Source organism: Bufo gargarizans, chromosome 4 (genome assembly GCF_014858855.1).
Source record: "Bufo gargarizans isolate SCDJY-AF-19 chromosome 4, ASM1485885v1, whole genome shotgun sequence".
In the NCBI taxonomy this organism is placed as follows: Eukaryota; Metazoa; Chordata; class Amphibia; order Anura; family Bufonidae; genus Bufo; species Bufo gargarizans.
In genome coordinates, this window is record NC_058083.1 from 288,107,776 (window position 1) to 289,261,208 (window position 1,153,433).

Below are 1,153,433 nucleotides of genomic sequence, written 5' to 3' on the forward strand. Positions count from 1 at the left end.
ATGCAAAGGGTGTCCCCATCGATAAGTGGCTACAGCTTCAGTGATTAATTGTAGGATAGGTTTGAGGGTGCGTCTCATTATCAAGGTTCGCCTCGAGACATGGTAGGAGTTGGATTTGAGCCCCTGCAACCATTGTAGGGCCCTGTCTCCATGCCCGTTGTAAAATCTCCTATTTTTCCCTGAAAAAGTGAACCCTGCATAAGACATCTCTAGGAGCCGGGTTCTCCTGGCGTCTGGAACACAACACTCTATGTACTCTTTCCAATTCAATCACTGCATCTGGTGATTTGGAGAGAAGGGTGTTGAAGATACAGGTTACAGCTTTACATAGGTCAGAAGCAGGCACCTCTTCTGGTATCCCACGTAGTTTGATATTGTTGCGTCGACCTCTATTTTCTTGGTCATCTACTTGTAGAAGTATGTGTCTGTTCAAAGCTCTCTGTGTCGCCATATTTTCGTCAACTATGGCAAGGCGAGATTCTAATGCAGAAGTGACCTGCACGGTGCACCTGAGTAGATAACGGAGTAGAAATTTTGCTCAGGTCTGTCTTGGCTTCCATGTCGTGTTTAGTAGGCAGGTTACTAAGGAGGGTCCAGATATCCTTTAATTTTGGGCGCTTGGATCGTCTGCTGCCCAAGGAGGAGGCCGAGGATGAGGACTCAGAGACATCAGAGCTAGTAGAGATGTGAAAGATTGCTGGGGTAGACAGGGGGTCTAAAATGGTGTCAGACACAGAATGGGGCCTGCGGCTGGTGTCTGGAACAAAGTCCCTTGCAGTAGGGGAGCGACCTATCCTTAGGCTGTGAGGTCATGTCTCCAGCGTTATTCATGGAGGTCGACAGCATGGAAGTTTTGGGCACAGGAGGGTCTGAGGTGCGCAGGTGGGGTGTCACTCACCAGGCCTAGCGAGGCGGCAGTGTCCTCCATCAATGATTCTCCTTGAGGCATGCAGGAGAGGGGCTCTGGTGTCGGTGAAACTGATGCTGGGAGCCGAGGGATCGTCTGCTCTGGAGTTGAGGAGCTGCTGCGCTGCTGTTGTGGCTGATCGCTTTCCAGTCGGCGCCATCTTGGAATCTGGTGCGCTGTGGCCAGAGTTTGGCTGAAGTAACGCACAATATGGGGTTCTGGGGCCAGAAAACAGGTGCCCCGACGACCAGAGCATCTGACCATCCTCCATCAATTACAGAAATCCGGGTGGATATGGCCGAAAGGGTGAGATAAAAAGGCCCAGGGTCCGGGAGCTCTGCAAGTGCATCCTCATGGCAGCATGCTCATGAAAACAAAATACCAATAAGTTCATATATGGAGGAATCCACATGGGCTAAAATTTTGTTGCACTGCACAGTGACGCAGAATCTGTTTAAAATTTGTCATGGCTGTCAGAGTGACGCAGAATAAAATTTTCTATAACAGAACATGGTAGCTAGGAATTATAAATTTGGGTCCAGTTGGTGGAGCGATTTGTCTGGTAATACCATCGTAGTTCTGACCATAAACGATTGCAATAATGACACAGACACATTTTCTTGCTAAATGAATGTTAGGATCCTGGAATTTAATATGGAAGGATCCGCATGGGATTTTGATCATTACAAGGTCATTAGGTGAGGTTTTGGCGGGAGATTTTCCCGCCGAAAGTGGTGTTCAGTGGCTAAATTTAGCCAGTGTTGCTGGGGGGAGGTCAAGGGTCTGGGATTGGCTAGTTAGGGCACCTATAGAGGATGGTTGCTGGGCAGATTAATTGTTGATGCCCAGCAACAGTTAGGGCATTGGCTGTTGATTTGTGGGGATGGGGTTTGTTTGTGTATATATTGCGGTGGCTGTCAGTGATCCAGCTGTCAGCCAAGCCGCAAGTGTGGAGCTGCACCCGCCCGCCCTCCCAATTTTGCGATATTGTCACGACTGCTTTACTAGAGGGAGGGGTAAAGTCGCTCACTGAAATGGTGAGCGGACGAGTTATTCGGGTATTTAGGCCGAGTTTATGGCTGGTCTAATCTGTGGTATTAAGCTGGATGGTCCGAGCTTATGGCTGGGCCGTTATGTGGTTATAAAGTTATATTGGTACATGGTTTAATGTTTATTTGGTTTAAGCTGTTCTTTAATAAAGCTGGTCGTGGCCAAAATCTTCCACCATATAATGTGTCCACGTGTCTTATTTATTTATTTCGGTTGTATTGGTAAGGGGATTGGATGCGGGTTTTGTATGATCTATAATCCCATGTATTAGCTACGATGAATTTGGGTTCAGTTGGTGGAGTGATTTATGTGATTCATTCTGATAACCAACGACACTTCTCCCATCCAGCTGCCAGGTTTGATCCATCCAGCAAGTTCGACCCATCTGGTTTTAACCATAATACAAGGACTTATTTGACCTCAGGCATTCCACATCTAGTTTCCTGGAGGGCCAATTAGCGTTCAACACTAAGGCCCCTTACACACGAGTGAGTCCCACGCTTCGGACTCGCAGTGTGTGTCAGGGAAAGCACCCATTCTGAACTCCAGAGCACTGCCAGGGTTGCATAGCATTATATTGATATATGATGCTGTGTAACCCTTACAGTTCTGGAATGTATTGGATAAGACTGGCACCATTATGTCAGTGTTATCCAATACATTCCAGACCTCTAAGGGTTAGATAGCATCATAAATCAATATAATGCTATGCAACCCTGGCAGTGCTCTGGCGTTCAGAACATCTCTGAGATGTGCAGGAAAAACTAGTCCGATCCATGGAGGCACCTTGCAACTTACTGGACTTAAAGGGGTATTCCAGGATTTTACTATTGATTGCCTAACCTCAGGAAAGGCCATTAATATATGATAGTGGGGGACTGACGCCCAGAATCCCCCTTTCTCAATCAACTGTCAAGAGTGGCTCTGGTGCTGAAAGTATACTGCTCCTTCCAATGTGTAGCGGGTTACTGCATTTATTTCAATGGGAGCTGCAGTCAGTGCTGCTAATATATTCCAGAGGTTTTGTGGAGTCCATGCCTCAACAGGTCAGGGCTGTTTTGGAGGCACAGAGGGGACTTAGTCAATTTTAGGCAGGAGGTTTAAATATGTGCATGTCTTATGGTACATTGGCAATTTCTATAGTGAGATCCCATTTCAGCCACCTGTTCAAATGTACTTATGGTCAAAAGTGAATCTGCAATTACACTTGTGATTGTGGGAAATAGCAACACCATTCCAAATTACAGCGTACGTAATGACGTGAGGATTGCTAGATTATCATGTATTTTAAACCTACTTTGCACCTATTGCCCACACTAATGGGATTACATAGACATTAATAACATAAAAAAAATAATCAACTTCCTTTCTGCATAAAACATTGTGCAAAATATTACTTATTGATTTAATAAACCCCCTATGGGGTGTGTATTCTACAATTGATTCAATGTAGAGGGCTCACATGCGCCCTCTGCTGGCTATAGCTGCACTGCACAGAGGGAAAGTTTGTATCTATTGATCTTTGGCTGCTTCCTGGGCTGTGCTGTGTGTGTGTGTCTGGGCTGCCATGGAGACTGCAAGCTTCATGCTAACTCCTCTGTGCACTGCGTGGGGATCTCAAAGACGTCTGCAAGAAGTTTATACAAAGGGGAATCTAAGAACCCGGTCAGCGAAACTGCTCTGGTAAGTATCACTGAGAATAAACTTCTGGATGTGAAAGAGGATTTTTTCACTACAGTGTTAAATGCTTGCTGGCAGTAATTGGGTAGACACATGCATGTTACTTCAGAGATGTACAGCACTGACTGACTTCCTTGATGACCCCAGTGTGATATCATTACATCACATTGGTTTAATGGGAAAAACGTTTTCCAGAATACAATCAGAATATCATATACTGTATAGGACATTTATGTTACATTAGATTTCCATTTTACGCCAGTGATTTTATAGATAATTTTTTAGAACGTCCCAAAATATTAAGGGTGGTTTTCCAGGAATAGAATATTGATGACATATCCTCAGAATAGGTTATCAAAATCTGATTGGTGGGGGTCCGACACCCAGCACTGTCACCGATCATCTGTTTGAAGAGGCAGCACTCCAGTAAAAGATGTGGCTTCCTCGGTCATTGTATAGCAGCACAGGCCCAGTCACTTGAACGGAGCTGCACATGTGACATCACTTGCCTAGAAAGAGGCGCTCAATGGAGTGCTGATAGACAGAGTTACCGAGACTCCTACCAATCAGATATTGATGATATGTACTGAAGATAGGTTATCAGTATTCTTCTCCCGGAAAGCCAGTTTAATATTTGCCCTAAAAGCTTTAAATGCAGTATCTGTAGACTGCTTGTGACACGTGAGACCAGTTCCCCACTAAAAAAAAAATTATAATATGCAAGGGTATACTCTGCATTGAGCTGATTCAAAGACTCTTTTATCTGCTCAGAGGGACAGCTGTAGCATCCACCAGGAGACCACTACAGCTTTCACACAGAGCAGAGGGAAGGAGCTGTGAAGCTTTCAAGGAACAGAATCTGACAGAATAAAAGTTTATATTCTCACTACTCCTGATAACTTATTATCAGGAGTAGTGAGCATATGAACTTTTATTCTGTCAGATTCTGTTCCTTGAAAGCTTCAGTACTTTTACTCCACAAAAAGAAGGGTTTGTACTGTACCAACTTAGTGCTGTCAGCAGTTTAGCATGGTGAAAACTGCTGACCGATACCCTTTAAATTGTGGTGACTGCTGTGTGTATTCAGGAGTCTTTTTACTTGTATAGGAATTACTTGTCTCCTTCATGAACTCACACGTTGGATCTTCATGTAATTACTCATCTATGTAGAGGTCTATTAAACTATTTGCTCCTCTTTCTAGATAATGAGTGAGGTGTATAAAATCTCTTCAAGTGATAAAATCCAGTTTTTGGAGGAGGAGTTAGCTTCTCAGTTATCAAAACTGAAGACAGAAATAGAAGAGAATGGAGTACTCCATGGCACCCCCTCTCGAGCCTACAGGTAGGATTAATTATCTTGATATTACAGTATTGGAAACAGTATTATAAATTCTCCAGTTAAAAGCACATGTAATGTATGGTTTTCTAGTTTATATATGTTCATCTTCCACTTGTCTATTAGCCCGAAGCAACATACTAAATTAACTGCACTTAAATTTTTTTTTAAAAAGGTTTTTATATGTCATAGTGACATAGACAATCAGTGCTGAGACCCCTACCAATCGCTAAAACAAGGAGATAGAAGCGCTCAGACAGAGCACTGTTTCTTCTCGCTGCTGTAGATGGACTGGAGATGTTCTCATAGACTTTCTACTGAGCCCGTCTTCAGTGGCAAGGAAAGACAGCTCGTTTTAGCGATCAGTGGGGGTCTCAGCAATCAGACCCACTAATCATAACCTTTGATATTTCACTATGACAAAACTACAGGTACGCATATGTAAATTTATTGTTTCATATTCTAGCTCTGTGCCAATCTCAAAGGACATTTTGTACTACAGGAATGAGAGAGAAATGATCTTGAAAAGAGGCCTTCAGGTAAGGCAAGCACCCAAACTGAATAGCAGTAAACAGACTAGAATATTGCTCATATAGAATAGAACCTAAACTCTGATGTATGTTACAATTTCTTTTATATGGCAACCTAATGATAGATTGCATTGACTAGTAATGAGTCTGTCTGAATTTTTTTTACCATAATGTGGGCATTAGGACAGAGCCTAAGGGCCCATAGTCAGAGGGGAACCTCAGCCCATTAGTCAGTTATAACATCCCTTAACTTAAAGATGACCTTTCATGTTTTTTTTTTGTTTAGATAAATACCTTTCCCTACGGGGGTAAAGCGGCCCATTACAATTGTAGCACACATTGTATCCTTTTTATTAATATATGTCACCTATCGCTTGCATTTTTTATGTAGAGTGCCTTAAAAAGGACCTTTCCTGTTTTTTGTTTAGATAAATACCTTTCCCTGCGGGGTACCCCCTGCTGATTCGGCCACCCTGCCATTTTTTTTCAAATATCGCTCCTACTCCCCGCTGTGCCCCCCTGTAGTTTTCCCACTCAGTATGTTGATACTGAGCATCGGTAAAGGGAGGAGGAGACACCAGGGTTTCTCAATGGGCGCCTCCTTCTCTCTGGCTGTGACGCTCTCCACTGTGATTTGATCGCGGCACGGCCAGGGAGAAGGAGATGCCCATGGTGTCTCCTCCTCCCTGTACCGATGCTCAGAATTAACATACTGCGTGGGAAAAATACAGGGGGGCACAGTAGGGCGTGAAAAAAAACATTCAGGGTGGCAGCATTAGTACCCCGCAAGGAAAGGTATTTATCTAAACAAAAAAAAAACATGAAAGGTCCTCTTTAAGGCACTCTACATAAAAAATGCAAGCTATAGGTGACATATATTAAAAAGGATACAATGTGTGCTACAATTGTAATGGGCCGCTTTAGATCTGCCATACAGATTATTCTGTGTTTCTTGGTCCCAGAAAGTCTTTTAGTATTAGTACTGTTATTTCTCTACTTCATTAGCGCTTTTGTTGCAAAAGTTCTGTCATGAAAATCTGATTTATTCAGTCACTTCCAAACAGTTGATCATGAGGTGTGTCTGCACCCAGGGGCGTAGCTATAGGGGGTGCAGAGGTAGCAGTCGCTACCGGGCCCAGGAGCCTGAGGGGGCCCAAAGACCCTTGAGCCACATAAGAAGACACCGGTATTATAGAAAGTGCATGCAGGTCAATTTACACCTCTGGTTGGAGGGAAGGGATTAGGTTAAGCATTTGGCATGAGGGGGTGCCCTTTCAATGTTTGCCTCAGGCAGCAGGAAGGCTATGTGCTCCCCTGCCCCTTGCCAACAAGCACTGAGGGACGGGGGCCCAAGCTAAACTCTTGCACCAGGGCCCATGAGCTTTTAGCTACGCCCCTGTCTGCACCATTTATGTGGTCTTTGAGGTGCTGTTAATAGGTTATTGGTGAGGATGGTGACTGTAAGGGGAGATTCACATATGCCATATATTTCTGTCTGCCTAAAACACACCATGTTGTGACTGTCCACTAATAGACTTCCAGTACAGCAGAAGGAACTCTTGGTATGCTGTTCATGTGGTGATCCTTATGAGAGATTGTTTCCTTATAGTAATTTATATATTTCTGTCTATCCACATTATGCAGTATTTAAAAAATGTTTGCCTCAATATTATAATGCCGTTTACTTATCGTGAAGGTGGCGGGAGCAGTACCAATTACTATTCAGGCTGACGTCATGCAGCGAGAGCTGGAGACCTGTCTGAGAAGAGAATACACTGTGGATAATCTGCCTCTGCTGTTACATCAGGTAAAAATGTGTTCTGATACCACTGATAACATATTTTATTTCTTATTATCAATTATCTAGTTTTCCATGTTCCATGGTCATCAGTGGTTTTCCAAGAATCCCTCACACACATTATAGTCTATGGGTCCATCAAAGACAAAGTCCATTGGCAGGAGATGCTCTGAAAATGAATTTTTAGTCTAGCAGTGTCCTTGGAATGCGGATGACACACAGAGGGCAAAAAATGTACACATGGACATCTTCATGGATGAACCATTTTTGTCACAGAAGTCATCATGGACATGGATTTGTAAATAAGAACTTAGACCCTCAGACATAAAACAATCTCAGACAGTCCTATATATTTTAATGCAGTCTGCGGTTTTAATGTTCAAAGACTCTTGCAGGCAGAATTTCATATAGAGTATCTGAATTAGCCACATGTCTGTAACATAGTAACATAGTACATAAGGCCGGAAAAAAAACATTTGTCCATCCAGTTCGGCCTGTTATCCTGCAAGTTGATCCAGAGGAAGGCAAAAAAAAAAAAACTGCGAGGTAGAAGCCAATTTTCCCCAGTTAAGAGGAAAAAAATTCCTTCCCGACTCCATTCAGGCAATCAGAATAACTCCCTGGATCAATGACCCCTCTCTAGTAGCTATAGCCTGTAATATTATTACACTCCAGAAATACATCCAGGCCCCTCTTGAATTCCTTTATTGTACTCACCATCACCACCTCCTCAGGCAGAGAGTTCCATAGTCTCACTGCTCTTACCGTAAAGAATCCTCTTCTATGTTTGTGTACAAACCTTCTTTCCTCCAGACGCAGAGGATGTCCCCTCGTCACAGTCCTAGGGATAAATAGATGATGGGATAGATCTCTGTACTGACCCATGATATATTGATACATATTAATTAAATCTCCCCTCAGTTGTCTTTTTTCTAAAGTGAATAACCCTAATTTTGATAATCTTTCAGGGTACTGTAGTTCCCTCATTCCAATTATTACTTTATTTGCCCTCCTCTGAACCCTCGCCAGCTCTGCTATGTCTGCCTTGTTCACAAGAGCCCAGAACTGTACACAGTACTCCATGTGTGGTCTGACTAGCGATTTGTAAAGTGGTAGGACTATGTTACCCTTTTGATACAACCCATTATCTTATTGGCCTTGGCAGCAGCTGCCTGACACTGGTTTTTGCAGCTTAGTTTGCTGTTCACTAAAATTCCTAGGTCCTTTTCCATGTCAGTGTTACCGAGTGTTTTACCATGTAGTATGTACAGGTGACTTGCATTATTACTTCCCATGTGCATAACTTTACATTTGTCAATGTTAAACCTCATCTGCCACTTATCTGCCCAAGCCTCCAATCTATCCAGATCCCTCTGTAGCAGTATACTGTCCTCTTCAGTGTTAATTACTTTACACGGTTTAGTGTCAACCGGGAAAATTGATATTTTACTGTGCAAGCCTTCTACAAGATCATTAATAAATATATTCAAGAGGATAGGGCCCAATACTGACCCCTGAGGTACCCCACTAGTGACAGTGACCCAATCTGAGTGTGTACTATTAATAACCACCCTCAGTTTTCTATTACTGAGCCAGCTACTTATCCACATAAAGACGTTTTCTCCCAGTCCGAGCATTCTCATTTTATATACTAACCTTTTATGTGGTACAGTGTCAAATGCTTTGGAGAAGTCCAGATATACAACATCCATTGATTCGCTGCTGTCAAGTCTAGAACTTACCTCCTCATAGAAACTGATTTTTAGTTTGACATGACCGATCCCTCATGAACCCATGCTGATATGCAGTTATTTGCTTATTTTCATTGAGGTACTCCAAGATAGCATCTGGTAGAAAACCTTCAAACAGTTTACCCACAGCGGATGATAAACTTACTGGCCTATAGTTTCCGGGCTCTGTTTTTGGACCCTTTTTGAATATTGGCACCACATTTGCTATGCGCCAACCCTGTGGAACACTCCCTGTCAGTATAGAGTCATTAAATATCAGAAATAAGGGTCTAGCTATGACATTACTTAATTATGCCATCTGGGGTGTATGCCATCTGGTCCTGGCAATTTGTCTATTTTTATATTTTTAAAAGATTAAGCAGCTACCAAATCCCAGGGCCTTCACATCACAGGGCCTAGTACTGTGTTGTACAGCATAAAAATAATTAAATATACTTTATTGGAAATTCCTGAGCACCATGTCGTCTATATCTCTGCATAAACGTATGAACCAATTGCATTGACTTTTATGGAATAAATTTCAAGTTGAATAATGCCGACGGAGTGCCATCTGCTTTACCAATTTAGCAGTGTAATGGAATGCTGACCATTTAATACGGTTAATTAAAGTTAATTGATTTTAAATTACTATGGTTTCTTTTATTACTATAATTGGCATCAGTAGTTACTGGAATATTAAAGGATTAATTGAAGTAATTTGTTTGTCATTTAGGCTGTATTCACTTTTTTTATTTGCTTTAGCAGCGGTTATGCTGCAGTCTTTGTTGCATATTTTTTTGTAAAAATCAGAAAATTATGTTTTGCAGAACCATGCAGCAATCACGCACCGTAAATTGACAACTGATCATAACATGTACTTTACTTTGCCAACGACTAGAACATTTTAATATGCTGATCTTTGTGATTTTTATTTCCAATAATTATTTAATTAAAGGGGTTTTCTGAGACTTTATAACTGATGACCTATCCTCTGGATAGCGTCAAAATAGAAGATGACAGCAGCATATGCAAATGAGGGTCCTTTATTCACCGAACATCCATGAAACAATGTACAAAAAAGTGCAACGTTTCGGCTACGTAGTAGCCTTTATCAAGCATAATATCAAGCATATATAGTGCAAATGAAACCACCCCTAATCAAAGGGGACCAATAAAAATCAATACCATGTTCCTACACCACCCACCAATGTGTTATTATCCAATGGGACATATCACCTACCAATAATTTACCTGTCAAAATTAGTGACATGCGTATTACCTCGTGGTGATAGGTGGTTGCCAGGACCTTCACTACATGCACCTGATTTCATGTCGGCATTCGTGCCTCGTCCAGGCGCATAACAGCGCTTCATCACTCTTCAACCAATTGCGAATAACGAACGTCACATTACCATGTGACTATCCCCACCTCGCATGACCTATTACCTGATATCACATTCTATTCATCTCACTTATCCAGGGCACCTTCCACTAATCGGTTAATATAATATATTAATTCATATGTTGTCCATACCTATAATGGTCCTATTTAGGCTCTGACTCAATTATGCCGAGGTTAGTCGCCGACTTTCCACCCGCGTGCATGATGTGAATCCCGCATCCACCATACATCACCTATAAAAAATTAAAAACAAATAAGTGCAGTTAAAAAACAATTATTAAAATCAATACTACCGAAAAGACATACATATAGACATATGAGCCTATTCAATACCATTTAATCCATAGGGTTGTAATGATCTCAAGGTAAATATCCATCTCAGTTCTTTCTTTCTCAAGATTGCTTCCTTGTCACCTCCCTCCTCAATACACCAGCAGAATGCCGATGCCTTCTCAAACAGCTGATTGACGGGGGTCCTGGGTGTCGGACCCCCACCGATCAGATACCAGTGACCTATCCTGAGGATAGGTCATCAGTATTAAAATCTCGGAAAACCCTTTTAATTTACTCATTTACCTGGTTCTTGTTTATAAGTACCATATTGTGTATAACATGTAGAATATGCCTAATGAATTCTTTTTGAAATATTATGAAGTGATTTATTGGCATATTTCTGTCAAAGTTTTTTACTGACAGAATTCACCAGTTAGTCCGAAGTAAATACTTGCACATGCTGAGGTGGAAGAGGTTCTGTCGTCATGTTAGCGTCATGGAGCAGTGTTATCCTCAGTACAAGGTAGGTGACAAATACATCCACAACATTCGTTTGATATTTATGTTGTTGCCTAACCTACTTTGACGTCTGGTAGTCATGCCATGCTGATAAGCATACATTTGACAGTATGCAGATTGCTAAAAGTGGCTTCTCTATTCTACTGAGAGCACTTGTAATTTCTAATAGAGATCTGTGTTGTTTTTTATTTTATTTATTTTAGATGTATTGGAGGAAAAAATGCTTGTGATGGAGTACACACCCATGAAACATTTAGGCTGCCTGCACGCGAGTGCGGGTGAACGCCCATAAGATCCGCACATAAGATCATTTTCATGCGGATTTATATGCATTTCTACAACATATCTTCACCAAAATCCGCAATTTCTAATTGCGTATTTTGATGCCGATTAGATGCGGTTTTGCCGCAGATCTCACTCTTCATTAGAAAAGGGTGAAATCCATAGCTAAAACATAATTGACATACTGCAGATTTTGGAAATCCGCACTGAAGGTCGATTTCCACACTTAAAAAAATCTTCAAAGTGTATTGTCCATTCTCATACAATTTGCTGGTACAGTACTACACTGCGTTTTTTCCGCATGGAAATCCATGCCTAAAAAATGCACATATTCCGCAAAGTGTGCAGGTGGCCTTCGGGTACAACCACACCGTCAGGTTTTCTGATGCAGTTTTGGAAGCTAAAATCAGGAGTGGATCAAAAAAGGAGAGGAAGTATAAAGGACAGTACTTATCTATTTTGAATCCATGACCGTGCGGTTTTAGCTGTGGATTTCACCTGTTTCCAATAAAATTGCAGATTTTCCACATGGAAATTTGTGCTGATCTTATGTGTGATCACCAGCATAGTGTGCAGGTGACCTTAATGTTTTTCAAGGAATTCCCTATTATATTCTTTACTGTGGTGTCTCACATAGGTTTTTGTGGCAGTGTTTGATGCAGTTTATTTATTTATTTATTTTTTTATCCAAAGCCAAAAAAACTAAAACAGGAAAGGGTCATATGTCTGGCTTTGTCTAAAAGAAAACTGTATTAACAACTGCCACAAAAACCTGTCTGTGACAGCACCCTTAGGCTACCTGTATACTCTTGCGGGTAGACTTGCAAAGATTCTGTGCAGATTTCTGTACATTTCGGCACCAAATTCACATTGAAATCTACTTTTTTTATTGCGGATTTTATACGATTTGGCCACAGATATCACCATTTCATTGAAAAGGGTGAAATCCACACCAAAAATCACACAAACAATTGGGCTAAGATTTGTCTAATCTCATACACTTTGCTGGTACTATATTTTGCTGCGGTTTTTCAGCACCTGCACACGTTGCGAATTATGGGGAACATTTATCAAACTGGTGTAGGAAAAATTGTTTAGTCCAGTCCACACCTAACCTCCTACAAAAGCTCAGCCAGGATGTTAACCCTGGCTGTGCCATCCATACATAGTTATGCTGGGTGCATTGCATAACATTTTTAGATACCACCTGCTCTGGGGTAGTGCATAATACGCTGCCTGTGGCAGAAACAAGTAATTATTAGGTTTCTTAGGCTGTACAGGCATAATATGTTAATTTGTCTTTGAACCCACAGGAGCAAGTTGGATACATCATGCAAGAATATGCTGATTCTGTGCAGAGAGCCCAGAGACTTTCAATAGCGAGAGAACGCTTACTGACTGGACAGAAGAATTCTATTAATTTAATTACTCAGGAGGATCTTATCATCTATATCCAGTGGTTAATTTGTCACCTGCATTCAGTGAGGCCGATATACAACTATATAAAGGTATGTATCATCAAAAACATATTTGTGATAGAGCAACAAGTGATGTATTGGGCTGCACTGGCTGCAATGCAACTGTAATACAGGTCCGGGCCGGCCAGGAGACAGGATTGAATCCGTTCATGGATCAACTGGGAAACCGATGACTGATATAAACATCCATCAACCACTCAACTTTAGCGACAGATCTCAATTATTATAGAACTGGTGAAGACTAATATAAAATAATGAACTGTGAAGCCCATTTAAATTCAGAGGATACATCATAATCCCTATTGGGTCCTGTGCATACTGTTGTTTTTTATGCATTTTTTTGTAGCCAGAACTTGGACTATATAAAAAAAAATAAGGAAAGTCATATATATAAAAAAAAGTTATTTTTGGGGAATTGAGTACATCACCCTTCTCATACAGTGTCTATTCTTTATCTTTTTTTTATTTTATAGATCTTGCAGTATTTGCCCATTTCTGATCATGCTGGGGAAGTTATTGAATCACAATTAAAAGACAGCGAAAATCACCAGTCCAGTGATGTTGGATCCACTTTTACAAGCTCTCAAAGCCATTTTGAAGAGGCTGGTAAGAACTATGGGGGTCAGTTACGAACAGATATCTGTCGCAGATTGCGGCGCAAAGGTTATTTGCGCCACAATCTGCAACTTTTTCCCCTTTTCCGCCAGTTCTAAAAAAGGATGCATGGTGTGGGCGGGAAAAGGGTGGGCTGGCAGGCCCGTCTTATTTATCATTTTCTATGCCTGTTTTAGGTGTAGAAAATGGTCTAAATCTACACCAGTTCCCTTGCAAGTGAAAATTCCGCCTAAGTTATGTAGAGGCCGGCGCCACTACATAACTTAGGCGGATGAACCGCCAATGCAGGAGGGACAAAGACCAGCATCTAAATCACCGGTCTTGATAAATGTTTCCCTATGTCCTTTATGGAAGAAAAACATGCAATATCACAGACACATTATATTCCTATATACAGTACAGACCAAAAGTTTGGACACACCTTCTCATTCAAAGAGTTTTCTTTATTTTCATGACTATGAAAATTGTAGATTCACACTGAAGGCATCAAAACTATGAATTAACACATGTGGAATTATATACATAACAAAAAAGTGTGAAACAACTGAAAATATGTCATATTCTAGGTTCTTCAAAGTAGCCACCTTTTGCTTTGATTACTGCTTTGCACACTCTTGGCATTCTCTTGATGAGCTTCAGGAGGTAGTCATCTGAAATGGTTTTCACTTCACAGGTGTGCCCATTCAGGTTTAATAAGTGGGATTTCTTGCCTTATAAATGGGGTTGGGACCATCAGTTGCGTTGTGGAGAAGTCAGGTGGATACACAGCTGATAGTCCTACTGAATAGACTGTTAGAATTTATATTATGGCAAGAAAAAAGCAGCTAAGTAAAGGAAAACGAGTGGCCATCATTACTTTAAGAAATGAAGGTCAGTCAGTCCGAAAAATTAGGAAAACTTTGAAAGTGTCCCCAAGTGCAGTCACAAAAACCATCAAGCGCTACAAAGAAACTGGCTCACATGCGGACCGCCCCAGGAAAGGAAGACCAAGAGTCACCTCTGCTGCAGAGGATAAGTTCATCTGAGTCACCAGCCTCAGAAATCGCAGGTTAACAGCAGCTCAGATTAGAGACCAGGTCAATGCCACACAGAGTTCTAGAAGCAGACACATCTCTAGAACAACTGTTAAGAGGAGACTGTGTGAATCAGGCCTTCATGGTAGAATATCTGCTAGGAAACCACTGCTAAGGACAGGCAACAAGCATAAGAGACTTGTTTGGGCTAAAGAACACAAGGAATGGACATTAGACCAGTGGAAATCTGTGCTTTGGTCTGATGAGTCCAAATTTGAGATCTTTGGTTCCAACCACCGTGTCTTTGTTCGACGCAGAAAAGGTGAACGGATGGACTCTACATGCCTGGTTCCCACCGTGAAGCATGGAGGAGGAGGTGTGATGGTGTGGGGGTGCTTTGCTGGTGACACTGTTGGGGATTTATTTAAAATTGAAGGCATACTGAACCAGCATGGCTACCACAGCATCTTGCAGCGGCATGCTATTCCATCCGGTTTGCGTTTAGTTGGACCATCATTTATTTTTCAACAGGACAATGACCCCAAACACACCTCCAGGCTGTGCAAGGGCTATTTGACCATGAAGGAGAGTGATGGGGTGCTGCGCCAGATGACCTGGCCTCCATAGTAACCGGACCTGAACCCAATCGAGATGGTTTGGGGCGAGCTGGACCGCAGAGTGAAGGCAAAAGGGCCAACAAGTGCTAAGCATCTCTGGGAACTCCTTCAAGACTGTTGGAAGACCATTTCAGGTGACTACCTCTTGAAGCTCATCAAGAGAATGCCAAGAGTGTGCAAAGCAGTAATCAAAGCAAAAGGTGGCTACTTTGAAGAACCTAGAATATGACATATTTTCAGTTGTTTCACACTTTTTTTGTTATGTATATAATTCCACATGTGTTAATTCATAGTTTTGATGCCTTCAGTGTGAATCTACAATTTTTATAGTCATGAAAATAAAGAAAACTCTTTGAATGAGAAAGTGTGTCCAAACTTTTGGTCTGTACTGTATACAGTATATATATGATCTACCCTGTCATCAAGTCTTTCAGTGCTTCTTAATAAGCATAGGAGACATTGGTGGTTTACATTACTGGGCTTTGATTCATTTGGATGAAATCTAGATTATTGTAGTGGATACCACACACTTTACTCTTTGGAATGAATAATAACTCCTCTGAAATAGATTCTGTAAATTATAATGAAAGCATCCAACAGTTCCCCAACATTTCAAATTCAATTTGTATAAATGGCAGTGTGCCCTGTTTGTAATTGGTTTTAGGAAGAGTTTCCAACTTACTTCTATTAATTTATATGCTGTAATACTATAGCGTGTGGAAAATAATGGTATAAAGTTACACTTCACAAATCTTCTGTAATTTGGTCACTTGATAGGTCACCTTATACTGTGTAATTCTCAGCCCAGTAATGTTAGAGAATATATATACTCTAGTTATCATAGTGAATAAAATATATATATATATATATATATATATATATACACATATATATATTAAAGATTATGGGGGGTCATTGACTAATCTTAAATACGTAGGCGCATTTCAGGAGCAGATGGCGACGCAACTGTTAGTTGCACTACTATCTGCGACTTTTCCCTGCTCACACCAGGTCTAAAAATGTGGGCGTGGCTTGGGTGGGGACGGGTCAGCAGGTCCATCTCATTTATCATTTCCTACTCCTGGTTTAGACATAAAAAAGGTCTAAATGTAAGACAGCTCAGAAGCTATCTTACATTTAGAACTGGGACTAGATGTGCCGAAGGCCTGCGCCTCTTCATAACTTCAACCTTTTCCACCGCCAGCTATGGGCCTTTATTAAGACCAGCGTCTAAAACCAGCCACCTTTTATTGAGCGATGGTCTATACTCAGAATAGGCCACCACCAGCTGATCGTCAGGTTTCCAACTCCCTACGCACCCTCGCAAGTCAGCTGTTCGCCAATAGCTCCAGCGCCATAGACAGACAACTCTGTCAACTTTGTAGGCCTGGGGGATACTATATTTCTTTATGGAAAGCGCCTAATCAGCGCGAGGAGTCTTATAGTCCAGGCAATGCTCCTCTGGAATTCTGGCAGGAGGCATTATGATGTATCCTCTGAATTTGAATGGGCTTCACAGTTCATTATCAGCTGTTAGCAAGCTCTGCCTCTAATGCCACCAGATGTAAGGTAGCTAGCCTGTAAGTTGATGGTTAACCTTAAACGGGCCTTGAGACATGGCTTGGGTGATAACTAAGCCAGCACCTCATCTGCTGACAGCTTTTTCAGGGTTATTGCCCCTCATCAGTGCACAGCAGAGAGCAGGGGCGTAGCTGAAGGCTCATGGGCCCCGGTGCAAGAGTTCAGCTTGGACCCCCCTTTCCTTAGAGCTTGTGGTCAGGGGCTGGGAAACACATTGCCTTCCTGCTGCCTAAGGCAAAATTTGAAATGGCACCTTCCCCCCAATGCCAAATTCTTGACCTAACCCATTCCCTCCAGCCGGAGGTGTAACTTGACCAGCATGCACTTTCTATAATACCCGTGTCTTCTTATGTAGCACAAGGGTCTTTGGACCCCCTCAGGCTCCTGGGCCCGGTAGCGACTGCTACCTCTGCACCCCCTATAGCTACGCCCCTGGCAGAGAGTACTGTCTTAACAGGTTGAGAGGCCTAGGTTAAGATGCCGGGGATACTATATCTCCTTATGGAGAGCGATTAATCAGTGTGAGGTGTAAGCCATCACTTAATAAAAGGTGGACAACCCCTTTAACATAATTGAAGAATATGGCTAATCTTAAAATATTTAATATTTCTATTTTCTGCATCTTTGCTTCTAATAATCAACAAATCAATATGTTTTGGATAGATCCCATTCAGAAACATTATGATATGTATGTTATGCTGTTTTTAGTTTTATATCCACGGGAAGATGAAGAATTACCTGAACACCAGACAGAAACAGAGCAGATAAAACCAATTCTCCGTCAGTTATTATCTACTTATAAGATAGAATATGATACAGAGAAGCTTAAGAATACAGCCAGTGAGATGGAGCTGCTAACGCTGGTGGGTGATGATCTGGTGATCAGTTATTGCTGCATGTGAGATAATCACCTCGCAGCACACTATTTTGCATTATTCAATAGTCTGTTATGTTCTTTATGATAATTGATCTCAAACTGTGTTAAACTTGAATTAACAAGATGTATTGTGTACCTGTAACATGATGTGCAGTTACCTTATGAATACAAAGCTGCCATGTATGCAAGGGCATACACAGACCTCATAAGGCCCACACTGCAAAATTATTGTGCTCTTTAAAGTGAGATTTCTGACTAATTTATATGCTACGTGCTTTATTTTATTTTTTATTAAGTGGAGGAATTTTCTATTTAATAAGTGGAAAAGGTTATACATAAATATGATACTCATTCTGAACACCATGTTTCTCAATTCATTTACATCAGATAAGCAAAATAAACATTGATAACTCTTCCCCATACTGTTCTAAATCTCCTGCTTCATCTCACACATTATACTGTACAACTGTCTTCCTACAGCCACAACTAGGGGGAGTTCAGTGGACTGGAATCTATACAGTTAGCAGTGAACTCAGTAGAAGCTGTACAATCTCTGTGCTTTTAGCTCCCTCTAGTGGTAGCTGCTGTAAAATGGTTTTATGTCAGGAACAGAAGAAGGAGGTTGAAACTGAGCTCAATCTCAACATGGGCCACATAGCAGTTGTGTAGTCTGCCTCCATGGTAGGTTTTCCACTGCACTTTGCCTGTAAAAAATGTTGTCTCTGTGAGAGCTGTATAGCTAAAAGCCACCATAAATAATTAAAATTATATTTCAAAGTACGTGTATATTACAGTAAGGGAAAGTAGCACACGTTTAGTGCTCACACACCATTAGTTCACCTACAGCTGCCTACTGACTTGAGGTATAACTGTAGTTACATAACGACCATAAAGTAAAAAACGCTGTTAAAAGCATATTTGGTTTTACAGTGATTTCTGTGGTTTTGTGATGTGGTTATTGGCCATGCAGTTTATACAAGTGAAAAACATTTATATTACATTTTGAACCTGGAAAAATGTATGGCAAATAACCACATCACAAAACTGCAGCAAACGCGGTAAAACTGAGTGCAGTTTTAAACACCTTTTTAATACAAATTTGACTGTGTGGTTAAAAATGTAATCTAAATATAACCTTATGCTGCTGCCAGTAAACTATAAACCTAATGTACAAATCTGAAGGCACCTCCATCAATGGATGGTGCATGCTATGATTAGAAACATGATAGCATGTACCATCTTAATTTCCCCTCAAGATTCATTCAGTCAAGTGAGTGGTTCTACAAGAAAAAGAGACAGGATGCAGACATGTAAGTCTGTGAGCTGTCTGTATACAAATATGTCCACATTCACAGGCCGGAGCATAAACTAGTTTAACATCACTTATCTGAACGAACCCCAACTCTTGCTAGGTGTATTACTCTGTGGACGCTTCACCTTTCTCCTCATCTGACTTCTCTTATGTCTCCTTATCACTTACTTTTGTTAAAGAGGATCTGTCACCAGAAAATGCAATGCAATCTGAAAGGGCCATGTTATAGTGCAGGAGAAGCTGAGCAGATTTATATATTTTTATTTTTTGTAAAATATTTAGTAAAACCTGTAATTTATACATTTATAGCTTTGCTTTTTCCACTTCATGTAAATACCCATCGGTACAGGAGGGAGGGGTTATCAGTGACTGACAGCTATGTCTGCATGGACACTTATACACACAATGCTATCAATCACTGATAACACCTTCTTCCTGTACCGATAGTTATTCAGAGGAAGTGGAATAAGCAGAGAAATGAATGTATAAATGACAGATTTTACTGAATCTTTTCCCACAAAACTATCTGCTCGACTTTCCTGCTCTAAAACATGGTATTTCAGATTGCATTGCATTTTCTAGTGACAGGTCATCTTAAAAGAGGCGCTCCCATAAACTGTTTTATTCTCTGACCTGTTAGAAAGGTACATGATGTAAACTGTAGTTAAGGTAATGTTCTCACCAGTGACTGTATTTGTGAGTTATAACCTCCCTTCTGATCCTCAGCTGTGTCATGATGTGACCAGCAATCAGACTTTCCAACTGACACAGCATCTTATGTGTGGACAGGAAGTCAAATTTCTCTGTGTGTTCCTATGGGGGCCTCAATGAATAGAGAAGTAACTCGCTTCCTGTACTGGTCACAGTCTCTGGTCAGAAAATTACCTTCACTACAGTTTACATCATGTACCTTTTTAACAAGTCAGAGAATAACATTTTTTGTGGGGGCGCTTCTTTAACTGCAGCACCAAGTGAGAGGATTTAACCCTTACACCAATTTCTTGAAGAGATTACTTTTACATTAGCTGTACTCTAGGTAAGCAGTGTGAGGGTTAACTCTCTAGACTTGCAGCTACAATTACAAAGTTAGTGGTAAGAGAAGCAGCACTTAGGCTTCGTTCACATCACCGTTCAGCCTTTCCGTTCCCCTGCTCCGTTTAGGGTCAGGAGAACGGAAAGGACGGATAAGCACATAACTGACACCAAACTGAGTCAAACGGAGCCCTTAGGACTATAATGGGGTCCGTTATGTTTCTGCTCAGAAGATGATTTTTAAGCGGAGACAAATGTCTGCATGCACAACTTCTCTCTCCGCTTAAAAATCATCTTCTGAGCGGAAACATAACGGACCCCATTATAGTCTATGGGGTCTTCAGGCTCCGTTTGACTCAGTTTGGTGTCAGTTATGTGCTTATCCGTCCTTTCCGTTCTCCTGCTCCTAAACGGAGCAGGAGAACGGAAAGGCTGAACGGTGATGTGAACGAAGCCTTAGGTGAAAGAATCAACATAAATTGTATGATTTTCCTAAGTTATGACGTAAAGTCATGATTTTATTAAAGACACGGAGGCGAGTATTGCTTTCTCTTCCTTTACTAAATTCCATAGCAGCAAGAAGAGTAACCATGGTAACAACAAAAGAAACACCCCTAAGGGTAACCCCTCCCTCCCATCAGTCCATAAATAGCTCCTCCACAGGGATCACTTCCTCTTTCTTTGATCAACAGCAACGACCCGAATATCCAGACGAACGGGAACTATTAAACCGGAACACTCCAACGGGAGACGACCAAAACCGCAAACCAGACCGGAAACGTCCAGCATCGACCCGAACCCGGATCAGGAGAATCAACCTAGGAGAATACAGAGACAAAACAGTATGGTAATCTTGGAGTAATGAAGAAACCGTAAATAGCAATGACGTCACAGCCGAACTGAATTGACAGACACAATGAATAAATAACATAACGCAAACAGGAAAAACAATCATAGATACAAAATGGTAAAATCACACGGCAATATATAAGGCAAACAACACCCCCCCAACTAAAAGGGAGGGAACGGGAGGGCAATACTCGCCTCCGTGTCTTTAATAAAATCATGACTTTACGTCATAACTTAGGAAAATCATACAATTTTATCACAAGACACGGAGGCTCATATTGCTAGTTCAAAGTGAAGAAATAACAGATGAAAAAACGTGGGGTCCAGGACGAAAATAAAAATCCCTGAACGTAGAGGCTCTGGACCAGTCCGCTAGCCGCAAAATATCCTCCAAACGGGCACCCGAAACTGCCATAGATGTAGCGGAAGCTCCACGAATCGAATGCGCCGTAAAGATGGAAGTATCGACCCCCGAAAGCGAGAGAATCCACTTGACCCAGCGAGAAAGAGTAACACTAGCGACGGGGGCAAATGGTCTACGAAACGACACAAAAAGCTGTGGCGACTCCCCAGACCGCAGGGGCGCCGTCCGCGAGATATATTCCTTAAAACAGGAAACCGGACAAACCGCGGGGCAGTCAGAAAAGGCAGGATAAGCGACCGTAGAAATGCCCGTCTTGGTACGGCGAGAGACACTGAAAGAAATCCCCTCCGGAGTGAAAGCGACCGCATCAAAGTCCAGGGCACGGACATCTGAGACGCGCTTGCAAGAAACCAAGCAGAATAGAGTAACAAGCTTAGCCGAGAGCTGGCGCAGCGAAAGATCCGCATTAGAAGGCCAACGCGACAAAAAATCAATGACCAGGGAAACATCCCACAAAGAGGAGAACCGAGGCCTAGGGGGCCTAGAGAGACGAGAACCCCTAAGCAAACGGCGTACCAGAGGATGCTGGCCCGCCGGAAGACCTGAGAAACCCCGATGACGGGAAGAAATGGCTGACCTGTACAAATTAATGGTACGATAGGCCTTGCCATCCTCGAAGAGGGAGGACAAAAACTGCAACACCTCCTCTACGGGAGCCGAAACGGGATCCAGGTCCCGTCCCAAGCACCAACGAGACCAAACTCCCCAGGCTGCTCGATATGCCCGAATTGTACCGGGGGCCCATGCACTCTCCAGAAGGAATCTAGTTGTTTCCGATACTCCCTCGATGTCCCAGCGACCCCTGATATCCTGCATGCCAGGAGACGGAGAGCATTGTTCAATAACAGGGGATGGCGTTGACCTAGCGGGCCTAGAAGGAGATCCAGATGGGCCGGGAGAAGGGTCGGGTCCGCGATCAACAGCTCCATCAGCTGAGGGAACCAAGTCTGGGGCCGCCAGAATGGCACCACTAGAACCAACTCCGCTTGCTGGTGCCGAACCTGAGACAATACCCGGGGAATCAAGGCGAAGGGTGGAAAAGCATATAAGAGAGCGCCCGACCAATCCTGGAGCAATGCATCCACCGCCTCCGAGTGAGGATCCGGCCTCCAACTGTAGTACCTGGGCAGCTGGGCGTTCCAACGAGAAGCGAAAAGGTCCACGGAAAACGGGCCCCAGAGGGATTCGATGGAGGAGAACACCGCCGAATCCAACATCCAGTCGCTGAAGTCCGAGATGTAGCGTGAACTCCAATCCGCATGAACGTTGAGGAGACCAGGGATGTACTCCGCCACGACTGTTATACCCCTGTCCAGACAATAGGACCAGAACTCCTTCGCCAGATGAGTCAACATCGTCGACCGAGTGCCGCCCATGGCGTTCACATACCGGACTGCCGACACATTGTCCATCCTGAGACGTATGCAAGCGTTGACCTTGCCGTCGACGAAGCTCCGAATCGCGAAGGACCCTGCCAGCAGTTCCAACGCGTTGATGTGCAGTGATGATTCCGAGGTGGACCAAGGACCTCCGGTAGAAACGCCCTCGCAGCGGGCCCCCCATCCCTGCAGACTGGCATCCGATTCTATCACCACGTCCGGCTGAGGACCCACGATAGCCTTGCCGTTCCACGCGTCGAGATTGTGGATCCACCACGTTAACTCGTCCCTGGTGTCCTGATCCAGGACCACCAATTCCCCGTAGGATGCGCCCGCCCGGAGGTGGGCAATCTTGAGCCGTTGAAGCGCCCGGTAATGGAGGGGAGCTGGGAAGACCGCCTGAATCGAGGAAGAAAGGAGACCCAAGACACGCGCTAAGTGACGGAGGGACACCTGAGGTAACCGGAGGGAGTGTCGTAATTCCCTCCGGATGGCCCGAACCTTGGACATTGGAAGACAGAGAGTGCGGGTGGAAGAGTCCACTCTGAATCCCAGGAATTCCATGGACCTGGAAGGTTGGAGGCACGACTTCTCGTGATTGATAACGAATCCCAGCCCGGTGAGCAGAGAAACGGACAGTCGCAGATGAGCAAGAAGCGTGGGGGGATCCCGAGCAATCAGCAGCATGTCGTCCAGATAAATTATCAGACGGACACCCTGTCCCCGAAGCCAGGAAACCACCGGCTTCATGAGTTTGGTGAAACACCATGGGGCCGATGAGAGGCCAAACGGGAGGCATGTGAACCGCCAAATCTGATCCCCCCACCGGAAACGCAACAGATCCCTGGACTGTTGAGCGATAGGAACCGTGAGGTAGGCGTCCTTCAAATCGAGTTTGACCATCCACTCGTCCGGGAGAAGAAGATCCCTGAGCAGATGAATGCCCTCCATTTTGAAGTGACGGTATCGCACATACACGTTCAGACTCTTTAGATTGATAACCGGGCGGAACTGCCCTCCTTTCTTTTCCACAAGGAAAATATCGCTGACCACTCCCCCGCAAGGGACTGGGGCTCTTTCTATGGCGCCCTTTTCCAAAAGAGACCAGAGTTCTGTGTCTATGAGCCTGCGAGACTCTGGGGAGAACACTCGCGGTCTGGAGGGAGGCAGACAAGTCGGGGTGTCTACAAGTTCGATATGAAAACCCCTGACCGTGGAAAGGACCCACGGATCGGAGGTGATGCGATTCCAGGCATGCAAAAAATGTCGGAGCCTGCCCCCTATGCGTAGGGAAGAAGACAGAGGACACAACTGGGGACTTACCAAATGGACGTCGGGAACTCGGAGCTCCTCTGAACCCTCTGGACCTCCCGAAGGTGCCTCTGGATGGGAAGAAAGGCGTTTGTTGACGCTGGTCCTGGAACGATTGGCGCTGATGAAAGGAGCCTCGACCGGGGGTACGGGCCTGGAAATGTGAACGGCCGGACAGGCGGCCCCTTGAGCTGCCGGCCCTGGTGGAGACCCGATTTTGGAAAACTCTGCGCATGTTAGATTGCGCTTTATCCAATGCCGTGAAGGCACCAACAAACTTGCCAAGCTCCTTTATAAAGGGATCTCCAAAAAGGAGCCCCTGCGCATCTTTGCCAGACTCGGATAAGGCCATATTGGTGAGTTTAGGCTCAATTTTCATGAGGATTGCTTTCCTCCTCTCAATCGCCAGGGAAGTATTAACATTCCCTGTCACACATATGGCACGTTGTACCCAGCCCCTGAGCTCCTCCGGGTCAATCTGAGTGCCATCAGACTTGGCTGACTCAGCTAGCTCAAAGATCTTTGTGAGGGGACCTAGGATATCCAGGAGCTTATCCTGGCAAGCTCGCAGGGCCGAGTCAAGGCCCCTGCGAGGGTGAAAACCCGTCTTGGCCAGAAACTGGACCATTTTAGGGTCCACGTTCGGAGTCTCACCGACCTTATTAGGGATAATGGGGCGTGGACACTCAGCCCTTAACTTGTTGCGGGTCTCCTTGCCTAAGGGAGTTCTAATCCTGGACTCCAGGTAATTAGCCACATGGGGGGCGGGGACCCACTCGGCGGACCTGGGGTGATGCAGGCTATCTGGGTCAAACAGAGGTTCACCCGATGGGTCAGTAAGAGGGGCGGTGGCAGGATTGACAGCCCCTAAGGTCCCACTAGTAGAAGGCCGAGATACCGGGACGTAATCGTCCACATCAGGGTCCACCATAACCCCCTCAATATCATCGTCCGAACCATCCGGACGGAAACTCAAAGCCTCCTCATCTGACTCTATTTCAGAGTGATCACTAGGCTCGCGCTGAGCGCGAGCAGATTTCCACCGGCGCGACTTTTCTGCCTGGCGCGGACAGGCTCGTTTGCGTGTGCCAGGCACGCTCTCATGCGATAGAACCATGCTATCTGTGGTAGGGTTTCTGGAGGCAGTGGCTACAGGTGGTGGCATGCTGGGAGATGATCTAGGGATAAGCGCCTGAGAGATGGACTGGCTGATGACAGAGGACATGGATCCCATAGCGGCAGCAACTGCCTGGGATATGGACTGCTGCAGGGCTAGAGCTTGGGCCTCAGCAGGGGAAACAGTAAACGCTCCATGAGCCTGTGAAGGACCCTGGAGTATGGGAGTAAGGGAGCTGGGGACAGGGGTGGAGGAATCCTGAACAGACATATCCGTGGAGTTAGTCACTCACACAGACAGGACCTAACGTGGGGCAGAGATCGCTGATAGAACCTGTGGAACTGTGTGAGACGCAGGCTGTAACGGCGCTGGACCGGAAGCGAACGGCTGCCGCAGCGATATGGGAACGCCCCCCGCTCCCTAAACCAATAGGAGCGGGAGGAAAGAAGCGCCGGAGCGAAAAAGACCGCCCCCACAAGGAGGCGTGTCCAGAGGACAGCAGGGGACACCAAGATGGCGGCCGAGGACCGGCCTCCGAAATCCAAGATGGCGCCCGAAGTCTCGTGAATCGCGAGAGTTCGGGCGCACAGAGAACAGGAGGAACGCTGGTGAGGGGAATGAAAAATATATATATGGCGCCCGCCCAGGGAACCCGAGCGGCGCCGAAAGCGTGGTAGGAAGGAGGGTCAGAAGAAACCCCCCCGGGGGAGGGAAAACCGGACCAAGAGGTAAACTGAAACTGCCGATATGCGCAGCGAAAAGACCGCAAGAGAGGGTAAAACGGAACTTAATATAAGGTTAAACGCCAAGGCAAAAGAATGCCCACAGATCACAATAAAGTAATAAGGGTGGACAAGAACCCACTCCGGGATAACAGTAACCAAACACAATATAAAAACTTATTATCACAGAAATTGCAATATGACAAAAAAGACCACTTATCTGCTATGGAGCAGCAAAGAAAGAGGAAGTGATCCCTGTGGAGGAGCTATTTATGGACTGATGGGAGGGAGGGGTTACCCTTAGGGGTGTTTCTTTTGTTGTTACCATGGTTACTCTTCTTGCTGCTATGGAATTTAGTAAAGGAAGAGAAAGCAATATGAGCCTCCGTGTCTTGTGATAAAATCATTTGTTTTCTCTGTGAAGTGCTGCCCCCTTCCAGACACCCTAGGTATATGCCCTCACGTGCCTTGTTGTAAATACAGCCCTGAATACAGTATAACATCTGAATATCACTGGATATTAGTCTTAGTCGTTGATGAAAAATAAGACAAGCCAAGAACCTGTAAAGGTAGATGGCAGAAAATCATTGAAATCTCACATTTATCAGCTACTTTATTTCCTTTTGCAGGTGTCTTCTAAGTTCCGAAGTACTTTTGGCAAGCAAGACACCATGAAAACATTTCCAATGTATAATTCTGGAACGGAAACAAGTGATGGATGGGGATTTAGAGGTCCACATATGGCTTTCAAGAAAATATCTAACTGGCTTCCATTTGTAAAGGTAAAAAAAGTAACCTTAAAAATTATCCATCTTTTTAAGTACTTTAGAGGGAACCTGTCAGCGGTAAAAGCCATCCCACACCACCAGCAGTACCTTCAAGTAGCCGGCAGTGGGTTTCTAATGATGATTTTCTTACTGCATTCTGATGAGGCAGAAGTATGAAAAACGTTCTTTTATCCTCCGTCCGCACTATTTTACAGTCAGGCTTGAAGTCAAGGGGGCAGCGGCCTCCTTGCTTCATGTCAAGGTAACCGCGCCACCTTCCATGCCTCTTCGCTGTGACTGAGAGCGTTATGCCCAACAGCCGGCTGGCTATGCCGAACAGCTGCCTGTCAGTCACAGGAGAAGGGACAGGGAAGGAGGAGATTTATCATTCCCTTTACACCTGAAAAGTGCAGGTGCAACTTTTCAACTGCGACTCTTTAATAAATTGTCGCAGTCTTGATAAATCTCTCCCTCAGTCTCATTCTCTCAATTTTTATGGTGAGTCAATCGACCTCAGTATGTTTTTTGAAGCAAAGTTGATCATATGGTCAGGGGGTGTACACAAATCTCAAAGGACCCCAAACCAAAATTTAATATGTGTGCGACAACCGATCCCAGGCAATGCAAGCGCAAGAAGTGGAAGAAATTTCAATTAAAAAACATGTAATAAATAAAGTCACCCTCCATCTCGCCCACTTTATCCTACCTCTATGTCGGTAAAAGTGGAACAGGTGCTTCATAAATATGGTGCTCATTCTGATCACCATATTTCCCAATATATTTACACCAGACTGGCAAAAATACATTGATAACGGTAGTGTCTAAATTCCACGTGACACAAGGTTACGTAACATTCAAAGCCTCAGTTTCAAAGTCACCATGTGCCTCACCCTAAACACCACCAATAATGTTAGTTATTATTATTTATGTATTTATGTATTATATTACTAATCTTTATTACCACAGTGCGTGGGATGTAGATATTACCCTCCTGCTACATCCCACGGCTGCTTCAAACCCATGCGTGTCACTTGACCCTGTGAGATCATAAAGTCCCTACAGCCCATAGAGTTTCGACACAACCCTTCTATAATAAGTCTGGCTTCCTGCACCCACCACTAAGGGGGGATTGGTGCATAGGAATTTTTACAGTTACCATTTACTGGACTGGAAGCTGAAATACTGTAATCGCTTTACATTGAGCTCCCTCTAGTGGTGGCTGCTTGGAAGTGCATTGTTTTCATGCCAGGAAAAGAAGTTCAGCATTGGGCCCTCCTTTCTCCTAGGTCCCTTTCATGGTCTGCCTCTATTGAAGCTACATAATTTTTTTGGAGCTCCAGGATCTCTGGAATGGATCTGATTGGATGCTATGGCCAACTAAGCCAGTTTTCTTTTGCACCAGTTTTGATAAATCTTCCCCCAAATGCTATAAATCTACATGATATCTCCCTGGTAGAGTTGTTCTTTAATTCATAGCATATGACACTTTTACTGTGAATCAAGAAATCAAATGTGCTTAGAAATCAATAGCCTATATAAATGTATATGCATTGGCCATTGTATTTATGCATTTTTCTTCTAGATTAAACCTAAGCGTGATCCATGGCAGCAAAAATTTTTAGGAAAATTAAACCAGCACAAAAAAGTGGATGAGCTGCTGCGCCAGTCACCGTTTACAGAGGTACCGGAATACATGCACTTGCTTGGCTTGATGAACACATATTACATAAGTGCATAGACCTGAGACCTAATGTTACTGACAACTCTGTGTAGGTTACAAATGTAGAGACAGCGATGGAGGTTCTTCAGGAGTACGCTGCACGGGTATTACAGCCAAAGAATAATCATGAGTTAGCGGTAAAGAAATACAGTCGACCATATACCCCCTGGGTGAGTGAGTGTTTTACTTGTGTTGTGCATCATGGATCTGTAAAGATAGATAGATAGATAGATAGATAGATTATAGATATGATATTACTGCTTATCTAACAATATAATTTTTAGGATCAAAATGGTGGATTATCCCTACAGCAAACCAATGATAAGACTACAGACCTTGCAGGTCTTAGCAAGCGCCCTGTGTCTTCCAGGCCAAAGAAGGATATGGGGTATGTATTGTACTTGTTGCTTCAGTTACTATTGTGAGTCTGGGGCCTCATTCACACACCAATGAATCACGGACGTGTGCTGTCTATGTTCTCCACGGACAGCCACCACAGAGGGACAGCTTCTGGGGTGGTATTTCCGCTGCACTGTTGTATTTGGTTCTGTGGGATTGTATTAGCGACCCTTCCAACTTGTCTTGGTCCCATCTACTTGTGATGCCCCACCCTCAGTTTGGTCCAACCTACAAAATTGGGGCCAATTTTAGCTTTTTTCCAAGGCCATTTTAACTTCCCAGTCCATCCCTGGATGGAAATCACTGACCAAAACATTGACATGTGAATGAGGCATTACCATGATTTTCTGGAAAAGCAGACCACATGAACAAAGACTTCCTGACCAGTAGTGCCGATTACACAAAAACTATCAGTCTAAGGCAGTGTTTCCCAACCAGTGTGCCTCCAGCTGTTGTAAAACTACAACTCCTAGCATGCCCGCACAGCCAAAGGCTGTCCAGGCATGCTGGGAGTTGTAGTTTTGCAACAGCTGGAGGCACACTGGTTGGGAAACACTGGTCTAAGGTACCTACAGGCTCTGTTCCAATGAACCAGCACTGCTATTCAGAGTGCCTGCATGTATGACAGTGTGTGTATGTAAGAGTGCCTGCATGTGTGACAGTGTGTGTATGTAAGAGTGCCTGCATGTGTGACAGTGTGTGTATGTAAGAGTGCCTGCATATGTGACAGTGTGTGTGTGTAAGAGTGCCTGCATATGTGACATTGTGTGTGTAAGAGTGCCTGCATGGTGACAGTGTGTGTGTGTGTGTAAGAGTGCCTGCATATGTGACAGTGTGTGTGTAAGAGTGCCTGCATGTGTGACAGTGTGTGTGTGTGTGTGTGTGTGTGTGTGTAAGAGTGCCTGCATGTGTAACAGTGTGTGTATGTAAGAGTGCCTGCATGTGTGACAGTGTGTGTGTGTAAGAGTGCCTGCATGTGTGACAGTGTGTGTGTATGTGTGTAAGAGTGCCTGCATGTGTGACAGTGTGTGTATGTAAGAGTGCCTGCATGTGTGACAGTGTGTGTATGTAAGAGTGCCTGCATGTGTGACAGTGTGTGTAAGAGTGCCTGCATGTGTGACAGTGTATGTATGTAAGAGTGCCTGCATGTGTGACAGTGTGTGTATGTAAGAGTGCCTGCATGTGTGACAGTGTGTGTATGTAAGAGTGCCTGCATGTGTGACAGTGTGTGTGTGTGTGTGTGTGTAAGAGTGCCTGCATGTGTGACAGTGTGTGTGTGTAAGAGTGCCTGCATGTGTGACAGTGTGTGTGTGTGTAAGAGTGCCTGCATGTGTGACAGTGTGTGTATGTAAGAGTGCCTGCATGTGTGACAGTGTGTGTGTGTAAGAGTGCCTGCATGTATGACAGTGTGTGTATGTATGAGTGCCTGCACGTGTGACAGTGTGTGTGTGTGTAAGAGAGCCTGCATGTGTGACAATGTGAGTAAGTAAGAGTGTCTGTCAAGAGAGGCCGACGGAGGGCGTCTTGTTCCCTGCGCCGCCGTCGGCCCCCGATCTTGCGGCAGCCAGGATATTCATGTCTCCTGGCTGCGCTCTCCTGTCTGTGGCGTCCCGGTTGCCATGGTGACGGCGGAGGCGGGAGGTTCGGCCACACTCCTCCTCCTCCTGCAGGAGCGGCCGACGCGCCCCGTCGCTATGGGGACCAGCTGGGGCTACTGTCAGGGAGGAGGGAGTCCATGCTTGGCTACTGTCAGGGAGGAGGGATCATGTGATGCTGGCCACGTCACATGACCCCTTCCCTCCACTATTTAAACAGGCAACCTGCTGGCCACAGGTTGCCTGTGATTTTTGTCCCTTAGGCTGTATATTATTATTGTTATTAAGCTGACCTCTGGACCTGAACCTTGACGCTACCTCTCAGATTTTGACCTCTGCTTGCTTTTGGATTTTGTCTTTGCCTCTTCCCTGGTACTGACGTGACCTCCTGGACTGACCTCGGCTAGTTGACCCGCCTCTCCCTTTAGTTTTTGGTGGTACCTTGTTCCACCTCTCTGTCCGCTCGAGTGCTACCTCTCATTGGCTGTCCGCTTCCCTGCTGTCTCTATCTCTCTGCTTGCACTTACACAGGTCAGGGACTGTCGCCCAGTTGCGCCCCGTCACCTAGGGCGGGTGGTGCAAGTAGGCAGGGACAGGGGACCGGGTGGCAGCTCAGGGGGTGCACCTCCGCTCTATCTTGATACCCGTGACGCTACCACGTGACAGTGTCTGCATGTATGACAGTGTGTGTAAGTGTCTGCATGTATGAAAGTGTGTGTGTGTATGTAAGAGTGTCTGCATGTATGACAGTGTGTGTATGTAAGAGTGCCTGCATGTATGACAGTGTGTGTATGTAAGTGTCTGCATGTATGACAGTGTGTGTATGTAAGAATGCCTGCATGTATGATAGTGTATGTATGTAAGACAGTGTGTGTATGTAAGAGTGCCTGCATGTGTGACAGTGTGTGTGTATGTGTGTAAGAGTGCCTGCATGTGTGACAGTGTGTGTATGTAAGAGTGCCTGCATGTGTGACAGTGTGTGTATGTAAGAGTGCCTGCATGTGTGACAGTGTGTGTAAGAGTGCCTGCATGTGTGACAGTGTGTGTAAGAGTGCCTGCATGCATGACAGTGTGTGTATGTAAGAGTGCCTGCATGTGTGACAGTGTGTGTATGTAAGAGTGCCTGCATGTATGACAGTGTGTGTATGTAAGAGTGTCTGCATGTATGACAGTGTGTGTATGTAAGAGTGCCTGCATGTATGACAGTGTGTGTATGTAAGTGTCTGCATGTATGACAGTGTGTGTATGTAAGAATGCCTGCATGTATGATAGTGTGTGTATGTAAGACAGTGTGTGTATGTAAGAGTGCCTGCATGTATGACAGTGTGTGTATGTAAGAGTGCCTGCATGTAAGACAGTGTGTGTATGTAAGAGTGCCTGCATGTAAGACAGTGTGTGTATGTAAGAGTGCCTGCATGTATGACAGTGTGCGTATGTAAGTGTCTGCATGTATGACAGTGTGTGTATGTAAGAGTGCCTGTATGTGTATGACAGTGTGTGTATGTAAGAGTGCCTGCATGTATGACAGTGTGTGTATGTAAGAGTGCCTGCATGTGTGACAGTGTGTGTGTATGTAAGTGTCTGCATGTATAAAAGTGTGTGTATGTAAGAGTGCCTTCATGTGTGACAGTGTGTGTATGTAATAGTGCCTGCATGTCTGACAGTGTGTGTATGTAATAGTGCCTGCATGTATGACAGTGTGTGTATGTAAGTGTCTGCATGTATGACAGTGTGTGTATGTAAGTGTCTGCATGTATGACAGTGTGTGTATGTAAGAGTGCCTGCATGTATGACAGTGTGTGTATGTAAGTGTCTGAATGTATGACAGTGTGTATATGTAAGAGTGCCTGCATGTATGACAGTGTGTGTATGTAAGTGCCTGCATGTATGACAGTGTGTGTATGTAAGTGTCTGCATGTATGACAGTGTGTGAATGTAAGAGTGCCTGCATGTATGACAGTGTGTGAATGTAAGAGTGCCTGCATGTATGACAGTGTGTGTATGTAAGAGTGCCTGCATGTATGACAGTGTGTGTATGTAAGTGTCTGCATGTATGACAGTGTGTGTATGTAAGTGTCTGCATGTATGACAGTGTGTGTATGTAAGAGTGCCTGCATGTATGACAGTGTGTGTGTATGTAAGAGTGCCTGCATGTATGACAGTGTGTGTATGTAAGAGTGCCTGCATGTATGACAGTGTGTGTATGTAAGAGTGCCTGCATGTATGACAGTGTGTGTATGTAAGAATGCCTGCATGCATGATAGTGTGTGTACGTAAGAGTGTCTGCATGTACGACAGTGTGTGTATGTAAGAGTACATGCATGCATGACAGTGTGTGTATGTAACATTGCCTGCATGTATGACAGTGTGTGTATGTAAGAGTGTCTGCATGTATGACAGTGTGTGTATGTAAGAGTGCCTGCATGTATGACAGTGTGTGTATGTAAGTGTCTGCATGTATGACAGTGTGTGTATGTAAGTGTCTGCATGTATGACAGTGTGTGTATGTAAGAGTGTCTGCATGTATGACAGTGTGTGTATGTAAGAGTGCCTGCATGTATGACAGTGTGTGTATGTAAGAGTGCCTGCATGCATGACAGTGTGTGTATGTAAGAGTGCATGCATGTATGACAGTGTGTGTATGTAAGAATGCCTGCATGCATGACAGTGTGTGTATGTAAGAGTGCATGCATGTATGACAGTGTGTGTATGTAAGAGTGCCTGCATGTATGACAGTGTGTGTATGTAAGTGTCTGCATGTATGACAGTGTGTGTATGTAAGAGTGCCTGCATGTATGACAGTGTGTGTATGTAAGAGTGTCTGCATGTATGACAGTGTGTGTATGTAAGTGTCTGCATGTATGACAGTGTGTGTATGTAAGAGTGTCTGCATGTATGACAGTGTGTGTATGTAAGAGTGCCTGCATGTATGACAGTGTGTGTATGTAAGAGTGCCTGCATGCATGACAGTGTGTGTATGTAAGAGTGCATGCATGTATGACAGTGTGTGTATGTAAGAATGCCTGCATGCATGACAGTGTGTGTATGTAAGAGTGCATGCATGTATGACAGTGTGTGTATGTAAGAATGCCTGCATGCATGACAGTGTGTGTATGTAAGAGTGCCTGCATGTATGACAGTGTGTGTATGTAAGAGTGCCTGCATGCATGACAGTGTGTGTATGTAAGAGTGCATGCATGTATGACAGTGTGTGTATGTAAGAATGCCTGCATGCATGACAGTGTGTGTATGTAAGAGTGCCTGCATGTATGACAGTATGTGTATGTAAGAATGCCTGCATGCATGACAGTGTGTGTATGTAAGAGTGCATGCATGTATGACAGTGTGTATATGTAAGAATGCCTGCATGCATGACAGTGTGTGTACGTAAGAGTGTCTGCATGTATGACAGTGTGTGTATGTAAGAGTGCCTGCATGTGTACAAGTGTGTGTATGTAAGAGTGCCTGCATGTGTACAAGTGTTTGTATGTAAGAGTGCCTGCATGTGTACAAGTGTGTGTGTGTGTATGTAATAGTGCCTGCATGTGTGAGGCTGGTCTTCTTAATGAGGTTACCTTGGAATAACCAACTTTTCAGTGATGCCCACAACCTGCCTCCTTTTTTGAAAGATTCATACTTACCTGCACCCGCGTGATCATCTTCTGGTTCCCGACTTGTTTACTTCTGGCATAGGCAGGGTCACATGCTCCTCTGCAGCCAATGACTGGCTTCAGTGTTGATGTGTCACTTATGAACATGTTGCTGCTGAAGCCAGTGGTTGGCCACAGTGGAGCAGGAGGCTATGCACATACTGGGGAGGAAGAAAACAAGCTGAGAACTGACAGATGGACACACCGTAGCCAACACACAGGACTGGAGCTGTGTTGAACAGGTAAGTATGAATATTTCAATAGAGGAGGCCAGCTGTGTATGGACACTTAGTGGCTGGTAATGCAACATGGGAAAAATAGCATGCTAAGAGGTATCTCCCAGGGAAAGGACCTGTCTCATACCAGCTGGTCTCCTTAAGGAGAGGCAATATCCCACCATCACCACTATAACTGCATCCAGGGCTTCAAGTCCTTATAGTAGGATGTTTGACTGACATGTCACAATAGTTAATGGTTAATTGTCAATAAAAGCTTGTATAATGACTGGGATTGCATATGGTATTGACTGTACTCATTTGGCTTTAATAAGGTACAGTTACCAGAACACCCTACAATTACTGGGATTGGATGAGGCAGAAGATAACAGCAGAGACCCAGTACTGATGAAAGGAGCCTACTTATCTCTTCTCTATCTGCGTCATCTGAGGCTGAGGGATCTTCAGGTAAAATATGATTTCATTCTTGGCACAAGCAGACATGGAAATGAGAAGGTTCCATGATCCGTGGTAAACATGCAGAACAATGACAGCTGAAGTTATTTCTCAAGAATTATATCCTCCTGGTCTCCACATGCAAAACAGGGGAAAACTGTATTAGAATTGGGGTCATTGACTCCAGTATCTGCTTATATTCAGATAAGGAGGTGTTAAAGTCTGACTGGTTCTTCAGCTTGTGTCAGTAAACAGTAGGGGGTGCTGTTTAGATGACAACCACATCTGTTATAGAGCACTGAAATATACAAATCCTCTAAACTAAACTAAATGGGTAATATACAACAATCTTTCAAAAACAAAGTTGGGAGGCTGTATAAAATGTTAATGAATGTAAATAAAACCAGAATGCAATGATTTGCAAATCTAATAGAACCATATTTTATTTACGGTGGATCATAGAACCCATATCAGATGTTGAAAGTGAGACATTTTGCTATTTCATGAAAAAAAAATTGAACTCATTTAGAATATTTGGCAGCAACACATCTAAAATAAAAAGGTGGGACAGGGGCACCAAAAGGCTGGAAAGGTAAGTGGCACTGATAAAAAAAAAAACTGCTGTAAAAGCGAATAGCTACTAAGTCACAAGACTGGGTATGAAAGGGGTATGTAAAATTGCAAAGAGTTTGAATATCTCCCCATCCTACAGTACATAATATCAGCAAAATATTCAGAGAATCTGTAGAAATCCATGTGCACAAGGGAAAAGGCTGATGGTCAATATTGGATGCACACGATCTCTGACGGCATGATTCTGTACTGGAAATCACTGCACTCGGAAATGCTTCCAGAAATCATTGTCTGTGAACACAATTCATAGTGAGATATACCATGCAATGAAGAGGCCATATGTCAACACCATCCAGAAACGCCACCGTCTCCTCTGGACCAAAGCTAATTTAAAATGGACTGCGGTCAGATTAATCAAATCTTTTAATTCTTTCTGGAAGCCATGAGTGCTGTGTCCTACAGACTTAAGAGGAGAGGAACCATCCAGCTTGTTATCAGCACACAGTTCAAAAGCCTGCATCACTGATGGTATAGGGTTACATTACTGCCTTTGGCGTGGGCTGCTTACAAGTCACTATTATGTGTGAGAGGATGTATGGAGCAGGCCTCTGCAGCGGGTACGCTCCATACTTAGCGGGTTCTGGCTGTACCATACAGCTGGCACCCACCCACGTTGACAGGAAGTGACGATCACTCCTCCCCTGTCATTTAACCCCTCAGGTGCCGCGATCAACTCTGATCGCAGCAATTGTGAGTGAAGGCAGAGGAATTCGGCTCCCTCTGCCTTCCAATCGGAGCCCCCGCAGTGAAATCGTGGTGCTCCGATCAGTTGCCATGGCAGCCTGTAATGACCGGTGTCACGCACAGGGAGGGAGAAGGGAAGGCCCTGCCCAAGGGAGAGGGAAAGGTGGTGACCCCTGACTCACCTTGCGGCTGGCACCTGACTGCCATGACGTCCCTAGACGGGTTCCTCACTCGTACGCCTATCACGTGCCTAAACCCTGGCTTTCCCTCAGATGGGCCCTAGGTAGTGAACGGGGCGGTGGGATCACTAGTCCGCACCACTGACACTAAGAGGAAAACACCAAGGAGAGGACAGACAATACAGACAAACATATAATCCCAGGTGGGCGACAACAGCCGACCACAAAGGCCCAACAGGGATCCGGAGGGTAACGTTCTGGAACAACAACCAGGGAACGCAGCAACACAGCTCCAGTGGGTCAGTATAGAAGTCCAGGCAGGAAGCTCTATATCTGGCAACCAGAGAAGTGTGAGAGGGGAATATAAGGAGGTTGGAAGTGACAGACAAGAAACAGCTGAGGAGAAGGAGCTACGGATCCCTGAGTGAGACAAAAAGGGTTGCAAAGCAAACCCAGAAAGCTACCATAACGAAACAGCCCTATCTTTCTACATAGAGCGCGCAGCCACCCGCTGCAACTTCCTGACCCCGGGTGTAACGGAGTCAGGCGTGGTTCTTGACACCCTTGTGACACAGCCTGGACGCCGCTGAAGCAATCCAGGCCTGCCATGGCTTTCTCTATACTGAGCTATGCACAAGGCATAGCTCAGAATGGAGAGTGTAAAAATCCTATTCACCCTAACTGATCTCTATTAGGGTGAATAGGAGAGGAGATCAAAAGATCCCACACACTAAGCCCCTAAGGGGTCCAATAGTTTTAAAAAAAAGTGAAAAAGATTTTTAAAAACCCACCAATATATTAAAAGTTTAAATCACCCCCCTTTCCCACTTTTACATATAAAATTATATAAACAATTAGAAAAATAATCATATTCGGTATTGCCGACTCAACTATTAAAATATTTTAAAAAATCCTGTACGGTGAACTCTAACGGAAAAAAATGAAAAGCACACGATTCACCCTTTTTTTGTCATTTTGTCCCTCTAAAAAATGTAATAACAGTGATCAAAAAGACGTACATAACACAAAATGGTACTAATAAAAAATACAGTTTGTTATGCATAAAAAACAAGCCCTCTTACAGCTCTGTAGACCGAAATATAAAAGAGTTATGGCTGTCAGAATATGGCAATGCAAAGAAAATTTAGATTTTTATTTTTTATTTTTTTGAAGTAGCAAAACAAAAACAAAAAATATACAAGTTTGGATTGGCCGCATTTGTATTGAGCAGCAGAATAAGGCCTCTTTCCCACAGGCGTGTGCGCCCCGTTGCCGTATTGCGGACCGCATTACACGGGCACCGTTCCGTGGGCATTCCGCATCACGGATGCGGACCCATTCACTTTAATGCGTCCACAAATCCGGAGATGCGGAATAGTACAGAACGGAAGCACGGAACCCTACGGAAGCACTACGGAGTGCTTCCGTGGGGTTTCGTCCCGTACTTCCGTTCCGCAAAAAGATAGGACATGTCCTATCTTTTTGCGGAACGGCAGATCGCAGACCCATTCAAGTGAATGGGTCCGCAATCTGCTGCAGCATTTTGCGGCCCGCAGCACGACCACGGGGCACACACGCCCGTGGGAAAGAGGCGTAAGGATGTCAGGTAATTTTTACTGCTCAGTGAACACTGTGATGTCAAGACCACAAAAACCTTGGCGGAATTCTGTTTTGTTTTGTTATTTGAATTTAGTCACACAAATATTTTTTTTCCCGTTTTCCAATACAAGATATGGTAAATTAAATGGTGGCAATAAAAAATGCATCTTGTCCCGCAAAAGAATGCCCTGGTATAGCTATGTGAACGGATGAAAAATAAAAAAAGTTATGGTTATTGGAATGTGGGGAGGAAAAATCCCCAAAAAATAAAAATAGGCCTCGACCTTAAGGGGTTAATGCTGAACAGTATATACAGAGGTTTTAAAACCGCATATGCTTCTATCCAAATTCCAGACGTCTCTTTAAGGTAAGGCCTTGCATATTTTAACAAGACTATGCTAAAGAACGTACTGCATCCATCACAACAGCATGAGCTCACAGAAGAAGAGTCCGGGTGCTGAACTGGCCTGTCTGCAGTCCAGACCTTTCACCAATAGAAAACATTTTGCGCATCATGAAATGAAAAATCTGGCAAAGAAGCAGATAGGAATTGGACAACCTTCCTCTCCCAGAACTTCAGCAATTGGTCTCCTCACTTCACAGACGTTTACAGACTGGAAGAGTAAGGGCTCTTTCACGCGAGCAGATGACGTGCGGGTAATCCTCTGCGTGAAAGAGTGCCAAGCCCCGCTCCGGACAGCACAGACACGGAGCAGTAACATGATTGATAATGCTCCGTGCCTCTCTGTGATCTTTTTACTACAAAATCACGGTGACAACTTTATCTCACTGTGATTTTGCAGTAAGAAGATCACATAGAGGCAAAGAGCTTTATCAATCATGTTGCTGCTCCGTGTCTGTGCTGTCCGGAACGGGGCTTGACTCTCTTTCACGCAGCGGATTCACATCATCCGCTCGTGTGAAAGAGCCCTGACGCTGGGTTCACACCTGAGCGTTCGGGATGTCGCGCTCTGTATGCGCGATTGTACCGGCATTTGCAATCGCGCATACAGAGACAAGCGAACGCCCATTGTCGCGCGTTCCCGAAAGTCTATGTACGGGAACACGCGACAAGACGCCCCAAAGAAGCTCATGTACTTCTTGGGGCGTCGGGCGTTTTACAGCGCGATCGTACGCGCTGTAAAACGCCCAGGTGAGAACCATGCCGATAGGGAATCATTGGTTTCTCCTTGTTGAGCGTTTTACAGCACGTAGGAACGCGCTGTAAAACGCTCAGGTGTGAACCCAGCCTAAGGGATGCTACACAATGGTAGACATGCCCCTGTCCCAACGTTTTTGAGATGCGTTGCTGCCATCAAGTTCTAAATTAGTTATTTTTTTCATGAAATTGTAAATGTCTCCCTTTCAACATCTGATATGTGTTCTATGGCCTATCGTGAATAAAATATGGGTCTATGGGATTTGCAAATCATTGTATTCTGTTGTTATTTAAAGTTTACACAGTGTCCCAACTTTTATGGAATTGGGGTTGTATTTCGCTGTCTATTTTTGGAAGCATACAGGCGAGTACTTATATTGTATGGAAACAAAGTATTGGGACACACCTCTAAATCATTGAATTCAGCTGTTTCATTCAGTCTCATTAGTGCAGGTACGGATGTAGCAGGGTTAACACACATGCCTTATGAGACATGTTATCTAAACTAAATGCAACTAAATGCCTTAAGCAATTGCTTTTCAATGGCTTTTGTTTCAAGATAACGCCATGAGTTAAGAAATTTTAGTTAAGAGTGTGTGTTACCCCTGCTACATCTGTATGTAACCTCAAGCACCTAGCCATGCAGTCTGCCTTTACAAACAAGTGCAAAACAATGGGTCCTTCTAAAGAGCTCACTCAATTCCAGCGTGGTACTGTGTCACTCCAAGAAATGTCTTCCCTTCTAGATATTCCACCATCAACTGTGAGTGGTATTATTGTAATTGGAAGTCTTAAGCAACCACAGAGCAGGGTCGCCGAGTGCTGTGGCACTTTGGGGGAGATTTGTCAAAACTGGTGTAAAGGAAAACTGTCTTAGTTGCCCATAGCAACCAATCTGATTCCACCTTTCATTTTTCAAAGCTGCTTTGGAAAGTGAAAGGTGGGATCTGATTGGTTGCTCTGGACAACTAAGCCAGTTCTCCTTTACATCAGTTTTCATAAATCTCCCCTACAGTGCAGAAAAATCGCTGACTCAATAACTGCAGCGTTCCAAATCTCCTTTGACATTAACATCAGCATAAAACCTTTGCACCAGATGTTTCATGGCATGGGTTTCCATGGTCGAGCAGCTGCATGCAAGCCTTTCATAATGCCAAGTGTTGGATGGAGAGGTGCAGAAAAGGCTGCCACTGGACTCTGAAGCAGTGGAAACGTTCTGTGGAGTGATGGATCACATTTCTCTTTCTGGTAGTCTGATGGGCGAGTCTGGCTTTGGTGAATGCCAGGAAAACATAAGGAGTGTTAATGCTGTGTGGTTGTTTTTCAGGGGTTGGCTTAGATCCCTTAGTTCCTGTTAAAGGATAACAGTATATTTTTTTGGGAGTATTGGATTGTGGTGATTAATATCTCCTTGGTGGCCCTATTTAAACTTTTCACTGTGTATTCAATTACCCCTTAATTCCACATTTTTGTTCCCTGTACTGCCTACTTTTACCTGTGCTTAAAATTGGGTTGCTAGGCATGGTCCGTCTATGTGTTGAAGGACGGAGGATGCAGAAGCAGGCGGCGTGCAAGGTCACATTACTGACGGCCAGGGACTGTAAGTAAATGATTAAAGCCAGGTCCTCCCCAGCAGCTGATAACAGTGCCTGGGCTGTGTGCACTTCTCCCTGTCCCTGCACTTGGCAGACGCTCCCTCACTCAGCAGACTGGGACAATGCAGAGTAGAAGCAGCGCAGACCAGGGAAGGGAGATCTGCCGTCTGCTCGGTGTATAAATGACAGCAACATGTGGTAAGAGGACCCCTTTGTGCTGCAGGAGATTAACCCTTTAGGGGGGGCTCTGGTTACTGACACTTTTGGGGGGCTATTGATACTGGCTAGTGAGGGCAGGCGGGATTAGCCTCAGGGTGAGGGCAGTGGCGGCCATCTTAACTAAATAGAGAAATTGCAGTTTTATGCAGACTGGTTGCTATGGGCTGAATCTTATTAGATATGGGGTAAGTCAGTCTAATAGTAACTGATTCTGGAATATCATGTTATTAGTAACTACATATATGAAAATTAAAATTAGGGTCTAAATGTGACAGTTATCCTTTAAGGGAAATCTTAAAGGAGCTTTCTGGGCTAACAATTTTGATGACCTATCCTGACCTATCCTGAGGTCACATATATTAAATCGGTGGGTTTCTGACATGCAGCAACCCCACGATCAGCTGTTACCTGTTGCCAGAACTACAACTGAGAATCGAGCTGGAAGCACATCTCTGTTCAAAGTGTGGTGGCCGTGCAGGGTTATTGCATTTCAGCTTCCATTTATTTCACTGGTAGCTGAACTGCAGTAACCTGGTACGTCCACTATACTTTGAACATAAATGTGCTTCCTGCTCCATTCTGGCACCTGCAGGTAAAAGCTGATCGTTATGGGTTCTGGGTGTTGGACTCCCACCAATCTAATATTGATGAGCTATCCTAAGGACAGATCATCAATGTCGTTAGCCCAGAAAACCCCTTTAATGCTTCAGCATACCAAGACATTTTGGACAATTGTAGGCTTCCAACTTTTTGAGAACTATTTGGGGAATACCCTTTTCTGTTCCATCATGGCTGTGCCCAAATGCACAAATCAAGGTCCATAAAGCTGTGGTTGTATAAGTTTGGTGTGGACGAATTTGACTGGTCCACACAAAGCCATAACCCTAAACCCCATCCAACACCTTGGGGATAAACTAAAATGGAGATGAGCCAGGCCCTCTCATCCAACATAAGTGTTTGACTTCAAAAATGCTCCTCTGGATGAATGGGCAAGAATTCCCACATGCACACTCCAAAATCTTGAAGAAAGCCTTCTCAGAAGAGTTGAAGCTGTTTCACTGGGGAAATCAACCCCTTATTAACACTTGTAGATGTGCTTACTAACGCTAATTAGCATATGTGTATTGTTGAATCCCAGTACCAAATCTGTAAAGGATTATTATGGTCCCAAGAAAACATAGGAGTAATCATTTATTTATTTATTTTTAAGTAGGTTGTACTTTTATAATATAGACACTGTATAAGCACTTACCTTACATCAGACATACATCAATTATGGTGAGACAATGTCTAAAACGGAGTATATTATTATGTTGTACTGTATTTTTACATTTACAAATCCACCACATTACATTTTGGATATATTGCACATGATGGTGAGTTATACAGACCTTATTATTTCTTCAGGATGGATCATGATAAATAATGGTCTAGTCTAAATTCAGGCATCGGAGCTGCTTGTAGGAAACTGTCCTGCACATGGTATTATTCTTCCTGGAAGTAAGGCTCTGTAATATGCCAGATGATGGGACATCATATGCCTTTTTTTCTGTTGAATTCATACAGAAATGTAAAGGAAAGAAACACTTTGTACGAAATCAGATGCATAAGAAGGTTCAGTAAAGCCCAATACACTTCTATGAGGGGCCCATTCGGGCAGAGCTGTAATACAGCATGGAGCCTAAATGTTGGCAGATTAAATTGAATACATCTGTCCTTGTTTTATTCTGTTACAGCGCATGTGTCTTGGAACCCTAAACTATTTCCGATCTATTGAGAGGACTCTAACAATCGACAGCTGCTGTCTCTCAAATGCTTCTGGTAATCTGGCATGCAGTGCAGGTGACCAGACTGGCTGGGTAAATGCTACTCAAGGTGGATCTGGTATGACAGGAGGACTTGGATCTCATCAGTATATGTACCAAACACCAGCAGACTTACAGGTATTGGTTCAGTTGCGGTGTATTATGTGTGTACCTCCTGCAGTTTCTATCAATAGTGAAATCAGATATTGGTGCAATAGCATAACTGATGTCAATAGGATCTCAAGGGGAAGTGTAGAACCCTCAAGTTTTGAAGTCCTGAAGCACAACTTACTTGTCATCAATATCTGATGGGGGGGGGGGGGGGGGGGAGATGCTCTGGGTCAAACTCCCACCAATCAGATATTGATGACAAGTCCTGAGGATAGGTCATCAATATTTAACTCATGGAAGAATTATATAATGAGGGAGTTACCAATAAGACTGATGCTTTAGCTTCAAGTAATTGTGAATTACTTCAACTACCAGGGATTTAGTGAAAAGCATGCAGTAATACTTGGAGCCTGACAAAGATATAAACTCCCATTAATCTGATAGAACATAATTAGCAAATACAACCACTAAGCCGAATACTGACTAGATAGAAGATTGATTAAATACAGAAAGTAATAGCAGCAATTTGAATGATGTCATTATATAGAGTCCTCTTTCTGGTCTTTCTGAAAGTAATTACTTTTACATGTGATTTGATATACTTTTATATGACTGGTAATCCAGAATTGTTTTATAATCTGTAATATATCAAGTGATTGTTAGATGATTTGAATTGTGTTGTCTATTGCTGCTATCTTACCACCAGGTTCATAGCGTACAGTTCATGGAGTTTTCAGAGGTTGAGAATCACAATGACTTCTACACAGTTGAAGATGGCATAGTTCACACTCAGGATCAGAGAGGAGCCTATGTGATGTATGATGCTGCACTTGAAGATCTAGAGAAATTACGAGATCAGTTGTTGTTGTTAACAACCCTTTATATTGAAAAAGATCGAGGTAAGATATTAAACATTATCATATTATAGACTAGTAATTGTCCAGCAAAGAGATACAATGAGGTTTGCTAAAGGGACTCATAGGGTTCAGCACTCAGAACTTGTGCCCAGGATCCCAGGTTGCAGGACCACATCATGACAGCAGTCACTCTCTACCATTTCAACCTTTCGCACAAACAAATTGCAAAATTTTGGTTTGTCGCTGTGGTCTGCAAGTTCTGTGGTGTGAAGTATGTGTGGAGAGGGAAATTTATGTCCAAATCTTTGTGGAAACTCTCAAGATACTGTGTCTGTGTTTGTGTGTAAACCCCTGATATAGACCACTAATCTATCAGACAGCCTAATTAAAAGAACCAAAAACCTCTAAACCCAATTTTTACATTTAACCATAATAATTTTTTGTTTTATTGATCACATAAAATTTTCGGTGGAGCATGACACTTGAGCGTAGAGCTAAATGACAAACTTTATGCTGTTTTGCACAACTTGAACTGTATAGTGCAGTTCACGTGTGACTTTTTTTTCTCCTCATAAAAGTATAAATCTTCTACTACAATATTGTTTTTTTTATGGCCCTTTTATTGAATGTGATCAGGGATGACAGTGCTGTACTGAACATCAGTTGGAATGTGCCAACATGTGAAAGCTCCTACTTGGATAGATTCCTCCGCAGAATTCAGTTTAATACTGGCCTCACTGTTCTTTCATACAATTTCATTTAATAGAGAATGGTGTAAATAGCTAATTTCTAAATCACTTCATTTAAATAAACTTCCTGCATCCACCTGAAAAAAAGCTGTAAAGTCATGGCCACTAGGGGTCTCACTTCCACCTAATTTGCAGTCCACTTCCTGTTGCCAGACAAGATCTGTTTATAGAAAGTCAGCTTGGTAAAAAGAACTGACTCTGAATTCTCAGGAGCCTCTTGTGTGTCTGTAAGTTTTATCTCTCCTTCCTTATCTGTTTTGTGAGCCCGGGAGATGAAAACAAACATACTGGGAAGTAAGGGAATGAACGTCACAGCAGTACAGTATTGGCAGATTACCTAGAAGGGAGACACCCCTGCTTGTTAGAGAAATGCATCTAGCTGTGCAGCTATAGAGGGGAATAATTAGGCTGCAAAAAATACATTAGAGAATCCCCAAAAAGACCTATTCCTTCACAGTTATGACTGTACAAAAAAGCACAGCCATTATGCAAACATTTTGTTGAAGACTCGGGTACGCTTTTTAAAGTATGTAAAGAAGACACGTTTTAGTTAAAATATTGGCACAGCAGCCATAGACCAATGTCTGCCATATCCGGATGATATTATAGCATTCATGGCTAAGCATAGAAGGACCTGCCTGCTGCTCCCATCCATGGACTCCAGCCACATATGGCACTTTAACATGCTTCTTGCCTACTCACACTTATTATTTTTATTTGATAATTGGTAATCTGATTTAAAGTTGCATATGATCCCTCGATAAAACAATGTGGAGGCTGGCTTGATTGATTGTGTTATTAACCATTCATTAATTAGTATTTTATCTTTTTGACTTTCAAGGTTTCAAATTAAGTAAAAACGATGTGACTGACACTAATTTCTCAGACTGGGCACACATTAATGTGGACCGTTTCGCATTGCTGCTTGACCTGTGGACCTGGGAATCTTCTCTGTTAGAAAACAAACAGCAGGTATTTCTACGGTATTTCTGGAACGAATTCTAGCCCTCCACTCCTGTGGGTGTGCGGATGTGAAAATGGGGGGACTATCCTGATAATTGATGATAACTGTTTATTGTCAAAAAAATTAAAGTATCAAAATACCTGCCTGGTGGCATCCTCTCCTGGCAGGTTCAGCTGCTTGCTGGGGGTCAGGAGCCTGAGCTACTGCAGCTCTCATAAGAAAGCAGTTGTCAAAGGTGAGACAACCCTGTTGGACCAAATTGATTAGGTCAATGGGGTCAACTTTTTACATAACCAATTGCTATCTCTCAGTCATTGCACTGTCAGTGGTCTATTCAAATGACCTTCCTGTCTGCAGCTAATGCTGTATGCTAACTAATGCAGACAATAGTCTATAACAGTTTCCAGGATATGAATATCTTTGTTATGTTTTTTGCTTAGCTTGTTGACAGCTACTATGAAGCCTACCAGCACACTCTTGATCCAGAAGAGAGATTCGCTTTGGCACAAGTGATAACTGACATCATGTTTAGGCGCCCACGGTTTGACATTGGCTCCAGATACTTCTTGGAAGCTTATAAGGATGAATGTCAATGTCTGAGGCTTCATTTGCAGCTTGTCAAAGATGTTTTAAAAAGCCAGGTAAGCAAATCGACAGCACTTTGGGCATCTAAAAGCTTATCTTCTTTAATTCAGCCTACAGAAAATAATGGCTGAAATATTCTAAATCAGGGGTGCAAAATATGTCCGATTTGAGGATATAATTCAAGATAGCAATAAGGACTGAATAGTTAGAGAGCGGTTCAGACTGGTCCACAGGGGAACGTGTCACTTGGTGGACCCCTGCGCCAGGTGTACACTGACTGCACTACATAAAGATAGGCATCTCAACCAGCCTGTGTTTATATAAAAACGGGATAGATTATTTAACTACTAACTAACTACTACTAAGGGTCCATTCACACATCCGTTGTTTCTTTCCTGATCTGTTCCGTTTTTTGCAGAAAAGATCTGGACCAGTTGCGTACCCATTCATTTTCAATGGGTCCTGAAAAAAATCGGACAGCACAATGTCCGATTTTTTTCAGGACCCATTGAAAATGAATGGGTACGCAACTGGTCCAGATCTGTTCCGCAAAAAACGGAACAGATCAGGAAAGAAACAACGGACGTGTGAGTGGACCCTAACAGTTTATTATTATAGATGTATGAGAAGGCTGCGGAGACACCAAAGTACAGAGGCAGACCAGCCAGTTTCCTCTTTTCCCAGAGGCTTGCCTTCTCGTAGTCTCTGAGGTGACCACCATAATCAATCATCTTGTAGGCTGCCTGCCATTGTGTGAGCATGTGAGTCGTAGTCCAAGGCAGGAGCCAGTCAGCATGATACTGACAGGCAGTGTCAGACTGGGGTACCTAGGGCCCTCCAGCAAAATTTGTTTTCGGCGCCGACCGTATGGATACATTCAAATATTACCTGCTCACACAGCAGCAATATGCTACCAGATGATTGAATATGAGGGTCCCTGCAGCAACTTTGAGAAGGCCCTGGGAAAAAGAAAGCACTGGCTAGGTTTCCACTATACCTGGAAGTCATCTCAGCTCTGATTGTGTCTATAATAATAAACTGGGGAGTTTCTTTAATAATCTATCATGTTTTTGTATATGAACATAGGCTGGTTGAGGTGCTATACATTTAATATACACTGCCTGTCCAAAATAAAAGTGGCCACCAAAAGAAAATAAAAAAAAAGATTCTCAATGGGGTTAAGGTCTGGACTCTGTGGTGGCCAATCCATGTGTGAAAATGATGTCTCATGCTCCCTGAACCACTCTTTCACAATTTGAGCACGATGAGTCCTGGTATTGTCATCTTGGAATATGCCCATGCCATCAGGGAAGAACAAATCCATTGATGGAAAACCCTGGTCATTCAGTATGTTCAGGTAGTCAGCTCACCTCATTCTTGGAGCACATACTGTTGCTGAACCTAGACCTGACCAACTGCAGCAACCTCAGATCATAGCACTGCCCCTACAGGCTTGTACAGTAGGCAGTAGGTATGATGGGTGCATCACTTCATCTGCCTCTCTTCTTACCCTGATGCGCCCATCACTCTGGAACAGGGTAAATCTGGACTCATCAGACCACAAGACCTTCTTCCATTGCTCCAGAGTCCAATCTTTATGCTCCGTAGCAAATTGAAGCCTTTTTTTCTAGTTTGCCTCACTGATTAGTGGTTTTCTTATGGCTAAACAGTTGTTCAGTCCCAATCCCTTGAGTTCCCTTCGCATTGTGCTTGTGGAAATGCTCTTACTTTCACTATTAAACATAGCCCTGAGTTCTACTGTTGTTTTTCTTCGATTTGATTGCACCAAACGTTTAAGTGATTGCCCATCAAGATCATTCAGGATTTTTTTCCTGCCACATTGATTCCTCGAATACGATGGGTCCCCACTATCCTTCCAGTTTTAAATTGGACAGTTCTTAACCCAATTTTAGTAGTTTCTGCAATCTCCTTAAATGTTTTCTCTGCTTGATGCATGCCAATGATTTGACCCTTCTCTAACAGACTAACATCTTTTCCACAACCACAAGATGTGTCTTTCGACATGGTTGTTTAAGAAATGAGAAGCAACTCATTGCACCAGTTGGGGTTAAATAACTTGTTGCCAGCTGAAAGATAATCGCCCATGCAGTAATTATCCAATAGGAGGCTCATAACTATTTGCTTAGTTAAATCAGGTGGTGACTTTTTTTTTTTGTCAGGCAGTGTATGTATGTAGTGCAGACTGCAGTAAGTCTACTGTGTTATGTGCCACTTGTGCAGGGGGTGGGAGGCTAGGAGCCCACCTTGCTCAGGGGCCCACCAGGGGATTCTAGTAGTGAAAAAGTATGTGTTGGTGCCGTTTTACGGATTTGCGACTGGAAATCGGTTAATACTTGCATGTAGCTGTACAGCGGTCCCCAGAATGAATTTTACTGATGGGCCCTAATCATCCCAGTCTGACACTTCGTAGACTTAGGCCTCTTGCACACAAACGTTTTTTTTTCCGTTTATGTTCAGTTTTTTACATTCCGTATACAAAACAATTCATTTCAATGGATCCGCAAAAAAAACCAAAAGGTACTCCGTATGCCTTCCGTTTTCGTACTTCCATTCAGTTCAAAGATAGAACATGTCCTATTATTGTCCGCATAACGGACAAGGATAGTACTGTTCTATCAGGTGCCAGTTGTTCTGTTCCGCAAGAAACGGAACGCACACGAATGTCATCCGTATTTCTTGTGGATCCGTTTTTTGTGGACCACAAAATACTGAAAAGCCATTCGGTCGTGTGCAAAAAGCCTAAAGCTCACAGACTGTGTTATACATAATGCAGGTCCAGATATACAAAAGGAATCAAAGGGAGAATCCCTGCTTCATTCATCATCCAACCAAGCCCTGTACTAGGCATAACACAATGTATCTGTTTTTCCTTTGTGTCCCTTTGAGGTGCTTAAAATAGAGCATTATCAGTATTCAGTGCCCCTAATAGCAGTGACAATAGTGATTTTCATACTAGTGACACCCGGAATGTTGGCATCAGTGCCAGCCACAACCTTCCTCATTAAGGCAGGCCACAGCCTCCACTTTAGCACCAGCTACAGTGCTTCCATAACAGCATAACAGTACCGCTTCCCTGCCCTCCATATCATTGTCAGCGGCAGTGCTCCTAGTTAGTGCTCTCAGCCACCGTTACCGAGTTAGTGCCCCTTATTAGTGCCACAAACAAACAATGCTCCACATTAATACATAACTACTTGACCACCAGTTAAGCTCAAGCTACATGGGTGATGGGGAAACACAATTTCTCAGTTTTTAATGTTAATAACAGTTTGTTACCATTTTTAGATAATTGTTGTAGGGATCTTTATTGAAGTTGATAGCAAGCGGTAAACAAGCTTCAAAGTGAAATGTCATTAATCCTTCGTTTTTTTTTTTACTTTTCATCTATGCAGATAGAAAATCAAAGGGAGTTTGTCCAGAAGGTTTGGCGGGATGGTCGAAAAGGGGGCATTTATGACTTTGGTCTTCCACTTAATATTGTAAAGAAGCCTCTTGTCTCACTTAACACTAGCTGGTAAGTTTTTTTTTTTTTCATGGTTCTTATAGATATGTTTCAGAAAGTTGACACATTGAATGATGAGAGTAACTATTGTTTGTGACATTTCAGTAGTTTGATTGCAGAAGCCAGGAACTTATAGATCAGTGTATTCTACTAACAAGTCAAGTAAGTCAACTATTTAGTGGAAGTTCTAACATCTGGTCATTTATTGTCCTCTTATCCACAGCCCTGATTTAAGAAATGTCTACCTCTTAGAATTCCATCCATCACTAGGAGTAACATACCTAATATCTTATACCCTGGAGCACATTTGTAAAGAGTTTCAGCATATCTGCAACACAAAGACACCAAGACAGTCTTACCTTGTAGAGAAAAGGGTCCTTCAGCTTGCACTTTCTGAATGGTCAGCTCCAAGAGACTTTCTTCAATCCTTTACAGCAAATCTGCACAAAGATGTAAGATATAATGCTGTGTTTGCATGCACCATCCTTTATTAAATAACTGTAGCTATGAATTTCTGAGGTTATATTTTACATCATTATTTTTTTTCTGTTATAGCTATTTGAAGAGGTGTTAATAGAGGATCCCATTTTGGTTAGAGAGATCTGCATGTCAGCATTGAACTCAGCTGATGAAGATAAAAAGCATGGCAGAGGAAAGCAAATCCATATCTTGGACACACTCAGCAAGATGCTAGAGCTCATCACTCTGCGTTACAGAATAATTGAGGCATCATTAGAAACGGCACTTCTCTCCAGGTCAGACAAATTTTTCCAGACATCTCAAGGAGACCTAAAGTTAATACAGTCATTATGGGGGAGATTTATTCATTCAATTGTACAAGGTCATCCTAACAAACAGAATTCATACTGAGTACCATACTTTTAACGTCAAAGGGTATTTTAAACTAGTTTTATTTAGCAAGCATAAACAGTATGGTATATACCTCAGAACTTTGTAGACAACATATAGACACTAATACATAGCAAAGGTTAGAAAGCACTACATCAAAAAAGTGCAATTGGTAGAGCAAACAATGAATGAAACAATAAGCAATATCAAATCTGACTTACAGAAGGATATGTCACGGACGGATTTTGTGGAAATGTATGTTCATGGCACTTGCTGCAGATACGGTGAGAGAAGACTAACAACATGCCCTCCACACCTTCCAAAACTTTTGTGGGCAACTTCTATGCTTAGAAACCACGTTCTCAAACAACACTATTTAGTTTACTAGAGCCTTTCATTGACGGAGACTAGGCGGCCGAGTCCCCCATCCAACATAATGCTATGGCCTTACGAGCCATAAAAATTGTTTCTGTTAAAAAAATCCTATCGTGGTGCGACCACTGGCCCTCTAAGGTATCACACCCAATAGACAGAACTAAGGGCCCATTGTGTACCAGGAGTTGAGAAAGGATATTTAACACTTATGTCCATAATATGTTCATGTAGCTACAGGACCACATGAGGAGCCAAAAATTGGCCTATGAGGCAGTACATCTATGGCAATTAATATGAGATAGTCGACCCATTTGGTACAATCTAGTCGGAGTGATGTAGCAATGGTGCAGTATAAAGAGCTGGACCAACTTATTGTTAGCTGATGGAGAGACTAATAATGGAGATTCAAGAGCCTCCACCCAGTCTTCGCTAGATAAGGGGGGAATGTATTCCATCCATTTAGCAGCTACCGGTAATGGTGTGGAAGATATTCTAGTATCTATTAAGTGTGTGTACAACATAGATATTAGATCTCAAGGGCCTTGTGTGTTATGAACACCTTGAAGGGGATATACCAAAATCATTCTCAGGTCTCCTGTCAGCTGTGTCTGAATGGTATGCCGGAGCTGCAGGAACCTATAGAAACAATTCCGGTATACACCATATAGGTCCTGAACTTGCCTAAATGATAGGATAGTGCCATCCTTATATACTGGTATATCCCCTACTGACCGTATCCCATGTCTCTGCCAAAAGTCACCCACTCCAGAGTGTACAACTCACTAAACAGAATATTGTCCCACAGGGGAGACACTGAAGGCATGTCCCTATAAGGCCATATGTCCCGGAGCGGCATACATTGTGCGCACGTGAGCGCACAGCATCATAGATTACTATGATGCTGTGCGCATCGGGCGGCCTGCAGGACTACCGTCCTGCACTCATAAGATCATAAGTAGCCTATGATGCTGTGCGCTCCCGTGCGCACAATGTATGCAGCTCCTGGACATATGGCCCGCTCACGGACCGTATGTCTCGGAGGGCATACAGTCGTGTGCATGAGCCCTAATAATGCAGTTCCTTCACTGCCTTCCAAACTTGATTAGCCAGGCGGTGCAGGGGCAGAGGCCTACCAGATACCCCAGAAATCCCCTCCAAGGCAGGCCAGAGAGACCTAAGCCTTAGATGCTTTCTCTGCAATTACTCAGAATTAGGGAGGTTGGAGTTGGTAATCCATGAATACAGTTCAAAGGGTATTTTATGGTGTTAAAAATAAATGTTAACACATAAAAAGACAGTGATCTCCATTAAAAAGAGACTGAATAGATACAAAGATATGAAACACAGAGAGAGAATGCACCAAACAGATATACCACTGACTATACTGGCAAGTCATAAATGCAGGTATTGGAAGCTGAGACTTTCGCCAATATATTCCTATCAGGAAAATACCGGAGCCCATCATGCACCACGTCACGGTCACTCAGCATGGCAGAGGGTCCTAACCACTGCTCTAACTATGGTGTGAACAAGGTCTGAAGGTGATATAATTCAGCTCACAGCCAAGCTTCCACACAAACGCCCAGCATGAATACTGTAGTAGTACAATGTGAATGAAGCCAGACTGTGAGCCACACCCACACCAGACCATGTGATGGAGGCTACCAGGTGCAAAGGAGTGTTAGAGTGCCAAGTAAAGGCACACACACTCAAATCTAACAAGAAAAAAAAAACAACACAGAAATATAGTGGCAATTCTGGATATAAAGCAAATATCATATCAAAACAACACACTAATAGAGCAAGAAAGAACATTAAAAAAAAAACACACATCCGGGGTGAACTTGATGAACATTTGTCTATTTTCAAGCACTACCATGTAACCAGCTGTGATACAAGACATGATAGGTGATTAGTTTAGCTAAAAGAGAATTGTGAGAACAATGTGTGTATGCACAAAAGACAAGAACTAGACTGAAAACATAATCCTGTTCAAAGTGGATGGAATTGTCCCACTTACTAAGGAAGACAAATCTTAGTAAATACTTTATAGACTATGCAAAAGTGGAGCATATATAAACTGTTGTATATGGGGCGTGTAGGAGAAACATAACTTTTGGCATGTGTCCATATGAATTTTTTTTATTATTTTGTAAAACTTTATACTATTGCCACCAGTAAAAGTTGCCTCTAAAGAAAGACTAGAGAATTTTCATTGTGTCAATAAAAAAATAAAAAAATTGCCTATGCGTAGCATTTAGCATGCTATGAGGCTCATTACTAAGGAAGTAAGGAAAAGGGAGTTTATCAAAGGATTATCCCCTACACCTGTGCGGCCCGCCAATACCTGACAATCGTCTGTTATGTGCAAGTTTTCTGGCACTTTTATGTTTCTAAAATTGGCAAGGAACAACTGAAATGGCCAGCATAAGATTTTCCAGCAGATGTGTGAGCTATGTTAGAAAATAGGGTGTTTTCCACCTTGTAAAGAGTAGCTATTGTACCTTGTAGCAAAACCATTTTAAAGCATACCTACGTTTTAAGCTGCTGTGTGTGTACATGAGGAATAACACTATTTCTTGCTATTATATAACTGGTTTCTGAATTTTTAGCCGATTTCCTCTCTGCAGGCTCTAATTCTCAGTTGTCCCTGAGCTAGTGGGTAGAGGCTAACTGTTATGTCTCCAATACACAGCTAATGGAAAAAAAAGGAGCTTCTGGTTCCTAACTCTCTCACTCGTTCAAAATCACTTAGAAGCTCTGAGCAGTACTGATGTGAAAAAAACTCATGGGGTGATATAGAAAACTTGTTATTCGCATTGGCAGCCTTTGTATGTGAGTCTGTATGTCTGTTGTATGTCTTTCTCCTTCACTGCAGCTCATTTCCCTGCCTCTCTTCATAGACTGCTATGGGCAGCTGTAACCTGGTCCTTTAGTGAGCTGACAGTTAATGTTTGTCTCTCAAGATGGGTTTTAGAGAGAATTCAGGGTGAATGTTGGTTTACTAGTGGGAGGACCTGATAACAGGAATAAGATTAATTTTCTCTACCAACATATTGCAGTTTTTGAAAGGTTAGTGACCATTAAAGCGCTGTTGGGAACCATATGCAGTGTTAATGTGATTTCCATATCATTCCTTCTGAGCTAGAGAAATAACATAATAAAGATGTTTGTAGGTGTGATATTTTAAGCATATTCATTGATAAGATTCCTTGATTGTATCTTAGGACATATTTAAAGTTTGCTGAAGAGATGGGATATAATCAGTTTCACCTGTACTTAAGACCAGTCCAGTTTGAATTTGCATCACACAAGGATCAAGGGGAGCAAAAGCCCCCTATGTTCATCACATCTCTCATTGAGGATGACAGCTGTGTGGACAGGTAAGTAAAGATGTAGTGCCTGGTTAAACACAGCATCGCATAGTGCATGTGGATGGTCAAATCCAGCATATAGTAGAATGGAATCCCCTACACTTGCTTTAGCTAGCCAAAGCGAGTGCCAATGATTCCTTTCTACTATATGTTAGGCCAGTAAAGATGATCTTCAATAGGTATTCCAGTTTTTGCTAATAAATATTAGTCCTTGTTTAATGAAAATGTATGCAATTTTCAGGTATACTTTCTGTATTAAATCCTTTTGGTTTTCAAGATCTCTGCTTGCTGTATTCAATAGGAATATTCATTGTTTACTTCCATAGGATTAAAATCTGTTCTTGTCATGTGTATTATGTTGTGGAATTGTCATAGATATTAAACGCAAATGTCTACATTCAATGCAAAAGAAAACTTCAACACCCTTACAATGCACTTTTTTTTTAAAACACTTCCTTTGCTCCCAAAAAGGGTTATTAATGTGAGAACATAATCTAGTTAAACCTTAAATTGTGCAATGAGTATGGTATACTTCGTTACTTTCAGATAGTCCTGCATGGTTTTGGGTTGATAGTCGCCAATTATCTGTTCTTTTTTTAACTCAGGCAGATCTTTTGTTCTTAAACATCTGTAGCTCTTCAGCCTCATATAAATTAAACTGGAAGTGTATTTTCGGGTCCTGATACTATGAAATATCGTTATAGTCTACTCTACCAGTTTTATGGTGTAAGTTATCTTAAAGGTGTTATCCAGGAATTTGATATTGATGACCTATCCACAAGGTAGTCCAAGTAGCGATGGTACTGCCCACCTTATGGTTCAAACGTGTTCACAAAAAGGGCTCTTCAACCCGCTAATTAATAAAGAATAATTTTGCAGCACACTTCTTGATGCAATGCGAGTCACATTTATTAAATCACAAAAGGGTTAATCCGTATAACAAAGGCAGATCGTTCTCAGCATGTATCAACAATCCAGATTCCTTTAGGCAACATTTAGGTCACATATAGACCTTTGTCAAACCGAGTCTAGGAAAAGCGGAAGACAGGAGCGAAAGCGGCGAAGTGAGAGACCATCCTCAGGGTAGGTCATCAATATCACATCAGCTGGGGTCCGACTCCTGGCATCATTCTGATCAGCTGCAGTTTCTTTACAATGTATGGCGCTGTGCTTGGTAAACTGTGTAGTGACTGCGCTTGGTATTGCAGCACAGGCCCATTCACTTGAATTGGACTGAGCTGCTCCTAGACCATGTGACAGATGTTCAAATACTTTTATTGAAAAGATCCAATAAAAAGGACATTATATAACAACGTCGAAGTATATCAAGTTGCGGGCATGGTACAACATTGTATGCATTATAACATTTCAGAATAAAATAGAGTATGAATAACATATATGAGGAATACTCAAGATCATTGTATAGGAGAGGAATATGAAAGCATAAAACCATACACTTCGGTGGGGTGGTGGTGGGGAGTTACAAAGGGAGTGTGGAAGGGAGGAGGGGATGGTACTTTCTGGCATATTGTATCTCCAAAAAAGAAAAAAAAAGAGGAATAATAAGGCGGAAAGTCTTATGTTTGAACATCGACCAGAGCCAACCAATTTTGAAAGGCTTGCGAACCCTTAAATAGGATCCAAGGGGTCCAAATCTTAAAGTGTAATTTTAATTGTTTATACCCTAATGGTATAGTACACCCTGCTGTATAAGTGCCTTTGTGCTTTAAAATTTAATCATTTTCAGTTTTACCTGATAATAACTCCCACAAATGTGTGCTACTGTCCTATTCTGCAGCCCTCTTCCCACAGCGTTGTCATGGGCAGGCTGTCTCCTCTCTGATATAAACAAGAGTCGGGGAGAGCACTAGGAAGAGGAACACAACCCTGAGTGCCTGGGCTCGGGCAGAAGGTTGAGGGAGGAGGGCTGCTTTAGATGCTGCTATCTCCTGAATGGTAGCAGCTAGAAACATGCAACTGGTCTTGTTTGAAAGCTGAAATGGTCCACTTTAAGGTATCTCTCAGTTACCCCCTCATCTTCTGCTGTGATTTCCTCAATTCAGTGGATCTGCTCAAATGTGTCTAACCATTCTCTAAGGGGTCATGTACAGTATAGAAAGACTTCCAATATCTGGATAGAACCAGGCGAGCGGCCTGTAGAAAAAAAAAATCTCAGGAGGTCTTTTTTCAGGGTGGGGATGGATCCTGGGAGAATATAAAGAATAGCTTCCTCAAGGGTCCATTGCGAAACACTTCAGCTCATCTGGTTGTACAGATCATTCAGGGCCCTCCAGAAGGGTGCAACATGAACACTGCCACCAAATGTGGGACATATTACCTACTTCTCTGCCGCAGTGCCAGCATAGATCTGAACATGAGGGGTAAAATGAATGTAGTATGGCAGGAGTCCTGTACCATCTGGAAATGATCTTAAAGTTCTTCTCCTGGAGTCTGCAGCTAATAGACGACTTTGCGATAGAATGAGCGTCCTCTCCCATTGATCCATTGTAAAAGAACTCCCTAATTCTCTCTCCCAAGCCGACACATATGGCAGAGAAGATGGTGTTCCCCAGGAGCAATCTGTAGACCAGAGACACCAGATGCGTGGGTGGGGTGGATTGAAGGCAAGTAGATTCAAAAGGGGTGAGGTCCCTAGAAAGAGTCGAACAGGGCCTAGAGAGGAAAGAAAGCTCTTGAGTCTGGCATATTGATACCACAACCCTCTACTTCTCCCCCCAGGGAATGAGTCAAGTGGGCGTATGACTGAGTCCTTGACAAAGTGATGCACCCGAGGATTGTTTTCTCTCAGAAGACCTAGCATCGCCAGTTGCCCCATTCCGAGAGTGAAATCAGAGTTATCAAATACAGGAGTCATTGGTCCCAGGTGGGTGGTAAGGCCTAGAGACACCGCATGCCTATCACAGATTTCTAATATTCCCGTTGTCAGCGAGGGGAGGTGTGGGGGTCTATCCGACTTTTTAGGCCAAAGCAGGTCTTGAACAGGCCATCCTACGTCCTGCCTCTCAAACTGGGTCCATCTTTTAGATGATCCAAAGTGAAACCAATCCAGGACATACGAGAAGATTGCGGCTTTATGGTAAAGTTGTAAGTCAGAAAGACCCACCCCCTCCCCTAACCTTAGAATGGGTCAGGAATCGTATACCTAGTCTAGGGGATGTACCTGCCCAAACAAAATCCAAGAACATTGAGCGAAAGGACTTGAAGAATTTAGTTGGTAAAGGGATAGGGATAACGCCAAAGAAGTATAGTATTCGAGGAAGGATTGCCATGTGACAGATGTATGGCACTGATGGAACACCTCTTTGAACAGCTGATCAGCAGGAGTCCTGGGGGTTGGACCCCCCGACGATTTGATATTGATGACCTATCCTGAGGTTAGGCCATCAATATCAAATTCCTGGATAACCCCTTTTAAATATGTTGGGCTGCATGGGCCCTGCTACCTCCCACCCAGGCTTTTAGAAGAGTGATGAGCATGTTAAAATGTCACAAATATTTGTATAAAAGCGTACCTAACACAAACATTTGCGACTTTTGTACCCTAGAAAAGGGCCGTAGAATTATTCATAAATTCCTCACTTTGAGTATACTTGAAGATACCTGTACCCGAGCAATACGGATTTCATTCCATTGTCATATTATATTATGTCTAGTGTCATTTAGGTGTACCATCACACTTTCATTTTTCTCCATTAAGATATTCACCATCATCACAACTCCTTGCTATTCATGAGGTTGATGATAATCAGATTGGGAAATTCAGTTTTTTTACAAGAGAAGGTATAATGCAGGTGAGCTGCCCATACAAGTAAGATTACAGTAATGTGGACATTACTATCTGGGTGTGTCTAAATTCAGTCATGTTAAAATTATAGCGTTGTGGCTTAAACTATTAATAAACAATCCATATGATAATCAAATAATTTCTATGTTTATGTGTCAATGAGTTGCCATTCCTCTATATTCATAGAAACCATAGTAAGAAATAAAGATCCATCACCAGCAGCTAGCCTGTTTGCTGATGGTTTCCAGAAAGCAAATGATTTCTTCTACAACTGAAAATTAAGTAGAAACATTAACATATCGAAATATTACACATAGGCCAGATTTTACATTAATACATACAGCTGAAACTCGAAAAATTTGAATATTGTGTAAAAGTCCATTTATTTCAGTAATGCAAATTAAAAGGAATTGCATTAATGCAGCTTAACCGCCTCAGGACTGCCGCGAGAGGCAAGATTTCCTGTGAACGCGCGCACACAGGAGCGCGCGTTCACAGGAACCGGAGGTAAACCAGTGCATCTACAGCTTGCCAGCGGCGATCATTCATTGGCAGGCTATAAATGCGATTTTTATAACCCCAAAAAGGTATATTAGACGCTGTTTTGATAACAGCGTCTAATATACCTACTACCTGGTCCTCTGGTGATCCCTTTTGCTTGGATCGACCACCAGAGGACACAGGCAGCTCTGTAATAAGTAGCACCAATCACCACACTACACTACACCCCCCCTGTCACTTATTAACCCCTTATTAACCCCTGATCACCCCATATAGACTCCCTGATCACCCCCTGTCATTGATCACCCCCCTGTAAGGCTCCATTCAGACATCCGTATGTGTTTTGCGGATCCACGGATCCGCAAAACACATACGGACGTCTGAATGGAGCCGTACAGGGTGGTGATCACCCCGTATAGACTCCCTGATCACCCCCTGTCATTGATCACCCCCTGTAAGGCTCTATTCAGACGTCTGTATGTGTTTTGCAGATCCACGGATCCGCAAAACACATACGGACGTCTGAATGGAGCCTTTACAGGGTGGTGATCACCCCGTATAGACTCCCTGATCACCCCCTGTCATTGATCACCCCCCTGTAAGGCTCCATTCAGACGTCCGTATGTGTTTTGCAGATCCACGGATCCGCGGATCTGCAAAACAAATACGGACGTCTGAATGGAGCCTTACAGGGGGTGATCAATGACAGGGGGGTGATCACCCCATATAGACTCCCTGATCACCCCCCTGTAAGGCTCCATTCAGACGTCCGTATGTGTTTTGCGGATCCAAAGATCCGCGGATCCACGGATCCGCAAAACACATACGGACGTCTGAATGGAGCCTTACAGGGGGTGATCAATGACAGGGGGGTGATCACCCCATATAGACTCACTGATCACCCCCCTGTCATTGATCACCCTCCTGTAAGGCTCCATTCAGACGTCTGTATGTGTTTTGCGGATCCACGTATCCGCAAAACACATAAGGACGTCTGAATGGAGCCTTACAGGGCGGGTGATCAACCCATATAGACTCCCTGATCACCCCCCTGTCATTGATCACCCCCCTGTAAGGCTCCATTCAGACGTCCGTATGTGTTTTGCGGATCCAAGGATCCGCGGATCCGCAAAACACGGACACTGCGGATCCGCAAAACATGGACACCGGCAATGTGCTTTCCGCATGTTGCGGATCCGCACATTGCCAGAAGAACTATATAGAAAATGCCTTTTCTTGTCCGCAATTGCGGATAAGAATAGGACATGTTCTAAAGGCTCTACAAAAAACGCAGTGTTCGCCCAATCAGGCCTGATCTTGTGCGCACACTTGCGTTCAGTCCGCCCCACCGCAGTGACAGCATTTATTTTTTTCTGATCACTGCAAAAACACAGTAAAATCGCTGTGGCGCTATAAAGATCACTTTTGAGGGGCATGGCGAGTTCATAGAAGATTTTTAGTTAGCGGAAATTGATTTTTTTTTTATTTACTTTTTTTTTCTCACAAAGTCTCATATTCCACTAACTTGTGACAAAAAATAAAATCTCACATGAACTCACCATACCCCTCACGGAATCCAAATGCGTAATTTTTTTTTGACATTTATATTCCAGACTTCTTCTCACGCTTTAGGGCCCCTAAAATGCCAGGGCAGTATAAATACCCCACAAATGACCCCATTTCGGAAAGTAGACACCCCAAGGTATTCGCTGAGGGGCAAATTGAGTCCATGAAAGATTGAACTTTTTGTCACAAGTTTGCAGAAAGGGAGACTGTGAGAAAAAAAATATATCATTTTCCGCTAACTTGTGCCAAAAAAAAAAATCATCTATGAACCCGCCATGCCCCTCACGGAATACCTTGGGGTGTCTTCTTTCCAAAATGGGGTCACATGTGGGGTATTTATACTTCCCTGGCATTTTAGGGGCCCTAAAATGTGAGAAGAAGTCTGGAATCCAAATGCCTAAAAATGCCCTCCTAAAAGATACTCATTGGAATTTGGGCACCTAGGCTGCAAAAAAGTGTCACACATGTGGTATCGCTGTACTCAGGAGAAGTAGGGCAATGTGTTTTGGGGTGTATTTTTACATATACCCAAACTTTGTGTGAGAAATATCTCTGTCAAATGACAACTTTGTATAAAAAAATGGGAAAAGTTGTCTTTTAGAGATATTTCTCTCACCCAGCATGGGTATATGTAAAAAGACACCCCAAAACACATTGCCCTACTTCTTCTGAGTATGGCGATACCACATGTGTGACACTTTTTTGCAGCCAAGATGCGCAAAGGGCCCAATTTCCAATGAGTACTTTCAGGATTTCACAGGGCATTTTTACGAATTTGGATTCTAAACTACTTCTCACGTTTTAGGGCCCCTAAAATGCCAGGGCAGTATAAATACCCCACATGTGACCCCATTTTGGAAAGAAGACACCCCAAGGTATTCCGTGAGGGGTATGGTTAGTTCATGTAAAATTTTATTTTTTGTCACAAGTTAGTGGAATATAAGACTTTGTAAAAAAAAATAAAAAAAATAATCATTTTCCGCTAACTTGTGACAAAAAATAAAAACTTCCATGAACTCACTATGCTCATCAGCGAATACCTTAGGGTGTCTACTTTCCAAAATGGGGTCATTTGTGGGGTGTTTCTACTGTCTGGGCATTGTAGAACCTCAGGAAACATGACAGGTGCTCAGAAAGTCAGAGCTGCTTCAAAATGCGGAAATTCACATTTTTGCACCATAGTTTGTAAACGCTATAACTTTTACCCAAACCAATAAATATACACTTATTGCATATTTTTTTTAATCAAAGACATGTAGAACAATACATTTAGAGAATTTTTTTATATAGAAATGTAGTTTTAATTGAAAAATGTCACAACCGAAAGTGAAAGATGTTGTTTTTTGCAAAAGTTTCGGTCAATTTTTCGATTAATATCAAAAAAAGTAAAAATGTCAGCAGCAATGAAATACCACCAAATGTAAGCTCTATTAGTGAGAAGAAAAGGAGGTAAAATTCATTTGGGTGGTAAGTTGTATGACCGAGCAATAAACCGTGAAAGTAGTGTAGTGCAGAAGTGTAAAAAGTGGTCTGGTCATTAAGGGGGTTTAATCTAGGGGAGCTGAAGTGGTTAAAATTTTAATTTTGTGAAAAGGTTCAATATTCTAGGATCAAAGTGTCACACTCTAGTCAGCTAATTAATCCATACCCCCTGAGCAAAGGGTACCTCAAAATTGAGACTTTGGGGCTTCATAAGCTGTAAGCCTTAATCATCCAAATTATAACAAATAGAGTCTTGAAATATCTCGCTTTGCATGTAATGAGTCTATCTCATATATTAGTTTCACCTTTTAAGTTGCATTACTGAAATAAATTACCGTAACTTAGCACGATATTCTAATTTTTCGAGTTTCACCAGCATATATAAGATTCAGTATGCTGTATTTTAGTCATTTGAAACTCTGCTCTTTCTGTGCTTAGGAGTCCAGTGGGCGGTCCTATTCAGTGATTGTGAGTCCTATTAATAAGCATAGGAGATAACTGTCAGTCACTGATAGGGCTGGCCAAGGCACTCCTACTGTACATATAGAAAGAGCAGGGTTTTATATTAATAAAAGACAAGTTATACTGAACCATGTCCCACAAAACTATATATCAATCTGCTCATCTACTCCTTCTCTATAACATGGTTCCTAAAAAACGGCACTGCATGTACAAGGTGAGAGGATCCAATTTAGGAGCATTCCTCAATAAAATAAATTAAAAATAAATAAATATTCAGTTATTTTCTTACTTATATCTGTCTGAGAATACTTGATGATATAAGTATGGTGACATGGCGCAGTTGCTACAACAAATTGCTGAAAAGTCACTGCCGCTGCCGCTGCCTTCTCAAACAGCTGATCGGCGGGGTCCCGGGTGTCGGACCCCCGCCGATCAGATGTTGATGATCAATCCAGAGGATAGATCATCAGTTTAAACAAAGTACAGAACCCCTTTAAGGAAGAATTCTCCTTAAAGGGGTTGGAAAATTTGGACATTTATGGCATATCAATAGGATATGCTATAAATGTCTAATAGGTGCTGGTCCTACCTCTGGGACCCGCTCCTGTCTCAGGATAGCACACTGAATATGTGCAATGGTACTTCTGAAAATAGACGAGAAAGAGCAGTGAACGGAGAGGACACTGCCCATATGTGGCCGCCCCTCCATTCACTGCTAAGGGACTTCCAGTGGTTTGCAAGTCCCATGGCAGTGAATGGAGAAAGCCTCTCCTACGTAGCTTGCTGTCCATTAATGGTAGAGCCCTATTCTTGTGATCGCAGCAGGTGCCAGAGGAGTGGCCATAAATGTCCAAATGGGAATACCCATTTAATCCCATTACTATGAAAAGGAAGCTATCAATGACTTCTTTCTACCATGTAGTACTCCTAAAGTTAGCAGGAACAGTTCATTTCCAAGTTGTCTATGCTTTTTATATGAGGTGTTGCTCCTAGAGTCATTGTGCTGAAGGTTGATATTATTGCCTATAGTTAAAACTGAAATATCTAGGCATTGTGTTATTTTGTATATCCACCAGTGTACTGTCCTGGGATTAGCAGAATTGATCTGTTTTACTTCAGTTTTACTTTGTATTTGCTTTCAAGTTACTGAATAAACGCGGAGCAGAAAATCTGCAGGTGGTGCTTGCCTGTCAAGTAATCCAGAAGAATGCCCTCCTAGCTGCCAACCAGCTGGCTTCATTTTGTGATATGTCATCCTGGAGCTCCCTGGATACAAAGGTTAGCAATGATACAAACTGGCTCGAAATTAGTAACCTAGATACACACTTACTGACTTTCAACAACATACGGTACATTCAGATCTATATAATATCCATCTATATTTTTGTGTAAATTCTTTAAGTTTTCAGAAAACAAAATAAACAGGTTTGCAAGAATAAGTAGATAGACGAGTATCACTGAATAGGAATATTGGTTATGCATCAATATCCAATATCTGGACAAGGTAAAGAAAAAGTATTGTAAAACCATGTAAAATAGAGCCTTAGGCCCCTTTCACACGAGCGTGACGGATTAGGTCCGGTTGCGTTCAGTGAAACTCGCACCATTTTGAAAGCAAGTTCAGTCCGTTTTGTCTGCGACTGCATTCAGCTGTTCAGTTTTTTCCTCGCGGGTGCAATGCGTGTTGATGCGTTTTTCACACTCGTGATAAAAAACTGAAGGTTTAAAAACAACATCTCTTAGCAACTTTGCTTCCGGATACAATGCGTTTTGCACTGAAGCCCCATTCACTTCTATGGGGCCAGCACTGCGTTAAAAACGCTGAATATAGAACATGCTGCATTTTTCACGCAACGCAGAACTGATGCGTGAAAAAAAACGCTCATGTACACAGACCCATTGAAATTAATGGGTCAGGATTCAGTGCGGGTGCTATGCGTTCACGTCACGCATTGCACCCGCGCGGAAAACTCGCTCGTGTGAAAGGGGCCTAATAAAGGCTGTAAAAGGAGAAAGAAAAATAGCCTACAAAAAGAAGAGAAGGAGGGTGGAAGGGAAAGGTTGGTTTAGAACAGGGGGTGCACAACCTTTTTTGGTCTGGGGGCAGCATTGTCTCATTATTTCAAGGGGCTGCAAAAAAAAAGTTCATCTGCGCTTGTTTGCATCAGACTATTACACAGGCTAATGCAAAGTGACTGGGGAGGAATGATCGCTACCACAGTCATTCCTCCCTCATCCCTTCTATTGATTATCAGCAGCACATTCCTGATTACACGGTGAGATGTGCTGACGATAATCGTACATCTTTCATCCTGATAAAATATGCAAATCAGCCGACAAACGAGTGATTCCTTGTTTATCGGCTGATCAGCGGCACGATTATACCACCAGATATCAGGAATGAGCGTTCCTATGAAGACTTGTTCCCAATATCGTGCCGTGTAACAGGGGCTTAGAGATTTCCTGGTAAAAAAATGATTTTTAGCACGTTTCTGCAGCATGGCCCTGAAACAGAAGATTCGTACTTTCCTGCTCCCTGCCGCTCCCGCTGTCTCCATCTTCTGGTTCCGGCGCTGTTTACATCCGGTTGGATATGGGCCTAGTCACTTGTACCTCTCCAGCCCATGACTGGCTTCAGTGGTGATGTGGCCACAAGCAGCGTGTCACCGCTAAAGTCCACTTTTCTGGAGAGGTGCTCCGGGACCGGGAGATGGAGACAGCGAGAGCAGCATGGAGCAGGAAAGTAGGAATCTTCGGTTTCAGGGACTACGCTGTAGGAACTTGTTAAAAATCATTTTAACTAGGAAACTCCTTTAAGTGGTGACATTTCCTTCCTGCCTTGTATTCACAAATAAGCGCTTTACTTCACTGCAGAGGACGGCGCTCACTGGTTATTACCACCTCCTGCACCCCCAGATATACTGTAGGTGCCCTGCAATAACCAGTAAGCACTTTCCCTGAGGGCTCACGCACACAGCCATTGTTTTAGTCCGCATCTGAGCCGCATTTTTTTTTTATGTGGCTTGGATGTGGACCCATTCACTTCAACGGGGCCGCAAAAGATGCAGACAGCACTCCATGTGCTTACTCCGCTCTGAAAAATGCAGAACACACATGGCTGGTGTCCTACGGACCAAAAGAAAAGGTACGGTCGTGTGTCTGAGGCCTTACTAGCCAGGAAAGCACTTATTGGGTAACCCTTTAATGACCAGACCTGAGTAATAATACAAGGCACTTACTAATGTATTGTAATTGTCTATATTGCTTCCTTTGCTGGCTAGATTCATTTTCTTATTGCATTATACACTGCTCGTATCCAGGGGCTATGGCAACTGCTGTTGTACATGCATGCCTATAGGCCCTCCCATGGTCCTGGCCACCAGAAAGGCTGGCACTTTTTTTTATAGTATGCATGCACGACCACAGCTGCTGTATTGCAGGGTGGTCGTAACCCCTGGATACAAGCCGTGTATAATGTAAAGGAAAAATGAATCAAGCCAGCAAAGGAGACAATATGGTCAGTCACAATACATTAGTAAGTGCCTTGTATAACTTTATCATTACGTGATAAATGCTATTTGCTGAAGTGAGACAGCCCCTTTAAAGCACATTTCATTGTAACACTTTATATTCTGTTTACTTTAAAAACTCAACAAGCTAATTTGAAAATTACTTGAATTACTGATACTACATTATTACGTATGGCTACACACACTAATTTGGCACATTTCATATAAGGGTACTTTCACACTAGCGGCAGGGGACTCTGGCAGGCTGTTCCGGCGGGTGAACAGCCTGTCGGATCCGTGCTGCCGCTAATGCACGCGTGCCGCCGGAGGTACGCTCCGTCCCTATTGACTATAATGGGGGCAGGGCGGAGTTCCGGCGGCAGCACGGCAGCGCACCCCGGGAGGGGGCCAGAATAAAAGTAGGACTTCTATTACGGCCCCCTCTCGGCATGCGCTGCCACCGGAACTCCGCCCCGCCCCCATTATAGTCAATGGGGATGGAGCATACCTCCGGCGGCACGCATGCACTAGCGTCAGCACGGATCTGACAGGCTGTTCACCCGCCGTTCATAGTTGATGCACAGTATTTTCTATATTTTCTTTACTGGATATTATCTCATTTGTTATCATAAACTCATTGACAGTGTAATAGGTTATTTCCAACACCATAAATAATTGTTATAACATGTATTATATTTAAATCCTTTCCGATATGTTCTTTAGGAAGGAAACTTAGCAATGCAACGGCAGGTCAGCTCTTCTGCAAGTGAAAACAGTTCTCCATCTTGGGCCGTAGTTGAAAGTCAGACGTCCATTGCACCAATACCTCATTCTCATGAAATTCAAGTACAGCTACAGCAGTCAAAGAAAAGGTACTAATATAATGAGTGAGTCCCTGTAAGGATATTGTGGCCCGCTCCCTCTAGTCAACCCTGTAGATGCTGTGTTCAGTATTGATCAGGGAAATGGCTGGGATCAGTGTTATCTCCAACCAGGACACTTCTATAGAGCGAAGTGAAGAAGGACCGGCACTCACTTTCTTGACAATATGAAGAGACGTTTATTCAAGGCATAATAGCATCATCAGTGACTAGTTTCGGCTCAAGCCTGAGCCTTTTTCAAACTGACAAAAGCTCAGGCTTGAGCCAAAACTAGTCACTGATGATGCTATTATGCCTTGAATAAATGTCTCTTCATATCGTGAGTGCCGGTCCTCCTTCGCTTCCACCTTTCATTTTTGAAAGCTCCTTTGGAAAATGAAAGGTGGAATCTGATTGGTTGCTATGGGCAACTAAGCCAGTTCTACTTTACACCAGTTTCATAAATGACCCCATTAGTACTTCAACTTTATAAGGCTACAGATTTTTTTCTGCACAAACCAATTAAAAAAAGGACATGTCCCTGCCTGGTGTGGTTTCCATGTGGAAACTGCAAGGAAACTGCAGTGGGTGTCTGCACATGGATAAGCTTCATTAAATGGGTATAATCAGCACTCTGATCTGTGGCATTCATACTACAGATCCAGGCTAGAAATCCAGGGGTCAAATACACATTGGATTTTGCTGACGTGCACTTTCCATACCCTAAGGGCTGTTTCGTTTCACACAAGCGAGTCCATTGTGGGAATCACGCTCCATGTGTGTGCGTGATCCTCTGCTCTGGACTTGCAGGAGCGCACGGCATTATCATGATTTATAATGCTGTGTGTCTCTGCATGGCCTTTTTTCTACAGAATCATACTGACAGCTTTATGTCACTATGATTCTGTGGAAAAAAGGCCACACAGAGGCACATAGCATTTTAAATCATTATGATGCTGTGCGCTCCTGCAATTCCAGAGCGGAGGATCACACTCACACACGGAGCGGGATTCCCGCAATGGACTCGATCGTGTGAAACAGCCCTAAGGCCCCTTTCACACGGGCGAGTATTCCGCGCGGGTGCGATGCGTGGGTTGAACGCATTGCACCCACACTAAATCCGGACCCATTCATTTCTATGGGGCTGTTCACATGAGCAGTGATTTTCACGCATCACTTATGCGTTGCGTGAAAATCGCAGCATGTTCTATATTTCACGTAACGCAGGCCCCATAGAAATGAATGGGGTTGCGTGAAAATCACAAGCATCCGCAAGCAAGTGCCGATGCGGTGCAATTTTCACGCATGGGTTCTAGGTGACAGTCTATTCACTGTATTATTTTCCCTTATAAAATGGTTATAAGGGAAAATAATAGCATTCTGAATACAGAATGCATAGTATAATAGTGCTGGAGGGGTTAAAAAAAATAAAAAAGTTAACTCACCTTCTCCTCTTGATTGCGTAGTTCCCGGTCTCTTTACTTCTTTAATGATGAGCTGTGGGCTAAAGGACCTGTGGTGACGTCAGATCACATGCTCCATCACCACGGTGATGGACCATGTGATTGGAGCAAGTGATCTGACGTCACCACAGGTCCTTTAGCCGACAGCTCATCATTAAAGAAGTAAAGAGACCGGGAACTACGCAATCAAGAGGAGAAGGTGAGTTAACTTTTTTATTTTTTTTAACCCCTCCAGCACTATTATACTATGCATTCTGTATTCAGAATGCTATTATTTTCGCTTATAACCATCTTATAAGGGAAAATAATACAATCTTCAGAACATCAATCTCAAGCCCGAACTTCTGTGAAGAAGTTCGGGTTTGGGTACCAAACATGCGCGATTTTTCTCACGCGAGTGCAAAACGCATTACAATGTTTTGCACTCGCGCGGAAAAATCGTGCGTGTTCCCGCAACGCACCCACGTCTTATCCGGGCTAAAAATAAGACGCCCGTGTGAAAGAGGCCTAAGAGTTCCGTGTCTTTTTCCCTTGGAAAACAGTTGAACAACCTATTGATATTAAAATATCAAAATGTGGCGCAAATGGGCGCAGTTTGGTGCATCTAGATTTAGATTAGTTATCTATTCCTAGCCCAACAATGGAGCATGGCTTAATGGGGAAGAGGCCTGGATTCATGAGAAAGGGGAAGTAGCTTAGATGCAATGTTTTGCACCAAAATTGTACCACAATTCTGGTGTAAAATTCTGTCAGCCAACCAATAGTTGGTATAGAATGAGAGAAAAGTGTCTACCCCTGCACCAGATCCTTCATCAAGCCTGAGCCCCTGTAATACATCTTTATGATTGGTAAGTCTACCTGATGTGTCTCTGTAAAATGATGATGTCATCATATCTGGACAGTTATAAGTAGTACTAATACATATTTCATTGTGTCTGCTCTATTCTAGACTTTCTGAAGCATTTGTTTCAGTTCAGTTAGAAAAAGTCGGTCCTCGGGATACAATGCTGAACACATTTCTGCAAAAAAAACAAGCCATGGGAACAGCAATGAGAAATCCAGTAAGAAGGAACAAGACTACTGTTCAAAATAATGGGACAGATTTACTATTGAAAATGCACAATTTTTACACCACAACTGACAAGGGCTTAGCAAAAAGGGATTATGGCCTCCCATGAAAGGATTGTGGCCTAAAGAGGACCTGTCACCGGTCCTTACATTACCATATAAATACCTGGCAGTGTAGGACGTATAGACTAGACGTGATATCGTTTATTTTATTTTATGTGGGCTGCTTCGTTCCCCCGCTGCGCCCCCCGTTCTGGTTCCCACCCCGCCCTGTGTGCAAATCCACACCTTCGATACAGAGAGGAGGAGACGGCCGTGTTTCTCACTGGGCTGTTCATTCACAGCGGAGAGCGTCACAGCCAGGGAGAAAAAAAAAGCTCACCTTCTCCCTGGCTGTGACGCTCTCCGCTGCGATTGGACAGCGCTACAGCCTGGGAGAAGGAGACGCCCATTGAGACGTCCATTGAGAAACATGGCGTCTCCTCCTCCACGGGAGGAGATAGAATCAATAGATAGAAAATTATCTTATGATAAGATGTATAGTGAGAAGTATACAAAACCTTCCCCTGTGGTTATACTGTATGAAGTTACTATCCTGCCTTATACAGGCCTCCAGCAGTACAGCAGAGCTGTCATTAAGGCTAGTTTCACACTAGCGGCAATGAACTCATGAATGAACTTCCGGCGGGTGAACAGCCTGTCGGATCCGTGCTGCCGCTAGTGCATGTGATTGTGCATATGTCGTAGTTTTATTCCGGCCGCCTCTCGGCATGTTTGCCGGGGTGCTGCCGGAACTCCGGCTCACCCCCATTATAGTCAATGGGGCTGGAGCGGTAGTCCGGGAGCATGCGTGCACTAGCGCCAGCACGGATCCAACAGGCTGTTCAGCTGCTGGAACAGCCTGCCGGAGTTCCTTGCCTCTAGTGTGAAACTAGCCTTAATGACAGCTCTGTTGTACTGCTGGAGGCCTGTATAGGGCAGGATAGTAACTTCACTGCCGGAGTTCCTTGCCTCTAGTGTGAAACTAGCCTTAATGACAGCTCTGTTGTACTGCTGGAGGCCTGTATAAGGCAGGGTAGTAACTTCACTGCCGGAGTTCCTTGCCTCTAGTGTGAAACTAGCCTTAATGACAGCTCTGTTGTACTGCTGGAGGCCTGTATAGGGCAGGATAGTAACTTCACTGCCGGAGTTCCTTGCCTCTAGTGTGAAACTAGCCTTAATGACAGCTCTGTTGTACTGCTGGAGGCCTGTATAAGGCAGGATAGTAACTTCACTGCTGGAGTTCCTTGCCTCTAGTGTGAAACTAGCCTTAATGACAGCTCTGTTGTACTGCTGGAGGCCTGTATAAGGCAGGATAGTAACTTCACTGACGGAGTTCCTTGCCTCTAGTGTGAAACTAGCCTTAATGACAGCTCTGTTGTACTGCTGGAGGCCTGTATAAGGCAGGATAGTAACTTCACTGCCGGAGTTCCTTGCCTCTAGTGTGAAACTAGCCTTAATGACAGCTCTGTTGTACTGCTGGAGGCCTGTATAAGGCAGGGTAGTAACTTCACTGCCGGAGTTCCTTGCCTCTAGTGTGAAACTAGCCTTAATGACAGCTCTGTTGTACTGCTGGAGGCCTGTATAAGGCAGGGTAGTAACTTCACTGCCGGAGTTCCTTGCCTCTAGTGTGAAACTAGCCTTAATGACAGCTCTGTTGTACTGCTGGAGGCCTGTATAAGGCAGGATAGTAACTTCACTGCCGGAGTTCCTTGCCTCTAGTGTGAAACTAGCCTTAATGACAGCTCTGTTGTACTGCTGGAGGCCTGTATAGGGCAGGATAGTAACTTCACTGCCAGAGTTCCTTGCCTCTAGTGTGAAACTAGCCTTAATGACAACTCTGTTGTACTGCTGGAGGCCTGTATAGGGCAGGATAGTAACTTCACTGCCGGAGTTCCTTGCCTCTAGTGTGAAACTAGCCTTAATGACAGCTCTGTTGTACTGCTGGAGGCCTGTATAAGGCAGGATAGTAACTTCACTGCCGGAGTTCCTTGCCTCTAGTGTGAAACTAGCCTTAATGACAGCTCTGTTGTACTGCTGGAGGCCTGTATAAGGCAGGATAGTAACTTCACTGCCGGAGTTCCTTGCCTCTAGTGTGAAACTAGCCTTAATGACAGCTCTGTTGTACTGCTGGAGGCCTGTATAAGGCAGGGTAGTAACTTCACTGCCGGAGTTCCTTGCCTCTAGTGTGAAACTAGCCTTAATGACAGCTCTGTTGTACTGCTGGAGGCCTGTATAGGGCAGGATAGTAACTTCACTGCCGGAGTTCCTTGCCTCTAGTGTGAAACTAGCCTTAATGACAGCTCTGTTGTACTGCTGGAGGCCTGTATAGGGCAGGATAGTAACTTCACTGCCGGAGTTCCTTGCCTCTAGTGTGAAAGTACTCTAATTTAGCGCTGTATATATGAGATGACTCTGCTCAGGAGGTCTGTATCTACAGGGAGTGCAGAATTATTAGGCAAGTTGTATTTTTGAGGATTCATTTTATTATTGAACAACAACCATGTTCTCAATGAACCCAAAAAACTCATTAATATCAAAGCTGAATATTTTTGGAAGTAGTTTTTAGTTTGTTTTTAGTTTTAGCTATTTTAGGGGGATATCTGTGTGTGCAGGTGACTATTACTGTGCATAATTATTAGGCAACTTAACAAAAAAACTAATATATACCCATTTCAATTATTTATTTTTACCAGTGAAACCAATATAACATCTCAACATTCACAAATATACATTTCTGACATTCAAAAACAAAACAAAAACAAAATCAGTGACCAATATAGCCACCTTTCTTTGCAAGGACACTCAAAAGCCTGCCATCCATGGATTCTGTCAGTGTTTTGATCTGTTCACCATCAACATTGCGTGCAGCAGCAACCACAGCCTCCCAGACACTGTTCAGAGAGGTGTACTGTTTTCCCTCCTTGTAAATCTCACATTTGATGATGGACCACAGGTTCTCAATGGGGTTCAGATCAGGTGAACAAGGAGGCCATGTCATTAGATTTTCTTCTTTTATACCCTTTCTTGCCAGCCACGCTGTGGAGTACTTGGACGCGTGTGATGGAGCATTGTCCTGCATGAAAATCATGTTTTTCTTACCTTGCAGACTTCTTCCTGTACCACTGCTTGAAGAAGGTGTCTTCCAGAAACTGGCAGTAGGACTGGGAGTTGAGCTTGACTCCATTCTCAACCCGAAAAGGCCCCACAAGCTCATCTTTGATGATACCAGCCCAAACCAGTACTCCACCTCCACCTTGCTGGCGTCTGAGTCGGGCTGGAGCTCTCTGCCCTTTACCAATCCAGCCATGGGCCCATCCATCTGGCCCATCAAGACTCACTCTCATTTCATCAGTCCATAAAACCTTAGAAAAATCAGTCTTGAGATATTTCTTGGCCCAGTCTTGACGTTTCAGCTTGTGTGTCTTGTTCAGTGGTGGTCGTCTTTCAGCCTTTCTTACCTTGGCCATGTCTCTGAGTATTGCACACCTTGTGCTTTTGGGCACTCCAGTGATGTTGCAGCTCTGAAATATGGCCAAACTGGTGGCAAGTGGCATCTTGGCAGCTGCACGCTTGACTTTTCTCAGTTCATGGGCAGTTATTTTGCGACCTTGGTTTTTCCACACGCTTCTTGCGACCCTGTTGACTATTTTGAATGAAACGCTTGATTGTTCGATGATCACGCTTCAGAAGCTTTGCAATTTTAAGAGTGCTGCATCCCTCTGCAAGATATCTCACTATTTTTGACTTTTCTGAGCCTGTCAAGTCCTTCTTTTGAACCATTTTGCCAAAGGAAAGGAAGTTGCCTAATAATTATGCACACCTGATATAGGGTAATGATGTCATTAGACCACACCCCTTCTCATTACAGAGATGCACATCACCTAATATGCTTAATTGCTAGTAGGCTTTCGAGCCTATACAGCTTGGAGTAAGACAACATGCATAAAGAGGATGATGTGGTCAAAATACTCATTTGCCTAATAATTCTGCACTCCCTGTATACAGCAAAGCTGATGAATGAGCTCCATAAAAATAAATATTTGGTTTACTGCTCAGTGTAAACCATTATATTATTTGAATATTTTTTGTCTTATGTGGATAGTAAAAAATGATAATAAAAAAGTTCCCCAAATGTTTAAGAAAGCATGTTAACCAGATTTTCATATATGGTCTTTCAGAACTTGGTAAAATGGGACCTCCTGAACCTGACCGTAGAAATATGATGTAACAAATAGTATTATATACAGACGTGGACAAAATTGTTGGTACCCTTTGGTCAATGAAAGAAAAAGTCACAATGGTCACAGAAATAACTTTAATCTGACAAAAGTAATAATAAATTAAAATTCTATAAATGTTAACCAATGAAAGTCAGACATTGTTTTTCAACCATGCTTCAACAGAATTATGTAAAAAAATAAACTCATGAAACAGGCATGGACAAAAATGATGGTACCCCTAACTTAATATTTTGTTGCGCAACCTTTTGAGGCAATCACTGCAATCAAACGCTTCCTGTAACTGTCAATGAGACATCTGCACCTCTCAGCAGGTATTTTGGCCCACTCCTCATGAGCAAACTGCTCCAGTTGTGTCCGGTTTGAAGGGTGCCTTTTCCAGACTGCATGTTTCAGCTCCTTCCAAAGATGCTCAATAGGATTGAGGTCAGGGCTCATAGAAGGCCACTTTAGAATAGTCCAATTTTTTCCTCTTAGCCATTCTTGGGTGTTTTTAGCGGTGTGTTTTGGGTCATTGTCCTGTTGCAAGACCCATGACCTGCGACTGAGACCAAGCTTTCTGACACTGGCTAGTACATTTCTCTCTAGAATTCCTTGATAGTCTTGAGATTTCATTGTACCCTGCACAGATTCAAGACACCCTGTGCCAGACGCAGCAAAGCAGCCCCAGAACATAACAGAGCCTCCTCCATGTTTCACAGTAGGGACAGTGTTCTTTTCTTGATATGCTTCATTTTTTCGTCTGTGAACATACAGCTGATGTGCCTTGGCAAAAACTTCGATTTTTGTCTCATCTGTCCACAGGACATTCTCCCAGAAGCTTTGTGGCTTGTCAACATGTAGTTTGGCATATTCCAGTCTTGCTTTTTTATGATTCGTTTTCAACAATGGTGTCCTCCTTGGTCGTCTCCCATGTAGTCCACTTTGGCTCAAACAACGACGGATGGTGCGATCTGACACTGATGTTCCTTGAGCATGAAGTTCACCTTGAATCTCTTTAGAAGTCTTTCTAGGCTCTTTTGTTACCATTCGGATTATCCGTCTCTTAGATTTGTCATCAATTTTCCTCCTGCGGCCACGTCCAGGGAGGTTGGCTACAGTCCCATGGATCTTAAACTTATGAATAATATGTGCAACTGTACTCACAGGAACATCTAGTTGCTTGGAGATGGTCTTATAGCCTTTACCTTTAACATGCTTGTCTATAATTTTCTTTCTGATCTCTTGAGACAGCTCTTTCCTTTGCTTCCTCTGGTCCATGTCGAGTGTGGTACACACCATATCACCAAACAACACAGTGATTACCTGGAGCCATATATATAGGCCCAATGGCTGATTACAAGGTTGTAGACACCTGTGATGCTAATTAGTGGACACACCTTGAATTAACATGGCCCTTTGGTCACATTATGTTCTGTGTTTTCTAGGGGTACCATCATTTTTGTCCATGCCTGTTTCATGAGTTTATTTTTTTACATAATTCTGTTGAAGCATGGTTGAAAAACAATGTCTGACTTTCATTGGTTAACATTTATAGAATTTTAATTTATTATTACTTTTGTCAGATTAAAGTTATTTCTGTGACCATTGTGACTTTTTCTTTCATTGACCAAAGGGTACCAACAATTTTGTCCACGTCTGTATGTGTATACCATTTCTAGAGAACCCTAAAGAGCTTTTTGAACAGACTATTCACATTATTAGATTTCACATATCTGAGACATTTTTTTTTAAACTCTTTAAAACGAAGGGGGTCATTTACTATCAGATATACACCAGTTTTCTGGCATATATCTGTTGCAGATTGCAGTGCAAATGTTATTTGTGCCGCAATCTGCAACTTTTCCCCACTCACACCAGGTCTAAAAAAGTGAGCGTGTGCCAGCCTGTCTTATTTATCATTTTCTACACCTATTTTAGGTGTAGAAAATGGTCTAAATTTAAGCCAGCGAGGAAGCTGTCTTACATTTAGACCAGCGTTGGATGCGCTGAAGTTATGTAGAGGCAGCGCCGTTTCATAATTCATAATTCATAATTTTGGCAGCTCCGCTGCAAGCGCACTGGGTTAAGACCGGTGTCTAAAACGCCGGTCCTAATAAATGGCCCCCAAAGTTTTTCTCTGAGGCTGTTAAGGGTGAGTTTGCATCACCATCAAGCTTCCTGTTCTTCTGGTCCGTCAGAAAAAAAAAAACAGATCATGTATTTTAAGCATCTGTTATGCTCAGCTATGCCCATTTTGCATACGTTTCCGCCATTCCCATCTCAGATCCATTATTTTAGATGGAAAAAAGTCCTAATGAATTTTTTTTCCTATAAAAAATAACTGAATCTGGAATAACAGGATCCGTTTCTTTGTTTATTTTTCTGTTCTTCTAGTCGATCAGAAGAATGGAAAACTAAGCGGTGATGTTTTAAGTTGCTGCATGTTTTACTGTCTATGCAATACACTTGTCTCCTCTCGGACACTGTTAGTACATGTGACAATGCTCTTCTTTTGTTCTTCTCTCTCCTATTCCAGTTACTTATTTCCCTGCCCTTGCTGTCATCCCTCTAAATGCCAGAAGCTGTTAACAGCAAAAGGATCAATGTTCTCTAGACGAATATCCATCTCTGTGCTGAACCATAGTTGTCATCTTTATTGAAGTAGACAAGAACAGTAAACTAAGGCCTCTTTCACACGAACGTAACGGCTCCGTGCAATTTGCAGTCCGCAGCACGGGCACCGACCGTGGGGCAGCCGCATGTGGATCGCAGACCCATTCAGGGCTCATTTACACGACCGTGTGCTGCCCGTGCCCATATTGCGGCCGCATACTGCGGGTCCGCAATGCATGGGGCACCGGCCGTGTGCATTCCACATCATGGATGCGAACCCATACACCTGAATGGGTCCGGAAATCCGGTGATGTGGTAGCGGAACAAAAGCACAGAACGGAACCCTACGGAAGCACTACGGAGTGCTTCCGTGGGGTTCTGTTCCGTGCTTCTGTTGCTTCAGTTCTATCTTTTTGCGGAACGGACGTATCAGGGACCCCATTCAAGTGAATGCGTCCGCGATCCGCATGCGGCTGCCCCACGGTCGGTGCCCATGCATTGCAGGCAGCACACACAAGTTCTATCTTTTTGCGGAACGGAAGCACAGAACAGAACACCCGTGTATTGCTGGTGACCCGTGTATTGTGGAACCGCCGTATGCGGTCTGCAGCACGGGCACGGAGCCCTTACGTTCATGTGTAAGCGGCCTAAATCTGTGTGTGTTTCCAATTGTTACCTGCTTGTATCCAGGGAGATATTCACACTCATATCATCTCTGGGCGCTTATCATGGCACATTTCCATGTTAACTAAACAAAGGAGTAAGGTTTGCCAATCGATGTTCATGGGGCAGTTCATTTTTAGAATGTGCATTAGCAGTCAGCCAGAATTTCCTTGACTTCACCCATACAGCTCTAGATCACCGGATATCAGTGGCCTAGAACGCGCAGAGTTTGCTCAAGGATCGTCAGTGGAGACAGCACCGCTCAGCGCTTATTTGGTGTATTTCATTCGGATGGACAATATGTATACTAACATAACACATTTCCTTTACAGATAGTTTGCTCTGTGCAAACACCACCATGTACGCTAGTAACAGGAGCTTGTGTGTTTTGCAGGAGGAAGTGGAAAAAGTGAAAAGAGAGCTTGTAACTGATTATTGCCAGAAGTGAGTTCACCTGAAATACTGGCTATTGATTTTCTTGCTACCTGACCAGTATGTCGTCATCACTGTGTATCTCCATTTATATTACATATGAAATTGTTTGGTGTTCTAGCATGTATTTGCTGTCACTATAATGTAATCCTGAGCTTAGGACACTGTGCACCTCGACAAGTTCTCTCCATTGTTGTATAAACCCTTCATTTAGCATAAACCACTTACTATATAATAAAAAAAAAACTATGTATATATATATATTTACAGTATATATTTAAATACATGTACGCACACACAGTACTGTGTAGATAGACACGTTTATGTATGTGTAAATCTTTCACTGAGGCTACATGCACACGACCGTATGTGTTTTGCGGTCCGCAAAAAAAAAACAAAAAACAGATGACGTCCGTATGTCATCCATTTTTTTTGCGGATCCATTGTAACAATGCCTATCCTTGTCTGCAAAACGGACAAGAATAGGACATGTTGTTTTTTTTTTGCGGGGCTACAGAACGGACATACTGATGTGGACAGAACATGGAGGCTGTCCGCATTGTTTGCGGCCCTATTGAAGTGAATGGGTCCGCACCTGAGCCGCAAAAAATGTGGCTCGGATGCGCAACCAAACCCAGTTCCAGTGCATGTAGGCTAAAACATTTACTGTTGTTAGGAACTTGATAACTGTATGGATATACATTGGCTATTTTGGCATCCTTACATTGGTATAGGTAAATGTTCATAAGGATCTTCATTCTTTAATATTTAGGTTAAGCAAAAGGATTTGTACCTACTCCCTCCGTGGACAGATCATCGCCTACTGCAACAGCTTGAAACAACTGCTGGAAGAGTTTCCACTCATTTGTAAAACCTACTTCATCATAGGGCATCCTCAAGTGAAAAAGACTATCATTAAAGAGGCACCCCAGGCAGATCCCAGGTGTATAAACTTTTATTACCTAATTATCACTAAAGGTACCTTTACATGAGGCGATTATTGTGTAAGTTATCGCTAAATCGAGCGAAACTACAAGAAACTGAGAACAATGAGCGACAACAGAGAATCGGTATATTTATCTTTGGTTGGATCGTTTGTGGTGGCCACAAAAATCATTGTTGGACGTTAGCGATTTCATACGTGTAAACAGGAATCGTTCACTGCAGGCACGATTACAGATGATTACACTGTGGGTGTGTTTAAGCTCACGCTTTGTGTAAATTACAAGCGATGGAATATGCGATCGAAATTACGATTTTGTGAACGATCATCAGCACGTCTTAAGGGTCATTATTGAAACGTTCACTACACCAAGAAACAACATCGCTCAATTGTACCGATCATCTACTCGAGTAAGGGCGAGTTCACACATTAGAGCAGATTTACTGCACAATGACTAGACATGCCCTAAACTTAGCACAGGGGCTCACGCTGGATAAATCATTTTCAGGCTAGCTGCAGAAACATTTTCTAAACCTAGATGCGCCAAATTACACCGCTTTTTGATGTATCATTTCCCCTGAAATTTGCGTAAAAGAAATACCTATTGTAAGCATTTCATAAGCATTTGAAATCTGGGTCATGGGAAAAAAAATGGACATGTCAATTCTCACAGCAGTCTCCACGTGGAAACTGCAACAGGCAGTCACATTCTCCATTGAATAGACCATGTATAGTCTGAGGATCAGCCTTGGATTTCTGCGACATATTCCACACCCCTACGCTAACAATTCCCAAACGTAATGCTGTGATTGAGGTTTTTCCCTTTACAAGTTTCAAATTCCCTAGAACTGCCCTACATGTGCTCCTTATGGCATCCTATCTTCTGTCAAGGTGATGCTGACTGCAACGCACATCAGAGCGACCTGTGCCAACACCACATACAGGAAATACAGGCTGCCATAAACGGCACCTGTTTTCTATTGAATGCTCCTGCTGGTTAGGTACATAATTGGGTGCAAGTTTAAGGGGTCGTCTCATCATGGACAATGGGGGCATATCGCTATGGGTGGGATCCGCACCTATATCAAGAATGGAGCCCCGAAAGTGAAGGAGGGTGCACTGCGCATGCGCAGCTGGCCTCCATTTATTTTCTATGGGGCCAGCGAAAATTCGGCTATTTCCGTCGGCCCCATGGAAATGAATAGTAGCGGGGGCTGCGCCCGCACGGTACGCTCCCATTCACTTCTATGGGGAGCTGGCTTAGTGGTGGCTGGACCGGAGTCCTCCAGCCACCACCGTGTGGGGCTCCGTTCTCGATATAGGTGCAGTGGGACCCGCATCTATAAGATAATGGAGGAATATCCTAGCGATATGCCCCCATTGTCCATGATGAGACAACCCCTTCTTTAATTTATTTAGATGATCTTTATATTTCTTTGTGACGTCTGCATTAGTTTCTTTGAATTTAAATAGAAGTTTTATTTCTTCTAAACTACAGGACATTTCAAGAACGCCCACATACCTTGTTTTCAGACGATGGGCGAGTTTTTGTTAATTTGTGGTACATCCCTTACGCATCAGAAGTACTTTCCATGTTTAAGATGCTACCAGAAAAGGTATGTTCGAATAATATTTGAAATTGCCTTTAAAGGGGTTATCCAAGTTCAGTTAAGGCTACTTTCACATCAACATTTTTGCTGGATCCGTCAAGGATCATCAAAAAATGCTTACATCATGCCAATACAACCATCTGCATCCGTTATGAGAGGATCCGTGCTACCGCAAGTCCACCATGCTGGCGGAAGTCCGCTTCAGCCCCATTCACTATAATGGGGCGGGCCGTAGGTCCGGCCACAGCATGGCAAACATGCCGAGAGGCGCCAGACAAAAACCGCAGCATGTTGTAGTTTTATTCTGCACCTATAGTTCTATAGTCCTGCCCCGCAAAAAAGATAGAGCAAGTCCTATTCTTGTCCACAATCGGACAAGAATAGGCATTTCTATCATAGAGCTGGCCATGTGCGGTCCGCAAAATGAGTAACGCACACAAATACTGGATTCGCAAAACTAGACATAGACATATTTGGTATTGTTGCGTCCGTAATGACCAGATCTATAAAAATATCACATGATCTACCCCATCAAGTGAACAGTGTAAAGAAAAATAGAAAAATGACACCAAACAGCTTTTTTTGTAACTTCCCCTCCCAAAAATGAGATAAAAAGCAACTAAAAAGCCAAATGTACCCCAAAATGGTGCCAAGAAAAACTACAGTTTGTCTCGTACAAAATAAGCCCTCACACAGCTCATTAAACAAAAAATAAAAAAAATTATTGCTCTTAAAAACCATGACAGAAAATTCCATGTTAGAAAATCCAGATGCCGCTCCTTCCCTTCTGAGCCCTGGCGTATCCCCAAATAACAGTTTACAACCACAATTGGGGTGTTACTGTATTCAGGAGAAAGTGGGTAGCAAATTGGGGGATATTCTCCTGTTATCTTTTGTGAAAAAGGCCTAAAGCACCATTTTCTTGTAAAACAAAAAAAAATGTACCTTTTCATTTTCACACCTAACTACTAAAAATTCCATGAAAGAGCTGTTGAGTGAAGTGCTCACTACACTCCTTAAAAATTCCTTGGGTGGTGTAGTTTACAAAATGTGTTCACATGCAACATGGTGCCCAAAGACCATTCCAGCAAAATCTGCCCTCCAAAAACCATATGGCAATCCTTGTCTGTGCCCTGCCGTGTGCCCATACAGTGGTATACTACCACATATGGGGTGTTTCTGCAAACTGCAGAATCAAGGTAATGAATATTGAGGTTTGTTATGTTGTTAACCCTTGATGTGTTCCAGGAAAAAATTTATTAAAATGGAAAATCTGCAAAAAAAGTGACATTTTGAAATTTCACCTCTATTTAGCTTTAATTCCTGTGGAATACCTAAAGGGTTAACAACATTTCTAAAAGTTTTGAATTGTTTGAGGGGTGTAATTTCTAAAATGGGGTCATTTATGGGTTGGTTCTATAATGTAAGCCTGACTTCAGAACTGGACTGGTCTTCAAAAAAGTGGGTTTTGGAAATGTTCTAAAAAATTGTAAGAATTGCTTCTAAAATTCTAAGCCTTCTAACGTCCTAAAAAATAAAATGACATTTGCAAAATAATGCCAACATAAAGTAGACATATGGGGAATGTTAAGTGATAGATATTTTATGAGGTATCACTTTCTTTTTCAAAAGCAGAGAAAAATAAATTCTGAAAATTGAGATTTTTTTTGTTGTTGTTGTAAATTTGGGATTTTTTTATAAATAAAAGGTGAAACATATTGACTTAAATTTATCACTATCATGAAGTACAATGTGTCACGAGAAAACAATCTCTGAATGGCTTGGATAAGTAAAAGCGTTCCAAAGTTATTACCACATAAAGTGACGCATTGTCCGATTTGCAAAATTAGGCCTCTTGCACATGAACGTATGCGCCCCGAGGCCGTGCTGCGGACCGCAATGCACGAACACCCACCGTGGGGCAGCCGCAGCGGATCGCAGACCCATTCACTTTAATGGGTCCGAGATCCAGCTATTCCGCAAAATGATAGGACATGTTCTATCTTTTTGCGGAACGGAAGTGCGGGATGAAACCCCACGGAAGCACTCCGTAGTGCTTCCGTAGGGTTCCATTCCGTGCTTCCGTTGCGCACCATTCCGCATCTCCGGATTTGCGGACCCATTGAAGTGAATGGGTCCGCATCCGTGATGAGGAATGCACACGGAACGGCGCCCGTGTATTGTGGATCTGCAAATGCGGTCCGCAATACGGGCACTGGGCGCACACGTTTGTGTGCAATGAGCCTTAGGCCTGGTCAGGGAGTGGGTAAATGGCTCGGTCTGGAATTGGTTAATAGGGTTACAGAGACCCTTTAAGGAATGCTCCATTCATATTTAGGACTCAAGAAGAGTACGTATGTATTTGATTCATTATGGTCTGTCGTGTTTTCTGAATTATGAAGCTAAATATTTGTCTTGGAATTACATGTTCGGGCAGCAATCTAATTTAGATGCCAGCACTTAACTAGACCATGTCACTTTGAAAGCATCATTGTAGCAACAGTTGTTCTAGGTATGTAGATGGACAGGTATGGTTTTACATCTTGGCAGCAATTTTGCTACTGTACTGATTGCATACATCTTTTTCCTCTTATGCCATGCCATAATTTTTTCCTTTGCACTCCGTAGTTGTGATATAGTTATACACTGCCATAACTGGTTTTCATTGCTAGTTGGTGATTTGGTTATTTGTTACATATAGTTTGTTTTTGTTTTTTTGCAGGCCGCCTATCGGGCATTGTACCAGTGTCTACAAATTATAGCTGCTTTACATGATATTGTCTCATATATACTCAGTTTTGCTCAGCTGGGAAATTCGTGCAGTGGATATGTCAGTTTGATAAACAGGGAGATGACAGCTGACTGGGGAGGCACAGAAGGAATAGGTAAAACGTGTGAAATTCTGTCTTTATTGTTGAATTGATTAAGCTAGTCTATGCCTTAATTAGTTCTTTTTGACATATCTATGGTGCTATGTAGGGCTAGGGCGATGTGGCAACACTGGTTGCGGGACAGCTGTGATTGGCGCTGTGATCCGTTCATTTCTATGGGATCACCGCTACTCTGCAATCCTGCCCACAACAGCTGTCGTGTGACCAGTGTAGCCGTACCCTAAGGCCTCTTGCACACGACCGTATGCCCTCCGAGATATACGGTCTGTGAGTGGTCCATATGTCCCGAAGCGGCATTGATCGTGCGCATGAGAGCACACAGCATCATAGATTACAATGATGCTGTGCACGTCGGGCCGACCGCGGGACAATATTGTCACAGACTCATATGATCTTATGACAATAGTCCCGCGGGCGGCCCAACGTGCACAGCATCATTGTAATCTATGATGCTGTGCGCTCCCGTGTGCACGATCAATGCCGCTCCGAGACATATGGCCCGCTCACAGATCGTATGTCTCGGAGGGCATACAGTCGAGTGCAAGAGGCCTTATGGTAAATGCACATGTTCAGGATTCATGTGCGGACAATCCGCACTGAAATCTGCAGGTGTTCGCAGGGAAATCCGTGCGGTCAATCCGCATCGATTGGTGTGGATTTGATGCGGAGTTGGTGCGGATTTTGCACATCCGGATTTTACTGTCTCCATTGAAGTGAATGGAGAAAATCCAAACAGAATAAATAAAATAAATTGACATGCTGCAGAATTTTTAAAAGATTAGTGCAAAAAATTTGCGTGGAATCCTGATCGTGAACATTTAGCCTAAAGGGGAAATCCACTCAAAAGAGATCTTCTACAAGGTTGCTGGGAGATGTGAGACTATAACAATCGTGGTGGCACCCTTAAATGGTCATTGTCACTGGAAGAAACTTTGCATAAATCAATAGTACAGGTGAATATGTAAGAAATATTGTAATATACCTTAGAAAAATGCATCCTGTGGGACATGTGTTCTTTTGACTAAGGGCTCATTCACACGACCGTATGAATGGGTCCTTACCCATTCCGCAATTTTGCAGAACGGGTGCAGGTTCATTGATTTTAATAGTGCCACAAAAGATGCCCCGTGTGTTGTCCGCAGCCCCTCAAAAAGGGTAGAGCATGTCCTATTCTTGTCTGCAGTAGCAGACAAGAATAGGCATTTCTATCATAGGGCCGGCCATGTGCGTTCCGCAAAATGTGGAACGCACACCAGCTGATATCCGTGTTTTGCGGATCCGCAATTTGAGGACCGCAAAACACATTCAGTCACCTGAATGCTCCCTGACAAGGACATTTTAACACTTCTGACTAGACAGGTAGTTCTTGTAAATGAGATGAGTTATCATATACTAGCCTGTAATGTTGTAGTTGCACCGTAAATTACACTATTGGCGCATGTACAGTAGAACTGCTTCTGCCTCCCAAGCATGCCAAATGACTACTGTGAATGAGCCAATTACATCATCCTCCACCCGTCAGAGGAGGCCCTTGGCTTCATTTGGGTGGAGGATGATATATTAAGTAGTTGTCTGTATTCCTTGGGAAGTAGGAGATCTACTGTACATTCACTGACAGTGTAATCTATGGAGCAGGCACAAGACGAGATCCTGGAGGGTGTCTATCACGGCAGAGTGGAGTGCACTGAAGTACTCAGGAATGGTGCACAGATATGCATAATTAAGGTATTGTTTTGCTCAGCAGGATCAACGTGATTTAATAGGATTGAACCTGCTGACAGATGTTCTTTATATGCAAAATAGACATGGAGGCCCCCCCCCCTCCACACCTTACGCACGCAAAGCCTACAGGAACCACAGTATAGCCATACAGTTTAAGTTCACCCACACTTTATATAAATAAAAAAGGAGGTTTACAGTGCAAATACTGCTGTTGCATTTAATGTGCATGAAATTTGAACAGTGCCATCCACAGATCCCCCTCCCCTAAACAGTGCCATCCACAGATCTCCCCCCTAAACAGTGCCATCCACAGATCTCCCCCTAAACAGTGCCATCCACAGATCTCCCCCCTAAACAGTGCCATCCACAGATCCCTAATCTCCTAAACAGTGCCATCCACAGATCCCTCCTCCCCTAAACAGTGCCATCCACAGATCCCCCCTCCCCTAAACAGTGCCATCCACAGATCTCCCCCCTAAACAGTGCCATCCACAGATCCCTCCTCCCCTAAACAGTGCCATCCACAGATCCCCCCTAAACAGTGCCTTACACAGATCCCCCGTCCCCTAAACAGTGCCATGATGGCACTGTTTAGGGGAGGGGGGGGATCTGTGGATGGCACTGTTTAGGGGGGATCTGTGGATGGCACTGTTTAGGGGGGAGATCTGTGGATGGCACTGTTTAGGGGAGGGGGGGATCTGTGGATGGCACTGTAGGTGGATCTGTGGATGGCACTGCCATCCACAGATCCCCCTACAGTGCCATACACAGATCCCCCTCCCCGACGCTCACAGCAGTATATTTATAAACTAATCAGTAACTACTTTAACTTTAATCATTGCTCATTGCTGAGCTCTTTACTTGGATTATTTGGATATCTTACTTTGTCTTAGCTCCGGTAACAGCAGGCAGTGCAGGTGGCGCTCACTCACTGACGTCACACGCCTGCGCCGCCTAGTGGGAGGAGCAGGCGCGTGACATCAGTCAGTGAGTGAGCGCCGCCCCCCGCACTGCCTGCTATTACCGGAGCTAAGACAAAGTAAGATATCCAAATAATCCAAGTAAAGAGCTCAACAATGAGAAATGATTAAAGTTAAAGTAGTTACTGATTAGTTTATAAATATACTGCTGTGAGCGGCGTGGCCCTGTATATTCTAACCCCCAGGCAAGCGTCCCCGTCACCATGGGAACGCCTGGGGGTTAGAATATACCATCGGATTGGAGTTTTTACGATCTCACTGAGCTCGTAAAACTCAGATCCGATGGTATATTCTAACCCGCAGGCAAGCGTCCCCGTCACCATGGGAACACCTAGGGGGTTAGAATATACCATCGGATCTTCTGAGTTACTCAGCCTTAAAGGAAGCAAAACAAGCACCGGCTCTGCTTGGCCCCGGGCCAGCTTGGGGCCCCAACCAGCTTGGGGCCCCAAGCAATTGCTTGTTTTGCCTGTCGGGTAGCGACGGGCCTGTTTATATGAGAGTGTGAGCAGGTAAAATGTTCTGCTCCATCTATCTGTGCACCCCACTATTGTAGATTAGTACCTATATTAATAACAGAGCTGGGCCCTATCACTATTGAATGAGCAGAACCAGTACACATTACAGGGAGTTCAGAATTATTAGGCAAGTTGTATTTTTGAGGATTAATTTTATTATTGAACAACAACCATGTTCTCAATGAACCCAAAAAACTCATTAATATCAAAGCTGAATATTTTTGGAAGTAGTTTTTAGTTTGTTTTTAGTTTTAGCTATTTTATGGTTCAATCATATTTATTGAAGCAAAAATGAAAAGGAGTTACAAAGTCACGCAAGTGAGGAAAAGGGCAATATGGCCTGAGCCCAATTATGAAGGAAACATGACTATCATAAATATGCCAATAAGTGTGACGAATCTGAACAAATAAGACCACGACAAGGGCTGAAAAACAGGGGGTAAGGAGATACAGGGGAGGGGGGGGGGGGGCGAGGGTATGTGAAGAAAAGAAACCTGAACTTCACCAGATACAACAACCAGTTTCTAGCCAAGTGTGAAATCTAGGAGAGCTTCTGAATTGCAGCCAAGGGTCCCATGTTTGCGAGTATGGACGCGCCTGATTGTGGGCCTCAGCTCTCAGCTCTTCCATCCGGACCAGAGTGTCCATAGCGTGGACCCAGGTAGATCTCCTCAGGCTATCTGCTGATTTCCACTTACGCGGTATGATCTGCCTTACAGCCTGCACAAACAGCCTAAGGGCACCTTTCTTAACAAGTTGAATTCTACCCGAGTAGATAGAGAGTAGAGCTATCTGAGGAGACGGTGATATAGAGGTCCGGTACAAAGCGTTATGCAGAGCAAAAACATCCTGCCACAGAGGGGCAACCCCAGGACAGTCCCACCAGATGTGAAGCATGGAGCCCACTGCATCGTGGCATCGCCAACATGTATTGGGAACAGAAGGATAAAACTGATGTAGCTTGACCGGAGTCCTATACCACCGTGTAAGGATTTTATAGTTTAACTCTTGCAGGCGGCAAGAAACCGTCAACTTATGAGTGAACAGAAGGGAGCGATTCCATTGTTCAGCGGAAATGGTAACCGCTAATTCACCCTCCCAACCAGACACAAACCCCACATCCTTCAACTGTTCGGCTAATGTGCCATCCCCTACCTCCCCGGCACCGATCAGACCGTAGATCAAAGATATGCCATGACAAGGTCCTGATGCTGCTGTGCAGAGTTTTTCAAAGTTAGTCAGAGGGGCGGATAGTTGCGAACCGGGAGCCAAGGAGCTTACAAAATTGTGGAGTTGAAGGTATCTGAACCAATGACCCGGGGAGTCAGAAGAGATATGCGATAGGTCACTGAAGGGTAAGTTTTAGCTATTTTAGGGGGATATCTGTGTGTGCAGGTGACTATTACTGTACATAATTATTAGGCAACTTAACAAAAAACAAATATATACCCATTTCAATTATTTCTTTTTACCAGTGAAACCAATATAACATCTCAACATTCACAAATATACATTTCTGACATTCAAAAACAAAACAAAAACAAATCAGTGACCAATATAGCCACCTTTCTTTGCAAGGACACTCAAAAGCCTGCCATCCATGGATTCTGTCAGTGTTTTGATCTGTTCACCATCAACATTGCGTGCAGCAGCAACCACAGCCTCCCAGACACTGTTCAGAGAGGTGTACTGTTTTCCCTCCTTGTAAATCTCACATTTGATGATGGACCACAGGTTCTCAATGGGGTTCAGATCAGGTGAACAAGGAGGCCATGTCATTAGATTTTCTTCTTTTATACCCTTTCTTGCCAGCAGTGGAGTACTTGGACGCGTGTGATGGAGCATTGTCCTGCATGAAAATCATGTTTTTCTTACCTTGCAGACTTCTTCCTGTACCACTGCTTGAAGAAGGTGTCTTCCAGAAACTGGCAGTAGGACTGGGAGTTGAGCTTGACTCCATCCTCAACCCAAAAAGGCCCCACAAGCTCATCTTTGATGATACCAGCCCAAACCAGTACTCCACCTCCACCTTGCTGGCGTCTGAGTCGGACTGGAGCTCTCTGCCCTTTACCAATCCAGCCATCTGGCCCATCAAGACTCACTCTCATTTCATCAGTCCATAAAACCTTAGAAAAATCAGTCTTGAGATATTTCTTGGCCCAGTCTTGACGTTTCAGCTTGTGTGTCTTGTTCAGTGGTGGTCGTCTTTCAGCCTTTCTTACCTTGGCCATGTCTCTGAGTATTGCACACCTTGTGCTTTTGGGCACTCCAGTGATGTTGCAGCTCTGAAATATGGCCAAACTGGTGGCAAGTGGCATCTTGGCAGCTGCACGCTTGACTTTTCTCAGTTCATGGGCAGTTATTTTGCGCCTTGGTTTTTCCACACGCTTCTTGCGACCCTGTTGACTATTTTGAATGAAACGCTTGATTGTTCGATGATCACGCTTCAGAAGCTTTGCCATTTTAAGAGTGCTGCATCCCTCTGCAAGATATCTCACTATTTTTGACTTTTCTGAGCCTGTCAAGTCCTTCTTTTGACCCATTTTGCCAAAGGAAAGGAAGTTGCCTAATAATTATGCACACCTGATATAGGGTGTTGATGTCATTAGACCACACCCCTTCTCATTACAGAGATGCACATCACCTAATATGCTTAATTGGTAGTAGGCTTTCGAGCCTATACAGCTTGGAGTAAGACAACATGCATAAAGAGGATGATGTGGTGAAAATACTCATTTGCCTAATAATTCTGCACGTAGTTTAAATACAGTATGTGCACATTTGTCTTAACTTGGATATACTAGAAAGGTTCTAATATAAAACCTCTGTATTCTTTACAGGAGCTGAGCTTCGAGACCTTCAGAAGTTAATAGATGGTCTGCAGAACCCTCATGATCCAAAGGAAGTAGCTGCAATGTTACTGCTACGACGTGAGGTCATGATACTGCAGTTTGATGCTGCTGTGCGCTACTTGATCCGGTATGCAGCTTTACAATCCACTCAATGCAAATCAGTAGTATAAGAGAAGAAGGAGAACTAACCAAATGAATTATTTAACCCCTTAGTGACCAATACACCATTTTACAGTGGTTACTAAGGGGCCTTAGGCTAGTCCGCTATCATCTAAGCACTATGCGGCTCTCCCATGCAGTGAAGAGCAGGAGATCGGATGACTTATGCTCTAATGTCCCAGATTGGCAGAATTGCCAATCCTGGCCGTTTAACCTCTTAGATGCCACAGTCAGTAGTGACCATGTCACCTAAATGGTTCCAGAAGACAAGGGAGTCACCTCCGTCAGTGATCGAAACCACCATGAATGAGATCACAGGGTGCTGATGTGTGTACACGGCAGCTGCGGGCCTAATGAAGGCCTCCAGGCCTGCTTTCTGTGTATGCCTATTAGGCTGTGCAGCCTAGGTTGCCTTATGTTTTAAAAGTCCCCTTGTGGGACTAGTAAGTGTGAAACAAAGAATTAAATACAGTTTTATTAAAAATCTCCATGTTAAAATGCACACATTTTTTCCATTTAAAAAATGCTTTTCAATAGAAAAAAATTGTAAAAAAAAATAAACCCTCCACACATTTGATATCGCTACATTTGTGACAACCTGAACTATACAATTATGAACACAAGGGGCAGAATTGCCATAGACCCTACAGGGAACTCAAGCCCTCTTGATGGCCGCAGGCCAGGTAAATAATGATCTGATGCTCAAGGGCCGCATGTGCCCTCCTGAACTCAACTGTATTACTGTCCTCATGACAGTGATATAGTTAAATACTGTGGTGAGGGCGGCAGTATTTTGTGCTGTCCTGTGGTATTTGGTTCCGCTGGGGCGGTATTCTGTGCTGCAGTACAGTACTGCAGGCCCCGCCTATGTCGGTTGTCTCCGCCTACTTGTTTTGGCCTGTCTTCTGTCAGTTTGAACCTACCTACAACATGGGGCCACTTTAAATTCCCATTCTGCCCCTGATGAACACTGTAAAAAGAATTGCAGATTTGCACGTTTTTTTTTGCTTATCTGCCACACAAAATGTAATAAAAAGCTATTCAAACATTGTATATATCCCAGAATGACACCAATGAAAACTACAAGTGGTCCTGCAAAAATCAAACCCTCAGTCTGCTCCGTAGAAAGAAATATAAAAAAATGAATGGGTCTTGGGATGCAGCAACACAAAGAAAGGGTTTTTATTCTGCTAAAGTAATAAAATGAAGAAAAAAAAACTACAGTATATATATTTGGTATCACTATAATCATACTGAGCAAGAGAGCAAAGTTATCTTGTTATTTATGCTGCAACGTGAATGACGCAAAATTTACAATGTCAATTGTGAAAAAGTAGTAAAACTTAAAAAAAAACTATATATTTAAAATCACTGTAAACGTACTGACCCAGACAGTAAAGTTATCTTGTTATTTATACGGTAAGGTGAATGTTGCAAAATTTACAATGTAAAAAAAATAATGCTAGTATTGCTGTTTATTTTTCCATTTCCCTCCAGAAAAGAGTTCATAAAATGTAATCAGTGAGTTATATGTACCCAAAAATGTATAGAAAACTACAACTTGTCCCACAGAAAAACCCTCTTATGGCTACAAAAGAAAAAATTGCTTGGTCGCTAGGATGTTAAATAGGCTGATCCCTAAGGGATAAACCCCTTTACTGTACATATGCGATGTAAAAAATTATCTTATTTGTTACCAAATTCCTTAGTTACAAACTCTGAATCTTCAGTTCTCTTCTTCGGTGCCCCTATGAAAACACTTTTGACCTATTTTCTGGCTCACCGTCCACATCGATGCCCATGTTTTAGTACATGTAGATGTGTTATGATCCCACTCAACAGGTTACCGTGAAGCTCCAAAGCACGAGGCATTGTGGGTACCCCAGAGCAGAGGTGCTTCGGCCTGTAACACCATTTGTAATTTCTCGGCACAGCATCCATATAATGTATTGGTAGCTCTCCTGTAAAGTCTCTTGCGATGTCTAATCCTGACCTCTAATCTATGATGGATCTTCTATGTATTTTGTTTTGTAGAGAAGCATTGCTGTCCTCCGGGAACATTTCTGCTTTCAGAACCACAACAGACAATATGTATCATGGACTCACAGTGCTGAGTAACTCCGTGGTCAAAAGTGCATTTTCCTCCCAGTTGCCTGTGCCACAGCCTCATGATCCACGCAGCCACAGGGTTATTATTATACTGCCTGTTGTTTTTATGTTATTTATTACGTTACGAGCTTCTCATTGCATCTACTTTGATATCACTCAGGCTCACATATGGTGTTTCAGTGATGCTCATTCTGGAGTTTTATGTATATGAGTTTTTTTTTAAGATGTTCTCTTCACTGACAGCTGTTCTTCTTGGCAGGTTGTTTTAAGATCTGTTGACGTGGCATTGTGTGCAGTTTTTCTTCATTGTCTTGAGTGTGAAAAATGCAACTGAAAATAATGCATGCAAAAACATGTATACATGTTTTATGTGTGTTAGTGGGCATGAATTTTTACATTGAAAGGTGCCCAGTACTCACCTATTACTTGTGTCGCCCAGTCACTATCCATTATACTCTCTGAGAGATACATAAACAGTTAAGTACACGTCATAAGCTGTTGCTGTATCTCCAAGGCATTATTCATATTGAGGTGTCTGCATCCGTATCACTCCTGGTTTTGTCCTACAAAAAATGTTAAATACTGGACCAAAATATGCCCATGTCCTACCTTAGACAACGCTTATAACATATTTATGATCACCATAGTACAGGGAAGGCATTGTATTTAGGATTGGACATACAGTAGGTATTTTAGCAGGGGCAGACAGAGGGGTCCTTGGGCAATGAAGATCATTGGTTCTTTACCTACTACTTTAGATAACGTTAACACATTGCATTTTGTGAAGAATTTATTTATTGGTTTCTTTTCTTCTCTTAAAGGGAAAAATGTACTATTAACTGACTCACCAATTGTAAGATCCATACGTACCTGCTGTCTGCCGCTCCTGTCCTACACGCTGGCTCCCACTTTTCCATATTTCTGTCCTAGGCTTGTTTACATCTTTCTGGAGCATGGACATGGTCACCTGTACTGCTGCAGGCAATGACTGGCTTCAGTGTGATGTTTTCGCAAGTGGCAAGTGATGTGCTGGTTGGGGACACATCACCGCTGAAGCCAGTCATTGGCTGCAGTGAAGCAGTTGGCCATATCCATACACCAGCTGGTAGTAAACAATCCAGGGACTGGTAGATGAAGGAGTGGGAGGCAGCATGCGGGACCAGAGTAGCAGGGAGCAGGTAAGTACGCATCTTTCAATAGGCAAGTCAAGCAAGCAGCCTTCAGTTAATAATGAATTATTCCTGGAAAACACCTTTAAGGGGTGCACATTCAATCGCTGTTGGCCAAATGATGGGTAGAGGGGGATAAAGCTGTTGCCAGACAATTCTTATACCTTATCTCCCGGGAGAACAAAAGGATGGGGCGAAAACATTCACTTCACCCGATCCTCCCCTCCCCCAACATCATCTGTCAGGGGAGAATAGGGAGCTCTCCATATACATTACAGTGTCGGCTGAACCCGCTGTTCTCACTAATATGTAAGGGGCCTTAAGGGGCACTGGATCAACAAATGGCCATGGGCTCTTGAGTGCTTCTTAAATGTTCAAGTAGTCTGTTCATGAGAAAACAGATGTCCTCCTCATCCTTGTTCTTGCTTACCAAGTTTTCATTGCTTTGCCCTCTCTCCTTTTGAGATCAGCAATCTATATGAGAGCTTCTGTTTTCTGTATACCTGTCAAACAGTGAAAATGCCTTGAAGTAGACAAGTCTCTTTAATACACAGCCAACTCAGATAAATAACCCAACATTTATGATGTGTACTGCTGTTGTAAGAACTCGTTCTAAGATGCTTTAATTGTGACTGTTTTTTTTTTATCTAGGCATTTTTGCTTTATCCTTGGAGAACCTTTTTAGCTGATGGTGGTCTGTTCCCATTGGCAATCCATGGGCTACATGCAATTGGATACCACATGCAGGTGACATATGTACTTTCATCTTGGATATCACTTTGCATTGCTATAACCTAGGTCTGATTTCCTCTAGGATACAAAATGATGAGTATTTTTTTTGTATTGAATACATTTGCACACACCTAAGATGGCTACATGGACAGAATTTGCGTGTAGTTGGAACTTTTCAAATAGATTTAAATAAAGCTTTTCATAAAACTATTAAAGATGATCTATCATCTCTCCTGTAGCAAGGAGCCACTAATAATACACTTGCAATGCATATGAATGGAGTTTTAGTAATCTTGTTCACATGCACTTGAAAAAATTTAAAATAAAGTAGCCTACTACTTGTAGTAGATTCTGCATAGAAAAGTCAGTGGATTAGCCCTGCCTAGATTTACCTCACTGAATAGGACTAATCGTTTTGTGGATCCATAGCATGTCATTACTGCACATCCACAGCATTTTTCTGAGTGTCAACCTCAAATTTCTACCATCTGAGGTACCTCTAGTAAATATGTGTCAAATTTACCATGATACATGTGAACATAACCTTACAATTTAGATACAGTACACACACATTACACATAATTATATACAAACAATAAACACATAATACATACACATTACACACATACATTCTGAACTGCTCTCTGCACTCCACCCCCCTCCCTCTTCTGCTGGTTATGACAGAGCTGCTGTCTGGATCAAGTTACAACAGCCGATAGGAAGCTGTTGTAACTTAAAGCCCCTCAATATTTCTCTACCTCACTTTGCCCTCCTCACTGTTCCACATGATATAATAATGCTGCAGTATCTCTTCTTTTTAGTATCTCTTTCTTTTTACTCTAAATTATGCATATCATGTGTTAGTCCTTCAATAAATAAATGTGGTTGTTACCAGATGAGGTTGTGTCCCTGCTGACAATGTCAGACTGTGGAGGGACACATCCCTTTGACAAGGGGAATGGTGACACCCAGTTGTCAATTTGCATCGCAGAAACAAAATACAGGCACTTACAAAATATCCATCACAAATACCTGGTTAGATAATGATTGTATGACAAGAAAAAAACATCCGAAAAGATCCATTGATTATCCATATACTGTGTGTCATAGGGATACAGCTGTAATAGAGAGTAAAGCAGCTGAATACAAGGTTTACTGCACTGCCTGGTGCTAACAAATGACTCAGAATAACCACTCCTCCAGACTGTTTACTTCTTCATGGCTTCATGACGTGTCAGTCTAAACTGATAAAACAGTTACCCACAGGGGAGTGTAAGCTCTGTCAATACGCTCTCTTAGCTCTGCTGATTATTCCTGTTACAGTAACAGTATTTATTAGCAAACACACAAACCTACTAACAACGGTGTTACAAATGTACAGCAAGGAATTTTGAAAAAATATATATTTAACAGCATGTTAATAGAAATGTACACAGTTATGACTTGCTTTTAGTACTCAAATGAAACCAAAGTACAGTTTTATATGATATACAGTGCCTTGAAAAAGTATTCATACCCCTTGAACATTTGCATATTCTTCACGCAACACCCACAAACTTAGGCTACTTTCACACTTGCGGCAGTGTGATCCGGCGGGCAGTTCCGTCATCGGAACTGGCCGCCGGATCCGCCGATCTGCTGCTGCCTGAAAGCATTTGTGAGACGGATCCGGATGCGGATCCGTCTCACAAATGCATTGCAAGGACGGATCCGTCTCTCCGCTTGTCATGCGGACCTACGGATCCGTCTTGTACATTTTTCGCATTTTTACCGATCTGCGCATGCGCATGCCGGAACGACGGCTCCGGCATTCCGGTATTCTGAATGCCGGATCCGGCGCTAATACATTCCTATGGGAAAAAATGCCGGATCCGGCGTTCAGGCATGTCTTCAGTTTTTTTCGCCGGAGAAAAAACCGTAGCATGCTACGGTTTTCTCTTTTGCCTGATCAGTCAAAACGACTGAACTGAAGACATCCTGATGCAAACTGAACGGATTACTCTCCATTCAGAATGCATGGGGATATGCCTGATCAGTTCTTTTCCGGTATAGAGCCCCTGTGACGGAACTCTATGCCGGAAAAGAAAAACGCTAGTGTGAAAGTACCCTTAAATGTATTTTATTGGGATTTTATGTGATAGACCAGCACAAAGTAGCAAGTATGTGTGAAGTGAAAAGAAAATGATACATGGTTTTCAACATTTTTAATAAATTAAAATCTGAAAAGTGTGACATGCATTTAGATTCAGCCCCCTGTACTCTGATACCCCTACAAAAAAATCTAGTGTGACCAATTGCCTTCAGAAGTCACCTAATTATTAAATAGAGTCCACCTGTGTGTAATTTATTCTTAGTATAACTATAGCAGTTCTGTGAAGGCCTCAGGAAACATTAGTGATCAAACAGCATCATGAAAACCAAGGAACACACCAGACAGGTCTGGGATAAAGTTGTGGAGAAATGTAAAGCAGGGTTAGGTTATAAAAAATATCCTAACCTCTGAATATCTCATGGAGCACTGTTCAAACCATCATCTGAAAATGGAAGGAGTATGACACAACTACAAACCTACCAAGACATAGCCATCAACCTAAACTGACAGCCCAGGCAAGGACAGCACTAATTAGAGAAGCAGCCAAGAGATCCATGGTCACTCTGGGGGAGCAGCAGAAATCCTCAGCTGAGGTGGGAGAATCTGTCCACAGGAAAACTATTAGTCGTGTACTCCACAAATCTGGCCTTTATGGAAAAGTTTAAATTTGTGGCCTAAATGCAAAACAGTGTGTGTGATGGTAAACACACCATCCCCACCGTGAAACATGGTGGTGGCAGCATCTTGCTGTGGGGATGCTTTTTTTCAGCAGGGACCGGAAAGCTGTTCGGAGTTGATAGGAAGATGGATGGAGCTAAATACAGGGCAGTCCTGCAGGAAAACCTGGTAGAGGCTGCAAAAGGCTTGAGACTGGGGTGGAAGTTCACCTTCCAGCAGGATAATAACCCTAAACATAGTCAGAGCTACAATGGAATTGTTTAGATCAAAGCATATTTATGTGTTAATATGTCCCAGTCTAGACCTAAATCCCGTAGAGAATCTTGGAAACTTGAAAATTGCTGTTCACAGAGGCACTCCTTCCAATCTGACTGAGCTTAAGCTATTTTGCAAAAAGAATAGGCAAAAATTTCAGTCTCTAGATGTACGAAGCTGGCAGTTACATACCCCAAAAGATTTTCAGCTGTAATTGCAATGAAAGGTGGTCCTACAAAGTATTGACCCAGGGGGGCTGAATACAAATGCGCACCACACTTTCCAGATTTTTATTGCTTAAAATTTATTTTGAAAACCATGTATCCTTATTATTTCACATCACACATACTTACTTTGTGTAACATGGAAAATTGTGGAAAAAACTTTTTGAAGTGACTGTGTTTGATTAATTGCCAGTGCTGTAAATTAAGTGTAAAATAAAATACATAAACATGATTCTAAATTCATAGAAATATCTCTGCAGTGTTAGAACATCATTATTTTATCACATATTTCATCCATAATTCCATCTGATGTGTATATTAATAAAAAATAGGAAAAAAAAGTGCCACGTGCATTAATAGTATTTTTACACCTCCTGTGAAAAGTGCAGTTAGTGCTAATATAAAAAGCCACAACAGCTGTAATAATTAAAATAAACCTCAAACACCTACTACATCGTTGGTGGTGCCAGTGTGAGTCATAGTGTCCCCGACCCGCTACTGCGCATGTCCTGTACTATACGTTTGATTGTCAGAAATTGACTATAAGGTAAAGCATCAATTGTTGATCTCGGATGACAGCTCTCGTACCTCAGTCAGTTTAATGTATAAATCAGTACTCAACTTTTCTCCCACCACATGTACTGTTGTAGAAAGGAATTGAACCTGCTCTGTTCAAAATGTTAGAGTAAGGCTACATGCACACGATCCTTGTCCGTTCCATTTTTAGGATGCGGACCCATTAATTTCAATGGGTCCGCAAAAAGTGCAGACAGCAAACCGTGTGCTGTCCACATCAGTATGTCCGTTCCGTAGCTCCACAACAAAAATAGAACATGTCCTATTCTTGTCTGTTTTAGGCATTGTTACAATTGATCCGCAATAAAAACGGATGGCGTACGGATGTCATCCCTTTTTTTTGCGGATCACTGCAAAACACATACGGTCGTATGCATGTAGCCTAAAAGTAATATCAGGATCAATCTGGTTCAAATATTTGTGAAAATCGTGTAAAGAGCATGCACTCCCTGTCCAAATCAAGAAAATATCGTCAATGTATCACCACCACCCCAACACCTGGTTGAAGTGGTGGAATACATAGATGTGTTCCTCCTCCATGGCCGCTATGAAGATATTTGCTCACGCAACTGCAAGTAAAAGTGATCCATAAACGCAAAATAGTTATATCTCAAAACTAAATTAAGCAAATCAATATTAAAATATTGACTTTCTTTAGTGTAATGACTGGTATCCAAGCATTTCTGAACTGCAGCAATACCCCTGTTGTGATCAATTGAGGTATATAAACTAGTAACATCAAAAGAGGCTAGTATACACTGTGTGGGTAGGGTGATGTTGTGCCCTTCTTCATGGGACCATAATTGGCGCTGATTTGGCCATTTATAGTGGTGAATTTTCGCACCCAATCCCGGTATCCCCTATTCATTGTGCTAGTGGGAGTGGCTTGGCCGTGGACAATGGTCAGCACCTCCCTCTTCCCAATGTTGTTTGCTCCTCTTTTCAGGGATTTAACTATGCACATATAATGGAACCCTTATGTTTATATATTTAAGAAGTAACTTGCTTTATAGGATCTACTTAAATTCGTGTGCTGGATTGAAATAAAAAAATAAAAAAAACTTTTTATTTTTCTCTATTTTATGTATTTTTTTCTTTTTCATATTCAGCTTTTGCTCTGCTTTTTTGTGTCCTATTGGTGCCATACCTTTCCAAGTATACATCTGATCTTGTGTTGGTTTATCTCCCCCCTCCCCCGGACGCGTTACCTTGGGAGCGCTCACGTGATCTGCGTGACGACGCTCCTGGGTCACGTAATGTTCGTTCCGGCAAGTGTGGGATTGACACAACACTGACGCCAGGACATGCGCAGTAGCGGGTTGGGGACACTATGACTCACACTGGAACCACCAACGATGTAGTAGGTGTTTGAGGTTTATTTTAATTATTACAGCTGTTGCTGCTTTTTATATTAGCACTAATTGCAGGTGTACATTTACTATTAATGCACGTGGCACTTTTTTCATATTTTTTTTTATTAATATACACATCAGAGGGAATCACGGATGAAATATGTGATAAAATAATTATGTTATAACACTGCAGAGATATTTCTATGAATTTAGAATCATGTTTATGTATTTTTTTTACACTTAATTTACAGCACTGGCAATTAATTATACAATTATGCTTCTGTAATTCACTGTGGGTATTTAAGTTTGTACCTTACATCATTTGTTTGCTTGACAAAGGCCCCATTGAGTTGGGCTGAAACGTTGCTACTGGGGAAATAAACGGGTCTGACACCCTCTATTCACATTAGAGTGCTGCCTCATCATTTGCGTTTTGGAGATTATCTATGGACTTGTTGCCTACAGTTCATGAGGGTTTGCACCCACTTTCCACAACTGCTGTGCTGCTGCTTCTTTTTTTATATATATATATATATATATATATATATATATATATGTCGCAAAAATCCACGACACGCCTTAAAAGTGAAAAATTTGCTATTTATTCACACATGTCATACAGCAACGTTTCGGTTCTCTCTCAGAACCTTTCTCAAACTTGGCTTGAGAAAGGTTCTAAAGAGAGAACTGAATCGTTGCTGTATGACATGTGTGAATAAATAGCAAATTTTTAACTTTTAAGGCGTGTCGTGGATTTTTGCGACTTGTCTACCACCCAGAATCAAGGGGTTACCGCTGGCACCCACTTTACAGTTGGCAAAGGAGTGCTGCCCTACTTTTCATATATATATATATATATATATATATATATATATTCTTCCAATCTTGTAGATTTTTTGTTTCTGTTTTGTTTTTCTGCACTACATGGATCCCGGTTACGGTTGTTGCATAAGATCCTGGGCTGCATTTACATCAGTGCATTACAGTTCCTTGTATGTATGTAAAGTTGTATATAGAGCACTTAAATTGTGTCATTTCATTGGAATGCAGGGAAGTCTCTCTCAAAGGTTATCCTTTATTCTTATGACAGCAGATCCTATTTTTGTTCTTAAATACACATTTTCCACCCAGAGACATATTATGATATATTCCTTATTACATGCACCATAAGCTATATAATTTAATTGATTGGATCATTTATTATATAGCTCATGCTCATGGCATTATGTTCCGTTTGGGTGCCATTCCACACACCTTGACCACAGAGGGGTCATACTGATGATAATAGGTTGGGCCCTGTTCACATCATGTGTTTTGTGTCCCTTTAATGTGTATATGCCAGGAAAAGTTTGCACAAACATATATGGTAAATGTAATATACTGTATATACCTCAAGCTTTTCAATAGATTTTCATGACAGATGCATGAAACCAATATCAATTTATCCTTTGGGTAAGGCCACTCTTAGGCCTCATGCACACGACCGTTGTATGCATCCGTGGCCGTTGTGCCGTTTTCCTTTTTTTTTTTCGCGGACCCATTGACTTTCAAAGGGTCCGTGGAAAAATCGGAAAATGCACTGTTTGGCAGCCGCATCCGTGATCCGCGTTTCCTGGCCGTGAAAAAAATATGACCTGTCCTATTTTTTTCACGGCCAACGGTTCACGGACCCATTCAAGTCAATGGGTCCGTGAAAAATCACGGATGCACACAAGATTGTCATCCGCGTCCGTGATCCGTGTCCGTGATCCGTGTCCGTTTTTTCCTATCATTTCAATGGCAAACTTGACTTAGATTTTTTTTTTTCATTTTTCATGTCCGTGGATCCTCCAAAAAACAAGGAAGACTCACGGACGAAAAAACGGTCACGGATCACGGACCTACGGACCCCGTTTTTGCGGACCTTAAAAAAAAACGGTCGTGTGCATGAGGTATTAGGCATCAGTTTAACGCAGGCATCCTCAAACTGCGGCCCTCCAGCTGTTGTAAAACTACAACTCCTACAATGCCCTGCTGTAGGCTGATACCTGTAGGATGTTCGGGCATGTTGGGAGTTGTCGTTTTGAAACAGCTGGAGGGCCGCAGTTTAAGGATCTCTGGTTTAACGCATTCATCACCCATGGGCTATAGTGGCATCCTTTAACATATGCTTATGTCATGAAAAGCTCATGACAAATATGTTTGTAGATTCCTGTGATGAATGGCATCTGTCACCAATTGTTTGCCATGTTAAAATTTTTTATATGTTTAAGGCTTTGTTCAAATTTGTGTTTACTGCTGCATCTCCGGCAGGGTAGCAGCCTGCTGGAGATGTCCGGATCTGGCACTGCCGTAAGCTACAAGACACCTGGCGGTACATTCAATCTAATGAGGATCGGCAGAGATCTGGGCCGCAACCCGGCAAACATGTTGAGAAGCGCCTGTAAGAAAACCGATGTGGTTGAGGCCACGTTGCTCCCGATCTGCATTATAGTGAATGGAGCCAGACAGTGATGCATTTGCTTCTAGCAATTCTGGAATGCAGAGAGATGCAGCAGGCTGTTCCCTCCTTGAATGGCCTGCCCGTTTTCTTAAATGCAAATGTGAAACAGGCCTTCAGGGGTTGTCTCACTTCAGCAAGTGGCATTTATTATGTAGAGAAAATTTATACAAGGCACTTACTAATGTATTGCGATTGTCCATGTTGCCTCCTTTGCTGGCTGGATTCATTTTTCCATCACATTATACACTACTTGTTTCCATGGTTACGACCAATCCAGCAGCGGTGGCCGTGCTTGCACACTATAGGAAAAAGTGCCGGCCTCTCTGGTGGCCACCTTGTATCTGTGCTGCGGCAGTGCTCATAACCCCTGGAAACGAGCAGTGTATAATGTGATGGAAAAATAAATCCAGCCAGCAAAGGAGACAATATGGACAATCACAGTACATTAGTAAGTGCCTTTTGTTGAAGTGAGACAACCCCTTTAACATTTGTATACTTTTACTGGGCTCCATGGGGTGGAATAGTGTAGTCTACTATGCTAGTCCATACTTGACGCATACTGGCTAGATGGAGGACAAAAGAAAAGTCCTTTGGTCTTTGTCTGGCAATCGAAGCCTATGTATATGTTGAAGGTGTACGCCAGGGGCTTTTGCAGCGTACACACTAAACATGAACGAAATAAAACATGGTGCGAAATGTCACTTACTTGAATGCATCTAGTGACCGGCAGGTGATAATTACTCTTTAAATGCATGTATTTCAGTCTGATATTACAAAGCAGAATATATGTTAATAAATATATATCCTTTTAATTGACCCAGCTCTGCCTCTGTGACATGACTGATCAAGAACGCAGTGTAGCTCATGGGGAGCTTGTTGGAGTTCACCTTTTAATGGAGGACATTCTTCAAGGCAAATATAACTTTAGTTCATTTACTGTAGAGGGGAACCTAGAAACAAAACAGGTAAGACAGAACAACTGTATGATGTATTAATATTAATGTCATTAACACTACTTTATATGTGCAGATAAATGTAGTGCGATGTTCTCATCTGAGTCATATGCTCGAACCTCAATAGATGATGTATTATAGTATTGTGATGTTCTCCAACTTACATAAAACACTGCATATAAAAGTGTATCGTTCCACAGTACATCACAAAAACTGCCACCAGCAGAACAAAATACAACCTCAAAACTTTCCATTGGCTAGCCCCCTTGGCATCAGTCCACCGGGAAATTTCCCTGTAAGGTCTATGGCCAATCCGTCCCTTCCTGGCACTCCTGACGATCAGCTATTTGAAGAGGATGTGGCGAATGCTACTTTCTCTTCTTTACACTGTTTGTCAGCTTGGACGTGCAGTGTAATCACAAGCATTCACTCCATTCACTTGAATGGAGCAAGTACTTGTAATTAAAGTACGCCACTGCTCCACAGGAGATGATGCGTAGTGTAATGACCTCTTCAAACAGCTGATCAATGAGGGTTCCATTTTTCGGACCCCCGCCAATCAGATATTGGTGACCTATCCTGAGGATAGGTCATCAATATATACTGCCTGCACAACCCCTTTAATTCAGACCCCACAACAAATTAGATCCCAGATCAGACACCAAAATATAAACAGACCTCCACACCAGACCCATTTGTGTTCACGGCCACACAACATCCTAATGCTGGACGCATCTGGAGCTGAAGAGCACTTGACCCAGAAGTGAAGAGTGTAAGAAATATAAGAAATTACTGTAGTAGAGGGGCGGAGCTAGACGCTAATGGAGGCAGATGTGCAGGCTGCGATCTGTGGCTGAAAAGAACAGAATCTATTGCCATCCACACTCACCTGTCCTCTTCTAGGGCGCATCTTCTCATTCCGATCCTCTCCAGCCCGAGTCGGAGCTTCGGGGCCCTTTTTAGGGCTGTGAGCTGCCTCAGTGAGGTTGTGGCCTGTGCTGCGCGAGAAGCCTGTGGTCTTGAGTTCTGGGCGGCGAGTGAACCGAGGCGGCCATTGAAACCCTCTTACCACCTTGGAACCAATCGGGTCTCTGTGGACCGGCTATCAGACGGAGATACAATTCCCTGGGCCAAGTGCTGGAGTCTGAACGCGCCGCTGACCGGAGCCACACAGAACATTTTATTTTATCGCGGCCTATCTGAGGATCGCTGGGGCCTCATTGATGGACCTCTCTGCCTGCCCTTGATATACATTAGGGAAAATATAAGGTGAGGGGAGATACTCACTCCATTCCAGAACCCTCTACAGCGCCAATAACTACCTGAGTCTCTACTTAAGAAGGGACAGACTATATCCCCCTTCACACTGCTTTGCAGTATTATAGGCCAAAGACTTGGCTAGTCACAATATAATTAATGTGAACCCAGAGGCATTTTATTTTTCTCAGGAGGCTTATTATCCTCACTACCTCTATTTTATATGCCAAGCCTACATTTTTATTGCTGGACCCCCTCTTATGTGTTAGGGGAGGTCCGAAGATCTCAGCAGCTATTTCATTATAAACTGCTTAAAGAGTCTCCAGCTCAATGTTTGCGGATCCCTAACCCAGATCTTCTGGATATGGGTTCTTCTCCATGTAATACTGCTTCTATCTAATAACTATATGTGACACAGCAACCTGCTATAATCATTCCTTCACTCAGTGTATGCACATTGCCTCCCGCAATGGTGAAATACGGGCAACCTACAGCTAAGGACTCTGTCTCGACTTCTAAAATCTCTCAAACCAAGGGAAATATAGACAAGTTTATCAGTAAATCACCTGGGGGTTTTGAAACCTCTTCCTCAGGGACTTCACACGTAGACAACGATACAATACTTCCTGTAGAAGATCATATATCCTCCCAATCTGATCAACCTCTGTCCAGAACTTACTTTCAACAAACTCTCACTAAAGCTTTATCTCCTTTGGCGCAAGACCTCCAGGAGATCAAACAAGACCTCGGAAAAATAGGAGACCATCGGGTAGACACCCAAGAAGATACGGTGGCTGATCTCTGTTACCATACTAAAGAAATGGCTACTCATTTCCATTCTTGCCAAGACCAACTAAATCTGCTCTACACTCAGGATAATCGTAACCGTCGTAATAATCTAAGAATCTGAGGTCTTCCGGAAACGTATGACTCAGAGTCATTGCTGAGCATCGTTAAACAACTAGCTAATAATCTACTAGGGGATCACTACCCCCTTTCTATTGAAATAGAGAGAGCACACAGGGCCTTACGCCCACGTCCAGAACCCTCAAATCCTCCAAGAGACGTAATTTGCAGATTCCTTGATTTCATAGTCAAAGAAAACATTTTGAAGAAGGCCAGGGATACACCACAATGGGAAGGTCACCAACTAACTCTCTTCCAGGATTTAGCTCCCATTAGCCTTTATAAAAGAAGATAACTAAAACCTCTGGCGGATCTTCTACGCTCGAAGAAAATCCTTTATCGTTGGCTATTTCCTTTTGGACTTGCTTCTACAATAGACAGAAAAAGGTTCCTAATACGCCGACACGAATATCTAACGGAGCTCCTGACGGCACTTGGGGACCCTATGATTTCAATTGAGGACTGGGCGACGGTTCAGGATCTAGCTGCTTTACCAGTATTACCACCCCTGTCCCCTTGGTCCGTAGTGCAAACGGGTAGGAACAGGAGAACCAAGAGAAGAGTTGGACAGAGCTCTTCCAAGAATCGAAATGCTGACTGTACCTGAATAAGTATCCTTACTAATACACTGTCCGATCTGTCTCTCTCCACTGTTCTCTTTAGAGAGTTATAACTACAATGTGTATTTTTGTGCTTTTCTTTTATTGTTACATGCCTGTCGTTTCATATTTTATGAAAATTGTGAAGGTAGGGCTGTGACCCTATATATACCTGTCTTACACTATAATTATTTAGATTTTCAACTAATTTCACATTTGCTGGAGATGACCCATATTGTATATCCTTCCCTCCTATGATATTATTAGCGTCCTTTAAAAGTTCGGACGCATGTCGATCCTGTAGGATAATATGGTCCTTATGGCCGTCTAGTACTTTCATGTTTCCTTTATTTTGGTAACAGTTTGTTCTCTCAAAAGGATCATGATTTCAATGCCAGTCTGTCTAGTGCCACCCATCTCTCTCCTCCTCTGTTTAATACATTTCAGACACTCTTATAATCCACTATGGTTTTGAAGTTTATGTCTCTAAATGTGAAAGGCGTTAATTCCCCATACAAGCGCTTAGCAATGTGGTCAGACGCCAACAAAATGAGGTGTGCTATATTGTTAGCTTAGGAGACACATTTGTTGGCCTCTAATACACATAGATGCTTAAATAGGCTCTTTCCACACCCTTTTCTTGCCTCTGCATCGGTCAAGAGAGTGGGGGTCCTCATAGAGATCAGACGCTCAGTTCAATTTTAATTGTACCAATGCATTAATGACCCGGCAGAACGTTTTATTATCCTTTTATGCTCTATTAACCATATCGATTATACCATAGCCAATGTATATGTTCCTAACTCTCATCAGCTCTCTTTTATTAACTGTTTTTTTAAGAAGCTAATGAAGGTAATAAGGGGGCCCATTGTTCTGGGTGGAGATTTAAACGTCCCTATTAATGCATCAATCGACTGCTCCCGAATAGCGGTGGGATATGGTCCAGAGTTGGGTAAGCTCCTCAAAACCACACCCCTACATAATATTTGGAGGTACCAACATGCGACGGAAAGGGATTTCACCTTCTCGTCTCAGGTTCATATCCCGCAATCTCGGATTGATTATTTTCTCATATCAAGAGACCTTCTACATCAGGCATCACACTCTGCAATTGGTAATATCACATGGACCGACCATGCCCCCATTTTCCTTCATATTTAAGACACATACCCTAACCCCAATACACCACTTTGGCTTCTCAATTCCTATTTACTGAGGCACAACGACCGCTTTTGGTCCTTCTCAACTTCATTTAAGGAGTTTTTCTCGTTTAATGATACCCCTGACAATGTCTCCACTTTATGGTGCTCCCATAAAATCTACATGAGAGGTTTATTTATGCAGTCTGCTTCCAGATTTAAAAAACAAAGAGAAAAACATTTACAGTACTTACTCTCTCATTTGGCTCTCATGGAAACACAATATAAAACCTCCCCCATAACCCCTTAAGGACCGGGCTCATTTTCACCTTCAGGACCAGGCCTTTTTTTGCAAATTTGACCAGTGTCACTTTATGTGGTGATAACTTTAAAACGCTTTGACTTATCCAGGCCATTCTGAGATTGTTTTTTCGTCACATATTGTACTTCATGACACTGGTAAAATGGAGTCCCAAAAATTCATTTTTATTTATGAAAAAATAAAAAAAATCCCAAAATTTGGAAAATTTTTAAAATTTCCAAGTTTCAATTTCTCTACTTCTATAATACATATTAATACCTACAAAAATAGTTATTGCTTCACATTTCCCATATGTCTTCTTCATGTTAGGATCATTTTGGGAATGACATTTTATTTTTGGGAGACGTTACAAGGCTTAGAAGTTTAGAAGTAAATCTTGAAATTTCTCAGAAATTTTCAGAAACCAACTTTTTAAGGACCAGTTCAGGTCTGAAGTCACTTGACCCCATTCTAGAAACTATACCCCTCAAGGTATTCAAACCTGATTATACAAACGTTGTTAACCCTTTAGGTGTTCCACAAGAATTAATGGAAAATAGAGATACAATTTCAAAATTTAACTTTTTGGGCAGATTTTCCATTTTAATATTTTTTTTCCCAGTTACAAAGCAAGGGTTAACAGCCAAACAAAACTCATTATTTATGGCTCTGATTCTGTAGTTTACAGAAACACCCCATATGTGGTCGTAAACTGCTGTATGGGCACGCGGCAGGGCGCAGAAGGAAAGGAATGCCATACGGTTTTTGGAAGGCAGATTTTGCTAGACTGTTTTTTTGACACCATGTCCCATTTGAAGCCCCCCTGATGAACCAGATCTCCTCCAATTTATTTGGGGAAATAAACCCACTAGGATGGACCGTCACGCACTTTACCCATGTCTTCGAGCTGGAGGATTGGGAATCCCAGATATTACTTGATACTATAAAGCTAATCTCATAGATCAAACTAGGGAATGGTGGTCTCCCTCTTCGAATCAGAGGTGGCTGGAGGTGGAGTCTACTTTTGAGACTAAAAACTCACTCAAAGGATTACTAGCTGCTCATTCTATAGCGGTGGTTCCGGGGTCCCCATCTCTTGACTATGTGGGCGGCAATATGGACTTGGTGCCATCACATTAGAAATATAGATCTATTCTCTCCTACCATCTCAGAAATCCCTATGACAGCCCTTACTTATGTTATTCCAGATCTTGATGTCAAGGTGTGGGAAGAAAGGGGTTTATTATCCCTAGACCAGATACTGGGGGCCTCCAACATTAAAACATTTGAGGTCTTACACCATCCCACCAGCTACCTAATTCATGTTTTTACCAATATTTGCAGATCAGACACCTGTTACACAACATCAGCTTACTTCCTGCCCAATCACGTGAAGCCTCCCCACTTAGCAGGCTTTTCAACACTCCAAGACCTGCAGCAAAAGGCCTCTCTATTGCGTACCAAGCCCTAGGTCCACACCTAGATGACAAGTCAGGTTTTATGGTAGGAGGAGGAGCTGGGATGTGTGCGGACCATTTATGAATGGCGAGATGCTTTCTATTGGCTGGATCCAATTGTATTAACCATGCAGAGCAAAATCATAAAATCCAGCTTTGTTGGTATCGAACCCCGGCCCGTATAGCACATAGCAATCCTACATACAGCCCATATTGCTGGCAGGGATGTGGAGAAAGGGGAACACCGTCACACATGTGGTGGAATTGTCATACCATATCTCCCTTCTAGAGGAAAGTGAATGAACTTTTATCTAAAGTGGCTGGCTTTCCCCTACCCCTGTCACCAGAACTAGCTATATTCTCTATTGGGTTTGAGAACCTTCCGTACACACACCGGTGGGTAGTGGTGGGCATACTAACAGCGGTCACCAGTCTCTCGGAACTGGTGGCCCTAGTTAATAAATACATGCAACATGAATGCATATACGTCACTTCACATAAAAATAGTTTGCAGGTAGTACAAAGATGGGAATTATGGTGTACATACTCTTATGCTTCCCACATTCCACAGATACTCTTGTGAACATGTATTACAGAATTACCTTTCTACAGGAAAACTACTGAAGAGTGTTTGGGGGGGGGGAGGTAGATGGGCGGCTCTGGCATATCACGGTCACTGGTTTTGTTTTTTAGTTATCGTGCTTCTTTGCATGTTACAATGTTTACTGTTGTCTTAAGGATCACATTTTTCTATTAACCGGTAAAAATATTGATTGTTTATTATCACATCATTATAGATTGTACAAACCACAAGAGCGCTGAATTCTCTCTTTTATATTCAATGTAATGTTCGAACAGCATCTCATTGATTGTTATTTTGACATATTGATTTGTACTGAAAAAAAAACGAATAAAAATCGAAAAGTTTAAAAAGTTACTGTAGTAATTAGGACCCAGGTAGTCTTGCCTAACAACACAGGCCCCAGTTAATTCAGAAACAGAACTTTAGGGCCGGTGGCAACTGCAGTCGCTGAACCCCTTATAGCCATGCCACTGGCTCTAGCAGAATGGTAATTTCTGAGCAGTAAAAGTAGTTGGAAGATGCCGACTTAACATGGTTTAAAGCTTATCTTCCGATGAAAACAATTCTTTGTTGCAGAAATCCATAGAGGCTGCAGAAAAAAAATTCCATCGTAATATATGGAACTGTTATTCGGTCACAGTCACAACAAACCAGCTGCTTGTGAACCTACCCTAAGGCTGGATACACATGTCTGTGTTCCGGGTGTATCATACGTTTATATTACTCGAATGTGTCATGGCCCAACCACAGGTTTAACTGACCTGAACTCACATGTATCCGTATAAGGTGTAAGGATTATTTTTACTTTTACTTTTCTCCTGGGATGATTTTGCTCATTTGTCATTGATTAATGCTGAAGTTAGATGTTGAAGCCCCATGTACATAATTTGAGCAATGTATTAAGTAGAATTTTTTTTATCTCTAGCTACAAGTCGAGTTATTTCCTATAGGGGAAAAACAATCACTGAAAACTGAATCAAAATTGGAATCCACATCTCAGGATCCAATATCAGAATCTACATTGCTAAAAGCCTTTTTAATTTTATGGAAACAGCTGGAATTTTTTAAAGAGCAATGGGGAAAAGACAAACTTGAAGTGGAAGAAATTAACACTGTGTGCCTATATAGACAGTTTTGTGAACTCTACAGGTGAGTAGACATAAGTGGAGTATACAATTATGTCATTTAATGGAAATGTTGTCACGAGTTGGAGGTCCCAGGAGAGAACTCCGCGTCGTCAAGCAATAAACAAATGGAAATCAGGTACAGACACAACAGAGTTTATTGCACAAACAGAATCCAAGGAGGGAAACACAGGGAAATAGAGAGCTCTATGTACCGTCTGCACAGTGGGAGGAAAACCCCCACTGAGCCACTGTCTAGTAATAATCCAGAGGGGCATGACTAAGCAACTCCTGGTATTCACTAGGGCCCCCGATGGTAGGGTTAGGCTTTGCCGCAGGGAGTTGCCAGGGTCCACTCTGGAGCGTGAACTAGCCAGTGACAACAGGAGCAAACGGACAACAGGTACCAGAAGGTACCGACGGTACATAGGCAAACATAACAAACAGGCAAATACAAGCAGGCAACTAAAAACACAAGCAGGAGTTCATAGCAAGGAAACAGGAGTGACAGTGAGCAGAGAAGGACTATCTCCACCAGTAGTAAACTGCATGGCCTTGCCCATGGCACTCTGCTGCAAAGAAAGGTGCAGCAAGGGCTTGCTGAACAGAGACATATGAATCAGGGGCGTAGCTAAAGGCTCATGGGCCCTGGTGCAAGAGTTAGACTTGGGCCCCCCTTCCCTCAGTGCTTTGTGTGTCTTCTTATGCAGCACAAGGGTATTTGGGCCCCCTCAGGCTCCTGGGCCCGGTAGCGACTGCTACCTTTGCACCCCCTATAGCTACGCCCCTGATATGAATACAAACTAGGTGACTAAAACATAACTGGCAGAACAGATAACAGAACACAGGAAAGAGGACTGAATGAACAAGTAGGAAACCCACATAGCACAGACAGACAGACACGGATCCCATGGGTCAGCAGCATGGGAGAGTGAGTACAAACTAGGAGCAGGACAAGACAACACACACCAGGAGAGCTGACACAGAACTGAGGAAACCTCAGCCTTAGGCCTCTTTCACACTACAGTATGTTGCATTCAGTGTTTTGCGTTCCGTTTTTCACGGATCCGTTGTTCAGTTTTTTGCTTCCGTTGTGGTTCCGTTTCCGTTCCGTTGTTCCGTTCCGTTTTTCCGTATGGCAAATACAGTATACAGTAATTTCATATTAAAAATTGGGCTGGGCATAACATTTTCAATTGATGGTTCCGCAAAAAACGGAACGGATACGGAAGACATACGGATGCATTTCCGTATGTGTTCCGTTTTTTTTTGCGGCCCCATTGACTTGAATGGAGCCACGGACTGTGATTCTCGGCCAAATATAGGACATGTTCTATCTTTTCAACGGAACGGAAAAACGGAAACACGGAAACGGAATGCATACGGAACACATTCCGTTTTTTTGCGGAACCATTGAAATGAATGGTTCCGTATACGGACCGTATACGGAACGCAAAAAACGGACCGTATACGGAACGCAAAAAACTGTAGTGTGAAAGAGGCCTTATATACAGGTTCCATGGGTGCAGCAGAGAGGCCACACCCATGGAGCAGACAGAGGATTAACTCCTAATAGGCACACAGGGGAGTTAACCCATAAAGAACCACAAACACACAGGAACGGAGCTGCAGCGAGAGCATAGACAGAAGGTCACAGCCAGAGGTAACGACTATGACAAATGTGTCACACATTTTTTTTTTCTGCCAGTTAAAACCAGATAGTAACACATAAAAAAAATATCTTATCACTTTTTATTTTCTGATTACAGATTTATTTATTCTTTTTCCTAAACATGATTATGGGGGCGGCCATTTTACCTGAGCTGTTCTTAACAGCATTTAGAAAGTATTAAGAAAATTGCTTTATTGCAGCCACATGGGCATAGACACAATAGACAGGAGGGGACATCAGTGACTTCTATGGGAGAGTTCTCTAGGCATGTTCTGTGCCCTGTGCAGAGGTCATTGTACAAGGAAAGAATAGATAAGAATTGACAAACACCTATTGTGAATGGTGGATCCTGTTTTATCAGTCATTGTAATCCTGCCTGTAATGATATCACTTCTGTGTATAGATAAGCAGAAAACTGCAGTAAAGTGAGCTGTATAAACCAAAAAGTGGTGCCTATTATTACGGTTAGTGGCCAATGTGAAAACTGCAGGATTTTGTTTAAATATGTCGACATGGAAAATTACAAATAACATCATAAAAAATTATTTTAAAAATATGTTAAACATAAAAATGTGATTTAAACAATAAGTCATTTTCTGATAAACCATTTCCTTTAAGTACTGAAAGCAATATCTAGAGGTTAGTGGACACCTATTTAAAATGGTTTCTGTATACCAGATTAACAATACAAATCACATACACTGAAGGTATGGATTGATAGCTAAGGCCACTGACATGACTGTATCTTCTGGTTGTCACCTCAAGGGACTTAAAGGGGTTATCCAAGAATATTAACTGCCCCTTATATGCCTGGGCCCCTCACAATGAATATACTTACCTGGCTCCCTGCGCGGCTCCTGGTCCCCGCACTGCCGCTTCTCCTCATGCGCGGATGATGAAAACATCCGATGTTGGGAAGGGGGGAGCAGCCAATGGCAGGCAGAGAAGGGGACAAGCCTCCCTAGCGTCGAGGGTGACACTAGAGAAGCTTGTCCCCGTCCCTGCCTGCCATTGGCTGCTCCCCCCCCCCAGATGTTTTCATCCGCGCATGGGGAGAAGCAGCAGCGGAGGCGAGGGGGCACCAGGAGTGGCGCAGGGAGTGGGGATCCAGGTAAGTATATTCATTGTGAGGGGCCCAGGCATATGGGGGGCATTTAATAGTCTTGGATAACCTATTGCTACTCACAACACGATTGTGGGTGGACCGCCCACTTCATCAGGTTAATCATTCTCCTCATGTAGTGGGCAGCTTGGTCATGATTTCCATTGGTTGGAACCAATCATTTTAGTTTCAGTTATATCATTACATGTATGGATATCATAATTAGGAGATTGGAGCCTTCAAAGACCATGTGAATGGGTGTTGTGTGATACTACATTTCTAAAGCAGCTTCAAGGACTCAGATGAACTATAGCTCTCTAGCTATAATATGCATGTTCTTTAGATTCTGCTTGGCACAAGAAAGAGATACAACTCTGCATAATACTTTGTACTTATGGGCTGTTTATTGTAGAGATGAAATATTTTATCCCACCATGAAAGCCATTGCTTGGCAAATGGGGAAAGAAGAGGAGTTTGAAGGGCTCACACTGAGATCTCAGGTTGTGCTTCCTCCTAAAGGATCTTCTGAGATAGAAGTTAGAGTTCGTCAGGTAAGAATATGGCAACTCTGTGATTACAGGTTCTCATTAGTAAAATATCAATCCCATAATATTCATACTTCATTCTTCTGAACAGCTTCAGAAAATAATGGAAAGCTTTGAAAGTGACATGATACATGATATGCAAAGGAAAATTGCCAAGGAGATGACACGGTTGATATCTGAAAGAGCAAGAGAAGGAAGAGGAGTTCCAACAGGTACATCTAGGAAGTATTTCCTAAATCCTCAAGTCCTAGCCTCCATGCATAATGATTATATTAATCTGTTTTTATTTATAAAATATGTATCATTATGTCCGAAATGGATCAAATCTTGTATGTAGAACCATAGTCTGTGTTTAGGTTATAGCCCTACAAGATGAGCTCATTGGACTATATGTGCTGGTATTTTAAAATCTAAAATAATATACTATTCATGGCTGTATTTTATGCAGCATCAACATATTCCACAGCACTTGATGAAAATTCACACATTTACAGTCTAATTTTCTAGGGCCTTTACTAATAGCAAGACAATCTGAAATGTGGGAAGAACCTAGAGGTCAACGAAACATAATGTAACATTATGAAATGCACCATCTTCAAGATACAATCAGTCCTTAGTTCGGGTACAATTTCTAAACATCATATCCTAATAAATGGCTGATTTTATGTTGAAGAAGATACAGGATTTTTGTTAAATGTATACTATGTTTGGAGCCATTAGGGCGTTCTTTGCATTTCCTTTAAGGTTATGGGATTCTGGATCACTATTTTGGTGGTGGGCACTGATCTTCATTATCTGGACCCAAGAAAGCCCATGTAAACTCAGGAAGAATACATGGAATAATATAGATACAGGCAGCAATCCATTCTTAGGCTAGTTTCACACTAGCATTGTGAGATCCAGCAGGCTGTTCCAGCCAATTCTTGGCATATTTGCCAGGCTGGATGGGGATGCATTGGATTCTGGCAATTCCAGATCCAGAAAGACCATGTGAAACTAGCCTTAGTGAGACATGCACCATGCTGTATCCCAAACTACATAAAGATGTTATCTCAGAATGAAGTCCAGGAACCTAGTGCTGCAAAGCAGCGGCGCCAACCACAATGACAATGCCAACCTACATATTTACTCACTTTTGTGACTGCTAATTTTTTAGTCTGAAGTTGATTGCAAATTAATGTATTCACAAATGCAAACACCATATTTGTGTTAATTACTCAAGAAATATCATAGCAGATAGTAGAATAAAATCCATCTATTCAGTTAACATTTCACTTTGCTTTATACATTTATTTGTATGTAGAGCTTTGGAAGAAGCCAGTTATGAAGGAGAACTTTTCACCTGGTCGGCCACAAATTATTGAAAAATTTGTGGACCTGCTAATGAGTGAACATCGGGGCAACTCTGCTGAGGTAAGGTTTATGAAGGCTATAGACTTCCGGCTGAATACTTAGGCTGACAGTAGTAGCACCCTAATCCCCCACTACCCAATCCACATGCTGCCTTCAGAGGACAGTAGGGAACACCACCATGACCGACATTCATAGCCACCTAAGGATCGGGGCTTTACAACCCACAAGCAGTCATTCGTGTTTTACCAGATGCAGCAGTCCTATATTGCAGAAATCCACAGGACTGGTTATTTATGTGTCATCTTAGGCAAATATGACTTTGGGTCTTTATTTTCCTATTATTTTCTTTTTCACATTTATGGATATTTTTGATGTATAATTGGACATGAATATTATTTGTGTGCTCTAGACTACTACAACTCTCACTTTTCCTTTGCTAAATGTTTGCTACTGTAATTCTAGGTTACATTCAGCCAGGAACATTTAGAACGCTGCCTCACATCACTGGCTTGTGACGTAATGGCAAGAGAGCAGAGTAACTTTGAATCGTACTCCATGTTTTATGAAAATCTACTACAACAAGAGCACCAGTTGCTGTATCAGAAAGAGCAGGTGTGTACATTACATTACACTGCAAGCAAACATTGGACTTATCAGATTAGAAATAATGTGAGATATGGACAGGCAGGAGTATTTCACATCAGAAACCTGATCATTTATATATTTATCTTTCTCTTTATCAGCTCATTCCTGTCTTTCTTTTTCTACTTCTATATCTCTCTTATACCTCACATTTGTATGCACTCTCCTGGAAATGTAGCTTAAAGGCGTATTTCAGTTCTTTTATTTTTATCATCAGGATAGATAGGTCATCTATATCCAGTGGCGTTGCTAGGGCTGGTGTCACCCGGTGCAGTAGAAAATGGTGTCACCCCCCCCCCAAGCCCCCCCCCCCCCCCCTAGTAGTTATTTACCCCTTTTAGCAGTCCCCTGCTGGGACTGCTAAAAGGGGTTAATTATAACTACTGTGGGAGCAAAAGAGGGAATAAATAACTACACTGAAAGGGGTTAATAAATACTGTTAAGGAGGGACTGCTGAAAGAGGTTAATAACTACTGTGAAGGGCCTTCACGGTAGTTATTAACCCCTCTCAGCAGCCCCCTCTTCATAGTTATTTCCCCCTTTCAGCAGTCCCCTCTTCACAGTAGTTATTAACCCCAGCAGTCCCCCCTTCACTGAAGGGTGACTGCTGAGTTTAATAAATACTGTGAAGAGGGGACTGCTGAAAGGGGGAAATAACTATGAAGAGGGGGCTGCTGAAAGGGGTTAATAACTACTGTGAAGGCCCTTCACAGTAGTTATTAACCCCTTTTTCAGCAGTCCCCCATTCACAGTATTTATTAACCCCTTTCAGTCCCCTCTTCAATGTAATTAATTATTCCCCCCTTTGCTCCCACAGTAGTTATAATTAACCCCTTTCAGCAGCGCCAGCCCAGTAGCCATTCACATACGGTCTTTCCCCCCTTTCAAGTTTCACAATCACAGCAGACTTGTTCCTTGACCTTCCCCCCTTTCAGTTTTAGCAATAAATTCATTCCCTCCCCTAGTCCCTGGCCCGGCCACAGCAACAGCACAGTCTTGGCCAGCTAGTACAATGAGCGAGTCGACTACTACCAGTACCTGTGCATTCGGCACTCGGCAGCGCTCCTCAGAGTCTCTCTTCCTCTCCGCCGCAAATCTGCAGGGCAGCGCTGCGTGTGACGTCAGTGCACTGTTGCTGCTGAGCCACCTGAGCACTCTGCGCTTTTGAAGACTGGTGTCACCCAGTGTGGCTGGTGTCACCCGGTGCGGCCCTCACCCCCCGCACCCCTCTCGCAACGCCACTGTCTATATCTGTTTGGCGTGGTCCAACACTCTGCACTGGCTCCAGAAATCACTGGAGTGGGAGCAGCACTGCAGTAACCAGCTCTGTCCACTACACAATGGCTGGCGCTGTGTAGGTCCAGTATAGACTTCCACCAGTGAATCAGCTGATCGGTAGAGGTGCCGGGTGTCCTGAAGAGAGGTCATCAATATGAAAGGACAGGAAACCCCTTTTTTACTTGAGTAATGTGTTAAATTACATTTTTAGTAGTAACATGCTGATTCTAGACTTGACCTTCTCATATGTAAACCATTGTATGAAGAATGCCTTTTGCATTTTGTATATTATTATGGTTCATCTTATAGGAGTTGCTTGGAAATAAAAGAGAAGGGAAGAAAGCTGAAGCTGGCTTCGATGAGGTGGGTGAGATAAGTGAATGGGGCTGTATATCTGCACCCTAAATTCTTCACTGCCAGTCTTTTAGAGAATAATGGTGCGTCTTGCATTCTGAATGTACAAAGGTCTGTCTAGGATTCCCATCTATATAACAGGCTGTTATAGTTAATGATTTCTCACTTTAGTACACCATATTGCTTGTCGTTAAATAACATGAAGTGATACTGTATATGCATGCTCCAGAGGTATGAGGTATTGCCTCACTGCTGTGTTAACATCACCTGACACTATTTTAAACTGGCTTTTCATGTAATTAGAGTTCACATTCTTTCTCTAGCAAATCCTGACCTACATCGCAGCTAATGTGGCCACTTTCCTGGTTTGTAGCCAGCACCACAATGTATGATTCAGCTTGTTCTGGAACTCTGACCTTTAATATTACACATAGCACACATACAAAGGGTATACATGAAAGTCAGCCCTGGGATCTTTACTATGCTGTAACACATCTTAAAGGGGTTGTCCCATGTTTCATGTAAAAAATGAAAATCATGCCTAATCTAGTACATGACAACCTTTTTCTAACAAAGCTAGAATCAGTTCCGTGCCTCACATGGATCCTGAGATCCCCCATTCAGTACTCCAATTGTTCTGCTAGAATATTTCAAGCTGGCAGTTTAGGGGATGTGTCCTTTATCAGAGGGTGTGTCCTTTCTGCTGCAGCTACTGGCAGTTGAAGGATGGAACTGAGCATGTGCTTCCATCTCAGTGAGCAGGACAGAGAAATTAGAAAAAGAGAAAACAGCAGGTGGTGCCCAGTAGCTGTATTACATTTTTACTTACATGCAAATATAAAAATATTCATATCTAGGTGCTGGTTTGAAAACTGTAGAATATTATTCATGGGACAATCTATTTAAAGAAGAAAAAGGTTGCAAGCACCAATAACTGCACTATATCAGACCATGGGTTTGGCAAACATTTATATTACATTCAGATTATTGATTGGATTAAGGACCATTAGAAAGCACATTACTAATTTTATCATTTATATAAGTTCTCAGCACGTTTCCACTTGTGCATATGTCCCTCCATACATTTATATTTTAACCAACTATATAAATTTATAATGTGAAGGGCCCTCATAGGTCCCTATTTAACATAGCAATTAATAAACATACTGTAGATAATTTAATTATATAAAACGCAAACCATATACAAAGTTTTAATCTGCTTAATAATATATAAAATAACATAATAAGCTTATTACATATATTCAATGTATTTTATACAGTATATGTTATTTACCCAATAAACATACAGTAGGTAACTACCATAAGTGAATGTGTATTGTCCTTGAATCTGTTGTTTATAGCCCTATAAAACCATTTCTGCTCATTAATCATTGTGCTGAAAATGAAGCCAGGCAGCATGGTGTAATAAGTACACAAACAGGTCAAAGTCCACCAGGAGAAGGGAAGCTGTAATCAAGCTGGTCTGTCATTAACTCCCTCAAGAAACACCCAGTCAACTAAATATATATATATATAAAATGCATAATTGCATAGAGTTCTCTACATTATCGACTGAAACCATAGAGTTTCTATATAGTAGCAGATTGAGGGACATTTATAAGAACTGTCATAGAAGATATGAAGCTGAAAATGGCAGATGCATGTGTAACATAGTTATAAAACACCATCCTGGCATTTTTTGTGCTTGCTATTCTCATATACAACACTTTTTTGGGCAGTGTGATCTGATGTGCCAAATGTACAGTCAGGTCCATAAATATTGGGACATGGACACAGTTCTAACATTTTTGGCTCTATACACCAGCACAATGGATTTGAAATGAAACAAACAACATGTTTGTCAGCTTTAATTTGAGGGTATTTACATCCAAACCATGTGGACGGTGTAGGAATTACAACGGTTTGCATATGTGCCTCCCACTTGTTAAGGGACCAAAAGTAATGGGACAATTGGCTTCTCGGCTGTTCCATGGCCAGGTGTGTGTTATTCCCTCATTATCCCAATTACAATGAGCAGATAAAAAACAGATGAGACCAAAATCAACTTGTACCAGAGTGATGGGAAGAGAAGAGTATGGAGAAGGAAAGGAACTGCTCATGATCCTAAGCATACCATCTCATCAGTGAAGCATGGTGGTGGTAGTGTCATGGCGTGGGCATGTATGGCTGCCAATGGAACTGGTTCTCTTGTATTTATTGATGATGTGACTGCTGACAAAAGCAGAAGAATGAATTCTGAAGTGTTTCTGGCAATATTATCTGCTCCTATTCAGCCAAATGCTTCAGAACTCATTGGACGGCGCTTCACAGCGCAGATGGACAATGACCCAAAGCATACTGCAAAAGCAACCAAAGAGTTTTTTATGAACAAATGTTTTTTATTGCATTTTTCTTCAAAATACAAAAGTACATTAATATACAGAAAATAAATAAACCAAAGAAAAGCTACTGAACATCAGTAAGCTGTTCTAGGAGAGTTCCAGCAGTGTGAGCATAAAGTAGGGGCATCAAAACCAAAGAGTTTTTTAAGGGAAAGAAGTGGAATGTTATGCAATGGCCAAGTCAATCACCTGACCTTCATCCGATTGAGCATGCATTTCACTTGCTGAAGACAAAACCGAAGGGAAAATGCCCCAAAAACAAGCAGGAACTGAAGACAGTCGTAGTAGAGGCCTGGCAGAGCATCACCAGGGATGAAACCCAGCGTCTGGTGATGTCTATGCGTTCCAGACTTCAGATTGTAGTGACTGCAAAGGATTTGCAACCAAGTATTAAAAAGTGAAAGTTTGATTTATGATTATTAATCTGTCCCATTACTTTTGGTTCCTTAACAAGTGGGAGGCACATATGCAAACTGTTGTAATTCCTGCACCGTTCACCTGATTTGGATGTAAATACCCTCAAATTAAAGCTGACAGTCTGCAGTTAAAGCACATCTTGTTTGTTTCATTTCAAATCCATTGTGGTGGTGTATAGAGCCAAAAATGTTAGAATTGTGTCGATGTCCCAAAATTTTTTGGACCTGACTGTATATTTATCTCCCTTAATGCAGACCCCACATGAGACCCCAGACCAGACCCCAGAATTAATACAGACCCCCAGACTAGACCCAAAAATTCATACAGACATCTAGACAGACCCCAAAATCAATACAGACCTCCATACCAAACCCCAAAATTAATGCAGACTACAGATCAGCCCCCAAATTCATACAGACCCCAAATCACCTAGCAGGCCGCAGATAACTTCCTCAGTGGCTACATAGACCCCAATGGGTATGTGTTTGGGACCCTTGTTCTAGAAGAAGGCAAACAAAACCCCTATAAAGTAGTGATAAAATTGGCCAAATGAAGGGCAGATTGGGTATGTCCACAAAGAGGGATGGGTCACTATTAGTATATAAGGGCAATGAGAGGGGCATTTAGGTTAGCAGGAGGATCGGAAAACAGATGACTACAATCAAAGATGTCACATGTAAGTCATTGGATGTAGCTGTATTGTATTAACTTTTTACTGTGTGGAACTGGTATCTGAACATTATTTGATGGCTGCAATATAGAGCTATACTACCATAGCTAACACAGAGTTGCTGTATCTAAACCTGCTTTGGGAGGTAGGGAGCAAACATGGCTCTTGCTCCTTGGGCTAGTGCTGCATCAATGGGTCACTTAAGAGGCCTAGCTAAATAGGGCAGCAGCTGTGATGGGGAGGCCAAGTGAAATTCGTGCAGCTGGGCCCAAGAGCCTTTAGTTATGCTCTTAACCCTGGTCCTATGTTTTTACGTTTTTTTTTTCTGAAACATTTTGTTCTCCAGAATCCAGACATGTGCCATGAACTCATCATTGAAATCACTGCACTTAGAACCAAGCTCCAAGATGCTGAAGAAGAAATGATGAATTCCAAGGAAACCATAAAAAAACAAGTACAAGATGAATATGAGGCCTTAGTCAGGTCTCTGTTTGCAGCATGTGTATCCCTGAAGGTGAGGACAGCATTGTCTATGTCTTTGTTATGCAGTGGGTAGTTAGCTCGGAAGATGTCATTGTGGATAATGGGATGACTTTGTGTCTTTTTAGAACTTACTGAACATACTGTAGAACATACCATAGGTCAGACCCAACTCAGGTTAGAACAGTTCCAACTAAACCGCTGCATCTTCTATAAAGCTAGTTCTAGATGGCAGATATCCATGGTTCATCTTAGCCCGAAAGAACAGCTCCTGTTTTGGCTACCTCAATGCAATCTTGTATTATTACATGGTCACCAATTCACACCGGGTGGTCCCAAACTACTCCCTATGGCAATCTCAACAGAGAGTCTACAAAGTCTTCTGAAAGCTTAGGTATCTACATTCTGAAAAGAGCTTGCTAGAAGTGTTCATCTTTTAAAAAGCAAGTCTTCATCTGTTAAAACCAAGAATATTTAACTGGAGCAAACATCCTATTGACTAATAAAGGGCTAGCAGTAAAAAGTTGTGTGACATACACCCTGCTTCTTATCACTTGTTTTATCACAGTGTTCTTTCTGCATACTGTATTTTAACTCATGGAACATAGTATGGAAAGGGACAGAATCTGTGACTTATTGGTGCTCTATGCATATGATATATTGTGATGTAACATAAGACTTGGTTCTCATTTGTGTTCGTATTTGTTTTCTGTTATATATTATATCAACTGATAAATGAATGGAATCTGGAGGACCATAAATGTATAATAGATGCAGGTCAAATGTCCAGAAACCACACCTGCCTCTAGAATGAGGGTTCTGCTGACTGCCACATTCAGCCTAAGAGTTAAACAGGTTCACGGAAACAGCCAAGCTCACTATGCCACGCTGTTTCCGTAACTCCCATAGAAGTGGTACTGTTTCTACATCTTACATGTCCTTTTAATGACTTTTTATACAACAATAATCCTAAAGCCTATCTTATCTACAATATCACACAGTTTAGTGTTCCTTGTAAGGCTGTGGAGAAGTTGGTGTTTTTTTTATCGTATCGGTGATATCTCCAGTTCTGATTTACCCATTTTACTGCTTTTGGCATTTCATCTCCTCACATATTTCAGACAACATACTTCCTTGCTTTTTCAGTCTAGAATAGATGGATATCACATCAACATGAACAAACAAGTGACTGAAATCATCAGTGACGTTCGTAAAGAAGGTGTGGACGACATGATTCTTCTGAAGAAAAAATATTTTCCTGGACAAAATAGCAGTACTCTGGAAAAAACATTGTCTATGGTGAGTTACAGGCAATACAAGACCCAAATATGATGCCTCATACTGTCCATCCCTACTCCATTACTTCTATTAGAAATATTATTCACTGACTTACTATTACTCCCATTTTTGCCATTGTCACTTCACCCCTCCTCTCCTTGGTGTGTAGTTGCACTACTGCTTCTAATTGTTAATCAGCTTCTGTTATAAATGCTGCACTGCCCTCTCACTCCTTGCCTGAGCTTAGGTTTTCTAGTTTACCAGTGAATGTGTGCTATTCTGATTGTCTGCCCGTGTACCGAACTTCTGCCGCTAATCAATCATAGCCTGTCTACTGTTTGTTTCCTGTCCTGACCTCGGATTAGTTTCACAGAATTGCTTTAACTCTGCCTGCCCAAATCTCTGCCCGTTTACCGACTGCAAGTATAACCTGACCCTTTGATGCTTCACACTGGTGTCTCTGACACCCTTGGGTCAGCTGTCATCTACACCAGGACTATTCCAAGAGGTAGCGGCCTGGTGGGTCCCCTGCAGCAATGACCAGATTCCTGTATAGGGGTTAAAGGGTGAAAACCATGGGATCCCCAGGATAACACCCTTAGGACTAGACCATAGTCAAACTGGTTAGTTGGTACAGAGGGTCCACACCATCTGCCTGTTACATTTTATATGAGATTACTTACATTGATTCATTCTGAACTACAGATTTCATAACAGTTAAAGCAATAGCCATCACTAATTTTTTGGGGGGTAATTATGTTTTAGTTTTGCCTACATTCGTCTTTTAAATTATAATGGCCATTTTTATAACTTCTCATCAAATGATGTTGATAGAATTATAGTTTATTAAGCAATAGTAAAAAGTCCAGCTCACCTGCATCAGCAATTTGGAGAGTGCATGGATGGGAAGAGACCCGTATACTTGAAAAATAAGATATCCAGCACCTCAGTTTTTCGTGCTTAACCCTTTCATGACCAAGGGTCATTGATGCCCCAGTGTCCAGGTCAAAATTTACAAATCTGACGTGCGTCACTTTATGTGGTAATAGCTTTGGAACACTTTTACTTATCCACGCCATTCTGAGATTGTTTTCTCGTGACACATTGTACTTCATGATAGTCATATATTTGAATCAATATATTTCACCTTTATTTATGAAAAAATCCCAAATTTACCCAAAACTTTGAAAAAATTCACAATTTTCCAAATTTCTATTTCTCTGCTTCTAAAACAGAAAGTCATACCTAATAAAATATTTATTACTTAACATTCCCCATATGTCTACTTTATGTTGGCATCATTTTGGAAATGTCATTTTATTTTTTTAGGACGTTAGAAGGCTTAGAAGTTTAGAAGCAATTCTTACAATTTTTAAGAAAATTTCCAAAACCCACTTTTTATGGACCAGTTCAGGTTTGAAGTCACTTTGTGGGGCTTACATAGTGGAAACCCCCATAAATGACCCCATTGTAGAAACTACACCCCTCAAGTTACTTAAAACTGATTTTACAAACTGTTAACCCTTTAGGCGTTCCACAAGAAATAAAGGAAAATGGAGATGAAATTTCTAAATTTCACTTTTTTGGCAGATTTTCCATTTTATAATTTTTTTTTCTTTAACACATTGAGGGTTAACAGCCAAACAAAACTCAATATTTATTACCCTGATTCCGCGGTTTACATAAACACCCCACATGTGGTCGTAAACTGCTGTACGGGCACACGGCAAGGCGCAGAAGGAACGGAATGCCATACGGTTTTTGGAAGGCAGATTGTGCTGGATTGGTTATCTGAACGCCATATATTTTTTATTTTTCTGCCGATCGTCTTGTGCAGGGGCTAGTTTTTTGCAGAAAGTGTTGAGGTTTTTATTGGTACAATTTTTGGGTACATAGGATTTTTTGATCATTCATTATTACACTTTATGGGGCAAGGTGACCCCAAAATTGTTTTGGAACAGTTTTCATTTATTTATTTTTACAGCGTTCATCTGAGGAGTTAGGTTATGTGATAGTTTTATAGAAAAGATCGTTACGGACGTGGCAATACCTAATATGTATACTTTTTCTTATTTTTTTAAGTTTTACACAATAATAGCATTTCTGAAACCCAAAAAATGATGTTTTAGTGTCTCTATAGTCTGAGAGCCATAGCTTTTTAATTTTTTGGGCGATTGTCTTAAATAGGGTATCATTTTTTGCGGGACGAGGTGACGGTTTGATTGGTACTATTTTGGGGGTCATACGCCTTTTTGATCACTTGCTGTTGCATTTTTTGTGATGTAAGGTGACAAAAATGGCTTTTTTTTACACATTTTTTTTTTTATGGTGATTATCGGACGGGGTCTATCATGTGATATCTTTATAGAGACGGTCATTACGGACGCGGTGATACCTAATATGTGTAGTTTTTTTATTTTTCATTTTTCATAGGATAAGGCAATTTATTATTTTAATTTTACATTTTTATATATTTATTTTTACTTTTATATTTTTTTCACATCTTTTTTTTTATCAAGTCCCTCTTGGATCTTGAAGATCTAGTGGGGCTGTACTATACTTTGCAATGCTCTTGCATTGCAAAGTGTAATACAATCAGATGCCCTGTAGGTGGCAACAGCGGACGTTTTTGCAAAGCGTCCGGTTGCCATGACAATCATCGGGTCTGCCATCGCAGCGCAGCAGCCTCGATGGTGGAGAGAGGGGGCCCCCTCCCTCTATTAACCCCATGGATGCCGCTGCCGCGGCATCTATTGGGTTACAGCAGAGTGTCAGCATAGAGCTGACACTCTGCTCATGGCGGCGGCTCAGGAATGGAGCCGCCGCCATCACACACAGCAGGGGGACCAAACTGTATCGGGGGGCAGGGGGCAGCGCTGGAAAGGGAGGGGGGGTGTCACTGAATGTATGGGGCGGGGAGGGGGCGGGCGCATCAGTGCACTGGGCAGGCTGATTCAATGTGCACAGTGCAGACAGCTTCAGGTGCAGGGGCACAGATCGGGGGGGCACAGATTGGGGGTGGACACAGATCGTGGGGGGGGGGATTGTCCCACCGATTTTTGGCTGAAAAGGGAGGGAGACAGAGAGGCAGCCAGTGACATGCATTTAAATTTCTGCTAGCACTTTTGATTGTAACACCTGGGATGGTTTGCACCGCCCAGCTGGTTTAAGGGGGGAGGGATTTTTTATGTTCACTCCTATATATATGCTTCCTCAGAAATTTATTGTGAAGGTCATGATTAAGAACCACATGGTTCGAAACGCGTAGACCGTATTGGGGCTTGTACTCTGAGGATTTTACCGCTGTACACTTGGTTTGTGGAATAAACATCGTTAAGCATGAAAAACTGCTGGATATCTTCTTTTTCAAATAATAGTTTATTGTCAGTTTCTGTAAAGCTTACAAAAGAGACAACCAATATGGCTGCTCCACCTGTTATCGATTTTGGAAAAAAGAAAAAAAATGGCCACCACAAATCAGCTGAAAATTGTAAAATGTCTGTAAGTGCAGATGACATAATGAACAAATGTTGGCGGCTGCTGTCATTTCTGATTGTCTATTTTCCAAGCTATGCATATAGAAATGCATGCAAGAATGAAGATAAACTTGGCTTGCTATCAACTTTCATTTACATGAACTAGAACACTGTATTTTATAAAAAAAATATTAAATATAATAGTATTCTATCAATGTTGGATATCCCCAAGCTCAACCCTTTAGAACCTTAAAGGGATTCTGTCACCTAGATTTTAGCTATAGAGATTTCCACACCATCACATCAGTTTCCACGATTTAGTTTATAATCTACTAGTCTTATCCCCATCTGTCCTGTCATTTAGGGTAAAAATCGCTTTTATTAATATGCAAATTACCTCTATAAGGAGCCCAAGAGGCTGTCCCTCTGTCCGTTGGAGCCCAGCCGCGCCCATGATCTTGGAGCCCAGCACCACCCCTCTGTTAATTATTCACTCCTCTCCTTGCTTATTTTTTTTCCCAGAGTGCTGTAATCTTGCGCATGCGCCATGGTTACACTGGTCCGGGCCCACGGGGTGTCCTGGCAGCAGCCTCACGTAAGCAAGTGCGCATCCTTTCCGGGTCGAACAAAGTGCGCAGACAGCTGGCGCATGCGTGCTTACTTCAGTGAGGCTGCTGACAGGAAAAACAAAATAAGCGAGGACAGGAGTGAATAATTAACAGAGTGGCGGTGCTGGGCTCCAAGATCATGGGCACGGCTGGGCTCCAACAGACGAGGGATAGCACCTTGGGCTCCTTATAGAGGTAATTTTCATATTAACAAAAGCGATATTTACCCTAAATGTCGGGACAGATGGGAGTAAGACTAGTAAATTTTAAACTAAATCTTGGAGACTGATGTGATGGTGTGAAAATCTCTATAGCTAAAATCCAGGTGACAGAATCCCTTTAGAGACTTTCTCAGGATAGGCCATAAGTATCTGATTGTAGAGTTCAACCAGGACCGCCACCGTTCAGCTGCAGCCTCTTCAAACAGCTGATCGTCAGGAGTACCAGGAGTTGGACCCCAATGATCAGATAATGATGACCTATCCTGAGGGTAGGTCATCAATATTCTACTCCCAGAAAACCTATTTAATAAAAAGGAACCATATTTTTAGATACAACATAAACTACGATAGTCTTATCTCTACACATGACATCCTCCACAGATAAGTATGCTACAAGTATCATTTAAATGATCTTGAAGAGCTGTCACAAGCAACGGCTACTGAGAGATCTTTCTCTCTACTTTTCTGTGCATTGGTTAAAATGGTCAGGTTTCAGTGATGGTAACTGTTTGCAATAGAACAATGAAAAGTAACATCTCACCATCTAAGTAACACCCTGTAGATGTTGGATCTTGCATTAGGTGTTTTGCTGTTCTAAAAGTAGTTTTCATAAAACGTATAAACAGCAATTGTGGATTTACCAGCAGCTACAACAATAAAGAATGTCTTTTGTTTTCTTAAAAGTCTAAAAATCACTAATAATTGTTGCGCTCAACCAGTACCAAAGAGCACTTGTCAGAAGTGAAGTTCAGTTCTCCTCCAAATCCCAGAAACTCTGCAGTTCTTGTTGTTCATTCATATCAGTACTTTGTCCTGCTGTTGTTGGTGTAACACACCCATCATCAAATGCCCTATTGTTGGTGAAACTCAAGTTGGCTGACTGCAGGTTGCCATCGGTATTTTTATTGATTAACACTTGCACATGGCATTCTGCAGTCACCCAACCTGAGTTTAATCAACATTGGGTCAATGCCAACAACAGTGCTGGTGTAAATGAAAATCTAGCAGTAAGTTTTGCAAACAGTTTCTGGCAAATGGGGGGAAACTGAACATCGCTGCTGTCACCTGGTCTTTTATACTGATTGAGCACAACAAGTATTACTGTTTTTTCAGTTCTGAATAGTGGGACATCCCAGTCTGTCCATGCTGAGCAATGTGTGGAACTCAGCACTTTATAAAAAAATAAATAAAAACACTAATCTGTGAGAACCTGGCTTTACTTAAAGTTTTTTTGCAGATAATAAAGAGGTTTACTAGGACTTTATATTGATGGTCAATCCTGTATAGCTACATACATAATGGACATAAACTTCTGGGGTCACAGCCAGACAACAACGTATAATTCTTCTGCTTAGAACAGGGTTTCTCAATTCCGGCCCTCGGGACCCACTTACTGGTCAGGATTTGAGAATATCCCACAGAATGAATACCTGTGGTAAGTCCTGATGCATGGACACGAATTATATCACCTGCCCAATACTAAGGAAATCCTGAAAACATGACTGGTAGGTGGCTCCCGAGGACCGGCGTTGAGAAACCCTGGCTTAGAACCTTTACATTCTGAACTGTTTCAAACTAAAGTTAACTTATTTTTGAGAAATGTTTTGCAAATTCATACTTTTTTTAATTTATTTTTATAAATGTTAGTCAAGGTAATGGTCCAGTTAACTGACTGTCATATTTTAGTAATCTGATTGTGTTGTCCAAAAGGATGCTTACCATATTTTTCTGGCACACTTTTTTAGCAAGAAAAATAATTCTAGTTCAAAGTCATGGGGGGATGGGGCACAGCTACTAACAACCAATATCACGGCTGTATGATAGCTAGCACGGCTATCCCGTCTTGTTTTAAACCTTAGACTCGTTGCTTTAAAATAAGGCTAAACATCTCTAGCTGTTATACAACCTGAGATAGAGCAGGAGGAATGGAGGGGAATGGGGACCTGCTCACAGGTTGTATGAAAGAGAGACACAGATCTTGAACATTGTCACATATAGTTTTTATTTTTCGAGAAAAGGAGTGAGAAGATGAGTGCTTTCTCATCTAATTACCCCTCTGTGCCTAATTAGACTGTTTATTGATGCCACGACCCAGACATTTACTAGCATCCGGATGGCGGTGTCAAATAAGTCTCAACAAACACTTGCACCCCCCACACACAAACATCAATGAAGTTTACAGTTTACACTGTCCTTATCTTTCCCTACTGTAAAATCTTAAATTGTCAGACTGCTTCACCTGATACACGCTTCAGTAATAGCGATAATGATTATCACTGGAGAGGAATATCTAATATATTTCTGACAGATGGAAAAGATTTGTGACAGTCACAAAAGAAATCTTTGCTCACTATCACCACAAAACAATCAAGTGTCGTATGTACCCCAAAAATTATCCCATTTTGTACAATGGAAAAATAAAAAAAAGTTATAGCTCTCTGAATGAGGTGATGCAAAAAGAACGAAGTGTTTTTATTGTGAAAAAGTAGTAGAACATTAAAAATGTACGGTAGATATTTTGTATTGCAATAATGATAATGACCCATAAAATAAAGGCAGCACATTATTTATGCTGAGATACATTAGTATGAAATATTTTTGCCCAATTATTTGTTGTCTAAAGCCTGGGTGTATCATATGGACAGGTGCCTTTTATAAGTCTGAAAAATATGGTAATTGGTTCATATTAGATATAGTTACAATTTCATATCGATAGCATTTATTCAATGTAAGACACCACAGAATAAAATTATAGACATGTCTTACCAGCAAATTAGAATCTATCAGTCTTTGCTGCCATAGCTGTATAGAGGTTACACCCATAGCCACAAGAAAATACATGCTGTTGTAAGGCAGCTGCTAGCCACAAAGTGGTCTGGCGGGGAGAAAACATATTTTCTGGGAAAATATTGTTTGTTGAAGACATTCAGTTTTTCCACACAAATATGAGAAAATATATAGCACTAGAGATGCCTCAACCTGGAAATGCAGTTCAGTAAGGCAGGGGCTACAGTACACGGTAACATGAAGTTCGCAATGTTGCTTTGTGACTTCGCACCTTCTGATTGTCAAAGGGGTCACGATGCAGTAGTCTGTGACTTGCCTGTGATTTTTCTGCATTTCATGCCTTTTTTACAGCCAGATCGCAGCTCTAAAATAGTCATGTGAGAGCAAGTTTGCAGACAAGTCACACATAGCTATAATATACTGTATATCATGACTTGCTGTCATGTGACCAGTGATGGTCAGTTCGCAGTGGGCTGCCATCTTGACTGACCCGTCCGGCGATGCACAGGTAAGCCCTTGCCTGTGCCTGTGCCTGTGCCGGGAGCTTGTCTGAAATCAAATCCGGTCACCGGGAGCAGGCAGTTCATCGGACAGGCACAGGTATATAAGCATAACGTGATCCCTCCAGCTCAAACTTGTGGATAAAATAGACTTATGCTATAAGCAATTACAGGAATTGATAATGGTGAATATCAAAATATTTAAATGGGTTAATCACCCAAATTTTTATTTTTTTAACTTTTTATTTTTTTAACTTTTTATTTTGAGGACGACTTTCTTCCCTTTCTGTGGGTGGACAGTAGCTCATCAGGCACCTGCATCTCACAGGATGCATTGCAATTAGCTTTTTAAACCGTTCATCTCCTGCATAGAGAATAGTCCTTCACATATTGCCCCAGAAATACATGTACATTGCAATAATATTTTATTTGAAATGTTCAGTTCATTGCAATATATTTTGTGGGACAAGCCCTTAAAGGTACCCTTCAGATCAAGAAAGAAAATTCACATTAACTGGGAATCGAACAGAACACTTACATGATAACTTCCTTTTCATCTTTTCACCTACAAATTGGACATATCTCTGGCTCCTCTTCGGTCATCCAAGATGGCTGCACCACTTCTTAGACCACCTGATGCATACTGTGCATCAGTAGTCCAAGTCACTTCCTGCTTGTCCAGCGCTGCTCTTGGATTGGCCAGTACTGCTCACAGCATACACAGTATGTATCAGGTAGTCTGAAAAACTGTGAACCATCTTGAATGACAGAAGAAAAGGCTGGTAACTGGTGGATCTACAGTTGAAAAAGGAAAAGGATGGCACCAGGTAATTGATCTGTTCGTTTGCCAGTTAATGTTATTTTTATTTTTTTCTTGAACCAAAGAATAACTTTTCAATAAATATTTTGGCAGTTTTCTACATATATAAATAAATTGTCAGTTGATGATTGCCAGTAAAGATTTTTTAAGGAATTGTCTACTCTCAGGCCTGAGTCACAAACAGCCTTAAAGGGGTTATCCGAGTAATTTTTTTGTTCTATGTTCCTAACTAAGCAAATGTAACAGCTTTCCAATTAACTCACTTTATCTCCGGTGCCTGGTTTCTCAGATTTCACAGAGGGTCACATGACCTGTGATGTCAGCTTCTCTCCCTGTGCTGATAATGTTCGTTTACAAGCACGTCACTGTGCTGGCCACGCCCCCTTCACTGCCGTCTACTCTCTGCTAGGATTCTTAACCCCGTCAGCTGCACAGCTCTGCAGCAGTGACAATTCTGGGCACTGGAGCTGACATACTAGAGAGAGCATTGCACAAGAAGGTAGGGGGAAGATCCTGTGTGTATTAGCAGTGTCATTATACAGCTGGGACTTGTAGTCCTACACATGCAACATGCTGCAGAGTCTCCCAGCACTCAGGGCAGCTATTGTATCCACTCCCTTAGCAGTGTCATTATACAGCTGGGACCTGTAGTCCTACACATACAACATACTGCAGAGTCTCCCAGCAGGCAGACATGTCACTTAGGGCAGCTCTTGTATTCACTCCCTTAGCAGTGTCATTATACAGCTGGGACTTGTAGTCCTACACATACAACATACTGCAGAGTCTCCCAGCAGGCAGACATGTCACTTAGGGCAGCTCTTGTATTCACTCCCTTAGCAGTGTCATTATACAGCTGGGACTTGTAGTTCTACGCATACAACATGCTGCAGAGTCTCCCAGCAGGCAGACATGTCACTCAGGGCAGCTCTTGTATCCACTCCCTTAGCAGTGTCATTATACAGCTGGGACTTGTAGTTCTACGCATACAACATGCTGCTGATTCTCCCAGCAGGCAGACATGTCACTCAGGGCAGCTCTTGTATCCACACCCTTAGCAGTGTCATTATACAGCTGGGACTTGTAGTTCTACGCATACAACATGCTGCAGAGTCTCCCAGCACTCAGGGCAGCTCTTGTATCCACTCCCTTAGCAGTGTCATTATACAGCTGGGACCTGTAGTCCTACACATACAACATACTGCAGAGTCTCCCAGCAGGCAGACATGTCACTTAGGGCAGCTCTTGTATTCACTCCCTTAGCAGTTTCATTATACAGCTGGGACTTGTAGTTCTACACATACAACATACTGCAGAGTCTCCCAGCAGGCAGACATGTCACTCAGGGCAGCTCTTGTATCCACTCCCTTAGCAGTGTCATTATACAGCTGGGACTTGTAGTTCTACGCATACAACATGCTGCAGAGTCTCCCAGCACTCAGGGCAGCTCTTGTATCCACTCCCTTAGCAGTGTCATTATACAGCTGGGACTTGTAGTCCTACACATACAACATACTGCAGAGTCTCCCAGCAGGCAGACATGTCACTTAGGGCAGCTCTTGTATTCACTCCCTTAGCAGTGTCATTATACAGCTGGGACTTGTAGTTCTACACATACAACATACTGCAGAGTCTCCCAGCAGGCAGACATGTCACTCAGGGCAGCTCTTGTATCCACTCTCTTAGCAGTGTCATTATCCATCTGGGACTTGTAGTTCTACGCATACAACATGCTGCAGAGTCTCCCAGCAGGCAGACATGTCACTCAGGGCAGCTCTTGTATCCACTCCCTTAGCAGTGTCATTATACAGCTGGGACTTGTAGTTCTACGCATACAACATGCTGCAGAGTCTCCCAGCAGGCAGACATATCACTCAGGGCAGCTCTTGTATCCACTCCCTTAGCAGTGTCATTATACAGCTGGGACTTGTAGTTCTACGCATACAACATGCTGCAGAGTCTCCCAGCAGGCAGACATGTCACTCAGGGCAGCTCTTGTATTCACTCCCTTAGCAGAGTGGGGGAGGGGCAGAGATTGTTTTTATTGCATGTAAACAAAGGCCCAGAAAAGAACCATAAAACTTGCTTAGCTTAGTTATATATTGCTGACCATCAGATTTTCAATGCCATATTTTTTTTTTTCATAACTCGGACAACCCCTTTAAGGTGCATTTTGCTTTTCAGAATTCAGCATGCTCTAGGTAATGCGTGTGCAAAAATACGTCATTTAGAAAATGCTACTAAAAACTTTGAAGAATGCAACCCCACAGTGGGACTGGCTACATGTGGCTAGCGCATGCCCACCTATGCCAACCAATGCCTCTACAAGTTTGCAGCAAACTTTTGTTGCCATTGGTTACTGCAGGTAGGCATGACTTACCACTGGGTCACTCCCTTAAAACTTTAGAAAAACTCCACAATTTCCGTGGAATCTAATGGGGTTTTTCCAACCTACTGTACAATCTATCTATCTATCTGTCTATGTATCTATTTATCTCACAGAATCAAGTTTTTTTGCCGTACATACATATTATCATTTTATTCCCAGCAAGAAAAGCTGCAGGATCTGAGAGATGAGAACAGTCAGCTCAAAGCATTAGTTTGCAAACTGAAAGCACTAAATAAGTGGAAAATCACAGCCAAGGATGGCCAGCTGCGGGAGAGGCTGAGAAAAGCTGAAAAGGTATATTTGACCCTATTGAATGTGCAAACCAAAACCACAGGAAGAGAGATGCTCCCATCTCCATTAAGTTTCTGGTATAACACAGAAAAGCAACAGACATTAAGACCATAACGCTAAACCACAGGTGTTCCCCACACTTTCTTAGTGACCTGCTTTAATCCATTAGATATTATATACAAGCCTTTTCTATTTTATATCATGAAATAACCCAGAAGTGGCACCTCATATGCTGAAGCGTCTTCCATATAACGTTACTATACTGTATGCGAAGAAAAAAAAAACTACCAGCCTGTATATGGCTTTCATATACAGTATATCCTCCTGGAAAAACTTGATTTCTGGGTCCCCAAGAATCATGAGAATCAACGAACCACAGTGATTAGTTGACATCCTGTACAAGAACTGGAGCTATTGCCAAGACTATGTATCTATTTCAGCTCAGCCCCATTTACTCATATACAGTTGTCATGATTATTGGGTCCCAACGATCTCCACCATATCAGTTCCACATTTATAGCATATGCTAGGGATATGCCATCTCTTTTAAAATTTTCCTTTAAAATGACAGTTCCTTAAAATGTATAATTTTTATGTTTTCTTGTATTTAATGACTAGGAAGCTATTCAGAACAAGAAAGAAGGCTTAAAGCTGAAACTGCTTGTGGAACAAGAGTTATCCTTGTTACGCCAACAGCTGATGGGTGCAAGGACAGCTTTGACAAAAACACAGGCTGAATCCAGCAAAGTAAAACAACAGCTGAGTAGACAGGTAGTCTTCCCGTATACTACATTGTGTATAAACTATACGCTTACATGAAACATACTGCACTGTATTGTACACTGCTCACTATATTGTGAACTGTAGCACAAATACTGACTATAAGTACAGGGTTATGCACAGTAAAGCTAAGTCATATGGTTCTAGTTCTCAGTGTTCATAAGCCCCCACTACTAATTCCATCAAAATACCCCTAAAATGCGCTGCACATTAAAAGCATCTAGGATATAGTTCATTAAGGCAGAACTGAACTTTCAACAAACTTTGCATTAATCAATAGTACAATGTGTGAACATAGAAACATAGAATGTGTCGGCAGATAAGAACCATTTGGCCCATCTAGTCTGCCCAATATACTGAATACTATGGATAGCCCCTGGCCCTATCTTATATGAAGGATGGCCTTATGCCTATCCCATACATGCTTAAACTCCTTCACTGTATTTGCAGTTACCACTTCTGCAGGAAGGCTATTCCATGCATCCACTACTCTCTAAGTAAAGTAATACTTCCTGATATTACTTTTAAACCTTTGCCGCTCTAATTTAAAACTATATCCTCTTGTAGCAGTTTTTCTTCTTTTAAATATTATTTCCTCTTGTTGATTCCCTTTATGTATTTAACAGTTTCTATCATATCCCCTCTGTCTCGTCTTTCTTCCAAGTTATACATGTTAAGGTCCTTTAATCTTTCCTGGTAAGTTTTATCCTGCAATCCATGTACCAGTTTAGTAGCTCGTCTCTGAACTCTCTCCAAAGTATCAATATCCTTCTGGAGATATGGTCTCCAGTACTGAGCACAATACTCCAAGTGAGGTCTCACTAGTGCTCTGTAGAGCGGCATGAGCACCTCCCTCTTTCTACTGGTAATGCCTCTCTATACACCCAAGCATTCTGCTAGCATTTCCTGCTGCTCTATGGCATTGTCTGCCTACCTTTAAGTCTTCTGAAATAATGACCCCTAAATCCCTTTCCTCAGATACTGAGGTAAGGACTGTATTACTGATTTTATATTCTGCTCTTGGATTTTTACGCCCCAGGTGCATTATCTTGCACTTATCAACATTAAATTTTAGTTGTCAGTCCTTTTCCATTTGGTGTATCCCTCCAGGAACATAAACCCCATTACAAATCTTTGTGTCATCAGCAATAAGACACACCTTACCATTGAGGCCTTCTGCAATTTCGCTGATAAAGATATTAAACAATATGGGTCCCAGAGCAGATCCCTGAGGTACCCCACTGGTAACAAGACCATGGTCTGAATATACTCCATTGACTACAACCCTCTGTTGCCTGTCCCTCAGCCACTGCCTAATCCATTCAACAATATGGGAGTCCAAGCCCAATGACTGCACTTTATTGATAAGCCTTCTATGTGGGACAGTATCAAAAGCCTTACAAAAGTCTAGATAAGCGATGTCTACTGCCCCTCCGCCATCTATTATTTTAGTCACCCAATCAAAAAAATCAATAAGATTAGTTTGACATGATCTCCCTGAAGTAAACCCATGCTGTTTTTCATCTTTCAATCCATGGGATTTTAGATGTTCCACAATCCTCTCCTTAAGTATGGTTTCCATTAATTTCCCCACCATTGATGTCAGGCTTACTAGCCTATAAAGAAAAAATATGGAAGATTCAGCCCGCACAACCCCTAGCAGGTGCAGATTGCTATGGCGAAATACAGATACATACGTAAAAACACAAAATGCAATCGCACACTGCAACCAGCACTCTGCCCTGCCTTTATGCTGGATGTTGAATAAGGCATTGGTGTACATTTTGGCCAAAGCGTAATAAGCCACTCACCACGTCAAGGTCGCCTTCATGAGTGGTCCCTAACACTAGTTCCTACCTTTTATGGGCCATGACAGCCACATAAAGTCCAGGGAGTGCAGGTACAGCATGCACGCCAAGCACACTTCTTTGTAGTACGTATTGGAGGCGTGGCGATCTCCAAGCAGTCAAGCACACCTGTCCAGTTAATCTGCCCCCTGGAGGCTGGTTTTAAAGTCAGTATAAAACTGAGTCTGCTTATATAGCACCTACCAGTAGCCATTAGGCTCCAGGAGAAGTATATAGTGGGCTCAGCATGCATGTTGGTACTTGCATCCCTGGATCCGATGAAAGCTGTAATGGCACCGGACGGGGTTAAAAGCAGAGTGTGCTTGGCGTGCATGCTGTACCTGCGCTCCCTGGACTTTATGTGGCTGTCATGGCCCATAAAAGGTAGGAACTAGTGTTAGGGACCACTCATGAAGGCGACCTTGACGTGATGAGTGGCTTATTACGCTTTGGCCAAAATGTACACCAATGCCTTATTCAACATCCAGCATAAAGGCAGGGCAGAGTGCTGGTTGCAGTGTGCGATTGCATTTTGTGTTTTTACTAGCCTATAGTTGCCCGATTCCTCCCTACTACCTTTCTTGTGAATGGGCAAAACATTTGCTAATTTCCAATCTTCTGGGACGACTCCTGTTGCCAGTGATTGGTTAAATAAATCTGTTAATGGTTTTGCTAGTTCACTGCTAAGCTCTTTTAATAGCTTTGGGTGTATCCCATCAGGCCCCTGTGACTTATTTGTATTAATTTTAGACAGCTGACTTAGAACCTCTTCCTCTGTAAAGACACATGCATCAAAAGATTCATTAGTCTTCCTTCCTAACTAAGGTCCTTTTCCTTCATTTTCCTTTGTAAAAACGGAACAGAAGTATTCATTGAGGCAGTCAGCTAGTTCTTTATCTTCTTCCATATACCTTCCTTCTTTTGTTTTTAATTTGGTAATTCCTTGTTTTAGTTTCCTTTTTTCATTTATGTATCTGAAGAATGTCTTATCGCCTTTTTTCACTGACTGAGCTAATTTCTCTTCTGCCTGTGCTTTAGAAGCTCCTACAGACGTGGACAAAATTGTTGGTACCCTTTGGTCAATGAAAGAAAAAGTCACAATGGTCACAGAAATAACTTTAATCTGACAAAAGTAATAATAAATTAAAATTCTATAAATGTTAACCAATGAAAGTCAGACATTGTTTTTCAACCATGCTTCAACAGAATTATGTAAAAAAATAAACTCATGAAACAGGCATGGACAAAAATGATGGTACCCCTAGAAAACACAGAACATAATGTGACCAAAGGGACATGTTAATTCAAGGTGTGTCCACTAATTAGCATCACAGGTGTCTACAACCTTGTAATCAGCCATTGGGCCTATATATATGGCTCCAGGTAATCACTGTGTTGTTTGGTGATATGGTGTGTACCACACTCGACATGGACCAGAGGAAGCAAAGGAAAGAGCTGTCTCAAGAGATCAGAAAGAAAATTATAGACAAGCATGTTAAAGGTAAAGGCTATAAGACCATCTCCAAGCAACTAGATGTTCCTGTGAGTACAGTTGCACATATTATTCATAAGTTTAAGATCCATGGGACTGTAGCCAACCTCCCTGGACGTGGCCGCAGGAGGAAAATTGATGACAAATCTAAGAGACGGATAATCCGAATGGTAACAAAAGAGCCTAGAAAGACTTCTAAAGAGATTCAAGGTGAACTTCATGCTCAAGGAACATCAGTGTCAGATCGCACCATCCGTCGTTGTTTGAGCCAAAGTGGACTACATGGGAGACGACCAAGGAGGACACCATTGTTGAAAACGAATCATAAAAAAGCAAGACTGGAATATGCCAAACTACATGTTGACAAGCCACAAAGCTTCTGGGAGAATGTCCTGTGGACAGATGAGACAAAAATCGAAGTTTTTGCCAAGGCACATCAGCTGTATGTTCACAGACGAAAAAATGAAGCATATCAAGAAAAGAACACTGTCCCTACTGTGAAACATGGAGGAGGCTCTGTTATGTTCTGGGGCTGCTTTGCTGCGTCTGGCACAGGGTGTCTTGAATCTGTGCAGGGTACAATGAAATCTCAAGACTATCAAGGAATTCTAGAGAGAAATGTACTAGCCAGTGTCAGAAAGCTTGGTCTCAGTCGCAGGTCATGGGTCTTGCAACAGGACAATGACCCAAAACACACCGCTAAAAACACCCAAGAATGGCTAAGAGGAAAAAATTGGACTATTCTAAAGTGGCCTTCTATGAGCCCTGACCTCAATCCTATTGAGCATCTTTGGAAGGAGCTGAAACATGCAGTCTGGAAAAGGCACCCTTCAAACCGGACACAACTGGAGCAGTTTGCTCATGAGGAGTGGGCCAAAATACCTGCTGAGAGGTGCAGATGTCTCATTGACAGTTACAGGAAGCGTTTGATTGCAGTGATTGCCTCAAAAGGTTGCGCAACAAAATATTAAGTTAGGGGTACCATCATTTTTGTCCATGCCTGTTTCATGAGTTTATTTTTTTACATAATTCTGTTGAAGCATGGTTGAAAAACAATGTCTGACTTTCATTGGTTAACATTTATAGAATTTTAATTTATTATTACTTTTGTCAGATTAAAGTTATTTCTGTGACCATTGTGACTTTTTCTTTCATTGACCAAAGGGTACCAACAATTTTGTCCACGTCTGTATAACTTGTTTGGCCTCTCTCTGCCTAATCTTATAAATTTGCCTGTCATCCTCGTTTTTTTTTTTTTTTTTATGATTCCTAAATGCTATCTTTTTGTTTTTAATGATTTTGGCCACTTCTGCTGAGTACCACAGTGGTCTCTTCCTTTTTTTGCTTTTACTGACAAGCCAAATGCAATTTTCTGTTGCCTTCAATAGTGCCACTTTTAAGTAGTCCCATTTCTCTTGGACTCCAATGAAACTGTTTCAGTCTGATAGGGACTCGTATACCACTAATCTAATTTTACAAAAGTCAGTTTTTCTAAAATCTAAAACTTTTGTTTTCGTGTGGTGTGACTCAGTCACTGTACTTATAGTAAACCACACTGACTGGTGATCACTAGATCCCAAGCTTTCCCCTACAGTAATATCAGATACCAAATTCCCATTTGTGAATACTAAATATAAAATGGCCTCCTTCCGGGTTGGTTCCTCCACTACTTGCTGTAGAGATAATCCCAGTAGGGAATTTAGAATATCTGTACTCCTGGCAGAACTAGCTATTTTGTTTTTCCAGTTCACATCTGGAAGATTGAAGTCTCCCATAATGATAACTTCCCCCTTCAATGTCTTTTTAGCTATTTCCTCAACTAGTAGATCATCTAATTCTTTGACTTGGCTAGGTGGTCTATATATCACACCTACACGAGTTACCTTATGATTATCAAGCTGCAAGGTAACCCAAACTGACTCTAAATTGTTCTCGCTAACTTGTATCAAATTAGATTTTATGCTATCTTTCACATACAGTGCCACCCCTCCCCCTTCTTGCCTTCTCTGTCTTTCCTGTATAGAGAGAACCCTGGTATTGATATATCCCAGTCATTACTCCCCTTGAACCACGTCTCAGTAACAGCCACTACATCTATATTCTCAGATGCCATTATAGCCTCAAGTTCATTGATCTTATTCCCTAGACTGCGAGCATTTGTAGACAAGACTCTGAGCTTGTCATTTCTTAACCTTTGTGCAACTGGCCTCTTCTGGCATTGTTCCGGGGGGCAGTCGGACTGCTGGATTATGACTCTTTTGCCCCCCTTTTCTAGTTTAAATGCTTCTTAGCAAATACTTGGAACTGTTCACCGAGGACATTCGTTCCCTTGAGAGAAAGATGCAAACCATCTTTCTTGTACAGTTCTTTTCCATTCCAACAAGAGCTAACACGAGACACAAAGCCAAACCCTTGGTTCAGACACCATTCACCAAGCCATACAGCCACAAATGTGATGAACATGAGGAGTAACTATTTCTGGCTATAATATGACTTGTATCTGCCGTTTACTAGCAATTTTCCTCTGTGCTTGCTGAATATCTGGTGTGCTGTTCTCTCAGAGATGGTGGGTGGAGACTAGCTTCCATTCACTACACACAGAAAGTAGAGGAGAATCTCCTTCCTATCTGTCTCACAGTCACTTGGAAGCAGCCCCAGGATAATGGAGGACATTAAAGAGAGCTGTATTTGTGTGATGAGTTATAAACTTTCTATGTAGCTGTTCAGTCTCCATGTCTGTGTATATTTCCTTAGTTCATTCTGACTCCTCACCTCTCCATAGATTTGCATTAACATGTGTAATATGATCCTCCTGCAGAGATGATCCAGTCTTGAATGGGAAAAAGGCATTTCTCACAGAAAAAACATATTACAGAGTTTCTTGCGTTCTCTTGTACTATTGATTTATGCAAAGTTGTGTGAAAAGGTAGTGACCATTTAACAAATGCAATGTCTATTAACTTGTGCTTGGTTTCATACATCCCAAATATTGATGGGGGCGTGGCCTGCACGCTAATGGCGCCGGTTGCTTAGCTCTTCAGCTCCAGACCTCACCTGTCTAAAGTGGCTCACAGCGGCATCCAGAGAACCCGACATCCGGCATCTCCACCAGCACTACCAAACATGAGGAAGGTATGCAGGCACCCGGTCCTGGTCAAATTAACAGAATTCTTTGATAAGCAGAGTCCGGCAAGCACAGGCCTCAGAAGCGCTACTCTGCCCTCGTCCTCACCAGGCTCCAGCGCAGCCGTGCCCGCGGCCTCACCGTGTACCTCACGGGGGCTGTCAGCGACAGACACTCCAGCTCGCTCCCTACCCACCTGACCGAGGAGGTTATGAGAGCCCTGCTCGATAATCTGCACTCATCTATGAGAGAGGACATGATGGGCCTGCTGAAAGACCTTAAGAAAGACATTAGGGACATTGGGGAGCGCACAGCGCACATGGAAAACAAGATGGACGAATTTGCAGCGTCTCATAACTCCCTCATAGAAGCTCATGAAGGTATGGAGGAGGACATTAATAAAATCAGCGCAAAGCTGCAGGACCTGGAGGACCGTCAAAGGCGGAATAATGTGAGGATTAGAGGCATCCCAGAAACGGTGGACAATGCAGGTCTGGAACCGCTTCTCAATCAACTCCTTCAAGCGGCTTTACCCACCTGCTTAGATAGAGATCTAATCATAGACCGCATACACAGGGTGCCAAAACCGAAGGGGTTGGATGCAGCTGTACCCCGGGATGTCATCGCCCAGATTCACTTCTATACAGTGAAAGACTCTTTCCTCAGGGCACTCAGCCGGGACCCACACCCATCAGCCATATTCCAAGGCATCTCCGTCTACTCTGATCTCTCTGCCGCTACACTGGCTAAAAGAAGGGAGTTTGGGCCGGTCACCAAAGTATTAAGGCAGCAGCAAGTGAAATATAGATGAGGCTTCCCAGTAAAGCTACTGGTTTCTCACTTTGGAACTTTGCAAGTTCTCCACAACCCACAGGAATCAGTACGTAAACTTATGCAATGGGGCCTCATCACAGATGAACTGCAGCAAGAGGAGGCACTTCGCGTCTGGGAAAACTTGTTCCGGAATGGGACGCTGTCTGAAAAGAGACTGCTGGGTTCCTGGATCCCTCTGCGCTCAGGTTTTGGGGTGACGGTTTGGAGGGAAAATGTCTACTCCTATCCCCCACTTCCTTCATCTTCTCTACTTTTTCTTCACCTGAAAAAGTTGAACTCAATACATGATGGCCTACTCGACTAGTTCTTATGTTTCTATCCTTTCTGTACTCAGCACTTTTCTCTCCTTATGTTTTACTGTTCAGTTTTGGTTAAAATGTGAAGGTGATGCAGGATCCGCAAAATATGGGCTTCATGATATTCTGTACTGGATGTTAGCTAGTAATTTTCTCAACAGTATGTGTGGGAAGAGGAGTAATGTTATGTACAGTCGAGGCCTAAAGTTTTGAGAATGACACAAATATTCGTTTTCACAAAGTTTGCTGCTAAACTGCTTTTAGATCTTTGTTTCAGTTGTTTCTGTGATATAGTGAAATATAATTACACGCACTTCATACGTTTCAAAGGCTTTTATCGACAATTACATGACATTTATGCAAAGAGTCAGTATTTGCAGTGTTGGCCCTTCTTTTTCAGGACCTCTGCAATTCGACTGGGCATGCTCTCAATCAACTTCTGGGCCAATTCCTGACTGATAGCAACCCATACTTTCATAATCACTTCTTGGAGTTTGTCAGAATTAGTGGGTTTTTGTTCGTCCACCCGCCTCTTGAGGATTGACCACAAGTTCTCAATGGGATTAAGATATGGGGAGTTTCCAGGCCATGGACCCAAAATGTCAACTTTTTGGTCCCCGAGCCACTTAGTTATCACTTTTGCCTTATGGCACGGTGCTCCATTGTGCTGGAAAATGCATTGTTCTTCACCAAACTGTTGTTGGATTGTTGGAAGAAGTTGCTGTTGGAGGGTGTTTTGGTACCATTCTTTATTCATGGCTGTGTTTTTGGGCAAAATTGCGAGTGAGCCCACTCCCTTGGATGAGAAGCAACCCCACACATGAATGGTCTCAGGATGCTTTACTGTTGGCATGAAACAGGACCGATGGTAGCGCTCACCTTTTCTTCTCCGGACAAGCCTTTTTCCTGATGCCCCAAACAATCGGAAAGAGGCTTCATCTGAGAATATGACTTTGCCCCAGTCCTCAGCAGTCCATTCACCATATTTTCTGCAGAAGATCAATCTGTCCCTGATGTTTTTTTTGGAGAGAAGTGGCTTCTTTGCTGCCCTTCTTGACACCAGGCCATCTTCCAAAAGTCTTCGCCTCACTGTGCGTGCAGATGCACTCACACCTGTCTGCTGCCATTCCTGAGCAAGCTCTGCACTGGTGGCACTCCGATCCCGCAGCTAAATCCTCTTTAGGAGACGATCCCGGCGCTTGATGGACTTTCTTGGACGCCCTGAAGCCTTCTTAACAAGAATTGAACCTCTTTCCTTGAAGTTCTTGAAGATCCTATAAATTGTTGATTGAGGTGCAATCTTAGTAGCCACAATATCCTTGCCTGTGAAGCCATTTTATGCAGCGCAATGATGGTCAAGGTCACCATGGTTAACAATGGAAGAACAATGATTTCAAGCATCACCCTCCTTTTAACAGGTCAAGTCTGCCATTTTAACCCAATCAGCCTGACATAATGATCTCCAGCCTTGTGCTCGTCAACATTCTCACCTGAGTTAACAAGAAGATTACTGAAATAATCTCAGCAGGTCCTTTAATGACAGTAATGAAATGCAGTGGAAAGTTTTTTTGGGGATTAAGTTAATTTTCATGGCAAAGAAGGACTATGCAATTCATCTGATTACTCTTCATAACATTCTGGAGTATATGCAAATTGCTATTATAAAAACTTAAGCAGCAACTTTTCCAATTTCCAATATTAATGTAATTCTCAAAACTTTTGGCCACGACTGTATATAATATGGGGCTTAAGGTTTTTTCACTGAATGTGAGGGGACTGAACTCCCTATATCGCCGCAGGCAGCTGTGGGCAGGTATTCTACACTCCAAAAGTGACGTAGCCTTCGTACAAGAGAACGCACTTATTAGAGAAAGATGTACATATGTCCGTGCACAGGAAATTTCCCAATATATTCCATTCCTGCGCAGTAAAAAAGCGGAAGGCTGGGGTCTTTATCTGTATTGGGGCCACTACCTCGTTCTCGCTGACTGAATGTATCACAGATGCCAAAGGACGCTATGTTATTTTACTCTGCAAGATAGGTGGCAGATCCCACACTTTGGTGACAATTTACGCTCCCAGTGTCAGACAACTGTCCTTTTGTAGAAAACTGTTCCAAAAAATTCAGAAAGTTGCGCAAGGTGACATAATTATAGGTGGGGATTTTAATATCCCAGTGGACTCGGATTTGGATTTCAAATCTGTGCACCGTGCGCATAGGGGAGAACTCTGAGCCACTTTGCGCGAATTTCCATACCATGATATATGGAGGTATCAACACGAGGGAGAACGTAATTACACCTATATCTACTCTGCGCACCTATCACAATCATGGATTGACTACTTTTTAGTGTCCAGTAGTTTGCTAACTAATATTGAGAGGTCTGACATTGGGAGTGCATCGTGGTCCGATCACGCACCAATCAGTCTGGTAATGGCAGATGGCGTTCCAAATTCCCCGCTCCCACAGTGGCGGATGAATACTTATCTTCTCAAATGTCCAAACAGGGTGCGGAATCTGACCACTGTGCTACAAGATTTTATGGGTAATAACGATCAACCACAGACATAAGCTCTGAGTTGTTCTGGTGGTCGCATAAAGCTTATATGAGGGGCATACTATTGCAAATGTCATCTCAACTTAAGAGAAAGAGGGAAAGCGAAATAAAAGAGGCCATGGACAAAAAAATCCCAGATATTGATTATACTAGGTAATTTGTTGAATAAAAACCCCTATGAGATGGTCACTGATTATCCTATATTAACAGGAGAAATTCCTTCCTGATTCCACATAGGTCAATTAGAATAAATCCTTGAATCAATGGTCCTTCTCTAGAAATCTAGTACCCATAACTTGTGATATTATTACCTTCAAGAAAGGCATCCAGATCCCTCTTGAATTTGTTCAATTAATTAACCGCCACAAAATCTTGTAGCAGAGAGTAATATAGTATTGTTTCACAAAGGGGGTGAGGTGGCTCTTTCAATTACAAATTCTACCACTAATTATTACAATTATCCCAACTTAGTATAGAATTTGAAGGTTGTGTAAGGTGATTTTTTTTTTATGATTGCATTTTACTTATTTGGGGTTAAAAATATTTTTTTTCAATTGGTCTTTAATTAAAATATTGAGCTGTTCTGTCACAAAGGGTTAACAGTTTTTCTAGCTGTGTGGATCCTACTTTCACTTTGTGTTGTCATCTAATAAAATTTACCTCTAAATTACTAAAAGAGGTCATAAACACTTATTTAGGCCACGTTCTTACCAGAAAGAGAGGAGAGGACAAATAAGGAGCCCGTCAGCTCCCGAGATAATTCAAGATTTTAAGCTCTGTACAGAGAAAAGGACTCTCTATTTTTAATAAAGACCAACTGAAAAAAAAAATTGCTCATAATGAGTACAATGCATTAATATAAAAAATGCCCCCAAAGGTGTATATAGCCTCTAAGGAATTTTCTACTTTGTAGGATATATTCCTGATTTTCCTTCATGTGATCTTAGACCCTTGACACTGCTACTGAATTGGATCTTATTATTCAGCCAAATATATCTGAGGCTTATAAACACTCTGTTATAGGAAAGATATGACTCAGCGACTGCCAGATCTGTGGAGAGGACTGACAAGTCTGATGTTTGGCAGGGATCCTTGATTTAAATTACAATCCAACTAGAGAAGCTTGTGTGGGTGCGAATAAATGGAAGGGCGGTTTTAGAAGTTGAAAACTAAAACCTTTATTTTGCTCTGTCTCCACCTTTAGTTAGATACTTGCAGTGGTTGTGCTCAAGCAAATCAACTGTACATTGTGATCCCTTCATTCTTCATTTCTTCTAGTGCTCACTCAGTTCAGCTTGATTTATTTCGTCCTGGACAAAATACCGTAAAAAATATCAGATGTTCGCCTCCTAGAATGAAATGACTGTGTGGTAGACTCAATCGATTGCCATGTGACATCTATATTATTACTTTACAGAAACAGCTGCTAAATGAGTCTGAGCACAGACACTCTCAGGAGACGAGACAGAGACAGCAGCTAGATAGTATTAAATCTGCCAGCATGGACAAGCTGCTGGAGGATATTGAGGAAAAGGAGCACAAACTGCGCTCTTTTGCCGAGGACACAGAAAGATCATCCAAAATGGGTGTGCTGCAGCAAAGTAAGACAAAAAAAGAAGTAAAGCAGGTAATTACACACTTCAAGAACTTTAGTATTGTTAATAAATTAGCCATGTTACTTAAAGGGGTTGTCTCATCATGGACAATGGGAGCATATAGCTAGGATATGCCTCATTGTCTTATAGGTGTGGGTCCCACGGCTGGGAACCGCACCTAAATCGAGAACAGAGCCCCGTAAGTGAAGGAGGGTGCACTGCACATGCGCAGCCGCCCTCCATTCATTTTCTATGGGGCCGACGAAAATAGCCGAGTGCTGGCTCAGCTATTTCCGTTGGCCCCATAGAAATGAATGGGAGCGGGGGCCGCGCATGCGCGGTATGCTCTCATTTACTTCTATGGGGAGCCGGCTTGATGGTGGCCGGTTTGGAGTCCTTCAGCCACCACCTTGTGGGGCTCCGTTCTCGATATAGGTGCATGTCCCAGTGGTGCCCCCATTGTGCATGATGAGACAACCCCTCAAGCCCCACCGTCTAATTTTCTGTCCATGACACATAATCCCTGACCCGTGCTTCCATAAAACACTCACAATTTCACCATGGCAGCTACACTTAGGGCAGGCCCTTGGGAAGTGTGACCTGTGCTGTCATTGAAAGGGGCAGGCTCGGACTGCCCACAGAGGAATATACTGGTGGACCCCTAAGCAATGGTGAGCCCCCAGTCCCTCAACCCATGCACAAGTGGCACAGACACTGACTGCACTACTTACAGATAGGCAGAGCACAGCATCTCATCGAGCCTATGTTCATATAAAAGACTGGATAATAAACCCCCCGGTTTATTATTATAGACACATCAGGTGGCTGAGATGACTTCCAGGCAAAGAGGCAGGCCATCCAGTAAACTCTGTCTCAAAGGACCTGCTGTCTCAAAGTTAAAGCAGGGACCCCCATAATAAATCATCTTGTGTCACATCTCCCACTGTGTGAGCAAGTAGTATTTGCATGTAGCTGTACCGTAGGCCCCCAGAATGAATTTTACTAGTGGACCCTAAGCACCCCAGTCCGACAGTGGAAAGGAGTGTAGCTTACCTCAATAGCCTGGGCACCTGCTCCTTGCATTGTGACCTCACACTTGGTGCTCAAACATATGGAGGACCGCTACACAACAGGCTGCTTCATTTGCCTTTTCCGCCTCCCTGGACAAGGGCTTTTCCGCCTCCCTAGACAAGGGGTGTGGCTTAAAGAGAAGTAGCTTGGCGGGAAAGGAGGCGTGGCTAAATGTACAAACATTTGCTGCAAAGTAAGCCAACCGATCGTGAACAAGAAACAGTTTTGTTTCTAAACGCATAGCTAGAAGACGGTGTACCTGTTTTTTAAATATAAAATAAAGATTATTGGATTTTGTCGGTGATTTTTCCTTACATTTTGGATAAGCCAATCAATAGGTGGTGTAAATTTAGACAAAATTGTACATAGATGCACCAAAATGATCATTTAGCCTGTACTGCTGTGATACATTCAGTATACCTTTAGACAGTCTAAATATTAAACATGACTACTAAATCTGCCCCAATAAGTTTTGGTGACACCTTAAGAGGTGGGCATCAACAGAATACACAAATATACTGCACGGGGCACCATCTAATCTAAGACCAGTCCTGGCTATAGCACCCTAATGGCAGTGACAATGTATTGCGCTGATCACAAGCTAACATGGCAAGTAGGCTATTTGATCGGCAGAAGCATCCTGATGACTGACGTCTTCTGCTGGAGAACTACAGATTGCTTGAGACTATTCTGCAGGACGCAGTGTAATATCCCAGTGGTGTTAGTTCTGAAGCAAACCATGAGCGGATACACACACATTTCCCCCAGTATAGACCATTGCTCATCTATAGGCTCATGTTTCCTAGAAGCTCTTCTTGTATAATAGACATTGGAAACCTTCTAGTTTTTTTTCAATCTCATGGGAACATTATATGGTGATGTCATTTTGAGCTGCCACGATTCTATGATCGGTTATGCAACCAAATTGTGTCTGTTAAGGTAGAAGACACAGAAGTAGTGCATGGAACTCTATGATCGTATCAGAGTCAGAACTTTGACCAATTATATCCTGTTTATATAGCGCTAGCATACTCCGCAGCACACTACCATGAACGTATCATATACCGTACATAAAGACAGATAGCCATGTGTAGAATGGGGCTGCATGTATTTCTGTGATATTTTTACATTAAAACTGATAATTTATACTTTACTTCATTGTGTTTGTGTAGATAAAGTCTCAGCTCATCCAGGAGCGCTGCTTAAAACTGGATGCTTTTCAGCGTGTAGATGAACTACAGAGCCAAGTGTATGACCTGGAAACGTCCACTTCTCTGAGAACATCACCTGGAGGTAAAGGACCATAGAAGATGCATTCACGCCAAATAAAGTGTCACAGAGAGCGATATCTGGACATCTTCTGAAACTGCAGTATGCCTATTATGCACAGGGCAAAATTCTCCATAAAATGAGCATGTAATGAATAAAGAGTTCAATAGTCAGCTGACCCTCACAAGCCACAGAATCTAGATTCACGTCAGAATGTGTTAATTCCTCAATTTCTCTTAAAATGTGTTCCCTGAAGACAGTAAACTAAGCACAGAATGTGTTGCTGAATCAGAGATTGCTGCAGCCAGAGAAAGGCCTGTGCAGCATATAATCACTTCTGCCAAATCTCCTCACCAGTAAAAAGGGGGGGGGCCTCAAAGTTTGAAAAGCACAACTGTAGCGGACCTGTACCTTCTGTGGAATCTGTGGGAAAATGGCAGCAGGTCAAATTAATATCTAAAGAGATTGTTTTTTCCCCTCAGGAATGAAAAAGACATCTGCCCTCCTTGCATCCCGTGCTTCTAGGAGCCATTCAGCAGGTATTAAAGTTTTTATAGCGACAAAAAAACACAGAAAAGAGTGTAAACTGCAAGCACTATGATTATAGGGCTTGCAGGATGGTAGCTGCGGTATGCCGCTGTGGGTCTCATTTTACACAGTGAAATGTAAGAACATCTGAAAAACATTTCTCTAAAATTATATCTAGTATTCCTCTGTCATTTATATTTAGCCGTACCAAAATTACACATATATATACACACTAAATTGTTTGTGCTTCAATGGGGATCCAGATACAAATCAATCTATCCAAAGCTAACAATTCACACCAGCCAATTCCGGTTTAAGGCACCACCCCTCCTGACCAATCAAGCATGTGGATGTAGTACAATCAGCTCCCAACTGGTTAAAGAATTCACATAACTTTTACGAATATAACTAACTATAACAGAACATTGTGAGAGCATCATAACCATACCTTTATGTCACCTGGGTGTTTATTTCGTAGTTACATAGTTAAAATGGTTGAAAAAAGACATAAGTCCATCAAGTTCAACCAAGGGATAGGTGGGGACACGAATCCCAGAAGGAAATGAGACTCAGATTTCTACACATTTTCATAAGCATTAACCTTGTTTACTTTTAAACTGTCCACTGTCCCTGCTGTGACCACATCCTGAGGAAGTCTATTCCACAGATTCACAGTTCTTACAGTAAAGAAGCTTTGACGCTTCTGGTGACTGAACTTTTTCTTCTCCAGTCAGAGGCAGTGCCCCCTTGTCTTTTGAGCGCATTTTACATGGAACAGTTTTTCACCGTATTTTTTGTATGGCCCATTTATATACTTGTATAGGTTAATAATGTCTCCTCTTAGACATCTCTTCTCAAGACTAAATAAATGTAATTATTTTAATCTTTCTTCATAACCAAGACCCTCTATGCCCCTTATCAGTTTAGTCGCTCTCCTCTGTACTTTTTCCAGCTGCAGTGCATCCTTTCTATGGACTGGTGCCCAGAACTGAACTGCATATTCCAGATGAGGCCGCACCAACGAGTCCATGCCCCGCGAGTCCATGCCTTGTTTAATGCATGACAATATCCTGGTGGCCTTAGAAGCAGCTGATTGACATTGAATGCTGTTATTTAATCTATGATTTACAAGGACACCCAAATACTTCTCATAAGTGACTCCCCCAGTGTTACATCACCTAGGACATATGAAGCACAGAGATTATTACTACCAAGATGCACAACTTTACATTTATCCACATTGAACCTCATTTGCCAAGTTGATGCCCAATCACTCAGAGTGTAGTATATGGACGTCTTCCATAGACTGCACAGTACTACATAACTTAGTGTCATCTGCAAAAATAGAAATGGTGCTATTAATCTCGTCCTCAATATCATTAATAAATAAATTAAATAATAGAGGACCCAGCACTGAACCTTGCGGTATAACCCGGGACCATTCTGAATAGGAATCATTGACCACAACTCTCATGTCCAGAAAAAGCACAGTTGGGTGGGCTTTCCTTTTCAAAGAGCCCATGCCCGCGCACCCTTCCCTGCTCCTTCTCTAACCTCCCAAGGCGTCCTCCCCCCAAGGGACATCAAGGGAGAGCCTTGGGAAGAGAGGAGCAGACAGCGGGGAAGCGGTCTTGAGCATTTTAAATGGGAAAGCCCCCAGATGACATAAAGGTATGGTTATAATGCTTTCACAATGTTCTGATGGCCATTGCTAGTAGTTACATTAGTGACATTTACGTGACAGACTCCCTTTGAAAGGTGTTTATTCATACTCACAAAGGGCAATAAAATTGATGCATGTAAGATGTAACAATGAAATCAAGTCCTTTCTGCGCTCAACCTACACCACCTAACTCAAGTTTTGTCTTAACTTCAGCTTCTTCTATTACATAACTTCTAACAGCACAGCAGCTAGCACATAAGGCTTATATATAATCCCTGTTCCAACAATAGTGTTTCATCAGCGCAGAGCAGTGCAGCTTTGAGTATTAATAAACACTTGCTTATCTTTATCCAAAACAGAAAAAATGGTGTGTTCAATTTTATCATGGAGGTGTGCTGCTCAATGCTGGAATTGGCTAGTGTGAATTGTCACCTTTGCTCATGGATCAGAAGGATGACGTTGTTCCTGCTTGATTTGTATCTGGATGCAGAGTGAAGTGTGACAATAGTTTATTTCATTTACTGACGTTAAAGGGATTGGACACCTCTTGTTCTTGTGCACCCGGGCGTTTAACATGGGTAGGCTCAGCACTACCCACTGTTTGAACATCTATATTGCAACAATCAGGGACAATTGTAACATAGTAACATAGTATATAAGGCCGAAAAAAGATATTTGTCCATCCAGTTCGGTCTGTTATCCTGTAGTCTTCAATAGTGATGAGCTGCAGGGGCAATATTCGAATTCGCAATATTTCGCGAATATTTGGTAGAATATTCATCATATATTTGCGAATTTGAGATTATTTTCTTGATCGCAAAAAATCAGCAATGTAATATTAGCGTAATGCGCGCAAAATACAGGCGTGGGTCACTATAGCTACATTTTTCAAGCTGCTAGAAGTTTCCTGAGACTGGAGAAAATGGTTGGCACGGCAGAACATTACAATAGCTTTATATGCAGATAGAGTGCTCCAATATATTCGCGATTGCGAAATCGGCACTAATGATGCGAATATTTTGGCGCAATACGTGCAACTTCACATTTTAACAGGTCTGACTACTTATTACTGATTGGTGCACTAAGTATTGTTGTGAACTTGTGACATCACAGCCCTATGTCTGTAGCACGTATGTATGTATGGACAGCAGAACCAGCTAACTATCTAATGTAATGACACAGGAAAGCACAGAGCACAGCAATGACACTACTGTCTCTCTCAGAACTGCAAACAGGGCCGTTTGAAGGAATTTGGGGGCCCCAAGCAAAATAGACATGGAGGCCCCCCCTCCACACCTTACGCACGCAAAGCCTACAGGAACCCAGTCACAGTATTTATTAACCCCTTTCAGTCCCCTCTTCAATGCAGTTATTTATTCCCCCCTTCGCTCCTCAGAAGCTGTCTTCTACTTCCTTTCCAGCTGTGCCTGAAGTGACTGGCGCGAATCTGCAGGGCAGCGCTGCGTGTGACGTCAGTACGCTGAGCGCTCTGCGCTTTTGACAATGATCCGGATCATGTGACATAGACTGTGAGTGATTTAAAGTGCCCCTCACCACGTAGTCGCCAATAACCGCAAAAAAGGAGGACTTCTGGGCGTCCGTCCTGGTCTTGAGCCGGACAGAGGACCAGGAGCAGGGGCGTAGCTATAGGCTCATGGGCCCTGGTGCAAGAGTTCAATTTGGGCCCCCCCTACCCTCAATACCGTTTCCTAACACCACCAGACCCCTGCACATCCACCATGTTCAAGCTAAACTTAGGGCTCTTTCACACCTGCGTTCTTTTCTTCCAGCATAGAGTTCCGTCGTTGGGGCTCTATGCCGGAAGAATCCTGATCAGTTTTATCCTAATGCATTCTGAATGAAGTGAAATCCGTTCAGGATGCATCAGGATGTCTTCAGTTCCGGAACGGAAAGTTTTTGGGCCGGAGAAAATACCGCAGCATGCTGCGCTTTGTGCTCCGGCCAAAAATCCTGAAGACTTGCCGCAAGGCCGGATCTGGAATGAATGCCCATTGAAAGGCATTGATCCGGATCCGGCCTTAAGCTAAACGTCATTTTGGCGCATTGCCGGATCCGACGTTTAGCTTTTTCTCAATGGTAACCATGGCTGCCGGGACGCTAAAGTCCTGGCAGCCATGGTAAAGTGTAGTGGGGAGCAGCATACTTACCATCCGTGCGGCTCCCGGGGCGTTCCAGAGTGACGTCAGGGCGCCCCAGGCGCATGGATCACGTGATCGCATGGCACGTCATCCATGCGCATGGGGCGCTCTGACGTCATTCTGGAGCGCCCCGGGAGCCGCGTGGACTGTAAGTATACCGCTCCCCCCAGGGCCGGTGCAAGGATTTTTGCCAACACAAGCGAAGCTTCATTTTGGCGCCCCCCCCCCCCCCAGCTCACCTGGCCCTGGTCCCGTCTGCAGCAGCTGGCTTCTCCTCTGTGTGGTCCTGGTATCTTCTCTCTGCTTCAGACAATCGCTGGTTTGAGGACTGCAGTTTTTACCCTCTAAGTGGATGCACCTAGGTTTTAGAGGAGGATAATAAGAAAAAAATATTTTCCATTACACCTCAGGTCAGACCAGCAATCAGCCCCCCAATGTTAATCAGACCTCAGCTCACAGCCGCAATCAGACCCCCAATCTTAATCAGACCTCAGATCAGACCCCCATGTCAGACATCAGACCCCCATGTCAGCCATCAGCCCCCATGTAAGCCATCATGCCCCTATGTCATCCATCAGCCCCCATGTCACATTTCTCCCCCTTAATGTCAAATCACCCCCCTATGTCACATCAGCCCTCCATGTCACATTTCTCCCCCTTCATGTCAAATCACCCCCCTATGTCACATCAGCCCTCCATGTCACATTTCTCCCCCTCCATGTCACATTTTTCCGCCCTCCCCCAGGGTGCGCCCTAAGGCAGCCGCTTGGTCTGCCTTATGGTAGCACCGGCCCTGGCTCCCCCGCTCCCCACTACTACTATGGCAACCAGGACTTTAATAGCTTCCTGGCTGCCATAGTAACACTGAACGCATTTTGAAGACGGATCCGTCTTCAAATGCTTTCAGTACACTTGCGTTTTTCCGGATCTGGCATGTAATTCCGGCAAGTGGAGTACACGCCGGATCCGGACAGCGCAAGTGTGAAAGAGGCCTAACAGGATTGTGCTCCACACCCAGTTTATCACGCCGCCAGTTAATACATCCCTGATGTATTAACTGACCAATAACATGGAGATCCCAGTGCCAGCTGCCTTGCTGGTGGACGATTGGCATATACTTCTGCTGTGACGCACAGCAGAAGTATATGCCAATCGTCCACCAGCAAGGCAGCTGGCACTGGGATCTCCATGTTATTGGTCAGTTAATACATCAGGGACCCCCTGGCATGGGGCCTGGGCATAGCTATGTGCAAACTGGGTGATCCATAGGCAGGACTGAGTGGCTGCCCTCATCCACCAGCCCGTCCCTAATGCCAGTCAATGCCCCCTTAGGAAATCTCTCATCAGATGTGAGAGCAGCAGCGATCGATCAGCCAGGATTAATGTGCACAGTGGGAGGCCCCCCCTTAGGCAAGTGACAAACTGCCCCCCTCATTCTTATGCAAGTGACAAACCCAGCTCTGCTACATCTAGAATGAGCAACTACAACAAATGTAATGCCAAACTGCAGTTCCTCTATGTGATTCCTTGGATAGCTTCCACTGGACCCACAGGCTGTGGGTCCAGTGGAAGCTATCCAAGGCATCACAATCACATAGAGGAACTGCAGTTTGGCATTACATTTGTTGTAGTTGCTCATTGTAGATGTAGTAGAGCTGGGTTTGTAATTTGCCTCAGATTGAGGAGGGGGGGGGGGGGGGGGGGGGTTTGTCACTTGCCTAAGGCCAGGGTAAGGGGGGCCTCCCACCCAGGCTGTGCACATTAATCCTGGCTGATCGATCGCTTCTGGCCTGCTGCTGTGCTGCCTGCAGTCACATCTGATGAGAGTACTGACAGAGATTTGTTTCCTAAAGGAGCGGGAATTGACTGGTCTGGTCTGGGGCTGCTGGGCTTAGTTATCACTGACTATGTCACCACCACCGGCGCTCCCACCAGGCAGGTTAGGGCCCCCGGACCGGACTCACTCACTCAGGGACAATCACAGTTCACAGACACACACTTTAACTGGTCTGGACCGGACCACCAGGACCCTGGTCCGGTTGGATGGTCCAGCCAGCCACGCTCACCTCAGCACAGCAGACAGTCTGGCAGGCAGTCACACTCGCAGGTTCAGGATAGGAGGAGCCGAGGAGGGGAGCTCTCAGCCAGGAGAGGAGGCGGAGTCAGTCAGTATCGACGGCTGCACACAGCTTCCTCTTTCGTCTTCTGACCTCAACTGAAGCCGCTCCCCCTCCCTCCTCCTACTTAGCCTGCCCTGCACAGTGCGCGTCACGCATGGGCCTCGCCTCCGCTCCATGTGAATCTGATTTCACTCACTCAAAACTGTTATCAGCTGCCACTCTATTTGGGCCCCAGGCCAGCTCGGGGCCCCAAGCAATTGCTTGTTTTGCCTGTCTGTTAGCGACGGGCCTGACTGCAAAATACTGCATACAAGGGCTGCTGGGGAGGTTCTTATATAGAAAGGGGTAGGCAACTTTCAGGGGCATACATAGAAATCACTGGGCCCCATAGCAAGCATCTGAATTGGGCCCCCTAACCCCGCCCACTACCCACCCCTGGCCCATCCCACCTCCTGTCCTGGCTCCTCCCATGCCACCCCCCCATTAAAGAATCCCTAATGCCCCCCAAAATGCCCGGGGGGGGGGAGGAGCAGGAGAGCACACTGTCCACTAAACCCTTAATGCCCCCAAAATTCTCAGGACAGTGTGCTTTCCTTCTACTCCTCTCCCCCCTGAGCATTTTGGAGTAATGGGGGCATTAGGGATTGGGAGGCAGGAGGCTCATAGAGGACTCAGGGGGGTGGAGAGACTCAGAACAGTGTGCTTGTCTCCTACTCCTCCTTCCCCCTGGGCATTTTGGGGTAATGGGGGCATAAGGGGGGCTCATAGAGGATTCAGGGGGGGAGGCTCATACAGGACAGAGTAGGAGGAAAGCAGACTGTCCTCTATGAGCCCCCCAAACCCTTAATGCCCCCCAAAATGCTCAGGACAGTGTGCTTTCCTTCTACTCCTCTCCCCCTGGCATTTTGGGGGGCATTAGGGGTTGGGGCTCATAGAGGACTCGGGGGGGGGGGGGGGGGCTCATAGAGAACAGTGTGCTTTCCTCCTACTCCTCCCCCTCTGGACATTTTGGGGTAATGGGGGCATTAGGGGGGGGCTCATAGAGGATTCGGGGGGGAGGCTCATACAGGACAGAGTAGGAGGAAAGCAGAGTGTTCTCTATGGGCCCCCCCCTCCCTATGAGTTATCTTGCTGCTGCCTGGCAATGCTGCAGCCTGCATTAACCTATCTATCCATCCCATTCCTGGCTGGGGACCCTTCCCAATATAACAGGAGCGGGCAGGCAGTCCTTCAGTCTGGGGCTGGGATCGATGCTGGGTACAGCCAGGCAGCTGCCTACTTCACTCCTCGCTCAGGTCAGAGAGAGAATGAATGTGTACAGACAGTGTATGTCCGGCGCCCGTCCCTGCTACCCGCAAACACTGGCCAATCAGCAGCTGCCTCTTTGTGCTGCTGACTTGCGCTGATTGGCCAGTGTGAAAATTAGAACACACCTGCAGGCTGGCCGGGCGGGAGAATCAAGTGAGGCAGCATGATGAGCAGGTTAATAGGGGAGGGGGAGGGAGGAGGGGGCCCGCTGATCAAAGGCAAGTGCTGCAGTCCCTGCGTGCGCCGCCCACAGTGTGTGTTTGATAATTGTACTAGTACTGCTTACTACTTAGCTAAAATAAACGGAGGGGGCGGGGCCTTCCGAGCGCACCGGGCCCCATAGCAGTGGCGTACCCTGCCTCTATTGGCGGTACGCCACTGGCAACTTTCCTATTGGTTGCTAGGGATGTCGCTAAGCTCAGAGAAAGACATTGCAGCCTTCTCATTGGTCCACAAGCAAGAAGAGAGGGTACTAATGAAAAAAAAATCTAGAATATTACAAATATATATCACTATATTCTAAATATTTGCAAATTCTCGAAGTTCTGATATTCGCGATTAATATTTGCTATTCGAATATTCACGACCCAACACTAGTCCACAATAGACAATACTAAACATTTATAATGCAAGTATACCCTAATCGTGTTTGCGTGGGTTTCCCTGGATACTCTGGTTTCCTTCTACACTACAAAAAAACAACAACATACTGTTAAATGAATTGTCTTCATCTCAAATTTGCCTTATGTATCTAATATAGGAAAATTAGGACTGTGAGCTCTCTGGGCTACAGGTACTGATGATCAGGATGACAATCTCTGTACAGTGCTGCAGAATATGGAAATAAAGGCTTATTATGTTAGACAGCGTTAACATGATGAACAGCATTGTATAGAAAAAGTATGAATTACATTGGTACCTGGCACTACAGAAATTATATTTTGGGAAGCGACCTTTGACATATAATATATTGATTTAGTATAGCACAAACTATAAATTTAAGAATGACAGCAATCACAAGGAAATCTGGGGCCATAAAAAATATTAGGCAACAGGCTGGGTCAAGGGTCACAAAATTATGAGGCGACTTCTAATAATTTACAGTAGACCATTTCTTTTAGCTTTCCAAACCACTGTTAAGATGCAGGAATATTGGAAGAGTCAGCGGTGAAGCATCAGACAAACACAAGGTTTGAATAGGCAGCACAGAACCTGCATAACTATACATATAAAAATACAAAATGCAGGAGTCCCAAAAAAGCCACATAAATAACAAAAACACAAGTTCTGTTTCCTGCGTTTCTTAGTTCCCATAGACTTTAAGCTAACATTTGGAGCTGGCGTTTTTTAATGCAAAAAATGCACCAAAAATGCAGGTGAGGGTGCAAAGTATGCCACAAAAAAGTGCACAAAAATGCTTTTTAAAATCCTAAGGCTGGGTTCACGCGGGCATTGCGGGTGATGTACCATCTGATGAGTGCAGTGACATCACCACAGGTCCTTTTCCTCCTGGACAGCAAAGAAGAAGACAGAAGAGAAGCCGGGCTGCGCGAACAAGTGGATGAGGTGAGTTAAATTATTATTTTTAAAAAGAATTTAACCCCTCCATCCCTATTGTACTGTGCATTCTGTATTCAGAATGCTATTATTTTCCCTTATAACCATGTTATAAGGGGAAAAAAAATAAAAATCAGGTCCCCATCCCGATTATCTCCTAGCAACCGTGCGTGAAAAATCGCACAGCATCCGCACTTGCTTGTGGATGTTTGCGATTTTCACGCAGCCCCATTCACTTTTATGGGGCCTGCGTTGTGTGAGAAACGCACAATATAGAGCTTGCTGAGATTTTTACGCAACGAACAAGTGATGCATGAAAATCACTGCTCGTGTGCACAGCCCCATAGAAATGAATGGGTCTGGATTCAGTGCGGGTGCAATGCGTTCACCTCACGCATTGCACCCGCGCGGAATACTCGCCCGTGTGAAAGGGGCCTTAGTGTGAATCGACCCCCTTGGTCTATCAGAACACTTATGGGGCTGCTCATGGGAGGAGTGGCCATAGCCCCTACAGGGCTGATGCAGAGAGGCCACTAGCCAGGTAATAAAGATAAAACGGAAGGCCTCCAAATACAATGCATTTTTCACTTATGGTTGGCTGGGCGATATTGATCTGGACCAGGTGCAATCAGGACAGAAATAAAACTGAAACACTGAACGCAATCAGACAAACTGGTTGAACCTGCAAGAAAAAAACATCAGTTTTTCACTGAATAGACCGTGACACAATCTGTATCAGTCGTGTGAAAGAGTCCTTGAGGGTTGCTGACTCCTGCTCACTGATACATCCGTTGATGGGATCTCGTATATACTGCCTAGTGTACCTACATGAGCACATCTGGAGTGCGGCAGTTTAACAGCTTAGCAATAGCAATTATTCAATAGCAAGTGTGGCATCTAAACTGTTTGACAGTCTGTCAGCCCATTGGTACCTGCAAACCAATTTGGGAGTGCCAGTATACTGCCATGGCAGCCGGGGGCTTAAAAAAGTCTGTAATTGGTATTCACATGATAGACCATACTAGAAGCTTGGCCTAATAGTTTGCCTTTCAGTGTAAGGTTGGATTTACAAAGCACTGATCTATATTGAAGTCTGTATGGCATTCGGGTACATCTGTTATTTCTGGGAGCCTTTGTGCGGACCGCCAAATTTCCAAGCAAAGCACTGTACATCGTATAGTGGCCGTGCTTGGTATTGCAGCTCAGCCCTATTGACTTGAATAGGGCTGAGCTGCAACTAGGCCACATGACTGATGTAGGGTGATGTCACTAGTGTTCTCTAACAGCTGACTGGTGGGGGGTCCCACATGTGGGACCCCCACAGATCTGATATTGATGACCTAACCCCTTTATAACATAGTACATAAGGCCGAAAAAAGAAATTTGTCCATCCAGTTCGGCCTGTCATCCTGCAAGTTGATCCAGAGGAAGGCAAAAAAAAAACTGTGAGGTAGAAGCCAATTTTCCTCACTTTAGGGGAATAAAAAAAATCAGGCAATCAGACTAACTCCCTGGATCAACGATCTCTCTCTAGTAGCTACAGCCTGTAATATTATTACGCTCCAGAAATACATCCAGGCCCCTCTTGAATTCCTTTATTGTACTCACCATCACCACCTCGTCACAGTTACAGTCCTGGGGATAAATAGATGACGGGATAGATTTCTGTACTGACCCCTGATATATTTATACATATTAATTAGATCTCCCCTCAGTCGTCTTTTTTCTAAAGTGAATAACCCTAATTTTGATAATCTTTCAGGGTACTGTAGTTGCCCCATTCCAGTTATTACTTTAGTTGCTCTCCTCTGGACCCTCTCCAGCTCTGCTATGTCTGCCTTGTTCACTGGAGCACAGAACTGTACACAGTACTCCATGTGTGGTCTGACTAGTGATTTGTAAAGTGGTAGGACTATGTTCTCATCATGGCCATCTATGCCCCTTTTGATGCAACCCATTATCTTATTGGCCTTGGCAGCAGCTGCCTGACACTGTTTTTTGCAGCTTAGTTTTCTGTTTATTAAAATTCCTAGATCCTTTTCCATGTCAGTGTTACCGAGTGTTTTACCATTTAGTATGTACGGGTGACTTGCATTATTCCTTCCCATGTGCATAACTTTACATTTGTCAGTGTTAAACCTCATCTGCCACTTATCTGCCCAAGCCTGCAATCTATCCAGATCCCTCTGTAGTAGTATACTGTCCTCTTCAGTGTAAATTACTTTACACAGTTTAGTGTTATCTGCAAAAATTGATATTTTACTATGCAAGCCTTCTACAAGATCATTAATAAATATATTGAAGAGAATTGGGCCCAATACCGACCCCTGAGGTACTCCACTAGTGACCCAATCTGAGTGTGTACCGCTAATAACCACCCTCTGTTTTCTATTACTGAGCCAGTTACTTACCCACTTACAGACGTTTTCTCCCAGTCCAAGCATTCTTATTTTATATACTAACCTTTTATGTGGTACAGTGTCAAATGCTTTGGAGAAGTCCAGATACACGACATCCATTGATTCGCCGCTGTCAAGTCTAGAACTTACCTCCTCATAGAAACAGATTAAATTTGTTTGACATGACCGATCCCTCACGAAACCATGCTGATATGGCGTTATTTGCTTATTTCCGTTGAGATGCTCTAAGATAGCATCCTTTAGAAAACCTTCAAACAGTTTACCACAAAAGATGTTAAACTTACCGGCCTATAGTTTCCAGGCTCTGTTTTTGGACCCTTTTTGAATATTGGCACCACATTTGCCATGCGCCAATCCTGTGGAACACTCCCTGTCAGTATAGAGTCTGCAAATATCAGAAATAAGGGTCTGGCTATTACATTACTTAATTCCCTTAGGATACGGGGGTGTATGCCATCCGGTCCTGGCGATTTGTCTATTTTAATCTTTTTAAGTCGCTGATATACTTCTTCCTGGGTCAGACAGGACACTTTTAATGGCGAATTTATTTTTACATTCAGCATTTCATCTGACAATTTATTTTCCTCAGTGAATACATTGGAGAAAAAAATATTTAACAGCTTTGCTTTCTCCTCGTCACTCTCTCTGCGACTCCCCCTCATTACTCTTTAAAGGGCCGACACCTTCTGATTTATACTTTTTAAGATTTATATAATTGAAGAACATTTTATAGTTAGTTTTACTCTCTTCGGCAATTAATCTCTCGGTCTCGAGTTTGGCCGCTTTTATTTGTTTTTTACATGTTCTATTTTTTTCCTTATAGTTTTTCAGTGCTTCCGTGCTACACTCCTGTTTTAGTGATTTATATGCTTCCTTTTTTGTCATTTATTGCTTTCTTTACAGTTCTGTTTATCCACATTGGTTTCTTTTTGTTCCTTAACCTTTTATTCCCATACGATAGTAATGGTCTGTGTGTTATGCAGATGTAGTCCATTTTATATCGGCTGTTTAAAATTTTTCCTTTTACACAGCACCAGCATTAATGTCATATGAAACATTCCACTATAACCAAGAAATATGGGACCCCCTGGAGTATATTCCATCAGCAGAAGCAAAATCATACATCCAAGGAGAGAGGAGACTCCAGAGGCCTAAAACGGTGAGAGGCACTCCTAGTAAAAAAAAAAAAAAAAAAAAAAAAAAAAAAAGGAAGTCAGCTTCTCTCTTCATCCCTGAAATTGAGAGACTGAAATTGTGGCTCTCATAGGAAAAGAGAAACTGAAGTCTTCATCCACTGACATATTTGATCCGTAACCATTTTAACATGCTGTTATCTGAATGGTTGCCATGAATCAGTCTATAACATGTCTTGAGTTTGATTTAGACTTTGGTTATGGTGCAGCAAATTAATGATCTTTAACCTCATTTTTCCAGGTACCAAGCAGATGCCAAGCCCCTAACCGGACAGATGGCACATCACAAGCCATTCTCACCCAGCTCCATGAGCTTAGACTCAAGACTAAGTAATGCATTTGAAGCATCTTGAAGCCAACGAGCTGTCCGCTTCAGTGTTTTCACTGGTAGCCATGCTTATTGCACCAGGTATATGAGCCCACTGGTAGCAGTTATAGGCTCTAGGACAATATCTTATTGACAATTGGTTATAAAGCATTTAACATTAGTTATGTGAGAAAAAGAATGAAAACAAAGCGAGCGTGGTCTGCGACACCCTCTAAAACGTCATGTACTTCGTGATATCTTATACAGCAGACTATTATACAATGGACACAAGCTCTGCATCATCCCTGGCTTGTCCTACATGCGCTGCAGGAAGAAGTGAACATACTAGTCTTTCCTTTATATTAATACTCCTTTTGAATCCACTCCTTGTTTTGGCTTAAATGTATTTTTTTTTTTTACTGCATTAAAAACAGTCACAAAAATTGCAAGAAGCTTATCTCAAGAGTGGATCATAAATGAAAGAATATAAGAAAGTTTCAAATTCTATTTTTTTTTTTATCCACCTTGTCTTCTAAAACTGCATTCAAATAGCACAAGTGAAAGCATCCTCACACAGATACGTGTTTTGTTTTCCAAAAAAAACATACTGCATAAAAAAGGCATTTTATTAATATTTCATGCAGTTTTTCTTGCTTTTTTGTTGAAAGATTTAGTGTTTTAGTATCTGCATTCTGTATCAGATAAGGTTTTATTTGTTTATAATCATTTTTAGGTTTCAATTGAAATTTTAAAGGCAACAGATGGCAACAATCTGCCAGCGATCTACACAGGGGGGATGTAAATATTCAGTAACATAATGTGATGAGATACAAGAAAATACACACAAACTGCTCATTTTCATTAGACCAAAACAAAATCTACACAAAACGAAGGAAAGTACAATGTTAGGATTATAGCTGTGCATAATAATTCGATTAGGTATGTTAACATTTGTAAAAACGTGCAACTCTATGTGTACGAATAGCTGTTAATTTCTTGTAAATCATCACTGTCGCCACAAATGGACTGTAATCTGCAAGTAGTATGTTATAGAGCAGAAGGATCTGATCAGACCGATATGTGTTATGGGAAAAGATTCAGCAAAACTTGTCATTTAGATTTCTGCTCATTCAGGCCTTTGATGTTATGGAGATGGTCCCATCAGTGATTGACAGCCTTTCCTCTATGACTGTGTATAGATAGATCAGTCACTGATAGCTCTGCCTCCTTGACATCAAAGCTCAGAAATAGCATATAAATGAGTAAATTACAAGTTCTATTGAATCGTTTCCTATAAACCTATATATAAATCTGCTCAGCTCCTCCTGCTTTATAACATGCTGACTGCAGCTCATACACCATTTTCAGTGTGACAGGTTCCCTTTAAAGTGCTGCGGAATATGTTTGTGCTATATAAATGAAGATTATTATTATTAGAGTTCCTTTAATGTGTGTCTTAGTAATTTCAGAGGATTTTCTCACAATAATAGTACTAAAGGAGGAAGATCTTTAGGAGTACTTATGACTGAAGCAAGCAACTGAATATCCTCTTTCAAAATCCCTGAGAAATGGCACAATTCCACCATACAGGTGCATTTAAATACATGCATTTCAAGCATTTATTTTAATGTTGATTATGGCTTACAGCTAATGAAAACCGGCCTTCAGCTCGTCTGCATTGTTGGGTTTGGCGTCTCTCATCTTCCTCGTGACAATACCCCATAGATTCTCTATGGGGTTTAGGTCAGGTGAGTTTGCTGGCCAATCAAGCACAGTGATATCATGTTATTAATCCAGGTATTGGTAATTCTGGCAGTGTGGGCAGGTGCCAAGTCCTGCTGGAAAATGAAATCAGCATCTCCATAAAGCTTGTCAATATATGGAAGCATGAAGTGCTCTAAAATCTTCTGGTAGAAGGCTGCACTTTGGACTTGATATAACACAGTGGACCAACACCAAAAGATGACATGGCTCCCCAATTCATCACTGACCGTGGTAATTTCACACTGGACCTCAAGCAACACGGATTGTGTACCTCTCCATTCTTCCTCCTGACTCTGTGACCTTGATTCCAAATGAAATGCAATTACTTTAATCTGAAAAGAGGACTTTGGGCCACTGAGCAACAGTCCAGTCCTTTTTCTCCTTAGCCTAGGTAAACGCTTATGACATCTCTGGGTCATGAGTGGCTTGATAAGCAATGTGAGAATTGTAGCCCATGCCCTTATATGTCTATGTGTGGTGGCTTTTGCAGCACTGCCTCCAGTCGCTGGCCACTCCTTGTTAATCTTCCCAAAATTCTTGAATAGCATTTTCTTGACGATCCTTTCAAGGCTGCGGTTGTCCCTGTTGCTTGTGCACCTTTTTCCTCCCACTCAACTTTCCATGAATATGCTTGGATACAGCACTCTGTGAACTGCCAGCTTCTTTAGCAATGACCTTTTGTGGCTTACCCTCCTTGTGGAGGGTATCAATAACTGTCTGCTGGACAACTGTCAAGTCAGCAGTCTTCCCCATGATTGAGTAGCCTACTGAACCAGACTGAGGGACCATATAAAAGTAATAGAAAACCTTTGCAGGTGTTGTGTTGATTAGCTGATTAGAGTAACACCATGAGTCTACAATATTGAACTTTTTCACAATATCCTATTATTCTGAGATACTACATTTTGGGATTTCATTAGCTGTAAGCCATAATCATCAACCGTAAAAGAAATAAATGCATGTGTGTAATAAATCTATATAATACGGGTTTCACTTTTTTAAAACCTTAATTATATGTCTGACTATTAGCATCTTACCTTTATTTTTAAAATGATAGAGAAAATGGGAAAATGCACGGGCAATGATGTCCAAAGAGAATTCAGAGGTTCCAGGATAAATGGATAGAATATTTATTGGCAACGCTTTCTGATCTGGTCTGGTATCTTCATCAGACCAAGATTTCATATTTCAGCACTTGGGCATTTGCCCATTTTCTCTGTATCACTTTTACTGACCATAGAGGTACCCAACAACAGTTTGGGCTAAGATGCAGCAACTGGACAGAAATTTTTCTACCCTACATGCCCTAATCAGAGCTATGCCTGGAATATGCAAAACTCATAAAAGGTGAACATTACCTTTAGCAACTACTACTCCATTTTTTTTTTTTATGTGCTACGTGGGCCAGTTTATTCTTTTCATACCTACAGTTACGTATAAGGCTACTTTCCCACTCGCGTTTTGGGCGGATCCGTCATGGATCTGCAAAAACAGATCCATTACAAAACTACAACCGCATGCATCTATCATGAACGGATCCGTTTGTATTAACTGTAACATAGCCAAGACGGATCCGTCATGAACTCCACTTAAAGTCAATAGGAGACTTTTTCTATTGTGCCAGATTGTGTCAGAGAAAACAGATCTGTCCCCATTGCCTTACATTGTGTGCCAGGCCGGATCAGTTTGGCTCAGTTTTGTCAAGCGGACAGCAAAACGCTCCAGGCAGCGTTCTGGTGTCCGCCTCCAGAGTGGAATGGAGACTGATTGGAGACAAACTGCGGCATTATGAGAAGATCCTTTTCCATTCAGAATGCATTAGGGCAAAACTGATCCATTTCGGACCGCTTGTGAGAGCCCAGTACGGATCTCAGAAACGGAAAGCCAAAACACTATAGTTTATTTTACTTCTTTTCCTGCTTTAACTTTGCTTCCAGAAAGTGGCAAAGAATGAAAATTACTCTTACTCGTAATTGAATTCTCTATTAACCTCCCCAACAGAACTAATAAGAGTTTTTACCACCTTTTGAGACCAAGAAACAAGTAAGGAGAGATAATTCAAAAGGCTCCTTCCCTATACATGCTTCAGTTAGTGACATACAATACCTTTCATATCATTCTGATGTTGTATTAAGAGATGATCTGACGTCCTAAAATCTTTTGTTCTGTCAAAGCAAATTAGGAAACATCTGCATACATCCCAGTTATGGAATTTCTTTAGTTTCCATGAAGAATCTGCACAAAAGGATGTTAGAGAAATGTCTTGTTGACAGTGAAACTTAGAAACAGCTTTAGGATGGAAGCCAGAATGATCTTTAACACTTTCCAAACCTCTACAGAGGAAGTCCAGTCTTTAACCCCTTAAGGACCAGGCCATTTTTTGCAAATCTGACCAGTGTCACTTTGTGTGTGAATAACTTTAAAACGCTTTTACTTATCCAGGCCATTCTGAGATTTTTTTTTTCCCCGTCACATTGTACTTCATGACACTGGTAAAATGGAGTAAAATAAAATAAAATGTATTTATAAAAAAATAAAATATACCAAAATTTTTGTAAAATTTGCTAAAATTACCAAATTTCAATTTCTCTACTTCTATAATACATAGTAATACCTCAAAAAATAGTTATTACTTTACATTCCCCATATGTCTACTTCATGTTTGGATCATTTTGTGAATGCCATTTTATTTTTTGGGGACGTTAGAAGGCTTAGAAGCAAAATTTCTAAAACCCACTTTTTCAGGACCAGTTCAGGTCTGAAGTCACTTTGTGAGGGTTATATAATAGAAACCACCCCAAAAAAAAAAAAAAAAACATTTTACAAACTACACCCCTCAAGGTATTCAAAACTGATTTTACAAACTTTGTTAACCCTTTAGGTGTTCCACAAGAATTAATGGAAAATAGAGATAAAATTTCTAAATTTCACTTTTTGGGCAGATTTTCCATTGTAATAATTATTTTCCAGTTACAAAGCAAGGGTTAACAGCCAAACAAAACTCAATATTTATGGCCCCGATTCTGTAGTTTACAGAAACACCCCATGTGTGGTCATAAACTGCTGTACGGGCACACGGCAGGGCGCAGAAGGAAAGGAATGCCATACGTTTTTTGGAAGGCAGATTTTGCTGGACTGTTTTTTTGACACCATGTCCCATTTGAAGCCCCCCCCCCCCCCCCCCCTAGAGTAGAAACTCCCAAAAAGTGACCCCATTTTGGAAACTACAGGATAGGGTGGCAGTTTTTTTTTTTTTAAAACTATTTTAGGGTACATATGATTTCTGGTTGCTCTATATTACACTTTTTGTGAGGCAAGGTAACAAGAAATAGCTGTTTTGGCACGGTTTTTATTTTTAGTTATTTACAACATTCATCTGATCAGGTGGTATTTTTATAGAGCAGGTTGTCACGGATGCCACAATACCAAATTTTTTGGGTTGGTTGTTTCAGTTTTACATAACAAAGCATTTTTTATTTTATTTTTTATCATTCTTTAGTGTCTCCATATTCTGAAAGCCATAGTTTTATTTATATTTTGGGTGACTGTCTTGTGTAGGGGCTCATTTTTTTTTATCAGGATGAGATTCCTGTTTGGCACTATTTTGGGGTGTGTATGACTTTTTGATTGCTTGCCATTACACTTTTTGTGATGTAAGGTGACAAAAAAAATAGCTTTTTTAAAACACAGTTTTGAGGTATTGCTGCGTCCGTAATAACCTGCTCTATAAAAATGTCACATGACCTAACCCCTGAGGTGAAAACCGTAAAAAAAAAGAATTTAAAAAAAGTGTAAAAGAAAGCCTTTTTTTCACCTAATATCACAAAAAGTGTAATAGCAAGCAATTAAAAAGTCATACACACCCCAAAATAGTGCCATTCAAACCGTCATCTCATCCCGCAAAAATCATACCGTACCCAGGATAATCGCCCAAAAACTTAAAAAACTATGGCTCTCAGACTATATAGACACTAAAACATGATTATTTTTGTTTCAAAAATTAAATCATTGTGTAAAACTTCCATAAATAAAAAAGCAGACATATTAGCACGGTTTGCAGCAATCGCCGATATGGCATTATCACAGAGTGCATGCTGAATGATTTCAGCAGGCACTCTGTTCCGATCACCGCGCACATGACGCATCTGTACGTCATGTGTCCTTAAGTACTAGGGCATCATGACATACCGGTACGTCGTCATGTGTCCCCAACAAGTTAAAGAAACCTCTGGGTTTCTACTATTTTACACAGCAGAGGGCCAGGGCTAATGTCTGTGATTGTTGACAATCATGGCATATGGGAACGCTAAAACAGGGAGCTGCATGCTTCCTTGCTGAGATGGTGGAAGTCGTCCCATACTAGTAATAGGCCCGAGTCTGTACAAGGCTTCCAGGCCAATTACTAGTATATTCCAATGCAGGCCTGCAGGTAGCAGCACTGCCTTGGAATATACTAAATCCTGTATTCTGTAGTGCATAGATATTCATTACAAAATACGAGAGACAATTTAATGTTTGCATGTTATAGTCACCTAGGGTGATAAAAAAAAATAAAAAATTATATATATATATATATATATATATATATATATATATATATATATATATATATATATATATACACATACATACACACACACTTAAATTCTAATAAAAATAAATAAATGTTTTTAACATCATTGGCATTGTGTCTAAAAATGCCAATACTATATAAAAATTATTATCCTATATGATGCTATGTAACCCTTAGAGTTCTGGAATGTATTGGATAACACTGGCACCATTATGTCAGTGTTATCCAGTACATTCCAGAACTGTAAGGGTTACATGGCATCATAAATCAGTATAATGCTGAGACCCAGCCAGTGCTGGGAGGTCAGAACGGGAGCACTTGCATACTCACACTGCAAGTCCGGAGCGTGACACTCGTTCGTCTGAAAAGGGCCTTAATGTGTGCAAAATCTACTCAAAAGGATTTTCTTCCTTTAAATATGAAAATAGAGGCAAACATGTCCCGGAAGTCTAAAGTATTTATTTCAACAAAATCAACTTTATTTGCAGTTAAACAGCTTGTAGTATTAGGATATTGTTACATTTCTCAAGGCATCTTGATTTGTCATGGAGCTCATTCTAGTACTGTAAACTACACGGTGGAAAAGAAAACCGATGGGTGGACACAATATTCTGCTTTATTATGTTCCAGATTAATTACTTATCAGAATATTGTTCCTTCCTGACATTTGGCTTCCGATTCACTTTGATATCGGTGTGGAAACTGACTAGGTGCCATCAATATTGCTAGATTCATGAGCTTTCTTTACTGGGGAGCAGTTCACAGCACTGGATTGTATTAGGACTCGCTGGGTTGCAGAACCAGCATCCATTTAAACCCCAAACTGTTCAGAACAGCATGTATTGACTCGCATGCATATTACCTCATGAATCCTATTGGATAACTCAGAAGTGGAACCTTAAAGCAAATATTGTATTAAGTCAAGTACCAGTCCTGGTACTCTAACATTATGTATGGTGGCACATGCTGGCAAGCAGCTGATCAGCCATGGTCCTGTGTGGATTAGAAACACTGTCCATACCCTTAGTTCTTCTGTTCCATGATCAGCAGATGGCAATTACTGGTGAAAAGTTGAAGACGACAGGCACTATTTGCTGGAGGAGAACTGCTTACAGAAAAATCCTATCTTGGCTCATGCACGAAAGGTTTGTCAAATTCCATTTACACTGGTATATAGTATTTCTCATTAGTAAGGCAGTCTACAGTAAACATTCTTTCCAAGCTGTAGGCAATGTGCAATCTCCACTTTAGTGTTAATGACATGTACATCATTATGAGCAGAGATACTGGTATGCATGCTACTCCCAGCATACATGCATCTGATACAATCTGGTCACCCTCAGGATTTAAAGGAAAAAAATTGTACTAAAGGCAAACAACTTTAAGGCACTTAGAAGTGACAACCACAAGTAGGAGTAGCAAATTCTTCTGGTTCTTTAATTTCTGAATCCTTCCAGATTAAAACCACCATGTTTATAGCCACAGGTAGAAAGCTGGCTGTTAATTGCATTTAAAATAGCCAAGCAAACTAAACAACAATTTTAGGAGTGGAGTATTAAAAGGAGGGATTACAAAAACATGGCTTTTTGGATTTTTTTTCTAACAGTGCCACACCTGTAGTATTGTAGCTCAATCCCATTGACTTTGTCGAAGCAGAGCTGCAATATCATCCCATCGACCAGGACCAGCGTCCATGACAGGTGCTGACGATGAATTGGGTCATTAAAGGGGCTGTCCAGGATTAGTAAATACGGCTGCTTTCTTTCAAAAACAGCCCAACATCTGTGCACAGGTTGTGTCTGGTACTGACAGATCAACCCTTCACTTCAAGGAGCTGAGCTTGACAACCAATGGACAAGTGTAGGTTTGGGCAATATACTGATATCTACGATATACTGCCGTATTAAGAAACAGTGATATCACCGTTTCTTAATTGCCGTGGTATTTAAGTGAAATCATAGGGGCGGTCGCACTTGACAGGACCAACCACTTCTAAAACAGGCTCGGTGTATGTCAGTCCTGGATTCACATCTCGTTCATTCCACAACTTTTTCTCAAATTTGGCATCAGAGTCTTTGACCCACAAGTAACCATGGCGATGGTCAGTAAATGACTTCTACGTCATAACCCTCCTGAGTGACCTCAGCTTCTCACGCGATTTGTCCTCACATGTAACATAATGGCCGTCATTCAGCTATTTATCGGATGGTGGGTTCATTCATAAGAACGATCCAGGCATCCACAGTATCCACTAAACTGCCCGTTCATGCAGGCAATTTAGTTGATGTACAACATTTCTACTGCACTGAGCCTGTGCAAGTAGTCAGGTGGGATATTTTCTGCTTGGCATCAGCCAAAAAATATCCAACCTGACTGATTAACCACAGACCATACTTTAGTCGCCGACCACTGTTTCGGGCGATGAAAATCTAATGTCATGTTTGTTACATTGAATTTTAACTTATTACTATTATCCAGCATAGGATATGTAAATATCGTATTTCTTTAAATCCTAATACTACTTGTAATAGGGGTAATTGTAAAAGGTTTTATATTTTATAATTAAAGACCAGAAACACTAGTACATGCTTTGAGTGGTTTTTTTTTTTCTTCTAAATGGGCATTTATCAGGATATATCGTTATCATGGGGAGTTTTGGTTATGTTGCCCAACCCTAGACAAGCGAGGTGCTGTTTTTTAAAGAAAGGAACCATGCTTTCCAATCTGGCACAAACTATTTTAGGAAGCTGCCTGCAGTGACAGACGTCAGTTGTTCGGCCTCTTCTGAATCAGAGCCCCAACGTGACCCAAGGTTTAAAGTCTATTCTTATAAGTTTCCTAGTAAACCTACCAATTAAGAAGAGAACAGCCTTTGGCACATAACCTGTGGTTTCAAAACATTTATTGCTGCAGCAACAGGTTTCATTCACCCACCTGCCTATTATACAATTCGTAGATCACGTCTGTACACCTCATGCAATGGGGAATAGGTTTGAATGCTCTTTATACACTAATGGCCAAGCAGGAACCAGGAATGCAATTGGAATCAATAGTGGAAACATGCTGTACAACAAGGCCACGAAGATTAATTCTGGAAGGTACAATAACCAGCAAATGCCACCTCAAAGCCAGCAATTTAGAGCAAAGTCATATTTTCCTTCATTAATGGAATGATCCACAGAAAGGATCATTATAAATATAAAAAAAAAATATAAAAAAAAACTTGAGTAAGCTCTATTATCAATAATCATCTCTAAAATTCAGATTAGAATTAGACAGAGAAGGAAAGATGCATTGAAGATGACCGACAGCTAAACTTGTTTGTTACTTTTAATTACTTGTCAACATGAAATTTGCCTTTCTGGAGGCTGTAGATACAGGACATTGATTACTATTGGTCAGTCATGCCGGCACAGCTACAAAGAGGCCAATGCAATACTAGAGAACTAAAATATGTGATACTTTCAATATGTCTTTTAAGGCACAATTCTCAAAATATCACCTTTTTTTAGGAGTAAGGTGCACTTAAGAAGATGTGAGGAATAATATACCTTCATAAATTATAATCAACTTCAATTAAAAGACTCAACAATAGAGCTGAAAGGGACAAGATCATAGAAAGATATACCACACCTAAAGGCAGCACTGCCCAGAGCACCACTCACATTAACCTGACCGTTTTCATAATCATCCAAAACTATTCCCTGCAATGGCATTGTAATCTTAATTTTTTATTCTTTATTACCCATGGAAATTTTTTTTCCCTTGGAGGTTGTATTCTGAAATATAGGACATGGCCGTTTGACCGGTTTGAAAAACTTTAGGAAGCTGATGGGATGTATGCAGTCCACAGCAATGTTAAGCTGCACTTTCTTCTCAATAGCGGTGGTATAGATACAATTTGTAGAGGAGGAAAGGGCCTAATTCCATGGCTTTCCAATGAGTAATCTTCAAGTTTACATTTGGCTAGAGCGATGTAGGTGAGCAGTGCAGAACAACTGGGCTTAAAGGGTATGGTAATTCCTGTCTTTGGCCTTGCAGAATTTGTACAAGAAAAATACCACCGCTTGAACACCCAGTACCAAGACAATTCCTCCAATGAAACTTGCGGCATCAAAGGTGTTCTTCTTGATAGGCGACGGTGTTGTCACAGGGCTTGGTTTTAAGGAGGCTGCAAACAAAGAACATAGAAAGGTGACTCAGCTTCCATTTCCACAGGTACCTCGATAGCTGCATTTGTCATGCTTTTCAGATAAAGGCCACACACAAAACCAGAAAAAAAACATTCAAAGAGTTGCTTTGTACAAACAACGGAAATATCACAAGCCAGTAAGCACAAGAACGTACTGGTTGCAGAGCTTTGGGCAGTGGATGAAGCAGGAGCTGCAGAGCTGTTGGTTGTTGCCGCTAGTAGAAAAACAATATGAAAGCAAATCAGTAAAACTTGCAAGACACAAACACATATTTCCACAGTGAAGCGTCTTAATATTTTTTTTTTTTAAACAGCTAACAGGTCAAAAAAATATAACAGAAGGGATAATACTTCCAATCTCCTGCTGCTTCCACACTGACACTTCCTTGGTCTCTGATCTCTGTTTACCGGGCTCCAGTGTCGATGTGGCGCGTAAAATGTGACTGCTGGAGCCAATCACTGTATATAGCAGTGATGAATTGATACCACTGGAATCACCGCTGTGGCCAGTGATTGGTGGCAGTGGTCACAAGTTATGTCGGCACAACATTGCTAGAGGCTTGTAAACAGAGACTGGCAGGGGATTGGGAAGGCGAGTATGGTTTCTTTTGTTATGTATAGCGTTGTAAACGCTTTATAAAAAAAATTAATTCATACCTCTGGAAAACCCCTTAATGCTCTATGGCGTACTATTATGTCAAGGGAGCAGGGTTGTTACCTCTCTGTGCCATATTATTAAATAAGTCATGGAAATGGTGCAGGCTCAGGAGCAGGGCCCACACCATCACTTGTAGGTGCAAAGTGTATACAGCAGGCATCTGGCTCTCACGGCCAGGATCAGAGAGGACTTCAATCTGGGCAATTTAACCTCTCAGATGCCTCCGTCAATAACAACTGCAGCATCTGAGCCTTTAGACTGGCAACCCGTGAATGCAGTCACGAGGTGCCAAGTACTCGGCACGGCAGCCAGGGGCAGTCCAAAGCACCCCAGGCCTGCCATGTCCCCACTGCTTCATGAAAAAAAGTGTAAACTGTACCATAAAATCGCAAATAAAATAAGCTACTGCAGGCAAAACGTTAATGGGTTTTCCCACTATTAGAAGTGATAGCATATCAGTATACAGCAGTTATTCCCTACACAGTGGTGCTCCACTGGGTCACGGTTTCATTTTTTATTGTATAGAAGAGGCACAGTAGAAAATATTGTCTTCTAACCCACTTTCATGACTTACCTGGGGTTGAGGTAGATGTAGTAGTATTGGTTACATTTGTTGTTGGTGCACCTGTACAAAGAGAGAAAAGCAGCTAGTACAGCAATTCATTTATACATAGAGATCAACAACTGAACAGGTTGGCTTCATTTTATACAATGTGCAGTAGGGAATAACAGCACTCACCCGGGAGTAAAAATCTTCTTGCTTTATGTAACCCATAGAAAGCAATAAACATGGACATGAACATCTAGGCGACGGCCGTTTCGTGCATACCTGCACTTCGTCTGGCCTTACCACACAAACTGTGGCACGCCCCTAAACGGTACTTCATTAACCACATGATACAAATCATAGCACTAAAAACAAGGATAAAGTACCTGAGAGACTGGGAATTTCACCCTAACCTTACAGTATTGCGCTCCCTTAGGAGATATTTCATAAGAACACACTAAGGTCATACAGGAGTCATACAAAAGAGATCGAGGTCAGGATCAATATATGTTACTACAAAACTAATAAAAACAAAAAGAAAAATATTTACTTTTTCTTTCCAGTTTAATCCTATGGCGGATGCAATCAAGGCCTCTGTAGAGAAGAATTGGCACATAATAGCAAGTGATCCCCAGCTAAAAGAGGTAGCTAATCAGTGTCCACTGGTTAGTTTTAGACGCAGTAAGAACCTGCAAGATTTGCTAGTGAACGGTAGGTTTGAGAGACAGTCTGAACAGGGACTGGCTCAGACGCATGATACCAGAGGTGTCGTTGTTGCAACAATTTATTAAAGGGATCAGAAGTAAGATTGGGCAATAGTGAATTCTTTTTAAAGGATTTTTTTTTTTTTACCTGTAAGACTAACTATGTAGTGTATGCCATTATATGCACATGTGGTTTATATTATATAGGGAAAACAATCAGGGCGACGCAGGCTCACTTAGAACTAAGGAGCACCGAGATTAATTGACATGTGCAAGCAACATAGAGGCGATATTGTCCAAATGCGGTTTTGTGGTTTGTAACAAAAGGAGGAGATAGAGAAAAAAAAAAATTGTGCAAAAGGAGGCAGAAATTATCATAAAAACCGGGGCGTTGGGCCCTCTAGGGTTAAACAACAGGAATGACCTTAGTGTGTTTTTATGAAATATCTAAGGGAGCGCAATATTGTAAGGTTAGGGTGAAATTCCCGATTTCTCAAGTACACATTTTTGTACTGTATAATTGCCTTTAAAAGAGCGTGCCACAGTTTGTGTGGGAAGGCCATACGAAGTGCAGGTATGCACGAAACGGCCGTTGCCTAGATGTTCATGTCCATATTTAAGTAACCCACAGAAAGCAATAAAGCAAAAAGATTTTTACTCCCGGGTGAGTGCTGCGTTATGCTCTACTACACATTGCATATGGACTCTATAAAGTGTAACGGACATTTTTTTTGTAAGGTATAGGGGCAGTGGTACAGACCATTTTTGTTATATACTTTAATTACGGAAAATCGTACATTTCCATTAGAAAAATAGCTCTAAAATGGCCCATTTTGAGCCTTTGCAAAGCTCCTCTGTCTTCTGTTTACATAACACCGTCAGTGTTATGTAAACAGAAGAGAGTTGCTAAGGCTCAAAATGGCCCACTTTAGAGCTATTTTTCTAATAGAAATGTACAATTTCAGTAATTAAAATATATAAACAAAAATGGTCAGCATCACTGCCCCTTGTAAGTAAAAAAATTAAATAAAAAAATGACAGTTACACACTGTAAAGACACAGAGCACCACTAAGGAGTATGTGGGGCTAGAGATCCAAGCACTGACCGCAGCATTTGTAGAGCAGTCCCTGTAGTGCCAGTCTGCCTCTTGTTTTTTTTTTAGGCTTCATATTATGTTGTGACCTCGCCTGTTAGGACACTTGTGTTCCTCCATGACCTCCTCTTTCCTCATTCCTCCAATTAAGGTATATAGAGAGCTACTGGAAAGGGTTTCTCTCACTCCGAGTTGGCGATTAAGCACATTACACAGTGATGGAACTCAATACGTGGAGAAGGAGGTCTCAGCAAGACACAAAGTAGTTTTACACATTAACGACAAATTGCTAGAATACATTATCAATGTGTGATTGGTGGGGTGTGACTCCCCACTGAAATACCAGGTAGCTGCATGGACGCAAGTGGCACTATGCCTACTAAAGTTCTAGGGGACTGCTTTATTCTCCTGATTCTTAGGCTTTCCAGTGGTTGAAACCCATCCACCCTTCATCAATGGAATATCCTAGCATTATGGCTATCAATGTTTAAGACTACAGAATCTGTATTCAATGGAGAGAAAGCCAGTGCTAGATACCTCTGGAGAACAAAAGGATCAGGAGCTCCCCATACACATTAAGCTGTTCGGTTGATAATAGGCTATGGTATGGTGGCCTTAAAGGTGTAGTCAAATCGTGCGGATGGTAGTAGTTGAAGTGCCAAAGTTCTGCTGTTATTTAGCATTTTTTAAGATAAAACGTAAAATAATAGGGCTTCACCTCCATTAAAAATCACTGCAAAAAGGTGTGTTTTTAATGTGGTTTCAACAGCACCATGTGAATACACCCTGATGATGCAACAGGTCAAGGTCAAGGTCCATGCAATATCTTCTATATAAAAAAAAAGTCAATAGCAGATTGCGTTTTACCTGCTGAAGTAATTGTGGTTGGTGCTACTGTACTTGGAGCCGCAGTGGCTACAAAAAGTGAAAAAAACTAAACTGTTATTTATGTTTTTACATTAGAAACATGAAAAAAACAAAACTGAAACTTGTCCAAAAAAACGATGCAGATTATAAACAAAGCATATCATTTCTCATCAATAGTCACGAGTGCTCAAACATGTTTTTTTCTCTTTTTTAATTGATCCAGATTCCAAACATTCAGTATCTTATAACCTGCCAATAATAGTGTAAAAATAATAGGGCCACAAACCGTTATATAGTTGTTGTCCTGGACCGACAATTACACAATTATGTAGTCAATAGAAAGGATTTACCTTCACATAGTTCCTTGGTGCAGTCGGCTATAGATGAATTCATACATTTTGGTGCTGCAAATAAGAAGGTAAATAAATTATTACATGTTAAGAACCCTTCAGAATAGAGAGAAAAAACACAGGAACCAATGGGAGACATTTAACAGAATCCGTGCAAAGGAAAGGTGGAGGAGATGCCCAAAGCAACTGCTGGACTTTCTGTCTGCGCTCACTTTTATAAACCTTCCTCATTGGGGGTCATTTATTAAAGACGGGTGTTTCACAAAAAGTCCATTGGCAAAAGATGCAACAAAAATTAAGAGGCACAGGCCACTTCATAAATTTGTTGCATCTGCGATTTGCAGCTTGGCCAGTACGCCAGTTTTCTTGCATATTTTATAATAAATGTGTCTAGCTGTGGTGGCGCTGCCCCTTCTCTTAAGCTCCATCTACCTTTTTAAAAGTGGGAGAGTGGCATAAAACATAAAAGTCACAAAATTACATTTCTGCCAAATTTTAAGACTTTTTATGCCAAAAACTAGGCTAAGGGCTTTGTAACTTTGGGACACAGAGCACGCTGTGTTTTTATTCTGCGGATTTACTTGCATTGTACAAACAGTACAGTATAATACAAGTATTAAATCCAAAAGATCCACTGGACCCAGGAGATCAATATTTATAATCCAATAGTCGTAAGACTAATAATTCCCGTTTCTGGTCTATTTTAAAACATAACTTTTATTATTCACATACATAACACACAGTTCAAAGAAAGAAAAACTCTGTTGAGAGTGCTTTAAAAATATATATGAAAAAGGATAGTATACACGGGGTAGATTTGTGACACTGTCACTATGTACTAGCTATATCACAATTGTATCCTTTTGTGAATGATGTTTATTAAATATCATATGATCTATCTTCCAAAGTTTGCCACTGGCATCTCCTCACTTTTGATTAACTGCTGCTGGTGTTATCTCTCACCGGGTTATAAACTATCATTCATGCGATATATTGTCTGTGCTGCCTTAGCCTTACATTAATAATTGTTGGAATAATTAATCCTACTGAATTATTATGGCATCCTCAAGTATATCTATACTACCCTTGTGATTCTGATCTGGGGGAGCTGCATTGTATTACCTTTTAAGAATATGTTAGGGATAGCGGATCTGTAGCACTGTGACCTGCAGACGCAGCGCGCCTCAGATCAGAATCACGAGGGTAGTATAGATATAGTTGACTGTGCTGACAGCGAATAGGATGCCATAATAATTCAGTAGGATTAATTATTCCAACAATTATCAATATAACGCTAAAGCAGCACAGACAATATATCGCATGAATGATAGTTTATAACCCGGTGAGAGATAACACCAGCAGATAATCAAAAGTGAGGAGATGCCAGTGGCAAACTTTGGAAGATAGATCATATGATATTTAATAAACATCATTCACAAAACGATACAATTGTGATATAGCTAGTACATAGTGACAGTGTAAAAAATCTACCCCGTGTATACTATCCTTTTTCATATATATTTTTAAAGCACTCTCAACAGTTTTTCTTTCTTTGAACTGTGTGTTATGTATGTGAATAATAAAAGTTATGTTTTAAAATAGACCAGAAACAGGAATTATTAGTCTTACGACTATTGGATTATAAGTATAATACAAGTAAATCAGAATAAAAACACTTACAACTTCTGGGGCCACTACAGCAGTCATTATTACTACTGTGGCCACTATAAAGGGGGATCCATAGGCATGCCTAAAAGGGGGGCTTTATTACTAATGGGGGCACAATGGGTGCATCGTTACTACTGGGAGTACTGTGGGAAAGTTATTAATGGGCACAATAAGGAGGGCACTACCACTAATGGGAAGAATTATTACTGTTGGGGGCAATGTAGGGGGAATATTACTAATGAATGCACTCTGGTAGAGATTTACTATTAGTGGGACAGAATCTGTATTCAGAACGTGTATTGAATGGAGAGCTCCTCATACACATTAAGCTGTTCGGTTGATAATAGGCTATGGTATGGTGGTCTTAAAGGTGTAGTCAAATCGTGCGGATGGATGTAGTTAAAACTCCAAAGTTCTGCTATGATTTAGCATTTTTTAAGAGAAAACATTAAATAATAGTGCTTCACCTCCATTGAAAATCACTGCTAAATGGTGTGCATTTTTAATGTGGTTTCAACAGCACCATGTGAATACACCCTGATGCTGCAACAGGTCAATGTAATAAATATATATATACACAGGTCCTTCTCAAAAAATTTGCATATTGTGATAAAGTTCATTATTTTCTGTAATGTACTGATAAACATTAGACTTTCATATATTTTAGATTCATTACACACCAACTGAAGTAGTTCAAGCCTTTTATTGTTTTAATATTGATGATTTTGGCATACAGCTCATGAAAACCCAAAATTCCTATCTCAAAAAATTAGCATATCATGAAAAGGTTCTCTAAACGAGCTATTAACCTAATCATCTGAATCAACTAATTAACTCTAAACACCTGCAAAAGATTCCTGAGGCTTTTAAAAACTCCCAGCCTGGTTCATTACTCAAAACCGCAATCATGGGTAAGACTGCCGACCTGACTGCTGTCCAGAAGGCCATCATTGACACCCTCAAGCAAGAGGGTAAGACACAGAAAGAAATTTCTGAACGAATAGGCTGTTCCCAGAGTGCTGTATCAAGGCACCTCAGTGGGAAGTCTGTGGGAAGGAAAAAGTGTGGCAGAAAACGCTGCGGTGACCGGACTCTGAGGAAGATTGTGGAGAAGGACCGATTCCAGACCTTGGGGGACCTGCGGAAGCAGTGGACTGAGTCTGGAGTAGAAACATCCAGAGCCACTGTGTACAGGCATGTGCAGGAAATGGGCTACAGGTGGCGCATTCCCCAGAAACAGCGGCAGAAGCGCCTGACCTGGGCTACAGAGAAGCAGCACTGGACTGTTGCTCAGTGGTCCAAAGTACTTTTTTCGGATGAAAGCAAATTTTGCATGTCATTCGGAAATCAAGGTGCCAGAGTCTGGAGGAAGACTGGGGAGAGGGAAATGCCAAAATGCCTGAAGTCCAGTGTCAAGTACCCACAGTCAGTGATGGTCTGGGGTGCCATGTCAGCTGCTGGTGTTGGTCCACTGTGTTTTATCAAGGGCAGGGTCAATGCAGCTAGCTATCAGGAGATTTTGGAGCACTTCATGCTTCCATCTGCTGAAAAGCTTTATGGGGATAAAGATTTCATTTTTCAGCACGACCTGGCACCTGCTCACAGTGCCAAAACCACTGGTAAATGGTTTACTGACCATGGTATTACTGTGCTCAATTGGCCTGCCAACTCTCCTGACCTGAACCCCATAGAGAATCTGTGGGATATTGGGAAGAGAAAGTTGAGAGACGCAAGACCCAACACTCTGGATGAGCTTAAGGCCGCTATCGAAGCATCCTGGGCCTCCATAACACCTCAGCAGTGCCACAGGCTGATTGCCTCCATGCCACGCCGCATTGAAGCAGTCATTTCTGCAAAAGGATTCCCGACCAAGTATTGAGTGCATAACTGAACATAATTATTTGAAGGTTGACTTTTTTTGTATTAAAAACACTTTTCTTTTATTGGTCGGATGAAATATGCTAATTTTTTTAGATAGGAAATTTGGGTTTTCATGAGATGTATGCCAAAATCATCAATATTAAAACAATAAAAGGCTTGAACTTCTTCAGTTGTGTGTAATGAATCTAAAATATATGAAAGTCTAATGTTTATCAGTACATTACAGAAAATAATGAACTTTATCACAATATGCTAATTTTTTTAGAATGACCTGTATATATATATATATATATATATATATATATTCAATAGCAGATTGCGTTTTACCTGCTGAAGTTGGTGTTACTGTACTTAGAGCTGCAGAGGCTACAAAAAGTGGAAAAAACAAACAAAAAAAACAGTTAATGTTTTTACATTAGAAACATGAAAAAAACTGCACACATCATTTTAATGATTAAAATTATGCAGATTATAAACAAATCCTATAATTTCTCCGCAATAGTCACGAGTGCTCAAACATATTTTTTCTTTTTTAATTGATCCAGATTCCAATCGTTCCGTATCTTATAACCTGCCAATAATAGTGTAAAAATAATAGGGCCACAACGTTTACATTAGAGGAGACTTCATGTGACCCTGTATTCTCCAATATGAATGATAGCGCTGAATGTATGTCTAAGCATTAGGGCTTAGAGGAGAAAATACTTTATGCGTGCTATCCAAGCTTGAGGAACAGCCCAGGGCCTTAATCCACCCCTCACAACAAGACATCAAAATCCAATTTCAGAAGCAGGAAAGATGCACAAGATGATCCATCATGCTGAGGGACGAGGACAGATCCTTCAGCAAAACTACTAAGGTCACCATCCATATTACAGTGTCTCAGCTAAGCATCCAGTCACACCATTCCTCTACTCTCATCATTGTTCATTAGTTCTATGACAGTCGCTCTGCGTTCTCTCTGCCTGTCTGGCGCTGCGTTGGTCCAATCTTAATGCATAAAGGGGTAGGAGGAAAATTCAGGTCAGCGCGGCCGATTTGCTAATGGCCAGGTTTTGTCCAGCAACAATGTACTTCTATTTATGTGCAAACTTTAAAACTGTGCAAGTGGATATCAGAGCTAGTCTGGGAAAAAGCAGATGTTTCACAGTTAGGCCTCTTTCACACTACCGTATGGCTATTTCAGTGTTTTGTGGTCCATTTTTCACGGATCCGTTGTTCCGTTTTTTTGTTTCCGTTGTTCCGTATGGCATATACAGTAATTACATAGAAAAAATTGGGCTAGGCATAACATTTTCAATAGATGGTTCCGCAAAAACAGAACGGATACGGAAGACATACGGATGCATTTCCGTATGTGTTCAGTTTTTTTGCAGACCCATTGACTTGAATGGAGCCACGTAACGTGATTTGCGGGCAATAATAGGACATGTTCTATCTTTCAACGGAAAAGAAAAACGGAAACGGAATGCATACAGAGTACATTCCGTTTTTTTGCAGAACCATTGAAATGAATGGTTCCGTATACGGAACGCAAAGAACGGCCCGCAAAACGAAAAAAAAAAAAAGTTTGTGTGAAAGACGCCTTACTGAAATATTGCAAGGCAAGAAAACCTCATCAAAACATATTGTAACTTACCATTACTACATTTAGCCCACATACAGCCTGAGATATTATTACACGCACTACAGTTCACTGCTCCTTCACAGGTATCTGCAAGAAAAACGGACAGAATCAGCAGGAAATTGTATACCACAAAATGACAACAAACTGTAAGGGGCTGTCCGGCCTGCAGACACTGATGGCCTACCCTCAGGACAGGTAATCAATCAGCGATTGTGAGCCAAAACCAGGAGTGGAGCCTCCACAGACATAAGGTATAAGGGAAAGATATTTTGCAGCACCTGGTTTTGGCTCAAAATCACTGAAGGAAATTGCTTGCAGACCCAGAATAAACCCACAAGAGATCTGCCACCTCTGAAAGTGGCCAAAGGTTTGATCACAAAGTTCTGCATACCAGCAATCCCCCACAGATCGTGGCTAAAGCCTTGAGGCAGCCCAGTAAAGGCTCATTGCAGTGTTTGCAGTCCGCAAAACACGGATACCGGCTGTGTGCGTTCCTCATTTTGCGGAACGTCCTGTCCTCTATAGAACAGTCCTATCCTCGTCATGAAATGGACAAGAATAGGACATGTGAGCCTATTTTTTTTTTGTCGACTGTCTTATGTAGGGGCTCATTTTTTGCGGGATGAGATGACTGGTTGGTACTATTTTAGGGTGCATATGACTTTTTGATAGATTGGTATTACTTTTTGTAATGCAAGGTGACAAAAAAAAAAGTTTTTATTTTTTTATTTTAAGATGTCCACTTGAGGGGTTAGTTCATGTGACATTTTTATACAGCAGATTGTTATGGACGCGGTAATACTTAATATGTATACTTTTTTCATTTATTTAAGTTTTACACAATAAAAGCATTTTTTAAACTAAAAAAAATCATGTTTTAGTGTCTATATTTAGAGAAACAGTTTTTTTTGCTCGATTGTTTTTGTAGGGGCCCATTTTTTGCATGATGAGGTTACGGTTTGATTGGTACTATTTTGGGGGGACATGCCTTTTTGATCGCTTGGTGTTGCACTTTTTGTGCTGTAAGGTTACAAAAAAAAAAAAAAATGATTGTTTTAGGGTACTTTTACACTAGCGTTTTTCTTTTCCGGCGCTGAGTTCCTTCCTCGGGGCTTAATACTTTGTGTGCTTTTATTGTGTAAAAAAAACGATTTGATACATATGCAAATTAACCTGAGATGAGTCCTGTCCCTGACTCATCTCACGTACAGGACTCATCTCAGGTTAATTTGCATATGTATCAAATCGTTTTTTTTTTTACACAATGAAAGCACACAGAGCTATGGGGACTGGGTATTGCAGATGTGCTAGCGGCCATCGCGCAACCCATGTCCTCGGCTTTATACACAAAATCCCGGTGACAGGTTCCCTTTAAGTCACGTCCACCAGCGCTGTACATGTACGGCGAGGGTCCTCTATGGGTTAAAGGGGTTGTCCAATGACACACAAAAACAAAAAAAAACAACAGTGCAGTAGTTTGCAGATGTAAATAAATGAATCTTGCCAATACACTTTCAGAGTAAAAACCTTACATTTGGCCCGATTGGAGACCCCATCGCGGTCCCAGAAACGGAGGTACTATTGCAGGGTCTGACACAGCTGGGGGCTGGCTTTCTGCTTGAGCTCATTAGTTAAGCAGCCCGCTCTCCATCTCCGTATTCGCCACTGGCGGAGGAGGGGGCTGGCTTTCATAGTGAGCCAAGTAGCCCCTTCATACACGCCACTGGCCCAGAGAGGGGGAGGAAGCTCTGTGTCGGAACCGCTTCTGGGACCACAAGGCCAATCTGTAAAGATTTCACAAATAAAGTATATTATTTCCAAACCACTGGCGAACCCTTGGGCAACCTGCCAACCATTCTACGTGTACCAGCGCCTCGAGAAGGCTGGCTGCTATCAGATCCTACGGTAATCCGCGTATCTCCACATCAGCGTTACAATAAATGGAGAGCGGGGGATGTACCACCACCTGGGATGTAGCAGAGCTAGGAGTGCACACCTTGCAGCGCCCCTCTGACTAGCAGGAAGCCTGAAACTAGGTGTGTGCCCCGTGCCCTGTGACGTCACCGCCGTGACGTAGCGCCCGCACTATGACTGTGCACAGTGGAGTGTATACTGCGGTACCTGAGGAGCTCCTTACCTGCATAGGCGGCGCCCGTCAGCCCCCACAGCAGCAGAAGCAGTGCGGGCAGGAGGAGCAGGTGTGGCGGGGCGCCCCGCACCGTCTTCATCCCGGCTCTCGTGTCGTGCTCTCACGCAGCTGTCAGCCACCCGTCCTTCCTCGCTGGATCACTCCGGGACTCTCCCTGTTCACGTGATTCCGCCAGGCGTGGCTCTCCGGGCAGCGTCCGCAGTCCTCCACCGAGCAGCCTTCCGTCCACTGCTTCTACCGGGAATTGGGAACCGGTCTGGGAAGACTTTCGCACCTCCTGCTGTGACGTCACTACGAACGTGGCACTAGAAAGGGGCTCACCTCGTCACCGTTCGCCACCTTCTATCTCGCGGGTTATCGCGCCACCTGGAGCCTGTTTTGTGGAACTGCAGGCTCAACTCGTAGTCGCAATTTTGTCGCTATCCAATTCTGCCGTTTTAAGGGGATTTGGGATTATCACGATATCACGATTGTTTTTGTAATTAAACTCAGTGCTTCCTGTTTGTAAGTATAATGATTTAATGCTTACAAGCGAATTAATAGTATATGGACGTCAGCTTGGGAGAGTCCTTCATAGGGCGATACTGGAGTAACAGGTTCTGGTAAATACGGTAGCAGTCCTTTCGAGGGGCGTGGCTAAATATATTCACGTCCTTTATGTTACTATCAGACCCCCATATTAAAGGGGCTGTAAGCTAATAAAAAAGTGTTTAAAGGGATGAGACTAATATAAAAATTGTTCACCTCACCAGACCCTGCCGGTGCCTCTCAACACACAGTGGGTGGCAGCGGGGACCTGACAGGTGGCTGAGTGGTCATCTGTTACCATGAACCATCAGAACTGTAGCTAAAGGGGGTCAGTCAGGCATGGCCCTAGAGGAGACACCTAAATCTAGTAATATCAGAACCCAGAATAAGCCCTAAATTCATTACAGACCCTATATTCCATAAAGACAGACTGCCTAATACCAGACCCCAGACTAGAATCATAGACCCTCTAACTAAAGGGGTTGTCTCACTTCAGTAAGTGGCCTTTATCATATAGAGAAAGTTAATACAAGGCACTTACTAATATATTATTATTATCCATATTGCTTCCTTTGCTGGCTGGATTCATTTTTCATTCACATTATCCACTGCCCGTTTCCATGGTTACAGACCACCCTGCAATCCATCAGTGGTGGTCGTGCTTACACACTATATGAAAAAGCACTGGCCTACGTGCGCTCCCATGGTCCCGGCCACCAGAGAGGCTTCCCCTTTTTCCTATAGTGTGCAAGCACGACCACCACTGATGGATTGCATTGTGGTCTGTAACCATGGAAACGAGAAGTGTATAATGTGATGGAAAAATGAACCCAGCCAGCAAAGGAAGCAATAAGGACAATAACAATACATTAGTAAGTGCCTTGTATTAACTTCCTCTACATGATAAATGCCACTTACTGAAGTGAGACAACCTCTTTAAGACCAGGTGCGTAGCTATGGGGGTGCAGAGGTAGCAGTCACTACCGTCCCCAGGAGCCTGAGGGGGCCCAAAGACCCTTGTGCCGCATAAGAAGACACCAGTATTAAAGAAAGTGCATGCAGGTCAAGTTACACCTCTGGCTGGAGGGAAGGGGTTAGGCGTTTAAATTTTTGCCTCAAGCAGCAGGAAGACTATGTGCTTCCATGTCCCTGGCCACAAAGCACTGAGGAAAGGGGGGACACAAGCTGAAATCTTGCACCAGTGCCTATGAGCCTCTAGCTATGCCCCAGATTAAGACCCCCTATATTAGTATATTAGCACAGTGCTGCTGTCTGAGAGTGAGCTCTTCAAAAGGACACGCCCCTGATCCAGTAAAGGCCACTGTTAAGGGGGAGGGAGACATAGAGGGATAGACACGATCCAACAATTGTATTCTCAACAGACACTGCGGTCCTTTACAGATCTGCATGAGACTTATGGAATCCCAAATAGGGATTTTTACAAATACCTGAGGTTGAGACACCTGCTAAACTCTTTACATAAGACCCCTCCTTCCTTTAATACTGATATCTTTTAAACTTACTGTACCTCTCCCAGGGTTAAAATACTGAGACCGATATATGATATAGAGGAAAACTCGCCCGTGTGAAAGGGGCCTTAAGGTTACAAGACAAACCATTAAACCTTTAGGTATAATGTATGAAAAATGCAAGACCTGGAATCTACTGAACGGCAACATCCGTGCAGCAGGCCGGACCCATTCAACTTGAATGGGTCCGTGGTCTGTCCGCACCGCAAAATAACATGTCATATTTATTTGTGGTGCGGAACAACGGAAAGTAACACCACGGAAGCACTCCATAGTGCTTCCGGTGTTCCGTTCCATGACTCCATTTCGCATCTCTGGAATTGTGGACCCATTCAAGTGAATGAGTCCACCCCCAAGAGGAAGCAAGGTGAAACACTCGTCGGGGTTGGTGTCCCTCCCTTACTCCTGGTTTGTACTGGTGTGGGTTGTGTCATTACTTACATGTCATGCTGACGTGTGGTTTTATACATGGGAGTATTTCCTAGTGAGACTCCCAGTACTGGTTAACAACCTCAGTATTTTTATTACAACAGTGTGACGAGCATTGTCTTTAATGGCATAATATACCATATGCAATTTCCATTTATTTTATATTGTTGACTGTACAATGATGATGCATACGTTGTGCACAGATCCTTTATACGCTGTATAGTCGCCAGTGGGTGTTTAAGGGGGGTACTTACTTGCCGCAGTATTGTCCTGCATTTACTGCCATTATATGTATTTTGTCTAAAATTATGTATTTATGTATATGTGTGTGTTTAGATTTTTGGTGAGTTATTGCATATTGACACACATATTCGGCTATTGGTGTTTCAGTAATATTGGTTGTTCTAGTTTGGAAAAAGTGAGCCATAGACCTCTCATAAATCACGCTGCTCCCATGAATGTTACTTTTAAAAAGGTTGTGCTAGGTGTTTAAGTTATCCCCTATACACAGAATAGGGGGATAACTAACTGATCGCTGGGGGTCTGACCACTGGGACCCTAAATTATCACGTGAATGGGGGTCCTATTCCCCTGTTCTGGTGGAGTAGCAGGTCACACATGCGTAATGCCACTCCATTTATTTTCTATGGGAGTGCCAGAGATATCCGAGTACAGTGTCATAGTGAATGCTCATGCAAGACCTGCCACTCCACCAGAATGGGGAAACAAGACCACCATTCTTGTGATCGTGGGTGTCCCAGCGGTCAGACCCACAGCTATCTGCTAGTTATCCCCCACCCTGTAGATAGGGGATAACTTGAAAACTTTGGCACAAGTCTTGAGGCCTCCTGTTCTCAAACTATGGCCCTTGTTTTCTTTTGGTGCCCTATATGTAAATAGGGCTATGGTTTGCCAAAGGGACATCTAGAGGCATTTCTTGTTCAATGCTCTGGTGCTGTCCAGTAGGTGAGGGCACCCTTTTGATGTATGCACATGGGGACTGGTTTGTATGTAGCCAAACGTTATGAAGGTGTGATTGGGTCTTGTAGAAAAAATGTCCTTCACTATGTGGATCGGACACGGTTACCTGGCTGCTGTGCTGGAACAGATCATCATCACTATCCACATCCATGCTGGATCCTCTTCTACTTTGGTCTGATGAGTACCGCTGGTCTCACTGCCTGATATGTAAGATATGCCTTATTTAGCGAAACCACAGTCATTGCAGAATGACTCTAGTTGGGCTTCACTGGCTGACCATTTAGGGGAGGTGTGTGGTTCACTTTTTTCCAAACCAGTGATGGGTCCTCTTTACCTACCACACTCTGAAATATAACCTCAATCCCACTGCAAATCGACTAAACAATCCAGGGATTAAGGGCATTTTTTTTTTATAATTTATCAGCTCTTTATCAAAGGTTTTGCTGAAATCCAGATATGTAAAACCAAGGGCACCTTCTTCATCCAACGCTTTTGTGACAAATAAATCAGACAGATTAATGTGTTTACTATGTAAAATAATGTTAGTGTAGTGTTTGTCTTTTAAGTCAAAGCAAATATTTAATCGTCAAGGGGTGAAAATGCCACAGTCCACAATCGTGCAGTCCACTTTTGGTCTCTCATTGTATGTTGGGATGTCCTCCATTTTCTGTAGCACTTCACTACCTTCAATCAGTTGTCTAAAAGGTAAAAACATAAAAAATTCCATTGCTCCATTGTTCTGAAACATAAATGCTGACAAAAAGTCATGGTTGTCAGAGTTGACCTTTATATGGATCAGATTTGCAGTAAAATAAAAGTGGGAAACTATATGTCAGTAAATCATTGGTGACAATTAAGGAAATAAACCAGTCATTTAAGACTATGATAAGCAGCAAATTCAAAAACCTCTTATCCTGGGTTGAGAACTGTGAAATAATGATAATTATTCATTTGTCAGATGAATATATACATATGGCAGCAAGTTCGTGCAGGAAATCTAGTAATTACCCGTGTTGCTTCTTGCAGACCAGAATATTTTCCGGTTGGGATACTCACCCAAATGCAACAAGTTTTGTATCCATGTATGGAGTAGCCTGTAGAGCGATATAGAATTGGGAACCATTGGAATGTCTTCCCTTGTTGGCCATACCAAGAATTCCCCGCTTATTGTGAGGAACTGCATAATTTTCGTCTGCAAAATAATTGTCCAGTAAATAAAGGTTAGGAGCAAGCAATGGTCGTCTATATGCCCTGTGTAACTGAAAATACTGTCAAAGCGCAATAGCTCCACCTCAAGACGCCAGTACCATGGGAAAACAAATGCTAACCTCTACAACCCATACTGAGACATGGTTTATACACATCAGTAATAGCTTCATTACATTTTCATATGATGGTTCTGCGTTAACCCTTACAGCATAATAGCATGGCCTGTAAGTGATTCCAAATTGTTTAGTCAAGACAACTAGCCAACTGGCAATGTCTTCAGACCACACTGTACACAAAAGGTGGAGTGTAGCAGAAAGTATTTTCTTAGGTGGCATGTATGAATAATATTTAAAGGCTATGGAAACCTTCTGGGGACATTTTTTTATCATTACATTGTACTCATTTTGAGCTAAAAATCTTTTTCAAAATTAGTCTTTATTATAAATTAGAGATAAGCGAATTTCATATTTTGAAATTCGTTTCCGCTTCGTTTGATGGTTAAAGGTGAATTGCGTTATGGATTCTGTTACCACGGATGATAACGCAATTCTATGACGGAATGCATGACGGAATGATTTTAGAGACATTCCGTTATTCATTCCGTCATAATAGAAGTCTATGGGCTGCAAAACGGTCATTCCGTCATAGAGTTGCGTTATGGTCCGTGGTAACGGAATCCATAACGCAATTCACCTTTAACCAACAAACAAAGTGTGATTGAATTTCACAAGCGGAACTTCGCTCATCTCTATTAAAAATGTACAGCCATTTCTGAGATAGCTCAATTCTTAGCAAACTGATAAGAATATGGCTTAAATACGTGTTTATGAGGTCAAGAGATAAGCGCTCTACTGGGTCATCAGCTGAGAAAGTCATAGTCATAGACTGATTTTCTAACCCTTGTATCACAGAAACAGCTGAACATTTTTAATAAAGACTAATGGAAACAATCTTTTCTAGCCCAAAATGAGTAAAATGCAATCATAAGAATGCCCTTGAAGGTGAACATAGCCTTTAAGTTCAATCTACCAGCCGTAGCAGATGCCCTGTCTACTGTATGCATGGTAACAGACAGGAGGAAGAGTATACACACTTCATTTTGTTAAACACTGTCATACACAAAGGTCTCTCACTTTCTGTGATCTATGGAATATGGAGAACACAAGCAAAAGGGGATATATTAGCCTTCCATACATCTACGGTGTGATCCATTAAAATAGCCATGTTCCCAGGAAGAGTATGAATGCTTATTTGGGGGGAAATTGGTGGACATTAATAATCATCAGTATAAAAAAAGAAAGACACCATCTCACTGAGCCTCTCCTGCACAGACCGAAGCGTGCCCAGGGTATCACTTTGCAGTTGCTTGGCCAGAAGTCTAGTTGGAATACTAGACATGGGGTTTTTCTTTCCGGGTCATAAGCATAGGATGTGGACAATAAGAACCTCTATATCATTGCATTTGTTGTTTACATACACTATATAAAAAGACACATATGCATGTTTTTCCTCAATATTTAACATGAAATCAGAATAAACCTTTCCTGTTTTTGGTCAATTAGGATTACCATAATTATTATTATTTGCCAAATGCCAGAATAATGAGAAAGAGAGAGAAGGTTTTAAGGCCTTTTTATTACTTTCTGCAAAGTCAAAAGTTTACATACATTTCATTAATATTTGGAACCATTGCCCTTAAACTGTATGACTTGGGTCAAACGTTTTGAATATCCTTCCACAAGCTTCTCACAATAGTAAGTCGGAATTTGGGCCCATTCCTCCTGACAAAACTGGTGTAGCTGCGCCACGTTTGTTGGTCGCCTTGCTCGCACCTGCCTTTTAAGCTTTGCCCATACATTTTCAATAGTATTGAGACCAGGGCTTTGTGATGGCCACTCCAAAACATTGACTTTGTTATCCTTAAGCCACTTTGTAACCAGTTTGGCAGTATGCTTCAGGTCATTGTCCATTTGGAAGACCCATTTCCGCCCAAGCTTTCACTTCCTGGCTGATGTCTTGAGATGTTGCTTCAGTATTTCCACATAATCTTCTTTCCTCATGATGCCATCTATTTTGGAAGTACACCAGTCCCTCCTGCAGCAAAACCACCCCACAACATGATCCTGCCACCCCGTGTTTCACAGTTGGGATGGTGTTCTTAGGCTTCCAAACTTCTCCCTTTTTGTTCCAAACGTAACGATGGTCATTATGGCCAAAAAGTTAAAATTTAGTTTCGTCAGACCACAGGACATTTCTCCAAAAATGTAGGTCTTTGTTCCTGTGTGCTTTTGCAAACATCAATCTGTCTTTTTTATGTTTCTTGTGGGGTAATGGCTTCTTCCTGGCAGAGTGGCCTTTCTGCCCATGTTGATACAGTACTCGTTTCACTGTGAGTATTGACACAATCTTACCAGCTTCCGCCATCATCTTCACAAGGTCTTTTGCTTTTGTTCTTTGGTTGATATGCACATGTCGGACCAAAGCGCGTTGATCTCTGGGACACAGAACCAGCCTCCTTCCAGAGCGGTATGATGGCTGGACATTCCCATCTTGTTTGTACTTCCATGTAATTGTTTGTACAGATGAACGAAGCACCTTCAGGTATCTTGAAATTGCACCCAAGGTTGAGCCAGACTTGTGCAAGTCCATAATTCTGTTCCTGATATCTTGGCTGTTTCTTTAGACTTTCCCATGATGCTACACACAGAAGCAGCGTGTTTTAGGTGTGCATTTAAATATATCCACAGGTGTGTCTCTAATTAACTCAGATGTTGCCAACAAACCTAAGAGAAGCTTCCAAACACATGACATCATCATATGGGCAGTCCAGAATTGTTTAAAGTGAAAAATGGCCAAAGAAAGAAAAAGGCGCTCATAGGGTAAATAAGTTAAAAGCCGAGCCTCCAAAGTAACAGGAAGAGTGGTACTGCTCACCTGTTGTTATTGCACCTATTGTTCGGTGCAACTGAGCTGGAGGTGAATAGGAGCGATTACGTCTCACTGGTTGGTGCTGACGATTCTGTCCGCGTTCCCCTTTGGTGGGGGCCAAGCTGCCGTCTGGGTTGATGAATAGGGTATATTTCCACTGGAACGGGGGTCAAATGGAGGGGTGGACCGTAGGCGCAAAGACGCAACCAGAGTATAAAAATGCCTTAAAACATTCTCTCTCTCTCATTATTCTGGCATTTGGCACCTGGTTTCAACTGTATATATATATTCAATGTTTTAATATATTTCATTATATTAAAGTCATCTTTAATTTGTAAGGTTGTATTAGTCTGTGATTGTTGCATTCTCATCACTAGCATAGAACATTCAGAGGTGAGGTTGTAGTTAGGTGTTAGTTATGTGTCCATAATGATTCCCCATTACCGGTGACTGGATGATGTGGCTATGTGATATGTCACTAGTGATGCAGTGATCACTGAGCCTTACTGTGTACACAAGCCTGGTGATAACACAGCACATACCGCCAGATATCACTGTGTAGCCTTTATGATTTTATTAGTATGTGATTAAAGCAATATGTTTGCACCTCACTTCACAGACTATGCCCTGGGCATTCTGACTGCTTTATAGATTACTGATACCACTGGATGTGTATATTTTATTTTCCATTTATCTATTCTGATAGAATAACATTTAAAGGGGTTATGCCATAATTAGGGATGAGCGAATCGACTTCCGAAGTCGATTTACATAAAAAAACTTTGTTAGAAAACTGTACGGAGCAAGCGCTCCGTACAGTATTCGAATGTATTGACTCCCATGAGCCGAAGTTATTACTTCGCGAAGTCTCACGAGACTTCGGGTAATAACTTAAAAAAAGAATTTCTACTTTAAAAAAACATTTCCTGAATTATGGTTCGGTTCCAAGGTACCACTTGAATCCGAACCCGAGTACGCTCACTCCGTACAGTATTCGAACAACGTTTTATGCAAATTGACTTTGGATGATTCGCTCATCTCTATTCATGATTAATGTAAAAAAAGGTAAATCAGACACCATATGGTACATGACAATCTCTTTCTAAGAAAGCTAGAACCAGCGATGTACCTCACATGGATCACAAGGATTCCCTATTCCTTGAGCCAATTGTTCTGCTAGATTGTCTTCAGGCTGGCAGCACAGGGAGTGTGTCCTTTCCCAGGGGCATGTCCTTTCTGCTACAGCTCTCTCCCTATCACAGCTCAAAGGGATGTCCTTTCTGCTGCAGCTCATTCTCTATCACGGCTCATGGGGTCTGTACTTTCTGCAGCAGCTGTCTCCCTGTAAATGTCACAGCTTCTAACAGTAGACAGGGCTGAAGGTTGATGAATGATGGAACTGAGCATGTGGGACTACCTCAGCAGGTGGATGTGCACATTACTATACAGATTAAACACCAGGGGGCACCAATATAACATTTAAGGCTACTTTCACACTCATGTTTTGTGCGGATCCGTCATGGACGGATCCGTTCAGATAATACAACCATCTGCATCCATTCAGAACTGATCTGTTTGTATTATCTTTAACATCGCGTCTTGAACACTATTGAAAGTCAATGGAGGACGGATCCGTTTTCTATTGTGCCAGATTGTGTCAGTGAAAACTGATCCATCCCCATTGACTTACATTGTGTGCCAGGACGGATCCATTTGGCTCAGTTTCATTAGTCTGTCTCCAAAGAGGAATAGAGACTGATCAGAGGCAAACTGATGCATTCTGAGCAGATTCTTTTCCATTCAAAATGCATTAGGGCAAAAACGGATCCGTTTTGGACCGCTTGTGAGAGCCCTGAACGGATCTCACAAACGGAAAGCCAAAGCGCTTTGGAGACGGACACAAAAACGCTGCCTGCAGCGTTTTGATGTCCATCTGACGAAACTGAGCCAAACGGATCCATTCTGACACACATTGTAAGTCAATGGGGACGGATCCGTTTTCTATGACACAATAGAAAACGGATCCGTCCTCTATTGATTTTCAATGGTGTTCAAGACGGATCCGTCTTGGCTATGTTAAAGATAATACAAACGGATCCGTTCTGAACGGATGCAGACGTTTGTATTATTTGACCGGATCCCTCTGTGCAGATCCATGACCGATCCGCACCAAACGTGAGTGTGAATGTAGCCCCAAACAAACCGACTGGAATACACAAGTTACCTTCAAATGTATTTCCAAAAATAGATTCTCCACCATTTCCTTTTCCAGATGCTATATCTATAAAAAAAATATGAAAAACAGCAATAGCACTAAATTACTTCTTTTTTTTGTTACATTTTAATGAAAGGGTAGTAAACGAGTTTCAAAATTGTGTTACATATTAGGCACACATTTAAAGGGCTTTTCTGGGATTTTTATATTGAAGGCCGGTCCTCAGATTAGATCATCAAAATCAGACTGGCAGAGGCCTGACACCCCACACTGCAGATGGTCAGCTTGGAGCAGCTCCGGCACTAGAAATAGGCACCAGAACTACACAGCTCCGTCTATTGTGTAGTGGGGGGGATAGGCCATCAACATTAAAATCTTGGAATACCCCTTTAAAGAGGTTGTTTGAGGTTAGAAAAACAATTTTTCTCTGTTTTTTTCTATCCAGAAATAGTTTCACTCCGTGGGGCTGAATAACAATTCCAGACTTAGCTGATGGACAAGAGTGCTGCTGATTCTGTGACAAAAAGGCCTGTATGTATATTGCCAAAATGTACAAAAAAGCTGGTTTTCATATGGCTCCCCAGGACAGCAGGAACTATTGAGTAATAATGCATATGGATATTATTCTGTATTATTAGAACACGTAAGCCTGCAAAAACACAGCTTAGTACTTAAAATATTTTTACCTCCCCCTTGTATCCAGCCATTTTTCACTATGCGGTGGAATAGAGAACCTTTGTAATGCAATTTCAAGCCATTCTGAGAATCCCCAGATTCACCAGAGCACAAGTACTGGAAGTTTTTGCATGTTTTTGGGCATATATCTGAAAATAACTTAAATATAAAATGTTATTGCAGACAAGGAATATATAGCATATTAACCATATTAAAAGTGCATTAAACTTAAAAGGGGTTTTCCGAGAATTAAGAAAATGAAAATACTTAAATATTACTTTAGTATAAATATATTACAAAGTACATTCCATTATTTATAATGGTTCATTTTGTCTGGGGAGCAATCATTAGGAGAAATAAAATGGCTGCCGTCCTATTAGCACAAACAAAACCTGTCCTAATCACACAGGAGGACAAGTTACTTTACAACACTGAGGTAAAGAGCTGCCTCATCCTTCTCTCTGCTCTGCTTGTCAGGAATTATGATCCTGAATACAGATGATAAGATCTTCAGCTGAATCTCTGTAGAAATGGAGTTCATGAAGAGACATGAAGTATAGAGAGGACGGACAGGACAGGTAATGTGGGGCTGTGGTAATAGAGACTGCATACAAGGGCTGCTGCTCATTATCTACACCCCCACCACCTCTCTGTACTTCATGTCTCCACATGAACTCCATTCTTACAGAGATTCAGCAGAAGATCATATTAAACTTTATTCAGGATCATAATCCTTGACAAGTAAGAAAGTAAGATGGCGCAGCTCTATAAAGGGGTTCTGCACTTTGTTTAAACTGATGATCTATCCTCTGGATAGATCATCAGCATCTGATCGGCGGGGGTCCGACAGCCGGGACCCCCGCCGATCAGTTGTTTGAGAAGGCAGCCGTGCTCCAGCAGCGCCGCAGCCTTCTGACTGTTTACAGCCGGCCCAGTGACGTCACGACTAGTATCAACTTGCCTGGGCGGGGCTAAGCTCCGTTCACCCCGCCCAGGCAAGTTGATCTAAATCAAGATGCAGAGTCTAAGGAGTCCTCCTAAGCTTAACTGGAGGCAAATTTGATAGTCTGCTCTGGCAGAGGAGCAGACTACTGGAGATACAGTTTATGGCATAGCCAAACACTGCCAGGCACTGGGGGATGGGGATCTAGCGGTGCCCAGCTATGTGTCCAGCTATGCCAGATATGGTAACTCCGGTAGTCTGCTCCTCTGCCAGAACAGGCTACCAGATTTGCCTACAGAAGATATATACGCAGCCTACGGCTACTTTCACACTAGCGGCAACCTTCTCTGGCAGGCTGTTCCTGCGGGTGAACAGCCTAATGGATCCGTGCTGCCGCTAGTGCACACGTGCCGCCGGAGGTCCACTCCAGCCCCATTGACTATAATGGGGGCGGGCCAGAGTTCTGGCGGCAGCACGGCAAACATGCTGAGAGGCGGCCGGAATAAAAACTACCATGCCGCCTCTCGAAATGACAATTGTAATCATAATATGTAATTAGGGTTGCAACATAAATACAAAAAATAGATAGAAGCACACTAACCTGAGGTTCAGGCACAGCATGGAAGGCAATGTACTTTTAGATATGGCCCAAGCTGCAACACCATTGTGCTGCCCCTTTTACCATACTGACCAAATGTGGGCAAGTTCCATTTTGCGTGTTCTATTTTTTTTTTTTACGGGACTGCAGAACGGACATATGGAGGCAGATAACACACAATGTGCTGTTAAAAAATGTTGTGGCCCCATTGAACCAGGCAATGCTTATCACCTGCCCAACACCATCCCTACAGTGAAGCATGACAGGGGTAGCATCATACTGTGGGGGTCTTCTTCAGCGGTTAGGGAGACTGATCAGTGTTATGGGAAAGCTAAATGGAGCAGAAATATTCTTAATGCAAACCTAATCCAGAGTGTTCTGGACCTCAGACTGGGCCAAAGGTTAGCCAAGACAGATTTTTTTTTTTCAATTTTAGCACAAAGCCGCAGCATAACAAAATGTGAAAAAAAGTGAAAGGGTCTAAAGACTTCCTGAATGCAATATATATATATATATATATATATATATATATATATAAAAATGTCCATATAAAGAAAAACGCAGTCGGCACTGCCTAATGTGGTTAATGTCCAACAAGATCCACACCCGCACCATAAACATGCGTCAGTTCGGTGGTGCTCTGCCAAGCAGACATATATTCAAATAGCTGAAAGAAGAAAAAACGCGTCACTCACTATCAACTTCCTTTCTGCAGCTTTATTGTACGTAAAATCACGGTAGATGCGGGGCGCCGCACAGATACATCAGACAACAGCCGTTTCGCGCTGGATTGCGCTTTGTCAAGCCTCCCATGACGTGGTGGGAAGGTGGACTATATACATCACTCCCATGTCATGATCGAACAGGTGAAGTGATCACTTCAATCTACAACTTGATGTCCTTCTAAAAACATATAGATAAACATCAATATAATGTAAAGCCGTTTCATACAAACACAGCTAAGTCATTTTTGTCATGTAATCCCAGAGGACCCATGGCATCAGTTTTAATAATCCATGCGGCCTCCCTCGGTAATAATCTGTGCTTCCTATCTCCTCCTCGCTCAGGCATGTGAACTACCTCTGTCCCTGCACACGTCAGCACATCATCTCTGCCTCCATCTACATCATGTGTGTCTTCAATAGGTCGAGTAGCTCCAATTCTACTTTCTATTGATTTGCTGTCAGGTACGGCGATGGGGACACCAGTCTCCTGCACCTTTGCCAATTTATTTCTTGCATCCTTTGAGTAGAAATATTTTTACGATGAGGAATCCTTTTGTGCAGTATATCAGATTATTTTTGAGATATATCGATGACGCATACATAATTTGGACGGGTGACATAGTGTTATTCAATGCATTCGTGGAATATGTCAATATTGCAAATCATATGAACATGCAATTTACTAGCAGAATAGACAAAGAAGAACTTGAGTTCCTGGATGTTACGGTAATGATCAGAGATGGGAGTTTACATACTGTATATAGAAAACCTACCTCCACGAATGCATTGTTACATTATGAAAGTTTTCACCCGCCCCATGTTAAGACGGCAGTCCCTTACGGTCAATTTATGCTCTTGACGAGAATAGTGAGGAACCAAATAGAGTTTGAGGAGCAATGTAAGGAGCTGAAGAGACGTCTTCTCCAGAGAGGATATCCTGAATATATCATAGATAGAGCTTATGTAAACTGAAGCAAAACAAGGCACTAACATTGAAGAAAAGGGAAAAACAAAGGAACAGTGAAACCGCTAGGTTCACATTGACTATTCCCCCATGGCCCCAGGAATTAGGAGTGTGATCCTCAACAACCGGCATATGCTGGGACGAGATGATAATTTGAAAGATAAGACACACACTAGTCCCATTATTAGATTCAGAAGGAGTAGAACTATAGGGGATGTCCTCACCAGGAGGAACCTACCAAGAACTGATTTAAATTGGTTCGGGAAATGTACACTGAGAGGGAATTTCATATGTGGACACTGTTCTACGTGTGATTACATGTATAGACGCAAGTATCTAGAAATAGGAGGAGTGGGACATACAGTGGAACACTTCATATACTGCAAGACGCAGATTGTAGTATATGGGATTTTCTGCCCATGTGGGAGGTTTTATGTGGGCAAGACCTTTGGACCTCTCTACGTAAAGTAGAATTGGAGCTACTCGAATTGGAGCTACCTATTGAAGACACACATGATGTAGATGGAGGCAGAGATGATGTGCTGACGTGTGCAGGGACAGAGGTAGTTCACATGCCTGAACGAGGAGGAGATAGGAAGCGCAGATTATTTCCGAGGGAGGCCGCATGGATTATTAAAACTGATGCCATGGGTCCTCTGGGATTACATGACAAAAATGGCTTAGCTGTGTTTGTATGAAACGGCTTTACATTATATTGATGTTTATCTATATGTTTTTAGAAGGACATCAAGTTGTAGATTGAAGTGATCACTTCACCTGTTCGATCATGACATGGGAGTGATGTATATAGTCCACTTTCCCACCACGTCATGGGAGGCTTGACAAAGCGCAGTCCAGCGCGAAACGGCTGTTGTCTGATGTATCTGTGCGGCGCCCCGCATCTACCGTGATTTTACTTACAATAAAGCTGCAGAAAGGAAGTTGATGGTGAGTGACGCGTTTTTTCTTCTTTTAACTATTTCAATATACATATATATATATATATATATATATATATATATAGATGAATAAAGTCCAATGGGAGCACCACCAGAGTACGGGTGCAAAGTCCAACACAGGGCAGTGGCGAGCCCCAAAATTATACAAAGCGAAGAAGGACTGCACACTCCAAAATGTAGCAAAATAGCAGTGATTTATTCACCCATAATATGGCAAGTCTTGCCATATTATGGGTGAATAAATCACTGCTATTTTGCTACATTTTGGAGTGCAGTCCTACTTCTTCGCTTTGTATATATATATATATATATATATATCAATATATATATATACACAGGTCCTTCTCAAAATATTAGCATATTGTGATAAAGTTAATTATTTTCTGTAATGTACTGATAAACATTAGACTTTCATATATTTTAGATTCATTACACACCAACTGAAGCAGTTCAAGCTTTTTATTGTTTTAATATTGATGATTTTGGCATACAGCTCATGAAAACCCCAAATTCCTATCTCAAAAAATTAGCATATTTCATCCGACCAATAAAAGAAAAGTGTTTTTAATACAAAAAAAGTCAACCTTCAAATAATTATGTTCAGTTATGCACTCAATACTTGGTCGGGAATCCTTTTGCAGAAATGACTGCTTCAATGCGGCGTGGCATAGAGGCAATCAGCCTGTGGCACTGCTGAGGTGTTATGGAGGCCCAGGATGCTTCGATAGCGGCCTTAAGCTCATCCAGAGTGTTGGGTCTTGCGTCTCTCAACTTTCTCTTCCCAATATCCCACAGATTCTCTATGGGGTTCAGGTCAGGAGAGTTGGCAGGCCAATTGAGCACAGTAATACCATGGTCAGTAAACCATTTACCAGTGGTTTTGGCACTGTGAGCAGGTGCCAGGTCGTGCTGAAAAATGAAATCTTCATCTCCATAAAGCTTTTCAGCAGATGGAAGCATGAAGTGCTCCAAAATCTCCTGATAGCTAGCTGCATTGACCCTGCCCTTGATAAAACACAGTGGACCAACACCAGCAGCTGACATGGCACCCCAGACCATCACTGACTGTGGGTACTTGACACTGGACTTCAGGCATTTTGGCATTTCCCTCTCCCCAGTCTTCCTCCAGATTCTGGCACCTTGATTTCCGAATGACATGCAACAGTCCAGTGCTGCTTCTCTGTAGCCCAGGTCAGGCGCTTCTGCCGCTGTTTCTGGTTCAAAAGTGGCTTGACCTGGGGAATGCGGCACCTGTAGCCTATTTCCTGCACACGCCTGTACACGGTGGCTCTGGATGTTTCTACTCCAGACTCAGTCCACTGCTTCCGCAGGTCCCCCAAGTTCTGGAATCGGTCCTTCTCCACAATCTTCCTCAGGGTCCGGTCACCTCTTCTCGTTGTGCAGCGTTTTCTGCCACACTTTTTCCTTTCCACAGACTTCCCACTGAGGTGCCTTGATACAGCACTCTGGGAACAGCCTATTCATTCAGAAATTTCTTTCTGTGTCCTACCCTTTTGCTTGAGGGTTTCAATGATGGCCTTCTGGACAGCAGTCAGGTCGGCAGTCTTACCCATGATTGCGGTTTTGAGTAATGAACCAGGCTGGGAGTTTTTAAAAGCCTCAGGAATCTTTTGCAGGTGTTTAGAGTTAATCAGTTGATTCAGATGATTAGGTTAATAGCTCATTTAGAGAACCTTTTCATGATATGCTAATTTTTTTAGATAGGAATTTTGGGTTTTCATGAGCTGTATGACAAAATCATCAATATTAAAACAATAAAAGGCTTGAACTACTTCAGTTGGTGTGTAATGAATCTAAAATATATGAAAGTCTAATGTTTATCAGTACATTACAGAAAATACTGAACTTTATCACATTATGCTAATTTTTTGAGAAGGACCTGTATATATATATGATCAGCATGCAGCGCTATTTGGCTGTCAAAGCGACAGAAGGAGGAGCCCGATGTTACCTGCACTGTAAGCACCGTGTTAGCCTGCATATTTTTACTACTCTAACGTACAGCATAGTTTAGTTGTTTTTAAAACAATTTACTGTATGAAAAAAGTTGTAAAAAAAAGTCATGACTTACCTCAAAGAGTAATCTCCCTATTGGTTTATCCTGAATTGCAATGTCAAGGTATACCAACAAATGCTGTAAGTAGAAGTTACACATGGTTAGACATCTAAAACAAATGAGTGTGTGTGCACAGATCATGGCAGCTTACTGTGTGCCTCTTCTTAAAATTCCAAACACATCTTCTACCTTTAAAGGCTATGGACACCTTTGTGCACTAAAAATCAATAACCCCCTATCTTACCGTAATGCAGCACAAAATAAAATTGCACTTGCTAGTTTACTGGTGTCAGCTTTGCTTCACATGCCGTCAGAAATGCTCTGATATGAGTTTTGCTCAGTGCTGTCATCTCCTGTGAGGCTCTGTGGGCGTTCCTGTGAATTTCACATACACCAGCACAGCCCTGCTGCCCCGCCCCACATCCTGTTACACAGCACAGCTCTGGTGCCCCGCCCCACATCCTGTTACACAGCACAGCTCTGCTGCCCCGCCCCCACATCCTGTTACACAGCACTGCTCTGCTGCCCCGCCCCCACATCCTGTTACACAGCACAGCTCTGCTGCCCCGCCCCCACATCCTGTTACACAGCACAGCCCTGCTGCCCCGCCCCCACATCCTGTTACACAGCACTGCTCTGCTGCCCCGCCCCCACATCCTGTTACACAGCACAGCTCTGCTGCCCCGCCCCCACATCCTGTTACACAGCACTGCTCTGCTGCCCCGCCCCCACATCCTGTTACACAGCACAGCTCTGCTGCCCTGCCCCCACATCCTGTTGTACAGCACAGCTCTGCTGCCCCACCCCACATCCTGTTACACAGCACAGCTCTGCTGCCCCGCCCCCCGCATCCTGTTACACAGCACAGCTCTGCTGCCCCGCCCCAGCATCCTGCTGTTACACAGCACAGCTCTGCTGCCCCGCCCCCCGCATCCTGTTACACAGCACAGCTCTGCTGCCCCGCCCCCCGCATCCTGTTACACAGCACAGCTCTGCTGCCCCGCCCCCCGCATCCTGTTACACAGCACAGCTCTGCTGCCCCGCCCCCCGCATCCTGTTACACAGCACAGCTCTGCTGCCCCGCCCCCCGCATCCTGTTACACAGCACAGCTCTGCTGCCCCGCCCCTGCATCCTGCTGTTACACAGCACAGCTCTGCTGCCCCGCCCCCCGCATCCTGTTACACAGCACAGCTCTGCTGCCCCGCCCCCCGCATCCTGTTACACAGCACAGCTCTGCTGCCCCGCCCCCCGCATCCTGTTACACAGCACAGCTCTGCTGCCCCGCCCCCCGCATCCTGTTACACAGCACAGCTCTGCTGCCCCGCCCCCCGCATCCTGTTACACAGCACAGCTCTGCTGCCCCGCCCCCCGCATCCTGTTACACAGCACAGATGTGAGTCCACAGCGCAGCTCCCAGCACTGATGGGGTCACATAGCATTACATTGATTTATGATGCTATGTAACCCTTACAGTTCTGGAATGTATTGGATAACACTGATATAATGCTGCCAGTGTTATCCAATACATTCCAGAACTGTGAGGGTAACATAAAGGTATCATAAATCAATATAATGCTATGTGACCTCGTCAGTGCTGGGAGGTCAGGCTGGGAGCTGTGCTGCAGATTCGCAGCGTGACACACGCTTGTCTGCAAGGGGCCTAAGTCTGATATAGATCTCATTACAGACAGCTCTCACTACACGCACTCTCTTCTGAATACAGTACTGTCTGCAGTCTGCACAGTGAGCTGTCACCTTTCGCACACAGATTAGTACAGTGTGACGACACACAATGCTATGTACACATATAAGTACACAATGGGGGAGATTGATCAAAACTAGTGCAATAGAAAACTGGTTTAGTCGCCCATAGCAACGAATCAGATTCCTCCTTTCATTTTCCAAAGGAGCTGTGAAAAATGAAAGGCGGAATCTGATTGGTTGCTAGGGACAACTAAGTCAGTTCTACTTTACACCAGTTTGAAAAATGACTCATATATATATATATATATATATATATATATATATATTTATATGTAAAGAAAAAAATGACAGCACTCTCAAACACTTTATTCACTCCTGTGGTCGCAAAGTTTTCAGCTCATTCACAGGCCTTTTTTCAACCTACGAGCTGAAACATTGCGACTAGTGTTTCAAGTTCACCGTACAAGGTTCAGGTTATCTAAGAATTCCGTTATGAATTCTGCTTCCGTACCACAGACCATGGTCCGTGGTAGCGAAATCCATAACGGAATTCTTAGATAACCTGAACCTTTTATGCTGATCCCTAGTTGCGACCACAGGGGTGAATGAAGTGTTTTTCTTTTTACTCATTTTTTGTGAGAGTTCTGCCATTATTTTTTATTGTTATATTGTCCTGGATTTGTTTCCGGATCCATTGGCCTGCACCTCCATATTGATATTTGGCCTGATGTGCTGCCATTGTCATAAAAAAAGAATATATATATATATATATATATATATATATATATATATATAAAAAGAAAAATGTATGGCAGCACCAATCTGTACCAAAGAAAGAAAATAGGGTGCTAGGTCCAGGGAATTCACTGCTTACCCTTGTATTTAGACGAAAACGGACAGCAACTCCAGATAGTACAAAAATGTATAATTTATTGGGCCACAGTGGCACAGAGGCGACGTTTCGGCTCAAAATCCAGAGCCTTTCTCAAGCATCACAATACAAAGGTGAGTGCACATATAAATAGGTGTACACAATTATAACATCACAATCAATTAGATTTCACAATTAGTATCAAAAATAACAAATACATCAATGAATAGTGTTAAAAAATATAATGACATACAGAGATGAATCTAGTAACACATGGTAGTGGATGTGATTCATAATAAATACATGGAAAAAATATAATTCATAGTGTAAACATAAGTGGCTCCAATGTAAATCATCTGTTTCACATCTTCTTTAATGAACTATGATTAAAAACAAGGAGGTGCCAGAAAGATAAGGGTGACGTACCACAGAGTTCGCTTGTATCCACATCCTGATAATGGCCACACTTGGCGTCTAGCTGAATGAAGTGCGCAGGCGCCAGTATCCGTCCCTACAATATCACGTCATGTTACGTCCTGCTACAGCGCGCCCGCATCACACCTTACTTTATCAACTGCACGTCACTAGCTCAACATCAGTGCCCATCCCTAAACATTTTGTTGAGATGGATCATACGGAATACCAACTTAAATGCTGGATTATTGATCACATTCCCATGCCCAGACGGGGGGGCAATAGGAATTTATTGTTAAAAAGGAGAGAATTATTATGGATACATAGGTTAAATACCTTAAGACCAAATGGTCTTAATGTAGATTTTAATTTAGGGGTATGTACTTGAAGAGGTGGTTTGCCCCTGGCAGATCTTGTGTCATTTGTTACATGTTTTTCATCTAATTGTAGGTGGCGATCCTATACAAAGGTTATTATGAGATTTAACTTTCTTTGTTCTTTCTCAATTGAATATTATTAATTGTCATTGTCATTATATTACAGATGATCAATGAACATAGAAAGAAAGGAGCCATGAAGTTTTGGGTGTCGTTTTTCCACATAGAAGTGTGCTATATCCTACGTCCGATGATATCCACATTGTTGGGCTGATCTGGATTGGATTGCGTGTTGGTGTCGGATCATGTTCCGACATATTATATATACCTGTTTCCTTTAGGAATATGTAACATCAAGGAGAACCCTTATGAGTGGTTATGAGTGATGAGATAGAGGCGGCACTTGATGCACGACCGATACTGGGGTGCCGGTCGGGACCATAAAGCATGCCCTGCATGGGATTACCATGATCCCCTGACAGAGGGTTATGGTTTCCCTACTCTCACCTCCCATTAGCCATCTCAAGTATAGATTTAGGAACTATGGGCAACCCGTCCAGAACCAAATATGGCGCGGCATAGAACGCCTTGAGCATGCGCACTGATGTTGAGCTAGTGACGTGCAGTTGATAAAGTAAGGTGTGATGCGGGCGCGCCGTAGCAGGACGTAACATGACGTGATATTGTAGGGACGGATACTGGCGCCTGCGCACTTCATTCAGCTAGACGCCAAGTGTGGCCATTATCAGGATGTGGATACAAGCGAACTCTGTGGTACGTCACCCTTATCTTTCTGGCACCTCCTTGTTTTTAATCATAGTTCATTAAAGAAGATGTGAAACAGATGATTTACATTGGAGCCACTTATGTTTACACTATGAATTATATTTTTTCCATGTATTTATTATGAATCACATCCACTACCATGTGTTACTAGATTCATCTCTGTATGTCATTATATTTTTTAACACTATTCGTTGATGTATTTGTTATTTTTGATACTAATTGTGAAATCTAATTGATTGTGATGTTATAATTGTGTACACCTATTTATATGTGCACTCACCTTTGTATTGTGATGCTTGAGAAAGGCTCTGGATTTTGAGCCGAAACGTCGCCTCTGTGCCACTGTGGCCCAATAAATTATACATTTTTGTACTATCTGGAGTTGCTGTCCGTTTTCGTCTAAATACAAGGGTAAGCAGTGAATTCCCTGGACCTAGCACCCTATTTTCTTTCTTTGGTACAGATTGGTGCTGCCATACATTTTTCTTTTTATATTTTTTCACTTGTTGGCTTAGCACAATTTTTTCATATGGACTATTAATTGTTTATACTATGGATATTGAATCTCCACGTGGCCCCACCTACTCTCAGGAGGAAGCGGAGCGAATTATACGAGATATCGGGGGAGATGCTACCTTTTTAAACACCCCATCAACAAAAGAATTGAAAAAACAACTGGAATTTCTCTCCAAAAAAACAGTGTCCCTGGGTTTACACATGACTACTTTGGGTGAATATTATAAGGCTCAAAGAATCCCGAGAGGTATGAGATCCAATTTACGTCCTAACCTATTTTTTCATAATCAGAATTATTGCAAAAAATTTGAAGCACTCTCGAATAGATACTCCTTGGACTTTATTCTTTTAAACATTCAGTTCATTCAAGAGGAATTAACAACTACGGCTGTGGAGATTGGCGATATTGAGCGGACTTTACAGGCCTCTCTCACTGTGGAAGATTTCACGGTATTCTCTGACAATGTGACGTCACATACAACTAAACTTAAAAGTGAATTGGAAGAAGGCAAACGCTCAAAATGGATCCGAGACTTGGAAGACTACAAAAGGGGATTCATTTATACATGGCAGTTTGACAATAATCAGTCCAACCAGAAAGACAGAAAGAAAAAGAGAAATGGACAAACATTGGTATCAGAGGATTCTACACCTTTTTTAGGATACAGAGGCAGTCACCAGCACAAAAAAGAAGCCGCACCAGACGCGGTGGTCGTAGACATCGACGAACCGCCAAAACTACGAAACAACAAAATTCGTGTACAAGGCAACAAAATACAGACACAGAAGAAGAAATAACTGTTATTAACTTGTCATCCAAAATACTTACCCCCATGCAAGTAAGTGTCCTGAATAAGGGTCTTACTTTTTGTCCGTCGACAAAATTGAAGATGTTTGATTTAGATGTTGATCTGGCTGCTTTTTTTCGCAGGATCAAACTTAAAGCATGGTTTAGTGAGAGGATGCAGACCAACACTGCCCAGCATAGTGAGCTTGCGCTGGGTAGTTTTGATCTGCACCTCAAGAGTAATTTTACCCCTGTGATTGGCGAGTCTGCCGTTGATGCATACATAACAGCTGTAAAATCTGAAATACTACAATATAAACAATCATGTAATGTGAATGTGTTCAAGAACCCCAATCTCACTTGCTTGGAGATTGAGGCGATTGAACAATTGAGGGATGACCCCCTCCTTACAGTAAAACCTGCAGACAAGGGGGGTGGTATAGTCATCTTAGATACCGCTAAATACATTGCGGAGATCAGACGACAACTGAGCGATACTGAAGTGTATCTAGCACTTCAATCTGATCCAAAGTTTGATATTGCCAGGATCATCCAAAAGTGTTTAAATAATGCTGTTATGGCTGGCATCATTGACAGTGATCTTGCTGACTTCTGTACTGTGAATCATCCGGTTACACCGGTACTTTACGTACTGCCTAAAGTACACAAATCTTTGGTCGACCCTCCTGGTCGTCCAATAGTGTCAGGCTCAGATTCCATATTCAGCAACATTTCCATCTTTCTAGACAAACTTTTGAATAGCTATGCCTGTGGAGCGAAATCCTATATCCAGGATACCACAGATTTTCTGTGTAAACTGCGAGAGGTGGAATGTGAGGGATATGACAATCTGATATTGGCGTCGTTTGATGTGACATCGCTTTACACTTCAATTAATCATGACCTAGGGATTAGAGCAGTTAGACACATGTTGGAGAAGTCATCTCTCACTATAGAGGCATGTGAATTCGTGATTGATCTTTTGAATGTCATCCTGAGACAGAACTATTTTTTGTTTCAGGATACATTCTATAAACAAATCAGAGGCGTAGCGATGGGGTCCCATGTGGCCCCCACATACGCAAATATTTTTATGAGGTGTTTTGAGGAAGATGTCGTCCATGTATCCCACCACAGCAACAAAATCTTGAGGTGGTGGAGATACATCGACGACATCTTCCTCATATGGACTGGTGACTGCCTGGAACTGTTGGAGTTTCAGGAGTATCTGAACAGTGTTAATAAAGAACTACAATTTACCCTTGTGCACTCTAACACTGAAATCCAATTTTTGGACACCACTGTTATGTTTGATGAAAGAGGTCTAGCAACTAGGTTATTCACTAAACCTACGGATAAGAATACCCTTTTACACTACCAGAGTAGCCATCCACGTAACATGGTGAAATTTCTTCCTTATTCGCAGTTCCTCAGGGCCAAGAGGATTACCTCTGACCCTGATGTACTAGAGAAAACATTGGACACTATGGTAGACAAATTTAAACATAGGGGTTATCCGACTGAACTATTAGTATCCCAGATAGACCGGGTCCATGACTTAAATAGAGATGACACTTTGGTGAGGAAGATAAGAAAGGGTCCTCACAATAGAATCCCTTTTATCACAAAATACACAGAACATAGTGGTAATATCAACCGTATTATTGTCAAACACTGGGGCATCTTGGGGGGATGCCTCAGTCGAATACCTGAATTTAAATCCCCCCCATTGTTTTCTTACAAAAGATCTAAAAATTTACGTGACCAATTGGTACATGCGGATATAGGTGCAGGACCTGGTCTAACACAGAGAACATTGACACAGCAGAGCACGGGTTGTTTCCCATGTCTCTGCTGTGTGAATTGTAAATATATCTGCAAAGGAAAAACCTTTATACACCCGGTGACCAATGTGAAATATCCTATTCCTTTTTACCTCACCTGTAATTCCAACTATGTGATTTACATTTTGAGTTGCCCTTGTAATTTATTATATATAGGTGAGACTTCCACTGATCTGAAAACCAGACTAAACAATCACCGCTCCACCATAAGAAAAAAACGTCGGGATTTACCCATCCCTAAACATTTTGTTGAGATGGATCATACGGAATACCAACTTAAATGCTGGATTATTGATCACATTCCCATGCCCAGACGGGGGGGCAATAGGAATTTATTGTTAAAAAGGAGAGAATTATTATGGATACATAGGTTAAATACCTTAAGACCAAATGGTCTTAATGTAGATTTTAATTTAGGGGTATGTACTTGAAGAGGTGGTTTGCCCCTGGCAGATCTTGTGTCATTTGTTACATGTTTTTCATCTAATTGTAGGTGGCGATCCTATACAAAGGTTATTATGAGATTTAACTTTCTTTGTTCTTTCTCAATTGAATATTATTAATTGTCATTGTCATTATATTACAGATGATCAATGAACATAGAAAGAAAGGAGCCATGAAGTTTTGGGTGTCGTTTTTCCACATAGAAGTGTGCTATATCCTACGTCCGATGATATCCACATTGTTGGGCTGATCTGGATTGGATTGCGTGTTGGTGTCGGATCATGTTCCGACATATTATATATACCTGTTTCCTTTAGGAATATGTAACATCAAGGAGAACCCTTATGAGTGGTTATGAGTGATGAGATAGAGGCGGCACTTGATGCACGACCGATACTGGGGTGCCGGTCGGGACCATAAAGCATGCCCTGCATGGGATTACCATGATCCCCTGACAGAGGGTTATGGTTTCCCTACTCTCACCTCCCATTAGCCATCTCAAGTATAGATTTAGGAACTATGGGCAACCCGTCCAGAACCAAATATGGCGCGGCATAGAACGCCTTGAGCATGCGCACTGATGTTGAGCTAGTGACGTGCAGTTGATAAAGTAAGGTGTGATGCGGGCGCGCCGTAGCAGGACGTAACATGACGTGATATTGTAGGGACGGATACTGGCGCCTGCGCACTTCATTCAGCTAGACGCCAAGTGTGGCCATTATCAGGATGTGGATACAAGCGAACTCTGTGGTACGTCACCCTTATCTTTCTGGCACCTCCTTGTTTTTAATCATAGTTCATTAAAGAAGATGTGAAACAGATGATTTACATTGGAGCCACTTATGTTTACACTATGAATTATATTTTTTCCATGTATTTATTATGAATCACATCCACTACCATGTGTTACTAGATTCATCTCTGTATGTCATTATATTTTTTAACACTATTCGTTGATGTATTTGTTATTTTTGATACTAATTGTGAAATCTAATTGATTGTGATGTTATAATTGTGTACACCTATTTATATGTGCACTCACCTTTGTATTGTGATGCTTGAGAAAGGCTCTGGATTTTGAGCCGAAACGTCGCCTCTGTGCCACTGTGGCCCAATAAATTATACATTTTTGTACTATCTGGAGTTGCTGTCCGTTTTCGTCTATATATATATATATATATATATATACATACAGGTCCTTCTCAAAAAATTAGCATATTGTGATAAAGTTCATTATTTTCTGTAATGTACTGATAAACATTAGACTTTCATATATTTTAGATTCATTACACACAACTGAAGTAGTTCAAGCCTTTTATTGTTTTAATATTGATGATTTTGGCATACAGCTCATGAAAACCCAAATTTCCTATCTAAAAAAATTAGCATATTTCATCCGACCAATAAAAGAAAAAAGTGTTTTTAATACAAAAAAATGTCAACCTTCAAATAATTATGTTCAGTTATGCACTCAATACTTGGTCGGGAATCCTTTTGCAGAAATGACTGCTTCAATGCGGCGTGGCATGGAGGCAATCAGCCTGTGGCACTGCTGAGGTGTTATGGAGGCCCAGGATGCTTCGATAGCGGCCTTAAGCTCATCCAGAGTGTTGGGTCTTAACTTTCTCTTCCCAATATCCCACAGATTCTCTATGGGGTTCAGGTCAGGAGAGTTGGCAGGCCAATTAAGCACAGTAATACCATGGTCAGTAAACCATTTACCAGTGGTTTTGGCACTGTGAGCAGGTGCCAGGTCGTGCTGAAAAATGAAATCTTCATCTCCATAAAGCTTTTCAGCAGATGGAAGCATGAAGTGCTCCAAAATCTCCTGATAGCTAGCTGAATTGACCCTGCCCTTGATAAAACACAGTGGACCAACACCAGCAGCTGACATGGCACCCCAGACCATCACTGACTGTGGGTACTTGACACTGGACTTCAGGCATTTTGGCATTTCCCTCTCCCCAGTCTTCCTCCAGACTCTGGCACCTTGATTTCCGAATGACTTGCAAAATTTGCTTTCATCCGAAAAAAGTACTTTGGACCACTGAGCAACAGTCCAGTGCTGCTTCTCTGTAGCCCAGGTCAGGCGCTGTTTCTGGTTCAAAAGTGGCTTGACCTGGGGAATGCGGCACCTGTAGCCCATTTCCTGCACACGCCTGTACACGGTGGCTCTGGATGTTTCTACTCCAGACTCAGTCCACTGCTTCCGCAGGTCCCCCAAGGTCTGGAATTGGTCCTTCTCCACAATCTTCCTCAGGGTCCGGTCACCTCTTCTCGTTGTGCAGCGTTTTCTGCCACACTTTTTCCTTCCCACAGACTTCCCACTGAGGTGCCATGATACAGCACTCTGGGAACAGCCTATTCGTTCAGAAATTTCTTTCTGTGTCTTACCCTCTTGCTTGAGGGTGTCAATGATGGCCTTCTGGACAGCAGTCAGGTCGGCAGTCTTACCCATGATTGCGGTTTTGAGTAATGAACCAGGCTGGGAGTTTTTAAAAGCCTCAGGAATCTTTTGCAGGTGTTTAGAGTTAATTAGTTGATTCAGATGATTAGGTTAATAGCTCGTTTAAAGAACCTTTTCATGATATGCTAATTTTTTTAGATAGGAATTTTGGGTTTTCATGAGCTGTATGCCAAAATCATCAATATTAAAACAATAAAAGGCTTGAACTACTTCAGTTGGTGTGTAATGAATCTAAAATATATGAAAGTCTAATGTTTATCAGTACATTACAGAAAATAATGAACTTTATCACAATATGCTAATTTTTTGAGAAGGACCTGTATATAAAACTTGAAAAATTTTAATATCGTGCAAAGTTCACTATTTCAGTAATGCAACTTAGAAGGTGAAACTAACATATGAGATAGACTCATTACATGCAAAGCGAGATATTTCAAGCCTTTTTTTATTATAATTTGGATGATTATGGCTTACAGCTTATGAAAACCCCAAAGTCACAATTTTGAGGTACCCTTTGCTCAGGGGGTATGGATTAATTAGCTGACTAGAGGGTGACACTTTGAGCCTAGAATATTGAACCTTTTCACAAAATTCGAATTTTAAGCTGCATTACTGAAATAAATGGACTTTTGTACAATATTCAAATTTTTCGAGTTTCACCTGCATATATTAGGGTTACTCCTGCAGTATATAAATATTTTGCTAGAGGTAGTTGTGCATGGTGTGTGTATATATATTGTGGAGACTCACTGTGGTAGACAGGATTAGTGGACGCAGTATAGAGGCAACGACAAGTTCTCTGGATCAAACAGTTCAGTGTTTTATTCACACTTTAGGCAAGTGACAAAACAAGCAGTCATAATCAAACAAAAAAGTCACCTTGCGGTGTGGTGGTAATTCACACCAAGCATCAATTCTGCCTCAAAGAGTCCTTGCTCATAGCAGCAACAACCTGTTTTCACGCCAAACAGGTAGCAAGCCTTCAACCAGATACAAGGCTCGCATATCCCAACACAGAGACATGGCTTCTGAGCCCAGCTGCCTATTTAAGGAGAGCCAGGTGCAGCCAAAACCCGGACCTGCATTTAAAATCCGGTCCGGTATTTGACCTCACCTGGCTGTAAATCAGCCCAGCAGCGTATGCTGGGAGGAAAATACCTCTTTTCCCAGAACAAACCTCTCACTGTGTCACAATATATATTATGTTTTTTGTGAGGCAAGGTAACCACCAGTTTTTATTTTTTGTCTTTTACAATGTTCACCTGACAGGGTAGATCATGTGATATTTTTATAGAGCAGGTCGTAACGGACGTGGCAATACCTTATACATTTATCATTTTTATTTTATTTTGGTTTTACACAATAAAATAATTTTTGGAAGAAAAAAAATCATGGTTTTTGTGTCTCCATTTTCTAAAAGCCATTTTTTGGACTTAGGTAGGAGTTCATTTTTTGCAGGATGAGATGATGGTTTGATTGGCATCATTTGGGGGAAATTATAACTTTTTGATCGCTTGGTATTAAATTTTTTGTGATGTAAGGTAATAAAAAAAATGGCTTTTTTGGCACATTTTTTATTACATTTTTTTACACCGATGACCAGACGGGTTGGGTCACATGATATTTTTATAGTGCAGGTCATTACGGACATAGCGATACCTAATATGTGCATTTTTAATGTTATTTTACATAATAAAAGCATTTTTGAAAAAATATATTTTTGTGTTTCCGTTTTCTGAAAGCCATATTTTGGGGCACATATGACTTTTTCATTGCTTGGTATTACACTTTTTTATTTAATTTTTTTACAATGTTCACCAGACGGGTTAGCTCATGTGATTTTTTATAGAGGTTGTTACAGATGCGGCGATACCTAATATGTCTGTTTTTGTTAAATATATTTTGGTTTTACACAATAAGAGCATTTTTTTAAACAAAAAAATCATGTTTTTTTTTCAATTTTCTTATTTCTTGTCTTATGTAGGGGCGTTCATCAGACGGGTTAGCTTATGTGATATTTTTATAGAGCAGGTCATTACAGACGCGGCGATACCAAAAATAGTGTTTTTTATTTTTTCAATTTTTAACCAACTATATGTGCGGACACAGACTTTTTTGATCCAGACCCACTTGGTTCTTGAAGATCCAGTGGGTCTGATGCCTCTGCAATACACTGCAGTATACTGTATAGTGTACTGCACTGTAGTATACTGCCCTTTAGCAGCAGCCTGATCAGGCTTAGATATACCACAGCAAGCCGGATGCCTGTGAAGGCGTCAGGTTGCCATAGTAACCATCGGAACACTGCCACAGCGCAGCGGCCCGATGGCGGAGGGAGCTCCCTCCCTCAGTTTACAGTACCTTTCAAGCATGGGGCCGCTGCCACAGCAGAGCAGCGGCCTGATGCTTAGCCCCTCCATACAACGGTCCCCTCCATACCGATGTCGGACGTTTCAAGCAGAGTGTCAGCTTTACAGCTAACACTCTGCCTCGCTGGCGCTCTCCCATCCTGAAAGGGGTGGGGGAGCTTGTTCCGCTTGGCCATCCTAAGGGGGTGGGTTAATGCAACAGCAGAGTAGCGGCCCGATGGTTAGCCCCTTCCATACAGCGGTCCCTAAGGACCGCGGAATGGAAGGGGTTATGTCTGCAATTTGAAGCAGACTGTCAGCTGTCCACGACCACGGGATGTGTCTTTCGACATGGTTGTTTAAGAAATAAGAAGCAACTCATTGCACCAGTTAGGGTTAAATAACTTATTGCCAGCTGAAAGATAATCGCCCATGCAGTAATTATCCAAGAGGCTTATACCTATTTGCTTAGTTAAATCCAGGTGGCGACTTTTTTTTTTGGACAGGCAGTGTATAATTAATGTGATTAAGTATACAAAATACCAATAGGAAAGCTTTGTATATGTCATCGCTCTCTGAGGTCACCATAGTGATAGGCAAGCCAATTTTAGCGGTTTATCACTAATCTGCCATTGTAAAGTGGTTTCTGAGAACTTACTGTATAAAGCTGGCAGAGGAAGAAAAGGCATGCAGTGCCAAAGAAGAGTCTGGCTTATTCCTCCATGATAAGTTCCCATTAAAGGGGTTGTCTCATCTCACACATTGGTGGCATAATGCTAAGATATGCCATCAATGTCAGGTAGGTGCAGGTCTCACCTCTGGGACCTGCTCCTATCGTCAGAATGAGGTCCCCGAATTGAAGGAAGAGCATACAACACAAGTCTTGTTCACTTATATGGGTGTTCCCAAAAATTGCTGGTGTGCTCTCCATTCACCTCTACGGGAAATCCCAAAATAGTCGAGCGCGTTTACTAGGCTAGATTTAAAATTCCCACAGAAGTAAATGGAGAGCACGCTGCACATGCACAATGCACTCTCACTTTGGGGCCCTGAGATAGGAGCTGGTCTCAGATGTGGAAACTGATGGCATATCCTAGCAACATACCATCAGTGTCTGAGATAGGCAAACCCCTTAAAAGCTGAGTATCTGTAAGGTGCACTTTCTTGGTGAATACTGGTAAATATCTACTTACCTTAGTACTTATCAGGTACTTGGTGTAAAAGTCCTCGGCCAAAGCCTTGTACAGTGGCACGGGTCTGTAGTCTTTGTAGCTCCACGTTTCATTAGCCCACATCTTGAGGGCATTTTCATCACCTATAAACTGTCCATTAGCAAAGCACAAGACAGGGGATGTAAATTCCCAAGCTTCACCTTTAATTTCCTAAAATAATAATAAAAAATAATATATATAAAACAGAAATAATCGCACTTATAATGTTAACCTCTTTATGTCTACAACATGTACATACATTTTCATACCCATGCTCATAGGTTCTCCGGGCTTTTTTGAATTGATGACCTATCCCAGTGATGGCTAACCTCCGACACTCCAACTTTGGTGAAACTATGACTCCCAGCACGCTCTATTCATTTCTATGGAGTTCTGAGAACAGCTATGCAAGTGTGCATCTTGAGAGTTGAAGTTTTACCACAGTTGGAGTGCCCGAGGCTAGCCATCACAGATCTATCCTCAGGATAGGTCATCGTGATTGGCGGGGGTCTGACACTCCATCGAGGTGGTATACGTCCACATACTTCCCATAGGCCTCATTCACACTGCAGAGCGATGGGACAGCACACTGAGTTGTAAAAATTGCAATGCACTAATAGCATAGCCTATCTCTCATTCACAAAGATGACTTCCTTCAACTAAGATGCAGATGTGGCATGCAGATTAGAAGCTAGAGGGACGAACATAAGACTGAGCTGGAGGACTTTGGTTATAAGCATAAGTGCATTAGACTTTTATTCTGTACTAATTCTATTATTATATCAGATAATTGGAGTTAACAGAATTGTATAGTTATATTAGAATGTAATATGATTTTATATAACAATGATTTAAAAATCCCATAGACCCATATTTTATTCACGATAGGCCACAGAACACATATCAGTTATTGAAAGTGAGACATTTTACCATTTTATGAAAATAAAAAAAATAATTTAGAACTTCATAGCGGCAATGCATCTAAAAAACGTTGGGACAGGGCCATGTCTACCATTGCGTAGCATGCCCTCCTCTTTTATCAACAGTCTGTAAACATCTGGGAAGTGAGGAGACCAATTGCTGGAGTTTTGGGAGAGCAATGTTGTCCCGTTCTTGTCTGGTATAGGATTCTAGCTGCTCAACAGTCCTGGGTCTTCTTTACCATATTTGTGGTTTCATGATGCACCAAATGTTTTCTATTAGTGACAGGCCAGTTCAGCACCCGGACTCTTCTTCTGCGCAGCCATGCTGTTGTGATGGATGAAATATGTGGTTCAGCATTGTCTGGCCTTCCCTGAAAGGGACGTTGTCTGGATGGGAGCATATGTTTTTTTTAAAACCTCTAGATACTGTTCAGCATTGATAGTTCCTTTCCAGATGTGTAAGCTGCCCCCGCTATAGGCAGTAATGTAACCCTATACCATCAGTGATCATACCATCTAATTTTACGTTGAAGAACATTTTTCTGAATTTGTTCCACAATTATTAGATACAGTTTTTCACAGATTGGTGAACATCTGCCCATCTTTACTTCTGAGAGACTCTGCCTCTCTAAGGCTACTTTTACACCAGCGTTTTTACTGGATCCGGCAGGGTTCAGCAAAAACACTTCCGTTACTGATAATACAACAATCCGCATCCGTTATGTACGGATCTGGTTGTATTATCTGTAACATAGCCATGACGGATCCATCTTTAACTCCATTGAAGGTCAATGGGGGACGGATCCGTTTTCTATTGTGCCAGATTGTGTCTTGCTCCGCATCCCAGGATGGAAAGCAAACCGCAACATGTTGCGGTTTGCTCATTGGTCTGGGAACGCAACTAAACGGAACGGAGTGCATTTTGAAGCATTCCGTTCTGTTCAGTTTAGTTTTGTCTCCATTGACAATGAATGGGAACAAAACTGATGCGTTTTTTCCGGCATTGAGCCCCTTTGACGGAACTCAATGCAATGCGGCCGTATGAAAAAGGCCTAAAAGTATTAATTTGCTCCTCCATTTGTTTTATTAGTACCACTTCCTTTTCCAGCCTTTTGTAACCCTTGCCCCAATTTTTTTTTTTAGATACGTTGCTGCCACAAAGTTCTAAATGAGTTATTTTTTTCATGAAATGGTAAAATTCTGCTATGTGTCCTATGATCTACTGGCAAATCATTGCCTTGTTTTTATTAACATTTTACATAGTGCCCCATCTTTTTTGGAAACGGGATTGTATATGATATATTCATTTGAAATTCATTATTGAAAAATTACATTTTTAAACATTGAGGCTGGGTTCACACCTGAGCGTTTTACAGCCCGTTCCTACACGCTGTAAAACGCTCAACAAGGAGAAACCAATGCTTCCCTATGGGAATGGTTCTCACCTGGGCGTTTTACAGCGCGTACGATCGTGCTGTAAAACGCCCGACGCCCCAAGAAGTACATGAGCTTCTTTGGGGCGTCTTGTCGCGCGTTCCCGTACATAGACTTTCGGGAACGCGCGACAATGGGCGTTCGCTTGTCTCTGTATGCGCGATTGCAAACGCCGGTACAATCGCGCATACAGAGCGCTCCTTTCAGAACGCTCAGGTCTGAACCCAGCGTGAAATATAAAATTAATGGATTATATATTAATTAATATCACAATCAATAAAATTGAGAATATACTAGATTACTTTGTCAAATAAGACTTTCCAGAAAGAGGGGGAAAGAAGGGAATACCTTTTTCTTAGTACATAAATACTCATGCCATGCAAACTGAAGAAGTGGTTTCAAGACTGGGTCTTCAAAATCCGCATCAAATGAGTGTTTCAGTGCCTAGGAATAAAACTTGTAATACTAATTAGCAAGAACATATCAAAGCTGCTGCGATCATATCACTGCTTATCTCCAGATCATATTCATTGGCTCGCCCGGCGCTTCATGAAAAACAAGTATAGACAGCGCCACTCAGCACCCACAATCAGGCGGGGGCGGCCCCTCATACATTCGTATGCAGTATTTTTACAGTGGTTCTGCTCCTATAGGAAATCAGTGACACTTCTGGATTTGTCCATGTAGTGAGCGGGACATTAGATTTACAGGCATGCTCAACCTGCGGCCCTCCAGCTGTTGTAAAACTACAACTCCCACAATGCCCTGCTGTAGGCTGTTCGGGCATGCTGGAAGTTGTAGTTTTGCAACAGCTGGAGGGCCTCAGGTTGAGCATGCCTGGTTTAAAAAATCTTGTCCACATGATGCACCTGACAACACATTAAAGACAAACTGACGCCGGCAGCATTGTTAATACCATCGCATGCAGAGTTTTCCATAGAATCACCAGACCTATAGGAAGCCACATTACTATGGTCACAGTGGTGATGTGTCCCCAAGTGTCATGCCTTTTGGAGAGACATCATCACTGCTGAGGGCAATCATTGGCTGCGGCAGCACATGTGACCCTGTCCACATGGGAGGACAAGATGGGGACCAGAAGGAGGTAGGTATAGAGCTCCTCACAGGTACTGCTGGCTGTGTGTGGAAGGAGGGTTTAAATAAAAACTTCAAATGTCTGCTAGATGACCACCATACTGGCTGATCATTAAATAAAGGGGATGTGTAACTGCAGGGACTCCCTTTCTCAAGATCAGTTGGGATCCCCCATAGATCTAGCAGTGATCAGCCAACCCCTTTAAGTCTGGAGATTTCTGGTCAGTGCAGAAAGCAAGTGCCTGTGGAAATCAGCTGTTTGGGTGGCACAGATGCTCCTGTGCTCGATCACTGCCCTGGTATCACCCCACCTGCACCCTGCTGCTCAGTAACTTTTGGAGTTACACCCCTTTCTTTACCTCGGCCGCACATTTGGCAACGTGGAAAGAGGGTTCACTGAGGAGCCCGACAACCTCCAGCTGGAACCGCTGCGAAGCCATGATGTGACTGACGACTACTACTCCTTTCCGCGTCCTGCACGCCCCTGTTACCCTGGCAACGAGGAGGCGTCCTCACTTCTCACTAGGGACGCTCTACGAGCTGTGACGTCACAGAAGGAGAAATCCCGCTGACATCAGTGCTCGAGGGCAGCAGCAACTGCTTACAGAGCAGATCGGAAAGTAAGGAGCCAATATCATTGCAAACTGTGGCCCCAAATTTGATTGCCCCCCCCAAAGTTTGAAAATGATGGTAAGATGATTGGGGTAGACAAAGGAAAAAAATTATCAACCAATTACATTATAACTCAGATTCTTTTAAAAGGCTCTTATGAAAATAGAAGATGCAATGTTATTGGCTGTCATGGCTCACTTTCCCATGATTTATTTGTACCAGTTTTGTTAACCAGTTCCTGCCTGGGCCATCCTAGGACATGCAACTTTGAAAGCAGTCACTTTTTATTTTCTCTTCCGTTCAGTTATGTGAATCATTTTTTATGTGTGTGCGGCACTTGGTGGGCATTCTTTTTATTATTTTGTCTATTTTATTTTTTTTTTACACTTTGCGCCCCTGTTAGGTCTTACAAGTCCTTTGGGTGACATTTAAATTTTTTTATTGCTGATTTCTCTTGTAACTGGGGCAGACAGTAGTAGCTCTTTAGAGAGGTTGGACATCACTGTATGACCTTGCTGCAGAGCTGATCTGGATGTGAGAAGACCCAGCAGCTCACACAGACTCCTGGCCCCTGGTGACATGACTGATGGGATCAGAGCTGATCTCTGCACATAGGGCTTGCTCAGAGATGTGTATACAGCGCGGCGTACTCTTGCAGCTGCAGAGATATATGCTGTCTGCCCAGCAGACAACCAGTTAGGTATCTCTGAATGTGTTTGAGCCTCGTTTGGATGTCTGTAACGTGGTCACATTTTAGCATTCATATCGGCTGCACATCCTGGCCCAACAGCAAGTCTAATGACCCAAACCAACATCATAGGGATTGATAATGGTACAAGTTCTGATCATCAGACCTGCGGTTGGGCCAGGATTTGCCGCCATAATACAAACAATAAAATGTGCCCTTATTTTAGCTTTCTCAGTAAGGGCCCTTGCACACGACCTTATGCCCTCCGAGACATACAGTCCGTGAGCGGACCACATGTCCCGGATCAACATAGCTCATGCGCACGGGAGTACACAGCATCATAGATTACAATGATGCTATGCACGTCGGGCCACCCACCCAATCTTATGAGTGCGCGACAATAGCCCCGCAGGCGGCCCGACGTGCACAGCATCATTGTAAACTATGATGCTGTATACTACCATGTGCAAGATCTATGCTACTCCAGGACATATGGCCCGCTCATGGACCGTATATCTCAGAGGGCATACGGTCGTGTGCAAGGGCCCTAAGGCCGCTTACAAACGAGCGTGCAGATTAGGTCCGGATGAGTTGCGAATGAGTTCAGTGAAAAATGCACGACTTAGCAAACAAAGTCATTCAGTTTTGTTTGCGATCGCGTTCAGATGTTCAGTTTGTATCGGGCGGGTGCCATGCGATTTAATGCGTTTTGCACACGCATGATAAGAACTGAAGGTATACAAACATCTCTTAACCATCCGTTAAAAAAGCATCGCATCTTGCTTGCGGATGCTTGCGATTTTCACACAGCTCCATTCACTTCTATGGGGCCAGCGTTGTGTGAGAAACGCAAAATATAGAACATGCTACGATTTTCACTCAACACACAAGTGATGCATGAAAACCAATGCACATGTACACAGCCCTATTGAAATTAATGGGTTTGGATTCCGTGTGGGTGCAATGCGTTCACCTCACGCATTGCACCCGCGCTAAATACTCGCTCGTCTGAAAGGGGCCTAAGGCATATAACTTTTTCAGTAGTGTTCATTGTCCACTGCCCTGGACTTTAGTGTCATCGTCGAGGGAGAGAAGACAGCGGAAAGTTTCCAGCGCAGAGCCGGACCTTCGTGCGCAAGTCCCGGTGGCGGGTCGGAACGAGGAGGAGGGGTCAAATGTGCGCCCATGCAAAAGAGCTCGCCGAACCAGGGCTGCCTATACCCCTCCTCCTGAATTTGGCCGTGGGAGGAGCAGCTTTCACGAGATCTCGGCTCCCTCTTCTAGCCGGCAGGGGCAGCGGTCCTCCAATTGCATAGAGGGAAAGTTACAGAGAAGCCGGAACCAGAAAATAAAAGCATCCAATACAAGTGTATCCCATGAACTGCGGAGCCTGGATGTTGAATGCTCTATTGGCTCAGAGCAGGAGAATGTCAGCCTGCGTCAGGATGTGGATTTAGTGGGGTTGCCTGTTGAGGGGCTCCCACGTGCTGTGGTTCCTCCGGGCCCCCATGAAGTCTCAAGCTAGCCAGTAGCTTCAACCTCTGGACGCTTCCCGGAGGATCAGAAGAGTAGTAAGATTAATCTGGTTCCTTTCTCTGATACAGTTGATTTTATTAAGTTGGTTATTGACTGGGCTGGCAGACAAGGGGTTAATGCAGTGAGCAGTCAAACAGGTAAGGCTACTTTCACACTTGCGTTCAGAGCGGATCCGTCTGAGACGGATCCGCTCATATAATGCAGATGGTGGCTCCGTTCAGAACGGATGCGTCTGTATTATATTGTTAAAAAATTTCTAAGTATGAAAGTAGCCTGAGCGGATCCGTCCAGACTTTACATTGAAAGTCAATGGGGACGGATCCGTTTGAAGATTGAGCCATAGTGTGTCATCTTCAAAAGGATCCGTCCCCATTGACTTACATTGTAAGTCTGGATGGATCCGCACGGCCAGGCGGATACCCGAACGCTGCAAGCAGCGTTCAGGTGTCCGCCTGCTGAGCGGAGGCTGAACGCCGCCAGACTGATGCATTCTGAGCGGATCCGCGTCCACTCAGAATGCATTAGGGCTGGACGGATGCGTTCGGGGCCGCTTGTGAGCCCCTTCAAACGGAGCTCACAAGCGGACACCCGAACGCTAGTGTAAAAGTAGCCTAATGCTGCTGCAGATGTATGGAGCTCAGGCTCCAAATCTCTTAATGCTGATGTCAATTTTCCGCTTTTGTAAAAAGGAATGGGAGTTAGGGAGATGTTGGCCTGTGAAGGTGGTATGTGAAGTTTCGCCTCTTGGGTTTCACTAAAATATCAGCATTAGGCTCCATTCACACATCCGCAATTCCATTCCGCATTTTGCGGAACGGAATTGCGGATCCATACATTTATATGGGGCCGCACAACGTGCGGCCCTGATCCGGAATTGCGGACCCGCACTTCTGGGTCCGCAATTCCGATCCTGAAAAAATAGAACATGTCCTATTATTGTCCACAATAGCGGACAAGAATAGACATTCTTTTAGTGCCGGCAATGTGCGGTCCGCAAAATGCGGAACGCACATTGCCGCTGTCCGTGTTTTGCGGATCCGCAAAACACGGATGTGTGAATGGACCCTAAAGGAGAGGATTTGGCGTTCTGAATATGTGGACATTATATCGCTGCTGCCGTCAGTTAACCACCTCCCGTCTGCCCATTGCCTATAGACGTCCGGGAGGTGGATCTCTATCTCTGAATGGACGTTTCTGAACGTCCATTCAGAGATGGCTGCTGCACCCTAATCGTGCAGCTGCAGAGCGGGTTGCCCGCTGTCAGTGACAGCAGGGCAACCCAGAGAGAAGGCAGGGACAGTTCCCACGTGTCTCTGCGCTATGCTCTTTCTGTTCCGACCCGGCGGTCATATGAACCGCCGAGGCCGGATGAGTGCAGGAGCTGTCGGGTCTTCTACAGACCTTGATCAGCCCTGCATTAAGGCTGTACAGCCTCTCTGGGGGGTGTATTTCCCCTGCAATGGGGCTACTATGTCAGCCCCAGTTACAGGAGAAATCAATAATGGAAAAAAGAAAAAGTAAAGTTAAATGTCCCCCAGAGGTCTTGTATGACCTTATGGAGGACGACAAGTGTAAAATAAAAAAAATAAAGTGTTAAAATAAAAAAAAAGGTTCCCCAAGTAAGGAATAAAAAAAAAAAATGGTAAAAATAGAAAAAATAAAATAGACATATTTAGTATTGCTGCGTCCGTGACGGTCGGATCTATAAATATATCACATGATCCACCCAGTCCGATAAACACCATAAAAAAAACCTGTGTCAAGTGATCAAAAAGGCGTATGTCCCACAAAATGGTACCAATAAAACCATCACCTCATCCCGCAAAAAATTAGGCCCTAAATAGGAAAATCGCTCTCAGAACATGGACACATTAAAACATCATTTTTTGGTTTCAAAAATGCTATTATTGTGTTAAAGTAAAAGAAATAAAAAAAAGTATACATATTAGGTATCGCCGCATCTGTAACAACCAGCTCTATAAAAATATCACATGACCTAACCCCTCGGGTGAACACAGTAAAAAATAAAAAAAAAATGTGCCAAAAAAGCCATCACGTAAAGTGCAACACCAAGCGATCAAAAAGGTGTATGCCCCCCAAAATAGTACCACTAAAACTGTCACCTCATTCCGCAAAAAATGAGACAATCGGTCAAAAAATAAAAAAGCTATGGCTCTCAGACTATGGAGACACTATTTTTTTTATTTCAAAAATGCTATTTTTGTGTAAAACTTAAATAAGAAAAAGTATACTTTTTAGGTTTTGTCACGTCCATAACTGCTCTATAAAAATGTCACACAAACTAATTTCTCAAGTGAAAGATGTAAAAATAATTAAATAAAAACTGTGCTAAAACAACCAATTTTTTGGTCACCTTGCCCTATAAGCTGTCATAATGAATGATCAAAAAATCATATGTACCCAAAAATGGTACCAATATAAACGACAACTCTTCCTTAAAAAAAATGAGCCCCTGCACAAGATGATCGCAGAAAAAAAATAAAATGGAGACAAAAAACAGAAAGTAGACATATTTAATATCATTGCGTCCGTAACGACCTGCTGTATAAAATTAGCACATGATCTACCCTGTCAGATAAATGTTGTAAAAAATAAAAACAGTGCCAAAACAGACATTTTATGGTTACATTTCCTCACAAACAACGCAATATAGAGCAATTAAAAATCATATTTACCCCAAAAAAGTACCAATAAAACTGGCACCTTATCCCCTAGTTTCCAAAATGGGGCCACTTTTGGGGAGTTTCTACTGTAAGGGTGCATCAGGGGGGCTTCAAATGGGACATGGCATCTAAAAACCAGTCCAGCAAAATCTGCCTTCCAAGAACCATATGGTGCTCCTCTTCTTCTGCGCCCTGCCGTGTACCCTTACATCAGTAAACCGCAGAATCAGGGTAATAAATATTGAGTTTTGTTTGGCTGTTAACCCTCAATGTGTTAAAGAAAAAAATTTATTAAAAGGGAAAATCTGCCCAAAAATTTGATCTCCATTTTCCTTTAATTCTTGTGGAACACCTAAAGGGTTAACAAAGTTTGTAAAATCAGTTTTAAGTAACTTGAGGGGTGCAGTTTCTACAACAGGGTAATTTATGGGGGTATCCACTATGTAAGCCCCACAAAGTGACTTCAGACCTAAACTGGTCTTTAAAAAGTGGGTTTTGGCAATTTTCGCAAAAATTTTAAGAAATGCTTCTAAAATTCTAAGCCTTAACGTCCTAAAAAAATAAAATGACATTTACAAAATTATGCCAACATAAAGTAGACATATGGGGAATGTTAAGTAATAAATATTTTATGAGGTATTACTTTCTGTTTTAAAAACAGAGAAATATAAATGTAAAAAAATTCTAATTTTTCAAAAATTTTGGGTAAATTTGGGATTTTTCATAAGTAAAGGTGAAATATATTGACTCAAATTTATGACTATCATGAAGTACAATGTGTCACGAGAAAACAATCTCTGAACGGCTTGGATAAGTAAAAGTGTTCCAAAGTTATTACCACATAAAGTGACATATGTAAGATTTGCAAAATTAGGCCTAGTCAGGAAGGGGGCAAATGGCCTGGATGTGAAGTGGCTAAAGAGCAAGTAGCTAGACTAGATAAAAAGGATGATAAAGTTGAGGATGAAAGAAAACGTACCATGCCTAGGTCAATTAACAGTATATTTTCAGCAATCCTGGGTCAGAAGCATCCGGAATTTTGTTCGTGCTTACTTCAACATCTAGATATCATTATGGAGGCGTATCGCAACTTTGGGGGCCTGGCTTGGTTTTATTATGATGAAACCTTTTGCCAGAAATTAGCGGTTCATCCTTCTCTTAAATGGTGTGTTAAGTACATAGGTCTGTGGGTGAATTTAAAGTTGTTGCAGAAATCTGCCCCCTTTAAATTTGTTAATCCGTCTCAGCATGCTATAAAAAAGGTCTCTTCTTTGCTTTCAACTAAAGCACATGCAAATGGTTGAACAATTGTAGTTACAGACATGAATGTTCCTTTGGCGCTCACCCCATGGTCCGTTGTTTCAAAAGGAACTCTGTCAGGTCTACAGCAGTCTGGTACCAAGGAACACTTATTCAAAAACATTGAGTCCAGTGAAACTGTCCGCAATGCTCCCATGGTTAGAGAAGTACCCAGAGCAGCAGAAAGCTAAATTCATTTTCTGATGGCTTCAATGAAGAGTTTATCATTCCTGAGTTCCTTGGTAAGGGCTGTTGTTGGGTTAATAATTTAAAATCGGTTTCTATGTATAGTAACGTAGTGAGAGCAAAATTACAAAAATAATTAGATATGGGTAGAATTGCAGGTCCATTTAGGAATCCGCCATTTGAGAATTTTAGGCTATCCCCGTTAAGTATTGTGCCAAAGAAAGAGCCAGGAGAATTTAGACTGATACATCACCTGCCATTTCTCTAGAAGAATTCCTTGAATGACACGGTGGATACATTTTCTGCTTCAGTTGAATATTCTTCTTTTGATGACGCATTAGTGTTGCTCAGAAATTTTAAAAAATGACTCCGACTTTAGAGATACAAAATTTTTTTGTATCAAAAAGGATAATCTAGTCAAAAACCTAAATAATTGTAAAAAAAAGACTTATTAGGTAACGCTGCGTCCGTAAGAATCTCCTCTAAAAATATCTAACCCCCCAGATTAACACTGTAAAAAAAAAAAAAAAAAAAAGAAAACGGTGCCTATTTTTGGCACTTTTCCATATCAATACGTTTTTTCCAGTAACAAAAGGGTTAACGATCAAAAGTTAATATTTATTACCCTGATACTGCAGTTTACAGAAATGCCACATTTGTGGTAGTAATCTGCTGTATCAGTAAAAGGGAGGCCGCAAAAGGAAAGGACCGACATGGTTTCTGGAAGGCCGATTTTGATGGCCTTTTTTGTCCCTTTGGAAGCCCCCCTAGAGTAAAAACTCCCTAAAAGTGACCTCATCTAAGAAACTACACCCCTCAAGGTATTCAAAACTGATTATACAAACTTTATTAACCCTTTAGGTGTTCCTCAACAGTTAATGGCAAATGGAGATGAAATTTCAGAATTTCAATTTTTGGTAACCTTGCCTCACAAAAATGTAATATAGAGCAACCAAAAATCATATGTACCCTAAAAATAGTCCCCCAAAAAATGCCACCTTATCCCGTAGTTTCCAAAATGGGGTCACTTTTATGGAGTTTCTACTCTAGGGGTGCATCAGGAGGGCTTCAAATGGGACATGGTGTAAATAAACCAGTCCAGCAAAATCTGCCTTCCAAAAACCAAAAGGCGCACCTTTCACTCTACGCCCCGCTGTGTGGCCGTACAGTAGTTTACGGCCACATATTGGGCGCTTCTGTAAACGGCAGAGTCAGGACAATAAAGATACAGTCTTACAAAGGATGCTGTGCAGGTGGCTCACTGTGATTTGACACGACAGGTGCACAGGTTCAAAGAAGAACCCCCTGATTCTGATAAATGTAGTATAGACTGGATAGAACCGGCACTCAAAACAATCGGATTACACGTGGGAATTGAATAAAAATGTATTAAACAATCAACGCTATATACTGAGTGCACCAAGGTAAAATTCATATAGAATATAGAAAAAAAATAATAATAAAAAGCATATAATCTCAGTGTTAGCCAAACGAGTAGAATTTTCTTAGGGCACAGAAGTCTGAATGCTACGCACAGAGAACTGCATCCGTGTCCCCCCAATTGGGTAGGCTATTGGATCACAGTCTTCTGCGACGGAGCAATACAGAGCTGATTGAATATTGTGCTTCAAATATATTCGCAGGTAGTATTCACATATAGATTTCACATAATCTTAAATGCATATAAATATAATCTTATGCCACCGTATAGGGTATGGGAAAAGATATTTGAAGATGAACTGTGTTCAATTATCCATCACCTATAGTGGTCTCGAATTCTGAGTAAACTGTAGGTGAGAAAGTCACTAGTCCAGCACGTCTAATGTCACCGTGCTTATGCCGCCTTGCGTACAGCGGTTCAGTATAGTTCCACTTGAGTTAGTGTTACTCACTGTGTCCCGTGTGAATTCACTCGTTTAGGTCTGCAGGAGGTTTTCTGTCGTGGCGTCCCACGCTTCAGTCTTGACTGTACAGAGGAAGCGGATTTCGAAATGGAGGCCCTCACATGGATCCAGAGATCTCTGGATCCATGTGAGGGCCTCCATTTCGAAATCCGCTTCCTCTGTACAGTCAAGACTGAAGCGTGGGACGCCACGACAGAAAACCTCCTGCAGACCTAACCGAGTGAATTCACACGGGACACAGTGAGTAACACTAACTCAAGTGGAACTATACTGAACCGCTGTACGCAAGGCGGCATAAGCACGGTGACATTAGACGTGCTGGACTAGTGACTTTCTCACCTACAGTTTACTCAGAATTCGAGACCACTATAGGTGATGGATAATTGAACACAGTTCATCTTCAAATATCTTTTCCCATACCCTATACGGTGGCATAAGATTATATTTATATGCATTTAAGATTATGTGAAATCTATATGTGAATACTACCTGCGAATATATTTGAAGCACAATATTCAATCAGCTCTGTATTGCTCCGTCGCAGACGACTGTGATCCAATAGCCTACCCAATTGGGGGGACACGGATGCAGCCCTCTGTGCGTAGCATTCAGACTTCTGTGCCCTAAGAAAATTCTACTTGTTTGGCTAACACTGAGATTATATGCTTTTTATTATTATTTTTTTTCTATATTCTATATGAATTTTACCTTTGTGCACTCAGTATATAGCGTTGATTGTTTAATACATTTTTATTCAATTCCCACGTGTAATCCGATTGTTTTGAGTGCCGGTTCTATCCAGTCTAAAGATACAGTCTTGTTTGGCTGTTAACCCTTGCTTTGTTATTGGAAAAAATGGGTTAAAATGGAAAATGAGACAAAAAAAATGAAATCCTCAAATTTCATCCCCATTTGCCAATAACTCTTGTGCAACACCTAAAGGGTCATTTTTGGGTGGTTTCTATTATGTAAGCCTCGCAAAGTGAATTCAGGCCTGTAGTGGTCCCTAAAAATTGGGTTTGTGTAAATTTCTGAAAAATTTCAAGATTTGCTTCTAAACTTCTAAGCCTTGTAACATCCCCAAAAAATAAAATATCATTCCCAAAATAATTCAAACATGAAGTAGACATATGGGGAATGTAAAGTCATCACCATTTTTGGGGGAATTACAGAAGTAGAGAAACTGAAACTTTAAAATTTGCAAATTTTTCCAAATTTTTGGTAAATTAGGTATTTTTTTATGCAAAAAAAAAAAAATTTTTTTGACTCCATTTTACCAGTGTCATGAAGTACAATATGTGACGAAAAACAATCTCAGAATGGCCTGGATAAGTAAAAGCATTTTAAAGTTATCAGCACTTAAAGTGACACTGGTCAGATTTGCACAAATATGGCCTGGTCCTTAAGGTGAAATAAGGCTGTCTCCCTAAGGGGTTAACTCTGTGCCACTAGTGTGAAACTAGCCTAGCACTTTAAGAGTGATCACTTTTCCAAAGGATCAAAAAAAAAGGTACAGCTTTTTAGGCTCAGGTTGATGGATTTCTTGTGACTGTCGTGTCGCTGTCAAAGTTGCATCCTTCTAGAAATCAAATGCTTTTGGGATAATAGATCTATTATTTTGTCTAAGGGGATATCCACATAGTGCAGACCAATTGTGTATTTTTATTTGTTTCTATTGCTGCTGTTTAAAAAAAAAAAATTGTGGCAAAAATGTATTTAAATCACACGGTGTGAATAAGCCACTATGGAGGGTTGCAGTGCATGATTTCTCATGACACTCATTTCAGAGTGATAAGATCTGACGAAACACCCATCTATAAGATACCAAAGAGTTCTGAGGCCACAAACAGTTTTAATTTTATTTTTTTATTTAAATGCACAAATGCAATATGTATAATAAAAACCTTTACTATAGTACATTACAAACTGCTACAATACAGTGTAGGCATGTTTTGGCTCTCGTGCAATGTTCTCCATACTGTCATTTAAAGGGGTCTTCCGAGTTTAGCAAAAATAAGTGCTAAAATAATAATAAGCACCGCTTAACTATTTAACCTCCCTGCCGGTCTTTGTTTACTTGGCTACATTGGTGACATACATGACCATGTGCCCACATGATGGCTACAGCCAATCACTGGCCTCGGCTGTCTTGTGCTGTTGCTTAAGCTATGTAGCTACATTGGTCATGTGTATATACAGACACACCACCACTGCAGCCAAGTAAGCCGAGACTGGCTGGGAGGATTAGTGCAGCATTGCTGTAATAGTAGGGAAATCAACGGGTAAGTAATGCTACTTTTATTAGTCTTTCACATTTTATCCTACCCCAAATTTCTTGCCCAACTCGGAAAACCCTTTTAAAGAAATCCTGTAAGAATAAGGCAGAGTTCACACTTCAGTTATTTGGCCAGTTATTTCCATCAGTTATTGTGAGCCAAAACCAGGTGCGGGTCAAAAATGCAGATGCAGATCTTTCCATTACACCTGATCTCTGAGTAGGCTTCACTACTGGTTTTGGCTCACAATAACTGATGGAAATAACTGACCAAATAACTGAAGTGTCAACCTGGCCTAAGTGTATACATGGTACTTTGATGCACGTTAAAAACTTGAAAAAACATTTGAATGTTTCTTTGATGCCAAGTAATAACTGCTTGAATTTACAAGTGGAAAGCCTTAATCGACACTTCTAAGAGTTATGAATAGCAAAAGAAGGGGATATGTCAACAAGGTCTCTTTATACTGCAGGCGATCTTAAAAGGGCATCCGTCAGCAGATTTGTACCCATGAAACTGGCTGACCTGTTACATGTGCACTTGGCAGCTAAAGGCATCTGTGTTGGTCCCATGTTCATATGTGACCGTATTGATGAGGAAAGTGATGAATGAGTCTCTAGGAGCAATGAGGGTATTGCTGTTGCAGAGAGAGCCTCTAGATGCAACTGCCACGCCGTCTGCGCTTTGATTGACATGGCCAGATGTTATGATGTTTAACCTGCCTGGCTCCGTTACTCCTAGAGACTCTTTTCCATATCGTAAAACATTACTTTTCACAGAAATGCCAGCACATATGAACATGGGACCAACACAGAGCCCTTGAGCTGCCAAGTGCACATGTAACAGGAAGGCAGTTTCATATTTGCTGACAAAGTCCTTTTAACACCTCAGTAAAAGATCATATTTTTAGGTAAGGGAAAAGTTGATTTTCTTATATTCTTTTGGGGTGGTTTTCTATCTTTACAGAGTAGACAATACACAGATCAAGCGCCTCTGGACCTTTTGGTATTCATCTCATTTAGACTATTTGTGAAAAGAAAATTCTTTCAAAATAATTCTGCATATTTAGCCATGTCCACGCCTGCTAAACAACACAAGAACAAGATGGAAAAAAAAATAATTATACATATACTTTCAATGAAAGGCACATAAAATGCTAAGTTAAAATATAACTCATACGCATCTCTAAGCTATGGAAAAATGCTGAATCAAACAGTTACTTATACTGAGATACAAACTAAAAAAAATGAGTTTTAGAACTTGCTTGGCCCTGAAGAAAGCTTTTCAATGATCACATTAGAAAAAATATTTTTGTACATGTTTTTACAAAAGAACAATTATACAGAGGTTGAATTTGTTGTGTTCAATGGTGTACTGATGAAAGACGCAGCACCAGCTTGTATCTGGAATGACTGAGCTGGAACCGGGTGACCAGGTACAGGCTGTGTTACAGTCAAAGTTTGCTGAGCGTGCTCAGGGACACGAACACTCTGGTTCAAGATAGTAGGAGCTTGGGAAGCTTTCACCAGAGTTAGTCGTGCTGGAATCTGGTGACCAGGTACAGGTTGCGTTACTGGGCTAACAGTCAAAGTTTGTTGAGCGTGCTCAGGGAACCGAACACTCTGGTTGAAAATAGTAGGAGCTTGGACCAGAGTTAGTCGCGCTGGAATCTGGTGACCAGATACAGACTGCGTTACTGAGCTAAGAGTCAAAGTTTGCTGAGCGTGCTCAGAGACACGAACACTCTGGTTCAAGATAGTAGGAGCTTGGGAAGCTTTCACCAGAGTTAGTCGCGTTGGAAACAGGTGACCGGGTATAGCATGTGTTACTGGGCTACCAGTCAAAGTTTGCTGAGTGTGCTCAGGAACCCGAACACTCTGGTTCAAGATAGTAGGAGCTTGCACCTGAGTTAGTCGCGCCGGTATCTGGTGACCAGGTACAGACTGTGTTACTGGGCTAACAGTCAAAGTTTGCTGAGCATACTCCGGGACCCAGACATTCTGGTTCAAGATAGCAGGAGCTTGCACCGGATTTCGACGCTCTGGAATCGGATGACCAGGTACAGTTTGTGTTACTGGGCTACCAGTTAAACTTTGCTGAGCGTGCTCAGAGACTCTGACATTCTGGTTCATGATGGTGGGAGCTTGCACCAGAGTTAGTCGTGCTGGTATCTGGTGACCAGGTACAGACTGTGTTACTGGGCTAACAGTCAAAGTTTGCTGAGCATACTCCGGGACCCAAACATTCTGGTTCAAGAAAGCAGGAGCTTGCACCGGATTTCGACTCTCTGGAATCGGATGACCAGGTACAGTTTGTGTTACTGGGTTAACAGTTAACGTTTGCTGAGCGTGCTCAGGGACTCGGATACTCTGGTTTAGGACAGTAGGAACTCGGGAAGCTTGCACCAGAGTTAGTCTTGTTTGGCCATCTGCCTGTGTCCAGTGAATAGGTACAGTCTGTGTTCCTGGGCTAAAGGTTCGCTGAGCATGTTCAGAGACCCGAACACTCTGGGTCAAGATATTAGGAACTTTCACTGGAGTTTGTTGTGTTTGGTGATCTGCCTGTGTCAAGTGAAAAGATACAGGCTGTGTTCCTGGGCTGAAGGTTCGCTGAGCATGTTCAGGGACCCGAACACTCTGGTTTAATACAGTAGGAGCCTGGGGAGATTGCACTGTAGTTAGTCGCGTTAAGCGATCTGCGGGTGTCACGTGAATAAGTACAGGCTGTTTTCCTGGTCCAACAGTAAAAGTTTGCTGAGCATGCTCAGGGACCCGGACACTCTGGTTCATGACAGTAGGAGCTTGGGTTGCTTGCACCGCAGTTAGACGCGTTTGGCCATCTGCCTGTGTTACATGAATAGGTACAGGATGTGTTCCTGGGCTAAAAGTAAAAGTTTGCTGAGCATGCTCAGGGACCCGGACACTCTGGTTCATGACAGTAGGAGCTTGGGTTGCTTGTACCGCAGTTAGACGCGTTTGGCCATCTGCCTGTGTTACATGAATAGGTACAGGATGTGTTCCTGGGCTAAAAGTAAAAGTTTGCTGAGCATGCTCAGGGACCCGGACACTCTGGTTTATAACAGTAGGAGCTTGGGTTGCTTGCACCGCAGTTAGACGCGTTTGGCCATCTGCCTGTGTCACATGAATAGGTACAGGATGTGTTCCTGGGCTAAAAGTAAAAGTTTGCTGAGCATGCTCTGGGACCCGGACACTCTGGTTCATAACAGTAGGAGCTTGGGTTGCTTGCACCGCAGTTAGACGCGTTTGGCCATCTGCCTGTGTCACATGAATAGGTACAGGATGTGTTCCTGGGCTAAAAGTAAAAGTTTGCTGAGCATGCTCAGGAACCCGGACACTCTGGTTCAAGACAGTATGAGCTTGGGGTGCTTGCACTGCAGTTAGACGCGTTTGGCCATCTGCCTGTGTCACATGAATAGGTACAGGATGTGTTCCTGGGCTAAAAGTAAAAGTTTGCTGAGCATGCTCAGGAACCCGGACACTCTGGTTCAAGACAGTATGAGCTTGGGGTGCTTGCACTGCAGTTAGACGCGTTTGGCCATCTGCCTGTGTCACATGAATAGGTACAGGATGTGTTCCTGGGCTAAAAGTAAAAGTTTGCTGAGCGTGCTCAGGGACCCGGACACTCTGGTTTAAGACATTAGGAGCTTGGGGTGCTTGCACTGCAGTTAGTCGCGTTTGGCGATCTGCCTGTGTCACATGAATAGGTACAGACTGTGTTTCTGGGCTAACAGTTAATGTTTGCTGAGCATGCTCAGGGACGTGGACACTCTGGTTGAAGACAGTAGTAGCATGGGTAGCTTGCATCGTAGTTAGTCGCGTTTGGCGATCTGCCTGCGTCACATGAATAAGTACAGGCTGTGTTCCTGGGCCAAGAGTAAAAGTCTGATGAGCATGCTCAGGGAACCGGACACTCTGGTTCAAGACCGTAGGAGCTTGGGGTGCTTGCACTGCAGTTAGTCGCGTTTGGCGATCTGCCTGCGTCACATGAATAGGTATAGACTGTGTTCCTGGGCTAACAGTTAATGTTTGCTGAGCATGCTCAGGGGCCCGGACACTCTGGTTCAAGACAGTAGGAGCTTGCATCGGAGTTAGCCGCGTTTGGCGATCTGCCTGTGTAGCTGGTCTTTCAGTTAAAGTTTGTTGAGCGTGCTGAGGGACCTGGACACTCTGGTTCAAGATAGTAGGAGCTTGCACTGGAGTTCGTCGTGTTTTGCGATCTGACTGTGTAGCTGGGCTTTCAGTTAAAGTTTGTTGAGCGTGCTGAGGGACCTGGACACTCTGGTTCAAGATAGTAGGAGCTTGCACTGGAGTTCGTCGTGTTTTGCGATCCGACTGTGTAGCTGGGCTTTCAGTTAAAGTTTGTTGAGCGTGCTGAGGGACCTGGACACTCTGGTTCAAGATAGTAGGTGCTTGCACTGGAGTTCGTCGTGTTTTGCGATCCGACTGTGTAGCTGGGCTTTCAGTTAAAGTTTGTTGAGCGTGCTGAGGGACCTGGACACTCTGGTTCAAGATAGTAGGAGCTTGCACTGGAGTTCGTCGCGTTTGGCAATCTGCCTGTGTAGCTGGGCTTTCAGTTAAAATTTGTTGAGCATGCTGAGGGACTGGGACACTCTGGTTAAAGATAGTGTGAGCTTGCACCAGAGTTAGTCGTGTTTGTCGATCTGCCTGTGTTGCTGGGCTATCAGTTAAAATTTGTTGAGCATGCTGAGGAACCTGGACACTCTGGTTCAAGATGGTGGGAGCTTGTACCGGAGTTAGTCGTGTTTGGCGATCTGTCTGTGTAGCTGGGCTTTCAGTTAAAGTTTGTTGAGCGTGCTGAGGGACCTGGACACTCTGGTTCAAGATAGTAGGTGCTTGCACTGGAGCTTGTCGTGTTTGGCGATCTGCCTGTGTTCTTGGGCTATCCGTTAAAATTTGTTGAGCATGCTGAGGGACCTGGACACTCTGGTTCAAGATAGTGGGAGCTTGCTTTGGAGTTAGTCGGGACTGGCGATCTGCTTGTGTAGCTGGGCTTTCAGTTAAAGTTTGTTGAGCGTGCTGAGGGACCTGGACACTCTGGTTCAAGATAGTAGGTGCTTGCACTGGAGCTTGTCGTGTTTGGCGATCTGCCTGTGTTCTTGGGCTATCCGTTAAAATTTGTTGAGCATGCTGAGGGACCTGGACACTCTGGTTCAAGATAGTAGGAGCTTGCACTGGAGCTTGTCGTGTTTGGTGATCTGCCTGTGTTCTTGGGCTATCCGTTAAAATTTGTTGAGCATGCTGAGGGACCTGGACACTCTGGTTCAAGATAGTGGGAGCTTGCTTTGGAGTTAGTCGGGACTGGCGATCTGCCTGTGTTGCTGGACTTTCAGTTAAAATTTGTTGAGCATGCTGAGGTACCTGGACATTCTGGTTCAAGATAGTGGGAGCTTGCATTGGAGTTAGTCGGGATTGGCGATCTGCTTGGGTTCTCAGGCTATCAGTTAAAGTTTGTTTAGCGTGCTGAGGGACCTGGACACTCTGGTCCAAGATAGTAGGAGCTTGGGGTGTTTGCAACGGAGTGAGTCGGCTTTGGTGATCTGCCTGTGTTACTGGGCTCTCAGTTGAAGTTTGGTGAGCATGCTGAGGATCATGGACACTCTGGTTCAAAACTGTAGGAACTTGCATCGGAGTTAGTCGGCTTTGGCGATCTGCCTGTGTTGTTGGGCTATCAGTTGAAGTTTGGTGAGCATGCTGCGGGACCTGGACACTCTGGTTCAAGATAGTTGGAGTTTGGGGAGCTTGCACTGGAGTTAATCGCGTTTGGCGATCTGCCTGTGTTACTGGGCTATCAGTTAAAGTTTGTTGAGTGTGCTGAGGAACCTGGACACTCTGGTTCAAGATAGTAGGAGCTTGCACTGGAGCTTGTCGTGTTTGGCGATCTGCCTGTGTTCTTGGGCTATCCGTTAAAATTAGTTGAGCATGCTGAGGGACCTGGACACTCTGGTTCAAGATAGTGGGAGCTTGCTTTGGAGTTAGTCGGGACTGGCGATCTGCTTGTGTAGCTGGGCTTTCAGTTAATGTTTGTTGAGCGTGCTGAGGGACCTGGACACTCTGTTCAAAGCTAGTAGGAGCTTGCACAGGAGTTAGTCGCGTTTGGCGATCTGCCTGTGGCATTGGGCTATCCGTTAAGGTTTGTTGTGCATGCTGAGGAACCCGGACACTCTGTTCCAAGATGGTAGGAGCTTGCACCGGAGTTAGTCGTGTTTGGCGATCTGCCTGTGTCAAGTGAATTTCACGGGTCCGTCCCTGTAGTTGTTCAAATGCTTCTTTTGACAGAGTGACAACATGCATTTGCTCTGGGAGCACAGTCTGTACCCTGCCCTCCATAACTTCTATGTTGTGAATCGGTTGCAATTGCTGCTGGCGAGATGCAACTTGTACTCCATGCAAGACAGGAGGTTGATGAGTGATCAGCGTCAGATTTGCAGCTTGGTTGGCAGTTGTTGAAGAGGCTTCAGAAGTGACAAGACTAATACCCTGGCTATGAGCTGGCATGAAGTTTAGGTTATGTACATTGTCTGCCACCAGTACCTGTATTTCTTGTGCATTAGGTGTCTCTACCTGATACTGCTGCATCTGCACTAAGCTTTTTTCGCTCTCGTTTATTCTTGGTCTAGTCTTGGGGGCTGGTGGTTTTGGCTGTTTCACTTTGCCGTGGGATTTTATGTGTGCCTTCAGATTGTCCATACGACTAAATTGTATATTGCAGTCTGGGCAGGAAAATGGCTTCTTTCCAGCATGCAAAGTGTGGTGTCTTCTCTGGGCACTGGAATCCGCAAACGATTTCCCACAAATGTTGCAAGCATATGGCTTTTCACCCCTGAAGAGAAAAACAGAATGCATGAGAAACTACCGATTTTGATGTATATGCTCTGGAAAACTTTTCATAAACTGGGATCTGTCTGATATGAGGTAATGTAGCTTTGTTCAATAAAAAATATTTTGGGCAGCAGAGGTCCCACCTTTTTTTTTTTCCTTAACAAAAGTCATACAACTATAAACTATAAGGCTTCTTATGTCTCCAACATCCTCCAGCCTCTATCACCTACTGAAGGCCCTGGCACCTACATCTTGAATGGCAGCTGCTCCTCTACTCACTTGCCCTTTCTACTGTTCCCCTTCATGAAGATGTTCTAAAGAACATGCAGCACTGACAACAGGGGGGTAAATGTCAGCAGATCCAGTAAACCCGCTTCCAATTTATTTGGTTGACAAGCTGGTAGGACAAGGTTTACTAAGGCTCTGTTAACATTAGAGTCATGGCTTAAACAAGTATTCCAGGGCAAAAGTTATAAAAGCTTTCGCCCAGGCAAATGTTGTAAAATAATCTCCTGTGGTGTGGAAATAGGAGTAAGAAGTGGAGCACAGTAGGCACCCAAACACAGTGGGGACAGCACCGGTGGGGAATGAGCAAGTATAAATTCTGCTATTTTTTACAGCATGTGCAGCCTGGGGCAAAGATAGGATAGATAGAAGCAGAGAGAAATAAAATGTATACTATCCCTTTTCATATGTCCTGTAAGGGAAGTACAAATAGAAAGTTGTTTTTGCCATGTATTGCCTTAGACTGAAAGTCCAAGTTCATTTCAATAGGTGCAAGGAAAGCTAGGGTTGTCTGGTTATAATTATATTTTACGTAATGCCAGCAGCCTGCCTCCTGGGAAAGAAAAAAATTAAAATAAAATAATTCATACGTAGGCAGGGTTCACATCATGTTTTTGCCATCTGTTTAATGTACAGAAAATACATATACATTAACGGATACCTCAGACAGATGCCATACAGTGGCATTCGTCACCATAGAGTTCCACAAAAAATAAAATACTAATCTATATCTCTATATCTATATATATATATAATTTATACATTAACAATTATTTTTTACTGCACAGGATGAAAAGTGTGGTGTGCTACACTTTTGTATCTCCCCCCCTCAACATATGCAGGTCCTTCTAAAAAAAATTAGCATATTGTGATAAAGTTCATTATTTTCTATAATGTACTGATAAACATTAGACTTTCATATATTTTTGATTCATTACACACAACTGAAGTAGTTCAAGCCTTTTATTGTTTTAATATTGATGATTTTGGCATACAGCTCATGAAAACCCAAATTTCCTATCTCAAAAAATTAGCATATTTCATCCGACCAATAAAAGAAAAGTGTTTTTAATACAAAAAAAAAGTCAACCTTCAAATAATTATGTTCAGTTATGCACTCAATACTTGGTCGGGAATCCTTTTGCAGAAATGACTGCTTCAATGCGGCGTGGCATGGAGGCAATCAGCCTGTGGCACTGCTGAGGTGTTATGGAGGCCCAGGATGCTTCGATAGCGGCCTTAAGCTCATCCAGAGTGTTGGGTCTTGCATCTCTCAACTTTCTCTTCCCAATATCCCACAGATTCTCTATGGGGTTCAGGTCAGGAGAGTTGGCAGGCCAATTGAGCACAGTAATACCATGGTCAGTAAACCATTTACCAGTGGTTTTGGCACTGTGAGCAGGTGCCAGGTCGTGCTGAAAAATGAAATCTTCATCTCCATAAAGCTTTTCAGCAGATGGAAGCATGAAGTGCTCCAAAATCTCCTGATAGCTAGCTGCATTGACCCTGCCCTTGATAAAACACAGTGGACCAACACCAGCAGCTAACATGGCACCCCAGACCATCACTGACTGTGGGTACTTGACACTGGACTTCAGGCATTTTGGCATTTCCCTCTCCCCAGTCTTCCTCCAGACTCTGGCACCTTGATTTCCGAATGACATGCAAAATTTGCTTTCATCCGAAAAAAGTACTTTGGACCACTGAGCAACAGTCCAGTGCTGCTTCTCTGTAGCCCAGGTCAGGCGCTTCTGCCGCTGTTTCTGGTTCAAAAGTGGCTTGACCTGGGGAATGCGGCACCTGTAGCCCATTTCCTGCACACACCTGTACACGGTGGCTCTGGATGTTTCTACTCCAGACTCAGTCCACTGCTTCCGCAGGTCCCCCAAGGTCTGGAATCGGTCCTTCTCCACAATCTTCCTCAGGGTCCGGTCACCTCTTCTCGTTGTGCAGCGTTTTCTGCCACACTTTTTCCTTCCCACAGACTTCCCACTGAGGTGCCTTGATACAGCACTCTGGGAACAGCCTATTCGTTCAGAAATTTCTTTCTGTGTCTTACCCTCTTGCTTGAGGGTGTCAATGATGGCCTTCTGGACAGCAGTCAGGTCGGCAGTCTTACCCATGATTGCGGTTTTGAGTAATGAACCAGGCTGGGAGTTTTTAAAAGCCTCAGGAATCTTTTGCAGGTGGTTAGAGTTAATTAGTTGATTCAGATGATTAGGTTAATAGCTCGTTTAGAGAACCTTTTCATGATATGCTAATTTTTTTAGATAGGAATTTGGGGTTTTCATGAGCTGTATGCCAAAATCATCAATATTAAAACAATAAAAGGCTTGAACTACTTTAGTTGTGTGTAATGAATCTAAAATATATGAAAGTCTAATGTTTATCAGTACATTACAGAAAACAATGAACTTTATCACAATATGCAAATTTTCTGAGAAGGACCTGTATGTTAAACATGTGGCAAAAACATGATGTGAACCCATCCTAACCTGCTCTGGTTCTACGTGCTGCCTCCATCTAGCAGGTCTGGCACGGTTTACGGGCATGGTCAAATGCACCACTCCAGCCAATGACTGGCTTCAGCAGTGACATGGCCACAAGCAGCACATGACCGGTGAAACTAGTCACTGGCACCAGACAGATGTATACAGTGCCAGGACCTCAAGATGGAGAGAGCAGAGGCAGCGCGGAGGACCGGAGCAATGTGGAGCAGGTAAGTAGGAATCTTCTTTTTCAGGTGGAAGGCTGCTAGCATTGCTTTAAATATAATCATAGCTGGAAAATCCTTTTAAAAAGGGTCACTGAGCTTTCACAAAAAACTTTTTGATATGTCATAGTGAGTCGTCTCAGTGCTAAGACCCCCACAGATGGCTAGAATGAGGAGAGAGAAGTGCTTACATAGTGAACCCTCTCTCCTGGCTGCAGGAGACGGGCTCAATAGTCTATGGGCTAGTCTTGATTGAGTATACTGCAGGAGAGAGGGAGAGGGGCTTCTTTCTCCTTAATTTACCAATTGGTGGGAGGCTCAGACCGCCACCCATCAAAACGTTGATATGACGCTATGACACAAAAAGTTATGTGAAAGCTCAGTGGCCGTTTAATTTTTTAAACTGCATATGAAAACAGCATATATAAACATGTAAAAGACCAGATATAAAAATGTATATTACCGATGTATTCTCATGTGTGTGTGTAACGAGCTTTTAGCAGTGAATGATTTTCCACAGGTTTCACAAGTAAATGGCTTTTCACCTGCATTAAAAAAAAATAAAAAAAACAATGTATAATACAGTTGTCCCACAAATAAAATAATAAAAATAAATTTATATATATATATATATATATATATATATATATATATATATATATATATATATATACATACACATATACATACACACAATTTATTATAGCTATAAATCGCTACTAGTAGCCAAATTGGTGTCATTTTGTGCTAAATTCATACTCTGGGCAGACAATTTAAGAATCAGTATACCAACAAAGAGAACAGGTACCATGGAATACCCAAAATATAAAAAATCTTTAATTAAGACATAAAACCATAAACACAAATACAAATATGTAGAGACAATACAAAGTGCCCACAGCGGCAGCTCACAACGATACTGTTGCGAAGCAGCAAAAAAAATAAAAAATAATCACATACAGTATCCACAACAGGGGTGTTCACAATCTGCATACCATGTATCTAGAGCGGCATATCTATCATGTGAACTATCTCAAGCTATCTCTAACATGTATTGCAAGTATGTCGGGTGCGGATAATACCCATGTGGTCTGACCAGTTCGGTACTTAAGTGTACATTTCTATACATCGACAAGATGCAGGTAATACATTTACCGAGTCGGTCAGAATCTCTCTTACCCGATATGTGGCAGTGTGTGAGTGGGCTGTCACTGTCTGGCGTGGTCCTCTACGTGTGTTTCGCGTTAGCTTCTTCAGGAGGATTCCAAGGAGAATCCTTGCATTACATGTTAGAGATAGCTTGAGATAGTTCACATGATAGATATGCTGCTCTAGATTCATGGTATGCAGATTGTGAACACCCCTGCTGTGGAAACTGTATGTGATTTTTTGCGGCTTCGCAACAGTATCGTTGTGAGCTGCCGCTGTGGGCACTTTGTATTGTCTCTACATATTTGTATTTATGTTTTTATGTCTTAAAGATTTTTGATATTTTGGGTATTCCATGGTACCTGTTGTCTTTGTTGGTATATATATTAAGGAGGTACACCCGTGCAAGCACCAGGTGGTGTCGATCCAGTTGATTATAATTTAAGAATCAGGTGTCTTTATAAAGGGGAGCACTACTCCATCTCTCAGGGAGACGACTAGCGGGCTGCTGTGTATATTATCTCCTCACCTCCAGTGAACCTGGATCTATCACTCTCTCAGGATTAATGGTGAAGTGGAGTGTGTGGTCAGCTTTCAATATGTTGGTTTACACATTACACAGGGGCTCTCTACTTTGAAACGCCTGGGCTACCTCTTAGGATACTAAAGAGAGCATCCTGATGGGGAACATAACCTGGTTTGGTAGTTAGCACGAAACAGAACAGGCAGCTCTTCAGAGGGTAGTGTGCTCAGCTAAGCAAATCATTCTCCCTGATCTGCAGCTCATTTATAACGAGACCGATTCAAAAAAATTATTTTTAGGGTCCATTCACACATCCATGTGTGTTTTTTGCGGATCCGCAAAACACAGACATTGGCAATGTGCGTTCCGCATTTTGCGGACTGCACATCGCTGGCATTATAATAGAATATGCCTAATCTTGTCCGCAATTGCGGACAAGAATAGGACATGTTCTATTTTTTTCTGGAACGGAATTGCGGGTCTGCATTTTCGGGCAGCACACCGTGCTGCCCCATAGAAATGAATTGCGACGTGTGAATGGACCCTTATCCCAAGATAAGTAAAATGTAATTATTTTTTAAAAATTGCCCCGAAGGTGTACATATTCATAGCCTTTAATTCGGAGCGCCATACATGTACAGTGCGGGATTAAGGCTCCTGCAATCTAGCAGGATGGTCCTCCGAGGAAAAGTATTGTATTACTGCTTCTGCCTTCTCCATTTCTCAGTCCATAATGCTATGCAGTGGATAGAGGAAGTGGTTATATCGCTTCATCTATTGGACCCGGAGATCACATGATCACCCGTTGTCTCTGGTACAGCAGAGCTGCTGGGTCTTAGCAGAGCCTGATCAGTTCTTTGTGTGCAAAATTCCCCATACAGGGGGCTGTTTTGTCCTGTAACTGGGGCTCATTACAATGGAAAAAGTGCAAATAAAAAAAAAAATTAAAAAAAAAAAACATCCTTTAATAACCTCGTGAAGGTGATTTTTATTTATTTTTTGGCACATCATAAGTAACAAATATAAAAAGATACAAAGAAAATGAATATGTCCTGCCAAAAAAAATAAAAAATTGTCCCCGTTCACACAAAACTATGCATATTGTACATCAAGACAACCAGGACAAAAGAGGGGACCCATTTTTGCAATTTTTAGCTGTCAGTTTATATACTTAAAGAGGCTCTGTCAGCATGATGCACCCTATTACTCCACGCATACTGCCTGGTAGGACTCATCATTAAAATACCTTTCTTTTGTCTGTATGCTAAACAGCTACAGACATATCTGCATTTTTATTCATGTGCAATGAGCAAGTTGGGGCAACAGGTGGCAGGGCTGAATCCTTGGAGCACTGCTTTTATAAACACACCTTGTGCTCTACACACTCCCCCTACCCCTTGATTGACAGGACTAGACAGCAGTATGCTGCAGGCAGAGCTGTGTCCTTGATAGCGTTGGGCAACATATCGATACATGCGATATACCGCGGTATTAAGAAACGACTATATCGCTGTTTCTTAATAACCGTGGTATTTTAGTAATGTCACGCCCACTTCTGCCATGAGGCAGAGGGCAGCAGCCTCTGGCTCCCATCCCACCTGTTCAGCCACATAGGTCTCAGGCAGCTCAGGTGGTCGCAATGACATCATCTCAACCTCCTGCGCTAGGTCACAGATGGCGCAATGACGTAGGCACGTGGAAACGTCATTGCGCCACCCCTGACTCAGTGCAGGAGGCTGTGTTAATGTTAATGCGACCACCTGCGGGAAGTGGCAGCTCAGGCCCTGAGGCCTGAAGTAGGAAAAAAGTTGTTGCCTGGGTAAGAAAACAAAACAACACAAAAAAAAAATGTGGCCTGCACTGCAGACAGACATAGGCAAGTATAGTGTTTTTTGTTTTTTTTATATATCTAGTGTATGGCACTACAGGGAGAAAATACCAGGTGGAGGGAGGGGGGGGAATGAATATGGTGGGGGTATTATGCTACAGGGGGAGCACATTATATAAGGGGGCAATAATGCTTTGTTAATATATTAATATTTGGGGTACTGTGGGGGTATTTTTATTGGGCACAATACGGAGGGGATTAATATTAATAGGGTTGCTATTGTAGGGGGGCACTTGTGCGTGTGTGTGTGTGTGTGTGTGTGTGTGGGGGGGGGGGGCTATTTCTTTTTTTTTATAGTGTTTGTGGGCATTGGTGAGCATGGTGGGCACAGTATTGGGGATAGCAGCAGTGATGACAATGTTGGGGAACCAGGAGATGGAGGATGATAGAAAAGTGAAGAATCAAAGATGTCTGAGTGTCAAAACGCACCTGAAATAAATTATCATGGCAGTCTGATCCCCAAATGGAGACAGTGAGGAAAGAGAACGTCTACATCAGAGGAGACATCACTGGATTTGAGAGGTATGTGGTGCTTTATTACTCTGTATGTTCAGCAGCTCAGTATGTAATGTCCATACAAATATGTCTTTAAAGCCTCATGCACACCCATTCATTTTTTTAAATCCATGTGCCTGGACCTCATTACATGGTGTGGGACAGTGGGACCACATAGGGCTGCAGCTATCAATTATTTTTACTGATTAAAGGGGTTGTCCGGGCTTTTTCATATTGATGACGTATCCTCAGGATAGGTCATCAATATAAGATCAGCGGGGGCCAACACCTGGCACCCCGCCGATCAGCTGTTTAAGGAGACGGCGTGCGCCGTCTGCACGTGCACTCTTCCTGTCCGCTGATGCGGTCCTATAGACATACAGCGGAGAGCAGGAAGGGAGAAGGTACGTGCACATAGTGTGCACAGTCTCCTCAAATGCTGATTGGCGGGGGTGCCGAGTGTCGGACCCCCGTCGATCTGATATTGACGACCTATCCTGAGGATACGTCACCAATATGAAAAAGCGCGGACAACCCCTTTGATCCAACAATTAATAAAGTACTCTTGTAAGAAAAAGAAAAAAAACACTAACTAAAAGAACGTTTTCTATAAAAACGTATCAGTCCCACCCCCTAGTGCCCTCAGTACCCCCACTCCCCTTCCTAGCCATCAGTGCCCAGCGTCCGTCAAATCAAATACTTACCTTTCCTGCTAGGGGCGCCACCGACACTCCACAGCAATTCCACCATCCTCTTCATGTGGTGCACTGGGGCCTGACGTGACACAGCATCAAGTCATAGCGCGCGCTTAGGTGCACTACATCTTGAACAGGAGGGGAGTTCAGTGTGGTGCTGGCCGGTGAGAGACCACAGAGCCGTGACTAATAGCAAGCGCTTCACTCACGTGGTCAATTGGTAAAAACGAATCCTTGATGCAAAAAATTTGGAGGATTTTTTTTGTGTAGAGTTACTTCATTGATTCGAGTAATCGTTTCAGCCCTAGTCAAAAGGACATTTTACTATATAAGCCCAATACATTAAAATGTCTCCTTGTTGTCCCCATACAGTATAATTTCTCCTCGTGGCCCCCATACTATGGGGGCAACAAGGAGACATTACTGTATACTGTATAAGGGCAACAAGGAGACAACAATGTATGGAGGCAACAAAGCAACATTATACTTCATAGGGGCTATAAGTTGTAGCCCCCAAACAGTATAATGTCTCCTTGGGGCCCGGCGCCCCATAGAGTATAATGTCTTCTTGTAGACTAAGTGTTTTTCTTCCAAATGGGTAATTATGGTGCTAAATATCTTTATTGCGATACATTTCTTAATATCGTTATTATAGGAATGTTTTTGATATCACCCAACCCTAGATCTGTGTCCTAGCATGTACATATATACACTACGTACTATAGTCTTACCACATTGAGAAGAGTGGATTTCTATGCTTAGAAAGCGGTAATATGCGTTCCTAAACATAGAAAAAAAAACACAGTTCTCATTATAATAAAGGCTGTAGCCTGGAAGTAAGTGGTCGGCTTCGCATGTAGAGATCCAGGTTTGAATCTTGGAAGAGACTTTCAGATTTTTTTCTTAAGATATTTTTTCTCTCTCTAATTTAACCCATAATAAAAGGATATAGCCTTATTATATTGAAAATGTTTTTTATCCTTAGAAAGCTAATACGTATTGCTGGTTTCCTTATAATCATATATTGTGCCTGTGAATAAACCAGTAAGGTTTCTAAGCATTAAAAACACCATTCTCAATATAGTAAGGCCTTTTATTATGGGTTAAATAAGAGAGACAAAATAACTGAAAAAAAAAACATATAAGTTTGAACTTTAACTTGAACTTAAGATCTCTACATGCAAAGCTGACTACTGACTACCAAGCTAAAGCCTTACCACACAGAAGGAGGGGTTTTCTATACTTCGAATACTTACACATATTACTGGTTATATTAGAATTATAAATCATATAATGAACCTGTGAATAAACCAGTAATATGCATTAGCTTTCTAAACATCGAAATCCACTCTTCTCATTATGGTATAGCTATATGATATGTACATGCTAGGGCACAGCTCTGCCCTCAGCATGGTGATGTCTAACCCTGTCAATCAAGAGAAATGCCAGTGCTCCAAGGATTCAGCCCCACCCCTGGTCCAACTGGATCATTTGCATATAAAAAAAAAAAAAAAAAAAAAAAAAAGCTCTGCAGCTGTTTAGCATAGGAAAGGTATCATTTTAATCAGCATGATGAGCTCTACCGTAGGGCCCTACAATAGTGCTGATCAGGCTGACAGAGCCTCTTTAAAGGGAGTCTGTCACCAAAATTTTACAATATAAACTTCTTACATGACGCTCTAGAACAACTACACAAGATTCCAATGGTACCTTTGTTGCATTCTTTTGTTTATCACCAGCTGAAAAAATGTAGTTTAATCTATATGCAAATGAAGGCTCACAACTGCCCAGGGGTGGGGTTCTTGTTGTAGGTACCCGAGCTGCTTGTCTTCTTTTCACATTACCCCTCCCCAGCCTCTTGCTGGTCCCGCCCTATGAGGCAGTTTCATCATCCCAAGTATCAGCCAAGATCTGGCACGTGCGCTGTTCACAGCCGGCCCGGGCATGCGCACTGTGATGCCCATTGGGGGAAGCAGCTTTGCTTCATGTTGTGCACATGTACCAGCAAATTGCATGAAACCAGCAGCGAGGGGTCGCACTGGAAGCAAGCACGAACACTGAAAGCAATCCGAGCAAGAGAGAGGCAAGTATATCCCCATCACAGTGCGCATGTCCGAACCGGCGGTGAACAGCGCCCACGTCGGATCTTGGGAAGATGAAACAGCCTTACAGGGCGGGACCAGCAAGATGCTGGGGATGGGTAATATGAAAAGGCAGAGCAGCCTGGGCACCTACAAGAAAAACCCCACCCCTGGGCACTTGCGAGACCTCATTTACATATAGATTAAACTACGTTTTTCCAGCTGGTGAAAGTCAGAAGAATACAACAAAGGTACCATTGGAATCTTGTGTAGTTGTGCTAGAGCGCCATGGAAGCAGTTTATACAGGTCCTTCTAAAAAAATTAACATATTGTGATAAAGTTCATTATTTTCTGTAATGTACTGAAACATTAAACTTTCATATATTTTAGATTCATTACACACAACTGAAGTAGTTCAAGCCTTTTATTGTTTTAATATTGATGATTTTGGCATACAGCTCATGAAAACCCAAATTTCCTATCTAAAATAATTAGCATATTTCATCCGACCAATTAAAGAAAAGTGTTTTTAATACAAAAAAAGTCAACCTTCAAATAATTATGTTCAGTTATGCACTCAATACTTGGTCGGGAATCCTTTTACAGAAATCACTGCTTCAATGCGGCGTGGCATGGAGGCAATCAGCCTGTGGCACTGCTGAGGTGTTATGGAGGCCCAGGATGCTTCGATAGCGGCCTTAAGCTCATCCAGAGTGTTGGGTCTTGCGTCTCTCAACTTTCTCTTCCCAATATCCCACAGATTCTCTATGGGGTTCAGGTCAGGAGAGTTGGCAGGCCAATTGAGCACAGTAATACCATGGTCAGTAAACCATTTACCAGTGGTTTTGGCACTGTGAGCAGGTGCCAGGTCGTGCTGAAAAATGAAATCTTCATCTCCATAAAGCTTTTCAGCAGATGGAAGCATGAAGTGCTCCAAAATCTCCTGATAGCTAGCTGCATTGACCCTGCCCTTGATAAAACACAGTGGACCAACACCAGCAGCTGACATGGCACCCCAGACCATCACTGTCTGTGGGTACTTGACACTGGACTTCAGGCATTTTGGCATTTCCCTCTCCCCAGTCTTCCTCCAGACTCTGGCACCTTGATTTCCGAATGACATGCAAAATTTGCTTTCATCCGAAAAAAAGTACTTTGGACCACTGAGCAACAGTCCAGTGCTGCTTCTCTGTAGCCCAGGTCAGGCGCTTCTGCCACTGTTTCTGGGCACCTGTAGCCCATTTCCTGCACACGCCTGTACACGGTGGCTCTGGATGTTTCTACTCCAGACTCAGTCCACTGCTTCCGCAGGTCCCCCAAGGTCTGGAATCGGTCCTTCTCCACAATCTTCCTCAGGGTCCGTCACCTCTTCTCGTTGTGCAGCGTTTTCTGCCACACTTTTTCCTTCCCACAGACTTCCCACTGAGGTGCCTTGATACAGCACTCTGGGAACAGCCTATTCGTATTTCTTTCTGTGTCTTACCCTCTTGCTTGAGGGTGTCAATGATGGCCTTCTGGACAGCAGTCAGGTCGGCAGTCTTACCCATGATTGCGGTTTTGAGTAATGAACCAGGCTGGGAGTTTTTAAAAGCCTCAGGAATCTTTTGCAGGTGTTTAGAGTTAATTAGTTGATTCAGATGATTAGGTTAATAGCTCGTTTAGAGAACCTTTTCATGATATGCTAATTTTTTTAGATAGGAATTTGGGGTTTTCATGAGCTGTATGCCAAAATCATCAATATTAAAACAATAAAAGGCTTGAACTGCTTCAGTTGGTGTGTAATGAATCTAAAATATATGAAAGTCTAATGTTTATCAGTACATTACAGAAAATAATGAACTTTATCACAATATGCTAATTTTTTTGACTCCCTTTAAAGAGTAAGGATCTAAACTTTTAAAAAACATTTTTTTTCCCCCAAAGTGTTTTTGCATTCTCCCCCCACCAAAAAAAAGTTTAAAAAAATATTGCAAAAATTATTTTGGTAGTCCAACAAATAAAAAATAAAAAAATAGGCAGGATCGCTAAACCATCACATATGCTAAATAACAAAAAAAGTGTCTGGTCATTAAAGGGGTTGTCCCATCTCGGCTTTTCATTGCAGAGATAGGAATAATCCACAGTGAGAGACGGCCAGAGGTGGCAGAAGTTAAGAAAACCCATTATGACGCATAGTTCCATTCACTGCTATGGGAGTTACGGAAACAGCAGAGCATCGGCTGCCCAGCCACTTTCTTAGCTCCATCTCTGCTCACTGTCAGAAATCACATCTTGGCAATGAAAAGTTTTGGAAGAAACTTTTTAAAGCCTTTCAGGTCTGGTCTTTAAAGGGCTTCTGTCACCCCACTAAAGTCATTTTTTTTTGGGCTAGTTACATTCCTTATAGTGAGATATATGAAAATATAATGGTGTTACTTACTTTCATTCAGCCGTTTCTTATAAAAACAAAGTTTTATAATATGTAAATCAGGTCTCTACCAGCAAGTAGGGCGTCTACTTGCTGGTAGCCGCCGCAAAAAAACGCCCCCTCGTCGTGTTGATTGACAGGGCCAGCCGCGATCTCCTCCTCCGGCTGGCCCTGTCAGCATTTAAAAAATCGCGCGCCTCTGTTTATTCGGCGCAGGCGCTCTGAGATGAGGAGGCTCGTCTCCTCAGAACTCCTTCAGTGCGCCTGCGCCGATGACGTCTTCTCTTTCGGTGATGTCATCGGCGCAGGCGCACTGAGGGAGTTCTGAGGAGACGAGCCTCCTCATCTCAGAGCGCCTGCGCCGAATGAACAGAGGCGTGCGATTTTTAAAATGCTGACAGGGCCGGCCGGAGGAGGAGATCGCGGTTGGCCCTGTCAATCAACACGACGAGGGGGCGGTTTTTTGCGGCGGCTACCAGCAAGTAGACGCCCTACTTGCTGGTAGAGACCTGATTTACATATTATAAAACTTTGTTTTTATAAGAAACGGCTGAATGAAAGTAAGTAACACCATTATATTTTCATATATCGGACTATAAGGAATGTAACTAGCCCAAAAAAAAAAATATGACTTTAGTGGGGTGACAGAAGCCCTTTAAAGGATTAATATTCTGCTACTTTTGCACAATAAAAACAATTGCCATAGAGAAAAAAAGCATTTGCATTGCCACATTTAGAAGAGCCATAACTTTTTTATTTAACATTTTTAATTTTACTGTCAATGTAGCTTTTATGAGGGCTGGATTTTTTAAAAGGACAAGCTATAATTTTTCAAAGGTATAAATTTGGGGTACAGAAATTGATTGTCGCATTAATTTATGTAAGGGGGCATATTTAATGGGGGAAAAACCAAATACCATTGCCATAAAAAGAATCCCCTATGAGGTGTAAATAACATTTTAACTTTATTTTATATGCGTGGTTATAAATTTGGCAATATAAAATAAGTACTTTTTTTTTTTTTTTTTAAACTTCACTATTTTTGATATGTGCTTTTTTGTGATTTAATTTTTTTGCCCACTTTAAAACTTCGGAAATTCTTATAAACTTTAAATATTCTAGTGCAATCCTTTGATCACCTTGATAATACCCAGCAATACCCTTGTATTGCAGTTTATTATTGCCTGTCAGTGCTTTATTGATAAGCGACCTATTAGGTCCTGCCTCAGGTGGCGCCTAATAGGCAAATACACATGGCAAACAATGGAGCCTCTTAGGCCCCTCCCGCTATAATAACCCATTGGAACCGTCGTAATCATGTCACATGGGGTAACTTAAGGCGCTCCGATATTAGCAAATGCAGTACTAACTATGCAGGCGTTCAAAATCACAAAATACAGTTACCTTATATAGTGTGGGCGCAGGTTAACACCCCAATGGAAGAAAGTGAGCCAAGACCGTTAAAAGGGGTTCTCTCACATCGGGCAACCCCAATTCATGTGCCCAATAAGTAAACATGGACATCACAGAGCCTTTAACAACCAGGGCAGTTCTATAAACTGCAAAAAGTGTTGTGTATTACGGTAGATTTCGGCAGGATAAGTGTAGACTCATCAGTCATTGCAGCAGCTAGCATATGCCCTAAAATTTCAGTTTAAATCCAACATTTTGTGTTGCTTTTATGTGGCCTGAATGCTTTAATAAATATAGCACATATATTTATATAGGAAAACAGCTGTACCTGTATGAGATCTTAGATGTTTTTTTAATTGAGCAGAGTCCATGAACTTTCGCTGGCAGTTTTTACACTCTGGTAACCCACCTCCTTACAGCGATGGACAAAAAAACAACAAAAAAACACAAGTACACAAAAAATATGTTATTCTGTGAGGTGTGTTGAGTGTTAGTAAGGCACATTTTAACTTTTTGAAAGACATTCGAGGAAAATGTTCATGCCCACAAGTTTTGACATGTAAGAATTGTATTGGGAGTTCAGTTTAGGCCAGTGAAAACAGTTTTTCCCAAAAATATTAGATTTTTTTAATGCCCAATCAAAATGTAGATAAAAAGGTGGTAGTAAGGGGTTCTTGTGTCTCAGGTTTATTTTTTAGCTTAAGAATAAGAGTTGTTAAAAATTCTTTCAAGAGTGACACGCCGCTTTTACCTCTAGGTAGGTTATTAGAATATTACAGTATATTCATAGGAGTGACCACATCCTATGACACGTTTTTAATGTATATTTTAATACGTGCTGCCGATCACTGTCAAATAATGTATAAACTATGCTGACTTCGGAATGTGCTTTCCAATTGATAAGGATGGTAAAATAAAAAAAATTATATATATATATATATATATATATATATATATATATATATATATATATATATATATATATTTATTTTTTTATACATGCTTATTTATATAGTGCATATATTATTTAAATAAAAACAAACATTATACGAGACCAATTTCCTAACAATTACACATTACAACTTTGCTCAACAGTTTAACTAGTTATCCTACCCAATCAAACAGATTATCCTATGATCAATGTAAAAAGAGAAAAACTGTAGTCTCTAGAGCTCCGCCATACATTGCTCTGCTAGATTAATTTCAGGCTGGTGGCTCAGGGCAAGTTTCCTTTCTGCTTCAGCTGTCTGCCTATCACATAACAGGGGACAATGTCCTTTTTACTACATTTCTCTTCCAATCACAGCTCAAGGGGGAATGTCCTTTCTGCTGCAGCTCTATACCTGTAAGAACCGCATTTAGTCAGTGTTTGATCAGTGATAGTTTGCCAAAACCAGTGGAGTGGAGGCTTCCCAGAAATAAGGTGTAAGGTAGGCATGTCCAAACTGCGGCCCTCCAGCTATTGCAAAACTACAACTCCCAGCATGCTATAATAGCTGTAAGCTATCCAGGAATGCTGGGAGTTGTAGTTTTGCAACAGCTGGAGGACCGCAGTTTGGACATGCCTGGTGTAAGGGAAAGATCTGTACCTGTTCTGTGCTTTTGACCCACTCCTGGTTTTGGCTCAAAATCCCAGACCAAACACTGACTTTGTGAAAGCAGCCTAAGGCCTCATACTTGTGACTATACAAGTTTCCATTTGCTATCCGTGGATCTACAAAATACAGATCCCTTCTGTGTGTTTTCCACATTTTTCTCTCCCATTAACAGAAATGGCTATTCTCATCTGCAATGCAGACCAGAATAGGACATGTTCTATAATTTGCAGAAGAGAAATATGGACGTGCTGACCATTTTTTTTTGTCCGTCTGCAATCTGCAAAATACACATCAGACAGATGCAAAATACGGTTGTGTGCATGAGGCCTAACTCACAGCTTATAACAGTAGCCATTGGAACTGAAAGGAACAGAGCATGTGCATCCACCTCAGTGATGTTACTGAGATGGACAGGGAGAAGAACAGACAGCAGGTGGCGCTAAACAGATACATTTTACTGAATAACTCAGTGGCTAGGCTACATTTTTAATTACATGCAATTACAAAAGTATTCAGATTAAGCTGCTGGTTTGAAAAATGTAGAATATTTTTCATGGGACAACCCCTTTATTAGTGGCACAGCAGGTTTCTATATATTGCCTTTACAAAAGTACAGCCACCGGTATAAGACATTCTAAGAGTTTTACGTACCTATATGTACACGAAAATGACTTTTCAGTTGTCTTTTTTGACTGAAGAATTTTCCACACCGGTCACAAGTATACTCTTTCTTGTCTGTCAGAAGTGAGAAGTATAGTCAATAACAAGCAATATGAGGCAAACAGCTAGAATTAACCTACTGATTTATTAGTTTTAGGTACTATTTTTATTTTTTTAAGGATACATGAATGTCTGTGGTGGGGGTGCATTGAAGTCATCAGCTAGAGGCCATCCTTCCGAGGCAAAATGGAGAAGCATGCTGCAAGACTATGGTCAGAATATCTGAATCGTCACCATGTAACACCACATTTCCCCGCAGCTTCCACTTCAGGGTAAATGTCTGTCTGGTTGCAGCTTCTCCTAGCAAATTGAGTGAACGGAATCAGAAGACTGCAGTGACGGTTTACGGTTTAATGTAAGCAGTTACCAGGCCTTACCAGGCCAGTGGAACTCACAACACTAATATCAATAACCATCTTTAAAGGGGTTGCCCACTTAAGACAACTGATTCCCGGTCCACAATATAGGGGAATAAGTCTCAGATGGGTAGGGATCCACCTACCCGGTGATGACAAAAACTGAGCCCATGCTCCCCAGACTGAATAGCGCTGCGGTCATGCATGTGTGCTGCTGCTCCACTTCTCTCTATGGGAATGCCAGAGACAGACGAGTGCTTGCTACCTCTAGCAGTCCCGTAGGGTTGAAATGAGGAGCAGCCACAAATGCGCATGTGTCCCAGCCGATCACACACTTTTTCCCTATTCTGAAACAGGGGACAGATTGCCTTAAAGGGACAACCGCTTTTATAGCCGTTTTATTTTTACACAGTGGAGTTTTAATGTAGTTCACACCTTTCTTGACTCCAAATCTGGAATTAAATGCAAAGACAAAGAGGTAGGTAGGTACAGGTCCTTCTAAAAAAATTAGCATATTGTGATAAAGTTCATTATTTTCTGTAATGTACTGATAAACATTAGACTTTCATATATTTTAGATTCATTACACACCAACTGAAGTTTTTCAAGCCTTTTATTGTTTTAATATTGATGATTTTGGCATACAGCTCATGAAAACCCCAAATTCCTATCTAAAAAAATTAGCATATCATGAAAAGGTTCTTTAAACAAGCTATTAACCTAATCATCTGAAACAACTAATTAACTCTAAACACCTGCAAAAGATTCCTGAGGCTTTTAAAAACTCCCAGCCTGGTTCATTACTCAAAACCGCAATCATGGGTAAGACTGCCGACCTGACTGCTGTCCAGAAGGCCATCATTGACACCCTCAAGCAAGAGGGTAAGACACAGAAAGAAATACGAATAGGCTGTTCCCAGAGTGCTGTATCAAGGCACCTCAGTGGGAAGTCTGTGGGAAGGAAAAAGTGTGGCAGAAAACGCTACACAACGAGAAGAGGTGACCGGACCCTGAGGAAGATTGTGGAGAAGGACCGATTCCAGACCTTGGGGGACCTGCGGAAGCAGTGGACTGAGTCTGGAGTAGAAACATCCAGAGCCACCGTGTACAGGCGTGTGCAGGAAATGGGCTACAGGTGCCGCATTCCCCAGGTCAAGCCACTTTTGAACAGGAAACAGCAGCAGAAGCGCCTGACCTGGGCTACAGAGAAGCAGCACTGGACTGTTGCTCAGTGGTCCAAAGTACTTTTTTCGGATGAAAGCAAATTTTGCATGTCATTCGGAAATCAAGGTGCCAGAGTCTGGAGGAAGACTGGGGAGAGGGAAATGCCAAAATGCCTGAAGTCCAGTGTCAAGTACCCACAGTCAGTGATGGTCTGGGGTGCCATGTCAGCTGCTGGTGTTGGTCCACTGTGTTTTATCAAGGGCAGGGTCAATGCAGCTAGCTATCAGGAGATTTTGGAGCACTTCATGCTTCCATCTGCTGAAAAGCTTTATGGAGATGAAGATTTCATTTTTCAGCACGACCTGGCACCTGCTCACAGTGCCAAAACCACTGGTAAATGGTTTACTGACCATGGTATTACTGTGCTCAATTGGCCTGCCAACTCTCCTGACCTGAACCCCATAGAGAATCTGTGGGATATTGGGAAGAGAAAGTTGAGAGATGCAAGACCCAACACTCTGGATGAGCTTAAGGCTGCTATCGAAGCATCCTGGGCCTCCATAACTCCTCAGCAGTGCCACAGGCTGATTGCCTCCATGCCACGCCGCATTGAAGCAGTCATTTCTGCAAAAGGATTCCCGACCAAGTATTGAGTGCATAACTGAACATAATTATTTGAAGGTTGACTTTTTTTTGTATTAAAAACACTTTTCTTTTATTGGTCGGATGAAATATGCTAATTTTTTTAGATAGGAATTTGGGGTTTTCATGAGCTGTATGCCAAAATCATCAATATTAAAACAATAAAAGGCTTGAACTACTTCAGTTGTGTGTAATGAATCTAAAATATATGAAAGTCTAATGTTTATCAGTACATTACAGAAAATAATGAACTTTATCACAATATGCTATTTTTTTTTAGAAGGGCCTGTATATGGAAGACGTGCAGTAGTGTGTCTTCCAGACTTGCCCCTAGCACCCAACGCCATAACGAAGGTCTTTCACAGATCAGGACAAAGTCATCTGCTCCGATGAGCTACAGTGCGTCAGTGTATTAAGCTATTCTCATTTAGTTGTATAATAATACCTGTGTGTAAATTCATATGTTCCGTTAGCGAATGCTTAGTGGAAAGAGATTTACTGCACACAGTACAGCTAAAAGGTCTCTCTCCAGTGTGGATGCGCTCATGGACTCGCAGAGAATGTTTCTGGGAAAAACCTTTTCCACATTGAGAACATTTGAAGGGCTGTTCCCCTGAAATCATATAAGAAACATCAAGGAGAATCAGTGTTGGCAGTGAACATACAGTACACAAATGCAGGCTCAGGCTACTTTGACATATGCGTTGGATCCGTCATCGATCAGCAAAAACCCTTCCGTCACGATAATGCAACCGTCTGCATTCGTTATGATCAGATCCGGTTGTACCCTCTCTAAAATAGCCAAGACATGAATACCACTGAAAGTCAATGGGGGACGGATCCGTTTTCTATTACGTCAGAGAAAACGGACCCATCCCCATCGACTTACATTGTGAGTCATGATGGATCCGTCTTGCTCCTCACCGCATGGCGGACAAAAAAACGCTGCTTGCAGCGTTATTCTGTCTGTGATGGGGACGCAACCAAACAGAACAGAATGCATTCAGTTCCCTTCAGTTCAGTTTTGTCCCTATTGACAATGAATAGGTCATCAGTATAAAACATTCTGAAAACCTCTTTAAATAATTTATGACAAAAACATGTAAACTAGGTCTATTTAGTCTAGATGCAAATACTAGTTGCACCACAGTAGCAGTAAAAATATTGGCAACACATGCATCTGTCATGCCACAGATATTATATGAAAATTGGACACTTTCATATAACATTTTTGGGGTTATAAAACGCACTATTTAGCAAGATAGGTCATCAATATCAGATTGGCATGGGTCCACCTATCAGCTGTTTGAAGAGAAAGCAATGCTGTCTTCAAGCTCCGTTTATCTGCTCGCCACAGGAACTGCACCCACCAGCAAGCAGTGTAATTACAAGTATGGCGTATCCATTCACTTCTATGGGACGGCATTGTAGTATTCACTTGAACAGAGCCGTCCCACAGAAGTGAATGGGGACGCCATACTTGTAATTACACCTGCTCATCACTGCAATTGTTGTGGCGAGCAGGTAAACAGGGTAGAGAAGAGAGCATTCATACGAGCACTGCTTCCTCTTCAAAGAGCTGATCGGCGGGGGTACCAGAAGACGGACATCCACTGATCTGATATTGATGACCTGTCAGGAGATGAGGCTGAGCGATCCATTCACCACATGGAGAGGAAGGTCTTAAGCTGCAATGAAAGATGATGAGTAAGTGCAAATGAAGGAGCTGTGATGTCACACAGTGGGTGGGGCCAAACCAAGAAGAATACCATGTAAGTGCAAATAAAAAAATTATGTATTAAAGATAATAGTGTGTGTAAAAAAATAAAAATAAAAAATATATATATATATATATATATATATATATGTGCGTGCAGTAAAGCCGTGTGTGTGTGTGTACTGTGCGTGCAGTAAAGCCGTGTGTGTGTACTGTGCGTGCAGTAAAGCCGTGTGTGTGGTGTGTGCGTGCAGTAAAGCCGTGTGTGTGTGTGTACTGTGCGTGCAGTAAAGCCGTGTGTGTGTGTGTACTGTGCGTGCAGTAAAGCCGTGTGTGTGTGTGTACTGTGCGTGCAGTAAAGCCGTGTGTGTGTGTGTACTGTGCGTGCAGTAAAGCCGTGTGTGTGTGTGTGTGTGTGTGTACTGTGCGTGCGTGTGTACTGTGCGTGCAGTAAAGCCGTGTGTGTGTGTGTACTGTGCGTGCAGTAAAGCCGTGTGTGTGTGTGTGTGTGTACTGTGCGTGCAGTAAAGCCGTGTGTGTGTGTGTGTGTGTGTGTGTGTACTGTGCGTGCAGTAAAGCCGTGTGTGTGTGTGTGTGTACTGTGCGTGCAGTAAAGCCGTGTGTGTGTGTGTGTACTGTGCGTGCAGTAAAGCCGTGTGTGTGTGTGTGTGTACTGTGCGTGCAGTAAAGCCGTGTGTGTGTGTGTGTGTACTGTGCGTGCAGTAAAGCCGTGTGTGTGTGTGTACTGTGCGTGCAGTAAAGCCGTGTGTGTGTGTGTACTGTGCGTGCAGTAAAGCCGTGTGTGTGTGTACTGTGCGTGCAGTAAAGCCGTGTGTGTGTGTACTGTGCGTGCGTGTGTACTGTGCGTGCAGTAAAGCCGTGTGCGTGCGTGTGTACTGTGCGTGCAGTAAAGCCGTGTGTGTGTGTGTGTACTGTGCGTGCAGTAAAGCCGTGTGTGTGTGTGTGTGTGTGTGTGTACTGTGCGTGCAGTAAAGCCGTGTGTGTGTGTGTGTGTGTACTGTGCGTGCAGTAAAGCCGTGTGTGGTGTGTGTGTACTGTGCGTGCAGTAAAGCCGTGTGTGTGTGTGTGTGTGTGTACTGTGCGTGCAGTAAAGCCGTGTGTGTGTGTGTGTGTGTACTGTGCGTGCAGTAAAGCCGTGTGTGTGTGTGTGTGTACTGTGCGTGCAGTAAAGCCGTGTGTGTGTGTGTACTGTGCGTGCAGTAAAGCCGTGTGTGTGTGTGTACTGTGCGTGCAGTAAAGCCGTGTGTGTGGTGTGTGTGTACTGGGCGTGCAGTAAAGCCGTGTGTGTGTGTGTGTACTGTGCGTGCAGTAAAGCCGTGTGTGTGTGTGTGGTGTGTGTGTTGTAATGTGCGTGAAGTAAGCCGTGTGTGTGTGTGTGTGTGTGTGTACTGTGCGTGCAGTAAAGCCGTGTGTGTGTGTGTGTGTAATGTGCGTGAAGTAAAGCCGTGTGTGTGGTGTGTGTTGTGTACTGTGCGTGCAGTAAAGCCGTGTGTGTGTGTGTGTAATGTGCGTGAAGTAAAGCCGACTGTGTGTGTGTGTGTGTGTCTACTGTGCGTGCAGTAAAGTCGTGTGTGTGTGTGTGTACTGTGCGTGCAGTAAAGCCGTGTGTGTGTGTGTGTGTGTGTAATGTGCGTGAAGTAAAGCCGTGTGTGTGTACTGTGCGTGCAGTAAAGCCGTGTGTGTGTACTGTGCGTGCAGTAAAGCCGTGTGTGGTGTGTGTGTGTACTGTTGCGTGCAGTAAAGCCGGTGTGTGTGTGTGTACTGTGCGTGCAGTAAAGCCGGTGTGTGTACTGTGCGTGCAGTAAAGCCGTGTGTGTGTGTGTGTGTGTGTGTGTACTGTGCGTGCAGTAAAGCCGTGTGTGTGTGTGTGTGTGTGTGTACTGTGCGTGCAGTAAAGCCGTGTGTGTGTGGTGTGTGTGTACTGTGCGTGCAGTCAAGTCGTGTGTGTGTGTGTGTACTGTGCGTGCAGTAAAGCCGTGTGTGTGGTGTGTGTGTGTAATGTGCGTGAAGTAAAGCCGTGTGTGTGTACTGTGCGTGCAGTAAAGCCGTGGTGTGTACTGTGCGTGCAGTAAAGCCGTGTGTGTGTGTGTGTACTGTGCGTGCAGTAAAGCCGTGTGTGTGTGTGTGTGTGTGTGTACTGTGCGTGCAGTAAAGCCGTGTGTGTGGTGTGTACTGTGCGTGCAGTAAAGCCGTGTGTGTGTACTGTGCGTGCAGTAAAGCCGTGTGTGTGTGTGTGTGTGTACTGTGCGTGCAGTAAAGCCGTGTGTGTGTGTGTGTGTGTACTGTGCGTGCAGTAAAGCCGTGTGTGTGTGTGTGTGTGTGTGTGTGTACTGTGCGTGCAGTAAAGCCGTGTGTGTGTGTGTGTACTGTGCGTGCAGTAAAGCCGTGTGTGTGTGTGTACTGTGCGTGCAGTAAAGCCGTGTGTGTGTGTGTACTGTGCGTGCAGTAAAGCCGTGTGTGTGTGTACTGTGCGTGCAGTACAGCCGTGTGTGTGTGTGTGTGTGTGTGTGTACTGTGCGTGCAGTAAAGCCGTGTGTGTGTGTACTGTGCGTGCAGTAAAGCCGTGTGTGTGTGTGCGTGTGTACTGTGCGTGCAGTAAAGCCGTGTGTGTGTGTGTACTGTGCGTGCAGTAAAGCCGTGTGTGTGTGTGTGTGTGTACTGTGCGTGCAGTAAAGCCGTGTGTGTGTGTGTGTGTACTGTGCGTGCAGTAAGCCGTGTGTGTGTGTGTGTGTACTGTGCGTGCAGTAAAGCCGTGTGTGTGTGTGTGTACTGTGCGTGCAGTAAAGCCGTGTGTGGTGTGTGTGTGTACTGTGCGTGCAGTAAAGCCGTGTGTGTGTGTGTGTGTGTACTGTGCGTGCAGTAAAGCCGTGTGTGTGTGTGTGTGTGTGTGTACTGTGCGTGCAGTAAAGCCGTGTGTGTGTGTGTGTACTGTGCGTGCAGTAAAGCCGTGTGTGTGTGTGTGTACTGTGCGTGCAGTAAAGCCGTGTGTGTGTGTGTACTGTGCGTGCAGTAAAGCCGTGTGTGTGTGTACTGTGCGTGCAGTAAAGCCGTGTGTGTGTGTGTGTGTGTGTGTGTACTGTGCGTGCAGTAAAGCCGTGTGTGTGTGTACTGTGCGTGCAGTAAAGCCGTGTGTGTGTGTGCGTGTGTACTGTGCGTGCAGTAAAGCCGTGTGTGTGTGTGTACTGTGCGTGCAGTAAAGCCGTGTGTGTGTGTGTGTGTGTACTGTGCGTGCAGTAAAGCCGTGTGTGTGTGTGTACTGTGCGTGCAGTAAAGCCGTGTGTATGTGTGTGTGTACTGTGCGTGCAGTAAAGCCGTGTGTGTGTGTGTGTACTGTGCGTGCAGTAAAGCCGTGTGTGTGTGTGTGTACTGTGCGTGCAGTAAAGCCGTGTGTGTGTGGTGTGTACTGTGCGTGCAGTAAAGCCGTGTGTGTGTGTGTGTGTACTGTGCGTGCAGTAAAGCCGTGTGTGTGTGTGTGTGTGTGTACTGTGAGTGCAGTAAAGCCGTGTGTGTGTGTGTGTGAGTACTGTGCGTGCAGTAAAGCCGTGTGTGTGTGTACTGTGCGTGCAGTAAAGCCGTGTGTGTGTGTGTGTGTGTGTACTGTGCGTGCGTGTGTACTGTGCGTGCAGTAAAGCCGTGTGTGTGTGTGTACTGTGCGTGCAGTAAAGCCGTGTGTGTGTGTGTGTGTGTGTGTGTACTGTGCGTGCAGTAAAGCCGTGTGTGTGTGTGTACTGTGCGTGCAGTAAAGCCGTGTGTGTGTGTGTGTACTGTGCGTGCAGTAAAGCTGTGTGTGTGTGTGTGTGTACTGTGCGTGCAGTAAAGCCGTGTGTGTGTGTGTGTGTGTACTGTGCGTGCAGTAAAGCCGTGTGTGTGTGTGTGTGTGTGTACTGTGCGTGCAGTAAAGCCGTGTGTGTGTGTGTGTACTGTGCGTGCAGTAAAGCCGTGTGTGTGTGTGTGTGTACTGTGCGTGCAGTAAAGCCGTGTGTGTGTGTGTGTGTGTGTACTGTGCGTGCAGTAAAGCCGTGTGTGTGTGTGTGTGTGTGTACTGTGCGTGCAGTAAAGCCGTGTGTGTGTGTGTGTACTGTGCGTGCAGTAAAGCCGTGTGTGTGTGTGTGTGTACTGTGCGTGCAGTAAAGCCGTGTGTGTGTGTGTGTGTACTGTGCGTGCAGTAAAGCCGTGTGTGTGTGTGTGTGTACTGTGCGTGCAGTAAAAGCCGTGTGTGTGTGTACTGTGCGTGCAGTAAAGCCGGTGTGTGTGTGTGTGTACTGTGCGTGCAGTAAAGCCGTGTGTGTGTGTGTGTACTGTGCGTGCAGTAAAGCCGTGTGTGTGTGTGTGTACTGTGCGTGCAGTAAAGCCGTGTGTGTGTGTGTGTGTACTGTGCGTGCAGTAAAGCCGTGTGGTGTGTGTGTGTACTGTGCGTGCAGTAAAGCCGTGTGTGTGTGTGTGTACTGATGCGTGCAGTAAAAGCCGTGTGTGTGTGTGTACTGTGCGTGCAGTAAAGCCGTGTGTGTGTGTATGTGCGTGAAGTAAGCGTGTGTGTGTGTGTGTGTACTGTGCGTGCAGTAAAGCCGTGTGTGTGTGTGTGTGTGTAATGTGCGTGAAGTAAGCCGTGTGTGTGTGTGTGTTACTGTGCGTGCAGTAAAGCCGTGTGTGTGTGTGTGTAATGTGCGTGAAGTAAAGCCGTGTGTGTGTGTGTGTGTGTACTGTGCGTGCAGTAAAGTCGTGTGTGTGTGTACTGTGCGTGCAGTAAAGCCGTGTGTGTGTGTGTGTAATGTGCGTGAAGTAAAGCCGTGTGTGTGTACTGTGCGTGCAGTAAAGCCGTGTGTGTGTGTGTGTGTAATGTGCGTGAAGTAAAGCCGTGTGTGTGTGTGTGTACTGTGCGTGCAGTAAAGCCGTGTGTGTGTGTGTGTGTACTGTGCGTGCAGTAAAGCCGTGTGTGTGTGTGTGTGTACTGTGCGTGCAGTAAAGCCGTGTGTGTGTGTGTGTACTGTGCGTGCAGTAAAGCCGTGTGTGTGTGTGTGTGTGTGTGTGTACTGTGCGTGCAGTAAAGCCGTGTGTGTGTGTACTGTGCGTGCAGTAGAGCCGTGTGTGTGTGTGTGTGTACTGTGCGTGCAGTAAAGCCGTGTGTGTGTGTGTGTACTGTGCGTGCAGTAAAGCCGTGTGTGTGTACTGTGCGTGCAGTAAAGCCGTGTGTGTGTACTGTGCGTGCAGTAAAGCCGTGTGTGTGTGTGTGTACTGTGCGTGCAGTAAAGCCGTGTGTGTGTGTGTGTGTGTGTGTAATGTGCGTGAAGTAAAGCCGTGTGTGTGTGTGTGTGTGTGTGTACTGTGCGTGCAGTAAAGCCGTGTGTGTGTGTGTGTGTAATGTGCGTGAAGTAAAGCCGTGTGTGTGTGTGTGTGTGTACTGTGCGTGCAGTAAAGCCGTGTGTGTGTGTGTGTAATGTGCGTGAAGTAAAGCCGTGTGTGTGTGTGTGTGTGTGTCTACTGTGCGTGCAGTAAAGTCGTGTGTGTGTGTGTGTACTGTGCGTGCAGTAAAGCCGTGTGTGTGTGTGTGTGTGTGTACTGTGCGTGCAGTAAAGCCGTGTGTGTGTGTGTGTGTACTGTGCGTGCAGTAAAGCCGTGTGTGTGTGTGTGTGTACTGTGCGTGCAGTAAAGCCATGTGTGTGTGTACTGTGCCTGCAGTAAAGCCGTGTGTGTGTGTACTGTGCGTGCAGTAAAAGCCGTGTGTGTGTGTGTGTACTGTGCGTGCAGTAAAGCCGTGTGTGTGTGTGTGTGTACTGTGCGTGCAGTAAAGCCGTGTGTGTGTGTGTGTGTGTGTGTACTGTGCGTGCAGTAAAGCAGTGTGTGTGTGTGTGTACTGTGCGTGCAGTAAAGCCGTGTGTGTGTGTGTGTGTGTAGTAAAGCCGTGTGTGTGTGTACTGTGCGTGCAGTAAAGCCGTGTGTGTGTGTGTGTGTACTGTGCGTGCAGTAAAGCCGTGTGTGTGTGTGTACTGTGCGTGCAGTAAAGCAGTGTGTGTGTGTGTGTGTACTGTGCGTGCAGTAAAGCCGTGTGTGTGTGTACTGTGCGTGCAGTAAAGCCGTGTGTGTGTGTGTACTGTGCGTGCAGTAAAGCCGTGTGTGTGTGTGTACTGTGCGTGCAGTAAAGCCGTGTGTGTGTGTGTACTGTGCGTGCAGTAAAGCCGTGTGTGTGTGTGTACTGTGCGTGCAGTAAAGCCGTGTGTGTGTGTGTACTGTGCGTGCAGTAAAGCCGTGTGTGTACTGTGCGTGCAGTAAAGCCGTGTGTGTACTGTGCGTGCAGTAAAGCCGTGTGTGTACTGTGCGTGCAGTAAAGCCGTGTGTGTGTGTGTACTGTGCGTGCGTGTGTACTGTGCGTGCAGTAAAGCCGTGTGTGTACTGTGCGTGCGTGTGTACTGTGCGTGCAGTAAAGCTGTGTGTGTGTGTGTGTGTGTACTGTGCGTGCAGTAAAGCCGTGTGTGTGTGTGTACTGTGCGTGCAGTAAAGCCGTGTGTGTGTGTGTACTGTGCGTGCAGTAAAGCTGTGTGTGTGTGTGTACTGTGCGTGAAGTAAAGCAGTGTGTGTGTGTGTGTGTGTGTAATGTGCGTGAAGTAAAGCCGTGTGTGTGTACTGTGCGTGCAGTAAAGCAGTGTGTGTGTGTGTGTGTGTGTGTGTGTGTGTGTGTATAATGTGCGTGAAGTAAAGCCGTGTGTGTGTGTGTGTGTAATGTGCGTGAAGTAAAGCCGTGTGTGTGTGTGTGTAATGTGCGTGAAGTAAAGCCGTGTGTGTGTGTGTGTAATGTGCGTGAAGTAAAGCCGTGTGTGTGTGTGTGTAATGTGCGTGAAGTAAAGCCGTGTGTGTGTGTGTGTGTAATGTGCGTGAAGTAAAGCCGTGTGTGTGTGTGTGTGTAATGTGCGTGAAGTAAAGCCGTGTGTGTGTGTGTGTAATCTGCGTGAAGTAAAGCCGTGTGTGTGTGTGTGTAATGTGCGTGAAGTAAAGCCGTGTGTGTGTGTGTGTAATGTGCGTGAAGTAAAGCCGTGTGTGTGTGTGTAATGTGCGTGAAGTAAAGCCGTGTGTGTGTGTGTGTAATGTGTGTGAAGTAAAGCCATGTGTGTGTGTGTAATGTGTGTGAAGTAAAGCCGTGTGTGTGTGTGTAATGTGTGTGAAGTAAAGCCGTGTGTGTGTGTGTAATGTGCGTGAAGTAAAGCCGTGTGTGTGTGTGTAATGTGCGTGAAGTAAAGCCGTGTGTGTGTGTGTAATGTGCGTGAAGTAAAGCCGTGTGTGTGTGTGTAATGTGCGTGAAGTAAAGCCGTGTGTGTGTGTAATGTGCGTGAAGTAAAGCCGTGTGTGTGTAATGTGCGTGAAGTAAAGCCGTGTGTGTGTGTGTAACGTGCATGAAGTAAAGCCGTGTGTGTGTGTGTAACGTGCGTGAAGTAAAGCCGTGTGTGTGTAACGTGCGTGCAGTAAATCCGTGTGTGTGTGTGTAATGTGCGTGAAGTAAAGCCGTGTGTGTGTGTGTAATGTGCGTGAAGTAAAGCCGTGTGTGTGTGTGTGTAATGTGCGTGAAGTAAAGCCGTGTGTGTGTGTGTAATGTGCGTGAAGTAAAGCCGTGTGTGTGTAATGTGCGTGAAGTAAAGCCGTGTGTGTGTGTGTAACGTGCATGAAGTAAAGCCGTGTGTGTGTGTGTAACGTGCGTGAAGTAAAGCCGTGTGTGTGTAACGTGCGTGCAGTAAAGCCGTGTGTGTGTGTGTGTGTAATGTGCGTGAAGTAAAGCCGTGTGTGTGTGTAACGCGCGTGAAGTAAAGCCGTGTGTGTGTGTGTAACGCGCGTGAAGTAAAGCCGTGTGTGTGTGTGTAACGCGCGTGAAGTAAAGCCGTGTGTGTGTGTGTAATGTGCGTGAAGTAAAGCCGTGTGTGTGTGTGTAATGTGCATGCTATAGAGCCGTGTGCATGTATTTGTATGATGTTATGATCATGGAGAGTGAAAAAAAAAAAAGTAAAAAATTAGTACCGCTCACAAAAACAAGTGGCACTCGGGTGCAACAAGAGCAATGGCGAGGCTGTCATTGCGCTAAAGGTCTCATTTGCATATTAAGTATAACCTGGGAACGCAGTCTCCTATCAACAAAAGAAAAACTGTTTTAAATCAGGTGAACCACAGCAGTGTCTATGCAAACAGCCGATAAGGAGGTCCCTGTAGCGATGGTTTTTCTCTTATGTATAGGACCTGGCCATAATGAAGAGGTTTAACACTGAGTAGGACCTGTGGTTGCTGGGATACGGAGACACATAGGAACATGTGATGTGTCAGGTGACTGGCAACAGGGGGTAGTGTCCTAGCAACGATGACAGGTCCTAGTCATGTGGCCGAGCACATGATCGCTGGAGATGTCGGCTCACTGCGGAGACCAGGAAATTAAAGTCAGGCATGCGCAGACGCTGTTCACCTTACTCAATGTCTGTCTGGTCCTTGGGATCAGCTGTGTTGTAAGTAGGGGTGCACCGAAATGAAAATTCTGGTCCGAAACCGAAAATTCAGGATACCCCTTGACCGAAACCGCCTTTTTGCCCAAATACTTTTAAAAGACCCCCCACCCCATAGCAGTGCCATCCACAGACCCCCCCACCTCATAACAGTGCCATCCACAGACCCCCCCACCTCATAACAGTGCCATCCACAGACCCCCACCCACCCCATAACAGTGCCATCCACAGACCCCCACCCACCCCATAACCGTGCCATCCACAGACCCCCCCCACCCCATAACCGTGCCATCCACAGACCCCCCCACCTCATAACAGTGCCATCCACAGACCCCCCCACCTCATAACAGTGCCATCCACAGACCCCCACCCACCCCATAACCGTGCCATCCACAGACCCCCCCACCTCATAACAGTGCCATCCACAGACCCCCCCACCTCATAACAGTGCCATCCACAGACCCCCACCCACCCCATAACCGTGCCATCCACAGACCCCCCCCACCCCATAACAGTGCCATCCACAGACCCCCCCCACCCCATAACAGTGCCATCCACAGACCCCCCCCACCTCATAACAGTGCCATCCACAGACCCCCCACCCACCCCATAACAGTGCCATCCACAGACCCCCACCCCATAACAGTGCCATCCACAGCCGCCCCCCCCCCCCCCATTGTACAATTAATAGAAAATAGCGGGGAGGGACTGGGAGGAGGAGCTGGGGGCCGGTGCGTTCACTGTGCTCCGGCCCCCAGCTCCAGTAGTTATAAAATGTTGTACAATTAATAAGCATTCTATTCATGAGGCCCCCTCTGCAGTATTACATTCAATACAGCCACATCATACTCACAGGGCTGTCATCTTAATGCTGGCCGGCCGGGCAGAGGAGTGGCAGCGTCACAACTGACGTCATGTGCCTGGCCTACTTTCTGAATGAAGGAGGCGGCGCAGGCATGTGACGTCAGTCGTGACGCTGCCGCTCGTCTGCCCGGCCGGCCAGCACAGCCCTCTGAGTAGGATGTGGCTGTATTGAATGTAATACTGCAGAGGGGGGCCTCATGAATAGAATGCTTATTAATTGTACAACATTTTATAACTACTGGAGCTGGGGGCCGGAGCACAGTGAACGCACCGGCCCCCAGCTCCTCCTCCCAGTCCCTCCCCGCTATTTCCGGCCGATATGTAAAAATATCGGCAGAAACAGATTAGGTGCATTCTCGGCCGATATTTTCGGCCGCCGAAATTTCGGTGCACCCCTAGTTTATACATGTTTATACAGATCGGTTTGTACAAATTTATTCATCAGAGTTCGTGTGTAACAAAGATGTCCCTCCTCGGGCAGTCTGTGCACCTAAAGAGAAATCTATGACCAGTCAGAGCTGCAATAGATTTCTAGCTTCATTTCAGTCAGAAAACTGGCAAAAATTTACATAAATTTGTTGGGGTTGACTGGTCACTTTTTTTTTTTACCTCTCGCCGTCACGGCAACGCCGATAGGAGTCTGGACGGCAGCGCTCTCAGTGATGCCTTTTGGCGTCATCTCGCGAGACCTGAGATTTCCTGTGAATGCGCGCTCACAGGATTGCGCAGTTCACAAGTTTAACTACAGCCTGCCAGCGCTGATCATTGGCTGGCAGGCTGTAGATTTTTAAAATAACCAAATAGGTATATCAGACGCTACTTTGTAAATAGCGTCTGATATACCTGCTACCTGCTCCTCTGGTGGTCCCTTTTGCTTGGATCGACCACCAGAGGACACAGTCAGCTCTGTAAGTAGCACCAAGCACCACACACACACACACACACATTACACCCCCCCTGTCACTTATTAACCCCTGATCACCCCATATAGATTCCCTGGTCTCCCCCCTGTCATTGATCACCCCCCTGTAAGGGTCCCTTATCACCGCCAGTTAGTTAGCTACTTTTTAGGCCACCGCAGTCACCGATTAGCGTCATCGCTGTCGCTAATCAGCACTAGTACTATATAGTATCTGTAAGTGATCAAGACTGATCGCAATCAGATCTATCTCATTAGGGTCACCTTAGGCTCTACAAAAAACTGTGTTCGCCCGATCAGGCCTGATATTGTGCCCACACTTGCGTTCAGTTTTTTTTCTGATCACTGCGAAAACACTAAAATCGCTGCGGCGCTATAAAGATCACTTTTGAGCTAAATTTAGTTAGCCCAAATGCCCTGGCATTTTAGGGGCCCTAAAGCGTGAGAAGTAGTTTGGAATCCAAATGCGTAAAAACGCCCAGTGAAATCCTAAAGGTACTCATTGGAATTTGGGCCTCTTTGAGCAAATTCGTGTGTGTGTACTGTGCGTGCAGTAAAGCAGTGTGTGTGTGTGTGTGTGTGTGTGTGTGTGTGTGTATAATGTGCGTGAAGTAAAGCCGTGTGTGTGTGTGTGTAATGTGCGTGAAGTAAAGCCGTGTGTGTGTGTGTGTAATGTGCGTGAAGTAAAGCCGTGTGTGTGTGTGTGTGTAATGTGCGTGAAGTAAAGCCGTTGTGTGTGTGTGTGTGTAATGTGCGTGAAGTAAAGCCGTGGTGTGTGTGTGTGTGTAATGTGCGTGAAGTAAAGCCGTGTGTGTGTGTGTGTGTAATGTGCGTGAAGTAAAGCCGTGTGTGTGTGTGTGTGTGTAATGTGCGTGAAGTAAAGCCGTGTGTGTGTGTGTGTGTGTAATGTGCGTGAAGTAAAGCCGTGTGTGTGGTGTGTGTGTAATGTGCGTGAAGTAAAGCCGTGTGTGTGTTTGTGTGTGTAATGTGCGTGAAGTAAAGCCGTGTGTGTGTGTGTGTGTGTAATGTGCGTGAAGTAAAGCCGTGTGTGTGTGTAATGTGCGTGAAGTAAAGCCGTGTGTGTGTGGTAATGTGCGGTGAAGTAAAGCCGTGTGTGTGTGGTGTGTAATGTGCGTGAAGTAAAGCCGTGTGTGTGTGTGTGTGTAATGTGCGTGAAGTAAAGCCGTGTGTGGTGTGTGTGTAATGTGCGTGAAGTAAAGCCGTGTGTGGTGTGTGTGTAATGTGCGTGAAGTAAAGCCGTGTGGGTGTGTGTAATGTGCGTGAAGTAAAGCCGTGTGTGTGTGTGTAATGTGCGTGAAGTAAAGCCGTGTGTGGTGTGTGTAATGTGCGGAAGTAAGCCGTGTGTGTGTGTGTAATGTGCGTGAAGTAAAGCCGTGTGTGTGTGTGTAATGTGCGTGAAGTAAAGCCGTGGTGTGTGTGTAATGTGCGTGAAGTAAAGCCGTGTGTGTGTGTGTGTAATGTGCGTGAAGTAAAGCCGTGTGTGTGTGTGTAATGTGCGTGAAGTAAAGCCGTGTGTGTGTGTGTAATGTGCGTGAAGTAAAGCCGTGTGTGTGTGTGTAATGTGCGTGAAGTAAAGCCGTGTGTGTGTGTGTAATGTGCGTGAAGTAAAGCCGTGTGTGTGTGTGTAATGTGCGTGAAGTAAAGCCGTGTGTGTGTGTGTAATGTGCGTGAAGTAAAGCCGTGTGTGTGTGTGTAATGTGCGTGAAGTAAAGCCGTGTGTGTGTGTGTAATGTGCGTGAAGTAAAGCCGTGTGTGTGTGTGTAATGTGCGTGAAGTAAAGCCGTGTGTGTGTGTAATGTGCGTAGTAACGCGGTGTGTGTGTAGGTGAAGTAAGCCGTGTGTGTGTGTGTAATGTGCGTGAAGTAAAGCCGTGTGTGTGTGTGTAATGTGCGTGAAGTAAAGCCGTGTGTGTGTGTGTGTAATGTGCGTGAAGTAAAGCCGTGTGTGTGTGTGTAATGTGCGTGAAGTAAAGCCGTGTGTGTGTGTGTAATGTGCGTGAAGTAAAGCCGTGTGTGTGTGTGTAATGTGCGTGAAGTAAAGCCGTGTGTGTGTGTGTAATGTGCGTGAAGTAAAGCCGTGTGTGTGTGTGTGTAATGTGCGTGAAGTAAAGCCGTGTGTGTGTGTGTAATGTGCGTGAAGTAAAGCCGTGTGTGTGTGTGTGTGTAATGTGCGTGAAGTAAAGCCGTGTGTGTGTGTGTGTAATGTGCGTGAAGTAAGCCGTGTGTGTGTGTGTGTAATGTGCGTGAAGTAAAGCCGTGTGTGTGTGTGTGTAATGTGCGTGAAGTAAAGCCGTGTGTGTTGTGTGTGTGTAATGTGCGTGAAGTAAAGCCGTGTGTGTGTGGTGTATGTGCGTGAAGTAAAGCCGTGTGTGTGTGTGTGTAATGTGCGTGAAGTAAAGCCGTGTGTGTGTGTGTGTGTAATGTGCGTGAAGTAAAGCCGTGTGTGTGTGTGTGTGTAATGTGCGTGAAGTAAAGCCGTGTGTGTGTGTGTGTGTTGTAATGTGCGTGAAGTAAAGCCGTGTGTGTGTGTGTGTGTGTGTGTAATGTGCGTGAAGTAAAGCCGTGTGTGTGTGTGTGTGTGTGTGTAATGTGCGTGAAGTAAAGCCGTGTGTGTGTGTGTGTGTAATGTGCGTGAAGTAAAGCCGTGTGTGTGTGTGTGTGTGTGTGTGTGTAAAATGTGCGTGAAGTAAAGCCGTGTGAGTGTAATGTGCGTGAAGTAAAGCCGTGTGTGTGTGTGTAACGAGCGTGAAGTAAAGCCGTGTGTGTGTGTGTGTAATGTGCGTGAAGTAAAGCCGTGTGTGTGTAACGTGCGTGAAGTAAAGCCGTGTGTGTGTAACGTGCGTGAAGTAAAGCCGTGTGTGTGTAACGCGCGTGAAGTAAAGCCGTGTGTGTGTGTGTAACGCGCGTGAAGTAAAGCCGTGTGTGTGTGTGTAACGCGCGTGAAGTAAAGCCGTGTGTGTGTGTGTAACGCGCGTGAAGTAAAGCCGTGTGTGTGTGTGTAACGCGCGTGAAGTAAAGCCGTGTGTGTGTGTGTAATGTGCGTGAAGTAAAGCCGTGTGTGTGTGTGTAATGTGCATGCTATAGAGCCGTGTGCATGTATTTGTATGATGTTATGATCATGGAGAGTGAAAAAAAAAAAAGTAAAAAATTAGTACCGCTCACAAAAACAAGTGGCACTCGGGTGCAACAAGAGCAATGGCGAGGCTGTCATTGCACTAAAGGTCTCATTTGCATATTAAGTATAACCCGGGAACGCAGTCTCCTATCAACAAAAGAAAAACTGTTTTAAATCAGGTGAACCACAGCAGTGTCTATGCAAACAGCCGATAAGGAGGTCGCTGTAGCGATGGTTTTTCTCTTATGTATAGGACCTGGCCATAATGAAGAGGTTTAACACTGAGTAGGACCTGTGGTTGCTGGGATACGGAGACACATAGGAACTTGTGATGTGTCAGGTGACTGGCAACAGGGGTAGTGTCCTAGCAACGATGACAGGTCCTAGTCATGTGGCCGAGCACATGATCGCTGGAGATGTCGGCTCACTGCGGAGACCAGGAAATGAAAGTCAGGCATGCGCAGACGCTGTTCACCTTACTCAATGTCTGTCTGGTCCTTGGGATCAGCTGTGTTGTAAGTACTAGTTTATACATGTTTATACAGATCGGTTTGTACAAATTTATTCATCAGAGTTCTTGTGTAACAAAGATGTCCCTCCTCGGGCAGTCTGTGCACCTAAAGAGAAATCTATGACCAGTCAGAGCTGCAATAGATTTCTAGCTTCATTTCAGTCAGAAAACTGGCAAAAATTTACATAAATTTGTTGGGGTTGACTGGTCACTTTTTTTTTTACCTCTCGCCGTCACGGCAACGCCGATAGGAGTCTGGACGGCAGCGCTCTCAGGTCTCAGTGATGCCTTTTGGCGTCATCTCGCAAGACCTGAGATTTCCTGTGAATGCGCGCTCACAGGATTGCGCAGTTGACAAGTTTAACTACAGCCTGCCAGCGCTGATCATTGGCTGGCAGGCTGTAGATTTTTAAAATAACCAAATAGGTATATCAGACGCTACTTTGTAAATAGCGTCTGATATACCTGCTACCTGCTCCTCTGGTGGTCCCTTTTGCTTGGATCGACCACCAGAGGACACAGTCAGCTCTGTAAGTAGCACCAAGCACCACACACACACACACACACATTACACCCCCCCCCCCTGTCACTTATTAACCCCTGATCACCCCATATAGATTCCCTGGTCACCCCCCTGTCATATTTCTCTAAAAGTTAACTTTTCCCATTTTTTTTTATACAAAGTTGTCATTTTTGTGAGATATTTCTCTCACCCAGCATGGGTATATGTAAAAATACACCCCAAAACACATTGCCCTACTTCTTCTGAGTACGGCGATACCACATGTGTGACATTTTTTTTGCAGCCTAGGTGCGTAAAGGGTCCGAAAGTCCAACGAGTATCTTTAGGCTTTACAGGGTTGCTCACAATTTAGCCCCACCCAAAATGCCAGAACAGTAAATACACCCCACAAATGACCCCATTTCGGAAAGTCGACACCCCAAGGTATTCACTGAGGTGCATAGTGAGTCCGTGGGAGATTTATTTTATTTTTTTCCAGAAGTTAGCAGAAATGGAAATGTTATTATTTTTTTCCTCAGAAAGTGTCATTTTCCGCTAACTTGTGAAAAAAAAATTAAATCATACATGAACTCACCATGCCCCTCCCCGAATACCTTGGGGTGTCTTTCTAAAATAGGATCATTTGGGAGGTATTTATACTATCCTGGCATTCTAGCACCTCAAGAAACATGACAGGTGCTCAGCAAGTCAGAGCTGCTTCAAAATGCGGAAATTCACATATTTGTACCATAGTTTGTAAACGCTATAACTTTTGTGCAAATCAATAAATATACCCTTATTGGATTTTTTTTTTATCAAAGATATGTAGCACAAATTCTGACACAAACTTGTATAGAAATGTAATTATATTTGAACAATTTTACCAGAAAAAGTTAAAAATACACTTTTTGGGAGAAAATTGCGGTCTTTTTGAATTAATATCATAAAAACGAAAAAATCTCAGCAGCAATCAAATACCACCAAAAGAAAGCTGTATTTGTGAGAAGAAAAGGAGGTAAAATTCATTTGGGTGCCAAGTTGCATGACCGAGCAATAAACCGCTAAAGTTGTAGAGTGCCGTTTTGTAAAACAGGGCCTGGTCACTAAGGGGGTATAAACCTGTGGTCCTTAAGTGGTTAAAGGGGCAGCTAAAAAGTCGTAAACAAATAGTTTGCAACTTTTTAACACCATGTTTCAGAAGCAAGGGAAATGATAAATCTCCCCCTCTATTCATGGCTTACATCCAGTGGCACAACTAGTTTATGAACAGGGTACCTCCCCCCCCAGAAACACATGTATGATACATTAGCATCACATTCCTGTGTGGGACGGGTAGTGACCTCTCTTTACTGTTGGGACTGGGGGGTTCTTTCTATGTATAGCAGTCTGAGGGGGCTCTTGTCTCTATGGGAACACAGGTGGGCGGGGATGTCATGTGACTGCTCCTCTGAACACGCTTGCTGCAATGCATGCTGGGATATTTACTTTCACTTTGCAGCTGCTCCGCCCACACAGCCGGTCTGAGGGAGCTCCTTCAGGGAAACATGTCATGTTGAGCAAGTTTGTTAGAAAAAATTATCTATAGCCAGCACATTTAGCAGGATATAAATACTTCATAGAGTATTTATGTTATAGAGCAGGAGGAGCTGAGCAGATTGGTGAATTTTTGTGGGAAAAGAGTCAGTCAAACCTGCAATTTATACATTTTTTCCACCTTCTGTGAAGAGATACTGGTACAGGGAGGAGGCGTTATCAGTGATTAATGGCATTGCGTGCATAAAGGGCCCTTTACACAGGGCGAGAATATGCCAGATAATCGCTAACAAGCATTCATAGGAACATTTGCTAGCGATTATCTGACGGTGTAACGGTGCCGATGAACCAGCATCAGTTATGCACAAAACGTACAACCTTTCACAGTGAACATTTTGAATTATTCAATAGTATATAACGAAAACAAAAATAGTTGTACCTGTATGAGTTCTACGGTGCATTACTAAGAAGTGCTTGTACTTGAACACTTTTCCACAGTCCTTGCAAACTTCAGGACTGGGCTTTTTTTTGCCGATAGCATGCTTCGATGGTTGACGTTCTTCACCAAGTCTATAATCTTGCAGTTTAACGGACCTCCGTGGTCTGCGCTTGCTAGGTTTCTTTGGTACTGGTGGTGGTTGTTGTGGTTGTTCTTCTGGAGGCTTGGGATTTAAGTCACACGTCACCTCCGCAGCAAAATCGGCGACCTCCTGCTCGTGTAAAATGTTTCCATTGGAATAACAGGTGTCCTCAATACTTTCTGGGACATCTCCTTGGTCTATCGGCTTCTCCTCAGCCTGTGTGTTGGTCTGATCACTGTTTTTCCTTGGTCTTCCTCGTTTACGCTTTGATACAGGATCGTCTGCTTCATCTGTTGCTCCATTATCAGATGCGTCGGCCTCTCGACTGTGTAGATTCTCCTGATATTCTGCATACGCTTTTACCAGATTGTTTACTTTCAAGACCTGTGCAGTTCCCACGATTTGCTTGAGCCATTTTTCACTTACGTCTACACTTCCAGTGTAGATGAACTGCAGCAAGGTTTCAAAAACCTCACACACTATTCCTTCTATGACGTATATTGACTGGCCGATATTCTCCTCATCGGCAAACATCGTGGAAAAGTATTCACTGGTAGCAGCGAGCAGAGCTTTGTGTGCCCGATACTCGACATTCTCAACTACGAGCGTGATGTCACACAGGAAGTTCTTTTTCCTCTGCTCCTCCAAACTGGAGAGCACGGCGCCCATATGACCACTCGAGTGGATATTAATCCGCACTTCTGCCTCTGACTCCACCTGAGGAACCGTGTCCTCCATTGTTTGAAGAGGCCTACAAAATAAATAAAATAAAATAAAAAACACACATTGAAATTTAACCAGTTCAAAAACTCGCCCTTCCTGACCAGGCACATTTTCTGTTTTTCAAATGGGGTTTCCAGGCTCCTGATATTGATGGCGTATCCTAGGTCATTAAATGTCTGATCAGTGAAGGTGTGGGGTGTTGGACCCTCACAGATCAGATATTAAAGGGGTTCTCTGCAGCCTCTGATACTGGAGCTAATACTGTGAATGGAACAGGGTTACTGCAGCTCAGCTCCCCTCCCATTGAAATTAATGCAGTAACCCGGCACGGCCACCACTCTTTGAACGGAGCTGTGCTTCCTGTTCCATTCATAGTGCTAATTACAGCAGGGAACAGCTGAGCACTGGGGGTCCCAGGTGTCAGACCCTTGAAGGGATATTAATGACCTATCCTGAGGATAGACCATCGATATCAGGAGCCAGGAAAACACCTTAACTTTTTGACACCCTTGAAAACAAGAACTTTTTTTTTTCTGTTGGGCTATGTAAAGAATGTTTGTGCCTTTATGCGGTGATACATGGCACTTTACTTACCCGAATCCAACAACGCAAGTGTGAAAGTACTCTAATAATGCTACACTCTATTCTGGTTGCAAGCGTTTATCATCTGATGAAGATGGAATTCAAGAATATGCTGCTATGATGATGGACTTAATTTTTTTTTTTTAAGTAACTTAATTTGCTTTAAAATGTAAACTACAAAAACTTTAACCCTTCAAGGACGTGGTACCGTAACTTTTTTGTTTTGTTTTTAAATCTCATTCCAAAGGCCTTGATTTATTTTTTTCTGGGCTTGTTTTATGCAGGGCGAGTTTAATTTTAAAGAGGTACCATTTCCATGTTAATCTTTATGGAAGAAATGGGAAAAAAAAAATAAACAGCAATTCTGTCATTATGTCTTAAAAAAGGTTGCCCAGAAACAGCAAAAACATGGCTGCTTTATTCCAAAAACAGCCCCACACCTGTCCATGAGCTGTGTCTGGTACTACAGCTCAGCTACACTGAAGTGTTTGGTGCTGAGCTGTAATACCACACACAACCTGTTGACAGGTGTTGTGCTGTTATGAAAGAAAGCAGCCATCTTTCCTAGTCCTGGAGAACCCCTTTTAGTTTGGTAGTTTGGTCACCACTGAGAAATGTAAGGTTATGCACATGGGAAGGAATAATGCAAGTCACCCGTACATACTAAATGGTAAAAAAAAAAAAAAAAAAAAAAAAGGGTAACACTGACATGGAATAATAAACAACAAAACTAAGCTGTAAAAAAAAAAAAAAAAAACCTGTGTCAGGCAGCTGCTACCAAGGCCAATAAGATAATGGGTTGCATCAAAAGGGGCATAGATGCCCATGATGAGAACACAGTCCTACCACTTTACAAATCACTAGTCAGACCACACATGGAGTACTGTGTACAGTTCTGTGCTCCAGTGAACAAGGCAGACATAGCAGAGCTGGAGAGGGTCCAGAGGAGGGCAACTAAAGTAATAACTGGAATGGGGGGGGGGGGGGGGGGGGGACACTACAGTACCCTAAAAGATTATCAAAATTAAGATTATTTAGTTTAGAAAAAAGACGACTGAGGGGAGATCTAATTACTATGTATAAATATATCAGGAGTCAGTACAGAGATCTATCCCATCATCTATTTATCCCCAGGACTGTGACGAGGGGACATCCTCTGCGTCTGGAGGAAAGAAGGTTTGTACACAAACATAGAAGAGGATTACGGTAAGAGCAGTGAGAATATGGAACTCTCTGCCTGAGGAAGTGGTGATGGCAAGTTCACTTAAGAGTTCAAGAGGGGCCTGGATGTATTTCTGGAGCGTAATATTACAGGCTATAGCTACTAGAGAGGGGTCGTTGATCCAGGGAGTTATCCGATTGCCTGATTGGAGATGGGAAGTTTTTTTTCCCCCCTCCATAAAAAGGGGGTTGTCCGGGTTCAGAGCTGAACCCGAACATATCCTCTTCTACTCCCCGGCAGCCCCCCTGACTTGACATCGGAGCAATTCATGCTTCGATGCTCTCCTTTGCCCTGCGTTAAATCGCGCAGGGCAAAGACATTTTTTGGAGATCCGGTGACATACCGGGCTCTCCATGGGGCTGCCAGGAAGCCTGGTGACGTCACCGGCACTGATGGGCAGGATTTAGCGCTGCCCGAGCGAGTAAAATGGCTAGGGCAGCACTAAAGCCCGCCCATCAGATCCGGTGATGTCACTGAGCACACTGCCAGGCAGAAGCTTCCACTCGGCAGTGTGTTATGATAAACAAAAGAGCCCGTACCCTGCGCGATTTAGCGCAGGGCAAGGGAGCGCATCGGAGCATGAGATGCTCCGATGCTAGTCTCGGGGGGGATGCCTCAGTGAAAATAAGGGCATGTTCTGTTCAGCTCTGAACCTCGACAACCCCTTTAAGTGGGACAAATTGGCTTCTACTACATTTTTTTTTTGCCTTCCTCTGGATCAACTTGCAGGATAACAGGCCGAACTGGATGGACATATCTTTTTTTGGCCTTATAAACTATGTTACCATGTCAACATGCAGCATAAATAACGCATTACCTTTATTCGTGGGTCAGTCCAATTCCGTTGATACTAAGTTTGCACAAACAAACAAAGGTAATTTTGTTTTTGTATCACCATTTTCTGGGGAAGCGACCTTTGAACTTCTCTGTCAGAGCTGCGTGAGAGCTTGTTATCCTGCAGGACAACATGTAGTTTTCATTAGTACATATGACTTTTTGATCACTTTTTGGGTGGCAGACTAGACAAAAGGAAAATTGCAATAGTGAATATTATTTTTGTCCAGCATTCATACATAGATGTAGAGATACCAAATATGTGTAGGTTTATTCACCCACACACACAATTGTTGTTAAAAATAAATAAATAATAATATAGAAAATAACCGCTAGGACAGGTGCATCCAGCTGTGGGGGTTGCAGGACCTCATTGCGCTCTGGCACATGCATCACAGTGGAGAGTGTTACTTCACCTGACAATGTCACACAGGATAGCTTCATTACCAGTAATGATACGATCCTGCGTGTGATATGTGGTCATGGCTGAGCAGTCTGACAGGTACAGAGTGCAGTATTACATCCTTGTTATAGCAATAACGCGCTCCTGCCCACGTATCTGTCAGGCTGCTCAGACATGACGACATATCAAACCCAGGATCTCATGATTTACTATCTATTGTACAGCAGACTTCCTTCTGTAATAAAGATAGCAACAAGGAGATCCTGTGTGTGATATGTCATCATGTCTGAGCAGCCTGACAGGAACACTCACTACTGTACAGCAGGCGCCAAAGAGCAGTGTAATTAAACAAGGCCCCCACCGCTGGATGCAACCCATTCTAGGAGCCCATTTAAGGCCCAAAATAGGTTTGACACTAAGGGGTTGAAGGGAGTCTGTCACCACTTTTGCCGACACTTTCTATGTGATAGAAAGAGGAGGACAAACAAGTGTGAATATGCAGCTTAAAAGGATTTTCCAAGATTTTATTTTACTGATCGGCGGGAGTCTGACACCCGGGTCCCTTGCCTTCTCCATGCTTGCTAAGCACAGCACCGTACACTGTGTAACGGCTGTTGCTTGGTATCGCGCTCAGCTCCATTCACTTGAATGAGGCTGAGTGGTTCCTAGGCCACGACACAGATGAATGCGTTGTCACTGGCCTAGGAAAAGCAGAGAGAAAGCTGAGGTGCTACTGCGAGGGCTGCTAACTTCTCAAACAACTGATCGGCGGGGGGGCCCAGGTGTCGATTCCCCACCCATCAGATACTTAAGACCTAGCCATAGCAGAGGGATGGGCTATATAGCAGCTCAATGCGGAGAGCACTTTAACGAGAGGCTCCACTCTGGACACTTGGAAGATCAGAATTTGGCAGAATAAAACCTCACATTCTCCCTACTCCTGATGAGAAAAGGTATGTTTGTCCTGCTTTCCCTAACCCCGACCTAGGCCTTCAGCAGTTTAGCATGTGCTGACAGCCTCCCTTTAAAGGGGATGATCAGGTTTCAGAAGTCGCCATTATTTGTGTACATAAATATATTATATATATGTGCCCACAACCACACACACAGTACCTGGAATCTCCACTGGGCCTGAATGTGGCAGTATGCAGTCAGATCCGCAATGTCAGCCCTGAAACAGATAACAGCGATTATGGTTACTTCATACATGTACATAGCCGCTGTCAAACGTCTGCTGGTTGCCTTTGGCAAGACAGCTGTTTATCTGCCCTGTGCTGTCAGACGTGATCCAACAGATTAGGCTATTTTTACACTTGTGTTTGGTGTGGATCCGTCATGGATCTGCACAGACGGATCCGCACCGATAATACAACCGCATGCATCCGCTCAGAACGGATCCATTTATATTATGTCTTATATAGCCATGATGGATCTGTCTTGAACACCACTGAAAGTCAATGGGAGATGGATACGTTTTCTATTGTGCCAGATTGTGTCAGAGAAAACGGATCCGTCCCCATTGACTTACATCGTGTGTGCAGGCAGCGTTTTGGTGTCCGCCTCCAGAGCGGAATGGAGACTGATCGGAAGCAAACTGATGCATTCTGAGCGGATCCTTTTCCATTCAGAATGCATTAGGGCAAAACTGATCCGTTTTGGACCGCTTGTGAGAGCCTTGAACGGATCTCAGAAATGCCAGTGTGAAAGTAGCCTTAGGCTGTGTTCACATTTGCACTAATGGTCTCTGATATTCTGCAGAACAGTGAAAATAACATTAGTGCAGAATAAAGCTACTTTCACACTAGCGTTTTTACTGGATCCGGCAGAGTTCAGCAAAAACACTTCCGTTACTGATAATACAACCGTCTGCATCCATTATTTACGGATCTGGTTGTATTATCTGTAACATAGCCAAGACGGATCAGTCATGAACTCCATTTAAAGTCAGAGAAATCCGCCCCCATTGACTTGCATTGTGTGTCAGGACGGATCCGTTTTGCTTCGCAGCCCAGGACGGATTTACTCTCCGTTATTGAGACCCCATGACGGATCTCAATACCGGAAAATAGAAACGCCAGTGTGAAAGTAGCCTTTAGACGTGTAACAGGTGCCAACATACTCCGGCTTTCCTGAACACAGCTTCTGATGCAGGTGGGAACGTACCCTAGAATGCAGCTTTAGGTGTGACTGGAGAAGAAAACCCGCTGCGACGCATAATAATGCATAAAGGAAAAGCTAACAACGTGCATCATAGGACAAGCGCAGCGTTTCTCTCCGCTGTCCACATTATCGCAGTATCTTATAACGGTATCGCAGCAAACTCCCGCTACAGTGCTGACCCGGTGACCCGCTAACCCCACAGCACTGTCAGCGGCGCGGAAGGACCGGAAAGGAAAGCGGGATGTCGCTATTCATCTCACAAACACCACCTGGGCGCGTGGAACTGTGCGGCACCGACCGAGACAACTCGCACCGCTCCGCGACATGAGCCTTTTCTTACCTGGATACAGAACCGAAGATTCGACACAGTAGCTGATGACATCATTTCCACGTGACCGCGCGCCGTGATGGCGTCACTAGGCGCGTGACCGCGCCCACTCCTCCCGAAAACAACGGAAGTGTGGGCGGCAGATTCAAATCAGAAAGGTCAGGTTCTACTGTGGTGGGAGGGGACAACGTGCTCTGTGGAGGAACTACGCTAGCGGGTGTTCAGCGCCCTCTGGTGGTGAAATGAAAGTACTGGATTGCCTTTAGACAAAGGACCTGACTGCGGATTCATACAACGTTGCTGTCCGCACACACAGGGCTGTTGATGAGAATGTATTATTAGTAACTATATTCTTCTGATTTTAACCCCTTAGTGACCAGCCTGTTTTGGGCCTTACTGACCAAGCGTTTTTCTTTTCTTTTTTCATCGTCCCCTTCCAAGAGCTATGTATTTTTCCCTCCATGTAGCTGTATAAGGGCTTGTTTGCAGGACAAGTTGTCATTTTTATTGGTGCCATTTTGGAGTTTCATAACTTTCTGATTAATGTTTATTAACTCTTTCTGGGAGGGAGATGGGGAAAAAACAGCAATACTGCTACTGGGTTTTTACGTTGTTAATTTTTCGGCATAAATGACACAATATCTTTATTCTCTGGGTCCGTACGGTTACCAAATACAAATAGTTTTTTTAATGTTTTTTTTTTTTAAAAGAAGAAAATGTTTTTGCATGGCTGCATCCCAAGACGCATAACTTTTTTTATTTTTCTTCCTACAGTGCTGTGTGAGGGCTTGATTTTTGCGGGACGACTTGTAGTTTTCATTGGTATCATTTTGGGGTAAATAACACTTTTTGATCGCTTCTTATTAAGTTTTTTGGTTGGCGACTAAGACTAAATTAGCAATTCTGGCATTTTATTTTATTTTTACAGGGTTCACCATAGGGGATAATTTTTATGATATTTGTGTAGTGCGGGGTGGTTATGGATGCGGCAACACCAAACATGTCGGGGAGATTTTATTTTTGCATTTTTTTTTTTCATTGAAAAGCATATTTTCAACAGAAAAAATCTCTCCTCGCCCGTTGGGGAACACAGAAGACCATGGGTATAGCTGTTCATTGATATAATGTATTGGACTGGCACTCATATATGGAATAGGAACACGGTTTAATAGTTAAAAATAGGAAGGTAATCACCTGTCACACATATACTTTCAATAAAATACAGTGTATATACAATTACAATACAATCAAACTAAATCAATGCATTAAAAACCTAAAAATCAATATTATCCAATGCTGCAGGAACCGGTGGCACTTGATGTCTCTGGACCTATAGGGTCCTAGCTGTAGTATGAATGGACAATAGTGCCGTCGGTTTCGGCAACCCTGAATAGTGTTCCCTTTAAACAATTTCCAAGTATCACTCCAACAATCGCTAATTGGGGTCCCGTATATTAAACATGTCCCGGATCCACAGATTCCTCGAATGTCCCAATGTTCAGTGTTTTGGATATGTCAATATTTTCAATAAATTGTCACTGTTGCAAACAATCAGCGCTTTGAGTAAATCAATGTCTCCTCTACAATAACTTTCCCATAGGACTGTATTTAGACAATGTTGCAGACAAAATCTTTGATAGAGGAGTAACAAGTGAGTCACTGTGTAATGTTGCGCACGGGTATGCTACCATCGAGTGAATTTGGTAGCTCAATTCATTTCTCATGTAGCCACAGCGGTAATTGTTATAATCGGTTTCACTGCTGAAAGTAGGTCAATATCTCTCCTATGTATTTCCCCACAAGTGTGGGCTTACCTCCGCCTGCGCTCTTATTTTACTCCGCTCTATGTGCCGGCGTCCCGGCTGCGGTCTCAGCGTCCCTCGTGTTACTTCACCGCTACTTCTCACGTGATGTTCCTGTGTGAGGTATGCGGCCGCTTACTTCCGAGCGCTGGCGGAATGACGTATCCGATCCTTTCAATAGGTAACAAGGAAGTCCTTCTCTTTATAAAAAAAGTGCACTTTTTCTCCAATTAGGGTTCGGGGTATCTTGTCCAGGATTGTTACCAGGAACCTCACCAAGTGGCTGTTCATGCCACTAGGAGGCAACACTAAGCCCTTCCTGCAGACACTGAGCTAATCAGTTAGTATCGCAGACTATTGACTGCCCATGCACACACCCCACCCCCGTCACATCTTTTGATCAGCGCGATGGGCAGATTCATTGGTGGCCGTGCGGGGATCAGGGTAGGTATAACCTATATGAGGGGCCCCGGCATCAGGGGGGTCATTATAGTGGTTGGATAACCCTTTATTGTAGGATTAGTGTTGCCATGTTTATTATGGCATTATTGTATGTAATTTAACATATAAAAATAAATAAATCTTGTGTTCGATAAGCAGCGGTAGCTTCCATACTATATGAAAAGGTACCGGTGCTTTGTCCTATAGTGTGCAAACATGACCACAACTGCTGGATTGCAGGGTGGTCATAACCATGGAAATGAGCAGTCTATAATGTGATGGAAAAATAAATCCAGTCAGTAAAGGAGACAATATGGAGAATCACAATACATTAGTAAGTGGCTTGTATTAACTGTCTACATGAAAAATTATAATTTGCTGAGACAACCCCTTTAAAGGGTTAAGAGGACCAAGTAAAGAAAATTTTGCTGCAGTGCTGTATGTGCACGACTATTTTTATGATATTGAATGTGGGCTGGTGGGGTTTGGTTGCCGGGGTTGTTTTTTTAGTCCAAGTGTGGCCATGATATAATGGATCCGACACTGTTATTTTTGTTTTTATGTACCTTTGACCAAGCAGGAAAACTGAATAAATGCGTGAAGACAGCCTTACACGTGAAGAGCGTCTTTTCATGTGACTGTTTCTGTAAGTATGCTTTCACATGTTTTTCTGCACTTTTGGTGGCTTTTTTGCAGGTTTTCTTGTGGCAAAAACTCCAACTCCAGTTGGTACCTGAAGGTCTACAGGATATATGAAATGCAGGCCAGACAAAAACTTTATTTTTTTTGTTTGTGGCATTTATGTTAATTAGGTGGGTTTTTTTTATTTATCTTTCTGGCTTATTTTCAAAAGCACAGCATGCTGTAGCTCTTGGTGTTCTTTCAGGTGTTTTCACATCACCTTCTCTAGAGGCAAAATGCCATGGATAAAAAGCTCGTTGGCAAACACACCATAAAGGACAGGCAAAAAAAAAAAAAGGGGGAAAAAAACAGCCTAAAAAAACCCCAACATGATTAGTCTGGTATTTATTTGCTGACTGGCTGCTGCGTTGTTTCTGCCTCCCATTGTTTTCAATGGGAGGTGGAACTGAAGATCGTTACTAACTTATGCTGCCAATGGGCGTAACTTTAGCCATAGCAAAGGGGCGTACATAGAAATCACTGGGCCCCATAGCAAGAATCTAAATTGGGCCCCCATTCCCCTTTTATAGCCCCTCCCACTACCCATTCCAGGCCTCTCTATTTGTTCCATGAACTATGTTTGCTGCTGCGTTTTATAATTTATGCCATCAGGGCCGGATTGGGATTACAAAACAGTCCTGGCACACAAAATAGGTATAATAGATGCAGTGTGTACAGGTATATAGTATATACAGTAGTGTACTGATATGTAAGGTACGAGGTATAATATATGCAGTGTGTACAGGTATAGAGTATATACAGCAGTGTATTGATATGTGCAGTACAAGGTATATTATATGCAGTCTGTACAGATATATAGTATATACAGTAGTGTAATATGTGAGGTACGAGGTATAATAGATGCAGTGTGTACAGATGTATAGTGTATACAGCAGTGTACTGATATGTGAGGAACGTGGTATAATATATGCAGTGTGTACAGGTATAGAGTATATACAGTAGTGTATTGATATGTGCAGTACAAGGTATATTATATGCAATCTGTACAGATATATAGTATATACAGTAGTGTAATATGTGAGGTACGAGGTATAATAGATGCAGTGTGTACAAATATATTGTATATATAGCAGTGTACTGATATGTGAGGTACTAGGTATAATAGATGCAGTGTCTAGTATATAGTAAATATAGCAGTGTACTGATATATGAGGTATAAATTACAGCTCTTGAGTGTAGCGGTATAGCTCTGCTCCACCGCTTTGACCTGCCAGGACCTGTGTGGCGTCCCACGTGGTGCACTAGGCGGTCATGTGATTTAGGCTTCCAGGCGGGGATTTCAAATCTCCTTAAGTGCAGGTGATTGCTCCGTTGTAGTTTAAAGTCCAAATGAGGACATAAAGTTACAAGCGATTCTTTCTTGGTGGTCCCTCACTGTCAATACCATACGCGTTTCGGGGTAAAAGGACCTCTTCCTTTTTTGGCCTCAGGCCGAGAGTGGTCCGTGGTAACATGGCCTGGATTCCTGTTGAGAGCAGGAGCGCACGGCGTTGGTTGCTATGACGCCGTACGCTTCATGCCGCCGCTGCACTACAGTAATACACTCGTATAGTGTATTACTGTAGTGCAGCGGCGGCATGAAGCGCACGACGTCATAGCAACCAATGACGCCGTGCGCTCCTGCTCTCAACAGGAATCCAGGCCAGGTTACCACAGACTGTGCTCTGCCACGGAACACGGCCATGTGCATGAGGCCTTTGGCAGATTTTCCATTTTAATCCATTTTTTTCCTTAACACATCGAGGGTTAACAGCCAAACAAAACTCAATATTTATTGCCCTGATTTTTGCGGTTTACAGAAACACCCCACATGTGGTCATAAACTGATGTAAGGGCACACGGCAGGGCGCAGAAGAAAAGAAACACAATATGGTTTTTGGAAGGCAGATTTTGCTGGACAGTTTTTTTTGATGCCATGTCCCATTTGAAGCCCCCCTGATGCACCCTTACAGTAGAAACTCCCAAAAAGTGACCCCATTTTGGAAACTAGGGGATAAGGTGCGAGTTTTATTGGTACTATTTTGGGGTACATATGATTTTTAATTGCTCTATATTACGTTTTTTTTGAGGCAAGGTAACGAAAAAATTGCTGATTTGGCAGCGTTTTAATTTTTTATAACATTCATGTTAGATCATGTGCTATTTTTATAGAGCAGGTTGTTATGGATCCAATGATATCAAATATGTGTACTTTGTTTCAGTTTTACATAAAAAAGCATTTTTTAAAACAAATATGTTTTTGTGTCTCCATTTTCTGAACACCATATTTTTTTTATTTTTCTGCTGATCGTCTTGTGCAGGGGCTAGTTTTTTGCAGGAAGAGTTGACGTTTTTATTGGTACCATTTTTGGGTACATATGATTTTTTTGATTATTGATTATTACATTTTATGGGGCAAGGTGACCAAAAAATTGGTTGTTTTGGCACAGTTTCTAATTATTTATTTTTACAGCGTTCTCCTGATGTGACAATAAAAGCATTTTTGAAACAAAAAAAATGATGTTTTAGTGTCTCCATGTTCTCAGAGCTATATATTTTTTTATTTTTTGAGTGATTTTCTTATGTAGGGGCTAATTTTTAGCGGTGGTTTTATTGGTACCATTTAGGGGGACATACACCTTTTTGATAACTTGGTGTTGCACTTTTTGTGATGTAAGGTGACAAAAACGGCTTTATTGCCATTTTTTTTATGGTGTTTATCGGACGGGTTGGATGATATGATATATGTATAGAGTCGGTCATTATGGACGCAGTGATACCTAATATGTGTGGTTTTTCCTTTTTTTTTCTATTTTTTATTATAAAACAGTGGAAAGGGCATTTTTTTCTTTTTTTTACTTTTCTTATTAAAAACACTTTTTTTTTTGCTTTTTTTAAAAAACTTTATTTCTGTCCCACTCTGGGACTGTCATGGTCTCTAACGTGACAGGTGTCAGAAGATCTAAGAGACTCTTGTCTCAGGTGCAGCTTAGTGGTCATTCCAACTTCCCTATTTAGTCTGGCTTCACCCATCATGGTATGCGGTTGATAGCTTCAGTTTGGTATTGGAAGTGCTGGTGTGTGGTCCTCTTCTGAGTTCCTGCTCGTCCATTTACTTTAGAAGTTAAGTGTTACTTCCCTTTTATATTTTGTTGTTTCCCCTCTGTCTTTTGTTACTAGGCCTCAGGGAGACACTTGTTATTTCATATTGGAAGAAACAGGCCGTCTCAAGCACTGACACTATTTCAGGGCAATTCAGGGTTTCCAGGGTCATAGGTTCCAGTGTATGAACATTCCTACCTTCAAGGTCTGTTCATATGAATAGAAGTCAGGGCTAGGATTAGGGTTTCTATAGGTGGTGTTCGTTTCCCTTTCCCTAGCTTTGAGGCCTAGTTCCTTTTCCCTTCCTTTCTGTTGTCGGTGTGGTGTTCCCTCCCACATCACTAACGTGACAGGGACTTCACCTCTTGGAGGTCTGATCCCCTCTGCAATGCATTACAATAAATCTGTATTGTAATGCATTGCCTGTTAGTGTATTACACTAAGTAATACACTAACAGGTTGCCTTTGAGACCTAGCTTGAGGCTGGATCTCTTTGGCACCCGTAGAAGGCAGGTCCCGATGCCGTGCAAGGCATTGGGCAGCCTGTGCATGTCATCGGGCTGCCTTGTCACCCATCGGGTCCCCGCCACAGCAGCGCGGGGACCTGATGTGTTCCCTCACCCGCCTCATGCACCTTCTATGCCACGGTCAGCGCTGACCGCAGGATAGAAGGGGTTAATCCGCTGGCATCGGCTTTCATAGCGATGCCGGTGGATACAGCAGGGGCCTGGCTATCAGGGACTGCCGGGCACCTGCAGTGATCAGGCACGCACCGCCCGCTCGATCACCATGATGTAATAGTACGTCAAAATGCAGCAAGTCACCTGCTGCCATGACGTGCTATTATGTCATATGTCGGGACTGGGTTAAAGGCAAACTATGCGCAAATTTTTTTATTCTCTGACCTGCTAAAAAGGTACATGATGTAATCTGTAGTGAAAGTATTGTTCTTACCAGCAGCTGTATTTGTGAGTTATAACCTCCCTTCTGATCCTCACCTGTGTCATGTAACCAGCAATCGGACTTTCCAAATAACACAGCATCTTATGTGTGGACAGGAAGTCAGTTTCTCTATGTATTCCTATAGGAGCCTCAATGTCGGTCTCATAGGAATGAATAGAGAAGTAACTGACATCCTGTGTCAGTTGGAGATCAGAGAGTTGGTCACATGACACAGCAAAAAATTAGAAGAGGGGGGGATAACTCACAAATCCAGTCACTGATAAGAAGACTACATTCACTACAGATTACATCATGTACCTGTCTAGCAAGTCAGAGAATACAATTTTTTGAGGGAGTTTTACTTTAATTATTGCTACTTATGCAGCTGTAGGTTGGTGGAGGCTTTATCTTATTTTGCTCTGGAGCCCTAAAAATTATAGTTTCGCCCCTCATGCTGCCCTTAGTTATGACAACATAAGGCTACTTTCACACTAGCGTTCGATCGGATCCGTCTGCATTATTTTAGCATATAACAGCTAAGTGTGAAAATAGCCTCGTACGGATCCGTCCAGACTTTCAATGTAAAGTCAATGGGGGACGGATCCGCCTGAAGATTGAGCCATATTGTGGCATCTTCAAACGGATCCGTCCTCATTGACTTACATTGTAAGTCTGGACGGATCCGCACGCCTCCGCACGGCCAGGCGGACACCCGAACGCTGCAAGCAGCGTTCAGCTGTCCGCCTGTCCGTGCGGAGGCGAGCGGAGCGGAGGCTGAACGCCGCCAGACTGATGCAGTCTGAGCGGATCCGCTCCATTCAGACTGCATCAGGGCTGGACGGCTGCGTTCGGGTCCGCTCGTGAGCCCCTTCAAACGGAGCTCACGAGCGGACCGACGAACGCTAGTGTGAAAGTAGCCTAAAACTAGTGACAGATTCATCAGTTTTTTTAAACCGGATCTTGTCTGCTTCCGTTAAATTTTCGGCTGCGTGTGGCTGGTGCTCCGGGTGTCCTCATCCTCACCCTCTTAGTAATGGATGTTCAGTGGTTACATATGTTTTCAGTTATTTTGTGCTTAAATTGATCATCTTAAGCCCTAAGCTATAGAGCTCTGACTACTCCCCAAAAATGTCACTTACCTGAACAGTATCAATACATACATTACCCCATTTACCAATCAGTGGCCTCAGCGGTAACCATTGATAAGCCATTGATAAGCCCAAAGCAGTAACACGCATGTTGATAAGATGTAACACTTTTGGTCCAGTGGGGACCCGAAACGGTGGAGACGGGGGCTCAGAGCAGGACCTGAGTTTGATCAGGTGTTTATTTTTTATTTTTTTTATACTGTGCATGGCCGAATGGAAATTACTTTCCAGAACAACCCATTAATATTTTTTAAAGTTTACTGTATATGTATATTTAGTTATAGAGTATACAAACCGGATTCCAAAAAAGTTGGGACACTAAACAAATTGTGAATAAAAACTGAATGCAATGATGTGGAGATGGCAAATGTCAATATTTTATTTGTAATAGAACGTAGATGACAGATCAAACGTTTAATCCGAGTAAATGTATAATTTTAAAGGAAAAATACGTTGATTCAAATTTTCACGGTGTCAACAAATCCCCAAAAAGTTGGGACAAGTAGCAATAAGAGGCTGGAAAAAGTAAATTTGAGCATAACGAAGAGCTGGAAGACCAATTAACACTAATTAGGTCAATTGGCAACATGATTGGGTATAAAAAGAGCTTCTCAGAGTGGCAGTGTCTCTCAGAAGCCAAGATGGGTAGAGGATCACCAATTCCCACAATGTTGTGCAGAAAGATAGTGGAGCAATATCAGAAAGGTGTTACCCAGCGAAAAATTGCTAAGACTTTGCATCTATCATCATCAACTGTGCATAACATCATCAGAAGATTCAGAGAATCTGGAACAATCTCTGTGCGTAAGTGTCAAGGCCGTAAAACCATACTGGATGCCCGTGATCTCCGGGCCCTTAAACGACACTGCACCACAAACAGGAATGCTACTGTAAAGGAAATCACAGAGTGGGCTCAGGAATACTTCCAGAAACCATTGTCAGTGAACACAATCCATCGTGCCATCCGCCGTTGCCAGCTGAAACTCTACAGTGCAAAGAAGAAGCCATTTCTAAGCAAGATCCACAAGCTCAGGCGTTTTCACTGGGCCAGGGATCATTTAAAATGGAGTGTGGCAAAATGGAAGACTGTTCTGTGGTCAGACGAGTCACGATTCGAAGTTCTTTTTGGAAATCTGGGACGCCATGTCATCCGGACCAAAGAGGACAAGGACAACCCAAGTTGTTATCAACGCTCAGTTCAGAAGCCTGCATCTCTGATGGTATGGGGTTGCATGAGTGCGTGTGGCATGGGCAGCTTGCATGTCTGGAAAGGCACCATCAATGCAGAAAAATATATTCAGGTTCTAGAACAACATATGCTTCCATCCAGACGTCATCTCTTTCAGGGAAGACCCTGCATTTTTAAACAAGATAATGCCAGACCACATTCTGCATCAATCACAACATCATGGCTGCGTAGGAGAAGGATCCGGGTACTGAAATGGCCAGTCTGCAGTCCAGATCTTTCACCTATAGAGAACATTTGGCGCATCATAAAGAGGAAGGTGCAACAAAGAAGGCCCAAGACGATTGAACAGTTAGAGGCCTGTATTAGACAAGAATGGGAGAGCATTCCTATTTCTAAACTTGAGAAACTGGTCTCCTCGGTCCCCAGACGTCTGTTGAGTGTTGTAAGACGAAGGGGAGATGCCACACAGTGGTGAAAATGGCCTTGTCCCAACTTTTTGGGGATTTGTTGACACCATGAAATTCTGATTCAACATATTTTTCCCTTAAAATGGTACATTTTCTCAGTTTAAACTTTTGTTCTGTGATTTATGTTCTATTCTGAATAAAATATTAGAAGTTGGCACCTCCACATCATTGCATTCAGTTTTTATTCACGATTTGTATAGTGTCCCAACTTTTTTGGAATCCGGTTTCTATTATGAACTTCAGAACTAAGCAGACAAATGATCATATATTATTACATACTTCATTACTCATAACTTTAACATATCCCTGACAAACCGTACACATATACATTTTTGGATATGTTTGAAAGTATCTGTTAAATACATGTTGGATTCACATTTCTAAGTGAAAGAAACGACTGCATTTTGTAGTCAAAGTCAATTGGCCTCCTCTGAGGTTCTTTGTATTTGCGAGTCATCTTGTTTCCAAGGTAAGTGATGAGTTCACAGCAGTCCAAAAATTGCTCCATTTTCCTTTTGTATTTCTTCCGAATATAATCAGAGTTCCGTGGATTGTACGCTAGAAAATTACAAGTGAAAAGATCAATCCTTGCTGACAGTGGTGTACATAGAGAAGTAAGGGCTCCATAGCAAGGATCAAACCAGGCCCCCCACACAGGACAGAAGGGTGTCCGCCTAAACCCTTTTCAATGACCCTTGGGCCATCTTTCCACTGCCTCGTTTGCTAAAAGTTGTTCCTTTACAGGGTAGAGTCCTGACCAAGTTTTCCCCCCAGTAGAAAAGGGGATGATCCTAACTAAGACTGGGCCCCATAGCAGTCGCATGGTCTGCCACTATGGTAGTTACACCCCTGCTTGCTAAAGAGACAATACGGACATAGCTACTTAAATACATTTAATACCAACAAAACTAAAATACTGAAACATCGGTGAGTAATGGTGTGTCACTCCTTTTTTATTTCCCCTGGAAATGGAAGAATAAATTGAAAACTGGGTGTTCCCAGTTTTCTGGTCGTGTCCTTGTTTAGTCTGACACTGTCCAATGGTGGGGACCACGTCAGGCTGAGTAGATACACGCTGCGTGTACATTTTAGGTATGGTACAATGCAGAGTTCAAAGAAAAGGTGCCCCAGAATGGTTATTCATGGAGAACATAAGGATATACTAAAACAGATTATAGGGGAGATGATAGATCCACTTTTTTATAACCATATAAGTAACTTTTTCTTACCTTTTAGGTGATACGCAATATACAGCAGGGCTGACTGTTTTACGCTTAAAAATGGATACTTTGGCTTTAGACATCCCACATCATTTAATGCTTTTATTATAGCAGTCGCTGCTCCCTAGACGTGCAAACAGAATTCATAATTATTTTACGTACTGATTCTACAAACATCACTTATGGATAATGGAAGCAGAATTCTATAGGCAATTGATCCTCGTTTCCCTTGCAGATTAATCTTAGCCTAGTAATCTTTACAAAGCCGGCTTAAAAGCGTTGTGCTACAAAACATACTCTACATTTTTCAAACCTACACCTGGATCTGAATACTGTTATAATTTCATGTAATTAAAAAGTCCACTAAGATAATCAATAAAATGTAAATGTATAGCACTACCTGCTGTTTGTTCTTTTCCTTAGGCCTCATGTACACAGCTGTTGTTTTAGTCTGCATCCGAGCCGCCGTTTTGGCGTCTCTGATGCGGACCCATTCATTTCAATGGGCCGCAAAAGATGCGGACAGCACTCAGTGTGCTGTCCGCATCCGTTGCTCCGTTCCGTGGCCCCGCTAAAAAAATATAACATGTCCTATTCTTGTCCGCTGTTTGCGGACAAGAATAGGCTTTTATATTGAAGGCTGTCCGTGCCGTTCCGCAAATTGCCATCCGTGTTTTGCGTGTTTTTACGCAAAACACACCAAGGTCGTGTGCACAGGCTCGGACTGGCCCACAGGGGTACAGGGGAATCCCCCGGTGGGCCCCTGAGCAAGGTGGGCCCCTAGTCTCCCATTCCCTGCACAAGTGGCACATAACACATTAGATTTAGTACACTACATACAGTACATATATCCAATGTACAGCACCTCCACCAGCTTATGTTCATATAAAAAAAACTTGTTAGATTATTTATTATATTTGAATGTATCCGTACGGTGGGCCCCCAAAATAAATTTTACTGGTGGGCCCCAGGTACACCAGTCCGACACTGCGTGTGCATGAGGCCTTATTTCTTGTCTGAGTTATTTCTTCACTGAGGTGGTCGCACACACTCAGTTTAAAGGGGTTTTCCAAAACTTTATAACTGATTACCTATCGTCAGGATAGGTCAACAGTATCTGATCGATGGGGGTCTGATACCCGGGACCCCCTTCCAATTAGCTGTTTGATCAGGCAGTGGCGCTCCTGTGAGTGCCGCTGCCTTCTCCCAGCTTTTCCTACGCCAAGTGATGACACTTTCATCTGTCATGTAGCCTAGGTGCATCTCAGCCCCATAGAAGTGAATAGGGCTGAGCTGCGATACCAAGCACAGCTGCTATACCATGGTAAGCACGGAGAAGGCAGTGGCGCTCACAGGATAGCTGATGCCTTCTCAAACAGCTGATTGGTGGTGTTGGACCCGACAGATCAGATACCGATGACCTATCCTGAGGATAGGTCCTCAGTTATATAATCTTGGAAAAACCTTTTAAATCTTCCACTGCCACCAAGCATATCTTCTTCTAGAAGCTGTGGCAGTTAGGGTACTTTCACACTAGCGTTATTCTTTTCCGGTATTGAAATCCGGTAACGGGTCTCAATAACAGAAAAAAAAACGCTTCCGTTTTGTCCCAATGCATTCTGAATAGAAAGCAATCCGTTCAGTATGCATCAGGATTTCTTCCGTTCCGTCCCTTGTACGGTATTTGACCAGACAAAATACCGCAGCTTGCTGTGGTATTTTTTCCAGCCCAAATTCCGGAACACTGCCGCACTTAATTTCCATTGAAATGTATTAATGCAGGATCTGGTTCCGGAAATAGCCACATCTCCGGATCCGGTTTTCCGGTCTGCGCATGCACAGTTCTTTCTAGCTTTTAAGAAATTAAATACCGGATCCGTTATTTCGGATGATACTGGAAAGACAAATCTGGTATTTCAATTAATAAATCTAACGGATCCAGAAAAAAAAAGATATCTGTTTGCATACGGATTTCCGGATCCGGAAGGCAGTGCCGGCAACGAAACTGCCTGCCAGATTCTAATAACGCTAGTGTGAAAGTACCCTTACAGGTAAAGAACTACAGAAGGAAGGCCCCCCCAGCTGCCGTCCTGAAATAAATCTGGCATAACAATTGAAACAATTTTGTCCGACCAATCGCTGGCACTAAAACAGCCTGCCGGAAGGCTCTACCACATAGGTGAAAGTAGCCTTAATCGTAAAATTAAGTTGTAGTATTTTCTTAACATTCTTAGGAAGAGGCAGGAAAAATCTGGCTTGAATGCATAATTTGTTTTACAAATCAGGATTTTCTGACGATTTCTATAAACTTAGAATTCCCTAATAGAGCATATAAAGAGGTTTTCCAGATTGGGAAACCACATTAATGTGATAATATATATCACAGATGATCTGTAAATTGTAATTCCCTAATATATAACAAAGTATTATATAAGCTGTTAACCTGTTCTAGGTATCCCGTTAAAGGCAGAGATGTCAGCATTATTGGCTCCATCTTTGGAGGGAGTTTGGATGGCAGTTTATGGTTCCAATATTTTCCTGGAAGTCTAGAGAAAAAAAAACAAGTTATTATATTTGTGGCACCAGTTACTGAAACATACTGTTTAGCCAGAAAAAAAAAACACTTTTTTTTAAGTACGGTAACAATTAAATGTGGCTAAAATAAGAACCAAAACGGGTAACTGAATAACCTTTAGGTTAGCCTGGAGCTGCACGGCAACGTGTGTCGCGGGACATGAAGATTGCGATGTCACCTTGTGACATCACATCTAACGATTTTCGATGGGGTCATGATGCGTCACATGACATGCTGCCACTATGACTTGACAGTTGCAAAGAATCCAGCACTGTTGGATTTGGGTCCATTCACACGTCCGCAGAGTTTTGCGGATCCACAAAACACCGGATCAGTGTTTGCCCCCTTTCACGGTGAGAGGTTCTCTTTAAGACAGCATTACTGCTAGGTCCTCTTAATGTCATTTCTTATTATGATATCTATTCAGTTCATTTTTATCATAGGGACACTCTGGCATCAAAATCACTAATCATATAAATATTCACAAATTATATAGCTGGATGCAACCACAGTATATGTACAGTATCTCACAAAAGGGAGTACACCCCTCGCATTTTTGTAAATATTATATTCTATCTTTTTCTGGGACTACACTGAAGAGCTGACACTTTGATACAATGTACAGGTCCTTCTCAAAAAATTAGCATATTGTGATAAAGTTCATTATTTTCTGTAATGTACTGATAAACATTAGACTTTCATATATTTTAGATTCATTACACACCAACTGAAGTAGTTCAAGCCTTTTATTGTTTTAATATTGATGATTTTGGCATACAGCTCACGAAAACCCAAATTTCCTATCTCAAAAAATTAGCATATTTCATCCGACCAATAAAAGAAAAGTATTTTTAATACAAAAAAGGTCAACCTTCAAATAATTATGTTTAGTTATGCACTCAATACTTGGTCGGGAATCCTTTTGCAGAAATGACTGCTTCAATGCGGCGTGGCATGGAGGCAATCAGCCTGTGGCACTGCTGAGGTGTTATGGAGGCCCAGGATGCTTCGATAGCGGCTTTAAGCTCATCCAGAGTGTTGGGTCTTGCGTCTCTCAACTTTCTCTTCCCAATATCCCACAGATTCTCTATGGGGTTCAGGTCAGGAGAGTTGGCAGGCCAATTGAGCACAGTAATACCATGGTCAGTAAACCATTTACCAGTGGTTTTGGCACTGTGAGCAGGTGCCAGGTCGTGCTGAAAAATGAAATCTTCATCTCCATAAAGCTTTTCAGAAGATGGAAGCATGAAGTGCTCCAAAATCTCCTGATAGCTAGCTGCATTGACCCTGCCCTTGATAAAACACAGTGGACCAACACCAGCAGCTGACATGGCACCCAAGACCATCACTGACTGTGGGTACTTGAAACTGGACTTCAGGCATTTTGTCATTTCCCTCTCCCCAGTCTTCCTCCAGACTCTGGCACCTTGATTTCCGAATGACATGCAACAGTCCAGTGCTGCTTCTCTGTAGCCCAGGTCAGGCGCTTCTGCCGCTGTTTCTGGTTCAAAAGTGGCTTGACCTGGGGAATGCGGCACCTGTAGCCCATTTCCTGCACACGCCTGTACACGGTGGCTCTGGATGTTTCTACTCCAGACTCAGTCCACTGCTTCCGCAGGTCCCCCAAGGTCTGGAATCGTTCCTTCTCCACAATCTTCCTCAGGGTCCGGTCACCTCTTCTCGTTGTGCAGCGTTTTCTGCCACACTTTTTCCTTCCCACAGACTTCCCACTGAGGTGCCTTGATACAGCACTCTGGGAACAGCCTATTCGTTCAGAAATTAATTTCTGTGTCTTACCCTCTTGCTTGAGGGTGTCAATGATGGCCTTCTGGACAGCAGTAAGGTCGGCAGTCTTACCCATGATTGCGGTTTTGAGTAATGAACCAGGCTGGGAATTTTTAAAAGCCTCAGGAATCTTTTGCAGGTGTTTAGAGTTAATTAGTTGATTCAGATGATTAGGTCAATAGCTCGTTTAGAGAACCTTTTCATGATATGCTAATTTTTTGAGATAGGAATTTTGGGTTTTCATGAGCTGTATGCCCAAATCATCAATATTAAAACAATAAAAGGCTTGAACTACTTCAGTTGGTGTGTAATGAATCTAAAATATATGAAAGTCTAATGTTTATCAGTACATTACAGAAAATAATGAACTTTATCACAATATGCTAATTTTTTGAGAAGGACCTGTAAAGTAGTCAGTGTGCAGCTTGTAGAACAGTGTAAGTTTGTGTGCTCTCAAAATAACTCAACAGACAGCCATTAATGTCTAAACTGCTGGCAACAAAAGTGACTACACCCTATGTGAAAATGGGCAAATTGTGCCCAATTAGCCATTTTCCCACCTAGTGGCATGTGACTGATTAGTGCTACTAGGTCTCAGGTGTTAATCGGGAGCAGGTGTGTTAAATTTAGTGTTATTGCTCTCACACTCTCTTATACTGGTCACTGGAAGTTCATCAGGCACCTCATGACAAAGAACTCTCTGTGGATCTGAAAAAAAGATTGTTGCTCTACATAAAGATGGCCGAGGCTATAAGAAGATTTCCAACACCCTGAGACTGAGCTGCAGCACGGTGGCCAAGACTATACAGGGGTTTAACAGGACAGGTTCCCCTCAGAACAGGCCTCGCCATGGTTGACCATAAATATTGAGTGCAGTTGCTCAGCATCCTATGCAAAGTTTGTGTTTTCAAAATAGACATATGAGTGCTGCAAGCATTACTGCAGAGGTTAAAGTGGTGGAGGGTCAGCCTGTCAGTGCTCAGACCATATGCCGCACATTGCATCAAATTGGTCTGCATGGCTGACGTCCCAGAAGAAAGCCACTTATAAATATGATCCCCAAGTAAGCCAGCAAACAGTTTGCTGAAGACAAATAGACTAAGGACATGGATTACTGTAACTATGCCCATGATTACCGTAAAATAAACTTATATGGTTCAGATGGTGTCAAGTGTGTGTATGGTAGCAACCAGGTGAGGAGTAGAAAGACAAGTGTGTCCTTTCACCATGCATGGTGGTAGAAGTGCCATGATTTGGGGCTGCATGAGTGCTGCCGGCTGTGGGGAGCTACAGTTCATTGAGGAAACCATGAATGCCAACATGTACTGTGACATACTGAAGCAGAGCAAGATCCCTTCCCTTCGGAATCTGGGCTGCAGGGCAGTATTCTAACATGATAATGACCCCAAACACACCTCCAAGATGACCACTGCCTTGCTAAAGAAACTGAGGGTAAAGGTGCTGGACTGGCCAAGCATGTCTGCAGACCAAAACCATATTGAGTATTTGTGGGGCATCTTCAAATGGAAGGTGGAAGAGCGCAAAGTCTGTAATATCCACCAGCTCCGTGATGTCATCATGGAGGAGTGGAAGAGGATTCCAGTGGCAACCAGTGAAGCTCTAGTTTACTCCATGTCCAATATAGCTGAAAAATAATGGCGGCCAAACAAAATATTGATACTTTGGGCACAATTTGACCATTTTCACATAGGGGTGTACTCACTTTTGTTGCCAGTGGTTTAGACATTAATGGCTGTCTGTTTAGTTATTTTGAGGGCACACCTAATGTACACTGTTATACAAGCTGCACACTGACTACTTTACATTGTATCAAAGTGTCATATCTTCAGTGTTGTCCCATGAAAATAATAGAATATTTACAAAAATGTGGAGGGTGTACTCACTTTTGTGAGATACTGTATGTGCTTGGATAGCATTGTGAAATTTTTCACGTAGAAATATTTCATATATTTCTTCTGGTAGTTGTAATTTCTTCTGGTTGTTCTGCTCCAATGTTCTACCCATACAAAGTAAACATACTGTGGTGCTTGAACTTTTGTTAACATTTTTTAATTTTCTATATTTCTGTATTAATTTGACCTAAAACTACATCAGATTTTTCTAAAAGTAGAAAAAGACAACCAAATCAAACAACTGAGTCAAAAATATTAGACTTGGCTATTTAATTATTGAGGAAAATGATCCAGATTGTCATCCCATTAATTGAAAACACCTCACTCTAATTTCACTTTAAAATTATCTTATAATCCTAAAGGTTCATAAAAGTTCATTCTTTTGCCGCTCACAGACGTGATGTCTGTGAGCGGCAAAAGAATGAACTTTTATGAACCTTTAGGATTATAAGATAATTTTAAAGTGAAATTAGAGTGAGGTGTTTTCAATTAATGGGATGACAATCTGGTGAGTAATCGACCTGTTTTATGTAAAGAACAGGGATCTATCAAAGTCTGATCTTCAAAACACTTGTTTGTGGAAGTGGATTATGGAACGAACAGAGGAGATTTCTGAGGACCTCAGAATAGTTGTTCCTGCTAACCAGGCTGGAAAAGGTTACCAAACCATATCTAAAGTTTGGACTCCACCAATCCACAGTAAGACAGGTTTTGTACAATTGGAGGAAATACAAGACCATTATTAACCTTTCCAGGATAAGTCAATCATGCTAAAAGCAATACTCCACAAGGTCACAAAGAGAGCCAAGGTAACCTCTAACCAACTAAAGGCCTTTATCACATTAGCTAAGGTTTATTTTTATGGGTCCACCATCAGGAGGACATTGAATAACAATGGTGTACATGGTAGGATTGCAAGAAGGAAAGCTGCAGCTTGCCATCATTGATGAAACAATGAATTCTGAATTATACCAGCATATTTTAAAGGAAAATGTCAGGACATCTGTGATTTGAATCTCAGGAGAATGTGAGTCATGCAGCAAGACCACGACCCTAAGCACATAAGTTGTTCTACCAAAGAAGAATAAAGTTAAAGTTTTGAAATGGCCAAATCTTAAGTCCTGACCTTTATTCAATACAAAGGCTGTGAAAGGACCTGAAGTGAGCAGTTTAAAGGAGGAAAGCCACCAACTCCGCTAGAATTTTGACACGTGCGCTAAGAATGGGTATTTAATGGAGCGGAGCCACAAGCAGGTCCATGTCATTCAAAGTGAACTACCGCAGCTGAAACCACAGCTGTTTCTACCACGGAGCACGTTGAAGATGTTGAAAGTGTCAACATTCATCTTGTGACTGGTAGTGTTGAAGGTGAAGCTGTTTTGTATGGAGGAATGGGCAAAAAAATTTAACAATCATCAATGATTACTGGAAATGTTTAGTTGCACCAAGCTCACACCAGATACTAAAACCAAATGTTCACATACTTTTGCCACTCACAGACATGTGATATTGGATAATTTTCCTTAATAAATAAAATTATCAAGTCCAATATTTTTGACTCTTTTATTTGATTTAGTTATCTACCGTATTTTTTGCCCCATAAGATGCATTTTTCCCCCACAAAAGTGGGAGAAAAATTCCCCTGTGTCTTATGAGGCGAATACTAATGAGTGCTTCCATTATGGAAGAGCTCATTAGTACCGGAGGACCAGGAAGCAGTGAAGGCTCTGTACCGCTTCCTGGTCCTCGGCTGTCGGCTGTGCAGTGGCTGCACACAGCGTGTTCACAGCACAGCTGAAAGCAGGAGGAAGAAGATCGAGGGCGGTGAGGAGCAGCAGTGTCCAGGAGAAGGAGAGGTAAGTGTTTTTTTATTTTATAAAACTTAAGAGCTGCTGGGGGATGATCTGAGGCAATGGGGGTAATGAGAGGCATAATGGCTCATTATGGTGGGTGATGAGAGGCATAATGGCTGATTATGGGGGGTGATGGGAGGCATAAAGGCTGATCATTGGGGCTGATGAGAGGCATGGGGGCTTATATGGGGGTGAGGAGAGGCATAGGGGCTGATATGGGGGCCATTTACATTGGGGCCTGAGCTGAGGTCTGATTGGGGGTCTGATCTGAGGTCTGATTGGGGTCTTATTAACATTGGGGGTCTGATTGGGGCTGTCAGCTGAGGTCTGATTGGTGGTCTGACCTGAGGTGTAATGAAAAATATTTTTTTCTTATTGTCCTCCTCTAAAACCCAGGGGTGTCTTATGGGCCGGTGTGTCTTATAGAGCGAAAAATACGGAACTTTTAGAACTTGTGTGAAAATCTGATGTAGTTTTAGGTCAAATGTATCCTGAATTATAGAGAATTCTGAACAGCTCATAAACTTGTAAGCACCACTGTACTGTATTTTAAAGATCTTCCATTCCAGTGCTTCTCAACTCCAGTCCTCAAGTACCCCCAACTACAGGTCATGATTTTCTATAGAATGAACATTTATAGCAATATGTGGTGGACTTATCATATGAGGCAGCCCTCATTGTACTCTCGCAGGAAATTACATTTTCTGACATTACCTTACATTAGGTGACGATGCTTTAGCTATCACGACTAATTTAGTCCTTTTAAAAGGCAAGCAATGAAATGCATCTGTCATTATTGCTTCTACCTAACGTGGACAAAATGGGCACCAGTCAATGAAGATCATTATTCGTTTACCTCATAAACCTTTGTAACTTTTCTTCACTTTCAAAAATATATATTTTATCTCCGTACTCCACCGCATTTTCAAGGTGTCCAGAAACAAGAGCTTCATACCTACAAAGTACATGTTAGAAGATATAAAAGAAAAACTGAGCTACACAATATGTATGTGTGTTCAGGAGTGAAGAAACCATGGAAGAGCGTGGGACACTGCCACCCTCACCCAAATGGCGGTTACAAAGATCATACATTCTGATACAACTAAATTCTGACATCATTTTGATTCTGTCATTGTCTTTCATGTATCAGGACAATTCTACCAGAGAATTAAAACCCATATGCCACTGCCACCTTCATCCCTTCTACTAATATTTTGTCCTGATGGAATAGCTTCATTTGCTGGTATTAATACTAGTACAGTATGTTTAAGTACATACCTCTTTTTGCCATCCACATAGGTAACTGGACAGTACCCCTTCATCTCTGCATTTTTGGGGAACTTTGATTTCACATCAGCCACTGTTAACCTCTTAGGTAACATTTCAGGAGGAGGAAGTGGACGTGGTGCCAATGGGGGCACATATAACTCTGGAGCTTTTATGAAAGCCTGTTAAGAATACAGCCTTTTGTTAGCACATTGTTTTTGTATTTAAAAAAAATTGACAAGCCACTAGAACAGGTACACCAACACCTGATTTAGAGTAGACGAAACCAAAATGATACAAAATGTTTTACTGACTTTAAAGTAGATTTCAGTGGTTTTCTACCCAGTGTCTATAAATATACTCAACATGTCTGTAGAGTTACAGGAGAGGAATTGAAAACTAGTGATGGAAGTAGGTTGGGTCATGTTGCCTAAAAAAAGGGCGTATTTTGAAACCTATACCTGGGATATGTATGCAGCAGCCTTTTATGACTAAAGAGTTGACGACTGTCAGTGGGGTTACTGCCACTGCCCAATAATTATTACTATAGCGCTCATGTAACATTTACATACCAGTATGATAAACACTAGCTGCTCTTTTAGTGGCCCTTTAAAGGGTTTTCTGGGTGTTTAATATTGATGACCTATCTTCAGGATAAGTCATCAGTATCTGATCAGTGGGGGTTTGAAATCTAGCACTCCCATTGATCAACTGATTGAAGAGGCCGTGACCTCTTCCTAGGCCAATGATGTAATGTTCTTTGGTCACATGGTCTAAGCACAGCTCAGTCCCATTCAAGTGAATGGGACTGAACTGCAATATCAAGCACAGACGCTATCCAAGCTGCAAGAGGCCGTGGTGCTCAAGGGAGCACTGTGGCCTCTTCAAACAGCTTATCAGGGGGAGAGAGGGGTGCTGGGTGTCGGACTGATTAGATACTGATGAACCATCCTGGAGACAGGTAATCAATATTAAACACCTGGAGTAGAAGTCCACTGTAATGATGACATAAACAAGGTATATGATTAGAATTGTCATTATCTATAAATTCTCTATTAATACTCAGTTTAATAATGTAATTTAATGTACCTATCAGAATCTGTTATTTCATGTTGTCTTACTTCCTATAATGATAAATGTATAATGACTTACATCAAGCTCCTCTTGTGAAGCCATCCTGTAGTAGTGTCCTCGGAACTCGGCTGCAAACTGCAGGGATGATGTTACAGAACAATCTACGAGCTCCCCCCTTTGTGCCAGACTCACAGGACAGTATTGTCCAAACTCTCCCAGCCGAGACAGCAGCTCATGAGGACTGATACAGAAGTCAGCCACAGCAGACGCTTTACCTGCTCAAACCATAATGTAACAACACAGTTTTAGTAGGTTTCACCCAAGGGTGATCTCTGCTATCAATTCAGCTGTTACATATCACACTGTCTTAGGTTTACTTCACTTCAAAGGCCAGAAAATGGGTAATAGAGAATTACATATGTGTCTTAATGCTATTTATTCACTTATACATGGCATTATACGGTTTACGTTTATTATTTTCACTCAAAGTTACACCACACAGCTTTTAGTTACAGTAAGAAATGTAATGTTGTGGGTACCTTCTCCATAGATGCCCGCAATGTTGGTACCCATGGAGAAGGTACCAACAGCATTACATTCAGCTGACAAATGTACATCTCGCATGTCAGGCTACTTTCACACTGGCGTTTCTGGGTCCGCTTGTGAGATCCGTTTCAGGGCTCTCACAAGCGGCCCAAAACGGATCAGTTCAGCCCCAATGCATTCTGAATGGACAAGGATCCGTTCAGAATGCATCAGTTTGCCTCCGTTCAGCCTCCATTCCGCTCTGGAGGCGGACACCAAAATGCTGCTTGCAGCATTTTGGTGTCCGCCTAGCGATGCGGAGCCAAACGGATCCGTCCTGACTTACAATGTAAGTCAATGGAGACGGATCTGTTTTCACTGACACAATATTCTGCATTTGAAAACGGATCCGTCCCCCATTGACTTTCAATATAAGTCAGGACCGATCCGTTTTGACTTTTCTTTCAAAGAGTAATGCTAACGGATCCATTCTGAACGGATACAAACGTTTGCATTTTCGGCGCAGATCCGTCTGTTCAAATACCAGATGGATCCGCACCGAACGCAGGTGTGAAAGTAGCCTCAAACTGGATTAATTGCTGATATATGTGGTAAATAATTTGAAATTCGTACTGTAACTAAAAGCTTTGTAGTGTAACCTTGAGTGAAAATAATAAAAGTAAATGTATAATGTCAATTAACCCCTTGTTGCACCCAGAGGCTCCACTCCCTGTCTCCTACGCAGATCTCCCCGCTTCTTTGACTGACAAGCCAGGCAGTGAAAACATATTTACGCCTGACCCTAAAGTCTCGAGGGAGCATGTTTGGCGCACACACTGTACAGGAATGGAGCGCACATCTCACATGTCAGCTGGATTAATGCCGATGGACAGATTCCCTTTAAATATAGTATTAATTGTGTTTGTTGTTAACAGCATTTACCATTTTACATAAACTTAAAGAGTAACTAAACCTTTGAGTAAAATTTTAATAACATGTCCCTAATAAAAGTTTTTATAATATTCTTTATAAACGGATTTAGAATTTTTATTAGACTTGTCCCTACCTAAAGCACACCATTCCCTGTGCGCTTAAAACTGACATTTCTGTACACCGCTTACTGCTGGCGGTGTACAGAATACAGGCTGTAGACACTTTATGAATGGGGTCGCAGCAGCAGTGAGTACGGGCAGGAGAGCATATTGCTTCTCCTGCCCGTGCCGCCGGAGGTTTACTAACACCTGGCATAGCACATGGGTACCCTGAACCCATGTGCTATGCCAGGATTAGCTGAGATGAGCTGGCTCCTGCTTCTGCCTGCTCTGCTAAGCTAAGAGTCTTAGCAGGCAGAAGCAGGAGCCCGCTTCGCTCAGCTAATCCTGGCATAGCACATGGGTTCAGGGTACCCATGTGCTATGCCAGGAGTTAGTAAACCTCCGGTGGGCACGGGCAGGAGCAGCAATATGCACTCCTGCCGGTACTCACTGCTGCTGAGGCCCCATTTATAAAATGTCATGTCCGTACTCCGTACACCGCTGAGCAGTCAGCGATGTACAGAGAAGTGAATTTTAAGTGCACAGGGAATGATACTTTAGGTTTAGTTACTCTTTAAAGTTCAGTCATTTTGCATATAAATGAAAGCATGGGGAGTTTCCCTTTAACCCCTAGGTACATCTATGATGAGAGGAGATACATAGGGTCATATGATTTACTAATCCTTTTCTGGAACAAGTATACATAACATTTGAGAAAAAAGAATGATCAAACAAGCTTGGCAGACAACATTCAGGGGGAAATATATCAAGACTGACATATCAAAAGTCTTGAACTCCCTGCACTGGTGTGAGATAGGCAGAAGCCTCTTAACAAATCAGGCGCATCTCTGTCCTGCGGTGCACCAGAAACTGAAGTCTGCGCCAGCTACAGGCTGGCGTACTTTTCAGGTATAACTTCCACCACTTTCTGGTGAAAGTTATAGCAAAGCCCCCCACCTTTTCTTTGCACTTTGTAAAAGTGTCGAGAAGCCCAAAAAGTCACAAATTATGGCGCACATAGGGCGTGCGCCGTAATTTGGGACTTTTTTATGCCACAATGGCGTAAGAGGCTTAATAAATGCCCCTTTTTATGTGTAACGAGAAAATGAAAAAGAATGATACTACCTTCCTTTATTCTCTCCAGGTAGGTTTGGATTTGGTTGAGACTTGCACAGACCTCTTCAATAATCTTGTTTGACACCCACCACTTGCTGCGCATTGCATCTACTTCACACCAGTTTTGATGTTGTTTTACATGATAATCCTTAATACGATTAATCTCCTGCTTATAATTGGAGTTACGCACAGTTAAAATCTGGGTGCTATCATGCACAGGGTAAGGTCTGCTGTGGAAAGACAAGAATTCTGAATTTAAATAACCGCTAACACACATAATGGGATGTATTTGAATATCTGGAAGGTTTTGATGAGAAACTACAGGTCCTTCTAAAAAAATTAGCATATTGTGATAAAGTTCATTATTTTCTGTAATGTACTGATAAACATTAGACTTTCATATATTTTTGATTCATTACACACAACTGAAGTAGTTCAAGCCTTTTATTGTTTTAATATTGATGATTTTGGCATACAGCTCATGAAAACCCAAAATTCCTATCTAAAAAAATTAGCATATCATGAAAAGGTTCTCTAAACGAGCTATTAACCTAATCATCTGAATCAACTGATTAACTCTAAACACCTGCAAAAGATTCCTGAGGCTTTTAAAAACTCCCAGCCTGGTTCATTACTCAAAACCGCAGTCATGGGTAAGACTGCCGACCTGACTGCTGTCCAGAAGGCCACCATTGACACCCTCAAGCAAGAGGGTAAGACACAGAAAGAAATTTCTGAACGAATAGGCTGTTCCCAGAGTGCTGTATCAAGGCACCTCAGTGGGAAGTCTGTGGGAAGGAAAAAGTGTGGCAGAAAACGCTGCACAACGAGAAGAGGTGACCGGACCCTGAGGAAGATTGTGGAGAAGGACCGATTCCAGACCTTGGGGGACCTGCGGAAGCAGTGGACTAAGTCTGGAGTAGAAACATCCAGAGCCACCGTGTACAGGCGTGTGCAGGAAATGGGCTACAGGTGCCGCATTCCCCAGGTCAAGCCACTTTTGAACCAGAAACAACGGCAGAAGCGCCTGACCTGGGCTACAGAGAAGCAGCACTGGACTGTTGCTCAGTGGTCCAAAGTACTTTTTTCGGATGAGGGAAATGCCAAAATGCCTGAAGTCCAGTGTCAAGTACCCACAGTCAGTGATGGTCTGGGGTGCCATGTCAGCTGCTGGTGTTGGTCCACTGTGTTTTATCAAGGGCAGGGTCAATGCAGCTAGCTATCAGGAGATTTTGGAGCACTTCATGCTTTCATCTGCTGAAAAGCTTTATGGAGATGAAGATTTCATTTTTCAGCACGACCTGGCACCTGCTCACAGTGCCAAAACCACTGGTAAATGGTTTACTGACCATGGTATTACTGTGCTTAATTGGCCTGCCAACTCTCCTGACCTGAACCCCATAGAGAATCTGTGGGATATTGGGAAGAGAAAGTTGAGAGACGCAAGACCCAACACTCTGGATGAGCTTAAGGCCGCTATCGAAGCATCCTGGGCCTCCATAACACCTCAGCAGTGCCACAGGCTGATTGCCTCCATGCCACGCCGCATTGAAGCAGTCATTTCTGCAAAAGGATTCCCCACCAAGTATTGAGTGCATAACTGAACATAATTATTTGAAGGTTGACTTTTTTTGTATTAAAAACACTTTTCTTTTATTGGTCGGATGAAATATGCTAATTTTTTTAGATAGGAATTTTGGGTTTTCATGAGCTGTATGCCAAAATCATCAATATTAAAACAATAAAAGGCTTGAACTACTTCAGTTGGTGTGTAATGAATCAAAAATATATGAAAGTCTAATGTTTATCAGTACATTACAGAAAATAATGAACTTTATCACAATATGCTAATTATTTGAGAAGGACCTGTATGTTAACACTAGACATGTTAATGCAGCAACCTCCAATGCAGATCCTTAACAAGGCTACTTGATAGTGTCTTGAGTAGATAGTATGACACTAATATCTTACAGCTATCCAGCGTTGTAAAAGACGGATCCGCTCATATAATGCAGACGGTGGCTCCGTTCAGAACGGATCCGTCTGCATTATATTGTTAAAAAATTTCTAAGTGTGAAAGTAGCCTCAGACGGATCCGTCCAGACTTTACATTGAAAGTCAATGGGGGACGGATCCGTTTGAAAATTGAGCCATAGTGTGTCATATTCAAACGGATCCGTCCCCATTGACTTACATTGTAAGTCTGGACGGATCCGCTTGCCTCCGCACGGCCAGGCGGACACCCGAACGCTGCAAGCCTGCTGAGCAGAGCGGAGGCTGAACGCTGCCAGACTGATGCATTCCGAGCGGATCCGCGTCCACTCAGAATGCATTAGGGCTGGACGGATGCGTTCGGGGCCGCTTGTGAGCCCCTTCAAACAGAGCTCACAAGCGGACACCCGAACGCTAGTGTGAAAGTAGCCTTAAAGGGGTTATCCCATCATAATGATCACTGTTAAATCTGTTAATGATTTGACAGTGATCATTTTTGTAAATATACTTTATTAACAATCCCCACCGATTAGGATAAAATTCATCCCCACTTACCTGATTGTTGTGACTCGGTCTCCCCTGGTTACGACCTCCGCTCTTCTCCAAAAGCCGGAAGGTCGCGCTTGCCCAGAAGACTTCTTCTTTTCTCCCGGCCGATCCGCTCGCTGTTCTGAACGCGCACTCTGCCGCGCATGCGCATGCGCGACGGTGACTTCTTCCCGGCCAGAATAGTACAGAGCTGCGAACGCGCACGCCGGCTCTGTAGGAATAAGTCACCATTGCGCATGCGCGGCGGCGTGCGCATTCAGTCCAGCGCGCGGCACGGCCGGGAGAAGACTTCAATCAGATGAAGCCCGCCCCCAGCCAGAATCCAGGAAGTGAACGCGCGGTGGCAGCAGGTAAGTAGAAAAACGCTAAGTGGGATAACCCCTTTAAGGATAGGCCCATCAATTATGGCTGGCCGATTAATCATATTAATTTGATTAAACTGCCGTTTCAAGGGTGCACCATTCTGAATTTGCCTAAAATTGTGAATCAATTTAAGCCCTGCCTCATAGGAGGAGAGAAGAAACAAAAAACAGCAGATGCACTGCAGTGGTTCTGATATCTCTCTCCGGTCCCATCCTGTGGTTGACGTCTCACAGCAGCTGGCACTTTCTCTGGCAGTCAGTGGAGCATGCAAAGTAAAATGGAGTAAGCGCCAAAGCTCTCTCTAATAGCAGCCAGGCATTTATAATATGCAGGAGATTTAGGACTCTGTATCAGAGGAATGGAGTTTCAATTGCTATAAAGAATATTACAACAAAAAATATGCCTGCATCTACCTGGAAAAAAAAAACTTTAAAGTCATGGCCACTAGGGTATCTCAATCTAATTTGCAGTCTCCTGACTGTTGTTAGGCAACATATTTCCCTAGTAACAGAGACACAGAAGCTGAGATCATGAGCCTGATAAAATAAATGCTTCTACACAACTTTTGGAGATTATAGAAGCCTCCCGTGGGTCTGTAAGTGTGATTTTCCCCCCTCATTATCCATTTTTTGATTTCCAGAGCTGAAAACACACACAGTGGGAAATAAGGGAAAGGATGTCGCAGCAGTACAGTACTGGCAGATTCCACAGAAGGGAGAAGCCCAATGCTTGTGAGAGAAATGCATCTATCTGTGCAGCTGAAACAAGGAATATTATGGCTGAAAAAGACATTAGGGAAGCCCAAAAAATTCCATTCCTTCACAGTTATGATTGTGCAAAGAAACAGTCATTATGCAAACTTTTTTTTTCAGCAGAAACTCAGTGTAATAAATATATCTGTTAAAGAGTCTTTCCAGGATTTTAATATTGATCAACTATCCTTAAAATAGGACACTGATATCAGATCAGTGGGGGATCTGACAGCTGTCACTCATGCCAATGAGCAGATTGCAGAGCGCTAGAACCAGGCACAGCTCCACACACAGTTTAAAGGGTTTCTACCACCAGAAATACTGTTATGTAGCTGACTGACATTAGCGATGCGCCCATGTCAGCACTACATAACAGTATGCTTTTTTACCTTGACCTATCCTGATAGGTGATCAATACTGTAGTCCTGGAAAACCACCATTATCAATTTTTGTACAATATCACAATCTTTCCTATATCAATATCATGACATGGATTTCTGTATGACTGATTAAAATACTGATACAAGATTGTATCACATGACAATTGCTTTGTAATCACATCAGATGCCTGACAAAGAGCTGTTCACCATTAACTGATATTCTGCGCAGTGTAACTGGATCTCTGTATTTTGGACTATTTTAATTTGACTTGAACGTATATAAACATGTAACCTGGATGAAGCGCCATGTATGACACAAAAACCTTGTCCTGTGTGGAAGAAGGGAGTTTGCTGTACTTTCCATACTTGATTTTATGGGGATTTACTGATGAAATAAGAAGATTTTAGAAGAACTGATCTACATAGATTTCATCAGACGGACAGATGTCTCGCATTTGCCTAAATGCTCCTGTATGTCTGACTGCACAGCACGTGATTCAGAAAAAACTCATAACGTCAGTTTCCTGATAGAAACAACTCCGTCTTCACATACAAAACATTTAGCTTATCTGCATGAAGTCTTAACACTACTGGCTTATATGGTACCAAACCTATCTGCTCATCTGTATTGTATCTTCATCAAACTAAATCCTGACAATAAGTAGGTGGCTATAAGTACAAGGGCGCCTAAACCCTACAAAACTGCAGCCTCAAAAAAATCTACAGTTTCTAATGTGTAAAATGAAACAAAATCAGTATTTTCCTTGGGCACCTTTTTGTGTCCCTCTTCTCTTGAAATCCTCTTCTTAAAACTTCTTTCACTGGTAGTTCTAGCTGAAAGATTTTTATTGGTATTATGCTGCATGCTTCCAGAAGATCAGCTTGTTGTTTCGTTGCAGGATATCCATCAAAAACAACTCTGCAAATAAAATATATTTTAGAGTATTATTTTTCAGGTTGGCACTTATATTATCTACCATACATGGTTTTCATTGCATGGCTAACACATTTGTGGAGATATACTTGTGTAAAAGGAAAAACTAGCAGTTTTCATATCTAGGAATCATATCACTGTTCATTGTCACGGGACTAAAGGGCCTATTAGACGCAGAGATTATAGTTCAGAAATTATCGCTGAAGGCAATATCATGCAACGCTCAAATTGTTCATTGTCCGTGGATTGGACAATTCTGCCTGACTGAAAGATCATCATTAGTCGTTGCCATATCCCCTGGTCTAATCAAAAATCTGCCGGTTTTTGGCAGTGTAATGGTCAAAATAGCAAGTGAACCAGGAAAAATATTTAGCAATTATTGATTCATGTAAATGGAGATCTGTTAAATGCAAATAGAAGCGCGTCATCACATGATGGACACCAACAGTGCCCTGTGAACCCCATTGATACAGTCTGTCACGTTTCTATTTTGGTGTCCATCATTCGGCTGGACAATATAGTGGGGTATGCTTCAGTATTGCGTAGTGCCTAATCTTCAATGCAGACGTGAACCTAGCCTTAGTAAGGGTAATGGTTAAAAATACTGATATAGTCTATAAGAAGAAGGAAGAAACACCATATTTTGTGTGGTATCATAGTATAAGACCTGTCGCCTCTCATGACAGGTCCGTTTTAGTAACTATTTGCATTCTCCATGTAGTACTAATTCTGGAGCATCTTTTCAATAAATGCTATGTTGTGCCAATCCTCTAATATTCCTGCTAGAAGTTTGTAAATGAATTGCTAGCAGTCTGCAATAAAGGTTCATCTGGGTGTTACCAGTGGGGTTATGTTTCTGGACAGTCTGGCACATGCATATTCTTCATGCAGAAATAAAAAATAGAGTTGTAAGAATAGATGCTCCAGAATTGTTATTACATGGGGAGAGATAGTACACCCCCAAATCCTGACACAGGCCTCTCACCTAGTAAAGCCAGTACTCTCTGCTCTGCACTGATAAGGGGAAATCACCCCGAAACAGCAGTCTGCAGATGAGGTGCTGGCTTATTATCCAAGTCATGTCTCAAGGTCTATGTAAAGGGTTGAACGTTGACTTATAGTATAGCTGCCTATCATCTGGTGGCATTAGAGGCAGAGATGGTTAAGAGCTCACATATCCCATTCTTACTAAAATAGACATGTCAGGAGAGGAAACGACCTGTCAACAGTTTTTTTTGGGGGGTTCTCTTTTTTCCTGTCATGTCTTCTTCTCTGGTAGTAATCGCGTCGGCCACGAGATCTACAAAAACAACACGTCTTCTTCCTGACAGTGAAGCGGCCTGCAGTGATTGGACAGCGTCACAGCCAGGGAGAAGAAGACACCCAATGAGGAGAGCAGAGGTCTCTCCTTCTCAGTACCTTCACTAGCCGTTTGAATATTAGGTGCCAAAACAGAGACAGGAACCAATTGAAAGATAAAAAGGTTCAGGAATCTCCATAGGACTGACAACAAATTTATTGGTATAAAAAAAAACAACCTGGTGACAGGTCCTCTTCAAGGAACACACTTTTACTTACCCTATTGTATTGCATGTTAGATCCATCATTGCTATTTCTAAACATCTTATTGCCAGATCATCAGGCACAACCATTCCCTTTTCAAGATGACTCTTTATCTCTAATGCAAGTTCAGTGTTAGGCTGGTCTTCTAGCACAGAACGTATGGCATCTCCTATGGAAAGGCGCTGTAATCCATATGTTCTTGTAAACATCTTGGCAACTGAAACATTGAAAAAAAATGACATCTAAATACAAAAGTATGAAGCAGCCCTGTAAATGAAAAAAAGCACAATGTACGGGAGATCCTCGAGTTCCAACAGAAAGAAAAAGCTCAATGAGGTTTATTCACCCAACGCCCACAGTACAATGTTTCAGATGCTCAATGCAGCCATTTTCATTTCTTGAAATAGCTGCATTGAGTTATGAACTTTATGCCCTGCATTAAGCAATGTCTTTAGTTTGAAGGATTTTGTAGGGCACAATCTTACCTGTTGTCTTTCCAGATTTTGGAGGACCAAGAACTGCAATTCTTATTGGCACTGATGGTTTTGGTTTTGGCTGACGTATAAATTTAATGGGATTCCTCGTAAAAACGTCTCTGTTTTCTTTTGTTGAGAAGAAATAAATGTATTGGCGGTAGATCAATGGATAGCCTGGATTTTCTTGGTTTCTAAAGGGTTTAATTACTTCTCCTTGGCTCAGCTAAATGGAGAGAAAGGGAGAAAAATGGTAGAAATGTTAAACTGTTTATGAAGTACAATAGTGTAAGGCGCTGAGCAGATATAGCTTGTCAGAATTATAATTATTTGTATCTAACAGAGGCCGGTGTGTGCACAGATATTTACCAAAGGTTTTATGTCACTACTGTGGCATAATAAAGTTGCAAAGTCCATATTTGTGACTTTGTAAGTTTCTCAACACTTTTCCAAAGTGGAGACAAGGGATGGGGGGGGGGGCTTAGCAGGAAGGGCAAGGCTTCGTGTGACCCGTCAGATTTACTATAGCATATGCCAGAAACTGTAGGAAGTTATAGCTCACATCTACGTCAGCCCTGCCTCTTAACAAATTGAGTGCATCTCACCCCAGCGCACAGGTATTCTCAAGACTGGTGTATGGGAATGCCAACCTTGATAAAATGCCCCTCTATATCTATCTTACAAAGTAGGTAAAGATAAATCAGGCAGCACTCGCGTCTTTTTATTACACCCAATGCAACGTTTCAACTCATCTCAATAGGGCATTTGTCAAGCGTTTTTTTTTTTTTTAGAAAGTATGCATGTGTTTGTGTAGAGATATAATCCCAGGAAATCCACAGCACTTCCTTCAGTAAAAACGTAAGTGAATAAACACTTATGTTTTTACTGAAGGAAGTGCCGTGGATTTCCTGGGATTATTAGTTTTTGAAGCCTGGATTGCTTCATCAGCCGCTGGCACCCGTTATCACAGATTAGTGTTGTGCTGTTCACAGTTGCTGAATACTTGCTATATAGATATATATATATATATAACATTTATCTTATTTACTGTACAATACCTTTACTGGGTCCCATCGTCCGAAGATACTGGGGTGCTTATAGGATACATGAAGCATTTTGCTAGCAATGGATAAGCTGATTGGGTAACATTTTTCAAAGAGGCTTGCACGATTTTCCACTATATACTTCAGCTTATCAAAGAGCTGAAAACATACAATATATGGTTTTCGACTTGCATTAATTGTAATACAAGGTATCATTAGGCTTTGGAGTTCTTCCTAAAAAAAAGAAAAGACATTTAATATTTATTATAAAACATTATCAGTCAATTACGGTACTTCTGATATATTAAAAACAAAACAATCTTTTAGCATAATTTATTTGAAAATGATAATGGTTAATCTTCCTTTTTTTTATATATAAAAAGCGTCTCATACATCATCTGCTCACACAGTTGACCATAACTCTGAAATTGACTATTTCAGTGGACACATTTAAATGGCATAGTGTGTAGTCACTGTAATCTGTAACAAGTGCAGATTAATGCTTGGTAGAAAGATAACCAAATTCTGTCATCTAGGCTTGCACAGGTCCTGGCCATGTGCAGTGTGCTTTACTGGTGGTTGCTGATGGATAGGTCTAAGCATAGTCTATAAGGACAAACTTACATTTACGTCAGGAAGTGCTCCCAGCTTACATGGTGAATGTACTTCCCAGATGATATATGAACAGAACCTAAAAAAATAACCATGATTAAAAAGTCTCTACCTTGACTGATTGGAGAGACTCAGTATCTGCCTCAAACTTTTCTCCAATTTCCGTTTTCATTCTTTCAATGGCATCTTCTTCCTCTTCTTCTTCCTGCTCCTCCTCTTCTTCCTCTGGAAACTCTTCTGCAAGGATCAGCTCAATGTTGTCAACCTCTTCCTCTTCTTCCTCCTCCTCTTCATCACTGCCTTCTCTTTCCTTCTGTCCCTACTCAAGAAAACAGGTCAGTTGGAATTCTCATCTCACCTTGCTCATGTGCTTTTGGCCCAGTATTATCATTAATTATTACTAAAGTGACATTCATTCCATAGCGCTGTACATGTGATACAGGGTTACAAACTGGTACAGAAGGAGAGAGGACCCTGCCCGCAAGGGCTTACCATCTACAAGGCAAAAATACATTCAGGCAGCACTGAATTGATATAGTGTTAAACATCTCACCGTTTTCTCCTCATTTTGCTCAGCTAAAAGTTCAGCTCGTCTTTTGGCAATCTGCTCATCCTGCAATAATTCAGTTATAATTGCTCTGTTAATCCATTAGCAGCTGTGAACATCATTTCCCTACCACACTTGGAGAATAGGTCACAAATAGGCTATACTTTTATTGCATGCAATTTATATGACGACATAATGCAATTTATTGAGTATATGAAATAAGAAATTACATAGCATCAGTTAAAAGAAATGATGATAAATATAAAGGGGTGGTAAATCAGCATGATGTGACGTAGGGTTGAGCGAATCGGGTTCGGATTGCTGTATCCAAACCCGATTCTTTTAAAAACTACGATAAGAATATGGGCTCCGCCTTACTGTATTTTGAAACCGTAATTTATGCGAACAAACAAAGTGACATGTGATACAAGTAAGACCAAGTAAGTCTTGTGATATTTGCTGAAACTTTGGAAAGACGTCTGTGGAGGCCATACATTTTACAGTAGGACGGAGCCCATATTCTTAATAAAGTTTTTAAAATAATTGGGTTCAGATACAGCAATCCGAACCCGATTTCACTCAACCCTAATGTGACATAAAGAGGTTGTCTCACTTCAGCAAGTGGCATTTATCATGTAAAGAAAGTTAATACAAGGCCCTTACTAATGTACTGTTATTATCCATATTACCTCCTTTGCTGGCTTAATTCACTTTTTAATCACATTATACACTGCTTGTTTACAGGAGTTACGACCATCCTTCAATCCTGCAGCTGTGGTCGTGCTTGCACATTATAGAAAAAAATTTTTTTTTTTCTGGTGACTGGGACTGTGCAAGCATAGTCACAGTGTATCTGTGTCGCAGCCGTGGCGGTAACCCCAGGAAACAAGCAGTGTATAACGTGATGGAAAAATTAAGCCAGCAAAGGAGGCGATAAGGACAATCACAATACACTTTCTCTACACAATGAATGCTATTTGCTGAAGTGAGACAGCCCCTTTAAATGGAATCTGTCACCACAATCTTAGACTATAATATAATACATGCATAGTACTACAGATAATGAGTCCAGATCACTATGGTTTAGTGAGCTGAAATACGTTGTTAGGACTGATGGACATGCGCACAGGAGTCCTCTCTATTATGTTAGCACAGCAGTCCACAGTGTCTATTTCTGTGCAGCTTTGAGCGCTGACTGCGGAGGACTTGGGGCATTAAGAAAATAAAAAATAGCAGATAATAGTCCAGAATTGTGGGGACAGATTCCTTTTAATAAAAGATTTACTGAAATAAATGCAATATTTTGTATCATATTTTAGCAACACTACAGACATTTCCTGTACAAAGATCTTAGCTTCTCTGCTTAGTAACATGGTAAACTGCTACTTTGTGAGCAAGCACTGTTACTAACAACATTTCAAAGCCTGCAAGCCCGTTTTCAGATAGTCTGACATTTCACTTACTGAATATCTCTGAAACAAATCTCAGTGAATAAGCTTGTACTCTCAAGAAATAGCCACTGCCATTAGCTACAGTATATATATATATATATATATATATTTAGTGTGATATACGGTATGTTCATGATTTAGTGAACTCTACTTGTGAAATGTTCTAGTTTGTCACTTTGACAAACATTCTATTGGTAGCAATATTTTCCAGTTTGACCCTAAACGTATGCAAATGTAAATCTACATATAAAGAAAGTTATATAAAGTAACATTTGCCTTAAGAAAAATGGATTTACACACCCTTGTTTTCTTCTTCATATCTCTAATTCTCTGTTTTCGCTCTTCCCTTTTTCTTCGTCGCTCTTGCCAATTAGTTAAACGAGGGGGCAGTAACCTGTCACAAATGTCACTCTCGTCAGCTTCTAGTAAGATCGCAATCTCTGGGAACAAGCCATGGTCACCTATGTATTGGACTTCGTCAACTGTATTAGGGAAGCCATCCAATACAAATCCAGTTGCACTGTAAGACAAAAAAAATGGAAAAATTATTTTAAAAGGTTTCCCTGTGAAAAATATTCTACATTTTTCAAACCAGCACCTGGATCTGAATACTTTTGTAATTGCGTGTAATTAAAAATGTAATATAGCCACTGAGATACTCACTGAAATCTATCTGTATAGCGCCACCTGCTGTTTGCTGTTTTTTTTATTTCTCTGTCCTGCTCACTGAGATAGAAGCACATGCTCAGTTCCATCCTTCAACTGCTACCAGATGCAGTAGAAAGGACCCCTGAGAAAGTGCCAACTTTAAATAAATCTAGTAGAGCAAATAAATGGGGAGATCTCTGGATCCATGTAAGGTACAGAGTGTGTTCTAGCTTTGTTAAAAATAAGTTGTTGTGTACTATACGATATCGGATTTCATTTTTTACATTAATCATGGGATAACCCCTTTAAAGGGAACCTGTCACCTAAAAAACGCATATAAAACCGCCAGCAGTACCTTATAGTAGCCCGCAGTCTGTTAATAATCATATGCTTGATCGGTTAGTCTGATGCACCGTAGGTTCGAAAAACGATGTTTTAAGCGCCATCAGTGCTATCTTGCTGGTCAGCTTGAAGTCAAGGAGGCAGCGGCTTCCGTGCTACAAGTCAAGGTAAGCACGCCCCCTAACTGTCCCCTCTCTTGTTGGATTGACAGCCTGCAGCATGGCCAGGATCGCATAAATCTCGCGCATGTGCGGTGCGCTCCTTGGTAAGGTGCGATCTAGTCTACGACACTCAGCCTGCAGCGCGGCTGGGAATGCATAAGTCTCGCGCATGCACAGTGCTCCGTTGGAACCTGGCTAACAGCGACAGCTGTAGACTAGATCGCACCTTACCAAGGAGCGCACCACACAGGCTCAAGATTTATGCGATCCTGGTCTCGCTGCAAGCTGTCAATCCAACAAGAGGGGACGGTTAGGGGGCATGCTTACCTTGACTTGAAGCAAGGAAGCCGCTGTCCCCTTGACTTCAAGCTGACCGGCAAGATAGCGCTGATGGCGCTTAAAACATCGTTTTTTGAACCTACGGAGCATCAGACTAACCGATCAAGCATATGATTATTAACAGACTGGGGGCTACTATAAGGTAATGCTGGCGGTTTTATATGCGTTTTTTAGGTGACAGGTTCCCTTTAATTATAACATGAATGCTACAAAAATATTATAGTGATTATAAAGAATATGCAGTAACATTCTTTAAACCCTGTATCGTTAATATCTTATAGGTATTAGGAGATATTCTCGATTATTACTGGAAAATATATAAAACTCCCAAAGGAAGCCCAAAATAAAATATTAAAGGAACACTTAACCTGGCCTCTTTGCTAGTGTACAGGATTGTTTGCATGTTCCTGAAACAATCAGTCTTGGGGCTTGTTCACATCTGTGTTAGAGGCTCTGTTCAGGTCCTCTGTCACAGCAGGACCTTTTTGTCTGCTAAAAAAACTGAATCTACATAGCAGTTATGTGAACTCATCCTTACTAAGTGTCTTAACAAATGTTACATTTCTCCTGGTTGCTTCCATTTGTGATCAGCAGATATCTAAGACTGCTAACACAAGGAGGCAGATTTACTAATCCTCAAAAAGGTTTTTCAGGATTTCCAGGGGACCCCCATTGATCAGCTGTTTGAGAAGGCACCGGGTGCCGCTGCTTTTTCCCTGCTCACTAAGCACAGCTCCATACATTGTATAGCAGCTGTGCTTGATATCTCATTCGCTTCTATGGGGCTGAGCTGCTCCTAGGCCACGTGACCGATGAACGTTTAAGAAGACACCAGTGCCTTCTCAAACAGCTGATCGGCAGGGATACTGGGTTTCGGACCCTCACTGATCAGTTATAAACTCTCAAAATGCTAACGATGTGCCACATTTATCACAGTGGCTCATGCTGGAAAAAATAGCTATACTACTTATTGAATGACTTTGCAACAGAATTTTGGCCAAAAATTGGGTGCAATTTTTGTGCAAAATGTCACATCATCTCGTCCATTTTGCAAAAGGTCTAAGAGCAATCACTTGAGTAATTATGGCACAACATTGGTTATCATAAATGGCACTTAGAGAACTGGCAAGTTTGTAGGTGCCTGCTAACCCCATGCTAGATTTTTATGAATTTATAATTACTGAAAAGGTTCTTTAGTCCACCATTCAACCACAAGCTGGTCCAGAACTTCAGTTGGTAGAGGCTCATTGTCTGCTAAATATGACTTGACTGCTTCTTCCTCTTCAGTTAACACCACTTCTTCCTGTAAGAAAAAAAAGTTGAAAACTATATTAGCAGCACATTTATTTATTTTTATAAACTCGTTTTATTGAAGTTTAACAACAAGCATGGTTCAACACAGTCTGAAGCAGTGGCAACCCACGCAGGGGAGCAGCTCGCTTCGCAGCACATCGCCAAAGTACACAGTGCATTGGGCAAGTATCCACAGTATTCCACATTTGACATAAAAAAACACCCAAGATCTGCAGGTTAGTGTTCAGACACCCAGCACAGTGGGATCCTCCGACACAGAGTGTAAATGTAAAGATTGCAAGGAGTGAGTAGATGAGCACCACTCCCCCATACTCTCTGAAATTTCCGAGGACACTTTCTATGGATATACACCACTTTTTCCATCGTCATTGCATGATTCATCAAGGTCTTCCATTGGCCTACCGTAGGGAACCTTTCCGCCATCCACCTCAGAGCTACTGCCTTTCTGGCCAGAAAGAGAGCTTCCCCCAAAAATACCCTCTGAAAATGTGTCCACTGTTCCTCCTCCAATACTCCCAGGATACATATTTTAGGGCAGACCCCTATCGGTGCAGGTACCATTGTAGAGAGGATTTCTACTACTTTGCCCCAAAAGACCTGTAAATACCTACATCCCCACATCAAGTGCCAGAAATCAGCACTCTCCTCCTGACATCTATGACACCTGCTGCTAGGCGATCTCCCCATCCTATGCAGCCGAAGAGGGGACAAATAACTCCTATGTAAAATGAACAGTTGTGTCAGCCTATTGTTTACCGATGGGGAAACCTTAGTGGGTACTAACAAAGCCTCCTCCCAGTCTTCAGCGTCAAGAGTTGGAATGTTAGTTTTCCATTTTGCCTCTACCTCCAATGGTTGAAGAATCATGCGTTCACCCAGCAAATATGTATACAATATAGAGATAATGCCCTTAGGTCCCTGTGATCGCAGCACCCCTATCAAAGGATACTTAGAAATACTGTGACTCGTCTGTCTAAACTGAGCGCTCAAGGCATGCCTTAATTGAAGGTACATATAAAATAAGGAGTGGGGAATCTCAAACTTCTCCTGTAGTTGCTGTAAAGTCCGCAATACACCCCCATCATACAACTCAGCCAGTGTCATCACCCCACACCCTTTCCATGTCACCGAACCCTCCAGGTTTATCAAGTGTGGGAACATGGGATTGTTCCAGAGTGGGACTACATCTGGCAAATCCACATACGAGTTGAATTTGGCTGCCTTCCATACTTGGTTAGCCAGTCTGTGAGCAGGGAGTAACCTTCCGGAAACTAAACCTGGAGACTCCAGCACAGGCCAGAGAGTAGACAGACTAAGATGTTCCTTCAGCCAATACTCCGGCCCTGGTAAAGCCCCCTGTTTCACCCATGCCGCTACATACTTCAGCTAGCCAGCCAGGTAGTATAGAAAAAAATCGGGTAGAGCAGCCCCCCCCTTGTCTTAGTTCTCTGTAGCACTTTCAGTGAAAGCTTCCTTCTAGCCTTGCCCCAAACAAAAGCCGTCACCAGTGAGTGCAGTCTGTCAAAAAAGGCCTTAGGTACCGGGGCGCATGCATGCGACAGGAGATACAGACCCTTGGGGAGCAAAATCATTTTAACTAAATTAAGTCTCCCCATTACCGAAATCGGCAATGCCTTCCACGTCTTAAATTTGTCAATAAATAGGGACTCTATCGGGTCTATATTTCTTGCTACGGACGCGCAAGGGTCCCTTGTGATCACAATGCCAAGATACTTAAACTGGTCCACTACTGGTAAATTGTGAATGCACTCTGGCCAGTCGTGATCCCAGAGAGGCATAATAGCTGATTTCGTCCAGTTTATGTGCAAGCCCGAGTATGTGCCAAAACTTCTCTATTACCTCAATAGCACTGGGAAGGGTCTGCTCAGGCTCGGCCATAAACAGGAGGAGATCGTCCGCGTACAGGCCTATCTTCTCCACTCTATCCCCCTTAGAGATTCCTTTAAAAGACTCATCCTGCCTGATACGCAAGGCTAAGTGCTCTATCACCACCGCAAACAAGAGGGGGGAAAGGGGGAAGCCCTGTCTGGTGCCCCTCTGCAAGGTAAATGAGTCCGACTGGGTTCCATTCACTAGTATGTTAGCCTTAGGTCTCTGGTACACAATCTCAACCCACCGCATGAACCCCGGTCCAAACCCAAATTCCTTCAGTATCCGCAAGAGGAAAGGCCACTCCACCGAATCAAAGGCCTTGGCCGTGTCAAGAGACGCCAGGGCCCATTTACAACCCTCCGCTACTCCTACCTGAGCAATGACCTGGGCTCTTCTGATATTGTCAGAGGTGGTTCTCCCCGGCATGAACCCTGCTTGATCCTGGTGTACTATAGACGTGATCACTGTGTTCAAACGGGAGGCCAGTAGCCTAGTCAGAATTTTGTAATCCAAATTTAGCAATTAGATCGGCCTGTAAGAGCCGCACACCGTTGGATCTTTATCCGGCTTTAATATGACAACAATAGTAGCATCATACAGGGTCTCAGGTAGCTGATGGCGCTGGAATGATGCCGAGTACAAGTTAAGGAGTTGGGGGCTAAGAATCTCACTATACCGTGAGTAAACTTCTATCGGGATCCCATCCGGTCCTGGCGCCTTCCCAGCTGGGAGATCACGGATAGCCATCTGAATTTCTTCCAGAGTTATGTCTTTATCTAGCAGGGCTGTATCCGCCGCACTTAGCCTAGGGTGTTCCACCTCTGCAATGTAGTCACTCAGTTCCCCCTCCGTATAGTGAGCTGCAGAGCTATACAGGGATTGATAGAACTGCTTGAATCCATCAAGTATTCCCTCAACGGATTCTACCAATTGTCCCTCCGGATTCAAAATTCGTAGAACCGGGGGAGACGACTGATTGGTCCTAGCAATCTGAGCCAGAAGCCTACCCGCTCTATCTCCCGCTTCAAATGACTGCTGCTTCATGAAGAACAGTCTATGTTCACTTTTCTCCTTAAGATACAGCATATACGACCAACCCCTAGTCATCCACTCCATGCTATTACTCTCTGTGGGATCAGAACAGAAAGAGGCCTCGGCCTCCCTGCATTTAGTATGTAAATCCAATTCCTGGCGAGCCGTATCCCTCTTTACATAGGATATTGAGGACTTTAAACAGCCCCTCAGGTAGGCCTTCAGGGTGTCCCACAGTAATAAACCTTCCGTCTCATCCCCCTGCACATCTAAAAAAAACTCTCAACTGATCAGGAATCCTATCATTTTGAGTCAATAGGGAAAGCCAAAAAGGATGGATTCTCATCTTTCCCCCTCTAGAGGTAGCCCCAGGAATGTTAAAACGTGCCACAACCGCAGCGTGATCTGAGGGGCCCTGCGGCTCATAGGTAATAGCTACCAAATCCGTACATACAGCAGCGTTACCCAGAACGTAGTCAATTCTCGAGAGCGCCCCCCTAGCGGGAGTGAAACAGGAGTATTCCCTCAGCTGCGGGTTCCTTAGTCTCCACAAGTCCACCCATCCCAGTTCTGCAGTAATTCTGAACAGCGTTGTTGTCGAATGGACCCCAGTCCCCCTCCCATCAGGCGGTGGATATCTGTCTAACTCCTCCTGCATGACCATATTGAAGTCTCCCATACAGATCAGCTGGGCCGAGGGATATTGCGCCGCGAACCCCAAAATCACTTGGAGAAGTGGGTTGTATAGGTTGATTATAACATACGGGATGTGATTAATAAAGCCATACACTAGTAAGTATTGACCCTCCGGATCAATAACACACGTGAGGGCTATAGCGTTGCACATGCGAAAATACCGCTATCCTCTTATTCGGAGCCCCCAAGCCTCTCACGTTCCAGGAAATCACTACTAGAGATCCCATAATTCAAGCATAGGGTTATCCCTCCAGTAGTGCAGGATACCAACCGGCGAGTGAGGAGGAACCTTGCTCAGTATAATAACTCGCCTCCTACCCACACTCCCAGTAAGAAAGTGATGTGACCATGCCTTCAGTAACTTAACAAACATATAACCTAACAGGTGAACAACTAACACCTCTAAACATACATCCAGTGTATACCTCATAGTGTTAGTAACGTGGCAATGAATTCGGGGACCAGTACGGGAGGAAAGATACTATGCCCGTACAGGTAGCCGACCATTCCCCATTCAATGCAGATCATGCAGCTGCAGGTGCATCTAAGCCTCAATTAATGCATACATGCATATCCAAACCCCTCATGAATCAATATCAGCAACCTATCTGGATCAATGGTCCCAGTGATCTGGCAGCCAATAATACAGCACATTACATACAGGTGAGGCAGAAGATTGCACCGTAAAACAAGGATAAATTAACTCAGTGACAAGGCGCCCATATCATGCCTTCCAAGGGCCCATCAATACTTGCAACTTAGAACCGGTGTCCCAGGTCAGTGCGGCCTTGGACGCCTAGCGACCCAGTCCTCAGCTTTCTTCGGATCAGTGAAAAATATAGGCCGGTCTCCGTCCACCACACGGACACGCGCCGGGTAAGCCATCGAGTACTGCAAGTTCAGTTCCCTGAGGCGTCTCTTGACCGAGACGAAGGTGGCCCTCTTCTTCTGTAAATCAGCAGAGAAGTCCGGAAAAAGTGACACATTAGCATTGTCGTGTGACATTGCACCCTTGCTCCTCGCTTGACTGAGAATTAAATCTCGATCCTTCCAATTTAGCAATCGGGCATACAGAGGCCTCGGTGGCGCGCCCGGAGGCGGTGGTCTGGCCGGGACTCTGTGCGCCCTTTCCACGGCGTAGGCCGCAGAGAACGCAGCATCGGGAAACTGGGCCTTAAACCATGTCTCCAGGAAGCCGGCAGGGTCTCTCCCCTCCGCCCTTTCTGGCAGCCCCAGGATCCGCACATTGTTGCGTCGGGCCCGATTCTCCAGATCGTCGCACTTCTGCCGCCATAGTCCGACAGCTCTCTCCACCTCCGTCAGTCTCGAGTCCAGCGGTCTGGTGTAGTCCTCCAGCTCCGACACCCGGTCCTCTGTCTGCTTGACTCTCTCCCTCAGCTGTTGCACGTCCTGTCTCAACAGCCCCAGGTCAACGCGCACCTCCTCTATCTTACAGGTAAGGGAGGATTGGCAGGAGGATATCGCTGTAAGGAGCTGCTCGGATACCGCTTTCAGCGTGATCTCAGGTTCCCCAGCATCTTCAGGCTCCATCTGATGTGCGGCCTGCCCACGCGTCACCGCTGCACGTGGAGTAGCGGGAGCCGCGGAGCCATGTTGGTTCTCCTGGCGGGCATATTCTTTAAGCTTATCGGCCGCGGACTGTGCCTTGCTGGGACCCATATCTTGGTGCCTGGGTTTCCTCCTTCTCCTCTGCACTTGCCACTCAGAATTTGACGAATGCAGCTTGGCAGGATTAGTCAGGATAAGGTTCAGGGAACAGAGCCGCTCTCAAGTGCGTGCGCTCATGTCGGCAGTTAGCCACGCCCCCCATTAGCAGCACATTTAAGAATGGATCCAAGATATACAACTTAACCTCCATAGTATAGTATATATATATATATATATATATACACAGTACAGACCAAAAGTTTGGACACACCTTCTCATTCAAAGAGTTTTCTTTATTTTCATGACTATGAAAATTGTAGATTCACACTGAAGGCATCAAAACTATGAATTAACACATGTGGAATTATATACATAACAAAAAAGTGTGAAAAAACTGAAAATATGTCATATTCTATGTTCTTCAAAGTAGCCACCTTTTGCTTTGATTACTGCTTTGCACACTCTTGGCATTCTCTTGATGAGCTTCAAGAGGTAGTCACCTGAAATGGTTTTCACTTCACAGGTGTGCCCTGTCAGGTTTAATAAGTGGGATTTCTTGCCTTATAAATGGGGTTGGGACCATCAGTTGCGTTGTGGAGAAGTCAGGTGGATACACAGCTGATAGTCCTACTGAATAGACTGTTAGAATTTGTATTATGGCAAGAAAAAAGCAGCTAAGTAAAGAAAAACGAGTGCCCATCATTACTTTAAGAAATGAAGGTCAGTCAGTCCGAAAAATTGGGAAAACTTTGAAAGTGTCCCCAAGTGCAGTCACAAAAACCATCAAGCGCTACAAAGAAACTGGCTCACATGCAGACCGCCCCAGGAAAGGAAGACCAAGAGTCACCTCTGCTGCGGAGGATAAGTTCATCCGAGTCACCAGCCTCAGAAATCGCTGGTTAACAGCAGCTCAGATTAGAGACCAGGTCAATGCCACACAGAGTTCTAGCAGCAGACACATCTCTAGAACAACTGTTAAGAGGAGACTGTATGAATCAGGCCATCATGGTAGAATATCTGCTAGGAAACCACTGCTAAGGACAGGCAACAAGCAGAAGAGACTTGTTTGGGCTAAAGAACACAAGGAATGGACATTAGACCAGTGGAAATCTGTTCTTTGGTCTGATGAGTCCAAATTTGAGATCTTTGGTTCCAACCACCGTGTCTTTGTGCGATGCAGAAAAGGTGAACGGATGGACTCTACATGCCTGGTTCCCACCGTGAAGCATGGAGGAGGAGGTGTGATGGTGTGGGGGTGCTTTGCTGGTGACACTGTTGGGGATTTATTCAAAATTGAAGGTATACTGAACCAGCATGGCTACCACAGCATCTTGCAGCGGCATGCTATTCCATCCGGTTTGCGTTTAGTTGGACCATCATTTATTTTTCAACAGGACAATGACCCCAAACACACCTCCAGGCTGTGTAAGGGCTATTTGACCATGAAGGAGAGTGATGGGGTGCTGCGCCAGATGACCTGGCCTCCACAGTCACCGGACCTGAACCCAATCGAGATGGTTTGGGGTGAGCTGGACCGCAGAGTGAAGGCAAAAGGGTCAACAAGTGCTAAGCATCTCTGGGAACTCCTTCAAGACTGTTGGAAGACCATTTCAGGTGACTACCTCTTAAAGCTCATCAAGAGAATGCCTAGAGTGTGCAAAGCAGTAATCAAAGCAAAAGGTGGCTACTTTGAAGAACCTAGAATATGACATATTTTCAGTTGTTTCACACTTTTTTGTTATGTATATAATTCCACATGTGTTAATTCATAGTTTTGATGCCTTCAGTGTGAATCTACAATTTTCATAGTCATGAAAAAAAAAAGAAAACTCTTTGAATGAGAAGGTGTGTCCAAACTTTTGGTCTGTACTGTATATATATATATATGTATATATACACACAATTGTGTTCAAAATAATTAGCAGTGTGTTTAAAAAAGTGAATAAAGCTCACAATCCTAATAGCTTTTATTTCCATACACACAAATGCATTGGGAACACTACACATTCTATTCCAAATCAAAACATGAAGAAAAATATATCAAATTTGTGTTGTTCAAAAAAAATAGCAGTGTTTGTATTCTTCTTTACAAACTCAAACATTCACTATATAAACTGAAAAATGTTTGTAGACTTTGCTTTCCTTTGAATCACTTAACTACCGTATTTTTCGCCCTATAAGATGCACCGGACCATAAGACGCACCTAGGTTTTTGGGGAGGAAAATAAGAAAAAAAATATTTTTAACCAAAAGGTGTGCTTTTGGTGGGTTTGGAACTAATGGTGGTCTGTGGATGACGGACACTGTTATGAGGGGGATCTGTGGATGACGGACACTGTTATGGGGGGATCTGTGGATGACGGACACTGTTATGGGGGGATCTGTGGATGACGGACACTGTTATGGGGGGATCTGTGGATGACGGACACTGTTATGGGGGGATCTGTGGATGACGGACACTGTTATGGGGGGATCTGTGGATGACGGACACTGTTATGGGGGATCTGTGGATGACGGACACTGTTATGGGGGGATCTGTGGATGACGGACACTTATGGGGGGATCTGTGGATGACGGACACTGTTATGGGGGGATCTGTGGATGACGGACACTGTTATGGAGGGATCTGTGGATGACGGACACTTATGGGGAGATCTGTGGATGACGGACACTTATGGGGAGATCTGTGGATGACGGACACTTATGGGGAGATCTGTGGATGACAGGCACTTATGGGGGGATCTGTGGATGACGGGCACTTATGGGGGGATCTGTGGATGACGGACACTGTTATGGGGGGATCTGTGGGTGACGGACACTGTTATGGGGGATCTGTGGGTGACGGACACTGTTATGGGGGGATCTGTGGATGACGGACACTTATGGGGGGATTTGTGGATGACGGGCACTTATGGGGGGATCTGTGGATGACGGGCACTTATGGGGGGATCTGTGGATGACGGACACCTATGGGGGGATCTGTGTTATATATGTGCCATCCACAGACCCCCCACCCCATAACAGTGCCATCCACAGACCCCCCCAGCCCATAACAGTGCCATCCACAGACTCCCACCCCTTAACTGTGCCATCCACAGATTCCGTGTGTGTCCCCCCGCCGCCAGTATACAAATATAAAATGTATTATTCAATTAAAAGTTATTAAACATGCCCCCCTCACTCCTAATAGTACCGTATATCCTAATTGCTTCTGTATAATGCTGGCAGGCGGGCCGGGCGGCCGGCGCGTCACTCAGTGACGTCACTTGCCTGTGCCGCCTACTTCATTCATAAAGTAGGCGGCGCAGGCACGTGACATCAGGGAGTAACGCTGCTGTCCGCCCGGCCTGCCGGCATTATACAGAAGCAATTAGGATATACGGTACTATTAGGAGTGAGGGGGGCATGTTTAATCACTTTTAATTGAATAATACATTTTATATTTGTGTAGCACTGGCGGGGCGGGGCTATAGTACAGTGACTGCACCGCCCCGCCGCGATTGCCGGCCCCCAGCTCCTTCTCCCAGTCCCTCCTCCGCTCACACATCGCAGCCAGCGATGTTAAACATGTCAGCATTCGCCCCATAAGACGCAGGGGCATTTTCCTCCCATTCTTATGGGGCGAAAAATACGGCAATATTTAGATGTATAACCACTGCTTCTGAGAACTGCTGTACATCTGTGTTGCATGGAGTCAACCAACTTCTGGCACCTGTGAACAGGTATTCCAGCCCAGGATGATTGGACTACATTCCACAGTTCTTCTCTATTTCTTGGTTTTCCCTCAGAAACTGCATTTTTTATGTCACCCCACAAGTTTTCTATTGGATTAAGATCCGGGATTGGGCTGACCACTCCATAACGTCAATCTTGTTGGTCTGGAACCAAGATGCAAGATGTTGCACATTTACTGGTGTGTTTGGGGTCGTTGTCTTGTTGGAACACCCATTTAAAGGGCATTTCCTCTTCAGCATAAGGCAGCATGACCTCTTCAAGTATTCTGATGTATTCAAACTGATCCATGATCCATCCTTGGTATGCGATAAATAGGCCCAACACCTTAGTGTGAAAAACATCCCCATATCATGATGCTTGCGCCACCATGCTTCACTGTCTTCACAGTGTACTGTGGCTTGAAATCAGTGTTTGGGTGTCATCTGACAAACTGTCTCCAACCACTAGACCCAAAAAGAACAATCTTACTTTCATCAGTCCACAAAATGTCTCCTTAGGCCAGTCAATGTGCTCTTTGGCAAATTGTAACCTCTTCAGCACATGTCTTTTTTTCAACAGTGGGACTTTGCGGGGGCTTCTTGCAGGCGTCTTCTAATTGTAACAGTACTCACAGGTAACTTTAGACCTTCTTTGATCTTCTGGAGCTGATTTTTCGCTGAGTCCTTGCCATTTTGGCTATTTTTCTATCCATTCGAATTGTAGTATTTTTTTTTTTTTAAACAGATAATTTTTATTCTTTTTTCAGAGGTAAAAATAGAACATGAACATCATTGCACAAACATGTTACAATATGAGATACACATAGTCTCTATTAATGAATGCATATTGTCAAATCAATATCACACATTATGCATATCATCTGACAGCAGTGCAAGATATTAATAATATTTCTATCATTGAAGGATGATGCTTATCATAACCAATTTACTCTCATAACCCTCAACCCCCGTCAACAACCCCCCCCCCCCCCTCCACATTTACACCACACTTTAATTTTTTCTGACATAATTCCCAGGAGCGCTCTATATTATTTTTCAAGTATTGCCCCAGATTCGTCGAGACTACTATTCCCAGATATCTGAATTGTTTAGCAATCTGCAGCTGAGTGGCGAATTATAGTTTTTCGCTTTCTTTCACGTCTTTTAGGTTTTAGTTGCCATTTTAAAGCATTTGCGATGATTTTAGCTTAGCAGCCTATCATTTTCTGCACTTCATTATATGTTTTCCCCTCTCCAATCAACTTTTTAATCAAGGTACACTGTTCTTCTGAACAATGTCTAGAACAACCCATTCAGAATTTCAGAGAGAAATGCATTGTAACCAGCATGTACAACATTTGCTGCCTTCCTTCCTTTAATAAAGGCAATAATTGCCATTAGTTTTTCAAATAATGAATGACCTCACTCATTGAACTCCACACTGCTATTATTTTTAACATGCCCCTTTCAATTAGTGATTCAATTACACAGAATCAGCAGCATGCATGTCATGACTGTTAGGTCTGTTGGGTTTCTACTACTCTACCACACCTGCTAGTAAATTATTTGCCATGTAAAAATATAATTTCTACCAAAAACAGTGATTGATAAGGTTAGTGATTTTGAACACAACTGTATATATATATATATATATATATATATATATATATTTCCTAATAACACATACAGTATCTCACAAAAGTGAGTACACCCCTCACATTTTTGTGAATATTTTATTATATCTTTTCATCGAACAACACTGATGATATGAAAATTTAATACAATGTAAAGTAGTTAGTGTACAACTTATATGACAGTGTAAATTTCATGTCCCCTTAAAATAACTCAACACACAGCGATTAATGTCTAAACTGGTAAGTGAGTACACCCCTAAGTGAAAATGGCCAAATTGTGCCCAATTGGCCATTTTCCTCCCCGGTGTCATGTGACTCGTTAGTGTTACAAGGTCTCAGTTGTGAATGGGGAGCAGGTTTGTTAAATTTGATGTTATCGCTCTCACACTCTCTCACACTTGTCACTAGAAGTTCATCAGGCACCTCATGACAACGAACTCTCTGAGGATCTGAAAAAAAGAATTGTTGCTCTACATAAAAATGGCCTAGGCTATAAGAAGATTTCCAAACTTATGAACTGAACTGCAGCACGGTGGCCAAAACCATTCAGCGGTTTAACAAGACAGGTTCCCCTCAGAACAGGCCTCGCCATGGCCGACAAAAGAAATTGAGTACACATGCTCAGTGTCATATCCAGAAGTTGTATGAGTGCTGCCAGCATTGCTGCAGAGGTTAAAGGGGTGGGGGGGTCAGCCTGTCAATGCTCGGACCATATGCCACACACTGCATCAAATTGGTCTGCATGGCTGCCGTCCTAGAAGGAAGCCTCTTCTAAAGATGATCCACAAGTAAGCCAGCAAACATTTTTCTGAAGACAAGCAGACTAAGGACATTGATTACTGGAACCATGTCCTGTGGTCTGATGAGACCAAGAGAAACTTATTTGGTTAAGATGGCGTCAAGCATTTGTGGTGGCAACCAGGTGAGGAGTACAAAGAAAAGTGTGTATTGCCTACCGTCAAGCATGGTGGTGGGAGTGTCATGGTTTGGGGCTGCATGAATGCTGCCGGCTGTGGGAAGCTACAGTTCATTGAGGGAACCATGAATACCAACATATACTGTGACATACTGAATGTGGGGACTCGCTCTGGTAGACAGGATTAGCGGACGCAGTATAGAGGCAACATTCAAGAGTCATATTCAAGCAAAAAGTCAACTTGCGGTGTTGGTGGTAATTCACACCATGAGGCAATTCTGCCTCAAAGAGTCCTTGATCATAGCGGCACCAACCTGTTTTCACACCAAACAGGTAGCAAGCCTTTATCCAGACACAAGGCTCCTAGATCCCAACACAGAGACATCTCTGCTGAGCCCAGCTGCCTATTTAAGGACAGCCAGGTGCTGCCAAAACCCGGACCGGCACTTAAACTCCGGTCCGGTATTTGACCTCACCTGGCTGGAAATCAGCCCATCCGCACATGCTGGGAGGAAAAAACCTGCCTTTCCAGACACAACCCCTCACTGTGTCACATGAAGCAGAGCATGATCCCCTCCTTTTGGAAACTGGCAGCATGATAACGACCCCAAACACACCTCCAAGACTACCACTGCCTTGCTAAAGGAACTGAGGGCAAAGGTGCTGGATGGGCCAACTGTAACAGAGAGGAGCTCATGGCCATCATCACCGCTGATGCTGCTTCTAACACGTGCAGCTTCCACCGCTGGCTCCTCTCTGTTATAGTTAGATATTACAGTTATTATATTATTGTGCCTTTGCTCCTGATGACATGTCCCGTTAAATGGGACACAGAAACTCGTTGAGCAGAATATGGGCTTCACAGTCTGATAATAGCGCTGTTGAAATTGAAGTTAGTGCAGGGAAAGAATTCTGAGGGTCAGCAGAATAGCTGTTTAGGAGCTTCCATTAGTGCTGGACTACTTAGCTTACCCTGAGTGCTTTTCAAACACTCTGGCTAGCTACATCAGGAAATGGTGTTATCCCTTCACCTGGCCATGAGTGACAGTAGCCATACGGTTATATCGCTGGTATAGTGGGACTACATACCCACTCTAGGCGAATAGCGTGTGACTCTGTAGTGAATTTATGGTACACACCACTGGACTAACTCTGTATGTCCAGTGATTGGCGATAGTACCATTTACTTACGGGAACCTGACCAAAGCAGAGAAGCTGCATCCGTGTGCGCATATATAGGTATTGCTAAAATCGATAAGCATACCTCCTGCCCTGACCATGTTTAGTGCTGAATAGACTGAATACTTACCTCTCTTTTTGGTGACTTTAGTAAGGCAACACAAGCTGAGTGATAAAGGTTTATTTTGTTATTTTTAAACGTCCATCTAGGCAGTGAATCTAGTGAACTCCATGCCCAAGAGAGTTCAGGCAGTGCTGGAAAATAATGGTGGCCACACAGAATATTGACAATTTGGCCATTTTCACTCAGTCACTTTTGTTGCCAGCGGTTTAGACACAATGGTTGTGTGTTGTTATTTTGAGGGCACACAAACTTACACTGTTCTACAAGCTGCACACTGACTACTTTACATTGTATCAAAGTGTCATATCTTCAGTGTTGTCACATGAAAAGTTATAATAAAATATTTACAAAAATGTGAGGGGTGTACTCTCTTTCTGAGATACTTTATTTACCTTTGGCTCGGTGCTATTTTCTTTTCTGTTTTCATCTGTGTCTCCATTTTCCAGTCCAAGCAGTATGGCTTCCTCTTCTGAATCATCCTCGACTGTGTCTTCTTCATACTGAGGTCCGATCTTTTTCTCCAGCTTAGACAGCATGATTTCTTGGAGGCGCTCTTTGAACTGAATGTGGAACAAGCCCAGTTTGTCTGCTAACCATCTTGAATGAACTGTCTTGCCAGTACCACTTGCACCAATCAGCAGCACTCTCAAAGGTGGAGCCTGTGTTTAAAAGCCACATATGAAAAAAACAACACACATGATATCACACTCAAAACCTATTTAGCAAATTATTCAACAAATTTACAGGGTGATTCAAGAAGAATGGTGCAGAATTATAGCCTCATAACTGAGAGAACATAACACAAATTTACAAATTTAATAACATGAAAAGACACACTTTCTATCCAAGTTTTATCTATACATAAATGTTCAATGTGAGCTCCATTGGTGACAAGCCGATATCTAGGCAGTAGTCCAGATTTGTCACATAAATCGTACAACCAATAATGGGCCTAGCAAAAAGAACTAACTAACCTACACAGACTACTCCAATAGCCCCAAAAAATAATGAAACATCAACGAGAAAATAATAATAATATATAAATGTTTATTGAAATCCACATCAAATAAATTAAAAAATGGATAGCACAGCAGAAAAACGATAGGGCAAGGTGGAAAATGCCCAATAATACTGCTAATGACCACCACTTGTTTCCATACTCGGTGGTGGTTCTATATCATTAGCAGTAATATTGGGCATCTTCCACCTTGCCCTATTGTTTTTTGCCGTGCTATAAATTTTAATATTTAGGTGATATGGATTCCCCCTTGGAAGAAGCCATGGCGAAACGTGTCATGGGTGTGAGGTCCCACCATCTCGGTCAGTATGACTATGTAATCGCATCTTTTTACTGTTTGGTTTTGGTCACATGACTTTATTGAATGTATATTCTTTTATATGGTGATTTTCGACCTATGACAATGACATATTATTGATTTTATGTGCTTTAGCCATTACGGTATATATTTACCTATTTAAGGACTGCTTGCTAATGATATTACTATTTATGTACTTTATATGAAGTGGGGTTTTTCTTGTTATGTGATTTTTTTTTTTTTTTATGATATATGAAATAACATTTGATAATAACTCATTTTGTGAGACCCATTGGGGACAGCTTGATGTTAATGTCTGTAAAGTGCTGCGGAATATATTAGCGCTATATAAATGCATAAAATAAATACAATGATTTTATCATATGTGTAGGTGTTATATTGAATAATTGCTACTTGGTATAAGTTAAAGCGGACCTTTCATCGGTCCAAACATTGTGAACTAAGTATCATGACATATACAGCGGCGCCCAGGGATCTCACTGCACTTACTATTATCCCTGGGTGCCGCTCCGTTCTCCCGTTATGTCCTCCGGTATGTTCGGGGAGTTGGTTATAGTAGGCGGAGACTTAGGGAACTTGGTTATAGTAGGCGGAGTCTTCCCTTGTTCTGCTGGGCGTCTCCTCCTCCTAGGCTGTAGCGCTGGCCAATCGCAGCGCAAAGCTCACAGCCTGGGAGAAGAAGACGCCCAGCAGAACAAGGGCAGTCTCCTCCTACTATAACCAAGTCCCCTAAGTCTCCTACTATAACCAAGTGACCGAAGATATAGGAGGGCATAGCGGGAGAACAGAGCGGCGCTCAGGGATAATAGTAAGTGCAGTGAGATCCCTGGGCGCCGCTGTATATGTCATGATACTTAGTTCACAATGTTTGGACCGATGAAAGGTCCTCTTTAAAGTTTGTTGCCCATTGTTTGTTGAGTGTTTCATCATTTTCTTGTTGTTTCTTTATATTTTAGGCTATTGGTGTAGTCTGTGCAGGTTAAGTAGTCCAGGTTTGTCCAAATGTGTGTCAGCATATGCTCGGATATGGACTCCACTTTTTCAGTGATACGTAGTTCCCTCATAATTTATAAATGCATTTCCTTTTCTGGCGTTAATACATTTATAAACACAATGCTCTTACTGATCTTCATATTTAGGAAACCCCTGCACTGCATTTTCTGACACCTATGTATGTGTTGGAAAAGGTGGGCTAGACTTCAGATTTGCACTCTGTCCAACTCTTTTATCTGGGTTTTCTGCCACTTTTCTGTCTTGCCAGGTTGAACCTGCTTGTTCCCTGTTTATACAGATGTAGCCGACATTATCTTGACTGGCTTAAGGCTACTTTCACACTGGCGTTTCTAGGTCCGCTTGTGAGATCCGTTCGGAATGCATCAGTTTGCCTCCGTTCAGCCTCCATTCTGCTCTGGAGGCGGACACCAAAACGCTGCTTGCAGCGTTTTGATGTCCGCCTAATGATGCAGAGCCAAACGGATCCGTCCTGACTTACAATGTAAGTCAATAGGGACGGATCCGTTTTCACTGACACAATATGGTGCAATTGAAAACGAATCCCCCCTCTTGACCTCGGGTATTCTGAAGATTTGGGATAAAATTGCAATACCACTTGGCCTTACCCAACTCCCTAGCCCCCAATCCCTCTTTTTAATAACCCTGATTTCCCTTTGGGCATGAAGAGTAAGTCGTTTCTGGGTTTGGAACTGGCAGGTAATCCTACTTTATCCTCAGTTATGGAGAAGGGATCTTTACGGCCGCTATCCTTCTTTGCGGAGGGTTCATCGCAAGGGGCGTGGTTTCGGTACAATAGCCTTAAAAATTACCTATCCTCTTTAGGCCCCAAGACAGCTCTAGCTAGAGATCTTACCTCTTTTGAATCATTGTGCACTCAAACGTCCCCTCCTACACATTTAGTGTCTCTGACTTACGGGCTACTCCAGGGGAAAGACGACACCATCTCCACTTTACCCTATGTAAGGGCATGGGAAAGAGAACTGGGGAAGACATTTCCTGCTGACCAGTGGGAGAAGGCATTTGAGCTATCTTATAAGTCTTCTATTAGCTGCGGACTCCAGGAAAATAATTTTAAAGTGTTATCTAGGTGGTACAGGACCCCGGCCCTGTTGCATTCCTTCCTTCCCACATGCCCCAATACTTGTTGGAGATGTGGTAGTGAGGAGGGCAATATGTCCCATATTTGGTGGTTTTGCAACAAAATTACACCGTTCTGGGAAGCTATTAATGACCTCTATGATTTGGTTTGTGGCAGTTCTACTAGGTGGACGCCAGAGGGTGCTTTACTCTCCATGTTCCCTAGCTCTGCTTCCACCCTGAGAAAAGGCCTATTGAGATTCTTTGTCCAAGCCGCTCGCCTGGTCATACCTAGATTCTGGAAATCCACATCTGCCCCTCTCCTTAGGGACTGGCTAATAACCTTTGAGAAAATCTATAGAATGGAGGAACTCTAGGCGGAGGACTTGGGTAATTCCACCAAATTCTTAAAAAACTGGACTCCCTGGATTATGTTTAAGGGTTATAGTGAATTTATCAATTGGCTGAACAGAGACAGTGCCAGTCCCTAAGGAGATATTGGCCCCCTCCTTAGATATCCACTATCCTATATCAAGATGTTAATCTCATCTGAACTGGGTATATTTTTATAGACTGGCTCACTCCAGTTGAAATCTATTTTTCTGATTTTTGTTTCTCTATGTCTTTGGTCAGGATTCCTCTTCCCCTTCCCCCCTCATCTGTTTTTCTGTTTATGTCCTCGTCTATGTCATTTGTTTCTTTGTGTGTGTATACATCAGAGCGCTCACTCCTAGGCATCTGCTAATCAGACTATGTTGTGCCACTTAACTGTAAGGAATGATCACTGGATACGCCCTCCTGTGCATCTTATTACTCTTTGTACCTATGACCATCTGATTGTATACATTTACTTGTACGCAGCTACGACTTGTTATCGAGCTGTTTATGTCTCTTGATGTATTGTTCTTTTCTTGGCTCTCTCGAATAAAAGAAATTGAACAACAATTGAAAACGGATCCGTCCCCTATTGACTTTCAGTGTAAGTCAAAACGGATCAGTTTGCTTTTTATTTTTTCCATGGTAATGCAAACGGATCCGTTCTGAACAGATACAAGCGTTTGCATTATTGGTGCAGATCCGTCTGTGCAGATACAAGGCGGATCCGCACCTAACGCAGGTGTGAAAGTAGCCTAAAATGTTAACGCAACAAAATCACATTACAGCAGTACAACAAATCAAGCTAAAGTGATAATCCTGGAACGCCTGGAGTCAAGATAATGCTGGCTAAACTATGGCATGCTGCATGTGAGGAGAGACCATCGCATTGAGAGACTGTTGTCCAAATTATAAGTCAACAGTAGTCAAAAGATGTTGTGAAACTATGACTCCCAACATGCACACTTGCTCATCTGTTCTCAAAATTCCCATAAAAGTGAATGGAGCATGCTGGGCGTTGTAGTTTCAGAACAGCTGAAGTGCAAGAGGTTTCCTGTCCCCTGATCTGGGTTGTTTACCTAATCAGTTGTTTTTGGCAGCTTTGGTATTTCTCATTTGCATTCGATGTCAGTAATTATCCCATGGTGTTAATCCTATAAGTTCACTGTACTGCTGTCCCCCAAAAACGTTACGACAACAAATCCGACAATGTTCCCTTCCCAAGTTTCATTGTAACTCTTGCACAGATATGGGAACATTACTTGTAAGGGTTCTTCATGAGCAACGTAATACTGAGGATTCTCAAGAAATGTCTTCCTTGCTTCAGGACTGGAGCAGTAGTACATCTTCTCTCTGTATATTGCTGCATAATCCACTTGTCCCGGGTGAAGAATGTGCTTATCTTTAAAAGCCACTGGGCAGAAATGTTTAGAGTCTCCATATTGTTTATTTTTTTCATGTGTAACATCCTCATCCTAAAAAATAAAAAAATAAAAATGGCCTTGTTTCATTTTGGCTTTTACAGCAGTACAAAGTGATGACATAGCGACACAAAAGTCAGGAATACAATACTCCTAAGCTACTGTTAGTATGGGTTGTAATATAGCAATACGGCCAAATTAAGGAACAGATAAGATGACATGTTAATAACCTACATTATTACCAATTGTCTAACATATCATTAGCAGAATCATTTGCATTAGCAGGAAAAAGGTATCTGAATACAGCAGACCATCTTCAGGAGGCAATTAAAGGTGTTGGCCAGCCTTTTAAAGTGATTGCCTATCCTCTGGATAGTCCATCACTAGCTAATTGGCAGGGATCTAGCACCCTGCACCCCACCAATCAGCTGTTCTGTATAGATCAGTCACCAGAATTGGATGCTGGAACTACACATTGTAATGGACTATGCTTGTCACTGTAGCACTGCTCCCACTGACTCCAATGGGAGCAGCACTGCCGTGATGAGTGCTGTACACTGCAATGTTAATGGCGCTCTGTAGGTCCAGCACCAACTGAACTATGTAGAACAGCTGATCGGCGGTGATGCAGGGTGCTGGATCCACACTGATCAGGTAGTGATCGTCCATCCCTTAAAAAAGGTTGGACAACCCCTTTAGTCTAACAAAGAGATATTAGGGAATTGCCAATAATGGGAATACTTTACTGAAAGAACCCTCAAACTGTGATTTCTTTTACAAAATGAATAAATCTTAAACTGCTGCTGGACGGGGAACATAACCATATAAATGCAGCATTGGTGTTGCAGCAGAAATCTAGGGTCATTGACTGCACGACAGCTTCCGATCATAGGAGAAAAGGAAGGAATGAGAAAACCCACTGGAGACCTTTAGATAATATCGTATGTGTGCGATACCTTAGTTACATTAGTGCTGCAGGAGTTGTGTGTTTAGTGGCTCAGGGTTCTTGAAATCCTTCCTGGTTTAAGAGGATTAACTGGTGGTTCACAATAGCGTTTACGTACTAACTCACGTGTATCTTTTTACTGCCTAAATAAAGTACGTTAAAATTATCTTTATTAAATTATATATTAAAATTGTCTGCAACGCATTAGGCTTGGTAGGGTGAAATGGGATATCTCAGACTGATGATGCTGATCCCTAAAAATCATCCCTACCACTAGAACTCCAAATTGTAAGGAGTTAATAATATACGGCGTGTTCCTTTATTGCTCTGGGGTATATGGTTGGCTTCCATACATAGGCACCTGATTTATACAGTGGGTGAATGTGACAGGTCTCCAGTGGGAGAGACTCTGCACATCACACAGTGTCAAGTAGCACTACTAGGATAGCCCAAATCCCAATCAATAAAGGTATAGGAACAGGCCGTAGGCTTCTATAGTCAGCAAGTCAATCTGTAGTTGTTATCACAGCATTTGATTGCTCGACGCGTTTCTCTTATCCAACCTGTTGGTTGGTTCATCAGGAGCAAATAGCTGAAGCCTCTGTTATCACCGCATGTCACCCTCTCACACAGGGTGCATTATAGAGCAGCAAGAGGCCTCAGAGATCATCTGACTAGATATTGAACTATATGCAGTTGGTGTGATGCATATAGCCCTATGTCACACATCAAATTCACTGTCACCGTATTGATTTCATTCCCCTTACACTGGGGATAACGGTCACTTAATGAACTAAGTGTTCTAACAGAGAGTGCTGGACGCCACTGATGGCGTGCGTGCAGCAGAGAGCCTTCGGCAATATGGCCGTGACCCGCGCGTAGCACGGGCTTGTTTAAATGGAGGAGACACCTCCCATCTATGAGGCGACATTACCGATACCCAATCCGGAGCAGAGCGCGTCATCCGGCCGCGCATTGTTTATCCCGTCGCGGCCGGATGACGCGCATCCCATCTCGTCATCAGCAAAGGACTGTGGAAGCTGCAGCTCCACCCACCTCTCCGCGTCATCCATAGGGGAGGGGAGAAGCCAATGACTGATGTCTTCTCGCTTCTACTGCATTGTTAAAGCAGAAAGGAGGACATATGGTTGTTCTGTAAAGATTGCTCTGGTTTTATAAGCGCCAGAGGACATCAATAATACAAATATGCATGGCCAGTATTATGAATCTCTTCAATATTATAATTAATTCAGGAGGATGAGCCCACCTCTCCCATATCAAATTACAATAGAATAACAGCATTACTGAAAAGGAAATGTATACACAGTAATACCAGAATAATCCAGTATAGCAGATACAGTATATTAATCGGATAATGAAGGATAACAAAATGGCAAGTATATCACTCCTTAATAAATGTTAAGAGAGTGATATTCGCAACTAGAGATTACTCAATAAAACAGGCAAAGGATATAGTGTCATTGAGGCCGTTGGGTTTCACAGTATTTAGAACAAATGTCCACTGTGCCTCTTTTTTGAGCAACAAAGTGTCGATGTCACCTCCCCTCGGTGGTGGCCGAACGTGTTCTATACCTTGGAATTTAAAACAATCCAGATTGCCGGGATGGCAGGTGGCTACATGTTGTGCTATCGGGGTGTCTCCTGAGTTTTTAATTTTTAGGAGATGCTCACCAACACGCCTCCTAAATTCGCGTTTCGTTTTGCCTGTATATTGAATACCACAGATACAGGTAGCTAGATACACCACTCCAACTGTTCTACAATTGATAAAGGACTTGATAGCATATTCGTGTCCTGTGATGGAGCTCCTGAATTTTGTACTTTTAGAGATAGCTTTACAGGCAACGCAGCTCCCACACTGATAGGTACCCTTAGGCTTGTTGGTTCCCAGCCATGTGACATCTCTGGGACTGGTAAAGGCACTATGAACCAATTTGTCCCTGATGTTTCCCCCGCGTCTGTATGTAATCATGGGGCTACTGCCTACCAAATGACCAACATCCGGGTCAGTTTTCAAAATATCCCAATTTTCAGTGAGGAGCCTGCGTATCTCCCTGCTTGCTGTGTCATAAGTACCAATAATTCGTATCTGTGGCTCATCAGATGTTCTGTTCCTCGGATGCAACAGTTCTTCTCTATTACATGCTGCTGCATGTTGATACGCCTCCTTCAAAATTGCTTTAGGATAGCCTTTATCTGTAAACCGTACTTTAAGGTCATCAGCCGAGGCCTTGAAGTCAGACCATTGGGAACAATTACGTCTCATCCTGAGATATTGTCCCTTTGGGATGCCCTTCTTGAGCGGTTGGGGGTGTCCACTCTCCCATCTCAAGAGGGCATTCGTGGCCGTCGGTTTACGGAACACCTTAGTTGCAATATGACCCGAAGGGTCAATCTCAATCATAAGATCCAAAAAGGTGAGTCGTTTTTCATCAATCTCTGATGTAAAAAACAAACCAAGAGAGTTGTTATTTAGTCTTGAAACAAAACTCACAAACCCCTCCTTCGTGCCTCTCCACAAAATGAAGACATCATCAATGAACCTCATCCATAATAGTATGGATGAGGTCCATTGTTCCATTTCCTCGTTAAAGACAACCTCCCTCTCCCACCAGCCCAGGTAGAGGTTAGCAAAAGTAGGAGCACATGGGCTCCCCATCGCCACCCCCCTGAGCTGGCGGTAGAGGGAACGGTCAAACAAGAAAATGTTGTGATGCAAAATAAAATTCAACAAAGTGATCACAAATTCATTGTGTTCACGATATTGTGATCCCCTTTCCAGTAAAAACGCATTTGCTGCGTCACAGCCTTGTTTGTGTGGGATGGAGCTGTATAACGCTTCCACATCCAAGCTGGCAAGTAGGGTATCTTTTTCACATCTGATGTCATTAAGTCTTCTGAGGACGTCCATTGAATCCCTCACAAAGGACGGTAGACTGGACACAAAGGGTCTCAAAATTTGATCGACATAAATACTTATTTTTTCCGTAAGGCTACCAATACCCGACACTATCGGCCTCCCTTTAAGGGGTGTAGTCCCCTTATGTATTTTAGGTAGACTATAGAAGGCCGGTAGTGTCGGGCAGGCAGGCATAAGATATGCCAACTCGTTTGCACTTATCAGCTTACGCCATTTTGCCCTACTGAGAATCTGGCCTAATTCTCCTTTGTAGGCCTCAAGGGGATTGTGATCCAATTTTGCATAGCAGGTTTTATCATCAAGAATCCTCATGCACATCTGAACGTAACAGCTGACATCTAAAACGACCACATTGCCCCCCTTATCTGAGGGCTTGATGATAATAGTGGTATCTTGCTGTAGTTGCATCAATGCCAGCTGTTCTTGCTCTGACAAATTTTTGGGATATGGATTCTGAACGTATAATGATCTTAAACGTTCGGTGACGACAGTGAGAAAGACATCAAGGGGTGAATTGTTGGGTAGCGGAGGAAACTTTCTTGAAATGGGTTTCAGGTCAGTAAATGGTCCTTCCCCTAGATTCCTCTCGCTTTCCATCAGTAGATCAGCAAGCAATCTCACATCAGGAAGGTCATCTTTATCTATACCCAGCTTATCACACTCCTCCTTATCATGGGTGCAGAAAAACTTTTTCCATTTCAGTTTTCTGATAAATAAATTAATGTCCTTCACCCATGTAAAAGGGTTAAATTTACACTCAGGGACAAAAGATAAACCTTTACTTAAGACTGTCATTTCCGCGACAGTCAAAGTCCGTTTAGAAAGGTTAATGATTTGTGAAGTGTCCACTAATTTGCACCTCTTATTTTGCCTCTTCTGTTCCTGAGCGAATAATCGCTTGTGAATTGGGTCGGTTCCAGGGAACCCAAAGGTGTCCCTAAAAAACCGCCTCGATGTCCTCTCTCACTGCCGTCACGAGCCCTGCCGCCTCTACCTTTACCCCTACCTCTGCCTCTTCCTCTACCACGTCTATTTGGGTTTGAGCCAGACCCCGGTTCAGGATCTGTTTCGTGTTCAGAGGAGGATAAATCTGTTTCACTCTCGTTCGTATTCTTCTCTTTCTGTGGACCAGCAAACTCAAGGATCTTGCCTTCTCTAAAATCCTTACTATCCCGTACAAACTGGTTGTGCTTCCTTTCCTTCAGATAGCCAGTGAACCTCTCCACTGACTGCTGTAACAGTGTTTCCCTTTTCGAAAAATCTGGTAGAGGAGCGAACTTTTTTGCGGCCTCAATGGTTTCTTTTAACTCTGCTGTATTTTTGACCAGTAGTTCTTTTTCTTCCTCAAGAAGGAATCTCATCAACCGTAGTGATGATTCAATTGACTCCTTCTCCCATTTGTTCATCAGAGACTCCGATCTAAGCCTAATGTTAGGTAGAACAGGATTTCTTAATCCTCTTGGGACTATTTTATTTTTTAAGTAGATCTCTAAAGTTTGGATCTCCCACCACGATCTGACCTGATTCTTGTATACTCTAGTCAGATTTTTAAACATAACGTTGATATTCGGTGTATATGACTGGGTGGGAAGATCTTGTTCAGAGAACACTTCTTTAGGATTCCCTAACCATGCATCTGAAGTAATGTCCTCGGACAAAAAACCCGCCATTACAGTATTGAACAATGAAATCGGATTAACTGGTGGTTCACAATAGCGTTTACGTACTAACTCACGTGTATCTTTTTACTGCCTTCCTGGTTTAAGACTGAACAATTTGAGTAAATGAACTGTAAGTGAATAATGTTTTAACATACAGTTGCAAGAAAAAGTATGTGAACCCTTTGGAATGATATGGATTTCTGCACAAATTGGTCATAAAATGTGATCTGATGGGGGCGTGGCTAACGGCCGACATGAGCGCACGCACTTGAAGTCTGCTCCGTACCCCGTACTGAATCCTTCAACATCCTGACATACTGGCCGCTCCGAACATTGAGTGGCAGGTGCAGAAGAGGAGGAGAAGACCTGGGAAGTCGATGATGGGCCCCAGCATGGCGCAATCAGCGGCTGAAAAGCTTAAAGAATACGTGAGGCAAGAGGCCCAAAATGGCGCCGCCGCTCCTGCTACACTGCGAGCGGCGGTTACGCGAGGTCAAGCAGCACAGCAGACAGAGGCGGAGGGCTCGGGGGAGCCAGACGTAACCCTAAAAACTGTCTCTCATCAGCTCCTGACAGCAATCTCCACCTGCCAGACATCGCTTACCTGCAAAATAGAGGAAGTGAAGGTGGATTTGGGCCTGCCGAGGCAAGATGTGCAGCAGCTCAGGGAGCGTGTGCGTCATACAGAAGACAGGGTCTCGGCTCTAGAAGATCTTACTAGGCCATCTGCAAGGAATGTGCATGATGTGGAGAGGTCTGTGAGCTTATGGCAGCAAAAGTGCGATGATCTTGAGAACAGAGCCCGACGTAACAACGTCCGGATCATGGGGCTACCAGAGAGAACAGAGGGCTCAGATCCGGCTACTTTTCTGTAACTTTGGTTCAAGGCACAATTTCCTGAAGCGCCATTTTCTGGCGCCTACACCGTTGAAAGAGCGCACCGGGTTCCCGCCAGAGAGAACGGAGGGCTCAGATCCGGCTACTTTTCTGTAACTTTGGTTCAAGGCACAATTTCCTGAAGCGCCATTTTCTGGCGCCTACACCGTTGAAAGAGCGCACCGGGTTCCCGCCAGAGAGAACGGAGGGCTCAGATCCGGCTACTTTTCTGTAACTTTGGTTCAAGGCACAATTTCCTGAAGCGCCATTTTCTGGCGCCTACACCGTTGAAAGAGCGCACCGGGTTCCCGCCAGACCTCCCCCTCCAGGAGCTCCCCCAAGGCCCCTATTGGCGCGAATGCTTAATTGGAAAGACAGGGATCTTATCCTGAGCCAAGCAAGGAACAAGCGTGACATCAAACATGAAAGTGCGAATATATCACTGTTTCCCTATTTTTCAGCTGAGCTGCAAAAGAAAAGAGCCACCTTCATCTCTGTTAAGCGTCGACTCCGTGATCTAAACCTGCAATACTCCATGGCCTATCCGGGCACATCTTCGGGTGATAGATGGAGAGAAGACGGTCTTCTTTGTGGATCCTAAGGAGGCGGAAGAGTGGATTTCCAAGAGGCCAAGTCGTCCAGGACCTCGCTGATACTTTTACCACCGCAGATGCCGCAATTATCCTGTTTACACTAATACACTTGCCTGCTAGATGCGTTCCGCTGACTTTAACATCATTGTCCGGGACTAGGGAGGAATTCCCTCATCTTATACTGGAGACGTGATTGAGCTCGCAGTACTTCACGTTGATGTGATGGTGGAGATGCCATTACCCCTTTCTTTTCTCTTATCCTCCCCCTCATTGCCTCATCCCTTCTTCCTCCCTCCTCTATCCCTTTTCTCCTTTCTATTATCATTACATGTGCCTGCATTAAGCAGTATTATCCCATTGTTACGGGGCCGAGCAGACACCTGCATAGGTTTAACATCATATTGCACTATGCAGGTCTCCGGTAACTCAGCCATAGTACAGGATGGCAGTGATGTCATCATTTACTGGTTCACTCAATTATTTGCCACTCTACAGTTAAGTTATATACTGTTTATTCTGTTAAAGGCATGGTACACTAATCACAATATTGCAGCTCAGAGGGTATGCAAGAGAAGGTCTGAGGAAATGGGTCCTTATTTGCCTGAGGATGGAGGGTTGATCTGTTTGGAGAAAAAGCTGATGAAATACAAAGGGCAGATTTAAATGTTGTATCTTGGAATGTAAGGGGACTGGGTAGCCCTAGGAAAAGGATTGCTGTATTCTCTCATCTCCGACAGTACAATCCCCACATCTTGGGGCTGCAGGAAACCCACCTGATGCCAGAAACAGGGAATAGAATCAAGAAGCCATGGGTCCAGTGGTCTATAAATGCGTTCGGATCAACGCACTCCAGAGGGGTAGCTATACTTGTTCACAAGAACATTAGATGGTAAGTCCAGCAATCAGTGGTGGATCCTGAGGGGCAGTATATTCTTGTGTATGCATTCATCAATTGTGCTCCACATGTTGTGGTCAATATATATTATCCCCCCCCCCCCCGCCACTATAGCCATATTCCAGGTAGTGATGAGCTTCACTGCGCAATATCCCAATCCTAAACTCCTTTGCATGGGGGATTTAAATTTAGTGATGCTCAGTGGGGAGAGAGGGTGGATACACTCAGCAAGACACTAACCTATCTAGAATGATTAAAGAACAATGGATGGCTAGATGTGTGGAGACTGCGGCATTCACTTCAGAGGGAGTACTCCTGCTTCACTCCAGCCAGGGGCGCACTGTCCAGAATTGACTATCTTCTTGGCAGTGCCGCAGTATACACAGATATTACGTTTGGATCAAAAGGGCCCTCGGACCATGCACCGGTTTTTGCTCAACGTAGACTTTATAATGGTATCAAAAAGAGTGTCAAAATGCGTGTTCATCCGTTCTGGTTGTCTCTTATGACCACGAATGATAGAATTCCTGATCAGCTTCAGATATTTCTGGAAGTGCAGGATAAGATGACGGACGATTTGTTACTCTAGGAGACATTGAAAGCCTACTTGAGGGGATGCCTCAAATCATCTATATCCTATATCAAAAGAGATTCGGCACGCAAAGGACTGGAACTACATGCTAATTGCAAGGAGGCAGAGAACTCGTTCAGGTCTAGTCCCTCTGAGGTGAATAGGCAGGACTGGATGCTTAAGGGAAGGCTTTATATGATGCATCTCAGGGAAAAGAGTGAGCGTAAATTATTCTTTTTAAAGCAGCAATCCTTTGAGTCGGGTAATCAGGCGGGTAAATTACTTGCTCACATTGTGCGTAGTAATAGTATGTCCCCTCCGGTCATCAGAATAAAGAACTCTGAGGGCGCAGTGGTAGAATCAGTCGGCGATATACTGGAATGCTTTAAGGGGTTCTACCAAGATCTCTATAAGTCCGCGGCTCAATACACCACTCAGGAGTTAGGGCTTTATTTAGCGCAGGTAGCACAGCCCCAGCTTAGCGATGAGGACAGGAACTTACTAGAGGCCGATATTTCACTAGACGAAATTCAAATGGCAATAAAGGAGCTGCCAGCGGGCAAGGCGCCAGGCCTGGACGGAATTCTGGTAGAAGTGTACACTAAATATGCTGATGCATTGGGGCCCGAACTTCTTAAACTATATTTAGCTTCTCAGCAAAGACATCGGCTACCAGAATCTATGTATGATGCTACTATAGTGGTGATCCTGAAGCCAGATAAAGACCCTTTGGAGTGTGGGTCTTATAGACCGATCTCGCTCCTGAACCTAGATTATAAAATACTCACAAGACTACTGGCTACTAGATTAAACAAGGTAATCACCACTATAGTGCATAAAGATCAGTCAGGATTTATACTAAGTAGGTCGACATCTGATAACATTAGGAGAGCGCAGGCCATCACGCAGATAGGTGTGGCAAGGGATAAGCACTGGGCCCTGGCTTCGCTGGACACAGCCAAAGCTTTTGATTCAGTGGAGTGGGTGTACTTAATAGAAGTGCTGCAGAGTTTTGGATTTGGCCCTAAGTTCGTCAAGTGGGTGGAAATACTATACCAAATTCCCAAAGCTAATATACTGGTGAACGGGTCGCTCTCAGAGTCCTTCAAACTTCATAGAGGCACTAGGCAAGGATGCCCCCTGTCTCCGCTCTTGTTCGCCATAGCGATATAACATCTTGCCCTAAGAATCAGGCAGGACCAGGTCTTTAAAGGGGTGTGCATGGGAGACAGAACAGATAAGGTTGGATTATACGCGGATGATCTCCTTCTTTTTATGGATGAACCTGACACCACGCTCCCCAGAGCGATTGACATTATAGAAAGGTTCGGGGAATACTCGGGTTTGCACATAAATTGGATGAAATCAGCAATTTTGCCCCTATGGACACATTCGTGGCCCTCGTAAATACTGTAACTTGCTGGTTGTAGACCACTTCAAGTATCGGGGAATTGTGATCACCAGGGACCCACAATTGGCGTATTCATTAAATATAGCACCCCTGGAACCCCTGTTCGTCGATAAATTCAGAATATGGAAGACCCTACCATTATCAACCATGGGGAGATTAAATCTGGTCAAAATGATCCTCTTACCCAAAGGGCTATACCTCCTAGCGCATGCATGCACACCTGCCTGATTTCTTCCTATACTATTTAGCTGGTCAGCTGAAATTCTTAACCCGCTGGATTCTAACGTCAGAATTGCCAAATGCGGAACATTATCTCAGGGAATATTTAAGCATGTCCTCCCTGTGGTCAGTGCTGGAAGGATCACATTCTGTTCCTATGCTCTTGCTCCCTATACACAAATTGGCTCACCAGGTATGGAGTGCTGCCAAGATTCAATCATTTAAGGATCTCCCGGATGATATACCGATATGGGATAACCCTATGTTTGCCCATCTGAAAGAATTGGAGGGAGTGAATCTGTGGAAGGCCCACGGGGTTCTTACCCTGAGAGACCTATATGTTGGGGGCAGTCTATGCTCCTTTTTGCAGATGCAGGAGAAATTTGAAACTACCTCACAACTTTTTCTTTAGGTATCTGCAACTGAGGCACGCGTTAACAGTTCAATTCGGGGCAGGAGGTCGGAAAATTTCAAAATACCCCCTAATAGGTGTTCTAAGATCACAGGGTCTGAGAGGTATTATCTCTGTGCTTTATACGCATATGCTCAACAACCGAATGCTGATGAACCCTCTTGCTGTTGAGGGAAGGTGGAGGAACTCAATACTTTCTCTAACGGCTGATGACTGGATGTCACGGAAGGTGTACAGAAACTAGAAGACACAAAATGAAGATCCGACTGACTGGATTCAAAACTAAGGAACCAGAGGGTAAGCCCTGTAACAGACCTGGCTCTCTCCCTTACTGCTCAGCCTATGCAAAAATCTCTATGGTAGATGATTGCATATCCTCGTTCCTCGACTGTATGACACCTGAACACCCTATAATAGTGAGGGGACACGACCACCGCTCCCTACACTTAATACGGAGGGAGTCAGGGTCACCTAGGATCCAGCAAACAGGAAAATACAAATGAATGAACAAACTTATCTGTAGAAGACTCAGTAGTAGCATCCAGCATGCACACACTCCAGGAAGTTGTATAAACCGCAAAGTGATGCAGTATGGGAAGGGATTTAAAGGGATGCAATCAGTGCAACTACATGACAGCTGAGAGAGGCTAACGAGATGAGAAAACGAAAGCAAAACAAAAGGAACCTCAAGCAGGAGGTTCAGAAGAACGTCTGTCAGAGCTTCTCAGATGTCTGGTGGTGACACTGGAATGAAGCCCTGATGGCTCCAGTAAGGCTCCATCAATTAATAACAGGCTGATTGTCATGGTCTTACCTCCTTGCTGTTCCCTTCGTTTGACATGTGCTGGCGGCCATCTTGGTTTCTGGGTTTTCTTGTAGCCTCCCACCCTGCGGCTCCTCCTTCCCACTGGGAGGAGCTGGATGCCTAGCTCATATATATAGGAGGTCTGTGGCTTCAGTTCCTTGCTTGGTCCTCCTGTGTTCACATGCTTCCAAGACTGCTGCTGCTTCTGGTTCCTGATCCTGGCCTCGTCTGACTACCCCGTTGGTTCCTGATTCCGGCTTCGTCTGACTACCCCGTTGGTTCCTGATTCCGGCTTCGTCTGACTACCCCGTTGGTTCCTGTTCCTGGCTTCGTCTGACTACCCTTCTGGTTCCTGACCTCTGTCTCCGCAAGACCCTGCTTCGGTTTAGCCATCCGTTCGGACTTTGCTACGGCTTGCTCTTCAATAAAACCTTCTTATTTTCCACTTATCTCTTGTTGTACGTCTGGTTCATGGTTCCATGACATTAGGACCAAGCCATGAATTCTGACGGTACAGGGCCACCCTCGCTACCTACGCTGGTTGCCAGACTTGATCAGCAGGATCACCTGTTGGGTCGGTTCGCTGTGGCGTTGCAAACCCTGCTTGAACGCACGGCTCATTTAGCTTCCGTTGCCGATGGGTCGGTTGTCGCTCCTGGGCCCGCTCCTACTGCCGCTCCGGTTGTTGCGCCAGAGTCTACCCTGACACCTGTTGCTGCGCCTGTGGTGTTTCAGGGTATGACCGGTTCTGCCCCCCTTCCACAGCGCTTTGGGGGAGAGCCAACTCAGTGCCGAGGTTTCCTTAACCAGGTGGGCATTTACTTCGAGTTGCTGCCACATGCCTTTCCTACTGAGAGATCAAGGGTGGGCTTCTTGATCTCGCTGCTCTCGGACAAGGCCTTGGCCTGGGCCAGCCCTTTATGGGAGAACAACAATCCGGTGGTTGCCGAGTTTTCCGGTTTTGTTGCTTCTCTTCGGAAGGTATTCGATGTGCCGGCTCGTGCTGCCTCTGCTGCGAAGCTCCTTATGTCCATCAGACAGGGTTCACGATCCGTAGCTGAATACGCCATTGAGTTTCGTACCCTGGCAGCAGAGGTGGGCTGGAATAATGAGGCTCTGGTCGCTGCTTTCTCTCATGGTCTCTCGGATGCCTTGAAGGATGAGGTTGCAGCTAAGGACCTACCAGTGGAGCTCGAGTCTCTTATTTCTTTCCTGATTTTGATTGACACCAGACTCAGGGAGAGACCTTCCTTTAAGGAGAGCCTGCGGAGGTCTCCTAACAGATTGGCGCCTACGTTTGCTGTCCCACCCGTGCCTCCCTCTCCTCCCACGCCTCCTGGGGATGACTTGTCTGGGGGTGAACCCATGCAGCGGGGGTTTGCTCGCCTGTCTGAGGGGGAGAGGGTACTCCGGAGACGCGAGGGCCGATGCATGTACTGTGGTCTCGGTGGGCATTTTCGGTTGGCATGTCCGAACCGTCCGGGAGAACGCTCGCACCTGAGGTCCTGTCGGGGGCAGATCTTGGGTGGAGTCTCCTCGTCCCCGGTTTCCCGTGTTGACAAACCACTGATCACGGTTGTCCTCTCCTGGGTCGGGGGCTCGGTGACGACCCAGGCGTTGGTGGACTCTGGTGCTGGTGGTTTGTTCATTGATAGAGTGTTCGTTGCCGCCAATTCCATTCCTCTGCAGCCTCGAGGTTCCCCACTGGCTCTTGAGGCGATAGACGGCAGACCCCTTCTGCCGCCACACGTGACTCATGAGACCCTTCCAGTGGGGATGGCCATTGGTGCCGTTCACAGAGAGTCGGTCTGTCTCCAGGTTATTTCGTCTCCACACTACTCGGTGGTCTTGGGGTACCCCTGGCTCCAGAAGCATAATCCGACTTTCGATTGGAGATCGGTCGAGATCCTCTCGTGGTCACCGCAGTGTGGGGCTAGTTGCATCCATGGGCCTGTCAAGTTGCTGTGTACTTCCTCGGACTCTCTGTTGCCTCCTGAATACGAAGAGTACCGGGATGTATTCGATAAGGTGCGCGCGGTTGCCCTACCTCCGCACCGCCCATACGATTGTGCCATAGAGTTACAATCTGGTGCCGTTCCTCCTCGTGGCAAAGTCTATCCACTGTCGGTAGCGGAGAATGAGGCCATGGAGGAGTACGTGAGGGAGGCGCTTTCACGCGGACACATTCGCAAATCCTCGTCCCCGGCAGGGGCTGGATTTTTCTTTGTGAAAAAGAAGGGCGGCGAGTTGAGGCCTTGCATCGATTACAGGGGTCTCAATCGCATCACGATCAAGAACGCTTACCCGATACCCTTGATTTCCGAGCTGTTCGATCGCCTCAAAGGGGCCACGGTCTTTACCAAACTCGACCTGAGGGCGGCATATAACCTGGTAAGGATCAAGCCGGGCGATGAGTGGAAGACCGCGTTTAACACCAGGACCGGTCATTATGAATCCTTGGTTATGCCCTTTGGGTTGTGCAATGCGCCCGCAGTCTTCCAGGAATTCATCAACGATGTTTTCCGTGACCTGTTGCAGCAGTGTGTGGTGGTCTATTTGGATGACATCTTGGTATATTCTGCATCCATGGAGGCCCACATTCTGGATGTCAGACGAGTGTTGCAACGCTTACGAGAGAACAAGCTGTTCGGTAAGCTTGAGAAATGCGAATTTCACCGATCCCAGGTAACCTTCTTAGGTTACATCATTTCCGCTGAGGGGTTCTCCATGGATCCTGAGAAGGTTTCGGCTGTCTTACAGTGGCCCCAGCCCAGTGGGCTTCGTGCCCTGCAGCGCTTTTTGGGCTTCGCCAATTATTATCGGAAGTTCATCAGGGACTTTTCCATGCTAGCCAAGCCTCTCACGGATCTGACCAGGAAGGGCAGTAATCCTCAGGTCTGGCCGCTCGAGGCCATCCGAGCTTTTGAGGCTCTAAAGTCCGCCTTTGTGTCGGCTCCGATTCTGTCGCATCCCAACCCTGGGTTGCCTTTTGTCCTCGAGGTGGACGCGTCTGAGACGGGAGTAGGCGCCCTCCTGTCTCAGCGTAGAACACCAGAGGGTCCTCTGCTTCCTTGTGGGTTTTACTCCCGGAAACTGTCTTCCGCGGAGTGCAACTATCAGATTGGTGACAGGGAGTTATTGGCCATCGTGCAGGCCCTTAAAGAATGGAGGCACTTGCTCGAGGGCTCGGTGGTTCCGGTTCTCATCCTGACGGACCACAAGAATCTGACCTACCTCTCTGAGGCCAAGAGATTGACACCACGTCAGGCCAGATGGGCTCTGTTCTTGTCACGTTTTAATTACGTGGTCTCCTACCTACCCGGCTCCAAGAACATCAGAGCGGATGCCTTATCACGGCAGTACTCCGAGCTGTCCGGGGAGGAGTCGATTCCGACTACGGTCATACCCCCGAATCAGATCCTGGCCGCTATTCGCACCAGCCTGACTTCTCCTCTGGGTGAGCAGATTTTGGCGGCTCAATCTGGTGCTCCCTCTGGGAGACCCAACGGCAGATGTTTTGTGCCTGAGGAGTTGCGCACTCGGTTGTTGCGAACCTACCATAACTCCAAGGCCGCGGGGCACCCTGGAAAGAATCAGCTGTCCTGGGCGGTTTCACGTCTGTTCTGGTGGCCTTCTCTACGTTCCGACATCGCCGCATATGTAGCGGCATGCTCCGTTTGTGCCCAGAGTAAGTCCCCTCGGCACCTTCCGTTGGGCCTTTTGCAACCCATAGCCACTGGGGAGCGTCCATGGTCACACCTGGGGATGGATTTCATTGTGGACCTCCCTGCATCCCGAGGCCATACGGTCATTCTCATGATTGTGGATCGGTTTTCCAAAATGTGCCACTGTGTTCCTCTCAAGAAGTTACCCTCTGCACAAGAGTTGGCCTCGATTTTTGCCAGGGAGGTCTTCCGGTTGCACGGTTTGCCCAAGGAGATTGTGTCGGATCGGGGGAGTCAGTTTGTGTCCAGGTTCTGGCGCGCCTTTTGCTCCCAGTTGGGGATTCATCTCTCTTTCTCCTCGGCCTACCACCCTCAGTCCAATGGGGCCGCAGAACGATCCAATCAGGCCTTGGAGCAATTCCTTCGTTGCTATGTCTCCGATCACCAAGACAATTGGGTTGACCTCCTGCCTTGGGCTGAGTTTGCCAGGAACACGGCGGTGAACTCTTCCTCTGGGACGTCTCCCTTCATGGCCAATTATGGGTTCCAACCTGCCGTGTTACCGGAGGTATTCTCTCCCCAGGATATTCCGGCTGTGGAGGATCACCTTTCCGTCCTACGTGCTTCTTGGGTACAGATCCAGAGGTCCCTTGAGGTCTCTGCGCAGCGCCAGAAACTCCAGGCTGATCGCAGACGAGCGCCCGCTCCTTCCTACCAGGTCGGAGACCGCGTATGGTTGTCCACCCGCAACCTCAACCTTCGAGTGCCCACTCCCAAGCTGGCGCCTCGCTTTGTTGGTCCCTTCCGAGTGCTTCGCAGGGTAAACCCGGTAGCCTATGCCCTTGCGCTTCCTCCTGGCATGCGGATCTCCAACGTGTTTCATGTCTCCCTGTTGAAGCCACTGGTGTGTAATCGTTTCACTTCCTCGATTCCTCGGCCTCGTCCGGTCCAAGTGGGCAATCGTGAGGAGTATGAGGTGAGCAATATCCTGGACTCACGCCTGGTCCGCGGCCGGGTGCAGTTTTTGGTCCATTGGCGTGCTTATGGTCCAGAGGAGCGTTCCTGGGTTCCCTCCGCAGATGTCCATGCTCCTGTCTTGCTCCGAGCCTTCCACGCACGCTTCCCTCAGAAACCGTTCCTTACTCCGCGGAGGAGGGGCCCTTGAGGGGGAGGTACTGTCATGGTCTTACCTCCTTGCTGTTCCCTTCGTTTGACATGTGCTGGCGGCCATCTTGGTTTCTGGGTTTTCTTGTAGCCTCCCACCCTGCGGCTCCTCCTTCCCACTGGGAGGAGCTGGATGCCTAGCTCATATATATAGGAGGTCTGTGGCTTCAGTTCCTTGCTTGGTCCTCCTGTGTTCACATGCTTCCAAGACTGCTGCTGCTTCTGGTTCCTGATCCTGGCCTCGTCTGACTACCCCGTTGGTTCCTGATTCCGGCTTCGTCTGACTACCCCGTTGGTTCCTGATTCCGGCTTCGTCTGACTACCCCGTTGGTTCCTGTTCCTGGCTTCGTCTGACTACCCTTCTGGTTCCTGACCTCTGTCTCCGCAAGACCCTGCTTCGGTTTAGCCATCCGTTCGGACTTTGCTACGGCTTGCTCTTCAATAAAACCTTCTTATTTTCCACTTATCTCTTGTTGTACGTCTGGTTCATGGTTCCATGACACTGATTCAGCTGTTTATTCTGCACAGAAGTTACCTAACGCCCACTAGACTACACAAAATGGGCAGGATATCACACAATAGATGCCATAGGTGCTCGCAGGATGGTGCTGACTTCTGGCACCTCATGTGGGATTGCACGTACTTAAAAGGCTTCTGGAATGCAGTAATAAAGGTGCTGACAACTATGGTTCCCACTGCAGTGCCATTATGCCCCAAAATTTGTGTTCTGGGGATATTAGATGAAGAGGTCTGGGGACATCACCACAGGGTACTCTTGAGTGAGACTTTATTCTTTGCTAGAAAAGCCATTGCTCTAAGGTGGATGGCTGACAGAGCACCCACACTAGGTCAATGGAAATCATTGGTCAATCATGCTGTGATTATGGATTTTTTTTAATTTATTCACAGAAAATGTCCACAAAGGTTTCACAAGGTATGGGGAGAGTGGTGCTCATCTCCTTTGACATTGCACAATGCATGTATGTATTCGGTGGCCTATATCGTCCATATGCCTGCTGTATGATAATATGTGGATTTCGGGCTCTAGATTAATGCCTCAATACTCCCGCTGTTTCCTTATTTCTTATCGAGAAAAGATTACTCTTTAGACCTGATGCAAGATTCTTGAGTTATATTATGATGTCAATGTATCCCCTGTGTGGGATTTACCCCTGCTTTGTCCTGATGTATCATGCCTTACTTGTTAAACTTCAATAAAACGAGTAAAAAAAAATAATGTGATCTGATCTTCATCTAAGTCACAACAATAGACAATCACAGTCTGCTTAAACTAATAACACACAAAGAATTAAATATTACCATGTTTTTATCGAACACACCATGTAAACATTCACAGTGCAGGTGGAAAAAGTATGTGAACCCTTGGATTTAATAACTGGTTGAACCTCCTTTGGCAGCAATAACTTCAACCAAACTTTTCCTGTAGTTGCAGATCAGACGTGCACAACGGTCAGGAGTAATTCTTGACCATTCCTCTTTACAGAACTGTTTCAGTTCAGCAATATTCTTGGGATGTCTGGTATTGAATCGCTTTCTTGAGGTCATGCCACAGCCTCTCAATCGGGTTGAGGTCAGGACTCCAGAAGGCATATTTTCTTCTGTTTAAGCCATTTTGTTGTTGATTTACTTCTATACTTTGGGTCGTTGTCCTGTTGCAACACCCATCTTCTGTTCAGCTAGTGGACAGATGGCCTTAAAGGATAACTGTCACACTTAGACCCTAATTAAAATTTTCATATATGTAGTTACTAATTGCATGATATTCCAGAATCAGTTACTATTAGACTGACTTACCCCATATTTAATAAGATTCAGCCCTTAGCAACCAGTCTGCATAAAACTGCAATTTCACTATTCAGTTAAGATGGCCGCCACTGCCCTCACCCTGAGGCTAATCCCGCCTGCCCTCACTAGCCAGTAACAATAGCCCCCCAAAAGTGTCAGTAACCAGAGCCCTCCCCCCTAAAGGGTTAATCTCCTGCAGCACAAGGGGTCCTCTTACCACATGTTGCTGTCATTTATACACTGAGCAGAAGGCAGATCTCTCTTCCCTGGTCTGCGCTAGTTTGGCTCTGCATTGTCCCAGTCTGCTGAGTGAGGGAGCATCTGCCAAGCGCAGGGACAGGAAGAAGTGCACACAGCCCAGGCATTGTTATCAGCTGCTAGGGAGGACCTGGCTTTAATCATTTACTGACAGTCCCTGGCTGTCTGTAATCTGACCTTGCAGGCTGCGTGCTTCCGTCCTTCAACACAGAGGAGGACCTGCATAGAAACCTGATTTTAAGCACAGGTAAAAATAGGCAGTACAGGGAACAAAAATGTGGAATTAAGGGGTAATTGAATACACAGTGAAAAGTTGAAATAGGGCCACCAAGGAGATATTAATCACCACAATCCAATACTCAAAAAAAAATAATAAGATGACAGTTATACTTTAAGTTCTCCTGCAAAATGTCTTGATAAACTTGGGAATTCATTTTTCCTTTGATGATAGCAATCCGTCCAGGCCCTGACGCAGCAAAGCAGCCCCAAACCATGATGCCCCCACCACCATACTTCACAGTTGGGATGAGGTTCTGATGTTGGTGTGCTGTGCCTCTTTTTCTCCACACATAGTGTTGTGTGTTTCTTCCAAACAACTCAACTTTAGATTCATCTGTCCACAGAATATTTTGCCAGTACTGCTGTGGAACATCCAGGTGCTCTTGTGCAAACTGTAAACGTGCAGCAATGTTTTTTTGGACAGCAGTGGCTTCCTCTGTGGCATCCTCCCATCAAATCCATTCTAGTTTAGTGTTTTACGTATTGTAGATTCGCTAACAGGGATGTTAGCATATGCCAGAGACTTTTGTAGAGCTGACACTCTAGGATTCTTCTTCACCTCATTGAGCAGTCTGCGCTGTGCTCTTGCATTCATCTTTACAGGACGGCTACTCCTACGGAGAGTAGCAGCAGTGCTGAACTTTCTCCATTTATAGACAATTTGTCTTACCGTGGACTGATGAACAGCAAGGCTTTTGGAGATACTTTTATAACCCTTTCAAGCATTATGCAAGTCAACAATTCTTAATCGTAGGTCTTCTGAGAGCTCTTTTGTGCGAGGCACCATTCACATCAGGCAATGCTTCTTGCGAAAAGCAAACCCAGAACTGGTGTGTGTTTTTTATAGGGCAGGGCAGCTGTAACCAACATCTCTAATCTCATCTCATTGATTCCAGTTGGCTGACACCTCACTCCAATTAGCTCTTGGAGATGTCATTAGTCTAGGGGTTCACATACTTTTTCCACCTGCACTGTAAATGTTTACATGGTGTGTTCAATAAAAACCTGGTAACATTAAATTATTTGTGTGTTATTAGTTTAAGCAGACTGGGATTGTGTATTGTTGTGACATAGATGAAGATCAGATCACATTTTAAGACCAATTTGTGCAGAAATCCATATCATTCCAAAGGGTTCACATGCTTTTTCTTGCAACTGTATATTCAGCTTTATCAAGGAGGATTATCAAGGACCTATTTGATGGCTATCCTATAAGTCACTGTCTGGGCCTTTAAACAGGCCTTGACTTGGGATATAAGCCAAAACCAGAATCTCTACCAAAAGAAAAAGACACCCATCCGCAGACAGCTGTCTCATGGGTATTCCCTTCATCAGTTTAGAGCAGGATGCTAAGTGAGTTGGGATACATTTTTCCTCGTGGAGAGTGCCTTAGCATCCAATAGGTTGCATTGGAAAGACAAATTTTCTCCTGGATAAAAGCTTATTTATGTAACTTACTTCTTCGGCCTCTTCCCCCTCCTCTTCTTCGTGTTCCTCTTCTTCCTCACCAGCTTCCAACTCTGCTTGTATGTCTTCTGCTTCTTCATCTATGTCCTGGGATGTTATTTCCCATCCCTGATACTGAAATGGCCCTAGAGTAAAACCATAAATATTTCAACAAAAATAAATATACTATATACAGAAAACAGGTTTATGTGTGCCTGACTGTAATGATATACTGTATTCAAAACCCAGCCAAGTATCACAAAGATCACCTTAACTCCTACACCTGATTTGACCATCCAAGGTGGAATCACAACATGTTTGCAGTGTATGTTTAATGCATATGCTGGGAAATCTTCCGGGGGATATATAAAATGTATCCATAAGCCCCCATTCACCCTACAGTGGGCAACAGATCGTCCTTTTGGCTGCCGTTAGCTGGTATACATCAGTACAGAATCACCTAAACAAACTTCAAAAAAGGACCATTAAAACCACTATTTATAAGAATCAGGTAAATCCCACTGCCAACTATCGCAGCCTTGATCAGTAGGTAAGTACAAAGTGAAAATAAAGATGAAAAACAGAAGATACACAACACAATACAGGAAACTGAAAGGTAAACCAAGACCTGGGATTTTTGCAGGGGAGGAAAGGAGTGAAAAGAGAAGTTAAACTTCCTAATAGGGTGGTTATCCCTACAAAACACCCTATCCTCACCCTCAGCCCAGAGTCAGCCCATGATGGTGGAGCCTCTCCGTCCTTGTGCCTGGCCTGGCTCACCCTAATAGACCCTAATCATAATAATTTATCCCTTTTACCCCGACACATTTCTCCCAGTTTGGGTTCCTCAGGGACTCCATCCAAGAGGAATACAAAGGCCAAAATGACAGTACTCAAAAAAGATAAATAATGATGAACAAATAGGAAAAGGAGACTGGCTTATCTTGGTAAACAGCACTGGGGCCCATATGTATCACATGTAATAGCAATCATGGTGATGAGACTGCGTTTACATGTGGGGGTCCCTGTGGTGTAGCCAGAACTCCATGGTGCGTGATGCCGCAGAGAACCATGGCAGCCAGCATTGGCTTTAAATACTTGGTACGCGGCAAGCCTTCCGTCCGTCAGAAAAAGCATTTCCGTCCGGTGAAACGCATCGCCGTGGGTGGCCACCCACTTCCGGCCACATGGAACGCAAGTGTTCCCTTCAGACCGGTGGAGTGCAGCGCTGCGGATGCTGGAAAGCAGACACTGCCTCCACAGTCACACGGGGATGAAGAGACACCATTAAGGAGGCACCTAAGTAGAAGGTGCAGGCGCAGAAGCTACTGCGTTCTTTATTAAATATTTAACCCTGAAGTTACTAAATAAATAAAAAGGGTCCAGGTACCAACAAACTGGGCACCATAAAAGCCCCTATACTCAATAAGTGCCCCCGGTATCTTATTACTTCAAAACCCTGACTTATAATACATAAAAAGTATTCAACCATGTTGATGACATAACATGGCATTTATTATCCATATATAAAAGATATCTCATGATGATAACTCCAGTCATGGGATATTTTATTGAAGCTCCACAGGTCCTCCCCAGAACTATTAATTACACGCAGGGACCCTTAAGCCAATACCACCAGGCTTCAGCAGACATAGCTTCTGTATGCACCATTTCTCAAAATATACCTAACCTACAAGGGACCCTAAACAGATAAATAGAGATCCCCTAACAGGAAAAGCTATGTACTACAAGGCTTGATGAGTGCCTATGTAGTTTATTTTTATTTTTTGATGCTTCTTGCATCGCTAGCCAATCCAGGATCAACAGTTATTAGAAGCTGAAGCATATATTCTGAGGAAAGAAACACGAGAAAATAATATAAATTCTAAATAAAACAACCAAAGGTCAATCTTTTGTTTAACCCCATAGGACACTGTGATCTAAACCTATAAATCCATTCAGATTCCTTCTGAAGGATTTTTTTTATCCCAGACTCCTTTTCGTGGCGATGGGGGAATTATTTCCAACACTGAAAATTTGAGGACCCGAGGGTCCTCTGCATGTTTCTCAATCATGCGATTAGCTACAGGAGTGATGTTCTTTTTGTGAATATCATTCACGTGTTCACATATCCTTCTTCTCAACTCCATTTTTTTCTTTCCAACATAATCTTATGGACAGGGACATTGACATATATAGACCACACCTTTACTCTTACAGTTTACGAAGTCCCAAATTGCAAATCTACGATTAGTTACAGAGCAGGTTATTGTTTTTGATACAAAAATGAACTCACTAGCTTTGTAAGTCCCGCAACGAAACATTCCCATTGGTTTACGGTTCAATAACGTAACTGTCCCAACTGGGGCTACATAGTGGCTGTGTATCAGATGCCACATAGACTTCTCCCCCTATCTCCTTGCTTAAATAACTTAATAATAACAACTAAACCTGTAATACATTCCTTTTGGATCTTACAGGTGAATTTGAGACCGACCTCATTGACATTCAGGGTATCAACCAAGTCGACAAACTGCTCTCTACTCCCGTTCCAGAGTACAAAGATATCATCGATATATCTTGTCCAAAATGATATCTTTTCACTCCACCAGACATCTCGATCAGGGAATACAATTGTATCCTCCCACTAGCCCAGGAAGAGATTGGCATAAGTGGGCACACAAGGGCCTGCCCATTGTCGCCCCCCTTAGCTGGTGATAGAAACGTCTATCAAAAAGAAAAAAATTATGGGTAAGGGTAAATTCCAATAGTCTAAGTACAAAGTCACTATGTGCCTTACAGTGCGTACCCCTGGTGCGTAGATAATAGGCCACTTTCTCATGTGGAATTGCACTATAGAGTGATTCAACATCAATACTGGCCAGTAGACAAGAGGGACCGATATTCAGGTTATCTATTTTACCCGGTCTATATAGAGTCAGTCCGCAATTTTGTGTTACTGAATTAACACCCGATACTATAGGGCAACCTTTCAGTGGATTTGTCCCTTTATGGATTTTTGGAAGTCCATAAAAGGTTGCAATTCGAATCACTTTCATTTCTAACCCTGATTTAAGAATAGTCTTGAGTTCCATAAGAAAAATGTCAGTGGGATCTCTTTATACCACTCGATAACCTTCCTGGTCCTTCAAAATATCTGAGCACATTTTACAGTACCCTTCATAGCCCAAAATTACTAGGTTACCAACTTTGTCGGATGGCTTGATAAAAATCGATTTGTCCTTTTCCAAGATCTTTAAGGCTTCGTATTTATTCATTGATAAATTCCGTGGGTGAGATCGTCTGACCCTCAGTTGTTCTAGATCAGAGGTCACCATCCTTTGGAAGATATCAATGTGTTCATAGTTGAATGATGGAGGCATCTTGGTGCTCTTGAGACGAAGATCAGTGAAGGGTCCTTCTCCTGATTTCCCGGAACCCTCCTCCCAAAGTTCCATGAAGATTTCTAAATCAGAAATCTCACTTTCCTTTATACCTAGTTTCTCATATGATTGTTTAATAGTATTATTGAAAAACTTTTTCCATTTTAACTTTCTACAGAACAGATGTATATCTTTTACCCATGTAAATAAATTAAATTAATTTGTCAGGACAAATTAGAGACTCTTTTTCAAAATATTAATCTCTGTTTCGGTTAAAGTACGTGAAGAGAGATTTATCACCTGTAGGTTGTGTAATAACCTAGAGGGGAGAATCGTAGATGGTCGGTACGTCTCACTGAGTATGTATTCCTCAGTGATATAATACCTGGGAAGTAGTACGCCAGTAACATTAGGTTGCTGGGAGGTTTTGATTAAAGTGGTTTTTGGGTCCGGGTTTTAGGAGTGACCAGAGAGTTTGGGTGGGACAGGTCACTCCCGTACCTTATCCAGGTTTTTTCTCCCCTAAAGGTGTGGTTAAAGAGGCTGGGGAGATCTCACCTAGAGAGAAGTGTAGATGGGCTATCTGAAAGCTGAACAAGCTGGGCTGGGAGTTGGTCTCAAAAAGATCCCAATAAGTGGTGAGACTCTACTGTTTTGTTACCCTGCTTGGACCGTTCCCAGAGTGTAGGACTTCATGTTATCAAATATGTGTGGGATGAAGAAAGCTTAAAGCTAAAGCTTGGAAATGTTTATTATTGTTTGCTGGAATAAACTCTGCCTGTGGTGAAGACTAAATTAACGCCTGTGTGTGTGAACAGTGACTGACTTAAAACCCCCACAGTTGTCATTGGGCCTGGTTTTTGACCCCCTTGTTTCTGTCCCGTAACTGGTATGGAGTTTGATTCTGTGATAAAATACCGTAGGTACTGTAACATTGCCCAGTGATCCTAAGGAGGAAGAGGAGGAGGGTACACCTTGATAGTTTCCCGTCTGTGTATTGCCTGTCTCCCTCCCCCATTTCCGCCACTTTTTACCTTGCTTTTTAGAGAAAGGTGCCCCTTTATTGAATCCTCCCTTCCTTGAGGATTGCTGAATCTCAAAGTCAGAGAGATCTGTGTCTGATGATGAAATTTCAGACACAGAGGGAGTGATATTTTTATTCACTAACTGATAGGCTTTCTGTTCTCAAGTCTCTGACAAATTGTCTATGCTTACGTTCTTTTAAGATGCCCTGAAATTTCTCAACTGACGTCTGTAAAGATGATTCCCGTTTACTGAAATCTACGTCAGACTGAAATTTCAAGGCTGTTTCTTTCAATTTACGCAACTTCTCAGAGGTCAAATAGATTTTTCTTTTCCTCTAACAGAATTTTTATTAAACTCAAAGAACTGCATGTCAGTTCTTCTTCACAAACTTTCCTGTATTTTGTTGTGTATCTTCTGTTTTTCATCTTTATTTTTACAATGTACTTACCTACTGATCAAGGCTGCGGTAGTTGGCAGTGACACTTACCTGGTCTTTTTTTTAAAACGATTCTAATAAATAGTGGTTTTAAGGGTCCTTTTTTGGAGTTTGTTTAGGTGATTCTATATGTAAGGTATATGGGACCCATAGCTATCATTTTACATAACAGTCTATGTTTATGAGAGTTATACATCAGTACACCTTTATTTTGCTGGACAAAATTATGTAGTTGACTTAGGCTACTTTCATACTGGTGTTTTGGCTTTCTGTTTGTGAGATCCGTTCAAGGCTCTCACAAGCCGTCCAAAACGGATCAGTTTTGCCCTAATGCATTCTGAATGGAAAAGGATCTGTTCAGAATGCATCAGTTTGCCTCCGTTCTGCCTCCATTCCGCTTTGGAGGTGGACACCAAAACGCTGCTTGCAGTGTTTTGGCGTCCGTCTGACGAAACTGAGCTAAACGGATCCACAATGTCCGTCAATGGGGACGGATCCGTTTTCATTGACACAATCTGGCACAATAAAAAACGGATCCGTCCTCCATTGACTTTCAATAGTGTTCAAGAAGGATCTATTTTGGCTATGTTAAAGATAATACAAACAGGTCCGTTCTGAACGAAGGCAGATGGTTGTATTATCTGAACGGATCCGTCTGTGCAGATCCATGACGGATCCGTACCAGTACCAAACGCGAGTGTGAAAGTAGCCTAAGCTATACTGTACCATCTGTTGAAAAAACACATATATCTGACATACGGAAAAAGTAACCTGTAAACTGATATTTTTGGGATGCGCACACGTTACACAGGAGATGTATCGCAGATAATGACGCTGTCTGCAGCGGCCTAACTATTGCACGCTATTTAGCGCAGGATTATAGATATTGCTGCCACACACAATAGTTCTTAAAAGGACTTTTGGGTCTGCAAAGTTTTAGCTATTTAGCACAGGTTGCGCTAAAAATATATATTGCTGCTGCCACACACAACAATAGCCCTTAAAAGGACTTTTGGGTCTCTGACAAGTTTTTCTACAGAAAAAATAATAATTTCACTCCCTACTTTATCTTTCCCTTCCTCAGCACAGCTCTCCGTGACTAACACTGAGCCGAACACGTGTCATCGGGGGCCATATAGCACCCAATGACGCGTTCCGACCAGCCAATCACTGTCATGCCAGTAACAAACATGGCTATGGAATTACAGTGAAGGGCAGTACTTACCTGCACGTTTATTGGCTGCGTAGCAGGCAACAAACGTGCGGGGAGGAGACTCGAGCATTGCGCTCGAGCACATGCAGTATTCAGCCGAATACCGCCATGTGCCGAGCATCGAGATGCTCGAGCAGAACTGCTGTTCGGCCGAGCATGCTCGATCAACACTAGTGCAGACTTATCATTCCACTTTTACTAGTTATTCCAGAGGAGTTACAGTGTTAATTCACAGAGGGATTGATTTCCTCTGCGAGGCATCCTCTATTGATAAGCAGGTGAGATTTGTTTTTCTCTAGGGAAAGCTTTTTGGGAAATTATGTATCCTGGCCTTTATTTATATCCCACCACCATTTTCTTTATATGTACTTCATTATCTGTTAACCTTTATGGATCAATGGCTTGAATATCCTTCCCTGGTTAATGGAGACTTCAATAGTGTTATTGACCCAGAGACGGATAGGATTTCAATGGTGGTGGTGGTGATATATATATATCCCCGCCCAAGGGTCTCCTTCAGCATGTTTCTGCCAGGAAGCGGGTTTTGTGGATATATGGAGATCCTTGGAAAAGGGGAAAAGAACTTATTCTTGTATAAGTAAGTCCGGAAACTCTATGTCCAGGATAGATCTGGCCTTGATAAATAAAAATTACTTGAAATATATAAATTGGATGAAATACGAGGCCATATCTTTATCGGACCATGTACCTTTTTCTTTAGAATTAGTTATGAGAGATAATAATCATAGGATAAGAGCCCCATTTAGACTAAATCCCCATTGGATTTCCATAATGGATAATTATGAATTGCTAAAACAGAAGATGGTGTGCTTTTGGGATAATAACTACAATTCTGTAAAAATCCAACTGGTATGGGATACATTTAAGGCCTTTATAAGGGGAGTATTTTTTAAGTAACATCTTTAATCTAAGAAGGGAGTTTTAGTAAGAAAGAGAGAGGTCTAAAAGAAACAGCCTTACTTGGTATGAATGAATTCTCTAGGAATAACACAATAGCAAATAGGGAAACTATGCAGAAGGCAAGTCAGGCGTATTCTGATTTTCTATTGGAAAAGGGTCAGCAGAGACTTTTTTTTTTGAAGGGACAAAAATACTTCTCTGAATTGGGTAGACCGGGGCGAGGGTGCTCTCTAACCAGGAGCAAAAAAAAGAGATAGGTTGCATTAGCTCTCCCGAAGGTATAATTATAGAAGATCAAGACCTAATAAAGGAAACATTTTTTAAGTTTTTTTTCGGAATTTTACAATACAGATAAGGTTATTCAAGAGGTTGAGATCGATTTATATCTGGAATCTATTATGCTCCCTGTTCTTACAGACACCCAAAGAAAATCCCTTGATGCAGATCTTTCTTTAGAGGAGTTAGAGGCAGCGCTGAAGGCATGTTCTGGAAACTCCTCCCCTGGGTCCGATGGATTCCCATATGAATTCTATCGTGACTAACACTGAGCCGAACACGTGTCATAGGGAGGTTATCTTTCCTTGCCTTTTGGAGGTCTTCACCGGATCATTGGAGGAGGGTAGGTTTCCAGAATCAATGACAGGGGTGGTAATAATATTAATATTAAAAAGGGAAAGGATCCCTTAGATATGGGGTCATATAGGCCAATCTCCCTATTGAATACCGACATGAAACTTTTCTCAAGGATCTTCACTACAAGGCTATATAAGGTTATTTCAACAATTATACACCCTGATCAGAATGGTTTTTTCCCCCAATAAATGCACTCATTATAATCCGGATCGGCTGTACGCGAATATACAATCTCCCGGGGGGGGGGGGGGGGGGGGGGGGGGTTTCCCGCTCCATTCTGTCTTTAGATGCCTCTAAGGCGTTTGACAGGGTGGAGTGGGAATTCCTCTGGAAAATGGGATTTGGCACTAGATTTATAGATATGATTAAGCTTATATATAAGGCTCCCACAGCTAGATTGAATATTAATGGAAGTTTGACAAGGAGTTTTTCCCTGAGTAGGGGTACCAGTCAGGGTTGTCCACTCTCTCTATTATTATTTAATATTTATATTGAGCCACTCGCAGCTAGGATTAGGCAAGACTCCAGGATTGAAGGATTTGGTAAATCAGGATTAGAGGACTGCATCTCTTTGTATGCAGATGATGTCCTTTTTTTCATAAATCATAATGAAACTGTACTTCCAGAACTCATTAGAACCTAAACTGCTTTGATTTAGTTTCAGGCCTTGATATTAATTGGTCAAAAACAACCCTTATGCTGTTAGATGGACCTGGTGGTCCAATTGATGGGACTTTGAGCATGCTAAAGATTGCGGATTTATTTGAATACTTGGGTATGATGATACAGTCCTTATCAAAAGTTTAAGACCACTTGAAAAATGGCAAAAAATCATATTTTACATTGTTGGATCTTAACAAGGTTCCAAGTAGAGCTTCAACATGCAACAAGAAGAAATGAGAGTGAGACAAAACATTTTTTGAGCATTCAATTAATTGAAAATAATGATTAAACTGAAACAGGCTGTTTTTCAGCTGATCCTTGGGAAATCTATCCTTGTGGAACTTCACTATTGTGCGCCATATTTTCATTACAGCGGTTTAGATGTCCTCTGGTGCATCGACCCCTGAATTTATTGTGTGGCTGCATTGTGAGAAGCTTGAAAATCCGATATACCTTTGACCTGACGGACTCCCTATGTATTGGGCAGCGCGACCACCATTACTTATTCGCTTGAAATTTATGTGAACTTGACCTACGTCACGAGGTGGATCTGCAGCGCCGATAAGTACCCTACAAAGTTTTGAGAGACTACGGTATTTCTTTTTCTTATTTTAAATAGGGTTGTTGCGGGTATCGAAATTTCCATTTTTTCAATACTGTGCTGCGCAGTCTAGTATCTCTGAACATGAGCGCGCTGCTGTCAGTGCGCTCATATTCCCTCAGCAGCACAGGGGAGAAGGAAGCAGTGTCTCCCTCCCCCTGTGCGGCCGCTGCCGCTGCCACCAATGAACGGGGAAAGGGGCGGAGGAGGGGCGGGCGCACTGCGCCACCAATGATAGGACTTTTACTGGGTCCAAGTATTTAAGTATAGGTTTAAGTATTAAGCTACACAGAGCAGTGCCCAGAGAGGTCCCAGCACTTACTATTATTCCTGGGCACCGCTCCGTTCGCCCGCCGTGCCCCATTACTGTCTCCTGCTCCGTATGCGGCACCTGAGGGGTAACTGCCGCTGATCTGCTGCCACTACTCGCCTCCTGTATTAGGGGTAATTATTATTGGTGGCACCCTCCACCCCCCCCTTCAAACCCCCACCCCATTAAAATCATTGGTGGCAGTGGCCACAGGGTCCCCTCCTCTTCATTGGTGGCAGTGGCTACAGGGTCCTCTCCCCTCCTCCTCATTGGTGGCAGTGGCAGTTCTGATCAGAGCCCCAGCTGTGTAAGCCTGGGGCTCCGATCAGTTACCATGGCAGCCAGGACACTATTGAAGCCCTGGCTGCCATAGACAAAATATAAAGTATGAATCACCCCCTTTCCCAATTTCACATATAAAATATATAAACAATAAATAAACATATTGCATATCGCCACGGCCGAAAAGTCCAAACTATTAAAAAATTAAAAAAATCTATACGGTGAACGCCGGAACAAAAGAAATAAACAAAAACTGCGTGATTCGCCATTTTTTAAAATGCGGAATGCACGTGGCTTTTTTTAGTTTATTTTTTCGCGTGGTATCGAATGGTATCGAGGATCGCAATACTTTTTTATGGTATCGAAATCGAATCAAAAATTTGGTATCGCAACAACTCTAATTTTAAAGTTATACTTCCATTTATGGAATTGGCACAAAGAGAACACATTGTTAATTTACGGTACCTTGGTTTAGGCATCTTCAATTACGATCGGCAGTTTTTAGTGTTAAGAACAAATTTATGCTTGAGATAGACACTTCTACACCTTTGAATGATTTGATGGGAAGCCCGGGTCGGAAGGCCAAGATTTCCCAACTTTATAAACTGTTATTGGAATCACTATTTAAGAATATATGCTCCACCCGGACAAAGGTCTTGGGGAGTGGATTGTTCATTGATTCAATTAGGTGACTGGGAAAATATATTAGCTAACCTAAGATTAGTGTCTTACAATTTCAGTCACGTGGTGGTTCAATTTTATATTTTACATAGAATATATGTTACACCAGTATGGCTTAACAAATGTGGTCTAAGAAATAATTTAAACTGCCCACGATGTGATTTACCGGGAGCTGATTATTTACATATGTTTTGGTCCTGTAAAGAAATAATAAAATATTGGAGAGCAATTAATAACTACATCACGCAAAAACTGAAAGTAGCCATTCCATTTACAGAGCAATGTTGGATACTTGGCGATCTTTCCCAGGTTAATTGTTATAAAGTTTAAAAAGATTTTATTGATTAAAATAATTTTTTTTGCGAGACTTTTAGTTTCAAGAGTCTAGTTTTCATGAAACATGCCTACTATATACACATGGTTAAACTTAGTTAAGAAGATCAAGAGATATGAAAATATCCTTCACAAGCAAAGAAATACTGAGGAGAAATGGAATAGGATATGGGGGACATGGAGGTTTCAAGCTAAATCGTAGGTTCCTCTGCCCCCACCTCATCAGCATCCCATCTCCATCTGAAGATGGAGGGGATAGGAGACGCATCGCAAGGGGGAGGCAGAGTAGGGGTAAGGGTGGGGAAAAAGGTTTAAATGAGGGGAAACGGGAAAAGCAATAACCTTGTTGATTAATTTATATGGCTATAATCGGTATGTTTTCTTTTTACCTTTTGTTAGAATAAAAAAAATTGTGGAAAAAAAAAAAAAGTACCCTTTTCCTTGCTCTCTGTATATCCCAAATGGTTATATATGGGAAACAGACATGTGCTTGTGTGAGGTCCTGAAAAGTAGGCCCAAAGAGAAGTCTGTTCCATGGAATCCTCACCCCCTGAGATTAAAAACTGCCAAAGAACAATCTAACTGAAAGACTACCCCTATGAGAAAGAGAATAGACATTCACAGAAAGTTGAGAACCATTTTAAGACAGTAAGGTATTCGCTGGAAAGACAACAAGGTATGTTGTATGTACTGCAACTACTATCTATTCAGAATTTGTTTATTGTAACCAAACTCGTCTGGTCACTGACTCCACCATCATCTGCCAGCCCCTACCTATGCCTGCCCACCCGCCTTGCACCATCTACTTAAAGGGGTTCTCTGGGAATTAAGAAAATGAAAATACTTAAATATTACTTTATTATTAAATATATTCTCAAATACCTTTCATTATTTATAATGGCTCGTTTTGTCTGGGGAGCAATCATCAGGGGAAACAAAATGGCCGCTGTACCATTAGTTCACACAAAACCTGTCCTGATCACACATGAGGACAAGTTACTTTACAACACTGAGGTAAAGAGCTGCCTCATTCTCCTCCTCTCTACTTGTCAGGGATTATGATCCTGAATACAGATGATAAGAACTTTAGCTGGATCTCTGGGGAATTTAGTTCATAAGGAGACATGAAGTACAGAGAGGACGGACAGGAGAGGCTGTGGTAATGGAGACTGCATACAAGCTGCTGCTGATTAGCCACACCTCACCCTCCTTTCATGTCTCATCATCTCCATTCCCACAGAGATTCACCTGTATTCAGGATCATGATTCCTGACAAGCAGAGCAAAGAGGATGATGAGGCAGCACTATGGCTAATTGTGGTGAAGTAACTTGTCCTCCTGTGTGATTAGGACAGGTTTTGTGTGCACTGATAAGACGGCGGCCATTTTATTTTTCCTAATGATTGCTCCCAAGACAAAACAAGTCATTCTAAGTAATGATAAGTATTTGTGAATATATTTATTATAAAATAATATTTAAGTATTTTCATTTTTTAAAATTTCTGGAGAACCCCTTTAACATCAAGGGCACCCAGTCACCACCAGACAGGTGTCCCAGAATGCCCAGGGTCTTCCCCGAGGGAGGAAATGGTGTGCCTTCCAACCATTACACATGCGGCCCAGGGAACACTAGGGAGAGGTATTAGCTACATGAGGACTACATTCACCCTCATTGCCACTGCCACTACTCCCATCTTCTCCAACTATTTCCAGCACGTCTCCCCTATGGGCCGGGGCACTGCATTCTTAACATACAACCCCATCCTTTACATGCAATAGTTTTTTGGTTTTCATGTTACAATAACACTGGCTGTGTTCAGAGTTGAAGGGTTGTCCGAGATAAAAAATCTCTAACAAGCCCTAATATGGCTTAAACTTTAAAAAACATGTTATACTCACCCCTTTCTCCAGGTCCTTACTCTGCTGTGCTTGTCCAGTTCTCCTGCTGCTTTTTGAAATAGAAGCGATGACATGCCTGGAAACAGCATGTGACCATTGAAGCTAATCACAGCAGTCTAACTCTGAGGACAGTAATTGGATGCAGAGGTGACATCTCCTATCCCAGCATGTCATTGTGTACGTCACTGGCACTGTGACATTATGACGTGCTGAGATAGGCTTGTGTCTGCTGCAGCCAGTCACTGTCCTCAGTGGTAGATAGCTAAAGACAGTTAACAGCTCCAGTGGTCACAAGCTGTGTCCAGGCATGTCACGGCTTCTATTGTAAAAAAAAAACAAAAAAAACTGCAGCAGGATAACCAGACCAGCATCACAAAGAATGGCACTGGAGAGGAGTTAGTATAACATGTTTTTTTTCTATTTTAAACCATTTTAGGGCTTATCTGAGATTTTTTATTATTTTGGACAGCCTATTTAAATGGACATTTATGTACAGGCATTGAATTGCTGCATATGTAGTTTCTCATAAAATATTGAAAATAATATTGCTTAGGCTGGGTTTACAAGGGCGTGACGGATTTGTTCAGGATGCGTCCCGGGTGTATTGCGGCAAACCCACGCGAGTAGGTACCCAATTGCAGTCATTTGCGATTGCGTTCCGTTGTTTTTATGCGTTTTGCACGCGCGTGATAAAAAACTGACTGTGGTACCCAGACCTGAACTTCTTCACTGAAGTTCAGGTTTGGGTTCGGTGTTGTGTAGATGTAATTATTTTCCCTTATAACATGGTTATAAGGGAAAATAATAGCATTCTTTAATACAGAATGCTTAGTAGAAGGCCAATTGAGGGTTAAAAAATTTAAAAAATTAACTCACCTCCTCCCATTGATTGCGTAGCTGCCGGTCTCCTGTTCTTTCTTCAGGACCTGTCAAAGGACCTGTGGTGACGTCACTGAACTCATCACATGGTCCATCACCACGGTGATGGACCATGTGATTGGACCATGTGATGTGACGTCACCACAGGTCCTTTAGCCGGCAGCTCATGAATAAAGAAGTAAGAAGAGATCGGCAACTACGTGATCAAGAGGAGGAGGTGAGTGAATTTTTATTTATTTTTTAACCCTCAATTGTAGAATGCTATTATAAGAATATAATACATTCACTTCTATGGGGCCTGCGTTGCGTGATAAATGCACAATATAGAGCATGCTGCGATTTTCACGCAACGCACAAGTGATGTGTGAAATCACTGCTCATGTGCATAGCCCCATATAAGTGAATAGGTCCGGATTCAGTGCGGGTGCAATGCGTTCACCTCACGCATTGCACCCGCGCGGAAATCAGTGTGAACTCAGCCTTATTCAGTAACAACTGAGAAAAATGTTGTCATCAGATGTACTGACTGTATAAACATAAAGCCAATCATTTTTGTACTATATATATATATATATATATATATATATATATACATACAGGTATACAGTATAATAATTGATGATCAGCTTAACCTTTTTATGGGAACCTTATAAAGCAAATACTAATGAGCGATTCCATTATGGAGGTGCTTACTAGTATGTGGGAGGCGCGAGGACTGTAACGCTGGCTGTACTCACCGCTCCCTGGTCTTCTCCGGGCCCGCGTGCACTCTGATCTGACGTTGTACGTAGACTGGTCAAAGTTCAGCGCAGCCGGGAGAAGAGCAGGGAGTGGCAGCGGAGCAGGAGAGATAAGTTAATTTATTATATATATATATATATACATACAGGTATACAGTATAATAATTGATGATCAGCTTAACCTTTTTATGGGAACCTTATAAAGCAAATACTAATGAGCGATTCCATTATGGAGGTGCTTACTAGTATGTGGGAGGCGCGAGGACTGTAACGCTGGCTGTACTCACTGCTCCCTGGTCTTCTCCGGGCCCGCGTGCACTCTGATCTGACGTTGTACGTAGACTGGTCAAAGTTCAGCGCAGCCGGGAGAAGAGCAGGGAGTGGCAGCGGAGCAGGAGAGATAAGTTAATTTATTTACTTTATCTCTGATGGGGGTCTGATCTGAGGTCTGATCTGGGGGTCGGATATGGGGATCTGATCACAGGTTTGATAGGTGGGTCTGATCTGAGGGCTGATTGGGGATCGGATGAAGTTTGGTGGTCTACTGAAGAATATTTTTTGTCTAAATTTCCTCATCAGGTGTGTCTTATAAAGTGGTAAATATGGTATATATATATATATATATATATATATATATACACACATACATATATATACACAAAATGCATTCAGACCCTTTTACTTTTTTTCAAATTTTGTTATGTTGTGGCCTTGTGCTATAATAAAAAAATAAACAAGTTCTTCGGTCAATACCCCATAATGAGAAAGTAAAAACAAAATGTTCTAAATATTAGCAAATTTATTAAAAAGGACAAACTAAAATTTCACCTGGACATAAGTATTCAGACCCTTTTCTATAACACTTGAAATTTAGCTCGGGGGCCTCCCATTTCTCTCCATCATCTTTCAGATGTTTCTACACCTTAATTGGAGTCCATCTGTGGTAAATTCAGTTGACTGGACATGACTTGGAAAGATACACCCCTGTCTATATAAGGTATCACCGCTGACAATGCATATCAGAGCAAAAACCAAGCCATGAGTAGGAAAGAACTGCTTGTAGAGCTCTGAGATAGGATTGTGTGGAGGGCTCAGAACTACAGAAGACTAAAAATATTCTGCTGTACTGAGAGTTCCAAAGAGCATAGTGGCCCCATAGTTCTTAAACAGAAGAAGTCTGGAACAACCAGGACTCTTCTTAGAGCTGGCCGCCCCACCAAAGAGAGATGACCAAGAACCCAATGGTCACTTTGCCTGAGCTGTAAATATCATTATTGCATATGGGAGAAACCTCCAGAATGCTGCATCACTGCAGCACTCCACTAATCTGGCCTTTATGGCAGAGTGGACAGAAAGAAACCTCTAATCAGTAAAATACACATAAAAGCCCATCTAGAGGTTGCAAAAAAAAAGCATCTAAAGGACTCTCAGACTGTGAGATACACTATCCTCTAGTCTGATGAAACCAAGATTTAAGTTTTGGGCCTCAATTCTAAACGACGTGTCTGGAGGAAACCAGGCACTGCTCATCACCTTCCTAATACAATCCTTATCATGAAGCATGGTGGTGGCAGCATCACGCTGTGGGAGTGCTTTACAGTGGCTGGGACAGGGAGACTGATCAGAGTTGAGGGAAAGTACAGGGATATTTTTAATGAAAACCTGATCCAGAGTGCTCTGGACATCAGACTGGGATGAAGGTTCACCTTCCAACAAGACAATTACCCTAAGCACACAGTCATGACAACACAAGAGTGGCTTAGGTATGACTCTGCGAATGTTCTCCACTGAGGCCGCAACATAACAAAATGTGTAAAAAGCACATAAGTGAGCGGTGAGTACAGAGCTGTAGGCAATAACATTAGTATCAGGGCCGGTGCTACCATAAGGCAGACCAAGCGGCCGCCTTAGGGCGCACCCTGGGGGAGGGCGGGAAAATGTGACATGGAGGGGGAGAAATGTGACATGTGGGATCTGATGGCTGACATTGGGGGCTGATGGCTGGGGGATGATGTCTGACATGGGGTTCTGATCTGAGGTCTGATTAACATTTGGGGTCTGATTGGGGCTGTGAGCTGAGGTCTGATTAACATTGGGGGTCTGATTTTTGGTCTGACCTGAGGTGTAATGGAAAATATTTTTTTCTTATTATCCTCCTCTAAAACCTAGGTGTGTCATCGAGGGCGAAAAATATGGTCCTTAAACCAGCCATTGTCTGAAGCAGAGAGAAGATACCAGGACCACAGAGAGGAGAAGCGTGGGGGGGGGGGGGGCGCCAAAATGTAGCTTCGCTTGTGTTGGCAAAAATCCTTGCACCAGCCCTGATTAGTATTCACTTTATAAGACAAATTGACAGTTTCCCCCACTTCTGGGGGGGAAAAAGAGCAAAAAACTATATATATATATACACACACACACACACACATATATATCTTGCAGCTGATTTTTCACCTTACTATGACTGCAAGTATTGAAACTTAATTTACTTTATAGATCTTTCTTCCCTGATTAACAAACTCACTTTCCATAGATGTCACTGCGTCTTGTAGAAGCATTTCTGGTGATTTATCGGCTACTTCCAGGAAAGCGACATTAACCATGGATGAGTCAGCAAACACTGGCTGCAGCAATTGCCATTCTTCATTAAATGTGTTTATGAGCTGCTTGAATGGTTCTATCTCTGGTACATCTGGATATCCTCCCTCAGGAACTTCAGGTAAAACAATTTCTGGGAACAAATTAAAATCTCACATTGTAATTAACATGCAACAAACAATATGGCCACAAAAAAAAAAAAAAACACTCTAAGGCTACTCTCACACTAGCGGCAGCCTTCTCCAGCAGGCTGTTTCAGCGGGTGAACAACCTGCCAAATCCATGCTGCCACTAGTGCACGCGTGCCGCCGCAGGTCCGCTCCGGCCACATTGACTATAATGGGGGCGTTCCGGCGGCAGCATGGCAAACATGCCGAGAGGCGTTCGGAATAAAACTACGACATATTGCCGTGAAAGTAGCCTAAGGCAGCTTTAACAATCCGTTTTATATGCTATCTGTTGATATGTTAATATAAAAAGGGACAACATGCCTAAGGTTACTATCACACTAGCGTTTCTTCTGGATCCGGCAGGGTTCAGCAAAAACGCTTCCGTTACTGATAATACAACCATCTGCATCCATTATGAATGGATCCGGTTCTAATATCTTTAACATACCCAAGACGGATCTGTCATGAACACCACTGAAAGTCAATAGGGGACGGATCCGTTTTCTATTGTGTCAGATAGTGTCAGAGAAAACGGATCCGTCCCCATTGACTTGCATTGTGAGTCATGACGGATCAGTCTTGCTCCGCATCCCATGACGGCGGTTTGCTGTCCGGTATTGGAGCGCAACCTAACGGAACGGAATGCATTTTGGAGCATTCCGTTCTGTTCCCATTGACAATTAATAGGGACAAAACGGAAGTGTTTTTTTCTGGTAGGTGATAGGTAGTTAGAGCCCTAAACCTTAGGTCAACCAGTAAAATTTCAACTATAAATAAAGCTCTTGGAAGATAATGGAAATCCTTAGAGATCGAGCTGGTGTATGCATAACAGCTATCCTGGAAGACATCTATAGTTAGCTACCTTGGACATCAATGCCCTACAAATTACAGAGCTTCGAGGCATGACTATATCCTGGTTTGACTGATCCCTGTCATGTCTCAAGGCTCTATAATGTGTCAAAAAATAGAGAGACAGTTTTCTTCCTTCTGGAGGACAACTGCAAATATAACAAAAAAGTACCCCCCCCCCCATAAAAATAGTAAAGAAGGTAACTGAAGGTAGATTTAAACTCTGTAAGTCCATCAGATATGCAGTCACAAGACCACGCTCCTGGTGTTTATCTCCTGCTTATGTGACATCCTATTCTCTGAACCCTTTCCTCCTTCCCTGATGTACTGGACATGACATACCTCTTGTCTCCACAGCTACCTGGCTCTACCTTCCTCCCTCCCTGTCTGTGGTAGGGGCATGTTTCCAGTGCTGCCCTTCATCAATCTAAATAGCAGAGCAGCGGCTCAGTGTCCTTGTAGACTGGAAATAATTACAGTGCTTCTTTAAGCTGCATTTAGACGCTGCGAGGAGAAGGCGATTGACAGGAAGGAAGCATTCTTTCCCCATAATCGGCTGCTCTTTAAGTGGAGGTTAAGCAATCACCTCCACAGTATGATGGCTGCTTCTTATCGTTCGACCCCATACAAAATCCTTGTTCCTGGGCAGTAGAGTGCTGTTTAGACAGCACAAATCTGCTGCCAGGAAACGATGATTGAGGTGTCCGCCCCTCATCTCATTTCACCCGATGGATGAGCATTCTTCTCATTTATTGGGTGATATGCAGCATCTTTACACGGCCGATTATCAGGAACGGCATTCATAAATGCTCCGTGTAATAAACAGACACGCAGGCAGCTTTAAATAGAGGCAATGTCTGTGGGAAAGATGAGGAAACATGGGCCCTGCCTGAGTAGTGTTGAGCAAACTTGTGTTTTAAGTTCGGCGTCTAAAGTTCGGGTTCGGGTTATCGAAGAATTTCATTATGGATTCCGCTACCACGGACCATAACGGAATTTGGAATCCATAACGCGATTCTTCGAGAACCCAAACTTTAGAGGCCGAACTTTAAAACTCAAGTTCGCTCAACACTAGCCCTGAGTCCTTTACATTGATAATTCCACAAAAGCAAGTCCAGGCAGCCTGAAAACAACTGTGCTGATACAAATTTTAAATAACTACTTCTGAGCTATGGTAGTATGACCATAACAGAGACCATTCAGACAAATCTAGTTACTTTTCTGTATTTTCTATAAACTCGAAAACCCCTTTAGGGTAAGTTGTTCAAGCAGCAGCAAAAACATTATAATTTCACTTTTTCTAAACTATAATGTCGTTTTATGAGAGAAGACTATCAGTATAGTGATGCTAACCATAATGGGGGATGATGCCCCCCTTGGACAATGATTCTTTTCATTTTAACCCGGAATGATTTTCGTTTATTACAAGTGAAGTTTTCTTCTGTGAGGACTTTTTACACTGTGTATCTGTTCCAGTAAAGTGCTAAGAACAGATTATGTATAATTTGTAGAAGCCTTCAGCGGAGTCTCTGAGAGCACACTAATATAGCGCACATAATTTCTGTCACATGCTCTCAAAATGTTTTTCTCTAACTGTGGATAGCGTTTTCTAAAACCTTTTCACTTGTACTATACTGTAGAGCAGATTTGCAAACCAGCATATTAAAGGGAACCTGTCGTCAACTTTATGTGGGCCATACTAACAGCAGAATAAGGGCTCGTTCACACGAACGTGTGATGCCCGTCGCCGCATTGCAGACTGCATTTAAGGATCCAAAATACACGGGCACCGTTCCGTGCCCATTCCACATCACGGATGCGGACCCATTCATTTCAATGGGTCAGTAAACCCAGAGATGCGGAACGGTGCGGAATGGAAGAACGGAACGGAACACTACGGAAGCACTACGGAAGCTACCGCACCGCAAAAAGAGAGAACTTGCTCTATCTTTTTGCGGCACAGAAGGATCGCGGACCCATTCAAGTGAATTGGTCTGCGATCCCCACGGACGGTGCCCGTGCATTGTGGCCTCTTTCACACCACCGTATGGCTTTTTCAGTGTTTTGCGGTCCGTTTTTCACGGATCTGTTGCTCTATTTTTTGTTTTCGTTGTGTTTCCGTTTCTGTTCCGTTTTTCCGTTCCGTTTTTTCGTATGGCTTATACAGTATACAGTAATTGCATAGAAAAATTTGGGCTGAGCATAACATTTTCAATAGATGGTTCCGCAAAAACAGAACGGATACGGAAGATATACGGATGCATTTGCGTATGTGTTCTGTTTTTTTGCGGACCCATTGACTTGAATGGAGACACGGAATGTGATTTGCGGGCAATAATAGGACATGCTTTATCTTTCAACGGAACGGAAAAAAACGGAAATATGAAAACAGAATGCATACGGAGTACATTCCGTCTTTTTTGCGGAACCATTGAAATTAGTAGTTCCGTATACAGACCGTATACGGAGCCCAAAAAACGGCCAGTTAACTGAAAACAAAAATGGTTGTGTTGCCTAAATTAGAGACAGGTGAGTTGATTTCAGCGGTCTGTCATTTAAAAGTAAGCGGTTGCCGAGAACCAACATCACAATCTTTGCAGACTGAGCCTGGAAAAGAGTCCCGGCCTCCTGAGAAGAGTCCTGGTTATTCATGACTTCCTGCTCTCCTGCCCACCTGCTGATGACTGACAGTCTTCTACCTAGTTTTCTCCCTTTCTCTCTAGGAGAGAACTGCCAATCATCAGCAGATGGGCAGGAGATTAGGAATAACCAGAACTCTTCTCAGGTACTCTTTTCAAGGCCTGTGCTGCAATGATTATGATGCTGGTTCTCGGCAACCACTTACTTTTAGCTCATGAGTGACACACTGCCGAAATCAGCATTTCTGTCACTAATTTAGGCTGCTCTCAGTGAGGTCAGCATAAAGTTGATGATGGGTTCCCTTTAAATATGCATAAAAAAGAGCACATGTGAAAGTGGCCTTATAAAATGTGTTAATCTTACTACTAAATGTATAAAGGATGTGCTCTTTACATGGGACTGTCACCCTGTTAACATTCAGAACTGCTGTACAACACTTTGCCTATAAGATTCATGACATAAAACGTGTGAGCAATATATAAAGTAACCTTGCTCTGGCTCCGGCTGCTCTGTATCTGAATGTATTTCCGGCTCCGCTATAGTGGCTGTCAAATCTTGCTTGGTTGAAACTGGTTCTGAGGGACCTAGATGATCAGCATCCACTGCACCTTGCTCTTCTGACTCTGCAAGATAAAGACATAAAAGTTTTGGGCTATGGATTCCTTTTGGCAGTAGACAGTATAGGCATATAATAGAAACACTGTATGGCAGAGAATGAAAAAATATTAGCCATTAGAAGGCAACACCTTATAACAAATCAAATAAGGCCTCATGCACATGGCCGTTGTTTTGGTCCGCATCCGAGCTGCGGCAGTGCTCCAGACTAAAAAAAATACCTGGTAGCCATTGGCTCCTGAACTGAAAAATTCAAATTTTTAGTCGCCAAATCGAAACCGAATCAAAATTTTGGTATCGTGACAACGCTACTCCGATCAGATCGGCATAGGGTTGTTTTGATACCAAAATTTTGATTTGCTTTCGTCACCATAAAAAAGTATTGCGATACTCAATACCGCGCAAAAAAAGCAGCGTGCATTTCGCATTTTATGAAATGTTCGGCCCATAATAGAACAGTCCTATCCTATTTTTTGGGGTGACAAGGTGACTAAAAAATGGCAAATACTCACCGCATAGGAGATTTTTTTAATAATTTAATAGTTTGGACAGCGCTATGTAATATGTTTATTTATTCTTTATATATTTTATATGTAAAATTGGGAAAGGGGGGATTTAAACTTAATATTTTAGGGTACTTTCACACTAGCGTTTTTCTTTTCCGGCATAGAGTTCCGTCCTCGGGCTCAATATCGAAAAAGTGATCAGTTTCATACCCATGCATTCTGAATGGAGAGTAATCCGTTCAGGATGCATCAGGATGTCTTCAGTTCAGTCATTTTGACTGATCAGGCAAAAGATAAAACCGCAGCATGCTACGGTTTTATCTCCGGCGAAAAAAAACTGAAGATTTGCCTGAATGCCGGATCCTGCATTTTTTCCCATAGGAATGTATTAGTGCCGGATCTGGCATTCAAAATACCGGAATGCACCCGCACTAAATCCGGACCCATTCACTTCTATGGGGCTGTGCACATGAGGGGTGATTTTCAGACATCACTTGTGCGTTGCTTGAAAATCGCAGCATGCTCTATGTTGTGCGTTTTTCACGCAACACAGGCCCCATAGAAGCTAATGGGGCTGCGTGAAAATCGCAAGCATCCGCAAGCAAGTGCGGGTGCGGTGCGATTTTAACTCATGGTTGCTAGGATGAAAGTCTATTCACTGTATTATTTTCCCTTATAACATGGTTATAAGGGAAAATAATAGCATTCTTTAATACAGAATGCTTAGTAGAAGGTCAATATAATAAACATTGGTGGCGCAGTGTGCTCCCCCAATACCCCAGTATAATAAACATGGGCGGCCCCACCCGATATAATAAACATTGGTGGCGCAGTGCGCCCCCCTTCCAATATAATAAACATTGGTGGCGCAGTGCACCCCCCCAACACCCCAGTATGATAAACATTGGTGGCGTAGTGCGCCCCCCCAACACCCCAGTTTGATAAACATTGGTGGCGCAGTGCGCCCCCCCAATATAAGAAACATTGGTGGGGCAGTGCGCAGCCCCCCAACACCCCAGTATAATAAACACTGGTGGCGCAGTGTGCCCCCCTCAATATAATAAACATTGGTGGCGCAGTGCGCACCCCCCAACACCCCAGTATAATAAACATTGGTGGCGCAGTGTGCCCCCCTCAATATAATAGACATTGGTGGCGTAGTGCGCCCCCCCAACACCCCAGTTTAATAAACATTGGTGGCGCAGTGCGCCCCCCCCAATATAAGGAACATTGGTGGCGCAGTGCGCAGCCCCCCAACACACCAGTATAATAAACATTGGTGGCGCAGTGTGCCCCCCTCAATATAAGAAACATTGGTGGCGCAGTGCGCAGCCACCCAACACCCCAGTATAATAAACATTGGTGGCGCAGTGTGCCCCCCTCAATATAAAAAACATTGGTGGCGCAGTGCGCACCCCCCAACACCCCAGTATAATAAACATTGGTGGCGCAGTGTGCCCCCCTCAATATAATAAACATTGGTGGCGCAGTGCGCACCCCCCCAACACCCCAGTATAATAAACATTGGGGGGCGCAGTGTGCCCCCCTCAATATAATAAACATTGGTGGCGCAGTGTGTATCCCCCCCCCCAACACCCCAATATAATAAACATTGGTGGTGCAGTGTGCTCCCCTCAATATAATAAACATTGGTGGCGCAGTGCGCCCCCCCCCCCCCTCAATATAATGAACATTGGTGGCGCAGTGGGCAGTGCCAATGAGGGTTAAAAAATAAATAAAAATAATTAACTCACCTCCTCCAACTGATCGTCTCCTGTTCTTTCTTCAGGACCTGTCAAATGACCTGTGGTGACATCACTGTGCTCATCACATGATACATCACATGATTCATCACCATGGTAATGGACCATGTGATGAGCTCAGTGACATCATCACAGGTCCTGAAGAAAGAACAGGAGACCGGCAGCTACGCGATCAACTGGAGGAGGTGAGTTCATTTTTTTAAATTATTTTTTAACCCTCACTGGCACTTCCCACTGTGTCACCAATGTTTCTTATACTGGGGTGTTGGGGGGGGGGGGGCACACTGTGCCACCAATGTTTCTTATACTGGGGTGTTGGGGGGGGCACACTGTGCCACCAATGTTTCTTATACTGGGGTGTTGGGGGGGCACACTGTACAGGGAGTCTAAGAAAGAATCGAATGAGTCACTAACTTAGGCCCCATGCACACGGCCGTGTTTCACAGCCGTGTGCGGGCCGTGGAACCGCGGCCTGGATCCCTCCTGAGAGCAGGAGCGCACGGCGTCACTGGTTGCTATGACGCCGTGCGCTCCCTGCTGCCGCCGCAATACAGAAATACACTGGTATGATCTATACCAGTGTATTACTGTACTGTGCCGACAGCAGGGAGTGCACGGCGTCATAGCAACCAGTGACGCCGTGCGCTCCTGCTCTCAGGAGGGATCCAGGCCGCGGTTCCACGGCCCGCACACGGCTGTGAAACACGGCCGTGTGCATTCGGCCTTAGTCGGATCTTTAGTTCTTTTCACCTGTGACTCATTCGATTCTTTCTCCCTGTACTCGTCAGTGACTCAGAGCTGCTAGTGCTTGCCTTGCCTCAGCTCTGATTGGTTGGTGGGCAGGGAGGGGAGGGGCTGGCAGAAGCAGCCTCCACTCTAGGATCAGATTACACTCCTCCCGAGCCCCTCCCCTCCCTGCTGCCAGCGGCTCTGCTGTTGTGTGCTGTGACCGAGCTGACTGAGACTGAGAAAATCATCGGCGGCGGCGGCGGGGCAGAGAACTATCAGCTCCTGTGCCTGCCGCTGTTCAACTGCAGAGCTGCCACGGAGGGTCTAGTCGCAAATGGCGACAAGATTAAAAAGTCTTGTCGCCATTTGTAAATTCTAAGTCGCATTGGCGACCATTTTGGTCGCCAATGCGTTTTTTTTGCGGCTTGGATGCGGACCCATTCACTTCAATAGGGACGCAAAAGATGCGGGCAGCACTCCGTGTGCTGTCCGCATCCGTTGCTCCGTTCCGTGGTCCGTAAAAATGTTTAAATATAACCTGTCCAATTCTTGTCCGTTTTGCGGACAAGAATAGGCAGTTATAGTAATGGCTGTCTGCGCCGTTCCGTAAATTGCGGAACGCACACAGACGCCATATGTTTTTTGCGGATCCGCAATTTCCAGACCACAAAACACACAACGGTCATGTGCATGTAGCTTTACTCTGCTATTTCTTTCACCATCTATCTTGCCCTTCTCCTCACACTCGATGACTGTGCCCTCCTGGCACTTCTCCCACCTGTCTAGAGCTGGTTATAATTAACACAGAATAAAGCTGTTTTTTACTTATGCAGAGAGAAGTGAATAATCAAATATTCCTTCAGTAATACAGTGCCATGAATATTTCTCACCTGATTGTTCACTGCAGAAGTCCACTCTCTGTGGGCCAGTATATACTGTATATGACTTCCTTCTTTGTTACTGTTTCCTGCTTAATGCCGACATGTGCATGGCAAGCCCTAGCACAATATCACAGCAGCTGAGTACTATTTTTACAGCATTTTTCAGATTTGATTCAAAGGGAGTCTGTCACTGGTAAACCAGGCACAATGCCTTGTAGCGCTAGCTTAGATGAATGTAATGATGTAATGATCCCAGTGCAGGCACCTAACATAGCCATAGGCCCTATTCACCCTACTGAGGTCAAAAGAGTGTCCTTTTTGCCTCGCTCGATGTGGTGTGCCTGGTGTATAGTGGCATATGTAAGAGGTGTATATACGTTGGGGAATACTCCCAACGTATACTTAAAGGGGCACATTTATTAAGACCTGCGTTTTAGACCCATGGGTTCCGCCAAGGTTATGAAGAGGCACAGGCTTCTCCATAACTTCAGTGCATTCAGTGGCAGTTCTAAATGTAAGGCAGCTTCCGAGCTGTCTTACATTTAGACCACTTTTTAAATGATGAATGAGACAAGCCTCCCGGGCCCTCCCCTTGCTCGCCCACAATTTTAGACCTGGCGTGAGCGGGAAAAAGTCGCTGAGAGCGGCACAGCTAACTGTTGCGCTGCCATCTGTGCCTGAAATACACCTAAATTAGGCGTATTTCAGAATAGTAAATGACCCCCACAATGTACAGACCATATACGATGTGAATATATTGTAGCCCTATTAATTTTATGAGGACATCTCAGGTGATTACAAGGAGATGTTCTAACATATTGTGCCCATTACCTCCCCATACTCAGCCTAATTCTATACCTGACATGACTAATCCACAACATGTCTAGCCCTATGTACCGAGCAGTGGATTATACAGCAGGATATAGTGCATACAATCATTATATTACTGCTACTCACTACTTAATGATAGAAATGTGGACATGACTCAGTATCTCTATTCTGCTGTAAGTAAATGGCATACCTTTTTGCATTTCTTCTGAACCATCAGTTTGTTTTTTCATCTCTTCTAGCTTTCTCTTTTCCTGTTCTTGCAATCGTATGATCTCCTGTTGTTCTTTTCTGAAAATAAATGATTACAGATTACTCCACAAAACATACTCCAAACAAATGTAAAGCTTTATAAAAATCTGTACATTGCTCAAATTGTAGTAAAATAGTTTATATTTGTTACCAAACAATGTCATCCAAATAATCTGTATACAAGTGTTTTCTTGGTAGCAGAACGGATGTGTCCTGTTACACACCCAAATCTCAGGAATAATAACAGGAAGTTTTATTCTTTAGGCGCTGCTAGCGGGAATCCCCCATACTCTGAATGATGGAATTTCAAGGGTTGTTTAGTGTTTTTATTTTAAATCTAACCTCCAGTCACCATTACCTGTGGAGAAACTCTTCTTCACCTGGTCCCCTCCGCTTGGTGCTGGCTCCTTGGTTGTCTCCACTGGACTTCCTCTCCCCGTCTGTCAACTTCCTTCATGGATAGAGTCACATGCACCGCTGCAGCCATAGCAGTGACGTGTCCCCAAGCAGCACATGACCCACCAGTGATGTAATCCTTGGGGACATGTTACCACAGAGGCCACTTATTGGCTGCAGTGGTTTACGTGACCCTGTCCATACAGGAAGTTGACAGATGGGAAGCAGAAATCCAGTACTGACAGCCTGGGAACCATAGGGCCAGAACCAAACAGTGGGGAACAGGTGAGTATGGATTTCTTCACAGGTTTTGATGTCTGGTATTAAAAGTAAAACCTGGAAAACCTCTTTAACTACACGTTCTGTTATGAGAAAATTCCACACTCCTGGCTAAAAAGTTACATTTATTTGTGGGAAAGGAAATACATTTGTATTATTGCATTAAGTAAATAATATATAGTGATTTACTGACAAACATTGAAGCAGATCTATGAAATTGCCTAAAAGCAAAACTGGCTTTGCTGCCCATAGCAACCAATCACAGGACAGCTTTTATTTTTCAACAGCAGAATACAAAATGAAAGCTGTGCTGTGATTGGCTACTACAGATCACAGAGAGTTTTTGTGCTCACATAGCTGAACAAGGGCTTGATTCTTTGTGGGATGAGTTGCAATTCCACCATTTGCCAACCGCCTGTTGACCATATATGTTGGGTCGGTAGCGACACATCTCTGCTTGGACAGTTGTAAATGCCTTTGCAGAGATCACATAAGCATGCTAATTATGCAGTTGTGGAAGCGGTGAATCTGCTGTCCTCCAGCTGCCATGTAGGGGCTCATTCTGGCGACAGTATGAATGGGTCCGCATCCGCTCCACAATTTTGCTAAACAGGTGTGGACCCATTAATTTCAGTGTGGCCACAAAAGATGCAGACAGCACAACGCATGTTGTCCGCATCCGTAGTTCCATTCTGCAACCCGCTAAAAAGATAGATCATGTCCTATTCTTGTCTGCAGTCGTGGACAAAAATAGGCATTTCTATCATAGGGCCTGCCATGTATGGTCCGCAAAATGCAGAACACATAGGGTCGGTATCTGTGTTTTGCGGATCCGCAATTTGCGGACCAAAAATCGCTGTTGGTCGTCTGAATGAATCCTAAACCTGATGGGTGCATTGATGTTGTGACAGAGGGAGCCTCCTCCCTTTGTCTTAATACTTAGGTGCTGCAGTCAGTATTGGAAACAGTATCTAAGAATTAAACAAACATGATTGGAATTATCTCTGATCTCGGTTGTTGCAGTTGGCACGCACTGTGGATTGTGCGGGCCATTCCCGTGCCTTACACATACATCAGACTTCAAAAGTAAAAAGTTTGATTAATGTTCAACCTCCAAGGGTTTTAAATGGGATATGACATTCATGGCCTATCCTTATCCTTAGCACAACCCCCACTAATCAGGAGACACTAGGGGCAACTGTTGCTGGAACTCATCAGTTGGGATTGGAGGAGTGGAGAAGGTATTGACATCACTGTATAATCCTGGAAAAGCCCTTTAAGATATAATGTCATAAGGTTAAATAAAATTAAAAAACGTCACAGCTCAAAATTTGCCAGCAGGGGTCAGGCAGGAATTATTTTCACTTTATGGGTCTCTGCCATTAAATTAGTGTTTTTTTGCCTTAGTGTGGATCACCTGGCTTATTTAAAGGTTGAACTTGACAGACTTAAGTCATTTTTTTTTTTTTTGTTAAACAAATAGTACTATTAATGCTTTTCTTTGGGCACTAGTGCATTAATGGTATCATATATGAATTGTCAGGTTCACTACACTTGTCTTGGTGAATGTATATAAAGGCATTAAGTGGTTCAAAATAATAACACAAATACAGATACCTTGCTTCTTCTTCTTCTTGTATCTTTCTTGCTCGTTCCTTCTGGAGCCTGTGTAATATGTTATTATTAATCTCCTGTTCATTTAGGAGGTAGAGTCTATTGAGTAAGTACTTTCCTGCAATACACAAAAATGTGAGAAGGCTAAATGATGACTAATATCACACAGCTTGGTATCCAACTTATATAGAACATGGTCAGAAAATAAAACAATTCATTTTATGGTATCAGAGTATTAAATGTAAAATCTCGAGACCAATTCAGGGCAGGAGCCTCATTATCAGCAGGCAGTTACAATAAGCTATTATAATGATCACTTATTTAGCAATTCCCTAATAAAAACGTAATTCTCGGATCATTTCTTTTCCATGGTCAAAGCTAACCGCGGCATGCAGAGGGTTCGCGTGCCGTCCACTTCCCCATTGGGTCCTCGCGCTGCAGTGACAGGGACCCGATGGTAGAGAAGGAAAGCCCGATGCCTTCCATATGCATCTGGGCTTGCCTTCTACGGAAGCCTGTGAGATCCAGCCCTTAGGCTGGGTCTCACAGGCAGGCTTTCAGCATAGAAGTTGACTGCAGTGTATTACAATACAGGTTGTATTGTAATGCATTGCAGAGGGGATCAGACCCCAGAAGTTGAAGTCCCAGAGTTGGGAGTAAGGGAGCAAGTAAAAAAAAGTGTTTTTCATAATTAAAAAAAAATAAAGTTTCAAGTAAAAAATAAATTCAATTAAATTCCCAAAATAAAACACATAAAATTGTTAAAAAAAATAGAAAAAAAGAAAGAAAACCAGACATATTGGGTATTGCCGCGTCTGCACAAAAATATCACATGATTCACCCCCTCACCTGAAAGCCATAGAAAAAAATAAAATAAAAACTGTGCTAAAACAATCATTTTTTTTGTCACCTTACAACACAAAAAGTAAAACACCAAGCGATCAAAAAGGCGTATGCCCCCCAAAATAGTACCAATCAAACTGTCACCTCATCCTGCAAAAAATTAGCCCATACATAAAACAATTGGGCAAAAAATAAAAAAACTATGGCTCTCAGAATATGGAGACACTAAAACATGAGTTTTTTTGTTTCAAAAATGCTTTTATTGTGTTAAAAGTATTTTTTTTTTTAAAGTAGACATATTAGGTATCGCCATGTCCGTAACAACCAGGTCTATTAAAATATCATATGACTTAACCCCTCAGTTGAACACCGTAAAAAAAATAAACTAAATACGGTGTCAAAAGAGCAATTTTTTGTCACCTTACATCACAAAAAGTGTAATATAATGTGATCAAAAAGTCATACGCACCCCAAAATAATACCAATCAAATTGTAATTTCATACCGTAAAAAATAAAACCCTACCTAAGACAATCGCCCAAAAATTAAAAAAAAATATGGCTCTCAGAATATGGAGACACTAAAACATGATTTTCTTTTGTTTCAAAAATGCTTTTATTGTGTAAAACTTAAAAAAATAAAAAAATATATACATATAAGGTATCGCCACGTCTGTAACGACCTGCTGTATAAAAATATCACATGAACTAACCCCTTAGATGGACACTGTAAAATAAAGAAAATAAAAACTGTGTCAAAAAAGCCATTTTTTGTCACCTTACATCACAAAAAGTGTAATACAAAGCGATCAAAAAGTCACATGCGCCCTAAAATAGTACCAATCAAATCGTCATCTCATCCCAAAAAAAATGAGCTCCTACATAAGACAGTCGACTAAAAAATAAAAAATAAACTATGGCTTTCAGAATATGGAGACACTAAAAAATATTTTTTTTCAAAAATGCTTTATTATGTAAAACTGAAACAAACATATTTGGTATTGTCGCGTCCGTAAAAACCTGCTCTATACAAATAGCATATGATCTAACCTGTCTGACGAACATTGTAAATAAAAGAAGATAAAAATGGTGCCAAAACAGCTATTTTTTGTTACCTTGCCTCACAAAAAATCATATACACTAAAATAGTACCAACAAAACTGCCAGCTTATCCTGTAGTTTCCAAAGTGGGGTCACTTTTTTGGAGTTTCTACTCTAGGGGTGCATCAGGGGGTCTTCAAATGTGACATGGCAACTTAAAATGATCCCAATGAAATCTGCCCTCCAAAAACCATATGGCATTCCTATCCTTCTGCACCCTGCCATGTGCCCGTACAGCAGTGTGCGATCCTAAATGGGGTGTTTCTGTAAACTACAGACTCAGGGTAATAAATATTGAGTTTTGTTTAGCTGTTAACCCTTGCTTTGTTACTGGAAAATATGGATTAAAATGGAAAATCTGCCAAAAAAGTGAAATTCTGAAATGTCATCTATATTTTCCTTTAATTCTTGTGGAACACCTAAAGGGTTAACAAAGTTTGTAAAATCAGTTTTGAATAGCTTGAGGGGTGTAGTTTCTAAAATGGGGTCAATTTATGGGCGGTTTCTATTCTGTAAGCCTCACAAAGTGACTTCAGTCCTAAATTGGTCCTTTAAAAAGTGGGTTTTGGAAATTTTCTGAAACATTTCAAGATTTGCTTCTAAACTTCTAAGCCTTCTAACGTCCCCCCCAAAAAAAAAATGGCATTCACAAAATGATCCAAACATAAAGTAGAGAAATAACTATTTTATGAGGTATCAATATCTGTTTTAAAAGCAGAGAAATTTAAATTAGATTTTTTTTTGTAAATTTGGTATTTAAAAAAAAAAAAGAAGAAAAATATTGACTGAAATTTACCATTATCATGAAGTACAATGTGTCACGAGAAAACAATCTCAGTTGTGGCTTGGATAAGTAAAAAGCGTTCCAAAGTTATTACCACATAAAGTGACACATGTTACATTTCAAAAAAATGGCCTGGTCCTTAAGGTGAAAAATGGCAGTGTCCTGAAAGGGTTAATAATCTATCAAGTTGTTTATACTTGGTTGAGGTGCTGTACATTGAATATATGTATGTAGTGCAGTAAGTCTACTGTGTTATGTGCCTCTTGTGCAGGGGGTAAGAGACTACGGGCTCATCTTGCTCAGGGGCCCACCGGGGGATTCACCTGTACCCCTGTGGGCCAGTCGGAGCCTGACTATGGGGACATTGGCTCTACTGGGCTCACTAAGAAAATGTATTTTTTTTGTACTGGCACACAGAAGGGGGCATTATTTTGTACTGGCACACATTATGGGGGCACTATAGGAACACTGGCTCTACTGAGGGCACTAAGAGAGGGTATTTTTGTACTGGTTCACAGTAGGGGGCATTGGCACACATTATGGGGCACCAAGAGAAGATTTTTTGTACTGGCACACAACAGGGTCATTTTTGTACTGGCACACATGGGGCATTTTTTGTACTGGCACACATAAGGGGAGATTTTTTGCACTGGTGCACATTATAAGGGGACATTTTTTGTACTGTCTCACTATAAGGGGGTATTTGTTGTACTAGCGCACATTATAAGGGGGCATTTTATAAACTGGCTTACATTATAAGGGGATATTTTTCTACTGTCACATAAGGAGAATTATTATTACTAGGGGAATTATGATTAGCTTTATTACTACTGGGGGACTATGGGGAACATGATTACTAGTATGGGCACTATGAGAGCATAATAAATTCTGGGGCATAGTGGGGACATTAGTACTGTTGGGGGCACTATTACTACTAAGAGCGCTCTGGCAGAGAATTATTACTATTAGTGGGTTTTTGGGAAGCACTATTACTGTGGGGGGCACCCTGGCACAGTATCCGTTTAGCACAATTATTTTTGGGGAACATTATGTGGCACAATAGTGTCAGGGACACTGTTTACTGGGCACAGTTATTTTCTAGGACACTGTGTGCCAATAAATATTAAAGGGGGCCCTATCTGTGTGGTACTAGTATTTAGGTAGACTATTTCTGCAGCATAGTATTGGGGAGCAAAGCGGACACACTATTGGAGGTGTCAGGATGGGGTGTTCAGACAGTGGGAGGATGATGGAAATGTAGGAAACTAAGATGTCTGTTTCTCAAACTCTGCAGAGACGAGATGACTGAAAGAAATCATCATGGCGGTCTGGTCTGAAAGGAGAAGATGAGGAAAAAGAATATCTACATCAAAGGAAAGGTCACTGGATGTAAGAGGTATGTGGCACTGTATTACCCGGTATGTTTTGTAGTACTGTATGTATTATTAGGAGGGAAGAGGTTAGGTTGAGAGTTTGGGACCTAAGCCCTGGGGACTGAACCCACAGTGCTGAAACACAGGGACATTTAGCAGGTGAGTTTATCTTTTTTTTCTTTTATAGGCCTGTCTGATCCCCTGAACATTTTAAACAGGCCTGTCTGATCCCGCGAGCATTTCAAAAACTGTCAGGCAAACCCTTTAAAGAATTGCTGATGCACTTATGAATTGCAATGTTTAAAGCTGCTCCAATATGTTTATTGTGTTTGTTAAAGACAAGTAAAAATGTACATAATAAATGTAAACTAAACACAGAAAAAAAATCCATCATTTACTATCTATAATACAAATACATAGATAATGGGCATTGAATATTAAAACCTCTATTACATTAACATTTAGAACAATTATATTTTCACATTTACTTGAAAAAAGAAAACTTACCATTATCTGCTTGATTTTTTAAACAAATGACAGTGTCTGGAAGAAATCCCTTTTCTGCCAAAGGTATCCAATAATTAGGTGAATTAGGGAAATTATCTAACACCCATCCTCCAACAGCGGGGGCACCAGGAAATCGCTCTTTATTTTCCTCATTGAACTGTACAATGATAAATACAGTGACATATGTAAAGGGCACATTTATAACACCTACACTAATTTCTGTGAAAGAATTGTTAAAAAGGAACTTATCACATTGAACATGGTGTCTGAACTGTAGGCAGCAGGTAATAGAGCGGGAGGAGCTGAGCAGATAGATATATACCAGTAGTTTTGTTGCAAAACATTCAGTATATTGTGTATTTAATTCATTTATATCCCTGATAATACTGGGCTTAGAAGTCAAGGAGGTGGTCCTACAGTACCCCAGAGCATGGTATTGTTGTTTAATGTTATGTAATTTATTGTGATGTTGAGTATTATGCCCAGTATAGATGTGTATGGATGGCACAACTACAGTAAATACTCCCAGTTCAGCCATTTTCAAGATCTGCCCCAGTTCCGTTAGTGAGTTATTTAGTGAGTCTTAGGAGAGAATTCAGAGAAGAAGAAAGCAGTGACCCATGCTCCTTCTCCTTAAACCTCAAGTTCCAGAGATCTCTGTGTGAATTACTGAAAGATCAAGAGAAAGATAGGAAGAGAAAGAGGAGATTTTAGAATCTGCATGGCCAAACATAGGAGTCAGCAAGGTAACCTGAGACTACAGCCATTCACACTTTACTGTTGTGGGGGACACTGTTAAGATACCCTTCACAAATGGACACGTCCTGGTCAGACAAGATTTGAAAACCTTGTATCCCACAGTGGACACTACAACCACCATTGCCAGAGTACAATTCCCCATCATAGATTCTACTAACAGAGATTTTAGCAAGATAGTGTACAAAGAGGGCCATAACTCCCATCCTTGTCTAAATCCACACCGCTATCTGGGAGAGAATTGCACTGCGTACAGTTGGAAATGTGATTGCTAAAGTTGGATGTACTACAACTCTCAGAGCTACTACCACTCCCCTCTTCCACTCCGGCTCCTCTAGGGTCATTGCAGCCTTATCAGTGACTGACAGCGTTCCTGCTATGACTGTGTGTATACAGATATAGCTGTCAATCACTGATAGCTCCGCCTCCTTGACTTCAAAGCCCAGAATGAGCAGGGATATAAATGAGTTAACTACTACTAAGGCCTCTTCCACACGACCGTATGGCTTTTTCAGTGTTTTGCGGGCCGTTTTTTCCGGATCCGTTGTTCCATTTTTTGTTTCTGTTGTGTTTCCGTTTTGGTTCTGTTTTTCCGTTCCGTTTTTCCGTATGGCATATACAGTATACAGTAATTACATATAAAAAAATTGGACTGGGCATAACATTTTCAATAGATGGTTCTGCAAAAAACGGAACGGATACGGAAGACAAACGGATGCATTTCCGTATGTGTTCCGTTTTTCTTGCGAACCCATTGACTTGACTAAACCCACGGACCGTGATTTGCGGACAAGAATAGGACAAGACTCAAAATCTAGTGGAACGGAATTGCGGACATACGGAAACGGAATGCTCACGGAGTACATTCAGTTTTTTTTGCGGACCCATTGAAATGAATGGTTCAGTATACGGACCGTATACGGAACGCAAAAAACTTTAGTGTGAACGAGCCCTAATAGTGACTCTTTTCTCACAAAGCTATATATCATTCTCCTCAGCTCCTCCTGCTTTACAAAGTGTTACTGACGGAATACGCTGCGTTTCCATGGTGACAGGTTTGTTTTAATAACTGATTGATCATTGATACAGGAATGAACATTTTGTATAATTGCTTTCATCAATGCTTTCCAAGAGCTATAACTTTTTGGCCTCATTCACACATCCGTGTTTGATCAGTGATTTCCATCAGTTATTATGAGCCAAAACCAGGATTGGAGCCTCCACAGACATAAGGTATAATGAAAAGATCTGCTCCTGTTCTGTGTTTAGAGCCGCACCTGGTTTTGGCTCAAAATCACTGATGGAAATCACTGACCAAAACACTGATGTGTGAATGAGGCATTTTAGTTTTATGTGACAAATCTGTGACAAGGCAAGATAAGTTGCCATTTTTGTTGCTACCGACTTGGGGTACACATCATTTAATTATGAATATTTAGCAATCTTTTAGGAGATGATATATGGTTTTTAAGACTTTTGCTGAATAAAAGTATATAAAGATCATTTTTTTTAATTAATTGTGAAAATAAAAATAAAAAATGTGAACCCTGATTTAAAACACTGAATCATACTACATGAAATGGTGGTCAAATACAGCACTGCAGTATTTCAGTCTAATTCCTTTTTACTACTGCACAGACAATGAAACCTCTTACTCAAAGGTGATCTTTCTGGGAGGTGTTCTCATCAAAGAAGATGTCCCATGTGTATAATTTTTAGTGGAACTGAAAATCTGTAGTCCTTTGGAAAGGTTTGACTATATACACCAAACAAGTGCAAATAAACCCCAGCAAGACAAATATCCAGTATGAACTAGATGCATTAGGAGGGCATTATTATTAGGGTACTTTCACGCAATCCGTTCAGTATGCATCAGGATGTCTTCCGTTCCGTTCCTTGTATGGTAGTTGACAGGACAAAATACTGCAGCTTGCTGCGGTATTTTTTACGGCCAAAATTCTGGAACAATACCGCAGATATATTTACCACAGATGTATTAATGCCGGATCCGGTACCAAGTGTTCCTGAAAATGCCGCATTGCCAGATACAGTTTTCCGGTCTGCGCATGCGCCGGGATATAGGAGGAGCTACTTTCACTTTTGATCTTTGAAAAAATTTAAATACCGGATCCGTTATTCCGGATGATACCGGATGAGACGAATCTGGTATATCACCGGATCCAGAAAAAAAAGCTATCCGTTTGTATACATCTTGCCAGATCCGGCAGGCAGTTCCGTTGCCGGAACTGCCTGCCGGATTCTAACAATGCTAGTGTGAAAGTACCCTTAGCTTATTGCAAAGACTTGTCATCTGTGTATTACTATAACCTTTCTTACAAAGAGCAGCTTTATCAGCTTTTACATATCCAGAAACGGTTAACACAGTTTAACCATGTGATTTGTCTGCAATACAAACCATTTAGAACAAAAAATGTGTTCAATGTCTCAATGAAATGCTGTAGTCATACAAGTAAGTGTAAGTTTACTAGAGATACAGTAGTTGTGTAAGAGAAAAATAAAATACATACTTTTGGTGATTACAGTTTGGTAATAAAAAAAAAATAGTTTCGCACTTTCTCAATTTTTTATCTTCTTTAAATATGCGGACAAATGGGGGGGGATTGGTAATATTCAAAATCAGTTTGTGCCAAATGTCAACCTTCCACTTTTTTCTGGAAATGCTACTCCAGTTTTCTATGCCACCCTCTTACTGGAGTGAGTTTAGACTTTTTTTTACCACTTAAAAAAAAATAATCACAGTAATAAGGCCTCGTGCACACGGCCGTTGTTTTGGTCTGCATCCGAGCCGCAGTTTTTGCGGCTCGGATGCGGACCCATTCACTTCATCCGTTGCTCCGCAAAAAAAAAAATATAACCTGTCCTATTCATGTCCGTTTTGAGGACAAGAATAGGCAGGTATAACAATGGCTGTCTGTGCCGTTCCACAAATTGCGGAACGCACACGGTCGCCATCCGTGTTTTGCGGATCCGCAATTTGTGGACCGCAAGACACACAACGGTCGTGTGCATGGACCCTAAATCTGGATTGAAACTAATTAACATAGCTAACCACACCTATTTTCCCACCCAGTTTGCAAAAGTGGCGAGAGTGGTGTAAAGTGGCAAAAAGTTAAATACAGCACATTTGAATCTTTTTTTAGAACTTACCCCTATGATATATGCCCCCTAAGGACTGTATAATTTAAACCTGCAGATTATGTTGTCCTTTTCAATTGAATCCGATATATCAGTTAACATGATATACGTTATATATATATATATACACACAGACAGACACTAACTCGTACCTCTGTAATAGCTTTATCCAGTGCACTGACATAAACGTCTGGATTTAGTGTTACTGGGGTCTCTTGTACTAATCTCATGGCTTCCGCTACCATTTGCTGGACTTCAGGATGATCAGCAGTGACCTCTTCTACAGGTTCTACAATGTAAAGCAAAAAGAAAAATGATGTTGAAGCTCCATGTCTGGAAAGGTTTCATTCATTTAAATCTATAGAAAGCAAAGGGGTTTTATGTTTTTAATTACATGAGGCATGCTCAACCTGCGGCCCTCCAGCTGTTGCAAAACTACAACTCCCAGCATTCCCGGACAGCGTACAGCTATCAGTCTGGGCATGGTGGGAGTTTTAGTTGTACAACAGCTGGAGGGCCGCAGGTTGAGCAGGCCTGAATTACATAAATGCCATTTGCTATCAGTACTTTTAGACCCTGTTTAATTAATGGGTTATCCAACAATTAATATAAAAAATGAAAATCAAATTTTATACAGTACGTGACAATCTCTTTCTGAAAACTTAGAACCAGCCCTGTACCGCACATGGATCCTGTGCTCCCCGCCTTCATTGCTCCAGTTGCTCTGCTATATTTATTCCACACTAGCAGCTTAGCGGGCGTGCACAGCAGGTGGCGCTATACAGATAGATTTCGGAGAATAACTCCGTGGCTATACTACATTTTTTATTACATGCAATTAGTATTCCAATCCTGGTGATGGTTTGAAAGATGTAGAATATTTTTGGTGGGACAACCCCTTTAAGGGACGGCTGCTAAATGCAATCTAGTATTCAACTGAATGTTGGAGTTCTCATAGTATTCAGAAAGTTCTTTTCAAGGTAATGCAGTGAGTTACTCCTCATACTGGAAAGAGTGAGGTGGAGAGGACTTGCTGTCCAATTGCTGCCCTTCATCACCCTTACTATGGCAAGAAGACTATACATTTTTAGCATTATGAGACCTCTTTTGCTCTGCAGCAAACTTGGAAATGATCTATAAGGACGGTTTAAGGATACTTTCACACTAGTGTTTTTCTTTTCCGGCACTGAATTCCGTCAAAAGGGCTCAATACCGGAAAAGAACTGATCAGGCATATCCCCATGCATTCTGAATGGATAGTAATCCGTTCAGGATGCATCAGGATGTCTTCAGTTCAGTCATTTTGACTGATCAGGCAAAAGAGAAAAGCGTAGCATGCTACGGTTATATCTCCGGCGAAAAAAACTGAAGACATGCCTGAATGCTGGGTCCGGCATTTTTTTCCATAGGAATGTATTAGTGCCGGATCTGGCATTCAAAATACCGGAATGCCGGGTCCGTCCTTCCGGTCTGCGCATGCGCAGACCGAAAAAAAGGTTAAGAAAATAAATGCCGGATCCGTTTTGCTGGATCACTCTGCTGCAATTGTGAAAGTAGCCTAAAATATAATATATGAATGTTAATTTTTGTTATTATAATCATATTTTATAGGGCAGTAGTGCTTCAGTACAATGACTTATCCAGTGCTCTGAGAAGCTGTAAGAATTCTCAGTACTAGATAATAGTATTCAAATGCTGTGTCTACCTGCTTCTTCAAGGACACTTTGTTCCTCTGTCTTCTCTATTGGTTCTTCTTTTTGCTCCCGAATCTTCTCAGTTGTATCCAGATCTTCTGTGTTTTCTGTGTTTTCTATACAGAAACACAACATAAATTGCATTGGATGTACATTATACCATTTTCCTTTATAGATATTAAAGGTATTGTCTGGGCCCTGAAAAAGTGTGCAGGAAAAGGACCTGTGGTGACGTCACTCCAGTCATCACATGATCCATCACCATGGTAAAAGATCATGTAACGGACCATGTGATGACCGGAGTGACGTCACCACAGGTCATTTTCCTGCACACAGCAAAAAAGACAGAAGAGAAGCCGGGCTGCGCGATCAAGTGGATTAGGGTGAGTAAAATTATTATTTTTTTTTTTTTACCCCTCCAGCGCTATTGTACTATGCATTTTGCATTCAGAATGCTATTATTATCCCTTATAACCATGTTATAAGGGAAAATAATACAATCTACAGAACACCTAACCCAAAAATGCAGATTTTTCTCACGCGCGTGCAAAACGCATTACAATGTTTTGCATTTGCGCGGAAAAATCGTGCATGTTCCCGCAATGCACCCGCACCTTTTCCCGTGTGAAAGGGGCCTTAGTGTTTTTTCCCTGTTTTGTCGCATTACAACCTGGAATTAAAAAGGATTTTTCTTTTTCTTTTTTTTTGGGGGGGGGGGGGGGGGGGGGGGGTCCTGCACCATTCGATTCCCACAACACACCTACAACTTTGAAGGTGCAAAATAGTTTTCTATTTACACATACAATCACTACAAATAGAACAAATAGAGAACTTTAATGTGCATCATCCCCCCTTCCTCTGAAAATCCATACTTTATAGAGCCCCCCCCCTTGTTCACAAATACAGATACAAGTCTCCTAGGCAGGGCTGGCGTCAGCACCCTGCATACCCGGGCAAGTGTCGGGGTACACTGCTCCTGGGGGGGCCCACTGCGCTGCTATGAGCACTTCTATCAATACAGATGGAAGCGCTCATTGCTGGAGCACAGGGGAGCTGCGGTCATTTTCTTCACTAACCGCAGCTCCAGGGATGTAGCTATTGTGGAAGCCACTGCTTCGGGCCCCGAGGGCAGAAGGGGCCCAGGAGCAGTAGCAGGGCCGCAGCGTCAGACTGGAGCAAGGAGCATCAACAGCATGTAGAGGCTGGCTGCTACTGCCACTTTACAAGCTCCTGTGCTGCCGAGCTTCAGACACACCCTCTCTTCACTCCAGTAGAGAAGACATTTTGCCTTACAAGCTTTAGACACGCCCCCTCTACACAGGACGTGCTGCCTGAGGAGGAGAGAGACTGCAGGGCTGGAGCAGCAGTGTGAATAGATGCAGACAAGTCTGTCAGTGAGTCTGCATTGTGACAGGGAACTCTTCAAGCTGCTGCTGGATGCTGTAGTAGACCAGCAGCTTCATACTATTTAGTTGTTTTACTGCCTCATTAGGCAGTTTGCTTCCATGAAACCTGCCCCATATCCTGTCCTATATCATCCTCATGGGGCCCTTGCTGTCTTCTTTCCTCCCTCATGTATCCGGAGCTCCTGTTCCACCCGCCTATCTCCTATTGCTGCCCTGCACAGATCTCCTGCCCCCTACTTCTTGTATGAATCCCCCTCAGAGCCCCTTCCACCTACTTGCTGTGTCCACCCCTCCTGTCCATCCAGGGCCCCAGGCCCCTGTCTCACTCCTCTGCCTCTCATTATGGTGGTGTCTAACCTGCATGCACCATAAGGGCCTTCTAACATCACAGGGTCACGTGACTGTGCCCCCCATCCTGTACTGTGTCCTCTTATACCCTTTTATCCAGTCACTGCATAGCAGTGTTATTCAGTTACTGTATGGCAGTTTTATCCGATCACTGTATGGAAGTAGCCAGTCACTGTTTGACGGAGGTATCCAATAACTGTATGGCAATAACTGTATCCCCTTCAATAAAATAGGCGTATTTCTGTTTAATAAATGACCCCCTAATTGTATTATTATTCCAGGGTAGGGCTAATATCTTTATAGTATATAGATTCTGGTATATTATACTGTGATGTGAACCCACTGAAGGGGGAGGGAGGATCGTACAAAAATTAGCTGTGGGGCCAAGTCAGTTCTAGTTAGTGAGGACCTATTACACAGTATAATGACCCCAGTGCCCCCTCCATACAGTAAAAACCCCAGTGTGGGGGCCACTGGGGGTCATTATTCTGAATGGGGGGCGACTGAGGGTCATTATTCTGAATGGAGGGCCACTGTGGGGTCATTATACTGTGTGGGGAGCCACTGGGGGTTATTATACTGTGTGTGGGATCAATATACTGTGTTAAGGGCCACTAGTGGTCATTATACTCTATGGGAGCTACTGGAAGCCATTATACGGTGTGGGAGCCACAGGGGTACATGTAAATGTAAAAAAATTCCACAAGGGGACCCACTGAGATTTATCGACTAAGGGCCCACATGAACCTGGAGTCGGACCTGCTCCTAGGGTATGACTCTATTAGCTTAGCATGTCTAGACCCTGGGATCTTTGCCCAGGTTTTTGTTCCACGTTTAACGTTTGCACATAACCTATAAGTTAAACAGATACCACAGACTGGTGGCATACAGTGGCATCTGTTACCATAGCATTCTATTGTTGTAAAAAAAACAAAAAACATAAAAACTATACAATAACATAAACGTCGTACAGTGTGCGTTTGCATGCTTTTTTTTAACTTCATGTTAAATGTACGGTAGGAGAAAAACGTGATGTGAACAGCCCCTTAGATGGCTTGCATTGGCGTACGTACAGCAGTCTTCAAGTCATGCCACTGATTCTCACTTGGATTCAGGTCTGGGCTTTGCCTAGGTCATTCAAAGACATTTAAATGTTTCCTCTTAAACAACCCTAGTCTAGTTTTAGAAGTATGTTTAGGGGCGTTGTTCTGCTGGAGGGTGAACTTCCGTAATAGCGTAAAATCTCTGACTGAAACAAGTTTTCGTCGAGACCTGCCCTGTATTTGGTGCCATCCATCTTTCCTCCAATCCTCTCCGGTTTTCCACTCCCTGTTAATGAAAAGCATCCCCACAGCCTGATGCTGCCACCACCATGCTTCACTGTGTGCATGGTGTTCTTGGGTTTCCACCTCACGTAGTGTTTCCCATGATGACTAAAAAGTTACATTTCAATCTCATCACCATGACCAGAGAACCTTTCCTGTGTTTGGGGAGTAGCTATACGTGGATTGACAAACTCCACATGTTTTCCGAATGGCTTATTTTCTGGTCACTCTCCTATAGGGCCCCACTCTGAGGCTCATAGTGGTCCTGTGGAGAGATATTTCCATCTCCGCCATGGATCTTTGGATCTCCTTCAGTGTTATTTTTAGTGTCTTTCTTGAATCTCTGGTTAATGCCCTCCTTGCCCAGTCTGCAAGTTTTGGTGGGTGGCCTTCTCTTGTCAAGTTGTACCTTCTTTTTTCCATGTTTATATAATGGATTTAATGGTGCTCTATGGGATGTTCAAAGTTTGGAATATTTCCTTTTAACCAAACCTTGATCTTTTTTTTATAACCCAACCCTGGTCTATATTTCTCCACAGCTGTGTCTCTGACCTGTTTGGAGGGCTTGTTAATGCAAGAAAACAGGAAAACCAGCTATGGGGATGAATACTTTCATAAGACACTATATAGAAATAATGCAGCACAGCATTGTAGCTTCAGTTTTTCTTTACGTACTTGTCACCATACCACCATATCTTCACCACCAGGAGGAGCTCACTGCATACAGATTTACCGTATACAGCTGTCAGAACTCAATGCGAGCTTTATGACTTTATAAGCAAGAATCTCCGCTTAGTGGCTGATGCCTGCAGAAAGCATCAAATCATTTACTTTACACTGGATCAGTGGGAGGCTACAGGAAAGCTGAGAAAGCATTCAGGCAGAGTAAATTGTGAGAAATGGAGGCAAGACTGCGGAGTATTGGAATGATGAGAAGCCTAAGGATACAAGCAAAAGAAGCTGCATCTTACAACATGCAGTACTCTTACCTCCTTATATATAAGGAGGGCAGTTTCTTGGGCAAAGTATTGCTCAGGCATATTTCTTCCAAGTTTTCTCTCACATCACCAGTTCATTACACCCAGCTCTGATTCTAGTATAGCCAGTATAACTATCTGCTCGATGCAGGACTGAGTGGATGAACGAAATATATAAAGAGGCAGTTTTTTAGTTAATTTCCGAGGACTGCTGAAGTCAGAGGTTTAATGGTGCCCTAGGCAGGTGCCAACCTTGCCTTCCCTTGTCTCACCCCTGAATGAATGCACATGAAAGAACTATAAAATGATGCAGCTAAATTCTGCAATGTTAAAGGTAGACCCAGACATATTGTAGAAGTTTTACCAAGACTTGTGTTCCCATACACTAGTCTTGGTCTTTCTGTGCTTGAGTGAGATGCCCCTAATTCATTAAGAGGCAGATGCCTATTAGTAAATTAGGCACATCTCTGCCTTGTGGTGTACCGGAAACTCAAGTCTATGCCAGCCAGGGCGTGGAATTAGGCTATAATGTATGCCAGTTTCTAGAATAAGTTACAGTAAATCCAGCGAGCATACTAATCCCCACCCAATCTGATAAGCCCCAGTGGAGAGAACCCCTACAAGTTGCAAATTATGGTGCAAAATGACTGTAAGACCTCTGAATTATTTCTGCAGCATTATGTTTACATTCTACTAACCTTTTTCAATTCGGTCTTCATCCACCTGACTTGATGATTCATCAGGTTCTTCTTCCTTTTCTGTTTCTTTCTGAGCATCTGTTATTATTAGGATATTAGTCATTTGTATTGATGGAAACACTGTAGGGCAGATTTACTAATCCTATAGAAGACCTAAACTTAGACTGGCAGTCTAGACCTGCACCAGAAATCACAGGGGCTCAGGCTGGATGATAAATCTGTTGTAGAGATTAATACTTTTCTCTAACTCTATACAAACTATTAGTTGGCTTACTTCAGAATTGTAGAGCAATTTTGGTGTACAAGCCATGCCTCTTCCCATTAAGCCCTGCCCCATTTTTGAGACAGTTGGGAAAAAGTGGAGAAGCCCTAGTTCCGTGAAATCGTGCCAATTTTTATACACATTCTAGTTTCAGACACATTGAGCCTATATCTGTCTAGCTTTGATCTGACAAACCTCAGAAGCCAAGTGACCAGTCCTTGACATTTTGCTGCCCAGCAGATCCCAAGTTCCAGGTAGATGTAGAACAATTTCAATCCAATAATATTAACAATTGTTTTACACTAACTAGATTACTACATGCACCTAAGCTATATACGCTGTATTTGGGGAATGATTGATCAGTGCAGATATTATCTGCAAATCAAAAGATTACATCAAAAATTACCACCAGTTTCTATAATTTGTGATCATCTATAATTTAGATACATGAAGGTCACATTCAAATTAGAGAGTCACCTTTTTAGGGGTGACCAGCAATTCTCAGTTTCATAAAATAGAGATGCGGACATTACAGCTCCATCTGTGCAACAAACACCACTGTAGAGTGATGTGGCTTCATTAACGAGGACCTGTCACTTCTCCTGACATGCCTGTTATAATAGCTTCATGCATTTCCCATGTAATAACAATTCTGGAGAATCTATTGTTATGGCTCTATGTTGTGCCATTCCTTTATTATTATATTCTTTAATTCTTTAATGAGTTGCTGTCACGGACGGTGTACAGGAAACAAGACAAAGCAACATGCATATATGACTTAATGGATCCAAAGCTAAGGAACCAAAAGGGAGACCCCTGCACAAGACCTAGCACTTTCCCTGGCTGCTCAGCCTATGCAAAGATCCCAAAGGTGGATGGTTGCATATCCACGTACCTCGACTATATAACCCCTGAACACCCTACAATAGTGAGGGGACACGACCACCGGCTCCCTACACCAGACACGGAGGGAGTCAGGGTCACCTGGGATCCAGCAAACAGAAAATAACAGATAAATGTACAGCACTTAAATTTGTAACAGACTGGTAAACAGGATCAGCATGCACACACACTCCAGGAAGAAATATAAGCCGCCCAGTAATGCATTATGGGGCGGAATTTAAAGGGATGCAATCAGTCCAACTACATGACAGCTGAGAGAGGCTAACGAGATGAGGAACTGAATACCACAACAAAGAAAACTCAAGGAGGAGGTTCTGAAAGGCTTCTGTCAAAGCTTCTCAGCTGTCTGGTTGTGACAGTTGCTAGCAGTCTGCAGTAAGGGTACAGAGGGGAGGTAACCAGTTGGGGGTGTGTACCTGCACATTCTGAAAATGGCAGCACTGATTGGATAGAGTGAGTCTGTGCAGATACACCCCCCAACTGGTTACCACCCCTCTGTACCCTTACTGCAGACTGCTAGCAACTCATTAAATAATTAAAGAATATAATAATAAAGGAATGACACAACATAGAGCCATAACAATAGATGCTCCAGAATTGGTATTACATGGGGAATGCATGAAGCTATTAGGCATATCAGGAGTTGTCACAGGTCCTCTTTAATAAAACATAAGATATGTATCTTCTGAAGTTTATTTGGAAATTGACAGAAAATTTATGTTTTAGATTTAGTGAAAAGTGTTTTAGTCAAGACAACTGAAAAGTCATATAAGACCTGAGTTTACCAAATTCTCTAAGAACAGATAAAGAACAGCAAAGGGTGGATTCACATATTTTTTTAAGTTGTTGAACTAAAGCGAGAAGTGGATCCTGCTGGAAGGAGAAGTACAAGTCCTTCCTTTATATTTCCCATTCCTGTTTGAATCCACTTCTGGCCTTCACTTAAAAAAACTGCATGTAAAACGACCCAAAAAAGTGCAGCATTTTTGTCAAAACGTCATGTGTGAGACCACACAGAAGGAAATAAAAGGGATGGGGGGGGGGGGGGTTGAGACAGAATTGAGTAAAATTTCCTTGTACCTTCTTCTGCTTTCAGTAATTTCTCTTGCTGTAACTTTTGTTTGACAGCTTCTATGGCTTTTTCAGTGGCCTCTTCACAAGCTTTTACCAAGGCATTTTGTTTAGCTTCTTCCATGTACGGTATAATAAGCATAGACATGTCAAATACCTAAAAATACAGACATGGAAATTATCAAAATGTGCATGATTCTCTAATTCTTATGGCTATACACTTAAAACTTTCAATAGTCACGAAGGAACAGACAATGTCACATACCAGTCTGGTAGTAAAAATGGAAAACCTTGGAATCTGACTGTGCATTTACAATAAAAGGAACATAATATGTTTTTTTTAGATTCAGGAATGGGTCATAATGCATAAATGACTGTGATTAATTCAATATGATTTGGAACCATGATGCATTATTAGCACAAGGGAAGATGGTGCTAAATGCGATTAGATTCTGTTGAGACTAGAAAGAAACTATCAGCATGGACTGAATTTTTATATCATACTGTATGTCAGGGGTCATTTACCATAGTTTGATATGGGTATGATAGCTGTCCAATTATAGAATTTATACCGCAAATGAAATTGATTACACCCTGCAATAATAATTCAGCTGCTGCAAATCCTTTATCTCTATTTAGTGATTAATATAAACTCTTGCTTCCTTTTCAAAGGAATGGCAGACACACTATTATAAATTAGGCCACCTCAGAGTTATTAAAAGAAGTCTTTCAGTAATTTTGACCATGTTAAAACTCTGACAGCACTAGGCAGTGGCTGGGGAGAGCAAGACAAATATATCTTTTCTGGAGTTTTTAATTATCAGGGGTGTTGTGAATATGAACTTTTATTCTGCTAGATTCTGTTCTTGCTAGTTCCTAGAGTGGGGCTTCAGTGTGAAATGATCTCTGCTTCACAGCCCCTTCCCTCTGCTCTGAGTGACAGCTGTACCGGTCTCCTGGTAGGATGCTATCTTTGTCAATCACAGTGAAGATCCTAATCCTGTGCACTTGCAGGAGCAGAGCCCAGCAGAATATTGCTGCTCCTAATAATAAAAACTCCACAAAAAGTATGTTTGTCCTAGTGCTGTGAGAGGTTGAGTATGGTCAAGACTGCTGACAAACTTCCTTTAAGCTAAATATATATATATATATATATATATATCTACACTGCAGCATTATCTTTATTATATGGTCACAAAGCTTCTCACAACTTCTAACACTATTAATAATAAGGAACATTAACCAGTTTATATTGTTTCAGTGAAAACTATGGCATTCATGTACCTTTCCTGAGTATTTATTAGCTATTAAGTTGCAGACTGTTGTCTTCCCTGAGGATTTTGGTCCAAGAACGGCCACCTTGCAGGGAGGTAGTGGCATAGGAGGAAGAAGGTATGGCCGAGGATTCTGCACGAAGTTTATCAATGATTCCTCACAAGAAAGGAAGTACATTTTATCTAGAAAACTGAAAATCAAGAAATAAGTCATATCAGGATTTTATTTAAAAAATAATAATAATAATAATAATATATATATATATATATATACTGTATATATATAACGATTGGGTGTAGGGTATACAAAAAGTTTACCTAACAGCAAATTCTGCCAATCCTTTCCTAATATATCCCTCCTTCAAAGCCACAGGACATAAAGTACCCCATCTGCTTCTGCGCCACCTGTATCTTGGTGCAATCATACGGTAGGATGAAAGTGTCCTCATTAGTTCATCCTGTTAAGTAAAAAGTATCTTTGAGTTCTTTAGTGAATCAAACCTACAAAACACAAATCTATTGCATTCAGAGAATAATAATTTAGTTACATATGTTGAAGACAACCACAGGGCTATCAAGTTTAACCTTTCTCAAATAAAATATACAGCATTAAGTGTTGGATTAATGATAAGCCTCAGTGTTATTTGTCATAAAAAGGTAGCCCTTTTTGAATGCTGACATAGTATCATTACTACCTTTTGGGGTAGAGCATTGCACAAAGCCAAAGCAGCTACCTATGCTGCCAGCTTATCTAGATCTTTCTATAATTCTGTAATTTTTTTAGTCACAGTAAGTCACTGTACTGTACTTTCACAGCAAGTCACTTTACTGTACTTTCAAGTGCCACTTTACTTTCACACACTTTTATTTAATAGAGAATGGTGTAAATAGCAAATTTCGAAATCACTTCATTTAAAAAATCTGCATGTGTCCACCTAAAAAAAACAAAAGCTGTAAAGTCTTGGTCTTCAATTGAATTTGCAGTCTACTGCCTGTTGTCAGGCAAGATCTGTCCCTGGTAACAAAGACTGGGAAGATGGCTGTGAGGAAGTGGAGACGTGTCAGAGCTATCTGAGATCCTGAGCCTGATAAAAACAACTGCTTCTACACTGCTTCTGAACATCACCGGAGCCTCCTGCTTTTCTGTGTGATTTTTCCCTCCTTATCTGTTCTGTGAGCTCCAAAGCTGAAAACAAACATAGTGGGAAGTAAGGGAAGGATGTCACAGTAGCACAGTGCTCCCCGCTTCTGAGTGAAATACATCTAGCTGTGCTGCTGAAACAGGGAATAATATGGCCAAAAAAAAAGACTTTAGGGAAGCCCAAACATAAACATTCCTTCACAGTTGATGATTATACAAAGAAGCACATCCATTATGCAAACGCACTATGCAACTCAAGTACGCTTTAAGTATCCTATACAGTTTAGTGTCCTCGGTAAAAATTGAAACTTTACTCTTAATCGCATTCACATTCATTATTATAAAGATTAAAGAGGGGGGCATGGCTAGCCAGGGATGTGAGCGGCTGCTTGTCTGCTTAGCTCCTGTGCACTCTCGACTGTTTATCCTGAAATTTCTGAATCCCCTTGTTGCAAAAGTACTTACCTTTCTCCTGACCTATTAAGGATCCCTCTGGTACCTGGCAGGAACAATACCTCCTCACCATGACTAAGAAAAAAGAAACGAAAGGTGCTGATAAGGACCTCCAAGATGGTGCCAAAGCGGCAACTGCTGGGCATCTGGGCGGTGCAGTGAAGGTGCAATGGAAGGCCACTGCAAAGTTAGAAAAATATGCCTACTTGACTTCAACACTAGCTGCAAAAGGAGATCACAAGAAGCAGCTGCCTCAACAAGATGAGTCAGGCCTGGACTCAGATAATGAGGCAGTCGGTGCCGGAGCAGAGGCCATATATAGCCCCAATGTATATAACGTCTTGCAGACAAGTGGCGCAGAAGTGCATTCTGGGGCCCAGAAATCTGACTCAGAGGAGCCAACCCTTAAAGAGGTAATGCATGCTATCACCAAATATGGCAAATCGTTGAACACTCTTACAGTACAGGTGGGAGTAATAAAACAGGACATTACCATTGGTAGACATGACTCAAAGAAACTCGCTGAACACACAACAGCCCTGGAAGATCGTATGGGGGATGTGCAGGACACCATACAACTATTCAAAAGAGAAGTAGTGGAACATGCACAAAGGTTGAATTCAGTGGAAGCCAAGCAAGATGACTTAGAAAACAGACTACACCGAAACAATCTGCAAATGGTAGGGGTGCCCGAGAAGGTAGAGGGGGCGAGCCCAACGGAATTCTTTGAAACATGGCTGAAGGAAAAGTTTGGAGTGGAGACTTTGACCCCACTATTTGTTGTTGAAAAAGCCAACACTCCAAAGTCACAACTCGCCCATTACCACCGGGCGTGCCACCACGGCCTGTGCTAATGAAGATATTACATTATATAGATCGGGACATTGTTTTTAGAAAAGCTAGAGACTTGCCTGAACGCTCCATCAATGGTTACAAGGTTGCTCTTTCCCAATTATTCCCTAGAGCAGTGATGGCGAACCTTTGAGAGGCCGAGTGCCCAAACTGCAACCCAAAACCCACATATTTATCGCAAAGTGCCAACACGGCAATGTAACCTGAATACTACAGTCCAACATATTATATCTTCCATGTACTTTATCATTTACCATAGCTATCATAGCCTGCCCACATTCAGTGCATTGCCTGTGCTGTTCATAGTGCGCCCTGCGCTGATGAAGGGCAGGAAGAGTCTAAGGCATATTGGTACACCATAGACTGTTTCCAGGGTGTTGGTGCCCACAGAGAGGGCTCCGAGTGCCGCCTCTAGCACCCGTGCCATAGGTTTGCCACCACTGCCCTAGAGGTACAGAAGAGAAGAGCGAGATTTCTGGACGTAAAGCATCGCTTGAGGGCGCTCAACATCCCATATTCCATGCTGTACCCAGCAAAACTTAGGGTAATTGCCCTAGGTTCCACCAGCTTTTTTGAAAAATTTAAAGAGGCGATGAGATGGCTAGATCAGCATGAACGCCAGTTGAGAGAAGACAGAAACTATGAGGATTAAATAAACAGACTCACATCCAAGCGCAAGTACCATGATCACACACAATGAGACTAAGTGCATGTGGGCATTATTGCGTGGGAGGGTTGTTGTGTAGGGTTAACATGGTATGCTGACAGTGTCATGTAAAGGGAGAGTATTGCTATAACAGAATGCAGCGGGGAGAATATAGGAATGGATGGCCTTGTTCAAAGGCTTGCCGAGACACATGCAGGTAGCAGAGACGTAGACGACTTCAATAATTGTTCTGTTTTTAATACTGCTTTGTTGACATCTGTATAAGGAGCTCCACCCTCTTTCTGGTGGGCTAGCTAACCAGTCTTAACTGACTCTGCCAGCAGGTACTATTTGGTCCCACAGACCTACAACTAGGTGCCTTAGTGGGGGCCTGCTGGGAAGATCAGCACTTTAAATTGCCTTTCTAGAGGCACGGTTTGGGGATATTATTGGTCTACAACCTGGGGGGCTGAAACTATGAGATATGAGGGTGTGAGAAGTAGAATAAGGGTTCGTGCTATAACCCGAGAGCACAACGTATTCCTGCCACTGACTGTGGAGTAACACGAGGGGTTCATTTATGTTACTACGGGATGTATATGGTAATATTACTTGGGGACTTTACCCTGCTATAGATAGATTCTGTCCTAATATCCATCCAACAGCTGAGGAAATTACCCCATTTGGGAGATTATTGCAGGAAGCCCTCCTGCTGGATTATTGGAGGTTGAGGAACCCACCCAATCTCTTCCCTGTAGAATATCAGACCATTCTCCTGTGCTTGTTACGGCCATCTTCCTTCCTCCTGTATTGTGGGGATGCATGGTGTGAAAATTTAACCCATACTGGCTTAATGTGCTGGCGGATGTGGCGGGTATAGGAGACAAACTGGCGGGTATAGGAGACATCCCGGTAATATTACTTGGGGACTTTACCCTGCTATAGATAGATTCTGTCCTAATATCCATCCAACAGCTGAGGAAATTACCCCATTTGGGAGATTATTGCAGGAAGCCCTCCTGCTGGATTATTGGAGGTTGAGGAACCCACCCAATATCTTCCCTGTAGAATATCAGACCATTCTCCTGTGCTTGTTACGGCCATCTTCCTTCCTCCTGTATTGTGGGGATGCATGGTGTGAAAATTTAACCCATACTGGCTTAATGTGCTGGCGGATGTGGCGGGTATAGGAGACAAACTGAAAAAGAGTTCTTTATGCATAATCTCCCCTCGGCACACCAGCTCATAGTTTGGGACACTATGAAGGCTTTCCTATGGGGGGTACTAATTGCAGAGGTAAACAAAAAAAGAAACGAGACTAGAGCTAAAGTAAATGGCCTCCTAGTAGATGTAGAGATGGCTGAAGCCAGGTATAAAGGCTGAATGAACGCTTGCTACTGAAAGCAAGAAATAAACGTTTCTTTCAGAAACAGACGTATTATGAGGAAGGAGAAAGGGCGGGTAGATTATTAGCTAAGGTTTCTAGGGCTCAGCAACAATCAGCCTATATAGCTGCTCTCCGCAACTCTGAAGGAGAACTCTGTACAGCTCCTGAAAAGGTGCTTGAGATTATGCACTTGTTTTATTCCTCCCTGTATGATTTTATTCCTCTCTGTATGAATCTAAAACTGAAGTAGAGACTCAGGCGTTTCTCGACCCGCTGAGACTACACACCCTTACTATGGAACAGAGAAATACAGTGGTCACTCAAGTTACAAAATTAACCCCTTAAGGACCTCCGCCAAATATGTATGGAGGAAGTCCGGTCCTCAAACATGGCGTCCGCTTGCGTGAGCTGCGGGCGCCATAGCCGTGGGGTTTCTGCTATTTTAAATAGCAGAGAACCGTGGCACATGTATGCAATCAGCCATAAGGCTGATCACATACATTTTACCCTTCAGATACTGTAGTCAAATGTGACCATGGCATCGAGAAGCAGAAGTCACGTGCTTTCGCTCTGGTAACAGCATTCCCCGACTGAGATTAGGGAACCTGTTACATCGCTGAAATACACCGAACCCTCAAGCAGGCATCGGTGTCACTAGGTGGCAGAATTTTATTGTCATATTCCAAATGAAGTGTTCAATGATGGCTATTTAGTCATCAATGAACACAATGGACAATCTAATGATTGCCAATTATTGTCACCGAAGGTGACTTAAAAAAAAAGTAAAAAAAAAGTTTTTACAAATATAAAAAAAAAAAAGTTCAAATCACCTCACTTTCCTTAAAATAAAAATACTTAACCAATTAAAAATAAAATCATGGGCATCGCCGTGTGTGCTAAAATGCCCATACAGTTAAAATATAACAATATTAATGGCATACGGCAAATAGCGTAAAACCCCCCCAGCTAATTTGCAATTTTTTGTCACTTCAACTACCCAATAATTTAACAGCCTCGTCCGTACACATAACTACAAAAAAGTGTATATAATATGGTTATAAAGAAATGTTATTTATTTTTTCAGCATTAAAACGCAAGGAAAATTATATAAGTGTGGTATCGTTGTAACCATACTGACCTGGAGAATGAAGATAACAGGTCAATTTTACCGTATAGTGTACAGTGTAAAAAATAAAAAATAAATAAAAACCTTTATCAGAATTGCATTTTTTCCCCAATTCTACCTCATTTGGAATTTTGTTTTTCTGCTTCCTACTACATGGCATGCAACAGTAAATGGTGCCATTAGAAAGTACAACTTGTCCCACAAAAAATAAGCCCTCATCAGGCTATGTGAATGGAAAAATAAAAAAGTTGGGAATGCGGGGAGTGAAAAACAAAAACGCAAAAATGGAAAATCTCAGGGTCCTAAAAGGGGTTAATTGGTTCCAGGAGGACCATTGTATGTTGAAACCATTGTAAGTTGAGTAATCGGTTCCAAAGCCCCAAAATGCCATCCAAGATAAGAGAAAATGAAGATTTAAGAAAAATAAGCAGATAACTAAGCCATTGTATCTTGAGGGATAACTGTATGCTAGATGCCCCTATTACCATGTCTATTATTAGACATGGTAGTATGTCTGATAATAAGGCCCCGGGGGGAGATGGATTGCCAGCGGAGATATATAAAACCTATTCCTCAATCCTTTTACCCCATTCAATAGAGGTTTATAATGAGGCCAAAAAGCACGGTAGATTATCAATGTCCATGAATGAAGCCATAGTGATGGTGTTCCCTAAACTGGGTAAAGACGTTCTGGCAGCGGAGTCCTATAGACCCATCTCCCTACTCCAGGTACATGTTAAAATATTAGCGAAAGTACTGGCAAATCGCTTAAAGGGAGTCTTTCACCTAATCTGAGCGTTTTAGACCGCTCAGATCAGGTTATAGACTCTTTAACCCTCATTACGATCATACCTGTCTCTTATGTGTCCCTCGCCCAGATAATGAAAATAACACTTTTAAAACTTATGCAAATTACCTTCTAAAGGTGCCCAGGGGCGGCGTTACTGGGCGATGTGCCCAGAAAAACACACCTCCAGCCGGCGGACATCATGAGCGGCACCAGAGGACGGCGGGGTGGGAACTGGCCCGCAACTGCGCACTGCTCTGCCCATTATGGGCAGAGGAACATCCTTTCATATTGCGCATGCGCCGGCCGGCTGTCTTTAGTTGGCCGGCGCATGCGCAATATGAAAAGCTGTTCATCTGCCCATAATGGGCAGAGCAGTGCGCAGGTGCGGGCCAGTTCCCAGCCCGCCGTCCTCTGGTGCCGCTCGTGACGTCCGCCGGCTGGAGGTGTGTTTTTCTGGGCACATCGCCCCTGGGCACCTTCAGAAGGTAATTTGCATAAGTTTAAAAAGTGTTATTTTCATTATCTGGGCGAGGGACACATAAGAGACAGGTATGATCGTAATGAGGGTTAAAGAGTCTATAACCTGATCTGAGCGGTCTAAAACGCTCAGATTAGGTGAAAGACTCCCTTTAAACTCAGTAATGTCACTTATTCACACTGATCAGGCTGGCTTTATGCCGAACATGTCCACAGCAGTAAATATCCGGCAACTATATTTAAATATTCAGGCTAGCCAGGTCCTCGCCTTGAATGCGGCGGTTGCATCCCTTGATGCGACCAAAGCATTCGACAGCATGGAACGGCGATACCTGTGGACAGTGCTGGGAAAGATGGTCTTTGGACCTGAGTTTATTAAATGGATACAACTACTCTATGCCTCTCCCACGGCCTGAATACGGGTGAATGGAAAACTCCTTTTCCTTGCACAGAGGGACTAGACAGCGCTGTCCTCTGTTGCCGCTACTATTTGCAGTGGCGGTAGAACCTCTGGCAGCGCCGCTTAGAACAGCAGAAGCAGTAAGAGGCTTCCTATATGGATCCTTATCCGAAAAGATTGCCTTATACGCAGATGATCTACTACGGTTTTTGGTTGAATGGACTTCTTCTCTTCCAGAGGCCATGTCGATTATAAACCACTTTGGTAAGCTGTCTGGCTTGGTCATTAACTGGACAAAGTCGGTATTGATGCCATTGTCTAATAGTACAAACAGTGACGTTAACCCTACTGCAGGGCTACAAGGTAGTCACATCTTTTAAATACCTGCGAATTCAGGTGTCGGCCAGGACCCAGGACTTTGGAGAGTTGAATCTTGTACCTAAATTCCGATGCAAGGTACAGGCCTGGACCCGATTGCCCCTCACTCTAGTTGGCCGCACAGATCTATTAAAAATTATTCTCATGCCCCAGCTTCCATATGTATTGGATAATTCTTTAGGTTTCTCATCAGGAAGAGGGGAATCCTGCGTAAAAAACTCACAATGCTGCATAGGCTGAAAACGCAGGGGGGACTCACGGTACCGGATCCATGGATATATTATTTGGCGGCCCAACTACAACACCTTAGGGGATGGGGAGATAGGGATAAGGTCAACACGAATGGATGGATTGTATGGCATCTCCTCAATGGCAAATGCCTAATGTCAGCCCTGGAGGATGGAACTTTCTATACACGGGGTAGTCAATATAATTTATTGCGGTAGAAGGCTAGACAACTGGCTGGGTATACAGGGTATACAGAAAATACCCCAATATGGCCTAACCGTATGTATCGGGAACTAGATAAAGTGTCAAATGTGCCGGCATGGTAGGTATACGGGCTCAGACGTATCACCCAACTATTTGTTAATGGTACTCTTAAGGGGTTTACTAAGCTACAACAGGAATTTAGCCTACCTAAGACCTTCTTTTATTTATATCTGCAAATAAGACATGCCATACAGTCCCAAGAGAAACAGGCTGCTATAACACCTGCGGCGAAACACACCATCATAGATCTATCTCACTGCCACACATGGAGTGTAATCTCAGTCCATTATAGAAGTCTTATGTAAATGCAATATAAGAAACCTCCCATGCAGCTATATGAGAAATTGAAGCTAGATGTTGCAGACTTGACTGAACAGATGTGGGATTAAGGGTTACAGAAATTTCCCTGAGGTGGCACTAAGTGAGGCTCACATTATATTTTCTCCATAGTGTATATAGAACCCCATTAGTGATGGGAAAATGGGATATCAAGAAGATGACTTGTGTCCGAGATGTGGGGTGCCAAATGGTGATTTAATACACCTCGTGTGGAACTGTCCACGGCTAAGACGCTACTGGACAGATGTTGTTGGAGTATTGAACACAGTGGTCTGCATAAAAATAGATATGTCAGCACTGATATGTATTATGGCTTGTGTGAAGACACTGCCCGTGACACCAGGGAGGAAAGTAGCTATTATACACATTCTATTCCAGGCAAGGAAACTTATTGCATACTATTGGATTGCGTCAAACCCCCCAAGGTGCAGGAACTTGTAGATAAGGTACATAATTTGATACAATTGGATAGATTTGTATATATCAGAAGAGAGACACCATCAAAAAATTTGAGGAGATATGGAACTCATGGATGACACATTAGAATATTACTTAACACCCTCTCTGTTTAATAGGGCAAACAGTAACAGGAGACATGTCTGCAGGGTCAGGAGGCTAAGGAGCAAGTCTCTGACAGGGCCTGTAGTCTAGAGAGGATGGGGTTTGTAGTAGAAATGTTGAGCGAAGGAGGCAGCTAGGCAGGATTGGATGAGAGATAGGGGATGGTCTGCCAGCCAGAAATAATACACGATGAGTGAATGGGAATGTGATGAGAGTCCAATTGTGTGTGACACCGGTGAACAACAGAAGACACCACTGAAGAACCACACGGAGTCAAGAGATAGGATATGCATCCGAACTTTAATGGAGAACCCTTAACAGAAACGTTACTATGCACAATCTCTATGTTGCAGACCTGCAGTGAGGGGAGTGGGTAGGTGTGGGTGGTTGGGAGGGGGGTTGGTTGGGACAGGGGCCTGATTGCTTGTTTTCAGCTATTTTTCAAGGAAAATGTTTAATACAAATTATCAGATTAAAAAAAAATAAGATGAAAGAGAATTGAGCCTAACACAGATCCTTGTAGTATCTGGATGCTGACATTAGCCGTTTTTGAGTGTGTACCATGTACATCTTAATCTACTGTTTTAGGCTCTACAAATACTAAAGCAGAAAGATACAGCTTCCATAAAACAATATGCTGTAAATGAAGATTGGAAGACCTGTTCATAGGCTTTTGACTACACTCTATATGGAAGATGCATCTAAACGTCATATGCCATCAATGAAATTCAGTCTCAAGTACCATAGCTGCATAACCCTAACTCTAGCCATAGAAGCCATGGCCCTTACTATTGATTATTGATTGGGCCCAGAGGTTTAGGGGGGGGGGGGTGCAAAAACATTGTACCTTTTAGATGGGAATAATGGGAATTACAATATGTGGCTTTTTGCTATAATCTGGATTTTCGGATTGTGCTATTATATAATTCTAATATAATATCATTTTCTGACACAAGGTGGTGGGACCCCCATCTTATTTTGCTATTGGGCCCTATAAATTCAGAAGAAAAATTGCAACTGCAAAAATGTATATTTTTTTCAACCATAGCAATGTGCACCTGTGCATTGGGATGTGCTGACTGGCCCCCTTTTGTTCCGGAGATGGAGGTGTAGCTGACTCTTCAGTCATGCACCCCTGACCAGCCTGTCTGCCCCATAGGCTGATTTTAATTAGTGTAAGTATAAAGCTGTAGTCTCATTGTATTAGTTGGGGGCCATCTGGCACCAGGAGAGGTGTGGAGAGGGTTCTGCATATATGTTGGTATCTGCATTCCTGGATTTAATGGAGGCCATTTTGGAACCAAAAATGACAAGAATTGAGGTGGGCCCAGCATGCATGTGGAACCTACACTCCCTGAAGTGTATGGTAGCCGTCAAGGCACATAACAGGTAGAATTTAGTGTTAGGTTACCATCTTACAGAGATCGCCTTGACGTGTGGCAGACGGGCCCAAATAATTTTATACAAAATGTATTTGCCAAGACTCTCAAATTTACTTAATAAGAATAGCATTAGCATTAGAATACCTTTTTGTACTTTATTTGGTTTGCAGAGTGCTGCTGCATTGTATTTTTTTATTTGTGTTTTCAGCCATGGCAGCGTGCACCTGCACAATGGGATGTGCTGACTGACCCCCTTTTTTTCTTTGCCCTATTAATTATAGTTACGCCCCCTGCACAGTTGTCTCAAGAAAACGTGACTTTTGCTTATAGTAAAAATCAGATTCCACCTGGTCCATTCTGATGATATGGAGCATCAGTTTATGAGGACACAACAACATGAACAATATTGTCATTTTTTCAATTAATTATGGCTTTATGTTGTTAGAAATGAAGTGTCTCAAATGGTCTTTTTAAAGTCCATCTTTACCCGATTTCCTGGAGGGCACACATATGTCACATCATTTCTGAAGCTAGCAGGCTGGAACAATACAAGTGCATTTGATTTTCACAGAGACATTCTTTGACTGCTCTTTTGCTACTATTCAATTATCTATGTACTTGAATTGGTAGAAATGGTGCCACTCTTATCCACGGCTACTTCCCATTTAGCTGCACAACTCATGGCCAAAAGTGGTACTATTTCCGAAAAAACAATTGTTGTTTATTGTGTGTAGGAACAGTAACAACTATCCAATTATTACATTGTTGTATAGTATGATGGTACTCAGGCATGGGGTTCAACCAGTTCCCTCAGGATCTCCAGATCCGGTTGTTAAAATTACAGTGGCAGCTGGAGATAAGCGCTTCCATTCCATAGTTTAGCTCCTTAGGCTTTTTAAAACTTGGATGGTATGTGTGTAGTGTATGCATGGTGTATTTATGTAAGCGTACCATGTATATGGTGTATTTATGTGTGTTGTGTATATATATGGTGTATGTATATGTAATCATGTGTCGTGACCCCACATGTCCGCCGCTGAGTAGGGAACCTGTTGTTAAAAATTTTAATCCCACCCCTGACGGTACTCTTTTCCTGTACCGTTCAGGAAGTGCCTTAAAGGGGTATTCCCATCTCAGAAAATGGGGACATATCGCTAGGAGACGAGAACGGAGCGGGGAGAGGTGGGACCCGCACCTATCAGACAATGGAGGCATACCCTAGCAATATGCCCCCATTGTCTGAGATGGCAAAACCCCTTTAAGATATGGTCAAGTCATATTACCATACAAAAGATAGTCATTCTGTGTAAATGCTGGGAATTAGTAAACATACAGTATATTGGGGGGGTCCCTTTTGCTCATTCAAGGCAGTATGAGCACATTGTGAAGGCGTTGGGGGGGTCTTTTTGCCAAATAGGAATGTTTCCATATCAAGCTTTATAAACAAAATACAGGTATATCATAACAAATTATGCAAAGGTACATAGTACTACGGGTTTGTGTTTTGGCGAAAGGACTTCTGCTGTTTTACATTTGACCTAGACCCAACCTGAATATGTGTATGTATAGTATAGGTATATTATATATATATATATATATATATATATATATATGTATATAAATACCTAATTTGCATATTAAGAAAAAGTATCATAACTTGGGAGCAACAAAAGAAAAACAACTTTTTAATCAGGAGAACCACAGCTATTTGTCTATGCAAACAGTTGGATAGGGGGGTGCTAATGAAAGATTCCCTTTAGGGCTCATGCACACGAACATGTGTAGGCCGTGCCCGTATTGTGGCCTGCAAACAGCGGGTCCGCAATATATGGGCACCTGCCATATGCACAACGTATCACGGACGCGTATAACTTGAATGGGTGTGCAATCCGGAAGATACGGTACAGAGGCACGGAGCAGAAGGCCACGGAAGCCCAACGGAGTGCTTTTGTGGTGAGGACGGATCGCAATCACAGACCCATTCAAGTTCAATGGGTCAGCATCTGTCAGTGCAGGCCACATTGACATAGCTGCTAGATGGGTCGATAAACCATCCATTTTTTTATCACTATCCTGGAGTGCTGCCTTTTTTCTTCTATATATGCATTGGGACCTCGGTCGCAGGCTCCTGAAAGGATTTGCACCCGCATTTAATGTGTACTGCTTTTTTCTTTTTCATATATATATCTATATATATGTATATAGTCACATTTGCATAACCTAACTTCTGGCAGTAGTAGTTTGGTTAATCTCTGTTCCAGACAATTCACACCACATTCTTTCATGTTCAAAATGTTGCATTTTTGCTTTGTGCCACCTAAAAATAAAATATCAGTTACGTACACTGTCTAGGCCTTCGACTGACTCCTCTTCTTCTGAGTTGTGAAGCTTCATTACAACAGCTCCATGACGAAGACCCAGCGACTCCAGACGGGATAAAACGGACTAAAGCAAATAAACACAAGTGTAGGTGAAATCATTTTTCCTATCTAAATTCATGCACTATTTACGAATTGCAGTGCAAAAGTTACAAAGTACAGTTTGTGCTTTGTCAGAATTTCAAGCCAAAAAAATCATTGTAGCCAGAAATGAAAGCAATAGGCTTGTATTCACCCCTACAGCAGATTTCAATAAAAGATGGTGGTCCTGTAGAGCACAGAGCCATTCAGTTCTTTCTAGCAGTTAGGGGGAGCTCAGCCATCAATCCAACATGCTGAAATGAATTATTTTAAATGAGTGCGTGTAAATTAGATATTCCCTTTAGATGTCCTAAAATCAACAGCACATAACCTCCCTATAAAAACTGTTTGCATAGACACATAGCTGTGGATCACCTCATTAAAAGGCTGTCTGTTTTGTTGATCCGAGGTTCTGTTCCCAAGATATGATACTTTTACTTAATATTGAAATTCGGTCTTTGGTGCAATGAGGGGGTCACTGTTGCTCTTGTTGCACCCAAGCTCCACTCCTTTCTCAACCCATCCCTTGCTGCTTACCACTACCTGGTCATGTCAATCAAAGCACTGAAGGAGGGGATGGTCACAGAAAGAAGTGATGTATAGGTGCAACAAGAGCAATGGTGAAGCCTTCATTGAACCAATTACCTAATTTGCATATTAAGAAAAAAGTATCATAACTCGGGAATGGGGCCTCGGATCAACAAAAGAAAAACAGCTTTTTAATCAGGAGAACCACAGCTATTTGTCTATGCAAACAGTTGGATAGGGAGGTGCTGATGAAAGATTCCCTTTAGGGCTCATGCACACGAACATGTGTAGGCCGTGCCTGCATTGTGGCCTGCAAACAGCAGGTCCGCAATATATGGGCACCTGCCATATGCACAACGTATCACGGACGCGTATCACTTGAATGGATCTGCAATCCGGAAGATACGGTGCAGAGGCACGGAGCAGAAGGCCATGGAAGCCCAACGGAGTGCTATTGTGGCATTTAGTTTGGTGCCTCTGCACCACAAAAAAAAAAAGAGACCTGTGGTGATGAGGGATCGCAATCGCAGACCCATTCAAGTTCAATGGGAGTGCATCTGTCAGTGCAGGCCACACGGACAGTGCAGGTACGCTGGGGACTGCAATTTGCGGTCCCCAATGCACAGCACGGGCGGCACACGTTCGTGCACATAAGCCCTTAAAGATAGGAAAAATAGTGTCAAAAGACAGAATGACATTTAGAATCAGGGGCTATTCAGCCATATGACACAATATAATTGCCCTTGATGTTAATTTACATAATATATTTATTATTTTTACCCCATGATTTTTTTTATTTATTTAAAGTATCACTGAACTTTTAAAGAGGTTGTCCAGGTTCAGAGCTGTACCTGGACATATTCCCTTCTTCCCCCACTCAGCCCCTCTGACATGAACATTAGAGCATTTCATTCAGAGCAGGGCAAGGGCTTTTTCTGAAGATCCGGTGACGTACCGGGCTCTCCAAGGGTAAGCTAGACGGAGGCTTCTGCCTAGCAGTGAGCACTATGATTTCACCGGCATTAATGGGCGAACTTTAGCACTGCTATAGCCTGTAGAACATTATGAGGGGAAAATGGCAGTGCGTCTCATAAAGCTAATATTAATTAGTGCTTCCATTATGGAAGTGCTTATTAGTATGCAAGATGCAAGGGGAGCAGTAACTGTATCGCTGCTAGCGCATGCTGTACTCACCGCTCCCTGATCTTCTCTGGGCCTGCGCTGCACTGTGCTCTGACTTTGTACAGCATCAGTATGTAGTGCTCGCACTATGACCTGACACTGTAGCACACATTTGGAGAAGACCAGGGAGCATGACTGCAGTAGAAACTGCCAGACCAGCAGAGTAGTCGTGGAGCATTTATTTATTTTAGCCTTGGATGGGGTCTGACATGAAGGTCTGATCTGAGGTTTTATTATGGGGGTCTGATCTGAGGATATTATATAGCGGTCTGATCTGAGGATCTGATAAGGAGGTCTGATATGGAGTCTGATCTGAGGTCTGATATGGTGGTCTGATTTGAGGTCTGATGTGGGGGGGGGGGTCTGATATGGAGATATGATATGATGAAATTTTTTTTTTCTTTCTTATTTTCCTCCTCTAAAACCTAGGCGCGTCTTATCAAGTGCGTCTTATAAAGTAAAAAATATGGTACTTGCATATTACAATTATTATTTAAAACATAATGTTAGAAACTTACTACAAAGAGTTCATCAGATTTCTTATTTCCATCAAGTTCAATGAGGTATTGAGGGTCGTGATCGATCATAAGATCCTGTATTAAACCAGAAAATAAAGAAATAATATATTTATCATATATATATATATATATATATATATATATATATATATATATATATATCAGTTCAGTTAAAAAACACTTAGTAAAATCAGTAATACAAATATGCGAACTGAAGAAATAAAAAAAAGTAGAGGCAATAAGAACTCTTCCAGAAATAGGAAAGAAATGCTGTACTTCTGCACTATAGACATACCAGTAACAATAAAAACATGAATAAGTTAATATTTGGAAAAATACTATTTTACAACTGACTTTATTAAAGGGGTTTTGCCATCATATACAATAGGGGCATATTGCTAGGATATACCCACATCGTCTGATAGGTGCGGGTCCCACCTCTGGGAACCGCACCTACAACGAGAACTGAGCGGGGAAATGAATGGATGGCTGACTGCGCATGCGCAGCCGCCCTCCATTGATTACAATGGGGCCGCCAAAAATAGCTGAGCGCTGTCTCAGCTATTTCCGTCTGCTCCATAGAAATTAATATGAGCAGAGGCTGCGCGTGCACGGTGCGCTCCCATTCACTTGTATGGGAGCAGCGCTTGGTGGTGGATGGACCCCGGGTTTCCCAGCCACAGCTCTCCCCGCTCTGTTCTCCTTGTAGGTGCAGGTCCCAGAAGTGGGACCCGCACCTATCAGACAATGGGGGCATATCCTAGCGATATGCCCCATTGCATGTGATGGGAATACCCCTTTAAAGAAATGTCTCATCCCAAGATCCCCTTACCATATACCCTATTACAGTTCCCAAAAGGTTACTGCTTGATGTCAATACATGCAAATACAATATTTAACCCTTTCAAGGAAAAAAAACTACATAAAATGCTATTAAAATTTTAAGTAAGGTATTTGTTTATCTGTATGTACTGTATGTCTGAATGTGGGTATCCAGTCCCTTGTAGTACATGTGCTGTCATTCTCCACTGAAGTCTACAGGATAAAGATAAGCAGAGAAAATGCTCAAGGTACTGTACCATAGGCTAACCTTGATTCTGATTCATAAAAGAGCAAATGCACTCCTATTCAGTATAGATATGTAATCTGTGATCCAGAAAATTCCAGAACTAGAAATGTAAAGCTAAATATTGCAACTCTTATAAAAAGAGATAACTAAAAATGGATTTATTGTAAGTCAGAGAAGTAGATAATCAAAATGACAGGTAGCTCAATCCTTTTAGCACATTCACTCTCTGAGCTCATTGTACCAGCAAGAGACTGTTGTAGAACTAATTAAGTCTTCTATCTAGCAAATAACTCAAGAGTACATATTTGGAAATATAACGTCAAACACTAAGACATCTACATGAAATTAGAATTACATAACACATTACATAACCACTGTCCTGGTGACTATTTTTTTTATGAATACTGTTCTCACCCCAGGTTATTACTTTCCAATGGAAAAAGCAAAGCTGTTTTCAGCAACAAAAGAAAACACTCAAAAGAGAAAAATAGTTTGAAGAATGTATTCTAAAAATAAGAAAACCCACAAAGCACAATACGAATACTGCAATTGTACGAAATATCTATCTATCTAATATCTATTTATCAAATATCTATCTATCTATCTCATATCTATATTTCTATCTATTTATCTTTCTAATATCTATTTATCAAATATCTGTCTAGCTCATATCTATCTATCTATCTATCTCATATCTATCTATCTATGTATCTGCCCTTTTAGCAGATAGATAGATCATACTAGATATGTTACTTCAGACAAACATTTTGAGGCTTGTAGGCAAGTAGCATGACCGCTGAGCCTCAGAGGTTACATGCCATGCCCATACATGTTATTGCTGTGATGTGCAGCAGTGATGTGTGTGTAAATGGCATGGCACATGCAAGGCATTGCTAACCACTGTGATGCCCATACACACACAATATAAAAGATACCATGTATATTTTAATGACAAGCTATGACACCATTAACAATAGGTGATGGACAGGGCTCATCTCCTCCTCCTCTACCCCTGTCACATGTCTAGAACACTCTGTCAAAGCCAAAACGTTATGATCGCAGACTATAATGTGCCAGCAATACAATTTAAAAGAAATCCATAATCAGAAAATAAAACAGAATAAAAAGGGAAAATTCTTCCAGTATCTTCTTTAAATTATCCCCCCAAAAAATATAAAAATAATATATGAATGATACATTCCCTTCAAATACACGTTTTGTTATACATAAATAAGCCTTAAAGGGGTTGTCCAAGATATGTTTATTGATGACCTATCCTCAGGATAGGTCATCAATATCAGATCAGCAGGGGTCCGACACCCGGCAGCTGTTTGAAGAGAAGGCGTGCGCTGTGTAAGTGCTGCCTCCTCTTCACTGTTTACCTTCTAGCCGTTGCATCTGCAGTGGTGAGCAGGTGTAATTACACCCAAGCTTTCCTATTGAAATGAATAGGACAGCTTGGGTGTAATTACACCTGCTCACCACTGCAGATGCAACGGCTAGAAGGTAAACAGTGAAGAGGAGGCAGCGCTGACACTGCGCACGCCTTCTCTTCAAACAGCTGATCGGAAGGGGTGCCGGGTGTCAGACCCCCGCCGATCTGATATTGATGACCTATCCTGAGGATAGGTCATCAATAAATATAACTTGGGCAACCCCTTTAAGGGGCACATTTATTGAGACCGGTGTTTTAGACGCTGGTCTTAACAAAACTCTAAGCTGGCCGTGGTTCCGCCGAAGTTATGAAGTGCGCCGGCCTCTTCATAACTTCGGGGGATCCTCCGCCCGCCAGTTCTCAACGTAAGACAGCTTCCGAGCTGTCTTACATTTATAGAAAATGGTAAATGAGACAGGCCTGCCAGCCTGTCCCCTTCCCCGCCCACAATTTTAGACCTGGCATGAGTTGGGAGAAGTTGCAGATTGCCCCGCAATCTGTGCCTGAAATACACCTAATATAGGTGTATTTCAGCTTAATAAATGACCCCGTAAGTATCTTACCTCTACAGGACGTAAAAGAGTGTCCTTGTATAACCGTATGCGCTCTTCAACATTTTCAGGGAAGTCTTCTGGTCTATATACAAGCTGGTTTAAAACTTCTTTTGAATTGTCAAATTCTTCCTCCTAAACAGAAGAAGACACCACATAACGTTCTGTCATATTACAATTTGCATATAAATAATTATTTTCCCTGTGGTGTTAAATTGTGGGTAATGTTAAATAGATGAATACAGGATATTCTGATGACTCCTCCATAGACATGCATGCTCAGATTGGGGAATAAGTCACTGCCAGACACGTCCGGTGCTGTTTAGCTCAAGGGGAAAACAAATAAATGGAATAAAGCCCAATCTGTCCAATCCATCTTTCTCCCAGTGGCAGATGTTGGGGCACAACTGACGAGAAATAGTTAGGAGATCCAGCCAAAATCTGCTTGATCTAGCAACAAAAGGCTCAAGTCTTTGGCTCAGTCCCTAACTGATCAATAGAATTGGAAACATCATAGAGTATGCATTAGGCAAAAAACAAAAAAAATAAACATAATTCACCAACAACATCAGTAATGTTACCAGATAAAATGTAAAGTATAAAAAAAATGCTACTGAAATTCCTATTCATAAGATAAGCCAAAGTTGCATATTTTATGCATCCGGTAGGGAGTGTGCAAAGCAAGCCATTTACGCTCCCACATGACAATATAAAAAATAAGATGATTCAAACATCAAGTAAAAAACACGGGGGAACATTTACTATCAGAATACTGGCTCAATTTGTGCAAAAAATAGCTCTACAAACTTTTTGCACCATGATAGACAAGGGAAATGAGGCTAAGCAAAAATGGGTGCGGCTTAAACGTTTTTAAATTCATAAATTCAAAACATTTTTTTTTTTTAAAGTATTATATTTTTGACTCCATAACTCAGGGGAAAATGGCAGTGCGTCTTATGAAGCGAATACTAATAAGCGCTTCCATTATGGAAGCACTCATTAATGCACAATAGAAATGGGGAGCGGTGAATATAGCACTAAATATGGCTTTACTCACCACTTCCTGGTCTTTTGCCGACACTGTGATGTGCCCTGAATGCGTACAGCGTCAGGATGTAGTGTACTATGACCTGACGTTGTGCAATGTCAGGTCACAGTGTAGCGCTGCAGGAAGGGCATGCTGGATCTCCCAAGTTGCTGCACCGTCTCGAGCAGGGGGGTAAGTTCTTTTATGTCTCATGTGAGGTGTGATGAAGATTGGGGGTTTGATCTGAGATCTGATAAGGATTGGGGGTCTGATGACGATTGGGGGTCTGAGCTGAGGTCTGATGAGGATTCAGGGTCTGCTCTGAGGTCTGATGAAGCTGAGAGGTCTGATCTGAGTTCTGATGAAGACTTGAGACTGATCTAAACTCTGATGAAAATTGGGGGTCTGAGGTTTGATGAAAAATATTAATTTTTTCCTATTTTCCTCCTCCAAAACGTAGGTGCATTTTATGGTCAAGTGTGTGCTGGATGTGCCAAATTTATCATCCAGTATAAAGCGGCTTTGATACATTTGGTGCACCTAGTCTAGAGGTGAAACGCAAAAAATTTGAATATCGTGCAAAAGTCCATTTATTTCAGTAATTCAAATTAAAAGGAGTTGCATTAATGCCGCTTAAAATTAGAATTTTGTGAAAAGGTTAAATATTCTAGGCTCAAAGTGTCATACTCTAGTCAGCTAATGAATCCATACCCCCTGAGCAAAGGGGACCTCAAAAGTGAGACTTTGGGGTTCCATAAGCTGCAAGCCATAATCATCCAAATTATAACAAATAAAGGCTTGAAATATCTCGCTTTGCATGTAATGAGTCTCATATGTTAGTTTCACCTTTTACGTTGCATTACTGAAATAAATGAACTTTGCACAATATTCAAATTTTTTGAGTTTCACGTGTAGTTCGCACCCGCCTAAATTTAAAACAGTATTAATAAATCTGTCCTTCTATGTGTAACCCTAAGGCAAGTCCACTAAGGGTTCTCTTACATGGCCCTAATCAAAGGCATTTTGTAGGCAGAACATCCCCTATTTACAGAGCAATGTGCTGCAAGCAAATTATGATTTTAAACGCCGCATGACAGGTGGACATTTTGATCTCTTTGTGGCAGCTTTGCAATAGCCAGTTAGCTGGAATGAGTCTTTGTGATTCCAGATAAATGACCCAATCCTTGGTCAGAGTATAAAGGTGCTTATTTTAACCTGTAATGGATATAATCTGCAAATATGCGTTTACAAAAACAATTTAAGATCTTATGTTACCAGTGTAAAATACCACCACTCCACTGTAATCTGTTGGAATCCAGCACATTAGAATGATGTTACCTCTTCTTCTAGCTCTTCTTCCTCCTCTTCCTCCCCTTCTTCTTCTTCGCCTTCCTGAGGCTTTTTCTTCTTCTCTTTTAGAGCAGGGTCCCATTCTTCACGCTTATAAATTCTTCCTGTTCCTGGATCTTGCTTAAGTCCACTTAGCCTTCTGCTTAAGTCTTTGTCTGGACACTTTCATGGAACACAGAAAAGCCTAAATATTAAATGTCTTGTATTGTCTTAAATGTATTTCATGTAATTAAATGTACTTTATTATTACACTGTGGGGGAGATTTATCAAAATTGATGTAAAGGAAAACTGGCTTAGTTGCCCATAGCAACTAATCAGATTCCACCTTTCATTTTTTAGAGCTCTTTTGGAAAATTAAAGATGGAATCTCATTGGTTGCCTTCATCTGTGTTTCTATACACGAGGACAAGGTGTTAAAAACTAAAAAGGTTGATAAATTATTTAAAAATGTTTTTGTTTATTCTTTTTATGTATGGAAAAAACATGGGGAATATTTATTGCATTATACAATTTCTATAGGTTTCTGTTTCCATGACGAGCTAAAGTTAGAAAACTAGTGGTACAGACTTATACAAATTTCCCTTCAGAGATCAAAAGAGTCAGAGTCCAGAGGAAACAAAAACTGGAGAACAAACAGAACACTTTCATCTTTTGGTAAAAAATATTTTTATTTTTGCTGGAACCAGAAGTCATTTCAATGCTCCCATACACTATTTATTATTCATAACTAATCAACACTAATCCCAATTATGCAAATCACATCAAGAGACCATGTCAATCAAAGAAATAGCAAGTCAATAAGCTCCAGTAATTTACCTTGATATTGATGATGACATCAGGTTTTAATGTAAAATTCTTTATTAATTCAATCTCTTCTGCAATCTTTATGAACTCTTCAGAGAGGGATGGAAGCCCACAAAGCATGTAACCTAAAATGTCAATAAAAATGAGAGTAAATACTCCATTATGAATCATTAATGAAGACCACCGTGAGGTGGTACTATACACCAGATAGACTCTGTCATATATTCCCACATGGAGAGGCTGCGGTCAAAGGGGTACACTCCTCCATATACTCTGGGTATGCCCATCACTCCATACAATATGGAAAGAAGTTTTTGCTCTCACTTAGGACCGGTTGGGCTACCAGCAGGCTCCCTCCCCTTCATTGGCTCTACTATTCATAGACCTAGATACCATCCCCTACAGCCATCGGCTGGTCATAGCACATCTCTTCTTTTCTACTAAGTTAGCCATTACACAATATTGGAAGAGCTTGAAAACGCCCTCTGTATCTGAAGTTATCACAAGAATCAAAACCACCTTTAATTATGAACGAACTTTAGCCACAGCCAACCATTTTTCCTGGAAGAGATCTACACTGGCGACACCAGTGTCTTGATGCACCCATACCAGATAAAGGAGCCTGCACCATAGCCGCCCCCTCAAGAAATAGTTTTCCTTCTCATTTTGTTCGATTTGTTTCTGTTTTCTTTTCCCTTCTGATGTACTGTATGGATACCTTTGTCAGTATTGCCAATGTTTGGCCACATAAATGTACTGACTTGATGTATGCTACCTAATGCTGTATTTGATTTGTTTGGAAGACAATAAAAATGTATTGATAAAAAAAAAAAAAAAAGAGAGTAAAAAGGAAATTATAAACGTTTATATGATACAGTACAATGTGGATAAACTACCTATGCATTAACAGGGTTTTCTAACCATAGTGAGTTATAGTACATCACTAGGATACTGCAGGTACCCTTGATAATTATAAGAACGAAAAAGGCTGTAGCACTGACATTTTTAGGCTGTTTTCATCTCTTATGATTCTGTCAGAGATATACATTGAGAATATTCCCTGAAGCGTGCCTTCCACATATGTCACTAAATATGCATAGTGGCATACTGTAAAATAAATTGTATACCGCCAGTTTTCTTTTGCTGTTTTCCTCTGTATAACTGCCACAGACTACACTTTCCTATGCAGTGACAAAAAACGTATTCCAATGCATATTGGCCCACTGTATGCCAAAATGATACTCTATTGGCATATGCTGTGTGCATGAGGACCTATGTATATGTTTGGCATGTGTGCCGAGAGCCTGTCTGGTGCATACAACGAACATGAAATTGTGAACGTACTGGTACATATACAATAAAACCATTGTAGGAAAGATACAAGGGGTCGTCATTGATGGTAGGTATGTGTCACCGTGATTCCTGGACTCGGTGAAGTAAGAGACGGTATTTTCATGTGTCAGCGGCAGCTAATGCTGATTGACACTTTTGCTATTTAGTATGGCTGTAAATAGCTGATTCGGGATGGCTCTTATTGGGAGTAGTCAAAGTGCTGGGTGGGTGACTACTCCCCACATTCCAAGCCGGGTTTTGACAGCACCTGGCTATCCTTAAAAATGCAGCTGGGCTCAGCAGCAGAAAACACCCTGTGTGTTGTGATCTGAGCCCTGTGCTGGGCTGAAAAGCTGAGACCCGTGTGTTGGGAGAGCAGGGCACCTAAAGCCTGCATTTAGACTGCTGGAGGAAGAACCGCTGACAAGGTGACGTTTTTTTGTTATGCATGAACTTTCTACTCGGTGTGAACAAACACCAACCCTGTGTGGGGGGTTAGCTCTTCTCCGGGGGTCATTCACACAAATATCTTCGCCAGACACCAAGTTTCAGGTCTAAATATCGTTGTTTTTTTTTGGCACCTCAGCAAAACAACTAAACATAACATAACCTGACTCACATAAAGCACCGTTCACACACGGTCATAACATGCGGCTTTCCCAGCCCAATGTCCATCAGCCTCCTGACTGTACAGAGCACCGTTCACACATGGTCTAAAGTCCAGTGCCTTTATGGGGGAGTGTGGCCCAGTAGTCCTCCCGACTCCGGCCTTGTGACCACTTGCACCCAAGCGTCATAGCGTCCCCCAACAATCCGGCTAGCACCTAGCCCCATGGCCCCAGTACACTCTTCCAGAGCCTCTAGCAGGACTGTGTTTCACAAAAACTCTGTCTCCTTACCCAGCAACAAGATTAAATACCATCCCTGGACATGGGCATATTCCAAAATCCTGGACTGGAGCATGGGGAACAGGGACCCACCCAACACATTGCCTGTTCCCAGTAAAAGCCTGCCCCGGACTAGCTGGAGCCAGCTAAGCTAACTCTCTTGGTGTCCACCAACTAACTTGGTGGCCTCCTATATCTAGGGCCTTTACTCCACCAAGGCGGGGCCCCTTGGTGACATGCTCCTGGTGCAAACACCCCTTTTTCATGCTTCCCCGGGACTTTACTGCACACATCACTAGTCACATTGCCACACCTGCAAAGAGTGTTTTTTGTTTGACCTTATGTGTGAATAAACATGAACATTTGAATTACGTACTTGTACTTTGCCTCTGTACTGCACCCGCTTATCCCAACTACCAGAGCGAATCTCCACAATTACACAACAGTAAAGGGTGAGATTGTGTGGTCCGGGACCAGCAGGTGCATCAGTGGGAGTTTAACCCGGCTGAACCCGCTAAACCTTAGCATTATGATCTGTTACACCGGTTGCAAAAATGGCTGCAGTCTGACGTGCTGAGTTTCACTTCTATGCTGGACCGTCTGTTGGCTAATGTATTCTAGAGGGCTTTGCCGTACCCTCTCCAGCACTGGATCGGCCAGGTGTCTCCTGGTAAGACCCTTGAGATGGTCGACCTGGTGGAGCGCTATGAGGCTACCAGGACTCTACAGGCGGGTTCTTTTGGGAGGGGGGCAGTCAAACCCCGGAAATCTCCACCCCAGACCCGGCGACTGGTGCCAGTCCGATAGTCTGCTGGCGGTGTCAGGAGCCTGGACACATAAGAGCCAACTGTCCCCATCGGGGCGAACCCATGGATGCTAAATATGGCTACTGACACTCCTTGTATGCCAGAAAGCTGTGTGAAACTGGTACCCTGGTTCCCTGGCGCAGCTCGCTGAGTATACTGGCCAAAAGTCGGGGTCGTTTGCATCCATAGAGACTTAAAGGACTATCCCTCCGCCCTGGTGTCTCTGTCCACGGTAGCCGCCACTTCCGTGGAAGAGGGGGAGACAACCCCGCTGAGTGTAATGGTTGGAGACGTGGAGGATTTGCCACCGGGTCCCGAGTTGGCAAACCTGCTGTTTGTCAGCAGGAACACGGACGTGTTCTCGGACCTCCCTGGACGCACTTCTATCATCCAACATGACATTGTCACTGAGCCTCAGGCCAGAGTCTGGTTGAAACCATACCAGGTACCCGAGGCTCGGCGACAAGCCATCTCGGAAGAAGTGCAGCTGATGCTACAACTAGACGTCATTGAAGAGTCCAAAAGTAAATAGGCAAGTCCAATAGTCTTGATTCCCAAGCCAGACGGGACGTTACGGTTCTGTAACGATTTCCGCAAACTAAATGAGATTTCAAAATTTGATGCATATCCCATGCCGCGGGTGGATGAGCTTATTGAGAGGTTAGGCCAAGCCCGGTATTTTTCTGTTTTGGACCTCACCAAAGGGTACTGGCAGGTACCCTTAACGGAGGATGCCAAAGAGAAAACTGCCTTCCTCACTCCAGAGGGGCTGTATCAGTATAAGGTGTCACCCTTTGGTCTGCACGGCGCCCCCGCCAACTTTCAACGGCTCATGGACATTGTGCTGTGTCCATACCGTCGGTACGCTTCGGCTTACCTGGACGATATTGTCATCAACAATATTGACTGGGAAAGTCACCTACTCCAGGTACAGGCTGTAGTGGACTCCCTTCGAAAGGCTGGACTAACAGCTAACCCCAAAAAATGTGCGATAGGGTTAGAGGAACAGAAAAACTTAGGGTATGTCATTGGGCGTGGAGTCATCAAACCCCAAATGAACAAAATAGAGGCGATACGGAATTGGCCCCGACCTGTCACTACTAGGCAAGTAAAGTCGTTCCTAGGAATGGTGGAATATTATATGAGGCTTGTCCCCCATGCGACTTCAAAAGGGAGGTTATAGTACAGACCGATGCCTCCAGAGTAGGCCTTGGTGCTGTACTGTCTCAGGAAGTCAACGGGGAGGAGCATCCCGTTGTCTTCCTCAGCTGTAAGCTTACCCCAGGTAAGACCAGGTACAGTATAGTGGAGAGAGAGTGCCTGGCTATCAAGTGGGCACTAGAATCTCTCCGCTACTATCTGTTGGAGAGAAAGTTCCGCCTGGTGACTGACCACTCCCCTCTCAAATGGATGAGCCAGGCCAAAGACAGAAATGCCCGGGTCACCCACTGGTTTCTCTCTTTACAGAACTTTAAGTTTTCGGTGGAACTCAGGGCAGGCCGGTTACAGGGAAACGCGGATGCCCTGTCCCGGGTATACTGCCTAGCGTGTGTTCACCCTCTCAGGGTTGAACAAAGGGGGGAAGGTATGTAGGAAGGTACAAGGGGTCGTCATTGATGGTAGGTATGTGTCACCGAGGTTCTTGGCCTCGGAGAAGTAAAGGCCAGTATTTCCATGTGTCAGCGGCAGCTAATGCCGATCGATACTTTTTCTATTTAGTATGGCTGTAAATAGTTGATCTGGGATGGCTCTTATTGGGAGTAGTCAAAGTGCTGGGTGGGTGACTACTCCCCACATTGCAGGCCGGGTTTTGACAGCACCTGGCTATCCTTAAAAAGGCAGCTGGGCTCAGCAGCAGAAAACGCCCTGTGTGTTGTGATCTGAGGCCTGTGCTGGGCTGAAAAGCTGAGACCCGTGTGTTGGGAGATCAGGCCAAATAAAGCCTGTATTTAGACTGCTGGAGGCAGAACCGCCGACAAGGTGACGTTTTTTGTTATGCATGAACTTTCTACTCGGTGTGAACAAACACCAACCCTGCAAAGAGTGTTTTTTGATTGAACTTATGTGTGAATAAACACAGACATTTGAATTACGAACTTGAACTTTGCCTCTGTACTGCAACCGCTTATCTCAACTACCAGAGCGAATCCCCACACCATTAAAAGCTGCCACACATCACTGTTTTCCGTTATTACTTATTACACAGAAAAAAGAAACAGCAGTGTGTGAGCTTATATACGTTACCATGGTGGGCCACTTCTGCAGAATTTATCTTGTTCACTATAAGCTGTATTATGAGTTCATCTTGTATGCTCTGACCCTTGTAAAGTAGTTCTTGAATCTGCACAGAAAAAAGTCACATACGGTACAATAAAATGCCCATTAAGATTAGGATAACAACAAAGCAGAGCTATACTGTCTCCAAGTCTTCCTTTTTATGAAAAATGAGAGTCTCATGTCTCTCATAAAAAATATGAAACACAATAATGCGCTATTTTATCCAACAAATACACAGCACCAACCATAATGCCTTCATCTGTTTCCCGCTTAATGTGCTCATTAATCAGTTCTTTGGCTAGAAAATTATAAATGACAAAAAAATAAGGCATTAGTGGTAAAGTATTTTTTAAACCTACGGTATATATCATGAACACTTTTCAAATCAGAATAAATGTGTAAGAAGAGCCACTTTACAACCATTCTAAAATCTTTTTTCTGTTCTGCAAAGCAATAGCTAGACTTTATAGTAAGGTTCTTTTAAAGGCAATATCCCATGATTCATCTAAAAAAATGAAAATCAGACATCATGTAGTACATGGCAGTCGTTTTATGACAAAGCTAGTACCAACCCTGTACCTCATATGGGTCCAGAGATCTCCACATTCATTTTTCAAATTGTTCTCCTAGATTTATTCCAAGCTGGCAGCTCAGGGGATGCAACCTTTCTCAGGGGGTGTGTCACTTCTGCTGCAGCTCTCTCCCTATCATAGCTCAGGTTTTGTGTCCTTTTTCAGGCGGCATGTCCTAAAACTGCCACAGCGTCTAACAGTAGATACAGCTGGTGCCAGTTAAAGGGGTTGTCTCACAAAAATTATTCTACAGTTTTCAAATCAGCACCTGAATCTGAATACTTTTGTAATTACAAGTAATTAAAAATTTAGCCTAGCCAGTGAGCTATTCAATAAATGTATCTGTATAGCGCCACCTGCTGTTTGCTGTTTTTTATTTCTTTGTCCTGCTCATTCAGAAGGCCGCACATGCTCAGTTTCTTCCTCCTGAGCTGTGATAGGGAGAGCATGGACACGCCCCTTAGCTGCTGCAGAAAAGACACTCCCCTTGTGCTGCCAGCTTGATATAAATCTCGCAGCATTTTTGGTGCTAGTCTCTGGCCCTCAGACATGAGATGCACATGTGCAATGACCTGGAGGACACTGCTAACGAGAGTTATGCAACTGTCACTAATGATAATAGAGTTTGGTATATTAAACATTTTCTAATGTGTGGTTAAGCAGTTATTTCAATTCTGGCTAGAACATTGAGGGTTAACCCATGGCCTGGTAACAGTCCATAGGCAGGGCAGAGTCCATTCCCTTGGGCTTGGCTCCTTCCTGTGAGTCAGTAGTGTGCGAGACTGGAGATGTGACGAGGCAGTGCATCCTGTAGGAACAAAAGTCCTATGAGGAATTACAATCAAGTCTTTGGAGCCTAAGAGAGACTTGCAGAGTGACTGCAGCTAAAGATTTGTGTGCAGAAAGTTAAGCAGCCATATAAGTTGGCGTTTGGAAGATGCACACATTTTTGGCTTATGGTCTACATAGCAATTTTGAGTAGGTGTAACGGCCTAAGGTCCCTAGTCACACAAGAGAGAGATAGATTCTAAGTCTGTTGATGGTAAGAAACCCGCAGTGGGCATTGTAGAACCATATTTTGAGAGAATATTGCACCACAAGGCTAGATAATATTGAAGTAATACATAAAGGGTGCATGTGGATCTTCTTGTTTATACAGGAGCAGGATCACCACTAGTGATGAGCGGCAGGGGCAATATTCAAATTTGTGATATTTCGCAAATATTTGGGCGAATATTCGCAAATTCAAGAATTCGTTATCTCCAGTCATTATTTTCTTGATTGCGGAAATCGTCAATTGAAAAATTAGCGATAAAAACTCGCTATCAACACTACTGCTAAAGTCAAAGATATTGCCGCCTTCTCATTGGCCCACAAGCTAGAAGCAGGGAGGGATCATGTGTACTGATTTTAAAAAAATCTCAAATATTCAAAATTATGAATATATATCACTATATTCAAAATATTTCCGAATTCTTGAAGTGCCATATTTGCAATAAAAATTCGCAATTCGAATATTTGTGATCAACACTAATCACCACTCAATTGGAAACTGACATTGTGCATTAAGAAAGCCCTGCCTCATTATGGTTCTCCTGTATTCGGCATCACTATGAATGCTCTTGGCTGTATGGACTGGAGTTCATTTTAAGGTTTGTTTGATATATTTTTTTTAATACTTGAAATTACACACAGAAAAACATTACCTTCAATAAAAATGCAGTTCCATGACTGTGAAAGCTTCTTCCCAAGAGTAGCCTTTCCCGTACCCTAGAAGAGAAAGCATTGTATGAGGGCTTATTTTGTGCTTTCAAAGGGCACCATTTTATATTGCATATGATGTAGTGGGAAGCTGGAATTTTTTTTTAAATGGGGTGTAACTCTCCACTAACAACAGTGATTTGACAAACATGTCATTGTAATTGTACCTGAGACTTTATGTTTTGTGTTTTTACTTGTCTTATATACCTACTGTTACCTTCACCCCTCCCTCCTACCCATGGTCTTTGTTGTCCCCCCCCCCCTTCCCCTCCCCTCATGTATCAATAATGTTACCTCGAGCTATATTTGGTCAATACCACTCTGATCATTGGCTTGATTAACTTTGTATTTACTACCTTGAAACCTTCAATAAAAACTATTGAAATAAATGGGGTGTAACTGGAAAAAAAGCAATTCTGCAATAGTTTTATGGGTTGAGTTTTTACAGCCAGCCATGCAATAAAACTGACATGTTAACTCCATTCTCTGGGACAGCATGATTACAGTGATATCACCTTTTTACAATGTTTTAATACTTTAAAAAAAAAATGATAAAAAGTAACTTTTTCTTTGTATCACCATATTCTGACTTCCATAACTTTTTTTTATATTTAATTCTGCAGAGCTGTGTAAGGGCTTTTTTTTTTTTTTTTAAAGGGCAATCTGTAACCTTCAGTGATATCAATATAGTGATTCTGGAATGTGTATGACTTTTTGATCTCTTTATTCGATTTTTTGGGGAGGTGAAACGACCGATAAACAGCGAATCGGCCATCTCAATTTCTTTGCCATTACGCTGTTTACCATACCAGATAAATATTTTTCTATTTTAATAGTATGGGCATTTTGGAATGCAGTGATACTAATGAGCTTTATTTTGTATTGTTTACTTTTGTTTTTAAATTGTGGAAAGGGGGTGATTATTTTTTAAATATTTTTTTAAAAAAAATATTTATTCACATGCGATCGTCTGATCGCTTCTCCCATAAACTGCAATGATTTGACATTGCAGCTTATGGGAGATTGAGTCCGATCCTGATAGTAACTTCACTATGGCAGGCCTTGACACCTTCAGAAGGCTTCAGACTGCCGTAGCAACCAAACAACTCTCTCGATCTTGGGATGCTGTTCGGTCCCTGGGAGCACAGGTCTTCCAGGGAAAGACTGCTCAGATGCCATGGTCACAATTGACCAGGGCACCTAATAGGTAAGCTGTCCATGATCGGTGTTATCACTGATCACGCACTCTTCTTCTTGTTGTCTACCAAAATGCCTCAACCATTAAAATTTTATGGGGGGAGGAATGGAAGGAGGTGTGGGAGGAATGGAAGGAGGGACTAGAACAGTTCAGAAGGAAAGGTGTAGGGTAAAAAATATACATAAACCTCTCAAATGTATGTATACTAATGCCAGAAGCCTGACTAATAAAACTGGTGAACTGGAATTAGTGATGTGTGAGGAGGACTATGACATAGTGGGAATAACTGAGACATGGCTGGATGATAGCTATGACTGGGCAGTTAATGTACAGGGTTACAGTCTGTTTAGAAAGGATTGACAAAACCGGAGAGGGGGAGGGGTTTGCCTTTATGTAAAGTCCTGTCTAAAGCCCACACTCCGTGAAGATATAAGTGAGGGACATGAACATGTGGAGTCACTGTGGGTAGATACACATGGAGCTAAAAACAATAATAAATTACTAATAGGAGTTTACTATAAACCACCTAATATACCAGAGTCCACAGAAAATCTACTACTAAATGAGATCGACAAGGCGGCAAATCATAATGAGGTGGTTATTATGGGGGACTTCAACTACCCAGATATAGACTGAGAAACTAAAACTTGTATATCTCATAAAGGAAACAGGTTCTTGGCAATAATCAAAGACCGTTACCTCTCCCAACTGGTTCAGGACCCGACTAGAGGGACAGCCATACTGGACTTAGTATTAACCAATAGACCTGACAGAACAACAGACGTGCAGGTTGGGGGACACCTGGGAAATGGTGACCATAAAGTAATTCAAAAGAGCGTTTCTACAGGGAGGAACAAAAATATCAAACTTACAAAAAAGCTAGATTTAGCCAACTAAGAGAGGCCATAGGCCTAACTAACTGGGTCAAAGTCCTCAAAAATAAAAATACAGCCACAAAATGAGATCTTTAAAAGCATCCTAAAATCTCATTGTGAGAGGTACATACCGTATGGGAATAAAAGGTTAAGGAACAAAATTAGGGTTATTCACTTTAGAAAAAAGACGACTGAGGGGAGATCTAATTATTATGTATAAATATATCAGGGGTCAGTACAGAGATCTATCCCATCATCTATGCATTCCCAGGACGGTGACTGTGACGAGGGGAGATCCTCTGCGTCTGGAGGAAAGAAGGTTTGTACACAAAGAGCAGTGAGACTATGGAACTCTCTGCCTGAGGAGGTGGTGATGGCGAGTACAATAAAGGAATTCAAGAGGGCCCTGGATGTATTTCTGGAGCGTAATAATATTACAGGCTATAGCTACTAGAGAGAGATCGTTGATCCAGGGAGTTATTCTGACTGCCTGATTGGCGTCGGGAAGGAATTTTTTATTCCCCTAAAGTGGGGAAAATTGGCTTCTACCACAGGTTTTTTTTTTGCCTTCCTGTGGATCCACTTGCAGGATGACAGGCTGAACTGGATGGACAGAGGTCTTTTTTCGTCCTTATGTACTATGTTATTTATCCTGAACGGTGAATGTCATAAAAGGAAAACAATGGCTGATTCAGTCTTCACCTCCCAAAAAACGTATTAAAAATGATCAAAAAGCCAACTTGTATCAACAAAAACTACAGATTGCAATGCAAAAAAATTAGCCCTCACACAGCTTTGCAGAAGTAAAATATAAAAAAAATTATGGGGGTCAAAATATGGTGATACAAATAAAAAAAAAGTTGTATTTTTTTTTAAACATATTAAACCACAAGGAAAACTATAAAAATGTGGCACTGCTGTAATCGTACTAACCCACAGAATGGAGTGAACATATCATTCTTACAGCATAGTGAACACCATAAAAAAGAAACCTGTAAAACTGTGGCAAAAATTTTATTTTTTTTTCAATTCCACCCCATTTGGATTTTTTTTTCAGCCTCCCATTACATCGTATGCAATATTAAATGGTCCTAGTAGAAAGTAAAGCTTGTCAGGCAAAAACAAGCCCTCATACGTCTATGTGAATGGAAAAGTTAAAGGCGGTTAAATATTATCGGATATATTATCAAACACAGGGCTGAGTCATGGTATCTAAGCATGCTCTGTTATTAATTCTGTCTTTGTTATGAGCAACAGGGGTCTCTGTGTTGCTTTATGTTCACCTAGTCACTAAGTGTACTTTTACACTTGCGGCAGGACGGATCCGACAGGGTGAACAGCCTGTCGGATCCGTCCTGCCGCAAGTGTGAAAGTAGCCTAACTGTGCATCTGAAATGGGTTTGGTTATTGTATGGCCAGTTGATTAGGGTGGAGTCACTGAACCTTTATATATCCAGACCTCACGCCATTGTGGTTCCGTTCCATATATTTTTTACTTTTTTCTGGGATCTGTAGTTTCACGATTGTATCTTGTTCTGGTCTAGTCTGTTTTCAAGATTTGTTTGTTGGTGTGCTCCTGCGTTGTCCAGGCTGATTTGCTGTCTTGAATTCAGAAAGGTCAGTTGAGTATTGCTCCGTTCACTGTCACTCTATTCCATACATCTACCATCCATTCCATTTGTAAATCACCCCTTCTCCTGTGACACTGAACATTTGGTTCCTGTCATCCACCAGTAAGTTTAAGAGTCTTGTTTTCTTCCAGTATTGATATATGCTTCATAAATGTTGTTTTGTGACAGTCCGTTTTTTGTGTAAGTCAACGCTTAAATAAGTTCTGGGGGTATTGAGTACAAAAAGCCATTCTTAGGACAAAGGATGGGTGACTGCTATAGGTAAAGTCCATTTCTGCGGTCTGGTGTACAACCACAGCTGTTTCATTCTTAGGTCTTATGCACATAACAAACCACAGATACGCAAAATATGGATACCAGCCTATGGGTGTGCTGTCCGCATTTTTTGCAGCCCCATTGAAATAATAGGTAAAAAATGTAAACTGAATGCGGGAAAAAAAGACAGATGTGTGCATGAGGCCTTAGGCTAGTTTCACACTAGCGTTCGTCGGTCCGCTCGTGAGCTCCGTTTGAAGGAGCTCACGAGCGGACCCGAACGCCTCCGTCCAGCCCTGATGCAGTCTGAATGGAGCGGATCCGCTCAGACTGCATCAGTCTGGCGGCGTTCAGCCTCCGCTCCGATCGCCTCCGCACGGACAGGCGGACAGCTGAACGCTGCTTGCAGCGTTCAGCTGTCCGCCTGGCCGTGCGGAGGCGAGCGGATCCGTTCAGACTTACAATGTAAGTCAATGGGAACGGATCCGCTTGAAGAGGTCACCATATGGCTCAATCTTCAAGCGGATCCGTCCCCCATTGACTTTACATTGAAAGTCTGAACGGATCCGCTCAGGCATCTTGCGCACTTAGAAAATTTTCTAAGTTATTAATGCAGACGGATCCGTACTGAACGGAGCCTCCGTCTGCATTAATATGATCGGATCCGTTCAGAACGGATCCGATCAAGCGCAAGTGTGAAATTAGCCTTAGATATGCTGTCTCTGATTTCTGTCTATCTAATCGATCGGTTTACATGCCTCTGATCTTTTAATACTCTAGCAATGTTCCTGTCCCTTCATGTCTTTTCAGCAGAAAACAGACAGCAGTATATGACATCTCCAGTAAATACTGTATGAATTGCAGTGCAGTAAGAAATTAGGATTATTTCATATGAGCATAGCCATAGAATTCCATACGACACCCCAGTACCATATATTAATAAAAAGGAAAATTAAATGAATAGAAAACATATCTAAACATGAAATGAGAAAATTTACTGGTAAATGAAAGTAGATGATAGATCAATCATGCAGATATTAGTATAGAAAAGTTGTGTAGAGGCCTTACTGGCTTTCCAACGATAAGAAAGCAGGTTGGCTTGGACATAAGAAATGCTTTTTCTGTTTCATTTTCTTCAAAGGTATCCGCAAGTGGAGGAATATGAACGTTCTCTCTCTCAGCCATGGCAAACTCCTACAAAGTTAGCAAAAATGTTCATAAGTAAATGAGCTTAAATACTTGACATCAATAAATGTACTTCCTCTCTAGTTTACCTGGTAAATGGCATGGGACCTTGCTATTTTTCACCTTAAAGAGTAACTGTCATATTTTCATTAAAACAAAAATCCATTTTAGCATATGTTACTGCTGCAGCAGCATTATGCATAAAGCAATCTTTAGTTTCTTCACTTTACCACAGTTTTCTTTGAGTTTTCCCCTTAGTTACGGCTGTTTTGAATCATGAGGATCTTCTCAAGATGGCTCCTCTGCCAGTTCTCTGAGGCCAAAACTGCATTCCCTCAGGTCACATACAAACTTGCTGTAGCCAGCAGCTTCCTGCCAGCCAATCAGATTGGATTACTGAGAGACACGCCTCCTCACTCTGAATCCTAATGCAGGCATGCAGTATGAAGGACCGCCTCTCTGTCTTCCTAGCCATTGACAGATGAGCCATAGCAACGGTCTTTTAAGGGAGCAGTGGAAAGGGACAGGAGACATTAATGAAAGCTGTTATTATAAGGGCCTTTTCACACTTGCGTTGTCCGGATCCGGCGTGTACTTCACTTGCCGGAATTACACGCCGGATCCGGAAAAACGCAAGTGTACTGAAAGCATTTGAAGACGGAGCCGTCTTCAAAATGCGTTCAGTGTTACTATGGCAGCCAGGACGCTATTAATGTCCTGGTTGCCATAGTAGGAGCGGGGAGCGGTATACTTACAGTCCGTGTGGCTCCCGGGGCGCTCCAGAATGACGTCAGAGCGCCCCGTGCGCATGGATGACGTGTTCCATGTGATCACGTGATCCATGCGCTTGGGGCGCCCTGACGTCACTCTGGAGCGCCCGGGGAGCTGCACGGACGGTAAGTATGCTGCTCCCCACTACACTTTACCATGGCTGCCAGGACTTTAGCGTCCCGGCAGCCATGGTAACCACTCTAAAAAAGCTAAACGTCGGATCCGGCAATGCGCCGAAACAACGTTTAGTTTAAGGCCGGATCCGGATCAATGCCTTTCAATGGGCATTAATTCCGGATCCGGCCTTGCGGCAAGTCTTCAGGATTTTTGGCCGGAGCAAAAAGCGCAGCATGCTGCGGTATTTTCTCCGGCCAAAAAACGTTCCGTTCCGGAACTGAAGACATCCTGATGCATCCTGAACGGATTTCTCTCCATTCAGAATGCATTAGGACAGTGATGGCGAACCTATGGCACGGGTGCCAGAGGCGGCACTCGGAGCCCTCTCTGTGGGCACCCGCACCTCTGGAAAAAGTCTATGTTGTATCAATAAGCCTTAGACTTTTCCTGCCATTTATCAGCGAAGGGCGTGCTATGAACGGCATAGTCAGAGCACTGAATGTAGGCAGTTATTATAGCTAAAATGATAAAGTACATGGAAGATACACTAGATTGGTATTAAGGTTAAATTGCCGTGTTGGCACTTTGTGATAAATAAGTGGGTTTAGGTTGCAGTTTGGGCACTCGGTCTCTAAAAGGTTCGCCATCACTGCATTAGGATAATCCTGATCAGGATTCTTCCGGCATAGAGCCCCGACGACGGAACTCTATGCCGGATCTGGACAACGCAAGTGTGAAAGGGCCCTAAGGTAGTTACAGATCTTTTGGCAATCATTGACAGACTGATGATGGCAATGGCATGGGGCTGATGGAGCTGGCTGGCGGACATGATGATGGTGGCAATGGCATGGGGCTGATGGCGCTGGCTGGGGGACATGGATGATAACAAATGGCAATGGCATGGGGCTGATGGTGCTGGCTGGGGGACATGGATGATATATAGAAGAAAATTATATATCGCAATATATAGTTATATCGCACATATGCGGTCGTATACTGCTGTACGGGCACACGGCTGGGCGCAGAAGGAAATGAACGCCATATGGTTTTTGGAAGGCAGATTTCACTGGGATAATTTTAAGTTGCCATGTCACATTTGAAAACCGCCTGATGCACCCCTAGAGTAGAAACTCCAAAAAAGTGACCGCATTTTGGAAAACACACCTCTCAAGGTATTCAAAACTGATTTTACAAACTTTGGTAAGCCTTTAGGTGTTCGACAAGAATTAAAGGTAAATGTAGATGAAATTTCAGAATTTCACTTTTTGGCAGATTTTCCATTTTAATACATTTTTCCAGTAACAAGGCAAGGGTTAACAGCAAAACAAAACTCAATATTTATTACCCTGATTCTGTAGTTTACAGAAACATCCCATATGTGGTCATAAACGGCTGTACGGGCACACGGCAGGGTGCAGAAGTAAAGGAACGCTATATGGGTTTTGGAAGGCAGATTTCACTGGGATAATTTTAAGCTGCCATGTCACATATGAGGAGCCCCTGATGCACCCCTAGAGTAGAAACTCCAAAAAAAGACCCCATTTTGGAAAAAGACCCCATTTTGGAAATTACGGGATAAGGTGGAAGTTTTGTTGCTACTATTTAAGGGTACATATGATTTTTGGTTGCTCTATATTACACTTTTTGTGAGGCAAGGTAAAAATAAAAAAATTGCTGTTTTGGCACAGTTTTAATTTTTTGTTATTTACAATGCTCATCTTACAGGATAGATCATGTGGTATTTTTACAGAGCAGGTTGTTACGGACGCGATAATACCAAATATGACTTTTTGTGATGCAAGGTGACAAAAAATTGCTTTTTTGACACACTTTTAATTTTTTTACGGTGTTCACCTGAGGGGTTAGGTCATATGATATTTTTATACAGCAGGTTCTTACAGACGCGGTGATACTTAATATGTATACTTTTTTTATTTTTTTATTTTACACAATAGCAACATTTTTTAAACAAAAAAAATCATGTTTTAGTGTCTCCATATTCTGAGAGCCATAGTTTTTTTTGGGGCGATTGTCTTAGGTAAAGTCTCATTTTTTGCGGGATGAGATGACGGTTTGATTGGTATGATTTTGGGGTTCAAATAACTTTTTGATCACTTGGTATTACACTTTTTGTGATGTAAGGTGACAAAAAAATTGCTTTTTTGACACCGTTTTGATTTTATTCATGATGTTCACCTAGGTTAGGTCATGTGATATTTTTATAGAGCAGGTTGTTACGGACATGGCAATACCTAATAGGTATACTTTTTAAAACATTTTAAAGTTTTACACAATAATATTTTTGAAACAAATAAAAAATCATGTTTTACTGTCTCCATGATCTGAGAGCCATATATATATTTTTTTTTTGGGTGATTGTCTTAGGTAGGGTATCATTTTTTGCGAGAGGAGATGACGGTTTGATTAGCACTATTTTGGGGAGCATATGACTTTGTGAACGCTTGCTATTACACTTTTTGTGATGTAAGGTGACAAAAAATGGCTTTTTTGACACAGTTTTTATTTTAGCTTATTTACGGTGTTCACTTGAGGAGTAAGGTCATGTAGTATTTTTATAGAGCAGGTTGTTACAGACACGGCGATATCTAATATGTAAACTTTTTTTTTTTTTTTTTTTACATTTAACACAATAGCATTTTTGAAACAAAAAGAAATCATGTTTTAGTGTCTCCATAGTCTGAAAGCCATAGTTTATTTTTATTTTTGGGCGATTGTCTTAGGTAGGGGCTAAGTTTTTGCAGGATGAGGTGGCGGTTAGATTTGTTCTATATTAGGAAGCATACGCCTTTTAAATCTCTTGGTGTTGCACTTTTAGTAATGTAAGGTGACAAAAAAATATTTTTTTTAGCACAGTTTTTATTTAATTTTTTTGACGGTGTTCATCTGAGGGATTCGGTCATATGATATTTTTATAGTGCCGGATATTTTTTCCCTATTTTTTACTTTTTTGGGGGGGAAAAGGACACTTTTTTTACTTGAATTTTTTTATTTATTTTTGTAAAACTTTATATTTTTAACTTCTTTTTTTCACTTAATTTTTTGTCCCACTCTTGGACTTCAAGTTTTGGAGGTCTGATCCTCTTTACAATGCATTACAATACTTCTGCCTTCCCTGCCATCGGGTCCCCGTCACAGCATCGAGGGGACCCGAATGCCACCCGGCAGGATCACGCATGTGCCGCGGTCAGCACTGACCACGGTAGTACGAGGGTTAATGCGCTGGCATAGGTGTTTTCAACTATGCCAGCGCATACAGCAGGGGTTCGGCTATCTGTGACTGCCGGACCCCTGCTGCTGATAGGGCAGGCGCAGCTCCTGCACCCGCCCGATCAGCATGACGTACATGTACGTCACTGGTTCATAAGTCACGGCCAGATATGACTGGCTAGGGGCATCATGGGGAAATTTTTTCATGATTGCATTTGACTCATTTTGGGATAAAAATAATTTTTTCAATTGATCTTTATTAAAAATTTTCAGCAATCTTTGTGATACAGGGACTAAAAATTTGTCTATTTGCAGACTGTCCTCCCTGAGTTCCGTCAGCTGACGGCCCTTGTGTAGTTTTTGTCTGTGATTTCCTGACCTGATAAACACAAGGCATCCCGTGCCCAGGTAGACATTTTTAATCTTTCAAAGAGCCCAAGCCAGCCTCTTCTCTCGCATCCAGTTCTTCCCCCATGTCACTTTGCATTAAGAGGCTATTATGCGTTATCTGTCACCTCTCCTAACATGTCTGTATTAGGGCTCATTCACACAACCACAGGCCGTCTGTGCCCATATTGTGGACTGAATGAGTCTGCAATCTGCACGATACGGAGCGGAGGCACGCATTGGAAGCCCAGGGAAGCACTTCCGTGGGATTTCGGTCCGTGTTTCTACACCACAAATTAATAGAACATGTTCTATTTTTTCGCGGTGCAGAACGTATCTTGTGGATTGCAGACCTCATTTCACATGAATGGGTCCGCAGCACAGGGCACACACGCTTGTGTGCGTGAGCCATTACTAAGCAATTGTATTCCTCACAAAATATCATTTCTGGAGCTTCTTTGCTTATAGCTCCGTGATGTACTGTTATTGCTCCTTGAAATTCAGGAATAAATTGACAACTGGGTATTACCATTGGGGGGGGGGGGGGGGGGGTGTCCCTACATAGTCTGACATTGTCCAATCAGTGATAACAGCATCAGAAACTGTAAGGCCTCTTTCACATGGGCGTTGCGGGAAAAGGTGCGGGTGCGTTGCAGGAACATGCGCGAGCAAGTGGATTAAGGTGAGTTAAATAATATTTTTTAACCCCTCCAGCCCTATTGTACTATGCATTCTGTATTCAGAATGCTATTATTTTCCCTTATAACCATGTTATAAGGGAAAATAATAATGATCGGGTCTCCATCCCGATCGTCTCCTAGCAACCGTGCGTGAAAATCGCACCGCATCCGCACTTGCTTGCGGATGCTTGCGATTTTCACGTAGCCCCATTCACTTCTATGGGGCCTGCGTTGCGTGAAAAGCGCACAAAATAGAGCATGCTGCGATTTTCACGCAGCGCACAAGTGATGCGTGAAAATCACGGCTCATGTGAACAACCCTATAGAAATGAATAGGTCCGGATACAGTGCGGGTGCAATGCGTTCAACTTGCACAACATTCAGCTGTCAATTTATGCATACATTTGTAGGAGGAATTACAGAAGAACAGCACAACACAGAGCTATGAAAATAGATGTTCCAGAATTATTTCACGAGGAACACAAGTATTTACTAAAACACATGAGAAATGTAAAGTTATGCACATGGGAAGGAATAATGCAAGTCACCCATACATACTAAATGATAAAACACTCAGTAACACTGACATGGAAAAGGATCTAGGAATTTTAATAAACAGGAAACTAAGCTGCAAAAACCAGTGTCAGGCAGCTGCTGCCAAGGCCAATAAGATAATGGGTTGCATCAAAAGGGGCATAGATGCCTGTGATAAGAACATAGTCCTACCACTTTACAAATTGCTAGTCAGACCACACATGGAGTACTGTGTACAGTTCTGGGCTCCTGTAAACAAAGCAGACATAGCAGAGCTGGAGAAGATCCAGAGGAGGGCAACTAAAGTAATAACTGGAATGGGGCAACTACAGTACCCTGAAAGATTATCAAAATTAGGGTTATTCACTTTAGAAAAAAGACGACTGAGGGGAGATCTAATTACTATGTATAAATATATCAGGGGTCAGTACAGAAATCTATCCCATCATCTATTCATTCCCAGGACGGTGACTGTGACGAGGGGACATCCTCTGCGTCTGGAGGAAAGAAGGTTTGTACACAAACATAGAAGAGGATTCTTTACGGTAAGAGCAGTGAGACTATGGAACTCTCTGCCTGAGGAGGTGATGATGGCGAGTACAATAAAGGAATTCAAGAGGGGCCTGGATGTATTTCTGGAGCGTAATAATATTATAGACTATAGGGAATAGAGAGGGGTCGTTGATCCAGGGAGTTATTCTGATTGCCTGAATGGAGTCGGGAAGGAATTTTTATTCCCCTGAAGTGAGGAAAATTGGCTTCTACCTCACAGTTTTTTTTTGCCTTCCTCTGGATCAACTTGCAGGATAACAGGCCGAACTGGATGGACAAATGTCTTTTTTCGGCCTTATGTACTATGTTATGTACATCAGGAGAGGTGACAGGTCCTCTTTAAAATAGTCATCCCTTGATCTCGCTTAGGCTAGGTCTACAAGACGACATTTGTCGCACATTTTGTGGCACCAATGTCGCGCAAATTTTTTTATAATGGCAGTCTATGGTGTTGCACTGCAACATGCTGCGACTGTGACGCAACAGTCGCAAAAAATTCATTCGAGATGGATTTTTCTACGACTGTCGCGTCGCAGCATGACGCATGTTGCAGTGCGACACCATAGACTGCCATTATAAAAATTGTGCGCGACGTTGGTGCCACAAAATGTTGCGCAACAAATGTTGCAGTGTAGTTGTGCCCTATCTGTCGCGCAACTTATTGTCGCAAGATAAATGTCGTCGTGTAGACCTTGCCTTAGAGTTTCTCACTTGCGTTGAGGTCTTAGTTAAGGTACGACCACATGGCGACTGTCCCGCCCACTCCAAACCAACTTGCGCTGCAATCCCATTCATTTCTATAGGATCACAGCTACTCTACTGTCCTGGCTGTGACAGCTGTCGCGCGACCAGTGGCATGGTGTTGTCCTAGCTAGCCTAATACTTTCTCTTCCTTTATGATTCACTGGCTATTCACTGGTAATCCTGGCTGCGACCAGTGTTGCAGTGCAGCCTTTCACACGAGCAAGTATTCCGCGTGAGTGCAATGCGTGATGCGAACGCATAGCACCCGCACTGAAACCTGACCCATTCATTTCAATGGGGCTGTGTACATGAGTGTTCTTTTTCACCCATCAGTTGTGCGTTGCGTGAAAATCGCAGCATGTTCTATATTCTGCGATTTTCACGCAACGCTGGCCCCATAGAAATAAATGGAGCTGCGTGAAAATCGCATCCACAAGCAAGTGCGGATGCGATGCGTTTTTCACGGATGGTTGCTAAGAGATGTTGTTTGTATACGTTTAGTTTTTTATCATGCGTGTGCAAAACGCATTAAATTGCATTGCACCTGCACGATAAAAACTGAACTGAACGCTATCGCAAACAAAACTGAATCTACTTACTTGCAAAATCACATAATTTTCACTGAACGCATTATCGCAATGCATCCGGACCTATTCCGCTCGTCTGCAAGGGGCCTTAGGCTGGGTTCACACCTGAGCGTTTTACAGCGCGTTCCTACGCGCTGTAAAACGCTCAACAAGGAGAAACCAATGATTCCCTATGGGAATGGTTCACACTTGGGCGTTTTACAGCGCGTACGATCTCGCTGTAAAACGCCCGACGCTCCAAAAAGTACATGAGCGACTTTTGGGGCGTTTGTGGCCATAGGACACTGTAGTGAATCACACAAACGCGCGTCAAACGCGCGTTTACTATTACAAAAACGCGCATAAAAATGCGCGTCAAAAACGCGCGTAAAACGCGCGTTTGCGCAACGCTCAAGTGTGAACCCAGTCTTAGGGTTCAGCTACATGTCGAACTTTAGCTAATGCGCCCAAGGATCGCAGTGTAGCAGTGCTAGCATAGAAGTGATAGTGATCGCTGGGGTACCAAGTGCTGAAACCCCAGCCATCCAAAGAATGGAGGTCTCTATGTAAATGGTGGGGTAGTGCACATCCGTGACCACCACTCCATTCACTTCAAGAAGACTTTGACAGCGCTTTGCTCTATGTCTGTCAGTCCCATAGAAGTGAATGGATCGGTGGTCATGTATGCGCACCACCACTCCATTCACACAGGGACTTGAGGAATCTGTTCATGTAATAGCTGAAGGAGATACATTTTCTTTGTTGTCCATATTGCAGATCCATGTGGTATAGATTCTTACAGGGAAAGCATGGCTGTCTCCTTGCAGAACAGCACCACACCTCTCCATAGCTTGTGTCTGGTATTGCAACTCAACTTCAAAGGGGTAGAGCTATGGGAATATGGTTCTTCAGGGGGGCACCATACAGTTGTAAAGGGCACGCAATATGAAATGAACAAACAATAAGTACATGAACTAACAGTCCTGGAGGAGATGTGCCAGTGACTGATCTGTATTCTATGCATTCTAGCTTTTTACCAGGATATGTGGGCACTTGTGGTTACCACTGTTATAGGGGTACCGTGCGTGGCACTGTCCGTGATAACTCCTCATAGGTTACCATTCACACGATTCCTATAAATCATGTAATACCGTGCGTGGCACTGTCCGTGATAACTCCTCATAGGTTACCATTCACACTATTCCTATAAATCGTGTAATACCGTGCGTGGCACTGTGTGTGACAACTCCTCACAGGTTACCAATCACACTATTCCTATAAATCGTGTAATACCGTGCGTGGCACTGTCCGTGACAACTCCTCACAGGTTACTAATCACACTATTCCTATAAATCGTGTAATACCGTGCATGGCACTATTGGTGACAACTACTCACAGGTTACCATTCACACTATTCATATAGCTTGTGTAATACTGTGCGTGGCACTATTGGTGACAACTCCTCACAGGTTACCATTCACACTATTACTATAAATCATGTAATACCATGCGTGGCACTGTCTGTGACAACTCCTCACAGGTTACCATTCACACTAATCCTATAAATCGTGCAATACCGTGTGTGGCACTGTCTGTGACAACTCCTCATAGGTTACCATTAACACTATTCCTATAAATCGTGTAATACTGTGCGTGGCACTATTGGTGACAACTCCTCACAGGTTACCATTACCACTATTCCTATAGATTGTGTAATACTGTGCGTGGCACTATTGGTGACAACTACTCACAGGTTACCATTCACACTATTCCTATAAATCGTGTAATACTGTGCGTGGCACTATCGGTGACAACTCCTCATAGGTTACCATTAACACTATTCCTATAAATCGTGTAATACTGTGCGTGGCACTATCGGTGACAACTCCTCATAGGTTACCATTAACACTATTCCTATAGATCGTGCAATACTGTGCGTGGCACTATCGGTGACAACTCCTCACAGGTTACCATTCACACTATTCCTATAGATCGTGTAATACTGTGCGTGGCACTATCGGTGACAACTCCTCACAGGTTTCGATTTACACGATTCCTATAGATCGTGTAATACTGTGCGTGGCACTATCGGTGACAACTCCTCACAGGTTACCAATCACACTATTACTATAAATCATGTAATACTGTGCGTGGCACTATTGGTGACAACTCCTCACAGGTTACCATTCACACTATTCCTATAGATCGTGTAATACTGTGTGTGGCACTATCGGTGACAACTCCTCACAGGTTACCATTCACACTATTCCTATAGATCGTGTAATACTGTGCGTGGCACTATCGGTGACAACTCCTCACAGGTTACCATTCACACTATTCCTATAGATCGTGTAATACTGTGCGTGGCACTATCGGTGGCAACTTCTCACAGGTTACCATTCACACTATTCCTATAGATCGTGTAATACTGTGCGTGGCACTATCGGTGACAACTTCTCACAGGTTACCATTCACACTATTCCTATAGATCGTGTAATACTGTGCGTGGCACTATCGGTGACAACTTCTCACAGGTTACCATTCACACTATTCCTATAGATCGTGTAATACTGTGCGTGGCACTATCGGTGACAACTCCTCACAGGTTACCATTCACACTATTCCTATAAATAATAATATCGTGTACTGGACAGCACTGATCTGAACACATCAGATCCCAGGACATAGTTTATAGGAGTGTCCTGGTCTAGCAATCACTAGAAGCGCCCACTAGTCCACATCCTGCCCCCCAGCTCTTTGGAGGCACAGTTGCACCCACTAGCCCTTATTTAGTGCTAAACAGGGGGTCTACAGATGAGCAGCATATACTCACACATCAGCTCCCCTCACTCTCTCTCCTCTGTGGCTCTAGTCTGCACTGATTTGTGTACAACCTCCGCCATCTCCATGGCGACTGTCCCGCCCACTCCAAACCATCCTGTCTGCCGGTCACGTGAGGCGCGCTGCCTTGTGCCATATAGGACACAGCAGGGCATGGTTTTTGGCGGAAAAATACTGAATATGGTTTTGGTCTTTATCACCAAAAATTAGCTAGCTCGTTATTCTCCAGTCTGACTGACTTACAAAAAAAAAAAAACCCGAGCGCTGAAGAATGCATTCAGCTTTCGGGATGCCCACAACACCACAGCGGCAGAAAGTGTGACGTCATTACGCCGCGACGTCTCACGTGCCTCGGCCAAGGGGAGCTGACCATCTCGTCAGGTAAATAAACAGCTGGTGCTCTTTGACGAGGTGAAGTGGGGCTAGTTGATGACAGGCAGTTGTGTTGTCTCAGGCGCATACCTTGGAGGTGTTTGCAGATGGTGCACGCTGTTATGGCGTTATATGTGGCTGGTGCACGCTGTTATGGAGTTATATGTGGCTGGTTCACGCTGTTATGGGGGGTATTTGCGGCTGGTGAACGCCGTTATGACGGTATTCCCAGCAGTTGCATACTTATGGAGGAATATGTGGCTGGTGCACTATGTTATGGGGGTATTTGTGGCAGTTGAACAATGTTATGGAGGTATATGTGGCTGGTGCATATTAACGGAGGCAGGGATGTAGCTAATGGCTTGTGGGGCCTGGTGCAAGAGTTCAGCTTGGCGCCCCCCTTCCCTCAGTGCTCTGTGGCAAGGGGCATGGAAGCACAAGGCCTTCGTGCTGCCCGAGGCAAAAATTTAAGCTGCACCCCCTTGAGCCAGAGGTGTAACTTGACCAGCATGCACTTTCTATAATACTGGTGTCTTATGCACCACAAGGGTCTTTGGGCCCCCTCAGGCTCCTAGGCCGGGTAGCGACTGCTACCTCTGAACCCCCTATAGCTACGCCCCTGAACGGAGGTATATGTGGATAGTGCACGCCGTTAAGACTGTCTTTGCGGCTGTGGTGCTCACTGGGGGTCATTTACTCTGATGGTGACATATTTTATTTTTTTTGGCATAAAAAGTAGCAAGATCCTATTTCATGATATATATTTTTTTAAACAGTTTTGTTGCATGGGTGTTTTTGTTCTGTGGAGTGGTCTGAGCATGGCAGGGTCTAGGCCAGGGGTAGGCAACCTCCGGCACTCCAGCTGTTGTGAAACTATAACTCCCAGCATGCATACTTACTCTTCTCTTCCAAGAAATCGCATAGAAATGAATGGATCATGCTGGGAATTGTAGTTTCACAACAGCTGGAGTGCCAGAGGTTGCTGATCCCTGGTCTAGGCTATAGGCCCCGGCAGATTCACTAATATTTTTTTACAGCCGTAAATGCAGGTTAAAAACTGGTGTAACATGCCTGTCTTAGCTAAATGACCCTGACTGACTTTGCAGCTCACATTGTAATGGCTTTGTGGATGGTGCCGCTATGGAGGCATTATTAGGTTGCGCAGACTGTCATGGCGGCATCTGTGACTGCCTCACCCTGTTATGGAGGCATCCTCCAAGGTACAGATTGTTCTGAGTGCACTGGCAGTGTTGTGGGGGTGTCTGTGGCCGCCCGGCAAGTAATACTAATGTTTTACACAGGATACACCTTCCATCATGTGTATACCCTCTAACACTTAAAAGGGTATTCAGTTTATGTTAAAGGTGCTGTCTCACTTCAGCAAGTGGCATTTATCCTGTAGACAAAGGTAATACATTAGTAAGTGCCTTGTAATATGATTGTCCATATTTCCTCCTTTCCTGGCTGGATTCATTTTTCCATCACATTATACACTGCTCGTTTCCATGGTTATGACCACCCTGCATTCCATCAGTGGAGGCCATGCTTGCATTTTATAGGAAAAAGCGCTGTCCTCTCTGGAGTGGTAACTGTTAGGCTACTTTCACACTAGCGTTCGGGCGGATCCGTTCTGAACGGATCCGCTCATAATAATGCAGACGGAGGCTCCGTTCAGTCTGCATTATTTTTAGCATAGAACAGCTAAGTGTGAAAATAGCCTAGTACGGATCCGTCCAGACTTTCAATGTAAAGTCAATGGGGGACGGATCCGCTTGAAGATTGAGCCACATTGTGGCATCTTCAAACGGATCCGTCCCCATTGACTTACATTGAAAGTCTGGACGGATCCGCACGGATCCGCACGCCTCCGAACGGCCAGGCGGACACCCGAACGCTGCAAGCCGCGTTCAGCTGTCCGCCTGTCCGTGCGGAGGCGAGCGGAGCGGAGGCTGAACGCCGCCAGACTGATGCAGTCTGAGCGGATCCGCCTCCATTCAGACTGCATCAGGGCTGGACGGCTGCGTTCGGGTCCGCTCGTGAGCTCCTTCAAACGGAGCTCACGAGCGGACCAGCGAACGCTAGTGTGAAAGCAGCCTTACTGCACACCATAGCAAAAAGCACCAGCGAATCTCGCAGTTTTAAAATATATATATATATATATATATAATAAAATAAAATAATAAAATAATAATAATAATAATAAAAAAAAAAAAAATATATATATATATATATATATATATATATATATATTTTTTTTTTTTATTATTATTATTATTATTTTATTATTTTATTTTATTATATATATATATATATATATATATATATATATATATATATATATATATATATATATATATATTTTTTTTTATACTTTCTATTTAATAGCTATTTCCCCCTTGGAGGGGGGGCAGAACCTGGGATCTTTTAATCCCTTGTCCTATTCACCCTAATAGAGCTCTATTAGGGTGACTAGGACTTCACACTCTCCCTGCTGCCCTGTGCATAGTACACACAGCAGCAGGGACCTTACAATGGCAGCCAGGGCTTCAATAGCGTCCTGGCTGCCATGGTAACTGATCGGAGCCCCAGGATTACACTGCTGGGGCTCCGTGAAGCTTCCACTGCCACCAATGAGGAGGAGGGGAGGGGACCCTGTGACCACTGCCACCAATTATTTTAATACTGGGGGAAGGGTGGCGGGTGCACTGCGCCACCAATGTTTTTAATACTGGGGTCGGTGGGGCGGCGCACTGCGCCACCAATGATTAACCTTTAATACAGGAGGCGGGTACCGGCAGCAGAATCACATAGCTGGGAGCTGCAGTCTGCAGCAGTTTACCCCTTACCCTGGGTTCACACCTGAGCGTTGCGCAAACGCGCGTTTTTGTCGCGCGTTTTTATGCGCGTTTTTTGTAATAGTAAACGCGCGTTTGACGCGCGTTTGTGTCATTGACTGCAGTGTCCTATGGCCACAAACGCGCGTCAAAACGCCCCAAAGAAGCTCAAGTACTTGTTTGAGCGTCGGGCGTTTTACAGCGCGTTCGTACGCGCTGTAAAACGCCCAAGTGTGAACCCTTCCCATAGGGAAGCATTGGTTTTCATGTCTTAAGCGTTTTACAGCGCGTTTGAACGCGCTGTAAAACGCTCAGGTGTGAACCCAGGGTTAGGTGCCGCACCTGAGGGGTTAACTGCAGCTGATCGCGGCTATGTGATTCTGCTGCCGACACTGCCGACACCTGTATTTGTATTAGCTCTACTCACCGCTCTTTGGTCTTCTTTCGGGCCCTGCTCTTCACTGTATCCCAACAGCGTACATTGTCAGGACGTAGTGCTTGTAGGCTCATGCTATGTTGCAGTACAGCGCGGGGTCCGGAAGAAGACTAGAAGCGGTGAGTGCAGAAAGAGCGTGCGGTCCTGAGCAGGAGAGGTTAAGTTTTATTTTTGTCTAATGGAGTTTGAGGGTCTGATCCGAGGTAGGGCTGCAGCTATCGATTATTTTAGTGATCAAGTAATCTATAGATTATTCCAATGATTAATCGAGTACTCTAATAAGAAAAACCTTCTTAAAAATAATGTATTGCTTTTTTTTTTTTTTAAACAATGTTTATTTCTTACAGTGGTACAGCAAAAAATGTTTGTTTTAAATGCACACACAAGGCTTCTTTTACAGCTGCAATATATATTATGTCAGAAGAACAGCCAGCCAGAATGTACCACATCGGGTAAAGCTGGATACTGCCGGCTGCTGCAGCGATTGACCGTAATAGGGTCCGTACCCCCCACCCCCCCACCCCCCCAAAAAAAACTTCAAGTAGCACTTTTTGTTTGGACAATACCCAGCATGTATGTATGTAATCAGAAACACAATATTTTTTATCAGAATTCAGAACGCAGATCATCAGATCAAACTACACCCCCAAAATTAGACCATCATATCTCCCCCCCCCCCCCCCCCCCCATGCCACCATGTTCACACCCCAGGCTGCCAACAGAGCAGACCCTCCCTTCCTGCAATCAGAGCCAGCCAGACCCCCATGCCATCAATTACCATGTCCCCCAGTGCCTCCATGCCATCCATTACCATGTCCCCCAGTGCCTCCATGCCAAACATCGCTATGTGATGTCCCCCACTGATCAGATCAGCCCCTCCATGCCATGTCCCCCTGTACCATAAGCCGCTCCATGCCATCTATTGCCATGTCCTCCACTCCCCCAGTGTCTCCATGCCATCCATTGCCATGTCCCCCAGTGCCATCAGCCCTTCGATGGCCATGCCATCCATTGCCATATAGCACTCCCCGAGTGCCATCAGCCCCCTCCATACCATCCATTGCCAATTGCCATGTCCCCCACTCCCCCAGTGCCATCAGATCAGCCCCTCCATGCCAGCCATTGCCATGTTCCCCTCCCCCTGTGCCCCCATGCCATCCATTGCCATATAGCACTCCCCTAGTGCCATTAGCCCATCCATGCCATCCATTGCCATGTCATTGTCCCCCAGTGCCTCAATGCCATCCATTAATTGCCATGTCTGCCACTCCCCCAGTGCCATCAGATCAGCCCCTCCATTGCCATGTCCCCTCCCCCAGTGCCTCCATGCCATACATTGCCATGTCCCCCACTCCCCCAGTGCCACTAGCCCCTCCATGCCATCCATTGCCAGCCATGTCCCCCTCCCCCAGTGCCTCTATGCCATCCACCATGTCTCCCACTCCCCCAGTGCCATCAGATCGTCCCCTCCCCTAGCAGCCCCTCTATGCCATCAGGCCCTACATGCCATTGCCATCCATCTCCCCCAGCGCCATCAGCTCCTTCCACCGCCAGCAGATTCGGGCCACTGCTAATGAGAACTCGATACCTTGCCTGGCAGGGGGTGTGACTGGCTGACATGGAGTCCGCAGGAGAAGGACTGCGTCGTCGTCTTCTTCTTCCCAACATGCACTGGGAGGGACCTGACGTCACACACAGCGTCAGGCAGCTGATGATTTGTGCACGCAAGGCCCTGGTCAGTGCAGCGCGGTACCGATGGGAGGCCACGGAGCGGTGAGTAAGCTGGCTTCACTTAATTCGCGCCCCGTGGTCACACGATTAAAACGAATCCTCGATGCAGGGAAATTGCATTCGTTGCAGCCCTAATCCGAGGCCTGATGAGGAGTGGGGGACCGATGTAGTGGTCTATTCGGAGTCTCATCTGAGGTCTGATAGAGCTTAGGAGTCTGATCTGAGGTCTGATGAAAAAATATTTATTTTCCTCCTCTATATTCTAGATGCATCTTATAGTCCGAAAGATGTTACTTTTAATAACTTATTTTTTGCTAGTAACTCCTTGTAATCTCCTTTTTATTTTTCCTACTTGGAATGGAGAGAAGCAGGACACACAAGTGGATTTAGTAAGTCTGTAAAGTGTAATCTTGGGTAGCCTAGGCCTGCATCAGATTTATCACAGGGGTCCATCCTGGATGATAAATTTGGTGCTGGGCTAGACCCTTTTGTCTACCCTTGTACCACCTATTGGTTGGGTTACTTTACCACAGAATTTTGTGCCAGTGCGGAAGTGAAGTGGATAAGACTTCCCAAAATCGCTGTGGAAAAATCTGCACGTAACTTGATCTGTGGTGAGGATTTTAAAGGGGTTGTCTCACTTCAGCAAGTGCTGTTTATTATGTTGAGAAAGTTTATACAAGGCACTTACTAATGTATTATCGATATTGCTTCCTTTGCTGGCTGGATTAACTTTTCCATTACATTATACACTTCCCGTTTCCATGGTCATGAGCACACTGTAATCCAGCAGCGGTGGCCGTGCTTTTACATTATAGGAAAAAATGTTGGTCTTTTTGGTGGCTGGGACCGTGGAAGTGCACTTGGGCTAGTGCTTTTTCCTGTGGGGTGTAACTACCGCCACCACTGCTGGATTGCAGGAGCGTGGTAGCCATAGAAACAAGGAGTTAATAATGTGATGGAAAAATGAATCCAGCCAGCAAAGGAAGCAATATGGATAATAACAATACATTAGTAAGTGCCTTGTATTAACTTACCTAATATAATAAATGCTATTCGCTGAAGGGAGACAACCCTTTTAAATCTGCAGGATGTCAGTCTTTTTTGTGGATTTATGCCTTTGCACTATACAATGTGGAATCAGAGGAAAACCCACAGTATTTTGTGCTATGAATTCTGCAACAATATCAGCACCATTTGAGGTGAAATTTCAGCAGAGGTGCCGTGCCACAGTATCATTGACATAAGTAGCGATCTATATAAAACATAACTTTTATTGTATGTCTAGTTAAAAATACAACTTGGCTATCAAAATGTTCAAGCTACAGTATATAGCCACTGTATAGATTAACACACCAGTAAAGGCTACACAAAATTACGATAATATGGTAGGTGGGCAGTGACCAACAGCTAATATTTAAATATTCTCAATATAGTGTTAAATAATATATTATAGGCACGTACCACTCATGTATACCAGTGTACAGCGGCTCACCCCACCACTTCCAAGGACTCGGTGCTCACTCCGCGGATTCACCCATATCCGTTAAGAAAAAAACCAAATGAATAAAGTAATTGGAGGGCACTCAAATATCTGACCACATTCAAGGCAGGATATCAATAATCCTAAATTTATTTGCATAAAACTCATAAAATCTACATACATATGTCCATGTAATAATACTCAGTCAGCCCTGTGACCATAAATCATCGCCAGGTCAGCGTCAATCGTAAATGTCCACACTAAATATAATCGCCAGATGGCTCTTGAGTCACTTATGATTGTCCACACTCTATCACCCGTTCAGGCGTCTGCATGCAATAAGAATCACTGGTGTAAACTCATCAAATAAGCCCCATAGGGCAGAGTACTTTACCCCTCTTCTGTTCCTGTGGATGGATGAGTCCGTTTTAAGACCAATGGTAGTCATTGGGTTTATTAACACAGGATTTTTGACCGTCAGTGAAAAACGGACATAAAAAAATGTTCTATCTTGACCATCTTTCACTAACCGACTGCCCCATACAGTTTTTACAGTCTGTTTCTCAGAAAGGCATCAGTGAAAACAATGTCTGTTAAAAATGGCCAGTCTATCCGTTTTTAACCGACTGTTTTTTTTCCCACTGTTGCTGGCATGAGGCCAGTCTAAAAGCCATGTTAAGTTTCTAGTTGCCCAGGAATAACGCTACATTCACATGTCCATATGTGATTTATGGTTCGCAAAATGCAGATACTGGCCGTGTGCATCCGACAGTTTTTTTGCTGGCTTCATTGTCAATGCCTATTCTTGTCTACAAAGCGGGCAAGAATAGGGCATGTTCTATAATTTGTGGCACTGGTACGGACAGCACAACGATGACATCTGTGTCCTGTCTGCATAGAAATAAATGTGTCCATGTCTAATCCACAAAAATATGGGTTTAGACGCGGACTGAAAATACGGTTGTGTGAATATGTAGCCTAACATAGACATTGGCATAAAAAAAACCTGAAATGTTAGCCTTCGATAGCAAGTTTCTAGGCCTTGGCTCCTGGGATGGCATCTACTTTGCTTTAGGCCTAATGTCCTGGATGATTTATTCTGTCATTAATATGACATCATGACCGCTTGGGGACCGTGCTTGTTTTCTTGCTTTTCTTGTTCATTCTTATGTTAGTGTTGATGGCAGTGCCATAGTACATAGTGTTCCTGTGCATTTTGATTACTGTATATCTGCCTGTGAACCTAGATTGCGGTTTTACTGGGGCAATTGAAATAAAATAGTTTATTGTCAATGCGGAGTATTCATGCCTGTTGACGTGACAGTCATCCTTTTTGCAAAATGGCAGACGAGATAAAGAAGAGCCTCGGGTTAAGCATGGGGTTCATCCGTTTGGATAAAACAGTTAACATTAGCACATAAAGATGACAATGTTTCTGAGAATAAAAAAAAAAAGATTTTAAATAAATTCTGCATGGAACTTTTTATGGCTATACAGTTCTATGTGGGTAATAAATGTGTGCAGTACCCCAACTTCTCTAGAGATCCTCCGTCTGCCACCTGAGAACTCATATTTTCAAGGAATAATATAATATTAGCAGTAATGCCTACCTGTAATAAGCGCACAACTGAAGTGTATTAATGCACATCTTTTTGGATAGTCTAATGGGCTTTGTCGATTTCATGGTTTGTATTCATTATGTGAAGTAGCTGAATCATATTAGATATAAAATGGAATCCCAGTTGTTACTTTTTTGGACAATAGGCTTTGATCATAGTTCAAAATGAATGCCCTACATTTGTCACCCTCTGGGACCTGCTACTGTCTCCAAAACGGGGCCCTAAAGTGAACAGCAAGCACACTGACCAAGCTTCCAAAAATAGCCGACCCCAGTCCCACAGCAGTGGATGAAGAGCAAGCACGGCCTCAGTTTACTGCTATGGGACTTCTGCGTATTTCAGATCTCCCATAGTGGTGAATAGAGGGTGGCCGCATAAACACCTTGCTCTCTTACCTTCGAGGTCCCGTTCTGGGTGCAGTGTTATGTACGCTATATATTGTAGTACATTCTGATCACTTCTCTCATTGCTACTATTGTACTGCACACTTGTAATGCTGTCTGCTTTGCATTCACAGGTAACAGTGGAACATTCCTGCCATCACAATGCCCCTTGCTGCCTCCATCATAAGCGGTGTTCAGAAGCTGATTCTCTATGAGACACGAGCGGTGAGTTGCTGTGTACTGCACTGTGGCTTTATTCATGTATCAGACATTTTTAGTGTGTCCAAAGCAAAAGATCTTTGGGGACATGTCAGTCATACAAGCAAGGGATCCCTACTGAGAAGTAGCTGGGCCTGGTACCAACCCTCCCTGAAATGTCTATGCACCATCTTCTCAAATGAATGGGAGTTACAGAAATCTTCTGCACTGTCTTTCAGGGTTATTAGGATAACTTCTGACACAAGTTTTTGCACTATGCTGATTCTAAATCACTTTTGCACTATGCTTTGCTTTAAAAATCTTTAAAGGGGTTGTCCCACGAAAAAAATATTGTACATTTTTCTATCAGCACCTCGATCTGAGTACTTTTTGATTTCATGTAATTAAAACTTTTGCATAGTCACTTAGTTACTCCATAAAATGAATCTGTATAGCACCACCTGCTGTTTTTTCCCTTCTCATTTCTTTGGTTCACTGAGAAGTTCGCACATGCTCCGTTTTATCCTTCAGCTGCCTCCTGAGCTGTGATAGGGATAGAGCTAAAGAATACACTCCCCTTGAGCTGTCAGCTTGATATAAATCTAGCAGAGCAATGAATGGGGATATCTCTGGATCCATGTGAGGTACTGGGCTGGTTTTAGCTTTGTTAGAAAGAGATTGTCGTGTATATGTATGGCCCTGTTGGGCGCCATAGCTGCTGGGTGGCTGCTGTTTCATACAGCAGACACCCGTGGCTAATGTCCGCAACCGGCTCTGAAAGAAATGGTGCAATGATTGCTTGTGAAAGAAATGGTGCAACGATTGCTTGTTATAGATCCCTATGGGAACTAAAAAAAAGGATTACCACACTTTAAAAAATAAATAAAAATTATGTCAAAATTCACCACCCATTCCCCAAAATGAAAATAAAAAAACATGAAAAAAAATACACATCATGGGCACCGCCCATGCCGTACTATTAAAATATAAAAATATTTATCCAATATGGAAAAAAAGTCTAAATGGCCGATTTGCCTTTTTTTTTTTTTTTTTTTTTTTTTTTTTTTTTTTTTTTTTTTTTTTGTCTGTTCTCCCCCCACAAAACTTTTTATAACAAGTAATCAAAGTCATACACACCCCAAAATGAGTACAGCTCATCACACAGGTCCATACACATAACTACGAAAAGTTATAGGGGTCAGAATATGGCGATGGAAAATACATTTTCTCGCCCATTTTCCTTGGGGGACACAGACCTTGGGTATAGCTCAGCTCCCTAGGAGGCGTGACACTAAGTAAAACTGTTAAGCCCCTCCTCCATCAGCTATACCCTCAGCCTGGAGATAGAGGCTACCAGTTTTAGCTTAGTGTCCAAGGAGGCAAGACACTCCCTGCTACTGCAGGGCTGTTTTCTCCTTGATATTTTATTTTTCTAATTTTGTTATTTTACTTTTTCCTAGGGATACCAGAGACGCATGGACCTCTCTGCTCTCCCGGGGTTGAGCTGCGCCAGTGCCAATTTATCTGCACTGCTGCCTCCCCCACAGAAGCAATAGGAGGATCTGGGCAGCAATGGCTCCCCTACATCCCGCCAGCTAGGGGGTCGCCCGCACGCCAAGCCCCTCTACCAGCTTCCTGCCACTGCGGTGCCAGTGGCTGAAGGGGCGACCCTGCTGGAAGGAACTGAGGGTGAAGACGTCGTTCGGTGAGATGGCTATTCCAGCCCATACCCCGTCCCTATTTGCAGCACCTACCCCTCTGGGTAAGGGGGGCACCCGTGGTCGCTTATTCTGAGCGCTCAAGCAGACCCTCCCCAGCTCCCCTCAGGTTATCCTCAGCAGGGGGGCCGCCTTCCTCCACGCCGTTCCCCCCACGCTGCTTTCTTCAGCCCGGCATTCTCTCTCCCTTCCCGCCGCCGCCCGCTCCGTTCCGATCGGGGGGCGGGGCTTATGCCCGACATGGGCAGATCGCGGTGGAGCTTGTTTCTCGGCGAAACAGGGGACTTGGTGGCAGAGGGTCACCCACCTGGGCAAATCGCCGCACTCCAGGGGCCTGCGGGCCCTTTATTTTCTGGCATCTGGCTTCTTCTTAGCCCTGAGAGCATTTTCGGCAGCAGGGGGCGTGGCTTACGCGCGCGTCCTGTTGGGGGCGGAGCAAGCGCTGGAGGGGGCGGAGCTTGTTTTCCCCGCGATTCTGCTGAGATTTCCCGCGCTTCCTCACTCCTGACAGGAAGCTGAGACACGGTGGGGGACTCTAAACTCCTGTGTACATCGCTCGGCTTCTGTGGGCGCTATCTGCTGGCTCACTGCTGTTGCTGCTCTCTGCTGCTGCTGATCTGCTCCATCTCTACTCCTGACGTTCTTCTGAGGCACTGGTAGGACAGTTAACCCTCTCCTAACCCTCCTGGTCATAGCTGCTATAACCCTTTGTGGTCTCTGTATTAGAGTACAACCACCTTTCAGCATGTCAGATCCCACGGGTGCCCCCAAACCCTGGTACCATGCCTGTACCGCCTGTAAGGAACTTTTTCCGCGTGGACAATCTGAGCCGCATTGCCTTGCATGTCAGGCCCCGATGCAGGGCCCGCTTCCCGCTGCGACCCCCGGTGCCTCTGAACCCCCTGACTGGGCTAGGTCTCTGTCTCAGGCAGTGGAAAGCCTTACACACGTAGTGGGCCGTCTCGTGGATAGACCGCCTCTCCCGCAGGCTGCCACAATCCCTGTCGCACCCGCTGGGACTACCGTTTCTGCCGCCCCCACTGGTTCCCTGCCTCCCAGCGAATCTTCCAGGGCCCGGCATACTCAGAAACGTTCAAGGGTTGAGCGCACATCTTCTCCAGATGCTTCGCTCTCTCCGCCATGCGTGCGAGCTCAGTCGAGTCTATCCTCTCAAAGGGATGCGCTTTCTGAGGGAGAACTGGCGGATTCGGACGTGGACATGGACTCAGAGCTTCCGTCCAAATTGGCGTCCGCGGTGGGGCATCTTATCGCTAGCATCCGTGATACCTTTCAGATACACGATGACCCCCCCAGCTCCGAACAGGCCGGCGTGTCCTTTCTCCGCCCCAGACAGGCCTCCAAGGTTTTTCCCATACACGCTGATTTTTCTTCTGTGGTATCCAAGGCTTGGACCCGGCCTAACGTCCGCTTTATTACACCCAAAAAGCTGGACATTTGCTATCCCTTTCCAGCGGATTCTGTGACCACGTGGACATCCCCGCCTAAGGTTGATCCTCCCGTGGCTCGCCTGTCCAAAAGCACTACTATTCCGGTACAGGACGGATCTTCCCTCCAGTCTGTTGAGGACCGTCGTACGGAATCCCTCTCCAAGGCCATATTTACTGCCTCTAGTTCGGCCCTTAGACCGGTCTTTGCCTCCGCCTGGGTTGGTAAAGCGGTCTCTGAATGGGGTTTGCAACTGGAACGGGAGTTAGGGTCGGACGTCCCTGTTCAGGACCTCCGCTCCTTAGCCCAACTAATTGTTCAGGCCGGAAAATTCGTCTGTGAGGCCTCCCTTGATGCGGGTGCCCTCATTGCCCGTTCCTCTGCCCTGGCAGTTTCTGTCAGGAGGGAACTCTGGCTGAAGGTTTGGGCGGCGGACGCCGCTTCCAAACGCTCTTTGGCCGGCCTACCATTTACGGGTTCCCGCCTGTTCGGGACCCGTCTGGACGAACTTATATCAGAGGCCACGGGTGGGAAGAGTACTCTCCTCCCCCAGTCCAGGCCAAAGGGCGCCCCCCGTGGTCGCGCTGGTTCGTCCCGGTTTCGGTCCTTTCGCAAGACCACCGGGTCTAGACCCGCGGCCAGTTCTTCTTCCTCTGGCCCAGTCCAAGATAGGCGCAAGAAGCCGTTTTTTTCGGACGCAACCTACCTGGCGCAAGTCCCAGCCTGCACGGGCTCCCACAGGCCAGCAGCCCTCTGCCTGAAGGTGCGCCCCCACCCACCCGGGTGGGGGGCCGCCTTCTCCTGTTCAGGAACGTATGGCGGGCCCACATCTCAGACGCATGGGCGCTCGAGATTGTATCTTGCGGATACAAGATCGAATTTGCGTCCATTCCGCCAGACCGTTTCTTCCGATCCCGTCCTCCGCGGGATCCCGTACGAGCGGCCGCCTTCTTCGCGGCTATTCGCTCTCTAATGGACAAGGGTGTCGTCGCCCCCGTGCCTCCGACGGAAAGGTTCAGGGGGTTCTACTCGAACCTCTTTGTGGTTCCCAAGAAGGAAGGCTCAGTGCGACCGATCTTGGACCTAAAACGCCTGAACCGTTTTCTCCGACTACAGAGATTCCGGATGGAGTCTCTCAGGTCCGCAGTGGCCTCCCTGGAAAGAGGGGATTTCATGGTTTCGATCGACATTCAGGATGCATACCTCCACGTTCCGGTTGCTCCATGTCATCACCGCTTCCTGCGCTTCGCGGTGGGGGACGATCACTTCCAATTCGTCGCCCTTCCCTTTGGTCTGGCGACGGCTCCTCGGGTGTTCACCAAGGTCCTGGCCCCTGTCTTGGCCCTTCTACGTTCAAGAAGTGTTTTTCTTCTCCCATACTTGGACGACATCCTGGTCAAGGCACCCTCCTTCTCTCAAGCATCCGGCAGTGTGGACCTCACCCTGGAGACCCTGACGCGGTTCGGTTGGGTTATCAACCACCCCAAGTCTTCCCTTATCCCCTCCAGACGGCTGATCTTCCTGGGGATGCTCCTGGATACAGAGTTGGCGGAGGTCCGCCTCCCGTCGGACAAGCGTCTGGCCCTTCGCGGGTCGGTTCACAGTCTCCTCCGTCATCGCCGCCCTTCCCTCAGATCCAGCATGCGGTTGTTGGGAAAGATGGTTGCCTGTTTCGAAGCGGTGCCGTTCGCACAATTCCGATCCCGCACCTTTCAGAGGGCAATTCTGTCGGCCTGGGACAAATCACCGGGGAGTCTGGACAGGACCTTTCTTCTGCCTCCCCTGGCTCGGGCTTCCCTCAGCTGGTGGTTGCATATCCCTCTAAGGGGGAAGTCCTTCCTCCCACTGAACTGGCTGGTGATTACCACCGATGCCAGCTTACGGGGGTGGGGGGGGGGTTTTCCCTCCCCGGTCCGTCCAGGGCGTTTGGTCTCTATCGGAGTCCAGACTTCCAATCAATATTCTGGAACTGAGGGCGATTTTTCTGTCCCTCAGACACTGGACCCATCTACTGAAGGGCCACCCTGTTCGGATCCAATCGGACAATGCCACGGCTGTGGCATACATAAACCATCAGGGAGGCACTCGCAGCGCTGCAGCGATGCAAGAGGTGTCCCTCATTCTCCTCTGGGCGGAGACGCACGTGCCGGCCTTATCTGCGATTTACATCCCGGGGGTGGACAACTGGGCGGCGGATTTCCTCAGCCGGTCCACCATCGACCCGGGAGAATGGTCCCTGCACCCAGAGGTGTTCGAAGCCCTTTGTCTTCGCTGGGGTCGCCCCGACGTGGACCTCATGGCTTCCAAATTCAACCACAAGGTCCCCCTATACCTGGCCAGGGCACGGGACCCGAAGGCATACGGCGCCGACGCGCTCGTCCTTCCGTGGCGCGAATTCTCCCTTCTGTACGTCTTTCCTCCTTTTCCCCTCCTGCCACGGGTTCTTCGGAGGATCGCGGCAGAGGGCGTTCCCGCGATTTTAATCGCCCCGGATTGGCCCCGCCGGTCTTGGTACGCCGACCTAATGTTGCTGTTGGCAGACGCACCGTGGCCACTGCCCTCCAGGGAAGACCTTCTCTCTCAGGGACCGATCTTCCACGAGCATTTAGGCTCGCTACGTTTGACGGCGTGGCTATTGAGACCGCCGTCTTAACGCGACGGGGTTTCTCCGCGGACGTAATCCGCACCATGATCCGTGCTCGTAAGCCTGTATCCTCTAGGATCTACTATCGGGTTTGGAGGTCCTATCTGGGGTTCTGTGAGTCCCGGAGCATCCCTCCTCTCCGATTCTCCCTTTCCACACTCCTGTCCTTCCTCCAGTCGGGTCTGGGGCTGAGCCTCAGTTCTCTGAAGGGACAGATTTCGGCGCTGTCTATTCTTCTCCAGCGTCCCCTGGCCCCTCTAGGGCCCATTAAGACCTTCTTACAAGGGGTGGCTCACTCTGTTCCGCCGTACCGCCCTCCAGTTCCTTCCTGGGACCTGAATGTGGTGCTCTCAGCGCTCCAATCCGCCCCCTTCGAGCCTTTACGGGAAGTCTCCCTTCGTCTTCTGTCCTGCAAGGTCATCTTTCTTGTGGCCATCACGTCTCTCCGACGGGTGTCGGAGTTAGCGGCTCTTTCTTGCTCCGACCCTTTCCTGGTCTTGCACCAGGATAAGGTTGTGCTTCGGCCTGTCCCGACCTTCCTGCCAAAGGTGGTTTCCGCCTTTCACATCAATGAGGACATCGTCCTTCCGTCGCTCTGTCCCTCTCCTTCCAACCCCAGAGAACGGGAACTGCACCGTCTGGATGTGGTCAGGGCGTTGAGGATTTACTTGGAGGTCACCGGATCCTTTCGGCGCACGGACTCCCTGTTTTTGGTTCCGGAGGGTTCGCGCAAGGGTTTGGCGGTCTCCAAGGTGGCTATTGCCCGTTTCATTAAACTGGCGGTGTCTGAGGCTTATCGAGCCAAGGGCAGAGCTCCGCCTTTCGGCATCACTGCTCATTCCACCAGAGCAGTCGGTGCTTCCTGGGCGCAGAGGCATCGGGCCTCGGCTGAACAGTTGTGCAAGGCAGCCACTTGGTCCTCTCTGCACACTTTCACAAAGTTCTATAGAGTGCATACGCATGCATCAGCGGATGCTGCTTTGGGCCGCCTGGTTTTGCAGGCAGCGGTTTCCTGATGCTCTGGTGGTGTTCCGCCTTGGGTTTGTGGTCCCTCCCTTCTTGGACTGCTCTTGAACGTCCCAAGGTCTGTGTCCCCCAAGGAAAATGGGCGAGAAAAGGAGATTTTTGTATAACTTACCAGTTAAATCTCTTTCTCGCTCTTCCTTGGGGGACACAGCACCCACCCTTCTGTGTTTGGTTACAGGGTTATGGTTTGGCGCCCCGTTGGGTTGCTGGTTGGTTGTTCCTGTTATTGGTTGTTTTCCTTTCACTACTTGGACACGCAACTGGTAGCCTCTATCTCCAGGCTGAGGGTATAGCTGATGGAGGAGGGGCTTAACAGTTTTACTTAGTGTCACGCCTCCTAGGGAGCTGAGCTATACCCAAGGTCTGTGTCCCCCAAGGAAGAGCGAGAAAGAGATTTAACTGGTAAGTTATACAAAAATCTCCTTTTCATGGTTTTTATTTTCAGTATAAAACGCAAGAAAAACTATACATATGTGGTGTTGCTGGAATCCTACTGACCGGGAGAATAAAAGTAACTGGCCAGTTTTACTGTATAGGGAACACCGTAAAACAAAACCCATAACAGAATGTGTTTTTATTTTTTATTTTTATTTTTTTTCAATTTCAACCCATTTGGAATTGTTTGCAGCTCCCCACTAGATCATATCAAATGTTTAAAGGTGGAATTAGAAATCGCAACTTGACCCGCAAAAAAAAAAAAAAAAAAAAAAGCCCTCAAACTACTAAGTGAACGGAAAAATAAAGTTATGGCCTCCAATGTGAAAAAACCTCCAGGGCTGAAAGGGTTAGAATGCAAAGGACATATTTCATGTTTAACTTTATGCCTGTTGGAGATGATTTCATCTCCGACTTGCTTGTTCACAGTAACAGTAATTTTGACCAAGGGAGCCCAAACTTTAGCATGACACTATATATGACATTGTATGAAATGACTGGAAAGCTTATTAGTGCTTTAATAAAAATTTGAATTTTAGTGTTTTGGAATTAAAAGGGTTTTCCAAGAGTTTACTATCAATATCTGATCGGTGGGGGTCTGACACCCAGGAGTCCTGCCGATCAGCTGTTTTGAGAAGGCAGCTCCACTAGCAGAAGTGCTGCGGCCTTTTGTCCGCTTTTCCGGTCATCGGTCACATGCATGTGAAATGCGTCTCATTCAAGTGAATGGGGCTGAGCTGCAGTACCAAGCACAGCCGCTATATAATGTACAGCGCTGTGCTTGGTTAGCAGGGAGAAGGCCCCTGAGCTCACAGGAGCGTCGGTGTCTTCTCAAACTGCGGATCAGCAGGGGTCCTGGGTGTCAGACCCCCACCGATCAGATACTGATCACCTATCCTGAGGGTAGCGCATCAGTAGTAAAATCTCAGAAAACCCCTTTAACATTGATACATTCTTTGTCATATTTGTCTCTATATTACATTTTATGGTTATGGGTGGTTGATTCCCATGGAGCTGCAGTAATAAAACAAAATATTGCTTTGCAATGTGAGCTACTATATCTTTATTTGAGATGCTGATTGTTCGATGACGTGACCAGTGGGTGCATGAATAATTATGTTGCCTTCTGCTGTGCATCATTTTGTTCTTACATGTTCTCTGATAATGAGCTTTTACAGTGCCCATTTGGCTCTGTAGTCTTTTGAGTGCTGATAGCTGAATATCTGCTGTATGACCCTGTAGCTCCAAGTGCTGCAGCTTTATCTCCTTTGTGCGTTAGTGGTATTATGGGCCAGGGATTCAGCTCTGTGTAGTTAAATGCCTTTTCCTCCAGGATGTACATTTTTCTCTGTAATAGACATGCTTAGGATATGTACGGATCTGTGCACTGGGAGTGGTCACCTCTCATGACATGTCTGATTTAGTAACTGCTTGCTTTTCCCATGTCATTCTGGAGCATCTAGTTATTTCTCTGTTATATCAAATTCTATTAATATCTGATATGATTAGATCAAAGTAGCAAGTCCCCCAAGTGTATTAGCGGTGTTATTATACATACTGTATATTATCACCACCATGCTGTGAAGAACAGTGGTTTACGTATAATAATTAATAAAAAGTATAAAGGTGTGATATGTTGCTGTACGTCATAATGTATCATACTACTAAAATGATCTGCTACGTAGTATGGGCAACAATAGTAATCTAAGTTGCTTTGAAGATGCTTCTGTCTCCTTAAAAGTCACCCATTTCTTTAGTTGTTATATCTCAAATTTATGTACAAGCAGAGACAGAGGACCCGTATACTGTACAAAAAATGTGTAACAGCTAAGGGGACAGCTACACAGACACTTCATGTAGTGATTGTCAATGGTGTCTCCATGCAACATAGTGAAACGCTAAAATCGCAAAGAATCCCGACATGCTGGATTTTGTGTTGCATGTCGCACTCTACTTCTCATCCATTGAATTTAATGTGACTCGGCTGTTTCACAGCCAAAAGAATTTCTAAGTATTTTTTGCAACTTGGAGTCGCGTGACATATGTCGCCGTGTAGCTGTAAGCTAAGGGGGTGTTGACATGGTGGCTTTTTTAACCCCTTAGTCATAACCCCTTAGTCATAACCCCTTAGTCACTACCCATACGCCTTTACAGCAGTCGCAAAGGGGCCTTAGGCTGGGCCGCCCGGTCTAAGAGCTGAACGGGTCACCCAGGGAGCGGGGGCCCGGCTCTCACTGCATGGTCTAACAGCCCGAAACGATAGGAGTGACGATCCGGACTATTTAACGCTTTACATGACGCAGGCAATGATGCCTGCGGCATGTAAAGCGCTGACAGAGGGAGCAGACTTCTCTGTCTCCCATAGACATTTGTCTTTTATCGATACTAGGCTGCGCTACTGCACAGCCTAGTATCAGAGAACGTGGATCGCGCTGCTCCTAGCAGCACAGGGAAGAAGGAAGCAGACAAACAGCTGCGGATCTCACAAACAGCCAAGTGTGAAAGTAGCCAAAGCCATTGTAGTGGTGCAGTTAGCTGGCCGCTCTCTTTACATCTGCACAATGGTTATGTCGGGTACGCTGCAGATGGGGTTTACTAGGAATAGATGTTTTTGGCTTGGAGCAGGAACAGCACAAAATTAGGTCAAACAGAAAACAGTGTTGGGGGTCGGCGGCGCTTAGAGATTACGTGCAGTGTTGAAGTGCCGTAGAGCTTTTAAGTATATCAGAATAGCACTTGCAGGAAAAAGAAAAGAGCATATCATTATTGAATCAGGGAAGTTTATCTGCAAAGGACACACATTTCACAATGGTATAAGCACTGCACCAAGTCTTAATCCTCACACTGGAATATTAGTAGACAAGTAAAAGATGCTTACTGTGGAATCAAATAAAAGGGTGTGAACAGGGTAGAAGCGGGAAATAAACCCTGCATTTATGGACATTGTTTCAATATAAAACTGCATGCGAGATTCACATCTCAAAAAAACATCCCTGGCATAAAGCAAACCTATCCAGGCATGTTCAAAGCGTATCTTTTCTCATCCGTATCATTGGGGGACACATACTTGACCATGGGTATAGCTGTTGCCGCTAGGAGGCGGACACTAAGCATACAAAGTTTAAAGGGCTTCTGTCGCCCCACTAAACCATTTTTTTATTTTTTTGTTTTTGTTTTCTAATAATCCCTATACTTGGGGATTGCTTTGGAAAAAAAAGTCCAGGAATTAGCAATAATATGTATGAGATATCCCACTGACGATAATAAGAAAATATGGGAGGAAGAACAGGAAAAGTTAAAGGTATATCATATGGAGAGAAGTAGGAAAGAATAAATTTTTCAAGGGATCCGGCTGGCCACAGAGGGAGAAAAAGTTGGTAAAATCTTGGCAAATATAGCAAGAAATCAAAGAGAGAAAGCCTGGATAGGGGCGATTAAAGATAAAAGGGGTGAGATAATTAATACACCAGAAGGAGTTAAAGAAGTGTTTAGAAAATATTTCCAGGAGGTATACAAGTCTAGGGTACAATACTCAAAACAAGAATTAGACTTGTATTTAGATCAGATTCCTCTTAGGGAGATATCCCAGGCCCAAAAGATATTTCTAGAAAAAGAAATATCAATTGCAGAAATAAATAAGGTCTTGGGGCAGGTAAAATCTGAAAAGGCACCAGGAAGTGACGGGCTCCCTTTTGAAATTTATAAAACCTTCTCCCAGGTGTTAGTACCAGAACTAAAAACAACATTGGACGAGGCTAAAAAAATTGGGGACTTACCAGACTCTATGAAAGAAGCAATTATAACACTAATTCCAAAAAAGGGCAAAGAACAACTAGACCCGGGATCATATAGGCCAATATCACTTTTAAATACCGATGTTAAAATTTTGGCAAAAGTTTTGGCCGATACTCTCAAGGGTGGTTAAGGGTATAATAAATCTAGATCAAACAGGTTTTATACCGGGTAGAACGATATACTCAAATATAAGAAGGTTGTATTTAAATATTGACGCTAATAGAACAGAAGCGGGGGAGAAAGCCGTGTTATCATTGGATGCCCAAAAGGCATTCGACTGTATTGAATGGGAATATTTATGGGCAGTATTAAAAAGGGTCGGTATCGGGGAAGGATTTATAAGATGGATACAGCTAATATATCAGGATCCGCGGGCCAGAGTGATGGTGGATGGGAGCTTGTCCCTGCCCCTTGCCCTATATCGGGGCACTAGGCAGGGATGCCCTCTCTCTCCACTATTATTCGCCATTGCGATCGAACCTATGGCAAGTATAATAAGAAACGATAGGGAAATTAAAGGCTTTCACTATGATGGAGGGGAAGAAAAATTGTTAATGTACACGGATGATATTTTATTATTTATGCACAGTCCTGGAGACCAGTTTAATAGAGTTATAGATATAATAGATAAGTTTGGCTGTTTTTCTGGATTAAATATTAATTGGGGGAAATCGTATATGTTGATGTTAGGAGATGCACAACCACAGGGGTCTTTAAAGGTGCAGGTGTTGGGAAAACAAGAAAACTTTAAATATTTGGGGATACAAATCTCCGGAAACATAGGAGAATATGAAAAACTAAATTTACTTCCCCTAATAAAAGAACTTAGGGCTAAAATACATGTCTGGCGTAGATTACCAATTTCAATACAGGGTCGGGTAAACTTAATAAAAATGGTCTTTCTCCCTAAAATATTATATGTTCTTCAAAATGCCCCAGTCAGGTTGTCGCAGGATACCTTTAGATTGCTTGATAGGTTAATGGGAGATTTTCTTTGGAAAGGTAAGATTCCCAGAATAAAGAGAGAGATACTCCAGCTCCCAGTGAGAGAAGGTGGACTCGCAGTTCCGAATTGGTTTTTTTATTATATAATTACACAATATGGTCAAATTAAGAGTAGTTTGGATGGGTTGGTGGGTAGTCAGGTAGTAAATAGACTGGGATGGAAAGAAGAATGGAACTTTTTAGAGGTGTTGGAATCGGGTACACTGGGGGGAAAAAATATAGGAAATAGAGTTTTAAATTTAATGGAATATATATGGGTGGAGATTAAAAAAATATTAGAGATTAAAGGGTTTTTGCAATATACACCTATATGGAAAAATATTAACCTTAAGGAACTGCAGGGGATTAAAATGTATATTGACTGGGAGAAAAATGGGATGAAATACTTAAACCAGATATTCGAACAGGGTAAATTGAAAGACTTTAATACAATGGTTAGAGAGTTCGGTATACCGTATAAGGACATATATAAATACTTTCAGCTTAGGAATGCATTGAGGTCAGTTATGCAAGAGGATAAATATAAGATGGAAAGATCTGAGATATTACACAAATTTACTAATCTGGGTGAAAGAAGAGGAATAACGGCAAAAAGATATAAGATATTGATGGTGGGAAAAAAGAAACGGGTTAGAATATTAGCTAGGAAAAAATGGGAGAATGAACTGGAATTCTTTACGGAAGAAAAATGGAACGATGCATTAAAGAATTATTCTCGAGTCTCAAACAGGGGTTCACATAAGATTTCACAATTTTTTGTGGTTCATAGGTTGCATAGATCCCCATGGATATTGAAAAGAATGGGCGTTAGATCCTCGGATGACTGTGTAAAATGTGGGGGAGAGAGAGCTGACTTAATGCATTGCTTCTGGAGATGCCCCAGATTGTTTAGATATTGGACAGAAATAACAGATACTATATATCGAATTTTGAAGGTTCAAATATCAGAAGATCCGATGACGGGAGGTGGGAGGGAGGGAAATTGGGGAGTAAAAATATTTGGGTATGTATAAAATAAGAATGGAATGTTTTTCTTTCCTTTTTTTCATCCCTTTCTGACGGCTCAAAAAAATCTAATTTCTATTCAATCTATAGATGATTATTTTTGAGACGATGGCAATAAAGGGATACTTATAAAAGGGAAAAAGAAGAAGGAGGGAGGAGGAAAGGGAAAGGAAAAATAAATAATGCCATACATTGTCATTATAAATAGTACCATATACTGTCATTATAAATAGTGATGCACTTGGTTGGGGGGGTGCTAGGGGTAAAAAGTTAATGTGAATGATTATTGTAATGACCCGTTGGACGGTCTGATACTGTATATTTAATGTGTTTTGTATAACAATAAAGAAATATTTAAAAAATAAATAAATAAAATAATCCCTATACTGCGAGCTCCCTATACATAAGTTAAATAATCATTTTGGTTCAGTAGAATTTGATAAAAAGCTATTTTTAAAATATGTAAATTACCTTGCTACCAGCAAGTAGGGCGGCTACTTGCTGGTAGCAGCCGCATCCTCCGATCCTAATGACACCCCCTCCGCATTGTGATTGACAGGGCCAGGGAACGGAATCGTTTTCTGCTGGCCCTGCCTGTTTGCATTCAAAATCCGGCACCTGCACCTATCTTCAATGTGCGCAGGCACACTGAGAGGCGGCCGCTCCATCCTCAATGCGCCTGCACCGATGACGTCACATCTACACCCGGCGCATTGAGGATGGAGCGGCCGCCTCTCAGTGTGCCTGCGCACATTGAAGATAGGTGCAGGTGCCGGATTTTGAATGCAAACAGGCAGGGCCAGCAGAGAACGATTCCGTTCCCTGGCCCTGTCAATCACAATGCCGGGGGGGGGGGGGGGCGTCATTAGGATCGGAGGATGCGGCTGCTACCAGCAAGTAGCCGCCCTACTTGCTGGTAGCAAGGTAATTTACATATTTTAAAAATAGCTTTTTATCAAATTCTACTGAACCAAAATGATTATTTAACTTATGTACAGGGAGCTCGCAGTATAGGGATTATTAGTAAACAAAATAAAACCCGGTTTAGTGGGCTGACAGAAGCCCTTTAAAGCCCCCTTCCTCTTCAGCTATATCCTTCCTACAGGGACTAAGCTAAAAAACGTTTTAGCTTAGTGTCTGTAGGAGGCAGACCTTCCTGTGTTGCAGGTCTGCTGGCTTTTTTGTTTTTCCTTTTTTTTTTTTTTTTCTAGTGGGAGTTTCTTAAAACTGCCTACACTCCCACCCAGGAGACCAGGGGGTCCCCAAGCCCCCCTTCTCCTTCCTGTTCTCCAGAGGTTCCTTAAAAACATCTGTTTCCCGCCAGTGTTCAGGTCACCACAGCTGTTACCCCCCCCCCCCCCCATGGCTTATTTTTCCCAGGCCTGGGGTGTGCTTGGGGGCGGGGCCAGAGATGGAGAGCTGGTGCTGAGGGCTGGTGTCATTTCGGGGGTGGCAGCTGAGCAGAGCGAGAGTGGGCTCTACCCACTTCCGCAGTTTAAAGCACCTGGCAGGACGCTGACTAGCTGGTTTGGTGGCTTGGAGGGACACAGGCTGGCTAAGTGCTGTTTGTCCCTTCTTACAGGGCCTAATCTTCCCTCTTTCATCAGTTAGGAGCAGGGTTGTCATTGTGTCTGAACCCAGGCCCCAGGTCCCGAAACCAGTAGTTCCAATGGTGCGTCCTTTTGCCTGTGCATTGTGTAGCGCAAAGTTTCCTTCCCCTCAGTCAGACTGCCTCTGTTTGTGTGTATTGAGACATTGCAGGTTGAGGATCCCGCACTGTTATCTGCCAGCTCGTGTTTTTCCTTTTAGAAGGTCCCGTTGCTTGCACAAGTGTTTCCCCAACCACCAGGAGTTTGATTCCTCTATTTCCAAGGAGTGTAATGTCCCTGATAGATGTTTTACCTTGCCAAACCGCTTAAACGTCCTTTATCCTTTTCTGGAGGATTGGACTAAGAAATGGTCGTCCTTACCCATATTGGACCCGCCAGTTTCCCGCTTGGCTAAACATACTACCTTGCCAATGGAGGATGGGGCTTCTTTCTCTGATATCAGAGATAAGAAACTGGAAGCATTTGCATAATCTGCCTTTGAAACAGTGGGCACAGCGCTGCAGCCGGGCAATGGGGGAGCGGGCAAGTAATTTACTTTAGGGTCTCCACTCGGGGGGTCCCCAGGGGGAGCTTGCAGATATGGCCCTGCAGCTCTCTCATGCCAGTGCGTATATTTGTGAAGCTTCTTTGGACGCAGCAAGGCTTATGGCTCGTTTCTCAGCCCTGTTGGTGGCTATTCTCCGTACCCTATAGCTCTCTTGCTGGGCAGCAGATAATGCTTCAAAGCACACCCTGACTGGCCCTCCCCTTTACCGGCAGCAGAACATGGGGCGGTCTAATAGGTCAAAAAAGCGGAAAACGTTTTTTCGCTACGTTTGGAGTTTTTCCAGCCCCAAGAGGGCGTCTGACAAGTCGGACACAGCTCAGAAGCGCAAACCTTCCTTCAAGCCTCGCCATTTCTGGCGTTCCCGTCATCAGGGCACCATGTCCTTTAACATTAAGAGCTCCTCTGCATGACGGGTGGCTCCCGGCGCCCTCCGTTTCAGCAGGTCTGGCTGACTAGCGTCTTGGACGCATGGGTGAGGGAGGTCATTGCAGAGGGCTACAAGCTGGATTTCAAGTCTTCCCCTCCGTCCCGGTCTTTTTTATATATATTTTTTTTCTGGCAATTCGCACACTGCTGCAGCAAGGTGTGATTGTTCCGGTTCCTGCGCAAGACTGTTTTCTGGGGTTTACTCCAAACCCTTTGTGATTCCCAAAAAAGAGGGGATGGTCTGTCCTGTTCAGGACCTCAAGGCGCTCAACTGTTTCCTTCGCATCCGCAGCTTCCGGATGGAGTCCCTGAGGTTGGTCATTGCGTCCATTGAACTGGGGGAGTACCTATCCTCGATAGACATCAAGGATGCCATCTTCATGTGCCCCTCTGCGTCAATCATCAGAGATTTCTCCGGTTCGCAGTGGGTCAGTTTCAGTACCAGTTTGTAGTCCTCCTGTTTGGCCTGGCCACGGCTCCCAGGGTCTTTACGAAAGTTCTGGCGGCAATCATGGTCCTGCTACATGCCAGGAAGATGGGGGCAATTTGTTACTTAGACGACATCCTGGTAAAGGGTCCGTCGTTCCTGGGGACGGCGGACAGCTTCAGCATTGTTCTGGTCACTCTGGAGGGCTTCGGATAGATCCTGGACAGGAAGAAGTCTTGTCTTTATCCATCGCAGCGGTTAACTTATTTGGGCATGGTACTGGACACATGTCAGGCCAAGGTGTTCTTGTCTCCGGAGAAGCTATCTGCTCTCAGTCTTCAGGTTCTCCCCTTGTTGCGGCCAGGTCCGGTTCCCATTCGTCGCTGCATGCGGGCTCTGGGGCACATGGTCTCTGCCTTCGAAGCAGTTCCCTATGCTCAATTTCATACCGGAATGCTTCAGCGAGCCATTTTATCTGGCTGGGATCATTCCCCAGCCTCTCTGTATCGGCCCATGCGTCTCCCTGCTCCAGTTCGCCAGGCTCTCAGATGGTGGTTGGTGTCTCCAATGTTGAAGTCGGTCTGCTCGTTCCTTGCTCTCCGTTAACAATGGATGCAAGCCTCAGAGGTTGGGGGGGGGGGAGGGGGGAAGTGTTGGAAAATCTCTCTGTTCAAGGGGTATGGTCACACAAGGCGGTGGCGTACCTCAATCACCAGGGTGGCACTCGGAGCCTGCCAGCCATGGCAGAGACGGTGCTGATTCTCAGTAAAACGCGCGTTTGAGAAACGCTCAGGTGTGAAAGCAGGGTAAGCGCCGCCGACCCCAGCACTGTTTTCTATTTGACCTAATTTTGTGCTGTTCCTGCTCCAAGCCAAAAACATCTATTCCTAGTAAACCCCATCTGCAGTGTACCCGACATAACCATTGTGCAGATGTAAAGAGAGCGGCCAGCTAACTGCACCACTACAATGGCTTTGGCTACTTTCACACTCGCGTTTTGGCTTTCTGTTTGTGAGATCCGTTCAGGGCTCTCCCAAGCGGTCCACAATAGATCAGTTTTGCCCTAATGCATTCTGAATGGAAAAGGATCCGCTCAGAATGCCTCAGTTTGCCTCCGGTCAGCTTCTTTTCAACAGGTATGACCACAATTTATATAATATTTATTCAATTAACAACATTGCCTATATAAGATGAGATTTTAGGATCACAATGCACATGGACCTCTGAGGAAGCTGGTCTAGGAACCAGCGATACGCGTTAGGCTTCAGTGTACTCCTCCTGGATGGGTTTTGTATGCCTTGTGTGTTACCACTGATCATGTTTCCACTACAGGATTGAGGGATATAATTTTGATAGTGACTTTATGGCTTTCCCGCTTGTTCATTGTCTTTCCTGTGGGATATTATTATATGCTGATATAATTACTGTGATAATTTTTATTGAACCATCCCTGGGGGTTTGCCCCATGTACTTGTTGTTTTTAACTTTGATATTTCAATAAAATATTTTCTATTTTCTTTGATGTGCGGCCATTATATGGTATTTCTTTGTCTGGTTGTTTTCATGTCTTATATATATACCAGGCCAGCACTCTGTTCAAATGATTATTGGTGTGCCCCCCGTGTTTTAGTATTGTCAGTTTGCCTCCGGTCAGTCACCATCCCGCTCTGGAGGTGGACACCAAAACGCTGCCTGCAGAGTTTTGCTGTCCCCCTGACTAAGCGGAGCCAAACTTATCCATCCTGGCACACAATGTAAGTCCATGGGGATGGATCTGTTTTCTCTGGCACAATAGAAAATTGATCCGTCCCCCATTGACTTTCCATGGTGTTCAAGACAGATCCGTCATGGCTATAGAAGAGATAATGCAAACAAATCCGTTCATGATCGCATTACAGATGGTATGGGGCCTTGGAGCTTGATGATATACTGAGGACACATCTATATCATACAGCTGTTAGCAGGCATTAAAGGGGTTGTTACTTCAGCAAATAACTTTCTCTACATAATAAATGTTATTACAAGACCCTTACTAATGTATTGTAATTGTGCATATTGCCACCTTTCCATGGTTACAACCACCCTGCAATGCATCAGTGGTGGCCATGCTTGCTGACTATAGAAAAAGCACCAGCCTATGTGCGCTCCCACAGTCCCAGCCACCAGAGAGGCTGATGCCTTCCTATAATGTGCAAGCACGGCCCTTTCTAATGGATGGCAGGGTGGTGATAACCATGGAACCGAGAAGTGTATACTATGCTGGAAAAATGAATCCATCCAGCAAAGGAGGCTATATGGACAATCATACATTAGTAACTGGCTTGTATTAACTTTCTCTACATAATAAATGCTATTTGTGGAAGTGAGACAACCGCTTTAATGTTTTCCGCCTGAGCGCCTTTTTGAGGAAACTGGAGAGAGGAAAACTCTGTGTTGATGTATACATGAGCGAAGAAGATACTTTTGTAGGCTGAAGAGGAGCACATTAAAGCAAACCTTTCACCTCAATTTCACTTAATAAACTAGCAACAGTACCTTTTATAGATCATCTTCAGTGTGTTCTTATACATCCATGTGCCGCTTTCATGCGATGTATGTGCCTGAAAAAATCGCCTTATAAAGTAATCTTTTCCTGCTCCAACAGTCACGCTAGAGGTCAAGGGGGTAGCCCTTCCCTCACTTCAGGCTGTACCTCCCCTGCCCTAACCCCGCCTCTGTGCACTGTAATTGACACCCGGCTCAGTCGCCGGGACCGCGCTTGTACAGGCTGCCCATGCGCCGTCGGCCTCATTCGCAGCGTGATCCCGTCTATCGCGCGGACTCAAGTGCGATCTTGTATTTCAGTTACAGGATCGCACTGCGAATGAGGCCGACGGCGCATGCGCAGCCTGTACAAGCGCGGTCCCGGCGACTGAGCCGGGTGTCAATTACAGTACATAGAGGCGGGGTTAGGGGAGGGGAGGTACAACCTGAAGTGAGGGAAGGGCTACCCCCTTGACTTCTATTGTCACTGTTGGAGCAGGAAAAGATTACTTTATAAGGCGATTTTTTTCAGGCACATATATCGCATGAAAGCGGCACAAGGATGTATAACACCACACTGAAGATGATCTATAAGGTACTGTTGATAGTTTATTAAGTGAAATTGAGGTGAAAGGTTTGCTTTAAGCACCGTTCACATTGGAGAATTCAGTCAGTGGCTGTGTGGTGTCTGCCTCCCATTGTCTTCAACTGGAGGCAGCGCTGCAGTTTGTGGGCCGCTTGGAGCCATGGTATGAGAAGATCTGCAGCATGTAAAATGAACAACTAGGGCAGAATCCATGGTGGATTTTGACTGAGCCTTACTGCCTCTGCTGGTCTCCCTGCCACTACGCTGTGGGTGAGGGGAGGGAGTATGGGGTAACATTTAGTAGCTGTGAAGGTACGCAGTTCTCATCTTCCTACTTTAACTTCTTCTGACAATGGGTCTGCCATGCGGTAAAGGTCCAAGCTGAGCGCCAACACCAAGGCTGTGGTGTTTCTTGGCTAGCAGGGCAGCGATTGGATAAATGGTCTGTTCAAATTACTTTAGAGCCACCCAATGGTCTAATACATGAGGTGCAATGCCCAACCTATACTTCCAAAGAAATACATTTTGCTGTATGTTCCAAAGACTATTACATATGGAATCATTCATGCCGGTAAGTCGAAAACATGATGTGAACCGGGCAATAGAAGATCTGTGGTCCAGAAACCTGCTTTTAGCTTATTGCCAAAGAGTACCCTGATACCTGTGACAGCTGTCATCTGAGCTGCAGTAGTAGTATGTGCTGCCATTATTGGTACTGCTAGCTGCTGCCTGTCTGCTCACTCCAGTCCTCACCTCTTCTGGTTCCTGAGCTTCACACGTAATGCCTGGTACTCCTCCAGTCCACCCCCAGTTTCACAACTGTACAGGGCATTGAATAACTAGACCTCAGATTTGTCTCTTTGTATAACTCTCTACTGATAGCTGTGCGCTTTAAGGGGTGTGACTAAAGGTGTGCCATTTTAGTGTAAAAATCTGTCAAAAGTAAGCCAACCAATAGATGGTAAAGAGTCAGAGAAAAATGTTCTCCATCCTGGATCCAGCCCAAATCAGGTGCAGGTCTATACAGTCTGTTTTAAAGAGGACCTTTCACTACTCTACAAACGAAAAACTAACTATACCTGTGGGCAGAGCGGCACCCAGGGGTCCCCCTGCACTTACTAGCAAGTCTGGGCGCCGCTCCGTTCGCCCGGTATAGGCTCCGGTGCCTGCGCTCCCTCTGACTGTTTTCTTGTAGGAGGCGTGTCCCTTGCTTTACTGCTGGCCAATCGCAGCGCACAGCTCATAGCCAGGCTATGAGCTGTGCGCTGCGATTGGCCAGCAGTGCAGCAAGGGACACGCCTCCTACAAGAAAACAGTCAGAGGGAGCGCAGACACCGGAGCCTATACCGGGCGAACGGAGCGGCGCCCAGACTTACTAGTAAGTGCAGGGGGACCCCTGGGCGCCGCTCTGCCCACAGGTATAGTTAGTTTTTAGTTTGTAGAGTAGTGAAAGGTCCTCTTTAAGCTTGCACCATCTTTGATTAGTCAATCTGGGCCAATGTTCTTTCTTGGGCCATTGTAACTTGAAACCAGACTGTCTAGAATGCCACACAGAGTTCCCACCAACATGAGCATTTCCCTGGTAAAACACCCGTATTGGTCATCTGTTCCTCTTTACAGTACAGTTTGGTGCTAAATGTATTGTACTGCTTTCTGATGAGCTGTTCCTGTGTACGCCAGGAGAGGGAGGCTCCATTTTATTTTTCTGTCGTACTGTGTGCTATACAGGACCCCAAAGAAGTTCCTGTCCTCATCATAGAAGGTGATTTACAGCTTCCAGCAGCTCTCTTCTGACTGTTTTATTTGCAAGAGTTTCTTTATATGTCTTAGCTATCTGCTTATTTTTCCTCAATCTTCATCTTCTTATATTTTCAGATTACATTTTGAGGCTGTTCAGCCAATTACTAGTTTTCCTCAGCATTCTAATCTCTTAAAATGGTCATCCCGGAACCAATACATTTTTGTAACTTTTGCACTGTATTTGGATGCCTCCTGCATACAATTCTTTTCTTTTCCTCTCCAGCCATAGTACCTTATTCTGCAGCCTTGTTAGAATGTGTTATTTTTAAAAGGGTTCTGCACTTTGTTTAAACTGATGATCTATCCTCTGGATAGATCATCAGCATCTGATCGCCGATCAGCTGTTTGAGTAGGCAGTGGTGCTCCAGCAGCGCCGTGCCTTCTCACTGTTTACCGCCGGCCCAGTGATGTCGCGACTAGTATCACTGGCCTGGCTGGGGCTAAGGTCCATTCAAGTGAACAGAGCTTAGCCCCGCCCAGGCACTGCTGCCAGCGCCGCTGCCTTTTCAAACAGCTGATCGGCGGGGGTCCTGGGTGTCGGACCCCCGCCGATCAGATGCTGATCTATCCAGAGGATAGATCATCAGTTTAAACAAAGTGCAGAACCCCTTTTAAGTATTTTCTTTTCACTGCTGTCAGAAAAATGAGTCCCATGAAAAAGGCTCATTGCTGGGTCTAGACCTCAACTAAAAGATTCTATGGGCACAATTGCAAAGCCAACATAGTTCTTGAGGTACTTCCTGGCCACAAAGCAGCAGACTTGCTTTATACTCTTTAGTATAAACTGTTTATGGAGCTTCTCCCTTATTATCAGCTCCACACTATTCTCCTACTTTTCCCCCCAATCTTCTAGATTGCTATCTAGACAGCAATGTCCCTGGCAGCTTGCATCATGGCGACTATGGTCTGCCAGTTTGGTGCCCCTACTAAGAGATTCCTGTTGGACTGTATATGTACAAGGTATTGGCACATATTTGGTACACCAACCTTTATACTGTTCCGATATGTTCAGCTTAATAAGTCTGCCCTGAACTACTTTGGACACAGTGTCCACGTTTTTGCCACTACCTAAGTTTAAAATGGTTTATAAATGTGACCCATTGAATGTACCACTGAACAGGGACAAATCCCCAAAACATTTCACTAGCCACATTTACTAAATGTAAATGGATTCTAATTTCGGCGATTTTAGATTTAATTTTTTAAATTAAGGGTACTTTCACACTAGCGTTACAGTTTTCCGGTATTGAGTTCCATCATGGGGTCTCAATACCAGGAAAAAAACTCTTCAATTTTGTCCCCATTCATTGTCAAGGGGGACAAAATGTAACTGAACAGAACGGAATGCTCCAAAATGCATTCCGTTCTCATACCGGAGAGCAAACCGTAATTTGCTTTCCGTCTTGGGATGCGGAGCAAGACGGATCCGGCATGACCCCCAATGCAAGTCAATGGAGACGGATTAGTTTTCTCTGACACTATTTGCCACCATAGAAAACGGATCCGTCCTCCTTTGACTTTTAGTGGTGTTCATGACTGATCCGTCTTGGTTATGTTAAAGATAATACAACCAGATCCATTCATAACGGATGCAGATGGTTGTATTATCAGTAACAGAAGCGTTTTTGCTGATCCCTGCCGGATCCAGTAAAAATGCTAGTGTGAAAGGAGCCAGGAGCTGGTATGCTGACTGTGGATTACATGCAGTCAATGAGAGAGGACAAATCTCATGTACTCTATGGCTTTTTTCTTCCATGCAGAGATTGACCTGTTGTGTGGTTTTTATGTGCGGATTTCATGTGGGGTTTCTGCATACAAATTTTCACCGTGTGCAGGAACACTAAGGCCTCTTTCACATGGGCGTCGCGTGTGAGGGCCGGATAAGATGCAGGTGCGTCGCAGGAAAATGCGCGAGTGCAAATGCGAATGCGTTTTGCACGCGCGTGAGAAAAATCGGCATCTTTGGTACCCAGACCCGAACCCGGACTTCTTCACAGAAGTTCGGGTTTGGGTTAGGTGTTGTGTAGATTTTATTATTTTCCTTTATAACATGGTTATAAGGGAAAATAATAGCATTCTTAATACAGAATGCGAAGTAAATTAGGGATGGAGTGGTTAAAAAAATAAAAATTTAATTAAACTCGCCTTGTTCGCGCTGCACGGCTCGTCTTTTTTCTTTGATGACCTGGGAGGAAAAGGACCTTTGGTGACGTCACTGCGCTCATCACATATTCCATATTTTTTTAGCCTGGGGGTGTTGCGGGAGGCAGGCGATGCGGCAGGCAAGATCGCGATCCGCCTCCCGCCGGATAATCGTTGGTGTACAGTGGTATACCAGGGTGTCGGCACATTGCTGACACCCTGGTATAAACGGCTGACATCTGTGAATGGATGTCAGCCGTTTAACCCTTTCCATACAGCGGTCCGTACGGACCGCTGTATGGAAAGAGTTAACAGAAAGATGCGGCTCCCTCCCTCTCCCATCGGGGGGCTGCTGTGCCTTTGCAGCCCCCCCACAGGATGGGGTGACACAGGGAGGGAGCCCCAGTCCTTACCCTTCCCCGTCTGCGAAGTTCTGGCCACAACTTCGCAGACAGGGAAGGTTCCCATGGCAACAGGATGTCTTCTCAGGCGTCCTGCTGTCCATGGTGCTGAACAGATCTGTGCTAGTCATAGATCTGTTCAGACAAAGTGTAAGTAAAATACAGTACAGTACAATATATATTGTACTGTATTATACAGACATCAGACCCACTGGATCTTCAAGAACCAAGTGAGTCTGGGTAAAAAAAAAAAGTAAAAATCAAAAAACACATTTATCACTGATTAAAAATGAAAAAAATAAAATTCCCTACACATGTTTGGTATCGCCGCGTCCGTAACTACCTGATCTATAAAACGGTCATGTTACTTTCCCCGCACGGTGAACGCCAGAAAAATAAAAACTATGAGAAAATTGAAATTTTGCCCACCTTACTTCCCAAAACAGGTAATAAAAGTGATCAAAAAAGTCGCATGTACGCCAAAATAGTGCTAATCAAACCGTCATCTCATCCCGCAAAAAATGAGACCCTACCCAAAATAATCGCCCAAAAACTGAAAAAACTATTGCTCTTAGACTATGGAAACACTAAAACATGATTTATTTATTTTTGTTTCAAAAATGAAATCATTGTGTAAAACTTACATAAATAAAGTATACATATTGGGTATCGCCGTGTCCGTATCGACTGGCTCTATAAAAATATCACATGAGTTAACCCCTCAGGTGACCACCGTAAAAAAAAAAAAAAAAAAAACTGTTTAAAAAAAGCAATTTTTTTTGTCATCTTTGTCACAAAAAGTGCAATAGCAAGCGATCAAAAAGTCATATGCACCCCAAAATAGTGCCAATAAAACAGCCATCTCATCCCACAAAAAATGAGACCCTACTTAAGATAATCGCCCAAAAACGGAAAAAACTATGGCTCTTAGGCTATGGAGACACTAAAAACTTTTTTTTTTTTTTTTTTTAATGAAATCATTGTGTAAAACTTACATAAATAAAAAAAATTGTATACATATTAGATATCGCCGCGTCCGTGACAACCTGCTCTATAAAATTACCACATGATCTAACCTTTCAGGTGAATGTTGTAAATAACCAAAAAAATAAAACGGTGCCAAAAAAGCTATTTCTTGTTACCTTGCCGCACAAAAAGTGTAATATAGAGCAACCAAAAATCATATGTACCCTAAACTAGTACCAACAAAACTGCCACCCTATCCCGTAGTTTCTAAAATGGGGTCACTTTTTTGGGAGTTTCTACTCTAGGGGTGCATTAAGGGGGCTTCAAATGGGACATGGTGTAAAAAAAAAAAAAAAAAACAGTCCAGCAAAATCTGCCTTCCAAAAACCGTATGGCATTCCTTTCCTTCTGCGCCCTGCCGTGTGCCCGTACAGCGGTTTACAACCACATATGAGGTCTTTCTGTAACTTACAGAATCAGGGCCATAAATATTGAGTTTTGTTTGGCTGTTAACCCTTGCTTTGTTACTTGAAAAAAAATATTAAAATGGAAAATCTGCCAAAAAAGTGAAATTTTGAAATTGTAGCTCTATTTTCCATTAAAGCAACACCTAAAGGGTTAACCAAGTTTGTAAAATCAGTTTTGAATACCTTGAGGGTTGTAGTTTCTTAGATGGGGTCACTTTTAGGGAGTTTCTACTCTAGGGGGGCTTCAAATGGGACATGGTGTCAAAAAACCACCCCAGAAAATCTGCCTTCCAAAAACCATACGGCGCACCTTTCACTCTACGCCCCGCTGTGTGGCCGTACAGTAGTTTACGGCCACATATGGGGTGTTTCTGTAAACGGCAGAGTCAGGGGAATAAAGATACAGACTTGTTTGGCTGTTAACCCTTGCTTTATTAGTGGTTAAAATGGAAAATTAGGCAAAAAAATTAAATTCTCAAATTTCATCCCCATTTGCCAATAACTCTTGTGCAACACCTAAAGGGTTAACGAAGTTTGTAAAATCCATTTTGAATACCTTGAGGGGTGTAGTTTATAGAATGGGGTCATTTTTGGGTGGTTTATATTATGTAAGCCTCGCAAAGTGACTTCAGACCTGAACTGGTCCCTAAAAATTGGGTTTTTGTAAATTTCAGAAAAAGTTCAATATTTGCTTCTAAAGTTCTAAACCTTGTTACATCCCCCAAAAATAAAATATCATTCCCAAAATAATTCAAACATGAAGTAGACATATCGGGAATGTAAAGTCATCACAATTTTAGGGGGTATTACAGAAGTAGAAAAACAGAAACTTTGAAATTTTCCAACATTTCTTTTTGGTAAATTGTGGTATTTTTTTTTTTCAAAAATGTTTTTTTTTTTTAACTCCATTTTACCAGTGTCATGAAGTACAATATGTGACGAAAAAGCATTCTCAGAATGGCCTAGATAAGTCAAAGTGTTTTAAATTTATCACCACTTAAAGTGACACTGGTCAGTATTGCAAAAAATGGTCCCTAAGGTGAAATAGGGCTGAGTCCTTAAGGGGTTAAAGGGTAACTGTCTAATATTAATATATATATATATATATATATATATATATATATATATATATATATATATATATATATATATATATATAATATTTTTTTTTTTTATGTAATTGGATTGGTCTGACTAAGTTTACCTAGTTAATACTTTTGTATAGTTATTGAATTACCTAGTAATTGCAGCATGTTCTTTCTTCCCCCAGGCATTTCAGTGGTGCTGCTAAAACAGCGTTGCTAGGTATCATCCGTCTCCTATCTTCTATATACAGAAGACTGAGGACGTAGTGCGCGCTCCCGTCAGACCGGGATAGTGCCAATATTCGCTATTACAATATTCGCGATCAACTACTCAGGAGGAAGTCGTTTGCGTTTGTCTGGAGAAAACCGATTGGTTGGGGTGAGGCTGCGCGTTCCCGAGATGAATTAATTCTGGGTAGTTAGGGAGGGAGGTCTTAGCCTCAGGGTAAGGGCATCGGCAGCCATCTTGAGAAGATAGTCAGAAAGAAGTCTTGTGAGGAGAGGTTGCTATGGACGGAACCTTATTAAACAAGTGGTATGTGAACACAATAATGAGTGATTATGGATTGTCGCAACAGCAGCAACAACATATATGAAAATTTTATTTTGAGTGAAAATATGACAGTTATCCTTTAATGTTTTTGAGCAGTGTATTGTGTTTAACACAACAGTTGTGTATAACCCTCTGTCACAAAATGCTATTCTTTAGATTCACACCCAAAAATTGCTGTAAAAAAAAAATACACTGGTTTTCATGGCCTTTTTTAAACAATATTTGCGTACATTTTTTTTTTTTTTTTTTTTTTATCCAGTTGGCTTTTTTTTTTTTCCTTTTAAATTCCAACCCCTGGTGTTTTCCATATTCAGAATGCTCCCCTAGTATTATTAATGTCACCCTTAGTGTCCCCCAGTATTAATAATGTCTCCATTATTGGCCCTCGCATATTAATAATACCCCCACTTGTGGCCCATCCACTTGGGGATGCTTGCACCCGACCTGTGTTCCTAGCATGATGATGCCATCACTCTGGAAATGCAGGTCCTTTCCTGTGGCATCCAGTGAGGAGCGAGTGTCTCCATGCATTCAAGTAAATGAGGTGAACTAATTTATTATTATTATTTGTTGTTTTCACCAAGGCCCTTTTGTAGCCATTTTTAACAGCCGTTAGATAGGTGCACTGCTGTCTAAACGGCCATTAAAAACATTTCCATTAATTTCAATGGGGTCTATCTGGCTGTTAAAAAAACGGCCATGTGAATAGCCCCATTAACTTCTATTTTGATTCTAAAAAGGGCTATTACTTAAATTATATGGCCATCACGTGACTATTTTTCCCATTCGTGTGAAGGTAGCCTTAGTGGTGAAATGTGGACAAATAAAAAAATAAATAAATGAGGCAGAAGATTAAATCTCTTGGTGAGATCCACGTTACACGTACACCAGGACCTGAGATGGCACCATAGCCAGCAGATGCCAGCAGTTTTACACAGCAGACATCCACTGTCAGTGTCTGTGACCAGAGAGAATTTTGATTATACGCATTTAATCCTCAGATGATTCAGATCAATCTGGTCAGCTCACAGTTAAGACATTTGTTCTTAGGAGAGCGCAGTCTGCTGTATACCCACAAGCAGTGGAAAGAAAGTACGGTATATTTTAAATGACTAGTTCTAGTAATGCCTGAAAATGTTTTTATATGTAATAGGGAATCTAATATATCACAAGTAATAGTTATATCAATATATCACAATAAACCCTAAGATGAATGTGATCCTGGTCCTATCAGCTGCCAGTGCGGCGCCCACACACACTGTTGCTGCTGATATACTGCTAATATGAATTAAAAGTAAGCTTTTGTGTAATTGAAGACTGGTATATTGCAGTATATCCAATGAAATGAATATTTCATCCACTTCGTTTTTTTCTCTCGCTGTCTAATAACACCTCCACATAATTAACAATTGCAGTTCATTTAGTATTCGTCCCACATTATAAATCTGTTCACAATTCACACCTACAGATGGGCCAATATCAATCCAATGCTGATGACAGAATCTGTCCACAATAAATATTGGTGGATGTTAATAATTAAAGACTAATCATAGCCACCATACGTATTGTCCTTCCGCAATTCTCTAGTGCAAATGAACTAGTTACTTTCAAAAAAAGTTTTGTCCACAATAAATACTGATAATTCAGCCTAATTAGAACCACAGTCTCATCCATCAATCAATCCTGTAAAAGGGTTAATATCTGATGGTTAAGGCTACTTTTACACAGGCTGAGCATCAGCCAGATAATCGCTAATCTGCCAGTGTAAGGGTCCATTCACACGTCCGTTTTTTCTTTCCTGATCTGTTCCGTTTTTTCAGGAACAGATCAGGACCAGATCTGGACCCATTCATTTTCAATGGGTCCTGGAAAAAATCGGACAGCACAATGTGTGCTGTCCGTTTCCGTTGTTCCGTTCCGCATGTCCGTTTAAATATAAAACATGTCCTATTCTTGTCCTGAAAAATTGGATCCTGGTACAATACAAAGTCAATGGATCCGCAAAAAACGGATGACATTCGGATGTCATTCCGTATGTCATCCGTTTTTTGCGGATTCCGTTCCTGGAAACACATAACAAATTTTTTTCAATTTTTTTTTTTTTCAATTTTTTTTCAAAGAAATCCAAACAACTTTATTTGATTATTGAAATGTATACATGTTTCCGTTTTTTGCGGATCCGCAAAAAACGGATGACATACGGATGACATACGGAAACATTTTCAGGAACAACGGATCCGCAAAAAACGGACCGTTTTTCAGGATGAAAAAAAACAGGACGTGTGAATGGACCCTTAAAGTGCCATGATTATCCGATGAACGAGGGAAATGCTCGATCATTGGGTAATAAGATCATTTGTCCGGGCACCTAAATCATGACACAGGTTGTGCCATCTCTAATCCCGCTGTGCTGCCGACAAACAATGATAATGTATGGGAATGAGCAATGGTATTAGTGATCGCTCCTCCCCGTACTGTGGAGGCGATTGCTACATGTAATAGCAGCAGTCTCCTTCACTGATGAGCAGGCACTTTTCGTCAAAGAACGCTTCCTTCCATCTGCTAAGTCTATCAGCCTCTGTTAGCTGTTAAGAACCGTAGTGACCTTAAACTCCCGCTCAAGGAGCCCGCTGCTGGGATTTACAGGGTCTTTATTGCTGTTTGCCGCCTCTTGCACGCTATGGAGTGTGTGCTCTCAGGTTTCCATTGGTTTCTTGTGTAGTTTCAAATTGCAGCCGCCAGTAGATGTTGTGTGGTTTTTATTTTATTTTATTTTTAATTTTTATTTTTTTTCCCTCGACTCCACCCCATTATTCTTTTTTAGAGTTTCCTGATAGATTGTAGAGAATATTAAATTGTGCCATTAGACAGTACAACTTGCCCCACAGAAAAACAAGGCCTCGTATGATTATGTGAATGGAGAAGTTATGGCTATTGGATGGCAGAATAGAGAAAACAAGGACATGAGACTTGGCCCATCCTTAGAAGGTAACTCATCCTTTAGAAAAGTTTGTTTAAAAACATTCTAAACCCCCTTAAATTAATTTTATCTAATATACTTTATTACTAGAGTCGGTGCTTTTGTACACCGCTGGCATATCATTAGTGTACAGGATGGATACTGGTGGATATGGGGCTGCAGTGAGCGCTGTACTGCCAGGAGTACACATTGCTACTCTTGCCTGAGCGACTAAATCCTGGCATAGAACACTGCTACCCTGTACCGATGTGCTATGCCAGGATATAGCGGAGCAGACTCCTGCTTGGGCCCTCTTTACTGAGCTAAAGGCTTTGTATAGCTCATCGGTGTAGAGTCTTCTGCACCGATGTGCTGTGTGAAGTGGGCATAGGCAGGAGTAGAGATGTATGCTTCTGTCGGTACAGCGCCTGCTGTGGCCCCTATTTCTTTCACCAGTACAGTGGAAACCGTTCACCTGACATGTCAGTAGTGAACAAGTGTACTAATACTAAAGTGCAATAGACATCTGGACTTTAGGCCTCTTTTATTTTTTATTTTTTTGTAAAACAAAATCTATTGAAGGGGTTGTCTAATTTCAGTAAATGGCATCATGTAGAGAAAGTTAATACAAGATGCTTACTAATGTATTCTGATTGTCCATATTGCCTCCTTTGCTGTCTGGATTCATTTTTCCATAACATTATGTACTGCTACAGCTGCAGAGCACATACAAGGGGGAGCTGCTGCACATGCGTGCCTGTGCAAGCTCCCGCGGTCCCGGCCACCAGAGAGGCCAGAGCTTTTTCCTATAGTGTATAAGCATGGCCACCGCTGCTGGATTGCAGGCGGGTCATAACCTGTGAATAGGAGCAATGTATAAGGTGATGGAAAAATGAATCCAGCCAGCAAAGGAAGCAACATGGATAATAACAATACATTAGTAAGGGCCTTGTAGTAACTTTCTCTCTCTAACTTTCTCTACAGAATAAATGCCATTTCCTGCAGTGAGACAACCCCTTTAATAAAGTACCGTATCTCAGAAATATTCATTTAATGGAATTTAGATTTTTTTTTTTTATCGGACTTGTCTAAAAAAAAAAAAAAAAAAAAAAAGTTTGTTATCCTATAAGGAGTTAATTGAAAACCAGATCAGCTACTTTCTGCAACTGGGATGCTGGTTTTGTTGATATCACATATTTGGCAGTTGCTAGGTTACAGCTGAGAAAGGTGTCAAAGCTGCATCGTTTCTAAACCTCGGGAGGTGTCAGCTGATGTGATAATGTTCTCTAACATGAATGTTAGTGAGACCTGCAAATAGCATTTTAAATTATATTGTACATCTATACTCAAAACTTACAGAACTGTCATGGGAACTGGTACTGTTATATTACTATGTGCTTTTTTTTTTTTTTATGTGAGCGGCTATTTATTATTGCCAGATTTACAATTGTACATTTTGTAGCAAATGAGAGATTGTAAATTCCAACAGTACAGAAAATTAAGTGACAGACCAAGACAGGTGAAGAAACTTTGTTTTGTTTAGTCTGCAAATAAGATGGCTGAGGGGAGATCCAATGACATTGTATAAATCCTTGAATAGAGAATACAGAGATCTTGATGATGAACTTTTATAACTAGGCCTTTAAAGGGCTCTTTACACAGGCAGAGAATCCCAAAGATAATCTCTAACGTTCATAGAAACGATCGTTAGCGATTATCTGGCAGTGTAAACGTGCCTTGTTCAGCAGGTAATAGATCATTCATGGGCACACAGAAATCATTTGCCTGCTGCAGATTGTGCCGTGTAAGGCTACTTTCACACTCGTGTTTGGTGCTGAGCCGTATCGGATCTGCACAAATGCATCCGTTCAGATCGGATCAGTTTTTATTATCTGTAACCTAGCCAAAACGGATCCGTCTTGAACACCACTGAAAGTCAATGGGGGAAGGATACGTTTTCTATTGTGCCAGTGAAAACGGATCCGTCCCCATTGACTTACATTGTGTGTCAGGACAGATCCGTTTGGCTCAGTTCCGTCAGACGGACAGCATTTTGGGGTCTACCTAAAGTGGAGTGGAGGTGGAACGGAGCCAAACTGATGCATTCTGAATTGATTAGGATCCGCTCAGAATTGCATTAGGGGAAAACTGATCCGTTTTGGGACACTTGTGAGAGCCCTGAACGGATCTCACAAACGGAAACCAAAACTACAGTGTGAAAGTAGCCTAAACATTATCTGCTGCTGGCAAACAACGAGTCAGTATAGGGATCAGCCTTGACATTAGCCTAAAATGCAGCGGTCTCCTCTTCTGATGCTTCCTTCCCGAGAATCTTCTGCTCTCACCCCATGTGAAGGGACCTTTACTATAACAACAGGGCGTTCCAGCCACCGGATAATAAAACATGGACATTATTAATATTTCATAAGATCCAGAAAGTGAAAACACACTTCAAGCATGCATGTTTGGCACTGATGCATTTTGAGTTAAGTACACACCCTTAGGGCTTATTCACACGACCATATGGTTGCCATGCCGTGCTGCAAATAGCGGTCCGCAATGCCCAGGCATCGGCAGTGTGAATTTTGTGCTGCAGTGTGGACCCATTGGGCCAGATTTATCATTAGCTCAGGTCAGAATAATGGAGTGAGAAAGTCCCCCAAAAAGTCCCAAACGCTAAAACTGCACACAAATTTGCGACCTTTTTCTGCTCTGCAGTATGCTCGCCAGTTTTCTGAAAGTGGGTGTGTTTTCTTATGTAAATTAATCTCTAGACAGATTTACTATTGGGACTATTTAAAAAGTCGCAATTTCACTCCAGTGAGGACCATGCTTATCTTATGAGACTTTTTAATAGAACATGCGACTTTTTCATAAAAACGTGTGACTTTTTCGTAAAGATGTGCGACTTTTGTAAAGCTGCTTACTGACGGATAAAGTGCTACCGTCAAACCACATTTATTACAGTCTTAAAGGGCCGATCATAAATCTGACTTGGCTAAAACTGACTTTAGCCATATGTGAAAGTGGAGTGAGCTGTCAGAGTAATGATAAATCTGGCCCATTGACTTGATTGGGTACATGATCCTCAAAATATGGCAAAAGATAGGATATGTCATCTTTGCGGCCCCATTGAATTGAATGGGTCCGCACCCGTTCCGCATAATTGCCCTTTGAATTAGATTTTGGGGTGCAGGTGTCTTGGCATGGCAGCCAGGGGCTTGTGGAAGACCCCCAGGCATGCCCTCAGTGTATAACTTTCAGTATGCTACTGACAGTATAATACATGGCACTGCATAAACAATAAAGTGTATTATAGACGTGAGTCCCCTTGTGGGACTAATAAATTGTAAAAAATAAGTGAAAAAAAAGTTTTGATTAAAGAGGACCTTTCACTACTCTACAAACGAAAAACTAACTATACCTGTGGGCAGAGCGGCGCCCAGGGGTCCCCCTGCACTTACTAGCAAGTCTGGGCGCCGCTCCGTTCACCCGGTATAGGCTCCGGTGTCTGCGCTCCCTCTGACTGTTTTCTTGTAGGAGGCGTGTCCCTTGCTGCACTGCTGGCCAATCGCAGCGCACAGCTCATAGCCAGGCTCTGAAGCTGCCCGCACCACTGCCACCAATGAATGTGGAGGCGTGACGGGGGAGGTAACAAACTGCTGCGCCGTTTGACCTAGTGAGCACAAAGAACGGCAGCCTCCTCCTCCTCCTCCCCCCGAGTGGTTTGTGTCCTCCCCAGCATCAGCCCGAGCCCCAGAGTCAAGCAGCCAGCATAGCAGGTACCTGGCCTGGCCACTGTGCCACGCTGCCACCAATGATAATTAACCTTTAATACAGATAGAGGAGGCAGAGTCACATAACCAGCACCTGAGGGGTTAACTGCTGCTGATCGCAGCGCCCTGTCATAGAGGCCAGCACCCGCCTCCTGTATCTGTATTAAAGGTTAAGGCCTCATGCACACGACCGTTGTTTTTTGTCCGCATCCGAGCCGCAGTTTTTGCGGCTTGGATGCGAACCCATTCACTGCAATGGGGCCACAAAAGATGCAGACAGCACTCCGTGTGCTGTCCGCATCCGTTGCTCCGTTCCATGGTCTGCAGAAAAATATAACCTGTCCTATTCTTGTCAGTTTTGTGGGCAAGAATAAGCAGTTATATCAATGGCTATCCGCGACGTTCCGGCGGTCGTGGGCATGAGGGCTAATTATCATTGGCGCAGTGCACCCCCCAGTATTAAAAACATTGGTGGCACAGTGTTCCCTCCCCCCACCCCAATATTAGTCATTGGTGGCACCCCCCAATCCCCCGAGTATTAAAGCTATTGGTGGCGTCATTGGTGGTGAGTGGCAGTTGTGATCGGAACCCTAGCAGTGTAATCCTGGGATTCCGATCGGTTCCCATGGCAGCCAGGATGCTACTGAAGCCCTGGCTGCCATGGTAATCTCCCTGTTGCTGTGTGCACAGGGCAGCAGGGAGAGTGAGATCCTATTCACCATAAAAGAGCTCTCTTAGGGTGAATAGGACAAGCGATTAAAATATCCCAGGTTCTAGCGCCTAACTAAAAGATGTCTAGGAGGTGGAGCTCTATCTCTGAATAGACGTTTCTGAACGTCCATTCAGAGATGGCAGCTGCACGCTAATCGTGCAGCTGCAGAGCGGATTGCGCGCTGTCAGTGACAGCAGGGCAACCCAGAGAGAAGGCAGGGACAGTTCCCAGGTGTGCCTGTCTTCTAGATCGCTGTATACACAGCGCTCAACGAGTGCTGTGTGTACAGATCAGGAAGCGCTATGCCGCTTCCTGTCCCGGCCCGGTGGTCATGTGACCGCTGGGGCCGGGACAGTGCAGAAGCAGCTGTCGAGTCTTCTACAGACTTCGATCAGCCCTGCACTGAGGCTGTACAACATTGTATAGTGCTGTACGGTCTCTCTGGGGGGGGGGGGTGTATTTCCCCTGTAACTACTATGTCAGCCCCAGTTACAGGAGAAATCAATAGTGGAAAAAAATAAAGTGAAGTTAATTTTCCTCTGAGCTCTATGATGCAAAGTGTAAAATAAAAAAAGGTTTCACATGTAAAAATATTATTACATAAAATACACATATTTGGTATTGCCGCATCCATGATGGTCGGCTTTATAAATCTATCACGTGATCCACCCTGTCCTATAAACGCCATAAATAAAAATTATAAACTGTGTCAAAAAAGCCATTTTTGTCACCTTACATCTCAAAAAGTGCAACACCAAGTGATCAAAAAGGCGTATGTGCCAAATAATGGTACCAATAAAACAGTCACCTCATCCTGCAAAAAAATAACCCCCCGTATAAGAAATTCGCTCAAAAAATAAAAAAACTATAGCTCTCGGAACATGGACACATTAAAACATAATTTTATTTGTTTCAAAAAGGCTATATTGTGTTAAAGTAAAAAAAAAAAAAAAAAGTATACATATTAGGTATCGTCGTGTCCGTAACAACCAGCTCTTTAAAAATATTACATGACCTAACCCCTCGGACGAACACCGTAAAAAAATAAAAACGGTGTAAAAAAAAAAGCAATTTTTGTTACCTTGCCTCACCAAAAATGTAATATAGAGCAATTAAAAATCATATGTACCCTAAAATAGTACCAATAAAACTGGCACCTTATCCCCTAGTCTCCAAAATTGGGTCACATTTTGGGAGTTTCTACTGTCTGGGTGCATCAGGGGGCTTCAAATGGGACATGACATCTAAAAACCAGTTCAGCAAAATCTGCCTTCCAAAAACCATATGGTGCTCCTTTTCTTCTGCGCCCTGCAGTGTTTCCTTACATCAGTTTACGACCACATGTGGGGTGTTTCTGTAAACCGCATATTCATGGTAATAAATATTGAGTTTTGTTTGGCTGTTAACCCTTGATGTGTTAAAGATTTTTTCCATATCATCACCACGACGGCCATACAAGGAGATTGACCCCTGACCTCTGTAGGGGCAGGAAGCAGAGAAAGGTTTAAATACTCCCTCACACCACCAAACACCAGTGTTTCCTGTCCCTACAGAGGACAGGGGAGGAGAAAGGTCTCCGCAGGCAGCTGCCGTGGAGATGAAGGTCCAGAAGTGGGAGTCGCGTACCTGCTTTAGCGCCCCCCCCCCCGTCAGCCCGCGGTCCCGTACTAACGCCGGACAGGGAGGGGAAGGGAGAGACTCGCCTCCGGTTTCATCTGGGGCCTGCTCCCGGTGCACGGAATGCCCGCTGGTTCATTGAAACCATGCCGGCTTGTGCGCCCAGCGCCTTGCGGCGCTATATAAATTCGTCACTTCCGGGTAGCCGGACATTTCCGGAAGTGACGCAGACGGAGGGGGCCGGTTTCAGGAGGCGGGAGAATTCAAATAGATTCTCCTACCGCAGCGTCCTGCGGTGAGTACATACCTTATTCTGGGCTGTATTTCAGGATGTCTGCATCGGACCATACCAAGGCCTCTACTCTACCGTCCGTAAGTTCCCCATAGGGGAGAGTTTTTCTTCCTCTCTCACCGGGGCTTATTATTAATGAGGGTTTCTCTTGGCTTTTCCAAGAAGAGAATCTTCCTTAGACCAAAGGGTGATAATCCCTCAAAGAATAAAGACCTCCCTTCTTTGGTGGAAGGACAGGCTAAAAATCTCCAAGGGGGTGCAGTGGTCAAGGAATCCCTATGCCCAGATCACCACAGACGCAAGCCAGTACGGTTGGGGAGCAAAGGTCGGAGAAGCTTATTACCAGGGAGTCTGGCCCAAATCTTTCAGCCTTCAGTCATCAAATCTCAGAGAATTGATGGCAGTCTGGAAAACTCTAAGGCAGGCAAAGATTCATCTTCAAGGCCATCACGTAAGAGTCCTGTCAGACAATACGACAGTGATAAGATATTTAAACCATCAGGGAGGCACAGGTTCAGGCAGCCTACTGGAATTGTCGACAAAATATTCGCCTGGGCCGAAGCGAACGTCCAGTCAGTGTCTGCAGTCCACCTGAAGGGGTCTCTAAATGTGGAGGCAGACTACCTGCCGGGCAAGAATAGATCACTCGGAATGGTCCTTAAACGAGGAGGTCTTCCGGATGATAGTGGACAAGTGGGGGAGACCTACAATAGATCTCTTTGCCACTCGAGTAAACTCAAAGTTACCAGTTTTTTGTTCCCTACATCCCAGAGACAGCCCGAGGTTTCTGGATGCCTTCTCTTTCAGATGGAACAGAGTTCTCCATTATGCTTTCCCTCCTCTTCCCTTAATACCAAGGGTGGTACAGAAGATCATACAGGACAGTACTTCAGTCATACTGGTGACACCCTACTGGCCAAAGAGGAGCTGGTTCCCAATCCTGTGGAACCTTGCCAGCGAAGGTCCTTGGATTCTGCCAAAGAGACGAGACATACTGCACCAAGGTCCGATCCTACACCCGGACCCAGACTTCCTCAACCTAGCAGCCTGGATCCTGAGACCCAGATCCTAAAGCGTCAGGGTCTATCAGATGCGGTAATTTCAACCCTAAAGGCTTCCAAAAAGAAGGTGACCTTTTCAATTTACCTAAAAATCTGGAAGCGTTTCCCCTCATAGTCAGGTTCGCCTTCACCGAATACCTCGGCCCCAAACATCAAAATGATTCTGGATTTTCTACAAAGAGGTTTCGACATGGGATTAAGACCGTCCACACTCAGGGTACAAATATCAGCCCTTAGTTGCTTTTACGACACCGAGCTGGCAAGCCATAGGTGGATAAAACGCTTCATGAAGGCAACAACAAGGCTACGTCCGACCCCAAGACCTCATGTACCCTCCTGGGATCTGGACATCGTCCTTAGGGGACTATCTCTTCCTCCGTTTGAACCTCTGAGTGACTGCTCCTTGAAGCACAAATCCTACAAAACTGCATTCCTGGTTGCCATCACCTCAGCCAGAAGAATAAGTGAATTACAGGCTCTTTCAATTAGAGAGCCTTACCTACAGGTCCTGGATGACAGGATAGTCCTAAAACTAGACCCGTGTTTTCTACCGAAGGTAGTCTCGAAATTTCATAAGGACCAGGAGATCACCCTTCCTTCCTTATTTAACAACCCATCTAATGATTGGGAATCTACCCTTCATTCACTTGATGTCAGACGGGCAGTACTGGATTATTTAGAGACCACTAAAGACTTTAGGAAATCAGATTGCCTCTTTATCCAGTTTGGAGGAAGAAACAAGGGTCAGAAAGTTTCCAAGTCCTCCATTGCCAGATGGATCAAAGCTACCATCACTTCCTGTTATTCCTTACAGAATCTTTCGGGCCCGGGCAATATCAAAGCCCACTCTACCAGGGCAATGTCTTCTTCTCAGGCAGAAAGAGCGGGTGTCTCCCTAGAGGAGATCTGTAAGGCTGTACCCTTGGTCCAGTATCCATACCTTTGCCAAACATTATAGGTTGGACCTTTTTAAAAAGACTGATATGGCCTTCGGACAAAAAGTCCTTCAGTCTGTGTCCCACCCATAGATTCATATTTGATATACCTCCTTGTATGGCCGTCGTGGTGATTATATGGAAATCCGGAATTAGTACTTACCGGTAATTCATTTTCCATGAGATCACCACGACGGTCCGTATTTCCCTCCCTATTGTTTACCCGGGGGTTGATATGATGTAATATCTTCTCCTGTTTATTTATTTTTTTCACGTGTGTATCCACCACCCTTTACTCTGATATTTTGGAAGCACTGGTGTTTGGTGGTGGGAGGGAAGTATTTAACCCTTTCTCTGCTTCCTGCCCCTACAGAGGTCAGGGGTCAATCTCCTTGTATGGCCGTCGTGGTGATCTCATGGAAAATGAATTACCGGTAAGTACTAATTCCGGCTTTTTTTTTTTTATTAAAATGGAAAATCTGCCAAAAAAGTGAAATTTTAAAATTTGATCTCCATTTTCCTTTAGTTCTTGTTGAATACCTAAAGGGTTAACAAAGTTTGTAATATCAGTTTTAAGTAACTTGACGGGTGTAGTTTCTACAATTAGGTCATTTATGGGGATATCCACTATGTAAGCCCCACAAAGTGACTTCAGACCTGAACTGTTCCTTTAAAAAGTGGGTTTTGGCAATTTTGTTAAAAATTTTAAGAAATGCTTCTAAAATTCTAAGCCTTCTAACGTCTTAAAAAAATAAAATAACATTTACAAAATGATGGCAACATAAAGTAGACATATGGGGAATGTTGAGTAATTAATAAATATTTTATGAGGTATCACTTTCTGTTTTAAAAGCAGAGAATTAGAAATTTAGAAAATTGCGAATTTGTAAAGTTTTTTTGGGTGAATTTGGGATTTTTTCATAAATAAAGGTGAAATATGTTGACTCAAATTTATGACCATCATAAAGTACAATGTGTCACGAGAAAGCAATCTATGTATGGCTTGGATAAGTAAAAGTGTTCCAAAGCTATTACCACATAAAGTGAGACATGTCAGATTTGCAAAATTAGGCCTGGTCAGGAAGGCAGCAAATGGCCCGGATGTGAAGTGGTTAAGTATAAATCGTCTCCTTTCCCAATTTTACATATAAAATATATAAACAATAAATAAATAAAAACATGACATATCACCACGTCTGAAAAGTCCAAACTATTCAAATATTTAAAAAATCTCCTATGCGGTTAACGCCATAGCAGAAAAATAAATAAATAAAAATTGCGTGATTCTCAATTTTTTTTTTTTTTGTCACCTTGTGCCCCCCAAAAAATAGGATAGGACTGTTTGATTTTTATCCCGGACGTTCCATAAACTGCGGAATGCATGCGGCTTTTTTAGTGTTTTTTTTTTTTTTTTTCCCGTGTGGTATAGAGTATCGCAATGCTTTTTTATGGTATCGAAACCGAATCAAAATTTTGGTATTGCAACAACCCTAGTTCGGATGCACTGCAGTTGTTATTGATGGTTGCTAGGAGATGTAAAATGTTGTTCTTCAGTTTTTCCTCACGCGCGTTAAAAATGCATGCATTCCAGACAAAACAAAGCACACGCTGAATGCAGTTGTTAAAGTAGCCCTAAATTAGAGCATTTGAGATGCACTCTGGTGCGCCAAGTCAATGTACCCCCAAGTGGTTAATAGCCACGTGTGGTTGAGAGACCAAGTCAATGTACCCCCAAGTGGTTAATATCCATGTGTGGTTGGGACTAAAGGACAAATCAATCACAGTGGAGTGAGTAGGGGTAATGGGAACCTGAGCCGACAATATGTGTGTGTGTGTGTGTGTGTGTGTGTATTGGGCACGATGTGGGTGTTAGAAACTGTGGCTTCATTAATGGCATGTAGGTCATTGTCCATCCAATGGTGAGTGGTTTGCTTTTCTCAGCTTCTGGGAGTACTGATACAAACAGGGACTACGGAATTTTATCACTAATGGCCAACAAACAAAGTTCCTGGTCGTTGAGGGCACCTGTAAGCTTCACAGTGCCGCCCTCCTGATATGAGATACTAGCATGTACTTTTGCAAGCAAATCTGCAACCAGGAGGCAACAAGGGGCGTTACCACTGACCAGCAAACGGGCAAGCGCATCTTGGTTAGGGGCACATCTAATATGAATGGTTTCTGTTGAAAAGGGAGCATACTACTTTCCCATCCACTTCTACCCAAAGACTGGTGTCCTTGGAGAGTAAATCAGGGGAGGCCATGTTTGCTGTGCACAACTGTCTTGGCTGCTCCAGTATCAATCAAAAACGGGACTACTACTTTTATCACCCAGAATGAGGGATATCATTGGGCCAGACTGAATCTGCTAAAAATGTTTAAAAATAGAGCTGATACTGGATTTCCTGTTTCCTAATCTTGATCTATTTCCCCCCCCCCCCCGTGTCTTTGTGTTCTCCTTATGACAAAAAAAAAAACATGGGTGTCTGTGGGGACGGACAGTGATCCGGGCATGGTCAACATAGAATACAATCCTCCCGTGTGGTGTGGACCAGGAGCACAACACTCTCTCTCTTCTGGGATCTGGGTCCCACAGACTCTGCAGGCCCATCTCCCAGGACCATTATAGGGTGGCAGACTTACTTTTTCCTCACTTCAGTGAGGCGTTTGATATCAGGGCTGAAGCAATGCCAAAGGAACACTACCTATGGTTGGCACCACTGAACCACCCAATGCTGCTTGATGTTACTCTGCATTTTGGCTTACAGAATTATCCAACTTTTCCTATCGCGGAATTAATAGACTGGAAAACAGGACTTCTCATCTTTCATGGGAGTGTCTTATAACTAGGGGATGGGCACAAGGGCTGTCGTTGTCTGTAACGTCCACCCCTATCCTCCCTCCGCTCTGAGTCATCTAAGTCCACCCCTTTCAGTCGGACGCTGTGGTCCTCCTTTTGTCCGTCAGTAGTGTGCCAGCTGTCCATAAGAACAGAGCTTTGATGTGAAGCACAACACTTAACATGTAGCACGTAACTTCAAACATTGAAACAAACAGATCTGACAATACAGACATGAACACACAAAGGGCCCATAAGAAACTTTTCATTGACTTCGATTTAAAAAAATATGTACAGCTCAATCAACATTGTTGGCACCAATAAAAAAACTAAAATTTCTCGATGCGCATATTATTTAAAAACAAATATCGTACTCCATGCGCATTCACATTTTCATGTACTCATTTTCACAAATGGCTCATAACCACGCCGTTATACATAAAATATGAATTGCAATCACAGCTCTGCTTAAAACATCCATCAGTCTTCACACATTTTTGACTCAACTACAACTCAAAGCCACACCCATTCACATTCCACTGAATCATTTTATGTCTTCCAACCCACATTGTTTCATCCTAAAACTTGCAGCACAGACAAACACAGCTTTCCTAAAAACAGATAGCCACACCACACCCAGAATTGCTGATATTCTATGTCGCTGTTGTGCTGTTTTTTCCAATGTCTTCTGGTCTACACTCTTTGATTAATCAACTCTTTTATAAGAAGACAATATACATGTTATAATCATACAGTCATTTTGTTAAAAGCTGGGTTCCCACATTACACTGCTTGGGAAAGAAGAAAGAAAATTGAACAATTCTTCGTCTTGTATAATATATTACACATCACTTTGTCTGCATGATTCCCTCCCCCCCTTTCCCTTTGCCCATTTCTATTATCTCAGGAATGTTTCCGTGTGAAGGCAGGGGAAAGTGAATCTCTGTAGCTCACACTAGATAAATACTTATCCATTAACTGACGAGCCTATGGGTCTTCACTATTTCCCTATTTAAACACACACATATTATTAGGGTAACAAAACTTAACCAGTTCATTTCGGAACATTTTAACACAAGCGCCTTTCTGATTGCAGACACTGGGGCACTTTCTTTCTAGCTAGTGCCATCAATTAACATCCTGACACTGCTCTGTTTTCTCACTCATTAGAACCCCCCCCCCCCACCCCCCCCAACATCACAGGAGTTCTGATGCCCACAGTCTGTAAGCTCTAACTTCACAGATTCTTACAGATTTTCATCCCTGTTGCCAGCTGGGCGACCTGCTGTCCGGGGCCACACTTTCTCTAACATTTTTTTTCACATTTTAACTTTCAATTCTCCATTAATATCACATCCTATAATCTCCCTCTTCCCTCGCTACTAGCTAGGGGCTGTATTTTCTCTTTCTTCATAATACTGGGACTGACCCATTTCAACAGCAGTATTTCAGACTGACGCACACAGAACAGAGGAGTAAAGAGGCACCTTTAACCCTTTCATCCACAGACAAAGGATTCGCCCTCCCCTCTGGTTGGCTCAAATCTGACCATCACATCTGACTAGTCAGCTGGGACTCCCCGCACGTCTTCTCCTCTCCAGGGGTCAGGCGGGCTCCGCACGCATCTTCCTTGGGGTCAGGTCAGGTAGAGAATATTTCCGCAGTCTTCACTTATCTAAGGGTCATACGGCTCCACGCGTCTTCCTGTCCAGGTCAGCCGGAGTTTACTTTGTCCCACACCTCGGCGCTACAGCGCCCCCTTCCAAACCAGGAGGTTACTGTCCCCTCCCTTTGTCTGTGGTTTTTACCGTTTGTGCTCAACTCACTCCTCCAGATAAATCACAGACACACACAAAACATATACACACCAGAGTGATCTATCAATTCAGATTATGGTTCTGTGGACCCCAGGCTTTCAGCATATTAGCCGACTACTATACTTACATGGGTACCACCTCACAGCAGACTAAGCCAACATGAAGTGACTAACTAAATGGCAGAAAGGCGGGTAAGAGTATTCTTACCGTTCTATTAAAGCTGGCCATCTCCTCTCTGCCGTTCGTCAAGTCCTGGGGCCTCTTGTGTGTCGCCTGTTGATGCTCCCTTTGCCTTGGGGTCCCATCTGGGGTGCCATTTGTTAAAGTAGCCCTAAATTAGAGCATTTGAGATGCACTCTGGTGCTCCAAATCAAAGTACCCCCAAGGGTTTAATATCCATGCGTGGTTGAGCGACTGGACACTGACACAGAAGTTGGTCAAAGCAATCTCTAATTTATTGCAGGAAGTAAGTGGTATATGTATCTTCAGAAAAGGGCAGTACTTTCTGAGGCCCAGGCATTATTTCATTGGCTCAAAAGGAAGAAGAGATGAGAGAGAGGAGATGACACCCTGGCTTCTGCATACTGGGCACTACTTTGGAATGTGAACTAATGTAAACATCTGGTTATCGTCGCCATTTTGTAATGGCGTTTATCCTAACACTAATACTGCATACGTCATATGTGACACTTCAAGGAGGTGCTTCTCTATAGGCAGTGTATACATATCATCAAGTCATATGATTGGCTTATGCATTCCTCCACAATCTATACACCTATACAAAGATGAGAATTTTTGCCGGAATGGCAAAACAGAACATATTATCAGATGACCCACTAACCCAGGAAGTTAATTCAATTATTCCAATAGTCTACTGACTATAATTTCCAGTTTCTGGTCCTATAATTAAAATATAACTTTTTATTTCCTTTTATTAAACTATATTCCACACAGAAAAACACACTTTTAAAAAAAAAGGTATATGGAGGGCTTGAACCCATGGGCTCAGTATACCTATTATTCAGGAGGACTTGTATTGCATTATTCAGGAAGACTTGCTCTTTCGTACACAGATCATATACAGACCATATACAGGCTATTTCTGTCTAGCCTGTGTAGTTACTTTGATGTCTATGGGTGTCGCCTGACACCGAGTATATGACCGGTCACGCCAAACTTTATTGCTAATTGTTGCGTCTTAGGCTCTGCCTTAATTGTGTGTCCTTCACTGCCTATCTGCAATTACTTATGCCGTACATGTATTCCTACTCTGGCCCACAGGGGGATCCTGCGTCTGCAGATCGCCTTTACCTATGTCCTTCTCAGCCCTACCATTTATTGTTAAAATATTAGAGACACAGCTCTCCCTTAGGGGAGCAGAGACACGGAGCATTAACATGATTGATAATGCTCTCTGCCTCTCTGTGATCATGATTTTGTAGTAAAAAGATGACCACTTTATTTAAATGTGATTTTGTAGTAAATATCAGAGAGGCACGGAGCATTATTAGGGCTCATTCACAAGACCGTGGTTTGGTTCTGCATTTTTTGCGGCTCGGGTGCGGACCCATTCACTTTAATGGGGCTGCAAAAGATGCAGTCCTAACGATATGCCCCCATTGTTTATGATGAGACAACCCATTAAAATTTTCATTGATTTGTGCTAGTATCACAGTATATGTGATATCTAACAACTTTGAAATGCATTTGATTTTCAAGTGGAAAAATAATTAGTAATTTATCAGTAAAGTTTCTGCCACTGTCTCCTTCCACTAAGGCCCCATTCAGACGACGTTATGGCCATAGTGCCCATTTTGCAGATCGCAAGCCACGGGTCCACAATATACACAGGTAGTGGCCGTGTGAACTCCGTTTTGGGGTGTGGACCCATTGGTTTGAATAGGTCCACAATCTGCAACAAATGGTAAAAGATAGATGTCCTGGCTTTTGCAGTGCTGAAGAATGGACCCAAAAGCCTACCAAAGGGTTTCTAAGTGTTTTCGCGGACTTCCAATCCGTGCCTCCGCACAGCAAAATATGGGACTTGTCCTACCTTTTGCTGTTTGTTGCATTAAGTCAATAGGTCCGCACCGTAGCACGAAGTTCACACAAAGTTCTGTGTACTGCGCACCAACTGTTTATGGTCCACAACCCGTGCATGGCGGCCATATTATCATCTGAATGGGTCCTAAGTCTGCTGTCCACCCCGTTATCTTATTTTTTCTTTCTCTAGTAACACAGTAGCACTTTGTCAGTATATATAATTCGGTAGATTGCAGAACACTCAGGGTCACCCATCGCTATAAACCCATATGATGCGTGCGGTGCTGTCAGAGGAGCAGAGGTCATAATGGAAAATCGCACTGATGCTTCAAGTTCCTCGCATTTATCTCACGTGTGTGTGTGTGTCTAAGCTTTGTCTTTTGACAGCAGAATTTCCTTTTTCCAGGACGTCCCTCCATGACAGTACCCACTGGAGGATGTCCTATTGGATCTCTGTAGGGACAGGAAGCGTGAGAGGTTAAAAGGCCCCTCCCCTACCCTCCCACCAGTGTTCTTCCTGTCCCTACAGGGATAGGAGCAGTGAGTGGATCCCTGCTAAATGTAGGGAGCAAACACTAGGCCGAGGCTGGTCGGGGGGCTCTTGCCTCTCCTCTTGAGCCTCCGTGGGGCCTAAAAGCCAGCACCCCTCTGGGAAGGGGTCCCCTAGCTTGTCCGGTACCTTTTTTTCCTGAAGCAGGCCGCAGGTACCTGGACGCTGAGCGGCTTCTCCGACGGAGCTCTGCGCTCAGCAGCGGCTCCGCCCTCCTCGATGACGCGATCGGCGTCACTTCCTGTGCGACCCGGAAGTGACTCGTCCAAGATGGCGGCGCGCATACATGCTGGAGGCCTCGGTTTGGGGCCTCGCATGTGGGGTTGATTTTTCTATGGAAGAGTCCCCCAGAAGAGGAGGCGGTCCCGGCGGCGATGAGGGGAGGGCCTGTAAGGTAGGAACCTTATTTAAATGCTATGATGTGTGCTTATGTGGCGGTTGCATCATGGAGGCCCAAGGTGTGAGCAAGCTAGATGCGGTTGCTGACCCCCTCGTCCAGAGTAATGTAAGTAGTATCCGGCTGGCAGGTGTATAGTTCCCCCTAGGCTGGTTTTTATATCTCCTTCTCCCCCCATTAAGGTGGAAAAGGAGGCGGGACATAGACCGCATGGAGACACCAAGAAAAAAAAGCTAAGAAGTGTGCGACATGCACAAAAAAGCTGTCTGAGTCGTATAGAAAGGCCCTCTGCATGGATTGCTTAGCAAGGATCCTGAAGGAAGAACAACCATCCTTCCTGGAAGAGCTGAGAACCATCGTCAGGGAGGAAGTACAGGCGGCCGGAATGAATCAGCCCCCTTCTCTTCCAGTTCCCGCTTCCCCTCCGTCCAAGCGTACCAGGGTACACTTAGTATCGGATTCAGAGGAAGAAACCGGGTACCCTTCAGACGATCTGGAGGATCAGATCCCCCCTTCGGTGTCAGAGGAGCCTAGGAAATACCTGTTTTCCTCGGATCAGCTGGACTCGCTCCTTACTGCAGTAAGGCAGACCATGGCAGTTGAGGAGGAGGAGCCGAAACGTTCTATACAGGACGAGATGTTCGGCGGATTAAGGGCCAGGAAAAGAAAGATTTTTCCCGGTGAATTCTTACCTTCAAGATCTGATCAAAGAGGAATGGGAAGAAGGTGACAAAAAACTCTATATTCCCAGGGAATTCAAGAGCAGACTGGCCTTCAATCCAGAGGAGACTAAACTTTGGGATGAAATTCCAAAAGTCGACATCCAGGTGGCCAAGGTGGTGAAGAAGACATCTATTCCATTCGAGGATTCTTCACAATTAAAAGACCCCATGGACCGGAAAATGGATGGACTCCTGAAGAAGGCCTGGGAATCCTCAGCGGCCACTATTAATGCTAACATTTCAGCAACCTCAGTGGCTCGAGCAATGTGCTTATGGCTGGAGCAACTGGAGGAGCATCTCAAGATGAAGACCTCCAGAGAGGAAATTCTTGAGTCCTTACCCTTATTAAAATTTGCTGCATCCTTCATGGCGGACGCCTCAGCAGAGTCCATTCGTTTCGCTGCCAGGAACGACGCTCTTACGAACACTGCAAGACGGGCCCTCTGGCTCAAATCCTGGACAGGAGACATTGCCTCTAAAAACAAATTATGCGCAATTCCCTTCACCGGAACATACCTTTTCGGCCAGGTCCTCGATTCCATTCTGGAAAACGCAGCCGATAAAAAGAAAGGGTTTCCAGAGGAAAAAGCAAAAAAGCCTGTGCAGCCCTTTCGTAAGACCTCCAAACAGTATACACCCTCAGAGAGAGGGAAAGGTAAAACAGGTAGATGGAGCTACCCTAAAGGAGGGAGAGGTAGGGGTTTCCTCTTCAATCCCAACTCAGGCCCAAGTAAGCAATGACATCAGGCCAGTAGGGGGCAGGCTCCGCTTATTTTGGGAATCCTGGACTCGGATTACCCAAAACCAGTGGATCCTAAAAACCATCCGAGAAGGGGTAAAATTAGATTTCCGTGGTCCTCCCCCGGAAAGATTCCTGGTTACAAAAGTCCATTCAGTGAGTCAGCAGAATCAATTAGGTCTGGACGTGCAGAAACTACTAAAATTAAATGCTATCGTCCAGGTTCCGGAAAATCAGAAATTTCTAGGTCATTACTCAAGTCTATTTCTAATAAAGAAACCAGACGGATCCTACAGGACAATTATCAATTTGAAGTACCTGAACAAATCAATAACCTATCACAAATTCAAGATGGAATCCATAAAGTCGGCAATTCCGTTGATTTCAGAGGGAGACCTTCTATGCACCTTGGACCTGAAGGATGCGTATTACCACATCCCGATTCACCCCCTAAACCAGAAATATCTCAGGTTTGCAGTCATTCAGGAGGGGACGGTTCTTCATTATCAATTCCAGTGTCTTCCCTTTGGAATCTCTTCAGCCCCTCGAATCTTTACAAAAGTCATCACGGAAATTGTGGCGCATTTGAGAAAGCAGCAAATAAGGATTGTTCCATATTTGGACGATTTTCTTCTTATAGCCAACACGAAACAAAATCTAGAGGACAGTATTCATCAGACCTTAGCCCTCTTCAAGGATCTAGGTTGGGTGATAAATTACCCCAAATCTGACCTGGTACCAAACACCAAAAAACGGTTCTTAGGGGTTCTCTTGGACACAGAAAGTCAGTTCTCCTTCCTTCCAGAATCCAAACAGGAGACGATAAGGAGAAAGATATTGGCCTTCCAGAAACAGAAGGGTCATACTTTAAGGGAGGCAATGAAGATCCTTGGCCTAATGACTTCATGCATCTCAGTGATCCCGTGGGCCCAGTTCCATTCCAGGAGCCTACAGTCCGCAGTGCTGGCAGCTTGGGACAGGGATCATCAGTCCTTGGACTCGAAGGTAACATTTACAAAGCGGTGTCTAGATTCTCTATCCTCGTGGACCAATCCCGGAAACCTAAAGAAGGGGGTTGCCTGGAACCTTTCTCCTTCTATAGTCATCACCACGGATGCAAGCCAGTGGGGTTGGGGGGCCCATCTGGAAGGACATGTCTTCCAGGGCAAATGGTCCACCCTGGACAGCCGCAGATCATCAAACTACAGGGAGCTGAAGGCGGTATGGAAGACACTAATGTCAGCCGAATATATTCTCTCCAACCACCACATCAGAGTGCTGTCAGACAACATAACCACCGTATGTTACCTGAAGCGTCAGGGGGGTACCAGGAACCCTCTACTTCTGGAGTTATCCGAAAAAATATTTCACTGGGCAGAGAGGAAAGTCCTCTCTGTGACAGCGGTCCACTTAAAGGGGGCAGAGAACTCCGCGGCAGACTTTCTGAGCAGACACTGTCTCGATGCAGGCGAATGGTGTCTAAACCGGGAAGTTTTCCTTCAATTATGCCATCAATGGGGGTTCCCACAGATAGACCTATTTGCCTCCAGAAGGAACACCCAGGTAGATCAATTCTTCTCCCTGAACCCCAGAGACAATCCGAGGGGGGTAGACTCCTTATCCCAGAAATGGGACATGGAATTAGCTTATGCCTTTCCTCCGTTTCCTTTAATTCCGCTGGTCCTGAAAAAACTAAAGGCTTGCTCAGCGACCCTTATCCTGATAGCCCCAGCCTGGCCAAAGAGAGCCTGGTTTCCGCTCCTGATGGACTTACTCCTAGAAGACCCAATAACCCTTCCAGCAAGGAAGGACCTTCTCGTTCAGGGGCCCCTGGAACACCCGAATCTCGAGAAGTTAATGCTAACAGCCTGGATCCTGAAAGGCAGATCCTGAGAAGTAAAGGCCTTTCGGATAAGGTAATCTCAACCTTGCAGCAGAGCCGAAAACCGGTAACCTCTGCCATATACTTAAAGATATGGAAAAGGTTTTTATCATGGCTCGCAGACACTCATCCAGGAATCTCGGTCCCATCTATAGGCTGCATTCTGGACTTTTTACAGGCAGGGTTCGACCTGGGCCTAAAGCCCAGTACCCTTAAGGCTTAGATTTCGGCTTTGAGTAGTTTTCTTGACACCCCTCTGGCCGACCACAGGTGGATTAGGAGGTTTGTTAAATCTATTTCCAGGTTAAGACCCACTGTTAGACAGACGGTTCCCCCATGGGACTTGAATGTAGTCCTAGAGAGTCTTTGTAGGTCCCCCTTTGAACCTATTGACCAATTATCAGATAAAATGCTTTCCCTTAAAGCAGTCTTCTTACTAGCTATTACCACAGCTCGTAGAATTGGGGAGATTCAGGCCCTCTCCATCAGAGAACCATTCTTGAGGATTCTGGATGACAGAGTCATTCTGAAATTAGACCCATCTTTCTTGCCAAAAGTGGTATCACCGTTTCACAGAGAGCAGGAAATAATTCTTCCCTCCTTTTGTACCTCCCCTAAGAATGCGAAAGAAGAAAGGTTCCATTGCCTCGACGTAAGAAGAACCATTCTCGCTTACCTCCAAAGGACGGAGCCGTGGAGAAGATCACAGAACCTCTTAGTTTCCTTTGGGGGAAAGAACAGAGGCAACAAGGCCTCGAAACAAACTCTAGCCCGCTGGATCAGAGACTTGATTCGAGAGACTTACTCACAGAAAGGACTTCCTTGTCCGTTCCCCTTAAGAGCCCACTCCACCAGAGCAGTCGCATCATCGTGGGCAGAGAAAGCAGATGCTTCTGTAGAGCAGATTTGCAAGGCCGCAACCTGGTCCAGTTTCTCTACATTCATTAAACACTATAGATTAGATTCCCTGGCCAACCAGGATCTGGCATTTGGTCGCAAGGTCCTTCAGGCTGTGGTCCCCCCCTAGTTGTTTAGCTGGTAGTTCTCCAGTGGGTACTGTCATGGAGGGACGTCCTGGAAACGAAGGTTTAGTCTTACCGGTAAACGGTTTTCCAGGAGTCCGACATGACAGTACCCGTTATTTTCCCCCCCATAATTCTTTTCGGTTATTGCCAGGATCCTTAAAATTATCTTTCCGATGTGTGTCTAACATGGAAGTTTAATAAATACGTTGGATCCTATCTGGTGTAGTAATTGGAAAGAACACTGGTGGGAGGGTAGGGGAGGGGCCTTTTAACCTCTCACGCTTCCTGTCCCTACAGAGATCCAATAGGACATCCTCCAGTGGGTACTGTCATGTCGGACTCCTGGAAAACCGTTTACCGGTAAGACTAAACCTTCGTTTTAGTACGAAGCTAAAATGATAAAACCCACCTACGGTAACCGAATGGGGTAGATTTATCAAAACTGTATTTGTTGCCCATAGCAACCAATCAATGTAGCTGTCACTTTATCAAATTAGTTACTGGGATAAAAGGTCAGAGTGGTTGCTATAGGCAACAAAGACACTTTTGCTATTAGACAGTTATGATTACAGGACATTTGTAGGCCTGTAATCATAATCATTTGTCAGTCCTCAATAAAAATCAAACAATACACACTACACGCTAATTATGTAGTGTTTGTAATACTAGTGGGAATAGAGGCATAGGATACGGGGTCCCCTGAGAACACACCTGCAGGAAATAGTGAATCCTGTCTTCCCCTCATCAGGATGATGCAGGTCACTGTGCAGGGTGAGGAATTTGATGTGTCCATCACTTGTGGTTAATGATGGATCCTCTATCTTTCTTTTATATATATATTTTTTTATTTGTGAGTCACTTATGATCCTGAACCAATCTTCTCTTATTTTACAAACTGGACCTGGGGGGAGGAGGGCCTAGCGATTAACTTCTCCTTCTCTTCCCTTTGTAAAAACACTGCATTTTCATGTAGCCACTATTAGGGGGAGCTAAGTGCAAAGAGATTATTACAACTTCTCTTACAGTCCGTTGTAACTGCATTAAAGGATTTGTCTGAGAAAAAGATATAGCACTGAAAATCTGATCGTCAGCAATATATAACTAAGGGCTCTTTCACACCTGCGTTCTTTTCTTCCGGCATAGAGTTCCGTCGTCGGGGCTCTATGCCGGAAGAATCCTGATCAGTTTTATCCTAATGCATTCTGAATGGAGAGAAATCCGTTCAGGATGCATCAGGATGTCTTCATTTCAGGACCGGAACGTTTTTTGGCCGGAGAAAATACCGCAGCGTGCTGCGCTTTTTGCTCCGGCCAAAAATCCTGAACACTTGCCGCAAGGCCGGATCCGGAATTAATGCCCATTGAAAGGCATTGATCCGGATCCGGCCTTAAGCTAAACGTCGTTTAGGCGACTTGCCGGATCCGACGTTTAGCTTTTTCTGAATGGTTACCATGGCTACCGGGATGCTAAAGTCCTAGCAGCTATGGTAAAGTGTAGTGGGGAGCAGTATACTTACCGTCCGTGCGGCTCCCAGGGCGCTCCAGAGTGACGTCAGGGCGCCCCACGCGCATGGATGACGTGATCGCATGGCACGTCATCCATGCGCATGGGGCGCTCTGACGTCATTCTGGAGCGCCCTGGGAGCCGCACGGACTGTAAGTATACCGCTCCCCACTACTACTATGGCAACCAGGACTTTAATAGCGTCCTGGCTGCCATAGTAACACTGAACGCATTTTGAAGACGGATCCGTCTTCAAATGCTTTCAGTTCACTTGCGTTTTTCCGGATCCGGCGTGTAATTCCGGCAAGTGGAGTACATGCCGGATCCGGACATCGCAAGTGTGAAAGAGGCCTTAGCTAAGCAAGTTTTAGACAAAAAAAAAAAATTATATTTCCTCTTTTCCCTGGTTCTCCTCTGGCCCTTTGTTAACCTTCAATAACAACAATCTCTGAGGTCTTTCCTTATGATTATTTGTGCCCCTCCTCCTGCTCTGCAAAGGGAGTGAATACATGTGCTGCCCTGAGTGACATGTCTGACTGCTAGGATGCTCAGCAGCATGTTGTACGTGTAGGACTAAAAGTACCAGCTGTACAATGACACTGCTGATACACACAGGATCTTCCCACTACCCGTTCTTGTGTAGTGCTCTGCAGTACGACCTCCTGTCTGTCAAAGTTGTGTCTGCAGGATGAGGAGGGAAGATCATGTCTCTTCACTGCCTGCAGCGACTCAGCAAAGTCTCCAGCCCTAAGTCTGTTTCAGAAGAATCCAGGGAGAGGGCAGATGGCAGTACAAAGGGCCAGGACAGTGAAGTCTTGAGTACAGACACATATCTGCGCTCTCAGGCTTGTGCACAAAACCTCATCAGAGCAGGGAGAGAAGCAGAAATCACAGGTCATGTGACCCTCAGTGAAATCTGAGAAAGGAGCCACTGCAGATAAAGTAAGTGTATTGTAAACCCATTACATTTGCCTAGTTAGAAACATACAAAGAACAAAAAAAATTACTCGGACAGACCCTTTTATTCCTACTCCCTGAGCTCTTCCTAGTGATGGCTGCAGGCAGACAGCTTTGTAATAGTTGGGAAGCAGGAAATTTACCAGTTGTCTGGCATTGATACTTCGAAAAATATGATTGTCAGAATGGCCATCATATCTGTGAAGCACCTGTTCCACTATTTTCTTTTATTATAATTTTTTTATTTTATTTATTTCATCTGCCTAATAAAAACAAAACCTGAATTCATTAGATATCCCGGGCCATGTACTTTGCATTCTGCATTGCCTGGAAGTGATTGTCACAAGCATACTGGGAAACTAGATGAGGCAGGGAGGCCCATACTAAGCTATATGAGATCTGTGTACGCCCCTGACTTCAAAGTATATTGCTGAACTCTTTCATCACCCATCCTAGGCTATTAGGAATATTATCAATCATCAGCCCATTCCTGCTCCTCCCCTTCCTTCCCCTCTCCATGGACTTCTGTGTAATCTAGTCCTTCAGTGTGCAGGCAGCCCTTCACTTAAGAAGGATTTGAAAATTTGGAGTTAATGAAGATGAGAATAAAGCATCTTTCTCTGATTAAAATATATTACATGGTTCCTTATGTTCACCCGTGCTATTCATTTATGAGAAAAAATAAACTGCAGTTATGTTTTGTTATTTTTTTTTTGATGCCTGGCTTTGCAGAAATTAAGGGAGCAGAGTCCCACAGCACTGCTCTTAGAGGGCAGCCATGACCCAGTTGATGTCTCCTCACACTGCAGGGTCTCTGTTTTCCTGGGTGATGGCTCTTGAGCCTCTATGCCCTGTCATCTCTCTCTTCCTTGTCAGCTGTTACATGCAGGAGGCAGGGAGACTAGTGTGAAGCTTCATCTCAACTGCAACTATATCCCCAAAAATATTTAAACATAAAAAAATGGAGCAGCCGCCCATATATATCAACACCATGCGATGTGCAATCTGCACATGCCTTTGGCAAAAACATATACATATACCTATTAAAAATTGCCAGACGCATGAAGTATAACTAATTTATTGACATAATTCATGATTGACAATTCATACTTAAAAACAAGTGCAGGGGAAAGAAAGGCAACATCCACATATGAGACACAAATGTTGACTCAATTACATATATAAACAATAATAAAGTGCATAGTGCATAAAAATATGAAATACATACAGAACCAAGAGTCTATTTACCCATTATGTGTCTCCTCTGGGATGGCGCCATTCCAGAGGAGACTTCCTTTACATTATGTCTTCAATACGGATATACAGGAACATACTGTATAGGTTGGGCAGAGGAGGGACCGGAGAGCTGTCAGGAGGAATTTGATAAGTGATGTTATCATGTAGTTCACAAAAACTCAGCCACATGGGAGAGACCGAGCTCTGGGCTGTTGGTCAGACTTGCAGTCAGACGGCTAGGTTCTTATAATGAAAAGGTTCAAAGTATATGGACGAAACTAAGTGAGGGCTCATGCACACAACCATTGTTTGTCTGCATCCAAGCCGCATTGTTTGCATGTCTGATGCGGACCAATTCACTTCAGTGGGGCCACAAAAGATGTGGACAGCACACTGTGTGCTGTCTACATCCGTATGGCCGTTCCACAGTCCCGTATAAAAATAGTCCCTTTTACTGACAAGGATAGGACTGTTCTATAGCGGGACGTTCTGTACTGCAAAATGCAGAAAACACATGGGCAGGGTGGATTTGATTTAAATCACTAGTTGGTAAGGCTTGATTTAAATCATAGTTTTCTACATAAAGACTAATTCTTGCTGGTATAACTTATAATATAACATTAATATGCAGGTAGATGAATATTTTTTAAATAACGTTTCATATTAGTTTGATTAGGTTGATTCTGCATTCATAGGTTTGTAGAAGTTAGGATTACGGTCTTTTTCTCAACTCTGTTCATGTTTATAACATTTTTGCTGTGAAGAAGAGGCATGTGATCTCTGCTGAGTCAAATTCAGTTTTGAGAACTGCAAAAGTAAACCAAGCATCTGTGATAATATCTTGTAGGCAGAGAAACTGCCCAATAATCTTACAGAAAACCTCTAGAAGAGCATGACCTTGTGAATGGATTAATGGAATTTATTTACTAATGAAAGTATACATATAGAAGCATAGAATGTGTCGGCAGATAAGAACCATTTGGCCCATCTAGTCTGCCCAATATACTAAATACTATGGATAGCCCCTGGCCCTATCTTATATTAAGGATGGCCTTATGCCTATCCCATGTATGCCTAAACTCCTTCACTGTATTTGCAGCTACCACTTCTGCAGAAGGCTATTCCATGCATCCACTACTCTCTCAGTAAAGTAATACTTCCTGATATTACTTTTAAACCTTTGCCCCTCTAATTTAAAACTATGTCCTCTTGTAGCAGCTTTTCTTCTTTTAAATATTCTCTCCTCTTTTACCTTGTTGATTCCCTTTATGTATTTAAAAGTTTCTATGATATCCCCTCTGTCTCGTCTTTCTTCCAAGCTATACATGTTAAGGTCCTTTTAATCTTTCCTGGTAAGTTTTATCCTGCAATCCATGTACCAGTTTAGTAGCTCTTCTCTGAACTCTCTCCAAAGTATCAATATTCTTCTGGAGATATGGTCTCCAGTACTGTGCACAATACTCCAAATGAGGTCTCACTAGTGCTCTGTAGAGCGGCATGAGCACCTCCCTCTGTCTACTGGTAATGCCTCTCTATACACCCAAGCATTCTGCTAGCATTTCATGCTGCTCTATGACATTGCCTACATTTAAAGGATAACTGTCACATTTAGACCCCAATTTCAATTTTCATATATGTAGTTACTAATAACATGATATTCCAGAATCCGTTACTATGAGACTGACTTGCCCCATATTTAATAAGATTCAGCCCTTAGCAACCAGTCTGCATAAAACTGCAATTTCACTATTCAGTTAAGATGGCCGCCACTGCCCTCACCCTGAGGCTTATCCCGCCTGCCCTCACTAGCCAGTAACAATAGCCCCCCAGAAGTGTCAGTGACCTGAGCCCTCTCCCCTAAAGGGTTAATCTCCTGCAGCACAAAGGGGTCCTCTTACCACATGTTGCTTTCATTTATACACTGAGCAGATGACAGATCTCCCTTCCCTGGTCTGCGCTGCTTCGGCTCTGCATTCTCCAGCTCTGCTGAGTGAGGGAGCATCTGCCAAGCGCAGGGACAGGGAGAAGTGCACACAGCCCAGGCACTATCAGCTGCTGGGGAGGACCTGGCTTTAATCATTTACTTACAGTCCCTGGCCGTCAGTAATCTGACCTTGCACGCCGCCTGCTTCTGCATCCTCCGTCCTTCAACACATAGACGGACCATGCCTAGCAACCCTATTTTAAGCACAGGTAAAAGTAGGCAGTACAGGGAACAAAAATGTAGAATTAAGGGGTAATTGAATACACAGTGAAAAGTTGAAATAGGACAACCAAGGAGATATTAAACACCACAATCCAATACTCTAAAGTATAACTGTCGTATCTCTTTTTTTTTTTTTTTTTTACACCTTCGCGCAACATCACGTACATGTACGTGGGGGAATGTGGTGCCTCACCGCATCCCCACGTGCATGTACGTGATCGGCTTTCACTGTCAGCGCAGGGACCGAAGCGCTGAAGATTCAGTGAAGCTGGGGTTGCTAGGCAACCAGAGAAGCCGGAAGGAGTTGTATTAGACCCCTGACCCGCCCACTATCACTGTGATTGGTCCAATACTGCAGAGGGACCAATCGCAGCGCATCGGGGCAGGTAAGGGGGGGTTAGGGAGGGACTGTGTGCCTCTCCTTCTCTGATCGTCCCCATTCCTGTCAGGGAAGCGATCAGAGAAGGAGAGTGTGACAATATACTGTACCTATTCTAGTAAGAAGCAGGGCGGCACTACCTCCTTTAAATTCGCGGTGCACGTGTCTGTGGAATGGCGGCCAGACAAACGTTTCAAAGGAAAAGACCGGCACTTCGCTGATGTAGATCACAATGTAGATTTATTCAGTCACATATTCAAATGGCATAGTGACGTGTTTCAGCACAGGTGTGCTTTCATCAGACTGCAATAAAACATCTTACACTCCAGCTATTTATACATAAATGAAACACAAAGGAACTGACCTCATCAAAGGAGCTCCGCCTCCCTTATTAAATAAAAATTCACATATCAAATAATCGCAATGAAAAATTCGCAATAAACATATCCACTCTATACTGGCGAAGATTTTCAGTCACATAATCCATTCTTGCAGTGATTAATCACGCTGAAGAAAAAAAGAAATATATTTATCGGATTGCATAAGGCCGAATGCCTTATAGGAAGCAGGACACATTGTACTCACGATTGAGGCCCCTGGACTCCATTGTCTGAAGACGATGGATCCAGTAAGCCTCTCTTTTTTCAATAACAATTTATTTCTGTCACCCCCTCAACGGGGTAATGATACACCTTCAATAATCTGATACCTCAACTGCGAGATGTTGTGTTTTTTTATCATGAAAATGAAGGGGTATTGGGAGTAATAAATTCTGTTTACAGATAGTAGATTTGTGTTTACTTGTCCTTCATTCTCATCGAGGTTTCCCCCACATATAGTAATCCACATGGACATTTAAGAATGTAAACCACAAATCTACTATCACAAGTGAACGTGCCCCTTATTGGAATATTTTCACCTGAATGAGGGTGGGAAAAACATGGACCCTTTATAACGCTGGAACAATTGACACAATTTAAACAAGGAAAAGTGCCCCGTCTAGGTGTAGAAATTTTATCAGAACTATGGTGTACAGTGAATTTAAGTTCATCCCAGATGGAATTTAAATACGTGGTAAATTCCATAAGGGATCGGACGTCGCCCCGCCATACGCAAAAAATATCGTCGATAAATCGACGCCAAAATATGCAGTGTTGATGATATAGAGGGCTAGAGTAAACAAATTGACACTCGAAAGAAGCCATATATGTATTTGCGTATGGCGGCGCGACGTTCGATCCCACCGCGGTCCCACGGCACTGCTGGTAAAAGGAATCTTGAAACAAAAAATAATTTTGCTCAAGAACTATTTTCAAAAGTTCCAGAAAAAATTCCCTTTCTGCCTTTTTGTATGTGCTTGTGCCTAAGAGACCCGCGACTGCATTGATTCCTTTTTCATGAATAATAGATGTATAAAGGCTGCACACGTCTAAAGTGACGAATATGCAGCCTTCATCCACCTGGAGAGGGCTAATTTCAGATAGAAAATGGCCAGTATCTCGAATATATGATGGTGCTAGTTTAGTTAGAGGGGTTAATACCCTCTCCAAAAAAATATCTGGATTTGAGTCGGTGGACGCCACTATCGGGCGACCTGGTGGATTAATTAGTGACTTATGTACTTTTGGTAGAGTATAAAACACTGGGGTAATCGGATGTTGATTTATAAGAAAGTCCCCCAATTTGGCGTCCACCACTCCATTCTCTTTGGCTTTATCTACCACTTGCTGTAAAATTTCTTTGCTATGGTAGACTGGATCACTATTTAGTATTTTATAAGTACTACTATCCTGTAATTGTAAAATTTCGCTAACGTAATATTCTTTGTCGAAGATAACGATTGCCCCCCCCCCCCCCTTATCTGCGGGTTTTATTATTAAGGATTTCTCCTTTAATAAAGAGTCAAGGGCATGTTTCTCCTCCACAGGTAAATTTATAATGTACATGTAACTTTCCTTGTTTACATTGTTGCAGCAATTTATCCACATCATTTTGCACCAATTTAACAAATGTCTCAACTGGATGATGTGTCCTGGGAGGTGTATAATTACTTTTTACTCTCAAATTAAACTGTTTAACAGTTAACATAGTAGTAACAGAGCTACCCTCCACCTGTTCCACATCATCAGTAGTTTCATTACCACCATATTGAGCTTTTAGACGTAGATTGCGGAAAAAACGATGTAAGTCAGTGTCCAAGGTGAACGTATCAAAGTTCCCGGTCGGGCTGAAAGATGAGCCCCTTTTCAATAAGTTCATCTGGGCAGGACTGAGGCTCTTGGATGATAAATTTAACACTAAGTTTTCTCCCGTACCTGTGACCGCGTTTTCCTCGGTGCGTCTGCCTCGCCGATGATGACGGCCCGCTCGCCGGGTGTTAATCTTGGTCTTCTTGTACGGCGTTGGCCTAAAAAAGGCCCCCGAGAGCCACCTGAAGTTTCGCTGCCGGACCCCGATGAAAAAGAACCGGTTTGACGAAATCTCGGACGTGACGTTGGAGTTGCAGTACCGGAAGCATCCTGCCATCCGATGGGATGTCTAATCCTCTGTATCTCGCAGATATTTCGATCTCTTGGTCTGTTCGATCTTGCTTTTTAGCTCGGTACATTGTTTCTCCAAGTTTTCTTGTAAGGTAGTATATTCGTCAGATTTTAGATTATCTCTCAGCTGTTCTTTTATAGTCGCAATATTAGCGTTGCATTCAGTGATAGAGATGGATAGATGTTCAAGCGTAAGGACTATTAGATCCAGCGAACATTTATTGAGAATATTCGCAAAACGGGTGCAATAGTCCACTTTATCACAGAAAAGAGTTGGTCTTAAATTGACTCGCAGACCCCGTGGTATCTTTTGAGTGCGGTGATATTCAGCCAATGTTGCCGCATGTAATTCAAGTGAAACAAGGTGTCTCGCCTCCTTAATCAGGCTCCTGCTCTTTAGCTCAGTAGGAGGGATTTTCAGAAAATCAGAGGGAGCGATAATTTTCGACACAATGTCTCGTGCCTCATCCTCTGTATAAGCAAAGGTACTCATCTGATGTTTGTTGATGCAGGTGTGCTCGTTCCTGAAGGCCGTATAGATTCTAGTAAGAAGCAGGGCGGCACTACCTTCTTTAAATTCGCGGTGCACGTGTCCGTGGAATGGCGTCCAGACAAACGTTTCAAAGGAAAAGAACGGCACTTCGCTGATGTAGATCACAATGTAGATTTATTCAGTCACATATTCAAATGGCATAGTGACGCGTTTCAGCACAGGTGTGCTTTCATCAGACTGCAATAAAACATCTTACACTCCAGCTATTTATACATAAATGAAACACAAAGGAACTGACCTCATCAAAGGAGCTCCGCCTCCCTTATTAAATAAAAATTTGCATATCAAATAATCGCAATGAAAAATTCGCAATGAAAAATTCGCAATAAACATATCCACTCTATACTGGCGAAGATTTTCAGTCACATAATCCATTCTTGCAGTGATTAATCACGCTGAAGAAAAAAAGAAATATATTTATCGGATTGCATAAGGCCGAATGCCTTATTACTCCCAATACCCCTTCATTTTCATGATAAAAAACGCAACATCTCGCAGTTGAGGTATCAGATTATTGAAGGTGTATCATTACCCCGTCGAGGGGGTGACAGAAATAAATTGTTATTGAAAAGAGAGGCTTACTGGATCCATCGTCTTCAGACAATGGAGCCCAGGGGCCTCAATCGTGAGTACAATGTGTCCTGCTTCCTATAAGGCATTCGGCCTTATGCAATCCGATAAATATATTTCTTTTTTTCTTCAGCGTGATTAATCACTGCAAGAATGGATTATGTGACTGAAAATCTTCGCCAGTATTGAGTGGATATGTTTTTTGCGAATTTTCTATTGCGAATTTTTCAATGCGAATTTTTCATTGCGATTATTTGATATGCGAATTTTTATTTAATAAGGGAGGCGGAGCTCCTTTGATGAGGTCAGTTCCTTTGTGTTTCATTTATGTATAAATGGCTAGAGTGTAAGATGTTTTATTGCAGTCTGATGCAAGCACACCTGTGGTGAAACGCGTCACTATGCCATTTGAATATGTGACTGAATAAATCTACATTGTGATCTACATCAGCGAAGTGCCGTTCTTTTCCTTTAAAATATACTGTACCTATCACATGTATACTAGTCATGGAGCACTGCTACTTAGCGCTCCATGACTAGTATACGCCTCATCGCATTTAACTGTCAGACATGGTGACAGCGCTGAGTGCCGGCTGTTACACACAGCCAGGCACTCAGGCTCAATGCCAAGGGGGGTCCTGTGACCCCCGTATCGGCAATCGCTGCAAACCGCAGGTCAATTCAGACCTGCGGTTTGCAGCGCTTTATGTAGCTTCTGATCCCTGCGGTCCCTGACCGCAGGGATCAGAAACCTAAAAATTGCCCAAAATCGATTTTTTTTTTAACCCCCCTTGCACCCCTGAATTCATTTATGTGGCGGGGTGCAGGGGGGCGGTGCGGCATGCGGGATCGCGATCCCCACCCGCCTCCCATTATAATAATCGTTGGCGTCTAGTGGGTTATACAAGGGTGCCAGCACATTGCTGGCACCCTGGTATAAACGGCTGACATCGGTGATGCGATGTCAGCCGTTTAACCCTTTCCATACCGCGGCCCGTACGGACCGTGGTATGGAAAAGGTTAACAGCTCAGGGAGCTCCCTCCCTCTCCCATCGGAGGGCTGCTGTACCTTTGCAGCCTCCCGATGGAGAGGGAGAGAGCCCCCAGACAGCCCCCCCAGAGCCCCGTCCTTACCCATCCCAGTCTGCGCAGTTCTGACCATAACTGAGCAGACGGGGAAGGTTCCCATGGCAACAGGACTCTCAGGCGTCCTGCTGTCCATGGTGCTGAACATATCTGTGCTGAAAGCATAGATCTGTTCAGTGTAAGTAAAATATAGTACAGAAACCTATTCAAGAACCAAGTGGGTCTGGGTAAAAAAAAAAAAAAGTAAAAATCAAAAAACACATTTATCACTGATTAAACATGAGAAAAATAAAATTTGGTATCGCCGCGTCCGTAACGACCTGATCTATAAAACGGTCATGTTACTTTTCCCGAACGGTGAACACCATAAAAAAAAAAAAAAAAAAAAAAAAAAAAAACTATGATGAAATAGAAATTTTGCCCACCTTACTTCCCCAAAAAAGGTAATAAAAGTGATCAAAAAAAGTTGCATGTACGCCAAAATTGTAACAATCAAACCGTCATCTCATCCCGCAAAAAATGAGACCCTACTTAAGATAATCGCCCAAAAACTGAAAAAACTATGGCTCTTAGACTATGGAAACACTAAAACATCATTTTTTTTGTTTCAAAAATGAAATCATTGTGTAAAACTTATATAAATAAAAAAAAAGTATACATATTAGGTATTGCCGCGTCCGTATCGACCGGTTCTATAAAAATATCACATGACCTAACCCCTCAGGTGACCACCGTAAAAAAACAAAACAAAAAAAAACGGTGTAGAAAAAGCTATTTTTTGTCATCTTGCGTCACAAAAAGTGTAATAGCTAGCGATCAAAAAGTCATATGCACCCCAACATAGTGCCAATCAAACCGTCATCTCATCTCGCAAAAAATGAGACCCTACTTAAGATAATTGCCCCAAAACTGTAAAAACTATGGCTAAAAACTTAGACTATGGAGAAACTAAAAAAATATTTTGTTTTAAAAATGAAATCATTGTGTAAAACTTACATAAATAAAAAATAAAATGTATACATATTAGGTATCGCCGCGTCCGTGACAACCTGCTCTATAAAATTACCACATGATCTAACCTGTCAGATGAATGTTGTAAATAACAATAATAAAAAAACGATGCCAAAAAAGCTATTTCTTGTTACCTTGCCACACAAAAAGTGTAATATAGAGCAACCAAAAATCATATGTACCCTAAACTAGTACCAACAAAACTGCCACCCTATCCCGTAGTTTCTAAAATGGGGTAACTTTTTTGGAGTTTCTACTCTAGGGGTGCATCAGGGGGGCTTCAAATGGGACATGGTGTAAAAAAACCAGTCCAGCAAAACCTGCCTTCCAAAAACCATATGGCGCACCTTTCACTCTACGCCCCGCTGTGTGGCCGTACAGTAGTTTACAACCACATATAGGGTGTTTCTGTAAACGGCAGAGTCGGGGCAATAAAGATAGTCTTGTTTGGCTGTTAACCCTTGCTTTGTTAGTGGAAAAAATTGGTTAAAATGGAAAATTAGGTAAAAAAATGAAATTCTCAAATTTCATCCCCATTTGCCAATGACTCTTGTGCAACACCTAAAGGGTTAACGAAGTTTGTAAAATCAGTTTTGAATACCTTGAGGGGTGTACTTTCTTAGATGGGGTCACTTTTAGGGAGTTTCTACTCTAGGGGTGCTTCAGGGGGCTTCAAATGACACATGGTGTAAATAAACCAGTCCAGCAAAACCTGCCTTCCAAAAACCATACGGCACACCTTTCACTCTACGCCCCGCTGTGTGGCCGTACAGTAGTTTACGGCCACATATGGGGTGTTTCTGTAAACGGCAGAGTCAGGGCAATAAAGATAGTCTTGTTTGGATGTTAACCCCTTGCTTTGTTAGTGGAAAAAATTGGTTAAAATGGAAAATTAGGCAAAAAAATGAAATTCTCAAATTTCATCCCCATTTGCCAATGACTCTTGTGCAACACCTAAAGGGTTAACAAAGTTTGTAAAATCATCAGTTTTGAATACCTTGAGGGGTGTAGTTTATAGAATAGGGTCATTTTTGGGTGGTTTCTATTATGTAAGCCTCACAAAGTGACTTCAGACCTGTAGTGGTCCCTAAAAATTGGATTTCTGAAAAACTTCAAGATTTGCTTCTAAACTTCTAAGCCTTGTAACATCCCCAAAAAATAAAATATCATTCCCAAAATAATTCAAACATGAAGTACACATATGGGGAATGTAAAGTCATCACAATTTTTGGGGGTATTACTATGTATTACAAAAGTAGAGAAACTGAAACTTTGAAATTTGCAAATTTTTCCAAATTTGGGGTAAATTTGGTCTTTTTTTATGCAAAAAAAAATTAATTTTGGGACTTAATTTTTCCAGTGTCATGAAGTACAATATGTGACGAAAAAAGAATCTCAGAACGGCCTGGATAAGTGAAAGCGTTTTCAAGTTATCAGCACTTAAAGTGACACTGGTCAGATTTGCAAAAAATGACCTGGTCCTTAAGGTGAAATAAGGCTGTGTCTTGAAGGGGTTAAAGGGCTTCTGTCACCCCACTAAACGCATTATTATTTTTTTTTGTCTACTTATAATCCCTATCCTGCCATATTGCCATACATTATGTTATTAATAATTTTCGTTCAGTAGATTTAGCCAAAAACTTACTTCTATGATATGCTAATTACCTTTCTACCAGCAAGTAGGGCGTCTACTTGCTGGTAGCAGCCGCAGAAAACCGCCCCCTCCTTGTGTTGATTGACAGGGCCAGCCGCGTTCTCCTCCTCCGGCCGGCCCTGTCAGCATTTCAAAAATCGCGTGCCTGTGTTGATTTGGCACAGGCGCTCTGAGATAAGGAGGCTCGCCTCCTCGGCACCCCCTCAGTGCGCATGCGCCGATGATGTCACCGAAAGAGAAGACGTCATCGGCGCAGGCGCACTGAGGGAGTGCTGAGGAGGCGAGCCTCCTTCTCTGAGCGCCTGCGCCGAATCAACACAGGCGCACGATTTTTGAAATGCTGACAGGACCGGCCAGAGGAGGAGATCGCGGCTTGCCCTGTCAATCAACACAAGGAGGGGGCGGTTTTCTGCGGCTGCTACCAGCAAGTAGATGCCCTACTTGCTGGTAGAAAGGTAAGTATTTATGATAGGACTGTATCACTGATTTTTATATTCTGCTCTTGGGTTTTTACGCCCCAGGCATTATCTTGCACTTATCAACATTAGGTTTTACTTGCCAAAAAAGACCAGTTCCATAATTCTCATGATTTGGGATTGAGATGATCTTTCGGCACATGTATGAGCTATCAGGATGTCTACATGTTCTCAGCGGTGTAACAAAAGTGATGTGCTATATATAAAGGATATTTTTCTACATTAAGATTTCCTGATCTTAGTAAAGTGTTGGCGTTCTCTTATGAAGGCTATGTTGGTATAAAAAGCCTTTTCTTTAGCCTGGTATGGGGCCGTGAAATGCTTTCCAAGTACCAATTTTTCTTCCACAGTTCCTGATTTCTTCATGTACTCTAAGTCCTACATTTTATTTTCACAGCTTGTTCTTCGTGACACTTCATTTAAGAGGGCAGTGACTTCATTTACTTTTATATTGATTTATATTGGGTCAAAAAAAAGAATCTCAGTTGCAAAATTTTTTTTTTAACCATTTAGTTAATGGCCATGAACACCTTTTGGGGCAATTGTTTGTTACAGCATTCTATCCATTTTAGCTAAAAAAAATATTTCAATTTGGTGTTTAACAACTTTCACTTTCAGTGTCTATGCAGACTGTTGCTTTCTGCTTCACAGTGAATCTGTCAGAGAGCTGCTCTCATGGATTGATCAGACGCCGCTATTTCTGAACTCCTGACAGCTTATGAACACCCACTAGGGCTGTTTCACACAACCATGTCCCGTGCGGGAATTATGCTCTGTGTGTCAGCGTGATCCTCTGTTCTGGACTTGCAGGAGTGCACGGCATTATCATGATTTATAAGGCTACAGACGTGGACAAAATTGTTGGTACCCTTTGGTCAATGAAAGAAAAAGTCACAATGGTCACAGAAATAACTTTAATCTGACAAAAGTAATAATAAATTAAAATTCTATAAATGTTAACCAATGAAAGTCAGACATTGTTTTTCAACCATGCTTCAACAGAATTATGTAAAAAAATAAACTCATGAAACAGGCATGGACAAAAATGATGGTACCCCTAACTTAATATTTTGTTGCGCAACCTTTTGAGGCAATCACTGCAATCAAACGCTTCCTGTAACTGTCAATGAGACATCTGCACCTCTCAGCAGGTATTTTGGCCCACTCCTCATGAGCAAACTGCTCCAGTTGTGTCCGGTTTGAAGGGTGCCTTTTCCAGACTGCATGTTTCAGCTCCTTCCAAAGATGCTCAATAGGATTGAGGTCAGGGCTCATAGAAGGCCACTTTAGAATAGTCCAATTTTTTCCTCTTAGCCATTCTTGGGTGTTTTTAGCGGTGTGTTTTGGGTCATTGTCCTGTTGCAAGACCCATGACCTGCGACTGAGACCAAGCTTTCTGACACTGGCTAGTACATTTCTCTCTAGAATTCCTTGATAGTCTTGAGATTTCATTGTACCCTGCACAGATTCAAGACACCCTGTGCCAGACGCAGCAAAGCAGCCCCAGAACATAACAGAGCCTCCTCCATGTTTCACAGTAGGGACAGTGTTCTTTTCTTGATATGCTTCATTTTTTCGTCTGTGAACATACAGCTGATGTGCCTTGGCAAAAACTTCGATTTTTGTCTCATCTGTCCACAGGACATTCTCCCAGAAGCTTTGTGGCTTGTCAACATGTAGTTTGGCATATTCCAGTCTTGCTTTTTTATGATTCGTTTTCAACAATGGTGTCCTCCTTGGTCGTCTCCCATGTAGTCCACTTTGGCTCAAACAACGACGGATGGTGCGATCTGACACTGATGTTCCTTGAGCATGAAGTTCACCTTGAATCTCTTTAGAAGTCTTTCTAGGCTCTTTTGTTACCATTCGGATTATCCGTCTCTTAGATTTGTCATCAATTTTCCTCCTGCGGCCACGTCCAGGGAGGTTGGCTACAGCCCCATGGATCTTAAACTTATGAATAATATGTGCAACTGTACTCACAGGAACATCTAGTTGCTTGGAGATGGTCTTATAGCCTTTACCTTTAACATGCTTGTCTATAATTTTCTTTCTGATCTCTTGAGACAGCTCTTTCCTTTGCTTCCTCTGGTCCATGTCGAGTGTGGTACACACCATATCACCAAACAACACAGTGATTACCTGGAGCCATATATATAGGCCCAATGGCTGATTACAAGGTTGTAGACACCTGTGATGCTAATTAGTGGACACACCTTGAATTAACATGTCCCTTTGGTCACATTATGTTCTGTGTTTTCTAGGGGTACCATCATTTTTGTCCATGCCTGTTTCATGAGTTTATTTTTTTACATAATTCTGTTGAAGCATGGTTGAAAAACAATGTCTGACTTTCATTGGTTAACATTTATAGAATTTTAATTTATTATTACTTTTGTCAGATTAAAGTTATTTCTGTGACCATTGTGACTTTTTCTTTCATTGACCAAAGGGTACCAACAATTTTGTCCACGTCTGTATGTGCCTCTGCTTGACCTTGGACTCGCTCGTGTGAAACAGCCCTTATAGCAAAATTTTTATTATATTTATTATATGTAATTTGCCGTCAATAAATCAGATTCTTTATTACTGTTTTCATACAGTAGCTTGAAGAATTTCCCTTATTTTTTTTTATTGCACACATACCAGAATGCACAGCTATATTGGTGTAGCTTTTGAACATTTTTTTTTTTTTTTTTTTTCCCCCCCAGAAAATAAAGATCAGCTGTCATTCCTCTATATCAGTGCTTCTCAATTATTTTCTGTCATGCCCCCCTTAGGAAGAAGAAAACATTTCGCGCCCCCCGCTCGACTGTAAATAGTATCATTTGTCTATAAAATTGTTATAAGTACACCTCTGCATAACACTGTATCCTTATTAACGTATGAGAGAATAAAAAAAGAAATGTGGATCAATTTACAACAAAGAATAGCTTTATTAACTGCACTCCTGCAGTTATTAGCTTTATTAATTCCACTCCTGCATTCCTGCTATTATGCCCTTTTTTTTTATCTAGGTTACCTTCAGGGATTAGTTTACCTGCAGAGCGTCTTTTTGCACCTTCCCCCTCCTCCTTTTGATCCAGGGTACTGCCTTCTAGTTCGTATACTTTTTCCTCCTCCATCCCCTGGTTACTATTTATTTTCCCCTTTTCAGTTATATTATCAGATTTTGTGTTTGTCCTACCTCCTCTCCTTGACCCCTGCTCTTTTATGTTCTTTCTGTGCTTCAGCTCTTGTTTTCCCACCTGGTGATGCTGCGGATGTATCTTTGCGACTCTGCCTTGATGACATGCCGGCGTCCTGCTCTTTCTCCTCTGAGTGGCACTAGTATTGATTCCTGTATGTCTCCACGGGTCCTCTGCATGTGTCACGTGCGTTGGCGGTCACGTGGTCCTCCGCGTCGGGCTGCTACTGGGGCTTTGCCGACGACAGTGTTTGCCGAGGTCAAACGAGCCCCCCTTTACGGAGCCTCGCGCCCCACTATTTGAGAAGCACTGCTCTATATACTGCTCCCTTACTCAACTGTAGCTAGGTACGCCTTGCTCTCAATTAGGAGTTTGACACCCACTGTGTGTCCAAAAGCCATGCCCTCACCCATTCTGAAGATGCTAACCCTGAACTAGTTATCCAAATATCCCATTACTTTGAACATTTAGTGAGCATTCCCCTTTTTTAATTGTATGTACCACTCTTTCCCAGATGGTTTATTATCCATAATAGCTCCTGCCATGCTCATGGTCATGGGTTGAATCCAGTATTTCACAATCATTTGCAGGTTAAGGCCTCTTTCACACTTGCGTTGTCCGGATCCGGCGTGTACTCCACTTGCCGGAATTACACGCCGGATCCGGAAAAAACGCAAATGTACTGAAAGCATTTGAAGACGGATCCGTCTTCAAAATGCTTTCAGTGTTACTATGGCAGCCAGGACGCTATAAAAGTCCTGGTTGCCATAGTGGGAGCGGTATACTTACAGTCCGCACGGCTCCCGGGGCGCTCCAGAGTGATGTCAGAGCGCCCCATGCGCATGGATGACGTGCCATGCGATCACGTCACCCACGCGCGTGGGACGCCCTGACGTCACTCTGGAGTGCCCCGGGAGCCGCACGGACGGTAAGTGTGCTGCTCCCCCGCTATACTTTACCATGGCTGCCAGGACTTTAGCGTCCCAGCAGCCATGGTAACCATTCAGAATAAGCTAAACGTCGGATCCGGCAATGCGCCGAGGCGCCGAAACGACGTTTAGCTTAAGTCCGGATCAATGCCTTTCAATGGGCATTAATTCCGGATCCGGCCTTGCGGTAAGTCTTCAGGATTTTTGGCCGGAGCAAAAAGCGCAGCATGCTGCGGTATTTTCTCCGGCCAAAAAACGTTCCGTTCCGGAACTGAAGACATCCTGATGCATCCTGAACGGATTTCACTCCATTCAGAATGCATTAGGATAAAACTGATCAGGATTCTTCCGGCATAGAGCCCCGACGACGGTACTCTATGCCGGAAGAAAAGAACGCAGGTGTGAAAGAGCCCTAAGTACATGATTTTAGCTATTGCCATCTTGTGACCCCCCTGTATCATGCAGGTCCTGAACATGGCCTAAAAGTCAAACCAAGATAACGATAAGCTATCATTTACTCATCTTGTTGTGTAATCAACAAGGCTATCTGAAGCTTGAACTATAACTCGGGCACTACTCTCTTTACAGGGTTCTTCAGGCTCAGAAATCAGAAAATTGAACCTATAAAATTGCTATAAATTTACACAGGGGTTAATTTCCTGATAATCTGTTCTGTATTTGGCTGGTGATTGTCTGGGGGGATTGTGCTTGGCTAAGAGGTGGAGCTTAACACCTTTGTGCGATCCGCTGTGTTAATTATGGCAGAAGGTGGCTTTGAAATATTGCACCCGCCATGCAACAGACTCCTGCTGGCAGTGTCTGTGATCATGGACTGGGCTGCTCCCGAGGACCAAAAGACTTACCTGTGACACCTGTGGCAAGATTGAATAGAAGCACTGCAATTTTACCATAGACTGCAATGATACGTTATTGCAGTCCATGGTATAAGCTATCTAATGATGTTATATTCCAGAGGATACGTCAAAAGTAAAAAAATAAAATAAAAAAATTCTCTTGGAAAACTTTGTTAAAAATATGATGGTTATTTTTAATTTTCCATGTCAATATTTGTATTTAAACAAAAAACATTAAATCCTGGGGGTTTTGCACAGACCACAAAGCCTGTTAATAGGCGCCACTTCTTGGTCTGTGCAGATAACTTTACTGCAGTTACAAGCATGATTAGAATGACTGATAGCACTTCTGTATATAGATAACAAAGGATCCACCATTCACAATGGCAAATTGTCAAAGCTTATCTACTGCCTCCTGACCTTTGCATAGGTCACATAGCATGACTAGAAAACTCTCCCATACAAGTTAATGAGAGACCCTCCTGTCCACTGTGCCTGCTTTAAAACAATTTCCTGTATTCTCTCTCTAATTGCTGTTAACAGCAGCTCAGCCAAGATGGCGCCCCCATAATCATGTTCTTGCAATATTAACCCTTTAAGGACCCATTACATACATGTACGTCACATCTGGCCGTGACTTAAGGACCAGTGACATACATGTACGTCATGCAGAACGGGTGGGTGCAGGAGCTGCGCCCGCCCAATCAGCTGCAGAGGTCCGGCAGTCACTGATAACTGGACCCTTGCTGTATGCGCCGGAATCTGAAAACACAGATGCCCACACATTAACCCTCGCACTGCCGCAGTCAACGTTGACCGCGGCACGTGCTGACCCTGCCGGGTGCGGGGTGGTCATCGGGTCCCCGCACTGCCATGATGGGGACCCGATGGCAGGGAATGCAGCCCTATCCCTTCCGTGACAGCCTGTGAGATCCAGCCCCTTGGATCTCGCAGGCAGGAAGCTGTAAGTGTATTACACTGTGTAATACACTTACAGCCAATGCATTACAATACAAAATTATTGTAATGCATTGTAAAGGGGATCAGACACCCAAAAGTCGAAGTCCCAGAGACGAAATAAAGTGAAAAAAAGTTTTACAAAAAAATTATGTTTCAAGTAAAAAAAAAAAAAAGCGGCCTTTACCCAAAATAAAGTTAATTGTGAAAAATAGGAAAAGAAAGTAGACCTATTAAGTATCGCCGCATCTGTATTGACCGGCTCTATAAAAATATCACTTGACCTAACCCCTCAGGTGAGCACAGTCAAAAAAATAAAATAAAAGCTGTGCTAAAAAACATTTGTCACCTTGCATCAGTAAAAGTGCAACACCAAGCGATAAAGGCGTATGCCCCCTCAAAATAGTACCAATCTAACAGTCACCTTATCCCGCAAAAAATGAGCCCCTACCTAAGATAATCGCCCAAAATATTAAAAAAACTATGGCTCTCAGACTATGGAGACACTAAAACATGATTTTTTAGGTTTTTTTTGTTTCAAAAATGCTTTTATTGTGTTAAATGAAAAAAATAAAAAAATACATATTGGGTATCGCCATGTCTGTAACAACCTGCTTTATAAAAAATATCACATGACCTAACCCCTCAGGTGAACACTGTAAAAAATAAAAACTGTGTCAAAAAAGCAATTTTTTTTTTGTCACCTTACATCACAAAAAGTGTAATGGCAAACGATCAAAAAGTCATATGCTCCCCAAAATAGTCCCAATCAAACTGTCATATCATCCCGCAAAAATGATACACTACCTTAGACAATCTTATAAAAAAATATGGAGAATATGGAGACACTAAAACATGTTTTTTTTTTTGTTTAAAAAATGCTGTTGTTGTGTAAAACTTATAAAATAAAAAAGTATACACATTAAGTATCGCCATGTCCATAAGAACCTGCTGTATAGTATTTCGGGAGGCCCTTTTGTGCAGTGGAGACGGAGTGGGAGGTGTCGGGCGCCTTTCTTTAGGAAAACGGGACGGTGGCTTACTCACACCGAACTGCTGGAGCAATCCGAGCCATGTTCTTTCGGTCCATGGAGAGCTATGCAACTGCATCATTTCCTTTCTTCTATTCCATCTTCTCCGGATTTTGATAGAGCCCTCACTCCCTTTGAAAAAATATGCATAGGTTCAGGTGTCTATCGCCACTCTCTCGCTGAGGTATACAAGACACTGGTACTGCCTGACAAGGATTTCCGCCCTTCTTACGTACACAAGTGGACTCAGGATCTGCAGCTGGATATCTCCTCTGACCAATGGCTTAGAATCTTCCAATTGGCTCATAAGTCTTCCATTGCCAGTAAATATCAAGAGGCTAGTTACAAAATTCTGTCACGGTGGTACTATGTTCCGACACGTCTCCAAAGGATGTTTCCGACAGCGTCCCCTCTGTGCTGGCGTTGTGAATCGTCTCAGGGTTCGCTTCTACATATTTTCTGGCAATGTGACAAAATTAGGCCCTTCTGGGACTCAATTCACAGGGCTTTGTCTTCCATTTTCCCTTTCGACATTCCGAATTCGCCTGTTTTTTTCTTACTACTCCATTCGGATTTGCCCATGAGCTTACTCAGACGCTCCTGTTTGCGACATACGGTCATTGCGGCTAGGTCTTGCGTCCCGGTGAAGTGGAAATCCCCTGTTCCACCTTCCGTTGGAATGTGGATTCAAAAAGTGGAGGAGATCCGGAGAATGGAGGAACTCACGGCATCCTTGAGGTGCAACAATAAGACCTTTGTTACGTCCTGGACCCCTTGGTTCACCTTCCAAGATTCAGCGGAGTACAAGTCGTTACTTACCTGAGCTGTCCTTTATGCTTGATTGTTCTATGTAGTCTCCCCTTGTTGGCGTGTCCCCTTCCCCCCCCTTTTTTTTTTTTTGTTTTTTTTTCTTTTTTCCATATGTGGTGTGTCTTTTCCTTTTTGTCGGTCTGATTACTGTTTTCAGGTCTTGATAGGTGTTCTTCAAGACTAGCTACTTTTGGAGGATAGTTTCTATTTGTCCGCCATGTCCTTTATTATTTTGTTTGGTTGCTTTCATGATTGCCGTCGGTAATGTATATTAAGACTGTATTGTCAGGATACCTGTGTGTCACCTGTATTAATATGCTGGACGGGTTTCGGCTATGCATATTTGTGATATGTGATGTAACATGTCGCAAGCTTTGTAATACTTTTGAAACATATAAATAAAGAATTTAAAAAAAAAAAAAAAAAAGAACCTGCTGTATAAAAATATCACATGACCCCTCCGATGAACACCGTAAAAAAAGAAAAAAAATTGCCACCTTGTCACAAAAAGTGTAATACCAAGTGATCAAAAAATCATATGCACCCTAAAATAGTACCAATCAAACTGTCATCTCATACCCAAAAAAATGAGCCCCTACATAAGGCAGTCAACCAAAAAATTAAAAAAAAAAAACTTTCAGAATATGGAGACACTAAAAAAATATTTTTTTCCCCAAAAATGCTTTATAATGTAAAACTGAAACAAACAACCAAAAAAAGTAGTTGTATTTGGTATTGTCGCGTCTAACAACCCCATGATCTAACCTGTCAGATAAACATTGTAAATAACCAAAAAATAAAAACTGTGCCAAAACATCTATTTTTTTTTTGTTACCATGCCTCACAAAAAGTGTAATAGAGCAACCAAAAATCATATGTACCCTAAAATAGTACCAACAAAACTGACACCTTATCCCGCAGTTTCAAAAATTGGGTCTTTTTTTGGAGTTTCTATTCTAGGGGGGTGCATCAGGGGGTCTTCAAATGTGACATGGTAACTTAATATTATCCCAGTGAAATCTGCCCTCCAAAAACCACATGGCGTTCATTTCCTTCTGCGCCCTGCCATGTGCCCATACAGCAGTTTACAAACACATATGGGGTGTTTCTGTAAACTACAGAATCGGGCCTCATGCACACAAACGTATTTCCTTTCCGCATCTATTCCCTTTTTTTTTTTTTTTTTTTTTTTTGCGGACCGTATACAGAACTATTCATTTCAATGGGTCCGCAAAGAAAAAGGAAGTTACTTCATGTGCATTCCTTTTCTGTATGTCCGTAATTCCATTCCGCCAATAAATAGATCATGTCAGCATTATGGACAATGGAAAATCTGCCCAAAAAGTAAAATTCTGAAATTTCATCTACATTTTCCTTTAATTCTTGTGGAACACCTAAAGGGTTAGCAAAGTTTGTAAAAAAAAACTGTTTTGAATACCTTGAGGGGTGTAGTTTCTAAAATGGGGCTGTTTATGGGTGGTTTCTATTATGTAAGCCTCACAGTGACTTTAGACTTGAACTGGTCCTTAAAAAGTGGGTTTTGGAAATTGACAAATTTTCAATATTTTGCTTCTAAAATTCTAAGCCTTCTAATGTCTCAAAAAAATAAAATGTAATTTCCGGAATGATCCAAACATGAAGTAGACAAAGGGGAAATGTAAAGTAATAACTATTTTAGGAGGCATCATTATCTGTTTTGGAAGTAGAGAAATTGAACTTTTGAAAATTACGAATTTTTCAAAATTTTGGGCAAATTTTTGTATTTTTTTATAAATAAAAATGAAAAATTTTGACTCAAATTTACCACTGTCATGAAGTACAATATGTGACGAGAAAACAATCTCAGAATGGCCTGGATACATTTTAAAGTTATCACATAAGTGACACTGGTCAGATTTGCAGAAAAAAGGCCTGGTCCTTAAGGTGAAACATGTCAGGGCCCTGAACGGGTTAAAAAAATCTTCAATTAGAAAAAGGGATCTCTGCTACTATCTGGTTTTAACTGGGCGATAACATTTTTGGTGACACATTCCCTTCAACGTGTGCCATCATGATTTGTGTGCTTGTGAAATAATTGCTGGAGAATTTTAGATGTGTTTATGGAATGAGCTCCAAGTAGTGAGGCCTTCAACGTGCTTATTCCTCTGTGGGTGTCAGTCTGTGGTTCCAAGTGACATTCTATATTGAGGTCTCTCTGTTGGCAGGATGTGTGGTTCCACAATCAACACACTTCAGTAGAGATTATAATTAGCCTGTCGTTTTTTTTTTCTTCTGTCAACATTATTTGCAGGGGGATATATCTAACCTTCGCTCTAAACAGCTGACATGTTGCTTAAGTGTAAACTCTCAGCGTGAAGCCCAAGGTAATTAGACCTTCCAATTTGATAACTGTATATATGAAAGCACACTTCATTAGTTGCATGGCAACATGAGTTGAGGCAGTTATCTACAAATATTAGTATACTGTATGTTTTTAGATTCTTCACATTGAGATAATAGTCTTTAGTACGTCTTTATATGCGTCCATAACAAATATAATGTTGCCAATAAATAAATAAAAATCACTACATAATATTGTATTTTGTTTTCATAAAATAAATCTGCTGATCATCTTGTTCTCAAACCAAAGAATAATGTACAGTTGTGCTTAGTTAGTGAACCCTTCAAAAATATCTGTGTTCGGGGGCCTCGGGGTCCCGGACCTCAGTCGTTACTACAAGGCGAACCTCATTGAGCAGACTAAAGAATGGTGGGCGCCTTCCTCACTACAGAGATGGCATGAATTAGAATCCACCTACGCAAAACGGGGTTCTCTCACAGGATTTCTTGCCGCCCTTTCCCTGGAAACGCCTAAATCTTCACCCCCCTCTCTTAACTATGCAAGCGGCAGTTTGGACCTGGTGCCATTATATAGAGAAAGGGTTGCTTTTCTCACCTAAGAGATCTGAGATCCCACTAGTGACGCTTACGTATGGGGTCCCCGACCTCTCCTTAGAGGAATGGGAGAAAGCAGGTATCATGCGTTTAGATCAGTTGTATGAAGGTGACACTTTGAAAACATTTGAGACCTTGCATCAAAGCTATGGTATACCTAACACTTGTTTCTATCAATACCTGCAAGTTAGACATATGCTGCACAGAACAAGACCTCCTATTATTTCATTGAATAAAACTGCCCCCTTTGGTAAATATTTTACTAGTACGACAGGTCAGGGGAAGGGCTTGGCTACTGCATATCATGCTCTAGACCCTACTCTAGAAACAAAGCTGAACTTTATGGTGAAGTGGGAAGAAGAATTTGAATGCTCTTGGTCGGTCGAGGAGTGGAGGGATGCCTTCCACTGGACGATAGCTACTGCCAAATGCGTTAACCATATTGAACAAAATAGGAAAATACAACTTAGATGGTACTTGACTCCAGCTCGTATAGCACACATGGATCCCGAATATAGTTCAAACTGCTGGAGGAACTGTGGGGAAAAGGGAAGCTTATCACATATGTGGTGGTCGTGCCCTATTATTCTCCCTTTTTGGAGGAAGATTTTTGACCTTATCTCGACAGTGGCGGGCTTCCAGATCCCCCTCGACCCTCCATTAGCTGTGCTGTCCATCGGAATAGGAAGTTTACCTCACTCCCATAGATCGGTTGTGATGGGCATTCTCTCGGCTGCAAGGAAGCTTATTGCGACCTCCTGGAAGATGCCCATTACTCCTCAGATATCTGATGTGATCTCACTAGTTAACCAGTATATGCAACATGAATATATATATATGCAGAGTCTCACTCGGAACGCTTAAGGGCTCATAAAAGATGGGAATTATGGAACTCTTCCCCGTTTGCAGTTAAGATTCACTGTTTGGCTCTGTAGTAACTAAAGCTGTGGTATACATACATGGCGGGAGAGAGCGGTGATGGAGGACGGTGGGCGGATAAAGGTATAAGGTAAAACACATATAGGGACACACTAACGTATAGAATAAATTATATCTCAGGAATGGATCGCGAGTTCTGGACTCAGTCTATTAGTTATGTTCTTGGATTGACTATGTTACAATCTGTTGTATATGTCATATATATGTTTTGCAGATATTTGAGATAGGTGCCGGACTATACAAGTGACATTTATTATCTGGCATTCTTATGTTGGTTTAACTATGTAATATCACAATACGAATGTCAAAGTTGTACTTTGAAACTTTTAGCATTGTTTCGGCTTATGCAAGTGACATATTTACTGTCTAATTTCCTTATGCTGGAAAATCAATAAAACATGACAGTTTAAAAAAAAAATCTGTGTTCCAGCATTGTCCTAAAACTACATGAGATTTTCACACAAGACGACCTAAAAGTAGAAAAAGATGACCAAATCAAAAAAACATAATTAAATATGTTAGATTTGTTTTTTGTTTTTTTTTTATTGATAAAAAGGATCCAGTGTCACGTATTTAAGTGGCAACAGTATGTGAATCTTTAGGATTAATAGATAATTTGGAGTGAAATTAGATGTTTTCATTAAATGAGATGACAATCAGGTGTGAGCAGGCCACCTGCTTTATTTAACCGCTTCCTGACGGAGTGGTTATCTGCTTTAGTGTTTTTAATTTTTTACTCCCTGCCTTCTTGGAGCCATAGCTTTTTTTTAATTTTTTTATTTACGTAGATATATATATATATATATATATATATATATATATATATATATATATATATATATATATATATATATATATATATATATATATTTTTTTTTTTTTTGCTGTACAAGTTGTACTTTCTAATGGCATCATTTAATATTGAATAGGATGTAGTGGGAAGCTGGAAACAAATTCCAAATGTGATGGAATTAGAAAAAATATGCAATTCTGCAAGATTCATGGGTTTTGTTTTTACAGTGTCCACTATGCGGTAAAACTGACTTGTGCTCTTCATTCTCCAGGTCAGTACGATTAAGGCGATACCGTATTTATATTGTTTTTCTTGTGTTTTAATACAGAAAAAAATATATATATATATCTTTTCATCGCCATATTCTGACCCAATTATTTTTTTATAGGTATGTCTATGGAGCTGCGTGAGGGCTCATTTTTTTGCAGGACGATCTGTAGTTTTTATTGATGCCTTTTTGGGGGTTGTGACTATTTTTGGGGAGGTGAAGTGATAAAAAAATACAGCGAATTGGTCATTTTGATTTTTTTTTTTCCCCTGGTACACCATTCACTGTATTTTTCATTTTAATTTTTTAATATTTTTAGTATGTACATTTTCAGATGTGGCGATGCCTATGATGTTTTATTAAGTTGATTGGGGGGAGTAATAAAAAAAAGTGTGTGTGTGTGTGTATATATATATATATATATATATATATATATATATATATAGAAAAAGCAATGTGGGCAGCACCACTATCCGTGTTCTGTAATGGGAGTGCCAGCGGCTGAGTCGGCGATCCACCTCCAAATTATAAATAAAGAAATTCCGCAGCACATCCACGTAGTAGAAAAATAAAAAGACTTTATTCACCCAGCGTGCGACGTTTCAATCCTCTCAATGGGATTTTCCTCAAGCAGTGATATATATATATATAATGTATGTGTATAGATATAGATATAGATATATTTATTTTTAAACTTTTTATTTTATATTTTTTGTCACAATTCTTTTTTTTATTTTATTTTACATATATATGACATCAGTGACATATCTTCGAACATGTCAATTATATGACAGTATTTGAAAGAAATACAATCAACCATTTGACAGTTAAATGTAAGCAATAGAAACAATTGTCATCATTTCTAAATTCAAACATCCTATAGTATATCCCTTCCCACCCCTAAACCTTATATCCCTTCCCACCATTTCTTCAGTCGGTTTCCCTTCCCTACCAAGGCCTATTAAGGTGCCTTCTACCCTTATAAATCGAGGCAACCTGCCCTCAGTTCTCAGCCAAGCTTAATCTACGTTCAGCAACCCTAAGGCTACTTTCACACTAGCGCTTGATCGGATCCGTTCTGAACGGATCCGATCATATTAATGCAGACGGAGGCTCCGTTCAGTACGGATCCGTCTGCATTAATAACTTAGAAAAACTTCTAAGTGCGCAAGATGCCTGAGCGGATCCGTTCAGACTTTCAATGTAAAGTCAATGGGGGACGGATCCGCTTGAAGATTGAGCCATATGGTGTCATCTTCAAGCGGATACGTTCCCATTGACTTACATTGTAAGTCTAAACGGATCCGCTCGCCTCCGCACGGCCAGGCGGACACCCGAACGCTGCAAGCAGCGTTCAGCTGTCCGCCTGGCCGTGCGGAGGCGATCGGAGCGGAGGCTGAACGCCGCCAGACTGATGCAGTCTGAGCGGATCCGCTCCATTCAGACTGCATCAGGGCTGGACGGAGGCGTTCGGGTCCGCTCGTGAGCTCCTTCAAACGGAGCTCACGAGCGGACCGACGAACGCTAGTGTGAAAGTAGCCTAAGGCTGGTTTCACACGGGCGTTGCGGATTGGGGCCGGATGCGTTCAGGGTGCGTTCAGTGAAACTCGCACTATTTTGCAAGCAAGTTCAGTCAGTTTTGTCTGCGATTGCGTTTAGTTGTTCAGTTTTTTCCGCGCGGGTGCAATGCGTTTTGATGCGTTTTTCACGCGCGTGATAAAAACTGAATGTTTACAAACAACATTTCTTAGCAACCATAAGTGAAAAAACGCATTGCACCACGTTTTTCACGCAGCCCCATTCACTTCTATGGGGCCAGGACTGCGTGAAAATCGCAGAATATAGAACATGCTGCGATTTTATGCAAAGCAGAACTGATGCGTGAAAAACAATGCTCATGTGCACAGACCCATTGAAATGAATGGGTTAGGATTCAGTGCGGGTGCTATGCGTTCACGTCACGCATTGCACCCGCGCGGAAATCACGCTCGTGTGAAAGGGACCTAAGCCCTCCTTTAGGTCCTCCGTCAAATACCAGGATGTTAACGTAAGTGGAGACATAATTCGAGGGTAATCTAAAGCAGGAGTGTATCTGATCAAAAACCCTTTCCACACTTGATAAGGTTTTTTTCACCAGAAGTTCCTTATTATTTATGGCTTCAAGCCATTCTAGGTGGAATACATGTTTTAGTTGAGTGATGATCATGTCACGAGTTGGAACTTCAGGTTTCAGCCATAACTTTAATATACACCGTTTTGCTACCATCAAGAGTTTATGACCCAATGGCGCTAGATGTAAGGCTTTGCCGTCTCCCTCTTTCCCTGTAGATATAGTGGGTTGAACAGTCGCGTGTGTGTGATGGCTAATATTGGAGAGACTTCTCCTTTAAAACTGTTAATATCACGTAGGATCTGACTCGTCTGCGACCAAAAATCAACCAGCATTGGACAAGCCCAAAGGCCATGAAATAGATCTCCCCTTTCCAACTTACACTTGGGACATGCAGTCAAGTCCTCGCGAGATAATAGCTGGGATGGGAATCTCCATAGATAGTCTGGGCCTCTTGGATATTCTGTGCGAAGGACTAGCTCCACCGGCGCATGATCCGCTATCACCAGGTCTCCCACACTCGCCTGTTCTACCCTCCCTCTCAAAGAAAGATGTACTAGGATATAATCTATCTGGGACCACGAATCCCTCGCATGAGAAAAAAAGGAGTAGCATCTTTCATCGGGGTGTAGCTGTCGCCAGGGATCCACCAGCCCAGTCACCTTCAGTAGTTCTGACATTATTCCATCCCGAGACCTGGGTCATTGCATTTCCTATCTTCTAGCTCACTGAGAACAGTATTAAAGTCCCCCCCCCCCCCCTACTATCTTATTGGGACACTTATCTCGCAATAAGAGCTCTTCCAACTCTCTGTAGAACCGCATGTTATTATGATTCGGCCCATATATATTAAATAAGCTGTATTGAGTGCCTTGCACCATCAACAACACATGGACCCACCTTCCCTGACTATCTGACACAGATCCCAGTACCTGACAATTAAGCTGCCCATTAATAAGGATTAACACTCCTGCCTTTCTGTTCACCACCGGTGAGCCCACAACCTGCGCAACCCACAACTTTTCCATTCTGGAAAAATCCTCCTGACCTAAATGTGATTCTTGTAGTAGAACTATATCGGGGTTAAATATTTTTTAGATGTCCGCGTACCCTCCACCTTTTCTGTGGTGAACGTAAGCCATTCACATTCCACAATATCACTTTTATTGTGCTGAGCTGGGGCAGTAGGGCAATAGGCCTAAATTTGTCACCTCCCAAGTGATATCCCAGATATAAATGACTCATCAGTCTGTTGGTAGTACCGGTTCTCCTTAGTTCGCAAGAGCATCTGTTCTGCTTCCTGGGGATCTCTAGAGAACCGCAGTGATCCATCCCGCAAAGTTACTTTCAAACGAGCCGGGTATTGTAATTGGAATCGTATTTTCCGATTTATACAGCTCCGAGCAGATTCGACTAAAGTCTCTGCGTTGGCTCTAGCACTCCGTCATCCTTGCTCGAACTATGAATTCTGAATTATACCCGCATATTCTACAGGTAAATGTCTGGACATTTGTCCATGAACTGAATCTAAGAGAAAGTAGGTCATGCAGCAAGACGAGCACCCCAGTCACACAAGTTGTTCTACCAAAGAATAGTTAAGAAAGAATGGAGTTAAAGTTTTGGAAAGTCCTGACCGTAACTTAATCCAATACAAATGTTGTGGAAGGACCTGAAGCGAACAGTTCCAGGGAGGAAACCCAAACTACATAATAGTTGATGCTGTTTTGTACAGAAGAATGAGCTATAATTTGTCCAAGGTGATGTGCAGGACTAGTCAACCGTTAACAGAAATGTTTAGTTACCATTATTACTGCACAAGAGGGTCACACCAGATACTGAAAGCAAAGGCTCACATACTTTTGCCACTCACAGACATGTGATATTGGATAATTTTCCCCAATAAATAAATCACCAAGTCTAATATTTTTGACTCATTAGTTTGAGTTGGTCATCTTTATCTACTTTTAGGACTTGTTTGAAAATCTGATGTAGTTATATGTCAAATTTATGCAGAAACATGGAAAAGAAGGGTTCACCATCCAGAGTATAAATATAGTATCAGTCATGTGTGAATTGCCTCTAACTCATTTATTTTTTGTTGAAGTGTTCTTGCTAGAATGAGAATTGGAACCCTACCCTTGCATCAACACATGCATATCATTGTGCCACAGACTGCTTTCTGTGGTATGAAAAATCGTTTCAGAAATAAGTTACTTGAATTGAAGAAAACCGCAGGCCCTATACAAACTGGCTTGCCCTGCCGCTGGTGCCTGGCTTAGTCTACTTTCACACTTGCGGAACAGTTATACGGCAAGCAGTTCCGTCGCCGGAACTGCCAGCCAGATCCGGCAAAACATATGCCAACTGATGGCATTAGTAAGACTGATCAGGATCCTGATCAGTCTTAAAAATGCCTGATCAGTCAAAATAAAATGCATCGAAATACCGAATCAGTCTTTTCAGGTGTCATCCGGCAAACCTGATCCAGCATTTATTTTTTTTCACTTTTTTGTCTCTTTTGGGTCTGCGCATTTTGAACCAATTCATTCCTATGGAAAAAAATGCCGGATCCGGCATTCAGGTAAGTCTTGGTTTTATATCCGGCGGAAAAAAAAACTGTAGCATGCTACAGTTTTTTCTCTTTTGCCTGATGAGTCAAAATGGCTGAACAGCAGACATCCTTATGCATCCTGAATGGATTACTCTCCATTTAGAATGCATGGGGGTATACCTGATTAGTTCTTTTCCGGCATTAAGCCCTTTTGACGGAAATCAGTGCCGGAAAAGAAAAACGTTGGTGTGAAAGTACCCTTATATACTCCAAATTTTGATTGTGACATCTGATACATCTTGGGGTAGATTTACTAAGTCTATCTAAAAACTAGACAGTGTAAACTTAGGCAGTCTAAATGCACTAGATTTATCACAATGGCTCACTGTGGATGATAAATTTAATGCAGGGATAGACACTTTAGTTTAACTGTACACCGCCTATTGGTTGGCTTAGGGTACTTTCACACTTGCGGCAGAGAAATCCGGCAGGCAGTTCCATCGCCAGAACTGCCCTCTGGATCCGTCAAAACATATGCCAACTGATGGCATTTGTAAGACTGATCAGTCTTACAAATGCATTGAAATGCTGGATCCGTCTTTCCGGAAAAACTGATCCGGCATTGCAGTATTTTGAATACGTTCCTATGAAATAAAAAACATTCGGCAAGTGTTCCGGATTTTTGGCCGGTGATGATACCGCAGCATGCTACGGTTTTATCTGTTTTGAAAAGTCAAAAAAAAAAAAAAGGCTGAGCTGAAGACATCTATATGCATACTGAACAGATTGCTCTCCAGTCAGAATGCATTAGGATAAAACTGATCAGTTATTTTCCGGTATTGAGCCTCTAGGACAGAACTCTATGCCGGGGAAAAAAAAAAAAAAAAAAACACAAAAAAAAAACGCTAGTGTGAAAGTACCCTTACTTTGTTCAAAAATATCAAGTGAATGGGAGCTTATTTGCAGTACGGTCACTACACTGTGGACAGACTTCCTCTGGTATAGTGACCCTCGTGTGAGCGCTGCCTCCTCTTCAAAATTACCTGCACGTTTCCCCCCTTCTAGAGGCAGCACAGTGTAATTATCACCACTCCTGGACGAACAGTTGTAAGTACACTGCGTTGCCACTGCCAAGGAGATAGTGTACGAGCAATTTTGAAGAAGAAGCAGCGCTCAAACCCCTGCCAATCTGATATTAATGACCTGTATTGACCATATGTCATCAGTATTAAGCTACTGCACAACCCCTTTAACGCTAATCATGTAAATGCTGTCTTGCCTTCAGTTTCAGCAGAAAACAAAATTGACATTGCTAACGTTTGATTAACTTGATTTTCCTTTGGTAAAGGCCCAGGCAGTTAGTCCAGATGGAGTCATTGATTAAGTCATTTGTACCAATGAAAAGCAAATAGGCTGACTATTGATTGGTATCTTGTGTTATATGTGTTAGTTATGTAGCATGTATAGTGTGTGTAAAAAAAAAAAAAAATGGTTTCATCCCTGGAGGTCTTTTAATTTTTGCGTTTTCGTTTTTCAGTCCCTGCCTGTCCAGACCATAACTTTTATTTTTTATTGTTCACGTTGCCGTATGAAGGCTTGTTTTTTGCGGAGCAAGTTGTATTTTCTATTGGCACCATTTAATATTGCAAGTGGTGTAGTGGGAAGCTGGAAAAAAAGTATGCTATTGTGCCACAGTTTTATGGGTTTTGTTTTTAAAGCATTCCCTATGCAGTAAAACTGACCTGTTTACTTTCATTCTCTGTGTCAGTACAATTATGGCGATAACACATTTGTATAGTTTTTCTTGTATTTTAATGGTAAAAAATATAAAAACCTTGAAAAAAATTATTTTTTTCTTTTCATTGCCATATTCTGATCCCTATAACTTTTTTGTAGTTATGTTTAAGTAGCTGTGTCAGTGCTTACTTTTTGCGGGGAGATCTGTCCTTTTCAGTGATACCTTTTTGGGGTGTGTGGCTTTTTGATAACTTTTGATTCAAGTCTTTTGTGGAAGTCGAAGTGACCAAATTAATGACCAATTGGCCATTTTCCTTGTAATCCATTTATTTCTCCTGTAACACAGCAAGGCTTAACAGCAAAACAAACCTCACCCCATTTCGGTAGTTTGCAGAAACACTCCATATGTGATCGAAAACTTCTGTCTGGCCACAAAAAGTTACCCCATTTTGGAAATTAAACCTCACAAGGCATTGACTCTTCCGGCGTTCCATAAAATTTAGAAACACTTGGCTGTGAAAATGAAAATTATTATTTTTTTTCACTAAGGGGTAACATGAGATTTTTCATTTTCACAAGGGGTAACATGAGAAAAACACCAATTTGTTACCCATTTTCTTCCAAATACAGAAACCCCCTATATGTAGTTATAAACTCCTGTATGAGGACATGGGGGGTTCAGAAGGGAAGCAGTGCCATATGCCTTTTGAAGGGCAGATTTTGCTGGAATGATTTTTATATTTCAAAACATCTTTTATTGAAGAGATATTATTAACACATGTATATCATCGTGAATTTCAATTTAAGTTACATGTTTTAATGAGCGGATATACAGTTGTAATTGTACAGTTTGAAAAAAAACGTAGTAGCTCTTGAGAGAGGAAACTGGGAATGGGGGGGGGGGGGAGAAAGAGAGGAATTTGTAGCCGAACCAGCAGTCAAGCCTGGAATTTGTAGCCATCTGGAAGATCCATTTAAATACAAGTACAGTACAGACCAAAAGTTTGGACACCTTCTCATTCAAAGTTTTTTCTTTATTTTCATGACTATGAAAATTGTAGATTCACACTGAAGGCATCAAAACTATGAATTAACACATGTGGAATTCTATACATAACAAAAAAGTGTGAAACAACTGCAAATGTCATACTCTAGGTTCTTCAAAGTAGCCACCTTTTGCTTTGATTACTGCTTTGCACACTCTTGGCATTCTCTTGATGAGATTCAAGAGGTAGTCACCTGAAATGGTTTTCACTTCACAGGTGTGCCCTGTCAGGTTTATATGGGATTTCTTGCCTTATAAATAGGGTTGGGACCATCAGTTGTGTTGTGGAGAAGTCAGGTGGATACACAGCTGATAGTCCTACTGGATAGACTGTTAGAATTTGTATTATGGCAAGAAAAAAGCATCTAAGTAAAGAAAAACGAGTGGCCATCATTACTTTAAGAAATGAAGGTCAGTCAGTCAGAAAAATTGGGAAAACTTTGAAAGTGTCCCCAATTGCAGTCACAAAAACCATTAAGCGCTACAAAGAAACTGGCTCACATGCAGACCGCCACCAGGAAAGGAAGATCAAGAGTCACCTCTGCTGCAGAGGAGAAGTTCATCCGAGTCACCAGCCTCAGAAATCGCAGGTTAACAGCAACTCAGATTAGAGACTAGGTCAATGCCACACAGAGTTCTAGCAGCAGACACATCTCTAGAACAACTTTTAAGAGTTGACTGTGTGAATCGGGCCTTCATGGTAGAATATCTGCTAGGAAACCACTGCTAAGGACAGGCAACAAGCAGAAGAGACTTGTTTGGGCTAAAGAACACAAGGAATGCACATTAGACCAGTGGAAATCTATGCTTTGGTCTGATGAGTCCAGATTTGAGATCTTTGGTTCCAACCACCGTGTCTTTGTGCGACGCAGAAAAGGTGAACGGATGGACTCTACATGCCTGGTTCCCACCGTAAAGCATGGAGGAGGTGGTGTGATGGTGTGGGGGTGCTTTGCTGGTGACACTGTTGGGGATTTATTCAAAATTGAAGGCATACTGAACCAGCATGGCTACCACAGCATCTTGCAGCAGCATGCTATTCCATCCGGTTTGCGTTTAGTTGGACCATCATCATTTTTCAACAGGACAATGACCCCAAACACACCTCCAGGCTGTGGAAGGGCTATTTGACCATGAAGGAGAGTGATGGGGTGCTGCGCCAGATGAACTGGCCTCCACAGTCACCGGACCTGAACCCAATCGAGATGGTTTGGGGTGAGCTGGACCTCAGAGGCAAAAGGGCCAACAAGTGCTAAGCATCTCTGGGAACTCCTTCAAGACTGTTGGAAGACCATTTCAGGTGACTACCTCTTAAAGCTCATCAAGAGAATGCCAAGAGTGTGCAAAGCAGTAATCAAAGCAAAAGGTGGCTACTTTGAAGAACCTAGAATATGACATATTTTCAGTTGTTTCACACTTTTTTGTTATGTATATAATTCCACATGTGTTAATTCATAGTTTTGATGCCTTCAGTGTGAATCTACAATTTTCATAGTCATGAAAATAAAGAAAACTCTTTGAATGAGTAGGTGAGTCCAAACTTTTGGTCTGTACTGTATATGTTTAGCGTTTATAAGTTATATAGTTTAGAAGCCCCTATTCACCGCCCAAGGATTCCAGATCTTCTGAAAAGCTGGGGCACATCCAGCTTCCCAACCAGCGATCTGTTCCATTCTGTAAATATTATCATCACATTTGTTACTCCACATGGCTAGTGTAGGGGGTGAGTCGTTTCTCCATTTAGAAGCAATGAGTATCCGAGCTGAAGCCAACAGGGAAGTAATCACTTTTTTTTGCATGCCTAGGGAGTGATACCTGATCCGTCAGGTTGATTAGGCATAGTTGCGGTGTGGGCTGTATTTTAGCCTTACATATATCGTTTATGGTGGAGCATATCGTCTCCCAAAAGGGGGCTATGTGGATACAGTGCCACCATATATGCATAAATGTTCCTGGTTGCTGTTTACAACACCAACATAAGTAACTAACGTTTGGGTACATTTTGTGTATAACCTCTGGGGTGTAGTACCACCGTGTAAGTATTTTGTAATAATTCTCCTGGAGGCGAACACATGGGGAGATCTTTGGAGTGAGTGCAAGACATTTGCTGAGGGAAGTTTGCGTCTGTGTAATCTGTAAGTCATTTTCCCACTTTGCCATATACAAAATAACTTCTGGGTTGTTTTGTTAGAGTATTTCAGCATATATAGTAGTTATCTTTTTAGTGGGTTCTTTCATTTGTAGCGTTCTACTCTCAAAATGAGTCAGAGTAGTTTTGTTCACTGGGAGTATTGTTTTAAGGTAAGTTTTGACATGTGTCAGTTGAAGGTAGGACAGGGAGGAACACTGAGTGGACTGTTCCCAGGTTTCTAGTAAATAACCCCCCTTTATTTTCCTTTTTATTTAATAACCATTTCCCCCCTTTGGGGCTAGAACCTGGGATTTTTTCATCCCTTGTCCTATTTACCCTGATAGCGCTATATCAGGGCGAATAGGACTTTACACTCGCTCTGCTGCTTTGTGCTCTGTGCACACAGCAGCAGGGAGTAGACTATGGCAGCCAGGGCTTCAGTAGCGTCCTGGCTGCCATGGTAACTGATCGGAGCCCCAGGATTACACTGCTGGGGCTCCGATCAGAGGCTACCACTGCACCACCAATGAGAGGAGGTGAGGGGACCCTGTGGCCACTGCCACCAATGATTTTAATACTGGGTGGGTTGAGGGGGAGAGGGGGCACTGCGCCACAAATGATTCTTTTACTGGGGGTGGGGGATAATTATAATTAACCTTTAATACAGGAGGCGGGTGCCGGCAGCAAATCAGCGGCAGTTTGCCCCTCAGGTGCTGCACCTGAGGGGTTAACTGCTGCTGATCGCAGCTCCCTGTCAGACAGCTATGTGATTCTGCTACTGGCACCTGCCTCCTGTATTAAAAGTTAAAGACTACCTTTTTTTATGAGTTATGATAGTAATTAGCATACGGAGCAGGAGACTGTAACTGGGGCACAGCGAGGGACATCCCCGGGCGCCGCTCTGTATAACCTGCTAATATAACTAAGTCCGAACCCATAAAAAAGGTCGTCCTATCATTGGTGGCACAGTGCGCCCGCCCCTCTCTCCTCATTGGTGCTATCAGCAGCACCACAGGGGGAGGGAGAGACTGCTTCCTTATCCCCTGTGCTGCTGAGAGAACATGAGCGCGCTGACAGCAGCGCAGTCCAGTAGCCTTTCTGCGATACTAGACTGCAACAGCAGCGCAGGCCAGTATCGAAAAAAATGGAAATACTAGTGGGACGTGTGTTTTGTCTAATAATAGCAGGGATCTCAATGGGATGCGGTTAATTGCTCGTTCAGCTTGTATGTCTAAACGGGAGTCTGAGTGGCGGAGCCATTCTATGCACAGTACTCCTTGAATAGCTATGTAGTAACCATACATATCCGTCATTCCCATTCCTCCTTGCAGAGATGGTAAAGTGGTGTACTATTTTTTTCATTCTGGGCATTTTCTTGTTCCACAAGAATCTGGAGAGGATAGTCTACAATTGTGCAAATAAAATTCGGGGAAGGGTTATTGGGAGAGTCTGTAGATAATACAAGATCTTTGGTAGTAATACGGTTTTAATTAGAGCGTCTGCCGAACCATGAGGAGATTTGGATGTCCCATGTATTAATGGTTTGACTTATGGCATTGGGCAGTTCCTGAAAGTTTGCTTTGTATAAATGTTTTTGGTCTGCTGTTAATCTCCAAGAATTGTAGAGTGGTGTTGGACCATTGGTAGGGTGTGATAAGCTGCAGTCTGTTTTGAGATTGTAAATCTAGGGTTACTTTGAGAACTTGTGATTTGGTTGGGTTAATCAAGAAATTAGATATTTTCCGAAAGAGGTCAAATATGTTTTGTATAGCGGGGAATGCTATATCTGGATTCGTAATTATTACCAAAAGATAATCCGCGAATGCGGCTGGGTGGTGTTGTACCTCCTGCATATCATTACCCTTTATTCTATCATCTAATCGCCTGAAACAGACATTCTACTGTAAGAACAAATAACAGGGGTGACAGGGGGCATTATTGATCTGCGGGGGGGGGGGGGGGAGGATGATGTGCTGTTTATCAGGACACTGGCAGTGTGTTTTATTATACATTGCCATGATGGTGGAAATAAATTGTTCCGGTATTCCAAATTTGTTAAGAGCCCTCTTCATGAAAAATATTCTTCTTTGTAGAAAGAAAGCGGGTGTCACTCACCATCGTGAAGATATAAGATATTCCTTTATTGCTGCATGAAGCAAAACACACGCGGCACCGGAGCTGGGAAACACTTCCCTGAATGCTGTGACGGCCGTTTCACGCAATATGCGCTTCGTCAGGCTTCTACAGGTGTGTGCACCTGCACTCCACTCCACCTCTTAATGAACAACCAGTCGATGCGATCGAACGGCTTTTCGGCTTCGGTGCCTAGTAAAACTAATGGAACTCGGCGGCTACTAGAGTAATTGATAATATGTATCAATCTTGTGGTATTCATTCTACCCTCTCTCCCAGCCAAGTAAAACACCAAAAAAGAAGGCTAGCACAAATAGTAATAGATGTAAACTTTATTATAGTCTCAGTACGAGACAAAAAAAATCCAATAAAAGACAATACAATGGTGAATAGAGAACACACAGGAAAGATTAGGGCACCACTAGGCAATCAACATATCGAGGCCGGCAAAATCCTATAGATATAGTATAATTTATAGGTGACCCAGACTGGGTATCTAATAAATATATAAATATATATATATATATATATATATATATATATATATATATATATATATATATATATATATATATATATAAATATTTATTTATTATAAACTGGCCACGGCTATCAGAACAGATTTGAAGTCAAAATACAGTACATGGATGTATAAAGTGCAAAGATTACAAAGTACATGAATAATACATACTAAACTGTTTACTAGAAAGCCATGGAGTAAATACCTGTGGACCAAAGAGCCCCGACGCACGTTTCGGGTAAGCTTCTTCAGGGGAAAGGTGTGTATGTAGGTGGAGCTAATAGGATAACTTTTATAGCCGGATAATTTAATTAAAACCATGGGCAGCTGAGAAAAGAGGAGGCATGTGTGGCCACACATGGAAGGGAAGCGAATGCTCTCCACCGTGGAACACATCACGTCACTTCCGGTCGTCAGAAGGAGGGCACCGCGTCGTGGAACGCAAGGCGTCACTTCCGGTGAGAAGGGAAGGAGAAGGATGGCATAACTACATAGGGGCATGGATAGTATATCGAAGATAATGCAGATGGTACCAATATGAATGCCAACAACATTACAATTAGATCATATACAAATACTAAAACCGCATGGAATAATAAAATCGAATAAACCGGAAGTGCGTTCCACTGGCATGGAACACAAACGCGATCACATGACCATGTGGAACGCAAGTACCTGGATGCCGAGTACAGTGCTGTGGGTGCATCAGTGAAGTGAAAACACAGAATAATATAAAAAAAACTGTAGAAAATATACATGAACCAATAGTGAATAGGGGAGTGAGTGTAAAGGAACCGTAGAAATGGGAAAAAGACCACATTTTGAATAGGTGTAATTAATAAGGCACTCTGCGCTACCAGCGCTAGAGGGCAGATAATACAAATGATATAACACAATAGGTACAAATATGTACCCGCGCCTGCGCAAAGAATATAAAGAAAAAGAGCAATGAAGATGGAAGTAGATCAAGTGTAGGTGCAGTGGCAATAAGAAAATCATTGAAACAATTAATATCAGAACCACTGTCTGTAGTGAATAGAAATGCTAATGAGGTATCACCAAACACATTCAATTACAATGCATATAAAAGATATATATATATATATATATATATATATATATAGATACGAAAAATGGCGGCACTGACCCTGTGTAAAGAGAATTGGGTGCACGTTCCAAGGGAATAGACTTCTTACCCCAAGTTAATATATCCAGAAAAAGGACGGCACTCCGGTCTTGTAAAAGTAGAAAAGTTCTTTATTCAACCATGCGGTGCTTGGTTGAATAAAGAACTTTTCTACTTTTACAAGACCGGAGTGCCGTCCTTTTTCTGGATATATATATATATATATATATATATATATATATATATATATATATATATAGTAAATCTAAAATAGCAGTTGTATAAATATTGACAAATATTAAGGGATGCAAATATGAGGGCAGAAAAGGTCCACGGCCCTTACATATAGAATCCACCGCATGAAAAGCGATTTAGGTGTGGCTTTTCATGCGATCTGATACCTCACTTCCCTCTTTCCCCTTTCGTCTGGAGAAGATCCTACGGTGGATTCTAAATGTAAGGGACGTGTGTGACGACCACCCGCCAATCCCGTCGTACTATGCCACAGTTGCCATACAGGTCTCGTCAACTAGAGACTCCTGGAGGCGAATCCACTGTGAGCACAGAAGACGTGTAAGATTGGTTGGTGGGCCCAGAAAGGATGCAATCACGATTGTATGTACAATCGGTAAAAATAAAATGACTGATTTCACGCTGGAAATCAAATGAATTTGCTGCCACCACTCTTCGTATTGAATCGGGGCGAAGAGACCCCGGCTAGCTAATCCTAAAGGGACGAAACGGTTATTTGCAACCTAGCTAGTACATTAACAATTTATAAAAATAAAACAATTTGGTAGTATGTCTTCTGAGGACAGAGCTCTTAGCATAGATCAGGTCATCAAGTAACAAGGGCAAAACTGGAACGATGAAATCGTTAGTTTTTATTCTAAAACTACACACAAAAATATATATATTAAAGCTGACAGATAAATATACCTGCCAGGTGAACAGATTGGTTTGGATAGAAATAGGTAAGAGGTGGAAGGGAATAGAATGTCTGTAAGTTCAGAATTACCGTGGTAGTGTCCAGTAATAGGCAAAGTCTTTGAAATAATAATCCAAGATGGTGGGGTGCCCGTGTCCCTGCGGGCGGTCGAGATGTTAGACGACGTCAGATGGTAGATGAAGGACCCAGGACCTGAGTGTGTCACTGTTTTTACCTACTCTGAAGCGGGGAGTGGTTATGACACGTTCAGGTCCAGCCTTGGGTAATTGGAACAGGGGCAGTCCTTTGCCCCATAGGGAGAAAACCTGGCAGCATCTTTGCTTTGCCCATTTCTCCATATCCCGTAAGTCCAATCAAGAAATATAGTAGATATTGATAATCAGTACAATTTTACGCATCATCTGATAACAAATACGACTAGAAGATAATACAGGGTGCCCGAGAACCTTTATATCTCAGAGCGGGAATCTCTGATTTGTCCGCGGGTTTCCTAGAAGGTGGGTTAGGAGAACCAAAACCATCTCTGAAAAGATGGTTCCTTTCCCATTTCCATAACCCATGAAATATTAGGAAAATATGGGAAGAATATGAAGTTTATGGAGTGGAGGTGACTTTCAGGTCATCTTCCCTCCTGTACCAGCCAGCTGTGTGATAAGGATCTGTCCTTTTCTTCTGAAGCTCGCTGCCCAGGCTAAAGGTGTGAGACCCCTGCTGGTATTGGAGACACTATGGCTGCAGAGAGACCAGGTTTATGAGGTTCTGTCAAGAGAATACCAGATTGATGGGTACTTAAACCTGGCATGGGGCAGGAAGATTCTTTAGCAAGAAGGTGCTAATTGTACCTCTGATCTGTGAGTTACTCCTTTAGTGAAAGAGAAGATTCTTAGTGAAGGCTCTTTTGTCTTTGTGATTGAGAAATATGGCGCATTTGTGATTTCCTAGTATCGCTGTGGATCGCAAAGCGTCACAACGTGGACCTTTTCTCCCCTCATATTTGCATCCCTTAATATTTGTCAATATCTATACAACTGTTATTTTAGATTTACTATATATATATTTTATATTATATTTTATATGCATTGTAATTGAAAGTGTTTGATACCTTATTAATATTTCTATTCACTACAGACAGTGGTTCTGATATTGATTGCTTCACAGATTTTCTTATTGCCACTGCACCTACACTTTGTCACTTGATCTACTTCCATCTTCATTGCTCTCTGTCTTTATATATTTTTTGCGCAGGGTACATATTTGTGTTGTATCATTATTTGTATTATCTGCCCTCTAGCGCTGAGTGCCTTATTGATTACACCTATTCAAAATGTGGTCTTTTTCCCATTTCTACGGTTCCTTTACACTCACTCCCCCATTCACTATTCGTTCATGTATATTTTCTGCAGTTTTTTTTATATTATTCTGTGTTTTCACCTCACTGATGCACCCACAGCACTGCACTCGGCGTCCGGGTACTTGCGTTCCACATGGTCATGTGATCGCGTTTGCGTCCCATGCCAGTGGAATGCACTTCCGGTTTTAGATTTTATTATTCCATGCAGTTTTAGAATTTGTATATGATCTAATTGTAATGTTGTTGGCATTCATATTGGTACCATCTGCATTATCTTCTATATACTATCCATGCCCCTATGTAGTTATGCCATCCTTCTCCTTCCCTTTTCACCGGAAGTGACGCCTTGCGTTCCACGACGCGGTGCCCTCCTCCTGACGACCGGAAGTGACGCGATGCGTTCCATGGTGGAGCGCATTCGCTTCCCTTCCATGTGTGGCCACACATGCCGCCTCTTTTCTCAGCTGCCCATGGTTTTAATTAAATTATCTGGCTATAAAAGTTATCCTATTGGCTCCACCTACATACACACCTCCCCCCTGAAGAAGCTTATGCGAAACGTGCGTCGATGCTCTTTGGTCCACTACTCAGGTATTTACTCCATGTCTTTCTAGTAAACAGTTTAGTATGTATTATTCATGTACTCTGTAATCTTTGCATTTTGCACTTTATATATCCATGTACTATATTTTGACTTCAATTCTGTTCTGATAGCCGTGGCCGGTTATATATATTAGATCCAGTCTGGGTCACCTATAAATTATACTAAATCTATAGGATTTTGCCGGCCTCGATATGTTGATTGCCTAGTGGTGCCCTAATCTTTCCTGTGTGTTCTCTATTCACCATTGTATTGTCCTTAACCTGTATTTTATTGGATTTTTTGTCTCGTACTGAGACTATAATAAAGTTTACATCTATTACTATTTGTGCTGGCCTTCTTCTTTTTTGGTGTTTTACTTTGCGTGCAGGCTTGGCACGGGTACTCACGTTTTGTGAGTCATTTATTGGTGTATACCTCTCTCCCAGCCACAAACCCAACCTGCTCGCTGTGAATACGTTTGGGAAGAATCAGTTTTAACTGAAGGGCAATAAGTTTAGCAAACATTTTGAGGTCAGTGTTAAGAAGTGATATGGGTCTGTAGTTAGCGCAGAGAGAATTGTCTTTACCTTCCTTGCGTATAATTCTGATATGTGCCATCAACATCTGGGAATGACTCTCCTTTTAATGTCCTATTGCATAGGTCTAGGAACCTAGGCAATGGTGTTGTGCGAAATGTGCGGTAATATATCAAAGGTAAGCCGCCCGGGCTTTTATGAAGGGGGGTAGTTTTAAGTACTTCGTTTAATTCCTGAATTGTGAATGATTTGAGTAGAAGCTTGGACTGTTCTGTTGAGAGAGGGGGTATATTGAGAGTGGATAACCAGTTGTCTATTACTGCAATCTTGTCAATGAAGGGGGAGGAGTAATATTATTTAGATTTCATAAAAGTCTTTAAACCGTTATGCTATTTCTTCTGTATTTCTTAGAGGGGTGGAAGAGGGGGATTGGATCATATGGATATAGGATTTGGCTTTCCGTTTTTTAATCTGCGAGAGCATACATTTTGAGGCTTTGTCACAGTGCGCGTAATATTTATATTTAGCAGATAAAAATAGTTTGACTGTGCGAGCGTTTAGGGTATTTTTAAGAGTAGATCTTAGCAATGTGAGTTGGTCCAGGATCTTTTCGGATATTTGTTTCTTATGATTATTTTCAAGTTTCTGGATTTGTCTAGGGAAAGCCAGTATTTGTTGTTTTCCTAGTCCTATTAAGTGGCCCCTGACTGTTTTGTGTGCTTCCCAAATTGACCCATATGTCACGTCGGGGGTAGTGTTGAGTTTGAAGTATTCCTCCAGCTCTGTAATCTTAGTATGGTCTGGAGAATCGAGCAAAGTCTTGTTGAACCGCCAATTAGACATAGGTTTGGGGAACTGTCCGAGGATCACCTCCAAAAACACTGCCGCATGATCTGAGAGCAATAGGGAGCCTATTTGTGCTTTCGTGCATGAGGATAGAAGCTGAATGGGTAAGAACAGATGATCTAGGCATTGGTACGATCAGTGTGCTACCGAGTAGAAAGTGTAGTCTTTGGTAGTGGGGTGTAAAGCTCTCCATCCATCAATCCAAGTGATTCCAACACGGACCTGACTCGTGTCAGAGCCGTTTTGGACGTAGAGGATGAGCCCGTTGAGGAATCTAGTTGTGGGTATAGTATATTGTCAAGTTTAAGTCACCTTCTATGATAACTGACCCTTCCGCAAAGCGTTACAGATCTACAGTCCCTGACAAAAGTCTTGTCACTTCTCTATTTTGTAGAAACTCCTGCTATTAACCTGACATTTAATCAATTGGTGTTAGAAATAGCTCTTATGAAAAGCTAAAGCCCTCCCAAATGATGTGTAATACACTGAAATAAATTTGTTTATTAGTCACTGAAAAAGATTTATCATTTAATTAATACAGGTCAAATTTTGGCAAGACAAAAGTTTTGTCGCCTATACAGAAATTTAACAACTTTACTGCAAATCCAAAGATATGTCAGCAAATTAAGTAGTGGTGCTGTGAGATCCAAATGTAATATCTTGTATGACTTCCATGAGCTTGAAGGACAGCATCCATGCGGTTTGGCAAGGATTCATACAATGTATTGATGAAGTCATCGGGAATAGCAAAGAAAACAGTCTTGCATGCCTCCCAGAGTTCATCAATATTCTTTGGTTTTGTCTTCCATGCTTCCTCTTTCATCCTACACCACATATGCTCAATGATGTTCATGTCTGAAGACTGGGCTGGCCAATACTGGAGCATCTTGATCTTCTTCGCCTTAAGGAACTTTGATGTGAAGATGGAAGTATGCGATGGCGCACCATCCTGCTGCAGAATTTGGCCTTTTTTATGGTTAGGAATAAAGGAGGTAGCTAAGATTTCTTTGTATTTTAGACTATTGCTGTTGCCTTCCACCCTGCAGATCCCTCGCACACCCCCATACTGGATGTAACCCCAGACCATGATTTTGCCTCCACCAAACTTTACTGTTTTCTGGGTAAATCTCTGCTCCATGCGGGTTCCAGTAGGTCTCCTGCAATATTTGCGGCGACTGTGGTGTAATTCAACAGAAGATTCATCTGAAAAATCCACCTTCTGCCACTTTTCCAGCGTCCATCCTTTTAGCAGGCTGTGGGCCTTGGCAAATGCCACACAGTTTTTCAATTGTCTTTTGTTTAGTGCTGGCTTATGGGCACTGATTCGACCATGAGGTCATTTCGAGACAGGATCCGACAAACTGTTCTGGATGACACAGGGACTTCAGGTGACCAGGTCTCGTGGAGCTCTGCAGCAGTGGAAAATGGGCTGGCCTTGGATTTTCGAGCCAACAAACGGTCCTCTCGAGTAGAGTTGAGCGAACACCTGGATGTTCGGGTTCGAGAAGTTCGGCCGAACTTCCTGGAAATGTTCGGGTTCGGGATCCGAACTCGACCTGAACTTCGCCCCGAACCCCATTGAAATCAATGGGGACCCAAACTTTTCGGCACTAAAAAGGCTGTAAAATAGCCCAGGAAAGGGCTAGAGGGCTGCAAAAGGCAGCAAAAAGTAGGTAAATCCCCTGCAAACAAATGTGGATAGTGAAATGAATAAAAATAAAAATAAAATAAATTAAAATTAACCAATATCAATTGGAGAGAGGTCTCATGGCAGAGAATCAGGCTTCATGTCACCCACCACTGGAACAGGCCACTGTCAGATATTTTTAGGCCCTGGCACCCAGACAGAGGAGAGGTTCATTCAACTTTGGGTTGCCCCGCAATATAATGGTAAAATGAAAATAAAAAAAAGGATTGAATGAGGAAGTGCCCTGGAGTACAATAATATATGGTTAAGGGGAGGTAGTTATAAATGTCTAATCTGCACAAGGGATGGACAGGTACTGTGGGATCCATGCCTGGTTCATTTTTATGAACGTCAGCTTGTCCACATTGGCTGTAGACAGGCGGCTGCGTTTGTCTGTAATGACGCCCCCTGCCGTGCTGAATACACGTTCAGACAAAACGCTGGCCGCCGGGCAGGCCAGCACCTCCAAGGCATAAAAGGCTAGCTCTGGCCACGTGGACAATTTAGAGACCCAGAAGTTGAATGGGGCCGAACCATCAGTCAGTACGTGGAGGGGTGTGCATACGTACTGTTCCACCATGTTAGTGAAATGTTTCCTCCTGCTAACACGTTCCGTATCAGGTGGTGGTGCAGTTAGCTGTGGCGTGTTGACAAAACTTTTCCACATCTCTGCCATGCTAACCCTGCCCTCAGAGGAGCTGGCCGTGACACAGCTGCGTTGGTGACCTCTTGCTCCTCCTCTGCCTTCGCCTTGGGCTTCCACTTGTTCCCCTGTGACATTTGGGAATGCTCTCAGTAGTGCGTCTACCAATGTGCACTTGTACTCGCGCATCTTCCTCTCACGCTCCACTGCAGGAAGTAAAGTTGGCACATTGTCTTTGTACCGGGGATCCAGCAGGGTGGCAACCCAGTGGTCCGCACACGTTAAAATGTGGGCAACTCTGCTGTCGTTGCGCAGGCACTGCAGCATGTAGTCGCCCTAAGTGTTTTCTCAAGGAGATATAGAAGTGGTATTGTAACGCTGATAACAGCGTCATCGCCACTGGCCATGTTGGTGGAGTACTCGAAACAGCGCAACAGGGCACACAGGTCTTGCATGGAGGCCCAGTCATTGGTGGTGAAGTGGTGCTGTTCCGCAGTGCGACTGACCCGTGCGTGCTGCAGCTGAAACTCCACTGTGGCCTGCTGCTGCTCGCACAGTCTGTCCAGCATGTGCAAGATGGAGTTCCACCTGGTGGGCACGTCGCATATGAGGTGGTGAGCGGGAAGGCCGAAGTAACGCTGTAGCTCAGACAGGCGAGCAGCGGCAGGATGTGAACGCCAGAAGTGCGCACAGACTGCTCGCACTTTATGCAGCAGCTCTGACCTGTCGGGGTAGTTGTGAATGAACTTCTGCACCACCAAATTCCGCACATGCACCAGGCAAGGGATGTGCGTCAAACCGGCTAGTCCCAGAGCTGCAACGAGATTTAGCCCATTATCGCACACCACCAGGCCGGGCTTGAGGCTCACCGGCAGCAACCACTCGTCGGTCTGTTGTTCTATACCCCGCCACAACTCCTGTGCGGTGTGGGGCCTGTCCCCCAAACATATGAGTTTCAGAATGGCCTGCTGACGTTTACCCCGGGCTGTGCTGAAGTTGGTGGTGAAGGTGTGTGGCTGACTGGATGAGCAGGTGGAAGAAGAGGAGGAGGAAGCCGAGTAGGAGGAGGAGGCAAAGAATGTTGCCCTGCGATCCTTGGCGGCGGAAGGACGTGCGCCAAACAGCTCTCCGCCTGGGGCCCAGCTGCCACTACATTTACCCAGTGTGCAGTTAGGGAGATATAGCGTCCCTGGTCGTGCTTACTGGTCCACGTATCTGTGGTTAGGTGGACCTTGCCACAGATGGCGTTGCGCAGTGCACACTTGATTTTATCGGATACTTGGTTGTGCAGGGAAGGCACGGCTCTCTTGGAGAAGTAGTGGCGGCTGGGAACAACATACTGTGGGACAGCAAGCGACATGAGCTGTTTGAAGCTGTCTGTGTACACCAGCCTGAATGACAGCATTTCATAGGCCAGTAGTTTAGAAATGCTGGCATTCAGGGCCAGGGATCGACAGTGGCTAGGTGGGAATTTACGCTTTCTCTTAAATGTTTGTGAGATGGAGAGCTGAACGCTGCCGTGTGACATGGTTGAGATGCTTGGTGGTACATCCTTTGTTTGCTGGGCGGCAGATGCCAACGTTCCTCCAGAGGCGGAGGAAGAGACCGAGGCGGCAGCAGCAGAAGAGGTAGCAGGGGGAGCCTGAGTGAGTTCCTTGTTTTTTAGGTGTTTACTCCACTGCAGTTCATGCTTTGCATGCAGGTGCCTGGTCATGCAGGTTGTGCTAAGGTTCAGAACGTTAATGCCTCGCTTTAGGCTCTGATGGCACAGCGTGCAAACCACTCGGGTCTTGTCATCAGCACATTGTTTGAAGAAGTGCCATGCCAGGGAACTCCTTGAAGCTGCCTTTGGGGTGCTCGGTCCCAGATTGCGGCGGTCAGTAGCAGGCGGAGTCTCTTGGCGGCGGGTGTTCTGCTTTTGCCCACTGCTCCCTCTTTTGCTACGCTGTTGGCTCGGTCTCACCACTGCCTCTTCCTCCGAACTGTGAAAGTCAGTGGCACGACCTTCATTCCATGTGGGGTCTAGGACCTCATCGTCCCCTGCATCGTCTTCCACCCAGTCTTCCTCCCTGACCTCCTGTTAAGTCTGCACACTGCAGAAAGACGCAGCAGTTGGCACCTGTGTTTCGTCATAATCAGAGACGTGCTGAGGTGGTATTCCCATGTCCTCATCATCAGGAAACATAAGTGGTTGTGCGTCAGTGCATTCTATGTCTTCCACCGCTGGGGAAGGGCTAGGTGGATGCCTTTGGGAAACCCTGCCAGCAGAGTCTTCAAACAGTATAAGAGACTGCTGCATAACTTGAGGCTCAGACAGTTTCCCTGATATGCATGGGGGTGATGTGACAGACTGATGGGCTTGGTTTTCAGGCGCCGTCTGTGCGCTTTCTGCAGAAGACTGGGTGGGAGATAATGTGAACGTGCTGGATCCACTGTTGGCCACCCAATTGACTAATGCCTGTACCTGCTCAGGCCTTACCATCCTTAGAACGGCATTGGGCCCCACCAAATATCGCTGTAAATTCTGGCGACTACTGGGACCTGAGGTAGTTGGTTCACTAGGACGTGTGGCTGTGGCAGAGCGGCCACGTCCTCTCCCAGCACCAGAGGGTCCACTAACACCACCACGACCATGTCCGCGTCCCTTACTAGATGTTTTCCTCATTGTTACCGTTCACCACAATAAGAAAAAAACTATTTGGCCCAATGTATTGAATTCAAATTCAGGCCTTTTTTTACAGGCACCTAACACTATCTGGCTATCTATTTAGGTACCGTATTACACTAATACAGGCACAGCAGTAACAACAGATTTAGCTGAATATAAATTGTAGGCCTATTATTTTGGCGCTGGATGACAGGTATACGTTTATGGACAGAATTAGACTTGGAAATGCACGGTAGCGTGTGAAGTTATTGAGGATGACCCTATCCGCACCTTCAATCTAATATACCCTTTTATGGATAGATTTAAAGTTGGCCTGATACAGCAGAAACCACTGATTTAGGGAATTTCTATGTTGGGAATTGTATTTCAACCCAGAACAAAAATATATCCTTTGCCAGACAGCAGACAGTATTACAATTGGCTAGCCACAGCTGAAACACCAGATTTAGGGTACTGCTGTTTTGGCAATTGTATTTCACCCCTCAATAAAATAGCAAGCACAGCCAAGCACCTGATGTAGGATATAGCCAAAAAAAAACAACAACACACTATTGACGGTTAAATGTATTTGGTGGCAGCTTGTGCTGGCGCACCACAAGACACAAAATTGCCGCTGATCACCCCAGAAAAAAGTGACAGAAAAACGCTCTGGGCAGCCTAAAAACAGTGAGCAATTAAATCGCTGAAGTTGAATGATTCACAGCTGTAGATCGATCACTTCATTAAGTGTTTTTGCTGAGTAAATCCCTGCCTAATCTCTCCCTAACAGCAGCAGCTGCATCCTCTCCCTACACTGATCAGAGCAGAGTGACGTGCGGCGCTATGTGACTCCAGCTTAAATAGCGGCTGGGTCACATGCTGCACTGGCGAATCACAGCCATGCCAATAGTAGGCATGGCTGTGATGGCCTCTTGGGGCAAGTAGTATGACGCTTGTTGATTGGCTTTCAAAAAGCGCTAAGAAAGCACCGAACCCGGACTTTAACGAAAATGTTCGGGTCCGCGTCACGGACACCCCAAAATTCGGTACGAACCCGCTCTATACAGTTCGGGTTCGCTCATCCGTACTCTCGAGCAGTTGTCTTGCGGGGTCGGCCTGACCTGGCCTTGTCCAAAACGTCTCTTCAAATCTTTTTTTTATCCTCTGAACTTGACGCTGAGACACATTGAAGGTGTCCTCCACATCAGCAGTGGATCTGGTCTTCAGCCTCTTGATAATCAACTCTTTAGTTTCCGTGTGAATCTTAGGCATGTTTGCAGAGGTCTAGTTGCAGTTGATGTGAAGGTCTAGTGTACTGGGGTTCTTTTCATATACACCTGAGACCTAATTGATCTATTATTAGTCACAGGTGAAGCTCATATGACAAGGCGACGACACTTATGTCTTGGCAAAAATTGACTCAATGGGGTTTACCAAGCTGTGACTATTAGAATACTTTTTGTCAGTTTCGTTTTGCACTGAAACATTATTACAAAAGCTGTTTGGATTAAAATGACCCCTTTCTTGTAACAAAATCTTGATTAGAAATATATTTTAGCGGCACTTCAGGTCAATTTGTACACAAGCGACAAGACTTTTGTCAGGGACTGTATTTAAATTCTGTAGTATTTGGAGCATATATATTCTCAAATGTAAATATTTGGTTGCCTAGCATTCCCTTAATGAATAGGTATCTTCCCTCCGGGTCGATCAAGGAGGAAAGTACGTTTAGTGTGAAGTTTTTATGGATCGTGATAGACACTACTTTGGATGCCGAGGTAGGCGATACACAGTGGAACCATTGGTTAAAGCAGAGATGGTTCAGACGTGGTGTATAGTCTTTTTCAAAATGAGTTTCTTGTAGCATTGCTACACTAACCTGCTGCTTGCGTAGCAGATTCATGATCTGACTCTGTTTGGCAGGAGAATTGAGGCCTCTGACGTTAAAGGAAGTAGATATAGAAGAGGGAGATAGTAAGTGTAGGTTTGTAGTTGTTCTCCAAGCAAAGGACACAGGATAGGTGTCACCAGATGTACCTAAGACACAGTAGGGTTCAGAGTATAGAGCCGTATATAGATGCCCCTTCTTGACAAAAAAAAAAAAAGGGGCAGAGATAAAAGAAGAAAATTAGAGAGAAGTGAGGGGGGGGGGGGTATGGCATATATAGGGAGGAGAGAGGGGGTGAAAGGTTAAGGCTACTTTCACACTTGCGTTCAGAGCTGATCCATCTCATATAATGCAGATGATGGGATCCGTTCAGAACGGATCCGTCTGCATTATATTTTAGAAAAAATTCTAAGTGTGAAAGTAGCTCAGACGGATCCGTCCAGACTTTACATTGAAAGTCAATGGGGGGATGGATCAGTTTGAAAATTGAGCCATATTGTGTCAACTTCAAACGGATCCGTCCCCATTGACTTACATTGTAAGTCTGGACGGATTTGTTTGCCTCCGCACGGCCAGGCGGACACCCGAACGCTGCAAGCAGCGTTCAGGTGTCCGCCTGCGGAGCGGAGGCCAAACGCTGCCAGACTGATGCATTCTGAGCGGATCCACATCCACTCAGAATGCATTAGGGCAGTACGGATGCGTTCGGGGCCGCTTGTGAGAGCCTTCAAACGGATCTCCCAAGCGGAGCCCCGAACGCTAATGTGAAAGTAGCCTAAGAAGTAAGGACATAGTTGAGAGGTACAATTAGTTATGGAAGTAGTGATGAGATATTTAAGAATGATTGATTGCAAAACTTGGTGAGGTATAGCAAAGTAAAATAAAGGTAATCTAAATGGCGACTATGACTGCAACCGGTGAGAGCGACTCTTGGAAATTGTCCCTAGGTCTTGCAGGAGCTTCAGGTGAAGATCTACTTGTGGTCCAGGGAGGGAGGATCTTTCAAGTGCTTTAGGAGAAGGTGCCAGGTGGTCTTCATGGAGGGGATCATTCTGGATCCAAGGAAATCCTCATCGGGGTCGTCAGCATTTTTCTCCTCAGGCGCTGAGGTCTGTAGGCAGCACTCCGGGTCCAGGGTTCTAGTGCGGGTATGGCTGGTAGATCCGTTAAGTTTTTCACAATGTTCCAGTCGGGGATATCTAACGGGTTAATTTCTAAAGTGTTATAGACCTGGAGTAGGTCAGAGGGGGATCTGACCACTATCTTGCGCCCCGGATTATTGATCAGTAAACCAAACTTATGGAGCCATCGGTAGGTAATGGATTTCTGTTGTAAAATTCCCAGGAGAACTTTGAGTGCCCTTCTCCTTTGTAATGTCATTGGAGATAGATCTTGGAACAGAGAAACTGTAGTTCCAAAGCAGGAAAAAGTTTTTCTTGCGCTGCTTTAAGCAATTTTTCTTTGGTGCCAAAGCTGACTATTTTACAAATTATGTCCCGTGGGGGTTCTTGTGGTTTAGGAGGTGGGCAAAGCGCTCTATGAGCACGATCTATAGTAAGGTCATCTGTAGTGTCAGGGCCTAGTAACTTTTGAAACCGTTCTTTCAGCGCTTGCATGATAGAATCTTACAATAAAGTCTATGGAATGCCCTTGATACGGAGGTTGTGTCTCCGTCCCTGATTATCTTGGTCCTCGACCAGGTTATACAAGTGATTTATGTGGGCTTGTGCATGCAGCTGTGTTGAAAGCAACTGTTCCTTCATGGCTAGCCTCAAGCACCTCCACTCTCTTCCTCAGTTGTTTCGCTTTTAACATCTTGCAAGTCTTTTTTTAAAAGGGGCTAACGCCACCCTTAAAGCCTTTCTTATGAAAGATCTACAGACTGGGAGAATTTCCCCAGTTTGTAGGGATTCTGCTTCACTTTCCCTACCTCCGTCCGAGTCTGCAGAGACGTCTGCTTGTTCATCATGCACTGCTGCTTCTCTATCCCACTCCATCTTGGATTCAACGCTGGGCCGCTAAGCACTTTTCTTGAAAAATGTCTCCATTTCTCCAGCTCGTTTGCACCGTGTCTGCAGCAGAGCTCACACACGCATGTGTGTCTTGCTCCGTGGCCAAGCTCCGCCCCCTGGAATGATTTTTAGACTCTGTTTCGCATTTGAAGAGACTCTGAAGTATTCTAGGAAATGCCCAAAAGGTTACCCCATTTTGGAAACTACATACCTCAAGGAATTTATTTTCACAATGGGTAACTGGAGAAAAAGCACCCCCAAACTTTTTACATGATTTTTCCTGAGTACTCCAATAAACCCCCTATGTAGTCATAAACCACTGTTTGGGTACATGCGGGGTTCAGAAGAGAGAGAGAGAGAGAGAAAGAGGACCATGTGCATTTGAGACCTCGTTTAGTGATTTATACAGCACTGGTAACTGCAGAGGCTCTGAGGTTAACCACTTCACTTCACATTCGGGCCATTAGCCCGCCATCCTTACTAGGCCTAATTTTGCAAATCTCACTTTATGTTGTAATAACTTTGGAACACTTTTTTACTTATCCAAGCCATTCAGAGATTTTGTCGTGACACATTGTACTTCATGATAGTCATAAATTTGAATCAATATATTTCACCTTTATGAAAAAATCCCAAATTGACCAAAAATGTAAAAAAATTCCCAATTTTCTAAATGTCAATTTCTTTGCTTTTAAAGCAGAAAGTGATACCTCATAAAATATTTATTACTTTAACATTCCCCATATGTCTACTTTATGTTGGCATAATTTTGGAAATGTCATTTTTTTTTTTTAGGACTTAGAAGGTTAGAAGCAATCCTTAACATTTTTTAGAAAATTGCCAAAACCCACTTTTTAAGGACCAGTTCAGGTCTGAAGTCACTTTGTGGGGCTTACATAGTGGATACCCCCATAAATGACCCGATTGTAGAAACTAGACCCCTCAAGTTTCATTGCACAAGAATTAAGGGAAAAATGTAAATTTCACTTTTTGGGCAGATTTTCCATTTTTAATATAAAAAAAATCTTTAACACTTCGAGGGCTGTGTATACAGCGATCTAGAAGGCTGGGACACCTGGGAACTGCTCCTGCCTACCTCTCTTCGATTTAGCGTGCAGCTGCGATCTCTGAATGGACGTTCAGAAACGTCCAGAGATAGAAAACCACATCCCGGACGTTTATAGGCAGCGTGCGGATGGGAGGAGGTTAACTAAAAGAGAAACCTCCAAGGAGTGACCCCATTTTAGATACCACACCCCTCACGGAATTTACCAAGGGATGTAGGGGGAATTTTGACCCAACAGATGTTTTGCAACATTCACAGCAGATGTTACAAAGTGAAAATTCCATATTTTATTTCCTACAGATATGGCTTATCCGTGCCCAATATGTTACGTCATCGGAGATACACCACACCCTTTAAATTGTTAGGCGGTTTCTACTGGGTACTGAAATGCCATAAATGTGGATGTAAACTGCTGTTTAAATACATTGCAGGGTTTCGAAGGGAAAGACCACCTTTTAGATTTTGCAGCACAGATTTTGATGGATTGGTTTATGGGCACTGATCTTCATTGGTCCTATTTTGGGGTACATTTGAATTTTTTTTTATCACTTTATCCTGCTTCCCAAAAAGCAAAATAAAGAAAAAGCAGCAACTCTGCCATTTCATTTTGGGTATTATTTTTTCAGCATCCACCGAGAAAAATGACATGTTATCTTTAGGCTACATGCACACGACCGTTGTGTGTTTTGCGGTCCGCAAATTGCGGATCCGCAAAATATGGATGGCATCGGTGTGCTTTCTGCAATTTGCGGAACGGCACGGACAGCCATTGATATAACTGCCTATTCTTGTCCGCAAAACGGACAAGAATAGGACAGGTTATATATTTTTTTGCGGGGCCACGGAACGGAGCAACGGATGCGGATAGCTCACAGAGTGTTTGCGGCCCCATTGAAGTGAATGGGTCGGCATACGAACCAAAAAAACTGCGGCTCGGATGCTGACCAAAACAACGGCCGTATGCATGAGGCTTTATTCTGTTGGTCAGTATGATTACGGAGATACCAATATTCTACAATTTATTTCCCATTTTGGCACTTTTACATTGAGCTTTAAAAAATAAAGAAAAAAAAATCATGTTTTTATATCAACATTTTCTGAGACTAATATATTTCAGGGCTTTTTTTTTGCAGGATGAGCATGTTTTCATTGGTACCATTTTGGGGTACATATGACTTTATGACCACTTGATAGTGTGCTTTTTGTGAGGTGACTAAACAAATGGCTGTTCAAGCACGGTTTTTCTGGTATTCACCTAACAGGATGGATCATGTGATATTTTTATAGAGCTAGTAATTACGAATGCGGCAATCCCCCTAGTATGTCTATTTTTTTAATTATAAATGGCTTGAAACTTTATTTTTTTTTCTCTTATTAGGGGACTTCAGATTTTGACTGTCTGATACCTTCTTCGGGCAGGACAGGGCCTCATAAACAGGACCTCTGTAAGTCCTTGGGCTGCCTTATCAGGCATCTAAACCCCCCGATTGCGTTTCAGGGAGCAAATGGGGTCAGAGACACAGCTTCCCCACTTTAGTAAACCTGATAAATGTGGCTGTCGGCATTGACTGTGGCATCTAAGGGATTACTCTGCTGGTATCTAAACTGATGGATTTGAATGTATTAAATGGCACAAATTCGTCTAATTCCAGTTTTGCGATCCTCTGTCGGATCTCAAAACCAGAATTAACACAGATGTGAAAGTAGTTTTAGTGACAGGTCCTCCTCAAATGTACCCATAGGCTCCCATTATACTGCTGGGGACAAAAAGAGTATCATCAGGCGGTATACATTGGGATACCGTGTTTTGTTGTACTTTTTCTTTACCATATGGAATAGCACAGCAGATTGTTATTTCATTGTTGCATTCTGTAAAGAAAAAATATAAATTTGCAGCATCGTATACTCCTATAAATTACACCAATTTACATGTGATCATACACTGTGCAATTGAAGAAAGGGATCCTGTCAAGATGTCCATGCTGCCCAAGCCACAATCGGAATGATCTAGCCGTAGCAGCAGTTGCCTTGGTTATACCAAACTGTTTCATCTCAGCCGCGATCACTGCATCATAGTAATTTATGGTGCCGTGTGTTCCAGCCCAATTGCGGGTCTGTTGCCCCCGTACTTAAAGCATAATTTGAGTCCCGGACAATACACAGTTGGGCTTGAACTGACTGCACATGAGACTCTGTTGGTCCAGAAAATGCGGGTGTCACATAGACTGCAAATTATCTTTGTTTTCAGCCTACAATACTGAATTTCCTCTAAGACCGACTTTGCCTTCTCCCCAGTCATGCTCAGCTTAGTTGCAGGTCTCTCTCTTTGTGTACACATTGGATCATGCACTAGAAAATTCCAAATTGATTCTGGAAGTGACTAGGCGCCTTGTTTCCAGTGATGAGCCTGTTGTGGTCATGGGCTTCATGAAACTGACGTCAACCCCACGTCTTTGGGATGAACTGGAATACCAGTTTTGAGCCAGACCTTCCCTTCCAACTTCTGTGCCTAACCGTGTGTTCAGAGACACATACGTCAATATCTCATTGAAATCATTGTAAAAATTGTGAAGGCTGTTATAGCTATAAAAAGGGTCCTGGTTCCAATTACCCTCCTTAGTTTTGGAGGGTGTTTTCTCCTCAGCCTAGTAAATATAGAAAATTACAATTATTAATAGTTATGATGGAACTAGTTTATTTCAAATGTTGAGTGAAATGTGCATGACATCTCCTACTACTGTTCATATATTCGACCAGTTATGTGACCTAAACGACAATTCAGACACATGGCTTTCCATGTTTTCTCAGCCTTTGGACATTATTATTGTCTGTACCCCCAACAGAGTTACAAACTAAGCTAATTGGTTGAAAGAGCAGAACAACAAGGGCAAGTTCCAATAAATCAACACTTTGCATCAGCTGCTAGCCCCATGCTGTTCTGAGCTTCAGCAGCATGTGTATTGAGCAGGTTGAAGTAAGAGCATGATGTCGACGGTTCACCGTGTCTTTTATCAAATCTTTTTGAGTTGCCTTCTTCTTTTTGAACTGGTTGTACCATGGACAAGGGACAAATTAGTAACTAGCCTCGTAAGACAGATCGTAACTTTTATTATGTTGATGACAGAGCTGATCATTGGGTAATCAATCACACTTTCAGATACTCTCTTCCGATCATTGACATGTGTAAATTGTCTGCTGGTCAGCCGACAAACAAGCAAACACATCTTTTATGTAGACATTATGTGCTCCGTACAGCATTAAAATGCATTGCCTTCGTTTAGGCAAAATTTAGTTTCAGCTGAAGTCGGCAATCACATCTGCATCTTTAAAAACATTGTGAAATTGCAATCTGAAGTTACCAAACCCGACTTTGGATTGCTATTTTAAACCCTTCTACCCCGGACCAGTTTTCGCCCTTCTGACATTTTTCGCAAATCTGACATGTAACTTTTATGTGGAACACTTTTTTATTTATCCAAGCCATTCTGAGATTTTCTCTTGACACATTGTACTTCATGATAGTCATAAATTTGAGTCAATAGATTTCACCTTTATGAAAAAATCCCAAATTTACCTAAAATTTTGAAAAGTTCGCAAATTTTCAAAATTTCAATTTCTCTGCTTTTAAAACAGAAGGTGATACCTCATAAAATATTTATTACTTGACATTCCCCATATGTCTCCTTTTAGGTTGGCATAATTTTGGAAATGTCATTTTATTTTTTAGGACGTTAGAAGCAATTAACATTTTTAAGAAAACCACTTTTTAAGGACCAGTTCAGGTCTGAAGTCACTTTGTGGGTCTTACATAGTGGAATGACCCCATTGTAGAAACTACACCCCTCAAGTTACTCAAAACTGATTTTACAAACATTGTTTAACCTTTAGGTATTCCACAAGAATTAAAGGAAAATTGAGATGACATTTCTAAATTTCACTTTTTGGGCAGATTTTCCATTTTAATCTATTTTATTTTATTTTTTCTTTTTTTCTTTTCTTTAACAGAACTCAATATTTATTTCCCTGATTCTACGGTTTACAGAAACACCCCGCATGTGGTCGTAAACTGATTTAAGGGCGCACAGCAGTGCACAGTAGAAAAGGAGCGCCATATGGTTTTTGGAAAGCAGATTTTGCTGGACTAGTTTTTAGACACCATGTACCATTTGAAGCTCCCCTGATGTACTACCCTACTATGTTTTAGTGTCTCCATAGTCTTGAGAGCCATAGCTTTTTTATTTTTTGCCCGATTGTCTTAGGTAGGGTTTCCTTTTTTGCGGGATAAGGTGATTGGTACTATTTTGGGGGGCATATGCCTTTTTGATTGCTTGGTGTTTCACTTTGTGATGTTAGGTGACAAAAAAAGGCTTTTTTGGCACAGTTTTTTTTTTACTGTTCACCTGAGGGATTAGTTCATGTGATATCTTTATAGAACAGGTTGTTACGGATACAGCGATACCTAATATGTATACTTATGTTTTATTTATTTCACTTTGAAACAAAAGAATGGTTTTAATGTCTCCAGATTATATTATATTTTTTTTAGCGATTTTTCTTATGTAGGGGCTCATTTTTGTGGAATGAGGTGACTGTTGTTATTGGTACCTGGTGTTGCACTTTTTGTGATGTAAGGTGACAAAAATTGTTTTAGTTTTTTTTTTTTACAGTTTTTTTTTAATGTTTATCAGACGGGGTGGATCATGTGATATATTTATAGAGCCGGTCGTTACGGACGCGCTGATCCTAATGTGTGTGTGTTTTTGTTTAGTTTTTTTGTTATAAAATCAGGGGAAAGGGATGTTTTTTTTTTTCTTTTTTCACTTGAAACTTTATTTCTGTCCCACTCTGAGACTTCAACTTTTGGGGGTCTGCAATGCATTACAATACATCTGTAACAGGTTGCCTGGTTCTCCTCCGTCCCCGTAGAAGGCAGGTCCCGATCCCGTGCAAGGCATTGGACAGCCTGTGCATGTCATCGGGCTGCCTCGTCACCCATCGGGTTCCCGCCACAGCAGCGCGGGGACCCGATGGCTCCCTCACCAGCCGCATGCACCTTCCAGCACTGACCGCTTCATAGAAGGGGTTAATCTGCCGGCATCGGCTTTTACAGTGATGCCGGCGGATACAGCAGGGACTGCCGGGCCCTTGCAGTGATCGGGCTCGCACCGCTCCTGTGCCCGCCAGATCACCATGACGTAATAGTACGTCAAAATGCGGCAAGTCACTTGCCGCCATGACGTACTATTATGTCATATGTTGGGAAGGGGTTAAAGAGGCTCTTTCACCGGGATCAACCTTTTAAACCAGACATACTGGTTGGTAGGGCTCATCGTGCTGACTTAAACAATGCGGATCTCCGTACAGTATTATTCAGAAGTTTTGAATGACGCAACTTCAGATGAAGTATCCGAAGCTCTCTTTGCTCAACACTACTAGTAATATCATATCACTATATACTATAGCTTCACCACACAGAGATCTGCTCAGAAATCTAATCTACATATTACTGATATGATATTACAAGCACACAGCTCTTGGACAGAGTTCTGCCCTCTAGCTCCTGTCAATCAAGCATAGAGGAATGTGCGCATAGCACAGGGGGTGTTATAAAGCAGCGCTCAAAAGATTTAGCCCCGCCTCCTGGTGCTCCAGTTGCTCATTCGCATATGAATAAGAACACAGATTTCTCTGCAGCGGTTTCTTGTACAGATAAAATTATTGTTTTAATCAGCTTGAGGAGCCCTACCAGCCAGTATGTCTGGTTCAATAGGGTTGATCCTGATGACAGAGCCTCTTTAAAAAGCATGTCTACAAAACAGTTTGTAAATCCAATTGCGTTTTACATGCATGTTGACATGGTGTGAAAACATTATCAAACACAACCTGAAAGCCCACATATTTTCCGGTAATTATATCATATTTATGGTAAGTCATAAACCGTATCTTGACTCTATACTCTAGTCCTGATATACTGCCATATAATTTCAGTGCTTCTTACAAGAATACTAGGATGTTAAATGAACATAATTATGAACCTGCCAGGAAGCCCAGATTCATTCATTGAGAAAAAAAGTAACCACGAAAAGGGCAGGACTGCCCAAGATAATCCTCCACTTTACCATGTGTTCCTGTGGGTAGTGTCACTGAAGCAGCTGATTAAAACCATATCTTTGTCCCCCTATCTCTTACAGCATTTAGGAGAAATCAGTATTTTAAAACTATATTCAAATTAAGGGTGCATTCACACGACTGTATAAATTTATCCGCATACGTTCCACAATTTTTTATTTTTTTTTGCGGCCCCAATTTCAATCCAGACAGCACACCATCTGCTGTCCGCATCTGTTGTTGCATTTCTCGGGCCTGCAAAAAATATAGAACATGTCCTATTCTTTTCCGCAACCGCGGACAAGAATAGGCATTCTATATATAGCGCCGGCCATGTGCGGTCCGCAAAATGCAGAACACACATGGCCGTTATCCGTGGTTTTGAGGATCTGCAGTTTGCAGACCGCAAAACCCTTGCGGTCGTGTGAATGTAGCCTTATGCTTAAAGGGGTTGTCCTGACTCTCTCCCTACGTCACCAGACCTGTGAAGGGATCATGTTTGCCTGCTCTCCACTGCTTGGATTTAGCTCTTTTGGTCCCCCAATGTCACTCTGGTCCCTCATGTCAACATCCTCCACGTCACATTGGGAATGAACAACTTCTTCCCAATAACTGCCTGAGAATTGTCCCTTGTAAAAGGACTTTTTAAGGTAACTGCTGTTTACCTGCAAAAGCCACGTTAACATGAATGAAGATCTGGAAACCTTTTACTTGGAGTGCTTATAATGTACATTGCATCGGACTAATGTGCTGCCAAATGGCCAAACGGTATTTAAAGGGAACCTGTCACCAGTTTTATGGTGTCCTAACTAAGGGCAACATAAATAAGTGACTGATTCTCTTAGCGAAATGCTGGCTCACTTTCTTTAATTGACTCAGTCAATCTGCCAACATCTTGCATTGAAAAGCTCCAGCTGATAATGATGAGTCATGAATATTCATGAGCTCCTGACTCTCCCTGCCTACCTGCTGCTGATTGACAGTTATTTTCCATATGAGTCAGCAGCAGGTGGGCAGGGGAGTGACTATAGCTCTGAATTAAAAAAAAACGCTGGACTCCCTGACATCACGCTGGACTCAAATCAGCTCATTAGCATATGGCATGTGGCATCTTTGTGTGTATATTGTGAGGTAACCTTCTGTCACACCAGTAAGTGAATACATCTAAGGTACTTTTCAGTAGTTAATGATTGTATATAATTAGTTAGATTATAATCAAATAGCCACATGACAGGTTTCCTTTAAGATAGTGCCTCGGTTTTACCTGCAAATCATACAGCCATTGGTCACTGCATGTGGACGGGGTTTTGGCCTTGCGTAGATGCCGCAGTGTATGTCTTTAGCTTCTCAAGGCTAACTATGCTTGTTTCTTAAATGTTGGGTCGTTCTCATGTCTAACATTTTATAGATTTAAACAGGTTTTCCAGTGCCATAGAAAATGGTGGCAGTTTGCTCAGAGTTACTTATAAAAGAATGGATACTCACCCTCACTGATCCCCGCTGTTACCATTATGATCTTTTTCCAGTCTCTGCTGCTCTCTACTTCTGTCCTATCTCAAAATGCCAATCACTGGCTAATCAAGTTCACTGCTAAGATCAGTGATTGGCTGAGCTGGCCTTCCTTGGCAGGGACAGGAAGTGACGAGCAGCGGGAACCAGACAGGCATCATAATGGCAGTTGTGGGGGATTGGAGAAGGCAAGTATCCATTTTTTTAAATGTTTTTCAGCTACTCTGAGCCCCCAGCCTCCAATTTATCTTGCATTTCAAAACCCTTTTAATTGTATTCATGCTGTCTGTCATTCAGCTTTAAACCTGTTATGTGTATTCAAATGGAGCAATAACTAAAATATCTAAAATCATTGTATTTTCCTTGATAATTAGAGATATTTCCTCGTGGGGAGCAATCATGCAGAAACAAAATACCGTGTTTTGAAAATCGACCGAACTGAACCCAGGGACCTGGTTATTATCGATGATAAGGTAAGATCTAGGTACATACTGAATAGCTCATAATATAGGACATCTTACTATTCATACCTGGTATTAGTCTTGTATAATTTTACAACAGCCACCCCGTGAGCCGGCCCCTCCTCTTTCCAGTTCCTGCCGGCTTCCCCTGATGCAGGACCTGCATAGCTCCGACACGCGCCTATACCAACCAATAACGAAGCTCCTTGCTGTAAGGAACTTTGCTATTGGTTATTTCACAGCGCTCACTAAGTCTAAGACTTATTGGTACGCCTTAGACTTTTTTCAGGGAGTAAAATGGCCTTTTTAAAAAAAAAATTTACAATGGAACTCTATGGGGACGGATACCATAGTCTGGCATCTGTCTGAGGCATCCGTTAACATACATTTTATTTATTTATTTTTTATACGTTAAACATGTGACAAAAATCCAGCACTTCCATTATTTTCATTGTTCTGCTCATCTAACGGAGCAGAACAACAGAAATAAATAGTGGTGGTGTGAACGGGGCCTAAGAGGTGGGTATGCAGGGAACCATTACTGATCTAAATAACATGAAACAATTATGGCGAAGTGATAAAGTCCAGTCCAATATGGTGGATCTTCCCTGTACTTTATCACTTGGCTATAATAGCCTGCTGTGCATTTACTACACAGTACAGCACATACATCACACACCCTGCACTACATACTGTACAATAGTGTGTGATGTGTGTGGTGCAGTATGTATATCACAAACTGCACTGCGAACATTACACATATCGATACATTGCTGCACTTTCACCTTGTGGTGCAGGTCAGACTGGATGTCCGGGCTCCCCTGCAGCTGTCCAGCACTCACTCCATTCCTCTTAGGCTACTTTCACATTAGCGTTTTTTGCGGATCCATCATGGATCTGCAAAAAATGCTTCCTTTACAATAATGCCACCGGATCCGTTCATGACGGACACATGCAGTTGTATTATGTCTTCTACAGTCATGACGGATCCATCGTGAACACAATTGAAAGTCAATGGGGGGGGGGGCGGATCCGTTTTCTATTGTGTCAGAGAAAACTGATCCGTCCCCATTTACTTGCATTGTGTGCCAGGATGGATCTGTTTGGCTCCATTTCGCCAGGCGGACAGCAAAACGCTGCAGGCAGCGTTTTGGTGTCCGCCTCTAGTACTGAATGGTGACTGAACGGAGGTAAATTGATGCATTGAGCGGATAATTTTTCATTCAGAATGCATTAGGGCAAAACTGATCCATTTTGGACCGCTTGTGAGAGCCCATGACGGATCTCACAAACAGAAAGCCAAAACGCTAGTATGAAAGTAGCCTTAAGCTCCATGCCATGTATGACGCTTGTACAGGTGTCATTGTGACATCTGCTTTCAGTCTATATAGATAGACATAATATGAGAAATGCTGAAGAGTCTAGTGACAATTGTATGCTTCCAACTTTGTGCGCACAGTTTGGGGAAAGCTCTTTTCTGTTCCAGCATGACCGTGCCTGTGGGTAGAAAGTAAAGTCCATAAAGATATGGTTTTATTTTGTTGTGGAGCAAAGTATGCGTCCTGCACAGAGCCCTGACCTCAACCCCAGCTTTGGGATTAATTGAAATGGAAATGCAGATTGTGACCCAAACCTTTTTTTCCAACATTGGTGCATCAATTTTCCCCTGCCATCCATGGTTTTGCACAAGCAGATGCATTGTAGTGAAGTCATAGCACCTGCTGCACTGAGCTACAGGCAGCACAGAGCTGCCCCTTTCTGCTCTGTTCGTCAGGGGAATGTGGGGTAGGTGAATAATTAAATTAAAGTTAAAGGGGTTGTCTGAGTTATGAAAAAATAAATATATAGCACTGTAAATCTGATGGGCAGCAATATATATCTAAGCAAGTTTTGGCAAAAAATAAATATTTCATCATTTCCCTGGTTCTCTTTTTTTAATTTTTTTCTGAGGTTTTCCTCATGAATTCTTGTGCCCCTCCCCCTGCTCTGCTAAGAGAGTGAATATAAGTGCTGCCCTAAGTAAAATGTCTGCCTACTGGGAGATTCAGCAGCATGTTGTATGTGTCCCAGCTGTACAATGACACTGCTGATCCACACAGGATCTTCCTCCTATCTGTTCTTGTGCAATGCTGTGCAGAACTCCTCTGTCAGCCCCTGTGCCCAGCATTCGTCTCCTCACTGCCTGCAACTACTCAGTAAAGCTTTCAGCCCTGAGTCTGTGCTGCTGAAGGGGTTAAGAATCCAGGGAGAGAGCAGACGGCAGTGCAGGGGGTCGTGGCCAGCGCAGTGAGGTCTGGTGTACAGGCTCGTATCTGCTCTCTCAGGCTTATGCACAAAACAACATAAGAGCAGGGAGAGAAGCTGACACCACAGGTCATGTGACCCTCCGTGAAATCTGAGAAAGCAGCAACTGACGATAAAGTAGGTGAATTGTAAAGTCCTTACATTTGCCTAGTTTAAAACATACAAAGAACAAAAAAAATAACTCGGACAACCCCTTTAATACGGTTTATCACCATGTGGGAACATCATACTGTATTCTGACCTACTTGGAATTTATCACTTTCTTTGGGTTGCCATTTAAGGGGGCATAACTCTATCAGAGGTGAATGTAAGGGGGCATATCACTCTGTGTGGGGGCACAGAAGGAGGCATCACAGTGTGGGGAGCCACATAAGGGGACAACACTGTTTGGGGCGCAACATGAGGTAGAACCTCCCTGTGAGGAGAGCACTTTAGCTGGCATCACTGTGTGGGAGCCTCTTAAGGGAGCATCACACCTGTGTGGGATCCATTTAAGAGGATGTCATACTGTGTGGGCAGCACTTGCAGGGCATCACTTTGTGTGTGTGTTACTTAGGGGGGTCCTTATTCTGTGTATGAGGAACCTCAGAGGGATCATCGTATGTGAAGGGGGCTCCATACTATGGGGAAGCACTAAAGGGGCATAATATTTTGTCAGGGGCACTTAAGGAGCATTGCCTCCATGGGACGGATCCGTTTTGCAGCCCATAGACTTCTATTTTATGAAACGCCTTTGGAGATGGCTTATGGTAAAGAAATGAACATTCATTGCACGGGCAACAGCTCTGGTAGATATTCCTGCAATCAGCTTGCCAATTGCACGCTTCCTCAAACGTTGCGATATCTGTGGCAGTGCTGTGTGATCAAACTGCACATTTCAGAGTGGTCTTTTATTGTGAGAAGTCTAAGGCACACCTGTGCGATATTCATGCTGTCTAATCAGCACCTTGATATGCCACACCTGTGAGGTGGGATGTATTATCTCGGCAAAGGAGAAGTGCTCACTAACAGATTTAGACAGATTTGTGAACAATATTTGAGAGTAATGGGTGTTTTGTGTATGTAGAAAATGTTTCAGATCTTTGAGTTCAGCTCGTGCAAAATAGGAGCAAAACCTTAAGTGTTGCGTTTATATTTTTGCTCCGTGTATATGGACTAAGCCCTAATTCAAAATATATTTTGGTCAAAAGTGCCCAAAAATACACTAACACTATAAATGTTCATAAATGTAATCATGCACATCCGCATATCCATTTATTACATTGTGCAGAATGTTTTTTAAATCTTTTTCTGTGATTTTTGTTTACTATTACCATGTTACTCCCTGCAGCTTTTACCATGACAGTGTTAAAGCAATGTTGCTATCCATCTCATCAATCACCATCATGTTTCCAATCACCGTTCTAATTATTATGATGTCTACTCTAATCATGGTTTTTGGTCTCATATTATGTTTATGGATGCATTATAATACACATGCACATATATAGATATACTTATTGTACCTATTTTCTATATGTACATATTATCTCAATGTAAGATATGCCGCATTAATGTATATATACATAATAGCCCTTATTCCAGTCTCTGTTTTGTTTTGATCATGTCTTTATGGTGGTTCCCTGACTCTCCTCCCCCTGTGTTATGCGTGCGCGTCATCCGGCACCTCACGTCCGTGCGTCCTCACGTCGGAGCCCCCCGATCATGTGATTTCATCACATGGTGTGGGCGTGCCGAAGGGACGGCGGCCGTGGGGCGGCTGGACTCGGTTTTCACTGGATTTTAGCGTGCCTCTACACATACACACCGGGGGATGAGTGAGTATCGATCCTCCTATTGGCTGTGGGAGTCTTTTTATACCTGATTCACAGTGATGGCGCTACCCCCTGACGAAGGTACGCCGAAACGCGCATTGGGGTAGCGCCACCCTGGGTCTCTTTGCACACGGTTCATTCCAGGTGAGCTCCTGCCTCCTGCTGCCCTCCTTAGCTTACTTGACCTTGTCATTTATTTGTACTTGGTCTCTAATTGATTAGTCTGCAGTATATTTCTATCTTTACCTATTATTTGCATACCATTTACTACCTATAGGAGTGATATGTGTTGACGGGAGTCTCACCCGGTTTTTATTTGTTTTACCATTTGTACATGGGTTAGACTATTTATCCAGCATTTACTCCCATGCTTTATATAAATATTGTATTATATCTATCTGATCCGTGTGCTTCCTTCCCAGGGTGGCGTTTTTCTTTTTCTGTCCTCCGCTCTTGTTTTATCATGTTTACGGCATCACACTTATGAATTTTTTCTATTTGTCATTTTAATCATGCTTTAATAAAATGTATTACCCCTTTGGTATTATGAGCTCCTTTCCTTTTGTTTCTAAGAGCATCTATAGTAGTCCCGCCATATTTCATGTGTTTAGTAATCATATTTTTGTAACCATATTTCATTACTGGAAAAAACACGCAGTTGTGACATTGGCCAGCAAGGATTAGAGGTGCTGTAATTAAGATGCATCTCATGTTGAAAAGAGCCCCGAACGATGGAAATCTCACTAACTTAATCACAGAATAATGGGGTCTGTCTGACACGTGTGTTAAACATTCAGTCAGCATTCAGGTGTTAAAAGAACATTGTGTACTAATGTATTGATGTGCTCTGCTTGGGATTCATACAAGCCATAATTAGAAAAGTAAATGTATGATAAAAAGTTAATAGCAACTAGCCTAATAGTGCCGAAATTAGAAAAAAAATAAAAAGGTAAGATATGTTTCAAATATGCTGGATGGTGAATGCTTGATGTGAGCTCTCCCACCATCAATCACCCTAAAGCCTGATTCATAGCACTATCCCAGCACTGTGGTGAGATCAGACAAAGGAGAAAGCCAAGGACTCAGCAGGCACTCCGAAACCTCCTTGAACTCAACCAGATATACCTTCACAAACAAGCAGGCATGCTGTCGGCCCGCGTGTCCAAGATGGCGCCGCCAAACCCACGCACTGATCAGCTAAGCGATGACTCTGAGGCAAAAATTCTGGTGGAACATCAGGAGATGAGCGAATCCCCAACCCTCACTAGACGATACCTAGAGCGCACTTTACACAAAGCTCTGGCCCCATTAGCTGCAGACCTCTCCACCATAAAAGCAGATGTACACCACATTGTAGAAAGGGTCGAGGTGCTGGAGGGAGTACAACAAGACCTGCTCACCTTTAGTGATTCGGTAGGAGACTCTATGAAAAGTTATTGGGCAGCTATCACCAACTCTCTATTGCTCCTTGAAGATCAAAAAAATCGTAGCCACAGGAGAAGTATAAGGGTCAGAGGCCTCCCAGAGGCAACTGAGCAGGAAGACTTTTTTATGATTATGGGCAAGTTATTCGCCATTTTTCTAGGGCCTGACCGAGCAGACACTGTCATTATTGAGTGAGTCCACAGAGCGCTCTGTCCTAAACCGCCACCATCTGAGAACCCCAGAGACATTATCTGTAGCCTCCTAAGCTTTGGACACACAGGCGATCCTGCAAAAATCTAGAGAACCAACGAGAGTTATCTTTGGAAGGTACTAAACTACAGATTTACCAGGACCTGGCACCAATGACCCTGCAGAAAAGAAGGGCCTTGAAGCCCTTAACAGATATGTTGAGGGCATCCAAGATTCCATATAAATGGTTGGTTGTTCCCCTTTGGGCTCCTCATTGCTTCAGGGAACAGAGGCCTGACCATCCGTGCCCCTGAGGATCTCCAACAAGTGTGAGACGCTCTAAATCTGTCTCTAGTGGACATCCCCTGCTGTATGACATTGAGGCCTTCCCTTGCCAAAAACCTTGCCATGGTCAACAGTAAAGAAGCTGAAGTCTGCCAGACAGAGGAGGACCGTCGATCCATCTGCTGTTATCTAACTGTGTGGTGGTATTTCCACTTTGATTCCTAATTAGTACTTTAACATATTTGGCTAACTTTTTTTTCCCTAATAGATATGTCCCTTTCTCTTTTAAGCAATGATACGGGATATTAAGCCACATTACTTACCATTATTTATAGTTGTTTTCTATACCCTCACTATCATAGGTATTTGCCTACGGGCTTATGTTAGTGGAGTTTGACCGATCAGGGCACACGTTAAAATGTGTCTACAATTCCCCCCCCCCCCACACACACACACACACACACACACACACACACACACACACACACTCCAACACCTGCTCTGTACAGAGCCCACTGTTTTACGACAGTCTGTTTTTAGTTTTATGGTTATATGGTTTTTCTTTTTACATTTTATTGGTCATGGAGAGCATTGGTACCTTTTCACACACATGCTAACATGGTGAAGATGGCTGCATATCATCTTAAATTTGCCTTCAATGTAAATGGCTGTAACTTTCCAGTGAAACAGAGCCATGTGTTCCAGATATTGAGTCAGGCAAAGGCTGATATCATATTCCCCTTTCCAACAGTGGTATCATTCGAGCTGTGATCGGACGGCCACTAGGGGTGTCAGCATAGGCCTCCATAGGAATGTTCCATTCACAAAAACTGCAGATCTTATAGACCCAGAGGGAGGATCTCTTTCTGAGGGGCCTAGTGGGCAATGTCGAAATTCCACTATGTAACCTTTATGCACCTAACAAGGGCACAGCTAAATGGCTGAAAGATAGTTTGAAAAGTATCTCAGTGTTTGGTTCTGGCACACCTATTATTGGAGGAGACCTTAATCTTATGCTCAACCCATTATTAGACTCCTCTAAGCAGAAAGTCGTGATATCTTAACCAAAGCTCCAAAACAGGTTAAACATATCAGTTGTGTTGCTTCATTGTGTCACCCTAATTGAACCAGTATAACACTGTTGTTTTCATAGTGTTATAATAGTGGCTATGGACTTAGTGGGCTGGTAACTGCGCACTTGTTCCAGCCTCTCTTATTAGTTCTGTTCCTCGCTATCGCTAGTATGTTATATCGTCTTTACATCATAATGAAGCCTCACTCCTATATTAAAATCTCCCTCTAACACTGCCCCCCGACATGTTTCACTGGTTACTCTGGCGTCTTCAGGGGAACGGGCAGTGATTGGACTACTTTTTCATCAGCAACAGATGCCTCCCTAGGGTCATAGATGCTGATATTCACTGCATAGCCATGTCTGATCATGCGCCTATCACCTTCACATTGGCCCTCCATGAACTACCTCAGAGAGACTGGAGATGGAGACTCAATGCAACCCTATTACCGTATTTTTTGCCCCATTAGTCAAATTTTTTTCACCCCTGCGTCTTATGGGGTGAATACTTATGGAAGCGCTTATTAGTACCGGAGGACCAGGAAGCGGTGAAGGCTCTGTAGTCACCGCGTCCTGGTCTTCAGCTGTTGGCTATTCAGTGGCTGCGCACAGCATGAGGGCGTTTTGTGACCTCACGCTGTGCGCATCAGATCACAGCACAACAGACAGCAGGATGAAGAGGATCACGCTGTGGGTGAGGAGCAGCGGCGTCCGGAGCAGAAGAGGCAAGTGTTTTTTATTTTATTTTAATTTCTCTGTGGCATGGGGGCTCATATGGGGGCTGCTAATAGGCATGGGAGATCATATGGGGGCTGCTAAAAGGCATGGGAGCTCATATGGGGGCTGCTAAAAGACATGGGGGTTCATATGGGGGCTGCTGAGAGGCATAGGGGTTGATGAGAGGCATGAGGGCTCATTTTGGGGCTGATGAGAGGCATGGGGCCCTTATCCTAGGTCATTCACATTGGGGTCTGATCTGAGGTCTTATTGGGGTCTTATTAACATCGGGGTCTGATAGGAGCTGTGAGCTGCGGTCTGATTAACATTGGGGTTCTGACTGCTGGTCTGACCTGAGGTCTAATTATTTTTTTTCCTTATTCTCTTCTAAAACCTTGGTGCATCTTTATGGGCCAGTGCGTCTGTTAGGACCAAAAATACGGTAGATACACCAGACACAGTGCATAAATTATCCAGAAAAATTGACAGTTATTTTTCAGAGAACATATCGCCCGAAATATCTTGGGCCTCTATCTGGGAGGCGCACAAATCTGTAATAAGAATCAAACTAATAGCCCTGGGTACACACTTGAAGAAGCTTAGGATGCTTCAAATCTCTACATTACTTCCCCAGATTACCAAAATGGAAATTGCGCACAAGAGGTCTCTGGCCATAAGAGGCCAGGAGGCTCTGATTAAATTAAGATCAGATCATCTCTTAAAGACTGCCCTAACATCAAAGCCCCAAGCGCCTACTTTAGGGTTAAACATAAACACTATGCACATGGGGAACGTAGCAATAAGATCATGACCGCCCTAGTCAAAAAACATAGCGAGCAATCCCATATTACACAAATACGGTCTGTAGAAGGGAAACTTCTCACAGACACTACAGATATAGCTTCAATTTTCTCCTCTTTTTATCGGGTGCTCTATAACCGACGCCCACATGACTCCCTGCGGAACTAGATGCCAGGCAGAATAAGGCTAAGCAATTCCTTACCTCCCTCCACCTCCCTACACTATTGGCTGACCACATAGCACAACTGTTAGCCGCTATTTCCCTACAAGAAATACAAAAGGCTGTGAAGAGCAACCCCCTAGGTAAGAGCCCGGGACCTTACGACCTCCCAATATTATATTGCAAGAGATTCTGTCCAGTAATATGACCTAGGCTATCACAGTACTATAATTCCTTCATGACTGGAACCACCCTGCCAAACAAGCTTTAGAAGCCCATATAGTGGTACTCCTCAAACCAGGGAAGGATCAAGAACTCCCATCCAGCTATAGAACCATCTCGCTGTTAAACTCAGACACCAAGTTATGGGCCAAGATACTGGCCGCTAGAATATCACCACTGCTAAGTGGGCTGATCTCCCCTGAGCAAACTGGCTTTGTTTGAGAGGGAGTGAAGGGACAGCACCTTTAGAGTGATTTAGGCCGTGGAATATGCCACTCGCCATAGAACCAAACTAGCCTTGCTTAGCACTGATGCTGAGAAGGCTTTTGACAGGGTTGACTGGGAGTACATGGAACTAGTCCTCCATAGATTTGGGTTTCCTCCTCAATTCATATCAGCGGTGCTGTCCTTGTACTCTACCCCGCATACTTTACCCATCATTTGCCATATGCAATGGCACGAGGAAAGGTTGCCCCCTGTCGCCCACGCTCTTCATTCTCTGCCTGGAAATGCTTATACAAGCCATTCGACAGGGCACCTCTATTTTAGGTTTAAAGGGGTTGTCCGGGTTCAGAGCTGATCCCGGACATACCAATATTTTCACCCAATAGAGCTAAGATAATCCCACAGGGCAAAGAACCAACCTTCGATGTCGACACAAACTTGGTTTATTGATTTAGCAGATAGTACCATCTGCTAAATCAATAATCCAAGTTTGTGTTGACATCGAAGGTTGGTTCTTTGTACCGTGGGATTATCTTTTCTCTATTGGTTCCTTTTTGCCCCTATTGGGGACTCCAGGCATCCCTTACGTGGAAGTGCTCGTATCCCTGGCTTCATGACCATCCATTTCTGGGGTTTACAATACCCTTCTTCAAGCCTACAGTAGTGTTGTGCCTATCATATGCACAGCCTAACAAGGTGAGCCTCCTTTTGGAGTGATTTATGTTCATCTTATAAGTGTTCTTGCATGGCAAGACCACTTATTGTTATCTCACATATATATTCTTACTATTATAGCCAAATTTACCACCCTAACTCCTCCCAGAGTTATTACACTACATAGACAGTAATATACCGAAACGTGCGGATTGTTCCTAATTGGTGTGCTATTACTTTGTTGAACGTTTCGCCGAATGGTTTACGAAATATCAGGGTTTTTGTGGAGAAATTGGTCCCATAGGAATGAATGGTAGAATGTTCAAAACTAGAGTGGGAGCTGAAAAATCAGGACATGATTTCTAAACTGCCACCACCCCCTCATTTTCAAGCCCACCTGCACAAATCTTATATCGAAACATTCGGCTATCTCTGCTGCCACTAAAAATGCCATAGTCATTTTCACAATATGACCATTTGTTTGCAACTCACGCCGCCCATTGACATTCATTGAAACTCCACTCTAGGGTGTGCTTTTTATTGCTATGTCTGTACAGAAGTCTGAGTGGCTCTTGTCTCTATAGGAACAGAGGTGGGCGGGGATGTCATGTGTCTACTCGTTAGAAATTGTAGCTTTTCTAGTATGACTATATTACCCTATGGTGCGCCTATTGTGTTTTTCATAGAGAAACATCGCCTGTTACCATATTTTCACCCAGGCATCTCATGCTCCGATGCCCTACCTTGCCCTGCGCTAGATCGTGCAGGGCACGGGCTCTTTTGTTTACCGTAACACACTGCCGGGCGAGAGGCTTCCGCCCGGCAGTGTGTTCGGTGACGTCACCGGCTCTAATGGCCGTGCTTTAGCCATTTTACTGGCTAGGACAGCGCTAAAGCCCGCCCATCTGTGCTGGTGACGTCACCTGGCTTCCTGGCAGCCCCATTGTGAGCCCGTTTCTTCCCTGGAACTTCTGAAAATGCCTCTGCCCTGCACGATTTAGCACAGGGCAAAGTAGAGCATTGGAGCAGTTCATGGGGTATGTCTGGGTTTAGCTCTGAAGCTGGACAACCCCTTTAAGAGTCAAAAAGGTTACCCATCAGGTCGCAGCTTTCGCAGACGACATGCTCCTTTTCCTAACCGATCCCACAAAGGCCTTTCTGGCGCTGATCTCCCTGTTGGACAAATTCGGCCACCTATCTAACTTTAAAATTTAACTTATCAAATAGTAGTACATAATATCCCTAGGGAGGAGATCTCAGCTCTTGCTAACTCCTTTCCCTTTCAGTGGACATCGACCTCGCTGAAATACTTTGGGGTTCATATCCCTAAAAATCTTGATCCACTGTTCCAAATAAACTACCCCCCTCTTCTATCTGAGATTAAGACCCAGCTGCATAGCCTGGACATCCCGTTCATGTCATGGATGGGCAGGAAAAACCTTGTCAAAACATTTATAGCCAAAAACACAGAAATATAGTGGCAAATCTGGGGGAGCTGCTCAACCCCTAACACTGTAGCGTGTTTTTCATTGGGGGAGCAGCCCCACCGCATGTGGACCGCAGCAAACGACTATCCCCAGCAAAAAATATTTTGCATACGGTGGAGGATGTCGGCGCGGTCCACATGCACCACAAAGGCATCCTACACAAAACGGAGCATTGTGCGGATGAAAATATAATCCTAAATCACAGAAAAAATGCACCACACGGATATGCCACTGACTATACTGGCTAGTCATAAATGCAGATATTAAAAGCTGAGACTTTTGCCAATATATTCCTGTCAGGAAGATATCGGAGCCCCAAGCACCACGTCACGGTTCTCAGCATGGCAAGGGGTCCTACCACTACGCTACCTATGGTGTGAACAAGGTCTGAGGGTGATGTAATCCAGCTCACAGCCAGGCTTCCACACAACCGCCTAGCAGGACAACTAGTGCAATGTGAACAAAGCCAGACTGTAAGCCACACCCATATCAGACTATGTAATGGAGGCTACCAGGTGCAAAGAGTGTTTGAATGCCAGGTGAAGGCACATACACTACATATAAAACAAGACAAAAACACAGAAATATAGTGGCAAATCTGGGGGAGCTGCTCAACCCCTAACACTGTAGCGTGTTTTTCATTGGGGGAGCAGCCCCACCGCATGTGGACCGCAGCAAACGACTATCCCCAGCAAAAAATATTTTGCATACGGTGGAGGATGTCGGCGCGGTCCACATGCACCACAAAGGCATCCTACACAAAACGGAGCATTGTGCGGATGAAAATATAATCATAAATCACAGAAAAAATGCACCACACGGATATGCCACTGACTATACTGGCTAGTCATAAATGCAGATATTAAAAGCTGAGACTTTTGCCAATATATACCTGTCAGGAAGATATCGGAGCCCCAGCACAATGCTCCGTTTTGTGTAGGATGCCTTTGTGGTGCATGTGGACCGCGCCGACATCCTCCACCGTATGCAAAATATTTTTTGCTGGGGATAGTCGTTTGCTGCGGTCCACATGCGGTGGGGCTGCTCCCCCAATGAAAAACACGCTACAGTGTTAGGGGTTGAGCAGCTCCCCCAGATTTGCCACTATATTTCTGTGTTTTTGTCTTGTTTTATATGTAGTGTATGTGCCTTCACCTGGCATTCAAACACTCTTTGCACCTGGTAGCCTCCATTACATAGTCTGATATGGGTGTGGCTTACAGTCTGGCTTTGTTCACATTGCACTAGTTGTCCTGCTAGGCGGTTGTGTGGAAGCCTGGCTGTGAGCTGGATTACATCACCCTCAGACCTTGTTCACACCATAGGTAGCGTAGTGGTAGGACCCCTTGCCATGCTGAGAACCGTGACGTGGTGCTTGGGGCTCCGATATCTTCCTGACAGGAATATATTGGCAAAAGTCTCAGCTTTTAATATCTGCATTTATGACTAGCCAGTATAGTCAGTGGCATATCCGTGTGGTGCATTTTTTCTGTGATTTACAAAACATTTATAGCCCCTAAAATACTGTATATCCTCCAAACTCTACCTATATTTTTACCTAATAGCTTTCTTTTGGCTGTGCATAGATTATTTTCACAATTTTAATGGAAACATACTACACCTCGAATTTCACATATTAGGGTTGTTGCGATACCCAAATTTTTATTCAATTTCGATACCATTACATACCTCCCGAAAAAAAAAAAAAACATTAAAAAAGCTGTGTGCATTCCGCATTTTATGGAACGTCCGGCTCATAATTGAACAGTCCTATGCTATTTTTTGGGGGGACAATGTGACAAAAAAAAAATTGTGAATCACGCAGTTTTTATTTTTAATTTATATTTCTCTGTTACGGCGTTCACAACATAGGAAAAAATTTAAAAAAAAAATATTGTGGACTTTTCAGACGTGGCGATATCTAATGTTTGTTTATTGTTTATATATTTTTATATGTAAAATTGGGAAAGAGGGTGATTTATACTTAATATATTGGTGTGTTTTTCTTTTTTACTTTTTATTTAATATTTATTCCTCCCCCCCCCCCTTAGGGGTTAGAACCTGAGATCTTTTAATCCCTTGTCATATTCATGGTATGAAACAATGGCTATGACTGCTTTACACTGCAACTTTTGGGGAAGAATGCTCCGTCGAAACATATTGCAATGGGAAAAAAGTCAACAGGATTTTATTACGCTCACATGGCACCTCTAGGTGCCTTTTGTATACAGGAAAATTCCTGTAAGCTTATCACTAGGTGGTACAGAAACCCTGACGTCTTGCACAGATTACACCCACCTGCGGAGTGCTGGAGATGCTTTACAGAACTTCGTTCTGCACTGCATATATGGTGGCAATGTCCTTTAATACTTTTTGGAAAAAATTCTGATATGTACCCCTTTCATCACTCTCGCCCCCACCCTGGTGCTTCTCAACTTACCTGGCAACTTCTGTCCCGTCTCCAAACATCACTTACACTCTCTTCTCATTATGGACAAACTACTAATACCTCTACACTGGCTAAGCACTGTCACTCCCTCTTAAAGAGAATGGGTAAGGAAAGTGCAGGAAATTTTCAGATTGGAGGAGCTTTCCAGTTGGGAATCGCATACACATGACAAGTTTCACAAACTATTGTCTCCTTGGACCTCCTAGCTCAACACTAGAAAAGACCTTCCTAACACTACCCCGGACACGGCGGGAAGGCCCAACACCAATACCATCATCCCTCCTGCCATGAGTCTTCCTACCTACAGGTGGTGCCCCCATTCCCTGGCAATCCATAGGGTTTATTTTTCGCAGCTATGTTTGTAGGCTGCCATACACAGCTTTTAGCATGTGACTAGAAACATGAGAGATATACAGTCATGTGAAAAAATTAGGACACCCTTTGAAAGCATGTGGTTTTTTGTAACATTTTTAATAAAAGGTTATTTCATCTCCGTTTCAACAATACAGAGAGATTAAAGTAATCCGACTAAACAAAGAAAACTGAAGAAAAGTCTTTTCAAGATCTTCTGTAAATGTCATTCTACAAAAATGCCTATTCTAACTGAGGAAAAAGATAGGACACCCTTGCCCCTAATAGCGAGTGTTACCTCCTTTGGCTGAAATAACTGCAGTGAGACGGTTCTTGTAGCCATCTACCAGTCTTCGACATCGGTCTGAGGAAATTTTACCCCACTCCTCAATGCAGAACTTTTTCAGCTGTGAGATGTTTGAGGGGTTTCTTGCACGTACAGCCCTTTTCAAGTCACCCCACAGCATCTCAATGGGATTCAAATCTGGACTTTGACTTGGCCATTCCAGGACTCTCCATTTCTTCTTTTTCAGCCAATCTTTGGTTGATTTACTAGTATGTTTTGGGTCATTGTCATGTTGCATGGTCCAGTTCCGCTTCAGCTTTAATTTTCTAACTGATGGTCTCACATGTTCTTCAAGCACCTTCTGATACACAGTAGAATTCATCGTGGATTCTATGATGGTGAGCTGACCAGGTCCTGCTGCAGCAAAGCAGCCCCAAACCATGACACTTCCACCTCCATGCTTCACAGTTGGTATGAGGTTCTTTTCTTGGAATGCTGTGTTTGGTTTACGCCAAACATGTCCTCTGCTGTTGTGTCCAAATAATTCAATTTTGGACTCATCTGTCCAAAGAACATTATTCCAGAAGTCCTGGTCTTTGTCAACTTTATCTCTGGCAAATGTCAGTCTGGCCTCGATGTTTCTCTTGGAAAGCAAAGGTTTCCTCCTTGCACACCTCCCATGCAAGTTAAACTTGTACAGTCTCTTTCTGATTGTAGAGGCATGTACTTCTACATCAACAGTAGCCAGAGCCTGCTGTAGTTCTCGAGATGACACTTTAGGGTTTTTGGAGACCTCTTTTAGCATCTTGCGGTCTGCTCTTGGGGTGAACTTGCTGGGGCGACCAGTCCTGGGCATGTTGGCAGTTGTTTTGAAAGCCCTCCACTTGTAGACTATCTTCCGGACAGTGGAATGGCTGATTTCAAAATCTTTTGAGATCTTTTTAAATCCCTTCCCAGACTCATAGGCTGCTACAATCTTTTTTCTGAAGTCCTCTGACAGCTCTTTTGCTCTCACCATGGTGCTCACTCTCACTTCAACAGTCAGGAGCACACCAAACTAAATGTCTGAGGTTTAAATAGGGCAAGCCTCATTCAACATGCAGAGTAACGATCTACTAATTATGTGCACCTGGTGTGATATACCTGTGTGAGATCTGAGCCAATTTAAGAGGGAATACATGTGAGGGTGTCCTATCTTTTTCCTCAGTTAGAATAGGCATTTTTGTAGAATGACATTTACAGAAGATCTTGAAAAGACTTTTCTTCAATTTTCTTTGTTTAGTTGGATTACTTTAATCTCTCTGTATTGTTGAAACGGAGATGAAATAACCTTTTATTAAAAATGTTACAAAAAAACACATGCTTTCAAAGGGTGTCCTAATTTTTTCACATGACTGTATATAGATATAGATATAGAGATAGATAGATAGAGATATATAGATATATATATGAAGTATATGTAATTGCAGTATGTATAAGAGTGTCTTTATATAGTGCCCATGACATTGTTGGTATTTTTGCCACTTTTCTCTTAGATTTCTGTATTGTTTTGATACAAACCGGATTCCAAAAAAGTTGGGACACTATACAAATCGTGAATAAAAACTGAATGCAATGATGTGGAGGTGCCAACTTCTAATATTTTATTCAGAATAGAACATAAATCATGGAACAAAAGTTTAAACTGAGAAAATGTACCATTTTAAGGGAAAAATATGTTGAATCAGAATTTCATGGTGTCAACAAATCCCCAAAAAGTTGGGACAAGGCCATTTTCACCACTGTGTGGCATCTCCCCTTCTTCTTACAACACTCAACAGACGTCTGGGGACCGAGGAGACCAGTTTCTCAAGTTTAGAAATAGGAATGCTCTCCCATTCTTGTCTAATACAGGCCTCTAACTGTTCAATCGTCTTGGGCCTTCTTTGTTGCACCTTCCTCTTTATGATGCGCCAAATGTTCTCTATAGGTGAAAGATCTGGACTGCAGACTGGTCATTTCAGTACCCGGATCCTTCTCCTACGCAGCCATGATGTTGTGATTGATGCAGAATGTGGTCTGGCATTATCTTGTTGAAAAATGCAGGGTCTTCCCTGAAAGAGATGACGTCTGGATGGGAGCATATGTTGTTCTAGAACCTGAATATATTTTTCTGCATTGATGGTGCCTTTCCAGACATGCAAGCTGCCCATGCCACATGCACTCATGCAACCCCATACCATCAGAGATGCAGGCTTCTGAACTGAGCGTTGATAACAACTTGGGTTGTCCTTCTCCTCTTTGGTCCGGATGACATGGCGTCCAAGATTTCCAAAAACAACTTCGAATCGTGACTCGTCTGACCACAGAACAGTCTTCCATTTTGCCACACTCCATTTTAAATGATCCCTGGCCCAGTGAAAACGCCTGAGCTTGTGGATCTTGCTTAGACAATGGTTTCTGGAAGTATTCCTGAGCCCATTCTGTGATTTCCTTTACAGTAGCATTCCTGTTTGTGGTGCAGTGTCGTTTAAGGGCCCGGAGATCACGGGCATCCAGTATGGTTTTACGGCCTTGACCCTTACGCACAGTGATTGTTCCAGATTCTCAGAATCTTCAGATGATGTTATGCACAGTTGATGATGATAGATGCAAAGTCTTTGCAATTTTTGCTGGGTAGCACCTTTCTGATATTGCTCCACTATCTTTCTGCGCAACATTGTGGGAATTGGTGATCCTCTACCCATCTTGGCTTCTGAGAGACACTGCCACTCTGTTGCCAATTGACCTAATTAGTGTTAATTGGTCTTCCAGCTCTTCGTTATGCTCAAATTTACTTTTTCCAGCCTCTTATTGCTACTTGTCCCAACTTTTTTGGGATTTGTCGACACCGTGAAATTTTGAATCAACGTATTTTTCCTTTAAAATGATACATTTACTCGGATTAAACGTTTGATCTGTCATCTACGTTCTATTACAAATAAAATATTGACATTTGCCATCTCCACATCATTGCATTCAGTTTTTATTCACAATTTGTTTAGTGTCCCAACTTTTTGGGAATCCGGTTTGTATTTGTAAGTAATGAGAATTCAAAATAAAGTTGAAAAAAAAAAAAAAAAACATGCAGGATTAAATATTTGATTATGAGGAAAATAATCCATTGCCAATATTATATTACACAAATTGAAGGACCCCGCTCGGGTATATTTTATCTATTTCATTTAAGGTTTGTGTGCATCGTTAAGATATCGGCAGTATACATTATAACGGTGACCTCCACAGCCTGCATCCCTTAACACTGACCCCCCCCCCCCCCTAAAGTGCCCAGTCTCCTTAAAATGAGACATCCACAGCAGCCCATCCCCTTAACTTTGACCTTCACAGCAGTCTGCCCCTCTAACAGTAAGTTCTACAGCACCCCACCCTTGACAGTGACGTCTACAGGGGTCCGCCCCCTTAACAGTGACCTCTATAGAACCCACCCCTTAACACTGACCATAGGTTACAGTCCCCTTAACTGTGACCTCCACCATTCCCTGCCCCTTAACAGAGACCACCACAGCAACTGCCCCATCAGTGACCTCACAGTACCCCGCTCCCTACACAGTCACCTCACAGTACCCCACTGCCTTAGCAGTGCCCTCACAGTTCCCCACTTCCCCTTTAATAGTGGCCTCCACAGTCCCCTCCTTTCTTAACAGTGACCTCCACAGTGCCCGCCCCTTTAACATTGACTTCCACAGCGGCCTGCCCCCCAAACAGTAACATCCACAGCTCCGTTCCCTTATAATTTGACCTCCACAACACCCCTCACCCTTAACAGTGACCTCTACAGCACCCGGCCCCTTAACACTGACCTCAATAGTGGACCATCGCCTTAACTGTGACCTCCACCCTTCCCTGCCCCCTTAACAGAGACCTCCACAGCGCCCGCCCCTGTAACAATGACCTCCACAACACCACGCTCCCTTAATAGTGACCTCTTCAGCACCCCACCCCTTAACACCGACCTCCATAGCTAACCGTCCCCTTAACTGTGACTTCCACAGCAGCCTGCCCCTAGGGTGGCCAGAGGTCCGGTTTTAGGCCAGACAGTCCAGCTTTCAGACTCCCTATCCACCGTCTGGCGCAGGGCCTTGACAGAAACGGGGATGTCCTTTTGAACAGCTCACTCTGACAGCAGCACTGTGCTGTCTGAGCGTGAGCTGCAGGAAGAAAGTCGCCCTCCCTCCCACCCTTGCAGCTGACAGAAGTTTATTTTTTCCTTCATTTTTTTTTCAACCCCCAGCGGCTGCATAGTAGAAGGGTCATGGCTTAACCGGTTTGGGGCGTGGCTTAGTGGGACTGGACTGATCAGTGAGTGTTGAGATCGGGGCTGCACTGCTGTGTTTACTGTGCCTCGATTTCCCCCCCCCCCCCCCTTCAGGATGGCCAAGCGACCAGGTAATAATGAAGGGGCTGACCCTCCCCGCCCACCCACAATGCTTTAGGACGGCTGAGCAGTAGTCGATATTCAGCTGACAATCTACTGTGACGGCAGACATCGGTGCTGGCACTAATGTCTGTCGTTTAACCCCATCCATGCTGCAGTTTATAGGGACCGCTGTATAGAAGGTGTTAAGATGGAGGAAGCTCTTTTCCTCCCCTATTAGGCGATATGCTGCTGTGGCAGCGTCCCGATTGATCATAACAGAGGTAGGGAGCTCTCTCATTCCCCTCTCCCATTGGGCCTCTGCTCTGCTTTGGCACCATCCTAGTTGCTTACCATAGCAACTGGTTGCCTTACACAGACATCCATGCTTGCCATGATATGTTTACCTTGCCACAAAGAAAACACAATATAGGGCAATAAAAATCATAAGTACCCCAAAATAGTACCAATAAAACTGTCACTTTATCCCGCAGTTTCCAAAATGTGGTCACTTTTTGATTGTGTCTACTGTACGGTGCATCTGGGGGGCTTCAAATGGGACATGGTGTCTAAAAAAACAGTCCAGCAAAATCTGCCTTCCAAACACCATACGGCTCTCCTTTTCTTCTGCGCCCTGCCATGTGCCTATACAGCAGTTTACCACCACATGTTATGTTTCTGTAAACCGCAGAATCGGAGTAATAAATATTGAGTTTTGTTTGGCTGTTAACCCTCGATGTGTTAAAGAAAAAAATGGATTAAAATGGAAAATCTGCCAAAAAAGTGAAATTTCATCTCAATTTTCCTTTAATTCTTGTGGAATACCTAAATGCTAAAGAATGTTTGTAAAATCAGTGTTGAGTAACTTGAGGGGTTTAGTTTCTACAATGCTGTCATTTATGGGTGGTTTTTACTATGTAAGCCTCACAAAGTGACTTCAGACCTGAACTGGTCCTTTAAAAAAGTGGGTTTTGGAAATTTTCTTAAAAATTTTAAGAATTGCTTCTAAAATTCTAAGCCTTTTAATGTCCTAAAAAAATAAAAGGACATTTACAAAATGATAACAACATAAAGTAGACATATGGGGAATGTTAAGTAATTCATAAATATTTTGAGGTATCACTTTCTGTTTTAAAAGCAGAGAAATAAAAATTTTGAAAATTGCTAATTTTTCAAAATTTTGGGTAAATGTTTTTTTTTTTATAAATAAAGATGAAATATATTGACTCAAATTTGTGACGGTCATGAAGTACAATGGGTCACAAGAAAACAATCTCAAAATGGCTTGGATAAGTAAGTGTTGCATAGTTATTACCACTTAAAGTGATGCATGTCAGATTTTCAAAAAATAAGCCTGGTCACGAAGGTGCAAAATGGCCTGGTCATTAAGGGGTTAAAGCTGACCTACAGCTGTTAAGAAAAATGGCTAGGTTGTTATGGAAACCTTGTGTAAAACGTTGTGTATGTGGAGACTAAGGGCCTGTGAGCTTCTATTGGCTGGTAAGTGTCATGGGCTTCTATTGGCTAATGCATTTTTTGGGAATATCTCAGTAACTGTACATGCTAGAGAGCTGGGACCCGATCTAAAACCTTTCCAGTCACCTGATGTACATGTGTGCCAAATTTCGTGATTGTAAATGCGACGGTGCGGATTCCTTTAGCGGACATACACACGCACGCATACATACATTTTTATATATTAGATTAGGTGTCGCATCTGTAGACTGCTTGATGAAGAATTACTTCTATCTACATGTGATGGAATTTTTGGTATGACCTTGGTAACACTATTCTGACGTTAAGGAGGCACCAGGCTTCATTCAGATAAGGCAGCTGAGATGGTTGGAAACAGAGACCGCACCCTAGACAACATAAACCTTGTAGTCAGTGATGCATTTAATTCCTGATAATAACGTTGTAAAATTGTAAGTAAAAATATCATGTGGCCATAAAATAGCTTAAAAGCCCCTTGGTTCTGGCAAGATGTAAGGGTTGTGACCACCCTGCAATCCAGCAGCGGTGATTGTGCTTACACAATATCGGGACCACGGGAGTGCACACAGGTGGGCACTTTTTCCTATAGTGTGCAAGCGCTGCCACTGCTCCTAGATTGCAGGGTGGTCATAACCCCTAGATCTGAGCAGTGTTTAATTTAATGAAAAATGAATTCAGCCAGCAAAGGAGGCAATATGGACAATCACAATACATTAGTAAGTGCCTTGTATTAACTTTGTCTACCCCTTTAACCGCCTCCGGACCGCCTAACGCAGGATCGCGGTCCAGAGGCGGCAGCTCTGCGCAGAGTGACGCATATACGCGTCATCTCGCGAAAGCCGAGACTTCCTGTGAACACGCGCACACAGGTGTGCTCGTTCACAGGATCGGAAGGTAAGAGACAGGATCTCCAGCCTGCCAGCGGCGATCAGGCTGGAGATGTTTTGATAAGAGCGTCTAATATACCTGCTACCTGGTCCTCTGGTGGTCTCTTTTGCTTGGATCGACCACCAGAGGACACAGGTAGCTCAGTAAAGTAGCACCAAACACCACTACACTACACCCCCCTGTCACTTATTAACTCCTTATTAACCCCTGATCACCCCATATAGACTCCCTGATCACCCCCCTGTCATTTATCACCCCCCTGTCATTGATCACCCCCCCTGTAAGGCTCCATTCAGACGTCCGTATGATTTTTACGGATCCACGGATACATGGATCGGATCCGCAAAACACATACGGACGTCTGAATGGAGCCTTACAGGGGGGTGATCAATGACAGGGGGGTGATCACCCATATAGATTCCCTGATCACCCCCCTGTCATTGATCACCCCCCTGTAAGGCTCCATTTAGACATTTTTGTTTGGCACAAGTTAGCGGAAATAGATATTTTATTTTTCTTACAAAGTCTCATATTCCACTAACTTGTGTCAAAAAATAAAATCTCACATGAACTCACCATACCCCTCACGGAATCCAAATGCGTAAAAATTTTTAGACATTTATATTCCAGACTTCGTCTCACGCTTTAGGGCCCCTAAAATGCCAGGGCAGTATAAATACCCCACATGTGACCCCATTTCGGAAAGAACACACCCCAAGGTATTCCGTGAGGGGCATATTGAGTCCATGAAGGATTGACATTTTTGTCCCAAGTTAGCGGAAAGGGAGACTTTGTGAGAAAAAAAATAATAAAAAAAAAAAAAATCTTTTTCGGCTAACTTGTGCCCCAATTTTTTTTTCTATGAACTCACTATGCCCCTCATTGAATACCTTGGGGTGTCTTCTTTCCAAACTGAGGTCACATGTGGGATATTTATACTGCCCTGGCATTTTAGGGGTCCGAAAGCATGAGAAGAAGTCTGGGATCCAAATGTCTAAAAATGCCCTCCTAAAAGGAATTTGGGCCGCTTTGCGCATCTAGGCTGCAAAAAAGTGTCACACATGTGGTATCGCCGTACTCAGGAGAAGTTGGGCAATGTGTTTTGGGGTGTCATTTTACATATACCCATGCTGGGTGAGATAAATATCTTGGTCAAATGCCAACTTTGTATAATTTTTTTTTGGAAAAGTTGTCTTTTGCCAAGATATTTCTCTCACCCAGCATGGGTATATGTAAAATGACACCGCAAAACACATTCCCCAACTTCTCCTGAGTATGGCGATGCCAGATGTGACACTTTTTTGCAGCCTAGGTGGGCAAAGGGCACACATTCCAAAGAGCACCTTTCGGATTTCACCGGTCATTTTCTACAGATTTTGATTTCAAACTACTTCTCACACATTAGGGCCCCTAAAATGCCAGGGCAGTATAACTACCCCACAAGTGACCCCATTTTGGAAAGAAGACACTCCAAGGTATTTTGTGATGGGCATAGTGAGTTCATGGAAGTTTTTATTTTTTGTCACAAGTTAGTGGAATATGAGACTTTGTAAGAAAAAAAAATCAAAAAAATCTTCATTTTCTGCTAACTTGTGACAAAAAATAAAAAGTTCTATGAACTCACTATTCCCATCAGTGAATACCTTAGGGGGTCTACTTTCCGAAATGGGGTCATTTGTGGGTGTGTGTACTGTCTGGGCATTGTAGAACCTCAGGAAACATGACAGGTGCTCAGAAACTTGAAAAGAAAGGTCCCGGAGGCAATAGAGATCCTCTAAAAGCTCTTCTTTATTTTTCACATATGAATAACGGACGAAGCCACATCGTTCACAGCATAACGTTGACGCGTTTCGGGTTGGTACCCTTAGTCGTAACACTTTGCTATGTGTGACCCCACAATTTAAAGGAGTTGGAATGCTCCTCCCTCCAAAATCCAAGGAGGGGAGGGTGGAGAGGGTGGAGCCAGGTGCTCAGAAAGTCAGAGCTGCTTCAAAAAGCTTTAATTCACATTTTTGTACCATAGTTTGTAAACGCTATAACTTTTACCCAAACCATTTTTTTTTTTTTTACCCAAACATTTTTTTTTATCAAAGACATGTAGAACAGTAAATTTAGCGAAAAATTTATACATGGATGTCGTTTTTTTTGCAAAATTTTACAACTGAAAGTGAAAAATGTTAAATTTCGATTAATAACAAAAAAAAGTACAAATGTCAGCAGCAATGAAATACCACCAAATGAAAGCTCTATTAGTGAGAAGAAAAGGAGGTAAAATTAATTTGGGTGGTAAGTTGCATGACCGAGTAATAAACTGTGAAAGTAGTGTAGTGCAGAAGTGTAAAAAGTGGCCTGGTCATTAAAGAGGACCTTTCACCAGAATTAAACTTCTAAAGTAACTATACAGGCATGTAGAGCGGCGCCCAGGGATCCCCCTGCACTTACTGGTATACCTGGGCGCCGCTCCGTTCTCCCGTTATTGCCTCCGGTATCTTTACAGTTAGGCTCCCCCCAGGGGAACCTGTCGGCGCCTCCTTCTCCCATGCTGCAGCGCTGGCCAATCACAGCGCTCAGCTCTCTCTCAGGCTATGAACTGAGCGCTGTGATTGGCCAGCGCTACAGCATGGGAGAATGAGCCGACGGCAGGTTCCCCTGAGTGGAGCCTAACTGTAAAGATACCGGAGGCAATTACCGGAGAACGGAGCAGCGCCCAGGTATACTAGTAAGTGCAGGGGGGTCCCTGGGTGCCGCTCTACATGCCTGTATAGTTACTTTAGAAGTTTAATTCTGGTGAAAGGTCCTCTTTAAGGGTGTTTCAGGTAGGGGTGTTGAAGTGGTTAATCTCTTCACAATCCTTGTAAATCTCTAATATATAATACAATTTCTTTAAAACTTTGCTCTCTGAGAAAAGATACTTTTATTTAAAAATATACCAGTTGTGCCAGACTTCTTCACCACTGAATATGTAGCCATTTTTTCAATATGCAATCATTGTCCAATCAGTTGGTGTATGCTAGGACAATGTAGGAACTGTCCTTGGAAAGTGAGCTCCTGTTATGTGATCTCCTGTGACTACAATACGCTGAGTGGTGCTTCCAGAAGCCAAAGTGACAACAGGGATTGCCACTGTCACTACTTCTTGTGATTAGAAGGGGTCACAGCGTCAGGTCCCCTTGCTTTGGTCATTGATGACCTAGCCTAATGAAACTAGGAAATGTCTTTAGTGAGACTATTCCTTTCTTTGCACAAGTGTTTTTATTAATCTAATCTAAGTAATAATGAGGATGTGTGACCTTGCACTTGAATAACTCTATATACACAACCGTTACATAAGCATTTCACAACTTTCCAATCAGGAACTTTTAAACTGCATTGTTTTGTTGCCATATACCTGTGTCTGCAGTGGATAACAACTTTAAATGCGGCTTCTGTGAACATGGATGAATACATTTCATTCTCCACTTAACTTATTGAAATACTGTTTTGGATTCTGTATTGGAGTTCATGTTGTAGACATAAGTTTTGTCTTCACTTTTTGCTTCATCTTATGGCATTTACCTAATAACTTATAAATTAGAGACCTGGAGGAGGCAGATTGGCTATGATGAACACTTGAGCATGTCTGTTAAATGTAGTATTGTGTTTCATCCCATCACATTATTTTAAGAATATTTAACTTTTTCAAACAATTTTCTTATTCAGCATGTATATACCCAACAAGAGGTACGAGAGCTTCTTGGTCGCCTTGACCTTGGAAACCGTACAAAAATAGGACAGAAAGGATCATCAGGATTATCTCGAGCTGTGTCAGCTTTTGGTATTGTGGGTAAGCTTGCTACTCTATTATTTCACCTTACGTATTGTAATGATAATATCTGTGATGGCTGTGTTCACTATACCATTTCAATTTTTTTTTTTGCCCTTATTTTAATTTTATACTGGGTTCAGGACAAACTTGAATTTTCATTTTGACATGGAGTTTAGTGTTCTGGCTGGTTACGCCTGATTTCACCTCTTTATAGACAGGAACACATTTTTAGCTCATTGCTGCTTTAGGCACTGAGACTGCATTTGTCCAGTTATTACATGCTTGGGACTGGCACCTGAAATTGAAATGTGCTTCCAAGAGACACAGCACGGACAATGAACAACCTTGTAATGCTAGAAGGCTTTGCTGACTCTGGGAAGCAGATTTAAACTTCATGACAGAATGCAAAACATGTAGTAACTGGAGCATGCATTAAAGGGGTGCTCCAGGGCTTTACGTAAATTCTGTCTTTTAGCTAACTTATGGAAGGAAGAGCGTTTTAACAGTACTTGCCCTGCCATTGTACCACTGATTCCATGATCTCAGCTGTCTTTACGTGACTGCCCCAACTGAGCAGGAGGACACAGGACCTCAGCGGAAGAGCCCCCAGGGACGAGGGCATTCACGTAATTGCAGCTGAGATTGCGTAATTGGAGGCATGACGGAAGGGTGAGTACTGCTGAAGTGTTATTTCTTCCACAGGTTAGCTGAAAGAGAGAATTTAGGTAAAGTCCCGGAGAACCTCTTTAAGTCAGCTACCCTTTTTTTTTTTTTGATAGGATATACAAATAATAATACAATACAAGGCCTACATAATCCTGCCATACCATGCACACATACGCGCAGTTATAATTCAGACCCTAGACTCAAACCCTAAATAAGTTCAGACTCAGATAGTTCATGACCTAGACTCATAGCAATGAATGGAGAGCGCACTGCACAAGTGCAGCCTCTGCTGCTTTCACTTCTTTGGGACTACTGGCTCTATTTTCGGATATCCCATAGAGATAAATGGAAGGCAGCTGCACATGCGTGCGGCGCCTTCGTTCACTTTGGGGCCGCCTTTGTAGAGAAAGGTCTGGGTAAATGAGGAAAACTGCAGCAGCAAGGGATGACATTTCTGTTCCTAAAACAGCATTATTATTTTATTTTATTTATTTATTTTGTTGCTCCTGTTATCTGCATTTTTTTTTTTTATGTATGCTTGAATCCAAAACAATTGGATTGAAATGAAAACAAACCAAAACACTAAGACAAACTCTTTGAAATGAAGGATTTCATGAAATAATTAACTGAAGGAGATTTAGATAATACAGAGAACTTTTGATGTAGGGCTAGTTAATGTAAGATTAAGCAGACGACTGTGATGAGCTGATGAAAATAGTGTAACACACCTCTCATCACTGCGCCAAAAGATACATGTGGATACTAACAAGTGGCTAAAATGGAGCATGAATAAAAGCGTGCCTTACACGCGACAGGGTCTTTCTCAGCAGGGGGATGTTTTCATAAATTTCCTCCACTCGTGGGCTTCCTTTGGAGCGTACACGTGAGCTGGAAATGAGATCTCTCCTGGTTATTGAAGGTATGAGTCAGGTACTTTAGTGCAGCCCTGATGAGTAACACATAAGAGGCTGCATTTATGTTCTAACTATTGCATACTAGCAAAAAACAAGCCTGCCTCTTACCTTTATACATAGTGGCATTGTAAAATCACACAAACATATCATGGAAGCCCTTTAATCACTGTAGTGTCCCAGTGTTTTCTAATTATTGAACGCTATAAAGAGGACATTTGGAAATGGAATTTGTTTTTGGCTCATTTGGATTCCTTTCCAGTGTATTTACCTTTTTGCATGTTTTTGTTCCGCTATTCCTTAGCATTCAAAGTCATTGTTAAGTTAGGCTGGGTCACTTAGGGTCCATTCACACATCCGTATGTGTTTTGCGGATCCGCAAAACACGGACACTGGCAATGTGTGTTCCTGCACAGTGACTGCACATCACTGGCACAATCGTAGAAAATGCCTTTTCATTTCCACAATTGCGGACAAGAATAGGACATGTTCTATTTTTTTGCGGAGCGGAAGTGTGGATCCACGGATGCGGACAGCACATTCCGGCCTTATTGAAAATGAATGGGTCCGTACCTGTTCCGCAAAATTGCGGAACGGATGCGGACCCATTTTGTGGATGTGTGAATCAACCCTTAGGCTGTGTTACATCAATATCTTCTTAAAGCAGATCTCATTGTATGGCCTTATTCACACAGTCTGTGTTTGGACTGTGATTTCCATCAGGATTTGTGAGACAAAACCAGAAGTAGATCTGTCATACACTAACAGGCAATGCATTACAATACTCTGGGAGGCGATATAGGCGATCTTGGAGGAGTTCTTAGTTTTCAAATTTAGGCTGGCACGGCACTTCAGAGGGGCGTTCCTGGGCACTGTGGACAAAGAATAACGCCCCTCTGGGCTCCTTACAGCTTCATTTGCATATCATAAAAAGCGTTTTTTTGAAGAAATGACCAGACCCAGAATAAAAAGAACAAGACATATGGAAATGAGGTAATTTATTACACATGGATTCATAAAAATTTTTTTTTGCTAATATGCTAGTGACAGATTCCCTTTAATGGTAAATTTGAAAGGGAGTCTGTCAGCTAATTCTCCAACTGACACTGCGTGAATCACATTGTAGTTCATGTACACAGTACACAAATGGTACCTATGTTTTCCTCGTCTGCGTCTATAATGCTAAAAACAAGAACTTTGAAGCCATATGCTAATGCACTCGCAAGTACCCAGGACCCTCGGAGTTACTTGTTAGTAACTCCTCTCCTATCTCCTGAGGAAGTAATTGACGACGAAACGCACGTCGAGGAGCAGCACCTTTCGTCCATGCCGCAACCACACAGGTAGTAACTTACTCCACACTCTGTCTTTTATCGTGCACTAGTCACTTTATATTACATGTTTTAGGTAAAGGGACACGTACGCAATTGTAAGTAGTAGGAAATTACATACCCTGCTGATAATATGGTCAGGCCGATTGTGTTTCCCCCTATACATTGATCATGACTAATGTGGATTGATTGCATAGGTTACTGGACGTCACAGATTCCATATTTAAACATCGGAAACGTGTACTATTTATTATGATAGTGTTTTGTACACTTTTTTAACCATTAATAAAATATATATATTTGTACGGAATTATACATACTCTCTGGGTTGTTGTTTTGTTTAATAAGTATTCCGGTCTTGTATGACCACATTAGTAGCAGACCTTGTTGTGTAATAATCTCCTGTCTTTCTGTAAGCCAGCCCAGTGTCTCTGCTCCTGAAATACCGCCGAGCCGAGGCATGCGCTGTGCAATCCCTTCTTTTGGTTATCCTATTTCATTCCAGCAAACTGCGCATGCGCAGTCTGATCATTGATGCAGCAGCTCACAGTCGGTTTTCTACCACACATGCCCGGGCCTGGCAGTGAGGTGTGTAGGTGTGGGATTTCAATAGCAGAGACAATGATTTAAAGGGGTTTTCTCACCAAAACAATTAGTGTTTAATGTAACAATAACAATTTTTGCAAATTATTTTAGCTTGTTTCCAAGGGGAACCGGCCACCACTCTAATACTAACATCGGTGGCCGCGCAGGCGCTGTGCCACTTCTTCTTTGTAATCTGTCGAGACTGAGAACGCATCACTACCTGCACATGCTCACTAGCTCCCAAATGCTTCGGAGCCAGCAGTAAAAGAGGGCCGCCCTCCAGTCACTTGTGTAGGTTAAACAGAAATAGCTGAGCAGTCCGCTTGGCTATTTCTGTCAGCCCTATGCAAATGTATGGGGAGCGCACTCCCCATTCATTCCTATGGGTGCAGACTGAAATAGCTGAGCAGCCGGGGCACAGTGGATTTAGTGCATCTCGCCTGCCAGCACAGAGAGGACATTGTGGAGCAGCCAGGGCACAGTAAAATGTGTAAGGAGGTGTCACAATCCTTTCCAATCCGCCAAGCAAGCTATACTGTACAGGCTGGAAGGATGCCTTGTCGGGAGCATGCACGTACATAGGGGGGTGGGGGTTACATGATTCAGGGCCTGCTCCTCATTGGATGATTAAACTTGTCTTTCAAACACCCACATCCCGCATGAAAAGGCACACTGGAAGGACTGAGGATGGCTCAAACCTGCTTGGTTAGACAACCCCTTTAAGCAGGACACTGGGTTGGCTTACAGAAAGACAGATGAGTAGTTATTGACAAGTAACACCAAGGGGCCTGGGCACTGACAGCAATAGAAAATGCCCCTGGGCACTTTTCATGCTCATCGGGCAGCACGGTGACTCAGTGGTTAGCACTGGTGCCTTGCAGCGCTGGGGTCCTAGGTTCGAATCCGAACAAGTATAACATCTGCATGTAGTTTGTATATGCGCTAGTGCATACAATAAATTATAAATAAATGAATTAGCATATCAATTCAAAGTTAGTTTTTTCAACATCTTAGCCGCAGACAAGGGTTCCATTTATGAACTGTGTTTTTGAACTACTATTCAAGCAGTTTGAGTTGTAAAAATAAACCGACAGACTCCCTTGAACACCACTTGCATGTCAGAGTAAAAGGCTGTTGCATGCTGGTAAGAAAAAATTGAGACTTATAAGCATTTGGTCCGCAAAACACGAATGCAGGCCATGTGCATTTTGCAGTTTGCGCAACAGACGTCCTATTATAGAAATGCCTATTCTTGTCCGCAGAATGGGCAAGAATAGGACATGTTCTAATCTTTTTGCGGGGCCACAGAAAGGAGCAATGGATGTGGACAGCACACTGTGCATCTTTTGTGGCCCCCATTGAAGTGAATGGGTCCTCATCTGAGCCGCAAAGAATGCGTCTCGGATGTGCACCCACACAACGGTCGTGTGCATGAGCCCTAAAAGTACCGTAATTCAATAAAATTCAGCACAATTCTAAAATTCTTATTTTCTTACAGGATTTGTCCAGTTTTTGGAAGGGTATTACATTGTGCTAATTACTAAGAGAAGAAAAATGGCTGACATTGGAGGTCATGCAATATACAAAATAGAGGATACGAGTATGTTGTACATTCCAAATGATTCAGTACGAGTCACTCACCCTGATGAAGCCAGGTAACAAATGGCAACAATTTGTTTCTAATAATTTTTAATGGTGGTATTGCAGTAAATACATTATTATGTTAAATAAATATATTACACATCCAAGGTGGAATTCAACATTTTAACAAGTTTCTTACTTGACTAATTTAAATATATGGCAGGCTGCCTGTGGTGTAGTGCATGTCAAATAGTATCCCTAAACTAATAATCCACTTAACTAATTGCTATATTCTCACACAAGTGGTTTCATTACAGATATGACAAAGTCAGAATAAACAGTGGCATTCAGTGACTCACAGGTGACATCGCCTCTCGAATGCTCTGTCTCTTCCACCTAGCCCAGACCTCTGTGACCTCAGTAATGCAGGATTTGCTACACTCACATAATTTGCTCCTAGCTTTTCCACATCCCTATCCCCGACAGTAAGGGTACTTTCACACTAGCGGTAAAGTTTTTCCGGTATTGAGTTCCGTCATAGGAGTTATTGGAGTTGGAGTTATTTATAGTGGCAGCAAGGTACCTGGTGTTTGGTGAGGATTTTGGTGGCCAGAAGGGCATACAGTAAAACAGGTGACATTGAAGACCTTTGTGAGTGGAAATGAGCCTTTTGAAGCCGTAAGGCTCCTTGTGATCTGGGAGGCACCAGCAGGGACAGGAAGATGCTTGGTTGGCGGAGAGATTACATCAGGCGCAAAAAGACACTGTCAGAGCAAGTGCCAGGAAGGAAGAAGTTTGGCAGGTAGGCCACCAGGTGTTTCAAGCCACATGGAAGCTTAAAAGACAACTAAAAGGTAGGTAGAATGCATCAATGGCAATACAATGATGTCATTTATGTTGAAACCGCAGCAAAAACAGTAAGGTAACTATAGGTAGGGGATAGAAAAATTTGGAAGGCTGTCATATAAGCTAAACATTGGGTAGTGTATTCTGAAAGCATGAACAGCAAGGTAGTGTACCAGGTTGTGGAGTGCAGGAGGGATACAGTGAGGCTACAATTTTATGTGTGTGGGATAGGGCCATAAACAAATTATTTGAAGGGCGCCGTTTTAGCTTACCTGAGTTCTGAGGGTACAGCTCACATAGCATCTCAGCCTGTAAAAAGACTGAAAGAATTGGTACTGCCTCCCCTTTTTTATACAAATATTCAGCCTGCGCTCTCCAACAGTGCCCACCAATCCCAGTTTACATTATTCACCCTATTGTTTCCCTGTTTTGAGCGCCCTTTTGCTATTGAATGGAAACTTATGACATTAGAAGTTGCCATTCAATAGAAGACTAACAGGGCGGCTACTTGCTGGTAGCAGCCGCGTTCTCCGATCCTAAAGACGCCCCCACCGCATGTTGATTGACAGAGCCAGGGAACGGGATCGTCCTCTGCTGGCCCTGTTTGAATTCAAAATATCGCGCCTGCGCCGTACCTGTCTTCAATCGGCGCAGGCGCACTGAGAGGCGGCCGCTTGCTCGGCCTCTCCAGCCTCAATGTGCCTGCGCCGATGACGTCACATCTACACTCGGTTTATTGGGGTGACAGAAGCCCTTTAAACATTTACAATATGAGGACCTTCTCAAGATGGCTCCTCTGCCAGTTCTGCTTTCCCTTACTTCACATACACACTTGCTGTAGCCACCAGCTTCCTGCCAGCCAATCAGATTGGATTACTGAGAGACACGCCTCCTCACTCTGAAGCCTAATGCAGGCATGCAGTGTGAAGGACCGCCCCTCCGTCTTCCTAGCCGGAGACAGACAAGCCATAGCAACGGTCTTTTAAGGGAGCAGTGGAAAGGGACAGGAGACATTAATAAAAGCTCTTATAAGGTAATTACAGATCTTTTGGCAATCATTGACAGACTAACTCAGGTATACATGCCTAGCTCTAATAAACTAACAAATAAAAAAAAATTACAGTTTTCCTTTAAACAGATTTTCACATCACTGCCCTCTGTATAGAATTTTCTATTAAACTGGCCATATAAAATGTCCAATCCTGCCAATAATCTAATGTATGTGGAGCTCTTTATGTAGTCTAATACTACTAATTATTATTAGAATTACTCATTGGTTTTGTTCTATTTTAGATATTTAAGAATATTCCAGAATGTGGACCTGTCTAGCAATTTCTACTTCAGGTACAGCTATGTACAAAGTTTTTTCCTCTACTGCAGAGAGTGGAATCATTGCTTATACTGACAAGACATCCATTATGTGCAATCATAACTTTCACTGTATGCTCCCGTTACAGAGCAGATAGCAAATCTGAGAGAAAAGCAACTTCAGCTTGTATTATCTCATTCATCATTTACATGGCACGAATGCCAAAATGTCTAAAATAATTGCTATGTACTGTAAATATCCTGCCAACGCATCATCTTTGACAAAGAAAAGTGTAAGAACTTATTCACATCACCATGCCCAATTTTTCATCTGCAAAAAAACAATGGCTTCCATGTGCCTTCCATTGCCCCTCTGCCCAGCGGTACCTTTGAAGAGAACTACACTTACCTGTTCCGTGGCTCAGTTTTGTCCTAATGCATTCTGAATGGAATTCGTTCAATATGCATCAGGGTGTCTTCTTTTCTGTCCCTTTTATGGTATTTGGCCGGCGGTTTGTTCTCCGGCCATAATTCCAGAACACTTGCTGGATTGAAGACTATTAAATGCCCCCATATGCCTGGGCCCCTCACATTGAATATACTTTCCTGGCTCGCCGCTCCTGATCCCCGCACCGTCGCTGCTGCTTCTCCCCGTGAACGCAGGACTTTCGTCTCCACTCAAAAATCATATTTTGCTCGGACACCGAACCGATCCGTTTATAGTCTATGGGGTCTTTAGGCTCCGTTACGCTCAGTTAGGTCTCTGTTATCTGCAAATTCCGTCCTTTCCGTTCTCCTCCTCATCAACGGAGCCGGAGAACCTAAAGAGAATCGTTGATGTGAACGAGGCCTAAAGCAGTGAACTGTGTTTTTTGCAACGTAATTCTAGCCATGTAGCAATTACCAGAGCTATGAGATTAATAACATTTTGTTGAGTCTTTGTGTCGTGTAGATAAATCCCTGGCATTTAAAAGCTATCCAAATATTGACTTGTCCTGTTGGCTTGATTTTTTATTTATTTTTTCCTTAAAAATAAATAAAATGACTTTTTTTCTCTTTTCTTTTATTCACCATCTTCAGTTACAGTTATGATTTAAGCCATTCACTTCAGTACAATCTTACAGTCCTTCGGGTGCCCACTGAGATAATGAAGTCAGAGATGACATCCCAGACCCGCCAGGAAAGTTTTGATATTTTTGAAGATGAAGCATTAAGCAACCATGGAGGAAGTAGTGAGTAGACATAATTTCTGTTGATACACTTTTAAATTCAGATATTTGCATTGTATTGTGTTAATATGTTGATTATTATTTCCTCTAATCACATGTTCACAGGTTTATATATGTTAAGAAATATTAAAGGAGTTGTAGCTATTAACCCCTTAACAAACACTCTAGGTCCTTAAAAGGAACCTGTCAGCATCAAATTGGATCATAAACCGCCAGCAGTACCTTAAAGCTGTTAACATCAGGCTTCTAATGTTCTTGTTTAAGATGTCCGCGGCGCATGATCGTTGTAAAACAATTTTTTTTCTCCCACATGTCGTATGCAAATGAGTTCTTGAAGTCAAGGGGGCAGCGGCTTTCACGCTTGAAGTCAAGTACATCGCTCCCCCTTCCCTCCCCTTCGCATTTTATTGATGGTTATTTGGATTCTTTCAGATTCTCTAGTGAATCAATGCAGACTTATGTGGGTAAGCGCTTCAGAGAACACTCTGAAGACAGTCACAGGATCAGGAGCGCCTGTGTGTTGACTCGCTGAACCAAGTACACTACAGCAGGGATCAATACGCAGGCGCTGGAAGCAAGATCATACGGCTCATGCGCAAAAATCTCAGGATGGAATTGCACCTGAAAGAACTGACTTCCAAGAAACTTATTTGCATATGACCTCAGGGGAATAAAATGTTTTTTAAAGTGATCATGCGCCTCGGACATCTTACACAAGAACATCGTTAGAAACCTGATGGCAACAGCTTTAAGGTACTGCTGGCGTTTTATGGTCCATTTTGGTGCTGAAAGGTTCTCTTTTAAAGGGGTATGCTGGAATCAGGATACTTATGGTCTTTCTTTGACAAGAGGCTATTAATATCAGATAGATGGTGGTGTGACTCCCACTCCCAGCACCTTCCAATCAACTGTTAGAAGGGTCTGTGGAACTCGTGCAAGTATTTACCTGCACAATATTTATAGCTTCCTCCACTTTAAGTGAATGAGTGGAAGCTGCAACTACCCTGCACCGCTGCTGCTGCACCGAGCGACGTACAGGTGAATATAGAAGAGGCACAAACGCTGCAACTCCTTCAAACAGCTGATTGGGGGGGGGGGGGGGGGGTTTACTGGGGTCATTTCTCCATCAATCTATATTGATAGCTAGTCCCGAGGACAGACCATCAGTATCCTAATCCCACAATAGACATATTAAGAGCCACAGCTTTATTTTCTGAGTTGTTTTTTGTAGTATGTGTTTGTTTTATTTTCCAACATGGCACCTTTGTGGGGACATAGAATTTTATTTATTGGCTTCTATTCATTTTATTTTTATTCTGTTTCTGTGGTAAGAGTGTTTTTTCTTTCGATTCTCTTTTTAATAAATAGATTTTGAAGTTTTTAGCGAACAATACAGCATACAAACATTGCTCAAAGGAACATGCAGGTCCCGACAATAATAATGACAGAAAACCGAATATCTGCATTAAATAACATGTTAACTTTATTCTACTAGTCAGTAGAAGTATGTTCATACCAAATTTGCATAGTTTTCAGGTTCACGCTAATAATTTACTTCCCTTAATGCTTAATGTCATTATAGCTGTGTCTTAAAGTGATTACATAACCAGCAAATTATAATTCTTTCCATTTCCCTGTGCATCTTTTGAAGATGATTAAGCAGTGCTGAAAATGGGAAAGGATATAATGAGGAATGCTGAAATTTTTTAATAGCTGATTACCCCCAGCAACCTCACATCACATGAAATGGCAAGAGGTGTGATTTCTTGAAGTATCCTAGGCAGGGAGATGTACTTTGTGTGTTTTATCCAGGCTTAATAGTGATTTATAGCGTGTAGCTACAGTAAATAAGCCATCAATATGAGATTGGTTCAGGTCTGATGGCTGAGACCCTGGACTCAACACTACAGGTAGTACCACAATTCACTTTAATGGAGTTGGGACTCAATGCCTTTGAGTTGCAGACTTAATTACTGGTAATTGTGGACTTAGAATAATGTCTAAAGGTTGTATCCAGCAAATATCCCCATAACATATACAAAATGTTGTGCCAGTGAAAAATTTGATTTTCTGTATTGAAGATATACAGTCAGGTCCATAAATATTGGGACATCAACACAATTCTAACATTTTTGGCTCTATACACCACCACAATTGATTTGAAATTAAACAAACTAGATGTGCTTTAACTGCAGACTATCAGCTTTAATTTGAGGGCATTTACATCCAAAGCAGGTGAACAGTGTAGGAATTACAACGGTTTGCATATGTGCCTCACACTTGTTAAGGAACCAAAAGTATTGGGACAATTGGCTTCTCAGCTGTTCCATGGCCAGGTGTGTGTTATTCCCTCATTATCCCAATTACAATGATCCGATAAAAGGTCCAGAGTTAATTTCAAGTGTGCTATTTGCATTTGGAATCTGTTGCTGTCAACTCTCAAGATGAGATCCAAAGAGCTGTCACTATCAGTGAAGCAAGTCATCATTAGACTGAAAAAACAAAACAAACCCATCAGAAAGAGAGCTAAAACATTAGGTGTGGCCAAAACAACTGTTTGGAACATTCTTAAAAAGAAGGAACGCACCGGTGAGCTCAGCAACACCAAAAGACCCGGAAGACCATGGAAAACAACTGTGGTGGGTGACCGAAGAAATTTTTCCCTCGTGAAGAAAACACCCTTCACAACAGTTGGCCAGATCAAGAACACTCTCCAGGAGGTAGTGTATGTGTGTCACAGTCAACAATCAAGAGAAGACTTCGCCAGAGTGAATACAGAGGGTTCACCACAAGATGTAAACCATTGGTGAGCCTCAAAAATAGGAAGGCCAGATTAGGGTTTACCAAACGACATCTAAAAAACCTTCACAGTTCTGGAACAACATCCTATGGACAGATGAGACCAAGATCAACTTGTACCAGAGTGATGGGAAGAGAAGAGTATGGAGAAGATAAGTAACTGCTCATGATCCTAAGCATACCACCTCATCAGTGAAGCATGGTGGTGGTAGTGTCATGGTGTGGGCATGTATGGCTGCCAATGGAACTGGTTCTCTTGTTTTTATTGATGATGTGACTGCTGACAAAAGCAGCAGGATGAATTCTGAAGTGTTTAGGGCAATATTATCTGCTCATATTCAGCCAAATGCTTTAGAACTCATTGGGCGGCGCTTCACAGTGCAAATGGAAAATGACCCAAAGCATACTGCAAAAGCAGTCAGTTTTTTTTTAAGGGAGAGAAGTGGAATTTTATGCAATGGCCAAGTCAGTTACCTGATCTGAATCCAATTGAGCATTCATTTCACTTGCTAAAGACAAAACTGAAGGGAAAATGCCCCAAGAACAAACAGGAACTGAAGACAGTTGCGGTAGAGGCCTGGCAGAGCATCACCAGGGATGAAACCCAGCATCTGGTGATGTCTATGCGTTCCAGACTTAAAGGGGTTGTCCGGGATCAAATATTTTTTTTTTTTAAACTGCTTACTCACTGTTAGTAGCCAAATCTATCTTCCTAAGATGTTTTTAGGTAGCTTTTGCACTGCTGCATGGCTCCTACAGTCCCCAGCAGACTGTGTACATATCTGTTTATGTATGCTATCACTTCCTGCTGCAGTGCATTGTGGCTCTCAGTGCAGATCAGCAGCTCCTGGTTTCTACAGTGTAAGATCACCTCCCTGCATCCGCCCCCCTCATACATATTCAGCCTCCCCCATAGATCTGCCCCCCTCATACATATTCAGCCTCCTCCATAGATCCACCCCCCTCTTACATATTCCTCTCCCATAAACTCCTCCTTGCTCTGTCTCTTGCACGTCATGTGCTCAGTGTTTGCAGACAGTGAACTAACACACAGGGAGCAGCTCCATCTTTCCACAATGGTAGATCATTTTTATGCTTGTGCTAGTTACTCATGGTATACAACCTTAGGGATAGCAGACTGCAACAAACTATAAGGGCCACGCTCTCACATCTATCCATAAACATCGCTGACAGCGTCACACTATAAGGGCCACGCTCCCACATCTATCCATAAACATCGCTGACAGCGTCACACTATAAGGGCCACGCTCACATATAGATCCCTAAACATGACTGAGAGCTTTACACAATTATAGCAGCTTTGAAACAAAAAAATATTGTTTTAGTGTGTCCATAGTCTGAGAGCCACCGTTTTTTTTATTTTTTGACCGATTGTCTTAGTTAGGCTCCTTTCACACCTGCGTTCAGGTGTCCGCTCGTAAGCTCCGTTTGAAGGGGCTCACAAGCGGCCCTGAACGCAGCCGTCCAGCCCTGATGCATTCTCAGTGGAGGCGGATCCACTGAGAATGCATCCGCCTGCCAGCGCTCAGCCTCCGCTCCGCTCAGTGAGCGGACACCTGAACGCTGCAAGCAGCGTTCGGGTGTCCGCCTGGCCGTGCGGAGGCGAGCGGATCCGTCCAGACTTATAATAGAAGTCAATGGGGACGGATCCGCTTGAAGATGACACCATATGGCTCAATCTTCAAGCGGATCCGTCCCCAATTGACTTTCAATGTAAAGTCTGAACGGATCCGCTCAGGCTACTTTCACACTTAGAAATTTTTCTAAGTTATAATGCAGACAGATCTGTTCTGAACGGATGCAAACGTCTGCATTATAGGAGCGGATCCGTCTGATGAAACATCAGACGGACCCGCTCCGAACGCTAGTGTGAAAGTAGCCTTAGGGATTCATTTTTTGCGGGTTGAGGTGACGGTTTGATTAGTACTATTTTGGGGGACATGCGCCTTTTTAAACGCTTGTTGTTGCACTTTATGTGATGTTAGGTAAAAAAATAAAGGCTTTTTTTTTAAACAGTTTTTATGATATTTTTTTAAGGTGCTTTTCGGACATGGTGTGTAATGTGATATATTTATGGAGCCGGTTGTTACGGACAAGGCAATACCAAAAATGTGTAGGTTATTTTATTCATTAAATTTTTATGTAATAAATGAACGGATAAAAGACAATTTTATTTCTAATTCAAATTTTGTAAAGGGGTGCGCCCTCCCTCAATATAATAAGCATTGGTGGCGCAGTGCGCCCCCCTCAATATAATAAGCATTGGTGGCGCAGTGCGCCCCCCTCAATATAATAAGCATTGGTGGAGCAGTGCGCCCCCCTCAATATAATAGACATTGGTGGCGCAGTGCGCCCCCCCTCAATATAATAAGCATTGGTGGCGCAGTGCGCCCCCCCTCAATATAATAAACATTGGTGGCGCAGTAAGCCCCCCTCAATATAATAAGCATTGATGGCGCAGTGCGTTCCCCCTCAATATAATAAACATTGGTGGCACAGTGAGCAGTGCCAATGAGGGTTAAAAAATAAAAAAAATAATTAACTCACCTCCTCCAATTGATCGTCTCCTGTACTTTCTTCGGGACCTAGCAAAGGACCTGTGGTGACATCACTGTGCTCATCACATGATACATCACATGATCCATCACCATGGTAATGGACCATGTGATGAGCTCAGTGACGTCACCACAGGTCCTGAAGAATTAACAGGAGACCGGCAGCAACGCGATCAACTGGAGGAGGTGAGTTAATTATTTTTTATTATTTTTAACCCTCATTGGCACTTCCCACTGAGCCACCAATGTTTATTATACTGGGGGAGGGGGGGGGGGGCGCACTGTGCCACCAACGTTTCTTATACAAATACAGGAGGCGGGTGCCGGAATCAAATAGCCGACACCGACCTTTGTGACAGGGAGCTGCGATGGTAGAGAGAGGGAGCTCCCTCCTTCTCAACCACATGGATCTGGATGCCGCGCACCTGTTAGAGTGTTAGCTGTTACAGTTACAGCTAACGCTCTCTGCTGATGGCAGCGGCTCCGTTCCTGAGCCGCTGCCATCAATATCTGCACCACAAGGAGCGGACGCATGGGGGGGTGGCGGGCATTTGTTATATATGGGACAATGGGGGCAGAAAGGAGTGGAGCATTTTAGGGGAGGCACTTTATTTCACTTTGACGTCACCGGACTGGAGGGGCGGAGCTTAGCGCAATCTTGGCCAGGAGAGTTACTGCCCCTCCTAGACTTTTGAATAATTAATTAGGCTGTCAGTGACGTCACCGGGCTCCCTGAGCAGCGGAAGAGGAAGCTTTCCTCCTCTGCAAGGGACCCAGTAGGTCACTGACTGAAAGAAATCAGTTACTTCCTGCCATAAAGGTTTTTGGTAAAAAGGGTACTTAGAAACATGCTGAAAAGGTAGGACATGGGTGTATGTAAAGTGTGTGTATGTGCAATGCTATTAAACAATGGTCCCTAATCCCGGACAACCCCTTTAAGGCTGTAATTGACTGCAAAGGATTTGCAACCAAGTATTTAATGATTAATATTATGTCCCATTACTTTTGGTCCCTTAACAAGTGGGAGTCACATATGCAAACTGTTGTAATTCCTGCACCGTTCACCTGAATTGAATGTAAATACCCTCAAATTAAAGCTGACAGTCTGAAGTTAAACCACATCTTGTTTGTTTCATTTCAAATCCATTGTGGTGGTGTATAGAGCCAAAAATGTTAGAATTGTGTTGATGTCCCAATATTTATGGACCTGACTGTACATTGGGATTTCTAATAATATTAGCGGAACCTTATTAGGAAGTATTAAATTGTTATTCTAGACCAGGGATGCTCTGCTCAACCTGTGTCCCTCCAGCTGTTGCAAAACTACAACTCCCAGCAAGCTCTAATAGCTGTAGACTGTCCAGGCATGCTGGGAGTTGTAGTTTTGCAACAGCTGGAGGGCCACAGGTTGAGCATCCCTGTTCTAGACACTTAAATTTTGAATCTGTGGACAATTTAGATTAACATTATAAAAGTGTAGGGGAAATTAGCATCAGTAGCATGGTATCCTTTTGCAGAAGAGCTGGTAGCACATGCTGCAGACACAACAAACTGACCAATGTTCTGTTCGTTTTTGTAATAAAATTAAACATTAAAAACAAAGATCTGATTTCTTAACATAGTAACACAAAGTTTAATGTTCCCTTACTACAAATTATTTTGTATTCTAAATAGAAATGACTTTTTCTAAAACCTTTCAGGTTCATTTGGGATACGTAGTGAGCCCTACACGAAGTATGTATGGAATGGGGAGCTCCTGAAATGCATCAAAAACATAGTTCATCGTGATTGGGTACTTTATATCATTCATGGATTTTGTGGACAATCCAGTATCCTTTCCACAACTGAAGAACTAAGACTCACACAGTTTATATCAGGGGTTCTTAAGTGCTTTTTATAGAGGACCAAATATCTGGGTCTGCCGTTGGGTTAAGAACCAAGCCGCAAAACAATGTTATGCGGGACAACACCAGTTCTGTGTAGTGCTGCATCAAATTTAGGTGACATCTCTAAACCCCCACAGAATATGATGCCCCCTCACAGCAGGGTAATCCCTTATGCCCCAACACAATATGATGCTCCGTAGTGCCCCTGACAGTGTGTTGCCTGCTTAGTGCCTCCTCACATTCTGATGCCCATAAGTGCCCCCCCCCATAGTAGGGTGACCCCTTTTCAGAAAATGGCATTTATCATGTAGACAAAGTTAATACAAGGCACTTACTAATGCATTGTGATTGTCCATATTGCCTTCTTTGCTTATTTGATTTATTTTTCCTTCACAATATACCCTGCTTGTTTCCATGGTCATGACCACCCTGCAATCCAGCATTGGTTGCCGTTTTTGCACACTATTGGACAAAGCCCCAGCCTCTCTGTTGGCCATGACCTTGGAAGGACACATTGGCACGTATGCACAGCAGCACCCATCCCAGCCATCTCATATCTGTTCTGCAGTGGTGGCCGTAACCACTGAAAACAAGCAGCATACAATGCAATAGAAAAAGCCAGCAAAGGGGGCAATATGGACAATCACAGTTCATTATTAAGTACCTTGTTTTAACTTTTATCTACATGATAAAAAACATTTGCTGACATAAGACGCCCCCACACAGAATGACCTAAATTGCCCCTTGAACAAAGTGAATGCCCTCTAAATGCCCCCCCCCCACCCCCTCACACAGTTTGATGTCCGCTTAAATGCTTCTCTTGCAGAGTGATGCCCCCTGAGGTGGCTTTAACCCATTATGATGCTCTCCAAACAGAGTGATTCCCTCTGAGGCCACCCTCCTAGATTATGCACACCTAGATGTCCCCCCACACAGTAATGACCCTTTTGTTATGCCCCCTTTAGTGGCTTCCCTCAGAGTTTTGCCCCCCCCCCCCAGATTGCCCCCTCACAGTTATGCCCCTTAGGTGGCTTGCTTCAATTATGCTCCTTAGATGGCCTCCCTGAGAGTTCCAGTGCTGCCCATAATTATTCATACCCCTTGCAAATTTTGACTTAGTTACTTTTTTTCAACCAGCAAGTAATTTTTGGATAGGAAATGACATAGGTGTCTCCCAAAAGATAAGACGATGTACAAGAGGCATTATTGTGGGGGGGAAAAAAAAAAAAAACATTTCTCAGCTTTTATTTACATTTGAGCAAAAAATACAAGATGTTCCGCACTGTGGAAAATCTCAGAGGACGTGGTCGGAAGCCAAAAGTAACACCTGTGCTGGCCAGGAGGATAGTTAGAGAGAGGAAAAAGAATCCAAGGATCACCACCAAGGCCATCCTGGTGAATCTGCTGGTGGCAGTGTCTCAAGGCAGACAAACCAACGGACACTGCACACTGCTGGGTTCTACTTCTCTCCAGATAAGGCACACAAAAGCTCACTTGGCCTTTGCAAAAGTTCATCTGGACAAAGAAAACGACTTCTGGTCGTCTTTGTTATTTTCAGATGAAACAAAAATTTAATTGTTTGGTCACAATGATGTTTCCTTCATTTGGCGTAAAAAAGGAGAAGCCTTCAACCCAAAGAACACCGTCCCCACTGTCAAACATGGTGGTGGGAACCTAATGCTTTGGGGGTGTTTTTCAGCCAATGGACCAGGGAACCTAATAACAGTAAACAGCACCATGAAAAAAGAGCAATACATGAGGATTCACAACGACAACATCAGGCAGTCTGCAGAGAAACTTGGCCTTGGGCACCAGTGGACATTTCCGCATGACAATCACCCAAAACGCATAGCAAAAGTGGTGAAGAAATGGTTAGCAGACAACAACATTAACGTTTTGGAGTGGCCTAGCCAGATAATTGAATCCAATTGAGAATCTGTGGAGGAAGCTAAAGATCAGGGTGATGGCAAGAAGACCCTCCAACCTGAAAGATTTGGAGCTCATTGCTAAAGATGAATGGGCAAAAATACCTGTGAAGACATGCAAAAAGCTGGTCTGCAATTATAGGAAGCGTTTGATTGCTGGAATAGCCAATAAAGGCTTTTCTATTGATTATTGAGAAGGGTATGAATAATTTTGGACTGGACACTTTTTGCTAAAATGTAAATAAAAGCTGATAAATGTTTTTTTTTTTTTTTTTTCCACAATAATGCCTCTTGTACATCGTCTTATTATTTTTTGGGAGACACCCATGTCATTTCCCATAAAAAAATTACTTGCTGGTTGAATAAAAGTAACTATAAGTCACAATTTGCCAGGGGTATGAATAATTATGGGCAGCACTGTATGCCTCCAGTTTGATGACGAGAGCAGAGCACATCTGCTCTGTTCTGTGTTCTGCTGTTTGTGGCTGAATGCAGCAGGCACCAGGATGTCACTACATAACACCTGCTTGCTTTGAACCCCAGGGAGAAGGGCTACCACAAGTGATCCATAGAAATTTAATGGTTCCACAAGTGATCAACAAAAAATGCAGATCGGACGCAGGCATAAAATACAGTGTGAATTAGGTCGTATTGTGTTGGTTTGTTGTTCTTCCCTTTTATGTTTGCCTTAATTATCTAAGAACTATTAATTTATGGTCGACCAATCTACATAACTCTTATGGCCAGAAGATCAAGCAAATTTGCTGGGACTCGTTTCCTAAAAAGAGGAGCAAATTGTGAGGTAATAGACAAGGGTTGAATTACTGATTATTTTAATATGAAGATAAAACATAAAATACACATAAAAATAATTCCATGACATGCTGTATTTTCCTGCTGTTTTTAAAATGTTTGTTGGTTATGCACCAAGTAAAGGTAAGACATATTTCTTTATCATTCATTAGCATGCAGGAAATACTGCAAAGCTGCCTTTTGCACTCGGAACAAGCCATAGAAACTTGGGTAAACGTATCTTTAGTAGCATTTTTATTACCGATCCCCTCTGAATGATGGCTGTAATGGTCCGCTGGTTAGACGCAGAAAGGAGGTGGTGCTGAGCAGCTCCAGATGGAGAGATGTCACAAAAAAAATCCTTTTTACCTTGTTGCTGTTAGTGAAAGCACAGGTAAAAGTACATTTACCAAGCTCTCCAAAACTGCTGACCAACTCCTTTTAATCCTGAGGAAACAAGAAGAAACCTTTTTCAAGTAAATGCCATTTAAGATGCTGCATTTAGTTCATTGGAATAATGTTCAGCTAGCTAGCATACCTGTATATTTTGAACAATTTTGTTGCACATAATCACTCTTTATAATATTATTAAATGTTATTTTTATATAATAATTTGTATGGTAACTTGTTTTGCTCATTACCTATTAACGTTACATACCTGGGAATCAGGAATTGCTTTACCTTGGATCCCATGTAGTTAGGCTGTGCTGTTATCCTCACAAAGAGAAATGCTTGATTTCCTACTTATGACTATAAATGAAGGTTGGTTGCTAGGGCCAGCAAGTCTTTAGCTTGCATGGTTAGATATCTTTGCTGTCAACCAAGCAAACTAAAACATGATGCATTTTCCAATGCTGCATGAAATTGCTAGTGAAAATGTGTTAATACAGTAGCACACTTAGGCATTTTACCGTGTAAAGCTGTATTCAAGGATTTTAATATTGATGTCCTAACCCCCCCTCACCCCCATCGATCAGCTGTTTCAGCATGTCTCCAGCTCCAGAAGCCTGCATCGGGCTGCACCATTGTGTGGTGGGTGGCTGGAGCTGGTAATCGATGCCACCACACAATGGTGCAGCCCTGATGCAGGCTGGGAACAAAGCTCTCTGCTATTCTGAATGATCAGAAAGTTAAAATCATTTTTTATTTGTGTATTCTATTTTGTTGTAAAAAATATGTCAGCCTAAATGATTAGGGCTCATACACACGGCTGTAAGCGTTTTGCAGTCTGCAAATCGCGAATCCCAGCTGAGTGCAAGCAACCATTTTTTTTAACTGCTGTAAAAATGTCCTTTCCTTGTCTGCAAAATGGACAAAAATAGTAACATTTATTTATTTATTTTATTTTCTGCGGGGCAGTGGAACGGACGTGCAGATGCAGACAGCACACTGTATGCTGTCTGCATCTTTTGTGGCTCCATAGAGATGAATGGGTCCGCATCCGATCGGCAAAAAACGCATATTGGATGCGAATTGAAACTATGGCTGTGTGCTATTATTCAAGAGATCAGCGTTAGGGGCTATATACCAAGCCATCGACGAGCTTGTTCAATGACTCTTACCATGAAGGAGAGTGAGCTGCCTGTGGTGTATGAGAATACATGTATGCGGCAGAATACAAACAAAGCAAACATTTTTAATTAAAAAAAAAGTTTTTTCCTTTTTTTCCCCCCATAATACCAGTGCGGTGCAATACCAGCCAATTCAATAAAAAAATATTCATCACAAAAGTGGCCATAGTTTTTCATCGGAACTTAAAGGGGTATTCCCACCTGGATGTTTAGGGCACGTTTACTAGATATGCCATAAATTCCCAAGAGGTGTGCGTTCCTCTGGAACCAACTTCTGTGTTGAGAATAGAGCCCTAACAGTGAAGCGTACTTGCTGGGCTATTATTATTCGGAGGTCTCAGAACTGAATAAAAGAGCCACACATGCATGGCGACATGTCCATTCATGGTGGTGCGAGACAAGACCCAATTTTGGGACCCACACCTGTCTGAGACTTATAGCATATGCTGTGGATATGCCAAAAATGTCCAGATGGGAAGGAATACCTATTTGATATTTCAGACAGAATGCCAAAGTAAGGAGTTTCTAAAAGGAAGCTTATTAGAATTTGTTATTCAGTAATGTGATTAAGGGCATATCGGTGAACACATGTCTGATGGTTACATTTTGGTTACCGCTAATTCCTGCCTTCTCTGCAGATATTATCCAAATATGATTCAAGGTTTACAGTCACAAGGAAAATAAAATGCTCTCTAGAGCTGGCTGTAGGAATATACTTTAGTAGGTTTGCCTATAGTGGTGTCTATGCAGATTGTCTCTCATACAGTAACTGTCATTTATAGTTGTGTTTTTTTGTTTTTGTTTTTTTTTATGTATCCATAAACTGCTATATGAAAACAACACCTATTCTATATTAATGTGTATTGATCTTTAGAAATCATCAGAGCACACTTCACCAAATGCTTGATTTCAGGAGTTCTGTTTTGCTTTTTAGGGGGATGTGGCCAATGAAGTGGAGACAGAGCAAATAGTGCATGACGCTTCTGTCATGTCTTTTAGTGCTGGTAGTTACTCCTCATATGTACAAGTCCGTGGTTCAGTCCCTTTATACTGGTCCCAGGATATATCCACAATGATGCCAAAGCCACCAATTACATGTGAGTTTTGTACACAGTCATTGGAAAGGGAATCTGTAGTTTGCACTTTTACTAAAATTGTTAGCTGTTTATTTTTAGCACTGTCATAATCTGTACTCTTGGAAGTGTTAAAATACTGTATAGCCGGCACAAAAGAAAAATGCTGCATACAATATGGACTGTAGCCAGAATAAGCGCAGATACAGTTAAACTAGATTTATTGAGTTAGAAAGACATAGGCGAGGGAATAAAGAAACATTCTAGTGTAAGATTATAAACTTGTCAGCCTTTTATTACAATGGGCTTGAACAATTGTAATGTGGGAGAGTGGCAGACGCAGCATGAGAAGTCTAATTCCAGAGAAGAGAGGAGACACGTGAGAACTGCTGCACACAAGAGAGCTTGGAGGCAATTAGAAAAGTAAAAAAAAAAATAACGAGCAGATATTGCCATTAAGCAACCTTTTCAGTGAAATGTTTTGTGTGAGGAGAGCTATTGATAATTCAGAACAGAATCTTCACTGTGTTGCTTAGGGTACTTTAACACTAGCGTTATTCTTTTCTGGTATTGAGTTCCGTCCTAGGGGCTCAATACCGAAAAAAAACTGATCAGATTTATCCTAATGCATTCTGAATGGAGAGAGATCTGTTCAGTATGCATCAGGATGTCTTGAGTTCATTCACTCTTGCGTTATTTTCTCCGTCCAAAATTCCGGAACACTTGCATGAAATACCCAATGCAGTCCTATATACTGCCCCAGCAGAACCGAATATCACAGTGCACCGCAAAATAATTCTCCAGTAACACAAAATGCCTCCCCAGGACTTCTGGTTCCGGTGCCAGCATGGTGAGGAGCATGAGCTAGAGGCTCCGTACCCCACAGCACAAAAATAGTCTAAACCCCAGAATACCAGACCGAGAATTCATTGATTAGGTACAGTTAGTTACCTACTCGTAACCTGCGCGGTCTATGGACCGTTAGCTTATACAGATGGGGAAAAAAAACAAAAGAAACTCTGAAGGCGGGAAAGGTGCCATCGCTGAGAGACATGGCGGACAGCCAAGAGCTGGAAGAAATGACACAAGCGGCGCCGCTGGTAGAGATCGCAGTCCGCAACGAAGCTACAGCTGCTGGGAGGGTGGAAATCGATTATAAGCACCTAGCCTTGGAGGTAGCCACCCGCATTCTCCCAGACCTTCAGGAAGCTATGTCTTCCACGATCGCACAGTCATTCGCAACTATGCAAGCTGAAATGGCGCAACATGGGACACGATTGGATGAATTCGAACAAAGGTTGGCAGTGGTTGAAACAGACCAGGAATCCATGCATCTATGACTTAAAGAAGCGCTGGAAGAGAACACCAGGCTGTGGGAAAAAATCGACGATCGCGTCGCAGTAATCTACGGATAGTAGGCCTGCCAAAAAGTGTCCTACCTGGTGAGCTGATAGACATCTGCGAGCAAGAGATTCCAAGGGCTCTTGGGATAAATGCACGCTGCAAGGCAGAAAGGGCGCACAGAGTCGGCCCCCCGCAAGGACAGTTTAACGCCACGAGGCGAGCACTGAACCCAGAATCGCCACGCAGAAACAATAGACCGCGGCACGTTATAGTGAAATACCTAGACTATCCCGACAAAATGGCAATTCTGAGGGCGTACAAGAAAGGAGGAGCGGCGCTTAGATTGAGGGGGCATCCGATTCTACTGTTCGGAGATTTTTCGGCCGAGGTAACGCGCAGAAGAGCATTCGCGCCTATATGTTCCCAACTCTTCAAACAACAACGCCGGTTTGCGCTGCTTTACCCGGCTGTCTTAAGGGTCTTCTACCCTAATGGAAATTCAGCGTCCTATGTGGATCCAGAGGAAGCGGCACGGATGTTACTTGAACCATCTTATCGTTCCAAGAATTTGCCCGCCCTCACTTATTCTGAAAGTCAGGGCACATCACGGCGAGACCAGAGGGAAACCCATTCCATGAGGTCGGGACCGGTCATCGCCAACTCCGCAAGATGCCGGATGAAGAAGATATAGTTCCGGACAAGAGGAAGTTGAGTACCCTATTATGCTATGAAAGCGTTCACTCGTTTTATTCTCTTACGGACATAAGCTAAGAGACGTTAATTTGAGGACTGGGTGGGGGGGGGGGGGGGGGGGGTGAAGGAATGCAAAGACCCAAAGAAAGAAAGAAAATAAAGGATGGGGGGGGGAAGACATTTTGTTCCACTGTGTTCTTGATGTATTACAAGAGTAAGATATGAGCTATGGGGACATGGGTCACTTTCTAATTATAATGACGAGGAGAGATTGGGGTTAATGTCTTGGGGCAACATCTCTTGGGGGAGCCTTTCTACTATTATAATATAAGCTAAGTTTTGCTTATTATTAATTCACAAAAGTGCTTAGGGGAAATGGAGGTTAGAGTTGGAGTGGGGTTTGCAATTTATGTGCTTCTCTCTGCTGGAAAAAAGTGAAGTTCAAAGTTTTTGTTTGGGGGGGGGGGGGGGGGGGGGAGAATTATGACACTGCTAAGAATCAGGGGATACATCAAACATCTCACTGATTTGCCCAAGTGGTCAGTTGGGGTTGGGAAGGGGGGGTTCTGGGGGTTGGATAAGGGTCAGGTACACTTTAAGCAAAACAGGGAATATTAGTAAATCTATCAGAATCCTACAATATGGGTAGTTCCATTAGATTCATCTCTTGGAATGTGAAAGGCCTGCTGTCCCCTCATAAACGCAGACTGATTCTGCGTTTATGAGGGGACAGCAGGTGGGGGACATTTATGGTTCGGAAGCAGCAGGTGGGGGACATTTATGGTTCGGAAGCAGTTGGCAGGAAAGCAGGTGTATTAACTCTGATTAAGTGGGGGTTGCCCTATGAGGTAATTGACCACGTTCACGATGACGAGGGTAGATTATCTCTTGTGCGATTTGTCTTCAATGGGAGGGGAAGTAAGCATCTACAACGTGTATGGACCTAATGAAGCTAATGGGGAGTTTTTTCAGAAATTACATGACAATATCTCTAGGGACAACGCAGGGATCAAAATAGTTATGGGGGATATGAATGCAGTGATGGATTAGGAGGAGGATAGAAGCAGGGGAGGGATGAAACAATTTAAGATAACACCACAGGATGCCCGCATCAGACAGTTTGTGAGTGAGTCCGGCCTCATAGATGCCTGGCGAGCCTTTCACCCGGAAGGTAGGGATTTTACTTTTTTTTTTTTCTCACGCCCGTCAAACTTGGTCCCGTATAGACTACAGTCTCTCCAATAAGGAAGGAGGGGGAAGGCTTGCGGAGCCTAGGATCAAGGATATGATCATTTCAGATCATGCACCGATCTCAGTACTATTCAGAAATCATATTCCCAGAGGGTAGGACTTTATATGGAAGTTCCCTTCCACCCTCATCCGAGATGAGTAGTTTAGAGATATGCTAAGAGGATGGTGGTTAGAGTATAGACAAGACAACGAAGGAATGGTTGACCCCCAGATCTTCTGGGATGCGGGTAAAACAGTACTGAGAGGGAGAATAATGGCGTACATGTTCAATAAGAAGAAATCCATTAGACAGAAAATCGAGACCCTAAGCAACAGCTTGAGAGCAGCCTATACGGCGTTTAAAAATAAGCCTGATACCTCAACGCGTAATTATCTAGGAGAAATAAACAACATACTGAGTAGCTACTATAGTGAATTATATAGCTCTACTCCCTTGCCCAATTTGGAGAAATAGGAATGGCTGCAACTGGTGCCTCTTCCAACCTTAACCGAAGAGGAGAGAACTATATTAAATGCTCCCATTACAGCTGGAGAAATCACGAATACCATTAAAGCACTGACACTGGATAAGGCCCCAGGGCCTGATGGGTTTAGTGTGGAATTTTACCATATCTTGGTGGATGAAGTAGCTCCTTTACTGTCCCAGTTGTACTCAGGATATCTGCAGGGATCTCAGATACCCTCCCTCACCAATACAGCATACATTAAGGTGCTACCTAAACCCGGCAGAGGCCTGACTAACGCGGCTTCTTACCGACCAATTTCATTGATTAATGTAGATCTTAAAATAGTGTCTAAAATACTTGCAGACAGATTGGCGAGCATCTTACCGCGACTGATTACTCCCAATCAAGTGGGATTTGTGCAGGGGAGGGCGGCAGTCACGAATATTCGCAAAGTGCTGACGGTGTTGGACAAGGTGAGGCTAAGACCTACTGCACATCCATCCTCAGCCATCCTCACGATAGATGCTGAAAAAGCGTTTGATAACATTGACTGGGGATGGATGGGCACAGTACTAGATGCGATGGGTTTTACTGGTCCTTTACGACAATACATCACTGCTTTGTATTCAAATCCCCTGGCAAGGATACATACACCAGGTTTTTTTATCAGGAAATATCCATTTGGAGAAGGGAACCAGACAGGGCTGCCCACTTTGTCCGCTTCTATTTAACCTTGCAATAGAGCCACTCTCCCGGAGGATAGAGCGTGATAATAAATTAGAAGGTATCAGAGTAGGTAATATACGAGTGAAACATGCCCTATTCGCAGATGATTTGCTGGTGTTCCTTGAAAACCCCTCAAGGGATGTGCCACGGCTGTTCCAGGTATTGAAAGAGTTCGGCTTGGTGTCAGGGTACAAGGTGAATGAGGGCAAATCTGAAATTTTATTTTTAGGAAATAAGTCCCAGAGTTATTCTGATCAGGCTCTCGGTTGTCCCATTCAGGTGGCAAAGAAGTGTCTGGAAACGACTTTGAGTCCCTCATAGGCACGGGAAAAGGGAAAAAATCGTTATCAGAATTATATCAAGATATTAGGGGCAAGAAGTTATCATCAGTGGCAGAACGGATGTTCTCCTACTGGAGTAAAGAATTCCCTCTAATGGATCATAGGGATATTGTTGTAAAAGGTTGGAACACAATCAGAACTATTACACCTAATGAGATCTGGAGAGAAACACACTTCCGAATGATCCATAAAGCTATATATGAATTTCACTGTACCTCATGTAACACTACTCAGGATAGGTTAGATAGCTGCCCTAAATGCAAGTTGAAAAATTCAGATCTATTCCATGGTATATGGTCCTGTCCAGAGTCAGAGAAGTACTGGAAAATGGTCAGTTTGCAGGTTAAGCAACACCTTAAGATACAACTCCCACTATCGCCTGAATTATTTTTGTTTCATGTGCCTCCTGATAGGTCGGCGATAACCCCACTAATTCACACCTTGAATTTGGCGGCAAAAAGGTGTCTTCTCAGAGAATGGCTAAGCACGAGAGTGCCTTCTGCTGCTGAAATATTTAAACATACGAAAATGTGTTTTGAGATGGAAAAATTGCAGGCAGAGCAACTAAAAGGAAAACAAGTGAACACGTTCTTCCGTAAATGGGAAACATTTATCAGTACGGTCTTCACAGATGAAGAAATTAAAGGTGTAATGAGTCCCTTTACACAGTCAGAGTGGTACCTTAAGGAAAAACTAGCCAAGAGACTAGGAAGGCTTCAGATAGATGGAGGATATACTGGGGGAAGGGTGTGCAAGAAGTGTACCTGAGGAGGGGGGAGGGGGGAAGGGATATTGGGGAGGGAGGGCATTTAGGGGGTGTTCTAGCGGAGGGCAAGTTAGAATATATGTTTGATCGAAATCTGGAAATGTATAATCAGATTATTGTACACTATATCTATGTGATCATTTGATGACTGTCTATTGTCTTATGATTGTACTTGCTTACATAAAATTCAATAAACAGTGTATTTTTTTTTTTAAAAATGCCTCCTCAGAAGATTCCCCACTGTGGTGTCCAGCACCACATTCTATCAACCCAGTCCAGTTGCCTCAGGATGGCATTATAGTTCAATTCAGAAGTCAGGAGAGCAACTGTAGCCACCAGCCAGGTACACAGGTACTCGATGCTCCCAGCTCTAGGAGCATCAGATCATTACTTACTTGGCTGGTGGCTATAAGGAGGGCCCACTAGGAATTTTCCCTTTTGAATCTATGGCCAGTCTGCCTTTGGTGAACAGTTGAAGATGAAATGATCTCCAAAAGCCTTAAAGTTAAAGATGACACATTCCCTTTGTATTTTAAGCTAAAACAATTTTTATTTTCATCTTCTACAGCAAAACTTTGGGCACCATGCATGGTTAGTACCTAGTAGCACCTCCTTTGGCAAGTACCACAGCTTTTAAATGCTTTTTGTAGCCAGCCAGGAGTCTTACAATTCTAATTTGAGGGATATTGATCCATACTTCCTTGCAAAAGTGTTCCAGTTCTGTGAGTTTCCTGTTGAACATGAATGCACTGCTCAATTGAGGTCTATCCAAAGATTCTCAATGATGTTCAGATCAATGGACTGTAAGGGCCATGGTAAAACCTTCAGCTTGCGACTTTTGAGGTAGTCTATTGTGGATTTTGAGGTGTCTTTAGGATCATTATCCCTGTGTAAAAGCAATCCTCTTTTTTACAGTTGGTGTTATGGTATGTTTGTTTCAGAATTTGCTGGAATTTCATTGAATCCATTCCTTCCCTCTACCCATGAAATGTTTCCCAGGCCATTGTCTGCAACACAGCCGCAAAGCATGACTGATTCACCACCATGCTTAATGTTTGGAGAGAAGTTATTTTCATGAAATTCTCTGCCCTTTTTTTCTCAAAAAATACCCTTGCTCATTTTGTCCAAAGAGTTCTATTTTAACCTAATTGGTCTGCAGGAATTATTTCCAAAATGCTTCTGACTCTGATATTTGTGGTGAGGACACAGAGGAGCTTTTGATGAATTCTTCCATGAAGGCCATATTTGTGCATGTTTCACTGAACAGTAGAACAATGTATCACAACTCTACAGCCTGCTAAATCTTCCTGACAGTCTTTTGCAATCAAGCAGGGGTTCTGATTTGCCTTTCTTGCAATCCTATGAGCAGCAGTCTCTCAAATGTTTCTTGTCTTTTGAAACCTTCCCTTGACCTCCACTGTTCCTGTTCACTTCCACTTCCTAATCACATTTCAAACTGAGGAAATAGTAACCTGAAAATGTTTTGCTATCTTCTTATAGCCTTTTGCTTTGTGGGCTTCAACTGGTTTCATTTTCAGAGTCTTATGCAGCTGCTTAGAAGAACCCATGGCTGCTGTTTTGGGACAAGATTAGAGGAGTCTGTGTATTTATAAAGCTTTGAAATTTGCATCATTGGGCCTTTCCTAACAATGACTGTGAACAAGCAATAACTCTAACAGGCTATTTAAGCTCTTAGACCTCAATCAAAGTTATCTGAGTGCTCAAATCTCCTTGGTTTCCCATATTTTTGCAAGGTACTCCTTTCCTTTTTTCAACTCTAAAGTGCACAAAACCAAAATAATACTCTGTTAAATGTTGAAATGTGTGTTTCATTTTTAACTTTATGCCTTTTGGAGATCATTTCATCTTCAACTTGCTTAAGTGTGCACAGTAATTTTGACCAGCGGTGCCAATCTTTTGCATGTCACTGTATAGAAGATGTCTATAGATATTTCTCAGATTATATTGCAGTATGCATGAAAATAGGATCAACTGAAAGATTAGAGGACAAATTGCAAGGATTTTTTTTTTCTATGTCTTGTGTTTCATTTAAAAGATTTTGTCCACTGTCAGAAGGAATGTTAAGAAATGTCTAAACTGAAGTGTTCTCAGTGCAGTCGTTGCTACTCAGGATCTCACACAGGAACAAACGACAAAACTAGATTAGGTCTATACAGCGACTTTCCGTATGCTATACTGTAATTGTCATGTGACTTTAAAAAAAACATGGGTCCTCATTAGCAGGGGTATTCCACAACCAGGATTTATCACATACTCCCAGGATAGACAGACAGCGTTCCATTAGTCAGTCCCATCAAAGTGGGCGACACGGTCTACCGACATGTGCACTTCCACTCTATGCAAATCGGGGACTTTCCTTTGTAAAGATAAAGGAATTTTGTGGAATTAAGAGTTGTTGTTGCCTATGGCATTTTGAAGTCACCCATAATAAAAGTAAGGATATTAACAGAAAGGGATTAGTGAAGACACGTAGAGAAGTCATCTAATTTACTAAGAAAATAGCTAGACCATGAGGTTACATATATTGCAAGGTGATATGGGCAATAGACAAGGTCTCAGTGCACAATAACAGAAAAAATACACAAAGAAAGTTAGAGTTTAAGAAAAGAAAATCGCTCATTTGTTGATGCTTCTACCATTTTGTTTAGCCGTGTGTCTGATTTGCATCCCTTTTTAAAAGACCATAACAGGTGAGTTACAGGTAGACAGGCAATCAAAGAGACAACATAGCAGGTGTCGGGGAGTAAAACAGTTATGTTACAATGGTGAGTTCTTTTATGAGTATTGTGAACTGTGGGAGGAGAGAAGATTATTTATTCGTTTTAGGGTTTGTTGGAGCAAGAATTAGTGATGCAAGAGTCGGATTTGTGTGGGTTAAGAGAAAAATAAATGAAAGTTGTTTTACAATGACAAGTTTTAAGACTTTTTGAAAAGGATATAGAAACATTGAAAATTTAATGATTTGAAATGAAATGCAGCTTAATGTAGCTAAACCACAAACACAATGGTGCTGATGAAAGAAATATTGAATGCATTTTGTCATTACTATGATTGCGAAGTACTTTGTAAAATCCCTGAAGTGCCTTTAAATGTGAAACCGTTCATTAGAGCATTGTATCTTCTAGAGAGATAGAAGATGGTTTGGGGAATTTCTGTTAATCGTGAAAAATATATCTTGAATATTTAAAAAAAGATTTTCATCTTATAAGCCAAGCATTAAGGGTAGACATTCATCTTGACCCCTTTAGCTACCTCTTTAAAGGGGTATTCCGGTTGGTTAAAGTTATACCTTATCCACAGGATATGGAATAACTCAGATTGGTGGGGGTCCTCCTAACTATCATGAGAACAAGGACCGTACCCCTTCAGGTACCCTGAAATGACTGGAGGGGCCAGTCGCACATGTATGCGGCCGCTCCATTTATTTCTATAGGCATTCCGGAGATAGTTCTATAGGTGTTCCGGAGATAGTTTAGTGCTGTACTCAGCTATTGTAACAGCCTATAGTGTATGCTAGTAATCCCTTACCAAGGAGCAGGGAAGAAATGACCTGTTCATCCCAGTCATGGAGGAACAGGAGTCTCTATCTGAGGCCAGGCTGCAAGTAGAGGGGAACACATACAGCATATGGAGATGGCAGGTAAGCAAAACCAATAACACACTTACCTGCCACAGACACACTGACTGGAACCTGTGCTCTAGTGCTGCTGTCCACACCAACATTAAAAGGACACAGCACAAACCACACAGGAACCCAGGATAACCATAGCTGCAATAAAAATTAGACAGGGGAATATCTAGCAAACATGCTGGACACCAAACACCACCAGACATGTAACACCAAACTAGACATACAAACACCCTGAACCTAACCCACTCCATACAAATAGGGACAGGAAGGGAAGGAGACACCGGGATGACATTGATGACCACAAGGGGGGCCCTCACTGGACAGATGAAACACCCTGGACTGGAGCAGAGGTCCAGCACCAATAACAGCTGAAGTACAACTGACTCCAGCCAGGGAGCCACAGGGAATAAAACACTAGTGACCACACCCACTCAGGGAGTTAACCCTTACAGCACTAGACAGAGGGAGGCTACAACTTAAAGGGGAAGTGCACACAATAGCATACCAAACAAGTAACCACCAGCAACAGCATGGGTGGCAACCATGTCACGGCAATCGCCCAGAAGGCCGAGACACTGCCACCGCATGCTCTCACAGCAACACGTTGCCATGGGCAACCGCAAGTGTGGCAACAGTGTTACAGCATACACCATAGGCCGTGACAGCTATGTCCTGAACGTCAATAGAAATGAATGGAGCGGCCACATGCATGTGTGATCGGCCACTCCTATCATTTCAGGGCAGCTGCAGGGGGTACGCGGGTCCCATCCTCATGATCATTTGGGATCCCAGGGGTAGGACCCCCACTGATCTGATCATTTTACCCCATCCGGTGGATAGGGGATAACTTTTTAACCAAGTGGCATATACCCCTTTAACATCCTGCTTGTTCGTTTGGGTAGATGCTACAATAGTTTAATCTGGCATATTCTTACTGCAGATAGATGCCTTATAGCTAGCAGTTCGAAACTGCCATCGGCTCTTTGAGCTGAGCTGCAGTTCCAGATAAAGTGTGGAACACCTTACAGCTCTCCTCCCCAACAGAGTGGACTTCTTTGACATTGTGTGGGCCCCATGGGACAATTACTTTGTTACAAACTATCTGATAGGATCCCCTATGATGCATGCATTTTACTCACTTTTACTTTCTCTGTCCACCATTTCCCCTTCCCTATTGTTTCAGTCTTTCGTCTGTGGTATTGTCTTTTATTTCTTCATATGAAACTTTTGGTTTTTAGATTATCAGGTTTGAAACCTACACTTTGAGAATGTCCTATTGTCCTTTATATAGAAATTGTCTTTTTCTACTTATGTACTTTATTCTGGATATGACACCAATTTTATGTTACAGTTTATGCGTGTTTTGTGTGTATATAACATTCAAATGACAATAAACATTACAGATAAAAAATAAAAAAAAACTACAGATTTTCAACTTTAGGATATAACCTCTTAGTTTAAAGGTTAGGCTTAGTTCATATTTCCATCAGTAATTTTGCTCTCCTGTTTCATTACTGGAACAGCAAAAAAATTTTTGAAAACTTATTGGATCACATAACTGAGACCAACGGTACCCAGTTGATACCATTGACCACAATGGGGTCCATCAGGTCTCTGTCATGTTTTCCATCATTTTATGGTGGACCTAATAGTGGATAAGTACATTGTATGATATAGTATCAAAGTTCTTCTGACAGGCCAAATCTCTGAAACAATAATGGCCCCCTTTTTATTTGGAACTGACTTTACAGCAAATCACTTTTCAGTAGGGCATGCACAGGTTTTGCATAGGTATAGGTTGGGCCTTCAGAAGGATTTCCTCTGGTCGGCTCAAAGATCTGTGGTCCCACGCTATTTTTCATACTGTTACAAGCAAAAAGTGGTCTTCAGTTAGTGCAGTGAAATTGAGAGGATCTTGTCTATAGTCAAATTTGTCTATAGTCTATTTTAAAGCCTGCAGTCCAAAGTCAAGCTGTGAACTACCATAAATGCCGCTCTGTACTATTATAATGCTGATGGGCTTTAGAGGTTGCAACATGAGAATTTATTTTCCCTCTAGTTACTTTGTATGAAGATTGCTTTTTATTGCAGCAGGGGTAATTCAGCTAATGAAAGTGCATTAGGAAATTGTAGTTCACATACCAAACAGATATATTAGCTTGTGTAGATCTAAACAGTAGTTTATATAATGATCCATAAGCCTGCTGTGTAATTGAAGTGTGTAGATGTCTATAGTTAATGATATGATATTTGTGCACTTATTCACACAGTGGACCAAGCAGATCCATATGCACATGTTGCTGCTTATCACTTTGACCAAATGCTTCAGAGATTTGGATCACCAATTATAATTCTCAACCTTGTGAAGGTAAAAAAAAAAACAACTTAAAATAAATTGTGTTTTGTATGTCATGTACAAAGTTGTAATAATTTGTTTGTGGCTTTATAATTAAGATTTATATAGTATGAAATGAGGGTAGACATCTTTCTGGAGATGGTGCTCCGAACTCTAAACATCAGCTTCTGAAATTGTCTTTACAATGGAAACATGCACTTAAGAAATCTCATTAAAGGGTATTCCGGTAACATTGTTATCCCCTATCCACACGATAGGGCATAACTATTACATTGGTAGGGGTTCTACTGCTGGGACCCCCACTGATCACAAGAATGGAGCCCCGTACCCCCTGCAGCCCCCTGAAATTAATAGAGCGACCAGTTGGGCATACATCTGTCTGCTCTATTAATTTATATGGGATTTCCAGACATAGCCAAGTAACACTCGTTCATCCTCATAGTGGCCTCATGATCATTGCATGTGAATGCGGCTAATGTGAAAGCTATTATTGGGATCTAATATGCTTATTAACATTCATTCCCAATTACTGCCAAGTGATATCATCTTTTGTAAATGGACATGCTGTGAGTGCTCTGCAAAGTGTGGTGTGCATTTGTATTCAGCCCCCTGTGCTATGATACCCCAAAATAAATCCAGTGTGACCAATTGCCTTCTGAATTAATCTGATTTAGTAAATAGATGCCACCTGTGTAATTTATTCTCAGTATAACTATAGTTTTTCTGTGAAGGTTTCAGAGGTTTGTTAGAGAACATTAGTGATCAATTAGCGTAATAAAAACTAAGGAACACACCAGACAGGTCAGGGATGAAGTTGTGGAAAAGTGTAAAGCAGGGTTACATACTGAAAATAAATATCCCAAGTTCTGAACATCTTATGGAGCACTGTTCAATCCACCATCCGAAAATGCAAGGAGTATGTATGGCACAATTGCAAACCTACCAAGACATAACTGTTCCATCTAAACTGACAACCCAGGCAAGGCGAGCACTAATTAGAGAAGCAGCCAAGAGGTCCATGGGCACTCTGGAGGAGTTTCAGAGATCCACAGCTCAGGCGGGAGAATCTGTCCACAGGAGAACTATTAGGCCTCATGCACACGACCGTATGAAATTTGCAGTCCACAAAAAACGGAGCCCTAAGAAATACAGATGACGTCTGTGTGCATTCCGTGTTTTGAGGAACAGCTAGCCCCTAATAGAACAGTACTATCCGTGTCCGTAATGCGGACAATAATAGGACATGTTCTATTTTTTGGCGGAACGGAAAAACGGACATACGGAAACGGAATGCACACAGAGTACCTTCGTTTTTTTTTTTTTTTTTTTTTTTTTTTGTGGACCCATTGAAATGAATGGTTTCGTATACGGTCCGCAAAAAAACAAAACGGACACAGAAAGAAAATACATTTGTGTGCATGAGCCCTTAGTTGTGTACTCCTATAAATGCCAGATTTGTGAAGAGTGGCAAGAAGAAAGCTATTTTTGAAAGCAAGCCTAATTGCAGTTTGCCAGAAGCCATGTAAGGGCTCTTTCACACTTGCGTTGTCCAGATCCGGCGTGTACTCCACTTGCCGGAATTACACGCCGGATCCGGAAAAACGCAAGTGAACTGAAAGCATTTGAAGACGGTTCCGTCTTCAAAATGCGTTCAGTGTTGCTATGGCAGCCAGGACGCTATTAAAGTCCTGGTTGCCATAGTAGTAGTAGGGAGCGGGGGAGCAGTATACTTACAGTCCGTGCGGCTCCCGGGGCGCTCCAGAATGACGTCAGAGCGCCCCATGCACATGGATGACGTGCCATGTGATCACGTCATCCATGCGCGTGGGGCGCCCTGACATCACTCTGAAGCGCCCCGGAAGCCGCACGGACGGTAAGTATACTGCTCCCCCGCTCCCCACTACACTTTACCATGGCTGCCAGGACTTTAGCGTCCCGGCAGCCATGGTAACCATTCAGAAAAAGCTAAATGTCGGATCCGGCAATGCGCCGAAACGACGTTTAGCTTAAGGCCGCATCCGGATTAATGCCTTTCAATGGGCATTAAGTCCGGATCCGGCCTTGCTGCAAGTCTTCAGGACTTTTGGCCGGAGCAAAAAGCGCAGCATGCTGCGGTATTTTCTCCGGCCAAAAAACGTTCCGGTCCGGAACTAAAGACATCCTGATGCATCCTGAACGGATTTCTCTCCATTCAGAATGCATTAGAATAAAACTGATCAGGATTCTTCCTGCATAGAGCCCCGACGATGGAACTCTATGCCGGAAGAAAAGAACGCAAGTGTGAAAGAGCCCTAAGGGACACAGCAAACCTGTGGAAGAAGGTGCTCTGGTCAGATGAGACCAAAGCTGAACTTACTTTTGTGTAAGGGTTGCCCCCTTACACAAAAGGAAGTTCAGCTTTGGTCTCATCTGACCAGAGCACCTTCTTCCACAGGTTTGCTGTGTCCCTTACATGGCTTGTGGCAAACTGCAATTAGGCTTGCTTTCAAAAATAGCTTTCTTCTTTCCACTCTTCTATAAATGCCAGATTTGTGGAGTACACGACTAAGGGCTCATGCACACAAATGTATTTTCTTTCTGTGTCCGTTTAGTTTTTTTGCGGACCGTATACGAAACCATTCATTTCAATGGGTCCACAAAAAAGACAAAAAACGGAAGGTACTCTGTGTGCATTCCGTTTCCGTATGTCCGTTTTTCCGTTCCGCAAAAGAATAGAACATGTCCTATTATTGTCCTAATGCATGTGAATTATTTTTTAAAACTTAAAAAATAAATATATATATATATATATATATATATATATATATATATATATATATATATCTATCTCTTTTGCCCGTCTCATTTAAAAATATAAAAAAATCTGCAAAAAAACTACAGGTGCATCAATAAATTAGAATATAATTAAAAAGTTACATAGCTTATTTTAGTAATTCATTTCAAAAAGTGAAACTTGTATATTATATAGATTCATTACATACAGAGTGATCAATTTCAAGTTTTAATCTCTTTTAATGTTTATGATTATGGCTTAAACCTCTGATGCAACCAGATGTAAGGTAGCTACCCTATAAGTCAATGTTTGACCTTTTAAACAGAACTTGGAACATGACTTGGACAATAGTTGAGCCAGCACCTCACCTGCAGACAGCTGTTATGCGGTGATTGCCTCTCATGCAGACCAGAGAGTGCTGGCCTAACTAGGTGAGGACCCTTGGTCAGAGGAGCGTTGCCTGCCCTATTAGACTCCTCCCGCCAACTTGGCGTTCTTCATAAGGGGATATAATATCAAACAAATCTTTCACAATTAAATTTCAGATAAGCTAATTTCCTGGGATTTCATAAACACAAATTTAAAGGGACTCTGTCTCCCTGGACCACACCTAATAATTATAGGGATGCATGAATAGTATACATGATGATCTATACCAGTGTATTACTGCACTGTGCCAGCAGCACGGAGCGCACGGCGTCATAGCAACCCATGACGCCGTGCGCTCCTGCTCTCAGCAGGAATCCAGGCCGCGGTTCCACGGACCGCTCACGGCCATGTGCATTCGGCCTTAGGTGTATTATTTGTGCGTTACGGCCGTTTTACACCACCCAAGGATTGTGCCATTTATGGGTTATGAATGTTCCTACCAATGCTCGCTCCTGATAATTGACTTCCTGTAAAGGTGCTGCAAATCACTCAACAAATGAGCATCTTTGATGTATTACCCCAAATCGATGTTTGTTGGCAGCACATTGTTCTGTGTAAACAGAAGATGTACTGCTGAAAATATTAATTGGGGACAAATAATTTTAATTAAGATCATTCATCCCCCTTTCACTTCGAAAGACACTATAAACAGGCACTGATCAAGTTGTATGTCATTGTCGTTGACTGCCCAACATCTACCAGTGTAAAGATATCTTTACACGAGGCAATTAGTGTGTAAATTAAGATTAAATCAAGCAAAACTGCAATATTATAGAACAGTGTAAAAGCAATGAACGAAAGAGTGACAACTGACAATTGGTAGATTTCTTGTTGGTTCAATCATTTGTAACGTCCACAAATATTGTTGGACGTTAGCGATTTCATACGTGTAAACAGGAATCGTTCACTGCAGGCACGATTACAGATGATTACACTGTGGGTGTGTTTAAGCTCACGCTTTGTGTAAATGCAACTGTCTGCTTTACGAACAATGGAATTGCAATCGAAATTACAATTTACTGAGCGATAATCGGAGCGTCTAAAGCAAGCATGCTCAACCTGCGGCCCTCCAGATGTTGCAGAACTACAACTCCCATCATTTCCAGACAGCCTACAGCTATCAGCTTACAGAAGGGCATGGTGGGAGTTGTAGTTTTACAACAGCTGGAGGGCCGCAGGTTGAGCATCCCTGGTCTAAAGGGTCATTGCTGAAATGTTCACTACACCAAGAAACGACTTGTTCATCGCTCAATCGTACCAATCATCTACTCGTACCTTAAGAGGACCCTTAATGTAGTTAACAGTCCAAGATGGCTGAGTTCCTTTAAGCCAAATTCTGATCAGTTTGATTAAGTTTTCAGATTAAATGAGTGTCTGTTAGCTCTCATTAATGTAAAGATGAGAGATACAGACTGAGCCTATAGAATATTGTCTGTACTTCTAAGACTGGTCATAGTGAGATACTGTCCCCACAGTATACAAGTACATAGCATGGTTATGCAAGATTTGCTGTATTTCACAAGATCACACTCTGCAGCAGCAGGCTCTGACAGACCACCACCCCCTTCGCCTCAGATTTGTAAGTTTGGCCATATAATTTTAGGGGGCTCTCAATCACTGATAGACAAAGTTAATACAAGGCACTAATGTATTGTTATTATCCATATTTCTTCCTTTGCTGGCTTGATTGATTTTTCCATCACATTATACACTGCTCATATCCAGGGGTTACGGCCACCCTGCAGACCAGCAGCGTTGGAAAAAGCATCGGCCTATGTGCACTCCCACGGTCCCGACTACCTGAGAGGCAGTTTTTCCTATAGTGTGCAAGCACGACCACCGCTGCTGGATTGCAGGGTGGTCGTAACCATGGAAATGGTAAGTGTATAATGCGATGGAAATGTGAATCAAGCCAGCAAAGAAAACAATACGGACAATAATAATTTATTACTAAGTGGTGTGTACTAACTTTTCTTTACATGAAATATTCCACTTGCTGAAGGAAGGCAGCCCTTCTGTCACTTCAACAAATAGCATTTATTATGTAGAGAAAGTTAATACAAGACACTTACTAATGTATGGTTATTAACCATATTGCTTCCTTTGCTGGCTGGATTCATGTTTCCATTACATTATACACTGCTAGTTTCCATGGTTATCACCACTCTGCAATCCATCAGCGGTGGCCGTGTTTGCACTGTATAGAAAAAGGCACCAGCCTATGCGTGCTTCCATGGTCTCAGCCACCGGAGAGGCTGGCGCTTTTTCCTATAGTGTACAAGCATGTCCACCACTGATGGATTGCAGGGTGGTCTTAACCATGGAAACAAGCAGTGTATAATGTGCTGGAAAAATGAATCAAGCCAGCAAAGGAAGCAATATGGATAATAACCATACATTAGCAAGTGGCTTGTACTCTTCATGATAAATGAGACAACCCCCTCTAGTGGTGCTGCAGGGTAGCTGTACACTTGTGGAGTATCCGCTCAGGTTACAGCTGATTGCTGTGCATTCCAGAAGGGGAACATTTTCTGATCAGCTTATTGACAAGGGACCTTTCTAATTCTTTAGGGATTGTCCACAGTGCAGAACCCTTTTCAACAGGACAGCATAGTATGATGATAGATCTGGTTTTATATGTGAATTGCTTAGGACATGTTTAGTTATCTTGTAGCTGTTTATTCTATATAGTCACCATAGAAGCTGCTAGAAAATATGCCCTTATTCCTGCAGTTTTGACCTGTAAAGATAAGGTAGAAAGAAGCAAACCACTGAAAATAGTGGAGAATGAAATATAGTTTGTTTTATTTATAGCCTCTGCGGTCAAACTCATTCTGCAAGACTCTGGATCACCAGGCTCTGCCATGTGACTGCTCAAGTGGTTTATTTTTTTTTTTTTTAACTTGGCAATTGTAGTGTGGATGAAAATGTGCTCTTTCATAGACTGTCCACACCAGGATTCCAGCATTATTGTATTTCTGAAGTAATTGAAATTCACCCTTCCCTATTAAGCTCTAACCTGCTTTATGAGACTGCTTATGTTCAACAATTTGAACTTGTTTATTTTCTGTTTGTCATCAAAGTTTAGGGATATATACAAACACGTGCTTGGACTATAAGCCATGCTGTGATTCAACTTCTTTGGCTACAGAATAGACTGTGTTCTTTTATTCTCATGTTTATTTGCTAGTATAGTGCTAGCCAATTCTAGACCATCTGAAATGCTGAAGAATTGTTCACATGAGCCGAGCATGTATTTGTGCCTTTTAAGTCTTCAGTGACTGTTTGGTTCAGGTATTAATATTATTTGTATTCATTTTCTCTTTAAAATAAAACAAAAAAAATACCACAGAATGTATTGATCTCATGGTATATAGAAGTCATACTGAGCAGTGCGCAAACTGTATAGATATCCTGTATCTGCGGTGATGTGTTTATTCCTAGAAAGCCGAGTAAAAAGTGATAGGGACCGTGACTGAAATCGACAGAAAAAAAACATTTAGAGCGTGTTTTTCCAGTCATTACGCTTTCTTTAATCAAGTATCTCGCATTTCTAGTAGTTACAGCATGATTATTTTGTCCCAGTTACCCAAGCTTAAAAATGCACAGTCCTAAATCCATACTCTCTTAATCCCTGTCTCGACTTGCTGTCTAATGTTTTGCAGCATAGGAGCAAAATGCTTGAAACATCAAAGATGAGATTTGCTTTACTAGCTAAATTATAGTTTCATACAGCATCTCCTGGGACAGCCCACAAAGGTGTATAGCATTGCATTTATATGAAATTCCCATAGAAAGTATACCAAGATTACTTAATAAATTCATCCACACAGATGTTGATGCCTCTTCGTCTAGTCATTTATGATTCCGCAGTCTCTCAAAAATTAGTCGTCTTAATTTCATGCACAACTTCTACCATTGTCATAGCAACTGTCTAAGCAGATGACTTTTTCAAGGGACCAGAATTCTATGAAATGCTTTTAATCATTTACATATTCCAAGCGGTGAAAATAATTATATACTAATTATTTAAATGCATTGTAGTGCCAATATTCAGTAGAGTACTTTCTACTTGATGAAAAAAATTAAAGTCACAAGTTAGATATTGATCATAAGAAGACAGGAATACTATCTTGTTTCCTTTTGAGTTTGTAGGGGTTGCTTCATCATGGTAACCACTTTTTATGCTGAAGCCTGTCTGGCAAACCAGCTGATCATCATTAGTCCATCTTCAGAATCTCAAGGCGAGCGACTGCTAATATTCAGGGAAGTTGCAGCCAGTTATATATTTCCCTTGCACTGCCCATACCTTTGTTCTGTAGCAGCTCTCTCTGCAGCAGCCAAAAAAGGGGTGGGGGTCTCAAGCAAGAGGTCTTTGACTTTCTTAAATACATTTAGGTTAGAATTGTAGTCGTATACCACGTTTTTACAGGTGCAAACTATTGAGTCAGCTAAGAATCTTTTTCTCCTTTGTTGTCTCCTCACATCAACATGAACCTTGTATCTCCAAAACGTTTTGAAGACTAATTGAGGGTTATTTATAATGGCACTGTTTTAGTTTTCTTGTATAGAAAAGTCACAAGTTTTGACATGCCTGCTTGTGGTAAAAATTTGCATTTCTTTTTTTTTAGCTTTTCGTGACAATTTTCTCATCAAGTGGGGTAGGAGGAGACGCACATTACACCAGAAGTCTATTCCAGTGCATGGCTGAAGTAGATTTTAGTTCTGGCACACACTCTTGTGACAGCAGAAGAAACATACAACTTTTAGGCTTGCTTCACATTAACATATTTTTGGTCCACGTACAGTGCACCTTTTTTGCGGACTTCATGTAGACCCATTTATTTTTATGGGGCCGCAAAAATGCAGACAGTACACGGATGTCATCCATTCAGCTGTGCCATAATAATAATAGAACATGTCCTATTCTTGTCAATTTTGTCAGATCTCTTTTTCTCGACAGGTTATCAAAACAAGTGCATAACACAATTGCATAGATCCATATTCATCATAGATGCAAAAATCAACCTTATGTGAGGGTTAGTAGGAAATGTCATTACCAAAGACATTGATGGTAACAGTAACATTTTCACCCAGGCAGCCCTCCTGATATGTATCGCACAGGACAAAGGCTTTTTCTAGAGCTCCGTTGATGTACTGGGCTCTCCATGGGTAAAGCTAGACTGAGGCTTCTGCCTAGCAGCGAGCCTGGTGACGTCACCGACACTAATGAGCAAGCTTCAGCGCTGCTCTAGCCTGTAAAATGGGTAGGGCAGCGCTAAAGCCTGTTCATCAGTGCCGGTGACGTTACTGGCAACTCCGCCTAGCAGGGTAAAAATAAACAAACAGCCCTTGACCTGTGCGATACAGCACAGAGCAAGGAATGGCCGATGCTCATATCAGGGGGCTGCCTGGGTGAAAATGGGGATATGTCCGGCTTCAGCTCTGAACCCGGACATCCCCTTTAAATGAAAATAACAGAGAAGTATATGGAGAGCCTAGGCAAAATCCCAGGAGCGTTAATAGAGTGTCAGGGGAATATCTTTATTATAATGAAAGCACGCTCAAAGGACTAAGAGAATGCATGGGGAATGAAACTCCATCAGGATGGTATAAGAAGAAAATTACAAGTTTAGTTAGTTACAAGCAACATTTTATATATTTTAGACACAAGTTTAAGGGTCTTAGCGCATTGGCCAGCTAACTGTTCGAACCAGGAGAGGTCTCTCTTAGAGAAGTCCTGTGTCAGTATATATTTTTTAATTTGCAGTTAAGTGGGACTACATAAGAAAATCTACCTCAGAGCAATGGGGAAGAGTATGGAGAGTATTACATTCAGGGAAAGCCCCATCCACCAATACATCTCCGAATTTATGGTGGTTGAGGTGTGGTTGAAGACCTGTTAAGGTGGAGGGTTGGGGCCATATGGCAGTGGATGTAGTCCACAATCTCCACGCATGTAGAGATGCCTTAGTTAGAACATTAGGCACAATGAGGGTATTCCTGTCTATCCCTATGAAAACCAACAACTGGGTCAGAGCACATCTAGCCATTTTTTCATAAGCATGTACATTGAGTTTTTGGGCATGACATTTATGCCAGTTAATGATTCTGGCTAGTTGGACAGAGTGATCTCAACGTCTGGAAATCCCAATCCACCTAATTGTTTGGGTCTCCTGAACGTCCTAAAAGCAATCCTGTGACCCACTGTACCCCAAACATATTGCAACATTCCTCTACGGAGGCTTGCAAAGAAGGAGCCCATGAGGTAAATTTGCATTGGAACAAATATAACAGTTTGGGGACAGTCGCCATTTTAATTAGATTCATGTGTCCTAACCAGGATATGTAGGGGATCTTCCATGACTGCAATGTGCAGTCAGTCTGGTGAAGCAAAGGGGAGTAATTTACTCAGCGATTAATTTAGCTCGGTCTACCTTAGCCAATGGACAGGAGACATTGAGGGCTGTTGAGTTAGTGGAGTTTGTTAAAATTGGACAGGGTTTGGAAATGATTTAAAATCTGTGACAATATTTGGAAGACAGTGTCTGGGTTCAAGGTAAGGATAAGAAGGTTGTCAGCATATGTTACCGTAGTGTGTGCCTGACCATGTATCTTAACACTGTGAATATCAGGGTGTTGTCAAAAATGCTGTAAAAGGGTATCCATGGTGAGGACAAATATAAGGGGAGAAAGGGATCAACCCTGCCAGGTCCCATTGGACAGGTGACCATTAATTCTAAACAAGGCTGACAGATGAGAGTATAAAGTGGATATCCTGATTATAATTTTTTTTTCTAACGCTAAAGTCATGTCTATTCTTGTCCGTTTTGCAGACAAGGATAGGCATTTTGACGATGGGCCCCACGAAAAGTGCGGGATGCACATGGCTGGTATCTGGACTGCAAAATGGATAAGGCAGTGTGAATGTAGATTTAATGAATTAGTTATATCTTGCTCCAGTAGGGTTTTTCAACTGGTGTGTGAAAATCCAGTCTTCAGTAAAAAAAATAATAATAATAATATTACACAGAACTGATAAATTATTTTTATTAGCCTGTCCTCTTACTGTATAAGACCTATCTCAAAAGCTTGCTTTTGTAATCTACTAAACGAATAAGGATCTGTTCATATTACATTGACCTCTTAGTTACTTAGCTATAGGGCTCCAACTACCTGGTGAATGTAAAAAAAAAATGGTCGTTTTGGTGTCAGACTGGTATGCATTGGTATTCCTATTAGTATAGAACAGCATATTAACTACATCTTTCTGTGCTGAGACAAATGTGTTAATAGGAATTCGGATAAAATACTTGTGCAAGGATTGTCTCGTCCCTTTCATCATCGGTCAGCAGATTGCACTATAGCAGTGATAGGCAAACTGTGGCTCTCCAGCTGTTGAAAAACTATAACTCCCACCATGCCCTGCTGTAGGCAGTCTCTGCATGCTGGGAGTTTTAGTTCTGCACTGCAGTATAGCAATAATGATGCTCAGAACTGCCTGTGATGTTCCTTTACCATGCTTGAGAAGATGGGTGTTCCCCAAACTGTCCTCAATCAGTGTGCTCCATATTCGACTAGTATTCCGCTTGGGGTTCTGTTCATTCTGGGACTTTCAATACACATGATTAAACCAGGACTGTATGTATTTTATGTTTTTTTTTTTTGTTTTGTTTTTTCAAACGTTCTATGCATTTATTTTTTCACATAGGGGCTTATTGGTGACATACGTCACTGCAGTCTCACAGCTTCTGTTAAAAGTATTCTTCAAAAATCCTCCCAATTAAGGATGAGCGAACAGAGTTAGGTCCAGACTTTGGTATTTTTGGGACAGCAGACAAACCCAAATCTTTCCGTGTTATTTCGGACGAATCCACTAAATCGGCGGGTAGCACCATTTTAGTGCACATGTCGGCGGGGAAAAAAGTGCTAGGGAGGGAGAAGGGTTCTCACATGACCCTCAGAGAAAGTCTGGTGGAGAACTTACACTGATTGGCTCCCAGGCTGAGGTGCCCTAGCACAGTGATGGGCAAACTGCGGCTCTCCAGCTGTTGTAAAACTACAAATCCCATCATGCTCTGCTGTAGGCTGATGGCTATAGGCATACTGGGCATACTGGGAGTTGTAGTTTTACAACAGCTGGAGAGCCATAGTTTGCCCATCCCTGCCCTAGCAGAACGCCATTCTGTGCAGGGCTGTGAAAGAGGGTGGTTGAGTGTTACAGTGTATGCCAGGAAAACTATCTTAGGGAGTTAGGGACAATGAAATCAATCAATCAAGCTAATTGTCAGGTAATGTGGCGCAAAGTCCAAGATTCCAAAGAAGCATTGTGTGTGTGTCGTGTAAAATAGAAAGAAACAGGGCAGCTGATAGACAGAGAGAGAGAAGGCGGGACCTGTGGCAGGTCAGAAGTGCAGGTCCACCTTAAAAGCAGATACCTGCAAGCAAATACTTAAATTTTGTTTCCCCATTTTCACAGAAATGATTATTTTTTTATTGTGAAAATGAAACTGTGTGTGTGTATGTATATGTGTGTATATATATATATATATATATATATATGTATGTGTGTATATATAAAACACAAAGAAAATAGCAGCAGCACTACTTAACTGGTGGAGCAGAGTGCAAAAAATCTGTCGGGTCAATTTGTTATAGATTTTTCAAAGAAGAGGCAGCACTATATAATATATATATTTTTTTTTATTTATTTATTTTTTTGATTACTGCAGGAATAACCCCGGTGTGGCAGCAATGTACCTGTGTGTTAAGCTGAAATTGAGCATCACGCCTTAATCTTCAATTTACGTATTTTCAGTTTCCAAATGTCTGGATTTTTTTTTTTTTTGTGCATTGTTAAATATAATTAGACCAGTATGTGTGTGTGTGTGTGTGTGTATGTATGTATGTATGTATGTATGTGTGTGTATGTATGTATATGTATATATATATATATATATATATATATATATATATATATATATATATATATATATATATATATATAGATAGAAAGTGTGGGCAGCACCACTATCTGTAGGGTGTATGCGGAGTGCCAGCGGCTGGGTAGGCGATCCACCTCCAAATGTATAAAAATAAGAAATTCCGCAGCACATCCAGGTTGTAAGAAAGTAAAAAAAGGCTTTATTCACCAAGCATGCGACGTTTCAATCCTCTCAATGGGATTTTCCTCAAGCAGTCACTGATTGAGGAAAATCCCATTGAGAGGATTGAAACGTCGCATGCTTGGTGAATAAAGCCTTTTTTTACTTTCTTACAACCTGGATGTGCTGCGGAATTTCTTATTTTATATATATATATATATATATATATATATATATATATATATATATATATATATATATATATATATATATATATATATATGTATATATATATATATATGTATATTTATATATATTTACTAAAAGGCATAAGGTACAGCAGCAATCTACATGTGTGTATTAACGAGAAATTGAGTGCCAGACCTCAGTTGTCCATTTCCGTGAATTATTTTTCCACACGGGTGGAATAATATTTTTTGGGGGGATTTGTTCAATCTAATTAAACCAGTATATAGGTAATGAACACCAATACACAGGCCAGCACACAAAAGTATGTGAGGGATAATCAATTTAGACCTAAATCCGTATCCCTTTATTTCTCTGTTCACAAACACGTTTCCAATCAATTTTTTTTAATTGGGACTGATTATATTCAAACAAGCTGCATATATATGTTATTACTATACCAATAGACAAGATAGCACACAAAAGTATCTGGGAGTGATAATGATTTTAGGCTCAAATCCATTTCCCTATATTCAGACTTTTTGTTAATCAATTATTATCTTTGTGGCTGTTGATTATATTCAAACATATATTCAGCATATATATGTGTTTACTACACCAATACAAAGGGTAGTGCAAAACATTATCTAAGAGGTGCAAAAATGTTCAGCCTGAGGGTCAGTTCCGTATACTCGCTTTCCAAGCGGTTGAAATTTTAAAATTCTTTCTGGGGGGCGGGTTAACACGGTGAAATTATTACATTTTATTGGTGGGTGGTTTAAATTTGTTTAAGGCACAGCATAAATGAACGTGATTACTGTGTTAATACAGAAATTTTCTCACAGTCCAGGTAGGCTGAATGCGATTACTAGACCTCTTCTTGCTGTCTACCATTATGTCGTGTACGACTGCGGCCTGCGTCATGCCACTAATGCCACTTTCTAATGATCACGTTCTGTATGAATGCTGATGTGACCTGCAGAATGCCACTTGCCAACCATCATGTTCCCTCAAGCTCTTGGTTGGAGCAACTTCAGTTTGGCACCAACCAAGCTTTTAAAAAAAATTGGCGAACTAGACCGAAACAAATGTCGACTAGTTCACTCATCTCTACTCCCAATGCATACCATAGATGGAAGGCTCAGATATATTGAGAAACTGAGTCCACAACTGCAGTTCATTTGTCTGTACCTAACTAGCATGGTACGCACAGTTTTATAATGTTTTCAGTATTATTTGCTGATTACTAAAGATAAAGCATTAAAAACCTTTGAATTCACCAGAATTTTTTAGTCAAAAGAACAGAGCATTGCTCTGTTTTCTACAGCCTACAAACCACAAAAAGTTGCTGTCCTACATTCTGTAATGAATGTTTTGTCTTTCTTCGAACCACATTGTGAAGGATTTGACTAAGGATTTTGTTCGTGTTTAAAAAAAAAATAAAAAAAAGTGTTTGAATGAATGCTTTCTTTACTTAATATTGTTGTGAATATAAGCACAGTAAAAAGATCTAACTTTGCGAACCTATTATAGCAAACAGGGTGGACTGGGAACTTGTAGAGGACCTGGAACAATACCATAGTGCAAAATACCATACCATCTGAACCATATACCCCAAAATATGTATAGTGCCCCAAAAGCTGTCCCTATGTGGTGGTCATCAATAGCTGCCATTTTCTGTCCTCCTCCTCCAGTTGGTGCAGGGGACTTAGGAGGTCAGATGTGGGCTACAGCAGTTTAATTTAGGAGGACACGTTCGGTCGCTGACTCATTATGTACCCAGCCAGTGGCAGAGAGGAGGGCTCGGGTGGCCCCCTCGGCATCGGCCCTCCGGTATATTTTCCTGTAAGGTCTGTTTCCAATCTGCCCCCGATAGCAAAAGGGAGGCTGGCTTCACCCGCAGCGGCTGCCAAATGCAGCTGCAATCCTACTCCCCCCATGGTTTTTGAGGCCACATCGTTTTGTGGTTAAAATTTAGTTAATTTCAAACTCGCGTGCCACTTGAGGCTGACTTGGTATGTACACCTGTCATAACAAACTATGTATGTGTGTGCGTATGTGTATATATTTATATAAATATAGTGTGTGTGTGTGTATGTGTATATATATATATATATATATATATATAATTTATTTATTTTATAGTTTATTATATGTAACATACATTTCTTTTTAAAATAGGAACGGGAAAAGAGGAGGCATGAGAGAATCCTTAGTGATGAACTGGTTGCTGCTGTTACCTATTTAAACCAGTTTATACCTCCTGAGCGTAGCATTGTGTACATTCCATGGGATATGGCAAAGTATACTAAAAGGTAAAGTAATAAGAATATTCCTATCTAGATCCTGGTGCACAGTGGGACATTAGTCCTTTACTCCTTGTTGTCTCCTGACATGGTGTTATATCCACTACCCTTTTTCCAGTCTCTTACACTTCAGCACCCTATTGTCATTCTAGTTTAGTCCAACTCAATAGAAAACACATCAGTCAAATTGTATGATATGTTGTGTGCCAATGTCATCATATAGTGGTCCTATCATGTCACATGATTAGTGGAAATTATTTGACACCTGATTAATTCAGGAAGACATGCATTGCAGCCTTAAAAACACTAAAATAGACAAATCACAAGGTGCAGATGACATATACCCCTGCGGTCTGCAGGAAATAAATAATCTGATAGGGGAGAAGGCAGAGAAATGAGCCAATTAAATAATTTGGTGAATTACAGTACCAAGAAATATTATCCGAGAAATTTGTTGTTGATTCTGATCCTATTGTTTTCAATGTGACGATGGAACTTTGTGTTATTGTAAAGGGGGAATATTAATCACCAATATTATGCGAATATCGATAATTAATATTCCTAAATAGGAGGAGCCGTCTAGTGATGATTCCGCCTATTTATGCCTTTATATAATAATAATAACAACAATACTTTCGCTATACTTTACACTAATCACTATACTAGCTGCATGCGCCTTACTCACTACCGCTAACAAGTACACACTACACAAAGGGTACAAATATAACGGTATTTAATACACCAAGCACGCAATACAGTAATTACACAGCACTACACATACAGTACTCAACTACACTACACGTTCCCAAATTCCACCCACAAACTAACTATACAATACACACATACAAGTAATATTAACAATAACCCACCCGTCTGCACTGTCCCTACGGGGTACACCGAGGGTTAACGGTGGTCTTACAGGGGTGTAAGCCGACCACAAACACAAAGGATCAGAACTGTACAGCAATGCAGGGGATAAATACCCTGCAAGTGTACGGGGGGGGGGGGGGGGGGGGGGGGGGTGGCAGGGTTTAAGCAGGGGTTGATCAGGGTAGGAAAAGGGTGAACCAGGGGGGCGGGGGGATAATCGTAATCTAATTATACGCTATATCTATATATATTTATAGATCAATGGTTATAAATATATATACATATAGACGTACACACCACAATACAAATCTACAATTCCCAATTCCACCCCACACTCTAGCTGTACTGGATTCCACCCCAATTCCACCCCAAAACACACACTCAGCTGCTACTGGAAGCAGGCAGCAGTGAAGGGATAGGCAGGGAAGGGGTGAATATGGTTGGCACTGCAAAGGCAGAGGTACAATGCCATCCCAGCGTATACTCAGCCATCTCCAGGGGCAAATGGGCCTCTCTTCCTTCAGGCAGCAGTCCTCATGTGTCTCTGGTTCTAGTCTGGTTGCAAGAGCCCCTCTTCCTGGTTTCAGGCTCCTATATCAGCCTCAGAAACCCCCACCTCCCCCCTTCTCAGGGGTGTGACATCATAGTGTGACTGTTACGTATGCATGCCAGTTGGCCCCCTGAGGCTAGCAGCACCACACGCCCAGCCATGTCACAAACACAAGGTGGGTCCGCATAGTAAATAGGCTGATAAACTTAACAAAGAGCCTCAAATCAATTGATCCCTTAGCCTTTGAAGTCACCAGCCACCTGGAGACATATCCACCCCCCCTGCAGACGCCGGGGAAATTTAAGTATATATATATGTAGGCGCATCTATATACATATATATATACTCATTATAAACCTGGGGGCATACATGGGCAGTTATAGGCCCATATATATACACACACACACACACACACACCTGGGGGAGAGCCATGGCAGATACACATATATGTCCTCCTGATAATATATATATACATATATAAGGGGCATAATGTATTCTAAGGGGGATTATAGATATATATATATATTATAAGGGGCCACAGCCATATATATATTATAAGGGACACGGTCTAAAGGAGGCACATATTCCCACAGGGGCCACCATGAGCCCCTGGGGATCACCATGGGCAGACGTGCGCAGATGCTGGGCACATCTGCGCACATCGTCCCATGATGCTGTGGTTAATGTATGCACATATATACCATACATGCCCGCACGTGTTTGCAGGCATGCGTGGATATATATGCATACGGCTCAACCCTTCCTCAACAGTTATACTGGGTTGTGATTTTTTATTTACTATAAAGGTAAAGAGGGTCTTGGATTAGCCCTGTGTGCACACTTGCTCCTGCTGTTTCCTCTGCCAAACCCTCCTTCTGTTTCAGGCCATATAACTGTACAGGAACCTAGCCCTATCAATCAAGGAGGAAGCAGGAGCAAGGGCTCTTGGGTCCAACCTCAGTGTACTTAACTGCTCATTTCCATATGGATTAAATGTCCATTTTCTTCACAATGAAGGAACCGTTCAATAAGCGAAACGTATCATTACATTCACCTGAGCTAGCCATGCAATGCATTAACAGTGAATTTGCTGGTAGCAGATTCCCTTTATTTTATATGGGAATGTAATTGTGTACTTGTGGTCACACGATTCTGACGGAAAAACCGCAGCAAATCCATGGCAATTCTCCCTCTGGATTTCACCCTATGCATTACTACGGGTGAAATCCCAGGTGGGCATTCGCAGCATAAATTCACGTGCTTCGGTGCTATAGTTCAATTTCCATTGTGAACTTTTTTGACGACTTCTGTATGAGGTTTTGTAAAATGTACTTGTTGTACTGGCGGATTTTCTGCCCGTATTTCCACAGTGGAAAATCCACAGTGTATCTGCCACATGTAAACATCCTGTTGAGTGTGTAGATGAGTTTGATAAAATCTATGCTTGTTTGCATGCTAATCTTTATAATTTATTTCATCAGTTTCCAAAAAACAGTATTTACTTTATTTCAGCAAACTTTGTAACGTCTTGGATCGACTCAATGTTATTGCTGAAAACGTTGTGAAGAGAACAGGATTTTTTGTTAATCGATCGGACCCGTACTGCAGTGTCTTGAGGCCTGATGAAAAGTCAGTATTTTTCATTTGGATTTAGTTACTACATGCAGACATTCAGTCAATTTTTCTTATTCAGAGAAGTAATAATTTAGAAGCAATACGCTAACTAGAGGTTTTCTCGTAATTGGTTCCATATTATAGATTGCCTTGAGTAAAAGCATATTTGCGCTCAGAAAAAAAAAATTTAATGCTAAGAACTTTTGTTCTGCTGCTGTGCATTTCCCTTGTATGTCCACCAGTTATGCTCCTTCTTTCACTGACTCTCTTCTTGGTCCAGAAAACGGCTAAATCACAGCATGTATTTTTATTAGTGCTTGTTACCTATGACTAGGATTGTTGATTTGGTCTCCGTTGCTTCCAGGAGTAAAGCAGTAATTACTAGACTAATAAAAGAAGAATAGTTCTGCTAGTAACCTTAAACTTTTTAGAAAATACAAAAAAGATGTACCACGGCACTCTCATGTCTTCAGCATTCCAACGTTTAATCACCAAATCACATCAACGTTTCGACCCTTAAACTTAAACTTTTTAGAGAGTTTGTTGACCTTTCCTCAGCAACATGTGGTATTGTATTTCCTAGGTGGCATGATCTCGGAGGCGTGGTTGGATTATCTGGACGCATGCAGGTACAGCTGAAGTTTCTGTTTGTACTCACATATTATAAAAACACATTTCACTGAAGAAATAATATAATACTATATGACAGTATTGTACAGGTCACATTTTATCACACCTAAATAATATGCCTGTTGACTTTTCATAGAGGACATGCCTGCTTTAGTACTACTTGCATTCCTCGTGTTATAACTATCCTGGAGCATCTATTCCTTCAACTCTGTGTTGTGCTGATCCTTTATTATTTCTGCTAGAGGTTATTAATGAATTGCCAAAAAAGGAATAATAAAGGAATGGCACAACATAGAGTTATAAGAACAGATTCTCTAGGATTCTAATGCAAGTAGTTACTAAAACAAGAGAGGTGACAGGTCCTTTTTAAAAGCTTCAGTAGTGCAATCAGTCAGCTGGCTTAAAAAGCTGAATTTGTAAGGCTTCATATATGATCTACAACCATTTGGTACTTAGTAGGTGTATCTGGAATTTTCAATATGATGTTTAGTCCAAAATTGACAGAAACCCAAGCTTTAGCAGACGATACCTATTATTATATATCGTATATACCAGTGATGGCGAACCTATGGCACGGGTGCCAGAGGCGGCACTCAGAGCCCTCTCTGTGGGCACCTGCACTGTTAAAAAAGTCTATGGTGTACCAATATGCCTTAGACTTTTCCTGCCATTCATCAGCGCAGGGCGCACTATGAACAGCACAGACAGGGCACTGAATGTAGGCAGGCTTTAATAGCTAAATGATAAAGTACATGGAATATATACTATATTGAACTATAGTATTCAGGTTAAATTGCCGTGTTGGCACTTTACGATAAATAAGTGGGTTTTGGGTTGCAGTTTGGGCACTCGGCCTCTAAAAGGTTCGACATCACTGGTATATACCATATCCCCCTACCAATAACCGTGGGACCCGCACCTATCAGACAATGGGGGCATATCCTAGTGATATGCCCCCCCTTTGTCTGTGATGGCAAAACCCTTTTAAGAGATTATTAGCATGCATCTGCTGAGCAGGGGATGCTGTTGTCAGTGGCAGCAAGGCACCCCATAGAGAAGGCAGGGACAGTTCCCCAGTGTCCCTGTATACAGAGCGCTGTGTATACAGCTGAGGAAACACAATGCTTCTTCCTGTTCCTGCCACAGCTATCATAGACCTCAATCAGCCCAGCAGTGAGATTGTGCAGCACTGTACACGTCTCTGGGGACTATGTTCCCCCTGTAACTGGGGGCCCCAGTTGTCAGCCCCAGTTACAGGAGAAATCAGCAATATTTTTTTTTACTGTTATAAATATCCTCTAGAGGTCTTGTATGACCTTATGGGGGACACAAAGTGTAAAGCAATAAATAAATAAAAATAAAATGTGTTTTTCCCTATTCAATTCATTTAAACAATTGTAAAAATAAAATAAAAATAAACCTATTTTTATACCCACATCCATAACAACCGCCTCTATAAAAAATACCACATGATCTACCCCATCAAGTGAATGCCGTAAAAAATGTATTTGTCTATTTCAAATATTCACTCTCTTTCCATCTGTGCATGTAGCTTATTTGCTGAAACTTTACCGGCGTAAAATCTGTGGTGTAAAGTAGTACTTGCAAGGTTAAATTTACATGGGGTGCAGATTTTTTAAGTCATCAATTGTAGATTTTCACATTAGATTTAACTGTTTTTTTACATGTAGATGGATGAAATTTGCTGAAAATCTGCATCCTCATGTGTGAACTCTTAAATTTTAGTTTTAGTTCTCCTTTTTCTTTTTAGACAGGTGTCCTTAGAACAAACTGTGTTGACTGCTTAGACCGGACCAATACCGCTCAGTTCATGGTTGGAAAATGTGCATTGGCCTACCAGTTATACTCCTTAGGACTGATCGATAAACCTAATTTGCAGTTTGATACGGATGCTGTTAGGTATGATATAATCATATTTGTCAATTTTTTTTAAAATGTATTTTTAAAGCGCATCTGCTAGCATGGGTAACCCTGTTAAACCAGGCATATTGCTTGGTAGGGTGTGATCACACTGATTAAAGGGGTTTTCTGGGAGTCTTACACTGATGGCCTTTCCTCTGAATAGGTCATCAGTATCTGATCGATGGGGGTCCGACACCCAGGACCCCTGCCAATTAGCTTTTTGAAAAGTCAGCGATGCTCGCAGTAGTGCCACACCCTTCTCGCAGCTTTCCCTGTTCATTGGTCACACAGCCTTGGCGCAGCTATGCCCCATTTAAGTGAATTAGGCTGAATCCTAAACACAGCCACTATAAAATGTACAGGGATGAGCATGATTTGCTGAAAGATGGAGGCGGTGTTGGTGCGAGCGCCGATGCCTTCTCAAACAACTGATCGGCAGGGGTCCAAGGTATCGGACCCCACCAGATCAGATACTGATCACCTATCCAGTATAAAACTTGTGGAAAGCCCCTTTAAATTGATATCTGTCTTTTGTCTATAGGTTGACCTGTTGCTTTTTATATTAATGTAAATTACCTATTTTCAGCACCAAGGGGCCAGCCGTGGCGTTTGAAGAACGACCCTGTGTTCTGTTCACTCCTCCTGCTGTTTAATTGACAATGATAGACATTTTGTCTAGCCCTTTCTTCTAGTGCGTGCGTCGTGGCTCACTTAGTCATTGGTGGTCCAGATTTATTATGATGTAAATAGTCACTGGTGTCAATGTGTCCCTTAGGAATGCATGATTTTTCTAATGTGCTGTAGCTAATATGTGCCTGTCGGCATTCATTGGTGGTAGCAGAGGCCCTGGAGAAGAAAAAGAGCCCTATACAGGGAGAACATACTGACCTTTGCATCCCCCCAGCAGCTACACTATGCCGCTGCCTATGAAGTCACTGTCAACAGCAGTCCACCCAGAAGTGGTGGTCTGGGCGGCTTCAAAGACAGCAGAGGAGCGCAGCATCTGGAAGGATAGAAAGGTTAGTATTCTCTCTTCCCTCTATAGTGCTAGCTTCCTTCTCCAGAGGCTCCACTGACGCCCATGAATGCCGACATGCATATATTAGCCACCGCATATTAGCAAAGTCACACATACATGAAATACATGAGTTTGCTGAAACACTTACACCATAATAACGCTGACCCCAGAAGACAGGTCTAGCCCAACACAATCAGGAGGAGGAAGTAGTGTGTACCAGGGTCTATCTCCCATGCTACAATTGTCCCCTCTGATTGAATTTGGTAATTTGCATAAATATAAAAAACTTATTAATATCGGCAGCAATTCAACCTATAAAAAAAAAAAAAAAAAAAAAGTTAACGATCAATTCAATTAGCATGATCAACCCTACCAGGCAATATGCCTGGTTTAATAGGGTTGATCATTCTGACAGATGCTCTTTTAGTATTTGCAATTATTGCTACTGTTTTCATTAAATATGCTTGTTATCTTCTCGTTTTTCTTTTGGAGAGGAGCACTGGCACCATTTGTGATTCTTTTGTATCACAGTGCATTGTGACATATAACAGTAAATTGATATGCTCAATCTATTCATTATTTACCTGCTACTTAACCACTTCAGCCCCGCTAGCTGAAACCCCCTTCATGACCAGGCCACTTTTTACACTTCGGCACTACACTACTTTCATCGTTTATCGCTCGGTCATGCAACTTACCACCCAAATGAATTTGACCTCCTTTTCTTCTCACTAATGGAGCTTTCATTTGGTGGTATTTTATTGCTGCTGACATTTTTACTTTTTTTGTTATTAATCAAAATGTAACGATTTTTTTGCAAAAAAAATGACATTTTTCACTTTCAGCTGTAAAATTTTGCAAAAAAAAAAACGACATCCATATATAAATTTTTCGCCAAATTTATTGTTCTACATGTCTTTGATAAAAAAAAAATGTTTGGGCAAAAAAAAAAAAATGGTTTGGGTAAAAGTTATAGCGTTTACAAACTATGGTACAAAAATGTGAATTTCCGCTTTTTGAAACAGCTCTGATTTTCTGAGCACCTGTCATGATTCCTGAGGTTCTGCAATGCCCAAACAGTAGAAAAACCCCACAAATGACCCCATTTCGGAAAGTAGACACCCTAAGGTATTCGCTGATGGGCATAGTGAGTTCATAGAACTTTTTATTTTTTGTCACAAGTTAGCGGAAAATGATGATTTTTTATTTTATTTTTTTCTTACAAAGTCTCATATTCCACTAACTTGCGACAAAAAATAAAAAATTCTAGGAACTCACCATGTCCCTCACAGAATACCTTGGGGTGTCTTCTTTCCAAAATGGGGTCACTTGTGGCGTAGTTATACTGCCCTGGCAATTTAGGGGCCCAAATGTGTGAGAAGAACTTTGCAATCAAAATGTGTAAAAAATGACCGGTGAAATCCGAAAGGTGCACTTTGGAATATGTGCCCCTTTGCCCACCTTGGCAGCAAAAAAGTGTGACACATCTGGAATCGCCGTACTCAGGAGAAGTTGGGGAATGTGTTTTGGGGTGTCATTTTACATATACCCATGCTGGGTGAGAGAAATATCTTGGCAAAAGACAACTTTTCCCATTTTTTTATACAAAGTTGGCATTTGACCAAGATATTTTTCTCACCCAGCATGGGTATATGTAAAATGATACCCCAAAACACATTCCCCAACTTCTCCTGAGTACGGCGATACCACATGTGTGACACTTTATTGCAGCCAAGGTGGGCAAAGGGGCACATATTCCAAAGTGCACCTTTCGGATTTTGCAGGCCATTTTTTACACATTTTGATTGCAAGGTACTTCTCACACATTTGGGCCCCTAAATTGCCAGGGCAGTATAACTACGCCACAAGTGACCCCATTTTGGAAAGAAGACACCCCAAGGTATTCCGTGAGGGGCACTGCGAGTTCCTAGAATTTTTATTTTTTTTGTCACAAGTTAGCGGAAAATGATTATTTTTTTTTTTTTCTCTTTTTTCCTTACAAAGTCTCATATTCCACTAACTTGCGACAAAAAATAAAAAATTCTAGGAACTCACCATGTCCCTCACAGAATACCTTGGGGTGTCTTCTTTCCAAAATGGGGTCACTTGTGGCGTAGTTATACTGCCCTGGCAATTTAGGGGCCCAAATGTGTGAGAAGTACCTTGCAATCAAAATGTGTAAAAAATGGCCTGCAAAATCCGAAAGGTGCACTTTGGAATATGTGCCCCTTTGCCCACCTTGGCAGCAAAAAAGTGTGACACATCTGGAATCGCCGTACTCAGGAGAAGTTGGGGAATGTGTTTTGGGGTGTCATTTTACATATACCCATGCTGGGTGAGAAAAATATCTTGGTCAAATGCCAACTTTGTATAAAAAAAAAAAAGGGAAAAGTTGTCTTTTGCCAAGATATTTCTCTCACCCAGCATGGGTATATGTAAAATGACACCCCAAAACACATTCCCCAACTTCTCCTGAGTACGGCGATACCAGATGTGTCACACTTTTTTGCAGCCTAGATGCACGAAGGTGCCCAAATTCCTTTTAGGAGGGCATTTTTATACATTTGGATCCCAGACTTCTATTGGGTCTTTAGGGCCCCTAAAAAGCCAGGGCAGTATAAATACCCACATGTGACCCCACTTTGGAAAGAAGACACCCCAAGGTATCCAATGAGGGGCCTGGCAAGTTCATAGAAATTTATTTTTTTTCGCAAGTTAGCCGAAATTGTTTTTTTTTTTTTTTTTTCTCACAAAGTCTCACTTTCCGCTAACTTAGGACAAAAATTTCAATCTTTCATGGACTCAATATGCCCCTCAGCAAATACCTTGGGGTGTCTTCTTTCCAAAATGGGGTCAGTTGTGGGGTGTTAGTACTGCCCTGGCATTTGAGGGTCTCCGCAATCATTACATGTATGGCCAGCATTAGGAGTTTCTGCTATTCTCCTTATATTGAGCATACAGGTAATGAGATTTTTTTTTCCGTTCAGCCTCTGGGCTGAAAGAAAAAAATGAACGGCACAGATTTCTTCATTCGCATCGATCAATGTGGATGAAAAAAATCTCTGCCAAAAAAAAAAAAATGGAGGGGAAAGGCATCTGCCAGGACATAGGAGCTCCGCCCTACATCCATACCCACTTAGCTCGTATGCCCTGGCAAACCAGATTTCTCCATTCGCATCAATCGATGTGGATGAATAAATCATTGCCGGGATTTTTTTTTTTTTTTTTTTATATATATATATATATATATATATATATACAAAGTGTTTGCCAAAGCATAGGAACGCCGCCTCCTCCTCAGCTCGTATGCCTTGGCAAACGTATCTGTCACTGCAGAGGAGAAAATCCCGTTTTGCAGCGCCGCATACACCGACTTGCGTGTAATCTGACAGCAGCGCAATGCTTCTGTCAGAATGCACATCGGTGCTGCAGCTAGTAGATCGGTTGGTCCACCTGGAAGGTAAAAAGACAAAAAAAAAAAAAAAAAAAAAAAAGAGAAAACCAGGCCACAACGCAATAATTTTATTAACTTTGGAACAGAACATGTAACTTTAACTTTTTGAACTGAACATTAACGTGTTTGCTTACTGGTGTTTTTATTTTTTATTTTTTTGTTTTTTTACCTTTATAGAACAAACCTCTCCTTCCCCATGGGTCAATGTGCAAAGCGCAAATCGCCCAAAGATGTGGCGAAGTGCGTTATGCACTTTGTCCCATGTGAAAGGAGACGTTTGCAGCAGCTGTGAGTGAATGGGCCCTAATAGCCCTGTGTGCCTATCCTGGTGAGATGATCCCTATGCTAGGTGTACCTGTGTGTGGTACTTTCGGAAACACTCCCCTAAGCATAGGGCAGGGTAGTCAGGACAGAAATAGCGGGTGTCACGCCTTATTCCACTCCTGCTACAGACACGACATCTTTTTCGGGGTGACGGGTGTGTTGAGGTACCAGCAACGACGTTGGGGAAATGTCGCTCGTGTAGACGGCTAACTACACTGGTGGATGGGGCCACGGAACCTCCTGGATACAGGAGGTTCTCGATGATCTCTTCCTGAAATTTGAGGAAGGATCCAGTTCTCCCAGCCTTACTGTAGAGAACAAAACTATTGTACAGAGCCAATTGAATTAAATATACAGACACCTTCTTATACCAGCGTCTGGTTCTGCGGGAAACTAAATACGGAGACAACATCTGGTCATTGAAGTCCACCCCTCCCATGTGGAGGTTATAGTCGTGGACTGAGAGGGGCTTTTCAATGACACGGGTTGCTTGCTCAATTTGTATTGTCGTGTCTGCGTGAATGGAGGAGAGCATGTAAACGTCACGCTTGTCTCTCCATTTCACCGTGAGCAGTTCTTCGTTACACAGTTCGGCCCTCTGCCCCCTTGCAAGACGGGTGCTAACGAGCCGTTGGGGGAAGCCCGCGCGACTAGTTCGCGCGGTACCACAGGCGCCAATCCGTTCTAGAAACAAATGCCTAAAGAGGGCCACACTTGTGTAAAAATTGTCCACATAAAGATGGTACCCCTTGCCGAATAAGGGTGACACCAAGTCCCAAACTGTCTTCCCACTGCTCCTCAGGTAGTCAGGGCAACCGACCGGCTCCAGGGTCTGATCTTTTCCCTCATAGACATGAAATTTGTGTGTATAGCCTGTGGCCCTTTCACAGAGCTTATACAATTTGACCCCATACCGGGCGCGCTTGCTTGGGATGTATTGTTTGAAGCCAAGGCGCCCGGTAAAATGTATAAGGGACTCGTCTACGCAGATGTTTTGCTCAGGGTATAAATATCTGCAAATTTCAGGTTGAAATGGTCTATGAGGGGCCGAATTTTGTGGAGCCGGTCAAAAGCAGGGTGGCCTCTGGGACGGGAGGTGCTGTTATCACTAAAGTGCAGGAAACGCAGGATGGTCTCAAATCGTGTCCTGGACATAGCATCAGAGAACATGGGCATGTGATGAATCGGGTTCGTGGACCAATATGACCGCAATTCATGCTTTTTTGTCAGGCCCATGTTGAGGAGGAGGCCCAGAAAAGTTTTAATTTCGGAAACTTGGACTGGTTTCCACCGGAAAGGCTGGGCATAAAAGCTTCCCGGGTTAGCGGTTATAAATTGTGTGGCATACCGGTTTGTCTCTGCCACAACTAAGTCTAAGAGCTCCGCAGTCAAGAACAGCTCAAAAAATCCCAGGGCCGAACCGATCTGAGCTGTCTCAACCCGAACTCCAGACTGGGCGGTGAAAGGGGGAACTACAGGTGCGGCTGAAGTTGGGGACTGCCAATCAGGGTTTGCCAGCACCTCTGGGATTCTAGGGGCTCTACGGGCACGTCTTTGCGGTGGCTGCGACGGGGTCACTACTGCACGTGCCACCGTACCAGCTTCAACTGCCCTTCTGGTGCTCGCTACTTCACCATGTTCTACGGCAGTGCTGGTACTAGGTCCAGGAAGGGCTGGGCTGCTGGTGTATGCCTCACCACGTAATCCGACAGCACCAGCCCCACTCTGCTGCTCTTGAAGCGGATCCTGCGCAACCTGCGGTCTAGCGACACGGGGCCGGGTACGCCTGCTGCTATCAGGGACCTCAGCCTCCTCGTCCGAACTTTGGGTCAGAGAGCCACTGCTTTCTACAGGTTCGTATTCTGACCCGCTGGATTCATCAGATGAGGGTTCCCACTCCTCATCCGACTGGGTCAGAAGCCTGTAGGCCTCTTCAGAAGAATACCCCCTGTTAGACATGTGGGCAACTAAATTTAGGGGCATTCCCTGAGACTACCCAAGAAAAAAAAAGCAAGCCTGTCTTACAAATGGGAGGCTAGCGAAGTACCGGAGGCCGCTGCGGTTGATAAAAAAAATATCAAAACTGATTTTTTTTATCGCCGCAGTGCGTGTCAAGTGAATGCAGCGATAAAAAAAAAAAAATTTTTTGTCACTGTGGTGGGGCGGGCGTGGGCGAACGCACGTGTGGGCGACCGATCAGGCCTGATCGGGCAAACACTGCGTTTTGGGTGGAGGGCGAACTAAAGTGACACTAGTACTATTATAGATCTGACCGTGATCAGTTTTGATCACTTCCAGATACTATAAAAGTACAAATGCTGATTAGCGATACACTAATCAGCGAATAACGGACTGCGGTGCGGTGGGCTGGGCGCTAACCGATCCCTAAACTACCTAACCAAGGGGCCTAAACTATACTGAAACCTAACGGTCAATACCAGTGAAAAAAAAAAGTGACAGTTTGCACTGATCACTTTTTTCCTTTCACTAGTGATTGACAGGGGCGATCAAAGGGGTGATCAAAGGGTTAATTGGGTGATTTGGGGCTAGTATGTGGTGTAGTGGGTACTCACAGTGATGTGTGCTCCTCTGCTGGAACCAACCGACCAAAAGAAGGAGCAGAGGAGCACAGCAGCCATATAACCCCATCATATTTACTAATATGTGGGGTTAAATGGCTGCTGATTGGTTTTTTTGAAAATCAGCAACCTGCCAGCCAATGATCGTGGCTGGCAGGCTGCTGACGAAATACTCTGCAGCGAAATGCCGGCCCGCGATGCGCGGGCCGGCTGTGACGTAATCTCGCGTCTCGCGAGATGACGCACGGATGCGTCCAGGAGGAATAAATCAACCACCTCCCGGACGCATCCGTGCGTTATGCGGTCGGAAGGTGGTTAAAGGGAGTCTGTCACCTCATTTTCTCTTATTACACTTCTATCAGTGTCTTGCTGTACTCCATTAAAAATATATCATTATTAGCATGTGTGTCAATTGTTTGCACCAAAAAGCAATCTTAACTTGATATGCAAATTAGGCCCCTAGTGCCCAGTGTAATGTTTTTCCAAGCCCCCTGACCTAAATGTACATTGCTCCTTCCTTCCCTTCTTTAACACCCTTCTCCTCGCCATGCAATATTATTTACCCCCCTTCCCTTCCCCATGTAATGCTGGTGCCTGAGCATTACAAACACTGCCCTGGGCATCAGCTTCATAGTTTGTAATGTGCATGCATTGTCAAGCAGAACTTCACAGACCCGCCAAAAGAGGAGTAATTGTGAACATCGACTTTGCAGCTCCTCTTCCTCCAGCAGGCCTGCGGTGTGCTGCTTGATGGTGCATAAGCATTACAAGCTGTGAAGCCGATGCCCAAAGCAGTGTTTTTAATGTGCAGGCGCCGGACAACATTTCACAGTGGGGAATGAATAGCATTGCATGGAGAGGGGACAAGCTACAGAGGCATGCTCAAGTTTGGGCACCTCTTGTCAGAATTTTTATTTACTGACCTGTTAGGCTACTTTCACACTTGCGTTTTTACCTGATCCGGCAACCACCGGTTGTATTATCTTTAACATAGCCAGGACTGGTCCGGCATGAACTCCATTGAAAGTCAAAGGGGGACGGATCCGTTTTCTAGCGTGTCAGATCGTGCTAGAGTTACATACCTTTCATTAGTTATACAGGCTCGTTTTGTTCGGGGAGCAATCATTAGGAAAAATAAAATGGTCGCCATCCTGCTAGTATACACAAAACCTGTCCTAATTACACAGGAGGACAAGAGCTGCACCATCATCCTCTCTTACTTGTCAGGGATTATGATCCTGAATACAGTTTATTATGATCTTTAGATGAATCTCTGTGGGAATATAGTTCATGAGGAGACATGACGTACAGAGAGGAGGAAGGGGTGAAGATAATGAGCACCAGTCCTTGTATGCCGTCTTCATTACCACAGTCCATCCTGTCCATCCTCTATGTACTTCATGTCTCTTCCTGAACTCGATTCCTACAGAGATTAAGCTGATGATCTTATCATCTGTACTTGGGATCATAATCCATAACAAGTAGAGCAGAGAGGAGGATGAGGCAGCTCTTTACCTCAGTATTGTGAAGTAACTCTGTATCCTGTGTGATTAGGACAGGTTTTTTGTGCTAATAAGACAGCGGTCATTTTATTTCTCCTAATGATTGCTCCCCAGACAAAATGAAACATTATAACTAATGGAAGGTATTTGGGAATATATTTATACTAAAGTAATATTTAAGTATTTTTATTTTCTTAATTCCCATTCCCGGAGAACCCTCCCCATTGACTTGCATTGTGGATCATGATGGATCTGTCTTGCTCTGCATCCCATGATTGCTCTCCGGTATGGGAATACAACCAAACAGAATGGAATGCATTTTGGAGCATTCCGTTCCGTTCAGTTACATTTTGTCCTCAATTACAATGAATGGGGACAAAATGGAAGTGTTTTTTTTTTCCAGTATTGAGAACCTATGACTGATCTCAATACCGGAGAGGTAAACCGCTAGTGTGAAAGTAGCCTTAGAACGGTACATGATGTAAACTGTAGTGAAGGTCCAGGGGAGAAAGAGTGAGAGAGAAAAATAAACACTTTAGGTAGTATCAGTAATTATATCCCAAAAAGCCCAGATATTTTTTCACTTTTTCAAGTTGTTTCTTTCATTATGTAGAATATATTCATAGCGCTCCACTTTAGTTATCATATTGGGTCACAAATTAATATTTTAAGTATCTTTTCAAAACCAAGCACATGTAATTAGTAATCTGGCCAAAAACATTAACTTAGTAAGAAATTCTTCCTTTATCTTTCTACAATTAACTTTTGAAAGATCATTGAGAATCATACATTGTGCACTTAATGGGATCTGTAAATCCAGTCTATCTTTTATAACATCAGATGTCAAACCCCAGAATGGTCTTATCTTTGGACATAACCAAAGTAAATGGGAAAATTCAGCCGATTGATAATTGCATTGTGGGCAATTAGAAATAACCCAAATTCCCATCTTATTCATAAGAGTCAGTAATATATAACCTATGAATTATATTAAATTGAACCAAAACTTAATTAAAATTGTGTGAATACTTTCCTAGTTCTCCTGGGAAATTGTTGGAATTTCCAAACTCCATGGCCTCTGACTAGAGTGAGAGCTTTAAAAACTTTTTTAATCATTAAGCTATATATTTGTGAGAGCGTGACCTTACAACTTTGGTTCTTAATATATAAGCTATTCCACAAAAATGCTTGTTTCAGTACTACTGTACTGTCCGAGTAAATGCAGAACGCAGCTGGTAATATCTAAAAAGACCTTGATACCCAAAAAGTGTTTGTATGTGACTAATTTCTTATCAAGAACTACCTGTACAACAATACAACACATTTATATTCTTATTCCCCCAAAATTGATAATCAGACATACATTTTTTTCCCCCCCAAGCAGGGTACAAAGATGTGCTCCCTTAATTCCCCACAATTCCCTTATTGTCCACCCTATTAATCGTATATAGTGATTTGTCCATATAATTTGTCCACATATACCTTTTTGTTATACCAAACCATTCAAGACGTTAGATTCCCCTGGTCTCCACTGACTGTATCACATTGTTTCTGTACATACATTACTTCTAGTCAGCTGGGTACTCTGGAGATGGTTATGCAGTGCACCTTCGCTTTTGACAGTTTATTCACACATTCAGCTTTCTATTTTCTTTTAGATATTTCTATTAAAACTTGTTAGCATAGTCACATGTCCTTTAGCACATTTCAAGCCACAGCTAATGTCACACAGCTTTATTCTCAACAGTGAAAAGGGGAAAAAAGATAGAAAAACCAGCAGTGTACACTTATTTATATGACTGTCAAGACTCCCTGTCGTTTTGACTGTGTCCACCGACAGCTTCGATTTAACAGCACACTAGACATATCTGTATAACTGTACATCATTAGTGAGATAGGATAGTGATGAAAAGTGTGCGTTGAGGCAATACTGAACATGTGACTTTGGTCTAGTGCTTGGCTCTGGGTTTCTTAATCACAGACAATAAAATATTGTGTTCAGTGCTGTTATGTAAAAAAAATAATAATAATATATATATATTTATTTATTTATTTCAGAAACATTATATTTCATGAATTTGTGGAATCTATACTCTCTTAAGCGTTGTACTTTTATTTGAGTGGTGGCTAACTGATTGTCGCTGCAATTTAGGACAAGTTACAAACTAGGGGACGTCGCCTCATTGCCTGTAAATTCCCCTTATAACAAGGGATGTGGTCGACCTAAGAATCAAACAGCCAGACGCCTTGCTGGTTAAAGGATTCTCTGCAGGGCCACGCCCTTATTAGTTGTACATTGGGGGTCTAGCAACCGCCTCTTTAGCCATCATTTCTAATATGACCAATCAGAATAATTTAATAAAGTAACTAATCAGGAATGAAAAGACAAGATATAGAAGTAAATGCAGATAGCTACATGCTAAAATATAAAATCTAAGGGGGCATGTCGGGGAAGGGGACAGGCCAGCAGGTCAGTCTCATTCACCATTTTCTACGTCTGTTTTAGGCGTAGAAAATGGTCTACGCCTAATCTGTCTTACATTTAGAATTGGCACTGGACGCGCAGAAGTTATGGAGAGGCCGGCGCCTCTTCATAACTTCGGCGGAACCAGTACCACAGTGATGGCTAACCTTGGCACTCCAGCTGTGATGAAACTACGACTCCCAGCATGCTCCATTTATTTCTATAGAGTTCTGAGAGCAGCCAAGCAAGCTGGGTATCTTGGGAGTTGTAGTTTTACCACAGCTGGAGTGCCAAGGTTAGCCATCACTGCACTACCAGCTATGGACCTCTAACTATATATGTATATGTATTTTCTTAAATATTGCTATGCATCTAATTCCTGTGTATTTCATATCATCAGGTTCTTCCTATTTGCAAAATTCAAGCTTGATTTATTGTTTCTATAAATGATAGTTTTGCAGTAGGTTAAAGAGTAACTGAACCCTTACTAGGTTAGATTGGGTATCAAAATTTTTGAATGAGCAGTCTCTCCCTCCCCCTGTGCTGCAACTACCGCTGCCACCGATGAGAGGGTGGAGGAGGGGATGGGCTGTGGCCACTGCGCCACCAATGATAACTAATGTTTAATACATTACAAATACAAGCAGCAGAAACACATTGCCGGCACCCTGCCTCTGACAGGGTGCTGCGATTCACGGCAATTAACCCCTCAGGTGCCGCACCTGAGGGGTTAACTGCCGCTGATCGCAGCGCCCTGTCAGAGGCAGGGTGTCGGCAATGTGTTTCCGCCGCCGGCTGTATTTGTATATTAAACGTTATTTATCATTGGTGGTGCAGTGCGCCCTCCCCTCCACAGTATTAAAATCATTGGTGGCAGTGGCCACAGAGTCCCCTCACCTCCTCTCATTGGTGGCAGTGGCAGTTCTGATCGGAGCCCCAGCAGTGTAATCCCATAAAATGCGCAATGCACGTTTTTTTTTTTTTTTGCCATTTTATTTATTTTTGCATGGTATCGAGTATCGAAACCGAATAAAAATGTTGGTATCGAAACAACCCTACTCCGTACACCGCTGAGCTGTCAGTTGTGTACAGAGAACAGAGCTTTAAGTGGACCGGGGAATGTTGCGCTTTAGGTAGCAAAAAGTGTAGTAAAGATAGAAAATGTATAAATAAAGTATATTCGAGAGTTTTATTAGGGACAACATATTAAAGTTTATCTAAAGGTTTAGTTACTTTTTAAAGAAACCATCAACTCAAACTAGTTTCTCTCACGTGATCTTACAGAGCACTAACCACTGCTAACCATTTTAATTGAATTTTTTTGTATAAGCTGCAACAATATATAACCGTGTATAACCAGCTGAGCGACTATACCAGAGAATCCAGACTTGTAATAGTAAGTAGTTCTTTATACAAATCTTATTGTCTATATTACATCAGAAGAGGTTAGTAACGAACTAACTACATGATATGCATTATATCTATCCAAATGCATCCTTGAATACTTTTTTACATTTGAGTAATTATGTATTAAAGAGGTTGTCCGGTTTCATGATATAGTGGTATATTTTATTATCCTTAACCCTTAGAGGATCCTGCGATTTTTCCATTTTTGCATTTTCTTTTTCACTCCCGCCTTCCCATAGTCCTAACTTTACTTTACGTTCCCATAGCCTTATGAAGGCTTATTTTTTAGCGTGACAAGTTTTACTTTCTAATTGCACCATTTACAGTTGCATACAATGTAGTGGGAAGCGGGTAAAAAAATCCAAAATGAGGTGGAATTGGAATAAAAACACAATTCTGAAGTTTTTTTTTTTACACTGTTCACTATGCAGTGAAATTGACCTGTTACCTTCATTCTCCAGGTCGGTACGGTTACATCGATACTACACTTGCATTTTAATACTGAAAAAAATAAATAAAATGAAAACCTCGTCTACTCATACAGCTGATTGGCAGGGGTGCCGGGTGTTGGACCCCACCAATCTAATATTGATGACCTATCCTGAGTCAAAGGGTCCTGAGTGTAGGTCAGTATCATGAAACCGGACTTCCTCTTTAACCACTTCCCGACCTATCCCATACATGTATGACACAGTGGGAAGAGAGTTAAAGGATAACTGGCATATTTTCATTAAAAAAAATCAATTTTAGCATATGTTACTGCTGCAGCAGCATTATGCATAAAGCAATCTTTAGTTTCTTCACTTACCACTGTTTTCTTTGAGTTTTCCCCTTAGTTACGGCTGTTTTGAATCATGAGGATCTTCTCAAGATGGCTCCTCTGCCAGTTCTCTGAGGCCAAAACTGCATTCCCTCAGGTCACATAAAAACTTGCTGTAGCCAGCAGCTTCCTGCCAGCCAATCAGATTGGATTACTGAGACACACGCCTCCTCACTCTGAATCCTAATGCAGTGTGAAGGACCGCCCCTCAGTCTTCCTAGCCGGAGACAGATGAGCCATAGCAACGGTCTTTTAAGGGCGCAGTGGAAAGGGACAGGAGACATTAATAAAAGCTGTTATTATAAGGTAATTACAGATCTTTTGGCAATCATTGACAGACTAACTCAGGTATACATGCCTAGCTCTAATAAACCAGCAAATAAAATAAACTGACAGTTATCATAGAAACATAGAATGTGACGGCAGATAAGAACCATTTGGCCCATCTAGTCTGCCCAATATACTGAATACTATGAATAGCCCCTAGCCCTATCTTATATGAAGGATGGCCGTATGCCTATCCCATGCATGCTTAAACTCCTTCACTGTATTTGCAGCTACCACTTCTGCAGAAGGCTATTCCATGCATCCACTACTCTCTCAGTAAAGTAATACTTCCTGATATTACTTTTAAACCTTTGCCCCTAATTTAAAACGATGTCCTCTTGTAGCAGTTTTTCTTCTTTTAAATATTCTCTCCTCTTTTACCTTGTTGATTCCCTTTATGTATTTAAAAGTTTCTATCATATCCCCTCTGTCTCGTCTTTCTTCCAAGCTATACATGTTAAGGTCCTTTAATCTTTCCTGGTAAGTTTTATCCTGCAATCCATGTACCAGTTTAGTAGCTCTTCTCTAAACTCTCTCCAAAGTATCAATATCCTTCTGGAGATATGGTCTCCGATACTGAGCACAATACTCCAAATGAGGTCTCACTAGTGCTCTGTAGAGCGGCATGAGCACCTCCCTCTTTCTACTGGTAATGCCTTTCCCTATACACCCAAGCATTCTGCTAGCATTTCCTGCTGCTCTATGACATTGTCTGCCTACCTTTTAAGTCTTCTAAAATAATGACTCCTAAATCCCTGAGGTTAGGGCTGTATCACTGATTTTATATTCTGCTCATGGGTTTTTACTCCCCAGGTGCATTATCTTGCACTTATCAACATTACATTTTAGTTGCCAGATTTTTAACCATTCCTCTAGTTTTCCTAAATCCTTTTCCATTTGGTGTATCCCTCCAGGAACATCAACCCTGTTACAAATCTTTGTGTCATCAGCAAAAAAACACACCTTACCATCGAGGCCTTCTGCAATTTCGCTGATAAAGATATTAAACAATATGGGTCCCAGAACAGATCCCTGAGGTACCCCACTGGTAACAAGACTTTAACATTGTGCTATTATAGCACGGGAATCAGGCGGGAACAGGAGCTGAGGTGCTCGATCAGGATAGGTCAGTAACAGCCAGGCCCTGCTTTAACTGTTGGCATCCATGAACACTCTGATGCTGACAGTTTAACCCCACAGCAAATAAGCAGTTTACAGAGGAAGGGAGCTCCCTCTCCAGCCCCATTGCTTTGCCGCAATCGGATCACAGCGTGCCAATGGTTGCAGTGTCGGCTTAGAATAAATCAGCTTAGAATAAGTTGAAAGGTGTAGATTCTAAAATGGGTGTCATTTATGGATAAGCCCCTCAAAGTCACTTCAGAACTGAAATGGTATTGGAAGTTTATTGAAAATTTGGTTCTAAAATTCTAAGCCTTCTAATGTCCTAAAAATAAAATTTAAATTTACATAATTTACAAAATGATGCCACCATAAAGTACACATGGTAAATGTTAATAACTATTTTGTGTCTTAAAAGTTGAAAATTTAGAAAATTGATAATTTTTACAAATATTCCATAAAATTTTGATTCTTTTTTTATTTATATATTTTTTTAAAAGCAAGGTATAACATAGCGACCCAAATTTACCACTAAGGTAAAGTACAATGTGTCTCAGAATAACAGTCTCAGAATCACTTGGATAAGTAAAAGCATTCTCGAAATTATTACTAGACAAAGTGACAGATTTCAGAATTGAAAATTTAGGCTGGGTCAGGTAGGTAAAAACTGGCTGGGCATGGAAGGGGTTAATGTTATGTACTATGGATAATAAATGAAGTAAATGTGCACTAAAATCTATGCTTGACTTTAGCCAAGGTCTCATTTTTCATTTGTAAAAATGGCCCATACACCATGGGGGGAATTTATTATTAGAGGAATATTTGAAGTCAGTTTTGCTTGAGTCTGCATTGGCGTACTTTATGCCACATTTATCAAATGTCTTATGTTATTTGATAAATTTGTCTTATCCTTAGACCTTACACTTTTGTCTAAAGAAGCTACTCCAGTTTTTCTACTCCACCCTCCTCCTAGAGTAAAAAATTAAAATAAAAAAAGTCTTAATGATAAATGAGTGAAACTCATTAACATTATCCACACCCCCTTTACTCCCACACTACAAAACTGGAGTGAGTGGTGTAAAAATGCAATAGCTTAAATTTTGCGCAAAACCTACAGCTGTGTAAACCAAAAGGAAATATAACTCAACAGCAAAAAATCCAGTCTTTATTAAATATCAATAAATATTAACTCCTTCATTAGGCCCCATCTATCATGCAATGGCATCAGCACCCTGCAGTCTCACTCACAGGGTGCCTATTCGTGACAGTGGGAGCTCCCGCTAAATCATTTACATGTCATGGTCACTATTGACCACCTCGTCTACAGTAAGGCCTGTTAATGACCACTTTAAAACACGGCGTTGAATAAGATGTTAAAACCAGCTAAAAAGTTAAGCAGGTGAAAGACACAGAGAAAAGAATACCAAGTGGTCAGAGATTACATACACATATGTAGGCTTGATCAGATGCAGAGTATAGGGCAACAGCCATGTGAACATGTACTGGTGCTATGAAAATGTAACAAGTCTAAAATGTAGTACACATAGCATGGATACTAACCAACAAGATAACTGTTGGTTGTGTCAGTGCTGTGTGTACTAAATGTTAGACTTGTTATATATTTTCTGCTTTGATAGTCATTCCTTTATATATTCTATGGCTGGTAGATGTTTGTCTGGCGCCTTATTCTCTGCACTTCATCAACCCCAAATTAGAGTTGTTGCGATAACAAATTTTTTATTCGATTTCGATACCATAAAAATGTATTGCGATATTCAATACCAAAAAAGCCACGTGCATTCCGCATTTTAAAAAAAAAAGGCGAATCTAATCGGAATATTTTCTCTTCCGGCGTTCACCACTTAGATATTTGCTTTATATTTGAATAGTTTGGACTTTTCTGATGTGGCGATATGTAATATGTTTGTTTATTTATTGTTTATATATTTTTTATGTGAAATTGGGAAAGGGGGTGATGTATACTTCCACTTTTTATTTAATAGCTATTTTCCCCCTTAGGGGCCAGAACCTGGGGTCTTTTAATCCCTTGTCCTAATCACCTTAATAGATCTCTATCAGGGTGAATAGGACTTCACACTTTCCCTGCTGCCCTATGCATAGTGCACACAGCAGCAGGGAGCAGAGTATGGCAGCCAGGGCTTCAGTAGCATCCTGGCTGCCATACTAACTGATCGGTAGATGATGAGATCCTCTGAATCTCCTCCTTTCGTCACAATTAGATTGCCGTAATCTCGAGATGCGCGAGCTCGCGCATGCGCAGTGCCAGTATAGTGTTCCTTCTCTGTGCTGGCATCAGCCTCAGGGGAGGAACTGCCCTAGCACGAGCTTGCGAGTCGCGAGATTATGGCAATCTAACTGTGACGAAAGGAGGAGATTCGGAGGACATAGGCGGTGCTGGGCTCCTTCACAGGGGGGCGTGGCTGGGCACCAGGAAGGTTCGTACAGCCCCTTGGGCACCTTACAAGACTCATTTACAGATCTCTAAAATCTTTTTTTAAACAAAATCAAAGTACACAACCCTATAGGACCGGTATATTGTGGACATGCTAGCGGCTATCTAGCCATACATTTCCGCAGCTCTATAACTGAAAACGAGGTGACAGAATCCCTTTAAGTTATTTAAGCACTGTATGATCTCTCTGAGAGGTAAATCTGAGATTTATTAGTTCTACTGGCTAAACTGGGTTTGCAGTAACTATTTGCAGATTGGTTGAGTATGATCTGGTATGGTGTATGCACTTTGGATTGCTATATGGAATTTGAATTTGGATTGTGAACTTTGTAGTTTGCAATTTGTATTTGGTGGAACTGTAAGTAAACACACATATAACTGGTTCAGTATACAGATCTAATCACAATACTAACAATATGAGCATTATATAACTGTTCTAAATACCTATTTTGGCCTCTTGTTCCCATAAAACTGGACTCTGAATGTAACTGTGTGTCTGTTCAGCTCCTCTCTCTGGTGAGTAATGATTCCAGCAGCTCCTGCTAGGGGAATTTGTGAGGCTGGCTGTGATTGGTGAAAAACTTTTGCTGTGTGAGAAGCTGTCTGTGATTGGTCTAGACTTCTGCCCAGCAACAACAGATTAACACTATGCTTTCTGTTGTCACTGAGCTTACCTTACATTACAAAATGAATCTTAAAGGCATATTATCTTTTTCTTCTTCTGTGAACACAAAATATAACAGTTATATGACTTCCAAAACATGATGTCACAGTAAAAAACTCTGCTTTTGTCTTTAACACATAGAAACTGTATTAAGGTTATTAGAAGGTTTAACTGTATACACATATAAGGCATATTAGCAAACTAGGACAAGTCCTAGCTGGCCAGCTACACGAAGGTCCGGCCGCACGACGGCAAACATGCAGAGAGGCGGCCGAAATAAAACTACGACATGTCACCCACCAGCACAGCCTGCCGGAGAAGGCTGCCACTAGTGTGACAATTTTTGTGGCTTGTCCTCTTTGAAAACTATCCCCTATGTGTGTTAAATCACAGGACTGATTTTCACGCTACCAGCTATGTCCAATACATAGAGGATTCGTAATCAGAAATCACAGCAACAAAATAACCTCCCCTAAAAACATAACTTTTATTATAACAAAACTCCCAAAACAAATCAAATTGGCAAAAATAGATATTGGAGATTAAAGAATAGACATTCCCCTCAGTCAAAGGAGCAGTGGATCTAGCCGTATACTCTCCTTACCAAAAGAGGAATAGCTGCCCTGAAAAGAGCAATCCCACTTCCTTCGAATCTGTCCCTACATGCCCTAACCTATCTAGGGAACAATTATAGAAACGAGGGACGACTCTTCTAAGACCGAGAAGAAAGCAATTTATAACACCGTACATCACGACTCCTATCATCACAAATCCAGACATAAATTAAAAATGGTGTCTACTAAAGGTCATCACTTGATTGCAGACAACAGACCCTCAATATCATCACTATATTGCTAAACAAAAACAGCTTTTCACCGGGAAATACTCAAATTCGGGGTTCATCAGAGGCCATAAAGCTTACTAATGTATTATTATATATCTCTCATGGGCTCAATATATCAAACTAGAGTAGCATTGATAGATGACCAAATATGATAACCACCAAAAACTTGGTACTAGTGGTAGTCATTTAATTGACCCATATATCCAACAACATTTAAAGGTGTATACTTGCCTCCTTTGTACCCAGATATCTCTGCTACAAGTGTTTTAAATAGCCACTAATAAACAGATGAGGGACAGATTAAGAATACCTGAAACCCCAGGGAATCGATACAAAAGTACATAAATCTCCCTGCCTGTAAAAAGGATAAATGCTATAAATAACAGCTCAGGAAGAAGTACTTATCACTTCAGATGAATAAGGGTCATATGGTAGGTGGAGGGCCAGGGCTCAACCATTACAGGAAACTCCTGGTTCTATTTATGTCCACCTATGTCCATATTCGTACTTCCGTTCCACAACTCCGCAAAAAAGATAGAGCATGTCTTATTCTTGTCCAAAATTGCAGAAAATAATATTCCAGGGATGGCGAACCTGAGGCTCTCCAGCTGGAGAGCCGCATGTTCGCAATCCCTGGCATAGTAATTTCTTTCATAGGGCTGGCCGTGTGCGTACAGCAAAGTGCAGAACGCATACGGCCAGGTTCCGTGTTTTGCGGATCCACAATTTGCGGTTTTTAAAACTCATACGGTCGTCTGAATGAGCCTTAAGAGCAGATACTGAGAATTACATCCACTATACAGGACAAGTGGTAATGTGCAGGAACCATACAGTAAATACAGAATAGGGTGGAGTGCTGCCTCAATTTTTTTAGTACGCATACTATATACATACACACATTTATAAGCTCCTGCTTCTCTGTGCTTTCCTCTTTTAATCTTTTAAAGCACAAGAAAAACTGTAAAAATGTTTTATTGTTGTAATCAGACTGGCCTGGAGCATGCAGCAAAATGAAAGCCATAAAACTAGTGCAATTGCTTTTTTTGTCTCCATTTCCACTTCATTCGGAATTTTTTTCCAGCTTCCCACTACATCGTATGTACTAAGACATGGAAACTACAACTTGGCTCACAAAAAATAAGTTCTCATATGTCTATCTACAGATGTAGCAGGGTTAGCACTCAAGCTCTTAACTCAAATTTCTTAACTCATCGCGTTATCTTGAGACAAAAGCCATGGAAAAGCAATTGAGGGTGTTTGCTTAACGCATTTAGTTTAGATCACACGTCTCATAAATTATGAGTGTTAACTCTACTACATCTGTAAACGGAATAATTAAAGTTATGGCTCTGGGAAGGCAGGGAGGGAAAGACAAAAACACAAATTGTTGCATCATAAAGGGATTAAAATCACTTTTAGAAACTATGCACTGTTGAAAATAATGCTTGATTTTATATCTGACAGGTTATTTGAAGAACTCTATGAGGATCATGGTGACACTCTGTCTTTACAATATGGTGGCTCTCAACTTGTTCATAGGGTCAAAACTTACAGGAAAATTGCCCCATGGACTCAGCATTCTAAAGATATCATGCAGACCCTGTCTAGATACTACAGTAATGCATTTTCAGGTAAACTCATTCAAACTGATTCCAGGCCTCACCTTTTGTATTAGAAAATCAAATCACAAACAATGATGCGGATATGTTGACATTATAAAGTATCTAAATTATTCCTATCCGTATACATTAGTGTAATGTTAAAAAAGCCATTGCATATTTTTGTACCCTTACATTTGCATATTATAAAAGATAGATTTGCTTAAGCAGAACTTGTCACTTTGAACACTGTGTCTGAACGCAGACAACATGTTAGAGAGCAGGAGGATAACTATCAATTTGTTCAGCTCCTCTGGCTCTTTAAATAGGACCTTTCATGGCTCCAGACATTATTTAAAAAAAAAATTAGCACGTTATGTAAGGCATAAAGCAGGGATCTAATAGTGCTTACTATTTTTCCTGTAATCAATAAATCCCAGCGAGTGCTTGTAAGCTTCAATTCATCTGTTCTTTATTTCATCTCATATGATACACGATTCATGCATGGACGTGTTTTGGCCCGTCCAGCCTTCGTCAGCACAAATTAATCAAATGGATTCACAAACTTATATCACAGTTTCAATCACATGTGCAGTGACGCTGGGATTTATTCATTACACTGTGGTCCTGTGTCCTCCCCATGCTGGTGCGCTTCGTGTCTGAGTGCCGGCTACCTTCTGGTGATTTACTATTGTTCCTGGGCGCTGCTCCTTTCACCCGTTGTGCTCCTGTTAAATTCTCCCGCCTGGTATGCTAATTAATAGCATCTGAACAGGAAGGATGAGACGCCAGATTTTCTCATTGGGCGTCTCCTTCTCCTGGCTGTAGCGAGGTCTAATCACAAAGGAGAGCGTTACAGCCAGGAAGAAGGTGAGTGTTTTTTTTTTTTTTTTTTTTTTTTTCTTCTCCCTGGCTGTGACGCGCTCCTTTGTGTTTAGACCGTGCTTCAGGGAGAAGGAGACGCCCATTGAGAAACCCTGGCGTCTCATCCTCCCTTTTCCGATGCTATTAATTAGCATATCAGGCGGGAGAATTCAACAGGGGCACAGCGGCGCCCAGGAAAAATAGTAAGCGCTATTAGATCCCTGCTTTATACTCACATAACGTGCCACTTATTTTGTAATGTATGGACCCATGAAAGGTCGTCTTTAACACGCTTTTCACTGTTAGTTTCCCTTTAAAGGGGTTTTCCAGGAGTACAGTACTAATGCCTTATCCTCAGGTGTCTGAACCTTTTAAGCCTTAAGTTATATAATGTTTTTCTTTTATCATATGTTTTTGCTAATTACTTCTGTTGTGCCCTGGGGAACCAAATTTAACACATGGCAGACTTCCTTTGAAAAGGCTACAGTTTGTTTATTGTAAGAATAGTTCTGTAATCCCCTCTATGACCACGTCATGCTGATGTAGATAGTGCTCAGTATGACGAGGTGAAAATATCCATCATTGATTTTTCTAATCAACATCCAGCTGACTACAAGATATACTGGGGTAGCAGCCAAGCTGCTGCCAACATTTCAGTTTCCTTTTCAAACTCCTTTTCAAACTACTAATTTCACAAAATAAATCTAAAGGGAAACTTTATATACTTCTACAATGACTTCAGTATGTCTTAAGTGTTTTATTCATTTTGCTGTTGATATTATCCAGCAATAAGAAAACCTCTCATCATGAAACTGCAGCACAATTTGTTATACAGTTTGCAGATTGATGTATAGTTTTATCGGAAAAGATTAGTTAAAAAGAAAAGTTGAAGAAAATATTTATCAGATAATTTTTATTAACATTTTAACAATATACAGAAAAAAAAAACATCAGAGAATATTGATGTAGTTACATACAATCCCGTTGGATATTCAGAATGTTATCGAGACATTATCATAAATCACTTCCTACTTTCGATGATGGAATCAAATGATATGTACTACAGCTGCAAGGGTAGTTTCTATAATAGTATAAAATAAACATCCCCTATCCCAACCCCCAACAAGCGATGAGACAGGCCCCAAACCATTAATATAGGTATATCGCATCCGGGCACCAAGAGAGATATTGTCAACATGATCTCAACCTCCGTCCCTTCCAAGTTGCCCCCCACAATTCCCCATCCAGTTCCATTAACGGGTATGCATGTTCCAAACCCATAAGTATCTCTGAGACCACTTCTACCAGCACAAACAAGAGAACCCTAAACCAAGCTATGCTGCAGCTGTCCTAAACGCTACCCACTTGTCCCATATTTTGGTAAATTTGTCCAGGCCTTTTAATATAGACACCTTTTTCCATGCGGTGGATCTCAGCCACTCTGTTCAAAAATTCAGCCCTACGGTTGATGGGGGCTGGAGTCTAAGCCAGTGTTTGGCAATTAATTTCCTAGCCTGGAAGAGCAGACGCTGCACTCCCAAGCATGAATTTTGGTTTTTAATGTCCAGTATTGCCAGCATACACGTCCTCGGACCAGGCGAGACCATAATTTAATATGCTTCTTTAATACAGGTTAATACACTTCCTAAGCTCTGTACATTCCCAGAACATGTGTAACAGGGATGCAGGACTCTCCCCACATCTAGGGCACGAAGCATCGTTCCTAACCCCAATCTTTTTTTTTTTAACAATTCTTTATTTATTTTAGACAGCATAATTGGCATTTACACTGCAACATTGCTATTTATGCATGGAAAGGTTAATATCCAAATACGATGACATCAATCTCATGACAATATTTTGCACTTGGAGATTTTCCTTGTACACAAAAATCCAATGCAAATGCATCCATACATACAGCGTATTTATATGCATATAACACTTGAAAGTGTACAAAAACAATGAGTTACAACATAAAACAAGTATACACCCTAACTCGGCGAATAGCTAAGCGGACAGTTCGAGGGATCAGCTGTTCAATTGATAGACTATGTCGAGAAGGACAATGCGAACTCTCACTATAATGGGCAGGTTAAATAGCAATGGGGGGGGGGGGGGGGCAGGCAGACAACACTCTTCAGCACTCCCAAAGGCCAGATCATGACCCTTCTATCATAAGCTGGCTAAATGCGAGTTCTCATGGGTTCGTGGTTTGAATTCTCTTTGCGTGGAAGTTTAGCCAAGGCTTCCAGACTTTGCGGAATGCCTCCCTATTTCCTGAACACCACCCCACCTGTTCTTCCATTAGGCAAATATGATGGACTTCCTCCAACCATTCTTCCACTCCCGGAGGTTCCCTATCCCTCCATCTCCTTGGTATCAAGATTTTTGCGGCAGCAATCAGGTGTGTGGGTAGACTATTAGATGAGGGCACGAAATTCGACTGGGGCTTCCACAACAACACCAACTCTGGAGTAAGTGTAATAGTTTTATTGCATATTATGTTGATTCGTTTCCCAATTTCTCCCCAAAAATGATTTAAGGAGGAACAGGACCACCATATGTGGGAAATCGTACCCCTATCTGCTAAACATCTCCAGCACTTGTCATCGGGGAGTAAATTTATCTTGTGCAAAAAGTCTGGCGTCCTGCACCACCTCGTGAGAATTTTAAAGGAATTCTCTTGTAAGCGAATACTTCTTGAAAAGCCATGCGAATGAGCCAGGACAGATTTGACTTCTAAGTCTGGTATGATTATACCAAGCTCATTTTCCCATGCCCTTAAATAAGAAGTCTTATCACAAGGTGGTGCGAGGATCAACTGAGAGTACAAATAGGACAAGAATTTTGGTGGGGGTTTTTTGGAGGACAACGATAAGTTTTCTAACCATGTTGGATCCAAAGCTCCACTAGCATACTTCCTTTTGTATTCCCCACATGTAATGGTCAGGTCTCTTATTGCTAAAGAGTTTCTCAGGGGCTTTGGTAGTGTCTCTGATACACCTTCAATAAAGGAGTCCAGGTCAACAGCTTTCCGCAAGTTCGAGATTCTCATTTCTGTGAGATTGTACCAGCACTGCTGATTCACACTTCCCTTTCCTCTCATAAAGTAAGGTAGTACCGAGAGCGGGGCAAGTGGGGAAAGCTGGTTATGGTACATCTGGAGTCCTGCCGTTTTCTGGCAATAGGTCAGCATAGTATTAGTCATGTCTGAAAGGAACAAAGGCCTTTTCCTCTCTTTGTATGCCACCCACATATATCTTGTGGCATTGGTGCCCATGAGACTACGCTCAATGTCTACATGTAGTTTGTTATTGGACGTATCTGCCAGTTCAGTCCATCTTTCTAAATGTAAAGCATGGTGGTAAGTTCTTAAATCAGGGAAAGAAAGACCTCCCGCCCCTCTCTTCTGGATGAGAAGAGTGTAGGATAGACGTGGTCTCCCATTGGCCCACAAGAATTTGGTAAATAGCTTCCTGAAATCTGCAAAGAGTTTATCTGGGATCTTTATAGGTAAACATCTCAAAATGTATAGTATCTGAGGGAGGGCATACGTTGTCAGAACATTCTTCCTACCCAGCCAAGACAAGAAGGGGATTTTTATGGAGCCAAGGTAGGACTTGATTTTGGCTAGCAAGGGAGGGTAGTTTAGGCTATAGAATTGCTGGGGATCGGAAGGTACTTGGATTCCCAGGAATTTTATGGCCCGATTTGGCCATTGGAATGGCGAGAGTGTCACTAGGGTTTTCACTTTTTCCTTCTCTATGGAGACGTTAAGTATTTCGGACTTCTCAAAGTTAATCTTGAAATTCGAGACTTCTCCATAGTCTCTCAGCAATTTCATAATTTCTGGCAGGGCTTCCTCCGGATTGGTTACCAACAATAAGAGATCGTCGGCGAAAGCCGCTACTGTATGTGTGTAATTTCCTAACCGTAACCCTTTTATTTTGTCAGAGGCCCTTATTTTATTTAGGAAAATTTCCAAAGCTAATACAAAAAGAGTAGGGGACAAGGGGCATCCCTGACGTGTCTCGTTGGTGATTCCGAAGGGGGCAGAGAGGAACCCATTAGCCAAGACTTTTGCTGAAGGGTTTCCATAAAGGGAAAAAATTGCAGTAACGAACGCGGGAGGAAAGCCAAAATGCAAAAGTGCACTTCTCATAAATGACCAGCTGACTCTGTCAAAGGCCTTCTCCGCGTCCGTCCCTACAAGTATTAAAGGAATCTTCTCCTTTCTGGCATAATGGATGGCATGGAAAATCCTGCTAACATTATGTCTACCTTCTCTGCCACCCACGAATCCCACCTGTTCCTCCTTGAGGAGTTGAGGAAGATGTTTGGCTATCCTAAGGCTAAGTATCTTGGCCCATAGTTTCACGTCGGTGTTCAAGAGCGAAATGGGCCTATAACTTCCGCATCTGTTTGGATCTTTCCCTTCTTTATGCAAAACTACGATATGCGCCATCAGGGACTGCGTGGGCAGAGAAGATCCTTCTAATAATGAATTGCAGAGTAATGTAAGTTGTGGAAGCAATGTCTTCAGAAGTTTTTTATAGTACGATATAGGTAGACCGTCTGGTCCCGGGCTTTTCCCAGAGGGGATGCTTAAGACATGCTCTCACTTCTTCCTCCGTGACAGGGGCTAACAACTTATCTGCCTCTTCTATGCTAAGTTTGGGCACGACGACTGAGTGAATAAAGGAGGCGTCCTTCTCATGTTTGTCCTTAGGATCTATTTGTTGTAAGTTATACAAGGAAGAATAGAAAGATGCGAATTCATTTGCTATAGCTGGAGTAGAGGTCAGGGATTCACCTTTACCGTTTTGGATGCGTGCAATATGTGTCTTTTCTCTCTGGCCTTTTATTAATCTCGTTAACAGCTTCAAGCCTCTATTACCATGGACATAGGTCTGGAACTTCGCCATTTTAAGCATTTTAGCAGTTCTAATATTCAGAAGGTCTTTAAGTTGCATGCGTAGTTTGATTATATCCTCATGGGTTACCCTGGAGGGCTGCTTCTTATTAAGATTTTCTAATATCGCTATCTGGGATATTACTAAATCAACCTCCTTCATCCTTTGTTTGCGGACCCATGAACCCAAGGCGATTAGTTCCCCTCTTACAAAGGCCTTGTGTGCCTCCCATATGATAGGTTTGGCCATTTGTGGGTTTTCATTTATTTCAAAAAACATTTTTAATTTCTCCTCTATCTGGGACCTGTGTCTGACATCCTCTAGGAGGGTCTCATTAAGTCTCCAAGTCCAGGATCTAGGAGGGGCTCCCTGAAAATGGATTCTCACCAACACGGGCGCATGATCTGTCACCGTAATTGGACCAATGCTCACAGACTCCACTCTCTCCAGGAGGTGGTTAGATAAATATATATAATCCAGTCTCCTATAAGTACCGTGCATAGCTGAGAAAAAGGTATAATCTTTCCCCTGGGGGTGAAACACTCTCCATGCATCAGAGACTTTATGTGTATCTAAAGCTCTCTTCAGTTTTCTCACTTGTGATGCAGGATGTCTTGGGAGAAGAGAAGTGGAGTCTAGGGGATGGTCCATGGCAATGTTAAAATCACCTCCCAAGATGAGAGCACCTTCTTTAAATGTGTGAAGGATTTGTAGAGTATCCCCTAACCATCTGACCTGGTTGATATTGGGGGCATATACATTGGCTAGTGTAACCCTATTTCCAAAGAGTGACCCTTTCACGAATACATACCGTCCTAGGGGGTCTATTAGCTGTGCCTGAACATGGAAGGGAAGACCTTGCCTAATTCCTATTGAGACACCCTTGGAAGCTGACGTATGCGTACTATGCACCCATGTGGAGAACATCTTCGTGTAAAGCGCAGGTACCCTATTGTGTCTGAAGTGGGTTTCCTGTAGGAGCAATAGATCTACCTTCTCTTTCTTTATCATCTGGAAAACCCTACTTCTTTTTTGCGGCCCATTTAGCCCATTCACGTTGAGCGATATTATTTTTAAGGGATCCATAGTCCTATCTGATATAGCACAATTAGACTCAGTAGCTTTCCCTCTGTTCCTAATCTATGATGTACACATCGCCGGGTGTAACTGTTAACAAGGTAAACAGCATAAGAACCATAACATAAATCTTTGAAAAGAAGGAGTATAGCTCCGCACAATCCACTAAAACAAGAGTGAAAATGCGCGGGCTGCCCTCCCATCCATAAGGATGAAAAACACATCTTCCACAAAGAAGACAGTGTTAGTTGTAGTGGGCGGGGGAGGCCGACTACAGACTAACGACAAAGATCGGGCAACTAAATTGTCATGAGCAAGTATTCACTTATAGATCATACAAGGTATACCATAGGAAAGCACATTAATAAGGAGCTTCCATATATATATAATCAAACTCCGGCTAGTCACTATTCACCATATCATTAAACATCAATAATGAGGAGTCAGCCTATGCGACCGTGGAGAGAAGAATTCATGTCCCCTCCACAGACACGTAGGTACATCTCTAGTGGAGTGAGAAAAAATAAGCATCAGAAATACCTGTCAATGAGCTTAAAACCAGGAATAAGCACAGTGTATTCACTAGTATAATATCGGGTGGGAGGGAGAAGACATCCTGTAAAAATTACGGGGATTATTCAATTAGGCAACAATCTACCTATAAACGCTCACCACCTCTCCTCCAAAACATTCAAGTCCTGGGGTATTACCCCTAGGAAGCATTAGTGTCTCAGGTTTCTCCTTCCGATTCCTTCCTTGAGGCCCCGTTCCCGCTTCTCTTTCTCTGCCTCTGTCTCTGGGGTTTTGCTTGTCGCCCTGGTATCCACGACGTAGGAAGCGGCAAAGGTGGAATGTCTGTGATCTCCTGTGCTAGGTTCCAGTCCTGGATGTCTTGGTCACCGATGCCCAGATATTCATATATTCGCCGTAGGTCACTGTGGGACCTGAGAACCAACTTCTTATCAGGCGCATTTATAAGAAGCCCGAACGGGAACAGCCAACGATAAAGAAGCTTCTTTTCTCTCAGAACGTCCAGCAAAGGTTTCAGCGCTTTTCTCTTGCGCAACGTAACAGGGGAAAGGTCTTGAAAAATGGCCACCGACGCCCCCTCAAACTTCAAAGGAGCTTTGCCGCGAGCGGCTTTCAATATGCCCTCCTTAGCTTGATAACTCGCCAGCTTACAGATTATATCTCTGGGAGGGTCTGTAGGTCCTGGTGGCGGCCTCAGCGCTCGGTGGGCCCTCTCCAGGGTAAAGTCCAGGGTTGTTGCTGGTCCCACGAGGTGAGTAAAGAAAGTTTCTAATGCGGATGCAATGGCGTCCGGCATGATGCTTTCCGGGAAGCCCTTAAGACGCAGATTGTTCCTGCGGCCCCGGTTATCTTGATCTTCCAGCTGTGTGTACAGCGTGTTAATATGTGCTTGAGTGTAGTCCAGAGAATGTGTCACCGCCGAACCAAATTCAATAATGGCAGTCTGGGCCGTTTCTACCGCTTCCATTCTTTCTCCCATGTGCTGGAGATCCTTTTTATAATCTTTTAGCTTCTGCACTATCGGGTCCAGAGCTTCTGCCAGGAGTTTCCTCATGAAAGGTCTCGAGACCGGGAGGTGCTCCTTCAGTGATGGGACAGTTACCGCACTGCCTTCACCGTCTTCAGAGTCCGAAGCGTCGGTCTGCAGTTCCGGATCTTCTGGCGGCGCCATTTTTTCAGGTTTCTTAGGCTGCAACGCCGATGTCTTTTTAACAAATTTGTCCAGGTCTCCTTGCCCAGAAGCGTGCTTGGCATGAGCCGGGGTCTCCCTGGATTTATCTCTCAGAGGCTTGCCCATGTTGGCTGATGGTAACTGCTAATAATGCCCTTCTCCTTGTCGGTCCTCAGCAGAGCGATCTAACTTGCGGCCATTCCGCTCTGCTGCCAGGCTCCGCCCCCCTCCTAACCCCAATCTTGAACAGAAATGATGGAGTTCTATATACCTGATTAATGAGGAATAATTGCTTTCCCTCGCACAGTGATAACTGAGGTGTCAGTGCTAGTACTGCTTTCCATTGATCCTCTGAAATTGAACCAATCTCTCTATTCCATTTTTATTTGACTACTAAGGGATCACGCTGCACAGATTCCACAAATACATTTCTATATATGAATAATATTAGTCCACTCGAGGAATCACTTGTGAGAATCTGTTGTAGCAGTGGGACTTTTGTGCATGTAAGTGACATGCTTGAGCCTGGAATGCGTGTCGTAACTGCAAAAATTGATAAAAGGCCGTATGGGGAAGGACAAATGAATCCCTAAATTGCGCAAATGATTTAAACACATCAAGTCCTTGCAGCTGATACAAAAACCTCGCCCCCTTCCTTTCCCATGGAGAGAACCCTTCCAGGTGAAATATTTCGGACAACTGAGGGTTTCTCCACAGAGGAGTGACCTGAGTGAATCCCACTTTAGAAAACAAATCACAACACTTATGCCAAACCTTATGTATCAGATTAAGTGTAGGATATCCCACCAACTTGCTAGAGAGGGCCACAGGAGATTCATCTTCTATAATAAATGCTATCAGCCTTGCAGAGGTGTTGTCCCCAGGAGCCCTCCCCAACCCTTCACCTGCTGTATCTGTGAGGCAATAAAATAAAGCCATGGATTAGGAAGAGAGAAAACCCCTTTATTCTTCCCTCTCTGTAAAATATCTAGCCGGATTCTGGCCCGTTTTGTGCGCCAAATCAAGCTTCTAAATAGTTTTTGTATTCTAAAAAAGACCCGTTGTGGAATCCTCACAGGGGAGTTATGCAGAACGTACATAAGTTTTGGCACAAGTATCATTTTAAGGAAATTGCTTCTACCCACTTCAGACATTGGTAGCTTACACCACACATTTAATTTTTTCAGACATGCTGTTCAGGAGTGGCTCTATATTGTTTTTAACATAATGCCCAAGGTTTGATGAAACCACTATGCCAAAATACTTGAAGTTGTGGGCGACTTGCAGCTGAGTGGATGGGAGAGAGGAGCCAGCAGGGGCCGGGTCTAATGGACTTGTCCCAATTTATACGAAGGCCAGACCTTTCTCCAAAGTCCTTTATAAGAGACATTATGGGGCCCAGCGATCCTTTCATATGAGAATGTCGTCTGCATACAGGGACACGCGTTCCTTTCTTTTTCCCATGGGGAACCCCACAATTCTATCTGAAGATCGAAGTAAGCATGTGAACGGCTCTATTGAAATGGTGAATAGAAGAGGGGACAGTGGGCATCCCTGATGTGTACCTCTTACCAACTCAAACACTTCTGATGTACCACCATTAGCTCTGATCCTAGCTTTAGGGCCACAGTATAATAGTTGGACCCAATAAATAAAGGTTCCCAAATGCCATGACTCTCAGCACCTTCCATATACATTACCACCAAAACTATTAAAAGCTTTGGCATCATCAAGTGACAATATGGCCCGATGTCCTGCTGACTCCGACCACCTCTAAATGTTAAGAGATAGCCGTCTAAGGTTAATCGAAGTAGATTTATCAGGCATAAAACCAGCTTGGTCACTATGTTATAATGGTTGAGATAACTACTTGTAACCTATTAGTTAGGACCTTTGCCAGTATCTTAACATTAGAGGTTAGTAGGGAGGTCAGTCTATACAACTCGGGGAGAGTAGGGTCTTTCCCAGGATACCCCCCCCCCCCCATCCACCAACTGCAGCCAAAAAGGATTAAGCCTCCACGTGCCCACTCCAAAAGGTCTCATTACCCCCAACTGGAGCACTACATGATTAGGGGAGTGTTATGATAGACTTCTCGGCAAGTAGGCAACATCAACAACCAGGTAAATTCTAGAGAGCCAATTGTTAAAACTAGAAAAACAGTAGAACTGGCGTATATCCGGATTCCTCCCTCGCCAAATATCATGCAGGTCCAGCTCTTGTAATACAGTGGCAAAATTAGAGTCTCTATCCACACCCGACCCTCCCAGTCTGTCCAACCTCGCAGATGGACAAGTATTAAAATCCCCTACTAATAAAATGGGATACGTAGGGAGCTCCTCATCATAGGCCATTATTTCCTTCAGCACTTCGCCACTGTAAGGGGTAGGAATATATACTGCTACTAAAACAAAGGAGGAGTGATAACTGGTACAGTACAGCCACATATACAGTACCTAGCCATAGGATCTATACTAGATGAGTGACATATAAATGGTAGAGATCTATGCACAAGAACACTCATCCCCGGGAATGCGTAGAGAGTTTGGAGTGATAAGAATGACCTACCCATGGTTTGTGCAACAAGTGTGTAGTGGCGGGAACCATATGTGTCTCTGACAGAAAAATCACAGCAGGCTGATGATGTTGTAGTGCAAAGAATACCGCAGCATGTTTTGCTGCCTCACCCAATCCCCTGACATTCTATCCTATTTTAATTCTGTCAGCCAGAGTCTGCATGCTAATAAGTAATGTCAGGAGACATATCAGGAGAATTCTGGTGCTCCGACTGCAGCCCCCCCCCCCCCAAACCAAATTATTAATGTACCCGTATAACCACTGGTCCCACCCATTCCCCAACCCCGCATAAATATCACGAACGTATATTCACTTTCCAAAGAAGCGCTTTGTAAAAGATGTAGCCTAAAAAAAAAAACCACATAGGGCAAAAAAACATCCTGTAGCCGGGCGCCGGCATAGAAAAAAAAACTATTAAAAACATATGTTAAGTAAACAGAGTTGCTTCCCTAACCTTTCTGCTATACAGTATAGTCTGCAGTGTACAATAAGTAAGCAAAACCTGCATTATATATCTACGGCCTGAGTGGCCTAAGGCAAATATATACACTCTAACAAAGAATCCTATTTCTTGTGAATCAATAATAGGTATTAGTACAGTTCTATCATAAATGCAGTATTACAGAAAAAAATCGCAGCAATAAGGCAAGAGAGATAAAAATAAAAAAAAAGATACAGGACAGAAACAATACATTGCACTTATCAGGCACGTCTCTAGATCCGGACAAGATCCATCAAAGTCCCTGGAACTAGCAGTGGACATATTCATCCCGTGCTTGCTGAGGATTTAAGAGAGAATTAGTTGGTCTCCAGCCACTGCGCCGCATCCATCGGTGTTTCGAATATGCAGACCTCTCCATGCGCCACCACCCGCATCTTGGCCGGATACAGCATATAGTAGGGAATCTGTAAGTCCCAAAGACGGCGTTTCACATCCTGGAACTTCACAAACTGGAAAAATGTATACCTTATTCCCATTAATTAGGAGATCAGGGTGATCCCTGGCTTTCTTGAGAATATTATCTCTGTCCCTGAAATGCAGTAACTTCATCAAGATTGGACAAGTGGGGGGCCCCTGGAGGCGGAGCGAGGAATGGAACTCTGTGTGCTATCTCAATAGCAAACACATGTGACAGGGAATCCTTGCTATATGTAAGGGTCAGCCAATCTTCAAAAAATACCACTGGGTCATATTCCTCTGCCTTTTCAGGGACCCCAATCACCCTGAGATTATTTCTGTGCAACCTACTTTCTAGGCAGTCTGTTTTGGAAATCGGTAAAGACACATTATGAATAATTCTGCCACGATCTCTCCACTGGGGGGGTACCTATTGCAATGTACATACTGTCAGTTTTATACTGACATTCAGCCTGATCACAACCTACCTGTGGCAGGACAGGTCAGGCTTTGGCACATGGCATGCCCGGAGGCCTTTGTACGGCCTCCGGCTGCCATGGCAGCACAGTGGCCAGATGGAAAAGAGAGAGCTCCCTCCCTCTATTAACCCCTTACATCAGTGATCGCTACTGAGTTCAGCAAGTAATGGGTTAAATGACTTGGATCGGTGCCAGCACCAATCTCGGCCATTGCAGCAGAGTGTGAGCTGTATGTTACAGCTGATAACTGCTACTGATGGTGACGGCTCATTTCCGAAGCTGCCGTCATTGTCACACAGTAATGGAGCACGGAGGGCCGGGTGGCAAGATGGGACAAAGGGGACATCGCGGCACAAGGTGTGCATCAGAGGGCATATCTGATTTGAGGCTCTGACCTCAACAGTAACGATCTGTGGAGCTCAGAGCCTGAAACCGTAACTATTACAGCAACTACACTTTGGTTAGTCTATACAGACTAACCAGAGCGATTGCTAGCAAGGGATCACTCTGATTTGGTCCTTTGCTAGCTGATCCAGTGTCTCTGACAGCAGTTGCTCTAGAGCTGTGACACTTCTTTGTAGTGTCACAGCGCCAGTTAACAATTCGGGTGTAACCGTTCGTCCGGTTGCAGTAAATTACATGCAATTTGAAAGTGCAACTATGTCCATCTGCAGGTAGGGGTTAATTTGGTGGTGTGTGTATAGCTGACCATGCTCCTCCTGCTCATGGTTTGCTGACAGTGTGACACAACAGTTGTTGCCTGCTCACCCTAAAACGTAATAATGGTAGCAGTCAGTATTGATGGGTCTCATTCTCCTTGAAAGTAGATTCCCACATACTACATAGAAATAGGTTTAGGCTAGTTTCAGACTAGTGTGTCCTGTGCTGAAATCATGCTCCATGTGTGAGCCTGATTTCCCATTATGGACATTTTTCATTTCACAGGAGCACACGGATTTCACTATTTTATAATGCTGTGTGCCTCTGCATGACTTTACTTCTACAGAATTATACAGACACACTTTAAACAGTTCTTAGTTAGGTCCCCATCCGTATTGCGGTCACCTTGCTTCTGGTGGATGGGCCCCAATACTTTCTCAGCAAAAATTATATCTCCTTAAAAAGTCTGATTGTATATTAGATGAGGTATTGGTTTGTGTCTAGGTCTTGCAGTTAGTTTAAAGAATGCTACTATACCTGTGTGACTTTCCCTTAAACTATGACTGTGTGCATCTGCATATTTGTTCTACCATGCAGGGTGCATTGATTTATTCTTATGGTTTTGAAAATAAACAATCAAAGAAAAATCATAAACATTTCAGTGTCCAAAAAACATTTGTGAATGGTTTCTTCTCCCCAAAAACATTTAATAAAAAGTGATCAGTCATACACACCCCAAAATGGTGTCAATAAAAACTGCAGATTGTCTGAAAAAAATGAGCCCTCACACAGCTCCATAGATGTAACTATTAAAAGTTTTAATTTTTTTTCAGTAGTAAAACATATAAATGTATAGTTGTGATCATGCTGACCCATAAAATGAAGGCACTGTTCAGTTTTACCGCATAGTGAATGGTGTAAAAACAAAACCCACAAAACTGTGGCGGAAATTATTTTTTTCCAATTCCATCACATTTGGATTTTGTTTTCCAGCTTTCCACTACATCATATGCAATATTAAATGGTGCCATAAAAAAATGCAACTTGTACACACCAAAAAACAAGCCCTTTGTTAATGGAAAATCCTGGAAAGCAGGGAGTTCCAAACGAAAATGCAAAAATGGAAAATCGGCATGTTCTAAAAGGGTTAAACAATAGTTAATATTCTAATGACTTGTGTCACAAAAAAACAAGACCTAGTAAAAGTAAAAAAAATAAACCATATGAACAAAAGATGAATGAATTTTTTAAAGAGCTAAGCGGATTAAAAGCATGACAAAATTATTAAAAGCAGCATCACACATTTATGGAACATGTACTTGAGCTAGAAGTGTAGTGTATAGAGAATCGAATGCACACAAAGTATTCAGTTTAAGTGAAAAACAAATTTCCTTGAGAACGTCTTGTGCTGCCAAACCCTAATTAAACTGCACTGACCATACGCACACTTCTGTCTCCTTCAACTCTAGGTTTGTAGATGTTTTCTTGATTACAAGGCCAGTGTTTTATTCTGTTGTGTTCTTTAGAATTGGTTATAATCTTCATATACAATAGTTTATATGTTTGTTATATTTCTTTGAAATTTTCCAAAATAAATATAAAGCATTAATATATACCGTATCTTAGATATTAATTTATACCGTATGCAAAAAGCATACAAATATGAGAACTTCTCCATAATGAACAACATTTCATTTGACCATATAAAGCATTTAAGGGGTTAATCCGCCAGCATTTGTGTTTTCAGGGGATAAATATGAGATTGGTAGGGGCTGGAGCCCCTACTGATCACCAGCATCGGGGTTCCCATATCCTGTGGAGCCTCGCTGTAATGGACGGAACGGCTGGTCATTTCTATGGGAGCTCTGGAGATAGCTGAGTACACGGCCTGGCTATCCACTGATGTGATAGTTGTCACTATCCTGCACTCGCTCAATCACCGCCAAGAGCATGGCCATTAATAACAGCTGGTTCCTTGCTGTTGCTGCCGGCATCGCTGAAAACTCCAATGCCGATGGATTAACCCCTTAAATGCCACAGTAAATGCTCCATTGGCTCCTTGCTTTGCAATTTCTGTGTGTGCGAAGGCAGCCCAAGGCCTTATGTGGACTTTGGAAGCTATGGGAGCCTTAGAAGACCCAGCCTCCAGGCGGGGTCTCATAGGCAACTGTCAGTGTAATATTGACTTTGTATTGTAATGTATTTGTAAAGTGATCAAACTCCTAAATAAATAATAATAAATAAAAAATAAACATTTCAGGTAAAATAAAGTGCCATTTCAAATAAAAATGTTTTAGAATTGTCGCCTATTTCGTTTTAATTCCTGTGGAACACCTAAAGGATTGACAAAGTTTGTAAAATCAGCTTTAAATAATTTAAGAGATGTGGTTTTTAAAATGGGGTCATTTTAGGTGATTTCTATTATGTAAGCCCCTCAAAGTGACTTCAGAACTGAATTGCTCCTTTAAAATGTTTCTTGGGAATTTTTTTTTAAATGTAAAAAAAAAAAAAAAAGTCTAACATTTTAAGCCTTCTAACTTTATATAAAAAAAATATTTTTACTAAATTATGCCATTGTAAAGGAGACATATGATGAATGGTAATAACTATTTTGGGAGGTATCACTGTCTTAAAAGCAGTGAAATTGAGATCTAGAAAATTGCACATTTTCTGAATATTTAGATTTTTTTTTTTTATTCATAAAGGTAAAACATATTGATTCAAATATACCACTAACGTAATGTAAGATGTCACAAGAAAGCAGTCTCAGAATCAGTTTGAAAGTATTCCAAAATGATTGCCACATATATAAAATGATGCCATTGTAAAGGAGACATATGGTGAATGATAACTATTTTGTGAGGTATCACTGTTTTAAAAGCAGTGAAATTCAAATCTAGAAAATTGCTAATTTTTCTACATTTTCTGTATCTTTAGATATTTATTTTTAAATAAATAAAGGTAAAACATATTCAAATATAAAACGAACATGATGTAAGATATAGCAAAAGAAAACCGTCTCAGAATCAGTTTGAAAGTATTCCAAAATGATTACCACATATGTAAAGTGACACGTCAGAAACAAAAAAATCAACGGTTTTGGAATATGTTTATAATAATAGTTATATTTAATCATTTTCAATAATTTTATTTTATTATATCCTGGGGAACTCCTTTTAACCACCTCAGCCCCCCTAGCTTAAACCCCCTTAATGACCAGACCACTTTTTATAATTCTGCACTACACTACTTTCACGGTTTACTGCTCGGTCATACAACTTACCACCCAAATGAATTTTACCTCCTTTTCTTCTCACTAATAGAGCTTTCATTTGGTGCTATTTCATTGCTGCTGACATTTTTACTTTTTTTGTTGTTAATCGAAATTGACCGAAATTTTTGCAAAAAAAGTCATTTTTCACTTTCTGTTGTAAAATGTATCAATTTTTCTCAATTTATTTTTCTACATGTCTTTGATTAAAAAAAATACAATAAGTGTATATTTATTGGTTTGGGTAAAAGTTATAGCGTTTACAAACTATGGTGCAAAAAAAATAATTTACGCTTTGTTTCCTGAGGTTCTACAATGCCCAGACAGTAGAAACAACCCACAAATTACCCCATTTCGGAAAGTGGACACCCAAAGGTATTCACTGATGGGCATAGTGAGTTCATGGAAGTTTTAATTTTTTGTCATACGTTAGCGGAAATTTATATTATTATTATTATTTTCCTTACAAAGTCTCATATTCCACTAACTTGTGACAAAAAATAAATTTTTACATGAACTCACCATACCCCTCATGGAATACCTTGGGGTGTCTTCTTTCTAAAATGGGGTCACTTGTGGGGTATTTATACTGCCCTGGCATTTTAGAGTCCCTAAAGCGTGAGAAGTAGTTTGGAATCCAAAAGCGTAAAAATGCCCTGTGAAATCCTAAAAGTACTTATTGGAATTTGGGCCCCTTTGCGCATCTAGGCTGCAAAAAAGTGTCACACAAGTTTTATTGCCATACTCAGAAGAAGTAGGGCAATGTGTTTTGGGGTGTATTTTTACATATACCTATGCTGGGTGAGATAAATATCTCTGTAAAAGACAACTTTTCCAAAATTTTTTTTTATACAAAGTTGTCATTTTACAGAGATATTTCTCTCACCCAGCATGGGTATATGTAAAAATACACCCCAAAACACATTGCCCTACTTCTCCTGAGTACGGCGATACCACATGTGTGACACTTTTTTGCAGCCTAGGTGCACAAAGGGGCCCAAATTCCAATGAGTATCTTTAGGATTTCACAGGGCATTTTTTACTCATTTGGATTCCAAACTACTTCTCACGCTTTAGGGCCCCTAAAATGCCAGGGCAGTATAAATACCCCACAAGTGACCCCATTTTGGAAAGATGACACCCCAAGGTATTCCATGAGGGGCATGGCGAGTTCCTAGAATATATATATTTTTTTTGGCACAAGTTAGCGGAAATTTAATTATTTCATTTTTTTTCTTACAAAGTCTCATATTCCACTAACTTGTGACAAAAAATTCAATTTTACATGATCTCGCCATGTCCCTCACGAAATACATTGGGATGTCTTCTTACCAAAATAGGGTCACTTGTGGGGTATTTATACTGCCCTGGCATATTAGGGGACCTAAAGCGTGAGAAGTAGTTTGGAATCCAAATGCTTAAAAAATGCCCTGTGAAATCCTAAAGCTACTCATTGGAATTTGGGCCCCTTTGTGAACCTAGGCTGCAAAAAAGTGTCACACATGTGGTATCGCCGTACTCAGAAGAAGTAGGGCAATGTGTTTTGGGGTGTATTTTTACATATACCCATGCTGGGTGAGATAAATATCTCTGTAAAAGACAACTTTTCCCATTCTTTTTTTATACAAAGTTGTCATTTTACAGAGATATTTCTCTAACCCAGCATGGGTATATGTAAAAATACACCCCAAAACACATTGCCCTACTTCTCCTGAGTACGGCGATACCACACGTGTGACACTTTTTTGCAGCCTAGGTGCGCAAAGGGGCCCAAATTCCAATGAGTACCTTTTAGGAGGGCATTTTTTGACATTTGGATTCCAGACTTCTCACGCTTTAGGGCCCCTAAAAGGTCAGGGCAGTATAAATACCCCACATGTGTCCCTATTCTGGAAAGAAGACACCCAAGGTGTTCCGTGAGGGGCATGGTGAGTTCATAGAAGATTCTTTTTTTGGGCACAAGTTAGTGGAAATAGATTTTTTTTTGAGGGGGTTTTCTCACAAAGTCTCCCTTTCCGCTAACTTGGGACAAAAAGTTCAATCTTTCATGGACTCCAATGCCCCTCAGCGAATACCTTTGGGTGTCTTCTTTCCAAAATGGGGTCATTTGTGGGGTGTTTGTACTGCCCTGGCATTTGAGGGTCATCACAATCATTACATGTATGGCCAGCATTAGGAGTTTCTGCTATTCTCCTTATATTGAGCATACGGGTAATTACATTATTATGAACGGCACTGATTTCTTCATTCACATCGATCAATGTGGATGAAAATATCTCTGCCAAAAAATGTGCAAAAAAAAAAGAGGGGAAAAGCCTTGCCAGGACATAGGAGCTCCACCCAACATCCAAACCCACTCAGCTCATATGCCCTGGCAAACCTGATTTCTCCATTCACATCAATTGTCTCCATTCACAGTCCTGTGTCACGCATTCCCTATTCTAAGTGTACCTGTGTGTGGTACTTCCAGAAACACTCCTCTAAGCCATAGGGCAGGGTGGTCAGGGCAGTCAGGACAGAAATAGCGGGTGTCACGCCTTATTCCACTCCTGCTACAGACACAACATCTTTTTCGGGGTGACGCTTGGTTTGAGGTACTAGCAATGACATTGGGGAAATGTCGCTCGTGTAGACGGCTCACTACACTGGTGGTTGGGGCCAAGGAACCTCCTGAATACAGGAGGTTCTCGATGATCTCTTCCTGAAATTTGAGGAAGGATCCTGTTCTCCCAGCCTTACTGTAGAGAACAAAACTATTGTACATAGCTAATTGAATTAGATATACAGACACCTTCTTATACTAGCGTCTTGACCTGCGGGAGAGTAAAGAAGGAGCCAACATCTGGTCATTGAAGTCCACCCCTCCCATGAGCAAATTATAGTCGTGGACCGAGAGGGGCTTTTCAATGACACTGTTTGCCCGTTCAATTTGGATTGTCGTGTCTGCGTGAATGGAGGAGAGCATGTAAACGTCACATTTGTCTCTCCATTTCACCGTGAGCAGTTCTTCGTTACACAAGGCAGCCCTCTCCCCCCTTGCAAGATGGGTGGTAACGAGCCGTTGGGGGAAGCCCCGGTGACTAGGTCGCGCGGTGCCACATCAGCCAATCTGTTCTAGAAACAAATGCCTGAAGAGGGGCACACTTGTGTAAAAATTGTCCACATAAAGGTGGTACCCCTTGCCAAATAAGAGTGACACCAAGTCCCAGACTGTCTTCCCACTGCTCCCCAGGTAGTCAGGGCAACCGACCGGCTCCAGGGTCTGATCTTTACCCTCATAGACACAAAATTTGTGCGTATAGCCTGTGGCCCTTTCACAGAGCTTATACAATTTGACCCCATACCGGGCCCGCTTGCTTTCGATGTATTGTTTGAAGCCAAGGCGCCCGGTAAAATGTATCAGGGACTCGTCTATGCAGATGTTTTGCTCAGGGGTATACAAATCTGCAAATTTGGTGTTAAAGTGGTCTATGAGGGGCCGAATTTTGTGGAGGCGATCAAAAGCTGGGTGGCCTCTGGGACGAGAGGTGCTGTTATCACTAAAGTGCAGGAAACGCAGGATGGTCTCAAATCGTGTCCTGGACATGGCAGCAGAGAACATGGACATGTGATGAATTGGCTTCGTGGACCAATATGACCGCAATTCATGCTTTTTTTGTCAGGCCCATGTTGAGGAGAAGGCCCAGAAAAGTCTTAAATTGGGAAACTTGGACGGGTTTCCACCAGAAAGACTGGGCATAAAAGCTTCCCGGGTTGGCGGCTATAAATTGAATGGCATACCGGTTTGTTTCTGCCACGACTAAGTCAAAGAGCTCCGCAGTGAAGAACAGCTCAAAAAACCCCAGTGCCGATCCGATCTGAGCTGTCTCAACCCGAACTCCAGACTGGGAGGTGAAAGGGGGAACTACTGGTGCGGCTGAAGATGGGGGCTGCCATTCAGGGTTTGCCAGCACCTCAGGGACTCTAGGGGCTCTACGGGCCTGTCTGTGCGGTGGCTGCAACGGGAACTACTGCATGTGCCACCGTACCAGCTTCAACTGCCCTTCTGGTGCTCGTCACTTCACCATGTTCTACGGCAGTGCTGGTACTAGGTCCAGGATGGGCTGCGCTGCTGGTGTATGCCTCACCACGTAATCTGACAGCGCCAGCCCCACTCTGCTGCCCTTGAAGCGGATCCTGCGCAACCTGTGGTCTAGCAACACGGGGGCCAGGTACGCCTGGTGGTATCAGGGACCTCAACCTCATCGTCCGAACTTTGGGTCAGACTGCCACTGCTTTCTGCAGGTTCGTATACTGACCCGCTGGATTCGTCAGATGAGGAGTCCCATTCCTCATCCGACTGGGTCAGAAGCCTGTAGGCCTCTTCAGAAGAATACCCCTTACTTGTCATTTGGTCAACTAAATTTAGGGGGTATTCCCTGAGACTACCCAAGAAAAAAAGCAAGCCTGTCTTACAAATGGGAGGCTAGCGAAGTACCGGAAGCCGCTGCGATTGATAAAAAAAATATCAAAACTGATATTTTTTTATTGTCACAGTGCTTTTGTAGTGATTGCGTAGTGATGAAAAAATAAAATACATTTTGTCACTGCCGTGGGGCGGCGTGGGTGAATGCACGTGTGGGCGACCGATCAGGCCTGATCGGGCAAACACTGCGTTTCGGGTGGAGGGCGAGCTAAGGTGACACTAATACTATTATAGATCTGACTGTGATCAGTTCTGATCACTTACAGATACTATAAAGTACCAATGCTGATTAGCGATACGCTAATCGGCGAATCAGTGACTGCGGTGCGCTGGGCGCTAACTGAAGCTGACTTCTTACCAAAGGGGCCTAAACTAACCTATAACAGTCAATACTGGTGGAAAAAAAAAAGTGACAGTTTACACTGATCACTTTTTTCCCTTTCACTAGTGATTGACAGGGGTGATCAAGGGGTTATTTGGGGTGATGGGGGGGGGGGGGGGTGATCTGGGGATAAATATGTTGTGCTTGGTGTACTCACTGTGATCTGTGCTCTCTGCTGGGACCAACCGACGAAAAGGACCCAGCAGAGAGCACAGAAGCCATTTAACACATTATATTTATAAATATAATGCGTTATATGGCTGGTGGTTCGTTATTTTAAAAGTCACCAACCTGCCAGCGCTGATTATTGGCTGGCAGGCTTATGACCAACTCCTAGTGCCCCTTTTGCCGGGACGGATTTGCGCGTCATCTCAATCTCGCGAGATGACTCATAGATGCGTGAAGGAGGAATAACCCGGCCGCCCGCAGGACGCATCCCTGCGTTAGGCGGTCGGGAGGTGGTTAATAAGTGAGATTCTTCCCTGGTTTATGATATGCAGCTTTGAATGTGATTACAGTAAGCTGATGCATTTTTAAAAGGATGGACTAGCATCTCAGCCACCTGATCCTGTAGGTCTGTAAAACTTCCTGTAAAGTCATCAAGACATGGGGCTTTAGAGTTTTCCAATTTTTAATGGCCCCCATAATTTCTGCCAACACAGCCGTACATGTAATTTCTCCAGTTGCTCCATCTGGAACTTTGGAAGAGTCACCCACCTCATGGGAACAATATTGTATTTATTATGATATCTTAGGTTTATTAATTAAACAACTATGGTTTAAATGAGTGTTTTGTTCTCTATTTTCCCCCAGATGCAGACAGACAAGATGCAATCAATCTTTTCCTGGGTGTTTTTAAGCCAAAAGAGGGCAAACCTCATCTCTGGGAGCTGCCCACCGACTTTTACTTGCATCATAAAAATACAATGATACTCCTCCATTCAAAAAGAAGGTAATCCTATATTCTGTCTATTACAGAAAATGTAAGTTTTATTCTATGATCAGTTTCAAGTGATTGTTAGTGTTTTAACTTTTAATCTGATGGGTCACAAAAGTCTGACCTGTAGCCCACTGTTCTTGGCTAGAGAGAAGAGTACAAGACCAGCATGCCCTCCTTAGAGACAAATGACTGTGTTGTAATGATGAGTGTGTTTACTCAACTGTTTTGTTTTTTTCACTCTGATTTACTTGTACATTGATTTGTTGCATTAGTGTACACTATGATATCAGATGAACTGTGATATTTAACGGATAAATGACATTCCCAAGCGTTCCTGACAAATCCCACAACGCAGCTCAGATTTCCTTCCCAGTGCCAAACAAATGTTGTAGTGCTGCTCAAAATACTGTACTTCCGAGGGGCACCAAATCAGTACCATGGTGAGGCACAATAAAGCTCCCCAGCAGCAACAAACAAATACCCTGGTTCGGCACAACATACCTCCCCAGTATCAGTGCCGTACAACCACCATGCCTGCTATTGATATACAGTATGTACAGGTGCATTATTGCAACTTAAAATTAGAATATTGTGAAAAGGTTTAGTATTCTAGGCTCAAAGTGTCACACTCTAGTCAGCTAATTAATCCATACCCCCTGAGCAAAGGGTACCTGAGATTGACTTTATGGCTTAGAGCTATGAAATCCCCAATCATCAAAATGATAACAAATAAAGGCTTGAAATATCTTGCTTTGTATGTAATGAGTCTATCTCATATGTTAGTTTCACCTTTTAAGTTGCATTACTGAAATAAATTAACCTTGCGCGATATTCTGATTTTTCCAGTTTCACCTGTATATTATGATCTTTCCTGTTAGTATATTGCTAGCAGACAATATACGTTATATTGTGTTTTTATGTGTCCGGTATCTAGAAATACATGTAAAACTAATAAATGAACTGTAACTTAACATCTGCCCACTGTCAATGGTCCCTGCTCACCCAGGACTAAGAGAGTGCCTGTTTGTACTAAATACAGCACAGACCTCTTTGTGACAATGGTCACCTTCCAGGGGTTTTCTCACAATGTACTGTCTATGCCATAATATATTTAAAATGATATTGTTATGGTTTGTGCTGACCTTATGATGCTTTTGCTGTTCAAAAACCGTGCAGTTATAGCATTAAACAAAATCCTTCCCAAATGTGCCTCCAAAATAAGATGTTATTAAGGACACTTAAAGAGAACTGGTCACGTTAAACATGCAGTCTGATCTGCAAGATGCATTATATAGAGCCAACAAGCTGAACAAATTGATATGCAATATTGTGGGAAAGATTTGGTACAACTGGTAATTTTACTTCACTCCTTACTTATTCTGGGCTTAGGATTCTAGTAAGCAGTCTTATCAATGATTGACAGTTAACTATGTATGCCCTCTAAGGCCTCTCTTATTTTTATTTCTTTTTTTCACGCGGATGCTTTCAATTTTGAATAATCTCCTAGCTACCAACAGTGAAAATCGCTTTGCATCTGGACTACATCCGGATGCAATGTTTTTCACGGAAGCCCCAGTCACTTCTATGGGACCAGGGAAGAATATAGAACATGATGTGATTTTCATGTAACGCAGAGATGATGCGTGAAAAACAACTCTCATGTGCACAAACCTATAGAAATGAATGGGCCTGAATTCAGTGAGGATGCAATGCATTCAATTTGCGCATTCCACCCATACAGAAAACTCGCTCATCTAAAAAGGGACCTTATGCAATGAAGGCAGTCAGTCAATGTGCAAGACTCCCAACAGGACACCTAAGCCCATAATAAGCTGGAGTTAAAGAGGACCTGTCACCAGTCTACATTTTTAAAACTGCCTACCAACATATACAATATTGCTGCCTACCATCATGTAGGGGGGTTCCTATACCAGAGATATCGGGCCTGCTAGTTCCGGTACCCAATATCCTCATGCGGCAGTGGATGGCCATCTGAACCTGTTTCTCAAGTGGGAGTGTTCTTCACTGCTCTAATATTCTATTCAATGCGGACAGTATTAGAGTGGTGAAGAACACTCCTACTTGAGTTTGCCAGACTTAATTTTATGGTGGGCTGGAGCTTTACCTGAACAGTTTTAGTTTTGCAGCTGCCTTCTGGCTTTTCTACTTGGTCTTCTCCCTGAATTCTATCCATCTGCTCTGTAATGTCTTCACCACGAGCGGCAGTGAGGACACAGTGTGTTAAATTAGATCTGGTAAAACCATGCCGTGTTCTAACAGAAACCTCATGCAGGGAGAAGACTAACTCACCAGCATACCTTTGAAATTGAGCATATTAGAAATTGTTTTTTTGTTGTTGTTTATTTCACAATTTTTTCATAGAAAAGGATATGCTAAAATATTAAGCAACGATAATTTGTGAAAATATATTTTTAACTAAACTCACATTATGCATCATGGATGGAACAGATTGGAAATGTTTAATCCATGCAACAATAGAAACCACATTAAATAGCAGTGATTTATTACTTGACACACACAGTAGATGTCTCATGGAATTGGATTTCTCTAGAGTATACGGATTAGAATCAAGGTCTTCTCTGCCTCCTCAGCAGGAAGCAATTAAATATGAAGTCAAGTTGACAGATTTGATATCATCTGGGATCATTACACTTTGCATCTGACAGTTTGAAACCCAAAATATTGTAATGAAATGTCTCTTTCTCTCCCTAGGGTTATTATGGATCATAATACTTTACTTTGCTAACCTGATAGATTAATATGTATTAATTTCAATAGCACACGTTCCTTAAATAGAAGTAGATGAGAGGTTTGTGCATTAGAATCCACTTCACTGCTACTCTTTGAGGGAGCTACTGTTTCATTCTTGTAGCATCATTTTTCCACCTTTTGATTATTTGTAAAAATATATTTGAAATACCTACCCTAATTTTAAAAGAAATGAGAATAATTATTAATCTTTATAACAATTATTTGAACAATATTGATTTTATTCTTATCTTTTGTTCCAACCTTGTAGTTAGGGCCCAGATTAGGGTTGTTTAGGAGGTGACCTGTTCCTTCCATAGTTTTCCAGGCCCAGTTACTGTTCCCCTTCCCTCCTGTGATCAGTGTGGGGGGAAAACTCCACACTAAACACAGGAGGGAAGGGGAACAGTGAGTGGGCCTGGAAAACTAGGGAAGGAACAGGCCTTGAATTTAGGAATATTCATATGCTGGGTACCTAGGCCCTTATATCCCTATAAGGCCCTGGAATGAGGTTAGGACCAGAGACAACCCATTCTTCCCCAGATGGACGAATGGAAATCTCTGTCTCAGGCCAAGATACAAACAGGGAATATAACAAACACAAAACAATAAGAAAAGACCAGATTTATCTGAAAGTAGAAAACTGGCAACTCCAGAAGCACCACAGAGTACAACTGACCAGCTAGTTAGAAGACAGGAAGAAAATCTATAAACCGCACCTCCAAGAGTGAGAAGCGGCTACTTATGGGAAAAGTAAATTACCAACAAGCAACACCTGAAGCAAGGGGTGTGGCATTTACCGAAACACAGACACAATAAGATCCACAGTGAACTTGTCAATTTAACCCACGAGTTGCAAGTCTCTCTGATCTCCTGGTACCTGCCATGGTAACGTCCGTGACGTATGCTCTTGTGTCATGGTTTACAACAGTTGCTGAATCTCCTTAAAAGGACCAGTAATCTTGTAGACTTGCTTTGACCTTGTAATCTTTGCCCAGTATTGGTAGCAGACTATTTTAGCCATTAAACCAGGATGGTCAGCAGGTCACCAGTGAGGCTAGATTTGGAGACTAAGTTATCTACTGTAGAGACAACATTTATTTCTTAATTAGGGGATAAAATACTTTAGTTTCTGAGTAATCAGACTTTAAACAGACTTTGCTGTGTCAGGCCTCAGGCACACGAACATGTGCCAGCCATTCTGTGCATTGGGAACCGCAAATCCGTAGTGCTTATGTGGGGTTCCATGCCTCCGTTCCGGTCCTTCCAGATTGCAGACCCATTCAAATAAATGGGTCTGCATCTGTGATACGATGTGCACATGGCCAGTGCCCATATATTGCGGACCCGCTGTTTACAGGCCGCAATACGTGCATGGCTGGGCAATGGCCATAGTGTAAGATTTTTTTGAGATTTCTATATTATAACATGAGTCATAAAATACACTTCCCATATGCACTCTTTTTAATCTGTTATTGTTGTCACAGATAATTGCAGCTAAAGCCACTGTCAGCTCATTAGCAAAATGGGTAATAGCTGGCTCACATTACCTATGAAACCATTTTTCTTTCCCTCATCTATTACTTGACTTTATTACTAGGTCTTATAATGCATGTAGAACTACTCATTTTTCTTAAGTTTTTATTTCTCAGCTATTTGATGTCCAGTTTCATTTTGTTCCAAGCTTTTCTATTCTGATATATTCATTTCCTGGCCAACTGAATCGTGACTTTAATAATAATTGATGGTCTCAGTCATTCTATGGCTTTTAGTACCCACATTGCCATCAACTTCAGACCATTCAATCAGTCTCTAGAACAGAAGGTTCCATAGCGTTTTTGTACCAGCCACGTGCTCTGTAAAGAATATTTCATGTTTAAAGATTTGTCACATTGCCAGTAGAAGTGAAATCTTTCCCTGCAATAAAGACAGTTCTCAGGCTTGTCAACTGGCTTTCCAAAATGACTCCTGTATCCAGGAATTGCGATTGTGAAGGAAATTTTATTAAACTAAAGCATGTATTTGTTTTTCAGTTAAACCTGTGAATTTTTGTAATATATTTTAATCAATAATCAAGGATTTTACAATGTGTTTTTACAAACGCCATCTTGTGTGCATTAAGTAAAACAGATTTTGCTTAGAATAAAAATAAGTTGTCTGAACAGTTGTCCTCTTAAAGGGAACCTGTCACCGGGATTTTAGGTATGGAGTTGAGGACATGCGTTGCTAGATGGCCACTAGCACATCCGCAATATCCAGTCCCCATAGCTCTGTGTGCTTTTATTGTTTAAAAAAACCGATTTGATACATATGCAAATTAACATAAGAGTCATATCTCACTTGTGTGACCAGAAAAGAGTCATATTTTCAAGCTCTTACTCATCTCAGGTTAATTTGCATATGTATCAAATCGTTTTTTTTTACACAATAAAAGCACACAGAGCTATGGGGACTGGATATTGCGGATGTGCTAGTGGCCATCTAGCAACCCATGTCCTCAGCTCTATACCCAAAATCCCGGTGACAGGTTCCCTTTAAGCAAAGACTTTTAAGTAGTGATGAGTGAACTTGTGTTTTTAAGTTTGGCGCACAAGGTTCAGGATTGGGTTATCTAAGAATTCCGTTATGGGTTCCGCTACCACAGACCGTAAGTTATCCATAATCAAATTCTTAGATAACCCAAACCTTGTACGCCGAACTTGAAAACACAAATTTGCCCGTCACCTACTTTTAACCACCTCCCGACCGCCTAACGCAGATATGCGTCCGGGAGGTGGTTGCTTTACTCCTCCTGGACGCATATACGCGTCATCTCGCGAGACGTGAGATTTCCTGTGAACGCGCGCACACAGGCGCGCGCGCTCACAGGAACGGAAGGTAAGCGAGTGGATCTCCAGCCTGCCAGCGGCGATCGCTCGCTGGCAGGCTGGAGGTCCCAATTTTTTAACCCCTAACAGGTATATTAGACGCTGTTTTCATAACAGCGTCTAATATACCTCCTACCTGGTCCTCTGGTGGTCCCTTTTGTTAGGATCGACCACCAGAGGACACAGGTAGGTCAGTAAAGTCGCACCAAACACTACACTACACTACACCCCCCCCCGTCACTTATTAACCCTTTATGAACCCCTGATCACCCATGATCACCCCATATAAACTCCCTGATCACCCCCCTGTCATTGATCACCCCCCTGTCATTGATCACCCCCCTGTCAGGCTCCGTTCAGACGTCCGTATGATTTTTACGGATCCACGGATACATGGATCGGATCCGCAAAAAGCATACGGACGTCTGAATGGAGCCTTACAGGGGGGTGATCAATGACAGGCGGGTGATCACCCATATACACTCCCTGATCACCCCCTGTCATTGATCACCCCCCTGTAAGGCTCCATTCAGACGTCCGCATGATTTTTACGGATCCATGGATCGGATCCACAAAACACATGCGAACGTCTGAATGGAGCCTTACAGGGGGGTGATCAATGACAGGCGGGTGATCACCCATATACACTCCCTGATCACCCCCCTGTCATTGATCACCCCCCTGTAAGGCTCCATTCAGACGTCCGCATGTGTTTTGTGGATCCGATCCATGGATCCGTAAAAATCATGCGGACATCTGAATGGAGCCTTACAGGGGGGGTGATCAGTGACAGGGGGGTGATCACCCTGATCACCCCCTGTCATTGATCACCCCCCTGTAAGGCTCCATTCAGACGTCCGCATGTGTTTTGTGGATCCGATCCATCTATCCATGGATCCGTAAAAATCATGCGGACGTCTGAATGGAGCCTTACAGGGGGGGTGATCAGTGACAGGGGGGTGATCAGGGAGTCTATATGGGTGATCACCCCCCTGTAAGGCTCCATTCAGACGTCCGCATGTGTTTTGCGGATCCGATCCATGGATCCGTAAAAATTATACGGACGTCTGAATGGAGCCTTACCAGGGGGGTGATCAATGACAGGGGGTGATCAGGGAGTCTATATGGGTGATCACCCCCCCTGTCATTGATCACCCCCCCCTGTAAGGCTCCATTCAGACATTTTTTTGGCCCAAGTTAGCGGAAATTTTTTGTTTTGTTTTTGTTTTTTCTTACTAAGTCTCATATTCCACTAACTTGTGTCAAAAAATAAAATCTCACATGAACTCACCATACCCCTCACGGAATCCAAATGCGTAAACATTTTTAGACATTTATATTCCAGACTTCTTCTCACGCTTTAGGGCCCCTAAAAAGCCAGGGCAGTATAAATACCCCACATGTGACCCCATTTCGGAAAGAAGACACCCCAAGGTATTCCGTGAGGGGCATATTGAGTCCATGAAAGATTGAAATTTTTGTCCTAAGTTAGCGGAAAGTGAGACTTTGTGAGAAAAAAACAAAAAAAATCAATATCCGCTAACTTATGCAAAAAAAAAAAAAATTCTAGGAACTCGCCAGGCCCCTCATTGAATACCTTGGGGTGTCTTCTTTCCAAAGTGGGGTCACATGTGGGGTATTTATACTGCCCTGGCTTTTTAGGGGCCCGAAAGTGTGAGAAGAAGTCTGGGATCCAAATGTCTAAAAATGCCCTCCTAAAAGGAATTTGGGCCCCTTTGCGCATCTAGGCTGCAAAAAAGTGTCACACATGTGGTATCGCCGTACTCAGGAGAAGTTGGGGAATGTGTTTTGGGGTGTCATTTTACATATACCCATGCTGGGTGAGAAAAATATCTTGGTCAAATGCCAACTTTGTATAAAAAAATGGGAAAAGTTATCTTTTGCCAAGATATTTCTCTCACCCAGCATGGTTATATGTAAAATGGCACCCCAAAACACATTCCCCAACTTCTCCTGATTACGGCGATACCAGATGTGTGACACTTTTTTGCAGCCAAGGTGGGCAAAGGGGCACATATTCCAAAGTGCACCTTTCGGATTTCACCGGTCATTTTTTACAGATTTTGATTGCAAAGTTCTTCTCACACATTTGGGCCCCTAAATTGCCAGGGCAGTATAACTACGCCACAAGTGACCCCATTTTGGAAAGAAGACACCCCAAGGTATTCCGTGAGGGGCATGGCGAGTTCCTAGAATTTTTTATTTTTTGTCGCAAGTTAGTGGAATATGAGACTTTGTAAGAAAAAAATAAAAATAAAAAATCATCATCATTTTCCGCTAACTTGTGACAAAAAATAAAAAGGTCTATGAACTCACTATGCCCATCAGCGAATACCTTAGGGTGTCTACTTTCCGAAATGGGGTCATTTGTGGGGTTTTTCTACTGTCTGGGCATTGTAGAACCTCAGGAATCATGACAGGTGCTCAGAAAGTCAGAGCTGCTTCAAAAAGCGGAAATTCACATTTTTGTACCATAGTTTGTAAACGCTATAACTTTTACCCAAACCATTTTTTTTTTTTGCCCAAACATTTTTTTTTCATCAAAGACATGTAGAACTATAAAGTTAGCGAAAAATTTATATATGGATGTCGTTGTTTTTGCAAAATTTTACAGCTGAAAGTGAAAAATGTCATTTTTTTGCAAAAAAATCGTTACATTTCGATTAATATAATAACAAAAAAAGTAAAAATGTCAGCAGCAATGAAATACCACCAAATGAAAGCTCTATTAGTGAGAAGAAAAGGAGGTAAAATTCATTTGGGTGGTAAGTTGCATGACCGAGCGATAAACGGTGAAAGGAGTGTAGTGCCGAAGTGTAAAAAGTGCTCTGGTCATGAAGGGGGTTTCAGCTAGCGGGGCTGAAGTGGTTAAACATTCATTTGGGCCTTTTCTTAATTATCCTGACTTATCTGTGCTTCCAAAGGTGGCAACCCAATGGCCATTATCGCCTCCAGGTTTTCTACAAATGCTTTATAGTGTATTATTACTAATTGTACACAGATACATTGGTCATTCCCCTTCTTTCTCTCTCATAGTCTTCTGTGTACTAGCATATATGTATGTCAGAAAAAAATTACCACTGTATTCTAAAGAATCGGGAAGATCAGGATGAGCAGAAAAATCACTGCTAAAATAGTAGAACTCTACCATGTATGAACATTTTTAAAAGATTAAACAAATGATGATAATCTTTATATAGCTTCAACATATTTCACAACACTTGACAATGAGAGGTTATATGTACAGTCCAAATCAGATATTATAGAGTAAGAAAGGTTTAATGGCTGAGTTGTAGTGTGTTGACTGTGAGGTGTGGTTTATGGCCTTACGTTCCTTCTTGACACTGGACAAGGCAATGGAGGATTACAGGATGGCTGGTTGCCATTTTGACTTTGAAGAGAGTGAAGATGAGCCTCAAACCCATCTAGCTCCAGTCACTAAATGGATTGGCTGGAGGGCAGGCCACATCAGATAACATTCTGTGCTAACCATACGATTGGGCAAAGAGAACATAGGGTGTGTTTACCCAGCCAAAGTAAAAAAAAAACACCTGGTCATGTGGTGTGAGAGTCTGTGTATGGGGCAATGAGATAACATCAGGACGCATCTCTGTGGATGAGAGGATTATGAGAATTAAAAGCTCCACTGGCAGGCATACATAAACATCCTAAGGGAGGTGAGTTTAGTTTTTTATGTAGTCCCAGTAGGTAATGATGGGATACCATAGGATAGAGTACTGTATTCACTTCTGTATAGCCTGTGATATTCTGGAGACGGCCTTCTAGATCAATCCACAGGGAAGCGAGCATGTAGACTGAGCCAAGGTGTGAGTGGTGAAAGGTGGGAGTGCTTCTAAAGCTTTATGAGCCAATCACCAGCCATGTTGTATGAAAGAATGTAAAGAATAATGTTAAAGGGGGATGAATAAAGGCGAGTTATATTAGCAGATTTTATAGGCCACCCTAAGGAGATGCGTTTATGGATCATGTCTAAAATTGTTGGAATTGGGAATTAACGTAATTGCCTAGGGTAGCTCTCTCCAGAGGTGCAGCTCAGAAGTCAGAAGTGACTGCAGCACTGTGGAGAGCTTTGTGGGTGAGAGTGAGAAGTTGAAGATTAAGTTGAATCCTGTACAGTATGGCCTCCCAGTGCAGTGACTAGCAAAGGGTGGAGGTTATAATCCAGTCATTGTGCATGAACAGCACAGTCCCCATTTCATGTTCATGGATGACAATGCGCTAGCTCATCAAGGTCGCATCACTAGGGAAAGGCTGTTGGAGACTCTGATACCTCAAATCGAGTGGCCTTCACTTGAATCCCATTGAAAAACTATGGGTTCAGCTGAGCTACTGTGTAGAGGATCGTAACTCTGTACCCCATAACCGTAATGACCTGAGGGCCGCCCTTCAAGAAGAAAGGGATGCCTAAAATCTCTGCTTTCATGATATAATATCACTGTAGCGTGAACTTTTTACATTTTCCATAAATTTCCCCTGAAAGCTAAGTATCCCTAGCTTTTTGTGAATAGTGTATAGTTTTATGTTGTCAGCATAGAGATGCTACTGAAAGCCAAATCTGCTGATACTTTTTCTGATGGGGGCAGTGTAGAGAGAAAAGAGAGGACCTAAGACTGGAGCCCCACAGCAAGAGAAGAGAAAGTAAAGCCACTAACTGATACATTGAAAGAGCGTCCCTAAAGATAGGAAGAAAGCTGAGAAGAGAGAGCAGTGTTCTTAAGGCAAATAGAAATAAAGCATGATGAAAGGGAGTTGGTGTTTGTAAAAGGGGGAATATTAATCACCAATATTTATGCAAATATCGATAATTAATATTCATAAATAGGAGGAGCCCTCTAGTGATGACTCCACCTATTTATATAACAATACTTTCGCTGTGCTTTACACTAATCACTAATGCTAGCTGCATGCGCCTTACTAAGTACACGCTACACAAAGGGTACAAATATAACGGTATTTATTAAATACACTAAGCACGCAATACGTACATTCCTTAGCAGCCCACCCCAAAACACACACTCAGCTGCTACTGGAGTAAGCAGGCAGCAGTGAAGGGAGGCAGGGAAGGGCTGAATATGGTTGGCACTGCAAGGGCAGAGGTACAATGCCATGCCAGCGTATACTCAGCCATCTCCAGTGGCAAATGGGCCTCTCTTCCTTCAGGCAGCAGTCCCCATCTGTCTCTGATCCTATTCTGGTTGCAAGAGCCCCTGTTCCTGGTTTCAGGCTCCTATATCAGCCTCCAAACCAGCCCACCTCCCCCCTTCTCAGGGGTGTGACATCATAGTGTGACTGTGACGTATGCATGCCAGTTGGCCCCCTGAGGCTAGCAGCACCACACGCCCAGCCATGTCACAAACACAAGGTGGGGCCGCATAGTAAATAGGCTGATAAACTCAACAAAGTGCCTCAAATCAATTGATCCCTTAGCCTTTGAAGTCACCAGCCACCTGGAGACATATCCACCCCCTGCAGGAACTGGCTGAACGCCAGGGAAATTTAAATATAAATAGATAGATATAGATAGATATAGATAGATATATCTATAGATATATATATATATATATATATATATATATATATATATATATATATAGATAGATAGATAGATATAATATAGATAGATACTTGGGGCGCATCTATATACATATATATATACTCATTATAAACCTGGGGGCATACATGGGCAGTTATAGGCCCACACACTATAGATAGATAGATAGATAGAGATATATATATATATATATATATATATATATATATATATATATATACACACACCCCTGGGGGAGAGCCATGGCAGATACACATATATGTCCTCCTGATAATATATATATACACATATATAAGGGGCATAATGTATTCTAAGGGGGATTATATATATATATATATATGTTATAAGGGGCCACAACCATATATATATTATAAGGGGCACGGTCTAAAGGAGGCACATATTTCCCACAGGGGCCACCATGAGCCCCTGGGGATCACCATGGGCAGACGCGCGCAGATGCTGGGCACATCTGCGCACATCGTCCCATGATACTGTGGTTAATGTATGCACATATATACCATACATGCCCGCACGTGTTTGCAGGCATACGTCTCAACCCTTCCTCAACAGTGGTATACTATATCAAATACCGCAGAGAGATTCAGAATAAAGAGTAGAGTAGTCAGCATTGCATTTAGCAGTCAGGAGTGGGGTTTTGGGTATCCAATCAATACCGGGATTTTACATTTACAGATACTAGGCTGCACAGTAGTAAATGTATCAAAGAACATGGCACACGCTGCTCTCAGTACGCTCGATGTTCTCCTTAACAGCACAGGGGAGAAGGAGTCTCTACCTCCCTCCCCCTGTGCCGCTGCTGCCAATAAGAAGAGAGAGGGGGCGGAGGGGCTGTGGCCACTGCTCCACCAATGATAACTAACCCAATAATACAAATATAGGCGGCGGAATCACATATCAGACAGGGTGCTGCGATCCGTGGCAGTTAACCCCTCAGGTTCCACACTGCCGCGGATCGCAGCTCCCTGTCATAGAGGTTGGGTGCCGGCTATGTGATTCTGTCGCCGGCACCCTCCTCCTGTATTTACATTAGAAGGTTACTTATTTTAATTGGTGGCGCAATGCGCCCCCCCCCCTTCCCCCAGTACTAAAAACATTGGTGTTGCAGTGTACCCCCCCCAGTATTATAATCATTGGTGGCAGTGGCCACAGGGTCCCCTCCCCTCCTCTTCATTCATTGGTGATGCAGTGGCATTACATTAGGATTACACTACTGGGGCTCCGATCGGTTACCATGGCAGCCAGGACGCTACTGAAGCCCTGGCTGCCATGATAATCTCCCTCCTGCTGTCTTTACTATGCACAGGGCAGCAGGGAGAGTGTGAGGTCCTATTCACCCTGATAGATCTCTGTTAGCATGAATAGGACAAGGGATGAAAAGATCCCAGGTTCTAGCCCCTAAGGCTAAAATATTAAGTTTAAATCACCCCCTTTCCCAATTTTACATATAAAATATATAAGCAATAAACATATTACATATCACCATGCCCAAAATAGTGCGAACAATTAAAAAAATATCTCCTCTGCGGTGAACGCCGTAACAAAACAAAAAAAAGTTAATAAATACCGCGCAACTCGCTTTTTTTTTTTTTGTGTGTGTCCCCTTGACCCCCAAAAAATAGGATAGGACTGTTCAATTATGGGCCGGACGTTCCATAAAATGCAGAACGCACACTGGTTTTTTGGTGTTTTATTTTTTTTATGCGTGGTATCGAGTATCGCAATACTTTTTTATGGTATCGAAATCGAATCAAAATTTTGGTATCGAAACAACCCTAGTCAGGAGACCATCTGAAACTTTGGTAACAGATGAGGTAAGAGTAGACCTTGTAGTTCAGATGATCAATATTGTCCCTCTGTACAACCACCTTACATAAAAGACTGATATTTGTCTCTGTTAACATTGTTGTTATGATTTGACATGAATGGCGGAAGTTGCCACTTTAAAGATGACGCCCGTTCTCACTTGCAGTGGGTGCCAAAGCTGTTGGGTTTCTGCTGTTTCAAACAGCAGAGACCTGGGGCGGATGTATGCATTCAGTTCTACAGCTCTTTGCATTCATTTAACCCCTCAGATGCCGTGGTTAAATGTGACCACGTTATCTGAGTGGTACGGCTGAGATCGGGGAACCGGTTACAGTATAGTAATATCCCAAAGCCTCAAGTAGGCTTTGGTAGCTGTTAATAGTATATACCAGGCATCCTGAAACTGCGGCCCTCCAGCTGTTGGAAAACTACAACTCCCAGCATGCCCGAACAGCCTACAGGTATCAGCCTACAGCAGGGCATTGTGGGAGTTGTAGTTTTACAACAACTGGAGGACCGCAGTTTGAGGATGCCTGTTATATACCAATACAGGTCAGCTGGTGGCGGCACCATATTGGTACTTTGTAAATGGAGTGTTCACACACCCAGGGTGACTTTAAATAACTTTAAAAAAATAAAAAAAAGTTACTAAAAATATAAAAAAAAGATATAAAAGTTCAAATCACCCCCTTAACCCAAAATCAAAATATGTAACCTATAAAAAAAAAAAAAAAATACACATCATGGGTATCGCTGCGTGTAAAAACGCCTGTACTATTAAAATATGAAAATATTTATTCCATGCTGCCAATGGGGTAATGGACAAACATTTTTTTTTTATGACCAAATCGCCATTTTTTGTCACTTCACCGCTCCAAAAAATGTATTAAAAATTGATCAAAACGTTGCACACATCTAAAGGGTAATTCACCAGCATCTGAGTTTTCATCAATGCCTAGGGGTACAGCAGTTGCCCGGCTATCAATAACAGTCAAGCCCCTGCTGCTGATCATGCGAGCGCAGCTCCTTTACCCGTCTGATCAGCACACCATACATGTACAGCGCCAGGCTTTTTAGGCACTGCTCGCAGCGCCGTACATGTACGCCACAGGTCAAGTTAATTAAAGAAGAAAACCTTCAAAAATGTGATATCTGAATCCATCCTTAGAGGGACGCATTTCATTTTTTCTTAAACTGTTCTTTACATACTGACAGAATAATTTTCACTTTTATTTCCAGTTACACATTCTGGTGGACACCAGGCGTCTTGGAGCATTTACCTCTACCACTTGATGAAGGTAAAGCAAATATCTTGTTATAAAATATGTGGTATTTTGACCTTTTAAGGCCTCATGCACACGACAGTTGTTTTTATTGGTCCGCAAAATGGGGTTCCGTTGTTCCGCGATCCGTTTCCGTTTTTGTTTCCGTGTGTCTTCCTTTATTTTTGGAGGACCACCAGACATAAAGGAAAGTAAAAAAAAAGAAAAATCTAAGACAGGTTTGCCATGCAAATGATAGGAAAAAAATGGACATGGACGCGGATGACAATCTTGTGTGCCTCCGCGTTTTTTAGCGGTCCCATTGACTTTAATGGGTTCGCGAACAGTTGTCTGCGAAAATAATAGGACAGGTTATATTTTTTTTGATGGACTGGAACCACAGATCACGGACGCGGATGGCATTAGCCGAGTTTTCAACTGACCCATTGAAAATCAATGGGTCTGCAGAAAATCACAAAAAAAGGCACAACTGACACGGAATAAAACAACGTTCGTGTGCATGAGGCCTAACCCTTAGGATACCGGAGGTTTTTTAATTTTTGTGTTTTTTATTTTTCTTCCCTATTTTCAATGAGCCATACCTTTTTTATATTTCCGGTCACATAGCTGTATGAGGGCTTATTTTTGGTGGGACAGGTTGTACTTTCTGATGCCACCATTAATTTTGGCATAAAATGTAGTTGAAAGCGGTAACAAAAATTCCAAATGGGGTGGAATTGAAAAAAATACGCAATTCATCCACTGTTTTGCGGGTTTTGTTCATACTGTGTTTTGTTTACGGCAAAACTGACTTTGTCTAAATAGTGTAAAAAAAAATTAAAACTTTGATAAAAACTTTTTTTTTTTTTTACATCACCATATTCTGACCCCCATAACTCTTTTATACTTCTGTCTACTGAGCTGTTTTAGGGGCTCTTTTTTTTTTTTTGCGAAACAATCTGTAGTTTTTATTGATACCATTTTGGAGTGCGCTTGACTTTTTTTACCCTTTTTTCTGTTATGCCATTCGCTGTATTGGAATTTTTTAAAAATATTTTAATAGTATGAGCATTTTTGGTTGCGATGATACCCATAATGTTTATATTTATTGTTATTTAGGTATTTATTTTTCAATTATACGAAAGGAAGCGATTTAAACTTTAATATTTTTTTATTTTTATTTTATTTTTTACTTTTTGGTATATGAGCCTATGAATAATGTTTTTTTAATTTTAGATTTTTTTTCTATCAGGGATTTTTTAAATTTACATTTAAACCCTCATTTCTTATCCTGCCATCTGGTGACCAAAATAACCAAAATAATAATTGCAGCATGAACACTTTCAGCCTCATCATCGAACGATCTCTCTCTAGTAGCTATATCCTGTAATATTATTACACTCTTGAATTCCTTTATTGTACTCGCCATCACCACCTCCTCAGGCAGAGAGTTCCATAGTCTCACTGCTCTTACCGTAAAGAATCCTCTTCTATGTTTGTGTACAAACCTTCTTTCCTATAGACACAGAGGATGTCCCCTCGTCACAGTCCTGGGGATAAATAGATGATGGGATAGATCTCTGTACTGACCCCTGATATATTTATACATAGTACTTAGATCTCCCCTCAGTCGTCTTTTTTCTAAAGTGAATAACCCTAATTTTGATAATCTTTCAGGGTACTGTAGTTGCCCCATTCCGGTTATTACTTTCGTTGCCCTCCTCTGGACCCTCTCCAGCTCTGCTATGTCTGCCTTGTTCACTGGAGCCCAGAACTGTACACAGTACTCCATGTGTGGTCTGACTAATGATTTGTAAAGTAGTAGGACTATGTTCTCATCACATGCATCTATGCCCCTTTTGATGCAACCCATTATCTTATTGGCCTTGGCAGCAGCTGCCTGACACTGGTTTTTGCAGCTTAGTTTGCCGTTTATAAAAATTCCTAGATCCTTTTCCATGTCAGTGTTACCGAGTGTTTTACCATGTAGTATGTACAGGTGACTTGCATTATTCCTTCCCATGTGCATAACTTTACATTAGTCAGTGTTAAACCTCATCTGCCACTTATCTGCCCAAGCCTGCAATCTATCCAGATCCCTCTGTAGTAGTATACTGTCCTCTTCAGTGTAAATTACTTTACACAGTTTAGTGTCATCTGCGAAAATTGATATTTTTTTATGCAAGCCTTCTACAAGATTATTAATAAATATATTGAAGAGAATAGGGCCCAATACTGACCCCTGAGGTACTCCACTAGTGACAGTGACCCAATCTGAGTATGTACCGTTAATATCCACCCTCTGTTTTCTATCATTGAGCCAGTTACTTACCCACTTACAGACGTTTTCTCCCAGTCTGAGCATTCTCATTTTATATACTAACCTTTTATGTGGTACAGTGTCAAATGCTTTGGAGAAGTCCAGATATACAACATCCATTGATTCGCCCCTGTCAAGTCTAGAACTTACCTCCCCATAGAAACTGATTAAATTAGTTTGACATGACCGATCCCTCACGAAGCCATGCTGATATGGTGTTATTTGCTTATTTCCGTTAAGATGCTCTAACATAGCATCTCTCAGAAAACCCTCAAACAGTTTACCCACAACAGATGTTAAACTTGCCGGCCTATAGTTTCCAGGCTCTGTTTTTGGACCCTTTTTGAATATTGGCACCACATTTGCCATGTGCCAATCCTGTGGGACATTCCCGGTCAGTATAGAATCTGCAAATATCAGAAATAAGGGTCTGGCTATGACATTACTTAATTCCCTTAGGATACGGGGATGTATGCCATCCAGTCCTGGCGATTTGTCTATTTTAATCTTTTTAAGTCGCTGATATACTTCTTCCTGGGTCAGACAGGACACTTCTAATGGGGAATTTATTTCAACATTCAGCATTTCATCTGACAGTTTATTTTCCTCAGTGAATACATTGGAGAAAAAAATATTTAACAGCTTTGCTTTCTCCTCGTCGCTCTCTGCGACTCCCCCCTCATTACTTTTTAAAGGGCCGACACCTTCTGATTTATACTTATTTACATTTATATAATTGAAGAACATTTTAGGGTTAGTTTTATTCTCTTTGGCAATTAATCTCTCGGTCTCTAGTTTGGCCGCTTTTATTTGTTTTTTACATGTTCTATTTTTTTCCTTATAGTTTTTCAGTGCTTCCGTGCTACCCTCCTGTTTTAGTGTTTTATATGCTTCCTTTTTGTCATTTACTGCTTTCTTTACAGTTCTGTTTATCCACATTGGTTTCTTTTTGTTCCTTAACCTTTTATTCCCATACGGTATGTACCTCTCACAATGAGATTTTAGGATGCTTTTAAAGATATCCCATTTTGTGGCTGTATTTTTATTTGTGAGGACTTTATCCCATTTAGTTAGGCCTATGGCCTCTCTTAGTTGGCTAAATTTAGCTTTTTTGAAGTTTGGTATTTTTGTTCCTCCCTGTAGAAACGCTCTTTTGAATGATAATTGGAAGGTTATTACTTTATGGTCACTATTTCCCAGGTGTCCCCCAACCTGCCTGTCTGTTGTTCTGTCAGGTCTATTGGTTAATACTAAGTCCAGTATGGCCGTCCCTCTAGTCGGGTCCTGAACCAGTTGGGAAAGGTAATTGTCTTTGGTTATTGCCAAGAACCTGTTTCCTTTATAAGATATACAAGTTTGTTTCCCAGTCAATATCTGGGTAGTTGAAGTCCCCCATAATAACCACCTCATTATGATTTGCCGCCTTGTCTATCTCATTTAGTAGTAGATTTTCTGTGGACTCTGGTATATTAGGTGGTTTATAGTAAACTCCTATTAGTAATTTATTATTGTTTTTAGCTCCATGTGTATCTACCCACAGTGACTCCACATGTTCATGTCCCTCACTTATATCTTCCCGGACTGTGGGCTTTAGACAGGACTTTACATAAAGGCAGACCCCTCCCCCTCTCCAGTTTTGACAATCCTTTCTAAACAGACTGTAACCCTGTACATTAACTGCCCAGTCATAGCTATCATCCAGCCATGTCTCAGTTATTCCCACTATGTCATAGTCCTCCTCACACATCACTAATTCCAGTTCACCAGTTTTATTAGTCAGGCTTCTGGCATTAGTATACATACAATTGAGAGGTTGATGTATATTTTTTACCCTACACCTTTCCTTCTGAACTGTTCTAGTCCCTCCTTCCATTCCTCCCCCAGTCCCACTACCTTGGCCCCGGTCTCTGTCTGCACTATCTTCCCCTCCTATAATGTAATTCCCCCCCCCCCCCATTCCCTAGTTTAAACGCTCCTCCAACCTTCTAGCCATCTTCTTCCCCGACACAGCTGCCCCTTCCTCATTGAGGTGCAGCCCGTCCCTACGATAAAGCCTGTAGCTGACAGAGTAGTCGGCCCAGTTCTCCAGGAACCCAAACCCCTCCTTCCTACACCAGTTCTTGAGCCACTTGTTAATCTCCCTAATCTTCCGCTGCCTTTCTTGTGTGGCCTGTGATACAGGTACTATTTCGGAAAATACTACCTTTGAGGTCCTTGCCCTAAGCTTTTGACCTAAATCCCTGAAATCATTTTTAAGGACTCTCCACCTACCCCTAACTTTGTCATTGGTTCCGATATGGACCATGACCGCTGGATCTTCTCCAGCCCCTCCCAGTAATCTTTCAACCCGATCCGCGATGTGTCGAACGCTAGCGCCAGGAAGACAGCACACTGTTCGGTGATCACGGTCTTTGTGACAGATTTCCCTAAATAATTGAATCTCCCACTACCAGCACCTGTCATGCCTTCCCTGCTCTCCTGGTCCCCTGCTTACCGGAGCTGACATTTCCCTGACTGGCAGAGGATGTGTCCGGCTGCGGCAGTGCCGTCCCTGGACTGACATCCCCCTCATCTGCCAAACGTGCAAACTTGTTGGGGTGTGTCAGATCAGGGCTAGCCTCCCTGGCACTCTTCCCTCTACTCTGCTTTCTGTTACCCAGCTAGCTACCTGACTTTCCTCAGCCTCCTCTTTGTCACCCCCCCCCCCCCCTTCCTCATCTACCCCCTACCCCAAAGAGTGCTTGCTCGGTGAGAATCAAACTCTTTTGCAAATTGTCAATGCCTCTCAGTGTTGCAACTTGCCCATTTAGAGACTCGATTTGCGATTCCAAATGGGTAATTTGCTCACATCTTGAACAAAGATATACACCTTTGAACGGCTGTTTCAGGACTGCATACATCATGCCAGATGTGCACTGGACTGCGTTGTCAATGACTGCGTTGTCAATTGTGCAACACATACTAAATGGGGATTACACCACAAAAGCGAAAAATACAATATAATGTAGTACTATGAAACTGGCTAATTGCAGTCCCCCACTGAAGTCCCTGAATCTAAAGTCACTTAATCTTAAGTCACACACTTACGCAACCACGCGTCGCGGTCAAACTCGCGTTCTATATCTCCTAATATAAATATAATCGCAGTTCACTACACCAGCCTGGTTTGTTTTCCCTCTTGATTCAAAAAGGCTGTGCTGCTCTCACTGCTGAGTTTTTATAGTCTCCTAGTTGGACAGCCACACCCTAATTAGACAGCCACACGCTAATTACTCACCTGTGCAACCCCTGGAGAAGTGTGCTAGTGCTGTTTTGTAATCCCAGTCTGGCCCTGATGGCATGCAATATAAGGCTACTTTCACACCTGCGTTCAGGTGTCCGCTCGTGAGCTCTGTTTGAAGGGGCTCACAAGCGGCCCTGAACGCAGCCGTCTGGCCCTAATGCATTCTCAGTGGAGGCGGATCCACTGAGAATGCATCCGTCTGCCAGCGCTCAGCCTCCGCTCCGCTCAGTGAGCGGACACCTGAACGCTGCAAGCAGCGTTCGGGTGTCCGCCTGGCCGTGCGGAGGCGAACGGATCCGTCCAGACTTATAATGGAAGTCAATGGGGACGGATCCGCTTGAAGATGACACCATATGGCTCAATCTTCAAGCGGATCCGTCCCCCATTGACTTTCAATGTAAAGTCTGAACGGATCCGCTCAGGCTACTTTCACACTTAGAAATTTTTCTAAGTTATAATGCAGACGGATCCGTTCTGAACGGATGCAAACGTCTGCATTATAGGAGCGGATCCGTCTGATGAAACATCAGATGGACCCGCTCCGAATGCTAGTGTGAAAGTAGCCTAATACGCAGAAGCAAGCATAGTTCATGGAGCAAAGGGAGAGGCCCGGAATAGGTATTGGGATGCGCTATAAATAGGGCATGGGGCCCAACTTTAGATTCTTGCTATGGGGCCCAGTGATTTCTGTGTACGCACCCCGCTTTGGCGGAAAAATAAGGAGTAGGTAAATAGAGACATCCATCAGCAGACTCCATTTGGAAAGGACCTGATCAAAACGGTTACCGCAAAGTTGGAAATATACAATTGGATACAAACGTCTCTGCATGCTGTAGCATTAAATTTATCATTCACTGGAAAAAAGGGATTGGCCCAAACCTTGGAAAGTAGTATACTTTTACCTCTCCTCACCAAAATTCTATAGTAGGCAGTATGGAAGGTATGTAGTCCTCTCCAGGCGTCCCCGCCAAACACAGATTCGTGACTTAGACTGCCAGGTAGTGAAACATTATTCATCACTCCAGATAATGTTTCCACTGCTCCACTATGCAGTGGCAGCATTCTTTACACCACTCAGATGCTGGGCATTGTACAGATGTAACCAGCGTTATCCTGACTCCAGGTGCACCATAATGGTCACTTTAACGAGATTTGTTGTATTACACTAATGTGAGTTTGTTGTGTTAATGCTTTAAGCCAGACAAGATAATATTGGCTACATTCATACATGTGGATCATTAGCTTGTATGCCACCTCTCAATCATGGAAACTATTTCATAGAACCCACGATGTGCAGTTCTTGTGGTGAAGGTGCATCCAGAAGTAGTTTGGAAGTCTATTGTGAGTGATGGCCACACCGGGCAGCCCCACTCTTGAGTTTTTGTGGTCTACTGCTTTGTCGCTAACCTAGCCGCTTCTACTTCACAAAAAAAAGCAATTACAGTTGAGACTAGGTGAATATAGTAAATCTGAAATTTTATAAAGGTACTTGAGTTAAGGTTGGCATCCTGTGACAGTGTTATGTTTAGGAACCTGTTCACACATAGTGGTTGAAGTGTGGTTAAAACCACGTTAGAATTGTACTGGAAAACTGAATGTTTTTGTCATGTTTTTAATCATAATGCATATGAACATTAATAATAACATTTTGCTGCTGATAATGGCTTTGCTTTATTCCGAGAGACAGGTTTATTGCTCATTTTTCTTGAGTCCCTGTCAGTAAAGAATAAATACAGAATTGAAAGAATAAAATCGTTTTCATTCTCTGCTGATGAGTCTAGAAGTGTTTAACAACCTGGGGATTGTTATTTAAAGGTTCACTGGTGGTATGTTTAGGGTTTGAGACTGTAAATCTAGCTTTAAATTGCTAGTGCTAGACATTTTATAAAGGAACAGATGGCTTGCATTGTATTTTCAGATCATCCATTCACAGATAGTCTTCATGGTGCACGAGATGCACCTCCTACATAAGAAATGTCCTATAGGTATTTGGAGCAGATAAAAAGGCAAAGGTGTGGTTACAATTAGTGGATCATTGTCAGTGCTCCAGTAACTGCTATGTTACATGTAGTCATGATTCTTAGGGTCCATTCACACATCCGTGGTGTATTGCGGTTCCGCAATACAGCAGGCCGCACATGGACGGCATCAAATAGAGCAGTCCTATTCTTGTCCGCAGCTGCAACAAGAATAGGACATGCTGTATTTTCTTGCGGAGCTGCGGACCGGAAGTTCGGGGCCGCGCTCCGGAAATGCGGATGCGGAGAACACATAGTGTGCTCTTCGGATCCATTCCGTCCCAATAGAGAATAAATGGGTCCGCACAATTGCAGAACACACTTGCGGACGTGTGAATGGAGCCTTATACTTCTGTGGTTTATTAATGTTGTTTTTATTCCTGTGTTTCTTACCATAACTTTTTTTTATTTTTATTTTCACATATCCACATGAGGGCTTTTTCTTTTATAGGACAAGTTGTAATTTTTCAATGCCAATAATTAAAATTGGTTGGAATTGGAAACAAAAAAACGCAATTCCTCTGTTTTTATGGGTTTTGTCCCTACAGTGTTCCCTTTGTGGCAAAACTGACTCTTGCCCTTCATTCTCTGGGCTTTTTATGTGTAAATAGTGTAAGAATAAATAAACTTTTTTTTAAATCACCATTTTTTACACTTTTTATGGTAGGGAAGCCTGCTTACATTTAGAAGCGGCACTGAATGGGGCAAAGTTATGTAGAGGCCGGCGCCTCTACATAACTTTGGCAATCTACCACCAGAGCAGGGGCTTTATTAAGACTGGTGTCTAAAACACATTTTTTTTTTTTTTATAAATGACCCCCTAAATATATACAAAGGATAAAGAACTGACATCCACGATTGAATTAACATCATCTGATGGCGACACATCAACTGGGACGTGCTATTCAGTGAACGCAGTAAAAGTCCCTATCAGGAAAACACTGGTTCCTATGCAAGGCGTTCCCTTGTAGGTGAGGTTCAAACTACCCTTTGAAAGTTTCCAACTTTTATATAGTTTAACCAGGGGTGGACACAGACAGCAGAGGGCCCCTGTGCAAAGAATGTGCCTGATGTGAAGGTAGCCTAATACAGGTCCACATACCTCTTGCATCCAGTGACTTCTCCGTTGATGTAGATGTTATCTATCCTCATCTTATCCTTTCAGACCACACCACCATGATGATTTCTTTCAGCCATCTCTTCTCTCTGCAGAGTTTGACAGACATCTCAGTTTCCTAGTTTTCCATCATCCTCCTACCTTCTGAACACCCCATCCTGCCACCTCTAATATTGTGTCTGCTGTGCTCCCTATACTAGTTACACACAGATAGTTCCCATTTAATAATTATTGGCACACAGTGTCCTAAAAAATAACTGCACCAAGTAAACAATGTCCCTTGCACTAATAATGTAAACATAATGTTCCCCAAAAATAATTGTGCTAAGCTGATACCGTGCCATGATGCCCACCAAAGTAACAGTGCTCCCCAAAAGTCCCACCAATAGATATAATTATCTACCAGGCAACACGTAGTAGTAATAGTGCCCCTACATTAATAATGTCCCCACTGTGTCCCAGAAGTAATAATGCTCCCATAGTGCTCATACTAGTATTCAAGTTCCTCATAGTCCCTCAACTGTAATAAAGCCGACCATAAAGCCCCTGTAGTAATAATTCTCTTTATAATGTGTAATAGTAGAAAAATGACCCCCTATAACGTGCGCCAATACATACAAATGCCCTCTTGTGTGGCAGTATAAAAAATTCCTCCTCTTAGTGCCCCCTGCAGAGCCAATGTCCCCATAGTACCCTCATATTGTGTGCAAATGCCCTCTACTGTGTGCCCAAAAAAAGCCTCTTAATGCCCCCATTTGAGCCAAGGTCCCCATAGTGGCCTATATTTTGCTCCAGTATAAAATACTCCTATATTGTGCACCAAAAGTGCACCTGACAATGTGCCAGTATAAAATGCCCCCATAATGTTTTCCAGTATAATGCACCTATATAATGACCCCAATAGTGCTCCTATTCCCCCATTCTCCATAGTAGCCCCCATGTGCTAGTATATAAGATAAGGTCACCATTAGATGCCCCCATAGTGCTTCCCCATTCTCCATAGTGCCCCCATGTGTGCTAGTATATAAGATAGGGCCCCCATAGTGCTCCTTCACCTCCATAGTGCCCACCATGTCTGCCAGTATAATAGATAGAGCCCCAGAAGATGCCCCCATAGTGCTCCTCTCCCCCCTTCTACGTGGAGCCCCCATGTGTGGCAGTATATAAGATAGAGCTCCCATATTTCTCCTCCCCCTCCATAATGCCCCCATGTGTGTCAGTATAGAAGATAGGGCCCAGCATAGTGCTCCTCCCCCTCCATAGTGCCCCCCATGTGTGCCAGTATATCAGATCGGGAACCCCATGTGTGCTAGTAACTAAGATGGGGCCCCCATAGTGCCCCCCATGTGTGCCAGTATATAAAATAGGACCCCAATAGTACTTCCCCCCCTCCATAGTGCGCCCATGTGTGTCAGTATTTAAAATAAGGCCCCCATAGTGCTCCTCCTCTTCCATAGTGCCCTCCATCTGTGCCAGTACATAAGATAGGGCCCCCAGTAGCTGCACCCATGAGTGCCAGATAGGGCCCCTAGCAAAGTGTAAATAAAAAATACACATATACTTACCTCTTTGCCGCTTTCAGTAATGTAATGCAGGCCTCTTTCGGCCTGTGTCCCGCGCTCTACAGCTCAGGCGGCCTCTGATAAGCTACAGGCACTAGGCCTGCAGCCTATGAGAGGTCTTGGGGAGGGAGACACCTCTCCCCTGCCCCGCCGCAGCATCCATCTGTATCACGTACGAAGGACGGCAATACAGATGAATATAGAGAGATGAGCGCTTCCACAATGGAAGTGATCATCTGGCCTTGCCGCCGGTAAGAAGGGGGCCCCTCTGCAGACAAACCGGCTGCACAGGCGATATGTCCGCCCCTGAGTTTACCCGAAGAGCTTCACCCCCTAGTGAAATGTAGGCAGCACATGCCCTCAACAAGTGTCCCTATGTGCATATTCATCATCTTTTATCATAATGGACCTTGGCGTGACCAATTCCCAGATCCACCAATAAATCAGAATCCCAAGATAACCTCGACAAACTTTGCAGACAGTGCCTAACTCTCTTGCACAGAGATTTCCAAACAAGTCATGTTCATTCTATCAGATGAACAAGGTCTTTAACCACCTTGTACAAACATTTTCAGACAAGTCATCAGTTCATTTACAGGTCATAAAAGTTTTATCAGACAAAATGTAGTCCAGATGAACAGAGACTTGGGGAGGATTTATCAAACTGGCCTAAAGTAGAACTGGATTAGTTGCCCATAGCAACCAGATTCCACCTTTCAATAATAGATTAGGCTGGCTCACAGTATATTTGCATACACAAAATGTATTACCCCCATAAATGTATTATAAAAGTATTAAAATATTAATACATGACCTTATTCCATATCAGCATATACAGTACAGACCAAAAGTTTGGACACACCTTCTCATTCAAAGAGTTTTCTTTATTTTCATGACTATGAAAATTGTAGATTCACACTGAAGGCATCAAAACTATGAATTAACACATGTGGAATTATATACATAACAAAAAAGTGTGAAACTGAAAATATGTAATATTCAAGGTTCTTCAAAGTAGCCACCTTTTGCTTTGATTACTGCTTTCCACACTCTTGGCAATCTCTTGATGCGCTTCAAGAGGTAGTCACCTGAAATGGTTTTCACTTCACAGGTGTGCCCTGTCAGGTTTAATAAGTGGGATTTCTTGCCTTATAAATGGGGTTGGGACCATCAGTTGCGTTGTGGAGAAGTCAGGTGGATACACAGCTGATAGTCCTACTGAATAGACTGTTAAAATTTGTATTATAGCAAGAAAAAAGCAGCTAAGTAAAGAAAAACGAGTGACCATCATTACTTTAAAAAATGAAGGTCAGTCAGTCCGAAAAATTGGGAAAACTTTGAAAGTGTCCCCAAGTGCAGTCAGAAAAGCCATCAAGCGCTAAAAAGAAACTGGCTCACATGCGGACCGCCCCAGGAAAGGAAGACCAAGAGTCACCTCTGCTGCGGAGGATAAGTTCCTCCGAGTCACCAGCCTCAGAAATCGCAGGTTAACACAAGCTCAGATTAGAGACCAGGTCAATGCCACACAGAGTTCTAGCAGCAGACACATCTCTAGAACAACTGTTAAGGCCTCTTTCACACTTGCGTTGTCCGGATCCGTAGTGTACTCCACTTGCCGGAATTACACGCCGGATCCGGAAAAACGCAAGTGTACTGAAAGCATTTGAAGACGGATCCGTCTTAAAAATGCTTTCAGTGTTACTATGGCACTCTGGACGCTATTAAAGTCCTGGTTGCCATAGTGGGAGCGGGAGAGCAGTATACTTGCCGTCCGTGCGGCTCCTGGGGCGCTCCAGAGTGACGTCAGAGCTCCCCATGCGCATGGATGACATGCCATGCGATCACGTCATCCATTGCCTGGGGCGCCCTGACGTCACTCTGGAGCGCCCCGGGAGCCGCACGGATGGTAAGTATGCTGCTCCCCCGCTACACTTTACCATGGCTGCCAGGACTTTAGCGTCCCGGCAGCCATGGTAACCACTCTAAAAAAGCTAAACGTTGTATCCGGCAATGCGCCGAAACGACGTTTAGCTTAAGTCCGGATCAATGCCTTTCAATGGGCATTCATTCCGGATCCGGCCTTGCGGCAAGTCTTCAGTTTTTTGGGCCGGAGCAAAAAGCGCAGCATGCTGCGGTATTTTCTTCGGCCAAAAAACGTTCCGTTCCGGAACTGAAGACATCCTGATGCATCCTGAACGGATTTCACTCCATTCAGAATGCATTAGGATAATCCTGATCAGGATTCTTCCGGCATAGAGCCCCGACGACGGAACTCTATGCCGGAAGACAATAACGCAGGTGTGAAAGAGCCATAAGAGGAGACTGTGTGAATCAGGCCTTCATGGTAGAATATCTGCTAGGAAACCACTGCTAAGGACAGGCAATAAGCAGAAGAGACTTGTTTGGGCTAAAGAACACAAGGAATGGACATTAGACCAGTGGAAATCTGTGCTTTGGTCTGATGAGTCCAAATTTGAGATCTTTGGTTCCAACCACCGTGTCGTTGTGCGACGCAGAAAAGGTGAACGGATGGACTCTACATGCCTGGTTCCCACCGTGAAGCATGGAGGAGAAGGTGTGATGGTGTGGGGGTGCTTTGCTGGTGACACTGTTGGGGATTTATTCAAAATTGAAGGCATACTGAACCAGCATGGCTACCACAGCATCTTGCAGCGACATGCTATTCCATCCGGTTTGCATTTAGTTGGACCATCATTTATTTTTCAACAGGACAATGACCCCAAACACACCTCCAGGCTGTGTAAGGGCTATTTGACCATGAAGGAGAGTGATGGGGTGCTGCACCAGATGACCTGGCCTCCACAGTCACCGGACCTGAACCCAATCGAGATGGTTTGGGGTGAGCTGGACCGCAGAGTGAAGGCAAAAGGGCCAACAAGTGCTAAGCATCTCTGGGAACTCCTTCAAGACTGTTGGAAGACCATTTCAGGTGACTACCTCTTGAAGCTCATCAAGAGAATGCCAAGAGTGTGCAAAGCAGTAATCAAAGCAAAAGGTGGCTACTATGAAGAACCTAGAATATGACATATTTTCAGTTGTTTCACAATTTTTTGTTATGTATATAATTCCACATGTGTTAATTCATAGTTTTGATGCCTTCAGTGTGAATCAACAATTTTCATAGTCATGAAAATAAAGAAAACTCTTTGAATGAGAAGGTGTGTCCAAACTTTTGGTCTGTACTGTACATATATAGATAAATATAATGCGGGGCTCACGCATGTATCTATAAAACTGGAGTACTTCAATAAATGTGACCGCTTTGCTTTCAGATATTATACATTTTCTCCCATATACAGAGTAATTTGACAACTTAAGATTATAACAATCGTATAACTATGTGTGATTTTACCGGTAGTTGGAACCTTTGTGGGTCGAAGGAAAATGTCCTTGTTGCGATTTTCAAATGATAGAAAATTTGCGCTCAAACAGCGCTTGCAGATGGTGGATACCTCCCACGTGACAAACCAGGGAAAGAATTTGCTGACCCAGATAGGTGTAATAGAATACGCGACTCACTGTTGTCTGATGTAGCCGGTATAGCAGAGTCCGATTGGCGTGATCGATGTAGCAAAATTAGATTCGATGTAGGAGAGTCAAATCGGTACATAAAATATACCGACACAGGCGGATCGGCTGAGATGGTATTTTAGCCTGGTATCCCTTGGTGACGGTATTGGACTCACCACCCTCGATGTATATAAATTCGATAGAATAAAAATAATCACAAAGTCCTTTTGCGATAATTGGGAGAAACGCACAGAAAGCTGAGTCACATTCATACTAGATGCGTTTCGGGACACAAGTTCCTTCCTCAGTAGTGAAATGCTAAATGCTATTTTTGGTCCGCGCTGAAACAACTTTGATAGAAGCTTGCACAAAACTACTGATTTTTCAGGTGGCTGTTCCACTTGATCTTCTTTTTCCACCTCGTCAGACTCTGAACCAACCAGCAACGAGCATATTCATCATTCCTCCCCAGTATAAAAAAAAATGTGTTATTTTATTGTATATGCGTTGTTGAAAGGGGAAAACTCTGTGAGTATAATAAAGTATACTGAATGCTTTTACCTACGGGTCTGCTCTATGTTGATTTCCTTTAAAGGAACATATGCTGACGTTTGCTGCCGGCTGATTTATATACTGGGGAAGAATGATGAATATGCTCGTTGCTGGTCGGTTCAGAGTCTGAGGGGGTACAGAAAGAAGATCAAGTGAAACAGCCACCTGAAAAATCAGTAGTTTTTGTGTAAGCTTTTATCAAAGTTGTTTCAGCGCAGACCAAAAAAAAAGTCAGGACCTACCTTCCTATTTGGGACTGCAGCTAAAGATCTAGCACAAGAGTAACACCATTTCCTTTATTTTAAAGTCTACTTTACACCAGTTTGATAAATGACTCCATACATCTTCACGCTTCACTGGACCAAGTTTAGGAACTTCATATCTTGATTTATAAAACCTAACCTTCCTGGACATTATCACTGCTCAGAAGTTAAAGAGAACCTGTCATCAACTTTATGCTGCCCATATTAATGGCAACATAAAGTATAGACAGGTGAGTTGATTTCAGGGGTCTGTCATTTAAAAGGTAAGTGGTTGCCGAAAACCAACATCACAATCTTTGCAGACTGGGCCTGGAAAAGAGTCCCGGCCACCTGAGAAGAGTCATGGTTATTCATGAATTCCTGCTCTCCTGCCAATCATCAGCAGATAGGCGGGGAGAGCAGGAGATAAGGAATAACCAGGACTCTTCTCAAGTAGATTGGACTTTATTCAAGGTCTGTGCTGCAATGCTGATGATGCTGGTTCTCAGCAACCACTTACGGTACTTTTAGCTCATGAGTGACACACCACTGAAATCAGCATTTCTGTCACTAATTTATGCTGCCCTCAGTGAGATGAGCAAATTTTGCATATTTTCCATTCAATATTTTTCATTGTAATTGAAATTATAAGACCATGGTTATTTCCAATTGTGCTGTTTTCTCAATTTTACAGTTTGCCTACCATATATTCCTTTGTGCTAATAGTATCATGTCTGTGAAGAATTTGCTTCAATGTATGCAATGTCCTTTTTTTTGGTATTTCCTTTATGCCTCTCTATTGTTTTTAATATAAAATGTCAATAAAAGGAATTTTAAAAGAAAGAATAATAGATTTGTTATTCTGTCAGTCTTTCCAATCCTCCATCGTTATTATAATAAGACTACCCTGCAGAACATGACAATGGGCTGCATTTCAGTTTAGCGATTTGTTTTTACTGCTACAGAAGGTCTGTATATTGTATTCATTTTTGTTGGCATAGTACTGCTAAACTTAAAAAGAAAAACAGCCAAAAATTTTAAAAAATATTTCTTTGAATATTGAGTTTAGAAAATACCCATTTATGATAGAAGTGTCTCTTTAACCTACAGTACAAAATACTTTTTGTTAACAGCGCCCAATAGTGAAAACCTAAAAAAGATGACAATAAAGAAGCATAGCAGGGGCGATGAGGAGATCAATATTTACACAGAATTCTTTCGGCCATACGAACTGAGCAGTTTTGATGACACCTTTTGTTTGTCTATGACAAATTCTGCAAGGTAAATTACATTAACCTTTAGGTTTCATTTAAACAGTAAGAAACATAGATGAAGTCAACAACCATTTAAATTCACTTATATGTCCTTTTCATTTTCAGAGACTTCACGCCAAAAAATGTTGGCATTGATCCAAGTCCATTCACAGTGCGGAAACCAGATGAAACAGGAAAATCTGTTCTGGGGTAAGAGTGGCAATTAAAGGAATATGACTTATGCTAGGTCCACATTAGCATTATGCCTTGTCGGGCTGTCGCCTGGACAAAAAAACGCTCAACATCCCTATCACCATTGGAATACCATTATAGTCAATGGGCATCTCCCGGTGTCCGGCCATGTCCAACAATGTCGGATACAGTGAACTCTGGCAGGTTGTTCTCTGGTACAACAGCCTGCCGGATTTCATAGCACTACTGTGAATGTTCTCCTTAGCTAGAAAAAATGACTGCTTTCTTCCCAAAACAGCACAACATCTGTCCACAGATTATGTGTGGTATTTCAGCTCAGCCCCATTACCTTTCATGGAGCTGAGCTGCAATACAGACACTACCAATGGACAGGTGTGGTGCTTTTAAAAAAATAAAATAAAAAAAATCATGTTTTTCTAACCCTGAATAACACCTTTTAAAATTAAGAACATAAAAGTTAATTAATTTGTTATAGCTCATCAAAACCAAGCATCCTCTGAGAGGCAGTTTTATTCTAAACAATGTTAGCAGATTTCTTTGTGTTTTTTTATGACAATGTCCAGAAAAGAAAAAAAAAAATATCTTAGTTTCCAGGGCATTGTAAGCAGAGGATGGGAGATTTCATGACATCTCCACTTATTTGCTGTCCTAGATAAAATGAGCACAACACTATAGACTCTGAAAAGGTTCTTTGTGCATCTCCCCTGTGCTCCATCACATTTCTTTATCAATTGACTCCCATTTATTGCGGCTACCAAAGCGAGCTCACTGTCTTTACTGATAATACAGGAAGGGATTGGAGTTTTTAAAAATGGCTACAACATTTAAAAATAATCTTTCTTCTTTTGCGGACTTACCTTTAAGTAAAATGTACATCTAATATATGATTATATTACATTTAATTCATCATTAAACTTGTGAGACATGTATTTATACAGGCTAGAAACAAAATATACTATATACACTTTTACATATCCGTCAACTAAGGGTACTTTCACACTAGCATTTTTCTTTTCCAGGTATTGAATTCCGTCACAGGGGCTCAATGCCGGGAAAAAACTAATCAGTTTTATCCTAATGCATTCTGAATGGAGAGCATTCTGTTCAGTAGACATCAGGATGCATCAGTTCAGTCCCTCTTACGTTTTTTGGTCCAGAGAAAATACTGCAGCATACTGTATTTTTCTCTCCGGCCAAAAATCCTGAACACTTGCCGGCATTAATTTCCATTGAAATGTATTAGTGCCGGATCCTGCATTAAAATTGCTGCATTGACGGATCAGTTTTTAAGGATTACACCAGAGAGACGAATCCAGTGTTTCAATGCATTTTTTAGACGGATCCGCATCCGGAGGATCCCTCTACAAATGCTATCCGTTTGCGCACGTGTGAAAATACCCTTACATTAGAGTCAGTGATACTCATTGGCAATGACAGCAGTTTTTCCAGATATAACAATATATCTAAAACCAGACACCACCAAATCCAGGTCAGACTGTCTGGATTTGGTGGTAAACAACATCTGGCTTTTTCCCCTCCAAAACATGGTCGTCTTTGAACTGTATGGCAGCTGTGGAAAAATACCAGCTTCTCATTCAAAGTCCTAACAGTCTCTCAGGTGTTCATCAACCCTTTCCACAGAGCCTTGCAAATACAGTTATAATTAACAGGATATATATCACAACATATAAAATGCAGTTAAACGGTGCATGTTAACTCTTTCAAGTGAAATAAAGTAAGAAGTTTATAACATTGCCTATGGGAACTAGGCAAGTGTCCACAAATGTCCAAACGTCAAATACCCCCACTTCAGCGCACTACATTGGAATTTGAACAGGGTATTTTTGCTATAACCTTACATTCACAGCCTGAGTTCTCATTGGTATTCTGTATCCATTTTTTCTGTGTCCATTTTTTCTACATTGAACAATTATATAAACGCAAAACTTTCGGTTTTGCTCCCATTCTGCATGAGCTGAACTCAAAGATCTGAAACATTTTCTACATACACAAAAGACCCATTAATCTCTAATATTTTTCACAATTCTGTCTAAAACTGTAAGTGAGCACTTCTCCTTTGCCGAGATATTCTATCCCACCTCACAGGTGTGGCATATTAAAGTGCTGATTAGACAACATGAATATTGCACAGGCGTGCCTTCTACTGCCCACAATAAAAGACCACTCTGGAATGTGAACAGTTTTACTTTACTGGGGGAAGGGGGTCAGAAAACCAGTCAGTATCTGGTGTGGCCACCATTTGCCTCACTCAGTGCAACACATTTCCGTTGCATAGAGTTGATCAGGTTGTTGATTGTGGCCTGTGGCATGTTGGTCCACATTCATTGCACAGGCAACAGCTCTGGTAGACATTCCTGCAGTCAGCATGCCAATTGCACGCTCCCTCAAACGTTGCGACATCTGTGGCATTGTGCTGTGTGATCAAACTTCACATTTCAGAGTTGTCTTTTATTGTGGGCAGTCTAAGGCACACCTGTGCAATATTCATGCTGTCTAATCAGCACCTTGATATGCCACACCTGTGAGGTGGGATGGATTATCTCGGCAAAGGAGAAGTGCTCACTAACACAGTTTTAGACAGATTTGTGAACAATATTTGAGAGTAATGGGTGTTTTGTGTATGTAGAAAATGTTTCAGATCTTTGAGTTCAGCTCATGCAAAATGGGAGCAAAACCTGAAGTGTTGGGTTTATATTTTTGTTCAGTGTAGTTAACACTTTAAATGGATCCTAAACACAGATAATATGTAACGGAAACATTGACACTGACTACTTTTTGCCAGAACTCCTGATTTTGACTTAGAAAATACTGATGAAATCTGTATGAATGACACCCCTGTTTCCTGAAGCCTACAGTCAAAACTAAAGGCACAGAATGACTCTTTTAAAACCTCTAGAACAGTTCAACTAGGATGTCAAAGAACAAGGGTCAATGAGGGAAGGAAATGTACAAGTGGTATAATGTTAACTATAAATAAGAAATATCAAAGGCACTTACCTCTTAGGGCAGTCTTTTGGATAATCATATATCATTCAGATGATTAACTAAATTGTTCTCTGTATCATTTTGGGAACAAACTGGAGTCGTCTTTGCTTATTTAATATACCTGGACTTTGTCACTGCACACTAATGACCTAGTAATAACCTAACAAATAAAACATTATTTTGATAGTTATGGTAGGATTTAGGATTTTATTTGCGGTTTTAGTGTGCAAAGCATAAATGACAAGACTGTACCATTACACAAATTGTGTTCATATCTTAAATCCAGATAAAATGTCTCGAGAAACCCATATAAGTGAGCACTGTATCTTTCCTGTATTGATGATTAATTAACTTGAAAGAGAAAAGCTCCCCCACACAAGCTCTCACTGTTGGCCATTGACCTGAAGAAAGCTTCTGCAGTACCTTTTCTTACTCCCACACTCCATTCTGTTTCTCTCCCACAGTTTTCTTTCCAGAAATTGTCTATCATTTAGTATGTATGTTGTGACTTTTTTTTATTAATCATGTAGCTCTTTTATCATCTATATTACAGATTTACATGTGCAATGCCGCACACGTGCCTTTTACCAATTGAGATGGGTATCTAATAGTTATATTAACCCTTGTTTGTTGGAGCCCCACATTGTTCAGGCTTGATAAAGCAAGGTGATATATCTAATAAAGATCCTAATTTGTACTCCCAATTCTGCATTACTTGCATAGGGTTGTGCTGGGTATCTAACTTTTTTGATACCTAATTGATACTTTTTCACATGAATGGATACAATAGCGGGATTTGCTTGTTTTCGATTCTAGGCTGCGCTACTCCGCAGCGCAGTATCTTTTCTCATTAGAGAACATGGCACTCAGCACGCGACATCAGCCTCATCAGCCGCATGGTTGAGAAGAACGGAGGGAGTTCCTTCATCCCCTTTACTGCCACCAATAAAAACACTTAGGGGGGCTCTGCACCACCAATGAAACTGCTGATAATCAAAGTCAGAGGAGGGAGGTAATGAAGGGTGCGCTTCCGTTACGGAGGCATCACGAACGAGTACCCATGACGATTCAGTAGTAGCAGCACCGTTCCCTCCTGACTGTCCCCAAACATAAGCAGCTCAGGCTCCACAGTGTGTGGTGCAGCAGCAGTGTGATGATCAGGTATCCTAAAATCCAGAGCCAGACTGTATACAAATGATTAGCCTTCCTGAAAATAAAAGCAGACAATAACATATGTACCAGACAGCCAGCAACATTAGGGTTAATGTAACTAACCATAATCTTGCCACTGCCATGTTATAAACATGATGGGGGTCATTTATTTTTAATGTGAGGCACATACTTTTCTCAATTTTTCCCCATGTGTCTCACATTAGTAAGTGACCCCCAAGTACCTCCTCAAATAATGGGCAACATGGGGTTAATGCAAGTTACAGAATACAGATATGGTCACTTACTACTTGTGCCTCACATTAACCCCATCATGTATCACCTAGTGTACACCAGTTTAGTGCCACAACACTTAGGGTTCAGGCACACAGACGTATTATTTTTTCCGCACCCGATCCACATTCTTGGAGGGTCAGAGACAAACCTATTCACTTCAATTCAATGGGGCCGCAAAAGATGCGGACAGCTCTCCGACTGTTTATTTTGCGTGGTATTGAATAGTATTGAGAATTGCAAAACTTTTTTATGGTATCGAAATTGAATCAAAATTTTGGTATTGCGACTACCTTAGGACTATTTCAAAGCTGCTTGAAACTGTTATTTTATTTGCAAAACTGCAAACGAGTATAATGGTTGCACAGTTTTGCTATTAAAACAGTTGTTTTGTGGCAAAATCATGCATCAACCTAGAGGTTATGTGATTGATGTAAAAAATGAAAATCAGAGAACATATATTGCATAACATTTTCTTTCTTACAAAGCTAGAACCAGCCTTGCGCCACACACGGATCCAGAGATCTCCATATTAATTGTTCCAACTGTTCTATTCGATTCATTGAAAGGGGTTGTCTGGGAAATAATGAGGACCCCCACCGATCAGCTGTTTCAGGGAGCCGTGATGCTCAACGGAGCTTTGGTTAGTGCCACAGACTCCCGGCAGCTTAACAAGCACAGTGCCGTACGTGTCAGAGTGATTGTGCTTGGTATTGCAGCTCAGCCCCAATTAACTTCAATAGGGCTGAGCTTCAACTAGGCCACCTGACTGAGGTACGGTGATCCTGAGGATAAGTCATCAATATCTTTTTCCAGATAACCCCCTTAAGGCTGGCAGCTCAGGGGGCGTGTCCTTTTTGCTGCAGCTTTCTCCCTATTACAGGTCAGCTAGAATTGACTTTCGCTGTAGCTCCTTCCCTGTAACTGCTACAGCTTTTCACAGAACATGTGGCTGGTGACAGTTGAAGATTTCAGCTGAGCATATGCGACCACCTCACTGAAGTGGACCAGAAATAAGGAAAAGAAACGGCACGTGGCTCTACAAATACATTTTATTGAATAGCTCAATGTCTATACAAAAATTTTTATTATGTGCAATTACAAAAGTGTTCAGATCCAGGTGCTGGTTTGAAAAATATAGAATGTTTTTTGTGACACAACCCCTGTTAACAGTCAGTTTAAAAATCACAATGGTGTACACTGCTGCAGTTTTTGGCTAAATTGCATCTGCATCAGTGCAATTCTGTGTGGTCCTACCATTAAAAGCTTTTACATTATTGATCTCATTAATAATTAAGCTTAAAACTAAAGTGAAATTTAGTTCAGCACCCAAAAAATCTACTCATATTCCCTATCAGATTGGAACAGTTTCATTGGAGTCCAGAAGAAATGGGACTACTTAAAAGTGGCACTATTGAAGGCAACAGAAAATTGCATTAGACTTGTCAGTAAAAGCAAAAAAAGGAAGAGACCACTGTGGTACTCAGCAGAAGTGGCCAAAATCCTTAAAAACAAAAAGATAGCATTTAGGAATTATAAAAAAACTAAAAACGAGGATGACAGGCAAATTTATAAGATTAGGCAGAGAGAGGCCAAACAAGTTATAAGGGCTTCTAAAGCACAGGCAGAAGAGAAATTAGCTCAATCAGGGAAAAAAGACGATAAGGCATTCTTCAGATACATAAATGAAAAAAGGAAACTAAAACAAGGAATTACAAAATTAAAAACAAAAGAAGGAAGGTATATGGAAGAAGATAAAGAACTAGCTGACTGCCTCAATGAATACTTCTGTTCAGTTTTTACAAAGGAAAATGAAGGAAAAAGGACCTCAGTTAGGAAACAAGACTAATGAATCTTTTGATGCATGTGTCTTTACAGAGGAAGAGGTTCTAAGCCAGCTGTCTAAAATGAATACAAATAAGGCTACTTTCACACTAGCGTTCGTCGGTCTGCTCGTGAGCTCCGTTTGAAGGGGCTAACGAGCGGACCCGAACGCAGCCGTCCAGCCCTGATGCAGTCTGAATGGAGCGGATCCGCTCAGACTGCATCAGTCTGGCGGCGTTCAGCCTCCGCTCCGCTCGCCTCCGCACGGACAGGCGGACAGCTGAACGCTGCTTGCAGCGTTCGGGTGTCCGCCTGGCCGTGCGGATCCGTGCGGATCCGTCCAGACTTACAATGTAAGTCAATGGGGACGGATCCGTTTGAAGATGCCACAATGTGGCTCAATCTTCAAGCGGATCCGTCCCCCATTGACTTTACATTGAAAGTCTGGACGGATCCGTCCGAGGCTATTTTCACACTTAGCTTTTTTTTTTGCCATTTTAATGCAGACGGATCCGTTCTGAACGGAGCCTCCGTCTGCATTATTATGAGCGGATCCGTTCAGAACGGATCCGCCCGAACGCTAGTGTGAAAGTAGCCTTAGTCACAGGGGCCTGATGGGATACATACACCCAAAACTATTAAAAGAGCTCAGCGGTAAACTAGCAAAACCATTAACAGATTTATTTAACCAATCACTGGCAACAGGAGTCATCCCAGAAGATTGGAAATCAGCAAATGTTGTGCCCATTCGCAAGAAAGGTAGTAGGGAGGAATCTGGCAACTATAGGCCAGTAAGCCGGACATCAATAGTGGGGAAATTAATGGAAACCATACTTGAGGAGAGGATTATGGAACATCTAAAATCCCATGGATTGAAAGATAAAAAACAGCATGGGTTTACTTCTGGGAGATCATGTCAAACTAGTCTTATTGATTTTTTTGATTGGGTGACTAAAATAAGAGATGGCGGAGGTGCAGTAGACATCTCTTATCTAGACTATAGTAAGGCTTTTGATACTGTCCCACATAGAAGGCTTATCAATATATTGCAGTCTTTGGGCTTGGACTCCCATATTGTTGAATGGATTAGGCAGTGGCTGAGGGACAGACAACAGAGGTTTGTAGTCAATGGAGTATATTCAGACCATGGTCATGTTACCAGTGGGGTACCTCAGAGATCTGTTCTGGGACCCATATTGTTTAATATCTTTATCAGCGAAATTGCAGAAGGCCTCGATGGTAAGGTGTGTCTTTTTGCTGATGACACAAAGATTTGTAACAGAGTTGATGTTCCTGGAGGGATACACCAAATGGGAAAAGGATTTAGGAAAACTAGAGGAATGGTCAGAAATATGGCAACTAAAATTTAATGTTGATAAGTGGAAGATAATGCACCTGGGGCGTAAAAACCCAAGAGCAGAATATAAAACGAGTGATACAGTCCTAACCTCAGTATCTGAGGAAAGGGATTTAGTGGTCATTATTTCAGACGACTTAAAGGTAGGCAGACAATGTGATAGAACAGCAGGAAATTCTAGCAGAATGCTTGGGTGTATAGGGAGAGGCATTACCAGTAGAAAGAGGGAGGTGCTCATGCCGCTCTACAGAGCACTAGTGAGACCTCATTTGGAGTATTGTGCTCAGTACTGGAGACCATATCTCCAGAAGGATATTAATACTTTGGAGAGAGTTCAGAGAAGAGCTACTAAACTGGTACATGGATAAAACTTACCAGGAAAGATTAAAGGACCTTAACATGTATAGCTTGGAAGAAAGGCGAGACAGAGGGGATATGATAGAAACTTTTAAATACATAAAGGGAATCAACAAGGTAAAAGAGGAGAGAATATTTAAAAGAAGAAAAACTGCTACAAGAGGACATAGTTTTAAATTAGAGGGACAAAAGTTTAAAAGTAATATCAGGAAGTATTACTTTACTGAGAGAGTAGTGGATGCATGGAATAGCCTTCCTGCAGAAGTGGTAGCTGCAAATACAGTGGAGGAGTTTAAGCATGCATGGGATAGGCATAAGGCCATCCTTCATATAAGATAGGGCCAAGGGCTATTCATAGTATTCAGTATATTGGGCAGACTAGATGGACCAAATGGTTCTTATCTGCCGACACATTCCATGTAAAAACTGAACAGAAGTATTCATTGAGGCAGTCAGCTAGTTCTTTATCTTCTTCCATATACCTTCCTTCTTTTGTTTTTAATTTGGTAATTCCTTGTTTTAGTTTCCTTTTTTTTATTTATGTATCTGAAGAAAGTATTATTGCCTTTTTTCACTGACTGAGCTAATTTCTCTTCTGCCTGTGCTTTAGAAGCTCTTGGCCTCTCTCTGCCTAATCTTATAAATTTGCCTGTCATCCTCCTTTTTTTTTTTTTTATAATTCCTAAATGCTATCTTTTTGTTATTAATAATTTTGGCCATTTCTGCTGAGTACCGCAGTGGTCTTTTCCTTTTGTTGCTTTTACTGACAAACCTAATGCAATTATCTATTGCCTTCAATAGTGCCACTTTTAAGTAGTTACATTTCTACTGGACTCCATTGAAACTGTTCCAAATTGATAGGGACTCGTATACCTCTAATCTAATTTTAGAAAAGTTAGTTTTTCTAAAATCTAAAACTTTTGTTTTTGTGTGGTGTGAGTCACTGTACTTATAGTACACCACACTGACTGATGATCACTTGATCCCAAGCTTTCTCCTACAGTAATAGATACCAAATTCCCATTCCCATTTGTGAATACTAAATCTAAAATGGCCTCCTTCCGGGTTGGCTCCTCCACTACTTGCTGTAGACATAATCCCAGTAGGAAATTTAGAATATCTGTACTCCTGGCAGAACTAGTTATTTAGTTTTTCCAGTTTACATCATGAAGATTAAAGAGTCCCATAATGATAACTTCCCCTTTCAATGTCATTTTAGCTATTTCCTCAACTAGTAGATCATCTAATTCTTTGACTTGGCTAGGTGGTCTATATATCACACCTACACGAGTTACCTTATGATTATCAAGCTGCAACGTAACCCAAACTAACTCTAAATTGGTCTCGCTAACTTGTATTAAATTAGATTTTATGCTATCTTTCACATACACGGCCACCCTCCCCCTTTTTTGCCTTCTCTGTCTTTCCTATATAGAGAGAACCGTGGTATTGTTATATCCCAGTCATTACTCCCATTGAACCATGTCTCAGTACCAGCCACTAAATCTATATTCTCATATGCCATTATAGACTCAAGTTCATTGATCTTTTTCCCTAAACTGCAAGCATTTGTAGACAAGACTCTGAGCTTGTCATTTCTTAACCTATGTGCTACTGGCATCTTCTGGCATTGTCACGGGGGGCGAGCGGCAGTCGGACTGCTGGATTATCACTCTTTTGCCCCCCTTTCTTAGTTTAAATGCTCCTTAGCAAATACTTTGAACTGTTCACTGAGGACATTCGTTCCCTTGGGAGAAAGATGCAAACCATTTGTCTTGTACAGTTCTTTTCCATTCCAACGGGAGCTAACATGAGACACAAAGCCAAACCCTTGGTTCCGACACCATTCACCAAGCCATACAATGAATTCCTTAATGCGCATCTTCCTGTCATGCTGAAGGTTATGCACATGCAAAACTGCATAAACTATATGCACATGACATTATAGTTTATGTGGATTTTCGCTGCCTTTCCACTACTAACCTTATGGCCACATTTACAGTTGTATATTTTAGTCATTATTTTGTTAAGTACTTGTAAGCCAAAACTAAGAGTGAAACCTACAGAGAAAGTATAATAGAGTTGCACCTATTCCATCTTTTAGATCCTCTCCTGGTTTTATCTTATAAATACCGAGGCAAAATGCATCTGTGTGAAATCAACTTTACTTAAAAGTACCTGTCACCACAAAATGCAGTGCAATCTGCAGGCAGCATGTTATAGAGCAGGAGGTGCTGAGCAGATTGATATATAAGGTTGTGGGAAAGCATTTAGTAAAACTTGTATTTTATACATTTAAATCTAAGTTTTTACTGATTTTAGTTGTACATGGGTAAGGTCTGATCAGTGATAGCATTCTCTGTGTAAGTGTATATACAGAGATAGCTGTCAGTCACTGATAGTTGTATACAGGGGAGGTGTAATCAGTGATAGCATTTGTCTGTGTAAGGGCTCATGCACAAGAATGTATTTTCTTTCAGTTTCCGTTAAAAAAAAATGGTGGACCGTATGCAGAAACATTCACTTTAAAGGGTCCGCCAAAACAACGGAAGGTACTCAGTGTGCATTCAGTTAACGTATTTCCGTTTCACAAAAAAGTAGTGCATGTCCTGTTGTCTGCAAATCACAGTCCGAGGCCCCATTCAAGTCAATGGGTGCGCAAAAAATACGGAACACAATACAGAACACATCCATATGTCATCCGTATTTTGCGGATCCATACTGTAGAAATGCTATGTCCAGCTGATATTGCTCATTTGTTTGTTGATTAATAAGTTACTGTTTCCGTTTCTGATCCGCAAAAAACGGATTGCATACTGAAACCATACAAATATGTTTTGTGGAATAACTGAACGGAAGAGGACTTGAATCAGAGAAAAAAAAACAGCCTCAGCTGTAGCTGTACACGGAGGAGGTGTTATCAGTGACTGAAAGTATTCTCTATGTAAGCCTGTATACATAGATAGCTGTCAGTCACCAATAGGGGGGCAGTCCTAATTGCAGAAATATAAATGTGTAAATGACATACATTTTTTGACACAAAACTGTATATATCTGCCCCGCTCCTCCTGCTCTATAACATGGTGCCTGCAGATTGCATTTAGTAGTAACAAGTCCTCCATAAAGTATTGTTTCAAGCATGTCATAGTACAAATATTGTGGTATGGTTTCTGAGTGCAGTTGCTAGTGCTTTTTTTTTTTTTTTTTAAAGAGTTAAATGCTCATAGTTTACTTATAGCTTGGCTTAATTTTATTTATTTGACATAGTATATTTAGTCGAATAAACTATGCCGTTGTATTTCAAAGAAAGTGATTACAATCAGCTACAGCAGGTTACTGTGAACAGTTAATCAAATTGAAGATGAAATGATCTCCAAAATTCATAAAGTTAAAGATGAAATACACTGATATTGCTTAAATATTGAAAAGGTGTATTTGGTGTTGTACAATTTTAGAGTGAAAAAAGGAAAGGAGTACCTTGCAAAAGTATGGGAACCCAAGCAGATTTGAGCGCTCCGATAAGTTTGACCGAGGTCTCAGACCTTAAATAGCCTGTTAGGGTTAAAGGATAACTGTCATATTTAGACCCTAATTTCAATTTTCAGATATGTAGTTACTAATAACATGATATTCCAGAATCAGTTACTATTAGACTGACTTGCCCCATATTTAATAAGATTCAGCCCTTAGCAACCAGTCTGCATAAAACTGCAATTTCACTATTCAGTTAAGATGGCCACCAATGCCCTCACCCTGAGGCTTATCCCGCCTGCCCTCACTAGCCAGTAACAATAGCCCCCCAAAAGTGTCAGTAACCAGAGCCCTTCCCCCTAAAGGGTTAATCTCCTGCAGCACAAAGAGGTCCTCTTACCACATGTTGCTTTCATTTATACACTGAGCAGACGGCAGATCTCCCTTCCGTGGTCTGCGCTGCTTCAACTCTACTTCTCCAGCTCTGCTGAGTGAGGGAGCGTCTGCCAAGTGCAGGGACAGGGAGAAGTGCACACAGCCCAGGCACTGTTATCAGCTACTGGGGAGGACCTGGCTTTAATCATTTTACTTACAGTCCCTGGCTGTCAGTAATGTGACCTTTGCACGCAGCTTGCTTCTGCGTGCTCCGTCTAAGACTGACTATGCCTAGCAACCCTATTTTAAACACAGGTCAAAGATGGCAGTACAGGGAACAAAAACGTGGAATTATGGGGTAATTGAATACACAGTTAAATGTTGAAATAGGGCCACCAAGGTGATATTAATCACCACAATCCAATACTCCCAAAAATATATATACAACAGTTATCCTTTAAGGCTTGTTCATAAATCTCAAAGCTTTATAAATATCAATACTCTAACCTTGTCCCCAAAAACAGCAGCCATCGGTTCTTCTAAACAACTGCTTAACACTCTGAAAATGAAAATGGTTGAGGCCCACAAATCAGGAGAAGGCTACAAGAGGATATCAAAGCGTCTTCAGGTTGCCAGTTCCTCAGTTTAAAATGTTATTAAGAAAGTGCACTTAACAGGAACAGTGGAGAGGAGAAGGCCTGGAAGACCATGATAAATGACAGCTGCTTGTAGAATTGTTTGACTGGTAAATCAGAACCCCACTTGACTGAAAAAGGCCTTCAGGATGTTTTAGCAGACTGTGGAGTTGTGGTACATTGTTACACTGTTCAGCAACATCTAAACAAACCTGATGCATTTTGGTAACAGGTCCTGTGGACCAATGAGGTTGAAATAGAACTCTTTGGCCACTAATAGCAAAGGTATGTTTGAGAAAAGGGCACGGAATTTCATGAAAAAAAACCTCTCCAACCATTAAGTATGGGGATGGATCAATCGTGCGTTGGGGTTGTTAAAGCCAATGGCACAGGGATCATTTCATTTGTAGAGGGAAGAATGGATTCAATTAAATTTCTGCAAATTTTGGAAGCAAACATCAGCTGTAAAAAATATATAACTGAAGGTAAAAAGAGGATGGCTTCTACAAATGGATAATGAGCCTAAACACACCTCAAAATCCACAGTTCCCCTCCCTCAAAAGGTGCAATCTGAAAATTTTACCATGGCCTTTACAGTCCGCTGACCTAATCATAATTGAAAATCTGTGGATAGACATAAAATGGGCAGTGTGTGTAAGATGGCCCAGGAATCTCTCAGAACTGGAAGACTTTTGCAATGAAGACTGGATGAAAATCCCTCAAACTAGAATTGAAAGATTCTTGGCTGGCTACAAAAAGCATTTACAAGCAGTGATACTCTCCAAACGGGGTGCTACTAGGCACTAACCATGCAGAGTGCCCAATTGCTTGGGGCCCTTTTCCTTTTTTTTTTTTTGAAAATGTAAAAGATGGAAATACATATTTTCTTTTTCTTTTTTAAACAATATGTCATGTATAACTGTATGCCTTTTGGATATCATTTCATCTTCAACTTGCTTAACTTTTCACTGGTAGTAATTTTGACCAGGGGTGCCCAAACTTTTTGTGTGCCACTGTATCCGACGACTATGCTGAGTACATTTCACATGGCTCTTTCCAAGACATAAGGACAGTCAGTACTGAAACCTATATTCTCATAAGTCTATGTTGCTTTGGTTTAACTTTGCTTTGGGGCCTTACAAGTCAATATTATTATGTAGAGCAACATTGTGAATATGTATTACCATATGCAGAGTTTCCTGAAGCCTTGTTTGTATATGCATAATTTGTTAGCTTTCACATGTACGTTAAGTGCAAGGTTATTTTTCTTTCATGCAATTACAGAGAGCTAGATTATTTCACAGAAAAATGACTTGGTTACTTGGAATATAAGCTTTCAGAATCAGTTCTGGTTCTTTGATTTATTGTAAAAACAAGCTTATGTATTCTGAATTGTTTCTTTATAGCAAATCATGTTTAAAAGTGAGTATGCTGATAAGCATGGTGCAATTTCTAGCTTGATTTAGTGTATAATTGCTGATGGATAGGATAGCATAAAGGGGTTACTTTTGGGGGATTTACACAGTAGGGGAACCTCAGGGTCTCGTCAAATATGTCATGGCACCTGAAAAGCATTCCAGTGAAATCTGCTCTACAAAAGCCAACTGGCTCCCCTTTCCTTGTAGTGTGCTCATACAGGAGTTTATGATGACATACATATGATGCGTAAAATTGATTAAAATGGAAATTCTGTAAAAAAGTTACATTTTGGAGCCGGAGAGGCTCATTGCCTAAGAGAGTAATAAAAAACTCTAACATGTTCAATTGTATAAATGGTAAAAAGCTTAAAAAGGGGGATGAGGGAGGAGTTGTGGAGAGTGATGAGGAGAAAATTGATTTATTAACAATTTTTTTCTCCTCCTCCATATTCACTGAGGTAAATGAAGTGTCATGTAAAATGCAGAGTGCCAAAGTAAACCCATTAAGTGTTGCTTGTTTGACCCAGCATGAAGTGCAATGCTGTCTTAAACATTAAAACAGAAAAATCAACAGGTCCATGTGGCATGCATCCCCATATCCTAAGGGAATTAAAGTGTTAGATCAGCCTCCATGCCACAGAGCAAATAAAATTTAAAAAAATCAACTTGCCTCTCCTGCTCTAGACACGATGGGCTCCCAGGATCCAGCTCCCTCTCTTCTGCCGCCGGCTGTGCTGTAAACCGACACACACAGCAAGCGAGCTGCATTCACCACTTCCCAGTCCTCCTGTACTAATGAGTGCTTTTATAATGGAAGCGCTTATTAGTATTCACCCCATAAGACGCAGTGACATTTTCCCCCTACTTTTGGGGGGGTGGGGGAGTGTCTTATAGGGCATAAAATACAGTATGTAAATTACCTTTAAGACAGAAGAGCTCAATTTGCTGTTACTGATGGATCTGGGTAGGTTGGAGACTTGGGCAGAAAAGTGGCAGATGAGGTTTAAAGGGAACCTGTCACCTCCCAAAACCATCCCAAGTCGCCAGCAGTACCTGCGTGTAGCGAACAGTGTATTTCTGATTATGCCTTTCTTTCTGAAGGCAGATGCAGCAAAAGTACTTAAAACTTTGTTTTATCCCCTGTTGGCGCGCTTCTCCACACATGCTTGAATTCAAGGAGGCAGCGGCCTCCTTGATTCAAGTCACGATAACTACACCCCCTTCGCTTATGAGCGAAAGTTAGGCTGCCTTTGCCGAACAGCCGGCTGTCAGTCACAGAGAAGGGGGCGTGGTTACCGTGACTTGAAGCAAGGAGGGCGCTGCATCTTTGACTTCAAGCATGTGTGGAGAAGCGCGCCGGCAGGTGATAAAACGTTTGCAGTACTTTTTCTGCATTTGCCTTCAGGAAGAAAGGCATCATCAGAAACACGCTGCTGGCGACTTGGGATGGTTTTGGAAGGTGACAGGTTCCCTTTAAGGCTCATGCACAAATTTGCGGATCCGCAAAACACATATACTGGCCGTGTACATTCCACATTTTGCGGAACAGAACGTCCAGCCCATGATAGAACTGTCCAATCCTTGTTCATAATGCAGACAAGAATAGGACTTGTTCTATAATTGCAAAAAAAGTATGTGAACCCTTTGGAATGATATGGATTTCTGCACAAATTGGTCATAAAATGTGATCTGATCTTAATCTAAGTCACAACAATAGACAATCACAGTCTGCTTAAACTAATAACACACAACAAATTAAATGTTACCATATTTCTATTGAACACACCATGTAAACATTCACAGTGCAGGTGGAAAAAGTATGTGAACCCCTAGACTAATGACATCTCCAAGAGCTAATTGGAGTGAGGTGTCAGCCAACTGGAGTCCAATCAATGAGATGAGATTGGAGGTGTTGGTTACAGCTCCCCTGCCCTCTAAAAAACACACACCAGTTCTGGGTTTGCTTTTCACAAGAAGCATTGCTTGATGTGAATGATGCCTTGCACAAAAGAGCTCTTAGAATACCTACAATTAAGAATTGTTGACTTGCATAAAGCTGGAAAGGGTGATAAAAGTATCTCCAAAAGCCTTGCTGTTCATCAGTCCACGGTAAGACAAATTGTCTATAAATGGAGAAAGTTCAGCACGACTACTACTCTCCTTAGGAGTGGCCGTCCTGTAAAGATGACTGCAAGAGCACAGCGCAGACTGCTCAATGAGGTGAAAAAGAATCCTAGAGTGTCAGCTAAAGACTTACAAAAGTCTTTGGCATATGCTAACATCCCTGTTAGCGAATCTACGATATGTAAAACATTAAACAAGAATGGAATTCATGGGAGGATACCACAGAGGAAGCCACTGCTGTCCAAAAAAACATTGCTGCACATTTACAGTTTGCACAAGAGCACCTGGATGTTCCATAGCAGTACTGGCAAAATATTCTGTGGACAGATGAAACCAAAGTTGAGTTGTTTGGAAGAAACACACAACACTATGTGTGGAGAAAAAGAGGCACAGCACACCAATATCAAATCCTCATCCCAACTGTGAAGAATGGTGGTGGGGGCATCATGGTTTGGGGCTGCTTTGCTGCGTCAGGGCCTGGACGGATTGCTATCATCGAAGGAAAAATGGATTCCCAAGTTTATCAAGACATTTTGCAGGAGAACTTAAGGCTCTCTGTCCACCAGCTGAAGCTCAACAGAAGATGGGTCGTGCAACAGGACAACGACCTAAAGCATAGAAGTAAATCAACAGAATGGCTTAAACAGAAGAAAATACACCTTCTGGAGTGGCCCAGTCAGAGTCCTGACCTCAACCCGATTGAGATGCTGTGGCATGACCTCAAGAAAGCGATTCACACCAGACATCCCAAAAATATTGCTGAACTGAAACCGTTCTGTAAAGAGGAATGGTCAAGAATTACTCCTGACCGTTATGTACATCTGATCTGCAACTACAGGGAACGTTTGGTTGAAGTTATTGCTGCCAAAGGAGGTTCAACCAGTTATTAAATCCAAGGGTTCACATACTTTTTCCACTTGCCCTGTAAATGTTTACATGGTGGGTTCGAAAAAAACATGGTAACATTTAATTCTTTGTGTTATTAGTTTAAGCAAACGGTAATTGTCTATTGTTGTGACTTAGATGAAGATCAGATCACATTTTATGACCAATTTGTGCAGAAATCCATATCATTCCAAAGGGTTCACATACTTTTGATTGCAACTGTAGAACAAGTCCTATTCTTGTCTGCATTATGAACAAGGATTGGACAGTTCTATCATGGGCTGGACGTTCTGTTCCGCAAAATGTGGGTTCACATACTTTTTCTTGCAACTGTATATTTTTGCGGGTGCCACGAAAGGGACATACAGTGTGCAGTCCACATCTTTTGCAGCCCCACTAAAGTGAATGGCTAGGCATCCGACCCGCAAAAATGTGGATCGAATGCGGAGAAAAAAAATTAGTTTGTGTGCATGAGCCCTAACACTGGTAAATGTAAGGTTATGCACATGAGAAGGTAAGTACATGTCACCAGTACATGCTAAATGGCAAACACTGGTTAAAACTGACATAGAAAAAGGTATTTTTATTTTACTATAAAATTAACTCTAGCAACCGGTGTCGGGCAGCTGCTGCCAAGACCAATAAGGTTCTATGCCCACAGTTGCATGCAGATTTTCGTTTGGAAACTTCACAACATAATACGGTATTAAAGAGGGAGATGATATTTTCAATATCTCTTGTGCTCAGTGCAGACTCTTTCCTTTCTCTGAGGAGGTTGCGCTGCACTGTGAATTTTGAAATCTGCATCATTCAATGCAAAGGATAAGATCTGGGGCAAATAAGTGTCAAAATCCATGACAAAATCTGCAAGTAACACATGAATATTTTGGAGTGGAAATGCAGTAAAAACTGCTAGAAAGTCTACATGGAAAATCTGACTAAACTATATTACTTTGTGCATACACCCTAAAATCCTTCAGTGCATCAAAAGTGAAATAGAAGCACATGATGAGAACATGGTTCTACCACTTGACAAATCAATAGTGAGACCAGACTTGGAGTATTGTGTAGAGTTTCTCTGCACAAGAAGGACATCACAGAGCTTTGAAGCACTCCGTGGGCTTCCGATCCTCAAGTGAATGGGTTTGCATCTGTGATACCGTGCTCACACTCCCAGTGCCTGTATATTGTGGACCTGCTGTTTGCGGGCCACAATACGGGCATGGACCTGCTACAGCCGTGTGCATGAGGCAGTTTACTGAAATTTGCTTGTGATACATTGTACAAAAAATCCTAAATTCACAGAAATTGTGGAAAAATTGTTTTCCCTGCATTTAAGGCTACTTTCACACCTGCGTTAGGTGCGGATCCGTCTGGTATCTGCACAGACGGATCCGCACTTATAAATGCAAACAATGGTATCCGTTCAGTACGGATCAGTCTGCATAAGTAAAAAAAAAAAAAGTGTAAGTCAAACGGATCCGTCCTGACTTTACACTGAAAGTAAATGGGGGACGGATCCATTTACAATTGCACCATATTGTGTCTATGTAAACAGATCCGTCCCCATTGACTTACATTGTAAGTCAGGACGGATCTGTTTGGCTCCGCATCGCCAGAGCGGAATGGAGGCGCAACGGAGCCAAACTGATGCATTCTGAGCGGATCCTTATCCATTCAGAATGCATTGGGGCTGAACTAATCCATTTTGGGCCGCTTGTGAGAGCCTTGAAACGGATCTGGCAGGCGGACCCAGAAACGCCAGTGTGAAAGTAGCCTGAGACAGTTATACCTCATAAAATAGTTTTCAGTTAATATTCACTATTTGTCTACTTTATTTTGGCATCATTTTGTAAAAGTATATTTTATTTTTTTAGGATGTCAGAAAGCTTCAAATTGTAGAAGCAATTTTTCACATATTCAAGAAAACTTCTTTAGTTTAACCCCTACTTGTACTAAAGGTGTGGCTTCTAATGCCTTAATGTAGTCATTGGCCAAAAGAAAAGTGCAATAAAAGAAGAATTTAGACATTTTGTTTTTACAGGTCAATGAAATAATGTAAATTACAATGTATAGGCTGTGGCTTAGGCTACTTTCACACTAGCGTTCGGGTTTCCGTTCGTGAGCTCCGTTTGAAGGAGCTCACGAGCGGACCCGAACGCAGCCGTCCAGCCCTGATGCAGTCTGAATGGAGGCGGATCCGCTCAGACTGCATCAGTCTGGCGGCGTTCAGCCTCCGCTCCGCTCGCCTCCGCACGGACAGGCGGACAGCTGAACGCTGCTTGCAGCGTTCGGGTGTCCGCCTGGCCGTTCGGAGGCGTGCGGATCCGTCCAGACTTTCAATGTAAGTCAATGGGGACGGATCCGTTTGAAGATGCCACAATGTGGCTCAATCTTCAAGCGGATCCGTCCCCCATTGACTTTACATTGAAAGTCTGGACGGATCCGTCCCAGGCTATTTTCACACTTAGCTTTTTTTTGCTAATATAATGCAGACGGATCCGTTCTGAACGGAGCCTCCGTCTGCATTATTATGAGCGGATCCGTTCAGAACGGATCCGCCCGAACGCTAGTGTGAAAGTAGCCTTAACCGGTTGCATGTATTTTTATTAATCCAAGCAATTGCAGATTCCCTTTAACCTTTTGCAGCCTAGACTGTGCTCAGATACACCATGCCTTAGCGGTAGACCTTTTCTGTAATCTATAAAAATAAAAAATGCATTACCATGCACTTTACTAAAATTTCCATAATCGCATTTCTTTTTCACATTTACTGAACAGTCATTTCAGGTATGCTAGTCTTTTTTTCTTTAACGTAATCTATAAAAGATTCAGTTAATTTGGAAAATAGACTCCTAGATCAGAGATTGACCTTGGTTAGCATATTGCAAAATGAGAATGACTGAGCCCGTGCCAAACAAATGAACAGGAATAAAGACAGCCCTTGACCACTGATCTGACAAATGAGTTAATAGAGGAAATTTTCAGAAAGTTTAGCAATTCAGGACATTTTCAGCCTGCAGCTAAATGGTTTCCTGAGACATTTGAAATCATTATAACCATTAACAGTGCAGCACAAATATATTGATGCCAGCAATATGGCCCATTCCCGCCTGCATATTACAATGAGAAGCAAAGAGTTGGTGCTTGTAGAGGGGACTTGAGGACATGTTACTTTTCCGGACATCAAGCTCAGGATGAAATTGTACAAGCCTGAGTAAAACCACCCTTGCAGATTGAAACTGGTTTATTAGACGAGCGGATTGATTTGTTATGCGTATAATTAAAGGTTAATTGGAACCACATTTATTTCATATAGCTCACATTTAATTTAATGGGTTGAGTAAAAAAAATTTTAAATTAATTTATGTTCCTGTGTTGATAATTAAAATAATTAACTGATCTCAAGTTGTTGTCCACAATTATGCTCAATTTACTGTTCTGTTCATCTATTATGTCATATGAATTAACCTCTTAAGGACACAGGGCCCTGATATCCTGGTACTTAAGGACACAGGGCGTTCTTGTGCGCCCTGTGTATTTCCGATCACCGCTGCCAGGCGAGCAGTGATCGGAACAAGGTGCCTTCTCAAATCAATGAGCAGGCACCCTGGGACAATTCGAGGGGGATAATACACCATCAAGCTCCTTTCTGCGATCCTGAGAGGTAATGGCGACATCACCTCTCAGGATCGCTTCTGATTGGCTGCAGGGTGGGCAGGAGGTTCAAATGATTGCAGCTCTCCTCCTCCTTCCTGTGTCCTGGAGAGAGGAGGCTGCATCGGATCTCCAGACCCAGCACCCCCCTTCTGACCCTCCACAGTGCCATCTGGCACTAAAAGGTATTTAGGGAAAGGTTAGGGACAGGTTAGGTTAGGCAGGGATATTCAGGGAAAGTTTAGTGGGGAAAAAAAAAAGTTTTAACTGTTGCATCATCCAAATCTGGTGTCTGGGATCCACAGCACAGCTGTGTGACCCTAGACCCCCCAGGGGTGCTGCAGCTTGCCCCACTGCCCCCCCCCCCCCCCCCCCGCCCCACTCACACACAGACACACACACATACACACTTTTTTGGGGGGGCGCAAGCATTATTTTTTGCATACGCTGACTGTGGCCGGCACTCTTAGCGTCCGGCTACTGTTAGCGCATCGCACACCCCACCGCTTTGGACGGCTGATCAGCAAGTTTGAATTATTATTCTACAATTATTATTCTCAGTGCAGCTGAGATGAGGACGTTTTGGGGCCTCGTGCTGCACATTGGCCTAGTCGTAAAACCCAGTGTCAGGCATTACTGGAGCGTGGTCTTCCTCTACCAGACCCCACTTTACAGTACGGCCATGACACGTACCCGGTTTGAGGCCATCCGGAAATGCCTGCAAATTTTTGGAGGCCTATGTACCTGGAAGGGAGTTCACGGTTGATAATTCTCTCGTTGCCTTCAAGGGGAGACTCCGTTTCGCCAGTATGTTCCCTCCAAGCGGGCGAGGTATGGTGTGAAGCTGTACAAACTTTGTGAGAGTACCTCAGGGTACACTTACAAGTTTCGTGTGTACGAGGGGCGAGATTCCTGTATTGAACCCCCAGAATGTCCCTCCACTCTGGGTGTTGGCTGGAAACTTGTGTGGGACCTTATGCACCCACTTCTAGATAAAGGTTACCACCTGTACGTGGATAACCTTTATACTAGTATCCCCTTGTTCCAGTCCCTTGCAGGGCTCCAGATGGCGACCAAAATGGTCGCCAATGCGACTTATAATTTACAAATGGTGACAAGACTTTTTAGTCTTGTCGCCATTTGCGACTAGACCCGCCGCCGCAGCTCTGCTCAATACAACGGCGGGCACAGGAGATGATCGTTCTCATTCTCAGCAGCGCAGTGGAGGAGTCTCTCCCTCCCCCTTGTGCTGCCGCTGCCTCCGCCAATAAGAAGAGAGACGGGAGGAGGAGGGGAGGGGCTGTGGCCACTGCGCCACAAATGAAGATAACTGACCTGTAATACAAATACAGGAGGCGGCTGCTGGAATCAAATAGCCGGCACCTGACCTCTGTGACAGGGAGCTGCGATCAGCGGCAGTTGAGTTAACCCTTCAGGTGCGGTACCTGAGGGGTTAACTGCCGCTGATCGCAGCTCCCTGTCACAAAGGTCGGGTGCCGGCTATTTGATTTCGGCACCCGCCTCCTGTATTTGTATAAGAAACATTGGTGGCACAGTGCGCCCCCAACACCCCAGTATAAGAAACAGTGGCTCAGTGGGAAGTGCCAATGAGGGTTAAAAAATAATAAAAACATTAACTCACCTCCTCCAGTTGATCGCGTAGCTGCCGGTCTCCTGTTCTTTCTTCAGGACCTGTGGTGATGTCACTGAGCTCATCACATGGTCCATTACCATGGTGATGTATCATGTGATGAGCACAGTGATGTCACCACAGGTTCTTTGACAGGTCCTGAAGAAAGAACAGGAGACTATCAATTGGAGGAGGTGAGTTCATTATTTTTTAACCCTCATTGGCACTGCCCACTGCGCCACCAATGTTTATTATATTGAGGGGGGCACACTGCTCCACCAATGTTTATTATATTGAGGGCGGGCGCACTGCGCCACCAATGTTTATTATATTGAGGGGGGCGCACTGCGCCACCAATGTTTATTATATTGAGGGGGGGGCACTGCGCCACCAGTGTTTACTATATTGAGGGGGGGCGCACTGCGCCACCAATGTTTATTATATTGAGGGGGATGCACTGCGCCACCAATGTTTATTATATTGGGGGGATGCACTAAGCCACCAATGTTTATTATACTGGGGTGTTGGGGGGGTGCACTGCGCCACCAATGTTTATCATATTTGGGGGGCACACTGCGCCACCAATGTTTTATTATATTGACCTTCTACTATGCATTCTGTATTAAATAATACAGTGAATAGACTCATCCTAGCAACCATGCGTGAAAATCGCACCGCATCCGCACTTGCGATTTTCACGCAGCCCCATTAACTTCTATAGGGCCTGCGTTGTGTGAAAAACGCACAACATAGAGCATGCTGCGATTTTCATGCATCGCACAAGTGATGTGTGAAAATCACAGCTCATGTGCACAGCCCCATAGAAGTGAATGGGTCCGGATTTAGTGCGGGTGCATTCCGGTATTTTGAATGCCGGATCTGGCACTAATACATTCCTATGGGGAAAAATGCTGGATCCGGCATTCAGGCAAATCTTCAGTTTTTTTCGCCGGAGATAAAACCGTAGCATGCTGCGGTTTTATCTTTTGCCTGATCAGTCAAAATGACTGAACTGAAGACATCCTGATGCATCCTGAACGGATTGCTCTCCATTCAGAATGCATGGGGATAAAACTGATCAGTTCTTTTCCGGTATAGAGCCCCTGTGATGGAACTATATGCCGGAAAAGAAAAACGCTAGTGTGAAAGTACCCTAAAATATTAAGTTTAAATCCCCCCTTTCCAAATTTTACATATAAAATATATCAACAATAAATAAATAAACATATTACATAGCGCTGTCCAAACTATTAAATTATTAAAAAATATCTCCTATGCGGTGAGCATTCGCCATTTTTCAGTCACCTTGTCACCCCAAAAAATAGCATAGGACTGTTCTATTATGGGCCGAATCTTTCATAAAATGCGAAATGCACGTGGCTTTTTTTGGTGTGTTTTTTTTGTTTGTTTTTTTGCGCTGTTTGAGTATTGCAATACTTTTTTATGGTGACGAAAGCAAGTCAAAATTTTGGTTTCAAAACAACCCTACGCAGATCTGATCGGCGTAGCGTTGTCACGATAACAAATTTTTTATTCGGTTTCGATTTGGCGACAAAAAATTTGATTTGGCTCCTAAATTTTTCAGTTCAGGAGCCAATGGCTACTAGGTATTTTTTTTAGTCTGGAGCACTGCCTTGCCGCCAGATCCATGACCGCTTGTGTGACTGTGTGGAACAATCAACGCAGCCTCCCTACCCACCCCCTCCAGGTACCTATCACCAGGGGTGAGATCCTTGCCCTTACCACTGGAAAACCTATTGCTAGAGATGTCGCAAACATAAAATTTTCCGTTCGCGAACAGCGAACGCAAATTTCTGCAAATGTTCGCGAACCGCCATTGACTCCAATAGGCAGGCAAATTTTAAAACCCACAGGGACTCATTCTAGCCACAGTAGTGATGGAAAAGTTGTTTCAAGGGGACTAACACCTGGACTGTGGCATGCCGGAGGGGGATCCATGGCAACACTTCCATGGAAAATGACATAGTTGACGCAGAGTTGGATTTTAATCCATGAAGGGCATAAATCACCTAACAATCCTAAACTTTTTTGAACAACGTGGTTTAAACCATCCAGTGTGTGTATACGATCAGGTATGATGTTGTATCGATCAGGTAGTGTAAGAGTTACGCCCGCTTCACAGACATTGACAGACCAAACTCCCCTTTTAATGCACTGCAAACAACTTCAAACCGCATTTGCCCAACCGCAAACTTTCCATTTGCACAAGGTTGGATACAAAGCTAGCCATGTCCCGTTGATGTCATTGAAGGTTTCTTCCTCCACCCAGCCACGTACAACACCAAGGGTCCCCGAAAGGTGAATTGAATTGATTTTTCGAACGGGGATATGGTTAAAAAAACGCTTGCTCCCTCCCCTTTGTTTGAATCCACGCCACGGTCACTGTCTGTGCCGTGCAATTACTGTCACACCCGATATGAGTGGTATTTTCTGTAGTACTATTCTTATCAGTTTAATCCCTGTTTCGTGACGTCCCCAATCTGGGGTCCATTTATTAAATTGATTTTTCGAACGGAGAGATGGTTAAAAAAAACACTGGCTCCCTCCCCTTTGTTTGAATCCACGCCACAGTCACTGCGTCTGTGCCGTGCAATTTACTGTCACACCCAGGGACGGTGCAAGGATATTTTTCGCCCTCTAAGACACACCTAGGTTTTAGAGGAGGATGATAAGAAAAAAATATTTTCCATTACACCTCAGGTCAGACCAGCAATCAGACCCCCAATGTTAATCAGACCTCAGCTCACAGCCCCAATCAGACCCCCAATGTTAATCCGACCTCAGATCAGAACCCCATGTCAAACATCATCCCCCAGCCATCAGCCCCCAATGTCAGCCATCAGACCCCCATGTCACATTTCTTCCCCTCCATGTCACATTTTTCCGCCCTCCCCCAGGGTGCGCCCTAAGGCGGCCGCTTGGTCTGCCTTATGGTAGCATCGGCCCTGGTCACACCCAATATGAGTGGTATTTTCTGTAGTACTATTCTCATCAGTTTAATCCCTGTTACGTCCCATATCAGGGATTGCCTTTTGTGAAAAAAAAATATTAGGCTGGGTACCTTCGACTGCCTTCACAGTGCCATACCAAACTCTGATACACCAAACTGAATTGATTTTAGTAACCGGGAGATGGAAAAAGCAGCTTGGCCGGTCCTCTTACTCCCAGGTTGGGGCACTGCGTGCGCACGGAGCAATGTGCTGTGACACCCTATATGAGCGGTGTCTTAACTAGTACTATTACTATCAGTTTAATCCCTGTTACGTCCCCTATCCAGGGATGTGTGTCGAATTGATTAATCATTGTCGAATTAACATCATCCTGAAATAATTTTGTTCTGAGCTCTGTACTTGCTTTGTATTGGAATTGATGGGGATTTTTTAAATTGTCTGCATTATTTCTAATAAACTATTGAGAGACTTTATTATGATTTTTTTATTTTATGTATTTAAAACCCATACAACTTAAAAAAAAAAAAAAAAAGTTTTTTCTATGAAAAATTATCCAGCCGATCGCTTTTAGTCTGATTTATAATGATGCAACGGCCTTATCTGGGGTGTGGCAACATTGCCAACACACTCATAGAGGTGATGATTGCTTCATTATGATACGCAAGCCCCTTCACCACAACAAGGTACCGATCACGAAGGGATATTGACACATGTATGTGCCTTTTTTTTGTTTTGTTTTTGCAGCCACAGTGCAGCACTAGAGGCCAGAAAAATTAGGCATGTACACATGCCTGAAAAACTAGGTATTGTTGCAGCCGGTATTGTTTTCCAGGCAGAAAGGTGACTAAAACATTGCGGCTTGAACCCTAGTTGGTGGCGGAGAATTCACGAAAGTCATCCTGTATGCAAACATTAAATACAGCAGCGTGGGGACCATTTTGAGGCCAAGGCATGTCATCAGGCCTTTTGTTAGTCAAACGTATCCCCCACTGTCGGGATCCATGCCTCATTCATCTTAATGAAGGTGAGGTAATCAACACTTTTTTGATAGAGGCGACCTCTTTTGTCAGTGACAATGCCTCCTGCTGCACTGAAGGTCCTTTCTGACACTTGAAGCGGGGCAGGCCAGAAGTTCTATCGCAAACTGGGATAGTTCAGGCCACAAGTCAAGCCTGCACACCCAGTAGTCAAGTGGTTCATCGGTCCTCAGAGTGTCAATATCTGCAGTTAAGGCAAGGTAGTCTGCTACCTGTCGGTCGAGTCGTCCTCTGAGGGTGGACCCCAAAGGGCGGTGGACTGAAAAAGCTCTGCATGTCCTCCATCAACAACACATCTGTAAAGCGTCCTGTCCTTGCCGCTGTGGTCGCGGTAGGAGGAGGATTACTTTCACCTCTTCCCCAGTTAGATTCTCGTTGTGCTGTGACATCCCCCTTATAAGCTGTGTAAGGCATATTTTTTAGTTTGGTTTTGAACTGCTGCATCCTTTCTGACTGTCGGTAATTTGGTAACATTTCCGTGACTTTCTGCTTATACCGGGGGTCTAGTAGCGTGGCCACCCAGTACAGGTCGTTCTCCTTCATCCTTTTTATACAAGGGTCCCGCAACAGACATGACAGCATGAAAGACCCCATTTGCACAAGGTTGGATGCCAAGCTACTCATTTCCCGTTCCTCCTCCTCACTGATGTCATTGACGGTCTGTTCTTCCCCCCAGCCACGTACAACACCACGGGTCCCAGATAGGTGACAACAACGAGCACCTTTGTGGGATGCCTGGTATGGTTGGTCTTCGTCCTCCTCAAAGCCACATATCTCCTATGACTCTTCTTCGTCATACTCCTCTTGCAGCGTTGCAGCAGGTCCGGCAAGCGATGATAAGGCTGTTTCTGGTGGTGGTGGTGATCACAAATCTTCCTCTTCGTCTTCACGCTAATCTACAGCCTGATCCAGCACTCTTCGCAGGGCACGCTCCAGGAAGAAAACAAATAGGATGAGGTCGCTGATGGTGCCTTCGGTGCGACTGACTAGGTTTGTCACCTCCTCAAAAGGACGCATGAGCATCCAGTAACGTGGCAAAAAAATTCCCAGCTCCGCAGAGGCTGTCCTAGCAACCCGGTCATACAAATACTTGTTGACGGCTTTTTCTTGTTGGAGCAGGCGGTTGAACATTAGGAGTGTTGAATTCCAACGTGTCGGGCTGTCGCAAATCAAGTGCCTCACTGGCATGTTTCGGCGCTGAATGTCTGAAAAGTACTCTATGGCCGTGTAGGAACACCTGAAATGGCCACACACCTTCCTGGCCTGCTTGAGGACGTCCTGTAATCCTGGGTACTTAGACACAAAGCGTTGCACAATGAGATTCAACACATGTGCCATGCACGGCACATGTGACAACTTGCCCAAATTCAATGCCGCCAACAAATTGCTTCCATTGTCACACACCACTTTGCTGATCTCCAGTTGGTGCGGGGTCAGCCACTGATCCACCTGTGCGTTCAGGGCGGACAGGAGTGCTGGTCCGGTGTGGCTCTCTGCTTTCAGGCAAGTCAACCCCAAGACAGCGTGACACTGTCGTATCCGGGATGTGGAATAGCCCCTGGGGAGCTGGGGGGATTCAGTTGATGTGCAGCCAGATGCCGCAGCAGAAGAGGACTCAGCTGAGGAGGTTATGGAGTAGGAGGAGTAGAGGAGGTGGCAGTAGGCCTGCCTGCAAGTTGTGGCGGTGTCACCAACTCCGCTGCAGAGCCACGCATTCCATGCTTGGCAGCCTTCAGCAGGTTGACCCAATGCGCAGTGTAGGTGATATACCTGCCCCGACCGTGCTTTGCAGACCAGGTATCAGTGGTCAGATATACCCTTGCCCAACACTGTATGCCAGTGATGCCATTACTTCCTTTTCAATCACTGTGTAGAGGTTTGGGATGGCCTTTTTTGAAAAAAATATTCGTCCAGGTACCTTCCACTGTAGTGTCCCAATAGCGACAAATTTTTTGAAGGCCTCAGACTCCACCAGCTGGTATGGTTAAAGCTGGCGGGCTAAGAGTTACGTCAAGCCAGCTGTCAGACGCTGGGCAAGGGGGTGACTCTGTGACATTGGCTTCTTACGCTCAAACATTTCCTTTATAGACACCTGACTGTGGGCAGATGAGATGGAACTGCTGAAGGTGAGAGGCGGAGTGGCGGGTGGTTGAGAGGGGGCAAGGAGGACAGCAGTGGTTGAAGTGGCTGAAGATGCTGGACCAGGAGGAGGATCGTGGCTTTGAGTTTGTATGCTGCTTGTACTCATGTGTTGATCCCATTGGCGTTTGTGATGTGAGATCATGCGCCTTCGCAAAGCAGTTGTACCGAGGTGGGTGTTGGACTTCCCACGACTGTTTCTTTTGGCACAGGTTGCAAATGGCATTGTTGTTATCAGAGGCAGACACACAAAAAAAAATGCCACACTGCTGAGCTTTGCAATGACTGCATTCTGGTGGTGGCAACAGCATGCGTTGATTGGCGTGCTGTCTGGCTGACCCCGGGTGCCGATACATGCTGTCTGACTGTGCCACTAGCTCTTTGCGACGACCTCCCCCTGCTTCCAACTAGTCTCCTCCTTCTCTCTGTCTCCCCTTCTGAACTTTCCCCCTCTTCTTCTTCTCTTAGAGCAGGCACCCACGTGGCATCCACGGACACATCGTCATCATCAACCACTTCACTTGTATCTGACACCTCAGCAAAGGAAGCAGCAGCGGGTACAACATCATCATCATCACACTGTACGTCCATGTGTGTAATGCTGCCTGACTGAGACATATCCCTGTTATCTACATCCTCTGGCAATAATGGTTGCGCATCACTAATTTCATCCAACTGATGTGTAAATAACTCCTCTGAGGGATCAAGTGAAGCGGCTGTGGTGGTGGTTGTGGCGGCGGGCGGGAGAGTGGTAACTTGAGAGCAGGTGACCAAAGCTGAGCTGGAGGAGGATGGTGCGTCTAGGTTCTTAGCGGAAGCTGTTGAAGATTTGGTGTCCTGTGTAAGCCAGTCAACTATTTTCTCTGAATTTTTGGGGTTCAGGTTACGAGGCCTCTGAACACTGGGCATTATTCCAGGGCCAGTGGAAATCACAGCACCACGACCACGACGGCCCCTGCAGGGTGGCCTTCCTCTGCCTGTCATTTCTTTTTTTTAGATAAGTGGTACTATGCGTGCAAGGTACTGTGCCACCCTATATAAGTAGTGGGCACAGTACAGTCTGTGTGGGCCTGACACACACTGGCTTGCAACTGGGATTATATCACTGAAAAATATTAAATATAATTTTTTTTATTTGCAAGGTATTTGAGTGAGTGACACCCTGTAACGGTATGAGTTGAGGCCTAGCCAGTGGCCACAATACAGTCTGTGTGGGCCTGACAAACACAGGCTTGCAACTGTGATTATATCACAGAAAAATATTATTAAAAAAAATATATACCTGCAAGGTATTGTCTGTGACTCCTTGTATGAATGGTGTGCACAAAGTACTGTCTGTGACTGAGCCTGCAGTCATGTGAGGGCAAATAATAAATTTGCCCTCACTTGACAGTCTGCAGCAATTGCGGAATGACTCGATACAGTCTTAGGCCTCATGCACACTGTTTTGTTCCATGGCTGAGAGCGGTCCGTGGTAACATGCCCTGGATTCCTGTTGAGAGCAGGAGAGCACTGCATCATTGGTTGCTATGATGCCGTGCGCTTCATGCCGTCGCTGTACTACACTAATACACTATGCGAGTGTATTGCTGTAGTGCAGTGGCGGCATGAAGCGCATGGCGTCATAGCAACCAATGACTCCGTGCGCTCCTGCTCTCAACAGGAATCCAGGGCGTGTTACCACGGACCACTCTCAGCCGCGGAACAAGACAGTGTGTATGAGGCCTAAGACTGTATCGAGATCATTCCGTAATTGCTGCAGACTGTCAAGTGAGGGCAAATTTATTATTTGTTTACTTTTTACATTAATTTCTAGGTTTAGCGTTCCTTTAAAGGGGTTATCCGAGTTATTTTTTTGTTCTTTCTATATTCCTAACTAAGCAAATGTAACAGCTTTCCAATTCACTCACTTTATCTCCAGTGGCTGGTTTCTCAGATTTCACAAAGGGTCACATGACCTGTGATGTCAGCTTCTCTCTCTGCTCTGATAAAGGTAGTTTACAAGCCTGTAAACAAGACGTCACTGTGCTGGCCACGCCCCCTTCACTGCCGTCTACTCTCTGCTGGGATTCTTAACCCCGTCAGCTGCACAGCTCTGCAGCATGGACAATTCTGGGCACTGGAGCTAATATACTAGAGAGAGCATTACACAAGAAGGTAGGGGGAAGATCCTGTGTGTATTAGCAGTGTCATTATACAGGTGGGACATGTAGTCCTACACATACAACATGCTGCAGAGTCTCCCAGCACTCAGGGCAGCTCTTGTATCCACTCCCTTACCAGTGTCATTATCCATCTGGGACTTGTAGTCCTACACATACAACATACTGCAGAGTCTCCCAGCAGGCAGACATGTCACTCAGGGAAGCTCTTGTATCCACTCCCTTAGCAGTGTCATTATACAGCTGGGACTTGTAGTCCTACACATACAACATACTGCAGAGTCTCCCAGCAGGCAGACATGTCACTTAGGGCAGCTCTTGTATCCACTCCCTTAGCAGAGTGGGGAAGGGGCAGAGATTGTTTTTATTGCATGTAAACAAAGGCCCAAAAAAAGAACCAGGGAAATGAGGAAAAAAAAATATATATTTTTTTTTGTGCATAAAACTTGCTTAGCTCAGTTATATATCAAATTTTCAGTGCTATATTATTTTTTTTTCATAACTCGGACAACCCCTTTAATGCTTTTAACTACCTCAGCTCCCCTAGCTTAAACACCCTTAATGACGAGACCACTTTTTACAATTCTGCACTACACTACTTTCATCGTTTATTGCTCGGTCATACAACTTACCACCCAAATGAATTTTACCTCCTATTCTTCTCACTAATAGAGCTTTCATTTGGTGGTATTTCATTGCTGCTGACATTTTTACTTTTTTTTTTTTTGTTAATTGAAATTTACAGATTTTTATTTTTTTTGCAAAACAATGACATTTTTCACTTTCAGTTTTTTTCAAATAAAACTACATTTCTATATACATTTTTATCTGAATATATTGTTCTACATGTGTCACGGAAGGTGTACAGGAAACAAGACAATGCAAAATGAATATATGACTCACTGGATCCAAAACTAAGGAACAAAAGGGAGACCCCTGCATAAGACTTGGCACTCTCCCTGTCTGCTCAGCCTATGCGAAAATCCCAATGGTGGATGATCGCATATCCACGTACCTCGACTATATACCACCTGAACACCCTACAATAGTGAGGGGACACGACCACCGGCTCCCTACACTAGACACGGAGGGAGTCAGGGTCACCTGGGATCCAGCAAACAGAAAATCACAAATAAATGTACAGCACTTATCTTGTAGAAGGCTGGAAAATAGGATCAGCATGCACACACACTCCAGGAAGTTGTATAAGCCGCACACTAATGCATTATGGGGAGGAATTTAAAGGGATGCAATCAGTCCAACTACATGACAGCTGAGAGAGGCTAACAGGATGAGGAACTGAAATTCAAAACAAAGAAAACTCAAGGAGGAGGTTCTGAAAGGCTTCTGTCAGAGCTTCTCAGCTGTCTGGTTGTGACAACATGTCTTTGATTAAAAAAAATGGTTTGGGTAAAAGTTATAGCGTTTACAAACTATGGTACAAAAATGTGAATTTCTGCATTTTGAAGCAGCTCTGACTTTCTGAGCACCTGTCATGTTTCCTGAGGTTCTACAATGCCCAGACAGTAGAAAAACCCCACAAATGACCCCATTTCGGAAAGTAAACACCCTAAGGTATTTGCTGATGGGCATAGTGATCTGGGGGCTAAGTGTTGTGTTGGGTGTACTCACTGTGAACTGGCAGGCTGATGATGAACTTGTCCTGTAACTTTTGCCGGCCCGCGATGCGCATGCGTGCCTTCAGTGTGAATCTACAATTTTCATAGTCATGAAAATAAAGAAAACTTTGAATGAGAAGGTGTGTCCAAACTTTTGGTCTGTACTGTATGTCTATATATATATATATATATATATATATATATATTTATACAGTACAGACCAAAAGTTTTCTTTATTTTCATGACTATGAAAATTGTAGATTCACACTGAAGGCATTAAAACTATAAATTAACACATGTGGAATTGTATACATAACAAAAAAATGTGAAACAACTGATAATATGTCATATTCTAGGTTCTTCAAAAGTAGCCACCTTTTGCTTTGATTACTGCTTTGCACACTCTTGGCATTCTCTTGATGAGCTTCAAGAGGTAGTCACCTGAAATGGTCTTCCAACAGTCTTGAAGGAGTTCCCAGAGATGCTTAGCACTTGTTGGCCCTTTTGCCTTCACTCTGCAGTCCAGCTCACCCCAAACCATCTCGATTGGGTTCAGGTCCGGTGACTGTGGAGGCCAGGTCATCTGGCGCAGCACCCCATCACTCTCCTTCATGATCAAATAGCCCTTACACAGCCTGGAGTTGTGTTTGGGGTCATTGTCCTGTTGAAAAATAAATGATGGTCCAACTAAATGCAAACCGGATAGAATAGCATGACGCTGCAAGATGCTGTGGTAGCCATGCTGGTTCAGTATGCCTTCAATTTTGAATAAAACCCCAACAGTGTCACCAGCAAAGCACCCCCACACCATCACAACCTCCTTCTCCATGCTTCACGGTGGGAACCAGGCATGTAGAGTCCATCCGTTCACCTTTTCCGCGTCGCACAAAGACACGGTGGTTGGAACCAAAGATCTCAAATTTGGACTCATCAGACCAAAGTACAGATTTCCACTGGTCTAATGTCCATTCCTTGTGTTCTTTAGCCCAAACAAGTCTCTTCTGCTTGTTGCCTGTCCTTAGCAGTGGTTTCCTAGCAGATATTCTACCATGAAGGCCTGATTCACACAGTCTCCTCTTAACAGTTGTTCTAGAGATGTGTCTGCTGCTAGAACTCTGTGTGGCATTGACCTGGTCTCTAATCTGAGCTGTTAACCTGTGATTTCTGAGGCTGGTGACTCGGATGAATTTATCCTCTGCAGCAGAGGTGACTCTTGGTCTTCCTTTCCTGGGGCGGTCCGCATGTGAGCCGTTTTCTTTGTAGCGCTTGATGGTTTTTGTGACTGCACTTGGGGACACTTTCAAAGTTTTCCCAATTTTTTGGACTAACTGACCTTCATTTCTTAAAGTAATGATGGCCACTCGTTTTTCTTTACTTAGCTGCTTTTTTCTTGCCATAATACAAATTCTAACAGTCTATTCAGTAGGACTATCAGCTGTGTATCCACCCGACTTCTCCACCACGCAACTGATGGTCCCAACCCCATTTATAGGGCAAGAAATCCCACTTATTAAACCTGACAGGGCACACCTGTGAAGTGAAAACCATTTCAGGTGACTACCTCCCTTGAAGCTCAACAACAGAATGCCAAGAGTGTGCAAAGCAGTAATCAAAGCAATAGGTGGCTACTTTGAAGAACCTAGAATATGACATTTTCAGTTGTTTCCCACTTTTTTGTTATGTATATAATTCCACATGTGTTAATTCATAGTTTTGATGCCTTCAGTGTGAATCTACAATTTTCATAGTCATGAAAATAAAGAAAACTCTTTGAATGAGAAGGTGTGTCCAAACTTTTGGTCTGTACTGTGTGTGTATATATATATATATATTTATTTATTAAACCAGCAGTTTAGGGTCATTTTCTTGCTGAAAGGTAAACTTCTGCCGTGTTCTGAAAAAAAAAATTGCAGACAGACAGGTTTTTCCTCAAGAATTTTCCAGTATTTCCTGCCATTGATCTTTCCTTAAATCCTGACCAGTTTTCCAGTCCCTACTGATGAAAAACATCCCTGCACCAAGATGCTTCCACCGTTGTGGTTCACTGTGAGAACATTGTTCTTGGGTGGTGGGCAGTGTTGTGGTTGCACCAGTCTTTTCTATGATCATATCATCTGACCAGAGAATCTTTTTCCATTTGTCTGGGGACTGTACCACATGCTGTTTGGCAAACTCTAAATATTTTTTCTCATGTTTTTCTTTAACCCCCTTGCTGATGTCCACTAGGCATGTACAGTCGTGGCCAAAAGTTTTGAGAATGACACAAATATTAGTTTTCACAAAGTTTGCTGCTAAATTGCTTTTAGATCTTTGTTTCAGTTGTTTCTGTGATGTAGTGAAATATAATTACACGCACTTCATAAGTTTCAAAGGCTTTTATCGACAATTACATGACATTTATGCAAAGAGTCAGTATTTGCAGTGTTGGCCCTTCTTTTTCAGGACCTTTGCAATTCGACTGGGCATGCTCTCAATCAACTTCTGGGCCAATTCCTGACTGATAGCAACCCATTCTTTCATAATCACTTCTTGGAGTTTGTCCGAATAATTGGGTTTTTGTTTGTCCACCCACCTCTTGAGGATTGACCACAAGTTCTCAATGGGATTAAGATCTGGGGAGTTTCCAGGCCATGGACCCAAAATGTCAACGTTTTGGTCCCCGAGCCACTTAGTTATCACTTTTGCCTTATCGCACGGTGCTCCATCGTGCTGGAAAATGCATTGTTCTTCACCAAACTGTTGTTGGATTGTTGGAAGAAGTTGCTGTTGGAGGGTGTTTTGGTACCATTCTTTATTCATGGCTGTGTTTTTGGGCAAAATTGCGAGTGAGCTTACTCCCTTGGATGAGAAGCAACCCCACACATGAATGGTCTCAGGATTCTTTACTGTTGGCATGACACAGGACTGATGGTAGCGCTCACCTTTTCTTCTCCGGACAAGCCTTTTTCCTGATGCCCCAAAAAATCGGAAAGAGGCTTCATTGGAGAATATGACTTTGCCCCAGTCCTCAGCAGTCCATTCACCATATTTTCTGCAGATGATCAATCTGTCCCTGATGTTTTTTTTGGAGAGAAGTGGCTTCTTTGCTGCCCTTCTTGACACCAGGCCATCTTCCAAAAGTCTTCGCCTCACTGTGCGTGCAGATGCGCTCACACCTGCCTGCTGCCATTCCTGAGCAAGCTCTGCACTGGTGGCACTCCGATCCCGCAGCTGAATCCTCTTTAGGAGACGATCCTGGCGCTTGCTGGACTTTCTTGGACGCCCTGAAGCCTTCTTAACAAGAATTGAACCTCTTTCTTTGAAGTTCTTGATGATCCTATAAATTGTTGATTGAAGTGCAATCTTAGTAGCCACAATATCCTTGCCTGTGAAGCCATTTTTATGCAGCACAATGATGGCTGCACGCATTTCTTTGCGGGTCACCATGGTTAACAATGGAAGATTGACAAGGATTTCAAGCATCACCCTCCTTTTAACAGGTCAAGTCTGCCATTTTAACCCAATCAGCCTGACATAATGATCTCCAGCCTTGTGCTCGTCAACATTCTCACCTGAGTTAACAAGACGATTACTGAAATGATCTCAGCAGGTCCTTTAATGACACCAATGAAATGCAGTGGAAAGGTTTTTTGGGGATTAAGTTAATTTTCATGGCAAAGAAGGACTATGCAATTCATCTGATCACTCTTCATAACATTCTGGAGTATATGCAAATTGCTATTCTAAAACCTTAAGCAGCAACTTTTCCAATTTCCAATATTTATGTAATTCTCAAAACTTTTGGTCACGACTGTACAGTCGTGGTCAAAAGGTTTGAGACTCCAATTTTGGCTTTCAAAAACTTTGTTGCTTCATTGTTGTAAGATCTTTTGTCAGATGTTTGTGGTATAGTGATATACAATTTCATAATTGTATTTGTACCTTTTAGTGATAAATACATCAAGTTTATGCAATGAATCAGTATTTCCAGTGTTGACCCTTCTTCTTCTTCAAGACCTCTGCAATTCACCCTGGCATGCTGGATATCCGCTTCTGGGAAAAATCAGTGCCTAATCAGTGCTTGGATTTTATCACCATTTCTGTGTTTTTGAGATTGAGATCTGTGGAATTTACTGGCAATGGACCCAACATTTCAATGTTCTGTTCACCAAGCCACAAGCTAGAAAAACCATTATTTATCACCAACTTGCTCCTTAATCATCAGAAGTTGCAATTGGAGACTGTTTTGATGCCATTCTTTATTCATGGCGGTGTTCTTAGGCACTTGGTATGAGAAGTAACCCCATACTTGAATGGTCTCATGGTAAGCTTACCATATTTCCAGATGTCCTAAAATGTCTGAAGGAGGCCTTATCCGAGAAAATGACTTTACCCGAAACCTCTGCAGTTCAATCTCTCTACTTCCTGCTGGTTGTCGGTCTGTCCTTGATGGTTTTTCTTGGAGACAAGAGGCTTTCTTTACTGCCCTTCCTGACACTAGGCCATCCTCCAAAAGCCTTTGCCTTACTGTGTGTTCAGATGCACTCACACCTTCCTTTACAAGCTTTGCACTGGTGATGACCTGATCCCCATACATGAATCTGCCTTATGATGATCCAATAAATGGTTGATTTAGATGCAACCTTACCAGCAGCAATGGAAAAAGCACAGTTTTATTCATATGTAAAAGAGGGCTCGCAAGTGCCCAGGGGTGGCGTTCGGGTTGTAAGTGCCCATGCCGCTTATCCGTCCGCCCTGTAAGCTTTTTGCGTCATCCAGTGTATAAATAAAACTGCGTTTTTTCCCCTTTGGTGAACATCAAAACAAAAGGAGACTGGTACCAAGTGATTCATCTGGAGTTATGCTACAGTACTATGTAAGCAGTGTATAATGGCATACTGTAGTGACAGACTCCCTGTAACAGAAAAATACAATGATTTCAAGAACCACCACCTATTTTAAAGCAACCAGTTTGCTCTTCCATTTCCGACAGCATGACAGAGTAATATGCAGTGGAAATGGGGGGTTTGTAATTAAGTTGATTTTCATGACATAGAATTATTTTGCAATTACAGTGGTCCCTCAAGTTACATTATTAATTGGTTCCAGGAAGACCATTGTATGTTGAAACCATTGTAAGTTGAGTAATTGGTTCCAAAGCCCCAAAATGTCATCCAAGATAAGAGAAAATTTAAGTTTTAAGAAAAGTAAGCAGGTAACTAAGGCCGATAAAGCAAGTCCTTACATGTAAAAGTCAGGAATAGCTGCTAACTAGCAACTAATACAACTATTTTACCAGTGAAGTGGCCTTGATTGGTTGGATCTGAGTCTGATAAATTGTATGTTGAGTCTAGCTTCAACTTACGATGGGTCAGAAAGACCGTTGTATGTTGAAAATACTGTATCCTGAGGCCATTGTATCTTGAGGGATCACTGTAATTGCAATCCACCTGATCACTCTTCAAAACAATCTAGAGGTAATGCAAATATCGTAAAAATGAAAGCAGCAATTTTGTGAAAACCAAAATTTGAGTCGGGCCTCTTGCACAAGACCGTAGTGCTCCCATGGCCGTATTGCTGGCCGCATACGGCGGTTCCGCAATAAACGGGTCACCAGCCGTATGCATTCCACATCATGGATGCGGCCCCATTCACTTGTATGGGTCCACAAATCCGGAGATACGGTGCTGAACGATGCGGAAGCTCGGAACGGAACCCCACGGAAGCGCTATGGAGTGCTTCTGTGGTGTTCTGTGCTTCCGTTGTGCCAAAATATAGAACTTGTTCTATCTTTTTGCAGAACGGACAGATCACGGACCGCATTCAAGTGAATGGGTCCGCGATCCGCATGCAGCTGCCCCACGGTCGGCAGAGGCTTCAGTCTTAAAACTTTTGGCTGTTACTGTATGGCTGATGTCAGGTCTATAAAGATTGTACCTGTTCAGGACATCAGACATTCGCCAGTGTTTGTAATCGTAGCTCAGATTACAGATATTTAATCCATCAGATGTAATGGTCAATTAAGACCACATCTTTTAAGAAGTCATTTAGCTGGAGTGGCCTGCTCCTGGGGACCAAACCGCCCCCTGCAATAAGATTGTAGCTCCACGGCAGGGATTAAAAGTCTTGTAAGACATTGCAATCTATGGCAGAAAGAGCTCTTACACAGCCTCATGGATGTAAATATAAAAAAGTTATAGGTGTCAGAATATGGTGATGCAAACAGTGGTGTATCTTGGTTTTATGCTGCCCTAGGCAAGACTAAACTCTGGCACCCCCCTAATATAAACTTGACCCACCCCTTCCTGTCAAGGCCAAACCCCTTCCTCTGTAAACCCCATCCCTTCTTATTTAGGCTCCACCCTTTCTTGAAAAAGAATCATCACAAATGTATGTATGAAATAAAATGTCTATCATTTAAAAGTTATTTAAAAAAAATAAACTATGCACATTCCTAGTTTGACACAAATATTTTTTATTTTGCAGATGTATAAAAAATATATAAAAATCTGTACAATACGAAGTATGTGTCAGAAGTTGTGCTTTTTTTAAAAAAAAGAAAAAGCAAGGCACTGATTGGTCGCTTCGGACCCTAAATGTCCATCCAGCGTGTATGTGCCCATTACACACAGATGTAGCAGTGCTGAGTTTGTCACTGAGCACTCCTCGCGCGCTGCCTTTAGTTTTGCATAGGACTGCACGTACGCCAAGCTCTTATTGGAGATTAGTTCTCCCCTGCAGACACAAGTTCAGCTCCATCTGCGTGTGACTGGCGCATCAGAGACTGGTGATGGGCACCATGGTCACTGCCCCAGCACTCTGGGCACTCACCGCCTGAACATCCCCTCCATGTCCTTGATCTGCTTTCTGCTCAACTCCTTGAACTCTGTGTACGGGTTGAAGACCCTCATGTGTGGCGGCTCCCGCTCTGCCGGGTCCTCCATTCGCAGAAGTCAAACGAAAACTATCTCAAATGAAAAATGTCCCTCCAAAGTAAATAAATCTGGTATTGTTTTATTTGAACTTACCCGCAGAACAAAGTTCATAAAATTTTTACTGCAAAACCTATAAACCAATGGCGCAGTTGCGGTTTTACCTAGTTCTACCCTATTAACCCCTTAAGGACCAGGCTCATTTTCACCTTAAGGACCAGGCCATTTTTTGCAAATCTGACCAGTGTCACTTTAAGTGCTGATAACTTTAAAACGCTTTTACTTATACAGGCCATTCTGAGATTGTTTTTTCGTCACATATTGTACTTCATGACACTGGTAAAATAAAGTCCAAAAAATTAATTTTTTTGCATAATAAAATACCTAATTTACCAAAAATTTGGAAAAATTTGCAAATTTCAAAGTTTCAGTTTCTCTACTTCTGTAATACATAGTAATACCCCCAAAAATTGTGATGACTTAACATTCCCCATATGTCTACTTCATGTTTGAATTATTTTGGGAATGATATTTTATTTTTTGGGGATGTTACAAGGCTTAGAAGTTTAGAAGCAAATCTTGAAATTTTTCAGAAATTTACAAAAACCCAATTTTTAGGGACCACTACAGCTCTGAAGTCACTTTGCGAGGCTTACATAATAGAAACCGCCCAAAAATGACCCCATTCTATAAACTACACCCCTCAAGGTATTCAAAACTGATTTTAAAAACTCCGTTAACCCTTTAGGTGTTGCACAAGAGTTATTGGCAAATGGGGATGAAATTTGAGAATTTCATTTTTTTGCCTAATTTTCCATTTTAACCCATTTTTTCCACTAACAAAGCAAGGGTTAACAGCCAAATAAGACTGTATCTTTATTGCCCTGACTCTGCCGTTTACAGAAACACCCCATATGTGGCCGTAAACTACTGTACGGCCACACAGCGGGGCGTAGAGTGAAAGGTGCGCCGTATGGTTTTTGGAAGCCAGATTTTGCTGGACAGTTTTTTTTTTTTTTTTTTTTTTGTAAATTCTTTATTTAAGTTTTCATTTTCATTTTCATTTCCAAGTACCAAGGATCAGTGCAGTCATAAAACAGAGAATGAACTGATATCACAGAGTATAATGAAATTGTAACAAATGACAACTGTTAAGCGAAGAGGCCGAGTACCCAATGGGTTACTACACCGGCATATGTGGAACAATATGAGCAATCTAGGTCACAGACAGACAAATGATGGAAATGAGAAAAAAGAAAAGAAAAAGAACAAAGGGGGGAAAAGATGAAGTAATTAAAGAAAGGGAAAAAAGGGGGGGGGGGAGGGGAAGAGGGAGCGGAAAGGCAACAACAGACCTCACTCTCACGGCTGTGCTAGAAGCGTCCTGCATTCTGCTGAATCATAGAACTCCATCCAATGGCTCCAAGTTTTAGTAAACCTCTTCTCAGTGCGCCTTAATGTAGAGGTGAGATCTTCCATTCTCATGGTCTCCTGGATTTTGTTGATCCACATGGAAACAGAGGGAACAGTTGGTTGCCTCCAGAGAGACGGAATACAAGCTCTTGCAGCGTTCACCAGATGTCTAACCACAGACCTTTTGTAGGAGGAGAGAGGAGGACAGTTTTTTTGACACCATGTCCCATTTGAAGCCCCCTGATGCACCCCTAGAGTAGAAATTCCATAAAAAGTGACCCCATCTAAGAAACTACACCCCTCAAGGTATTCAAAACTGATTTTACAAACTTCGTTAACCCTTTAGGTGTTGCACAAGAGTTATTGGCAAATGGGGATGAAATTTGAGAATTTCATTTTTTTGCCTAATTTTCCATTTTAACCCATTTTTTCCACTAACAGAGCAAGGGTTAACAGCCAAACAAGACTGTATCTTTTTTGCCCTGACTCTGCCATTTACAGAAACACCCAATATATGGCCGTAAACTACTGTACGGCCACACAGCGGGGCGTAGAGTGAAAGGTACGCCGTATGGTTTTTGGAAGCCAGATTTTGCTGGACAGTTTTTTTGACACCATGTCCCATTTGAAGCCCCCTGATGCACCCCTAGAGTAAAAACTCCATAAAAGTGACCCCATCTAAGAAACTACACCCCTCAAGGTATTCAAAACTGATTTTACAAACTTTGTTAACCATTTAGGTGTTGCACAAGATTTAATGGAAAATAGAGATACAATTTCAAAATTTCACTTTTTTGGCAGATTTTCCATTTTAATATTTTTTTTCCAGTTACAAAGCAAGGGTTAACAGCCAAACAAAACTCATTATTTATGGCCCTGATTCTGTAGTTTACAGAAACACCCCATATGTGGTCGTAAACCACTGTACGGGCACACGGCAGGGCGCAGAAGGAAAGGAATGCCATACGGTTTTTGGAAGGCAGATTTTGCTGGACTGGTTTTTTGACACCATGTCCCATTTGAAGCCCCCCCTGATGCACCCCTAGAGTAGAAACTCCAAAAAAGTGACCCCATTTTAGAAAGTACGGAATAGGGTGGCAGTATTGTTGGTACTAGTTCAGGGTAGATATGATTTTTGGTTGCTCTATATTACACTTTGTGCGGCAAGGTAACAAGAAATAGCTTTTTTGGCACGTTTTTTTTTTGTTATTTACAACATTCATCTGACAGGTTAGATCATGTGGTAATTTTATAGAGCAGGTTGTCACGGACGCAGCGATACCTAATATGTATACAATTTTTTTTTATTTATGTAAGTTTTATACAATAACTTCATTTTTAAAACCAAAAAATTGTTTAGTGTCTCCATAGTCTGAGAGCCATAGTTTTTTCAGTTTTTGGGCGATTATCTTGAGTAGGGTCAAATTTTTTGCGGGATGAGATGACAGTTTGATTGGCACTATTTTGGGGTGCATATGACTTTTTGATCGCTTGCTATTACACTTTTTGTGACGTAAGATGGCAAAAAATAGCTTTTTTTACACCGTTTTTTTTTTTTTTTTTTACGGTGGTCACCTGAGGGGTTAGGTCATGTGATATTTATATAGAGCCGGTCGATACGGACGCGGCAATACCTAATATGTATACTTTATTTTTATTTATGTAGGTTTTACACAATGATTATATTTTTGAAACAAAAAAAATGATGTTTTAGTGTTTCCATAGTCTAAGAGCTTAGTCTTCAGTTTTTGGGCGATTATCTTGAGTAGGGTCTCATTTTTTGCGGGATGAGATGACGGTTTGATTGGTACTATTTTGGCGTACATGCGACTTTTTTGATCACTTTTATTACCTTTTTTGGGAAGTAAGGTGGGCAAAATTTTAATTTTCTCAGTTTTTATTTTTTTATTTTTATGGCGTTCACTGTGCGGGGAAAGTAACATGACCGTTTTATAGATCAGGTCGTTACGGACGCGGCGATACCTAATATGTGTAGTTTATTTTATTTTTTTAATTTTTATTCAGTGATAAATATTTTTTTTTTATCTTAACTTTTTTCACTTATTCTTTTTATTTTTTGACCCAGACCCACTTGGTTCTTGAAGATCCAGTGGGTCTGATGTCTGTAAAATACAGTACAGAACCCCTATAGGTTTTTGTACTGTATTTTACTTACACTGAACAGATCTATGCTTTCAGCACAGATCTGTTCAGCACCATGGACAGCAGGACGCCTGAGCAGGCGTCCTGTTGCCATGGGAACCTTCCCCGTCTGCTCAGTTATGGTCAGAACTTCGCAGACGGGGAAGGGTGAGGACGGGGCTTCGGGGGGCTCTCTGGGGGCTCTCTCCCTCTCCATCGGGGGGCTGCAAAGGCACAGCAGCCCCCCGATCGGAGAGGGAGGGAGCTCCCTCTTACTGTTAACCTTTTCCATACAGCGGTCCGTACGGACCGCTGTATGGAAAGGGTTAAACGGCTGACCGCATCAACGATGTCAGCCGTTTATACCAGGGTGCCAGCAATGTGCTGGCACCCTGGTATACCCACTGTACACCAACGATTACGCAATAGGAGGCGGGCGGGGGATCTCGATCCCGCCTGCCGCACCGCCCGCCTCCCGCAACGCCCCCACCGCCTGCGACACCCCCCCTGCACCACCCGCCGCCATCAAATCATGCAGGGGTGCAGGGGGGGGGTGTACTATATTGATTTTAGGCACTCTAAAGTTTCTGATCCCCGCGGTCAGGGACCGCGGGGATCAGAAACTGCAAAAAGCGCAGCAAACCGCAGGTCTGAATTGACCTGCGGTTTTCTGCGATCGTCGATGTGGGGGGGTCAAATGACCCCCCCCTGCATTGTTACAGGATGCCGGCTGAATGATTTCAGCCGGCATCCCGTTCCGATTAACCCCCGCGGCGCCGGCATCGCTATTTAAAGCCATGACGTACCGGTACATCATGTGTCCTTAAGGACTCGGGAAACATGCCGTACCGGTACGTCATGTGTCCTTAAGGGGTTAATAATTATTTTCCCACTTCGTAATCATAGGGAATATTAAAGGGAGCCTGTCACCTACATAACATGTTTCAAACTGAAACATAGCTCTGTGGGAGGCAGATCCATAACACTGATGGTACCCATGTTTAGTTTTTCAGAGCCTCCAAAGTACCTAAAATTAAGTTTTAAAAATATTCAAATTACCTATCGCAAGTGCCCAGGGGCGGAGAGTGTGCTGCAAGTGCCCAGTGCTCCCCGCCTTACTTGCTCCTGGCTACTCCCCTCTGTATCATCCGGCCAGCCCTGTATCCTTGCGGCGTCATTCTCCTCTCCATTCATAATCTAGTGCCTGTTCGCTTTGCCGCCGGGTCCGGGCATGCGCAGTACATTGCCCACTGTGGGCAGAGGCATACTGATATGCCATGCGCATGCTCCAGTTAAGTACACCGGTGGTAAAGCGCACAGGCTCTGGATTATGAATGGAGACGAAAATAACCCAGCAAGGATACAGGGCTGGCTGGATGATACAGAGGGGAGGAGTCAGGAGCAAGTAAGGCGGGGAGCACTGGGCACTTGCAGCACACTCTCCGCCCCCCGGGCACTTGCGATAGGTAATTTGCACATTTTTAAAACTTCATTTTTAGGTACTTTGGAGGCTCTAAAAAACTAAACATCTGCCTCCCACAGAGCTATATCATCAGTTTAAAACATGTTATGTAGGTGACAGACTCCCTTTAAATAGTCATTAACTAGTTTTAACTTGTCCTTCAAAAATCAAGCTCAAATATAGTTATGTGAACAGAAATGTTAAAAAGTTATGGAATTTGAAAGGCAGGGTGTAAAAAAAACAGATATCCCTATAGCAGGAAGGGGCACACAGGGGGCCTTATTCAACTAATTATGTAACATTTGGTTTTCTAAAGGAGCTGTGGAAAAATGAACGGTGGAATTTGATTGATTGATATGGGCAACTAAGCTAGTTCTACTTTACACCAGTTTGATAAATCTCCCCCTCTATGTGTTGTATCAGAGATGATTTATAAATAGTAAAATAAGATTCAGGGTTAGGTGGCACTACGGCAAACTTTCGCTTCACCACTGGTCACATGGAGAAAACAGGGGCTGTGGTCTCTCGCAATCTGGTGGTGCACAGCTTGTCAAGTACAAATGGTTCCACAAATAGAAATAAATAAGCATCACTCACCATTCGATGCGAATATTTCTATTACTGGGTGCAGAGAGGGGGATGACAAAAACAGTGCAATCACAGAAACATGACGACGGCCGTTTCGCGTATCACCGCTTCATCTGGCCAATACTGACAACCCTTTGACGCAAATGACATCATCTTTTTTGCGCCGCACACGCTAACTTAGGCGCGTAATATTGGCGTAGGCTGTCGCATATCATTGCAAATGTAGGCTACGTTAGCAACAGGGGTGTACATCGATGTTACAGAATAAGATATCCGTGGAACGATAAAAGCTACAACAAACAACATACATATAATATTGAGACATCACAGAAAGACACTCATGTCAAGTTTTTCATTCAGTTCCAGAGGACCCGTGGCATTTGAACGCAAAATCCATCTACCTTCTTTTCTTAGTAGTTCCCGTTCTCTATGGCCCCCTCTGGGTGGATTCTGAACAACCTCTAAACCTGCAAATCTGAGGACTGAACTATCTTTGTTATGTATGGACTGTATATGTTCTATTAGGCGTGTGACATCCCTCCCGGTGGTGATTGAATGTATATGTTCATGGATACGTTCAAAGAGGCAGCGGACCGTCTTGCCAATATAGAATCTACCACATTTGCACAGAATTAAGTACACTACATATTTACTCCTACATATAATTAGTGTGTTCACTTTATGGTTAATACCTCCAAAAGATATGTGAGACCACTGGGGGGTTGAACCTGCAAAAGGAGCAGCTACTGCATCTTCTATTGCCTTTGGCCGACATAATTAAAAAGCTCATCAGAGATAACTGGAATATTGTAGCAAGTGATACCAATCTGAAAGATATGAAAGACTCCCGCCCCTTGATTGCATTTCGGAGGTGCCATACCTTACGTGACAAATTGGTCTGCAGCCATTTTAAAGAAACAAAAAATTGCACTTGGCTGGATAGTTGGTCATCCAAAGGCAATAGAAGATGCGGTAGCTGCTCCTTTTGCAGGTTCAACCCCCCAGTGGTCTCACATATCTTTTGGAGGTATTAACCATAAAGTGAACACACTAATTACATGTAGGAGTAAATATGTAGTGTACTTAATTCTGTGCAAATGTGGTAGATTCTATATTGGCAAGACGGTCCGCTGCCTCTTTGAACGAATCCATGAACATATACATTCAATCACCACCGGGAGGGGTGTTCCACGCCTGATAGAACATATACAGTCTGTACATAACGGAGATAGTTCAGTCCTCAGATTTGCAGATTTAGAGGTTGTTCAGAATCCACCAAGAGGGGGCGATAGAGGACGGGAACTACTAAGAAAAGAAGGTAGATGGATTTTGCGTTCAAATGCCACGGGCCCTCCGGGACTGAATGAAAAACATGAGTGTCTTTCTGTGATGTCTCACTCAATATTATATGTATGTTGTTTGTTGTCGCTTTTATCGTTTCACGGATATCTTATTCTGTAACATCGATGTACACCCCTGTTGCTGACGTAGCCTACATTTGCAATGATATGCAACAGCCTACGCCAACATTACGCGTCTAAGTTAACGCGCGTGGCACATAAAAGATTATGTAATTTGCGTCAAAGGGTTGTCAGTATTGGCCAGATAAAGCAGTGATACGCGAAACCGCCGTCGCCATGTTTCTGTGATTGCACTGTTTTTGTCATCTGCACCCAGTAAAATAAATATTTGCATCGAATGGTGAGTGACGCTTATTCATTTCCATTTGTGGAATCAGAGATGATTTATTACAAGATCTTTCCGGAAATGGTCCTAGACCTGCTTGTTTTCAGTGTGGTTTTCTTTTCTCCCCATTGATGTGAACAGAAGCACTGCAGTTGCAGCATTTCATTGTGGCATTTTTACAGGCATTTTATGGTTTTAAGATGAAACCATGCAACCCTCGATCAAGCTGCAGCAAAGAACAGTTAAGTACATTGAACAAAAATATAAACGCAACACTTTCAGTTTTGCTCCCATTTTGCATGAGCTGAACTCAAAGATCTGAAACATTTTCTACATACAGAAAAGATCCATTACTCTCAAATATTGTTCACAAATCTATCTACATCTGTGTTAGTGAGCACTTCTCCTTTGCCGAGATGATCCATCCCACCTCACAGGTGTGGCATATCAAGGTGCTGATTAGACAGCATGAATATTGCACAGGTGTGCCTTAGACTGCCCACAATAAAAGACCACTCTGAAATATGCACAGTTTTGCCTTACTGGGGGCCCTCTCCAACGTGCTAGACGCCATCAAATGTGAATATTTGCCCACTGAAGTCGGTTAAAACGGCGTCGAACTGCAGTCGGGTCCAGTCCGCGATGAGCTTCCCTGAGATGGTTTCTGGCAGTTTGTGCAGAAATTCTTTGGTTATGCAAACCAATTGTTGCTGCAGCTTTCCGGGTGGCTGGTCCCAGACGATCATGGAGGTGAACAGGCTGGATGTGGAGGTCCTGGGCTGGTGTGGTTACACGTGGTCTGCGGTTGTGAGGCCAATTGGACATACTGCCAAATTCTCTGAAACGCCTTTGGTAGAGAAATGAACATTAATTGCACGGGCAACCGCTCTGGTAGACATTCCTGCAGTCAGCATGCCAATTGCACGCTCCCTCAAATGTTGCGACATCTGTGGCATTGTGCTGTGTGATCAAACTGCACATTTCAGAGTAGCGTTTTTTTGTGTGCAGTCTAATGCACACTTGTGCAATATTCATGCTGTCTAATCAGCACCTTGATATGCCACACCTGTGAGGTGGGATGGATTATCTCGGCAAAGGAGAAGTGCTCACTAACATAGATTTAGACAGATTTGTGAACAATATTTGAGAGTAAAGGGCCTTTTGTGGATGTAGAAAATGTTTCAGATCTTTGAGCTCATGTTTCAGCTCATGCAAAATGGGAGCAAAACCAAAAGTGTTGTGTTTATATTTTTGGTCAGTGTACTTACCTGCCAGATTCGCTGTTTCTCCCAGCTGCAATGGTAATGTCATGTTGATACCACTTGCAATCTGCTGCTAAAAACTGGCCTCAATGATGCACCCAAAGAGGCTATAGATTGGCTGCATTGGTGGCATGTTGTCGACATGACATCACCACCAGGTAAATAAAGCCAAGCAATAGGACTGGAGCGCCAACGTGCAACTTGGCAGGTAAGTACTTAACTATTGCAGCTTGATCTGGGGTGTTGTCTAGTTATCCTGAATTCGGACAATCCATTTAAAGATTAATTTATTGTTTTTGAAATGCAGAAAGGCGTTCCAAAAACATACCAGACATTACAACCACCGTACAAGATAAATTTGAAATTCTGATAAATCAATTAAATGAGAACATATATTATTATAATGCCATAACAAGGATAATGATAACAACGATATTCTCATAAGATATTAAAGGGTTTTTCCCATCTCAAACAATGGGAGCATATCGCTAGCCACCTCTGGGACCCACACCTATCTTGTAAACTCAGCTGGCAAAGTGGAGGAGGGTGCACTGCAAATGCACAGCTGTCCTTCATTTATTTCTATGGGGCCGCCAAAAATAGCAGAGCAACAGCTCTGCGATTTGCATCTGCCCCAAAGAACTGAATGGAAATGGTGGCCACGCAAGCACGGTGAGTTCCCATTTTATTTATATGGGCTCTCCAAAAATAGGAACTTAGTTGGCTTTGTTTTATGCTTCGTTTTAGAGAAAAGTGTAGGTCCCAGAGGTGGGACCCGCATCTATCAGACACTGGGGACATATCCTAGCAATATGCCACCATTGTCTGGGCTCGAAATACCCCTTTAAGTATAAAACAAATGCTCCATGCTTATTAGGAACTTCTAAAAAATATCCCCAATTAAACGATACACACACATCCACCACACACCTGATTCTGACTGGTCTGCAGTTACTGCAGGGTGAGGCATCTGAAAGTATTGATACATGCAACAAAAGTAAAACACCTGTAACATATATATTGGTTGTCTGGGCTGCAGATATTTATGACTAAGGATACTTTCACACTAGCGTTTTTCTTTTCCGGCATAGAGTTCCGTCACAGGGGCTCAATACTGGAAAAGAACTGATCAGGTATATCCCCATGTATTCTGAATGGAGAGTAATGCATTCAGGATGCATGAGGATGTGTTCAGTTTAGTCGTTTTAACTGATCAGGCAAAAGATAAAACCGTAGCATGCTACGGTTTTATCTGCAGCGACAAAAACTGAAGACTTGCCTGAATGACAGATCCGGCATTTTTCCCCATAGTAATATATTAGTGCCGGATCCGGCATTCAAAATACCGTCCTTCAGGCCTGCGCATGCGCAGACCTGTAAAAATGTAAAAAAAAAAAATACAAGACGGATCCGTCTGTCCGCATGACAAGCGGAGAGACGAATCCGTTCTGGCAATGCATTTGTGAGACGGATCCTCATCCGGATCCCTCTCACAAATGCTTTCAGTCCCATCCAAATCGGCGGATCCAGCGGGCAGTTCCGACGACTGAACTGCCTGCCGGATCACACTGCAGCAAGTGTGAAAGTAGCCTAAGGGTACTTTCACACTTGCGTTTTTTTATTCCAGCAGGCAGTTCCATTGCCTGAACTGCCTGCTTGATCAGGCAAACTGTATGCAAACATATGTCATTTTTTCTGACTGATCAGGCACTTTTCAGACATCAGGATCCTGATCAGTCTGAAAAATGCCTGCTCAGTCAGAAAAATGCATTGCAATACCGGATCCGTTTTTCCGTTGTCATCAGGCAAAACGTATCCGGTATTTATTTATTTTCTCATTTTTAAAGGTCTGCGCATGCACAGACCAGAAGGACGGATCCGGCATTCCAGTATTTAGAAAAATTCCTATGGAAGAAAATGCTGTATCCGGGATTCAGGCAAGTCTTCAGTTTTTTTGCCGGAGATAAAACCGTAGCATGCTACGGTTTTCTCTTTTGCCTGACCAGTCAAAATGACTGAACTTAGGACATTCTCCATTGAGAATGCAAGGGGTTATGCCTGATCAGTTCTTTTCCGGTATAGAGCCCTTATGACGGAACTCTATGCCGTAAAAGAAAAAAGCTAATGTGAAAGTAGCCTAAGGGGTGCAGTCACACGACTTAATGTATTTTGCAGTCCACAACAAAATATGGATGGAGTGGGTGTGACGTCCGAGTTACATCCGTTTTTTTGTGGATCCATTGTAACAATGTCTATCTTTTTCCACAAAACAGTCAAGAATAGGATTTCATTTTTTTTTTTTTGCACCACTATGGAACGGACATAAGGTGTGCTGTCCACATTTTTTGCTGACCCATTGAAATGAATGGGTCTGCATCCTACCCACAAAAAATGTAAATGGGGCCTTAGCCTCGGGTTAGGTCGTCAATATCAGATCTGCGAGGGTCCGACTTCTGGCACCCATGTCGATCATCTTTTCGAAGGGTCTGAGCACCAAGACCTCTTCAGTGTTTACCTGGGTGCCATCTCCTAGCAACAGTGCAGTGTAATTACGATTCTTGTCCAATTCACTTGACTTGGAGAGGAAGCTGTAATTACACTGCACTGCCACTGCAAAGTAGACAGTGTATGGGTAAACACTGAAGAGGACATGGCATTCAGACAAGTGCAGTGGACACTTCAAACAGCTGATTGGTGGGGGTGCCGAGAGTCCATCACCACCATCTGCAGATAGGTCAGAAAGAGGTAGGGGCCAGCAGGCTCTGCACACTTATCTTACTTTACACCAATTTTCTGGTGTAAGTAAAGACAGAAATCTGCAGCAGCTCTCCGCTGCCATAAATGTTAGTTTAGGGACATGGACTACAAGAGGATGCATCTAATTAATATATGACAAAGGTAGCACCTTGCCATAAATTAGGCGCATGCTCCTGCAGTGCAGAAGATATAAAGACTGACGCAGTACACCCCCGTCTCGATAAATCGCCCCCATTGTGCTTATCCGGTCAGTATAATGAAATATGTATAAATCTAGAACATTCCAAAATATGGTATCTTTTCCTTATTTGCATATCTATTTTGAAAAAGTCTTATAATTTGTGTTCATTATTAGCAAAACTCTTATTGTGTGTACATTTTCTTTAATATTTTTCTTAATACAAAACCTGAATTTATAAATATAAGCAAAGCCAATGATTTTTGTGTAGGAAGTGACAGGCAGTGAAAATCCAGTTGTAATTGCATGTGTAATACTAGACGCGTGTTCTGCTTGGAGCAGTTATGACATTTACAGTATTGGCAATTCCTGAGAAGGTTTAAGAACCTCTGAATAAATGTGGAAGCTCTCTCTGCAAATAATATTTGCTTCATTTCTTTTATAAAGTGCTTAATAGCCAGACACAAATTGAATGATGTGCCATGTACAAAAAAAAAAGACTATATACAATGAACTATACACGTGAGTAAATAATGATCAAATGCATCAGGATGTTAGTATATATACAAGTTACTCACCTCACCCCATATCAGCATTGTCCTCTTGCCCACAGCTGCCGGCTCTGCACACAGTCGGTTCATGTCTCCATGGCAACCAGCTGCTCTTCTAAACAAGTAGTTCTACAAGGTTCCTGTATGTTAGATGGATTACATACTTCTGAGAATTTGTAGTCATCTGGACTCCCTGCAGGAATGTACCTACCTTTCAGAGGGCCTTTCAAGGATCAGGTCAAATGTCTGCAGCTGCTTGAGCAGTTTTACCCCCTGAAACAGAGTATTTCCACAGTTGGTGCATATCTCTTTACGTTTCATACCGTATTATTGGAACTAATTTGAGAGAATTGGGCTCTAGAGATGGCCTTTTGCAAAAATCATTTAAAGGATGAATTGACATATTCCTTTGACCTAATCTCTCTGGCTACCACAGTGGATTTTTGTTTCCAGAAAGGTCTCAAGACAGGGAATAAGCCTATAGATTTTCCCTGCGTATCTGTGATTGTACTAGATTGATTCTAGTTGTTCCTAGAAGTAGGGTTTATCCCCTTTCTCTTTCAGAGACTGTGGTGATTTAGCATACATCAAAGAAATTTTGGAGGGAATTTTTATCTGGGCATCTACCTATCCTACTGGAACTAGGTTCTTTTTCTTTACAAATTAGTGCGGTTGTTGGGGCCCTGTGGTCATTTTCCATAGGGTCATCATGAAGATATAGATATCCAATTCCACTGATCTGAAAGCTGTTCTATTGTACAAAACTAGATCTGCAAGGGTCATATGACCTAATTTGGATCAAGGAAGAAGATGAATAGTAGACCTAGGTTGCTCACTATAAATACTTATCGGGTTATTTATCAAACTGGTGTAAAGTAGAACTGGCTTAGTTGCCTTAGCAACCAATCGGATTCCACCTTTCATTTTTCACAGCTTCTGTGGAAAATGAAAGGTGGAATCTGATTGGTAGCTATAGGCTATAAGCCAGTTCTACTTTACACCAGTTCAATAAATGACCCCATTAGTCTTATCAGTTGGGCTTTATAATGCACCTTCTGTTTTTCAACAGTTCAACAATGACATTATCGAGGCTGTTCTCTATTAGTATGTACTAGTCTGCCTTGATAGTCTCATCTGCTTGAAAGATTTGAAGACTCATGGTCTGCATGTCCACTCGGTATTACAAAGACTATTGGGGTCATTTATCAAACTGGTGTAAAGTAGAACTGGCTTAATTGCCCATGGGAACCAATCAGATTCCACCTTTCATTTTGACAGCTCCTTTGGAAAATGAAAAGTGGAATATGATTGGTTTCTATGGGCAACTAAGCCATTTCTACTTCACAGCAGTTTCATAAATGACCCTATATGTGTAAAAATTATCTGTATATGAAACTTTGTTACAGATGAAAAAGCAGCGCCCCGTGTCATTTCACTGTAAACCATGAGGGAGGAAGAAGATGGAGGTAGCTCCTGATGCTGAGCTAGATGAATTATCATTCTGTTTTCAGCTTGTGACCTGGAAGGATTTGTGTTGTGGCAGTGTCGCAGACGCAATGGCAGTGTCGCAGACGCAAACTAGTAATCTAGCTCTACTAAGGACACTAGGGAGATATAATTGGGTACATTTTGGGGAATTTGATTGGGGGAAGCTTTAGGAAAACCTATTGGGGAGTGTCAGACTGCTTATCCAGTTTTATATTTGAAGAGGCACTTACTAATGTATTGTGATTGTCCATGTTGCCTGCTTTGCTGGCGGTATTAATTTTACAGTCACACTATACACTGCTTGTTTCCAGGGATTACAGCCACTGCTGCAGTCCAGAAGTGCTATACTATAGGAACAAGCACTGGCCTCTCTCGTGGCTGTGACTGTGGGACAGCAGCTCCTGACCTGGCCACTTCATATCTGCACTGCAGCAGTGGCCGTAACCCCTGGAAATTAGCAGTGTATAATACAATGTAAAAATGAATCAAGCCAACAAAGGAGGCAATATGGACAATCACAAAACATTAGTAAGTGCCCTATATTAACTTTAACTTCATGATAAATTCCATTTGCTGAAGTGAGACATCCCTTTAATAGATCTGCTGCTGGCAGGTATTTCTGCATTACAAACCCCTGAAAGAAAAATAAACTCTTTTTTTTTTTCTGTATAAGAACAGACACCTGGCGAAGTTGCTGTTGGTGTAGTCACTGCTTAGTGGATGCTGCTGCCTTTTAGTTAGCTGATGGCTTGCAGTTAACCTTGCAGTTAAAGGGTCCATTCACACGTCCGCAAAATGGGTCCGCGTCCATTCCGCAATTTTGCGGAACGGATGTGGACCCATTAATTTTCAATGGGGCCGCAAAAGATGCGGACAGCACACAGTGCACTGTCCGCGTCCGCACTTCAGTTCCGCTGCATTTCTATTATAGTGCCGGCCATGTGCGGTCCGCAGAATGCACATGGCCGGTGTCCGTGTTTTGTGAGTCTGCAATTTGCAGACCATTTTGCGGACGTGTGAATGGACCCTAACTGGAAGATTCCTAGCCTCCTGATGTGTCTCTGGGTAGTTTGTTAAATAATATTTACATTTTTTTTTTTTATATTGATATAGACTGGTTGAGATGCTGTGCTGGGGGACTGCCAGGGGGCCAACCCGGGGGATTCACCTGTTTCCCTGTGGGCCAGTCTAAGCCTGTATGGAGCAGCTGTTACGGGCAGGGACAGTGCATGTTTTTCCCTGCCCACTGGGTCAAGGTTTTTCACAGCAAGGCCACACCACAGCAAGGCGGCCAGGTCCTATTGACACTTCAGTCTTGGTCCCCACACCAGGTGCTTCTCTGCCTCCTCCACGGACAACTGTCAATTCCCAACAAAGGCAGGGCAGAACATCACTTCCTTTACCTCTCCCTCCTATCTTATGTGTAAAGTGAAGCGCTGTTCTGCCATGTTAATTCCGATTGGCCTGGGGGAGAGTAGTCATGCAGCCAATTACTTGCTGAAGTGCATGAAGCAGCATAAATCCCACTGGCTGCCTTCCCTCCAACTGGGCAAGATGGTCAGCAACAATGGCAGGAACATTGTGGCCTTGGTACATTTGGGGGAAATAGCACATTCTCTTTGCATGGTGCATGTGACAAATTTTATTGTGCAACACCTTTCAAAAAAGTACATGGGGCCAACACAGGTGCCTTGAGCTGCCAAGCGCACATGCAACAGGTCTGCCATTTTCGTAGGTACAAATCTGATGCCCTTTAACACCACTGACAGATGACCTTTAACACCACACTGCACGTTTTATGCTTTTTCATGTTGTGAAAATGTGACTTATCAGGGGCAAGTGGTTTTTAAACACACACCTGTAATCACAGCAATTCTGATTATGTACGCCAAAGCCGATTTAAACACTGACAGTGGGGCAATGGAGAGCAGTAAGAAAAAAAATATAGCAATCTAATCTCCTTGCCTGCAGTACTACTCATGTATTACTACAGATAATATAGTCCAAGATCGTGGTGACAGATTCCCTTTAAAGGCAGAGGGTGTCATAATTTGATGTATATATTTAATGCCTTTTTGTTCCTTGTAATAAATATATTGAAATGGATGGGAAACTAATGAGTAACCTTGCACTCTAAATATTTTTCTTGTGTCCCATACTTTTTATGTCAAAGAGAAAGAGGGTAATTCCAAAGGAAGACATCTAGCCTTCAAGCAATCATTCCAACTGCCGCCTAAAATCTGTGGTTTTTAAAAACGCCCCAAAGACTGCATTTTATCCCTTTTTTTTTAAGGCCTCATGCACACGACAGTATTTTTTCACAGTCCGCAAAAACGGGGTCCGTGATCCGTGACCGTTTTTTCGTCCGTGGGCCTTCCTTGATTTCTGGAGGATCCACGGACATGAAAAAAAAGTCGTTTTGGTGTCCGCCTGGCCGTGCGGAGCCAAACGGATCCGTCCTGAATTACAATGCAAGTCAATGGGGACGGATCCGTTTGACGTTGACACAATATGGTGCCATTTCAAACGGATCCGTCCCCATTGACTTTCAATGTAAAGTCTGGAGTCCCTTTTATACCATCGGATCTGAGTTTTCTCCAATCCGATGGTATATTTTAACTTGAAGCGTCCCCATCACCATGGGAACGCCTCTATGTTAGAATATGCTGTCGGATATGAGTTAGAGCGTGAAAACTCATTTCCGACAGTATATTCTAACACAGAGGCGTTCCCATGGTGATGGGGACCCTTCTAGTTAGAATATACTACAAACCGTGTACATGACTGCCCCCTGCTGCCTGGCAGCACCCGATCTCTTACAGGGGGCCGTGATCAGCACAATTGACTCCTCAGGTGCCGCACCTGAAGGGGTTAATTGTACTATCATATCCCCCTGTAAGAGATCAGGGCTGCCAGGCAGCAGGGGGCAGACCCCCCCCCCCCCCTCCCCAGTTTGAATATCATTGGTGGCCAGTGCGGGCCCCCCCCCTCTTCCTCCCTCTATTGTAATAATTCGTTGGTGGCACAGTGTGCGCCCCCCATCTGCCCCCCCCCTCCTCCCTCTAGTGTAATAATTCATTCGTGGCACAGTGTGCGCCCCCCATCGCCCCCCCTTCCTCCCTCTATTGTAATAAATCGTTGGGGGCACAGTGTGCGCCCCCCATCGCCCCCCCCCTTCCTCCCTCTATTGTAATAAATCGTTGGTGGCACAGTGCGCCCCCCATCACCCCCCCCTTCCTCCCTTTATTGTAATAAATCGTTGGTGGCACAGTGTGGGCCCCCCATCGCCCCCCTTCCTCCCTCTATTGTAATAAATCGTTGGTGGCACAGTGTGCGCCCCCATCAGCCCCCCCCCTCCCTCTATAGCATTAACAACATTGGTGGCCAGTGTGCGGCCTCCCATCCCCCCCCCCCCCCCCCCCCGATCATTGGTGGCAGCGGAGTTCCGATCGGAGTCCCAGTTTAATCGCTGGGGCTCCGATCGGTAACCATGGCAACCAGGAAGCTACTGCAGCCCTGGTTGCCATGGTTACTTAGCAATAGTACAATAGTAGAAGATTCATACTTACCTGCTGGCTGCTGCGATGTCTGTGTCCGGCCGGGAGCTCCTCCTACTGGTAAGTGACAGTTCATTTAGCAATGCGCCGCACAGACCTGTCACTTACCAGTAGGTGTTAGCTCCCGGCCAGACACGAACATTGCAGCAGCCAGCAGGTAACTATGAATCTTCTACTATTGTACTATTGCTAAGTAACCATGGCAACCAGGACTGCAGTAGCATCCTGGTTGCCATGGTTACCGATTGGAGCCCCAGTGATTAAACTGGGACTCCGATCGGAACTCCGCTGCCACCAATGATCGGGGGGGGGGAGGCCGCACACTGGCAACCAATGTTGTTAATGCTATAGAGGGAGGGGGGGCCGATGGGGGGTGTACACTGTGCCACCAACGATTTATTACAATAGAGGGAGGAAGGGGGGGGGGCGATGGGGGGCGCACACTGTGCCACCAACGATTTATTACAATAGAGGGAAGAAGGGGGGGGCGCACACTGGCCACCAACCTATTATTACAATAGAGGGAGGGAGGGGGGGCCGCACTGGCCACCAATGATATTCAAACTGGGGAGGGGGGGGGGGAGGTCTGCTCCCTGCTGCCTGGCAGCCCTGAGCTCTTACAGGGGGATATGATAGTACAATTAACCCCTTCAGGTGCCGCACCTGAAGGGGTTAATTGTAGGATCACGGTCCCCTGTAAGAGATCGGGTGCTGCCAGGCAGCAGGGGGCAGTCATGTACACAGTTTGTAGTGTATTCTAACTAGAAGGGTCCCCATCACCATGGGAACGCCTCTGTGTTAGAATATATAAAAAGCTTTTATGCAGCCCGTTTGGCAGCCGCATCCGTGATCCGTGTTTCCTGGCCGTGAAAAAATAGGACCTGTCCTATTTTTTTCACGGCCAACGGTTCACGGACCCATTCAAGTCAATGGGTCCGTGAAAAATCACGGATGCACACAAGATTGTCATCCGTGTCCGTGATCCGTGTCCGTTTTTTCCTATCATTTCAATGGCAAACTTGACTTAGATTTTTTTTTTCATTTCTCATGTCCGTGGATCCTCCAAAAAACAAGGAAGACCCACGGACGAAAAAACGGTCACGGACCTACGGCCCCCGTTTTTGCGTACCTTAAAAAACCAAACGGTTGTGTGCCTGAGGCCTAATACACATTGTTCCGTAGATTCCACACTTCTGTCTAAGGCTACTTTCACACTTGCGTTAGGTGCGGATCCGTCTGGTATCTGCACTGACGGATCCGCACCTATAATGCAAACGCTTAGATCCGTTTGCATTACCATGAACAAAAAAAAAATACAAAAAAAATATATATATATTTTTTTTTTTTGTTCATGATAATGCAAACGGATCAGTTTTGACTTTACATTGAAAGTCAATGGGGGGCGGATCCATTTGAAAATTGAGCCATATTGTGTCAACTTCAAACGGATCCGTCCCCATTGACTTACATTGTAAGTCTGGACGGATCCGTTTGCCTCCGCACGGCCAGGCGGACACCCGAACGCTGCAAGCAGCGTTCAGGTGTCCGCCTGCTGAGCAGAGGACAAACACTGCCAGACTGATGCATTCTGAGCGGATCCGCATCCACTCAGAAAGCATTAGGGCTGGACAGATCCGTTCGGGGCCGCTTGTGAGAGCCTTCAAACGGAACTCACAAGCGGAGCCCCGAACACTAGTGTGAAAGTAGCCTAACCAGTGCCAAACCATTTGTGTTTAAATGATCCACTTTTCCAGTGAGAATCATAACGTACATGAATTATAGAACAAGCTAAATTACAGAAAAAATCATTACTCTCAACAGTTTTCTGCATAATATTTTTTTATTAATGTGAATTGTACATTCATTACAAGATCCGTTTGTTGTCCTAGCAGTGTAAAGCTTAGATTCACCCTTGTGAGCCAACACTAGCACATTCTCTAATATGAAGTTGTTTTTAAAGTTTGCTCACAGACAGAACATAGCCTTCTTTACAGTGAACAATAAATTGCTTTCTGCTATTTAGAAAATATACACAGGTAATATAGCTTCATTTCTTTTGTATTTTTGCAGCAGCAACACAAACAGAGAAGAAGCTGTATTACAGCGGAAAACTGCAGCAAGTGCCCCTCCCCCACCAAGTGAAGAGGCTGTATCTAGTAGTTCTGACGATGACTCTGGAACAGATAAGGAGGATGAAGGAGCCGTATCTCAGCGCTCTACACCTGTAAAAATAGCAGATGTCGGTGACAACTCCAAAACAGCAGAGGTGGGTGTGAAATAAAAGACTGAACTTAGCAATGAAACCCGACTGCACTCGCTACATTGGGAAAATGCTTATTCTTTACATTTCTGTGCAGATAATTTTGCAATGGTCTGATGTCTGCGCTTATTGAGCAGGCACAGGAGCTGAGCTTGTCCGATTACCGACAGCCAGGCCCCTTCTGTATCTGCTGGCATTTCTGAAAACTCTTTTAATATTTCTTTGGTAAAAGCCCTTGGGGACTGAAAATAAAATAGAATAAAAGATATATATAATGAGAGAGAACAGTCACCCCTCCATCCCAATTTTACATATAAAAATTAACATTAAAGGGAACCTGTCACCTCCAAAAGTGATATAAAACTGCCAGCATTACCTTATAGCAGCCCCCAGTCTGTAATCGATCATGTGTGTGAGCCAGAAATTCGTCAATCCATACTTGTGAAAAAACGCTTTTTTAATCTCCCTGAGCGCTCTGTTTGCAGTGAGCTTGAAGTCAAGGGGGGCAGCGGCCTCCTTGCTTCAAGTCAAGCAATGACTGCCTCTTACCCGTGCCCTCCTGACTATGATTTACATATTTACCATTCCTTGGGATTGTGCCAGTCTGGCGCCTGTGCGGTGCTCTGCTTATGACTGCACGATCCCTTCTTGGGCTCCCGTAGTCAGCGGGCATAATTTTGTAACTTTTCACGAGTATGGATTGACTAATTTCTGGCTCACACACATGATCAATTACAGACTGGGGGCTGCTATAAGGTAATGCTGGCAGTTTTATATCACTTTTGGAGATGACAGGTTCATTTTAAAAGCATGGCTTGTATTATCAAGGCCAGAAATGTCAGAACTTTTAATACATAAAAGTATTTCCCCTGCACACCATTTTTTGTTCACTTCGATCCCCAGAGAAAAACCGCACCCCTTACGCAGCTCTGTAGATGAAAATAGAAAAAGTTATGGGTGAATATGGCAACAGAAAGCATTTTTTTCAGTTTTATATGTTTTTGGAGTAGTAAAAACATAAGAAGAACTATGTAAATTTAGTATTGCTGTAATCGTACTGGCCGACATGATAAAAGTAGCATATTATTTTTAGAGCACAGTGAACGCTGTACAAACCAAACCAAAAACAGAATTGCATTTTGTCTCAATTTAACGCCACAATGTAAATGAAATGGTGCCATTGAAAAATAGAACTTTCCCTCCAAAAACAAGACTGCTCCTACTTGCTGAGCTTCTGCTACAGGGAAACACTCAAAGTGCCACAGTGTGGTGAAGATGGTTAAAGACAGGTTCAGAGAAGCAGTGGACACCCGAAGGAATAAGCATGGACAGGCCAACATGAATAAATTCTTGACGAAACCCCTATGGATAGGGGATAACTTACCGTAACCGGAATATCTCTTTAACCCCTCAACGCAGAACGCCATGCATGTACAGCAGGGGATACATTACTAGAATCTATTCCGCCGTACATGTACGGCTGGATGATTGGGCGGGCGCTGGAGCGGTGCGCGCCTGATCACTGCAGGAGTCCCGCAGTCCCTGATAGCCGGTCCCCTGCTGTATCTGCCGGCATCGCTGTTTACAGCAATGCCGGCGGATTAACCCCTTCTATGCCACGGTCCGCGCTGACCGCGGCATAGAAGTGGTTTGCGGTAGGTGAAGCAGTGCATCGAGTCCCCTCACTGCTGTGGCAGGGACCCAATACTTGACAAGGCAGCCCGATGCATTCTACGGGTGCCGAGGAGATCCAGCCTCAGGATCTCCTTGGCACCCGTAGAATGCATCGGACTGCTGTCCGCATCCATTTCTGCCCCATAGAGAATGAATGGGTCTGCAAAATGCGGACCCATTGTACGGACATGTGAATGGACCCTTAAAGGGATTCGGTTACCTCTTTTTACCCTATAGAGATGCGGACATGCACGGCTAGATCGCTGCTAGCATGTCAGCAATATACCTGTACCATATCTCTGAGTGGTTTTATTGAGTGTAAAAAAATTTCTCATATATAAATAAATCAGCCTGGTAAGGAGCCCAAGGGGCTGCACTAACCGTTCTGGAGCCCAGCCACGCCCCCCTGTGAAGGAGTCCAGCACCGCCTGTAACCAGGAATCTCCTCACGAAGTCAGATCGCCGTAATCTTGCGATGCGCAAACTTGCGCATGCGCAGTGCCAGCATAGTGTTCCTTCCCTGTGCTGGCATCAGCCTCAGGGAAGGAACTGCGCGAGCTCGCACACCGCGAGATTACGGCGATCTGACTTCATGAGCACGGAGGAGAATCCTGGATAGAGGCGGTGCTGGACTCCTTCACAGGGGGGCGTGGCTGGGCCTCAGAACGGTTAGTGCAGCCCCTTGGGCTCCTTACCAGTGTTCCCTCTAAGACTTGGCAGCTGCTGAGCGGGGTCGGCTCAGAGCTGGGCACAGCGCCATCAAAAGTGGGCGCTAGGAAAACCTAAGATAAGTGTCACATCAAAGAGCATATAGTGTAACCCCTGCACCGCGCCGTACAATATACAGTATAGTTCATACACCGCGCCGTACAATATACAGTATAGTTCATACACCGCGCCGTACAATATACAGTATAGTTCATACACCGCGCCGTACAATATACAGTATAGTTCATACACCGCGCCGTACAATATACAGTATAGTTCATACACTGCGCCGTACAATATACAGTATAGTTCATACACCGTGCCGTACAATATACAGTATAGTTCATACACCGTGCTGTACAATATACAGTATAGTTCATACACCGTGCTGTACAATATACAGTATAGTTCATACACCGTGCTGTACAATATACAGTATAGTTCATACACCGTGCCGTACAATATACAGTATAGTTCATACACCGTGCCGTACAATATACAGTATAGTTCATACACCGTGCCGTACAATATACAGTATAGTTCAGGAAGAAAAGAGATAAAATCCAGCTCTTGATAGCAGGGAATCCTTTATTCACAGCGGTATTAAAACTTCCACATATGCAGGGCAGTCAAATCTATGCATTTCGGACATTTACGTGCTGGTCCTTACTCATGATAATGAACAGTATAATTCATACACCGTGCTGTACAATATACAGTATAATCCATACACCATGACGTATAATATACATTATAATCCATAAACCATGCCGTACAATATACCGTACACAATAACCCCACAGTGTAGGTGGTATACTGTATATTGTACAGCATGGTATCTGATCTATACTGTATATTGTACGGCGCGGTGTATGAACTATACTGTATATTGTACAGCACGGTGTATGAACTATACTGTATATTGTACGGCGCGGTGTATGAACTATACTGTATATTGTACAGCACAGTATGAACTATACTGTATATTGTACGGCACGGTGTATGAACTATACTGTATATTGTACGGCATGGTGCAGGTATTATAATGTACAGCATACTGTACAGAAAATGTATGGAGGTTACACCATGCCGGACAATATAACCCCTGTGCCATGCTGTACAATAAACAGTATAACCCCTACACAGTGTCCCTACACTGCACCTCTCTGTATATATTTCATTATTTTGCCCCTCTCTCCATCTCTGTATATATTTCATAATAATGAAGGATTTGCTGCCAGTGGGCCTCCCCTCATATGACTGGCGTAGGCTCCCTTTTCTGAATTTAACTGCGGTGTGCCTCCCCCCATGAAGCCGGGGTGTGTGCATACATAAATAAATATACCTACTTTTCTCTGCTTATCTGTCAGAACAATCCCGGCCGTCATACCCTCTCCGGCGCCGCGCCATTCAGTCATCCCGCGTGATCCTGCAAGACCTGTGTTGTGACGTCAGTGCCGGGTCTCGCGCTGTCACAGCTGGTGGTGCTGGTGCAGCATCCGAGAGGGTATGGGTAGGTGGGAATGGGTTACTTAATGTGCGCACTGGGACTTTAGCACAGCCGGCCAATCGCACTGTGGGCGTTATAAAAATAAATTGCACAGAGAGGCCCCGAGCCCCTTACATAAATTCCAGGCAGCAGTGGTGAGCGGACCGGCAGAGGTCCTGAGCGGAGGCATAAAGGAAGCTGCGCGGCCGCGCGCCCGCGCAGCTTACAGGGAACACTGCTCCTTACCAGGCTGATTTACATATATATATATATATATATAGAAAAAGTTTTCAATGATACACCCGCCGCGAGGCTTGAGAAAGGCTCAGTTGGAGCCGAAACGTCGCTATGCCACATATGGGTGAGTGAACACACATTGTTTGGGGATGCGCCTGGAGTGCAGTCCAATTTTTTCATTTATATATATATATATATATATAATAATTTTTTACACTCCATAAAACCACACAGAGATATGGGACAGGTATATTGCTGACATGCTAGCAGCGATCTAGCCGTGCATGTCCGCATCTCTATAGGGTAAAAAGAGGTGACAGAATCCCTTTAACGTTCTAATTCTGGTGTAATCAACCTTTAGCACTTCTGTTATTGTGGATCTAGGACTTCCAGCATTCACCTCTATGGGAGTCCCAAGAACACCCACACAAGTTTCACAGTAGCTGAAGTGCGGACCCCTGTTCTAATCCATTCTAAGTTCTGGAAAACTCTTTTAATATTTAAAGCGTTCAACCTACTGACCCTTAGACATTTTCAGCTAAAATTTCATAGGCACTTTATGACGATTTCTTTAAAATCTCTAAGTTCTTAGGTGACCCTTGTCCTCACTACATTTTATATGATTTTTCTATTACTAGAAAAAGCAATCAGAAAACTTCAGCTGTGATTGAAATGGAACAAAGAGATTTTTTTCTTACGCAGTCATTTTCGCAGTTGCATGAACCCATAGGACATTCAATGTAACGTCTCTTCTTAAATCTTGTCAGCAGGAAAGCAAAGATAAATTACGTTTGTGAAAAGGTCCCTTTTTCATATTATAAGTTTACAAACACATTTAGGTAAACCAGTATCACAACATTTTTTTGTCCGGTGGTTTGTTTAACCCTTTCATCTCTGGAGGATTTTCTGTTGTTCTGTTGTTGCATTTCCGTTTTTTACTCTCTACCTTACCAAATCCAAATGAGGGCTTGTTTCACGTGTCTGTTTCAATTTTAATATAACACAGAATAACACAGAATGTAGTGGGAAGCTGGAAAAAAAAACTAAATGTGGAATTGGAAAGAAAAAAATCCACTACAGTTTATGGGTTTTACAGCCTTCCCTGCGTGGTAAAACTAGCCTGTTAACTTAATTCTCTTGGTCAGTACAATTATGAAACTACATTTATATAGTTTTGCTTGTGTTTTAATACAGAAAAAAAATTTAAGCTTTGGAAAAAATAATTTTTCTTTATTTTCTGACCACTATATCTTTTCTATAGTTACATCTATGAAGCTTTGTGAGGGCTCATTTTATGCGGGGCAATCTGTACATACTATTTTTGCATGTCTATAACTTTTTATTACTTTTTGGGAGGTTAAGGTTACAACATTCACCGTACAGGATAGATGCGTTTATATTTTAAAAGTTTGGACATTTTGGGATGCAGTGACGCCTGTGATGTTTATTTTTCTGTTTATTTTCATTTTAATTATGGGGAAAGAGGGGTGATTTTAATTTTTTTATAAAAAATTTTTTTTTTTACTTTTTTAATGTCACCCTAGGTGACTATAGGAAGAAATTATTAGATTGTTTCTTCCTTACATTGCAATGCGTTTTCATTGCAATTCATTGCAGATTCGTAATCGTATAGGTATCCCCCGGGAACCATTCAGGCCTTGGGAGCACAGCACCCCCAGTTGAGGCTACCTCAGGTACTTTGGTCACAATTTAGAAACCAGGTGGCTATGGTGCCTACTGCGCTTCTCAGTGGGCACCATCTTTAAAGACCTGACTTCTGTCATACATGTCCATCGGAAAGGGATTAAACCAACTATGAATTTAAAAAACCTGTGTGAGTCGAGGAAGGCTCTTTCTATCTAGCCATCGGCAACTCACTTTTCGGTCATAGAGTGATAATGTTTGCTGTCGTGACCATAGAATGAATAATGGCTTACAGGTCTACCACAGGCAGGGTCTGTTAGGTTGATGGTCAGTAAAATAGTCGCATGTGCGGGCCGGATAGGAAGCGGGTGCGTCGCAGAAAAATCAGCATATTTGGTACCAAAACCCGAACCCGGACTTCTTCACTGAAGTTTGGGTTAGGTGTTGTGTAGATTTTATTATTTTCCCTTATAACATGGGTCCCCATCCCGATCGTCTCCTTAGCAGCTGCCTTGATGGAAAAATAAAAACAGTATGGTGATGTAAAATACAAATGATCTCAAATGTAAAAAGTGATTGCTTGTATAATGCAAAAGTAGTAAATCATAAGAAACTATATACTTAGAATTGATACAGCACCAAAATGTTCCACAGCAGTTCACATTCAGAGAATATATGTACAAACAAAATTATACATTACAGGGTAGCAAGCAAGTCAACCAGAGGAATACACATATATATATATATATATATATATATATATATATATATATTCATTGTTATTGTGTCAACCAACAGAATAGTTTTCATAGTATTTACCCTGCACAGTGAATCTCATTAAAAATAAAAACTCAAAAAATGTTATATAAAGTGATCAAAAACATTCAGCTACATCAACAGAAAGTAATAAAGGTATTGCTCCTAGAATATGGCGAAACAAAATGCTAATTATTATTATTTTTTTAAAGAGAAAAAATTATATCAATCTGCAGAACAAAGTTATCATTTTATTTACCCAGAGCAGTGAACACCCCCCCCCCCCCCCAAAAAATAAAAAATTAGATCCCAACAGAATGACTAATTTGGCCACCTTGCCACCCCAAATTTAGAATAAAAAAAATATTAAAAAGCCATACATACCCCAAAATGGCACCAATAAAATCTACAGCCCTTTCCGCAAAAAAACACACACAAAAAAAAAAAAAGACATCTTAGACTTCTCACTTTTTAATCATCCTCCCCCTCCCGGTGCTCTAACATTTATATCCTTCTGCTACCTCCAATACTGTGTCCGCTGTGCTCCCCAATGGCTCCAAGCACAATACTGCAGAAATAATAGTGCCACACAGTTAGTATACTGTCCTCATACACGTTAGCACGGTGTGTAATCTGACATGTAGCTAAACCTTTTTGTCCTCTGAGAGAAAAGAGACTGTTCCGCTTTAAGGTTCTCTTTATTGCTCGTAGACTGACAGGAAAGGTGAAACTACAGAATAAAACAGTAGTATTTTAGAACATAAATACCATGGTATATGGCATAAAACACAGATTAACCTGCTATACATTCAGTATATGATATAATACAATGATAGTAATGAGCTATCAATACAAGAAACATAGTACAATGCAGTAAATGACACATAGATAGTGCTCTTACCGACTATGCTCAAAAACAGGCTGAATAACAGATGATGTGACAGGAAAACCAGTGAGAGAGCATGATTGCTGAGACATAAGATGGTGGCTGTTTGCTGTACCAGCACAAGACTAGCAAGAACCAGGAACTACCCACAATGCACTGGGACTCCCATAATGCATAGAGAAAAACAGGCTGGGTGAAATACCTAAACTCATCAATAGATGGTGCTGTTACGACACAATGTAATGCAAATGAATTACAACAGTTAAAATGCCATGTCAACTGATAAAGAGACAGAAACAACTGGAACTGAATCTGGGGACAGAACACTCCCCGCTTGACGTCAACCGACGTCACTATTGTATTCTTTTGGTGCAAACAGTAGAACGAGTTCTCCTACTGGTCTGAGGAACAATTTGGTCTCTCCCTGTCTCAGTATTTTCAATTCTACTTTGCGTATAATTCCGTCCTTACTTGGGAATGTCTTGGTCACAAGTTCTAACGGCCACTCGTTTCTCCGTGACTGGCAGTCTTTCATTAGGGCTACATCGCCAGTCTGGAGGTTAGGCTTGTTGGTTTGCCACTTTCTCCTCAGTTGCAGAGTGGGAATGTATTGCTTTTTCCACTTGTCCCAGAACGAGTTTGAGAGACTCTGTACTTGTCTCCATCGATTTTTGTAAAGATCTTTGGAATTGAATTCTCCAGGTGGAGCACAAATTTGTTCAGTCTTTTGGGTAAGCAGTGTGGCGGGTGTGAGAACTGTTGGGTCATCAGGATCGCTAGAAATCTGGGTTAGCGGTCTGGCATTTATGATAGCCGATACTTCTACCATGAAGGTAGTCAGGCTTTCATGAGTCAGCTTTGAAGATCCTTCTTGTAAGAAGATTGAGTCGAGGATTCTCCGTGCGATGCCTATCATCCTCTCCCAAGCACCTCCCATGTGAGAAGAGTGTGGTGGGTTGAAGGTCCAAGTACATCCTCGTTCACTGAGGTATCTTTCTATGTTGTTAACATCCAAGTTGGAAGAGAGTTGTAGTCCTCTTGCTGCTCGGACAAAGTTTGTGCCTCGGTCAGAACGAATGTGTTTGACAGGTCCTCTAATGGCAATGAAACGTCGGAAAGCATTAATGAAACAGGAAGTATCCATAGATTCAATTACTTCAATATGGACAGCTCTGCTGGACAGACAGGTGAACATAATCGCCCAACGTTTCCCGTGCGCACGGCCTCCCCTGGTTTGTCGGACAACCACAGGCCAAGGTCCAAACACGTCTAGGCCAACATTGGTGAAGGGTGGATCCATACTTAGTCGGTCATATGGGAGGTTTGCCATCTTCGGTGCCTGTGACATACCACGGAGTTTCCGACAGGTAACACATTTAAATATGAATCTGCATACACATCTTTTAGCTCCAACTATCCACATTCCGGCTGCTCTTAGAGCTCCTTCAGTAAACAGACGACCTTGGTGCTTTGTCTGTTCGTGGTAATGTTGCACGAGCAGAGTAGCTATATGATGCTGTCCAGGAACTATCACAGGATGTTTCTCTGCTAGGCCTACATCGGCTTCCATAAGGCGTCCACCTACCCTTAAGAGCCCATCTTCATCGATCACTGGGTCTAGTTTCCTTAAAACACTACCTTTAGGCACGGGTCTTTGGCTGACGACACAGTCGATTTCCGTAGCATAGGTTTCATGCTGTACAGCCTGGATAATTACATTTTTTGACCACTCTAGATCGAGAGCTGTGTAGACATGTTTACAATGATGCCAACCTCTACAGATATCTTTATCTGCAGATGAGGTTGCTTTGTACGACCGAGCAATGTGGGTCAGGCAAGTGATGGCATGGACAAGAGATCTCCAAGTAGAGAACCTACTGAATCTGTGGGATTTCAGGTGGTGGTCCAGAGTCTCCGTATGTAACACAGATACCTGAGGACGTATCTCAACATCAGCATGGGGGTCTACTAGTTCAAACATGGGCAGGTACCAGCGCTCTTCCGAGTCTCGAAGTACAGGTGCTAGCTCTGCATGACCATTCCGGAATATCTTTTCCATGAAGGTAAAGAAGTGATCTCTCATCTCAGGTTTGCTTCTTAGGTTGTGCCTGAGAGAGACAAATCGCTTGAAAACTTGCTCTCTATTGTTGGGTAAGCGTTGTCTTTGAGGTTTAAAGGGTAGAGGTGCAACCCAGCTTCTTGTTTCGTCCTGCACCATTCCCTGCTCCATTATATCTAGGAACAGTCTATCTTCGAATGACATCGCTATACGATTGTCTTCTTTAGTCTTGCGGAAGACTGTGGATCCCAGGTGGTCTTGATTGGCATCCCAGACGAAGTCATCGTAGGTGGGACCTGCAAAGGTACCTGGTGATGAAGTGCTTTGAGGCAGTTCCTTGATGAAGAAGTGATTTTCGCATGGTTGGAGAAGAGATGGGCGTCCATTCTCAAGTGTACTGGTAAGCATGCTGTAGACAGTTGTTGGTTTGTGTACACCTCCCAAACAGACTTCTCCTACAATGACCCATCCTAGGTCTAGTCTCTGGGCGTATGGAGCGTTGTGAGGTCCATTAATCTGCTCTCTAACCTTGTGGACCTGTAGGATATCCCTCCCGAGGAGTAATACTATCTGAGCTTCAGGATCAAGGTTCGGGATCAGGTGTCTTATACGCTTCAGGTGAGGCTGATGCGCTGCTACTTCTGGCGTGGGTATCTCGGACCTGTTGTCAGGAATCTGGTTACATTCCAGTATAGTTGGTAAAGGCAGACGCACTTGACCATCGCTGGACTCAACTATGTAGCCGCTTGCCCTTCTTCCGGCTGTTTCCACAGTACCAGCACAAGTTCATCAAAGAAGGCAGACTTCGCTAACGACCTGTTGCTTTGATCGTCTAGAATTGCATACACTTTGATGGCTTTGCTTCGGTCGTCTGCTGGGTAAACCTTCACTAGGGAGATTTTAGAGCAGGATCTGCCTCCTCTGAGGTCTCTGCAAACCTCTGTACATTTAGAAGTAACTGCCAAAGTGTCAGTATTTGTGTCCTTCAGCTCCCCGCTTTGCTCTTGGGTTTTGGATGAAGCCCATGATGGTGGCCCAGGGTGTAGAGCTGTGTTATGGTTTGAGCTGTCACATTCGGCACACTTTGCACTAACCTCACAGTCCCTGGCGAAGTGCGAAGTTGACAAGCAGCATTTAAAACAGATGTTGTTCTCCTTGAGGAAGGTCTTGCGGTCTTCCACTGACTTTTCTCTGAAGGTTCTGCACTTAAGTAGAGAATGAGGCTTCCTGTGTAAGGGACACTGTCTGGTCGGGTCCTTGGGTTTGTCTCCTCCTTGATAGGAGCTGAACTCTTTATGGACTGCACCTGTGGAAGAAACGTTAGTTTTGTGGACCTCCACCGTTGCCCTACGAGGTTTACTGAGTGAGGTGGTGGCACATGACATCATGAAATCAAAGCTAGGATCATTTCTGATTTTTGCTTGTTCAGAGACAAAATCTACAAACACATTAAATGGAGGAAATGGTACATTGTAAGTCTGTTTATACCGAGAACCATACATGACCCACTTCTCTTGCAAGTTGTATGGAAGCTTCTGAACTATGGTATTCACACCTCTAGCAGTGTCAAGAAATGTCAATCCCACCAGATCCCCTTCTGCCTTTGCTACAATCAGTTCCATTAATAAGTCACTTAACTCTCTAAGCTTTGAATAGCCTTTGTTCACTATTTTAGGAAAGTCCTCAATTCTCTTAAATAAGGCGCTTTCTATGACCTCTGCTGCGCCATAAACCTCATTAAGTCTCTCCCAGACCCTTTTTAGACCAATGTCTGGATAATTTACATTGATGTCTCTAATCCTTCTAGCGTGTTCGGCGGACTCACTTCCCAGCCATTTTACCAGGAGATCCAGTTCTTCACTACAAGACAGACCTAAGTCTCTGATGGCATTTTGGAAGGAAGCTCGCCAAGCTCTATAGTTCTCAGCACGGTCGCTGAACTTTACAAGTCCCTTGTTGACCAGCTCACGTCGAGCAAGGAACCTGGCAAAGTCCATTGTGGCTTGATTGGCGCTGGAACCGGCTGGTGGTGTGTTGTCAGAGTGAATGTGTGGTGCATGGCCATACCTGTTGGAAGTCTCTGGTTTAATCCTGTCTGTGTAATACCGTTCTGAAGCAAAGGGCATCTCTCTTAGCAGGGGCGGATTTCTGATTCTCTGTTCTGGAGAGAAGTTGTTGTAGGCAGTTTCACTCTGATGTGTATTCTCTAGTCTGCTGCAAGGAGACCGATAGTCGACTTTCTGATGATCCAAATAAGCAGGTAGGCTTGGCTTGTCAACAAACCGCTTTGTATTAAGCTGTGGATCTGGGTCGTCGTCCGACTTGGAATGTTGATAGACATATTGTAAGGTACGCTGTTCTGGATCTTGGTATTCAACTTCTGGATGGACATTGCTGCGATGACTCTTGGTTTCCTGAAGTTCTGTGGCTTCTAGATACTCTGCTTCCGCTATGGCAGCTGCTGTCTCTTTATCTGCGGCCAGTTTTTCTAGAGAAGCTTCAAGTTGCGCTTTCTCTAGCTTTATCTGCACCTCTTGTTCTATGAAGCTGGCTTTTGCCTTTGCTGCTTCTGCTTTGGCGCGGGCAATGGCAGCAGCTTCTCTGATCGATGTCCTATTAGAGCCACTTATCTGAGACCTTGTCTTAATGGAAGATGCTCGACTAATAGACATGTTGCGACTGTTAGGAGACTGCTGCGATATCCGTAAGTAGGCTCTGCGTGGATAATGGCGGGCTCCGTATAGTCAGATATTCGGTGCGACTGTTAGAAGACTGTTGCGATATCCGTATGCAGGCGCCACGTGGATAATGGCGGCTCTGTCTAGTCTGATCTTCAGAGCTTGTTCTCAGCAGTCATTTCACTGCTGTCTTTGGCAGTTATTTACTGAGCTTGTTCTCAGCAGTCGTTTCACTATACTGTCCTCATACACGTTAGCACGGTGTGTAATCTGACATGTAGCTAAACCTTTTTGTCCTCTGAGAGAAAAGAGACTGTTCCGCTTTAAGGTTCTCTTTATTGCTCGTAGACTGACAGGAAAGGTGAAACTACAGAATAAAACAGTAGTATTTTAGAACATAAATACCATGGTATATGGCATAAAACACAGATTAACCTGCTATACATTCAGTATATGATATAATACAATGATAGTAATGAGCTATCAATACAAGAAACATAGTACAATGCAGTAAATGACACATAGATAGTGCTCTTACCGACTATGCTCAAAAACAGGCTGAATAACAGATGATGTGACAGGAAAACCAGTGAGAGAGCATGATTGCTGAGACATAAGATGGTGGCTGTTTGCTGTACCAGCACAAGACTAGCAAGAACCAGGAACTACCCACAATGCACTGGGACTCCCATAATGCATAGAGAAAAACAGGCTGGGTGAAATACCTAAACTCATCAATAGATGGTGCTGTTACGACACAATGTAATGCAAATGAATTACAACAGTTAAAATGCCATGTCAACTGATAAAGAGACAGAAACAACTGGAACTGAATCTGGGGACAGAACAGTTAGCTTCCCCCAAATAGCTCACAGACTACAGTACCCACAATACCAACCCCATTAGTAGTGCTCTCCATACTGTGCCCAGTAATAATGTCCCCACAGTACCCCCAATATTTATAAGGTTTCCCTCATAGTATAATGCCCCCCATATATAATTCTCCAACCTGTAGTGTAATCCCTTTATGTATAATGCTCCCCCTGTAGCATAATGCCCTCATATTTAATGCTTCCCCCACCACACCATTATAACCTCATATATAATATTCCCTCCGTAACATAATGCCCTTATATATAATGCTCCACCCTAGTAGCATAATGCCCTCATATATAATGCCCCAACTGTAATGTCCCCACCCCATTGCTAGATTTTCAAAAAATAAATAAAATTATACCTGTGTCTGTCAGCAATGCAGACCAGAGGTCTCTTCTTTCTTCAAGCAACAGAGCCTGAGTTGCTGCTTCCCGGCACAGGTGGTTAGCATGACATCACCGTGACCTCCTAAGGCTACTTTTCACACTCGCATTTGGTGCGGATCCGGCATGGATCTGCACAGACGGATCTATTCAGATAATACAACCGTCTGCATCCGTTCAGAACGGATCAGTTTATATTATCTGTAACATAGCCAAGACGGATCTGTCTTGAACACCATTGAAAGTCAATGGAGGACGGATCCGTTTTCTATTGTGCCAGATTGTGTCAGTGAAAACTGATCCGTCCCCATTTACTTACATTGTGTGTCCATTTGGCAGCGTTTTGGTGTCCGCCTCCAAAGCGGAATGGAGACGTAACGGAGGCAAACTGATGCATTCTGAGCGGATCCTTTTCCATTCAGAATGCATTAGGGCAAAACGAATCCGTTTTGGACCACTTGTGACTGTGAGAACCCTGAAAGGATCTCACAAACGGAAAGCCAAAACGCCAGTGTGAAAGTAGCCTAAGCCGGATCACGGGTGGCGCGATGACGTGATTACGTGCCTATGCCATCCGCCACTTGTGAGCTTGAACAGAAGGTCGCAATTATGTCATTGCAACCACCCGTGCCGTTCTACTGCCTTTATAGGCTTCAGGCTTAGTGGCCTAAGACCTATGGGGCTGAGTGGAGGGACTGGAGCCAGAGGCTCCTGTGCTCCGTGGCAACCTGCTGCCCACCTGGGAGAGGGAACAATCGGGCGTGATGTCCCAAAAATACAGTGGTATTTAAGAAACGTCAATATCGCCATTTCTTAATATCGCGGTATACCGTAGCTACCGATATATTGCCCAACACTAGCTCCTTCCCTTCTGAGCCCTGCTGTGTCCGCAGACAACTTATGACCATATATGTGGTAGTGCTGTACATGGTAGAATTAGCATAACTTTGCCGTGCTTATTCTCAGATTTATCTTTGAAAGATCGAGCAATTGAAGGCTAAAGCAACGTATTATTGAATAAAAATACTGAAAGATAACTATGAATACGTTAGCAAATAGCTTTCATTATTTATAATGTTTCATTTTGTCTAGGGGATAATCATCAGTCTGAAATAAAATGGCTGCCATCCTGTTAGTACAAAAAAAACATCCTAATCACTGAACAGCTGAAGTCCCAAAAGGACTGTCAAGACAATTTTACATCGTCTCCAAGCCACCTTCCTACATAGACTCAGCTAAAGATCCTATCAGTTGTATATAGTATCATAATTAGGAATCCTGCACATGACTGTATCCGTCTTGCAGTCTGCAAATCGTGTATCTGCAAAATACGGATGTGCAGAACAGACTAGAACAGGACAGGTTCTATAAATTGTGTCCCAGCCACACGGATGTGGACAGGACATGGACTCCTAGAAATGAATGGGTTCTTGTGCGATCTGCAAAAATGGTGATCGGACAGGGCACAAAAATACGGTCGTATGCATGAAGCCTTAACTTGTCCTGCTGTGTAATTAAGATTGGTTTTGTGTGTACTAGTAGGATGGCATTTTATATCACTCTGCTAATCTCCTTCTATTCTATAACATGCTGCTTTATTTAAGGTCCCTATACATGTTACGACAGAGCAGCAGTGATCTCCTCCACAGTATGGGGAGGAACGATTGCTAATACCATCACTCCTCTCCATACTGACTCGTTTGCAAATTGCAAATTGTGACTACACAGCAGGATCTGCTGCCAGTAAATGATCATTTTTATGTGCGCACATTGATTTACCTGATGAATCAGCATTTCTCTTGTCCATCGGGTAATCAGCTGTGCATTTACACCGCCAGATAATCGCTGGATTAGGAGCGTTCCTATGAGTGCTATTATCTTCAGGGTTCTCATCCTGTGTAAAGGGCACTTTATGGAACATCTGTGGGATGAATGAAAATGCGAATTGTGAGCTAGACCTTCTTCTCTAACATCAGTGCCTGATCTCACAATTGTTCATTTGGCGGACTGAACAAAATTTTCACAGGCACAATTCAAAGCTTTTTTTAGAAAGTCTTTCCAGAAGAGAGACTTGTGATTTTATAGCTGCAAAAGGTGGCCCAACTTGCCCAAATGCTTTGCTCAACAAGAAAATATATACTGTGTGTGTGTGTGTGTGTGTGTGTGTGTGTGTGTGTGTTTGTACTACAGTGATCCCTCAAGTTGCAATATTAATTGGTTCCAGGAAAACCACTGTATGTTGAAACCACTGTATGTTGAAACCATTGTAAGTTGAGTAATTGGCTCCAAAGCTCCATCCAAGATAAAATGAAGATTTAAGAAAAATAAGCAGATAACTAAGGCTTCGGTCACATCACAGTTCAGCCTTTCTGTTCTCCTGCTCCGTTTAGGAGCAGAAGGACGGAGAAGGCACATAACTGAGCCAAACGGAGCCTAAGGACCCCATAGACTATAATGGGGTCCGTTATGTTTCCGCTTAGAAGATGATTTGTCTCCACTCCAAAATCATCTTCTGAGTGGAAACATAACGGACCCCATTACAGTCTATGGGGTCCTTAGGCTCAGTTTGGCTCAGTTATGTGCCAAATCCGTCCTTTCCGTTCTCCTGCCCCTATAACGGAGCAGGAGAATGGAAAGGCTGAACGGTGATGTGAACGAAGCCCAAGACAGATTAAACATGTCCTTACATAAAACAGTCAGGGATAGCTGCTAACTAGCAACTCATACAGCTATTTTACCAGAGAAGTGGCCTTTATTGGTTTGATCAGTCTGAGTCATTGTATGTTGAATCTAGTTTCAACTTACGATGGGTCAGAAAAGACCGTTGTGTGATTGAGGGATATATATGTATATACGCACACACACACACACTGGTCCTATGTCTACATTTTTTTTTTATCAATAACATTTTTATTGAAAGTAATTTTTCATTAGATACAAAGAAAAACATACAGAAATAATATTTTAAACAATAACAAGATCAAATAAAAATAGACAAAGGGTTCCGCACGTGAGTGCTGACAATATGACAGTCAGACAGTATGAAACCATACTAAGCTAAGCTAGCTATGTACAATTTCCATAACAAAAGCAATAAACCACCCCGCCCACTAGTAGTACAAGAAAAGACATTCTATACAAAAAGCGCCTTCAATACCTGGCGATATCAGACAGTTACATTTGGGCATTGAGAGGGAGGACCAGAGCCCTGGCATGCACACCCCCGATATACTCAGCATTAATACCATGAATGTATTTAAAGAAGGTAATGTGGCAAAATTTCAGCAAAAGGACTGGACAACCAACTTAACCATCTGTTGTGCATCGCTATTCTTTCACAGATGAAGCGAATGTGAGCTCGCAGAGCATATGGAAATTCACCCCTTTAATAACCTCGCTAATTGATGGAGAACGAGCATCTTTCCACTGGCGTGCAATTACTTTCTTCGCAGCAAATAGTATATGAGCCACTACTCCCCTACTGTCAAATGGCACACCCCCTAACCCTATACCCAGAACTGCCAACTCTGGGGTTAAAATCTCTTTAATTCCAGATGCCTCTGCCAGAACCTTAGATACTGATCCCCAAAATTCAGTAAGATTGGGGCACGTCCACCACATGTGGAATGGAGAACCTATCTGACCACACCCCCTCCAACACATCGGAGAATAGCCAGGAATGGAATGAGCCAACCTATCTGGTGTGAGATACCATCGCAATTGAACTTTCCTGTTCTGCTCCGTATGATTAATGCACTTTGAGCACTTCATGGACCAGTACATAGTGTCCGACCAGTCGTTTAGCGAGAATTCCTTCCCCATTTCAGCCTCCCATTTAACCAAGAAGGGTTGTTTGCACTTTTTGCCTGAGGACAGCAAAAACGCGTACCAGAATGAGAGGTTAGAATGAGAATTAGCACCCCCTCCTAACAATTTAGCTAGTAAACCACCTTCATCTCCCTCTCCCCCATTAGTAAGAGAGGAAAGAAAGTGTCGTAATTGTAAATATTGGTAAAAGAGGGAGTTAGGAAGCGAATAGGTAGAGTGAAGAGTCTCAAATGTCTTCAGGGTGGAGTGGTCAAACAGGTTCCCCAATGAATCAATTCCACAATTAAGCCAGCTAGTGATTTGAAGTGTAGGGATATGATACTCAATAGCCGAGATGGGTAGATGCTTTTTCTCCAGGGAGAAAGGTGTTCTAGACTTGAAAACATGGGTCAATGCAAATATGGTCGCTTGCATCGTACTTAAGGGCATAGAAAAAACGAAGGGTTTTAACAAGTAAGCTGCCAAAATTGACTTTAGGGATCTCCTTCTAACATAATTTTCCTCTATACTAAGCCATCCGTGAGATGCTTTAGGGGACCACAATTCCATGGCCTGATCCAATAAGTTAGCCATATAGTAGCTATATAAGTCCGGGACTCCCAACCCACCCACGCGAAGAGCGGGGTAAAGCACTTTTTTATTAATCCTTGGATGGGCACCCCCCCAGATAAAGTTGAGCATATCGGATTGTAATTCCTTAATACATGTTTTAGGGATTTTCAAGGGGATACATCTAAAGATATATAATATCTTAGGTAGCACCATCATCTTAACTGTACTAATTTTTGCCATCCATGAGAGAGTGTTTTTGCTATACTCGGTGTAATCCTTCTGTATATCGGATCTCAGGGACTTAAGATTGAGGGGTAACAATTCTGCCAATGAGCTTGTCAGTTCAATCCCTAGATATCGTATTGACTCAGCATCCCAATTGTTGGGGTACTTCCCCCTTAATTCCTGCTGCAAGTCTACAGGCACATTGATGGGCATAACATTAGTTTTGCTAACGTTCAGTTTGTAATACGATACCGAGGAGTACTGGTCCAAAATCTCATTAACCGCCTGGAGCGATGTTAAGGGATCAGAGAGCGTCAGGACAACGTCATCCGCATAAAGGCCTATAGAATGCGAACGTTTCCCCACCTTAATTCCCGAGATCCAGGTACAGTTGTGAATCTTTTCCGCCAGGGGCTCCATCGCTAGCGCGAATATCAGGGGCGACAACGGGCACCCCTGCCTGGTCCCATTAGTAATCGGGAATGATGTCGACAGGAATCCCGACGCTAACACCTTTGCTGTGGGCGATGTATACAACCCCGAGATTGCCTGTAATATATGCCCACCAAATCCGAATTTTCGGAGAGTCTGATCCAGGAACCCCCAGTGCACTGTCGAACGCTTTTTCAGCATCCAAAGAGACAAAGACCGTAGGGGCCCTGGACCACCCTGCAATCTGAAGTAAGTCAATCATCCTCCTCGTACCATCCCTACATTGCCTTCCTGTCACAAATCCCACTTGGTCATGGTTAATTAAAGCAGGCAAAACTACGCTGAGGCGAGAGGCTATTATTTTGGCAAAAAGCTTAAGGTCTGCATTCAGCAAGGAGATTGGTCTAAAGTTTTCGGGGGCATCAGGGGTCTTCCCCGGTTTAGGTAGGGTAACCACCGTAGCTGATAACATCTCTGATGGGATGCTCCCTGTAGACATGTATATATTGTATAGCTTAACCAGGTGGGGAAGTAGCGTGTTTTGGAAAGTCTTATAGTACTCCACTGGGAGCCCGTCTGGCCCCGGGGCTTTATTGGACGGCGAGGCCTTAAGCGCCGCAAGGATTTCAGTGTCTGAAATTGGTCTGTTTAAGGCCGCTAGAGCATCTGCAGACACTGTGGGGAGTTTAATAGAATCTAAAAATTTCGCAATTAATTCAGCCGACGGCTGCACCGTGTTATCATCCGACCTTAAATTATATAAAGAGGAATAATACGACGCAAATGCGTCTGCTATTTCCTGGGGATGCGTGTATACTCTACTACTATATTTTAATGTAGTTATCCTGGCTGCGGCTGCCCTGCTTTTTAACCTGCGCGCAAGTAACGCCCCAGCTCTGTCACCCGAATGATAAAAATTAGAATGCATGCGCTTCAAGCCCAATTCCTGTCGGTATAAGAGAAGGGTTCTGAGCGCTTTCCTGCATTCCTGTAGGGAAGCTAAAGATGAGGGGTTATTGCGAAGTTTATGATCCCTTTCCGCAGACTGTAGTTTATTTAGGGCATCTTGGAGCGCTTTACGCCTACTCTTGTTCAACCTAGCCGCAAGCTGTAACAGGATCCCCCTCATAAACGCCTTATGAGATAGCCATAAGAAATTTGTTTTAGTCTCGGGGATGTCATTAAACTGCAGAAATTCTTGCAAGGAGTCTGTGATTTTTTTTTAACTCTCACAGGGCACTTAAGAAGAAAGGTATTCCGTTTCCACTGAGGATTGGGAGGATTAGGGAGGCCATCCTCAATAACAATGCTCACAGGAGTGTGGTCTGACCACGTTGCTCCCCCAATGTCGGAGCTGATGACCCTATGCAGGAGGCCCCTGGACACTAAGATATAATCAATACGAGATTGAGATAGATGTGAGGTAGAAATGTAAGTGTAATCTCTTTCATCACTATGTTGATACCTCCATATATCATGGAAAACTGACTCGTACAGCGTCTTTTGAAGTTCCATGCGCCTACTCCCCTGCACTGACCTACAGTCTAATTCAGAGTTAATCGGGACATTAAAATCTCCGCCCAGTACCACCTCCCCAACCGCCAATTTTTCTACCTTGTTAAACAACCTCCTGCAGAAGGCCACCTGCCCGACATTGGGGGCGTACACTGAAACCAATGTATATGGATTACCATCCAGATTGCATATTAAAATAACATATCTCCCTGCAGAGTCCTTCACACACTTCTTTAAGGAGAAAGTAATCGATGATCTTATACCGATAAACACCCCTGCCTTCCTCTTTTTCTTAGTATGTGAATGATAAATCACAGGGAAATTTTTATGTTTGCACCTAAAAGCATCCTTCTCTAGCAAGTGCGACTCCTGAACAAAAAGCACATCGCATTTAGTCTTCAGGGCATCTGACCAGAGTTGCGTGCGCTTAAACGGAGTGTTCAAACCCTGCACGTTGAGAGAGAACATTTTAACCCCCATTATTTATACATACAAGTAGCCTTAGCGTATAGTGCTCTATCCTAACATATCCGGCTCCACATGATGAGCTCATACATGGCGTATAGGAAGCGTAGTATACTCACAGGAACCAACCGAAAAAAAGAAAAGAAAAACAATACATGGAAAAACTAAAACAAGTGTAAAAACGACATGGTCAGCAAGGCTTAACTAGCCCGACCAATAAGAACACGGTCAGGGGACCGAACAACAAGGTCCAGATAGGGCAGAGAAACAAGCTCCCTGCTACGGGCTACCGCCAACAAATACAACAGTGAGATGGTTACTCCCGATCGGGACAAACTCACACATCAGGCAACGTCGCAGTCCGGAGGGATCTTATCTGGTCGTGAAGCAGATTCTTTCACCCGGTGAGAGTCCTCCGCGATAAGGCCCCACTCGATCATGTGTCGGTTAGCCGTCTGCTGCGAGTTGAACACCTGCAATCCGCCATTATAGGTGACCAGTAGCTTTACTGGGAACCCCCATCGATATTTAATTTGCTTTTGCCTTAATACTGCGGTAACCTGTGCAAACTCCCTCCTTTTCGCATAAGTAGCTGCCGACAGATCAGTGTAGACCGCAATACCGGTGAATTCTTCCCATGGGGTCGGGTTCTGCCTTAGTACCCTCAGGAACGCTTCTTTAATGTTGTAAAAATGGATCCTGGCGATGACATCTCGTGGCAGAGACGGGTCAACCCCTTTAGGCTTAGGCACTCTATGAATGCGGTCAATTATTAAGTCCCTTTCAGTGGAGTCAGGCAGCGCTGCTTTAATCAACTGTTGCAGGAGATGCTCCAGCTCATTCGCCTCCACAGACTCAGGAACCCCGCGAATTCTAACGTTGTTTCGTCTGTGACGATCCTCCAGGTCCTGCAGCTTGGCTGTGAGTTTAGCGATGTCTTCCTCCATAGCCTCATGGGCATCTATGAGGGTGTTATGTGAAGCTGCGAATTCGGCCATTTTAACCTCCAGGTGGGACGTGCGTTCCCCGATGCTCTGAATATCCTTTTGGAGGTCTTTTAACATCCCCACCATGTCCTCTTTCATTGAGGAGCGCAGGTTTTAAAGCATGGAGCGCATGATGTCTGCGGTGAGTTGGGTGCCGTCTAGAGAGTCTCGCACAGGCCCTTGCCTGTCTGCGGATCCACGGCGTTCCCGCCGGAGAGGCCGACGCGCCCGCCGGAGGTGGGGTCCCACTGTGGCTGGACTCTGCTGGCGTCAGTTTGCCAAAGAATTCTGTTAATTTCGCTGGAGCTGGACGCCTCCTGACCTTCCCCATGCCTGCCGCTCCTTGTAAAGCCTCCGTAGGTTACGGTAAATCGCGGGAGTAATAGCTGTGAGCTGCTGAAAAGCGGTTAAGCCCGGAGCAGAAGCGCTATGCGACCGGCGCCATCAGCGTGCAGGCCACGCCCCCCTCTATGTCTACATTTTATTGGATCCATAGTCACTGGTACATCTCAGTCCCTATATTTGTGATGTATTTGGACAATGACACATTTTTCTAATTCAGCCTTTTTTACGCCACTACAGTGGATTTTAAGCAGAGCAATCAAGATGTGACTGAAGTGTAGGCTGTCAACTTTAATCAAATGGGTTTTACAAAAATATTGTATTAGCTCTTAGAAAATTCCAGCCATAGTGCCTCAATTTTCACAGACTTGGGCCTCATGCACACAACCGTTGTGTGCACCCGTGGCCGTTGTTCCGTTTTCCATGATTTTCTGCGGACCCATTGACTTTCAATGGGTCCGTTGAAAACTCGGAAAGTGCACCGTTTGTCATCCGCCTCTGTGATCTATTAAGTCAATGGGTCCGTGAAAGAACACGGATGCACACAAGATTGGCATCTGTGTCCGTAGGTTAGTTTCATACAGACTGATCCGAAGATCCGTCTGCATAAAAGCTTTTTCAGAGCTGAGTTTTCACTTCGTGAAAACCCAGATCTGACAGTATATTCTAACACAGAGGCGTTCCCATAGTGATGGGGACACTTCAAGTTAGAATATACAACGAACTGTGTTCATGACTGCCCCCTGCGGCCCCCCCGCCCCCCCCTCCCTCTATTGTATTAACTCATTGGTGGCCAGTGTGCGGCCTCCCCCCGGTCCCCCCTCCCTCCCTCTATTGTATTAACTCATCTGTGTTAGAATATACTGTCGGATCTGAGTTTTCACGATGTAACTCAAATCCGATGGTATATTCTAACATAGAGGCGTTCCCATGGTGATGGGGACGCTTCAAGTTAAAATATACCATCGGATTGGAGAAAACTCCGATCCGATGGTATAATAGGGACTCCTGACTTTACATTGAAAGTCAATGGGGGGCGGATCCAATTGCAATTGCACCATATTGTGTCAACGTCAAACGGATCCGTCCCCATTGACTTGCTTTGTAAGTCAGGACGGATCCGTTTGTGTCCGCACGGCAAGGCGGACACCAAAACGATTTTTTCTTCATGTCCGTGGATCCTCCTAAAATCAAGGAAGACCCACGGAAGAAAAAACGGACATGGATCACGGACCTACGGACCCCGTTTTTGCGGACCTTAAAAAAAAAAAAAAACGGTTGTGTGCATGAGGCCTTAAAGGCTAAACCTTCGGGGGCATTTTTTTTTTATGTTTGCATTTAACTCATTTTGTATATGCTAAACAAATGGGAAAAACGTGATGTGAACCCAGCCTAAAAAAATATTCAGCTGTTCTGTCAGAAAGGATTAACTGGTTTTCTAAAATCAAAATGAGTACTATGCAGTAATAAAAAAAAATTGCCCCCATAGGTATACATAGACTTAAAATATGATTAATCAGTTCACCGATAAATAATTTCATGGCCCACTCTGGCTGGTTACATGACAAATGAATACAATTTCAGTTTTTGATTTTGCATTTGGTAATGAGAACTTGCTGCGGTATTATGTCCGGCCAAAACGCCTGATCAGTCGCCGGAATGCCGGATCCGGTGTTAATTCCCATTGACTTGCATTAGTGCCGGATCCGGCATTGCAAAACAACTGAAGGACGGATCTGGGAAAACGGTGAAAAAGACTGCAAGACGGATCCGTCCATCCGCATGACAAGCGGAGAGTCGGATCTGTTCTTGCAATGCATTTTTAGATGGATCCGCACCGGGATCCGTCTACAGATGCTGTCAGTTGTCACACTGATCGGCGGATGCGGCTGGCAGCTCCGACGATGGAACTGCCTGCCGGATCACACTAACGCTAGCGTGAAAGTACCCATAGCAAATAATTTTGTACAATATTATGTGAGCCTGTCTGACGCACGTCAAGGCGATCGCTGTAAGACGGGTTCCTAACACTAAATTCTACCTGTATGGTAGCCGTCATGGCACATAACAGGTAGAATTTAGTGTTAGGAACCCGTCTTACAGAGATCGCCTTGACGTGCGGCAGACGGGCTCAAATAATTTTGTACAAAATGATTTGCTAAGCATCTGTAATTTCTAAGTATAGCACTAGCAATTATTATGCATTTTTGTACTTTATTTGGTCTGCAGAGAGCTGTTGCATTGTATGTTTTGTTTTACATTGGGGAGAAAAGGATGCAAAAGCATTGCACAGAGCAAGTTAGAAAAGAGCAATTTTCTTTCCATGTCTTTTCTGTTTTTTTTGCGGACCGTATGCGGAACCATTCACTTCTATGGGTCCGCAAAAAAACGGAAGTCATTCCGTGTGCATTCCATTTCCGTATGTCCGTATTCCCGTTCTCCAAAAAAATAGAACATGTCCTATTATTGTCTGCATTACAAACAAGGGTAGTACTGTTCTATGAAGGGCCAGCTGTTCCGTTCTGCAAAATATGGAATGCACACGGATGTCATCCGTATTTTATGTGGACTGTAAAATACAGTACATACGGCCTTAGACAGTAAATGCAATATTTTTGTCAAACCTCTTGAATTAAAGTTGAAAGTCTGCATTTTCATGGTGATAGGTTTCCTTTAGACTATAATGGGGTCCGTTAAGTTTCCGCTCAGAAAAAGATTTTGGAGTGGAGACAAAAGTTGTGCATGCAGGACTTTTGTCTCTGCTTCAAAATTCATCTTCTTCGTGGAAATCTAAACCTATACTTTAGTCGCATATTGCTTACTTTGTTTCGTTAAGTTTGTAGTGGTTTACAGGGGCTAAAGTTAAAAAACCTGCTATGGCCCAAATGCTTCAGGACCCGGATGTAGCAGTGAAACTATACTACTCTAGATATGTGAAGTGTGTACGTTTAAATAAAATTTTAAAGGAAACCTATCATCATGAAAATGCAGAACAATTTACTACCAGCATGTTGTACAGCAGTAGGAGCTAAGCAGATTGATATATATCAGGGTTGTCACAATACCCACATTTTTCACTTCAATGGGGCTGTGTGCTGTCAGCATCCATTGCTCCGTTCCGTGGTCCGCCCCAAAAATATAACCTGTCCTATTCTTGTCCCCGCTTTGTGGACAAGAATAGACAGTTATATTAAAGGCTGTCCGTGGCGTTTCGCAAATTGCGGAATGCACACGGACGCCATCCGTGTTTTGCGGATCTGAGGTTTGCGGACCGCAAAACACACAACAAAAAACAGCTTTATTACTTTTTGAACTTTGCTATTTTTGATCACAGTGCCAAATGTATAAAATGTGCAAACCAATTTCGGAGAAGTTTGGGACTGTTAAACAAGCTACAGTAAAAAGTCCTGCTGTTTTATAATTTTTAAAATAGAATTGATATTGTGTTTCTGCACAAAAGACACAACAGTTTCAACATGTTGAATGCATTCTTTTTTTTTTTTTTTTTCAAATAGTAATTTTTATAATGATCTGAATAGTTATATTTAGTAAGAAAATAGGGAAGGGCCTAATAATGATGTTTCTTTTACATTACATACGCTTCCACTACTAGACAGTTTTAATGTGATATAACAAGAGCAAGCAATTCTTGAATCTTTTATAGCATATGTTCATGTGATTTCAATTTTAACATAAGTCTGGCATTTTGTATGTACTATAGACCAAGAAAAAGTGAGAAAAGATTTCAGTCTAAATATTGCTGTGGGTGTTCATTGCTTTCCCTCCTCTTTAAAGAGGACCTTTCACGGGTCCAGACATTATCATATAACTAGCGGGTTGTGTAGGGCATATTGGTGGCATGTTACAGCGCTTACTATGTTTTTTATGTGCTGCTCCGTTCGTCCCTTTGTGTTTCCCGTATTCGTTTCCCTCCTGGTATGTAAATTCGTACTGTCGGAAAAAGGAGGAGGAGACGGCCATATGATATTGCCCGGACTCGTACAAAGTCCTCTTTAAGGCTACTATCGCATCTGCGTTGTTAAACGGATCCATGCCATTTAATACTTTTGGATGCATCCTTTTTCAGCCGGTTGTAGTAAATCAAAACTGAACAAACTGGATCCGGTACGAAAATCATTGTACGTTAATGTACGACGGATCCAGTTTCTTGGCCAACCAAAAAAATATGTATTCGGCATGAGAATCAATGTAAGCCAGTGGTGCCGATTCAGTTTTTTTCTGTTTCGCAAACCGGACACAAAACCAAAGCTGTTGCAGTGTTTTTGTGTCCGGCACCGAAACACAGTGGAACGGATGCATCCTGGTCAGTTTTGTCCCCATTGACAATGAATGGTGACAAAACTGAACCGTTTAATTCCAGTTTTGATATCCTCTGCCTGGGAGTTTAGTGCAGGTGCAGCATGTTTGAGTGGAGGAGACATCACATGGTGGTGGTTATAGCTGGGCACATGAATCTCCATCAGTGGCCATTTTATGAACAGGACCTCTGTGTGGACAGCACAAAGGACTTTGTAAAGAAGGGGGCATACCTTATAACATATAGAAAATAGTACAACAATGACTATATTAATAAGTGCTATATAATCATCTCTCAAACACATTGGTCAGCAATAACCAGAAAGTGGCCAACCCCTTTAAGTTACTTTTGAGCCTGTGAAAATGGAGGTTGTAGTTAATGCAAGATTCACTTTAATCACATCTTGTGTATTGCGTTAGTAGATATGGATCAAGCTGTGCCAACCACCAGGAGTGGGATCAGCGACACCAATGCAAGGCACCAGCGGATCAGGCAATACTCGTAGTCTCGATTCAGGCTGAGGTCAGGGCAGGCAGAAAGAATCAAAATCCAGGAATCCAGCAGCAGTCGGTACACAGCAACAGCTTATAGCTCTTTCAGCAAAGTCAAGCAGAACCAGACTGGACTTATAGATCAGGCAATGAGTAGAACAAGTAGCCCAGCATATATATAGGAGACGTTAGTAGTTGGGAGAACACAGCAAAGAGAGAAGGATGTACAGTAACCCCTGCAGTACTGAACACAGTAGAGACACAATGAACTATACCAGGGGCGTTGCTAGGTTAAAACATTCAGGGCCTGGGCCCCTGATGTTTTGTCCCAGGCCTGAATGTCCTGCCTGCCAGATAGATACAACTGTATTGCTTTCCTCAGAACGGCAATACAATTGAATCTAATGCCCTGCAAGAGCTGAAGGACCTGTGGTGACATCACAGGTCATGTGATCAATTCTAAATACAGTAGCTGAAAAGGACCTGCGATGATGTCACCATCATGTGACCAGTGCAGGAGAGGACGGCTCAGCAGTGAGGAGAAGTCCTGGGAAGAGCTGTGGTGAGGTCTGCTACATGAGGAGAGGTAAGTGAAGGGGGAGGCAGAGCAATGCTGGGAGTTTGGTTATTTAACTGGGACCATATGTTAGGGCTGAAGTTATTTACATGGGACTAAAAAAGTTATTTACATTGGACAGACGGCTGTGGAAGGGAGTGATATTATTTACACGGGACTGAATATTGAGGGGATGATCTTTACATGGGACTGTATGTTGAAGGCGGCTCGGAAGGGTGTGATGCTATTTACGTGGGTCTGTATATTGGAGGGGGCAGGAGAGATGGTGTGATGTTATTTACATAGGACTGTATTTTGGAGGAGGCTGTAGGTAGAGAGGGATGTTATTTACATGGGACTGTATATTGGAGGGGGCTGGATAGGTGGTGTGTCGGTATTTACATGGGACTCTATGTCCGGATGGAGGGAAATAATGTTATTTACATGGGACTGTATGGTGGAGGGGCTGAGAAATTGTAATTTCTGAGGACACTAAACGGAGGAATATAACTAGGCGGCATTATAAATACTGGGGCGCTTCAGGGTGAGCATTATAACAGTAGGGGGCAGTATAATTACTGGGGGCACTTTAGGGGCATTATAACAGTAGGGGGCAATATAAATACTAATGCACTTCAGGGTGAGCATTATAACAGTAGGGGGGATATAAATATGGGGGCACTGTGGGGGCATTTTAAATCCAGGGGACTTTAGGCATTCTTATTACTACTGGGGGCTTTATAGGGGGGGACTTATAGATCTGCATTATTTCTACTAAGAGCACTATGGGGGGCCTTATTACTACTGAGGGTTCTGTAGATAGCTGTATTACCTCTGGGGGAACAATTGGGGGCCTTATTTGTACTGGGGGCTCTGTAAGGGCATTATTAATACTGGAGGGCTCTTCTACTAATAAAGGCACTCTTGGGGAGCACTTTCACTGTTGGGGGGACTGTAGGGAGCAGTATTACTGATGAGGGCATTCTAGAAGGAAATTACTATTGGTGGTACTATTAGGAGCACTATTACTATGGGGAAGGTTATCTGTATGGCACTCATTTTTCTTCAGAATAGCATTTGGGGGTACAGAAAAGTGAGGTTCCTAAGATGTCTGCGTGTCACACTCTTCAGAGACAATCATTGGCTGAGAGAAGTTGTCCGGACCGAATGGAGAAGATGATGACAGAGAAGATCTACATGAGAGGAATCGTCACCTGGGAGGCACTGGATGTGAGAGGTATAGCAAGTACAGTAAAATGTCTTCAGTGTTAGTATTTGCGGTGGTGGGGGGAGTTGGGGTCGGTTGGTGGACTTAGAGAATTGGTCAATATGCATTGGGGCTTGGGCCCTGGATGTTTTGAGACCCTAGCAACGCCCCTGAACTATACACAGGCAGACACATGGTGAGTGGAGTCGTGGATAAGCCACCATAACAGTGTTTAACTGTTATATTTTGATGTCTGGTGAAGTAAAAATGTTATTTTCATATCATTACAGCGTGTATACTGTAGTAAAATGACTTTTATCCAGTATTTGCTGTTCCAGAAGATCTGACAGTATAACATTTGTTTCTAGCACAGAGTGCAGAGGGAACCAACTAATTAAAAACAAAGCTATGGTTGTTTACTTTGTATTAGCTTTTAATTTTGAGCTGCCTTCCCTTAAAAGGGTTGTCCGGACTTTTTCTATTGACCTATCCTCAGGATTCGCTGTCCTGTCCACTGCTGCTGCTGTCCCATAGACAGACAGCAGCGAGCAGGAAGAGAGAAGGGAGATGACACGTGCACACTGCGCACGCCATCTAAACAAACTGCTGATCAACAGGAATGCCAGGTGTCCGACCCCTGCCGATCTGATATTGATGGGGGTTTATATCCGGAGTGGTTCAGTAGAACACTGTGGTAGTCCACTGTATTTAATGATCCTGTATCTGTGCAATATAGCGGATGTCCAGCGTATTCCATTTTTTGGTATATGGCTCACAGCAATTTATAATAAAATAGAAGCAATACTTTCCCCAACTGATACCTGCTGCCCCAAAGTTATCTACCCATCTGCAGCTATTTACAGAGCAGAGCTGGAGCTCACATAAGACTCACATCTGCTTGTGTCTGCTCTGCTAAAGCCTGACATAGCCAGTCTATGCAAGGCTTTAGTGAAGCAGCGATGCTCCAGTCTGTATAGCACTCAGTGTTGCCGCAGAGCGTTGAATGGGAGTACGGATCCTAAAGAGCAGTAGGCATCTGAACTTCTGGGAAAATGTAAAAAAAAAAAAAAAATTTTAGAAAAATGTATTTCATGGCATTTGCAGCAATTTCTAATAAAGTATACAGTTATGTGCAAAATAATAGCAGCCTAAGATCACTAATCTGTTTCATTACTATTTTTAGCATAAAAGATAATACAACATCAGAAAAAAATCATGACTAAGTATAGCTGAGTAATGGGCAACCAACCTAATCAACAGTCATGACATGCATGCTGCTAATTGGGTGTTCAAATTAATAACAGTGTGGAGTGCAATTAGTGAGATCATTCATTCTGTGAAGAAACAGTCAGTGTCAATTATGGCCCTTGTTTGAAGAAGGACAGCAGATGTTGTACCTGATGGTTTCAGACCTTGCTCAGTGAGTAAAATGGGTCGTTCCAGATACTGTAGTGAAGAAGTAAGAGCTTTGGTCAAGAAGTTGATTGGAGAAAGGAAAACATAAAATAAATGCAGAAAATAATTGGCTGCTTAACTATGAGCCCCAGTACTTTAACCCCTTAACGCAGAACGCCGTGCATGGACGGCGGGGGATGCATTGCCACAGTGGTGTGACCAGGGTATTTGGCACCCGGGTCGGGTCATTTCTCTGGCAACCCTCCCCCCCCAATCCTTTGCCACATACCTCTTACATCCAGGGACATTTCCTGTCATGTAGACCTTCTCTTTCCTCTTTGAGAAATTATTTTAGCCGCATCTCGTCTCTACAGCGTTTGTAACACAGACTCAATTTTTCCCCTCCCCCACGACAGCACCTTAGAGAGATGGCTCCGCCCCAGGACAGGAAACCTGCAGCATAAAAAGGTGGAGCCGCTCTCCCACCTCAGTGAGGTTTCCTGTTCTGGTACGGGAGCCTGCAGTGTCGTCCTGACCTGGAAGTCCCGGTAGAAGCCGGAGGGTTGGGCGGCATACGGTACCTGCCCGAAGTTCCGGAGGCACAGGGAAGAAGGTGCTGGTCCCTCAGGCGAGGAGGATAGCACCGGCGGTTGGAAGGCGGCCAGAAGGCCTTAGGGGTTATGCAGACTCGCAGGGACGCCGCCGGATGTAGACGCGGCGCCTAGGACCGGAAGTGCCATGCGTTCCACAGCCGTGCGCTTCCGGTCAGGTGACCGGAAGTTCGGCATCCCGGCAATTTTAAACCGGCTCCAGGCAGGTATGATGAACTGGGTTGTTCTGGACGCCGATATCCAATATTCAGAGGCCAGAAAGTGGACCAGAGGGGTTCCAGTGCTATTTTGGCGTGGTGGGTCTGCAGGAGCGGTGATCTCTCAGGTGAGAGGAACACTTGGTGGCAGTATGTAACTTAGGCATTGTTGTATCAGTGCAGGTTGTTGCCCTCACTATGGACGAAGAGAGGAGGTCTGAAAGTGCGGATGTGGAGATCCTGCCACCGGTATTGTGAGTCCTATTCTCGGTTGTTAGAGAGGTCTGGACTGTTCCTCAGTGTTGGGTATGTTCCGTTTTTCTTAGACGGTGCCTAAGAAGGTGGCGGCAAAGAAAAAGAACAAAGAATGCCCTATCTGCAAGTGCCCGTTGTCGTCTTCTTACACTAAAAAGCTCTGTCAGCAGTGCATTGAGAAGACGGTGGCTGAGGAGACTCCAAGTCTTTTGAAAGACCTTAAGTCGATCATGTCTGAAGTTAAAAATTCCCTGAGAAGTAGGAAGAGGAGAAGAGCAGTGAGGCAGGAGTCCGACGTGGAATCGGAGGATAGCGATTCTTTCTCCGGGAATGAGGACTCTGATGATTCCCTTTCTTCTGAGGATAATATAAAAGAAGGAAAGTTCCTATTTCCAGCGGAAGATACGGACAAATTGTTAAGTTATCCGATCTACCTTGGAGTTGGAGGATACCAGAGAGGATAGGTCGGTAGAGGATGTTGTGTTTGAGGGACTTAGGGAAAGGAAGCGTAGGTGTTTCCCTGTCTATAGGTCTATCTCAGCGGTGATAGAAAAGGAATGGAAAAAAACGGATAAAAAGCCGTTCATTTCTAAAACCTTCAAACGGAAGTATCCATTTGAGGAAGAAGCGTCTACATCTTGGGACAAGGCCCCTAAGCTTGATGTAACCCCTTAGATAAAAGAATTGACTCTTCCCTTAAGAATGCGTGGGAGTCTTCCGCGGCTGCTTTCAGACCTAGTATAGCTGCCACTGTTGTTGCAAGGTCTATGTCACTGTGGTTGGAGAGGCTAGAGGGGCAGATTAGGGAAAAATGCCCTAGGGAGCAGTTATTGGCTTCTATACCGACCTTCCAGAAAGCCGCGGATTTTATTGCAGATGCCGCGGTGGACTCGGTGAGGCTGGAAGCAAGGACCCCTTCCCTTTCTAATTCTGCGCGACGTGCTTTGTGGCTTAAGAATTGGAAAGGGGGAGATCTGCCATCCAAGCTAAGGCTTTGTAGCATTCCCTGTGATGGCCAGTTTCTTTTCGGGTCAGAGCTTGACTCTTTACTTGAAAAAGCGGCAGATAGGAAGAAGTTTCCCCAGGAATCCTTTACGCAGTTTAGGCAATATAAACGGCCCTTTCGGAACCCGACAAGGTTCCAGAATAAGAGGCAGACGGGGGACAAAGAACAGGGAACTAGGCCTAGATCAGGAAGTAAGGGTTTTTTGTTTGGATCAGCCACAGCCCGTACGTCAAAACAGGGTAAACAATGACGCCATGATCCCAGTAGGAGGAAGATTAAAGTTCTTTCTTCCTGCTTGGGAAAAGATGGCAGGGAAATGGTTAGTATGTCTTCTGCGGGAGGGTCTAAGATTGGAGTTCTTGAGTTGCCCCGCAGAAAGATTTGTGGTTTCGAGGTCTTCTCTCATCATGCTGCAAGAAATAAAAAAACTGATAAGCAAGAAGGTGTTGATTCCTGTCCCAGAGTCAGAGCTAGGGAAGTGGTTTTATTCCACCCTGTTTTTAGTGAAGAAACCGGATGGGTCATACCGGACCATTATAAATCTCAGATATCTAAACAAATTCCTGAAGGCCAGAAAATTCAAGATGGAGACCATCAGGTCAGCAATATATCTTTTGTCTCCAGGGTGTCATATGGCGGTTCTGGATTTAAAAGATGCTTACCATCATATTCCGATCCATCGAGATTCCTCCGGGTGGCGGTGAGAACCGAGGTTGGACTTCTTCACTATCAGTTCCAGGCTCTTCCCTTTGGCCTCTCCATGGCACCTCGGATCTTTACCAAGGTAGTGGCGGAGATGGCTTCCTTCATCAAAAGGGAGGACATCAAGTTTTTGCCTTACCTGGACGACTTTCTGGTGGTGGCCCAGTCCCAGGAGGAGTGTGCCAAGTCTCTGGATCGGGTTATGGAGGTTCTTCGGTCTTTGGGTTGGCTGTTGTATATCCAAAAGTCCAGGTTGGAGCCGTCAACGAGCCAGTTTTTTCTGGGTCTGGTTTTAAATTCCAGGCTGGAAAGAACTTTCCTCACAGAGGAGAAGGTAGCCGGGGTTCAGGGAATAGTTCAGAGGGTTCAGTTAGAACGGAACCTGTCTATAAGAAAGGCTATGTCTCTGTTAGGAGTTCTAACTTCCTGCATGCCAGCAGTCCAGTGGGCTCAGAGACATTCCCGCCAGTTACAGGGAGAGATCTTGGCTGCCACAAGACGGGCAGGGGCATCCCTGGAGTCAGTAATGAGCTTATCAGAGGTGACTCTTTCATCCCTAGATTGGTGGAAGGAGGTAGAAAATCTGAATCAGGGACTTCCCTGGTCCTTCCCGGAACCGGTGGTGGTTACTACGGATGCCAGCCCCTGGGGTTGGCGGGCTCACGTGGAGGATCGGATCTTTCAGGGAGAGTGGTCCCAGGGTCAGAGACGGTTTTCGTCGAATCGAAAGGAGCTGAGGGCAGTTTTGCTGGCCTTGAGAGCAGTTCTTCCTATGATCCAGAACAGACATGCGAGAGTGATGTCCGACAATCGGACAGTGGTCTCATATCTCAATCGTCAGGGAGGGACCAGGTCAGATTCTTTACTGAGGGAGTCGAGATGGATTTTCGAGGAGATAGAAGGGAGAGTGCTTCATCTCTCGGCCATTCATATCAGAGGGGTCGAGAATTCTCGAGCGGACTTCCTGAGTCGCCACAGATTGCGTCAGGGAAAGTGGTCTCTGAATCCAATTTTTTTTTCCCAGATAGTAAGATTATGGGGTTTACCTTCGGTAGATATGTTTGCCACAAGAGAGAACAGAAAGGTACAGAATTTTTTCTCCCTCAGTCCAGAGGAGTGCCCATCTGGGGTAGACGCCTTTCTCCAGAAATGGGATTTTCCACTAGGCTACGCCTTCCCTCCGCTTCAGCTGATTCCACTGGTAATAAGGAAGATCAGTTACGAAGGAGCCAGGGTTATCCTGATAGCCCCCTTCTGGCCGAAGAGGGCGTGGTTTTCCCTGTTGAGAGCAATGTCCGTCTCGGATCCATGGATCCTGCCAGAAATTCCAGACCTATTATCTCAGGGTCCTGTGTTCCATCCGGAAGTAGGGTCCCTACATCTTTCGGCATGGAATTTGAGAGGTCATTTTTAGCTAGTCAGGGATTCTCTGAGGAAGTCATTTCCACTTTGATGAAAAGTAGGAAGGAGGTGACAAATGTTATTTATGCACGAGTATGGAGAAAGTTCCTGTCCTTTATAGGCGCAGAAGGGGTTTCCTGGCCGTTAGAATTTTCTGTAGTTCAGGTGTTAGATTTCTTACAGAGGGGATTGTCCCTCGGGTTAGCAAAGAGTACACTAAAGGTGCAGGTGTCAGCCTTATCGGTTCTGGGGAGAAGAAGTTTGGCCATGGATCCTTGGGTGGTTAGGTTTTTTAAGGCAGTGGATAGGATTACGCCAGTAGCAGGCCCTAGGTTTCCTCCCTGGGACCTTAACTTAGTACTTAATGCCCTTACTAGACATCCCTTTGAACCTCTAGCATCTTGCTCAGTTAAAATACTTTCCCTTAAGCTAGTTTTGCTGGTAGCTTTAACTTCAGCCAGAAGGGTTGGGGAGATTCAGGCCCTCTCTATTAACCCCCCTTTTATGTCCATCAGAGAGGACAGAGTGGTTCTCAGACCAGATCCTGGGTTTATGCCAAAGGTTCCTTCCAGGGTTAATAGGGCTCAGGAGGTAGTTCTCCCAGCTTTCTTTTCAGAACCAAAAGATGACAGAGAGGAGGAGTTGCATTCTCTGGATGTCAGGAGGTGTATTTTGCAGTACCTGGAGGTGACTAAAGACTGGAGGAAGTCCTCTGCCTTATTTGTTCTGTTCGGTGGGGCAAGAAAAGGTAATACTGCCTCTAAGGCTTCTATTGCCCGGTGGATTAGAGAAGCTATATCCTTGGCATATTCAGTAGCCGGCGTGTCTCCCCTATTTCTGTGAGGGCTCACTCCACGAGGGCGGTGTCCACTTCTTGGGCAGAGAGGGCCAGCGTATCTATTGAACAGATCTGTCGGCCACCTGGTCTTCTCCGTCCACCTTCTATAAGCACTATAGGCTTCAGCTTGATTCTATTTCTGACCTTCTCTTTGGCACTAAGGTTTTGAGTTCTGTCACCCACCCTGAGGATAATCTCTGAAATCTCTCTCTAAGGTGCTGTCGTGGGGGAGGGGAAAAATTATGATTACACTTACCGGTAATCGGATTTTCCTGACCCCACGACAGCACCTCTTTATTCCCTCCCTATTGGTGTAAGTCTGTGTGTTCACGGGTGTTGCAAAAAAAAAATATATATATATATATAAATATATATATATATATATATATATATATATACACAGTATGTAAATTAAACTAGCGTAAGGGGGAGTCCCTCTCATGCTCTGGAAACTCACTGAGGTGGGAGAGCGGCTCCACCTTTTTTATGCTGCAGGTTTCCTGTCCTGGGGTGGAGCCATCTCTCTAAGGTGCTGTCGTGGGGTCAGGAAAATCCGATTACCGCTAAGTGTAATCATCATTTTTCCATCACCTCCCCATCCTGGTGTTCCCACAGTGTGATCCTGCTGCCACCCCCAATACCTGTGCCCGTTGTGACCTTAATAGACATAATTGGAGTCCTTTATCAAACTGGTGTAAAGTAGAACGTGATTTCCAAAAGAGCTGTCAAATATGAAAGGTGGAATCTGATTGGTTGCTATGGCCAGTTCTACTTTACACCAGTTTGATAAATGACCCCAAATGTTCCTATAGTGTCTACAGCAGCTATAATGTCCCCTAGAGTGCCCCCAGTAATAACACCCAATACTGTGCTCCAGGCAATAATCCCTGTATAGTGTCCCCAGAAATAATAGACTGGCCCCTACAGTGCCTCCCCAATAGAAAGGCCCCCACGCTGCCCCCCACACAGTAGTGTCCCCCAAGCTTCCCCCCTCCCATAATAAATTGCCCCCCATTGTGCCGCACAGTATCCCACCATATTACCCCCACCCCCCTCATGTCCCCCAAAGTTGGCACATAATAAAATAAAAGTTTGCCCCCACGCGTCCTCTGTCCTCTGTGCACCCCAGTCCCCTCATGTCCCCCAAAGTTGGCACATAAAAATAAATAAAAGTTAAATACTTACCTGCTATTGCTTGCAGAGTTCCGGCACTGTGCTGCTGAGTCCCGGCACAGATGCACGTGATGACGTCATGATTTTACTACCGCATAGGCTTTAGGCCTAGTAGGCGGTGATCGGCGGGGCAGGAAACGATGTGCTCCGCTCCCTGCCCCGCCGCAGTATGTGGGACTGGGTCACATGGTGTCAGTGCTTCAGCAATAAGCGCTTACATCTGTATTGATTGAATCGCTCATTGCTTCTGGGCCTGCTGGCACCCCCATCAGAGTCGGCACCCGGGGCGCACCGTCCCAGGCACGCCACTGCATTGCCAGAATGAATTCCGCCGTACATGCACGGCGGGATGATCGGGCAGGCACCGGAGTGGTGCGCGCCCGATCACTGCAGAGGTCTGGCAGTCCCTGGTAACCGGGCCCCTGCTGTATCTGCTGTTTACAGCGATGACTGCGGATTAACCCCTTCTATGCCGCAGTTCGTGCTGACGGTGACATAGAAGTGGTTTACGGCAGGTGAAGCAGCGCTTTGAGTCCTTGTGCTGCTGTTGCGGGGACTCGATGCGTGACTTCGCAGCCCGATGCTGTGCAGAAGCTGCCCAATGCCTTGCATGGCAGCGGGACCTGCCTTCTACAGGTGCCGAGGAGATTCAGCCTCAGGCTGGGTCTCCTAGGCAACCTGTTTGTGTACTACTCACTGTAGTATACAGGCAATGGATTACAATACAGATGTATCGTAATGCATTGCAGAGGGGATCAGACCTCCAAAAGTTGAAGTCCCAGAGTGGGACCGAAATAAAGTTAAGGAAAAAAATATAAAAAAAAGTGTTATGAATAAAATAAATAAGTTTCAAGTTAAAAAAATAAAATAAAATTGCTCCTTTCCCCTGATTCTATAATAAAAAAAAATCGAAAAAGAAAAACCGCACAAATTGGGTATCGCTGCGTCCGTAAAAAACGGCTCTATAAATATCATATCCACCCTGTCCGATAGACACCATAAAAAATAAAAACTGTGTAAAAAAAAAAGCCATTTTTGTCACCTTATATCACTAAAAGTGTATTCACTAATACACTTACACACTAAGTCACTTACAGCCAATGCTTTACAATACAGAAGTATTGTAAAGCATTTTAAAGGGGATCAGACCCCCAAAAGTTGAAGTTCCAGAGTGGGACTTTAAATAAAGTTTAAAAAAAGGTTAAAAAAAGTTTCAAGTTAAAAAAATTAAATAAAAAAAGCCTTTTCCCAAATTAAAGTAAAATATTTTTTTTACAAAATAGGGAAAAAAAGAAAAGTAGGCATATTGGGTATCACCGCGTCCGTATCGACCGGCTCTACAAAAATATCACATGACCTAACCCCTCAGATGAACATCGTCCAAAAAATAAAAACTATGCTTAAAAAAAATTGTCACCTTACATTACTAAAAGTAAAACACCATGCCATCAAAAGGGTGTATGCCCCCCAAAATAATACCAATCTAACTATCACCTTATCCTGCAAAAAATCATTTCCTACCTAAGACAATCGACCAAAAATAAAAAAAACTGACGCTCAGAATATGAAGACACAAAAATATATATATATTTTTTGTTTCAAAAATGCTGTTATTGTAAAGCCTAAGTAAATAAAAAAGTATACATATTAGGTATCGCCGCACCCGTAACAACCTGCTTTATAAAAAATACCACATGACGTAACCCCTCAGATGAACACTGAAAAAAATAAAAACATGTCAAAAGCCATTTTTTGTCAACTTACATCACAAAAAGTGTAATAGCAAGCGATCAAAATGTCATGTGCAACCCAAAATAGTGCCAATCAAACCGTCATCTCATCCCGCAAAAATGATACCCTACCTAAGACAATCGCCTAAAACATAAAAAAAACTATGGCTTTCAGAATATAGAGACACTAAAACATGATTATAATTTTTTTTTTTTTTATGATATTGTGTAAAACTTTAAAAAGTTGACATATTAGGTATTGCCACCTCCGTAACGACCAGCTCTATAAAAATATCACATAACCTAACCCTTCAGGTGAACACCGTCAAAAAATTGAAATAGAAACTGCAAAAAAAAAAAAAAACATTTTGTTACCTTACATCACTAAAAGTGCAACACGAAGCAATCAAAAAGGCGTATGCCCCCTAAAAACTACAGCTTTCAGAATGTGGAGACACTAAAAAAATCATGTTTTATTTTTTTTTCAAAAATGCTTTATTATGTACAACTGAAACAAAAACAAAAAAGTAGTAACAACCTGTGCTATAAAAATAGTACATGATCTAACCAGTCAGATGAACGTTGTAAATAATACAAAATAAAAACAGTGCCAAAACAGCTATTTTTTTGTTACTTTGCCTCTCAAAAAGTGTAATATAGAGCAACCAAAAATCATATGTACCCTAAAATAGTACCAACAAAACTGCCATCTTATCCCGTAGTTTCCAAAATGGGATCACTTTTTGGGAGTTTCTCCTCTAGGGGTGCATAGGGGGGCTGCAAATGGGACATGGTGTCAAAAAACCAGTCCAGGAAAATATGCCCTCCAAAACCCATATGGCATTCGTTTCCTTCTGCGCCCTGCCATGTGCCTGTACAGCAGTTTTACGACCACATATGGGGTGTTTCTGTAAACTTCAGAATCAGGGCAATAAATATTGAGTTTTGTTTGGCTGTTAACCCTTGCTTTGTTACAGGATAATCTGCCAAAAAAAGTTCAATTCTGAAATTTCATTGTAAAATCAGTTTTGAATACCTTGAGGGGTGTGGTTTCTAAAATGTGGTCCCTTTTTTTTAGTTTCTATTCTAGGGGTGCATCAGAGGGGCTTCAAATGGGACATGGTGTCAAAAAAAACAGTCATCAAAATCTGCCTTCGAAAAACCATATGGCGTTCCTTTCCTTTTGCGCCCTGCTGTGTGCCCATACAGCAGTTTACGACCACATATGCAGTGTTTCTGTAAACTAAAGAATCAGGACAATAAATATTGAGTTTTGTTTGGCTGTTAACCCTTGCTTTGTTAGCAGGGAAAAATTGATTAAAATGGAAAATCTACCAAAAGTGTTACATTCTGAAATTTCATCTCCATTTCCATAAATCTTTTGGGAACACCTAAAGGGTTAACAAAGTTTGTAAAATCAGTTTTGAATACCTTGAGGGGTGTAGTTTTTAAAATGGGGTCAGTTTTGGTTGGTTTCTATTATGTAATCCTCACAAAGTTACTCCAGACCTGAAACTGGTCCCCAAAAAATTTCAAGATTAGCGTCTAAACTTCTAAGCCTTCTAACTTCCCCAAAAAAGAAAATGTCTTTTACAAAATGATCTAAACATGAAGTAGACATATGGAAAATGTAAAGTAATAATTATTTTTGGAGGTGTTACTATCTATTACAAAAGCTGATTGCTAATTTTTCAAAATTTTTGGTTAATTTTTTTTTATAAATAAAAATGAAATTTTTTTACTCAATATTACCACTGTCATAAAGTACAATATGTGTCGAGAAAACAATCTCAGAATGGCCTGGACAAGTAAAAGCGTTTTAAAGTTATCACCACATAAAGTGACACATGTCAGATTTGCAAAAAATGGCCTGGTCCTTAAAGGGGTTGTCTGGGTTCAGAGCTGAACCCGGACATACCCATATTTTCACCCAGGCAGCCCCCTGATACTAGCATTGGAGTATCTCATGCTCCGATGCGCTCCCTTGCCCTGCGCTAGATCGCGCAGGGCAAGGGCTCTTTTGTTTATCATAACACACTGCCGGGCAGAAACTTCCGCCCGGCAGTGTGTTCGGTGACGGCACCGGCTCTGATGGGCGAGCTTTAGCGCTAAAGACCGCCCTTCAGTGCTGGTGACGTCACCGGGCTTCCTGGCAGCCCCATGGAGAGCCCGGTTCGTCACCAGAACTCCTAAAAATGCCTTTGCCCTGCGCAATTTAGTGAGTGAAAATGGGGATATGGCTGCCTGAGTGAAAATGGGGATATGTCTAGGTTCAGCTATGAACCCGGACAACCCCTTTAATGAGGACCTTTCATAGGTCCAATCTTTGTTAACTAAGTAGCAGGACGTGTAGATCGACTCCCAGGAATCTCCCTGCACTTAGTATTTCATCTGGGCGCCGCTCAGTTTGCCCGCTGTGGCCCCCGTTCCCGTCTCCCGCGCTGTATGATAATTACTACTGTCGGAGCAGGGAGGAGGAGACTGCCCTTTTTCTCAATGGGCGTTCCTTCTCCCTGGCTGTAGCGCTGTCCAATCGCAGAACAGAGCGTCACAGGGAGAAAAAAAACTCGCCTTCTCCCTGGCTGTGATGCTTTGCACTGCGATTGATGTGTTATGATACCTTTTAGTAGCTGACCCGAAAATTAATTGTAAGCTTTTGAAGTATAGGATGAACTGTATACGTTCCTGATAAAGGGATCTCTGTGTTCTGAAAGCTATAATTTTTTTTCTGGTTCTCCAATAAAATTATCACTCCTATGGCCCCTTTTACACGGGCGAGAATTCCGTGCGGGTGCAATGCGTGAGGTGAACGCTTTGCACCCACACTGATTCCGGACCCATTCACTTCAATGGGTTGTGCACATGAGCGGTATTTTCATGCATCACTTGTGCGTTGCGTGAAAATCGCAGAAAGCTCTATATTGTGCGTTTTTCATGCAACGCAGGCCCCATAGAAGTGATTGAGGCTGCGTGAAAAATCGCAAGCAAGCGCGGATGTGGTGCGATTTTCGCGCATGGTTGCTAGGTGACGATCGGAATGGGGACCCAATCTTTATTATTTTCCCTTATAACATGGTTATAAGGGAAAATAATAGCATTCTTAAAACAGAATGCTAAGTAAATTAGGGATGGAGGGGTTAAAATAAATAAATAAAAATTCGCCTCATCCACTTGTTCGCACAGCCCAGCTTGTCTTCTTTCTTCTTCTTTGAGGACCTGGGAGAAAAAAACCTTTGGTGACGTCACTGCGCTCATCACATTGTCCATCACCATGGTGATGGATCATGTGGCGGACCATGTGATGAGCCCAGTGACGTCACCAAAGGTCCTTTTCTCCCAGGTCCTGAAAGAAGAAGAAAGAAGACAAGCCGGACTGCACGAACAGGTGGATGAGGTGAGCATAATTGTATTTATTTATTTTAACCCCTCCATCTCTAATTTACTTAGCATTCTGTATTAAGAATGCTTTTATTTTCCCTTATAACCATGTTATAAGGGAAAATAATAAAATCTACAGAATACCTAACCCAAACGCATTCAGTTTTTCTCAGTTTTTTTCTATACAATGCACTTGCGCAGAAAAAACTAAAGAACGCAACGCAATTGGATACAAAACTCACCCCACTCGCAGGAAAAATCGCACAATTTTCCTGCGACACATCCTATCCAGCCCTTACACGCAATGCCCGTGTTAAAGAGGCTTATAAGTTTCTTCCTGCCTAACACGGTACTACCTTATTTTTTTGATAGATAGATGTACATCCAATGTTTGTATAACAATTCTATTTACTTGGTAATCTTAACTGGTTGTTAAATTTTGTCTTCTATTTTTTCAGACAACTTATCAGTCAACAAGAGATACTTACGGAATTAATCTTTCAGATGCTCCTTCTGAGACTGATCTTCACATCTATACAAGGTAATTTTTTGTGAAATTTTGTCAATTTTTTGTGAAAATAACATTTTCAATAATTGCTTCTTTGGATTTAAATATTATATAAAATTATCTACCTCAACAAAAATGACAAATGTTTCCACACAATGGTGGATGCATGGAGCAGGATGCCATCACTGAGGGAATGGCTACATGGCAACTATGACGCGACAGTTGCAAAAAATCCATCCATTTTTGCAATTGTCTTGTCACAGTTGCAGTATGTCGCATTGCATCACCATTCATGTCATGCAACGAATGTCACCACGTAGCCATGCCCTATTATTTTATGTGACACATGTTGCCATGTAGCCATGCGCAAATAACTTCATCTCTCCTTGCAGACGCAATTACAGTCCTGATTGTGAGCTACTATGGCTACTGTCGACATGGAGGCGAATATAGGAAATGCAAGTTTTATTACTAGAATGGTCAATATTTTTACTGCATTTAGGGGAGCTTTGTTCTGATGACTAGGATGAAAATTGCATTTGCCATGCTTAAAAAAAAAAAAAAAAAAAAATCTGCAATTGCTTCTTGACCATTTTGTGAGAGTCTGGCAACTTAGGCTGCTTTCACACTTGCGGCAGTGTGATCCGGCGGGCAGTTCCGTCGTCGGAACTGCCCGCCGGATTCGCCGCTCTGCCGCTGACTGAAAGCATTTGTGAGACGGATACGGATCCATCTCACAAATTCATTGCAAGGACGGATCCGTCTCTCCGCTTGTCATGCGGACAGACTGATCCGTCTTGTATATTTTTTCACATTTTTACCAGTCTGCGCAGGCCGGAAAAACGGATCCAGCATTCCGGTATTTTAAATGCCGGATCCGGCACTAATACATTCCTATGGGAAAGGCATTCAGGCATGTCTTCAGTATTTTTCGCCGGAGATAAAACCGTAGCATGCTACGGTTTTATCTTTTGCCTGATCAGTCAAAACGACTGAACTGAAGACATCCTGATGCAAACTGAACTGATTACTCTCCGTTCAGAATGCATGGGGATATGCCTGATCAGTTCTTTTCCGGTATAGAGCCCCTGTGACGGAACTCTATGCCGGAAAAGAAAAACGCAAGTGTGAAAGTACCCTTATTGTAGTTGATTCCTAGATCAGCCAGGTCGGTAATGCAGAAAATGAAATTTGAGACACTAGTAAACGAACCATCGGCTTTTTGCAATCTTTGCACCATCTTTACAAATCATATTCCTGGTTTGGGTTCTTTGTTGATTCCACATCAAATATGAGTGTCTGTGAGATGGAGTGGGACAAACTTTGGAGTAGAAATTTACTACCTAATGCGTTCTTCAGTTTTAAGCCAAACAATTATTGGCTGTATACAGATTAGATCATCTTGAACAAATAAGTATTTTGGAAAAGAGACATCAAACCTAGTACCATGCTACCATGGACAACAGCTTTAACCTGCCTTTGGAGGGGTACAACTGCTAAGATCTGCGTTCCCTCAGCTGCATGACTAAAGCCATTGAGCATGCACCCGATCACTCCATGCAAAGTCTCAGAACTCGGCTGTTTCTGTCAGTGACTAAGACATTATATGAAGCAGCTTGGGGGAATGGGGGACTAGGGGTTCTGGCGATAGGTGGGAATCCAGCATTCGTACCCTAACAATCGAGTATTTATAGGTGATAAATGCTTTTGATTGCACTATGCCTTTGAGTTTGTTGTTAGACAAATGTTTTCACTTCAATGTAACTTCTGCTATAAAAGGTGTTCCGGCAGCAGATTGTCACACAGTATATCAATCGGTCCCCAAAATGTGTTACGTACACAAATTTTAATGTAACCTTTATCTTTTTTTAAAAACTGCTACTTATATTTGTCTCCTTTTTTCCTTATCCCCAGCAAAAAAGCAAAATCAAAAACATATATATACCAGTAGTTTTAAAAATATTTTATAATGTCTACCAAATGCATATATTTTTTGCTTTATAAAGAAACACCTGCCGGGGAGCAGAGCCTAACCTCGTTCGATGGCGGCTGCCCGAGAGTAGCGCTCCCGCCACCAAGCTGCTGTAAGCTTTCTGTTGCACCCTATTCTGCCGTAATGGTGAAGATACAGCCCAAGAATTATCCTGCTGAGACACCCAATACCGAATGGTCGGCAAAACAGCTTAAACAGGTGGACAAATTCCTTCACAAGCAAGCGACTCACCCAGCTGCGCGTTCGGGCAAGATGGCGCCGAAAGAACAAGACTCCCTGCGACATGATACAGAAGCCCTCTCTGAGGACAATGCAGGAGATGCTGGCACCTCCTCATCACATCGGGGGGTAAGTGATGCCACCGTGCTCACCAGAGACGACTTCGACCAGGCTCTGCAGAGAGCTCTAGCTTGCTGCGGAATTATTGGCCATAAAAACAGATATCCGCCAAATAGGCAGTAGAGTGGAGGCTTTGGAGCAAACGCAGGATGACTTGCCTTCTTTTATTTAACTCAGAGGCCAGGAATATCTTTGAGACCCACAGTTCCGCAATCAACAACACGTTATTGATGTTGGACGATCAGGAGAACAGGAATCGTAGAAAAAATAAGAGGATTTCTTGAAGCTCCAGATAAAGAGAATCTGCTTGCCTCTATGCAGACTTTATTTTTCTAGTTTGCTGGGTACAGAAAGATCATCTGCCATAGTATTGGAACGTGTCCATAGGGCTATTCGCCCTAAGCCTACTCCCTCTGAAAATCCAAGAGATATCATATGTGGTCTGCTAAGCTACCTTGATACAGAAGCCTTATTGCATAAAGCCAGAGACATGGCTGATCTAACATTGGCAGGCGCCAAAATCCAGATCTATCAGGATCTAGCTCCCTCCACCCTTCAAAAAAAGGAGGATTTTAAAGCCCTTAACTGACGCACTGCAGGCGTCTAAAAAACCATACAGGTGGCTTTTCCCTTTTGGCCTACTCATTACAGCCGGAGGTCACCAGGTGAGCGAATCGTGACTCGAAGATTTGAGCCAAGCATGGGTGATCCTGCACTTACCACCATTGGAGATTCTTTCATGGCTGCCCATAACTCAGGACATGGCGATGTCTACGACGCAGATTCCAAACTCCTGGTCCACCGTCAAGAGGCAGAAAACAAATAGAAATAACAGGTCTCCTAGATCAGGTTCCAACAACTGATCTGAAGGTTCTTTCCAAGATTGTGTGTTGATCTGACTTTCTGAAGGTGTCACAGCCTATGGTGTACGCTGTGACACTGTTGCCACACTTGCGGTTGCCTGCTGCAACGTGTTGCTGTGTGAGCATGTGGTGGCAGTGTCTTGGCCTTTTGGGTGATTGCCGTGACATGGTTGCCACGCATGCTGTTGCCAGTGGTTACGTGGTTTAGTACTTGTGTGTGCACTTCCCCTTTAAGTAGCTTCCTTCCCTTGTCTGGTGTTGGAAAGGTTAACTCCCTTCCTAGTGTTTTGTGAACACTGGGTTTATGTGTGTGTGGGTGTGGCTGCTTGGGCTATTTAGCCTCTGCTGGATGCCTGAGGCTCGGGGTTCCTCCAGCCTTGGTGTATGCTGGTGGTTCACGGTTCCTGGCTTGTTCCATCTGTCCAGTGAGGGCCACCCTTGTGGTCATAGATGTTCTATGTCATCCTGGTGTCTCCTTCCCTTCCTGTCATTATTTGTATGGAGTGGGTTATGTGCAGGGTGTTTGAATGTCTAGTATGGTGTTACATGTCTGGTTGTGTTTGGTGTCATGTTTACTAGACATTCCTCTGTCCCAAGTTATTGCAGCTATGGAGTCCTGGGTTCCTGTGTGGTTTGTGGTGTGTGCTGTGTCCTTTAATGTTGGTTTGGACACTTGTGCACGGGTTCCAGTCAGTGTGTCTGTTGCAGGTAAGTGTGTTACTGGTTTCACTTACCTGCCATCTCCTTTAGCTGTATGTGTTTCCCCTCCTTGCAGCCTGGCCTTAGTTAGAGACTCCTGTTCCTCCGTGTTGTGGATGAACAGGTAGTCTCTCCCCTGCTCCTAAGGGTGGGATTTCCAGGGCGACTCAGGATATTAGGTATCCAGTGTATGAGTCGTCCCACCTTCGGGGTCCGCTCATACGGTGAGGAGTCAGGGAGAGGAGTAGGAACGTTGTAGGAGGTGACCTGCTCCTTTATTACTTCTTTTTGGCCAGGCTGATCCCCTTTACCCTTTGACACCGCACGGTGAGTGGTTTCCCCCACTTCCCGCCGTGACAGAAGGTCCTCGTAAGTGGGATTATGCGGGGGGTCTGCCCCCGCCCTAATTAGAGGTCACACAGTGTTCTCAAACCTCATTATGTACCTTTGGTGTCTCCCTTGTATTAATGTACTCGGCTCACTGATTATATTCAGTTTATCTTATGTACTCAGCTTATATTTTGTACTCCCCTTTATTATGTACTCAGCTTCTTTTAGGTATTCAGCTTTCCTCATGTACTCAGCTCAACCTATACACCGAATACTACATATGGGATTAGCCCCTTATGTACGTCAAGCTGTTCTTATGTATCCAGCTCTTACTCAGTCTGTAATTATCAGTGGAATAGGCTTTCTCACCCTTTTGTTGTTTGCTATAGGCTTACCTACAGTGGATTGGGCTATACATATTTTTATGCTAACCTCTCCCCAACCTGCTCCTTTGAGAGCCTCGTGGTTTCGTAAGATTTTTTTCTAATCTGTTCTTAATTTCGTTAGCAGTAGTTGTAATGTTTAAAGGATAATTGTCACATTTAGACCCTAATTTCAATTTTCATATATGTAGTTACTAATAACATGATATTCCAGAATCAGTTACTATTAGACTGACTTTACCCCATATTTAATAAGATTCAGCCCTTAGCAACCAGTCTGCATAAAACTGCAATTTCACTATTCAGTTAAGATGGCCGCCACTGCCCTCACCCTGAGGCTAATCCCGCCTGCCCTCACTAGCCAGTAACAATAGCCCCCCAAAAGTGTCAGTAACCAGAGCCTTCCCCCTAAAGGGTTAATCTCCTGCAGCACAAAGGGGTCCTCTTACCACCTGTTGCTTTCATTTATACACTGAGCAGATGGCAGATCTCCCTTCCCTGTTCTGTGCTGGTTCAACTCTGCATTCTCCAAGTCTGCTGAGTGAGGGAGCGTCTGCCAAGCGCAGGGACAGGGAGAAGTGCACACAGCCCAGGCACTGTTATCAGCTGCTGGGGAGGACCTGGCTTTAATCATTTACTTACAGTCCCTGGCTGTCAGTAATGTGACCTTGCACGCAGCCTGCGACAGACCATGCCTAGCAACCCTATTTTAAGCACAGGTAAAAGTAGGCAGTACAGGGAACAAAACTGTGGAATTAAGGGGTAATTGAATACAGTGTAAAAAGTTGAAATAGGGCCACCAAGGTGATATTAATCACCAAAATCAAATACTCCCAAAAAATATATATACGACGGTTATCCTTTAAATATCGGGTCATGGCACTTGTGGTGGGCCTGCTCTGCTTCCCTCAATGTCTTGTTGATGGCCTCCTTACAGATAAAATTGGCCTCTTTTAATGTTAACGGGTGTAATAACACAGTTAATAGGAGCCCTGTTTTCCAGATATTGAGGAAAGAGACAGCTGATGTGATTATGTTACAAGAGACGCATTTTGGATCAGCTTGCGCTCCTGCAATGACTAGATCCTGCTATCAAAAATGGTATCACGCCTGTTATGAACGCTCATTAAGACGTGTCAGTATTGGTTTCCATAACAATGTTCCCTTTGTGGCCTCGGCTGAGATGGCTGACCCCGAGGGGAGATTTATCTATTAATCTATTTTTAAGGGGGAAACTGGGAAATGTTGAAGTCACCCTCTGCAATTTATATGCTCCTAACACAGGCACAGCCAAATGGTTGAAGAAAGTGCTCTTGGATGTTTCCTTATTCACTTCGGGACTCCTTGTTGTCGGTGGGGACCTCAATTTAGTACTAAATCCTTTACTTGACTCTTCCTCCCTGAGGTCTGCGGTCTCATATGGGGCACTGAGGGGTATACATAGTACATTGAGAGAACTTGACCTAAGCGATGTCTGGAGGTCTAAACACGCAGATAGAAGGGACTACACCTATTATTCCAATCCTCATAAATCATATCAAAGGCTGGATTACTTCTTTATACAGGATAGATGCCCCAAGTAATTGGTACTGACATCCATTGCATTACGGTTTCTGACCACGCTCCTGTCTTCATGTCCTTAGTCATCCCTGAACTATCTGGTAGGGAGTGAACATGGCGGCTTAACCCAACGCTTCTAGACACTTCCTCGCATGTTATATCCCTTTCCAAGAAACCCCAAACATACTTTGACTTAAATACACCTTCAGAGGGCTCTCCCGCCTCCATTTGGGAAGCTCATAAAGCTGTCATTTGGGGAGAATTTATAGCGTTACAGATCCTTAGCCCTTACAGACCTTGACACTCTAGTGGCATTAAGGAACGAACTTAAATCCCTTTTGAGTGTTAAGGCGGCCAATGCCTATATACGGCTAAGACATAGACAATATGCCCATGGTGACAAAGGCAACAAGATCATGTCAGCTCTGGTCAAAAAGAGGATAGAACAAACGCATATTAAACAAATGAAGTCTCCTAATGGCAGCCGGGTGTCATCCACCCCTGATATCGCGAAGATTTTCGCCTCCTATTATCAATCATTATATAATATTCTCCCCCAGGGACCTCCCGATACTTTATCTGCAAGGAAAGTCAGTATACATTATTTTCTATCTACTCTAAATTTACCAGTGTTAAACATATTTGATAGAAAGTCTCTGGTGGCCCTGGTTACTCTTGAGGAATTGCGTAAAGTTCTTATCACTGTACCCAACAGCAAGAGCCCAGAGCCGAATGGGCTGCCGGCATCTTATTATAAAAAAAATGTGTCCGTGTTGGGACCACACATAGTGACATATTTTAATTCACTGCTTTCCGGCTCCTCTCCGGCACACCAAGCACTAGATGCTCACATTGTTGTGCTTCCTAAGCCAGGTAAAGATCCTGAAATTCGCTCTAGTTATAGGCCTATTTCACTTTTAAACGCAGATGTAAAGGTCTGGGCAAAAATATCAGCATATAGGATTGCCCCCCTACTCCGAAAATTAATTTCCCCTGAACAATCTGGGTTTTTGGGGGGTAGAGAGTGCAGGGACAGTACCTTTTAGAGTACAACATGCCATTGAATATGCCTTGGCACATAATTCTCAACTTGCACTACTCAGCACAGATGCTGAGAAAGCATTCGACCGGGTAGATTGGTGTTACATGGAATCCACTCTTCATAAGTTTGGTTTTCCTCTTCAGTTAATAACAGCAATACTGTACCTGTACTCCTCCCCCCCACGCAAAGGTCAAGGTGAATGGAGTTCTTTCCCAGTCTTTTTCCATTTCAAATGGAACCTGACAAGGGTGCCCATTATCGCCCACGCTTTTTATCTTGTGCCTGGAATCTTTGCTACAGGCCATTAGACAAGATACAAAAATTCGGGGCTTGGAGGTAGGATTAGCGATTCACAAAGTTGCGGCATTCGCAGATTATATTGTAACAGTCCTACAGGCTCACCTGTGTCAGAGGACCGCTGGCTGGAGGTAGGAGTGGAGCCCAGTGGCAAGGACCGCAGGCAGGTAGTAAGCGTGGTCAGACAATCCGGATGGCAACGGTGGTAGCAGTTCAGTAGGTAGGGATAAGGCAGAAGAGTAGTCGGTAGGCAGGCGGTGGGTCAGGGCAGGCGGCAGTAAGCGTGGTCAGACAATCCGGATGGCAACGGTGGTAGCAGTTCAGTAGGTAAGGATAAGGCAGAAGAGTAGTCGGTAGGCAATTCCTGGTCAGCAGTGGACTTCCAGCAGTAGCAAGAGCAACAGATGAGGAGAAGCTTGATCAAGGCTCAGGAGCTCAATAATCAGCAAGCTAGAGTGCAAGGGGCTGGACTTATATAGGAAAGTACCAGGTGTGGGGAATCAAGGGTGATGAGCAAGGCTTGGCAAGACTGAGGTTAACTAATAGGTTTCAGGGAGGAATGTCCAGAGAGGATGGTAGCCTAGTAAGCAGGGCTACTGCCTGGGATGTGGCTGGTCACGGGTTCGAATCCCGACATATATGCTTTTATTCCTAGTTGACCCGGATGAGGCCTTTCAGGCTATCTTAAACCTATTTGAGGTTTTTGGACAAATGTCCAACTTTAGAATTTACCTTTCTAAATGTACTGCTCTAGGCATTAGTCCCCCTAAATAACATTTCACCTTTGGCCAAGAAATTCCCTTTCCAATGGGCACATATTAATTACCTGGGGGTAAATATTCCTAAAGACCCTAGCATGTCTTACCAACTAAACTACCCCACACTTCTGTCCAATATCCAAAAGCAACTTAAAGATCTTAATATCCCCTACTTATCCTGTATAGGGACAAAAAATTTAATTAAAACATATGTCCTGCCGAAACTGCTCTACCTGCTACAGACACTCCCCATACCTTTGCCGGAGTCTTATTAATTAGCCACCCGCAGAGTGGCCTATTCCTTATTAATTAGCCACCCGCGACTGGCCTATTCCATGCTGGCTCGGCCGAAACACAAAGGTGGTTTTGGGATTCCGGACATTAAGGTGTACTACTTGTCCATCCAAATGAGACTTCACTCCGAACTCATTAACCCTCATAATAATAAATTAGGCTACCAAATAGCCCATAAGCTAATCTCCCCCTCAGTATTGGCGTCTTTGTGGAAGGTGCCAGCTCAGAGAGGACAAAGCTCCACGGTTCCTCCGCCACTTTTGGGAGTCCTTAACACTTGGGCTAGACTTGCACCTATTTTTAATCTTTCCCGAGGCCCCTCGCCTTTCATTCCCATGAGACTGCTTCCCTTCTATTTCCATCCGGAATACGTGGATACTATGGGAATTTGGTCCTCCTTTGGCAAGGATACGATTGGGGACGTGTTGAGAAGAGGGGTGGTTCCAGCTCTGTCGGACCTCCAGGCATTGCACCGAGCTACTAAAAGGTCATTCCTCCGTTACTCTCATTTCATCACAATTAGTCATCAGTATTTAAACACTGCTCATAGAAACTACATCCCTTCTTGGTATGACGCTATCATAGAATCCCCTATTCCCAAGAAACTATTGATCTCACTCCTATATAACAAGTTAATTGATATTCAAATTTCATTCAGAATTGTGAGAAAGAGCTAGGCCTAATTGGTATCGCACCCCGGACAAGTTGCACAAAATGGACCCCTCGTTATCTCCAGCATGCTGGCCTACCACATATAGTGCACAGCCTACCACATATGGTGGACTTGTAAGAATATAAGCCTTTTTTGGGGTTCAGTGTCCAAAGCTATACAACAAATTTGCTTTAGAGGAGCTCCCATTACCCCTTCCTTGGTGCTCATTAATCTTTCAAATAGCCACTATCCTCTACATAAACATTCTCCCATCTGATAGCAGCAGCAAAGCTTTCGATTCCCTTAAATTGACTTTCAGAGTGTGCTCCCACGTTGTCGGAGTGGATCCAAAAAACTCAAGACATTAGTAGATTGGAGGAATTGTCCAGCTGGGAGAGCCTTTCCCATGACAAATCCTTGGCCCTTTGGTCACCTTGGTTTAAGTGGTGTAGAGATCACTATTCTCATGCCTTATCATAATAGCAATTCCTCCCACTATGATCTAATAATGTGTTCACCCCACTTTTATTTTTAGAATTTTAGCTTCTATGATCACTTCTACATTGTGATATTCAGTATCTAAATGTTGTTACAATGCTTGCCTACTATGTACTTTAGTATATATGTTGATGCTGCTATGACCTGTGGGCTGGTTGCCCTTGTTGTATACTTTTTCTATTTTTTTATTTTTAAAATTTGATAAAAAAAACTACCCATATAGGTTTTAGAGGAGGAAAAAAAAAGTCATTAGACCATCAATCAAACCCCTAATGTTAATCAGTCCTCAGCTCAGATCACAATCACAAAAATCACAATCAGACCTCAGATTTGACCCCCAATCAAACCATAGATCAGATGTTCAATTTTTATAAGACCCCCAATCAGTGTGTCTTTAGGGCGCATGTAATACACCGGTCTTAATAAATGTCTCCAAATGCATATTTCTACAATTGTATCTATTTTGCTTGTTTTTTAAACTCGCCTTTTTCAAACTCGCCTGCAGCTGCCAAACTCACACTTCCTTTGTCCATGGTCTATAAAGATATTACAGTAGGATGTGTGTTTTAACCACTTCCCAACATATGACATATTATACATCACAGCGGGAAGTCACTTCCCACAAATTGACGTACTAGAAGTCAAGCTGATCGGGCAGGCGCCTGAGCTGTGCATTCCCGATCAGTGCAGGGGCCCGGTCCGGCTGTGACTGACAGCCAAGCCCCTGCTGTATCACTGCTGTAAAAGCCCATGCTGGCGCTGGCCACGGCATAGAAGGTGTTTGTGGAGGCTACGGGTCCCCGCCCTGTGCTGCGCATGAGAGCTACTGAAATGGCTTAGCACAGCATACTGTTTCCCTTATTCAGAAATAACATAGCTTGTTGTGCTACTCTGTTCTCATAGATCTCATGCACAGCAATAAGACCTACTGAAACAGCAGAGCGCTGGAGGTCTCCGCTGTTTCTCGGCTGGGCAGTGGTCGGAACTGTGATGAGACAACCCCTTTTAAGTCAGCTGTAATGAACAGGAGCTAATGTTTTTAGAAATGCCATAGAATGTTATAGCCTACAGGAAGTGATGGAGTATATACCCATCCTTCAGAGACTAGGGAATGACAAAGGTAGTGAATATGGACTTTTATCTGTATGTATAGTTTTGCTGTCCTGCTTTTTAGGGTCCATTCACATGTCTGCAAAATGGGTCCACATCCATTCCGCAATTTTGCGGAGCAGGTGCGGACCCATTCATTTTAAATGGGGCCAGAATGTGCTGTCCGCATCTGCATTTGTGGATCTGCACTTCCGTTCCGCAAAAAAATAGAACATGTCCTATTCTTGTCCGCAATTGCCGGCGATGTGCGGAACGCACATTGCCGGCGTCCGTGTTTCGCGGATCCGCTAAACATATACGGACGTGTGAATAGACCCTTATAGGCCTTCATCAATACAGTAAAGTTGTCAATAAACTCCTCACGCTGACACACTGTCTGTTCTTGGCATCAGTGTAATTACTGAGATACTTCTTTTCTATTTTCTTATGTGGCTAGTAACAAAAAAAAAAGCACCAACTGTGAAAATAAGTGATTTTCTGATATTGTCCTTTCTAAGTACTGTACTAATTTTATACTTTTTTAAAATGTTTTTATTTACTAATTTGTATACATCATATTTTAATTTTGATTGTCTGCATTAGGTTTGTACATTTGGGACTATGCCAACACAAACAAGAGAAAAGACACGTAAAAGCGAATCAATGGACCATGGACACAATCGTAAAACTGTATGTAACATTGATTTCCTCTTTTTGTATCTTTAGTGTACATCCTTATGACATGATATAAAATATATTCTGATAAGAGAACAATTTGATAATGCAGCCGTAAATATGTTCTCATTTAGTATCACTTCAAACAAAAGAGAGCAGACTTTACATTTAGCTTGAGTTGGTAGGTAATATTATGTTACTAAAAGAATATTGCTAGCTATTATGTAAACTTTTTTTTTATCATAAACATACCAGTGTCTTTTTACCCTTACTGTAGCTTGAATTTAGTTAAAGGGGTTGTCTCACTTCTGCAAGTGGCATTTATCATGTAGAGAAAGTTAATACAAGGTTTTTTTTACTAATGTTTTGTTATTATCCATATTGCATTTTTTATTTTTTTTTGCTCCATCACATTATACACTTCTCGGTTAGGCTACTTTCACACTAGCGTTGTTTGAATCCGGCGTTCAATTCCAACACCGGAACTGCCTGCCGGACCCGGAAAAACGTGTGAAAATGGATTACATTTGAATCCTGATCAGGATTTTGATCACAATGTAAAAATGCATTGGAAAAAACGGATCCGCCATTTATGGACTTTATATATTTTTTCACATTTTTCGGGTTTAACATGCAAAAGCCGGATCCGGTTTGACTGAACACACAGCGCCGGATCCGGCGTTAATGCAAGTCAATGGGAAAAAGGCCGGATCCGGCGTTGAGTCAAAGTGTTCAGGATTTTTGGCCGGAGGAAAAAATATAACATGCTACGGTTTTCTGAAAAGCCTGATCAGTCAAAAAGACTGAAATGAAGACATCCTGATGCATCCTGAACGGATTACTCTCCATTCAGAATGCATTAGGATAAAACTGATCAGTTCTTTTCTGGATTTGAGCCCCTAGGACGGAACTCAGCGCCGGAAAAGAAAAACGCTAGTGTGAAAGTGCCCTTACAGGGGTTACGACCACCCTTCAATCCAGCATCAGTGGACGTGCTTGCACACTATAGAGAATAAGCGTTCTATGGTGGTTGGGACCACAGGAACACACATGGGCCAGCGCTTTTTCCTATAGTGTGCAAGCACAGCCACCAATGCTGGACTGATTATTTTTTTATTTTTTTTATTTTTTACCTTTTTGCTCAAATGGACACAACTGTGCGCCCAAATCATGTGCAAATTGATGCTCTTGGATGTACAGTTACCCCTGTCACAGACTATATCACCGTGTGTATACAGATAGTATGCACATTTCCTTTTTTTGTAATCTGATTTTATTTATTCTATTTTCTGAAGATGATTATGGAGGCGGACTTCTTGCCTGACCCTTTCTTAAAGGGTTTATCCCATGACTAATGTAAAAAAAATTAAAACATACGTTATGTAGTAACAATCTCTTTCTAAGAAAGCTAGAACCAGCCCTGTACCTCACATGGATCCAGAGATCTCCACATTAATTGCTCTGCTAGATTTATATCAAGCTGGCAGCTCAAGGGGAGTGTCTTATGCTGCAGCTCAGGAGGTGTGTCCATGCTCTGCCTATCACAGCTCAGGAGGTGTGTCCATGCTCTCCCTATCACAGCTCAGGAAGCAGTTGGAAGATAAAACTGAGCATGTGCGACCACCTCAGTGAGCCAAACAAAGAAATGAGAGGAAAAAAAAAAACAGGTGGCGCTATACAGATATATTTTATTGAATAACTCAGTCGCTATGCTAAATTTTTAATTATATGCAATTACAAAAGTATTTAGATCTATGGGCTGGTTTGAAAACTGTAGAATATTTTTGGGTGGGACAACCCCTCAGTGCTCCAGACTAAAGAAATTACCTAGGAGCCATTAGCTCCTAAACTGAAAAATTTAGTAACCAAATTACATTTTTAGTCTCCAAATTTAAATACATATATAATTATGATATAGAAAAATTGCCTCATTCAGTGTTTGGTCCATGATTTCAATCAGTGATTGTGAGCCAGAACCAGGGTCGGTGCCACTGGAGACATAAAGGTATAAAGGAAAGATCTGCACCTGTTCTGTGTTTAGTCATACCTGGTTTTGGCTCAAAAATCACTGATGGAAATCACTGACTGTGTGAATAATGCCTCATGCAGACGTCCGTGTCCGTTTTGGATCAGTGGTAACAAGAACCGTGTTCAATCCGTGTTTTCTCCCGTGACAGATCCGTGTTGGGTCCGTGGGTCAGTTTTTTGCTGTCCGTGTTTCATCCGTGTTTCACTAACACTCAACAGCTGAAAAAAAATATTTAAAAAGAATCTCTTGTTAATGATCTGTGCAACACAGATGGCATCCGTGGTTTTCACGGACCCATAGACTATAATGGGCGTGATGGATCCGTGAATACGGACAAAATGGAGCATGCATTCGTGGTAAAGAAAAAAAAAGATCCACGGACCGTGCTGAAACACTGATGTGTGAATGCACACATTAAAATGAATAGCGACGTGTGCTGTCCGTGGAGAACACGTACAGAGCACGTCCGTGAAACACAGATGTCTGAATGGGGCTTAAGGCATTGCTGTGTGCAGTGTCCCGCATCTCTCTCCTCCTTCTCATTTCATTTGGTCCTCTTACAGCTGAACTTAAAAATTTGAACTTTGATCACTGATGAAATCGATTTACATAGTTCAAAACTTAGGGTTTATTGGTTCCAATCTGAGTCTGTGTCACTGACTGTCCAAATGTCAGCGTCACTTGGCCATCCTGTGTAATGAGGCATCCTCTTTCTTTTAGATCCAAACCAGCATTTAACAAAGGGCTCAGGATTATATGGCTCAGGTGAATGGCCTTCTGAGCTAATTTGGATTAGATCCTCCAGTGTAGAAATATAAATTGATTGCATACTTTAATTCTGTTTTGGGCAGATAAACCTCGTTCACATGGGATTGAGTTCTACTTTTCAAAAGTAACATCCTGGGGTATATATAATTTGATCAACTTTTATTAAAGAAGTTCAGTGGGCTTTTAATATTGGTGACCTATCATCCTCGCTGCCGCTATGTCTATGGCAAAGCAGCAGCGCTCATGAAGCGATACAAGAGGTGGCATGTGCGCACTGTGCAAGCAGTCTCCTCATACAGCTGATTGGCAGGGGTGCCGGGTATCAGACCCCCGCTGATCTTATATTGATGACCTGTCCTGAGGATAGGTCCTCAATAGTAGAAGCCCAGGGAACACCTTTAACTCTTTCTTTGGGGAATAATAAAAATAACTTTCCACACCTACCATCACCTATCTGAACTTCCAGCATCGATGCGGGTTGCATAGCATTATAGTAATTTATGATGCTGTGTAACCCATAATGCTGTCAGTGTTATCTAATACATTCCAGAACTGAAAGGGTTACATAGCATCATAAATCAACATAATGCTATGTGACCCCGGGAGTGCTGGGAGGTCAGGACGGGTGTTCTCCCTGACGTGCACTGCGAGTCCAATGCGTGGTCCTTGCTCGTGTCCAACTATTTGTCTGTGTATACAGTACCTCCTTCCTCTCTTGTCTTTGTCCTTGGTTCAGCCCTTTTGTGTTCCCTGTGGTTCTTTATGGTCCCTGCTTCACAGTCTCCTGTGATCCTGCCTCCGCGTTGTCTGCACTCCCTGAAGGTAGAAATCTTCAGAGCAGCATGGTCTCTGCAAAAAGGAGGCAAGGAAGTGTGCCGTGAAGGGGGAACACAGGGCCTCCTGATAATGTATCAGTTACAGTATGCAGTCAGACTACCCAATTTACTATGTGGATGCCAAAGTGTTTAGGAAGGCTGGGTATTGTTCTTGTGTACTCACAAGTTTGCCTTCCTCGCTTCCCATTCCTCACTGGCGGGCTGGATGTCAGGGGATTGGCTCTTCTAACAGACGTGCCTAGCAAGGTGCATGTGCTGAATGAAGTTTTTATTTTTTTCTTAAAGCTGCAGCGCTGTGGTGAGACAAGTCGCAAATGGCGATAAGACTGAAAAGTCTTATTGCTATTTGCTAATTCCTGGTCGCATTGGCGACCATTTTGGTCGCCATCCGGTCCACTACCCCTTTTACAACATTTACAAAGCACTAAGAAAATTGCATTATGGTCACTACATGGGCCATAGACACAATGGTCAGGAGGGGGCCTCATTGACTTCTATGGGAGAATTTTGTAGGCATGCTCTGTGCCCTGTGCAGAGGTCATTGTACAAGGAAAGAATAGATAAGAATTGACAATCACCTATTGTGTATGGTGGATCCTGTCTGTTATTCTAATCTTGCCTGTAATGATATCACTTATGTGTATAGATAAATAGGTAATTGCAGTTAAAGGATCTGTACAGACCAAGAAGTGGCACCTATTATTAGGCTTAGTGGCAGTGTAAAACCTGGTCTCTGTTTTTTTTGTTTAAATGTAGATATTGACATGAAAAATTAAAATGGCGGTTGACATATACCCTTCGTCCCCTACTCAGCCCCACTGACATTTTATGCTCTGATGCTCTCTCTTGCCCTTTGCTGAATCACGCAGGGATAGGGCTTTTTCTGGAGATTTGTTGATGTACTGGGCTCTCTATGAGTAAGCTAGGCGGACGTCATCGACACTAATGAGGGGGCTTTAGCGTTGCCCTAGCTTGTAAAATGGCTAGGGCAGCGCTAAAGCCCGCCTGTCGGTCTCAGTGACGTAACCGGAAAACACCAGAAGCCTCCACCTAGCAGTGCTAGCATGTAAACAAACAGCGATATAGCACAGGGCAAGGGAGAGCATCGGAGCATGAAATGTCAGAGGGGCTGAGTGGTGGAAGAAGGGGATCTGTCTGGGTTCATATTAATAAAACATACGTTTTACGATTAAGTGGATATGTAGTTATGGGTAAAGAGCTATTATAGGAGTTTTCAGATTCACCAATATGCCCATACAAATTGACCTATTGAAAAACTGGCCGAAGTGCAGTAGTAAAAATTAGTCCATTAAAGTAAAAAGCAATAACAGAATGCAGGATTTACTAGCCAAACAATATATACGATTTCCCAGTGTCCTGGTTTCAGCATTGTCACTTCCTTGTTTTCCTTGTTGTACTCGAAGTGTGACTCGTATGACCACTACCAGCCAGTCAATGACCCAGCAGTGACATATGCAGAAATGGCACATGGCCAGCAGTGATCACATGGACCGCACATCTCATTTCTAGTCTGGCAGGGATGTGAAGCGTTGAGCACGGGAGTGTGGAAGCTGGTACAGAGACAAAAAGGTAAAGGTAGGAAAAGGTAAAAAAAAAAACGGTATTTGTAATGTTAAATTACAGGTAACCTTTAAATTTCAGTTATCATCCAAAGCCACCATCAAAAACGTTCCATATCTTGTCAATCACAAAAACGAATCTTAATTTTTAGTTTGCATGGCCCAATTTTAGTAAATTCTATGAAAAACTTGTTGGGTCAAAATGCTCACAATACCCCTATATTAAAAACCAAATGGCATTCTTTCCCTTCTATGGCGGTAAAATACTATGGAATTTTATCAAACTGGTGTAAAGGAAAACTGGCTTAGTTGCCCATAGCAACCAATCATATTCCACATTTCATTGTCTAAAGGAGCTTTAGAAAATGAAAGGTGGAATCTGATTGGTTGCTATGGGCAACTAAGCATGTTTCATTTTACACCAGTTGTGATAAATGTCCCCCTATGTATGGGGCTATTGCTGTGCTTGTGAGACACTGCATAACAAATCTAGTGGTTACATATTATAGGAAAAAATATAAAATTTGTATTTTCATTGCCCAATTCTAATAAGTTCTGTGAAACACCTGTGACGTAAAAATTGTCACAATATAGCTAGATATAGTGTTTCAGGGTTGTAGTTTCCAAAATGGGGTCAAGTTTTAGGGATTTCCACTGTACGAGTACCACTGGGTCTCTGCAAATGCAACATGGTACTCTAAAATCATTCTAGCAAAAGTTGCCTTTAAAGGTCTAATTACACGTTTTCCCTTTTTAGCCCTGCCATGTGCCCATACAGCAGTTTATGACCACATATTGGGAGTTTCCATGTTAAGAAAAAAATAAATGCATAAATTGTAGGATGATTTTCTCCTGTTACCTCTCTAAAACACGGATGTGTGAATACACACATTAAAATGAATGGATACGTTTTCTGTCTGTGGAGAACACGGATAGCCCACGTCCATAAACCTCTGACAGGTGAATAAGGCCTTATACAGCTCGTATCTTACTACACAGTGTAATACACTGATAGTTTGCCTATGAGACCCATCCTGGGGGCTGGGCCTCATAGGCCTCCGTACATGCCGGGCCCCAAAGCCTTGGAATGGCTTGGAGCTGCCATGGCAACCATTGGGTCCCCACCACCACAGCGTGGGGACCTGATGGCTATGGAAAGGGAGTGCAAACCTCCCATATTCCACTGTCAGCGCTGTCCGCGGCATATGAGGGGTTAATCCACCGGCATCTGCGTTATCACCTATGCTGGTGGACGCAGCAGGAATCCGTCTGTCAGTAACAGCCGGATCCATGCTGCAGATCGCGGCATCACACATGGGGGAAGGAAGGACCGCAGGATGAGAGTGCTTCTGGGGCGCAAAGTACCGGCCTTTTAGGACGAGCCTTCTCGTCCTAGGTCCTTATAGGATAACTGTCATATTTTCATAAAAAAATCTATTTTAGCATATGTTACTGCTGCAGCAGCAGCATTATGCATAAAGCAATCTTTAGTTTCTTCACTTACCCCACTGTTTTCCTTGAGTTTTCCCCTTAGTTACGGCTGTTTTGAATCCTGCATTATGAGGATCTTCTCAAGATGACTCCTCTGCCAGCTCTCTGAGGCCAAAACTGCATTCCCTCAGGTCACATACAAACGTGCTGTAGCCAGCAGCTTCCTGCCAGCCAATCAGATTGGATTACTGAGAGACACGCCTCCTCACTCTGAATCCTAATGCAGGCATGCAGTGTGAAGGACCGCCTCTCTGTCTTCCTAGCCTGAGATGGATGAGCCATAGCAACGGTCTTTTATGGGAGCAGTGGTAAGGGACAGGAGATATTAATGAAAGCTGTTATTATAAGGTAATTACACATCTTTTGACAATCATTGACAGACTAACTCAGGTATACATGCCTAGCTCTAATAAACCAGCAAATACATAAAAAAAAAAAAAAAAAGACAGTTATCCTTTAAGGCGTTAAAGAGGACCTTTCACCGATTCTGACTAAGTATAAAGTCATGGAGAGCGGCACCCGGGGATCTCACTGCACTTACTATTATCCCTGGGCGCCGATCCGTTCTCCCACTATGCCCTCCGGTATCTTCAGTCACTAAGTTATGGTAGGCGGCGATTTCGGTCACTAAGTTATGGTAGGCGGAGTCTGCCCTTGTTATGCTGTAGCGCTGGCCAATCGCAGCGCAGAGCTCACAGCCTGGGAGGTTATTTTCTGCCAGGCTGTGAGCTTTGCCATGCGATTGGCCAGCGCTACAGCAGAACAAGGGCAGACTCCACCTACCATAACTTAGTGACCGCCTACCATAACTTAGTGACCGAAGATACCGGAGGGCATAGCAGGAGAACGGAGCGGCTCCCAGGGATAATAGTAAGTGCAGTGAGATCCCCGGGCGCCGCTCTCCATGTCTTTATACTTAGTTCACAATGTCAGGATCAGTGAAAGGTCCCATTTAAAACCATTTAAATGGTTCCATGCCAAGATACAGTAAAAGCAGTTTAAAGTGAAGTGATTAACTCTACATTGCCATGTTTGTATCAGGAACAACAAACTTACAGAAGCAGCGTTTCTCTCTAAGGAATGTAGCTGCCATGGTAACAAAGATTTCAGATATTCTACCTTCTTGTTTTCACCCATACATTATGAAGATAATCTCATTTGGGGTCATTTGCAGAGGCTTTATGCCAGGTGTTTTTAGTAAAAAAAAAAATTACAAAATGACTTGTATTTGTTTGAAAATTAGTTTGAGAGTTTTGTTTTTCCTGCTGCTGTAATCATTTTTCGTAGTGGGTGTGGCTTAATGAAAGGGTCGTGGTCACTGCCGTACAACACATTTATAATAATTTGCGCTGTAAATTATATCTGGCGTATAGGCAGAACAAATGAGACACATTTGACCGCATCTTACTTCAACCACCTTCTTACTAAGACTGGCGTGTGGATGTCTTTAGCTAATGCCTCCAATTGTTTACTTAAATGCAGACTTCACTCAGTTTGACTATTTTATTATATATCTTACTGATCACTTCACATTTATTTACTTATTAACTATATTCTGCAACATTGTACAGAGAGTGTCATACACATCACTCCCTGTGCCCATTTGGGCTCAGTATCTAATTTCCCTTTCTCAGGAGCACAGTTTCACAGGACACATCAAAGAGGTTGTCCACGATAGGTCATCAAATCAGATCAGTAGGAGTCCAACTCCCGACAACGCCGCCGATCAGCTGTACAAGAAGATGACGCGTACATGCCGTCTCCCTTCTCTATTCCAGCTCGCTACTGTATGTCTATGGGACAACAGCAGCGGACAGGGAGAGAGAAGGGAGGCGGCATGTACGCAAACAGCTGAATGGCAGGGCTGCTGAGTGTCGGACCCCACCAATCTGAAATCGATGACCTATCCTTTAATCTACTAGTATATTTTAGTAGTATAGGAAACAACCGAGGAACTGTTAGTGAACCCCATACAGACGTGGAGAAGAAATGCAGACTCCATGAAGACATCGCTCTTGGCCATGCTGCTAATTAGTGAAGAGTTGGGCCAATTTCACACCAGCAGGTTTGGTCTGGGAAAAACCATCCATGTGACTGCTCCACATTTGCCAGACTGAACACTGTTTCTCTGACCTGAACTCAGAGGATTTTAATGATTTAAAAGTCACCAAGCATTATAAAGAAAACATAACTGTGATCAAATCAACTGTCAAAGTGTCAACTCTCAGAAATACAGTACTAGGTGAAAAAAATCATGTTGAGCTCATGCAATAGTCTGCTAAAATCCAAGGTAACAATCACATTGGCAGAGCTGCCAATGTGAACTCCACCTGACTTGTATGATACTTGAGTTTGTGTGTTTCAGCAATTTTACAGTTTCTGCCAGACCCCTGGTCTAATGTGCTGTATTCATGCATCATTATGATGCTGTGAGATCGGGTCAGAGAAGCAGTGTTTAGTACACAAAAGGCAGCAATCACATGGAGACGTTAAATCTGCCTTTCTTCCCTGTAAGGCCTCTTTCATACAGGCGTCCCAGATTTGCTCTGGATGCGTTGCGTGTGCATTAGTAGGCACGCAATTGCAGTCAGTATTGAGAAAAAACTGAATGTGGTACCGAGACCCGAACCCCTTCATAGAAATTTGGGTTTGGGTTAGGTGTTGTGTAGATTTTATTATTTTCCCTTATAACATGACTTGAGGGGTTAAAAAATAAAAATAAAATAACTCACCTCATCCTCTTGTTCGCACAGCTGGCATGTCTTCTTTCTTCATCTTTCAGGACCTGCAAAAGGACCTTTGACGTAATCGTGCTCACCACGTGGTGAGCGCGGTGACGTCAGCGCAGGTCCTGCTGAATGAAGATGGAAGATCACGTGGTGAGCGCGATTACGTCATCAAAGGTCATTTTGCAGGTCCTGAAAGAAGAAGAAAGAAGATGCCGGCTGCTCGAATAAGTGGATGAGAGGTGAGTTAATTCAATTTTTATTTTTTAACCCCTCAAGCCACATTTTAGTAAGCATTCTGTATTCAGAATGCTATTATTTTCCTTTATAACCATGTTATAAGGGAAAATAATACAGTAAATTGACTTTTATCAATCTACTAACATCATCTCCTAGCAACTATGCGTGAAAATTGCATTGCATCCGCACTTGCTTGCGGAGGCTTGCGATTTTCACGCAGCCCCATTCATTTCTATGGGTCCTGCATTGCGTGAAAAAAGCTGAATATAGAACATGCATTTTCAAGCAACGCACAAGTGATGCGTGAAAATCACTGCTTATCTGAACAGCCCCATTGAAGTGAATGGGTCCGTATTCAGTGCGGGTGCAATGCGTTCACCTCACGCATTGCACCCGTGCTGAAAACTTGACCGTGTCAAAGGGGCCTAAGGGATTGGAAGCAGGTGGCCAACCAAAATCAGGACCTCTTTGCTGACAATGGGTTTAGCACATTTGCTTTACCTTTGTAACTACATCTAAGACTACTTTCACACTTCTGTTAGGTGCGGATCCGTCTGGTATCTGCACAGACGGATCCCCACCTATAATGCAAATGATTGTATCCGTTCAGAAAGGATCCGTTTGCATTATGAAGAACAAAGTCAAAACGAATCCGTCCTGACGTACATTGAAAGTCAATGGGGGACAGATCCGTTTTAATTTGCACTATATTGTCATTGAAAACTGATCCACTCCCATTGACTTACATAGTAAGTCAGGATGGATCTGTTTGGCTCTGCATCGCCAGACGGACACCAAAACGCTGCAAGCGGAATGGAGGCTGAACGGAGGCAAACTGATGCATTCTGAACGGATCCTTATCCATTCACAATGCATTGGGGCTAAACTGATCCGTTTTGAACCGTTTGTGAGATCCCTGAAACGGATCTCACAAATGGAATTCTAAATGCCAGTGTGAAAGTAGCCTTACTTGCAATGTACAAAGTAGGATGGTTTTCCATATGTACAGTTTGAGAATAACATTACATATGATGCAACTAAAATATACTGTACGTTTGTGCTTATATTATAAACATGTCTAATCAACATTAATAAGGGCTAATACAGTGTGAAATTCAATCAAACGTAAAGACTAGACACACTGTATTGTTAACTAAATTCCTCTGTGAAACTTAATGAAAATGATTATTCACAAACGTAAAGACTAGTAGCTTAAATAGCTTGGTGTGGTGTGCCTTCATGTTATGTAACTGCCACAGTAAGTATATGTAACCCGCTGTATCACCTGCTTTCTACAGTTTTTTTGCTTGAGATGATTGCTGGTCAAAGACCATGTTGTCTGTTATATAACATATAAGCAGATGGGAGTGCGGAGCACAAGCGAACATTATTTGTGTTTTTTATGCAATTTCTGTTTCTTTGTGGAAATTGTTAGCTGTAGGTCAACATAATTTCATGTTCAATGTTTAGTGATTTTATATAAAACTGTTTACTGGTGTAGAGAAAGCAAACACATATAAAGAACATTGTGGCAGTAACCAGATGTGAAACATTATTAGCTTGCTTTACAGACATAAACAGGGGAATAACAAGTGCATTTGCAGAGGAGTAGGGGGCATGCACACGTCTTTGTCAAGCTGGGTGTAGCACTATCACCTCGCTGGCATGCACTGGCCCAGCACCCTGCATGTGAGAAAAGTGGTTTCAGATGTAATGCGGAGTGGCCCTCCATGGGTACTGACACTGTATGCAGGGTTAGGAATAAGCCTATCACATGGAGTAGTATCTGTAGCTGATCTGGGCTGTGCAGGGCTGTATGTTAAAGAAACATGTATTACTATGCTAAATACACAGTAATATACGGTGACACGCTGGCTCTTATTTTGCTGTTTTGCAAGCTTTCCTTCAAGGTAATACGGAAAGTTTAAAGGAGGATAGAATATCATCGAAAAGTTAATTTATTTGAGTAATTTAATTAAAAAAGAGAAACTCGTATAATATATAGATTCATTATACAGATTAATCAATTTTAAACGTTTATTTTTAAACCCCTCCCCACCCAGGGCCGTATATGTAAGGCACAGTACGGGTCTTCAAAGATGGTGCCCACTCCCAAGCGCAGTGGACGTCCATGGCTACCACCCTGAAGTAATGTATGTGATAGACAATAACGACGTTTGCTTACATTTAACTGCTCAGATGCCGCTGTCAACGGAGATCGTGGGACTGGGAGGTGAGTGCGGCAGCCTCAGTGCTCCTGAATGATCCGAGGCTGTCGCACGTGAGTTCCTAATGCATTGGGGTCTATGAGAGAAGCAATGTGATGATTGCTTATTATAGTTCCCTATCAAAGCTATAAGTGAAAAAAAAAAAAAAATAGTCAAAATAAATAATTGAAAAAATTTAAAAAATATTCATATCGCACCACCCCAACCCTTTCCTGAAAATCAAAATACATAAACAAAAAAATAAATAAAAATCATGGGCATCACCACTTGCAAAAACGCCTGTATGTTTAAAATATAAAAATATTTATCCTGTACGGCAAACAGTGACACGATGAAAAAGAAAGTCAAAATGGCTGATTCACCATTTTTTGGGTTGCTTCACCTCCCACAAAAAATTTAAGATAAAGTGATCAAAAAGTCGCACATGTTATCCATGAAAAGTAGAGATCATCCCACAAAAAAATTAGCCTTTGGACAGCTCCGTACACAGACGCTATAGAGGTCAGAATTAGGGTTGTCACAGTACCAAAATTTTGATTCGATTTCGATACTATAAAAAAGTATTGCGATACTCGATACCATGCGAAAAAAATTTAAAACCAAAACGGCTGCTTCCATTCCGCATTTTATGGAACGTCCGTCTCGTAATCGAACAGTCCAACCCTATTTTTTGAAATGTGACATGAAGGGGGTGATGTAAACTAAAAAGGAGGGGGAAAGGTGACATGACGGGGGAGAAAGGTGACATTGAGGGATCGATATGAAAAGAGGTGATGTGAAGAGGGGGGTGTGGACATGAAATTGGTGAATTTCACTATTTGTTTATTATATCACAATCATATATTGAAATCTCGAAATTTACCTCCCTAATCGCAATTGCACATTTTCCCAAATGCTGCAGCCCTAGTATATATGGGGGCCCTGTATATATTTGGCACTATATGGGAGCTGGGGGCACTGTATATATTGAGCACTACATGGGGGCACAGGCACTATATGGGAGCGCTGTATGTATGAGAGCAGCAGCACAAGTTCTATATGGGGGCCCTGTATATATTTGGCACTATATAGGGGCTGGGGGCACTGTAGATATGGGGGGCACATAATATATTATGTGTTGACACAAATCTGATAAAGCTGAATTTGCTTCAGTTCCGTTCAGGCTCGGCTGTGGACTGCACTGCAGACCGAGGAGCAACAGAGAAGAGAGGCGCGTGTGGGTCAGTGGCTGCATCGTAGTGCATGGTGAGTCACTGTCCAGCCTGTCCCTGTCTTCTCTCCATATATATATATATATAACATATGGGAGAACAGTATATCATTCAAATATGGCCTCACAATGTATAATTAATTCAATATAAAGCTGTAGCACTCACCATATGTTGACAAATATTTTCTTTCTTTATCATGCAAAGGTTACATACCGTGGGGGGGGGGGAAATGGCTTTTGTGCTACAACACACTTCTTCTGGCCTCTTTTGCTATATAATTAGTTTATTTGTGGGGCACATTATGTTTAGAATTTTAGTAGTATGGTGTCTATCATAAGGAATATCTGGGGTGGCAGGGTTTTAGGGGCTATAGTATGTGCCGGTATTGCATTCTGAAGGTGCAGTATGTGGCATTATTATATTCAGAGGGTACAATGTGAAGCTGGAATAAGACATGGTGGTCTGGACCAGATGAAGAAGAACAATAAAGACTACAGAGAAGATGTGACTGGTAATTTGATTACATCAATTTGGATTCTGCCTGACTATGCAGTGTTGTAGTCACACTTCTGTAGTTATGATTAGTAAAACTACAAATCCCAGCATACCCTTACCAGAGCTTATATCATACTGGGAGCTGTAGTTTCACATGGTCAAAACTTCTTTAGCGCTTTCCCCTTACTTGGCAATTGGTGTATTTGATTATTATATAATTCTCTGCAACATGCTACACAGCGTGTGTTAGTAAGGAACCTGTTTATAAAAATTCAAATCAATATTTTATTATTCACATAGCTGGTAAGCTACGATCAAAATGCCGAAACTATTTAAAGAAAATAAATTATTAGGAGCAGGTTTCAGAAAAAGGCGAGAAGAACAAGAAAAAGCTGGGAAGCAGATGTCTGGAGATTTAAAGAAGTACCTGACCTGTCACAAAACCAGAAAGGAAGATGCTCCTGCATCAGAACCAGTTTCAAATGCGGAAGATGATCCAGTTCACATAGCTATGGATGAGGAATCTTTAACAGCAGACCAACAGTCTGTCACAGCTCAAGAGGCTGCTAATGTGGATGATGCAAGCGCGCAGGAAAGACAAGAATAAGTAGGTGATTATCAACCTTCTACGTCATCATATGAACCATCTCCTCACCTTGAAAAGACTACTCAAACAGAAGGATCAGTGATGTAGAAATGATGCAAGAGGAACAGTGTTCTACTTTGGAGACTTGATTTGTCTGATCCAGCTAATTGGACCGCTGTTCTCACCATCTCTCTAAGGGATGCTATTGTCAGGAAAGGTCCTGCAAAGCAAAAAGCTGATTTTGTTTTTCCCAAAAATGCATCTAATAGACGTTTCACTAAAGCAAATTATAAGAGACGATTACCAAATGGAGAAGAAACCTACAGAAACTGGCTGGTTTATTCTGTTAAGGCTACTTTCACACTAGCGTTCGGGTGTCCGCTTGTGAGCTCCGTTTAAAGGCTCTCACAAGCGGCCCCGAACGCATCCGTACTGCCCTAATGCATTCTGAGTGGATGCGGATCCACTCAGAACGCATCAGTCTGGCACAGTCTGTCCTCCGCTCCGCTCAGCAGGCGGACACCTGAACGCTGCTTGCAGCATTCGGGTGTCCGCCTGGCCGTGCGGAGGCAAACGGATCCATCCAGACTTACAATGTAAGTCAATGGGGACGGATTTGTTTGAAGTTGACACAATATGGCTCAATTTCCATCTGAGCAATTTTCATACTTAGAATTTTTTCTAAACTATAATGCAGACAGATCCGTTCTGAACGGATCCCATCGTCTGCATTATAGGAGCGGATCCAGACACCAGACGGATCCGCTCTGAACGCAAGTGTCAAAGTAGCCAAAGCTTTTTGTTCTTGTTGTAAGCTATTTGCAACTAAAATAACAACAAATTTGGCAAGCGGAGGCTATAGTGAATGGAGGAACTTGTCTCAAAATCTTCACATTCATGAAAGGTCCAATTCTCACCTTGTTGCTGTAAGAGACTGGAATGAATTCTCTAGAATATTTGGATCAGGAAAACAATAGATGCTGTATCCCAGAGATTTTTGACAGAAGAAACACTACACTGGCAGAATGTTGTCAAGAGGCTTGTAGCCATTGTAACGTATCTTTGTCACCAGTGCTTGGCTTTTAGAGGTAGCAAAGATAAGTTACATAGTGAAAATAATGGAAATTTTCTGCAACTTGTAGAAATGCTTGCCACATTTGATATGGTTATGCAGGAGCATCTAAAGCGTATCAAAAATAAGGAAATTTTCCATCATTATTTGGGGACGGACAAAATTAACTAATTGGCCTTATAGCCAAAGAAATAAAAAAAACTGATTCTGCAGGCACTGAAAGCGGCAAAATATTATTCTATCATACTTGATTGCACTCAAGACATTTCACTTATTGAACAAATGACTATAATTGTTAGATTTGTGTTCATCAAAGAAGGGGGGTCTCCTACTGCTGAACCAGAGGTGTGTATAGAAGAAAGATTTCTTGGCTTTCTCCAAATCCAAAGCTGTACTGGAGAAGGTCTGACTGAGGCAATTTTTTATGAATTAGAAAAACAAAAGATTCCCCTTAGAGATATGAGAGGACAAGGCTACGATAATGGTTCCAACATGAAGGGCAAACACCATGGTGTTCAGAAGAGGATCCTTGATTTAAACTCGCGTACCTTTTATGTTCCCTGCAGCGCTCACACTTTAAATCTTGTGGTGAATGATGCAGCCATGTCATGCAGGGATGGAGCAACCTTCTTTTCTGTTGTGCAGAAAATATGTTTTTTTGTCAGGATCCACACTTTGTTGGAATGTCTTAAAGAAGCACAATGGGAGACATACAGTGAAACCTTTGTCTGACACCAGATGGTCTTCAAGAATAGATGCTGTTCGACCATTTAGGTTCCAGGTGGGGGAAATCTATGATGCCTTGTCTGATATTTCAAGGGATAGCTCACAGACAGCAATGACACAATCTGATGCAGAATCCCTTGCAAAATAACTAAACAACTTCAAATTTTTGTTTCATTGTAATGTGGTACAACATTCTAAATAGAATTAACTTTGTCAGCAAGCTGCTTCAAAGTAAAAGTATGTACCTTCCAGATGTATTTGATATGTTGGAATCTACAACAACTTTTTTGAAGGATTATTGTTCAGATAAAGGATTTGAAGATTTGCTAAAGAGCTAGCCACAGAAATGGAGATTGAGTCTGTGTTTCCCATGTTAGTGCGGCAAATAAAGAAAAAGAGGTTGTTTTTTTATGAAGCGCAAGATGATCCAATTAATGATCCTGCAAAAAAAAAAAAAGTTGAGTGCTTGTTTAGCATTTTGGATGTTTGCATGAATTCTCTTGATGAGCGATTTGAGGAAATTAAGCATCACAGCAGGCACTTTCAGTTTCTTTACGATATACAGAAACTTAAAAACTAACCATATGAAACACTTATGAAGTATTGTTTAGATTTGCAGACTGTATTGACTGTAGGTGCCACTGAGGGGTTAACTGCCGCTGATCACAGCTACATGTCATAGAGGCCTGGTGCTGGCTATGTGTTTCTGCTGCCGGCGCTTGCCTCCTATATCTGTATTCAACGTTGTTTATTATTGGTGGCACAGTGCCCTCCCCTCCTTTGCCCCACTCTCTCCTCATTGGCAGCAGCACAAGGGGGAGAAAGGGACTGCTTCCTTCTCGCCTGTGCTGCTGAGAGCAGCACGCTCCATGTTCTGTTATAGCGCAGCCTAGTACCAGTAAAGGCAAATCCCAGTATCGAATCGATATCGGTACAAAAGTATTGATTGGGTATCGATATTTCGATACCCGGTGCAACCATAATCAGAATATGGCGACATATTAAAGTGCAAGAAAAACTATACATATATTGTATCACTGTAATAATACTGACCCGGAGAATGAAAGTAGCATGCCAGTTTTTCCGCATAGGGAAAGCCGTAAAAACAAAACAATTACACCCCATTCGTTATTTTTTTTCCAGCTCCCCACTACATCATATACAATATTAAATTGTGCCATTAGAAAGAGCAACTTTTCACACAGAAAACAAGCCCTCATATGGCTACAGTATGTGAACGGAGAAATAAAAACATTATGGCCCTGGAAAGACAGGAAGTGAATGAAAAAGCCTCTGTAGGTGAAAGGGTTAATGTTGATGATTATGGCTTACAGCTAATGAAAATCAAAAAGTTGGTATGTCAGGAACTTTGAATATTGTGAAAAAAAGTTCAATATTGTAGGCTCATTCAAAGGTTTACTAAGCCCTCAGTCTGATTCAATAGGCTACACGCTACACAATCATGGAGAAGACTGCCGATTTGACAGTTGTCCAGAAGTCATTAACACCCTCCAGGGTAAGCCACAAAAAAAACTGCTGTATCCAAACATATTAATGGAAGGAGAAAGTGTGGCGACTCTTGGGTTTAATAAAAAAAAATGTATGTTAACCAGTGAGTGATTTGATGTATACAAATCAAATTCATACACAATTCAGCCTTCGTGCACAGAGCCCTATTGCTCAAGACCCTCTTGATTATCTTCAGTCTCATGCCTGCACCATTGCTTTGCGTAGCAGTGCAAGTGCAGAGTCTCAGCTGCTGAAATCTGCACTTCCTGGTATATTTAACCATGGTAAATGTGTGACTTTGTCTTTGTCCAGACTCTGAATATACCACAATGCATCCTAATCTCTAATAATAAAATTCCTGTGTCAGTGCACTGTGTCCGTGTGTGTGTCACCAGTTTTGCACTGGGCATGCGCAGCGGGCGTCCAATCAGGACACATCGCTCCATAATTGTTGAACCCCTTCCATTCCACAGTCCTTAAGGACCGCTGTCTGGAAGGAGCTAACCATCGGCCGCCGCTCTGCCCTGGCAGAGACCTGATGCTTGAAGGGTTAAGATCCCTCCCCTCTTTGTGTGGCTGCCGGTGGCCACCAATGAGAACAGAGAGGAGTAGAGGGGAGGGACTGTGGCCACTGCTCCACCAATGAATATAGTTAATGCTTGAATACAAACGTATTTCACAGAGTTACCATTAATTCTAAGACATAACTTTTAATCATAATTATTAAAATGTTGGACCCTTAAATACAAAAATAAATCATAAAGACGAAAAATAAATCAAAACGACTGTATGTCAATGGTCTCCTTGGTTATGGGCGGGTAACCAGACAAGATAAATTGTCTAAAGGGGCAATATCCCTACTGCATTCCCTATTATGGTGGCCCTACCTATAAACGGAATAGCCCCCCCGATAGGGGCGATCCCGTGTCTCGTGCCTCCTATGTTTCCCTGGGGGACCCTGATAACAGTGACGGATAATGCTATTCCTATTATGGAGCCTAGACTAGTCTATATATATCAAAAATAACAACCAATGTGCATACGACACCCCCCGTGTGGTGGAATATATAAAAATACCCCAAAAGCAATAGTGCACAGAAAATGAATGTAATTAATGTACTGAAATGTAAGTACAGTGTCCCTACGCGTTTCGCCTTGTTTGTATTAGGCTCCTCAGGGGACAAAAACCATAAACAGCAGAGTGTCCTACACCAGAAATAATAAAACTAAAAATTATAGATGCGGCGGTATATAAATGTGACCATGGAACAATTCATATATCTGAAAACGTGGTCATTCATACAAAAATCACATAGACGTCAATGATAAATCCATGCAAAGAGATATAAATGTGACCACGGAACAATTCATATATCTGAAAACGTGGTCATTCATACAAAAATCACATAGACGTCAATGATAAATCCATGCAAAGAGATATAAATGTGACCACGGAACAATTCATATATCTGAAAACGTGGTCATTCATACAAAAATCACAGACGTCAATGATAAATCCATGCAAATAGATATATCAAGAGAGGGACTTGTTCACATGCCACACAATTAAGGCGATACTGAGGACACCACCATTCAAATTGCCGTCCGTCTGTTAATACACTGACAACAGGATTCCCATAGGTAGAGAACCTCCCAGCAAGCTAGCATGATTAAGACAATGCATTTCATGACAAATAAAGTTATTTGGTAGGAGGACTTGCGTATCCAGTGTGGTGCCCATATGTCTGGATGCGATGTATAGCCCTGGAAGGTGGTGGTGTCACTAGAAAGAGCCTATGGTGCAGGCTCTAGGCGTCCCAGCATGACCGCTGTATAGATACGGCCGCGGCAGCAAGCAGAGCTTCCCGGCTGTGCTATTTAAGCACCACTTCCGGGTATGCCGTCAGGTCACATGATCATGATCATGCTAAATGTGATGTTTCGTAGCGTCCCTGGAGATGATTACTTTCTATGCAGATTGATGCATGCCTAGTTACCCAGCCACCGTGCAGTCTGCTTCTATGACCCTCTGTTCTATGTATCACTGCATACATTTAGCCAGGAGGCACATCGGAGCCAGCGCAGCATAACTCCGTTTGTCACCATATTTCACCAGCCATATTTTAAATCTAGACTTAAGGTACCCGGAGCTCTAGATCCGGATAAGAGTTTATCTAGCAAATTTTGTGGACTTCATTAATTAATTACAGGAACAATACGCCTCCTATTGGCTGTTCTATATTATGATAATTGTACATCAGATAATTATATTTTTATTTAGTGTATATATATGAATAGATATAAAATTTTATTTATTTTAATTTTATTAATTTATATATATTTTTATTTTTGTTTATTTATATTTATTTAGTTGTTTATTTGTATCTGGCGGTTTTTATTAATATTTTTATTCCTGTTTTATATTGTGACACTTGTATCAATTCAATATTTTAATTTAATAAAATTTATAAATATGATTGAAATTTATTTATATTTATTGTGCCAATCCATGGTTATATTCATTTCCCTTTATTTATATTAGTACACATTAAGATAGATTTACAGGCATGATTCGATGGATTATAGACATGTATGTTCGTCATGATTGAATAGACGAAATTAATAAATAACGGCTAATCCCTAACGGCATGTTTATAACAATCCCTATATTGGGTCCAAACAATTAATTTTAAATAGATTTTCATTATAATGATACGTATAGGGAGAAAGATAATCCCTATATATTTAATTGGCATGATGCCACTGGTACATACATCCCCAGTTTTTGAGATATTTATGACCCCTTCAAAGAAAGCACGCAAAGTCAATATGTTCGTTTAGTCCAGCCGGTATCGTGGTGGTCAGCCTAAATATCCATTTGGACTCTTTTTGTTTAAGGAGTCTGTCTATATCCCCTTTTCTAGTTGTGGGTTTAAGTACCTCAATGGTGGAAAATCGAACTGCCTCCACAGTCCCAGCATGATTCGCCCAAATGTGGCGGGAGATGGGTTTGTCACGACTATTGCAGATGTCCCCAATATGTTCTAAAATTCTTTTTTTGAACATCCTCTTTGTCTTTCCTATGTATTTCAAGCCACACACACAGGTGGCCAAATATACCAGACCAGTAGTATTGCAGTTAGCAAAACTGCGGACGTAGAAGGTTTTATCGTCAGAACTATTTTTAAAGGTACTACCCGGAGAAATAAAAGTGCAGGCTTTGCACTTGCCGCATTTGAAGGTGCCTACTTGTCTGTTGGTAAGCCAAGTACTGGTTTCCGGTGGATCAAAATGGCTATGAACCAACGAGTCCCCTATACTCCGGCCTCGTCTAAACGTGATGGACGGATTTTCTGGCAAAACTTTCATCAGATCTGGGTCTGTTTTAAGTAACGACCAGTAACGGCCTAAAATGTCTCGGATCTGTTGAGACTCCGAATCATAGGTGCCAATGATCCGAATGGGCCCTTGGGTAATTGTCTTATCTCTTTTGGTTTGTAAGAGGGAAGATCGATCCCTCGATTTTGCCCAATTCCAGGCCTCATGGAGACACTGGTCTGGATATCCTCTTTCTTTGAAACGAAAAAATAATTTAGAGGCCTCACTTGTGAAGGTCTCAGGGTCCGAGCAGTTTCTCCGTACCCTTAGGAACTGGCCTTTCGGGATGCCTTTTTTAAGGGACTTCGGATGGAAACTCTCCCATCGTAAAAGGCTGTTAGTAGAGGTCTTTTTTCTAAACAGTGTGGTTTTAATATAATTGTTGGCATCTTTTTCTCTACCTATGTGAATCCTGTTGTCGGTGTATTAACAGACGGACGGCAATTTGAATGGTGGTGTCCTCAGTATCGCCTTAATTGTGTGGCATGTGAACAAGTCCCTATCTTGATATATCTATTTGCATGGATTTATCATTGACGTCTATGTGATTTTTGTATGAATGACCACGTTTTCAGATATATGAATTGTTCCGTGGTCACATTTATATCTATTTGCATGGATTTATCATTGACGTCTATGTGATTTTTGTATGAATGGCCACGTTTTCAGATATATGAATTGTTTCGTGGTCACATTTATATCTATTTGCATGGATTTATCATTGACGTCTATGTGATTTTTGTATGAATGGCCACGTTTTCAGATATATGAATTGTTTCGTGGTCACATTTTGTAGGACACTCTGCTGTTTATGGTTTTTGTCCCCTGAGGAGCCTAATACAAACAAGGCGAAGCGCGTAGGGACACTGTGCTTACATTTCAGTACATTAATTACATTCATTTTCTGTGCACTATTGCTTTTGGGGTATTTTTATATATTCCACCACACGGGGGGTGTCGTATGCACATTGGTTGTTATTTTTGATATATATAGACTAGTCTAGGCTCCATAATAGGAATAGCATTATCCGTCACCGTTATCAGGGTCCCCCAGGGAAACATAGGAGGCACGAGACACGGGATCGCCCCTATCGGGGCGGCTATTCCGTTTATAGGTAGGGCCACCATAATAGGGAATGCAGTAGGGATATTGCCCCTTTAGACAATTTATCTTGTCTGGTTACCCGCCCATAACCAAGGAGACCATTGACATACAGTCGTTTTGATTTATTTTTCGTCTTTATGATTTATTTTTGTATTTAAGGGTCCAACATTTTAATAATTATGATTAAAAGTTATGTCTTAGAATTAATGGTAACTCTGTGAAATCTGTCAATTAATCGACCATATTCTACTATATTCCCTTGAACAGGGTTATGTTCATTCTGTGATTTTTTTCGTTGAATACAAACGTAGCCTGCATGTGCCTGCAATATCCCATACCCGGCCTCGATATCGCGATGCGCGCAGTCATAGAGGCCAGGTCCGGAATATGGCCGGCACATGCAGGCTACGTTTTTATTCAATCATTAAAGGGAACCTGTCACCAGTTTTATGGTGTCCTAACTAAGGACAACATAAATAAGTGACTGATTCTCTTAGCAAAATGCCGGGTCACTTTCTTTAATTGACCCAGTCAATCTGCCAACATCTTATATTGAAAAGCTCCAGCTGATAATAATGAGTCATGAATATTTATGAGCTCCGGACTCTCCCCGCCCACCTGCTGCTGAATGACAGTTTGTTTCCATATGAATCAGCAGCAGGTGGGCAGGGGAGTGGCTATAGCTCTGAATTAAATATACGCTGGACTCATGCGGCATATTTGTGTGTATATTATGAAGTAACCATCTGTCATACCAGTAAGTGAATACATCTAAGGTACTTTTTAGTAGTTAATGATTGTATATAATTAGTTAGATTATAATCAAATATCCACATTACAGGTTCCCTTTAACTATAATTGCGTTCCGCGCCCCTCTCCCCCACCAGTATTAAATAATTGGTGGCAGTGGCTCCAGGGTCCCCCACTCCTCACCCATTGGTGGCGCATTGGCAGCTTCTGATCAGAGCCCAAGCAGTGTAATCCTGTGGATCCGATCGGTTACCATGACAGCCAGGACGCTACTGAAGCCCTGACTGCCATGGTAAGCTCCCGAGCATGCGCAAAAGCGTAAAGGCACTCAATCGGCCATCTTAGAAATGTGTAAAAAACCTATCACTGGAAACACTGTCATCGCGTATACGAACGAGAACACGCGCAAAGCTATAAAATCATTCAATCAGCCATCAAACCTAAGGTGAAGCCTACCCACAATGTGTGTGCGTGGTCTATAAAAAGATAGAACAGCGCAACACGGAATAAATGCCGTATTCTACAGTGTCTAAACATAGGGAACAAGGGAGAGGCTGCACCTCATAGGATACACGCCCACATCCCAAGTGGACATAATATAATATAATGATGACCGCAGCAGGGTATGTCGCGGACATCATATAAAAATCCACTAGAACCCTAATGGAGACACTCAAAATGTATGACACACAGAGAGGGGCGTCACACTGATCAACACAATCAACATATTGCTGGCATAGCTGAAAAAATAAAGCAAGACTAAAGGCAATCATGCAAACTTTATACAGACATATAGGCACCATCAAGACCCATGGGGTACGTCCCACTTCCCGATCCTGCAGCATCATTCTTATCTGTGAAAAAAAGGGAGAGAAAATTTTTAAAAAATAGCTTAGTAGTGTTCATAGTACACTATGTAACACCAAAGGAGAGGCGCATATCACATAAAAACGTAGGGCAAACTGCTCATCTAAACATAAATCCCCGGATTGTAGTCAACATTGAGCCCATTGGGTTTCAAACTATTGAGGGTATAGATCCAAAAGAGCTCTCTCTTTCTAAGGATCAACACCCTGTTGCCCCCACGTCTAGGCATGGGTACATGATCAATGGCCCAACATTTAAGATCTTTTTCGAGGTTTGAATAGACCTAGACTTGGAGCCAATATCTGCTCTAACAAGTTGGTCACGCAAGTTTCTGGACCTGCAGTAGGAAAAAAGGGGGGGAGCTCTAAATTCTAAGATCTCACTATGACAGCCTCCCAAGATTCCCCAATGTCGCTTAATGATGCGATTAATCTTTTCATGGAACAAAATGAGGAGATTAATCGCATCATTTAGTGACATTGGGGAATCTTGGGAGGCTGTCATAGTGAGATCTTAGAATTTAGAGCTCCCCCCCTTTTTTCCTACTGCAGGTCCAGAAACTTGTGTGACCAACTTGTTAGAGCAGATATTTGCTCCAAGTCTAGGTCTATTCAAACCTCTTTGACTACACATGGCAAGGGTAGTTTTCCCTGCCTTTGTTGTACTGATTGTAAATATATGGACAAGGGCAATGCTTTTGTCCATCCTATTACGGGAGTTTCACATTCGATTCGTTTTCACCTTACTTGCAACTCCAATTACGTAATTTACGTTCTGATTTGTCCGTGTAAGTTATTGTATGTGGGTGAAACATCCACGGATCTTAAGACGCGGTTGAACAATCATAGATTATCTATACGCAAAAAAAGAAAGGATCTCCCTGTTGCCAAACATTTTACGGAGATCCAACACTCCGAAAAAGATCTTAAATGTTGGGCCATTGATCATGTACCCATGCCTAGACGTGGGGGCAACAGGGTGTTGATCCTTAGAAAGAGAGAGCTCTTTTGGATCTATACCCTCAATAGTTTGAAACCCAATGGGCTTAATGTTGACTACAATCCGGGGATTTATGTTTAGATGAGCAGTTTGCCCTACGTTTTTATGTGATATGCGCCTCTCCTTTGGTGTTACATAGTGTACTATGAACACTACTAAGCCATTTTTTCAAATTTTTCGCTCCTGTTTTTTCACAGATAAGAATGATGCTGCGGGATCGGGAAGTGGGACGTACCCCATGGGTCTTGATGGTGCCTATATGTCTGTATACAGTTCGCATGATTGCCTTTAGTCTTGCTTTATTTTTTCAGCAATGCCAGCAATATGTTGATTGTGTTTATCAATGTGTGACGCCCCTCTCCGTGTGTCATACATTTTGAGTATCTCCATTGGGGTTCTAGTGGATTTTTATATGATGTCCGCGACATACCCTGCTGCGGTCATCATTATATTATGTCCACTTGGGATGTGGGCGTGTATCCTATGAGGTGCAGCCTCTCCCTTGTTCCCTATGTTTAGACACTGTAGAATACGGCATTTATTTCGTGTTGCGCTGTTCTATCTTTTTATAGACAACGCACACACATTGTGGGTAGGCTTCACCTTAGGTTTGATGGCTGATTGAATGATTTTATAGATTTGCGCGTGTTCTCGTTAGTATACGCGATGACTGTGCAGTGTTTCCAGTGATAGTTTTTTTTTACCCATTTTTAAGATGGCCGATTGAGTGCTTTTGCGCATGCTCGGGCGATCTTATGTGACGTATTCTTATGCAATGTACCTGGCGCCTGCGCAGTGCAGGCATCGGAACGCCGGATGCGGCGGTTGGTGACATGTGTGGCACGGTTAACAACATTGGGTATGTCACCGCTCTCCCCCCCTCCCTTCTGCAGCATCATTTCTTCTTCCTCCTTTTAGATTATGTGCACCTGTATCCATTTATTAATTATTGTATTTTTACGATCATTTTGTATTTCACTTGTGACACAGTAGTATTGTGCTGTATCACTAATGAGTAATACACATTTGTATATGTATTTTGACCTTTTTTTTTTGCACTGTTTGCACTTCAATTAGCAGCAAAGTGTAAAATTAATTATATTATGATGTAATAGGGGCTGGACTATATATACCCCACTATGCACTGTGTTCATTGCTTGAAAAAGGCTGTTGTATGAGCTGAAATGTTGCCATCCACATGGGTGAATAAACACCACTACTTTTACTTGGAGTGCTGTCCGTTTTTCACACAAATCAGATTCCCAAAAAGTTGGGACACTATACAAATCGTGAATAAAAACTGAATGCAGTGATGTGGAGGTGCCAACTTCTAATATTTTATTCAGAATAGAACATAAATCACGGAACAAAAGTTTAAACTGAGAAAATGTACCATTTTAAGGGAAAAATATGTTGAATCAGAATTTCATGGTGTCAACAAATCCCCAAAAAGTTGGGACAAGGCCATTTTCACCACTGTGTGGCATCTCCCCTTCTTACAACACTCAACAGACGTCTGGGGACCGAGGAGACCAGGTTCTCAAGTTTAGAAATAGGAATGCTCTCCCATTCTTGTCTAATACAGGCCTCTAACTGTTCAATCGTCTTGGGACTTCTTTGTTGCACCTTCCTCTTTATGATGCGCCAAATGTTCTCTATAGGTGAAAGATCTGGACTGCAGACTGGCCATTTCAGTACCCGGATCCTTCTCCTACGCAGCCATGATGTTGTGATTGATGCAGAATGTGGTCTGGCATTATCTTGTTGAAAAATGCAGGATCTTCCCTGAAAGAGATGACGTCTGGATGGGAGCATATGTTGTTCTAGAACCTGAATATATTTTTCTGCATTGATGGTGCCTTTCCAGACATGCAAGCTGCCCATGCCACACGCACTCATGCAACTCCATACCATCAGAGATGCAGGCTTCTGAACTCAGCGTTGATAACAACTTGGGTTGTCCTTGTCCTCTTTGGTCCGGATGACATGGCGTCCCAGATTTCCAAAAAGAACTTCGAATCGTGACTCATCTGACCACAGAACAGTCTTCCATTTTGCCACACTCCATTTTAAATGATCCCTGGCCCAGTGAAAATGCCTGAGCTTGTGGATCTTGCTTAGAAATGGCTTCTTCTTTGCACCACAGTGCCAGCAGTGTCGGACACCAGTCAGTGCCAGCCATCTCAACCATCAGTCAGCCAGCAGTTTCAGCCTCAGCCACCAGTCAGTGCCAGCATTCTCAGCTACAGCCAGCAGTTTCAGCCACAAGCTGCAGTCTCTGCCACAGCCACCAGTTAGTGCTAGCAGTCTCAGCCACAGCCACCAAGTCAGTTCCAGCAGTCTCAGCCGCCGACACCAGTCAGTGCCAGTAGTCTCAGCCACCAGCCGCAGCCAGAAATCTCAGCCACGGCCACCAGTCTCAGCCACGGCCACGAGTCAGAGCCAGCAGTCTCAGCCAAAGCCGCCAGTCTCAGCCACCAGTCAGTGTGGTCAAGTTTCCTTGCCATTTAATATAGACTGTTACTACTAATCATTATGCACTACTGTTCTAGCGCCCGTTATTGTAACGGGCTTAATGTCTAGTTACCCTATAATGTTTGTTGTAATCTGTGCTGGAGGGTATTTTGGCAAATAGCATTATATGTGGTTCATACTGTAGGTACTGTATTAACCCCTTATGGACCTTCGCCCTATATGTACGGTGAAGGTAGCAGGAAGTTGCGGACCCACCCCATGCATGTAGGGCACTACGAATACCAGTCACTGTGACTAATCTTACAATGACCTGAATAAGATAGCTGCTGACCCGGACGGTCAGGCATCTTAGCTACAGTCGCAAGGAGGTTGTCGTTGGTAGTGATAGACTGGAACCTGTGTGAGGCTACCAGGCCTATCACAGATATATTCCAATGTCTGCAAGTGGCAGTGTTGTGTTGGAATATACAGAATTTAAATCACAGCAGTGTATGGGAGCAGCACTATAATGATTGCATGTTCAGGTCTCCTAGCGGGGCTTAAAGAAAAAAAAAAAAAGTTTTAAAAATATAAAGACAATTAGATAATGTAATAATAAAGATTTAAATCATCATATTTCCCCATAATAAAAGTAAACATTAAAAAATAAAGATCATATGCACCATGCCCCAAAATGCCCAAATTATTTAAATATAAATGTATTTATCCTGTATGATGAACGTTGCCATAGAAAAAAATGTTTTAAATGTTTGATGGAAGTATAAATAAGTTATCATGGTCAGAATATGGGGATGTAAAAAAAAAAAACCTTTTTGGGGAGTATTAAAACACAAGCAAAACTATATAAATATGTTATTGCTGTAATGATACGGATCTGGAGAATGGAGTGAACAGGTCAGTTTTACTGCACAGGGAATGCTGTAAAAACAAAACCTATAAAACAATCCCTTAATTGCATCTTTTTTCAAATTCCACTCCATTTGTAGTTTTTGTCCAGCCGCGCCCTCTGCGCTTTAATTGACAGGACCAGGCAGTGAAAACATCATAACGCTTTGCCCTGTCAGTCAAAGTGGAGAGGACGTGGAACTTGCAGACAGAGCAGAGCCTGTAGATGTAATGGCAATGCCCCAGTTGCTCCTAGAGGCTCATTTCCATATATTAAAACATCATTTTTCTAATCAATGTGGGCACATATGATCATCGGACACCTTCAGCTGCCAAGCGCACATGCAGCAGGTCAGCCAGTTTCATAGGTACAGATCTGCTGACAGATACCCTTTAAAGCAACATTTTGCATTTATTTTCTTACATAAATAATGCAATCAGATTGAGTGAAACTATATTATACATCATTGAACTCATAATGGAGGGTTTCTTACAATAGAACAGTTTCTACAAGAAAACATGTGAAATCAATCACTTCTCTAACAACTTTTAAATTGAACTGTCAAACAAGTTCGAGTTCATTGCATTTATAGTTCAAAGAGGACAGATACAGACGTGGACAAAATTGTTGGTACCCTTTGGTCAATGAAAGAAAAAGTCACAATGGTCACAGAAATAACTTTAATCTGACAAAAGTAATAATAAATTAAAATTCTATAAATGTTAACCAATGAAAGTCAGACATTGTTTTTCAACCATGCTTCAACAGAATTATGTAAAAAAATAAACTCATGAAACAGGCATGGACAAAAATGATGGTACCCCTAGAAAACACAGAACATAATGTGACCAAAGGGACATGTTAATTCAAGGTGTGTCCACTAATTAGCATCACAGGTGTCTACAACCTTGTAATCAGCCATTGGGCCTATATATATGGCTCCAGGTAATCACTGTGTTGTTTGGTGATATGGTGTGTACCACACTCGACATGGACCAGAGGAAGCAAAGGAAAGAGCTGTCTCAAGAGATCAGAAAGAAAATTATAGACAAGCATGTTAAAGGTAAAGGCTATAAGACCATCTCCAAGCAACTAGATGTTCCTGTGAGTACAGTTGCACATATTATTCATAAGTTTAAGATCCATGGGACTGTAGCCAACCTCCCTGGACGTGGCCGCAGGAGGAAAATTGATGACAAATCTAAGAGACGGATAATCCGAATGGTAACAAAAGAGCCTAGAAAGACTTCTAAAGAGATTCAAGGTGAACTTCATGCTCAAGGAACATCAGTGTCAGATCGCACCATCCGTCGTTGTTTGAGCCAAAGTGGACTACATGGGAGACGACCAAGGAGGACACCATTGTTGAAAACGAATCATAAAAAAGCAAGACTGGAATATGCCAAACTACATGTTGACAAGCCACAAAGCTTCTGGGAGAATGTCCTGTGGACAGATGAGACAAAAATCGAAGTTTTTGCCAAGGCACATCAGCTGTATGTTCACAGACGAAAAAATGAAGCATATCAAGAAAAGAACACTGTCCCTACTGTGAAACATGGAGGAGGCTCTGTTATGTTCTGGGGCTGCTTTGCTGCGTCTGGCACAGGGTGTCTTGAATCTGTGCAGGGTACAATGAAATCTCAAGACTATCAAGGAATTCTAGAGAGAAATGTACTAGCCAGTGTCAGAAAGCTTGGTCTCAGTCGCAGGTCATGGGTCTTGCAACAGGACAATGACCCAAAACACACCGCTAAAAACACCCAAGAATGGCTAAGAGGAAAAAATTGGACTATTCTAAAGTGGCCTTCTATGAGCCCTGACCTCAATCCTATTGAGCATCTTTGGAAGGAGCTGAAACATGCAGTCTGGAAAAGGCACCCTTCAAACCGGACACAACTGGAGCAGTTTGCTCATGAGGAGTGGGCCAAAATACCTGCTGAGAGGTGCAGATGTCTCATTGACAGTTACAGGAAGCGTTTGATTGCAGTGATTGCCTCAAAAGGTTGCGCAACAAAATATTAAGTTAGGGGTACCATCATTTTTGTCCATGCCTGTTTCATGAGTTTATTTTTTTACATAATTCTGTTGAAGCATGGTTGAAAAACAATGTCTGACTTTCATTGGTTAACATTTATAGAATTTTAATTTATTATTACTTTTGTCAGATTAAAGTTATTTCTGTGACCATTGTGACTTTTTCTTTCATTGACCAAAGGGTACCAACAATTTTGTCCACGTCTGTAGATACCCTGAGTTTATCAGTGGGAGAGAAATAGTTTAAACTGCTTTACGCAGTTTCAAGAAGACCTGTCACCTCTCCTGGCATGTCTGTTTTAGTAATTACTTGCATTCCCCATGTAATAATCATTCTGGAGCTTCTAGTCTTCTTTTATTACTCCTACTATAACTTATGAATTACTAGCCGTTTGCAATGAAGGGAGTTACCAGTTGGGGAATGGATGGGGGACCATCGTGCACTTTGACACTGGGAGCACTGATTGGATAATGTTAGATAATCCACTCCCAACTGGTAACACCCATCTGTACCATCATTGCAAACTACTAGTAATTAATTTATAACTCCTGGGCAACCTGTCGCCTCCAAAATGCTCCCCTCCCCCCATCTTGTCTCTCCAATGCCGTCTTTCATTATTTGATCTGAAACGAAAACAACTTTATTCTCATCACTTGGTGTATGTAACCGAGCAGCTTGAAGTCAGGGAGCTTTCACGCTTCGAATTAAGCTGGCTGCACCCCTTCCTGCCTCACTTACTTTTGATGGCCAGCTCTTTTTAGTTCTTCCAGACGAGAAGCACCTGCTATCCAGCGCTTCCGGCATCCTTTTTAGTTTTTGGTGCCTGTGCAGTGCACCTTGCTGTAGTGTACTTTTCTTCAGAGGCTCATTGAGTGGGTACAGACTCCCAGGAGAAAGTATAAAGGACAGATACAGATTATCTTTTTCTAATCCGCTCCTGGTTTTGGCTTCAAAGACTGCATACAAAATCCTGAATGTATGGATCCTTCCAGTGTAAGCTCTATATGCAGTGATGGGGTTAGAGGAGTGCAAGGGGTTTAGTTCAGCTGCAAGATGAATGAGATGTTACTACTTGCTAAGAGGACCATCCCAGTCAAGTACTAACAGGTAGCCTATTAACTAGTGTGCCATGCAGCTCTTTATTCTCCAAAGAACCTGTCTACTTTAAGGCAGGGACTACGCCACAATTTTGGCCACAGCATTCGCTGCACAAATGAAGATCATACTTTTACAGTGCTACATTGCAACTTAGCATACGTGAATAGAGTCCCATTAAAACTCATAGTTTTCTGTGGCCTGTGACACTGCAGTGACAAGAAATCCAACCCTGCTGGATTTCTTGAGACAGAATTGTCACGGTAGTGGCAACCTCCGAGTTGCCATGCGATTTCATTCACTTTCACTATGTTGCCCTGTGGCATTATGTAAGCCTGGGGCTATACAGCAGTCTTGGCCACAACCAAAGATTGCTGTGTAGTTGTTAAAATGAACATATATGCAGCACAACTGCTAAGTTACTGCAACCCAAAATTCACTACAACTCCTGTGGTGACATAGCAACTTGCAACTTATACCTTTTCAGTTCAATGGTTGCACTGCTACACAGAGATCTTTGCCTCATGGGTGTTGTGGACAAAGTCACCTTGTAGCCCTAGCCAAAAGGGGGTGTTGCTGTGATCTCAATGCAGGAGATTTACTAAGCAGATAACTTCATAAGTTTGTTTGAATTTTTTGAATTTTTCTTTCTTGGCGCTTTTGTTGTACAGGACATGTAAAAAATGTCTTGGAGAATGCAAAAATAACAGAATCTAAATTACTCACTTGGAAAATCTGCTACAGATACAGTGCTTCAGACAACCTATTTTGCTATCCTGCAGCAATAATGGAACAAGAACCCGCATGTCACTGCTGTAGACAATCACTTGGACTTCCCTAAAGTCTATTTCAGCCATATTATTCCCCATTTCAGCTGCACAGCTAGATGCATTTTACTCAAAAGCAGTGGGTGTCTCCCTTCTGTTGAATCTGCAAGTGCTATATGCAGTGACCTCGCTTCCCAGTATGTTTTTTTTTTTCTTTTTTTTTTCTTTCAGGAAGCTCAGAAAGCTGCTAAGGAGGGGAAGATTAAACTTACAGACATACAGGAGCTTTTCTGCTCTTCAGGAGTAGTGTTGAAGCGGTGCTTCTATCAGGCTCAGGAGCTCAGCTAGCTCTGACCCCCCCCAATTTCCTGTGAACCGTCTTTTTTTGAATCTCTTGTTACCGGGGACAGATCTTGCCTGACAACAGACAGTGGACTGTAACGTAGGTGGAAGTGAGATCCCAAGTGGACGCAGACATATTTTTTAAATGATATGATTTAATCATCACTCTGTATCTCCTCGGCTGACCAGCAGTTGAATGTAGTAGTGGAATCTGCACACCTGGGTTGGGTGTAAAATGACCCATAAAAATCATGGATCTGATCTTCTAAAAACTGTTTACTATACTTCAGTATAAAAAGGCCAACATATTCCAAAACAATACAAAAAAGTGCCAAAGCCTACATGTTTTGCATTACCCTTGCTTAATCATGGCATACAATTCATACTGACAAAGTCAAATAAAAAAAAACTATGGACCAATGTGTGCAATCCGGAAGCATTAATTAATGAAAAGAGGAAACGAATAAAGACAGATTTAACATATCATATGGAAATAGTTACGTATGCATATTAGTTTAAAACAAAATACAATAATATGAATAACAATACATTAGCTCTTTTTTTCCAATTTAAGCCATCATATCTATAAAGCTTCACATGCGAGAAGCTACCGTTGCCAACCTCCACCTCTTGCAGGTTTGTTTTTTCTATGCCAATGAACAAAAAGCTATTTAATTTGGTTTAATGTTGTTATAAAATGTTTTGAAACACCATTGATTTGTTTTTATTTATATAGCTAATATGTTCTGCAATTAAATGTTTTGCTTTTCTACTTGTACAACCCACATATAAAAAAGGGAACATTTTGTACACCAAACAATATAAAGGACGTAGGTGGAATTGCATTCTACCCCTTTTGGTCTTTTGTTGTATGGTGCGGTCGGCAGGGAGTTCCAAACTGGCGTCTTAGAAAGTGTATCCTTTTGCCCTCCGTCTAGCTGGTGTACGTCAGTATACTGCCAAAACCAGCATGAAATTGCTTAGTAGAGTGCGCTATAAGGTATCACGGTCTTAAAAGCAGAGAAATTCAAACTTAGAAAATAGTAGAGGTTTTCCAAAGTCTCTGTAAATTTGGGCTTCTTTTTATAAATAAAGGTAAAACTTATTGACCACTAACATGGAAGCATCATGTCATAAGAAAACATTCTAAAAATGTATTAGATAAGTGAAATGCATTACAAAGTTATTACATAAACTGACATGACATATTTGCTAAATTAGGCTAAATCCTTAACCTCTTCACACATTAAGACGTACAGTTACGTCATAATGCCTCAGCGGATGTATGGAGTGGGCCCCATACATGGCAGGTGCTGGCTGTATCATACAACGCTGATCGCGACACCTGTGAGTAGTGAAGTCAGAGGGATGCTGCTCCCTCTGCCTTCCGATCGGAGCCCCCGCATCGAAATCGAGGTGCTCCAATCGGCTGTAGCGATCCAGGCCTGCCATGGCTTTCTCCATACTGAGCTCTGCACGAGGCATAGCTCAGAATGGAGAGAGTAAAAATACTATTCACCCTAATAGAGATCTATTAGGGTGAATAGGAGAGGGGATCAAGCATTCCCATGTACTAGGCCCCTAAGGGAGGTAATAGTAAAAAAATAAAAAATAATATAATAAAGTTAATATAAAAAAACACCAATATATTAAAAGTTCACCCCCTTTCCCACTTTTACATTTAAAAATAAACATATTAGGTATTGCCACATCCAAAAATGTCTAAACTAAAAAAAAAATTTTAAATTATCTGAACACCATAACAGAAAAAAAAAGAAAAACGCGTGATTTGCCATTTTTTTCTAATCTTGTTCCCACAGAAAATTAAATAGCAGTGATTAAAAAGAAGTGCATACCACAAAAATCTATAAAACGTCAAGAAAAACGACAGTTCGTTACGGCAAAAACAGCTCTGTAAACTGAAAGTTATGGCTGTCAGAATATGGCAATGCAAAGAAAGTTTAGATTTTTTTTTCAAAGGTTTTACTTTTTTTTTAGAGTAGTAAAACAAAAAAAAAACTATACAGGTTTGGTATTGCTGCATTCGTATTGAGCCACAGAATATGGGCATCAGGTCATTTTAATGCACAGTAAACAGTGAACGCTGTGGCAGAATTCTTTTTTTTTTTTTTTTTTTTTTTTTTGCCTCACAGATTTTTATTTTTTTCCCATTTTCCAATGCGAGATCTGGTAAATTTTGTTGTGTTCAAAATATTAGCAGTGTGTTTAAAAAAGTGAATAAAGCTCGCAATCCTTCTAATAGCTTTTATTTCCATACACACAAATGCATTGGGAACACTACATATTCTATAATGAGGAAAAGTGAATATTAGGGTTTGTATTCTTCTTTACAAACTCAGACATTCACTATATAAACTGAAAAATATTTGTAGATTTTGCTTTCCTTTAAATCACTTAACTAATATTTAGTTGTATAACCACTGCTTCTGAGAACTGCTGTACATCTGTGTTGCATGGAGTCAACCAACTTCTGACACCTGTGAACAGGTATTCCAGCCCAGGATGATTGGACTACATTCCACAGTTCTTCTCCATTTCTTGGTTTTGCCTCAGAAACCGCATTTTTGATGTCACCCCACAAGTTTTCTATTGGATTAAGATCCGGGGATTGGGCTGGCCACTCCATAACGTCAATCTTGTTCGTCTGGAATCAAGATGTTGCACATTTATTGGTGTGTTTGGGGTCGTTTTCTTGTTGGAACACCCATTTCAAGGGCATTTCCTCTTAAGCATAAGGCAGCATGACCTCTTCAAGTATTCTGATGTATTCAAACTGATCCATAATCCCTGATATGCGATAAATAGGGACAACACCGTAGTATGAGAAACATAGCCATATCTTCACAGTGTACTGTGGCTTGAATTCAGTGTTTGGGGGTTGTCTTACAAACTGTCTCCGGCCACCATACCCGAAAAGAACAATCTTACTTTCATCTGTCCACAAAATCTTGCGCCATTTCTCTTTGGGACAGTCAATGTGCTCTTTGGCAAATTGTAACCTCTTTAGCACATGTCTTTTTTTCAATAGTGGTACTTTGCGGGGGCTTTTTGCACATAGCTTGGCTTCACATAGGTGTCTTCTAATTGTAACAGTTCAGTAACAGTACTCACAGGTAACTTCAGACCTTCTTTGATCTTCCTGACGCTGATTGTTGGCTGAGTCCTTGCCATTTTGGCTATTCTGCCATTTTGGCTATTCTTCTATCCATTCGAATGGTAGTTTTTCGCTTTCTTCCACGTCTATTATTTTCGGCACTTCTTTATATGTTTTCTCCTCTCCAATCAACTTTTTAATCAAGGTACACTGTTCTTCTGAACAATGGCTGGAATGACCCATTTTCCTCTGAATTTCAGAGAGAAATGCACTTGTAACCAGCATGTACAACATTTGATGCCTTCCTTCCTTAAATAAGGGCAATAATTGCCACCTGTTTTTGATAGAATTAATTACCTCACTAATTGAACTCCACGCTGCTATTATTTTGAACATGCCCCTATCAATAAGTGATTGAATTACAGAGAATCAGCAGCATGCATGTAATGACTGTTGGGTCTGTTGGATTGTGATTACTCTACTACACCTGCTAGTAAATTATTTGCCATGTAGAAATATAATTTCTACCAAAAACAGTGATTGATCAGGTTAGTGATGTTTGACTGCTAGTATTTTGAACACAACTGTATGTGAATGGAAAAATAAAAAAGTTATGGTTTTTGGAACGTGGGAAGGAAAAATCCAAAATGCAAAAATTAAAATAGGCCTCGATGCCAAAGGATTTAGGGGAAAAGTGGCTGGGTCATGAAGAGGTTAATAAATGATTTAATTGCCTATATTGTCAGCTGTCACATATTTTGTAGGACTGTCTCATAAACCAAATTGTAGTTCATGCAAAACATGATAAAAGGGGATTTTCTGGGAAGTTGGATTGATGTTACAAATCCCAGCATAGCTCTTGGTCATCAGCAGGAGCAGATTGGCCATAGACCTTACAGGGAAATTTCCCGTTGAGCCGATGCCCCAGAGTGCCATCTGGGCCCTCCTCACGGCCAGCCAGTGGAAGTTTTTGGGGATGTATTTTGTGCTGCTAGCAGTATTTTGTGATGACTGGGGTATTTGGCTCTGTTGGGGTGGTATAATGTGCCACAACATGGTATTGCTGGCCCTGCCTTCCATCAATTTTGGCCCAACTACAAAACAGGGCCACTTTTAGTATTTTTTTCCAGGGCCACTTTTAAGTTCCCAGTCCACCCCTGGTCATCCCTGGGGACTTCTTTGGTTCCACTGAAAATATGCAATATGTAATGCATTTATGAAAAGAAAATCACAACCATTATTATGATATTATTGAGTCAAATATTCCTTTTAGTTTTATATGACTTTTTGGACCGACGTGACCTTTCTAAGAATACCTGAAATAAGGCTACTCTCACACTGCAAACAAAGGGGGTTAGTCAGCACCTCCCAATGCGCAGGTGCACGCTGCCATGGCTAGAAACAGAGAAAAAAGACAATGCAACAGCACTTTGCAAACCAGATAAAGTACAATAATGCTATAGTCACAAAAAACATTCAAGTGCTAATGCTACGCTTATTTATAAAGTGAGATGCTTGGCAAATGCCATTGGCATTATTGTACTTTATCTGGTTTTCAGAGTGCTGTTGCATTGTCTTTCTTCTCTGTTTCTAGCCATGGCAGTGTGTACCTGCTCATTGGGATGTGCTGCCTAACCCCCTTTTTTTGTTGTTGCAGATTTACAGCGCTGGAGGTGTGGCACTCCAGCGAGTCGTGCACATAGCCTGTCTGCCCCATAGGCTGATTTTAATTAGTTTCAGTATAAAGCTGTGGCCTGCTCTCACTGCATTCATTGGAAGCCATCTGGCACCAGGAGAGGTATGGAGTGGGCTCAGCATGCATGTTGGTACGTGCATCCCCTGGCAGTAATGAAGGCCTTTATGGCCAAAAATGGTAAAAGGCAGAGTGGACCCAGCATGCATGTGGAACCAACACTTCCTGAACTTTTTGGCGGCCATAATGGCACATAACGGGTAGTATTTAGGGTTAGGTTCCCGTCTTACAGAGATCGCCTTGACGTTTGGCAGATGGGCTCAAATGGTTTTGTACAAAATGCATTTGCCAAGCATCTCACTTTATAAATAAGCGTAGCATTAGCACTTAAATGTTTTTTTGTGACTGGCAACTCCAGCCCGCCCCAATTATAGTCAATGGGGCTGGAGCTTCGGCACGCGTGCACTAGCAGCAGCACGGATCCGGCAGGCTGTTCACCTGCCAGAACAGCCTGCTGGACAAGGCTGCCGCTAGTCTGAAAGTAGTCTAAGCCATGCTTTTTTTTGTTTAATTACTCATTTTATGCAATAAGATATCTCCGAAGGAAAGGGAACAAGGGGACCTAGCACACTGTCAAAGCTGCATTACCCATTTCAAAAATATTTTGAGCGTCTCAGGCATATTTTTACAAATTTGAATGAAATATGCTGGAAACAGAAAATACAGGTTGGCTCTCACAAGCCACTTGACATTTTATGGGTTTTGAAAAGCAAAGTGCTTCAGATGGAAAAGTCTTAAGAGAATATAGTTATTGCTATATATAGCAGTGACTACAGAGCTGCAAAGACCCAAATACAGCACTAGGCATTACTTACAAAATGTCAATGATGAAATGCTCCATTAACCTTGTGTGTTTGCATCTTTGTACCCATATCTGCACCAAATACAGATGTGTCCTCCCTAAACTTTTCGTTTTCCTCTCATTAGCCAGCCATCATCATTGGCTCCCATGTTAAAAAAAAAGTGTATATTTATACATGTATATGTCACAATAGTGACGTATGTAAGTCACAGATTGTGTCGCCCGCCATGTTGCTGCAAAATTTTCCTAAGTAGTGTGGAGCGGACTGGGAAGCTGCTCGGGACCGACAGGCTCGGCTCTTTTATCGTTTTCCATGCCAGTTTCTGGCGTGGAAAATAGCTTAAATTTACTCCAGCAAGGTAGCTGGTATGGTTTTAAAGGGAGTCATTCACCTCCATGTGGCCATATACAGTGCTTACATTGCCCTATAGCACCCCTATACATGAATGTAATGGTACCTTTGTCTTTGTCTTTACATTTGCAGAAGTTGGAAAAAACAAAGTTTGATTGATATGCAAATGAGCACTCGCAAGTGCCCAGGGGCGGCGTTCACTGTGTTGGTGCCCAGGCTGCCCTGCCTGTGTTGGTGCCCAGGCTGCCCTGCCTTTTTTAATTGTTCCCCTGCCCCAGCCTCTGCATATGCCCGCCCTCCTATTCCCTTGCGTCATCCTAAGGTCCGGCTGAGATCCCGCGACTATGCATTGCCTCGCCGGGCCTGAGCATGCGCACTGCGATGCCCATTGTGGGCATTGCATCGCTTTAACTACTGCGCATGTGCCAGCAAATGCCACATTGCCGCTGGTTTTGCGCCGTTCGCCGGCCCCTGGGCACTTGCGAGTGCTCATTTGCACATCAATCAAAGTTCGTTTTTCCAGCTTCTGCAAGTGTTCTATAGGGCAATGTAAGCACTGTATATGGCCATATGGAGGTGACAGACTCCCTTTAAGTCTGGTGCATCACCTGCAGGAGGAAGCGCCAAACTTATGTAGAGGCTTGTGCCTCTACATAACTTTGAAACTTCCTCCAGCAGCGCAGAGGGACCTAACACTGGTGTGGACATTTATCACAGCTTTTACTCCACAATAGTAATGTATAACAAAAAGCGGGCACTACAATAAATTCAAAGTAGGGGTGGTGCAATGTGCAATGAACACATAATAGACAGAAAAGCTAAAGTAAACATGTAAAAAGAAAACATTGGAACATACCCAAAATGTATATAGATGAATCACATGATTTTATTGAACTCCACTAAGACATCATCTGAATAGTTAAACATTTTAAAATCCACAACACTTTTGAATGTGAGACATCTTTTTATTGGTTCTGGGGTAGTATTATTTGTACTTATAGCACTATACCAGTATACATTCTTTTTTACTCTTTCTGTTGTCAGGTATGCTTTACCAATATCAGTATTGGCATGTATTTAATGTCACCTTAGTGATTGTTTTGGAAATTTTAGCACTTTATACACTTGAGCATTTGCACTTTATGGTGAGCTTGTGGTGGTACACAGTCTTACAAATTAATTGGATCTTGTCAGGGCTTTGTGTTGTGGAAGAAGGGTTGTGAGCATGTATTCTTGCACACCCCTCATGAAAAATGGGTATATAATTGTTCTTAACGTGTCAAATCATGTCTCAGTGGATTTCAATAAAAATGCGATTTATTTGTATAAATTTGGGTGTATTTTTTTCTTTACTCCACAATAGTGGTGTAAAAAAAAGTCACAAATTATGGTGCACGCCATATTTGTGCCATAATTTGCGACTTTTAGAGGTTCTCAAAAATCTGAGATAAAGATAAAAAACATCCTACAAGATGTAATAAATGAATATGAGGATGTGCATGGCTACATTTAGAAAATAAAAATTACAGAAAATAATGCACTAACACAATAGATGCAAATATTATATATGGACCAAGCCCACATTTTGATATGATAAAATCTGAGACTCTCAGCAAATATATTTTGATCAAAACACATCTGTTCCTGCCTACCAGCACCAAGATGGTCTCAGTCAGGCAAGACCTACTCTAAATCTATATGCCGTTGGGCATCTACATTCAGGAGAGAAGACCCTGCACATATAGTGTGCTTCCTCTTACCTCTGTGTGCTGTCAAGCAGCCAATGAGAGGAAGAGCACTCACAGCTATATGTACCACCTAATCAAGGTTGTCTGTGGGATAGGTGGGGCAAAAGTTCTACTCCCAAGGTAAAAAAAATAGATGATGATTTACAGTTGAAGAAAAAGATAAAAAAAATGTGCATGGCTACATTTATAGAAGAAAAATCAAAGAATCGATAGCACTAACTAAATAGATTCAAATGTTATGTATTGACTAAGCCCTCATACTGACTGAGCCCACCTTGGCACAGGTAGGTGGGCACAGATGTGTTTTGATCAAAATATATTGGCTGAGAGTCTCAGACTTTATCATATCAATATGAGGGCTTAGTCCATATATAATGTTTGCATCTATTGTGTTAGTGTTAATTATTTTCTGTGATTTTTCTTTTAAAGGTTCTCACCACTTTTCATAAGGGTTGGGGTTTAGCAGGGCCCACTGCATTTACTATAACGTACGCCAGAAACTGGAGTAAGTTATGACTCAAGTCTGTGCGCCCCCCCAGAAAATGACTTGCAAAAAGTTAAAGTCTGTTCTCTTTTTGTGCTATTATAATATTATAATGTGTTATGGATCAACTAGTGCGAATCCACTGTGTCAACTAAGCAGTTTGTCATATAGCTTATTCCTGGATACTTCCCCATATTCACACTTTAACCACTGTACAGGAATCTGGACTTCACTGCAGGTTAGCAACCACACAGCCACCTCCTGGGATGGTACTAGTGTAGTTGTCCGCTGACCCACTGGGGTCAGGGACACCGTTGCAAGTAGTGATGTGAAATCTAGTTCCTTTTGCAGGTTAGTTCATTCTGATCTACTTTGTCTGAATGCTTTTTTCAAAAGATTAGTTAATTCAGTTCATTTATTTCATTATTTCTCTGGCTCTGGGATACTATTGAGAAATTATTAGAAACTAAAGGTGTATTTAGAAGCACCAGGTATCGGGCAGATTATTGGGAACGACCGTTCCTACAAACTGTTGTTCCCGACAATCTGCCTGTCTGAACGTGCAGCCGATCCCCCAATGATCGAGCGTTACGCTCATTCATCCGGTGATCCTGTTACTCGTGCAGACACCAATGATCATGGCTTTTGGACAGGAGATTGTGAGGTCTAAACAGCGATCTGCTGCTCAGTAACCATGATTCTATATAAGGGATTGCAATCTCATACAGTGAAGGAGATCGCTGCATGTAAACACGCAATCTCCTTCACTTAACTAGGAGCCAACTGTAGATCTATTGCACAAAGGCTTTACTAGCTCCTTGGATAAATTATAGTTCTGTTAAAATGATCAATATATTTTTTATGTTTGATTATAATTAATGTTTTAAAGGGGCAATGACTGACACAACAGAGATGACAATATTGGTATTTCTTTCCGCTACTGTTATATTTTACTGCAATGTCATATTGTGTAAAATAGGAAAGCAGAACAAAAACCTGACACAGTAAAACCTTGGAGTGTGAGTTGTCTAACCTATAAGGGTCCATTCACACGTCCGTTGTTTCTTTCCTGATCTGTTCCGTCTTTTGCGGACCAGATCTGGACCCATTCATTTTCAATGGGTCCTAAAAAAAAATCGGACAGCACAATGTCAGATTTTTTTTCAGGACCCATTGAAATGAATGGGTACAGATCTGTTCCGCAAAAATCGGAACAGATCAAGAAAGAAACAACGGACGTGTGAATGGACCCTAACTTTTGTTCAGCAGTGTGAATAAGACAATCAGATGATACTTGGTGGAGTGAATAGAACTCTGGTATATTCAACAGCCTGGCCTGCAACATTCAATTCTGTGTCCTGAGGACACTGATAGGGAATGGATCCTGTGACTTGTTAACTAACTGAACTGGATGAACTACTGAACTCATGTGCCCTGAAAACCAATCCTGACAGTCTAGTTCAATCAGATGCACAAGACTGAGCGCAGCTGCGCCATCTATAGTAGATCAAAGGTATTGTCTCAGCTTGACTGTATGGGAGCTGAAAAGCAGGGCAGCTGCACCATATTTAGCACAGAGTGGAGTTACAGGAACTAGCAGAAAGATTGGACTACCAAAAACAGTTGAGTTCAACATATCTGTAGAAAATAAATCAAGGCAACTGGACTTATTGTAGATTTCTTGAAAACGTTTCACTCGTTCTTCCAACGAGCTTTCTCAATTCTGAGTGACTGTATTCTTTACAGATATACCATGAGAACCTTCACAGACAGTTGAGTTCAATGAACCCACTCACACCCGCATTCTTTCACTTACTCATGCACTGTGTCTTGGCAGTGTAATTCCAGAAGTTTAGTGGTAGTGTGACAGTGAGTGAACCTGCTGGAGCTGCTGCATCATGCTTTAGTTCCTGACGTATTGATCTTTATTAGGAATGTGAACTAAATGAGTTAGTTCACTTTGAAGATCAGTTCCTTTTGAGCTCCCTGTAACCTTTTCTGAAGTCCTATAATAATTACCTGGACATGCTGGGAGTTGTAGTACTCCTCTCTTATACCTCCTCCTTGTAATGTTCTCTGATATCACATATTAACATCCTAAACATGCTGGGAGTTGTAGCCCTCTCCTCTTATACTCATCCCTGCAATGTAATCTAATATCGCATATAATAATGGCCTGGACATACTCATAGTTATAGTTCACTCCCCTTGTACCTCCTCCATATAATGTCCAATAGCAATCTTTTGGAGGCAGAAAGATAAAGAGTTAAAGAGGTTGTCTCACTTCAGCAAATGGCATTTATCATGTAGAGAAAGTTCATACAACGCACTTACTAATGTATTGTGATTGTCCATATTGCCTCCTTTGCTGGCTTGATTAATTTTTGTATCACATTATTGACTGCTTGTTTCCATAGTTATGACCACCCTGCTATCCATCCTGCTTAAACACCATAGGAAAAAGCACCAGCCTATGTGCGCCCCCATGGTCTCAGCCACCAGAGAGGCTGGTGCTTTTTACCAGTGTGTATGCACGATCACCGCTGCTGGTTTGCAGTGTGATCATAACCATAGAAACAAGTAGTGTATAATGTGATGAAAAAACTTTTTTTCAGAAACCCCCAGAGTGGCCAGATCCATGCCAGTGATCATACTTAGCTTATCCCTGCACTCTGTTTTGGCTTCGGTGCTTCACCGCCGGCTTTGCCCGCATCAAAATCCATTTTGACACAAGGCATGTGATCACTGCAGCATTCATTCTTTAAAAAAAAAAAGTGAAAGAATGTTTTAGTTTTTTTTTTTTTTTTTTAAAAGCAACAGCTGTACAGTATAGAACCTGATGGTCATGGTAGGAGATGTTTGAATATGTAGGACAGTAGTAGCACCTGCGGCTGTGTAGGGGTAGTATTAATGGCAGCAAGGGCTTTAGTAGCTATGGCAGCTCAGTTCCGCAAAAGATAGATCATGTCCTATTCTTGTCCGCAGCTTGCGGACAAGAATAGGCATTTCTATGGGGGTGCCGGGCGGGTGTGTTGCGGACGTGTGAATGGAGCCTAACAGACAGTTTTAGAACATTCTATAATATGGCCTGGACACATCTGATTGGTTGCTCCCTATGGTTTTCTAGCAATTTCTCTTGAAGATTGATAGAAGTAGCTGGAGTGTCCAGCATTTTCTTTCCCCACTAGCCACTGTACCACCTACTGGACAACGATCACACATTCTTTAGGCAGTTGACAACTATTTGCTGCCTTTGATATGTTAATGTTTCTTTGTCCAGGTAGACAGTTACTGCTCATACTGGCTTTGAGAGGACAAGTTTAGGCACTAATTAACACAAAGTTTCTTAAAACCTTACATACATCCAGGATACCAATACAATATATGGCTTACATGATTTTCCTAAAAATTACTTAAAATCTGTATTTCTTACAACATGGCTGTGACATCATCGCAGGTTCTTCACCACCCCTTCTCCTTTCCGCTGCTGAGATTTGCGGTCTCTTAGATTGATCATATCACGATGACATCATCTTAAGCTCTTGCAGTGTATCAGATGCATAGCAGGTACTGGTTGTTAGTTACTGCTGTTGTGACTGGAGCTTTAATGTTTTCTCTGTTACCAGCCATTACCAGAGTCTAGCACTCGAGTCCCCTGTTAGTGCTGGCCCCATAGCAGCCACTATGTCTGATCTGGCAGTAATTACGCCCCTGTTCAGAGTGTCATACGTGACTTTTCAAGACAATCTGAACACTTTTAATTTTGATTGAACCTACAGATAGATTTGTTAGAATCAGACCTCAAACAAATTTCAAAATAGTCTCTAATTATTATTGGTTTTCGAAATAGATTTTGTGTATGTTATGTGTTCTCATTTCTATAAGGCCTCATGCACACGACCGTTGTTTGGGTCTGCATCCGAGCCGCCGTTTTGGCAGCTCGGATGTGGACCCATTCACTTCAGTTGGGCCGCAAAAGATGTGGACAGCATGAGGCCTTAGCCATAGAGTTCCTTCATTATGTAAATGACTATTTTAAACCTTTACTTCTGATTGTATAAAACGCCGTATTGGATAGCTTGACATTTAACAGCACCGTTTAAATAGAATTTATTTTCACACTGAGTTTGATGTTTACTTTGTCGTCTTCTGTACTGAAATTTTGTTCAGATCAGTTATTTTCATATGAGTCATCTATAAGTTCGTTGTAAATAAAGTTTAAATAAAAGGAAACACTGTTGCATAATATAAGTTAAGTTCTGAAACCAAGAAATAACACTATTGGATCAAATGGAAAGATACTGATATTTTAGCAGATGCTACATTTGATGGTTTATTTTGATATATGGTATGATGAAGATTCTCCTTGAGAGATCTTTTTTTCCTTTGAAAAATCTACAGAACATGTCATTTGACAAGGCGTGCCCAAACCTTTTCACATTTCCTAGTGCCACATTCAAATGGATGTTTGCTATAATCTACAGTGTAAGAGACTGTAAACCCTTTTGTATAGTGAATAATCACAATTGCAGACCATGAAAAATACGGTAGAAAAGTAGTGCATTGTACTCTCAGGCTGCAGCCATGCCTTCTCCTTCCTCCCTCTCCCCCTCTGATGCTAGTGCACATAAGCCAGGAAGTTTAGGAGGTGGGAGGCTGGGTGTACTCTGGATAATTTTTGTCTACACAGGAAGCATGGCCATATTGTTCATAGGAATCTGTTAGTAATGGTGCAAAATAGATTTTGTTACAGTGCTGGTCATTGTGCCAATAGTACCATCTGTATTATATAGATACTAGCATCCATAGTACATACAGATGAATAGCTAATCTGCCCAGTTATGCAGTAATAATTTATCCTTTCACTGCATAATTATGTAGATTTGCCTTTCAGCAGCATTGGAAAGCTGGGTAGTATGTGGTGATGTGCTGGAGATCATACTCAATATATAACATATACGCATGGTTGTCCTGATACTATATTTATGGATTTAGTGTATACAAGAAGGTATGTACCAACTGTGGCCTCCATTAGATCTCTGAAGAGGTCACTACCCAGGTTCCCAGACTGTTGAATTCCCTATTTGTCTAGTTATGTAGTGATAAACCTAGATAGTTAGACCAACTTTCCTTCAGGGTTCTGGAAACACTGGGTGGCAAGACTGTAGAGCTGCATTGTTGACAACAGATTTTGTTGCCCTGGCACCAGGATGATAGATTTACACAATATATCAGGGCAGCCTTGTATATATTTTATTTAACCACCGCCCCACAGAGATTGTTACCCAGCTTTCCCAGACAGCAGAATGTCAGATCAGCCTGTTTATGAACGGAAAAATCGCCAGTATTGTATAATACCCAGAAGCCTGGAAAAGAGTAAGAATCCCTATGAAAATAGTCCATGCTGTAGCATGGCTTGACAGATTTGTCATTCAGGGTCCCAGGATAGCTGGGTGGCACATTATGTAGAGCTTAATAGGGACTGCTACTTAAATAAATCCTTCTCGTCACACCTAAATAATGCTATAGCTATGCAGACATTTCTTTCATGGTCCTGGGAAGGCTGGGTTACAACCATGTGGAGCTGTAATACAAACTTCAGAATACTTAATCTACCAAGATAAATTCCCCTCCTCACTCATAAACCGTGCTATAGCATAGCGGATAGAATGCAGACCCATTCATTTCAATGGGCGCGCTGTCCGCATCAGTATGTTCGTTCCGTAGCCCCTCGAAGAAATGTCCTATTTTTGTCAGTTTTAGGCATTTTTACAATGGATTCGCAAAAAAATGGATGGCATACGGATGTCATCCGTTTTAATTTACGGACTGCAAAACACATACGGTCGTGTGCACATAGACTTACACTGCAAGATTTTCAGACCACTTACTGGAAACAAGTGTCTCTAGTAAAGGGTGTATTAGACGGGCAGATTTTTGGGCAGCAGATTGTGCTATTGTCTAATAGCGATCTGCTGCCAGCAAACCACTGTACAGCATGGGGACGAGCGATGGCATAACGATCACTCCTCCCCCTGCTGCGGCGAGATTTCTGCATGTAATAGCAGCGTCTACTCCGCCTGTGAACATGCGATTACCAGGAGGGAACACTTTCCTCTAGGCAATCGTCTGTATAATCGGTGTGTCTAATACACCCTTAATGTTCATTCCAGATAATTGATAATTATTGTATATTTGTGCTACTGGTTAGCTGATAAACGAGCAATCGCTTATTTATGAGGTGATTTGCATCTTTATCAGAATGAAAGGTATACCGTTATCATTAGCACATCTCCCTGTGAAATCATGGGTGTGCTGCTGATAATCATTAGAACTGAATGAGGGAGGAACGACTGTGGTAGCAATTATTCCTCTCCATTCACTTCATACTGTGTAACAGGCTGATGCAAAACCTATTGACTTTTTTTTGGCCCTCTTGAAATAGAGCAATGTGACAATGCAGCCCTTAGACCAAAAAATGTTGTGCACAGATGTTATTTTTATTGCACCGTAAACCCTTTTTTCAATTTCCACCTTTTTTCCCCCTTTTATATAGTTTCTCAATACGCTATTAAATGATTCCATTAAAATGTACAGCTCATCCTGGAAAGAACAAACCATATGGGTATGTTGACAGAAAAATCTAAATTCAGAAATTTTGAAGGCAGGGAGGGAAAAACAAATGTTTTTTTGCTTGGCCCTTAAGAGGTTGAATCTCCAAACACTTCTAAATCTGTTCCCCATCTAGCTTATTGAAAGAGTATACAAACTAATATCAAACAATAATAGTTTATATATTCTGGACATGTTTTTCTTATCATTACCTGATTCAATGAACATTTTTCATTTTTCTGATATAGAAACCGTAAGCCATCCCCTTTCTCCATCATGGCTGATGAGACAGAGAATGGGGCTGGACGTCTTAGTGCATTGAATCAAATAGCCAGTCCCCTTCAACCATATGAGTGTGGACATATCACTTCATTGACATGTCTTCCATGTGTTTTATGCACAAAGTCAACAGAAATGCATCTCTTTTAGATAACGGCTCAACATAAGTGTTGTGGAAAATAGATTGTTTTTGAATTTCTTGACTAATTTTAATACATCTATGTACACAATCCACTGTGAAGTTTCTCTGTTTTGGATTTTTTTTTTCCCCCAGTAAATTTTCTGGAGAACGTTTATTCTCAACCTCTTAAACATGATGTGCTGTTTTAAAGCATTCTTTGAATCCAGATGAAAATAGCTTTTTTTCTAGGTAATTTTCACAAAGTAAATTTAAGGTTTCATAATTGGTGTTGACAATCTGAGTACTTGGTGACTCATTTCTTTCCACATAGCCCTCAGCAAACAATAAATGGCTATATACGTTTATGGCAAGAGGTTTGACCAAGGTTTCAGTAGAAGATTTTGGATTTTATACCTTCGAATCATCAAAGTGATCAGGAAATTGTGTATTAGGCCTCTTTCACACGAGCAAGTTTTCCTTCTTGACGCAATATGTGTTGTGAATCCATAGCATCCGGACCTAATCCTGACCCATCCATTTCAATGGGTATATGTACATGAGCATTGTTTTTCACACATTATATTTGTGTTCAGGATTTTTTTTAATGGGGCCTACATGAGAAACGGAAGACCTCCTAGATGCAATGCGTTTTTCACTAATGGTTGCTAGGAGATGTTGAGTGTTATTCTTCAGTTTTTCTCCACGTGTGTGAAAAACGTATCAAGACTGCATCCATGCCGAAAAAAATTAAACACTGAACGCAAACGCAGACCCTGACATCATCTGTTTCAGTCATGAGAAAGAGGCCTTATATGATTTGATCAATGCAGCGTTGTCTTCACTTAGGGTACTTTCACACTTGCGGCAGGACGGATCCGGCAGACTGGTCTCCCTGTCGGATCCGTCCTTCCACTGTTTCGCCGGAACGCCGCTCCGTCCCCATTGACTATAATTGGGACGGGGGCTGAGCTACGGTGGTGCACGGCGAAAGCCGCCGGACTAAAAAGTCGAACATGCAGGACTTTTTAGTCCGGCGGCTTTCGCCGTGCTGCGCCGGAGCTCAGCCCCCGTCCCCATTATAGTCAATGGGGACGGAGCGGCGGTCCGGCGAAACAGCGGAAGGATGGATCCGACAGGGAGACCAGCCTGCCGGATCCGTCCTGCCACAAGTGTGAAAGTAGCCTAAGTAAAAAGCACGCTCAATCGGGTTGAGGTCAAATTTATTTTCCTTAATCCCTTCCCTCCCTACTCCATAATGGTATGTTGTGGCAGGAAGTTAGTTCCCATGGGCTGACATACTATGATGGTGCAGGCTCAAGAGCTGCACTCTTGGCATCACTTTCCAGCTGTATTCTACAATAAAGCCATATGTACCCCACAGTGGCACCAATGAAAACTTCAACTCATCCCACCTAAAAGTGACCTTATGCGTCTTTAAATGTGGCGACAAAAAAGAAAATAGAAAAGAGTAGCAAACCATTAAAAAGCTATGTAAATTTGGTAATTGTACTGACACACAGAGAAAATTGTCATGTCACTTATAGTGAGCAATGAATGCCATAAAAACCAAAGGACAATGGTACAATTTTTAATTTTTTTTGTCATGCTGTAACCCCCAAAGAATTCAAGGTACAATACATGAGTTGTAAATTTTTCATCTGTATGCTAGCCACATGTTTTGCAGATAGCACACTGAGCCATTCATTTCTTTGGGGTCATGCACACATCCGTATTTTTGCAGATTTTTGTGGCTGTTCCGCAGATTATAGAAATTAACTTTTCTGGTGCGAAGAGAAAAGTCCATTTTATTGATAAGTGAGAAGAAAATGCATAATGTATTCGAACTGTTGTTCGCTGACAGAAACACGGACACATCTGTGTGCATGAAGCCTTAAAAATACAACTTGGCCAGCAGAAAAAAAAGCTCTTATATGGCTATTTCAGCGGCAAAATAAAATGAACTGCTCACCAGACCTTGAAATGGCTTATCAGTCAATTTTCCTATTCCTTTTGAGCCTGTAAAAAATGCCTGTAATTCCTAAATGGTCCCAACTGTATATCATATATATATATATATATATATATATATACAGGTCCTTCTAAAAAAAATTGCATATTGTGATAAAGTTCATTATTTTCTGTAATGTACTGATAAACATTAGACTTTCATATATTTTAGATTCATTACACACCAACTGAAGTAGTTCAAGCCTTTTATTGTTTTAATATTGATGATTTTGGCATACAGCTCATGAAAACCCAAAAAATAAAAAATAAATAAATAAAAAAATTAGCATATCATGAAAAGGTTCTCTAAACGAGCTATTAACCTAATCATCTGAATCAACTAATTAACTCTAAACACCTGCAAAAGATTCCTGAGGCTTTTAAAAACTCCCAGCCTGGTTCATTACTCCAAACCGCAATCATGGGTAAGACTGCCGACCTGACTGCTGTCCAGAAGGCCATCATTGACACCCTCAAGCAAGAGGGTAAGACACAGAAATAAATTTCTGAACGAATAGGCTGTTCCCAGAGTGCTGTATCAAGGCACCTCAGTGGGAAGTCTGTGGGAAGGAAAAAGTGTGGCAGAAAACGCTGCACAACGAGAAGAGGTGACCGGACCCTGAGGAAGATTGTGGAGAAGGACCGATTACAGACCTTGGGGGACCTGCGGAAGCAGTGGACTGAGTCTGGAGTAGAAACATCCAGAGCCACCGTGTACAGGCGTGTGCAGGAAATGGGCTACAGGTGCCGCATTCCCCAGGTCAAGCCACTTTTGAACCAGAAACAGCGGCAGAAGCGCCTGACCTGGGCTACAGAGAAGCAGCACTGGACTGTTGCTCAGTGGTCCAAATCAAGGTGCCAGAGTCTGGAGGAAGACTGGGGAGAGGGAAATGCCAAAATGCCTGAAGTCCAGTGTCAAGTACCCACAGTCAGTGATGGTCTGGGGTGCCATGTCAGCTGCTGGTGTTGGTCCACTGTGTTTTATCAAGGGCAGGGTCAATGCAGCTAGCTATCAGGAGATTTTGGAGCACTTCATGCTTCCATCTGCTGAAAAGCTTTATGGAGATGAAGATTTCATTTTTCAGCACGACCTGGCACCTGCTCACAGTGCCAAAACCACTGGTAAATGGTTTACTGACCATGGTATTACTGTGCTCAATTGGCCTGCCAACTCTCCTGACCTGAACCCCATAGAGAATCTGTGGGATATTGGGAAGAGAAAGTTGAGAGACGCAAGACCCAACACTCTGGATGAGCTTAAGGCTGCTATCGAAGCATCCTGGGCCTCCATAACTCCTCAGCAGTGCCACAGGCTGATTGCCTCCATGCCACGCCGCATTGAAGCAGTCATTTCTGCAAAAGGATTCCCGACCAAGTATTGAGTGCAGAACTGAACTAAACTTCATAATTATTTGAAGGTTGACTTTTTTTGTATTAAAAACACTTTTCTTTTATTGGTCGGATGAAATATGCTAATTTTTTTAGATAGGAAATTTGGGTTTTCATGAGCTGTATGCCAAAATCATCAATATTAAAACAATAAAAGGCTTGAACTACTTCAGTTGTGTGTAATGAATCTAAAATATATGAAAGTCTAATGTTTATCAGTACATTACAGAAAATAATGAACTTTATCACAATATGCTAATTTTTTTAGAAGGACCTGTATGTATATATATATATATATATATATATATATATGTAAGAAAGTGACTTCTTCTGTTCCATCAGTCATTGTGTGTGTCTAGAAAGCTCTGTTCTGGAGGGCATAACGGAGTCCAAGTAAATGCTGATTTACTGTTATGTTGTGTATGTCCCTTAGCGGGCTGACAGGAACACCAGAAAACAGATGCAGTTAGCTCTGCTGTATGTATTAGGGCATGGAGGAACGTATAATTGCACTTGACAGCACTTACCTAGGTCACAGATGACATAATCCTGTGTTGTTTACAGTGTTCTTATTATAAAGTCTATGTGTACTAGTTTATGTACACTTTCTGTATCAGTTACCGGTACTTTAGCTGTGCAAGCATTATCAGGAATAGAATTCTATTATTTTGAATGGAGCTAAGCTTTTAGTCATCCCACTAATGCAGCTGGTATGCTGGTATGCATCGCTAGCTGTAGAAATAAATATATATTTGTATTTCCCTTCCCGTCCCAGCGCATTTAGACTGTCTGATTGGATTGATAGCTGGATTGTATACGGCAGGTGGTTTTCTTCCAGCATGCACAGTATTGCATTTGGAGATTTACAGAACAGTTTTTTCAAATACAATAGAAAAAAAAATTCTGCGCTGTTTGAAATGACTTTGTTTTCACATCATGTTTTGTGGAAATTCTTTGGTAAAAGAACAAAAACAACCGGTCAGCTTTACTGACCGTGGCTAAAATAATGACAATATAAACCAGATTTAAAGGGGTAATCCAGTTTCTGAAACAGCCCCCCCATGTGCCAGGCCCCTCACAGTTAATATACTTACCCCACTCCTGGTCCCTGCACGGCTGCTGCTGCTGTGCTGCTTCTCCCTGTACACAGATGAAAACATCCGGTGTCAGGGGGGTTCTAGCCAATGGCAGACTGGGACGAGCCTCTGTAGCATCGCAGGTGGAGCTAGGGAAGCTCGTCCCCATCCTCGCCTGTCATTGCCTGCTCCCCCCAAACACCGGATGTTTTCATCCATGTACAGGGAGATGCGGCGGTGCGGGGACCCGGGAGCAGGATAAGTATATTACCTGTGAGTGGCCCGGCACATGGGAGGCCTGTTTCAGAAATTGGATAACCTCTTTAGCACAGTGGCTCATGCTGGATGGTAAGTTTGATTCGTGACTTTGTCTAATGTTACACTGTCTGTTGATTGGCTGTGATGCATCTTAAACCATGTCCCTTTCTGTTAAACTTCGACTGTGTCCAGATAAGTCACAGGAAGTTATGGGCACACGGTGATTCAGTGTTTAGCACTGGTGCCTTGTAGCGCTGGGATTTAATCTGATCAAGAACAACATCTGCGTGGATGTTCTCCTGATGTTTTCTTGGGTTTCCTCCCACACGCCAAAGACATACTGATAGGGAACTTAGATTGTGAGCACTGTTGGGGACAGCTGGATGCTAATTTCTGTAAAGCGCTCAGGAATATGTCGGCGCTATATAAGTGCCTAAAATAAATGTCACATCCCCTCATCAAGTGTGGGACAGTGGATTATTCTAGGGCTTGGCCGATTTAAATAAAATAAATATATAGCCATCAATGAACACATTTGGCAATCTAATGATTGCCAGTTATAGTCACCCAGGGTAACTTAAAAAAAAGTAAAAAATAAAATAAAAATAAAAATTTTAATATAAGAAAAGAATATACCGTATCATGGAAAAAGAACATATAATATGAGAAAAGTTTTAATGTAAGAAAATGTAAAAGTTCAAATCACCCCCTTTCTCCAAAATCAAAGTACTCAAATCAATCAAAAATACACATCATGGGTATTGCTACATGGGAAAACGCTCATACTATTAAAAAATAACAATATTAATCCCATATGGCGACTGGTGTAATGCAATAAAAATAAAAGCTGCCAATTTATCATTTTTTGTCACTTCGACTCCCCCCAATTTTTTTTTATTAACCTCTTAAGGACACAGGGCGTACAGGTACGGCCTGATGTCCTGATACTTAAGGACACAGGGCGTACCTGTACGTCCTGTGTAGTTCCGATCACCTCTGGTCCCTGGGGACCTGATAACCAGGGACAGGATGGTGATCAGTGGTGGTGTTTTATCACACCAATCACCATCTCGCAATCCTGAGAGGTGATGGTGACATCACCTCTCATGATCGGCTCTGATTAGGGCGGGCAGTTCAAATTAGTGCAGCGCTCCTCCTCCTTTTGTGTCTGGGAGCTGAGGAGAGAGGAGCGCTGCATCGGATCTCCAGAGCCTGCACCCCCATCTGTGCCCAGCAGCCCCTTCACCTTCAGTAAAAGGTATTTAGGGAAAGGTTAGGGACAGGTTAGATTAGGCAGGGATAGTCAGGGAAAGTTTAGTTGAAAAAAAAAATTGTTTTTGGTTGCATCACCCTAAATCGGGTGTCAGGGGTCCACAGCACAGCTGTGTGACCCTAGACCCCTTCCCCCCCCGGGATGCGGCAGCTTGCACACAACTTTTTTTGGGGCGCAAGCAGTATTTATTTATTTTTTCTGCGTACGCTGACTGTGGCCGGCACTCTTAGCGTCCGGCCACTGTTAGCGCATCGCACACCCCACCGCTGATCAGCTTCGGACGGCTAATCAGCGAGTTTGATTTATTATTATTTTTTATATATATTTTTTGCCTCCGACTCAGAGTCCCATTGAGGACGAGGATGACTCCACTTTCCTTTTGTCATCCGCGTCCTCCTCATCATCTAGCGATGATGATGAGCCCCCAAGGCGGCAGAGACGCTGCCAGGTGGAGCAAGGAGACAGCCATGCTAGGGACCCTGTGGCCCACACTAGTACGAGAAGCTCTGGGGCTTGTACTAGTTTTCCAGCCCACCAGTTAAGTCCACCGGAGCCCCCTACTGGTGAACTTGCATGGTGTACCCCAGAGCATTTTGAGCCTGCGATTCCTGATTTTGTAGGCCAAACAGGAATCCAGATTCGCACAGTGGGCTTCACTGAATATGACTATTTTTGTCTTTTTTTCAGTGACCACTTTGTGAACCTGATGGTGGGGCAAACGAACCTGTACGCTCAACACCCGGGCTCCTTTTTGGCTAGGGCCGGTGGCTGGACTCTGGTTAGTGCAGCCGAGATGAGGACGTTTTGGGGCCTCGTGCTGCACATGGGCCTAGTCAAAAAACCTAGTGTCAGGCATTACTGGAGTGGGGGCGTCCTCTACCAGACCCCACTTTACAGTACGGCCATGACACGTACCCGGTTTGAGACCATCTGGAAATGCCTGCCTATGACCGCCTGTATAAAATCAGGCCGGTCATCAATCACTTTGGAGCCAAATTTTGGAGACCTATGTACCTGGAAGGGAGGTCGTGGTTGATGAGTCTCTCATTGCTTTCAAGGGGAGACTCATTTTCCACCAGTATGTCCCTCTAAGCGGGCGGCGATGTATGGCGTGAAGCTGTACAAACTTTGTGAGAGCACCTCATGGTATACTTACAAGTTTCGTGTGTACGAGGGGCGAGATTCCCTTATTGAACCCCCAGAATGTCCCCCCACTCTGGGTATTAGCGGGAAACTTGTGCGGGACCTTATGCACCCACTGCTAGATAAGGGTTACCACCTGTACGTGGATAACTTTTATACTAGTATCCCCCTCCAGGTACCTATCCCCAGGGGTGTGACCCGTACCCTTACCAGTGGAAACCTGTTGCTGGTCAGATATAAGGACAAGAGGGATGTCCTTGCACTGTCCACAATTCACAGTAACGGCATCACCCCTGTCCCTGTGCGAGGTACTGCGGCAACGGTCCTCAAGCCCGATTGTATCGTCGACTACAATCGGTATACGGAAGGACACCACCACTCAGTGTGACACGTGCCCCGATCATCCGGGCCTCTGCATTGACGGTTGCTTCAGGGAGTACCACACTTCCATGGAGTACTAAATTTATATTCCCCTTCCCTAATTTAGCCATTGACAATCGGAAAAAAAACTATGGTTCTCAGACTTGAGAGTCTAAAACCAAAATAAAAAATAAAAATATTTTGTAAAAATAAAATAAATTAAAAAAAAGTAGACATATTAGGTATCGCCACATCCATAAGAATCTGCTCTATAAAAATACCCCATGACCTAACCCCTCAGATGAACACGGTCAAGAAAATAAAATAAAAATGGTGCAAAAAGGTATTTTTTTGGTCACCTTACGTCACAAAAATTGCTTTAGCAAGCGATCAAAATGTTATATGCCCCCCAAAATAGTACCAATAAAACCTTGTCTCATCCCGCAAAAAATGAGCCCCTACCTAAGATAATCGGCTAAAAACTAAAAAAAAACGGACTCTTAGACTATGGAGATACTAAAATGTTTTCTTTTTGTTTATAAAAGGATAATATAGACATATTAGGTATCACCGCGTCTGTAAGAATCTGCTCTATAAAAATACCCTATGACCTAACCCCTCAGATGAACACGGTCAAAAAAATAAAATAAAAACTGTGCCAAAACAGCAATTTTTTGGCAAATTTTCCATTTCAAAACGTTTTTCCAGTAACAAAGCAAGGGTTGATAGCCAAACAAAACTTAATATTTATGACCCTGATTCAGCAGTTTACAGAAACACCCCATATGTGGTTGTAAACTGCTGTATGACCAAATGGCAGGGTGCAGAAGGAAAGGAACGCCGTATGGTTTCTGGAAGGCAGATTTTTTGGCACCATGTCCCATTTGAAGAACCCCTGATGCACCCCTACAGTAGAAACTCCATAAAAGTGACACCATCTAAGAAACTTCACCCCTCAATGTATTCAAAACTGATTTTAAAAACGTTATTAACCCTTTGTACATTTTTACTTTTAAGAAAAAAAAAAAATCTTCCAATTCATTATAAATAACAATGTGAGACAACATAATCTCATCTTCTATCAAATCTCCCTCTTATCTTCACCCTCCCATCCCCCCCTCCAACCCCGTTTTTTTCCCCGGAGCTGCCGTCGTTACCTAGTGTTGTCATTTCCAATGACCCCAGATCTGCAGCCAAGCTGCACGTTATTAACCCTTTAGGTGTTCCTCAACAGTTTATCGCAAATGGACATTAAATTTCAGAATTTCTATTTTTTGGTAACCTTGCCTCATAAAAATGTAATATAGAGCAACCAAAAATCACATGTACCCTAAAAATAGTCCAAACAAAACAGTCACCTTATCCCGTAGTTTCCAAAATGGGGTCACTTTTATGGAGTTTCTACTATAGGAGTGCATCAGGGGGGCTTCAAATGGGACATGGTGTAAATAAACCAGTCCAGCAAAATCTGCCTTCCAGAAACCACACGGTGCACCTTTCCCTCTACGCCTTACTGTGTGCCCGTACAGTAGTTTACGGCCACATATGGGGTGTTTCGGCAAACTACAGAACCATGGCAATAAATATAGCATTTTGTTTGGCTGTTAACCCTTGCTTTTTTTCTAGAAAAAATTGATTAAAATGGAAAATTTGCCCAAAAATTTAAATTCTCACATTTCATCTCCATTTGCCAATAATTCTTGTGCAACACCTAAAGGGTTAACAAAGTTTGTAAAAATCAGTTTTGAATACCTTGAGGGGTGTAGTTTCTAGAATGGGCTCATTTTTGGGTGGTTTCTATTATGTAAGCCTCACAAAGTGACTTCAGACCTGAACTGGTCCTTAAAAAGTGGGTTTGTGAAAATTTCGGAAAAAGTTTGAGACTTGCTCTAAACTTCTAAGCCTTGTAACATCCCCAAAAAATAAAATGTAATTCCCAAAATGATCCAAACATGAAGTAGACATATAGGGAATGTAAAGTAATAACTATTTTTAGTAGGTATTACTATGTATTATAGAAGTAGAGAAATTGAAACTTGGAAATTTGCTAATTTTTCAAAATTTCTTGCAAATTTAGCAATTTTTTAAATAAATAAAAATGTATTTTTTTTTACTGCATTTTACCAGTGTCATGAAGAACAATATGTGGCGAAAAAACAATCTCAGAATGGCCTGGATAAGTAAAAGCGTTTTAAAGTTATCACCACATAAAGTGACACTGGTCAGATTTGCAAAAAAATGGCCTGGTCCTTAAGGTGAAATATGGCAGTGTCCTTAAGGGGTTAAAAGTGGTCAAAAAGTCACACTAAATTCACTGAAAAGTACAGACCGCTCCACAAAAAATGAGGCTTCAGAATATGGTGATGAAAAAAAAATCTATTTTTTTTTTCAAAGTTTAATTTTTTTTTCAATATTAAAACACAAGAAAAACTATACAAGTGTCGTATCATTGTAATCATTCTGACCCGGAGAATGAAGGTAACAGGTCAGTTTTACCGCATAGTCAACACCGTAAAAAAAAAAATATTGCAGAATTGTGTTTTTCCAGTTCGCTGTATAGTATTTTTATATTTTCGGGAATTTTCAGATACGTTGATGCCCATGTTGAATAAATGTTTTTTTTATGCATTACATTACATTCTTGTGTAAGATCAGTATCTCTGATAATTTTATGAGCAAAGAATAAAGGAGCCAGGTCACCTGAACCTTCTGACCTAATTCTCAAGAACATAGTGACTCTGCTCTTGTTTAATTTGTCTCTGGACCACCTACTTGAAATTAGATACAGACTGGAAATCATGAATATAGCCTTGACAGCTTGATCTTTATTTTTGTGTAGTTAAATATCCGCTTTGAGGTTATGTAAATTAGTCATAATGGTTCGTATGGTTTTAATAAATCCTTTCTGTCTATTGTTATGAGCCCATATTATTATTTATACTAGTATAGTGAGTGCTATGTTACATACTATATGTATAATTCAGAATTACTTTACCTTTCCTTTTAGTTTAACTGTGTAGTTAGCATAGAATTTTATAATGATGGCTTATTGTTGATTGTAGGTGGATACTGATGTACTGTCTGCATACAGACCCAGTTTTTCTGCTGATGTTTGTCATAACAATTTTTATATATTTATTAGTGGTCAGAAACAAGTGGACTTATCTCATTACCGGTTAAGAGACACATTTGTAACCGTGGTTCATACCTTTTTTTTTCCCTGTGTAGTTGATGGACTCATGAAAATGGGTAAAAGAGGGCAAAAGTCCTCATTGTTACTTAGCAAGTTCAATTGTATGACAGGCCCAGAAAATCCATTAAAATAGATAATGTTATTCCATTATATAGCTTAAAGGTCATCTGTCAGCAGAGTTGTACCAATGGAACTGGCTGACCTATTGCATGTGCGCTTAGCAACTAAAGGCATCTGTGTTGGTCCCATGTTCATCTGTGCTCACATTGCCAAAATTAAGTTTTAACATATGCAAATGAGCCTCTAGGAGCAACTGGGGCATTGCCATTATACCTACAGGCTCTGCTCTGTCTGCAAGTTCTGCTCCCTTTCCACTTTGATTGACAGGTCAAGATGTTATTATGAGTTTAAGTATAGAGAAAAGAAAAATCTTTCCTGGGATTTGAACCTGGGACATCTGTATGCAAGGCTGAACACTTACCTGTAGGCTACTGCCTTATCACATTGAGAAGAGTAGTTTTCTATACTTAGAAAGCCAATATATATTACTGGTGTCATATATTGTGCCTGTTAATAAACCAGCATAAGAAAAACTATATTCGCAAGATAGCAAAGCTGTCGTAACTAGTGTATATGGTATGTACATGCTAGGACACAGCTCTGCCCTAAGCATGTCTAGTCTACTCTTCTCAATGTGATAAGGCTGTAGCCTAGAGGTAAGTGTTTAGCCTTATAACCTCTAAGCTACTGCCTTATCACATTGAGAAGAGTGGTATTCTATACTTAGAAAGCCAATAGATATTACTGGTGTCATATATTGTGCCTGTTAATAAACCAGCATAAGAAAAACTATATTCGCAAGATAGTAAAGCTGTAGTAAGTAGTGTATATGGTATGTACATGCTAGGACACAGCTCTGCCCTAAGCATGTCTAGTACTGTCAATCAAGGGAGGGGGATTGTGCAGATCTCCAAGGATTCAGCTCCGGCCTCTGTTGCTCCAACTTTCTTATTTGCATATGAATACAATTTTGGATTTTAGAAAATTTACAATCTTCCAATTCATTATAAATAACAATGTGATACAACATAATCTCATCATATATCAAATCTCCCTCTTATCTTCACCCTCCCATCCCCCCCCCCCAACCCCCTTTTTCCCCGGAGCTGCCGTCATTACCTAGTGTTGTCATTTCCAATCACCCCAGATCCGCAGCCAAGCTGCACGTTATTAACCCTTTAGGTGTTCCTCAACAGTTTATCGCAAATGTACATACCATATACACTACTTACTACAGCTTTACTATCTTGCGAATCTCTTATCTCTGCTTCTGTTTAACATACAGACAAAAGAAAGGTAATGTTCATATGAATGCTCGTTAGCGATCATGTTGCAGTGTAATGCTGCGGGGGAGATTGCTGCATGTAATAGCAGCAGTCTCCTCCACTAGCAAGCAGGCAATTGCTGGGATGCAATGCTTCCCTCCCGACAATCGTCTGCCTTATTGGGGTGGAATATGTTGCTTATATAACAGACTGCACAGTGAAGAAGGCAAAACAATAGGTTCTCTACAGTGCTTTCAGGTTTGCTCCAGCCATTCAAGACCAGGACTTAATAGTTTCCATTGGATACAGCATATTATAGACAGCACGATCTGGCGCTGGCAAATCCTAATATTTCGGGCAATCGGTGGCAGTATTACACTGCAAGATGACAGATAACGAGCGTTCATCTGGCAGATGTCCTGCCCATGCAATACACCCTTAACAAATACATGTACATCGTTTCAGAGAAAAGAAAATCTGTAGAAACCTGATTCTGATATACAGTTTCATACCTCGCCAAGAGTAGTGGTTTTTGCATGTTGACTTTAAAGGGGTTTTCAAGGCTACTGACATCTGAAGTTGATGAATTATTAGTGGGGGTCTGACACACCGCATCCTTAGCAATTAGTGTTTCAATGCAGCCTCCAGCACCAGAACTAGCACTTTGAATGTAACCGGAAGCACAGCTCCATTCAAAATGTAGTAGTGGCCGTGCAAGACCAACATTGTCACCACACTTTGAATGGAGCTGTGCTTTCTGCTCCATTCAAAGTGCTAGTTTTAACATGAAAAACTGCAGGGAACAATAATACTTTAGGTTCTACTGTGTGGTTGGGAAATGGAACATGGGAATTATTAAGGAAGAATAAAATGTATTTATCAGCAGTTAGTTTCTGTTAACCAGGGCCGATAGGGTCCCCCATATTTTATGGGTTAGTTCAGACCGTAAGAATAAATGGTTAGAAAAAGAGCATTGTAGGGGAGAGGGGCCATTGCTTTCAAGTGCTATGTTGGATTTTGAAAGGGTCAGAGTGCAAACCATTTACTTTAAAGGGGTATTCCAGTTGCATTAAGTTATCCCTTATCCACAGGATGGGAATAAATATTAGATCGGTGGGGGTCCTAGTGGTAGGATCACAAGAACAGGGGTCCCGTAACCCCTCGGGCCCCCTTTAATTAAAGCAGAAGGGAGGGGAGAAGAGAGAGGGCAGCGCCAAATGTGTAGTACAGTATAGGATGCTGAAATAATGCAAAAAGTAGTGCGCTTACCAGAATATGTTGTGAAGAGTCACAACATCTTTGACGAGCCTGGCTGGTAGATGGACCCGACCAGCAACCGGGGAGTGCCTTGCTGCAGCCTTCGTTCCAGGGCGCATTTAGCGATTAAATGCGGAAGGCGCCAAAAATAAGTGTATAAATAAATTCAAACTGTTTTGTATTGTATTACTGATTGTCCTGAAGAAGAGGGTCCAATTCCCTCGAAACGCGTAGACTAATAAATACCTTTTTAACTCACCATTTGTGTGATACATCTAGCTGAGCAGCGCCCAAAGGCAATAGCTATAAGCAGTTCCAGTTTTTTCTCTTTTTTGGTTTATCCCCCTTTAATTAAAGGGATTCTCCGGGAATTAAGAAAAAGAAAATACTAAAATTTTAGTTTATTATAAATATATTCCCAAATACCTTTCATTAGTTATAATGGCTTGTTTTGTCTGGGGGGCATTCATTAGAATAAAATGTCTGCCATCCTATAAGTACACACAAAACCTGTCCTAGCCACACAGAAGGACAAGTTGCTTCACAACACTGAGGTAAAGAGCTGCCTCATCCTCCTCTCTGCTCTGCTTTGTCAGGGAATATGGTCCTGAATGCAGTTTAATATGATTCTTATCTGAACCTTTGTAGGAATAGAGTCCATGAGGAGACTTGAAGTATAGAAAGGACGGACAGACTGTGGTAATGGAGACGGCATACAAGTGCTGCTGCCCATTACCCACACCCTCCGCTCTGTAATTCATGTCTCCTCGTGACCTCCATTCTCACAGAGATTCAGCTGAAGATCATATTAAACTGTATTCAGGACCATAATCCCTGACAATCAGAGCAAAGAGGAGCATGAGGCAGTTCTTTATCTCAGTGTTGTGAAGTAACTTGTCCTCCTGTGTGATTAGGACAGGTTTTGTGAGTACTAATAGGACTGCGGCAATTTTATTTACTCTAATGATTGCTCTACAGACAAAACGAGTCATTATAAATAATGAGACATTTTGGAATATATTTATAATAAAGCAATGTTTAAGTATTTTCATTTTCTTCATTCCCGGAGAACCCCTTTAATAAAGCGGACGGTCGGGCATGTGTGTGGCTGCTCCATTCATTTCAGAATGGGTGCAGGGGGTACAGGACCCTCGTTTATGTGATTGGTAGGGTTCCCAGTGGTAGGACCTCAACTGAACTTAATGTAACCAGGATACTCCTTTAACTGTTGCCGTGTGGTCAGAGTAAGGGGACAGGATTTACAAGAACATGGAGTATCGGCTCAATATGATTTAGAGATTGATCAAGGAATTCCCAGTCCAACCTAACAAATGCAAATTGATTGTGTGTGCATGTAAAATGTAGCATGGTATCCTCTCATCTTTTGGGAGGAATGCTGCCTAGTCTGGATTTTATGATACCCTGTAGGTGCTTGTGAGATTGGACACTAAGATGCTTTCAAAAAGCTTTACTTCTAGATTCAGCAAGGAGGTGAGGCAGAAACTGACACATTAGGTTGCCCCCTCATTGGCGGTTACTGTAGTATGGGTACCTCTGGGTGTGTTGTAGTGTTTTAAAGGGAGTCTCTCACCAGGAAATTCTATGTTAAACTACACACAATGACTTGTAGGGCTAGTTTAGCTGAACATAATGCCTAGCAAGCAAGCCATTGCTTATATCAGGAGAAAGTTGATCCTGAGCCACTGTGTGCACCCTTGTACACCTTTTGCTTCCTTTACCAATTCTGCTGTCTTCTTCTTGATTGACAGGGCCAGGATCCTGCATAGTCATCTCACCTGGCGCTGTCAATCCAGAAAAAGAGGGAGAGGAAGGAGGCGGAGCAAGGGCGCACTGAGTGCCCAAGCCCCCCTTATTGCACTCAACTGTTTATTTGCATATGGATTATTCCCCATCCACACAACCCTTTGTTCATTCCCCATCCGATATGCATTTTGTGAAGATCACACACGTAACCATTCATTTCAGTGGGTCCACAAGAAATTACTCAACTAATTTTACAATGACATATATGCAAGCCGGTTAAGCCTGAAGGGCACATTCTTAGTGCCTCAGCATCTGGTGAGAGTAGAGTAGGTTAAATGGGTGGCGCTAAGTTAGGTGGGGAGAAGTATCTGATGAGGGTATGACCGCTGGGATAGCAGAAGTCCTTTAGAAAATGAATGTAATGGCAGCAAGTATCCACAACCTGCTACTCCATTCATACTCTGACATGGGATCCTTGTTTTTGTGTTCAGTGGTGTTCCTGGCAGTCACAATTTAGATACTTATCCCCTATCCTGTAGATACTCCGGTAGAATTTAGGCCTAAATAACATGTATGAATTCCTTTTAGGAGTTGCGGTGCATGTAACTTCCTGCTTGGGTCACACTTTTACTTGCCAATATCAACTTTTATGCAATATTTATGAAAAATTTAAGTTTTACGCAAAATTGCATGAATGTGTCTGTGTGTGTGTATGTGCTGAAAGGCATTTTGACAACATATGTGTCTACTTATAGAAAATGCACTCCTCAACATTGAAATTGCAATACCAAAAAGAACAAGCTGTAATGTTACGCAAATTGAGCAAGTAGCAGGTGTCACTAAAATCTGCAGATTATAAAATTTTAAAGCACCTACCTCCAATCTGTGGGAGGAGCGTACAATCCAGATTGAGACCACATTTTTTTAGCAGCATGAAACATCACAAACTGAGAGGGACAGAATCCTTGAACTAGAGACCTTGGTTTATCACTTTGGCTCTATATGCCTAGGCCAAGATGTCAGCACTGTTCAATGTTGCATGTCCCAGTGGTTGGGAAAACGACAACTAACTGGAATGACAGCAAGAGGTGCACAGAGGCAAACCTCTGCATGGACAGATCTTCTGATTAGAAAAATGGCACATAGTGATCTTTTCTGTATTGCAAGTGAAATTGGACATCACATCACATGCCTTGGGAGGTAAATAGTGTCTTGATTATTTCTGTGCCCAGATCCATAAAGCGTTGCAGAACATTCCTCAGGCAACTATTAATAACCTCACTGATAGCATGCCAAGGAGTGTAAGTGTGTGTATTTCGAAGATTGACGCTTGTATGCAATGCTGAATAAGTTAAGATGGTTTGAATATTTTGTTTCCATACTTTTATCCCTTGCATATCATTAATATGTCTATAGATCTTGTGATTTCTATAATTCAACAACTTTTTTTCTTAGTGTGGCAGTTTCAGTATTAAGGAGTGTATATGGGTAGGGGGGGGGGGGTTGGTTGGTGTGATTTTATTTTTATTTTTTGTAAATTCTGTTTTATTTGTACATGAGAAAATTGTTCTGGCTACCAGAGGTGCAAAGTGTCCAAACTCCCCTCACAGCAAAAGGCTTAAAGTTTCATTTATTTCTGTTTATCTGGTTCAACATACATAACAAGGTCATATTTCCTTTGTGACGAGCAAAGTTTGAACAGAATTATGTAATTTCGTTTTCACCAATGTATAAAATTATACTTTTAGCCACTTAGCTCTGTTATTAGGCTACCTGATATTACTGCAAAAGAAAAGCTTCCTGCCATTACAACAGAAATTACGTTTTAGAAATAGCAAGGCCATTAATGCGAAATATGAATATTAAAGACTGTTTCATTATCTTGAGGCATTAGACTTGGGCTGTGATGTCAAAGTTGTGAATGAGTTGGGGTGGTGATTAGATATTTGGGTTGGTATCTTTCAGAAAAGCCAACCTATATAATATTCAGATATTGATAATATGCTAAAGTATGCTGAAATACAGGGTAGTTGCTACATGTAAATTCTATATATATATATATATATATATATATATATATATATATATATATATATAAAAATAAGTAAAATATTTGTGTGTATACGTGTATGCATATAGAATTTTATGTACATATCTACACACACATGTATATATAGGAGGTAATTTATTTTATTAATCTGAAATACACCTAAACTAGGCGTATATATTTCAGGCGCAGATTATGCCGCAACGGTTAGTTGCGACGCAATCTGCGATTTTTCCCCGCACACACCAGGTCTAAAATTGTGGACGTGGTGGGGAAGTGGACAGGCCGGCAGGCCCATCTAATTTACCATTTTCTATGCAAAAGGTCTAAATGTAAGACAGCAAGGAAGCTGTCTTACATTTAGAACTGGCGGAGGATCTGCCAAAGTAATGGCGCGGCCGGCGCCTCTTCATAACTCAGGCGTATCCACCGCCAGCTTATGACTTTATTAAGACCGGCATCTAAAACGCCGGTCGTAATAAATGTGCTCTATAGATTATAGTTTTTGGTTGCAGATTTGAATTATTCATGTTCCTTTATTTAAAATGATATTAAGTTGTAAGATGATATTTGTACTTGCACATAAATCCGCACTACTTATCGCTGTTTTGGTGTCGTTTTATGTGCAGATTTTATATATATAATCCCCATTAAAGTTTTTGGGTAAAATCACTCTACAAAAGGTGTGGAATTGCACAAACAATTGACCTTTAAAATCCGCACAACAGGTCAGTTTCCACAACGAAGGAAAAAAGAAGAGTGTAAATGAGATTTGTCAAATCTCATTCACTTTGCTGGCACTGTATTACGCAGCGTTTTTTCTTGCATGAAATATGCAGAGAAAAAAACGTGCATAATCTGCATCATGTGTAGGCCCCCAATATTTTATCCTTTTAAAGGAGTTGTCTGCCTGACAGGTCATTTAAATACAGTGGACAGAGGTACCCCACCCAGACGCCCTTGCCTTTATTAGTCAGAGCTGCTGCAGAGACTATCCCCTGCTCTGGAATGCTATGCTTTGATTGGATGTACATTACATGAACAGCCCTTTGAGCTCAAAAATGAATTTCTCCTGCAGAGGCAAAAAGATGTCATTACTGTACCTGGGGATCTGTAGCACCAAAAAAGCTTTTCAACACATATGCCCCCGAAACAGAACATATGGTGTGGAGTGCCTCTACAATCTTTATCCAGAATTCTCCCTCATACGCTGGGCAGTCTGTTGTAGAAGGAAGGTCCTGGCATATTCTTGATCTTCGGAATAAACCCCTCTTGCTCTCGTTTGATAGCCTGATTGATGTCTCAGAAGGCGCATGTGCATTGCACAGATGGAGCCAAGGCCGGTACACCTCACTGTATTATAAATATTAAGTGTGTTCCATGGCTTAAAATACATTTCAGAAAATATTTATGTGATCCTCGGATTTTGGCTCCGATTGTATTTTGTCATGCCACATATCTGACCATGGACCACTCAGTGGAGTTAATCGGTGCTGCATGGCTACACTTTCTGTACGGATGTCATGCAGGTTCCATGTCCCTGCTTGACTCTGATTTCAAAACTGTGCAGAAAACAATCTGTGCCCGTATGAACGGCAACACAGATTCCAGTTATAAACAGCAGGATGCATATTTGCTATGGTTTTCATTCTGATTTCGTCACAGAACATGTGACAAAATCTGTGTGCACTTTTAAGTCATGTGAACATGCTCTTAGTGGAGTGGGGAGAGAGGGAAGCTGGATAGCAATCAGATGGCTAATTGGATTGATGGATGGGTTTGCTAGTAACCAGCATTCTATAGCTTGCTATGTAGTATACAGTATATATATGTCAGCTGTAGAAGACATTACCTTTTATATTCACTCCTACAAATGCACAGCTATCATATATTTCATTATACATCTATAATACAGACATGGCTCTACTGCTCTGTAGCATGTACAGTAATAGTTGAGTATTACAGTGACCAATCTTATTTTCTGTATCCTGTGTTTTTTTACTACAGGAACTGCATCTCTTCATTCTCCCAGGATAACATATATGAAGTGACACCACCCAGAGTCGACAGGAAGTCGTTGGATATATTTCATGCTCATATCCAAGCAGGCAGAGGTGTCATGCAGCCTTTGGAGAAAGATGACATGTTCACATACCGAGAATATATAAGGAATCGCTATATGTAAATATTTCTTAACTGGCATGTGTCATCAACAGAAAGAGGTTTCTTATTTCTGAAATAAATGCGTATTCTCATGAATACTGAAGTTGTCTGCTTTGTCTTTTGTCTGTGTGTAATTATTCAGTACTTGCATAGTGAGGACATCAGCTTGGCTGCTTGGCTCATATTTAGGGTAGTGCATGATTTTTGGCTTTCTACTAAATTCTGGCCCAGTACATTTTTTTTTTCACACGTAATTTATGCCGCATGTCATACATAACTCTATAAAGAAACTTGAAAAGGTCTACTTCTGATGTTAAAAAACTATTAGGCCTGCATTGTCAGTATTTGTAAGCCAAAACCAATACTGGAGTTTGCAGAAAAAAAGGTATAATGGGAAGATTTCTACCTATTCTCTGTTTTGGACACACTCATGGTTTGAGAAACACTGATGAAAAATACTGACCGTGTGAAAGTGGCCTTAGCTTGATTAGGGGCGGGTACTATCTCTCTTTCCGGACAGCGCATTAATTGGCATGAGGAGACTTATAGGCCATACATGATCCTCTTGAATTCTGGGAAAAGGGGGATGTAAATGAGCTCTTGGCAAGCTCTGCCTCTAAGGCCTATTTACATGGTCTAACATTGATTTAAAGGATAGCTGCCTTATATCTGGTGGCTTTAGAGCCAGAGTTGTTAAGAGCTCATTTGCATCTTTCTTCTTAGCTTGATTAGGCATTAACCACAAATGGACAACACCAAAAGGAAGAAAGTGACCGATACGTCACAGATTCTATAATCTCATTTTACTATTGCCTAATGGTAGTTAGGGCATAGAACATATTGTTAAAATGCCAATTATGTAACACCTTGTTTCTCAGTCAGACCAAAACATTTTAAGAAGTATGACATAGTGTAGGAAAAAGACCAACAAATCTCTAGGCATTGAGATTCTGAAATGTGCCACCAGCTCTTATTAAGACCACAAATATATTGAGCACATAAATACACTAACAAATAATCTGAAATTTATATAATAATTAACCCCTTCAGAACCCTGCCATTTTTCACCTTAACCCTTTCATGACCGGGCCCCCAAAAAAGGCCTGAATGTCCAGGCAACTTTTTTGTGATTTTGTGCATGTGGTGGTTTAGTCACCATAGCTTTTTTATTTGCTTGACTACCCAAAAAATGTTAGCGATTTATATATTTTTTTCCTTTAGGGGTTAACCAAACTGTGTTTACATGTTGCATTTTTTGTTTTGGTAAAAAAGCACAACGACCGCAACGTAAAGCCTCATTATATAAACACCTTGTCTGTGTAGTGTAGTCTGCTCAGCACTCCCAGGATAGGCAAAAGAATGTATTTATTTCATACTTTTTATCTTGGAACATAAACCAGTTAAAAACATAGCTCAGACCAGTTTCGGGCAGAGGAGCCCTTAGTCATGGCATAATACGTAAAAGATAAAATGAGTTTAAATGCAGAAAAACAAGGCATGCACGGAGAACAATACTTTGGAAAATCTAGCATGGAACAGTGGATTCTTACTATAGAGAATATGCAAGAAAGAACAAGAATACATGGAAAACGCAAATGGTTTTCAGTAACATATTGTGAACAGACACCAATAAAAATATTCATAGAGAATATTGACATAATTAATAATAATAAGCCAAATCTGTTTTAAGGTTTAAGCCATTTGGATAACGGCTGCCCATAGTCAGTATCCAAAAGGTTTCGCGTCTGAGGAGAGCCCTCCTGGCAATCCCCTCTTCGTTTGGGTCGGTGCACTTTCTAAATTGATTTCACCTGGAGTGAACGTGTATATCCTTGGCGCATATTTACAGTGCATTGCAGCATCGGACAGGCTTTTGTGTTCAGGGTTGGCTATACTGTTCAAATGTTCACCGATTCTAGTTTTCAAGCCACCTGTAGTGCAACCTGTATACTGAAGATTACATTTGTTGCAATAATATAAACAATGTAAGTGCTATTATAATTTACAAATGGGGACAACATACGTTTATAATTGTTGGAGGCAGATGTCACCTGTTTAGTGGGTACAGCGCCAAGCGCCATCTATTCAAGCTGCGTTTGAAAAAACCCTTACAGGAAAGCCAGTTAGTGGGTTTGCTGGTCTGAGAGGAATACATAGAGGGTGTCACCAGGTTGCCTAGGGTTACACCCCGTCTCGCCACAAACGTCCACCCATTAGATAATATATCTTTCACTTGGCGGTCATCATCTAATATAGTATTTGGTGACCAAGGAAATAATCTGATTATACTCAAGGGGAAAATCAGTGGAGAATATAATACATTCATTATTTGATTATTTTTATTTTTGCTTAGCAAAAAGGACCTATTTTTGAATTCGGCAATATTCATGGCATGTTTTATCATCTATATGGGGTAACCCTGTTCTTTGATCACTAATGATGATGCACTCTTTTAAAATCCACATCATGTGAACAGGCGCCGCGTGCCCTTATAAATTCACCTACAGGTATGCTGCGGATAGAGTGCTTAGGATGACAGCTATCTGCAGCAAGTATAGTATTACGAAAAGTTGGTTTACAATACAATTTAGTTCTAATCTTTTTAGTTGTATCATTACCTGTCGAGGTTAGATCAGGAAAGGTAATCGAGCTGGAGTGAATAGCATGAGTAAAATGTAAGGAAAAGGGATTATTATTGATGTATTGTACAAAGGCTGGTACAGACGCCACGGGACAATGCCAAATGATAAGGAGGTCATCGATATAGCGTCCGTACTTCAAAGTCCCAGGATAATCATTATATATATGAGGATGGGATGAACACAGAGATAGCAGCTGAGTGGGGAATTGCAGGGGGCAGTTATGTACACAGTTCTCAGTATATTCTAACTTGAAGCGTCCCCATCTCTATGGGAACGCCTCTGTGTTAGAATATACTGTCTGATCTGAGTTTTCACGATCTAACTCAAATCCAATGGTATATTCTAACATAGAGGCGGTCCCATGGTGATGGGGACGCTTCAAGTTAAAATATACCATCGGATTGGAGAAAACTCTGATCCGATGGTATATTAATAGGGACTCCTGACTTTACATTTAAAGTCAATGGGGGACGGATCCGTTTGCAATTGCACCATACTGTGTCAACGTCAAACGGATCCGTCCCCATTGACTTGCATTGTAAGTCTGGACGGATCCGTTTGGCTCCGCACGGCCAGGCGCACATGAAAACGCTGCAAGCTGCATTCGGATGTCCGCCTCTTGAGCGGAACGGAGGCCAAACGGAGCCATACTGATGCATTCTGATGGATCCGTTCGGGGCCGCTTGTGAGAGCCTTCAAACGGAACTCACAAGCGGAACCCCGAACGCAAGTGTGAAAGTAGCCTAATATAAATATATATATATATATATATATATATATATATACACACACACAAACCGGATTCAAAAAAAGTTGGGACACTAAACAAATTGGGAATAAAAACTGAATGCAATGATGTGGAGATGGCAAATGTCAATATTTTATTTGTAATAGAACGTAGATGACAGATAAAACGTTTAATCCGAGTAAATGTATCATTTTAAAGGAAAAATACATTGATTCAAATTTTCACGGTGTCGGCAAATCCCAAAAAAGTTGGGACAAGTAGCAATAAGAGGCTGGAAAAAGTAAATTTGAGCATAACTAAGAGCTGGAAGACCAATTAACACTAATTAGGTCAATTGGCAACATGATTGGGTATAAAAAGAGCTTCTCAGCGTGGCAGTGTCTCTCAGAAGCCAAGATGGGTAGAGGATCACCAATTCCCACAATGTTGCGCAGAAAGATAGTGGAGCAATATCAGAAAGGTGTTACCCAGCGAAAAATTGCAAAGACTTTGCATCTATCATCATCAACTGTGCATAACATCATCCGAAGGTTCAGAGAATCTGGAACAATCTCTGGGCGTAAGGGTCAAGGCCGTAAAACTATACTGGATGCCCGTGATCTCCGGGCCCTTAAACGACACTGCACCACAAACAGGAATGCTACTGTAAAGGAAATCACAGAATGGGCTCAGGAATACTTCCAGAAACCATTGTCAGTGAACACAATCCACCGTGCCATCCACCGTTGCCAGCTGAAACTCTACAGTGCAAAGAAGAAGCCATTTCTAAGCAAGATCCATAAGCTCAGGCGTTTTCACTGGGCCAGGGATCATTTAAAATGGAGTGTGGCAAAATGGAAGACTGTTCTGTGGTCAGACGAGTCACGATTCGAAGTTCTTTTTGGAAATCTGGGACGCCATGTCATCCGGACCAAAGAGGACAAGGACAACCCAAGTTGTTATCAACGCTCAGTTCAGAAGCCTGCATCTCTGATGGTATGGGGTTGCATGAGTGCGTGTGGCATGGGCAGCTTGCATGTCTGGAAAGGCACCATCAATGCAGAAAAATATATTCAGGTTCTAGAACAACATATGCTCCCATCCAGACGTCATCTCTTTCAGGGAAGACCCTGCATTTTTCAACAAGATAATGCCAGACACATTCTGCATCAATCACAACATCATGGCTGCGTAGGAGAAGGATCCGGGTACTGAAATGGCCAGTCTGCAGTCCAGATCTTTCACCTATAGAGAACATTTGGCGCATCATAAAGAGGAAGGTGCAACAAAGAAGGCCCAAGACGATTGAACAGTTAGAGGCCTGTATTAGACAAGAATGGGAGAGCATTCCTATTTCTAAACTTGAGAAACTGGTCTCCTCAGTCCCCAGACGTCTGTTGAGTGTTGTAAGAAGAAGGGGAGATGCCACACAGTGGTGAAAATGGCCTTGTCCCAACTTTTTGGGGATTTGTTGACACCATGAAATTCTGATTCAACATATTTTTCCATTAAAATGGTACATTTTCTCAAACTTTTGTTCCGTGATTTATGTTCTATTCTGAATAAAATATTAGAAGTTGGCACCTCCACATCATTGCATTCAGTTTTTATTCATGATTTGTATAGTGTCCCAACTTTTTGGGAATCTGGTTTGTGTATATAAAAATATATATATATATATATATATATATATATATTTTTTTTTTTTTTTTTTTTTTTTTTTTTTCATAAATTTGGGAAGACCTAACATTGGGAAATAGAAAAGAGAATGCAAAGAGTAAGTGCGCTGGAGAATAACAATGGCTGGGTGCGGCCGGTATACTTGTCTACTCAGCACAAGGTACGGACAAGTCCTGTGGGATCCATGTCTGTGGACAGGCGACTGCACTTGTCTGTGATTATCCCCCCCCCCCCCTCCTCCCGTGCAAAACGCACATTCGGACAATACACTTGCTGCAGGGCAGGCCAGCACCTCCTAAGCATAAAGGGCAAACTCAGGCCATGTGCCAAATTTGGAGACCGAGAAGCTAAATGGGGCAGACCCATCAGTCAGTACGTGTAGGCATGTGCACACGTACTGTTCCACCATGTTGCTGAAATGCTGCCTCCTGCTATGACGTTCCGTATCAGCTGGTGGTGCTGGTTGATGTGGCGTGCTGACAAAGCTTTTCCACATTTCGGCCATGCTAACCCTCCCTTCTGAGGTGCTGGCGGTGCCTCAGCTGTGTTGGCGACTTCCTCCTCCTCTGCCTTCGCCTTGTGCTTCCACTGAGCCCCCGCTGTCAGGTGTGAATGCCATCAGCAGCTCCTCTACCAGCGTGCGCTTGTACTCACGCAACTTTCGATCACGCTCCAGTGACAGAATTAAGGACAGCTTGTTGTCCTTGTAGCGGGGATCTAGCAGGGTGGCCACCCAGTAATCAGCACTGGTTAGAATGTGGGCAACTCAGCAGCAGTCATTACACAGGCACTGCAGCATGTAATCGCTTATGTGTGAAAGGCTGCCCAGAGGCAACGACCAGCTGTCCTCTGAGGGAGGTGTATCGTCTGTGTCCTCTGTATCCCCCCAGCCACGCTCCATTAATGCCCATAAGCTGCTTTGGGTGCCACCCTGCTGTGAACACCTTTCCTCCTCATCATCTTCCTCCTCATCCTGCAGAACTCTGCCCTGCCCGGACAGTTGTGTACCTAGCCCTTATTGGTGCAGGAACCCACCCTCCAAGCCACTTGTGAATAACTGGCCTGATAACCGTGGAAATGATCCCTCTTCCTTCTGTGCCACATCCTCTTCCATCATCGCCCGAAGTGTTTTTTCACGGAGACATAGAAGTGGGATAGTAACGCTGAGGACTGCGGCATCGTCACTGGCCATGTTGTCTCGCATGGAGGTCTACTCAGTGGTGTGCTGTTCCGCAGAGCAACTCACCTGTTTGTGCTGCAGCTGAAACTCCACTAACGCCTTCTGCTGCTTGCACAGTCTCTCCAGCATGCGCAAGGTGGAGTTCCACCTTGTGGGGACGTCGCATGTGAGGAGGGAAGGCCGAGGTTACGCTGCAGCACAGACAGGCGAGCAGCAGGGTAAGAACGCTGAAAGCGCGCACAGACGGCCCACACTTTCTGAAGCAGCTCTGACATATCAGCAGGCAACCCAGCTAGCCCCAGAGCTACTACGAGATTTTGCCCGTTATTGCACACCACCAGACCAGGCTCAAGCTCAGAGGCACCAACCACTCATCGGTCTGTTGTTCCATGTGTAGGCGGTCTGGGTTTTTCCCCCCAAACAGATGAGTTTTAAAACAGCCTGCTATAGTTTCCCCCTGGCTGTGCTGATGGTGGTGAAGATGTTGCGCTGACCGGATGAAGAAGCGGAGGCAACGAGAAATGTCCTGCAATCCTCGGTGGCAATAGGACATGCGCCAAACTGCTATCTGCGTCAGGCCCAGCCGCCACTGCATTTACCCTGGTGCAGTTAGGGAGATATAGCGTCCCTGCCCGTGCCTACTGGTCCACATATCGGTAGTTATGTGGACCTTGCCACAGATGGTGTTGCGCAGTGCACACCAGATTTTGTCCGCCACTTGGTTGTGCAGGGCAGGGATGGCTCGCCTGGAAAAGTAGCGGCAGGTGGGAACCACTTACTGTGGGACAGCCACCGCCATAAGGATTTTAAGTCTCGGTCTCCACCAGACGGAATGACAGCATTTCAAAGGCCAGGAATTTTAAAGTGCTGGCATTCAGGGCCAGGGATCGCGTGGTAGGTAGGGGGGTACTTTCTCTTTCTCTCCGGTGTTTGTGGGATGGACAGCAGAACGCTTCCATGAGTCAGTGTGGACATACTGGGTGACGGCGGTGGTGGTGTTGCTGCAATATCCTCTGTTTGTGGGATGGCAGGTGCCACTGTCACTTCAGAGGGGGAGGAAGAGGCCGAGACTGCAGCAGCAAGAGCCTGAAATCTTTTGTGTTTTTTAAGTTGTGTACTCCACTTCAGCTCGTGCTTTGCATTTAGATGCCTGGTCATGCAGTTGGTGCTCAGGTTTAGAACATTTATGCCTCACTTCAGGCTCTGATTGCACAGCGTGCAAACCACTTGCGTCTTGTCATCAGCACATTGTCTGAAGAACTGCCACGTCAGGGAACTCCTTGGAGCTGGCTTTGGTGTGCTCAGTCCCTGGGTGTGGTGGGCAGTAGCAGGCATACTGGCTAGGGGACAGCCACTATTCTTTTGCACCCTGCTCTCTCTTTTGCTGTGCGGCTGGCGCTGTGTGACTACCACCTCTTCCTCCAAACTGTACACGTCATTCGCATGACCTTGATTCCATGTGGGGTCTAGGGCCTCATCATCCTCCATATCATCTTCCACCCACTCTTCACCCCTGCCCTTCTTGCCGGTCAGCACACGGCAGAAAGCCGCAGCAGTTGGCACCTGTGTTTCGTCATCATCATCAAAGACATGCTGTCCTCCCATGTCCACATCCTGAAACATAAGTGGTTGGGCATCGGTGGATCTCTTCCACTTCTGGGGCAGGACTAGGTGGATGGCCCACGGAAATCCTGCCAGCAGAGTCATCAAAAAAAGCATAAGAGACTGCTGCATGACTTGGGGCTCAGACTGCTTGGCTGATTTACAAGGGGGTGAGGTGAAAGACAGATGCCCATGGGCTGCAGGTGCCAACTCTGCGGTTTCAGCAGCAGACTGGGTGGGAGACAATGTGAAGGAACTGGAGGGGTGGTCAGCCATCCAATCTACTACCACCTCTACTTGTTCTGGCCTCACCATTCGTACACCTGTGTGACAAACTGCCATTTGCCACTGGGCATTGTAGAAAACGTATGGCTAGCCTCCTGCCCTACGACTATGGCCCCGGGACATATTACCCTTCAACAACCGTGTAACAGAACTATGCCGCATGTCTGGACTGTTAATAGGACCAAACGCGGTCAGCGGTGTATACTAAAGATTCTATGGAACTAAAATCGGATGCGCAAATACACAAACACCGCTGACCCTTACCTTCTTCCATACTGAACTTTCATATCCAGAGACTAAGTCCCGTTCGAAGATGGGACTTAGTCGTTTTTCTGCATGAAATTGACCGACCGCAGCCCAAATCTATGGAACTGTTTTGGGCAAGAAATTGTGCTTGCTGTCGGTCATAAAGGACTTCCACTTAACTTTTGATCCGCTGGAGGGATTTGTGTGATTTTTGGAAGTGTTTATGTTTGTATGCTGAGTTTAAATATGTAATTTTTATGGAGATGGAATGTATGGTTTTAAAGTTACAGTGTATGTTTAAAAAACTGTATTTTTACTGTCTGTGATGATTATGTTAATCCATAATTATATCACAGACAGAAGGGAGGATTTTGTGTGTTTGGGTGGTGATTCCTGTCCTGTTGTTCCCACATGTGTGTTGGTGATTTCCCTTTGTCCTGAGAGATAATTGAATTGCACTTCGGGTGTCTCCAGGACAGAGAGGAGGAAACCATGATGCATTGTGGGGATGTGTTGTGGGGATGTGTTGTGTCTGTGTGTCCTGGGTGCTGCGTGTCTGTCCTGTGTCACAGTCTCCCGTCTGGTCCCCTAGGGGCGTGGCCACCAGATGGGGACCTGCTTAAATACGGGCGGGTAGCCCTCAATAAAGGTCAGTTCTTCTTGATCCCTCAAAACGTAGCCTTGTCTCGTTATTGGAGGGAATTGCTGTATCACGCTGGGGATTGCTATGCTCTGCATATTCCCTGGAGCTTTAATCTCTTTCTTCGTGTCCCGGATACCCTCTCCTGGAGGAGAGATCTTTCCCACACGGTCCTGAATGCTGGAGGTTCATTCAGGGTGGAAGGAAGACGGCGCGGCTCCAGTTAAGCTACGGCGGTTGTGGAGTCTGCGGTGGTTGTGGTGTCCAGTGCGGTGCTTGTGGTCCTCGGCGCAAGTTAGGAAGCATCCAATAACGGAAGGGGATCCGTTACAACCTGTATTTGGGAAATAGGGTAATGCAACCCAAACAAAAGGGAAAGGAAAGACCTAACTTCAATGGAGGCTATGGAAGCACCAGGAACTCAGCCAAGATCCAACCACAAACAATCCACAGGCACAGAAGCTATAAACCGCACAGCATAGTGTGAAAAGCAACTATAAATAAGGAAGGTTAAATGACCACATAAGCAACATCTGGAGGCAAGGGGTGTGGCCATTACCAGAAACAACACAGACCCCTATTGATCCACAAGAAAAACCTGTCAGATCAAACCACGTGTTGCCAGTCTCACCAATCTCCCACTCACTGTCACCGGGACGTCCGTATGTCTCGGTACATTCGTGACAGCAGCCTTTAAAAAGCTTTATTAAATTCCCAAACACGAACCCGAACTTTACACTTCCGGTTTGCTCAACACCAGTGCAGATCTATTCATGATACCTAATCTGAGAGTAGACTTGGCTCCAGAATTTGGCTCACAATAAGTTACTTAACTTAGCTTAAGGGTCCATTCACTTTCATTTGTGTGCGTTTTGCGGATCCATGAAACACGGACACCGGCAATGTGCTTTCCGCATTTTGTTGACCGCACATCGCCAGCACTCATAGAAAATACATTTTCTTGTCCGCAATTGCGTACAAGAATAGGACATTTTTTTTTTTTTTGCGGATCCGCAAATGCGGATGCAGACAGCACATTCAGGCCCCACTGAAAATTAATGGGTCCGCACCTGTTCCGCAAAATTGTGGAACGGATGTGGACCCATTTTGCAGACGTGTGAATGGACCCCTAGCCAGATACGGGTGGCCAATAAGCAGAGAGATGCTCTGATGCTGGCTCTTGCATATTGACTAGCTTAATTCAGTATCATCTCATCTGAACTCTGGGTGCCCTGTTGCCAGCGCCATTGGAGGAGTTTGAGGAGATCATAGGTTTTGCAGGTACTGAGAGAAGTTTCTAAATCACCCTCCCAGTGTGACCACTGTGGCCATGCTGACCAACATCCTGCCTCAGCGACCCCGACGTCGGCAACCTCAGTGAGTAGCAAAGGCTGTAGGTCTACTGCAGCTGTCTTGATTACATTGTGTGTGAGTGACTGACTGTTAGTGAATAGTGATGAGCGAACTTGTGTATTCAAGTTTGGCGTACAAGTTGTGGTCCATGGTAGCGGAAACCACAATAAAATTCTTAGATAACCCAAATCTTGTACGCAGAACCTGAAAACACAAGTTCGCTCAACACTATTCGTGAAATAATCACTCACACGCACAGTCATTCACACACACGCTGTGCACCGTGGCCTCTGTCTGTTGTATCTATATATCGCAGGTGTGTTAAATTTAGTATTTTTATATACACATACAGTATAGTAGCTTGTTAGTTCAAGCCACAAAGGCGATTAGTATTAGGGCAATGATGAGCAGAGACTGAACCATGCTTAGAACTTGAAGAATTTGCTGTATAGATATGATGTATCTATAGGAGGGTTGCTGCTACTAGAGCCATATAGCAAAACTCCTCCCCCAAAATCCTAAGCTAAATAAAACCATCAACAAATTGGAGAAATGAATGCTCTCAAAGGTCAGAACCTGGTGGGATCATAAATCGTGACAAACAAATATTTCACATGAGATGATACCCTGTGGGTTACGCCTCAGAAAGAAACCAACATTGGTGTATAATGAGGAATTCATTTTAAAATAGAATGCCATTCTATCCAATTGCTTCAAGAAACTTATGGACTTAATAGTAACCTATGAAAGGATACACCTGATTGAACTACGTGACAAAATCACCAGTCACCACTAAAACAGGAAATACAACACAATGAGTTTATAAAACGTGAGAATAAAATTTAAGGTAAATATTATCAAGTTAGAACAGACAATTACAGCAATGAAAAAAAAAAGTTTACAAGAGATTGCAAGGATTACCAAACCTATTCTGGTTATGAGTGGAAAAGATGCAATGATAATGTGAACACACCAAAATCCATTCTTAAAGACAAAGGTAACAAGAAAAAATGGAATGTCGGTTTTAGCTCTACAGAGCCGGACACATCTGACGGTTATTCTGACACTATGGAAGCAGTCACAGTACTTAATACCAGAAATACCAGTAAAAAATCGCCAGCATGGTACAAAAAACGGCGCAGGGCTGGAAGGAAACACCAACAAAAGAAAACCAAGATATCCAAAGAGGAGACCCAAATAATACGTTTACCTGAACGGAAATTTAACATGTAATTAATCTTTCATCTACAGTCCTCAATCAGGACCAATTAACTATATTATTCAAAGGTCTAAATTTTGTACCAGATGTGCACTTCGATTTATATTCTACCTTACTTGATATTAACAAACTCATGCGTCTGATTACAGTCAAGAAACACTTTTTCATGACTATTCAACCACCTATACACCGCCAGCTATGGGCCTTTATTAGGAACGTTGTCTAAAATGCCCCCTTAGTTTTTTGGACTTACTGGCTTTCCTGTAAGGGTTTTTTTCAAATGTGGCTTGAATAGATGGCGCTTGTGTAAATATTCTGTACCCACTAAACAGGTGACATCTGCCTCCAACAATCATAAACATACGTTGGCCCCATTTGTAAATTATAATAGCACTTACAATGTTTATATTATTGGGTGCAACAAATGTAATCTTCAGTATATACAGACCCTAACAAAAGTCTTGTCGCTTCTCTATTTTGTAGAAACTCCTGCTATTAACCTGACTTTTAATTAATCAATTGGTGTTAGAAATAGTTCATATGAAAAGCTAAAGCCCTCCCAAATGTTGTTTAATGCACTGAAATAAATTAGTTTCACTGAAAAAAGATTTATCATTTAATCAAGACAGGTCAAATTTTGGCAAGACAAAGGTTTTGTCGCCTATACAGAAAAAGAACAACTTTACTGCAAATCCAAAAGTATGTCAGCAAATTAAGCAGTGGTGCTGTGAGATCCAAATTTAATATCTTGTATGACTTCCATGAGCTTGAAGGACAGCATCCATGCGGTTTGGCAAGGATTCATACAATTTATTAATGAAGTCATCAGGAATAGCAAAGAAAACAGTCTTGCATGCCTCCCAGAGTTCATCAATATTCTTTGATTTAGTCTTCCTTGCTTCCTCTTTCATCCTACACCACATATGCTCAATGATGATCATGTCTGGAGACTGGGCTGGCCAATCCTGGAGTATCTTGATCTTCTTCGCCTTAAGGAACTTTGATGTGGAGATGGAAGTATGCAATGGAGCACCATCCTGCTGCAGAATTTGGCCTTTTTTTATGGTTGAGAATATAAGAGGTAGCTAAGATTTCTTGGTATTTTAGACTATTGATGTTGCCTTCCACCCTGCAGATCCCTCGCACACCCCCATACTGGATGTAACCCCAGACCATGATTTTGCCTCCACCAAACTTCACTGTTTTCTGGGTAAATCTCGGCTCCATGCAGGTTCCAGTAGGTCTCCTGTAATATTTGCGGCGACTGTGGTGTAATTCAACAGAAGATTCATCTGAAAAATCCACCTTCTGCCACTTTTCTAGCGTCCATCGTTTTATCAGGCTGTGGCCCTTGGCAAATGACACATGGTTTTTCAATTGTCTTTTGTTTAGTGCTGGCTTATGGGCACTGATTCGACCATGGAGGCCATTTTGAGACAGAATCCGACAAACTGTTCTGGTTGACACAGGGACTTCAGGTGACCAGGTCTCGTGGAGCTCTGCTGCAATGGAAAATGGTCTGGCCTTGGATTTTCGAGCCAACAAACGGTCCTCTCGAGCAGTTGTCTTGTGGGGTCGGCCTGACCTGGCCTTGTCCAACACGTCTCCAGTCTCTTCAAATCTTTTTTTTAATTCTCTGAACTTGACGCTGAGACACATTGAAGGTATCTGCCACATCAGTGGATCTGGTCTTCAGCCTCTTGATAATCAACACTTTAGTCTCCGGGTAAATCTTAGGCATGTTTGCAGAGGTCTAGTTGCAGTTGATATGAAGGTCTAGCGTACTGGGGTTCTTTTTATACACACCCGAGACCTAATTGATCCGTTATTAGTCACAGGTGAAGCTCATATGACAAGGCGACAACACTTATGTCTTGGCAAAAATTGACTCAATGGGCTTTACCAAGCTGTGAATATAAGAATACTTTTTTTGTCAGTTTCGTTTGCACTGAAACATTATTACAATGAGATTAAAATGACCCATTTCTTGTAACAAAATCTTGATTAGAAATATATTTCAGGTCAATTTGTACACAAGCAACAAGACTTTTGTCAGGGACTGTAGGTTGCACTACAGGTGGCTTGAAAACTAGAATCAGTGAACATTTGAACAGTATATCCAATCCTGAACACAAAAGCCGTGAAGTCTTTTGGACACGGACTATGGGCAGCCGTTATCCAAATGGCTTAAAGGCTATGGACACCTTTGTGCACTAAAAATCAATAACCCCATATCTTACCATAATGCGACACATTATAAAATTGCACTTGTTTGTTTTCTGGTATCAGCTTTGCTTCACATGCTCTCAGAAATGCTCTTCTATGAGATTGTCACTGTTTCTCATGTCTCCTCAGGCTCTGTGGGCGTTCCTGTTGATTTCACATGCACAAGCTCTGCTGCCCCACCACCACATACTGTTATATAGCCCAGCCCCATATCCTGTTACACAGCACAGCTATCAGCCACTACATACAGACTGCCTGTAATCAGCAGATCCATTTCTCAGTTTCCTTTCTGTAGAAAGTCCATTATTTGTAAACAACAATAGATATTTCTGCTGCAGCGATCTACAGTCAGAACCATGGCATTATATACAGGATATAGATCTCATTTACTGACAGCTCTCACGTGGTCACAGATGCACTTTGTTCTGAATACAATACAGATGTGGCAGGGAAAAGCTATTGAAGTTGTTTGCTTAACCCCTTCCCGACCCTCCTACTATGTCATGGGAACCACTGTGTTTCCGCAATTTGACATAATAGTACGCCATGGTGATCACGCGGGCATCGGAGTGGTGCGCTCAATCACTGCAGGGGCCCGGCAGTCCTTGGTAGCCGGGCCCCTTCTGTATCCTCCAGCATTGCTGTAAAAGCCGATGCCGGCGGATTAACCCTTTCTATGCCGCGATCCGCGCTGACCACGACATAGAAGGGGTTTGTGTTGGGTAAGTGAGCGCATCGAGTCCCCGCGCTGCTGTGGCGAGGACCCGATGCATGACAAGGCAGCCTGATGCTGTGCAGAGGCTACCCAATGCCTTGCACGGCATCAGAAACTGTCTTCTACGGGTGCAGAGGAGATCCAGCCTCAGGCTGGGTCTCCTAGGCAGCCTGTTAGTGTACTATTCACTGTAGTACATGAACAGGCAATGCATTACAATACAAATGTATTGTAATGTATTGCAGAGGGGATCAGACCCCCAAAAGTGAACATCAGAAATAAAGTAAAGAGAAAAAAAGTAAAAAAAAAGTGTTTTTAATAAATTTATAAAGTAAAAAAATGGAAAAAAACGCCCCTTTCTCCTTATTTTATAATAAAAAACTGAAAAAACAAGCAAAAAACCCACACATATTAGGTATCATTGCGTCCATAATGACCGGCTCTATAAATATATCACATGATCCACTCTGTCCGATAAACACCATTAAAAAAAAGTTTAAAAAAAGCAATTTTTATCACCTTACATCACAAAAAGTGCAACACCAAACGATCAAAAAGGCGTATGTCCCACAAAATGCTATCAATAAAACCGTCACCTCATTGCGCAAAAAATGAGCCCATACCTTAGACAATTGCCCAAAAATAAAATAAAAATATAGCTCTCAGGACATGGAGACACTAAAACATCTTTTTTATTTTTTTTTCTAAACTGCTATTATTGTGCTAAAGTGAAATACATTAAAAATTATATACATATTAGGTATCGCTACGTCCGTAACAACCAGCTCTATAAAAATATCACATGACCTAACCCCTCAGGTGAACACCGTAAAAAAATAAAAATAAAAAATGTGTAAAAAAAAAGTATTTTTTGTCACATTACATCACAAAAATTTCAACAGCAAGTGATCAAAAAGGTGTAGGCCCCCCAAAATAAAACCAATCATACCGTCGCCTCATCCCGCAAAAAATGAGACCATACATAAGAGAATCGGTCAAAAAATTAAAAAAGCTATCACTCAGACAATGGAGACACTAAAATATGATTATTTTTTGCTTCAAAACTGCTATTATTGTGCTAAAGTGAATTTATTTATTTTTCTGCCCAAAAAATAAATAAAACTATAGCTCTCAGAACATGGAGACACTAAAACATCTTTTTTTTTTTTAACCACCTCAGGACCGCCGTACGCAGGATTGCGTCCTGCCGGCGGTCCTGCTCTTCTGGGTGGACGCATATACGCGTCCTCCCGCGAGAGCCGAGATTTCCTGTGAACGCGCGCTCACAGGAACGGAAGGTAAGCGAGTGGATCTCCAGCCTGCCAGCGGCGATCGCTCGCTGGCAGGCTGGAGATCCGAATTTTTTAACCCCTAACAGGTATATTAGATGCTGTTTTCATAACAGCGTCTAATATACCTCCTACCTGGTCCTCTGGTGGTCCCTTTTGTTAGGATCGACCACCAGAGGACTCAGGTAGGTCAGTACAGTAGCACCAAACACCACACTACACTACACCCCCCCCCCCCCCCCCGTCACTTATTAACCCCTTATAAACCCCTGATCACCCATGATCACCCCATATAAACTCCCTGATCACCCCCCTGTCATTGATCACCGCCCTGTCATTGATCACCCCCCTGTCAGGCTCCATTCAGACGTCCGCATGATTTTTTACGGATACATGGATCGGATCCGCAAAAAGCATACGGACGTCTGAATGGAGCCTTACAGGGGGGTGATCAATGACAGGCGGGTGATCACCCATATACACTCCCTGATCACCCCCTGTCATTGATCACCCCCCTGTCATTGATCACTCCCCTGTAAGGCTCCATTCAGACGTCCGCATGATTTTTACGGATCCATGGATACATGGATCGGATCCGCAAAACACATGCGGACGTCTGAATGGAGCCTTACAGGGGGTGATCAATGACAGGCGGGTGATCACCCATATACACTCCCTGATCACCCCCCTGTCATTGATAACCCCCCTGTAAGGCTCCATTCAGACGTCCGCATGCGTTTTGTGGATCCGATCCATGTATCCATGGATCCGTAAAAAATCATGCGGATGTCTGAATGGAGCCTTACAGGGGGGGTGATCAGTGACAGGGGGGTGATCACCCTGATTACCCTGATCACCCCCTGTCATTGATAACCCCCCTGTAAGGCTCCATTCAGACGTCCGCATGCGTTCTGTGGATCCGATCCATGTATCCATGGATCCGTAAAAAATCATGCGGATGTCTGAATGGAGCCTTACAGGGGGGGTGATCAGTGACAGGGGGGTGATTACCCTGATCACCCCCCGTCATTGATAACCCCCCTGTAAGGCTCCATTCAGACGTCCGCATGCGTTTTGTGGATCCGATCCATGTATCCATGGATCCGTAAAAAATCATGCGGATGTCTGAATGGAGCCTTACAGGGGGGGTGATCAGTGACAGGGGGGTGATCACCCTGATTACCCTGATGACCCCCTGTCATTGATAACCCCCCTGTAAGGCTCCATTCAGACGTCCGCATGCGTTCTGTGGATCCGATCCATGTATCCATGGATCCGTAAAAAATCATGCGGATGTCTGAATGGAGCCTTACAGGGGGGGTGATCAGTGACAGGGGGGTGATTACCCTGATCACCCCCTGTCATTGATAACCCCCCTGTAAGGCTCCATTCAGACGTCCGCATGCGTTTTGTGGATCCGATCCATGTATCCATGGATCCGTAAAAAATCATGCGGATGTCTGAATGGAGCCTTACAGGGGGGGTGATCAGTGACAGGGGGGTGATCACCCTGATTACCCTGATCACCCCCTGTCATTGATAACCCCCCTGTAAGGCTCCATTCAGACGTCCGCATGCGTTCTGTGGATCCGATCCATGTATCCATGGATCCGTAAAAAATCATGCGGATGTCTGAATGGAGCCTTACAGGGGGGGTGATCAGTGACAGGGGGGTGATTACCCTGATCACCCCCTGTCATTGATAACCCCCCTGTAAGGCTCCATTCAGACGTCCGCATGCGTTTTGTGGATCCAATCCATGTATCCATGGATCCGTAAAAAATCATGCGGATGTCTGAATGGAGCCTTACAGGGGGGGTGATCAGTGACAGGGGGGTGATCACCCTGATCACCCCCTGTCATTGATAACCCCCCTGTAAGGCTCCATTCAGACGTCCGCATGCGTTCTGTGGATCCGATCCATGTATCCATGGATCCGTAAAAAATCATGCGGATGTCTGAATGGAGCCTTACAGGGGGGTGATCATTGACAGGGGGGTGATCAGGGAGTCTATATGGGTGATCACCCCCCTGTCATTGATCACCCCCCCCTGGTAAGGCTCCATTCAGACATTTTTTTTGGCACAAGTTAGCGGAAATTTTTTGTTTGTTTTTGTTTTTTCTTACTAAGTCTCATATTCTACTAACTTGTGTCAAAAAATAAAATCTCACATGGACGCACCATACCCCTCACGGAATCCAAATGCGTAAACATTTTTAGACATTTATATTCCAGACTTCTTCTCACGCTTTAGGGCCCCTAAAAAGCCAGGGCAGTATAAATACCCCACATGTGACCCCATTTCGGAAAGAAGACACCCCAAGGTATTCCGTGAGGGGCATATTGAGTCCATGAAAGATTGAAATTTTTGTCCTAAGTTAGCGGAAAGTGAGACTTTGTGAGAAAAAAACAAAAAAAAATCAATATCCGCTAACTTATGCAAAAAAAAAAAAAATTCTAGGAACTCGCCATGCCCCTCATTGAATACCTTGGGGTGTCTTCTTTCTAAAGTGGGGTCACATGTGGGGTATTTATACTGCCCTGGCTTTTTAGGGGCCCGAAAGTGTGAGAAGAAGTCTGGGATCCAAATGTCTAAAAATGCCCTCCTAAAAGGAATTTGGGCCCCTTTGCGCATCTAGGCTGCAAAAAAGTGTCACACATGTGGTATCGCCGTACTCAGGAGAAGTTGGGGAATGTGTTTTGGAGTGTCATTTTACATATACCCATGCTGGGTGAGAAAAATATCTTGGTCAAATGCCAACTTTGTATAAAAAAATGGGAAAAGTTGTCTTTTGCCAAGATATTTCTCTCACCCAGCATGGGTATATGTAAAATGACCCAACTTCTCCTGAGTACGGCGATACCACATGTGTGACACTTTTTTGCAGCCAAGGTGGGCAAAGGGGCACCTTTCGGATTTCGCAGGCCATTTTTTACACATTTTGATTGCAAGGTACTTCTTACACATTTGGGCCCCTAAATTGCCAGGGCAGTATAACTACGCCACAAGTGACCCCATTTTGGAAAGAAGACACCCCAAGGTATTCCGTGAGGGGCACGGCGAGTTCCTAGAATTTTTTATTTTTTGTCACAAGTTAGCGGAAAATGATGATTTTTCTTTTTTTTTCTTTTTTCCTTACAAAGTCTCATATTCCACTAACTTGCGACAAAAAATAAAAAATTCTAGGAACTCGCCATGCCCCTCACGGAATACCTTGGGGTGTCTTCTTTCCAAAATGGGGTCACTTGTGGGGTAGTTATACTGCCCTGGCAATTTAGGGGCCCAAATGTGTGAGAAGAACTTTGCAATCAAAATGTGTAAAAAATGCCCTGCAAAATCCGAAAGGTGCACTTTGGAATATGTGCCCCTTTGCCCACCTTGGCAGCAAAAAAGTGTGACACATCTGGTATCGCCGTACTCAGGAGAAGTTGGGCAATGTGTTTTGGGGTGTCATTTTACATATACCCATGCTGGGTGAGAAAAATATCTTGGTCAAATGCCAACTTTGTATAAAAAAATTGGAAAAGTTGTCGTTTGCCAAGATATTTCTCTCACCCAGCATGGGTATATGTAAAATGACACGCCAAAACACATTCCCCAACTTCTCCTGAGTACGGCGATACCAGATGTGTGACACTTTTTTGATGCCAAGGTGGGCAAAGGGGCACATATTCCAAAGTGCACCTTTCGGATTTCACCGGTCATTTTTTACAGATTTTGATTGCAAAGTACTTCTCACACATATGGGCCCCTAAATTGCCAGGGCAGTATAACTACGCCACAAGTGACCCCATTTTGGAAAGTAGACACCCCAAGGTATTCCGTGAGGGGCATGGCGAGTTCCTAGAATTTTTTATTTTTTGTCGCAAGTTAGTGGAATACGAGACTTTGTAAGGAAAAAAGAGAAAAAAAAAATCATCATTTTCCGCTAACTTGTGACAAAAAATAAAAAATTCTAGGAACTCGCCATGCCCCTCACGGAATACCTTGGGGTGTCTTCTTTCCAAAATGGGGTCAATTGTGGCGTAGTTATACTGCCCTGGCAATTTAGGGGCCCAAATGTGTGAGAAGTACCTTGCAATCAAAATGTGTAAAAAATGGCCTGCAAAATCTGAAAGGTGCACTTTGGAATATGTGCCCCTTTGCCCACCTTGGCAGCAAAAAAGTGTGACACATCTGGTATCGCCGTACTCAGGAGAAGTTGGGGAATGTGTTTTGGGGTGTCATTTTACATATACCCATGCTGGATGAGAGAAATATCTTGGCAAAAGACAACTTTTCCCATTTTTTTATACAAAGTTGGCATTTGACCAAGATATTTTTCTCACCCAGCATGGGTATATGTAAAATGACACCCCAAAACACATTCCCCAACTTCTCCTGAGTACGGCGATACCAGATGTGTCACACTTTTTTTGCAGCCAAGGAGGGCAAAGGGGCACATATTCCAAAGTGCACCTTTTGGATTTCACCGGTCATTTTTTACACATTTTGATTGCAAAGTTCTTCTCACACATTTGGGCCCCTAAATTGCCAGGGCAGTATAACTACCCCACAAGTGACCCCATTTTGGAAAGAAGACACCCCAAGGTATTCTGTGAGGGGCATGGTGAGTTCCTAGAATTTTTTATTTTTTGTCGCAAGTTAGTGGAATATGAGACTTTGTAAGAAAAAATAAAAAAAATAAAATCATCATCATTTTCCGCTAACTTGTGACAAAAAATAAAAAGTTCTATGAACTCACTATGCCCATCAGCGAATACCTTAGGGTGTCTACTTTCCGAAATGGGGTCATTTGTGGGGGTTTTCTACTGTTTGGGCATTGTAGAACCTCAGGAATCATGACAGGTGCTCAGAAAGTCAGAGCTGCTTCAAAAAGCGGAAATTCACATTTTTGTACCATAGTTTGTAAATGCTATAACTTTTACCCAAACCATTTTTTTTTTTGCCCAAACATTTTTTTTTTATCAAAGACATGTAGAACAATAAATTTGGCGAAAAAATTATATATGGATGTCGTTTTTTTTGCAAAATTTTTCAGCTGAAAGTGAAAAATGTCATTTTTTTGCAAAAAAATCGTTACATTTTGATTAATAACAAAAAAAGTAAAAATGCCAGCAGCAATAAAATACCACCAAATGAAAGCTCTATTAGTGAGAAGAAAAGGAGGTAAAATTCATTTGTATGGTAAGTTGCATGACCGAGCGATAAACGGTGAAAGTAGTGTAGTGCCGAAGTGTAAAAAGTGCTCTGGTCATGAAGGGGGTTTCACCTAGCGGGGCTGAAGTGGTTAAACTGCTATTATTGTGCTAAAGTGAAATACATTAAAAATTATATACATATTAGGTATTGCCTCGTCCACAACAACCAGCTCTTTAAAAATATCACATGACCTAACCCCTCAGATGAACACTGTAAAAATAAAACTCTGTAAAAATAAGCCATTTTTGTCACACTACATCACAAAAATTGCAACAGCAAGTGATCAAAAAGGCGTGTGCCCCCAAAATAGTACCAATCAGATAGGCACCTCATCCCGCAAAATATGAGATCCTACCTAAGAGAATTGGTCAAAAAATAAAAAAGCTATGGATACACTAAAATATCATTATTTTGGTTTCAAAAATGCTATTATTGTGTAAAATGTAAATAAATAAGAAAAAGTTGACATATTAGGTATTGCCACGTCCATAACGATCTGCTGTATAAAAAAGTCACATGACCTAATCTCTCAAGTAAATTCTGTCAAAATAAATAAATAACCGCCAAAACAACCAATTTTTTGGTCACCTTGCCCCATAAAGTGTAATAATAAATAATCAAAAAAAATCATATGTACCCGTATTTGGTACCAATAAAAAAGGCAACTCATCCTGCAAAAAACAACACCCTGCACAAGACGATCGGCAGAAAAAAAAATAGGGCGTTCAGAAAATTGAGATACAAAAACCTAATTTTCTTTTTCAAAAATTCTTTATGTAAAACTGAAACAAGCATCATAGAAAGTAGACATATTTGATATCATTGCGTCCGTAACAACCTGCTCTATAAAAATAGCTCATGATCTAACCTGTCAGATGAATTTTGTTAAAAATACAAATGGTGCCAAAACATAAATTTTTTGCCTCACAAAAAACGGAATATAGAGCAATAAAAAAATCATATGTACCCCAAAATAGTACCAATAAAACTGGCACCTTATCCTGTAGTTTCCAAAATGTGGTAACTTTTTTGAGTTTCTACTGTAAAGGTGCATCAGGGGGGCTTCAAATGGGACATGGCATCTAAAAATGGAATAAAATGTAAAATCTGCCAAAAAAGTACAATTCGCAAATTTCATCTCCATTTTCCATTAATTATTGTTGAACACCTAAAGGGTTAACAAAGTTTGTAAAAATCAGTTTTGTATACCTTGAGGGGTGTAGTTCCTAAAATGGGGTAATTTTAGCATGGTTTCTATTATGTAAGCCTTACAAAGTGACTTCAGACCTGAACTGGTCCTTAAAAAGTGGGTTTTGGAAATTTTCCGAAAAATTTCAAGATTTGCTTCCAAACTTGTAAGCTTTCTAACGACCCCAAAAAATAAAATGTCATTTTCAAAATGATCCAAGCATGAAGTAGACATATCGGGAATGTAAAGCAATTACTATTTTTTGAGGTATTGCTATCTATTATAAAAGTAGAGAAATTGAAATTTGGAAATTTACACATTTTTCCAACTTTTTGGTAAATTTGGTATTTTGTTATGAATAAAAATGGTTGTTTGTTTTTTGTTTTTTTTACTCATTTTTACCACTGTCATGAAGTACGATATGTGACGAGAAAACAATCTCAGAATGGCCTGTATAAGTAAAAGTGTTTTAAAGTTACCACATAAAGTAACACATGTTGGATTTGCAAAAAATGGCCTGAGCAGGAAGGTAAAAACAGGCCCGGGGTTAAAGTGGTTATCCCATGAATAATCAGTCATCATATAGTACTTGACGATATCTTTTTAACAAAGCTAGACCCAGCCCTGGACCTCACATGGATCCAGAGATCTCCCCAATTATTGCTCTGCTGGATTTATATCAAGCTGGCAGCTGAAGGGGAGTGTCTTTTCCACTGCAGCTAAGGTGGCATGTCCATGTTCTCCCTATCACAGCTCAGGAGGCAGTTGAAAGCTGAAACTGAGCATGTGCGACCATCTCAGTGAGCAGGTCAAAGAAATAAGAAATTAAGTGGCATAGTACATTTTACTGAATAACTCAGTAGCTATACAATTTTTTTAATTACATGAAATTACAAAAGTATTCAGATCCAGGTGCTGATTTGAAAACTGTGGGCACCATGCGGTCGAGCTATGTGTGCAGTGGGATCTATGCAGCAAAGCTGTGTATGCAATGGGCACCATGTGGCAGAGCTATATGTGCAGTAGGCTCCATGCACCAAAGCTGTGTATGCAGTGAGCACCATGTGGCAGAGCTTTGTGTGCAGTGGGCACCATGTTGCAGTGCTGTGTATGCAGTGAGGACCATGTGGCAGAGCTGTGTGTGTAGTAGGCACCATGCGGCAAAGCTATATGTGTAGTGGGCACCATGCGGAAGAGCTGTGTGTGCAGTGGGCTCCATGCAGCAAAGCTGTGTTTGCAGTGAGCACCATGCGGCAGAGCTATGTGTGCAGTGGGCACAATGTTGCAGGCCTGTGTGTGTGTAGTGTCCCACTAGGTAGGGGTGGGCACTACACAAGGGTCAATTAGGTGTGCGTGTTACTCCTACTCACAAGGAACAGAAATGTCATATTTAATTGTGCGTTTAATGTATGTTCTAATGTGTTGTTATATGCAATGTTCCCCTGTATGATGCAATAGCAGGCCTAGTTAGGTGTAGTTAGACATCCCAGACACTAGAGGGAGATAGGGAGCCCCTAGTATAAATGTCCAGGCCCAGACAGGGAGAGTTAGTGCAGAGTCAGGAGTCTGAGAAGACAGAAGTTAGAGGGCCTCCTCCTGACATGCAGCTTGATAGCCCTGGCTGCTAGCTATGACCAGGAGGCTAGTGAGGAGACCTAGCCTGCCTGAAGCCAAGAGAGCCTTAGTTAGCTCTGAAGACACCCCAGTAGCAGGACAGAACCTCCTGGGAGAAACCCACAGTCATTCACCAGACAAGTCAGGATATTACAAGCAAAGATAAGTAACACTGATGGGCAGATGCTTTAGAAAAGCAAAGCAAGGATTTAATACGAGAGGAAGATATATATTTTACCAAGGATTTAAGCCAGCATTTAGGCATCCGGGCCTTGGGATAGAAAGCCAGACAGGAGTTCTAGAAAGAACAGTGTACACTATTTCTGAGGAAAGGTACAACCTGATTCTGAGTGCATTGTGGATTTACCCTCTGAGTATCTTGCATAATCAATACCTGCCATCTTGTGGAATAAGCCTGCTTGTAAAGCTGTGATCTAAAAGACTGTGTTACCATCTGTATATACAAAGTTGGACTGTTAAGTAAAGCAACGTTTGGTTCACTACACCACCTGTGTACCTCACTTATTCCAACTATTAACCGGTGTGCCACCGTCAAAGGCACTGGCATCACGAACCTTAAAGGGACCTTGCCCCAGGCACTCAAAATACCCGTAACATCCAGGGCACCTCATCCACCATCAGGCCTGGTCCCTACATCCAGAGTGTGCCCCAGAGGAACCGTGTCTACCTCTCCACTGCCACAGGCCTGCCCAGGGTTCTCCAATACAGTGAGTAACCCTCGATTGCCCATAACCGTGACCTCACTCCGCTATACCCTGCAGGTCTGGCGTGTTGCATGTGTAATGGGCTCCATGCAGCAGAACTGTGTATGCAGTGAGGGCCATTTGGCAGGGCAATGGGCACCATGTCGCACAGCTATGTGTGTAGTGGGCACGATGCGGCAGAGCTATGTGTGTCGTAAGCACCATGTGGCAGGGCTGTGTGTGCAGTGGGCTCCATGCAGCAAAGCTGTGTATGCAGTGAGCACCATGTTGCAGAGCTGTGTGTGCAGTGGGAACTATGTGGCAATGCTGTGGGCGCAATGGGCAACATGTGGCAGAGCTGTGTGTGTAGTGGGCACCATGTGGCAGAGCTATGTGTGTAGTGGGCTATAGAGATGGCCTTGCGGTTCGCCCAGTGGTCGTTTCGTGGCGAACTTTACTCATTTGTGGTTCGCCGAACATGCAAACATATGGCAATATTCGCCGGCGCCATATTCTTTTACATTGTGAAAAACTTTGATCATGACACATCCATCAGGTGGTACAGGACAGCCAATTAAGACATTTCAGCACATGGACATACCCCCTACCTTATAAATAGACCTGATCTGGCTGCCATTTTACATTCTGTCTTTTGTCAGTGTAGGGAAAGGTTGCTGTGTGGAGCAGGGACAGGAGGTTAGAGTGTTAAGAGTGACACAAAACGCTAGCTAATAGGTCCACAAAAGTCCTTTTAAGGACTGGTATAGGTGTGCTATTGATTGGTGTGCAGTACAGAGTGGTGTAATACACCTATAATATACTTTCCAATATAGAAAGCATATTATAGTGGATTTGTATAGTGCAGCATTGTGACTGGTGAGCGGTTCTGCAGCGATACTACAACTACAAAGAGTGACCAACGCAAATAATAAAAAAGTATTATAACTGGTGTGAAAGACCAGTGGCCCCCAACACAACATATAGAAGTGGGGTGTTATCTAAGATCATACTACTCAAATAGTGTATTTATGTGCTGCAGAAATGTATCCGCTTTCACTGCGTTACCTCTGCTACACACAGTGAGAAAATTTTAAGGACATTTTTAAAAAAAACTGGTGTGATTATAGACCAGTTGCCACCAAAATGACATACTGAATTGGGGTATTATCTGAGAATACACTACTGAAGAAATTTAGCTGCTTTCACTGCGTTACCTCTGCTACACACAGTCAGAAAATTTATAGGATTTTTTTTTTAAACTAGTGTGATTATAGACCAGTTGCCACCAGAATGACATATTGAAGCAGGGTTTTATATACCTTCTTCCACATACTCTGCGCTTCTCTAGACTTTTGTCACCAGGTCAGTTAAAAAATGACAGGCAGAAGAAGAGGCAGGCCCTTCCGCAGGGGTGGTAGGGGTAGGACAGGAGCACCAGGCCGGAGCCAAAGTGGGAAGTTGCAGAAGGTGCGTTCAATTACGTCAAAAGACGCATCAGACTTGGTTGAGTGGCTCACTCAGCCTTCCGCTTCTGCACCCTCTTCACTCTCTGCTGTGTGCAACCCCAAAGACACACAGCCACCAACAATACCACCACCACCACCATATACTCTCCACTTGAGTCACAGGAATTATTTTCCGATCCATCACAAGACATATCCGATGCGGAGCCATTCTTGGCATCGGATCAGGAAGAGGAGGTAGCAACAGCCGCCACTCAGCAGTCTGATGACAGTACCCAGATCAGCCCAAGGAGGTTGGTCTCCGCTGTTGCTGCCTACTCCGAGATCTTTAATGTTAGTGGTGGGGAAGGTGACGTCGACGATGACGTGTCTATGGCCGTAAAGTGGGTGCCCACAAGAGAGGATGAGGAGGGGAGTTCAGAGGGAGAAATAGACCAGCAGATAGGGAGGAGAAGCAGGCCGAACTTACATTGCACAGGAGGGACAAACCAGACTGCTAATGTATCAGGAGCGATCCATCAACCATGTACAGTCACATCTGGCTCTCCCAGGACGCCGGCACATGGCTCCGCAGTGTGGGCTTTTTTTTATGCGTCAGCTGCTGACAATAGTGTTGCCATCTGCAGCCTGTGCAGTCAACGCATAAGTCGCTGTAATCCCAACACTCCCCTAGGGACGACCACCTTAAGAAGGCACCTGGCCTCCCATCACCGAGCCCAGTGGGAGCAACGCCGTCAGAACCCACAAAGCCACACTCCAGGCTCTCACCGTCCAGCCTCTTCTCTTTCTCCTCTCTCCTCCCAATTGTCCTCCACTCCACCTTACATCATGCCGTCCTCACGTTTGTCAGGAAAAAGGCAGGCTTCCGTGGCCCAAATGTTCGAGCGTAAAAAAAAATGATGACGCCGGATAACCCTCTTGCTCAACGGTTGACCGCTGGCTTGTCGGAACTGATAGCCCGCCAACTACTGCCATATAAACTTGTGGACTCGGAGGCCTTTCGAAAATTTGTGGCCATTGGAACACCACAATGGAAGGTCCCAGGAAGGAAATATTTCTCGCAGAAGGGCATCCCAGAGCTATATGGCAAAATTGAGCGGCAAGTGACTGTATCTCTGGCACACAGTGTCGGTGCCAAGATACATCTTACCACAGACATGTGGTCTAGCAAACACGGGCAAGGAAGGTATATAACTTTTACTGCCCACTGGGTGAACCTTCTGACGGCCCTCAAGCATGTAACCCGTGGCACCCGTGTAGATTTTGTTTTACCGCCACGGATTGCATGCAGGCCTGCCTCCTCTTCTTCTCCTCCTACTCCATCCTCCCTCTCCTCCTCGGCTGACTCCTCCTTTTCCGCTGCTACCGTCTATTCCGCTGCGCCAACCAAGATCCCCAGAACATATTCGACATGCCAGGTGAGACGTTGCCATGCTGTGCTGCGATTTGTTGTCAAATACCCTGGGTTCCAGGACGTCTTGCGGCAGGCAAGGAAAATATCGTGCCATTTCAGAAGATCTTACATGGCCATGGTTCGCCTTGCTGACATTTAGCGGCGACACAACCTGCCCGTCAGACGTCTTATTTGTGACTGCCCGACGCAATGGAACTCAACCTTGTATATGCTCAATAGGCTGCTCCAGCAGAAACGTGCAGTTAATGACTACCTTTACGAACTCTGCAGCAGGACAGGTTCTGGGGAGCTTTTTTCACCGCGCCAGTGGCTGCTCATGCGCGACGCATGCAGACTTCTGCGGCCATTTGATGAGATCACTAAACTGGTCAGTCGCAGCCAGGGCGCCATCAGTGACATCATACCTTTTGCCTTCTTTCTGGAGCGTGCATTGCGTCGTGTCATTGATCAAGCCGTCGAGGAGCAGGAAGATGAGGAAGCAGCAATGCTAGATTAATTCCCAGGGGGGATACTCCATCTGAGACAAGTCAACAACAGGAGTCTGAAGAGGAGTCGGAGGAGGATGGTTCCGGGGAGGAGGAGGATCAAGAAGAGCATGCTTTAAACCTTTCTGGGATCCCTTGTGTTGTCTGTGGATGGGGGGAGGAAAACAAGGATGATATTATCCTGGATAATGAGCAGGAGCCAGGCCACTACACCGCTCCCAGTTTAGTGCAAATTGGGGGCCTTCATGCTCCAGTGTTTTAAGAGGGACCCCCGTATAAAAAGCATAAAGGGCAAGTACCAGTACTGGGTGGCAACGTACTTAGACCGCCAGTACAAGCAAAAAATGGCGGAAATGTTACCACTATCACAGAGGGCTGTCAGAACGCAGCACTTCCAGGCTTTTCTTAGAGAAATGCTGCATTTGGGAGCTGGCAGGGGAGTTTCTACTCACAGAGAAACAGTTGTTGGTACCAATCCAGCGCCTGCAAGAAGATGTGTTGGTCACTTCTGATATGAGAACATTCTTTCAGACGACCCATCGACAGCTGTCCTCCGGATCCAGCCTCAGGGAACGCCTAGACCGGCAGGTGTCCAACTACATCGGGTTAACGGCCGATTTGGAGGCTCTGAGAAGTGATGAACCCCTGGACTGCTGGGTGGGCAGGCTTGACCTCTGGCCAGAGATTGCACAATTTGCAATGGAACTGTTGGCTTTCCCCTCGTCAAGTGTCCTGTCCGAAAGGACGTTCAGCTCAGCAGGGGGGATCGTGACCGATAAGCGCACTCGCCTAGCTCACGACAGTGTTGACTACCTCACATTTCTAAAAATGAATGAGGCATGGATCTCGGAGGAATTCAACACATGTGACCAGTAGACCATGTTTGATTCAAATTCCTCATGACAGCCCATATCCACCACCACCCATTACAATTAATGGCCCCTGTCTTCGGTAAAGACAGCGGCATAAAAGGCTTTTTATGTTCGTTGAATGCCTAATTTTTGGGGCATGTAATGGCCAACACTTCTGTATCCTGTGAATGCCTAATGTACCACCAGCCACAGAATACAAATTTATTTGCTGTCAGGTGAATGCCTGTCGGCTAATTTTTGGAGCCTGTAATGGTCGACACTTACTTCTCTATCCTGTGAATGCCTAATGTACCACCAGCCACAGAATACATTTTTTTTTTTCTGTCAGGTGAACGCCTGCCGGCTAATTTTTGGGCAGTATCCTGTGAATGCCTAACGTACCACCAGCCACAGAATACAATTTTATTTGCTGTCAGTTGAACGCCTCTCGGCTAATTTTTGGGGCCTGTAATGGCTGACACTTCTGTATCCTGTGAATGACTAATTTTTCAAACTGGAATTTAAAATCAATGGGTCTGTAAATGTTCCTTTCAATTGTGGAACGGAAGCAGACATATTTTACAGACGTGTGAATGGACTCTATATGTATTTGACATGTATTTACTAGCTGCTGTCAGTTCTGGCTAATTTAGGCCGAGCTATTACACTAAAACAGAGCAATATTACAAAAAACAAAATACACGTTATAACTGTACAAACGATTTATATAACTTATTAGAAAAAATAAATAAAAATAATGGCAACTTTTCCAAAAGCATGATCATCTCATGCACCCCCTTTATGGCCTGGTGTTGCCTCTCCTCCAAGGCCTTCATGCGCTCCTGAATGACCCGCATATCATTGCACTGCTCCTTTTACATTTTGGCCAATTTGGCCTTCAATGTCTTCATTCCTGTTTGAAAAAAAAAATATTAACATTATTTGCAACTCTTATTAAACCTTTAATTTGTGGTGCATCTAACTTTATGATCGCTTGCTATTACACCTTTTTGTGATAAAAGTTGTCCAAAAAATTGCCTCTTTTGAGAGTTTTACATTTTTGTTTATAAAGGTGTCCACCTGAGGGGTTATTTGGTATGATATTTTTAGACAGATGGTTGTTACAGGTGCGGCAAGACCTACTATTTTTCCTTATTTTTTAGTTATTTCTATTTTACACAATAAAAGCATTGTTGAACCAAAAACAATTCATGTTTTACGGTCTCCATATTTTGAGAGCCATATTATTGATTTTATTTGGCCATTGTCTAATAGTTATGCACAATGACCTTTTCAGTTATTTTTCCCTATTAGTTGTTTGCTTTACAATTAACCAATTTAAAAGAAGGTCAAAGTTGTGGGCATGTTCTACAAATTACATGATGGAAATCCTCAAAAAATCCATGTTAATTCCAGGGGGTGAGTCAACAAAAAAAAGAATGAAGTCAAGGGGGTGAATACTTTTGCTTAGCACTGTATACATTACAGAGTGTTGGCAAAACATACAAAAGTTATTTACGCATGTACCTGGGCATTTTTCGGCCCGGATTCTTTTTATGAAACGGGGCTGTCTTCGCTTCATGTCTGACCATTTTTTTATAATGGCCAGACGGCGGTGTTTGCGATCCATTTGGTGTAACATTTCATAGGCCAACTCCCGCACAATCCTTTGTTTGGCGTGGGACCGGGTGCGGTCGTAAGCTCGACCCAACATCCGCTGCAAGAGAAAAATGCAAGCATATAATCCCAATTTTTAACAATAATAGCATTGAAAATAATTAACTCAAGTAAACAGCAAAAAGTATTTAATGCTTTGAGGTGGAAATATTAGATTTAGGCCGCCTGCACCACCAATATTTGCCGGGTTAATTTAGAGTTACCCAGGGTGCATCCTGGGGAGACGAACCAGCTGTACACCCCATACCGTACCGTCACTTCACTAGACAGGTACATCTGTAGTGTCCCACTAGGTAAAGGTGGGCACTACACCAAAAGGGGTTAATGTGTTTATTGCATGTACTGCCATGTGTTGTATTTCCCTGTGTTATCTGGGTGTCAGGCCTGTCAGGGTGCAGTTTAGCCTCCCGGACGTTAGAGGGAGCTGGAGAGCCCTGGATATATATAGGAAGGCCCAGACAGGGGAGTGTTAGTGTATTCCAGGGGACTAGAGGAGTTACCTCGTCAGCCTGAAGCTCCTGAGACTAAGGATAGCTCAGTTGAGATATCCCAGTAGTAGGACAGCACCTCCTGGGAGAAACCTGCAGCCACCTTGTCCGTCCAGCAGTGAGTCAGCTAGGAAACAAAGGTACTGTAACCTTAAGCAAGTGCCAATACTGGAGGAAGGAATTTATACCAAGGATTTAAGCCATCAATTAGGCATCCGGGCCTTGGGATCCAGCCAGCTAGAATAGCTGTGGGGATAGAGCAGCATTGCACTGCAAAGCATTAACTATATACCCTCCAAGTATCTTGCAAGATTGAAACCTGCTGTGATATAAACCTGCTGTGCATTTGGAACTGTAAAGGACTGCATTAACATCTTCTGTAACTGCATGTACAAAGTTGGACTGTTTTCACCAAGTAAAGCAACGTTTGGTTCAACAACTGCGTACTCATTTAATCCTCCTGCAAACCGGTGTGCCACCGTTACAGGCACTGGCGTCACGATCCTTAAAGGGACCTTGCCTCAGGCACTCTAAACACCTGCAACAACCAGGGCACCTCACCCAACATCAGGCCAGGTCTCTACACTCAGAATGTGCCCCAGAGGAACTAGTGTCTGCCTCTCATTCACTGCTGCATGCCTGCCCAGGGTCCTCCAAAAAGTGAGTAACCCTCGATTGCCCATACCGTGACCTCACTGTCGCTATACCCTGCAGGTCTGGCGTGCTGCATAAATTGGCGTCACGAACAGGATACGATCATTCCTGCGCCATTGCGGATACAAAAACTGTGTGCTGTTAATTGCCTTAAAGTGACAAGCCCTAATTGTTTTATTGAAAATTGCTGGGCCAAAGTGAACTGTGATAATTGCGGTGTGAAGATTATATTGTATGGACTGTTTGCTGCCGATTTGAGCCACCGCTTGCTGTCAGTGAATAGACAGCGATTGTGCCCACTTAAACTGATTGGATTACAAGTGCGCCTTGTGGAACCGTTTGGCGCGAAAAAGAGGACTTTGGCGCGAAAAGAACCAGGCGGAGCCATCGCCTAGCCAACAAGGAGGAAGAACGCTGCCCTGTCTGGAAGAAAAGACGCCGCCTACCTGAGTCCCGGAGCTACGAGAGGCTGCGCCCACCTGCTGACGCTGTACGCAGGACGCCCAACGGCCATAGCCACGCATCTCGCGAGACCTGGAGCGAGCATCACCGGAGTAAGTACAGACTTTAAACTTTTGCCGGCTCTACCTTACCGGAACCTTCCCGACCCCTGCCAGGGCACCGGAGGGACCCCCTTTAGTGACCAGAGACTTTACTGTGAAAAAAAAGTTATTACCATTGCCGCTCTGGTCCGCTCCGCTACATTTAAAGGGCCATACCCACCTAGCAACGCCATGTCCGCACCTGAGGAAATCGCGCAGGCAGCCCCAGTCGTGCCTGCTGAAGTACCCACGGCCGACTCTAGGGCCCCTGCCACCGCGGCACCGCCAAGCCTGTTGCCGCTAACCATGCCGTACTATTTGGGGGCCCCCTGGTTCCCACGTTATTCGGGGGAAGCCCACAAGTTAAAGGACTTTAGGGAGCAGATACTGGCCTTGTTCCGGCTTTATCCCATAACTGCTGAACAACAAATGGAGATCCTCCTAACTCGGTTAGAAGGGGCCGCCCACAGGGAAGTCATGACATGGCCCCGTTCTGAGAAGAGTAGCCTGGAACAGATCTTTGATCGCTTGGGCACCACATTTGAGGCCAGAACGGTGTCAGAAGTTAAAATGCGTTTCTTCAGCAGAAAGCAGCAGCCTGGAGAGTCGCTCCGCGATTTTGCCCTGTCCTTACAAGAGACACTGAGAGCTGTAGTCCAAGTGGATCCTAAAGAAGCTGAGGACCGGGACCAGACTCTTAGAGAGCAATTCATTGCGGGCATAGGTACTGAGCACTTAAAGGGCCAGCTACGCATGTTGTCAGCTCAACACCCCCACTGTACATTTTTGGACTTTAAGGAATTGGCCATCAGTATATTAGGCCAGAACCCTGCTCCAGGGCCAGCAGCCTCCCCTGAACCTCAGGCTTGTCAGCCAAAGACTGTTAATGTGGGGCCTGCAGGAGTCAGTCAGGCCACCCAGGCTCCAGTCACAGATGTAGTGGCAGCACTAATGGAGCAAGTGAACCATCTTACTCTAAGCTTAGAGAAGGTGTGTAAGAAAATAGAGGAGTGGGAGAGACCATTGTTACTAGAAGATGAAGGTCCTTTTCCTCCAAGGCTCCCACCTGCATATGGAGAAGTATATCCAAAGAACCTGATGGGCGACCAAGGTATCGGCCCAGAAGTAGAAAGCAGCCTGTCTGCCACCATTGCAAGAAATATGGACATACTGAATCAATGTGCTGGCAGTTACAACGGGCAACCCCTGAGGCAGAGGACCACCCCTCGGGAGGTAGAACAGTAGGTCCAAAAGATCCAAGCTGGATGCCTAAGTATGTAGGATCCCGTCCGAAAATTAATATAAGCATCAACGGGATACCCTTTGAAGCCCTGTTGGACACTGGGTCACAGGTCACCACCATTCAACGGCCTGCCTTTGACAAACTCTGGGATCCAAGTCTCCTCACCCAGCCACCAGAGTCCTGGCTGGATATCATCGCCAGCAACGGTAAGCCAGTGAAAGTGCATGGGTATTGGGAACCTACCCTTCAGGTGGGAGAAGCCACCCTGCCACAGCAAGGCGTAATTGTGGTACAAGCAGGAGATAAAGGAGGACACTCTGTGATCTTAGGGACTAACGTTCTAAAAAATTGTTACTCCGAAGTGCTTGAAGCATTGAATCAAACCATATCTTCAGCCTCACCTGCTTCCAGAAGAGTTATTCAAAAGACTATTAGTGTGCTGTGTGCTCAACAAAGATTCGCCAACAAGAAAGGAGAAATTTGTACTGTCTGGATCCGGGATAACCGGCCGGTAATTCTGCCTCCAAATTCCCAGATCATCCTGTGGTGCCGTGCTGTATTAGGGATCCAGGGCCAGGACTATCAAGCCCTAGTGGAACCTATTCCCATTGAAGATCATCCCTTCATACGGACAGCCAAGAGCCTGGTGACCGTGTCTCAAGGTAAAGTGCCTGTCCGTTTAATTAACTTTGGTGATCATCCCATTACTCTCCTTAAGCATTGCCCCGTTGCTCAGCTTTTCCAAGTGTCTTTCCAGGATGTGATCCGTCTGCCTGCCACGGAGGCGTTCCAGACCACACAGAGCAGCAGCACCCCAACGGCATCCTGGTGGGAAGAACTACATGTGGGGAACGAATCCACCCCAAAGGAGCAAATAGAGGGAGTCCTGAAGCTGGTGAAGGAGCACCACCAGGCTTTCAGCAAACACTCCACGGACTACGGAGAGGTCAGTGTAATCAAACACACCATACCCACTGGCTCTCATCCTCCTATTAAGGAGAGGCACAGACCCATACCACCTACTACCTATCAGTCTGTGAAAGAGATGATACAAGAGATGAAAGACTCTAATATAATCCGGGACAGTCATAGTCCCTGGGCTGCACCCCTAGTACTTGTCCGAAAAAAAGATGGCAGCATAAGGTTCTGCGTGGATTACAGGAAAATTAATCAAATCACCCACAAAGATGCTTATCCCTTGCCACGCATTGAAGAGTCCTTGACTGCCCTGGGGTCATCAGCCTATTTCTCCACCTTGGACTTAACCAGTGGGTACTGGCAAGTACCCATGGCCCCAGAAGATCGAGAAAAGACTGCTTTCACTACACCTATGGGCCTGTTTGAATTCAATTATATGCCGTTTGGACTGTAATGCTCCAGGAACGTTCCAGAGGCTGATCGAACGTTGTTTAGGCCATAGGAATTTTGAGACTGTACTATTATACCTGGATGACGTCATTATATACTCCAAGACGTATGAGGACCATTTAAAGCACCTGGGTGAGGTGTTTCAAGTTCTTACCAAATATGGCCTCAAAATCAAGCCATCCAAGTGCCACCTGCTGAAACCAGCGGTCAAATATCTCGGGCACGTTGTCAGTGCCGAAGGAGTACAGCCTGATCCTGATAAACTTGCTGCTGTCCGCAACTGGCCTACTCCTACGACCGTGAAAGAGGTGAGAAGCTTTCTCAGTTTTGCAGGGTATTACAGGCGTTTCATCCCGCATTTCGCACAAATTGCGGATCCCATCCAGGAACTCTTGAGGGGGCATCCAAAGAAGAGCCAAAAGACTCCTATTCCTGTTGAATAGAATGAAGAACGGGAAATTGCCTTCCAACTCCTAAAGAAGAAGTTGACTGAACCCCCTGTTCTGGGTTACCCAGATTATCAGAAGCCATTCCACCTCTACACCGATGCCAGCAAAAGAGGCCTGGGGGCTGTGTTAGCTCAAGTGCAAGATAACAAAGAGGGTAATTGCCTACGCCAGCAGATCCCTGAAGGGAGCTGAGAAGAACGACCAGAATTACAGTTCTTTCAAGCTGGAGTTTCTTGCCTTAGTGTGGGCTGTGACCAAAAAGTTTAAAGACTATCTCGCTGCCACACCATTCGTCGCCTTCACGGACAATAACCCCTTGGCGCATCTGAATACAGTCAGAGACAGGGGAAGGAAAAAAAGAGGGTTAGTCACTGGGCCTTCAGGAGTGATGGTCCAGGGGTAACTACGCAGGGCGCCAAAGGTAGGGCAGACTAGGTACAGTACGATTGTGTATTATATATTTAAAAAATATATATCTTAGGAATATATATATTGATCAAAAGATTATGGTACAGAGATAATGGTAAAACAGAAAAGGGGCAGGCTGCCGGTGGTCTCAACCCACCCTGATCTCTCAAGGTGGGTGATTGGAAAGGAAACAGTGGGGTTGCGTGAAAGCGCAATAAAAAGGACCACAGGGGGGCGCCAGTACCCTAAAATCTATGGTTATGAATGTGTAGAGCACAACGATAGAGGCTTATCCTTTTGTATACACTCACCGGATAATGTAGTTGTTGGTATACAATGGGTAAAAAATAGGTTGTTAGTAGTTAGGAAATAAGATAACAGTATTGATAAAATATATAAAATCAACTTGTAAGATCCCAATAATGGGTTGTAAAATCAAATCAAAATTTTTATCAAAATTTTAGTGACTCACTTCACCCAGGAGGGTAATGTGGGATAAAGCTCAAGACACCCACATCACACCTCCTGCGCCTGGATCGCCAGTAGAATCTCAGAAGTCCTATGTTCTTTCTTTCAATCTTTTATTTCAAAGCCAGGGTGGGGGAGTGAGGAGCTCGACGCGTTTCGGGGCCTCTTAATGGGTCCCCTTCATCAGGAGCAAAGATAATAATAACATGGTACACATAGGGTTTAAATAGTAATGAGGGAACAAGAAAAGACCGCCAAAAACGGTTTGTAGATTGGTCACTTCCGGTATCTCCATGCGTTCCACCGTGGAACGCACCGGAAGTGACGTCTTGATAGTTATAGGTAATTTTTTCCTCTCTATACAATTCGTGCTGATGTCCCAAGCACTGGGTTACCCGTGTGGCTGGTGGAGGATCCTGTTATGTGTCCCCTCAGCCTATTGGTAATTTCCTAAAGGTGCGCTCGTGGTGGAACGCATATCGGACTTCCGGTGCGTTCCAGCCTGGAGCGCATCCGGACCGGAAGTGAGCCTCTAGTCCGAGATATTCGTCTAATAGCATTGTTACTGAAAATGTACATCTAAATATTGAAATATACATATTGAAGGGGCATGTCGATACAAATAGAATATAGGATACATCTTTTAGACAAGAAAATATATAATGGCAAAAAAATTTATATATAATGGCAAAAAATAAAAAATAAATTTTTTTTTGGAGGATACAGATATGTCAATTTTGTATACAAAATATCTTTTTGCTAAGGAAGTCCGATATGCGGAAGTCCGATATGCGTTCCACCACGAGCGCACCTTTAGGAAATTACCAATAGGCTGAGGGGACACATAACAGGATCCTCCACCAGCCACACGGGTAACCCAGTGCTTGGGACATCAGCACGAATTGTATAGAGAGGAAAAAATTACCTATAACTATCAAGACGTCACTTCCGGTGCGTTCCACGGTGGAACGCATGGAGATACCGGAAGTGACCAATCTACAAACCGTTTTTGGCGGTCTTTTCTTGTTCCCTCATTACTATTTAAACCCTATGTGTACCATGTTATTATTATCTTTGCTCCTGATGAAGGGGACCCATTAAGAGGCCCCGAAACGCGTCGAGCTCCTCACTCCCCCACCCTGGCTTTGAAATAAAAGATTGAAAGAAAGAACATAGGACTTCTGAGATTCTACTGGCGATCCAGGCGCAGGAGGTGTGATGTGGGTGTCTTGAGCTTTATCCCACATTACCCTCCTGGGTGAAGTGAGTCACTAAAATTTTGATAAAAATTTTGATTTGATTTTACAACCCATTATTGGGATCTTACAAGTTGATTTTATATATTTTATCAATACTGTTATCTTATTTCCTAACTACTAACAACCTATTTTTTACCCATTGTATACCAACAACTACATTATCCGGTGAGTGTATACAAAAGGATAAGCCTCTATCGTTGTGCTCTACACATTCATAACCATAGATTTTAGGGTACTGGCGCCCCCCTGTGGTCCTTTTTATTGCGCTTTCACGCAACCCCACTGCATCTGAATACAGCCAAGTTAGGGGCACTGGAGCAAAGATGGGCCTCCCGCCTTGCCAACTATGACTTTACTGTGAAATACCGGGCGGGCCGCTCCAACGATAACGCTGATGCTCTGTCACGGCTCCCCACTACAGAAGCCCCAGATGAACCAAAAGATGCCTGGGAAGAGGTGGAGATGCCAGCGTTCTACAATAAATTTACCCAGCAGGATAATATCCGTACTGAAGATTCCCCTGCTGCTGATCCTTCCTCATCAGATGGTCCTGAGTCCAGAGGCGATCAAGAAAGATGGATTAAGCTCCAGTCCGAAAGTAGAGTCCTCGGTGAACTGCTTGACTTCCTTACCAGTGGGAAAATCCCTGAGAGGATCCGCAGGAAGAGTGCAGACCCAGAACTAGCGAGACTGTGGAGACATCGCCACCAACTATTCCTTCAAAGAGGCCTGTTGCTCAGAAGGAGTCTGGATCCAGTGTCCTATGATAGAGTGTACCAAATTCTCCTGCCGCGTCGGGATGCCAGCCTGGTGCTGGATATGTATCACGACCAGTCCGGACACTTCGGTGTGCAAAAGACTGAGGCTACCATTCGCAGAAGATTCTATTGGATTGGGATGAGAGAAGACATCGAGAAATGGTGCCGAGAATGCACTGCCTGTGCTGTGGGGCGAACTGAACGCCATGACCAGAGGGCTCCTCTCCATCCTATTGTAAGTAAGACTCCTTTAGAACTTGTTGCTATTGATCACGTAAAGTTGGAGCCGAGTCACTCAGGGTATACGTATGCCATGACTATAATTGATCAGTTCACCAAGTTTGTCGTAGCAGTGCCTGTGAAAGACCTGACAGCAAAGACTACAGCGGAGGCGTTCTGGAAGCATTTCCTGCTGCCCTACGGCTGCCCAGAAAGGATCCTCACCGACCAAGGGTCTGCCTTTGAGTTGCAGCTGTTCCATGAGATGTGCCTGCTACACAACTGCCAGAAAGTCCGGACCACCGCCTATTATCCGCAAGGTAACGGACTCTGTGAAAAAATGAATAAGACTCTCATTGAAATTCTGAGAGCGGTACCCCCTGAGACAAGGGGTGATTGGCCTGCTCTGTTGCCACAGCTCATGTACACCTATAATAACACCATCCATTGGTCCACCGGTTACACCCCGTTCTACCTGATGTTTGGGCGACAAGGGAGATTACCTGCGGATCACTCCCTGGGGGTACAAGTGCCGGATATGATCAACCCACTGCCCAGGACTGATTGAGTAGTGGAACACCAAAGGCGTCTTCTCAATGCTAAGGAGATCGTCCAGGGACGAATGGAGATTGTTCGGGAGAGGCAGCAAAAGGACTATAATCAGGTTGCCCATGCGGAACCCCTAGCCCTCGGAGACAAGGTGTGGTTAAAAAACAACCATCGGACCAGTAAGTTGGACAGCAAATGGGAAAGGATTCCCTATATCATTACTGCCATCCCCAATGCTGCAGCCCACATTTACCAAGTCTCCAGGGAAGGAAAATGTTCCCAAATCGTTCACAGGAACCGTCTCAAGCCTTATATAGAAGGAGAACCAGCGGCAGAGGAGATGGAACCTGAGCCTTCTGAAGAGGAGTTGCCGGCTCCACCTATGGACCCTATGCAGGCTGTGGAGAACTTGATCCATTATAAAGAGCCGCTCCACTGGGCCCTCACGCCTTGGTTGAATTTACTGGTTCCTGCTACTGTTCCTGTTAGCCCTCAGCCTCAGGACACCTTACCCCAGAGAGCTCCTGAAGAAGCTCCAGAGGCAGTGGGCTCCTCGGACCTTCCTGAATCCAGGCAGGAAGAAACCCTGCCAGTAAGGAGGTCCACCCGTTCTACCAGGGGGCACCCACCTGTGAGGTTTGAAGACTACATTATGGGCCCAGGTAGCCCCTCACGGGAAACCCCTATTTAACCCTTTGCAAGCCTGGGTACGGACTCATGTTATCCTTTGAGCCTCCAAGGACTTATATTTGTTTTGCATTTTCCAAGGACTATTTGCACTTAAAGTTTTATATGGACTATCCTGGTTTATTGATACGCTGTGCCAGGTCAGCGCCCCTGTTCCCTTATGTTATCCTGAGAGAAGAGAACGACGCCCCTTGTCATCACTCCTTTCAGTGACCCTATTTGTCAACTGTTATATTGTTAATGTGGTGATTGCTGTATATGCATGTTCTCATCTGTCTTTCAGGTTGCCGCTTCCAGATGGGTGGACCCTCCATGTTGCGCCAAGGACGGGCAACGTCATAGCGTGGGGGTATGTAGTGTCCCACTAGGTAAAGGTGGGCACTACACCAAAAGGGGTTAATGTGTTTATTGCATGTACTGCCATGTGTTGTATTTCCCTGTGTTATCTGGGTGTCAGGCCTGTCAGGGTGCAGTTTAGCCTCCCGGACGTTAGAGGGAGCTGGAGAGCCCTGGATATATATAGGAAGGCCCAGACAGGGGAGTGTTAGTGTATTCCAGGGGACTAGAGGAGTTACCTCGTCAGCCTGAAGCTCCTGAGACTAAGGATAGCTCAGTTGAGATACCCCAGTAGTAGGACAGCACCTCCTGGGAGAAACCTGCAGCCACCTTGTCCGTCCAGCAGTGAGTCAGCTAGGAAACAAAGGTACTGTAACCTTAAGCAAGTGCCAATACTGGAGGAAGGAATTTATACCAAGGATTTAAGCCATCAATTAGGCATCCGGGCCTTGGGATCCAGCCAGCTAGAATAGCTGTGGGGATAGAGCAGCATTGCACTGCAAAGCATTAACTATATACCCTCCAAGTATCTTGCAAGATTGAAACCTGCTGTGATATAAACCTGCTGTGCATTTGGAACTGTAAAGGACTGCATTAACATCTTCTGTAACTGCATGTACAAAGTTGGACTGTTTTCACCAAGTAAAGCATTGTTTGGTTCAACAACTGCGTACTCATTTAATCCTCCTGCAAACTGGTGTGCCACCGTTACAGGCACTGGCGTCACGATCCTTAAAGGGACCTTGCCTCAGGCACGCTAAACACCTGCAACAACCAGGGCACCTCACCCAACATCAGGCCAGGTCTCTACACTCAGAGTGTGCCCCAGAGGAACTAGTGTCTGCCTCTCATTCACTGCTGCATGCCTGCCCAGGGTCCTCCAAAAAGTGAGTAACCCTCGATTGCCCATACCGTGACCTCACTGTCGCTATACCCTGCAGGCATGGGCGTAGGGATCACTATAGCAGCCATAGCAATGGCTATGGGGCCCTACGCCACTGGGGGCCCAGGCCGCCGGCTGCGGATTTAATTTTATTTTTTTATTCATGTGGCGTAGCATCACAGGCACCTCCAGGACAGACAGAGAAAGCGCTATCTGCAGGGCGGTGGGCGGTGCGATAGGGGGCGGCCGGAGGCAGAGAGGCTTACTTGCAGTGAGGAGAGGGAGTGGTCCCGCTCCCAGTCTGGGCGGCAGTCCTACCGGCTGGAAGTGGAGGAGGCGGAGTGTACAGCGAAGCTGCGCGCTGCTGGAGTGTGGGTGCGCAGACGTTCAAGTGGCTGTGAGGTGAGGGCTGGCTGACTCTGGCTGGGACTGGTAAAACTTACTTTGGAGTCCTGGACCATTATCTCTGGGGAGGAGGGGGGAGTGGGATCCCCGAGGTCTGGACCATTATATCTGGGGAGGAGGGGGAGCAGGACCCTGGAGGTCTGGACCATTATATTTAGGGGGGAGCAGGACCCTGGAGGTCTGGACCAATTTATTGAGGGGGAGCAGGACTCTGGAGGTCTGGACCATTATATCTGGGGAGGAGGGGAGAGCAGGACCCTGGAGGTCTGGACCATTATATTTAAGGAGAAGGGGGGAGCAGGACCCTGGAGGTCTGGACCAATATATAGGGGGGAACAGGACACTGGAGGTCTGGACCGTTCTCTTTAGGGGGGAGCAGGACCCTGGAGGTCTGGACCATTATATATGGGGAGTAGGGGGGAAGCAGGAACCTGGAGGTCTGGACCATTATATAGGCAGGAGGGGGGAGCAGGACACTTGATGTCTGGACCATTATATCTGGGGACTGGCGGTGGGAGATTTAGGATGGGTGTGGGGGTGGGAGGTCTAGGAGTGGTGTGGGGATGTTGGGGTGGGAGGTCCTGGAGGGGTGTTTGTGTCGGAGCTCTGGAAGGGGTGGGAGGTCTGAGAGGTATGTGGAGGTGGGAGATCTGGGAGGGGGGCCCATACATTTTTTTGCTATGGGGCCCAGTCATTTCTAGCTACGCCCCTGCCTGCAGGTCTGGCGTGCTGCACATCTCTGCTTAGCTGGACAGTATCTGATAGCTCAGACCCCACCCACATACAGTCGTAATACAATTCCATCTTCTAACCGTAACAGCAAGGCCGCATGCACACGGGCGTGTTTTGTCAAAACTACGGACCGTACAAACCCGTCCTGTCGTCCTGCAGAGTGGACACGCGCACGGCGTCAATGGTTGCTATGACGACGTGCGCTTCCAGGCCACCACCGCTGTACTGTGATACACTTGTATGATCTATACAAGTGTATTACTGTACAGTGGTGGCGGCAAGAAGCGCATGGCGTCATAGCGAGTTAGCATTAGCAACCAATGATGCTGTGCACTCGGCCACTCTGCAGGGTAACCTAACATAGTGGGTGTAATGTCACATGAATACTTAGTGCAAAAATCAATAATATCTAGTGAGACATTATAACATGTGAAGTTTGGTGCACTTAAGAAAAATTTGAATCGCAGAATCGTGATTTTTTTATAACACTCTTTATGCATATAAAGCGATTGTTCAGACATGCAGGTGAAATGCAATCAAATGCCCTACTTTAATGTAAGATTACTTACGGTCACCAGGAGTTCTTCCTCTTCGTCGTTGAACTTCGCTCCAACCATGGCATCCATCTAATTGCTAGTCGGTGTAAACTAGTTCCTGTACGCCACGCCTTCAGAACGCATGTGCTCTTGCAATTAATATTTTGATGATAAAAAAAGAATGCTTGTCGATCATAAAATCGCTTAATACTTCTGGTATGTCAGTGTCCATGTTGTGGGACTATGTGTGCGCATCTACTAAGTATTTTGTGGCTGCAAATATGACCTGGAGGTTTCTCATGTTCGCCTGCCATTAAAATGAATGGGACCCGCTGCGAACCTGCGGTTTGCGAACATTTGAGCAAGTTCGAGCGATTACGTTCGCGAACCGTCCCATCAGATGTTTGTCCATCACTGGTGGGCACCATGTGGCAGAGCTGTGTGTGCAATGGGCACCATGTGGCAGAGCTGTGTGCAATGGGCACCATGTGGCAGAGTTATGTGCACAATGATCATGTAGTAGAGCTCTGTATATGCTTGATATGTAGGAAAGCTACATATTGAGCTTTGTTATTGGTAAGGAGGCTGCTGATTTGTCAATTTGGGTGGGCTGCTGGGCCATTTGGTGTGCCACTCTGTGGAGGATGCTGTGACGTAGTGTGGTAGGCAGCCTCTTGCAAGATTTATGTGGGCACGGTGTATGGCAGCATTATGTGGGCACGGTGTATGGCAGCATTATGTGAGCACGGTGTATGGCAGCATTATGTGGGAACTGTGTATGGCAGCGTTATGGCGGCACTATGTATGACAGTGTTATCGCGGCAGTGGTCTTATGTTGAGTGTATGATGTTGGATAAATGTAAAATTGCCTACATTTGCTATTTCCCGCACAGAAGACATTTTCCCTGCAGAAATATCAGCCTCATTATGTGGGCCTACGTATTTTATATTTGAATTACCACAAGATTAGTACTCTTCCCTGGCTATAAATACTCCACAAAAATTGTAAGAGGAGTATTTTTTTACTCTTCAGAAAAGAAAATTGTGCTACCTCTAGTGTCTACCATACCAGGACTGGTGTATACATATAAGGGGTCATTTTTCAAACTGGTGTATAGTAGAACTGGCTTAGTTGCCCAAAGCAACCAATAAGATTCCTCCTTTCATTTCCAAAGGTGTTGTCAAAATTACAGGGAGTGCAGAATTATTAGGCAAATTGTATTTTTGAGGATTAATTTTATTATTGAACAACAACCATGTTCTCAATGAACCCAAAAAACTCATTAATATCAAAGCTGAATATTTTGGGAAGTAGTTTTTAGGTAGTTTTTAGTTTTAGCTATTTTAGGGGGATATCTGTGTGTGCAGGTGACTATTACTGTGCATAATTATTAGGCAACTTAACAAAAAACTAATATATACCCATTTCAATTATTTATTTTTGCCAGTGAAACCAATATAACATCTCAACATTCACAAATATACATTTCTGACATTCAAAAACAAAACAAAAACAAATCAGTGACCAATATAGCCACCTTTCTTTGCAAGGACACTCAAAAGCCTGCCATCCATGGATTCTGTCAGTGTTTTGATCTGTTCACCATCAACATTGCGTGCAGCAGCAACCACAGCCTCCCAGACACTGTTCAGAGAGGTGTACTGTTTTCCCTCCTTGTAAATCTCACATTTGATGATGGACCACAGGTTCTCAATGGGGTTCAGATCAGGTGAACAAGGAGGCCATGTCATTAGATTTTCTTCTTTTATACCCTTTCTTGCCAGCCACGCTGTGGAGTACTTGGACGCGTGTGATGGAGCATTGTCCTGCATGAAAATCATGTTTTTCTTGAAGGATGCAGACTTCTTCCTGTACCACTGCTTGAAGAAGGTGTCTTCCAGAAACTGGCAGTGGGACTGGGAATTGAGCTTGACTCCATCCTCAACCCGAAAAGGCCCCACAAGCTCATCTTTGATGATACCAGCCCAAACCAGTACTCCACCTCCACCTTGCTGGCGTCTGAGTCGGACTGGAACTCTCTGCCCTTTACCAATCCAGCCACGGGCCCATCCATCTGGCCCATCAAGACTCACTCTCATTTCATCAGTCCATAAAACCCTAGAAAAATCAGTCTTGAGATATTTCTTGGCCCAGTCTTGACGTTTCAGCTTGTGTGTCTGGTTCAGTGGTGGTCGTCTTTCAGCCTTTCTTACCTTGGCCATGTCTCTGAGTATTGCACACCTTGTGCTTTTGGGCACTCCAGTGATGTTGCAGCTCTGAAATATGGCCAAACTGGTGGCAAGTGGCATCTTGGCAGCTGCAAGCTTGACTTTTCTCAGTTCATGGGCAGTTATTTTGCGCCTTGGTTTTTCCACACGCTTCTTGCGACCCTGTTGACTATTTTGAATGAAACGCTTGATTGTTCGATGATCACGCTTCAGAAGCTTTGCAATTTTAAGAGTGCTGCATCCCTCTGCAAGATATCTCACTATTTTTGACTTTTCTGAGCCTGTCAAGTCCTTCTTTTGACCCATTTTGCCAAAGGAAAGGAAGTTGCCTAATAATTATGCACACCTGATATAGGGTGTTGATGTCATTAGACCACACCCCTTCTCATTACAGAGATGCACATCACCTAATATGCTTAATTGGTAGTAGGCTTTCGAGCCTATACAGCTTGGAGTAAGACAACATGCATAAAGAGGATGATGTGGTCAAAATACTCATTTGCCTAATAATTCTGCACTCCCTGTAAAGGCGGAATCTGATTGGTTGCTATGGGCAACTCAGCCAGTTCTACTTTGCACCAGTTTGATAAACCTCCCACATAATCTATAAATTGCACTAAACATTTTGGTCTAAGCATAGAATCTTTCAAAGCATTGCTTCTGCTTGAGTAATTAGGCTGATTTCATATCCATATTTGATTATCCTGCAGGCTGATCGTACTTGCTAAAGGTAGTTGTTCGTTGTGTGTGTGTATGTGTGTGTATATATATATATATTATATATACTAGCTGAAGGACCCGGCTTCGCTCAGGAATATTTAATCTATTTCATTTAATGTTTGTGAGTGTTGTTAAGATATCAACACTATCCACTATAACAGTGACATCTACAGCACCCCGCCCCCAAAACAGTGACCTCTACAGCCCCCCACACCTTAACACTGACCCCCCCACAGTGCCTCATCCCTTAAAATTGGACCTCCACAGCAGCCCACCCCCTTAACGTTGACCTTTACAACAGCCTTCCTCTTTAACAGTGACTTTTACAGCATACCACCCCCTTGACAGTGACCTCCACAGGGGCCCACCCCCTTAATAGTGGCCTTTACTGTATCGGGGGCGTGTCCTTTTGAACAGCTCACTCTAAAATAGCAGCACTGTGCTGTTGAGTGTGAGCTGCAAGAAGAAAGTCACCCTTCTTCCCACCTCTGCAGCTGACAGAAGTTGATTTTTACCTTCAGTTTTTCAATCCCTGTCGGCTGAGGAGTGGGGAGGGGGCAAGGAGTGGCCTAACCGGATCGGGAAGGGGTGTCCTCTTGAACAGCTCACTCTAAGGGTCCATTCACACGTTCATAGAATGGGTCCGAATCTGTTCCGCATCTTCCGGTCCGCAACTCCGGAAAAAATAGAGCATGTCCTATTCTTGTTCGCAATTGCAGACAAGAATAGGCATTTCTATGGGGATGCCGGCTGGGTGTATTGTGGATCCGCAATGCACTACGGATGTCTGAATGGAGCCTAAGACAGCAGCACTGTGCTGTCTGAGTGTAAGCTGCAGGGATAAAGTCACCCTCACTCCCACTCCTGCAGCTGACAGAAGTTGATTTTTACCTTGATTTTTTCAATCCCCGTGTGCGCAGGAGTGGGAGGGTGTGTGGCCTAACCAGATCAGGGGTGTGGCTTAGCTGGACCTAAGAGCGAGTTTTTAAGTCTTTTGAGGGTGGATACATTGTGGCAGGGGGCGTGTCTGGGCTCCTTCCTGCAAGAGTGATGCCCCTCTGGGCACCTTACTGGCTCATTTTCCTACCAAGTAAACTGGATTTTCAGAGGATAAAAACATCTATTGCTGGAACAAAGGCACATCTTGAAATAAGGTACTAAATGCTAATAGGCCATAGCTTTACTTCAATAGCAATTATCCTTGTGACAGATTTCCTTTAAAGCTCTCCTACAGCAGTAAAGGAAAATGGCTGGGTTGTTATGGAAACCAAATTAAAACTATTGGCTGATAAGGGTCATGTGACCAAGCTTCTATTGGCTAATGCATTTTTTGGGAATATCTCAGGAACGGTACATCCTAGAGAGCTGAGATCAGGTCTAAATCCTTCCTGGACACCTGATGTATCTGTGTGCCAAATTTTGTGATTGTAAATGTGACGGTACGGATTCCTTTAGCGGACATACACACACACATACACTCAGCTTTATATATTAGATATATTGCTTTTTGTGATGCAAGGTAACTAAAAATGACTGTTCTGGCACAGTTTTTATTTTAGTTTTTTTTAAATGTTCACCTAACAGGGTGGACATTGTGATATTTTTATAGAGCAGGTCGTTACGGACGTGGCGATACCTAATATGTGATTATTATTTTTTTTACACAATAAAAGCATTTTTGAAAAATAAAATCATGTTTTTGTGTCTCCATCTTCTGAAAGCCATATTTTTTAAATTTTTGGGGCGATTGACTTAGCTAGGGTTTCAGTTTTGCGAGATGAGATGATGGTTTGAATGGTACCACTTTTTGTGATGCAAGGTAATAAAAAATGTTTTTTTTGGCACCGTTTTTATTATTATTTATTTTTTATGGCATTCACCAGACGGGTTGGATCTCAAAATATTTCTATAGAGCAGGTTGTTACGGACACAGCGATACTTATTATGTGCTTTTTGAAAATTTTATTTTACACACTGTAAACATTTTTTTTTAAACAAAATCATGTTTTTGTGTCTCTATATTCTGAAAGCCATATATTTTTTTTTTTTTTGCCGATTAACTTAGGTAGGGTCTAATTTTTGTTGTTGTTGTTTTGATGGTGTTTACCAGATGGGTTGGAGCACATGATATTTTTATAGAGCATGTCTATTATGTCTATTTTTTTAAAAATTTTACACAATAAAAGCATTTTTTGAAAAAAAAATCATTTTTTTGTGTCTATTTTCGGAACGTCATATTATTATTTTTTTTTCAATAAACTTTATTGAGGGAAGAAAAAGAATGTACATGTACAAATCGAATACATCAGGGACATTCTTACATTATCATCAGATTATGTTTTTCCTGCAGTCACCAGATAAGAATATATTTTGTACAAGTCATTCTCAATAAAGCAGAAGTAACATTACAGACTTTCCCCATTTTAGTATGATCCCACCTCCCTCCCTTTCCCAAACAAACATAAACAGAAAAAATAGCAATATCCTTTCCATAGATACTTATTCCTATTCGTGGCTATTTGAGATGATAATCTCTAATGTGCATCGGTGTTTCCATCCTAACCCACGGATAATTTACCTAGGGTGCCTTTAGCCTGTTCCTCCAGATACCATAATGTACTGCGAAATGGGAGCATTAATTCCCTCACTTCTTCTTGAGGAAGCCATATTTTTTTTTATCTTTTTGCCCGATTGTGTAATTTTTTTGCTGGATGAGGTGACTGTTTGGTAGTAATTTTGGGTACATATGACTCTCTTTATCACTTTTCATACTATTTTTTGGGACGTGAGGTAGGCAAAATTGCAATTCTATCACAAATTTTTTTTATGCGGTAAAAGTAACGTGATACTTTTATAGATCAGGTTGTTACAGATGCAGTGATTCCAAACATGCTAAGTGTTTTTTTTTTTTTTAACCATTTATGTTATTATAATTATATATTATATTATAATATATAATTATAGGAAGAAGTATGTTTGTTTGTTTTTTACTTTTTTCACACTTTTTTTTGACCCAGACCCACTTAGTTCTTGAAAATGTAGTGGGTCTGATGCATCTACAATACATTGCAGTACACTGTGGTTAGCCCCTTCCATACAGTGGTCCCTAAGGACCAGGGCATGAAGGGGTTATGTCAGCCATTTCAAGCAGAGTGTCAGCTGTATGTTTCAGCTGACACTCTGCTCCCTCGGCCATCCTGTTGAGGGGGAGAGGGTGGAGGGAGGACCGCTGCAGGGGAGGGAGAGAGACAGTGTGCGCTCCCGTGTGGAGCCAGGAAGAGTTACAGAAAATCCATCAGATGACAGATTCTCTGTAAATTCACTGAGAGCAGCCTGCTGTGCATAGGAAGCACAGTAGGGTGTAGAACAAAAATGAAAAAAGAAAAATAAAGACAACCAATTGGAGAAATGATTTTTTTTCTCCGCAAACAAAATTAATAAATGTAAATTATATATATATATATATATATTTTTTTTTTTTACAAAGGTGTCCATAGCCTTTAAACCTTAAAACAGATTTGGCTTATTTTTATTAATTTTGTTATTATTCTCTATGGTTATTTTTATTGGTGTCTGTTCACATTATGTTACTGAAAACCATTTTCGTTTTCCATGTATTCATGTTCTTTCGTGTATATTCTCTCCACTGTTCCATGCCAGATTTTCCAAAGTGTTGTTCTCCATGCATGCCTTGCTTTTCTGCATTTAAACTCATTTTCTCTTTTTTTAAATGTTTTTAACTTGTTTATGTCCTGAGATGAAATTGACATTTTATGCCTATCCTAAGAGTGCTGAGAAGACTACACTACACAGACAACGTGTTTATCCTGGGACCCAGCCCTGTGTTCGTCCACCGCGCCACTTATGGAGGTGAGCTAATTCTATCCTACGCTCCTACCTCATTATATAGATGTTTTTTACTTGTAAAAACCCTGTGGGCAGTTACTAAATTGTAAAACAGTGGCAATCATAATAAAAATGCATGTTGTTTTTATTTTTTATATATATGCTTTGTTGAATTTTTTTTTTTAAGACAAAGAAAAAGCCCAGACTAAAAAGAAAAAAATGTATGTCAACAGTTTGACCAGTTTTCCCTGCAGTCCACTTCAGGATGATTTGGAGTGTAACATGAACAGCTGTTGTACTTCAGTTGGAACTAGTGATTATGTTCCGTTGCACAACATGTATCACTTGAATAATTAAGTGAACAAAGTGAGAACAGCAAAATAAATATCTGCCCTTTGAACACTTTTTATGTGCTTTCCCTTATGTAATGTCTTTGAATGTTATGTGATCCTAATTCAAAATGTCTATACACTGTGTATTATTACCCCTTAAGGATGTTGCTTTTTTATATATATATATATATATATATATATATATATATATATATATTAATAGTTTTCTCATTTCCACATTCTGAAAACAGAAATTTCTTATTTTCCATCACATAGCCTAAGGCTATTTGTAACGGCTGTCTCACAGCCTTTTTCAGAACCTATTAGACTAGGGCTACACAACGACGTGCGTTGCCCTACATTTTGTCGCACCAATGTCGCGCGACAATTTTTATAATGATAGTCTATAGCAGGGCTGGCCAACCTGTGGCTCTCCAGCTGTTGTAAAACTACAATTCCCACCATGCCCTGCTGTAGGCTGATAGCTGTAGGCGGTCTGGGAATACTGGGAGTTGTAGTTTTGCAACATCTGGAGAGCCTCAGGTTGGCCATCCCTGGTCTCTGGTGTTGCACTGCGACATGTGACATACTGCGACATGACAGTCGCAAAAAAAAACATCCAGTGTGACACCATAGAATATCATTATAACAATTGTCACGCGACATTAGTGCGACATCAACGACTTATGGTCGTCATATAGCCCTTACCTTAAAGTCTATGGGGCTATCCACATAGCCATGAATAGCAGCCTTCAAGAAATAGGATGTCCTATTTTTGGCCTTTTTCCCAGCCAGATGGACCCCAGGAGCCTGTTTCTAACTGTCGTTTAGACAGGAGTGCATCCGTAAAACAGCCTTTAAAAATTACTAGGTCTTTCAGGAGTTAAAATGAAAAAAGTTATAAAATTCCTCATCCACTAGAATGTGTCCTCAAACCCTCGCTGTTCACTAAATGCAGGAGGTCCGGCACTCCCAGCACTTTTTTTTTTGTAACATCGGCACTAGCGGGGATGAGGGGAAGACAGTGGCATCATATATTGGTGCACAACTGGGAGCTATTTTATAGATATATACATATAGAGGGGCACAACTGGCAGCCATTATAGCTGTATGGGGTACAACTGGGGGCTATTTCATTCATATATATATATATATATATATATATATACACACACACACTCACCTAAAGAATTATTAGGAACACCATACTAATTAGACCCCCTTTTGCCTTCAGAACTGCCTTAATTCTACGTGGCATTGATTCAACAAGGTGCTGATAGCATTCTTTAGAAATGTTGGCCCATATTGATAGGATAGCATCTTGCAGTTGATGGAGATTTGAGGGATGCACATCCAGGGCACGAAGCTCCCGTTGCACCACATCCCAAAGATGCTCTATTGGGTTGAGATCTGGTGACTGTAGGGGCCATTTTAGTACAGTGAACTCATTGTCATGTTCAAGAAACCAATTTGAAATGATTCGAGCTTTGTGACATGGTGCATTATCCGGCTGGAAGTAGCCATCAGAGGATGGGTACATGGTGGTCATGAAGGGATGGACATGGTCAGAAACAATGCTCAGGTAGCCCGTGGCATTTAAACGATGGCCAATTGGCACTAAGGTGCCTAAAGTGTGCCCAGAAAACATCCCCCACACCATTACACCACCACCACCAGCCTGCACAGTGGTAACAAGGCATGATGGATACATGTTCTCATTCTGTTTACGCCAAATTCGGACTCTACCATTTGAATGTCTCAACAGAAATCGAGACTCATCAGACCAGGCAACATTTTTCCAGTCTTCAACAGTCCAACTTTGGTGAGCTCATGCAAATTGTAGCCTCTTTTTCCTATTTGTAACGGAGATGAGTGGTACCCGGTGGGGTCTTCTGCTGTTGTAGCCCATCCGCCTCAAGGTTTTGCGTGTTGTGGCTTCACAAATGCTTTGCTGCATACCTCGGTTGTAACGAGTGGGTATTTCAGTCAACGTTGCTCTTCTATCAGCTTGAATCAGTCGGCCCATTCTCCTCTGACCTCTAGCATCAACAAAGCATTTTTGCCCACAGGACTGCCGCATACTGGATGTTTTTCCCTTTTCACACCATTCTTTGTAAACCCTAGAAATGGTTGTGCGTGAAAATCCCAGTAACTGAGCAGATTGTGAAATACTCAGACTCGCCCGTCTGGCACCAATAACCACGCCACGCTCAAAATTGCTTAAATCACCTTTCTTTCCCATTCTGACATTCAGTTTGGAGTTCAGGAGATTGTCTTGACCAGGACCACAACCCTACATGCATTGAAGCAACTGCCATGTGATTGGTTGACTAGATAATCGCATTAATGAGAAATAGAACAGGTGTTCCTAATAATTCTTTAGGTGAGTGTATATATATATATATATATATACACACACATATAAACATTTAAAACTACGGGCTGTTATAACTACTGGGAGGCAGTAAGAGGGCAATTATTCATTCTGGGGGCCATTATAACGAGAGGGGGCACAAGGGGTACAGTATATATACTAGGGGCCCTATGGAGGGGCATAATTATGGATGAGCGAATTAACTTCGGAAGAAAAGGTACCACTTGGAACTGAACCTGACTTCGGGAAATGTTTTTTTACAGTAGAAATTGATTTATGAAGTTATTATGCAAAGTCTCGCGAGACTTCGCGAAGTAATAACTTTGGCTCATAGCCAATACATTCTAATACCGTACGGAGCGCTCGCTCCGTACAGTATTCAAATGAAGTATTATGCAAATTGACTTTGGATGTTTCATCCAAAGTCGATTCACTCCTCCCTAGACATAATATATATACGAAACGTGTTGTACCGCTTGCTTAATTAAAAGAACCCTCATCAATCCAACTACTGGGTGGTTTTTGCGCCGTGGGATATTCCTTTTTTCTATTGAACCACTGGCTTTCTGAGGGATTCCAGAAAGCCATCCGTTGTGAGGGGCTTATGCCAACTTGATACATGTCTACATTAGAGTTGTGCCTAATCTAGGTACCAGGTGAGCCTCCATTTATTGGAGATACTACTTTGTATCTATTTAAAACGTTATTACCCTATGGTGCGCAATTCTTTTGTGGAACAAAGCCTGCTTTTAATATTGATTTGCTCCGCCCCTCGTTCTGAGTTCTTTGGCAGCACATAGGATCTACCGATTCCTGAACGATATGGAATATGTCCAGAAGCGGCTCGAACAAAGAGAACGCTTAATTTCACAGCTTGTATTAGCCCCGCCCATACTGGCGACTGATGCCACAGAAGGGCCGGACACAGCATCCGAGGGAATTGATGAAAAAACGTTGTCTTCCTTTTTCTTTGAACTAGAAAAACTGATGACCAGTGAAATTCAGCACCAATTGGACGCTGAATTCCTTGAAATTTACCTCACAGAGGGACTCGTCCCAAGGGGACTTCGCCTACGCTTCAAACATTCGTTTGAAGATGACGTCATGTGCTAGGGGTCTGATGTCCAGACTCGCGGCTAAAAGAAAACAAATAGCTGTGGGCCTGGACACTAAAATTACGTCATAGCAATATTTTAAGATATAAGACACACTGGTCCTTCACCAAATATGAGAGATCGATCATAGCACGAGCTATGGCTATAGAATAAGATATTTTGAACAAAAAGGCAGGCAAACTGTCAAGGGATAGAACTGATTTTGAGACGGATAACATCAAATTCTGGACAAAACCCTATGGGATTAATAACCAACCTCCAGACAATATCCAGAGACCCACCACTCACCAAAGGGCTCCAGTTCCCTATACGAGAGATCCACCTTATTCTGCCCACCATGGCGGCTCCAGACCCAGCATAGAAGCATGTACACCCATAGTAGTAGAAGTTGTCCCACCCTCTAGGAAGCAAGACTCTACCAGGTATCAAGCCCACCCAGTGAGGCATCACCGTCGTTTCAGTCAACATACATCCAACATACACTATTCGCCTGCTCCACCTGATACTGTACATTCAAACATTACAGTTGCTACCCCATCCACCGTCATTGAGTTATCCCCTAGGATCGCTCACCCTTCCACTACGATTGATATGGGAGGTTCTCCTTCCCCTACACCCATCCCAACCTTGGGTTTCAGCCAGGAAGTGCTTTCCAAGTGCGCACCCTTAAATTTACCTCCTACCTCTTTCATCAAAAGCTCCACACACAAATCGTTGCCCAGGCAATACACTACTTCAGTATCCCTGTCTACATCGGTAGAATTGGACTCACTCCTCACAACACACACTGAGTCCCCCACCCAATCCTGCACCACTCCTGCAGAAATTATCACTCCACTATCAGGTCAAACCTGTTCAGTTACAGAACTGGACCTTGGAGCCACTGCTCTCTCTGACCTCTCATTACAGATGACTAAAGGCCAGCTTTCTTTTTTTTCATTACCCCCCCCTACTCACTCCGGTCTCAGCGTACCCAATATTAAAAATCCCAACCACGGTCACGATAACCAACTATTTCTGTCCGCTGGGAACCAGAAATTTAAAAAGAAAAAATGTAGGAGAGGAAGTAGGGGGGGGGGGGCAAGCCCAAAAGAAGAATTTGAAGTCAGCACGCAACCAGAAGAAAGAGATAAAGATTTTCAACCTTTCTAGTTATCTATTGAACCAAGAAGAAACAAAGGTTTTATCCAAAGGCCTCTCATTCTGTCCATCTGCGAAAGTTGATGGATTCAACCTCTTTCTTGATTTACACAACTTCATCAGAAATCTCACTCTAAAGAGACATTTTAACATCATAGCGAATCATAAAAAAGAGGCATACCCACCGGAAGTACTGGCAGATTCCATACCTAAGGAACAGTTCATCAATACTGATCTGAGGCCACGATCCAACTTTTACCCCCTACATCATAGGGGGAACTTTATAGAAACTTTTCATGATCTGGTTTTAGATGATTTTAGATCGATCGATAAAATACAAATCGAGAAACATTAGCTCAGCGCTAAAGAGAAGTTGGCTATCAAACAACTACAGGATAACCCGGATCTAATAATCCGCAACGCGGACAAAGGAGGTGGCATTGTTCTACAGGATAGGAATGACTACATTAAGGAGGTGATTCGGATACTGTCTGACACTGAATATTACCAACAGCTGGCCGAAAACCCTCTCAAGGAACACCAGCAGTCATTCAAGGCCCTCATCAACTCAGCATCCCACATTCTGAGCAAAAAAGAATATAATTACATCCATGTTACAGATCCAGTTATTGCCACCTTTTATCACTTACCAAAAATCCACAAGAGCATTTCCAATCCTCCTGGCCGTCCTATAATTTCAGGCATTTCATCACTCACGTGCAACTTATCCCATTACATTGAATTTTTTTACAAAAGTATGTAGTACAACTACCATCTTATCGCAGAGATTCTACTACCCTAATACAGCTTCTACAGAACATTGAATGGAAAGAAGCATACCACTGGTTGACCTTAGATGTCACATCCCTTTACTCAAATATCCAGCATGATTTGGGCATCAACTGTGTAAAAGGTTTTTTAGATATTGATGACCAATTACCATCAGAACAAAATGATTTTATTTTAAGAAGTATCCATTTTATTCTTACTCATAATATTTTTAAGTTTGAAGACTCTTTGTATCTACAGACAAAAGGGACCGCGATGGGTACGCGTTTCGCGCCCAGTTTCGCTAATCTTTTTATGGGGGCTTTTGAGGATACTTTTATTTACAAATCAAAATATTGGGCACGAAACATAATTTTTTACCGTCGTTATATTGACGATCTGATCCTGATTTGGGAGGGGGATCTTCTAACAATAACCAGTTTTATTAAACACCTCAATTCTACCAACTGGGGCCTAACTTTTTCAGGCACAAGTGACAAGTCTACAGCTGAATATCTTGATCTGGAATTAAGAATAAACAATGGAACAGTCAACACACGAACATTAAAAAAAAAAGTTGACTGCAATAGTTACCTGGACTATTCAAGCGAACATTTTAAAAAATTTAAGAAAAACATCCCGTATAGCCAATTCAAGCGGATTAGGCGCAACTGCTCCAGGGATGATGACTTCATCACACAAAGTAGTGTCATTCGGTCTAGGTTCCTACAAAAGGGCTATCCAACAGATATTATAGATACAGCCTTCAATAAAGCTAAATCATTGACACAATCAGAATGTCTGGTAGGAACCAAAAAACAAAATGACACGAAACGCAAAAATGCTAATTTTTTAACCACCTATAACAGTAACCATACAGATATCCGGAGAGTCCTGTCCAGACACTGGTATACTCTAAAAAAGGACCCCTTTCTGAACACAGACACAGAACCTAAACAACCTTCTTTAGTGTTTAGAAGAGCAAGATCACTGAAAAATATGTTAGCCCTAAGCAAATTGAAGAATAGACGGGAACAAGTGGCCAGACCAGTCAGCACCAGGACACCGGGGAGCTATAGGTGTAATCAATCAAGATGCCTTTGCTACAGATCTCTAAACATCACCACATATTTTTTGGGCCGAAATGATGAATCTTTTATAATTAAGGATGAATTGAATTGCGGATCATTAAACATCATTTATCTCAGCATATGCCCTTGTAATCTCCACTATGTGGGGCGCACTATACAAACCTTGCGCAATCGGCTCAATAAGCACAGATCCAATGTGAAGAAGAAATTCCTCCAACACAGCATCTCTAGACATGCCACTGTCCACCATCAAAGCTCTTTTCTGGGATTCACGGTCACTCCGATTGAACAAGTTCGATCAAACGGATATAATATCATCCAGACTCTGAGGAAACACGAGATGTTCTGGATATACAAATTTAATTGCCTTAATCCATATGGCCTAAATGAATCCTTTGAAATCAATTTATGAAATCCCCCATCCCCCCCCGTTACTACCCACGCCCCAATAACCAATTCCTCCTTTGCTGTATGCCCTCACCACATTCCCTCTCTTTTTCATGTCACCACAAGCACACATGAAATTCCATATAACTTCCCCCTCATCTGTCTGACCCAAGACACTCAAGGATCTATTAATTATTCAGTAAGCTATTTCATATATAGTTTACCTCTATCCGGCACCAAGTGAACCACGTAATTATGGTGACGTTTTAATCACATTCCACATACTCTTTTTATTCCAATTATTCTTTTTACATTACCATCATACCCTTTTAGTGTCTCTTATTGATATTGATCCAGTTTTAGTAAACAAACCGATGTACTTCATCAAACAATATATATAGTTTACGTTTATTCGGCACCAATTAGATCACTGAATTACAGCAAAATTTTTAACCATATTCAAAATTTTTAACCATACTCTACACATCCCTCTTTATCCATTCATCCTTTACACATTCCCATTTTACCTTTTTAAGTGTCTCTTATTTGATATTGATCCAGTTTTAGTAAACTAATTATTGTACTTTATCACACTATATATATATATATATATATATATATATTTTACCCATATATTTTATTGCCATAACGCACTGTACATACATGTTTATACCCCTCCACTATGCATAAGGATCACCTTATCATTCGCAACAGCTATATGCAAACATTTCATTCTGTTTTTCAAGTATTGCACTCAATTTATCTGTGCCCAAAACATTTTATTAGAACAAGGATTTCTTAAAATAGCCTAACACCAGTACCGTTTGTTTTATACTTTATTTTATAGCACCAACAGGGTTATTACAGTATAAAATGAGTCTCCTTTATCCAGCTCTCTCTTCAACTGTATAATATGAACGAACGGACTGTCCTCCTGCCAGCCGGTCTCACACTCCCCCTCTCTGATGTGGCATCAGCTTTTGGTTGCCGAGAGACGGGGTGTGACGTACGCAGCCGCTAGACCATGTGACCGGCCGCTAGACCATGTGACCGGCCGTCTCCTTATGCGGCCGCACTGCCACTGCGCTCGCTGCTTCCATCTGACGGTGGTCACATGCTACAGGTCATGTGATCGTATCACATGACTCCCCAAGGTCCTACGCCCACACAGGCTCCCCGGAATCATCACCCTTACGTTTTATTTAGAATCAGAGATCGCACCACTGTGATGGTCGATCTTAAGAATAAGGACTCAAAGAGGACTGATTAAAGGCAATTTTGCAAGTCAGCTAACAATTTTCCCCCCTCTCTTTGCTGCGCTCTGAGAGCTCACCCAGCACCGCCCACTGACCCGCCCCCTTCCCGCCCCCTTTGTTTTTGGCTTTTTTTACATTGCATTTAAATGTATGTAATTTTACTTTTGTGTATGCAAGTCAATTGTACCTGAAGAAGGGGTATATCCCCAACCGCGTTGTACCGCTTACTTAATTAAAAGAACCCTTATCAATCCAACTACTGGGTGTTTTTTGCGCCGTGGGATATTCCTTTTTTCTATTGAATAACTACTGTGAGGCAGTAAGAGGGCAATTATCCATTCCGGGGGCCATTATAACTAGAGGGGGCAGAAGGGGTACAGTATATATACTAGGGGCCCTATGGAGGCGCATAATTATGGATGAGCAAATTAACTTCGGAAGAAAAGGTACCACTTGGAACTGAACCTGAGTTCGGGAAATGTTTTTTTACAGTAGAAATAGATTTATGAAGTTATTATGCGAAGTCTCGCGAGACTTCGCGAAGTAATAACTTTGGCTCATAGCCAATACATTCTAATACTATACGGAGCGCTCGCTCTGTACAGTATTCAAATGAAGTATTATGCAAATTGACTTTGGATGTTTCATCCAAAGTCGATTCACTCCTCCCTAGACATAATATATATACTGAGGACACTGCAGTCCAAACGCAATGACTATCATCAGTTTTTATTGGCAGTTTTCCACGGCTATTAAAAATGGACGCAAACAGATGTTAAAAAAAAGACAGACCGCATTAAAATGAATGTACAAATGGTTGACTGCATTTGCCATACAGTATAAATGACAGGAATATATTTTGTGAATTGATATGTGTTACTACATTTACTACTACAATAAAAACACCGGGCCAGATTTACTAATCTAAGTACAAAAGAAGTCTGGCTTAACCCCTTATGGACCGGGCTCATTTTCACCTTAAGGACCAGGCCATTTTTTGCAAATCTGACCAGTGTCACTTTATGTGTTAATAACTTTAAAATGCTTTTACTTATCCAGGCCATTCTGAGATAGTTTTTTCATCACATATTGTACTTCATGACACTGGTAAAATGGAGTAAAGAAAATTATTTTTGTTTATAAAAAAAATACCAAATTTACCCAAATTTTTTAAAAAGTTGCAAATTTCTACCTTTCAATTTCTCTACTTCTATAATACATAGTAATTCCTCTAAAAATAGTTATTACTTTACATTCCCCATATGTCTACTTCATGTTTGGATCATTTTGGGAATGCCATTTTATCTTTTGAGGATGTTACAAGACTTAGAAGTTTAAAAGCAAATCTTGAAATTTTTCTGAAATAAAAAAAAAAACACTTTTTAAGGACCAGTTCAGGTCTGAAATCTTTTTGTGAGGCTTACCACCCAAAAATGACCCCATTCTAGAAGCTACACCCCTCAAGGTATTCAAAACTGATTTTTACAAACGTCGTTAACCCTTTAGGTGTTCCACAAGAGTTAATGGAAAATGGAGATAACATTTCAGAATTTAGATTTTTTAGCAAATTTTCAATTTTAATCAATTTTTTCTAGTAACAAAGCAAGGGTTAACAGCCAAACAAAACTCAATATTTATTGCCCTGATTCTGTAGTTTGCAGAAACACCCCATATGTGGTCGTAAACTACTGTACGGGCACACTGTACGGCGTAGAGGGAAAGGAGCGCTGTGTGGTTTTTGGAAGGCAGATTTTGCTGAACTGGTTTATTTACACCATGTCCCATTTGAAGCCCCCCTGATGCACCCCTAAAGTAGAAACTCCATAAAAGTGACCCCATCTAAGAAACTACACCCCTCAAGGTATTTCAAAACTGATTTTACAAACTTTGTTAACCCTTTACTTGTTCCACAAGAGTTATTGGCAAATGGAGATGAAATTTAAGAATTTAAATTTCTGGGCAAATTTTCCATTTTAATCCATTTTTTTCAGTAACAAAGCAAGGGTTAACAGCCAAACAAAACTCAATATTTATTGCCCTGATTCTGTAGTTTGCAGAAACACCCCATATGTGGTCGTAAACTACTGTAAAAGCACACGATGGGCGTAGAGGGAAAGGAGCGCCGTGTGGTTTTTGGAAGGCAGATTTTGCTGGACTGGTTTATTTACACCATGTCCTATTTGAAGCCCCCCTGATGCACCCCTAGAGTAGAAACTCCATAAAAGTGACCCCATTTTGGAAACTACGGGATAAGGCGGCAGTTTTGTTGGGACTATTTTTATGGTACATATGATTTTTGGTTTCTCTATATTACATTTTTGTGAGGCAAGGTTTCCAAAAATAGAAATTCTGAAATTTCATCTCCATTTGCCATAAACCGTTGAGGAACACCTAAAGGGTTAATAAAGTTTGTACAATCAGTTTTGAATCTACCACACCAGTAAACCACTTTTGCAGTGAATAAACATAGGGGAAGAATAAACCAGTATAATCATGAACACTTTCCCAATTAAAATATACCTTTTATTTATCGTCTACTAAAATCTGGCCTACAGCCGGACTACATACAACAAGAAGGTCAATAAGACACATATACAGTACAAACTACGTAGTCATACTAAGAACCATATAGACATCTTGCAATATATATGAATGCGGCCATGCAGAGATACTCAATAGCTCACAGTCACCTGAAGTAATACAGAGAAATTTTCAGCTCAATGGTCACCTGGTATTAGTGAGCCCACAATGGAATAGACAGATACACCATATGGTCGCATTCAATTCAGGGATACTCAGTTATTGCTCATGGTTAGCTGAGATACCAAGGATGAAGTGTTTCTCAACCCGGTGGTAATCCAACACTGGTTAAGAGCAGTCAGGTGGTCATCTAGCACTGATGAGATCCAGAGGCAGTAGTAGTGATGGTAGATCCCTGGAGATGGTATCCAATAAATTAAAGTTCTAGAGAGTCGATGGGGAATGCCTATCCTACATATAGCCCTCTGTTACCATAGTAAGACTAAGCCCAGGGACACCCCTTGAAGGTAGGGGCTCACTTTCCTTGTACCTAACCTAGTACACCCTGTATTGCACTATCCTATACAATGCTAAGTAGAGAAAATACATAAAACACATAGTAAGAAGACATGAAAAAACTAAAATCCCAACGATACGTTTCCCCAGCCACTATATATTCTGGCTGGTTCGTTAGGGGAAGAGGAGGAAAATGCTCCAGAAACAGTGTCTCATAATAGAGATTTTCTATATAGCGTCCCTCAATCGAGACCCGCCATGAGTAGGAGCCCAGATGAAGGCTATAGATGACCAGTGTCCCCAAGTCTAAATCAAAGTTAGCGCCTTATAAAGGGTGCACCCATAATAAGTCCCTCCCCCTTAAGACTTAGTCCTCTCCTACAGATAATATAAGGCCTTTCATAATTGATCTTTACTCCTACAAAATCTCCCATTCACTCGATCCCTATCACGGTGTGTATCCAGATTGAAACCAGGAAATCCTTACAGTGAGTATAGTATCAATAAACCATGCAGACGCCGATTTGGAACGCAAATGCGTTCCACAGACCGGACGTGTTGTTTCAAAACCGGAAACGACGTACATAGTCAGACTTCGCAAAACCAAAAGTCATTTTTGAACGCAAATGCGTTCCACCATGCGATTCCGGAGTACGATCGTGAGCCAGAAATGACCTATGACGTACAACCGGTGGTATATACAATTACTGGCTGAATCCATATCACAATACGATGACCAAATATAAATAAGGCATACAATATCAATATGTGCCGATGACTAAAAGAATTCCCTTTCTATAAGATACCTCGATAGGAATTATTTTATACCGGGATGAAATAAAAGATTTGATTAATTATGTACTCAGAGAGGAAGGGAGGGAAGGAGTGGGGGGAGAAACCCTGTTGTGGTTATACAATAAATATAGTGGGATCATTTTCGATCCAATGCTATATATATATGGTAGGATTAATGATATAGCTAAAGTCTCCATTGATAGTGTGGTACAGTAGAGGAAGGAAGAGGAGACAATCCAGAGAGTCAGAGCCCAGACACACGGACATTATGACAAATTTGTAGTCATTCCCAGATGGATTCAGAATAAGATATAGGGACATGAGAGGGGCAAGGGTCAGGGAGAGAGAGAGAGCGGGAGAGCACCGGTTCATAAAAAACTGCCAAATGATAGTTGTTCATTTAGGCCATATGGACTATATGTTTTTAATATATAGATCCACTGGCACTCCTTCTGTAAGATCTTCTTATCCCAGTCTCCCCTGCGTGGAGAGGAAGAGATAATTTCAATAATTTGGAAGCCCAGGGATCTGGCATCACCCCCATGGAAATCGTGTACATGATTTGCCTTGGGTTTGTCTCGTCCATGCCTAATATCTCCTAGGTGCTCTCCCACTCTCCTCCTCAATTCCCTCTTTGTCTTGCCCACATAGTTCATCGGACATGGACATGTTATCAAATAGACCACTCCGCAACTCTTACAGTTGCCAAAGTCCTTCATCTCAAAGGTCCTACCCGTCGAGACACTTCTGAAGGTTTTCGATGTGGTGATACGGATGTATTGGCCCTTGGGGATGCCTCTTTTAACTGGGTTTGGATGAAAACTACCCCAGTGTAAAAGAATGTTTCGGTATTCAGCACTCCCTTTTAGAGATTTTGATGTCCAGGAATGAGATCTCCCTGATACTTATTTCGCAGGTCAATTTTAAACCTATAGGATTGTTATTCAGCGATGTGACAAATGACTTAAAGGCAACCTCTGGACCATCCCACAGTAGGAAGATATCATCAATATACCTTCCGCAAAAGGTGATGTGGGTGGTCCAGGGTTCCTCCACATTGCTGAATACAAGTTGGTCTTCCCACCAGCCCTGGAGCAAATTTGCGTAAGTCGGTGCACAGGGGCTACCCATCGCGGTGCCCCTGAGCTGGTGGTAAAACACATTGTTAAAGAGGAAGAAATTATGTGTTAACATAAATCTGAGAATGGAGATCATAAAGGAATTATGGGCCTTAAACTGAATACCCCTAGTCATCAGAAAAGAATCAACTGCCTTGACACCCCATTCATGAGGTATACTGCTGTAGAGCGCCTCAACATCAATGGAGGCTAGGAAGGTCTTTTCCTCCACAGCAGTATCCTGAATGCACAAAAGTAGATCCGTCGTATCCCTTATAGGCCCCATGCACACGGCCGTGTTTCACAGCCGTGTGCGGGCCGTGGAACCGCGGCCTGGATCCCTCCTGAGAGCAGGAGCGCACGGCGTCACTGGTTGCTATGACGCCGTGCGCTCCCTGCTGCCGCCGCAATACAGTAATACACTGGTATGATCTATACCAGTGTATTACTGTACTGTGCCGGCAGCAGGGAGCACACGGCGTCATAGCAACCAGTGACGCCGTGCGCTCCTGCTCTCAGGAGGGATCCAGGCCGCTCCAGTAATGCCTGTTTTTTTTTTTTTTTTTTTTTACTAGGCCCATATGCAGCACGAGGCCCCAAAACGTAGTCATCTCGGCTGCACTGACCGGAGTCCAGCCCTAGCCAAAAAGGACCCCGGGTGTTGAGCAATGAACTGTTGGGCGTACAAGTTCGTTTGCTCCACCATCAGATTCACAAAGTGGTCGCTGAAAAAAAGACTAAAATAGTCATATTCAGTGAAGCCCATTGTGGGAATCTGGATTTCTGCTTGTCCAACAAAATCAGGAATCACAGGCTCAAAATCCTCTGGGGTACACCATGCAAGTTCATTGGTAGGGGTCTTAGGTGGACTTATCTGGTGGGCTGGAAAACTAGTACGAGCCACAGAGCTGTTCGTACTAGTGTGGGCCACAGGGTCCCTGGCATGGCGATACCCTTGCTCCGTTTGGCAGCGTCTCCGCTGCCTTGGGGCCTCATCATCATCGCTTAGATCAGTGGTGGGCAACCTTATTAGTAAAATGAGCCAAATATCGACAAAACAGCGATTTTTATTTTTTTGAGAGCCAAATTTTTTAAACTTCAAATATATAGGAAGGTACATTGTTATTTACTTCATAAGGGTATTCCTAACCATCTGAACATACCTTTCTCAATCCTCGACACTACATCTTCTTTCACTCCACAACGTTTTACCCTATAAGAAGCACATAGGTTTTAGAGGAGGACAATATGGAAAAAAATATTTTTCATTACACCTCAGGTCAGACCACTAATCAGAACCTCAATGTTTGAAATCTCTTTTGAAATTTGAAAAAAAGGAACTCGGGGGTTCTGTACCAACGCAGAGCTGTCTTAACAGAGTTTTCCTGAATTTTTATGCACTTGGAAAAGCCGTGCGAAGATTTCTGAATCCATGTACTGTTAGTGTCACAAAATTCAAGGTGGAGTTCTTTTCCCCACTCAGCAACCCAGGGCGGTACGCTAGAATAGCTCTCACTTAGAATCTGCCTATAAATGAGGGTGGTGCATTTGTGAGGTAAATTTGGCAGCAGAACATAATTCTCCAACCATGATGGATCAGGGAGAGGGGTAAATTTGGAAATCATAAACTGCCTACAAGCATTCTCAAAGTCATTTCTTTGAATGAAATCTTTACCAAGGGCAGGTACACCCGAGAGGGCAGTATAGAGGTCGGAAGTGATCTGTAACCCTTTCAAATCTCCTAATCTGTGATGTGACATTGATAGCCAAATGTCTGATGGAGATTTAATTTGTGGGAACAGTAGTGTGGGGATAACTGAGATAGGAGCTAAGGGAGAAATCTTGTCCTGAGCAAATGTTAAGACCAAAGACTTATGGCAAATATGCAGCATTCCTCTGGTGAGTACGCTATCTACTTTGGTCCCTTCTCCTGTCCTCTCAGGTGTCCATATCCTATGGAACAATTCCTTACCCAACAGGGCCAATTCTAAATCTACATGCATACAGAATGTCTCTTGTCTGGCCAGTTTAAGCCACCTTTCCAAACTAATAGCCTGTATATAGGTTGATAGGTCAGGGAGGGAGATACCTTCTTCGGGAAAGAAGGCGAAAGGACATTCTAGTGCGCTTCTTATCCCACAAATAACTGCTCATGATGGATTGTAGTTTATTAATGAAACTAACAGGTACCGATATGGGTAGGGCTCTCAAGGTGTACATTATCAGCGGCAGGATGTAGGTGGTGAGGACATTTTTCCTGCCTAGCCAGGAAAGGAACTTAAGAAGAAGCGTCTCTAGGGTGAGTACAAACAAGGTGGGGGATAATGGGCATCCTTGACGAGTACCGTTTCTAATTTGGAAGGCGTTTGATAGGGTGCCGTTGACTAGTACTCTCGCAGATGGTGCAGAGTATTGAGTATAGCTCTGATGAGGCCTTCAGGGAAGCCAAAGGCTTATAGTACTTTCTCCATATAGGCCCAGCTAACCCTATCGAACGCCTTCTCCGCATCTGTGCCCAGGAGTACAAGAGGGGACTTAGATTTGTTGGCGTGGGTGATCGCATGTATGACTCTACTGATATTATGCCTACCCTCTCTACCTGCAACGAAACCTACCTGTTCTTCACCCACAAGCCCAGGGAGCAATCCTGACATCCTGCTGTTAAGCAGTTTCGCCCACCACTTCAAATCGGTGTTCAGCAGTGAAATCGGCCTGTAACTTCCACATGCTTCCTTATCCTTCCCTTCTTTATGGATAATCGTTATGTGCGCTTCCTAGGCTTGTGGGACTAAAATATCTTTATACTTTTTGTAATATGAGCTTGGAAAACCGTCAGGTCCGGGACTCCTGCCTGAAGGGATAGACATTAGAACCTTTTCTACCTCTTCCGTTGTAACTGGTTGAAGCAGCTGATGTAAATCAACCTCAGAAATTCTTATTTGAATAAAATTTGATTTGAATAAAAGGAGCAAAACTCCTGAGCTATCGCTGGAGTATTAATAAGTCGGGGGCCTGAGGCTGATTTGATGGCTTGAATAAAGGATTTATTTCTTTGGTTCTTAATAAGGTTGGAGACTAACTTAGAACTCCTATTCCCATGAAGGTATTGTTTGAACATTCAAAAAGTCAGTGACCTTATGCCTCAAGCACTTAAGCAGAACCTCAATGTTAATAAGACCTCCCTGAGATCAGATGTCAGCTCAGACCCCAAAGTATATTACCCCCTCAATCAGACCTCAGATAAGAGCCCCATGCTTCTCATTTGCCCTCATGCAAATGAGCTCTTAACAAGCTTTGCCTCTAATGCTACCAGATGTAAGGCAGCTATCCTATAAGTCAATATTCAGCTCTTAAAATAAGCCTTGAGACATGACTTGGATATTAAATAAGCCAGCACCTCATCTGCAGCTGTTTTGGGTGATTGCCAGTACTCTCTGCTCTGCACTGATGAGGGGCAATCACCCCGAAACAGCTTTCTGCAGATGAGGTGCTGGCTTATTAAATATCCAACTCATGTCTCAAGTCTTATTTTGAGAGCTGAACATTGACTTATAGGAAAGCTGCCTTACATTTGGTTGCATTAGAGGCAAAGCTTGTTAAGAGCTCATTTGCAAACTGCGTTTTAGTGACCATCTAAAAAACGCAACTGAGACCAAACACAGCCAAACTGATGCATTCTGAACAGATCCGCATCCATTCAGAATCCATTGAGGCTGAACTGATCCATTTTGAGCCGCTTGTGAGAGCCCTGAAACGGATCTCACAAGCGGACCCAGAAACGCCAGTGTGAAAGTAGCCTAAGCCATTGGTCTTCTATGTTCAGGAGCGTAGACACCACACATATGGTGCATTATTATATTCTGTAAGTAATTTTTTCATGAATGTTGCCATGGATATCTGCACATTTATCTATCTTAGCGTGCAGGATGTTTTTATTTTGTTTATTCTGTGATTTTTCTGTTTATGTAGTATATGCTTGAGGGAGTGGCACCTTCAAGTGTGAATGCGCACCTATTTTATCTTGGAAGTAGCATTCCTCTGCTCTTTTGCCCTTCCTATCCAATAGAGCGCCTTGATTAGGTGGTACGTATAGGTGTGCTTGCTCCTCCTCCCATTGGTTGCTTGATGCACATGGAGGTAACTAGGAGCAGCACACCATATGTGCGGCGTCTGCGCTCCTGAACATAGAAGCCCAATGGCTTAGGTAGGTTTAGCGTAGGACCCGCCTGACCTGAGACCACATTGGCGCTTGGTAGGCGGGCACAGATGTGTTTTGATCAAAATATATTGGCTAAGTGTCTCAGATTTTGAGTGAGGACTATGTCCATATATATAATGCTTGCATCTATATTATTAAGTGCATTATTATCTTTTTTCTCTAAGTAACCCCAATACTGTGCCTGCTGTGCTCCCTAATGCCCCCAAAATACTATACTGCTGGAAAGATAGTGTCAGTGTTATCGGTATTGGGGGTAGCAGAAAAATGACACTGTTGTGGCACCAGCATGGGATTTATTTTTATTTTTTTAGAAGGTGGGGAGGATGATGTAAAAGTGAGGAATCTAACATCTCTGGCAAACTCTGCAGAAACAAGATGTGGCTGAAAGAATTGTCATTTGCTGCCTGGGCCGACTGGAGAATATGCGGAAAAAGAATGTCTACATCATAGGAGGCATCACTGGATGTAATAGGTATGCGATGCTGTATTCTCCTGTATGTTTGTTAGTGCTGGTAGACAGTATGCTGTTGGTAGAGCTAGCTTGCTGCTCTCACCCTTGTCTCACCTTCTCAGCCCCTTGCTCCATATCTTCGATACAACTGGAAGTGGAGAAGTTGGAGGACAGAACGTGGCAGCTAGTGCTGCCCACCACAAAATGGCAGCTTCTGTAAATGTATTTTGTGCTGCTGGGGTAGTATATTGTGCTTTGGTACTTGGTTTTCTTGGGGCAGTATATTGTGCTGCACGTTGGTATGTGGTGTGCTGCACTTTGGTATTTGGTTTTGCTGCAGAACCAAATACCAAAGTGTAGCACAATATACTTCCCCTCTATGGTATTGCTGGCCCCATCTGTGTGTTAGCGCCTCCTACTTGTTTTGACCCCACCTTCTGTCAATTCTGGCCCTGATAGTTTGGTAGCTGGAGGCACAAACTAATAGATACAGCTCTGATACAGCTCTGTCTCAACAGATTGAACAATATGTCATTTTCTGAAGACACTTTCCCTTTAAGGGAACAAATCTAGCATATTATTTAAAATTAGCTTGTGCATTTTCTTAGTTGTTCATTTAGCAATCATTACTGGGGGGGGGGGGGGGGGCTGGTGAAGACCCAGAGTTCATGTTACACATTGGCGCCAATTACAAGGTTTGAGGTAAGTAGAGGGTCCTTTAAAATGAATTCAGGGACTTAGGTTGCAAGCTCAGGGTAAGGGTACTTTCACACTAGCGGTTTTGTTTTCCGATATTGAGTTCCGTCACAGGAGCTCAATACCGGAAAAGAAATGATCAGTTTTATCCTAATGCATTCTGAATGGAGAGCATCAGTTCAGTCCCTTTTAAGTTTTTGGGACGGAGAAAATGCAGCAGCATGCTGCAGTTTTATCTCGGCCAAAAAAACTGAACTTTTGCTGGAATGCCGGCATTACTTTACATTGAAGTATATTAGTGCATTAAGTGTTCTGGCAAAACGGATCCGGCTTTTCGGTCTGCGCATGAGCAGACCTTTAAAAATGTTTAAAAAATTATGCCGGATCTGTTTTTCCAGATGACACTGAAGAGACAGATCCGGTATTTCAATGCGTTTGTCAGACGGATCCACATCTGGATCCGTCTGACAAATGCCATCAGTTTGCGTCCGAATTGCCGGCGACAGAACTGCCTGCAGGAATCCTCTGCCGCAAGTGTGAAAGTACCCTAAGTACCTCAAAGGTAGTATTCTTTGAAACACTCTTGGCTCTGCTACATCTGAACTCTTTCAGCTCTGCTATGTCGGCTGGTTTAAATAGGAACTTTTCCTTTGGCTTTCGGTTGTAGGCTGCAATTTAGCTTTCTGTAGTCTGACTCTCACTGTAATCGTAGGAAAACTTCTTCCTTAGCTTGGCTGTTAGGCAATGCAAGCCCAGGAGGGGACATGCAACCATTTAGAACACACAGACAGGGCTTGTTCGGCAGGGACGAGGCCTGCTTCCTTCCCCAGCAGAGGGGGTAAGCTAGACACACAACCTCTCCCCAGGAGGGGTAGGCTGGAACTGACCTTCACTAGCTAAAACTCCTCCCTCTCTAGAGAGGGGAATAGAATTGAAGAAGGGTTCCACTCTATATAATACATCTCTGACAGAAATGCCATCTTGTAGTAAACCAGGTAATTACATAAACATACACAGTTTCACAGGAATAGATATGCACATTATTCAGAGATGGAATAAAATGACATAGGTTAGCAAATTGAAGACAGTAGCAAGGTGCAAAGTGGTAATGGCACTCTGGGTCATTACACAGTCACCTTTCCCAACTGGTTTAGGACCTGACTAGAAGAACGGCCATACTGGACATAGTATTAACCAATAGACCTGACAGAACAAAAGACGTGCAGGATGGGGGACACCTGGGAAATAGTGACCATAATACTGTATAAACTTGCAATTGTCATTGAAAAGAAGTTTTTTTCAGGGTGAAATGTATGCGATAAACCTTATGGCTGATTGCATACATGGGCCGCGGGGCTCCAAGTTTAAAGATGTGACTTCTGCCATATATATACGGCAAAGGTCGCAAAGGGGTTAAGGACATGACAGGGTCTGTTGCACAGGATTGTCACTCGGCAAATGTAGTGCCATTATTCAATGAAACCAGTAAGTCTAATGTTGTGGGAAATCTGTTTGAAGCTTTTCTGAGAGATGCTTTCCTGGAGTATCTTGATGAAAATAAGTGTATAATGCTGTATCAGCATGGCTTCATGAGGGATTGGTTCTGTCAAACCAATCTACGGTAATCAGTTTCTATGAGGAGGTAAGTTCAAGATTGGACTCGAGTGAATCAATGATGTTGCATATCTTCTCCAAAGCATTTGATACTGTGTCACGTAAAATGTTAGTACAGGGATGTCCAACCTGCGACCCTGCAGCTAATGCAAAAGATACAACTCCCAGCATGCCTGGACAGCCTACAGCTATTAGGGCATGCTGGAAGTTGTAGTTTTGCAACAGCTGGAGGACCACAGGTTGACCATCCATGGGTTAGTACATAAAATGAGAATGCTCGGACTGGAAGAAAATGTCTGTCTGTTGGTATATAACTGGCTCAGTAATAGAAAGCAGAGGGTGGTTATTAGTGGTACACACTCAGATTAGGTCACTCGTGGGGTACCTCAGGGGTTGGTATTGGGCCCTATTCTCTTCACTATATTAATGATCTTGTAGAAGGCTTGCACAGTAAAATATAAATTTTCGCAGATGACACTAAACTCTGTAAAGTAATTGACACGGAAGAGGACAGTATACAACTATAGAGAGATCTGGATAGATTGGAGGCTTGGGCAGATAATCCTCTGCGTCTACAGCAAAGGAGGTTTTTACACAAACATAGAAGAGGATTCTTTACGGTAAGAGCAGTGAGACTATGGAACTCTCTGCCTGAGGAGGTGGTGATGGTGAGTACAATAAAGGAATTCAAGAGGGGCCTGGATGTATTTCTGGAGCGTAATAATATTACAGGTCATAGGAGGTCATTTATCAAAATGGTGTAAAGTAGAACTGACTTAGTTGCCCATAGCAACCAATCAGATTCCATATATTTTTTTACAGCCCCTTTGGGAAACGAAAGGAGGAATTTGATTGGTTGCTATGGGCAACTGAGTCAGTTCGATTTTACACCAGATAGATCTAGCCTTCCTCTAGATCAACTTTACAGGATGACAGGCTGAACTGTATGTTCATCTTTTTTCAGCCTTACAGATGATGTTACTGTGAATTTAAAGAGAACCTGTCACCTCTCCTGATATGTCTGTTTTAGTAACTACTTGCATCCCCCATGTAATAAAGATTCTGGAGCATCCTATTACTTATGTTGTGCCATTCGTGTATTATTCCTGCTAGAAGTTTACAAATACATTGCCAACAGTCTGCAGTAAAGGTACTGCTGGATGGTACTAGTAACGGGTGTGTCTGACTCTGTCTAGTCAGTGCTTCTGATGTCAGACTTTGCAGGGACTGGAAACACTCATCTGTACATTTACTGCACACTGCTGGCAATTCTTTCATAACTTCTAGTACAAATAAAGGAATGACACATCATAGAATCTTAAGAATCGATGTCCCAGAATTTTAGGTTCTAAATCATGTCTGGAGAGGTGTTTTGAAGAAATAAATAAATCACTTGTCCCCACGTAAAGTATCTTTATTCAGGATAGCATTTATGGTCAAAAGGTTTTTATTAACAGTCTGCACATAGTAAAACATGCATGAATATGACTTTGTCAAAACATCTCCTGTAGAAAAGAAGTACAATGGTGCAGAAAATGTTTAATTAAAAGGGGTAGACGTGACAGAGAGAAGCATATGAGGGAAAAAGGGGTATCAACAAAAAAAACACAAGTCCTGGAAACTTCACTTATTATAAATTGTTAAAGTGCGAGTAATCGGCTGGAAAGTATTTTGAGTGTTGAGAAGCTAAAAAGAGTAACAGAATAAAGAGGTAGAGAGAGATAAGAACCAGCTGGCAACAGCCCAGTACCCTAAGGCATCTGGAACCTCGCCCCTCTCAACCCACTGAGCAAAGCCAGAGAATGTTCTGAACTCTTACCAGGTCTGCCATCTCTTGTTAAATGTGTCCTGAGTCTGCGCGTCTTCTGCCCTGAGCTTTTCCATCCTCCTAATCTGGTTCATTGCCTCAACCCAATGCGCTCTTGAGGGGGGAGATGTGGATTTCCACCTCCTGGGGATAATCTGGCGAGCTGCGATAAGGAAGAATTCCAAAAGTCCCTTTCGTGACTTGGTGAAGAAGCCCGGAAAAATAGAGACATTTTCGGGGACAGGCTTAAAGATACCTGGTGTAGAGAATTAAACAGCGATATCATGTCTCGCCACAGAGGTGCAAGAATAGCGCAATCCCACAAGATGTGTAGCATGGTACCAGGGACCGCACTGCACCGCCAATATAGCCTAGAAGTTTGAGGACAACTTTTTTTTAAACGGACTGGAGTCATTTACCAATGGGGGAGAATTTTATAATTAGTTTCCTGCAGTCTGCAGGATATAGTAATCTTATGGTTAGTATAAAAGGCCTTCGACCATTGTGAGGCCGAGAAAGAGGACTGAAGCAAGTTGCCAAAAAAGCAGGCCTTGCCATTTCCCCTTCCCCCCGTCCCCGTCCCTCAGTAATCCATAAATGGCCAAAATGCCGTGTTCTGGGATATATGTAGAGAAGCACATCTTCTCAAATGTATTAAGTTGGGAACGGAGGGACTAGGGGGAGAGAGAAGAAACAAAGCTCCACAGCTGGAGATATCTGAACCAAGTTCCCAGGGATCATCCAGAGTCCCCCAATAGCTCCGTCAACGGTTTGAGACTCCCCTCCCGGAGAACAGTACCTAACCATAGGATCCTCCGGTAGAGAGAACAGTCGTCGTTCTCTGAGGGAGGAAGGAAGGAGAGGATTGTCCACCAAAGTCATTAGAGTGCCAGGTATAGAGATCAGCTTGGAAGTAAAAGCAAAACATCTGCAGGATATGAGTAGGGTGATCATCAGGGGAGACAGGGCAAGGTCAGTCAGTGAAATCCCAAAGGGCCACCAAAAGACCCACTGTGTCTGAAGCAAGTTCCTCATGTGTTCCATTTGAACCCACAGTTTGGATGCCTTATGGTGGAAAAGATCTAACACACGCTTACTGATAGTGGCTCTGTATATAACGAGAAGTTTCTCAGCCCAATCCCCCCTCTCGATCTGTGTAATGACAAAATAGAGTGATGTATCCGTGGCCCTCCCCCTACCACAAAAATATTAAGGACACCTTCCTTATTTTAAGGACGAAGGATCAGGGAAGATCTAGGGGCAGGGTTTGGAAAAGGTATAAAAACTTAGGGATGGTATTTTACACCCCGAACGTTGCAGGAGCAAAATGTTAAGGCGGCAGGAGAGTCGACGCACAGAATCAGAATGCTTAGAGGCCTACATGACTGAAGGATATGGAGGGGAGGAGAAAAAAGAAGGGATGGAGAGGGAAATATAAACAATACAAAGACACGAAGAACATAATAAGCAAATAACATCATAGTGCAAAAAAATTTAAGTAAGGGACCAGCGTCTCCGACGACTACCAGAGTCATCAACCCTAGGAGAGGAGAGAGGAAGTACCTGGGTTGTAGCTATAATATAAACACCCAAGTTCTTTAGTATATTCAGTAGAATCTGATTTATAATCTTCAAAGGTGAGTAAAGAAAAGTGGGCGGCACTCACCACTGCTGTATCAAACATATTTTATTCTTACAAAAGTCCTCATTAAAACAGGGTTGGGGCAGATTCCACCCTCTTTTCTTTATTCATCTTTGAAGATTATATGGATCTCTAATATTGGGCTGTGCACCGCATATTCTGCGGGAGGACAGGGATACGGGAGAATCCACTAATCTTGGTATGAACATTAGCAGTGCTACTCCATTCACTTGGATTCTACTGGGACAGAATCTCATTTATATCCCAGTTACCTAACTGTGACTGCCTTTGTGTAGGCAGCTTGAGAAATATCTGCATGTATGAAAGTCAAGGACACAAACTCATCTATTACATTTAAAGCAAGATATTATTTATAAACAAGCTACACAAATGGTTTGCCTTGCCATTTTTTTTAATTTCATTGTGTATGTGTCACGATAAGTGGGGATAAGAGGAACACCAAATAAACAAACAGCGACAGGAAAACGGACTAGGCCTCAAAGCTAGGGAAAAGGAAATGGTAACCTTGCGGATCCGCAAAACACAGACACCTGCAATGTGGGATCCGCAATTTGCGGAACGCACATCACAGACACTATAATAGAAAATGCCTTTTCTGGTCCGCAATTGCGGACTAGAATAGGACATATTCTATTTTTTTCTGGAACGAAATTGCGGATCCCGAAAAAACTGATGCGGATCCCGAAAATGTGGATGTGGATCCTGGAAATGCGGATTCGCATCCGTTCCAGCCCCTTTGAAAGTGAATAGGTCCGCGAATTGCGGAACGAATGCGGACCCAAATTACAGACGTGTGAATGGACCCATAATCTGCCAAACCAGGAAAGAGTTAACTGCATTCACCACTTATTGAGATCTTTTTCCACGGCAGAGAGAAGAGGTAAGTAATTGAGGGAAAACACCTTGGAGGAGTCTACTGGCAAGTGTTTCCCTAGATATTTAATAGTTGTGTTCTGCCATTGGAAGGGAAAGATCTCGCTCAGGTGTCTAACCTCTGATTAGGGCAAAGTAATATTAAGCAATTGTGATTTTTAGACATTGACTTTGAAGTTGCATAGCCTACTATAGGCTTGAAACTTGCAAAATAGCCGGGACACCTATCCTGGGGGACGAGATGAATAAGAGCAAGTTGTCTGCAAAAAGACATTTTGTGTTCTATACTACCCGACTGTATACATTTGATGGATGAGTTATAATGGATCATGTTAGCCAGAGATTCCATCACTAGTATGTAAAGAAACAGCGAAGGGCACACCCCTGTCGGGTCCCATTCTGTATGAGAAATGAGCCAGACAGGGAGCCATTGACTCTAATTTGTTATTATTAGATAATGCCATTATCCACTCCCTCATCTGGGTGCCCAAGACCAGTCTACGAAGAGTGGCTTCTAGGAATCAGATTAGGGATATATGTTTGCAGTTTCAGGGCCACATTTTTGGCAAAAAGTGTAGCATCAACATTAATAGTGAGATAGGATGGTAGTTGACACAGTTAGAAGGGTCTTTCCCTTGGTGACGTGGGCACAAAGGGACTGGGAGGGAAAAGAGCACCCTTTGGAGATGGCATTAAAAGATGATAGAAGTAAAGGGGGCATGAGAGGTCTCAGAGTTCTATAGAATCTGGGAGTGAACCCTTCTGGGCCTCTACACTTACATGCCTTAAGGGTTTTAATGACTGCATCGAACTCTCCATGTCCATCTGGGGGGTCTTTAGATCCCAGAGAGCTACCACCTATGGCATAAAGGTTGGAATAGTATTCCCTGAATTTCATCTAGGAGTTCCTTGGGAGAATGTAGTAAGCCGCCACTTTTAGACTGAGTAGCCGCAACCTGGGTCTGCGGTAAGCGGGGATGGAAAGCCCTAGCCAACCATTTGTCACCATATTCATAGTACCCTTTGCGGCTCTTGTCCCTGACACAGTGTCTTTTGATCTAGAATATACAGAACCTGCTGTCGGAGGGAGGAAACCTTGGCATATAGACTATCAGAAGGGGATCTTTTGTTGGTAGATTCCTAAATCCCTAGTTCTTGAAGGAGAGACTTCAGTTTAGCAGACCTCTCTCTTTTGAGCCTTGCCCCGTGGGATATGAAGACCCCCTAATCACACACTTAAGTACCTCCCACTTGATAGCGGCACTAGATGGATCAGAAGTGTCAAGCACAGGAGGTTCCTTAGAAGGTTGTTGTTAAGGCTCCACAGAAATGGGCGGCGGTCCCTTCCAGTATCAGAGAAGGAACCCAAAACCGGGGCATGGTTAGCCCGTAGAAAGGTGCCTATAGAGCACTGTGGGGAGGTATCTAGGAGGGCTTGTGATACGAACAGATAATCCAATTTCCCTTAACTATTATGAGATAGTGAGTGGTAAGTCTTTGTGAGTTGGGTGAAGAAGCCTCCACAGGTCAATTGCAAAGAGACTGTAGAGAGGATAAGGGTACAGATGTCCTACCTGATGTGGAGTCGAGCGAGGGGTCAAGGCAAAGATTAAAGTCACCACCAAAGATAATACTTGTGCCATCTGCAAAACAAGCTAATGAGTGCAGCACCTGTGTACCAAATTGCACCTGGTCCTGGTTAGGAAAGTAAATGGAGGCAAAGGTAAGTAACAAGTCATTGATGGATAACTTATGAAACAAAAATCTTTCACTTGGGTCTGTTTCTGTGCTGAACACCATGAATCTCACTGATTTATGCATAGTTATATACACCCCACATGTCTTTCGTTCAGGATGAAGGCAATAAAACAAATGTGGATAGTAGTGCATTTTGGAATACTAAAGGCCTTAAAGTGAGTCTGCTGCAGCATAGCCACCATCACTTTCTGTTTGTGGAGATGGTGTGTTATCTGGCTCTTTTTCTCAGGTTTATTTAGGCCCCAAACGTTGCAGGAGCAAAATGTTAAGGCGGCAGGAGAGTCGACGCACAGAATCAGAATGCTTAGAGGCCTACATGACTGAAGGATATGGAGGGGAGGAGAAAAAAGAAGGGATGGAGAGGGAAATATAAACAATACAAAGACACGAAGAACATAATAAGCAAATAACATCATAGTGCAAAAAAATTTAAGTAAGGGACCAGCGTCTCCGATGACTACCAGAGTCATCAACCCTAGGAGAGGAGAGAGGAAGTACCTGGGTTGTAGCTATAATATAAACACCCAAGTTCTTTAGTATATTCAGTAGAATCTGATTTATAATCTTCAAAGGTGAGTAAAGAAAAGTGGGCGGCACTCACCACTGCTGTATCAAACATATTCTTACAAAAGTCCTCATTAAAACATTGTTGGGGCAGATTCCACCCTCTTTTCTTTACTCATCTTTGAAGATTATATGGATCTCTAATATTGGGCTGTGCACCGTGTATTCTGCGGGAGGACAGGGATACGTGAGAATCCACTAATCTTGGTATGAACATTAGCAGTGCTACTCCATTCACTTGGATTCTACTGGGACAGAATCTGATTTATATCCCAGTTACCTAACTGTAACTGCCTTTGTGTAGGCAGCTTGAGAAATATCTGCATGTATGAAAGTCAAGGACACAAACTCATCTATTACATTTAAAGCGAGATATTATTTATAAACAAGCTACACAAATGGTTTGCCTTGCATGATATATTTTTTTAATTTCATTGTGTATGTGTCACGATAAGTGGGGATAAGAGGAACACCAAATAAACAAACAGCGACAGGAAAACGGACTAGGCCTCAAAGCTAAGGAAAAGGAAATGGTAACCTTCTAACAATCCCTGACCCTCTCCCTGACTGCTGACAGTATGAGCAAGTCCTGATGGTAAACAAACTCATATGCTGGAACCTAAGCCCCGCTGACACTGTTGCAAACCCTAACTTAGGGCGAAGGGAATCAGACAGCTGGTACCTTCCACCGTGAAGGGACCAGCATCTCCCTGAGACCTAGGAACAACACAAACACCTGGGAGAAACAGGAGAACTTAGCTTGACACGAGAGGGAAGCAGAAGTTCCTCAAACAACCAGCATAGAACTCCAGAAGGAAATATAATCTGCAAAGTCAGCAGTAAGAGGCAGACTTAAATAGAGCCTCTTCACAGATAACGAGCAGAACCTGTAGAGAGGTGGGATCCTGCCAACAACAACAAACAATAAGGAAACACAGAAAAACCTGTCAGATATACTCACGTGCCAGAAGTCTATCCAATCTCAGATCTCTCACCGGGGAGGCAGTGACAGTATGCATGAACTAAGTTATTTGTAGCCTGAAATGCCCAGTTCTCAATGGAATGTTTTCAAAATGCAATTTTTAACATCTACTTTTATTTCTTTATTGTCTCATGTGTCTGTAAAAGAAACATTCGTCATGCACAAAAGTTAATAATAATAAAACTTTATAACAATTTTAAGAAAAAATGCATATGCCACCACTGTTGTACCAGCGGTGAGAGATGGGCAGCGCTGAACTTCTTCGTCTTCCTGACATAAAATAATTACATCCTCCTGCAGCCAGCTCTAGGGGATCAGTGCATAGAGCTTGTACAGCTTACATTGAGTTCATGCACTCCCAGTATTGGTGGCTGCAGGCGTCCAGCTTTATAATTTGTTCAGAAACATCACCATATTGATAATGCATTCATTCAGTAGCATGATTTTTTTAATCACGAGATTCCACCACTGTGGCGAAACCAACCTCGCCACTGGGTTTTGGAGGGGCCTGTTTACCAGCCTCTTGCCCCAGGATTATGGCCCATACTAACTTTAAAGGAGAAGACAGACCGGCCGCACAGCTTAAATCTGTCTTTGGAATTGTATGTTATGTTATGTGAGGGTACCCAGATAGCTAATTTTATTGTATTTGTGTAGTCTGAGTGCCATTCACCTAATAATATGCACTCAGACCTGAGCTATCTGGGGATATGTTAAATGTCTGTGTTTACTGTAAGGGTTGTGACATTGTGTGTTTAAATGGTGATTTCTGTTCTGTTGTCCCCACGTGTGTATTGGCGATTTCCCTTTGTCCTGAGATATAATTGAATTACTCCTCAGGTGTCTCCAGGGCAGAGAGGAGGAAACCATGATGCATTGTGGGGATGTATTGTGTCTGTGTATCCTGAATTGCTGCATATCTGTCCTGTGTAAGAATCTTCCTTCTAGTCCCCTAGGGGCGTGTCCACCAGATGGGGACCTGCATAAATACGGGCGGGTAGCCCTCAATAAAGAGTGCCTGTTATATCCTTCATCATGTTGAGACTGGTGTTTGGGTAACTGATCAACACTGGGGGATTGCTATACGCTGAAGATTTGCTATACTCCCATGGCATAACTACTAGTTCTTGTAAGAGCTGTTCCTGCTCTCTGGTTTTAGAAGAGGTTTACCCACTGGAGCCTGTAGCCTTGTCGTAGGTCCAGGGTGGGTAGGAGACGGTGAGACCTCAATCAAGCTTCGGCGGTTCGTGGGGTCTGCAGTGCGAACGGTGTCAAGTGGAGTGCTTGGAGTCCTTGGAAAGCACTAGGAGCATCTATCAACGGAGGTACCCGGTCGGGGTGCCAGGAGATCCGTTACATTTGTAAACAGGCCCCTCCAAAACCCAGTGGCGAGGTTGGTTTCGCCACAACCACTAATAAAAATAAATGTAAAATTGAAAGAATTTTCACTGAGTGGCCCTTATTAGGTTTTATTCTGATACCCTATAATATCTGTGGGGATCTATGGGTATTTAGGGAACCCTCTCCATGCAGATTGTGTCTGAGCTTTGATTTCTTGATGACCAGCAAAGGTGTTTGATAGTGTAGTGCTATTGTGATTTACCTAGTTATCCTGCAATTTTTCCTGCTGGACTCCAAGTTCCAGTTCCATTCTACCTGTGTGCTCCTACACTTCCAGTTTCAGTTCTGTTCGTGTTTGTTAACTCTTTCTGTCTGCCTTATTTGTGTTCCTGTCAAGTACCCAACCTGCCTGTGTCTTCACTGCCAACCAGCCTGCTAGTTTGTCCTTTGTCTTTATTCATCTACACTACCAGTCTTCAGTCGGTCAACAGTTTTGTTTTCTCTGTATATTTGCTGGGTTGCTGCCGGATTTCCACTGGTCCCTATTATAGTTCAAGCTCCCGTAATATAGCACAAGTGTGAAACTAGCCCTACACTGTATTTTCATAGTGACAGGTTCCCTTTAAATAGTTAGAAAAGGCAGCATTCTCCACTGGCCTCCAAAAAGCAACAGAAGCCTGATGGGAAAAAAATATTGCAAGTGTAAACAGAAATCTATGTTAACCCTTGAACGACCCTTGACATACTAGTACATCATGACTTGACAACCTATGAAGTACTAGCATCTCATGCTGATCTGGCGGGCACTGGAGGTGTGCATAGAAGAGGATTGGAGAGGGCTCCCTCTGCCTCTCCATCGGCTCCCTGCACTGCCATAGCAACCCCAGGCCTGGCAAAAGCCGCAAGGTCTGCCATGTATGGAAGTCTGTGAGATCCAGCCCCCAGGCTGGGTCTCACAGGCACACTGTCAGTGAGAGACTGATGGTTGTAATGTATACAGCATGTATTATACTACATTGCAACAGGGATCACACCCTGTAGAAGGACAAAAATAAAAAGTGGGGAAAAAAGTACTTTAAAAATAAAACTTTTCCATAAAAAAGGTTCCCTTCATCAAGTGATTTTTTATTTATTTTTTAATCAATACTTTATTATTTTATTTTATCAACAAGACAAACAATATATCCAGAATGTACAGTCCTGGACACAAAACAGCACTGCAAGTGCAATAAGCAATTACACAACATACATTGGGGCATTCAGTAGTTATGAATACAATATAGTCAGTACAAACAATCAATAACAATGACACGTGTACACCTTACTCTTATAAATCTAAGACGGATTAGCAGATCGGAGCAATAGACGACCCAAGGTCCCCTTTAGTTGACCCACAAGGTACCATTCCGTTAGTGTGAACGGACTTATTATTAATCTTATCTCCTCATCAGACATACAGTGAGCAATAAATGGTTTCCATTTCTGGAACAACCCCTTAGCTTGTCATTCTTTTCCCGCGAGGGAATTCAATCTCTCCAAATAAAACACCTTTTTTAACTGTTCTATTATACATTGCACCCCCAGTGCATCAGCTTGCAGCCATTTTTGCTGAATACTCCGCTTAACCACCATACATATCGTATGAAACAAATGAGGTAACCCCCCTTGACCAACCTCTCCCTCCTCATAATGAAACAAATATAGTTGGGGGGACAATGGAAACTCCCTTCCCCAGATCCCCTTGACTTAGGTTCCTACTTCCTCCCACAACCTCTTACTCTGCGGGCACATCCAGATTCCATTAAATAAATACATGAAACCAACTCCACACTTCGGGCAACTGGTTATTCTATCCGGTTTCGCTGGATGAGGGGGGATATTATGTATCGTGCTATTTATGGCTTTAAGTCTAAACTGCGTATCCCTCCATGACTCATTAACCACATGTCTCCTAACCACTTCCCAGCCTTTCACCATCTTTTGTGCCATATCCTCGTCTTCCAGTTGCTCGGCCCAATTCCCAAACCTGATGCTCCTATCTCCGATCCCATCTTCCTTTCTCATGTCAGCGTAGATTGTGGAAATCGAGACCTTCCCTCAGCCCAGATCCAAGATTCTATCAAGAATATTCCTTCGGATCTCCTTCTGCAACAACCCTAATTGATTTATCACAGCCTCCCTTACCTGAGACCATTGAATAATTTGGAAGGGCGACAGCGAGAACTTTGCAATCAATTCTGCACATGTTAACCATCTAGATTCAGTGTCATGCAATAGATGTTTCACAGTTACAATCCCTTTCCTCCTCTACTCCTCAAATAATTTATTCTTATTTCCTTGTATAAATTCAGGATTATTCCATAGGGGAAGGTGTTTGGAGATCCTGTAAGACAACCAATACTTTTTCCGAAGAATCCTCCACGCAGCTATCGTATCTTTGAATAATAAAGACTTCTTAATCCACCCCGGAATCGCCGGCAACCTTGCGTGTAGTAACGCCACCAGAGACCAGGGAGCACAGAATTCCCTCTCCAATGGCAATGCTGAGTAAAAAACGGATCCATTTATCCAGTCGCAAATATGCCTCGCCATGCAAGCCAAATTGTATCTCCTAATATCAGGAAAAGCAATCCCTCCCTGTTCAATCTCCTTTATTAAGGAACTCATTGGAATCCTAGGCCTCTTGCCATGCCATAAGAAATTCTTGAATGCATTAACAATTTTAGTGATATCTCTATGTTTTAACAGAATGGGGATAGTGTGCATGGGATAAAGCAGCTTGGAGACCGACATCATCTTAATTAGATGATTACGCCCCAGTAACGACAACGGAAGATCATGTCATCTCTGTAGTTCCTTAACTATTTTATGTATCAACGGGTCATAATTAAGTCTATATATGGACTCGGGAGTGGCCCCAACCTTAATACCCAAATAAGTTATGTGGGAGCGTGCAATTGGTATACCTCTCAAGTCACCCCCACCCGCCGCCCCCCACCCTTCAAAAATAGGAACTCGCTCTTTGATCTATTAATTTTTAACCCAGAAAGAGAACCGAATTCCTCCAACGCATCAGTAATCCTCCCAATATCTCTAACAGGGTTAGACAGAAAAAGCAAAATGTCATCGGCAAATAAAGCTGAGCGCATCTGCTGTTTACCTACCCTATAAAAATTATATAAACTAAAGTCACCAAAAGGACCCGAGATGTGAAGATGCAACATCCTCCCCTCGTCATCTGCCTCTTCAGAGTGAACTGTATGTGATAAATGGCGACCTATAAGAACCAAGACTCCTGCCTTCCTATTTACAGCTGCAGAACCATACACCTCTCCCACCCACAACTTCTTCATCCTATGAAAGTCTGACGTCGACAGGTGGGTCTCCTGCAACAAGGCAATATCCGCCTTCATCTTACGTAATTGTCTCAGGACCTGCATGCGCTTGTTAGGAGACTTCAAACCTTTCACATTCCACGAGATTATTCTCATAAATTTGTCTTTAGCCCAAGACCCACCTGTCGACAGGAAACCCCTCCCCACCTTTCCGTCATTACATAAATAGTATCCATCAAAGCACTGCCTCCCAGCCCGACAGCACTCCGGTTATCATTACATATTGATCGCTCATATAGTGCCCCTGAATAGAAAAAGAAAGCAAAGAAGAAAAGCAAGCAAAGAAGAAAAAACCCAGCCACATTAGAATCATGACTAAGAGAAGCAAATAACTCTAACAAAAAATAAAAACCAGTTATTAAACACCACAATTGGGTTGAGAACTTCCTTTAGGTTGAGTCCCATCACCGCCGACTAGGTGTTATAAAAGCCCCCAGAAATTATGTAATGTCCCTGTAAACATTCATGGCGAACTGTAATAACACAAAATTAGCAGAATAGGTCTAATTGACCATGACTGAACCTGACAAAGGAATCACAGTCCTCCCGTCTTTCTCACGAATTTGGATCCCGAAGACTTCTGGAACTTGGACATCCTCTGTGGAAGAGATGAAGAATTCTGAGACACCCGATTCCACCCATTGCCTCCGTCTCGTGCATTGGCATCTCTATGGTTTTCCTCCACGTCAGCAAATTCCTGTCTGTTACCCATTCGAAGCCGCACGAACTCCTCCGCCTCCATAGGATCAGTAAAATGCTTGGAGCCTCCATCAGGTAACTGTATCCTCAATACAGCGGGGTATGCTAGTTGAAACCTGTTCCCAGCCTTAAAGAGGTTAGTGCAGACTGCCCCAAAGGCCCTCCGCTTTCGCGCCACTTCCGCTGAATAATTGGCAAACAGCAGTACTTTAACACCATTAAGAATCAACGGCTCCCTTCTTGCACGGTAAGCCCGCAAAATGTCCTCCCTATCGGAGTAGTCCAGGTACTTACAGATTGCCTGTCTTGGCCTCTGATCTGCTCTGCCATTGGTAGATGACTTTTGATCCCTCCAGGGCCCCACTCTATGAGCTCTCTCCACTTTTCTTCTTCCTCCCTGGAGACCCAGAGCCTGCGGTAGGACCACTTCAAAAACATGGCGCAACTCCGCTACCGACATCGACTCAGGTATACCAACCAAGCGTAAGTTACTGCGCCGGGACCGGTTTTCAAGGTCCTCGACCCGATCATTAAGCTTCTCAGCCAGTTGAAATAAGTCCTGCATCTTTTGTACAGTATCAGTAGCCGCCTCCTCAATACAGGCCATCCGTTGCTCCACTTCGGATACCCTGTGGTCTTGCAACTCCACCTCCTCTTGCAATTTGTTAAGCGCTGCATGCAGGGTGGTAGACAACGAGGCGATAATGTCAGGTGCTAACTGTTTCGCCACTTCAATGGCTAGCATCTTGACATCCACCGTTTTGCCCGTTTCAAATAGATCCAGCTGTGTGTTAATAGCTGGGGCTTCCTGATCGTCTGCTGACGCGTGTCTTGGCGAGGGGGGAGGAAACGGCGCCATCTTAGGACAGGGCCCGTCCGCGCTTACTGAGTCAGTAGCTGCCTGGGTCGTAGATTTCTGGCCACTTCTCAACAGATATCGCTCCATACAAAACTCCAAAGCCTCGCTGTAACAGCAATGGCGCTCCGGCTGCGCTCAGAGAAGCAGGACTAGCAGATATTTTTCGGTGGTGAAGCGGAGCGCATCTGTCTCCAGCGTCTCTACATGCCCGCGCCGGAACCGGAAGTCCTAAGTGATTTTTTATAAAAACAAAAATGTAATGAAAATAGACATATTAGATATTGCCACGTCCGTAACTAGTGGCCCTATAAAAATATCACATAACATACCCTCTCAGCTGAACCCCACAAAAAATAAAATAGAAACTGTTTCAAAACAGTCATTCTTTTTTGGTCACTCTGCCCCAAAAAGTGTAATATTCAACAATCAAGAAATTTTATGTACCCAAAAATGGTACCAATAAAAACGTCAACTCTTGCCACAAAAAACAAGACCCTACACAAGATGATTTGCAAAAAAATAAGAAAAATGTCTTTCTGAAAATGGAGACACAAAGACGTGATTTTTTTTTCTAAAATGCTTTTTATTGTGTAAAACAAATACATAAAAAAAATTAGGTATTGCTGAATCCATAACGAGTGGCTCTATCCTCTATAAAAAAAAAGTCACATGATGTACCCCTTTAGGTGAACACCATAAAAAATAAAATAAAATGAGAACTGTGCCAAAACAGCAATTTTTTTTGGTCACCTTGCCCCTAGAAAAGTGTAAATATTGATCCAAAAATGTTATGTACCCAAAAATTGTACCAATAAAAAGTCAACTTGTGCCACAAAAATGAGCCCCTATACAAGACAAATAGCAGAAAAAAATATAGCTTTTAGAAAATAGAGACACAAAAACATGAATGCTTTTTATTATTTAAAACTGAAATAAATAAAATAAAAAATAGACATATTAGGTATCACTGCATCAATAACAAGTGGCTCTATAAAAAAAAATCACACTATCTTACCCTTTCAGGCGTACGCCATGAAAAAATAATAAAAACCGAGCCAAAAAAGCAATTTTTTGGTCACCTTGCCCCAAAAAAGTGTAATATTGAACAATCAAAAAAATCTTATGTACCTAAAAATGGTACAAATAAAAATGGCAACTCTTCCAGCAACAAACAAGTCCCTACACAAGACAATAAGCAGAAAAATAAATTGTGCCAAAACAGCCATTTTTTGGGTCACCTTGCCCCTAGAAAAGTGTAAATATTGATCGATCCAAAAATTTTATGTACCTAAAAATTGTACCAATAAAAAGTCAACTTGTGCCACAAAAATGAGCCCCTATACAAGACAAATAGCAGAAAAAAAATATAGCTTTTAGAAAATAGAGACACAAAAACATGAATTTTGTTTTTCAAAAATGCTCTATTATGTAAAACTGAAACAAAAACAAAAAATATAGACATTTGATATCCTCACATCCATAACATCCTGCTCTTTAAAAATAACACATGATCTGTCCTGTCAGGTGAACACGGTAAAAAAATAAAAAATGTGCAAGAGCAGCCATTTTTTTTGTTTACCTTGCCTCACAAAATGTATGATATTGACCGATCAAAAATCATATGTACCCCAAAATGGTACACCACAGGTGCCAGCTCTGACGGGGGTGCCAGCAGGCCCAGAAGCAATGAGCGCTTCCATCAATACAGATGGAAGCGCTCATTGCTGAAGCGCTGACACCTGTGACCCAGTCCCACATACTGCGGCGGGACAGAGAGCGGAGCACATAGTTCCCTGCCCCGCCTCCGATCACCGCCTCTGCGGTAGTGAAATCCCGGTGCAGGAGCGCGTGATAACGTCATAGCGTACTCCTGTGCCTGGACTCAGCAGCACAGTGCCGGGACTCTGCAAGCAAGCGCAGGTAAGTATTTAGCTTTTAGGGTTTCTTTCTTTCTTTTTTTTTTTCTTTTATGTGCCAACTTTTGAGGACATGAGGGGGCCGGGGTTCACACAGGACAGAGGACGTGTGGGGGCAAACTTTTATTTTATATTATAATGTGGCAACTTTGGGGGACATGAGGGGGCTGGGGTGGACAGAGGACGTGTGGAGGCAAACTTTTATTTTATATTATAATGTGGCAACTTTGGGGGACATGAGGGGGCCGGGGTGGACAGAGGACGTGTGGGGGCAAACTTTTATTTTATAATGTGGCAACTTTGGGGGACATGAGGGGGGTGCACACAGGAGGACGTGGGGGGAATATGGTGGGATACTGTGTGGCACAGTGGGGGGGCAATTTATTATGGAAAGGATGGCAATGTGGGAGACACTACTGTGTTGGGGCAGCGTGGGGGACACTACTGTGTGTGGGGCAGCGTGGGGGTGGCTACTGTGTGGGGGCAGTGTGAGGGAAATTACTGTGTGCGGGACACTACTGTGTGGGGGACACTACTATGAGGTGGTCAGTTTGGGGGACACTACTGTGTGGGGGGCAGCGTGGGGGACGCTAGTGTGTGGGGGACAGCGTGGGGGACACTAGTGTGTGTGGGGGGCAGTGTGGGGGACATTAGTGTGTGGGGGCAGCGTGGGGGACACTAGTGTGTGGGGGGCAGCGTGGGGGACACTACTGTGTGGGGGGCAGCGTGGGGGACACTAACGTGTGGGGGCAGTGACGTGGACACTACTGTGGGGGGCAGAGCGAGGGGAAATTACTGTGTGGGGGCAGCGTGGGGGAAACTACTGTGTGGGGGGCAGCGTGGGGGAAATTACTGTGTGATGGACACTACTGTATGGGGCCAGTGTGGGGGAAATTACTGTGTGGGGGCAACATGGGGGCTTTTCTATTGGGGAGGCACTGTAGAGGCCAGTCTATTATTTCTGGGGATACTATACAGGGATTATTACCTGGCGCACAATATATGGTGTTATTATTACTGGGGGCACTCTAGGGGGCATTATAGCTGCTGTAGACACTATAGGAACATTTGGAGTCATTTATCAAACTGGTGTAAAGTAGTACTGGCTTAGTTGCCCATAGAAACCAATCAGATTCCACCTTTCATATTTGACAGCTCTTTTGGAAATCCAATTCTACTTTACACCAGTTTGATAAAGGACTCCAATTATGTCTATATGGCCATTTTTTCGTCCGTGGGTCTTCCTTGATTTTTGGAGGATCCACGGACATGAAAAATGAAAAAAAAAAGTCAAGTTTGCCATTGAAATTATAGGAAAAAACTGACGCGGATGACAATCTTGTGTGCATCCGTGATTTTTCACGGACCCATTGACTTGAATGGGTCCGTGAACCGTTGGCCGTGAAAAAAATAGGACAGGTCCTATTTTTTTCACGGCCAGGAAACACGGATCACGGATGCGGCTGCCAAACGGTGCATTTTCTGATTTTTCCGCGAAAAAAAATGGAAAACGGCACAACGGCCACGGATGCACACAACGGCCGTGTGCATGAGGCCTTAGGGTCACTATTTTTTCAGTAGTATAGTACCTGGGGCATTGAGGGGCACAACGGACACAGGTATTGGGGGTGGCAGCAGGATGACACTGTGAGGACACCAGGATGGGGAGGTTGATGGAAAAATTGAGAAATCTAACGTGTCTGTGTTGCAAACTCTGTAGAGACGAGATGTGGCTGAAAGAGTTTCTCATGGCGGTCTAACGTAGGAGAAGAGGAAAGAGAAGGTCTACATGACCGGAAATATCCCTGGATGTAAGAGGTATGTGGTTTAAGTATTGGGAGGGGGGTGCCAGAGAAATGACCCGCCCCGGGTGCCAAATACCCTGGGCACGCCACTGCCTCTACAGTCCTTTACTTATTGTGGAACACCTAAAGTCTTAACAAAAGTTTGTAAAATTATATTTGAATAACTTCTAAAATTGTGTCATTTATGGGTGGTTTCTATTATGTAAGCCCCACAAAGTGACTTCACAACTGAATTGGTCCTTTTAAAATTTTCTTAAATATTTTAAAAGTTGCATCTAAAATTGTACTAATTTAACATCCAAAATAAATAAAGTAACATTTACAAAATGATGCTAACACAAAGTAGACATATGGGAAATTAATTACTAAACTAATTACTATATGTCTTAAAAGCAGAGAAATAGAAGTTTTTAAAATTGTGAATTTTTTAAATTTTTGGGTACATTTTGGATTTTTTTTATACATAAAGGTGAAATATATTGGCTCCAATTTACCACTGTCATGAAGTACAATGTGTCACAAGAAAACAATCTCAGAAGGGCTTGGATAAGTAAAAGTGTTCCAAAGTTATTACCACATAAAGTGACACATGTTAGATTTTCTAAATTTGTCCTGGTCCAAAAGCAGCCCCACAAATTAACTTCTTTCTATTGCATCATAAAACACCCTAAATGCTAACATGAGCTATACTAACGGGATTGACATCACTTTCAACAAATTCCATAAAGAGTAGTAAACTAGGTATGGCCGCATTTACATCTGCACTGTGAACTCCGGTAGTCTGTAGAGCCGGAGCATGGCCGGAAAGTGTGTGCTCCTGGTTTGAATCATCGCAGATTTGACCACAGTATCTGAAGGATTAAATGTCAGCGTTCAGCATTACCGCCAGTTGCGGACATTAGCCCTGGATGCCTGCTATTTAAAACAGCAGGCACCCAGTGGCTATGACGCCAGTTGCATGCACTAGCGGGTGCCATATTTAAAGTCTAAATCACCACGTGTATGTATATATATATATATATATATATATATACAGATGGCAGTCGATAACGGGTTAAAAAAGACCAACTGAAAAAAAAAAAAATTGTTATTCCAAAATGAGTAGCGTGCAATAGTAATTAAAAAAAAATAGTCCCCCGAAATATCCATAGCCTTTAAGCCCCCATTAAATTTCCCCATACTTCTTATTGGCAGAATATATTTTTAAGTAAATTTGTTTGTAATTATTAAGTAATTACTTACTATGCATTTAACATTAATGTATGTAACTAAATGTTCATGTATATGTAACCCTTTTGTTACAAAAATATGGAAATGAGCTGAAAAATGCCCCCTACACACAGGATATGTGAGATCTACAATGTTTACATGTGAATAAAGGTCTAACTGCCATCACAGCGTATTTACACCACCTGACACCAAAAATAGCACCTGATTTAGTTCATTTGTAGATGTTTTTGAGGGGATCATTCTGGCAGGCCTATTAGTATATTTGTGAAGCGGTGGAAGCTCTTTATTTGATACAGAACTCCAAATACCCCCACAGAGACAGTGTAAAATCTTAACGTTCTGACTGCAGACCCCACCAGAGGGAGCTAGGCCCCTCCTGCACAGTAACACATTGAAATCTAATATAATAAAGTATGCAGTAAGGTCCTAAGTGCCTTCTAGTGGTAGCCAGAATGTTATCTTTGTCCATGCAGGAAAATTGGGGCAATGTACCGTATAAATAAAAAATGAACCATTATGAAGTTATATTAAAAGGTTTATCCTATGACGAATATTGGTTATATAGTTAAATCCAACTCAACATTTATTTGTATTTGCATTTAAAAAATTCTTATATTCCCAGATTATTATGAGTAATGTTAGAATAGTGCCACCTGCTTTTTCTGTGGAACAGCCTTTCTGTGTCCAGCTCAGTAAATGTTCTGAGGAGGACACAGAAAGGCAGTTCAACAGAAACAGCTGGTGGTGCTATATTAATGTAATTCTGGGAATATCTGGGTAAATGAACATTTTTTTTAATGATAGAAACATAGAATGTGTCGGCAGATAAGAACCATTTGGCCCATCTAGTCTGCCCAATATACTGAATAGTATGGATAGCCCCTGGCCCTATCTTATATGAAGGATGGCCTTATGCCTATCCCATGCATGCTTAAACTCCTTCACTGTATTTGCAGCTGCCACTTCTGCAGGAAGGCTATTCCATGCATCCACTACTCTCTCAGTAAAGTAATACTTCCTGATATTACTTTTAAACCTTTGCCCCTCTAATTTAAAACTATGTCCTCTTGTGGCAGTTTTTCTTCTTTTAAATATTCTCTCCTCTTTTACTTTGTTGATTCCCTTTATGTATTTAACAGTTTCTATCATATCCCCTCTGTCTCGTCTTTCTTCCAAGCTATACATGTTAAGGTCCTTTAATCTTTCCTGGTAAGTTTTATCCTGCAATCCATGTACCAGTTTAGTAGCTCTTCTCTGAACTCTCTCCAAAGTATCAATATCCTTCTGGAGATATGGTCTCCAGTACTGAGCACAATACTCCAAATGAGGTCTCACTAGTGCTCTGTAGAGCGGCATGAGCACCTCCCTCTTTCTACTGGTAATGCCTCTCCCTATACACCCAAGCATTCTGCTAGCATTTCCTGCTGCTCTATGGCATTGTCTGCCTACCTTTAAGTCTTCTGAAATAATGACCCCTCAATCCCTTTCCTCAGATACTAAGGTTAGGACTGTATCACTCATTTTATATTCTGCTCTTGGGTTTTTACGCCCCAGGTGCATTATCTTGCACTTATCAACATTACATTTTAGTTGCCAGATTTTTCGACCATTCCTCTAGTTTTCCTAAATCCTTTTCCATTTGGAACATCAACCCTGTTACAAATCTTTGTGTCATCAGCAAAAAGACACACCTTACCATTGAGGCCTTTCGCTATTTTTTTTGCTTAGATAAGTGTAAATACAAAAAACGTCAAATAATGGACTGGATTCCCATATAAACAATATCCTTCTTAGGCCCCATGCACACTGCCGTGTTTCACGGCCGTGTGCGGGCCGTGGAACCGCGGCCTGGATCTCTCCTGAGAGCAGGAGCGCACGGCGTCACTGGTTGCTATGACGCCGTGCGCTCCCTGCTGCCGGCACAGTACAGTAATACACTGGTATAGATCATACCAGTGTATTACTGTATTGCGGCGGCAGCAGGGAGCGCACGGCGTCATAGCAACCAGTGACGCCGTGCGCTCCTGCTCTCAGGAGAGATCCAGGCCGCGGTTCCACGGTCCGCACACGGCCGTGAAACACGGCAGTGTGCATGGGGCCTTAGGGACAACCCCTTTGAGAAAATATTCAGAAATTGTGATCTAACAGGACTTGGATATCAAAGGTCATTCCTGCCTTATAAACAAACGACAGAGGTAAATGTACTTTGTAAATATGACATAGTATTTATTGTATTTTATTATATTTTGTTGCAAGTAGTTTAACATGAACTAATGCAGAGTCCAGCATTCTTTATATAATGGTCTTGGCTAGTTGCTAGTAAAGGATGATTTCTATTCATAAAAACATTAAATTTTTCTTACCTTGACACAAAAGGATTGCTGATATAATGTGACCTTTACAAGTTCTGTACCCTAATTATCAAGCCCCAATGAGTCACAAGCAACCAAGCCTGCTAAGAACCAAAATTTGTTACACAATCTATCATTACATAAATGTGAAGGGCAAATAAAATGTGAAACAACTTCTAAATAAGTGTAGGGGCACCGCACACCTCCACTGGACTGCTGCACACTATGATGGGAGGCCACTACTTGATGCCAGATATAAGGGAAGAATTTACCTTATTCTCTAAATAGGTCCTCCTCGCGGCTGCTAGTAAGTCCGCTTGTGGAGTAGTTTCAATATTATTCTTCAGAGGGCTTCAGGGATCTCTGCTGATAATAGGCAACGTGACGTCACCAGAGCTACGATTCCTCACAGACACCAAAAGGGATCCTCCAGCGCGTTTCTAGCACTACGGTGCTCTTCGTCAGAGATTCACTTAGGTGCCTTCTTTGTCTATCTTTTATCAGCTGCGATCCTTGTCTGTTTAACCCTTCTTCTGCTGTAATTTATTTAGTCAAACCCAAATAACTCAATCTCTTTATTTAACCCCCTCAGTTCTAATGTGTCCATATTAAAAATCCACTGTGTCTCTTTTTTTAACATATATTTGAGGTAATCTCCTCCACGTATATCCACCTATTTCCACCCCACAAAATGAGGAGCCTTCAAATCTACACCTATGCTGTTCTCTATAATGCCTTGACAGCGGGTGATCATCTACTTTCTTTTTTATATTATATAAGTGCTCGTTTATTCTGTTCTTCAATGATCTCTTAGTACGGCCTATATAGATCTTTTGACATGGGCATTTGATAGCGTAAATGACACCCTTAGTGTTACAGGATATATGGTCTTTTATTTGGTACCTATATGTACCACTTTTATTTTTTATTTTCTATATGTACCCGCTTTTTGTTTTGTGTAGGCCTACATCCAGCACATTTTTTTACAATGATAAAAACCTGTCAGTGGATTCTTTAATTGTTTCTTATTTGTTATTGCTGCACATTTTTTTGTAGGTGCAATTATGTTTCCAATATTAGCTGCTTTCCTATATACAAATGCTGGTGTTGCTGGTATCAATTCCCCAATCCATTTATCTTCCCTCAATATATCCCAGTGCCTGCCCACTATTTTCCTAAATATGTGTGTTTGTGAATTAAATGGAATTATAATAGGTGGTGGTGTTGCTACATTGCAAATAAAATGTTATTGCTTTTCTGAAACATTATTCGTCTATGTAGTGAGTCCAGTAGATGATAAAGCAGAAAACAAATTTAGCTGCAGTAGTCTTACTTTTAGTTTTTTTGCAGCTGGTCTCCCCAAGTTCACCTATTGTTTTGTTACCTTTTTTTAAACAGACATAACTTTAGCAAATTGTGTTCAAACGTGTTTTAACATACTGTATAAGAGGAGTGTATCGCATTATTTATTTGTGAGCTCTGTATATGGGACCAAAGCCATGGTCAGATTAGAGAAGCTATTGGTAAAAAAGCTATGTTCGTGTCATAGTGGAAATATAGATGGTTGACTCAGTCTACAGGTATACAGTATATTGCCACTATGCACATGTACTTTCAGTCATTTCTGGAAACAAGCTCACAGAGGTCATCTGTCCAGGAGGAAGAAATGGTCTGGTGGCAATAGCTCACTTAAGTGATACACCATCTAAAGTGGGTACTATTGCGGTTTCCAGTGAAGAGTATGTAACAGCTCAAAGATTACAACATCGTAGTTTGAGAATTTCTCCCCTCCGGATGCAGGAATATGTCACCTCTGGAATACCTCGCAGGACAAGAATGGAAAAGACGCAAGAAAGGATGTAAGGGGCAGGTTGACTTTCCCAAAGCAGTAAGAACTGGGTCTCATTTCTGTCAGGTATATTTTGACCTGCTAGTTCATCTTTTATTCGCCCTGGACAGACCCTCCCAGAAAGCCGCTACCAAGACACTGTTGTTATAGGCCAGTTCAGAAACCAGGGTACGAAACTATATATTGGCCAACTGTGAGGTTGTCCTGGGAAAATTCAGAAGGGAAGAAGCTCCAGATATAGTTTGGCAAGGTTGCTGTTCAGAGAATTGCTTCTCTCCCAGAGAGGGGTAGCCCAGGTGAGATCTTATCCTTTCAGGAGTGAGTCCAGGAAGGCTTCTTTAGCCTGGTCGGTGGGAAATTGGTGTGGCTGAAGGACAGTGCAGGCAGAGATTGTGACAATCTCTCCACAGGTCATGGCAGGCAACACAGGGTTAGTACGGTGATCAGGCATGAGGCAGGTCAGTCGGCAGAGGGTCAGGATCTGGTAATCAAGCAGAAGTCGGTACACAGGCAGACAATCAGATTATAGCACCTTTGCAGGATCTAGCAAGCTTGTAAACCTATTGTTCAGACAGCGAGTAAGACCAAAAGTACAGCATACAATACTCACAAAATGTTAGGAATATTTGGCTTTTGGGTAAAATTTCAGGATGAACCTAAAATGCACTCTAACCTTTGCAGGTGAACTTAATGTGACAGTCTCTAAACTTCTGAATGCACGAGTCCAACTGTTCAGTGTTTCAGTACTTTTTGCACAACTTGCTGTACTCTAAAAATCTTAATGGCAAAATTCACAAGTGTTTGAACCACGAATTGTCCAATAAATTTCCTGGTTCAATTAAAATTGGTATTTAAAAGGTCATCCTCATCATGCCGCTCACATTTTGACATCATGAGACTAAGGAAAAACCTAATAATTGATCATCAGTACCTTGCCATTGTGAGGCGTCAAGCAGGATGTTCTCAGACAAAAGTGGCCACTGAGCTTAGAGAGTCACAGAATATCATCAGCAGGTTACAACAGAGATACAGAGAGACTGGCAGAGTCACAGAAAGGCATAGAAGTGGATGTCCTTTGGCCACATCTCACATTAATGACCACCTCATTGTAAACAATGCCCTGCGGAACTGGATGATGAATGCCACACAACTCCAGGTATATTTAAAGGAGGTGAGAGGCACCCAAGTGTCATGACAGACCATTCAAAACCATTTACATCAGCATGGTCTGCAAAGAAGATGACCTGCAAAGGTACCTGGCCACACCACCAAGCATAGGTGTCATAATCTTGCATGGGCCATTGAGCATCTATGCTGTACGAGGGACCAGTGGTCCTCAGTGCTGTTCACTGATGAAAGTCGATTCATGCTCAGCAGAAATGATGGCCGCCAACTATGTTGGAGAAGTTAAGGAGAGGGCTATGCATCAGCCACTGTTATCACCAGATGAGCCTTTGCTGGTGGTGATGTTACAGTGTGGGCAGGTGTGTCTAGTCAATACAGAACTGCCCTACACTTTGGTAATGATACAATGACAAGCCCATACTTGAATAACAGCATTAATCCAGTCAGTTTGCCTCTGCATGAACAACACAGGCCTAATTCCATCTTCATGGAGGACAATGCACCAGCTCATTGAGGTTGCATCAATAGGCAACAGCTGCTGGAGACTTGGGTACCTCAAATGGAGTAGCCTGCACTTTCTTCAGACCTGAATCCCATTAAAAACCTATGGGATCAGCTGAGTCGCCGTGTAGAGGCTTGTAACTCTGTAACCCAGAACCTCAATGACCTGAGGCCTGCCCTTCAAGAAGAGTGGGATACCATACTTCAACAGACAATAAGTTGACTTGTGAACAGCATGAGATGATGTTGTCAAGTTGTAATTGACGCTCAAGACCACATGGCAAGTTATTGAGACATTGAAATTTTTTGCGGGGGTACACCCACCACTGTTTTTGGATTTTGTTTCAATAAATTGTTTGAGATGAGGAAATCACCATTGCATGCTTCTACTTAAATGCCCTATTTTTATGATATAATATCACTGTACGTTTTACATAAATTTCACCAGAAAGCCAAATATCCCTAACTTTTTGTGAGAAGTGTATACAGTGGAGATGATTAACACATTAGAAGCAGCTGCACACAGAACCAAAAGGAGGGTTAACCCTTGCAATACTGTAAAATGAAGAATGCCTCCAAGTAGATCACAGGACACCCAGACATACAGTACATTTAGCACGCAAAGCTGAGTCAGAAGCAGTTTTGTCCAGTGCTCTGCTTTGGTCTGTATATTTGCATGTTGTTACCTACTTGGTGATGGCCCCATTATAATCCAACAACTTTATTTTTGGTATGACTCTGGGAATAGCTGGCAGGGTACCATATGTACTAAAATATCATGTAATACCTTAGTATTACCATATTATCTTAGTTATGCCACTCATATATTTCGTAAGTGTATTTTATCTTTGTATCTAATAAACTAATGATTTTATTCATCAGTTGTTGGTCTAGTGTTGTGATGGCTAACCTCCGGCACTCCAGCTATAGTAAAACTATGACTCCGAAAATGTACACTTGCTCTGCTTTTCTCAGAACGCCATAGAAATTAATGGAGCATGCTGGAAGTTGTAGATTCACCAAAGCTGGAGTGCCGGACACTAGCCATCAGTACATTATTTGTGGGTTTTCTGTTACTAGCCGTAGCACTAGGGTGGAAACTTATCAAACCGATATAAAGTAGAACTGACTTAGGCTACTTTCACACCTGCGTTCAGAGCGGATCCGTCTGAGACGGATCCGCTCATATAATGCAGACGATGGATCCGTTCAGAACGGGGGGGCAAACGGATCCGTCCAGACTTACAATGGAAGTCAATGGGGGGACGGATCCATTTGAAAATTGCACCATATTGTGTCACCTTCAAACAGATCCGCCCCCATTGACTTCCATTGTAAGTCTGGACGGATCCGTTTGCCTCCGCACGGCCAGGCGGACACCCGAACGCTGCCAGACTGATGCATTCTGAGCGGATCCGCATCCACTCAGAATGCATTAGGGCTGGACGGATCCGTTCGGGGCCGCTTGTGAGAGCCTTTAAACGGAACTCACAAGTGGAGCCCCGAACGCAAATGTGAAAGTAGCCTTAGTTGCACATAGCAACCAATTACATTCCTCCTTTTATTTTTCACAGCTCCTTTGGAAAATGAAAGTTAGAATCTGGTGGTTGCTATGGGCAACTAAGCCAGGACTACTTTACACCAGTTTGATAAATATCCCCCTAGGTATTTACTTTATAGGCCCTTTTACCTTTGTGTATATGCACAATGAACAACGGATGGAAGTTACTGTAAGTGGATTTTAAAAGTAGGATATCGTGTGCCAGTCATTCATAAAAGTTTGATAAACTGAAATTATACCATTCCTGTAATGTCAGTTTCTGGGTACAGGGCATGTATAGTGGTTGATGATTACACTATTTCTTTAGTTCATGGTTCCATTTCCCATCTTCACTATGATATTTGATCTGCCTTGTTACATTTACTGGAAATTGTGCTAGGCCTAATTCCAGGACGTACTCCAGCAGAGTTTTGGACAGCCTTTATATTAATCTGTACACATTAATGATACACTGAGAATTGCTGGAGGATGAACATTTGTGCAGCTAGAAAATTAATCAATCTCCGTGCACACAGCCGCTGGGCAAAACTGCTTCATAGCGAGGACTGGTAATGACTGACACCTTCCTGTAAATCGCCTTTTCTTAACTTTTCCTTGTAAGGGGTGGGTGCCTATTAGGTTAACAGGAGCTGCAATAATGAGAGAAGCAGCCGGTAAAAGGCACAAGTAACAGAAATGAGTATGATAAACAGACATTATATCTCAGATTATGAGTCATGCTCTTCATTATAATCTTGGCTGTACAGAAATGTTTAGACTTCACAAAATAAAACTGCAGACTCAATGAATTCTAAATGAATGCAATTTTTGCAATTCAGATTCTTATGCAAAGATTTTAAAATGATTATGAAAAAAATTATACCGCCATAAATACAAGTCAGGTCATGAAATGAATGATCTGCTCTTCTGCTTCAGTCAATCCCCAGTGCTAACATTAAAGAAAGCGTTTCCCTGGGCAGCTGCTGCTGTTCCAATGGTATTGAGGTATATGGCAAAACTTTGGGGAAGTTCTTTTCCTTGTTCCAGTATAACTATGCTCCTGTTCAGAAAAATGTAAATTATTATTTTTTTTATATTATTTTTTTAAATCTTAGATTAGGCAAGTAAGACAGTGAAAATATGATATTACAATAGCAATTCAACAATAGTGAAATACATGAGTGGGAAAAATGCCCCCATTGGAGCAGGTTTAGTGAATATACAGCTTCAGATTATGTTCCCACAATAGTCCCTTGCAGACCATCTAGTAATCAGCAAGATGAATAACCGCTAGGAGGAGCATGGGAGCGGACATGTGATGCGTCACGTGCGTGGCTCCCCCTGGGCTGATGGTGCACGTTGCTATCCATGGCGGCCTCCGCTTGCTGGTAGGAGCCTCAATCCGTAGTTCCCCGGGTAAGGTGCAGAAGGTATAAAAATCCCCCCTAAAGTGTCCTCCTGTAGACTGGACACAGCAGATGTCTCGCAGGAGGCTTAAACCGCTGAGAAGAGGAAGGCGATGCGCAGAGATACTGGCGTGATCCATGTGGGCAGCAAGAGGTAGTAGAGAGGTGAGTTTGTGGCTTGTTTGAGTAGGGCTGCGTCGCAGGGGACTAACTTTGCAAGGCTTTAGCCCCCAGGTGGAGAGCTGGAGGCCCAGGCGGGCAAATGTCAGAGTAAGGCCTCATGCACACGATCGTTGTTTGGGTCTGCATCCGAGAACCCAGTGTGCTGTCCGCATCCGTGGCTCCGTTCCGCGGCCCTGCTAAAAAAATATAACATGTCCTATTCTTGTCCGCGCTTTGCGGACAAGAATAGGCATTTATATTGCCTGCGTCAGTTCCGTTCCGCAAATTGCGGAAGGCAACACGGGCGCCTTCCGTTTTTTGCGGATCCGTGGTTTGCGGACCGCAAAAAACTGCACGGTCATGTGCTTGAGGCCTAAGAGAGATCACGGGAGGGGTAAATCCCCGGTCGCAGCTACAAGCTGATTGCCTGCTGTAAAGTAACCGGACGAGGTGGAATCCAAAGATCTTGCAAGAGGGAGCATGTGAGATGTTGATGCTTATAATATAACATTTTCAACAGTACTTTACCACATAATATCACCATAACTTGCAAACCTTAAGGAAATGCATCAACGTGGCTAAACTCGCCAGGGTTTATTTATTATACTGGTGGGGGTGAAGTTTAATGAAAGGAAGTGAATTTTTTTGGGGTCTAAGCCCCAAACGTCTTGAACTACTTGAATGATAAGCCTCTTTTAAGCGTATAAGTTTGCCTAATTATTACGCCATATGCATGCTCGCCAATCATGCCGTATGGATTGATGGAGATTTTCTAGTTATATATAAATATATCATGTATTTTCTGACTGTATATATATCATGTATTTTCTGAGTGATTGTGGTACCTTTACTGTTCGTTGAGCTTTATGTTTTTGTTGTAAAATCTGACTTAAAATGGACATTATTAGGTCTAAAACAAGATTTGTCTTAATTAAAGGCTTCAGTTATGTCTAATGGTTCACCCCCTACGATGATGATGAATGAACGTCCTCTAATCATGATATATGAATCTGAGGAAGTCTGGCTAGGCTCTGTCTCCAGTGCTTTGTAACCAGGAATTGTCTATTTAACCAAACTGATTGTCTCTTCTTTTTTTTTATTCTTCTCATCCTTTTTGTCCCTGTTGTTTTTTGATTAATTACCTGAAGAGGTTTCTGTTGAATTGGTTCTTCCTTGAGAGTGGGGTGGAGGGATTAGTAGTGGTTTGCGTATGAATCCCGCCTCAGTCCCTTTCATTCCTCATATTCGAAATGATTATTCAGGGATTTAAGACTCTTTAGTGAATTGATAGGTGTATATATACAGGGTAGAGAGGGCAGGGGGGAGGGAGACGGGTGAGCTATGGATAAACAAACGGGAGGGAAGCGGGAGAAAATGCAATTTAATTTGGAAAATACAATCTCCCCAGGAACAAAGAAATCAGATCGGTTCAAACAACAGTTAATAACCAGTATGAGTAAACACATGAGCTCTACAAAAAATCCCTCATAAAAAAAGAGATATATTTTTCAGAATGGAGCTAGTTCGGGGTATCAGGTAGAAGTGCAAAATGTCTCAAATATTACAGATAGAGGAAGAGGGGAATATACCATGTGTGAAGAGAGTGGTTCCAGAAAGAACATAACAGTAAGGGAGGGTAAAAAAGCAGAGGAGGGGCATCTGCCCAGCTTGCAGGACATTTTTGTAGAGATACGGAAGTGTAATTCGGCAATACTGAATCTTTCCCTTCAAGTGGCTAATATAAATGAAAATGTTGGATTCCTCCATGCAGAGTTACATAAATATAAGAAAAGATTGGAAGAGACGGAAAAGAGGGTCTCAGCTGTTGAGGGTCAGGTGCAGAAAATTGGTGAGGAGAGAGGAGCTGAACAGACACACAGTTCCAATCAGAGTCCAGTTTTATGGAAACAAGAGGCCAAAATAGGTATTTAGAACTGTTATATAATGTTAATATTGTTAGTATTGTGATTAGAACTGTATACTGAACCAGTTATATGTGTGTTTACTTACAGATACCATACCAGATCATACTGAACCGATCTGCAAATAGTTACTGCTAACTGCATAATGCAAATTGCGACCAAATTCAGCAAGTGAACTATTAGTTTGACCTAAGATATACCTCTCAGAGAGATCATAAAGTGCTTAAATAACTAAAAGTGAGAGTACAGATACTCAAGAGTAAATATATCCACCATTTTATGTTGAATGACTATTGAACAGTTGAACCACCATCTTATGCATACCGCCATTTTATGATACTTTGTTCAACATGTGTTTTGTACATGGACTACCTGCTGCGGAGGCGGCAGGGTTATATACACTCACCTAAAGAATTATTAGGAACACCATACTAATGCGGTGTTGGACCCCCTTTTGCCTTCAGAACTGCTCAGGTAGCCCGTGGCATTTAAACGATGGCCAATTGGCACTAAGGGGCCTAAAGTGTGCCCAGAAAACATTCCCCACACCATTACACCACCACCACCAGCCTGCACAGTGGTAACAAGGCATGATGGATACATGTTCTCATTCTGTTTACGCCAAATTCGGATTCTACCATTTGAATGTCTCAACAGAAATCGAGACTCATCAGACCAGGCAACATTTTTCCAGTCTTCAACAGTCCCATTTTGGTGAGCTCGTGCAAATTGTAGCCTCTTTTTCCTATTTGTAGTGGAGATGAGTGGTACCCGGTGGGGTCTTCTGCTGTTGTAGCCCATCCGCCTCAAGGTTCTGCGTGTTGTGGCTTCACAAATGCTTTGCTGCATACCTCGGTTGTAACGAGTGGGTATTTCAGTCAACGTTGCTCTTCTATCAGCTTGAATCAGTCGGCCCATTCTCCTCTGACCTCTAGCATCAACAAGGCATTTTCGCCCACAGGACTGCCGCATACTGGATGTTTTTCCCTTTTCACACCATTCTTTGTAAACCCTAGAAATGGTTGTGTGTGAAAACTGAACAGATTGTGAAATACTCAGACCGGCCCGCCTGGCACCAACAACCATGCCACGCTCAAAATTGCTTAAATCACCTTTCTTTCCCATTCTGACATTCAGTTTGGAGTTCAGGAGATTGTCTTGACCAGGACCACAACCCTACATGCATTGAAGCAACTGCCATGTGATTGGTTGACTAGATAAACGCATTAATGAGAAATAGAACAGGTGTTCCTAATAATTCTTTAGGTGAGTGTATAAAGAAAAATTGAAGTTACTAAAGAAGTTATTTGAAGCATTTGGTGTGGTCTTTAAACCTACTGTTTCCATAGAACAGCACTAGAGGAATTACACAGTAACAAACAGTCTGGTTAGACTAAAAGTCAGAATTATCAAAATTCTTATAATGCCGCAGTTCAAAAGGCACTTCATAGTGCTGCGCCTGCCACAGTGCCCTTTATGATGGGTAGGATTAACCTTTATTTAACATGTGCACATAATTTCATGACATATTAGGGGTTTAGGAATATGGGTCAAAAGAATTGCAGTTTTTAATGTAATTAAAAAACAGCTGCCAGCAATTGTATGTCTTCAAGAAACGCATTTGATTAAAGAAAACAGTAAAGTCCTGGAGAAGCCATGGGTACAGCAAGCTTTCCATTCGTTAATCTCTACTTATTCCAGAGATGTTAGTATTTTGATCCATAGGGATATTAACATTATAGTGAAAGAGGTATTAGTGGAGAGGGTGGGGCATTATGTGTTATTGGATTGTATCCTTAATAATAAAGCGTTGGTGGTAATTGCGAGTGTATATATTCCACATCCCTTCTCAATAGAGGTACTGATAAAATTACCCACATTTTCTATAAATAGACGGGATAGGACACTTGTGGTAGTGGGGGATTTTAATATGGTGTGATGGAAAAATTATTGTTCGCTGTATGGTCGCCATCTATCCTATGGAGATGCGCAGATTCGTTCGCGTTCGCATCGTGCAGAAACTTTCGCACGATGGTCTGGTCGTCCCGACCTGTAGCTGATTTGTGTCTGGCCTAGTATTACTGCAGGATACCAGTGTCATGGCGCTGTCTGAGGCGGGAGGGATGGGGACCGTCGAACAAAGGTTTCTTCATCCGCGAGGATAAGCAAGGCAACGAAAAGGGCTTGAATAAGTGTGCGAACGTAAGTTCGCGCCATCATTCACATCTTTGCCAGCCAATCACTTCATACCACAACCTGTCTCCACATTGGTCATGATTGTAAGACCGCTTTCCAGCCAGCCAATCACCTGTCTTCCCATTGGTCATGATTGTAAGACCGCCTTCCAGCCAATCACCTGTCTCCCCATTGGTCATCCATCTTCTGGTATAAATAAACCTTGCCTAGCTGTTGGAAGCAGGCACATTATTGGATCCTACTTGAGAACGTCTCTGTGACATTATTTTGCAGGAATTGCGCACACATCGACGTACACTACACCAATGATTTCTCGATTTGTACTTCTGGTGGTCGTTTTCGGTTGTGAGAACGAGAAAAAGGAGCAAACTGCGATATCAGTTGGCGAGCACAGTTAAGGAGCTAATTTTTCCCCCCGTTATCAGCAGAACTTAAAGGAGACATTTTCAAAAAGCAAAAAAGGCCGGCATAAGGTAAGAAAATTATTTTCCTTACTATCATTTTTGAGAAAGTTTTGCTCTTTGTGAAGAGAAATGTGTGTACTTCAATCTGCTGATATCAGGAAAAAAATCTACTGAAAGAACCTTTTGGTGTATGTGGTTGATGTTTTTCCAATAATAGCTGCCCAGATACTTGTTGTTGCATATTTGCGTAACTGCTGTGGGGGTTTCTCAACCGTAAAGGGCTGTTTAGTGCCCTGCTGGGACAAAGGATCTATGGTGAGAGATCCAACAAAGGGTTTTGTGTGTAAGGTCGGGTGGTTATAGTTTAACACCACAGCAGGCAGATATTGTCATCAGTATCTAAACACGGGGTTTGTTATGTCTGTGATTAGTTTGGTTGTGCCCTAACTGTTGTATTGTTAAAAACTGTTCTGGAACATATTTTCCTCTCCTTTTCCCGCTCTTTTTCCTGCTCTTTTTCCCTCTCTTTTTCTCTTCTCTGTAGATTTGGTTGGGAGACCTTTCTTTAGTTACTGGGGGTCTTGTGATATTGTGTGGGAACTACTGTCTGAATTCAAGGGTTGCTGCTGAGCAAGAGGTTTTTGATCAGTCACTGCAAAAAGGGCTTTGTGTGCTGTTCAGCTTGACTATATAGAATCATATCGGCGAAGGAAAGTGAGTTGATGAGTTTTTAAGGAGACAAGGTGGTTATATTGTTGCGCATATGCCCTAAATATAAGCGCACCTCCCCCTTCCCCACATTGGTGAATCTATCTATAAAGGTGATTTTACCATTATAGTTTCAATATATATGTTGTGCTGCTGTATTTTATATACCCCTTGATGTCCGCTTTCTTCTCTTATATATTTTCAATGTCTGTGTTGTCTTTTTTCTAGTATGCTTGTACTATGACCGAACCTATTGGTTGCATGTATTTTAGCTACGTCATATCCGTGGGAGCGAGATAGTTGCTGACGGCGTCGGCCGTCCCCCTATCCACCTGCATAAATCGCACGTATGCGCGATGACGCATTCAGTGGCCTGAGGAAGCGCGATCTTGCGCGCGAAACGGCCGTCGCCGCTCGCAACTTTGTGTCCGCCCCTGGATCCTCCAGCTACCCTTTGAGGAAGCTTCAATAAAGAAAGAGTTATATACTTTGGTGAGTGCCGCAACTTTATTTCTGCCTTCTCCTCATGTTGCAAGGTGGTATATATCACCCGGGCATACAAATAGCTGTGTAAGTAACCCCTTTCCTCACAGGAGTACTGTGTGTTTCCTGTGCGCACCTCGTCCCCACAGTGGTACTGTGTGTTCTCTGTGATGACCCCCTTTTCCAACAGCTGGTACTGTGTGTTCTCTGTTGATCCTTCCCCCACAGAAGGGACTGTGTGTTCTCTGTGTGCCCCTTTTTCCACAGGAGTACTGTGTGTTTCCTGTGCGCACATTCCACTCCAGGTAATTTGGAAGCCCTATCCTGTGGTCAGGTCACTATTCAGAGCCAAAACCGAAGCTGGTATATGTCATTAGAAGACTCTGAGGGCCACTGTGTGTTAGCGACAGCCCTTTTCCTCACGCTGCTACTTCTTTTCCTGAGGTCTAACTAGGGTGAACGGAGTCCATGTGTCGGTGCCAGAAATCCTAGGGCAACTCAGAGGTGAACGAAGGGGAGTAGCAGCCATCCAGGCGTGTGTCGCAGGACACTGTAGGTGGACGCACCTACTTTTAGAAGGCTCGAGCATGGGTGTAGGGAAATCTAGGGAACAGAAGGGTACCACTTCTGAGTATAGGACAGGCAAGCAGTACATGAAATCCATCTATGGAGGAGGAGTTGTTAAGCCCCTCAAAGATTGGCACCAATGGACTGTAGGTTCAGAGTGGACCATGCCCAAAGAAGGGACCTTTGAGGTCTGGATTTGGGAAAAGTTTGTCCGTTAATTCCCCACTAGACTCCAAAGCCATAGTTCCCTCCAGAAGGCAGAAATATGGCTGCATGAATCCATCGAGCTCCAGCAACAGGGCATTCAAAAGTCCCAGACAGTGTGAACTAACATTGTCATGTACTCTCGTCCAACTAAAACTACAGAGTCCAATAAAACCAGAGATGAGACCAAGCTGCAGGCAGGCTTAAACCTACTGGCTACTCAGGCCATACCAGCAGCCTCAGTCGCTCTGTCTCCATCTCCACCACCAACTCAGGGATCCAACTCTCTGGAAACTGGTTTTGGGACCTTATAATGTTAAATCCTGCTTCATTGGTAAAAATGAATCTGAAGTTGGTTTGGGGCTGGGCAAATTAACATTTCAATGACTGGGTGGGGAGAAATTATCCTGCCAGTGTTTACAGTTTTCAGGTAGGTGAACCCTCCAAGACATTGATGTGTTAATTCAGTCCTATACAATTGTATGTGTTCCAAAGTTTTTTAGTTTTTTTTTGGGTATTTGAGTTTCGGTTTTTAAGTTAAAATTTTCTTTTACTGAATCTCAATGTATACAGCAAGACTTCTTGTAACTGAAGTTTCTACATTTTTTATTTATTTTTTGCTCTCCTTTTTACAGGTTTTCTTTTACTAATCCATTTTTTATTGTTAGGTTTTTATTGTTGTAATCAAGTTATTTTTTTCAGTTTTCCTTTTGCATATTTTTGACTATTTTTGTTTGGGTAGTTCTTTGATTAAGTTATATTTACCTTTTTCTGCAGTTCTATATTTGATCTTAACATACAAACCGGATTCCCAAAAAGTTGGGACACTATACAAATCGTGAATATATACTGAATGCAATGATGTGGAGGTGCCAACTTCTAATATTTTATTCAGAATAGAACATAAATCACGGAACAAAAGTTTAAACTGAGAAAATGTACCATTTTAAGGGAAAAATATGTTGAATCAGAATTTCATGGTGTCAACAAATCCCCAAAAAGTTGGGACAAAGCCATTTTCACCACTGTGTGGCATCTCCCCTTCTTCTTACAACACTCAACAGACATCTGGGGATCGAGGAGACCAGTTTCTCAAGTTTAGAAATAGGAATGCTCTCCCATTCTTGTCTAATACAGGCCTCTAACTGTTCAATCGTCTTGGGCCTTCTTTGTTGCACCTTCCTCTTTATGATGCGCCAAATGTTCTCTATAGGTGAAAGATCTGGACTGCAGACTGTCCATTTCAGTACCCGGATCCTTCTCCTACGCAGCCATGATGTTGTGATTGATGCAGAATGTGGACTAGCATTATCTTGTTAAAAAATGCAGGGTCTTCCCTGAAAAAGATGACGTCTGGATGGGAGCATATGTTGTTCTAGAACCTGAATATATTTTTCTGCATTTATGGTGCCTTTCCAGACATGCAAGCTGCCCATGCCACACACACTCATGCAACCCCATACCATGAGAGATGCAGGCTTCTGAACTGAGCATTGATAACAACTTGAGTTGTCCTTGTCCTCTTTGGTCCGGATGACATGGCGTCCCAGATTTCCAAAAAGAACTTCAAATCGTGACTCGTCTGACCACAGAACAGTCTTCCATTTTGCCACACTCCATTTTAAATGATCCCTGGCCCAGTGAAAACGCCTGAGCTTGTGGATCTTGCTAGAAATGGCTTCTTCTTTGCACTGTAGAGTTTAAGCTGGCAACGGCGGATGGCACGGTGGATTGTGTTCACTGACAATGGTTTCTGGAAGTATTCCTGAGCCCATTCTGTGATTTCCTTTACAGTAGCATTCCTGTTTGTGGCGCAGTGTCGTTTAAGGGCCCGGAGATCACAGGCATCCAGTATGGTTTTACGGCCTTGACCCTTACGCACAGAGATTGTTCCAGATTCTCTGAATCTTCGGATGATGTTATGCACAGTTGATGATGATAGATGCAAAGTCTTTGCAATTTTTCGCTGGGTAACACCTTTCTGATATTGCTCCACTATCTTTCTGCGCAACATTGTGGGAATTGGTGATCCTATACCCATCTTGGCTTCTGAGAGACACTGCCACTCTGAGAAGCTCTTTTTATACCCACTCATGTTGCCAATTGACCTAATTAGTGTTAATTGGTCTTCCAGCTCTTCGTTATGCTCAAATTTACTTTTTCCAGCCTCTTATTGCTACTTGTCCCAACTTTTGGGGGTTTCGTTGACACCGTGAAAATTTTAATCAACAAATTTTTCCTTTAAAATGATACATTTACTTAGATTAAACGTTTGATCTGTCATCTACGTTCTATTACAAATAAAATATTGACATTTGCCATCTCCACATCATTGCATTCAGTTTTTATTCACAATTTGTTTAGTGTCCCAACTTTTTTGGAATCCGGTTTGTACTTTTTTCTTTCTATTTCTATTTTCCAAATGACAGTTCTCCACTCCAGGACTCTTCTCTAAGTGAGTCCCCAACTGTCATTTCCACCTCCACTACTGGCAGGGTCGCTTCTCTCTCTCTCTTTCTTTCTCTCTTACTCTCTCATCCCTCCCTCATCTCTCCATCTAACCTTGAGATGATGCACCATGTTGAATCCATCTCCTCTTCGTCCTGTTTTTTTTTTTTTTTTTTTTTAAAACTCTTTTTATTGTTTTCTCAGCAATAAATATATACTCATTGACACTTGGGCATAAAAAATAGAAATCTGAGACACAGATACATGTTGTCATAAGACATATCAATAATAACAATGACATTCTCTTATAGGTCAGCAACATGTCCAAGTGCATGAAGTAGTTCAACAAATATAATCAGAATATTACGTGAACATCCACAAATACAACATTTAACAGTGGGTAGACACAGGTAATTGGGTTAAGGAAAGAAAAAGGAAAAAGTAGTGGGGAGGGGGGGGGTAAAACCAGTTGTTGGTGCATAAGGTATTTTCATTAACCTCGAAACCTCGCCAAATCTAGGACATTCAGATGTTATAATCTTGCTTTTAGTAAGTCTCATCCACATGAACCAGAACTGCTCACCTCCATGCAAGGGCCGACATTCAAGTATGTTCAGTAACAACCCATCCAGATTATCAATTTAGTATAAATTGTCTGTAAGATCTCCAGGGGTTCCAAATAGCTTCAAATTTAAGTGTGGATCCCTGGTCCCAATGTACCATCTGCTCAAGTCTACATATTTGATCACATTTGACAAACCATTTCTGGATCGGAGGTATGTCTTGTTGTTTCCAGCATGTTGCGATAAGAAGTCTAGCAGACGCCAGCAGAGCCGCACACAAAATTCTAATGTTCTTTGGACCCTTTATGTCATTATACAAGCCAAACAGGCAAAGTTTTGGGGTCACAGGGACATGCGTCCCACTCACTTTTGATAAAACTCCACACACTGCTTTCCAAAAGGACACTACTTGGTCGCAGGACCACCAAATGTGTGCATGGGTACCCATTTCCTTATTACACCTCCAACACAAGGGACTTGTAGAAGCGGGAAATATACGATGTAGTCTTTGGGGGGTAAAATACCACCTAGTTAGGACTTTATAACTGTTCTCTTGTACCTTGACACACCTGGACACCCTAGTCGGGGAGAGCAAAGCAAGTTTTTTCTCAACTGATGAAAACTTTATTTGTAAGTCTAGTTCCCATTGTTGAAGAAAGGTCGGACTATCTATCTTAGATGTGGACATTAAAGTCTCGTACAGTTTGGATATTTTCCCTCTTGGGTCTTTAATTTGTGCAACTAATTTTTCAAATGAAGAGTGGACTACCACTGTAGGTAGACGTGTTAGGTTCTGCTTCAAATATCTGATGCAATAGTTGATATGGAACGGGGAGCAATCCTTCATCAGTGGATGTTTATAAAGATCTAATGCTGAAGGGATATCATTATCCGGGCAAATAGCCAATAGCGGAGATACACCCTGTTTCACACTGTCCGGAAGAGTGTGTAAAAAATCAGTAGATGCCTGAAAAAAGACATCCCTAATTTGCATTAACATCAGGTAATTAGGTGTCAAAATGGATCTCCAGTTAGACTTCACCCACATGTTCAGCACGTATTTAGTAATTGAACTCTGAGTTCTAATATTTTTGGAAGCATGGGGGCCATCCATAAATAAGAATGCTCTCAGTGGGACGGTTGACATGGCTTGTTCTACTATCAGATCCAATCGATCTGAATGAGGCCTTAACCACTCTAAACATCTAAGACATATCACCGCCTTGTGGTAGTGATGCACATCTGGGATACCCAGACCACCATGGATAGGATGTCGTGTAATCTGATTAAAAGGTAAGCGTGCCCTTCTCCCACCCCAAAGGAATCTCAACATAATATCCTGTATTCTTTTAAAAAATGATTTGGGGATAGGTATCGGGAGAGTCTGAATATAATATAGGATGGTAGGCAAGAGAACAGTTTTGATTAAAGCTCTGCGCCCAAACCAAGAAACATATGGGATATTCCATTGGCTAATAGTATCTTCTAAGCGTTTTGGAAGAGATGCAAAGTTTTCATGGTATAATCGGGAGAAATCTGGCGTGAGTTTTATCCCTAAAAAGGTAATTTGAGTTGTCGTCCATACAAAAGGTGTACTTGACTTAAGAACCTCCAAATCTCTAGGCGCTACTGACCGAGAAAGCACAACTGACTTAGACAAATTTACTGAGAAGTTTGACAAGTCAGAAAAGGCTTTGAGCGTCAACATGATGGCAGGAAAGGCAGTTATAGGGTTGGATACCAACAGCAGTACGTCATCAGCAAAGGCCGCCGTCTGATGGACCGATGACCCCACCGATAGTCCCGCTATCTCCTCGTGCTGCCGAAAAGATTGCAAAAGAGTTTCAATCACCAGCACAAACAACAATGGGGAGAGAGGGCAACCTTGTCTCGTACCATTGGATATTCGAAACATAGGAGACAGCGTACCATTAACCAGGATCCTTGCGGTAGGCGAATTGTACATGGCCATGACAGCCGCTATAAAAGAATCTGGAATGCCAAATTTCGTCAAGGCTTTAGCCATAAATAACCAGTCCACCCTATCAAATGCCTTTTCCGCGTCCATACTAAGAATCGCTAAGGGGATGTCTTGTGTTTTCGCCCATTGCATAAGGTGGATAATCCGAATGACATTACTCCTCCCTTCTCTAGTGGGTATGAATCCTACCTGTTCGGGGGATATAAGTTCTGGTAAATACTTTTTAAGCCTGTTAGCTAGTAGTTTGGCGTACAATTTTAAATCATTATTGAGTAAAGAAATTGGTCTATAACTGGCACATAATGAATGGTCTTTCTCAGGTTTGGGTATAATAGTCACCTGAGCTGATAACATATCTCTTGTAAAGTCCGCCCCATCTCTCACAGCGTTACAGACTCTCAGAAGATATGGTAGCAGTGTATCTTTAAAATTAACATAATAACCCACTGGTAAGCCGTCTGGGCCAGGACTTTTATGGAGGGGGGACTCTTTTAATGCTTTCTGTAATTCTTCCAGAGTAAACTCAGCTTTCAAGCTAGCTGCTTGGTCTACACTAAGGGATGGGAGTTGTATGTTGTGTAACCAATCATCTATCAAACGACTTCTGTCCAACTGTTGAGCAGGTGATTGATCTTCCCGTAAATTGTAAAGTTGACTATAAAACTTGCAAAATTGTTCAGCAATCAGGTCCGTTTTACTGACCGTCTGTGCTGACGTAGTCTTGATATGAGATATGAAAGACTTCACCTTCTTTTTCTTCACTTGAGATAGTAATAATTTTGACGCTTTGTTGCCATGAGCGTAGAATTTACATTGAGTTGACAGAAATAACTTGGCCGTTTTGGCATTTAGTATATTTTTTAATTCGGAACGCAAGGTGTCCAGGCGTGCCAAGACGTCCTCTCGAGATTGTGATTTGTGTTGTTTTTCCAATTTGGCAATCTCCGTTGTAAGTTCCTCGATCTTAACCTGTTTCTGCTTTTTGACATAAGAGCCCAAGGCTATTAGCTGCCCCCGTATCACTGATTTGTGTGCATTCTTCGTCCTGGTTTTAAGAACGATGAGAAGGGGGGAAAGTGGTGCAGAAAACAACAATCTTTAAACTTTTTACTAACCATTCTAACCTCTCAACTGTCAATCAATTTTCTAACCTAGTAGGGAATTACGTTGAGAACCATCACACGACTGCCTTTTCTTTGACGGTACTTGGGTCAGATTTTTGCAAAGAAGGTAAAAATCACTGCCGATCCATGGCCTAAATGTTCTGCTGTGACCATTTATTCCATCAGGGATGCCCCCAGGCAGCCCCACGGGTTATCACCCGATATCCACCACCGGGTTCGGGAGTCTCTCCCGGACCCAGACTCAATAACCAGTGTTCATTCTAGTCAACCAGGTGATTGGGTCGTGCTAAAGAAACATCCGAGGACAGGACTATAGGCGAGATATACCGGGCCGTACCAGGTTCTACTTACAACACCAACCTCCCTCAAGGTCGAGGAACATGACGGGTGGATCCACGCCAGCCATTGCAAGAAGCTACTGGGCCACAAAGCACAATGATCAGGTACCTTGTATTCCTTTATTCTTTCAGTCTAATGCACTTTGGAAAATATTATGAGGAGTCACATCCGAATTTGTTATCCACAATGCATTTGCAGTTACCAAAGACGGCAAATAGATCCAACTGCTAGGGCACAGCCATTGTGGTCGCCGGGTGGCGGTGGACGGCTCCATTTTAGCTCCAAAACGTAATGAATGAAAAAGTATTAACATGGAATGTACGCGGGCTTGGGGACAGAACAAAATGGGTTATAGTTTTTGATTTCTTGACACCTCCCCGCAATAGTTGCACTATTGGAAACACATGCAGCACCTGAGATCCCCGTTTACCTAATCAAAAAATGGGCGGCACATCAGTTCCACTCCAGCTTCTCGACATACTCCCGCAGGGTCAGTGTATATGTCCATGGAAACGTTGATTTCGTCCCTTTGGAACATCGGATTGACACCGACGGGAGTTACATTTTTCTCTATGGCCGATGGAACGGTCAAAATTGTATACTGGCCTTTGTGTACATCCCCCCCCTGTTCGCTATGAGAGTCTTGAATCACTTGGCCACGTTCATTTATAGTAAAGAGCGGTGCCCGGTGTTAGTATCCAGGGATTTTAACTGTGTGCTAGACCCCGAATTGGATAGAATATCTAATGCCGCAAAATACAACTCGGGAAAGCAATTATTGCTCCGAGGTTTCTGCAAGGAAACAGGACTAATGGATATCTGGCGGGCGTTGTATGGTAATAAACAGGCCTTTTCATGTTTTAGTAAGACATACAGCGCCATGTCCAGAATTAATATCGCCCTGGCCGATAGCGAGATGATTCCCCTAATTTCAAAAATTAAATATGAGATCCACGGAATCTCACACCATTCACCCATATTTTTAGCTATTAAGATGGGGGAAAAACCTGCTATTGTTAGACCTTTCAGACTGAACCCACATTGGTTAACCATTATTAAAGATCAAGAGAAAATAAATAAGGAGTTGGACCAATTTTGGTGGGAAAATATTGGTACAACACATATCCACTTTGTGTGGGACGCAATGAAGGCATACCTCCGCGGGCTATACTACTGCATAATTAAATCTAAAAGAACAGAGTTTTTTTTAAAGAAGAAGAAAATGTAAGATACTTAGAAAATAAGATCAGCACAAATAATTATGTAAATATGCGGGACAAGCTCAAATTGGCAAACGATCACTACATAAACTATATGACGAAAAAGGCACAGAATAAACTGTTCTTTCAAGGATACGATCAGTTTTGTAAGGCAGGAACCCCAGGAAAACTGTTAGTCTCCATACTACCTAACCAAAAAGCCTGCCCAAAGATTAGACAAATTCAAACCTGTGATGGTCATAAACTAGATAAAGCAGTAGAAATTGAGGGGGAATTTGTAAAATACTTTAAACACATATCGCTCTGAGGCAGGTGACACAGAAACCCCCATAGATGATTTTCTGGACCATATTAAGGTCCCAGTACTGTCTGAAGCAGACGTGACTCACCTGAACCCCCCTATTTTTCTAGGGGAGCTACAGGAGGTCATTCTGGGCATTCAGGGGTCTTCGCCCCCCGGGTCGGATGGGCTTCCGTTTGGCATCTATAAGAGCCATGCGGGGATCCTACTTCCTGGGTTGCTGGAGGTACTGAACGAATCTCGCATCATTGGGAAGTTACTGCCGTCTTTAATGGAGGCTATTATTACACTTATCTTGAAGAAAGGGAAGGATGAAAATAAAGTAGAGGCCTATCGACCTATATCATTACTTAACACAGATTGCAAGATAGTTGCTAAAGCCCTTGCAAACAGATTAAAAAAGGTAATCTCAGGGCTAGTACACACAGATCAGACGGGATTTATCCCTGGGCGGCAAATCCAGACAAATATACGGCGGGCATTTTTGAATGTGCAGATGGGGGGGGGGGAGAGGACCGCTCCATCCTGTCCCTGGATGCCACCAAGGCCTTTGACAGGGTGGAGTGGTCCTTTCTCTGGCAGACTATGCATAAAATAAATTTGGGGGCAAACTTTATTGAATGGGTCAAAATGCTATACAATGGCCCAATGGCCAGAATCAATATTAATGGAGCGATTTCCCCCTCTATCTGCTTGCAACGCAGTACTCGGCAGGGTTGCCCACTCTCTCCACTGCTCTTTGCAATTTTTATGGAACTCTTGGCCTGTAGGATCAGAGCAGATGAGGGAATTGTGAGATTCGGAGGAGGGGGGACGAAGGACAAGATCAGTTTATATGCGGACGATGTATTGCTCTATTTAAATGAAGGTTGGAGAAATGTCCCACGGGTTATGCAAATTATAGACGAGTTCAGCCGGGTCGCCGGGTATGAGATAAACTGGTCTAAATCCGTCCTCTTTCCTCTGAATCACGTATCCCCACAAAACTCCCTAAAGGTGAAAGTAATATCTCCACCGGACCATTTGGAATATTTGGGGATAAAGATTGGTAGTTCAGTAAGGGATTATAATAAATTTAATACCATTCCTCTGATAAATAAACTAAAAGAGAGGGTTAGGGTTTGGCAGAAACTCCCCCTCTCGCAGATCAACAGAATTGCCCTGATTAAAATGATCCTGCTGCCCTGGATACTGTATGTGATCAGCCCCTGCCCCATATGGATCGAGGAAGGCTTCTTTAACTGGATCGACAGACTGATCAACGATCTAATATGGGGCAGGAAAAGGGTCCGCATTAAGCTACGATATTTGTCGTTGGCTGAAAGTGAGGGTGGTCTTGGTCTACCATATTTTCAAGGATACTATCTTTCCTCCCAACTGCAATGGTGCATTAATGTGGGAGATGGTATGTTGCTATCCTATCTCACTAAACAACAGATGCACCCTATATCGAATATTTTTAGCATACTAGAAACTGGACTTTTAGGCACGTGCCCGATAAGCTCAATGCTACAGAAAGTATGGAATAAGACCAAGTCTATTCTGCAGATTACTCAGGCCCAGGAATTTACCTCGCTATGGGACAACCCCTTTTTTAATGAATTTCTCGCTCTAAACAACAATAATTATTGGACCCGGAGAGGGATCACGACGCTGTCACATATTTGTAGTTTTGGTAAACTAAAACCTATAGGGCAAATATTTCACGAGACACCTATCACGGTATTAAGTCATTAAAGATATGCTCAACTTAAACATGCACTCGCATACACGCAAAACAAAATTTTTCAAACATCGGTGACGCAGACACTGTTAGGTTTTTGTTATAATTTTTATGGGAAAAAAATTTGGGTATCACAAATTTACACAAGATTTAGAAAGTAGTTAAGCACCGTCCTTAAACTCAAGAGTGTTGGTAAATGGGAAGCAGATTTAGGGGTAAGTAACCCTTTACAGTGGCGGGAGGCATACCAAAATATTAAGAAGGCCTCTTTCACGCCAGTATCAGTTGACACAATTTAAAATAATAAATCGGCTATACCTCACCCCGGACCTCCTCTCTAAAATGTATGGAAAAAAGAAAAATAATTTTGTTGTCTGAAATGTCTGCGCCCCGCAGCCGGATATGTTCACATGTTATGGAGCTGCCCGGTTATAAAAACTTTTTGGCACAGCATACTCCAGGGCATGGAGTTACCAACGGAGAATAGCCCCTCTCCAACCATCGAGTTTGTTATACTCGGGATGATTCCCCCAGAGCTCAAATCTAGAACATTAAAAGTGTACAGAATTGCTGGTTGAAGGAATTCTTGGTGGCCAAGGTACTAATACTTAGGAATTGGGTGACGGACAGGGCCCCTACCCTATTGGACTGGGAAAGACTAATGCACAGAGTAAAGGAGGACATCAAACTTAAAGGGGAGAAACACGGGACATAGCTGAAAGAGAATGGCTGGAGTGGAGCTGATGACAAACCACGACAGGGGAAATCCAGGTGGAAGTACATTCTACGTTGTATAGTGCTTTCGGTGATAGTAAGAATCAGATTGGAGGGGAGTCGGGAGTCGCCCACCGCACTCGCAACAGCCGTAGTCTGGCCTGGGAAGGGGGGGGGGGGGTAGAATGGGTAGGGTTTATTATTTATTTATGGAAGGAAGTAGATGAGTAGTTAGCCTGGGCCCTCTTTATAGGCTGGTATCGATTCACGGTTTGACGTGGCCTGCCGGGACTTCATTAGTATGTACATTAAGAAGATTATATATTTTGAGATGAATTTGAATATGTACTATGCCCCACCTTTCCTTTTTGTATTGAATTGTATATTGTGTTGATTTTTCGAGAAAATTAATAAAGAAAAAGTTTAATATAAAAAAAAAGATGTGTCTACTACCCTCAACTTTCTTCTTCACCTATTTTCTGTTCTGACTGCCCTACTTCCTTTCTCTTGGTCCTTCCTTCTGTCTCACCCCTTCTTGGTCTCCTACTTCCCCGTCCCTTCCACCCCCAGCAGATCTTAAGACAATGGCAGCCATAAAGTTGGGGTCTACGAACGTAAGGGGCTTTAGCACCCTGAAAAAACGCTCCCAGATCCCAAGCTCAAATTCGAGGACTAAAGGAGTTTCGGTGGCTGTCCATAAGTCTTTCAGGGGAGAGGTGGCTGGTATAGAAGCAGATGGAGAGGGGCGCTACATTTTTATTAAGCTGAAGATACAGGGGATCATGTTTACTGTGGTCAACTGGTATCTATCCAATCATAATCAGATTTCTACTTGCAGATCTTTTCTACAACGCCTGTCTGACTTTGCGGAAGGTCAGGTGCTGTTCGACGGGGACTTCAACTTCACAATGGATCCTGCCGTAGACTCCACTGCTAACTCTGGTAGTATACCCAGTAGACAACTGAGGTCTCTTCGATCTTACCTTTACTCTCTCCAGCTTATTGACGTCTGGAGAATTCTGAACCGCCAAGGTAAAGATTACACATTTTATTCTACACCCCACAATTCTTATAGTCGCATAGACTTGTTCCTAGTTAGCCATCACACCTTAGCCTGGAGTCTGGAAGCCACCATCGGAAATATTTTATTCTCTGACCATGCCCCAGTATACCTCTTGTTTGAATTGCAAAATTAAATTTTTAAGCCCGGGAATTGGCGTTTGAATGACAATCTCTTTAAAGATGCGGTATGCATAGCTGACATTCAACAGACCATTAAGGACTTTCTGCTTGACCATTCCTCCGATGACACATCTACCCCAACACAGTGGGAAACACTAAAATGCGCCCTCAGAGGAGTTTTTATCAAAAATGGTTCCAGGCTCAAAAAAGAGAAAGCCCACAAACTAACAGTATTACTGACAAGAGCCCATACTTTAGCATTACAGCATAAACGGACCTTAGCACCTGATGTCGACGTAGAATTGATGACAGTTAGGGACTCTATTAAGTCGTTAATAGATCAGAAATATAAAAGCTTTTTGGATAGAAGGAAAATATTCTTCTATGAATATTCCAATAAATGTGGAAGGCTCCCTGGCCCGAGCTCTCCACCAGAGGACAGCACAAACTTTTATCCTACGGATACGGACCTCTACCGGTCATATGACTCATAATCCTGTAGTCATAGTGGAGGAGTTTTGCTCCTATTATTCACAGTTATATAACATTAAGGGACAATATTCGGACCTTCCTGCCTCCTCCTTAAATTCCCGAATTGAGAAGTACTTTTATGATACGGCTCTACCTACCATAGTTGATACTGACAGGGATCTGCTGGAAGCAGATTTTACAGATTCAGAGATAATACGCGCCATCCAGGACTCTCCGTCCGGAAAAAGCCCAGGCCCCGATGGCTTCACAGCGGCCTTTTTTAAGCATTTTAAAGACATCATTTATCCTGTCCTGACCAAGGTTTTCAATAGTATTGACGAAAACTCACGTTTTGTCACCCAATCACTGGAAGCCCACATCAATGTAATCCCAAAGCCCCGAAAAGATCACACTCTCACATCAAACTACAGGCCCATATCCCTACTTAATATAGATATTAAACTGTATTCCAAACTGCTCGGTGATAGGCTGGCTCCTCTTCTCCCACGGCTCATACATACTGACCAAGTGAGATTTGTTAGAGGTAGGGAAGCTAGAGACAATACATTGAAAACTCTCCTGCTAACCAATGCGGCCAAACACACTAATTCTCCTTTATGTCTACTATCAATTGATGCTAAAAAGGCATTTGATAGAGTACAATGGCAATTCTTAAATTCCTCCCTAAGACAAATTGGGTTGGCCCCTAAGTTTATGGACAGGATACAAGCACTATACTCTACCCCCACGGCCAAGGTCAGGACTAACGGCATATTGTCACATGCTCTTCCCTTATACAACGGCCTGAGGTGCCCTCTCTCCCCTCTGCTTTATGTAATAGTAATGGAGCATTTGGCTATTGCTCTTCGCATAAACCCTTAAATACAAGGCATTAAAATGGAAGGAACACACTACAAAACTGCATTGTATGCAGACGACCTCCTTTTATACGTAACTCAACCGCGTGTCTCTATCCCCTCCATTCTGAAGGAGTTTGAACGTTTTGGCCACCTCAGTAATTTTAAAGTAAGTTATTCCAAATCTGAGATCCTCAACGTATCCATTCCTCAGAGAGAATTCACAGATATACTTACCTCCTTCCCATTTATACGCCAACCCTGTTCTCTAAAATATTTGGGAATCCAAATACCAGCAGATATCGACCTTCTTTATAAACTGAATTACCTCCCCCTCCTAGACCGCACCTTCAAAGACCTAAATAATTATAGAAAAATCGAGCTATCTTGGTTTGGCAGAATGAACGTTTTAAAAATGGATGTCCTGCCAAAGTTCTTATACATTTTTCAGACTGTCCCACTAACCCCACCCGCCATATTTTTCCGTACCATAAACTCTAAGACTCTCAGGTTTAAGAGCAATCCCTATAGCCTATCTCACTTAAACATGCCCCATGGATTGAACCGGAAGTACGCCCACGAGTCACCAAACTCAACACAATGGCCCGACAGTCTTTAAAATTGTGGGATTCGTTCACTAAAAAAGGGATTGTCTCCAGGAGGCATAGCCCCCTTACGCCTATATTCCATAACCCAGCATTTACAGCTAACGCCAACAAGGTGTCTTTCATAGGATTACAGGCATCTACAGAACCCCGATTTTTTCATTTGCTAGCTGGTGCTCCACTGCCCTCACTTTCTGAACTCACGTTATCTGTTATCTGATGTTATATATAGGGTCACACGACTCCTTGTTATGTTTATTTGAACTATTCAAGAGGTTTGAGAAAGTAGCTGGATTAATAATAAACTGGGACAAGTCGCCCTATATCCCCCTAGACTCCTTGGGAGAATTTGTGTCTGGCCCTCTGGAGATCAAAAACGTAGGAGAAAGTGTGAAATATCTTGGTATTAAAATAACAGCAAACCCAGAGGATTATGTAAAATTAAACCTGATACCTTTAATAAGTAAAGTAAGAGATAAGATTCAGGCATGGAAGAAATTTCCTTTATCGATGGCAGGTAGAATTTCCCTGATTAAAATGTGTTTGCTACCAAAGATTAATTATTTACTATGGAATGCTCAGATCGAGATCCCCAAAAAGGTTTATAAAATGTTAGAGAACTTATTTAGTTATATGGAGGGGACCTAAGCCCAGAATGAGACTACAACTTCCAGAAAGTGAGGGAGGACTGTCCGTTCCCGATTTAAAGAGGTATTTTCGGGCAAGGTAGTTCCAATACAGCTTGGAGTGGGAGAAAACTCAAGTTTGTAGTGCAATCCCAAGTTCAGTGGACAAAAATATGTTAAAGTGTGGGATATGTCAAGTACTAGAGACAGGTATCCAACTACAGGACCAAACTAAGGGCTCAATGACAATGATACTGATGTATAATACTTATGGAACAATTTGTACCTTAAAAGGACTAACTGCAATTGAAAAAAAACCACCCTGACAGAAGTATGGGATTTATAAGATGGGACAGATCTGGAAAAATTGAGGCATTATAGGGTTTCAGGAACTTAAAGAAAGATATGGAGTTTCGGACAAGGAATATTATTATTATATTCAGCAAAGTTGCTGCATGTATAAAGGAGGGTAAGAGTGTTCTTAGTCTACCTTTAAAAAAAATCACTGAAATGATGACAGGGAAAAGAAGGATTGCTGCTATTTATAATAATATTTTACATCAAGGAAACAAAAAATTGGGAGTTAGGGTAAACTTGCATACATGGGGGGGGGGGGGGGAGTGGTGGTTTCTGTTGGCCACGAGGAATGGAGAATCCTCTTCTCAGAGATGAGGAAAATGTCATCCAATCCTGCTCATCGGATGAACCAGTTTTTTATGGTCCATAGACACTGTATTGCAGCCTCCCACTCGTCTACGTGGGCACTGTAAAGTTTGTCATATTCATGTTATTTGCATATTTCTGTGATTTAACAGTAAAATCCCTGTTAACGGGCTGTCAGGTGCACTACACTTATTCCACCACTTGATGGTGATAGCACCATAGTCTATATATACCCCAGTTCAGGCCTAGTTGTAGGTTGTTGGTTGGGGTAGCTGGAGTGAGGACCAGGCGGAAAGAGAGGACCTCCTCCTCTCATTTCTCTCTTGGGCTCCACGGCCCAGAGGAGCCAATTCGTTGTCTCAGTTGTCAAGCCAAAAAACAGGCAGAGGTGAGACCGTCTTCTACTGTCTACTCTTCTGGAGTGCCAAGTGGACTTTATCATTTTCTATATAAAAGACAAAGGAAGGACAATAGCCATCATGCTAGGCTTTAGGAGGTGCCTTTGTACCAAGGTGAAGGTTTATTAGCTTCCGGCAGCCTCACCATTACTTTAAAGACAGACAGGCCATCTGTTGTAGCACTTGTGTGTAGAACAGGCATCCTCAAACTGCAGCCCTCCAGCTGTTGTAAAACTACAACTCCCACAGTACCCTGCTGTAGTCTGATACCTGTAGGCTGTTCGGCATGCTGGGAGTTGTAGTTTTGCAACAGCTGGAGGGGCGCAGTTTGAGGATGCCTGGTGTAGAAAATAAGGACCTAAACCACCGTTACTGAGATTAAAACAAGGCAAAGAGCTAAGTACCAGTGAGAAGATACCTTTCATACTACAACAAGACTTAGGCCCGATACAGGACCACATATAAAGCCTGTTATAAGAGATTTACAGTATTCAAGCTCCATATACAGTGGATATAAAAAGTCTACACACCTCTGTTAAAATGTCAGGTTTCTGTGATGTAACAAAATGAGACAAAGATAAATTATTTCAGAACTTTTTCCAACTTTAATGTGACCTATAAACTGTACAACTCAATTGAAAAACAAACTGAAATCTTTTAGGTAGAGGGAAGAAAAATATAAAAATAAAATATGGTTGCATAAGTGTGCACACCCTTAAACTAATACTTTGTTGAAGCACCTTTTGATTTTATTACAGCACTCAGTATTTTCGGGTATGAGTCTATCAGCATGGCACATTTTGACTTGGCAAGATTTGCCCACTCTTCTTTGCAAAAACACTCCAAATCTGTCAGATTGCGAGGGCATCTCCTGTGCACAGCCCTCTTCAGATCACCCCACAGATTTTCAATCGGATTCAGGTCTGGGCTCTGGCTGGGCCATTCCAAAACTTTAATCTTCTTCTGTAGAAGCCATTCCTTTGTTGATTTGGATGTATGCTTTGGGTCGTTGTCATGCTGAAAGAAAGTTCCTCTTCAGGTTCTGCTTTCTAGCAAAAACCTGAAGGTTTTGCGCCAATATTAACTGGTATTTGGAACTCTTCATAATTCCCTCTAGCTTAACTAAGGCCCCAGTTCCAGCTGAAGAAAAACCGCCCCTTGGCATGATGCTGCCACCACCATGCTTCACTGTGGGGATGGTGTTCTTCTTGGAATTATGGCCAAAACGTTCAACCTTGGTTTCATTAGACCATAACACCTTTTCCCACGTGCTTTTGGGAGACGTCAGATGTGTTGTTTTCAAAATGTTGCCTGGCTTGCCACTCTACCCCATAGCACAGACATATGAAGAATACGGGAGATTGTTGTCACATGTACCACACACAGCCAGTACTTGTCAGATATTCGTGCAGCTCCTTTAATGTTGCTGTAGGCCTCTTGGTAGCCTCCCAGACCAGTTTTATTCTCGTCTTTTCATCAATTTTGGAGGGACGTCCAGTTCTTGGTAATGTCACTGTTGTGCCATATTTTCTCCACTTGATGATGACTGTCTTCACTGTGTTCCATGGTATATCTAATGCCTTGGAAATTTTTTGTACCCTTCTCCTGACTGATACCTTTTAACAATGAGATCCCTCTGATGCTTTGGAAGCTCTCTGTGGACCATGGCTTTTGCTTTGGGATGCGACTAAGAAAATTTCAGGAAAGACCAACTAGAGCAGCTGAACTTTATTTGGGGTTAATCAAAGGCACTTTAAATGACGGCAAGTGTATGCTGACTCCTATTTGACATGATTTTGAATGTGATTTCTTAATTCTAAGCGCAACCACATTATATATTTTTTTTCCTTCCCTCCACCTAAAAGATTTCAGTTTGTTTTTCAATTGAGTTGTACAGTTTATAGGTCACGTTAAAGATGGCAAAAGTTCTGAAATGATTTATCTTTGTCAATTTTTTTTACAGCCTGACATTTTAACAGGAGTGTGTAGACTTTTTATATCCACTGTACATGAGAGACTGTTTATATCTGGATGTAAATTGCTGTCAAGACGCTGCTTACAGTAAAGTTCTTAGTCTCATTCTTCCACTACCATACTGCAGCTACTTTCATCATTTTGCACCACCAAGGTGCTGGCGTCACAATATTACCTAATTCAGGGGCCCTGCCGCACAAGCACCCAGAAAATCCAATCACCATCAAGGGCACCTCAATCACCACCTGGCCAGTGTCCCCTGTAGAAGAGTGTGCCCCGGAGAATTTGGTGCTGTTCTCCCCTTCACTGCACTGCTGACCCAGGGAGGCATCTGCTAAGTTACTAGTGTAGCAACATTGACGCGTTTCGAACAGACTTCTTATTTTTAACGGTGAACAGTGTCTTTTCCAGAGATTAAATGCTGGTGTGGAAGCACATGATTCCACCCCCACCTGGAGGGCGGGAGAAAGGAAAAGAGGGAAGGGTGGAGCCCTCTGCTCCCTAGGTAAGACACTGTTCACATTGTCCAACAATGAATATGCAATAAGCATACCTGTTAAATCGATAATTCTGTATATATAATGTGAAAATTCAATAACCAAAACAATAATGTAAAAATGTCATATGCAAAATAAAAAATGCAAATACAGATACAAGTTATCATGCATAAGTGTATTTAGTAGCATATGCTATTACAACATAAACAAATCCCATTTCTCCATTATCGATCGAAATGGAATGGTTAATAAAAATGCAAAAATTCATTTTTAATATTAAGACCATTCGGATGTCTGGTATCTAACTTAAAAATCCAAAATGCCTCCCTCAATCTGACCAACCGCTTCAAATCACCTCCTCTTTTTGATAGTTTTACTTGTTCAATCGCAAAGGCGCTAAAATATCGCACCTTGTGTTCATGCTTGTGTATGAAGTGTTTAGCCGCATTGGATTTGTTCACACTGGCAGAATTGCTGATGTAGTTGAGATGCTCCAAAATTCGAACTTTGAATTTTCGAGTGATGCATCCCACATACATCATCTCACAGGCTGTACAGTGGATGAGATATACTACCCCCATCGAATTACAATTGATGTGCGATTTTATCGGGTATACATGGGAATTATTCGCATCATGGAAAGTTTTGCGTGAGCTTCCACACCTGGTAAAACCTTTATACGTGAGCCAGGTATCCTCTTTTTGTTTAGCCGTTGCATATAGATGGAGGGGGATATATCATTCCCTATAGTTCGAGGTCTTCTGGAAACAATTCTATATCCTTGTCTCAACATACAACACAGTACATCATCATCATAAAGTATTGGCAAATATTTGTTGATTGTTTGCTGAATTAATTCAAACGGTTTGCTGTATGTTAAGACAAGTGTAGGTACATCCTCTTTGACTTCACCCTGATCAACTATTATAGTTGTGCACTTTCTGTCTCTCATATGCCCCTTTGTATTTCAGTTTTTTTCTCTTTTTATTTGCATGCCTATCTCTAGAAGGAGAACCCTGGGTAGGGAACAGCAATTCCTCTCTAGTTTTATTTTTGGTAATATCCAGACCTCTAGATATCATCCACCCCGGATAAGCTCTCTGTGCTAGCCTCATTCTAACAGTGTGAATTTCTCTTTCAAAAGCCGCAGGAGTACTGCAGTTTCTATAAGCACGTGTGAACTCTCCCACAGGGATCGATTTAATCGTGTGGGCAGGGTGGTATCTATCCGCACGGAATATCGTGTTTCCTGTCACTTCCTCACGAAATGTTTCAGTTTGTATAATCTGTCCGGGTATTCCCGAAAGTGTGAGATCTAGGAAGTTGACACGTTGGTAATACTCAGTATAAGTGAAATGCAAGTTGTAGGGATTACTTCTCTAGAAGGAGAACCCTGGGTAGAGAACAGCAATTCCTCTCTAGTTTTATTTTTGGTAATAGCCAGACCTCTAGATATGTGGCGATGCTTGCACTTCAATACCACCTTCATAGGTATAGTCATTTTCCTGATGATTTCATTGATTATGTTCTGGTTGTGACTCGGTTCCTGATGTCTCACAAATATTTTACTTTCAATTCCATATATTATGTCCAAATTTCAGGTGTGTCAATGGGTGCGAAATACTCGCCCTCATTGGCTAACCTTACTATGTCCTACTGGGAGGAGACATATGTGTATACTACCAAAAATCCATTCTCAGAGTACATAGTCTGGTATGGCAGGTACATCGATGATATGCTCCTGATATGGAGCGGCGATGTACCTGCCATACAATGGTTTATGCAATATCTCGAAAGTAATCCCTACAACTTGCATTTCACTTATACTGAGCACTACCAACGTGTCAACTTCCTAGATCTCACACTTTCGGGAATACACGGACAGATTATACAAACTGAAACATTTCGTGAGGAAGTGACAGGAAACGCGATATTACGTGCAGATAGTTACCACCCTGCCCACACGATTAAATCGATCCCTGTGGGAGAGTTCACACGTGCTTATAAAAACTGCAGTACTCCTGCGGCTTTTGAAAGAGAAATTCAGACTGTTAGAATGAGGCTAGCACAGAGAGCTTATCCGGGGTGGATGATATCTAGAGGTCTGGATATTACCAAAAATAAAACTAGAGAGGAATTGCTGTTTCCTACCCAGGGTTCTCCTTCTAGAGATAGGCATGCAAATAAAAAGAGAAAAAAAAACAGAAATATAAAGGGGCATATCATTGCGATCATATGAGAGACAAAAAGTGCACCACTATAATAGTTGATCAGGGTGAAGTCAAAGAGGATGTACCTACACTTGTCTTAACATACAGCAAACCGTTTGAATTAATTCAGCAAACAATCAACAAATATTTGCCAATACTTTATGATGATGATGTACTGTGTTGTATGTTGAGACAAGGATATAGAATTGTTTCCAGAAGACCTCGAACTATAGGGAATGATATATCCCCCTCCATCTATATGCAACGGGCTAAACAAAACGAGGATACCTGGCTCACTTATAAAGGTTTTACCAGGTGTGGAAGCTCACGCTGCCGCACTTGTACTGATGCAGTGAATACGAAAACTTTCCATGATGCGAATAATTCCCATGTATACCCAATAAAATCGTACATCAATTGTAATTCGATGGGGGTAGCATATCTCATCCACTGTACAGCCTGTGAGATGATGTATGTGGGATGAACCACTCGAAAATTTAAAGTTCGAATTTTGGAGCAGCTCAACTACATCAGCAATTCTGCCAGTGTTAACATATCCAATGCGGCTAAACACTTCATACACAAGCATGAACGCAAGGTGAGAAATTTTAGAGCCTTTGCGATTCAACAAGTAAAACTATCGAAAAGAGGAGGTGATTTAAAGCGGTTGGTCAGATTGAAGAGGCATTTTGGATTTTTAAGTTAGATACCAGACATCCGAATGGTCTTAATATAAAAAAAGAATTTTTGCATTTTTATTGACCATTCCATTTCGATCGATAATGGAGAAATGGGATTTGTTTATGTTGTAATAGCATATGCTACTAAATACACTTATGCATGATAACTTGTATCTGTATTTGCATTTATTTTTTTTTGCATATGAAATTTTACATTATTGTTTTGGTTACAGAATTATCGATTTCACATGGATGCTTATTCCATCTTCATTATTGGACAATGTGAACAGTGTCTTACCTAGGGAGCAGAGGGCTCCTCCCTTCCCTCTTTTCCTTTTCCCCGCCCTCCAGGTGGGGGTGGAATCATGTGCTCCCAAACCAGTATTTAATCTCTGGAAAAGACACTGTTCACAGTTAAGAATAAGAACTCTGTTCGAAACGCGTCAATGTTGCTACACTAGTGGGTGCATGTCCTGTACAATATTTTCTACTGCCTGAATAAAGACGAGGATTTTAGCTACCAACAAAACGTGAGTGCTGGAACTTTGTTTTACTATTAAGGCATCTGCTAACCGTGAGTACATGAACTATTGCACCTATCAGCCCACCGTGAGCCTCGCGTGTTTTCCCCTGCGGTCCGGCATGTTGCAGTATTATTCCCCAGCTAAATTAATGAACTACTATAAGGATAAGGTTTTTAAATGTCATAAATGTGAAGAGGTAGGGGTGGATGATATTCACCTACTATGGAACTGTTAATACATACAAAAATTTTGGAGGGAGGTGATCTTTCAAATAAGTGCTCTCCACTAAATAAATATACAAGCCACTATAGAAAAGTGCATATTAGGTAATTTGGTTGACTTAGGGAACCCTAATAAGCATGAGATGACAGTTAAAGGGTTTCTGTCACTAGAATTTTCTGCACCTGCTATTTTAATAATTATTCGTGCCTCCGTTACTGTAGAATTCTTACTTTTATAATATGTAAATGAGCCTCTAAGAGCAGAGGGGGCACTGCTCCTGCACCAGAGGGGGCACTGCTCCTGCACCTAGAGGCTTCCGTCTCCCACCTCAAGTCCTGCCTTCCAAGTGTTGATTGACAGGGCCAGGCATCGTTTGGATCCTTCTGCCTGCCCTTTGCCCTGGGGAAATCTCGAGCCATTCGGTTTTCTGCGCAGGTGCGGTGAGGAAGCTGTGAGGAAGTAAGAATTCTACAGTAACGGGTTACGGATAATCATTAGAATAGCAGAGTTAGGTGGAGCTGACATTAGCACATCGCAAATGTCAGCCAGTTTAATACTGAAAATTCTAGTGACAGAAACCCTTTAAATTACTGTTTCAAGAAAGACAATGTATAGTGAAGAACGGGATAGAAAAAAGATCCCCTACAATTAAGATGTGGGAAAGGATGGTCAAATGCTCTATAACATGTGAAAGAATGTACTTTAATTCACGGAAAAAAAGAGAAAAATTTGATGGGGAAGATGGCTACTGGAAGGGGACTGTTAGACGGAGCCGGAGGTGGTTAAGGCAGGAGTCGCCCCCCCCCCTTTTTTCCCCCCTCTCTTCTATGTAGCCATCCCCTTTGCGCAATGGAGGGGTATGGCAGGTTGCGGGATGAGGAAACCGGTGTATTAAGTGAGGATAGGGTGGGAGATTGAGATGTATTAAAAGAAGCAATAGTCTACTATATAATTGGAACCCTAAAATGCTTCTAACAAAACTGTAAGATGTTGGATGATTTTATATAATTATTTATATGAAGATTGACTGGTAATACTTTGTATGTCTTATATATGAAAATAAAGAATAATAATAAAAAAACAACATGAATAACCAAGAATATCAGTATCAAGATCAAATGAAAAGATAGAATTAAAAATGAAGTAAAGAATGACCTCCACATTCTGTTATTTGTTTAGCCAGTCTAGGAAACGAGGATCAGCCTTGTAAGTGATCCAGGGTAGCCATTGTCTTTCCACCTTGTAGAGTCTGTTATGATCCACCGCTATAAGGACTTCCATGCAGGAGAATAAGAGTCAGCTTGGAAATCCAATCATGATTTGAAGGAGGCACCAAAGATTTACATTTTCTAGGTATCACCATTTATAAAGACAAAGGTTGACAAATTTTGTGTAGAGGAACTGTGTGGCCTGTGTGGAGCGCTAACCTTACAGATGTTTTTCCACAGGTTTGCCCAATCCTTATTTCCTCCTGACTTCTGCCCTCAGGGGGAGTTAGGACACCTCCCTACAATTTTGATGACCAGTTGGTTGGCAGGTCACTGTTCAGCCTCCCCTGTTCTATAACATGCTACTGGAAGATTGAACTGAATGGGCAGTGTGAGAGTTTCCCTTTAAAGACCTGTAGTATATAGATCACCTTGGAAACTTGAATTTTCATGGACAGAGTGAAAGTGTAAACCACCATGGTTTGTTAAATGACTCTAGTTGGTAAATTTTGCTATTTGTGAAAATGTATCCAGAATTTACTTTGTTATGTCTTTTTCCCTATATTACACACACTAATTTTATGGTGAATGAATACTATGCTGAATTTCTGAGAAAATTTGTCAATCGTTTAACGTAAAAGCATGGGTTTATTTCTTAACTCTGCTTTAATACCTTGTAATGTCAGTGCTAAGTGCTATGTACCTAACATACTCTGAAAATAATAAGAACAGTCCTTTCATAAAGCTGGGGTCAATCTTGAAACTTGAAATAAACACAACGTAAAAGCAGTATGTGTAAAAGTAATGCATTAACCACTGAAGATAATGTACATAATTGCTGTCTGATCTCCGTCTACGTTTATGGTGACCTTAAAAGACTTGCAGGCACATGGCGGGAGCTTACTTGCAGCTAGAAATCCCATTTCTGATGCTGCCCTCAAAGAACACAGACTTCAGTAATTAAATTGTCACCAAACAGTGAGTAGAACTCATACATTACATTCATTAGCCTTCACAGCCGCACATTTTGCCTACATTGTCTGAATGAAGAGCTGTAGGACAACAATCTTCACGCACATTTTAATCTAATTTCTCAAATACCTGTTATGTCAGGTCGAGGTTGGAAAGGTTTACATTTTTAGTTTGTTTTTTTTGTAACAGCTGTTTAATTATATTCATCTAAATCACTAAATGTATTAATTTGTATATCATTAATAAATTAGCAAAAATTAACAGAAAAAGCAATAGCTACCCATTTGATGCAACCATCAGAAACACAAATATATATTATAGTAACGAGATGTGTGGTTATCTTTTTTTGCGTCCATTTACATTTTTTTTTTTTTTTTTTTAAAACCACAATGTTAACCATATTAGGTATTAGGATTCTTAGTTTTTGTAGTAATTGGTAAGTAATACAGTCTATTTTTTAACTTGGCTAAAGTTTAAGCTCTACTTTTTGGTCAATTAACACTGTGGAGGGATTGTCCTTACTCCTATCAGCCCAAGGGCATTTCTCTATCCAAAGGGCCTTTTACAGTGTCTGCAGAGTAAAAAAGAGCTTTGGGAAAGGTAGTGTGGATGCTGGAAAATTCAGGGACCAAAGCTACACAAACTCCCCATCCTTCTGATACCCTCGAGTTCTCTGGTCATTGTTGCCCTATCTGCCTCCATTACCTTACCCGCTGCATGGCATGGAGCCTACTAATATGGTACCTCAGATTTGTGTCATAATTACCTCCCCCCAAAATACTGGTACATAAGTATCACCCTGCAAACAATAGTGCCCCCAAAAATGATAGTATTAGATACATGGTACCCTATATTGTGCTTCTGACGATTATATTGACCCCACAAAGTAATAATGCTCACTGCTGTTCCCTTGAAGTGGTATTTGTGCCTCCCATGTACCTGCTAGACAGTAATAATGACCCTTTTGTACTGCCTAGAAAGTAATAATGAACCCTATGAGTGCCATAGAAAGTACTAGTGCACCTAGACAGTAATAATGTATGCCCCTAAAAATAATAATGGCACCTGATTGCCCTCTGAAAAGTAATAATGCCCCCTGAATAAACAATAATGCCCTTTGTTCTCCCTGAATAAATATTAAAAGGTCTGGTCACTTTCTGGTTACTGTTGACCAATGTGTTTGGAAGATGATTACATGGCACTTACTAATATAGTCTTTGTTGATATAGTCTTTGGGGGCAGTAGAGAGATCTCTCCCATAATATATTTATCCCCAGGACTGTGACTGTGACGAGGGGACATCCTCTGCGTCTGGAGGAAAGAAGGTTTGTATACAAACAAATAAAAGGATTCTTTACGGTAAGAGCAGTGAGACTATGGAACTCTCTGCCTGAGGAGGTGGTGATGGTGAGTACAATAAAAGAGTTCAAGAGGGGCCTGGATGTATTTCTGGAGTGTAATAATATTACAGGCTATAGCTACTAGAGAGGGATCGTTGATCCAGGGAGTTATTCTGATCGCCTGATTGGAGTCGGGAAGGAATTTTTCCCCCCTTAAGTGGGGAAAATTGGCTTCTACCGCACAGTTTTTTTTTTTGCCATCCTCTGCATCAACTTGCAGGATAACAGGCCGAACTGGATGGACAAATGTCTTTTTTCGGCCTTATATACTATGTTACCATGATATTCAGCATCATTTTCTATATTTCATTTTATTCCCCTTTTTTGCAAAGTCTTTTGTGTTGTCCACATAGAGATCTTGGCCATTGTATGGAATGGACCTCCCGTGGACAGCACAAAAGATTTACCAATAATAATTATGAACAATTGTGAAATATAGCAAACAAAACCACATATAAACAAAGGCTATATTAGTAAATGCCATTGTTACGGATCAGTGATTGTGGACCCTAGCATATCCAAGGTGATGGTGAAAAAACGTATGGTCTCTGACAGAGCCCTTCCAACAATGGACGTCAACACCAAGGGTCTCTCCAAGTGTCAAACCGTAATCCAATAGTGGTCCACTATGGCCTGATGCAGGTAACGTCTTGCTGTACCGGAATCAAAGAGGACCGACAGTGAACCAAGTACCACCACAGGATAATGTCAATGGAGTATACAGTCATAGAGAGGACAGATCTTAACTCAGAGTTATCTCTCCTACCATCCCTAGGCTCTGGAGACCTCTGTCTTCACAGTACAAATACAGACCACTGGCGCATCTTTTGTTACGTTCCAATTCCATCAGCCTTACTTTATCTACCTGTATAGGTTCTGGCACGATAGCTGGTGAGGAAGAAGAATGTGATAGCAGTTCCTGGGAAATTGGCCCCTATCAAAATGGTCTTCTCTATTTGGCCATTTCCTTGGCATTCTTGCAGACCCATAAGTCAACTCAGGTAGCTAAAATTATCAGTGCATCCAGGGAGGTGGAGATGTCCTTTCCTACCAACTCATCCTTAATTTCTTCAGAAATCCCCTTTAAAACCGCTGGGCCAGGGAGGTTGTTGCAGAAAAAACATCCCCAGGTTCTTAAAAAAAATTCTGGAAAGAGTCTAAGAAAAGTTGTAGGTTAGTAGTGATAGCACTACTCCTCCTTGAAATAGGATTTGCCCATACCATGACCTCGCACTTTGGCCCGTTCCATTGGGAATTGATGTGGCAATAACTCAAAATAAATTGTACATAACTTTAGAAAACCACAGCAAAACTTAGGATCACCATCTAGTGTGGGAGAGTAAACAATTTGCAGAAAGGGTACTGTGGATAAAGTGGTTGCTAGTTGTGGTACTGCTGCGACTGCACTCAGAAAATTCAGTCTTGTAGATACTGTGCTCACAGGGTAGAGTAGGGCAGTAGTGGCCAGGGATAGCTGTCCTAACAACCATATAGTTATCTTACATACACATTGGTCACAAGCAGCCAGAAAGTGGCCAACCCCTTCAATGCCCCTTGTGCCATCCGAACAAATAATAAAACACTTTATGCTCCACAGACAGTTGCCAAGTGGCCAACCCCTTCAATGCTCCTTGTGTCTTCTGAACAAATAATAAAACACCTTGTGCTCCACAGACAGTTGCCACTAGAAAAAACAACAACTTTGCACTCACCTTACCGCAATCGCCTGATGTGCGCAATGAATAATCTCTGATCAGCTAGCATTCCAGTGCAGGTAGTATGATGCTGACATTCAGTGCGTGTTCTAGCATCCAGTAGGCCACAGGCCACTTTAACCATTAGGACACCAGAGTTTTTTGGGGGTTTTTGCATTTTAATTTTTCTTCCCTATCTTCCTGGAGCTATACTGTAACTTTTTTATTTTTCTGTTCACGTATCCATATAAGGGCTCAATTTTGTGCGGAACAAGTTGTACTTTCTAATGCTACCATTTAATATGGCATACAATGTAGTGGGAAGCTGGAAAATAATTCCAAATGGGGTGTTATTGGGAAAAATAAAGCAATTCCACTGTTTTATGAGTTTTGTCCCTATGGTATTTCCTTTCCGGCAAAACTGATCTGTACAGTACCCTACATTCTCTGGGTCTGTACAATTACAACAATACCACATATGTATAGATTGTATATGTCTAAATACTGTAAAACTAAATTCAAACTTTGAAAAAAAAAAATATTCTGACCCGATAACTTTTATATAGTTATGTCTACTGAGTCTGTGTGGGGGCTCTGTATTTTTTTTTTTTAGACCATTTTGGAGTGTGTGTGACTTTTTGAACACATTTTATTACTGTTGTCGGGTAAAAGAAGCGCTGAAAAAAATTGCGAATCTGCCATTTTATACTTTTTTCCATTATATCATTCTCTGTATTGGAAAAATAATTTTATATCATAATAGTACAGGAGGTTTTTTTTCATTCTAAGGAAAGGGGGTGATTTACTTTTTTTTTTCTTTTTTTTTTCTTTTTTTTGTTTTCCTTTTCTATGTTTTTCTAGCCAGTGTTTGAGGCTACAACACTCACAATTTTTTTTTTAAATGCAATATTACCATGTTCCATGCAGGAGCATGATAATATGTGAATTGCTCATTTCATTTTTTGGCCTGCCCCATGCTGGCAAACACAAGAATTGCACATCTAATACAATGGGTCTCTTCAGAGAGACCCAGCATATTAAAGTCAATTGATTGGTCACAGGGGAATGCCGGTAATGACCCAGAAACGCGCGCTTCTGGGTTGTTAAATGTGTAAATGCCATGATCACATCTGATCACTGCATCTAAAGCAGGGCTCGACAAATTTCCTTTGAATCTAGGAGCCAGCTAAAAAGGTCAGGAGCCAGTTTTATTTTAACCTCATAAGGCTGCATTCACACGTCCGTGGTGTGTTGAGGACCAGCAAATTGCAGGTCCGCAACACACCAGCCCGTCACCCCCATGGAAATGCCTATTCTTGTCCGCAAGCTACGGACAAGAATAGGACATGTTCTATCTTTTTGCGGAGTTGCGGACCGCAAATGCGGATGCGGACAGCACACTGTGTGCTGTCCGCATCCATTCCGTCCCCATAGAGAATGAATGGGTCCGCACCCGTTCCGCAAAATTGCGGAACGGATGCAGACACATTTTGCGGACGTGTGAATAGAGCCTAAAGCTGTATGTTGATGGGCATGAGCAAGATAATGAAAATATTATGGCATAATAATAATAATAATAATGAAGTGACTTACCAGTACCTGTCATACCAGATTATTTTCATGAAGTAGAAAGTAGATCTTTTTTTTCACTTGGCTTTTTGTGGCCATGAACATGCCTTGTATTCTTTGAAGTAAAGTACCAATGGTCAACAGCCTTTGCAGGATCAAACTCCTTCATAGATGGTCCATTCATGTTGATCATTAACAAATCACCCAAACTTTCTTGCTGCATTGATGATCTGAACTTATTTTTTACAAAGTTCATTAAACTGAACCCTCGTTCACAACATGCGGTTGAGACAGGCAACACAGACCCTATAGACAGCAAGTTTCCCAAAACTGGAAATCTGTCTGTGTTGGAGAGTGCCAAATGCAGAAGATCACTCAGTTTCTTCCCTTTGCCAAGGACTTTGAATTCATACCACTCATTGTGAATAGCATGCATACATTCGTCATGCATTACAGGCAGTGAGAGTTGTTTCTGGAAATGACGAACCAATGCTGTAATGTCATCAACCCCATAGTCCTGTAATGCAAATGTATCAAACACTGCTGTGGAACGTTCAATATTCCTCTGAGTTAGAAATCGCTCTTCCAGATATGCAACACCATGCTGAATCAATTTGTCTTTCTCATGTTGGATGGAAGAATTTGCAGTATCCGTGCAACTGAATGTTTTGATACAGTCCTTTAAGTGATGTTCCCCTAATAAATCTCTCCTCATGCTGTTTTGGCACATCTTTGAGTGCGTTTAATAATGAAATTGTGTTTTTCACATGCAACTCAACTGTGCTTAAGAAAAGCTCTTCTCTTTGAAATAAAAGAGAAAGGTTCTTAATAATTTCTAGGTAATCAAGCAGAAAATGGAGCATGTGAACAAATTTATAATCGGTCAGTTTCTTTAACAAACCATGTGCAACTGCAGAAGCACTGTCTTTTTCTGCAGCAACACTTTCAAGGTGGACTGTCACACATTTCCAGTCTTTGACGAGTGCAGAGAGAGCACTGACTTTGCTCGACACCCATCTTGCGTTATGTAAGTACTGAAATTTCAGGATTTTTGCCTGAAAACTATAAGCTACCTGCTTCAGCTGTCGCAGTCTCTTGGGTGAATACTGATAAAATTGGTACAGCTTCTTTAAAACAGAATCAAGGTCATCAATGTGTTTTGCGTCTTTCACAGAGCTTAATACACTTAAATTTAATCTGTGTGCAACACAGTGAATGCCTATTACATGTGGAATATTTTGCCGTACTTTCTGTACCAGTCCATTTTCAGCTCCAATCATGCTGGCAGCGCCATCTGTACCAAATCCAATCAGTTTGCTTGAAGAAAGCCAGTCTAAGAGGCCATGTGTCTTCAGGTCTTTAGTAATGGTTTGTAAGTACCCTACTGCAGTAGCCATTTCAAGAGGTAGGACTGATAGAAATACTTCATTAATCTTATTGTTCTTGATGTACCTGACATACAATATTAGCTCTTCGACGCCTCCTTTATCAGTTGATCCGTCTAGCATCAAACTTACATATTTTGACTCCTTTAGCTCGCAGATGAGCTCTTTCCTTATAACATTTGCAATATGTGAGATGAATTCCTTGCATCTCTTGTTATTTCCATATTCCATGTGGTTGAACATCTCTTGATCCATTTTCTTAACACATGCAGCCAATGGCGTAGCCTCTGGAGATAAAAGAGCACGTTTTGCCTTTACACATTTTTCATGCTGGAGAGACTTTGCATGTTTTTTGAAGGTCTCCAGTTTAAATGGTCCTGAAAACCCGTTCACACACTTAGATGCTTGGTCAGCAATCCCGGGGAAAGAAGCACAGATCTCGCATATGGCAATACCCGTGTTATAGTCAAATTTTAACCACGTGAGTTCCTTGCACCAATATTGCTTAAACTTCCTTTTTCCAGCATTTTGAGAGTGACTTGTTGAAGGGGTTCTGCAGTAACAAGTTCCACTTCACTTTCCAAACAAGAGGCCTTTGTGAAGAAATTTGTCATTTGCGGTTGCTTAGCATCTTCTGACGCAGCTTTTGCTGTACGCTTCATTTTTTCTGAAGTCACAAAGAAAGATGTTTGCATTTTAGTACGTTATTAATCAGTTCCATTCATCTGAAATGGGGCAAATAGAAATCCATGTGCTCACTGCCCCATTCAAACGAATGGAACTGATTTTCAGAAGCACAAATGGAACTGATTCATTCCCTGGCCCTATCTGACATATCCAAAGCAGCTCACCTTGTCCTGCAGTCGCAGAGAGTGACACAGAGTTGAAGGAGTTGAAGGAGACACGCCGCAGCGATGAGGTAGGAGGAGGACAGACTGAGGCAGTAGCGGTCCTCTTCACTGTTGTCTGTGGCAGGAAACTAGAGACCTGTATATATATATATTATTATTATTATATATGGAGGAGACTGGGGGTACATGGGCACCTCAAGAAGTGAGAATCTGCCCTCATGTGTAAGGGGCACCCCAGACGCCATGACAGCCGCTGGTCCCTCAGCCGCTTTCCCTCTCCAGCACCTCCCAGTCTCATTCCCTGGCCCTATCTGACATATCCAAAGCTGCTCACCTTGTCCTGCAGTTGCAGAGAGTGACACAGAGTTGAAGGAGACACGCCGCAGTGATGAGGTAGGACCAGGACAGACTGAGGCAGTAGCGGTCCTCTTCACTGTTGTCTGTGGTGGAAAGCTAGAGACCTGTATATATATATTATTATTATTATATATGGAGGAGACTGGGGGTATATGGGCACCTCAAGAAGTGAGAATATGCCCTCATGTGTAAGGGGCGCCCCAGACGCCATTACAGCCGCTGGTCCCTCAGCCGCTTGTCCCTCTCCAGCACCTCCCGGTCTTAGGACAGACTGAGGCAGGACAGACTGAGGCAGTAGCGGTCCTCTTCACTGTTGTCTGTGGCAGGAAACTAGAGACCTGTATATATATATATTATTATTATTATATATGGAGGAGACTGGGGGTACATGGGCACCTCAAGAAGTGAGAATCTGCCCTCATGTGTAAGGGGCACCCCAGACGCCATGACAGCCGCTGGTCCCTCAGCCGCTTTCCCTCTCCAGCACCTCCCAGTCTTATTCCCTGGCCCTATCTGACATATGCAAAGCAGCTCACCTTGTCCTGCCGTCACAGAGAGTGACACAGAGTTGAAGGAGACACATCGCAGCGATGAGGTAGGACCAGGACAGACTGAGTGAGTAGTGGTCCTCTTCACTGCAGTCAGCCTGAGGCAGTAGCGGTCCTCTTCACTGTTGTCTGTGTCGGGAAGCGGGAGGAGCGGACCTACTAGACGCGGACTCGTGCGTGACGCCGCGTCTACTGTGAACTTAAAGAGATACTGCGCCCGTCTGGCTGCTGGAGTGCTGGGCCTATTTTGCATTATATTTTCATGCCATGGCAAATACCCAAGGCGCCAGGACCAAATTCCTGGTCGCCATGGCGAGCTGGCGCCCGGGATTTGTCGAGCCCTGATCTAAAGGCTGTAATGACCACGACCGGCATTATGAAACAGTGGAGACCCGCTGGCCATGGTGCCCGCTGAATGTGCAAGCAGACGCCATGTTTAACATCGCTCCAGTGCTGTACATGTACGAGGCTGGTAGTATTGTTATTATCCATATTGCTTTCTTTGCTGGCTAGACTCATTATACATGTCTCATTTCCATGGTTACGACCATCCTTCAATCTAGGATTGGTTGCCATGCTTGCACACTATAGGAAAAAGCCCCAGCCTATGTGCGTTCCTATGGTCCTGGCCACCAGAGAAGCCACCATTTGTCTTTAGTGGTCAATCACAGCCACCAGTGCTGGATTGCAGGGTGGTCATAACCATGGAAACGAGCAATGTATAATGTGATGGAAAAATGAGTCTAGTCACCAAAGGAAGAAATATGGAAAATCACAATACATTAGTAAGTGCCTTGTATTAACTTTCTCTACATGATAAATGCCACTTGCTGAAGGTGAGGCAAGCCCTTTAAGGCTGTGGTCTACAGGATGATAGAGCAGACACAGGAAGTCAGTGACCTGGTGCAGGCAGTGCGATGTGGTGACATCATTGTCTGCAGCGCGACTCTGGCATCCTGTAAGCCACAGGTCTAAAGTGGCCTATGCCTTGCAAGATGGAGAGTGGTAGAGAGAAGAGCCTGTAACCAGTATAGAGACCGGGGAGCACACCAAAATACAGTGGAGTGCAAGTCAATAGCCTATACAAACGATGTAGTATAGCAAATACCAGAAAGACTATACAAACAGATCACACATCCAGTATATATCAAAATATAAATCTTTATTTAGCACCACAACCTCAAAATACTGTATTCCTCCCTGGTCTGCCACGGGTTTCAACTGTATCATGTATCATCTAATAATGGTGCTTGCTGGGCCATGTCAATCATAGTAGTCCCTACCATGTCAGTGGCCTTCGGGTCACGCTAGATATGCCTCTGTTCAGCAGTGAATGAAGTGAATTTTTATTCTATACATGAAATCTAATGTAATTTTAAAGGGAACCTGACAGTAGCTTTTACCCTCCTAAAGCACTACTATTCCATTATAGTGCATCGTAGATTAATAGCTATACAGAGTCCTACAGTATATTCTTAAATTCTGGCTACATTATGTAAATCATTGACTTTAAAAAATATAATATGTTATGCAAATTACCTTCTTGGAGTAACAGAGGTGGTGTGGCTTGTCTGAACAGTCACAATGTCTGCTCCCTACATGGTCAGTATGGTTTGATTGACATCCCTGAGGTTGGGATTTAGAACAGCTTGTGATAAACTTTTTTGCAGCTAAGGGTGCAGAATTTAGATCCGGATGGCCAGTTCATTTCAAAACATGCTAGGTACTGAATCAATATTTCCTTTCCACAGCAGCAAAGTCTGATATACCTTGTTGTCTGAAGGTTGCACGACCTGCCTGGTTCTGGTCTCTACCTCTCAGGTTAAGGGCTCATTTACACGAGCATATGAATGAGTCTGCATCTGTTCTGCAATTTTGTGGAACGGGTAGGGACCCATTTATTTCCACGGCTCTGCAAAAAAATAAAAAATATAGAGCAAGTCCTATTCTTGTCCACAATGGCCAAGAGGTTGACTCTGATATAAAACAACTTCTCTGGCAGCTGTAGCTTCTTCTTTGCTCTGCAGAGACTTAACTCCTCAACCAACTAAGGGCTCCTTCACACTTGCGGCAGGACGGATCTGGCAGGCTGGGACGGAGCGGCGGTCCGGCGGCTCGGCGAAACAGCGGAAGGACGGATCCGACAGGGAGACCAGCCTGCCGGATCCGTCCTGCCGCAAGTGTGAAGGAGCCAGATAAAGCCATTACCCTGGTAACCTAGCCAGTCTGCCAGTGTTAACCATCTGTTGCCCACATTTAGCTAAATAATAATAGTGTAAATAATACATATTGTAATAAATAAATGCTTTAAAGGGAACCTGTCATGTGAATATTTGATTATAATCTAACTCATTATATACAATCATTAACTACTAAAAAGTGCCTTAGATGTATTCACTTACTGGTGTGACAGATGGTTATCTCATAATATACACACAAAGATGCCGCATGCTAATGAGCGGATTTGAGTCCGGCGTGATGTCATTGAGTCCAGAGTATATTTAATTCAGAGATATAGCCACTCCCCTGCCCACCTGCTGCTGATTCCTATGGAAACAAACTGTCATTCAGCAGCAGGTGGGCGGGGAGAGTCCGGAGCTCATAAATATTCATGACTCATCATTATCAGCTGGAGCTTTTCAATACAAGATGTTGGCAGATTGACTGGGTCAATTAAAGAAAGTGACCCAGCATTTTGCTAAGCAAATTAGTCACTTATTTATGTTGCCCTAAGTTAGGACACCATAACACTGGTGACAGGTTCCCTTTAACAATAAATCAAAACATTTCACTCAATAACAAGATATTTTTACAATAATTAACCTTTTTACGGTAGTCCTCTGGGGTACTGTGAACTCCTGATTCATAATTTATTTTTAACTTTTTCTATTTATTGTTGCTAGATTTATTTTAGAGCTACTGAGCCTTCAGAACATTTAAACTAGGGGTTATCTACAAATGTATCAGGCAACAAAATACATCTATCTTCAAACTAATCACTTTAAAGTATAGCACAAATAGCTATTCTTAGTGTAGCTGTATACATAAAAAATGAAAACAGACAGCACAGTAGTCGCTTTTGAGGCAGTGAAATAGTGGCATTTAACTTACAAGCCTGGGAAAGAAGAATGTATTTTATTATGAGTCAGCCAGGCACATGCAGAGCTTTTTGGTTCTCATAGCCTGTTGTTCTCCCTTTCTTCTATGGATAAAAGCAATAATAGACTAGACGTGACATAATATTATAGAACTTGCCTTAAAAAAAAATATCACAAACTTATCGCTAATTTGGAATTGTCTAATGGTTGAAAATTGTCACACGTGCATAGCCAGAGCTTGTGTATCATGAAACTGCATGCATAACAATAATCCAGAAAAAAACAGTTCCATGGGTTTTACCAGAATCTTCTGTCACCTGTGGATACAAGTGTAGTAGTGTCATTTTCTTTTGTATTGAACCATAATTGGTTAAATAATTATTGCATTTGGTAAAAAAAACATAGGCTGTGTTACAGTTTTCTGCCTGCTGATCCATGGGCAGAAAATAAGTTATTACTGCTGTCAGGTTTGCATTATAATGCCAAGTACTCTTTAATCCTTATGTATAAGCATACATTCATAAAATAGCTTACATTGTCACAATTGAAGCACATTGTCATAAAAAATGTGCTACTGGCAATTTTACTATTTCAGTTACTGTTGTATCGTCTCTTTCAGTGATGTAACTGGTCAATGCAACAATATTATATATATATATATATATATATATATACCGTATATACTCGAGTATAAGCCGAACCGAATATAAGCCGAGGCCCCTAATTTTACTCCCAAAAAATGGGAAAAATTATTGACTCGAGTATAAGACTAGGGTGGGAAATGCAGCAGTTACTGGTAAATTTCAAAAATAAAAATAGATACCAATAAAATTACATTAATTGAGGCATCAGTAGGTTAAACAGGATAAAAAAAAAGACTTTGAAAAAGAATGCCAACTATGTTTGCATAGAGCAGCCTGTGTTGGGGCTCATACTATACACGCAGTGTTACTGCATGCGCTGCGTTACGGCCGGCGTGCAAGAGAAAAGAAGAGCGGTGATATCAACAGTCATTGGACCACCCACAGAGGCTGCAGAGGATGAGTGGGAGAGACTCCCATCAACTAGGCATTTATTTTTATTTTTTTATATTTATCAGGTTGTTTATTTATTTTTTGTTCCCCCCCCTCCCTACTTCATACTTGGCCAGGGAGGGGGGGCTGTCCAGGGGGAGAGGGGGCTGTCCAGGGGGAGGGGAGGCTGTGCAGGGGCCGGTACTTACTGCTGGTGTAAATCTTACGGTCTACTCCCAGTGTAAATCTCGCGGCCCGCGTGTCTCGCGAGATTTACACTGGGAGCTTAACAGAGGTGCCGCGCGGATGTGCTGGGAGCTGACCGGAGCAGCTGTAAAGGTAAGTAACAGCTTCTCCGGCCCCCAACATGTCATGGTCTGTATTATGGCAATGTAAGTTGCCATAATTCAGACCTAGACTCGAGTATAAGACAAGGGGGCTTTTTGAGCACAAAAATATGTGCCAAAAAACTTGTCTTATACTCGAGTATATACGGTATATATATATATATATATATATATATATGTGTAAAAAAGCAAACAGCAAACTAAAAAGATACCATTCCCCAACCTTACTCTCCTAACCCTAACCCATTTTGTACAGATGTGTTCTACATCATCCATAGAAATTGATGGATTTTAGGCAGGAGCATAGCTAAAGGCTCATGGGCCCTTGTGCAGGAGTTCAGCCTGGACTCCCCTTTCCTCAGTGCTTTGTGGACAGGGGCAGGGGAGTAGATAACATTCTTGCTGCCTGAGGCAAAAATGTAAATAGCACCCCCCATGCCAAATACTTGACCTAACCTCTTCTCTCCAGCCAGAGGTGTAACTTGACCTGCATGCACTTTCTATAATAAGTAAAACCTAACCAGGCGGCCACCCCTTTGAGAAGGTCCCCCCCAAACCAATTTTTTTCCTATGACCTCCCAAAACATTTTTTTTGAAGCACATTTTCTCAGTGGGAACCCCTTTGATAAGACATGGACTGTGAATCATGATAATGCAAGTCAGTGCTGTTCATGCATCACTGGACAGGAGTGAACAAGAGAATTGCAAGGGACTTCAGAAGAGAGAAGCTGCCAGCATTGAATCAGGACAATGGAGCAGAGAGAACGGGAGGAGAAGCAGGGAAGCTGGCAGAACAAAAAAAAGGAGCAGCCCATGTCATGCTGCACTGGACAGCCCACATGGACAAGGAAGCTGGCAGATTGCCGTTGAGGTGTCAAAGTTAGCAGTGAGGGAGGAAAATGAAGAGTAAGCCATGCTCGGGACCAGAATCAGGGGGAAGCGACAGGGGAGGAGGGAGAGCCCCGCTGGGTACAAGGATTGAGAGCAGAGCCATGCTGGGGAAAAGGAACAAGAGGGGAGCCATGCTGGGGACCAAGATTTCAAGCAGAGACATACTTGGGACAAAGAACGATGGGTCATCTTGAACTGGGAATGGGAAGGGGCCTCTTGAGGTTACCATTCTCAAGTACCATTTTTTTTTATTAGTCCTAAATAGCCTGGTTCTGAGAGATATGCTGATGTAATAACTCTTTTGTAATTATTTGGTATGATGTATGTTAGATGACTCCATTAGATACTTTTAGCTGCATTCTGTATATAGTTTTTTCTTTTAGAGGACCACCCCTAAAGATGTCCATTTTCTGTACAAATTGTATAGATTGTCAGGTCATAGAGGTATCACTGTATATGTTTATATATTAGAGAAATATCTCTGTCAAATGACAACTTTGTTTACAAAAAATGGGAAAAGTTGACAGAGATATTTCTCTCACCCAGCATGGGTATATGTAAAAATACACCCCAAAACACATTGCCCTACTTCTCCTGAGTACGGCGATACCACATGTGTGACACTTTTTTGCAGCCAAGATGCGCAAAGGGGCCCAAATTCCAATGCGTACTTTCAGGATTTCACAGGGCATTTTTTACTGCAAAAAAGTGTCACACGTGTGGTATCGCCGTACTCAGGAGAAGTAGGGAAATGTGTTTTGGGGTGTATTTTTACATATACCTATGCTGGGTGAGAGAAATATTTCTGTCAAATGACAACTTTGTATAAAAAAATGTGCAAAAAAAAAAAAAAGGAGGGGAAACGCGTCTGCCAGGACATAGGAGCTCCGCCCCACACATCCAAACCCACTCAGCTCGTATGCCCTGGCAAACCCGATTTCTCCATTCACATCAATCGATGTGGATGAATAAATAATTGCCGGAATTTTTTATATATTTTTTTATATACAAAGTGTTTGCCAAAGCATATGAACACCGCCCCTCAGCTCATAAGCCTCAGCAAACGTATCTTTTTTACTGCAGAGGAGAAATCTCATCTTGCAGCACCACATACACTTTTGTGTAATCTGACAGCAGCGCAATGCTTCTGTCAGAATGCTGCATCAGTGCTGCAGCTGGTCGATCGGTTGGTCCACCTAGAAGGTAAAAAAAACAAAAAAAAACAGGCTGCAACGCAATAAATTTATTAACATTAACTTTATATAACATTTGAAACAGAACATTAACTTTTATAAACTTTTTTGAACTTTTGGAACATTAACTTTTTTGCTTACCTGTGATTTTGTTTTTTACCTTTATTATAGGACAAACCTCTCCTTCCCCATGGGACAATGTGCAAAGCGCAAATCGCCCAGAGATGTGGCGAAGTACATTATGCACTTTGTCCCAGGTGAAAGGAGAGGTTTGCAGCAGCTCTGTATGAATGGGCCCTAATAGCCCTGTGTGCCTGTCCTGTGAAATGCAATCCCTATGCTAAGTGTACCTGTGTGTGGTACTTTCGGAAACACTCCTCTAAGAATAGGGCAGGGTGGTCATGGCAGTCAGGACAGAAATAGCGGGTGTCAAGCCTTATTCCACTCCTGCTACAGACACATCTTTTTCGGGGTGATGCTTGGGTTGAGGTACCAGCAACGACATTGGGGAAATGTCGCTCGTGTAGACGGCTCACTACACTGGTGGTTGGGGCCACGGAACCTCCTGGATACAGGAGGTTCTCGATGATCTCTTCCTGAAATTTGAGGAAGGATCCTGCTCTCCCAGCCTTACTGTAGAGAACAAAACTATTGTAAAGTGCCAATTGAATTAGATATACAGACACCTTTTTATACCAGCATCTGGTCCTGCGGGAAAGTGATTAAGGAGCCAACATCTGGTCATTGAAGTCCACCCCTCCCATGAGCAAATTATAGTTGTGGACACAGAGGGGCTTTTCAATGACACTGGTTGCTCGTTCAATTTGTATTGTCGTGTCTGCGTGAATGGAGGAGAGCATTTCACCGCGAGCAGTTCTTCATTACACAAGGCAGCTCTCTCCCCCCTTGCAAGACGGGTGGTAATGAGCCGTTGGGGGAAGCCCCGGTGACTAGGTCTCGCGGTGCCACAGCAGCCAATCTGTTCTAGAAACAAATGCTTGAGGAGGGGCACACTTGTGTAGAAATTGTCCACATAAAGATGGTACCCCTTGCCAAATAAGGGTGACACCAAGTCCCAGACTGTCTTCCCACTGCTCCCCAGGTAGTCAGGGCAACTGACCGGCTCCAGGGTCTGATCTTTACCCTCATAGACTCGAAATTTGTGCATATAGCCTGTGGCCCTTTCACAGAGCTTATACAATTTGACCCCATACCGGGCACGCTTGCTTGGGATGTATTGTTTGAAGCCAAGGCGCCCGGTAAAATGCATAAGGGACTCGTCTATGCAGATGTTTTGCTAAGGGGTATACAAATCTGCAAATTTGGTGTTAAATTGGTCTATGAGGGGCCGAATTTTGTGGAGCCGGTCAAAAGCTGGGTGGCCTCTGGGACGAGAGGTGCTGTTGTCACTAAAGTGCAGGAAACGCATGATGGTCTCAAATCGTGTCCTGGACATGGCAGCAGAGAACATGGGCATGTGATGAATTGGGTTCGTGGACCAATATCACCGCAATCCATGCTTTTTTGTCAGGCCCATGTTGAGGAGAAGGCCCAGAAAAGTTTTAAATTCGGAAACTTGGACGGGTTTCCACCGGAAAGACTGGGCATAAAAGCTTCCCGGGTTGGCGGCTATAAATCGAGTGGCATACCGGTTTGTTTCTGCCACGACTAAGTCCAAGAGCTCCGCAGTGAAGAACACCTCAAAAAAACCCAGTGCCAATCCGATCTGAGCTGTCTCAACCCGAACTCCAGACTGGGCGGTGAAAGGGGGAACTACTGGTGCAGCTGAAGTTGGGGGCTGCCAATCAGGGTTTGCCAGCACCTCAGGGACTCTAGGGGCTCTACGGGCCTGTCTGTGTGGTGGCTGCGACGGGGGAACTAATGCACGTGCCACCGTACCAGCTTCAACTGCCCTTCTGGTGCTCGCCACTTCACCATGTTCTAAGGCAGTGCTGGTACTAGGTCCAGGATGGGCTGCGCTGCTGGTGTATGCTTCACCATGTAATCTGACAGCGCCAGCCCCACTCTGCTGTCCTTGAAGCGGATCCTGCACAACTGCTGTCCTGGATTCGTCAGATGAGGGTTCCCATTCCTCATCCGACTGGGTCAGAAGCCTGTAGGCCTCTTCAGAAGAATACCCCTTATTTGCCATTTGGTCAACTAAATTTAGGGGGTATTCCCTGACACTACCCAAGAAAAAAAGCAAGCTTGTCTTACAAATGGGAGGCTAGCGAAGTACCGGAAGCCGCTGCGATTGATAAAAAATATCAAAACTGATTTATTTTTTATTGCCGCAGCGCTTGTGTAGTGATTGGGCAGTGATAAAAAAAATAAAAAATTGTTGTCACTGCGGCGGGGCGGGCGTGAGTGAACGCACGTGTGGGCAACCGATCAGGCCTGATCGGGCAAACACTGCGTTTTGGGTGGAGGGCGAACTAAGGTAACACTAATACTATTATAGATCTGACTGTGATCAGTTCTGATCACTTACTGGTGCTATAAAAGTACCAATGCTGATTAGCGATACGCTAATCAGCGAATCAGTGACTGCGGTGGGCTGGGTGCTAACCGACGCTAACTACCTACCAAAGGGGCCTAAACTATCCTAAAACCTAACCGTCAATACTGGTGAAAAAACTGATCACTTTTTTCCCTTTCACTGGTGATTGACATGTGTGATCAAGGGGATAATTGGGGTGATGGGGGAGGGGCGATCTGGGGCTAAATGTGTTGTGTTTTGTGCACTTACAGTGATGTGTGCTCCTCTGCTGGGACCAACCGACGAAAAGGACCAGCAGAGGAGCACAGAAGCCATTTAACACATTATATTTATAAATATAGTGTGTTATATGGCTTTTGATTCGATTTTTCAAAAGTCACCAGCCTGCCAGCGATGATCATTGGCTGGCAGGCTGGTGACGAACTTCTTCTACGACGATTCCCAGCCCGCACTGCACATGTGCGGGCCGGCTTGGTGCGTCATCTCGCGTCTCGCCAATGTGTCGAGGAGGAATAACACAGCCGCCGCCCGAACGCAATCCTGCGTTAGGGGGTCGCGTAGCGGTTAATATTAGTAAAACATAAATGAAGGCAGCACTGCTTGTGAATGATCCCTTATAGCGGGGAGGGTAAAGGTTTGTTCACAATGGGGTGCTGGCTTTGTTTCGCTTTTACTGTACTAAAGCCTCAAGATATCTCTCTATCACAGGTCTATTCACCCCTTTTAATGCAAGGCTCATAGAAACAACTTATTGACAATACATCCTGTTATTTGGTCTATGACAGCACCAAAACACCCAGATTATTTCCACTGATAACTCTCCCAGTTACCCTCTCCATCTTGAAAGTATGTTTGTATTCAGATTTTTAGCCCCTAGATGCACAATTGGTTTTATGTCTTAATTTACAATATATATTAATTTACTATATATTATTTCCCCCCAATAAAACGTAGAGTACACTTGAAACAGTTAGTGGTTTGGACAATGCCAGTAAAGATATATTGTTGCATATTATCTTGAAGTAGTAGACAATGTTGTTTAAACATTAAAAGCCAATTGATTCTTACACAATGGTAAGTCATATCGATCTCTAAATGTAATAAGACAAAGTTTAAAGATGCCATATTGAAATGCCCACGCTGTGCAAGGAATGTGACTCACAGGTCTTATTGATTGGGGATTCTATTGACATGCTCAACTGTAAGATAAAATGGTCTTATAATGGCAACTTGATTAACAATGTCAGACAAATATTTGCTATATGCCATCAAGGGTTATGTGACAAGGGTAGTTAGTTTAGGACAAGCTGGAGTGAAGGACTCTGTGACCAAGTGAGGCCACATGTGGGCCATGGACTATGGTTATGTGAACTAAGTCTCCTTACCCCCTTACCTGAATCAAGCTCCCTTATTACAAGCAATGTAGTATTTAAAATAAATATAGGGGGATCATTTAATAACAGAAATTCGCCTATTTTTGGTATATTCCTGGCACAGATTGAGGCACAAAGGGTTTTTGCACCGCAATCAGTGACTTTTCCCCGCTCATGTTAGGTGTAAAAAATTAGGAGTGGAAGGGGATGGTCCAACAGGCCTTTCTCATTTCTCATTTTCTACACCTGTTTTAGCTGTAGAAAATTGTCTAAATTGAAACCAGCGAGGAAGCTGGTGTAGATTTAGGCTGGCGGTGGATGCTCCTAAGTTATGTAAGACCAGCATCTAAAATGCAGAGATGGTACTAGAAGCCAAAATTGATGATAGTCTATGCAGCTACAGCAAAGAGGTGGAAAGAAACCAATAGGAGTTCAACACTGAACATTGTGGATCCTGGCAGAGCGTAGCTGAAGAGAAAACGTTGAGGCAGCAAATAACATACTGAAAGCATGGTCAGAAAGGGGTAAAACCAGGATAACACAAAATTATACAATTCAGTTTACAAGTAGATAACTTTTCTTCTGTCTCAGCCATAATGATGATTAATGTGTTTTCTATCATTGCCAAAGTCTTGTACACAATATGATTGTAACAGCTGCTGCTGTGTGCTGCTGTTCCCCTGCTTACCGCCGCGGTCCCGGGGCCGTGTTCAGCTGTGATTTGCGGCCAGTGCTTCCTATTCACCGCTGAATTCCTGGGCTCTGTCTGTGTAGCTACTGTTGTTCTGTGATCCGCTCCACAGTTTCCTCTCAGCCCTGGCCTCAGCATGCTTGCTGCTTGTTTCCTGCAGCACTTCCTTAAGGGCCGTCGCCCGTCACTTCCTGGGCTTTATAGGTTAGGTCATGTGACTTCGCTGACCAATCCTAGCCCACCTGCACATATATAAGTGGCTCAGCCCCCTTCCCAGATGCCTCAGTGTCAAGGTCCTTGTGTCCTGCTAAGGTTCCTGATATCCGCTTGTGTTCCTGTGTTCCTGACTTGTACTTGTGTTCCTGGATTCTGCTACCCATTTGATCCCTGCCTGCTTTCCTTGACTCTCCTGTTGCCGACCCTGATTGCCTGACCTGTACCTGTGCCGCCTGCCCTGACCTATTTCTTGTCTGACTTCGCCTCTGCCTCATCCTTCGGTCCTGCACTGTTGCTCCTGGTAACTACTCAGCCTGCTGACAACGACTGTACCTCTGGTACCTTTCTCAGCTATCTCCTGGTCTGCCTGGACCAGCTGCCTTGTGTGCCAATCATCCTCAAGAGGTAGCAACCTGGTGTTTCCCACGGGAAAGTCTATCCCCACCATCAGGAGTACTGTGAAGATCGAGGGGTTCACTTAGACAATGCCCTTAGATGAGGTAAGACACGTGGCACAGTGTATTTTAAAAATATTTATTCTTTATAAGTAGGTTGGCAAACTGCACAGCCAGGCGACCAAGAGCTCTGCTGTGCAGGAAAGAATTTAGAAGGCAACACAGTACTGATCTAGTGCTGCATCTCATTTATTCTCAGGATTTGTGGTGGTCTCTGAGGTCAGACGCTAGTGGTATTATATCACTTTACAAGATGGGAATACCTCCTTAAAAGTTCACTTTTACCCAGTGAAAATATAAAGTACCACATTAGGGGTATATACAACATAATTGTTTTTGTATTATTTAGTAACTTTTTTGTTTAACATTGTTCTATGCCAGATTTACATAGACAAAAGTGTCCAGCCATGCACCAAACCTAACTGTTTACCAACTATCGGCTGGTTAACTTTGAAACTGTAAAGCCATGTTCACACAGCATTTAACGTAGAAACCAAGGCAGAAATCCAAGGTTTTGTAGTTTGCGCTGCTACAGATCCACCTGTCAATTTAGTCCCGTTCAATGGAGTTAATCCATATTTGGCGATATTTGGCAGTGACATGCTCATTATTATTTTTTTAAATATGGTGCAAATACCTAACATCTCCCATCAGATTCTGTCTTCCTCCTGTCATAGTTTTATTTTTTAATGACTGCTCAACAGGATAACTCCCTAATGATAGGTTCACGCATGTAGAGTGAATGTTCTTTATTACTATCCGGGAAGTCAGTTGTCACGGTCCCTCAGGTGACTGATGTCAGGAAATCAAGGAGATTGGCTGAGCGTGGAGGAATCTAACAGCCTCCTTGATTTCTCTTGATTCAGTGTTGATAGGGTTAATGACCACTTCTCTTTTCACAGCTGTTGCTCAGTGGTCATCACTTCTACCCTTTATAGTCTCACCCCACCCTTCTGACTATGCGGTAGATAGCTTCATTTGGGTTTGGTTGATCTGGTGTGAGTTCGTCTCTGGTGTTCCTGCTCGTCCGTCTCTACAGAAGTTAAGTGTCGCGTTTGTTTGTATTTGTTATATTCCCTGTTTGTATCTGGGCCTGAGACAGAGACTTCCATTCGTCCATCTGGGGAAGAATGGGTTGTCTCTGTTTCTAACCTTTTTCCAGGGCCTTATAGGGAAATAAGGGCCTAGGTATCCTGCATATGAATATTCCTACCTTCAAGGTTTATTCATATTGATAGGTAGTTAGGGCCCGGATTAGGGTTGTTTAGGAGGTGACCTGTTCATTTCCTAGTTTACAGGCCAAGTTACTGTTCCCCTTCCCTCCTGTGTTCAGTGTGGAGTTTTCTACCCACACTGATCTTGATATCAGTCTATTAAGAAGAGGGACATCCAGTTTACATTTGATATAAAATGGCCTGCTGTTGCTATGGAAATGCCTTTGTCCCTGGGAATGTTTTTATTGTAAGCACATATTTAACATGTGAATGAATTCATTCAGGCATTTCTATTAAATAGAAGGAGCTGTAAAGGCATGTACACTTTGTCTACTTACAGTTTATATAATAACCAAAAATAATGTTTTCCCCTAATATTAAAATGGCATAGTTCAAGCATAAACATATTACGCTTGGTTGCTAGGAGACAGTGAAATCTTGTGTGATTGCTAGTATTCCCCATACTGAGGTTCGCACCATAGCAGAAATTACCAGTGTTTTATATAGAGCTGTAATATGACATTAAAAGAAGTCTATGGGTCCATATTATATACCCATGTGCATCAGATTTATTACAGAGGCTTTGCGTTGCGATTTGCTCTGTGCATAATGACTAATGTTAGTTTGGCCAGATGTGAGTAGTAGTACTCCTTCCCTGGGCCATGCAGTGATGGGAAGGGTGCACCTTGGCCTTGGTGTTAGCGATCACAGACAATGATGAGGCAGGTTTTGAGGAACCAGGGAACAGTCTTTACTGCAGAAGTTGGATGGTTCACAAACGCACTGTACACACTGAATGTAGTCTTTACAGACAGCATATGCAACACCCAGGGCTGTATGTGGGAGATGGAGGTATGAGTGTCTTTCTATCATGTTCTGCACAATCTCCCCAAATTGACCAAGGGATGCAACTGATCTCTCTCACTCTGGCTATATAATAGGTCTGCAGTATGCCTAGTCGAAAACAGTCTTTGGATCCTTTCTGTCCTTTCTGCCATACTGGAAGGCCTGAAACTTTTTTTACTCCCACCAGCATGCAGAGATGTCTGTAGCCTCAATCTAGGTGCCCTACCTTTCTCAGACAAATGCTTTGAAATCAGCTTAAGGGCTGTTTCACATGAACGTATGCCGTGCGTGGCATCCGCTCCGTGAAAGAGTGCCAAGACCCGATGCAGACTGATAATGCTCCGTGCCTCTGCAGTCTGCATCGGGTCTTGGCACTCTTTCACGGAGCGGATGCCACGCACGGCATCCGCTCGTGTGAAATAGCCCTTATAAGGTCACAGAACTTTCTGATGCATCCAGTAACTCCCTGTTAGCCCTGCCCCATACTATATATATATTTTAGCTGTTCACTTGTCTGCAACTAACACTAGACTGACTCCCTTCCTCCTGGAGAAGAAGAGGTGGTGGCAACTCTGCCTGGCCACTAAGAATTCATCATTTTAGGATATACATAGTGCATACAATACAGTATGTTTAAACTTTGCAATGGGCTTCCTGGACACTGCTATATCTACTGTGGGTGGTGGTTGTCCACAATTGCTGTGAAGGAGCACTAAGAGGGCATACCTACTGTTGAAGGGGTACTAAGAGGGCATACCTACTGTTAAGAAGGAACTTATTGGGGCATACCTAGTGTGAGGGAGTACTAAGGGGCATACTTTGAGGGAGCACTGGAGGGCATACCTACTGTGAGGGAGCACTAAGGGGGCATATCTACTTTTGAAGGGGCACTAAGAGGACATACCTACTTTAAGTCGGTACTAAGGTGGTATACCTACTGTGTGGGGGGCACTAAGGGGAATGCCTACTGTAAGAGGGGTACGTACTAAAGTGTGGGGGGGCACTAAGAAAGTGCACTCTTATGAAGGGTGCATTCTGTGTGGGAGCATTAAGAAGGTTTAAAGGGAACCTGTCACCGTGTTTTTACATATTAAACTAAAGGTACCTTAAATCTTGTCTACCATGAGAGTTTCCAGGGATCCATCCATAACCTTCTCTGGACCCCCATATCCTAATATATTGGCCCCTAATGCTTTCCCGCTGTTATGCTCATTAGCATATTTAATTCCTTCCCCTCACACCATCAGTGCTTATTTCCCTCCCCCTAGACTTTGATTGACAGCCAATATTCTGCATCTTCGCTCTAAATCGCATCTGAAATCGTGCGCATGCGCAATTGCCCTTTCTGAAATCGTGTGCATGCTCACTGTATGTCCCCTCCCCCCAACCATAGTAGATAGCGGCGCATTAGTTCCTGCGTCACAGCGACGCAACCTCGTTTTGAATAATAAGAATAATGCACATGCGCGAGATTACATCGATGGCGGGAAGTAAAGAAAAGATTTAGTTAAATCGGCAGCAGATATAATTCTAATTGTGATTTATATGACTGGGGAAACACAATAAAGATTTAGAAAGGATAAGTTTAATAGCTAAATTGAAGATGACAGGTTCCCTTTAACTACTAGGTAGGGGCAGTAAGGGGAGGCCCACTCATGAAAATTCACCAAGTTTTGTTATAAATAGCCCATTTACAATGTTTATATTGACCTTAAATTTGGCATCACTTTTACCTATAACAATATAAATTCCACTGAGTTTAGGTAAGCTGGAGAGCATTATGCAATATAGTTGCCATATTTCCAGAGGTTTGCCATATACAGCTGATGTTGCTTGTTGGAATTCTCTTTATAAATGATTGTTCAAAAGCATCAGCAACATAAATCATAATTCATTAGGTAGCTATGGAATGTGTGAACCTCATTACTATGTGCTAATTGGATTCTAGTTGATGACATTTACAAAAGCCAAAAGCTATTATATGTAACAGACAGACTCTCAGAATGTCTTTGCTGCAGTAATTATACTCACAGATTCATTAGGATCCATATGGACTGTAAGCTGAAAATTGTCAAGAGCCAATCCGACTTTTCTCCATCTTTCGTATATCACTCAAAGTAAATGGTTTATTCAAAGAAAATGATGAATGGGCTACATTACTTATCTGTTAATTAAAACATTAATATGTAATGGATATTGTATGTATTATGCCGAGTGCTTGGAATTTAGGATTTTCCTTATAGTTGCTCTTTCAGTTTTCTCACACATAACGGGCCAGATTTATCATGACTCTGACAGCTCACTCCACTTTCACATATGGCTAAAGTCAGATTTATGATCGGCCCTTTAAGACTGGGATAAATGTGGTTTGACGGTAGCAGTTTATCCGTCAGTAAGCGGCTTTACAAAAGTCGCACATCTTTACAAAAGAGACGCATGTTCTATTAAAAAGTCTCATAAGATAAGCATGGTCCACATTTTTTGGCGACTTTTTTGCGACTTTTTGAATAGTCACAATAGTAAATCTGTCTAGAGATTGATTTACATAAGAAAACACGCCCACTTTCAGAAAACTGGCGAGCATAGTGCAGAGCAGAAAAAAGTTGCAAATTTTTGCGCAGTTTTAGCAATTGCGCAAAAATCTGCGACTTTTTCACTCCATTATTCTGACTTGAGCTAATGATAAATCTGGCCCAACGTGTGTACCCTATTGTAGAGAATGGCAGAATCAGTCCAGCACACCTGCTAGGATGCACAGAAGAAAAGATGAAACACGTAGAAATGTTGAAGGACAAAAGGGAAATTCAGTGTCCAATAAAAAGGAGATCTTTATTAAAGCGTCTTAAAAGCAGAAAAACAGGACAACAGAGTGTCTTCGCATTTCCGATCTATACACACTGATCCTTACTTATAACTAACCTCTGTACCTTCAAATACAAGTATATATAGCTGAAGAGAAAACTATGCTGGTGCTCACAGGTGTGAACACTCATTAAACACAACTGGTATCACATGATAGGCAAATGCACAAACAAAAGTATAAAAAAGCACTAAATCATGATGTTACCAGAACAACATAATACATCATTTTGGTGTGAAAACTAACTAATAGTGTAACGTTTAGGCCTCATGCAAATTGAGGATCTTCAAAACACGGATACCAGCCCTGTGCATCCTGCATTTCCACAAGTCCTGAAGTATGTTACAAATGCCTATTCTTGTCCACAAATGGAAAAGAATAGGACATTTTCTTTTTTTTTTCCTGGACCACAAAACGGACATATAGATGTGGACAGAACACAGAGTGCTGTGCTCATCTTTTGTGGCCCCATGGAAATGAATGAGTCTGCATGCGTTCTGCAAACAATGCGGATCGGATACAGACAGGAAATATGGTGATGTGCTTGGAGTCTAAGTAATATTTTTCATTCAAGCCACAGGGGATGCAGGCTTTTAACTGAAATTTTCAAAGGGTCACCCTATTTAGGAGCTTTCTTCTGTGATCACCTCCCCTATCGGGGTCATTAACGCGTTCAATCCCATGAACAACTAATGAATATACTATGTCAATATGTAGGATGGCTGCTGAAACATTTTTATTTTTCATATGTGGACTATCTGACCAAAATATTCTGATTCGAGTTTTGACTTTATTAGCACTGCACACCACATACTGTAGATGACATAAACAGGCTAACTGATGGCTCATTGTTCGCTGGGAAATCTGTACTTTTTACTGATACCAATTTGGGGAGGTGAAGCAACCAAAAAATGGTAAATTATCCATTTAGACTTTTTTTTTTTTTTCAGTTTCGCTGTATGAGACAACTATTTTTATATATTAATTATTACAGTTTTTGCACACACTGATGCCCATGATGCTTATTTTTTATTGCTTTATTTTGATTTTGTGTAGAGGGGGGGATTAGAATTTCTATATTTTTTTTTTACAGTTTTATAAAACTTTTTTTCACTTTTTAAAATCTCCCATAGGAGCTTGGATTGGGTCTCTCATAGACCCTCATAGCAAAATTTTATACTCTATCTAATGCCACCACTGTGCCCCCCTATCTGCTTGACATATAATGACACCATCCAATGCACTTAATTCTCTGAGAGCACGTCTCTTAGCAGGGGATAAATTATCAGAACTAGTCTGAGAAGATGTCACATACCCCATCCTACCAGGCTGAACATATGTTCTGGAAATTTGACAGATCACATTCAACAGCTATTTGTCATGAACCAGTTTAAAAGGGTTGGCCACCTGTGGAGGAAAGCATATTTACCTGCTCCCCACCACTAGTTCCGGCTTTTTTGGTGCCATGCTTGGGTGATATGTCATCTATGCGGCCAGTCATTGATTGCAGCTGCGCAAAGGATCTACGCCAACCTGGATCTTGACACAGGGGATCGCAGCATGTTAGAGGCACCTGGGACTGAAGGATATCAGGTAAGAATGTTTCCCTCTGCAGGTCTGGCAACATGGGTGGGTCAGGTCAAAGGATGACCCTTTAAAAGTTCAATAGGCAGAGTCTAATGTTAATAGTGTGAAGCAGTGTTGTAGCGTGGGTCTCCAGCACCCAGGGCAAGCCATGTATTGTGCCATCCCCAACCTGTGGCCTTGCCCCTTTTTTTTTACAAATAATGTAGTAGATATCACTTGCAGTCAGTGGCGTAACTACCGGGGAAGTAGGGGAAGCGGCTGCTTCGGGGCCCAGGCTGACAAGGAGCCCGGCGCCCGGCAGTGTGTCGGACAGATTATTTAAAAACTAGGACCTTTCATGGGTCTAGACTTTGTTATCTAAGTAGCAGGACATGTAGAGCGCCACCCAAGGATCTCCCTGCACTTACGATTTTATCTGAGCGCCGCTACGTTCGCCTGCTGTGGCCCCCGTTACCGTCTCCCGCGCTATATGATAAAATTACTACAAACCGGATTCCCAAAAAGTTGGGACACTAAACAAATTGTGAATAAAAACTGAATGCAATGATGTGGAGATGGCAAATGTCAATATTTTATTTGTAATAGAAAGTAGATGACAGATCAAATGTTTAATCCGAGTAAATGTATTATTTTAAAGGAAAAATACGTTGATTCAAATTTTCACGGTGTCAACAAATCCTAAAAAAGTTGGGACAAGTAGCAATAAGAGGCTGGAAAAAGTAAATTTGGGCATAACAAAGAGCTGGAAGACCAATTAACACTAATTAGGTCAATTGGCAACATGATTGGGTATAAAAAGAGCTTTTCAGAGTGGCAGTGTCTCTCAGAAGCCATGATGGGTAGAGGATCACCAATTCCCACAATGTTGCGCAGAAAGATAGTGGAGCAATATCAGAAAGGTGTTACCCAGCGAAAAATTGCAAAGACTTTGCATCTATCATCATTAACTGTGCATAACGTCATCCGAAGATTCAGAGAATCTGGAACAATCTCTGTGCGTAAGGGTCAAGGCCGTAAAACTATACCGGATGCCCGTGATCTCCGGGCCCTTAAACGACACTGCACCACAAACAGGAATGCTACTGTAAGGGAAATCACAGAATGGGCTCAGGAATACTTCCAGAAACCATTGTCAGTGAACACAATCCACTGTGCCATCTGCCGTTGCCAGCTGAAACTCTACAGTGCTAAGAAGAAGCCATTTCTAAGCAAGATCCACAAGCTCAGGCGTTTTCACTGGGCCAGGGATCATTTAAAATGGAGTGTGGCAAAATGGAAGACTGTTCTGTGGTCAGACGAGTCACGATTTGAAGTTCTTTTTGGAAATCTGGACGCCATGTCATCTGGACCAAAGAGGACAAGGACAACCCAAGTTGTTATCAACGCTCAGTTCAGAAGCCTACATCTCTGATGGTATGGGGTTGCATGAGTGCATGTGGCATGGGCAGCTTGCATGTCTGGAAAGGCACCATCAATGCAGAAAAATATATTCAGGTTCTAGAACAACATATGCTCCCATCCAGACGTCATCTCTTTCAGGGAAGACCCTGCATTTTTCAACAAGATAATGCCAGACCACATTCTGCATCAATCACAACATCATGGCTGCGTAGGAGAAGGATCCGGGTACTGAAATGTCCAGTCTGCAGTCAATCTTTCACCTACAGAGAACATACAGAGACAAGAATGGGAGAGCATTCCTATTTCTAAACTTGAATAACTGGTCTCCTCGGTCCCCAGACGTCTGTTGAGTGTTGTAAGAAGAGGGGGAGATGCCACACAGTGGTGAAAATGGCCTTGTCCCAACTTTTTGGGGATTTGTTGACACCATGAAATTCTGATTCAACATATTTTTCCCTTAAAATGGTACATTTTCTCAGTTTAAACTTTTGTTCTGTGATTTATGTTCTATTCTGAATAAAATATTAGAAGTTGGCACTTCCACATCATTGCATTCAGTTTTTATTCACGATTTGTATAGTGTCCCAACTTTTTTGGAATCCGGTTTGTACTATCGGAGCAGGGAGGAGGAGATTGCCCTTTTTTTCAATGGGCGTTCCTTCTGAGAAAAAGGGCAGTCTCCTCCTCCCTGCTCCGATAGTAATAATTATCATACAGCACGGGGCCACAGCAGGCGAACGTAGCGGCGCCCAGATATAATCGTAAGTGCAAGGAGATCCCGGGACGCCACTCTACATGACCTGCTACTTAGTTAACGAAGTCTGGACCCATGAAAGGTCCTCTTTAATACAGTTTGTCAGGCCAGGCCCCTTCACATACAGTGCGGCACCGGCGACAATGGGAGCCCGGCCTGTCCATCATCATTCTTTCATCGTCCATCCATGTCTGTGCCCGCTGCCTGTGTGTCCCCCTTGGCTGCACCTCCCTGCCCCCTGTCTGCGCCTCTGGGACCTGGCCCTTATCTGTGCCCTCCCTGGCCTCTGTCTGCACCTCCCTGGCACCTGTCTGTGCTCCTGGGCCCTGGCCGAAAACACAACATAGAACAAAACATACAATGCAGCAGCACTCTGCAAACCAAATAAAGTACAAAAATGTATTATATTGCTAATGCTATGCTTATAAATTAGAGAGGCTTGGCAAATCATTTTGTACAAAATTATTTGAGCCCGTCTGCCACACGTCAAGGCGACCTCTGTAAGACGGGAACCTAACACTAAGTTCAACCTGTTAAGTGCCATGACAGCGACCATGACGATCAGGCAGTGTAGGTTCCGCATGCATGCTGGGCCCCCTTTGGTTTTTATCATTTTCGGTGTCAAAATGGCCTCCATTGAATCCAGGGACTACAAGTACCAACATGCATGCAGAGCAAACTAAACTTTATACTCATGCAAATTTAAAATCAGCCTATGAGGCAAACAGGCTGGTCAGGACGGAGTACACGACCAAATAGGAGAGTCAGCCACACCTCCAATACAAACTGCAAAGAAAAAAAGGGGGTTAGTCAGCACATCCCAATGCGCAGGTGCACTTTGCTATGGCTGAAAACACAGCATAGAACAAAACATACAATGTAACAGCACTTTGCAAACCAAATAAAGTACAGAAATGTATTACAGTTCTGATCAAAAGTTTAAGACCATGAGGTGAGTGGGAACATTTCTCCAAGTGGTGAAGACGACCGCACGAAGGCCATCTACTGTCTGGAACTGTTTTCCATTTTTGTAAACTTCCCTTTGCATCCATCCCCAAAGGTTCTCAATTGGATTTAGATCAGAAGAACACGCAGGATGGGCCAAAAGAGTGATGTTATTCTCCTGGAAGAAGTCCCTTGTCCTGCAGGCATTGTGTACTGTAGAGTTGTCCCGTTGAAAAACCCACTCGTTACCACACAGACAAGGGCCCTCAGTCATGAGGAATGCTCTCTGCAATATCTGGACGTAGCCAGCGGCCGTTTGACGCCCCTGCACTTCCTGAAGCTCCATTGTTCCACTGAAGGAAAAAGCACCCCAGACCATTATGGTGCCCCATTCACTGTGGCGCGTAGAAAACATCTCAGGTGGGATCTGCTTGTCATGCCAGTTTGCCGTTGGAAACCATCAGGACCATCAAGGTAAAAAAAATTCTCATCAGGGAATAAAACTTTCTTCCACCTTTGAATGTCCCATGTTTGGTGTTCTCTTGCAAAGTCCAAACGAGCAGTTCTGTGGCGTTCAAGGAGACGAGGTCTTTGAAGACGTTTTTTGTTTTTGAAGCCCTTCAGTCTCAGATGCCGTCTGATAGTTATGGGGCTGCAGTCAGAACCAATAAGGGCCTTAATTTGGGTCGAGGATCGCCCAGTGTCTTGACGGACAGCCAATTGGATCCTCTGACTCAGTGCTGATGACATTTTTTGGGGTCTTCCACTTGACTTTTTTGTTCCATAACCCTCAGCATCATTTAAGAAATTCCAAATGACTGTCTTACTGCGTCCCACCTCAGCAGCGATGGCGCGCTGTGAGAGACCCTGCTTATGCAGTTCAACAACCCGACCACGTTCAAAAAGGGAGAGTTTTTTTGCCTTTGCCAACACAATGTGTGACTACCTGACAGAAAATGACAACGAATCCACATCTTTGCACAGATTTGGCCTTTTAAAGGCATGTGGTCCTAAAATTTGGATCAGCTGAAAAGCAGCCTGTTTCAGTTTAATCGTTTTTTTCAATTAATTGAATGCTCAAAAAATGTTTTGTCTCACTCTCATTTCTTCTTGTTGCATGTTGAAGCTCTACTTGGAGCCTTGTTAAGATCCAACAATGTAAAATAAGATTTTTTGCCATTTTTCAAGTGGTCTTAAACTTTTTATCAGGACTGTATATTGCTAATGCTATCCTTTTAAATTAGAGATGCTTGGCAAATCATTTTGTACAAAATTATCGTCTGCCGCACGTCAAGGCGATCTCTTTAAGACGGGAACCTAACACTAAGTTCAAGCTGTTAAGTGCCATGACAGCTACCATGAAGGTTAGGGGGTATAGGTTCCACATGCATGCTGGCTCCCCTTTGGTTTTTATCATGTGTCTCCTCCCTGACCCTTGTCTGCGCCCCTGGCCCTTATCTGTGCCCCCTGGCCTTTTTCTATGCCCCTGTGTGCGCCTCCCTGACCCTTGTTTGTGCCCCCTTGGCCCCTGTCTGCGCCCCTGCTTGCTTTTCTGCCATCTACTACTGCTTATTTTATTACTCTTATATATGTAGAGGGTGTGCGCTTTAAGTGCCATAATAAGCACTAGTACATTGCGAAACAGCGGGCAGAAAGGGGAGGCTGCCATCTACTACAGGCTATAGACAGTATCACCCCCCCCATCCGAATGTTTTATATAAAGATATAAAAAAATATATAAAATATAAAAATACTAAAAACATGGATTTGGTTACCTTCCCCCCCCCCAACACAAACACACCGAACCATGCACATGACCATATGTCCTGGAGCGGCATTGATCGTGTGCACGGGAGCGCACAACTTCATAGATTACTAAAGCATATGATTATGGGACAGTAGTTTTGCGCGCAGCCCAACAAGCACATAATCTATGATGTTGTGAGCTCCTGTGCACACGATCAATGTAGCTCCGAGACATATGGCTCACTCACGGACTGTATGTTTTGGAGGGCATATGGTTGTGTGCATGGGCCCTAACAATTATCAAAAAATTGCACGCACCCCAAAAATGGTACCAATAAAAACTACAGTTCACCCACAAAAAAAGCCCTCATAAAGAAATATGAAAAAGTTATGGTTGTCAGAAAATGGTGATGCAAAGAAAAAACTTTTTTCCCTCAAAGTTTTCATTTTTATCCCTTCTACCCCAGAGGCTTTTTTTCCTTTTGCATTTTTGTTTTGTGCTCTCCGCCTTCCCAGAGCCTTAACTTTTTTTTTTTTTCGTTCACATAGCTGCATGAGGGCTTGTTTTTAGCAGGACAAGTTGTACTTTCCAATGCAACCATTTAATATTGCATAAAATGCAGTGGGAAGTGGTAAAAAATTCCAAAGTTGGTGAAATTGGAAAATAAAAACCAACTTTGCCACAGTTTTGCAGTTTTTTTTTTTCACTTGTGATCTTGATTCTCCAGATCAGTATAAATCTGGCGGATACCACATATGAATAGTTTTTCTTGCGTTTTGATACTGGGAAAAAATTTAAAATGTGAAACCAATTTGCCGATTTCGGACCCCTATAAGCTTTTTGTAGTTAACTAGCATTGGAGTCTATAATGATTTTACTAGTTTCCTATCGAGCCCGGCTACAGACAGGGGCCCATAGGAAACTCTGTGCAGCAGCCTCCTGTCATTCACTATGACAGGGGCTGCCGTACACAAGCTCCAGCTCCTCTGATCGCCACTATGGGTCAACCGGAGCATTACCAGAAGCGCGTATTGAAAAAATACCATAGATGCCATAGAATGTGTGCATTAGTCAAACTGCAGCCGAGTCTTAAAGTGGCAGAACGGCAAAGGCAAAATAGTCAGAGCGCCAAACCTACTGCGAGCCCTAGAGAGAGAAAGAGAAGCATGATGGGAGGCCAGATTCCAGAGCTAGAGTGCCCACACCGCTATCCACGGAGAGACCACGTACTGCAGCCAGCTAGTTTCCCGCCACTAGGCCCAAAGCCTGCAGCAGTGTATCCAAGCCAGCGCATCGCAAGTCTGCACAGAGCATTTGAAGTCTGCACAGAGCATCGCAAGTCAGCGCAGAGCATCACATCATATCAAGAAAAGACACGTCTCCTTTAAGACTGACATTTGTTCCTGCTCTTCAGAATAAGGTCAGAGCTTTCATTTTATTACTTATCATTGCACATAGGTCTTGGCATAAAGAGACATTTTCATGTTCCGGAATAAAAGACAAAGGACAGTTTGTAATACACGGACTCTATTTTATTTAAAGTGAAAGGCATCTTATAATTTGTATTGATTGTGATAGCATTGAAAGTAAAATGTCTGAGCCTAGTATTACTATGCCACTATTAGAGGATACAAAGATAGATAGAGTAGAGGGGGAAGAGCAAGAGAACCTGTCTGAGTTAGAAGAGTCTGATGCAGCATTAGTTTTGCCTCGAACAAATCTAGTCCAAACAAATAAACTAAGATGTTTATCATGTGCCAGTAAACCGACCCCAAAGATGCTGGAATATCTGGAGTATAAAAGGAACTTGGGTGATATGGTAGAGACGGTAGAAGAATCTGAATCAGAGCTTATGGCAGCATATGTCAACGTACGGTCGTTTACGACACCTTCGCCGGACATAGTATGGAACATGGACACTAAAGATTTTGTGGTGATGAAGATGATGAAGTTAAAGCAAGAAGTAGAATGAAAGAGCTTTTTATGAGAGACTATGCTAGGTCCTTAGGTGGAACCACAATCTCAAGTGTAACTTCCTTTGCTAGCTGAAGTTCCACCCACATATCAGAATCCTCAAGTACTTTAGTCAATAGAAAGGAATTAGCTGAACAACTTGCTGTCAAGAGAGCAGAAATTGAGATGGAAGCTGCCATCGAGGCACAGCATTGTCAAATGGAAGCACAGCGCTATCAAATGGAAGCTGAAATGGACACACAGCGCAATCAAATGGAAGCTGAAATGAAAGCACAGCGCCAACAGATGAAAAGTCTGGAAAGGCAGAAACAAGTTAAGATGATAGAAGCCAGACTCAGAGCACACAAAAAGGATATGAATCAGAGTAGTCATAGGTTCAAATCTGTACTAAGTGAAGAGGCAGACTTCTACTTTCCTACATGCTCCCAGGAGAATGGAAAGAAATCTCCAGCATTTAGTGAGGAAATAAGTCATTATCCTTCCATCCCTGCTCAGAAAAACAGAGAGGACTAATCCAGTGTTAGGAAAAAGGTGTGTGAAATTACTATCTATCTCTACCAGAAAAGATAAAGAAAGGGACTCACCTAATTCAGAACTAAGTGAGAAAATAGAACCAGATGATTCTATGCCTAGATGTCACAGGAATGCTCAGGAGCGTGTTACAACCATTGTCCCAGCAAGACAACAGAGAACAGTCCTAGCTAGACTTCCCATTCCTGAACCTACTATATTTTCAGGAGACATACTAAAGTTCATAGAGTGGAAGGCAAGTTTTGAAATGATCATTGAGCATCATTGCTCCAGTCCAGTCGACAAGTTATTCTACCTTCAGAGATAAGTTGGTAGGGAAGCAAAGAAAGTTCTTGAAGGTAACTTCTATAGAAAAGACAAAGAAGCCTACAAGCAAGCTTGGGAAAAATTAAATGCAAGATATGGTCATCCTTTCTTAGTACAAAGAGCTTTTAGAGAGTGATTGAATAACTGGCCTAAAATAGGCCCTAAAGAACACTTCAGACTCCAAGAGTATGGTGACTTCCTGCAAGCATGCAGCAATGCCATCCCACATGTTCGAGGTCTAGAAGTACTGAACAACTATCTAGAAAACCACAGGATGCTAGCCAAGCTACCTAAAAAAGTGGCTTCTAGATGGAATCGCTATGTGACTAAACTTCCCAAGTTTTAAAGAGTTCTCTGAGTTCGTCAATAAGGAAGCACGGATAGCATGTAATCCAGTAACATCATCTTACGTCTTAAAATCCTAAGAAGAAAGGCCTGCAATAGAGATAAGATGTGCAAGAGCAACTAGCTTTGCAACCAACGCAGCAGCTAAAGGTCCAGATACCTACGAGAGCAAGTTCAAAGTCACTACTGGGATCAGTAGAGAGACAGAACTGACAAATCTTCAGACTACCTTCAAGTGTATGTTCTGTGGAGAGAACCACTCCATACACATGTGCCAACATTTGAAGGAGAAGCCCCCAGATGAAAAGAAAAGGTTTGTATTTGAGAACCAACTGTGTTTTGGTTGTCTAAGAAAAGGCCATGTTACTAAGGAGTGTAATAAAAAGGCCACATGCAGCGTTTGCAAGGGACGCCATCCTACACCACTACATGAAGAATTTCCCAAAAAATATAAATCCTCAATACCTAAAGATACTGAGAAAGTAAAGAAAGTACCAGTATTCTCTTGCAGAATGAGGGAAGGAGAAAGCAACGGCACATCAATGGTTGTATCAGTTTGCATTTCAAATCCTAAAAGGAGGCATAAGAAGGTATATGCCTATGCGCTACTGGATGCCCAGAGTGACGTCACCTTCATTGATCAAGAAATCTGCAAAAAATTACAAGTAGCTACAGAACCAGTGAAGCTCAAACTCACCACAATGACGGGGAGATACACATTAGTGAATAGTCAAAGGGTCAAAGGACTGAGAGTTAGAGGACTTCATTCAAACTTCACATTATATCTACCTTCAGCTTATACAAAAGACGATATACCTCTAGATCAAGACCGCATACCTACCTGTGAAACAGCCAATAAATGGGAGCACCTATCGGTCATATCTCATGAAATGTCCCCACTGAAGGAGTTTGGTGTTGGACTGTTGATAGGTTACGATTGTCCCAAAGCCTTGGTACCATGAAAAGTAATCACAGGAGGAAAGGATGAACCCTACGCTGTTCAAACTGATCTAGGATGGGGTGTTGTTGGAGGAAAACAGCAGATCGCAAACTCAAGACAGGTGACAGGATTGTGTCATTGAATATCTGTCCAAGAGTTACCAACTGTAAGTCCAGCAAAAGTAATCAAGATCCTTGAATCCGACTTTGCAGACATAAGTTCTAAAGAAAAGAGTGTATCCCACGAAGACATAAAGTTCGTACACACTCTAGAAGAAAGTATTCAGCAGAATCAACAAGGTCATCTTGAAATGCCCTTACCTTTTAGAGAACGACCTCGCCTGCCAAATAACAGAAATCTTACCCTAGCAAGATTGAAATGTTTGAAGAAAAGGATGGAAATAAATCCCAAACTCAACAATGATTATTTGAAATTCATGGAAGTATCCTCGAAGAAGGACATACAGAGAAAGTTAATACCCAACCTAAAGAAGGAGAAGTGTGGTACATCCCACATCAAAGTGTTTACCACTCAAAGAAACCAGGTAAGATTAGAGTAGTATTTAATTGCTTAGCAAAGTATTATGGTGTTACATTGAATGATCATCTACTAAAAGGACCAGACCTTACAAACACTCTGCCTGGAGTACTCTGTAGATTCAGAAAGTATCCCGTAGCAGTCATGTGTGACGTTGAAAAGATGTTCCACCAGTTTCATGTGAAGAATGAAGATAGAGACTTCCTGAGGGTCCTATGGTGGGAGGATGGAGATACAGAAACAGAGCTAGCAGAATACAGAATAAAAGTACACTTGTTTGGAGCAGCATCGTCCCTAGATTGCACCAATTATGGTATGAAGTACCTGGCCAATCAGAATGAAAAGGATTCCCCATAGGCAGCAACTTTTCTGAGGAAAAACTTTTATGTAAATGAAGGTCTTATAAGTCTAGAGTCCACAGAATCTGCAAGCAAACTAGTGAAAGAAAGCCAAAAGTTATGCGCAAGAGGAATCCTGTGCTTTCATAAATTCATCTCAAACAACAGAGAGGTACTGGAATCTATCAGTGACTCTGAACGTGCATCAACAATGAAGAATGTAGATCTCAATTATGATCATCTTCCAGTCCAGAACGTACTTAATTTAGGAAGGAATGTAGAGAATGTCAAGTTCTTCTTTGAAGTATCTATTGAAGAAAAAATTGCAACTAGACGTACCAATCTTTCCGCAGTGGCTTCTATATTTGATCCACTGGACCTCAGTAATTCTCAGAGCAAAATAAATACTACAAGAATTATGCAGACAGAAGTTTGGATGGGAAGAGCCCATACCTGAAAATTTGAGACCAAGGTGGGAGAGTTGGATAAGAATAGTATAATTGAGAGGGCTCACACTAGAAAGAAATGTATACCAGGGGGTTCTCCGCCTGTTGGACCACCTTCTGTCCCAAAAAGGGGGCTAAAAAGCCCAAAAATATATGTGTAACTCAGGCAAGCACACCCCTTCTGATAATGCAGGAACAGCAATTCACAGGGAACCAAATCAGTGGCGGATCCAGAGCCTGGTCTCGGGAGGGGCACTTTCAGATTATTTTCTGTCAGCCGCCACAAAACAATGGTGCTTATAGAACAGACTACACAGTGTAGGCTATATGTGTATAACAAACATATTTCACATGAAAACTTACAGTTACTTAGCTTGGCCCTTGGGGATCTCGGACACCACTTCCACACTTTGGCCGATGTTGTGTTTCATCCTAATGAGAAAGATTTCATAATAAGGATTTATAGAAGGAGCAGAGGGACAGCAGAGCAAGGAGAGGCTGGTGCTGCTACTAGGGGGTCATACCATGGGGGAGTAATAAAGCCCACCATAATGTCCCCCCAGTAGAAATAATTATCCTTATAATGTGACAGTGCAAAAAATACCCCCTTGTAATGCCACCAGTTGAGCTAATGTCCCCATAGTGCCCCCATAATGTGCCAGTATAAATACTCCTATATAGTGCCCCCAGTAAATGCCCCCTAGTGCTCCACACCCTCCTTCCTCCTAGTGCCCCCCATAATCTACCAGTATAAAATGCTCTACTAGATGCCCTCAGTGTCCCCCATAATTTGCAAGTATAAAATGCCCCCCGTAGATGACCCCATAGTACTCCTCTCCCCCTTTCCCCATAGTACCCACCATAATGTGTCCCAGTATAAAATTGTACTGTACGGAGCACCCATATAAAATACCCCTTCTTTGTGGCCTCAGTAGATGCCCCTATAGTGCCCCCAATCATGTGCCAGTATTAACAGCCCCCCTGTGCCAGTATCAATAACAGCCCCCCTGTGCCAGTATCAATAACAGCCCCCCTGTGCCAGTATCAATAACAGCCCCCATGTGCCAGTATCAACAGCCCCCCTGTGCCAGTATCAATAACAGCCCACATGTGCCAGTATCAACAGCCCCCCTGTGCCAGTATCAACAGCCCCACTTTGCCAGTATCAACAGCCCCCCTGTGCCAGTATCAATACCAGCCCCCCTGTGCCAGTATCAATACCAGCCCCCCTGTGCCAGTATCAACAGCCCCCCTGTGCCAATATCAACAGCCCCCCTGTGCCAATATCAACAGCCCCCCTGTGCCAGTATCAACAGCCCTAAAAGTATTGTATATATAAAAAAAAACAAAAAAAGCACATACTTACCTCCATGTCAGCGATGCGATGCAGGCCTCTTCCTGCCTGTGTCCCGCGCTGTATGGCTCAGGCGGCGCGATGACGTCATCGTGCCGGCTGCACCGGCTTCTAATAGGCTGCAGGCACTAGGCCGGCAGCCTATCAGAGGAAGGGAAGGGGACACACCCATCTCCCTGTGCCCGCTGCCAGCTCGGGGGGGAAAATTTCCCCGTTGCCCCCCTGGATCCGCCACGGAACCAAATATAGTAAAATAGCTTTAATATCTAAAAATATCGGTCTAATACATAAAGTTTAAAACAAACTAAAAATAAATCGGTTTAAAAACATGGATAACGAAATCCCCCCCTATAGGTAGCAGGTGACAAATATGCAAAGCAGTCCATGCTAAATAGTAAAAAATGAATACACAGTCCACATATGCGTAACAGAAAACAAATGTCCAGAATAATCCGTACATATATATATGTTACGCATATGTGGACTGTGTATTCATTTTTTACTATTTAGCACGGACTGCTATGGATATTTGCCACCTGCTACCTGTACTTGACCACTTTAATATTGTGTACCTAATCACAAAGAGGATCTGTATCGGACCCTACTCAAATTCAGCAGCGGCAACTAACCGTTTTTGAGTGATGATCCGTACAGTGTGTATTACGCACTAACTACAGTTTATTCAACCCGCAGTTTATCTAAATAGAAGGATTCAGAACTACTACTTTATGGTTATTTAGATTTACCAAGTAGTGATATTTACTAAGTGGTATCCATCTCTATAGTTGGGCATTTCTTAGTATTTAAAAATAGGGGGGATTTCGTTATCCATGTTTTTGAGATCATTTATTTTTAGTTTGTTTTAAACTTTGTTTCAGACCGATATTTTTAGACATTAAAGCTATTTTACTATATTTGGTTCACTGTGAATTGCTGTTTCTGCATTATCAGAAGGGAGTATGCTTGCCTGAGTTACACATAGAGTTGGATAAGAGGCTTGCAAAACTTGAGAGAAGTTCGGATACCCAGATGTTTTGTACCGCATGATTTTGGAAAGTACAAGAAAATAGAACTTCATCACTTTTCAGATGCCAGTAGTTATGGTTATGGTGAATGCTCCTACATCAGAGTAATAGGAGAAGAAAAGATACACTGTGCCCTGGTTATGGGGAAGGACAGAGTTGCACCTACCAGTATTCAGACAATACCAAGACTTGAACTGACAGCAGCTGTAGTTTCAGTATCAGTAAGCAAGTTTCTGAGAGAAGAATTGGAGTTAAAAATAGATGAAGAATATCAGACAGGATACAGACTCACAATTTTTCCTAGGATACATCTTTGTTGCCAACAGAGTTGAGAAAACATTTTTGTTGCCAACAGAGTTGAGAAAATTCGTGAAATAGCAAATCCAGAACATTGGCATCACATTGACACAAAGCATACTTTGGGAAAAGCAAATCATGCCCAGTAAAGGTTACACAGAATTGTCTATGGGTGATCCAGAAGTAATAGTTGTACAAACATTGAGGACTGCTGCCAAGTATCAAGATGACATACTTGGAAGACTAGCCAGATGTTCAAAATGGAATACAGTCATAAATGTAGTAGCTCGAATTCAACATTTGGCAAAGGGAATCAGAAAGAAGGAATTGTTGAATGTAGAAGAATGAAAGCTGGAGAAACAGTCATAAGACTCATTCAACAGAGATTCTAGTGAAGAGTTCACTATGTTACTATGTTATGTACTATGTTACTATGAGTTGAAGAGACTTAGTCAAGAACCTAAAAGGCTTCCAAACAACCACCCATTGTACAAGCTAAATCTTGTTCTGTAGGATGGTATACTGAAGGTGGGAGGGAGACTGGAAAATGCATTGTCACCTAGCAGAGCGACTCATCCAGCAATTCTACCCAAAAATTCTACATTCACAAGATTGATTATTGATCACTACCACAACATATCCTTGCATTAAGGAAGAAGCTTTACCCAAAGCTGTTTGAGAGAGGGTGGTTATTGTATTGTGAAAGGAAGCAAAGAAATAGCAAAATATATAAGTAAATGTGTAGTCTGCAGAAAGGCACGTAGACCTACAGAAGAACAAAGAATGGCAGATTTACCGGCAGATCTTGTATACCCATCACCACCATTTCTTTATAGCGGACTGGATTGTTTTGGCAAATTCATCACCAAACAAAACAGCAAGGAGTACAAGAGATATGGACTAATATTTACATGTCTAAGCTCCAGAGCAATTAACCTGGAAATGTTAGAAGATATGTCAACTGACGCATTCATCAACGCCTTAAGATGTTTCATAGCCATTAGAGGTACCGTCAGAGAGCTTAGATCTGACCAAGGATGTAACTTTGTCAGAGCAAAGAATGAATTGAAGAAAGCTCTAAAAGAGATCGATAAAGAAAAAGTAACTGAGTATTTGTTAGAGAAACAGTGTGATTTTCATATGAATGCTCCACATGCAAGCCATATGGGAGGAGTTTGGTAAAGACAAATCAGAACTTTGAGAAATGTGTTAAGTTCAGTGTTAAAAAGGAACGCCGGAAGAATAGATGATGTTTCACTTAGGACCCTATTCTATGAAGTAATGTCTATTGTTAACAGTTGTCCACTTACAGTTGATAATATCAACGATCCAACAAGTTTGGACCCTTTAACTCCCAACCATCTACTTCACCTTAAGTCTGATTACATACAGCCACCACCTGGCAAGTTCACCAAAGAGGATTTATATACTAAAAGGAGATAGCGAAGAGTTCAATATCTATCAGAACAGTTGGGGAATGGATGGAGGAAAGAGTACTTAGCCAATCTTATACTAAGAAGTAAATGGCAAACACGCAGAAGAAATGTCCAAATTGGTGACATAGTGTTAGTAAAAGAAGACGATTTATCTAGAAGTCAATGGAAATTGGCCAAAGTTCTAGAAATTCAAAAGGATGAAGACAAACTAGTGAGAAGAGTGTTGTTACAAATAGGAGACTCAAAACTTGACAAAAAAGGAAAATGTCTCTCTACTCCACTCAAGTTGGAATGTCCTATACAGAAGTTAGTTGTTCTACTTGAGAGTGATAAAAAAACACTTGGAAATTAAGAACCTGATGAAAAATTCCTCAAATTCATGCTCAAGTCCTACCACTAAGAACATAGAATTATAGGTAATTTTAGTGGGGGTCTAGCTGGCCAGCTAAGACCTGTCCTAGGTGGCTAGTATAGCTTATATGTCTATACAGCTAGACCTGCCAATAACCTTAATACAGTTCCTATGTTTGTGTGTTAAAGACAAAAGCAGAGTTATTTACTGTGACATCATGTTTGGATATCATATAACCAGGGCTTTTCTTCTTAGAGAAAAGGTGGTGGAACTCACCCCCCCCTCCCCTGGCCACGCCCCTACCCACCCCTAGGACCGCCCCCTAAACCAGCCCCTTTAGAGAACAGGGATGCAAGTAAAATTTGGGGGGGTCACGCGCTGCAGGACGGCATTGCACACCGAAGTGACTGAGCTCATGCCCGCGCAGCCCACAAGTAGCGGAACAATTACAAGAGGGGTGGGGAATAGCCAAATTAAAAAATATTTTGAACCAAAAGGTGTGCTTTTGGTGGGTTTTGAACTAATGGTGGTCTGTGGATGGCACTGTTATGGGGGCTCTGTGGATGGCACTGTTATGGGGGCTCTGTGGATGGCACTGTTGTGGGGATCTGTGGATGAAACTGTTGTGGGGGGGATCTGTGGGTTACACATATATAGCACCTTATGCTATATATGTGTCATTCACAGATCCCCCCCATAACAGTGTCCCTGTGAGGTAATGATCCCCAATACAGGGTCTGGGGGCCGGTATCTGGTGTTGAACTTGTAATGGCAGCGGGGCCCGGTGCAGTCACTGTATTCTATTACACCGGGCTCCGCTCACTGTCACTGTAATATTGAGGCATTATTAATTTAATAACAGATTAATGCCGCATTGATGGTATTATATGGTGGCTGTTTGGGGCCCACTTTAGTAAAAATCCACTCTGTGTGAGAGAAATTCTTATCCAGATCATTGAGGGAGTTCCAAGTGGTGGCCCCCTTTCATCATTTGGTTGTCTTTATCAGACAAATGGGAAAAAATTGATTTCTGTTTGCAAGAAGATGAAATGAATGAACAGTCGTTTGTGGTGTTTCTTTTTTGCTCTTCTGATTAGACATCCAAAGGTCTTAATCTAGATATTTTCATTAACTTGAAAACTCGCCCAGTGTCTTTATGTGATACTGAAACGAAACCAACCAAGATGCTAGCTAGCACAGTTGAATTAAAGCTACCCTCCAGTTTGACATGAAAATTAAACATTATCTAAGGAATTCTCAGTTAAGTAACCTGGTGCCCTCCTTTTCATTCCTTGTGCCACTGACCCTCCAATTCCTGGACTTCTCTGTTCTCCCCCAACATGGTTTCTCCGACTACCTGATGCACACTGTGCTTGGGTAGCCTGAAACATTCTGTGTTCTCTGAATGGCTTGGACATCAAACTCAAATGAGCAGCACTGGCCATTTTGAGAACAGAGTGAGTACCCCAGGCCCAGACTACTGATGCATCAGGTAGTGTGAGAAGTTCACTGAGAACTCATTAATGTAGGCAAATAGGCATTTTTAAACAAGAGAAATCCTCTCCCTCTCTGTGCGATCCTCTCCCTCTCTCTACTCACAAACTCAGTAGCAGGCAGGCCGGGCGGCAGCGCAACTCACTGACGTCACGCGCCTGCTCCTCCCACTTTATGAATGAAGCAGGCGGAGCAGGCGCGTGACGTCAGTGAGTTGCGCTGCCGCCCGGCCTTCCTGCTACTGAGTTTGTGAGTACGGAGAGAGGATCGCACCGCAGAATCGCAGAGGATTAAGTTGTTAACAACTGGGTTTTATTTTGTTTGCGGCAGCGGGCGGACGCCCATGAGGGGACGGGGCAAGTCAAAATAGGTGGCGGAACGCCGTTCCGGGGCGTTCCGCCAGAAAAAAAGGCCTGCATATAACTGTTATATATATTGTGTTCACAGAAGCAGAAAAGATAATATGCCTTTAAGATAAGAGAACAGATACTCAAGAGAGAAATATATCCACCATTTTATATTGAATGACAAGATTGAACAGTTGAACCACCATCTTATGCATACCACCATTTTATGATACTTTATTCAACACGTGTTATGTACATGGACTATCTGCTGCAGAGGCAGCAGTGTTATATATGAAGAAAAGTTGAAGTTAATAAAGAAGTTATTTCAAGCATTTGGTGTGCTCTTTAAACCTACTGCTTCCATAGAACGGCGCTAGAGGAATTACAGAGTAATAGACAGTCTGGTTAGACTAAAAGTCAGAGATATCAAAATTCTTCAAATGCCACAGTGCAAAAGGCACTTCATAGTGCTGCACCTGCCACAGCTGTGGACCCGAGGGTCTCCTTCTCAACCTCTACATCTTAGTAAAATTACAGGGGGAGAAGGATGGACTTCCGTGGCATCAGGCACTGGCTGCCAAGCTACACCAAGTGGGACTTGGAATGTGCAGGTTGTTGGAGGAGGGCAGCAGCAGACTACTAAAAGAATCTCCTTAAAGGCTTTGTCTGTTTGTTTTTTTTCCTAGTTATGACCTATCCAGATCGGTGGGGGGAGGGGTCGACTGCTGTTTGAAGAGAAGGCAGCACTTATACAAGCACTGCCTTCTCCTCATTGTTAACCTTTTTACCTAATGCAGTGTAGAGCAGTGTAATTGCAACTATGGCACCCCCCTTCACTTCTATGGGTCATTACTCTACTACTCACTTGGACAGTAAGGAGCTGTCCCAATGCAGTTGCGAGGGCAAGCAGGCAAACAATGAGGAGAAGGCGGTGCTTGTATGAGCGCTGCTTTCTCTTCAAACAGCTGATCGGCAGGGGGTGCTGGTGTCGGACCCACGCTGATCTGATATTGACGACATATCTTGAGAATGGGTCATCAATAGAAAAAAAAGCTGAAAACCCCTTTAAGGAAATGATTTGCTTTCGTGAAACTGATAACTGATCCGGATAGGACATCAACATTAGAGCTCATGCACACAATAGAATTTTTCCTCCATGTCCATTATTTTTTTTTTTAGGCCTGTATGTATAATCCTTTACTACAATGGGCCTGGCAACAGTGGCGTAGCGTGGGTTGCCAGCACCCGGGGCAAGCCAAAAATTGCGCCCCCACCCCGGGCACGCCCCTTTTAACAGATAATGTAGTAGATCACTAGCAGTCCTATGTAACACCACAGATAACAGTGATAACTCTCCATGTACAGATAATGTAGTAGATTCACCTGCAGTCCTATTTAACACCTCAGATAACACAGTGATAATTCTCTGAGTACAGATATAACACAGTGATAACTCTCTGAGTACAGATAATGTAGTAGATGTCATCTGCAGTCCTATGCAACACCACAGACAACAGTAATAACTCTCTGAGTACACATAATGTAGTAGATGTAACCTGCAGTCCTATGTAACACCACAGATAACACAGTGATAACTCTCTGAGTACAGATAATGTAGTAGATGTCACCTGCAGTCCTATGTAACACCACAGATAACAGTAATACCTCTCTGAGTACACATAATGTAGTAGATGTAACCTGCAGTCCTATGTAACACCACAGATAACAGTAATAACTCTCTGACTACAGATAATGTAGCAGATGTTCCATGCAGTCTTATGTAACACCTCAGATAACACAGTGATAACTCTCTGAGTACAGATAATGTAGTAGATGGGTGTGAGCCCCCAGAATTCAGAACACTCACAGTGTGACCTGAAGTCTGGGGCCAGGATGCGGTAGTGTGGGCCAAATTATCAATCTCCTCCCCCAACCCTACCGTGAAACAGATATGTGGATGGACATTATTATTGCAGTAGAATACAGCACCATACCTGTTACATCCAGTGACGTCCCCTGGGATGTAGACTCTTTCCTCTTCATTCAGAGATAAGACCGCCATAATACCTTCTTTCAGCCGCTTCTTGTCTCTGCAGAGTTTCACAGAAAAAAAATGAAGGTTCCTCACTTTACTATCATCCTCTCCTTCCTGGTGTCTCAGTACTGTCACCCTGCTGCCCCCCCCCCCCCCCAATACTGTGCTAGAGCCATACAGATAGTCCCTCATTCCCCATAATATTATTTCCCCTGTATATTATAATGGCCCCCTCTGCATTAATATTATTATTATTATTATTATTAATAATAATAATATAATGGCCCCCTCTGCATTATTATTATTATCATTATTAATAATAATAATACAATGGCCCTCTCTTTTTTATTAATATAAAGGCCCCCTCTTATTATTAATATAATGGACCCCTCTTTGTTATTAATATAATGGCCCCCTCTTTAATATTAATGTAATGGCCCCACTTTATTATTAATTTAATGGCCCCACTATATTATTAATGTAATAGCCCCACTTTATTATTAATTTAATTGCCCCACTTTATTATTAATTTAATGGCCACACTTTATTATTAATTTAATGGCCACACTTTATTATTAATTTATTGGCCACACTTTATTATTAATTTAATGGCCACACTTTATTATTAATTTAATGGACCCCTCTTTATCTTATATATTTAAAAATGAGTTTTTGTCTTTCTGTCTATCTGTCTAGACATCTAGACGTTCTTTATGGGCGACCAAATGACTGGACCGATCTTCACCAAATTTGGCACACAGGTACATCAGGTGTCTGGGAAGGTTTTAGACCGGAGGTCTCTGTTAAAGGGGCGGGCACTATGAAGGTCACTGGTAAAGGGGTGGTCAATGTTAAAGGGGCGGGCACTGTGGAGGTCACTGTTAAAGGGTCGGGCACTGTTGAAGTCACTGTTAAAAGGGTGGGTACTGTGGAGGTCACTGTTACATGGGTGGCCACTATGAAGGTCACTGTTAAAGAAGTGGTCAATGTTAAAGGGGCGGGAACTGTAGAAGTCACTGTTAAAAAGGTGGGCACTGTAGAAGTCACTGTTAAAGGGGTGGGCACTGTGAAGTTTACTGTTAAAGGGGCAGCCACTATGAAGGTCACTGTTAAAGAGGTGGTCAATGTTAAAGGGGCAGGCACTGTAGAAGTCACTGTTAAAGGGGTGGGCACTGTGAAGATCACTGTTAAAGGGGCTACCACTATGAAGGTCACTGTTAAAGAAGTGGTCAATGTTAAAGGGGCGGGCATGGTGGAGGTTTCTGTTAAAGGGGCGGGCACTGTAAAAGTCACTGTTAAAGGGGTGGGCACTGTGAAGTTCACTGTTAAAGGGGCAGCCACTATGAAGGTCACTGGTAAAGGGGTGGTAAATGTTAAAGGGGCAGGCACTGTGGAAGCCACTGTTAAAGGGGCGGTACTGTGGAGGTCACTGTTAAATGGGCGGTCACTATGAAGGTCACTGTTAAAGAGGTGGTCAATGTTAAAGGGGTGGGCACTGTAGAAGTCACTGTTAAAGGGGTGGGTACTGTAGAAGTCACTGTTAAAAGGGTGGGCACTGTGAAGGTCACTGTTAAAAGGGTGGTCAATGTTAAAGGGGCAGGCACTGTGGAGGTCGCTGCTAAAGGGGCGGGCACTGTGGAGGTCACTGTTAAAGGGGCAGGCACTGTGGAGGTCAATGTTAAAGTAATACCCACTGTGGAGGTCACTGTTAAAGGAGTGGGCATTGTGGAGGTCACTGTTAAAGATGTGGTCACTGTTAAATGGGTGGGCACTGTGGAGATCATTGTTAAAGGACTTACTGTTCCTGAGATATTAAAAAAAAATGACTTGCATTAGCCAATAGAAGCCAGCAAGCCTTTCACTTAAATCCTAACTGCCATTTACACTGTCACATGTCCTATATTAGCCAATAGAAGCTCACAGGTCCTACTCCAGGTTGCCATAACAACTGATCACAGGTTTTAGCAGTTCACAGTTCCTTAAAAATTCAGTCCTATGACATATGACGGCACAACTACACTGCTACATGCATGGGGGGAAGGGACCACTATTAACCCCTTAAGGACACAGGGCGTACCGGTACGCCCTATTTCCCGAGTCCTTAAGGACCAAGGGCGTACCGGTACGTCCTGACTTAAAATCGGCATTCCGGCGCCGCGGGGGTTAATCGGAACGGGATTTCGGCTGAAATCATTCAGCCGGCATCCCGTAACAACGCAGGGGGGGGTCATTTGACCCCCCCGTATCGGCGATCGCAGAAAACCGCAGGTCAATTCAGACCTGCGGTTTTCTGCGTTTCCGGTCCATTCGGGTGTCCGGTGACCCGATGAACCGGAAAAAGACTGCGATCGGTGGCGTAATTATACACCACCAATCGCAGTCCGAGGATTTGAGGAGGCGGTGCTGGCCCTGGTGCTGAACACTGCTGTCCAGGGTGCTGATTGGTGCAGGGGAGAGAGGCGCGAGATTCAAACTTCCTGCGCTCCTCTCTCCCCTCCTCTTCCTGTTCTGCACGAGCACCCGGCAGCATCGTCCAGCACCAGCTCCTGTGTCCCCCTAATCGCCATCCATCACCGTCCTGCACCCATCGCCACCCAGGTAGGTTAGGGTCAGTGAGGGAGAGGCATCGTTAGGCAGGGAAAGAAGGGAAAAGTTAGTTAGGAAAAAAAAAAAAAAACTTTTAACTTTTACACAAAACTTTTTTTGATCCATCTCAGACCCCAGACCCCCCCTGCCACTTGCCCCCCCCCTACCAGCCCCCCCCCTACCAGCCCCCCACCACCACCACCAGCCCCCCCACCCCCTCCACCCATCCCCCCACCACTCCCCCCAACCCCCCCCCCCACCACTAGCCCCCTCACCACCACTTTTTTTTCTGCGTTCGCTGACTGGTCGGCACTTTTTAGCGTCCGTCCACTGTTAGCGCATCGCCTGCCCCACCGCTGATCAGCGTTGTACCGCTAATCAGCAACTTTTTTTTTTTCCTAACACTTGCCCTTTTTTCCTTTTTTTAGTACGCGAACACCCGTTGCCCCCACACACACGCACATATAATAAAGGTTTCCACACACGCACACCTACACGCACACACACCCATGGCCCGCCGGGTGTTCTCGGCCGAGGAGGCATATGCCCAGATTGCCTCCGACTCCGAGAGCCCCAGTGAGGATGAGGATGACCCCACATTCCTCTTATCATCAGCATCCTCCTCATCATCATCGGATGACGATGAGCCACCAAGGCGGCGGAGACGCCGCCAGGCGGAGCCAGGGGCCGCACATGCTAGGGATCCTGTGGCCCACCCTAGTACGAGCCGCCCTGGGGTTCGTACTGGTTTCCCGGCCCACCAAATAAGTTCACCGGAGACCCCTGCCGATGAACTTAGCTGGTGTCCCCCAGTGGACTTTGAGCCTGAGATTCCGGATTTCGCTGGCAATCCTGGAATCCAGATTCCCACAGTGGGGTTTACTGAAATTGACTATTTTAGTTTTTTTTTCAGTAACCCACTGGTGAATTTGATGGTGGAGCAGACGAATCTGTACGCCCAACAGTTCGTCGCTCAAAACCCAGGCTCAGTTTTGGCTAGACCCGGTGGCTGGACGCCGGTCAGTGCAGCCGAAATGAGGACATTTTGGGGCCTCGTGCTGCATATGGGTCTAGTCCAAAAACCCAGTGTCAGGCAATACTGGAGTGGGGACGTCCTGTACCAGACCCCACTGTACAGTATGGTCATGACACGCTCCCGGTTTGAGGCCATCCGGAAATGTCTGCATTATTCCGATAATGCAGCATGTCCACCCCGAGGTGATCCTGCCTATGACCGGCTGTATAAGATACGGCCTGTCATCGATCACTTTGGGGCCACATTTCAGCAGGCCTACGTACCTGGAAGGGAGGTCGCGGTTGATGAGTCGCTCATTGCGTTCAAGGGGAGACTCAGTTTCCGCCAATATATTCCCACAAAGCGAGCGAGGTATGGCGTGAAGCTATACAAAATTTGTGAGAGTACCTCAGGGTACACTTACAAATTTCGTGTGTACGAGGGGCGAGATTCCCGTATTCAACCCCCAGAATGTCCCCCCACTCTGGGTGTTAGCGGGAAACTCGTGTGGGACCTTATGTACCCACTGCTGGATAATGGTTACCACTTGTACGTGGATAACTTTTATACCAGCATTCCCTTGTTCAGGTCCCTTGCCGCCAGATCTACGTTCGCTTGTGGGACCGTGCGGAAAAATCAGCGCGGCCTCCCTGCCTACCCCCTCCAGGTACCTATCCCCAGGGGTGAGACCCGTGCACTTACCAGTGGAAACCTGTTGCTGGTCAGGTATAAGGACAAGAGGGATGTCCTTATGCTGTCCACAATCCACGGTAACGGCACCACCCCAGTCCCTGTGCGAGGTACCGCGGCAACGGTCCTCAAGCCCGATTGTATCGTCGACTACAATCGGTATATGGGAGGAGTTGATCTCTCGGATCAAGTCCTCACGCCATATAACGCCATGCGCAAAACCCGGGCATGGTACAAAAAAGTTGCGGTCTACTTGGTGCAGGTTGCCATGTACAACTCTTTTGTACTATCCCGAAGCGCTGGCAGCACAGGGACATTCCTCCAATTCTATGAGGCAGTCCTCAAGGACCTGATCTTTTCGGACCGGGAAAGAGCAGGCCGGAGTACCTCGGGAACTGGAGGCGCCCGGATCGTCCCTGGCCAACACTTTCCAGGTGTGGTCCCCCATACTGGAAAGAAGGGACGAACCCAAAAAAAGTGCAGAGTGTGTCGCAGGAGGGGGATACGGAAGGACACCACCACTCAGTGCGACACGTGCCCCGATCATCCGGGCCTCTGCGTTATCGATTGCTTCAGGGAGTATCACACTTCCATGGAGTACTAAATTTTTATAATCCCCAACAGTTCACTAGAGAACATAAAACACTATGGCTCTCAGACTTTGGAGACACGAAAACTATTTTTCTTTCCCCCAAAAATATTAGTTTTAGTGCAGGCATCCTCAAACTGCGGCCCTCCAGATGTTGTAAAACTATAACTCCCAGCATGCCCAGACAACCTACAGCCATCAGCAGGGCATGGTGGGAATTGTAGTTTTACAACATCTGGAGGGCCGCAGTTTTAGGATGCCTGCTTAGTGTCTCCAAAGTCTGAGAGCCATACATATTGGGCATCGTCGCGTGCGTAAAAGTCGTCGCTATAAAAATAACTTTTGACCAAACGCCTCGGATGAACGGTGCTAAAAATATAAAATAAAAACGGTGCCAAAACACCTATTTTTGGGCAAAATTTCAATTTAAATCCATTTTGCCGGTAATAAAGCAAGGGTTAACAGCCAAACAAAACTAAATATTTATTGCCCCGATTCTGTCGTTTGCAGAAACACCCCATATGTGGTCGTAAATGGCTATATAGCCGCACGGCAGGGCATAGAACGAAGGGAACGCCATACGGTTTCTGGAAGGCAGATTTTGATGGACAGTTTTTTTTTTGACACCATGTCCCATTAGAAGCCCCCCCTGATGTAGCCCAGACTAGAAACTCCAAAAAAGTGACCCCATCTAAGAAACTACACCCCTCAAGGTATTCAAAAGTTACTTTACAAACTATGTTAACCCTTTAGGTGTTCCACAAAACTAAATAGCGAATGTAGAAACAATTTTAGATTTTAATTTTTTTGTTACATTGCCTCAAAAAAGAGTAATATAGAGCAACCAAATATCAAATTTACCCCAAAAATAGTCCCAAAACAACAACCACCTTATCCCGTAGTTTCCTAGATGGGGTCACTTTTATGGAGTTTCTACTCTAGGGGTGCATCAGGGGGCTTGAAAGGGTACATGGTGTAAATAAACCAGTCCAGCAAAATCTGCCTTCCAAAAACCATATGGCGTTCCCCTTCTTCTATGTCCTGCCGTTTAGCCAAATAGTAGTTTACCACCACATATGGGGTGTTTCTGCAAACTACAGAATCAGGGCAACCCATTTTGAGTGTTGTTTGGCAGTTAACCCTTGTTTTACTCCTAGAAAAAATTGATTATATTGGAAAATTTTCCAAAAAATTGAAATTTCATAATTGTTTCTCCATCTGCCATTAACTCTTGTGGAACACCTAAAGGGTTAACAAAGTTTGTAAACCCAGTTTTGAATACCTTGAGGGGTGTACTTTCTTAGATGGAGTCACTTTTTTGAAATTTCTATTCTAGGGGTGCAACAGGGGGCTTCAAATGGGACATGGTATAAACAAAACCAGTCCTGCAAAATCTGCCTTCCAAAACCCATATGGTGTTCCCCTCCTTCTATGTGCTACCGTTCGGCCAAACAGTAGTTTACGACCACATATGGGGTGTTTTTGCAAACTACAGAATCAGGGCAACCCATTTTGAGTGTTGTTTGGCAGTTAACCCTTGTTTTACTCCTAGAAAAAATTGATTATATTGGAAAATTTTCCAAAAAATTGAAATTTCATAATTGTTTCTCCATCTGCCATTAACTCTTGTGGAACACCTAAAGGGTTAACAAAGTTTGTAAACCCAGTTTTGAATACCTTGAGGGGTGTACTTTCTTAGATGGAGTCACTTTTTTGAAATTTCTATTCTAGGGGTGCAACAGGGGGCTTCAAATGGGACATGGTATAAACAAAACCAGTCCTGCAAAATCTGCCTTCCAAAACCCATATGGTGTTCCCCTCCTTCTATGTGCTACCGTTCGGCCAAACAGTAGTTTACGACCACATATGGGGTGTTTTTGCAAACTACAGAATCAGGGCAACCCATTTTGAGTGTTGTTTGGCAGTTAACCCTTGTTTTACTCCTAGAAAAAATTGATTATATTGGAAAATTTTCCAAAAAATTGAAATTTCATAATTGTTTCTCCATCTGCCATTAACTCTTGTGGAACACCTAAAGGGTTAACAAAGTTTGTAAACCCAGTTTTGAATACCTTGAGGGGTGTACTTTCTTAGATGGAGTCACTTTTTTGAAATTTCTATTCTAGGGGTGCAACAGGGGGCTTCAAATGGGACATGGTATAAACAAAACCAGTCCTGCAAAATCTGCCTTCCAAAACCCATATGGTGTTCCCCTCCTTCTATGTGCTACCGTTCGGCCAAACAGTAGTTTACGACCACATATGGGGTGTTTTTGCAAACTACAGAATCAGGGCAACCCATTTTGAGTGTTGTTTGGCAGTTAACCCTTGTTTTACTCCTAGAAAAAATTGATTATATTGGAAAATTTTCCAAAAAATTGAAATTTCATAATTGTTTCTCCATCTGCCATTAACTCTTGTGGAACACCTAAAGGGTTAACAAAGTTTGTAAACCCAGTTTTGAATACCTTGAGGGGTGTACTTTCTTAGATGGAGTCACTTTTTTGAAATTTCTATTCTAGGGGTGCAACAGGGGGCTTCAAATGGGACATGGTATAAACAAAACCAGTCCTGCAAAATCTGCCTTCCAAAACCCATATGGTGTTCCCCTCCTTCTATGTGCTACCGTTCGGCCAAACAGTAGTTTACGACCACATATGGGGTGTTTTTGCAAACTACAGAATCAGGGCAACCCATTTTGAGTGTTGTTTGGCAGTTAACCCTTATTTTACTCCTGGAAAAAATTTATTATATTGGAAAATTTTCCAAAAAATAGAAATTTCAAAATTGTTTCTCCATCTGCCATTAACTCTTGTGGAACACCTAAAGGGTTAATAAAGTTTGAAAAAACAGTTTTGAATACCTTGAGGGGTGTAGTTTCTAGAATGGGGTCATTTTTGGGAGGTTTCTATTATCTAAGCCTCACAATATGACTTCAAACCTGAACTGGTCCATAAAAAGTGGGATTTTGAAGATTTCTAAAAAATTTCAAAATTTGCTTCTAAACTTCTAAGCCTTGTAACATCCCCAAAAAATAAAATATCATTCCCAAAATGCTACAAACATGAAGTAGACATATGGGGAATGTAAAGTCATCACAATTTTTGGGGGTATTACTATGTATTACAGAAGTAGAGAAACTGAAACTTTGAAATTTGCTAATTTTTCAAAATTTTTGGTAAAAAATGTATTTTTTTATGCAAAAAAAATAACTTTTTTGACCCAATTTTAGCAGTGTCATGAAGTACAATATGTGACGAAAAAACAATCTCAGAACGGCCTGGGTAAGTCAAAGCGTTTGAAAGTTATGAGCACTTAAAGTGACACTGGTCAGATTTGCAAAAAATGGCCCGGTCCTTAAGGTGAAAATGAGCCCGGTCCTTAAGGGGTTAAATGGACAGCCGCTGTGGAGTTCACTGTTAAAGGGGTTGTCACTGTGGAGGTCACTGCTAAAGGTGTGGTCAATGTTTAAGGGGCATGCACTGTGGAGGTCACTCTTAAAGGGGCAGGTACTATGCAGGTCACTGTTAAAGGGGCAGTCACTATTAAAGGGACGGGTAATGTGGAGGTTACTGTTAAAAGGGCGGGCACTGTGGAGGTCACTGTTAAAGGGGCGGGCATTGAGGAGGTCACTGTTATATATCATATAGGAAAAGGATGGCGTGGCAGCCTGGTCTGGTCTAGATTGTGACTAGCCAAAGGAGTGGGGTTTGCACAGGAGGAGGGAGTTGCAAAGCGCGGGGGGCATACAAAAATTTGCTGTGGGGCCCAGTCACTTCTAGCTACACCCCTGCTGGCAGTCATACGTAACACCAGTGATAACTCTCTGAGTACAGATAATGTAGTAGATGATGTGAGCCCCCAGATTTTAGAACACGCACAGTGTGACCTGAAGTCTTGGGCCAAGATGCAGCAGGGTGGGCCAAATTCTATATTCACCCTCCCATAACTACAGAACATACAGGCAAATGCAGCGCCCCATACCTTTTACTTCCAGTGACGTCTCATTTGATGTAGATGTTCTCTTTCCTAATGTTCTCCTTTCAGACCTTCAGGCCACCATTTTTCACCCATTTCTCGTCTCTGCAGTTTGAAAAAAAAAATCTTAGTTTACTACTTTTCCATCATTCTGCTGTGCTCCCCAATATTATATTGCAAAAACAGATACACCCCTGATAATACTAGTACCATGCAGAAGTGCCCTTCAATAATTATTGGCACACCGTGCCCTAAAGTAATTGTGCCCAGCAAATAGTGCCACTGACACTAATAGTGTAAACATACTGTCCCCCATAAAATGATTGTGGTAAGCTAATACTGTGCCAAGGTGCCCCCACAGTAATAGTGCTCCTAAAAGTCCCACCAATATTAATAATTCTCTACTAGAGCACACATGGCAGTAATAGTGCTCCTACAGGGCCCCCAACATGTCCCCACTGTGCCCCAGAAATAATAATGCTCTCATAGTTCATATTGCCCATACTAGTAATCATGTTGTCCATAGTAATAAAGTCCACCATAATGCCCCCCCCCCGTAGTAATAATTCTCCTTATAATGTGGCAGTATAAAAATGCCCCCTTTTAATGTGTTCCAGTGCAAAAAATACCCCCTTTTAATGCCCTAAGTCCCTAATTTGCCAGTATAAAATACCCCTATATAGTGCACCCAGTAAATGCCCCCATAGTGTCTCTCTCCCCCTTCCTCCTAGTGCCCCCATAATGTACCAGTATAAAATGCCCCATATATAGTGACCCAGTAGATGCCCTCAATGTCCCCCATAAGTTGCAACTATAAAATACACCTTCTTAGTGCCCCTGTAGATGGCCCTATAGTACTCCTCTCCCCCTTTCCCATAGTACCCACCATAATGGGTCCCAGTATAAAATGCCCCTATACAGAGCTTTCCATATAAAATATCCCTTTTTGTTGCCTCGGTAGAAGCCCCCGATAGCGTTTCTCTCCCCCTTGCCCCATAGTGCCCCCCATATAAAATACCCCTTCTTTGTGGCCTCAGTAGATGCCCCCATAGTGCCCCCAATAATCTGCCAATGAGAAGTGCCCTCATAGATGCCCCCACAGTGCCCCCAATAATGTGCCAGTAAGATTTGCCCCCTAGATGCGCCCAATAATGTGCCAGTAAGAAGTGCCCCCATAGATGCTCCTTAATTATATGCCAGTAAGAAGTCCCCCACATAGATGCCCCCCAATCATGTGCCAGTAAGAAGTGCCCCCCAATCATGTACCAGTAAGAAGTGTTACCCCAAATCATGTGCCAGTAACAAGTATTGTAACATATAAAAAAATAAACACTTATACTTACCTCCATCAGGCTGGTAGCAATGCGATGCAGGCCCTTCTGGTCTGTGTCCCGCACTGTATGGCTCAGGCGGCGCGATTCGCGATGCAGCCTATCAGAGGACCCGCGAAGGGAGACGCCACTCCCCTGCCCCACAGCATCCATCTGTATCGCTGTCGTGAGGACGGCGATACAGTTGACTATAGAGATGAGCACTTCTACAATGGAAGCGCTCACCTCCCTGTGCCCTGCCGCTGCCCCCCTCTTGTCAGCAGGGCCGTGCTGCCTGGGGCCATCGCCTCACTTTGCCTAATTGGTGGTGCGGCCCTGCTGGCGCCCCCTGAAATGTTGTGCCCGGGGCAAAGCGCCCCCCATCCCACTCCGCCCCCCCCCCCCCCCGCACTACGCCACTGGTGTGAAGCTACATATGTTCACACCAGTGACTGCAGCAGAAAAATCTGTGGTAGATCAATAGCTAAAACAGGTCATCTTTTGGTGGTGGTTTAGTAATTTTTTTTATTTTTTATAAGCATTTCTGAAGATTGAGGTTTTACTTCTTCCCTCTTGACCTCTATGAAAAATCTAATTTGCTTCAAAGAAGCACTTCTCAAGTGTTTTTCAAATCAGCTGCTGAAAAAACACATGGTTCAAACACAAGGTGTGAATACGGTAGATTTTTTTTAGATTAGTCAATGTGAAGCTGTTGATTACATTTTTAATGTCTCACAATCAAACACTAAGCTAGAGTAGAGATGGCATTTTCTTTTTGATTTTAAAGGGCTTTATGGGAGTTTTATACTGATGACCTATCCTTATGATAGGTCATCAGTATGTAATCAGTGGGGGTTCGACTCCTGACACCCATGCCAATCAGTCATGCTCACTGGCCCCCACATGTCCATCTTCTGGTCAATGGCTTATTTACTTTCTCCCGGGCATGGGCATAGTCATCTGCTACACTGCAGCCAACCACTAGATTCAGCAATGATGTGTCTCTTACATATCACTGCTGAAGCCAGTCATTGGCTGCAGTGGAGCAGGTGAGAAAGTTGGTCAGATATTGATGCCCTATCCTGAGGATAGGCCAGCAATAGCAAAGTGTTCTGATTTTTATTTATTTATTATATATGACAGCGGTTTACTAAAAATATTCTCTCTCACTAATTCACCCTCTCCCACTGCCATTCAGATGCTGCTTCGGTCCCTGCTTCTCTACACTTCCTGGTCCAAGCTCAACATGCCAGAAATGCAAGGAGATGCACTGTGAGCTAGATATAAAATTATTACCACTAGGCAACCCTTTTAGTATAGACCTATATGGACTGTGAGTGTACTGCTTTGTAAGGTCTGTGCACGCTGCCATCACATTCCCAAGATAAAAAAGGCTAGCTGTATAAATATTATTACATTTAAGCCTCTGTGATATTTGCTGGGTTATAAATGGTAAAACTCAGTTCTGGGATTAGGTTTAGAACAAGTTATGTTTAATGAAATGGTAGACATAAAAAAATTTATTTAAAAAAATGATGATTTTTTGACACCTGTAGTTTTGGAACAAAACTGTAATTTCTCTTATCCTTCGTTCACACTTACAGTAAAGTATTCGGCAGACAACAGCCTGCGGGAGTTCATCGAATCCAACATTGGTGGATTATACTGTTCATCACCAGATCCCCATTGACTATAATGGGATCCGACTGCATTCCAACATCAATACTAGAACAGGCTACCAGAATGGCCTGCTGGATGTCCAACCACAACTGTGAACATAGCCTTAGGCTACTTTCACATTAGCATTTATGCTGGGTCCAGCAAAAACGCTTCAGTTACTGATAATACAGCCATCTGCATCGGTTATGAACTGATCTGGTTGTATTATCTTTAGCATTGCCAAGACGGATCCGTCATGAACTCCATTGAAAGTCAATAGGGGAAGGATCCATTTTCTATTATGACAGATTGTGTCAAAGAAAACAGATCCGTCCCCATTGACTTGCATTGGGCGTCATGCTCCGCATCCCAGGACGGAAATCAAAACGGAACGGAATGCATTTTTGAGCACTCCGTTCTCTTCAGTTCTGTTTTGTCCCCATTGACAATGAATGGGGACAAAACTGAAGCGTTTTTTTTTCCGGTATTGAGCCCCTATGACTGAGCTCAATACCGGAAAACTTAATCGCTAGTGTGAAAGTACTCTTAGCTTCCATGATGATTTGTGCCTTCTGCACAGTTTGCCAGTGTGGTAACAATCATTTGACCCTTTATTGTGCACTGCTGACAATTCATTCATAAACTTCTGGAAGGAATAACAGAGGAATCAGACATGGAGTTATATGAAAAGATCCTCCAGAATTGTTACTGCATGGAGAATGAAAAGAGTTACAGTATTAAAACCAATGCGTCCAATATATAAATTCCAGACAGACCTGTCAAGAGAGGTGACAGGTGTTCTTTAAAGTGAAAGAGCTCCAGTAATTCCTTTCTTGGCTATTAGCTCTGGTGGTTTTCCATATTTATCTTCTGTAGATTTTTTGTGTTTGACATGGTCTTACCCTACCTGGTCTGAATATTCGTGTACTGACCTTGAGCTGACATTCTGACCCTATCTTTTCTACTAATCATAAACCTGATGCTTTCAGCCCATTACCGACCTGGATCTGTTTTGACAATGTCTCTGACCTAGTCTGCTACAACATTGCTCATCCACATAGATTCATTTCCACTCTTCATTGTTGAAGTAGATGTCTCCAAACAACTTATAACAGCTATCCTTTCTCAGAAAGCGGGACCACAAATTATAAAATTGCGGATGAAGAACTATAAGTGTTTGTTACACTTAGCAGCCACCACATGGCTATCCCATGACCGAGCCTCTGTGAAAATGCACCTGTGATGTGGCCAAGAACAACAAATTCATGCGGATTGCGAATGACAGAAGTGCTCACTTGATGATTTTTAATGGCTGTGCAGTTTTAGGCAGACCCAATGGACTGTCATCCAGATTCTCATTTGACATAACAATCCATCTAAGTAGGATCAAAAATGATAAGGTTGTAACCTTATCTCAGCTATAATCCTCTAGCATAGTCTTTCGTCACAGTAATGTCCCAATTTTACAGGAGAATAATTTTCTGGCTACTTTTATTTTTTTTTTATTTTTTTATCAGATGTCTTTTTATTGCTTTTTCTTCTCAAGTTTTGCATAATCCAACATACACATACAATATGTGAATCAGACAAATTAAGGAATGCCATATACAGAGACGATTCTGACAAACATTGCAAAAAGCAACATATATCCCCTATAACAAGAACCCCCCCCCCCCCCCATCCACCCCAACATAACAAGAGCAGGTAATATTAACAAAGTCCATATATGGCCTCCTCCTAAAAAAGAAAAGAGACACGCAAAGCAGTAAGAGTTATACCCATTATCAGTAGTATGACCCATTCAGTCACCTCCGGGGTGTCGACACCACAAATCCCAATTTGGAGACGGCAAGGGGCACCAACATCATGGAAAAGTGCATGCATTATTGTACGTAACGCACACACCAGACACCTAGACACCTAGACACCCAGGCCCATTATATTGTTAGAGCACCAAGTACCATACTAATCCGTAATCCCCGTACCCTACTCCATCCAACAGCTATACAAGCATCAACACAAGATCCCCCTGGTAAGTGCCAGCCACGGGCTACAGAACCCTGAGTTGTCAATCCATGCTGCCCAAATATCTTCAAACTTAGACAAACTGTTCCTTTTTAGATAGACCCCTCTCTCCAAACGAACAATCGCATTCAGTGTATTCACATACTCCGATACCACGGGAGGCGTTGGTTGCATCCATTTTGCCACTAATGTTTTGCGCGCTTGATACAGCATTCTTTTAATACCAATGGTGATAACCACTTGTAGATCCTCCACTGGCAGAATTCCCAACAGGCACATCCTTGGATCGGGAACAAAATGTGTACTATATACTTTATTAATTAGTTGCACCACCGCTATCCAATAAGCTAATAATAAAGGACATGCCCAAAGCATATGAAAGAAGTCTGCCTCTGCTGCTGTACACTTTGGGCACCCCGGGCTATCCCTGTATCCTATTATACACTCTATGTAATGAGTATAAATGAGATAACCGCGCAGCTTATACACTCTATGTAATAGGTATAAATGAGATAACCACGCAGCTTCACTCAGGGACAGACTCTGAGTAAGGGCCAATACCTCTTCCCATTGAGCATCTAAGATGCTACCCACATCTTGTTCCCAACCTCACCTAACTTTAAGGGGATATGCTTTAAGAAATTCCACAAGTAAGGCTTGATAAACAATTGAAATAGCTCCTTTCACCGAACCCGGTCGCACCACCATATTTAAGGTTTGGCAGAGACTATATTGTATCTCTGCTATATGTGATTAAGCATCAACAGCGTGTCTTAGCTGTAGATACTTATAGAACTGGGTAGCTGGCAAGGTGAATTCGGAGCATAATTGTTGGAATTGTTTGAACACTCCCTGCGAATAATGATGTGCTAGATTCCAAATCCCCTTCTTTGCCCATAATGAAAACCCGTTTAGCTTAGCTAGTTCAGGGAGCATAGGTTTATGCCAAATGGGTGACACATTGACCAACAGAGACAATCCCAGGATACCTTTCGCTTTAGCCCAGACCTTCCTCATGAGTTGCAAAGTTGGAATATAACTCATTGACATATGCACCTTCCAACACCACTAAGGGTGGAGATCTACCTGTGGCCCATTCCATTAGCCTTCCATTCTTTCCCATCCCGCCCAACTCGCCCCAGCCCTTAAAGTGCGGCAATTGAGCTGATAGGAAGTATAACAAAGGGTTACGCAATGCCAGACCACCCACATCCTTGTTCCTCTGTAGGGTCTTGTATTTAATCCTACTGTTATTATTTTTCCATAGGAAAAAACGAAACAATTGCTGCACCTTATAAAAGTAGTGCAGAGGGATCCAGACTGGAGAGTTGTGTAATACGTATAAAAGTTGCGGCATTAAAATCATTTTCAACAAGTTGCCTCTACCTACCAAAGATATTGGCAACTTATGCCACAAGGCAATTTTACTCCTGAACCTTTCTAACAGAGGCAACAGATTATCTTGAATATATCTATTCAAGTCCACAGCTATCGTCACCCCTAGATATTTAAAGGAGGATACTAACTTCAATTTAGAAGACCTGACACTTTGTGGGTGCGGGGACAATGGGACTGGCTACTTTTCTTGATTTGATAACCCATCTTAGAGATTCTTTCTGTCAGTCCAATACTGAAATAAGCAATCAAGATCATTCTCAAGGATAGTCTTATTTGCACTTGAACTTGGATTTTTGTTCCTTTAAGTTTCATATTACCCCATTTTAGAAGGAGGTGGAAGCATTGCTAAGTTCACTACTGTGACGAAACCAACCTCGCCACTGGGTGCTGGAGAAGCCTGGTTGCCAGCCTCTTGGCCCAGGATTATGGGCCTTCTCATCAGCCCATGCTAAACTTAAACTCCATGGCAATTGAACTGTATTCGTGTAGTCTGAGTGCCGTTCACCTAATAATTGAATGCACTCAGACTGAAGCTATCTGGGGATATGTTAAATGTCTATGTTTACTGTAATGGTTATGACATTGTATCTTTGAATAGTGATTTCTGTCCTCTTGTCCCCACGTGTGTATTGGCGATTTACCTTTGTCCTGGGAGATAAATTGGATTACTTCCCAATTGTCTCCAGGACAGAAGACTCTGTAAAACTGTGTATTCTCCTGCCTGTGATAGTTACATTAACCTATTGTGTAAGGTAATTGTATCACAGGCAGAGGGGAGGATTTTGTGTGGGAGTGTCTGAGTGTATTGTATGTGTTTATTGGTTGTTTTTACAAAACCCTGTGGGTGGTACTAATGTGTAACAATGTTATATAAGAGCAATAAACACATGGCTCTGGCTGCCCACTGCTTTACCTTCAACACAGAGCTTGGTGTCGTCCTTGGGGGGATTCACTGTATGCTGTTAGAGACTGATTGATAGGAGTGTAAGCCGCTTGGGTGCGTTTCCTATTCGTCTGCTAGCTGCTACTCCACCAACTGATTACTTATGACCCTTTTTGCTTTTATTCTTATTATACTTTGTGAAGGGCTTGGGAGCTCTAGTGCCAGGCTGCTCCTGCACATTTTAACTGCTGCTAAATGTCTCATTGCATTATTCTGGAGTTGGCTGACCTCACTGTCGCATTAAGTTCTCTACACCAGAATCAAAGATCTTCAAACTATGGAGTATCTTACAACACTCACTCATAACTTGCTGGATAGGTTCCATAAGATTTGGGAGTCTAGGACCCATGGAACTCATTTGAGGCTACGAATCAACTGTGAGGCCATATTTGAAAACTCATCTACTAGTTTTGATGATATACATGATGCTGTGTATGTTGAGCAGTTGTTTTTTTTTTCGATTAGTTATTTATTTTTGTATCTTTGTTTGGTCTTTGTACAATTTCCTGAAGAAAAAAAAAGAACAGTCAGAAAAAACAAATCAAACTTTGAAGCAATATCTTTGGTGTACTACTTCCATTTCTCTTGATAAGTGGTTTTGGTTTAGCCCATGACATAATTTTTTACAATACTTCTTTCATTCATCCATTAATAAATATCCATTTTATATTCATTTTTAGAAATTATTGTTTTAATCTCACAATAACCACTAGCCTACCATAGAAGATTGTTATACTGACTATTCAAATAGTTCAAATATTTTAAAAAATCTGTCTCCAACAGTTCCTCAAACAGACTCAGAAATGTGCCAAGATGTAGATTAAGGAAGTAAATATTCACCAACATTCAAATGTGGTTATTCATTCTCAATTAGCCTTTGTTTTTCCTCCATGCCCAGGAAATTAGCACCAAGATATACACTCGTAGACCCACTGTAACCCATTAAATGGAAGAATACGAGGTGGAGAATATTCTAGAAAGACACAAAAATGATGACTGCATACTGCACACTATGATAACTACTTATCATATCCACGGGTGCACCACCAATGAGGCCAGGTGAAGCAATTCCCTCAGACAGCACCAGGTAGGGGCAAGAGGTGGGCAGCAGAAGGGCCATGGGTAGAGTTGAGCGAACACCTGGATGTTCGGGTTCGAGAAGTTCGGCCGAACATCCCGGAAATGTTCGGGTTCGGGATCCGAACCCGATCCGAACTTCGTCCCGAACCCGAACCCCATTGAAGTCAATGGGGACCCGAACTTTTCGGCACTAAAAAGGCTGTAAAACAGCCCAGGAAAGAGCTAGAGGGCTGCAAAAGGCAGCAACATGTAGGTAAATCCCCTGCAAACAAATGTGGATAGGGAAATGAATTAAAATAAAAATTAAATAAATAAAAATTAACCAAAATCAATTGGAGAGAGGTTCCATAGCAGAGAATCTGGCTTCCCGTCACCCACCACTGGAACAGTCCATTCTCAGATATTTAGGCCCCGGCACCCAGGCAGAGGAGAGAGGTCCCGTAACAGAGAATCTGTCTTCATGTCAGCAGAGAATTAGTCTGCATGTCATAGCAGAGAATGAGGCTTCACGTCAGCCACCACTGCAACAGTCCATTGGCATATATTTAGGCCCAGCACACACACAGGCAGAGGAGAGAGGTCCCGTAACAGAGAATCTGGCTTCATGTCAGCAGAGAATCAGTCTGCATGTCATAGCAGAGAATCAGGCTTCACGTCAGCCACCACTGCAACAGTCCATTGTCATAAATTTAGGCCCAGCACCCAGGCAGAGGAGAGAGGTCCCGTAACAGAGAATCTGGCTTCATGTCAGCAGAGAATCAGTCTTCATATCATAGCAGAGAATCAGGCTTCACGTCACCCACCACTGTAAGAGTCAATTTTCATAAATTTAGGCCCAGAACCCAGGCAGAGGAGAAAGGTCCCGTAACAGACAATCTGGCTTCATGTCAGCAGAGAATCAGTCTTCATATCATAGCAGAGAATCAGGCTTCACGTCACCCACCACTGTAAGAGTCAATTTTCATAAATTTAGGCCCAGAACCCAGGCAGAGGAGAAAGGTCCCGTAACAGACAATCTGGCTTCATGTCAGCAGAGAATCAGTCTTCATATCATAGCAGAGAATCAGGCTTCACGTCACCCACCACTGTAAGAGTCAATTTTCATAAATTTAGGCCCAGAACCCAGGCAGAGGAGAAAGGTCCCGTAACAGACAATCTGGCTTCATGTCAGCAGAGAATCAGTCTTCATATCATAGCAGAGAATCAGGCTTCACGTCACCCACCACTGTAAGAGTCAATTTTCATAAATTTAGGCCCAGAACCCAGGCAGAGGAGAAAGGTCCCGTAACAGACAATCTGGCTTCATGTCAGCAGAGAATCAGTCTTCATATCATAGCAGAGAATCAGGCTTCACGTCACCCACCACTGTAAGAGTCAATTTTCATAAATTTAGGCCCAGAACCCAGGCAGAGGAGAAAGGTCCCGTAACAGACAATCTGGCTTCATGTCAGCAGAGAATCAGTCTTCATATCATAGCAGAGAATCAGGCTTCACGTCACCCACCACTGTAAGAGTCAATTTTCATAAATTTAGGCCCAGAACCCAGGCAGAGGAGAAAGGTCCCGTAACAGACAATCTGGCTTCATGTCAGCAGAGAATCAGTCTTCATATCATAGCAGAGAATCAGGCTTCACGTCACCCACCACTGTAAGAGTCAATTTTCATAAATTTAGGCCCAGAACCCAGGCAGAGGAGAAAGGTCCCGTAACAGACAATCTGGCTTCATGTCAGCAGAGAATCAGTCTTCATATCATAGCAGAGAATCAGGCTTCACGTCACCCACCACTGTAAGAGTCAATTTTCATAAATTTAGGCCCAGAACCCAGGCAGAGGAGAAAGGTCCCGTAACAGACAATCTGGCTTCATGTCAGCAGAGAATCAGTCTTCATATCATAGCAGAGAATCAGGCTTCACGTCACCCACCACTGTAAGAGTCAATTTTCATAAATTTAGGCCCAGAACCCAGGTAGAGGAGAAAGGTCCCGTAACAGACAATCTGGCTTCATGACAGCAGAGAATCAGTCTGCATGTCATAGCAGAGAATCAGGCTTCACGTCAGCCACCACTGCAACAGTCCATTGTCATAAATTTAGGCCCAGCACCCAGGCAGAGGAGAGAGGTCCCGTAACAGACAATCTGGCTTCATGTCAGCAGAGAATTAGTCTGCATGTCATAGCAGAGAATCAGGCTTCATGTCAGCCACCACTGCAACAGTCCATTGGCATATATTTAGGCCTAGCACACAGGCAGAGGAGAGGTTCATTCAACTTTGGGTAGCATCGCAATATAATGGTAAAATGAAAATAAAAATAGGATTGAATGAGGAAGTGCCCTGGAGTCCAATAATATATGGTTATGGGGAGGTAGTTAATGTCTAATCTGGACAAGGGACGGACAGGTCCTGTGGGATCCATGCCTGGTTCATTTTTATGAACGTCAGCTTGTCCACATTGGCTGTAGACAGGCGGCTGCGTTTGTCTGTAATGACGCCCCCTGCCGTGCTGAATACACGTTCAGACAAAACGCTGGCTGCCGGGCAGGCCAGCACCTCCAAGGCATAAAAGGCTAGCTCTGGCCACGTGGACAATTTAGAGACCCAGAAGTTGAATGGGGCCGAACCATCAGTCAGTACGTGGAGGGGTGTGCACACGTACTGTTCCACCATGTTAGTGAAATGTTGCCTCCTGCTAACACGTTGCGTATCAGGTGGTGGTGCAGTTAGCTGTGGCGTGTTGACAAAAGTTTTCCACATCTCTGCCATGCTAACCCTGCCCTCAGAGGAGCTGGCCGTGACACAGCTGCCTTGGCGACCTCTTGCTCCTCCTCTGCCTTGGCCTTGGGCTTCCACTTGTTCCCCTGTGACATTTGGGAATGCTCTCAGTAGCGCGTCTACCAACGTGCGCTTGTACTCGCGCATCTTCCTATCACGCTCCAGTGCAGGAAGTAAGGTGGGCACATTGTCTTTGTAGCGTGGATCCAGCAGGGTGGCAACCCAGTAGTCCGCACAGGTTAAAATGTGGGCAACTCTGCTGTCGTTGCGCAGGCACTGCAGCATGTAGTCGCTCATGTGTGCCAGGCTGCCCAGGGGTAAGGACAAGCTGTCCTCTGTGGGAGGCGTATCGTCATCGTCCTGCCTTTCCCCCCAGCCACGCACCAGTGATGGACCCGAGCTGCGTTGGGTGCCACCCCGCTGTGACCATGCTTCATCCTCATCCTCCTCCACCTCCTCCTCATCCTCGTCCTCCTCGTCCTCCAGTAGTGGGCCCTGGCTGGCCACATTTGTACCTGGCCTCTGCTGTTGCAAAAAACCTCCCTCTGAGTCACTTCGAAGAGACTGGCCTGAAAGTGCTAAAAATGACCCCTCTTCCTCATCCTCCTCCTCCTCCTCCTGGGCCACCTCCTGTTCCATCATCGCCCTAAGTGTTTTCTCAAGGAGACATAGAAGTGGTATTGTAACGCTGATAACGGTGTCATCGCCACTGGCCATGTTGGTGGAGTACTCGAAACAGCGCAACAGGGCACACAGGTCTCGCATGGAGGCCCAGTCATTGGTGGTGAAGTGGTGCTGTTCTGTAGTGCGACTGACCCGTGCGTGCTGCAGCTGAAACTCCACTATGGCCTGCTGCTGCTCGCACAGTCTGTCCAGCATGTGCAAGGTGGAGTTCCACCTGGTGGGCACGTCGCATATGAGGCGGTGAGCGGGAAGGCCGAAGTTACGCTGTAGCGCAGACAGGCGAGCAGCGGCAGGATGTGAACGCCGGAAGCGCGAACAGACGGCCCGCACTTTATGCAGCAGCTCTGACATGTCGGGGTAGTTGTGAATGAACTTCTGCACCACCAAATTCAGCACATGCGCCAAGCAAGGGATGTGCGTCAAATTGGCTAGTCCCAGAGCTGCAACGAGATTTCGCCCATTATCACACACCACCAGGCCGGGCTTGAGGCTCACCGGCAGCAACCACTCGTCGGTCTGTTGTTCAATACCCCGCCACAACTCCTGTGCGGTGTGGGGCCTGTCCCCCAAACATATGAGTTTCAGAATGGCCTGCTGACGTTTACCCCGGGCTGTGCTGAAGTTGGTGGTGAAGGTGTGTGGCTGACTGGATGAGCAGGTGGAAGAAGAGGAGGAGGAAGCCGAGAAGGAGGAGGTGGCAACAGGAGGCAAAGAATGTTGCCCTGCGATCCTTGGCGGCGGCAGGACGTGCGCCAAACAGCTCTCCGCCTGGGGCCCAGCTGCCACTACATTTACCCAGTGTGCAGTTAGGGAGATATAGCGTCCCTGGCCGTGCTTACTGGTCCACGTATCTGTGGTTAGGTGGACCTTGCTACAGATGGCGTTGCGCAGTGCACACTTGATTTTATCGGATACTTGGTTGTGCAGGGAAGGCACGGCTCTCTTGGAGAAGTAGTGCCGGCTGGGAACAACATACTGTGGGACAGCAAGCGACATGAGCTGTTTGAAGCTGTCTGTGTCCACCAGCCTAAATGACAGCATTTCATAGGCCAGTAGTTTAGAAATGCTGGCATTCAGGGCCAGGGATCGAGGGTGGCTAGGTGGGAATTTACGCTTTCTATCAAATGTTTGTGAGATGGAGAGCTGAACGCTGGCGTGTGACATGGTTGAGACGCTTGGTGACGGAGGTGGTGGTGGTGGTGTTGGTGGTACATCCCCTGTTTGCTGGGCGGCAGGTGCCAACGTTCCTCCAGAGGCGGAGGAAGAGGCCGAGGCGGCAGCAGCAGAATAGGCCGAGGCGGCAGCAGCAGAAGAGGTAGCAGGGGGAGCCTGAGTGACTTCCTTGGTTTTAAGGTGTTTACTCCACTGCAGTTCATGCTTTGCATGCAGGTGCCTGGTCATGCAGGTTGTGCTCAGGTTCAGAACGTTAATGCCTCGCTTCAGGCTCTGATGGCACAGCGTGCAAACCACTCGGGTCTTGTCGTCAGCACATTGTTTGAAGAAGTGCCATGCCAGGGAACTCCTTGAAGCTGCCTTTGGGGTGCTCGGTCCCAGATGGCGGCGGTCAGTAGCAGGCGGAGTCTCTTGGCGGCGGGTGTTCTGCTTTTGCCCACTGCTCCCTCTTTTGCTACGCTGTTGGCTCGGTCTCACCACTGCCTCTTCCTCCGAACTGTGAAAGTCAGTGGCACGACCTTCATTCCATGTGGGGTCTAGGACCTCATCGTCCCCTGCATCGTCTTCCACCCAGTCTTGATCCCTGACCTCCTGTTCAGTCTGCACACTGCAGAAAGACGCAGCAGTTGGCACCTGTGTTTCGTCATCATCAGAGACATGCTGAGGTGGTATTCCCATGTCCTCATCATCAGGAAACATAAGTGGTTGTGCGTCAGTGCATTCTATGTCTTTCACCGCTGGGGAAGGGCTAGGTGGATGCCCTTGGGAAACCCTGCCAGCGGAGTCTTCAAACAGCATAAGAGACTGCTGCATAACTTGAGGCTGAGACAGTTTCCCTGGTATGCATGGGGGTGATGTGACAGACTGATGGGGTTGGTTTTCAGGCGCCATCTGTGCGCTTTCTGCAGAAGACTGGGTGGGAGATAATGTGAACGTGCTGGATCCACTGTCGGCCACCCAATTGACTAATGCCTGTACCTGCTCAGGCCTTACCATCCTTAGAACGGCATTGGGCCCCACCATATATCGCTGTAAATTCTGGCGGCTACTGGGACCTGAGGTAGTTGGTACACTAGGACGTGTGGATGTGGCAGAACGGCCACGTCCTCTCCCAGCACCAGAGGGTCCACTAACACCACCACGACCATGTCCACGTCCGCGTCCCTTACTAGATGTTTTTCTCATTGTTATGGTTCACCACAACAACAAATATATTATTTGGCCCAATGTATTGTATTCAAATTCAGCGGGATATAAATTTGAGGCCTAGTATTTAGGCGCTGGGTGACCGGTATGGATTTAGTGACAGAATTAGACTTGGAAATGCACAGAAGCGTGTGTGTGAAGTTATTCTGAATGACCCAATGTGCACCTTGAATATTATATACCCTTTTTGGGATAGATTTCAAATAGCTCTGATATAGCAGGAACCACTAAATTATGAAATTGCTAAATTGGGAATTGTACTTCAACCCAGAACAAAAAATGTGCTTTGACGGGCACTAAATAACTTTCCCAGCTACAACAGGACAGCGGTAACGAGAGATTTAGAGGGATTTAAATTTGAGGCCTAGTATTTAGGCGCTGGGTCACCGGTATGGATTTAGTGACAGAATTAGACTTGGAAATGCACAGAAGCGTGTGTGTGAAGTTATTCTGAATGACCCTATGTGCACCTTCAATATTATATACCCTTTTAGGGATAGATTTCAAATAGCTCTGATATAGCAGAAACCACTAAATTATGAAATTGCTAAATTGGGAATTGTACTTCAACCCAGAACAAAAAATGTGCTTTGACGGACACTAAATATCTTGCCCAGCAACAACAGTACAGCGGTGGGTAACGAGAGATTTAGAGGGATTTAAATTTGAGGCCTAGTATTTAGGCGCTGGGTGACCGGTATGGATTTAGTGACAGAATTAGACTTGGAAATGCACAGAAGCGTGTGTGTGAAGTTATTCTGAATGACCCAATGTGCACCTTGAATATTATATACCCTTTTTGGGATAGATTTCAAATAGCTCTGATATAGCAGGAACCACTAAATTATGAAATTGCTAAATTGGGAATTGTACTTCAACCCAGAACAAAAAATGTGCTTTGACGGGCACTAAATAACTTTCCCAGCTACAACAGGACAGCGGTAACGAGAGATTTAGAGGGATTTAAATTTGAGGCCTAGTATTTAGGCGCTGGGTCACCGGTATGGATTTAGTGACAGAATTAGACTTGGAAATGCACAGAAGCGTGTGTGTGAAGTTATTCTGAATGACCCTATGTGCACCTTCAATATTATATACCCTTTTAGGGATAGATTTCAAATAGCTCTGATATAGCAGAAACCACTAAATTATGAAATTGCTAAATTGGGAATTGTACTTCAACCCAGAACAAAAAATGTGCTTTGACGGACACTAAATATCTTGCCCAGCAACAACAGTACAGCGGTGGGTAACGAGAGATTTAGAGGGATTTAAATTTGAGGCCTAGTATTTAGGCGCTGGGTCACCGGTATGGATTTAGTGACAGAATTAGACTTGGAAATGCACAGAAGCGTGTGTGTGAAGTTATTCTGAATGACCCAATGTGCACCTTCAATATTATATACCCTTTTAGGGATAGATTTCAAATAGCTCTGATATAGCAGAAACCACTAAATTATGAAATTGCTAAATTGGGAATTGTACTTCAACCCAGAACAAAAAATGTGCTTTGACGGACACTAAATATCTTGCCCAGCAACAACAGTACAGCGGTAACGAGAGATTTAGCGGGATATAAATTTGAGGCCTAGTATTTAGGCGCTGGGTCACCGGTATGGATTTAGTGACAGAATTAGACTTGGAAATGCACAGAAGCGTGTGTGTGAAGTTATTCTGAATGACCCTATGTGCACCTTCAATATTATATACCCTTTTAGGGATAGATTTCAAATAGCTCTGATATAGCAGAAACCACTAAATTATGAAATTGCTAAATTGGGAATTGTACTTCAACCCAGAACAAAAAATGTGCTTTGACGGACACTAAATATCTTGCCCAGCAACAACAGTACAGCGGTGGGTAACGAGAGATTTAGAGGGATTTAAATTTGAGGCCTAGTATTTAGGCGCTGGGTCACCGGTATGGATTTAGTGACAGAATTAGACTTGGAAATGCACAGAAGCGTGTGTGTGAAGTTATTCTGAATGACCCAATGTGCACCTTCAATATTATATACCCTTTTAGGGATAGATTTCAAATAGCTCTGATATAGCAGAAACCACTAAATTATGAAATTGCTAAATTGGGAATTGTACTTCAACCCAGAACAAAAAATGTGCTTTGACGGACACTAAATATCTTGCCCAGCAACAACAGTACAGCGGTAACGAGAGATTTAGAGGGATTTAAATTTGAGGCCTAGTATTTAGGCGCTGGGTGACAGGTATGGGTTTAGTGACAGAATTAGACTTGGAAATGCACAGAAGCGTGTGTGTGAAGTTATTCTGAATGACCCAATGTGCACCTTCAATATTATATACCCTTTTAGGGATAGATTTCAAATAGCTCTGATATAGCAGAAACCACTAAATTATGAAATTGCTAAATTGGGAATTGTACTTCAACCCAGAACAAAAAATGTGCTTTGACGGACACTAAATATCTTGCCCAGCAACAACAGTACAGCGGTAACGAGAGATTTAGAGGGATTTAAATTTGAGGCCTAGTATTTAGGCGCTGGGTGACAGGTATGGGTTTAGTGACAGAATTAGACTTGGAAATACACAGTAGCGGGTGTGTGTGAAGTTATTCTGAATGACCCAATGTGCACCTTCAATATTATATACCCTTTTTGGGATAGATTTCAAATAGCTCTGATATAGCAGGAACCACTAAATTATGAAATTGCTAAATTGGGAATTGTACTTCAACCCAGAACAAAAAATGTGCTTTGACGGACACTAAATATCTTGCCCAGCAACAACAGTACAGCGGTAACGAGAGATTTAGCGGGATATAAATTTGAGGCCTAGTATTTAGGCGCTGGGTCACCGGTATGGATTTAGTGACAGAATTAGACTTGGAAATGCACAGAAGCGTGTGTGTGAAGTTATTCTGAATGACCCTATGTGCACCTTCAATATTATATACCCTTTTAGGGATAGATTTCAAATAGCTCTGATATAGCAGAAACCACTAAATTATGAAATTGCTAAATTGGGAATTGTACTTCAACCCAGAACAAAAAATGTGCTTTGACGGACACTAAATATCTTGCCCAGCAACAACAGTACAGCGGTGGGTAACGAGAGATTTAGAGGGATTTAAATTTGAGGCCTAGTATTTAGGCGCTGGGTCACCGGTATGGATTTAGTGACAGAATTAGACTTGGAAATGCACAGAAGCGTGTGTGTGAAGTTATTCTGAATGACCCTATGTGCACCTTCAATATTATATACCCTTTTAGGGATAGATTTCAAATAGCTCTGATATAGCAGAAACCACTAAATTATGAAATTGCTAAATTGGGAATTGTACTTCAACCCAGAACAAAAAATGTGCTTTGACGGACACTAAATATCTTGCCCAGCAACAACAGTACAGCGGTGGGTAACGAGAGATTTAGAGGGATTTAAATTTGAGGCCTAGTATTTAGGCGCTGGGTCACCGGTATGGATTTAGTGACAGAATTAGACTTGGAAATGCACAGAAGCGTGTGTGTGAAGTTATTCTGAATGACCCAATGTGCACCTTCAATATTATATACCCTTTTAGGGATAGATTTCAAATAGCTCTGATATAGCAGAAACCACTAAATTATGAAATTGCTAAATTGGGAATTGTACTTCAACCCAGAACAAAAAATGTGCTTTGACGGACACTAAATATCTTGCCCAGCAACAACAGTACAGCGGTAACGAGAGATTTAGAGGGATTTAAATTTGAGGCCTAGTATTTAGGCGCTGGGTGACAGGTATGGGTTTAGTGACAGAATTAGACTTGGAAATACACAGTAGCGGGTGTGTGTGAAGTTATTCTGAATGACCCAATGTGCACCTTCAATATTATATACCCTTTTAGGGATAGATTCCAAATAGCTCTGATATAGCAGGAACCACTAAATTATGAAATTGCTAAATTGGGAATTGTACTTCAACCCAGAACAAAAAATGTGCTTTGACGGACACTAAATATCTTGCCCAGCAACAACAGTACAGCGGTAACGAGAGATTTAGAGGGATTTAAATTTGAGGCCTAGTATTTAGGCGCTGGGTGACAGGTATGGGTTTAGTGACAGAATTAGACTTGGAAATACACAGTAGCGGGTGTGTGTGAAGTTATTCTGAATGACCCAATGTGCACCTTCAATATTATATACCCTTTTTGGGATAGATTTCAAATAGCTCTGATATAGCAGGAACCACTAAATTATGAAATTGCTAAATTGGGAATTGTATTTCAACCCAGAACAAGAAATGTGCTTGAACGGACACTAAATAACTCGCCCAGCTACAGCACTAGGGACAGATTTAGCTGGATATAAATTTGAGGCCTAGTATTTAGGCGCTGGGTGACCGGTATGGATTTAGTGACAGAATTAGACTGGGATATGGCCAAAAAATAAACAGACTATTGCTGGTTAAATGCACTTGGTGTGACAGCTTCACCCTGATGTAGGCTTTAGCCAAAAAACAACCACACCATTGAGGGTTAAATGCACTTGGTGACAGGCGCAGCTTGCCCCTGATTTTGTATATGGCCAAAAAATGAACAGACTATTGCTGGTTAAATGCACTTGGTGTGACAGCTTCACCCTGATGTAGGCTTTAGCCAAAAAACAACCACACCATTGAGGGTTAAATGCACTTGGTGACAGGCGCAGCTTGCCCCTGATTTTGTATATGGCCAAAAAATGAACAGACTATTGCTGGTTAAATGCACTTGGTGTGACAGCTTCACCCTGATGTAGGCTTTAGCCAAAAAACAACCACACCATTGAGGGTTAAATGCACTTGGTCGCAGCTTGTGCTGGCGCACCACAAGACACAAAATGGCCGCCGATCACCCCAGAAAAATGAGACTGACAAACGGTCTGTGCAGCCTAAAAACAGTGAGCAATTGAGGATCAGCAGCTCAATGATCCACAGCTGCAGATCGATCAGTTAATCAAGTCCTTTGGAGGAGTTAATCTGCCTAATCTCGCCCTACTGTCGCAGCCGCAACCTCTCCCTACGCTAATCAGAGCAGAGTGACGGGCGGCGCTATGTGACTCCAGCTTAAATAGAGGCTGGGTCACATGGTGCTCTGGCCAATCACAGCCATGCCAATAGTAGGCATGGCTGTGATGGCCTCTTGGGGCAAGTAGTATGACGCTTGTTGATTGGCTGCTTTGCAGCCTTTCAAAAAGCGCCAAGAAAGCGTCACAAAAGCGCCAAGAAAGCGACGAACACCGAACCCGAACCCGGACTTTTACGAAAATGTCCGGGTTCGGGTCCGTGTCACGGACACCCCAAAATTCGGTACGAACCCGAACTATACAGTTCGAGTTCGCTCATCCCTAGCCATGGGCAATGAGTGCTTTCATTGTGGAAATGCTCATCTCTACATATTCAACTGCATTGCTGTAATCAGGACAGCAATGCAGTTGAATGCTGTGACGGCAGTGATGTCTCCCTGGCCCACCATTTCCTCTAATCCTAGTTCCTGTAGCCTATCAGAGGCCAGCGTCATCATTATCGCTCTCCCTGATGTGGACTTTATTTTAAGGCCCTTCGTCTCGGCATTGCCATCACACGTCCGCAACTCTTTCGACATCCTCAAAAAGTTGGATGGTCTACAGGTGGAAGCGGGCGTAATGTTGGCAAGCCTCGACGTCGAGGCCCTATATAGCTCTAAACCTCACCAACAGGGCTGTCATGCTGTGGGTCAACTCCTGCAGGAACAGGGGATCCAGCTTTGGGCACATGCATTTACAGTCCGACTTGTACGCTTTATTCTTGAGCACAACATCTTCATCTTCGACCACCGGGTGTACCATCAGATGAGGGGCGTGGTGATGGGAAGCTCCTGTGCCCCCTCCTACGCCAACCTCTACCTAGGTTGGTGGGAGAGAGATGTTGTCTTTGGGGAAGGAATGGCGATGTGGGCATCACTCATCCTACTATGGGCCCATTTCATTGATGATGTTCTCATCTTATGGAACGTGCCACAGGAAAACCTCTGCAATTTCATGGCCCCCCTAAATGACAACACCATGGGACTTTTCTTTACCTCAGAAATAGACCCCTTCCACATCACCTTCTTGGGCCTAAGCATCACACGTGATGGTAATATCAGTACCAACTTGTTTCGTAAGGAAATGGCCACGAATAGTCTCCTGCATTGGGACAGCTGTCACCCCCATCCTATAAAGAGGGGAATACCAAAGGGTCAATACCTTTTTGTGTGCAGGAACTCTTCCAATCTCTCTTCAAGAAGGCAGCGGTAGATCTACAGCTATGGTTCCATCTGCGTGGTTACCCTGAGGCAGTACTTAGTTATGCGTACAACCAGTCCCTGGGAGTGGATCAGGTATCCTTACTCAATCCACGAGTCAGGACCGATGCAGATGACAACATCTGGATTGTGGCCAATTTTGATATGGCACACTGGGAGGTCAGGGACATTTTGACCAGATACTGGGGTATCTTGAAACTGGACCCTGATGCTGCTTATTTAGTGGGGTCTACTCCCTCTATTCCTACGTGGACGCAGTCTAAAGGATAGGTTGACTCACAGTTTCTATCAAAAACCTCAATCAGTGATGTGGCTTAAATCCGAGGCAAGGGGCAATTTCCGTTGAGGAAATTGCATTGCCTGCAGAGTATTTAGAACAGGTAATTATTTATCCAGTACGGTAACCAATTGCTCATATACTATTAGAGCATTTATGAATTGCGGGACGGTGGGGGTCATCTACTTGGCCACATGTCGTTGTGGCATGCAATATGTGGGCAAAACCAAGCGGTAGTTCCGTCGCTGTATAGGCGAACACTTGAACGACATCAGGTACAAATCTGATACTCCTATAGCTAGATATGTGGAGTTGAAACATCCGGGGCAACTCAAGCCTATGATGTTTAAGGGTATCGAATCCATCCGTATGTCCCCGCGAGGCACTGACATCGACACCAAATTACTGCAAAAGGAAGCGCAATGTACATTCAGGCTTCAGAAGGGATTGAACGGATATATATTATTCACATCATTCTTGTAATCTGCCCACATATTTCTATCTTAGGTAAAACCCTTGCCAACTTAATAACCACATGATCTAGGCATATTGTGGCGATCTTTGTATGAGTGGCATCTGGGTGCCAATTAATGTGGACAATAATCTGATTATCCACATAGCCCTAGTGATTTCAGTGGTGAGGTTTCACTGTGGGCTATGTGGTGTGTGACTCATTTGATCTCCTATACACTGCTGCTGTTGTCTCCATATTCCAGCAGCTGATATTGACCGCTTTGTCTCCCTGACTGTGTCTCGGCGATCCGGCCAATGAGGTATGCAGGGGGGGGGGGGCACCTTCTGGTTGTCCTCTCTCCCCTCCTCCTTCCAATTGGATACTGGCCCAATTAGCCCTACCCTTTGTAGGCGGGGACTTGGTCTTTTAATTCAGCTTTGCATGCAGCTGCAGGTGGCCATACCAGTGCCAGAGGCTCCACACCAACAGCGTGTGTGTAGCCAGTCCTCTTATCATGATCCTCTGTGTATGCTTTTGTTCAGCTCCTGATGACGCTAATATAAGAAGAAACGTGTAGAGCTAGGGAACAGGCAGGGTGATCGTGCTGTGGTCGGGCATGGGTAAAGCCTATAGGAACAACTATCTGATAAGTGAGAGGGATACCATTCCTGTCTTACAGTGTAGTATTAGTCAGCTCCAGCAAACAATGTCTGACCCCAGCCTATCCTCACAAAGCTGTAGCTTTTAGGAATTAGGGGAACCACCCACTAATTGACCACTTAGTGGGTCAAGGGAGCTAGAATGAGCCATATACGTAAAAATGGAGAAACCAAGCTTGAATAGAGCTGGAGGGGTTAGACATCTATTGTCTGCCACATACAATGCTGTCTTGACACCTTTTTCTGGGAAGTCTTTATCACCTACTGACTCCAATTAGGATAATGGAATCAACACCTTTGACCCAATGCTGGGTATAATTGCCAGATGTGGATTCAGTTACATATTTATTCTCCGAATTTTTGTACAGTCACTCAGAATTGAGAAAGCTCGTTGGAAGAACGAGTGAAGCGTTTTCAAGAAATCTACAGTATGTCCAGTTGCCTTGAATTATTCTTTACAGATACATATTTGGCCAGGTGGGCTCCACGTGTGATTGACCCGCATGGTAGACTAGCGGGGGCTATTTTTGGTTCACCATACCTCCTGTACCTCCTCACCAGGGTCACACTGATGTGTGTGGGCGGTCTTTATGCCTACTTTCCCGGTTGAGTGATGTAGTTGATATCGGTGGTGGCAGCCCTCCTGCCATTTACATTGGTACTTTTTCTTTTGTGTTTTGTTCCTACCTACTTTTAATTATATTTCAATAAAGAATTATTATTTTGTTTTAAGCTTTACCCCACAATTTCTTTTGATTGTTAGATCTTATTTATTCTTCTCTTGTACAATGACCTCTGCACAGGTCACAAAATCTAGAAAACTCTCCCATAGAAGTCAATGAAGTTGCCTCCTGACCATTGTGTCTATGGACCATGGGGCTGCCGTAAAGCAGTTTTCTAAATGCTGTTAAGAAAGAGCTCAGGCAAGATGTCTGCCTCTATAATCATGTTCAGGAAATAGAATAAAAAAATCTACTATTGGAAAAAAAATGATTTAAAAAGGATATGTGTTACTATCTGATTTTAACTTGCAGATAACATTTTTGGTGGCACATTTCCTATAAGAAGTACATTGTCTAAATGTTCTTTTTACACTCAGGAGTACATTAGAATCATTATTAGTGTACTGAATGACTTTAACTGTTCCACTTGCACCTAAAATGCTCAGTCAAAGTAACAGGTTCTGTATCTTAAAGGACCACTCGGGGAAAAAAAAAATAGCCATTACTTGGTATTACTATGTCTTCCCACGTTTTACTTTGTTCAGGCTTTCTGCTTCTATTTATTTCCAGTTTCCATATTTTCCACATTGCAGTATCAAGTGGCTGCTATCTCCATGACTCCAAGGCCAGTAATGAGGCAGCTATATAGCAATTACTTCGAAGTACATAGATGTCAGTGGTCGGTACACACAATTAGGCCCCTTCCACAGTGGTGAAAATGTAAAACTGAAGTTAGAAATTAATAGGGATGAGCGAACTTAAAGTTTTGAAGTTCGGGTTCGGGTATATGCTGAATTGTGTTATGAATTCCGTTACACAATTCCATGATGGAATGTGCAAAATTGACAATTAATTATATAGTACTTATAGTAAGCTAAATCTTTAATATGTGTCATATTTTATACTGGTCCCAATACTCACATTCAACATTTCTTCTACCTCTATGCTGAAAATGATCAATGGAGACTGGCGTTCAAGCCATTGATGGTGGTCCTAGCTCCATATTCTTGCAAATTCTGAAATATCTGGTTGATAATTAAAAAAAAATCCCTTAAAAGAAATAATAAGTTAAAGGAATAAAGAAAGCATCCTAATAACTAATTGTAAAAATCTGTGCTTTTTCTTTTAGTAGTCAGTATATCCTTGCAAAAGCTAAATGTTCATTGCAAAAGCAATCTCTACTTTCATTCCTGTGTTCTGGCAGCCCATTCTACAACTTTGGCACTCAATTAGGACTATGTTGGAGACTTTAAATGAGATATAAGGTGAAACTGGGTGGTTCTGTACCTACATCTTCCAATTTCATGTCCCATGAAAATTTTTCATGTGTTTGTATTGTTCAATATATCTTTATTCAGATCTTACATTCCATTATAACATGATATCACTTCAAATCATTCAAAAATATTAAAGTAATAATTGATTGACTGATTAAATACCATAACCTTACTTAAAACTTAAGAAAAAGAAAAGGAAAAAGGTAAAGGTCTGAATACTTTTGTAATTGCATGTCATAAAAAAATATTGTATAGCCACTGAGTTATTCAAAAAAATGTATGTGTATAGCGCCACCTGCTGTTTGTTCTTTTCTTTATTTCTTGGTCCACTTCAGTAACATCACAGAGTTGGATGCACTTGCATAGTTCCACCCTTCAACTGCCACCAAGCCATATCTAATGTTAGAAGCTGTGACAGTTACAGGGAGAGAGCTGAAACCCCCCTCCCACAGAGAAAGTGCATGTCCTCTGAACTGTCAGCTTGAAATAAATCTAGCCTCATCTATTGCAAATGTCTTTCTGAATACTGTGTCTACCTGTACTTAGATGCCCCCAGGTCACAATAAAAATATATGAAGCACTTATCAACACTGGCAGCCAACAAATATACAGATTTATAATAATTTCCCCCCCACACTGCCCCCATATAGTTATTTCCCCCACACTGCCCCATATAGTAATTTGCCCCACACTGCCCCCACACAGTAATTTCCCCCACATTGCCCCATATAGTAATTTCCCCCACACAGTAATTTCCCCCACATTGCCCCATATAGTTATTTTCCCCACACTGCCCCATATAGTAATTTGCCCCAAACTGCCCCCCACACAGTAATTTCCCCCACCTTGCCCCATATAGTAATTTGCCTCACACTGCCCCATACAGTAATTTCCCCCATATTGCCCCCACACAGTAATTTCCCCCACACTGTCCCTATATAGTAATTTGCCCCACACTGTCCCTATATAGTAATTTGCCCCACACTGCCCCATATAGTAATTTCCCCCATATTGCCCCCACACAGTAATTTGCCCCACACTGCCCTCATACAGTAATTTCCCCCACATTGCCCCATATAGTTATTTCCCCCACACTGCCCACATATAGTAATTTGCCCCACACTGCCCTCATACAGTAATTTGCCCCACACTGCCCTCATACAGTAATTTCCCCCACATTGCCCCATATAGTTATTTTCCCCACATTGCCCCATATAGTTATTTCCCCCACACTGGCCCCACACAGTAATTTCCCCCACACTGCCCCTATATAGTAATTTGCCCCACACTGCCCCATATAGTAATTTCCCCCATATTGCCCCCACACAGTAATTTGCCCCACACTGCCCTCATACAGTAATTTCCCCCACATTGCCCCATATAGTTATTTCCCCCACACTGCCCACATATAGTAATTTGCCCCACACTGCCCCCACACAGTAATTTCCCCCACACTGCCCCCATATAGTTATTTCCCCCACACTGCCCCCACACAGTAATTTCCCCCACACTGCCCCCATATAGTTATTTCCCCCACACTGCCCCCACACAGTAATTTCCCCCACACTGCCCCTATATAGTAATTTCCAGGTGGTGCTTTAGACTATGGAGTGGCTTCCTGTTAGTGAGCTCTACAAAAATTCTTCAGGGTACAGTAAGTATGTCAGGGTAATCAAAACTGTTGTTTTGACGGGAATGTCCTTTTTTCCTCCACTGAATCCTCATGTCCAAACCATATGGGCGACTAAGGTTATACATATCCATTATCATTCATATTGCATGAGTATCATCATTTAAAGATAGGAGCCCCCATGACTTTCATTCGTTTTAATGTTTTGTCTGAGTGGTTGCTTTCCTTCTGATAATTCAATGGACCTTTAGGATGCATTTTTCACTGATGGAATATTATACATCTATATGAAGACATGTATATTGTCTAAATTAAGAACTTTATGTGTTCACGCTGCTTCCTACCATGGAGCATAGAGCAGATATAAAGCTTATTTCAGATTCGCCTCCAGAGCTCACACTCCATCACTCTTACGGCAGGCTCATCTATATTGCAGCTGCTGTGTTATTATCTCTGGAGTGTGTAAGACGACAGTGTCTGCGGCATCACTGAGCCTCTGCTGCTGTGAAGTTTGCTTTCCATGGACGTCAATGGCTTAAGTCATCCCCTGGTGCCATGCAGTGCAACACAACCAAGACACCCAGTGTATGATAGCCATCTGAGCAGCAGCCAGTCCCAGCACTTCTCCTGTCTCCTCCTCCCATGCACTGCCCACCCCTTCTCACAGCATACAGTCTAGGAGTACAGTACAATATCCTCTGCCAGCCTGCCACAGCACCAGTCTCTTACTCATCAGGTCAGAGGACTGAGGTACATGCTGCCTAGCAGATCACATCACATTGCTGTGACTAGGATTCTACATGATCACTACAGCTCAATGTCCTGCTAAGCCTTTCTAGAGGTAAGCACAGAAGCACCTACATGGATCCTGTATTATAACAATACCCAAGCTGCTCCTATCATAAGATGTGTATGTGTATATTATAGCCTAAAAGAATTGATTTGTGTATAGTATTAGATGAGACTATGCTTACACATTATAGTATATTATAAGGGACTATGCATGCATATCGGAAAATATTATAGTATAATAGACTATACATATATTATATTTTATAGTATATTATGAGACTCAATGTATATCATATTGCATTATATTATAGTATAAGATACTTCGCACATTATTTGACATCATAGCATATTAAGAGACATGGATGACATGATAGTATATTATAGCCAACTGCATTTATATTATATCACATAGTAATAGAAAGTATGTATTTCTATTACATTATAGTATATAAGAGACACTATGCATATATTGTATATTACATTATTTCTGTTAGTATGATATATGTCAGGACAATACTTAGTTTTTTTACCCTTTGAGCTTCACTGTATTGGTTACTATAACCTGATGCTTCAGCACCATGGACAGTGGCAGGCAAACTCTTCATGTGCAATTTGCTGTAGATCTCATAGAAGAATGATCATGTTTTAGACATCATACTAATGTACTATATATTATTTTTAATCCTAGGCGACCACACATTGAAGAAATGAATGAAAGCCTTAATGACAGTGACACCAGCTTCTCCCAGCCTTGGATCCAGTCCAGCGATGTCAACGCTTCCCTGGAGTTGTCTGCATTCTTCTCATTGTTTATCATCAACCCGTGGGATATTATGCTCTGCATCTCAGGGACTATTATTGCCTGCGAGAATGCAATCGTGGTGGCCATCATCTTCTACACCCCAACACTGAGAACCCCTATGTTTGTGCTGATTGGGAGCCTGGCCACAGCAGACCTCCTGGCTGGGTTTGGCTTGATCTTAAATTTTGTATTTCAGTATGTGATCCAGTCAGAGACTATCAACCTTATCACAGTGGGGTTCCTTGTGGCTTCTTTCACAGCTTCAGTGAGCAGCTTATTGGCCATCACCGTGGACCGTTACCTGTCACTGTACAATGCACTGACTTACTCTTCAGAAAAGACAATCTTATGGATTCATCTCATGCTGTTTGTTACCTGGGGGGTGTCCATATGTCTAGGTCTCCTTCCAGTGTTGGGCTGGAACTGTCTAGATGACATCTCATCATGCAGCATTGTCAAGCCTCTGACCAAAAGTAATGTGACTTTGTTATCCACCTCCTTTTTTTTCATCTTTATTTTAATGCTCCATCTCTACATAAAGATCTGCAAAATAGTCTGTAGACATGCTCACCAGATAGCACTACAGCAACATTTTCTCACAGCATCTCATTATGTAGCCACAAAGAAAGGAGTATCCACTCTGGCCATCATACTTGGGACTTTTGGTGCCAGTTGGTTGCCTTTTGCTATTTACTGTGTGGTAGGAGACCATGAATACCCATCGGTGTACACTTATGCTACCCTCTTACCTGCCACTTACAACTCAATGATCAACCCTATCATTTACGCCTATAGAAATCAAGAAATACAGAGGTCCATGTGGGTTCTATTCTGTGGCTGTTTTCAATCCAAAGTGTCCTTTCGCTCCAGGTCACCCAGTGATGTTTAATTGACACTTTTGCACTGCACAAATGACAATCTAGTGAATACAATAGTGCCTACCATGGACATCTAGATGTGTGCTGTGTAGTTGTTGAGAAGAGACCTTGGAACTTTAGCACTTTATCTGCTTTGATATCTCTGGGAATGGTCCATCCTGAGTATGGACAATATGGATGATGTCTATAGCACCAATGTGTGAAGTGACTTTGCTTCAATATCGCACTTTTTATTGAGCTGCTGTACTGCCAAATCAGTGTTGTGAGGGCTGACTGAGAATGTTGTGTCTTTGTTTTATGTCATATTATATTTTGTCACAAATGCTGAAAACTTTTGTACCTAACGAAATAAAAGTCGTTGACATGTATTTATTATGACTGTGTTGGTCTATTATTCCTTGTTTGCATGCACGTAGACTATATGACTACCGAGGAGAGAATTAGTCATAGAGAACAGTCCATGTAAAAATGAACGCTGCAGGCTGGATGATAGATTGAGAAGCACGTCTATCACACACACCATACACTTCCCCTATGGGGGCTATTACTAATACAAGGTAGTATAACTGGTATCATTTCATGAAATATCCTGCTACCTAGAGCTTTATCAGTCTCCCAGATACTCCCACAACCATAGAGACTCCCAGATTTTGCAGTGGTTTTCCCTTGAAATAAGCTTTACGTCAGAGTAATCGCAGCCAAATATGGGTTCATTCTGAAAACGAGCACTGATCTGCATGAGCACCTGAGCAGAATACCATTAAAAGCCACACTATAACCAGGCTTCGCATCTCATCCTCTATGCTCAGAATATCCAGTGCTGTTGCTCTCTATCAGAGGTACTTAAAGGGTTAAACAGAGGCAGTGCACCTGCTTGCCTGGTTGACGTGAGGTAAATGATTCTTTGTGATAGCTCTGCTCTCTAGCTCAGGCTGGATTTCCACGTTCAGGTTTTTTTATGCAGTTTTTGAAGCCCAAGTCTGGGATGGATTCAAAAAGAGAAGACCTAGTCTTTTCATTATATATGTCCTCCGTTTATGATCCATTCCTGGCTGAAGGTGGAATTTGGAATCACAACCTAAAGTTGGGTCAGAAATGTAGTCATTCTTGGCACTCATAATATGTTTATGGTACCAAAATGATTTATTTCTGAACAGTAATCTAAAAATGTATTCTGTAAGCAGCAAAATGTCTCAGCTGCAGTTTTTCCATTTCCATGAATGCAATAGATGTGTGTAGGTCCACCTCCAAAAACCATGTTACATTGCTTCCAACACAATTCCCTCAAATCACATGGAGTAACTTTGTAACCGTCTATAATCTACAGGTGAAACTCCAAAAATTAGAATATTGTGCAAAGTTCATTTATTTCAGTAATGCAACGTAAAAGGTGAAACTAACATATGAGATAGACTCATTAGATGCAAAGCGAGATATTTCAAGACTCTATTTGTTATAATTTTGATGATTTTGGCTTACAGCTTATGAAACCCCAAAGTCACAATTTTGAGGTACCCTTTGCTCAGGGGGTACGGATTAATTAGCCGACTAGAGGGTGACACTTTGAGCCTAGAATATTGAACCTTTTCACAAAATTCTAATTTGAAGCTGCATTAATGCAATTCCTTTCCATTTGCATTAATGAAATAAATGGACTTTTGCACGATATTCTAATTTTTCGAGATTCACCTGTATATATTATGGTTCAACTTTAAAATTTCCCAGCACTCTTTTCTGCATTAATATATGCAGATAGCCTCTGAGAAGAGCATTTTTTTGGGTAATATACATAAATGTGGTGAGTAAGTAAATTTACAATAAAAAATAATAATCTGTGGTTCAAATGAGGGATATGAGTGCAATGAACATTGGAGGCTATGCAGATGACACTTCACAAGCTTCACCTTTATTAAATAACACATGGCAGCGTGCAGGATCTGAAATATCAGATTAAATGGATCCCCGCGCTGTGGAAAAGACCCTTCCCTATAGCACTGTAACAGATTCACCAAGTTTAAACAACTATAACCGATATGTATGCAATGATCTCACCTGTGATTCTATACTCCCAGTTGCCTCAATGTTCCCTGCTTTCATTGGTAGTCTAATGCACATAAGATCCTTATTCCTTCTGTGGTCGTGCTAATCCAGTGGCTCTATCTTCTAGCCTCCCCTCTCCTGTACACGCCGGTCCGGCCGGTAGCTGGCGTGCGTGCGGGGAAGCTGGTGAGAGTTAGTCCGAGAACGTTTACTGTGTGACGTCACACCTGTAAGTACGGGTGCCTCCAGGGGAAAAAAACTTCCAACGCGTTTCCCAACACACGTGTTTATTCCCTGACGAAGAATCACAGATGAGATCATTACATACATACCCATATCGGTTATAGTTGTTTTAAATTGGTGAATCTGTTACAGTGCTATAGGGAAGTGTCTTTTCCACAGTGGGGGGATCCATTTAACCTGATATTTCCCATAAGGCAGATTGTGCTGAGTCTAGGCAGGGCACTCAATCGGATACCCAGCAGCGGCTCCCTGGGTTGATACCAGGACAGTATAAGACACACAGGTCACCAATATTAGCAGCAGCGCAGGGGTACTCCTATTACTTCAGCACCTGAAATAACTGTCACCTTTTTATTTTATTTTTTGTTAGGTTATGATTATTATACTTTATATGCCCATAGCACCTGCAGTAGTCTCAAAGACTGAATCACAGTCCTAGTTGTCATGTGTAGCATATTAACACTTGTGCGACATGTTTGAATATTAGTGCTTGGCATTTGATTGGTCAGTACAAGACATAGGACGAGTAGTTCTTCTTAGGCTAAATTCACACGACCGTAGGGTTTTGCGGATCCGCAAAACACAAATACCAGCCCGTTTGAGTCCCGCTATTTGTGGACCGCACATGGGTGCCACTATCATAGAACATGCCTATTCTAGTCCGCAATTGTGGACAAGAATAGGACATGCTCTGTATTTTTGCAGGGCCGTGGAACAGAACTACTGCGCATCTTTTGCGGTCCCATTGAAATGAATGGGTCCATTCGTGTGAATGAGCCCTTAGACTTATGATGGAGTGATCCCTATTTATCAGTACTCTGATGACCCCAGGAGGAGGGACACACAAAGATAAAGAGACTGCTACAATTAAATAGACAGTTTTTATTTTAGCCCAAGTGCTTTATTCACATCCCTACATGACATGAAATAAACTATCAGTGATCACCAGGGAAAAATCCACTATAACACTTCTGTTTATTGCTTTAAGCATAAGGGTTATGCTTATAATGATAAAACATGTAAGATCTGCATATTTTTAGACCATGAGTTCGAGAATGCAACTCCAGAACTGAAACCTACCCAGGTATCAATGGCCGACTTGAGGAATAAGAAGATAAATCAATACTGTCATCATGAGAGGATTATGTTACATATTAACTGAAGCACTTCTTTAAAGTGTCCTCCATGATCCAGGGGCTGTCTTTGAGTGAGTAATATAAAGTTAGGAAGCAGATTCTCCTCTACTTTATGACAAGTAGATGAGAGCTAGTTTCCACGTACCAGATCTAGGAGAACTGCAAACTAGAGACAGAGCCTGTGGAGGGGAAAACTGCTAAAAATGCCAGACACCTTTCATATAATGGCCAAAAATAGTGTTACTGCTCATGTACACACACTGTACTATTGATTAGTGCAGTTTGTCGAAAGGTTAGGTATGCTTTTAACTTGACAATTAGCTATCATTTTAGTTCTTGTTGCTATGTGCTCTATATCATCAACATCCCCTGCTCTAAAACCTGCTGCCTGCAGATCAGATACCATGTTAAAATGTTACTATATATGAATGATATGCTTGTGTAAAATATTTATACTAAACAACTGATGCAAATAGATATTTTCATAATAGCTCACAAGAGCAAGCACATTGTAGCAGTGTCAGACTAGGGTTCCTTGGGCCATCAGTGAAAACTATTCTCAAGGCCAGCCCCTATATCATAAAAGTCTAACAGATTTTGAATCAAATAGACCCTAGTGGCAAGTTATTGGCTCAAAAAGCAGAACCAAATGTTTTTTATCCTGGACCTTTGAGGTCCACTACAATATCAGAGCCTTGGCCCACCGGAGGATCCTTTAGTACTTTAGTTGGCCAGTCCAACCCTGTATTGTAAAGCACACCTATATTATTGCTACATTTGTCTATCTGCCAAATGATAGCAAAGGAGCTTTCTCATAATAGATATGTCAATCATGTCTGTTCTTTGAGACAATGCTGTTCCTATGTCATTTTAAGAAACAATATTAAGCACCTCTCCATCAACAACAGTTCTCTCACTAAGTGCAGATTGGTTCATTAGGTTCCAAGTGATAAATATATATATTATAATGAGATTATGATTGCAAATCTTCCAAACCCTTTGAATCAAGCTAAATGTCTGCAGACGTCTAAAACAGCAAGGGGTTAATTAAATCAACAATGTGTCTTGGCAGTGCTAGCCACCAAGCTTCATCCAATTGTCTGATATTTTTGTTTAATCTGCCTGGAAATGAAGTGGATAGGGCTAAACTAAACTGCTGTGAGAAGTGAAGCTGGCCGGTGCTATCCCCAAGCTTCAGTTAATATGTAACATAATCCTCTCATGATGACAGTATTGATTTCTCAATTGTCATTCCTCAAGTCGGCCATTGACACCTTGGGTAGGTTTCAATTCTGGAGCTGCATTCTCTAACTCATCGTCTAAACACAGATCTTCCAGGTTTGTTCAGAAATGCTATAGTACATTTTTCCCTGTGATCAATGATGGTTTATATTTCATGTGATTAGAATAAATATACTCTAATCATGTTCACGTCTTCCAGTTAAAGTGTATATTATAGAAAGCAGCATTTATTATCTGCATCCTAGCACACGCAGGACGGGGGAGAAAAACCTTTGTATGCCTCATGCCCTGATATGGGAATGATCAACAGCTCTGTACCAAAAAGAGCTGTACTACAACTGTTTGCATGATGCCTAATACGGTGCCCACAAGACCACCTTAAACGTCTCTTCATATTTTTGTAATTTGCTCCACTTTTGTATTTCATTGGTAGGTTATGCTGTTAATAGAACTCTGTGTGTCATATAACTAGTTATAATCCCAGCTCTTCTACTGGTACACTTGCATACCACCCAACTTTTTGGATGGTCAAAGATGGACACTTACGGTCTATTATGTGAAAGATCTAATTACTCACTGGTTGTGAGGCAGGTCATGGCTGTAAGCCTGTGATTTTACTGAGCAGCATTCACAGCTATTTCCTGCCATGTGAAGACAGCGGCCGGGGGAGCCTACCACCATCAGAACTGCAGCAGCAGGTGATCAGTAAGGTAGGTATAAGTTCTTTTTTTTTTTATTCATGCATGTGCAGCTTCTGGGACAGCTTTTTTCTCGTCCCGGAATACCCCCACTCAAATCATATGGTTATAGACATTTTAAAGTCAAAATTGCACTAAATAATGAAAAAATATATAAGGTGAGATCTAGTATACAGGTAGGAACCAGACAGTTTCTGGAGCAGTTTAATAAGTTTATTAATGGGAATTTTTTTCCCAGGTTAAAAAGAGGGTCATTTACGGAGCAAAGAGGGACTTGGGTCCAAATGAGGAACTGTCCCTGACATTTGTGTTACAAGTAAGGTGCTGAACATCCTCCTCTTAATACAGTCAGGTCCATCAATATTGGGACATAGACACAATTCTAACATTTTTGGCTCGATACACCACCACAATGGATTTGAAATTAAACTAACAAGATGTGCTTTAACTGCAGACTGTCAGCTTTATTTTGAGGGCATTTACATCCAAATCAGGTGAACGGTGTAGGAATTACAACAGTTTGCATATGTGCCTCCCACTTGTTAAGGGACCAAAAGTAATCGGACAATTGGCTTCTCAGCTGTTCCATGGCCAGGTGTGTGTTATTCCCTCATTACCCCAATTACAATGAGCAGATAAAAGGTCCAACGTTCATTTCAAGTGTGCTATTTGCATTTGGAGTTGCTTTCAACTCTCAAGATGAGATCCAAAGAGCTGTCACTATTAGTGAAGCAAGCCATCATTCGGCTGAAAAAAATAAACAAACCCATCAGAGAGATAGCAAAAACATTAGGCATGGCCAAAACAACTGTTTGGAACATTCTTAAAAAGAAGGAACTCATCAGTGAGCTCGGCAACACCAAAAGACCCGGAAAACTACGAAAAACAACTGTGGTGGATGACCGAAGAATTCTTTCCCTGGTGAAGAAAACACCCTTCACAACAGTTGGCCAGGTCAAGAACACTGTCCAGGAGGTAGGTGTATGTGGGTCAAAGTCAACACTCAAGAGAAGACTTCACCAGAGTGAATACAGAGGGTTCACCACAAGATGTAAACCACTGGTGAGCCTCAAAAACAGGAAGGCCAGATTAGAGTTTACCAAACGACATCTAAAAAACCTTCACAGTTCTGGAACAACATCCTATGGACAGATGAGACCAAGATCAACTTGTACCAGAGTGATGGGAAGAGAAGAGTATGGAGAAGGAAAGGAACTGCTCATGATCCTAAGCAAACCACCTCATCAGTGAAGCATGGTGGTGGCAGTGTCATGGTGTGGGCATGTATGGCTGCCAATGGAACTGGTTCTCTTGTATTTATTGATGATGTGACTACTGACAAAAGCAGCAGGATGAATTCTGAAGTGTTTCGGGCAATATTATCTGCTCATATTCAGCCAAATGCTTCAGAACTCATTGGGCGGCGCTTCACAGTGCAGATGGACAATGACCCAAAGCATACTGCAAAAGCAACCAAAGAGTTTTTAAGGGAAAGAAGTGGAATGTTATGCAATGGCCAAGTAAATCACCTGACCTGAATCCGATTGAGCATGCATTTCACTTGCTGAAGACAAAACTGAAGGGAAAATGCCCCAAGAACAAGCAGGAACTGAAGACAGTTGCAGTAGAGGCCTGGCAGAGCATCACCAGGGATGAAACCCAGCGTCTGGTAATGTCTATGCATTGCAGACTTCAGGCTGTAATTGACTGCAACGAATTTGAAACCAAGTATTAAAAAGTGAAAATTTCATTTGGTCCCTTTACAAGTGGGAGGCACATATGCAAACTGTTGTAATTCCTATACCGTTCACCTGATTTAGAGGTAAATACCCTCAAATTAAAGCTGACAGTCTGCAGTTAAAGCACATGTTTTTTGTTTCATTTCAAATCCATTGTGGTGGTGTATAGAGCCAAAAATTTTAGAATTGTGTTGATGTCCCAATATTTATGGACCTGACTGGTATCTCTGCTTCCTTCTTACTGCACTAGCCAGTGGTAACGCTGTATAAGTGAAGTGCCTGTTAGGGTATGGCCCCGCAGTCAGGTTTCTGCATGCAGTTGTGGAAGCCAAATCCACAAATGAATAAAAAAAAAAAGGAGAAGTTGGATCTGTCCTGTATACTTTCTATCCTTTTATGATCCATTCCTGATTTTGGCCCCCAAAATTGCATGCAGCCTGACTGTGTGGCTGCACCCTTATAGTGCTTCACTCGGTCATTAGAGACTTTGGGGGTCATTTATCAAACTGGTGTAAAGTAAAACTGGCTTAGTTGCCCATAGCAACCAATCACATTCCTCCTTTCATTTTCTAAAGGAGCTGTGAAGAATGAAAGGTGGAATCTGACTGGTTGCTATGGGCAACTAAGCCAGTTCTACTTTACACCAGTTTGATAAATGACCCATTTTATCTTCCATCTTACTCAGAAACACAGTGAGGGTCTGTGAAGAGATTCTGGTTATCTTTACATTATTGCAACAGGGTTAGATGCAGGTAGACACGAAAGATGAAACATTCACCGGCTGAGAAATGTAGCTGCAAGAAAACACTATATAAGGCCTTGAAAAACTGTAGACAATATATGGTATATTATTTTATATGGATGCATATAGAATAGATTTTCTCTTCATAAGGCCTCATGCACACGACCGTTGTTTTATTCCGTGTCCGTTGCGCCGTTTTTCGTGATTTTCTGCGGACCCATTGATTTTCAATGGGTCTGTTGAAAACTTGGCTAATGCACCGTTTGCCACTCGCGTCCGTGATCCATGGTTCCAGTCCGTTAAAAAAATATAACCTGTCCCATTATTTCCACAGAAAACGGTTTGCGGACCCATTCAAGTCAATGGGACCGCTAAAAAACGTAGAGGCACACAAGATTGTCATCCGCGTCCATTTTTTTCCTATCATTTGCATGACAAACCTGTCTTAGACTTTTTTTTTTACATTCCTTTATGTCTGGTGGTCCCCCAAAAATAAAGGAAGACACACAGAAACAAAAACGGAAACGGATCACGGAACCCCATCTTGCGGAACGGAACACAACAACGGTCGTGTGCATGAGACCTATGTTGTACAAATCCAACATAAAAAATTGTGACATGCATCCTCACCTAGTGTATGGCTGTACAGCACCAAACTAGAGAGCTGTGCAACCTCTGTGTACGGATATACAGGCTTCGTACATGGTTCTACCATGTGTATGCCGCATACGACTGGGCTCTCACAAGAAGGCGAAAGTACTGTATGCAGTAAACTGGTTGGTTCCACACATTATGTACCCAGTCTACCTCAATTTTTTTTTCTCGTTGCGCTAATACCTTAATTATAATTTAATCCTAGTCGTTTCTGCTATCTGTGTGTTGGCTGTGAGTGTAATATTTAATCATTCCCAGCTTATATGCATATAAGTCTTAATCTCCCAGAAGTCTGATGACATCATCAGAAGTTTATTAGGATCAAAGTTCAAACAGTGCACATAATGTTCCCTCTATTACGTCTCCTGATTATTAATATCTGCCCCCCCCCCCCAAAGGGAATAAAAAATTATTGTAGAATGATATAATTGTAGTTTAATTCAGAATACAGTAATACCAGAGTGACAACAGCCTTCAAATATTACAATATATGTGTATCATTACTATACATGCCAGCATGGGACTGTCCCATGAACCAAAGTGCAAAATAGGTGAGATTTATGCTAATTTGCAATAAAGGGTTGTTTCTGATAAGTTTTGGGGCATCCCCATCAAAATTGGGTTAAACGTTAATGTCCCATAATTTGGGATTTAAATAACAATAACTGTAGTGGTAAGAGAACATAAAACCCCTTCTCAAAATGTGATTTCAAGGGACTGTGCAGCCCATACATTATTTCTGTCGTTAGTCTACAGTCTCTAAGATAGCTCCCCTTGAAAATGAAATGCATCAGCTCCGCTAAGACCTTCATTAATGAGGATAGAAGCAGTAAAGTTCATCTTTCTGATTCTCCTGTTCGCTATCTCCTAGCAACACGAAGTTTCTTTAGAGTCCTCTCTGATTTACCCTTGACTAGTGATGTTATTCCTTCACGTCTCTATGCTTTATTCTAACCAGTTTTTCCGCTTCATTTTTCCTTTGTTTTTGCAATAGTTTGTAAATAGTTTTATGAAATGGTATCATTTTGTTTATGAATATAGGTGTGCAGGATGTAGTTCCTGGGTTCGCATTTGTATGCTTGTGACAGTTCTACATCATATTAATAGGCTAAATGGCTTGCTATGAAATATATACCCAGGATTATCAAAAGCTACTGCTGGGACCCCTATCATGAGAACGAGGACCCCCAAAACAAATGAACGGGAAAGTCAGGCATGTGCCAGAACTCCCATAGAGATGGGGGGGGGGGGGGGGGTTCTAGTACAAGGTTCTCGTTGGGGGATAACTTCTCACAACGGGAATACCCCTTGAAACCAACTATGATTTATGACGCTCTAAGCAATTTTACCTCATCCTCAGCCCTGGACCGTTCCTCTGTCTGCCTTAGCCTATAGTTAAAGAACTTGTCTAGCCAAGAAGCCAACAACCCCTTTGGTCCGGACCTGTGCCCTTGAAGCCCCTGAGCATTAAAAAAAGACTCACCTGTCATTGCTCCATTCCTGGCTGCTTTTGGTCCCTGCAGGAACAGGAAGCAACTGGGTCTTGTGAGAGCTGCAGCCACAGACCTAAGTGGTCACAGCAGCTTCAACTCTACGTCACAGCAGTGATTTACTGTTTAAGTTTCTGGGACTGCTGAGGCCTGTGATTGGCTGCAGCAGTCACAGGACTCTGGCACGTCCTGGTCCTGTGGGGACCAGGAACAGGTGTGTCTTCTTTTTTGTATGTTCAGTGGCTTCAGGGGCACAGGTCTGAACCAAAGGTGATCAGCTCCAAGTCCAGGCAACCCCTTTAATAAGTTATATACAGTGATGGTCAGTTTGCAGTGTTCGCCAGCGAATACATGCGGACTGCGAACTTTAGTAAGGTAGACTCACCCCTCCGGTGATGCACAGGTAAGCCCTTACCTGTGCCGGGAGCCGGTCTGAAATCAAATGTAGTCACCGGGAGCAGGCAGTTCCGAGAAAAGCCGCCGGGGGCCTTCATCGGGCTGTTCTCGGAACTGCCTGCTCCTGGTGACTGCATTTGATTTCAGACCGGCTCTCGACACAGGCACAGGTAAGGGCTTACCTGTGCATCGCCGGATGGGTGAGTTTACCTTACTAAAGATGGCAGCCCGCATGTATTCACTGGCGAGCACTGCAAACTGACCATTACTGGTTATAAAACCTGAAAATGAGTTTCAATGAACGTTTGGGTCTATTGGATATTGGAATTCAAGTAGATGAAAAGCATATGTAGTTGCGTGTAATTCATGTTTATATGGATATTAACAGCTGACAATTAGGACTCAATAAATGTAAGTAATGTATTGCAATACCATAGACATAACAGATAAATATTTTTTACTACATCATTTCTAAATGATCTCTATATGATAGTTTTCAAGTTGTTTGCAGGTCACAAAGCAGTACAAAAGCAGATAATGGAGATGAGACTCCCCCTAAAATAATAGTTACAGTACTTGGAATCACTGCTACCACTATTAAACAAATGTCCACTGACGTTGTCAGTACAATACAGTACGGTTTATATCTTGTGCTTTCAGTCACTGAGTAGATCTCTTATGCTCTTGTGGTCAGAGAAGCATTTCTCCTTTCTACTCAGAACACCAGCAACACTTATCCGGCATTTTTATTTTATTACCACCTTACATAATACAAGTACTCTTCTACCTTAGAGAGGACCCACTGTACTTTCTTGACACGTCTGCATTTTTAAATGGGTTGTGCAGGCACCGAGGCTTTGCGATCTCTGTAAACAGCTGATCTGCAGGGGGTCCGAGATGTCCGACTCCTACCGATCAAATACTAATGACCTAACCTGAAGTTGGGTCATCAGTATAAAACACTTGGACAACCCCTTTAACTATGACTTTCCTAACTAAGTATTTAAATAGAGTAAGTGTTTTAACAAACAATCTCTCTTTAGACCATGTAATGATGGACACTGCTAGTTCATACGTTACAGTATGCATTTTCCTTCTTTATGTCCTTCTCCAGTATGCATTAACCATGAGTTAAAAATGTTGGCCTGATATGACAGCAATGCAGGGCTACAGCTTTAATGTTAAACTGTGACTAGGCAGGAACATTAGCAAACAGTGTGGTTCGCGAATGATTAAAGTGTGGTCACAAAACACCCACTCGTGTTTGTTATCATCTCATTGAAGGAGATCTGTTACTAAGGCAAAGAAGCTTTTACTTGGAGAATAATGGTTTTATTCTTCTCCAGCAAAACAAAGGCTCTGTGCAATATGTGTATGTTCCAACTTGACAAAAAGATGTGCAAATCTAACACCATTCTAGGGGAAAGTAACAATCTCAAGTTTCACTCTGTGAAGTGAGATTAACAACCTTGTAATATTTGCCTCCAATATAATTGCTTTGCTTCTTACTTCGGAAAGGGCGAGGAGTTCTGGTTTTGCATCATTGAATCTTTATTGAGTGGCGTTCGTGTGAAATTACAGTTGCTCTTAAGCTTCTCTTCTTGCACCCAAGCCATGTGTTCCTGTGGTCTTGTGAACTGGAAAGAACATTCTGAAAATACTGTGTACTAATGAGTACACACACATTTTAAATCATAGGACAGCAAAATATCCAGTAACCAGCAATAGATGCAGTGAAAACTGTCCACTGATGGCATTTTCAGAATATCATCAAATTCAAAATATATTTATTTTCATTGCCTAAATTCTCACTTTTGAGCTTGCAAATTATAATGACATCCTTAAAGGGGTTTCCATCATCGGGGGCCTTTCAGACAGACCCACGACATGGCCGCAACTGCAGAGGGAAGCATATTTACTTACTTCCTAGCTCTGTTGTTCTGGCTCCTTTGCTCCCCCTCTGCCGCTGCAATACTCTGTTCCCCAAATATTAATGGGCTTGATGGGTGCTACAGCCAATTATTGGCGCCCATTATGTGTCACGGGCGGTGTACAGGAAACAAGACAAAGCAACATGCATATATGACTCACTGGATCCAAAGCTAAGGAACCAAAAGGGAGACCCCTGCACAAGACCTGAGACTTTCCCTGGCTGCTCAGCCTATGCAAAGATCCCAGAGGTGGATGGTTGCATATCCACGTACCTCGACTATATAACCCCTGAACACCCTACAATAGTGAGGGGACACGACCACCGGCTCCCTACACCAGACACGGAGGGAGTCAGGGTCACCTGGGATCCAGCAAACAGAAAACAACAGACAAATGTTCAGCACCTAACTTTGTAGCAGACTGGAAAACAAGATCAGCATGCACACACACTCCAGGAAGTAGTATAAGCCGCCCAGTAATGCATTATGGGGCGGAATTTAAAGGGATGCAATTAGTCCAACTACATGACAGCTGAGAGAGGCTAACGAGATGAGGAACTGAACATCACAACAAAGAAACTCAAGGAGGAGGTTCTGAAAGGCTTCTGTCAGAGCTTCTCAGCTGTCTGGTTGTGACATTATGTGACCCATTGGCATTGTACAAGGGCGACGTGTCACAGCTTTTGTCAATGATTTGCTGCATCGGCCATCAAATCAGATGTTGAATTGCAGAAAACTACAACTGGCTACACCGGGGTGGGGGTGTCTACATAAAAGGCATGTAAGAATGGAAAAAACACTTTAAAGGCTAAGGACCCTTTTATTGCATTACATAGATTATGTAACAAACGCATTTTTTCCAATTATTTTCTTTATTAACTATATTGTCCTGTTTAGCTTCTGCAGCTTGCATATATTCCAGTACATGTTAAGCTGCAGTATGACGTTCACAGTCAATTCCGTCAGACTAGCTTTCCACCAATTGTCAGGTGCCTGAGGGAGGAAAAATTCCACAAAATAAGAGACTTTTATTATAAATGTCACACAGTAACTATGGTGTGAAGAAACATATGGTGTGCCGTGGATCTCTCTTTGGAACCAATTGACGCATGTCCTCTATGAGCACCCACCACTTAGGATGTGCAGATCACATATTTTTCTTTTTACACAGTAACTATGAGGCCTTGCTACAGGTTTTGCCTGCCATATCAGCATACTTGCCAACATTTTGAAAGTGGACTCCAGGAGAAACACTAGTGAGGTACTGGAATTATTTTTTATAATAACCATGCACCTTTTCATAAGCCTTGTGGCCCTTTAAGTGACTGCAGTGCTGCCCTCTGAAGGTGTGTTTTGAGGCTGGCGCTGAATCTAATGGTGCAACATCCTGGCACAGTAAACCTACATTGCGTTATTGGAGGCCTCTGTGGTGCCTAGGACATTTGCCAACTCTTCTGGGTGTGCGGGAGGTCGTCCTTTTTCCAGGAACCTCCTCAGGGTCTGGGGGGTGTTGACAAGTATGCATACCAGTACAGTATCCCATCCTTTGACGTGTCTTGTAAGCACAGTTTCTGCTTTCTGCTATGTGGTTCACACTGCTTAAAGCCATTTGTAATTTATATTTAATCATTTTCAACCTTATACCCAAAACTGCCGTTGGATACTAAAGAGCAGCGCATTTTAAAGATTTCCCTCTTTTGGTGAACCAAGGAATGTGTTAGCAGAAAATGACCTATTGGTTAATTCACATTTAAAGGGTTAAATTAAAGGGAGTCTGTCACCTCGTTTTCACCTATTATACCATTAGTACTGGCCAGCAGATCGTTGAACATGCATTCCAGACATACCTTTCTGTCATTTGACAATGTTTAGATTGTCTTGAAAAAGCAGTTTTAATCCTCCAGATAACGGCTTCAAAGTGCCCAAGTCTACTGCCCTTCCCCGTGCTGTGTACCACCCCTAAGATGAAAAGGTTTCCTCCCATCCGCAACAACCAGGGGTGCACCACCAATGAGGCCAGGTGAGGCAATCGCCTCGGGCAGCACCAGGTAGGGGTAAGAGGGGGGCAGCGGAAGGGCCATGGGCAATGAGCGCTTTTATTGTGGCAAAGAGGTTAAGAAATTGGCATGGGGGGGCGCCGTTTCAGTTTTCACCTCAGGCAGCAGAAAGGCTAGGTGCACCCCTGGCAACAACTTCACGCTTAGGCCCCATGCACACGGCCGTTGTTCACGGCCGTGTGCGGGCCGTGGAACCGCGGCCTGGATCCCTTCCTGTGAGCTGGAGCGCACGGCGTCACTGGTTGCTATGACGCCGTGCGCTCCCTGCTGCCGCCGCAATACAGTACTACACTGGTATGATCTATACCAGTGTATTACTGTACTGTGCCGGCAGCAGGGGCGCACGGCGTCATAGCAACCAGTGACGCCGTGCGCTCCAGCTCACAGGAAGGGATCCAGGCCGCGGTTCCACGGCCCGCACACGGCCGTGAACAACGGCCGTGTGCATGGGGCCTTATACAGAGCTTCACCCCTGGAGCGAACCAAATTGTGTATGCAAATCGGGAAGCCATGGTGTCATGGCACATGAATATACAAAGTTAACCTACTTACCTGTATAAGTTGACTTTGGTATATCCCAGGAAACTTCTGGAAAGTGCTGGAGACGAAGAGGAACATCTTGATTGGAGGTTGTTCCAACGGCTTCAATAGATGTCACCTTTAAAAGAAGAAAATACCGTTATGTGCGCATTCACGTAAGTACATCACAGCTGAAATAGCTTTCTCCTCCCCTATGCTGTGCCCAGCACCCTCTCCCTCTGCCCTAAGGAGAAAGCAGGGAAAATGTGAAGAATTTTCGGTGATGTTATTTTTTATTTCCCATGTGAATATCTATATGAAAGAAAAATCATAAAATCCTGCAGTTTTTGCACTGGCCACTAAGCCTAATAATAAGTGTCACTTCTTGGTCTGTGTAGATCACTTTACTGCAATTATCTGCTTATCATTACAAGTAGGATTAGAATGACATACAGTATATCACCTCTGTGTATAGATAACATAGGATCCACCATTCACAACAGATGATATCACAGCCTATCTACTCCTTCCTGATCTCTGCACAGGTCACAGAGCATGCCTCAAAAACTCTCCCATAGTAGTCAATGAGTTTCCCTCCTGACCATTATGTCTATGGCCCATGATAAGATGGCAGCCCCCATAATCATGTCCAAAAAAAAAAAAAATTGAATAAATAGAAACAGATTAGTTATAACAGGATGTGTGCCGCTATCTGGTTTTAACTGGCAGAAGAAAACATTTCAGTGACAGGTTCCCTTTAAAAGAATAGAGCCTTATGTTCTAGAAAGTTTAAATGTAGCTCATAGCAACCAATTAGATCACTTCTTCCATTCTAGATTTCTTGTTGGAAAAATGAAAAGTGGAACCTGATTGGACAACACTGATATTCTTGTATCCTGTGGCTACTGAAGAGGAAAGTGTTGTGAATGTTCTGCCGTTCTCTTTTAACTATTGCTGTTACGCTTTACAGTGTCCGAGTGGATGAGTGTTTAGCTCGTTAGACAATTCACACAATATCTGCATAGTTTTCACAGAAACCCATCCTGTGTTTGGACATGTACTGGGTTAACAATAATGAGTAGCGGATGGTGGTATTATTCATAAGCAATCACACGTCTGGAGACACATGGCAACGGGGATGTGGGGAGAATCAGTCTGGTTGTGCTCCTGCCCTGCGTTAACATTGTCCTCCTCCACCTCCTACACAGTGCATGTCTTCTCGTAGTCAAAGATAATTATCTTGATTGCAGCGGCAGGTAGAAAACAAAAGATTGGGTAAAATGAGGCATACTGCACTATCCAAAATTGTTACTGCTTATCCGATGTCACCCGAAACGTTATACTTGGAGGAGACATGAAACATAAGAATAGCACAGTATGAATGCAATGTAGGATATTATGATGTTCTCATCGTTCTTTAATATATATTCAGGGCCGGTTTTAGACAAAGTGTGGCCCTGGGCAAAATTGAAAGTTGGTCCCCAAATCCTGAAATATTGGACCAGAAGTCTGACCGGACTTTGTAGGCACGGACAGCAGTTGCAACAACAGAAGCGGAGTGTAGAATGCCTCATTATCTCTCTTTAGCCTTTCCACTGTAAGCTGCTGATCCTGCAGCCTCTTTGGGTTTGTTCGCACAGAGTATTTTCTGTGCTTAAAAAACCTAATGCAGAATCTGCATCAGGTCTTTTTGGATGTGATTTTTTCTGCTGCATTTTATAAAACACTATTTAATGCAGTTTTGGCATGGATTTTCATTAATGCCCATTTGCAAAGGGAATTCTGGACATGAAACCCATGCGAAGAATGGCCAGGGCACTTCATTTTTTTCATGGTGCAGTTTATAAAACACAAGCAGAAAAAAAAGGGGTTGTCCCATTTGGGCCCCTGAAGTGAAGGGAGAGCACAATGCGCATGCATGCTCATCCTCCATTATGCTAAGGGTGTTCTAAAAATAGGTGATCACTGGCAATTCCTTAGCAGTGAATGGAGATACTTCTGCGCATGCACATTGTTATGGGGGGATCTGGAGATGACACTGTTATGGGGGATCTGTGGATGACACACTGTTATGGGGGTCTGTGGATGACACACTGTTATGGGGGGGATCTGTGGATGACACACTGTTATGGGGGATCTGTGGATGACACTGTTATGGGGATCTCTGGATGACACTGTTATGGGGCAATCTGTGGATGACACACTGTTATGGGGATCTGTGGATGACACACTGTTATGGAGGATCTGTGCATGACACTGTTATGGGGATCTGTGGATGGCACTGTTATGGGGGATCTGTGGATGACACACTGTTATGGGGGATCTGTGGATGACATACTGTTATGGGGGATCTATGGATAATACTGTTATGGGGGATCTGTGGATGACACTGTTATGGGGGATCTGTGGATGACACTGTTATGGCGGATCTGTCAATGACACTGTTATGGGGGATCTGTGGATGACACTGTTATGGGGGATGTGTGGATCACACTGTTTTGGGGGGATCTGTGGATCACACTGTTTTGGGGGGATCTGTGGATGACACTGTTTTGGGGGGATCTGTGGATGACACTGTTTTGGGGGGATCTGTGGATAACACTGTTTTTGGGGGATCTGTGGATGACACTGTTATGGGGGATCTATGGAAGACACTGTTATGGGGATCTATGGATGACACACTTATGGGGGATCTGGCTGTGATACTGCCACAATGTGTGACATAGCTTTACAGATGCATTTATTTGCAGCCCTGGCCTGCTCCCCTCCAAGTACTGAAAAGAAAAAAAGACACTGCTAATTTGGACCTCAGATTCTTAATCTATACTCTAATGCCCCCCTCCCCCAATTAACAATGAAGACCACCTAAACAATGCTGTCTTTAATAGTTTAGCTAAAGCCCTCTATGGCCTGGAAAGCAATGCGGTAATTGAACGTAGCATGGCCACGTCACAAGCATTGCGTTTGGTGGTGTCCTAAAAGTGCTGCAGACCTAGCCCATACTGGAGTCACAGGGAGCACACACAGAGGGCACAAGGAGCTCATACACAGCTCACAGAGGTGGCACACACCGGGAGCAGAGGGGACACAGGGAGCTCAAATGGGGGGACACAGGGAGCTCACACAACTAACACAGAGAGCTTCCACTGGGAGCACAGAGGGCACAGCGAGCGCACACAGGGGTTGCAGAAAGAACACATCGAGATCGCAGGGAGCACACATACAGGGATCGCAGGGCACTCACAGGGGGGCACAGGGCACTCACAGAGGGGGCACAGGGAACTTACAGAGGGGGAGAGGGTGCTCACAGAGGGGGAACAGGGAGCTCACAGAGGGGGCACAGGGAGATCACAGAGGGGGCACAGAGAGCTCACAGAAGGGGCACAGTAGGGTGACCACTGGCTTCACCCCAGAAAGCTGGACCTCACCGGCCATGCCCCCAAACTGATAAACCTGGCCCACCTCTGTGAAGCCATGCCCCGCCTCCGTGAAGCCACGCCACCATCGCCAACTGGGGAAAAAATGGGAGGAGGAGAGGGAAGAACTTTCTGAATGGTAGGTGAGCTGGGGGCAGCCGGGGTGCTTCTCTCTCCCTCAGTCAGCCACAGGGAGCCATGTCTGCAGCTCTAGTGACTGACTGGGGGTGAGTGAAGCCTCAGTCAGATGCTGCAGCTTACACTCAGACAATGCAGTGCTACTGTCTGAGCGTGAGCTACTGAAAAGGTGAACATCGCTGTGTTCGTCCAGGCCCTGCGCCGGACGGAGGACAGGGAGCCAGAAAACCGGACTGTCCGGCCTAAAACCAGAAGTCTGGCCACTCTAGGGCACAGTGAGCTCACAGGGGAACTCACAGATCAATGACCATCATGGTGCCATATTCAACAATAACCTTTTAACAAATTAATAATACACAAACACTTCAAATGGATGAAAAGGCCGCGGTCTTTATTAAATTATTGGGGGTTACATAACTCAACCATTTAAACCAATATAAAACCAAATTAATAATATTCAAGTCCATTTACTGAATTAATTTAAATCCACCCAGAATTCTGAGCGACTAACCCCCCCTAAAAGAAACAAAGACCGCGACAAAAAATTCAGGGAGGGTGGGCGGGACAAGCCTCTTTTCTGTTCTTGACACGGCGACTGAACTCCTCAGGTACGATACCTTCTTAAATAGGTAGATTTCCCGCCGAACCGCTCCGCCAACCAATCCAGGACCTAGATAAAAATAGAACAGGGCCCAGCAACCAGACAGCAACAGACTTAACCAATAATAATCACTGGCCCTTCAGCCCAACTGACCAATCTTGAAGCTGCCCGGTATCCAGCTGGCTTACCTCACCTGGGGAAGATAAAAAACACAAGGGAACAGAAAAAGGGCAGAAAACCCAAAGCCCCTAGCAACCTATGTTTCAATGGCACCATGAGGTGCAGAGCCTATTCAGGCTAAGCCCCTATCATGGTGCCATATTCAACAATGACCTTTTAACAAATTAATAATACACAAACACTTCAAATGGATGAAAAGGCCGCGGTCTTTATTAAATTATTGGGGGTTACATAACTCAACCATTTAAACCAATATAAAACCAAATTAATAATATTCAAGTCCATTTACTGAATTAATTTAAATCCACCCAGAATTCTGAGCGACTAACCCCAACAGGCAAGTGAGGATTCATCCGCACTTGCCCCTCCCACCAATAAAACCGCAGCCCTTTCAATCATTACTTGCAAACCATTAATAAAAATGTCGAGCCCAATATCCAAAAGATGAACCAAATCCTCTCGATATAACCCCCGAATTGACCCTTCCAACTCCAAATGACGATGAGACCAGCCATTCACTACTGGCATGAATTTCTCCAAGCCTCGATTAATCCTTCTACGAATCTTATCCAAAAATTTCAGCTGAGGATTGTTCCACAAAAAACGAGGGATAATCTCTGAAAAAATCAATACCACCCCTGGGATGCGCTTATTAATATAAACTAAATCTCTTTTCATTTCAGCTAATAAATCTAACGTTTTGTTTCTACCTAAATCATTCCCACCTACATGGAAAATAATCACCTGCGGAGGTAGGTGTGACTGCAACTCCCCTTTTAAAATAGGAACTACTTGACTCCATTTCATACCTCTGAAACCAAACCAATATAAACAAACAGATGGAATATTAGAAAATACTTGCTGGGAATAATTACGAACCGAAGATCTCTTTTCAGCCCAGAAAATGAACGAATGTCCCATAATCCAAACTCTAATCTCCTCAGAATCTGAAAAAGAATTATAATCATCACACTAGATTAGGTCTAACATATGATCTATAGCAGTCCGACTCCCACCTACCAATTCTCTTTATCAGAGCTTTATCTAAACCCAATCTAGAAGCTTCCGTAGCTGCTCCGATACGAAAGGAATGAGATGAATAACGCTCAGAACCTAAACCCAACAAGCATAAACATTTCTTAAAAACCGCATTGAACTGAAATTTAGATAAAGAAGAACCATTCTCATGAATCAAAAAAGAACTAACACCAACTGGGCGAACCATTAAAAATTCCTTAACTGCCTGAACGGGACAAACTTCAGAATTACCCAACTTATTCAAGGAAAAAACCAAACCTTTCCCCAACTGATCCGTTTTTGACTTTGAAACTGAGATCAAAACTGAATCACTACCCAACTTAACATCCGAAAAACCTAACTGAGAAACTGACCGAGTATTTGGTGCTACTAACTCACTTAATCTAAAAGCCCTGAAAAATGCTAAAACAAACGCCAATTTAAACAGCCGGAACTCAAACAATGAAGACGCTACCTGATCTAAAACCGACACTAACTTCTTTAACAGCTCAAATGTAACAGGCCTACGCATATCAGCTACAAACGTATCTTTCCGAATACCCTTCAACAACTGCTTCACAATAAATGAACTATTAATCGGAGCAAGACCTGCTAACTTAAAAAAGAAAGAAATACCAGCCAGTGTCTTCTGAATAGCAGAATATCCCAAACCCATCCTAACTAAACTACAACTAAAATCTAATATTGAACCTATGTCACCCTCAAAAACCCTTAAATTCCTATCATTACAAAAAACTAACCATTTATTCCAAGCTAAATCATACCCACTCCACGTATTAGGTGCCAACGAATTCCGAATGAGTTCACTCATTAACCCCTTAGTGACCAAGCCTGTTTGGGCCTTTATGACCAAGCGTTTTTCTTCCTTTTTTCATCGTCGCGTTCCAAGAGCTATAACTTTTTTATTTTTTCGTATATATAGCTTTATGAGGGCTTGTTTTTTACGGGACAAGTTGTAGTTTTTAATGGAACCATTTTTGGGTACACATAACTTTCTGATTAACTTTTATTAACTCTTTCTGGGAGGGAGATGGGGGAAAATAGCAATACTGCCACTGCGTTTTTACATTATAAATTTTACGGCGTTCATTTTTCGGTACAAATAACATAATATCTTTATTCTCTGGGTCAGTACGATTACAGTGATACTAAATACTTATAATTTTTTTAACGTTTTACTACTTTTTTTTCCAATAAAACCCCTTTTATTAACCAAAAAAATGATTTTGCATTGCCACTTCACAAGACCCCTAACTTTTTTTTTTCTTTTTCTATGGAGTTGTGTGAGGGCTTGATTTTTGAGGGACAACTTGTATTTTTCATTGGTATCATTTTGGAGTAAATGGCGCTTTTTGATCGCTTGTTATTACGTTTTTTTTCGGTGGAAACTAAGAATAAATTAGAAATTCTTTCTTTTTTTATTTTTATTTTTTACGGCGTTCACCATAGGGAATAATTTATGTAATATTTATGTAGTCCGGGTCGTTACGGACGCGGCAATACCAAACATATGGGGGATATTTTCTTTTTGCAATTTTTTTCATTGAAAAGCGTATTTTCAATGAAAAAAAAGCATATTTTTTTATTTTATGGAATTTTTTTTATTTAATAAATGTGTATTTATTTATTTATTTTTTTACTACTTAAAAGTCCCACAAGGGGACTATAATATACAGTATTTTGATTGCTTTTAAAATGTAATGCATTATCTCTATAAGGCATTACATTTCAATAGCATTTCAATAGGGATGCTATTCAAAACTTGACCAGCAGGTGGCGCCAGAGAGGCACGGCCTGCTGGAAATAACTGAAGACAGGCTTGGGGCCCTGATCGGAAGTGAGGTAAGCTTCCGAACACATCAGCACCCCGCGATCTTATTTTCGGGGTGCTGATGGGAGACAGAGGGAGTCCGCTCCCTCTGTCACCACTTTACATGCAGCGGGCGCCATTGCGCCCGGCATGTAAAGGGTTAAACAGCCCGGATCGGCACTCCTGCCGGTCCGGGCTGTTAGAGCAGGGTCCCGGCTCTCATGTGAGAGCCGGGTCTGTGCTCCCCGCTGCACGGGGGAGCCGTGCAGCGCTTAGACCGGGCCGCCGTAAAAACGCGGCAGCCCAGCCTAAGGCCCCTTAGTGACCGCCGTAAAAACACGTATGGGTGGTCACTAAGGGGTTAATGCCAAATTACTTCCCACAAGTAGGCTGGACAAGGGATGCCTTCCTTCCTCGTGTCTGGAACCAGCGTTTGAAACTCCTTCCACTGTGCACGAGAAAGAGAATCAGCTATAATATTTTCTTTACTTGGTAAATATTTAGCCTTCAACCAAATGTTTCTAGCAAGGCAACATCTAACCAAAACCTGCAACAACTTAACTACTAATTTATTATTAGATGACAAGCAATTTACTGCAAATAACACGCCTTTATTATCAGTATATAATAAAACCCTCTTGTTGGCCAACTCACAACCCCAAATTACTAAAGACACTACAACCGGAAATAATTCCAATAAAACTAAATTCCTCGTGAGCCCAGCAGTTCTCCATGACTCCGGCCACGCCCCCGCTGACCACTGACCATCTAAAAATGCCCCATAACCCCAAGAACCAGAAGCATCAGTAAACAGCCTCAAATCCGCTGCCTCCACAAAATCACCCTGCCAAATACTTGCTCCATTAAAATTAACCATAAATTCCTCCCAAACTCTCAGATCATCCTTAAGCTCTTTATTCAAACGGACATGAGCTCCTGGAGACTTCACACCACTCGTAGCCATATACAACCTCTTAGAAAAAATCCTACCAACCGGAATCCCCCTAGATGCAAAAGCAAACAAACCCAATAGACTTTGCAAATCCCTTAAAGTTGTATTCTTAGAAAACAACATTCTCCTAATTAACAACAACAACCTATCAATTTTCTCCCCTGGCAACCTAAACTCCATTGCAACAGTGTCAATAGTTATGCCTAAAAACTCAATAGAACAACAGGGTAAAACAGTCTTCTCTACCGCTAACGGAACACCAAAACACCTACATACTTCATAAAAACGATTTAACAAAGTAAAACAAACATCTGAACCTGCTGGACCAATAAACAAAAAGTCATCTAAATAGTGTAGCAAACCACCAACTTTAACATTAAACATGCACACCCAATGAAGAAAATGATTCAAAATAAGAACATGACAAAGAAAAACCCATGGGCAAACACATATCATAGAAAAAACTCTCTTCAAATTTAAAACCTAAGGAGTTAAAACCCTCAGGGCATACTGGTAATAAGCGAAAAGCGGATTTAATGTCCGCCTTCGCCACTAAACAATTTTTACCAAACAAATTTAATAATTTTATAGCATCGTCAAAGGAACTGTAAGAGGAGAAAACGTCTGTAAGTGGGTAAGTAACTGGCTCAATGATAGAAAACAGAGGGTGGTTATTAATGGTAAATACTCAGATTGGGTCACTGTCATTAGTGGAGTACCTCAGGGGTCAGTATTGGGCCCTATTCTCTTCAATATATTTATTAATGATCTTGTAGAAGGCTTGCATAGTAAAATATCAATTTTTGCAGATGACACTAAACTGTGTAAAGTAATTAACACTGATGAGGACAGTATACTACTACAGAGCGATCTGGATAGATTGGAGGCTTGGGCAGATAAGTGGCAGATGAGGTTTAACACTGACCAATGTAAAGTTATGCACATGGGAAGGAATAATGCAAGTCACCCGCACTTATTAAATGGTAAAACACTCAGTAACACTGACATGGAAAAAGATCTAGGAATTTTAATAAACAGCAAACTAAGCTGCAAAAAACAGTGTCAGGCAGCTGCTGCCAAGGCCAATAAGATAATGGGTTGCATCAAAAGGGGCATAGATGCCCGTGATGAGAACATAGTCCTACCACTTTACAAATCGCTAGTCAGACCACACATGGAGTACTGTGTACAGTTCTGGGCTCCTGTAAACAAGGCAGACATAGCAGAGCTGGAGAGGGTCCAGAGGAGGGCAACTAAAGTAATAACTGGAATGGGGCAACTACAGTACCCTGAAAGATTATCAAAATTAGGGTTATTCACTTTAGAAAAAAGACGACTGAGAGGAGATCTAATTAATATGTATAAATATATCAGGGGTCAGTACAGAGATCTATCCCATCATCTATTTATTCCCAGGACGGTGACTGTGACGAGGGGACATCCTCTGCGTCTGGAGGAAAGAAGGTTTGTACACCAACATAGAAGAGGATTCTTTACTGTAAGAGCAGTGAGACTATGGAACTCTCTGCCTGAGGAGGTGGTGATGGTGAGTACAATAAAGGAATTCAAGAGGGGCCTGGATGTATTTCTGGAGCGTAATAATATTACAGGCTATAGCTACTAGAGAGAGATCGTTGATCCAGGGATTTATTCTGATTGCCCGATTGGAGTCGGGAAGGAATTTTTATTCCCCTAAAGTGAGGAAAATTGGCTTCTACCTCACAGTTTTTTTTTGCCTTCCTCTGGATCAACTTGCAGGATGAACTGGATGGACAAATGTCTTTTTTCGGCCTTATGTACTATGTTACTATGTTACTATCGTCAAAGGAACTGTAAGAGACTGAACATAGCTGATCATCAATTTCATCATTCAATGAACATTTTTCTGGAAAGGATAAATGATGAATAATCCTAAACTCATTCCTAGCCTTCTTAGGCACTAAACCTAGAGGGGAAACACGAAAATCTTCAAACGGGGGATAAACAAAGGGGCCTGCTACTCTACCAGCTAACACTTCTTTAACAATTTTCTCTCTAACAATACCCATATTCGCTGAAACTGACTTCAAATTCTCACTTAAAAGACAACCTGGCCCTTTAAAACTAGGAACGAAAAAACCAACTGAAAAACCTTTAATTAGTAACTCGGCTTTCTGCCTGTTTGGGTATATTTCTAGCCAAGGCAGCATGTTTTGCAAGATCACTGGAGTCCGCGCCTTTTGAATACTCCCGGTTATTGCCAACCTGCTGAGATCCAAAGGGCCTTTTAAAACACCTAAACATTGGATGCGGACCCGCACAAATGGAGCATTCATGTTTATACCTGCACGAACTTAACCATTTGCACGCCGACTCGTTAAAGGCAAAACATAAGCCCTTCTTAAAAGAATTCTGTGAACTTGCAACCTGCTGCCTATTGCTTGCCACCGTCCTTTGAGGTAGCATTAAACTCGACCATAACCCTACGTCTTTGTTGCCCCATTTTAAACCCGGATGCACCGCCAGCTTTTGTCTAAAAGTTTCATCATAATAATGAAACCATGAAAGCCCACCGAAATTACGATAAGCTTCCAATATAGTATCAATATGCTGAAATAGACCCACTCCCAGTTGCGGATATTTACTAACTAAAATGGAAGCATAAATTGAAAAAGCCTGCAACCAATTGTTAAATGATTTAACAATACCCCTTCGCCTTTTTTCATCTGATTTTTCATCCGTCTTTTTATCTACTTTAAAAACCTCTTTGGCAGACGGTAGTAAAGACAAAATGTCTACATACTCCCGCCGCCAAATTTTTTCTTTTACTATATTAGACAGATGAAAGCCCAGAGGAGAAGCTTCACACGACAGTGCTTCCTTTAAGCGGGCTTCATTAACCCCTACCGCATTTTCAAAAACCGGACCCCCTCCGCCAGAAGCCGAACTAGCCGCTGGCAAAGGGGGATCCGTCCACGCCACCGATGGCGATTCCACTGGCTGCACTGTTCTTACTCTATTTCCCTTAGCTAAATCAGAAAACAATGCAGCTAAATCCTGTAAAAAAGACATGTTAGGGTTAATAGACAGCAATGACTGCCTGTCAGAAATCTCACCCCTGGGCGGCTGAATGAGGTCTTCAGGCGGCGACACAGCTATCCCCTCTAAACCAGGCTGCGAGACCGCCGGCCTGGGAGGAGACTGCTGGTGCCTGCCCGGGTTACTGGTCCTCTGCGGCGAATAGGCCCTCCTGGGTCTCTTCCTCCTGCTTGAGCTCCTTGTAGCGGTGGCCGCCGGCAGCTCTCCAGCAGCATCACCCACTTCCTGGTTCGCCACTGGTGATGACGATCTTCCGGCCACTGCGTCATGAGGAAAACTTGGCTCCGCCTCTTCCGGCGCATGCGCAGTCCCGACTCCTTCACTCTGCTGCGTACCGGTACCCTGCGACATCAGCACCTCACCGGCCAACAGCCTGCGCAGCCATTCATTCACCGCCGCAGGTAAAAGCTCTATTGCGAATGTGGCCGAGGAGAGCCTCCGTACTGCTAGGGTCCATCTTCAGCCGAAAACTCTTCTTCCACTGCCGGTCTTCTTTACTTCAGGGGCCGCTGCAATCCAAACGACACTCCGCTCCACCTCTCCACTTCAGGCGCCGCTTCACCGCCGCTTCACACCGCCGTTTTCTCTTCCAGATGCCGACCCCCGGAGCTCCTTCTTCACCGCCGCCGCCGCCGGACCTCTTCACTGACGTGGACAAGCCTCTTCTCTGTTCTTGACACGGCGACTGAACTCCTCAGGCACGATACCTTCTTAAATAGGTAGATTTCCCGCCGAACTGCTCCGCCAACCAATCCAGGACCTAGATAAAAATAGAACAGGGCCCAGCAACCAGACAGCAACAGACTTAACCAATAATAATCACTGGCCCTTCAGCCCAACTGACCAATCCTGAAGCTGCCCGGTATCCAGCTGGCTTACCTCACCTGGGGAAGATAAAAAACACAAGGGAACAGAAAAAGGGGAAAAGGGCAGAAATCCCAAAGCCCCTAGCAACCTATGTTTCAATGGCACCATGAGGTGCAGAGCCTATTCAGGCTAAGCCCCTATCAATACTTGAGGGCAGTGCATGGCTGCTACAATGAGAGTGACCCCAGCAGCATCCACCCTCATCCACAGACACTGCTGCATGCTTTTTACTGGATGGTGTTAACAGGTGCTTTCTTAAGACAGGGTCCTGGGAGCTCCTGCAGCCCTGCAGCTGAGGTCAGAGCTTGGGGGTCTGATACAGCAGAAGGCCCAGGCATCCCAGTCTGGTTTAGGCCTTGCAGCCTGGACCAAGTGCAGGCAAAGGATTGTCTATGGCAGCAGGATTCTAATGCTGTGCCTCACCGAGGTCTGGTGAGACAGGGAAACTGTGCAGGGTGGACAGTAGCAGACCGTTGCAGGATGTTAGAGTGCTAGTCAGGGAGCATGTGGAGAAAAAAAGGCTCCCACCGTCGGCCCACTTAACTTTCAAACAGCAGGGGGCCCCTTTCAGAAAGGGGGCCCTGGGCAATTGCCCACCTCCCAACACCGACCCTGTCTGAGTTATATCTTCCCAGTGCCCCTAAATGTGAAACAATAAAAGAATATACGCTCACCACAGTTCCCTGCTGCGCCCAACACTGCTGCTGCAGTCCTCCTTTGTTTACAGACTGCACAGTGATGTAGCGGTATATACCATGTGACTGCTGCAGTTAATATCTGGACTCAGCGTTATACAGCATGTGACTGCTGCAGATAATATCTGGCCTCAGCGGTATACGGCATGTGAATGCTTCAGTTAACATCTGGACTCAGCGGTATATGGCATGTGACTGCTGCAGTCAATATCTGGCCTCAGCTATATACGGCATGTGACTGCTGCAGTCAATATCTGGCCTCAGCTATATACGGCATGTGACTGCTGCAGCCTGCAGTTAATATCTGGCCTCAGCGTTATACAGCATGTCACTGCTGCAGTCAATATCTCGCCTCAGCGGTATATACGGCATGTGCCTGCTGCAGGTAATATCTGGTCTCAGCGGTATACGGCACGTGACTGCTACAGTTAATATCAGGCCTCAGCATTGTATGGCATGTGACTGCTACAGTCAATATCTGGCCTCAGCGGTATACGGCATGTGACTGCTGTAGTCAATATCTGGCGTCAGCGGTCTCATGTTATATACCGCTGAGGCAAGATATTGGCTGCAGCTGTCATTTGCCCTATACAGCTATGTCACAACTTATAAACAGAGGCCAGTGGGGAGGTCAGATGCATTTGTGCTGGAAACTGTGAGGAACTAAGTGGTGAGTGTATGTTCTTTTATCATTTTAACATCTTTTAGGGCACTGAGCAGATTTCCAGAAAAGTCAGACAACCCCTTTAAAAATGTTTTTTTCTTTAAACTACACTATTATAGTTTCTGTATATAACAGTATTTTAAAAAGGTTTTTCTATCCACATGCACTATATCCTCTTCTTAGTACTCCATTTATCGACCAGAGTCTCACTGTGGTGGGCTCAGCATACTCCTGTATTACATAATCATCATAGAATGGTCAGTATGTAAAGCTACTACAAGAAAAATGTATGACTGCCTGCAACTTTCTGAAACTAGACCTTCACTAATTTAGGACATTTTCCATTTAAAAATAGATTGACTGAAATGTTACCAGAATGTTAAAGACTAAAATGTGGCAGGCGCAGCACTATGAAGTGCCTTTTGCGCTGTGGCATTAGAAGAATTTTGATATCTCTGACTTTTAGTCTAACTAGACTGTCTATTACTCTGTAATTCCTCTAGCGCCGTTCTATGGAAGCAGTAGGTTTAAATGCTTGAAATAACTTCTTTATTAACTTCAACTTTTCTTCATATAACACTGCCGCCTCCGCAGCAGATAGTCCATGTACATAACACGTGTTGAAAAGATATCACACAATGGCGGTATAATTAGGATGGTGGTTCAACTGTTCAATCTTGACATTCAACATAAAATGGTGGATATATTTCTCTCTTGAGTATCTGTACTCTCACTTTAAGTTATTTAAGCACTTTATGATTTCTCTTATAGGTATATCTGAGGTCTAACTAATAGTTCACTTGCAGTATGCAGTTAGCAGTGACTATTTGCAGATTGGTTGAATATGATCTGGTATGGTTGTGTGCAATTTGGATTGCAATATGGAATCTGAATGATCGCAATTTGTATTTGCAATTGTATGGTTGCAATTGTAGTTTGGTGGAACTGTAAGTAAACACATATATATCTAGTTCAGCATACAGTTCTAAACACAATACTAACAATATGAACATTATATAACTGTTTTAAATAACTATATTGGCCTCTTGTTCCCATAAAACTCAGCTCTCAGTGGAGTGAATGTCTCTTCAGCTCCTGTCTCTGGTGAATAATTATTCTAGCAGCAGGAGCTGGGGGAATTCCCAGACAGGCTGTCTGTGAGGCTGGCTGTGATTGGTGAAAACTCTTGCTGTGTGAGAAGCTGGCTGTGATTGGTCTAGACTTCTGCCCAGAAACAACAGATTAACACTATGCTTTCTGTTGTTTTTGCTGTGTCAATGAGCTTACCTTACACTATAAAATGAGTCTTGAAGGCATATTATCTTTTTCTGCTTCTGTGAACGCAAAATATAGTTATATGACATCTAAAACATGATGTCACAGTAAATAACTCTGCTTTTGTCTTTATCACACAAACATAGGAACTGTATTAAGGTTATTAGCAGGTCTAGCTGTATACACATATAAGCTATACCAGCAACCTAGGACAGGTCCTAGCTGGCCAGCTACATGAAATTAAGTTTAAGAAGCCTGCACATGTTGCAAATTACGTGTGGGTTTCCTGCTCAGATTCATGTGGGGGAGAAAAACACGTTGTGATGCAACAGCGGTGATTGAGATTTGACAAATTTAATGTACTTTTCCTTTTTCTTCTTTCCAGAAATTTACCTGCCATGCAGATTTTGAAATCCGCAACTTATCAATTTTTTAATTGATTTGACACCTTCTGTAGATTGGTTTTCTCCATAGACTTCAATGAGCTTCTTAGCATAAAGAGAAAATCCGCATGAAAGCTGCATGAAATATGCAATAAATTGTGTGGATTTATGTTCGTTTTTAATGCTGTTTAGGTGCAGGTTTCAAACAAATCTGCAACGTGTGCAGGGTTTTCCCCACAAATAAGGCCTCATGCACCCTACTGTGGTGTGTTTTGCCGTCCGCAAAACGCGAATTTGCAGAACGGCACGTACAGCCTTCAATATAAATGACTATTCTTGTCCGCAAAGTGCAATTGAAGTGAATGGGTCCGCATCCATGCCAACAAAACGGCGGCTCGGATGCGGACCCAAACAACGGCCGTGTGCATGAGCCTAAGAGCGATCATGAGTATCAGGGTCCCCTGTTTGCCTGTTTGAATGCATCAGCTGACGCTCCATTCAACTCTGTGGGAGTCCTGGATATACAGTATGGCTATCTCTTGTAGTCCTATAGAGTTGAATGCAGTGGCCATTGACATGAGTGACCGCTGCTGTGGGGATCCCACTGGTCAGTCCCCCACCTATCAGGCACCTTTTTCCTAATCTTTGGATAAGGGATCAGTACAGTTTTTAGTAAGAGCCTTTCGGCTTGTTTTATACTGGAAATACTTGATTGGCTATACAGAAGTAGAAAGGTAAGGATTTATCATTTCTGCACATCCCTGAGTGGGGGATTTATCACTGCATAACAAGGCAATTTTGAAGTCTGAGAATCTATGAAGACGTCTGAGAATCTATGAGTTTCAGGCCATGTAGGACCTGTAATAACACCAATATATGTTGTTGAAAAAATTGTAAAGTCCAGCATACGGTGTCTCTGTTAAAACATCATCATTTAATAAAGTCCATTAAAAACTGACTGATCCTGCGGTACTCTTCTTATGGTATGTGATTTTTTAATTGACTTCATTAAATGATGATGTTTTAACAGATACACTGTGTGCTGCACTTTACACTTTTTCCATTAAGCACTCTTTGATTCCAGGTGTCTGTTCACTTGTAGATCTGTTTGGCAGGCCCATTGAATGGGGTTAATGTGCACCTTAGGGTACAATCATAACCTCAGGGTGACTTTGATGTTATTTATTTGAGATGGGGTTTTGTGAATTCTGGCTTTTATATCTGTCAGTAATCAAGGTGAGACAGCTATCTCATCTCTCTCACCCTCTCATAGCTTGATTGAATCTATATGTAAGAAACCTGGACACCATCGTGGGAGTGGGAGTTGGTAAGGCATAAGGCATCCAAGTTGGAAATCCAGAAACCCAGAGTTTGCAGTAAACCAGTGTGCTTCTCTACTGGAGGATCTTGACCATTGTTCATTTTTCTTCCTTTGGCCGGGAGCTGCTGTGCATGCACCAGGGAGGCCAGTGCTTTTTCCTACAGTGTGTAAGCACAACCACCACTCCTGGATTGCAGTGGTGGCCAGAACTCCTTAAAATGAGCAATGTATAACGTGACTGAAAAATTATTAAGGACAGCAAAAGAAGCAATTTGGACAATCACAATACATTAGTAAGTTCATTGTATTAACGTTGTCTACATGATAAATACCATTTGCTGAAGTGAAAGAACCTCTTTAAGTGCAAAACAATACAGACAAATGCACTGAGCTGGCCTCTCCAATTTTCCCTCTGGTAGCAGGTTATATGCGGAGGAAAGGCAAAGGCCTGAGCTAGCTGTCCCTCTCTTTCTTAGAAGTTTGGTACCCTGGCCAAAGGTCTGGTGGCCCAGGGTCTGTGGGTCAGTTGTACGGCTGGCTCTCTGGTCAATGGGCTGGTGACCCAGGGTTGTTGGCAAAGTATCACCATCTCAGCATCTTCTAGTTACTCGTGCAGTCTGGCAGAATCTCTTCTACTAAAAATTGGTCCCTAGGGGCTCTGACTTCTCTACTTTTATACAATTGCTAACTGATCTATAACCTTCTAGTGGGAGTAGTGAAGCTGGAGAAGCACATCCTAACAGAAACAATATTGCAGTTCAAGGCTGCCATAGACTAGTATTGGGCCTCAGGCTCGGACTGGCCCAAAGGGGAGCAGATGAATCCCCCGGTGGGCCCCTGAACAAGGTGGGCCCATAGTCCCCTATCCCCTGCACAAGTATCACATGGCACGATAGTCAGACTGCGCTACATATGGATAGGCAGTGTACAGCATCTTAGCAAGCCTATGTTCATGTAGAAAACTGGGTACTTAGTTATTATAAATGCAATCGGGTGGTGGAGATGATGTGTAGGTAAGAAGTCAGGCTAGCCTGTAATCTCTTTCACCAGGGACCTGCCCTCTAGAAGTAATCATCTTGTAGTGCCTTGCTGCTGCCGCTTTGTGAGTCGGTAGTGTTTGCATATAACTTTACAGACAGCTTCCAGAATGAATTTTACTTGTGGGCCCTCAGTGCCCCAGTCCGATTCTGGCCTCAATACAAGTCAGTAGGAATGAACAAGCAGTTTTCAGTCATAAACAACAGTCTGATAGATCTAGACCAGACCATTAAAAGTTCAATGTGTCTGGCCTTTCCCTCCAAACCTCAGCTTTGCATAGTCTCTTATGACATCAGTGGGAAAATATAATTTTCTCACAAGCTGGATATTTACCAAACAGTGGTGTCGCCAGAAAAGACTGGGTCCCAGAGCAAATTTTTGAACGGAGCCGTCCCTCAGCAACTTCTTCGCATCCATGTCCACAAATGTCTAGACTACAAAGTACTCTTGCTCCAGAGCACTACGTGTAGATCATAAAACATGGGCCTAGTATTTTTTTATCGGGCTTCAAAGAGCCTTCACCCTGTATATCCACAAGGTACTTTTTTTTTTATAAACTGACAAATAATTAATTGTTGAAAATGTAGTTTAATAGTGACATGAGTGGGGGAGGAAGTCACTAGCTTATCCTCCTACTTGGGTGTGGGCCATAACCGCATGAAAAAGAAAGCACGTGGATGTTGAAAAAAAATAAAAAATATCCTGTCATTTCTGATTATTCTAGTGATTTGGTCATGTTTTGCAGTGATAACAATAGAGGGAAAGAATTCCACCTTTGTGTTCTTTGTTAACTACATGTATAAATAAAACAGAAAACTAGTTGAAAAGATCTGATACATATTCAGTGAAAATTATGAAACTACATATAACATTTTGAAAGTGTAATATATTTCAGTCTAGGAATGGGTTTCCATGGAGTGGCTGCAATGTGGCGCAAATGGAACTCCACCCATGTCTTGGCTGCACAAATTTGTTGGTTAACGGGGTTGTGTCACTTCAGCAAGTGGCATTTATCATGTAGAGAAAGTTAATAGAAGCCACTTACTAATGTATTGTGATTGTCAATGCTGACTTGATACATTTTTCCATCACTTTATACACTGCTTGTTTCCATGGTTACGACCACCCTGCAATCAGAAGTGGCCGTGCTTACACACTACAAAAGAAAGTGTAGGCCTCTCTGGTGGTCGGGACTGTGGGAGCTCATATAAGCGTGCGCTTTTCTCTATAGTGTGCAAGCACGACCACTGCGTAACTCCTGGAAACAAACCGTGTATAATGTGATGCCTTTTTCTGAAGTGAGAACCCCTTTAATTGAAAAATTATCCTTAATTCTATAGGCCATTGGCTGTCCCTGGCTGATGGGGTTGCAACTGCCCTGTGAAACCTAACCTAAGGCTTTCAGGTTTTCATCAGGCGTTTGTTGCAGTTTTTAATAATTGTGGTAAAAAAGCACAGTGGTTTATAAAATGTGACAAAAAAGCAACACAAACAAGATAAACGTGTAATCCCAGTGTAATACTTTCTCTCTCTTAATTGTCCGGGATCAAAGTAATTTTAAAAGACGTTAAAAATCACCTTGACATTACGCAGTAAAGTAATTCTGATGTTCTGTGTATTTTTTTTCATCCCCTTTGCTCCTATGAGTCCCTAATACTGCTGTCAGTAAAGTTTACATAGCAGCTCCTGTGCTATGTCATTTCCGGCCACACTGCATTATGGGTCTCACAAGGCTGCATGACTCTGCAGCTGTAGCTCACAAGCCTTTCCACTCCCCCTAATCAGTATTCCGCCTCCTGCCACTCATACTCCTCATCAGTATTCCTCTCCTAAAACCACCTTTTTCTAAGTCTACAAACTGAATCTGTCACGGATGATGTTGAAGATAGCTGGAACTTATAAATAAACATCCGACTGGCTTGATCCCACACTAAGGAGCATATGGGTGAGCCCTATAAAACCCTAAGGGCTCTCCCTGACTGCTATGCCCATGCAAGGGTTTCAATGGTAGACGACTGCATGCCCACGTACCTAAGACTGTGTGACACCTGAAAACCCTATAATAGTTAGGGGACACGACCACCGGCTCCCTGCACTTAATACGGACAGAGTCATGGTCACCTAGAATCAAGCCAGCAAGGAAACACAAATAAAGGAAAGGACTTATCTGAGCAAACAGCAGCAGCAGCAGCCTCCAGCAGTGAACACCTCATCCAGGAAGTAGTATAAATCGCAAAGTGAGGCAGTATGGGAGGGAATATAAAGGGAGACAATTAGTCTAAATAGGTGACACCTGGGAGAAGGAAAGGAGATGAGAAAGTGAAACCAAAACAAAGAACGTCATGCAAGAGGTAGAGAAGAACGCCTGCCAGACCTTCTCACAGAACTGGCGGTGACAGTACCCCTCCCTCTACGGGTGGACTCCGGACACTCAGAGCCCACCTTCTCAGGATGAGACCTATGGAAAGCGCTGATGGAGACGAGTGGCCTTAATGTCCGCCAGTGGGATCCCACATCCTCTCCTCAGGACCATAACCCTCCCAATGAACGAGGTACTGGAGAGAACCGCGGATAATGCGAGAATCCACAATCCTAGAGACCTGAAATTCATCGGCGCAGGCGCACTGAGGGAGTTCTGAGGAGACGAGCCTCCTCATCTCAGAGCGCCTGCGCCGAATGAACAGACGCGCGCGATTTTTGAAATACTGACAGGGCCGGCTGGAGGAGGAGATCACGGCTGGCCCTGTCAATCAACACGACGAGGGGGCGGTTTTCTGCGGCGGCTACCAGCAAGTAGACGCCCTACTTGCTGGTAGAGACCGGATTTGCATATTATAAAATTTCGTTTTCTCAAGAAACGGCCGCATGAAAGTAAGTGACAACATTATATTCTCATATATCGCGCTATAAGGAATGCAACTAGCCCAAAAAAAAAAAAAAGACTTTTGTGGGGTGACAGAAGCCCTTTAACAACAGAGGAATAATTCAAAATTAACTTTCTGTAATAATTGGCAAAACCCAAAAACCGCATCAGCGCCTTCTGATTCTCAGGAAGCTCCCAATCAAGCACAGCGTGGACCTTCTCAGGGTCCATGCGAAAATCCAGAAGCGAGAGAAGAAAACCAAGAAATTGAATCTCCGGAACCGCAAACACACATTTTTCCAGTTTAGCGTACAATTTATTCTCCTGCAGAATGAGCAAGACCTGACGTAGGTGGTCCATATGAGTTTTGAAATCAGGAGAAAAAATCTAAATGTCATCTAGATACACCAGTACAAATTTCCCCATTAAATGATAAAAAAAATGCTGTTCACAAAATGTTGGAAGACGGACGGAGCATTCATCAAACTAAAGGGCATAAACAAATTCTCGAAATGACCCTCAGGGGTATTGAAGGACGTCTTCCTGACCCTGACTAGGTTGTATGCCCCTCTTAAATTCAACTTAGAAAAAACTTTAGCCCCAAAAATCGGGTTAAACAGGTCCGTGATCAGAGGAAGCGGATATGGGTCACGAATTGTGATACAGTTCAGCTCCTTGAAATCCAGACAAGGTCTTAAAGAACCATCTTTTTTCTTAACACAAAAAAAAAAAACAACGGCAACAGGTTTGTCCCTTTCTAAGGCTCTCAGAGATATAAGTACGCATAGCGACTCTTTCAGGTTGGGAGAGATTGTATAAACGTGATTTTGGCAGCTTAGTTCCTAGGATGAGATTAATAGGGCAGTCGTACTCCCGATGAGGGTGCAACTCCTGGACGCCACTCTCGGAAAACACATCCGAATATGGTTTATATTACTTCCTGGATTTAGTGTTCACTGCTGGAGGCTGCTGCTGCTGTTTGTTCAGATAAGTCCTTTCATGTATTGTGTTTCCTTGCTGGCTTGATTCTAGCTGACCCTGACTCCCTCCGTATTAAGTGCAGGGAGCCGGTGGTCGTTTCCCCTCACTATTATAGGGTTTTCAGGTGTCACACAGTCTTAGGTACGTGGGCATACAATCGTCTACCTTTGAGACCCTTGTATGGGCATAGTTCACAATATCCGTTTGACTGTGGCTGATGTTGAGGATATGTCATGTTTTGTCCTAAGCATATTACCTACTCCTCTAGTGTTGGGGCTACCCTGGCTCACTAAACATAACCCCACCATTGATTTGCAAGCAAGGCAAATAAATGGTTGGAGTGACTTTTGCAGAGAGAATTGCCTCACGGCGTCTCTTTTAGAGGTTTCTACCAAGACTGTACCATCTTTTCTCTCTGAATTTTCGGATGTGTTTTCCGAGAGTGGTGTCCAGGAGTTGCCCCCTCACCGGGAGTACGATTGCCCTATTAATCTCATCCTAGGCGCCAAGCTGCCAAAATCACGTTTATACAATCTCTCCCAACCTGAAAGAGTCGCTATGCGTATTTATATCTCTGAGAGCCTGAGAAAAAGACACATCTGACCCTCGAAGTCACCTGTTGCCGCTGGTTTTTTTTGTTAAGAAAAAAGATGGTTCTTTAAGACCTTGTCTGGATTTCAGGGAGCTGAACTGTATCACAATTCGTGACCCATATCCGCTTCCTCTGATCACGGACCTGTTTAACCAGATTGTTGGGGCTAAAGTTTTTTCTAAGTTGGATTTAAGAGGGGCATACAACCTAGTCAGGGTCAGGGAAGGGGACGAATGGAAGACGGCCTTCAATACCCCTGAGGGTCATTTCGAGAATTTGTTTATGCCCTTTAGTTTGATGAATGCTCCGTCCGTCTTCCAACATTTTGTGAACAGCATTTTTTTTATCATTTAATGGGGAAATTTGTACTGGTGTATCTAGATGACATTTGGATTTTTTCTCCTGATTTCCAAACTCATAGGGACCACCTACGTCAGGTCTTGCTCATTCTGCAGGAGAATAAATTGTACGCTAAACTGGAAAAATGTGTGTTTGTGGTTCCGGAGATCCAATTTTTTGGTTTTCTCCTCTCTCGCTTCTGGTTTTTGCATGGACCCTGAGAAGGTCCGCGCTGTGCTTGATTGGGAGCTTCCTGAGAATCAGAAGGCGCTGATGCGGTTTTTGGGTTTTGCCAATTACAGAAAGTTAATTTTGAATTATTCCTCTGTTGTTAAGCCACTCACTGATATGACTAAAAAGGGGGTAGATTTTTCCTCCTGGTCGGTAGATGTGCTTAAGGCCTTCTCTAGTATCAAAGTGAGTTTTGATTCTGCTCCCATTTTAGTACAACGTGATGTCTCTCTACCTTTTATTGTTGAGGTGGATGCTTCTGAGGTGGGTGTGGGTGCGGTCTTATCTCAGGGCCCCTCTACATGGCGACCGTGTGCCTTTTTCTCAAGGAAACTCTCCTCTGCAGAGAGAAATTATGATGTGGGAGATAGGGAGTTGTTGGCCATCAAATTAGCTTTTGAGGAATGGCGCCATTGGTTAGAGGGAGCCAGGAGTCATCTCATAAGTGACCATTTTTTGGTGCATATGGGTTTCATCCACAGTTTGGGACATTCTCTGGAGAGGGGGTCTTCTGGTTTACCTGATGAGGAGAGATTTTCCTCATCTTTGTCATTTATTTGGCAAAAGATTCAGGGTAATCTGAAGAGGATGAGTGAGAGATAAAAGCGTGTGGCAGTGAGAGACGTGTGCCTGGTCCGGACCTGAATGTGGGTGATCTGGTGTGGTTGTCTACGAAGAATATCAAACTGAAGGTTCCCTCCTGGAAGTTGGGTCCTAAGTTTATTGGGCCTTACAAGATCTTGTCCGTCATCAATCCCGTTGCCTTCCGTCTTGTTCTTCCTTAGACTTGGAAGATCCATAATGTTTTTCACAGGTCCCTATTAAAACCTTATGTCCAACCCACTGTACCCTCCTCTTTGTCTCCTCTTCCAATTTTTGTTGATGGTAATCTTGAATTCCAGGTCTCTAGGATTGTGGATTCTCGCATTATCCACGGTTCTCTCCAGTACCTTGTTCATTGGGAGGGTTATGGTCCTGAGGAGAGGATGTGGGTCCCAGTGGCGGACATTAAGGCCACTTGTCTCATCAAGGCTTTCCATAGGTCTCATCCTGAGAAGGTGGGTTCTGAGTGTCCAGAGTCCACCGGTAGAGGGAGGGGTACTGTCACCGCCAGTTCTGTCAGAAGGTCTGGCAGACGTCCTTCTCTACCTCTTGCATAATGTTCTTTGTAATCTTCTGAGAAAGTGAAACCAAAACAAAGAACGTCATGCAAGAGGTAGAGAAGAACGTCTGCCAGGCCTTCTCACAGAACTGGCGGTGACAGAATCCCCCCCTGCTTCCATGTATCTGCTCTCTGCTAGCATTGCATAAAAGACAATAGTGGCAGGGAGCGATCTGACTGGCATGTAGGGACATGGGAGGCGTGGTTAGCACCCATACTGTAGTACATCCCATTCATTGCAAATGACCATGTGAGGCGTGCACTATGCTAAATAGCATAGTTTGCTGCCTCCAATAGAACCTTCTTCTACTCCTAATAACACTCCTCTATGGCCGGTGACGTCATCGGCAGAGGGGAGCGTTCCTTAGTGAGGCAAGTTCCCTCCTCCAAATACTGCCTCCTTCTTCCCAGACTAACGCCCCTCTGTGCCCGGTGATTTCACAGAGGTGCGTGGTTTAGCTGACATTTAGCTCCTAATGACAGCCTCCTTGCTAGCTGCAGAACGATCCTGTGTGCTGGTGATGTGACCGGGCTCCTTGCTAAGCGGAAGAAGAGGCTTAGCACACCAGTAAGGAGTCCGGTACGTCACTGAATCTTTGAAAATCTGAACTTCCGGCTGAGAGTTTATGAAAGAAATACAAGGCATCAGAAAACTCTGGCAAAGGTAGGACAGGAATGTATGTAATATTTATGTGATTGTTGTACCCTTACAACAATGTCCCCAATCACGGACAACACCTTTAATGGTCCACTCCTGGTTTTGGCTTTGGCAAAAAATCTGAACAAACGCCGATCAATACCTAAACGTGCACAATCAACCAAGGGTACAGCTACACAATCAGGTTTCTTGATGCAGTTTTGTTTTGTTTTAAAATTGTTTTTACAACAAAAGGATCATACATTCGTTGAAATTGCCCTACCAGGGCTCAAATATAGGAATACATTTGAGACAGTACAATCAGATTGGTTACAATCAAAGTATTAGATAAACATAGAATCAAAGGAACAAATAATAGGGGGAAGGGGGGAGGAAGGTCTGAGGGAGAGAAAAGGAGGGGGTGAGGATACCATTTTTTTATGCGGACTGGTAGTACTTGGATACGAATTTCTAATGTATCATTCACGTGCATGTTCACGAACAAAGTATCTATGGTTTGTCAGTTCGAAAACCCCTAAAATCTTTCCAGGGTTTCCAAATCGCCTCAAATCTGTGTGGTGTTCGGGCTTCCCAATGAGCTATCTGTTCTGATCGCATCTTAGAATCCAATGTTTTAGAGGAGGAGTTTCTGCCTTTTTCCAGTATACTGCGATGAGTATTCTGGCTGCTGCCAATAAAATCTGACCTAGCTTTTGTGAGTCTCTAGGACAACTGAGATCCCGAACACCCCAAAGAGGCACAGTTTTGGGGAGACCGGAAAACAAAGTTTACACACATCAGAAATGACCCTACATATGCCTCGCCAGTAGGAAGCAATTTTAGAGCAGCTCCACCATATATGGCTGTGAGTGCCTAATTCCGATTTACATCTCCAGCAGAACAGGCTACTTTCAGGAAACATACGGTTGATTCTTTGTGGGGTGTAGTACCATTGAGTAAGTACTTTATAGCTATTTTCTTGTAGTTTGACACACCTGGACACCTTATGGGGTGCCTTTAGCACACTATGTACTTCTTTTGCTGAGAACTGGATCCTTAGGTCCTTTTCCCATTTAGAGATGAAGGAAGGTATTTCTGAGCGTGTTAGGGCCAGTAGAAGGCTGTATAGTTTAGATATTTTTCCTTTTGGTTCTTTTAATTGCAGGGCTAGCTTCTCAAAAACAGATTGCTCTGAAGTTATATTGAGACTTTTGAGGTGGGACTTCATAAAGTGAATAAAATCTTGATGCAGTTTTGGAAGCCAAATCCAGAAGTAAATTCAAGAAAGAAGAGAAGTCACCTCTGTGAAGAGAAGTCATCTCTGTCCTTTAGACTTTCTCTCTTTTTATGATCCACTCTTGATTTTGGCTTCTAAAAATGCATCAAGAAATCTGATTGTGTAGCTGTACCCTAAGGGTCCATTCAGACGTCCGTAGTGCATTGCGGATCAGCAATAACCAATGCAACCCCATAGAACTGCCTATTCTTGTCCGCAATTGCAGACAAGAATAGCACATGTTCTATTTTTTTCCAGAGCCGCGGACTGGAAGATCGGGCGCGCGCTCCGAAAATGCATATGCGGAGAGCACATAGTGTGCTCTCCACATCCATTCCATCCCCGTAGAGAATGAATGGGTCTGCACCGGTTCCGCAATTTGCGGAATAGATGCGGACCCATTATATGGACATGTGAATGGAGTCTAAGTGTGTATTGCAAACATGTTGTGGAACCAATTACGAAATATGCACCAAAACAGATATATACAACCTGGGACACCACTTAGTGCAGATCTGTGTATTGTAAGTCAGTATCACTTTACAGGTGTACTGAGCACATGAGTGTGTTTATGTAACCCTTCCAATGTACGAGGTACTGAAGGGAACCACGAAGAATACGTGAGTTAATTATTCTATGTGGAACCTGCTGAACCATATGCCTTGCCACCAAGACAGGAGGAGGTGGCAAGGGAGATGGTTCAGCAGGTTCCACATAGTTTTTCAACAAAGACTTGTGAAACACATTATGGATCTTCCAAGCCTGCGGAAGTTCGAGACGAAACGCAACTGGATTAATAGTGGCAGAGATCTTGTAAGGACCAATAAATCTTGGGCCCAACTTCCAAGGGGGTACTTTCAACTTAATTTTCTTAGTGGACAACCACACCAAATCACCCACACACAGGTCCGGACAAGTCATACGTCTCTTCTCAGCCATACGTTTATATCTTTCGCTTATTTTTTTCAAATTGATTTGAATCTTCCACCAGATAGATGACAATGAGGAAGAGAATCTTTCCTCTTCAGGTGTAGCAGAGGACTTAGTCCCAGAAGAGGTACCAAACTGAGGGTGAAACCCATATACACCAAAAAATGATGACTTATCAATGGAGTCCTGTCTACGGTTATTTAAGGAATCACAGCTAAGACGATATCCTGTCAGAGGGAGAATAAACACGGATGGTATGTATGTATTGTATAGTCACTGGGTACCTCCTGTCATAAAACATAGCCTTTATTATTTAGTACGTATAAAATAACAAACTCCCATAAAGACAAAACAAAAAAGAAAAAGAAAGGAATAACGACACTTCATGAGTGGATGTGCACTTAGTGCGCTCTGTGACGGTGTTTCTGTTCCTCACTGAGGTTTTTGAGAACACTGTGATCTAGGCAGGGTGATAAACATCCTAGTTTGGGCCTGTCCCTAGAAATGGCCCTATGATATTTATCCCTGCCTAAAAAACAGAATGGCTGCCCCAATAGGGGCGATCCCGTGTTCAGGAACCTCCTGTAACGCCCTGGACTACCCCTGTTCGGGGATCTATTGGGCAGAGTCTGGTCGAATGCACAGTTGGTGATGACCTAGTCTAGGTACATAAAATAATAAAGCTTAGGTACACAGAGCAGCTGAATATACTGCTATATATGCACTGTATAGACACGTGCTCAATATAATATGTAGTTTAAACAATACAGAAGAGATGAATAGTAGGACAAAATGGGAAGCGGAGATGGGGCCGTAAACCTAGCACTAGAGGGCCAGGCAAACCCTTCAGTACAAAACAAGAAATGGACTCAACATGGGAATCACCCACCCTCAAGTGAATATCTTGCACCATATGAGTCAGACAGTTTTGCGATTTGTCAGACAGATATCCCTTTGTTTAATGCGCTTGTTTTAAAACCATGACTCTGAACGAACTGATAGTCCACAAGGTTAACCCCTGTCCCACTGTCAACAAATACTTCCAATTGAGGTTTAATATAAGGACATACGTTAATAAAATGTCCTTCTTTACCACAGAAGAAACAAAGTCTTCTCTGAACCCTGGAGTTCCTATTACCAGGGCATGAAGAGGCCTGTTACAATTGCATAGGCTCATCACCAGACACAATCTCGAGTGTCTCTGTACCTGGCGGGAGAGAAGAGGCTGTTTCCCCATATGGTAGTGCATCCCGAGTGAGGGGAACCTTGCACCTCTCTCTCAGGTGTCTATCAATCCATACGGCCAGGAACATAGCCGCCTCCAAAAGAATTAGAGTTTTCGAGGAATGCCAGGGCGTCTTTTAATCTCTCAGACAGCCCTTGACAGAATTGACTACGGAGTGCTGGGTCCTTCCACTCCTAAATTCAGAGCAATATGACTCCGCAGAACGTTCTCCCTGACTCAAACTATGCAGCTTTGATTCAGTAGAGAAATACGGTTTGGGTCATCATAAATAAGGCCCAGGGCTCTGAAAAATTCTTCCACCGATCGGAGGGATTGGGAACCGATCGGTATAGAAAAGGCCCAGGACTGAGCATCACCTTTCAGCAGAGAAATAATAATCCCCACTCTTTGACTCTCATTCTCAGAGGAGAGCGGACGCAGTCGAAAATACAGAGTACAAGAAAACCTATCTGGGAGGGTGACTTTAGGTTCAAGGCTGCCCTGGTTCACACTGACGGAACCAGATGCCTGAGAATTCCAAAACTGTGCAACTGAATTACGGAGGTCAGCTACCTCCAAAGATAATCCCTGCATGCTATCCACCAGTGCATTGACAGTATCCATATCTGCACAAAGGAAGGAAAATAATGACGGCAAGGGCAGTTGATAATGTCACTGCAAGTGGGGATAAGAGGAACACCAAGTAAAAAAACAGCAACAGGTAAACAGACTAGGCCCCAAAGCTAGGGAGGAGGTAATGGTAACCTCCTAACAATCCCTGAGCCTCTCCCTGACTGCTGACAGTATGAGCAAGTCGTGATGGTGAACAAACTTATACACTGGAACCTAAGCCCTGCTGACACTGTAGCAAACCCTAACTTAGGGAGAGGGGAATGAGACAGTCGGTACCTTCCACTGTGAAGAGACCAGCGCCTCCCTCAGACCTAGCAGCAACACATGCGCAAAGGAGAAAACCAGTGGACTTAGCTTGAGACGAGCGGGAAGTAGATGATCCACAAACAACCAGTATAGATCTCCAGAAGAAAAATATCAACCGCAAAGTCAGCAGTGAGAGGCGGACTTAAATAGAGCCTCTCAAACTGCTAACGAGCAGAACCTGTGGAGAGGTGGGATCCTGCCCACAACAACAAGCAGAAAGGAAACACAGAAAGACCTGTCAGATAGATAGACTCATGTGCTGCAAGTCTATCCGATCTTCTCAGATCTCTCACAGGGCAGGCAGTGACACACGGACACATGCAGTGTAAGTGTGCTGTTACACATCACAGCTACAATGCCTTGCAAAAGTATTCACCCCCTTGACTTTTTTCGTATTTTGTTGCCTCACAACCTGGAATTAATAAACATTGTTGGAGGATTTTCATCATTTCATTTACAGAACATACCCACAACTTTGAAGATGTTTTTTTTATTTTATTGTGAAGCAAACAACAAATAGGACAAAATAACAGAAAAAGTCAATGTGCATAACTATTCACCCCCCCTAAAGTCAATACTTTGTAGAGCCACCTTTTGGGGCAATCACAGCTCCAAGTCGCTTTAGATAAGTCTCTATGAGCTTGTCACATCTTACCACTAGGATTTTTGCCCATTCATCCTTGCAAAACTGATCCAGCTCCTTCAAGTTGGATGAGTTAAGCTTGTGAACAGCAATCTTTAAGTCTGACCACAGATTTTCTATTGGATTGAGATCTGGGCTTTGACTAGGCCATTCCAACACATTTACATGTTTCCCCTTAAACCACTCAAGTGTTGCTTTAGCAGTGTGTTTGGGGTCATTGTCCTACTGGAAGGTGAACCTCCATCCTAGCCTCAAATCACGTACAGAGTGGTACAGGTTTTGCTGAAGAATATCCCTCAACTCTGACCAGTTTCCCAGTCCCGGCTGCTGATAAACATCCCCACAGCATGATGCTGCCACCACCATGTTTCACTGTGGGAATGGTGTTCTTTGGGTGATGTAATGTGTTGGGTTTGCTCCAGACATAGCATTTTCTTTGATGAAAAGTTCAATTTTAGTCTCATCAGACCAGAGCACCTTCCTCCATACATTTTGGGAGTCTCCCACATGCCTTTCACAAACTCACAACGTGCCTTTCTTCTGGCCACTCTGCCATAAAGCCCAACTCTATAGAGCGTATGCCCTTAATTGTCGTCCTATGTACAGATACTCTAGTCTCTGTTGTAGAACTCTGCAGCTCCTCCAGGGTTACCTTAGGTCTCTGTGCTTCCTCTCTGATTAATGCCCTCCTTGCCTGGTCCATGGTGGGCGGCCATCTCTTGGCACGTTTGCTGTTGTACCATGTTCTTTCCATTTGGTTATGATAGATTTGATGGTGTTCCTGGGCATCATCAAAGATTTGGATATTTTTTTATAACCTAACCCTGACTTATACTTCTCAACAACATTGTCTCGTACTTGTTTGGAGAGTTCCTTGGTCTTCATGGCAGTGTTTGGTTAGTGATGCCTCTTGCTTAGGTGTTGCAGCCTTTGGGGCCTTTAAAAAAAAGGTTTTGTATATATGTAATGACAGATCATGTGACACTTAGATTGCACACAGGTGATATCATTCACTAATGATGTGACTTCTGAAGGTAATTGGTTGAATCAGAGCTTTTTATGGTCTTCCTAACAAAGGGGGTGAATATATATACATACGCACATGCCAATTTTCTGTTTTCTATTTCTAAACAATAGTTTTATTTATATATTTTTCTCATTTCACATAACCAACTTAGACTATTGTGTTCTGATCCATCACATAAATTTCAGATTAAAAAAACATTGAACGTAATGTAACAAAATACGAAAAAAGTCAAGGGGGTGAATACTTTTGCAAGGCACTGTATGCTGCGTTTTGTATGCAGCAAAAATATGCATAAGAAAATTTGGGGTTTTCAAAAAACACATGCAGTTTTGCAACAATATACCTGCTGTTACTGTGTGTTTTCTTCCAACAAAGGAAAAAAAGTTAAATCACGCACAGCAAAACTGAATTACGACTTCTGGTTCCGGCGCCACCATGACCGGCAGCGTGTAGTGAGAGCTTCCGTACCTATCACCCTAGCAAAAGATATCCCCCATCAGAGAAAGACACCGGTCCCCACCAAGTTACAGCTAGAAAATTCACCATCACGCATGGAAAAGTATTTAACCGCCATGGGGGCTAAAAGTAAAACGAGAAGCACCGTAAAGCTAGGAAAGTCTATGTCGCATGAGCCCGCACCAGCAATGGCCGATGACCAGATCCCGCCAAGCTCTCCGCGCCCAGACTCACCAAAGGCGGCAGAAGGAGAGGAGCAAGAGGACAACTCACAGGTCGACTACATTCGCCTGGCAAAAGAGGTAGCGACAAGGATCTTACCCGATTTGCAAGAATCTCCACTGTGGCGCAGTCCTTCTTACAGCTGCAATCGGAGTTGATGCAACATGCGCACAGGCTTGACACAGTGGAAACTGCCGCCAGTCAGATGGAAATGAATCTCACCAACATGCATGCAAAATTACAACAAGCTGAAAATGAAGTGAGGAGGCTATGGAACAAAGTGGACGACCTTGACAACAGATCCAGAAGGAGCAATCTGCGCATTGTGGGGATACCAGAGGCGATTCCATTTCATGAACTGAGATCTATCTGTGAGCTGGAAGTACCTGAAGCCCTGGGCCTCATGGGTCCCCTTAAAGTAGAAAGAGCCCAGCGTTTGGGTCCTGATCTTAGAGAAGGGAAGGATACACAGCACCTTCATGGCCAACCTGCACGAACACACCAACGGCCAAGACAGGTCATAGTCAAATATCTTGACTTCTCTGAGAAGGCAAGTATCCTTCAGGCATATAAGATCGCTAAAGAAGCGGTGAAGATAAGGGGTTGTAAAATATTAGTTTTTGATTTCTCCGCGGAGGTGTTGAAAAGACGTAAGGCGTTCGCGCCAATCTGCACAGAGCTGTACAACAGGAGAGTCAAATTCGCACTACTTTACCCTGCAACATTAAAAGTCTTCCAGCGAGACGGCTCATCGCAGATATACCACAATCCGGAATATGGAGCTCACCACCTAGATGACAGAGAGGTACAGACGGAGACCTACCGAAACTCTAATCAAAGCTCGTCGAGACCCGAGGGACCCGATCCACAACTATGGATGAGAAGCATGCCGTCGCATGCAGAGCTGCCAAAGGAAAAGCACATGAAAGAGAAAACTAGCAGATGAACATTAAGCAGATAAGTGCACTGAGGAACTCAAATGCTCAAATGTTTAACTTCATGCCACCATATATATATACACAGTTATCTGATAACACTGGGGCAAGTGCACATGATCTTCTTATAATTATGTATATTACGGGCTTTTTGAAGTTAGAGAAATGCCATGGGTGAGAGAGGGAGAAATGCTACATCACGTTGATCTTGCTTATTGTTGCTATGTTACCAGTCATGATGGAAAAAAGTGAAGTCCATCGCCTTTATGTCCTAGAGTCACTTTACAAACTCTGGGAAGTCTTTGTTAACGGTTTTAGTTATGTTACTGTTTTTAAGTTGTACAAGGATATTAAGGTTAAAGGACCCTCTCTCAATTGGATACACAAGGCTAAGTTTAGTTCTAAGCAGGGAATAACACTATGAAAGTAGTTTCATGGAATGTGAAGGGGCTGAGATCCCCTAACAAGAGGTTAATGGTGCTACGCCACTTACAAATTGCTGAAGGCAGACATCGCACTGCTCTAAGAGACGCACCTATTACAACAGGACATAAGCAGAATGCAGAGGCTACAGGTGGGAGAGATATATGGGTCACCAGCATCAGGCTCGAAGGCAGGGGTTATAACCTTGTAACGGAAAAATTTGCCATATACTATAAAGCTGGAGAAATCGGATAGTGAAGGGAGAATTCACCACATAATCATCTGCTCCCCACAGATGAGCTTAGTATTTATAATATATATGGGCCAAATGACTTAAGTGGTCCTTTCTTCCAGAGACTGACGCAGCAGATTACATCTGACCCAATATGCAATAAGATCATTACAGGAGGCATGAATCTGGCGGTGAGGTCAATACTGGAGGACAGGACACAAAACAGAATCACAGATGGGAGCCAGAGAAGACATGAACATGTATGGCCGCTAGCACATCCGCAATACCCAGTTCCCATAGCTCTGTGTGCTTTTATTGTGTAAAAAAAACTGATTTGATACATATGCAAATTAACCTGAGATGAGTCCTGTCCCTGACTCATCTCACGTACAGGACTCATCTCAGGTTAATTTGCATATGTATCAAATCTGAGCTATGGGGACTGGGTATTGTGGATGTGCTAGCAGCCATCTAGCAACCCATGTCCTCAGCTCTACACACAAAATCCTGGTGACAGGTTCCCTTTAAAGATTATATTAGCGCAGGGAGCAATTCAAGCTAAAACTAAGAGTACAACCCGGCCAACACCAACCGAAAACCATAGCTGATTTCTGGCACTCAGGAGGAGGGAGGTATTATACCTTCCAAGAGGGAAAAAGCAACTATAATTTAGATGACACGTCCTTCCTAGCATTCTATCAAATAACTAGTTCTCTAAAAAAAAGGCTAAGAAATAATATCTCCCTCTCAGACCAAGCAGAGCTTATCAAACATATATACCAATGTTAGGGAGAGAAGTCGGCAGACTTTAAAGTATTCAAAGGATGGAGAACCGACTTTACAAGTGAACGTACTAATGATATAATATTGAGAGGATGGAAAATAGTCAGTAAGGCGACCATGAACGAAATTTGGAGGGAAACCCAGTTTCGGATTATACATAAGGCGATCTATGGATTCCGGAAAAACAGAAAGCTAGACAAAAACATACTGACAGCTTGACCTAAATGCAAACTAGAGGATACTGACCTCTATCATGGAATATGGAGTTGCCAGGTTTCCAGAAATTTCTGGACCCGACTCGAAACTTACCTTAAACAAAAACTGACCATTGAGATCCCGTTATCAACAGAGATGATACTTTTTCAGGCAGTGGAGAACAAGGAATACTATCCAAAAATAATTCATCTTTTATTTTAGCTGCAAAACAGAGCCTATTAAGAAAATGGATTGACCCACAATGCCCAAGTATACCAGAAGTGGTAGAACAGGTTAACCATTGTATGTTGTTAGAGGTGGTTGAGATGGAAAAAAAGCAAGAAACTGAAACACAATTGACAGCTTTTTTAAAAAAAAATAGAGAGTCTTTATTAGTGAACTCCTGAGTGAGTCGGAAATAAACAAATTCCCTTACGTCCTACCAGCAGCACAGACGCGGTTAACTGCCCCCTGTGGACTGGTAGAACCGGCGGGATTTTTAATGAGCCCAAGAACCAATAATAAAGTTCCCACTCCCTCAAAAGGAGGGAACTACCCCCCAGCCACCGTGTTTTTTTCTGTCCTTTGGACAGGTGGACTGGCATGTAGCTCTTCCCTGCTTCTTCTTTTTTAGTTGGGGGGAGCATAGGTTTGGGGAATAGATCTTTCCCCTTGTATTTACTTATCTTAGGGCTTTGCGATTGCCCTTTTTTCTTCTGACCCCTCCTCCCCACTCTAGCAGGCTCCCTTTTGCTAACCTGTTTTTATCCTTGCCCGTTCAGGGGATCGCCGGCGATCCGGTCCCCTAGTCGCTCTAGTTGCGGGTGCCGACTGAGGGATCACCGCTGTCTCCCCTGGATGACGTCATCAGCGACGTCACTTCTGTGTGCTCTTCCTCGCCAGCAGCTATGCGCTGCCGGCACTCACTCCTAGCAGGGGAGGAGGATTGAATGACCTTTTGCACATAGATTTTCTGTTAGAAAGGGATATTATTAAATCCCCTGTTTTAAATGGGGAATGACATCCCCAGGAAAAAAAAAAAAAAAAAGAGGAAAGGAAATAGGAGGGAAAGTGGGCGGCTGCATCAAATGTTATTCGTTTGCCTGCAATAGTTCCACCCTAGGGCGGACGCTTACGCCTCCTTATAAGCCCTCAGTTACCTTTGCTCAGTCTCTGTTCGTGCAGCTATTTAAGCAAGCCTCCAGAGCCCTATTGCGCTGAGAGAGAATTTTCTCTAGCTCTCCTTGTGAGGCCTCATGCACACGACCGTTGTGTGCACCCGTGGCCGTTGTTTCGTTTTCCGTGGTTTTCTGCGGACCCATTGACTTTCAATGGGTCTGTTGAAAACTCGGAAAATGCACCGTTTGTCATCCGCCTCCGTGATCCGTGTATCCTGTCCGTCAAAAAAATAGGTCCTGTCCTATTTTTTTGACGGGCAACGGTTCACGGACACATTCAAGTCAATGGGTCCGTGAAATAACACGGATGCACACAAGATTTGCATCCGCGTCCATGATCCATGGCCGTAAGTTACTTTCATACAGACGGATCCGAAGATCCGTCTGCATAAAAGCTTTTTCAGATCCGACAGTATATTCTAACACAGAGGCGTTCCCATGGTGATGGGGACGCTTCTAGTTAGAATATACTACGAACTGTATACATGACTGCCCCCTGCTGCCTGGCAGCACCCGATCTCTTACAGGGGGCTGTGATCAGCACAATTAACCCCTCAGGTGATGCACCTGAGGGGTTAATTGTGCGTATCATAGCCCCCTGTAAGAGATCAGGGGCTGCCAGGCAGCAGGGGGCAGACCGCCCCCCCTCCCTCTATTGTATTATCATTGGTGGCCAGTGTGCGCCCCCCCGGCCCCCCCTCCCTCTATTGTATTAATATCATTGGTGGCACAGTGTGCGGCCCCCCCTCTAGTGTATTAAAATCATTGGTGGCACAGTGTGCGGCCTCCCCTCCCCCCCCCCCCCGATCATTGGTGGCAGCGGAGAGTTCCGA

At 42.9% G+C, this 1,153,433-nt stretch overlaps 9 protein-coding genes across 17 annotated transcripts; 5 read left to right on the forward strand and 4 right to left on the reverse strand.

The window, feature by feature from the left end:
• Nucleotides 1-2,233: 2,233 nt before the first annotated feature.
• On the forward strand, nt 2,234-34,705 carry LOC122935379 (putative uncharacterized protein C6orf183). The gene is made up of 14 exons (XM_044291150.1): nt 2,234-2,313; nt 3,442-3,640; nt 4,840-4,979; nt 5,440-5,512; nt 7,200-7,310; nt 11,116-11,229; nt 12,821-13,015; nt 13,459-13,591; nt 17,520-17,674; nt 26,464-26,616; nt 28,184-28,282; nt 28,375-28,491; nt 28,606-28,709; nt 34,516-34,705. Exons 1-14 carry the CDS (start codon nt 2,234-2,236, stop codon nt 34,703-34,705), a joined length of 1,863 nt encoding a protein of 620 aa, XP_044147085.1.
• Nucleotides 34,706-42,523: 7,818 nt separating this feature from the next.
• LOC122935380 lies at nt 42,524-68,722 on the forward strand. The gene is made up of 12 exons (XM_044291151.1): nt 42,524-42,647; nt 43,327-43,519; nt 45,068-45,198; nt 45,631-45,831; nt 49,189-49,310; nt 49,522-49,750; nt 49,854-50,053; nt 53,750-53,905; nt 57,615-57,708; nt 62,856-62,990; nt 65,945-66,093; nt 68,494-68,722. The coding sequence occupies exons 1-12, from the start codon at nt 42,591-42,593 to the stop codon at nt 68,720-68,722; spliced, it is 1,896 nt and encodes a 631-aa protein (XP_044147086.1). The 5' UTR covers nt 42,524-42,590.
• A 7,786-nt stretch (nt 68,723-76,508) lies between these two features.
• Nucleotides 76,509-159,867, forward strand: LOC122935381 (coiled-coil domain-containing protein 162-like). Its single transcript, XM_044291152.1, has 23 exons — nt 76,509-76,594; nt 77,355-77,525; nt 79,024-79,141; nt 81,858-82,020; nt 88,087-88,225; nt 90,292-90,445; nt 92,187-92,282; nt 100,748-100,891; nt 108,047-108,270; nt 111,432-111,570; nt 111,656-111,776; nt 112,868-112,977; nt 113,380-113,529; nt 115,147-115,200; nt 119,027-119,194; nt 120,307-120,459; nt 131,399-131,533; nt 132,149-132,301; nt 143,879-144,088; nt 146,300-146,420; nt 146,879-146,935; nt 159,183-159,310; nt 159,586-159,867. The coding sequence occupies exons 1-23, from the start codon at nt 76,509-76,511 to the stop codon at nt 159,676-159,678; spliced, it is 3,087 nt and encodes a 1,028-aa protein (XP_044147087.1). The 3' UTR covers nt 159,679-159,867.
• A 6,560-nt stretch (nt 159,868-166,427) lies between these two features.
• CD164 (CD164 molecule) lies at nt 166,428-182,063 on the reverse strand. 4 transcript variants are annotated; one of them, XM_044289432.1, is made up of 8 exons: nt 181,714-182,056; nt 179,589-179,663; nt 178,277-178,315; nt 174,401-174,454; nt 174,051-174,098; nt 171,413-171,463; nt 170,336-170,395; nt 166,428-170,159 (listed from the first exon to the last, which is right to left on the reverse strand). In XM_044289432.1, the coding sequence occupies exons 1-8, from the start codon at nt 181,802-181,804 to the stop codon at nt 169,993-169,995; spliced, it is 585 nt and encodes a 194-aa protein (XP_044145367.1). In that variant the 5' UTR covers nt 181,805-182,056; the 3' UTR covers nt 166,428-169,992. The 4 variants fall into 4 exon arrangements, with proteins under 4 accessions (XP_044145367.1, XP_044145368.1, XP_044145369.1 ...); XM_044289433.1 differs by lacking the exon at nt 174,051-174,098 and having other exon boundaries at nt 181,714-182,062; XM_044289434.1 differs by lacking the exon at nt 170,336-170,395 and having other exon boundaries at nt 181,714-182,060.
• A 3,256-nt stretch (nt 182,064-185,319) lies between these two features.
• PPIL6 (peptidylprolyl isomerase like 6) lies at nt 185,320-216,186 on the reverse strand. The gene is made up of 8 exons (XM_044291928.1): nt 216,067-216,186; nt 214,961-215,056; nt 212,238-212,426; nt 198,501-198,563; nt 192,231-192,378; nt 191,554-191,610; nt 186,249-186,384; nt 185,320-185,890 (listed from the first exon to the last, which is right to left on the reverse strand). The coding sequence occupies exons 1-8, from the start codon at nt 216,145-216,147 to the stop codon at nt 185,779-185,781; spliced, it is 882 nt and encodes a 293-aa protein (XP_044147863.1). The 5' UTR covers nt 216,148-216,186; the 3' UTR covers nt 185,320-185,778.
• A 10,277-nt stretch (nt 216,187-226,463) lies between these two features.
• ZBTB24 (zinc finger and BTB domain containing 24) lies at nt 226,464-276,469 on the reverse strand. 4 transcript variants are annotated; one of them, XM_044289427.1, is made up of 9 exons: nt 276,401-276,469; nt 275,014-275,071; nt 273,481-273,618; nt 269,995-270,887; nt 252,328-252,495; nt 249,652-249,735; nt 247,731-247,814; nt 237,214-237,295; nt 226,464-233,753 (listed from the first exon to the last, which is right to left on the reverse strand). In XM_044289427.1, exons 4-9 carry the CDS (start codon nt 270,872-270,874, stop codon nt 228,230-228,232), a joined length of 6,822 nt encoding a protein of 2,273 aa, XP_044145362.1. In that variant the 5' UTR covers nt 270,875-270,887; nt 273,481-273,618; nt 275,014-275,071; nt 276,401-276,469; the 3' UTR covers nt 226,464-228,229. The 4 variants fall into 4 exon arrangements, with proteins under 4 accessions (XP_044145362.1, XP_044145365.1, XP_044145364.1 ...); XM_044289430.1 differs by lacking the exon at nt 252,328-252,495; XM_044289429.1 differs by lacking the exon at nt 247,731-247,814.
• A 9,935-nt stretch (nt 276,470-286,404) lies between these two features.
• Nucleotides 286,405-443,224, reverse strand: AK9 (adenylate kinase 9). The gene is made up of 39 exons (XM_044290719.1): nt 443,143-443,224; nt 432,614-432,739; nt 427,532-427,595; nt 425,499-425,551; nt 425,221-425,317; nt 419,964-420,076; nt 419,135-419,308; nt 416,782-416,904; nt 413,715-413,789; nt 411,371-411,472; nt 398,922-399,061; nt 398,614-398,794; nt 397,339-397,486; nt 395,094-395,171; nt 390,351-390,455; nt 388,798-388,934; nt 384,734-384,890; nt 380,131-380,245; nt 377,780-377,877; nt 372,753-372,887; nt 368,532-368,738; nt 352,024-352,157; nt 331,905-332,117; nt 327,232-327,498; nt 313,852-313,973; nt 311,481-311,700; nt 309,736-309,795; nt 309,295-309,501; nt 308,586-308,804; nt 307,540-307,753; nt 307,070-307,271; nt 305,330-305,476; nt 300,531-300,751; nt 297,925-298,121; nt 296,785-296,954; nt 296,363-296,461; nt 289,824-289,926; nt 287,390-287,504; nt 286,405-286,718 (listed from the first exon to the last, which is right to left on the reverse strand). Exons 2-39 carry the CDS (start codon nt 432,728-432,730, stop codon nt 286,516-286,518), a joined length of 5,532 nt encoding a protein of 1,843 aa, XP_044146654.1. The 5' UTR covers nt 432,731-432,739; nt 443,143-443,224; the 3' UTR covers nt 286,405-286,515.
• Nucleotides 443,225-443,417: 193 nt separating this feature from the next.
• Nucleotides 443,418-894,131, forward strand: FIG4 (FIG4 phosphoinositide 5-phosphatase). Of its 3 annotated transcripts, none has more exons than XM_044289561.1 (24): nt 443,418-443,531; nt 452,143-452,233; nt 564,603-564,701; nt 589,605-589,728; nt 594,702-594,858; nt 596,924-596,974; nt 598,019-598,170; nt 605,243-605,371; nt 608,055-608,155; nt 610,651-610,813; nt 622,279-622,376; nt 637,038-637,171; nt 640,095-640,211; nt 640,780-640,825; nt 642,598-642,746; nt 663,209-663,375; nt 685,444-685,582; nt 699,863-699,921; nt 715,644-715,791; nt 715,890-715,973; nt 774,156-774,348; nt 815,794-815,876; nt 827,244-827,330; nt 893,880-894,131. In XM_044289561.1, the coding sequence occupies exons 2-24, from the start codon at nt 452,171-452,173 to the stop codon at nt 894,055-894,057; spliced, it is 2,721 nt and encodes a 906-aa protein (XP_044145496.1). In that variant the 5' UTR covers nt 443,418-443,531; nt 452,143-452,170; the 3' UTR covers nt 894,058-894,131. The 3 variants fall into 3 exon arrangements, with proteins under 3 accessions (XP_044145496.1, XP_044145494.1, XP_044145495.1); XM_044289559.1 differs by having other exon boundaries at nt 443,420-443,531; nt 774,153-774,348; XM_044289560.1 differs by lacking the exon at nt 443,418-443,531 and adding an exon at nt 444,828-444,930 and having other exon boundaries at nt 774,153-774,348.
• A 207,884-nt stretch (nt 894,132-1,102,015) lies between these two features.
• Nucleotides 1,102,016-1,102,999, forward strand: GPR6 (G protein-coupled receptor 6). Its single transcript, XM_044292456.1, has one exon. It carries the CDS (start codon nt 1,102,016-1,102,018, stop codon nt 1,102,997-1,102,999), a length of 984 nt encoding a protein of 327 aa, XP_044148391.1.
• The last annotated feature ends 50,434 nt before the right edge of the window (nt 1,103,000-1,153,433 follow it).

Excerpts from the sequence above, each read along its gene's own strand:
- PPIL6 (XM_044291928.1), bottom strand. The coding sequence starts at position 216,147 with ATGGCTTCGCAGCGGTTCCAGCTGGAGGTTGTCGGGCTCCTCAGTGAA. Across the intron at positions 212,427-214,960 it reads ATTTATGTACTAAGAAAAAG|GAAATTAAAGGTGAAGCTTG; the intron begins GTATTCCCTTCT and ends TTATTATTTTAG. Across the intron at positions 192,379-198,500 it reads TAGGGAGATTACTCTTTGAG|TTATTTTCAGATATATGCCC; the intron begins GTAAGTCATGAC and ends TTTATATTTAAG.
- CD164 (XM_044289432.1), bottom strand. The coding sequence starts at position 181,804 with ATGAAGACGGTGCGGGGCGCCCCGCCACACCTGCTCCTCCTGCCCGCA. Across the intron at positions 179,664-181,713 it reads GACGGGCGCCGCCTATGCAG|ATACCTGTGAAGGAGCAGTG; the intron begins GTAAGGAGCTCC and ends TTTTTCTTGCAG. Across the intron at positions 171,464-174,050 it reads AACCACAATTACTTCAGCAG|GTGCACCAACAACAAATGTA; the intron begins GTAAAACGCAAT and ends CTCTTTGTACAG.
- GPR6 (XM_044292456.1), top strand. The coding sequence starts at position 1,102,016 with ATGAATGAAAGCCTTAATGACAGTGACACCAGCTTCTCCCAGCCTTGG.
- LOC122935380 (XM_044291151.1), top strand. The coding sequence starts at position 42,591 with ATGACAGGAGGACTTGGATCTCATCAGTATATGTACCAAACACCAGCA. Across the intron at positions 45,832-49,188 it reads AAGATGTTTTAAAAAGCCAG|ATAGAAAATCAAAGGGAGTT; the intron begins GTAAGCAAATCG and ends TCATCTATGCAG. Across the intron at positions 49,751-49,853 it reads CAGCAAATCTGCACAAAGAT|CTATTTGAAGAGGTGTTAAT; the intron begins GTAAGATATAAT and ends TTTCTGTTATAG.
- FIG4 (XM_044289559.1), top strand. The coding sequence starts at position 452,171 with ATGCCCCTTGCTGCCTCCATCATAAGCGGTGTTCAGAAGCTGATTCTC. Across the intron at positions 598,171-605,242 it reads AAGCAACCATGGAGGAAGTA|GTTCATTTGGGATACGTAGT; the intron begins GTGAGTAGACAT and ends AAAACCTTTCAG. Across the intron at positions 699,922-715,643 it reads ACCTCTACCACTTGATGAAG|CGCCCAATAGTGAAAACCTA; the intron begins GTAAAGCAAATA and ends TTTTGTTAACAG.
- AK9 (XM_044290719.1), bottom strand. The coding sequence starts at position 432,730 with ATGGCTGAGAGAGAGAACGTTCATATTCCTCCACTTGCGGATACCTTT. Across the intron at positions 384,891-388,797 it reads TGGATAAAGCTATTACAGAG|TTCAATGAGGAAAATAAAGA; the intron begins GTACGAGTTAGT and ends ATCATTGTACAG. Across the intron at positions 309,796-311,480 it reads ATATGAAGAAGAAAACAAGG|GATGAGCAGATTGCCAAAAG; the intron begins GTGTGTAAATCC and ends GAATTATTGCAG.
- ZBTB24 (XM_044289427.1), bottom strand. The coding sequence starts at position 270,874 with ATGGAGGACACGGTTCCTCAGGTGGAGTCAGAGGCAGAAGTGCGGATT. Across the intron at positions 249,736-252,327 it reads ACATATGAATTTACACACAG|ACAAGAAAGAGTATACTTGT; the intron begins GTATTATTATAC and ends CACTTCTGACAG. Across the intron at positions 247,815-249,651 it reads TCATTTTCGTGTACATATAG|GAGGTGGGTTACCAGAGTGT; the intron begins GTACGTAAAACT and ends CATCGCTGTAAG.
- LOC122935379 (XM_044291150.1), top strand. The coding sequence starts at position 2,234 with ATGAATTTGGGTTCAGTTGGTGGAGTGATTTATGTGATTCATTCTGAT. Across the intron at positions 2,314-3,441 it reads TTCTCCCATCCAGCTGCCAG|CTGCACTGCACAGAGGGAAA; the intron begins GTTTGATCCATC and ends TGCTGGCTATAG. Across the intron at positions 28,710-34,515 it reads AGGCCAAAGAAGGATATGGG|GTACAGTTACCAGAACACCC; the intron begins GTATGTATTGTA and ends GGCTTTAATAAG.
- LOC122935381 (XM_044291152.1), top strand. The coding sequence starts at position 76,509 with ATGTACGCTAGTAACAGGAGCTTGTGTGTTTTGCAGGAGGAAGTGGAA. Across the intron at positions 82,021-88,086 it reads GGGAGGCACAGAAGGAATAG|GAGCTGAGCTTCGAGACCTT; the intron begins GTAAAACGTGTG and ends TATTCTTTACAG. Across the intron at positions 100,892-108,046 it reads GGAACCTAGAAACAAAACAG|CTACAAGTCGAGTTATTTCC; the intron begins GTAAGACAGAAC and ends TTTTATCTCTAG.